The sequence below is a fragment of the Rhinolophus hipposideros genome (assembly GCF_964194185.1).
Source record: "Rhinolophus hipposideros genome assembly, chromosome: 7".
Classification (NCBI taxonomy): Eukaryota; Metazoa; Chordata; class Mammalia; order Chiroptera; family Rhinolophidae; genus Rhinolophus; species Rhinolophus hipposideros.
The window spans coordinates 36885359-37812314 of record NC_138053.1 but is presented as its reverse complement, the minus strand read 5'-3'; the positions used below and the strand labels follow the sequence as shown (position 1 = coordinate 37812314).

The window sequence follows — 926956 nt, the reverse complement described above, 5'->3', positions numbered from 1 at the left end:
TGTAATATGATTTATATTTGTTTGTAATACTAATGGCCAATTTAAAAGTAATGCTCCTGATATAAGTAAGAATCAGTCCGGAAATTTTCTAAAGTTGTCTTATTTAAACTGGCATCTAGTGGATTTTTTAAAGTACATTTTTTAAATGTACCTTTTTTTTCAAGGTAGGATGTAATTAAACACAGTATCAACTAATACAGATCTCAAATAATACACTTATACTACATGCTGCTCATTTGCGAGTAAATCTGGCTTTTCATGTTACTGATATGCTTCTTTAATCTTCGTTTTAAGCCCTTTATAAGTATTACCTCATCATGGTGAGTGGGGCCATTACTTTAGTAGCATTTTTACATTGTTAAAGATTAAACTTCTTCATGGCACATACCTTATGGAGTCATGGTAACATATCTTCACTATCAGCCTTTTCTGATTTTAGAAGTATTCATAGAACCTGAAAATTATTCTCTGGTGTTTTTTTTTTTTTTTTTCTTTCAGATTCAACACCAAGAAGCAGTGAGAAACTAAAATGCACCTTAAATGCCTCTGGAGGAAGTTCTCTACTGTTATGAAATTGAGAATTTTTTTGTTCTATCATTATAGATCTGGAAAAAAAATCATATTTTAATATAGATCTTACTATTTACACTATTAATACAGATACAAGCAGCCAGCCATCTATTGAGAGAAATATGAGTCAAAGTATCTTAACACTGTTCTCCAGAGCATGTTATTTTGCACCTCTTCTGTGAACGCCAGGAAAACAGCTTCTTGTAAGGTACTTCGTAGTAGTACGATTCAAAACACAATGGTTTGATGGTTGTTTTATATAAATACATTGGATACCAACATCATAACTACACTACGCTGGAGAGTATCACATCAATGTGTTTTTGAGGGGAGATTTCTCACCTGCCTGTCAGGGTTGTGTCACAGTAATGGGAGATTAAGTACGTGTGTGTTCTTTGTGTTAGCATCATATTGTCACAAGAATGGATGGTACCCCACTTCACAAGAGTTAGTGTGTCTGATTCTTGGTTTAAGTTATCCAGCTCTGGATGTTTTATGATTCCATCCCCCTTCCCCCCAAAAAAAAGTTTTTCTCTGTTATATCTGAAAATGCATTTTTTCATCCTACAGGGAAATGTACGAAGTAATGTTCCACAACTTCAAATAAAATGGAACGCCACATTGATCTATTTTAAAACTACTTCAAACATTCATAGTATTGTGACTTTTCCAGGTGGGTTCCCATGTGATTCCAAAACCCCGCTATGGTTTGCTAGGTCTCTGTGTTAATGGAATCTGTAGTTTGTAAGAGTTCTAGGAAAAAGATAAGTGGCCATTGTTTAAAGCTGAGTCAGAACTTGGGTTAGCTACCTCCCCTATACAACAAAGAACAGAATCACAAACATCCCTCTCTAGGGGGATAATAGAAAATAGACACTTCAGTCTTGATCCAATTTTTCTAAAAGTTTATTAGTTCTTGACACCAACAAATTACTTCCAGGTTATACACTGATTTTGACTTGTATTATTATAATCATGATTGTGTAAAGGAATATTTTGTGGGAATGATGTAGAGTTTAGTTATAAGGTTTCCACTTAATCTGAATAACTCTATTAAAAGAAGATCTCTAAACTTGGGATAAATACTGGTATTTCCTTCCCCTCACCTTTCTTCTGTGGTCCAGTTATCTATGTAATTTCGTTTGACTATTATTGCTGATGTGTCTCCAGTAATCATGCTACAACTAAGAGTGGTTGGGGCCAGGTGTGCACTATTCTCTATGTAGTTAGCATGTTCCCTACACTGGTTACCATTTGAACTCTGGCAGAATTAAATACCTCACATTGACTCATGCCATTTTGAAGCTTGTCTTTGACTAGCAAGTGAAACTGAGCCTTTTTTATCACCTTGCCTCCCTAGCAGCAGCAACGACCCCACTCAGCCAGGTCTCAGAATCTTCTCAGATGCATTTCTCCCAAGAAAATAAGAGATGGTTTGCATGTATGCTCATTGACTCTCAGGTTGGTCACTCCTTTTCTCTTTAGAAGGAATATTGAAGAATCTACAACAGGTGAATTAAGTTGTTATTCTTACTACAAACTGAAAAACCTTTGGCACAGCTACTTTCATAGCTATTTTATTTTCCTTAATCCAAACAAAGCTTTCAGCTTAATAGAGTAATACTGTTAATTGACCAGAGTAGTGCCATTTGGTTATCTTATTAAAAATGGAGTCATAATTTTTCAGTGACATTTGGAGACAACTATAATATAAATGAAAAACCTAACTGTCTATGAAACTGCTTTTGCATAGAACACAGTTTTGTTGTTTAGAATGTAAAGGAAGGGGGATCCCAATAAATTGAAACTCATTTGAGACCAATTACATATTTGATTGTTTCACTTTTTTTTTTTCAGTTCTTAACCCAGATCCCCTTGGAAAAGCAGAAATACAACCAAATTTCAGCAAACCTTTCAGTGTTGTTAGTTTCTATAACATGTAACCAATTTTGACTTTCAGTGGTTTTTATTTGCATAATCTTATATAATGGGAGATTTTCCTTGATATTTTTTAAATCTCAGAGATTCAGCTGGAATAACTCTTATGATGTGAATACTACTGTATAAATGTAGAAACTGAGGTATAAAAGGTAACATTGTTCACCAAAAAAAAAATGTGTTTTTTTTTTAGTGAATTATACTAGTCATCCTGGAAAAAATAATTATAAGTGAAAGGAACAGCACGATTGTAAGTATTCATTACATTGTTTTTTTAATGTGGTTTCAATTCATACTTGACTGAGCAATTAGAAAAGGCTGCTTCTAGATACTCTAATCAAACAAATGAATAGTCATCTGTATACATACACACACACACACATTTAAAGTCCCAGAATTTAAATAAGCACTAATTTAATAATAATTGAGGTTTTTGCAAGAAGTATAATGGTGACTGTCTTTACTTTCTGGAGAATCAACTGCCGTGTGTGTGTCTGTGTATACACACACACATATATATGTTTTTAATGCTAAATGAGTACAAAGCTCAAAAATAAACATTTGGGTTTAACAAGTATATAAACTGACATTAAAGCTCTAAGACTTAAGACTTGTTAATACAAGAGTGGACGACCTTAAGCATTAGGGACGTTGGATATTAAGATCAAATGGAAACAAAAAAGTTCCTGTGGTCCCTGGATAAGAGAGCTTACTATTGAATTTTTCTTTGCTTTTAAATACAGAATAAAATTCTGTAAAAGATATTTTCAGAAATATGTCAATTAAATTTTGCTCTTACTATACATTTTAGCTCCATATTTGATTTTAATATACTATCATTGGTTTGACTACTGCCTTTGACAGGGCAAGTCATACAGTAGGTATTAAAATAAATATACCACAAAGCAAAGTCATTTAAAGAATCTCTCAATTCAGATTTTCCTTGTGCATAGAATGGTTCAAAAATAATTTGGAATCTCTACAGAATCTATCAGTTTGAGTCTGGAACAGTACCAAAATGGACAAGAAGTACTAAGTTTTTATAGATGAAAAAGTTAAAATATGCATTTTCTTATGAATTATAGTTTAAAATATGAATCACTTTCGATGAATATACTCACTAAAATATAGTAATATATTTAGTAGTTCACATGACGACTGTTTTAGCAGTGCAAATAGATGTTAGGCTTCCAGTCTTTCAAGTAAAGATATCTTGAAATATTTACATGGCAAATCTCTCAAAACTAAATAAAATTAAATAATTTTGTAAACCCCTCACAGAGGGGAAAGAAATAGGTAAAAATTATATTAGACACAGGCTCTTGTTTTCAGCCTATGAAAGTAGTTTCTAAAAGCAATGAAGAGTCTTCTGAATATTACTTTCATGTCTTAAGATAGTTTTTTCTCTCCTGTCAGCTAATTGGATGCTCACCTCTCTGAAGGTATGAGTTTTTTTAACAACAGTCAAGGTTTTAGGGAAAATCTTGTTTGGACAACCGAAACATGAGTTTCTCTAAGTGAAGTGTCATTTATAAGAATATGCACACAATCCTCCATTACTCTTCTCTCAAGCACCAGAAAAAGAAAGGAGTACTGATTATACTTAGAAAAGATTTTTTTTGTATTTAATGCAGTGAATGTATAGTCAACATTATCATTGAACTAAACATTGGAAATTTCATAGAATGAAACAAACAGAAACAAGTCATCTGTTAATGGTTACTATTTACTAGGTACATCTGAGGTTGTAGAATATCAGGCTTGTAGACATTTGAGTAGACACTGTCATCATGGAACATAAATCTCACATAAGATGTAATCAAAAATGATTTCAAACAAACTATCCTATCAGTAAACTTTCTGTAGTAACATCAACTTCTTGGAGTATTATGTCTTAGCAACAAACAGTGATGATATGCAGATGTAAGCATGTCGTTAGAAACATGATGCACTAAATAGAGCATATTGAGGTCAAAGCCTTTCTGTAGAAAGGGAATTTAATTGGCATTCTTTCAACCATAGTGTATAAACAGATCAAAATAGTTCTATCATAAGAAATAGTATTTAACAACATAGCTTTAAAATAAAAATACTTTAAAAATCAGCTTTGATGAGATTAAATTTATTTTTAAAGAATTTTTTGAGTGAAATATATATTTGTTGCTTCTGGTTTTTCTGCATTTTTCCAGAATAACCCCCACCTTCACCCTATCCCAGTCTATTATTAATAAAGTAGTGCAAAACATTGTCTATAGCAATTTCAACCAAGCTTCGTCCCCCTACCCCGTCAGGGGAAGTAAGACATTCTTATCAAATTATTTCTCTTTCCAGAGGTATACTCCCTTGATATAACAGGGAGTTAGGTACAAAAACAACCATGAGAGTCTTGGGAATGCAATTTTTAAGTATAGATTCTACAGTAAGTAGTGAAACATTTTTAAAGGCAAACTTCCCCTCCCCATAAACAGTTTATTTTACAAAATAGGTTTTCATGCATTCATATTACCAAGAATGATTTTTTTTTCTATACATGAATGTAATGAAACACTGGCATATCACTTACTACACTGCATTCTCATCTACATTAAAATTAACACTAATAACAAAAATCAAAGTATGCATTAAAGCTAATGAGAAAGCACATACCTCTTTTTTCTGTGAGAACACTTTTTATTAAATATTTTTAGATACACAGAGGTATAATCTGACACCAAAAGCAATACGGATTTAATTTGCTAGTATGTTTGACTACTGAAATTTTGCTAATTTGCTCACTTGGTACAAATTAAAGTAGTGGTAGGTATAAAAATTTAGAGAGACAATCATTTATAAACCTGGCAGTATTTATGTGTAATCCTATAGAGATTTTGAGGTTTTAAATGGAATGATAGAAGGTTTTGAAGTTTTCTTTGTAGGATTTCAGAGTGTAGATGATTCTTTTGAGGGGGCGAATGTACTTTTACTCATTAGCTTAAAATCTGCCTAGTCCTATCTAAATAATTTGCTCAGGAATAAGTGTTGGGATCTGAAGTCAGAATTTATGTTAACTTGAAATGCATCTGTTTCATTTCATGTTTTGGGATTCTCCCCTCCCTTTTGAAATGTATAAAACATAGAAAACCGTAATGGATTACTTTTCAGGTAAAAAGATCACATTAAAAAAACACTTTAAAATCAAATGGACATTTACATTTTATGTAGATTTAATCAGAGCATAGCTAAGCATTTAATCTAATCTGGTTCTTCCACTTGTAATTAGACAAGTATGTTCTCCCAGTGTTACCATTCTTACATTTGTTGTTCCAGTGTGTTATATTATTATCCACAGCTAACAAGACTTTCACACAGCAGTAACTAATCCTTTATCAAATTGATGCTGTACAATTGGAGTATATTTTCAAAGACATATGCCCTTGTACACTATTTACAAATTCAATCATAAAAGGCAAAATAAATAAAAAGCAGAAAGAAAGGAAATGCTTCTGAGGCTTGAAGGCTTTTTCTTTTATCTGCCCAAACAGATGCTGGTCTTCTTAGTGCTGGGAGCTGGCTAGCCAAGATTGTTTTTCTTCCTTTTACATGGGCTGTGAGAGGGATCTGGTTTCAGTTCTTGGTATTGCACCTGTTTAAACATAGTTCAGAGAAAGACTGGTCAGGTGGCCACTTTCTGGCAAAGGAAGGAAAAGCAAAGGAATAAAAGACTGCTTGCAGGAAAAAAAAGTGCCCACTCTGGAAGCTGCATGAGATCTGCAGCTGGGATGCAGAAAACAATAGAATGATACAGCAAGAGCAAGAAGGGAAATCCTGCCAGAAACTATATGAGAGCCCTGATGTGAACTTTGGTAAGGCTGGGGTCTTCACTGTTCATAAGACATGACATTGAAAACAAAAGCATCTCCATTTATCCTGCAGGGATAGATAATGGTTCTTTGTAGTTAATTGTTTGTTTGTTTAATATAGGCTTAATCTCCATGCAGCACACTCATGTCTGATACCAAATCAAAAACTCAACTGAAACGAAGAAAAAAGGTATCACTGTAACCAGCTCCAAGAATTAGATAAAAACGTTTCATTTTACTCTGAAAATCACTAATGATTAATGGCATTGAGTAACCTCAAATGATTGAGATGTGCCCCAGTCTTCAAAAAGCTGTCACTCTTGCTCCCATAGGCATCTTTAACTAAATTCACGCAAATTATACAAAGAAGAGTTTGTCTCTCAAATGTCCACAGGCACATTTTGCTGGCATCATCTAATATTTCTATTTCCTCCCTTGAGGAGGATTGTCCCTGACAGTTCTGGTAGGTTCTTGATGAACCAACCTCTCATTCTCCATAATCTCTTTTTGGTTAGCACTCCAACTGCGCTAAACTGAATGGCAAAATCGACTACAGGCTTTATTAACTTTACCTGTCTCTTCTAAAACCTTTTGAAATTAAAATGATGTAAAAGTTAACCAATGCGACACTACATTAAAATAGTAGTAAGGATAATGAAATCTACATACCACTTGTACATCTGAAGGGACTCTGGAAAGGAAGTCAAGTAGTTCATTGTTATCAATTGCATAGGGACACCGAAGCTTTTTCGTAAATTTGTTGATGCCTGAAAAAGTGATAGATCAAACATTATTGAAGTCTCCAAAGTTTGGAGTTACAGAAAAACATTTCTGGCAAACGTATTGAAGTGATTTGAACATCTAGATTAAGCTGCCCTTTAGCCTCGGCTGAGTGAACCAATAAACCCAGTTTCCTCCCTTCATCCTTCCCTATCTTCTCTCCCTTCTTCCTTCCTCCTTCCCAACTCAATGGCTGGTCTGTTGTTCCTCTCTACCTTAGTGGCTTCCTTCGCAGAAAAAAGGCTTTGTGTTTGGGAAATAAAAAGCGCCTGGCAAGAATGAACAATGGCACTATCTTGCTATTCCCCTCAGTGTTAACAGTAGTCAGAAGCTTTACTTTAGTGTTCCATCTAGGATAAAACTTGTCACCCTACATTTTGGATTGGTATGGGTTTTAAGGCAAGAAGTCTGATTTATTTTTTCCTCTTTTTCAAGAGAGAAACTTTTTTTTTTCAGTGTGTGTGTGAGGTGTTGCTGTTATGCAAGCAAAATGTTTAAAAGACACATGACCTTCATTTTATCTCAAAATGACCTGAAATGAGGAAGGATTCACCACTAGCTTTAAATTAAAAAAAAAAAAACAAAAACAAAAATGCTTTGAAGGTAATGATATAAAAAAATAGTGACATCTTCTTATGAATACACCAAATCTACAGATGCTTATGTAACATGTTCCTCTGAAAAAATCCTAAAAACTGGCTGAGTAGTGACTACATACAGTATTTCCCCAAAAATAAGACCGGGTCTTATATTAATTTTTGCTCCAAAAGACGCATTAGGGCATATTTTCAGGGGATGTCTTATTTTTTCATGTACAACAATCTACATTTATTCAAATACAGTCATGTCATCTTCTGAAACATCGTCATAATGTACTACATGCGTCCGTCTGGCTGACTATCTTAACTGGGGCTTATTTTGGGGGTAGGTCTTATTTTTGAGGAAACGCTGTATCAGGTGAATAAGAGAAGGCCCACATTGAAGCAGGTAGGAGAAGGTTGGGGCACACTCTCGCAATAAACCCCAACTCCATCACAGCAACCCACAGTGTAGAGGGAGCTCCTAATCCACGGCTTCTCCCTAGGCTTTGAACTCTATATCAGGTATGCCCAACTTTTAAGACTTGTACTTGTGATGAGCCCCAAAAACATCTAGCTTTTTTCTTCATTCTTATTGAGAAATAATTGACATTCTTCACTATATATAAGTTTAAGGTATACGGCATTTTGTTTGATTTACATATATTGTGAAATGGTTACCACAATAGGTTTAGTTAACGTATATCATCTCATAGATACAATAAAAAGGAAAGAAAAAGATTTCTTCTTAGGATGAGAACTCTGAGGATCGATTCTCTTAACTTTCCTATATATATTAGCAACTGTGTTAACTACAGTCATCATTTGTACATTGCATCCCTAGTACTTATTTATCTTGTAACTGGGTTTGTAAACTCTGGCCACCTTTCTCCAATCCCTCCTTTGCCCCCCCCCCCAACCCGTCCATTTTATCCCTGGAAACCACAAATCTGATCTCTTTTTCTATGAGTTTGGTGTTTGCTTTTTTTTTTTTTGTGGGCTTTTTAATTTCTTTCAATTACAGTTGTACTACTTGTATTAGTTTGTAGGTGTACAACATAGTGACTAGACATTTATATAACTTACAAAGTGGTCACAACGCTGAGTCTAGTACCACCTGACACCATATATCGTTATTACATTATTAATGACTGTATTCCCTGTGCTGTATTTATAGCCCCTTGACTATTTTAATAACTGCCAATTTGTGCTTCTTAATCCCTTTCCCGTTTTCACCCATCCTCCAACCCCCACAACTGGCAACCATCAATCTGTTTGTTCTATGTATTTGTGAATTTGTTTCTATTTTGTTTGTTTATTTTACCCTTTAGATTCCACCTATAAATGAAATCACATGGCATTTGTCTTTCTCTGCCTGACTTATTTCACTTAGCATAATACCCTCTAGATCTATCCATGTTGTCGCAAATGGCAAGATTTCATTGTTTTATGGGCAAGTAATATTCCACACACACTCACACACACACTACATCTTTATCGATTCATATATCCGGGGACACTTAGGTTGCTTCCATATCTTGGGTATTGTAAATAGTGCTGCAGTGAAAATAGGGGTGCATATATCTTTCTGAATTAGTGTTTTGGATTTCTTTTAGTAAATACCCAGAAGTAGAACTACCACATGACCCAGTAATTCCATTTTTAAGTTTTTGAGAACACTGTTTTCCACAGTGGCTGCATCAATTTACAATGCTATCAACAGTGCACAAGGGTTCCCTTTTCTCCACATCCTGGCCATCACTTGATGTTTGTTGATTTATTGATGATAGCCGTTCTATAGGCTGATCAAAATGATATCTCATTGTGATTTTTATTTGCATTTCCCTGGTGATTAGTGATGCCGAGTATCTTTTCATGTGGATTGGCCATCTCTATGTCCTGTTTGGAGAAATGTTTATTCGGATCCTTGATCCATTTTTTTTAATCAGATGGTTTGTTTTTTTGTGTGTTAAGTTGTAGGAGTTCCTCACATATTTTGGATATAACCCCTTATCAGATACATCATTGCTGAATATCTTCTCCTATCTGGTAGGTTTTCTTTTCATTTTGTTGGTTTTCTTTGCACTGCGAAAACTCTTTAGTTTGATGTAGTCCCTATTTGTTTTTTCTTCTGTTTCCCTTACCTGAGGCAACATCCAAAAAATTTTACCAAGGGTTTACTGCCTACATCTCTAGTGGCCCTCCATCTCACTCAGAGGCAATCTCCACCGTTTTTCACTGCCAGATGTTATGGGGACTCCTTCCTGGCACTAGTGGCCCAGGCTAGGAAGCCAGGTATGGACCTGTCCATTCCATATTTCTGCCCCTCCTACCAGTCTCATTGTGACTTCTTCTTTATATCCGTAGTTACAGGAGTTATGTTCAGCTAGACATCAGGTGGTTTTCAATGTTGGTTGTTCTATAATTTAGTTGTAATTTTGATGTGGTCATGGGAGGAGGCAAGTACAGGTTTACCTACACTGCCATCTTGACTGGAAGTCCTTTTTTGTATTTGTCTTTCTAGCTCACTTATTGCACTTCATATAATATCTTCAAGGTCCAGCCATATTGTCACAAATGGGAGGATTTTATTGTTTTTATGGCCGAAGAATATTCCATTGTGTGTATATATGTGTGTATAGATAGATAGGTAGGTAGATATAGATAGTCTAAGTTGTGTGTGTATATATACACTATATATATATACACTCTATATATAGTGTGTGTATATATATATACACACAACTTAGATATTCCATTGTTTGTGTATATATATAGTGTGTGTGTATATATATATATATATATACACACACACACACACACAGTGGAATATTCTTCAGCCACAAAAACAATAAAATCCTCTGATTTGTTGATAGACAACCTAAATTGTGTGCGATATATATATATATACACACACACACACACCCCTAAGTGTCATACACACACACCACAACTTTATTCATCCATTGATAGATACTTAGGTTGTTTGCATTTCTTGGCTGTTGTAAATAATTATGCCATGAAGATGGGAGGGGGCAGATATATTTTCAAGTTAGGGTTTTCATTTTTTTGGATATATTCCTAGAAGTGGAATTTGTTGGATCATAGGGTAGCTCAATTTTTCAAATTTTTTGAAGACCCTCCATACTGTTTTCCATAGTAGCTGCACCAATTTACATTCCCACCAACAGTGCACAAGAGTTCCCTCATCTTCATATCCACTCCAGTATTTATTTGTCAGTTTGACAATAGCCATACTAAATGATGTAAAGTCCTATGTCATTGTGGTTTGAATTTGCATCTCCCTAATGTCTAGTGATGTTGAGTATATTTTCATGTACCTGTTGGCCATTTATATTGCTTTGGAAAAATGTCTATTAAGGTCCTTTGCTCATTTTTTAATTGAATTATTTTTTTGCTATTGAGTTGTAGGAGTTCTTTTTATATTTTAGATACTAACTCCTTACCAGATGTATGGTTTGCAAACATTTCTTCATATTCCACAGGTTGTCTTTTCACTTTGTTGATAGTTTCTTGTGCTGTTCAGAAGCTTCTTAGTTTGATGTAGTCCCACTTGACTTTTTTATTTTGTTGGCTTTTGCTGTAGTTGTTATTTCCAAAAAATCATTACCAAGACTCATGTCAAGGAGTTTATTTTACTATGTTCTCTTCTAGGAGTTTCATGGTTTCTGCTCTAATGTTTAAGTCTTGTAATCCACTTGGAGCTATTTTTTGTGAGTGGTGTAAGACAGGGGTCAAGTTTTGTTTTTCTACCTATGATTATCCAATTTTTCCAGCATCATTTATTGAAGTCACTGTCTTTTCTCCATTAAGTATCCTTGTCTTAGCCCCCATTCAATATTCTTGGCTTCCTTGTCAAATATTAGTTGCCATATGTGCTTGGTTTTATTTCTGGGCTTACAATTATGTTCCATTGGTCTATTTTTCTTAAAACATTTAGCTTTGAAGCCCAATGGGGCACATAGCCATGAGACCTACAAGACTATAGCAATCTGAAAAATAACTCCTGAAGGTCCATGCACTTGTATGCACCGGCCCCAGGGCCCAGCACAGAAGCAGCCTATTTAGGGGCACACAGTCTGTGTATGGAAGAGGCTCATTTGCTTGTCTTGGAGCATGAGGGGCAGGCCTCTGCTCTGACACACATTCAGAGGCCTGCTGGGGTGCTCTCCAGGGAGGTGATGGCCAGGTACTGTCTTTTTGAGTTATTCCATCTTGTTACAGCTGGTGAGTATCTTTTTTTTTTCTTTCCCGCCAGGCACCACATCTATACTATCACTCTGACTTGAGCCAGCCCGTTGGCAGCATCTTCACGCTCTCTGCTGTACTCCAGAGCACCAGTATGTCCCCGAGGGGAGCTTTTACATCTGGATTTACCTCGAGGAGGCAGTTCAAGATAGTGATGGGGGAATATCCTGAACTCACCTCTTCTCATGGACACACCGCATCTGTAACTACACTTGGAACAATTTCTGCTAAGAAAAATTCTGAAAACAAGCTGAGCAATTCCTTCACACCAAGCAAATGAGAAAACCACATCGAAGTTGGTGGAAAGGCTGAGATGCATTCTCTCCATCCATAAACCTCACTCCTGGCACAGTGATCCACAATAGGGAGGAAACACAAACTCGGAGCTTCTTCCTGAGGAGCAGTGGTCATACCCCACATTAGGCACCCTGACTTTTAAGACCTGCACCTGAGACACAAGCCCCCAAAATACCAGGCTTTGAAAACTACTGGGGCTTGGGTTCAGAAAACCCAACGGACCATAGAACTGAGAAAGGGCTCTTAAAGTAGTCAGTCAGACTCACTCAGCCCAGGGCCCAGCACAGAAGCAACCGTTTGACAAGCACCGAGACTTTGTGGAAGAGATTCATTTGCTAATCCTAAAGCCAAGAATATACAACTGGGAAAGGACACTGTCTTCAATAAATGGTATGAAACTGTATTTCTGTCCTACACCATATACATAAAGCAACTGAAAATGGATTATAGACTTGAATGTTAAGACCTGAAACCATAAAACTCTTAGAAGAAAATATAGGCGGTAAGCTCCTTGTCATCAGTCTTTGCAATGATTTTTTGAATTTGACACCAAAAGCAAAGGCAACAAGAGCAAAAATAAACAAGTGTCTATATCAAACGAAAGTGCTTCTGCAAGCAAAGGAACCTATAAACAAAATGAAAAATCAGCCTATTGAATGGGAGAAAATATTTACAGATGTATCTTACAATACAAAAATATATAAAGAACTCGTACAACTCAATAGCAAAAAACCCCAGACAATCCAATTAAAAAACGGACAGAGGATCTGCACAGACATTTTTCCAAAGAAGATGTACAGATGACCAATGGGTACAAAAAATATACTCACCATTACTAATCATCAGGGAAATGCAAATCAAAACTACAACGAGATATCACCTCACACCTGTTAGAATAGCTATTGATTGAAAAGACAAGAAATAAGTGTTGGTGAGGATGTGGAGAAAAGGGAATCTTTGCACTGTTGGCGGGAATGTAAATTGGTACAGCCACTATGGAAAATAGTATGGAGGTTCCTTAAAAAATTAAAAACAGAACTATCATATCATCAAGCAATTCCACTTCTGAAGAAAATGAAAACACTAACTTCAAAAAATAGGTACATGCACATGTTCATTCAGCATTATTTACAGTAACCAAGATGTGAAAATAAAGTGTACACCAATGGATGAATGGATAAAGAAAATGTAAGATATATGTATAATGGAATGTTAGTCAGCCATAAAAATAGAATGAAATCTTGCCATTTGCAACTAAGTGAAATGAGTCAGAGAAAAACAAATACCATACAATCTCACTTATATGTAGAATCGAAGAAACAAAAAACAAGCTCTTATAGAGAAGGAGGTGGGTAGTAAGTGAAGGGGGTCAGGAGGTACAAATTTCCAGTTTTCAAATAAGTCATGGGGATATAACGAACAGCATTGTGACTGTTACTAATACTGGGTTGCATATTTGAAAGTTGCTGAGAGATTAAATCTTAAAGGTTCTTAATAATCACAAGAAAAAAAATTGTTGCCATTTCTCCAGCTCTGGAATTGAGATTTTTTCGAAACCAATTTTCTTTTTGAATTATAAGAAATTTACATTTTAATGCTTGCAAAAGATACTGCCGTGATTGACTTACTTGGATGACTTCTTGTATGAGAACAGCCAAGAACCTTTAGAGATGAGCAATATCTACCCATACTAAATTATTCAACAGTTAATCCTGTGTAACACCTGAAGGGTGAATATGGGTAAGGGCAAATGTAGGTGAAATTGGAGCTCTTGTACAAACAAATAACTTAATGAGATAGAAATGTCAAAATAACGTACAAAACAAAGTATCTTTTCTACATATTCTATTGTGTAACGTAGAATTTCAATGGTATAAGTCTATTCTTTTAATATGTTGCACTTAAATTACCAAGCAAAGACACATAAAAATACATAAACAGCTTTATATGAGATGAATAGACTGGTAAATACTGGGCCATAAACTAGACAATCTTGGCTCTTCAGGGAGTTCAGCAGAATAATTTTCTTACGCAATCATGATTTTGAGCCCTGTGGTTCCATGTGAGACCCATCTTAAATTTCTGGTGAATATTTCAGCATTTACCTACCATTAAAGTCACCTGCTCTTTCATTCAGTGAAACAAGCCCAAAACATAACTAAAAATTACATTTAAGACACCCAGTGAGGCCACGCCAATTATATAGACAGATGTCTGCCATGGGCTTCAGTTTCTGTGAATCTGGGGAAAGGAAACTAGAGGTTCACCACCTATCACAACTGAGATGGCAGGTCTGACCTTAGGTAGGTTAGAGGTAATAAACTGCCACACCTATTAATTCCTTCAATAAAACAGCATCTGTTTTAAATATCAGAGGAAAGAATGAAAGACGAGGGCTTGAACATAAACTAGGGAAACAAGAACATGGTGGAAAATGCCTCTTCCCTAGTATAAAGCAATGTCTTAGTTGAAACTATTTTCAACTATACAAATTAAGGTAGGAAAAAATAATCACCATTCTTCCCACCTTCCCCTCCCTACCCAAGAAATAAAGGTTATGACAAGATAGACCAAAAAGAATAGGGAGATAGGAATCTTAAAACTGGAGGGCTTTGAGACTTCAGACATCTTTTCATACATATTTTTCCAACATATTTCCTTAAAAGCCTTAAAAGGAAAAGAACAAAACCTTCTCTTTGATCTTTTTTGCTTTCAGTGTAAGCACGCTGTCTGGAGTTAAGACCCATTTTGGTCCTCTGCATTTTATACAGGTTTGGCTGTCTTAGGTATATGCAGGTTGGGGGCAAATAGAGAATTCTCCTTCTACCCAGTCTTGTTTATATATTATCATCAATGTTGTAGTTTTATATGTTAATCAATCTTGGAGAGTGACAAATTAATTTTCTAAACCAAGAATTTTGTCCAATGAGGGGGAAAAAACCCGAAACTATGAAGACTGCTGCTGACACTACCACCTAAACAGGGTCTGGGGACGTGGAAACTCTTGGCTTGCAGCATAATTGCATTAAAAATTAGGAACTCATAATAGCACCTAAATTTAAAGTAGGCTTTTGCAGAAGCATTCTTGGTTCACACACATAAAGCAGGTTTCTTGTTCCTAAGCAGCCTGTCAATGCCAGGGCCCCTTTTCCCGCATCCTAAAGGTGACCTCTGAAACAGGCGGCCATATATGGTACCTGCTTACAGAGATTTCCACAAGATAAAGCACCATAGCACAAAAGCGTATTGTCCTAAATGCACCGTATGGATCGAAATGCCTCTGTTTACGTCTAAGTGCTAAAAATAAATCAAAGTGATATCTAGACAGAGCTACACTTTGATATATGAAGAATCTGTACAACTACATGTTTATAGTATGATGGAGCCTATGGTGGCAGATAAGAAAAATGCATTTTGCAGGTAGACCTAAATCTTTATACAGTTGTGATTTTTAACCAACCTGTCTCTTTTCATCATGGAGTGGCTTCATGACCATAAATATAGAGAACTACTGACAGTATAACTCATCCCTTAAAAATAGTTTGTTCTTAGCAGCTAAGACAGTGTTTTAAAAAGCAAAAAGGAAAAAAAAGCTTTACTTACCCCAGGCCAGGACAATGTATCTCAGTGGAATGAAGTACAGGATGACTATGAATAGACAGAGGGCCACGATGGCCAGCCAGCTTAAGAATGGGACGGTCCAGTTGAAAGTACTGAAGAGAAATTAACACATCAGCAATCTGGTATTCTTACAAGGAAGTTAGAAAGGCTCCAAGGACACATCAGGAAAATGTGAAATTGTACATAATGTGTAAATGTTAGTGTTTTTTATTTCTTCTAATTTCCTGGTAATGTATGTTATGTTCACTTGGGGTGGGGTTCGTTCAGGGCAGTTTTCGATCCCATAAAGGATGATTGTTAAGAGATTTTTTTTCCTACACTGTGCCTCAGCGCATAGCACAGAAGTTATTCCTTAGCTTTGTGGCATATGGCTTGCTTTTTGAATCTTTCTCTAGGTCAAATGTTTCCTAAAAAATTTTTTTTCTTCTTTTTTTTTTTAGTGAAAAGAGCCAAAGTTGGATCAATCTGGTTGTCTGGTTTTCAGTAATTCTTAGGGTCTGGCTTCTCTGTCTTTGTCTTCCCATGGTCAGAATGAGTGCCTTGTAACTGCTGCCAGGTGAAGGATCATGCCTTCCTTCCCTTCCTGACACCTGTGCTTGCCTTGCTTCTGCTGCTTATGGAGAGAACAGAAGGCTGAGGGTCTGCTTCTTTGCTGTGGCCCAGCTCAATGCCATCCATCACTCCATTCCATGTGCGAGGGCACTGGCTCTTTGCTCAGAAAAGCCCCCTTCTGGGCAGCCTCACTAAAGGGTTCCCTGTGTTCTTTCTCCTTTTGGAAGGATAAATGTCAAAGAATCCTTACCAGTGTAGCAAATGTCAGGGGGTAAAAAACTGCCCTTTTCTATTTCCACAATGCATTACTGCATCTAAATTTTGAATATGATCTTTCCCCAAAAAAGATGCCATTCAAGAAAGTTCTGGAATGATTAGTAACAAGATAAAATTATAAAGGATTTTCACTTTGTACTTAAAGGTTGCTTCTGAATCTGCTTCCTAGATAGGTGAATTTTTTCCCATGTGACCCCAGGGGAATTTCTTTTTTAGTATTCAGAAGATTCTATAGCAGAAAAGATGGCTCCTGCAAGACTCACTAGGTCTTATGCCACATTTCTATATCTCTGTCCCTACCTGTGGAAAGTTCTACATAACCCAGTTTTCCCCAGGACGATCTACAGCCAGGATCTGGTCATATGCTCCATCAGGCCATGATGTTTTCCAGCCAAGCACCTGTTCTGAGGTCTCCCACCACCCCGAGTTACAAAGAAGCCCTTTCCCCTCAGGCATTCACTAGCCTGACCTCAGAGCTGACGCAAGGTCCTCTGGTATCAAAGGTCGTCAGGTATCAACACACAGTTGCACCTCAGAGAAAGGGCAACACTCAATAGGGAAATGCTCCATTTAGGACTTCATGCTGTGCTTCAGTGAATAGGGTGTGGAGAAGAGGGGAACATTCTTAGAAATAGAAAAACCATGGAGAAGAAGAAAGAAGAAGATGGGGGACTCAGTTTTTAGAAGTCTGAGACTGAATGTTGCTTACAGGCACATTGAGTGAAGGGAGGTGGTTCTGTCTAATACTACAAGCAAAAGTGCAAACCCAGCATCTCCGTGTATGTGGAAATGCATTAAACAAAAACGTATACAAAATAAGATGCATTATCCCTCGAAACATGAAAGGTACCAGGTGAATGACTCAAACCTTTATTTTAAATAATTTAGTCCTCTCAAATTCTGTGTATGCCCCATAACTTTTGGTTTTGAAAAATAAACAATGAATAGGTACATAAAACTAGGAAAATATATGCTTTTCTGGATGTACATCCCCCCCTTTGTGAATGGACCATTTAGCAATCATGTATTTTTACAGTTTAGTAGTATGGGGCCTTTGTATATTTTTACTTAATAATCAATGGTTTTAAATCACTTCACTATTTTTGTAATTAAACAGTTGTTTTTAAAAATGGATTAGTAAATGAAATTATTTGAAGTAAAACACCAATGAAATTAAGAAGGTATGATTCTTAAGTTTACATTAGATCGCAATGAAGCTATATTTTCTTATTTAAAAAAAATTAAGGAAAGGGGATTCTTTTTTAGAAAATTATAAAAAAATCTGTGCTTTTTTTCAAATGACAAAGCCTTTATTTTATCATATAATTATGATCGCAGCTATTTATACAAAGTTGAAAGACTTTTTGCAGGATGCTATGTATAATACTATTTTTTAAAATTTTAGAGTAACGCGATGAAAATGTAACAACCAATAATAAAATGTAGGTGTGTCTTGATTACCTGAAATTCTAATTTTGCTTGGTGTTTTTTTTTTTTTCTACCACAATTTCATATTCTGTGAAAAACAAAGTCTTTCACTGTGAAAATGTGCTAAAATTTAGGACGGTGTTATTTCTTCAAAGTTACAACTATGACTTCTTTCCAAGCAATATGTTCTAAATTTCAGGAATGAAATTGACAGAAATTTCATAAAAACCAAAGACTGGCAGGAACAAAGCAAATAATGATGAAACCGAGCAATAGATCACCCAGAAGGAGTATCCCCTGCCAAAAAGAATGTGGTATTTCACCCTCTGAGAAACAAATGGACACTGTCCCGCAGAAAGCCAAGACACACATGTCAGCATCACTTACTTTTTTATCCTTTCGCCAAAGGAAGCCACTTCATCTAGGATGTTCTGGACACTGACACATACCTCCTGGATAGCATAGATTTTATTCATAAATCCCTTTTTTTCACTGTCCTAAAATGTAATAAAAAGGGAGAGAGGTTCTGTATGAGTAATGGTATTTATTCTTTGGTGCTTGAATTCGTTGAATTGTCCCTCTCTTACATTAAACTTAACTTTATGTCTGCATATACATAAATGGACACAGGGAGCCCATGAGATTTTTAGGAGAGAAAAAGAGGCGGAGGAGGAAGGGTAGCCAGTGTCTTGGACCTGTGCTAGTATAAAAGTGGCCGTAAAGCAGGAGACTTGGATTCTGTTGCTCCTTCCCCTATGAACAGAAATATTTCAGCCAGGAGGGCGTGGGAAGGTGAGGTGTAAAGGTGGTCATGTCTCAGAATGACCAAGCCTGGAATCTGCGCTGACCCTGGATCCACCATGACTCGCTACTTAGCAGAACCAGTTTTTTGACCCCACCATCCACACACGTAAGTGTGGTCTTCTCTCCAGATACTTCAACAGCAGAGAAAGCTAGGTGCAAATGGGAGAATCTGTGAGCAATGAAAACTGAAAAAAAAAAAAAAAAAGACAAGGTCAACTGTAATCCGTTAAGTGGACACTTCCTAGGTGGTACTTCAGATAGATGAGATACACAGTAAGCCTGGCCCCCCTCTTTCAAGTAACAGTCACAAACTTCATAATCCAGTTGCATATGATATATTAGTCAGGGTTCTCTAAACATTTCCCCCCCTTTGTACTTAGTTCATGTTAAAACTTGTGCTGGACTTCAGCAAACTTGGTGTGCTCCAGGGAACAGGTGGATGGGGTCTGAGCATAAAGCACCCAGGGAATAGTGTGAGCCTGGGGTAAGTGTGCACATTTTGTAATTTTAGTCCCAGAGGAAGAAATAGTGGTGGCCTTTCACGACTGAAAATTCTGCTTAGTAGCCTGGCATCACAGGCACTTGCCTAGGCTGTTTGGTGGAGACCATCCAACCCCGATTCCATGACTGCATTCCTCCATGCCAGCTTGAATAGCTATGGAAATGTAGATCCAATTTCATTACTTTAACTTCTTTTGAACAGTTGTGCACTGTGCCAGAACACTTGAGACCTCATGTGGCAGTCAGTGCTTGCTAAAGCAGCCAGGAAGCTAGAATAATAATGTCGTCATGTTGCACATTTACATACTGACTTTCATTTCAGAAGAGTCTAAAGCACTTTGCACTGTGAATACTTGGCTAAGGCTGGCATCCTGCCACGTTGGAAACCAAGGACAAGCATCCGGATGACAGGTATGTGTGCAGCCTCCAAGGACAATAGGGTACAGTGGGATTGAGGACATGGAAGCCAGTTTTATAACATGATCTTTAGGTACCAGTTTCTTAGAGCCTTCATTTACAATTTAATTCCCGTGGGAGATATTGCCTACATTATTCATCTTGCTTATGCCAAAATGGACTGTCAGATAATGAGGTAGATGAGATACATAAGGCTCAAAGTATAAGGAAAAATTGCATACTCTTGGAGACCCCACTATCTTCAAAAGTTGTCCTTGTCATTAGACATGGGTGCATTCATTTCTTGTCTTTTTTCCTTCCCCAGTAATCAACAAAACACATTAATTTCACCTATGCACTTTTACACTTTAGAATAAAATGGATGACCAGTGGCTCCTTCCTGTGCCTTTCATAATTATGAAGTTGGTCTGCTCTAATCCTCTCCATGGTCTTCAGTGTTCTCTCAAGCACCAGCCAAATTCATTTATGTCTATAAGGTAAAATGTTCTCAGAATAAATCAAGCTGGATTGAAGCATGCTGGTTATTCTCAGAGTTCACTGACAATAATGTCTTACCAGTTTGAAATTATGATGTGAAAAATATTTCCTTTATAATAGCAATGAAATATATAAAATACTTAGGCATAACCTAAACAAGAAATGTACAGCAATCTATATAAAGCAAATAGAAATACTGTGTTTCTGCACTAGGACATTGAATATTAACAGAATCTATTGTGGGTTTTTTTTCCAACTAAACATATAGGTTAAAAGTAATTTCAAGCAAATCCTAATGTGTTTGGAGTAAAATGGGGAGAATTTGATAAAGTGTTTTTAAAATGTTTGGAGGAATAAATGAGTACAACCAAGAAATTTTTGTAAAAGAAATAATGACAAGGCACCTATCATACCAGACATTTAAGTAATTAAAATATGAAAGATGAGCATTTAAAGAGAGATTGGTATATGATAAACCACCATCATACAGAAGGAAGTATTATGCTACTGGGTAATTGTGTTAACTCTTTGGGGAAAATTATGATAAATCATACTTTAATAGATTCAAATCTACTTGAGATAGCCCAAATCTACCTCAAATAGATAACACCAAGTACATACCAGATTAATTAAAAAGTAAAGAGCTAAAAGTGAATTATAAAAACAAAAGAAAACATAGGTATCTGACCTTGGAATATCAAAGAAGTTTCTAAGGGTACAAACAGCAAAGGAAATCACAAAATAAAATAACTGATGCAAGAGTTACATAAAATAAAAACTTATGTCAAAAGTTATAAATTTAAAAGATAAATCACTAACATTATGGTACATAATTTATAGACTTATGAAATCACAAAATATTGTTTAAAGAGAATATTTAATGAAAATGCTTATGATGTAATAGAAATTTAAACAGCAGGAAGTAAATATGATATAGAGTATAATCCTAACCTTTTGTTTTTTAATGGGTAGGCTGGAAAAAAGGTGAAGGGAATGTGTCAAAATGTTAAATGTAATGGGAGTTTATCTTTTTCCTACCTTGCTGTAATATTCAAATTCTTTGCAATTAATGTGTTTTACTTTCATAATCAGATACTCCAGCATATTATTAAAGGAACATAAGTAGAAGAAATGAATTGTACTCACTGAGCATGATTTTACGTGGTTTATTTTTCTTAATGTATTTTTGCATTATTATACCTAGCTTAAATTATTTTTAGAAAGCAGAATACAAATAGACACTCACTAAGCACTATAAAGTGCTTTTCACATAGCTCATTCAATCCACACAACCACCTACAATGTAGGTATTTTCCTGCACTCTAGGGAAGAGGAAACCGAGGTTCTGAAAAAGTGACCTAGTTAGATTAGGATTATGACTGCCCAACTCTAGAGTCTGTTAGCTCCATAATATACCATGTAACCTTGCCACTCTACCCAGGAAGCTTTCAGTTCCTACCCAGAATCCCTGTGAGCTAAACAAGAAGACTTGAAAACACTTAGAAACTCATATACACCATGATCAGCAAGAAATGAAATCTGAAAAGTTGACTCAAAAGTAGGAAGTAAAAGATGTCTTAGAAACCACCCAGTTTAATTTCAGTAATGCAGTTTGCAAATATTAAATATAGGACTTTCATGAATAAGATGTGATACTTAAGGCATCCACAAAGATTTTTACTTTAAAATCTAAGTGCTAATGTGTGATTATTGGCTAAAGGGTTTTAAAAATCTGTTCACTTTTTTTTTTTTCTGCACACTCACCCCACACCACACTCGTCACCCCTTGCCACCAAAAAAGAAAATAAGATGGCCTGTAATGTTGGCAAAGTTTTGAAAAGCAAATACTTTGGGATAAAATTTTTATTTTAAAATCTCTTTCATCAAATTCTGTATTCCTCCACTGTGGTCTCCAACCAATGAAGTAATTACTCTTTATATACAGTATATGACCCAAAACTGCAATGGGTAATGGAATTGCTCTGTGTTGCATTCCAATATTTCATACTTTTTTCACTAATGTTCAATACTTTATTAGTAGAGAATAAATTGGTACATTTCTTTTATTGTCGTTTTTGCTTTCCTTTATAAACCAGCTCGGATGAAAGAAATATCATAGGGTAGTTAATCATCCAAAGGCTTGGTTGTGACACTGTTTTTTTTCTTTTTTTAATGCATTATTAAGGTTTCTTTTGAAGATGTAAAAAAAAATTACCCATAAAAAAGAGCTATAACTATAAATCTGAGAACACGTGAGATTTATATTGTACAACTTTTTCTAATCATTCTCTATAATTTTTAAAAATCTTGTTATTATATTTTAAATAGTCCATAAAACATCAATAACTGCAAACTTGAAATACAGTGATTATTTTATATTCACCCACTTTACTATCACATCACAACAGAAAGTTAACTAGATTTTTTTTTTTTTTTTTAACAAAGAACTGTCTACTTCCTGGCTTTGAGAGATTTAGGAAAATCTAAAGACCTAAAGAATCAATAGGAGAGCCTTACATATTTGGAGAATCCTGTTTATTGACTTTCAAACCAAAATGATAAGTGCCCTCCTTCCTTTATTCAGTTCGGAATGAGAGTGAGAGGCCAAGTGATAAGTGTCAGGCTGTGTCTTGGGGAGCTGGGTTCCTCGTGTGTCCAGCTGCATCCTGCCACGGTCATTAATTCTATTTAGGGGCCCTGCCAAAGTGGTCCTTGTACTCCTTTTGACATCATAGAAAATGAGTCTGTTGAACACCTGTGTTGTATTGATCACAGCAGGTATGTAAAATATGTTTATTTGAAATACTAATTAAAATAAATGTTATTTCAATTTCTTTCTGGGGTGAGATTGTCTTAAGAGTACAAGGTGTGTATATGTGTGTGGTGGTGGTGGGGGGGGGGCTATTAAATCTTACACTAGGACGAGCATAAAAGGGAACTGCCCCAGCAAACCAGGGCATATGTTCACCTTACTTATTGTTTCCTGGAGGACGCCTTCACATTTGCCACCTCAAAGAGCTAATCTGGATCATAATTTTGCTTTTGCTTGAAAGTCTTGCTGTGTAACCTCTGGCAAAAGGTGAGCGATGAAAGATTGGTATTTGCTAGGAGACACAATGGTTATAGTTTACTCTTGATTATAGCTCTTCTGTGAGCAAATAGAGCCTCACATAGTACAAAATGTACAACTGTGTTTGGAATATGTTTATGTTTCGGGTGATTTATTTTTTATGCTAAATATAGTTTTGGTGCACAACTTTTTTAGTTCATTCAGTAAAATGCCCTGCAAAACAGACTTCCTCTCAGATCTGTACTTCTTACCTATGGAGAATATATTTGTAAAGAAGTATAAATTAAATAAAGGCACACGGAGTGATGAAATTTTTTCTCCGTGCCAATATGCCTTCTCTTTCAGATACAGAAAACTATGTTTCGGCCTGAAATTTAGAGTACTCAAATTCTAGAATACTGAAATTCTCACAGAGAACAACTCAGACAACTCACAGAGACCCCTGACTACTGAATCTTATCTCAGTGTCTTACTCAGTTCTTGTATCAAATCTTACCCAGGTTACTTGGTGCCTTGGCTCTTTTCCTAATATTCACCTTAAAAGTAGGAACCCTCCATTGAGACATTAAAGGATTCTGAGATACATTTCAGATTAAGAGGACAGATGAACACCATTTAAAACAGTATATTTTCTCTTATGAAACAGTTCTCAAAAACATCTACATTTCAGGGTAATAAAAAGGACTAAAATAAGACATGTAGCGCTCTTAGTACAATGCCTGGTACAAATAAACTGTCTATAATTAGTATTCTTAGTAATAAAATAATGGATACATCTTAGTAATAAAATTATGGATACAATTCCGTATTAAAAGAATTCTAATTATTTTATCTATTTTTGCTTGTTAAAAACAAAATTTTGAAATATTAGAATTCCCAAGTATATGAAACCTTTCATGCATGTTTAGTTTTGCCCCAGATGTCATAGTGTTAACTTGTCAGATTTCATTTTAGAAAATGATGGTAGATTCTTTATAATGTTACATTGAGATCTTTTTTCCTTTCCGCTGATTCTGCACATGTTTTTTGCAGAATGAGCATTTACCTGGTCTTAATTTTTTGTTTCCTCCTGTTGCAAGGTAGCCCTGTGCTTTTCTGTATTCATTTCCAATAATGCAATTTTTAATCACATGAGTTGCACCTTGACCTGTTAGTTGAATGTTACGTGTTTTGCATGTAACTTTAAAGGTGATTGTAAAGAAACAAAAATTTGGAGAAAATTGTCTCCTGAGCTAGGCAATGAGAACGATAAGGGTTTTTTAAATGGCAGCTCGCACTGGAAAGGGTTATGCTGAAAACCAGGAAAGAATGGAAGGAAAAAGAGAGAAAAGAGAGAGACAATAGGAGGGGGAAATAGTGAGAGAGGGAGCGGAGGAGAAGGCAGAGGGAAGGAGGGAGGAGAACTTGCAGTAGAGAGCTCCTAGGAACTGGAGGAGGAGGAGGAGACTTAGGGCTTGGGGGTGAATATGAGAAGGGAAGGAAAACATCTTTGGATGAGAAACAAAAATGGCATAAAGTCAAGGCAAAAACAAAACCTGTTAACCTGTTAACTAACCATGTTAACTTCTAATTAAGCAAAAAATAATTACTATTTGTGAAAGGCTGTCCATAAAATGTTTCATTTTCATTAAATGCAAATCAATCTTACAGAAAGCACCCATGGATGCAGACCATACCTGTTCTGGAGGGGATAGGGGGGAGAGTAAGGTTCCCTGGAGCCAAATTTCTTGCTACTCAAACCCGCTCATCAAGTCGGCCCTAAGGGACTTGCAAATCTCCCTCTTCCTAATGATTTAAGAAAACTCCTTTTAACTGTCCTGTTAGTACTTGAAAGCTCTTAAAAGATTAGGACTATATATCAATATCAAAACCTTTGACTTAATCTCCTCGCCAGCAGGCAGGAAGTGCATTTTCTAGAGAGTGGCTTTATAGATTATCCCATCTCAGCTTTGGTCCCGTGAGAAGTTCTGCTTTCAGAAGGACTCCCAAGTGAAAGGGCGAGTAGGCCTGGCTCCAGGCTAACCTTGATAGAAGCCATGACAGAAGCTGTAAGGCTGCTGTTCCCAAGTAAGCAGAGAGGAAAATAAGTGACAAAGGATACTTTTCACCCAGGACAGGACGAGTGCTGAGATAAGAAGTTGTACGCTTCACAGGGTTTTCTATAATGTCAAAATGAGCAGACTGTGGAAAGGTTTTGAAAATGTGAAAGCACAGTCAGGATTAAGGCGGCCAGGGACAAATCACTACCTGTCCTTAGACCTCATTTAAAAAAAAGAAAAAGGTTAACTAAGGTGTGTCCTAAAATCCCTTCTGGTCACCCATTAGCCACTTTACAGAGAAGAGAACAAGGGCTATGTGACAACCGCTGTCCCTCAGACCCCTCTGAAACCTGGAGGGTAGCATTTCTCCTGCTCCTATGGTTTCAGCAGTTGGAGCTTGAGTGACGATAGGGAACACAGGCACCCAGCTTGTTTCTGAATCCAAATAGCAAACGGTAGGCTAGTCTTTCATTATCCCAACTTCTATTGAACAAGTTGTGTGCGTGTTTAAAAACTTCTTTTGAAAAATCATTTGTTTTGTTTTCAAATGTATTTTTTAAAATATGGTTGGAGTTCAAATGCAGAGCTGAGAGGGCAGGTGAGAGTTCAGGGAAGACTGAGACTTTTTTCTAGACAACTACAATCTTATTTAGAAGATGACTAGATTTGTGACTGGCTCTATTGCTGAGTGTGGTTCAAATCTCTACATTGTAATTTCGTTAGCTATATGATTTTGAGCAATTTACTTATCTTTATCTGTGAAATGGGAGTAATAATGGAACCTACGTGTGTGATGGTTATAGAATTAAAGAACTTTAATCCATTTAAAGCATTTATCACAAATGTCTGAAACACAGGAAGTGCTGAATTCCTGGTAGTCATTAATATTAACAATTTGAAGAGAGTGAGAGAGGAAATACTATAAAACTTTTCAATGCTAAATGCTATTAAATCTTAACAAAGATGACAGAATTTTCTCCCTTATTTGTGGTATATGTCAGGAATATTATTTGACGTTTGTATAATTTCTTTGTCATCGAATACCATTATAGGTTATCTTACATGTGTCATTTTACATGATCCTTACGACAGTCACACAAGGGTTATAAGTATTATTCTCATTCCCTACATGATGGAACTGCAGACCAGTTGCCTAACATTCCATCTCAAACTTCTACCCTAATCTCAACTCTCTTCTTTGGTGGCCTCCAGTCACATCTTTCTCGTGTGAGATACGGGATTTGAAAAACGAGCAGAGAGCTCCTGTTTTCAAGTATCCTCCCCACCGACAGTTATACGTTCCCCATAAGCCGATGCTAGTATTACTCATGTAAGGCACACACCTTTTTATCATGGGGTTTTTTAAATGGAAGTTCCATGCAGGTAAAAGTTCCCATTAGAACCAGCAATTTGTTCTTCAACAAGCCCCGTGGCTGAATCAGGGCTAGACTTTATTATTTAATTTTAAACAGCACTGCTTCGTTGCTAATCTACCCACTGGTGCAGTTTTTAATAATAAAAAAAAGGACTCCTTTTTATTAATACTATACATACGAAAAGGCATATATACATGAAGGTGTGAAACCCTCAAAGATTTTTTTCTTGAGCAGATTTGCTATGAAACTAATCATTTTGCCCATTTACCTTTGTATAGGACTTTGTGGTTTATAAAGCATTTTTCATTTATCTTCCCACTTGGATTATACAGGCAGGTGGCTCCTCCATTTTACCGATAAGGACACTGTGGTTGGGAATCGTTAAGATCTCATTACGAGGTAAAAAGAGTTCCTGGGACTCTAACCAACATCTCATGACTGAAATTGGGCTCCTTTCAGGTCACTGTCAAAAAGCCATCAAGTCACATATGGTATTTCTTCACTACATTGTTTTAGAGATTGAAACTTGGCTCTTCCCAAAAACTAATCTTGAGTTATAATCAAATTGTGAGAGAGAAGAATCATATTAGTATTATAAAAACAATGCTCTTTGTGACATCTCCAAAACCAAGTAAGGATTACTTAGTGAAATCCGGAGGCTATTTTTCTTTACAAATATTTTACAAGACAAACTTGTACCTTTCTAAAACAGCACATCTGTTGTAAATTACTCCCATACAGAAAGAGAGAGAATCACCATCCTTTCTTCCCATCTGAGCTTAAAAGAGATTTGTTGACATATTCTAAGGCCAAGCATAGACAAAACAGCACAGGAAAGAGGAGGCGGTCAGCAGGACGAGGGCTCGGCTCTGTTTAAACTAATTCCACATGCCCCATGAACCATTAGCTGTTTTTTATTTCCTGCTCTAAAGATCTGTAGTGAAAATAATCTGGGGTAGGGAAAAGCTGCCCTTATTTCTTTTTCCCCAACAAGATGCTGTGTTAGCAAATAGAACATATGAGCCACCTTCAGCAGAGCAAGGTCTTTAATAATCCATTTTTCAAACACTACTGGTATTTCCTTTCCAAACAAAGATGGACTGTGACTGGAATCAATTTCATCATTTGTATGGTTACAATTGCCAAGTTTCTGGAAATAATCGCCATTTAAATACTGGATAATATTTTTTTGTATGAAGCCAACAACAGTTTTATTGCTCTTTAATTTCCATGATTTGTTTGTTTGCTGTAAGTTTTCAGTGTTCTGAGAGCAAGATGTTTGGGGATAGAGAAAATTCTTAAGAACAGGTCAAGGAGAAAGCAATGTCAAAGTTGTGTTAATGGCCTGACTTGAATCAACCAAACACAGGAAATTAGCATTAGGAAAAAAACGATTTGCTCTACCATTTGGGGCTCTTCTCCCACAATTTCCCTATCAATTGCATAAAAAACCTCACCTACCATTCTCAGACCCTGGCATAGTGTAGAAAATCAAGGACAAGAGTCTCAAGTGTCCCCCTTCAGAAGATAATAGGACTCCTCAATGAAATTGGACAAAACAGAGGTGATGTTGGGACTGGCAAATTTGGAGGGACCAACGCCATCTTTCTCTATTGGTGCCATATGGAGCACATACCTGAATAGCAACTTTGTGCTCGATGGGAGGCTGCTGATATATGGGGTGGGCCGATCCCCTAAACCCTTTCCTTACTGCAGACTAAATCATACTAAAACAGGCTTATTCTGAGGTCAACCTGGAAGGAAACTCCAAAGGCCCCCTTTCTAGAGCTGACAGCAAGACTGTTATTAGTCATGTGGATCAAGGTCTGTCTTTCAGTTTATTGGGGGAGGGGAAGAAGAGGGTGGGAACAGGCAAGAAACACTTGGGAATCCATTTGAAAAACATCTCAAATTCTTTCACTGGGGATGGCCATTGGTTTACCAGGATAAAACACGTGCTTCAGAACTAGTGATTTATACATCTGCGTTTAAAATAAAAGTAGGATGGGCATGGATTGAGGCTATGATGCACTTCCCTGCGCTGGCCCTAATCAGGCAGAGGGATGTTGTGGGCTTGAATCCTGTTGTACGTTACAGAGCTGTGTGATCTTGTGCAAGTTACTGAACAGTTTCCCCATCAATAAGATGAAGGTAACGGCCACCTGATAGTGTTGATGTGGGAACACAATGAATTCGTGTACATAAAGCAACTGGCACATTAGCAGATATTAAATAAATGTTTCCCTCTGCCCACTAATTTTCTTTCTTCCCAAAGAGTAACATTTTCCTTTTTTGCCTAATTTCTTTCTTTGTCTTATTTTCTCTCTTTTTCCTGGAGTTTGTATGTAGAGGTCTGATTACCATTCAACTTCATTCACACCTTTGAGCAGTATTCTGTTTAGCCAAATCTCAGTCCATTGTTTAGACTTATTCAGTATTTACTGAATGCCAACTACATATCAAACATTACTCTAGGCTCTGGGAATACAGTGATAATCAAGACAGCACTGAATAAATATAAAGGAGAAAAGAGCAGAAAGTACAAAGTGCAATGAAGAGACTCAAAATAGGTGCATGTGCTGGAGAGTGACCCTGTGGTCAGGGAGGGCAGTTCTGAGGATGAAGTGCATCGTTGGGAGCTGTTTTGCTCAGAAACATAGATACTATTCTTGGTATTTCACACAAACGAGATGAACACAGTGAAGTAATTACACTGGTGATGGAAGAACTGAGAATCACACGGCGTGACAGACATTAGTAAAGCAGGAAGCCACTACCAGAGGGAGGGAATGTTTCTGGGGCCCAGATGCTGGACACAAAGCGACTCAGGTAGAAACTGGAACCATGGGCAGGGCTGCTTGGCAGCATTTGTGGTCATGGAGGAGGGGCTGTCTCTGTCTGAACCACGGAGGAGATTCAGCACCTAGTCACTGCTGGGAAATGCCCCCAGGAGCAAGGGTGGGGAGATGCGTGGGGAAAGGGAAGAAGAAAGGGGAGGACAAAGCGGAAAGACACAGAGAGAAAAACTGTCCTATTATTTAACTTCTTCCCTCCTTCCAGCATCTCCCATTGGCCTAATCCCCCAAAACCCATTGTCAAGGGAGCTGGGAATTGTGGTTTGCAGAAGGGCAGTGGAAGGTGTGCCCGTGGATCAACCTGCAGGCAAAAGGCAGTGACCAGAACAAGATCTGAATGACCAGAAGGAGCGAACTGGAAAAGATCAGGGGAACCAGTACAGGTGATACAAATGCTCCAAGAGAGACACCAACTTGCTTGAGGAAACAAAGGACCCCTAGAACATGGTAACCAGGTGAAGGGGACAGTGGCATAGGAAGATGTCAGAAAAGTAATGCCACAAAGGGCCTTGCACACCAGAATAAGGAGTGGGGAGTTTCTTATAAGCATGGTGGGAATCCATTGGAGTGTTTCAACAAGGGGAATAACATGATCTAATCTGCATTTTTAAAAGATCATTTAGGCAAAATGTATTACAGAGGACAAACAAGATAGGATGTTATTGTCGTAGTCCTTGAGGGGATAATAGCTGAGACCAGGGTGGACATATTCAGAGTGTGCTGGAAGTAAAGACACGTTAACAGACTGCATCTGGGAGGTGAGAAAAAGGAACTGTTGACATTTCTGGTTTGAGCAACTGGGTAAAGGAGACTGGTTTTACTGAGGTAGAGTAACAGGAAGAGCTGCGTTTGCGCCATGAAAATGCATGAGATGCCTAGCGATATCCAGGAAGTGAGTTCAATAGGTGGATGGATTTTTAAGTCAGGGCTGAAGACACAGATGTGAAAGTCCTTGGCATTTAGAAGGCTCTTAAAAATCACACAAGTGGACAGAGTCAGACAGGGAAATCTGGAGACAGAAGAGACCCAGAACAGAGTCCCAAAGCACAACACTTAGCTGTTGAGCAGACGAGGAGGAACCAGCCAAAGAGACGGAAAAAGGCTGAAGTATAAGAGAAATTAGGAAGAGGCTTCCGAGAAGTCAAAAGAAAGAATTTCAAGAAGGAAGGAGGGATAATCTCTCTGAAACTCTGCTGTCAGGTCAAGATGTGCCAATGGATTTGGCAAATGGAGTTTGCTGACAAACGTCAGTTCAGTGATAGGAATAGCAGCTTTGGACAGATCCTGCAGAGAATGGGAGTGAAAAGTTGACACACGGTAGACACCTCCCTTGGAAACTTTTGCTATACAGGGTTGCTCAAAAATGAGGAGGGTGCTGGAGAGTATATGCGTGAGTCAAAAGAGGATTGTTTTTTAAAAGATGAGAAATACAGCCTGACTACTCAATCTATGGATTTGCATTTTAACAAGATCCCCGGGTGACTCATATGCACATTAATGTTTGAGAAAGGCAAGACTTGCTCTTGGATTGGTCTAGTAGAGGGGAGAAGGGAATACTGCTGAAGAGAGGCCTAAATGCAGGAGCCCCGATAGAGGGGAGAAACGGGGACATCTCTTCCCTGTGACCAGAGAGAAGGTAAGCGCGTGGTGCAAATGAAGTCGGTCTTAGATTTGGCAGAAGAAAGATGTGAAGGTGTGGGAGTTTCTAATCGCATCTGTTTTCTCAATGATGAAGGAGGCAAAACCATTAGCTGAGAGTGAGCAGGAGCAGAGGTGGGTGGAGAGGGTTGGTGGAGATGCAGCAGGCGTGAAACCATCCTTTCAGTGGCAAATACATTGCTCTTCTCAGTCTGTTCATGAGCCCTGTGGGGTGATTCATATGAGATTCACACAGCTCTGCACCGTCCTACTTGCTATCGATTTTGCCTTTCAGTCTCTTTTATTGCCTTAACAAAATTAAGAATTTTATCCATCTAGCCTAGGCAGTCTTTCATTTAACCCCTTTTTATAAAGCTTAAGAGGATGTCACATCCTCTACAGTTTAAATGTCCAAGCCACTACTGTGTTCAATAACCATCATGTTTCCATAAGGAGAAAAAAGACCCTTCTTGTGGGTAAAGACTACCACTCGAAGCTCTGCCCCAGCAGAATGAGGCAACCCAGCCTGCACCCGAGCCACAACCAGGCACCTAAGCACAAGAACATATGGCTCTCTTATTGTTGCTTTCTCACTCATTCCTGCTTTTTATACTTGGCTCTTTTGATTTCTAAGGAGACCTAACACAGTTTTTGGCTAAATATCTGGAAAACAATCTCAAACATGGCCAAGTCACAGATCATTTAGGTTTGTTTCATTATGCTGGTGTGGTGGCAGACAATCAGCCTTAGAAGTGTGGGAACAGCCCCACCACATATTGTCTATCAAGAAATTATTTTGTTAATCCTGCACAGGAGCTTTGCTGTCCTGTAGATTTTGCATCCGACTGGCCATATTAAAGAAAGAAAAAAGGTTACTATTGTCTCACCACAAGCTGCTCTCGTGTAAGTGTGTTACTGTAGCCTTGGCTCTTTAAATAACCCTCAAGTCTATATTCTGAGTAGACCATTTACCACAGTCCTGGGTGTGCTGGAGATTCCAGCATCAAATAAGAAAGGAATTGTTTTCGTTGTAAGCTGGGAAGGATTGGTGACGGAGAAAGCCTTGTACGCAGGTGGTGATCCAGACGCAAGTTTGAAAGCCAAACCTTATAGGAGGAGCTCACTGGGGATCTCACAAAAGTGTCCGTGCAGTCGGTAAGTTGCACTCCTCTCATCTTGTGACACCCATACTTCCCTGCGAACTTCCCGTTCCCAAATGTTTCAGAAAGGAATTAGAAAAAGATACCTCTGTAGTAAAATCATAAATACTTTGAGCTCTGGACCACAGTTACTGTTAACCACTCTAACCAAAGAAACACACACACACACAAATTGCAGGAGACTTTGACCCACATAAAATCAATTACCTATTTTTAAAATATTAAGAAAACCTCCAATAGGAAGGAATAGGGAAATGGTGCCACTGCAAGAGAAAGTGATCTTCCTTCCAGTTCTTTTCTTTGAGTATACATTCCAGGAGGACAAAGAAAATTATTTTGGGTATATTTTCTTGCAGAGCTTAATAAATCACTACATATTTAGAAGAATTTAAGATCATTCTGAATCTAATGTGGTGAATTAATCCTGAATTTGTAAAGCGTTTCACCTACTGCTTGGTATATAGTAAGTTCTCAAAAATGTTACCATTTTTACATTATTACTGTTATTTTTGTTACTATCATTTAGTGTTGGAAGATAGATTACAATAAATATTGACTTTTCCTACCTGATTTTTTATGTTTCTATGCTATCAGATATACAAACATTTAAATGCCCCTGTTGATGAATGCGCCCTGATTGTAAGCATGAAAGTTACAACAATCTGCTCTTCCTCAAACACACTGTGCAGAGTTGATAGAAATTATTTTTAACCTTCTGGTTTGTGTGACTTTTTGGCACATCTACCAGTATTATGAATTAGATATTTTATCCAAGCCAAACTGCTGCTATGCAGAAATACAAATAGAAATATCATTCCCCAGACAGAGAGCTAGAGGAAATAAAGACAGCGTTCTCAAGGGACATTTACCAAAAAGAATTATTATTATTTACCTGATTAGTCTAAATGCCAAAATTTTCTTCGTAATTTCTGCATTCTTTTTTTTCTACCTAAGAATCATTTAAATACCTCTCTTTAGTAAATGGGCATTTATTCCTATTAACTTAGTAGAGATGGTGGGCAATATTGCTTAAAAATGTAAAATCAGTGATGCCAGGTGGCAATGTAAGATCATTTTATCGAAGAGCCACCTGATGGCAAATATCCTGTGAGTGTCAGCGTCCTCAGTGACTACAGCTAAGAAACATGGTTTAAAAAAATATTGAAAGGCAGTATAATCACATTATAGAAAGGATTCATTGACAGGCAATGTTTCCTTAACATTGCTGATTGCTATGATTTTTTTTCTGCAGGTATAAAATGTTCATTTAGCTAAAGGTTTGTATGTTTCTCCTTAGTAACTTATTTGCATGAGTAAGAAATACAATCATCCTTTTAGTTGCTTCAAAGAATTAGTTAAATCATCCAGGTATGGTTTATAAAATTTTTTTATATATTGAAATTTTATACCTCTAACGTTGAAATTTAATGTTGAATTTTGCATAATTACTTGTAATTTTGTCTATTTCAAGTGTGACAATTTTGATCATGCTCATCTACTTTATGATTTATGTAAGCTCACTGTGTTCGAGAGTGTTAAAATTATTTGGAACACACATTAGAAAATCATCTTGAGAAATTAGTATGTAAAAAGAAAATTTAATGTAATTGAAATCAGAGAGCAAAGAGGGGCAGACAATTTTTCCATTAAAATTCCTGCTTTATCTTATTTGAGGGAATTATATGAGTGATGAGGAATTTCCCAGGGCTAGAAGGTGGACATCAAAAGGTTTGCGGCTTTAGGCAAACATCCAAAACCCATACTAATGTAATAAGTGCTCCAGTGTCCTCAGGCTCAGCAATACAATCGATAGATAGAAGATTTCCATCTTCTTTCCTTAGAACACAATTGTAGAGGTCACAGCGAGGCTCTGTGTTATTTTGTATTCACACTTGCAGGTGCTAATCATGGTGGTCTTAGAATAGTCACAGCTCCCTCCTCACACCCATGAAATGGGATGATCCACATCTTAAAGGAGCATTACTAGGATTAAGTAAAATGTTTAATTAGAAAATTAGCCCCTGCCCTGTTTCTAAATCAACTTTCAGTTCATCCTTCACACCCAGGACACAGTGACAGATGTGCGAGTAGAAAGGGGAGGGAAGCATCCTGAGAGTTTTCTACACTCTGGGTGCCGGCTTAAACTCTTCCTTGTATTAGAAATGCACTCGGCAAGCAACCCAGCAAAGACCCTCCGATTAGCCTCATTTCGCAGAGGGAGAAATATAATTTTTAGAAAGATTACAGATATGTAAGTGGCTGAGTGGAGGCCAGAACCTACATCGATCTGTCGTCAAAAACAGAAACAAAAATACCCACAAAGATCAGGTCTCATGTTACAAACAAGATCTCAATGTATATATAATTCTGTTCAGTCAAGTAATTCTAATCCTTGTTCTGTGATCCCTCCTAAGTGCAGAGTGATATTGTAATTAGCATTCAAATTATCCCCTCATGTACCTGCGATACTCACTAAATGTACCAGCTGCCACTTACACACCACCACCATCCTTTCCAGAATTTCTGTAAGCACTGCTGATCAAATGCAAACATTCACTAGGACTCATTAAAATAGCTGTTCATTCCTCTACAGATAGACACGGCAAGAAAAAGATGAATTTCTTTAGGACACGGTCTTATAATACTGTATTTCTTTCCAATCATAAAAATAGTACATGTTAATTTTGGAAATCATGCAAAATGAAAACAATCACAGAAGAAAGTGAAAATGTCTGGTAAATAATGTTGACATTTTAGAGTATTTCTTCCAATCATAAAAATAGTACATGTTAATGGTGGAAATCATGCAAAATGAAAACAATCACAGAAGAAAGTAAAAATGTCTGGTAAATAATGTTGACATTTTAGAGTATATCCTTCCATTTTCTTTTCTATTTATTAATTTTTCTATAATCATTAATCATGAGATTGTTATGTGTCAAGCATTGTTGTCAGATGCAGTAGGTTCAATGAACAAGACAGGCTTGATCTGAATTCCTGAAACCGAACATATAACATTTTACAAAGGAGATGTGTAGTGTGAACAGAAACGTATACATGTGAACACATACTTGCTTTTAATTTCCAAGTGCTGAACATTTTAATGATCAGCCTATTTCATCCTTATAAATAATAATGCAGAGAACATCTTTGTACATATAAATCTTTGGTATATCTTTTATAATCTCAAGCTAATCTTCAAGTTCTAGAACTTGAAATGCAGAATTGAAGGATATATCTGTTTTAGAAAGCTTTTTAAATTAAAAAAATAGGATTTTAAAAAACAGATAACACATATTCAAACTGGTAGGGAAGAGACTCCCTGGCTCTCAGCCAATTTACTCCCCTTCCTGGAAGCAACAATGTCACCAATTTCTTATACATCCTTCCAGAGATTATTCTATGCATAGTAAAGCCAATACACATAGTCTAAGCATGTGTGCATTTTTTTCCTGAAGTCACAGAGCATATTATAAACATCCCCGTGCCTTTTTTGCATACTTAACTAGATAAGATAGATAGATAGTGCCATATCAGTGTTAAGAAGCTTCCTCATTCTTACAGCAGCACAATAGTCCCTTGTGTTGACGTTCTGTAATTTAATTCTGTTTTTCCTGAATGCGTATTTAGGTTCTTTACCAACATTTTGCTATTACAAAAATGTAGAAGCAAAGAATACCTTGTGTATGTGATAATTTCACGCATGTGTCAGTGTATCTGTAGGATAAACTTCTGGAAGTGGAATTGTTTGGCCATAGGATTTGTGTTTTTGTAATTTTGATACCTTCTGCCAAATTGCCTTCCAAAAGAGGCTGTACAGTTTCCACTCCCACCAGGAGGACATGGCTGTGCCCAATGCCTTGCCAGGCTGCGTCAGAGACATGCCTCTTCTATGTGTTTCCAAGAATATTTGGAGATCCACACTAGTTGCTGTGGCAGCTCCATAGTTTCAGTTTTTACACTTTTAACCAAGTATTTATTTGTCTATAGAATACTTTTAATTAAATGATATTCATTTTGATTTACATGATCATCTAGTACACAATATATATTAGTCAGGAGGATAGTTTTTCCGTGTCTATGGAAATAGCCAAACCAGCTGAGGATTTTACAGTCTAGGAGGGTCATAAATAATTTGCAAACTACTAAGAGATTAAGTAGACTTTTTCTTGTTTAATGGCAATTTCGACCAAAATTGCTACACTGAAAGAGATTTTAATATTTTTTATACATTATGTCCAACTCCATAAGTGTGTTTGAATAAAAGTTTCTATGTTACTGCTTTGGTTGGGTTTTCAGGCAGGAAAATAAGACAGTAGGAGAGACAGGCCGTGTAGCATATGGTGAGATATACAGGCTACACACCCAAACAGCCCTGGACGTTGGATTGCTAACTATGCATTCCTGTGTACAGAACTCATCCCATCTGAGCTTCGCCTTCTTTACCTATAAAATATGACTGGTAATACTACTTGATTATTAGAAATATTCAATAACATATACTAAGTACTCAGTAAATGGTTACCACTACCACTTGTTAACACTGCTGTGAAAGCACAGTCCCAAATCCAAATACTCTCTACCAGTGTAGGATGTGTTCCTCCCATGTTTATATAGATAAAGAAATGCAATATGAACACAAGATAAGCCAGGTAATTTAGCATAACCAAAATATTCAGTTAATCTAGAAATATCAATACCAACGTGCCTCTTAAGTACACATGTGCACACACGCACACACACGCGTGCGTGAGAATATTTCAAATGAAAAATTGCAATAAAGAATACATGAAAATCTCTACATGAACTTCTTCTGAGTCATTCTCAGGAGGTAACGGGTTAAGCTCTGATTGCTTGAATGGCAAAAATATACTATGCAGTGTATAGTGTGTCTGCAAGGAGGAGCAGACAATTTTGAGGGAATTATATGATCTCAGTTTCCTGAGATATCAGGTGGAAAGAACACTGCATTATTTTTTGACTGGAAGAAAAGAGTTCAAGTCACTGGGGGTCTACTCTGTGCTCTGCAACACACCAGGCCCTGGGATAGAACACTAAGCCCGACACACATGGAGCCTCCTTCCTGATGCTTACAGGCAAAGACAACACCCTGAGGGAGACAACGCAGTAAGATACACCTTCACTGAGGTTCCTGGTAGTAGCAGAAGCACTGCCAGGTAAGGGTGTTGTCTAACCATGATGCCGGCAGCCAAGGAGAAGATATAGGCTCTAACCCAAACAGTCAGCTCGGATACTAGAATGCAGCACAATTTCCAAATCTCTCAGCTCCCAAATAGTTCGATGTGATTTGTTACCAGAGATACTTGTCACTATTTGAATACTAAATAAGGAAGTTTCCTGTGTGAGCACTGAATAGGAAAAATTAGAATCAAATGAGGAATCCTGTAGGAGTGTCATTTAGATAGGTCCAATTTTGTATACAGGTTGTTATGTGTTCCTAATAACTACTAAAGAGTAATGTTTCAGTTTTCCCTATCGATTAATAACTACTTATATATGTTATAAAGTTATATTTCACTAATGGAAAAATCTAATGTGATTTAATTAGAACTTGAATTCTCAAAATTAGCTAAAGCCCTTTCCCAGAAGAGAAGCAGAGGGCTCGTCTAAAGCCACGAATAATACACGTTCACCACCTAGTGGCACTTTTAGCAGACTGCAGGTACATTACACTTAGTACTATAGTATTAATGTTTGAAACAAAAACCAACTCAGAAACAGAGAGGGAAGGGAGGGTTACCAGAAGGGAGGGGTTAGGGGAATGGGTGAAAATGGGAAGGGGAATACAGTCAATATTGTGATAAGTTTGCATGTTGACAGATGATTACTAGAATTAGTGGAGTGATTACACTGTAAGGTACAAAAATGTCGAATCAATATATTGTAAACCTGAAACTAATAACTAATATAAGATTGTATACCAACTATACTTAGATAAAGAAACAATAAAAAAGCTGTACTATATTCTGCTGATTTAACTCATGGATAACATCAGAAACTTTATGAATAACTCCCATGTTCTAGATAATTTCTGTTTCAACCCCTAGCAATCTAGCAAAGTAACCTCTCTTTTCATTCCGTCTCACTTCCAATTGTGCTGTCTAGACCAGACCCCCCTCACCTTAGCCTGGCATCATGGTACTTGACTCCTGTCTGGATTCTCCACTCAAATACTGCCATTCGTCTCATGTCTCTGCTTAAGAAATATGAAATACATTCCTTTGCAGCACATTCAATAGAAGCCCCTGGGCCCAATGTCAAGTACCTGATTCTGAACTTGCTCAGCCAGCTGAGTTCTAGCAAGAGGTTCCAGTGGGACCACGCTGTGAGCACACATTACGCTTCCCAATCTGTCCGTTTACTGAACTTCCGACCTGAAGTCTCCTCATCCCTCCCCTCCACTGTGAAGTCCTACCCGTTCTTCAAGACCATTGCCTGCAAGAAGCCTTCCTTAACTTGTCCTTGACTTGTCCATTCATCTCTCCTCGTGATGAATTTTAATAATGATGATTGTCTGTAGCCTGAGATTTACCCTTGATTTGTTTTTACTGCCCTCTTGTTAGGGTCCAATATGTCTGCAGACCAGTAGACAGTTTCTCTGCTGCTGCAGGAAACCCCTTGTGGGCAGTGATTGTTCTTGTGGGTTCTTATACCCCCCGCTTCACTGCATCCAGATCAGTGAAGAATGCAAAGCTCAATACTGGAGGGTTGTGTCCACCCGTCCTTAATAGCATTTCATTATTCTGGATCTTTAGTCTACAGATGACTCCCAGGTGTGGCTTCTGATCACCCTGTCATCTTTCGCTAGTTAAACACATGTGATCTTTTCAACAGGACCAGTAGCTTCATGTCAATATATCTGCATATTCAGAGAGGAGGAGAACTGCCATGATGTGTCCTAGTAATTTAGGCTAAGAAAGCAGTTCTTTTTTGATTAGCTGAGTATTTAAGGTGAAAGTTAAGGTTAATATTGGCAAGGATTTGTCTCATTTATTCATTTCACTTTGTGTTTGCGGGTCAGTTGTAAGTGATTTATGAATACCTTTCAAAGGTCACTATCCATCTTTAAAATACATCAATCTTAAGTAACAACCTTTGACTTTGAAGAAAGAAACTCACTGTTTCACAAACACGTTAGACAAGAATGTGGTTTGATCAACAGGACATAGATTTATGAAATAAACATTTATTCACGTGACATCACCTTAAAGCAGCCAGCACACTTCTGGTTCTGATTAAAATTACTGCAACAACAAGTAATGGACCTAGGGGAACACTTTATTCTTAAATTAATTTAAATATATCCTGGAATAACAAAAGGTATTGAACTTCGCCACATATGATCTCAATGTCATGACATTCTAATAGGAAGACTTGTTGGTGTTGTTCTTAATAAATGGATAATCAGGGGAGTACACACCCAGCCCACTTATAATTAGGGGGTAAAAAAAAACACCCTCCATTTTTACCCTCTAGTTATAAGCATACAACAGGATCTTCATGTTCTTTAATTTGGAATAAGGTTTAAGACTGTTTTCAATACATTTTTATAAGACTCAAATCTTTTCATCACATGAAATGCTACAGCGATTGCTTGCAAGACAAGACACAGTATTTTCTTGTAGAATCATGCACATATTGAAAATATATGTACAAATATATTACAAAAATAAAATTCATGTTGACTTATCATTCCCAAAATAACTTTCTCTACTCATATCCATTTTTTTCTAGACAGCCATTGAAAATATGATTTGCCAAGGATTTGAATTTGTGTATCTATAGACTGCATATTCTTACAATAAAAACATAGAAAAATCTACTTACATGTCTTCAGTTATCTTTGTTGAATTTGATTTTTTAGAAATAAATAACCAAACTCTCAATGTAAGCTTGACACTGATAATGAATGTGTTTCAGACAGGAACATGAAAACATGCTACTGCTGCCATTAAATGCAAATGTTCTGAGTTTAAGCCACTGGATGAGGAAATTCGGAAGTAAAGTGGCTCAAAAAGAATAATTTAAACCTGCTGAGTCAGGTTTTCCCAGTGAACAAGCTGCCTCTTGGGAGTAAGCCTGATGTAGTTGTAAGTGGTAGAAACTGTCTGTTGGATTTCATAATTTTAATATGAATGAAGACATTATTCCTGATACCTTAGCAATTTTTATGCAAAGCACATAGGGCTTCTTTCTGAGAAAGGCCCTACCTCTGTTCATTTAGTCAGCCCATAGTTCCCGAGTACCCACTGAGTGTAGAGTGTGGGAAGCTGGGCATGTGAACGAATACTGGACTTTTGTGCCCTTGAGGAGCTGAAAATTGAAAATGCCTTCAAATACTTGAGAATCCTATGTCCATTAATTCCGGAGGGAGTGATTATCAGGTAGGTGGGATTCATCAAAGACAACTTCCTGGAGAACATCAGGATATAGGAGGCAGAAACACACACATCGTTACTATATGAGGGTGAGAAAATTAATGCGTTGAATTAAAGCTAAGAATCCACCTCAAGGAGGTTAGAAGAAGCTGAGGGGGCAGCTGCGAAGAGCCTCCATGACCAGAGGCATCTGTGCCGCCATCTTGATACCATCTCCTTCCTCCCTGCTGTGTGAAATGTCCACTATTCATCTTCAGTCTATGCATAATGTGAAAGAACCCTAATCAGTAAATTAATTAGAGTCTCACTGACAATTCTGTTGTCAAAACTTATAATTTCAGGTATTTCACAGAAGATGCTTGGTTTCTGGAGATCCTCTCACATAGTGACCCTGGTAAATCAAAATCTTAAATTAACTAAGGGACTAGTGATCCCTCACAATAGAAGTATAAAAATGCAGCCCCAGTTTATGCATTTCTAATTGTACTTCCCTTCCTAAACCAAAGTATGAGAGAAAACATTAAGAGACACTCTGGTTTCCAATATTCAAAATTTGTATCTGCTTTTAGTAAATAAAGTGACTTTACTTGTATAAATAATTATTGTGTTACATTCAAGACAGTGTCTGATACGAAAGCAATCCTGGATGATAAAAGGGAAATAATTCAAGTGCAGGACTCAGACCTGACAGCTACTTTGGGAGGCTCTGCTAACGGTACCATGTGCATTATTTAAAAATGAACTGAACTTGTGTCTAGCTTCCTCTCAGATGCTTCAACAATAGTTGAATACTAGCAGTCCATGCCACCAAGTTAGGGACTTCCTCTGGCGAGTCACTAGCACCCCTGGATTGGGGATTTCATCTGCAAAGTGGCTTCTGAGAGCAGAATGTTGGAATAGCAGAGGGGCAAATGCTTGCATGACTCGAACTAAAATTCCACTCTGTGACTTTGCATGAGTTTGTTAACCTCTCTACATCTCAGTCACCTCGAATGTTAATAGCAATGCCCATCTGTTAGAATTGTTATAAGGATAAAATGGAATGATCCAATTAAAATGCTTGTCCCAGTTCCTGGCCCACAGCAACATTCCATAAATTGTTAGCACTTATTTTCAGAATGTTGACATGACATCACGTAAGCAGCCTAGTTTAAGGTAAAATCTTGAGTATCATCAAGGCAATAAAACATTCGGGTGAAACTTTTGGAAAGTGGAAAACTATAAGAAGAAATTACTCTGTAACACTTGTACAATAGCCCAGCAGCAGAAAATAAAAGAAAGTACGTTTCCTTCTTTCCTTCCTTCCTTCCTTCCTTCCTTCCTTCCTTCCTTCCTTCCCTCCTTCCTTCCTTCCTTCCTTCCTTCCAGTTTTAAGTTTTAATTATTTCTACTGCTTTTTAATTTCTTGGGCCTGGTGATACTAAGAAAACGGAGTACCAGGGCTATCGTTTGTTCTGGTCAATGAAGTTAAACACGCAGCCCTCCACCAGGTCTCTGCCAGCCTCCGAAGGCAGTGGTAAAGAGAAGTATAGGCTAATGAACCCAATTACTGCCTGTTAAACCCCTTCAAAAGAAGGAAAAATTAGAACTTCTGAAGCCTCTTGGTTTTGCCAAGAACTGGACAACAACACATCCCTTTGGTGTTTAAGAATTTAATGTTAAATTTTTAGCTGGAGGCACTATAAAGAAAAACACTATATTAAACTATCAATACCACTGATTAACTTGTGTTTATGTCCCTTCATGTCAGACTAAGGAAATGTCAATTTAGATAATTGTATCTACTGTGCCTGTACTTCAGGCAATAATGTAGTCATTGAAACATACTGAACACCCATAATCCACCAGGACGTATGCTAAGTGTGAGCGATACAAAGGTGATAATACTCACTTCCTATCCATAACAGAACAGGCTAGTAAACAAATCCTTGGGATTCTTATCTGATCAAGTCTGTACTAGAGGCATAGGAAAGTTGGGATATGGCTAACCCGTGGAAGCAGGAAAGACTGCACAGGGAAAGGAAAATGATTTTATCATCTACCACTGAGAATCGTCAGAAAGAAATACACAATATCTAATGAAAATATAAATGTAATCCAATGTAAAAAAAAGTCTGGGGAATTTTTCACTGGTTTGTTATTCCTATTATTTTTCTACACTTCACTAAAATTAAGCCAAAAGCTGTATTTGAAGAAGTAATAAATGTTGGGCTGATTAGCAAACCTGCAAACTTACTTATAGACAATTCACTAAAAGGATAACTGAGTCTACGATATGCCAAGCACTGATTTCATGCTAGGGAGAAGGCAAACAGCAGAGAAGACAGAAATAAAGGAGAAAGCCTGCAGTCTCAGGAAGGTGAAATGAGATAACGGAGAATTTGAAAACATTTCATGACAGGTGCCACCAAGTTGCTATCAGGAACACAAATGACTACCTAGGCCGGGCCGGGTGACAGTACAAGTGCCACGGAGAGGGGCATCTACGACCCAGCTCCCCTAGATCACGGCCATGTGGAAACCCAGACCCAGTGTTGCCTCTGTTTCAAGAGAATCTCAAAGTCCAATTTTTTTTCTGTGAGATCTCTGGATTTTTCAAGATTGTTTTAAAATCCTGTCCACTGCTGAACTGAATCCCTTGGCTGCATCCTCTGTGCTTTCAAAACACACAAGAACAATTATCGTGGATAATGGGATACTAGAGGGTAGGGGCTTTAACATTACATTCAAATCCCACTTACTGTGCTGTGCAAACTTGACCAAATTCTTAAAATGGCTCTGAGTTCCAGCTTCGATTTTTAAACTGGGGATAAACAGATTTTCCTCTCAGGGTTTTTGTGAGAACAAAATGTGAGGTAGCATATAGTAAGCTCCCCGCAAATGACAGGCTTGTTATAGCTTTAGAAAAGCCTTCATGAAGGAAGGTGGGGATGAGAGCTGGTTCTCAAGAGATAGGCAGGATTTGGACTGGCAGCGAGGGCCTGGAGGGCTTTCCAGGAATTCTGGGAAGAGGGAGCAAACGCTTGGACCCTGGAAGGAGGCAAAATATCCTATCTTGGAAAAGTAGTGTCTCCTGGTTTGGTTGGAACAGAGGGCACATGATGGAGTATAGAAGAGATGAATTCCAGAATATCAGACTGTGACCCAAGCTCGGGAGTCCTTGAATACTACCCTAGGGAGGGCTGGACTTTTAAGTCATGGATAATGAGAAAACAATAAGGCTTTTGAGCAAGAAGTCAAAATCAGACAGGGCTGTTCTTTGGATGCATTCACCCCATTATTATTTACCAAGGGCTTCCTATGTGCCAAGCACTGTATTTGGTCCTAGGGATGCAATGGTGACCTGGCAAACAAACAAGGAACCTGCTCCATGGAACTTATGTGCTACAGGTTATAGGGAGCAGATGTGGAGTGGAGCCTGGGGTGAAGGAGAATAGTTGGCAGGCCATCGCTAGTTCCAGCAAAAGGTGATGAGGGCCTGCTTTACGGCAGTAGTAGTGAAATGATCAAGGAGAGGAGTCAAGAGATAGTAGAGAGAGAGAGAAGCAACATAAGCTGTTGGCAAAATTCAGGTTTTTGAGCTGGGGTGACGGGAAAGTTATGATACTTTAGCAGAGACAAGGAAGGCAGGAATAATGCGTCGACTTTATCCTTGTACAGTGTCGATAAATGGCATAGTGGTCTGTCAATAGCGCGATTATTGCAGCACCTTAGCCAAAGAAGTATGTCTGAAGCTAAGTTGGGTTTTCTTACCAAATAGTAATTCTTAATTGGATTACATCCAGAGATGCGAAACCAAGACTAAACTGATGTTCAGCTCATGTCCCAAAATACAATCACAAAGGCAGAGCCTTGAACACAAAGCATTTCCTGTCAAATAACCACTTATTTTTAAGATAGTAAAAAAGAAGAAAGACTCCAGCGCACCCTATGAGTATGATATACGACCCCCTGCAGAGAACAAATATGCTCTCCAGGTGCAGCTTATACCTGTGGATTTCTTTTTGCATAAACCCAAGAACAGCAAGGTCCAAGAGGGCATTTAGGGGCTCGGGGTCTGAAGACTTGTTTAATGACCACCGTTCTGTTTGGGAGCAGTATATCCACAAGAGAACTAACCCTTTTCCCAGATGGGTCTGTTATAATGTTCTAGATGGGGATTCCACAACTATGCCAGAGCTCAGAAAGTGTTCTTTGGCGCACGATACGAAGTAGGATAGAGGACTTGCACTGTCTTTCTTGACTTTTCTTATAGAGTGACCATCTCTTTCCATTTTTTCTGACGGAAAGGGGAAGAGGCATGGGTAATATATATTATACAAAAATAGATTGGATTCTGCTGGCATCATTTTTTCTTTTTTTTTTCTTTTCAGAGGGTAGAGATAGAGGACAGTTAGAGTGATAGGAAAGATAGAGTCAGAGAGAAAAAAGATTTTATTGTTCTCCTTCTGAATATCTTCAACAAAATGATCAGGTACTCTTGAAGAGGAAAATTAAGGCAGAATCATTATATTTGTATTCCTAACATCTAACACAGTGCCTGACATAGTAGATGCTTAAAATACTTGAAGTAAATGTGTTAAATAAATATTTGTAGAAGAAATAAGTGTTTATAGAAATGAATAAATGCAGAGTCAAGTTGACTTAATGAATCTTCTAGTGAACAGCTGCAAGTAACAGAATATTCAAATAGCAGTTTAGATAATAAGAGTTAATTTTCCTTATACAATAGGAAATACAGAAGTTGGTCACCGATGTTGTTTTAGATGTTCAAGGACATCATTGGAGCCCCAACAACTTTGTCTTTTAACCCCATCATCCATGTTTACTGTCTCATGGGGGTAGGATAGTTGCCCCAGACCTAGGCATTAGCTCTACATTTAAGACTAAATGAAAAGAGGAAGGATGGAGCCAGCAATATGTGTCCTTTTATTTATTATTATTATTTTTTAATCAAGAAAGCACCATGCTTTTCTAGAAAACCCCAAGAAAACATCCTCTTTCAGCTTTCTGGCCAACTATATTAGAGGGTCATTATAGCTGCACTGAAACCTTAAAAAATGAATATTTAGCCAGATTCTTTGCTATCACGTATAAGATCGGTCTTCTATTAGTAAGGAAAAGGGGGGTAATGGGCATTGGGTAGACAATTAACAGTATCTGTCCCACTTTTAGAACCCTTCCCATCTCCCACCCTTTCTGAATACTCCAATTACTTAAGACCCTGTCTGTGTTAACTTATTTTTTTTTCCACTTGTTTCCCCATTGAAGGCTGAACCCATGTTGACTCATTTCCTCTTATCTTTTACACAGTAGGCCCTCAATAAGTGTTGTTGAATAAACTGAAAACTGTTTTTTTAAAGTACATGTAAAATAATGCTTTTTAAGTAGCTATAAAAAAAAGAAAAAAAAAGCCCTTGAATTCAGTTTTACATTCGTGCATTAGCTACTGCTCCACTTGAAACTCACTAGGTAAAGTAGGCTTAAGTGAAGTTTCAGAAAGGGATATAAAAAATATAAACAACAAATATAAAACATTCTTATAATCGTAACAATGCAGACAAAACTGAAATTCATCTCTATAAAATGAAATTAATTTCCTGTTTCTTTTTCCTCTAATGCATTCTGTACCATAAAGATAGATAAGTTATGCTAGAAATACTAATTCTTTCAGGTTCAGAAACCTTCAGTGTATCTCAATGCACATAAAAAAAAACTTTCCACATTTCTTGCTCCAGTGCTCAAAACTCTACAACCTGGCCCCAACTAACCTCCCTAGCTCTGTCACTCACAACTCTTTTATCAGTACATTTTGCTCCAGCCAAATTCTTCTTCTCACTGCCCCTCAATGCCTCCTGGGCATCCTACTCCCCTTGGATACTTTGGACTCTTCTCTTGGTTCGTCTGAATCTGATTTAGCCTTCAAAGGTTGGCTCAAGTATCAAGTTGATAATTAGATAATGTGAGGTTCCAACATTCTTTAGGTTGGAAATACAGTTTGCCTATGGAATATCTTCTGCTGACGTTGGGTTTTGTTCCACAGTTGTCCAAAAGTCACCTGCATAAACTGTCATCCTTACTTTTCCATGCAATATCTTACTGAGCAGAGCACTGAAGCAGCAACTATTTCTCTATAATGGGATTGCTAGAATTTTGACAGTGATTATATTCACCATTTAATGAACAATTATATAATTATATGCTAAATAACATGTACTATATGGCTTCTAGCTAATAACATGTACTATATAGCTTCTAGCTTCTGGACCTGTATAAAGAACTTATCCTTATAATCATATGAAGTACTATTTTTATTCCCATTTGTAGATGAGGAAACAAGAGGAAATATATCTTAGATAGCTTCTAATCCAGGAGTCAGTACAATTTTTCTATAAAGGGCTAGACAGTAAATATTTTTGGCTTTACAGGACATGCAGTCTCTGTTGCAACTACCACGTTTCTCCAAAAATAAGACCATGTCTTATACCACATTTCCCCGAAAATAAGACTGAATCTTATATTAATTTTTGCTCCAAAAGATGCATTATGGCGTATTTTCAGGGGATGTCTTATTCTTTCATGTACAACAATCTATGTTTATTCAAATGCAGGCATGTCATCTTATTCTGGAACATTGTCATAACGTGCTGAATGTGTCTGCCTGGCTGACTATCTTAACTGGGGCTTATTTTTGGGGTAGGTCTTATTTTCGGGGAAACTAAACTCTGCCATTGTGGTATGAAAGCAGTCATGGACACTAGGTAAAGAAATGGATATAGTTGTATTCCACTAAAACTTTACAAAAACAGGCAGTGGGCTTGATTTGGCCCATGGACTGTATAGTTTGCTGACCTGTGCCCGAGTCCAAATATCCCATTTTATATATTAGGCCAAGAGAGGAAAAGCTCCTTGCTCCATACTGCACCAGAGGCATAATAGAATCCAGGTCTTCCGATTGGTTATTTAGTGGTCTTTAACGCTAACCGAACTGGAATAATTGCTCCATAATAAAATGAGCTTTTGAAGCTATAAGGTAAATCTGATACTACTGACAAATTAGAGCATTTTGACTCCGATAATTAGATTCATAGATGTGGGTTTTATTCTATCTTCTGGATCTTCCAAAGGTAAAGAGACTTTTAAACTCAGTTTCTTTGTTTATCTTGCAGAGGGAAACATTTCCCAGACCAGACAAACAACATGCCACTATAGCATGTATAATTAGGACTTGGTGCTTGTTACAAAGCAGGGTTTGGTGGTTTGGGAACGACTGAAACATTGTCAAGGACAGAGATCCCTTGACAAGTTTCCTTGGAGTGGTTCTGAATACACATGGCTCCCTGCCACTTTTCTAACTTGGCCGCCTGTTTTACCAGGAACATTCTGAGTTGGTTAGAGGAGGTGGGTGTATCCTTAGTGGCAACGGGACAAAAGCGACGATTGCTTGACCTCCTTGGCCCCAGGCTCGGAAAAAATTTAGTTGTGCATTGTTGATTTAAACCTTTGACAGGAAGTACTATTTATGGGGGCAAGCTGTTATTCTGTGACCTTGGTTGCTTCTATTAATAGCCTTGGAATGTCATGCAAAATATAGTTACCATTCTCTTACACATTTATTTCTTAAGCACTGTTATCGACACTCTACATTTCTCAATCATCTTAGGACTCTGTGATGATACTAATAGCCTTCAAGAAGAATTTCTTGGAGCCAGAAGTACTATAACACCCTATTCCAAGCTTTCTGTTGGGCCCGAAAACTAAAAGGGATCAAAATATATGGTGATGGAAGGAGAACTGACCCTGGGTGGTGAACACACAATGTGATATATAGATGATGTATTACAGAATTGCACACCTGTACCTATGTAACTTTACTAACCTTGTCACCCCAATAAAATTTAATTAAAAAAATAAAAAGAAAATTAAGGAAGTGGATTGTTCCTAATATACTTCAATCTCCTGGATAAAGACAAAACGCTGTTATCTTGACAGTTCCCAGTAGACTAACCATCGGTACAGTGGCCTGCCAATTCATGAGCACTTAACATAATCAGAAGTCTGGGAGAAAAGCTGACTCTGGAAGGTCAAGAAATAGGTATCCTTTATGCTTCCACTGTCAATTGTGGCCCCACTGCATTCTTGCCCTTGCCTTGTGTCATGACCTGGGGTTATGTTTTGATTCTGAGAGTCCATATCTTTTTAGGTTATGCGCATCATATTCAAATACTTAGATCAACTTTGAAAAGCGTTCAGAAACCTCCCCAGCCTATATGGTTTTTTTTTGCTAGTCCAATCTATCATCATGGAGACTAAAGAAAAAAAAATTTTTTCTTTGAGTAGACTGAAGTGTTTTCTGTGAATAAGTTGGCAAAAGACACCTGCAATGGTGTCTAAATAGTTGACACCTCCTAGCACTTAGGATATATGCAGCCCTGTTCCCTGAAACATGCTTTTGAAGAATGGAAAATATTAAAAATATTTTATCAAAGTAATGGAAAAAGAGCTAGTTTCCCCAAATTTCAGAATCTATAGTACTGTATTAAAGTACATAAGAAAATTTTAAGTGATCAGCTAGGAATATCATTTGTGGAGCTGTGTCCCAAGAGCTATAGTATATTTTATCAATGCTGTGAAGTAAATACTATTATAAATCCATTAGACAGATGAGGAAACTGAGACTATAGAGACATTAGGCAATTTACCCAAGCTAGTAAATAATGTGGCTGGACTCTAAATTGAGGAAGTCTAACTCCAGAGCCCGAAAGAACTATTACTCTAAACTGTACAATCACCTAGTAAAATCTATACCCTTCCATGGAGACTTGATGAATGAGAGACAGAGAGAGGAAATAGCGTACTCCAGTTTCCCTGCTGCCCAGATCATTACTGACATAGTATAGAGTCCACCTTGGGCTACTGTCCAGGCCTGGACAGTCACAGAGGGACGGACCAGCCATAGGAACCTGTGATCAGACTTCAGCCTTGCTACTTCCCAACACTGATCAAAGTCTGCACCTTGCTTTTGTAATGTTACTGAAGTGAAGGGGGAAGCATTACGTTCAGAGTGACTCGAATTACATAATTTTTGGTAGACAAAACTTGTCTTTTTAAAAATCATTCTTTCCCTTCATTATTTTAGACTCACGAAACTGCTAGACTCCTTGTAGTAATCATTGAGGCTGCACAAATATTCTGGCTCTCTCTTTTTGGGCCTGTGGTAAGATTGCACTTTGGGCCTTTGGTAAGATTTCAGCTCCTGGAAGTAACTTGTTTTGGCCAATGAAAGGTGAGCAGAAATGGCCTGTGTTGCTTCCAGGAGGAAACCTTAAAAGTCAATGTATGCTTTGCTATGTGTCTCCTACTGACCTGGTAACTGGCAATATTCCAAACAGCAGCTGCTCTGTCAGCCTAGGGCCCAAGGTGAGCAAGACAGCAAAGGTATGGACACAGCCCCCTGCCCACCTCTGGTGAACACATAGTACATGCAGAAATAAAGCACTGTGGTATTGAGACCCCAAGATTTGGAGTCATTACTGCAGCAAAACCTAGCTTCTCCTGACTGGTCTGCTCTTACAGAAAATATTGATGCCTAATTCAAAGTAGTGACATAGAGAATTATGGCAGAAGAAAGGGAATAGGCTCCTGGCTGTTATGAAGACTGATATCAATGTTATCAGCTAACAGCAAATAGCCAGGTGTTTCAAAAAGGACTGGAAATAGCAGTACAGAAATAAAAAGTCCTCATAATCCAGGACTGGAACCTGGTCAGGATTTCTCTGGAAGTAGAAATGTGCAATTTCCAATTCCTGCAACTGGCCCAAACTGTCGGAAGCACCCAAGGAGCCCTAGATCTTTCCCACGTGTCCTAGGACGTGAACAAGAACACCCTGAAAACAGTGTGGAGTTTTGAACTAAAAACTGGCCAGGCTGAGGTAACTACTCAGACTCATACTATTTTAACTTTTCTGACAGATATGATCAGTGAGTAGAGAAACCAAGGGTTTTTCTCTCTCCTTTTCTCCTTTCAGTAATAATCGAAAAGAGCAATGATTTGTGTTAGGGGTTTAAACAGAAAGAAATTGAAGTACATGACAGTGATGACTTAATAATATTGCAAATTATAGTTTTTAGTTCAGGTAATTTAGCATACCAAATCACAGTTTAATTTCCTTTTACAGAGCCAAGGCATGTGAGACAGTGTATGGGAGAAGGGGCAAGATAAGGTGGAGGGTAGGGTAAAGATGAGAGTAAGGAAAACAATTTTTAAGATCCCTCAAATGCAGGTGCCCTTGACAGACTCATAAACATTTTTACAGCCTGGAGAATGTAAACCACAGTTCGTTAAAATGTGCAAGGGTTATAGCCCTGATTTTTGGGACGCCAAGGGTCCTTGCTTCCTTTTGTTCAGGTGCATGCTTCTCCTGTCTGGTGGAATGTAAGGATCAGGACCCAGATGGAATGCAGAAAGTGTGCAGAGCCCTGACAGATGTGAAAGAAAAGGATGACTCAGAGTGTCAGCAAAACGGAGCCACTGTTGAATGGCATATGTCCTCGATTGTGCACAGCATAATGCTGCGTGTAGGAATGGGGGTGGGAGAGCAGAATCACTTAATGAGTTTTATTCTAGGATCAACCTTCCAGAAATAAACCACTATTCAATCCGTACTCACCACTCAACTTGCAAAATATTCAAAATGGCTTCCTCAGGTACATCAATTAACTCACCTGGCTGAAAACAGTGTCTGTGTGTTTGGCGGAAGAATTCTTCTGACTTTCATCCAAAATGACCACCTGAGTTCCAGCTATGACAAGGCAGTGAGGACAAGCCCACAGAGCTAACTTGGGAAATATTAGTTTTTCAAGCCGCTTGGTGTTGCTGAGCCAGACCGCTGCTGATCAGCTTGACCCAATGTTCACCAGAGAACCTTGGAGTAGTTACGTCCCTTTGCATGAACCTGAGTTCAGAGGTCAGGGGTCAGATAGCCAGCCTGAGTTTGCAGGAACTTGAAACGAAAATTCTCCTTCTCAAACTCTTAGAATCACCTTTTTAAAAACATTCCAGGGCCCCATTATATCCTTAATGTATCTGATTCATCCTTAATGAATCTGAATCTCTTGGGATGGGGCTAAGGAATCCATGTTTTAACATGATTCCTAGACTGTCTTTATGAAAACCAGGATCTTTTCTTAGAAATCTCCTCAAATACAGCTGAGTAGAAAAAAGAAAACATAAAAATCACACATACAAAAACATCCATGGAAACAAAACTCAATCCAAAGAACTAAGATAAATACAGAGATCCTGAGAGATCATATCCTTTATCGTCCAGACCGAGACACTTCAGAAAGTGAAATTGGAAGCTATTAGTAATTACAGTAGGATGATAGGCATACACGGGGACTCTGCCAGGCAAAACAAGACTCATGGTTGTCTGAGTTCTAAGACTAATCTAGGCCAAAAAGTTGATTAGGATTTAGGCCACCAACCTCACAGAAAGCTCTTATCCAAAGCTTGAAGCTTATCAATCACTGCAAATGTTTTAATAGGGGGTGGTTTATGAGCCCTAAACCCAGAGGATCCGGTTTAGAGGCTCACACTAGTTGGGGCAGGCCAGGATAAACTCTTAGGTCCCCATTACCCTGACTAGGAAGAGACCAGTAGAAACCTTGACCTCACAGTAGAAGAGTGCATACAGCAGTGACATTTATCCACAGCAACGTCAGAAGTCAGTCTCATAAAGGACTGGTCCTCAGAGGCAGAGAAGAAGATAAATAAACCGGGCATTATTCTACTCCTTACACTCATCTTGCAGTTTCTAGGAAACACCTTTTCCTCAAGTTTTTAGTTTGATTCTCACACAGTTTGCACAAATCATCTATTGTCACATGGATTTCCTACTGCGTTCGTCCTGGGAAACTATAGCTTTCTTACTGCTTTTGTCCTGGGAAACTATTGCAAGAGTCTTGTAGAACAAAAAAAGAATGGTTTGTGCATTTTCATTATTCAGTGTATACAATGTAGTCAGTGTGTAAGGGATGTTTTAGAAGTGCAAAATAGCTAAACGTGAAAGCATGTATTGCTAGGAAATTTCATTTATTTCTTTGGTTGTTTTAATAATGATCATTGTATATAGCTGCTTTTGCAAATAATTACAAGGATGTTATTATATATTTACTTTCAGATATTACTTCCATCTTTAAATAAGCTCAAAATATAGTGTTCATTAAATTATGTATCTCTTAGCAAACAAAACTCAACTCTTTGCTTTATGAGTAAATGCCCCAATATTGGAAACTCCTTCTTAAATGTGAAGACCAAAGAAAATGTATATGCAGAAGAATCTGCATCTTTGTACAGTAACTTCTCTCCTAGAAATCATGTGTAGGGTACACTATGCCTCTTCTGTGTGTAGTTGCCAGTGCATGGAATAGAAGGAAAGCACAATTGGTATGCTGACCCCCCAAGAGAAAAGCAGTATCTGAGAAAACATTGAAATAATTACTAAATGTTTGTATAAAAGAGGCATGTGATAGTTACAGGAGAAGGGAAAGAGAAGGAAAGGAAGAGAGGAATCGTTCTTAGATGATTATAAAATATATCTTATTTGCCTGAGAGAGTTAAAGTGCATTGGCTATGCTTTTTAAAAACTGGTCTTAATTACCCTTGAGACCAGAATTCCATATGAGGTAAATATGTTTTTAGATAGTTTTCTAAAATATGTATAATTTACTCAAGGAAAAAAAGGACTGCGTCCTCTGGAGCCAATCTAGCCTCACAGGTAAATACAAATTTAAGTAGATTCCTAAGAAGTATATTATGGACAGTGGTTGATGGAGTGGAATGTCTATGAAGAAGCTGGGAAGGTCCGTCAGTTAAGTACATAATAAAAATGTATTGGAAAAATACATCATTTTCTCAGTGGACTATAATTGGCTATGCATAGTAAAAGGTCTTATTTTCAAAAATGTATTCCACATCCACAGAGTTTTAAATCTCAATAACTGCGTTATATTTAAAACTCAAAATGCTAAGCAATATTAATGAGAGTGACAGAACAACCGCATGGTAGATGTCATTCTATAATTTACAACTCTCTTTGACATCTTCTTTCCTTCTTCTTTTAACAGGCTTCATCTAAAGCCATAGGTGAAAAGTTAAAGAAGATGGAGAACAAAATTCAACTTTCCTTCCTAAACAGTTTGATTGATGCTTTCAGAAGTGTCAAACATTTAACTTTAAAATGTATCCTCTCTTATTATCCAGGAAGAATTTTCTATTACAAACAAAAAAAAAAACAAAAGGAAAAGAAAAAAAAGAAAGAAAAGAATTTAAAGTGTCTAGAGTAACACAATTATCTTGTTCTGCCATTTAGACCTTAGTTTGGTGGACGAGCCTTCCCTATTTCACTGATTAAGAGGCTTCCTCCTTCTAACTCTTCATCATTCTTCCATCCTATCCACTTAATGTTGGCTTCACTTGTCTCCTTCCCTTATATGGACTTTTTTGCACTTGTCATTATGGACTTCATTGTACCGGTCATTATGCTCTGTCTGTATTATCCTGTACAAATCATTCTGGGCTGTTGAGCTGTGAACTGTTTTTCTTTGGTTGCTATACGTATACTCCTGCTATGTCACAAACGCCCACCTGGGCCCTTCACAGTTATGTCAAGATCTGCTCCTTTATCTTGTGTTGACTTGCTATCACATTCCTCCCAAGTACTCTTTCAATCCTCCTCCTCTCTTCAGAGCCTTTCATTCCAACTTTCCACTCAGGACAGTGTTCATTTCTTCCACTTTCCTGAGAGAACTGAGGCCACACGTGCTTCTTCATCACGCACCTTTTCACCCAGAATCTCCCGACGGAACTTCATCCCTTCTCTTGTGCTCTTCCTTCCACCCATCCCTACCTTCTCTGAGACCCTGATTCTCCACTCTTCTAGTTCTGGCATTCCACCTCCCCACAGGTTCCATCTAAATACTATGAGTTCTCCATTGCTAAAACAAGCTGTCGCTAACTCTAAGTTCCTGTCCTTCCTGTTCTTACCCTTACAGAGCCAAACCATCTTGAAGGGCGGTTCCTTTAAGTTGCGTTCCGTTTACCCTCTACTTTCTGTTCTCGAGACTTCAGGGAAAACTATTAGCACAGAGGTCAGACTGATGTAATTACCAACATTCATGATGTTTTTCTTAATCCTCCTCTTCTATGAGCATTTGCCATATTTAATTCTAGTGGTATGGTTCTCAAAATTCTTGGATCCCCTACAGGGACCCTTCTGATTCCCCTCCTACCACTCTAATGATTCCTTCTCAGCCATCTGCTCTCTTCTTCATCCTCCCTGGCCCCTTAAATAGAGGCATTCTCCACAGAACTTGCTTTGGAGTTCTTCCTGATATTCCCAACAGCCTCTATTTCAGTAATTACTTCTATCTCTAATGAGTGCTTCTCAAATTTAGGTTCCTGGCCACAACCTCTTCTTTGAATTCCAGATTTCTGTTTCTAATGTCTGGTGAAATACCCAATTTGATGGCCCAGTGACATTTCAAACTCACTATGTTAGAAACAGAAATAATTTTCTTTCGCTCTAAAGTCTATTCCTACTCAGACCTTCAGCTCCATTTAATAACATGACAATCTTCCTGGGAAACCATGACTAATAATGCTGATGTTGAGAACAATGATAATACTACTACTAATTTTATACTTATGAAATTCTTACTATATCACAGCCATTGTTCTAAGATTTCCGTATGTTTATTCACTTACTCCTCAAAACAACCCTATAAGGCAGGAAATATTATTAACCCCATTTTACAGATTAGGAAACTGAGGGATAGAGGTGAAGTACTTTGTTCAAGATCACACAGAAGCTTGATTCCAGGGCCAATACTCTTAATCACTATGCTATCCGGCCTCAAGAAATCTTCAGTATTGTTGGTGGGATTTTAAAGACGTTTTACAGCTGAGAGAGGCCAAAAGATGTCTTACTCGAGGTATAGAGAATTTGAATTTGGCTGGTGGTTATGGGAATGGAAAGGAATGTGATTGATGGGGACATATTGGAGCTCTCTGACAACAGGAACTGCACTAAAAATGTGTCATCTATAGCATCACTAGTAGTAGCTGGGTCTCAGAGACAAGTGAATGGAGATAGGTATAAATTATACCAGAGAGAGTAGAAAGTTCCCTTTTCTATCTACGGGGAAAGGTAGATTCAATTCTGTTTTTTATGGGAGGTATAGATGTCCGAGAAGAGATCATAAGGTATTGGCAAAATGAAGATGATTTGACAATAGCTTTTCTTTTGTTAAACAATATCTAGTATACAATCTGGCTAGTTTGAGTGGTTATGGGACTGATGTCTGAATTGCTGTTTTACATTCATACGTACCTTTCTATTGATTATTTAACCAAATGCTTACTATATTTTACCATTGCATATAATATGCACTCAGTTCTGGTACTAGAATTTATGTTTTTGTGAAGACAAGACACAGTTACATTAAATAAGGTCATGAGTTAATAAATAACATGTAAATATAATAAGGCAATGGAGCATAGTGGTTTAAATCATGGGCTTTGGGGTCTAGATAAAACTGGGTTCTAATATCAGCCTTTCTTTGTGACCTTGGACAAGTCATTTAGCCTAGAAAAATGAGTCTCATTTTTCTCATCTGCAAAATGCGGGTGATAATACCTAACTAACAGTGCTGTCATGAAGAAGAAAAGAGATGATGTATGTGAAATGCTCGGCACAATGCCTGGCACATAATCCCATAAAAAACTGAAAAGGGGAAAAAGATGAACATCAACTGAGGAGAACAAATGCATCATTATATATTCAGAAGTGGAGCTCACTAGTGGCCAGGTTGGGGTAGGGTGCAGATTCCAGTTGGAACTTAAAGAAAAGATGGATCTTAAATAAGCAGAAAGAGCATTTCATGTAGATAGCAAAACCGAGCATATCAAGAGAATTTAAGACCGTACAAAGTGAGGAATATTACAACAGCAGAATCTATAGAATTGTTATTATGGGTTAGGCAGAGAGTACCACTAAAGATGATTTGAGTTTTTGAGTATTCATGAGCAAAATACTCTTGCTACTGGTGGATATCCATTAGCTAGGAATGGAAACTATTTTTTAAAAAAGACTACACGTTCAGATTGAAATATACTGAGTTTGGGGTTATGATGGGACAACTTTCAATATCCAAGAGGGTAAAATGAGAGAACAGACTTGGGACAAAAGGCATAACCAGAGATTTTTTAGCTCCTCAAGAAAAAGAATTAGGTCTTTCTCTTTTTGTCCCTCAGGGCAAATGGGATTGTGCTTTGAGCATTCTAAGTACACAACACATTGTTGCATGTAGGAATGAAAATAAAGATTTTGGAGTTATCTTCACTGAGGTGATAGATACAATTGTGGCATAGATTAGTTCTCTAAAGAAGAATAAAGTTGGGAGGTACAGCCAAACATTGAAGACAAAGATGAAAATTGAACAACATGAGCTAGAAGGGAATATTAAATGGTAGTCAAGACAGCACTGGGATAAACGCACTGAAAAGGTGGAAGACCAAGGTGAGGCTACTGATGTCTTCAAGGAGCAAGTTTAATAAAGTAGTATAGATGGAATCCACAAAGGATTAAGATTGAATAAAAGTGGGGCATAAATGGAGGCAACGGATGTAAGCATGACTGAGATTGATGGGGAATAAAGAAAACTCACTACACTCTTTTCTTAAAATGTGTCAGTATATGATGCATGGAATAGACATGCGTCATAGGTATGCAAGTATTTATAAGTGCACGCATGCATGAATATGTGAACAAATGAACAGAGTGAATCATTCATATTAAATACAAGAAAAATACCACATCTTCATTTCTTTTTACTTAATTAGAAAATGTCCACCTTCATTTCCACGCCCTGGGTGTGTAACTGGGTGCAAACATACCTATAGGTGACTAACTTGGTCAACCCTTGTAAGATAAAAACTGATCTCTTTTTTAACATATTAATCTTTTACCTGTTGTTATGGAGAAAGACCTACAGAGGAAGTTATATCACTATGATTCAGACTGTGAGAGGGGGAATATTTATGAATAAATACAAGAAATATAATTTTCATGTCGATTGTTTTAATGTAAGCTATAACCCTTCCAAGTGGGTGGCTCCAAGTGGCTCCCATCTGGATAGTATCTTTTATTAAAACAAATTGTTTTTTATATTTGAAAAATGTATAATTTTATCATTATGGAGAAAAGTCTGCACAATATCATTATAATATGAAAAGCAAACATGACTTATGGAAACAAAGAACACCTGAAATCAATAAGCATCTATTTACTTTTCCTCCTATAATGAGAAACAGATATCAAAAAATATTTTAGGAATGGGTTTGCCTTTTTTTAATGCTACGAAATTCATGCTGAGTGGAGAAAACTCATGCTTGAAACATTCAACTTATAGTACATTTTCAAGGTGAATTACTAAATTCTCAAAACCTGACCTTCTAATGAAGGCACTGATGCAAGCAGAGAGTTGGTGAAGAAAACCACAAAGATATAAAAATGCACAGATATATGATCAGCTAGGGACAAATTTTGATGGAATTATCACCAGATCTCTACAGACAAGGCACATCTATCAAACATTCCTATCATAAGCTTTGATTCCATTAATTCCCCGAGAAAAGACATCAGGTAGAGTTCTGGATACCAGGTGTGTCAACACTAAGAGATTCTGATATTATGATATCTTTCACATAGAAACCCGAACACAACCCAACCAGATGCAGAAGTGAGTTTCCATTGGGAATGCTACCTACCCTTTTACTACTGGTATCATTATTTAAACGTTTAATGTAGGAGAAACTGAAGGCCAAAAAAGAACATGCCTGCACTTAATTTCAAATGACAGCTAATACAGTGCATTAAAGGTGTAATACTATACACATGGTAGTTATATATAAATAGTAACATTAAAAGGGGTTACAACGTCCCTAAGACATCCTAAGTCTAAAACACTTAAAAAGCACATTTGCAGTACAACTTATCTTAAATTATTTTAATTGGTTTCAGGAAGGCTTCAGATTAGTGATGGGCTTTGACTTTTTCTGATTGTAAAAGAGAAACACAGATGAATGCTTTTTAGGCAGCTTAATATCATTCCCAGTTAGACTACCATGTAACCTGTGTTACTTAAATGTCATTAACTATTAATGAATGTTATTTTCACATAAGTGGATTATGTAAATTCTGTTTTCCTAAAGTTGTTAGTTCTCTTAATAAATATAACTAAAGCAAAATGTCTGTTTGTTGTTGTTCTTTCTTGAATTCATAATCCAGAACTTTTTCAAAGAGAAAGGGGTGGAGGTGGGGAGACACAGTGACAGAGCTTGAATACTTAGCAACCATTTTACTGTTGAGGGTTTTTTTTTAACAGTATGAAAAATAATCCAGTTATATTCCTTAGCTCGATTACTTGCAAATAACTTATGTGAAGACAAAAATCAAGTAAATCTGTCGGTGGTGAAGTTCATTTTTCCATATGTTATCTAAAGATAAGCCAGCCTGTACTATTAGATTTCCACTGACATAATTGTGCATGAATTCTGATCTGATTTGGTATTACATGGTGCAAAAGGTGACACATTTTCTCTAATATACCCCATTAAAAGGAAAGAAATTGCAAAAGTATGAAATCTGAGGACCTTGATTCAGAAACTATGCAACTTTGAGGTCAGCTCATTGGCAAAAAGGAACTTGTTCAACTACCCCAGATACTGAAGGTTGTGACAAGCCAACGTAATACCCTGGGTAGTCACTCTGTTGGATAATCAATAAAATCTTAACATTATCAGACTCCAACAGCTGTATATTCATTTATTATATTGCCTTGTATGTCTCCAAAATATTAAAGTGTAGAATCACAGAGAATACACACACTGTCCCCATTCCCAAATTACTGCTGATCGGAATACTCGGCTAAGATACCAGAATCAAAAAATATCATTTATGTGCATAACGTGCCGAATATTGATTTTTAACATCCACATAATGCTACCTCAATTCAGCAGAAAAACGTTAGCTCCAACGATCATAGAAAAGAATCTTGACTGAGCTACTTAGTTTCCACAACGAAATTTTTAGAGATATTAGTGATCTTTTAAATCCCATGAGAAATGTCCTTGAACAAATTAGTAAAACACAGGATGTGAACTGTTGGCAATTTCAAATTACATTTTCTAAAATGTAGGACCCCTTACATTTTAAGAAGGAAATGCTCTGCAATCTCCTTTCCTCAGTTGACGTTTTTATTTTTGGCAGCCAGTAAGTAAGCAAAGCCTGACTTCCAAAACACAGGGCAGTAGCATTTTGTCCTCCCTCATCGGTGGCGGACCGTGGATATCCTTTACAATTTAAATAGGAATTTTAAAAGGTCTCTTTACAAATTCTTCCTAACCCCCAACTAGTTTTAGGGGAGAGCTTAGCTAGAAGGTGGAATTTTTGGACTGTATCCTTATCTACAAGCAAAGCAAAAGGGGAGAGATTTAGGTAGCCCTTTGAGATTTCAGCAGAGAAGTCGAGAATGACAGTTCATCCAGTCCTTTGTTGCTTCTAATTTTGTAAATTAAAAACAGAAGATGAAATAAAAATGTATAGGGTGACAACACTTGGATATACCCGGCAATTTGAAAGTGCTGCATTTTATTTTTGACGTAATCTAATTCAGCACTACATGCTGATAAACCTTAGAAAAAGAGTCTCCTGATAGGCAATAGGCCCCATGTTTTTTAATGCTATAGGACAGCTACTAGAAAGCTTTTTCTCTTTGGAAACTGTGGCTGGTTTTATTTTCCAAAGACAGCCACACAATCTCTCATTCCTTAGATTCTTATGCAATCTGACCTTGACACTCCTGATTAAGAGGTAGAATTGAATTTGTTCTCTCTTTGAATTTGTACTGGACTTACCGAGTTGCTTGACTACTAGGGTATGACAGAAGCAACATTCTGGGACTTCCATGGTTAGCTCATAAACAGCCTTGCAACTTCCGCTTGGATCTCCTGAAACACTGGCTTTTGGATTCTCCCTCTCAGAATCGAGCTGCCACATTATGAGAAGCCAGCAACAATTTCTTGTCATCAGAGCCATCTTGAATGTTCAGCCTAGTCGAACCTTTAGATGACCACAGTCTCAAGTATCCTGCTAGAACCACATGAGAGATTCGGGCAAGAACTGCCCAAGTGAGCCCAGTAAATCCAATGAAAGAATGGTAAGTTATTGCTTTAGATCACTAATTTATGTGTGTATGAGTGTGGAGTGGGAGATTGTTATGCCAAAAATGATGGCATTAGAGGGAGACAGATGAGAGTCTGAAGTTTGGTTGTTCTACTTCTTTTGTGACTTTTAGTGTGTTACTTTGTGTCTCAGAGGTGTCAGTCTTTTCATCTAAAAAATAGTGACAATAGTAGCTACTTCTCAAGTGACCCATGTTCCTCCAGTATCATATTTTCCTAATGATTCTTAGATCAAAGCCAAAACAAGCATGGTTACTATATACCTTTTGCTCTGAACCAACCCTTGAGTCATTAAAAATATTTTACCTCCTTTTATATTGACACTTCTTGCTTCCACATTGGATCTGTGCTTACTTATTGAAAGCACATCAAATGGGTAAAAGGCACTGTATATGGACCTATTGCCATCATTTTCCCAAATACTCTCCCAAGACCTAATGCCTAGGGAAAAGAGGGTGGGATAGGCATATCTCTCTGTCTATACAGACCAGAATGGGCTATGGCTATGGCAAAATGGCATTCCAATTGCCCTGGTTGTCATCTCTAGGTGGGTCAGCAGGCTTTGCTACAACATGACTGGGAAGAAAAATTAGAGGATTTGTTTCCTGATCTCATTTTCTTTACCATCAGACAAGTCACCTAAATCCTAGACTTAGCTACTTAGCTACTTCTCTATTAGATAACTTGTTTCTAGGCTCAACTACTTCTCCATTTTAGTCACATTATCTGGTTTCTAATCTTAACTACATCCCCATTAGCCAAGGTAATCTTTCTGGTACTGAAACATGGGAATGATATTTGATAAGCCAATACACAGTTACTGTGAACATAAAATAAGGTAAGGAAGGGTAAGTATTACACTTTGAAACATGTAAAGTGCTACACAAATATAAGGATATCTCAGCTAAGCATCTCACAGTCATCCACAACCCTAAATTTTCCCTTACTCTGTTCAACATAATTTTTTTTAACAACCTTATTACATTTACTATTAAAAATACCTTTCAGATTTGTTTCTTTCTATTATGGTTATTACTCTTTAAGTGCATGATGCCACTATTTCTTACCCGGGCTACTGTAGCAACTCCCAGCATATTTCCTTACTTCAAGTTTTATTTCCTTCTTATACCACCCTCTGCCCTATTGCCAAAGTTTTCCTTTAAAGCACAAATTTCATGACACTTCTCTACTTTAGAACTGCCTTTGATTCCTCATTGTTTAGAGAATATGATTCGAATTCCTTAGATGATGGATGTGTAAAGCCTTCACAATCTTAAATTTACCTTCCAGTGTCATTTACCTCCAATGCCACCCCTGTGCTTTATGCTCCTACCATACCACACTTCCTCTTACATTCTCACTCATCCTTTAAGACCAAACTAAATGCCTTTTCCTCAGTGCAACATTTGCTGACAATTCTTTGAAAATAGTCACCCTCCTGTTTTTCCCATCCAAACTGTTCATGACTTTATTACATTTTCTCACTGCATTATAAGTATTAGTTTACATAACCAAGAGTCCCATCAGACAGTGACTCCTGGAAGGATGATACTGGGTCATTTATCTTTGTCTACTCAGTGACTTGTCCCTCAATATATGTTTATGGAAAAAAGTATCATTTTTCAATTAGAGAGACACAATAACAAACTATATCTGAAACTGGGTTTCAGGAGGTGGGAGTAGGTCTGTGAATGCAGAAAGAAAAAAAATATATACTATAAATATAAATCCTTTCTGAGACTTTGATTACTTTTTATTAAAAAAAATCATGTTTCATGTCAAATTATAATATTAAGACATTGATTCTCACAAGTGGTATTGAATGGGATGCTGTATCTGTCAGCCTAAACTATGTTGCAGTAACAAAGACCTCAAAATCACAGAAGCCTATAAAAACACAGGTTTATTTTTTGCTAACACTACATGTCCACATAATTTGCTCCATGTCATCTTTATTCCAAAACTCAGGCTGAAGAATAACCTCCTGTGGGGACAGTTCCAGCTGTATTTCAGAAGGAAAAGAGAGATGGCAGAGCCAAGAATGGCTCTTGAACCTTCTGCTTGGAATGGCATAAGTTAGTCAAAGTGAGTTACATGGTTAAGCCTGAGATCAGCAGGCAGGAAGGGTATTTTGAACAAAAGGCAGTCTACCAAAGATGTTATTGAAGGTAAACAGACAGGTGCCATTGTCACTACCCTGTTAAGACCTCTAGAATAGTTTCCTATTGGTAGACATTTAAGAAAACACCCTGCTAGCACGATTACAGAAATACATCTGTTTACTTTGAGGCTAGCTAAAGTTGGAAAATTTCAAAGAAAAAATAGTATAAAATTTTTATATCTATTGATTTTATATTAATTATGGAGTATTATGGAACATAAAAGTACAGTATTTCTTGCATGGTACGAATCTGGCCAACTGAAGCATGGAACCAATAAAATTGAGGGAATACCTATGGCTGCCTACTCTGAAAATCTATTAGGCCTTATAGATTTTTTAAAAGATAAAGACATCTTGCTTTATAAAGACTGGCACTTTACCCAGCTTTGGATTTGCCCCAAAGCAAAAAAGACTTGTATTAAATTCATCATATCACCAAGAGAAATAACCTACATGCCACTGGAAATAGTTTGGTGAAGCCACGTTCTTCTATCAAATGATATCAACCCTCTGAGAACTTCTGATATTTCTTTAATATTTCCCTTTTCCTGTAATCTAATGAAAACAGATACCGTTATTTGCATAGCCAACTCCTGTTGGCAAGTTATTATAATCAAGAAATAATTCCTACTTCATGAACTTCTTTGAGAATCTGCAGAGTCAATTTCTTTAACATGGTGAAGAATTTCTTTGCCAAACAAACTTTGAGGCAGAATAAAAATCTTGGCACTCTGGGCTCAGATGGGGCATCTGTGATGCTTGGCAACACATCTGGTTCTACTGCTTTGGTGAAGAAACATGCTCCTCATCTCAACATACAGTGGTGTCAGCTGGTGTCAACGACGCTGCCAGCGATCCTGAAAAAACTGTCTATTTCTACGAACGTTGTCAACCTCCTGAGAGCCAGGGCTGACGGGCTGCTATTTCAGGAGGTTTTGTCAAGACATGGGAGGATGAGAGGAAGTTCACTGCTGCAATACAGAAGTTGACTAGCTTTCCAGTGGACCTGTCTTGAAACATTTGGTTGACCATCAAATGAAAGCTTTTTGTTGAGGCAAAGGAAATCCAATTATTAGAGTAACCAATGGCTCATTTGCATTTACTTTTTGCAACAGCAAAAAGTAGTTTGTTTGTTTATTTGATGGCTATTCTTGCCAAATTATCTAGGTAAATCTTTCCATTTAAAAATTCTTTTAGCTCAACTGCCACACTGAAAGGGCATGTCGCAGGTAGGTATCTACCTCAACATTCCAAGGCTGGATAAGTGCTGCTGCAAACTAGAGGAAGGAGTGACAAAGCGTGCCAATTTGTTTACAGATAGAAACCTGCAGACAGCTGGAATCATTAGATATAATTCTTTGAACGCTAATTTTGCCTGCAATGACCTAATGTGGAATGATGACTATTTAATCCTTTTTTAAAAAAACACAATGAAGCACTAACGATGCAGACTTTTCAGAAGACAATCTCACTGAAACAATATGAATTCAACAGGATTCTGGAGAACTTTAGGAATCCCACAATGCCTCGCCTTCATCTCATAACGCCACAACAGCTCCCATTTTGTTTGTTACTGTTTTCTTTTGCCAACTCAGTGTTTTAAACCCTCACTGCCATGAAAATGAAAAGTCATAGTCAAACAGATGTCAAAAATAACAAGCCGATTGCTGTGTCAAAAACCACTCCAAAAACCACTCCATAATTTCAATATCAAAGCCAAACATCAGCCTTCTTGTAAAGGCTTATGTTTGAGCTGAATTAAACTTCATTTTTGCTTACAAAATTTGCATTTATTTTATGTGTTTGAGGAAAATAAGCATTAATGCCGAGAGGAAGGTGGTGAGCGCAATAGAGATATGACTTTATAAAGATACTTTATAGTCTCTTTAAAATAATTCAATTTTCATTACAAAAAATGGAATGATTTGTGTGTGTGTGTGTTTGTGTGTGTGTGTGTGTGTGTATGTGCTTGTGTTTTCTTCTGAGGAGAAAGTCGATGGCTTTCTTTAGATTCAAAGGATCTGTAACCTAAATAAAGCTAATACCCTGTGCCCTGGAGCTTTGTAGAGTGAAACATTTTAAGGAATGGAACAAATGTTTTAAGGAAGTGAAATTATTTTCTGTTGAAAAATGAAGCTAACCATGCCTTGGTACTCTACTCACCAATTAATAAAACAGGCTCTTAAATGGGAAAGGAACCAGCTGCACTAGAGATGGGAACTAACCCACTCTCATTTTTGGACAAGCTTTTCTGAAATAAAAACTGAGGGAAATTGTATTAAAATATTTGATCTGTTAGGTACTGTTTTTAATTTATATATCGAATGAAGAACCTGTAGCCATATTTATGTAGAAGAGTGGAACTAAGATAACAAGGAAAAATTAGCACAGGTCTAGTACTTTAAAATATAGTATTTTTTGAGAAGAATGAAAATGCAGTTGGTAGGCACTTGTATTAGTTCTCATTGCTGCTGTAATGAATTACCATAAACCTAGTGGCTTAACACAAATTTATTATCAGACGGTTCTGCAGGTCAGAATTCAGAAATGGGTTTCACTGGGCTGAAATCAAAATGTGGTCATGGCTGCATTTCTTTCTGGAGGCTCGAGGGGAGAATCCATTTTCATGGAACATATTGTATCGTGACAGTAAGATATACCTCAGTTTATACCTCTGGTGTGAGATGTTTCCTTATAATCTTTGAAAGGACGTGTCTAAGCAGGAAGGCTTTCCTTATTTGTTTGTTGTAGAATAGTTAAATCACAGCCTAGCAATAAATATATTCGAGAAACACAAAGACTGTTCCGTTTTTGTTCTAGAGCACAGGTGGTTCTAGATGGTTGTAGTAAGCTGAATTATGAGATGGCTACCAAGATTCCCACCTCCTGGTACATATGTCCTGTATAATCCATTTCCTTTTGTGTGAGGAAATTTAGGAATATGATAGGATAGTCTTTCCCATGATTAGATTATGTTATATGGCACAGCTGACTTTTCAAAAGGTAGATTATCTTTGGTGGGCCTGACCTAATCAGGCGAGCTCTTAAAAGGGACTACGCTCTTCTGAAGAGAGTTTTGAAGTGTGACAGATCTGACACAAAGGGAATTCCCCATTGATGGATATAAAGATGGAGGGGGGCATGGAAATGGCCACGAAGAGTGAAAAGCCAACAAGAAAACAACGACTTCAGTCTTCTAACTGCAAGGAACTGAATTCTAGCAACAAGTTGAATGAGCTTGAAAGTATATTCTTCTGCAGAGCCTCTAGATGAGAATTCAGCTTCACTTATACCTTAAGTGTGAGACTCTGAGCAAAGAATTCAGTTGAACCATGCCTGGACTTCTGACCTTCTGAACGGAGAGCTAATAAATGTGTATTGTTTTAAGCCTAAGTTTGTAGTATTTGTCACACAGCAATAGAAAACTGATGAACTGATACAATGGTATTACAATGAAATGTGTGAGTTAGGATTTTTTTTTAAAGAATTATTTTTCTTGTCTCTTCTGTCCCTGCCTTTTTACAAAGCTTTGATCTGTTTCCCCACCATGCAGTTATTTCACTGAATAGAACCAGAAAATGCCATATTGTCAGATTAAAATCTTCTCTCCTATCTCTTTTTATCTCTCTCACAGTTGATTTGAGATGCAGAGACATATGCATTTTGGATATGTTACATACATGCTTAGGGCTGGAGAATCAAACTGGAGAACACAGATTTCGAGAATTAAAGCAAACAATCTGCGTATTTTGAAGTAACGCAGCTATGTTTCATTTGCTGCATCTAGTTACCTTAACACACAGTAACCTTGACATAACAGTTGAAGGAAAAAGGAGAAGCAATGTAAGCATAAATGCCTGGGTACTTTCATATCTTTTACCAATAAACATTACTAGACTGCCATGCATGAGTCCATGCTTTTCCTGAGGAAAACCTGCTTCTACCTTCTGCTTGCTGATATTGCAGCTGGATTCTATTACGAGGGCAGGACACGCCATGGGAAGCAAGCCTCAACTTTTTAAGCTACAAAACGAAAGCTGATCTTCATTAATTAGATGTCTAGATTATGCAGATTGACCACTGTACTATATAAAGCATAGTGGAAAACACTATTATATGGCTTGTTGATAGCTCCACCTAATTTAGCAAAGCCTTATTTACTAAGATAGTCTACTAGCCACAAAGGCAGAATTTTTGTCTCAGGTCAAAAATCAGATCAAACTGTGACTGCGTGGTTGAGGGCTGAGAAAGTGTTCTCTACAGCAAAGGGAATTGAGAATGCAGTATGTCTTTCTAACATTTAATACAGGAAAACTTTCATCTCCAGTACAGCTTAACATGTAATAGTACTAACTACATAATGCAGGTAAGTGAAAGTATTAACAAGTCAATGATTCATAACTAAGACTCACCATTTAAAACCCATGTTCTCTACTTTTGTGAAAACCCTAGAATTGGATTAAGAGAAAACCACCTCATTTCAGATTTCAGCAAATATCAATGGATTCTGGAATGAAGGATAAGTCTCAGGATCACAAACCCTCACCTGCATACTAGTTAGCTGTTCAGTAAGAAGGAAGAACTCACATAAAAATACTCAAAAGGCCGTCATGTGCAAAACTTCAAGATCTGGGGGATCCAGGTAAATCATGAGTTAGCTTTTATCAACTTTAACCCAAGTCTGCCAGCGTAACCCAAGTCAGCAGTAAAGAAAAGCTATTACAAAAATACTGTGTTAAATAATTATAATCTTTGCTTCAGCTTCTTATACCATCTATATAATTATGCTGAGGGAAAACACTCCAAGCTCAAATGAAATAAACGACTTCAGTTTATGCCCACACAGACCTTGTCAAGTAGCCAATGACTTGCTCTTTCATTGTGAGTGACTAATATCAATGCTGGCTCTAAAGAAAGACACTTTTCATAATCGCCCAACAATCTGCTAAGTGAAAACATATGGATAGGCTTAGGCAAAGCTTGCCAGGGGTCTTTGCTGAATGGAAAACAGGTGCTCTGATTCTGTGCCACGTAATACCCCATTTACCCCCAAGTCCAAAGGTTATAGGACTAATAGCTGCCTTGTGGTAATCAGGGAAAGCTAAGACACTAGCCCTGGTGAAACATCTGGGACATATTTTACATACTTGCAACATATGCTTCAGGTTCAATTAAAGTGAGGCTTTGGCACATTTATTAATCTTTTTTACTTTTATCCTATAAGAGGACCCAATGACCTGATCCCACTATTATACCATATGAGAAAACAGAGAAATAATGAGAGCTAGAGGTCAGTACCTGCTCGTATGGCAAAAAACACATTTGTTTTCTCATGAAATTCCATTACGCATGACTCTATACACAAACTTTAAATAGAGGAACCAATGAATTTTTTAAAATAGGAAATTACCCTTCTCCCACTTAGACACACTGATAGCCAAGTCTTACAACATTTACCACTGCGAGAGCCAGTTAAGAGATGAAAGCTGGTAAATAGAAATTGGAAGGATCCTTTATATTTCCATTTTTTATAGTAAAAACTTTATATTTCAAAACATCCACTCCAAGATTCTTTCCTCTATTTATGTAAGCCCCTAAAGTCTATTGTAAATTGTTACAGTTGAGATTTTCTTTCTGTTCAGATATGATTTTTATGCTATCAGTTGCTTTATGAGTAAAAAAAGAAAAGCTTCCTTATATACCACTCAAATAAAGGGCTGGATTTATGAAAATCAGCTCACAATCCTTTCATATGGCAAACACACTGTTTGTTGGCATCCTGCACAGAAGAATACAGTTGAATTCACACAGTAATTTAAGCACTCCCTTTCAATCAACTTTGGTAACTAGATCTGAAAATGTGTTAGACAGGGGGTGTCAATTTCAGACAACCACACACTAGATTACAAAGATGCTACTCCCAAGATTGGGTGTTGTTTCCATCACGCGTGTTGTACTTGACATCTATGTTTTGGTGAGCTGGGGAACCAGGTATGCTACGGGTTTCCCACTCCTAACATCCTCTATATTAAAAAATGACCATAAAATGGAGATTAGTGCTATAGAGTACCAACTAACTGGCTAACAAATACAGGTTGACTTCAAGCAGAGACACTGAAGTACTAGACTTCACTAAAGGTTTCCATTTATTAACATTTCTGAGGAAACGCCCGCTGCCAGAATGGATCTTTATGGTGGCTTTAATAATAAAGCAGCAACAAGCAAGGGAAAATGGCCATAAATGGATGGCAGCTCAGTGTTTATCAGCAGAGAAATGATGATTCAGAGCTGGCATGTTGAGTTAAAATACAAGCTCTCTACAGCTCTACAACTGACCTTAACAATAAATCATATCACTTATTGCCAGAAGTGGATGCTCCTGTTATTTAACATTAAAAACAAGCACATATGTGTTTTTGCAGAAAGGAGATTTTGATGGTTTATGTTTCTTGATGTCGCTAATGACTAAATGATGTACAGAAGAAAAATTTCACATAAAAGCTCTATGAATTTAAAGTGTGTGAAATAATATTAGAAGAATGTGTGTGTGTGTGTGTGTGTTTGTGTGTTTGTGTGTGTGTGACCATTTTCCTTTTAGCATTGAATATTAGGAAAAAAATCATTTGGGAGGTTAACTAATCACTGTGAATTTTTTTTTTTTTTTGACATTTCCAAAGCTTGCTTCCAGCACACAAATTCTTACACTGGAATATAACTGTACATCTCTACTGCAATCAAAGGTCAAGGGCATAAATTAAGATATATTGTTTTTCTCCTTTCTTCAAAAAATTTCACTGCTTCACTAAAACAGAATTCAGATAGATTCCGGTGAAGGTCAAAATTTGGTTTCACATGACGCACAATGTAGAAATAATGAATGGCAATCTCTCTCCCCCATCCCAACCTCACCCGAGGAATTTTTAGATTTTAGATCTAGAAATGCCCAAGGATGATGCTAAACCAGCATCATTATCCTGCTTGCCATAGAAAGCTGTTCTTCTGACCCCAGGTGCTGCTGCAGTGTTGCCAGATCATTCTAAGTCCTTCCTCCAGTTGTGCCCTCTCCTCAGGGGACAGCCCATCCAAGCAGCACCAGAAACTAGCTGTTATTTACTGTGGCCACCATCCCCAAGCCAACCAACAATCGAAAATTGAGCCTCTTTGAACAGGCTCTCGGACCGCTCCCACTCAAGTCTAGGCAAAGGGCAGTGAGCCCTGGGATTGTTTCAGTACCCTCCGGAGCCCTCTGCACACACGGGTTCTTATGCTGAGCAATTCTTTGAAAATTACAGATGACAACATCCGTGTTCCACTCATACAGCCTGCTATTTTTTCTCTTTTCTCTTCCCCCAAAGTGTAGCCCGATTTGTAATACTCAAGATAGGACAAATTTTTGCCCTTCACCAACAGTTGTCACTGCCGTTATCTTCACGAGAGCTATCAACTTCCAGACAAGCTGAATTATTTTTTTTGTTCCTGGCAGAAAAATATTTGACCCAGCTCTGGACAAAAGCGAAGAGGATTTATAGCCCTCTCTCCCTCTTTGCAACATACAGTGGCATTGTTAGGATGATAAACAGCACTGTCCAATTTTCTGGACTCACACACTTCAACTCCTTTTTTAACTGTCTGTGAAAACAGCGTCACGTCGACATCTCCCCATCCCCAGGTACCCAAGTGCGGGGAAAGATAATTACCTTGTCATCTTTGTCATCTTCTTCTTCCTCGTCCTCTAGCATGTCCTCCACTACCTGCAGACAGAAACAGAAGTCGTTTTCATGCTCTTAAAGGAGAGAATTTTGTTCTGTCATTTTGAACCTTTTGGAAATGAAAACTTTATTAACATTTGAAACAGATGCACCAAGAGAGACTTTCATCTAGAGATAGGGATGAGGAGAAACGCTATGCCTTTAATTGATTAACACCAGGGAACTGAATCCGTCAGGGGAACCCTATTTGTGTGAAATATTCTGTGACAACTTAAAGAATTTGAAATATGCATAAGGTAAATGAACATTAATTGGAGGGATGCTTTAAACCAGGAAATCTCCTTTTTACCTCCTCTGCTGTCTATATCAATCAGGCACTTTAAATTTGGAGCTAGATAACTAAGCAGAAAACAGCTCTGCTCTAATTTACTTTTCAACAAACTCTACGATAAAACACTATGTCTGTTCATTGATTCATGCTGGTGGTCTACGGCATGAAACTGACAATCTCATTCATGGCTTCAATTTCAGTTCTTGTGTATAAATGTCAACTCTTGATAATTTCTGTATTATCTTTTTGATTTTGTAGATTACCTGAAATGCTAATTTAAAATCTCTGATTTTACACAAGGATTACGTTATGAGAATGGTCATTATTGAAAGAAAATTAGAAATGTATTCAATAATCAAATGTTTCTAATTTGTAGGTGGATATGCATGCATGTGTTTGATGGTTTATAATTTACCTTCTTCAGCAGAATGGAATAGTTATTTTGGATTTGCCAAGTAATTTCCCCTTGTCTCGATCAATATGTAACTGCAGCTATTACGAATAGGACTTCACCCTATTTCAGGTGTTGTATCATGGTTTTACACACACACACACACACACCCTCTCCATGGAAACCAAAAGTTAAAAAAAAATCGGGGGAGGGTTATTATTCTGGTAAGTGCCAACTTATGATTCTATTTATACCATTTGATACAATGTCTAATTCTTGTGGCATTTGTGTTTTACACAGTCTGTTTCTATATCTCTGAATAAATTCGGAAGAAGCATGGTTATCAAATATTTTTAAACCTTTCTCTCAGAGCTTGTAACTTTAGAAGATAGAGACAGCTAGCCCTTCTTTCATGTGGCTTTATGATATACACAGGAATATGCTTAGTTATTGAGTGAAAATTTCAACTACTAAGATTGTATTATGCAAAGAGTTACATAAACTGAAATAACATGTCAGGCCTCAGTCTAATAATTTTTCTCAAATATTCTAAAAGCATTAACTAATTAAAAAATATATCCCAAACACAAACCTCCAATTTTTATGAACCAATATATGCCCCAAAGCATCTGACAACCTGTGAGAGTGTTCCTAATTTAATGTCATACTTTAAATCTTCTATTTTATATTGTAGAATTTTGTGGTCTTTCATTTGGACATTCAGTGTTTCAAAAGAAATACAGTGGCACTATGTGCTGTTTCCAATATCTAGTGAGCATTTACACTTATTTTGGGAACGTATAAAGCAATTCAGCTTCAGCAAGAAAGAAGGATTCTAGACTTTCTGTCTATAATTATATTCAGACCCTCCATAGGCATCTATTATAACCTCTCTCATCCAAGGAACACAGTGCTAGGTACCATGGAAATACAAAATCAATAACATAGATAATTCATCTATACTCATGTCAGCCCTCAAATTCAATAGAATTTAAAGGGGACTATTGGATAATTTTTCATGTTGAGTTTTAATTTCCTGAAATGTTGAAGTAGTCACATCATAAGTATACAGACAACAATAGGTTAACAATGCATAACTGAGGTGCTATATGCCAGGCTATTCCAAATTGGGCTATTTGTGATGGAGGGTTAAATAGGAAAAACAGCCATAATATTTCAGTACATTGTGTTGCATCAAAAGAATTCACCTACGCCAGCAAATAGCTGAACTAGAACTCACACCCAGACTGTTGGATAGCAGATAGTGAGTTCTCAACTCCTACCCAGTTTGGGGGGGGGGGGGGAATAAAATTCACCTAATCCTCAAGTTTTTTAAAATGATCATAATTTTGTATCTTTAATGAAATGTTTTAAATTTTAGATTTAGATTAAGTAATTTTGAAAGGTTGGTCATTATTTTATTTTTTTTAAATAAAATTGTATATATTTAAAGAATACCACATGATGGTTTGATATCCATTAGATTAAGTAAATTTTTTTTTGCAAAAATTACCCATGCAAAGTCCTTTATCAAATATGTCACGGAAAATGAAATGAATACTACACTTCTACTCCTGTGCACAAATTTCAACAATATTTTCACAAGTTATTGTTAAGAATGTATATTACATGCCTCCCCTCTTCGGTACTTACTATCATACTCTAGGTGCTAGGAAGGCAGTATGGTGTTGGGTTGTGCCTAGCAGACTGCAAGTACCTAGTGAGTGTTCAAGAAATATTTGTTGATAGAATGAATAGATGAATGCATCACCTGTTCTTCACATCTTTGAACACACTTTTTGGTAAAGTGTCTATCATATATCTTTCAGAACTAAACTAGCTTGCCTGGAAAGACTTATGCCTAATCAATGATGTAGATTAATAAAAGTAAATATTAAAACTGCCTTCAAATATTTGCCTGGAAATAGATACCATAAATATTTAACCCTTATTTTAGGATTTGGAGATGTCCACTATATTCAAGTTGATTTTTTTAAATTCAAAATGTCATTGAACCATAAAATGAACCAATAGCTTAATTTATACGTTACAAATCAGCTGATCCACATCCTATGTTCAAGAATGATGAAAAGTGGTCTACAGAATCAGGCTGTTCATTTGTGAAACCCAAACTGTGCTTACCCTTCACAAGTGGATAACAGGCTACGCATAATTACTCCAAAAACGTGCAGCCAGAACCACCCAATAGAACCATTCACTTTTACATTTGGCAGAAAAGTGTTGTGTTAGTGAGAGGCCTTTGTGTTGTGTTTTAGCACTCTAGTGAGGGCTTTCCCCTCCTCTAGTGCCTTTTTAATGTGACATCATAAACATCTACAAGTGAGGATTTATATATCATTCAGATGGTTTCCTAGTGATGCCTTTTAGCTGCTTCAGAATGTATCCCACTATTACATTGTGCTCAGGTGACACTTAAGGAAAATGGAGATAATAGCACATATTCTATGTGTTGATTAAGGATCCAATGAGATAATGTTTTTAAAGTGCTTAGTATGGCTACTATATCGAAGTAAGTACTCAAAAATGTTAGCTATTAAAAAATAAAAATAACATCAATTTGATAATATTTTAAACATTAATTTTGGAAATTGAACTATGTATATTTTTTTTCCTGTGCAAAACATTCTGTTCCTAATGATATACAAAATTCTGGTTCCTGTTTCACTGACACTACGGAACACATACAAGGGCACAGGGAGAGGCCTGGATACAGATTCCCAATTAAAGTGATAATGCTTTCATAACTAATTTTCAGGCTTTAATGGTCAAATGAAATAGATAGCTTTGAAGTCCAAGAGTGTCTCAGAAGCTGGGCTGGGCTTTAAGACGTGAGCCCTGCTCGAACGCAGTGAATATAGAAACTGCACTCTGAGTGTTTAAAAACAAATTGTATATGTCACTGAAGTGCATTTAGTGATGGCACAAAATTGCAACCTTTCCCAGAGAACTCAAATAACACCTACTGTTTAGAAAGAGAGTACTGGAGTTTAACACTGAACTAAGGAAAACAAATGAAAAAATAAGAAGTCCTAGTGTCAAATTCCAGCTCTTTCCTCTTCAAATAAAACCAAAGAAGGACGACTTAGTTTTGTTTTCAAGTATACAAGGTCCACTTGCCCAAACATTTGTCAGCAATAATTTAGTAACAATGCATATGTTGTATTTCCTTGAGGGGAATAAAAATAAAAAAAATTGAAGAGTGACGAAAAAATGCATTGTTAGAAAACATACATTTTTACAAAGTTTTTTTTTTTTTCTGTTTTCTTTTGTCTTGAGGGGGAATATCTTAGATCGCCTCTAGAATTCTTTCCAAATTATGCTTTCTGATACCTTGCTTGAAAGCAAGTAGTATTAATCAAACAAAGGAAGGGCACTAGGGAAATCAGAAAGATGTAATGCAAGCAGTTAAAAGTGACATGACCTTCTGTAATGTCGCTCGTCACAGACTTATATGCCACACGCTGGAGGAAGGTCTTGAAAGAAACTGATTCTTGGTACTATCCTTTGAATGTAATACTAATAAAGATGACATTTCAAAAAACACATGTAGACAGCCCCAAATGCAGCATGCCAGCTACATTACAGCCAAAGAATCAGTAGATAACATTATTTTAAAAAGCATAATATTTCTTCTTTCCTATTCCCTATTTGCTGAACATTTGTCATTAACATATTAAATAGACTATGTGGCTGTACACTTAAAAATCTGTTTTCAAAAGGGAGCACAATTTTATCTGCTGATTCTATATATTTTATATTGTTAAATAGAAGCTCTTTTAATAGTTTTGACTTTTAATTATAATTCAGGACAACGAAACACTATGATTTGAAAGAAAATAAAATTTTATCTGGCTGAAAATGTTAATGATGTTGGTAATCTGAATAAAAATATGACAACATGTTTATAATTATTTCACAAGACAAAGATGTGTAAGTGAGGGGACCAAAGGACGCAGAAAAGAAAGATCAAGACAGTGAAAAGATAAGGAAAAGTCAATTCAGATAAGCTTCATTATTAAAATCATCATGGAACAGTGGATACTGCTTACTGTTACATTAATATCAATTTAGGGTACATGTTTTAAAACTAACGTGACAAGAGGGGGTTAAAACTTTCACAGATAATTTTTAAAATACTTCATATTGTGATTTTCCCAGGGATAAAGCCTTCCAGTAGTTTATTTCCATTTAAACAAAAAGGAACCCAAAGAATCTTGCTTATGTCACCCTTATATCGAGTACCACAAAGCCAAAAACGCTCGGGAGCCAAAGCTGATACAAACCAGTATGTTTTGTAAGTTTACTTTTTTTCCTTAGAAATAATCTTTGAATTAAGTAGATGTTTTGCTATGTTCAGAATGAATAGTTCCACAATTCAAATTGCTTTACTCAAACACAGCCAATGTAAAAGCAACACATTTAAATTAAAGAAGAAATCACTGCTGTCCAGATGTGCAACTGTGATGTTCAAAAATTAAAGAATGAAAATTGTCACAAAAGAATGAAGTTTCCTATTTAATTTCATATTCATAGGACATCCAAACGTGTACAGATGCTACTTGGATACATAACAGACTAAATGCCTATTTCCACTCTAGAGATACAGAAGAATTTGGGGACAGAGGTATTCTTCAACATGGTCTGGAGTTCATTTATACCATTTTCTGTCACACAAACTAAGCAGAGCATACATTTGTGTGCCAATGGATTTACTACATGTGTAAGTATCATATGAAATTATTGAAAGTCTATGGACGGAGAAGATGGATATAATCACTTAGATTATTTCAGATCACTTGAAAGCAGCGGAGGTCGGGCTGCAAACTTTCGTGGTCAATAAGATCACTATAGGAGAGCTGTGCTGTCATTGTCACAACAGGACACCTGCTCCTTGCAAGATTTTTGAGAAGGAACTTTTGCAAAATGAACGGTGCAATTAAACTGTACATATAATTTACTCCCCATTTGAAAGAATAATAAGACCCATAAACAGGTCTGGGATATACTGTTTCATCTAGGAGATCTCAAAAGCAACTGCATGTAGGATGGCTGCTTAGCTTGATTCACGCTATTAAGGATTTGACCTTGGAGTATTTCAGCTACAGTAGTCATCAAGATAACTGAACCACTAGATGTAATAATAATTAGTGTGATAGACTTGCCAGTGAGGTTGAATATACTGCCATACAAACGAAGGCAGACTAAAAAGAAAAGCATTATTAGTTACTGCTAAAAGACTTCCTGATTTTTACAGACAGTCAAATACAATTATTTCTTCTTACAGAATGCATTTCCTTGGCTCATTCTGGGAAGTGTCGTGTTGTAATTTAGTCTGATTCTTAATAGGAAATGCAGCTTTAATGTGGCTATCAGATGACTTTTGATGCATGTCACTGATTACATACAGCCTGTATTCTGCATCATCAACAACAGCATTCTTATTTGCAGAATAATATGCTTTGCTATAAGGTGCAAGGACAGTAAATTCACTTTTACTGGCCAAGAGTATGTAACCTTTTATTTCTTTAAGTGTCAGCTTAATATGCAGAAAACCCCTTCCATTAAGAAAGGCTAAATATAAATTCTATAATCAGTATAAGCAATTAAATGAATTTCTCCTTGTATTTCCTTCTCAGTATTCTTAAATGTTCATCCTTATACTTACACAAAGCACTGTGAAAGGAATTCTCAAGTTTATTTGAACTCTGTCTCCATCTAAAGGCTTCACAATGTATTGTATTTTTGCTTGCAGGGAAAATTCTAATCTAAGTGTCTTTAGGATATTGCATATTAATTTGATTCAGTAGGGAAAAATAGGTCAACGATTAACCTATAATATGCTTTTTAAATAATAATTGTTTCTTGAAACTATGTTGTCAGGTTAAAAAGGAGTATACTAAAGGCCAAAAAATGGAATTTTTAATGTGCTTTGGAAATGACATTAAAAATAACTATTAGACTTACAACTAATCTGTTTCATAAGATTTAATATTTTCAAAGCAAAATATTTTTGTGCATTAATATCAGATTTTAAAAAAAAGAAAAATTTGTACTTAAGTCTCTCTCTATAAAACTAAATTTCTATTGCAGAGCCACAAATTTGCAAGAAAAAAGGCATAATTTTAAATGTTTCAAATTTTCAAAACCTAAGGAATTTTCATTTTTAAGTGTCTATGAAGAGTCTACATTATCTATTTAAAACATTTTCTGCAAAGCAAGAAGGAGCTGCTATGACCTCTGTGAGAGTACTATGTTCTCCAATCTTCTCAAAAGTGTACTTTTATCTAACCCCATCCGATATGTTTGGGAGCATTAAAGCCACAACAGACAAGAAGTTGTTTTGCAAGTAAATGTATACTTCAGTACACGCAATATAGGAAAATGCTACACTTTTGGACTACTAGGGACCTTCAAAGAATAGAATTTTAAAAAATGTCTTTTATCTTGGAGATTAATGTGAGCTAACTTTTGGATCATACTGTTAGGTTTGATTCACTTTTTACAAAAATTCACAGATACTACCTATTTGAAGCAATATATTGGGAGTAGTGGAGGGAGTGAGGGGAATAGGTGGACATTTGAAGAGAAAAATATTCTGAGGCTAATTTGATTTTTCTTTTTTTTTTCTTGTGCCTAGAATATTTTGAAGCCTGAGAACATTATGTCAGAAAATCTAACTTTAAAAAGGAGAATGTTTTGAATGTCAAAAAAATCATATACTGCGTTTCCCCGAAAAAAAGACTGGGTCTTACATGCATTAGGGCTTATGTTCAGGGGATATCATCCTGAAAAAAATCATGATAGGGCTTATTTTCCAGTTAGGTTTTTTCGGGAAACCCAGTAGTCAGAAAATTTCAGTTCCCACCCCCTTATTATCCCTTTTCTATAAATAATAAATTTTGTTTGATAAAGAATAATCACCTCACAAAAGACAGCCCTTGTAGGTTTAGACCTACATTTGAACTGGAAAGAATGTCTGTGGTGAATGGTGAAATGTAGCATAAAAGCCTGAATGAAAAGAATGTTCACGAAACCTCACACAAAACCTCTGTAACCATTTCATCGTGAGCCTCCCACAATATAACACACAGCTCTATATTCTAAGAAAAGCTGACCTGGTCCACTTATCATTTCGGCTTTATGTAGTGTACAGTGTGATTGCTAAATTAGTGCATAATGCATTTACAATATTTATAGTACCAACATTTAGTTAAATAACCTTTATGTAAGATTTATGTTGATTTCTTTTTATTTCTCATTTAATGGCAAATTATGAAGAGCATGTTTCATAAAGATAATTCTCCATTTAAATTCATCAGTCCATTAAATATTAAAATTATGTTTCTGATGCAATTGAGAACAAATTTGTCCAGCTTCAGTGATTATTTGCACTCATAAAAATTAGGCTTGATTAATAAAATTTAAATGCTTGATTAAGTTGACATTTTCATGTTCTATTCTGATTTATTAAAATGAGTCCCTGTGCCCAGACCTGGTATTCTAATGTAGGTTTACCTTTCTCCTTCTCTTGGTCGACACCCAGAGTGGGGCTTTTAGGAAGAAGTATTTTGCTTTTGGGTTCAATGATGGTTTCAGGGAAATGCCCTGTTCTTCGCTCACAGTGTCACCAGCCTTTGTCTTTATGCATCGTGCCTGGTGGAGATTTGTGTAACATTAATCAAGAAAAATGTTTCTTTCAAATATCTGTGGATGTGATCTGTAACATGGCACACATTTAGGTATTTCTGTAAAATTCAATAACCAAGAAGCTTTTTATCTGTAAAGAATTGTTTATCTTCATCTGCTTTTTTTTTTTTGTTAATAAAAATATAGTTTTGATTTTTGTGGAATTTCCATATACATAGCAGGGGGATTATGAACACAGGAAGTCTTTCTATCACTGCTGTTGTCTTTGTCTCCAAGCTCAAAACCAAGGATGACTAACGCCATGGAAAACTATCCTCTTCAATAGTACTTACAAGGGGACAACTCTTCAAGAGAGGTAGTGACATACCGTGTTCCCCCGAAAATAAGACCCAGCCGGACAATCAGCTCTAACGCATTTTTTGGAGCAAAAATTAATATAAGACCCAGAATTCTATTCTATTCTATTCTATTCTATTCTATTCTATTCTATTCTATTCTATTCTATTCTATTTTAGGTCTTATATTATAGTAAAGTAAGACTGGGTCTTATATTAATTTTTGCTCCAAAAGACACACTAGAGCTGATGGTCCAGCTAGGTCTTATTTTTTGGGAAACATGGTATAACAATTAGACTCCCGTTATACCCACATTGGTTTATCCTGTTCTAGGTGTTTAATTGTCATTTATTGAGCACTCACTATATGGCGAACATAGTATGTTAACTGTCTCTTTAATCCTCACAAAACCTCAACAAGGTAGGGATTACCACATTTTAATTGGTGAAAAAACTGAGACTTAGGGGAATGAACAGATTTATATAGCTAACAAATGGAAGGTCTGGAATTTAATCCCAGATCTTTCTAATTTCCAAGTTTGGGCTCTTAACCTCTACTAATTGGAAAGGGATAGTGCTAACACTTCTTTTAAAGATGTTTTTGCTGCTGCCATTTGAGTGTAACTCACTTGGAAACTTTATTTAGGTGAGTGGCTTAGGTGAATTTCTCTCATTTAAGTGTGCTACCAGAATATTCAGTTATTTTTTAAATAAGTGATATGGTATAATAGTTGTTTTCTTTTTCTTGAATGATAAAATAAATATTCATTAACAGGTGACAGACAATGTTATTTGTTTGGTTACCTACACATACAATTCCAGTTCTATGTACAGGATGATGAAAAGGCTTTAAAATTATATGCTCTTGATAAATCTATCTCATGCAACACTAAAATAAAAATGAGTAAAAAACAAATTCTCAGGATTATAGTCTCCTAATAATAGTGGAATTATAAACATTTTCCACAAACAAATAAACACATATTATTTGGTTTCTACTTTTAATTTGTTAATTGAGGTCTTGCAATTTCTTGTTGCCTTTCTGAACCAGGGACAATAAATCTGCACAAACATTGTATAAAACCCTCTGCCAATACCATCCACCACACAGGGTACGATGATCAAGGCTAGTTATGCAAACTAGTCATGAGGCCATGAGTTGCTTTGTTGGCCCTACATCCTATCTGCCTCACAATAAAATTTTAAAGTTTTGGCTACCTACAAACAGGGAAATGTAAAGTCATTCAGAAAGAATAAACAGGACATCACTAGGAACAGGCAGGATAACATATCTACCTTGAGAGCTAAGACCAAAACTATTGGTATCCTTAGTTTTTCTCCTCTCCTAAGTCTCATTCTTCAATTCCAGGGATGACAAAATTGAGGGGGCAGATCTTTTAAAGGACGAACAGGCATAACAAAAACATTTGGTTGACATATGGGTAACTGCTTGGATCGGACACTTTGGAGAACTACCTAGAAGGTGAGTTTTTTGGATCTACAGGAGGCTTTGAGGGGAGTTTAGGAAGCTGATCTTCCAATGAGTTTCTGGGGCTCCAAGAGTCAACTGGTACTCAAATTAGAGAAAATCAGCCATTTATGGGGGCAAGATCTTAAGGTTTCCTTCAAGGATGCCAAGAAAATTTACTGGGTGGAAAAGGAGTTGGGTTTCAGGGCAAAAATCCTCTAAAAGAATGAAGAGCATCTCTATCTCATTACATTTTCATATGGATCATTGGAGAATCTGAGCAAGATGGAAAGGATTCAGGAAGATGGTGGGGGGCTAACATATAAGATTAACTATAAGCACCCTCTAACTTTAAATTCTAAGTCTCTTTCCTGAGTCCTAACAGACACAAAGCAAGAAGTTTATATTCCAGTGAGGAAAATCTTTAGTAAATTTACTTTTAAAAACAGAAGTGTTATCTTTACACCTTTATATGAACTGCCATGTCACATACAGGTAACACTCATCTTCTACCATTCTACAATTTTACTCTTTCAATTTCAAGTTTAGTTGTACTTTGAGAATAGAGTAAAAGCATAACCAATAAACTGAAGACTTATTAAAAGCAAACGTGGAGTTACTGAGTAAAAGGGACAAACTGAAGGATGGAATAAGAACCGTGGCCAAAGAGAGACCATTGTCTTTGAACGTGCGGCACACACACATACATCTGAGACGATCCAAAGGTCTTTTAGCCACATGCCCCACATGTTATATGCAGACCTCTATCATTACACCTATCCTATTCATTTAGTTGATTTAGTTATTTCCCTCACTACAACACAAACTGTCATGGGCAAGGACCAGGTCTAGTCACCTTTGAAAAATAGCTAGCATGGTGCCCATAAATGTTCAATAAATATTTGTTGAATGGAAATAATTATGCATAAAAATTAGACATTTTTTTATTTGGAAAGAAAGATTGGATTATAAAATATTTACTCAATCATCAAACATTTTTTTTTGAGCAACTATTATGCTGCTATGTCTGAGACATTCTGCTGTGTGCTGGGATTAGATACACAAATAGAATACAATTAGAGCAACCTTGGGCAAGTGGGGAAGACCCATAGTGAGCTGATTATTAAAATACAGTTCCCATAAGGGGGATATGGGAACTCACAGGGATGGGCTCACTTAACCTCTTAAAGTGTGTGTTGGTAGGGGTAGGCTGGTAGTAGGGTGAGAGTGGGAGGAAAGTCAAGGATGGCTCTCCCGATGAAATGATAAAGATAGCTCATGGCTACCCAGGCACATATGTATGAAAATTTAAAACCTTAATGGGTGGCAAATTAGTATTAATTATCCAAAATATTCAAAAGTCATATACTCTGACCTGGAAATTCTCCTTCAAGGACTTTACCAAAGGAGGTAACTAGAGACCTGCTCAAATATTTAACATTTTTTTCTTTACAGCATTATTTGAGATAGCGAAAACATTTGAAACAAACGTTTCTAAAATGAGTGTTTCATTAAGAATGAAGTATTCATATGGTAAAAACTATGTAGTCATTAAAAATCATGCGGTTATCCAATAATTTGAGGGATACTTCAGATATGTTGCTGAACATAAAACGTAGGTATACTAATAGGGCATTTAATGTGATTCAATTTTTGTAAAAAAAAAAATACGTATGAGAACAAAGAAATATACATTATATTCGTAAATACATTTTTTAAAGAAAAGAGTAGATAGTGTAAAAGAGTGTATCGACTACTTGCATACATACTCCACGCCAGATACTGCTGTCGCCATCCCAGCCACCCTAGGTCCTCCTCTCCTCAGTCCATAGATCCACCATCCCTCAAAGCTACCTCTTCTCCCAAGGCGGAAGGTCCCTCCTTTACCCCCCCGCCTCTGCACCTAAGCTAATACCTGTTTATGGAAGCCAAAAAGATCCTCTACAAGTTCACAGTGTAGGTCAAGAAGTACTCCAGTATAGCTGAACCCTTGCAAGAGAGTGCACCTATGTCTTTGCCAGCCCCCACAGGCTGCGAAATCCCTGTGAATTGGCTGCACCTCAATCCCTTCAAAGTGTGGCTCCTATGACAAGGATTGCAAGCACTCTAACCATCTGTCATGGTATGGAGCCACACACTGCTCCAGGGCCGGCTGACTGACCTGTCTATCTACTGTGCCCACATGGCATCCGTGGAGCTAGAGCACCACGTGTGGCTCCGCCAAGTTTAAGATGAGGGCTGCAATGCCCTTCCCTGGACCACCACGTCTGTCCCATTCAGTGTCACTGCCTTTTCAAAAGCTACTCCCTTATTGTAGGCCTTTGTTTGCCCATCTATACAAACACGGAAGCAGCATTACTTTCTTCCCCGCTTCCTACTGTGTTTTATGGACCAAGTCGTTGCCTTCCTGGAGTGTGTTGAATGGGTACATTGGAGGGGACGTGGAAAACACCCATCTGGGAGCAAGTAGGAACTAGGTTCTGGTACCACTGTGCTGTGTGAGTCCTTGCACGTGGCATAACCTACCTGAGTCTAGCTTTCATGCTCTCTCAAGTGTTGAATGGTTGCTTTAGGGTGAAGGAGATGACAAAAGAGCATGGCATAGTCTGGTTCATTTTGGTAGCTCTTCCCTTCTGTCCTTTACACCAACCTTTTGCTGATTAAACATTCTGCACTCAGAAACAACACACACACACACACACACACACACAATCCTGGTAGAATACAGGGGAGATAAAGCTGAAGCTATGGTTTAGCTTGGGCCTGCTAGCTCAGGAGGAGTCACGTACACATGCTTGAAGATGTGGAAAGACAAAAGAGCAGAGGGAGAAAGTCAGAATTTTATTTCAGAAGTATCATCTTCCTACAATTCTTGAGGTAAGAATACAACGTATAATTTGGGGTAGGGTTGCCAGAAAAATACAGGTCAAATTAAATTGGAATTTAGATAAATAATGATTACTATTTTAGTATAAATATCTCCTATTGGTTACCTGAAATTTCAATTTAACTGGGCATCTGTGTTTTTATTTGCTAAAAATAAGGTTACAGATAATCATATTTGGGGACAAACTCAGGAGGTTTCAGGGGCTGGAGTTTGAGGAAATTCTGCAAAGTAGAAGGCTTGGTTAACTACTGAGAGGGAGGCGATGGTTGGGCGGGGGTGGTTCTAGAAGAGGGAAAAAATGTGAAAAGCCTATTGGTCCATGTCCAGAGACTGATGAGGTGATAGTCATTAATGTGTGGGGAGACCAACTTGTACAGTGAGCAGTTGGCACAGCTAAGCAGTTGGTGAACAGTTTTGACAGGGATCACAGGGGATGAACTTTTCTACTGATATTTGGCTGTAATTTCTCTATGCTAGTGATTGTGCTGGAAAACTAAAGGTCTGGTTCTTTTCATGATCCTCCTTACATTTTTTGCAAGCTGATGACCTTCTGAAAAAATTGAGAAAATTGCTGTTGAAATAAGCAAGAAAGAGAAAAGAGTGAGCATCCATTTTTAGATGTGTTTACAGGCTGTATGACTCAGTGCTGCTTCTGTTAAAAGCAAGTATGTGGTCTTTTTTGGTACTGAGATGCAAATAGGAGGCTGTGGTCTATTCTACTTTCTGTGAATGACAAAGCCCCCAGTGGAAGTACAGAGGGATATAATGGTACATCAAAAATGCTTTGCATATGTAGTCTTCTCTTAGCTCAGCTTTGGCCAGAATCTGTAGGTCTTGTTAAGAATATTTCACTTACTCAATAGTTCATTTATTCAAATATTCCACTATGGACTTCTTTGGAATAGAAGCACTGGCTGAGAAAACAATATAAATATATTTGATTTTTGAAACTCAAGCCAAATAATCAGATGTTTCTTTTGTGGCTTGTATTTGGTGGACCATCCCAAACTGTCCAATCAACAGCATTTATGGCAGCAAAGAAAATTCTTGGGGTGACATCAACAGCATGGTGGCATGAGAAGACTTTTTGGTTTCTCCCCTTAAAGTTATAGCAAGTTGGACAACAATAATTCAACAAAGGAATTCTTCAACATACACATACATCTGAGAGATATGCACATGGAGACATCTAAAGGTGAGCATAACAGAGTGAGCAGGGGAGAGAGGATGATGCTCACAGTGGTCCCACTGACTGGATAGCAGTGAAGGGTCGGATTACAGCACTCACTTGGCAGGTCACAAAGGAGCAAAAGTAACATTCCAGCCTGAGTGGCCAATACACATTGCAGATAAACCCAATAGAGAGAACAAAGTCACAGATGCATGAACCTGTCTTCCCTCTGCTCACCTCTCCCTCACCCATCCACGGGGAACCAAGTAGAGGCAGCTGGGACATTTCAGATAGTATAGCACAGCTGGTGGTTTTCGGTTGCAGTAAAGCAACATCAGGAACTCACAGGCCCAGAGTCCCATCACCAGAGCCATGCCACCGCAGGGGTTGTGCCCTGAGACTGAGGGGATGCCTACTTATTCAGGAAATACAGGGCATTTTTAATGGCCAAGGCAATATGGCTTCCGCTGAGATCCTGAAGTCCCAGTAGTACAGGTTAAGAGAAAGCAAAAACTTGCACTACAGTATCATCTATTGGAAAACAAAAGAAAGACCTGTACTTATCAACCTGCTAAATTATTAAGACAAAAAACAGTACTTAAAAAAAATTCAATTCCTCAAATTCCCATGCAGAGAAATAATTCATCAAATATCACCAATAACCAAGGTAACAATGTAGCTCAAAAAGATGAAAAGTCTGCAGAAAACAAACTCAAAAACATTGAAGACTATGATTTAAATGACAGAATTCAAGATTGCAGTTCTGAAAAATTCAACAAGACAAGAAAACTCAGAAAAGCAGTTCAGTGAGTTCAGGAATTAAATCAACAAACAAAAGAAGTACTTTACCAAAAAAATTGAAATTGTAAAAAAGAACCAAAGAGTAATTCTAGAGCTGAATAACTCAATAAATTAGATGAAGAATGAATTAGAGAGCTTAAAAATAGAGCAGACCAGATCAAAGAAAGAATTAGCGATCCTGAAGACAGAAATCTAGAAATGACTCAGGTGGAAGAAAACAATTGAGAGTTAAAAAAGAAAAAGAGAGAAGTCTATGAGAACTATCTGACTACATTAGAAAGAGCAATATAAGAATAATGGGTGTATCAGGAAGAGAAGAGGGAGAAAACAGAGAGCCTATTCAAACAAATAATCAATAAGAGCTCCCCAAACCTATGGATAGAGGTGCACCCTCGAATCCAAGAATCTAAAACAATACCTAATTATCTCAATGCAAAAAGACCTTCTAAACACATTATATTAAAACTGTCAAAAATTAATGACAAAAGAACAATTCTCAATACAGCCAGTGGAGTGGGGGGAAGACTGTAACATATAAAGGAAATCCCACTAGATTATCGTCAAGTTTTTCAACAGCAACTTTATAATCTAGGAAAGAGTGGAATCAAATATTCAAAATATTGAAAGAAAGAAATCACCAACCAATAGTAATATATCAGGCAAGGTTATCCTTTAGATATGAAGGAGAAATAAAGGCTTTTCTAAACAAAACCTGAGGGATTTACCACCAGAAGACCTGAATTACAAGAAATGTTTAAAGGAACTCTTCTACCTAAAACAAAAAGACAAAAGGATACAAAACAGTGAGAAAGATGCCAAACAGACAGACAGTAGCAGGAATTTCCAATAGGATATTAAACACTTAATTATAACATAAAGGTTAAAGGTTAAAACAATTGAAAAAAACTATACCTTCTGCAATTTGGAAACAAATGCACATCATAAAAAGGGATTAATTTGTGACAACAAAAACATAAAATGGAAGTGGGAAAACGAATCAACCAGCACAGGTGGATGGAGATAAGATGCAATCAGAAGATAAAGGACTATTACACATATGAAACTTTTTTTTTTTGGAATTAACCTAATGGTAACTACAAAACAAAATTCTAAAATGGAGACACACAACATACATAAAAGAGGAAATGGAGGAAAATAAATCATAGAACATCATAAAAGTAAAACAGCACACAGAAACACAGGGAAAAGAAACAATGGAGATACAGAATAACTAGAAAACAAAAGGTAAAATGGCTGAAATGAGTCCTTACCTATCAATAATCACCCTAAATGTAAATGGACTGAACTCATCGATTAAAAAGCACAGAGTAGCATGATGGATTATAAAACAAGACACAACTATATGCTAGCTTCAGGATATCCATGTCAGCTACAAAGACAAACAGACTCAAAGTGAAGGGTTGGAAGATGATACTGTAACCAAATGGCATCCAGAGAAAAGTGGGTATAGCTGTGCTTATGTCTGACAAAATAGATTTCAAGATAAAAAAGATTAACAAGACAAAGATGGTCATTTAATAATGATAAATAGGGGACAACTCATCAAGAAGACGTAACACTCGTCAATATATATGCACCCAACCTGAGAATACCAAAATATATAAGACAATTACTAGCGGTCCTAAAGGGAGGAAATGACAAAAAATACAATTACTGTAGGGAACCTAAATACCCCATTGACAGCGATGGACAGATCAACCAAATACACATTAGACCAAATGCACATAGTCGATATTTATGGAGATTTGCTCATCCCAAAACAACAGAATACACACTTTTCTCAAGTGCACATGGAACATTTTCATGAATATACTATATATTGGGGCACAAAACTAGTCTCAGTAAATGTAAGAAGATTGTAATCATACCAAGCATATTATCCAACCACAATGGTATGAAACTGGAAATTAACTACAAGAAGAAAACAGGAAAAACCACAGATATGTGGTAATTAAACAATATGCTACTAAATAACTATTAAAAGAGAGAGCAAAGGATACATAGAAATAAATGAATGTGACAATAGAGCATATCAAAATTTTGGAAATGCAGCAAAAGTGGTACTAAGAGGGAAGTTTTTAGCATAACAGTTCTGTCTCAAAAAACAAGAACAATTTCAAATAAACAATCTAACACTTTATCTTAAAGAACTAGAAAAGGAAGAATAAATGAAGCCCAAAGTCAGTAGAATGCATGGAATAAAATTTAGACTCTGGGTGGGAAACACACAATGGGCTTTATAGATGATGTAATACAGAATTGTACACCTGAAATATATGTAACTTTACTAACAATTGTCACCCCAATAGACTTTAATTAAAAAAAATTAGAGCAGAATTAAATGAAATAGAGAACAAAAAAGACAATAGAAAAAATAATGAAACCAAGAGCTGGTTCTTTGAAAAGATTAATAAAATTGACAAAGTTCTGGCTGGACTCACCAAGGGAACAAAAAAAGACTCAAATAAAATCAGAAACGAAAGAGCAGTTACAACAGACACCACAGAAATACAAAGGACTACACAAGAATACTACGAAAGGCTATACACAACCCAATTATAAGCTGGAAGCAATGGACAAATTCTTAGAAATATATAACCTTCCTAGGCTGAACCCTGAAGAACTGAAAAATCTAATCAATTGATAAACAGTAAGGAGAAATTGAAAGAGCAATCAAAAACCTTCCCAAGAAACAAAAGTACTGATGGCTTCACTGGTGAATTCTACCACATATTCAAACATTTAATACCTATTGTTCTCAAACTCTTCCCAAAAAATTGAAGAGGGAATACTTCCTAACTCATTGAGGCCAATGTTACCTTGATACCAAAACCAGGCAAGGACAACACAAAAAGAAAATTGCAGGCCAATATCTCTGATCAACACAGATGCAAAAATCCTTAACAAAATATTAGCAAATTGAATACAACAATACCTTAAAAAGATGATACATCATGATCAAGTAGGGTTCATTCTAGGGATGCAAGGATGGGTCAACATACACAATACAATTAATGTCATACACCACATTAACAAAATAAAAGATACAAATTATATGCTTATATGAATCAATGCAGAAAAGCATTTGGCAAGATACAACCCACATTTATGATTAAAACACTGAATAAGATGGGTATAGACGGAAAGTACCTTAACATAATAAAGGCCATATATGACAAACCCTCAGCTAATATAATACTCAATGGTTAAAAACCAAAAGCTTTTCTTTTAAGATCGGGTACAAGACAAGAATGCCCACTGTTGCCACAGTTATTCAGCATAGTACTGGAAGTCTGAGCCAAAACAGTCAAGCAAGAGCTGAAATAAAAAGGATCCAAAATGGGAATTAAGAAGTAAAACTGTCACTATTTGCAGATGACAATATTCTATACATATAAACCTTAAAGACTCCACCAAAAATACTATTAGAAGCAATAAACAAATACAGTAAAATCACAGGATATACAATCAATGTACAAAAATCTGTTGCATACCTATATACTAACAATAAAATATTAGAAAAACAAATGAAGAAAACAATCCGATTTGTAATTTCAACCCAAACAATAAAATACCCAGGAATAAACTTAACAAAACAAGTGAAGGACCTATATACTGAAAACTATAAGACATTGTTGAAAGAAATTGAAGAAGACACAAAGAAATGGAAATATATTTTGTGTTCATGGATTGAAAGAATTAACATAGTTATAATGGCCTATTACCTAAAGCAATGTACAAATTTAATGCAATCAACATCAAAATCCCAATGGTATTTTTTTAAGAAATAGGGAAAAAAATCCTTAATCTTGTGTGGAACACCAAAAGATCCCAAATAGCTGATGCAAGCCTGAAGAGAAAAGAACAAAGCCATAGGTATCACACTCCCTGACTTCAAATTATATTACAAACCAACAATAATCAAAACAGTATTGTATTGGCAGAAAAACAGACACAAATCAATGGAACAGAACCAAGAGCGTAGAAATAAACCCAGACAACTAATTTTGTCTGGAGACAGGAAAGCCTCTTCAACAAATACAGATGGAAAAATTGGAAAGCCACATGTGAAAGAATGAAATGACTGCTATCTGACAACATAAACAAAAATTAACTCAAATTAACTCAAAATGGGTTAAAGACTTGAATATATTATAAGAAACAATAAAATACAGAGAAGAAAACATAGGCATTAAAATTATGAACCTTGGTAGCAGAGGGGTTTTGTGAACTTGACCAACCACAAGGAAAGTAAAAGCAAAAATAAATGAATGGGACCACATCAAATTGAAAAACTTCTGCACAGCAAAAGAAACCATGTTTTTTTTGATGACATCAAAATGGCAGCATGAGGTGAGCCTCTGTAAAGCTCCCCTGGAATTTACAACTAATCTAACAATAACAACTCCACAAAGGACTCCCTGCACAGCAGACAGGCAAGACGAAGAGGCCCACTACTGAATTCACCTAAAGATGGGTGAATCGCGCCAGTGGAGGAGGACAGAAGGGAGAAGTGCGGAGACAGATCGCATGGGCGCAGGACGCAGACCTAGCTCAGTGCTCCCAGCTCGCTGCATCCCGGAACTAGGACTGAGAAACACAATCAAAGAACAACATGAGTATTTTACGAAAGAGATTGAAATTTTAAAAAAGAACCAAATAGAATTTCTGGAGATTAAGAACTCAATTGAAGAAATTAAGAATGAAATAACCAGCTTAGGTAGTCGAGTTGACCAGATGGAGGAAAGAATCAGTGACATTGAAGATAGAAACCTGGAAATTACACAGATGGAAGAAGAAAGAGACTTGAGACTTGAAATGAAAGATCTCTACAAGAACTTTCTGACTCCATCAGAAAGAGAAATATAAGAATAATGGGCATACCAGAAGGAGAAGAAAGAGAGAAGGGAACAGAGAATATATTCAAACAAATTGTTGATGAGAACTTCCCACACTTGTGGACAGAACTGGATCTTTGAATCCAAGAAGCAAATAGAACACCTAATTACCTCAATCCCAACAGGCCTTCTCCAAGGCACACTGTATTGAAGCTGTCTAAAATCAACGACAAAGAAAGAATCCTCAAGGCAGCCAGGGAAAAGAAGATGGTACCTACATAGGAAAGCCCATTAGATTATCATCAGCTTTTTCAGTAGAAACTCTACAAGCCAGGAGGGAGTGGAACCAAATATTCAAACTATTGAAAGAGAGAAATTATGAGCCAAGAATAATATATCCAGCAAAGATATCTTTTAGATATGAAGGAGGAATAAAGACCTTTTCAGACATACAGAAGCTGAGAGAATTTTCTAATACATGACCTGCACTACAAGAAACACTAAAGGAGGCTATTCGACCACCATCAATAGGGACAATTTGTGGCAACCAAAACATAAAAAGGGGGAGAGTAAAGGCCTGAACGGATTATGGGAATGGAGAAAGTAAGCGTGCTGAAGAAAATGGAATACTCTAAATATCAAACTTTCTTTTACATCAACTTCAGGGTAACCACTCAAAAAAAATCCAGAACTGAAATATATACTGTAATAAAAGAAGAAACAGAGGAAAACATCTTAGAATACCACCACACAGAAATAATAGACAACAACAAAAAGGCAAAGAAATAATGGAGACACAGCCTTACCAGAAAACTAAAGATAGAATGACAGGAAATCCTCACATATCAATAATCACCCTAAATGTAAATGGACTGAACTCACCAATAAAAGGGCACAGAGCAGCAGATTGGAGCAAAAAACTAAACCCAACCATATGCTGTCTCCAAGAGACACATCTCAGCTACAAGGACAAGCAGACTCAAAGTGAAAGGGTGGAAATTGACACTCCAAGCACATTGTATCCAGAGAATATCAGCTGTACCATACTGATATCAGATGAAACAGACTTCAGGGTGAAAAAGGTAAGAAAAGACAAAGATGGACATTTCATAATGGTAAAGTAAAGGGGACTATACAACAAGAAAACATAACAGTCATCAATATTTATGCCCCCAATCAGGGAGCACTGAAATATACCAAGCAACTACTAACAGAACTAAAGGGAGAAATTGACCAAAACACAATTATACTAGGGGACTTAAATACATCATTGACAGATATGGATAGATTATCCAAACAGAAAATAAATAACGAAATAGCAGCCCTAAATGACACATTAAATGAAATGGACATAATCGACATTTATAGAGCACTTCATCCTAAAACATAAGACTATACATTCTTTTCTAGTGTACATGGAACATTCCCAAGGATAGACCATATACTGAGACATAAAATAAGCCTCAGCAAATTTAAGAAGATTGAAATCATACCAAGCATATTCTCTGATCACAAGGCTTTGAAATTGGATATCAACTGCAAAAAGAAAGCAGGAAAAAACACAAATACGTGGAGATTAAACAATATACTTTTAAAGAATGACTGGGTCAAAGAAGAAATTAGAGGAGAGATCAAAAGATACATAGAAACAAATGACAATGAAAATACATCCTACCAAAATTTTGGGGGTGCAGCGAAAGTACTTTTAAGAGGGAAATTTATATCATTACAGGCCAATCTCAAGAAACAAGAAAAATCCCAAATAAATAACCTCATGTTACACCTTAAAGAACTAGAAAAAGAAGAACAAGTGAAACCCAAGGTCAGCAGAAGAAAGGAAATAACAAAAATCAGAGAACTAAATGAAATAGAGAACAAAAAGACAATAGAAAAATTAATGTGACAAAGAGCTGGTTCTCTGAAAAGATTAACAAAATTAACAAACCGTTGGCTAGACTCACTAAGATAAAAAGAGAAAAGACACTAAATAACAAAATTAGAAATGAAAAAGGGGAAGTTATCACAGACACTACAGAAATACAAAGGATCATGCAAGAATACTGTGAAGGAATATATGCCACCAAATTCCATAACCTAGAAGAAATTGACAAGTTCTTAGAAACATATAGCCTTCCTAGGCTGAACTATGAAGAACTGGAAAATCTAAACAGACCAATCACCCGTAATGAAATTGAATCAGTCATCCAAAACCTTCCCAAAAGCAAAAGTCCAGGACCAGATGGCTTCACTAGTGAATTCTACCAAACCTTCAAAGAGGATCTAATACCAATCCTGCTCAATCTCTTCCAAAAAATTGAAGAAGAGACAGTACTCCCTAACTCATTTTATGAGGCCAACATTATCCTGATACCAAAACCTGGTAAGGACAACACAAAAAAAGAAAACTACAGACCTATATCTCTGATGAATACAGATGCAAAAATCCTAAACAAAATTCTAGCAAATCGAATACAACAATGCATTAAAAAGATTATTCATCACGACCAAGTGGGGTTCATCCCCGGGGCACAAGGATGGTTCAACATCCGAAAATGATTCAATGTGATACATCACATAAACAAAATAAAGGACAAAAATCATATGATTATATCAATTGATGCAGAAAAAAAAATTGACAAGATACAACATCCATTTATGATTAAAACTTTTAGCAAAATAGGTATAGAAGGAAAATTCCTTAACATAATAAAGGCCATATATGACAAGCCCTCAGCTAATCTCATAATTAATGGTGAAAAACTGAAGGCCTTTGCTCTATGTTCAGGAACACGACAGGGCTGTCCCCTATCACCTCTGCTTTTCAACGTAGTGTTGGAAGTCTTTGCCAGAGCAATCAGGCAAGAGAAAGAAATAAAAGGCATCCAAATTGGGAATGAAGAAGTTAAATTATCACTCTTTGCAGATGACATGATGCTATATATAGAAAACCCTAAAGACTCCACCAAAAAGCTGTTAGAAACAATCAATGAATACAATAAAGTTGCTGGCTACAAAATCAATGTACAAAAGTCCATTGCATTCCTATATACTAACAATGAAATCTCAAAAAAAGAAATACAAAAAACACTTCCTTTTGCAATCGCAGCAAAAAGAATAAAACACCTAGGAATAAACTTAACCAAGGATGTGAAGGACCTATATGCTGAAAACTATGAAATATTTTTGAAAGAAATTGGAGAAGACACAAAGAAATGGAAAGACATTCCGGGCTCATGGATTGGAAGAATCAACATAGTTAAAATAGCCATATTACCCAAAGCAATGTACAGATTTAATGCAATCTCCATCAAAATCCCAATGGCATTTTTTAAAGAAATAGAACAAAAAAATCATCAGATTTGTTTGGAACCACAAAAGACCCCGAATAGCCAAAGAAATCTTAAGAAAAAAGAACAACACTAAAGGTATCACACTTCCTGACTTTAGCTTGTACTACAGGGCTACAATAATCAAAACAGCATGGTATTGGCAGAAAAACAGACACATAGACCAATAGAATAGAATTGAGAACCCAGAAATAAAACCACATAAATATGGACAGATAATTTTTGACAAAGAAGCTAAAAACATACAAGGGAGGATAGACAGCCTCTTCCATAAATGGTGCTGGGAGAATTGGATAGCCACGTGCAAAAGAATGAAACTGGACTGCTATCTGTCACCATGTACCAAAATTACTTCAAAATGGATCAAAGACTTAAGCATAAGACCTGACACAATAAACTGCATAGAAGAAAACATAGGTACTAAACTTATGGACCTTGGGTTCAAAGAGCATTTTATGAATTTGACTCCAAAGGCAATGGAAGTAAAAGCTAAAATAAACGAATGGGATTATATGAAACTGAAAAGCTTCTGCACAGCAAAAGATACCATCGACAAAATAAAGAGGCAACCAACTGAATGGGAGAAGATTTTTGCAAACAGTGCCTCTGATAAGGGGCTAATATCCAAAATACACAAAGAACTCATGAAACTCAACAACAAAAAAACAAACAACCCAATTGAAAAATGAGCAGAGGACTTGAAGAGACATTTCTCCAAAGAGGACATACAAATGGCAAATAGACATATGAAAAAATGCTCAACATCACTAGCCATCAGAGAAATGCACATAAAAACCACAATGAGATATCACCTCACCCCAGTTAGAATGGCTTTCATCAACAAGACAAATAGTAACAATTGTTGGAGAGGCTGTGGAGAAAAAGGAACCCTCATACACTGTTGGTGGGAATGCAGACTGGTGCAGCCGCTATGGAAGGCAGTGTGGAGGTTCCTCAAAAAATTACGAATAGAATTACCATATAACCCAGCAATCCCTCTTCTGGGTATCTACCCAAAAAATCTGAAAACATTTATCCATACAGACACGTGTGCTCCAATGTTCATTGCAGCTTTGTTTATGGTGGCCAAGACATAGAAACAACCAAAATGTCCTTCGATAGATGAATGAATAAAGAAGTTGTGGTATATATACACAATGGAATACTATTCGGCGGTAAGAAAAGATGATTTAGGAACATTTGTGACAACATGGATGGATCTTGAGAGTATAATGCTAAACAAAATAAGTCAGACAGAAAAAGCAGGGAACCATATGATTTCCTGATATGTGGTATATAAACCCAAAACACCAAAAGAACAAGACAAACAAATGAGAAACAAAAACTCATAGACACAGAAAATGGTTTAGTGGTTACCAGAGGGTAAGGGGGGTGGAGGGTGGGAGATGAGGGTAAAGGGGATCAAATATATGGTGATGGAAGGAGAACTGACTCTGGGTGGTGAACACACAATGGGATTAATAGATCATGTAATACAGAATTGTACACCTGAAATCTACGTAATTTTACTAACAATTGTCACCCCCAATAAATTGAGGAAAAAAAAGAAACCATGGACAAAACAAAAAGGCAATCAAGCTAATGGGAGAAGATACTTGCAAACAATAGTTCTGATAAGGAGCTAATAGCCAAATTATACCCGGAACTCATACAGTTCAACAACAAAAAATAACTCCAAACAATCCAATTTAAAATTGGGCAAACATTCCTTCCAAGAAGACATAAAGATGGCCAACAGATATATGACAAGATGCTCAACCTCACTAGCTATTAGGGAAATGCAAATCAAAACCACTGTGAGATACCACCTCACAACTGCTAGAATGGCTACTACTAATAAGACAAGACATAAGTGTTGGAGAGGATGTGGAGAAAAGCGAACCCCTGTACACTGATGGCAGAAATATAAATTGATGCAGTCTCTACGGAAAACAGTATAGAAGAAGTTCCTCACAAAACTAAAAATAAAGCTATCATTTGACCCAGCAATTCCTCTTCTGGGGATCTAACTGAAAAATTTGAAAACACTTATTTGTAAAGATATACATGCACCCCTATGTTTACTGCAGCATTATTCACAATAACCAAGATATGGAAACAACCAAAGTATCCTTTGATGGATGACTGGGTAAAGAAGATGTGGCACATATACGAGTATACAATGAAATACTATTAAGTCATAAAATATGATGGGAAATTGCTGTTTGAAGAAACATGGATGGATCTTGAGAGTCTCATGCTAAGTGAAATAAGTCAGACAGAAAAAGACAAGAACCATATGATTTCGCCCGTGTGGGATATAAAACAGAAAGCAACAAATGAACAAACAAAATCAACAAACTCATAGACACAGACAAAAGTATGGTGCTTATCAGAGAGGAAGAGGTGGGGCGAGAAGGTAAAAGGGGTCAAATATGTGTTGACAGAAGGAAACTATAGATTTTGGGTAGTGAGCACACAACACAGCATACAGATGTGTATTATAGAAAGGTACACCTGAAACATGTATGTTATTAACCAATGTTACCCCAATAAATTGTTTAAAAGGGAGAAGAAAATTCTCTCCTTACAAGCTTTATTTCTAGATATAAGTACTCTGGGCCTAATTGGAACAGACTCAACAAGAAACAATACTCAAAAAAGGACAAGAAGCATCAAGGGCTTTGCCATTTGAGGGAGCTAACATAACATTTCAGTACTTACTAAAGCATTTTAGCAAGCCGTCTTTGGCTCGATTTGTGTCACAGTCAGATCCTGAGTCAGAGAATGATTTCATTGATCTATCCTACTCTTCAGTCTTTTAATGCCTCCATTGATTAGGCAACTGAGATTGTTATGTGGGAGGAATATCATGACAGTAAAAGTGAATGTTCTTTTCAAGTGTAATTAAAAAACACTGTTGAAAAATTTTTGCATGTCAAAGATATTCAAAGACTTTCTTTACTAAAGTGAAGGATTCTCAGCTTTAATTTACTCCTCCCACATTCACCTGGGTGGATGAAAGGTAGTCCTCCAGGTCATGAATGTTTTTCAAATTAATGGGGTCCCCTGGGATCAAACAGGTGACCAGCATTAGTTCCTGAGAGGTCACTGGGTATCTCATAAGAAGGAATTTGGGGATATCTGGCATTCCATGGCAAAACCTGAAGACTTAGACAGTGATTCCTTGGGAAAGGCATGCCTAAGCATATAGCATGAAAATAACCTGGGATTTTAGAACAGGACAGAGCTGGTTTCACATCCCACTTACTCTACAGAGCTCATTATTTATCCTCTTTGATTTGAATTTCTGCATTGTAAAATGATAATAAAACCATGTAGAATAATGTACTTGATATACTTATTGTAAAGAATGAAGAGATGATGTCTCTAAAAGGCTTAGCAAAATATCTGATACATAGAAGTTGCCTAATAAATATCTGCTCCGTTTCCCTGAATGAGAAGTAAGGAGGATATGGGGGGTGAAATGGGGGGAAAATGTTTTCCTTCAATCTGTCTGCTGAAAGATAGAGTTAGTGCTACTGGCTTTTCTGCAACTCAAGGGAGAAACTAAAGGTGCCCAGGGAGACATGATGTATCAAAATATAGCCCTACAAAGAAATGTGACTGACTGTTGGTAACTCGTACAGTACAAACTTCAGACAGATTGACAGACTCTAACACTCGCTCTGCCACTTTCTGTGTGAGAGTGTGAGTGTGTGTGTGTGTGTGTGTGTGTGTGTGTGTGTGTGTGTGTGTGTATGTTTTCTAACTGTGTGCCTTTGGGTAAGCTATTTAACCTCTCTGCCCTGTTTGCTTGGCTATAAAGTACTAATAAAGATACCTGTCTCATAGAGTAAAATAGACCCCTGGTTTGCTTGGCCAAACCATCTCTTTCATTCTCTGAGACTTGCTTCTCCTCTCTCAAAGAAGGGCTCTTGTGGCCATGCTTATTTCACATGAGTATGTCCCCTTGTCACAGAGGAAGAGACCGTGGGTCACCTGACTTTGGCCCAAACGCATCATCTGGGCTGACACAATCAGCTCCTCTCTCAGAGGACTAACTGACATGAAATAAAATGCTTAGCATGGTATGCAGGGTGTAATGAGGATTCAGTAGTAAGTAAAGGCCACTTCCTGGCATCTCTTCAACTTACAAAATTTCAGTGCACAGTAACTGTGATGTGGATAGTTGGTATAAACCTCATGGGCAGTACAGGGGCGGGTGTGTGGATTTTCCCCCAGGTTTTGGGGTGACAGCTCAAACCAAGAGACATTCCTATCTTTACATCCCCTTCATGTCAGAGACATTTCTGAATGCAGCATGTATTAAATAGTTTTCTCTGAGAAGCCTAATAATTCTCATGCTAGAAATTTTAATGTCATGATCCGAGAATAGGTGGATTCAGAGCTAGGACTGTTTATTTTTTAACAAGTCCAAATGGGAATCAGCAGACGTGAAATACTATTTCTAACCCTGCCTCTTTCTCATCTACAGCATTAGCCTCAGGAAGGGCTGTTTCCTTATCCTCTCCTCAATGGGTTCAGCTCGTTAACGGCAGCACAACTCGCTTGGCAAGGATTACATCTCATTTTTCTCATTAACTGGAACAGGCACAGTGGTGGGGAAAAGGTAGGGGGTTTCGGCTCCTGTGATCTTAAGTCTCCAAAAAAGGAAATGGTCTTAACAAACAGTAAACACACTAAGAAATCCTTTCCTATTTCAGTATTAATTTCAACTATCAACCAATACGTTGAACACAGAATTTTTACCCATCTATGTACTTTTCATCTTTCACAGTGTTTTTCTTTTCTCTTTTAACTTCTCATGTAATAGAAATACTTTCTTTTCTCACTTTGCTATACAAACTCGAAGGTCATTTTGATGTGTGTATGTGAGTGTGTGTGTTTTATAATTTTCATCCTAATTGAATTTTCTCAGCTGAATGTACAGATTTTGTTTTTGTGACAGAAAATTCATTCACATTCTCTCTCTTTCCCCCCAACACACACCCAAAACGGAAATTTTCATGGTTTGGCATTAGCCAACAGTGTGATTAATGCACTTTAGACACTCTCTAAAGTTTTTACACAAGCTAAAAAAATTCTGCATTGTTTTTTGATAACAATAAGGACTTAGGGCAAAACACTATTCTTCCAGCGCTATGCACTGCTCGGTAGAGTCACTTAGGCACAGCATGGCAAACCTTACCCTTTTCCTTAATTCACATACTTATGTATGTATGTATGTGTATGTATGTGTGAATATATAGGCGTATATGTATGTATGTATATAAAATCTGTAACCAGCAAGGTATAATCCAGGTCCCTTTTCAAAAGGAGCAACCAGTTCAAATGCACAGCTGGGTATGGCAGAAAACACATAATGAGACAAATTGGATTTAAGAGTTACATAAGGTCTCAATTGATCCAGTGAAGAAGCTGAATGAAACATTGTGATTGCTGCTCTGGTGCCTCCAAGGAACAGAGTATGTGGATGTGTGTGTTTTGAGCAAATACAAGGCAATTACTGGGAATTATGGCGTGTAGCTGGCATTCCATGAAAATTAGACTACTGATGGGAATGTAAATTGGTACAGGCACTATGGAAAAGAGTATGGGGTTTCCTCAAAAAAATTAAAATTAAGAATAGAATTATCATATGACCCAGAAATCCCTCTTCTGGGTATCTACCTGAAAAATCTCAAAACATTTATCTGTAAAGATATGTGTACCCCGATGTTCACTGCAGCATTATGCACAGTGGCCAAGACATGGAAACAACCGAAGTGTCCTTCAACAGATGACTGGATAAAGAAGACGTGGTACATATAGACAATTGAATATTATTCAGCCATAAGAAAAGACGAAATACTGCCATTTGTGACAACATAGATGGATCTTGAGATTATCATGTTAAGCAAAATAAGTCAGACAGAAAAATTGAGAACTCATATGTGGCATATAAAACTGAAAGCAACTAATGAACAAGACAAACAAAGAAACAAAAACTCATAGACGCAGGCAACAGTTTAGTGGTTACTAGAGGGTAAGGGGGGAGGGATGATGGTAAAAAAAGGAAAAGCGGGTCAAATATATGGTGATAGAAGGAAGAAGTGACTCTGGACGGTGAACACACAATGCAATATCTAGATGATGTATTTCAGAACTGTACACTTGAAACCTATGTAATTTTACTAACATCACCCCAATAAACTTAATAATAAAGAAAGAAAGGTAGACTATACAAGGTTTCACATTGGGCTGTGCTGGGGAGTAAAATGTTGCCCATGGCTAAAAGGGCAAGTCTGTGAGAGATGGGCCTACAAAGGAAGATTCAGGAAATACTATTTTGGAGTTATATTTTTTGGGGGAAAAAGGTAGAAAAATGTACATAATGTGTAACTTTTCAATAGGTTTATAAAAATTCTTAAGAAATGTTACATAGAAGGGGATAAATTATATATTATTATTTCCCCTCTAGAAGTGGACCTATCCAGCCAAGGCAGGTATACTCTTAAGAAGATAACAAGTCTCTCGTTTCAGAATTTTTCACTAAAAATTCTCAAACCAATGACTAAATTTGAAGATAAGCCCCTATATAGGATTAGGAAGCTAAAACTAAATTACCACTTTTTCCTATTTGGAAATAGTCTTATTCGCAAACTTGTCTTAAGGAAACTGAATGAAGAGTAGATGTTCTTCTCTTTCAACAATCTCCCTGATATAAATGGGGGGAATAAAGCAATTGTCTGAGAGTCCTATCTTCTTAAAGAAAATATCCTGGATTAATTGACAAAAGTACCTGTGAGTCCCCATGACACCAATTATTATGGCATTTGGGGCTTGTCTCTCAACGTGCAATTTAAAATAACCCATAAAAGCCTTGCCAATAATAATAATAATTTCTTGTCTAGTGATGCTGCCTAACCATTAAAATCTCTAGAAGCAATCTCATGTTTGGTTTGTTAAACTTTATAAAAAGTATTTTGAACACCTCTAGTTGGCAAAACACATGACACAGTACAAAGATATACATAGTCTTCTCCCTCAAATTATAATCTAGTGAGAAACAGACAGGTGCGTTGTTGGCAACTCTGCCATGTACTTGGTGGTAGTGTATCAAGAATCTTCTATTGTGGTGATAAGGAAAATTATTCTGAAGAGTGCATTTTGCTCGTGTTACCATTTGAAGACATGGTATCTGTGTTATTTAACACATACTTTCACAAGTATGTTTATACAACCATTATGATGCCAACGATTATAATAAAGTATTACTTGACACTATTATGATGATCAAATTAACTGTTTTCTACATTATTATGGGCACAGTAGTTGGCAAAAAGTCTTGATTATAAATCAAGTGGAGACTTTTAATGGCAAGGAAAAAAAATCTATGTAATCTGATGAAGACATATAGCTACCAAATAGATTCTCATATTTCACAAACCTTTAAATTCTTGTCAACAGCTGTCTATCGAGTTATCAAATTGCCAATGTCCTATTTGGAGAAGACACATCCCCTCCCATTTATTCACATATGAGAAATCTTTCTGAAGTTGTATGTTTGCTAAGGGTATCACAACTGAGATAATCTAAGGGGAATGAAAGTTGGCAGGAGAACAAATGTGATTGTAATGCGGCTATTGTCTGTTTCTCAATCAAAAACTCTTTTCGAAAGACAGAAGATGGTTTCACACATCCTGAAAACTTTCAAAAATGCCAGAGAGGGTAGGTGGGTTCAGTATAACTTTCCCTAGGTTACATGAATGCTCTTTATCCTTGAGCAGGTTTTTTAATACACCCCTGCCATAAAGAAGGATATTTGCTATTGCTCGGTATTCACTGAATTGAATTAAGGTACTTTATGTACTTTTCTAGGCCAACAGCCATCGCCAATCTTTCCTTCATGACAGACCACAAAGAAATGTTTTAAATAAATTTTGTTTGGTGTTATCATTAATAATTTTGTGATATTATGTCTTAATTCAGAATTCATTAAGATACAAAAACAAGGAGAATAAAAGAAATAATCATTTGAAATAACCCACTCATAATTTAAAAACATAGGTCACACATTGATGTGTTCTTGACTTTAGTTCCTACCAAGAAGAGATTTGTTAGAAATAGTGAATACTTTCTATTGTGTTAGGACCAAAGCATTGTTAGTTTTGAACTGATAAAACTTTTCTCCAAACTTGAGCATTTATGGACTGAATTTCTGGTTTGTAAAACCAAATTCAATGTTGATCTTGTCAGAGGGACTAGGCATAAGAACAAAAACACAGATAAGTAAGAAAATAGAGACTTACGGTATCACGTTGCCTGTTATCTTTCCCTGATATTATCAAGAAGTAGTTCCATGTCAGTAGTAACAACAAAACCAGTGGTATCATGTAGAGCTCAAAGTTCCAGACAACAAAGAGAAAGAGCTGGAGGAGAGAGGAGAGAGAGAGAGAAAAAAAAAAAGATGAGTCAACTCTAAATTTCATTAAATGGACTCTCTTATCCGTACTCCACTTCAAAAACCCCAAGACTAAATGTTTCAGAAGGGACAGATTTATTTGGAAAACAAAGACTTGAGAAAACTGCTAGGCATTTTTCTAAAAGTACAACTGATGCCTAGAAAGTTACAATTAAGATTTTTACTTTAATTTCTATAAAGGAAAACTGGTATCATTGCATTGTCAATGAGGCAATTTTAATTTTTCTCCTTCAGTGAAACTGTTAGTTTGCACAAAATAAAGTTAAGGAAAAAAAAAGGGCAGCCAAATGAGCTTCACTACTTTGTCAGAAATAGCCAGTCTATCAGCCTTAGTGATGAAGAATGAATCACTATTTAATATCAGGGATGTTTTAAATCTCACTTCGATAACACAATGTAACAAGCATAACAGGCAGAAGAAAATACCAAAGCTGCATCAGGCAGCCTCAAAGGTTTCACATTATGAATCAAAAACACTGCTACCAACATTTATAAAAAAACGTTGGCTTAACATTCAGCATTACCATAGAAATCAAACAGCTATTTAAAAAAAAGAATAATTTTACTAAAGGAAATTTTAAAATGTCTGTTTCTATTATCTTTTAAAACTACATATTTCTCTAAGTATATAAATGATTTTTTTAAATCGTAAGACAAATATTAGATTCAGAACTCACCTAAGCTGGCAGGAGCCACTCTAAGAGCATCTGCATTGTAAAATAACTAGCACTGAATATAAAGTGTGACTCGCCCTCATCCCTCACCAGACTCTTACAATCCTGGACAGATCATCTCAATTCTCTGGGTGTGTGGCAGCTGCTGCCAAATTAAGGTAACATTAAGTCAGATGGTAATTAAGAGCTGGATTTTACTCCTGATGCTAACTAGCCCTATAACCCACCCACACATATCTTCCCTTTACTTCCTTTGTCTAATGGGGATGATAAGAGTATCTGAGTAGTGGTGAGAATTTAATAGCTGAAACATTTCAAGGACTTACCACACTGCTTAGTACCCAGTAAATGCCCCCAAGATATTATTGTGTAAATGCTACCAATATCTTACAAATCTTAGAAAGTTAACTAATTATTGACTAAGCTCTTCAGTGAATGCGTATTTTAATGCTCAAAACTAGGAAGTCATCTGCCTGCTAAGATTTAGCTGAACTACAGTATAACGGGGAGTTCGAGCCAGCTGGTGGGGGTGACACAAACACCGTGTATCTGATAGATCAGAAGGATTAGGGGCTTTACCCTAAGAACACTTGTGTCAGGCACAGTGGCACAGGCCAGGTGCAGCTTTCCTAATAAACCTCAGCCAAGTCTACAGCCCATTCAAATGGAAGAGAAAACGAAACTGTGGAGCAGTGGAGAGACCCCTGCATAAGGGCCAGAAGCCAGGTTCTGAGCCTTAGAAAGTCGCGCCGCCTCATTGTTTTCACTTCTAAACAGAGGTTTATAGACCTCATCACCTCTAACATATTTTCTCCAATATTTAAAGTGACTTTATACCATGAGAGTTGTTTTTTTTTTTTAAATGTGACATTAAATTTTGAAAACTGCATGTTTTACAGAATTCTTTGATATTCATAATTCAGATAGACACCCAAAAGCATAAATAATGGTTTAGTAACCCAAGAAATGAATTTTGGACAGAATTACATGATAACTATAGATTCAAGTTCCTGAAGAAGGAAAATCTCAAATAGGTCCATGCATGAAGCATGAGCCATATCTTTTCTTTCACCAGAAAAGTAGAAAGATTTCTACAAAAGGATAATGTTTTTCTTCTAACTTTTGAAATTTATACAATATATATAAATATAAAACAAAGTGTAATCGATGGCTAGGATTATTCTATAAAATGCATTTTAAAAGTTAATTGTTTTACTAACCAATGTCACCCTAATTAAAGAAAAAAAGTTACTTGTTTATTCAGGAAGTGAATTAAGGCAAACTTAACAGACTTCAACACATGAAAAAGGGAAAATTAGTTTTGGCTAGAACCCATATTAATTCTTTACACATTTAGTTGCAAAAGTGAGCTAGTTCTTAGAATATAAGCTCTTAAGGGCAGGGCCTTCTTCCTTTTTGTTCACTGTGTTATCCCCAGAGTCTACAACAGTGCTTGAAGCATAATGGGTGTTCAATAAATACATACTTGCTGAATTAATGAATAGTGGACACTGGGTTTCCAACTCATTTAACATAAATCTTCTTAATTATTTGTATCAGTAAATGTACTCTAGAGCAAAGTGCCTTCAAGGAAAATGTATTCCGATTCCAACCTGGGTTGTCACTAACAAATTTCTGAGGCACATAAGTTAGAAGTACTTGGAACTTCTGTTAATAGAAAGACTCTCTTCGTATTTTGGGTATGCAGTCATTAACTATCTTTGTATTATGGTCTGACCACAGTCTCTTCTCTTGGACCTTCCTATGTGGTTGTCTTTTCTGAGGGCATTCATTTGACTTGGTGTTTTCTGGCCTCATGAATGGGACACAGATGATTCCATTATTAAGCATCACCAAATGTAATTGTTTTTAATCTGTTGAGCATATATATTCCCCCTTGTAATGTCCATTCATTGGTGTTAGAATCCTGTTGTTACCCAGAATAAACTTCCTTGTAATGTCCATGTATTGGTGTTAGTTGTAGGCTAGGTGTTGCATAGAATACACTTTCTAGATCATAATCCTATAAATAATCAAGATATCTGTCATGCCTTTTTGTTCTCTAGGTTCAACATCACTAGTTGCTTCAAGCACCAGTTACAAAGTGTGATTTCTGGGATTCTCCATGGTGGACATCATCCACTCACCATATCCATCCAATTAGTACATCCACAGCTTTCTTAAAATATAGTGCTCAGAACCGATACAACATATCTCATGAATATCTATGGTTATTGATTTGCCCTAACAACCAGAGAACCAGAACACAGGATAGGGAATCATAGAGAAGAGAGATAAAGGAAGAAACTGCATTAGTTTTATGGATCCCAGCAGGACAAAAATAGTCTCTTTCCCTATCGTGTGTTCTTTAAGAATCTAACTTATGAGTAACTAATCAAGGAGACCCTAATGTTGAAAAAAAAAAAAAAAAAAGCAAGAGTGTACTCTGAAAACTATAAGACAGTGAAGAAAGAAATTGAACAAGATACAAATAAATGGAAGGATATACCAACTCATGGATTGGAAGGATTAATATTGTTAAAATATCTTTATTACCAAAGTAATATGTCATGCTCCCTGCTAGCAAAATATGCTACAAAGCTAGAATAATCAAAACAGTATGGTATTGGCATAAAACTAAACGTATAGATCAATGGACTAGAATAGAGAGCCCAGAAATAAATTGTTGCTTATATGGTCACTAATCTATGACAAAGGAAGCAAGGATATATACAATGGGGTAAAGACAGTCTCTTCAATAAGTGGTTTTGACAGGACTGGACAGATAAATGAAAAAGAATGAAATTGGACCACTTTCTTACACCAAAAATGAATTCAAAAGGGATTAAAAATTTTTAAATGTTTTGCTTGAAACCATAAAACTCCTAGAAGAAAACATAGGCAATAAACTCTTTGAGATCACTCTTAGCAATATTTTTTTGGATCTATCTCCTCAAGCAAGGGAAACAAAAGAAAAAATAAATGGGACTACTGAAAAGTTTTTGTAAAGCAAAGGAAACCATCAACAAAATGAAAAAGACAACCTACAGAATGGGAGAAGATATTTGTCAATGATACATCCGATAAAGGGTAAATATCCAAAATGTATAAAGAACTCAAACGATTTAACACCAAAAATCAAACAATCCAATCAAAAAAGTGGGCGGAGGACCTGAATAGACATTTCTTCCAAGAGGACATACAGATAGCCAAGAGATGAAAAGATGTTCAACATCACTAATCATCAGGGAAATGTAGATTACAATTAAAACCACAATGAGATGTCACCTCATACCTATCAGAGTGGCTATCATCAATAAATCAACAACGGACAGTGTTGGCGAGGAATTAGAGACAAGGTAGCCCTCCTACACAGTTGGTGAGATTGTAAATTAATGTAGCCACTAATTTACAATCAATATGGAGATTCCTCAAAAATTAAAAATAGAGCTGCCATATGGTCCAGCAGTTCCACTTCTGGGTATTTATCCAAAGAAAACAAAAACACTAATTTGAAAAGATATACGTACTTCTATGTCCACTGCAGAATTACTAGCAATAGCCAAGATACGGAAGCAACCTAGATGTCCACCAGTAGACGAATGGATAAAGAAGATGTGGTACATATGCAATGGAATATTATTCAGCAACAAAAGAGAATGAAATCTTGTCATTTACGCTAACATGGATGGACTGAGAGGGCATTATGCTAAGTGAAATAAGTCAGACCGAGAAAGACAAATACTATATAATCTCACTTATATGTGTAATCTAAAACATCAAATGAATAAACAAAACAGAAATAAACCCATAGATATAGAGAACAAGCTGATAGTTGCCAAAGTAGGGCAATGGAAGATAGGAATAAAAAACAATAAAGCAAAGGGTAAATGAGATTTCTGAATAAATCAGAACGCAAAAGCATTTTTTTCTTTCTGAACATTGAACAGAAGATTCCAAAAGTTCAAAAAAAAGTTTAAACATAGATTATCAAATATATTTATCGAACAATTACTATGTGCCATTGATACTGGCTTTTCAAAATTAATATATGACTGGTGTCTGGACTTAGATTGCTAAGAATCAGTAGGAAAAAAAAAGCAATCGTTCACTGTATTAATAGTGATGATTCTAATCCTCATTAGGAGGTGAGGATTTTTTAATAAAGAGCCGTTAGAGGAAGAAAAACATCTTTTAGCTCATTTTGTCCACATTGCGCTTCTCGTCTCTTTGGAGCCCATCTGCACTAAGAGTGATCCTCTCCTCTTTCCTACAAAAAGCCAAGGTAACTCCTAAGGCTGGGTGTCCAGTGTCTCACTAGGGCAACAGGAGGAAGAAGGTAGTTCAGAGAAACCCTAGCAAGGCCAAGACAATGTAACATCTGTTCTTTTTCCTGACCACACTTTTCCAGAGGTTTAGGAGGAAAAGAGATAAAATAGGCTAAGATGAGGCAAAAAAAGAAATCAAGAAATCAGAAAAAAAAATCACTGGCACATCTTCAGAATATAACTATCAACCATAAAAAGCCTAGCATTTATTCTCACCCCATACTTCCACAACCCCTTTTTGTCTGTGAGGGACACGGAAAAAGGACTTACCAACAGTATTACTGAATTTCTCAATGTTAAATTAGGTAATACAAACTCTGGCACATTTGTATAGTCTTTAATTTCCTTTGACTCCATCACAGGAATTCTTTCCTTATTTTTCCTCTTTTTAACACAGTTCTTTTATCTTTCTCTCTTTGCCCCCCCCCCCATTCTTTTAATAAGGAACCTTGGACTACCTACGTTTTACTTTAATGGAATCAACGCCCCCATTCCAAGCAAAATATCTAGCCCCACATTAGCTATCCTTGCTTGTTAAAGACTAAAAACTATTTCGAAAATTTGGTTTTGGTTTTCAAATCACTAGGTGGCTATTAAAATTCACAATAAGAATTCTACAGCAGAAAATCTTCATGGGACCTTAGTTAAATGGTAATAAGTACACACAACCTCCTTCATTAGAAAAAGGATATTGCGAGTTTTACGCATTACTCTGGATGTTAGAAGCTCTCTGTCAACCTGCCTTGGACGGTCAGCCATGACCAGGGACTCGCTCAAGGAGCTGCTGCAGTGCAGTGCAGTGGAAAAAACACGGGTGTTTGAGTCAGGCTTATGTCTACATCCAAACTCTCTAGTCATTAGCTATGGGTCTTTGGGCAAGTTACTAGATTTCTCTTAGGTTATCATCTGAAAAGTGGGAATTACACTATTGACTTTGCAGATCTGAGATGGAATTAGCCTAGTGCCTGGCACATATAAGACGCTCAATGAACAGTAGGTGTTACTACAGGAATATACTGGCTTATACTCCATATAATATTTCAGGCCCTTTTTGCAGCTTCTCACTTTTCCTATCTCTCCCTAGAATCCATAGATAATGGTTCAAGAAGCCATGTGAAGTACAGGAGGAAAAGATGATGAAATGAGGTCCATTTTCAGTATTTTTCATATTTAGCTTGTGGTGACTGCATGCAGTCATGACCCCATTTGTTCACGTCTCCCCGTATCCATGCCTTTTGTAATACCCTCCCACAACGACACAGATTGGACATATGGCTTGGGTTGGCCAAGGAAAGGGTAGCAAATATGATGAACACAGAGACTTAAAAAGCACTTGCTCACTGGGGCCTGCACTGTGCACTCAGAACCCTGAGCCACCATGTCAATCAGCCCAAACTAGTCTGCTACTTGACAACTGCCACAGTTGCCTCCATCACCCCAGCTGAAAAACAGGCAGCATCCAGATGCAAAGCTGCTTAACTGACCAGAAGCTGACTAGGGATAAACAAGTCCTGCTGAGAACAGAAAAAATACCCAGGTGAGCTTGGTTCAAATTCCTGGCCCAAAGAATCATCCTTAAATAAATGATAGTTACTTTAAGCTACTAACTATGTAGCGATTTGTTATACAGCGAAAGCTAACACATATTCTCTCTCTAAGGAGACACTGTGGTATGGACCAGAAGCCTGAAGAAGTGGTTTTAATCCTATTTCTGCTATTTGATCATCATAAGACCTTGGGCAAGTCAGTTATCCTCTTTCATTTTAAGTCTATTATCTATAAAATGGAGATGGAAATACCTGCTTATTTCACACGTTGGCTGTGGGAAACAAGTGATGCAACATATGTGAAAATGTTTTATCACAAAATACTATGGAAGTGCAACTATTATCAACTTAATACTGTTCCTATTTAAAATTGTTTCTGAAAAATTTACTTTATAACTTTATAACTTAGTTTAAATATACTTTATAAACTAATACTACAGGATAATAGAAGATGATAATTCGTCTTTGTGCAGTTAGGGAGGTTGGGTGGTGTTCCTTAAAGGGATCTGTGCGTGGTGGGATAGGACGGGGTTTGGTGGAAGGAAATCATAAATTAAACACAGGAGTTGCAGTTAAAATTTTCCTTAATAATTGAAACAAGAAAAATCAAGAGCTTTACAAAATCTCATTATTGTAAATGGCATTAGTATGCTGTATAGATTTTGTGAACTCTGAAGTTGAAACAATTAGGTTTTTAAATGTTAACAATTTTTAACCACCTCATGCCCCTAGATATAAAAGAATCTTGTTCTGAACTAGCAGTTTTATAAATGTCAATTCCTGTCCATAATTTTTTTCACTTTTAAACCCACATACCTTTTTATCTAAATTAATGTTACCTTGCCTATGATATCAGCATCAGCATTAAAAAAATGCAATCCTTCAGTATTTATTTGGGTCAGGCTTTATGAACAATCTGCATTTTAATCATAATTATTCAGAATGTGTGTTTTTTGAAAATTTATATTTGATGGAAAGGTAAACAACATAATTTGTCCTAACAAGTATCTTACATCACAATGCATAGATGAACTTTATGGAAAAAGTCCTGAGCGACAGGATGGGAAGGTAGAGACTACGACTTTCATTTTACAAATGAAGAAACCAAAGCTCAGGATTTTTTGAGAATTATCTAAGGAAACCCTCTGAGTGGCATAGCCAGGTCGTCTGATTCCCAAACCTGTGTGCTTTTCCCTCAGTGGTCCACTACCTCTAAGGTGAAGGATTTTATAGCAAACGTCAATGCCCCGAAGGTATCAATTATTTAGGGACTGATTATTCAATATGTAGATTTCTGTATCTATTTCTTCTCCTTCCTCTTGCTTTGGGAAAACTACTTTTGCATTACTTTTGAAAAATACTTTTGAAAGAAACGGAATACCACTTCCTAGGTGTTCTGGTAAAGGTTTGGTATGACAAAGAAGTCAAAAACTGGTGGTTGAAATGAGGTTTGTGGAGCCAATTTCATTCTTCCTTTTCCCCCACTATCTTGCATGGTCCTGGAAAATCAAAAGTTGGCTATTCACAAGGTTTCTATCAAATGCGGTTTTCTTCTGTCCAAAACGTTTAGAAGAGGTTAGCAAGGTGGCTGTAAAAGCAAAGACTGGAAAATGAACGAGCCAATTACATTTTTGCAAACCAAAAAAAAAAAAAAAAGCTTTTTCACATGAAGATTAAACAAAAAAGAAAATTCTACTCAGACGCTAAGTGAAGGTTGGCTAAGGCTTTTCACTCATATTTAAACAAGGCAAATTATATAAAGTGAATGATTGAAAATATTAAGATTTCATAGTGATACCATTTCTTAGTAGGTACGATGCATGATTTTTATTTCTTTGAGCCTGGGGTTTTAAGAGTCCCAGGCTGGACTGGGCCATTAACATCATCCCATCAATTGATGCTCTCATTGAAGTACAGGGGAAGTTGCCTGCATTCAATGCGCATTCAGTGGGACACATGACAGTATCCCTGGGGGTGCACACTTCAAAAAAATCATTTAAGTTGGAATATTGAATATTCTATTCTTTTGCAAACTACAGTATATTTTAAAAAGAAATCTCATCCAAAATGATTAACACTTCCTACTGTTCAGGAAAAAAGCCTGCCCTTTCAGACTAACAGCTGTGGATCATTAGCTCTCCAGTGATGAGATGTGTTTGATGAGTATTTTTCTTTCTAATTAAGAGATGAGATTCTCCATTGGACTGTCTCTTCAGAAAGAAGTGAAGGAAAAATTCTCTGCCTACATGGAAAGGCCATCTCCTACAACACAATTAATTACTTCATGGCCCTTTTAGAAAATCCCTTTCCTAATTCCAAGACACTTTTTTTTTTAAACTTAACACATTTACACCCAAACCTTTACAGTATTAACCCATTTTTCACCCAACCTTCACCTTCTGATGTTTTTTCTATTTGTTGTCTCTGTTTGTTTCATCACTCAACAATATCTATTTCAGATAAAACAGAATGAGGAAATGTAGCAAAAATACAAATGTGTCTACCCCCACAGAACATATTTGGTATAGGAATATTCTCTAATGGGAGAGGGACCTCAAATTAGAAAGTTAATAAATACATAATATTTGTCTTTTGGGGAACTAAGCAATGCTTTTAAAAATAAAAACTCAAAGGTGCCTAGAAATATATAAAAACGGGTTTTCTTAATTAATCCTTAAAAGGAAACGATTTCACCTCTACCAATAAGGCTGGCCTTAAAGAAGAAAGGTCGGGAAAGTCCAGAGGGACCTAAAAGGTGGCTTTTCTTTCTGACAAAGGCATCATCGAGGCTGACAAATTCCTGAATTAAAAACATGATTAAAGAGAATAAGAAGCAAATGAAAACACTGTTTATGAATTAACCCCATCAATGACCTCCTTAAATCTTTTTTGGCACAAGGGAAGGAATGGAAGAGGGTCAACTTTCAAACATTTGGGTGCTATCCTGACACTTCTCTCCCCCAAGGGCACATGGAAATATGGATGGATGTTTTTGTCCTAAAGCCTGGTGTGAGAGCAGGGTGAAACCAGCATTTAGCAACTGGGGCCAAGGGTGTGAAACATCCTGAAAATTTTCCCATCCACATGCTAACAGCATTCCTCTTTGAGAAACATTGCCAATTTCTCACACAGACAACAGCACATTCTACATTAACTTAGTGAAGAAACAGAATGTACATATACAAATGTATAACAAAGAAGGCTAGATACACACATATATTCCTAGATGATGACACGAATTATAACTTAAGGATTTGGGGTAAGACAGTAGTAGAGATAAAAAAATTGTACTCACCCGTAACCATTTGCACTAGATTCTACTATGTTTTTTCCATTTACTAATGTTTAATATTGCCTAAAAATATGCCTAAAGAAGAAGTAAAGGTGAATCCTCTCTGCCTATTTACTCCCCTTTGGATTAAGCCAGGATACACACATCATCAGTCTTCTCTTCTGGAAAGGGGGTGGTTTCACCTTGATTTAAATAGCTAGATGGCATCAATACCTATTGTAAAGTCTCTATTTCTGGTTGGTTTCACTAAAGCTTTCTGTACCACCTCCATTCAACCGGGGACAGAAGATAGGCAAAATGAACCCAACTAATTCCAGCATAACAATAGCCTTCTGAAGATGATTTTAAAGGATGGCATGTTGCTCTCTTGAAGAGAGGCTTCGCTTTGCTTGGACACTATTCTAAAATAAACAGTAGCAGGGAATTGCTTACAACCTTAGACCCACTGGATCACTCCAACCTGTTTTGCTGTTTGTGGTCATACGACCAACGATACAGGGAGCCTTCTCATGCTCACAGACATACTTTTACACACTGGCTTCTGTCCTCGCTCTGTTAGAATGAGAACTGACAGGGTTCCCTCTGCTGCTTTCTTTTTGAATAGTTTCAACCAGATATCAAACTGACAAGACTTTTGTTGTTTTGTGGTATCTGTGTGTGTGTGTGTGTGTGTGTGTGTGTGTGTGTGTGTTTGTGTGGTTTATGTATTTAGAGAAAAGAAAATCGAAGTGCACTCTCTAGCAAATGATCCCTTATATTGATTAAGCAAACTGCATCAAGAGAACTACCTATTTTTGTTCCAGTGAAAGAATGAGTATATGATTAGGAGTAGAAAAACAATCAAACAATTGGTTGATTTCAAAGGCACAGCTTTGAATCAAATGCATATATTGTAACTTAATTCATTTATTTACTGATAGTGTTGAAAAATCATTGTTTACTCAGACTTACTTAGGCTACTTATAAATACACATCAGAAAGTCCTAATTCCTTATTGCGTGAAATTGTACACTGGGGTTTTTGAAGTTGCTATCTGAAACTTAAAGTCCACCATCTTAGTACATCCATGCCTTTTTGAAAAGCATAGCATCACTATCTATTAAAGAAGCAAGTGTGACAACTAGATAGGACTCATTTGAAGATGTCTTACATGCGACCCATGGAAACACCTACTCAAGAATCTCCACAACAAAATGGACCCAAACAATCTCCAAGATGATGCTATCAACTGATTATAGCATAATGCACACTACTTTCCTTGATGGAGATATTATATCAATAGAACCTGCCAGCCAGAAGGCCTGGGGAGTTATTTATTTATTTTGATGTTTTCTTTTTTAGCTTACAAGTTGTAGTGATATTTCGTGTCATTTTTATCAGTCAGAGATGAAAGGCGCTGGTTTTGCTTTGAGAACACTGACAACTCCAAAATGCAAAACCCAGACAGAGTACGTCCCACTGGAGCATCACATCAACCACACGTGAATAACTGATAAGAAATCCCTGCAATGTTGTGAGTTTAATGTTAGCAAAAGTTTGGTTGCAGAATGAAAGCGACAAATGCTTATAGACGCTTGGAGATGTTGATTCTCTGAGGTCCCTTTCATTAGAAATTGGTACTGTACCTAGAAGTTTGTAATGCCCACCAAGGTACAAAACAGTTATGTTTTTCATTTTAATAGCTTTATCATTCATTGAAATTCTGCATTCAAAATCAGGCTGCATGCAAAGTCATTCTTACCGATTATAGATCAACACATTGTTTTAAATGACCAAATATGGACAATTAAGTGCAATTGGTAAATTGGTCTTATTTTGGTCCATGAGGAGGTTGTTGGTATCAAGTAACAAGCACTCTAAAAAATACTTAACATCAAAGAAATATGTACGAATGAGTTAAGGCTATTACGCTCATTGAAGCTTGTCTTTCTCTAGTATCCCGTTTCTCCAGGATTCCACTGGTTCTGGAAGGATGCGTGACTATCTCACTAGCATAGGTAAAGAACATTCCATGCTGTAAATATTCTCTAAGTAAAACCGAAAAAAAAAAGTGTTTTAATGTTGGATCTCAATCTGTTTTCTTCATTTTTCTTTTATTTATACCTCAGGCGCCAATGAACAAGGTGTTTTTCCCCCATATTATTCCAGTCATTATATGATGTTCTGATATCTGATATCTTCTATTCTCAAACTATTGTTTTAACAAAAATGGTGGATTGAATGTGATATTTTATTCAGGGATATTGTTATGCAAGTGTGCCATTTCTAGATATTTTCTAAGACTTTAGAAGTGCTGTAAAGATTTTTTAAAGCTTATTAAAGAGTTTTAAATGTTTAAATAAATGAAATCTGTTACCATTACTATTTTTGAAGTAGGTTTTTGATCAACTCCCCTCTTTTTTGTGTGTAAATGCTGTATCTAGACCCACATATCTGATACTAATGTTTGCTGATGTAGGGAAAATGTAAAATTTTCCTTAAGCTTGAAATCTGGCTTTAAAGCCACTGCTATTGTGAACAGGTACAATATTGAGGGCAACAGCTGGCACTTCAGTTGCTCATGGGGGAAACTCCCTCTGTTCTATATACTGTGCCAGCAAATAGGATACCCAGCTATCTCACAAGCCAAACACATGTTAGTGAAGTCTGTGTGATACAAGTTATTTTAAAATTAGTCCGGTAGTCTTTATATTCCCCATTCTATCTCACTGAATAGGAGCACCTTTCAAAAAGCAAATGATCAATTATGGTGACTGCTTTTTTAGACAGTAGCTGATATGCAGAGGGTTGTACTCTGCCAAGTTTAGGGATGTTTGGTACCATTCTGATTCATTTCCACTCAAATTATCTCTCTCAGACTCATCCAATTTATCATGAATATCTTCCCTGGGCTACTGATTTCTGGTCTTTCTTTTTAATCCTTCATAATATAACCTAGCAGTTACTGCTGGTTATTCTTTGCCCAGATTTAATATCTTCATTTCAATCTTAAAATCACAGAGCCAAAGTCAGAGAACATTTTTAAATTTTCACCCTCATAAATAGATTTAAGACCTAATAATATCATATATTTCAGCTATCTTACTAGCGTCTGAAACTTCATCTCCCATTCTGTCTTATAATTTTCTAATTTTCTCCTTCACTGGTCTCATTCCCCCCAATCCCTCTGTTCTGGAAAAACTTCAAGAGTTATGTTTAGCAGCTCTAGCTATGTCTGAACATTTCTCTTTGCAATTCAAATAATCATCTTAGGCTGATTTTAACAGCCTCCTTTACTCCATTCCATCTTTTACCCTTGCTGTGTAATGTTTACTGATGAATGTCGTTCTCCCATTTCTTAACAGATCTAAATGGTCTAGTTACTGACGGGAGGCCTAGAGGTTTGAACACTAAGTATACATTTCTCTTGGCTATTTTCCATACCTCTAAACATTCTCTTAAATGCAACAGGGCTTGTGTTTCAATGGTAACAGAAGTTATCAGAGAACACTAGTTTAGACAGCAAGCAAGCCGAACTCCAACTGTTCAAACAGCCTGACTTTTACAGTAAAAGGAAAGGCCCTGGGCCAAGACCACTGAGATGAGCAGGTATTTTTAGTTCACTTATAGGCCAGCTCTAATGTAATTCTGAAATGTTTTCTTCAAACCAAACCCAACTTTTTCAGTGCTGTCCAAATCTGTTTTCTTTTATAGCAAGTACAAATTCTTGGAGCAAGGAAAGCATGCGTATCATTTGCAATGCTGCTGCATGTCTGTAGTGTTGATACCCAATGGCTCAAATTAGTCCGCAAAACAGATGAGTGCATTGTAATTAACTCTTGTCAAACTGTTAAAAATACAAAAAACATTTCCACTGTAGTAAAAATTATGACAAAGAAAAATCTCTATCATTTTCAGCCACAATAGTTCCTGAAATGTCTGGTAGTTTAGGATTCCAGTGTTCTAAAAGAAGGCCATTTCATTTTCAGAAAAGCTTTCACTGCATTGACGTGGAGATGCTGAGGTGTGGTATCTTTCAGGCATTTTTGGTGTTGTATTTGACTGCCTATAAACTCATTGCTAAACATGACCTGTTGGGAGTGGACACATTTTGTTCAGCCACACAGTACTGGTGTACATGATTCTCAATACATGATTCACAGTCCATGATTCACAGTCCATGATTCTCAATGTTTATACTTCTTTGAGTATTTATTTAATCAAGATTTTCTAAACTTTTTTTTACCAGTGTGTTGGTATTATCAGTTTTCCTGAATAACTAAATACTGCATTCTGTTTAAACAAAAGAGGACATTAAGGAGGCAGAATTATAGGTTCAGATGGGATAACTTTGACGTTAAGCTCTCTTGGGATGACCATCAGTATTTTATAGATTTACTGATATTCATTGTTGGGACAGTCACTCAATAGACTACACTTTACTCAACATTTCAATTATTCACCAGCTTCAGGAGGCTTCTGTAACTCTCTGGAATTTAATGTCCCCTCAAAGCAAATGATGGGCTATTCCAAAAAGTAAATTTAAATATGAACCAAAAGGTAGTGCAGTGTGAGATGAAGTCAGATATAGCAAAAAAACTACCTCTTTCTTCTTGCTTTCAGAACTGTCACAAAGATATTTTTAGGTGTACTTGTGGGAATGAGGTGAAAAATATATCTATCTTTAAAAGTAATAAAATCACCATATATAAAAGTTAATATAAAATTCATCATAGAGATAAAACTATAAAACTTCTAGAAGAAAACATAGGAGAAAATGGCTGTGACCTTAGGCTAGGCGAAGAATTCACAGATACAATACCAAAAGCACTATCTAAATATGTGTTTAAAAATTAGACTTCATTGAAGTCAAAAACATATCCTTCAAAAGACTCCATTAAGAAAATAAAAAGACAAACCACATGCTGGACAAAAATAATCACCAATCATACACGTATCTGATAAAGGACTTGTATCCAGAGTATATAAAGACAAAACCCCAATTAAAAAATGGGCAACCGATTTGAACAGACATTTCACCAAAGAAAACATATGAATGGCTAATAAGCACATAAAAATATGGTCAACATCATTAGTCACTAGGGAAATGTAAATTAAACTACAATGAGATACTGCTTCATACCCCCTAGAAGGGCTGTAATTAAGGCAGAAGAGGTAAAGATACAAAGAAACTGGAACTGTCATATATTGCCGGTGAGAATGCAAAATGGTGCAGTACCTTTAGAAAACTACTTGGCAGTTTCTTAAAATGGTAAACCAACTTAACATATCAACCAACAATTCCACTGCTAGTTATCTACCCAAGAGAAATGAAAATATACGCACACATAAAGACTCATACATGAATGCTCATTTATAGCAGCATTATTCATGATACTATCAAAATGGAAGCAACCCAATTGTTTATCAACTGGTAAGTAAATAATCAAAATTTGCTATATCCATACAATGGAACACTACAACAATAAAAAGAAGACACTACTGACACATTCTATATCATGGACTCAGAAACATTAAGCTAACTGAAAGAAATCAGATGTAAAAAACTACACTTGTAAGATTCCATTTGTGTGAAATGTTCAGAAAAGGTACATCACAAGAGATGGAAAACAGACTAGTAGTGCTAAAGGCTTGATGTTGGAACAGGAATGACTGTAATTGGCACGAGGGATCTTTTTGAGGTAATGGTCCTAAAAGTCTATTTACTAAAAAAAAGTGAATTATACACTTAAAATGGGTGAATTTTATGGTATTATAAATTATATTTCACTAAAGTTGTTTAAAATAAAAAGTGGTAACTTCTGTGGAGGTAAATTCCAATCCAATGAGCTGAGAGAAACTAGGCAGAAGCAATGAATGATCACAGACCTTGGATGTATCTTGTCAACACTCTAAAAATATTTTAAATGCTAGTTGATGACACCATCTACATGATAATTCTTAGGACAGTTGCTGCTCCTTTGAGTTCAGAGAAGATCCACAAAGGCTATTATTAAGAAATAGCTGCAGCAAATATTATCATCAATCATTGCTAATTATAATTAGGAAAGCAATGTCCTAGAGACAGGTGATGAAAAAATGGTAATATAATAAAATGCTACCATCCTAAGGTGAGACGGTGATGCAATTAGTTCTAAATTCCCATAAAAATATGATCAGTTTTGAAAAATATTGAATTTCTTACCCTCTGAATAAGAAATGGCTGAAAGGATGCACAAAACAAAAAATGCTAAGGGAAACTGAGAGAAGATAGATATGGGAAAAAATAGAAAAGGAAGGATAGCTTAGAGTAACAGGCTGAAAGAAAAAAAAGTTAAATAAAGCAAAACAGAACAAATCTTAGCACCGGAGAATGAGGGTAGAGCATACAAGGTCATCTTCCCTGCTCAGAAGAAAGCACTACTGGATAAATATGACACTGTTTCCTTACTTTCTAATCATGCTGGGGAGCTCTTTTAATTTGGGCCTAGAGTTTTAGGTTTTCATTTGAATTCCTCAGTGATCTCTATTACCAAGTTTCCTACAGTACCACCTATCAGGAAATGAAACTTCTCACCGCCCACTTTCATCCACAAAAAAAGCAGGAAAACATGAGGAGGGATTTGTTTCATTTTTTGGTCAGCAACAGTGAGCAGCTCCCTTTGGTTCGTTGGATTTGTTTTTCTCTGGATATTACATCAAGAAAATAGAAATGGAAATTGCTGTACCCAGCAGGAAGAGAGAAATAAATCTGAAAACTGCTTCAAATTGTTTTTATTCAAGCACTTCTAAAACTAGGATAATCCTGTCTCTTCCTAAACGGCTGTATACATTTCTTAAAAATTTTTCATGATAAAGCTTAATATATGTGTTCGTAAGCTAACTAAATTATATCAAGCATGGAGAAGCAGGTGAGCCCTGGCAGATTTCCCATTGTTTTTACAGCCATTTTCTCTATCTATCAATTGCTGAAATCTAAACTGGCTCCCTGTTTGGCTGTCAGTGCCACGGAGCTATTCTATCTCTCAGGGCGACAGGTGTGGCTCTGTCCTCCAAGTGCATGGGCAGAACCCAGCTCATCTTTCAGAAGCTCACTGTTGTGGCAACACTGCACTTCTTTCAGTTGTGTTGTAGCCTTTCAGACATGTTTGACCACACTTCTGTCCAGAAGTGTTCATCACATTTCTCACTCTAATAAAGATATTAACTGTGAACACAGGGTGATATATAGATGATGTATTACAGAATTGTACACTTGAAACCTATATAATTTTACTAACCATTATCACCCCAATAAACTTTAATTAAAAAAAAAGTAAAGACATTAACTCAGTGGCAACTTGGATTCAGTGTTTACTAGCGTAATAAAGAAGAAGCAATATGTTTCCTCTTTTCTAGCTCTAGCTTGATCTTGAGGGGAAAAGAGAGGTGTATAGCTTCTAACCAGCAACTAGAAAAGAGCATCCCATTGCAAATTACAGCAAAAGTAAATGGATTTGGGTTGATGTTAAAGAGAGGGCAATATACTCCCTAAAAACAAACCACATGACATACCATCTATCATGAAATTTTCTGGATTGTCTCTATAGCTTTATTTCCCTGTCCTTTCTGCCTAGTCTATGCAAAATAAAGGGTAACTGCACACAGATAGAGAGGCAGACCCTAAAAAGCAACACTATGAAAAGGTAAATCATAAGGTCTGAAAAACGTGTCCTAAGACTTTGTCCACAAAATGACTTTTTTTTTTCTATTGAGAAACTTTATGCATGAGAGCTTTAAATCAGCTGAAACATTTTAGTGTTCAGGGAAAATAGGTTATGCATAAATACATTTACCAAGTGTGTGTATGCACATAACATGTTTGTGTATATGGATATAACATAAAATGTGTGTATAAAAATTTATATTTATATCATATCTGTATCTATCGATACTTTTATTTATTTACCCCACAAGTATGTATCCATAAATATTAAGAGATTATTTATAGGCTCCTCTCCCTCAAGTGTAGAATGGAAATATCAATTCAATTATAATGTGGAAGTTCATTAAATGCTGTTAATGATATAGTTTATCTCACTTCTAAGGAAATAATTTTACATGGGATTAATATAGTACTATTTAATATAGTTAAAGATTTTTATTATTCATTAATAGGAATTGAAAATTGAAGCCTGCTTTAAATAATTTTAATTAAATAAATTTATTACCATGAAGGAGTAATTATATCTAAGCATTTCTATGCCTCAAGGGACCATTTATCATTTTTCACCTTTATAATTTTTAATTATTTTTATTCCCATATTGCAGATAGGAAAGTTGAGTTTAGGGTGAAGAAGTATTTTCTAACATATATATTAACCATAAATTTTAATCCCTACTTCACTATCTTATTTGCAGAAATAAAGCGGTAAAATTTGACAGGGTTTTAAACAATTTTGTAGCCTCTCTTCAAGATCATATGAAAATATTCTAAATATATGTTTTTAAAGCTTATTAAAAAGTAAAAGAATATTCTTATGTGATTTAAAGGCATCATTTATTAATCTGCTTTAAGAACTTCTCCCTTCTTACTTTAAGATTTAAAAGACTGTGTTCGAGATAAATGGTGTCAAAGATAAGAAATGTTCTTGATAACTGGTATTGAAAACCTGCAACAGAGAAATCCTATACCTTGCTGAAAACCTCTTATCTTCTCACGTCTTCAAGATTCACCCAGTGTCTTGGCACAGCTAAAATGTGACTGGCCTTCCATACAGAAATACTCGTAGTTGAAATTTGCTACATCATAGCCTTTCTGTTCCACCATCTTTTTGACAACTGCCAGAGTCTTATTCCCTTGATGCACTGGGTACCTAAAAAAGTAGTGTTGGTTCCTTTCATTGTTGTTTCTTTTACTATATTTCAACCTCAACTCTAGGTAAATTCTAGTTGTATTAATCTGACTTGGTCTGTAACACCAGAAAGTTAGTGTGGGGAGGGAGAGTGGGAGAGCACTATGTACCATCAAAAATCAATTAATCATCTTATTATTTATATGTGGAAGATTCTATTCTCATAATTGTTGGTTCAAATATATGATGATTTCTGCCTTTTATCAGGTCTGATGGCCCATCCACTTTTAATCTACAATTGACATTTTTGGTTTCCTTACTCGGCACCCCGAATTTCCTTCTGGAAACCCTTTACCATTCTCAGTTGATGGTTTCTGATAGAGGTGCTTCTACGTCTGGCTGCAGAGGGATGGATATGTGACCAAGCCCTGGTCAACTATGAACAGCACCTGCTCCAAGTCATAGTCATTGGCTCAAGGATGGGCCAATCAGAACAAATGAGACTCAACTCTGATCTTTGGACCTATTGGAAAAGAGAATCTCTCTTTGTTTCCTTACCAAAAGCTAGACAAATGTAAACCTAGGGGTGCTGATTGCCACTTAGGAGAAATCATGCCTAAGGTCAATGCTGATATAGTGAAAACCAAGCCAAGAAATGACAACAAAACTGAGTTCTGATTGAATCATTTGAGCCTCTCGTTTAACACGTATCTGAAAGCATCATTTGGCCTATCAAATGTACACATAAAAAAGGTAAAATAGGACCGGCCTGGTGGCTCAGGCAGTTGAGCTCCATGCTCCTAACTCTGAAGGCTGCCAGTTCAATTCCCTCATGGGCCCGTGAGCTCTCAACCACAAGGTTGCCGGTTCAACTCCTCGAGTCCCACAAGGGATTGTGAGCTCCCCCCCCTGCAACTAAGATTGAACATGGCACCTTGAGTTGAGCTGCCACTGAGCTCCCAGATGGCTCAGTTCGACTCCCGCAAGGGATGGTGGGCTGTGCCCCCTGCAACTAGAAAACGGCAACTGGACCTGGAGCTGAGCTGCGCCCTCCACAACTAAGACTGGAAGGACAACAACTTGACTTGGAAAAAAAGGCCTGGAAGTACACACTGTTCACCAATAAACTCCTGTTCCCCTTCCCCAATAAAATCTTTAAAAAAAAAAAAAAAAGGTAAAATAGACAATTCACATATTTCAATGTAATTTGTTAGAATTCATCCACCACTCCCAGTCCCCACCAGACTGACTTAATTTAGAATCTCTGGTAGTGGGGCCCTAGACTGCACTTTTAATTTTCCCTCAGTATTTCTGATAATCAGTTAATTTAGGGAACCATTATGGACATTCATCAGAGGTTCTCACTCCTTTTCCAACACCATCATTAATCCTTGAAGAACCAGAGGGCCTCATAGTGAATTCCTGTCCATTTGCAAAGTCCCAGAATGAACCGTCTGAAAGCACATTGTATGTGGCCAATTCTCTAAAAGGTACAGTTGTAAAAAACAGATTTGAAAAAGTAAAAATAAAATAAATTGGTACAGTTGTCATTGGTAGAATACTGTGCCCAGCAACTATCTGTTTCTCAGATAAAATTCTGGCTTAAGGTTGACTTGCAAATTATTATGGGGGAAACTAGCCCCAAATGTCTAATGATATAAAAAAAAAGAGGTTGATGATTTTGGAGAATAATCACCTCTTTTCAGAGCTGGTCACACTGGGCCTAGTGCCTAAATTAGAATTGATACAGAAGAACAAATCTGAAGGGATTGGAAACCAATCCAGATGAATTTCACATTATGTCCCAGAGGCTTCCCAGAGAACAGACCATAAAATAGATCCAGTATGCTGAGGGCCACAGTTATCCTCCTCCTGGTAGCTGTAAAGCCACCATGCCTTTTCTCCTCCCGTCAAAAAAATAAATAAATAAACTGCAATTATGTGAGAGGTCATCTTTTATCTTTTCAATAGCCTCTTGGTAAAAAGCCATCTCTAACCCCTCTATGTTCTGATAAATGGGGGACTTACTTTCCTGGTACCTGTTTGACTAGTACTGGTCAGAAAAGTAGGATGACTAGATAAAAGAGAATTTGAAAGCAAACAACAAAATTCAATTTTTCTCGTTGCCTTAGAAAATTAAGGTAAGCTGTGGAGAAGAAACTGTTTGGCGGTTAGTTCTTAGAACACAGGACAAGGGATTTTTGGGGGGACATATTCTCTAACGTATAAATGGAGTGATATCTTAATTGACTGGCTGGGTTTCTTTTCCCTCATGTTGTAGCAATAGAGATTACTCCATATTACCTTCCTGTGTTTCTGATTGGCTTACAATAACACTCTCCACAGAGGACAGTTGTATAGAAAGGTTGAGATAAAATCTTCAGAGAATGTTTCCTGCCTTCAGATCTGCTGAAGGGTGGTTTCCAATCCCTTCAGATTTGTTCATCTATATCTATTCTAATTTAGGCACTAGGCCCAATGTGACAAGCTCATGGAAAAGAGGTAATTATTTATTCTCCAAAAGTATCAACCCTTTTTTTTTTGTATCCTTAGACATTCCGGGCTAGTTTAACCCCCTCCCCCTCCCCATAATAATTTGCAAGTCAACCTCAGGCCAAAATTTTACCTGAGGAGCCGATAGATGCTGGACACAGTATTCTACCAATGATAACTGTACCAGTTTATTTTATTTTTAATTTTTTTATTTTGTTTTTTACAACTGTATCCTTTTAGAGAATTGGCCACAAACAATATGCTTTCAGATATATGGTTCATTCTGGGACTTTGCAAATGAACTGGAATTCACTATGAACAAGCTGTATGAGGCCCTCTGGGTCTCCAGCGATTAATGATCCTATAGAACCTGTCCCTTTGTGTCATTTTGACTTGGGTTTTATGGGCAAGTTGTCTTGATGGAAAGGAATTTCCACTGAGATGAAATAGGATGTGCTCTACCCTCCTTCACACTAGCCCACACTTTTAAAAATTTGTACCTTAGTGACTTATCTCTTTTGACTAAAAAGAGAAGGAAGAAAAAGGAGAGCAAGGAGAGAAAAAGCATTTCTTAAAGTACTTTCTCAGCTTTATTGTCACAACATAGGCATGAGCTTAAAAAACAAATAGCCTACTATTTAATTAGTATTAAAAATGGCATTAAAATTCATCATCCTAAATAAATCCTTTTGGCAGATTCTCCATAGTACTTAATGCATTTAGAACTAACCAGTCTGAACAGGATTTTATCATTTGAGGGTAGCAAGTTTAGGTGGAAGACTCACAGGAAGGTCTAAAGTTAGCTATTCTATGAGTGCTCTAATGGGACCCTCCTTATGTCTATGGCAGTGAGTTGCATTACACTCTCTTTAACATTTTTGCAGGCTAAAATAATCACAGCCATGCTCTTTGGCATAGAATTTTGAGGCTTGTGAGAAAAATCTTGTCCCATTCTCAGCCCATGTCCATGTGGAGGCGAGGTGGCATTTTACAGACGTATGTTTTGGTTTGGCTTCTCAACTTTTAAAAGAGTTGTCAACTATATTCCCATTTCAGCTGAGGCTTAAAGCATAGTCTGTCCCTAATTGGCAACAGAATATTTGCAGTCCAAGTACTTGTCAAAAGAGGATAATGCTGAATGCTTGCTGCCCAGTGCCTATCAAAAATCAGTCACGAAAAACTGTATTTATGGAAGGTTGCCTGAAGGACATACATTCCCTTTTAGATCTTCTCAATTTTTTTTTTTTTTTGATTTGGCCAAACCATTTGAGAGCAACATACTGAAACTTCATGGCTATGCCATCTCAAAATAATAGTTTAATTTGTGGTCATGTGCCTAGCCCTGAGTTAGGTGCTTTTCATACATTAGTAAAATCTTTAAAATAATCATGCAAAATAGGGATTAATATCTCTGGTTTGCAGGTAAGGAAATAATGCTAGCACTATCAAAACACTTGCTGAAGACTACTAAGCAAGTAAATGGCAGAGGCACAATTCAAACCAAAGAGGGTCTGGCTCCAAATTTTATGCCCTGTATACAGAGCTGGAGTCACTTTTACTGAATTACATTTTGGTGTGGCAGCAGCCTCCATTGAGGGAAATTAAAAGAAAGAACTCTATGAAACACAGTAGCATTTTAACTGGAGATTTTGTTCACATTATACAGTGTCAACTTTATGTAGGGTCTTGAATAAAATTTTTGAGGAATTCGTACCAAAAATAACTGGGCTTTTACTGAATAGGCTTAATATAAAAATATTAAGAAGATTGTGAATCATGTAACAAACATGTGAATCATGTTTGTCTTCATCTACTTCCTGGGAAGCCTAGATCCCAAATTTTATGTGCCTCTGTCTAATACTTTAACTATTCATTTTATGTGCCACCTTCCCCACTAGTGTCAGCTTATTTATCCCCCACTTCCTGGCGATCAGCGTGATACCTTTGCTTACACTTGTCAGTATATATACTTCATATATTTTTGTAATCCACTTCTATTGATTTTCTGGAATGAGATTGGGTATAATAGAATTCAAATGAGAAGTCTGCATTAATTAGGCATTTAGTTTCATGAGTTCAAGTTCATAGAGCAGAGCCAGATTTCTGGCTGACTCCAGAATCTGAACTCCTAACCACTATGCCTGTGTCTATTGTGCTCCATATGATGGTCAGTTAAAAAGAAGAGATGGACACAAAAGAATGGGAATAAAAGGAGACATGGGGGAAAGAAACAAGATAGGAAAAAGATACCCTCAATGGAAGAAAATGAGCAGGTGAAAATAGATGAACGAAATAAGGTATAATTTCCAGTTAAGAGGGCAGAGTAGCTAAACGCTTGGATTCTCTCATGACCACATCAAAAGTACAACTAAACTACAGAAAAACCATCATTGAGAATTGCCTGCAGTCTATCTGAACAGAAGTCCTACAACTAAGGGTATAAAGAAGCCACGTGGAGACTGGTAGGAGGCACTGAGATGTGGAATGGGCTGGTTCCAAACCTGAGTGTGGCAGTTAAAAATCAGGAGGGATCTCATCCAAGAGATCCCTCCTGAGGAGTGAGGGGTGCCAGCTACATACCCAATTCCTCAGCCCAGGGTTTCAGTGATGGAAAGAGAAGTCCCCACAGCTTCTGGCTATGAACACCAGCGGAGATTGAGGCTGAGTGAGATGGAGAATGGCTGCATTCCCAAGCACTAATATTAAAGGACATGTGCATGGACTTATTCACTGACAGACTCATTTGCTTTGAGCTCCAGCACTGGAGCAGCAGCTCAAAAAGTGCCAGTGACATATGGATAGGAAATAAGTTGTCAGGGTAAGGGCTGAAGGGTCAGCTTTCTTCCAGACTGAAGTGCTGGCAGAAGCCATTGTTTCTTTGTTGAGCCCACTCCCTACACAGTGTGCAAATGCAGGTGGGCACCATATCTGTGTTTCTATCAACCTGGCTAACACCAGTTGCCCTATCTTGGTGATTCCCAGGTAAGACCCCGCCTGATCCAAGTTGCAGGCCCACCCAAGCCGCTTCCAGTGGCTTTTCCATACAAACAGCATGTCTTGCCTCATGCTGCAGACTTTTATGAAATCTCTCAAAGATTCACAAACCCCCATCAAAACAGCATTTGGCCTCAGCATGTCCCATACCTCTTCCTAAGCAGCACCAAGCCTAGCACCAGCAGCAGCGGGCCTGGGATCTCAATTTAGCCTCACCCAGGCACCTCCAAGCCCAGCACGGAGGGCAGCCAACTGTGGATTGCTTTGTGGCTCATTCAAAGTGGCCTGGTGCAAGGCATAGGCAACAGCTAAACTTGGATTATGGTTGGACCTCTCCCAGCCAGAGCACCACCTGGCTGCCTCCACAGATGACACATCCAAAGGGCAGACTGAGCAGGCACCAGAGCCCTGTTAAAGGGAATTCTGCTCAGTAAGATCGTCCCTTCACAATAGCTCTTCCACTGTAGTCATAACCAGTCATCACAACCAATTAGCCTGAGGGCCAATCCCTTTCATCGATGTTCAACCAAGGCTCAACTACAATAGGAGGGCACTCACAATCCACACAAGGGACAAACCTGCAGCACCCAGCTCAGGTGACCAGCAAGACTGCACCATTGGGCCCCACAAGATTCCGATATAAAACCACTTTACTAAGACAAGGAGACATAGAAGCTCTACTTAATACATAGCAACAACCACGGGGAGGCATCCAAAATAAGAAGACAAACATGTCCCAAATAAAGGAGAAAAAAGCTCCAGAAAAAGAAGTAAAATGGAGATAAGCAGTTTACCAGATGCACAGTTCAAAACACTGGTTATAAGGATGTTCAATGATCTCAGTGAAAATTTCAACAAAGAGATAAGAAACAAAGAATCAGTCAGAAATTAAGCATATAATAACTGAAATAAAGAATACATTAGATAACTCAAAATAGAGCAAACACCTAAACATAAGACCTGAATCAATAAACTGCATAGAAGAAAACATAGGTATTAAACTTATGGAACTTGGGTTCAAAGAGCATTTTATGAAATTGACTTCAAAGGTAAGGGAAGTAAAAGCTAAAATAAATGAGTGAGACTATATCAAACTAAAAAGCTTCTGCACAGCAAAAGAAAACTTCGACAAAATAAAGAGGAAACCGACCAAGTGGAAGATTTTTGCAAACAACACCTCTGATAAGGAGCTAATATCCAAAATATATAAGGAACTCATACAATTAAAAAACAACAACAACAACAACAACAAAAATAATCCAATTAAAAATGGGTAGAGGACCTGAAGAGACATTTCTTCAAAGAGGACATACAAATGGCCAACGACATATGAAAAAATGCTCAACATCACTAGCCATCAGAGAAATGTAAATGAAAACCACAATGAGATATCGCCTCACACCAGTTAGAATGGCTATCAATCAACGAGACAAATAGTAACAAGCATTGGAGAGGCTGTGGAGAAAAAGGAACCCTCATACACTGTTGGTGGGAATGCAGACTGGTGTAGCTGCTATGGAAGGCAGTGTGGAAGTTCCTCAAAAAATTAAGAATAGAATTACCATATGACCCAGCAATCCCTCTCCTGGGTATCTACCCAAAAAATCCGAAAACATTTATCCATAAAGATATATGTGCTCCGATGTTCATTGCAGCTTTATTTATGGTGGCCAAGATATGGAAACAACCAAAGTGTCCTTCGATAAATGAATGGATAAAGAAATTGTGGTATAAATACACAATGGAATACTATTCTGCCATCAGAAAAGATGAAATAGTACCATTTGTGACCACATGGATGGATCTTGAGATTATAATGCTAACGAAATAAGTCAGACAGAAAAAGTAGAGAACCATATGATTTCACTGATATGTGGGATATAAAACTGAAAATAATAAATAAGAAACAAATAAAGAAACAAAAATTCATAGATGCAGACAGTAGTTTAGTGGTTACCAGAGGGTAAGGGGGGAGGGGGTGGTAGATAAAGGCAAAGGGGATCAAATATATGGTGATGGAAAGAGAACTGACTCTGGGTAGTGAACACACAATGGGATTTATAGATGATGTAATACAGAATTGTACACCTGAAATCTATGTAACTTTACTAACAATTGTCACCCCAATAAACTTTAATTTTTTTAAAAAGAATACATTAGAGGGAATCAACAGTAGATTTGATGAAGCAGAGAATCGAATCAGAGATTTGGAAGGTAGTAGAAAACACCCAATCAGAACAGCAAAAAGAAAAAAAATCCCCCAAAATGAAAATAGTTAAAGTGGCCCCTGGGGGAAAAATCAAGTGTACCAACATTACCATCATAGGGAGAAGAGAGAAAGCAAGAATTTGAAAACCTATTTGAAGAAACAATGATGGAAATCTTCCCTAACATGGTGAAGGAAATAGACATACAAGCTCAGGGGACACAGAGAGTCTGAAACAAGATGAACCCAAAGAGGCCCACACCTAGACACATTATAATGAAAATGACAAAGCTTACAGACAGAGAATCTTAAAAGTAGCAAGAGAAAAGCAATTATCTACAAGGGAGCTCCCATAAGACTGTCAGTTGATTTCTCAACAGAAATTTGCAGGCCAAAAAGATTGGTACAAGATAGTCAAAGTGATGAAAAGGACCTACAACCAAGATTACCCAGTAAAGCAATCATTTAGAATTGAAGGAGAGATAAAGAGATTCCCAGACAAGAAAAAGCCAAATCACCGCCAAACCAGTATTACAAGAAATGTTAAACGGACAAGGAGGAGGAAGGAGGAGGAGGGAGGAAGAAGGAGAAAGAGGAAGAAGTAGAACAAAGATAAAAATATGAATAAAATGGCAATAACTACATATTTATCAATAATTACTTTAAATGAAAATGGATTAAACACTCCAATCAAAAGATATGGCTCAATGGATAAGAAAATGATACCCTTACATTCAGATCAAATGACACACAAAGACTGAAAGTAAAGGGATGGAAACAAATATTTCATGAAAATGGAAATGAGAAAAAAAAAAAACTGGAATAGCAATACTTACACCACAATTTTTTTTTTAATTTATTGGGGTGACAATTGTTAGTGAAATTACATAGATTTCAGGTGTGCAATTCTGTATTACATCATCTATAAGTGCCATTGTGTGTTCACCACCCAGAGTCAGTTCTCCTTCCATCACCATATATTTGATCCCCCTTACCCTCATCTACCACCACCACCCCGAAAAAATATTTTTTTAAAAACACAGGCCATAACAAGAGACAAAGAAGGACCCATAATTCCACTTCTGGGTATTTATCCAAAACCCAAAACACTACTTCCAAGGCACATGTGCACCCATATGTTCATTGCAACATTATTTTCAATGGCCAAGATGTGGTGACAGCCCTGGGGTGGGGGGGGAGGAGGTGAATTAATGGACAAATGGATAAAAAAAGGTGGTAAATATGTATTATACAATGGACTATTACTCAGCCATAAAAAGGAATGAAATCTTGCCATCTGCAGCAACATGGATGGACCTAGAGGGTATTATGCTGAGTGGAGTAAGTGTGACAGAAAGACAAATGCCATATGATTTCACTTATATGGGGAATCTCAAGAACAAAATAAACAAATAAAACAGAAACAAACTGATAGAGTATATTTGATGATTGACTAATGGGAAAGAGGTTGGGGGGATAGGTGAAAAAGGAGAATGGATTAAGAAATACAAATTGGTAGTTACAAAATAGTCATGGGGATATAAAGTATAGCCTAAGGAATATAGTCAATAATATTGTAATAACTATGTATGGTATCAGATTGGTACTAGATTTATCGGGGTGATCACCTCATAAGGTATATAAATGCCTCATCACTGTTGTACATCTGAAATTAATATAGTATGTCAACTAATTGAAAAATAAAAAATATATTAAAAGGAAAGACAAATAAGGTAGAGAAAAGGAATGAAAGGTAACAGAGAAAAGGAAGAACATAAGACAAGGGTGTTCACAACTCTACCTTGAAAGTGTGTAATTATCTGAACTCTCAGAAATTTTTTCTTGAAGTTTTAGCCCTTTAGAGTGTAAAAGTCTACAAGAATTTCAACACAAAAACACCAACGCTTCACTATAAGCTTTCATACCTCTTCCTGTCTGAACCACTCCTTTGCACAAGTATATGCTGCTCTCTATTGCTATTTATCCTGCTTTGTGTTTCTGTTCTCAACCCAACTAGATTCTACCATTTGGTGGAAAACAATTTTTTTTCAGCATTTGACCTAGCAGAGGTAGCATTTATGAGGTTTCATAATGTTAATTTTCAGAAAAGAATCTGGTATTTTTTCACTCCTAATAAATTCTTCTGTTGCCCTCCACAGAGGTAAACAAAAAGAAGATTCAAGCATACAAATAAATAAAACCAAGCCGAGTACCTTTGTTTTTGTGACCCCAGGCCAAGAATATATCACTTTTTAGTGCCTTCCATAGCCAGGGACATAAAAGGTAAATGTGCAAAAACATCCTTCTCAAGTACAGCTATATACCTGGGCTATTACACATCAGAATAAATTATCCATGGATTTTGAATTTATAATTAACTCTCCCAAAACCCTAAAAGAAGCCCTTGCTGTATTAGAAAATAGCTTCCCTCCCTTTACTTTTAACATTTTTCAAGTGAAGGTTTCTTTTCCCATAAAATTTTAAAGGCTCTGCTATAGGTTAAAAGGATCTGCTAAAGGAATGCTATGGGTTTTTAAAGTTCACATTGGAATCAGCTAGGTGTGTGCATTTACTAGCTGGAAATATCTAAGACTTAACATCTGTCATACTGATAGTCTTTGAGAGAATTAGGCCATAGAATTCCTGATTTCTGTAGGTCTTATTTGGATGTGACATTCCAAATATGAGAATTTCTTTGAGATTTTTTTCCCCTCTTTTTCTAGATCAAATCTAGTTTTTGATTAAGTTGGTTCCTCCCAGAGGAAATACATGTTTGGGAGTTAACATTCCTTGTGTTTCCACATGGAAGCACTACATCATGGTCACGCTTTTGGCTTCTTTCCTTATCTTTCCTTTGCTCCATGGGAGAAATTTCTAAACACAGACAAGACGGCTCATTTAAGTTACATTAGCTTTTCTTAACAACTGAGAGGAACTATAGAACGGTGAAGCAAGCACTGGGTTTGGTTTAGCCCCAAATCCACCACCCATGAAGTGAGCCACTCTAGGTAAACTATGGCCCAACCAATCATGCACGATGGCTTTGAAGATAATGCAAGTGAACATGTTTTGTAAATGGTAAAACATTAACAAATTAAAGATAATGAGATCCAGATCGGGGCCCATATCTCGATATAAATAAAGTCTCTGGGTTTTCATTCTGCTGCTGCCAATTAGCTAACATTTATTGAGTGCTGGTAGATTGTGCAGGGACACACATGAGGCCACAGACTTCTCCTTTCAAGTGGAGGCTACTGAAGTGCAAGGTCCCACTAAGAACTCAACACCAATATAAGTAGAACAGTCAGCATTGCCAGTGGGCTGAAGATTGAGAATTACGTTTATAAGTAGAAATGCCACTACAAATTCTAGACTACTATGATTATAGGCTAATATAGTTCACAGACGATGACATTAAGTCAAGACTATCCCTGAACAGTGCAAAATGGCCCTATGTATGTTGTTCCAGCCCATTAATCTGCCATCACTAGGTATCCACAGGAACCTCCAAACCACTGTCTATGCTTCCAACAAGCAATACATTACAATTTATTTTGTCTTTCATAACCATATACAAATACAAATCTGTTTACAAAGAATTCTTATAAGACCTTTGTTTAGTTTTTAAACCCCCCAATTTTTTTTTTCTCTCCCCATTTGGGTTTTTCCCCACTTTGGTTAAATAAAAATTAATGTAGAATTTTTTTTTTAATTAATTTTATTGGGGTGACAATCGTTAGTAAATTTACATAGATTTCAGGTGTACAATTCTGTATTACATCGTCTATAAATCCCATTGTGTGATCACCACCTAGAGTCAGTTCTCCTTCCATCACCATATATTTGATCCCCTTTACCCTCATCACCCACCCCCCACCCCCTTACCCTCTGGTAACCACTAAATTACTGTCTGTGTCTATGAGTTTTTGTTTCTCATTTGTTTGTCTTGTTCTTTTTGGTTTATATACCACATATCAGTGAAATCATAGGGTTCTCTGCTTTTTCTGTCTGACTTATTTCACTTAGCATTATTCTCTCGAGATCCATCCATGTTGTCACAAATTCTCCTATATCATCTTTCCTTAATGCCGAATAGTATTCCATTGTGTATATGTACCACAACTTCTTTATCCATTCATCTATCGAAGGACATTTTGGTTGTTTCCATGTCTTGGCCACCGTAAACAAAGCTGCAATGAACATTGGCGTACACGTGTCTCTATAGAGAAATGCTTTTATATTTTTGGGGTAGATACCCAGGAGAGCGATTGCTGTAAACCCCCAAATTTAATGTCAGAAATAATCCTTGAATGTCCTTTAAGGACACACTGAAAATTGTCTTTTCATAGCTGACAGACAGTTGACACTTTAGCAATTGGGCATGGTGCTCCATCTTGTCTACCAGATCCATTTTTAGGAGTCACAGGCACTTAAGTAAGAATCCTTTGTGTAATGTAATTAACCTAATCTTCAATGAGGTTTTTTTTCCCCAAATGCTCTTTACAAATTAAACTCAAGACATTTAAGAGGGTCAATGTCTACAAGAATTTCATGGGATAAACATACATTTTCTAGTGGCAAATATATAGGTATTTACTTCTTTCAAGTAACAATAAAGAGAAGAAATTTGTTAATGCCAATAATCTTCAGACTGGAGAGTAGGACAAAAGGAAAGTTCTAAGAAAAAATACCTCTCTGGAGTCTTTTTCTGATCAAGTAGCAACCTAGGACAGTTTCTTTAATGAACCTGCTGATGTTTGATTAGGGTATTAAAAGATTTCTAAAAACTGGGGCAATCCCAAGGGTTCTGCAGTTTCTGTGATATCCTTAATTAATTCCACTTTGAGTTCATTATTCGACAACTGCTTTGGGAAAATAAAAGGTCTGCATCTTTTTACACAAACGTTTGGGAGTTATTTTATAATGCAGTCCTTCCTTGCATAAGCTATTTGTTCTAAACTAGATTAAGAGAAGATACTGCTCATTACGTTGCCAAAGGAGTGAGAAAAGTTGTCCAGTTCTAGTCCTATTTTCTTCCTTGTAGGAAAAGGAAGTTTGCAAGGCATTACCAACACCCTCACCAAGATGACAGAGCCATTCCTTCCCCAGCTTTCACAGCTTCATTTCTACCTAAGGTTATTTTTGCTGGGAAAATATGCCAGTGATTTCTTTGATCGACAACTTAAACATTTAGATCTCCCTCTATAAATTGCTTTGAAAAAGTGCACTTGGCTTCTTCAACTCACAGTCCCCAAATTATCCTTTGACTGCTTCCCTCAGTCATTTTGACACAGGTTCTTTTCTCTTGCTTTGGGCTATCGGCGTACACACACACACACACTCAGAATGACTTCATGACAAGTGGTCTGATTCTGAACACTACCTTAAATTTCAGCTACCCTGTTGGCTCCTGTACTTACAAAGTCTGAATTTATTGTGGGCCCTTGTAGGGCAATTTTTGACACATCATTAAGCTCCCTTTTCATTGGGAGCCTAAGGGCATATTCAGGCTCACTGCGAAGCCTAGCCTAAATAACGGCTAAAACACGTGTCATGAGCTGCAAGGGGCTTGTTTGCCAGCAGGGCAAGCCGTTCACTGCAGCTCAAGCAATACCCTACAACAGGGTGGGTAGAGATAATGAGATAACCACACACCACAAGTGAGTTGTTCATCTTTGTCTTCAAGCATCTAAGAACACAGTTATCTCAGTGGGATGGTGCACCCCGGAGAGCCATAAATATCTTTCAGAAGGTAAAGAAAAACAGTCCAAGAAAACACACCCGAAAAATATAAGCAAAACAAGAGTTGTGAACCATTTTTAAAAGCAAAATTTCAGCTGTACCAGAACTTATTGAACCAGGCCAGTACGTTCTGAGTGCCTTTTTTTGCAATATGTTTTATTTTAATTGTATGCAGATTTATTCTGTTATGCTGCTAATCAACCTGTGTAGCTATAATAAAATAAAGGCAATGTCAACACCTCATCAACTAATCACACTGTTTCTTTCATCCTAGACACTGTATCCTCCATACACAACAAAGTACTATAAAAATTATTTATACAAATAAACTATTATCTAAAGACAGGAAAGGCATAATAAATTATGTGTAATATGGCCCAATTATGTGGTAATTTCTTTGTTTTAATTATCTGCATAGTTTTAATGAAGAGGTCGCTAGAAGGTGAAACCATTTTTATATTTAATGGAAAAAACAAATTTGTTTTTAAGAATGAAAACAAAGATAATTAGCTCTTAACTCGGAGGCATACATGCCTGTTCCTATATTATTACCAGTATTATTACTTTGTTTGTGCTATCAAAACTTTTATCTCTGGAGCTCTGATGTTGGTTATTAAAATTATTTTGCCCCATTTCTGTAAAACGTATTAATATCTTGCTGTTCATCACGTGCCAAATTAAAGGTTAAAAAAGTTCCCTCGTTTATCTACAGAAGGAAAATTGGGGTGGGTGAAGACAACTATGATCTTTCAAGATGCAATTTACGAATGCATAATAACTTAAGAAAGTGAGAAAAAAAATAAGATTTATCAAGAAAAGAGAGAACTATCCTAAATCCAACACAGCAAATCAGCAAATTTCTTCAGGGAAAGACATCAGATTTGAAAGGCATCAATACTTTTCTGCTGTCACCAAACTGTTATTTATGCTCATGTGCCAGCTGGATTTGTGTATGTGCGTTGTGCATAATCTTTTTCTCACCACTGATGTCATCATTAAAGCTGTGCAAGAATTTTGATTTTCGCTTTGCACAATCTTCAGGGGAGACTTGGACATTATGGTAAAAGTTTGTGACAAGTTTGTAAAGTAAGACATGCAGGCTTTAAGGCAGCGAAATTTCACCACTGCAAAATAAAGGAAGCTTTCCTAACTGAGAATTCTTTTGCCTGTCCAGTCCACATTGAAGAATCCACATACAGCAATTACAGAAAAATCTATACACCTTTTTTTTTTAGTGGAGGGAAGAAAGACATTTAGTATTACCCACTTAACACTCCCCAGATCTAGCTGTCCTTTCTGAATTTTTAAAGCATATTCTAGAATTCTTTCAAGATTTTTTTTTTTTTTTACAACACGCAGAGAGATACTGACCACTGGACATCTGTTCCTCAAGGCTGAAACTAGTAGCACTTTTTGTTGTTGTAAGCCTTACTTATGGGTTTATGAAGGCTTCAAGATATTAAGACGTTTAGGAATTTTGGTTTATGAAATCTCAAGGGTGCGATGAATTAAAGTCAGGCTAGGTGGCAATAATCAGAAACAAAGAGACATCATATGGCAATCCAGAGGCAGCTGATTCTAGAGTTGCAGAGGTGACAACCTGTACAGAGTGTGGAGGGGTCCCTCCCCATGTCATTAACATGGTTTCCCTCAATAACTCATATTTGACTGACCTGACAGTTCCTTAAGTCAGGGAACATGGTCTTCTATCTCGTTCAGTGCTTTTTCAGCTTTTCCAGAAACAATCCAACCCAAAGAACTTATGCGCAAACAAAATTTCATTAGATGATTTAGTAACAGGATTATGCCCTACTGTGCGGTTATTATACATTATCTTTCTTAGCAGTTACAAATGCATATGTGTGAGGGTTTGGGTGCTGGGGGTGAGAGGGATTTTGAGGGAAGTTAAAGTGGTTGTTATCTCGTGTCTCCTATGGGAGTGGCTCAGTGAATAGAGCCCTTTCTTACATTTTCTTTTTTTTTATTTATTTATTTATTTATTTATTTATTTATTCATTTATTTATTTATTTATTTATTAGTTTCAGGTGTACAAGACAAGGTCATACTTAGACGTTCATCATTTATATCCCTCACACTGTGAACCCCCATCCACTATCCCTCCGACCTCACACTGAGCCATCACATTATATATATAAAATTATAGTTGGCATTCATTAATGTTTAGCTTCTGGTGTACAATGCCATGATCAGGCATCCACAGTATCCCTGAGGTGGTCTCCCAAATGGGACGCATGTCCATCGGATACCCAACACATTTTCTTGGTCACACAGAACCTACAAGGTAGGTATGAGTTTCCCCATTGTGACAAAGGAGCTAACTGAAGATCAGAGAAGTTAGATAACTTGTCCAAGGTGAGAAACACGACAGAATGAAGTGAGTTACAAGGGCCTTGGTGTGAAAACTGGCTCTGACCTACTAACTCTGTGGGTGCCTGACCCATCATATGTGCCCATTCAAAAAGTTGCTTCTGCCCGTGCTGTGACCCCCACCTCCCCCAGCCCCAGGACTTCTCATAGCCACATTCCTAGTGGAGTCATAAGTTGCTTCCAGGCTGTCTTACTGAAAAGCTCTTGCCCTGTCCTCAATATAGTTCCTCAAACTTATGGGAATTATGGGAATGAATGAAAGAACAAATGCATCTGTATATCTGCACTGTGTCACTGAGAGGTGCCAATGTATACAAAGTGCTAACCAGGGCTCAAGGGCTCACTATCCAGCGGGGAGATGAAAGCGTACACAGAACCAATTCAATACATAAAATACGATGTTGTGTTATTAAGCAGCAGAATGAACGGTAAAGACAGAAAAGCACTTTAGTAGTTGAGGGGCTTTCATTACTACATTTCTTCACCTTCTCTAGTCTCCTGTGCTTTTCTGGTTACCATGGAGGCTGGAATCAACTCAGATTCTTTATAATGAAGGGTTGAGACTTAATGCTGGAAGGTTTATACTATGAAATTCCCTTTCCCTAGTGATTTTATGATTTCACAGTCTGAGCCTTTGGAATAGATTTAAAAGACCCACCTGATTGCTCATGGTTTTGTTCTAAGTGGCAACCTTGGTTTCTTGTATAAACTGAAGCTGATAAAATTAGCAACTTCCTATTTATAACATCTTTGCTTCTTCTAGAAGGGCAGATAAGCAAGGTAATTATTGGATGCTGCTCTGCAGTTTAAGAAAGCATGGATTTAAAAATCATGGGGCCCCTTGTGTCTCAGGAAGCAAAGAGGTTTGGATTGGGCATATGCTCTGCCGTCCACAGGACTATGAGTGCTTCCCCTGCTAAAAGTAAACCTTCCTGTTGAAAACCTGCCTTTGAAATCTCTTTCCAGGAAGATTCTATGGTTTTCACAGAAGGAAAAATGAGCCCCCGTGTCCCTGGAGGTGTAGCAGCACGCGGTGGTTCAGAACAAAGCTGGGAGCTAGCCTGTTTGCGGATGAGAGCCACTACTTAGCGGCTCTGGGCCCCTGGACAAGTTATTTCTCTGTCCCTCAGTCTCCATCTGTATATAAAGGAAGGATAACAGGAGCAACTAACTATCTTGTGAGATTGGTATGAGGGCTCAATGAGATACTGTAGTCCTTAGAACAAAGCCTAGCACATGATAAGCACAACTCAAGTGTGCAAGTTAAGTGACTCAAGAGAGTTGAGCTGGCTTGCACATTTCTGGAGCTAGTTTTCTTTCAACTTTCCTCCAGTTAGAGGGATGAGAAAGTAAATATCTAAACTGTGAAGCTCTGGGGTTTCAGGGTGGCGACTGAGGCACTGGTTAATGGATCAGTCATCTCTTAAAGTAGAACGAGTCTTAATAAGGGCCTAATAAATCAGATTCCTAATAAGGGCCTTAATAAATCCGATTCTTTTTCATGCTCAAGTAAGGGTAAAGCATTCATCTGTGTATTTAACATTACTTTATGCTTGCAAAGAGTCAGAAAGGCAGATCCCGAGGCATAGTTCTTAGATATGTAAACTTTCCTTTATATACTGCTATTTGATTTAAGGCAGTGATTTGTTAACTGGGTCAACTAGAACACATCCCATCCTTTCTTTTTGGAAATACACCTATTTCTGGGATTTATTTTGGCTCCTGATTTGGCTAATTCAAACAGACCTCCAAGTGCTCTGAAACAAAGTCAACTAAAATTATACACCTATCTAGAGTTACGTTTGGGCCATATGGTTTAAGTTGTCCAAATGTTACAGAAGCAACACCAGCAGCCATCATACTTTATACATACCCAGCATCTTTTCTGCCAGAATATTATATGTTATAAAAGTTTAATGAAGACACAGGTGTTAACCCTGATTCCAAAAGGACAGTCATGTTGCTGTGCTTTGATTTAGCTCTATTTTATAGTGAATTGCTACACAGAGTTTCTTGAAGTCCATAATAATTTCATGATGGTATTCTTATAACTGATAATGTCTAAACTGTGAATTCCTATGATATGGAAGAGAACTGGGAGGCCTGCAGCTCCAAGACCTTTTGCTTGGGTCTCTGAGAAGACTCAACTAAGTTATTAGATTCACTGTATTCGAGTCAGAACAATGGCTGGGATGTCATTTCTAGAAAATCCTGTAAAATGCATTGGAAAAATCTGGGCAGTGAGGACATCAAAGTGCATCACCTTACGTCTTTACCCCTATGAACTTGAAATTCTCTATCAGATTACCAGACGTGCTTCTTAGCATCCAGCACACTGCCAGATATGTAGGAGGTGCTCAATAACTAAATGTTGAGTGAACAAATAAATGCATTAGATGCATAATTAACCTATTTGCAACTGTAACAACCACAGAGTTTTACAGCTTTTATTTGGAGTAGATGTGATGCATTTAGTCAGAGAAAAATCAGTAAGACGATGCTGGACACGGAAGATGATGATTTGGGGGGGCAGGGACGTGTGTAGACTGGTTGGACTGACAGGGTCCTGAGAGTTAATGTTAAATTCTCTAAGTACTATAGTGTGGCACAAGACAAAATTCCATTATTTTTTCTGGAATTAGTCCTATGGTATTGAATGTCTCTGGAATTATCTAGGTTGGAATTCTGGGAGTGTCTATGCTTGCCTGCTTATTAACTAATCAATCAACCAACTGACTAACCAAGCCATATGCTAGGTGCTAGGACACAGAGATGAGTACTCCTCTCAGATACTCACATTAAAAGGCAAGAGCTCAGCCAAGACATAGAAACAACCAAAGTGTCCTTGATAGATGAATGGATAAAGAAGTTGTGGTATATATACACAATACTATTTGGCCATAAGAAAAGATGAAATAGTACCATTTGCAACAACATGAATGGATTTTGAGATTATAATGCTAAGCGAAATAAGTCAGACAGAAAAAGTCAAGAACGATATGATTTCACTGCTATGTGGGATATAAAACTGAAAACAACAAAAGAACGAGACAAACAAACGAAGAAACAAAAACTCATAGACACAGACAATAGTTTTGTGGTTACTAGAGGCTAAGGGGGATGGGAGGTGATAGATGCGGGTAAGGGGGATCAAATATATGGTGATGGAAGGAGAACTGACTCTGGGTGGTGAACACACAATGAGATTTATAGATGATGTAATACAGAATTGTACACCTGAAATCTATGTAATTTTACTAGCAACTGTCACCCCAATAAACTTCAATTTAAAAAAAAAAGGCAAGGCAAGAGTTCAAAATTCAATTTTCTGAAACATCTCCCAACTTTTACCCAGCACAGGTACTTGGTTATCACCCTCAAGTTGAAGTCACACATCTGAATATCCAAAATGTTTTATAATCAAATGTAACCGTGCCTTTAGGTAAATATCCCACTACTCCCAGATTCTGCTTTACCTGCTAACCCAGAATACAGTAAGCCAACATACAGTATTTTCCCTAGAGTCAAGTTTTCACCTGGAATACCATAAAGCTCCAGGGTTTACACAGCAGTTTGCTGAAGATAGGCAGAGATAAGGCTAAACAACATAGGAAATATTTTTGTAATTGGTAGTAATTAAAAAAATAAAATAAAGATGAAATGTTCCCGAGTAGAATGACTAAGTCATATTCATTTAAAAATAGTATCAGAGATTTCAAAAAAAATGTCTTGCCTATCATGGTCCCTCTCAGACTGGCCAGCACATGCCTCCTTGGGATGCGTGTTCACTTTCCCCAACTGATGACAGCATATCTGAAAACAATTGAGATGTAAACCCAAACAATGGGTTTGAAGCCAGGCTCTAGCACTTTCCAACTCTATTATCTCAGACAAATTTCTCTTTCAGAGCTTTGTTTTTCTTTTCCATGAAATGTTAAATTAATAGCACCTTCCTTAAAAGATGATTATAAAGATCAGATCACATGACATTTGCACACTGCCAGGCATATAATATATACTCAATAAATATTCATTCTCTTTAATTGAAAGAAACTAATTCATACATAAAATTCTAGGACTTTTATACCCTCGATTCAGTATGTAATTATGTCTTCTGGTAATAATTAGAGATCTAGAGTAATGCCCTCAGGCTAAGTACTAGAAATATGGCTGCATCTGACCACGACAGTGGGTACAAAGCAAAGTCCTCTGAATAAAACTTGAATCACCATAAATGAATCCCATATGCTAAAACTGGGTTGGGTTCACAGTGACACCCATCTTAAACTCAAATAACGTCGCTACAAAAATACCCTCTTTCCTCAACTCTCAGGGGAATTTGAGGAGCCATTTAAGTTAGTCAGGTAGTGGAAAAAACAATGAGAGGACCCCTTTGAGAATGCAAACGGTATTAAGAGGAAAACAGGACAAAACTGAGAAGCATAGTACAGAAAGAAACAGATAGAAAATAGCATTATCTTCTCTCCTTTTTTATTTGTTAGTTGCAACATTAGGGGCCTGGAATGGTAAGAGAAAAGCTTTGCTTGGTTCTTCCAAAAGAGCTTATAATGAGAGAAGAGACTTGATGGATGGTTTTAGTCTCTTAGGCTGCTCTAACTCATCTTTTCCCTGTAACCCCTTTGTTTCCTCCTTCTTATTTTAGTTTGGGAGAGGAAAATACCTGGCTTGATCAAGACTTACAAGCCCTATGCTATTAAGCAAATGATTTAAATTCACTGGACTCAGTTTCCATTTCTGAAATAAAAGTACTATCACAATGCGTACTCTTGTCAGAGCAAAATAGTCTAATATTTGCAATGTAATCTAGATAGTAATACTTCCTAATTTCTAGATAGTAATACTTCCTAATTTCTAGCTCAGAGGTAGCTAGATTTACTTTGAAATTGCATTTGAATATTCAACAAACTGTTTTTACTGAGCATCTATGTTCACTTGAGGTGTTTTTTCTTGGGGGGGGGGAGGGGTTTTTGATGAAGAGTACCACCCTTAGCTTGGGCCACTTCAGATAAAACTGCTAAGTCCTTAGCACAGAGTAGGCGCTCCATATGGGAAGCATCTTTGACACTGAAGTGCTACAGGACACAGAAGAGCTTAGAGCTGGCTGTCTGGCATGCATCCTCGGCTTAAAAGAGAGCATGAGAGGGGTCCTTCCCGTGTCCCTCTAGGATTGCCTGCCTAGTTCATCAGCAAATGGAGACAGAGATTCAAGGACACATCCCTAGGGTGGAAATTTTGACTGCAAAATAAAATAATGACATTGCAAAGGAAGTACTTAATAGATTGACAACCTCAGACACAATGGTGGCAACAGGTAAGTTAAGTCCCAAATCTATGGTCAATCATAAAGATTGGCACTTAGATTGGAAAAGCTCTTAGGACATAACTTTTTTCCTATGAAAACAGCGGAAAAACAAAGCTGATTTTCTATGCTGTTGCTTCTCACCATTTCATAGTGGCACAACTCCCACCCCAAATGTTGTGGAATTGCATTCAGCATAGATTTGTTTATCAGTTCTTCTACCCTATCCATTTTTCAGCAGCTGATTAGTCTCCCTGGGATGTAGACACATCTCTGATCAAGAGCTGCTTGACTCTTTCCCATCCTCACACATGCAGCCCGATATCCACATTACTTATAATAAATGTGCTTATATGTACATATATAAACACATTTGTATGCATATATGTTCCCAATACTACATTCAAAGACACATTCCAAATGGATGTGTATATGCACTCATATACATAGAGGAATCCAACTGGATTCCCAGAGGGAAATGTGGAACACATTGTTAAGATGTCTGTCATCCATGTAAGAGAAACAGAAATGAGCTGGGCATTAAATTTGCATACAGCCCCGAGCACAGAGGTTCCTGTATGTGCACTGTTCTCCTGTTCTTGATGATGGGCATATCTGACAGAAAGATTCTGTCAGGATTAGCTCAGGAAAAACACCCCCAAGGAGATAATTTGAAGACATACTGAGAATTTGCCTCCATACATGAAAATAAACATGAAATCCTCAGCACTCTCTGCACATTGAGAAGTTCCCACCAACACCCTGCTGCACACCGGGGGATAATCTACTGGAGCTAATTAACACACAGCCATACACAACGCTGTAGAAGTGGTTGCCACTTAGGATTGATTTAGTTGCTGCAGTGCTTAAGAGAGACTTGAGAAGGTTTTTTGTGTAAATGTGGGAGGAAAGAAGAGGAAATAAAAGCGTAAAAACAGCTGCAAAACTAAAAAGGTGCTAAGGTCTTCCCTACACCCCCCTCCTCCATTAGGGAAAGTTATTGAGAAACCATTAGTACTCCCTAAAGAAAGCTTGTGTTGTTTTTTTTCAACTTTATGTTTCCTTCCACATCAAAATAACACACACACACACTCTGCAGGCTATAGATTGTGGCTATGAAAAAGGGCATATTTTACTTCATAAGGAAACAAGCTCTTCATTAAATGCTAACATATGGATTGTGTCATCTAAAAAAGAAAAAACAACTTTTCTTTCCACGTCTACTGCTCACTTTATTTTGCCTTTCTGATTTATGTAGATTTTCAGCAAAGTTCTTAATTAGTAATATGTCTTGGGAAAAACTATCAAGGAATAAAAGGCCACAAACAATTCCTTTTTATTAAACTTTATGATATGATCAGGAAAGCACAAATCTAACTACTTAAAAATGTTCTTCATCAAAGTGAATGTTATGGATGCTATCTTATGAATAAACAATATCTCTAATAATCACAATAGTGAAATATGACAACTGAATAAATAAAGAGGCTTTAGCAACCTGATTTTTATTACTGAAACATAATAGAAATAATATAAAAAAGACCATTAGTGTAAACTCCATTAAGTCAGGGTTTGTGAAAATTTAGAGAGCTGCAATTGATTTTTTCCTCTGGTTTATTAAAGAAGATTATAATAACATAAAAAGGATTTCAGGGAGAGTGTGTTTATTTTGGATTAGAGAATCTACTTTTTTTGTTTTAGCTGTATCATTGGTACCAAAAATAGCTAGAAATCATTCTTGATTTGGGGTGATTCTATTTGGCTATATTTTGCTTTCCATTAGTGGAGATACTGTTTATTAAGAATAATAAAACATACATGAAAAAATTCTATAAAATACATTTTTCCATCGGGTTAGATGAGCCTACAAAATAAAATTCAACAAAAGATGCATTGACATTGCGATCTGCTATGTACAAAGCCCTCTACCACATCCTGAGTAGAATAGAAAAAACAAATGTAACCTCTTCTCCAGTCTTTACAGGCTCAAACCCAGGAGAGAAGACAAACATATTCGCAAACAATTAGGGAATGACAGACAGGCTTGTCTTGAGAATCAACTCTAACTGGCGGTTACTGGGAGTGTTTTGTTGAGATATGATATCTGTGTGTGCTGGGATCAATGTATAAAGCCTGTCAAGAGACAGGGCATAGGAAGTGGTACGATGTAGGCAAGGTCACTGCCTACTCTGGCCTAGAAGACTGAATGTAAGGGTAGCATGGAACTACATATGAGAACTAAGGTTAGAATGGTTACTGAGATTTATTTTTCTTTTTACTATCTTTCAAAAAACAACAAATCACTAACAACGGTTTGGGGACTGTTAATTGTGCCTCCTTTTGTGAATTTTAGAGTGGTTTATGGAAAAATAAAAGCATGAACAATATGTTCAATACTAAAGCTAAAGATATGAAAGTTTATAAATGTCATGTAAGTGCAAGTGAGAGATTACTTTGAATTGGACACAGTACTAGAGAATATTGGGTACTAGGAATTTGCAGTGTGGGACCAGTATATCTGGATGAGGCAAATCAGCTGCTTACTAGGTAGAGTGAAAGGTTGTGGTTTTGTAAAAATAAAGATTATTTTGCTATGTCTTCAAATGTTAAAAAAGATTAGCTCGAAGCAGCTGCTCAGTCTACTCTAAATAGAACTGGTACCAAGTACCAAACAGGACTATGAAAGATCACCCTCCTATATTTCGCCTCAATCTGCTTCTTGGATGTTACCCCATTAACACTGTCTTCAAGTGACATTGGGAACTGACAAGGCTTCCGTTCTTCTTTCTTTAAAAGAAGGAGTTAGAGAGAGAAGGGAAATTTTAAAAATATTTTGAGAAATACGTGGACATTTCATTTTTATTAATTTATGTCTACAGCTACACTCATCTGCTCCAAGAGCGCCCAAATTCTACGGATGCCACTTCAAGGCTGCTTTTCCTTCTAGGCGTAAGGTGCAGAGAAGCACAGAGGCAGAAAGATGGATTGAGGAGTCTCAGGGTGTCAGCCTCAGGGAAATCCTGGCAGCTCCCTAACTGCCAGCTGTAGGAACATTTTTCTTGAACCTCCTTCACTCTTAAAGTTTTACTTTATATTGATTAAAAAAAAAGAAATGGATCTTTACCGTGTCTTTCTCCTCCTCTTACAGCAATTTCTGGTTTCTTTCTCCGGTCTTTTGAAACCGTGCCTCCTTTCCTCCTTTTGTGTAGTTCTTCCAACAAATTATATAGCCTTCCGTGAAAGGATCCCGGTGGGTTTTCTATCCTGACTTCACATGAGAATAACCTGAGGGCAGCTAGATTTTACTCATCATACCTGATCCCTATCCAAGACCAGTTAAATCAGAATTACTGCAGAGCAGAAACTGGTGTGTGTGTGCTCTTCTAATGCACCCCTGGTGGTTCTAATGAGCACCCAGTAGAGTGGGGTGCAGTAGAACAGTGGTTCTCAAAGTGTGGTCCCTATGCCACTATTATCAGCATCATCTGTAAACTTGTTAAAAATGCAAATACTTGAGTCCCCCCTCTACCTTACTACATCAGAAACCGTGCGATCAGGGTCTAGATTTCTGTTTTTCAGAGCTTCGCAGGTGATACGGAAACATGCTAAAATTAGAAAAACAATGTGCTAGACCATTGAGATTTTTAGTGTCTGAGTGAAGACCTTCAACAAATGCTTATTTAAAGTGTGATTCCCCCAACCAGCAGCATCAGGATTTCCTAAGAGCTCTGCCCTTGGCCTACCGAGGTCTTTAATCTGGTTTTTACATGTGTACGTAGATCAAAGGCTGAGAAGTTCCATGCACTCTGCCAAGGAGTTGGGTACCGTGATCTTATTAATAAACGTAATAATTACTCATTTCTCAAAAATGGAACCAATTTATTCTTCAGCTATTAAAGAGAAACAAAGTTGTTTATTCCAATGTGGTGCCAAGTCTTTTTCTATACTTCTGTTTCTGTTCTACAGGTATTTTCACATCTCATGAGAAAATGAAGAAATAAAGGATAAAAATTCCTGAAGTGACCCTTAGTTCTGAGATGTATTCATTTTGTGCCCCTGGAAATGGGATCTCTGAGGTTCGACAGAGAACAAAGATGGTTTCTTTGCTCTGTGGCCTCTCTCCCACACAGGGAGGGATCTCTGGGGATAAAACAAAAATCTTTATTGACTTTATTAAGAGGCAGCAATGTGTGTACTTGTCTGTATATTAGGGTGGATAAATTAGAGAGAGAAATGTCATCCCCACCACATCAAGTTCATCACCCATGTGGGTCAAGCCCTGGTGTGAGGCTGCCCCAGACTTCTCTATAACAGAGGAAGCTCTGTTGCTTCTTGTGATTAGTCTAAAACTATGAGAACCAGTGTAATGGCAGAAGATCACAAACCCACCTGTTTAAGCACCTGTTTTTCCACTCTCCTATTTTCATCTGCAACTTCAGCCTCATTTAGCTCAGATAAGAGCTGATCCCTTGAAACTGAAGGTCCTTCATCTGTGTGGTATCTTAGCCTAAGCCTTGATTTGGGAGAGGCAGGTGGAGAGAAGGACTGTCGGAGGATCTACATTTTTCAGCTAACGAAAAGAACATTTTCAGAATCGAAAAGAGCATACTAAAAAATAATGATTTAAAATTATGCCTGAATCTGATTACAACCAACATGTAAATCAACTACACTTACAACAGGAATATGTCAATGAATCTTATGATCAGAAAGTCTTGGAAAAATAACGAAGGATTCAAAAGCAAATGTGTAATGTTAAGAAATGAAAAGGCCTCCCTTGCACATTAAAGGTTAGTTTTCTCGTCCCAGTTTCACAAGTTGGTTGGAAACTTCTTAGTCACTTAAGTTACTTCTTTCTGAGCTTTACCCCCACCCCCAGCCCTCCGGGTTATCCTGTGAGAAAATGAGTTCTCTATCTAACCACTTAAGATGTGAATATTTGTTGTGAACCAGCTGCAGCTCTAATAACCACTGATCCATGGAATCAAAGGCTACTCCTCACAAACAATAAGCTCTTCTTGTTCCTGAAACTGCACTCTGTAACCTTTGCAAGCATTATAAAAAGTGGGCATGACAGGTCCCAAATGCAATCACAGCCATAAGTTTCTTATGATTGGATTAATTTTAAACTTTACGAAAAATAAGTAGTTGAAGTTTTATCAACAAAGGTAGTAACTGATGAGAAACAATTTCTAGGACTGTGGGGCAATTTTTGCAAACTAAGAGATATCGTATTGCCAATTTGTTCAACAGCTGAAACTTAAAATGCTAACAGTTTGAAATATGTTGACATAGTGGTATCAACAAACTAACAAAGGTTAGTTTCTCTTTCATTTAAATATTCCATATTAGGAATACAATCATTCAGAAACAATTTGTTCAGAGGATCCCTGAAATAATGCAAGTTCTATTCTCTAAAATCCAATGAGTTCTTTGGCAGCAAAGGAATATACTCAAGGATGAGGATTTATAATTTTTTTGAACTCCTCAAAAATTTTCATGGAATTAGACACTCACAGGAATGAAATATTAACCTTAAAGTACAATATATTGATCAGATTTCAGAGTAAGTAAAATCCATTCCCCTCCTCAGTAAGATGTGACTTTAATTAAAATATAAATGTTTTCACAGTCAGGTCCTAACCAATTTGAAATCCCAATCTAGAATAGAGCCTGGACACTCAGTGGCACTAAGTTAATTAGAAGAAGGAATGAAAGCATGAAAGTAGGTCAAAAGTGGACAAATAGCCTTGTTACCAAAAGAGAATTATCTTTCCAGAAGAAATAAAAAGTTATACTTTTTGAATATTTTTCAGTATATTGAGTTTAAAAATATAATGTACTATTTTCAACCCATGAATCAGAAATAAAGGTACATTTTGGTATGGAACGCATGCTCTGCAACTGTGAATTAATACACTGTTATCCATTATTCCAAAAGACAGCTACAAAGCAAGTAAGGAAATGATTTGCCATTAAAAATATACATATGCAATGGTACTTTGTAGCAATTGTTTAAAAATAACAAATCACAATAATAATGCTGGTCTTTTTTTGGCTTTTTAACTATTCTTAATAGAAATAAAACAGGTCTAACCTGGTAAAGGTTCCGAATTGCTAACAGCAACTGCCTCATTACATGTGAGAGTGCCTGACTTCAGAAGCACTTTTTTGTAATCTTTGCTACATAAGTACTAAAATATTACTGTATATTCTAGAAGACTTGTGAATTTCTCTTTTATCTGTGTGAGAAACAAAACAATGTATCTAAGACAAAAGGCCTTAAGATTTTCGAAATTCCAGGTTATGAACCCAACTATTTGGCTATTTCCCACCTACATGGGGTCACAATGTAAAGTCACCTTTGAGAAAAATCGTGAACTTCGAGGCCAAACAACTGCATAATTTGTAGGCTAGAAACCATCATCAAAGTCTGGAATTTATGCAAATAACACTGCTTACATTTAATAGATGTGTAATGGTGTAAGCTTTTCCAGCCTAAATAAATGAGCGAAGAGGAGCTTTTTATGGTACAAGACTGCTACCTACAGGCCAAACTTCAGAATGACATACAAGACAACTAGGTTGGAGGCGAAAAAGAGGTAAACAATATTGGGGGCATTTCTTTATCTTCTGAAAAATGTAAATTACTTTTTGATGGGGAATTTTCTCTTTTAATAATGTATCCTAACACCTCTGAATGAACAGTGATTCTGTATATAAGTTTTATGTAGAATCTATGTTGATAATTTTGATTGTTTTTAACAGAGTACTCACTCACAAAATCTGGAATTAGTTTCCATGGTTCGAACAAACCTCATCAGGAGGCAAATCTGGTGGAGGGAAGGATCTGTTTATATTACATATTCCCTGACCCCATATAGCTTTTAACATTCATTTGTTCAAAAACTATCTACTTTCAATATTTAAGTTAAATATTATGTATATTTTAAACTGGATTTCTTCAAGAAAATATTAAATACTTTAGTTATGAAGCCCATGATAGTTCATCTTACAATAAAGGAATCTGATTTTTACTTGCAAAAATAATATCAAATTCATACTGAATTCCCAGTAATTTATATAACAGCCTGCATTTCCTGCAATACAGACTGATTTTAAAAATGCAGATCTTTAAAATAATAAGAAAAGTTATTAGAAATGAATTTTCCCTTCAACTATAAAGAAATTCCAACTCTAAATAGAGTAGGTTTCAAAACGGAATATTATATTATGGTTAAAACACATCAACAATCTGTCACACCATATGTACAAATAAACATATCCCACTATCACTGCACATGCCATAAATGAGGCCAATGAAACATCTGAAAAGGTAGAGCAAATTCTTTCTCCTACTGTTATAAACCCTCAGTAACACTGTCAACATTGCCAATTCATAAAGGAAAATTATCATTCTTTAACACTGCTAGATACATAGTTCAAGCATTCTGCTTCCCCATCTGATGATGTTCCACACATCCTTAATTTTAAACAGAATTTAGAACATATGCAGGTTGAGTAAGGAAAGAATATTATTTTTTATAATTGGATTTTGGTTTTGAATAATAAAAGTTTATTTACAATATATCAATGAACTAGTTGGACGTAATAATCTTAGGTGAAATTCGATTAAAGAGTTCAAATATAACAAAATCAATGAAAAGGCACTGTACTAGTAATATGCTAGTTTATTCTGATTTGTAGCCAACTGTATATTGTTCAGCATTTTATTCCAACTAAAGTATGAATTTTAAGCAATAAATAAAATCTATAACTTTAAAAATGGAAGTGATGAAGGCATTAACCTACAGGTGTTTTTTCCCCCTACTATTAGTCTCCTGAAGAGCAAATGTTTTATATATGTATTTAATTGTATATAGTCATAATGTAATTACATAATGATGAAATGATCTCAATTTTATTTTAATTAAGCAGATGATGTTTTTATTAGAAATAGTTTTTATAATTAAATTGTTCAGGAGAAATTTTAATAACGATTGAGGATGAAACATCATTTCTAAAAACAGATTAATAATAAATTTCCTGTGAAATTAATATTTAATTCATGTAACAATATTTTTCCTCTTATATAATGCTCCGTAAATTGGATTTTTACTTGCCAAATGAGTTATACTTTGTCAGTCAGTATAATTGTGAAGAGAATTAGTGAAAACGTTGAGGATGTAGGACAGAATTATTATTTAAGGGTAAGAAAAGTTTTTAATATTGCCCTCTTAGGCAAAATAGATTTTAAAGGCCTTATTATTGTTTACCTGGGACAAGTAAATTCATTTGCAGATCTAATTCTACCTTAACATAATTATAAACCATAATAAAGGGTAAGACTTTTCCTATTTGCATTTAAGAAGGTTTTAGGAACCAAATATGAAGCTAAATCATAATAATTGTATTATGATTGGTGGATACTTATCCTAAGGCTATCTATCAGTATCACCTAAAATTACTGATCATAAGAAATGGTGTCATTATTCTGTGACATAATTGTAATGCTCATAGGAAGGTAGCCCACTGTGTCTGTGTGTTGTTTTAATGTGGATTGTGTATTGGAAAAATTCCCCTTATATGCAACATAACTACTTTTTCTTAGCTCCAGAAACTCTATTTGGCATTTTTTTCTTATTTGTATATTTTCATTGTTCTCATGCTAAACATGAATGATTTCTAAACCTAATTCACGTTATCAATATGAATTCTAAACCCATCAGGTCTCTTTCTAGCATGGATATTACTTTTATCTTTGTTACATTCTCTACAAAACTTACTGGTAACATACTTTCAGAAAATGCCAGCCAATAAACTACACTAAAATAATTTTCTTTATAAAAGCACAGTGATCTTTGGCATCGTTCACTATTTTCAAAGCCATAAAAGAACGGATAACAAATATCTGACTCACGAATTATCAATTATGAAAAATAATCTGGTTCAGAAAGCTGCACTAATGTAAAAAGATGGATCACTTGTCACAAACCAATAAAGACTATTGTTTGTGAATTCAATATTTGATTTTATCATTTATGTTGGGCAACTTAAAATGATTTTTAAACCGCATTACTTTTTGCAAAAAAAAAAAAATGTTATAAAGGTGAACATGGGGGTTGGGAGAAGAAACCAGATGTGTAATCTGTCATCCTTGAAACAATTTATATTCTTACATTGACTCCAGCTACAAATCTAAGTTGCAAAGACTTAGTCAGCAAGGATGGATGCATGAGAAAGGACCCTATCATGTTCCAAAGAATGGACAGTAGCTGGAATGTTAGTATGACTTTGATTCTATGCTTCCTTTTGATGTGCCATTCCGATGCTGAAAATTTGCAGCTATCGTGCTTCATTATGCAGAGAAGTTCAAACCTGGAGTTTTTTTTTTTTTAAAGCTAAGTGTGGTTTATTACACTTCTTATGAGGTTACCTGCTTTTGCTTATTTTGTATTAAACAGAGAAAATCACAACGACGCTACAAAAGTCAGAAAACCTTTATGACCAATTATCTTCCAAATTGTTTCATAGAAGGAAGAGGTATAATTCGCAATTCTCACCAAGCAAGAAGAACATACATGTGAGTAACTAGGGCCAGAAATTTCTTACATGGTATTATCCAGGGGTCATTTTAATGTTCTGCCTGCTCTCTGACACCCCAATTACAGCCTTTTACACCTGCTTGTAAATAAGGACATGGATGGCAATGAAAATCAGAAATACTTTGTCCACAAGGCCAGTGATAAAATGTACATGTGCTATCTAGGGGTGGCCCCATTTCCACCCCTAGATAACAGATTTGACTGTCAGATGATAACAGGGCACAGGTGAATTGCAGTGACATAAAATATGGCAGACACAGGAAAAGGGTAGCAGGGACCATCATGCACATAATGGGGAGTAATCCCAGGATAATGATGTGCTCAGATGTGTGTCTGGTGGGGAGACTGGAGAATAGTAGAAGAAGGGATAGGTTTAAGGGTAGAAAGGTAGTCACATCCCAGAGACATTAATGCACAACAGGCTTTTACCATAGAAGACTTCTGTCTTCTCCTTATTCAGTGAAGAAACACTAGAAATCCTGAAATAAATGGAAAAAGGGAAGCCTAAGGGCCTAGTTATCTATGCCAAAACACAGCAAGAAATATTAAGTATGAAACCCTGGATCAACCTCTAACAGCTTTTTTGAGGTGTGGGTCATGAATTTTGCTTGAAGTGGGGCTCATGAATGTTCTTGGATATATTCCTACTTGGACTCTGAAAAGAAGTGAAAATGAGGTGGGGGAAGAATATAATTGAGTAACTATTCAATTATGGCAACTGCTAGCTAATGAAGACCTATTACAACTAAGTTTTTAATATAAAATGTGCTAATTGACTAGGTTGGAGCTCAGAACAAGCATATGGCTAAGATGTTTGATTACCTAGTCTGGTTCCATGTCAGTGATCAACTATAACACTGTAAAAATGAGTGTTTCTATGACAACTACTGAGCTTGCTGACTAAGGAGTAGGGTAAGCAACTAACTAGAGGGATGAGTTTCTCCAAATAACGTATGGTCCATTAGTCCCCATACTGTGTGAACTGGAAGCTCATCAACTGAATTATGCTTTTTCCTGTCCCTTACTCAAAATATTCATCTTGCTCTCAGCCTTGGCCAAACTTGAATGAGACTTTTAGATGAAGAAGATTGCACAGTATTTATTTATTTATTTATTTATTTATTTATTATTTTTTTTAATGGAACAGGATATGTAAACCTATGAATCTAATCTTCTTATAAAAAGCAAAACAAGTCAACAAATTCCAACCAGCTCCATGACTAACATTCAAGCTTATGACGAGTGATTGTGATAATTTCTGAAGTTTCTGGATAGGGCCAGTCTCTAAGTCAAAGACGACCCGTATAGGAACTTTCAAGAGATGCGTATTTCATCATTCACAATTTTAGACAAAAACTTTCTTTCTCAATGTCATTCTAAACTAAAATTTAAAACAGGTGTTTGATGCTAGAAGCTGTAACCAAAATATTCCCCTTTATAACCTGCAACTCCGATAAGACTTCCCTCGGAAATATAATGGTTACATAGCCCTTGTACGGCTTTAACAAACCCCTATTTTCTTCTTTCTGCACCATACAATGTGCAGTCTATTTGCACCCATTCAGGACTAAATTACAGATAAAGTTACTGCAAATTTGTTTTCTCAAAAAAGCAGTCAGCCCTAATATCCCTTGAGTAATAAAAGCCTTGTCTTTCATTCAGAACTAGAACTGGCATAATTTTCTCCAAGAAACAAACTCGGCTTCCTGCGACAATGGACCTGTTCTTAAAATTCTGAATGGGATACAGCTCAATTTGCAGGTGTTCAGGTATAAAGGTAAAAGGGCATTTGACCCCCCAACTGGCAATTGTTTCTGTGGTAGGTAACTTCAGTCTCCTACTTATATCGTTCTATTCGATAAGCTGCCAGAGTTTTCAGCTCTGAATTACAGAGGGAGGCTCAAGTGAATCAATAATTTATACAGATATATCTCATTCATTCTGATGGTATAAAGATACATACTAACAGCCTGCTGCAGTCGCGGAACAAAGCCAGAGAGACATTATTTAAAAAGAAAGAGAGAAAAAGGAACCCATTTATCTACGTGAGGAAAAAACATTACGTAATAATGACCTAATGGTTTATTAATTTTATTTTTCAACTGTTTTTTTAACAAATACCGTGATGAGATAAATAAACTCTTTAGGAATCTCAATAAGGTCACTCTGGCGAATGTGAAGCTAACATTTAAAACTTTCAGATGGATGTTACCGTAGAATGATGATTTACATAGCCGGGTAATAAAAATCATTTGAAAAGAGTCATGCGTCTAAGAAGTTTACATTAACTAGCTTACTAAATCCCTTAACTATTTTATTACTGAATTTCAATATACAAGTATCTTCTAAAGGATGAAAATCAAATACATTTAGGGACTGTATACTAAGAGTATTGTTAATATAGCCTTATGCTGTTAATCATTACCTGGGGAAAATTACATAGTGTTTTTTTTCACTAATACTCTGATGCTTTTATTAACTCATAATCCCTGTGCTAACAGTGGTGCCTTAACCAAATTATAATTAAGAGGCAGCAAATATTAAAAATGCCTACTTTAAAATTCTTCAATCATGTTAAAAGGAATCCTCTAACACATGAGTTTCTCTAAAGGAAAGCAGTTCCAAAAACAGTGTGGTTACAATGTAAATTAATCATTAATAGCATAGATGGCTTCAATAATATTTCCATAAGTTCCTACTGTCCTTAAGGACAAAGTGAATTTATCATGTTTAAAAACATGATAAAAAATCTTTTCTAGCAACTTTAATTATAAACAGTGACTGTTCTTTACAGATCTGCAAATGTATTCGAGGATAAGATGCACTAGAAGTTGGTCCCTTGCCCATTTTACCTTTTTCAGTTTATGGCCTGACATGTGACCAGCTTGGACACATGAACCAACTGCATTCAGACTTGGTTTAGGAAGACTGTGCACAAAATTAATTAGAGCAATGGATCCAGTGAGAAGGAGGATAGCAGTTAGAGGTAATACTCAGGTACCATATTTTCTTCCACATGTAGAAATTATTTGTTCCCTTCTTTTCCAAGAAAACCCCTTGGGAAATATGGCAGATGATAAAAGTCAAAAATAAAATAAAAGCACACGCATGAGAGAAAAAGAGTGAGAGCTAGAGAGTCAGAGAGAGAGAGAGAGAGTCAAAGAGAGAGAGAGAGAGTCAGAGAGAGAGAGAGAGAGAGAGAGAGAGAGAGAGAGAGAGAGAGAGAGACTAATGCTGTGGTTCCTACCTAAAGTCCCTAAGACTTTTCATGCGATACTCTGGGGCTGCCCGCTGTAACCAGTTAACATTTCTGGCCTTCTAAGAAAATATTACTAGTCCTTAAAAGTAGAGAGAGGAAGGAGAAATAATGGAGTGCCCCATTTCTGACAGTCAAGAGGGAGAGGAGAGAAATGTTCCCACGCTGATCTCATTAAGATGACAAGAATAATGAGTGTGAATCTTACGTATGAATCTCAGAGTAGATAGAGGAGAGCATAAATGTACCCCACATTTACCCTTTTATGACGCCTGATATACTACATTTATTCTCAGCTTCATCTGATACTACTGTTGGAGGTTTCTGTTACAATATTACAGCTTTAACTTCAAGTTTTGCCGCCGAAGTCATCCGAGTCAGTCATTCAACAGAGTTTTATTGAGTGTGCATGAAAACGGGGAAGATCTGTTAATGGCAACTGAAATGCATCTCAAGCAGAACAGCCTGAATTTATTTCCTGTCACTGGTTCTAGTAATGGATTAAAAATACTGACAAATGGCATTTTTCAGTTTACAATCTATTTTATTTCCCAGTTCCTTAAACTTAGGTTAAACATTCTAGTCAATTAGAAATAGAACCCAGGTATTATTAAATATGTCTCCAATATCTTTTTGGAGGAAGAATCATGCATTTTCAGCAAACACTGATGGGATAGTTTTCCTTGTGATTTATCACTTTCTGAGGTTCAACATAGAATATTTTCAAATAATAATTTTAAGCTAAATCATTTTTCAAGATTGATACAAGTTTTGAAAGGCCATATAGCTCTCAGAAACACAAACCCGTGTTGTTGCAATCATGTACATTACTCAAGCCTAAATGACCCACAGGCCCTTGTACTTAAGGACTTCAAAGCATTTCATACAGATGATTTAATTTAGCTTTCTTCACTCCAGTAACTCCAATAGCAATAAATTGGTGCACTAAGTTTACAGCAAACTATGATGTGGACAACACTCTACAAATTCTAATAGCATCCCCAAGCAACTTAGTTTTATTTCAGTATTTCCACCACTTTGTAAAGGGATATCCTATCCTATTATATTGCTTACTTATATGCTAGAAAATTTTTTGATCTACGTAATTTTAAAAGAAATTTAGGATGAGAGCAATGCAATGAAACTGGATCACCAGCCTCTCTAAATAATTTAGAATATATGCACCCTTTTTTTTTCCTGGTATTTATTTAGTCTAATGGAAATTTAGGCCATGGACAGGTTCATCTTAGCTACCATTAAATCAATATGTATCAATATAGATGGTTTAAACTGTTTAAGCAACTCAGTGAAAATATATGTTTGAAATCTGGGAGATATATTCTTAATGAGCCTACATTTACTTTTGGGAAAAAGTAATTTATACTACTTAGAGGCCAAATGGTATTTCTTTATTTGTTTAAAATGTACCTCACCTAAACACACAGTGAATTCCTTAAGAGTTCTTTATTACCACACACATCTCCGCACAGTGTTTTGGGCAGCTCTAGTATGATATGACCTCAACTAATAGAAAAATTCATCAAAACAGAAGATACACACTTATTACTCAAATTGCAGGATTCATATTAAGCAAAGTGAGCATAGATTTACTATTTCAAGTAGGCAATTCCAGCCCTCCCAGATCAACACATTCCTTAACAGGAAATACCAAGGATTGGAGGTCCACTTTGACACTCTTAGAACTCTACAGGACAAGGTGAGGACAACTTGACCTATAAACTTCAGGAGTTAGAGATGTCTCTCTCCCTGACTTTCTGTCTCTCTTTCTCCTTATCTTCTCCATGTTGCTGTCTTTGAAACATCCCTTACCAGCAAGTGGAGGGGAAGGAGAGTTGGTGCCTCAGTAAGTCCTTTTACCTTTTAGCACTTTAATTTCCTCTACTGTGAAATGATCTCTAAGCTCCTTTTCAATTGTAGCATTCTATGACTTTATCTGCACCCTTCGGAGCCCATACAGTCTCCACCTTTGCAGGCCCCATGACTTTACCGTGAGGATGGTGCTCTATCCTGAAGCGGAGGTTGGGATAGATGTGTTCCTACTGTAGCGCCCTGAGCACACAGCCATGATTCCATTGAATCTACTTCCTACATGTAATGTTTTCATTCAAGAGCTAGTCCTCTAGGGAGGGTTCCGCAGGCGTGGTGAGTGGATCTATGTCATTGCTATTCTGGGGAAATGTGTTCCAGGTCCAAGCCACTAACTGTCTCACAAAACAGACTTTTACATCTTGTTTGGAGGTTGGGAATCTATATGAAAAATGTTTATTTTTAACTACACATCAACTGAGATTTAGGCGTTAGAAATAAAACTGTGGTGGGAGGCTCCTATTCTGAGAATTTAAAAACTGACGGAAACAGTGCACACTCAGACACACTAGTAGATCCTGGGTTTAAAGGTCTCGCTTATAAATACCAGCTTCCTGGTTGACAGATACAATAAGCTCTTGCAATGGAAGTGCTAAGCTCTATTTAAAATAATTTAAACCAAACCAGGTAAGCTTTCGGTATTGCTGCCCAACTGGAAAAAGTGAACACAGCTATCGGAACATCTATATTTATTAATTAATTTTCTGAGTAGCAGCCATCACTTTACTAACATCACTTCAGAACTACAACACTTCTTTTATAAAACCTGAGTATACTAATTTGTGAATAATTAATGGATGACTTTAAACCTTGGTAATATATTCTTTTAAATTAAACCCAAAAGATTTCTCTAATTGACTAAGGGAAATCATATTTAATTCGCCAACTTATATGACAAAATTGGATGCTATATTCTTGTTTCCAACATGTAAGCATTGCCTGAAGTCTGCTTAGCAGGAACTGTATAGAATACTAACTATGGAAAATGTAGTAGAATTATTTGTATATAGGTAAGTGGGATATAAAATATCATATACTTATATAGTATTTATAAATGGCAATAGTAGAAGTTTTGGAATCCTATGGGGGAACTGGGGAAGTTGCCGTGGAGAAGAACCAGTAGAATATGTATCTTCACTATTTCACCTGACTTTCTATTCCACAACCTTTTTTCCTGCCCATCCGATGAAGATATAATAGGTAATCGAGCTTAATGAAGTATTCTTTTACATCTCTGACATAATGATATTCATTTAAGAATATAAAGATTATCTATTAGTCACAAATACAGTGCAAAGTAAGACAAAACCCATCAAACCCTCATAATGATAGAGGTTATATTACTGAGGCCAGAATTAGTGTTCACCCCACTTCTCCATTTCAGTGAAGCACAACAATGCACCCTTGGAATTGGTATGGAAAAGAAAACTCTCATATGGGTTTTCATAAGAGGAAGATTCACTTTTTATATCACTAGAAAGCCAAACAAAATTTTTCTTTTAATTGGACTCCAATATATTCAGTGATTTTTGTATAGAGATTACAAATTCTCTTCCTCCAGACTGATTATCTATGGGGATAATTTTCATTGTATGCAAACTGCAGAAAATCCAAACTAGACTTTACCACCAAGAGCATGAAAGTAAATACAATTAAACTCACATTAAACTTCATTTAGAGCATGCATTCTCAACAAAGGCTATATGGCACCCAAGGGAGCAAAAACTGGTTCTTTGAGGAAAGCAAATAAATAAATAAATAAATAAGTAAATAAATAAATAAATAAATTTAGACATCACAGTGATTTGTGGCCCTCTGAAACTCAATACTCCCTGACAAAATTTTATCGCTTGGTGTTGAATTTTTCTCATTAAAATAAATGAAAATTTTCTCCTTAGGGGGTGAATATGAAAAAGAGAGTAGAGAAACATTGATTTAAGATAAAATAAAAGCTAAGTTTTCTCTAAAATTTTTTATTCAATCCTTAAAATCAGAATTGACTTTCATTTTTAGTCAAATATCTGTTTACACTTTGATATAATTTCCATCTTTCCTTGCTTTTTAGCTTTTCTCTAATTTTCTCTTCATTACCTCCATTTGAGCCAGTAGCTGATCACCGGTGTGAACACAAGAAATGGTCACTCTTTCATCCTAACTCTGTTACTGATCTCTAATGTTGCCACTTGCTGAGTGTTTGACCTCTGTCATCCCAGCAAAGCAGAAGATGCAATGCAGAGTCATAATACACAGACCTACTGTGGTAAGACTGACTACTGGGTCTATATCCAATTCTGACTGGCATCTTAAATGTGCTAAAATGGCAAGAAAAGGGGCAATGAAAAACAGGAACAACTTCCTTAACATTTCCGGTTAGCTTCTCACTGGGTAAATTAACTCTAATACATTCATAATTCTAAGGTATATCTTCATAACTGGTCCAATAGAAAAATGGTACAACAGAAAGTATTCGACTCCTATTTCTTAATGTTTACCTGACACAAAGGGGAATGAAAATATGTGGAGAGTGAACTTACTGTCTAAAGCATATTAATGACTGCATTTATGTTATAATTTGCAATCTTTCAGAAGTTATTACTTTTACCTCCCAAAATTTTACTAAAATAAATTATATACATATCTCATTCATTTCAACCTTTTTCTTTGCAAAAACACTTTTCATATTTTGCAATGGAATATGGCTTGCTATTCTGTTCAGAATGCATGTCCCTAACAATTTAAATTGAAACTGGAAGATAGACAATTCTTCAGAGGACAAGACCATTGGTTTAGGAAACTGAGGGATAGACAGTGAGACATCGCTGATTTCATTATTTTATAATTTTTGATCCTTAGTCAAGTCTGTTGTAAAATCTCTACCATGCAATGTATTTTTTAAGGGTTTCAAAGGTTTTGAAACTGAAACTACCTGATAAGGAATGCAAGGAGGCTGCCTGAGGTGAGATGAGACAGCAGCCATGCAGCAAGAAGGGGAGCACACTGAGGCATTGCTATTCCCCCACCCCTACCTCAACTTTCAGTGCACATACCATTAAGGTTCCTGAGAAGCCTAATTCCTAGATTCCTACATTCAATATAATATCATAGTTATTTTGGTGGTATTTGTAGTTTACATTTAATTAAAATATAGCACAATAGCACTATGCCTGAGAAAAACTGAAATAATTTTATTTTCCCCCAAATCACTCACAGAAGAAAATGTCCCCAGACTACAGCATCTTACTGCTTTAGAGGACAAAGGAGGGAGAGTAGAGATAATAGAAAACGTGATACACCATAAGAATTAATTCTTATTATAAATATAAAATAAAATTTAAGAGGAATAAGTTTTTCAGAGAGTAGTAGTCTCTAGCTTATGTGAGTATCTCCCTCCAAGGAATAGGTGGCCCTTTTGCTGACATCTATTAAAATAAACAAAAAAGGGCACTAGCACCATTTAAAGAGAACTGAGCACTGCTTTCAGGAAGTGCTGTGTTTGTATATATAACAGCTATAAAAAAAACAAAACCAAAGACTATACATTTAAATAGCTCTACAAACTAAACTAGAGCATCGCTCCTCAAGAAGGATTAGAAGGATCTAGTTACAATGCTTTGTTCTATTAATATCTGATTTGCTACATTTCCTAAGATTCAGGGTTGATTTTAGCGAGTTATGATCAGTCCTAATATTCCATTCTCTTCTCAATTGTTGGTCTTTGATGCAATTCTAAGAATTTATATGCAATGCTTTCTAAAAGGCACCACTTGAAGAAAAGCTAATTTTTCATATGCCAATGTTTGAAAAAAGTTATTCTACCCTGGAATTCAAATAAATTTATGGGAAAATGTATATTTTGAGTATCAACTTGAAGTGCCAGAATGAACTGAGGACAGAATCTACTTACTGAAAATAAAACTGTCGTACTGGAGTCTTCTAGGTGTCAATAATCTTTGACTTTGTAAAAGGAATTTTAGGCAACTTTGGAGATACACAATCTTCTAAATCAAAGAAATTCTATATAAGCTTTCTTCTTTCCTCACACATCTGTGAAGGAAATATGTTTAATGTACCTTTAAAATTTGTATAAATTAAAATGGATGTATTGTTTAGTAAACTTGGTAAGTGTTTCTATCAGAGAAAACCATGAATGAAGAAGGTGTGGGTAAAAGAGCTTGGAAGTTTAGAACGCAATAATTTTAGGAAAAATCAACAGTATTAGAGGTAGGACCATCAGTTATAGATCATTTTCCTTTAGTACTTGTTTCTTTGATTTTTGGGGGTCCTCCTGTTTTGCTATTGTGGGGAAAGCAACAAAAATGACATCTGCAACATTTCCGATTTTTCTGCTAGCACTAAAATAAAATTGTAGCAACCATAACAACGAAGAATTTCTATAAAAATCCTTTGAAAATTGCCATGGACTAGACGCATAATTTGGTTGGTGTGGTATAACTGCTGTCTTTGAAATGTTTAAGACAGAAATTTGTGTTGGAACTTAAAGTTACTATCCACATGTAGTACGATCACCTTATATCGTTCAGTAATGTGAATGCTAAGACTTGAACTACTGGTGACGTAGATATACTTTTGTTTTCACATTGATATTTCTCCTTAAGTAATGATCCCTTTGTCAGTCCTTGAACATGGAAGGTCACTTAAAATGTCCTCATTGCTTGTAAAAACTTTTTTTAAAAAACCCATATGCTGTTTAATAGCAGCAGGCTTTATACCCAGAGAGTACTTGATAGGGTATCTTTGAGAGGCTGCTGTCTTCAGATCGTTGCATTACATCCCATCACCTCTGCAAGTTCAGTTCCTCTTCCTTTGCTTGTGCTTCCTCCATTTCTTTTTTTTTGTGTGTAATCATTTGGCTACACAGAGCTGCCTCATGTCATTCTTTGCATGCATCATCTCTGTTTTTTCTCTCTTCCTGCATAATGCCCAGCGTTTCTGGGAGTAGCTGTCGTCCCCAGTGTACTCCTTTACTAAAATGGGGATTGAATGAAGGTGGAGCACAAATTATCTGGAAGCAAAGGAAAACCAGGCATTTGAAAGGACCCAGAAAGGAACGAGTAATGAACCAGAGTGGACTCAATGAATTGCTGAAGAGGGAATTCTCAGTTCTGAAACAAAAGGAACACATGGATACCAAGGAAAACCTAAGGAGAGATTCTCAGTAAGAAGCCTGCCTCTTAGGCTGGTCAGTACAAAGGGTTGAAGCCAGTCGCTCTCCAGATAGCAACAGAAACAAATGTATTTCATAAGTAACCATTAAACATTCAAACATGCCGTTTTGGAACACAAGGTACTTTGCAGAGTTGACATCTCTTCATAATTCATGTTCATTGTTTCTCTAAGTAAAATATGTGTCTCCCTGTAGTTATTCTGTTAGGAATTGTACTTTAAAGGCAAGAGGATATTTTTGATAATGCACATCTTAAACTTTTCATTAAACTACCAAATTTAAATTCTACCTTTTTGTGCACTCTGACATTTTTGTCTGGCATTTTCATTAATTTTGCGACATACATAAATGTAGCTGAAATGTTAACTGATCAATACTTTGTCTTTCTCATGTAGCACTAGCACTCTGTTCCCTAAGGACCACACAGCAGAACAGAAATTAAATGTGTAAAATATCAAATGTTAATGTTAAACACAGCGGCACTTACTGTATAACGACAGAAAAGGCTAAAACAATTCCAAATGGACAGATGGTACCACAAATTATCTACAATCACATTTAAAGATTAAAGTTTGTCCTGTAAAATAATTCTTTGACGCACACTGAAGTGTGTCCTTTTACTGATAGCTCAGTTGTCCAATTATTTTTGTGCTCATTACAGTGAGAAATGACAGTACTGAAAAGAAAGAGAGAATGTGCACTCTTTTTTTCTCCATGTTGCACCCAATGACATCCGCAAGAACACAAATGTCTGGTCAAGAGCCTGCTGAAAATTAGGCCCAATTTATGAGACATTTCCACGTCTACAATAGATGATTCCAAAAGACAAGCAATGCCTTCTGCACCACATACATCTGTGTTCACTCTCAATATTCATAGGCATACAATATTCATAGTAAAATTTAAAAACCTAATTCACAGCACACAAAAACAAGGACATCCCCAGGAACGTGTGTGCTTATATTTTATCCATCACCTTCCAGGCTGATTCCAGCTTCTAATAGTCAGCTGGCTTTGACTCTGCCCCACGACACATAGGGATACTGCTGAACAGGCCAGAGAAGCTCTAACCCTGCATTTCTCGTTCTCTCTACTTTACCTGACATTGGGACCAAAAAAATGTATTGTTTTACCATTTTGACTGCATTATTCTACATTTATTTTTGGATAGTAAATTAGAAAAGAAAAACAAAACAATAGAAAAAAGGCACTTCAACATGATAAAAGTTTACTGATCTGGGCCTAAAACCAAGCCACGTGATGGTACAAATGCACATGCTCCATGAGGCAGCAGCATTTATTAAAAAGTGGGCCAAGTGGAACCAATATTATAATAATAGACCCATGATCCTTCAACAGGGGATGATGGCAACAATATGTTTGTAACAATGGGGTGCTGCTCATAACCTTCTCCTAATGGAAAGCAGCTAGTTTCAATAAACGGGCCTTAAAAGGCTCTGGTTATACAATGACATCTTTGAAACATTTCATTTTTAAATACCCACATCATTTAATATCTACAAGATAAATTAAAAATCCTACCACTTATTATTTCTTTCTGAATGGTTATGATATTAAGATTACACGATACATATTTTAAAAGCTCTTTTAGAAAAGAAATAATATCTGCTGTGTGGCTTTGGCCAAGGTACTTAACTTTCCTGTGCCTCTGTTTCTTGTTCTATATATTGGAAAATAATAGTATCTACCTCATACTAAGGTTGTTGGAAATACCAGATTCATTAAGGCACGATAAGCACTTTCATGTATTAGTGCCTGAAAAACATTTCCCTGGCATATAAATGATTAATAAATATTAGTTGTTGTTATGATTATATAAAGATCTTTTGATATCAGAACTTAATCTGAGGTTAAAACAGATGATTGATAGAGGATTATGAATTAGTTTCAAATGTAAATGAAAGGTCTAGGGAAAATTACTGCAACAGCATTAAGTGATGTCTATCATCATTTAATAACTAGCTTTATTAGAGCAAACCCTTATTTATCTGGCATCATTAAATAAAGAGTTTCTCCACATAAGAAACATTTTCAGATTGACTGACTGGTTCATTGGTTGATCAATTGATCCAGATAGCATTTCCATGGAGACTACTAAGTGTTAGATACTTTGGAGGGGATGCTGGAACACCAGTGAAGGGTCCCATTCTCATGGGCCTCTCAGTTCAGGTCTAGATAAGTGAAGTCTGGTTTTGTTACTGCTCTTTTCATCACATTCAACAGAATGTAATTTTGTTCTGCTTTCTTTTAATGGAACAGTTAATTATTGTTTCTTCTCAAAAATACTCTTAATGTGTGTTCACATATTAGTCTGTGGTCTTTTTTTGCACCATCGGTTCCTGTTTCAGCAGTCCCTTTTCCTAGTACTTTTATTTTGCCCCCTCTCCCTTTTCTGCAAACATCTGGCATTCAGCTTGTTTCACAGGACTGAGTTGGACAGAAACGGATCACCAGCTAAGAGATATTACACTTCTTATTCAGTGAACTTTGACTCTTGTATGAAATCACTCTATTATCATGGACATGAACCTAAGTTTCTCAGAATTTCAGTGCCTGATTTTTAAAAAATTTTTTTTAATCAGAAGAAAATTTCGAACAGTCTGCCATCTTGAATTCACTTTACATGAGTGACTTCCAGAAGCCGGATGAACTTTATGAAGACTCACACAACACATTGTAATGCTAAAAATGAATGTTAAAAATGAATGTTCCTCAACAAATGATATCATTATATAGATTTCCTGTTTTTAAATTTCACAAACAGCTGTGGGGAATGACTTTGAAAGAAGTGAATCAAAGATAGCAGCATGACCTTTTTGGTAGACTATTACTGCATCTGTCATAAGGCCCCATGGAATGATGGCATAAAATAAACAAAGAAAACTCAATATAATTTTTTTCCTCATTAATGTCAAAGTGCTTCTATGATAGTGAAAAATCATAAAAAACTTTAACAGTACCCTGATGTATTTCTTATGTGAAAGAACTAAATAAAAGAATATTGAAAGAGGCAGATTTTCTTTTCTAAAACTGAAGATGACAATCGCTTTCTTTAAGGAAAGACAACCACATGTCTATGGGAAACAGGCTGCCTAACTTTCTAGTAACTTACAACACAAAGGGACATACACATTCTTTGTTTCATGTGCTCAAGCATTAATGAAAGTCCCATACAAGGCCTGAGAGGAGGACAGAGCTCAAAGTCCTAAACAGATGTGCAGACACTCATTGGAATGGTAACACTAAAATGTTGATTTCTTACTGTAATTAAGGCTCTTCTTGTAAGCCCCCATAATAAAGTCATACTCTGCTAAACTGGCAACTATAAGGAAGCCTACGGTAATCATATTCTAACAAATATGACAATAAAATAAACGATTTCAAAAGAAGGACTCCACTTAAACTTCAAACTGAAATCCTGAATAAGCAAAAATAATGTGAAAGCAGAAAATCCCAGCGAAAGCTCAGAGGAAAGTATTATTTCGGATTTTCTAGCTTTGCAAGTTGGTCTCCTCAGCAGTTTTTAAATAACCAAAGTAAAAGGCTACAAGATGAACATTGTGAGAGGACTATTTGGATCTATCAAATTCTCACTTGTGCCTTTTTAAAAACTGGAAAATCTCAGAAATAATAAAATACCTCTTAAATAGGTCACATCCACTTCCAATTGATTCACATATTAAAGTTATTTCCAGCTAGTATTCTACTGCCAATGATTTTCATTAAAAAAAAATCTATACAATTAAAATGAAGATGATCAAGATTATTAATTTTTTAACACTAAGGACTTTTCTTGGCTCTGTTATTGGGATTTGGGATTATGTAATGCATAAAATTTTACTTTTTAACTGTCACGCAGAAAATCATACATTGGCGGAGATATTCTGCATTCCGGAAGTGGGGGGGGTGAGGAATGTATTCTTGGACTCAGACCTTGAAGGATCCATCAGGTTCCTGCCCACGGCAAATCTGTCCCGTCAAGTCTTAAAATAGGAGTTTTTAAATGGCCACATCAACATAACTGTTACTATAGCCACAGAAACTCACAGCTATGATTACTGAATTTAATAAATAACAATGTAAGTAATACAGTATGATCATACCACAAAAGCAGCAAGGCTCCTTGGGGGCGAGTCCCAATCAAAGCAACTATTAACATAGTATGCAGCATTTACAAGCACCATGACACAACGCTTCGTCCTGATAAAGTTTCTTAGTAGCAGCTGTAAGGAAAATGAAATATCATTAGAATTTGCACAACTAAAAGCCATCAGATATGCTACAAAATTCTTCAAGCTGAGTCTGATTTTAAAAGGATTCAGAAAGTTAATAAAGTAGCAAGAATATATCAAGCAATTTGACTCATGAGTTAAAGGAAAAGAAGTATCTCTGGAGAAAGTGGAAGAAACTGAATTAAAAGAGCAATTTCTTAGCTAAATGTATTTTCTTAAATAATATTATCAGGTAGGCTGGGCTACCTTTGTTCAAAAGAAAAAAAAATTTCCAAAAAACTAAAACTTTTTTTTTTGCTGCCTACATACTGTGAACCTTAAACATATTTTTCAACTGTTATGTTTTAAGATTCTTTAAATGCTTTAATTTCAAGATACTTCAAAGTGAAATGGATAACTTAGAATGTTTTATTGAAGGTCTTAGAGAAAAACCTGTCAAGTATTGCTTTATTATAGAAAACATTTTTTTCACCATGTTAGTAAGATTCTCCCTTTCTTACAATCATATTCTCATTCCCTCTCTCTCTCACTCTTCCTCTCCCTCTTTCTTTCTCTCCCCGCTTTCAATCTTGATCTTTCTCTTTCCTATAATAAATTTAACCTATATTTTCTCATTATTTTGCAGTTAGGAAAAAAATGTATGGTAACTAAGTGCTTTACAAAATGTTTTATAAAAAATGTATATGAAAATCGATATAACTTAAACTTAATTAAAACTAAGGCATGACTACAACTATAAAAACAATAGTCAATACACTAGATGATGGTTCAAAAAAACTACCCACAGCTATGTTAATAATTAGAATAATATGTCTGCAAGTTAATATTATGTTCCTTCCAAATATACTTCAATGCTGATCTAGTATTTTAAAGAAGGAGCTATGTAAAGTTTTCTAAGGTCATATGGGAGAAATATGTATGTGTAAACATAAATACAAGTACATGCATACCAGTTTTAACAAGTTATTAAAATTGAAATTCCTTTCAGGCAAAGTTAACAGTCTCTCTATTTGTTTTTATGTTTGGTCTCTGACTACTTCCTTTAAGAGCCATTTTTATTATTTTTAGCTATTAATTGTGGAAAAGTGTAATCTGCATTTCTATTTAGATAGATATTGCATCCGTAACTCATGCACTGTCTTGAAACAATCAAAGATCCCACTGTTTATTCTGGTGACTTGATTGGATTAAAAATAAAAATCTTTTTAGTCTTATAGTAGCACAGAAAATTGTTAAATATTTTAACACATACAAATGAGTTCTGCAAACGTTATAGTCATAATAAATACATTTTATTTTAGCTGCGTTCATTAGAAGTAAACATTTTTAAAGGGGTAGTTTAGTACCCTTAACTTGATTAAAACCTAATTTAAAACTATAAGTCTAATTACAAGATATCAAGCCTAATTTAAAATTCCTTCATGACAGAAAAATCAGAGTTCCTGATTCTCTATTTTCTTGACTAAAAATGCCAATAAAAGTTCACTTCGAAAAGATCATAGTCAAAATGTAATTAAGAAGGTTTCCCTTAAAAGATGGAGCCCCCTCTCTTGTGGATTAGAGGGAAGAGCTTTATGCTGGGCTCGCTTTACACACACCTGCATCATACCTGTGGGTGGTCTGGACATATATTTGAACCTCAGCTTGTGGTGTTCTCATTTACACATTCCATGGCAATCAAATTGTATTTTATGTTCAAAATGATCACTCTTTTGCTAACGCATGAATACATATCCATTCTATGCAGCGTCTACAGTATCCCCTTTCTTTTCTGACCACCCCCATCTAATTTATTAGTTTGGTATTGTCCTTGTTTGATCATTTAAGGAAAGGAAGGGAAGAGAGAAAAAGAAAGAAAAAAAAAGAAAGCCATTTCACATAAGTAGATCAAAAATGTCATAGTCTTCCCCCCTCCATACCTCCAAAGTTTATTTGAATTAACTTAGATGTTTTACAGATATAATCAGGTCTTCCCAGAGGGATTAATCTTTCCTTGCTTTTTACCTGTTTAGAGAGTCTGTTTTCCTCTTCAATGTACTTCTGTTCTTTGGGTATTAATGTTCGTAAGCTGGCTTTCACCTATACATCAACATATGTGTCTGTTATGAATTAATATATTACAAATGTTTACAAGTTTTTCATGCAGTTCAATTTGCAATAATTTCTAAAGTTTCAAAGTCCTGGCTGCTGTGCTCATAAAATATAAATGTATACAGTTGCACATGCATGCGCCTCCATTTCTTAGCAGGCAGGCAGTGGCCAGAGCACAGCCGCAGCGGCAGCCGCCAACTATAACAGAAAGTGTGGGTGTGCCAGGCAGTGGCAGAAGCATATTCTCCAGGATACATCAAGGTTTAGAGAAAATGAGGAATGACAGAAATTCTCTACAAATCAGGAACAAAAGCTTTCATGAAACTGAACTCTTTAGCAGTACAAAAAAGCCAAAGTTAAGACTTACAGCATTAAAAATCACATCTATTTCAAGATAGATGACCCCTTTTGTTGGCCCTGTCAGCTGCTTGTTTTTCAAGACGTAGGCTTTCTGTTCACCATTTTGAATCTGCGGGAAAAGGACATGACAGCCGTCTGTCTCACGGTCTCCACTGAATACACTCCCTCAGTGACCTTTGACCCCCAGCTGCTGAAACTGACAGAGAACCCAAAACAACTGTGGCAATTCTGACAAGTACCTGTTCATTACCAGGATCAAGTCTGTCAGGAAAAATTAACTATCATGGGATTCAACATGGCCGTGAATTGAGTATGTTAAAATTTTTAGTGTTCTTATTACAGACCTTGGTTGAGAAATGACAGATATAGAGCTGAGGGTTTTTTCTTTTTTTTTTCTTGAGCAAAAGCAACACGGGGCAGTGTGTCAGGTGAATAAAACTTACAGACAGCAATGGTATAGCAACTTTGCCCAGAAAGTCAGCACTTCGATCCCGATCTTCATCATAAACTGTCACTTCAAGAACTGAATGGATATCTTTAATGTTGCTGCATAATAAATATATGTAAGAAAAAAAAAGACTTCATCAGTGGGGAACAAGAAAAAAAATGCTTTTGAAAATTTGGATAGCTCTAGCTGATTTTGTGTGTATGTCTTTTTACGTATGCTAGTTGCATATACACATATACAAGGTAGCTTGGTATCTGACAGAATTTCCCACAATGCACCTTCATAGACTACAGTGATGGTTCTACAACTGGAACTTTGGACACCATCATAATTTCAAGGTATAATTTTTTAATGAAATATAATTTTCCATCTGTATGGGTAATTCCATTCTGTACCATAACAGAATAAGTTATTGTAAAATAAAAAAACAAAAAAACAAAAACAAAACACCAATAAGTGGCACTGATAGTTTTTAGACTTTTCCTTGTTCTCATTATCACAACAGATATTATCACAATTCCTGTCTTCCATTACTCCCACAGAAAACATCACTAGATTTGGTATCACAGTATATTTAATATATTTTTTTATGTAATAGGATATCTCCTTTTTGTTTACAGCTCTCACGAAAACATTGACTTATTTCTGTTGGGTTTATAGTAAAAATTAACTAACGCAGAAATCAGAATGGAGAAAATGTAACATTGATAGCTACTGTACCACCCTGGATTTAGAAATTAAGTAGTGTTCCATTGTGTTCCAAAGACAACATATGGTAATAAACAACTGTGCAAGCTCTTCATATTTTTGTTTCTGGAAAAAAAAAAAAGCCCCAATTGTTGACAGGATTTATTCTTTGATCAAACTGTTTACCAAGAAAACATGAATTAAGAGAAGACAAAAGAGCGACTATATTCATTACCGAAAGACTGCAATCACATGTGAGAAGAGGCTTTATCAGGGCACAATCAATTAATGGCTTTGATAATAAATCAAACCTATTCTTTCAATTATACATTCCAGAGGAAAACACGCTCCACAACCTTCTTAGGAGTGCAAGTCTCCTGACCAGGCTTTCATCTCTTATAAAAATGTGGAATTCCTTAAAGATAAATTGGTCAGATAATTAAATCTGATTATTTACTGGCTCTTCAGCAGAGACATTATAAGAAATTAATGAGGAATTTAGCAGTTTTTCATACACCCCCCAAAAAAACTATGTTAGAAAACTTTTAAGAATCACTTTTGTTTGGAGTTTTCCTTTGTTCAGAGTTCATTACTAAAGCCCAGTTTAAAAAACAAAAGAAAAGAAAAAAGAAACGAATTTAGGAGATAACTATAGCATAGGATCGGCAGCATGATCGAAATGGTTTACAAACTTTTTTAAACAAAAGGAAAATTAACTCGTAGGTTCTTTTCGTATCTAGGACAACACTTAATATTCTTATTATACAAAAATGCAACAAACCAAAACTAAAGCATCTGCCGAATTCGAGACCAGATTGTTTGCTGATTTGAGCAATGGAACAAATAGAGCTTTGTCTTCCTTGGTGTCAATGCAATTGGAGAGAATTTCAATAGAAAGTATAAAAGGAAGAAGCAGTATGGCACTTTCAGTTAATGGGAGCAAAATCCTTAGTCAAATCATATAGAAAGCACAGTTTAAAAAAAAAAATCTGTGAAAACAAAGAAAAATGGTATACCCTTTCCCCAGGTTTCATTTTCAGGAAGGTAATGCAATTATGATTTTTATTGTTGCTAGCAAAGGCAGCCCAGAAGCATGGAGTTGTTAATCAATTAAGAATAAACATACACACAAAATCTCAAAATTAATATCATTCAACAACATTTTGAAATGAGCTCAAGGTAATTATCACTTACAATGTGAAGACTTTGTTCCACTCAGGATTCAGGTTTTTGTAGACAGTATGTGTCAGCAGCCTATCATTGTTCAGTTCAACTACACAAAATGGGTCACTTTTACCTATAAGAGATTTGGGGGGAACATTTTTAGTATAAACTGCACCCACAGCTCGGAGTGTCATGATCATGAGCATATCTCCTTCCTAAAATACTTTACAGAAAAAAAGTGAAACAGTTTCAAAATTTTAGAAAAGCAAAGTCAAAATAGAGTTAGCTGTAACTGGATGATGTTAACAATCATTGTGATTCATTGAAATTCAGCACCACAGAAAAGTAAAAGAAAGCAAATTATACAGTTGGTATGTGAATTGGCAATTTTTTTTACAAAAATAATAACATAACTGGCAATTATGAGGGGCATGTGATGCATGTCCATCCCTAAATCAGTTTTTCATTAATTCAATAATGACCATTTGAAAGGTTCAGCCTCTTTACTTTTAAATGCATATATTTTCCAACTCATCTGACTCACTAGTAACTCATAACAGAAATTTCTAAGCAAGGTGATTTGGGGAAAACTGCTATATTGCAGAATTACCACATTTTAATCTGACTTAAAAGTCTCTTCTGAAATATCTAAGGCATCACGAAAAGGTAAATTAGACCCTCGGAGGCAGAAAAAAATCCTGCCATTTGAAACAACCTCAACAACCAATCTGCATGTTAAAGAGCAGTTTTTTTTTTATTGTCCATTGAAAGCAAAGGCTTTGGAAGTTATCATCTGTTTACAGCAACTCTGTTCTGCCATAGCCAAATCTTGTCCATTCAGCAATTATATTCCGTGATGTCCTCGATATTTGGAATGACATGTCCTATGTTATAAGAACCCATAAAGTCAGAGGGTCTACAACGGCAGCATTAGTGATATTAGTGCCGCATGCGATTTGTTTGATACCTTATACAAATGACAATGAAATCAATATTTAGACAAAGCTGTCCAGAGGTCATATCTTTTAAACTACAATATTGATTTAGACTACATAAGAGGTTAATGTGCATATTATTAACTTTAATGATAAAGAATAATTGTTTTAAATGCATTGTGAATTGTAGTCACGGTAGTTTACACTTCTGTGAAAGCTTAAATATCATTGAAGATTTTCAATTAAATTTTAATAGGAAAGAATTCATTAGCTATCAGTGACAGATAAGCTATGTATTCCCACACAGCAGTATATTTACTTTCCACATTTTAATTCCTAAAATGTGCTGTACAAATTTTGACTCACCTTTTTATTAATTTTATTTTTAAAAGGAAATATGTGTGTGTTAGTTCAGTGGCCTCATATACTCCAGGATAATTACATAATTTAACATTATGGTAGTCTTCTCACTCTTTGATCTTGGGAATAATTTTCCCAATAAAGAATATAGAGAAGTACACCTTTGAGGTCTGGTGAAAATTTTACCTGTGGTTTAGGATGTGTGTTATCGTCCACCCCACCCAATTCTTATTGCCCTACCTACTCCCATCCTCACTTACAACTCACACACACCATGGAAGAAAATACTGAAAAGAGAATATTTTGTTCATTAAAACACATTGTAACATGTTTTATTTACCACATCAACAACTTTATTTTCTTCCACAGAATTCAGACACGAGCATAAAAAATTGACTCGGTTTTCAAAACTTTACTTATTCTTAATGCTCATATTAATTATCTTCATTCTACCCACTGTTGTGGTGGGTACTGTATGGTATGAACAAAAGAACAGAGGACATAAACTACAACCTCGACTCATTTATAAAAGGTGTTGGAGAGATAAAACATATCTGTTGTAATGATGAGAGAGGAAAGGAAAGCAGTATTTATGATAGAATTCCAAGTCAAAAGAATAACTACTTCACTTTCACTTTAGACAGAACTTTAAATGATTAGCTTTGGAAATATTTACTTAAAAGACAAGCGTAACTCTCTTCCTTGCACCTCCTTTTAATTTTCCTCATACATCTATACATGTACACCCACGTTTATCTTAATTTAGTAAAGAAAAGACTATATAAATACAGCACTTTTCGGTATTTCTGTTTTCTCATTTTCACTTGCTTTACTTCAATCACTACTCTATTTCAACTGACTTGGCTTTACTGGCCATGAAGTAACCAACAATGTGTAACAGATTCGGTCAAAATTGCACCATCTCTCCAATAGCAAAACACAAGAACCTACTCCAGAGACCAATATCTATGGGAGAAAAACTACTTCAAATTTCTAACAGCAGAGGATAAAAAGCTTTACTTGATTTTTTTCACAGGCATTATATTCACTTGTGTAAGAAGTTTCCAATACTTTTAACTAACCCCACGGAAAGTCTCTAAATCACCACCTTCTTTGTCACTATATCTTCATTTGCTGACAAAAGAAAAAAAAAGATCTGGAGTCAGTGATTGGCTGAAAGATATTAAAGAAACAAATTCTGCTCTTAATGTTTAACACTTTCTCTATCTTGTTAAGAAATTAATACATTTATCAAACCTCATGCCCATGAGGCCATGGATATTCACATTTTCTTAGTTGATTATTTCTCAACACCATTCCTAGGGAAAACCAGTATCGGCCATCCATCATCACATTACTTACTTTCTCAGTCACTCTTTTCTATTGAAATAAAGGTGTTAAAGCACCAGAGACCAAAATAACAGTGTGAGCACCTTCTGAAGCCACGTCTCAGTCATTTTACTGTTCTAAATTCCAGTGGCACACCATCATTGTCAAAAATATTGTCCTATCTGCACTTACCTTATACTTTGAAATGGATACGCAATACAATTTTTAAGAGACCACGTTATTAGACACTGTGAGGAGTGTAACGGTACTTCCATTTTTTTATTTTTGAAGAGCCTTTGCCTAAGATAGACCAAACTCCTATTTAACATGGCTTTCATTCATACTGATTTTTCCCAATCTAAAAAATCCATTATTCTTAATGTGCTTACAGTTATATGAAAGACTGAACTATGCTCAGTGACATGAACCAATCCTTGAAAATTCTGTCATTTTACACTTCTCTGAAATCTTACTCTCAAGTTTAACACCTTTGATGTCTTCCCAGAGCCTTTAGGTTAAAATCCACATGGTATGGCATGAGATATAGTCTTTCAGCCTCATCTCCAATCTCAAGACCTTTTCTCAAGACCCTCACTTGAGCTACACTTTTAGAATCCTCAAATACTCCATGTATTTCCAAGAGCGCTGAGCAAGGCACTGAAGTTCAAAGTGAGAGGCCAATGGTCTCCAAGAAATGGCCTAAACTTTGGAGGCTGAGCAAACTGGGATTGAACACTTACTCCATGATTCTGAGCATGTTCCTTTATGCAAAAAAACAGTGACAGTAATAGCCTCTTACAGAGATAACAATTAGAATATAACTAGCACAATGTCTGGCACACTAGTAGGGCATCAATAAATAATAGCTTTAAGTAACGTCTTTTCAAGCAGAAAAGATCATAATGTTCTTTAAAGTACAAAAATATCAGGAAACAATTCACATCTTGAGTTAAATCTCCTAGTCAAAAGAGTAAACATTTGTAAAATATTTTACAAAAAAAAAAGCAAATAAAGGTCAATTATAATACTTACAATAATTGCAACACAGGCAGTGTTTTATGTGTTGAGGAGACATAAGTGCATAAAACAAATAAAAATTCAACCCTGAATTCATGTAATTTACATTGAGGTAGGAGATAGATAATGAATAAGCACATTTTATAGCATTTTAGAAGGTGGTAAGTTCTATGGAGAAAAACAAAAATGGGAAGGGCTATAAGAAGTGCTGGTATACCACTTAAAAGGGCTGTCAGAAAAGGTCTCTTGACAAAGTGACATTTGGGCAAAGGAATGAAGGAGGCATGGGAGTGAACCTTGGGTTACCTGGAGGAACACATCATGGAAAGGTCAGAGAAGTGACTGTCTGGTGTTTTTAAGAATATCCAGGAAGCCAGTGTGACCGGAGGAATGGATTGTGGCAAGGAGCGTGTTAGATGACATAGTCAGAGAAATATGGAAGGGTTGTCGGCCTCTGTAGGATGTGGTCTTCACTGTAAGTGTGAGGGGAAGCTTTTGGAGGGATCTAAGGTGACGTGGGACATGATCTGATGATTGCTATTTGGAGAATGGGTAGAGAGAGGGCAAAGGAAGAGTTAGGAGGCTATTGCAATACTCAGGTGATAGAAAGTGGTTACAATTTGGATGTATTTTGAAGGTAAAACCAACAGGAATTGAAGATGTCAATATTGAACAATCTATTACGCTTGAATTATTTGGAGATATAAAACAATTCACTGAGCTTAGCCAAGCCTGTCTTTTTTCCCAAGGTCAAGAAGCATTCAACAAAATGCACAGACTGAATATCAGAAATCTGACAAGACTATTTACGTAAAGAAAGAGCAGGCAATTTTACATTTAACTTCTAAAAGTTATTTTACAGGTATCAATAATGGATGCCAAATCAGGTCATTACATACTGTGTTGTTTTTGGCTAATTTAGCAAGTATCCTTCTGCCACTGCATGATTCAAGGGCAATGAAAAATTAACATCAGTTTCAACTAACATAATAGTAAACATGCAATATTGAATTCTATAAACTTACTACTAAAAAGCACACTATCGTTTATTTTAGAGATGTGGCTACACACTGTTAATGTGCTTATCTGGTTTGCTAAATGATGCTTTAAATGACTGGCTTTTCAGTTCCTAAATTTTGCAGCCCTGATTATGTGCCACTTAAACAAATGAAACCAGTCACAGAAATACCAGTGATGGACTTAACCATTAATTATCTCCTTAATTATTCCTTCCTTTCATCCTTTTTATCATTCCAGTTAGACCCTGTGCTACGCTGCTTTGCTTGCTGATAGTATCTGAGGAGTGAGGTTGACTACAGGATGGTGTTGATGTCTGTAAAGTGCACTGTACTCCCCAAAGCTCTAGAGAGTGATGCAGTGCCGTTCCCTGTAATGTTTTTATTCAATTTAGTACAGCTAGAAATGCAAGGAATAAAGGCAGCATCCCAAATTGAAGTGTATTTTGTGTCTGGTCATTTTTGTCTATTTGAAGAGCTTAAATGTTTGGGAACACAGATTACATAATCTCTTGTCTCCCACTTACTCATTCCTATCAGAAGACTAAAGCAGACCTGTGAGTACCAGCTGGCTCTTCCTTAACCTCCTCCATTTTGGTCTCTCCCTTTCCTTGGCAGTGCAGGAAACTGTATAGTTTGGTTTGGATGCAAGATAGGAACGGCAGCAGGGCTGGGTGAGGACGAGGACAGTGGGGTTGATTACATTAAGCAACAAGACAGCTGGAAGAGAAGCTCAGCCTTCCTTGAGAACATGGTAATTTTCCATGTTGACAACATTCTAGAAATAAATAGGAATACCTTTTGAAACATTAATTACTTGTGGAGTGTCTGCTTTTCTCAACTCAGAATTATAAGTGTGATTAAGACATAGACCAGTTCTCTCAAGGCACTCACAATTTAGTGGGCCTGACAGACATGTAAATACACAATGATAACGCTGTAATAAAGGTAAGTGAAAGGCTGAATCAGAGCAATGGGGAGAAAGCATACCCTGCTCTCATTCTACAACAGGAAGGGGAGAAGGAGGCGCAGGCTTTTCCGCTATGGAGATGACCCTGGTGATCGGTGGTGATTACACATCTCTATCGCCAGCAATTCTAGGAGTGAAGGACAATGACATAAAAAGAAGACTAACAATTTATGATGAAGGATATTTAGCTTAAATTTACTGGTGTATCCTTTTAATAGGGTCTCTATAATGCAAACATCTAGACATGTTACATAACTACTATAAAATACTTAAAAATATCATGTGATGACTGATGAGTTTATACATAATCTAGTTCAATACTATGGATTATATTTTTCCTTATATATTTTCATAGGGAAAAAAAAACCTCTCAAGGGAATTAAAATTAGAAAGAGACCCTTTTACTCTGACTTATAAAATCTGTAACAGATTTTAAAGCCTATACTCCATCACCTCAGTTCTTCTTATGGTGGAAAGTCATCCCTACAACAATAAAAACAAATGTCAGAATTGTCTCCGATGGGCATCTTTTCTGGCAATCTTCAAAACGGCACTGAGGATTAAATGGGGTCCGTGGACTGGCTAATTCTCTCTTACTCTTTAGCGCTTGATCTTTGAGGTCACAGCACTGACATATTTATAAAGAACTGTGGGAAAGTCTGCACCACCCCTGCTTGCTTGCTACCTGTTTTGTGGGCAAGTGAACGACTTCAGTTTGTGCAAAATGCTGGTTTGAGCATTAAAGTCACTCAAAAGATACTGAATGATATTCTTACTCCCAGAATAGAAAGTTAATCCTGATCCATCAGTGGTGGGCTTTGTCCAGGGTCATTTCGCTGCTGACAAGTAGCACAGTCTGCTGGATGTGATGTGTTATAAAAACGTGTGTGTGTGGTGTGGGGGGGAGAACCCAGTGACCACCTCTTTGTTGCCATGTCTCTGTAAACACAGAAGGCTTTGAATAGCATAGAAAGCAATTCATACCCATGGGGGCCTTTTATTTTGGGCCTACCTTGCACAAATTAAGCTCTCTGGTTTAATTTCCTCAGTTGCCACAGTTTGAAATGGCTATACTTTCATCTTCTTTTTTTCCATTTGATTATAATAAAGGTTGCCATCTGTCCTTTCTACAGACTGGAATTTCAATCATAACCTATAACAATGTTACAGTTGAGGGAATTCCATAGGGTCCACCAGAACAAAAGGCAACGTATGTTGGAGATATCTTCCAATCCTCCCCTTATCACTGGAGTGGGGGCTTTGACCTTAACCTTTTTTGCTGTCTGACCTAAACATATTTTAAATGTCTGATTGGTAGAATTACAATTAACTGACAGTCTTCACTGGGTTCCCACTGGATCTGATTCAGAGACTAAATAATAATAATGGGGCTTCTCTTTTCTCACCAAGTCACAAAGCAGGTTTCATCGTGATAGGAAAATTGACCTGCTAGAGTTGTGTCTCTTGGCCCACTAGATCTAATACATCTTTTTTTCATACTGAAGATTTTGTAATGCCCTCCTTAGTATTATGAAATAAAATAAAACTGACCCACATGATTTCAAATTTTACTATAATGTCTTAATGTTATAATGGAGGACTAAGTAAAACGATGTTCATAATAAAACCATATGTTGATTTATTTAACAAATATTTATTGAGTATCTACTATGTGCCAGGCCATATGAACAAAAAACAAAAGGTCTCTGGTTTATTGGAGTTTACTTGCAGTGGGGAAGGAAGAGAAAGAGAATAAATATTAGACATAAATAATAAATAGATTATATTGTATATTAGAGAGTGGTACATGCTAATGGAAAACAGATAAAAACAGAGTAGGATAAGGAGTTTGAAGAGAGTGGGCGAGGAGCACAATTTATAAATGTAATTAGGGTTGTTGAGGTCGGAGCAAAGAACTGAAGGAAGCGAAGGAGCAGTCAAGTGGTTTTCCAGAGAAAAGCGTTTCGGGCAGCAGGAAGAGCCAGACCAAAGCCTGGTGAGGCACAGAGAGCGATGGGAAGAAGAGGCGAACATGTCAGAGATGTAATGGGAAACACGATCATGAAGTGGCTTGGAGGCAATCCTAAGGTCTATGGTGGTTGGTGTGTAAAATGGCAGCCATTTGCAAGGGTTGAGTAACTACACGATCTAGGCTCAGATAAACATGAAATGGAATTTAAACATATAATCAATGTCTACATTTAGTTATGTAGAAACGGGACAATTTTCACTATTTAAGACTGTCTACAGCTTTGTAGGACATTTAGCACCCCCATGTCTCTGCCATCCCCCACCCTCTGCCATCAAAAGCAGTAGGGCTCCCCAGTCACAATTAAATTTCCCCCCAAATCTCTAAAACGCCCAGTGGGGCAATACTGCCCTCCCCCAGCTGAGAATCAGTGTCCTGCAGCAACAGTTCTGTTCTTAATCATTTGGGCCTTAGGAACTCTTAAAAGTTATTGAGGATCTCAGAAGGCTTTTGTTTATATAGATTATAGCTATCAATATTTACCATTTTAGAAATTAAAAATGAGAATATGTAAAACTATCAATTATTCATTCAAAAATAACAATAATAAATTCATGACATGTTAACATCAAAATGATCACATATTATGTAGCCTTTGAAAAATTCCACTGTATACTCATGAGAGAATGAGAGCGAAAAAAAGCAAAGAACATGTTAGTATTATTATGAAAGTGACTTCTTAGAACCTTGAAAGGGTCTTGGGGATCCCCCGAGAGTCCTGGGACACACTTCGAGTACCATGACAAAGAGCAATGGAAACAAAAATTAATGCAAATACCATGTTTCCCCGAAAATAAGACCTAGCCGGACAATCAGCTCGCATACATCTTTTGGAGCAAAAATTAATATAAGACCCGGTCTTATTTTACTATAATATAAGACCGGGTCTTATCTAACATAATATAAGACCCGGTCTTATATTAATTTTTGCTTCAAAAGACGCATTAGAGCTGATTGTCCGTGTAGGTCTTATTTTCAGGGAAACAGGGAAGAGTTTATTTCTCCTGGGATCTAGAACAAGATGCAAAAGAATATTTAAACTATTATGTATAATTACATGCATTCTTGAGCCCTAGTATTGGACCATCTTGGTATATGCTGGGAGGCGTGAAATTTATGACAGAAGTATGGAAAATAAAATGAGACAGGTCAGAAACTGGAAATGAAATATAGAAAGAAAAGGGAGACTACAGGATTTATAAAATTGAGGAGGGGCTACGCAGAAATTTTGTCTATGCTCTTAAGGGTCTAGATAAATTATGGTAAACATGTTTAAATATTTCATTTTCAATTAATATTTAATAGAAACTATATGCAAGTGACTTGTTACAAGATTAGGAACACAAAAGTTGTTCGGTCTAAAATGAGTATAATAATATAAGTTCCTTTGTTTTTGTAAGCTCTCATAGATACATTAGGCCCTACAGTAAATATATAGTCAGTTAGAATGTGTTTCAGATAATCTTCCCTGCAAGTAAATTAATTAGCTGAAGAAATCTTTTGCAGTAGAATGAAATTCTTTAAACTTAAAAAATTAAGTACGTACTGTATTAAGTGATTAAACCTTTTTATATTTCTAGGTAATAAAATGGAAAATTGCCATCTGTCAAGTCTTTGTCTTCAGAATGATATCTTTGTCTTTTTATTTCTCTTCTACAAAATACCTACTAATTCCGGAGTCTGTTATTCATCTTGGCACCTACTGCAGAAGCTCAGATTCTGAAGGCTGGGGGAGAAGCCCTTAAAGGCCAAGTTCAAAAGCTCATCTAGGGCTTGAATCTCTCTGAAACCAAGTGGTCATAAAGGCTCTACTTAAACAGTTCCAGTCATGGGGAAATCACTACCTCAACAGGAATACTCTGATCTATTTTTTGGCAATTATGTCTTTTGAGAAATGTTTCTTTACATTGTGCACAAAACTGTGTCTCGGTAACTTGTATCGATTCTATGATTTGCCAATTATAATTTTTAAGTTTAAATGAATTAATAGGTACAAAGTGAGGGCACAGCACCTGTCACTTAGAGAGTTATCACGTTACTGTTCGTTACCTGGCCCCCTGGACTAGATAGTGTGGCTGGCTTGCTGAGCATCTAGTCTTACTACCTTCCAGCATCTCTTCCTGAACTAGAGAGGCCACAAAGGTCAGAGGGACATTTCTACACTTTCTTGCAGCTGGGGTTGCAGATGTAATTTCGGTTGCACCAATCAGATATCCTTGCCTAAGATCTGACATTAGAACTCCGTTAACTGAGAGCACGGGGAGTTCATTTTGCTGCTGCAGATTGCAAGCAGGAGGAGGGTAAGCAGTTGTCACAGAGTCTTCCCAACATGCTAATGTGAACAGGCTACTTAACCTCTCCACACCTCAGTTTCCTAATTTGTAAGTGGGAATAGCAACAGTACCTAATTAGATTGTTGTGAGATTCATTGTGATAATCCTTTTACCAAGCTTGGGTAGTGTCTGACATGTGATAAGGGCTCAATAAATATTAGTTGTTGTTTTTCTTCTTATTATTACTATTTTCTTTGACTCGATTTTAAACACCAGATAGCCCAAACACAAACATATTCTGGTTAGTTTGCCAATTTTATTAGGTTGGTGCAAAAGTAACTGCAGTTTAAAAGGTTAAAAACAATTGCAAAAACTGCAATTACTTTTGCACCAACCTAATAGTTTGTCTTTCTGTAAAGAATAGCTTCCAAAACTGAATGCATATCCATGATGAGTCCTGAAGAGAGTATCATTCTCAACATTTCCCTTTTATTCAATGTACAAAATTGATGTATGTGTAATTCATTCTTATGAAATGGAAACTCAGTTCAAACCCTAAAATCTTTTCTCTGTTTCCTACTGTTAAAGCAAGACATCACCGTTTTGTACCAAGGTAAGTCTTTGATTTATATTTTTTAGTGTTCACTTTGTTGAACTAAGCCTATTTATTTCAGTCAGAACTAAGCCTATTATACACTATATATATATATGTGTATATATATGTATATATGTATATATAGAGAGAGACATACTATACACATATGTATTGTATATACAGGCATACAATATACATATATATTTTATATACATATAGATTGGTCTCATACCAAATGAGTTAACTCTTTCTCCCAGCAAGTCTGATAAGGAGGCAGTCAATTAGTTCTTCAAGTCATTAGTAAATAGGCTGAACAGGTTAGACCAAGGACAGGTCTCTGTATTCCTCCACTTGCCATCCCCATTGACATCAATCCTTTAATATAATCACTCTCTGGGCTTGACTGTTTAGTCATTTATGCATCTAAATATATTATTATATAAACCAAATATTCCTATAGTAAGATTTTTTCCCCCAGATCCTCTCTGCAGCATTTCCCAAATCCATCATTCTAGAAGATGCATTGCTTATTTACACAAGTATATCATAACGTAACAAAACAGAAGTAATAGTTTAACTTTAAAGAATGTTTCTAGCATTTGAAAGCATTTCTTCAAGCACTGAGTGAAATCCTAGAGCTAGCCCTCCAAGCCAAATCAGCAATTCTCTATTGCTTTACTCAAAGGATCATTTTGTAATCTTAGTTCCACAGAACTCAATTAATTACTTTATAGTATTTCTTTTTCCCTCATTTCCCATTGATAGCAGGACCACCAGTTTCTCAACCCATAGTTCTTCACCTCTAGAGCATATCAAAACCAATTATTAATCTCTTTTGTCATCCCACCCATTCTACCAGAGCAGTATCTTCGAACCATGTGACCTGCATATGAATCACACATGATTCCTGTAATTCCCTGTAAAACACTAGTTCATACTCAGGCCTCACCAGGCTTTGTGTTAAATTATCATTTTAATCCCCCTTTTCACCAATATTTGATAACAGTTTGGTTTTGGAAGAATACTTTTGAATTTCTATAAATAGAATATAATTTTTAAAACATTGAAAATTACTGAAAGGAAGCAACTTTTATATCTATGTGAGATCTGGTGACACAAAAGAATGAAAATAAATGATTTGCTTTCTTTCCTTGTGATGCTTGTGTTTAGTCTCATTCTTAAGGAAGAGATGTATATAGTATTAAGACATTTAACATGTATGTATACAATATTGTTACCTAAATTAGGTATATTATAATGATAAGAATGTCAGGTGCTGGACATTTTTGTTGCATTATAAATTAGATGAAATTTACTATCTGCCTAATAGTCTTCTACAAGCTTAATTATTAAAAAGCAAATAGAGATAATATTAGATTATATAATGGAAATGAAACACACTGTGCTTGGGAAATTTTTAGTACATTTTGTGTAAGACTTAGGTTTTTGTTTCTAGCAATATAATTTTAATATTTTAAGATAGTAAAAGTTAAAAAATTAAGAATGCCATATTTGGTAAATGATTTGACCCTTAATAATTTACAAATATTAAGGACTTACACTATATTTTATGTATTATAATACTTTCAATAGAACTATGTGAAGTTTAAAGGATATACATTTTTTCTCATTCCAACATAGGTTTTAAATAATGATCATAAAATCTAAGCCTGCATTTATCAGATATAATCAATGTTACTGAATGTGGTGATGGCAATCGAAGGCCCAAGCTATTAAAAATTCAAACTATTACAATGCTATCAAAGCAATAACATAACTACTTCTTCCAGTAGACTTACTGTATTCTGAGGGCCACTCAGACAACATCTTTGCGCATACATCTTGCGCAATTTGCATGAACAACCTGCAAAAAGTTCATTTTTTTAAAGGACAATATTTTGTATATGTTACGTATAGGTGCTGGGCATTTCTCTAACTGTATATAAAAGTTTCAAAGAACCGACTCGCCTTCTTTTGTGCCGCGTCCCTTTTCATTTTCTTTCTCTAAACAGACCCATAACGTTCAGGGGAAATACCAAGAATAATAAATCCAAATCTCTGTATAAAAGATATTGTCATGGCACACTCATGCTGGAAATCACAGGCACCAATAAAAATGCAGGCAGCCTACTGATAATGAGGTCAGAAATACAAATAAATTTACTTTTAATGAAGACTGGAGGCACAGTAATCAAAGTGTTAAAATTCATTTCATGCATATCTCATTTGCTTCTTAGCTGATATTTACCACACAATTCTGTGAGAAAGTAGAACCCTAAGATGCTCCAGATAAATGGCTCAATTAATGGTACAGAGGTAGACCTCTTTGAGCTGAGCCAGAGCTGTGAGCTCTTTATTAAAAGCACTATTCTGTAGCCCATAACCTTGTTCCTTGACTCCTCTCTGGTTTCCAATTTAAACAAGTCCCCATGCGGCCTGCTCTAAAGGGCTTTGTCTCCCTGTCATTGTTAAGAGAGCTGAGGCATCCTGGAAGTGTGAAATCAGACCTCATGAGTTGAACGGTTCCCCAGGGAACGCAGGACTGCGCAGAAGGTCAAAGTCATGGGCCGGACCATCTAAAAGTGTCTGATCGCCGGTCTGTGACACAGCAAGTTGGGGGGGTGGGGGGGCTAGACGGAGAGGACTGAAATTGAACACATCTTAATTAAAGCCCACAGACAGCAAAACAAAATGTTTTCTAGGCAGCCTGTCAAATGGGGCTTAAATTTAGCTCTGCTAATGAATCTGAGCTGCTAACTGTTATTTCTTAAGATAATAAGACTCTCAGGGAGACTGATAAAAAAAAAACAACACACTGTAGCATGTCTTTTTTTGCTGTTTTGTTACTTAAATATTTTCCAACAATGACGACAGTTTTCCTAAAGAAAAACATGGGAAAAGCCTATGCAAAGAAAAGGGTAGTAAACATCTCTCTTAATAACGAGTAGTTTTCCATCCTATGGAGCTGGTGAGTCGCAAGTCTATATGCAGAGCCTTGCTTCAGAAAAAGATATGCTCATTTACATGGGACTATTTCCGTGACAGATTATGTTAATTGTAAAATTCTCTCTCTTTTCCTTTTTCTCTCCCTCTCCCTCTATTGTTTCCTGAAAGAGATGGTGCATTAATTTGAGATATCAATTCACCTGGGGTGCAGAAGTTTTATATTAGTGTACCTTTTAACACAGTGAAAAGGTAGGGCATCTGTTGAAAGGGTTTCACAGTGCTACCATATCACTGTTTCTGAAACTGAGTGGCTGGTATCCCTGGGGAGGCTGTGACCTCTTCCTGGGGAGCTCAAAAAAAAGAAAAGAAAAAAAAAAAAAAAACTCAGGGGAAAATGTAGGGGAGGGGCTGAAGAGAAAAACTCTTTTACTTCTCTTAGAACTGGAAAGAACCAATAGGCCAAGTCTAAGTATTCTGCAAAGAAAGTCTCACTCAGCATAGAAAACTTTAAATGTTCTGAAGAAAGTAGAAATTAGGTCCCATCCAAGGAAAAGAATAACGAGAAGCTAGAAAACGCAAATTTCAACATGGACTGTTTCCCTCCACCAAAAATACCGTAGAAAATATTTTTTTTTCTCCCATTGGTCTTTCTCTTCTCACAAGCTATCCAGTTTTAAGGAACACTTGATTTAGCGGTGGAATCTTCCCCAGTGAACACAGGGCCAGACAGTCTCTAGATTTTACTTTGATGGCTTAGAGAGACATTAACCTTTTCACTGGTTAGTTGAAAGGTAAGTAAGTTGTACTGCACAGTATTTTTCAGTTCACCAAACTTTTTCCCTCACGAAGAATTTAGCTGACCAACTTTGAAAACCAGAGTGCCAGTTTCTCCGGCTGTGAAAGGCTGCCCACAATTTGACTGAAATTTCAACCCACTCTTGTGCCTTGTTCAATGCATGTGTATGTGTGGGAGTTATAAATTGAGGCCTTAACCAGCAGAGTTAATCTCTTTTTTAAATCTGTATTAACCTTAATGATTTGAAGTGCACTGTCCAACACTGGGCTATTGAGGCTACAGAAAAAAACGACCCCCAACTATCAACAGTTTATTAGGGGCTTAAGTGAAGTGACCTACTGTAGTTGTGTTCAGCTGAACAAGGCTATAGGCTTTTTGTGGAAAGGGAAAGAATTGAGGGTTTCATTAAAAAGTAATTTGTGCTTTATACTCACTCATTCAAAGAGAGTCTCAATTGCTCTTTATTCACACAGAGTTAATACAGTATCACAATGTTTCTCAATGAATGTGTTGTAACAAAAGAAAAATTTTACATTTTGAAAGGAAAAAAAATTCTTTGTAAGTGCAGTTAAGATTGATGGCTACTTAAAGGATTATAGAATCTCTTCTTCCTGTGCTCATGTTAAATGATGAAATGCTGCAATTTAAAATTATTTGCTTCAACTATGGAAGTGTAACTTTATGTTCTGATCATTAAAGTATTTTAAAAATCGAGCAAAGCTGGCCAAATATAAGTTTGTCTTGCTAGACTTGTCTAGAAAAAAGTGTTCTGAAGCCAAGCAAGCATCTTATAGTAAAAACTTCACTTACACCAGGTGGAAAAAAAATTCTTCCCTTAGTACAGAGAGTTATCAGTGATTTAAACTCTCCCCTCTCCACCCACAATACTCCTAAATAGACACTAATTTGAGGATTTGAAGAAAACACTGTTGACTTAATTTCCTTTTTTCAAACTTGCTGAATATCTTGTAGAGCCTGATTGTGAGTATCCTTGAGCTGTACAACATATTTTTAAAGTACTTCTTTGAACAAGTAAGAGATAAAGTATACAAAGAGCTTATCTGTGCCCCAAATTTAATGACCAAAGACCAAGAAGGACCAGTATATATATAAATATTTATCTTTTCCAGAAGTAAAGATTATTTTAAAAATTAGTAGTATATTCAGACATTGCTGACTTAAATATACGCTCATCAGTTTCTCCCACCATCACAAATATCATAAAGACCACAAGAGGTCCAAGAGTGAACAAGGTCAAAGACTGAATTATCCTCTTGCCCCTGAATAGTTCAACATCTCTCTTGTTCAATTCAGAGAACATTAGATTATAAGGTCAGTGTGCAATGAGGAATCACTAGATTTATATCCCTAACACTGGAAGGAAAAAAATGGAGAATCTGTTATTTAGTATCTTGCAAATTAAAGTTCACTTTATCAGATAAAAATTATGTCTCATTGAATCCCTAGGAAAAAGGTATTGTTAGTCACATTAATTTACATATTAGGAAATTACAACCACTGGAAAGAAATATATCTGCTTCCTCCCCTACCCCCCCAGCTCTTAAAGAACTTTCAAAGTGGAATATAACTGCCAAGGTGGTATATACACCAACTGGCTTAGTGTAGTTTGCATATTTATGAAGTTTTACAAGTAAGGACAGCTTCCCTACAAAAGAAAAAAACTTTTATAATTGCATTCAATTTGAGTAATGGGCAGGTATTTGCGCTTCTGAAGTAACTAAGACTTGAATTTTTCTATATGAAATTGTTATGCCCACTATAAATGCCCCGTAATAGTTCTGAGCACTCAAGTGCCCTCCAAGACACTGATTATGTTCGGCTTTTCTTCCTATCTTCAGATGTTTTCAACAACGCTGGGTGTTCCCCTCTCATACAGAAAATCCAGAAGAAAAGCAAAGGTGTCTCCCAAGAGTGAGTGTCATGCCCATGAATTCCTTAATCTACGAATCTACCTGCTGCTGGGACTCACAGGGTAACCATAACTTTTGTAGTGCAAAAGCAATACTGTTTCCTAGGCCAGTCTTGAAATTCATGTCCAAAGTGAACAAAAAAAGAGGAACCAATCGTTTATTGTTGACTGTGTTTCTAATAATAAATGCAGCAGAATAATAATAATAATAATAATAATAATAATAATAATAGTGGTTGTGTCCAGATTAATTTGATTATAACCTTACCAGAAATAAAAAAGAAAATGAATAAACTTAACATTCACTGATTGTTTAGTACAAGGAGCCAAGTCAGCATATATCTAGAATGATTACAGACGACCTTCTCTCTCACTGTCTTCAGGTATGCCTATTTTGAAAGAATATTTGATAGTTATTATCTTCTTGGTTATAAATGAGTTGATAATTACCTCTGTAAAGGAACTGTAAAGTCTGAATATTTTTATTTTTAAAATAGTCACTTGATACTATGATACTAAAATTTTAAAAATATTGCCATTCTGGAGCAGCTATCTGCTGTTTTAGTTTTAAGGTATGTGATCATTGGTTTTGATTTGATGAATTAAAGAAGGGTACCAGCGATCATGTAATGGATTTGCAAGCCCTTAGATTAGGAAAAGTATATTTCTCCCCTTCAAATAAGTCAGCTACCTTTTTATGGTCAACTTGCTGAACATTCACAATGGTAAGCATATTTCCATAAATAATAAGTGAATACTTTCTTTCAGAAACAGTGAAATTTGCACCAAAATTGGTCAGTCCTATTTGTTGTCCATCTTAAAATGGACAATTTAAGTAATGGTATACATATTCCCCAAATCCTATGCAATTAAACAATAAATGGTTACATATTTGCAAATTTAATTCTGGAAATTGATAAAATAATTACCATTAGCCAGTTAATCAGTATGTTTTAGAAACAGTGATATCCAAACTAGGAAGCTTTAAGAGACAGAAGTAATTTGGGCATTTTTACAGTCTAATTCTTTGTTTAAAAAAATTTAGAACAATGTGGATGCTTAGTTTAGATCTAAAATTATCTCTGGGATGTGCTAAGAAATTTGGACAACTGGGAATTGGTTCAGCAATCCAAATACCAAGAGTTCATACCAAGTAATTGAGAATTATGCATCTAAACTTTTCAGTGTACTGTGCAACAGATTTCAGACATGTTTGAATTGTTAACTGTTGAAACTCTGATATTATCTGAGAGAAGCTGATCTCGTCTGAGAGAAGAAGATATAGCATTACTCTACAGTGCCCAAAAGACAAAACCAGAAAGAAAAATCCCCACTATGTTGACTGAATCTTGGAGAAGACAACAATTATTCAAAACTTATTTTATTTTTCATTATTCATTTTTAATATGTTACCCTTTTAAAAACCAGCGACAGTATAAATATCAGGTGGTTGGCAAATCCTTATAAGATCAACCCTGAAACTTTATATTTATATTATTTACTTTGATATTCCAGTCAGGTGAAAGGAAGAGTTCAATCATTAAATGGTACAGACCTTGCACACTGTTTGATATCTACATATCTATATCGATATACCTATAGATTACATACAAGATAGATAGATAGATAGATGATAGATAGATAGAGGGAGGGAGGGGGAGAGAGAGAGAGAGAGAGAGAGAGAGAGAGAGAGAGAGAGAGAGAGAGAGAGAGACACAATAACTGCATCATTACTTACCTGTAACATCAGCGGCCATTAATCCTTCTGCTCTGATTACTTTCACCTGGAGAAATCCCACATCTTTTAGGTTGTGAAATATCCGCAACGGGCTCTGAAAGACCCCAACATCAGTGTTAGAAAAGAAAGGTCCTATAGAGTCTCAAAGAGTGCATGAGAAAACACTAAGTTTTATGGTTGATCTCAGGATGCTGCTTAAGTGACTCAAAGGATATTTGTGTTTCTTCAATACAGATTACTCTTCTACCATCATGAATGTGTACATACACACACACACACACACATGCACTACTTATGTAGATAATTGTTGCTATGTAAGTAGATCTTTTGAAAGAATAAAAAATACCGCAATATTTTTTCTCCATAAATAATTATCAGTAGGTGGTGAACAATAAATTATAGACTAGGATATATCTGCTTTTTTCTTTCAATCTCCTTTACCAAAACACTCTGAAAAAGCCTTCATCTATGAGTATGATGGTTTGGAGACTCAAGATTCTTAATATTTAAACAAGTTTCTGGTTATATAATACTTCAGACTTTGGGAGTAAGAAAGTCAACATTAAATTATTTTTTCCTACGATTTTCTCTTGATGGACATTGGAAATTACATGTTGTAGATGAAGATTACATCATTAAAAGGCTATTTGCTATCTTTAATTTAAAATACTTATGTAGTTCTATAAACCTTTCAGGTAAAAGACATAAAATCATCTAAAATAAATCAAATTGATCACTAAAAATAAACTCAAAAATGATGAGTAATTTCTCTTTAATTTGTAATTTTATTTATCATTGCAGTATGCATAGAAGTAGAAAAATTTTGATATAACAATCAGATCCAAAACCTATTTAATTTCATAAATTAATAATGGTAGTGTTTTAATAAATGTAGTACCAGAAGGAATTAAAAGAGGGATAACAATATAAAAGTGCAAAACTAATTAATGAGCATAAATGCTTGGAGAGTAAAATGCACCCACTGAACTTGATATACATTTGCTTATTTACAAATTGTAGCATTTTTCTTATAAGATCAGCATTTCTACTCAGTAAATCAAAGGTATTTCTTTATCATAATCTTTAAAACACTTTAAGACCAAGGAGTATGACTTGCTTTTGCATAATAAAGTTATCTATTAAAAATGTTACTAAAGAACATCCCCGTTCTGTATTAAGCATGTGAGAATACGGAGGAACAAAAGCTTACTGCTATATTAACTTTATCAGTCCTGTATGACTACTCATTGTTTACACTGAAGCTATGACCTTGGTATATTGAGAGGAGAAGATTCAGATATTTATGTAATCTCATAACCTAACTTTAAAAAAAAAGTGTTTAGCACAAGGATTAGCTCTTAATCTTTTATCGTTTTTTTTAAATACTTGTTTATCACCAACAATCTGTTTAAATTACCCAGATGATAGGGCTCAGTAAAAAATGTACTAAATTCCTGTAAATTAAAGGTTTATCAGTGGGAACTTTAGACCGCAGTATTAGAATTCAGAGGTTTGTAGGCACGTTGTCTTCCTAATGTAGTAATGATCGGTTTGGGAAGCTTCTTATCTCAGAGCTTACTGAGTGTTATAAACCAGGTAAGTCTGCTATCCTAATGATGGAGAAGAGTTTTTGGGAAAAGGTTCCTGTCCTTTAATTTTTCAGGAGCAATTTAAACCAAGTTTCATTGTGACTAAAACAAATATCATCAGTCCTCATGTCTGAGAATTGTTTCATACTGCTAACCTCACTGCACAGACCTATAGCTTCTGGGTGCTTCAGCTCCCATGTTCTGCTTCCCATTTAGAGGGGTAATTAGTGTTTGAAGGTTTCATTTTCTCAAATCAGCTGACACTCTGTAATTTATAGCGAACTTCAACTGTTTAGGCTAGTGACACATCAATTATGATAAGAATTCCAAAAAAAGCAAAAACTTAAATATAGCAATTGCAAATATATTTAAGTAATTCTTCATCAAAAGGTATTCCTGCCTTGTTATTTATGGTTATTTTAGAAGGCTTCAAAACCTGGATGGCTTCTGAAGCCAAAAATTTCCATAGCAGAGGGATCTATGATTTGCTGTGAATCCTTTCAGCCCTCAATAGATGGGAAAAGATTGAAATGCTCTGGAGAGGAGTCCTCTTTATTTTTTTAATGAAAGGCTGTATAATATATTTTCTCTATGGCTGCAGCAGCTGTCAGGGAGAGCATCTCAGTTCAGCTCTATTACGGGAGAGGCAATACCCCATCCTATGGCATCGAGATGCTCTGAGGGGCCAGAGCTGATTGACAGCTTGTCACCGTGACGTCTTATTCCATCTCTGTTATGGAGAAAATTAATGTCACACCACCAGCCTTATGACTCGCTGTCATCTTAGAACCGCTCACCTTTTATCAATGCTCTAAATAACATTTCAAGCCCATCGTCTCACGGTGGACAATCCGGTCAAGGGACATTAAATCAGATGACTGTGAAATGTCATAATAAAAATGGAATGCTAACAACTTCTTCTCTAAACTAGCTCCTCTGGTTTTTAAACTGTGACAAGGGGGAGCAAGGGTTCAGCATACCCGTTCTGAAAAGGTCATACAATTGCTCTTGGTCTACTACCCATTACTAACCGCCCCCTATTGACCTTCCCTGCTTTCCTCCCCCCAAAAGAAGAAAAAGAAAGAAAAATGGAATTAGCCATCTTTTCAGAATGTGGTGATCAAATAATGGCTCACACAGTAATGTCTGTTTAATTTGTGGGGCTTCAATGCTTCGCAATGAACAGCTGAACAACAGCAATGCAGAGCCTTTTCAGACCTCTCTCACATGGGGGTGGGGCAATTCATTTACTTCTCTCACCACAATCAAATTCTTAAGCTTAACCTACACTTTAAAAAATACACGTTCTCACAGGAAAACAGATACATAATTTTCCAAATAACCTCTATATGTGTCTCCAAAACATGTGAGATTTCGGACATGATAGAGCAGTCACTCATTTCATAATCTATATAATAAAAAGGAAACACACTGAAGCCCCAATATATAAATCTTTGTCCTTGTATTGCTATGTGTAGTTATAACACAGGTGCTATATTGCATACAGTAGCTTCTTAGACAGTACATCTGTAGAGGGAGTATACAGCCTATGCTTGAAATACTGAACTAACAAAAGTATATTAAGTATGGTTCACATTTTAATGTATTGAGTAGAATATAACCTGAGAATTAGCTGGAAGATCCACACAATATTTTACATTTTATTGAAATAATAACTAGTATTTGGAAGAAGGTATGGAAAACAAATATTCAAACTCTGGATGGAAATGGCCAATTTAAGGGATCCCATCAGCAAAAGAAAAAAAAAAGAATCAATAATAGTTGGATGATTTCTAATTACCTAGTCTGCAGTATCATTCTAATGTATGGGATAGTATCAAATATTAACCCATGAAATACAGTATTATAATACCTGGAATAATTTTTATGTTACTATACTAATTATTTTTTTTTAATTGTTTTAATTCATGAGGCTTTCTTTTTTTAAATTCATGAGGCTACCGAAACTATGTTTCGGTAGGTACCCAAATGTGACACAATTTTCATAATTGCAATTATATATTAGGATATGCGACACAACACCGTAGGCTCTTAGGTAGTTTAAAAACATATACTCTTTAGCCTTGCTAAGCCACCTCTATTAAACTGTTTATGATAACACCATTGGTGGATGAGTTGTACAAGCATTAGCAGACAGCTGATTCAGGGGAGATAGCCAGAATAAATTTGCTGAAGCGCACATCCTGCTAATCTGTTTGAAGAATATTGTAGAGCATTAGTACCAGCACTTCATGTTATCTGCACAGCCTGATAAGGTACATCTTTATTAAATTCAGTTATTGAAAGGATGTCAGTCAGCAAAGAGGAATATTTTAAAATCTAAAAAAAAAAAATAAAATAAAAAAAAATAAGCAGTTCTTTGTTAGTCAGAGCTTGGTTTCATAGCTGAGTGTCTAGAGGAGCCTTCTAAACACCTGGCAGCATCGTACAATACAAGCTTTGTAATTTTAAGTGGAAAAGCTTTTTTCTCAGCTTCATGGGTACTGAGGCATTCACTTCTTTGAGCCTCCATTGAGACAGAATGGTGGAGTAAGAGCTCCCCTCTCTGTTGATTCAGGAAAACTACATGGTGGGAAATGGATAGTGTGAGGATGCTGGGAAGTAGGTAGATTTGGTTGTGGATATTTTGGTTTGTTAAAAATTGAGAAGGTAGTTATTTTAGTGATTCCCTATTCCACCCTATCATTCTACATTTGATCAAAAGGTAAGGAGGCTTCCTTTTAATTATATTTCATGTTCAATTTTTGAAAAATTAAAGGATAAAAGTGAGGCTTTTCTAAACAGTAGAAAATAAAAATTATTTCTGTGAATACCCTCTAGTTGCCAAACTACTAATTAATGTTAAGTGTCATTAATTCCATTTCAAACTTGGAAATACAAAGAAATATGAATTGCTATTACAAAAAGTCAATGAATTAATTTTAAAGAAATGTTGTGTAAACTTGACTTTCCTTTATGGCAAGTTTTTCTGCATGATAATTTTGCTGCATGATAAAGACACTGAGGAGAATCTCAGAATCTAGAACTTGCTCTGAAAGAGGCTCTAGAGAAGACCAGGTGTCTAGACATCAGTGGGTAATGCAAGTGTGTCTGCACAGTTACGTGCGATATCTGTATTTGCCCAGGTTTCTGCTTCTGCTGATTGATCTGTCAGACAGCTTTTCAGATGTACTTCTATCACTCCAGGTAAATTATTTACAACTTCATCTACTCACACATGACCCTGAGAGGGAAGGGTTACATACGTACATATCTCTTTAATATTTCCTCCCGTTCTTTCTGGTCCTCTAGGGAGTTGACGGAGAGGTCAGAGATACTGACTGTGGCCGAAGCTGTCAGGGTGACCAGAAGCACCAGGTGTCCCTCGCCCTCTTGCAGCTGCAATTCCAACTTGTGTGTCTGTTCCCTACTCAGGGCAGATAGGTCGACCTGGCACCTAAAAACAAATGTTTTGAATTAGCGAGTGGCTTTTTTTTTTTTTTTTTGCCACATCAAACAGTGAAAGTGCAGGCTGCTCAGAGCTATGTAAAAAGTAAATCAATAGAAATACTATTTGGACCACTGGAAGAATACATCTTTCATGTCAGCTTTCTTCACAAAATTCAGACCCTTATTATGTTAGTGTCTAATTGCTTATTTCCTGTATGATACAAAAAAACATACTTATCTGATTCAATTACTACCCATTGTAACCAGATTCATAAATCAGCAGGGACTTCCAATTTCTGGATGGCCTACATTAGCGGGGCTCTGCTTACAGAACTACTATGAGCTACCAAGAGTCTGAATTGTTGTGCCACTTTTAAACCAATGGGTGTTTTTCTCTTATTCTTAAATGTTATTAAGCAGTGAAGTGAATAGAATAGGCACTCTGATGATGCCATAAGTTTTACATTTTTAAAACCAGGGCAATTTATTTATAAAACACTCATAAATTCCAATAAAAAACAAACAAATCCTCTGAAAACATTATAGCTTGAGTGTTATAAACCAGAATTGTCCTGAGAGGTTTCATAACGTAGCAGCCCATGCTCGACTTGCTACTCTCTCAGAGCTACTATCTATCTATACACCTTGCAAATTCCTTTCATGAAAATGTCACTTAACTTGGAAGAAAAAGATACTATGGTAACCACAAGGCCAGTAAACTGAAAGTAAGGGGGGCAGATATGAATAAAAGGTATTTAAAACAGGAAATAGCCAATTACAAGAATGAATGTGGTAACATATCATAAACAGGGACAGAATCTATCGAAGATAGATTAAATTTTTGTTCCTTCTTAGTCTATATTCTATTTATTGTTTATTGTTTTGCTTTTTAATTAAACTCCTATGAACAGTGCCTCAAAGCTAATAATTGGGCTCAAACATCTCTTTAGCTTGAGTAATTTTAAGAACTGAACCAAAGTTTGACATTTACCTTTTATTTTTGCCTATCAAAAATGACATGAGTGATAGCTGGGTCTAGAAACAACTGGGAGGAATACAGATGCAAAAAAATGAAAAAGAAAAGAAATGCCCTGGTCAGTGACAGAAAATGTGTCTGCTAAACGCTAACTCTTGAGCGAATAGGAAATTAAAGTCTGTGCCAAGTCTGGAAAACATCTTCTAAAAGTTAGAATGTGTATCAAATAACCTCATTGTTTCTGTGAACACAGCACCCATTTCAAAGCATCCATTCTCCTGCTTTCTCCTTACACTCTAAAGGATGCAAAAATATGTCAAATGTCTTATCTAATATTCTATTTTCAATTAGAATTAAGTTCTTGTCAATAACCCCGGAATAAATTGAGGATAAAAAAAAAATGCAATGGTGAAAAACAACCAATCAAATGCATCCTCTAATAAAAAGGAAAAATATCACTATAATTTTCTATAGATCTTTCCAGCATCTGGCACAGTGCAGAGCCTATAGTTTGTTGAATGTGGATGAATCTTTGAAGACTAGCTTCGGGGTATGATGCTAGAGAATTGAATGGGGATTACAATTCCAATCGTACTTTTGGTTGGATAAAGTTGAGACCAAGAAGGGTTTTTCCTCTCACTTCGATCATGCATTTCCCTGTCCCGATAGTCCTTGTCTTATCCTTTGTATGACACTGCATCTTTCTTAAAATACTAAAACACAAGGCAACCTTCTGGAAGATATCCTTCTATGCCTATTAACATTTCACACTGGTCGTATAGATGCTGGGCTACTCCTCATTAATATTAGAGTCACTACATTTAAGGCTTTAGAGTAGAGGAAGGTGCTCTAAAGATGAACTGGTCCGGGCATTGTCAACTTTCAGATCAAATCTGGTCTATGGATTTGTTGATTTTCCTTGTAGTGTTAAAAAAAAAATTTTTTTTGAATTTAAATAATTTTAAAGACAGAGTAAATGTCCTCTGACTTAGTTACTGTCCCCAATACTGTCTATTATGTCAAGCTAGCCTATTTCATTTCATTCTGTACCTGGTTCCAATAAGCATAAGGATTTGTGATCCTCCCAATCTCCTTGATTTACTAAAGAGAAAACTGAGGGCCCGAGAAGTTACATGAGTTAATGGAGATATGCAATTCATTATTAGCAGAGTCAGGACCTGAACTTGGGAATCTGCAATTCAAGATCTAGGCTGTTTTCTTGACCAGTCTGTCATTAAGTAACCGTAGGAGGTAGTGTGTGCTGGTTCTTAAACTGGGTAATATCTGGATTTGGTTTCAACAGAAAAGTTATCTCAGCTTTAAGTATAGAATTACGTGATTTTTATTTTTATGCTTTAAATACACACACACACACATATAAACTAGGGAAGAAGGCTTTAACTAATTGCTCTTAAAAGATGGTAAACTAAGAAAAATTTACAAATTGAATTTTAAAAACTCTGAAACTAATAAAATTTAAATTAACATTATAAATTTATGGGGAGGATTATGCTACAAACAAATTTTTGATATTGAGTGTACTCATATACATAATCTTATCCTGTATTTAATGTTTCTGAATTTGACTTTAAAATTTCTAACGTAAAAAAATGCTTATTTATATAAATATTTTGGACAAGAGAGTATTAATGAATTTAAGGTTCTTAATAGTGTCCCCAGAAAATAAGACCCAGCCAGACAATCAGTTCTAATGTGTCTTTTGGAGCAACAATTAATATAAGACCCAGCATTATATTATATTATATTATATTATATTATAAGACCCGGTCTTATATTACAGTAAAATAAGACCAGGTATTATATTAATTAAATTATATAAAGTTAATTTATATATATATGTATATATATATAATCATATATATACATATATATATATATATATATGGTTATTCAGATCTGTTCATCTAAAAACTCTTTTCAAGAGTAACCCTGAGATTCCATTTTAAATGAAATGTCACCTGAAAACTAAGTAAAATTTTCTTGTTAACTTGAGGATGAAGTTAGCATTACAGTATCACTGATATCTGCATTAAATGAGTATCAAATCATTATTGGAATTTGGTAGAGAAAAAGCCTTTGCTACCCATTTGTCGCTGTTAAATAAATACATACAAAGATGGAACTCCTGCAACCCAGTCTCTTACAAAGTAGATTCAATACTAATTGCTATGGGTCAGTGCTATGGTTTGAATGTCTGTGTGCCTCCAAAATTCCTATATTGAAACCTAATGGCCAACGTGATGGTATTAACAGGCCTTTAGCAGATGATTAGGTTATGAGGGTGGAGCCCTCATGAATAGGATTTAGTGCTCTATAAAAGAGGCCCCAGAGAGCTCCCTCACTCCCACTGCCATGTGAGGACACAGAGAAAAGACGGAAGTCTATGCACCAGGAAATCAGACACTGAATCTGCTGACATCTTGATCTTGGACTTCTCAACCTCCAGAACTGTGAGAAATAAATTTCTATTGTTTTTAAGCCACCCAGTCTATGGCACTTTGTTATAGCAGACTGACAGTCAGATTCACCTGTATTTAGCTTGCCTGTACTGTTACATCAAGAGACAGGAAGAACTCATCACAGTTTGGATACAGAAGTACTAAGTGGTCATCTAGATGGTTCAGAATAGACACAAATTAATGGCTTTATATTGTTATCAAAATGAAAATGCAAAATTAAAAAAGTATTGAAGTAAATTCATGAACTCCAAAAATACATACACAAATACATACACAGGGAACAGAGTCCAGGATTAGGAGTTAGACCCTTCCATCTGTCACTAATTAGTTGTATGACCTTTTCCAAGACAACTTGTCCTCTTGAATTCCAGTTTTCTCATCTGCAATCTGAGGTAAGTGAACTAGAATGACTCCAATTTCTCAAAAAAACCAAATTCCACAATTTATTATAACTCTATCCATGTTCACACTTATTTACATCTTCCTTTCTTTGCAATTCCACAAAACAAAGGACTATGAGAACAAATTTACTTTATAGACAATGAACTATTATTCCTCACCGCCACCAAAACTCTGAATGTTTTTGCTAGAAGGCAGATAATCTAACTTCAAATTGTCTTCCAAGGAATACTAGAGAAGTGCCTTAAAGGTCACCATCGGGAAGGGGTGTGTGAAAAAATGGGGTGTGGACTCTCCTCTTTGTTTCAAAGAACAGCTCCTCTTACATCTGCTTTATGTTGGGATTCCATGTGCATGGTTTAAAACTTATCACATCTTATACAGCCCCTTAGATTCTTCGGGAACCGTGGCCTCCTGGGTCCTCTGCTGCCTGCTATGCCTCAGCTTTGACTTTGGCTGTACCTTCTCATGGGGCTGCTCTTTGACCCACCACCATGATCAATCAACTGTGCTTTTGCCCTCATGGGTCTTCTACTGAGAACTGGCCAAACTATCACTTGCCGAAAAGGGTTGTTTACTTCCCTTGGCTGCCACTGTGCATGTAGGCCTAACTGCCACATGCCCCAAACGTCTGGCTTCTCAGGTCACTTCTGTACTTGGATGAAAAGCCACACTGTGGGGTGTGGGATCTAGCTCTCTAATCAATTGCCAAAGAAGCCAGATGAAATAATGCAGAAGTTGTCGCCCTGTGGGGTGAACTTTGATGAATGAAATAGGAGATGGGGACATAACTCTCCACACCTTTCTCCCTCTTCGGAATTGTCCCAAAGCATGAGTCTCCATGTTGCCTGTCCACATGTGGCCAAGAAGGTGCACTTGCTGAGCAATCAGCTGTGTCTCTGAAACACAGTAAACAGTGGCCAGCCAGACTAGTAACATATCACCTTATCTTGCTTCCTAGTCTTCTCTGCCTCATATTCTCTTTCATTCTCAGTGCCTGGGATTGGACCTCCCGATAAAACATCGGCACTTAATCAGTGCCTCAAGCTCTGTTTCCTAGAGAACATGGGCTAAGGCAAAAACCATTGATACAATTCAGTCCCCTTAGTTACAGATGTCCACAACATGAACTTGACTGTGTCCCTCCTCTGACGTCCCACCACCTATGAAATATCCTGAGCAAGGTAACGGTGCCCTCCACAGGCCACCATCAGCTTGTGTGTCGCTTGCTGACTCACAGTTACTACGTAAGTCATTCCAGACAGCTTGTAATTCTTTCCGCATCCATATTAGGGCTCAACTGTTTCTTTGTGTTTGGACAAGGCAACCCCTCTGCCTGAGATGATGAATCTACCTATCTTTGTTTGGCTAATTTTTACTAATTGTCATTGAAATAACTGGCAGTTGTCTTTCTCTGTCAATATTCCGAGATGCCTCAAGGACAGGCACCTAGCACAGCACCTGTAATATAATTAGTGCTCTGTAGGTATTCAAGTATTATGGACAAGGAGGTCATGGTTCAGAGAGGGCAAAATTTGCCCATGGTGACAGTGGTGGAGCAAAACTAGTGTATAATGTGTTATTCTACCACTTCTATACTCTCTAGAAAGTGGTGTGATTTTTTTTCCAACACTCATTTCACTCATTCACTAATTCATTCATTCATTAATTCATCAACTATTTATTAAATAAGTACCTTATGAGTCAGGTCTCTTAGATTTTGGGGATTCAGCCCTTTCTGAGGCTTCTAGTTTCTCACATTCTTATTTTCAGATCTACCACAGAGCCAGCGTGTTGTAGTCTTATTATTACATATACCTTACTAGTTTAATATTGGAAATTTAAAAAAATTACTACCTGTACTGAATCGAACTCATCAGTCAATCAACCAATCAATAGAAGAATCAAAACAAACTCAAAACTAAGATTCCAGAGCTACTGTAATTTGTAATCACAAATGGGGAAGTTGAGGCTCAAAGAGATTAGTGATGCTAAGACCTCAAATTACGTTTCCGGACTTCCATATCAGAGCTTGAAGTTCTTTGCACTTTTAAAAAAACTGTGTGATTTAGCCACATGAAAGGAATATGTCACATTTATTTGGTGACATTTCCCTCTAAGAGAAGAGAAATGTCAGTGTTTCTGTCGTTATTTTCTGCCTTTCCATCTGCCATGCCTGAATCAGTGATCAATGATGTTCCTACCAGATGAACCAGCCTTGTGATCAGCATCCTGGGTATATACATGTGAGTCCACTGCAGTGCAGGAAGTAAATGTTAGGACAGTTTGGATTTTTAAAAAATTTGGTTTTTGTTGGGGAATATTTGGGAACAGTGTGTTTCTCCAGGGCCTATCAGCTCCAAATCGTTGTCCTTCAATCTAGTTGTGGAGGGCGCAGCTCACTGGCCCATGTGGGAATTGAACCAGCAATCCTGTTGTTCAGAGCTCACACTCTAACCGACTGAGCCATCCGGCCGCCCTGGATTTTTTTTTTTAATTTAAAAATAGGACAAGAATCAAGTTTTATAAATATATTATCTATTCGTTAACACAGATGGCCATATAGCATATATGTCACAAGTATGCCCTTCAAGTATTTTGAGGAGAGTAGGAGCTGCATAACCTGAACAGGTTGTCAACGGCCCCCTTACCTGCTGACTTGCTTTTACTGAATTGCAGCTCATATTTGCCCTGTTAAGTGGATTTATGGATTATATAATCTAGTTTTAACTGAACTAATCTTCACAAAATGGACAATTGGCTTTAAAAGATTCTAGTAAAGAAACTGTGGATTGAAGATAATGCTAATTGAACAAGCACAAGGGAACAGAATGATAAACAAGAATATGCGTAACAGATACACCTACTCCTGGGGGAGTCGATGTCATTCTGGTTTACACACCAGTGGGGCTACATTCAGATCTAGCAAGAATTTAGCCAAAGTAATTATAAATTATCAAGGAAAATATTTTCAATAGAAACTTACGTCCACTCTCTTTAACAATGAACTTCTAAGTGTATGCTGTGCCTTGAAGTAACTAGCTAATTATATCAGACGTGATCATGAAGAGCAAGACATTTAAAAATGAAGCTTTCAGAACAGAAACACGGGCCTCTACAGAATTTCTTTGGTGGGGGTAATTTTTAAAACCATACTTTACATAACTTTGACCACATTTAACAATAAAGCTATAAAGCTTTTTAGATTTCTTACTATATGGGAACTACTTTACATAGTAAAACTAATAATACATATTGTAAAATCTTATATCATAAATCAATATACTACCTAATTCCTTGGAATCTTTGGATTGTAAAGAATTCAATATGTAACCATTAAAGTGTTTCCAAATTTCACAATTACGCAGAAGTTTTTACTCCATCGCCATCTTCTCTGACACTACAAAATGCAAATGTTGTTATTACCTTTCTGTTTTCAGAATTTCTCACTATTCAGTTGTCCTTGAGGGGATTGCTTTATCAGAGCATATTTTTGTAAGCTTGTGTAATTTCCCATTCATTGACTCAAAGATAAACTATTTAATATACACACACTGATGCATGGAAACTGTCTTTGGAAACTGCCCATTGTATAAGAAATATTGCAAAAAGTATAAATTTTCTGAGAAAATCTTCAGACGGAAAAATAGTAATCCATGAAAGCAAATGAATTAAAATCTTAATATACTTGGTTTAGGTTGGGTTTTTGAAAAACCAAGAGAAGAATCAGTGACACACTACATTCTTACTTAAATATTGTCTATCTCCCGAGTGAAATATTTTATTCAATCCTTAGTAAGAAAAATGGTGAAATATAATGATTTCATAAAAAACTCTACTGTATAATTTTCTGACGTGCTGTCTTTGTGCTGTCAAATTAATAATGCAGCAGGATTGCCCTTGCCCTCATTTATGGAGGAAGTAAAAGAATCATTGTAATATTGCTGTAACAAATAAGCAACACTGCAAATTAGAATCTATAGAATGCCAAAGGCTCAAAGGCATTGACCTTCAACCTTCAGGAAACATTCATTCAGTTAATATCCAACACCAAAAGCCTTTTTCCTTATCTGCCATAATATACCTGAACACACCTATGTATGCACCTACATATCCCATAGTCTCTTTCAGTATAAGTACAGGGGTATAGATTTATTTTCATGATTGGAGAATCTGAAAGCATTTGCTCTTCACCCACAACTCTCCCATTTGGAATACATTCCTTTTATCATATATCATTAATAAAAAATTTGTTGAAATAGAGCTCTCTACTCAAGCTTACATCTGCAGCACTTTGTTCTCATGGGTAGTGGCGGCCCTGATAACAATGAAACAAATAAAGTCAGTAGCAATTCAACAACCTAAAATATACGTACTCCAAATCAATGCTATTTTACAGGTAAACAAGCATTTTGCACACTAATAAATAATGCTATAAATCTTGCTATATTGGATTGTGAAGAACTCCAACTGAATAAAATTGCTTGACATAGGATTTACTTATTCTACACATTCATAAAAACAACTTGTTCTCTGACAGCACTCATTCTTGGCAATTTACCACAGCTGTCAGCAGCCAATTTGTTCAGATTACTGCTCTGCATAAAACTGTAACAATCATGAGGATTTATTAGCTGATTATCATAAAGGTGGCAGTCCGTCTTGCTTGCCAAAACACAGGTGATCAGAAAGTTAAATAATTACACGCAGATTAACATTACTTCACCTTCACTTGAAATTTGTAGTTCAGCAACAGGTAAAATTTGTTGTTGAAACTTGCAGTACGGTGCAACCACCTAAGTTGGTTTACTGACTACTCAGCATTTTATTGAGTACTTACTGGCTTTAGAACATACTGAATATAAGACCAAGATGAAAGGAGCACAGACTTTAGAGTCAGAAGTCCTGGATTTGAGTCTGGCTGAGCAACCTCTAACCCTCCTTCTGCCTCACTTTTTGCATCTGTAAAATTGGTAGATGAACTACACTCATTATTCCCTAATTTGAGCTAACGAATGCAATGGTGCCCTTTACGCTGTAAAGCATTATTATCGTTTCTTTCTATTTGTGGTAAATTTATTTTTACGTAAAATTTAACAACTAGATGGTATTAACTTCTGAGATATCATAATGATGAAAAAAATGTGATATTAGTATCTTGATAAACACATAGGCTATTTTTTCCAAACACAACACTTCAGTATTTTTTTAAGCATAAATATTACTCAGACACATTTACTCTATAACTCATTAATTCTCCCCTTTTGAATTACATGCAAATATCTTTCCTCAATTACTCTGAGACTTTGTACCTTCCACTAAGGCATGTTGGTCTAATTGCCTTTGCATCAATGCCTGGTGTCAAATTCTGTATTTATTGGGAGAAGAAAGAACCATAATGTCCAGTATTAAATCAAGCTTCAGGTATTTAAATTAAAGAGCAGCAAATATTTATTGAGCACCTATTATATATCACATACTTTTGAGGATTGCACTGTGAACAAAACACTCATATAGTCTCATGGAACAAAACTCTCATGGAGCTTACATTGTGGTGATGGAAAATAAATATTAATAACATAAATAAGGGAAATGCACAGTATGTCAAATAGTGATTATTTCAATGGAGCAGGCAGGATAGGGGAAAAGAAATGTCAAGGAAATGAAATTTCAATTTTAAATAGGGTTTGTATGGATACCTCCTTCAAGTGACATTTGTGCACAGACCTAAAGATGGTAAAGAATCAAGTCAGATAGACACCTGAAAAAAGAGTGTTACAGACTGAGGGATGTGTCCTAAGGCGAGGGGGTGTCTGGTGTGCTTGGGAAAGAGCAAAGAGGCTGGAAGAGTGTGGAGAGAGGGAGGGACAGAATCGCAGAAGTTCAGGGCAGAGGAGTGACAGACATAAGGCCAGATCATGAAGAGCGTTACAAACCACTGTAAGGATTTTGGTTTTACCCAGATTAATATAGGAAACAATTGAAGAGCTTTCAGCAGAGGAGTAAAATCATTTTACAGAGGCTATTGCTATTGTCCATATAAAAATTGATGGAGGCTTCAGCCAGATTCATAATGATGAAGATGATGAGAGGAGTGGCTTCTGAATATATTCTGAAGGAAAAGTTAGCAGGTTGCTGATGGATTTGATGACAGTGAGAGAAAGAACGGAATCAAAAATGACTCCAAGATTTTTGATGTCAGCAGCAAACGAGAGAATCCTGAAAGAAGAACAGATTTGGGGGTTTGAGGTGAGAAGTTTGGCTTTGGACCTGCTAAACTGGAGAAGCCTATGAGATCCTGAAGTGGAGATATCAAGTAGGCAGTTGGATATGGGAACCTGGAGTTCAGAGAAGACTTATGAAGTAGAGCTGTAGTTTGTCATTGTCAATCTTAGATGGTATGGAAAGCACAAGAATGGCTGAAGTCAACATGGGGGCAAGTATAGACAGAGAAGATACAGAAAGAGTAAGTTCCGAGGCTCTCCAGAACTAAAACAGGAGGGAAGTGAGGAAAAATATGCCAACGAGACCAAGAAAGAGTATGTGGTGAGGTCAGAGGAAAACAGTCTGGAGTCTTGGAAGCCAAGTAGAAAATATGCTTTAAGGTAAGGCAGTGATCAGCCAAGTGCAGCGCTGCTGCTGGGTCAGGTAAGATGAAGGTTGAAAACTGGCCTTAGGATTTAACAACTTGGTGGTCATAGGAGACCTTGACAAGAGCAGTTTTGATGAATTACAGGGGGCAAAAGCCTAACCGTTTGGATTCAAGTGAGAATGGGAGTGGGGTCATGTTCACTGTTAAAATAGTTTTCACCATATTGACACTCCAGATTTGCAAGTGGCTCTTTCATTTATAGCCAATCTTGTCTTCATTATGAAAACTAAGTCCTGTTATTGAGTAGATATTCACAAAACACATTTGCAAAAATCATTATATGTGACCAAAACTGGAAAATAAAGTGGACAATAACTAAACTATAACACAATAAACTAGTCTATGTAGATAATCTAATTTATACAAGTGTTCTCAAATTTGGGACTTAATTTAGATAGTGTCCTTTAAAAAAGTTAGTGGGTAATGAAGGTACAGTAAAAAACAAGAATAGAGGATACACTTCCAACCAGATTACTAGTTTATTATAAAAGGGTATAACTCAGGAATGGCGAGATGGAAGAGATGCATGTGGGAAGGGTCACGGAGCTTCCGCGCTCTCTCAGGGTGCCCCATTCTCCCAGCACCTACACATGTTCACCAACTCAGAAGCTCCACAAATGGATTTCTTCTCTTTTTTCCTCAAATGTCGTAAGACTATAATAGCTCCCCCGTCATCTAGATCAGGGGTATCCAAACTGCGGCCTGCAGGCCACTGAAGCCCATGATCCATTGTTAATTGGCCCGCAGCAAATTCCAAAAATATATTTTTACTTAAATAAACCAGGTGAGGCAATACGTACTTCACCTCGAGTGAAGTACAGCTGCTTATGTATTTTAACACATATGGCCCTCGGTGAAAAACGTTGAAAAAAGTTTGGACCCCCCTGATCTAGAGCAATCGCTATGATCTTCAGATCAGCCATTTGTCCTTGTTCTCTCAAATTTTGCCAAAATACGGATAAGCCCATAGAAACAAGGTGAAGTGAGATAAACAGGTCCACCTCTGCTAACTGTTTCTGTAATATAATTAGACATGTCCTTGAAGAATTCATATTATTAAGCGAGGAAAAGGGAAATGTCAGTACCAAATAGGCTAAGGAATTGCCATAATTTCCAGTTTGGAAATTCTTTTCAAAAAAAGAAAAAATACATAAAAAGGATATCCATCATTATGGGGGGAAAAAGAAAAAGGTGCAAGAAGGACTTCATGTAATATGGATCCCAAAGTACAGGAAACCAGTACATTTTACCAATTATTTCATTATTCTACAGATATAAGAAACTTTGAATATACGGTAATGAGATTGAGGTAGTAAGTTACACATGACAGTCATTCTGATTATTTTGGTCACCAAATATAGCTAATGTTGCTATAAATTATGAAAATGAATTAATTATTCAAAGAAGAGCTAGACAGTACCTACTTGACAGAGTTCATAGCATATTGAGGGAGACAGAAACATAGATGTATAAGTACAGTGACATGTATTCAGTGTGTTAACAGATGTATATACTGTTACTTCAACTTGTGATATATCCAAAGAGAACAAGAGAAACTTGAAAAAAAACGCTGAATAAGTTTCTGAACCAACAAATTCTTCTGCCCAGCATACTTTATCTCAGTATTGTCAAGTTTCAGTGTGTTTTGATCCAAAGATACATATATAACTACCAAAAAATTTAAAAAATAGGCTTTAAAGTAAGAAAACAATTCATATAATCAAGCAGTCATTCAAAATAACTTTGTCTTTGTAGAAGGATGTCATGTAAGCCTCAAAATAGCCCTTTCTTCACAGCACTGTCAGATTAGCATGGATCTGCCTCACTTAATGCTTCCGTCACTAAAACCTGGGGACTCCACTGATTTATGAACTCCTATGAGATTATAAAGATACTTTACCTTGCAGGGAGTTGTAGGAAACAATGCATTTTACAGTCACAATATACTTTATGGAAAGTAATGATCTCAGATCACTTACAGCCTAGGAACATGCTATTTGTTCCTTTAAGTATTTTATATCGAGTGAGATTTCTCATTCTCAACTCTGATAACTGTTACGCACAGTATTTCTGACATCTGGGGAAATTTTCTGAATATCAAATTTGGACACCTTGTCCATCAATTGGTCAAAACTGCCACCTACTGGTCAGTCTTCAAATTTGTTTTTCAGTTCATCAAGTACTGCCTTACCATGGTAAGATCCCTTCCTTCAAAACAGTAAGGATTATGTACAATAACCACACTTACAGCAAATATTCTTTAACAAAATTCCCCCTCTCTGGGGTGAAACAAAAATATCAAATTGCACGAACCTGCCAATAAAGTCATCCCTTTTCCCAGCGTCTTTGTCCCATGCTGTGATATCAATGATTCCACCTCTTTCTTCATAGAGATGAAAATCAAATTGTTCCCTCCACTGAGGATTCAAAGTTTTTGGCATAATCTGGAAAACCAAAATGTCATTATTGTCTCATAAATATCAGTCTTTTAAAAAATTTAACTTGAGACATTAAATCAACTTTAGCTACTGTCTAGAAGAACATGTAAGTGTGAGATTTGAACAAAAGCTTCCAGAAATGATGGAAACGAGTCATTAGCTCTCTGGTATTTTTACTGCATATTATATGAAAGAACTCTAAAGAATATGTCCTGAAAACCAGTCTCTCCCTCATCATCTTGAATAACATATGCAAGATATGAATTATATACGAAAAGCAAATCATCTATAAGTGAAATAGCTCACTCAGATACTAGCATTTATTTTACATAACCAGTTAATAAATCATAGTCTATCATCTCATAATAAAAAAAGATGAGGATTCCAGAGTTTCTTTTTTTAACTTACTCCCCCACACATGAGAATTCTGAGCTGAATACATGAAAATTCAGAAAAGAAAAACAACAGACGACAGACAATAAAGTTCTGTGGGAGCAGGGGGAAAAAAGCTAGTGAGTTTGGGGTGCTCAGGTAGACTTTTACCTTAAAATTGTAGTGCTGATGTATCATCCCCATTTTATATATATGGAGGAACTGAGACCTGGAGTTTAAGTGATCCATCCAAAGTCAATATGTTTTAGTATCTAGACTCTAACTCAAGCCTTTGATTAGAGCTTCAGCTCTCTTTCCACAAAATAATATCTCAAAAATGTTTGTGAATTAGTATGAGTGTGTGTGTGTATGTGTGTGTGAGTGTGTGTAATCTCAATGTTGCATATGGACACCTTATCTGAAGGCAATTTTGTAACTTTAAGTATTCAGGTAAGACACCTGGTGTTATCAATAAATAAAGTGATCCATATTGATGTGCTTTAAAATTCTGTTCACCATTGGGTTAAACGACATTCAAATTTGTTTCCCCATTCTTTCTTTTTTAACAGGAGGGCATGCTGTGGCCTTTTCTCTGTTTAATGTATGGCAGACAGATCTTCAGATGTAAAGACTTTGAAAGCAATGAAGTATGTTATGTGCACAGGTAATGCAAATGAATCACAATTTTTAAAGTTCATAATCTGAAATTAATCAGCAATAGATCATGGAAAGAAAGAGCAAAGAGAGACACGTGTCCATAGCTGGGTTTCATATTTCATACCTAAAGAGCAGAACTATAAAAATAAGTCATGTTTTAAGCCTATCAGAACATGGAAATGATGTTAATTGATAAAGGACAAGACAGAAGTGGTCATAGGTACCTATTTTTGGAATAGTAGTTGCTTTAAAATCTGTTATTAAACCCATGCAGAAAAAAAGATGGCACTGGATGGATGCTATGATAATTCAAATGTCTCATAATTGGGCTGAGATGAACTTCTTCGGTATTTTGAGGAGCGGTCTGTCTTACTTATTTGGTCATAAGGAGCCTAATTTTTCAATTTTCTTTTTTAGGATTGTCCTCCTGATATAATTTCCCTCAGGTCAGAAATCAGCACTCAGTAAGGTAACCAACAAATCACCTCTGCAATATTTCTAACTACCTTAGATACTGATGAAAACGTCCTGGGCCAGAAGGAGACTAGGCAGGCTGTTTATCAAAATTTCATGAAAATAATGATGTCAAGGCCAAGATGTTCCTATCAAAGTAAAATGTGATTTCTAATACATGGGTATGATCAGTTGTCCCAAGCTGCCTATGAATACCAGCTGTAGAAGCTGACCATTAAAGAGGTTGAATTTGGATACAACACAGATAAGATATGTGTCCCAAATACAACTATGACTACTATGACCTTTGCTAATTATTATTATTTCTATCAACAATATGATAATATGATTATTTAATATACGATTATTGCCAATATAATTGTTATTACACAATATACTTATTACTACTGCTGCTACCTTCCTCTTTCTTCTGCCAGTACCATTTATTGAGTATTTATTATGGGCAAGACAGTATTCCAAGCCCTTTACATGCATAACATATTCATTCAATCTTCTCAATAACTTTATTAGGTAGGCATTATTTTAATTTTCATTTTTACAGATGGGGAAATTGGAGCATGAAGAGGCAGTCACTTGCCTCATGGCACGTTGCTAGTAGTGGGAGCAGGAATTTGGCCCTTTGTTTTCTAAATAAATTTTAAAACAACTTGCAATCTGCACGGGTGCAAGTCAGTTTGAATAAAATACTTCAGAGTAATGTACACAGATTTTTATGGCATATAAAATAATACTATTTGCACTAGTACTGATACTAGTATTAGTTGTAATAATACCGTGTTTCCTCATTAATAATAAGACCTAGGTGGACAATCAGCTCTAATGAGTCTTTTGGAGCAAAATTTAATGTAAGACCTGGTCTCATTTTACTATAATACAAGACTGGGTCTTTAATGTAATGTAATGTAATGTACTGTAATGTAATAATAATATAATATAATATAATATAATATAATATAATATAATATAATAAACATAATATAATACAATACCAGGTCTTATATAATACTGGGTCTGATATTAATTTTTGCTCCAAAAGACACATTAGAGCTGATTGTCCAGCTAGGTCTTATTTTTGGGGAAACAGGGTAGTAGCCTGTAATACTCTTTGAGCACTCTACGGGCCAGGCATTGACTTAGGTTTGTTCCAGCCTTTTTCCTTTTAAAGATAGTTCCTACCATTATTCCTGTGTTATAAATGAAGAAATTGAGACATAGAGAACTTAACTAGTTACGGAGCGTCACATAGCACATAAAGAAATGCAATACAGTTGGTCTTGTTTGCTGACATGATGTTCAAAAGAAATTCTGTTAAGCATTTAAAAAAGTATCTAGTGTCCTCTTTCAAATCATGGCTGTTAACCAATCATTTAACCAACCACTGCCTTCCACATAGTGACAGGAACACAAAAGAGATACAGTCACCTTGCTTTTGTACTTCTGATGCCCAAGCCGGAACTTCACGTAGGGGTCACTCAACCCATTTGAATCCATCGCCTTGAGGTCTCGCCCCTCAATCAATGTGATACTGACTATTCCACGCCAAAGATGTGATTTTCTGTGTACGTCTGAGAGACGTAAACTTTGGGTCTGAAACTTTTGGCAAAGGAAAACAGAGTTAGCTTAATGTGTTTTAAACAAAAATGCCTCATTTGGCATTACATTTTCCCCTGTTATAATTTTTAAAAAAAGGTAGTTATTTTTTTAAAATAAAAATAATTTATGGATTAGAATTTATTAATTATAAATTAGTAAATATGAAATATCATCTCATGAAAAATTTAAGGTTGTTGTGTAAAAGAGGTGAGTGCTGAAAATAGTCTAATTTTTCAACTCTTAAAATTACAAGATGTAGATACCTTAAGAATATCAGAGAACATTTGCGTATTTGTCAAATATGCCTGTGTCAAAATTAGTATAAAATATTATAAATATCAAAGCTCTCATCTACAATGTGATATTTAATTTTAATTACTTATGGACTTTTTGAGAATTTTTTTCATGTAACAAATTAATTTTACAGGTGGTTTTTAGTTGTGTAATTAGTTACAAGTTCTAGTCAGACTATTCAAAAACGTCTGTATTGCCATATTAAGAGATAACTGAGTTTCAGCTCACTGAAGAACTATTTAAGGTACCACAGAACAGAAAACAAAACCAAAATGGCCATCCGAAATGCCTTGCTTAATTTTAAAACTTGCATCACAAATTTTAAAAATTTGAATATATGATTTATATATGATTTACATTGACAGGTAAGTTTCTGGATTTATTTCTCATTCTAGTATTCATGTATTTTCTTTAATGATTTTTATTATGCTCAATTCTAAGTCACAATATTCAAGTCAGGGAACCAAATCAGAAATTTTAAAAATTAACATGTCTACTGAAAATGACCATATAATCTCTTTGAACTAACTCACATGTAAAACAAGCTAAAGAAAGTGGCTAAAATGTTAATAACTTTACAGTCTGGATTCAGAACCAAAAAGTACTATTAAAATTGCTATTTCATCCTGTCAAGTATGTTTTCTTCACTTATAGTCATTTCATGACAAAATTCAACATTTCTCTCAACCTCAACTTACTCCACTTCTAAATTATGGATTAGCTCTACTTTTGGCCTCGTTCCATCTATATGAATGTAATAAAGTTATAACTTATTTTGTATAACTCCCCCTCCCACTTTGAATTCCTACTTGTTTTCCATACCATAGTAATGCCATAGCCATTTTTATCTGTCATCATCAAAATTCATGTATTTCAGGATGCTTTTATTAGGAAAATGAAAACTACCTTCTCCAAGAGACAATACTTTTAATATTTAAAGATTTCAGTGGAAATCTTTCTTCATTACATTGCGTATTTCCCTGCTGTGGTTGTCAGCAAATTTTGAACAACATTGCCTTATTGATATCAATGTGGAACTTTGCATACACACCCCTCACCTCTATGAATCCAAGAGCATTGTTCAACTGTGTTCTGAAATGCAACAGGTTTCACGAAGCACCTGTAACTTTCATAGGACTCCATGCCTACTTCATCTAGAGCCCCTCTGCTCCCATCTGTTTTGCACATTGCGTTTCCACATTGATTTTTCTTTGAACCAAGGATTTCTTAGATTAAAATAATTGTTTAGAATTCATTGTACCAAGTGATCTTCAAGGTTGTTTTTTTTTTAATTTTAGCTCTAAGATTTCATACTACTTATTATATAATGCAGCAATGGATTTCAATGTCTATCTATCTATCTATCTATCTATCTATCTATCTATCTATCTATCTATCTATCTAACTGACCACTTCTGTTGAGACTGCCTGTAACAGCAGACTCTAGAGAAACAGGTTCTAAACTCTGGGTCTGAAACTTTAGTTAAGGAATGTAGATGGCAAAGAAGGAAAGAAGAAAAACAGTCTTTTTGGCAAGTAACAAGAAATAATTATCTTAGTGAAGACTGAGGAGTTAGTAACTACCCAATTAGATAGAGGTTTAGTATTTAAGAGTACATATATGTATATTATATCATGTGGTTTCCACTAAAACCCTATGGAGTAAGAAGACAAGAACCGCTATTCCTATTTTACTGATAAGGAATCTGAGGCTCAGAGTGGCTGGGCTAATAAATGGTAGATGTGTGACCAGAGCCCAGGACTTGTGACCTTTATTCCTGAGCTTCTCCCATTATTGATGTTCAGGGCAGAGACTCCTAGGTTTAAAGGTCATCGGTTAAGTATAATGTTGCTAAAGGGTACTCTCCTGTTAAGTGAGTTGATTATATCTGAAACAACATTCTAGGCTAGATTTTCCTCCATGGCTAATACATGAAATCTACTTTTCTATGATATAAGCACATGTATTCATACTTGCAATATTTCAGCTTGCTGATGGATATATTTAATGACAGTTTCCGTGCACTCTAGAAGCAGAAGTCATGTATATAACTCAGTCAAATAGTAGGTGGGTACAGTCTAGGTTACATAGCATCTTCAATCAGCAAAGCTATGCCAGGTTCCTGAATGATACCATGTCTGAAATCCTTCCTCGCTTGCTCTTCCTCCCATTTTTCACATGAGAATAAGAACTTGACTTACAGGAAGGGAAGGATAAAGAATGCCTTCCATAGGATTCTTCATGCTTTCAGAGAAACAAGATGAAGTTAATGGAGGCTTTACCTACTGTCATTAGTTGTTAAAAAATGCTTTTCTATAACCTGGAAGAACATTCCCAAAATGACTTGGGAAGCTAAGGGGGAGAAGGAAGGAGAGTATCGCTACACAAAAATAGGGCTAATAAACGAGGAAATTAAGGTGATTAATTTCCTAAATTAAGGAAATTAAGGTGTAAAAGTTTTAAAGTATAATATGGGTGGGGGGGGGTGTGGCTCCAAAGACATACTAATAAGATAACTTTTTTAAAGTGATTTTTCCCTCTTTACCATTTCTTTTTGTTTAAGCCATACTCTTCTAAAAAGAAACTCCATTAATTTAGCCTTGATTTAATTAACTGCATACTCATGAAACAGATAAATATTTAGTTTAAGTGTGAAGAATAGGAACTTAAAATAAAACTATAAGGTAAAGGGGTAAAAGATAAACTTAGGCTACCAACAGTGGAAAAGATAAGGGCTTAACGTAAACGCCCACTTGCATCTTTCTAGTAATTTCTGATTATGTGACTTGGCCATGTTTTCTTCTCTATGGTTTCGCAGACTGTACCCTGGGGCCCCAAGTGTACTAAGAACACTATTCCGTCTGTATGTGTTGCGGAAAGGGACGTTATGGGGTCTGTATGTTGAGGGGCTAAGGTAGAGGAAAAAAAATGTAAGCAAGTATTTAACCTGTTTAAGATGGTAATTTATTACTCTTGGTTATTTTTTAAATCAAGGTTTTGGGGAGCTTATTGAAGGGGTGATGACAAGTGGAATTCCACAACTGAAAAAGAAAAAAAAACAAAAAACTTTGGAAACCACTCGCTTTAATGTCCACCATAGTACTTTATGAGTCACTTGCTTCTCTATTTAAAGTTCCCTTCTTCTGTATAGCAAAGTTCTGGAAGTGTGACCCACAGCCCAATGGCATCAATGTCACTTGGGAACTTGTTAGAGATGCAAATTCTTTAGCCCCAGCCCAGATCAACGGAATCGGAAGTCCTGGAGTGGGGCCCAACCCTCACTTGAGGTGTTTCTGATTCATGCTCAAGTTTGAGAACCTCTGCTTTCAAAGTTCTAAGGTATATGCACACTGGTCTTTTATGTTCTAATAACTATTATTAATTTCTATAATTATAATATTATCCACCCTCTGACATGGATACAATATATGCTAATTAAAGTCCTTCTTTAGTCCTGTTTCTAAATTTATTGATTAGGAAAGCATCTTTGTCTGAGTATTTGGAGAATTTAGAGAGAAAAGCAGGGACCTACTGAAAAATTATGCCAAGTTTGTTTATTATATTCTTCCTTTTGTTATTTTTTTTCCTCAGAGGATGTATCTAAATAATACATATTAATTCAAGGATTGATCAGTCAACCAAGAATTACTTACTGAGCACCTAAAGGACAGAATGTTAAACAAATCCAAGATATTCCTCAATAAAATTAACATAGTACAGCCAGCTGGTACTTAGTTATTTAAGGTAATGTTTTCAACTACGTCTTTGTTGAAATAGAATTCTGTTTGAGGAGGGAAAGAAAAAGGGAAGGAAGAGTAAAAAAGAAAATCAACCCAGCTTCAGAGCAAAGAACCAAGTCCACAAAACAAAGAATCTTCAAACTTTTTAAAGTTCTAGTTGTTCCCAAGTCTTCGTGGGCAATTTGTTGAAATTAGGGGGCTGTTGCCTCATGGACGTGACATGACTCCATTCCTGTGGAGCAGAGCTGCTCGTGCATTTCCAAATGGTCCCCACATGCATCTCACACACCAGTTTGAGATCCTCTCTCAAAAGGAACATTCATCCAAGTTCAGATTTAATAAAGAAGGTCAAGATACCAGGTAACAATATAAACTTCAAAATCTGAGGCAATTAGTCAATGATGTTTATCTTTACTAAGATTATAGAATTAGTGAGCTAGCGTTTTAAAGAGAATATTAGTTTATGCATATTACTCCTTGTAAAGGGATTCAAGATTTCAATTGCTTTTCATATGTATAAAAGGGGTTAGGATAGGGAATGGCTTTTCAGAACAGTAAGTCACCCATGAGAGTTCATAGCTCATGCAAGCTCAGAAAAAATAAATAAACTTAATGGTTGAACTTACTTGTATATTTTGGTAATAAGCACTCTGAAGCTCTGCTCTGCAGAAGCCCAGTACAGGAAAAGCAGGCCTGCCACACGTCTGGATGGAAATGAACGATCAGAGCTGTACGGGAAAGCTTTCTGCCACTAGCAACACCTCATTTGAATCAGAGTTTAGCATTACTCTTCAAAAAACATTATTTGAAAAAACATAAGTATTTGCTTCTTAAGTCACTGTCAGAAAATGTCTTCCAGCACAATGAAGATAAATAATGCAATCATATAATTTCCAGCTACTATTCTCTTCCGTAGCATAACACTGTGATGGTGAAGAGAATAAAAGACTGAGATTATATGGTGATGGGTCCCACTTGAGTGGTTTCAGGTTTTTGTTAATAGGTGTAGCAGAAAAAAGAAATGTAGTGAGAGAAATCACGGAAAGAATCATATTCCCAAGTCTGCTGCTTCAAAAATGTTTGGTGATGGTTTCCAATGTCACAAAAGTGATAAGTCTCCAGAAGAATCAATGTTACACAGACAGAAAATAGCAATGATCATGTTAACTGCATTCCACAGGTGAATTCTTTGTCACGATTAAGGAGATATCTCTAAGTAACAGAACTTTTGCCCCACATAACACTTACCTTTGTTGCTTTTGCTTTCCAAAACCCAAAGGTCCCTTTCCTACTACAGCCCAGAGCAGCAAGGAATGGATGAAGAAAGATACAGGTAAGCAAGAAATACTGGGAGGGAATTATCATGGTGGAGCTAAAAGATTGTATTCAATGACTTTGTCTGGAGCAGGTAGACAAAGTTCCTAAGCAATAGTATGATGCAGTGAGTCATCAGTTTGGATAACATTAAAAGGGATGATTAGATTAGACAGGTCTGGAAGACAGGTTATATTATACAGAAAGAAATAAACATGTATTGAACAGATATAATGTGCTGGAGTTTTCATAGTGTGGTGTTTTTCATGACAAGTATTTTTAAGATAAAGAAACTGAGGCACAGAGAAGTTAAATACCCTGCTCAAAGCCAAATGGCTACAGATTGGCAAGGCTGAAATTTGAATCTGGGGTTGCCAGTACCTAATTGATGATTTTTCCCACTGTATCTCATTTTTTGGACAGAGCCTAAGAAGTTCATCATACAAAAAAATAAAAGAAAAAGTTAATTTGTGCAGGATTTTTTGAAATATTTTGACATATATTTAGATGAAATCTATTCTTGGGTATTGATTATTGAGAAAGGCGAATTAGGGGCTTAGCGGAAGTAAAAGTCAGCAGGTGGTGATAGATCTATTGTTCAGTAAAGCATTTGAGCATTAGCTGTACTACATAAGAAATTATAGTCTAATGTCTATTAATAAGATTGTGAAGTGTAGAATCTTGCATATAAATTGAGAACACTTCTATATTACAATTCTACTTAATAAAGTTTATTAGTTCCATTTCTTGATAAACTGGATCACTAATAAGAGGAGATATCCTATTATTCTAATATCCTGATTAAAAACAGATCAAAAATTTAAAAAAAATCTATTTAGGCTTAACATGTGGCTAAAGGAACATTCAGTCATACCCATCTCCTGGTATGTGCGAATAATCCTTGGCTTTTGTTATTCTGGATTTTATTACTTGTGTACAACCTAATCTTTCCAAATGAGATCCAGACACTGTGAAACTGAAATGAAAAGACGTGGCTTGTGCCTTTACAATAGCTGTGTGTGGAGTCAGTCTTTCCCTCTATTTTTAGCACAGAGGTGCACGCTTTTATTTAATCAAATGATTCACAAGACACTACAAAGAAGAGATAATGACAGCCTAGAATGACTGTTTTGTGTGGCAAAGCCTGGAGCATGAAGCAATTATTAGCTCAGTCCGAGGCACAGACATGTTCTATCTTTTCCTTTTCCTGCTGAGTTTATTCCAGTGAATTGCACCTGGATGATGAAGTCCAACAAGGAGATTTGTTCTACAGCCGTCCACCCTCTCAAAACACGATTGCTTTGACAGAAAATCCTCCCAGTGCTTTGTGTAGCCTAGTTTCAAGTGTATCACCTAATAATAAAGCTTTTATCCTTTTTGTCTGAGAAGATGATTAACTGGCACTATAAGTCCTTAGAGAAATTCTCCTGGTTCTTATCCTTAAACTTTCTTTCCTATCTCTATTGCTTCTTGGTACAAGTTATGGTGTCGGGAAGATATATATGTGTGTGTATCTATATCTACATCTGTATCTGTATCTATATCTATATCTATATCTATATCTATATCTATATCTATATCTATATCTATATCTATATCTATATCTATATCTATATCTATATCTATCTATATGTTATATATACTGTGTTTCCCCAAAAATAAGACCTAGCCGGACAATAAGCTCTAATGTGTCTTTTGAAGCAAAAATTAATATAAGACCTAGTCTTATTTTACAATAAGATCAGGTATAATATAATATAATATAATATAATATAATATAATATAAATCCGGGTCTTAGATAATATAAGACAGGGTCCTATATTAATCTTTGCTCCAAAAGATGCATTAGAGGTGATTGTCTGGCTAGGTCTTATTTTCGGGAAAACACGGCATATAGATATGTATATATATATTATATATATATTAATTATATATATATTATACATAATATATATTATAATATAAAATAATATATATACATATATATATTCAAATTTTTAACTACTCTCCATAAACTTAATTGTGGTCAAATAAAAGGTCTTAGGCTTTTACTATATTTGCTCAAAATGTATACAAAAGAAAAATCATCATATATGTTGTTATCATTTGTCTGCTAAAGTAATCTATAAGTTTCCACCAATAATATGGTAAAGAGATATTGAGTTCTGAGGTTGATTTATAGAGACTTGTTTTAGAGACTTTAACTTATAAATATGTGGGGGTGTTTTCTGAGGGTCTTACTTTCATAACTAAGGAGAGAAATAACAGCTGACCTTGGAAAGAAATAACAGCTGAACTTGTGTTGGATGTATGTCTACAGATGAGTTGTTCAGAATGTAAGCACTTTGGCCTGGGATCACATTCTTGTTTTACACAGCCGATACCTCTTCTCCTTGGTCTGCAGGGTCTTCTCCAATCACACTTTTGTCTGACCCTGCCATAATGTGGTGCTCTGACATAACTCCAAATTGCTCCATATTCTATGTACTGTTTGCCTATTTCATATTATGATCCATTTCTCCTTTTTTTTTTTATATGAGATATCTTGGCATAGCCTTCCATTTAAACAGTACTAAAATTTCTCTCTAATTTACCACAATGTTCTCATAAGATGGTCTGTTCAAGTAACTCAGTTATTGAACAAACATCAGAATCTCAATGTCTGTCAATGGAGATAACTGGGAAGAAACTTAAATGAACCAAATATTTGAAAGAACTGTATTAAGTTACCATCCTTTAATGGGAAGTTAAAAGACTTGAATGAAATTCTGACTTAGTGTAATCCAACTGGCTTCACATAATTTTTATTATTCTCATGAGAAACGTGGTAATTACCATACCCATTGCTTAATGTTTTGTGTCCTAAGATAAGGTATTTTGATGAATTATAAATGTTATGCTTTTGGAGAATTAGAATATCCCTGTATCACTTCAGTCTTTTCTTTCTATTATTTTGCTCTCAAGAAAATTAAGATATAGCAAGTAGCACTGACATTCACTAAGTGAGTTCTCACCAGGATTCAGTTTCAATCAGTGCAACTGAATTGCTATCTCCTGTACACGTGTACTGGTCCTTATAAATAAGTAGATACAATTTTTCTTTTAAATCACATCCTGTTTAACTCACAAAGCACACATATGCTCTTTATGTAAGATTTTATCGGAGCTATTTAGGTTTTCTGTATACCTAAAAATGTCTCTGCAAAACCTCCTTTCATAAACATCTCCTCTAAAAGTTCATCAAAATACAAGTACTGCTTGGGCAAAGAGCAATGAGTTCACTTGTCAGAGTGACCTTTGCATGTGAATATGCAAGATCATACTATGCAAAGAAGACTTGGTCACTGATTTGGCAAAATGAGACCTCAAAAACAGCAACATCACAGTGCTCAAACACCTGCATCCATCAATGGTTTAAGGAGAAAAAGAGGAGAAGAGTCACATAATGAAAGAAGAATTTGCAAGGGTGTCAATAAAGACAAACTAAGGGGTAACTCTATTATGTATCACAACTCTATTCATCATCAACCAAAAAGGAACTCTGCTATTTTAAGTCTTCACCAAAACATTTATTTCCATGACATTGAGAGAGAGAAAAAACTATTGGTCCTGATGATATCATTTAGGTACTTCAGGGAAATGGCATCACTTCTCTGGGCCTTAGTTTCCTCATTAGTGAAATAAATCACCCCTAAAGGCTCTGCCTTTATGACCCAATTTGTTTGTCACTCAACATATGTTCAGAGAAAAGACATCAGACCACTGTCCCTCAGATACAAAAAAGCGATCTTTTCAATTTGCATATTTGTTATTCAAAAATAAGACAGTTCAAGAGATTGAAGAAGGTTAATGAAGAATACTGAAGGATGAATACAACCAAATGGAAAGTACTGATAAGTGGAAGACTAATTTGTAAGACTAAAATGGAAAGAAGATGTTGAAAGAGTCACATGAAAGGGACATCTTTAAAAAATATTACTTGTGGAGTTGGTCCTAGTGGCAAGTCTGCATTAATTGTGATCACTCTGCACATTTGCCACATGTAAAGCAAACTCAACACAGAACACCCTTGAATTCTGCTCTTGGCTAAGGAGTGTACCATATGAATCCACCACACTTGAGGGTCTTAAGAGAGACAAAATTTTTGCAAAAAGCCATTTACCATTTAATGTAACAGAACAATTCAAAAGCAGTCATCTGTGTGTTCATGGATAATGCATGAACATATAAGAGGAATTATTAATATTTTAGCAAAGATACAGAGTAACAGCGCATCAATAGACTGAAAGGAAATGAGGAGGCTATAATAATTAAAATAAGCTAACAATAAAAGGCTGCCAAAAAAAAAAAAGGGTTTGTGGAGGGTGTAGAGGATGAACAGATGTGGTTTATACTTGCTCAATGGTCAAATCAATGCATGACTTAATCTAGTACCTGGCAGTCTGCTTAAGAGACACAGCAACAAATCTTAAAATTCTGAAGAAGAAGTAGTTTTTAGTCAGGAGCAGTTTAAGAGCCAAGAAAAAAATGGCAAACTCCTATGAGTGTAACATTTTTATTGCAATATCTATTGCTAAGAAATCATGTACCAAGTGTGAATTTTCAAACAAAGAGGGAAACTCTTGATGGCAAAGTAATAAGTGCATTAGTAACAGTGCTGTGAATAATGCAGGATTATAGCAGAGGGAATAAAAAGGATGACAGAGTTCATTATGTTTAAGTCATGAAAGAGTAAATAATATTAAATTGCAATGGCATTTAAAACATTCTCTGTAGAATTTTTACTTTTTTCTTTATTTAAATCAAAAGTAGAGTTGCTATTTTCTAATTCATAAGATTTTTTTTCAAAGAAAGAACACTGATTATCTAGTATGTATGTAGTAATAAGATGACTGTAATAGAAGAAAATTATTCTCAAACGGAGCAGATATTACAGTAAGTGAAAAAAGAACTATAATGGATCCTCTAGACAGCATCATAATATTCCTGAAAGGTCTGAGGGCCTCTAGCTGTTAATAATTTGAAATAAACTTGGTCCCACGAGGAATTGACACCAAAGCAATATATTAAATATATGAAGGTCTTACTTTTTACAAATGAAGTAATGAATCAGTCACCTAAGTGACTTAGACTAAAAGTTAATAAAGAAGGCAAATGAATACATTTCTCTGAGAGCCTATTTTGAAAAGTGAATTTCTTAATTCACATTTAAATTTCAAAACTAGTATTCAGAACCAAAGATCAAGAATATTAATATAAAGGATTTAGACATTACCCTCCAAAAGAAAGGCTTCACAGAGAAATAAGATCCAACCACTTCATTTTCTGAGAGTTCCTAAAAACAAACAAATATTTAGCTAAATTTTGAGGTGTCTCTGAGAATACTTAATTAGCCCAACAAAATCAAAACAAATAAAAACCTAAAAATTATATATCCTAAAGACACTCTGGATATCTATAAACTGTAAGTTTTCTTTTTTCGAATCAGTTAAGGTTTTCGTTTTACTCATACTTGCTGTCAATTGTAATATAGAGAGGATTATTTCTGTATTTTTTTGAGTTTACTTACCTCTTAATTCTCAATTGTTGATTAATATATCTGAGAGTCTAACATTTTATTTTAGAAAGTAGAACTGTTTAAACATATTTTAAGATTTGGAAATAAGCCAGACAATATCTGGTCCTTTTAACAAAACAATTTAACAGCACAGATCTTCAGAGCATTGTTGAAGAATAACAGCAGAAATCTTATTTATACACACCCACTTAATTTGATTTAATTCCTTATTAAAAACTTCCTAGTTTTATTATATAACATAAAATATATATAATATAAATGTCTTAGTTAACTTGAGCTCCCCAAAAATAATTAAAAAAATAAATAAATACTAAGAAAGGTGTCTATTGGTCTGAAAACAAAGCAACAGATTTATGTTGTACATTTTATTACTTAATCATCAGATTTTTATAAAGTGAAACCCATTTGACTTTAGGAAATCAAAAACATAGTTACTCACTTTTAAACACAACATTTAAATTGCATGCATCCTTTAAACATTAATGTTTTGCGTCCCATCTCTGGGTGTCAGTTATGATACAATTATGGGAAAGAGGACAGTTATGAGAAAGTATTGTGACATTGTGATGAAGAGGAAGCAGTTTTGTAACTTGTTTGATTATTGCAGTGTGGGTTAGCAACTAAGATCATAGTGGTCCAGCACCTCAAGTGATATCTAATGCAGAGTAGGTGCTCAGTATGTATTTGTTGATTGACTGTTAGTCACTTGGAGTTTCACTTGATTAAGTCTACATATTCCTTCCAAATGTGATACCAAAACTAGTATCAGAAAATAATAATGCACTAAAGTATTTTAGGGTCTGCAGCAATTTGAGTAATTTAAGAATTACTCGAATCAGAGATCATTTATGCAATCTACCTGTGCTTTTTACATGAAATCTATTATTTCACAAAACTTAATTACATTTCCCCAAGTTACTTGCATAGGGTTTGGTTAGGTAGCTTGACTGATGTCAGAGGTCATAGGGGAAAAGTCTTGAGTTTAATCATCATCACTACAGAGTCATAATTCATTTACATTTACAGCTATGGTTCTCACGTTTAGCACATTGTCGCATCAGTTTCTGAAAAAAAATCCTTAAAGAATACACTTACATTTGGACATTGGGGTACACACCTTAGATGGAATGACTAAGTTTTTTTTTGATGCTATACTATTGTTTAAAACAAAAACCTTATTTTTGCTTTTAGAAAAGATGCATGTTTTCCTTTTCTATTGCCAATTCTCTTTTTACTTTGATTCCTAGTTCTTTTTTAAAAAAATTAAGCAGCATGTTTAGCAACAAGTGAAAAAAATTGTAAAGTATCACACTAAAGAAATTACTGCTTGAAGTCTCCTTACAGAAATAATTTCTCCTGAATCAATAACACAAGCTAAACAATTAACAGTAAGTTTTATCTTAATATAAAATGTGTTAAGGCAGCAAATAGATATGAAAGTCTTGGCTCTAGACTCAAAATAGTTACAACAAATAAGACAACCATTTAGCGTTCAAAAGTATTGTAAGTTCATTTAAAGGTTAGATGGTCTAAGGTGACTGATATTTAAACTATACCAACTCCGCACTTTCCATTCTTCCTCAGATGAACACAGAGGGTAATGACCTAATTACGTGACTAGTATTCAAAGAGCAAAATGAGACTGATGAATTTTTCAGGGAAAGGGTTAATGATCAAGATTTAGAACTTAGGTTTCTCTGTTAAAATTTGAAAAACAAAAATATTAGCCACATTTGGACCTACTGAAGTCCCTAGGCTGTGCTTTTCATGCTGTGTTTAATTACTTCTGTCATTATTCATCAACCAAAATTTGTATTTCATTTTACAACCTACATTCTCATGTAAATTTAGGCCTTTATTTCAAATGAAACGATTTAATTTTCCTGTAGACCCTTTTGCCATTTATTGCTCACATGAATACAAAATTCAAAGCAGACTAGCCAAAGCCCTCCTTTCACTAGACTTTCTAATGATAACAATAACAACCAACAATAATAAAGCACCTGGCCTAATGATAATGAGTTCTAAACAAAAGTGATTTTATTATGGAAGGCAAGAAAAACAGAATAAACTATTCATGAATTTCAGAAAAGACTTGTCTTACATCATAATTGTAGATATTTAGTTAAACTTTAGTCTCCATCAAGACAACAGGTTGGTAAGTGAGGGAAAGTGCCAGTTTAAAACTGCTGAGATTATAAAGTAACAGCAAAAGGAAACAGAAGAAAAACTAAAGACATCTAATTGATAAAGGGAAATTATTGAAGTTATTCTGAGTAATGAATTATTGAACTATTTTTGCTGAGGTTTCAAATAAAGTAGCAAGCCATTGAAATACCTTATTTAAATCTATTTTTGCCTCTAGAAAACCAATATACACTCAGAAAATTTCTCCTATAAGATAAAAATTTTATTATGAATGTAAAAATTAGTAGTTTAAATTTAAAAATCTAGAAGATACTCTTTTTTCTCAGAAAAATAAAACTAAAAGACTGTTCATTTTTTCCCCTAACAAATGAATATGATGCTATTTTTCAGCCTTGTATATAAAATAAAGCACAAAAATCTTTAAGAAATTTACCATCAGATGAACAAGGATTAACCACTAAACTTCTCTTAAAAGTGATTACTTTTTATTCACCTTAATGTGTACAGGCCTTTAAACATCATGCATGTTATTATAATTCAGCAATTTTTCAATACAGCAATTTTTATAATACAGCAATTCATGACAGATTTGAAATTGTGAAGTCTGAGATTCAAATGTCAAACAAGGCAGCATTCTTGATTACACAGCATGTTTTTATAGGTGCACAGTTTCTTTTCATCAATACCTCTTTGGGCATTTATGAGATAAGAAATAAATAAATTCGTAAATAAATAATATTCATGGCCTTTCCGGGTCAGACTACAATCACAATTGTCAAAGCTGTGGCTCTCAGCTGCTTCCATCAAATTGACTAAACCCGTGGATAGTTGTGTAATTAAAAACAGGGACATGATGTAGGTGGAAATTCACACTGAAATGTTATTCAAATAGGTGCTCATCTCACTTATACTCATTAAACATAAAAAGTTGCAGATTCCCTCTGCAACTCCAACTGTCCTTTTAAATATTGCTGGGGGGAGGGGGAGAGAGAGAATCTCAGGTGCCCAGAGGACCTGCCCTGTAACTGAAGCCTGGCTTTGTCTGTTATTTTTCTAGAAATTTCACCTTAGCATTTTTATATGTGTGTTAGTGCATGTATATGCATGTGTGTGTGTTTGTGTATATGTATATCTATCTATCTATCTATCTATCTATCTATCTATCTATCTATATGTATAAGTACATGCATACATTATGTGTATATATTGCTGTCAACCAGGGCTTTGAAAGAATCTTCGCAAAATTATGATTTATTTTCCTTGTGGACATTTAGGGGACTTTAAAACCAATAAATCTCCTCCTAGTCACACTCAATTTAACTATATATACATATATATGTCTTATATGCATATATATAATATATATGTATATACACACACATATATAGCTTTGAATTAAAGGCCATATAATCTGCAAATCAACACTTAGCTGCATTATTCTGGAGCCAGGTTTATATTAGTTCCCTCCCTTTGATCAGCCTATAAAGGGTCTTGGGAAACCATCAGCTCACTTAGTAACACACATTAGCCATATGAAGGCCAATCAGCAACCCCACAATTAGACATCTTAGAGCTAGCATGTAGACATCATGGAATCCAATCTCTGCTTGAGATTACATTTTGTCCTTTCTCTTTGTGCCTACTCACCCAGATTTGCTCCCCAAAGGACCAACAACATTTTAAAAATTCAACAAGACTGGTCAAATAAACGTAATGCCATTGTTACAGCAAAATCCCTGTGGTTATGAATTACAATACATAAAAATGTATATTTTATGTCTATGGGGAAATATTGTCAAAACAGCAAGAAAAAAATCATCTCAATATAAAATTTTAATTATGGCTCCATGTATTTTGTGGGGATAATCAAATATTTACCAGCATTATGATATCTCTATTTTAAATACACTTACTACAAATTTTAGGAGTTTAGTTAATGGAGTTTAAAAATACAGTCCTTTATAATAGTACATGCTATTTGCCCTTTGTTCATTGCTGCATTTCGGAATCTCCAAAGCCTTAATTATGAGGTTGACTTTATAGCATTTTAAAATAACACAGACTTGGGAGTATTAACAATGGCAAAGTAAGGATTTTAAAAAGAATTTTATATTGCCTTCAAAAACATGTAAGCATCTCATTTTTTCAAAGACATATGCATAATAATTTGAAATGAGACACCAAAGAAAAGTCATTTTGGTCACTTACATTTGAGAGGGTCAATGACCAAGAAGATTTTCATTTTTTGCAGTTTTTAAAATATCACCTATTTATAATATTATCAGGTTATGAGGTCTTTGTAGAAAGGACGTAACAATTGTTAACTAATGACTTTTTTTTTTATACTATGTCTGACTGACTGTGTTAGATACTTAAAAATGTGTTAATTTGTTTCTCTACCATTTCTTAAATTAAAGCACTTAGAGGTTTTCACTGATGCATTTTTAATGTGTCATCCAAGGTGTCAGGTTTAACTATGCCCTGCAGACTTACAGAGTTGAAAGTGTTCTCTAGTTTAAATTAACAATATCCTTGCCAAAAGTCTTATTAAAAATTCCTCCATTCAACTAGTGAATAAAGTGTTTTATAGTTCATGTAAATTATGCTAGGTGATTATAAAATCTTTAAAAAAAGATATGTTACTAAAAAACAATAAGCCATCAAGTAACAGAAGATATGCTAATGAGACATCATCACAGTCTATATTATATTATTCAAAGGATGAACTCTTCTTAAAACAATTCTAAACTGTTATTGTTGAGAATACGAATTGCAACGTGTATATCTTTATAGTATCACAACGGTTATTTCTCATATAATTAAACTGATTTATTGAAATCACAAGTTTATTATTATCATAGCTATAGATAAACTCATTTTTCTACATTAAAACACACATACACACAACTCACACACAATGTAGTGTAAAATAATTTCTGCTTACCGTCTGATAGACAATTATTTCATTATTTTGTTTCCATTTTTTGTTTGACCCCCACAAAATTTATTCACAAAATACATACACATCTTCTCTTTTGAGCTCATGAAACTTTCTTGTTGAATAATTTAACATTAGAATTAATTATCAATGTTAAGCTTCTTCTAAAGAATAAAATATTGCAATAACTGAAAGTATTAACATTTTCTCTGCCCAAACTCATTTTGTCACATAAGTAAAACTCTTTGACCAGGATAATTATCCAGTTGCCCAAGTTTAGGGAGACACTGCTCCCTTTCTTCTTAAAATAACATTTTTCTGTAACAACTGAATGTGGGGCAGAATTAAAAATATGCCTGCTGGAAGTGTGCTGATAGAAAACCAGAATGAGTATTTTAAAGGGTATTACCAATCCCGGAAGAAATATTATGGAATTCACAACTATTTACTGGTTAACATACCCTTTAAATATAGTACATATCTTATACACTTTTGCTTTTCAGAGGTAAGTTTAGGTGTATATTTTTCTACTTGTTATTTGAAGGTAACACATTTACTCTAAGCAATATATAAGTTGGTCCTGAATAGTAATTACAATTTCCCTTTCATCAAGTTGATTATTATCTCTTATTTTCAATAGTAAATACAATCCCAGGTTATGTCAGTGCCACAAATAATAAGATTTTCATTGAAAGAATCCATTATTAGCAAGATGATGAAAATGACAAGAGGATTTAAATAATGATAAATTCCATGAGCTGATTCACTTGTCTACCAGGAGATGTGCATATTAAAAACATAAAAATGTCAATTTAACTTTCCCCCCATTCATGGTTATATCACTTCAGAGAAAATACAAGGAAGAAAAACTTCATACTGGAGAGAACATCTAAACACATTATCTGATGATATGTAAGTTTATAATTCTCAGGTTTTATATCCAACATCGGTGCTCAAAGACAAGCTGCCTATCAAAGCCCTGCTATAAAAAAGCAAAAGCCCTTGTTCCTGTTAATAAAAATCCCAAAGAAAAAACACAACCTATTTATACGAAAAGTTCATCTTTGACCTTGAGCATAGTTACACCAAATATGAAATACCTGTAATTAAATGTAATGCAAATACATTATATTCTCTTTCCAAAAATAAAAGAGGAAGAATCCTTACTTACACAAGAATCTTTAAGGGAAGGACCAAAATAATTAGAAAGGGGATGCTTTCCCACAACGCAGTAACACAGTAAATAATCATAAAATTGCACAGTACAGTCACTTATCTCTTAGTTGCTCAAGAAGCACAATTTGCAGTAGTCCCCCCATACCCACGGGGGATAAGTTCCAAGACTCCCCCAGGGGATTCTGGAAACCATGGATAGTACCAAAGCCTATAGATACTATGTTTTTTCCCATATATACATATCTATGATAAAGTTTAATTTATAAATTAGGTACAATAAGAAATAAACAATAACAATACAATAGAACAACTATACATACTGTAATAAACTTATATGAATGTGGTTTCAGTCTCCTTCTCCCCCTCATATCCGATCTGATAACCATGAGGGCAATTAAGTGATTAAGGGCCCGAGAGTATATAGCATGGATACACTGAACAAAAGGATAATTCAAGTCCCGGGTGGGACGGAGAGAGAAATGGTTCAAAATCTCATCATGCTACTCAGAATGGCATACAATTTAAAACCTATGAATTGTTTATTTCTGCTATTTTCTATTTAATATTTTCCAACTGTGATTGAACACAGGTAACTGAAACTGAGGAAAGCAAAACCACAGATAAAGGAAGGCTACTGTACTTGAACATCATCCTTTCTCTTGGAGAAAAGAATTGTGAGAGCAGTTTCAGTGTGTGTGAAGGATGGCAGACTAGTAGGTGGGAATTGAAATTTCCAACTTTCCCTGGATTTTGAATGTAATTCTCTGCTCTTATAACACTAATACAGACAAATATGGCAAATGTTTTAGGGGACAGTGATAATTTGAATGCCATATCAGGTGTTCAGTATGTTCTCATCAAAAAAAAAAAAAAAGAATGAACTGATTTTCCTTTACTCAGCATTCAGTATCCCTACTAAATTTCATAGAATTGAAAATCTTAGTCTAAACTCCAAAAGCCATATTACCATTCACACTAAATATAATCTGCCAAGTACCCCAATGAGTACAGATTTAGACACAGGGAATTCTGCATCTTTAAGGGCAAGCTAGAAAAATGTACCAGTCTGAATGTACAAATGGATTCTTAGTAATAAACAAAAACTCAAAAGAATTTTAGATATAAAAATAGTGAATAATAGATGTTTATTATTAACTTCAAATTATTTTTGTAAAAAAGATTATTTTTGTAGACCAAAGAAGTGGATATATATTTACTTAATTTATCATTAAACTTAAACTTAAATATAAACTAAATGAAGTATTTAAAGCATCTTTTTATTCTTTCTTTTATACTACAATAAAATTGATCATTCCCACTAATTAATACTCAATACCATATGATATCCTGCTCTAGCATTACATCTTTTTTTTTTTCAGCTTATACAGATTTTATGAAAAGTCACGAATTCTGTGAAATAGTGTAATGGTTACGAAATAAGCTTTGAAGTCCTACAGATCTGTGTTTGAGTCCAGACCCTGTCTAGTATTACATCTTAACTACATCTGAAAGAGAGAATATTACTACCTATTAATGGATTGCAATGTTTTACACAGATATATCATAATATAGACACAGAATGAGGAAAGCAAAATTATATTAATTTTTTAAAAATATACCTTTAATGTAACACTAATTTTGAAGTACAATTACAAAAAAAAAGTGTAATACAAATATGAACAGTGCAAACATTTCTTTAAGACCTCTTGAAACTTTATTTTGGTCAGTAAAAACCACAGTGAACACTAATCCAGAAATATTCAGCAACTTTCCTTAAAATGTTTTGGATTTTATTAAAAAGACATAGTGATTTTCAATGTTGTCCTGACCTTTTTTGTGAGCCAAATTATAATTTTGGTCATTAATCCTATAAGAATTGGGAAGAAAATGTGTAACAAGAAATACTTGTTTAAAGCAAATTAAGACATTATGTAAATGCAAAGCTATTTTGATGTATTTTCTTAATTCACAATAAAAATGATAACAAAAAACTTAGTAGCATGATTCAATCAGAATGGAAGAAAAAAGACTGTCCTGTTCCAGGGTCTAAAAAAATTAGTCACTATTAAAAAGGAATACTGACATTTTAAATAGAAATTTGAGCAAACAAGATTTTAAAAAATAAAATCCCCTTGATTTATTTCAAGGAGTATTCACGTAAAAGTCAATTTCACCTTGATATTTATTTCTATCCAAGAGTGGTACCACCACTGAACAAATTAGAAGCTTAGTTTATATATTAAATATTTTACAAGTTATAAGAGCTAGGGCTTAGTAAGTTACCATAAACTCCTCTCACTCCCAAGAGCCATTTATTTCTTGAAGTGAAAAGAGGCAATGACACAAAATAGTTCTCATTATACACTCCAAAGATGTAGCAATATAGGGATTTTGAGTTTAGAGAACCTCAGAGTCAATTTTCAGTGAACAGAAACAGTAAATTACATGGCTCTTACTTCTCTCAGGAGTTGTCCCTACCATTGCCTCATCATTTTATTCCTGATTTAAAGCAAAGACATTTTCTAGACCCTGTGGCACAGAAATCAGATGCTGGGAATGATGCTGAGACATGACCAGAGATTAGCAAGAAGATGATTTTAGTGCAATTGATCAGTGTGATTTCTATTTACTTAAAAAGCAGCGCATGGTTTGCTTAAAGTTTATGGGGAAGAAAACAACAATTGAAGAATGATGAAATCCTGTAGTATAGTGTGAAGAGGTATGAGAGAGATTTGGGACAGCAGCTGATTGATAGTTCTCGACAAGAAAAGCTGAAAGATCACATGCTAAGCATTACCTTACTTGATCTTTTCCAACTCTTCCTCATTAGCATTGTCTGTAAACAAAATAAAGTATTTTCATTATCTTATCACTCAAGTACAGAATAGGGCAGCCAATTGGTTTCTAGAGGAAGCTTATCATTTAAACAGCAAACAGTTACCCGCAACAACTATACAAGACAAAAATTGTTTTTCACATATGCATAGCTAGAAACAGCACCTTTAACATTCAAGTCGTCTTTCTGGTGAGAGTTCATTTGGTTTATTCTTTTGTACAAAGTAATGGGATGGTATATTTTAAACAGAATGGAAAATCTGAAATATCTTAATTATTGACTGGAAAAAACACATTAAATCTCATGATTGGCGATTGTTCCTTTTGGTAGTAGAGGTTGAGGATGTGCCATGACTTAACCAGGTATACAATAATTTTTCTCTTCAAACACATTCAAAATCTGTTGCTTTGATGACATCTTAGAAGTGGCTCTGCTTCCAGTTAATCTTTAATGATATCAGCATCTGCAAATGCTTTCAACTGAGAAAAAATGTGGCATTTTGTGATGGCTATTAATAAATCTTTCTGATAAATGTTTAGCCATAACATATCCTTTTAACTAGTTGTGTGTGTGCGTGTGTGCGCGTGTGTGTGTGTGTTATAGTAAGAGGAATTTATGGCTACAAGTTTTAATTAAGGCTATGGAGATTTGTGACGAGTGCCCAGGATCATTGGGCTTTTGTATAAAGTAAGTCATAAAAATCCAAAGATTTATTGCCTCTCCAGTTTTAAAAATTTCTCAATGAACACTGAGGTGTCAGTTCCTGATTAACCTCTTTACCTGCTCTTAGCTTTATAATTATCTTTAAGGCAGATGAAGTGCAGAATAGGGAACATTGGACCAAAGACTATAGCTTATAGAAAGGCTTGCCATATTTGTATATCAAGGAAGTGCACTGGTGACTTGAGGAACTGTATCTCCTTCAGCAGAATTCATTATACAGCAGGACCATTTCAGAGACTACTCATAAATTACAAAAGTACAAAAAAAGGAAAGATTTTAATATAAGATTAAATCATACAGAAGACAACCTTTGGCCTAAACCAAGACAGAAATTACATAGAGGTTCTAGAGTAGAAAATGAGACAATCATAAAATTGTCAAAGATGAGAACACATTTCTCTTTTCTGTAGATTGCAATTTTACAGGTTACATTTTCTCGAATCACACTCTGTGTTACGTGCTGACCAAAATATGGAAGAATAATTGATTTCCTCAAGTTACAATAATTCCCTATTATTGTTTTCCGAATGTAGCCAGGAAACTTGAAAGCATTGCTACCAATTATAGAAATATTTTATGTTTCCTAAGTATTAATGTCCAATTCATTTTGAAGCAACAAAACCCACCATTGCATTGTGGAGATGGACATGTAGTAGACACGTAATAAATTTTATTGTTGATGTTGAAATGAATTATTGCATCATCATCATCATCATCATCATCATCATTACCACCACCACCATTTTCTCCATCATCACTAAAAGGCAACTGGAAACCCAAAACTTCTGTGGTATGCCATGTTCACAAAAACTGCCCTATTAGGAGTCACACAATAACTGTTCAACTTTCTCAGATAGCAGTTTCAATCGACAAAGAATGGTAATTCCCAGAGACAATGTTGTGAGTCAAATCAACTGAGAAAAATTAAGATAAATAAATGAAAAAGTAAAATCTCTTCACTCATGATCACTTATCATAATCACCTAGTAGGTAAAAAATCTTATAAAATTCCATTCTGTAAGAAATGTTACACTATAGAAAAGAGGCTGAGAACACGAGGAAGCATTGAATCTTGGGCAACACTGTTCAGTATTATACAGATTCAGTACTGCAGCTCAAAGCCACATCCCCTGACTCAGAACCACTGCATACAATCAGTCTTCAATATGTAAAGCAAACTATAGGGCTGGTATTTTTCCTGTCTCTCAAAATTGGCTTAATAAGCAGGCTGCATGGTATTATTATTTAGATTGGGAACTGACACAAATGAAAAGATGGTAATTTCCCTAAGTATAAATATGAAAGATTTGGCAGTTATGGGAATCAATTCAGTATTTTCCTGATTCAGTATCTTGAATTCTATTATTAGATCCAGTGACTCTCAAAACGACTCTAGATTTTATAACAAAATCCCTGCTTCTTGAGCCAAAACAAGTAGCTAAACAATGGCTATCAGTATTCTACTCCCAAGTCTCTTTTTCTTTTTAGATGGTTGGCTTAAGGTATATTCAGTAAAATTGAAAACAGTAGAAAATAATTTAACAAACACACTATTGATAATGTTACCTTTCCTATCTATGAGACATGTTCGAGAAGAAAGATTGGGGAATGTTAAAAACAGGAGATGAAACAAAATAAGATTTATTTTTTGCTCTATAATCTTAACTTCAGATGAGAAACATATGAATTTGGTTTTGAAAGTGTCATTATCCAATACTGTTATAGTAAAATTCAAATCTTCATTAGCAACTCAACTTTCTTTGAAGCCAATAAAAGAAATAAGTAGCATAAAAATATGGCCTGTGACAGAGCTGCAAAACTGATTATATTTTTAAAAGATTCTATAACTCAATTTATTTTTTGCTTTTATTTTTTGTTGTAGTGATTTTTTTTCAGGCAATTACATTGTTACTATAGATATAAAAAAAATCACAGAACGGGTAGATATTACAGTACATATAAATCATAAAACATATTAAACTCATATTGGGGAATATTTGTTCAAATGTTAGCTATGGAATAATTCAGAAAAATTCAAAAATAAACCAACATGATTTTTTTTAATTCATTAAAGGCCAACTAGGGTCAATGCATATGTTTCTTAGAATTTTCTATTTTTCAGCTTCAGCCAAGCAATTTGTAGGTCTAGGTAGTCTAAGAGAGTGCGTAACACAAATTGACTCACTTTTATTTCACAAATTCTCCAATGAAGAAAGTTGTGGATTGAACTCTGCTAGAAAAAGAGCCAGAAAGAACTCAAACACACTATCAGACCAAAATACCATAGACAGGACACACATGTATGCACTACATATTTGTACATGTTCAAAAACAGGACATGCATTCAAAACAGAAATGACAGTTTTGTCATGCAACTAGTCAGCATGCCCCCCATGAAGATTTTTCTTTCTCAAACATACAATGCTGAAAACTTAAAAATATGTAAATAAATATATATATTATATATGGTAAACATATATATACATATACATATATATATATATATGTTCACATCTGGGATTTTTTTAAAAGACACAATCATGAACTCAATGGCGAAAATTTTAATATAAGCAACTTTGGCTATTACTCATACTATGCTTCTTAAATTGCATTGCATGTTTTAGAGGCTTTAGGAGATTCAGTAGGCTGATAGATTTTTCAACACATTCTTCAGTTTTGCTGATTTCCAGAACTGGCAATCCATACAAGGAGAAATCACCCCAATTGCATTTTTCATGGATTATGTTGTCAGTATTAACAGCATATGTGTGTGTGTGTATATATATATATGTGTGTGTGTGTATATATACAGTATGTATATATATATATTATATATATATATATATTATATATATAAATATAAATATATATAAATGTATATATATATATATATAAACGCACAAGGTAACTGATTTAGAAATTTCAGCACTTTGTGATGCTAAGCCCTCTGAATTTCCAGTTACTCATTTCTTCCTACTTTTGATAGCATTTTCTTAATATTAATGTCCTATTTCCTACTGATTGTTAGAATTTATACGTTAATGACTCTTGAAACTCATATTCTCCACTTAGATGCATATAAAATATTTAGCAAAGTTTTATAAGCACAGGCATAAGAATAAACATGAGTTTTTAAAACTTAAGTCTCAAAAGCTTAAATAAATTATTTCCGAACTAATAATCAAAGGGAACTGTTGTGTGAGAGCCAATGCAAAATCATCCTTTGTTTCTTCCCTATACATCATTTTGAATATTAAAGAGAATTCTGAAGCATTTAGTAGCTGATTCTTGGTTTGCTGCAAAATAAGATTTATTTGGTTTGGAATTTCTCTAAACAACTTTGTTCCTAGATAATTTGTGAAAAATCAGCATGTCATTTTTTTACTGCAGGATTTTAGGTTGCATATTTCAGGCATACATAAATTTAATTTGAAGATACATTGAATCTTGGATTGTTTTTAACCAAGAAACTTCAAATATATTCCAGAGAAATATATTTAGCTAATAGTAGACACATTACAAAATGAAGAAAATACAGTGACCTGCTTTTAATTCATTGTCATCATTAGAAATCTTGAAATGAGCAATACTTTCACACTAATTTTAAGCCTACTGTCATTAATATGCTCATTTTAAGAACTCAAAAGGAAAATTAAATCAATATTTAATATTGTTTGTGACAACCTCAGGGATTTGAACATTGAGGTAAGAAAAAAAGAACAAACTTAAAATACTTTTCCCTGCACTTTTGAAGCATCCCTTCAAATCCTCACAGATACTCATTTACAAACGATTGAACAACCACTTGGTACAGAAAGCTGGACTAGGTTTTTAGAGAAGGTAATCAGAAAAGTAATTAAAAATAAAGAAAGAAAGGTAATTTTAAGAAAGGTAATCAGAAGCAATAATTTACATACAGATTTTTTTTTTTAATTCACCGGAAGTGAGAGGATCTAGGATGGAGGTGAAGTGTAGTACAGGTATATTTTGGGTAGGACAAGCCCCATTGAAGAAAGCTGGACTCAAGAGACGGTGACTATTGCAGGAGTTGCTTGGCGGGGACAGAGATTACGAGTGAGGGAACATAAGTTGTTCCATGGAGAGACTTAAAGCCCCTCATCGGGCGTTTCAATGTAATCAGAGAAATAATTACAGAACACTTAGAAGGAAAATAAAGAAGTTATAAAATCTAGCACAATGCTTAGTAGAAGATCAATAATTTTTAAAATGGCCCTTGTTCAAAGTTTTAAAATCTTATAACTAGTGTTGCTTCACAGTTTTAGAGATTTTAATAACATATCTATAGCTGTTACATAGACCTAAACAAAGGGGAGAAAGAAAATGTTTATGTATTTGTTAGAAATTTTCATAATGTAAAGCATATGCTCAGAAACCCAGATCCAAATCTAGGATATCAGACTAGCTAGGAGTTTTGGGAACTTCCAATGGGGGATATTTTATCCTTCCTCCCCACTTCCTGACCCAGCTCACTTCTCTATAACCCACCCCAGCTCTTGGTTATTGGTCACACCCACAAGGAGAAGCCAGTATAGACAGACACACTGCTCCTCTTCTCTTTCTGGTCAGGAGTGGCTGAGCTCAGGATGGTTCACCAGCCAGAAGCCAACTCTGGTCCAGGCTGCAACAGCTGTGCCTTTTCTGAGGCAATGAGCCCTGGCTAAGCCACTTGCTTCTCTGATGAAGAAGAGAGAAGCCAGTTGAGAGTCCACATTAGTGTGGAAGGGAAAAAGACACCATTTTTCAGTTGCCACAGAATAAACCCAGTAAAGTTCTGATTCTGAAGCGAAGGGCATGTAGTAAGGCAGTAAATGAAAAATAAGTAGCAGTAAGAGATTTCTTCTAAAGAGCTGGAGTAGCCAAAGGGTTTTGAGTCAAGAAAATGACATGATGATTTCAGGAAGAACTCTGTGTTAGGGGAAATGTCCTGGAGAGATATGATGAGGAGAAAGGAAAAGGAACAAGAGAAGACGAATAATAACAGATTTTTGATGTGTAACTATTTCACATAACCCACCTGTTCTCTTCCCTATTCATGTCTGATAAATCACTGACAATCGACAACTAGGCCCTGAAATATTTTTAAATGATTTTTTTTCTGGAAGAAATTTCTCTTTTCCAACAAGTACTACCAAATCATACCTACTGTGAGAACTTAGCACAATGGAAGAATGTATGTATGTGTGCATAGCATGGACCCATGTGTGCAGATGGAAGGTTGGGTGTGGAAAAAAATTTTTTTTTTTTTACAGAGAATGTTTAACAATGAAAGCCCATCATTTTAGAAGTCACCAATTCAGAACACATTATTTCGTGAAGCACAAGCCAAGAAGTATATTCTAGCTGCCTAATCCATACTTAAGAATTAGTTATAAATGTTCTTTACTGCTTTATTTAAATAATCCTAGTACTCAACAAGAACCTACTGCAAGCCAGGTCTTGTGCTAGACCCTTAGTGTACAATAGAACTCACATCCAGTGGAGAACTCGGGAATCAAATAATCATTGAAGGAGATGTATAATGACAACTGTTTTAAGTGGCATGAAAGAGAGGTACATGTTGCTGTAACATGGCTGATGGTCCCTACATAGTCTGGGCATCTCTTTTTCACCACAAATGTCATCATGCACCATGATCTCTGACAGTCTCTTTGCTAAGCTCCAGTACTTTTTAAATTTTTGAAATGCAGTACGGTTTCTCTAGCCACGGGGCCTTTGCATGTGCTATATGACTCTGCTTGAAATACTTTCTTCCTGGTTTTTGTCTTATTAACTCCTATTCAAATTTCCAATCTTAGCTCCCATTTGACTTCCTGAGGGAACCCCTGTCCCCTGGACTAGAGCAAATTCTCCAATATTTGTTCTTACAGCAACATGTACCTCTCTTTCATGCCACTTAAAACAGTTGTCATTATACATCTCCTTCAGTGATTATTTGATTCCCAAGTTCTCCCCTGGATGTAAGTTCTATCATACACTAAGAGTCTAACAAGACCTGGCTTATAGTAGGTTCTTGTTGAGTATTAGGATTATTTAAATAAAGCAGTAAAGAACATTTATAACTAATTCTTAAGTATGGATTAGGCAGCTAGGATATACTTCTTGGCTTGTGCTTCATGAAATAATGTGTTCTGAATTGGTGACTTCTAAAATGATGGGCTTTCATTGTTAAATATTCTCTGTAAAAAAAAAAATTTTCCTCACCCAACCTTCCATCTGCACACATGGGTTCATGCTATGCACACATACATACATTCTTCCATTGTGCTAAGTTCTCACAGTATGTATGATTTGGTAGTACTTGTTGGAAAAGAGAAATTTCTTCCTCACTGAATGAAGTTACAGACACTTAATCCATACTTAAGTACTATATATGAACATGGGTCCTCATTGTTTAATTTTTTTTTAAGATAGAGAAACATACTTATTGAAAAGGGTGAATTTTTCAATGAGTTTAAAACACTTCTGAATTTGAAGTTGAAATTCACTGTTCTTATCTACAATCTGAAGAAAAATGTCAATCATACCTTTTCAACAGACAATATACACCATTTTTAATCATGCATTATTTGAAGACAGCAATACACATACTGCTGAAATAGAATATCTGAACTTGCCTAAAAAATTACATCTACTCCTAGAATGTATTACAATCAGAACTAGTGAGAGTAGCTCCCAGTACACGAAAGCACATTGAGTCTAAAAAATAATCTCTGGTAAATTGTGGCAGAAAGTGCAGTGGCCAGCATACCTAAGCGGGTCACACCTGATATTTTTTAATGTCCCTTCAGCAGTGTTGGAATAATTGGCTCCTCTGTATCCCTTGTCAGTTTCTCATAGCTGCATGGTGTGCATGGAAGTACAGACTGCCAGTGCTAGAAAATGGGTGACACCGATATGGCAGGCCATCAAAAAGATGAAAAGTACTTACTTATCATTCAGCAAACAAATACCAGAAAGCAGAAACTCTGTTACAATTTCACTTAATTTTCTTTGTTATGGTACACCTGACAATATACTCAAAATAGTAAGGTCTGGATACCTCACAGCAGAATTCCAGATATTCAATTCACTAATAAATGCATTCCTGAATGAATACTACCACTTGTCTGCAATATAACATGTCTGATATTGGAAATAAAATTATAATAAAAGATGCAAATGTGTCCCTTATTTACAACAAGAGGTTCTGATCTGGAGCATAGACAGGAAATCTGAGTTCAAAAGATACAATACTTGGAGACTAATGCTACCTGGAATACTCACAGAAACACGGAATAGGCCAAATTTTCATACACCTCTTCTCTTATTATTATCTCTGGTTTCAGAGAAGGCTCACAGCATTCAAACCACGTTTGAATGAACATTTAAGAGCAAGAAAGCAGCCCTACATGGCCCGGGTGGGGGGAGGGGACTTACCACATCCCTGTGTTCTCCTTCTTTAGGGGTGAGGACGACTGAGAGCAAAATGATTCCAAGATCATGGTCAGGATAATGGGGATCTTTCAATGTCAGAGTCACATCCGTGGGCCTGTGATATAAAATATTAAGATTTTGAACAGTTATTCAATGAGTATGCCAAAATACATTTTATATCAACAATTTTGGCTTCTTTACTTTCCTGCTACAATTTTTGTTGTTATTAAAGTATTATCAATGCAGTAAGTTATCCAGTAAGCTATGGGCCAAATAGGTATACTTGGATTCACTAGATAAGTTTTAGTCCTTCGTGGCATTCTAGAAAGGCCATGGAGTTGCTGGAAAGGCCAAGAAACTACAACCTTTAAGTCCCTCTCTACGATTTCCTTTTTTTATTTTTATTAAATTTATTGGGCTAACATTGGTTAGTAAAATTACACAGGTTTCAAGTGTACAATTCTGTAATACATCATCTGTATATTGTATTGTGTGTTCACCACCAGAGTCAGTTCTCCTTCCTTCACCACATATTTGACCCCCTTTTCCCTCTTCTATCCCTCCATCCCCCTTACCCTCTGGTAACCACTAAACTATTGTCTGTCTATGAGTTTTTGTTTCTTTCTTTCTTTGTTTTGTTCATTTGTTGCTTTCAGTTTTATATCCCACATATGAGTGAAGTCACATGGTTCTTGACTTTTTTTGTCTTACTGTGCTTAGCATGATAATCTCAACATTTGAAAGAAAGAAATTGTTGTCACAATGGCAGTATTTCATCTTTTCTTATGCCTGAGTAATATTCCATTGTATATATGCATATGTACCATATCTTGTTTATGCAATCATCTATCACAGGACAGACAGAAATAATGCCAGCTATTTTATATAAATTTGAGTCCAACAACTAAGTAGGGTCACTTACTGGCCCCTATCTTCCTTTCAGTTCTTTACAATTTTTTTTTTTTAATCAGGAGGATGATATAAAGTAAAGAAATGAGTGGGGAAAAGAGGAAAACACAAAATACAATTTGCTGACATATATCATTAGACATGCTTTAAAAACAATGTATAATTATTTAAAAGACATTCCAATATTTAAAACAATATTTTGGTTCTTTAAACCTATGCCTGAACAATTTTTAGATTCAGAAACACAGGGAAATCAATATTTAGAAGAGTTGATCAATACTTGGAAGACTTCAGAATTAGACAAGCATCTCTGAGGAAAAGATTATGAGTTTCTCAATATTACCTACAATCATTTTTAGAAAATAAGCAAAATACACATTCAACTGACAGTGCATAGGTGATATCTTTTTTCCATATTTTAATTACTATTGAACAAATAGGGGTTCATGCCCTCCATAAACCTAAGGGACAATGAAAAATTTGGCACCAAACTTGAATCATGAAATTCTTAGGTCAATTCTGCTCTTGGCTTTAGGCTACAATAAAGGACATGTAGGAAGTACACAAAAGGCCCTTCTTTTGTCCAGTTTGAGGCCAAAATGACCCCTGGCAGACCAATAGGCTGCTACTTAGCTCACTATTACACATATAGGGGTTCTACTATTTATATTTATCTACTCATCTACTTTACAGAAATACAGAGGAGTGAGCCCATTACTCTGCTTCCTGCTTTCCATTATTCCTGTCACCTGATGAAGCATGATCATCTACAACAGACAGGAATGCCTTCTTAAAACCATCAAAGATTTCACAGCTTCCTTTGCAACCCATTCCAGCACTGCTTGACCCTTTCTAAACCATTTTTTCTTCTGTAGTATTAATCTCCTGCAGTATTGTCTTCTATATTGAAATGCATTTAAAAGAAAATTTTAAATAGACTTTTTTTACAGCAGTTGTAGGTTCACAGAAAGTTGAGTGGCAAGTCCAGGGAGTCTCCATATTCCTTATGCCCTTACACAGACACTTCCTCCTCTATCAACATCCCACACCAGAGTGGTACATTTGTTACAATCAATGAACCTACACTCAACTACAATTTCCCAGTTGTTAACATTTTACCTTTATCATCCTCTCTTCTCTTGTTTCTTCTCTTTCTATATGTACATATCTATATCTATATCTGCCTCTGTATCTATAAACTCGAAAAACCTTGGAAAAGTAGTCAGACTGATTTAAACTGCTTCATCCACCATCCTTCATGCCACTGTCCTTATGTGGCTCCTTGATTTTATCAAAGAAGCTTTGTTGATTACAGAATATTGTATTAACAGCATGATTTATGATCATTTAGAAACTGAATTAGTGAATATTAGGAGCCATCTCATATTATTGAAAAATAATCCACACTAGATCCGTGTCATTTCCTTGGAAAAGTTGCTCTTGATTTTGAAAATGTTTATTTTCAGATAGAACTCCCTACCCTCCATCTCCCATTCACCTTGTCACTGGTTCTGTCCCTCTTGGATAGAATATTGCCCCTACCTTCTCATAGAGGGACTTGCCATAAGTCATTCTAGTTTTTAGTCCATCTTCAATACCAGAGTAATTTTTCTAAAATGAATATCTAACATGGAGTACAAACCCGTAAGTAGGAACTGACATTAGTGACTGCTTCTGAAGACTTAAAAATATTATCCAAAAATAATTCACTAGTCTTTATCGTGGAAACTTTTATTTGAGGAGCTCATGTAAGTCAGCAGTGTGTTGTATTGTTAATTCTTGGTTGTGTTAAGATAATTGTTAGCTGTATCAAGAGTACTGTATTCTTTAGAATGGGAGAGGTGATTCCTCTGTTACACTGTCATATACCCAATGTGATATATAGATGACGTAGTACAGAATTGTACACCTGAAACCTATATACTTTTACTAAGCGTTGTCACCCCAATAAATATAATTAAACATAAAAAAGCTAATGGCTGATAGTCTTTTTTTAATATATTTTTTATTTTTCAATTACAGCTAACATACAACACTACACTAGTTTCAGGTGTACAACAAAGTGAACAGACATCCACACAACTCATGAAGTGATCACCCCAACAAATCCAGCACCCATCAGACATCACATACAGCCATCACAACACTACTGATTATACTCCCTACACTATATAGGTCCATACATGTTGTTGCAGATTACAAGATTTCATTCTTTCTTATGGCTGAATAATATTCCATTGTATATATGTACCACCTCCTCTTTCTCCATTCATCCATTCAAGGGACACCCAGGTTACCTCCGTATCTTGGCTATTGCAGATAATGCTGCAGTGAGCATATGGATGCATGTCTTTTCAAATTAGTGGTTTGGGTTTCTTAGGATAAATACCAGAAGTGGAATTACTGGGTCCTTTTTTGTTTCGTTATAGCCTTTGTTTTAAAGTTCATTTTGTCTGATATAAGTATTGCTCCCTAACTTCTTTTTTTCCACTTCCATTTTCATGAAATATCTTTTTTCCATCCCTTTACTTTCAGTCTTTGTGTTTTTTGATCTCAATGAAATGCATTTTTAAAAATGCAAGACCAGGGGCAGCCAATATTCTCAGTTGGTTAGAGGGTGGTTCTCTTAACAACAAGGTTGCCAGTTCAATCCCCACATGGGCCACTGTGAACTGCGCCCTCCACAACTAGATTAAAACAACTACTTGATTTGGAGCTGATGGGTCCTGGAAAACACACTTAAATGAAAAAAAAAAAAAACGCACGCCCATAATTAGGTGCAAGGAGTGATTAATATTAGTAATAATAATGTAACTTTACAACTAGTCAAGCAATGATAAACTAATATAACTGAGCAAATATGACCCATCTGCCTCCACTTTAGGGGCATTCCTTGGTAACCTAAGATCACTAGGGATGGCAAAATCAGACTCAGGCTCGGGTGATAACTGAGTTGCCGTTCTGGAGCAAAGTGCACATGTTTTATTTCCTATATGGTGATCTAATTCTTAATTTAATTATTATGACTCACAGACATAATTTTCTTTATGCCCCACTACAACCACACAAGCAATGTGACAGCAATGCATGTGTCTTTTCTTTCTAGATTCCTGGTACTTAGCACTGTGCTAGGGGACAGAGCAGGCACCCACGGATTTTTCTGTTGAATAGTTGTAGTCAAATGAGATAGGCAGGGAGGATGCTATTATTTCCATCAGGTAGATGAGAAAGAGGTCTTGAGAAAGGCTGGCTAGCATGAAGGCTCACGACGACACATGACAGAATAGCAACTAGAACACAGATGGGCTAATATTTTCTATTACACTGGCCCAGCTTTATAACGAGGGGTAGTGATATTACAATAGTTCAAAACCTACCTGTTTAACTCCAACTGTGTGAGATCCAGAAAGGCTGAGCCCATAAAGTCATCCTGTAGTCCAAAATCATAGTCAAATACCTAAGAGGCCAAGAAGATAACATTATTATAAACAATTCCAAAAAAAGCTTTAAATGAAAATGTCTTTATTGTAAAATATAATCATTCCAAAATAATAAAATTTCTGTTGAATAGTTGTCTTGAAATTTTTTTGTTTGTTTTAGGATTTAAAATTTGTTTTTGTGCTTTTTAATATTAGGGTCTCAAAACACTCAAAGGAAGTTATGTTTAATTTTCTCCTTAAAATCAATGACATATCAAATAGAACTTAAGAAACATGAATACAATAAAATCAAATAAAGTACAGTAAATCATCAAAAATGTGGGAAACACAGGATTAGAATAGTTTCCACTATAGAAGGGCTATTAACATTACTGGCAGGCAAAGTGAGTTGGTTTAAAATTCAACAATTACATCTTCCATACAGGGCTATACGTGATGAGAATATGATTCCAATTTCTTCATGTTTCTCAGGTCATTGAAGATAAATTCTATAATATTATAGAACAATGTCATTTAAACACATAAATAAGTGAAATTTCAGATATTATGATAAAAGTACTTTATAAAGTTCCATTAAGGTTAAATTTTTATTGTTATAAGCTATGATTTGGGAATAATATCAATATGAATAACAACAATGACACAGAAAGGAAAAGAAAAAAAAAAAGAAAAGAAAAGGAAAAAGAGAATGCATTTCCTCTTTGTGGCAAAACAATGTATCCTGTATCTTCTTCGTGCCCTTCATGGTTCTTATTCATACTACAGTGAATAAGATAGGCAATGTCCCTGACCTCTTGGACCCTACATTTAGGAGCTGAGACAGTCAATAAATACCTAAACAGATACATACAGTTCAGAGCTATGGAGAATAAACTGTAAGAGGGCATGTTAGAAACTACCATTTTAGACAGGGGAAGTGTGTATCTCAGAGGAAGTGTGTTCATATAGAGACCTCAATGATGAGAATCATTAAGCCATGTTAGTAGAGAAAGAGCACTCCAGGTGGAGGATTAGCATATTATTAGCATGTTCAGGATCATCAAGAAGCCAATGTGGTTGAAGCAGAGAAAGGTGGAGAGTTGGAGAAGGAGTGTTGGAAGGGAGCTGGAGAAACAGCTCAGAGTTAGATCATTTAGAAACAAAAACAAAAACAAAAAAACTCTAAGTACATGGGAGCTGGCTAACTTTCATCCATTTATTAATTTTCTTATTCATTCCTTCATCCAATATTGACTAAGTACTTATTATGTGCTAGACAATGTGCTAGACATTATGAGTAAACAGTGGTGAGTAAAAATGTTACTGTCTACATGACAATGACATTGTCAATGTCTACAGTACAGTGAGATAGACAGATGTTAAACAAGGAAGTACATAGGTGATATGTAATTACACATTTTGATAGCTTTTGTAAAGAAAAAAATAGGGTCTGCAAAGAAAAAATATTAGTGGAGATCACAGAAACATTTAAGATGGAAAAATGCTACTAGGTGAAGTTTAGAGCTGTGTTTCTTGACCTTTCAAATAGAAAATCTTTGTATTGCACACTGGAATAAATGAGCATAAACAGGTTAGGCTGCTTTTGAATGGACAACCCACGCCATTGACTGTCTGAGATGTGAGAATCCATCAGGCTGAGAGAATCCATAGTCCAGCATTCCTGTGTCCAATTCTTGGTACAATAATTACAAAGCTTGAAGCAGAGGGAACAGTATATACAGCAGCCCTGAATCAGTTACTGTTTTTCCTCTAGTTCAGATGTACTTCAATTTAAACAAACTTTACAGATAAAAAAATCAATATTAAAACAAAAAGATAAATACTTTGCATTACAAAGGAATTCTTAACTTTGAGGACTCACAAAGGGATTTATTTAAGTAATAAGTTCCCCTAATGCCTTTTAAATTATTCAATTTACAGTCATTTGATTTACATACAACCTTTCAGGAGTACATTTGTTGTAGAAAGTGCAACACTCCTGTAATAAATATTCTCCTTGATCAATTACACTTCTGAGCTTTAGTTATCCACTGAGTGGCATATCACATAAACATACTGCACATTTCATGCGACTGACACCTCGGTATTTCCAAGTGGCTGCAGTAGTGTATTTTGCAACATAAAACTTACACCAAAAATTAGAGAAATTTCTCTTGTGCAATCTCTTCTAATTGTATTACCCAAAGTCTTACAATCTTGGGGATACTATAGTGACATTTAATCAATGAGAACACCTGGGTACATCCATACATGTGAAGTGGACAGCTGTGAACCCAGTGAATTGATTAATGTAGACAACCCAACTGGGTTATTCAACATTCAAACTGTCTCTACTCTCATAACAAGAGTCTTTCCTACTGTCCCAATGCTGATGTTTACTTTAGTTCTCAATTCCTATTAATCAGCAAAGACAAACATGGGAAAGAATGGAAACATCAGAATTCATTCTTTAATGAAATTATTCGCTATGCTACTTGATTCCAAGCTTTATAAACTATTTGTCAAAGGGAGCATTGCTTGCTGTAAGTAGAGTTTCAGTAATATAGAGCATAGAGAAGAGATAAAAAGAGAAAGGTATGCCCACTGCAGTAACAACAAGCACAGTTAACACTGATTATTGTTTATTCTATGTTTACTATACATTAGGCACAGTGATAAATACATTACAAAGATTTTTAAATTTAATTCTTACACAACTCAGTGAACAAGGTATTGTTTCCATTTTTCAGGTAAGGGATCCAAAGTTTAAAAAGTTTATGTTACTTGCCCCTAAATCCCAGATTGGAAGAGATTCATGCATTTAGGGAGCATTTTTGAACTATGCAAGAAAAAACATCTAAGGTAATAGTAACTTTGGAATAATTTGTGGAGGGTTCTCTATGATTTATGGCTGTAAACATATTTCCATTCTAACTCTTCAGTTGTTTCCATTTAAATGTCTAGAAAAGTGACTTTCTACTCAAGCAGTGCATCAGAACAAACTACTGTGGTTTGAAAATACAGAAACGTGGACTCTACCTCAGAGGTCCTGACATCAGAATCTTTAGGGGAGAGATATGGAAATTTCAATTCTTTACAACTTTCTGGATAATTCTGATATACAGCCAGGGTTGTGGATCGCTGGTATAGGACATTCTTTTAGGGCCCTTAAAACCTACTGAGGAATAATATTTTAGATGGGGCAGTAATGTGGTCCTCAACTGGAAACATGCTTAAAGTACCTTTTAAATTTTACATCTTAACTAAGTCTCACGGCCCCACCCGAAGTATTTTCCTAATTATCAAAATTGTTCTATTATTTAGAAGAGCACTCCAATTTAATACCCAGATTTCTAGCTCATGGTTAGGCCAAACAAGCAACCTTTTACACAAACATTTCCCCTTTATATTACTTCTATCGCTTCCACTGTAATTCTGGGAGTTCACTGTGTACCTTGGATAACAGTATCAGTGAAATGACAATGGAGAATTTCAATTCAGTTCAGTGGAAATGGACACTGACTTTATCTGATTATTTAAGATGTGTGCCAGACCATCTCTGAGGATACAGAGCAGGCTCCCGTGGCTCCTGTCTCAATTAGAAGTACAGCATTTTAATTCCCCACTTCTACTGCTACCTTATTATAAACAGTTCTGCAAGCCCATTCCTCCATGCAAGTTTTCACTGCCTCCCCTTACTGTAAAGTCATTCAGAATTGAACGAATATTCTCTTTTCATTAAAACTAAAAGCTATATGAATTCCAACCAATTGGAAAGTGTATTCATGATTTATTTCGTATAGAGTATTTAAAAATGACAGTTCCAGGATTTTTTGGGGAAAAAAAATGTGTTTGTACTAGAAAAGGTACAAGCACTGCTACTTTAATGTGATTTTATAACCTTGGCTCAGAACTAAACTGTGTTTCCCTTAGTAAACTTGGTATTGATAGAAATTAGATATCAAGGTACACATGGACCTCTGTTTCCTTTAATTAGAAATTGGAAGGTAGTTCACTTAATGTTTTCTAACCATATGCTTCCTGGATACATTTTCATATTACGTGTCACTACAGAATTGGTTAGTCCCTACGAAATCTTTCAAGCAAGAGTAATCTCCCATCATGGAAGATGTGGGCGTCATATTAAAATCAAGTCAGTCAATCACACAAGGTTACGTAGTGACAATGAAAAAAATGCAATTTTCATAAAATTCTGGCAACTCAAAATAAAACTTCCACCACTGTATTTTATTTAGGTTTTTATGTGTCCAAGGTTAGGCAAAAAGTAGATCACCAAAAAATGGAAAAGTTAAGCTAAAAGTTAGAAATTTTTCTCAAAAGAAGCCCTATGAATTGAACAGAAAATGAAAATCAAATGAAAACAGATCACAGCACATTGAAAATTATGATGCAATACATAAAAATAAAATATTGTAATTTTGTGTTTGGATTAGTATTTGAGAGGCCAGTATGATTTCTATTTAATTGAATCATTTTTTCTTACGTAGAAATGTAAAATAGTGGCAAATTTTTTACAATTCTCCATGTATCTTCTGTATGGCGAAGTGAAGTTGTGGCTACTTAATTTTGCACCCTGAAAACTCAAAGTGCTACACAAACGAACAAAAACCACCCTTGGATTCTCTCTCCTCACTTCTTGGCTCACAGTGTCATTAACCAAGGCTTCTGGCGTGCATGTAGTGTCACCGTCTCTCCATTTACAGTACAGGTATATATATGTATATGTTCTTGCTCTCTCAAACCAAAACCAATCTTTTCCATCATTTTTTTCCTGTGAACTTCAGATTTTTGTTTGTTTGGGGGCCTATTAAGATATTCCTTTTGAAATACGCGTTTTGATATTTGGGTTTTTACATAGATGAATACTCTTCTTGAACACAAGCAAATAGCAGCAGAACGCAACCAACACCTAGTGTAATTTGGGGAAGTTCACTTGTAACCCTTCTAAAGACTGGTGATCCGCGTGATTCTGTCATAGAGTAACGTCCTATTAAAGATACAGATCCACAGCAAAAGTTAATACAAGTAAACTCTTTTCCTTCCCTGATTTTTCTGTTAAGGGACATGGAACACGATCCAAATGGCCCAGGGCTATCTTTATGAACATCTGCTTTCCTTTCCTGTGAATTTTCTTCATGACTGCAACTGCTCTAACTCATCTCATCTAAGCCTCCCTAGAAATAAAATTTCCTTTACATCCACTTGTCTTTTTCAATTCCTTTTTTCATCTCCTATCTCAGTTCTTTATTATGAAGGTATTTTCTTTTTTCTCATACAGGTATTTCTTGCCCTCCAGAAGTGAGGAGCAGGGGAGAAACGTCTCTGACTATGAAGGTCTTCCCTTTGGTTAAAGGAGGGTTGGCTATGAATGTTCTCACATTTGTAATTGTTATGCCATCATATACTATATGAGACAGTTCATTAATTCTATTTAATTAATTTCCTTTAGCCAGTGTCCACCTGACACTATTTCTTATGTAAATATGGGTCTATTCTTCCCATAATAAATTCTAGAAACTTATCAACACTGTACTTAGGATATGTTCTGTTCATCAATCATATAAACCATCATGCTATGATTTTAATAAAATTTTGGCTACTTCTTCCTTTCTGTGGAGAAGAAAAACAACTGGAAGCAATATAAATGAAGAGGTGAGGAGAAGGAGAATGCCCAGAGATTGCTGAAAGAGTAATATCAGATGTGGGGTTATGTGCCACTTTCGACAATTCAGAGAAAAGAATGGGGTATGTGCGATATTGTAGTAAAAACAGAAAAAGTTCAGTCACGGAATAGGTAGTCACAACATAGCAGTCAAAAAGAATATATATATATACCTAGAGATATGAACTAAAGGGAAGTCAGGTATAAAACAAAACATAACAAGGAATTAAGGTGGTTACTTTCCTTAAATTCTTCTTCTTAAAAAAAAAACTTCATCAAACTAGAGGAAAGACTTTTTTTTTTTCATCTTTGGTAATATAGTAGAGACAGGAATATGTCTCCCCCTATTATCGTACCCCTCTTGTTTTCCAAGTAAAGCATTTTATAGGATATAATTCTTAAACGGAAAGACTAGGTTCTGTGTAAGCTTTCCATCTTTCTAGATTATATGGAGACTTGTTTTTATATGTTCCCAAAATGCACTAAATCAGTTGACTGCACAGAGCAGGAGGAGAGGGACCCCATAATCCTCCTAAATGACTAGGAAGAGAACATGCTCCTACTAGCTTGCCCCTCCTCTAGCTCACTTTTACCACATCAACAGATTAGAAGCACATAGCAGAATATATCTCTGCTAAAAATCTTGTCCTACAGAGAGGCATAATAAAAAAACACAAAACAGGGATTTTTATGCCAGATTGTATTAGAGAGAAACAAATAAATGACTTACCTTTACATACAATGGTTCTCTAAGATGTTCAACGAGAATGCAAGCTTTCTCCTCCCACACAGGATTGAGGTTCTTGTATATTATTTTACTTCTAAAAACTTCTTTTCCTCCAATTTTAAACTTCACGTATGGATCACTTGTACCTGTTAAATAGATACAGATTGACCTGTGTTAATCATGCCTTTCCATGGAAGCCAGAGAGCAGCTCATGTAAACACCAGAACATATTTCAAGGAATAAAAGTTAAACAAAACTTATCACACGAGAAAATAAGGATTAAGTGTTTTTTCAAAATTTTCTTTAAATATTGAAGTGGCAGTAAATTATATTATTATTATTATTATTATTATTATTATTTACTTAATACTGTTACCCTGTCTTGGTGTTTATGAAACTCTGTTGCATGCTGCATATGTAAATATAATTCATGTTATAAATCATAAGAGTAATCTGACATTTCTCTTGGTGTCATCTGATCAACCATAAAAAAGGCTGATCCATGATCTTGGCTGGTTTAACTAGTTTTAGGTATATATGATGTCAAAATTTTATACTAATTTTATACTAGCCTAATGGGCTTAGGAAAGGTGAGTCTCAAATTGAACTTCAGTTTCACCCTTGGTCCTACATTCTCTTGCTTGGAAATTTCAATTTTAGAATGTTAGGGAGGCATGAAGGTCTCAGAGGAACGCATCAGGAAGAAGGGGATAACTGTTTATTGAACAATCTGGATACTTCATATTAGCCCTTAACACCTCCCAAGCTCCCAGAGATCATAAAGAAAATCAGTCAAATAAGTCGCTCATGAACACACCGCTAGCAAGAGATGGAGTTAGGACTCCTACAAAGTCTGTTTGACTCCTATGCCCGTGCTTTTTCTACTACACTTGTAAGAGGGAAGGGCTTTATAGACGTACATGTATATTATACTATTTCTCATTTTGGCTGATGAATGAGTCCATTCTTGATCTAATGAGCCTATGCTGTAATAAAGAATTCCTAGAAAATGGGTATCAGTGACATCCCCAAGTAAATCATTCCAGTGTATGACAACTTTCATCCTCAGGAAATAATTCTTTATATAAGGCCCAACTCCCTTATAATAAAACTTTGTTTAATTTTTCTGTTGTGTCCAAACTGATGCTATACTCGGTAACTATGATCTATATGACTTAAAGAAAACTATGAGTGGGGCTCTGAAAATTTTAAAGTACCATGTGTTAGGCATTACAATCATGATGCCGACTTCTATAAACTCACTATCTATATCCCTCTTCAACACTCTACTCACCTCAATGACAAATAAATATCTGTGCTAAACACAAGGATTGCATTATAGGATTTGGCTTTTCTTATTTCATCACTTGGGGGCTCTCTCAAAACCCTCCACATTCCCCAAATAAATACCTCGGTTTTTGTAAGCTTAGACATGGGTATAATAAAATAATGATCCCAATTTTTCATTGTGAAACTCCCATTTGGGCAATTTTATCATAATGATACAAACTTTAAAATAATGTTTATAAATGTAAGTGCAGACTATTACATGGTAACCTGCTATGTAATGCATTCTTTAGAGGACTCAATGCAACCAAAATGCTTACTAGTAGTTAAAATGGCCATTTTAACACAGTGGTTCCCCACTAGGGCTGGGGAACCTGGGGATTCAGAGTTTTACAGCACATATATTGAGGGATATTAAAAGCCATGGACCCATTTGTACCTTCCCAGTCATGCCCCAGATCAAGTCATTGTCTTTGATTGGTAAAACTCATCTGTGCAACCACTACTACCACCTGCTAAAATATAATAAGCTCCATAATATCAGAGCCTTTTTGGTCCCTGTTTTTTAAATCTTCAGCACTTAATACAGAATCAGACATATTGTTTGTCCTCAATAAACATTTGGTGTGACTGAAGGACTTAAGGACTTAACGGTGTGGCTGGTAGACCTCCTTTCCTGCTGACTTTTGTCATCTCCACTTGGATATCTAATAGATATCCCAATTTTAACGTGTCTAAAACTTAAATCTTGATCCTCTCTCCTGCTAAGCCTGCGTCTCCTTCAGGGTTTGTCAGGTCAGTTAATGGCTCCTAATGTGACAGTTGCTCAACCGAACACCCGGAAAATTATTCTTGATATCTCCTTCTTCTCCATCCTGTGCACTACTAAGTCCAATTAATTCTCCTCTAAAATACACCTGGGATCTTATCTTCTCTGTCTCACTTCTCTGGGTAAGCCACCATGATTTCTCTGCTGTCCTACTATAACAATATCCTCCTGCCTGGACTCTACATCTTCTGTGTCCCCCTCCATTAATTCTCCATAAAACGGCCAGACTGATTACTTATTTATTTATATTTTAATTAAATTTATTGGGTGGTATTGGTTAATAAGATTATATACATATCAGATGTATAATTCTATAACACATCATGTGTATATTGCCTTGTGTGCTTACCACCCAAAGTTTAGTCTCCTTCCATCACCATATTTTTTTTTTTAAAGTTTATAATTCCTTTAATAAACTTACAACTAGCAAGCAATGAGATTCAAAAATTATGAAACAGGTATTATTGGGCTATTAAACATTTATTATTTGTCCTAGAGGGCCAGAGCCATGCACTAGTCAGGATTAATAAACCTTCACTCCGCCTCACCTAAGGCATCTTACTATAAAGGTTGATCAGAAAGCTGTGGTTTTGGCATGACTTATGTGCAGCATTATTGCCTGGGATCATCACCATATATTTGACACCCTTTTCAACTGCCCCCCACCGTCCTTCCCCTCTAGTAACCACCATACTGTAGTCTGTGCCAATGAGTTATTTGCTTATTTGTTTTGTTTGTTCTTTTGCTGCTTTCTGTTTTACATTCCACATGAGTACAATTATATGGTGGTTATCCTTTTCCCAAACTGACCTCTTAAGAAAGCAAATTCAATCTTCCCCCTTATTTGCTTACCACTTCTCAACAGCTTTCAACTCTACCTACAATAAAATCCAAAATATGTTACACGGTATATAGCACTTGCCACTTCTCCAACTTCAATTCTGGGCCCTTACTATGTTCCAGCCCTCCTGTTACTGAAAATTATTTTCTGCTTCCAGTCTTCGCGTATTCTAGCTAGCTTCTCTGCTTGAAAAGCCCCTCCCTCCCATTTCTCTTCTCCTCTTGCCTGGCTGACACTTCGTTACCTTCCAGGTACCACTTTAAATTTGCCCAGGGATGCCTTTCTCAACCTCCCAGTTGGAATTAGATATACTTGTAATTTTCTCTTGGCATTTACTTTGTAGTACTAATCATTATGTTACCTATAGGTTAGTTTGTGTATCTACCTGTTTACTGTGTGGATTTTCCCATCGGCTATGAGTCCCATTAGGGCCACGGGCTCTGCCCTAGGACACGGCACACAATAAGCATTTGTTAAATGGATGAGTAAATGAATGACTATAGAGTTTACAGTGTCCAGAGTACTATTAAATACATCCTCAAAGATTCTGTGAAGATGGTGAAAGCATATGTTATCAACCTATATTGCAGGTGAGAAACAATCGGAGATTCAATGTGACTTGCTCCAAATCACAAGTAAGCTAGAAAATATTGTAACAGTATGGAAGGCAAATTTAGACTTTCAGAATCCAAATGCAATGTTCCTTCTACTCAGCCTTTTTAGGAAATCTGAACAGACCCATATTTTCTTTCTTTTGCTCTAAAACACCTTCATAGAATTGTTATGTAACGACACTGAATAATCATTTAGATACTACAAATAATACTAATATTGACAAGTTATTCTGGTCTATAAAACTCTCCCACTTATTATTTGTTTAATCACTCTACGTCTCTGTGAGTCTACTATTGTCTGCAGTCACAGATTAGAGAACTCAGCAAGGTTAAGTGGCATGCCCAGATCAGACTAGAACTGAAATCTGGGGACTAGTCTAGTTACAGGCTTTTTTGGGGGGCGGGCACATCATCACAAAACATTCACCATTTCAGGGTATAACAATCCTCCATTTCTTCAGTTTAAAATAAGTATGAATAACTCTTTTACATGAAAAGTGATTCAAGAAATGTGGCTTTGTGTTTCTTAGTAGCACACTCTATTTAGTCCAGCTAAAAACACTGACATAACTTTTAGTAATTTTGCACAGAAAGCTACACACTCAAAAGTAAAGTTTTTAAAGAAGCAATTTGTTTCTTGCTCCTCCCCAGAAACAGTTCCCTAACCACTGTAGAGTTTAACTGTCAAAATCCCCTTCGAGTTTGGTACAATTGGTTCTTAGAATCCTGCTGGCTGGTTGGCTAGGTCTTGATGGAAGAATTTAAATTACAAAAGGGAACCTAGATCACTCTAGCTAACATTTATTGCGTACTTTCTATATCAGATGCACCGTGACACCTAACAGCGCATGACTGAGTTCTAGGGTTACCGTGAGTTGACCGTTGAAACAACCATAGCACAGACCAGGTAAGTAAATTCCCCAAAGTCACACAGGTAGGATGCTAAGACTTGAACTTAATTGCCATGCTAGGCCACCTCCAAGAAGAACATTTTTCATGACTGGGGTCATATCCGTGATGCCATTTGAGGCGGTCAATACCCAATGGCCTGAATAAATAACAATCTAGTGAACAAGAGTAGGCCTAAGGGTTAAGTTAGGAATTAGGGACAGATTTTTGAGTCTGTGACAGGCAAAAAAGATCTCAGGGATTGATATGAGAGAGTGAGGATGTTTTTAGGGACTCTAAAAACACATGATGATAATAAAATATTTTATAAACAAGTGGCTTTGGCCACAGGATGACCTGGATTCGATATGGTAAATAAGTTAGCAAATTTCATAGTCATAAGTACAGAAAAAACATCCATGTGCACACTCATCGTGGGTCAGTTATTGACTTTCCTCACTTTGTTTTGAATTTGCTACGTTTCTCTCTTTCCAACAATCACTTAGAGCCCTCTGCGTGCTATTATTAAAATTTAATAGTTTTTAATAGTCCAGCTTCTTTAAGGAATTTCTAATTGTCTCCAAGTTCTTAATTTAGGGGACCTTTAGTGACTTAGAGTCCTTAACAGTTCAAGACCTTCAGCGTGTGGTTCCAACTTAGGGAAATGGAGACATTGTTTTAATTTAGGGTCAGTAAAAGATTTGTATCTAATTCTCTAATCTTCTATGCTTGACAGTGTTTGTCCAACTTTATTTTATCAAGGTATTATCTGGTGGTATTAACAGGTATTATCTGCTTTTTGAAAATGGAGTCCTTAGATCAAGCATATTTGGAAAATTCTGTTATAGAGCAAAATGAAATAGATTCTTTTTCTATAGCCTTTCAATAACTGAATGACTCTCCAAGAAGGGTATATGACATGTGGTATTTACCAGGCTTTTTTGACCATGGGGCCTACTTTGTTTTAGTACGTATTTCAATACTAGTAATCCCTGATCACTCTATGGGAAATGCTACCTTGTGGTATTTCATAGATAAGGAAGTTCCACATGTTTGGGTGGTTTTTTTTTTAATTTTATTATTATAATAGACTTTCCAATGAAATTAAGGAATTTCATTACAATAAAAAAACCCAAAATCAAAGGCACTAACACATGGTTAATCTTTAATGAATATATTATAGAAATTAGATTTAGTTTGCTGGTTCAAAAACTCAAAAAATTAATAAATTTACCTGCCAGGGCTGTTTTGTTGCAATATTGCATTCAACCACAAGATGGCACTAACACTTACCAAATTGTTGAATGGCCTGTGGTTCTGCTTCCTATTCAGCTATTTCTACTGCACACAAGTGGTTCTCAGGCATTTTTTCATGCTTTGTTGTTATTAGCTGAACTATAACCCTCATTAAAACATTTCTTATGGTGGTAACGAAATGAAAACAGGACAAATAAGTATGGGAGAAGAAAGTAGGAAGTGTTAGCCCTAAAAAATTCAGACTTTGTTATTACTGTGTTTCCCCCAAAATAAGTTCTGGTCTTATTTTACTATAATATAAGACCGAGTCTTATATAATATAATAAATATATAATATAAGACCAGGTCTTATATTAATTTTTGCTCCAAAAGAAGCATTAGAGCTGATGGTCCGGCTAGGTCTTTTTTGGGGGGATACATGGTGATATTATATTCAAAACCAACCTTTCAACATTCATTTTATGAGACAGCATTAACTTCAGAATTTATTTTTAAACATTAATCATATTATTTTATAATTGTTAATTCTTTGCTTCAAAAATTCTAGAGTATTCTAGACCTAGGGAATATCAATTGTCTGTTTCTGTACCCTAAGATCAAATGGTTCAAAAAAGTAGAATTAGATGGTTTGTATGATGTTTTCTCATGTAGTAAAGGATACCATGCGCATGTCATATATACGTATATATGTATATATACACGTACACACACACACACATATGCTGGGGGTGCCAAAAAAATGTATACACATGACTTGTATTCATTTTTTGTTATCGGTATATATTGAGTATTACAATTTTAATATAGTTTTATCCTTTCTTAAAATGTGTATACATTTTTTTGGCACTCTGTGTGTGTGTGTGTGTGTGTGTGTGTGTGTGTGTGTGTGTGTGTCTCAGGACACTGAAGAGCACTTCTACGTTTTATGTGATTGTTTAGCCTTTGATGTAACTTAAGTCCAACATAGAACTAAACTTTGAATGGGTCTCCCTGAATGGGTGCAGCAATAAACACAGCAAACACAAGATGGCAGGGTCTCTTTCTTTAAAATAGCATTAAAGATATTTGAAATGCAAATAACCATCTAACGCTGAGTCTCCTGGTTTTCATTCTCAGCATAAATAACTCTCCTGGTTAAAATGTTTAAATTAATTCTATCCCAAACCTAGTACGTAATAAAATGGAAACAGCTACTCCTGTTTCGGAGACCTATAATTATTCAATAATGTTAACTCCTAATCAAAAACAATGCCAAAGTGAAACTCAGTCTCCAAGAAGGAGGAGGAAAAAAAGTTGGATCTACAGATGTCGAGACGAACAAACTGACTCCATCTTTGCAAGCCCCCCACTTTCTCTTTTCTTGCTTTAACTTTGATTGGCCTAACTGCTCCGACCAACATACACAGGCCTTGTAGTTAATGATAAGCTATGTTCTGTAAGCCCACACAATATATGCATAGCAATTCCTGTCAGGAACGGCCAGAAAGGAGTAACAACCGAGATAAACATCACAGTGGTGTTAGCTTCAGTGCTAAGCAATTATCCACCAGGAGACCACCAGCAGGGATGGTTCCTGGCTTGTACTGCATTCTTTGTCCCTTTGTCTCCTTAATCATTAGTAGTTCAACTATACTATCAAACATTTACTGTAACAACTATCTAGCAGAGGAGACTAACCTGAAAAGAACTGCCAACTGTCATCTGTCTGCTCTGATACTACGTCCCTGTATGTAAATTACGCTATAATAAATTCTATTATTTGCTATGGAATTGCCTGTTTTGTGTTTGGTCTGAACTTTGCTTTAAGGTTCGGTGGTCACTGACCTCTGCTCCACATTCAGACAGAGGAGGAGGAAGAGAAAAAAAGGAAAACAGACTACAAAAGAAAAAAAAAAAAAGAAAAAAAAAAAGAAGTGAATATAAATAGTAAATGTGGCCAGTTAAAAAGAATTCAAATTTAAGCTAAGCTTGATCTTCCTGGAGATATCCATTTTTCTATAAGTATCTAAAGCTACCTTTATTGCCCAAATGCAATCGAGAAGGTAACTTTGTATGATTAGGTTCTTTGCACTTCAAAGAAGCCTGTACAAACAGTGATGTTCAAAGCATACACAGAGCAATAGATTGTCTTCATATAATTTTCACTAATAATTTAAAAATCTTCAAAATAGGTGCCACATTTATGTGTTAAAATCATTTCCTGAAGCTCTCCCATTCTTTCCTCATTTTTTGTGGGAGATTTCTAATGCCCTACATTGGAAATATTACATGGAAATACTAAATGACTAAATATATTAAAATTCAAATGCAAGAGGTTTATAATCACATGTGCCTTAATGTAATAACAGTAAACTAACATTTTTTCCATAATGATGAATATGAATATTCCACTGATTTTTATATTTCTGGTTAATGACATCACCACGATACAGCACATAGATGAATTAGAAATACTGTCAGAAAATGCAGGATAGAACTAAACTAAGTAAATTTCTTTCTGTGAGGAGTAAAAGGAACTTCCAAACACACGGGATACAGAATGTGTAAATGACAGGCATAGACTATTGGTTTTTATGAGTAATTTTTTGGCTTTTTTATCCTCTGATAAATGCAGAGTTCAGGATATGCAAGAAAAATTATGTATGTTGAATTTGGGATAAATATGGCTTATTCAAGTTCCTTTTTATACGTGGTATAAATTACAGGTGGTAATTTATACAGGTGGTATCTACATGCAATTTGCGGATAACTTCTAGAAGTTTAGGTAAAGTAAAATATAGAAAAGGGAGTTTCTTACATTTTTTCACACTGATTTTGACAAGTACTGCTTTAAATTTGAATATAAATTGTATATTAATCTATGACATAAGAGCAACTACAATAGAGAAGAGTGTTTTAGATGTCATTTTTTTCTAAAGGGCTTTATTCTCATCACCTCCAGGAGCTCCCTCTATGACCAGTAATGCACTGACTCTGTAGATACAATACATATTCCTCATAATTAAAAAATGTTTTTTTTACTCAAGAAACAAATTTGCCTGGGATTGTGAAATATGTTACTGTGTTTATAAGGCCATCTTAACAAAAAAAAATCAAATATAAAATAATTTAAAACATTTTTAAAAAGCACTTTAATTTCCTATTAAAAAAACCAAAAAACTAGAATATCAAGAAATTATATCTAAAGTATCTATACTCTCCTTAATCCTTTTTCTGCTGGCTATCCCAATATTTTTCTGAAATTGTTTCCCTGACTGTAACCAGTAACTTTCAATCACCAATTTTAATGGTCTATTCTTAGAGTTCAGCCCTCTCATTGGGTCACATTTAATGTTAATTACACAGACTCTGGAATTTTCTTCTTTTTGGATTCTGTGACTCTTCTCACAGTAAGTAGTCCTATGGTGAAAAGAATATTGGCCAGAGTCTGTTTTGCTTCTTATAGGGAGTGTGGTCTTAGAAAAGTTATTTAATCTCTCTTATCTATAGCTTTTTAATCATTAAAATGAGGGGATTTCCCCATATTTCTCTGAGGACAAAGTTCTATGATAACATTTCACTTACATGCCTTTGACAGAGAATGAGCCACTCCACATAAATGATTTTTCCAGGAAACTAAAAATAGCCATGCCAAACACCAAGACATGTTTTATTAATGCATTTGAAAGAAATGTACCTAAAATTTGTTTTATTTTTCTCATTTTTTGGTAAATAGTAAATGCATTTTTAAAAAAAAATAGTGGGACAGAGCATCATTTGTTGATTATGTACATCTGGGAAATTATCATCAAGGTTCTAGAAACACACAGCTAAATTTGTAGAAAACGAGTGAAATAGAAATAGAACAGAAATATTTCAATTTCTGAAACTCCCAACTGAATGCTGCTGAAAGTCAGAAGCTATTTCTCTTATCATAGACAGTTATCCCCATAGATATTTCTACAATCGGTTTAGCCTACACATTATTTTTTGTTTTGTTTTGTTTTGTTTGTTTTTTGCTTCGTACCTTTCAATTTAGAGTTGTTATAAACTTAACAATAGTATTATTTCTGCTACTATATATGCCAGTGGACAAAACATGGCTGTTAAAATATAACAAGTCAAAAGTGATTTGAGGTATAAGGAGCCTGAGTTCCTATATCACTGTATGGAGGAGAGCAATCTGCCAGGCAGAAGCGCCTGTCTTGGACTACCATGTGGGTGAGAAATAAACTACTACATTTGAGCCATTACATATTTTGAGGGTGTATTTACAATAGCAGTTCAGCCTACCCGAACTGATACAGATTCCTAAATCTTATGAATTGAAATCATTAAAATTCCACTTACAACTGCAGTTTAGTCAATCTCTGCCACCATTGCCTCATCATTCCTTATCTAGATTATTCTAAGAGCCTTCAGTTTGGTCTCCTTGATTCCCTTCAGATTTATCCTCTAAAGGCTGCCAGAGTTTTCTCTGTTGTACATAAATCAGGCCACTTTCTTCTCCTTAGACTATATTTTACTCCATCTTCTACACTCATTAAGAACTGCTGTGTGTAACCCAAGCTTCAGAACTATGGCTCAGGGTCAGTATTCAAAGCTTCCCCTTGTCCAAGGGATTTTGCACAAATTGAGTGTATTTTTTGTTATCTCATACCCTCACCATGGAGCTTTCTGATCCTAATTTGGTTTCTATGGAAGACTGAACCCCAACATCCGTTTTCCCCTTTTTTGTTTTAGTAATAGGGCCTCCTTGAGTTTCGAAGGACATGTGATCTCCCCATTAGAGAATTTCTTATCCTTCCTGCGACCAAGTCCTTGCTGGTGATGTGAGTAGAAGCGACATATGAGACTTCTGAATCCTCTGGTGAGAAGTGGAGAAGCTGCTTTGGGCCAGAAAAGGAAGCCATGTGTTAATCAGGGCAGAACCACTTCAAGAGCCTGAGATCTCTCACTTTCGAACTCAATGTGGGAGAAAACATTTATTTTTAAAGCCACTATATTTCTGTGTCTCTTGTTACCAGAAAATTAGTTAGTACATATACAACTTTTCAAATAGCCCCTCCTTCTACAAAAGTATGTGGGGGTTTTTTAATTGGAATGATTTATTTGACCTTATATAGCCAATCCATCTTTTTTGAGTTCCATTCAGTTCAGTTGCATAAGACTAGGTGGTAAGAACCAACTTTTCCCACAGCCTGGACTTTCCTGGGCACTGGGCACTTACAGAACTGAAAAATAAAATCCAGTAAAGAAAAAAAAAATAGGTCAAGGTGGGAAGGAACTTACTTTCTTGAATATTTATTATGTTCCTGGGGCTTTCCACACAATTATTTCATTTAGTTATTACTATAGCCCTATGAGCTAGGTTAAACTAGCACATGGAAGGCATCCAACAAACGTTTGTTGAAAACAAATGAATAAATTAATATTCTTAGTACTTTATAGATGAGGAAACTAGTTCAAAGACGTTAAGCTGCTGGTCATTACATGACTAGTAAGTCGCAGCTCCAGACTCCATTACAAGATCTATTTGATTCTAGATTCCAAATTTGCTCCACTACACACTGGTGCCCAAACACTGGAAGCTTTTCCAATCAAACTGCCTGTCCCGCCTACCTCAAACGATTATTTTTGAGCTCAGCCCTCCCATAGGTTCCTCCATCAGAAACTGGGTTCTATACTAGGAAGCCATGCGTCTCAGTGAACTTGGCAATCATTAATTCGGAGCCATAACCATGGCAGAGTAGCAGTTACACAAACATAGGTAAATGTAATTGGGGTGATGATTTATGTATTTAGTGTGTTGTGCCTCCATCAGACAGAAAATCTTACGAGGGCAGAGAATTCTTCAGTATCCCAGAACCTACCACAAAGCTGGCACTCAAGTAATCAATAAATATTTGTTGACTTCTATGAATAACATATATTACTATTACTATAGTACCTTTCCTAAGATGGATACTTGTCAGGTGCCTAAAACTGGGGGTCTCTGCAAAGAATGAAATTATTCAGTGGCACTCCAAAAAAAAATTAATTAAATAGTACAAAATTGTTTAACATAGTTTTTGAAAGGGATGAAGACTCCTGATTACTCCATCCACAGAAGAGGTGGTTTGATGCCATACAGGGTGGTGGTTAAGAGCTTGACCTCCCAGTTAGAAAGCCTGGGTTCCAATCTCAGCTCCAGCATTTACAGGCTGTGTGAACTGGAATAAGTCATGTTTCACAGTGGATAAAAAAGGAGATGATCATAGAAACTCATTGATCACAAGGTCATTGTGAGGGATTAATTACATAATACATATAAAGTAGTTACTATAGTTCCTGAGGCACACTAAACATTCAATAACAATTAGCAATTACTGTTACTTTTGATCTTAGTTAACATGAAGACAAAGTATTATAATTGCATCGCAATTTGAAAGCTGGAATCAATATAATTAAATTGAAATGAAGAACTACAAATATATCAAAATGGGTATCAATTCTCTGATTTCCCATGTTGAATAATTCATTTCAATTGAGATAATTTACATTAGCTACTTTCTTTAATCACTTAAGAATATATGAATACACAATAGAAAAATAATGACTGTTTTCAGATTTTTGCTTCCTAGTTATGTAGAGATAGCAATTCTATTAGACTTGTGAAATCAAGAAAAATAATGCTTATAAATAATTAAAAATATTGCATGAATAAACATAAGTCCAGGAAAGTATCATATAATATACATTAAAATAACTCGAGCCCATAGAACAATATATCCACTAAAAAAAAAAGTTATTACAACCCTAAAAAGAAAACAAAATCCTCCTTGTCAATCAAAATTATAAGTAATCATAATGAAAATAATTTTATGACTCTTGTCGATTACTATTATTAACTGAAAAAATTTTAAGACAATTATGTTACAAAACGATTGAAATGCATCACAAAGGCATGATAATTGAATAATACATTCCTTAGCATATTCACATATTCAATTTGTGAGAAAAAAATAAAAGTTAATGGTCTCCTATTTGTCTCACTGAGGTCTAGTCTTCCCCACTCCCATTCATTCTCCAATATCTTATGCTTAGATATTATTCTGACACAAACATCTGATGCTACTCCTTTGCTCTAAATTCTTCATCACTTTCTCACCGATTTCAGAATGAAGTTCAAACTCTTAAGCACGTCTTACAACTTTTTGTCTGCTACTTTTTCAGCCTCTTCTTCCACCAGACTGCTAATCTACAGAACAACTAACTAGAGCACCTCAAATTCACAGCTTCCCTCTAATACCCATGCCCCTACCTCTTCATCCCTTTCCATCTGCCCTGAATGTCCACTCCACTATCATCCTCAGTCCTCTTTCAATACTAAACTCAAGCTTCACTGCTGCTTGGATACCTTTCCTGAACCATCCCAGGGACATTACGAGGCCCTTTTCTTATGCTTACAAACATCCTTTGTAATAGCACTTGTCACATTGGGGTCCTTTGTTTATTTCAGATCCCTGGTATATGGCACAACCCCTGGGTTATCATATGTGATCTAGCAATGTTGGTTGACTGAAACTGCTCATGTATAACTGAATGAATGAGTGACTGTTTCATCTCAAAATAACAACAGCGACTAATGAAATAACCAGTACTTAAGCCACATACCTTTTATGTTCCACTCTTTTTCCCTACTCTTATTCACTATGATTTTAAGACTCTCATTTGGATTTTATTCTCAAATACTAAATCTGAAATATGTAACATTAATATCACAAAAGCATTGGGCTCCTACTTCTACAACAGTAAGCATTTTGCTATTGCCCCTTTCGCAAACTATGATTACATTCACTGTAATTCCTAAAAATGGTCCATGAGCCCTAGTTTTACAAAATGCTTTGAGACAATCTCATTTTTGGAGGAAGCTGCTTGAAGTTTTACTTAATTGATTGCTTTGGATTTATTAAGAACAATCTACTAGAAATCATTCCAGAATAAAGGTGAACAAATCTGCTTGTGACAGCTCTTCTATTATTATGTCATATGTCTAATAAATAAACATACAGTAAAAACTCATATTTTTGCACAAAGTATCTAGAAGGAAGGTTATTTTTATACGTACAGAGAAATTATGGCTGAAACTGCTTCCTTTAACTGATATCTGTGCTTTCCTCTTTACAGGAAAGCAGCTATACTACATTCCAAGATCTTTTACTTAGGTGTGGCCATGACTGAAGATTGTGTTCTGGCCAATGGAACGGGAACAGAAGTCGTATTCTGCTTGTAGGCCTGGCCCACGACATCTTTCAGTATCAATCTTCTCCTTTTTCCCAACACTGAGACTCCAGATGAGGTTAGGGCCTGGAATCGGGAGTCCCTGAATGGACCAGAAGCCCTACCACACCTAAATTACACTATGAAGGAATAAAGAAATCAATGTTTTTGTTGTTACATAATTGAGATTTGGGTGTTTATCTCTTATAGATCCTAATACTGCTTATCTTAACTGACACAAAAATTGATTCCAAGAAAGTGTGCTGCTATTAAAACCAATGGCTAAGAAATGTACTATTGACTTAGTGGTTGGGTAGTAGATGGCGAGATTACACTGGAAGTCTGGAGAGTCTTGTTTGGCCCCAGAAAGTATTTGGTAAACTGTTCCTGTGAAGACTTGAATGGCAGACAACCTGCTGTTGAGCCTAGGCTTTAAGGTGACAATGTTGGAAAGGTGTATATTTTCTAAAATTGGTTGCCTTTAGCAAGTAATCGTAAGCAAGAGGTAAATTCAGATTAAAATAGGCTGATTTACAAGTAGGAAGGAAAGGAAGTAAAGAATTGGAAAAGCTGGCCCTAAATCCCAAATAATAGAAAATGAGATTGAAAGAAACTTTGAACAACACAAGATCATTAAAACACCCAGAGGCAAAGATCACATTGGCTTTCCCACCCAAGCATAATGGTCTTAAAGTAGCTGCCTTTATGTTGAAAGGAGGAACAAAGGAATAAATCCTGTTTGAGGAGCATGTCCAAGAAAGAAAATTGGTTGTGGCAATGGCACATGGAAGCCTACTAAGTTTTTGAGAAAAGCCAGTTGCCACAGAGACAAATGGACAAGGAGATGCTCCCCAAATAGGGCAGTTTGAATAATCAAGGAATTTCCCTATCGTCCAGGGAACTGGTCTTCATAAAATCTGTCCATGGGGATTTCCGAATTGCTATGGACAAATAATTGCTAGGTGTCTCCCATGCTCTCCTTGCGGTTGTTATATACTGGATGTGCATGGCAAAGGGGCAGGCAGGGTCATAGTTCATTGGGCTACAAGGAACCACATGAGGACCTGATAAAGGAATTCCTTCTATTCTGAGATACTGGACTTGGAGCTGGATATAATGACCATACAGGACTTTGGGTTGTTTGCCTTGGGAAAAGGTGAATGACTTCTAGGTTCAGGAAGAACAGTGAACCAGATATTTGGTGACCAAAAAGGAAGAACGCAGTCAAGACTGCTGTTGCTTGGCAATAACGATGTTTTCTTCCCAGACACACAGCTGGCCTATAGCACCCTGCCTCCTTTAAAATAAGGAGTGACTGCATGGCTGCATTCTGGTTAACTGACTATAAGCCCAAAATACGGTGTATGTCGATTCTAAGCCTCGTCCATGAAAAGCCTACCGTGTGTTTCTTACTTGATTTTCCCATCTATAGGTTGAAGAAAAAAAAACAGAACTAAAAGGGAAGTAATCACAGTAGATGGGGAAAGAAAAAGTTGGGTTGCTTAATGCCAGTGTGGAGCAGACTGGGGCCCCACCTTCCATCACTGACTCATATTAATTAGACTATAAGAGTAAGATGTAAGCTTCTGTTATGTGAAATCATTGACATACGGCATTTACCTCTTTAGAGTTATTTACTTTAACAAATACAAAAAACAAGCCAAATCCATTATGATAACATTGTTTGGTGCAAATATATATATTTTTAAGTATAGATGATTTAAGGCTCTTAAAGAAACAACTTTATTGATACTTAGTTTTTAAAAATAATTTTAAAATCAATTTGCAAAATATCTCTACAAGTGATCAATAATTTTTTCAAAGGATTCTTTATAAAGAGTTAGTACTAACACTATAATTTAAAGTATTTGTACTACCGTGTTTCCCCGAAAATAAGACCTAGCTGGACAATCAGTTCTAATGTGTCTTTTGAAGCAAAACTTAATAGAAGACCCGGTATTATATTATATTATATTATATTATATTATATTATATTATATTAATTATATTATATTATATTATATTATATTATATTATATTATATTATATTATATTAAAGACCCGGTTTTATAATAAAATAAGACAGGGTCTTATATTAATTTTTGCTCCAAAAGACGCATTAGAGCTGATTGTCTGGCTAGGTCTTATTTTCGGGGAAACATAGTAGTTATATTTTACCTTACCATTTTATTAGAATTTAGTGACATTTAAAATGATATTCACACCACCTAGCCCTGTCCCGCTCCCTCGTGCATCGCTCCCTCCCCCACACTCCTAGGCCCAGTCAGGCCCATCCCCTCCCCTGCCGGCTCCTTGAGGTCCTGCCAGGTAAGGCTGCAGACAGCCAGAGAGACAGGTGCATGTGAGGATGGATGGTTGCACTCACGAAGGGCCACGAGCACACACTGCCCTGGGCCGGTACTCCAAGGCCCTGCCGGGAGGGCTGGGCCGATACTCAGATTTTTTATTTGGCTTTTACCTTGAAATACAGGCCCTAAAAACACCAGCTTGTTTAGACGTGGATGACTTGGATAAATGATAAATGATAAAAATTAAGACATTTTGGTTTTCTAATTGTCCACTTGGCATATGCTTCTGGAATAATATTCACCGTGGTTTTGGATGATCTCCCAAACTTAGAAGACATGCATACTTCCTTGTGTTCATTAACAGTGGAAGACTCAGAGATGGATTTTGACTTTGGACTAGAAGGTGATGACACAAAAAGCAGATTCCATAATCTTAGGTGCCTTTGTCTGTGAAGTTACTTCTTATATTTTCTTCTGGGTATTTTATGGTTTCAAATCTTACATTTAAGTCTTTAAACCATTTTGAATTTATTTTTGTATATGGTGTAAGGAGGTGGTCCAGCTTCATTTTTTTGCATGTGTCTGTCCAGGTTTCCCAGCACCATTTATTGAATAGACTGTCTTTACCCCATCATACATTCTTGCTTCCATTGTCATAGATTAAATGGCCATATAGGTATGGATTTATTTCTGGACTTTCTATTCTGTTCCATTGATCTATGTGTTTGTTTTTATGCCAGTACCATGCTGTTTTGATTACTGTAGCCTTGAAGTATAATTTGATGTCAGGTATTGTTATACCTCCCACTTTGTTCTTATTTCTCAAGATTGCTGAGGCTATCCGGGGTCTTTTATGGTCCCATATAAATTTTAGGATTATATGTTCTATTTCTGTGAAAAACATCGTTGGTAGTTTGATAGGAATTGTGTTGAATATGTATATTGCCTTAGGCAGTATGGACATTTTAACTATATTAATTCTTTCTATCCATGAACATGGCATGTGTTTCCATCTGTTTGTATCTTCTTTCATTTCTTTCTTCAATGTCTTATAATTTTCTGAGTACAGATCTTTTACTTCTTTGGTTAAATTTATTCCCAGGTATTTTATAGTCTTTGGAGCAATTGTAAATGGGATTGCTTTTTTAATTTCTCCTTCTGATATTTTATCATTGGTATATACAAATGCAACTGATTTCTGAATATTAATTTTGTATCCTGCTACTTTACTAAATTCATCTATCAGGTCTAATAGTTTCTTGGTGGAGTCTTTAGGGTTCTCTCTATATAGTATCATGTCATCTGCAAATAATGACAATTTTACTTCCTCCTTACCAACTTGGATGCCTTTTATTTCTTTTCTGGTCTGATTGCTGTGGCTAGAACTTCCAGCACTATGTTGAATAGAAGTGGAGAAAGTGGACAACCTTGCCTTGTTCCTGATCTTACAGGGAATGGTTTTAGCTTTTCCCCATTGAATATGATGTTAGCTGTGGGTTTATCATATATGGCCTTTATTATGTTGAAATATGATCCCTCTATTCCCACTTTCTTAAGGGTTTTTATCATAAATGGCTGCTGGATTTTATCAAATGCTTTTTCTGCATCTATTGATATGATCATGTGATTTTTATTTTTCATTTTGTTAATGTGGTGTATCACAATAATTTATTTGCGGATGTTGAACCACCCTTGCATACCAGGGATGAATCCCACTTGATCGTGGTGTATGATCTTTTTAATGTATTGCTGAATTCTGTTCGCTAATATTTTGTTGAGGATTTTTGCATCTATGTTCATTAGCAATATCGACCTGTAATTTTCTTTTTTTGTGGTGTCTTTGTCTGATTTTGGGATCAGGGTGATAGTGGCTTCGTAAAAAGTGTTTGGGAGTCTTCCCTCCTTCTGGATTTTTTGGAAAAGCTTGAGGATAATAGGTGATAATTCTTTTTTGAACGTTTTGTAAAATTCACCTGTAAAGCCATCTGGTCCCGGGCTTTTGTTTGTTGGGAGATTGTTGATTACTGATTCAATTTCCCTGGTGGTAATCAGTCTATTCAGGTTTTCTGTTTCTTCTTGAGTTAGCCTTGGAAGGTTGTACGCCTCTAGAAAATTGTCCATTTCTTCCAGATTGTCAAATTTGTTGGCATATAGTTGCTCATAGTAATTTCTTAAAATTGTTTGTATTTCTGCAGTGTCTGTTGTCACTTCTCTTTCATTTCTGATTTTATTAATTTGGGTCCTCTCTCTCTTTTTTTTAATGAGTCTGGCTAAAGGTTTGTCAATTTTGTTTATCTTCTCTAAAAACCAACTCTTGGATTCATTGATTTTCTGTATTGTTTTTCTGGTTTCTATTTCATTTATTTCCGCTCTGATCTTTATTATCTCCTTCCTTGTGCTCCCTTTCGTCTTATTTTGCTGTTCTTTTTCCAGATCCCTTAAGTGTGAAGATAAATTGTTGATTAGTGATGTTTCTTGTTTCTTTAGGTAGAACTGCAATGCTATGAATTTCCCTCTTATGACTACTTTCGCAGCATCCCATAGATATTGGGTCATCGTGTTTTCATTTTCGTTTGTCTTGAGATATCTTTTAATTTAGTCTTTGATCTGCTTGACCCATTCATTATTTAGTAACATGTTATTCAGCCTCCATGAATTGGTGTGTCTTCCAGTTTTTTTCCTGTAGTTCATTTCTAATTTCATAGCACTGTTGTCAGAGAAGACAATTGGTATGATTTCAATTTTCTTAAATCAAGACTTGTTTGTGGCCTAGCATATGGTCTATCTTGGAAAATGTTCCATGTGAGCTTGAGAAGAACGTGTATTTTGCAGCATTGGGGTGAAATGCTCTGAAAATATCGATTAAATCCAAGTGGTCCAATGTATCATTTAAGGCTGTTGTTTCCATATTGATTTTCTGTCTGGAAGACCTGTCCCTTGTTGTCCAAGGTGTGTTGAAGTCCCCTACTATGATAGTGTTACTGTTGATCTCTGTCTTTATGTCAGTCAGTATCTGTTTTATATATTTAGGTGCTCCTATGTTAGGTGCATAGATGTTTACTAGGGTTATGTCCTCTTGTCGGATCAATCCCTTTATTATTATATAGTGCCCATCTTTGTCTTTTAATATGTTCTTCATTTTAAAGTCTATTTTGTCAGATATAAGTATTGCAACTCCAGTTTTTTTCTCATTTCCATTTGCATGAAATATCTTACTCCAACCCTTCACTTTCAGCCTGTGTGTGTCTTTTGACATGAGGTGAGTCTCTTGTATACAGCATATACAAGAGTCTTGCTTTCTTATCCACTCAGCCACCCTATGTCTCTCTTGATTGGAGCATTTAATCCATTTACATTTAAAGTGATTATTGATAGGTACATAGTTATTGCCATTTTTAAATTTGTAGTTAGATTGTTTTCATCTTTCTTTTATTTACAGAAGTTCTTTTAGTATTTCTTGCAATGCTGGTTTGGTGGTAATAAATTCCTTTAGCTTATTCTTTTCTGGGAAGCTCTTTATCGCTCCATCAACTTTAAGTGATAGCCTTGCTGGATAAAGCAATCTAGGTTGTAGGCCTTTGTTTTCCATCACTTTGAGTATCTCCTGCCACTCCCTCCTGGCCTTCAATGTTTCTGTAGAAAAGTCATTTGATAGGCTTATGATAGTCATTTGATAGTCTCTACATACAAGGGATTTGGAGTTCCCTTGTATGCAACCCTCTGTCTTTCTCTTGCTGCTTTTAGGATTCTCTCTTTGTCTTTAAGCTTTGCCATTTTAACTATAATGTGTCTTGGTGTGGACCTGTTTGGATTTATCCTGGTTGGAACTCTCTGCACTTCCTGGGCTTTTATGTTGGTTTCCCTCATCAGGTTAGGGAAGTTTTCAGACATTATTACTTCAAATATGTTCTCAATCCCTTGCTTCCTCTCTTCACCTTCTGGTATTCCTATGATGTGCATGTTGTTGCGCTTGATGTTATCCCAGAGATCTCTTAACCCATCTTCATTGTTTTTTATTCTTTTTTCTTTCTGTTGTTCTGTTTGAGTGATCTCTGCTAACTTGTCTTCTAAGTTGCTGATTCGATCCTCTGCTTCATCTAACTTGCTGTTAATTCCTTCAAGTGAGTTCTTTGTTTCGGTAATAAAGAAATAAAGTGTTCTTTAGTTCTAACTGGTTGTTCATTATGATTTCTACATCCTTTTTTATGTCGTCTCTAAGCTCCTTAGACATTCTTATCATCAGTGTTCTGAACTCTGTCTCTGATAGGTTGGTTATTTCTGTTTCATTTGGTTCCACTTCTGGAGGTTTCTTCTGTTCTTTTATTTGGGACATGTTTCTTTGTTTCCCCATTCTGGCTGACTCTCTGTGTTTGCTTTGATGTATTAGGTAGATCCCCTAGAGCTCTTAGTTCTTGCTGGGTTATCTTATGTAGTATGTGTCCTTTATATTTGACTTGCACTACTTCGTTCTTCTCCTCTGCATGTGCTCCAAAGGTGACTCTTGTGTTGTGTATATTGTCCTGTCAAAGAAGATCTTTAATTTTCGCTTGTGAGTAGGTGGGGTTACCCCTAGGCTGACTAGTTGTGAGACTTGTCTCTGCCCACTGCAGGGTGTTCTGCTGCGTGAGGGTTGACCACTTAAATGTGGTTTGGCCTCTATGGGCCTCTATGGGCTCTTGTGCCGGTAGAGAATTCCCTCTGGGTGTGTGACTTGTAGGTCAAACCTGGTAGTACTCTGGTTTGGTCTGGATTTGGCCTCTGGATATGTTGAATCTTGTGCCTCTTAAGCTGGGCCCTGGTAGGGCAATTTCAGAACAAAATAAATCACCAAGCACAACAACAACAACAAAGAAAAAATCAAATACATTCACATGTAAAAACAACCGACAACCCCCACTCAACCCAGGCAAAGATGACAGATGACAGATGGTCATGTAGATGGAATATAGAGGCAGTTCAAATACTTCCAACTCATGACTTTAAAATGCGATTATTTGTTGAACACATATATTGTGTAATATAGTATTTTATATTGGACGGGTCTGTTATGAAATGTATGGCATAGAGCTTATCTGCCTCCTCTGTATCTTTAGAGCTATAAGAAAATAGCTTGTCCCTGTTTCACAGATACCTCTTCCAAGCATGTGTGATCGTTAATATATTTAGCTGCTGGCATAATTATATACCTGAGGTCATGCAAAGAAAGATGCAGGAAGCTGATCTTCTGTTCATTGTTTTTCATGACAGAATTTTTAAAGGATACATTTCTACAACTAAACAGACAGATGGTTTAATTTTCAAAATACAAGCTTCAAGGCAATGATTCCAGTTACCTCTATTAAGGCTTTTCTTCAATTATCATATTATTTGATATAGTCAGTGGTTATGTAAGTTTTATAAGTAAAAAAGATAAGCAAAGCAAAATGTTAACACCTACAATGTAACTAAAATACTTGAGGAACAATGAGAAAAACCTTCACCTCATGCTAAAAGCAGTTAATAAGTGTTTAATGTGACAAGTGACTTCAACACTTGCAATTATCCTGCAAAAGTATGCCGTCACTGGTGGAGGCAAAGCCAGCATATAGGATAGTAGTAGGTGTTGTGAATTCTTGTTCTTATCTTCAACACAGCATTCCCTCCAACTCACTCGCAGGTTGTGGGAAAGTCCATGGCCTGCAGTGGCACGTTTAAGAAAAGCTGTAGAACCAAACTAAGCACTATATTTCCCAGTCACCCACTTTTCCTTGCCCTCTGCCTTTCTGCCAAACTTGCTACTTTTCCACTTCTGTTAATATTGCTTTGGTTTCAAGTCAGACAGGGCTCTCTCTGAATACAAGATTTGTGCTGGTTTACAGAGTGAATGAATTCTCCAGTGATTTACTGAATTATTTTTCTTTTCCTGAAATACACTCATGTGTTCAACAATATTTACTGGGTGTCTATTATGTGCTAGGCACTGGGGATTCAACAGAACATAAACCCAAGTCCCTACTCCCAGGGAACGTTCATTCTAGTGGAGGGAAACAGGAAAGGAGCCCATAAAAAGGGAATAATATGCCATTTGGTGATAAGTGCATGAAACAACATAAAGCCAGGGGTCAGTGGTGCTATTTTAGATAGAGTGTGCAGGGAAAGCCTCCACCTGTAAGGAGACATTTGAAAGGAGACCTAAAGCAAATTTCAGGCAGAGGAAGCAGAAATGCAGAGGCTCTGAAGAATTCTAGTGTAGATGGAGTGAGTGACCCAGAAAGTGAGTGATAGGAGATGAAGTCAGAGGTTGGTGGCACAACAATTTATGTGGGAGTCTACAGATCCTTAGTAAGAACTTGGGATTTTTCTTCAAGGGAGTTAAAATAGAAGAGCGAATGAATAGATAAAAATATTTTAAGATTCCCTTGTCTGCTGCCAAATCATTACCCTTTGATCAGGGAATATACCAGCACCTGAAAAATAGAATATACTCAAAGGGCCAATTATAAAAGGGCAAGTACTATATTGTTTTCTTAAATTACTCAAAGTAATTTCTAAATTTAAGACTAGCTGGTATGAAGTATTTTGACAAAGCCAACATAAAGGTTAATAATGCATGTAAAATGAATGCGAATTTCTACACTTCTCATCTTTATATCTACACTATGTCCTTTAAAATTTAGATTTATAAGCTATACGTAAGGTAATATAATCAAATATAAATTATTTTCAGAATCTTCTATGACTCCTGTTGATGTCAGTATTATCTTGTCTTGATTTTAGTTTCACAAGACCAAATGAGATTTGGCACCCAATATTCATCACTAAAATATCATATTTAAGGCAACGAGGATTTATTAAATATTGATGACTCGCCCAGCACATAATGACATAGCCGTTATCGGGACCTGGTGGTAAATGTCTTCCCTACAGTGGTAGGCAAAATTCTAAAATGCACCCCCAAGATTTCTTGTCCTAATCCCTGGACTGTGAATATGATGAGATATCATGTCTGTGATTATGCAACTTATGAGGTCTGACAATTACGTTCGCGAACTTGTTGCAATGATGTTGCTAACCTTTTTTTTTATATCAGAGGGATTATTCATTATGAATGTGTACCAACTGGACAAACAGTTAACCAAGTTTACTACTTGGAAGTGCTGAAAAGGTGGCGTGAAAAAGTTAGACGACCTGAACTTTTCTCTGACAAGTCATGACTCTTGTATCACCACTGCATAAGCTCACAAGGCACCATCTGTGAGGGAGTTTTTAGCCAGTAAACAAATAACACACTCCCTACTCACCTGATCTGGCCCCTAGTGACTTCTTTCTTTACTTGAAGATAAAGGAAACATTGAAAGGAAGATAGTTTGACGACATTCAGGACATCAAGGGTAATACGACGACAGCTCTGATGGCCATTCCGGAAAGAGTTCCAAAATTACTTTGAAGGGTGGACTAGGCGCTGGCATCAGTGCATAGCTTCCCAAGGGGAGAACTTCAAAGGTGACCATAGTGATATTCAGCAATGAGGTATGTAGCACTTTTTCTAGGATGAGCTCGCAAAATGAATTGTCTGACCTCATATATTACAGAAGGGATTTTCAGATGTAATTTTAAGGTTAATAATGGGTTGACTTTGAGTTCATCAAAAGGGAGACTGTCAAAGTGGACCAAACCTAATCAAATTTCCTTTAAAAGCACAAAATTTCTCTACCTGGTAGTCTGGTAGTAGAAAGGATAGTCAGATTTGAAGCATGAGGATTTGAGGTGCTATTCTTGGCTTGAAAAATGGAGGTGGCCATATGGAAAGGACCTTAGACTGGCCTCTAGGAGCTGACAGAAACCCCTGGCTGTCAGACAGCAAGAAAACAGGGACTTCAGACCTGTGGTTGCAAGCAATTGAATTCTGCCACTTCCAAGAATGAACTTGGAAGAGGGCCCTGAACTCCAGATAAGAGATCACCCCTACTGACACCTTGATTTCAGCCTTGTGAGACTCCAAGCACAGGACCTAGGTATGCCTTGCCCAGATTTCTGACCTACAGCACCTGTGAACTATTAAATGGATGTTGTTTTAAGCTGATAAGCTTGTGGAACTTAGTTACAAAGCAACAGGAAACTAATGACTCTACCCTGAAGAACATCTTTTTGGTGTAGTTGGAGATATTTTTAAAAAGCTCTAAGGAAACTTAGTTGAACCTAATAAAAGACTTTCTTAGAAAGGTTATCAGTGTATATGAAAGTCATCTTAACTGGGAAAAACGATTTGAAGCCCCAGTCATTAATGGTTTCAATTTTTGTTTTGTTTGAAATAAGAATTTTTTTTTTCTTCTCTCTTCTCTAGATTTTCTCACCTACAATGTCTATTTGGAAGTTCAGAATAGAGATCAAAGGACTTGCCCAAAAAACTGATAACAATACTGCCATCATCAAAATATCACAGATTTACAATTTCTCGTCGTTCTGAAGCTTTTTACTTAAAATATGAATTCCAAACCCAAGTCCCACGTCTTTAATTTTTCGTCAATTTGTGACCATAATAGTAACTTCATAAATTCTGTTTACTTGACTCTCAAAACACACGTGGAGCAAGTCTGGCTTTTATCTGGCTTTGTAGTCAGAATGAAATTTTAAAAGGATGAAAAATAAAAATGCCATAGAAATGCAGGATGTGGCTACCGTTGTGTGTGTATGTGTTTTCTTACACAAGTGAAGAGATATTGTGTGTGTGTGTGTTTTCTTGCACAACTGGAAAGATAGTCTGCTCTTTTTGTTTCCTCAAGCTACACCTACTTCTTTCTTGTTTTCTATGTTCAATATAGCAAAATATCCACCTTAGCGTGTGTCATCATGGACTTTATAAATTTCAAACCTTAGATAATAATCAGTTTTACTAAGAATGTAATACAGGGTTGTTTCTTTAATTCCCCAACAACCAGTAGTTCAAACTTCAATACACTGTAGCACTGTGCTTGGGTCCATTCGTGGTTGTTCTTTTTATTAAAACAGTTAACATATATTGCATGCATTCTATATGCCAGGCGTTAGTCTTGTCACATTAAATGTCCCAAGTCACCAAATCTTCAAAAAAATGTGATACTCTATTGTTTTATCATTTTATACTACATACTTTCTAATTGATCACTGTAATTATTCTTAACATTGTCATCTAGATCCATATTGACACAGGACCTTGCGGGGCAGCCTGCAAGAGAGGTCTTTTGATGATGAAGTAATTTAGGCCATAGCTTGGGACTTCCTCAGCAGAACCCGAACACAGAACTTAACGCACGTGCAGAGAAAACAAAACCAGTCCATGTGTTTAGGAGACAGTGCAGTATTTTTGATAAGTCAAATACATGGTTCCATAAAAGTCCAAAGCTGTCACGGTTACACATAGAATCACTTGGACATCTTCTTCATACTGAGTGTGGTTTTACCCAGGGAGTTGTATCTGTTTGCTTTAGCCTCTCACATTTAATTTCATCCTTAGGAAAGTTTGTAAAAGTTAGAAAGTCCGAATAATGGAATTTCTCTTTGCTACCGTGAGAAACACTGATCGTGTTTGCCATAGACACTCCTTACATTGTGACTAGGCTCTTAGAAGCTGAAAGATTGTACTAAAATTTCAGCAGTGTTGTCCTCCTAGCCAACTGTTTATTTTTATATTTCAATTTACTTATTTTCTTTAAAGTTGTTTCACTATAAATTTATTAAAGCAGTTTCTTCCAAGCTAAGGCAAATCAACTCTTCATGAATACTAAAAGCTCTGAGGTTTATATTTTTATTCTTGAGATAGAGACATATCCTTTAAAAATACTTTTACATTAACAGATATTGAGGCCTTTTGTATTTTTTGGGGGGCAGGGCCCTGGGCTGATTTATAAGTTTTTACAGAGTTGCACTGTATCTTTTCTGAGTCATTTCAATCTTCCCTACCATCTTCATTTCCATTTAGGAATGTCACAATCGATTTCCATTGTATTCAAATGATTGCTATCTCAAGAATTAATGAATATATTTTTTAAATGCTAATCTTTTAGTGAAATGAAAGTACTCTTTAGCAATTCTGTTTATTGGATGTCCTAAAAATGATTTTTGTTGGAAGTAGATTTTTGAAAACATCTCAGCATCTGATAATTCCATATTAATTTAGTTGGTTCTCTACCTTCTAGCCTTCTTAAGTGAAACTATTTAAGATTTGGTTAAGTCCAGTGTTTCTAAAGAGTATTTTCCAGAAGAATTGAAATAGCTTGGGCAATCTAGAAGAAAAGACAAATGAAGGTCCCTTTTGTCTCTCTCCTTAACTTAGACCCTCTATTAGTTTTCTACTAGAGCGTGACAAGTACGTTTGTTATCTCAAGGTTTCTGTACGTCAGGCTTGGCTTAACTGGGAAATCTGCTCAGGGTCTCAGAAGGCTGTGGTCAAGGTGTCATCTGGGCTGAGTTTTCATCTGGACCTCGGGGTCTTTTCCCAAACTCACTCAGGTTGTTGGCAGAATTCAGTGCCTTGCAACGGTAAGGTGGAAGCCCTTGTCTCCTGGAAGCCATACCTCTCCATATTCAGTTTACAACATGGCTGACTGCTTCTTCAAGGCCAGCACAAGGATCTCTCTGTCTCAAGGAGGGCACCAGTTCCTTTTAAGTGACTCACCTGATGAAGTCAGGCCCACCAAAAAGCATTGCCCGTGTAACTCAAAGTCACAATTGAGATATTTACTACATTTGCAAAAATCCCTATACTTTTGCCATATTACATAATATAGCATAATCACAGGAGTGGTATTCCATCATAGTCACAGATTCCACACAAGGACATGATTATTAGGGGTCAACGTAGAAATGCTGCCTATACCACAGGTTCTAAATCCTGGTTTATTTAACCAGGATTTTACATACTATTTTTCAGACCTCACCTCAGCTCTCCAGCTAGAGGCCCAAGGCATAGATAAATCATACTACTACCAGTTCGGAGGCCTTTCTTGGCACAGCCAGGTCTCTCTCCACAGGGACTTCCCACATTACTTGTCCTACCATTTTTTCTACAGTTACACTGGTATTCCTAAAACTAGTGTGTGCAATACTTTGTTTTCACGAGGTTATACACCAGATCTTAACACCCACTCCAAAGCACAAGTCCTAGTTATATCAAAAGCATTGGAAGAAATAGCCTCATAAATAGCCTCACAAATTTGAAATCTATAAAGTGATAGTACGTGTACCATTAAACACTGGTAAATCTAAAGTGTTCTTGTCTTTGCTAATAAAATTTTAAGGACAAGTCCTTATTTTCTTGTAAAAAGTTAAAATGTAACCTTGTGCAGTTTTCTCCATTACTGAAACTCTACATTAACGTATTTCAAGAACAATAATTATCCATTTAAGATGTTTTGTCCTTTTACGCTACAGATTTTTTTGGTGCATGTGATAGAGTCAAAAGAAAAACCTATTGACTTCCTCTGTGACATCTATGATTCATAACAGTAAAGAATGTTCTTGTTTCTCAACATTACTGAATCAGAATCGTGAAACTGAAATCAGTAAAAATGAACTTCAAATAATTTTAAATACTCTGATATACTAACTGCTTCCCATAGATTTATTTTTCTTGCTAGTTTGAAAATGATAATGATTCATTTCCAGAATTTTATTTCAGAGAGCAATTCTGAAATGATGAAGGAAATACGAATATGATATTTCAGGAGAAAATTTTTTTTTAAATGTGCTTTTAAGAGTCAGAGAAAAAAGTATGAGAAATATCTTCAACATCACAAAAACAATTGCTCTTTTCAAGTCTCAACAAGAATCCTACTTTTATTTCCCTGTGAGGCGGGTGGGTTGTTGCATTGGAGTAAGTAGTACGAAGACATAAAATGAGTAGGCTGTCAACAACATTAGTCTACTACTAGTGCAAAAACTATGGTGTTTTACTATAGCATAAAACCAGAGAAATTCTGAAAAAGAAAAAACTCTAAAGCTAAATGCCAGAATCTATAAGAATATCTAACACTCATTAAAAATAATGAAAAAGAAAAAAAGTCCTTGTAGCTCTCATTTAGAAATATTCACTAATTTCATCAACACTTTAGTAAATATCATGTTAATAATAACAATACTGTTGTTGATGATGAAAGTAGATGATCAGAGGGCTTTTAGCCCTGCTCTAAAATATCATGTATAGTATTTCATTTAATCTTGAGACCAAGCTTAGGAGGTAGAAGCATTTGTTATCCCCATTTTACAGATGAGACTTAGCTTAGTTATTCAGTGACTTACTTCTGGTCTCTCTGATGCCCAGCCTATGTCGTAGCAGATGCTATCAGAGTCCATATCCCATCTCCACTCTCAGTTTGCCTAAACACCAATGGCTTTCTACCTCCATTCTTATATCAAGCACCTGGGACGTTCTGCAGTCGCAGGAGCATGCATGGGCCAGGCCACAGGTACTACACCTCTGGGAGCAGGTCTTAGCTAAAGGCAAATGGGAATTGCTAAATAAATAACCCATTTTATTGGTTTCTCCCTGGGACTTGCTGGGGGCATCCATCAGTATGTCTCAGAGTACCAAAAGACAACCTGCTTCTTTACTCATTCCTTCCTTTCCCTGTCTCACCTTCACCCTTATCTCTACTTTCTTGGATTATCCCCTGAAGTAGCTCAAATCCCTGTTTTAGGCTCTGTTTCTGGAGAACTCAAGCTAAAAAACATGGTCTTGTCTTCTATGACAGACTGCTAATAAGATACCATATTTAAAAAAATTGAAATTTGAGGATTTTAAAATTTGAATCCATTTGTTTTGCTTGGAAAAGCCATTTATTTTCATTATTCTTATAATTTATACTCACAGATTTTCTTTAATAATGAAGAACAAAGCGTTGTTCATTCTTTTCTAAATTTAACAAGAAATTCTTCTCCGATACCTTCTTTCAGTAGGTAAAACATCCTCAAAACAAAAAGCTTAAATATATAATTTTGTAGTTGTTGTCTCTGAGTACATTTCGGTCCAAAACTGTAATCCTCTAAATAACTCAGCAGTCTACATTTTAAAAATGTTTGTGAATGACAAATTGGTCATTCCTCAACTATGAAGAGAATTTCACTCCAGATCATAATTGTAGAGCATTTACACATATTCCCAAAGGACTTGCTCCATGGTTAACAGAAAGGCAAGACAAATAGCTGGGGCAAAATAAAGGATGAACTACATACTATAAAGATAAAGAACAGCTTCTTTTCCCCAGACCCATTTTCTTTTCACATTCTAAGGTTGACAGGCTTAGAGTCATGAGTTTACATTTCAAATAAATGTAAAGATCTAGGAACCTCTTTTCTCAAGAGAGGATCTGCTTACATTAGAAAGATAAGCTCTTTTTCTCTCACTCTCAAGAGTGGAGGAGGGGCTACTGTACAGCAGTTTCTACAGAAACTACTAATTTCATAATTTGGGGGTTCCTCTCCTGCAGTACACACCCTCTGTTATGTGCAGCTGACATCTGTTCTCATTGCATTTCCCCAAAAGAAGAGAAGGGGGCATGGGGAACCAATACTCTAAGTAATAATGTCAGATTTTTGATCTAGAAGCCTTATGTTTACTATTAGGATAAAATGAATAGAGACATTAAAAACATCAATAAAATGTTCTTAGGAGTGAATCTTTAAATTGGCCTACAAGAAGCCTTTTCATTCGCGAAAGAGATTACAATAAATTTCTGATACACGCTCATAACTATATTGACTAAAATGTTTTCTTTCCACAATTCTTGGAATACCTACAGAGATAGCCTGCCTCATAGTGTAAAAAAATAATATAAATGGAGGCACCTCAAAATGAGTCAGAGCTGGAATCCAGAGGAACTGCCTTGTACATCTTACTCCTCAAACCTTCAGAATGTTAAAAGTCGGCAAAATAACCTTTGAACTGGCCCTAAAGCAGCACTGTACTCTAAACAACTGTTTGCAAAGCCCACAGGAAATCAAGATGTTATGACTACAGGACTGAAAATTAAGATATTCTTTAGAATTAGCATCACTATGCTAGCTTATCTGCATCCACAGAAATTCCTTCCTTAGTTTATTAACACCCATAGAAATCCCTTCCTTCTATTCATGTAATCATTTCCCTTCCCTTTCTCATAAATACCCCTTGCCTTCATCTCCTTATTGCACTGCTTAGGTTTGTGCCTGAATCAATGCTTCCAGAATAGCTCTTCTTTTGGATCTCAAATAAACAGTTGTTACTTCTCACTTTGGCCTCTTATTTTTAGGTTAACAATAGGAACATCGAAGTCAAGCAAGTGTCAGCCTCTAGATCAAGAAACAACACAAGAACACGCAAGATTCTTTGTGTTTACTTGACCTTCCTCTTTAAGAGCAACTATGACCAACAAACTACTAGACTTTTCAAAGACATGGTAATGTGAGATCATGTTCAGAGCTCCCTGTCAAAATCTAATGCCATTTGAAAGGACTCTTATTCTGTGATTTTATGGCATCTTGCTATTTAACCTTAGGCCTGGGAGCAGTGAAATAAGCCTGAAGGCCTTCGAGACTAGAGGGATAGTTTGGTATCTAGGAGACATCAGAGGCACCAGCAAGGGGAGCCCAGAATGGCTTCATAGATTTGCTGAGAATGTTTTAGATCTGAGGGGTTCTGTGGTCTCCATTTTGTATTTGAGGAGTTTCATGTGACTATCTGCTGTGTTACTGAAGAGTGATCAAAACTCACATCACAATTAAAATGCCAAAGGTTAAAGACAAAGAGAGAATCTCAAAAGCAGCAAGAAAGAAGCAGTTAGTTACCTACAAGGGAGCTCCCATAAGACTATCAACTGATGTCTCAACAGAAACTTTGCAAGACAGTAGGGAGTAGCACAAAATACTCCAAGTGATGAAAAGCAAGGACCTACAACCAAGATTACTCTACCCAGCAAAGCTATCATTTATAACCGAAGGACAAAGAGCTTCCCAGACAAGAAAAAGCTAATGGAGTTCATCAACATCAAACCAGTATTACAAGGAATCTTAGAGGGACTTCTTTAAGATGAAATAAATAAATAAATAAATAAATAAATAAATAAATAAATAAATAAATAAATAAAAATGAACAATACAATGGCAATAATTACATCTCTATAAAGTTACTTTAAATGTAAATGGATTAAATGCTCCAATCAAAAAATGGGTGGCTGAATTGATAAGAAAACAAGACTTTTACATATGCTGCCTACAAGAGACGCACTTCATTGAAAGAACACACAGACTGAAAGTAAAGGAATGGAAAAAGATATTTCATGAAAATTGAAATGTAATAAAACAAAAGGCTGGGGTAGCAATATTTATAGCAGACAAAATAGACTTTAAAACAAAGGGCATAACAAGAGACAAAGAAGGATTCACCAATCCCACTTCAGGGAATTTATCCAAAGAAACCCAAAATGCTACTTCAAGCGGACGTTTGCATCCGTACTTTCATTGCAGTGTTGTTTACAATGGCCAAGAAATGAAGGCAACCTGGGTGTCCCTGAATGGATGCATGGATAAAGAGTAGGTGGTACATATATACAATGGAGTATTGCTTGGCCAGGGAAGGGAATGGGTTCTTCCCATCTGCGGTGGCATGGATGGATCTGGAGGGTACTGTGCTGAGTGGAGTATATCAGACAGTGAAAGACAGATGCAATATGTGGAATCTAAAGAACAAAATAAACAAAACAGAAGCAAACTCATAAAAAACATTTTGATGGTTGCCACATGAGAGGGAGCTTGGGCGTGGGTGAAAAAGGGGAATGGATTAAGAAGTACAAATTGGTTGTTACAAAGTAGTCATGGGGATGTAGGGCATAGCATAAGTAATATAGTCAATAATATTGTAATAATTATGTACAGTGTCAGATGGGTACTAGATTTATCAGGACGACAGATAGGAGAGGGACTGGGGGCAGGGTGAAAAAAGGGAAGCCATTAAGAAGTACAAATTTGTAGTTACAAAATGGTCATGGGGATATAAAGTAAAGCATAGGGAATACAGACAATAATGTGGTAGTAACTATGTACAGTGCCAGGTGGGTACTAGACTAGTCAGGGGGATCACTTATTAAATTATAAAAATGTCTAACCACTATGCGTACACCTGAAATTAATATAAAATAATATTGAAAGTCAACTACAATTGAAATTTTTTTAAAAGGGGGAAAGGTAAAGAGGAATAAGAGGTTCAAATTTCCAGGTATAAAACAAGAAAGTCTTGGGGATGTAATGTTCAGCATTGGGATCATAGGCAGTAATATTGTGCTAGGGTGGTACAGGGTCAGATGGTTGCTAGACTTACCATGGTGATCACTTTTTAGGTATATAAATGTTGAATAACTATGGTGTACACCTGAGACTCATATTACATGGTATGTTAACTATATTTTAATACAAATCTTTTTAAAAAGATTGTTAATATTACTTGGTAAATAAATGTTAAATAATTGTAAAAAAGTTATTTAAGTTGACTTAAGTATTCTTAACACTCCTAATCATAGAAAAAAAATTAAATAATTGAAATTGTTTTGTTTGTTTCACTAAAAAGACAGCTAAATGTATTTTGTTTTCCAGTTCTCCTCTCATGTTCGCCTAAAGGTTCCTACTTTTAGCTACAGACCAGACATGATGTTTTCTGAAAAAATTACAAGGAAAGTCAGTCTCAGACCTTGGTGAAAAAGACTGTTGAGGCTGCAGAATAAACTCACAGGCCCAGATTTCCCAATGTAAACTGAGTTGCCACCTTGAGTCAATATTTGATCGACTGTGCCAGGGGGCTTAAAAGTCAGAATTTCCAGAACTATTTTGGTCCAAAGACAGATGACTTTATAAAAGTAGGTGGCTAATGCAAGGCAGCACAAAAATAAATAAATAAATAAAACAGGACCTTGTGGAAGTGAAGAGACATATCTAATTGCAGTTATTTATTTTAGAGTTTTGTTGGTATTATTTTTAATGGTTTATTGTATGATAGGTACATGATGGAATCCTTTTAGTCCTATTTGCTCTCTCTCTCTAACCCCAAACCTAGGAGATTAAATTAGTGCTAATCAGAATGAATGCCCTACCTTAAAATAATCTTAATTGATAGGCCTATACCTTATATAGTTTTGACTGTATCAGTTGTTCCAAAAATGTGAACCCATTCTTAATTGGTGTACTATGCCCAAGTGAACTTTCAAAATTTATGGCAAGTGTAATTTTGTATACTTCATATGATCCAATTTCAGGGAACATAGAACTAAATTCCTGAGACTATGTCTTCCTATCAGCACAAAGCATCCAAATCCAGAAACACATATATTTCCCTTATGCTTATACCAAGAAGGAACATATCTTTTAAGAAGTCTAAATATGGAAAACCATGAATACAAGCTAATTAACCTCAGATGAATTTAAGAACAACACCTAATAAATGGAACTCAGAGATGAACTTCTAAAATGAGTTAAGCTTAAAACTATCCTTTGTTAACAGAGATGCTGAATTAGACTTATTCTAAAACCAATTCATCTACAAATAATCAAATCATATTTCCAGGAAACCACCACTGGCAAAGTCTACGCAGATTCTGAAGGAAATATGATGCATATTGATGGGCCTTGTCTATGAACTGCTGGAAACAGTGTCAGATATTGTACACTTTGCCTTTTCTGGGTCCTTTCACTTTTCATGGCAATGTAGCTATACGCAAAGGTTAGATAAAAATTGATCCTTCTTTCTAAGTATAACTAAGCAAAGCAAATGTGTAACCATAAGAATAGAAGATATAGTACACTTAAAAGTAAATATTTAATTAGGTGTGCTATAACTGCATTTCATGTGTGGAAACATCATTTTCAGAGTACGAGTCTCTTCAGGAAATGAGTGTAGTACCTGCTTTATGGTTTACAGAGCTTGAGATTTACATTTGGTAAAGAATGGCACCTCTGAGCAAACCTTGGGAGTTTTGAAACTAGGAATCCTTCCACGTATGTTGTGCTACAGATAACCTAGAGAAGAGCCACTGCACCTTTTGATTCTGGCTCAGAATAAATACAGTATAAAGGCCAGAACAGAAGGCTTCCTATGACAATGGTACAGTCTTGGAGTCTTTTATAAAATCTCCAGGTAGAAGCTCATTCTCAGTGTTTAGAAATTGTATGGCATCGACTTAAATCAACATACAACAAGGGAATCTTTTTTGTGTTAACGAGTGATGATTTTTAGATCTATGAAAATAAGACAAATTAAAAACAGAAGAAAGTGTGTGTGTGTGTGTGTGTGTATGTGTGTAGCTTACGATCATAAACTAAGGGAAATAGCTATCATTCAAACTGAGTCACTCTGATTTTTTTTGGTTTCCTGGAAATATGATTTGATTATTTGATTTTTTAAAAATTTCCCAATGGTAGGAAACTGTTGAAAGGAGTAACATTAACATGTACATAAATAATTGTGTCTGAATGGGATCAAACAAGTCTACAACAGATTCCACCATCTGTAAGAAACGCAAAAAATGATTTACTAGCAACACATTCAATTCATAATCTTACACAAAAATGTAACCTGAGACCTTTTCTTGATCAAAATAGCTTGTTAAAGGCTGTGCAAACCTAAAGAAGCGGCTTCCAAGAAAAGCCCTCAAACCAGCTCAGAAACAACCCTTTCTCTGATGATGTAAGTTGCATTTTCCTTCTGGGGGAAAAAGAAACATTTATAATGCTTAATATTCTGATCAACTTTAGTGGAATTAATATTTTTCTCTAGGAAGCATCAGAATATACTATGTCTGTGAAATTGAGACCCTTTTTTGAGAGTAAAATGGAGCACTGTCAATAATTACAGCAGTCAACAGGTGAAAAACAGAACTGCCCCCAGGCAAACCAGGATATATGACTGTCCTGCCATAGAGGCAATTTCCAGGGTCAAAACCAAAGGGACCTTGAACACTAAACAGTGAGTGAATGTATTGAGGTGGCAGCTGCTCATAAGGCCAATCCTATTTAGATTAGAGGAAATATATGTAAATACCAAATAACATGTCGATGCATAGTATGTACTAGAAATATTAGTATGCCTTACCACTCAGAGAATAACTATCTAAGAGCTTTCATAAATTACATTCTAATGACAAAATTGCTGGCAGACCCCGCCCCCCCAACCAACTTGTTGACACTTAGAACACAGACTATGTTTCAGTTTTATCAAGTTGAATTTATTTTGGGGGAAAAAAAAGTTTTCCAATTCATTTTCTCAGATCTGGCTGGTATAAGTGAGGTGTCATTAAACTGTGAGAAAAGTGAAGCTTGGCAGGGGATAACGTTTTCAATCTTTTCCCAGGCTCCAGGTTTTTATAATTCTTACTCCAACCTGAAAACATTGTTCTTAGAACACATGGAAACTTTCCTTTTGCAATGAAACATCAGACTCACAGAATGGACATTAGGAGTTTCAGAGTGGTCTCATTGAAATTCTCTACTCAACCCAGGGCTTTCTAACACCATTATCAACAGAATCACAATAAACTACTTTACATGGACCATGTTTTTGATGATTTAAGTTTGGTCCTAGTATTTGAAGAGAAGCAATTGACCTTTGTAGTGGGTTGACATGGGTTCTCCGAAAAACGTGACCTAGTCCTAACCCCCAGTATCTGTGAACGTGACCCTACCTGGAAACAGGGCTTTTATAGATGCAATTACGTTGAGAATCTTGACATAAGATCATACTGGATATAGGGTGGGCCTTAAATCCAAAGACTGATGTCTTTACAAGAGAAAGGAGAGGGAGATTTGAGACATGGAGACAGGGACGTGCCATGAGAAGATGGAGGCAGAGATCGGAGTGACGCTGCCACAAGCCAAGGAATGCCTGGAGCCACCAGAGGCTGGAAGAGGCAAAGATAAATTCTTTCCAAGAGCCTTTGGAGGGAGAGTTGCACTATCACACCTTGATTTTTTGACTCTGGGTCCCCAGAATGGTGAGATAATAAATTTCTGTTGTTTTAAGCCACTAACTTTGCAGTGATTTGTTAAGGCAGTCCTAAGAAATGAAAACATCCTCCATGACACAAATTTCAAGAAATCAGATTGCAAGGAATTGCTCTCACCAGACATATCTATGCAGATTGTTCTTATTTTTCTAGCAATACAAATTATCATGTCAAGAAGACAGTGTGGAGGTTCCTAAAAAACTTAAGAATAGAATTACCATATGACCCAGCAATCTCTCTCCTGGGTATCTACCCAAAAATCTGAAAACATTTATCTGTAAAGACGTATGTGCTCCAATGTTCACTGCAGTTTTATTTACAGTGGCCAAGACATGGAACAACCAAAGTGTCCTTCAATAGATGATTGGATAAGGAAGATGTGGTATATATACACAATGGAATACTATTCTGCCATAAGAAAAGATGAAATAGGACCATTTGTGACAACATGGATAGACCTTGAGATTATTATGCTCAGTGAAATAAATCAGACAGAAAAAGTAGAGAACCATATGATTTCACTCATATATGGGATATAAAACTGAAAACAACAAAGGAACAAGACAAACAAACAAAGAAACAAAAACCCAGACAAAGACAATAGTTTAGTGGTTACCAGAGGGCAAGGGGGGAGAGGAGGTGGTAGATGAAGGAAAAAGGAGTCAAATATATGGTGATGGAAGGAGAACTGACTCTGGGTGGTGAACACACAATGTAATATATAGATGATATATTACAGAATTGTATATCTGAAAACTATGTAACTGTACTAACAATTATCCCAATAAATTTTAATTAAAAAAAAGATATTAACTTTAAAATGTGATAGATGATAATACAGTCCTGAAAAGTCCAACCCAGTTAAAATATAAGTGGCATTTTTCTAATCATACCTAATCATGACAATTGTCACAGGACCGCAAGATAAAATAAGGAACTCAGTTAAAAAGCTAACGTTGTTTATCTGAAATTCAAATTTAATTATGCAGCCTGTATTTTTATTTGCTACATCTGGAACCCTACAATTTTAGCAGAGAGATTGCACATCTCAAAGTCACACAGCTAATAAAACGTTGAGCTTGGCTTTTAAATTATGTGTGTTAGACTCCCCAAGATCTTTCCAGTTTATCAGGCTACTTAAAGAAGAGATAATAAAACCTGGGAAAAGGTAGTACCATTCCAAGAAGTCATCTGGTTATTGTTCTGTAAAACAGGTTATAAAAATGGAAGAATGATGGCCAGTTTGGATTGGTGAGCCTAACTTCATGCCTATAATATATGAAGGAAGATTCTGGAGAGGAAAAGTTCAAACATTCTAGAAATGGTGGAAATGAGTTTTTCTGTCCCACTATTATGTGCAAGGGTGATATGGGATAGGACATAGGGATCATAGGAATTTTGGTTTTTCTGGGCAGTAGGTGAGAACATCAATGTAATAAATGATACGAGTAGAATTTCTGTTAATTTTTAATAGTAATACAATTTTTTTTCTTACATTCACCTTTTCCTAAATCTACACGACTCCCTGGCACCATCAGCCTTAAAATCTCTGCAGTTTCTTTTGAACCCCTTATCTAACTGATCTCAGGTGCTACTAGACATTCCCCTAAACCATCTTCCGTATTTTCCTTTCCTTTTCTATTTCCACATCTGTAATCCCAGTTAAGGACTTCATAACTATACTCCCAAGTGACTGCAATGCTTCCTGACTTGTTTTCTCAATTCAAACTATCCATCTACATCCAATTATCCTATGTGTATATAAATTATATGTATATAAATTCGCAAATCTAAAGTGATCCAACACGGACTACACAATCATATGCTTCAACATGTGTTATTCATAGGTGGGTCTAACATGAATTTTAATCAATCCCAAACTTAACTCGGGTTGTCTCCACTGTTTAAATTTCTTTTCTCATATCTACCCAATAAAAACTTCATGAATGCTAGGCGAGTAAGTAGCATAGGGAAGCTGGATTGGAGTTTGCATTTTAAACACTTTGGGATATTCTTCACTTCCAAAAAGTAACGTTTTTCTCTCCTGTTTTTCTTAAAAACACGATCCTCTCATTCTACCTTAAAACAATTCCTATTTTTGGTAGAGACACCTATAGAGAAGAATGTGCTCCTTTAAGAAAGACAGGGGTGCATGCACAGTATCATCCAGACTCAAAATTGTGGACCAAGATTGTACGTGCCCTGTCCAAAGGGTAGCTGCCACTCTGCTCAGATAATTGGCATCGTATCTTGCCGAAGTTTGCCTGATATGTTCTCATGTTTCCACTGACTTTATGTATTATGGTAGAAATGCCACAGAAACCATATACATCATATTAGTAGGTTCATGAAGTCTGTCTATCTCATCACTGCTGATGTAACTTTGATCAGTTGGTAAATGTGGTGTCTTCCAGTTTCTCCACTGTTAAGTTACTGTTTTCTCCTTTGTAATTCATATGTATCTTGTGAAGAAATACTTTGAAATGATGCAAATATTCTGCTTCTCATCATAATTTGACACCTACAATTTTAGTATCCATTGGTGATTTTTGTGTGCAATAATTATTACTTGTGTTGTTTGTTTAAAGGTGGATTTCTATTTCTATTTTCCCTTCAGTATTTGTTCCTTAGAATTCTACCATAAAGAAAAGCTGTGCCTTCTCCCCCACCTTATTAATTTATCCAATTATTACTCATATTTATATTATGCTATGTGTTAGAATGTACTCTAGCCACTATTTATTTTGTTGCTGAAATTGTTCTAGCTTTGGTCATTAGGAGCTCTTTTAAGTTGGTTCCTATGTTATTCAGACATTCTGCTATCAAGTTTTGAGTACATCCTTACTTTCCGTATTTCAAAATGTTCCAGGCTCATCTTGTACTTTTGCTGCCCCAGTTCTGTTATCAACCATTTCTCCAGGAGCCCTGCTTACGTTTATTGGGGAAATTATATTTAGAAACCAAGATCTGGGCCCAAGTGTGTTCATTACTTACTCTGTCATTACACCTTTGTGATTGCTTCTAAACCTCTCAGCATAGGATCTAGGAAACACACACACACATACACACACACACTTCTATTCATTTTAATTGCTATACATCTCTCTATAAATACTAAAAACCATTAGTTCATACTGATACCTCTTAAACACCACAAGGTTCATTCTAGCTTTTCCCTGTTGTATATTTGTAACCTTTCTCCAACAATAAGAAACCTGGTTCTCATTATCTATAATATATTTACTTATTTGCTCATGTTTTATATACACCTTAAGTAGTTTCAGAATTGTCACTCATGCCCTAGATCGAGTACATTATTTATATACAGTTCTTTTTGTCTTGAGTTTTATAGTGTTTAATCCGAACACTGTGTTACATAATCACTTAAATTAGTTGTTTTACTCCCCATTCTCCTGAGGTGTGGCTATAATTATGTTCTTTTTGTGTTCCTTCCACATCCTGGTAGGTAGGTAGGTAGGTAGATGGATATAGATAAATAGAGCTATAGAGATATATCTATATCTATATCTATATTCACTTACTCATTCATTTATTTATAGGGGTGCTGACATATCGCCATGGTTAAAGAATTAGAAGAATACAAGGAGGTTTACTCAGAGAAATATCACTTCCTCCTCACTCCTTTTACTCCATTCCCATTTCCCCGTTCTTGACACCAGTTCTTACCACATTATGAATGTTACCAGTCACATTAGTTTTTGGAGTTTACTTCCAATATATCTTTTGAACAAATGAGAAGATAATGACTAATTTTCTAACTCCTTACTTTCTGACATGAAACATTGCATACTGTCAGTAATCTTCTGCACTTTGCCTTTTCACCTAATAATATATCTTGTAACTCTTCCCATATCAATTCCTAAAGATTTTCCTTACTTATTTTACAGCTGCATAGTATTTCACCATCTGAATGTATTATGGTTTATCCTACTCATGGGTATTTTATAATTACAAACAACACCACAGTAAGTAATGGGTGCATATGTATTTAGTATTGTTGAGAGGGCCCATCTACGACTAAGAGTTTGATCTCCTGAGGCATAGTTCAATTATGTGCCAGCTCAGATGATGTAATAGAATTAAGAGCACTCTGAAAACTACAAATGGTACATAGATAAAACTATGTTAATAGCATTTTTTCCTCTCTCTGATCTAATTGTAACGTCTTTTGAGACAAGCAGTTCAATTCAACAAGCATTTCTCCCCAGTTAGTAAATCAGATGGTTAATTTTGAAAATTTCCCCCATGGGTTTAAATTCTTACATTTCCAATCTCACCTTCATTCATTAAGAATGTTCTGATATTTACTAGTTTTTATTTAAAAACAAAATCCACTATTTGCATAGTTTCTAGTCTTAAAGAAAAAAACCAACATTATTATATTATTTTTTCCATTTTATGCTTGTAGAGACAGGAGATAAAAATTACAAACAATAGTTCTACTTTGGTTCCTTCCTCTCCCTAAGAGTGGATAACAGTAAGGTTGGAGGAGAAAAACAAGCTCATGTGATGCCAGGAGCACTCTCCAGGTTCTCTGACAATGCATTAGAGGTGTAGGGACTCTCTTTCTTCTGAGTGGAAGGAGTTACACCAAATTCAGCTTCCACTGGGATTGTGGACCTTGAGGGTCCTCAGTTCTTCACATCTTGAATAGTTGATCTTTCGAAATATGCAAAGGAGGTTACACAGTATGGTTAGGCTCTATCTCTGGTCCTGCTTCTACCCTGGATTCAAGGAATCCCTAACATAGCCCAGGTTAGTTCATCAGGAAATCGCCTTGAGATTTGTATTCCAGAAACTAAAGAGTATTTGCCTTGTACGTTCCTTCATTACAGCCTACAAATGCCCGTTTAATTCACGATGAGACTACTGTTAAATCCAACCAAGCCTCAGAAAATCACTTGTTGGAATCTCCAAAGTTTTGGTGAGATACTAGTTCTGGTTTCTGCAATTTTAGCAGATTCAACTGAGTAAATCAATGCAGCAAAAAGAATGTCAAGTCTGCTAAAAGGTGACTTCTGACATGGCCTCAAATATGTGTCTCACCTGCTTAACCAATTGTGTCACTGGATAAGATACGATGCAGAATCTAATATGTCAGCAGTTTGGTAGGGACCTTGCTGTCTGGGTTGGGACTAGCTCAGAGTTTTCAAACGTGCATCAGAACCTCTTCCTCCGTGATCAGAAAAGTCAGATAACTTTTCAAACCACATCATTGAACCCAACCTTCTAAAAGTTATATTATAATATACATATATATTTTTTACTTAAGCAACCATAAGAAAAACAAATTTTGTCAAAAACACACAGAATAAGCTTCCACGTGATGGTGTTCTTAGGATCTTACCTCCTCGATCTCGAGCAGCTAAACTCTGACCCCTTCTTAATGTAATGTCCAATTGGTACATTCCGGGATCAGCCAAAGGGACATCTGCATTACTGGTTCCAGAAGTATTTATTTTCTGGAAAACAAGAAATATACAAAATATTAAATGTATCATCTCTCTGCTAGTTCCTCCAGTAAGGGACCATATGTAGCTTAACTTAAACTATAAGAATTAGTCAATAAAATAAATCATCTTGTGAATTCACACATCATAATCACCTGGTTCTCTGAAGGTTTTGAAATTCATGAAATCCTTTAGACTCAAAATAAAAAGATGGCAGTCACAGGAATTCCCGTTTCAACTCAAATTAGAAATATGAAAAACATTTCCCATGGAAAGCCTCATATAATTCAACTAAGAAAGACTAACATAGGATAGTGTCTGAAGTAAAAATACAATCAATGGTGAATGGAAAATAAAGGTATATAAGAACAGTTGATTTACATATAACTGAGTTGAAAATTAAAATGATTTATTTAGGTGACTTTGCTGACTCCTACAAAAGGGCTCATACTGATTGGTTATGTACTTCTATGTCAGCCCCAACATAAAGAAATCAATTCACACAGCATTTTGACAATATTTGCAAGAAACACACTGATAATGAAACTAAATTTCTAATCCTGCTTTCTATGCAATAAAAGTGCACAACTTATTTCTAGATCTAAAATTCTCTGTAAGACTACCTTTACAAAATATCTTTAGCAAGGATATACTTTCTCAATTTACTAGGCATTGAGTTACAAATGCACTTGCAGAGGAAAAACTATATTAAAACAACACAAAAAAAACACAGTAAAAATTGTACAGGTCAGATTGCTTTCTGCTACTTTGAATAGAGCAGGAGTGCTTATTTTTCTTTACATGTTTGAGATGATTTTAAATTCCTATAAATTTTCCAATTAAAAAATGTTACTTTGTTTTAGAATAGTATACACGGATAAGACAACATTTTATACAGTAGTCTGGCTGTTTTAGTTCTATAATTTCATGAAATACAATGATAAAATAGCATTTTTTTGAGATTTCAAGACCAAGATAAGAAGCTTTCCTCTAAGAGCAATTATCATTTAAAATAAGAAACAGCACAACTTTGACTGATAACCTAAATCTTCATCTTTCTTTGGTAACAATGAAAAAAGAATTCACTTCTTCTCAGGATATCTCTGTTTTTATGAATGATAGCATCATTCCCCCAGTCGCTCAGGCTAGCAATTGATGAGCTAGCCTTGATTTCTTTACTCTCTTCTCCCCCAAATCCAAAGAATTGTCACGTCCCATTCACTCCATTTCCATATTGCATCCCCAAGCTGTCTTTTTCTTCCTATTCCACTAATTTGAAATCAGGCCTTCAAACAACAGAGGAGTAAAAGGTCAAGTGATCGCCTTGCTCTTCCCTTAAACATCCCATTGTCTCAACTCCTTGTTTTTACCAACTATAACAATTTAGGATATATCCTTACACACTTTTAAAGGTGTTATACAAACAAATACACACTCATACAGGTTTATTTTTTGTGGTTGAGTTTTCAGTTCTTGTTTGTTGTTAACCAAGAGAACATTATATTTTGTCTATTATTTCACAATTTATTTAAGAAAAATATCACAGGCATTTTTCTAATCAACATGTACAGATTTATCTAGTCTTTTTTTTGGAGGTACATTATCTTCTATATTTTGGGAAAATCATAATTTCTTCAATTATTTCCCTATTGATGAACATGAGTTTGTGTCAATATTTGCCACTACAAGGACCTGTGTTTTTATTTCTTAGAACATGAATTTTTCCAAAAAGGTTTAAATAGTTCACATCCTATCAAATGTTACAAGAGTGCATATTTCCCGGGGACGCCCGGTGGCTCAGGCAGTTAGAGCTCCATGCTCCTAACTCCGAAGGCTGCCGGTTCGATTCCCACATGGACCAGTGGGCTATCAACCACAAGGTTGCCAGTTCAATTCCTCGAGTCCCGCAAGGAATGGTGGGCAGCGCCCCCTGCAACTAAAAAAATTGAACACAGCACCTTGAGCTGAGCTGCCGCTGAGCTCCTGGATGGCTCAGTTGGTTGGAGCGCGTCCTCTCAACCACAAGGTTGCTAGTTCAATTCCTTGAGTCCCGCAAGGGATGGTGGGCTGTGCCCCCTGCAACTAGCAATGGCAACTGGACCTGGAGCTGAGCTGTGCCCTCCACAACTAAGACTGAAAGAACAACAGCTTGAAGCTGAACTACACCCTCCACAACTAAGATTGAAAGGACAACAACTTGACTTGGAAAAAAGTCCTGGAAGTACACACTGTTCCCCAATAAAGTCCTGTTCCCCTTCCCCGATTAAAACAACAACATAAACAAATAAACAAAAAACCAAACCATTGCCTATTTCCCATATCCTAGACAGCAAGGATGTTATTAATTTTCAATTTTGGTGGGCAAAAGATGTGATCTTCCTTCAAGACACATTTCCAGAACTATGATAAGGTGTCTTGAAACTAGAGTAAATGGCAAGAGAGTGACAGCTGTTCACTGGGCCACATGGAAGATGCCAATCTGGAAAAATAGAAAGCCAACCAAGGTCTTCTAAATAACTTTTCAAGAACAGTTCATACATGGGTCTAATTAATAAGCAAGATTTAAATTCAAATCCAGCAGACATTTCTTAAGCTCCAAGTATGTTCCAAGCTTTTCATTAGTTTTCTTTATATATATTGTTTCAAAATAAACAAATCCATTAATAAATAGTAAATGTAGACAGATTTACTACTTTCTAAAAATCTACAGGAAAGGAGAAATTTTCTATCCACTCTGCATCCTCTGCTAGCATTTTGATAGGTATCTAAAAGGCAGACAAATTCAAATGCTCAGATGTCTGTACTTTTTTGTAGCTTCGTTGCTTTATTTCAGTGCTTCTTAAAGTTTAGAGTAAATAATGTATTGAGTACCTGATTTTATATTTAAAAAATACACTACTTGGGCAAGTTAAGGAATTTTCAAAGGTAATTTCAACTATACTAGATGTTTCACTTTCACTGTTTTAGAATTTAATACTTTGTTAAGAGACAACCAACCTCATTGGACTTACATTTATTGGCTTTTAAAAGCCTGAATAATATTCCAGTATGTGTATATGCATGTGTGTGTGTGTGTGTGTGTGTGTGTGTGTGTGACATGTTCTATGTCCTTTCATTGATGACAGTCATTTAGGTTGTTTCTATATCTTGGCTTTTGTGAATAATACTGTAATGAATGTAGGAGTGCAGATACCTCTCCAAGATACTGATTTCATTTCCTTTGGATGTATGCTGCCTTCCACCTTCTTGTTCTCCATGTCTTCCTACCTACTCTTCAAGGACCATTTTATGAGCACTTTATATGTTTCTTGTGTCTATTATCACATTCTATCATATATGTCATACTTGCCATTTTGGATTGTAAACTTTTAAAATTGGGACTAGAGTGGTTCAGGATCAAACCAAACACAAATTGTGATAGAGGCTATGACGATAGAAAGATATCTTTAAGGGCACATGATATAACTGAGTAAGTGCATACCTGGGGATCTATAACAAAGTTGGCTTCTCCATGGACAGTTAGTTCTCTCTCTTGTCCTGTGCCCAATATGGCATCCAATCTGTTTTAGCACCTTCTTTCATAAGGAACCTCCGTATAATCTTAGAATCCTTGTCCATACGGTGCTCTAGCCTGTCATTACCAATTGATGAAAATTGGCACTTAAAATGAAACCCTGTCCACTCAAACACCATAATTAAAGATAGCCTGTGCTATTAAGTCCTTGAGAGAGCTGGAAAGACTAATTATTATGGGAGAAGAATCTGAGGTGGCCTTATAGAGATGACAATGGAGCAAGGTGTGAAAATATAAATAGGGCTTTGACAAGTAAAGATTTGAAATAAGGGATGATAGAAAAATTAATGGGAGCCCAATGATGAGTGGCCATGAGAAGGTGCATCATGGGAATGTTTGAGGAATAAGGTGGAAAGGATGACTGATGTACAGTGACGTCAGGCGGAGGAGAGGTCAGCCTGTAGACAGCAGAAAATCATCACAGGCTTCTCCAGAGAGAAAAAATATCACTGGGCCTCATTTAGCACACATTTATTGTCTATCTTTCATCTTTCCTGTTCTGGACTGAGTGCTTAAAACACAGAGATAAACAAAACTGGGCCTTTTCTCTCAGTAGGATGAAAGAGAATAAAGCAATCCTGTAAACATAAAAATTATTTAAAAGGCTTTATAACAGTCCAGTTTAAGTCACAAGGGCCTCACCTGGTCAGTGGTAATGGAAATAAAAGATGTATTGGAGAGATATTGAGGAGATTCAATCAGTTGAATTTGTCAACTGACAAGATGTGGTAGATACGGGAAATGAATTGATGAGTCACTCAGAAGTTTGAGCTGAGCTCCTGAGAGAATACTAACACCAGTAGTAGAAAGCAGACATGAGAGGAGGAGCAAGTTCCAGGCCACCACTGTGTCAAGTTCCAAGGATACCCACAACTGTATAAAAGAAGAAAGTCAAGAACTGAAGTACATGTAAAGAGACATCTCTCCTCAGCTCACTGAAATGGTTCCAAGAACACCAGTAGGCCAATTATGGAGGGATACTAGAAATATAATTTTTTTATTGTAGAGTATCATTTTATAAATATTTATTAAAGTTTTCAAAGGTAAAGATGTATCAGAAAAGACGTATGTGAGGTGCTAGGCACACATACAGCTCTAATACAAACTTTGCCGTTTTAAATCTTTCATTTTTTTTTCAAATTTAGCAGTTATTTAGTGACTATTATTAGAATTTCAAATAGTTCTTTCCTTTCCCGAAACATTGTGCCCCACACTTAGATGTATGCTGCTATTTTTTAACTACTTTATTGAGGTATGATAGATAAGTAAAAAGCTGTACATAATTACTGTATACAACTCGCTGAGTTTGGGGATAAGTATATGCCTGGGAAATCATCACTACTGTCAAGGCCACAAACATATCCAGCACTTTGCAAAGTTTCCTCTGCCCCCTTTATTATTATTATCATCACTTTTTTGTGTGAGGTAAGAACACTTAACATGAGATCTACCCTCATGTAAAATTTTAATTATATAATCAACATTGTTAGCTACAGGCTCTGCTATATAGATCTCCAGAACTAATTCATCCTGAATAACTGAAACTTTGTACCCTTTGACCATTACCTCTCTTTTTCCCCTTCCCCTCTGGCAACCACCATTTCACTCTCTGCTTTTACGAGTTTGAGTATTTTAGATTCTACATATAAGTGAGATAATACAGTATTTGTCATACTGGGTTTATTTCACTGAGCATAATGTTCTCCAGGTCCATCCATATTGTTGAAAATGGCAGATTTTCCTTCTTTTTTTTTTTTTTTTTTTTTTAAGATTTTATTGGGGAAGGGGAACAGGACTTTATTGGGGAACAGTGTGTACTTCCAGGACTTTTTTTCAAGTCAAGTTGTTGTCCTTTCAATCTTAGTTGTGGAGGGTGCAGCTCAGCTCCAGGTCCAGTTGCCATTGCTAGTTGCAGGGGGCGCAGCCCACCATCCCTTGAGAGAGTTGAACCAGCAACCTTGCGGTTGAGAGGACACGCTCCAACCAACTGAGCCATCTGGCAGCTCAGCTCAAGGTGCCGTGTTCAATCTTAGTTGCAGGGGGTGCTGCCCACCATCCCTTGTGGGACTCGAGGAGTTGAACCAGCAACCTTGTGGTTGAGAGCCCCCTGGCCCATGTGGTAATCGAACCGGCAGCTTTCGGAGTTAGGAGCATGGAGCTCTAAGCACCTGAGCCACGGGGCCAGCCCAGATTTTCCTGCTTTTTTAACGCCGAATAATATTCCATTATATCTATATACCCAATTTTCTTTATCCATTCATCTATCAATAGACTTTCAGGTTGCTTCTATACCATGGCTACTGTGAATAATGCTGCAAGGAACACAGAAGTGCAGGTATTTTTTCAAGATCATGATTTAAATTCATTTTCATAAATACTTAGAAGTGGAATTGTTGGATTATATGATACCATAAAAGACCCCGAATAGCCAAAGCAATCTTTCGAAAGAACAAAGCTGGAGGCATCAAATTTCCTAATTTCCAAGTATACTACAAAGCTATATGATGAGAACAGTATGGCAGTGGCATAAAAACAAACACATAGACCAATGGAATAAGGGGCGCAGAACTAAACCCACATGCATATGATCAACTCATCTTCTATAAGGACACCAAGAATACAAAGTGGAGAAAGGATAGACTCTTCAATAAATAGTGTTGGTAAAACTGAATATCCACATGGAAAAGAATGAAATTAGACCCTTAGCTTACACCACATGCAAAAATGAACTCAAAATGGATTATAGACTTAAACGTAACACCTGAAGTCATAAAACTCCTAGAAGAAAACATAGGGGAAAAGCTCCTTGACATTGGTCTTAGTAATGAATTTTTGGATATGCCACCAAAAGCACAGGTAACAAATATAGACAAATGTTGCTACATCAAATTAAAAAGCTCTGCACTAGATGCCTGACCACTGCACTGTACACCTGAAGCTGAAGCTGAACAACAATGAATGTCAACTATAATTTAATATATATATAGTCACGGGATGTGGAGTACAGCATAGGGAGTAGAGTCAATGGGATTGTAACACATATACGACGTCAGAGGGGTACTAGATTGGGGGAGGGGGTTATCACTTTGTGAGGGGTGTAAATGTCTAACTATTACGTTGTTTTGTACCCCTGAAACTAATAATAAAAGCAAAAAAAAAAAAGCTCTGCACAGCAGATGAAACAATCAAAAAAATGAAAAGACATTTTAATTATGAAATGGCAGAAAATATTTGTAAACAATATACATGATAAGGGGTTAACATCCAAAGTATGTAAGTAACTCATACAACTCAATAGCAAAAAAAAAAAAAAAAAAAAAAAAAAAAAGCCCCAAACAAACACATTAAAACATGGGCAGAGGTCCTGAATAGACATTTCTCCAAAGAAAACATACATCAGGTCAACAGGTATGTAACAAGATGCTCAGCATCCATAATCATCAGAAAAATGCAAATCAAACCACAGTGAGATATTATCTTAAGCCTATTATGATGGATATTATTTAAAAAAGATAAATGCTAGTGAGGATATGGAAAAGAGGTAATCCTTGTACATCTTTGGTGGGAATGTAAAGGAAATGATAAGTTCAAAATTTTAAATTCAGAGTTCTATGCCTAGTTAGAGGATTCGGGAGGTTTCTACGACAACACTCAAAGTTTTGGAACTGTTGAGGCCAAAAAGCAGCTGTAATGTCTGAAGTTATAAATTATAACATCATTGAAATTCACAGCCTTATTAGGTCATCGATGGGAAAGTAAAAAACAAAAAACAAACAAAAAAGATAACCTGGGAGAGAGACAGAGTCTGAGAATTTGAAAGGAAGCATTTGGAACATTATCATGACCAGAGTTCACCCATCTTCTACTCCATCAAGACACTGTTTTTACAGACGTCCTTCCTCTATTCTTATTGGCTTGCTTAAACTGCAGCAGTTACCAGGCATGGTGACGTCCAATTTCCTCATGCCTAACCCTTCTTTCAGACATTTTATACAGACTAGCAGTTCCCAACCTTGAGGGCTTTGTCTAGGCACCCAGGAACTCTGGGGGTGGGACCCTGGTATTCGTAATTTTTCTTAAAGATCCTAAGTAATTTCAATTTGCAGCCTAGCTTGACCCATTGTGCCACTTATAAGAGCAAGTTTTCAAGAAGGCTTCTACACAAAGAATTTCCAGACATTTCTTATTTACACCATGAAACACCTGGGGAATATGTGTAGGAATCAATATGAGGGTCCCTGTGACTTTGAGCTCTGCTGCTGAGGAGGCCTTTTTACCTAAGTGAGGAAAGTTTCCACCAGAAGATATAATGGTGCTGATAAATGCAAACTTGAAAGCACCACCTGGCCGTTTTGAGGTTCTCATTACAGGCAAAAAAATGTGGTTACTCATTTAGCTGGGGTGGTTGATCCTTATTATCAATCGGAAGTGCAGTTAGCATAGCAGTGCTCAAGGAGAGAGAAGTGTGTCTGCATTGTGAGATTTTCTTGGGTGCTCTTAATATTGCCATGCCCAGTAGATTATAGATTGCTTAAGCTATTCGTTGTGTGTTTCATACACTCGGGCCATGCTCAGTGCAGCTCTAACTTTATCTATCAATAAAATCCACTTAAAACTTCATAAAAGCTTTTACATTTTAAAGTTCTAAAATTTAACAACCTTGTCAAGGATTCCAAGAGGTATCACTGAGGATTTCTACTTAGTCATTATCAGTTTCTAGTTAGTCATCTCTCCTAGTTTCTATGACATTGAAAATATTTGCACAGTGAAATCTCTATCAAATAGAAATCAAAGGTTTTTAAAACTTAATTTTCAGAAACAGAATTCAAAAGCCACTGAGATAGTCAGAGTTCAATGGAACCCAGGGATCAATTTTGTCAAGTGAAAGTCATGATTAGTTAAAGGTCAACTGACTAAATGACTTTAAAAAGTGAAACCACACAGAATGGTGAAAATCCATGGCAACCAATGGGCATACCTGACTAGGTAATGTCAATCATAGTGCCTGACCAATCCACAGCCCCACCTGAAAGAACAGCGTATGCTTGATTCTACATAAACTTAATTTCCTTGACCCTTGTTTATAGCTGATTAGAATAGAGCTGCGTATCTGAAACAAAGAGAGACAATGAATAGGCTGGTCAGTGACAGGTTTTTACTTAGAAAAAGGTTATTTCCTTTATTTAGGCAAAGGTTATTTGGACCAAGTTCAGAGTGAATAAAAAGTTAAAAGTGTCTGCTAATGCCAAAGGATCATAATACAGAGACTGGAGAGGGCAAGATGGCCCATATAGAGTTATATGACTCTGTACAATTGCTCTGGACCCAAGGGCTGGCTGCACCGGGCTCTGTGATGTTGGATGTCTATGCTATCCCCATTCACCTTCTTACCTCCTTTCACCTTGTATGAGACAGACGGAGGGAGACCTTGGCTCTTACAACAGAATAGAGACTGAAAATAGAAGAACAACAAGAATAAGCAAAAGAAGCATAGAAACAAGAAAGCCGCCAGGTAAACTCAGGAAATCCATAAGCAGTCAGTGGACAGTGATATGGGAGAAAGTGTGCACAATGAGGCTGTCAACAGACAGAAACTGCCCCATGCCTCCCACTTCTTCCTTCACGGTGCTGGGCAGTGATCATTGACGGTCATACACAGATGCCCCCCCATCCCCGCCTCCCCCCCCCCCCCGTGACCTCACTCACCCAGAGGTCAAAGAAGGTCAATGCTCTGCAGTTACTAAGTGAGGAAAACTTTGTGTTTTTATGAATATTTTCAACAAGAACTGGGAAAAACAGCTTATGATTAGGATACCCAGATAATTTATCATTCAAAGTGGGATGCTCTGGAGAGTGAAAGGGAGTGCTATTAATAATGACATGGCATAAACAGGCATAAACACAACTGTCTCAGGTAAACTGGGAGGCATGGTTATAGTATTTAATGAGTTAGTCTTCAGTTAACCAGAAAGATAAACTAAGCAGGAAAGTCTGATCTGGTTCTATCCAAGCTTTGCTATAGTTTGTTTTGGAACCAAACTACAACACTGGGTTTATTTCTGGGATTTTGATTTTGCAATAGACCAAACCAAACAAAATGGGCCAATAAATTCTCAGGCCCACTAAATGCAATATTTAACTGCTGCTGGAAGAAATACGAAATTCAGTATTCCCAGCCTGACTTTTCTGAGGCTTCTACAACACAGATTACACACCCTTGGCTCATGTGCTAAATTGACTGTTCTGAGTAATATCACTTCATTACCACTGGTAACCCTTCCACCTACACATACAGTACATAAAATAACATGAGCCAAAGTAAAGCAAATAAAATTCTCTTTTCTCAATCCCTATGTACACGGACCATTTCCTTTTAGAATTAGACCCTGTAATCAGCCTTTATGTTACAAGAGGCAAATTCTAATGATGAAAGGGCAGGCATGATATCAACTATTTCACTTCAGCCCCAAATACTATCCCCTCTGCACTTTTGTTTTCTAATCTTTAAAATGGGGTAATAGATACCTTATAAAGGACTGTTTTGATTATGAGATAAAATATGTAAAAGTGTTTTGTAAATGTAAGAAATTATTTAAACATAAGTAGTTATTCAGAGGCAGGTGATGAGAAATATTATAAAATAGAGGAGAGATATACAGCAGTCAAAACAAAAGACCTGTTAAAAGGCTAAGTTGTACTATTAAATTGCCCTGAGGCAGAAGGAAAGTTTTTTGAGCTCGAAAGGCCTCATTTTCCTCTTCTTTAAAACACAGATTTGTCCAAATTAAAAAAAAGAAATGTAATATAAAGTGTTTTGAAAAGAGGCAAGTGATTTACAAGTGCAAAGTAGGTTCTTCCTGCTTTTTTCGAATTATAATATATATTATGTATATACTGCTGCCAGTGTTCACTGACGGTTAATTAGAGATTAGGAAGTAAATAATGCTTGGGTTGACTTTTCTGCATTCAGTATTATTATATTACTTAATGAATGTTTTTCTTACTATTTTACCACAATAGTATTTGTCAGACCTGAGATAATGATAGATTTTGTTTGTATTAACTTTTCTGACCTTTTGCACACTTTTTCTCCCCAAAGAAAACCAAAATGCATAAAAAAGTTTAGAACTAACAGAAACAACAACAACAACTCCAAGAAGAAAAGACTTGTCAGGAAAAGGCATAAGGTATAATGTACCATCCTTACCAACTCTGGTAGAGTTAAGAGTTTTTGAGCAACAAGATAAATAACATAGTATTGAATTAAAACCCAAAGTATAAAATATTCATGATTCCATACTGATATTAAATAAATGATTTGAATAAATAATTGAACAACTAACTAAGTAAATAAATGGGGAGAACAGACAAGTCGATGTTACAGAAGAATTCCAAATAGTTTATGTAGATACTGCTCAAGGAAGCCGAGCAGAACTCCCCACATCTGAAGTGTGGGTTGGACGTAGAGACTTCCTTCCAAAGAGGACAGTGTGGAGAAACCTGACAAATACTACCTCAACCAGGTGATGAGAGTTAAAGTCAGTGTGGATAAGTCATGTTGATAGTATGTTCCCTTAATAAGTTTGCGATGAGAATGGCACTTTACCTCTGTGGTCTTCCTTCTAAAACACAGAACCTCTGCCTAACCATGAGAAAATATGAGAAAAAAAAACAAATTGAAGGACATTCTATAAAATATCTGACCAGTACTATTCAAATTGTCAAGGTTATCAAAAACAAGTGCCTGAAAAACTGTAACAGCCACGAGTTGCCTAAGGAGACATGAAAACTAAATAAAATGTGGTATCTGGATGAGATCCTGGAACAACAAAAAGGGCCTTAAATGAAAACTGAATAAAGTATGGACTTTAGTTAATATAACAATATTGGTCCCTTAGTTGGAACAAATGTACCATACTAACGCAAGATGTTAATAAAGGAAACGGGTGTGGGGTATATGAAAATTATCCATCTTCATAACTTTTCTATAAATGTAAAAATATTCTAAAATGAAAAGTCTGATTTTTAAAAGTTTATGCACAGCTAATTTTTTTGAGTAAATAACCTAGTATTTGGTAGGTGACAACTATTCTAACTTGCCTTTGCTTAGTAAGCATAATGATATACTTTACAGAAGGCATATTAGTGATAAATTAACTTAACCTACCTCACCATGCCCTTTCCCTTCCCCCATTTTACAGACCAAAAAAACTACGGGTGATGATGTATTTAAGGGATATAGTTACACAATTAGGTTTAATTAAAATAATTTGCGAGTAGTATGCTGCTATAAACGTTTTAACTGCAGATTCTGTTCAGATTCTTTTGCTTTAAATTTTGGCTCCATCACTTAGTATAGATTCTGACCTTTAAAAATGGTGATAAAAATGGTACCTACCTGTGGGGACAAAGCCCCAAAAAGCAGTTTCCAGGCTCTCGGCCTCACATAGAAAGGTGCTGGCTCGGGTAGTAAATGGCCATCAACTGTGATCAGATGGCCAGCAGCTGTGGCTAGTTGGCCGTCAGCTGTAACCCGTAAGCCATTGGCCACTAATATAACGGCTGTGGTTACGCTAGCAGAAAGAATGGGGGCTAGCAAGAGCGAATTGCAGAGAGGCGGATGCCGCCGGTGAGAATATAGTGATATGATTCCCCCATTTTGGCCTCACCATATCCTGCGTTCTTATGTGGGGAGCAGGAGCAGAGACCCCGCCGGACGCCCTGCACGACAAATGGCGCAGCGAGCAGGGTCCTCCGCATGACACTACCTGATAGAGCTATTGTGAAGATTAAGTAAAATAATCTACGTGAAACACTTAGTATCCTATGTTAAACATGTAATACTTCCATCCTGTCTTTGTATTCTTAAAACGACAGTCTAATTATAGATAAGAACATAAACAAGATGGTGTGAAAGACAGATTAGTATCTAGATGAGAATTTAAGGCATACTCACAAAGACAGTGCTTTAAAGAAGAAAAGTCTGAGCAGTTGTAGGAAGTCAGTTGTCAGAAATAAATATTGAGATTTCTCTATTTTCACAAATCCTCAGAATCCTTCACCCATAAATTGAAATGCTCTCACCTGAATGCAATTTTATGAGGAAAGTGTGTCATTCACAATTATTCTTACAGTGGATGAGAGAGCTGTAGGCTGAGGCATGCATAATAAAAGACAAGAAATCAAAAATACATTTCTATTTACTTTTGAAATATGCTTTTATACTTGTTTGTGAGATTTAGAATTCTAAAATATCACACAACAGGAGGCTTGTTAATTGTATTTTCTCGCTACACAATTTTGTCATAGAGAATAATTGTATAAGGGATTTCTACACATAAATAAAATTTTTGGATTAATAAATGTTAAAGCAGGGTCTGCTATGGATGCATTGTAGATTCTAGAAATTGTAGATCAAGAGTTGACTGTAATCGCTAAGTAAATACAATAAAAATAAATGTTTGGCTTATATCATTCTAGTAACTGACATTCTTCGTGTTCCAAACACACTGCTAGAGCAAAGTGAACAACAGTGTAAGTTTTCTCAGTACACCCTGAAAAAAAAAACAGATTTTCTAAATTTTCAAAACTTGAGTGCTATCATATGAATAAATAATAACATCAGGTGTCACTTGTAATTTTTTAAAACTTTCTCATAGTTTAGCATTAAGCTGATAATCTAAAATAGTCAAATGTTTCTCACTAATAGATATTTATCCTAGGAAAGCTTTGATTTATTATAGAAACATATACTATTCATCTTGGCATGAAAGTTGTGTGCTATTTTAATTCCCTGAAAGTACTCTATTTCTAATAGCAATTTTAAGAAGGTTTTGGGGAGTCAAGTGTTCCCTGAGTCCACTCGAGGCCACGGATACTTCCTGCCTGGGCAATGGACAACCCTCTCCTCGGTGCCTGGATAACAGTGATCAACATGGTGACATGTATTGATTACCTTCCAAGCAGGTGTCTCTCCCCTTCTCCTTCCTGATAGTCCTCAATTTCCTCTTGATAATCAGTGTGGTTGAGGGAAGCTGACTAGTTCCTCAGCTCAAAGGTGGAGAATGTCACAAAGATAAGGCCAATCCAACCTCCTGACCACTATGACTGGTTCAGGGTTGGAATGTGACCTAAGCTCTTTCAATCAGGGTAAATCTTTGGACTTGGTTGAGCATGCTGGAACAAATGGGCTCACTCATTCCTCCTAGAGGAGAATGAGGAAACTTGCAGCCATCTGTGGGACAGCGGTAGCCATGCTGGGTTCATGAGGGGGACAAAGCTAACACTCGAAAAGGCTGTATGGAGAGACAGAAATACCTTAGATTCTTGTGACTTGACCCACTTAGTTAACTACTTAATTTTCCAGTTATATGGTCCAATGAATTCCCTTTATAATTTTAGTCAGTTTGAGTTGTTTTTTTTGTTACTTGCAACCAACCGAAAACAGCTAACACTGATGGAACACAGACATGGCCTCATTTATTTTGCACAAAAACCAAAGACATAATTACTCTTATCCTAGTAATACAGATGTGGAACATACAGATTAGAGAGGTTGAATAACTTGCTTCAGCAAGGAAGTAGCTGAAATAGGATCCAAACTGTTCTAATACCAAAAACCCATGCTCTGAACCACTATGCTAACACTGTGCTTCCAGATTTAAAAAAAAAAAATCAGAAAGTGAATTAGACATCTGAAACTATATGGCAATTTTAACTCCTTAGACCCTAATTATGTCATTTTCCTTAGATAAAAGTTCACATCAAAAGGAAAGAGTTGGGCATTGTTAAGGAAAACGCACTTTAAATTTCTAATGCCAAGGGTTTCTAAATCACAGATTCAGAATCTTTCTCGTGGAAAAGATATTTCTCTGCCTTCAATTACTTTAAGTAATTTGTAGCACATTTCTGGATCTTCTAATCAAGTATCTTTGCTGCAACTGACTAAACTACATAGCTGGATGCTGTGTCAGAATAAAGGCCTTTATGCAATGTATATAAAAATCAGGAGTTCATAATTACTAAAGAGAGTAGAATCATACATAGTGCCTTTATATCAGACCATGTAGTACAGAAATAATATATAACTTTCTCCATCTAAAAGGTGCAGAAAAATATCTTCTGTATTGAAGTAGAATATGTACTTTAATTGTAAATTTATTTTTTATTCCAAATATAAAACGCGCCTCTCCATTTTACAGAAAAATGTTCATTTCTTTTATTAAAGCTCTTCTGCATAGTCACACCTTCAGCTGAATCTGTCCCTTTTCTGTTAGTTGAAAAGATAGAACTCTCTACTTATGAGCTCAGCATCTTCCTTTCTACAGAAGTTCTAGTTCAAATTGCAAAAGTCTGAAGACCTGAGATCTTATCTTGGGTTCTGAATCGCACTGGCTCGTCAACCGAGATACTAAATCATCGGCTTTTTTTATTGGTTCTGTTCAGTTCTTTGAGAAGTTCCCAGTTATGAATAATTGGCATACCCACAAACATTTTCATAGACAGTAGCCTGTTTTCCAATGCCAGTCAGGAAGAATTTGTTTATACAACCAAATCAAATAGGTATGAGGCCTATTTACCAGGCTAATAAATGCAGTAAGTCACTGTGAATGTCAGGTATGCACTGTACAAAGGGTGTAAATGTTTGGCAATTCAAACCGATTCATGTGAAACTGCCAGGACTGAGCAACAAACAAATATAAATGACATCATATTACCAGAAAACAGTGAGAGATCCAGAAATTTGCTCTCTGCTTGATGTCATGGTTTATAGATGGTGATAGGTAAGCAAAAAGGAAACAAAAACAAAACAGAGTTAAAAAATAATAGCCCTATACACCATCCTCTTGTTAAAGACAAACCAGAGCTTACACATAGAGTTAGGAGCGCCACATGGAGAATTTGCAATAACGTCTGTCTCACAGTGTCATTTCTTTAAAACATATACATTGACGGCAAATTTCAAACAGCATACAAAAGTAAAGGTGAAAAGTAAAATTTTCCATTTCCCATTCAAACTTCAGTGCTTCTCCACAATGGTAAGCACCGTTAACATTTTCTTGAGTATCCTCCAGAAAGAAAAACTGGCACATACCTTTTCTAAAAAATGTACATGCATAGAAATGAATATACTGTATGCACTGTTATACTTGACCTGTTTCATCTTGACAGTGTTTTGATGTCAGCACATATAGATCTACCTCAGACCCTTAACATCCTATTCAATGTATGAATATGTACCATAATTTATTTAATCAGCTTTTGGTTGATGAACACTAGTCCCCCTCCTTTTCATACTATTACAAACAATGCTGCAAAGAAATTCATCTTATACAGATTGTGGTATACACGTTTGTGAGTATCCAATGGGTAAATTCCTACTAATGGAATTTCTACGTCAAAAGGCTGTGTTTTTAACTTTGAAAGATCTTGTCAAATCACCAAGCCTCCAAAAATATCCCACCAATTAACATTTCCACTAACAGTGATTGAGAGTTTGTCATATATCCACACCAAAAATAGACGTTATCAGATATTTCCAATAAGCCACCCTTCTGCAGAGGGTCACATTTAAAGATACAAAAGCTAAACAAGAAATTTCATTATTTACTTGCATTTCTCAAAAATTTAAAATTTAACCCAAATTATAACCTATTTGAACACTTCTCAAAATTGTCTTCCTCCCCCTGGATCCTCTCACACATCAGCTCCTAAGTGGTACTTCCTGCTAATACCCATGCTTTCCTCTAGCCCAGCCAGCAAGATGGCCTCTTTCTTGAGACCAGTGTGTCCTCTTTTGCTTCTCTACGCTGACTCCCAATTCTCTGATTATATTGTTCCACATAACCATTTTCCTTCTTTGTTTTCCTCTGCAGTTGTAGAGAAGAGGAAGAAACTGAGCATGAAAATGCTGGGCGAGGAGTCATGAACACTCATACCTTCGACACTGTCTGATCGTCATGCAAATTTTTAAATGTTTGCCACTCTGGTGGATTAAAACAGGCACCTCCTTGTTTTGTTCTGCATCCTTTAATTACTAGTGAGACTGTCTCTCATGTCTACTAGCCATTTATATTTATTTTATGCAAATTGCCTGTGCATATCCTAGACTCATTTTTATTTTAAGAGCTCTTTTTAATTGGTTAGGACGTGCTCTTTATAAATTAAGGAAATTAGTAAGGGATTCATGCTAAAGGACATGGCTTGTGTGGATACAGTCAGGAAGCAGGAATTACACCAGAGTGATTCTGACAAAGTATTCCCACCACTTATAACTCTGTCTGCTGAATGCTGGATGCTGTGGGCTTCCAACAAAATGTCTTTCTGCCAGAATCCTTTTGCTAAATTTTTCTTATGTAGTACTACAGAATTTAGTGTTCTTAAGGGAAAAAAAAAATTGTGGTGGAGGAGGGTGAATTTCCTGACTTTCTCCACACGTAGGTGGGATGATTCTGAGTCCTACAAGGAGGGCAGGACCCATTCAAGCACTGTTGTTTTCAGTGGTGTGGGGCCTGACCATGGAATGAGGTTCTGGGAGGACCTGCTCAGAAGTTAGGTCCAGGTGAGACAGAAGGGACTCTAGGGAGAGAAGAATGGAAGTGGTGAGATGAATTTCTTTCCACCTGAGAAATTTAGCTGGTGTTCTGCCATGTGCAACCACAGGAAAAAAGCAGGATAGATGGCCTGGCTATCTCTGTCTTTCTGCAAAGTAGCAGAGGAAGAACAGTTCTGCTTGGGAGAACAGAGAGCAATGGTCTTCTTTCTCTAAAATGTTGGCATGTCCTAAGGTGTGATCTTCAGCCTTCACATTTATCTTCATCTTCTGTCCCTGGGTGAGTTTGTCAAATCCCAACACTTTAGCTAACACTCATGCCCTGGGGCTCGGATTCTCCTGAGTTTCAGGCCTAACCACTTAACTTGACATGTCTACTTGGAAGCCTCAGAGGCAACTCAAACTTTATGTCCAAACTCATCTTTTGAATGTTCCACTTTTCCCTGCACTCATCATTCAATCAGGAAAGCATTTGCTGTCCCTTCAGTCTCGTCATCATCCTTTTCTTTTTCTTTCAACCTTCTCGTCAGACCCATCAGCAAGGCCTGTCAAGTACACTTCAATGACAGGTCTTAACTCTGTCCTTTTCTCCAAACCCATCACTACTCCCCCTACGCCACACCCCACCATCCCTAATGAATCAGCCCAGTGGCCACTTAATGATGATCCGCATACCACTCATGACCCTCTACAGTTGAGTTTCCCAAAGCACCAGAAGTGATCGTCAAACATAAAAATGATCATGTCACTCTCCTGCATACAGCTTTCCAATGGATTCCCATGTACTGAAAATTCCTTATCAGGGCTTACAAGGCCATTTACAACCAACTTCTTTACTACCAACTTCTCCAATTTCATCTCTAGCCATTCTCCCCCTTCATTACATGCCAGCCATGCTGGCCTTGTGTGAATTTCTTGAATGTCTCAGCTCTTGCCCATGAGGTGACATACAAGCTGTTACTTGTGCCTTGAAACCTCCTTTCCCAGGCTATTTACATGACTAGCTTCCTCTCATCTTGGAGGTCTCATCCTAGAGGTCTTCTCATTCACAGAGAAGCCTTCCCTGACCACCCATCAGAAAAGTTCTCCATTTGTTATTCTTTACCACAGTAATCTGCTGTTTCCTGTATGGAACTCATCACAATTTAGAAATATTTTACTTGTGAGCTGACCTGTTTTAGTGGATTTTATATCTATGTGATTAACCCTCATAATTCCTGTTTTTAGCAAATGCTTGGCACAAAGGGGCTCAATAAACATTTGATGAATGAATGAAAAAAGTGCTGGATTCAGTGAAAGTTAGACGGCTAGCCTTCAGGAAGAGGAGAGCTAGTGTGAGAGAAAAGCCTCGGGATTTGGCGACATGTCTCAGGATTTAGTGAAGTGAGGTTTGAGTCATGTGTCAACCAGTATCATCAGTGAAAGGGGTCTGCAGTCAGTGGTTGTGTGTGAGCCAAATGGGATACAAAGGCTATGGAATTTGTATTTCATATGCAAACATAGACCTAACATCTGATATATGGTCACGTGGTAATTTCTAATACTTAAAGTTCTCAGAATAACTTCATGGTAACAACGCTCCTTCCATATTTTAGAAACCGTATAACATAGTGGTTAAGAACACAACTCTGCGGCCTGACTGCCTGAGTTCAAACCATGGGTCTAACATTTTCTAACTATGGAAATTTGGGCAAGTGTTTTAACCTTTGTATACCTCAGTTTTCCTTTGAAATGGAGATACTAACAGGTCTCACTGGCTTGTGAGAATTTGATGCACTAATAATTGTAAAGTGCTAATAATAGTGTGAGGGACATAGTAAACACCACAGAAATGTTAGCTCCTAGTGTTATAGTTCCAGAAATGGAACAAAAGATTGTATTTGGAGAGGGTGAACTCTGAGAACATGTCTCCCAGCAATACAGCATTCTATGGATCCAACCATGGGAGGCAATTCACGAAAATTTGCACAGATAGAGATGGTATAATTTCATCACTATTATTACCTTGAAAAGAACTCATTTGAAAGGCTAATTAGCCATACATGCAATTCTTTAGAAGACGCATAGAAACCTTGAACAAAGCCATGGTCAACTTAATGAATGTGAAACATATATCAGCTCTACCACCTAATTTCACAATTTGACTGCCCCTCCATACCTCTAGAGATAGAGCTCTTAGAAATAAATGTGCCTATTATATTAACTTTTATCATGAATGTTACTTCATTATGCTAATAGTTTTCCCATTGATCAACTCAATTCTTCATTTTTCTCATCCCACTGGAAGAAATGCTAAAATACTCAAGGACCAACGGATAAGTATATATGAGCACCAGTATAAATAGTATCTTACCACGTTCATCTTAAAATGTCAAGGCATATGTGTTTTAAATGATAATTAGGAGCTCACTAGACAGGATCACACCCTCAGAGAAGCCTCCCTTACTATCTTAACCCTAACAACTTCTCTCCTTGATTTTTCTCTCCCTGTAGTTAGTTACCCCCCAGTCTGTGCTATGTCAAGACTCACCTTTGTTACTGTCTCATTGTTTTGTACCGCTTGACCACACTAAACTTTACCCTGCTGGACTCTAAATCCCTAGATACTAAGGCCAGGACGGGCTCATCTTTGCAGGTATCCTGATGAAGATTTATCAATTGATTAAACATTCATGAAAGACTATATTCACGTTTAGCATTTGATACTAATGCAGTGTTTCAAACAGCATTCTGCTGGAAGGTAAGCTCTTAGTAAACAGTGATTATTTTTTATCTTTTTGGTTCATACCAGTATGTATTTACAAGACTGTCTGACATGGTGCATTCATTCATTCATCAAATGTTGATACATTAGAGGAGTGAATAGAGGAGATACCTACACCTGTTCCTACATCAGACTAGACCTGATAATTAACGAGAGGTTGCTACAACTATGTGGAAGTAGATGATGAGACCATTTATTTTTCCTGCGGATGAGTCTCCATTTCACTTTGTAGGTCATCTATGAACATGCATAGAGTTCTATCCTGAGATATGCTTAAATTATGAGAATTCAAATTCACAAAGTGATTCATTTGATATTCCTGTTGTGGCTTAATTTACACAGTACTTGGTTTATTTATAATTTCAAACATTGGATTGGATTCCCAAAGCATTAAAAACAGCTAAGCACCCAGCTTGCCCAGGCTGCCATGACACTGTTTTTGCAGTTGTATAGGTGGCACAGTTTGTGTGACATTCTCTTCACTGAAAGCTCAGGATTTGCTTGTTGAGAGCACAGATTAATTTGTGTATCATGTCCCTCTTGTTGGAGACCACTTCAACATGTTTACTTTCATATTAATTGTGTAAAGTGAATTAAAAATCAGTATCAATTGGCACCAACGAGAGAGGTATTTTCATTTTTCAGAAAATAAGCCTAGTGTGGCTAAAGTGACCCCTGAGCCTGTACGAGCATGGCCTCTGTGACGTCTGTTCTTCCCAGTGCCTCACTTCACCCTAGATGGATGGTCTGCAGGGCACTACATGGGTACAATGCCGCAGACTCACAACACGCCCAGTGAATGTTTGTCCTTGTCATAGACAATTTAGCCTTTGAAAGTCAAGTCTTGGGAGGAGGTTTTGGTTCCCTAAGCTCCTAACTGGTAGCATATGGTATGTTATGACTGGCTGACCATTACGTAAATATTATGTTATTGCATTAATAAAAATTATAACTTTAGAATGATTGCCCTTTTAATAAAAACTAGTACAGGCATAATTTGTTGTATTGTGCTTTGCTTTCTTGTGCTTCACAGATGTTGCATTTTTTACAAAGTGAAGGTAAGACCCTCCACCAGCAAAAAGATTATGACTTGCTTTACTCACCCAAGTGAGTGTCACAATATGCACTTTATTGCAGTGGTCTGAGGTATGCCAGTAGTTCTTCCTGACTCAATAATCATGTGAGTTTTAAAGAATAAAGAAAATAAAAGGCCATCACCAGTGTCTTCTCCTATTCTCCTATGAAAACACTGTACCTCCTATGAAATTAACAACAGTGGCATTTTAGTAGTCGGACACCAAGTCAAGGTATTCATACCATTATTTCTGAGGAATATGAATTCTGAGTACCAAAGAGCCTGCCCACCCTCTCTTCCTCTTTACCCCATCTCCTAACTCTCTTCCCTCTATCCATCCACTCATCCATCTATCCATTCATTCACCCATTAGGGAATGGCTACACAAACACGGATTAAGATATGGCTCCCACCCATTAGGGAACTCATATATTTGGTGTTGCAGATAATGTAAGAGATGTTCAGCAGAAAAGTATAAGTCATATATATATGATATGTATATATGTATTCAAAGGAAGCTTTCAGATAATGACTGCATTTAAAGTAGGTTAACTACCGAAAGCTTATCATACTTACCCTTGAACAACACAAATCTACTAACATAACGACAGAATAATTGCTTTTCTCTCTTTCCAACACATCAAAGGAACAGAATTTGTTGCGTTAAAAAAAAAGGATTTAGGACACAGAGTATGAGTAATTTCCCAATGTACTTTTAATCTTTGTCTGCCATTCATTGTAATTGCTGTCATAATCTAAAAATGTCAAAGAAAAATCATGACATACGGCTTATATAAAATTTTTCACAAGAAAAATATTATTTTGACTGGCTTAATATTTATTAGAATTTGCACCTTATGGAAGAAAATACATAGACCATTATATGACAAATCGTTTGTCACTGGGATTAATGAAGAATTTATGCCCACTGTCATTATGTTGAGAATACCAAATCATCATGATAAATGTGGTTACAAAATCCAGTCAAAATGTCGCTTTTCTACCCTGAGGGAACATGAGAAGCTACTAAAATAGATAAATCATTGTCAGAAGAAAGAGTTCACCATTGCCAAAAGCATATATTAATTTCCCACTTAGTAAGCAACTAAGGTGACACCAAAGAAATACTTAGGAATAAGATGTTCAAGTACTAGATTTCCTGGTACGAAAGCGCAAATCACATGGGTGTTCTACGGCTGCTTGCTGACTGACTAGCGGGCCCAACTCAGAGTTTCCTCAGTTGAGAAGTGTTCATTATAACAATTTACAACCACTAACTGACTTCTGTAATTTGATTCACTATCAGCAAAGGGCAGATGTGGAGAGAGGAAGAGAGCGGCAAAGGATCAATGCTACCATCTTCCTCTTTGCAGAAAAGAAAGAGGAAGTCAAATTTTAAAGCAAAGAGCTCTTCATACTTGGTTGCTTGAGTGCTTTTCCAAAGGACTTCCTTCTAGTTATTGGAAAAGAGATATGGATAGCCAGGAAATTGCATTAATGGAAAATCTCTGTGTGCACTGGGACAAACTGAACTCTAAAAGACATCAGTGGCAAAGCTTCCCAAGTTTTGGCATTAGCTGTCTTGTTCTCAGGCCTCTAATTTCTTTAATGGCATCATCTTTAATTAAAGAACGACGCATCTGAATCCCCAGAGTCATACTTTTCTCACCAAACTCAAGTGTGAGGAGTTCATAATGCTGAATCTAAATATTAGCTCACTTCTTGGCCAAAAAAACCCCACACAAAACAAAAAACAACAACAACAAAAAAGTCAGCAAGGCACTTCTGGGTTAGGACTTCCCATTAAGTTTCATAACATTTGCCTCCTAAGGAATAACACTCTCATTCAAGAAAAACAACTTCAGAGTTGAGTGCCAAACTCTTTTGAGGAGGTTTGGATTACTGCCCACTAGTAAGAACAAAGTTTGTTGAAGCAGAGACCTCAGAACAAATCAAAATTTGGACAGTCATAAAGGCTAAAAAATTATTCTAAAATAGTTTAAATAAATGAAATAATACCAACTGAGGAAGAGAAAGAAGGATTAAATTTCATCCAGAGACACAAAAACTAGACAGGCTAAATTGCAGAATAGTAGTTATGAAAGGAATGGACTCCTAGGAAAGTGGTGATCTATTCTATATTTAAACAGCTCTCCGGATAGAAAATTACTTCACTTTTCAACCCACTATCTGATTGTCAACAATTCATTAATAATCTAATGGTGATGTCCTTTGCTATAATGTACAAATATGCTATTTTCAAATTCATCAAACCAACATTGTGCTACCATCCAGTAGAACAAAAGAACCAAAAAGAATAAACCACCCTTCATCTTATCCCACTTGAAAATGGGCCAAGTAGGTTAGCCATGGCTGCCAGGTTAAAAAAGCTCCCTTATTTGACCAAGAAGATCTTTAAAAGTATGTTGTTTAATCTCCATGTATTTCTGTTTTTTCCTGCTTTCTTTTCATAATTGATATCCAATTTCAAAGCCTTGTGATCAGAGAATATGCTTGGTATGATTTCAATCTTCTTAAATTTCTGAGGCTGATTTTATGTCCCAATATATGGTCTATCCTTGAGAATGTTCCATGTACACTCGAAAAGAATGTATAGTCTGATGTTTTAGGATGAAGTGCTCTATATACGTCAATTATGTCCATTTCATCTAATGTATCATTTAGGGCTGTGGAGAAAAAGGAACCCTCATACACTGTTGGTGGGAATGCAGACTGATGCAGCCATTATGGAAGGCAGTGTGGAGGTTCCTCAAAAAATTAAGAATAGAATTACCATATGACCCAGCAATCCCTCTCCTGGGTATCTACCCAAAAAATTTGAAAACATTTATACATAAAGACACGTGTGCTCCAATGTTCATTGCAGCTTTGTTTACAGTGGCCAAGACATGGAAACAACCAAAATGTCCTTCGATAGATAAATGGATAAAGAAGTTGTGGTATATATACACAATGGAATACTATTCAGCAGTAAGAAAAGATGATATAGGAACATTTGTGACAACATGGATGGATCTTGAGAGTATAATTCTAAGAGAAATAAGTCAGACAGAAAAAGCAGAGAACCCTATGATTTCACTGATATGTGGTATATAAACCAAAACCAAAAAAAGAACAAGACAAACAAATGACAAACAAAACCTCATAGACACAGACAATAGTTTAGTGGTTACCAGAGGGTAAGGGGGGTGGGGGGAGGGAGATGAGGGTAAGGGGGATCAAATATATGGTGATGGAAGGAGAACTGACTCTGGGTGGTGAACACACAATGGGATTTATAGATGATGTAATACAGAATTGTAAACCTGAAATCTATGTAATGTCACTAACAATTGTCACCCCAATAAATTGAAAATGAATAAATAAATAAAGCCTTTTATGGCTAAAGTAAAAAGCTCCCTTATCATCCTATCTTCTAAGTCACATGAATCAAACTCCAATTAAATACAATATAAAAAACAAATACTCAAACTCAAAACAAACATCTGAAAAACATCTTCACTGTTAACTCTTTAGTCCCTCAAGGGGATAGAACAGAGACAGGGCCCCAGCTGACGCTCCCTATCCTTCAAGAACTGTTGGGCAGCCACCTAGATAATGTGGTATTCTTCATGCCACCAAAGAAACATCTGGGAGACATGTCCCATAGCACTAGGGTTAAGATCTCCTTTTACAGCTGGGAAAAAACATAAGAAACATGATATCAAGGCAGGTGCCAAATTTATTACATTGATGCAAAAGTAATTGCAGTTTTTGCAATTGTTTTTAATCTTTTAAACTTTTGCACCAACCTAATAGAAAAAAATAATACAGGATGACCAGGTAAATTGGAGTGCCATCCAACAGAAACACAAGGATGTTCAATACGGGAAGCAGCACAATGAACCTTAGTGACATTGTGGAACAAGTTTCAACTTATTCGGTGCAGTCATTCAGGTGTGAGCTATGGTTGAGAGAAGGAGTGTTTTAAAGTGTGCTGTAAATCATCCTCCATCATGACAACACTCTGCTCCGTGTCACACATCGCTTCTGCTACGGCAATTTGTCAAATAAAAACATTACGGTATGTCCTCATCCACCTTATTCACTGGATCTGGTACCATATGACTTCTGCCTCTTCCCTAAAGTCAAAATGATTCAGGACATTGAGGCAGCCACAACAGCGCTACTAAAGACACTCATGAAAGAGGATTTCCTGAACTGTTTCAGAAAGGGGCAAGAAAGATGGGATGAGTGTGTTCAAAGCGAGGGGTAGTATTTTGAGGGGGATTAATGGCAATGTGTCTTTTACTGTAATAATTTTTATTTTATTTATTTAACCATTTACCAAATTATTTGATCACACCTAATACTAGTTGCATTCCTTTGGGTAAGTTATTTAAAATCACTAGTTCTCAGTTTCTTCACCTGTAAAATAGGATCAATAACATCCATTGGGCAGGGTTTTAATAATTGGAAGCAATGTATAAAAAGAAACTAGGATGTGCCTGGCTTATAAGCAATAAATTAGCAGTAGCTATTAGGATTGTTTATAATAAAAATATTTTGACAAATTAAGGTTAATATGGTACACATCACCTTTTAATGCAATAAAAATTATGTAACATAAAAATAATAATCTCTATGAATATTTGTTCACATATTAGAATACTATGTAATTCATAGTATATTACTTGCCATTAATTAAAAATATAAAATCAGCGTTACCCAACAAAAGAGTAGAAGTAAATTATCCATCACTTGAAATATTATATGAAATTGTGAATGTAATGATTTCCTTGTTGGCTTCATTTTTTTAAATTAAAATTTATTAGTGTGACAATGGTTAGTAAAATTGCATAGGTTTCAAGTGTACAATTCTATAATACATCATCTATGTATCACATTGTGTGCTCACCACCCAAAGTTAGTTCTCCTTCTATCACCATATATTTGACCCCATTTACCTTCATTTACCACTCCTTGTCCCCCTACCCTCTGGTAACCACTAAACTATTGTCTGTGTCCATGAGTTTTTGTTTTTTTCATTTGTTTGTCTTCTTCCTTTGTTGCTTTCAGAAAAGAAAGCCTCTTCAATAAACCGTTCTGGGAGAATTGGAAAGCCACATGCAAAAGAACGAAACTAGACTGTTATCTGTCACCATGTACCAAAATTAACTCAAAATGGATCAAAGACCTAAAAATAAGACCTGAAACAATATACTGCATAGAATAAAACATACATACTAAACTTATGGACCTTGGGTTCCAAGATGATTTTATGAATTTGACCTCATAGGCAAGGGAAGTAAAAGCAAAAATAAATGAACGGGATTATATCAAACTAAAAAGCTTCTTCGGGACACCAAAAGAAACTATCGACAAAATAAAGAGGCAATCAACCAAATGGGAGAAGATATTTGCAAACAACACTTCCGATAAGAAGCTAATATCCAAAATATATAAGGAATTCATACAACTTAACAACAAAAAGCAAACAAACTAATTAAAAAATGGGCAGAGGACCTGAAGAGACATTTCTCCAAGGAAGACATACAGATGGCCAATAGACATATGAAAAGATGCTGAACATCACTAATCATCAGATAAATGCGAATAAAAACCACAATGAGATATCTCCTCACACCAGTTAGAATGGCTATCATCAAGACAAATAGTAACAAGTGTTGGAGAGGCTGTGGAGAAAAAGGAACCCTCATACACAGTTGGTGGGAATGCAGACTGGTGCAGCCGTTATGGAAGGCAGTGTGGAGGTTCCTCAAAAAATTAAGAATAGAATTACCATATGACCCAGCAATCCCTCTCCTGGGTATATACCCCCAAAATCTGAAAACATTTATCCATAAAGATATATGTGCGCCAATGTTCACTGAAGCTTTATTTACGATGGCTAAGACATGGAAACAACCAAAGTATTCTTCGACAGATGATTGGATAAAGAAGATGTGGTATATATACACAATGGCCATGAGAAAAGATGAAATAGTACCATTTGCGACAACATGGCTAGATCTTGAGATTATTATGCTAAGTGAAATAAGTCACACAGAAAAAGTTGAGAATCATTTGATTTCATTGATATGTGGGATGTAAAACTGAAGGCTTCATTTTCCACATATTTAATATTCTAGCTAAAGAGATTTGTTAGCTCTCAAAACAGCCACTTGAAGAATGCTTATACTCATAATGATTCTTTTAAAATTCTTTCACTGAGGCATAGCTTGCTAACATAAAAATAAAGAAAGTGTGGGTAGAAACGTTCAAAAAGCGGTATTAGGGAAAATCAGATCATGGTAGTTAAGCTATCAGTGATTTTGTGGTTATATTTCATGGGTTTCTTACCTAAGATTTGCAAGCATATAATATAGGTAAAATGTGTGCTATCAGAATGACATTTCAAAATATTAAAAATGAATATAATGATTTCCCTATTTAAATAGATATTTATTTCTTAGTAGGGAGTGGGCTGGGCAGAAATTGGTCTCTGAGTCTCACTAGTTAGTATACGTCTGCATTTTTCATGACACACTGGCCTTACCTGGTATTCTAATTCTGGCATTGGGGTCCATTATGTTTTTATCCTGCTTTATAGTAATAATTGCTATGTTAGTGACCTTACCCTTGCTAATGCTCGTTTTCTGGGCATTAGCAGAAATACTACATCCTTAATCCCCAAATACTGCTTCTCTGCTCCAGGGTTTCTGCTGAAAGGAATGAACTCCATCATGTCCCAGCCGACCCCCCACATATATTTCCAAAGACTGATCTCAAAGATATAATAGTAAGTATAAAAAGAAAATCGCAGAGAAATACATAGTATTATTTCATTTATATAAACAAAATATACTATATTTTGCCTATGTATATGTATATGTTTTATGTAAAAAGATTAAAAGGAAATTGAAAGAATACCAGGTTTGTGGCCATAAAGTCTATAATTTTATCTATAATACTTTCTTTCTTGGGGAAAAAGAACAATGGCAACAAATATCACAAAATATTAACATTTATTAGTTATGGAGAATGGAAACAGAGCGGTTTATTGTTCTTTATACTTTCTGTACTTTTTAAATGTCTTTAAAAAGAATAAAATAAACCACTATGCAAATGACAATTATATCACAGTTTAGTTGAATTTATAAATGCTCAACTGGGCAATAAAAACTACTTAGAGAAAAAGTTCTTCTCATTTGGAAAACTCTTATTTGTTCTGTAATGTAATGCAACAAGGAAATGAATCACCAAAAGTATAAAGGTTAGTAAGAATAATTTAACAGTTACTAGAATAAATAGTTCTTTCTGTATTAGATGTAATTTCCTAAAAAATTAACAACGTCAGATTATAGGGCATATAAACCACTTAGAAATAAGAGAGGCATTTAACAGAAATTTATACAACTACTAAAAATGATTTTTAAAACATTCATTTATATAGAAATTGAGATTGTCTCTCATAAGATAATAACTGTTTTACTTAGCAAATAACACCCAAATTTATTGATAATTTGTGATAAGAATAGCCCCAAATTACAAATAATCCCAAACTTCATTTTGATATATACCATTAGGTATCTCTTGGAGTACCCCTCCCCGCCCCCAAATTTTTCTTCAGAGTAGTCAATGCAATGACAAGTGGAGCTCTGCAAGCTCTATCTATTTCATAGCATTGTCTTTTGTTTCAACCTCTGATAGGATGTCAATGAGCAGCAAAACATCAAAACGGAAGAATGGGAAGTAAGCACAGAGATAATCAAACCGAGATAACCATGCCCTGAACAACAGCATTTATTCTCCATCTCCATTTCATAGGACTTACTCCAATGACCAGAGGCGTGTTTATAATCAAAGAGCAAGTTTATTGCTATCAAGTAAGTTTGTTTTAATTATAGAAAAAAACAAAACAACAAAAAAACCAGGCTCCTCAAGATAAATCAGTGTTCAGAATGACATCATTTTCAACCCAACAATTTTACAGCCTTAAGTTTGCTATTCATATTCTAATAGAATAAATTAGCGAAGGCTCCAGCTCTTTCCTCTTATTCTATTAAAGCTCTTCCAAATAATTCAAATACATGAATTATTTATGGTTAATTCTTAGGAAAAATGTAATATTACAATGTTAAAAGAAATACGAACAGAAAATACATTCCTACTTTAGTCTAAACCGTCGCATAGTTCAGATTTTACTTTAAAAGATTTTCATAAAACATAAAACATTTAAACTTACCATATTTTCACATTACTGTATTTTTGCTAATCTAGTGAGACAACACCAGTAAGAAGAGGAAAAATTCGAATGTGAAGGAAAAACAGAGGCCAAATAATAGAATTCCAGGCCCAGATCTGTAACATACACTCTGTGTATGACCTTTGGCAACTCAATCTCTCTGGACTCTGTTATTTTTTTTTCTTCAATAAATACTCATAGGGCTTTTAAGACTTCCCTTGCCTACTTTATCATTGTTATGAGGTTTAAATAAAATACTATCTGGAAAAGCACTTTGGAAACTATTAAGCCGCATGCAAACTTAAAATATGCTACTCCAACATAGATTAAATTAAAACAAATGGAAGGGTGGGGATAAAGCAATTTCATGTAAGAAAGATAGGGGGACTTTTTGCCTTCTCTCCCTATGCCTCTTATTGTTGCAGAACTTCCTGCCTCCAGGATAATGAATTCCTCATTTAACCTCAGCCTAGGGATGACTCCAAATAGGGTCTTCAGGGGACAAAAAGAACAATATGCTCTCGAGTTTCGTTGACACTCTCTTCTTTAAAAGCCCACACTTCCTTGACCCCAGTGCTGGTCCCCTCAAAATCTCCAGCTCCTATTCCAGACCCTGGTCTCTAGGACCACCCTCTTCACTGGGACCCAGGGGCTCAGAAGCTCCAGGTCACAAACATATGCATCTAAGAGCTGAATTAAGATCACTGTCTGAAATATTGCAGAAATTTCAGTTGAGTCCATTTTGTACCCTAAATTTTATTAGCATAATCTTATCAGTAGCAGATAAAAGTGAAAAGGAGAAGGGAGGAGAGAAAGAGCAGTCAGTCATACAGGGTGATGATAGTAGTCATAGGATGAGGTGAGAAAAGAGTAAGCATAATAAGGACACTTTATTTTTAGTCAGCTTTCTTTTATCACTTGGAATAAAATTCCTTACAGTTTCTCAAAAGTCAAGAGAGAAGGGAAATTGAGACATTGTTCTATTCTGTGAACCCAGCATGGGGGTGGGGGGGGGGATCTAGTCAGAAGCAACAAATTAAGAGCAATGGAATAGGAAGTAGGTAGCTCAACCCCCTAGGATCTTTGATGGAACAGAAATGAGACATTCAAGGAGTGAGTTTGGAAATAAGAAGGGTGTGTAGGAGGCCACAGGTCCTAAACTCCTGGCTATTCTCTGCTTGTGCTTATCTGGCTCTCCAGTTCCCCATTCTCCTTAGTACCCCAGTCTCTAGGGCCATCAGCCACAATCCTGTCCCCTTTCCTCTCTTGTTTCTGTAGCTCTTTGGAACATCTACTCCAGGTTTCCGAAGCTGAAGGGGCACCTAAACTGCCTGCTGCCAAAGGGACGTGCCGAGGAAAGAAGAACCCGGCCCCATAGGGCATCTCTGGCATGCTGAGTAACCAGCTTTCGCAGAGCTGTTAGAACCTCACCAGCATACTTTTAATAATCAGTGGGTTAAACAGACTTGCGAGCTTCCCTAGGAAGTTGGTCATTATTCAGAATATTATTTCTGTTGGAAAATGCACACCGACTGCTAATAAACAAGCATGCAGCACATAATTTACTCCTATACTCAACAGGTTGAAAAAGTAGAAAAAATCAACTGCCACATCTTTAGGTGTCTCAAACTTAGACATAAGGAAAGGACTAATACAAATCTTTTTACTTTTTGTAATAATTAAAAAATCATTGCCCTCTCTTGGTAATTTATGGATCTATCCAAACTGATTTTGTTTTATGCAGAATTCCAGATCTGTTAAAACCTATGTTTGTTTCTGCGCTCTTAATTCTTGGCAAGAGGTCATTAGGCCTCTGTCAGCCTTCATCATCTGGCAACTCCATCAACAACGGTGGGGACATGCTGGTCATGGAAGGTGGGTTGCTACAGGTATAGCCACACTGACTCTCTGACATCTTTCTTTTTTCCTTTCATGCCAAATACAGAAGAAGAGAAAAAGAGCATGTGCTGAATAAATGCACAGGGGGAATAACTATCGATGAAAGAGATAAATCAGGGAAAAACATGATCATTGAAAAGAGAATTCTTAAAAATGGAGGTAGATTTTCAAAGCCATTCTGGTACAAGATTCCCTTGGTCTGCCTTTAGACATGGTTTGCTTCCCATGCAAATCTAATGTACTTCCATATCTATTTTCACAAACCTTCTTCAAGTTTGTTTTTAATAACTAACATTTATCGAGTGCTTTCTTTGTGGAAGGCACTGTGCCAAGTGCTTGGCATTTTCCGTCTCACTGAAACTCACGACTTCACCAGGAGGCAGCTTTATGACCATAATTTGACACATGAGACGATTTAGTCACACAGAGGCAAACATGCCTCAGGTTAAACAGCTGCAAATGAGGGGTGAGGAGGGAGGGTTAGGGGGCTGTGCTTCAGTCACAGGCTGACTCCAGAGCCCATGTACTTCCTCACTAGACTCTAACCCTGCTTTCTAAGGAAGACCTTGGAGTTCAGAGAGGTTACGCTACTTACTCCAGGTAGGAGTTAGCAACTTCAAAGTCAAAAATGAGAAGCTAAGCTATCAATAGACATGAGATTTGGATTCAAGAATGACTAGGTCCACTAATTTGACCAATGAATGGAGTTTGGTCACAGCATTGACTCACTGTGATTTAATTATTTACAATAACTGATTTTTTTCACCCTCTGGTTGTTTATAGAATTAAAACTTCACTCAAGCAGGATTTTAGAGAATCCATGTGTCGTCCTCTATGATTTTTTATTAAACAGTATACATTGTGGCAAATAAAAACAGATACTGAGAAAACCCATGATAGTTAACGCCTCGATGTATTACTGCTTATTCTGAATTTTAACTCCTGGTTGGTAGTATCTCTGTTCCTAGGCTCAGTGCAGTGTGCAGTACAGTTGAAATGAGAAAAAGAGCTTCATGGTTCCTTCCCCATGAAAAGATTCAACTTCCTTTATAGATGTGAAAACCAGAAAAGAGGCAGGCAGGAACCCATCCAAGAGCCCCCTCAGCATAAGACAGGTCAAAGGAACTGAACAGTCCGCACAGATCCTTCTGGCATCTACATTATTTAATTTCAGTAATGTCAAATTCTCTCCAAGCCAGAAAAATCCAGCCATATTCAAATAGACATACAGTAATAATTCCAATATGCCCTGCGATGATGATGATTATCAGGACAATGTTATTATTTCTGGGTCCAAGAAATGATCTTTTAAAGAACTTTCCTTTCATAGTTTTCAAAATAATTTTCCCTAACCTCCACAGAGAAAGGAACTCTCCTACAGATGAAGGAAGATGTGCGTGTGGGTGATCCTACAGAATATAACGACATTGGGAAAGCGACCCTTCCACACTCAAACACTACAGTTCAGTGATCTTTCATTTTTCACTTCGGATTCTATTTCCACTTCATTGTACTCTTGCTCTCTCGCCTGTGAAATCTGTTTCTATTACACTAAACTCATTGGTGGTCGCTGGTTAGGCCCTTCATTTTTTTAAGGAATTTCTACGCTACAGGATTTCTACCTTGTCTGTCCAAATCAAAAGATCATACATTAGCAAAGAAATTAATGACAGAAGTCTTACTTTTGGAGCTAGGACACAAGGAAATATTTATTTAATCTGCATTTTTTAGGAGAAGATAAAAGAGAATTTCCAATGCAAGGTGTTCATTCATTCATGATCATTTCTTTTTTTTTTTTTAAATCACAGAATGTTTAACCATATAGTCTAACGTGTGATTCACAAAAGGTTATTAGCTCAACCCAATGATAAAAAGGCAAGTACCTCTACAGCAAATCTATGCTATCTATTCCCATTTTCCAGACAGGGAGATGGAGGCACAAGGAAGACTGTGATAACAATGAAACATCAGAGCAGAGCAGATCATATAAAAATCTACCTTAGCATTAAATGGATGCATAGTTCATATTCAAATTACAAAACCCATCTTAAAGTCTTATTATTAGACTACTAGAGGATCCCAATAAATATTTATTCAAATAGGCACTCTACATACTATTGATAACCCACTACAAAGGAATTAATAGTGAAGCAAAACTGATGGCAGTTTATATAAGAATAGCTGCAACTGACAAACACAATCAACTAAAAATGACACTAATGATACACTAACACTAATATTCAATCCAGAAATCCATCTCAAAAGATACAGGAAAAGCATTTGTTAAAATTTAATATCTATTAATTTTTTTTTAATTCTAGCAAGCCAGCTATAGAAGAGAACTCTCTTAATCTGATAAAATTAACAAATATCATACACTTTATGGTAAAATATTAAAACTTTCCCTTTGAGAAAAATATAGGATGCCCACTATGATCACTTCAATTCACCACTTTACTAGAGGTCCTGACCAGAGCAGTAAAGCTGAAGATGAAATACAAACTATGATTTAAACAAGAAGAAATAAAATTGGCATTATTCATAAACCGTCTCTAATCTATATATTGCTTGTCTCTATACAAATTCAAAAGGATTTACAAATAATATATTAATAAAATTAATAACTTGAAAAATCGTTAAACAAAAATGAACTAATGTATATTTACTACCGTGTTTTCCCAAAGACAAGACCTAGCCAAACCATCAGCTCTAATGCGTATTTTGGAGCAAAAATTAATATAAGACCTGGTATTATTTTAATATATTTTTAACTTATTTTAATATAATATAAGGCTGCATATAATATAATATAATATAATATAAATAATATAATAAATATAAGACTGGGTCTTATATTAATTTTTGCTCCAAAAGACATTAGAGCTGATGGTCCGACTAGGTCTTATTTTCGGGGAAACATGGTATTAACCTACGAAATATACTTACATGTATTTTCAAATATTTCAAATATGTATTTTGTGAGAATAAACTTTAAACAATTTCTTAACCTCTATTTAAAAAATAAATCATTAATTTAATCCTTCAGTAATTTATTTTTTGATAGGGAAAAAGGCAATTATTCTATTCTATTAATTCATTACAACTTTATTCAAATAAAATTGAAATAAATTATGTACAGCAAGACTAGAAAATGAACTGAGCAATATTTGAATGTAAGTTTCTCAAAGACAGACATGAGGTCTTGGGCAGATTCCCCCTAAGAAATAATCCAATGAGAAAAAAATGGATTTAATCCACAGCAAAAAGAGAACAAGTGAGAGAGTACGGTGATGGAAGAAGGAAAATATTTAATTCTCAGGGACAGTAAAAGTCGGGATTTAGCCACAATTATTTTTAAAAAAGAAATAAAAATAAAACAGAACAAAAATGGGGACTAGTCAAGTATGTTAACAGCCTCAGAGGCAGATGGCAGTTGCACAGACCCTTGCAGTTTTATAGGTTAATTTTCTATAGTGTGTAGCACTCTGGGGACACTTGGTCAATGATAAATATTTCAACCCTTCAGCTGCCTGATGGCCCAAGGTCTGTTTTCTACTTAAGTTCACTTCCATTTCCTTTGCTGTTCCCAGCAGCTTTCTTTGTGTCAGTTTGCATTACTATGGTTTTCATAACTGGGTCAAAAAAATAAAACTTCTATGCCTAAATACAGAGCTAACATACTTTGGCAGTCATTTTTCATTAGAAATCTATGTCCACTTATATTTAGTCTATCCTCTCCAATATTACAGTAAAGGGTCTGTAAAGGGAATTACAAAAATTTTACATAATATTTGCACATTGGAACATGATTTAATATCAATAGTAGCATTTTATATAGCAAAAAACAAATTAGACTTAGAAGATCAGGAGAGGCTAGCCGGTAACTTCTGTCTTTTTTTTTTTTTTTTTTTTTTTGAGAACCTGAAACAACAGACCAGTCTGTGCTACAAACATAATTAAAACAGATGTTCTCAATCTTAATTTTCATACCTAATTCTGACAGAGAAAGAAATATGCTTGCCTTTTGTCTCACCTGATTTTTCTCAGATGTGTCCTACTTTTCTCATCGCCTACTATGATAGCTCAGAAAGAAAGGGGATGATGTGATGAAGGGTATTAATGCAATAGCAAGAGCTCTGTCATGTTATTGGCAGGTCAGTAAATGGTAACAGGTATAACAAAAATTGATCATAAAATCATTTTAAAGTCCACATAGTAAAAGTATTTTTATGCACGCCTAACTTTGCAGATCACAGTTTCAACTGGCTCTGCGGGTCTTCCAGGACAGAAGCCAAACTGATCAGATTAAACAATAAAGGAATTGCTAACGAGGACTTTCTTTTAGTCAACCATAGAAAGCATAGTCTTTCTTTTCTTTTTTCTTTTTTCTTTTTTTTCAAAAACAGAGTAACATATATAGAAACATGCTACATTTTGATGATACAGGCCAGGTGACTTCCCTGCAAGGGCAGACTCTGATATGCTTGTCTACGTATGTATCTGCAACTAGAAAGCACATGCAAGGAGCAGCATGGGCATCCATCCTTTCCTAACGAATGCTCTTCTTGATGTTCCTTGTCCTTTAGCTCCTCTCTATTGTGGGAGCTTCAGAAAGAAAAACAAAAGACGGTCCCTTCCCGTAAATGGTCCCAGAAGCCTGAAACCACAAACCTTAGAAACCACAAAGAGAGAACAAAACCGTCTTCCTATTCTCTGTGGTGGTGTTTGTTTGCACACCCACATCGAAGCACTCTCTGATTGGCACCTAAGTTCTCTTCTTACACTTAGGACAACATTAGATCCAAGAAAGGCCCACTGGGCTGTAGCCACGAGCCAGTTCTCTCTCATGACACAGCTTTGCTTCTCGCCAAGTGGGGAACAGGTGTTGGAGCAATGCTGCTAGAAGTGCATCTGCTCTCTGCTGCTGGTAGCTCCCTGGCCCTTTGATGACTTTTGACAGCATGGCCTGCTCCATCTCCTCTAGTTCCCTTGCCCTCTCTTACAGGGCATTCCAATCCTATAGTAGGGATTGAGGAATACCTTTAGGGAGCTCCAAACCTCCCAGCATCCACAATACCTCTGGGTCCTTCATGACTACTTTCGGACCCTCTGACATCTAATTCAAAGCCAGTCCGTTTCCAGCCCACTCTAGATAATTGCATCATTCTCCTCAGAGACACCCAGTGTGGTCTGATCACAGTACGAGCACTGCTACCATCTCCTCTCCTTTGGGAGGTACTGCCATGCCCAGGGAGAAATACTCTGGGACCTCACCAATTACCCATGAGGCTTTGACCATGTTCAAGGCAGGGTCATCAAGGACAGGTTGGCTGTGGGAGAGAAAACTAGGCAGGCCTGGGCTGTGGCTTGCTGAATCCATGCAGCATTAGTCCCACCCACCCCCAGGAGTGAATGTAAAAGTAGGAACCACAAAGTTTAAGGGGCAGATAAAGCTCATTCTGATCTTGATTATGAACTGCAATGGAGGGGTGTGTCATGGAAGGTGGTTTGTGGGGTGGTGGGGGAACATCTCTCACTGGGGAGATGCCAATGTCTTGATTCAAGGTGACTTCCATGGAGGTAGGGTTCCAGAAGATAAACCTGTTCCCAAGGAGAGGAGGCAGGGAATCAGAGCCAAGCTGAATGGACTGGAACACAAGGTCTGGGAGGGGAACAGTGCTCATCTCTGCAGAGAAATATTGGATGAAGCAGATTTGTACAGATATTCATATACAGAGCATGCTCAATGAAGGCTAACCAGAAAGGCCGTGGGCCAGGTGAGTCCGCAGCTAACCTGGGACTGACCAAATCACCAAATCCAGAGCTGAAGTCAGCCCTGCAGCCCACCAGCACCTAGTCTCTAAAGTACTACCTGGCTCGATAACCATAGATTAGGAGACGGGATGAATCTGAATCTCCTGGATACCCAGCCAAATATTATGCTGGGTATTTTACATATGTTTTCTCTAATCCTCAGAAATTTTCAAACAATGGGGAAAAGTGAAATTAACTCTACGTGGCATCTCTAGTTTCAGTTTAAAAGTCACTCTCTTAGATTTCCCTGAGCCCATAATCTAAATTAACTTCTCCTATAATACTATGTATCGTCTAGTTTATCTAATGTCACTCAGTATACCTCATAATTTGATATTCATGAGAGTGATTAAAGTTCCTTGTTAGCATGCATTGTGTTCATTTTATCTGCTAAATGTGTCCCCAAAGTATTTGGCACAAAGACTTTCAAAAAATATTTTTGCACCCTTGTATGCATGGAGAGAAATGCACTAAAGCAACCAGTGAATCATATGTGAGCTACAGAGGCCCTTGTGGATTCAAAGTTTCCCTCCGTGGGACTGTGGCCACTGCACAGACTAATGTATCCAAAAATCAGAATGATGTCCATGATCACATAAATGAGATGATCTTAAATAAAATTTTACACTGACTAATCTGCCAATCATACAAAAGGTGAGTTTTATATTTTACTTCTACTTCTCTGGACTTCCAAGAAAACAGAATAGGTATAAAAATGTACATGTGAAAGTCCCACCTATTTGTGCTCTTTTCCAGCATTTCCATACAGGAAACCTGCTAGAGAAATTATAATAGGTCCGTGAGAAAAATAAGTCTTCCTTTAGAGTAAACAAATTTAACTGATACACAGGTTTGTAAACTTGGATTTCTCAGACTCTAATATGAGACTACTCATAATTCTCGTGTGTGTGTGTGTGTGTGTGTGTGTGTGTGTGTGTGTGTGTTGTGGTTGGGGGGTCAGTGGGCATATTGACATTGAGTATATTTGGCTTTGGTTCTGTAGGCACCAATGGACCCTTCCCCTCTCTAGAACACAGTTTGACTAGCCGCTCATGTGTTCCAGGAAAACCAGTATTAAGAAGCATTCTGTCAGTTCCACAGTACATTAAATCCTACCCTCCTAATGCTAGCTGTATAAATCCAGAACAGAACAAATTACGTAAGGCTGAGGAAATATAAACAAGAGCTTGTAAATAATATTTCAATCAATCACTCTACTGTCAAATTTATCCTGCATCGTACAGGCTGTTTCAATTTTTACCCAAGCCTGTCTCACATGAATTGGCTGCTCCACAGACCACTAGATGAGTGTATGCTTGAATTAAAATAATATGAAAAGGCTTGGGCACTGATCAGGTGAGAATATTGGCAGCACAAAGGGGCCCACAGTATACGTCACATCCAGCAAGCGCTAACTACTTCCAAAGAAGGTATTTTTGTGATCATTTTAGGAGGATGGTGAAGCCCAGTGATGTCAAATAATGTTCTCAAAGTCACATAGTATGTGACGGGGGCCGGATTTGAACCCAGGTATTCTAGCTCCAAATCTGGACTCCACTCATCACCCATTTTCGTGTGATGTACTGACTCTTTCTCAAGCTTTGTACCACCTCGTTCTATAGCCCATCACATTACCCGATGGTCATATCGCACCTCTCAGTGCCTTCTTCTAACAGCCAGGCTATCCTGTATAGATGAGCCATCCTGCTTTTCAGGGAGCCCACCAAGCCCACACCAAGGTTCCTCTTAACTCTCCCTTAGCCTTGGAAAGAGAAGGAGTCAAGCCCACACCGTGGCACTTGCCAAAGTTCTTTGTCTGTTCAGCAGAATCTCAGCTTCCTCACCACATTAGTTTTCTCTTCACTCATACTCAAAGCTCAACTTCTCTCTGCTGCTGAGGCTTGGTTGGGAGAGGACCGAGGGTACCTATTCGTTCAGCATTTTGTGACTATTCTCCTCTACCTCCCCACCTCACCTTCGCTAAGTATGGAGTGGCTGCTCACACAACCCTGACTCGATTCACAGTGCAGGGTGTTCTGTGGGTTCGCCTACACAATCCTTCATGCACCTGTGCCTTCCCACATGGTTACTCCCATACTCCAAGGGCCCTCTAGGTCCTCGGACATCTCAACCAATAGACCAGAGCTTCTCAGGTGTCTTTTCAACAAGGAGGTGCTCAGTTGCATGGAAGGTCTGTCTGATGGCTGCAAAGTTATGGAAGAAGATAACAGCACTATGAGGTGGAAGCATGCTAGACGTGTCACCAGGTCGCCATGTTGTAGGCGGAAAGGGGCGAGTGAGGGAGTAACAGGTTATGCGCAGCCCCGTCAGTGTTCCCTGCCCCTGCTGTCAATGTCCTGGAGCCTGAAATCCGGACACTCCTTCTCACTCATACCTGTATTTGGTCAAGCACCAAACACTATGCGTCAGATCTGACCCAGACCTGTGGCACCCAGTCCCCTCCCTCTGCCACATTATTGCCTTTGTTTCCCTAAGTGCCTTTTGCTCAGACAGGTGTAAGAGCCTCCACATGGGTGTCCCTGCCTTTAGGATCATTCCTCTCAAACCTTCCTCCTCAAAGTCTTCAAATTTCCAATGACAACATCCCCTTCCGTGAAACCCTTTCTTGGTGCCCCAAGTTTTCTCTGCTTGGAGTGTACATTAGAATCACCTGAATGCTTTTCCCAAAATTTACATTCTTGAGCTGTATCTTTTACCTAATGAATCAGAATCTCCTGGGCATAGGGCCTGGGTCTATATAGTTTCAGAAAGATTCCTAGTGAATCTGATGTTACATCCAGTTGAAGAATCACTGCCCTATACGTTAAGGCCAAGCGCCTCAGCATAGCATTAAAGACCTTCGCGAGCTGACCTGGCTGGGCCTACCTGCCGCATCAGTCATTCCCCACTTTCCACCTTAGACTCCAAAGATACTGCTGTTGTTTCATAAACCAGTTTCCTGAACTCTTATGCTAACCCATGCGTCCCTGCCTGCGCTCTTATCCACCTGGAAAATGTCAATACATCCTTCTAGATTCAGAGTAAGGAGCATTTCTGTGAAATCTTCTCTACCGGCCACTTCACAGGTTTAGCACTGAGCTTCCTTTGTTTCGTGATGAAACCAGTTCAGAGGAATAGTACCTTAAATGGTTCTGACATTATTGAAGGGGGTGAAAATCTCAAAGTCAAAATTATCCTCACACTCAGCATTGAGCTCACATTCTGGGAGGTTTCCAGGGACAGAGACCCACATTCACATGTCCTAACCCACCCTCTTTCCAGGACATACAAGGACTGAGTGGACTGTTTAACCTGTTTCCCAAATGTGTTCCATGATGGGAGCAGGGAGTATTTTGAAAATAGGTTTGTTTGGGAAATACTGGGTTAAAGAATATTAAACAAGCCTGTCGTTTAAAGTGTTTGCCTTTTGTATTCAGTGAGAATCTTCCAAAGAGGAATCCAATCTGCCAGTCTGCCAAAGTTATTTGAGTATAGAATGCTGTTTTCATGGAACTAGTATTCTGAAGAATATTCTGGAAAAAAAACTGCCTTTCTCATTCCCCACTGCAGTTGCAAATGAGAAGCCAAATGAGGCACAATCTTTGCTGGTTCTTAATTAAAAAGTGGGGGAAACCACACTACCTGGCTTGGTCTGCAACTGGGCCTTGTCCTAACAGGACTTTCCACCTGGAGAGGAAGAGAACTTTGTACCTTGAGTGCTGCCGTCTGGGTGTGGCCACCCAGCTCCTCAAGGAGCTCCAGAGAGAGGCAATGGGGCTGGGAATTTCCAGTGCATTACTACTTTGATGACAAAGTACAGTTATTAGGATACTGTTTAGTGACATTCCCCTTTATTTGGTTAAATGATTCAAAAAGGTATATATGTTATTTACTAATACAATAATTTGCACATATGGAGTTTTTCTGTCAGTTTGGAGTATTCATTCATTTTGAGGATCTGGAAAGTTGAAGGGGGTGGAAAACGATAACCAGTCTTAGATGTGCACAAGTGGTTAAATGTGGACCTTTCTCTATAATTACAAGTGCATCTACAGTGCCAAGTGAATAGACTGACAGTAAACTTCCAGGTGTTAGGAAAAGTTTCTATGCAGAATCTGTGGTTAAAATATGTCCTTCCCAAAAATATGGTAAAAAAAAAAAAAAAAGTTTACTGGCCAAAAGAAAATTAGGCCAAACTTAAATTGATTATGCTTGTACAATTAACACTTTAATAAGTGAAAATCCAATGTACTTTTAGAATAGTAAATTCAGATAATGATGCTCTCACTTATTGATACAGTATAAAGATCGCAGAGTTGTATGTTAGGAACCCACGTCCAACTTGGCTCTTCTGGGAACTAGGTATGTGTAACCTTGGGAAAGTCATTTAATTTGCCTGTGCCAGAATATTTTTCCTGTGCAAAATGAGACACTTGAGCTAGTTGATCCCTAAGGCACCTTTTAATTCCAAAATTTTGTGAATATGAATTACATGCAACTAAGGTAAAGGAAGGAATGATGGAAATTTTACAGCTGGTACAATACTTTGAACTAATTTGACTTGTTGAACTACACTTTTCAAATAAAAGTGATGTTCAATTTTTAGTTAACTTCTTAATTTTTGTTAATTAAAATCTTCAATTAAAGTTGTAAATGTAACAGTGACCTTTCCTGGAAACATATGAAAATAATAGATACAATGAAGAAGAGGCCAGGATGTAATGAGAAAAGCATTTTAATGCAGCAAATACAGTTTTTAGATCTTAGCTGATTTCTGAAAACAATTATGTTAGTGCCTCATATATAAAAATCACCCAAATGGGGACTCTGCTCTTTGGTGTAAAGCATTGGCCATGTAGGATTCAAAAACAGTATGATTTTTCCAATAGAGTTGTTTCCATTGTTGAAAACTTGCAAATATTTTGACCCTTTTTAGTTGTGTTTAATGAAGTACTTTTACAGGAACGTTTCTGTTTTTTTCTTCCCTTGGAGAAGTTGAAACAATAACTACCTTAACACCTTCTCTTCAAAGTGACTACAAGAAGTCATATTCCTGAATATCAGTGGCTTCCTGGTAGTAATCTGAATACCTTTGGAATTGCAATGCACTTTTCAAAAACTCTTGAATATTAATATACTGTGTAATTTATCAATTATTTAAAACAGGTAATAAGACTACAACGTCTTCCTATGTCTGGTATTTTAATGACTCTTTGTAGCTATTCACATATTTAGAGCACACATTTGCTATGAGGCATCGATGATCTATCTATCTATCATCTATCTATTATCTATTTATCATCTATCTATCTATCCTTTATCTATCTATCTATCTATCTATCTATCTATCTATCTATCTATCTATCATCTATTGCATTAACGTTTCTCAAGCTCCAGGTATGGGCTTAGCAAAAGATTTCAGCCACTAGGGCTAAACTTGAAATTGTTCCAGAAATGATTTCAAGATTCAGAGCAACTACTGAATTCAGAATTTTAAAAAACTAAAAATATAAAAAATCTTATCTTAAAATAATTCCTACTCTTTGGAAAATATGAGGGGCTACAGGATAAATCCTTCATTTGAGGTATGTTGACACCGAAACCCAGATAGTACAATGTAGAATTCGGGTTTGTCGTTGGCCAGGGTAACACTTTTCACTAATTGCTGACTTGGATTATGCTTTCTCTAACGTAGGAAAATCACCCCCAGAAAACAGTCACCCACAGGAATCAAATGCATTTCAAATAACACAAGTCACCTGTAGACCAAGGAATAGAACATCCTCGAATAGTGAACATTATGCTATTATTCTTAGGACCAGGGAAAAGAAAATCCATCCAATGATTTTGTGCTGATTGGGATTTTTTTCTTTTATTGTGTTTTATTTTTAATGATTGCTTTGGGTCAAGGCCAAATGTGTAATTTTCCGAATAGAGTTGCTTCCATTGTCTAAAACTTGGATATATTTTGTGTTTGATTGAGAATTTTTACCGGAAAGTTTTTCTGTGCTTTCCCTCCCCAGCAAAACTAGAAACAATAACCACTTTAATATTCTCTCTCGAAATCTATAGCATTTCCTAACCCAAGTCATTAGTCACTAGTCATGAGGACATTTTGGAAACTATCTGTCACAATTGACAGATTAAGACAAATAAATTTTGATTCCCAGACTACTTAAACTCTTTAGTGAAATTTTGTAGAAAAAGCAAGGCTTTTGGTCAAAGATTGAAAAAAAAATTTTTTTTTGTAAATAAGCATTTAAAATTTAGTTTTACAAATACCTTTCTTTTCTTTGATACTCTGACTCAATTGTTTCTTCTGCCTTTTGAGTTTTTTCACAATAAATTCTAAAATATTTAAACTTTGAGAAGTCCCATGAATTTTTACATTCAAATCAATTTTGACTTTTTAATTTTATCTAATCTCTTGCTGCATGTGTATGATGCATATAAATTATATATGAATATATCTGCATACATTTAGCTTTTGACTCAAGGGAGTAAAGCAATTATGGTTCCTATGTGTATTGAAGAAATTCTGATATGAAATAGAGGGAAAGAATTGTGGCAAGAAGGGCCTTATAGCTATGTCAGTTCTACACTGAAAACCTTTGGAAGATAAAGTATGAGATGAACTGAGGTAAACTCTTTCACACCTTACACATCATGCTCAGTGACAGGCTGGTCTCAATCCAGTCTCAGGTATATGATCCATGACTCGGGGCAGATTTGGAGATGCCACAGCTTAGGCCTACCATCGACCCATTCAGCCAAACTGAGGGTATACTAAAGATACTGTGCTAGCTAACGGTACATAACATCGTGAAGCAAGTCCTTTTTTGCAAGACCTGAGGAAACATGAAGGTTTGAAAACCACCCAAGAATTTCAAGCATACTTTGTGGGTCTCTGGAGAAAGCAGATCAAAATGGACTTAGTTACATAATAGACCTAAACTCCTTCTACTATTCTTCCATTTGCTCCTTCCCCCAAATAATGACTTTCATCAGGAAATGTTCAGGGCGTGTGCACAGAAAAGGAGACGTGACATTACTCTTCCCTCGAAATATAAAAATTCCCACAAGCTTTCCTCGGATCATTGCCTACACGTGCATTGAAGGCTGTTTCTTTCTGTCTCAAAAAAATAAAAACAAAAAACAAAAAAACAAAAAAAAAACAAAAACAAAAAAAGAAGGAAATCTGTTCACATATCGCCAAAGACTATGACCACCTAGGAGAACCTGTGTTATATCTGCTCATTCCAGACACATTTTACATTATCATGAGCCTTATCACACATGAATTACCGAATAACTTCAGCTTATTTCCGGTTCAGAAAGGCGTGGGTTTCACTAAGAATGAGAATGTCGAAGTCATCAAAAATGGTTAAATATAATAGCATTAAAAAGATTTCTTTTTCTATCTGTAGCACTTTCTAGCAGTCATTTCATATTAGTGGGATCAAGGGATGCTAACTAGAGGCAGCATAGAATGTAGTTAAAAACCCTGGCTTTGAAGCCTGACCGTCTGTGTTCAATCCTGGCCATTCTGCTGCCATTGTGTAATGTTGGGAATAAGTCGCTTAATTTCTCTTTACTTCAGTTTCTCCATCTGTAAAAGGGAATAATAATAATAGTGCCCAAATCTCATAAGGTGGTTTTAAGAAATAAATTATATAGTTCATAAAAAGCTATTATAGGGACAGACTGAAATGTTAGTCACTATTATTATTTTCATCTTGGAGAGAAAACAGTTGTGGAGTGAGGGATTTGGAACTTGATTTGTTATATTCGGGCATGCTGTAAATTGTCATAAATAAATGTTACTAATCCGATTGCACTAATAAAATGACTCAAGGGAGACCAAGTGACTAATTTGAGTACCTCTACTAAAGTAAGACGGGATAAAAACCCGATAAACCATCTCCAAAGCTTTCTTATTTGGGCTGCTCTCAAGGGGATGTTCATTACAAACCTTGGCACGTGTAATGATGGCACATCTATGGACTCTTGGACTGAATACAAAGTGCTTCACTCACCTTGCTGTTCACAGAATCACCACTCAATATTTACCAAGCACCTATGGGATGTGTGGGACTGTTTTCTGGCATTAAAGTGTTTTCTCAACTTTGTAGATAAGAAAACAAAATTGAAAAAAGGCAAGAGCTTCACTGTCACTTCCAAAACCACAGGAGGGGCCAATATTACAAAGAAATATTTATTTCTCTCACCACACTCTACAGCTCAGGGCTCTGTCCCTTAAACCACACACTATCCCATTGCATTTATAGTTAGCAAATTGTTTTTAAGACCCATATACATTTACTGCATCTGTTTTGTTTATCTTTTAATGGTTACATAGCAGATTGACACAGTTTTTTAATCAAAGTAAACAAACTTTATTACAAAGCAGGTCTAGGATGTGTTGATAAGAGAGCATGATGATAAATTCTATTTATTTATTGAAGATATAAGTTGGAACACAGGATATGAAAACAGCATATCCTAGCATATTAGATAATACCTTTCATAAGAGTTACATTTCTAATTGACAGAAATGGTGACCATGTTTTGAATTCTTAAAAGAAATAACCCTTATTGAAACCACCACCACCAAAACACACACACACACACACACACACACACACACACACACACACACCTTTTAATCAATCTGTCTTCTAATCATAGTGTTAACAGGTTTTAAAGAATTTTTTCTTTATAAACCTATGCATTCATTAGTATAGTAGGATATATGGTATTAACTTCTATCATGAAAAGTCATCTTTCTCCCATCTCATCTTCCTGAAAAGAGTAGCGATCCATATGTATATATAACGTGTGTGTGTATGTATGTGTGTGTATGTATATATACATACATATATTATATTATATTATATTATATTATATTATATTATATTATATTATATTATATATTATATTATAGCCAGATCAATTCTAACAGAAAGGGTTGGAAGTTCATCGGTTGTTTAAATTTTCCTAATCTCTTTTTAAGGGTAAGCTTTTGGGGAATTCCTTTTTGCTAACCACTTTTAATAAACGTAACAAAACAATCTACCATACTACCAACAATTTTAAAAGCTACAAAATCTATCCTTAGCCATTGTTCATATTAACTTTTATAATTCAATTCCCAAGTATAAGATGTTGGAAGCTTCCACTATGGCAAAAGCTAAGAGATTACAAGATTTCTACGGTATAGTTTGATAATCATTTCACAAATTCATGCTCCATTAGACTAGATCCAACAGAGAATCTTAAGCTCACAAAAACCTGTAAACAAGGCAACATGTCTTCTATGAAACATTCTCCAAGGATATAGCTTCCTATAAGGATGTTCATCAACATATGAAAAATATTATTTATTTGTTTAAAAAAATCTTACCAGTAGGACTCAAAAAACAGCTCGTCTTCTGACCAATTTTTAGCTAAGTGGACAAACAGACAGAAAGACCTAAGTTTAGGTGTTGACTCAGACACTGGTTGAATGAAGCTAGGAACCTTTCTTAACCCTTTTGGACCTTAATTCCCTTTTTTGTGAAATGAAGATATGAGATGACATCTAAGTTCCCTTCTAAATATATAATTTTGTAAATCATACTTTGTGATAGTAGTATTTATAATAAGCTCTGTGGAGTTCAAAAGCACTTTCATACCAACTGTTTCATTAGATCCTCATAAACTGATATTTAGAGGTAGGTGGTGGAGTTATCACTACTATTATTTTCCCAGTAAGTGTGCTGCTTTTGATGTCCAGTGGGATTTACTAGGAACCGTAAGATCTAAAGAACCATCCAGAAAGATTTAGTTCTCAGGAATCAGAATAAATACTCTATTAAAAAATTTCTTCCTACTCTGTGGTTCCTTATCATGAAACTTTTAAAGCCTTAGTTAAAAAAAGAAAATTAAAGAGAAAAAAAATGTCATGCTATTTGCTTCTGTCGATGCAGTTCCTACTGGAGGGAAATTATATTGATTTAAGGTTGAAAATAAATTTTAACTGCCGTGTGATAAATACCTTTTTAATGAGAATGAGTTTCTTTGAGCAACTGCAAATTTTAAAAGAGCACTGGGGCTTAGGTAAAATTGGGTTTTTATTTTTGGTGCTTATCTTTGCAAAATGTTTTTAAGTAAGTAGGAAATTAACAGGTAAAATAGTTTACAAAGAGGAGAAAAAGGAGACCCTCATTAGTAACAAGAAATATTCTGAATTCAGATAGGAATTCTGAGTATTTGTGATGTCTTGTCAGCTCCTTCACTTCAGGAAGACACAAAAACGATTCCTCAAAAATATGTCTAACATTTTATAGTTAATAAAATACAATAAGAAATGTAATATTATTTCATCTTTGCAACAATCCTGTAAAATAGATAAGGTTGTCCCAACAATGCTCCCAATTATTCTTCATCTCAGAGGTCAAGGAATTTCCTGAATAATTGAAATGCACAGGTTATCTGAAAGATTCATTTTTGTCATTATATCTCACCTCTTTCTGACCTCTTTCCTCATAAAAACCATTATGAGAAGTGAGAAATAGCAATATTACATTAATTGTGTTTGCTTACTTTCCTTCTCTTTTCCTGCCCTCTGAAAGTGCAAAGAAACAGGAAAACAGCCAAAGAATGGGGAAAACAGAAAGGAAGGAGGAGAAACAGGATGCCTCAATAATCTAATCAGGTAATTACCAGTTGGCTGTACAATGTCATAAATAAGTCCAAATTCGAAACAGAGCAGAATCTAAAAACTTGATTTCACCACATTTTATCAGTCTGAGTTATCATGCCCAACAACCGTTTGTATGGCCATTATAACCCGTCATTAAGAATCTGAAACAATGCAAAGTGCAGTAAGACATGCGTTTGTCTTGATATAGCTATAGTCTCTTTTTACTGACATTTAATAATTCACATATAAGGAAAAATTCTGAAGCAGAATACTTCACTAACCAGGATAGCTCCCTCGCTGCCCAGGTAAAACAGTCGAGTTTGATACACAATCTTGCATCAGGAGATCTGTTTATTACATCTAATATTCTAATTTTTTGAGACATGTGCCTTTTCACTAAGCAAGGTCCCAGAGGCTCATAGTACTGTCATTTTAAAGTTTTTCTTTTCCAATTTGGAATACTGTCTTCAAATATGTTTGGAAGTTGAACTAATTTTAACTTTCCCTTCAAAGAAGAGGAAAACCACATGCTTTCTATCAGTTCATTAACCCTTCTACTTTTGCAAAAACATGAGTTATTGAATATATAGCTAATGAAAAGCAATTTCTGTCTTGCAGTTTGAATCTGGCAATTTTGTAATGTGTATAATTTTGAATTGAAATGAAACAATCTCTAAGCATGATAGTGGGTTGATTAAAAAAAGAGAAATTATTCTAAAGCCACTGTCGTTAAACGTGCAAAAACCCCTCAATTCATTAATATCTTACAAATTTACAGCTGTTGCTCTCAAAATCAAATTAACCTTTTCTACCTACAAAGAACTCAAAGGCCTTAACTCTGAGTGTCCAAAGTAATGCGACACCAGACACCTCCTTTAACACTGATTTGATGTTATTTCTTTAATCAATAAAAAACCAAGAGAGCGTTCCTGTCTTTCACACCAACCTCTTGGCAGCAAGCCTGAAGAATGTGAAAAACAAACACCCCATTTTCTATCCACAGATTTTTCTATCCATACAATTTATATGTGAGTGTCTCCAACAGCCACTGAGGAAGGGGTCTTCTGATCAACTCATACACATTTTAAAACAAACACATCAATCAGAAGTTTATAACTATGGTGGCCTTTCATTTAAATAGAAAGCCAAGTATGAAAAGGAAAGAGAGTTTCACTACTTTTCAACTTTAAACTTTCTAATAATTAGTAAGACCACTTTGTCAATAGAGAAACAAAGAGCTATGATTAGAATAAATCCAAGCATAATCACATGAATTTTATGTATGTTTCACTTTTATCCAAGATCAGAGTAGCAAAAAAGAAAAAATATAAATAAGATCCTAGTACTGTTTAACCCTTAAAAACGAAAACCAAGACAAAAATATATAAAAGTACTATAATATTTCCACATCTTAAGCCATATTTTTCATGAAAAACTATCATAATGGGAATATCGATCTATTACATTAAGTATCTTGCAAATGGATTGCAAGTAAGTTTAAAATTACTTCCATTAGAATTTCAAACGCCACCTCAACACTCTGTGAGAAGGCATTTTCTGAAGCATAATCATATACTAAAACTGCCACATCAATTCAAGGCTGCCACAATAAAATGATTAAACCAAAGTATGGAACTTACCTTGTTATAAATAAGTGGCAAATTGCAGACACTTTTCAGCTTGCAGCTATCTAGCATATTTGATTAGAAAGAAACAAAACATCTTTCACTCCACTGAGAGAACTGCATATTCAGGCTTTCCTTACTGAATCCCGGCAAGGGAGGCTGTCCACCTCCAAAGGACTAGTGACAGCTTCTTCACAGAGTGCACTTGCTGCTCTGAACTGCAGCGACTTAGAATGAAAGTCAGAGGAACCCGTGATGTTTAAATACCATTGCTTCACATTCACAGGATATGACTCAACTCTCTCTCTAACCAGTAGGGGTAGAGTTTCCCCTCGCAAAACTGTTAGGTTACATAATAAACATCACATTTGGGGTCCTAAAATGTTTATAAACTTAAAATTTTCACCTGTCAAACATGCATGTTTAGTAATTAACCTCTTCCCTGTGGCACAAGCTCTGAATGGAAATGAGAATTATAACATGACACAAAGAAAAACTATCCTGCTTGCTCTCTGCAGTGAACTAATTTAGTATTATTAAATGTGTGTGAACTTACCAATATCGCCCTGACAGAGATATAAAAAAATAGGCCCTATAAAGCCACTAACATTCCCACCAGTGCAAAAACAGTATGTGGAATTTTAACATGCAAGGAGTGGCGATTCCACGCAACACAACAGCATCTCCTTCACTGAGTAGAGAAATGAAACAGATCTTCGTGGTTTGCTGGCGCTGATTCCCACAGAAATCCTGTCCCACGCTGTCATTACCTTGTGGTACTCACTCTGCCTACCTCTCCAACTCCAAGCCGTCTTTCATCTGTTTTGTGAACATTTCTGCAGGAACATGACTAATGACACAACTCCTCAAGTAAATGTGGCAATTTTCTGTGCTTTCTCTACCACCCGCTCCCTCTTAACTGAGCTGTATGAAGCTTGATAACACATTGAATTATTATATTTGGACACATCAGTCAATAAATACGATAGACGTAGACCCTCGAAGAAAAATCTACTACATAAATTCAATTGCCAACACATCATCAAGGACAAAAAGATAAAACAAAACCAAAACCAAAAACAAAACATATGTCATTACTACCAAATAGATTGAAACCATCTAGACCAGGAATATTTAATAGGAGGTGAGCCACATGTGTAATTTTAAACATTTTAGAGGTCACATTATAAAATTAACTTTAATGTTTGCCCCACTATGTCTAAAATATTATAATTTCAACAGGTAATCAATACAAAATTATGAATTCAATATTTTACAATTTGTGTACTAGTCTTGGAGATGTATTGTGCATTTTACATTTAGAGTACACGTTAACTGGAACTAGCTACATTTGACTGCGTAATAGTCATACGTGGCTAGCAGCTACCATACTGGACAGCATTCAGTCTAGAGTTTGAGGTTCGTTCTTACTCTCCAGATTGCAGTTCAGATGTTCTTTCCTCAGAGAGGGCTTCCTTTCCCACCTTACCTGAAATGACTTTGTCCAATTGCTGTCTAGCTCATGATCCTTTTTATTTCCATCATAGTGCATCACAACCTGGAATTTTCTCCTTTATTCATCAGTTTATTTATTTCTAATGTGGCCCCTAACGATAACGTGTGGGCAGAGATCTTGGTATAGTCAGTATTTTTTCCCCATCCCCTGGCATGGTGAACAGTACACAGCAGAATCTAATCAACATTGTCTAATGAGTGAATAAATAAAATACAGAATTTGTGCTATGGTTTAGCAAATCATCTATCATAACACTAAATTTTTAGCAAATACATTGGGTAACATTTTTCTGCATTGAAAAATTATCTCTTTTTTATAATGTTAGTGATCTTCAATCTATAACATGCTTTATTTTCATATGCAATATTATATATAAATAATGTACCTTTTCATTACCCTAGCAAAGATTTGGAAAGATACTTATAAGAATACTTTGGTCCTTATGACATAAATCTGGATACCATAAGGACGTCTATTTATCTCCTACTCACAAAAACATAAAATAGTATCTATAAGACATCCTTAGGGGACAATGATATATTTGCCTGACCAGCATATGTGCTTCCTCCTTCCGGTATCATCCTCCTCACTTTTATCTGGCAAATCACGATCTCTTTCCTCTTTCTCAATCCATGCGTTTTGGGCCATGCTGAGCTGGCCCCAGAAGTGGGTATGTGACCCATGCCAATCAGTGTATGTTATCCACAGAGCTACAATGATAGGGTCGAGAATAGACACACCGCCCAAGCTGGATAAGTGACAGCTAACCCCTCCACGTTTGCTGATACTGGAAAAGAGGTTAAGTTTGTAGAATGAAAGCCTGGAACTGCTGGTTGACATATTTGCTACCACATGAAGTGAGGCTGTCTGAAAATGAGGCCAACCAGAAGAAAAACAAAATCAAAGATGTGACAGGCAGATTACAAACTACACCACTGTAGTTCCTAGATATGGCTATGCGTTGCCACATCTGTCCTCTGTTATAAGGATGGATGCACCAGAATATTCACTGCAGAATGTTTTGTAATAGTGAGAAACTAAAAACTTTGCAACAGGCCATGAACAGTGGAAGGGTTAAATAGATAACAGGTTAATCACACTAGGGAATACTATGTAGCTACTAAAAAGAACCAGGCTATCTAGATGTACTGACATGCAAAGCTCCCTTAAAAAAAGCTTCCCTATTTAAATGGAAATCACACGTTGCAGAAAAATACATATCCCGGTTATTGGTACAGGAAGTTTTATATGCAAAGTCATAGAAAAGGGCCTGGATGACGGCACACAAATTGTCCACAAGTGCTTATGTCTGGGAAAGAGATTTGAATTAAGATAATGATGGGGGACAAATGTTGCTGTTTATTACCTATTGCATAAAGCTCATAAAATTCAGATGAATTCATGTATTTTTGAGGTAATTTAAAAAGAATATGTTACTCTTTAAAATAAAATAACAATTCGATATTTTGTGTCACAATATTGCACTATATTATCCTCACTCTAAGTGGACTACTCGTCTTTAATATTTTTTAAAATAATGTAACAGAAATAAAAGTGCTCTTCTTTGTCCCACTGTCTCCATTCTTTACCAGCCCAAATTTATGTATTCTCTGAATTTTTCAGTCTGGCTAAAGGATATGCCAATATAGAGAAAGAAAGGACATAGAGAGACAGGAACAGACAGCAAACTACATTAAAATCTCCAATGTACCTTCTACCATTGGCCAAGGTCTTTGATTTATTTTTCCTTTTGGCCTTCTGAAAACTTTTATTGACTTCAATAAAATACAGCTTGGATTTATTCACCTGTTAATGTAACAGCCAAATGTTTATAATAACATGCCTTAAATTAATTTAGTTAGTCTTGAATCACAGAAAACAAACTTGCTTATTATCAATTCACTGAAAAACTTCTAGTCTCTGACTTGTGCACAACTGCTATTCTCATTAACATAAAATCTAAGCCTTTTGTTTTGGCTTGCACTAGTCCTCAAAAATCTTCCCCTTATCTTAGATATGGGCATACTCTCATGCTTTTCCCTAGATTTGTACAGTATTTCCTCTTTTAAAGTTACATAGCTAAAGATGCTTAGACTCTGAGGCAAGAGTTGGGGTCCTTTTGACTTCGTATAGATAAACATAATTTGAATTTATACAGTGCTGACAAACTGGATGAGCTTGTCAAGCAGTGAGTACAGTTCTATTTTATTATCAAAGCCTATCCTAATAACTATCCTATCCTAATAACTTAACCTATCCTAATAACTTAACACCTCATACAGCATCTCTTGACTTTCTCCTTCCCACGACTTGAAACCTTAACATTAGGCAAAATTTTCTTCAGATTTCCTGGAAGAAATAAAACATTACAGATGCAATTGAAGACCCCAGTGCTCCTACCTATCTCACTTCTTTCCTTTCTCTACAACGGTAAACACTCTCCAGGGTTATCTTTTATCACTCCGATACATCTTTTTATACTTTTGTTAAATACGTGAGTATCCATAACAAGATGCTGATACACATTTTCAGCTTTATAAAATGGCATCATAGTATATACAGATCCTTTCATTTATTTTTGCTTACATTATCTTCTTGCAATTTACATGTAGCTCCACATAGTTTATTCTTTTTAACTGCTATATAGCATTCCACTTCATGCATCCACTCTCCCGTTGGTGGACACTGAGGTTGTTTCTAATTTATAGCTATTATTAAACTACTCTAATTCTTGTACATGTACAATAATTTCTTGAAAGATACACAGCTAGGAATGGAATTGTAAGGTCATAAGATATGCAGCTTCGCCTTTACTAGACATTGCCAAACTATATCCCAACATAATTAGGCTAATTTACGATTCAACCAGCAACGTATGAAAGGTTTTGCCACACTAGATGTTTGCAAACACTCTCCACAGTATTGATACTCCAGTTCTGAGATTTTTGCCACTTGGGTGTGATTGGTATAGAATCTTAATGTTTTAATTTGATTTCCCTGATTACTACTGCAGTTGAGCATTTTATTATTATTAGCCTTTTTCCTTTGGGGTTGTGTGTCCTTCCCTTACTTATTTTAGGGAGGTCTTTATATGTTATAGTTCTACTCCTTTGTCAATTATACGAGTCATAGATATCCCCCTTCAGTGTGTGGTTTATTTTATCATTGCTTATAATGTCTTTTGCTGTTTGTTTATTATTTTAAAATTTTGGTTTGTTTCTAATTAAAAGTTGTTTGTTATTTTCAGTTACTTATCTGTATTTCTTGAATCAAAAAATGGTGAAAATTAAGTGGTCCGTAGTCATTATTTCTGAAGCATTCCCAACATTAATGTCAGGTTGGATCTCTATAGGGGAACTGAGAAGAATTCTGATTTCCAATGAAAAGTTCAGTTCATCAGTTATTAGTACCTGCTATGTGCCCTATGCTGTGTTAAGAGCATATAAACATGACGTAGTCCACAGAATCAAGAAATACGCAGCCTCACTGAGGAAAAAAATTTGTAAGCATACAATGATAATGAAATTCAGCAGTAATCCTGTGCCAGAAATTATTTAGTATTTAATTTAACAGTAGTTTAAATAAGATGAATTAAATGTTATTATAAAAGATATATACAAGATGTTATGGAAGCAGAGAGAAAAGAATATGTTATTAATCTTGCACCCCAAAGATCATTCAAGATATAAAGTAGTCAAATTTGAGGTGTAAGGTATAGTAAGACCTGCAACTGACATTTCTATTTTCTCAAGCAGATCTATTTACCCAAACAGATCACTCATAAATTAATCCTAATTTATTTAGAAGATTATAAGAACTCAGGGTCAGATTATCCATTTGGAAAAAAAAAAAAAAACGTTTCCTTGGGCAACAAATTCGTTTTTACAGTCAGTGCTTCAACTACATAATGACACTGCCTCCATTAGACGCAAAGTTTTTTTAAAAGGCCCATAGTTCTTAAGAATCATAACAAATGGCACATCTTCCTATAGAACACTGAAGTTAAAACTAAGCTCTTGTTCCTTAAAGAAATTCCATGGTAAGACATTTGTAAACAAAGCATCCAAATTCATCTTTTTTGTAAATACGGTGTTCACATTATGTTTCTCTCAATGTAGGGAATAAAAAAGGTATAGCCTTTTAAAAAGTATAGAATATGGGAGTGCTTCATATTCTTCACCCGGGAGGAAGAAAAGACTCTTGGGCTAGAAACAGAGGAGTTGCAAACAGCATCACATATTTCCTGAAGAAAGATCAAGGGTATCCATCCATCCCATTTCCACGAAGCTATGAGATTTACACTTCAGTCTCCATATCACTGTAACCCTCAAGGACTTAAAAACTAAAATGTGTTTTCAATACTTGGGGGTGACAGTGAAATGAATCAGGTACTGAGAAAATAAAGACTGCCATCTGAGAATTAAACTTTGAAATAAAAATATAGTAGGTCAGAACATACGTATAAATGAAGACAACTTCAATTGTCAGAACAGGGCAAACTCAAATGCCTAGAGGCACGTATGTTACCAGCAGGTAATGCAGATCAGTGTCAAGTACGTGGTGGGAAACACGGGGAGCTGAATGAAGGGCAGGACCCAAGCTTGAAGGGAATAGCCTCTCCTCAGCTCCAGAAGACTGATCTGACGTGGGAAAGGCCCAGGAAAGCCAGATCTCTGGAGTTTTCAACGGAGGCTAGAGGTCTGGGTGGTTATGTGTATACTCCTGAGTTTTACATCTTAGCCTCTATACAGGATAAGAGACAATCAAAAGTTTTTGAAAGCCAGACTTGCCCCACGGACAGCTAGCTAGTCTTGGACCCTCAGGCTGAATTAGCACAACCTCTGGCATGGCAGTAATCTGATGGAACATACTGACTCTACCCATAAAAAGACATAGTTTAGAAAAGGAAATAGGTACAAAGCAGTCTCAGAAACAATCATAGGTAGTGGCCATTCAAACGCTGGGAGAAAGTGCTCTGGGCTGGTACCATGTCCTTTTTTACTGTGAATGTGCCTCTAATTCACTAAACCTGTGAGTCTGGGAACAAACTGCCCTTCTGATTCCACACTCACCAAGCTGCTCTCTGATTAGAATATGGTATCCCGTCTGCATGGCTTCAGGGAGAACTTACTGGAAAGTTGAGGGACTTGAGGAGCAACTCAGCAGCTATGTCTCATTATAAATTAAAACACTGATAGCCTGGTTAGAAATGTGATCTGCCTACAGGCACAAAATGGGCTGGGTGGGAACACGAGCGTGCAGGCTACAGCAGTTTCACTTCTCATTGTAAATGGAAACATTGGCATTCCGAGAGTGTACATTAGTTGTATGAGCTTCATTAATACGAGCCCAGCTCTGGGGTACAGATGGGCTCTGGAACTGCTGACAAGGGTGGTTTCTGGGCCCACATGGCTTTGGGCCAGACCACGGATAGTGGCAAATTCCCTAACACAAGTCCACCCTGCAAGGCCTCTTGGGAATTTAGATGATTTATCTTACAGCCTCACTTACCCTCACTGCACCCACAGATGTCCCTTTCAAAGGACCCCTATCTGGTTCTCTAAAGGTCTCAGAATGTCCTAGAAGTACAAAGTGGAGCATGAAAAATAAACCCCAATGAACAGGGACAGAAAACTCACAAAACTTATATATTTGTAATCACTGGCACTAGGATGTGAAAACTATGCTATATACTTGCTATAGACCATCCCACTTAATCCTCAGAAACTCTGTGAGTCGGGTACTACTTTGGGCAATTATTCTCCTTTGCAAAGGAGGAAAACTGAGGCTTCAGGAAGTTAAGTAAGTCGATCACATTTACACAGCTAACAAGTAGTAGAGTTGGGATTAGAACCCATACCCTCAAACACTACACTATGTTGTCTGTATACTGCATTTTACTTTTTTCTTTAAATACCAAACATGCATTGTGCACTTAACATGCTGGGTACTGTTCTAAATACTTTACTGATATTAACTAATTTCTCCTTCATAGAAACCCCATGAAATGTGCACTAAAATTCTGATAAGGAAACTGAGACGAAAAGTTGATTAACTTGCCTAAGATTATAGAGTTAGTAGGTAGCATTACCAGGATGAAAACTCAGGCAGTCTGGCTTCAGAGTCCCTGCTCTCAGTCTCTGTGCTACTTTCACAATATTCCCTAGGAAGAATTGATGAAGATTCCAATTTTCAATATTAATTTCAGTACTATTGTAAGTACCATTTTTCAGGAAGATGGATAGAAACACATGGGAAACAAATCTTTTATGTAATATCATTTCTCTTATTATATACCAATTAGAGAAACTTCAGTTCTTGTGTATTTGAAAAATACAGAGCAAGTAATAACCATAAAATAATGCAGGCCTGGATATAATTATTCTTAGGAGATATATCCAAGGAGAGTGACAAATTTTAGTCTACATTTTTTTCTTCACTACTGTAGAGGGAACGAAATGAGTATTTTTTTATTTCTGCATTTATAAATCCTGGGAGGTGACAACTGGAATTCTTTTGAGACATCTTAGATGAAGCAAATATTCCAGTTTAATAATTTAAAGGTCATTTTCTCTTAGAAACCAAGCAAGTTTAATTTCAGAATAAAGGTACATTGAACATAAAGAAATCGATGTGGCTACCTCCTACTTTAAACCAAACTTCCAGTTAAACTTAAAATGGGACTTTCAGATCTATAAATTGCCTACTTTTATTAAGAATAAAACTTTGGAATTGATTTGGTAAAAATAACTTCAGACTCACACTGTAAATGTGAAGGAAACTTTTCTATTTAAATAGTGAGAAAAGGCCTTCACTGGTTCCTATAACACTTAATTCAATTTAGACCCTTTCTGCCAGGGTCTAAAATGGTTAACTCCATCCTGAATTCAGAAGATCTCTTTAATTTGGGGATCTGTTTTGTTCCGCTCTAGTCTCTGCTGTTAGATTTAGTTCATAAACTCTTTCTGCAAACTGCCATTTTGAGAGATAAGGCATGCTACTGAATCAGCTCATAAGGTGGTTCTGAACAACAGGGACCGTACCTACAATCCTTCTTTCTTTCAGCCCTCTATTCTCCAAAACAGGCCAACCATTTTGCGTAACACAATTTGTATAGTCTGGTCATCAAAACATAGTTTACTCCGCTGTCAATACTGCTTGCTAGTCTCATACCTCACAGAAATCTCAGCACAGCTCACAAAATATTTAAGAGAATCGTTCTGGAATAGGAACCACCCATTTGGATTAAAAGAGATAGGGACAGTACAAAATTAAAGAGGACTTTGGACACCATGGATAGGAAACAAGCTGAAAAACTATTTAGTTGCAAATGCAGTTTGTTTTTTTGTTTTGTTTTGTATGCTTGCTTGCTTGTTTAATGGAAGATGAGGGCTGACTCAGAGGGCAGAACCAAGAGTCTTGAGGGTGGGACCAAGAGCTGGAACAGAATTAGATCCTAATGAAAAAACAGGCCTGGATGGATTTCATGACTGCTGTGGCCTAGTGACTGCTGTATGCCTTCTGCTTTCCCTGCTTTTGTAATGAGTGTGTTTACGAGTATAGCCATTCACCTATGCCTGCCTTTCTACTTAAAGTTGGGTGTTGCGAGGGTGGGGGGCATAGGGAAATGTCGGTGAAAGGGCACAAAGTTTCAGTTATGAAGGATGAATAAGTGCTGGGGATCTAATGTGCAGCATGGTGACTATAGTTAATACTATACTGTATACTTGGAATTTGCTAAGGTTGTAAATCTTAAATGTTCTCATCACAAAAAAAACGGTAACTATGTGAGGTGGTGGCTGTCAGTTAGCTTAATTGTGGTAATCATTTCTTAATGTATACATATATCAAGACATTATATTGTGTATCATTAATATATATAATATTTATTTCTATCCTCAGTAGAGCTGGGCATAAAAAGTAAAGTTGGGTATGGGTGGGGGGGGCAAATAACTTATTTCTTTAGTTCAGAATTCTTCAGATTTAGCAGCCATACCCAAAGAACTGCATTGAAATAGCCTAATCTTCACCTGGACCTTAGATAATAAAATACTGGACTTCAAGCAGATGTGAAGGTCTTGGGGAAAAGGATTAGTATATCTTGCATGTGTGGTAGAAGTGAGTGGTAGTTGCATGGTAGATTGTGGAAGATTGTATTTTCCAAACAGGGCCACACACAAAAAATGTCTCTCCCATTCCACATGCTCTTCTCTCTATGTGACGTTGACATTCTATTCTTCCCATCAACAAGGGATGTGAAGTTCCCTCCCCTTGAATCTGGACAAAGTTGTGACTAGCAGAAGCGATGCTGTGTGACCTCTGAGGGTTGGTCATAAAAGTCGGTATCGTGTCCATGTGGCTCTCTTGAGGGCTTGTTCTTTGCATCCAGTCACCACACCACAATGAAGTCCAAGCAGCCCATGGAGAGGCCCATATATAGGTAAAGCTAGGCCGATAGCCTCAGCTGAGCTTCCTGCCAATAGCCAGCACCAATTTTCCAGATATCCGAAGAAGCCTTGAAAGTGGATCCTCTAGCCCCCAGTAGAATTAAGCTGCATTGAGCAGAGACAATCTGCCCTTGCCAAGTCCTGCCAAAATTGCACACTGATGAACAAAATAAATGGTTGATGCTATCGTAAGCCTCTAAGCTTTGAGACAGCTTGTTATGCCACAATATCTAACTGGAGTGCCTCCTTATTGCTTTCCTTGCCTGTTGTCTTTTCTCACTCCTTATTCACCATGACTTTTCAAGACCATAAAGCTGATCAACTTATGTCTCAAACCTTCCTTCCTTTCTTTCTTTCTTTTTAAATAGTGAGAAAAGGCCTTCTTTCCCTCCCTCCCTCCCTTCCTTCCTTCCTTCCTTCCTTGCTTTTTCCCCTCCCCTCCCCTCTCTCCCTCCCTTTCTTTTCCAGTTTGGATTTCTCTATTAGACTGTAATCACCTTGAGGTCATGAATCATTTTTAGCATTATAATAGCATTAAAAATGTAGTGCATAAATCAATTAGCAAAATACTTTGTTCCTGGAACTTGTATAGGATCTATAATGGAGTCTTGACTCATAACATGCAAATTCTGTGAAACTGAATTAGCAAACTAACAACTGCTGATTTCCCTTAAATGAATCTATGGGAAACATTTTTTAAAAATCAATTTACTTGCCAATGTTAAAATCGTTTGGACTTATAAATTGAGAGACATTCTTGATGGAAACACTTTGCAACTAAGAAAACATGGAGGGGAAAATCACCACAAATTTCTTTATAAGCGGATAGTATGCTGTTTTGCCCAAACCTCAATAATCTGACTTTGATAAATATTGAACTATAAAAACAAACACTCTTCTGCTTTATAATTTAAAGTATAGCATTTTAAGCATTTCTCAATGTCCACGTATAATTTTTGCTGTTACCATTTCTGAGAATTTCAAATTTTACTATTAGCACAATATGCTATATCTTTTTTTCCAAAATATTCCTTTATTCCTTCTGGAGTACACAATCACTCCCAAATCCCCCTGTAACAAGTTCTTTTTACTTGCACATTTGTTTATTTGTTTTGCTTCTTAGTGATTAATTCTATCCGAAGTAGACTACTTTCTCTTTTATTATTTATGTTAGATTTTTATAAAACCCATTTTCCCTAAGGAGTTTTAGCTACTTAGCATACAGAGGTTTTGTGTGTGTGTGTTGTTTGTTTATTTTAATGCACATCTTTCAAGCACTGCTTTAGCAAAGGAGAACAAAGTTAGAAGAAAAAGGTCACAGAGTAAACGACAGAGTAGCAAGGTCGAAAGTGAATAGGGGCTGATTTATTTGTAGATAATAAGAATTCAGGGAATTTTGTAAATAACTATATCCAAACCATGTTCAACTTTATAGTGCTACCTTTGGGAAAAGAAGGTGTTCTGATCTCATTTTAAAGTTGAGTTCAGTATCTCTACTTCCAGGTTACTCTGCTTCTGCCAGTCTCTTACATCTGCGTTCAAGAATGAGAAATTGAGTAGCAATCCCTGCTCTTTGTACATTATGCTGGATTTGGGCAAGGCTAAATGAAGCAGCAGTCTGAAGTCAATGACACTGTTAGACCTTCACTGTATGTAAACTCACTGAAAAAATTAAGTGAGATTATCATGTTGGGAGTGGGATGGTGACAGTGGGTTTGAACTAAAGGGAGGCACGGTGGGCAGTTATGAGACTTTTCTGGGTGCCATGCCCTGAGAGGTGACAAGACCTTCAAAGGAAAGACTGATATGTCCCACTTTTGGAAGTGGAACCTTAGACACTGAATGGGGACTCAAAGTTACAACTAAGCTGATTTAGAGACAGCGAAGAAATGTGATATTTATCACACACTGATTTTGTGGGCAGAGACATTCAAAAGTGCCACATCTTCAGCAAAACAAAATTAGAAAAACACTCGCCAGTGTTCTGTCTGTATCATGCAGCAGTATTCAGTACTTCCATTGTGGAGATTCTGACTTACTGAAGTATTTTTATTGGGGACGGGGGAGGGGGAAGGGAAGCAAAGAATTTTAACAGCTTCTTTAAGAAGTTATTAATAACCCCATTATAATAGTGGACAAAACACCTAAGAACTTTTTCATTCTCAGTCAAATAAAAGGGAAATTCTTAATTGCTTGCTCAATTTGATAATGTTTTAAATTTAAAAGGGGAATGAACTCTTACAACTAATATAGCTTCAGTTGGTGAAGACAGAGAAACTTCTATGAGGAGTGATTACAGTTTTCTCAGCTTCTGCTTTGCTATGAGCCTTAATGGTAGTGAAGAAGGAAGAAAGACAAAGAATCCATGTGAAACAAGAAAGAAAAGCAAGAAAGGGAAAAGCAGAGTTGTCTCAAAATTGGCTTGAGAAAATGGGTCTGCTTAAAAGTTACCACAAATGGTAGAAGCTCTAATTCTTGCAGTACGCTAAAGCACAAAAGCGTTGAGCATCTTACAGAGCTCAAAGTGACCTAAATGGAAGAACTTCAGCACAAGAGCTGTATACCATAAAAGGCTTGAAATACCTTATCTTAGAATGGGCTGGATTTTAATTATAAAGTTGTTTTGTGAATATGAATGGAGCAGAGAAAGAATCAGTTGAATTTCCAAATTAGTTCCCCAACCCATCAATGAATATATCATGCTAAAATATATATTATGTGCAATATTATTCTCTAATTGCTCTATTTTAAATAGCTCTAATTGGAGCCCCTGCCGCACAATTTTATGGGATTCCATTATATTTTTGCTTATTCATTGTGTTTAAATACTTTATGCATTATAATTGTTCAAACACAAATGTGGTAGGCCTTATGGGCTTCTACCATGACAATGAATCATTATTTTAATAGCTTTTTTCCCCTCATTATAATGGGAATCAATGTTTATTATACAGATTAGAAAAATTCTAAAAAAATACAGATTAAAAAATTGCCTATAATATGAACTCTTACAAATAACTAATGGTTAACATATTTACATCCCGAACAAATATTTATTGAGTGTCTACTTTGTGCCAGGCCCTTGTCTTAGAATAAAGACACAGCAGAATTTCCCTCCTTCTAGTAAGAAGATCCAGGGAACAAACCTATAAACAAATAATACTAAACACTAAAAAAATTAATATGAAGAAAATAAAACAAGCTAATGTGATAGTTAAGTGACTGACAGGTAGGGAGAGGGAAAAGCTTGAGCTAGCAGAGAAAGGTTGTCACTTTGACAAGGTAACCTTTGAGGAAGAGTCAACTGATGAGAAGAAAGTAGTTATGGCAAGCTCCAGGGGAAGTTTGTTTTGGTAATGTAGATAAGCACAAGCAAAGTCCCCAAGAGAGAAATGATCTTCTCGTATGGGAGAAACACAAGAAGGCTAGAGCGCCCAGAATGTAGTGAAAGACGGCGAGAGCCCAAAGATAAGATATTGAAATGCTGGGTGGAGGCCTAATAGTGTACAGTCTTTGAGACACTGGAAATTTAGACTTCATTTTGGTGATTTCCATCATGGGAGTCACATGATCTCTTTTAGGAAGGACACTCCCACGGGTGGGTGCAGGTTAGATCACAGGAGACAAAAGAGAGAACATGGGTTACCTGTCAGGAGGCTGTTTCAGGAACCAAGTGCAGTGGATAAAAGTGTGTTAAGATTCAGGATGTATTTTGGGGAAAGATGATACGAATCGCGAATAGATCAAAGTACAAAGGAAAAAGGGGATCAAAGACGATTCATAGTTTTTTATTCTAAGCAATGGAGTTAGTGCTTAGTGGTTCTATTTGTGGAGTAGCAAAATTTCATTTAAAAAAGGTCCTTTTATCACACAGTAATAAATACATTATCAAAACTGTACTCAATTTGCCCACTTTCACCACTTTTATTAAACACAGTACTGAAAGTCCTAGCCATAGCAACCAGAAAACAAAAAGAAATAAAAGGCATCCCAATGGGAAAGGAAGAAGTAAAAATGTCATTATTTGCAGATGACATGATACTATATACAGAGAACCTCAAAGATTCCACACACACAAAAAAACTATTAAAAGTGGTAAATGAATTTAGTAGGATACAAAATTAATATTTTAATTTAATGCATTTTTATAAACCAGTTACGAACTATCAGAAAGAGAAATTAAGAAAACAATCCCATTTACAATTGCATCAAAAAATTAAAACAAAACACTTAGAACAAATTTAACCAATAAAGTAAAAGATCTGTACTCAGAAAATTGTAAGACATTAGAGGAGAGAAATTCAAGAATATACAAATAAATGGAAACATATACCATGCTCATGGATAAGAAGAATTAATATAGTTAAAATGTCCATATTACCCAAAGCAATCCATCCATAGATTCAGTGCAATCCCTTCAAAATACCCAATGTATTTTTCACAGAACTAGAACAAATAATCCTAAAATTTATATGGAAAGATAAAAGATCCCAAATAGCCACAGCAATCCTGAGAAAGAAGAACAAAGCTGGAGATATCACACTACCTGATATCAAATTATACTACAAGGCCATAGTAATCTAAACAGCATGGGATTGGCATAAATACAGAGACATATATCAATGCAACAGAATAGAGCCCAGAAAAAAAAAACACCCATGTCTATATGGTCATTTAATTTACAACAAAGGAAGCAAGAATTTACACTGCAGTAAAGACAATCTATTCAATAAATGGTGCTGGGAAAACTGGACAGATACATACGAAAACATGAAAGTGGGCCACCTTCTTATGCCATTTAGAAGAATAAACTCAAAATGGATTAAAGACTTAAATATAAGGCCCAAAACCATAAAACTCCTAGAAGAAAATACAGAAAGTAAACTCTCAGACATTACCCTTAGTAATATTTTTACTGATATAGCTCCTTGGGCAAGAGAAACAAAAGTAAAAATAAACAAATGGGACTATATCAAACTAAAAAGTATTTTCACAGCAAAGGAAACCATCAATAAAACAAAAAGATATCTTACTAAATGGGAGAAGATATTTGCTACTAATACATCTGATAAGGGGTTAATATCCAAAATTTAAAAAAAAACAACTCATACAACACAACACTAAAAACACAAACAATCCAATTAAAAAATGGGCAGAGGACCAGAATAGACATTTCTCCAAAGAGGATATACAGATGGACAATACACATAAAAAGATGCTCAACATCACTAATCAGCAGAGAAATGCAAATAAAACCCACAATGAGATACCACCTCACTCCTGTCAGAATGACTATCATCAATAAATCAACAAACAACAAGGGTTGGCAAAGATATGGAGAAAAAGGAACCCTTGCGTACTGTTAGTGGGATTGCAAATTGGTGCAGCCACTATGGAAAGCAGTATGCAAGTTCCTCAAAAAAAATTAAAACTAAAACTACCTTATGATCCAGCAATTCTACTGCTGGCTATTTACCCAAAGAATCCAAAATACTAATTTGAAAAAATATATGCATTATTATGTTTACTGCAGTACTATTCACAATAGCCAAGATATAGAAATAATCAAAATGCCCATCAAAAGATGACTGGATAAAGAAATTGTGGTACATTTATACAATGGAGTATTACTTGGCTATAAAAAAGAATCGAATTTTACTATTTGCAACAATATGGATGGACTTAGAAGATATTATGCTAAGTGAAATAAGTCAGACTGAGAAACACAAACATCATATGATCTCACTTATGTGTGGAATGTAAAGAACAGAATAAATGAACAGACAAAACAGAAAGAGACTCATTGATATAGAGAACAAACTGATGGTTGCTCAATGGGTGGGGGGCTGGAAGAATGGGTAAGAAAGGTGAAAGGATTAGGAAGTACAAATTGGTAGTCACAAAATAGTCACAGTGATGTAAAATATAGTATAGGGGAATATAACCAATAATGTAAAAACTATGTATAGTGTCAGATGGGTACTAGACTTATTGGAGGGATTACTTCATGAATTATACAAATGCCTAACCACTGTACTGTACACCTGAAACTAACATAGAATGATATTAAATGTAAACTATAATTTAAAAAAATATATACAGAATGTAAAGTACAGCATAGGGAATATAGTCAATGGTATAGTAATAACTATGTACAGTGTCAGATGAGTGTGTAAATGTCTAATCATTATGTTATTTTGTAACCTGAAACTAATGATAAAAAAAGACATCACACACACAAAATAAATAAATAAATAAATAAAGCAAAAGGAAAACAAAACAAAACATGAACAACTTCCTCTTGTGATCTAGGTAGAAAATCTGACTAACCTGAATAAGAGTTTAATTCTAGGGCATTGGGTGGGGTAAGATAAAGGACTTTATATTTTCTTTTGTGATGTTTTTATACAATTATTATTTTAATAAAATCTTATGATAAAAATAACTGTACCAATTTTAGTTAGCTTTTAAGGACAGACACAAAATTAGCTTTAAATTATACTTACTGGTATCTGAGATTTCTGACATGTTTTTCTTTATCCACTTAATTAATTTCTGATCTTTTTTTCTTGTCAGTTATTTAGTGTCCTATTTTACAAGTCACTAGGTTTACTTTTGTAATAGGGTACGGTTATTTATTATAAATAAAAGTGTGTCCCTAACCAAGGACATAAACCAGATCCTGAGACTGACCAGTATTTGTAGCCATTGGTCACCTTTATTTTTTCTTTTGTTATGGCTGACTTGGGTCCTTTGCCTATTTGTGTGTGTGTGTGTGTGTGTGTGTGTGTGTGTGTGTGTGTGTGTGTGTTTCCCCATTAATTTAAAAACACACATTTTTAAAAATATTGAGAATATTAACCCTTGATCTGCATGCAATCTTGATTTCTCATTTGCCTATTCTGTTTTTGGTATTTTCTTATATGTGAGTATATTTCATTTTCATACAAACTTATTAGCATTTTCCCTTATGATTTCTTGTGGTTATAATGCTATGCCAGTTAAATATTCACTTTTTGCACTTATCTTTCCAACTTATGTGAGACTGAATCAATCATTCATGAAATGAGGTTTTTTGTGGGCTCTGGTCTTAGGGACGTGGTCTTCTGCTTTCATTAAGTAACTGCATTATTCCTGGCACTTATACTTGTGGGTGTTCCGTCTCCCAGGATTTTCACTAAAACTTACTTGACAGATCATAGCACCTCACACGAGTGATGGTGTCATTTCATCACCGCATATCCTGAAATGAAATCATCAAATCCGTTCAAAACATCAAGTCAATTCATTAGTGGTGAAAGCAAAACAAACTCAACCAAGCAATGAAAATGAGAGAGAACTAAATTTGAATACAGATAGAAATAAACTAGCAATTTATCAAATAGATCATAGAGCCACATACAGTAAACATTTATTACAAGTATTTCCACCAAAAGGAACCAGAGATTCCTAAATAAATAACTGACTCCAGGTTTGAGGCCGGGAAAAAGGCGATTTGGGGACATTTTATTCCAGAAAGCAACAATGCACTCAAAGATGAATAGGTCATGCCATAAAAATAAAAGGTACAGTAAAAGATCCCCAAACTAGTATGAGGCCATAGCGGTATTTGAGAGAGAAGGAGGTAGAAGAAAGCTCTTCTTTGCAAAGTATTCCAGCTAATAAGCACAGCAGGGGGATTTCGGGTTTCTGGTCCAGTATGCAAGAAGCTTGGAAGTCAGCACACCATCCCAACAAGTAAAAAGTGGAACTGAAAAATCAACTCTTCTTATTTAGCAGAGTAGTGTGGTTACAGGGCAAACCACTGCCTCAAAAAACTGGAGAGACAGGCAGGCAGACACAGAGAATCACAGCCTATTGTAGCAAAAACCCACCAATAGAAACCTCTGAGGTACCAGTGCCAGGATAGGAAATAAATTGTAACTGACAAATTGCTGGAGGCTCAGTGTGAATTAGTGTGAGTTAAAAAAAACTCTAGTCATAGGGCTGCCCCCCCACCCCATGCTTTTGTGAGTTTTACCTCCGGGAGGTCTCACAGTGAATATCAAAGAAAAATCCCCTTGTGCTTCCAGCAGGGAGTGAAGGGAGAGGGAGGGTGGAAGAAGCCACTTTGAAATATGCCAGAGCATTCTACTCTTAACAAGGCCTGCCCTCAGAGACTACTAGGGTATTACCAAACCCTAACTGACCTGGAGGAAGGGAAATACCCAGCTCCAGCCCACTCTAACTATCCTGTCCCATCTAAAGGGGTGTGTAAGTGTGGGCAGTGGGGTGGGGGGAGAACTGGGAAGCACTTGTAAAATCCACAGCCCAAAGCTGGGCCAGGTCACGGGAACACTCAGGAGAAACAGCCAGCCTCTGTGGGAATGGCAGAAGGAAATTTCTCAGGGTCACAGGCTTATCTTCAGAGCTTTCCAAGCCTTACCACTGGAGGTTTGCTGACAGGACACCATAAGCAACAGCAAAGTCAGCCAAAAGGCACGGAGATAAGTTCAGGGGCTGCCTCTAAGAATCAGACTTCACTCTTGGGAGAACCACCAAAAGAAATTCGGCTCAGTAAAAATCCATACTTGAATTTGGCAAGTGTGTTGCCCAGTGTGTGCTTATCGTCTCCTGCAAATAAAACCACTCTACAAAAGACTGGAATTGCAAGCAACATTCTGGATGCAATCTCTCAGGGAAATGAATCACAACAGACATTGGAAAAGTGCATTGCTTATTCTCAACCTTTTGGTGATTATACACAGGTGTCATCGCTAAGAAATGAAAAGCGAAGCTCATCGTATCTCGTCTCTGCCCCAGAAGGTGGTTCAGTAGAATTTGTTGACCAGCATTCTCAGGGCACAGGAGCATATTACATGGAGACCTACTTAAAAAAGAAGCGAGTGTACTGAGTTAAGTTCTCTCCTTAAATAACCTCATAAGGATCTGCTGTTCATCGCTGCCTTAACTACATTCAGACTAGCCATATCCTTTAAATACGGGTTTATCGTTTCCCAGAAGGAACTGTGTTGTGCAGCAGGCAGAATTGCCAAATAAAAAGTAAGTAGCAATAAGAACAGACATCAATTGAGGACATTTTCCACTAGAATTAGATGCATCTTAGTCAATGTGATATTAACTTAAAGTCCATTGCAGAAATTAACAATATTCCTTGTTTTAGGACTGGGAATAATTTTGACACCATATATAAAAGTTTGAAGCAATAAATGGGAAACAGTCTTGTTTCCAGGGCCTTAGAAGAATGAGTTTCTTATAAGCCAATGTGCATTTCAATTTACTTTCCCTAGAAGTAATCTATTTATAGATGTTTTTAGAACTACAAGTACAAAATACAGTGATGGTAATGTTACAAAGATACTCTATCTATATGCAAAGTAAATTATTACCCCCACACCAGCCAGGCAATATAAACCCAGGCAGAGCGATAGTGACACCCATGGTCTACACTACCACAAGTACTTCCTTTTCGTATGTTTTTAACCACTTACGCCTTTTGTGAAAAACAAGGTATTTTAAGAAAAGTAGCTTTGGTGATCTAATTTTAGGGGTTGGCAAACTATATACCTGGGGTTCAGTTCAGTCCTCCACCTGTTTTTGTACTGAGGACAAGCTAAGAATGTTTACATTTTTAAATGGTTGGAAAAATGAAAATGTATGACCTTAAAATTATAAGAAACTTAAATTTCAGTGAAAAAAAAAAAAAATCCACAGCCCAGGAGCACAGGCTCACTAAAGACTGAAACTGAATGATGGGACCATAGAACACTCACCAGTCTTTCACACTTTAGGACCACATTACTGAGACTTATTTAATGGAGTTCCTTTTACACAATACATCATGTCCACCTTTCAACAAAAATTACAAGGCATACTAAAAGGCAAAAATCACAAAGATTTTTTTTTTTTTTTTTGGTCAAAGAGACAGAGCAAGCATCAGAAGCACATTCAGATATGGCAGAGATGTCGCAGTTATAAGACCAGGAATTTAAAACAACTATGATTAATACGCTTAGGGATTTAATGGGAAAAGTAGGTAACCTGTAAGCACAGATGGGTAAGATAAGCAGAGAGAAATTCTAATAAAGAATCAAAAAGAAATGCCAGAGATCAAAAACACTGTAACAAAAATGAAGACTTCCTTTGATAGGCTTATTAGTAGATAAAATATGGCTGAAGAAAGATCTCTGAGCTTAAGGATATGTCAAAGAAACTTCCCAAACTGAAAAGCAAAGAGAAAAAAGACTGCAAAATAAAACAAAAAACAAAAACTTAGAAGGAAATATCCAAGAACTGAGGGACAACTACGAAAAATGTAACCTATGTGTACTGTAACTAGAATACCAGAAGGCGAAGAGAAAAAGGAACAGGAAATATTTGAAGTCATAATGACTGAGAATTTCCCCCACATTAATGTCAGACACCAAACCACAGATCCACGAAGCTCATAGAACACTAAACAAAATACATGCCAAAAAAAACGCAGAAGGAATAAAATTGGAATTTTTAAAAATTAAAATAAAAACAAGAAGTCCACACCAGATAAATTTATTTCAAAAAGTTCTATAACCTGAGACAAAAACCTCTTACTTCAAGATAAGGAGTTTTTCCTGTCAAGAAACAAAATCCCGTATAAGGGGAGAGGATGTCTTATTTCTTTTCGGTTCAATCACATGAAGCACAGTGCACATCACACACCTAGGGGCTCCGCTCTTAGCCAAAGTAACAGTTTTCCTGTACGTGTGATCTGTGGTCAGGACAGCAAACCTCATGGGGATTCTGAGCCACAGCCAGGGTGTCAGTGATTCCCTGCCAAGCCCACCAAGCCCCCAGTCCATCCATCAGCTTGGCCCTGCCTGTATGGCAGGCAGTGTGTGTGCCCAGAGGAGGGTGGATGGAGGCAGAAGTCCACCTGGCAGACAGAGAGAACCTAGAGAGTCAGATCTAAGCTGTGTCAGAACGAAGGTGATCCCACTCTTCCTGCAGTTTCCAGGTTTCCTGGGGGGAATGCCTTCTGGGGGCCAGCTGTGTCAATGGACAGGATGAAAACAGGGAACCTAAATTATACACAAACAGGCTAAAGAGTTAGTTAATCAAAGGAACCCTCATCAAAAACTAAATAAATGGATTTAATAGCTTCTAATTTCAGGCGGTTGGTGGAAAACACAGCTGCTTTTGACCTTGTAACTAATACAATAGTTCGTCCATTAGATCATATGTTCTCTTAGGTCAGGAACTGTGGGGTTTTTTTCACCATATGCGATCAATTGCTAACAAGGGGACAATCTTTTATTCTTCCTTATATTCACATATGAGGCAATGTGATTTTGTGGCTACTCTTGCTAAGAAGTGGAATTTCTGCTCCCTCTTGTCAAATGGAGACTGGCTTGTCACTTCCTTTGAATGAAAGGATGCCTCATAAGTAACGCTCTACTAGTTCCAAATACAGGCCTCAAGAGGCCCTCATGCTTTTACAAACTAGCTGATGTGAACAAGCCGAGACTAACCGGCTAGGGGTGAAAGCACAAGCAGCTGAGGCCATTCTGGCCAGCCTCCAGGGACCCAACAGCTCACTGCAGATGCATGAGTGAGGCACAGCAGCACCAGAAGAAAACTCCAGCATAGCTCAGCCAAAATGCCAACTTGCAGAATTCTGAGCTAAATAAAGGGCTGTTGTTTTAAGCCACAAAGTTTAAGGGTAGTTTATTACTCAGCAAAAGCTAACTGATACACTACTATCCTTAGTGACTACCACAGTACCAGACCTTTAGAAGGCACACATTACAAATTCTATAACTATGTTGTTGAATAAGTTAATCTGTCTAATATAAGCCCATGATATGCCAGTGCTAGGCTAAGTATGAAGATACAGAGAGAAAAGATTGGTCTCTGTCATCACAGAGCTCTCAGGCTAGCAGAAGAGACAAACCATTAGATGGTATTTGCACGAGATACTGCAGCATTCAATGAGAGTGGTATTTTCAGGACAATGTGGGAGATGCCCAGGACCTAGATTAGGGGTCGGGGTCAGAGGAAGCTCTGTGAGGAGGTGGTAATTCATTAGCTAAGTGTTAAAAAAAAATAGCAAAAGTAACTAGCTGAAGTAGTGGGGGTTGTGTGGGTGTGTGTACCATACAAACATAGAGAAAGGTGTAGAAAGCTATAAACTAAACTGCTCAGGAAAATGGGACTACAGTACGAGAGGGGAAGATGGTTTACTATTAGTAGCCGCTCTGTTATCAGCTATGTGGACCTCAGCACATTCTGCTCTCTGAGTATTAATTTGCTCATCAGCAGAATAGGATATGAATTGCACTTGGCACTGAGTGTTCTTTTGAGCAATTAATAAGATAATCTAGTAAAGTGCTGGCATAGTGCCAGCATATAATATGCACTTAATAAAGACTGTCTATTATTATTTTTATTGTCTTGTCATAAGCACGTATTTCTTCGAATTTAAAATTATTTCGAAGGCCTCAAGAAGAGAGTCACGTATCCTGCCCACCAAAGCCAACTCTGAAGAGAGTGAGGTGGACCCCTGGGCAAAGGATGGCCCTGTTGGGACCTCCTGGGCTCTTCAAGCAGCACGCTAGAAGCCCTTAGCAGTATGCAGGGAGCCAGGAGCGAAGCTATAACTTCCTAACCGGTCATGTATGTGTCATCTCTATGCAAATCTATGACCAAGTCTCCCAACAGCAGGCAGGAAAACAGCTGGAGAAAGTGAGCTGAATACAAGGCTTGCGTCAGTGCTCACCGTTAACTGCCCACACAGCTCCCCCGTCTGTGCTGGGGTCATCTAAGCATCATGGCCTCACAGCATGCTCGCTTCTCGGTGAGTCTCACTGCAGCCAACATCAGAGTCTCCCAGAGGCCTACTGAGCAACACAGTGCTAGGCTCCACCCTGGCCTTCTGATTAGGCCAGTCTGGTGTGGCTCCCATAAACTTTACCTTCTTCCAAGCTCCCAGATCTCACCAAAGCTGCTGGTCCTCAGGCCAGCCTGGTGGTGAGGCTCTAAGATTCTGCTTTCCAAATACGGTGGGAGTCCTACTCCCAGAGATCCTGATTCTGGACAGGGGTCTGTGAAGATGTGTTATTAAAAACCCAGGTGAGCTTAGTTGGTGACAAGGAGGACACTGTGACAACTCAGAAAGGAAAGAAATGGCTTCTTCCCTACACAGTATTGGATGAATTGGCTTTCGTTTGGGGAAAAACTATGCGATACCCCCTCACACCACCCTAAAACAACAATGAGCAGATTAAAGATCTTTGTGTTTGAAAACAAAACTTATACAAGAAAATGTTTTCGTAATTTTGTTGTGGAGAAGATTGCAGAGGAAATCAAATCCACACCGAAGGGCTGCAGTTAAAACTTGAACGTCTCTATCCAGATAAGGAGGGGAGGGGGGTTCCCCAAATGTCCAAATACATCTAGTGTATTTGATTTTAATTACCCACTGTATTGAAAATGTTTGCCTGAAGAGTCCAGTATAGAGGGCCAGTGCCTGCTGCTAGAGAACCACCAGCATTTGTTGCCTGAATGAGGCTCTTACATTCTACACCCCTCTCCCTGACAATCCAATTCTATGTTGGAAAACTGGCCAGAAAAGATGGTGGATTGAACCCATCGTCTACTCTTATTGTCTCCTTAAACCCACTAAAATGGCTGTGAAAGGACTTTTTTTAAAGCCCATAAGAATAGAGAAAAATGAAAGAGGAAGGAACAGCAATACGAATTGGGAAGGTGGAAAGCAGGTGTTTCGGTGGCATAGACTTACTCGGCAGACATAGCACACTGAATCCTAAGCCAGCAGTTGGGAAAACTAAGAATCAACCCCAATTATACTAGGTAAGCTACAAAGACGCAGAGAGCGGAAAAGCTCAGGAAGCAGGGTAGAACGAAATTAAAGAAGGTAGGCTGAAAATCTAAGCAGCAGTTAAAAGTGCCAGGCTCTCCCTCACCCCTGACCACCATCACCCAGCTGAGTACCTATCCATGCCCACCTAAGCAGAAGCCTGCAAGGGTTTTCTCTAGAAAAGGTAAAATAGAGAGGCAGTTTCTGGACTGAGCCACACAAAGTCCAGTTGTAGGAAAAGAGAAATTTAAAGGGCAAGTTTATACAGGAAGCTGAGACATACTCCACCACCCCAAGCCAGTTCTCTTCCCCACTCAGCTAGCTCCCAGGATGTTGGCACCTAGGTCCTTACTGCCAGACTGGAGGAATTCTCTGGGAGGGACCCCACCAGCCAAGTGCTGAAGACCCTCTCCTCACCGCCATCCAGACTGACGACCCTGAGGGAAGACACAGATGACTGCTATAGTCAGTCACGGAGTGTAATCCCATGGGCTTGTTAGGCCCCATTCTTCCACGCGTGCAGATAACCAGGCAGCGCCAGGAATCTGAGGAAAGCCTCCAACACAAAAGAGAGAGTCCAAGACAACAGGAAAAAAAGTTCAGAGGCTACGCAGACAGACAAAAACTGAACTGTATCATTAACACCTTCAGAGATTCGAAATATGTATTGCAACCATGAAACCAAATAGGATGCTTTTTTTTTTAATAAGGAACACCTGAGGACAAAAAAACAACTCAGAAACGAAAAACCAACAGAAAGGTTGGAAGATAAAGTAGAATAAAACATCAGAGATGGAAAGTAGGGAAGAAGAGATAGGAAGATCAGTCCAGGAGACTCAATATCTGAATAATTTTGGAGTTCCTGAGACAATAGAGGGGAGAAAAATAAAATTCAGAATTCAAGATTTCCTGGTACTCAAGGACACACAGTGCCAGACTGGAAGGGTCCATACTATCAGGTGCCCAGTACAACAGACAAAAACAGACACACCTAATTTCCATAAGAGTGACATTTCAGAACTTTGGGAACCAAAGAGAAGATCCTAAAACTTTCAAGAGAGAGGGAACAAAAAAGGTTACAACTAGCTTTTTTCACAACAACCCTGGGAGGGATGAAGCAATGCTTTCAAATTCTGAAGGAAAAATGTTTTCTGAGAATTTATATCCAAACTGTCAGTTGAGCATAGATAAAGAACAAAGATATTTTCAGATGTTTACTGTCTGGGCCCACTTTGCCGCGAAGCCACTAGGAGACATGCACTAAGGGAAGGAGAGGGCTTATCAAAAAAGAGGCGAACATGGACGAGTGAAGGGGGTCTTCATGGGGAGGTGGCACGTGTGCAGCAGGCACAGCCGGTTACAGGTGCAGGAGAGACCCCTCTGAGAAGATGAAATTCATAAAACACCCCATGCATGTGAGCATGTGGACAGCCTGAGAAAATCGACATTGTTTAGGGTGAATTGGTAAAGTACGCAGGAAACTAAAATACAAAACAAAAGCTCCAGAAACACCAAAAACATTTGTGCAGAAAAAGAAATCACTTTTTTATGCAGCTCAATTGGTAAGCATATCATCCACACAGTTAAGACACTTCAAACTCAGCTATTGTGCTACTCAGTTTAACTATTGGGCGTGAGGGCTGGTGGGAAGTCAGCACCATTTCAAGAACTAAAAATCAAGAAGTTGCATTTGAGGTGTATTATTTAGAGATATGGAGGTAAGCACTCCAACCCCCAAAACCACCAAAAGTTGGAAGTGGCTGTCTCGGGAGAGGGAGAAAACAGAAGGAGGAGATGGGACACAAAATTTTAGAATTATTTGGCTTTAAACTATGATAAAACTGCTGCTCTGCCCCTCTCCACCTGCTTGTCACTTTCTTCACAGGGCCCCGTCCAACTCCCCAGTGCCCCTCCAGGCTTCCCCTCCACTCCCCTCTGCCCGGCCTGGACACCTTACAAGTCTCTGTTTCCACAGGTTATTATGTGTCATCTTGTCCCCTTACCTTCAGTCTTCCTGTGGAGATGTCTTGCCTACGTATGTGAAAGCACTGTTTCCTTGAATTGGATATTTTTTAAAAAATAAAGATGCATGATGTGAAAAAAAAATATTTCAACAAAGTAGAAAATAAATCCTAATCAAAGAGATCACTGAACACTACAAATGCATCTGTATACCTTGGAAAGAAGCAAATTCTTTACCTGCATTTTTATATTATGTGTTTCTATAATAAATCAAATAAATAAAAGTGGAGAGCAAGTTTTCCAGACAGAAAAGATAGCAAGTACAAAGATAGGGCAGTGTGAAATTGTATGGCATATCTGTGAGACTGCAAATGCCAAATATGACCAAAATGTAATGGGCAAGCAACAGGGATCTGATAGATGAGAGAAAGAAAGTACAAAGAGCCAAGTCATATAAAGCCTCATACATAAAGCAGAGTTTGGACTTTATTCCAAGGCAATGAGGAGCCATTGCTCGATTTCATTTGGAATTAATGTATGTAGCAGTCTTAGAAAACAATCAAAATATACACTTACTATTTAAGTAAAGGTGAAATAAGACCATTTCATTTATTCAACCTTATTCAGCAAGTTTTGAGTGCCTTCTGTATTCATCAACACTTCTCCAATGTAAGGGATTCCAAGTAATAAGACCCAGGTCCTGCTCTCAGAGGTGTTTCAGGCTTAGTAGCTAAGACATATTGGAAGCAAATTGCCACAATTCAATTCGCTCTGTTATTATAGGGAAATGGATCAAGTTCTATGAGTATAATAGGTTAATAGGACAAACTTTCAAAACTAAGATTTGAGTGGTGTACTGAATGAAATATGACCCCAGTTTCTCCCTATTCCTGTGATCTCCAATTTCTCAGTAGACCACACCTTCCTATAACCCTCTCCATCATACCTGAGTACTATTTCTATTCTCGTATCTACTGCTTGCAATTACCAACATGAATGCCTTCTATATCAACTATAAAAGGAATAAGATAACTATTTATAATACTACATAACCTGGGCCTAATAGAATTACATTACAAACATAAAATATTTAGATTTTGAAACTCTGAACCTCTGCCCAAGTTTCAGAAGTGATAGTTAGCAATTTTCCCTGTTGCTCAAGGAACCCAAACTTATAATAGTTTTCCAAACTCAGTTAACCAACCACACAAATGAGCAAAAATCCACGTTGATTATTTTGAACCCCATGACCCTCAATTTCATCAATTTGAGACTTTGTTCAATGTCAGATGATATATTAAAAGCTGTGTTATGATTTATCCCATAAAATTTGGATATTTGGGAAAACAGAAATCCACAGTGACAAGTTCTAAGAAGCAAAACCCAACATCAAAAACATAGAATATTTTTTGTTACAGGATACGATATTCAGCTTAGTAAGAGCATCCACTGGCCATCTCTCCAATCCCCAGGCATAAGCAGCCACCAAAGATGGTGGCACCCAATGACTCTTCTTACCGGGAACCCTTACCAATGGATCAATATTTTCAAGCTTTATATTTGTGTTCAGTTTATGTTTTTATTATGTTAGCTGTTTTAAATTTAGCTGTTATACCAAAATCTACTACAAAAGCAAGTATATACTAAAGAATAGATACCATGGGTTTTCTTATAACATAAGAAAAACATCTGAGCAATTATCAAATTTCTGACTAGTTTGGGAAAGTTAAGCCATCATCTTCATCATCTAGTGATCCGTCCTTGTTTTTGTAGTCTCTCTCATTAACTGCACATTTAAATAGGCAGGCTTATAAATGTGATTAATATAAAAATAATATTCCTTTGGATGACTGAAATCCCCTAAGCACCTCCTTTACCATTATCTATTATGAAAAAATAGAATATTTGAAAGCTATTTCAAGTGGTGCTGAAATGTTCCTAAAAATAGACCTGTAACAATCCATTCCAGTCTGCTGTATATGTTCTGTGTAATCCTCATACTTGAGACATTCTCTCTGTTAGCAGCTCTTAGCCAGTTAGGAAATTATAGAACTAAAATTTGCACCCATCCACTCCAGCTCCAGAGTCTTTACTCTTAACCATCATGTTCTACATCTCATTATCTCTGAAGTTAAGGTTGATATCCTGAAAAACACAGGAAGTACTTAGTATATGTTGCTATTATTTTTGTCGTTTGACTTGTGATACACTTGTATATGTGTGTATATCTGTGATAGATTTACATATCTGTGATACAAAACATACATAATATACAAGGTCGGACAATTAAGTTCATAAACAAATCCTAGAAAAAGTTCTACATGCCTCATTGCTGAGTGTCACTACGGTCACCTTCCAAGTACTCCCCTTGGGAAGCAATTCACCGAAGCCAGCGCCTAGTCCACCCTCCAAAGCAATTTTAGAACTCTTTCTAGAATGGCCATCAGAGCTGTCGTCGTATTACCCTTGGTGTCCTGACTGTAAGCAAAATGTTTTCCTTTCAATATTTCCTTTATCTTCAGGTAAAGAAAGAAGTCATTGGGGGCCAGATCAGGTGAGTAGGGAATGTGTCCAATATAGTTATTTGTTTACTGGCTAAAAACTCCCTCACAGACAGTGCTGTGTGAGCTGGTGCATTGTCGTGATACAAGAGCCAGGAATTGTTGGCGAAAAGTTCAGGTTGTTTTCATCGAACTTTTTCACACAGCCTTTTCAGCACTTCCAAATAGTAAACTTGGTTAACTGTTTGTCCAAATGTTACCAATTCATAATGAATAATCCCTCTGATATCAAAAAAAGTTAGGAACATCATTGTAACAAATTCGGAAACTTAATTGTCAGAACTTGCATATGTGATAAATTTTTTAATAAATCAATATAATGAAAAAACTAACCAGAGGAGAAAAAATTAAAATATTACAATTAATTCATAAATTAAAAGAAAGTAAGAGATATAAGCTATATTTCTGCCATGTTTTCTTTGATCTACTATGGCCATTTATTTTATTTTGGTGAACAGTTTTGACCCATAATGACTACAAAAACAGTACAAAGGTGATAATACTAAATCAGATTTTCCACAAAGAAGTAACAGTCAGCATGATATCCTGCTTTTAAGATGAAATTTTGTGGAGGCTCAAGTAACCTTCTAAGAAATCTAGGAAATAAAAAAAAATAAAATAATAATAATAATATAATTATAATGATTATTATTATATTGATTTTAAAGAATGGTGAGAATCTTTTATTTCTTAGAAGGCATACCCAGCATTACACATTTAATAATCATATTAATAATCATGCGCAAATAACCATATGCTCATGAAGTCTCAGTGTACTCATGTATGAAACAGATTTCAGAGTGAAAAAGGTAACAAGAGACAAACATGGACATTTCATAATGGTAAAGAAGACTATACAACAAGAAGACATAACAGTCATCAATATTATGCCACCAATCAGGGAGCACCGAAATATACTAAGCAACTACTAACAGAACTAAAAAGAGATATTGACCAAAACACAATTATACTAGGGGACTTAAACACATCACTGTCAGCTATGGATACATCATCCAAACAGAAAATAAATTACGAAATAGCAGCCCTAAATGATACATCAGATGAAATGAACATAATTGACATATATAAAGCACTCATCCTAAAACATCAGACTATACATTCTTTTCGAGTGTACATGGAACAGTCTCAAGGATAGACCATATATTGGGACATAAAATCAGCCTCAGCAAATTTAAGAAGATTGAAATCTTCTCTGATCCAAGCATATTCTCTGACCACAAGGCTCTGAAATTGGATATCAACTGCAAAAAGAAAGCAGGAAAAAACACAAATACATGGAGATTAAACAACATACTTTTAAAGAATGACTGGGTCAAAGAAGAAATTAGAGGAGAGATCAAAAGATACATAGAAATAAATGACAATGAAAATACATCCTACCAAAATTTTGGGGGTGCAGCGAAAGCAGTTTTAAGAGGGAAATTTATATCATTATAGGCCTATCTCAAGAAAGAAGAAAAATCCCAAATAAATAACCTCGTGTTACACCTTAAAGAACTAGAAAAAGAAGAACAAATGAAACCCAAGGTCAGCAGAAGAAAGGAAATAACAAAAATCAGAGCAGAACTAAATGAAATAGAGAACAAAAAGACAATAGAAAAAATTAATGTGACAAAGAGCTGGTTCTTTGAAAAGATTAACAAAATTGACAAACCCTTGGCTAGACTCACTAAGATAAAAAGAGAGAAGACACTAGTTAACAAAATCAGAAATGAAAAACAGGAAGTTATCACGGACGCCACCGAAATACAAAGGGTCATTCAAGAATACTATGAAGGACTATGTGCCACCAAATTCAATAACCCAGAAGAAATGGACAAGTTCTTAGAAACATATAGCTTTCCTAGGCTGAACCATGAAGATTTGGAAAATCTAAACAGACCAATCACCAGTAACGAAATTGAATCAGTCATCCAAAGCCTTCCCAAAAGCAAAAGTCCGGGACCAGATGGCTTCACCAGTGAATTCTACCAAACCTTCAAAGAGGATCTAATACCAATCCTGCTCAAACTCTTCCAAAAAATTGAAGAAGAGACAATATTCCCCAACCCATTTTATGAGGCCAGCATTACCCTGATACCAAAACCTGGTAAGGACAACACAAAAAAAGAAAACTACAGACCAATATCTCTGATGAATACAGATGCAAAAATCCTAAACAAAATTTTAGGACATCAAATACAACAATGCATTAAAAAGATTATTCATCACGAGTAAGTGGGGTTCTTCCCCGGGACACAAGAATGGTTCAACATCCACAAATCCATCAATGTGATACATCACATAAACAAACTAAAGGACAAAAATCATATGATTATATCAATTGATGCAGAAAAAGGATTTGACAAGATACAACATCCATTTATGATTAAATACTTAATAAAATAGGTATAGAAGGAAAATACCTTAGCGTAATAGAGGCCATATATGACAAACCCTCAGCCAATCTCATATTTAATGGTGAAAAACTGAAGCCCTTTTTTCTACGTTCAGGAACACGACAGGGCTGTCCCCTATCACCTCTGCTTTTCAACAGTGTTCGAAGTCCTTGCCAGAGCAATCAGGCAAGAGAAAGAAATAAAAGGCATCCAAATTGGGAATGAAGAAGTTAAATTGTCATTCTTTGCAGATGACATTAATGCTATATATAGAAAACCTTAAAGACTCCACCAAAAAGTTATTAGAAACAATCAACAGATACAGTAAATTTGCCAAATACAAAATCAATGTACAAAAGTCCATTGCATTCCTATGTACTAACAATGAAATCTCAGAAAAAGAAAGAAATACAAAAAGCAATTCATTTTGCAATTGCAGCAAAAGAATAAAATATTAGGAATAAACTTAACCAAGGATGTGAAAGACCTATATGCCAAAAACTACAAAACATTTTAAAAGAAATTGAAGAAGACATAAAGAAATGGAAAAATATTCCATGCTCATGGATTGGAAGAATCAACATAGTTAAAACGGCCATAGTACCCAAAGCAATATACAGATTTAATGCAATCCCCATCAAAATCCCAATGGCATTTTTTAAAGAAATAGAACAAAAAATCATCAGATTTGTTTGGAACCACCAAAGACCCTGAATAGCCAAAGCAATCTTAAGAAAAAAGAACAATGCTGGAGGTATCACACTCCCTGACTTTAGCTTGTACTACAGGGCTACAATAATCAAAACAGCATGGTACTGGCAGAAAAACAGACACGTAGACCAATGGGATAGAATTGAGAACCCAGAAATAACCCCCATAAGTCTGGACAGATAATTTTGGATAAAGAAGCAAAAAACATACAATGGAGAAAAGACAGCCTCTTCAATAAATGGTGCTGGGAGAATTGGAAAGCTATGTGCAAAAGAATGAAACCGGACTTCTATCTGTTACCATGTACCAAAATTAATTAAAAATGGATCAAAGACTTAAGCATAAGACCTGAAACAATAAAGTGCATAGAAGAAAACATAGGTACTAAACTTATGGACCTTAGGTTCAAAGAGCATTTTATGAATTTGACTCGAAAGACAAGGGAAGTAAAAGCTAAAATAAATGAATGGGACTATATGAAACTTAAAAGCTTCTGCACAGCAAAAGAAACCATCGACAGAAAAAAAGAGGCAACCAACTGAATGGGAGAAGATTTTTGCAAACAGTGCCTCCGATAAGGGGCTAATATCTAAAATATACAAAGAACTCATACAACTCAACAACAAAAAAACAAACAACCCAATTGAAAAATGGGCAGAGGACCTGAAGAGACATTTCTCCAAAGAGGACATACAAATAACAAATAGACATATGAAAAAATGCTCAACATCATTAATCATCAGAGGAATGCAAATAGAAACCACAATGAGATATTACCTCACTCCAATCAGAATGGCTATCAACAAGACAAATACTAACAAGTGTTGGAGAGGCTGTGGAGAAACAGGAACCCTTATACACTGTTGATGGGAATGCAGACTGGTGCAACAGCTATGGAAGGCAGTGTGGAAGTTCCTCAAAAAATTACAAACAGAATTACTGTATGACCCAGCAATCCCACTCCTAGGTATTTACCAAAAAAATCTGAAAACATTTGTTCATAAAGACATGTGTGCTCCAATGTTCATTGCAGCTTTATTTATGGTGGCCAAAACATGGAAACAACCAAAATGTCCTTCAATAGACGAATGGATAAAGAAGTTGTGGTATATATACACAATGGAATACTATTCGGCGGTAAGAAAAGATGATATAGGAACATTTGTGACAACATGGATGGATCTTGAGAATATAATGCTAAGCGAAATAAGTCAGACAGAAAAAGCAGAGAACCCTATGATTTCACTGATATGTGGTATATGCACCAAAACAACAAAAGAACAAGACAAACAAATGAGAAACACAAACTCATAGACACACACAATAGTTTAGTGGTTACCAGAGGGTAATCGGGGTGGGGGGTGGGAAATGAGCGTAAAGAGGATCAAATATATGGTGATGGAAGGAGAACTGACTCTGGGTGGTGAACACACAATGGGATTTATAGATGATGTAATACAGAATTGTACACCTGAAATCTATGTAACTTTACTAACAGTTGTCATCCCAATAAACTTTAATTTTAAAAAATGTGTTAATAATATTAATTTATAGATAAAATATAAATAAAACTATTATTTGGTATAACTGTATATTCCATAATAAAATGTTAATTGATTTTTTTAATAAATAAAAATATTCATAACATGAAATAAGAGTAGTATACTGATATATAAATTTGTTCAACATGTCAATATAATGAAAAGATTATTTGACAACCCATTGAAATTTTACTATATTCTGCTATAGCAGAAACTTACTTTCCAATATTCTTAATTAGTACGATTTCTTCAGACATTCACAAAAAACACTGTGCGTTCAAGTCACCAGAAAGTAATATCTCAGGAATAATAGAGAGCCCCAGACAACTTGAAAGTGTATCTTGTATTCGCAAACCAAGGGGAAAAAGAGGAAGAGAAGGTACGCTGTTAGGATTCAAAGAGTTTTTTATATAACTCTGTAGCAAGTTTCTGCTTCTACTTGGCCTGACCTCCTGAACTAAGACACTAACTCATAAAGAGATTCCAGCATAGTGATAACTCAGAAATGGGCTTTCTCATGGAATTTGGGGTCATTATTAGGGCCTCATTTGTCTGTCATGTCTTGGGGGAACTCTCGGACCCACATAACATTTCATAGGAATCAGTTTGCATGTGAGCACTTCTAACCCAAAGGACATTTTAAAAGAACCCTAGGGACTTTTGCCAAGTCACCTCTACACTCCAGGGACCCCTACGAGAAGAATGGAAAGGCAGGGAGCTGCTGCCACCAGGGTGTAGCCCTGGGAACACTGCTCAGAGGGAAGTCAGGAATTGTCTCTTATGAGAGCTATCATCAGGAATTGCAGGAACAAATGCCAGTCTGAATAGAACGTGTCCTAGAAGGCATCTGCTCCAGCATGATTTATCTGGAAGAGAAAAATAATTCTGTCTGCAATGTGCATAACATCCAGGACAAATATGATGATTAAGCTTTTAATATTCTCCACACTGAGGAGGGAGAATACATTTTCCCCACCACATCTTGTAGGTTTAAAGGCCCAGTAACTCCAAGTGAAGGCTTAAATCTATTACTGAGTCCCTAAAAACACCAAGTCTACCAGAAGCATATAGCCCATTGGAAGGAAGTTAATCTAGTTTCAAACTTACAGTCTATTTTGCATTTGTTATTTGTTGCCAGCTGCTATACCACTCTTTGTTATGTATCATTTCCCTGGGGTGGTGACCACCTCCAGGCATCTTTCTGGGGAACTACCACACCTCATTTGTAGAACATACAATTTTAGGAGAACTTCCCAAAAGTGGACTATCCCTGACCCAGGTCTGGCCAGAATACACTATTCCCCTGTGCAAGTGATGGGTTCAGGGATGGGAGGCCACCTAAGGCAGGCCACTGGATTCAGAGGGTCACACCAGGACTTGTGCTGCTGCAGAGACACTTCTCCTCTGAGCTGGCTAGCTGTCTAAGCAATGTAAGTCAGAAGCTGTAGGAGGTCTCCCTTGCCTCCACTTGCAGGGAGCCTGCCAATACAGAGAATAGTGGAGTCCAAGTGCAGAGAGAGAACGGGAGAAGCACAGAGCTCTGATCACACCCGGGAGGCCCTTGGATCCAGTCAAGTCTGAAGTCACGTGCATCCCTGGATATCTCAGATACCTGAGCTAATAAATTTCTGTTTAGTTCAGGCTGTTGTGAGCTGGCTTTTCTTTTGCTTGAAAATCAACGAGTCCTGACTAACTTGCCTGTATTTCTATTCACTTCAATTCAACAAACATTGATCGAGTACTTGCTGAGGGCCAGGCCCTGTGCTAGGTGCTACGACTATGCGTGTGAGTGAAACACAGCTGCTGACCTCATGGGAGTTCTGTGCTTGGCAGTAAACCTAAGATTTAGAGGTTCCCTGCAGGTTAGTAGGACACGTGCTGTTTCGAAAGCCACATGCTGTTTGGAAAGCACAGATTCTGGATGTCTGTTCTGACTCTGTCTCACTGGACCAGAACAGTCATTTTGAAGGGCAAGAAAAGGGAATAACACCCAATTGGTAAGCGTGCTTTTAAAAGCATAAAACTGGCAGTGTGTTTTTACAGACTAATAATAAATGAATAAAATTATCATTGAAGAGCTATTCTGAGAAGCAGAACATTTATCATCCAAAAACAGTATTCTAAAACACAATAGTAAATATTTTATTCAACGCCAACTGCACCAAAAATAATACTGTAGAAAAATAAATTCATACTAAATATAGTTGAGTGTTAATTATGATGGAGATAAAATGAATAAACCCAGAGAAAGCATGAAGCATGAGGACATAATCATTTGGGAATTCATTACAGAGTTTTGTATTTTAAATAATTTACTTTGATATAATTCATCAATACTCATTTTCAATCCAAAAATGCATGAGGAAAGGGATTACCTTTCCAAACTGACGTTCCCTTAGTTCAAACTATGACTCAGGTATTCTGGAGGACACGGTATTGAGATGCTTCAAGGTGTGTGCTTTTAATGAAGGAAGAGTAGCATTTCCTCCTAAGAATATAGCAACACCCTTCATAAAATTATAATAGATGAGACCTTCAAGCTGAGTCAAAAAGAGACCTTTTCCAAAGATCTTATATTAGCATTATTCACTGTTTATAAATGAACAGTATCACTTTATTACAGAAGTTTTTTAAGTAGGTCATAATAAAAAATAAGAATTAGCATATAACTTTTACAGAAAATATATATGTAATGGAAGGAGAACTGACTCTGGGTAGTGAGTACACAATATGATATATAGATGATGTATGACAGAATTGTACACTTGAAACGTATGCAATTTCACCAACCATTGTCACCCCAATAAATTTAATTTAAAAAGTAAAATTAAATTAAAAAATGAATAAATTTACAATGAAATCTGATCAAAATGAAAAAAAGAGAAATCTGGTAGGAATACAAAGATTGTCGTGTACAACAAACCCTGAGTAAGGAAGTGAAGTTTGACTTTAGCCCTAACTTTTCTGAGCTCTCAGGTTTGTTACAACATTTTTCGGGTGCCATGTGTCCCTGAATGCCATTAATCTGGAAAGTTCTCCAAATACTAAAGGAATTTTTCTCTTTTTGCCCGAGGATTGACCATTCACAAGTCTTAAGCAGGAAAGAAAGATATGTTAGTACGTAGCCTGAAAAGCCAATTTCTTCAGGTGGGACAAGGCTAGGTAAACTTCAGTCAACTGTCAGTCTATTTAGTCTCATCATTCAGAGGCAATATGAATGGCTGTACCAAAGGGAATTTGGGGGTTCCAATAACATGGCTAAGTCAAGGTAAAGGAATTAGCCAAACCAACCTAAGTGTGCACTATAGTTAAGAAAGGGAAGACATCTGTGACCTGCATTCCTCTTTATTTCTATACATTGGGGTTTGTTTTCTTTTCTCTAGTCTCCTAGTAACAATTTCTTTCAAGACTGAGCCTTACTGAGCTGCCCTAAAAGAAAGGGATTTTTTTCACTCTCTCTTCAAGTGCTCTTTGTTCTAGGTACAGTTGTGGGAGACGGCAGCCTGACGCTGGACCCACGAGGAGGACCAGGTGGAAACCCAGAACCTTTGCTAAAAGTCAAGGCGGCTCCCTCCAGCTAGGTCCCAGGCCCTGACACACCTTACTAACTGGCACAGAACAACCTCACAAAATAATTCACAGCAAGCTGTTAATGAGTACCAGCAAGTTTAATGTGTTATGGCTCAAACACAAGCCAGTAATAGATTTTTAAAGGACAAAGCAAAGGGGATGGCCTATTACATTGGAATCTCAAAGACCTATGCAGCTTGTAAAGTTTGTAGACTAAATAAGGCATCGTAGCAGCCTTTGAATCAAATAAATTTCATACCAGTGATGCCATCTATCATAAAGGAAAGCTGGCCTTGCTAACAACTGGTAAATCACCCATATCCAGACACCTTTCCTTTTTGCACCATCTGATGCTTTTTCTTATTTGTCATAATATGCACAAATACCTATAATAAGGTCCTTCACACACAGTGGATGCTAATGAATATTTGTAAAGGGTTCATCCAGAAAAAATATTAATAGGTAGAAACAATAAGTAGCTACCTATTGTTCAGTATCTACTATATGATAGACGTTATTTTAAAAATTAAAATACTTAACATGACATTCAAAAGAATTACAAAGAAAAGTGGTATTCAACAGAAGTAAAATTGCTTTCATTGTAAAATCAGCCGATACCAAACATATGAGCGTTATCTGATACGGACATGTTCAGTATATTTACAAATTTACCAAAGTCTGAACTAATCAACATATACTCTGAGATCAATGACATTTTACCTTCAAGAGTCTCAGCTGCTCCCATAGATTATCCAGAATTCAGGGGTGTACATTCAACACATTCAGTCTTGACCACTTAGGTTTCTCCTAACACCAAAAACAAAAAACAAAATCCCACCTAATTCCCAATATAGGAGGATGCACTCTTTAAGCAAAAGCAAGGAAGAGTAGAGTATCAGTAGAAAAATAAGAACATAAGCTAGAGTCAATTTACAATGCTAAGATGCCCAATAAAATTCTAAAAGCCCCCCCCCAAAAAAAAACTGGCAGATGATAATAAGTTCACTATCAGATTCACTTTTACCTTAAAAATCTTTTACTCTGAATACAAATTCTCAGAAGATGAGGACTTTTTTGCTCACCAAGCAAAGTGACTGATATGCCAACCATATTCTTTTTACTCTTAACCCTTCAGGCTACACCTTTAGAATATGACTTCATTCCATATAAATTCCAGAGTCTTTAAACTATAGATTGGGGGGGGATAGTACAGAAAGAGTCAGATAGTGTTCAAGTCTAACTTTACACCAGTTGAGGATGGTGAGAACTTGCCTAGGGTCACACACATAGGCAGAAAAAAAGATCAGAAGACAAATTTACTGACTAACGAGGGAGCTATTTCTTACATACCTACCTTGTGTCTCTGAGTCCAACAGTTCTTAGTCATTACATTCTGCTGTATGTTAATACCCTTGTCAGAAGACTTTCCTTATATCAATACTTCATCAGCCCAAATGTTTGCAGACAAGAAAAACAAGTCAGAAGTACTTTTGCATAAATCCCCATTTCCTTTTAGAAGGAGAATATGCAAAATTAAAACAAAACAAAAAAAAAACATAGTAGTTAGCTTTACTGGATTCACAGAATTACCCAAGAGAAACCATTCATAGACTCTGCTACAACAAGTACTGTAAATCGTTAACTTGTGTGTGGTAGACTGGTTGAGTGTCTGTTACTGTGATACCCTAAATTGTCTCTCTCAAGGAATTCTTACCAACATTCAGCTAGTGGGCATGAAACACTTTCCGCAAATCAACACAGTTTTGCAAAAACAAATTACCACTGGGATTTTCACACCATCTTCTCTAACCTGGGGTGATCAACTTTCATTGTGCAGACAGTGAGACAGCTTTACTCTCCAAGAAAATTTGTGGAGCCTCTGCCATATTACAGACCCTGGGAATCCAGCAAAGTTACCCACTCTTTCTTTGTGTTTTTCTGAAAAGCAGCTGCCTAGCCAGTTACATTTTCCAGCAACCTTTACATCTAGATGGGGCCATATCTTAAAAGTGGAATGTAAGTGTAAGAGATGTGTGTGTCTGTTACTAGCCAAAGTGAATGAAAGAAGGCTGTGTCTTCTCTATCCTTTATCTTTCTCTTTCTGCCTGAACACAGAGGATTCCGAGACCCCGAGCGAATATCACAGTCCAAATGGCAAACCTGGATTCCAGGAAAGCTCAGAAACACACACACTAGATATTACGCGAGTGAGAAATAAATTTCTATTGACACTTTTGAGGTGTTTTTTGTTTGTTTGTTTGTTTTTTAATAGCCACTAGCAGAACACTAAGTGCCACAATGACTTTACTAAACACATGCATGGGTAAAGCAGACATCCAGACATCCAGATGGTAGCAGATGACAATAAATGTAGCATGGAATATATCAATTTTATTACTAAATTTCTCCTCTGTCTGGCTTGCTCCCAAGATCACACTTGGCTAAGCTGAACTAAGTTCAGCCAAAAGTTAGATGTTCTTATTATCAAGCTGAGCATTTAAAAGGACTTTTTATTCTATCACTATGGTGGGTGATAAGATTTACTGCAATAGCACCTGACTTCAGATTTCTGCTGTCAATTATGTCTCTTTAAGTTTCTGAAATCCAAGGATATGTCCTTGGGACTCTTTATCTTAAGATCTCAGAGAAACAACACCTCTTCCCCAGTAGCAGGCTCTACGTGAGAGCACATATTATTTTTTTTTTTTTTTTTTTAAAGGGGAAAAACAAGACATCCATTCATGGTATAATATGGAAGATTCTTTTGAAGACACTTTACAATTTGCCAAAAATAAGGTCCTAAAACATGTTCAGATGTTGAAGGTTCTGACTAAAATTAAAGTTGTGTGTCCTTTTTAATTACAAAAAAAAACACAAGGTATAAATCTCCTACAGTCAATAAACCTTTGTTCAAATGATGACTTAAATGCCAATGGAAATGTTTATTGTCTATTTTGCACCTATTTTTACAGTAACTAGGATTGTAATGCCTTCTTAAAAGAAAACAAGGAGAAGAATAGAGGAGCTGGTTGCTGATTCTAGACGAAACTGGGAACTGTGACCATGAAGGTGCATTCCATTCACTGGCATGTGAAGAACAAAGGTTTGAAATAAATGGGAAGTACGGAGTCCCACAAACTTTCTACCACAGCCATGGCAGATGGGATGACCAAGTCTGAGATCCTTCACTTCACATCACACCAAAAATCTATTTTCAGCTTAGTTTATAGTTGGTTAATCTCAGGTGCTGCTCACATAGCTGACACTCTCAAACCCTTAAGCAATTTCACTTCTGTTAACTTGTCATACTCATCAAATAACAAGATGAGAAAGCATTTTTGTATAGACAGAACTTCTTACTTAAAACTATACGTACAGAAAATACCATTATTATCTTAGAAAGGGGTCTGTTTCAACTAATTTGAACATGAAACGTCAACGAAATGGTTTTTCCAATAATCAAGACCAAATAACTCATTAACTTCCTGTTAATTTTTAATCAGTTTTATAGGAATACTTTCTTCATGAAGTTTTCCTTATCTTTTTCTGATGGATGTCATGTCTTTCTCTTTATTGCTGTACTTCGTATGGCACTGTTTACCTCTTTAACTTGTTTTTCTAGCTATTTGCATACTACTTATTTATATTAATACACCCAAGCTCTGAGGAAGCATCACATCTGATTTATCTTGGTCTTTCTTGTACCTTAGTACCTGCCAGGCCAAATATTTTAAAAACAAATGGTTTAAAATAACACTGTAGGACACTAGTAACTGGATTTCCATCTATAATGTCTCATGGGGAAAAAAATCTCCTGTCCATATGTCAATAAGGTGACGATACCATTTCTGCACCTTGGGTCTTATATTAATTTTTGCTCCAAAAGACGCATTAGAGCTGATTGTCCAGTTAGGTGTTATTTTTGGGGAAACACAGTATATTTAAAAAATGATAGTTATATACATCTTACCATAGCCCAAAGTCTAAAAGTAATTCATGATTAGGAGTAACTTTAAAATGATTTTAATTTTCATTTGGAGACCTAGCAATCCCCTCCTCACTTATTTTATCATTTTTTCAAGAAAGAATGAGTCAAAATATATTTCATCTAATCTAAGATACAAGTTATTTATTTAGTGCACCATTAAGAAATAAAAACACTGCCAAATAATTGTAAGATGCCAACAATCATAAGAAACATTTTAATTTCTGAAATGTTAAAATGTGGAATAAAAGGTTTATCTTAGAATCAGTGAAATGAGATACTTAGCAGAGAACATGTAAAATGCAATAAACATTATGGAAATATAAGAAAATGAAAGAAATACTTATTAAGAGCTAAAATTTTTCTTTTAATGTCTATTATTATCCTCAATCAATATTATTAGTTATATAATTACAGTATGTGTGCTTCTAAAAGTATAAAGTATATTCAGAGTTTTAGTGATTCATGTTAGAGTTACTTTAACAGCTTAGAGTACAGTATTGTACATGCCTAGAAGTTGAAAGAACTAGGTAATAAAATGCAGTATAGGAAAGAGAATTTTCACTGTATAATTTAGTGCCTTTTGAGCGAAGTACCATGTGCATGTATTAACTATGCAAATTAAAAAATAAAGCTAAACTAGCCTCTCTTTAAAAAGTTGGGCAAATAGAATATGTAAAAGTTTGATTTTTCTAATCCACTGGTTTAGAAAAGAACAACTATAAACAAGATTTATCAGTTTAGTCTCACTGCAGGTTTTTCCCAAAGTTTAGATGTCCCTGAAGATCCATTAACTGTATTCCAGAAGAGAAAATACTTTTCCTTTAAGAGATGACATCCATCCTGAGGTTTGCAAGAAAAACACCTCTTTGCATGTGAAATGTTTGTCACTTCTTTTCTTTGACAATATCACTGGGCTTCTTCAAGAGAGGCAGAATTTGCCATTCAGAACAAGATTATACTTTTGGGTTCCAAGAAAGAATTTAGATTATAACAAGGTCTGACCTTTTGGAATAAAGCCATGCAGCAATGTACAAATAAGGGTTTTCTGAGGCATTCTTCCATGTCAAATGCATGAAGGAGAAAAGTATTTAAGGATCATATACACAAATTTAAGAGTACTATCCTGTTTGTGTACCCAACCTGGGGCCTCAGAGCTCTTTATCTATCCAGCAGTTACCTACACTCAGTTTAGGATTCCAGATAAATGTAGGTTTAAGGCGAACTTTAACTTTGATGTTTTCGTCAAACTGCCTCCACCTGACTAGCATTCCCTGCTTCAGAAAGTTTTCAAATTTCAACCAGAGGTGGGGGTGGTGCATAAAGAGAGTGAACTGACAGATTTGTGTGGGAAAGCACATACTTTCTGCCTGTCAGACTGTCTTTATAAAATAGGAGAAGTCACTTTATAAAATGGGAAAATCTGATTCAAAATGTATGGATTAAACAAAGGACTCAAAGCGATGCTTTAAAACATTCTTACCACCTCAAAAGCTACTCTTGGCTTTTGATTTCCAGTCCCCTCTAACTTTGCTGTGATGCTATGGCGAAGGACATATTTTCACAGTATCTGCAGCATGTAGACGGCTGGACCATGTGCAACAGCAAACCAGCTCCTGCTTATGTGCCCTAACTCTCTTACCAGAACACCCCCATCGGCTTTGAGCACCTATCCAAAAATTGACTGTAGGAATCCAAAATACTCCAAAGAGAATCTGTTCACTTTTAACCAGATATAGTTAGGCATTTCTCCATGACATTTCTGTCCTTAACTGAGACTTGAAAGACTTGTAGGAAAGGGATTTTTGCAGGGGTGGGTGGAGGGAGGAACCAGTAGTTTTATCGTGGCCAATGTTAAGTTTGAGATGCCTCTCAGAAATCAAAGTAAAGAAGTCAGGTAGACCAGTGACTGAGTGAGTCTGGAGCTCGTGGAAGAAGACGAGCCTAGAGAGGCGCATTTGGGAGTCAGCAGTGGAGAGATGGTATCTTAAGCTCCGAGCCCAGGGTGTGAGTAAAAAAGAGGGCTGAGGGCAGAGCTCTGGAGAACAACAACCTCTGAAGGGCTGCTAGGGGAGGAGGAGCCAGCAAAGGAGACTCAGAAAGAATAGCCCAAAAGCAAGAAATGACAACTAGTTTTTGACTAAAATAAAATTTAAAACTCTGTATGGTTCAGAGAGTCCTAGAGATGAAGTGGTTCATGTCGGATGCTGTCAGTCATGTTAAGTGCCTGCTGAGATACGCAGTACGGTATTGATAAAGAAGAGGGTAGTGGTTCAGAGGAGAAATCCTGAACCACACTGCTTCAGGTTCAAATCCCGGCTCTACCACTTACCCACAGTGAGCATGCTGTGAAGTTATTAAACCTTCCAGTGTCCTCATTTATAAAATGTGTGTTATAATGGTACCTACTTTATATAGGTGGTTGTAGGAATAAATGTGTTAATATCAATTCAGCACTTAGAATAGTGCCTGACACATGGTAAGCATTATAAAGGTGCTATTATTGTTGTTGTTACTATTATTATTATTATTATTACCTTTAGCTTTGGAAAAATGTTGGCCTTCATAGGAGCCATTTCAGTGGAGTAGTAAGAATAAAAATCTATTGTACTGGACTGAGACGGTATGAGGTGAAGAAAAGCCTAAAAAGAAGAAACACATGCTCCTTTTGGGCCGGGACCGCCATCCTCCAGTAATTCGTCAAAATGACCAACACAAAGGGAAAGAGGAGAGGCACCCGCTATATGTTCTTTAGGCCTTTTAGAAAACATGGAGTTGTTCCTTTGGCCACATACATGCAAATCTACAAGACAGGTGATATTGTAGACCTCAAGGGAATGGGCACTGTTCAAAAAGGAATGCCCCACAAATGTTACCATGGCAAAACGGGAAGGGTCTACAATGTTACTCAGCATGCGGTTGGCATTGTTGTAAACAAACAAGTCAAGGGCAAGATTCTTGCCAAGAGAATTAATGTTCGTATTGAGCATATTAAGCACTCTAAGAGACGAGATAGCTTCCTAAAATGGGTAAAGGAAAATGATCAGAAAAAGAAGGAAGCCAAAGAGAAAGGTAGCTGGGTTCAACTGAAACGCCAGCCTGCCCCACCCAGAGAAGCACACCTTGTGAGAACCAAAGGAAAGGAGCCTGAGCTGCTGGAACCCATTCCCTATGAATTCATGGCATAAGTGTAAAAAAATAAAAGACCTCTGTAAAAATATTTCTCTTAATTGAGGAGTGTGGTGTCCCCTCCCCCAAAGAAATATTTAAAGAAAAAAAAAAAAGAAGAAACACTTTAGGTGTGAAGGGAATGGAGGAGTAGCTAAAGGATGACACAAATTGAAAAAAGGAATTTTGCTCCTTTATTTATAAATGAGTGGTATTAATATACATGCTTATATGTCAAATGGGAATGATACAGTAAAAAGGAAAAATAAATAAATCCAGGAACAGTAGGGAAAAGAGATCACTGCAATAGTCTCTGAGCAGTGGATGGGATCCAGGGCCTAAATGGCAGCTGTGGCTTTAGGTGGAGTAGCAATACATGCGCCATCATAAGAGAATGGTCAGCCAAAGGTATAGGTTGGCGTATTTTGGTACTGGGAAGACAAAATAGACCTTGTCTAAGTGTATTTATTTTGTTTTATCTGTAAGTATTTGGAGAAATGATCAACTAGGAGAGATTTCTGGAGGTTTGAGAAGAATGAAAATATGTCTAAAAGAAAGTGACTTTATTAGAAAAAGGAATAGGATTGCCTGGCAGTGTTGAGTGTCTATTTCACATTTGCAGTCATAAATTTGTAACAAGTCCACTAAGCATTATTCCAAAGTAGCCTTTCAAAAGCACTTCCAGTATTTTATATGAAGAAAATATATAACATATTTCTTCTGTATTCTGTCCATATTAGTTCCATTTTAATACAATTTGTTTAAAAATTACTATTTAAGTTACACATTGAGTTAAGAATCTATTTCTTTACAACATGGGAAGGTAATATACAATACACATACATATTTTATTTAATTAGAAAATTAATTTTCATAGTGGAATATAGAATTTCCCAAAGATGATAATTGTTTGAAATAATTTAACATTAGAGCCATATCCATTTGGATGTCTGTAGACGATATGCTCTGAAATGTAGTACTTGCTTGATTGAATCCCAGAAAGATTCCAAAACTGAATTCTGACGTTTTTCCTTTAAAATGACCCTACAGTATTTGCAATTCTTGCTCCTTTCAACACTATCATTTATGACATATATGCTGAAATTAGAGTATTATCCTACTCTTTATAAGAAAGCAAATAAGCAAATGCATAACTCCTATGTTTGTTGAATTTGCATACTATATTATTTCCCATAAATATATAAACCTTCTATCTGGATTTTGTGATGACTAAACCACTCAGTCAAATTATTCAATAAAATCTAAAGAGATTTTAGAGACCTTAAAGATATTTATCCCAATTTTTTCCTTCTCTTCTGACATTATTTCATGACTTTCACCTTCTGCATGTCTTTATTTATTTGAACTTAAAAGTGCTTTCATCTGTACATCAAAGATATCACTTCACATAGAACAGGTTATAGTTAAACCATAAGATCTCTCTTTGAATATCCTTCAGTAGTAATTAGAAGTCAAGAATTAGAGTGCATTCCACACACAAAAATTCACTCAAAATGGATCAAAGATGGAAATATAAGACCTGAAACAAACAAACAAAAATACATAGAAGAAAACACAGGTACTAAACTTATGGACCTTGGTCTCAGAGAGGATTATATAAATTTGATCCCAAAGGCAAGAGAAGAAAAGCAAAATAAATGAATGGGACTATATCAAACTAAAAAGCTTCCCTACAGCAAAAGAAACCATTAACAAAACAAAAAGACAACCAACTGACTATGAGAAAATATTTGCAAATCATACCTCTGATAATGGGCTAATATCCAAAATATATAAAGAACTTATACAACTCAACAAGAAAAACAAATAACCCAATTAAAAAATGGGTTGTTTTTTTAGATTACATTTTGTTTCAATCAAAATTATTCTTCCAATGCTCAGAAATTGGAAAAACAAGCAAAATAAAAACAAAGATAAGAATACATATGGTTTCGTTTGTTTATTCATTGATCAACAAAGAACAAGCAAAAAATGGATCATGTCCAGCTTGTCATTTCAACTCAACTACCTTATACATCTGGGTTTTCCTGTGACATCTTTTTATGAGCAGAATTGGGTTTCCCTCACCCCAACACTCATATGTTGAAGTTCTAACCACGAGTACCTTAAAATGAGACTGCATTTAGAGATAGAGTCTCTAAAGGTAATTAAGCTAAAATGAGGTCTTTAGGGTGAACCCTAATCCAATATACTGGTGTCCTTATAGGAAGAGGCAACTAGGACACAGAAACGTACAGAGGGAAGATGATGTGAAGATACAGGGAGAAGACGGCCATCTACAAGCCAAGAGGAGAGAGGTCTTGGAAGAAACTAAACCTGCCAACACCTTGACCTGAGACTTGTAGCCTCTGGAATTATGAGAAAAATAAGTTTCTGTCATTTAAACCTCCCACTTTGTGGTACTTTGTTCTGGAAGCCCTAGCAGATGAATACATGCCTGCTCTGCTTATTCTCTGTATTTATTTAATAAAAACATACTGATGCTTCCATTTGTTGTAAGAAAACAAATGTGAGAGCTGCCTTCACATATCTGAAGCACAGTATCACAGAAGAGGAAACCAACTAGTTCTCTGGAGCTGAAGGAAAGGAACAGATACTAAGTGATGAGCCAGGCATTAGGATAAACTCTTCATGCTCATTATTTCCCATACTCCCTACACCAACTCTGAGAAGTAGGCATAATTATCCCTATTTTGCAGATGGGGTGGGTTGTTCTTAGAAGCGGTAAGTATCTTGACAAGGGTTAAATGGCAGAAGGGAGATGAAAATCTAGGTCTGTCTGACTTCAATGCTTATATTTCTCCCTCCAAACAGAACCAGTGGTATAAGTTCAATGGTGTAAGTTCCAGGGAGGCAGGACTTCCCTCTAAGTTTCCACAAAATAGATACCATGCATGGCAGGAAGTACCATGATTAGAAGCATCCAACCACGGGCTGGAAGATGGGGGATTCGATGGGTTCTGGCTTCCAGTCATGTGTCTATACTCAACCCAGCCTGGCCAACTGCTGGGGGCCAAATTTGGTGTCCATTATTTCCCTTCGCCCTCCTGAAATGCTCTTGTACATTTTGGGGAGAACAAAGGAACAAACACAGTTGCTTGTCCAGGTCTTGATGTTGTCAAAGGGTTGCCTCTAAAAACAAGGAAGGAAACGCCACTTTTCTCACCTTTCTTTAGATCTTACACATAAGTCTCAGATCTAAGACACAGCAAATAAGAGCAAGAAAGAAGGGGCAGGACTGACCACATCAGAGACAGAATTATTAATACAGCCAGAGTGAGCTCCAGAAAACATAATTTAAAGGACTGGATTTGATTCAGTAGAGCTGGTTCTATTCATGTGTCTACCTTTCCATGCCAAGGACTTTTCTTCCCTTGCCCACGGGATCATAAAATTTTGAAAGTTGATAGTATCACCCCAGAGTTAAACTAATTAGTGGCCAAGGCTGTGATCATGAAATGGAACAGGGCATACAAGGTCAGGCTTTGTAATGATAAAGAGAAAAATTTTTAAGTAAAGCTCATTATTTACTATGATTTAGGTCTCATTTTTGGTTTATAACATTAGGTGCATAGGTCTGGGTACATTCCCAAACCTCTTGCTCAGCTTCATTTGTTCTTCTTTGTCATAGTTGTTACCACTTTTAACATACTTATGATTTACTTATTTAATTTCATTTACTTTTTATCTCTCTATATTACGCTGAAATGAAAATCCCCTAGGCAGGGATCTCTGCCTATTTTATTCACTGATATATTCTAAGCACCTAAAATAAAGCTGGTCCCATAGTAGACATTCGATAAATATTCACTGAGGGAATGAATGAATATATAAGTCTCATTAAATGAAGTAAATTTATTTTTTAAACATGCATTCCAGTATCCATAATTACATAATGTGTTGTTTCTTGAAATAGTTGCCCTGGGTGATGGGGAGGGGTTCTATCCTTATTCCAGTTATGCCATTACTCAAAAATTATTTAGAATTTCGTAATCTTTGGTTTATGAGCCACATAAGAAATTCATCTTGTTACCTTATGCTTTATTTTTCAATATCATTGTCATTTTTTCAATGCAATCATCTATTTTCTTTTTCAAACTTTGTTTCAAATGATTTTTAGTTCTTTCCCCAAGTCAAATTCAACCTGAAAAGGCAAAGATTTGTGATGATTCAATACAGAATTAACAGCAACAAAAATTCTCTCACTGCACAATTACCAGAATTGAAAAAAGAGAGACTGAGTAACACCCTGCAATGTTATTAATATTGGTAGAGGCGGCATATAACATTCTGGGCAGGACACATAACTCTTGCTTGTCAAGAAGCATTTGGATAACCACATTTCACAACGTGTTTGTTCTATTATATCTGTGTGTTCTTCCATCTCTTACTGATTTAATTAAAATGGTAAATTAAGTACTGAGCTGGGTAGGACATTAAGTACAACAAGAAACAAAAGCATGAAAAATTAGCAAAGTGACACATCTTTATAAGCTATTTCATGGGGCTACCTTTTGCAAACAACTTTTTTTTTTCAATACAAAAGTATTACATGCTCAATGGAGAAAACATGAAAGATACATGAAAGAACAGAAAAATGTTTTGATGGAATTTCCCTGGGTGCAGGAAATGAGTGTGAGGAAGGCATGATGGCCTCAGCTTCCTCTCACCCCACACTCCTTCACTCTCTATTTACCAGGCACACTCTCCTTCCTACAGATCCCTAACTGCTCCCTGGTGGTCCTGCTGTTTCATACCTTTGTTAATGGCTCTTGCCAGTTGTGCTGTCCCCAACCATCCCTCCCTTCACCTGGTGGCACTGCCTCACCCAGCAGATCCCAGCTTTGTCACTTGAAAGTATGTTAGGTCCCTTCTATTTTAGCTTTGCAGCTTTGATCCCATCGGATGGTTACATATTGGGTGACTGTTTAATTCAAGCCTGTCTCCACAATTATTTAAGGAACACAAGGGCAGGGGCCATGGCTGATTTGCTCACCATAGTCCTTCCAATGCTTCCTACTGGGTCCAGCACAAGTAGGTTCTCAATAAATACATCCCTCCCTTCTGCACACACTTTCAAAGTGACGAATGCCTGACAGAAACCAGGTGAGGTGTTGGGAAGACTAGAGATGAATATTTTTTTGTCTCACCAAGCTCTTTGACTCATACGGAAATCATCACATCTAATTACCTGGCCCTTCTAAGGAAGTCTTGAGCTGATTTAAGATTTGATCCTATGTGTTGAGCATTTTTCAAGAGATAATATAAGAAATTATCATTAGAATAATATTTTTGTAACTTTTTCAAAATAATAGTCAAAAATCTATTATCTGTGATTAAGATCCCTGTCATAAACTTTTCCTATGGAAGAAAAAAAGTTTCATTCTTCAATTAATTTGTGTGGTTCCTATTACCTTGGGTATGCATGTTGTAACACTATAAATGCTTCAAATCTATTCTGTAAATAGGTAAGATTATAAATAATAAATAAATATTAATTAGACAAGATATTTTCCAATGTCAGGTGCTTTAATTATTTAGTAAGTTTATACTTTTTGAAACTGTTTTTCACAATATCTTAAGTAGTTAAGTACTATTCCACTAAAGTATTTGAAAACTTAATCTAGCCTCAATTCTGATATCTGTATATATGCGTATACGTTATAGGAGAGATAACATGTAAAGGAGTGTCAGACAGTATATCAGTATTATGGTGTAACAAGCCTCTCTAATTTAGTGGTTTAAAACTATAATCACCTTAGTAGCTCAAAATTCATGTGTTGGCAATTTGGGCTGAGTTTCACCAGACAGTTACTTTGCTGGACTTACTCATGCAGCTGCAATCAGATAGATTTTCAGCTGGGACTGGATGGTCCAAGATGACCGCACTTGTATGTGTTGCTGTGGGGTGTTAGCTGAGCCACAGGTCTCCAGCAGGCTAGCCAGGGCTTAAGACACACAGCACCTGGGTCCTAAAACAGCAAGAAAAACACAGCCCCAATGGTCAAGTGCTTTTCAAGCTCTGCTTGTGACACTTTGCTAATCCTATTTCAAAGCAAATCACATAGTCAAGATCAAAGTGAAAGTAGGATACTGATATAGAGAAGTATGATTAATTGGAAGCTATCACTAACAATTTGCTACAGAATAAAATAAATTAATTATAATTAATTTACAATTAATTACAATTAATTCTTTCTTCGCAGTTTTCAAAATACAGCTGCAGTTATTGTCTTTGACTAAATAGTATGCCATCTCCGGATAGCAACTGTGGTTTATTATAGCCTATATGTTACATTGCTTTTCTATGATCTTGATTCACTTTTGCCTAATGGCAAAATATCTTTTGTTTTCAACATTAGAAAAAAGGTCAGACAAACTCAGACACTGAGGTAAGTGAAAATCAATATTTCATTAGCTCAAGCATAGTTCCAGTACCAGTGCAAGAAATAAAAGGGAAGAAAAATTTATGTTTGCAGAACAAATATGGAGACAGTTTCTATAACTATGAAAAAACATAGTGAATAACAATAAATATTCTCAATTTTTCAGTCAGGGACCAAAAATACCAAAAGATCACACACAAAAAAACATACATTAAGGTGGTAAACTGAAGATATTAAGGATAATTATGACTTATCATTTATAATCTGAATTCAAAAAGGTCTATGAAATAAACAAGTTCCCAAGTCAAAGGAAATATCATCAGGTGTAGTAAACATTATAGTATTCTGATTCAATAAACTGGAAGAAAAATATAGCCTGTTTTATTTTTCAAATCAGTTCGCTAAGCATTTTCTATTTTGGAAAATAACAAACAAACATTAAGAGTCAGTCTCTAGCATCCACTTAAAAGATTGCAATTAGAGTTCAATGTAATTGGAGTAGGTTTCAAAATCTGTCCCTAAACTACTGTTATCATCATTTCCTGCATCGTATAAACCTCCTACCCTCCAAGTATATGAAATCACTTGAGTCTTTCACATGTACGCATCTTGATAATCATGAGTGCTAGGCCTCGACATCTCTACCCCTTCTTTTCAATTTCACCCATTCTTTTTCTTTCTGAAGACCCAGAGAAATGTCACTTCCTGCATGAATGCCCCCAAGCAGAGTTAACTGTTTACTCACTTCTGAAGGTCCTACACTTACAGAGCTGTAGGTTCTTTGTCTCCCCAATAGTTGTTGTTGGGCTTGTTCCCACTTGTGTTGCTTTCCTGCGGTGATGGCTCTGTCCACTTGGGAAGAGCTCAGGTTCATGACACGGTGTCAGCTCAAGCTATGTGCTCAACTGAACATCAGAGGATGAATCGAGATGGGAGGGGACAGCAGAGGGAAGATTAAAATGGGAAGTTGATGAGAGGAAGGAAGTTAGGGAGAAAGAAAATCAAGGAGGGGAAAGTGGGTAAGGAAGGAAGTCTGGAAGGAAGGAAGCCAAGCAACAGAAGAAGTGAGGGAAAAAGGCAGTACTAGCTTGCAGACTTTACAATGTACCCAGCTCTAGATTTTACATATGTTATCTTTTTTAATGTTTACATAAGCTTATAAGGTAAATACTATTATTATCCCTATTTTATGGATAAAGAAATTGAGGCATAGAGTTACGGAAGTACCTCCTCCAGAATCTCACAATTAGGAAGAAATGGGCAAGAGAATTAACAAAGGTCTAGACACCTTCACCCAGAACAATACCCATTAAGCTTTCCTGCCTCAATTAATCTGCCCTTAAATCAAGAAACAGTAACTCCAGACTCTTGCCTGATCAATTTCATCAAGACCACATTGAGAGAAACCGTATTTAGCAAAGATTATTCGTGAAGTACATTCCATCAAATCATTAAGATACAGTAGATTTTAACCCTTAATCAACAAAAACAATTACTAAGCTAAGTATATGACTTAATCATTCTCCGTTTGTAGCAAAAATTCTTCCCCTGAATTCCTTCACCGTGATGCCCCAGGCTTACCCTGAGAGATGTTATAAGCATCAGCCTTATGAAACCTAATGCTGTCTTTGTTGCTGGATTGTTGTTTATGATCTTGCTCTCTGCTAGAAAAGGCAGGGAGAACTGCACAGGGGAACTAGAACCTATTGATGAAGAGGAAGACTCTGCAATTGTTCAGGCCCCACCTCCAACTGTGACTGTGACCTGTAAAATTGATTGGATTCTCTAACCCTTAGTTTTGCCATCAATAACATAATAGTTCCTAACTCATAGAGTTGTTGTGTAGATTATGTAAGAAAAAGCTTGTAAAAAGCTAAGGACCATGCCTAGCACATAGAAAGTGCTCAGCAAACATCATCATCAAGCAGTATCCTCCATACAAAAGTGCCATGCAATTTCTTTAAGATGTGCAGTCTAGGAAAGTTGTTGCCTCTCCTGAAGAGTTGACATGCTTTTCTTTTGATGGACATGGAGTTTCTTATTTTTCTTTGGCGGCTACTAAGATCAGAACCCAAATTTCACCTCAACCTTAACAGCTTTGTGGAATTCTGTTACCTGCTGATCACTGACCTAACATTGCTTTCCATTCCATCTGTATTTCCTTTCATCCTGACTGTTTCTTCATTCTGATTGGCACATGCATCATTGTAAGCTCCTTCAAATTTGTGGGATAAAGCAGAAACAATAAACGAAAGAAGAATGCTCAGCCACCAGGAAGTACTTTTCCCCTAAAGTCGGCAATGTGTTGGTTCCCCTAAAATTGAACTTGATGATTTATATCCAACATGCTCTTAAAAAATATTCACTGAAATAATACACAAATATTGAATTATAGAGAATGCAATACTTAATGAAAGTCCTACAGAAAACATTAAAATTCCAGTTCTAGATAATCATGCAAGTTTAAATATTTTCAAATTACTTCAAATTTATTTTTCAATGATGTTTTCCACCACTTTTTGGTCACCTTTCACAATAATTTCAATTAATACACTTTTCTCATTCTCCTAGGAGAACTGCTGTGCATTGTCTGCTAGTGAATTTATCACTTTTATATACCAACATGCATTCACAGACTTCCCTGTTAGGCTATCCTATTAGAAGGATAATGGTTTTGGAGCTGGATAGAAATGTAGAGAGCCAGTCGTATCCCATTTTAGATGAGAAAACAAGGTTCTGAGAATATGTATGTTAGGAAGATAGTAGCAGCAGCAGAGCTGAACAAGAACACAGCTCCCCAATCCCCATCCAGGTTCTTGTCACCATACTCACCTGTAACGTTCTAGAAGAGAGAGAATCATAATAACAGAACACGAAATTAGTTACAAATACAAAGAAGAACTCAAGGGTTCTTTCAGTTCAAGTTTCCTTTCTAAAATGCCATATTATACCAACAACAAACTAATTAGAAATCCTGTGGAACTGGTACATGGGTCTGGCAGGGCCTTAGAAAAATTTAGGAAAAGGTCTGCTAATAGCAAAAGGAATGGTCAGCTTTCTCCCCTCTCAGCTCAAAAAACAAATGCCACCTCCTCATAGAGACCCTCTCGGACAAATCTTGGCAGCTGTCCCTCCTGTTGCCCTCATACCACGAGTTGTTCCCTGTCACGTCAACCTTTGGAATCCTTAGCACAATGTACCATTATCTTATTTTTCACTTGGTTTTTATTGCTGTTGTTGCTGTTGTTTGGATTGTGTTGTTGTTGTTCGGAGGCTTTTTTTGTTTTTTGTTTTTTTGACTGGCATTGTCTCTAGAGTGTGAGATGTAGACCCTGGCCATTAGCTGGATAGCCAACTGGTAACCAGTATCTGTATGTGGACAAAGTAGTATACACGACATTATGTTTCATATACAAAATCATGTAATGGACTTTAACTAGTATTTCATAATGTAGCTGGAGAATCCATTATCAGTATTTCCAACTATATCCTTTTCTGATGTGTTGAATGTGTCAGCATCTTAATAAACTTACTCATATACATATATGCATATATATTTAAAGAATTGTTTACAGTGCTATCTTAATATTAGTTTAAATTTTCAAAAAGTTTAGAACTTGTTTAAGACCTTTAAATACTTTCTTTCAATACTCATATTCATTTAATATCAATTAAAAATATAACCAACATTTAATACAACCAACATGAGTGAGATTTTCATGTCAAAACCCAAAATATAAATGGCAAGAATAGAATTAATGAATGCATGCTAACAGAAACATGTGCTGTTCAAAACAAAGAAAACAGAACTAAATCATATTATTCTTAATGTCCTTGTAATCTAAGAAGCTTTATGAGAATATACGCAACATCAAAGAACAGGGTTAGCAATTTACAGATATTTGCATTGTATTCTTTCTGGCAAATGCAAATTTCTTAAGGAAATAAAAAGATCTAAAAATTGCAGCATGTCAAATGAAAATGAGTACAGGTGAGAGCAAGATTTGCCTGTTACAGTATCTTTGCCTCTCACTCTGGGAACAAGAGAGCTTCTTTTTACATTTTTCTCTTTTTTCCAGAACTATTTTAGTCAACGGAATTTTAAAAAGAAGTCTCAAAATCAATCCTATGAAAATATAAAAAAGTTAATTAAGAAGATGTTTTGAGCCTGACACAAGAATTCTTGCTACACCCCCAAAAAAGATCAGGTTTTAGGTCAAATATTTCTATTTGTAGCTACTCATCTAGGAACACAGGCCTAAAGCTAAATAACTACAGATCCACAGAAGCTATCTCCTTATGAGCAACATTAAGTGCTATCAGCCCCACTCTCCACTAAACTGAGAGCTTCTTAAGAGGGAAAATGGTCATTAATCTTTGTCTTATTAATTAGCACATAACCTGACACATAGTAGGGCTTAATAAATGGTTGACAAATAAATGAACAAAGGAATGGTCATCAACGTTCACATCTATAAGCTTTGCTTTACAAAAAAGATGATCTACAGAAGAATGGACATTTTTTAAATGGTAAAATTTAATGTTTAAAGGGACCCTTGCTGTCATCGTGTCCCAGCTTCTCTTCAATGCAACTCCCTCATCAAGAGCTAAATCAGCTTTCACTTCAGCCTGACCTGCTGCCTTCCTCCCACCCTCATACTCCCACCCAGATACAGCTGTAACTTAGAATTGTAGCGAAGTATCTCACATCTAGAGAGGATAGACAGGCTTTTGCTTTCAGAGGAGTAATCATGCACCCCATAAAAATGACGAATGTGTTTTTTGGTAATCTGTTCCATGAACTCCAGTCCTGCTTTCCAAAATGCCAGCTATCATTCATGTCCTTGTCCCTGGAGCTTTGCCACACAATATGTAAGGTGTTCTAGGCAATTAGAAACAGGAAAAAAAGAAATGAACACAATTGGTTCTTTTTTAAAAAAATTAAAATTGAATGGGGTGACAATGGTTAGTAAAATTACATTCAAGCGCACAATTCTGTAATACATCATCGATATATCACATTGTGTGTTCACCACACAGAGTCAGTTCTCCATTTATCCTCATCTACCACTCCCCTCCCCCCCACCCTCTGGTCACCACTAAACTATTGTCTGTGTCTATGAGTTTTTGTTTCTTTGTTTGTCTTGTTCCTTTGTTGCTTTCAGTTTTATATCTCTCATATCATTACATAACTAGAGAAATGCAAATAAAAACCACAATGAGATATCACCTCACCAAGTTAGAATGGCTATCATCAACAAGACAAATAGTAACAAGTGTTGGAGAGGCTGTGGAGAAAAAGGAAACCTCATACCCTGCTAGGGGGGAATGCAGATTGGTATAGCTGCTGTGGAAGACAGTGTAGAAGATCCTCAAAAAATCAAGACTAGAATTACCATATGACCCAGCAATCCCTCTCCTGGGTATCTACCCCAAAAATCTGAAAACATTTATCCGTAAAGATGTATGTGCTCCGATGTTCATTGCAGCTTTGTTTAGATGGCCAAGACATGGAAACAACCAAAGTGTCCTTCGATAGATGATCGGATAAAGAAGATCTGGTATATATACACAATGGACTACTACTCAGCCATAAGAAAAGATGAAATAGTACCATTTGTGACAATAAGAATGGATCTTGAGATTATTATACTAAGTGAAATAAGTCAGAAAGAGTCAAGAACCATATGACAACTGGTTCTTTTATTACTTCTCTACACTCCAAAAGAAACTTGAGAGGATGTAGAAACTTTTAAGACAGACTAGTATTTTGAAGATTTGAAAAATTCAACGGATAAAATCACTTTCTTTTTTGCAGCACTCTGAAAAACAGTTGTCACAATAAATCTTTGGCCTATTATTTTGCCTTAACAACAATTTAACGAGAATGTACTAGAAAAGACTGTGGATTCCTTCCATCCCTCCACCAGTTTCAGATTGGAGGTGTTTTCCAACAGAGGAGCACAAGACAAACTCAAGAGACTTAATGTGTCACCTCAAGAACATTGTCCACTCCCCTTAAATTAGGGCAGAGTGCTTTACCCTCCTATTCCTCTTTCCCAAAAACTTTAAAGATGGGATTGTACCAAGGTGAAACTTTTTTCACCGCCACTTACTCAGGATTGCTAACTAAGGTACTTAAATTTTGGCATTCTAATAAAATCTCATTCGTTTTGTTCCTACAACTTTGGAATTTATTATTGGAAAACTGACAGTTGTTTCAATTATGGACATTTTAAAAAGACTTAACCAAGCAAATAAAATGTATGGAAAAATTCTAATGGGAATATGCTGGTTACTCAATAGAACAGTCTTTTAAAAATTGCTTTAAAAACCTACAAGTATCTACAGTCATTATGCAGATTAAATCAAGGATATCTGTTTTAGTTGATAACATCTCCACAGTCTAGCACTTTGTCATGTGGTTGGGGGACTCTTGGTATCCTGGCTCAATGTAGATCACTCTGCTGTTAGTGTGCAAGGGAGAGAGAGAGAGACAGAGAGAGAGAGAGAGAGAGAGAGAGAGAGTTTTAAAGGAAAGTCCCAGATGTCTTGACTGTGTTTTACTCCTTTTTGCCATCTGATACAAATTGTCAAAAAAAGAGTATCTTCATGTCCCAGGACCTGGTAAACATTCCTTTTATTCATCTGCACTGTCTTCTAGATTTCTTTTTTCTTTGCTGTTTCCTCACTGTATTCACCGCACCCCACTTGTGTTCTCTCTCTCTCTCTCTCTCTCTCTCTCTCTCTCTCTCTCTCTCTCTCTCTCTCTTTCTCTCTCTCCCTCTTTCTCCTTCCCCCCACCCCTGGCATACATACCAGTGCTGGTTTTCATATAAGAATATCTATCACGTTTACCTTTATTTAGACCAGAATTTTAATTAGACCATGTTAAACACTTAGCAAGATATCTGCTAAAATGTTTTTCTTTAGAAAAACTTAAAGACTTGAAACTACTAGAATAAGCACAATAAGACTTTACTTATTGCTAGTATCCATTCTCCACAATAATGACCACAGTCATCTATTGCATGCTTAAAATGTGTTTTTATAGAACAGGTACTATGAATTACAGGAACTAAAACTTCATTCCTTTTCAAATATACTCAAATTTTCTTTCTGCATCATTGACTCAGGCTGATTTGCCATTAGCATTTCCCCCATAATTTTTTTTAATTAGATAATTGTCTAACGCCTCTAATGCAGGTCTCATAAGGCTGTACAGAGTTGACTTCAGTTATTAGGAATTTTAAAACACAGACTTTAGCTTGGTCATTGTCTCCAGAAAGATACCATGTGATTCTCATAGTTGCCAACTCTCCAGTTAATAAGAATCCTGGCTTATTATGTGTCTCTATTGTTAGTACCAATTTGAATTGCCTGCCAACAAAATAAAGCTAACAGGAAAAATAATAACTTTTTACAAACAGAACTTGTGCTTATAATTAGGAATCAAACATGGGATTTCTACATAAGAAACAACCACTCGGCATGCTTGGAAATTTCACCCAGTTTAAGCCCTATGTCATATTTCCTCACAGGCATATGGGATCAAAGTCTTCAGTTCCCAGAAAACCAAAAAATAGCACTGTTTTTTCCCATTAGTCACCATGGGTAAAGAAAGAAAACAAATATAAGCAGGGACTGTGGGCAAGAACACAGTCATTAAAAGTTGTAAATTTAACTTCTGTTTAATGAAAAAAACTTAACAAAAGCCTTTTTCTGAGTCAAAATTCAGAGTCTATTTGCATAGAGCCAATAGGTGGCATAAGAAGAGCTCATTGGGCCCTGGCCAGTGATTGCTCTGAGCTTTCATCTTGGGCCCAATGTGCACAGCATAAAACCTAGATTATCCACTAACATAAAACAATATTTAAAAGAGCAAAAAGAGTAATGGTATGGTAAGAAATAATAACTACACAGCTTAAAATCATGGAATGACTCAAATCAGTGAAGTAGCTACTGCTTTAATGTAATGATAGATGTGGAAGAGAAATAGAACCTATAAATATCATTGGGCACACAAAGGATATCATATGTCCTAATGACAAGAAAAAATAAAGTTTTAGCAGGAAATTACAAGACTATGGGTTACTGAGAAGCAACCTCTTTACCCTGGCAAGCATGATTCCACGTATCACAGGCTACCCACCTAACAGGACACCGTCTCGTCTCTGGCAAAAGGGCCCAAGGAACAGGATACGGGTCAGTGGCTCTTTATCGAATTATTCATCCTCACCAACAAGTATTTCCCTATTTTACAGCCACCAAATTGGCTCAACTCTCTACATTTTCTACAAAGTTATAAAAGGAACTCTTCTACACAAAAGTTCCAGGAAACAGAACCTCAATGGTTCGGGTAACAAAAGGAGACTTTTTATTTTAACCATTTTTGATGGAAGCTTTCTAAAATGTGGTACCCTTCTCCATATTTGTTTTAAGTATCTAACCTAATGATAATTCAAACTTTCGTTGATGGCTGGAATGTTACAAGCATCTTCAATTTATTAGTTAATGTAACAATATCTCTGCTTTCTAATTACTTTCTCTTTTCTCTACATTAGACTACAACTTCTGCTCTCATGGAGTCAGCCTCTAGCAGAACAACCCTCCTTATAAACTGCTGGTTCAGATCGGCTTTGGAAAAAGAGATAACTGAATTTTATACTGTGGTATCCTAAGTAAGAATCAATTAATTGTATGTAAGGCCTAGGAGTAAAAATGCTGACTTTAGCTGAGCGCTTTTCTCATTCACAGTTTTGTCCAATTATTTTTTGATTAAAACACAGATTTAAACTTAACGAAAACAACAGAATCCAATTTATGAATGAACTGAGTATTTTTCAACTAGGAAATATGGTTATAATATCATTTTCTAATACTATAAAAGTATTAGAATTATTTAGCATTTTTTTCTAAGAAAGGACGAAGAGCACTCAAATTCAAATGAATCTCCGTTCTAAAACTGATGCCATGGGAATATATATTTTTAAATATAATATTCTTGCATTAAGCTTATCTTATGATAGCTTCTGAAACTGCCATTATTTTATAGTCCACCAAAGAGACGGACTTAATCATTCTAGATAGCCCACTCCTAACACCATCTTGGACTCTGCAGTGCTGTATCTCCATTTCAACGTGTTTCCCCACTTGCCCACCTTCTTCGACTTGACTATTGGGATTAGGATATCTTACCATTTGCCACTTGTTTTAACTTTCAGGCAAAATGTTTCTCTGCACAGATAAGCAGTGGTCTCTTACCTGGCATTTTCCTCTCTGTTCCATCTTTTGACTCAAAGCCTTCAACCAGAGGCCAGCACTCCCAGAACAGCCCCTGATAGCTGTTTCTCTCTCTCCCCGCCCTACCTACCCCCCTCCTCTCTCTCTCTCTCTCTCTCTCTCTCTCTCACACACACACACACACACACACACACACGCTTGTGCAACATTCCTATGGCTCCCTCCATAGACAACCAGAATTTCAAATGCCAACACTTGTTTAAGTCTTTACTGATGAATATTCTAGATTATAGCCAAAGATAATACAGTGCCATTTATTTTTCCTTTTAACTAGTTAAACGATATATTTTTAAAAAGCTTTGGATTATGAATTCAATGAATACCAGTTTTTAAAATCTCACATCAGTTACTAATAAAATAGTCAAAACAGTAAACTACAGAAAAACTGAACTAAAGCCTAAAAATAATGTCAATTGTCCTCCACCACCCTAGTAAGATTCAGTGGGAATTCAGAAATGAGAGATGAGCTGGATTTCTTCCTAATTTAAATCTGATCCAAATGCCAGGATCATTCCAAATTCTATTCCACTATTTTTTGCATCTTCAAATGAGGCATGTGATGGAAATGAGCTTGGGCAGGAAGCCTCAGGACAGCAGACTGAAAAACAAAAGCCAGAGAATGGCATTCGATACGTAGGGCACCAGATCTGTCTTATACCTGGGCCTTAAGTCTCAAGCTATGGTTTTGTGGGAGGTTCATCACAGGACACATGGATAAAATCTAGGATAGTTCTCCATTTAGAAACTAGGGAATGTTACCCGATATGGGGGGAAATATTGACTCTATAAGTGGTTAATTTGGACCCAGAAAGTGAATCTAGATATATTTAACTTCGTTGATGAGGGTTATAGTTCAATTCAACTCCTTTGTTTTGTTCTTTTGGCAAATACTCCCACAGGGCAGGGTAGCAGGGGAAAGATATCTTTTGGCTTCATTCTTTATTTATATTCCTGTGTTTTTGTGGAGTATGCCAAAGGGGGGGGGGGGAATTTCACGTTAACTAATCAGATATAGGAACAAATGTCAACAGCTTTGTGGCTGGTTGCTCAGCTGCCTACGATACATGCTAAGGATATCAAAGACATGAACTTGGTCCCAAATAGCTTTTCCTTTCCAGACAGAATATACTCTTCCCTATTCTCAACCACTCATCTCATAAAGGGAAGATAGGCACATGTCCTTATGGATATGGGTATGTGGTCTTTTAACTCCATCATCTCTATTGAGAGGAAACAAAAGAAAACAGCCACATTCCTTAACCAATAATATGCAATTATAGTAATCATTGTATGCCTACAAGAAGATCAATTAACCTAAGCCGGATCCTGCCAGTTCAACTAAGCAGCTCAGCAAGTCAAACACACAGTAATCTGCGCCCAGGACAGCAGGCACTGACATCATGTGACAATACAGGTAGAGAATGAAATGAGAGAAAACACTTCCCAAACGTGAATGTTTGCATAGAAGTTTCAAAAGCTCAGTGTAATAGCAATAGATAAGGCTTGAAAGTAAGGAAAAATATGTTCCTACATCTGCTTTGTGGTTCTCTCTCTGAGGAGTGACCATGAGGTACTCAGCCAAAATGCTTTCCCATGAAGAGGAAATGGAGTTCTCAGTTGTCAGGAAGGTCTGCAGGATTCTGAAGCCTCATTAGGAGCAGTCTTTGTGTTTAAGGATTTGTTTTCTCTCTCTCAGAAAAGACAATGAGTAATTAGAAGCCTTTGAATTATCAGGGTTCATTTTTCTAAATCAAAGATTTTCATTGCACTTCTAAAAAGCTAAGAAATTATATTTTTATCTCTCTTCTCTGAAAATCACGCCTGAAATGCTAATTAATTTTTAATGATGAAAGCAATATTCCTTATTGATAAGAGACCTTTCCCATTTTATCCACTTAGAATCTGACAGGATAACGATATTGTCAGCAGAAACCTTTGAGGTGCGTGTGTTTGTGATATTGTTGTTTTGGCTGTACTGACGTATTTGTGCTCTTCTTGTCTCACTGTGTCACTCAGCTACCAACAGACATTTGACACATGGTGTCACCTCTCAAAGGTGATCTAGGTACATGCCCAACACTTAGTCATTTCTTACTAACAGCTGTTATGCAAGCTTCTGTCTATGGAATGAAAGAATTAGAACTAATGAAAATTAGAGCACCTAGACTTTGGAAAAAATTAACATTATGATGTCCCTTTCATAATAGAAGCTCACAGGCTTTAGGGTAGTACAATAAAAAGTGTAGCACACTCATGCTGCAAAATGAAGTTTTTATGCCAACAGAAACCTGTGGCCAGGGAACCATTCTCAACGTTCGACCACATTTCTACTAGATTAGTTTTCTTTTTCAATTGACAAAAGTTGGTTAAAGTACAAATATGATAAGCTGTATGGCTTACAGAGAAAAAGAGGGTGGGTTATCATCATTTAGTTACTAAGCTGTGTAGCTAGCTACATGTTGTAAATAGAAAATATAAGCTTGCATAATTTTATAGTTATACCCAATGAATATGAACAGAAACAAAATAGATGGTATTAGGAATATAAACATACCAGTGATTATTAATGAAATCAAATTTACCTTTTTAGTCTTTGCTTTAAATAAAAATATTAGCTATTTACAATTCTACCCATACCATGCAGTGTGTATAGAAGAATGATTAGGAAAATCAGAAGTGATTGCAAGATTAGAATATAAAGACCCAGGCGAAGAATGCTGAGCTGAAATTAAAGGGCTACTGTGAAGGCACATATTGTAAGGAGGAAAAAGCCAGAAACAGTGAGTATGTAATTTGTAGAAAATTTGTCTTAACACATTCCTACATTTCAAGAAAGGGTTTTTGCAAGATTGTTGAACTCTTCCTCACCTAACCTCTCTGCATGTAAAACTCCCTCAAATGTAAATTAAACATTTGAAATCAGTATGTGTATGACTGTTTTGCTTTCTATTGGTTAACACGAGAGAAACCTAGGGTGAAAATAATAAGTTGGTTTTTGAAAATTGACAGTACCCCCAGCTACAGTGGCCGACACCTTGACACAGCCTGGTGAGATTCTAAACAAAGGACCCTGAGAAGTGGTGGCCTGACTCCAGACCCATGGAAACTGAGATAATAAATTTGTGTGGTTTTAAGTTGCTAAGTTGACGATAATTCATTACACAGCAAGAGAAAATGAATGACCAACACGTGACTATTTGTGCTACATTTCAGGTCCAAAAAAACACCTCATAAGTGCATGATCTGAACTGCAAAGTGAATTTAGAGAGACATTCTGAATAAAATGCCCAAACCACTTTGGAAAATTCTTTTGTGCGTTTTAATTATACTACGTATGCCTTACACACTACTGTAGATAAGTTTTAGTTTAAGCAATGGTCACGATTCTCTACCTATCTTAACTCAAAACCAGTTTTGTTCACAAACACTGCTTCCCTAGCATGTTATGTTCTACAGTATTTTTTTAAAACTCTCATCTGCTTTTTCACTGCAACCTTGATAATGGCTCTGAAGATCAATAAACAGAAGTAAAATAAATGACTCACAAAGAACATATTCCTAATGAAATTCCAACTTGAGAAATACGATTTCTGTCAAAATCTGTACATTTATTGTACACGTTTTTTCCATCTTTCTGTAATTAACTAACATGGTTATACAAAAATATAGCAGTTTTTCTACCCATGTCACTGGTCAACTAAAGCCACAAACCAATTTTAAAACTAAATATTTCAGCACACTGATCTGACAATAAAACAAAATTTCCCCCATATCTGATATACTGGTGAAACTTTATTAATTCATATTTTCTCTTGCATTCATAGCTGGTCCTTTATTAATTCAATTTTTTTCATACATTATGGGTTCCCTGAGCAGCCAAGCTCGCTGAGAAGTATGATTTGAGGAGTAACTAAAACTTTAACCCCAAAGCTCTCACATCACCTTAATAAGGTACCCAGTTTTGCTAGCATTAAGATTTACTTTGTGCCCCAAATGCTTTTTTCAAGTACATTATGTGAAAATTCTACATAAGCAGGAATAAATACAAATATAAATAAATGAGTTTTACTTGCTCAAGTTAACATCATCTTAAGGAAGCCTATAGAAGTCCAAACGCACTGTACAGCAGGTATTAGGTATTCCCACACATTAACCAACCGGCTAGCTTCTGTCTTTTGATGGAAGGGGTAGCTGTCATAAAGGCTCTGGAGAGCTAAGTGACAGGATAAAGGTACAGAACCCTAGGCTGCCCCACAGAGGCACTAATGAATTGACTTCATGGACGTACTTGCACTGATAGAGATATGATATTAAAAGTTAATTTTTCAGTTGGTATTATTCTATCAAAGAAATTCAACTGCCCATGTAGAAAACTGCAGAATGGAAAACTTGAGTAACTTGCCCGTGGTCAGGGTTATGGGGTTAGAGGAGGCAAAAGATTTGCATTTAATTTATTTTTCAGATCAAAAAATTGATCTGAAATTTTGAAATTTCAATTTTGAATTGATCAAGGGATTTTTCCTGGTAATTTTTAAAAATATATTTAGTTGTTCAGTTTAACTGTCACTAAACATATCCTTTCAAATACCAGGGGAAAAAGTTTAAGATTTCCAGTTACAGATAAGTAGACAATGCACAAACAAAGCCACAGGTAATCATGGCCTCTTCTAGCATCTTATTTTTGGAATCAAAAATATGATTATATAGAACAGGGGTCAGTAAACTACAGCTCATGTCTGATTCAGCCAGTTGCGTGTTTTTTGTGAATAAAATTTTACTGAAACACTGCCACACCCCTTCCTAAATGTATTATTTATGGCTACAAGGACAACATTGAGTAGTCATGACACAGACTGCATGGCCTATAACTACAAAGCCTAAGATATTTACTATAATATCTGACCCCGCCTTACAGAAAACATTTGCCAACCCCTGTCTGGTTCATCAAAAATCAGTATTTAGTCTAAGCCCACAACTACAACACCTAGAAGGAATTAGACATGACCCTAATTAATTAAAGTCAGTCATTGGTTAAGTAAATATATGGAACTGACATTAAATGCACATATCCAAAATTTTATATATTGTGTGTTGATTCCACAAATACAGACACATTCAATATGAATTGTGAAAACATCTTGCTTTTTTGTTAGCATTCTTAAATGGTAAACATGTTCCATTAATATTTTTGGTCATTACATATCTTTTATGTGTTGCAAATCTCATTTTGAGATTTTAGTCACAAAACATTTGATTGATTTAACTTCTCTGTAGACCTTTGTGAAATATAACTCTACAGAAATTTTACAACCTTCTGTGTACAAATTAATTCTAGAACCTGGCGGAGATGAAAAACAAACTGAAAATGGAAATAAGAAAGGCCATGACAGCTTTTGAAATTATTAAAGACAGTATTGTTAAGAATCCAGAAAACAAATAAATACCACCAAGGAATAGCTACTATATTACCTGTATTTTCCAAAAGGTATATAATTTATTTTTCTTTGAGTTTTTTTTTTTTAATTTTTATTAAATTTATTGGGGTGACACTGGTTAGTAAAATTATATAGGTTTCAAGTATACATTTCTATAATACATCATCTGTATATTGCATTATATGTTCACCATCCAGAGTCAGTTCTCCTTCTATCACCATATATTTGACCCTCTTTTCCCTCTTCTACCACCCCACCTCCCCCTTACCATCTGGTAACCACTGAAATGTTGTCTGTGTCTATGAGTTTTTGTTTCTTTGTTTTATTATTTTGTTTCTTTGTCTTACTGGTTTGTTGTTTTCAGTTTTATATGCCACATATGAGTGAAGTCATATGGTTCTCAACTTTTTCTGTCTGATTTATTCACTTAACATAAGAATCTGAAGCTCCATTCATGTTGTCTCAAATGGCAGTATTTCATCTTTTCTTATGGCCAAGTAATACTCCATTGTATATGCGTACCACCACATCTTCTTTACCCAATCGTCTATCGAAGTACATTTTGGTTATTTCCATGTCTTGGTCACCGTGAATAATGCTTCATTGAATATAGGAGTAAATATATCTTTATGGATAAATGTCTTACAGGTGGTCTGTTTTCAGATTTTTTTGGGTAGACACCATATGCCAAAATTAATTCAAAATGTATCAAAGACCTAAACATAAGACCTGAAACAATAAACTGGATTGAAAATAGCATAGGTACTAAACTTATGAACCTTGGGTTCAGAGAGGATTTTATGAATTTGACCTCAAACACAAGGGAAGTAAAAGCAAACATAAACGAATGAGACTATATCAAACTAAAAAGCTTCAGCATAGCAAAAGAAACCATCAACAAACAAAGAGACAACCAATTGAATGGGAGAAGATATTTGCAAACAACACCTCCAATAAAGGGCTAATATCCAAAGTATATAAAGAACTAGTACAACTCAACAACAAAAAACTAAACAATCCAATTAAAAAATGGGCAGAGGACCTGAATAGGTCCTCTCCCAATAAGACATACAAATGGCCAACAGGTAAACGAAAGAATGTTCAACTTCATTAGTTATTAGGACAATACAAATCAAAACCACAATGAGACACCAACTCACACCTGTTAGAGTGGCTATCACCAACAAGACAAATAATAATAAGTGCTGGAGAGAGAGGCTGTGGAGAAAAAGGAAGCCTATACACTGCTGGTGGGAAAGTAAATTGGTACAGCTCATATGGAAAACAGTACGAAGGTTCCTCAAAAAATTAAGAATAGAATTACCATACAACCCAACAATCCCTCTTCAAGGCATATAATTTAAATAGCCTATATAATTTTAGTAAATTTAGTAAAGGCTCAAAAGCAAATGGTTAAAACTTAAATATATCTTATTTCTTTATGGTGCAGAATTTTTAAATGTCTGATGAGTATTTATCCATACCCTTGAAAAGATTATTTTTTGAAAAAATATTTGATTTTGCCTGTAAACAACCATTCCAGTCTATAATCATGTAGAAGTAGAATGATACAATGTCTAGAGAAGAATTCAAGTCAGGATAACTGATTTTTATTACAGGTTGTCAACTTTATAAGAGAATGTGTCTGTCCATCTAGTAAAAAAAATCCAAATTGCAACATCATGTCTTAGATTTACTTCAAACTTTAGTTACCCAAAGTTCAGGTAACATATCTGACATTTGTAGTATTTGAGAGATTCAAGGGGCTATGTTAACTGTTTCTCTAGCTTCCAAGTTCTTTTCATTCACTCATTCATACATCCAAACATCACACACTTTCTGATGACCTACCATGTGCCAGGTACGTTAGCTATTCTACTGTGTTTCTCCAAAAATAAGACCTAGCCGGACAATCAGCTGTAATTCGTCGTTTAGAGCAAAAATTAATATAAGACCCAGTCTTACTTTACTACAATATAAGACCGGGTCTTATGCAATATAGCATAATATAACACTGTAATGTAGCATAATATAACACATAATATAACAACTTATTTTACTATAAGACTGGGTATAATATAATATAGTATCAGGTATAATATAATATAATATAACATAATAAAATATAATGTAATGTAATACTCGCTGTAATATAATATAATATAATATAATAACGGGTCTTATATTAATTTTTGCTCCAAAAGATGAATTAGAGCTGATTGTCCGGCTAGGTCTTATTTTCAGGGAAACAGGGTATCACTATATATGCTAGTCACCAAAAACAAAATGCCATTATTTTTTATTTCCACAAGAATTTGTTAAATTCCCATATGTACTTTATGTCCTGTGCTAGGTTCTAAGGATAAAGATATGACTAAGGGTCCTAAAACATGGCTGTCTACCAGATACATCTGGGGATTTCATAAATACACAAAGCCTCAGGTTTCATGCTGATCCAGAGGATCCAAATTTCTAATGGTAACACCCATAACTTTGAATTTTAGCAAGTTCCACTAGTGATTCTTAGGCACACTGAATTTTGAGAGTCATTTGTCAGAAAGATACAGCATATAGTATAGAAATAAAGTACCATGGATAAAATAGAAATACGAGGAGGGAAGCATCAAATTCTGCCCACAGAAATCAGAGAGAGCTTCTCTGAAGAGGTCACCTTGAAGCTGAGTCTTAACAAATGAGAATTTCACCAAGCAGATAAGCAGGCAGAGGTAACCCATGTGCAAAAGAGGTAATCCTTGTGGAAATAAATGAAGGCATGAGAACAGCATGGTATATTTGGGAATTGTGAACAGCTAGGTATGGATGGAAGGCATGCATGGGGAAAGCTCAGGACAACAAGTTGGAAAGGTATGCAGAAGAAGCCAAACCCTGAAGGACCTTGTACACATTGGTAGAAATTTTGATTCTATCTGTGGGCCACAGAAAGCTACCTAAGTTTTGTAATCAATAAAGTGACATGATTAGACAAATTGCAAATAGTAATGGAGAACCAGATGGAAGCAGGGAAATACATTATCCTGGGTAAGAAATAATGAGGTTTGGAACAAAAATAGTGGTGTTAGGGGGAAAAAGGAAGGCCATATAAAATAAATTTTGGGAGAGTAGTTATGGCGTGTTCAGGTGATAAAATAGGTTGTAAAGAATTACGTACAGATTTATATCTACTTATCTATGTCCTATTATAAACAGAATTCCATTTCTTTGAAAGGCTGCCTCTTCATTTATGAGAAGATAATTAAAATTATATTTTTGAAGAAGAAATGTAACAATGACTTGACAGAATTTTCAACACTTCTTTGTTGGCCTAAAATAATAGGAAAGGAATACCACAGAGGGGAAATGGCAGTGAAATGAAAACAAAGCAATATGACTTCTTCTTTTAGATTATTGATGGGCTAAGAGGGAAACAGGTTATGACACATGTGGCAAAATCTACAAACTATATCATGTCAGAAAGATTTTATTCATCTATTTTTAAAGGATTATTCCAAAAAAGATTCATTACAATGCTATGAGACATTTCGGCCCAAATATTAATGGAATACCATGATCCAATGTGAAACTGTGAAAGCTGCACAAACATCATTTTGGTGACATGAAAAATTTTGGATTACTTTCATTTTTCCCAGCTTCAGTGAGAGCCTCCATCATTCTGTAATAATGACATTCCATGTCACTGCCACCATTAACGTGTCAAGTATGAACATTACTTAACTTTGTGCTTTTCCCTGAAGATTTACATATAAAGCTGACAGTATCATTTGGCCCCATTCTCTGGCTCTACACAGCATAAGTACAATAGTGGAAGGAATTAGGACTAAAGACTAAGTCACATCTAAAAAATGGCCTGAATTGGAAAGTCATGTTAGAAACATTCTTGAACAAGTCCTTGGGATCCAGACATTTAGAATGTTAATTTTACTATTAAAATATATTTTAGAGTTTTTAAAAAAGTACACTTCAGAATTTGTTTTTTATGTATATGAATCTATCAAAAGTACATTCTTCTAATTAGTATTTCACCCCACATCTTAACTGTGTATTCATTTTTAAGGATTTAAATATTTAGTATAGTGAAGCCAAAGGTCAGAAAAGCCCAACTTGTCATACCATTTAATAACAACTGAATGAACATGGCCTCAATTGCCTAGGTGATACACATACTATGTATGACCTTTCAGGTTAGATAATGTTTAAATGTGCTGTAGTCCCGATATATATGCCACGTATTGATGTTTCTTGGTTGGCATTAGCTTAACATTAAAAATCCATCCCTTATAAAATGAAAGTATTCTAAATGTTCTTTTGGTTCATTCTGGCTGAGAAAATGCCTTCACTGTTTCAGATGAAAGGGAAAAAAAAAAAACACTGACCTGTGAAGACACTGTCATACAGAGAACAGTACTGTTTAACAGGTGTTGAGCAGTAGAGTATATTCAGTTGTGTATAAACCATGTAAATGTACTGAAACTTTTATGATTTGCTGCTCTTATTAGAGAGAGATTTTATATCACTGGGAAGTTCTACTTTTGTTCTTTGGGGCAATTAAATATAAGCATTATTCTCTTATTAAGGAAACAGAATTTGGTCTCTTTTCTCAGTTTGCCTCCATTATAGGAATTTCTCTGTAGGAAAAACAGATGGACATGGGAAAAAGCATACGAGTGGGACTGGCAGCAGTAATTATCTGTGTGGTCTTAGGGCACAGCCATACTTTTCTGGGCCTCATTTCTCTCTGTAAAAAGGGAGAATTCAATTAAATGATAGAGAATCACTGATTTCCTTTTCATTTGAATCTGTCACATTAATGATCTCATGCTTTTATTTTAGAAAAGTATGTCTCTTATAGCTCTAGGTTATGCTAAAGGGTTTTGGTAATGTCAGTCACCTTCTATTTTCTCTAATCAGTAATTCTTTGTATCTATGATTTATTACTTCTGCCTCTGAGTTCATATATTCTATTTTCCATGACTTCAGAGCCAGGCAGAAAAGGAACCAGCCCTGGTAGATAGTGGTGGTGTTCCTCGGCTCTGTATAATTTTCTTTGAAAATACATTGAGCTTTTCTTTCTTTATCGCCATTAAATGAGTGTCAAATTAAAGTGGTAGAATTATGTCTCCATTAAGAAATTATCCATTTGTGTAAAACACTTAACTTATTTTCAGCTTCTTTGTCTTTTCTTCTTTTTTTTTAATCACTTCCTTCCTTATCCATTTTCAGGACAGGTTTAAATGCAACCCGTTGGCAAATTCTCACCTTAGATTGTCTGCAACAGTAAATGTCTTGGGGTTTTAAAGTCTGCAATTCACCATAGAGGGCAGGATTGAAGAAGACATTTGCTCAGAAACAAATCTTTTCTAAAATAAAATGCTTCATGTGACAAATTAATTATTTAAATACAATCATGTCACCAACTCTTTAATATGCTTACTACTAATTTTAGGGTCATTGTACAAAATACAGGATGCCCAGTTAAATTTAGATTTCAGATGAATGATGAATACGTTTTTAGTATAATTATGCATGCAATATTTGGAACATATTCATACTAAAATATTTCTTATACTAAATGATTAATATATTACAAATTTATTTGCTATTTATTGAAAATTCAAATTTAGCTGAATTTTTATTTACTAAATCCTTTAATAACTAAATCCTATCTGTAATAGGAATTAATCAGGGTAATGATAGCAGCTGAACAGAAACCTCTAGTGGACTTACTCAAACGAAATCCATTTCTCACTCTCTAATGTGAATGACCTCAGTTAGCAGATGGCTTTTCTCTATGTGCTCATTTAAGGACCCAAGCTCTTCCCATTTTGTGGCTCTGCCATCCCAGGGAACTTCGAGGGAGTCCCCTGCACCCAGCTAACAGGAGAAAGAAAGATGGATAGGAACACCCACTTCTTAACTGCCTTGGCCTAGAAGGGACATAGTTTCCACTCACAAGTCATATGGCCCCACGTAGATTAAACAGAGGCTGAAAAATTGAATCCCATGCAGACTAGAGATTTCCCAGAGACAACTGTATATAATGAAAAAGAGAGATGACATTTGGTAAAAAGTCATCTGTGCTTCAGCTTGGAACCAAAGGAAATGAACACAATAATTGCCTTATACCATTTCACTTTGTACTTTGGGGAGATAAAACACTGAACAATTTAGGACCTCCCTCTTCGCATTATTGGTACACAATCTGTGATATTTAGTAAACAGTAGAAACAAAGTTGACCTAGTTGGTGGTTTTGTGTGGAATTGTTTTTCCTGATAACTGAGAAATTACGATTATGTATCTATAAGAATCTATGTCAAAGAGCTATCATGAGAATCTACAAAACAATGTGAATTGCTTTGACGAATTCAAATGCCATTCACAAACTGAAAATCAAGTCACAGGCTACAACTGAGGACTCCTCAGAGGATCTAGCTGTCTGCTGCAAAGACCACCAGCAGCCAAATTCCGTTATTCTGGCAGATAACCCTTAACTGTCAGCCCTGAAGGCTCCACCATAGCCTATGAGTCCTGACCTGTGAGTTTCCATGTTTCTAATTCTGAGAGGGACTCAGTTCCTTACTTGTTTGCACACGCCTGGTCTAAACTGAAACAAAGTCATAGTTTTGTGCTTTCTAATTCTGTTTGACTGCTGCCTGTGTCTTCATCCATCTTGGATCTCTACCCACTGCCTCTGACCTTCTCAATGAGAATTTTGCATTTGACCTGCCGTTAGATCTGCCTCACTTTTAGAACTTTTACTGACCCTAGTAACCCCCCTTTCCTTGGAACTGGGCCCCTGGTGGAAGTTTCCATAACTCCATGGTTACCATTTCAATTGCTAGCTTCCCTCCCTGTGGGCACTGGTATTAAATCTGTGGCTACTATTGGTAAGCTGCATTCCCCAATTAAATCTTTCTGAAAGCCTTCTCCTGACATATTTGAAATGACAGAAAGTTACCTCTTGCTCTCTCTACCACTCACAACAAGCTCCAGCCCTATATGGAAGTGAAAATTACTCCGAATGCTTGAAACCTGGCTTTCCACAGTTTTTCTCCAAGGAGAGAATAGAATCTGTGTGTTTACTTTTCTCTGTGCCACTCAAAGGAATTACTCTCTCATTTTTCTTCTTTCCTAAAGGTTTTAAATCTTCAAACAGGTGAGTCTGCTCTATAAGCATTTAGCTCTTGGAAGACATCACAATATCCCTCCCTTTCCAAACACAGAACTCGTTCAACTTGAACTTGAAATAACCATTTCAAAAGTTCTCTTAAAAAAAAGAAAGAAAGAAAAAAGAAAATTCCTCCCCAATAGCAATCCAATTCAAAATGTAGGTGTGTTTTTCATGAAAACATTTAAGAGCTAGATTTTTGCAACATTCCACTATCCCTTAGCTACATTCTTACCTGTCTTGTAAAACGCAGCTTGTAATTCATGTTATTTTTAAAACTCCTTCCTGTATCCACAGCTTCATCTAGGATTCTCTCTACTCAACCATCAGAGTGCTAGAAAGCATTACCACATTCTTCATCAACAAACATTTCTTCGGTTGCCTGTATGATATCTGGCACTATACAAGGCACCGCAGAGATTTACCAAGATGTAAATTTGTCCTTTTGTTAGTGGGGCCTGGTGCATCATAGACACACAACACATATTTGCAGAACGAATAAGGACGTGAATGACAAGTATGGGATCTCTATGCTGCTGATTACCATGACCTTGCTTTAAGGCCAACGATCCCATTGCTTATGGGTGGGAGCAGTTTTATCACAGGATAAATCATAGGTTCAAAGGGCTCTGAGAGACCACAATAAATACCCTCAGAACCTAATGTCGGGGCCCAGGACAGACCACCCCATGATATCCCACAATAGCATACTGATCATTTTGAATTCAAGTTACTTAAGAAACTGCCCCTGCAAGAATAAGCCTGACCCCTTTCTTCCACTAAAAGCAAAAGATAAATCTCTCATATGATGGGTGCCCTCACTACTCCTAAGGACTGAAAGACAACCTTATCACAAGAGTTTAAAAAAAAAAATCTAGACTCGGAAAAGCCTATACAAACCAACCTTGTAACTCATTTACTAATTTACCTCATTTACTTTAACTCATTTAGTCATTTACAAGCTACCTTGCTTACCAGCCCAAACCTTGCTTAGATGCCTATCTACTGAGCACTAACTTTCTTTGCCTTGTCAATTTCTCACAAATTTATTGCTTGTCTAAAAGGTATAAAAAATTGCCTGGTTTCGTCATTTTTTTAGCCCATTTTTTTAGCCCATATTGTGGCTAAATTTTTTTTAGCATCGTATTGTGATTCTGCCATGCATACCTATTAAATTGTTTTTTTCTCCTGTTAATCTACCATTGTGTTAATTTTATTATTTCAGTATTAGTCTAGCCATAAGAACTAAAGAAGGGTAGAAGGGGGAAATTCTCCTCCTCCCCAACATTAACAACAACAAAAAAATACAGTTGGCTCTTGATATCCTTCTGGGATTGGTTCTAGGCCCACCAAGGATACCAAAATCTGTGATGCTCAAGTCCCTTTTATAAAATGGAGTAGTATTTGAATGTAACCCATATTTGCATATAGGCTACAGTAGGCTGTGCCTACATATCACTTCATTTGCATGGATTTGGTGTAGTGCAACGCACATAGCAAATTCAAGTTTGCTTTTTGGAACGCTCTGGAATTTTTTGGAGGGAGTATTTTGGGTCTGTAGCTGGTTAAATCCTCAGATGCAGAACCCACAGCTATGGAGGGCTGACTGTATATATTCATTAAACAGGAATGTGTTCCTACTTTATTCACACACAGTACTTTGCACAAATTATAATACTATGTAATTTTTTAAAAGTCTTCAGCCTCCTTTTAGGAAAATAAATTGTGTGGGGGGTATTTTATTTATATAATTTGTTGAACTGAACATTGTCACTTACTTATTTGAAATTATTTAGAAAAAATAAAAGTTATTATGTACCATGGAAAACAAAAACTGACAAAATTATTTTTTTAAAGTAGTTACTAAAACCTGTACACAGAAAACACGCATTGTTGACTGAATGATGTTGGGGCCAATGAGGCCATATGTGATTTCAATCAATAGAACTTGGCAATTCACTGAACAGCAAGAGAATAACTGGGTAGAGTTGTTACTTGATGCCTGTATCAAAATTCAAAAAATAAATTACATTACAATGGGTATCCAGGCAACTGGAAGCAATAGATTAATATTTAGTCATTAAGATTAAAATACTACTATAAAATGTCCTTACTACCAAAAGCAACATAAGAGAGTCAATGCAATCTCTTTGAAAATACTAATGGCATTCTTCTCAGAATTAGAACAACTAATCCCAAAATGTATATGTAACCACAAAAGACCCAAAATAGCCAAATAAATCTTGAGAAAGAACAAAGTGGGAGGTGTCAGGTTCCCACATATCAAACTATACTACAAAGCTATAATAATCAAAGCAGCATGGTACTGGCATCTATCTGTCTGTCTATCTATGTATCTATCTATCTATCTATCTATCTATCTATCTATGATGTGCAAAGAGCAACCAAGGCTCAACTACAACAGGAGGATATACACAACTCATAAAAGGGACACATTCACAGCACCTGGCTCAGGTGACCTGGAAGACTGCTCCACTGGGCCCCACAGGACACCTACTACATAGGCCACTCTGCTAAGACCAGAAGGCATAGCAGCTCTACCTAATACATAGAAAGAAACACAGAGAGGCAGCCAAAATGGGAAGACAAAGAAACATGTCCCAAATAAGAGAACAGAACAAAGTTACAGAAAAAGAACTAAACCAAATGGAGACAAGCAATCTACCGTATGCATAGTTCCAAACATGGTTATAAGGATGCTCAGTGATCTCAGTGAGAACTTCAACAAAAAGATAGCAAACATAAAAATGGAAATAGAAAACATAAAAAAGAACCAGTCAGCAATGAAGAACACAATAACTGAAATGAAGAATGCATTAGAGGAAATCAACAGTAGAATAAATAAAGCACAGTATCAAATCAGCAACTTAGAAGATAAGGTAGCAGAAAACACCCAATTGGAACAGCAAAAAGAAAAAAGAATTAAAAAATATAAGCATAGTTTAAGGGGCCCCTGGGACAACATCAAAAGTACCATCATTGTCATCATAGGGGTACCAGAAGGTGATAAGAGAGAGCAAGAAATTGAAAACCTATTTAAAGAAATAATGATGGAAAACTCCCCTTAACTGGTGAAGGAAATAGATATACTAGCCCAGGTAGCATAGAGTCCCAAACAAGATGAACACAAAGAGGCCCAAAACAAGACACATCATAATGAAAATGCCAAAGCTTAAAGACAAAGAGAGACTTACTTACAAAAAGTTAGTTACTTACAATGGAGCTTCCATAAGACTGTCAGATGTTTTCTCAATAGAAACTCTGCAGGTCAGAAAGGAGTGGCACGAAATATTCAAAGTGATGAAAAGCAAGGCCTACAACCAAGATTACTCTTCCAGCCAAGCTATCATTTAATTGAAGGACAGATAAAGAGCTTCCCAGACAAGAAAAAGCTAAAGGCGTTCATCACCACCAAACCAGTATTACAAGGAATTTTACAGGGACTTCTTTAAGAAGAAGAAAAAACGATAAAAAATAAAAGAGCAGTAACTACATATCTATCAACAATTACTTTCAGTGGATTAAATGCTCCAAACAAAAGGCATAGAGTGACTGAATGGGTAAGAAAACTCTTACAGATGCTGCCTACGAGAGACATTTCAGATCAAAAGACACACACAGACTGAAAGCAAAGGAATGGAAAAAGATATTTCATGAAGTTGAAATGTAAAAAAAACAAAATCTGGAGTAGCAATACTTATACCAGACAAAATAGATTTTTTTAAAAAGGCTATAACAAGACAACAAGAAGGACCCTGTAATCCTACTTCTGGATATTTATCTGAAGAAACCCAAAACCCCAATTCAAAAAGACACATGCATTCATATGTTCATTGTAGTATTATTTACAACAGCCAAGATATGGAAGCAACCTAAGTGTTCATCAATAGATGAATGGATAAAGAGAGGTGGTGCAGAGATACAATGAAAAATTATTCAACCATGAAAAAAATGAAATCTTGTCATCTGCAATAACATGGAAGGACTAGAGGGTATTGTGCTGAGTAGAGTAAGTCAGACAGACAAAGAAAAATGCCATATGAATTCAGTTATATACTGAATGTAAAGAATAAAGTAAATGAACAAACAAAACAGAAACAGACTCATAGATACAGAGAACATTTTGATGATTGCAGATGCGAGGGAAGTTGGAGGGATGATTGAAAGGGGGAAAGGGTTTAGAAGTACAAATTAGTAGTTACAAAACAGTCATGGGGATGTAAAATATAGCATAAGGAATATAGTCAATAATATTGTAATAACAATATATGGTATCAGATGGGTACTAGATTTATCTGGGTGATCACCTTGTTATATAATCATGATGTTATACACCTGAAACTAATATAATGAGTGTCAACTGTTACTTGAAAAATTAAAAAAAATTATTAAAAAATAAAATAAAGAGGCATAACCCTTTTTCTAAGCTCAAAAAAAAAAGAAAGAAAAAAGAAAAAAATCAAAACTTTTCTAAAAATTAATAACATGCATCATATAAAATTGCCCAACAAATGTCCGGGATAACTATTTAAGAAAAAACCAACAACTCACAGCAATGCTCATTATCATGAAATTTCAGAATCAGGAAAAAAATAAAGGTCCTAAACCCAAGAGCAAAATCAGGTCAATTACTAAGAATTAAAAATCAAAATGATGTAAGCTTCTCAAAGAAATATTATAACCTAGAAGTCAAAAGAATGATGCCTACAAATTTTCTGAGAAAATTAGTTTTTAGCCCAGAACAATTAATCAAATAGAAGGATAAAGACATTCTTGTGTGTGAAAAGTAACAGAAAGTTCTGTCTCAAATATTTTTTCTCAGGAAACTATTGGAGGATATATTGTACCAAAACAAACAGGTAAGGCATGAAAGAGATTCTCTATGAAACGGAATCCAACCTAAGAGAAATGCAATAGGAATTTCAGGGTGACAGCAAAAGGAGTCCTTGGATGACAATGGTTCAACAAGTTTAAAGAGCAACTAGAACAGATCAAAGCCAGAGTATATAGCACTCAGGAGGAATGTCTCAAAAAAAAAAAAAAATTGGGAGCACAGATTTGACAAATTTGACCATGTGGAAAATTAGAGAGTGGAAAGAACTAGCATTGATTCAAGAAAATTAACCAAATGAAAAAAAAAATATATCAGGAAAACAAGTTACACATGAAAGGAAATTAATGGTTCAGCCACAAAATGTATTCATATAGTCATAATACTAAAGATATTATGATGTATTTGATGAAAGTTCAACCAAAGTATATTGAGAGAATGGGGAGAGGGATAAAAGAGAGCTAAAATCCTCAGTTTAGGACTAGATGAAGGAAGGAAGCTGTGGGGTATGCTAAAATAGGGAAAGCTTTCAATTCTAAGCCATGGATTATGGTTTGAGCTTTAAACCTATGTAAATAGATTACTCTGATTATAATGTTTAAAGTTAATAAACACATTTTTAATGCTATAATATAATTAACAGACTGGCAACTAATTTTTAAAAACCATATTTAATTATTGAATTTGGTATCCATTAGATTTAGAGATTAGAAGTTTCTTTAAATTTAGTCAGAAATGGCTTAGCACAGCAATTTCAGAATAGTTGTTTGTTTTCACATACAGCCATCTGAAAGAGTACCAGTGTGGTAGGTGAGACACGACACAATCCGTGTAGAGAGAAGTCTGGCACATACAGTGGTTTACAATGTTTGATCCAGAGCCAAGGGGCCTGCCTTTGAACCTTGATGCCACCACTTACTAACAATGGGGCCTGAGGCAAGTGACTTCAGGATACTTGCTAAACTCATGTACACTTTTTATTTGGTGATTATAAACCCATTTGTATTTTTCTCCCTCCATAGTATTAGCCACACTTTGCATTCTCCTGCATCTTTTTCTATTTTGTCTCCTTGTCTTCCTTACTTTAACATTTATTATATCATTGGCACAAATATTAAGTTTTGGTAAATGAGGAGAAAGTGGCTATGCTGAAGGCAAGATCCATGATTAAGTAAATAAGCATAAGTAATAAGAAACTATTACTTCAATAAGAAATAAGTGAGCAAATAACTTGAATACCGGTGATGAAAAGAATATAAGAAAACACTTGTTCTTAGGGGGCCGGCCCGGTGGCGCAGGCGGTTAGAGCTCCATGCTCCTAACTCCAAAGGCTGCCGGTTCGATTCCCACATGGGCCAGTGGGCTCTCAACAGAAAACACTTGTTCTTCAGGTACAATGGGAAGAAAAATAATAGTAAAACTAGAATTAAATCCATGTTGCCCTTTTAAGTCAATTGTTTAAAGTTAAACGTTTTCAGTGAAAATGATCCTGTGAAACAGCCATTCAGTCATCAGTGTTGAACACAAGGGCTTGGTACCTCTTCAGCTCTTAATGTTATCCTGAACTGACATGCTTCATTACTGCCAGGCGAGTCTGAAACTAAAAGGGACAGCTCTGAACCCCCACTGCCCTTTAGCAGACAAACATGCAAGACGAAAGAATCCACAAGCTTAAACCAACCTACTCCTCTTAGACTCAGTTGTTTCACATTGTGGCTGATTGTACCTGTTCCACAAATATTTGGTGCCCTTCAACTCTATTTCTTCCTGAAGCTCTATTGTCAGTTGTGGAGAAAATAGAAGAACATTCTGACTTGGAGGCACATGGAAGAAACTAGAACAATATTCAAAGCAAAATCCTTCCCCTACCATGAAAAATAAAAATAAAAAAGACTCCCGTATCAAAGAAAAATCCACTTTCAAATCCAATATTCAAGAACTCTAAAGGATGACTTTTGGTAAAGGCTGCTTGAAATAGATTCTGGCTAGGTCCAGGTTTGTAGTACAATTGCATTTTAAGTGTAAGGGGAAATGTTTCCTGCAGCCACACTTCCTCTATATAAACAAGGTGTCCTTCAGAGCTCCACCCACTCCTACCTGCCCGGATGTTTCTGGCCTCCACCAGCAACAATCCTACCCACTACACAAACGCCCAGCAAATTTAGTTCAGCTAAGAGAAACAAAAATTAAAAGTTCTTTTCAAAAACAGGAAGAAGTGACAATGATATTGTCCTTTTGTCTTCCAAGAGTGTTATCAGGACATCAGGACACAATGGACAAACACAGGCTAAGCGTCAAGAATCATAGTTCTAATACCAAAATCCGATTTAATTTTTCTGGGTCTACATTTCCTCTCTGGAAAGTAGTGGTGATTCCTATTTATATAGATTATTGCATCCTTGAGAAAATTAAATGAGTTAATTGATGTATAAAAACTCAGAAACTGTCTTTTTATTCCAACTACGCTGTGCATCTATGCATCAATGAGTCCCAAATTTCTATCTCCAGCTCCCATCTCTTCCCAATAGGCATTCCAACTTCCCACATCTAAAAGAGAACTTTATATCTTCCATTCCCATCTGTTGCTTCCCATCCTTCCCATTTTTGTATATGATACTCATACCATCAGTCGCCCCAGCCAAAAACTGAGGAATGATCTTTAATTCCTATCTTTTCCTCATAGCCCACATCCAATCCGGTAACGAGTCTCCTCAGTTCTGTCTTCAGGATACATCCTGGCGCTGACCTCTTCTTCCGTCGCCATTGCTAAAACTCTGATCCAAACCATAATTTTCTCTCATATGAACTGCTGCAAGTCAGTCAACTGGTTCCCTTGCTTCCACTAGAGCTGCCCCATAGTCAACTTTTAGTTCAGCAGCCAGAATGACTTAAAAATGCAAGTAAAATTCACTCCTCTGCTTAAAAGCTTTGGTGGCTTCTCATCATACGAAGTGTAAAATCCAAACTCCTCATCATGGCCGCTAAAGGCCTGATGTGATCTGTGCTCTGCATTCCTCTCAGCTTATCCGCTCATTGCTCTCCCTCTCACTCACTCCACTCTAGCTGCACTGGCCAGCACCGCGTTCTCCAAACACTCATTCCTGCCTTTGGAGTTTTGCACTTCTTATTCCTTCCATATAATATGTTGTCCCCCAATCCTAGCAATGCTTTATTTCTTTACTTCGTTCAGGTCTCTTTGCTCAAAAGTTAGCTCTTCAAAAAGACTTCCAAAATGACATAAAATAGCACTTCTCACACTCAATATGCCATTTCCTCTGTATGTTACTTCATAGCAATTATCACACACCTTAACATTGTATTACAGACACACACACACACACACACACACAAAGTGAGGCATTCCTCACTTTGCACACTTTCAATGTGCATGGGGTTCGGTTACCATGGCTTAGTTAAAAATACCAGTCCCTCAACAACATAGATCAAATTTCAGTTACCATGATAGATTAACAGTATAATGTACAAACTTTGCTGCCAGATCTCAGTCTATAAATCACTAAGTAAAAACCAGATGGGCATGATGATCAGTAACCAATCGTATCACTTCTTTTTAAGTCTGTTAGAGGGTGGTCAGTGTGTATCTGGGATTCAGTTCATTCACAGACAGCAAAGCATGAACTTTTGCTCCCTCCCTGTCTCCCATTGATAAACTCAGGTGACATTTTACAAAAATAACTGAAAGAGAGAATTGGCCCACAAAGATGAACATACATTAAAGAAACAAAAAGTGATAATACTGGAAGTAAAATTTGAATGAAATATAAATGAAATTACGGAGGAAATATCTGACTGGTATGTTGACACTGCCACCATTGGAGAAACTCTAGATAAGCAGCTAGAGGAACTACGAGATGAGCAGCTATCAACATAAATGAGAAGAGCAGTTGTGATGGAAAGGATAAAGATGCCCCAGAAGTCACGCTTGCCAAAAACTTCCCTTTAAAGGCACTCTCAGCGATAGATTATGACACTGGAGACACAAGGGATAAAACGTTGAAAGCTAATCCAAACTTAGAAAGGTGTATGACAATTTGTCAAAATATAAGAAGATGCTCACTCTGTATCACAGGTTATACAATGAGAAGAAGAAGAAGACATTCACTGTTGAAGATACTCTTGATACCTTTTTTTAGAAACAAAACACTTTAATTCCGAATGTTTTTAAGTTTTGCAAGGTTGTAGGATGCAAGATCAACTCAAAACAATCCATCACATTTCTAACAATGAATCTGCAGAGACTGAAATTAAAACCAAAATACTATTTAGAATCACTTCAAAGTAAATTCTAAAGCATAAAATTAATAAAACATGTATAGGACCTTATGCTAAAAGTTGCAAACTGGTGATAAAATAAAACAAAGAAGACATAAATAAATGGAGAGACATACTGTGTCCATGGATTGGAAAACTCAACATACTGCAGATGTTAGTTAATTCTTCACAAATTGATGTATCGGTTTAATATAATTCCCATCAAAATTCCATCGTTGTAGACATAGACAAGCTTATTTCAAAATTTATATGGAAAGACACAGGCGTCTGAATAGCTAACACAATCTCTATAAAGAAGAATAAAGTTGGGAGAAAAATCATTCTACCTGATAATAGGGCTTACCATATAGCTTCAGTAATCAAGTCAGTGTGGTATTGGTGGAGAAATAGACAACAGATGGATGGCAGAGAACAGAAAACTGAATAAAGGATACTTGGAATCTCTACATATTACTTCTTAAATCTGCATGTGAATCTATAATTATCACCAAAAAAAATTTATTAAAACAAAAAGACCTGTATACATAGTCTCAGATAGCACTGTTTACATGAGTCCCAGACTGGGAATAACCCAAATGTCCATCAACAGGTAAATGGAGAAAGAACTTGTTGTACAATGATACAGTAAAATACTACTCAGAAATAAAAATAAACAAATTGCTTATACATGCAACACCATAGATAATCTTACAGACATTATTTTAAATGAAAGAAGTCAGCATTTCTTATGTCAAGTTTTGGAACAAACAAAACAAATCTATGGTGATAAAAACTAGATTGGTGGATATCTGGGTGAAAGAGAGGAACAGGAGTGATTGTACAGGGACAAGAGGGGCTTTCTAGGACAATGGAAATATTTTATATCTTCATTAGGACGATGATTACATGGTATACTTATTTGTCAAAACCCATCAAACTGTATTCTTAACATCTGTGGGTTTTATTGCATATCTCAACAAGTAATTTATGTAATACCTCAACAAGTTATTTAAAAAACAAGTGTCCACATGGTTGTAGGTCAGACTAGAATATTGAGGGAGGCAAGGAAGTGTTTCGGGAAGTCTTAGTACAGGCATCTTATATGCTGGTCAGATGGCCTTAAAGGGCTGGGTCTAGAGAATGTGCAAGGAAAATGTCAAGGAAAAGACTGCGTCATTTACAATAGCCAAAACATGTAACAATCTAAGTGTTCATTGATGGGTGAATGGATACAGAAAATTACACACACACACACACACACACACACACACACGAGTATTATTCAGCCATACAAAATAGAAAAGAAATCCTGTTTCTTGTGACAACACGATGGATCTTGAGCTCATTATGCTAAGTGAAGTGGGTCAGAGAAGGACAACCAATGTATGATCTCACTTAAATGTGGCATCTAAAAATATCAAACTCACAGAAACAAAGTAGAATGGTGTTTGCCAGGGGCTGAGGAGGGTGGGGGAAATAGGGAGATGTTGGTCACAGGGTATAAACTTTCAGTTTTAAAAAGAGTAAGTCTGGGGATCCAATGTACAGTATGGTGACTATAGTTAACAGTACTCTACTATGTATTTGAAAGTTGCAATGAGAGTAGAGCTTTAATGTTCTCATTATAACAATAAAATGGCAATTATGTGAAGTACAGGATGTGTTAAATTACCTTATTGCGGTAACATTTTGCAATACATTTGTGAATCAAATCATTGCACTGTTCATCACCTAAACTTACACAACGTTTTAAGTCAATTATATTTCAATAAGGTTGGGGGAAAAAAGAAAGTCAAGAGTGAGAGATAAAGCCCCTTTTCTGTTACAATACTTCTCTGCACCATGGAGTGTATGGGGAAGGGCAACACTGAAGCCGACACTTTGGTGAGATACTGCTGATGACTTATAATTTGCACAGACTATAATTCGCATTTTTCTGCATATGTTTAATTAGTGTTATGCTTAATGCGTAAATAATCAAACGTGTGGGTTCAGGAACACACCTAACTTATCATCTCCTCCCATGACTGTGCACTTTTGATTATTGAGCACTTCCAGAGAATCAACAAATAGACTAGGAGATTAAATGACATGGAAAATATTGATTGGTGGTTTTAATATCCATAGTTGGCAGGAGAGACATACAGGCAAAGAGACTGAAATATATTCCAAAGCAAAGTAAGCTTAGAAGATGAAGCTATCAGCCGTTTATTAATGGCCTTCAACCGCCTCAGTTTCGCTGTGTTTTTGAAGCAAGAGCATTTTTCTAACACAACATTCCAGCAGTACACTGTACAGCCTGGAAGGGAAATCTAGTCAAGAAACAAACAGTTCTCTACCATTTACGTCTTCTGGAATTGCCATTGAATTCTGATGCCAGGATATTTAGAAACTCCAACTAGCCTACACGTAGTCATTTCTAGGAAACCTCATCATCATCTTAATTTTTTTAAAGAAATAAATTAAGACCTGAGGAAAAGATGTCAGAGATGCTGAATTATAAAGACAGTATACAATTATTCTGGAGTCAGTTATCTAATTTAGAGGATCAGTCCTCCATTATCAAAAGAAATATATCAATCTCATTATGTATTTTTTTTCTGCTAAACCTCTTCTTTTTAGACCCTTGTGCTCTATAAATACTGACTTTAATCTCCTTCCACACAAAATTGGAAGCAAACACACTAAGTGTTAACTTCTAATATGGCACCCAAGGAAAGAGTTGAGCTATTGAAACCGAAAATACGCATCACTTTCTAGCGATCTGCTTCCTTACTGGTAAAACAAGGATAATAATTCCTTTTCTATCTTCCTGACAAGGCTGTATGGAGGATCAAAGGAATGAATGCACCTAAAACACAAAGCATGTTTCATATATTAAGTATTATACAAATGCTATTTGATGTGTATTTGAGAAGAGGCTGGACAGAAGAGATAGATTTACATATGGATACTTGATAAAGTTTGAGAATTAACTTTTGTTTTGACAACAGGAGAAATCAAAAATAAATAAAATTACTCAATAGGATTAAAATTCTGAAATCTGCAAAATTCGAAGCTCAAAATTACCTTATACATTTGGCTTTACAAAGTATGATAATGGTGCGAAATCAGTGTCAGTGAACACACAAAAAAAGTCTTGTACAGCTAAGTAACTCACAGCTAGTTCATGAACCTCACGACTTTATTATAAGATGTTTGGTTCTAAAGATCAAAGTATGTAACCAAGAGAAATAAACATAAATTGTTAAGTAAGTGTTCTCTATTCTTTCCATTTTACTTTTCGTAATGGAAACATAAAATCTACTCATCATTGTATATTAAAATATGCCAGGGAACACTATTCAAATATTTGCACAAAGGGTTCACATAAAAATAAAAAATAATTTTTTTAAACTGTGGTCAGACTAAAACTTAAGCAAAATAAATTCTTTTTAAAGTAATTTCTAAATGCCCCTAGGTCTCAAACAGAAGATTTAATAATGCTAACGAAAAGACAACATTATATGCCAATCTATATTTACATTACCTTCTATCACATGTGAATCTGAAAAAGGAGTCTGTTAATCTAAAAAGCCATCTGCCACGTCTTCACCATTTCACCCAAAGAAGAATTTGTTTTTATTCTCTACCACTACATCCTGTTATTCATCTCATGGCTCTCTGTTATGAGTCCCTAAGAGTTGCTTTCCTTTATTTCATTTTTTTCAAACATTTCTAGGAAGGTAAAAGTAAGTATATTAGTTTGCTTGAAAATAACGTCTCTACAATTCTTTCTCCAGTGGTCAAAGCATGTCAGTAACAAATCCATTTCAACCAAGAAATATGTTTCCTGAACTATCAACCCTGTGCAAGTGCATTATTATAGTTGAGCAATCCATTTGTCTTCCTTACCTATTGCACAACAAAAATTTTCCTGGGCTAAGATTTTAAAGGAACTTGTGCTTTGGGAATCAAATTCCAAGTAATTAGAGTGAAGATAAGTACCTTCGTTCTCCAGACAAATTCCAGACTTTGAAATCAATTTCTTTTGTTTCAGCCTTACTTCCCAGCTAGTTACTATGCAACAAGTCAGAATCCTAACTATACAGACAATATTCTAAAAATTATATATACTCAAAATTTTCACTTTTTTTCCCATGGCAGTTTTTTCCCTATAACCCCATAGCCTGCTGCTACCAAACTGTGTGCCCAGAAAGAGTATGCCTAGCGAATGAAAACGCTTTTCACATTAACCAAAGCAAAGTAGCTAAAAATATAAATTTAGTAAAACAGACATATTTTTTTTGGTTGGTAAGTCTTTCCCAATGTGCAATGAAGCATGTATGTATAACCATATTCATAATACAGTACATTAAGAATTTGACATGCTTTTTCCTTTATGATACTGAAATATGTAATTTTGCCTATTTTCATTTTTCCCCCCGGCTTCCAGGAAGCTGAGAATTAAATCAGATTCCCAATACACAACTATATTAATCTCTTTTTTTTAACAAATTTGCTTTTTGTTTTCTTTCCCAAGTTCTAGAATGCTATCTAGTAAAAATTCATTAGTGTTATTGTTAATGTTAGGTATCGTCACCTTTTTAAATCTCATTTTAAAAAATGGTAAGATACAATGAAAGTGCACCATATATATACACATGGCATTATCAGGGGGATAAGTTTTGAATTAATAAAAAGTAACAGCAGTTAATAAATACTTTTACATGTCTTGAAAAAAAACATTGAAATCCACATTTGATAAAATAGATTTTTCTTTTAGCGTACATATTTGGTATTTTCCGGCCTCTGGGAAGCCTTTAATTAAAGAATATCAGAAGACGTAAGAGCACAATGGCTGTTTGTATCAATATTAAAGCCAAGATTTATAAAGGCCAATTATGTTTCCAGTGACATTTCCTTCCTATTTTTCCATGTCAGCAGGAACATCTTGAGGGAATGGGACTGCTATTTGCTGGTGAGATTTGTTTTTCTGACAGTGAATGTAGGCTAGGTGAGAAACTACAACTATAAACTAGAATAATGAAGTATCAAATATAAAGCATGTAAAATTTCACCTGTTGTGTAAATGGATTTACCTTGAGTCTGCAAAGAAAGGTCATTGCTTTTCCTCAAAACTGTACAAAGTAGTACCCTAATAAATGTTAGTAGGCAACAAAATTATGTTCTACTAAACTCAATATATTTTAAAAATCATGCTAAGGGAGGAGATCCAAGATGGGGAAGTAGATAAACGCTGTGCTTGCCTCATCCTGTGAAAACAACAAAATTACAACTAAATTATAGAACAATCAATCTGGAAAACCATCTGAAGTCTAGTTTAACAGAAGTTTTATAACTAAGGATATAAAGAAGAAGCCACGTTGAGCCTAGTCAGAGGGGTGGAGACGAAAAACAGGTTGGTCCCCCAGCCACGTGTGACAGTTGAAAATCAGGAGAGGTATCTCAGCCACAGAGGTTCCCCACGAAGTAGTGAGGGATCCTAACCCTACACCAGGCTCCCTACCCTAGAGTACTAGCGCCAGGAAGAGGAGCTCCCACATCTGGATGTGAAAAACAGTGGGGATTCCAATTGTCCCGGTGGGACAAAGGCTATGGGAAACCCAGACATCCTCTTAAAGAGCCCGTGCAGGCACTCACCCTGGGCTCTGGTGGAAGGATGGTGACTCAGGGGGTGTTGGAGACATATGGGGTGATATTGAGTTGTGTAACTTTGAGGCAAGGATTGGAGGGACAGTTGTCATTTTCCCTGTGTGGGGCCCTTGACCTGTGTAGCTGGCAGGCACGTGCCATCTTTCTTGTGTTGAGCCCCTCCTCCGTGCCCATAGTCAAATCTGAATCTCAATTGGTCTGGTGAGCTCAGTTCACTCTACCCAGATGACTCACTGAGACCCCACCACACCCAACTCAGTACCACAGTAGATTTTATCAGCAACTGAACCTTATAGGAGCTGGCAGGTGACAGCAGGCCTTGGAGTGTCCTGGCTTTTTGTAGAACTACTCCAGACCCAGTACTGGTGGCAACCATCCTCAGCTTGCAGTGTGGCCTCTCCCATGCGCCTCCAGGTACAGCACAGGCAGCAAGCTCCTGTCGATCACTTTGTAATTCCTACCAGGTACTCCCCAGCCAGTCACAGGCAGTGGCTGACCTGGGCCTGAACTGGAGCCCATCCCAAGAGGCCCTAGAACCAACATACTTGGAGGCTGGCTTCAGATTACAGCAGAGCACCACCCAATTAGTCCCACAAGAGACACAAACAAAGGATAATCTCAACAGGCACCAGAGTCCTCTTGGGTGAATCCTGTTCCATGAGGTAAGCTCCCCATACAGCAGCCCATTAAGTTGTGGATGTAGCCAAACCCCACAACCTGTCAGCTTGAGGGTCAATACCACCCACTGATGTACCAAGAGCAATCACAGCTCAATTATAGCACAATCGACACAAGAGATACTCCTGGAGCAGGTAACCAGAAAGCCTGGAGCAAGTCCCCATAGACACCTACTACATAAAGCCACCTGTCAAAACTGGGAGACATAGCAGATCTACCTAATACACAGATACAAATACAGAGAGGCAGCCAAAATGAGGAAACAAAGAAATACATGCCCAATGAAAGAATAGGAGAAAACCCCAGGAAAAGAACGAAACAAAATGGAGGCAAACAACCTACCAGATAAACAGTTCAAAACACTGGTTATAGGATGCTCAAATAACTTAGTGAGAACTTCAACAAAGAGATAGCCAGCATAAAAAAGGACATAGAAACCATAAAAAAAGAAACAGTTAGAAGTGAAGAATATAATAACTAAAATGAAGAATGTACTCGAAGAAGTCACCAGCAGACTAGATAAAACAGAGGATCGAATTAGTGATTTAGAAGGTAGCAGAAAACAGCCAATTAGTACAGCAAAAAGAAAAAATAATCCAAAAAACTGAGGATAGTTTAAGAGACCTCTGAGACAACATCAAGAATAACAACATTCGTATCACAGGGTACCAAAAGGAGGAGAGAGAAAGCAAAAGATTGAGAACCTATGTGAAGAAATAATGACTGAAAACTTTCCTAATCTAGTGAAGGAAATAGACATACAAGTCCAGAAAGCACAGAGAGTCCCAAACAAGATGAACCAAAAGAGCTCCATACCAACACACTTTCCACTAAAATGGCAAAGGTCAAAGATAAAGAAAAAAATCCTAAAAGCAGCAAGAGAAAAGCAGTTAGTTACCTACAAGGGAGCTCCCATAAGACTGTCAGTTGATTTATCAACAGAAACTTTGCAGGCCAGAAGGGAGTGACACGAAATAGTCATAGTGATGAAAAGCAAGGACTACAACCAAGATTACTCTATCCAGCAAGACTATCATTTAAAATCAAAGGACTGATAAAGAGTTTCTCAGATAAGAAAAAGCTAAAGGAGTTCCTCACCACCAAACTTGTATTACAAATAATGTTAGAGGGACTTCTTTAAGACTCCCCCAAAATTAAAAAATATGAATAAAATGGCAATAACTATGTATCTATCAATAATACTTTAAACATAAATGGATTAAATGCTCCAATCAAAAAATCATAGGGTGGCTGAATGGATAAGAAAACAAAACCCTTCCTTATGCTGCCTACAAGAGCCTCACTTCAGATTGAATGAAACTCACAGACTGAAAGGAAAGGGATGGAAAAAGTTATTTCATAAAAATGGAAAATAAAAAAAAGCTGGGATAGCAATACTTATACCAGACAAAATAGACTTTAAAACAAAGGCTATTAACAAGACAAAGAAGGATCCAGTAATCCCAGTTCCTAGTATTTATCCAAAGAAACCCAAAACACTACTTCAAGGGGACATGTGCATCCATATGTTCATTTCAGCATTATTTACAATGGCCAAGATATGGAGGCAACCTGGGTGTCCGTTGATGGATGAATGGATAGATAAAGAGGAGATGGTATATATGTATATACAGTGGAATATTGCTCAGCCATGGAAGGAAATGGGTTCTTGCCATCTGCAATGGCATGGATGGACCTGGACGGTATTGTGCTGAATAAAGTATATCAGACAGTGAAAGACAGATGCAATGCGATTTCGCTTGTATGTGGAATCTAAAGAACAAAATGAACTAACAAAATAGAAAGAAACTCATACCTAGATACAGAGAACATTTTGATGATTACCAGATGGGAGGGGAGTTTAGGAGATGGGTGAAAATGTAGAAGGAATTAAAAAGTACAAAATGGTTGTTACAAAGTAATCACGGGGATGTAGGGTATAGCATAAAGATTATAGTCAATAATATTGTAATAACTATGTATGGTGTCAGAGGGCTACTACATTCAAGGTGATAGATTGGAGGGGAGTTGGGGGATAGAGTGAAAAAGGTGAAGGGATTAAGAAGTACAAATTGGTACTTACAAAATAGTCATGGGGATGTAAAGTAAAGCACAGGTAATATGGTTAATAATATGCTAATAACTATGTATAGTGACAGGTGAGTACTAGTCAGGGGGATCACTTTTTAAATTATACAAATGTCTGACCACTATGCTGTACATCTGAAACAAATATAAAATAATACTGTCGACTGTAATTAAAAAATTAAAAATGGGGAAAAGGTGAAGGGCAGTATGTGGTCCAAATTTCCATGTACAAAACAAGTAAGTCATAGGGACGTTACATACATTATAGGGAATATAAATCAATAATATTGTGATAGCATGGTACCGTGTCAGATGGTTGCTGGACTTACCATGGTGATCACTTCTTTAAGTATATAAATATTGAACTACAGTGTACGCCTACAACTGATATAATGTATATTAGATATATCTCTTAATAAAAATCTTTAAAAAAGAAAAACAATCATGTTGAAGTTTAATAAATATCCTAGACTTTTATAAGAAAATAAGGAATCACAGTTATTGATCAACAAATTAGAGGTAAACATGCACTTTTCATCATATTCAAGGCTTTTTTGACTACATGAATCTAACTTTAGCCGCCTTATTTTCACCTGAAAGTAGCCCACAGGGCTGTTTATTATTAATATGTTTTCTATTTGCATAGAAATGTTCTGTTTACAAAGGATTTTCATTCATCTATGGACTTCACTCAAGCCTCACCATCCTGCCAGAACAGAGGGTATTTACATAAATAGACTTGGATGAAGTTAACAAATAGACCAAATATGCAAATAGATTCAATCAGGCAGATTAAGACCACAGGATTTAAACATTTTGAAGGCTTTGCCAACCCAAGACAATGCACTTGAGCATCAGTGCACTGAAAAGCTTTTATTAAGCAATATTTGTACGAAGCACTGTTCTCCAGGATAAACTATAAACCATTAACACAAACATACCAGGAACAGACAGGTAGAGAATAAAGACATGATAAACGTACATAACTGCAAGAAAAAAAATTTATTCTTTTATCAGTGGAAGCGCATATGCATAGAAGTGATCGTATGTAGACAGAATTTTTCACTTATTTATTTGCTTCAAGGTAATAATTAGATTTTAATTTATGTAATCCTTACAAGAACCCTATGAAGTAGGTGCTATTGTTGTGCCCATTTTATGCCTAGGGAAACTACAGAACAGGGATTAAGAAATATCACTTGAAGTCACACGCCTAAGGTGAGATTCTAACCAGGCAGTTTGGCTCCCTACAATTTGTCCCTAACCCCACACTAGTGCCTTGATAAGTTATCAGCTACTGTGACCAGGAATTTCAAACTGCGAAGGAAAGGGGAGGGCAGGGCTTAGTATGCCATCAGATGGTACCCACAGCCACGATTGGAGAGAAAAACAAAGCACCTCTTTAAAATATTCACCTCACTGACTTTTCATTCGGAGTTTCCTTCTTAGGATCTGTTTTCAAAAATCCTCTATTTTATGCAGGTATTCGGGGATATATACAGTAACTATCTGATAACTTAGTTTTCAACAAATATCATGGAGATAGCAATGACACTTATGACACCCACAGGAATGAAAAATAAAATCCCACATTCAGGGCTGTGCCTAGACCTGAATCCTCCAAGAGGAAAAAGCAACCAAAAGAGCCTGCTCCACATCTGGGCTGGGGACCAGGGCAGGACATGGAGAAGAGCCTCCCAAACACACAGAAGGGCACCCACAGAAACAGAAACCTGGCCACAGGGGTGGTTGTCGATCAAATGAGAGAGAGGCATAGAAGGGAAAAGGCAAGCCTTTAAGGCTTTAAAACTGAGGGCCGAGGCCATGGTAATAAGAAACTACTGGGAAGCTTTCAGAGAAAGTTCTAAATAGGGAGGCAGGTTTGTTAATTGGGCACTAGCAGAAGAAGTATGAGGTGGAGTCTAGCCAGGATTATGACGAGACCTTGACCCCAGGGACTGAGAGATGGCAGGCAACCAAAGTGAAGGAGGTGGTACTGAGAGAGTCCTCATTCACAGTGCATCCTAGAATACACTTCAGGGATCCAGAATGAGCGATGGCGGAATAGAGAAGAGGTTCTTGCTTTTGCCATTTCCAGGAAAGATGTGAGACACTGCAGCTTCCCAAAATCCCCAGTTTTATCCCAGAGGCAACTTGACTGGAGGTGACAATTTCGATATGCAATATCTACTTTCCTTTTAACACCACACACAGAAGCTCAGAGGGGATGTGAAAATAAAAATAAAAATTCACTCTTCAGAAAGAGTGAGGTAATATTTCATATCTATTTCTAAAACAATGAAGAGAGAGACAGAGAGGAGAAACTATTGTGACAGAAGAGAAAATAAAAAGCAGATGCTGCTCAGTAATGGGGGGAAGCATAGGAAAAGCAGCTCCCTGGGCAGTACAATCACAGAAAGGGGCTCTGTTGGTGACCTGCAATTTTTCAGAAGGAAAGACAGAATTATAAAACAATTACATACACTACAAAAGGTATAGGTTTGGATCCAAATGCCCAGTCAACAGAGAACTGGGATTTTCTGGAAAAAAACAACATGAAAGAATGGGTATAAAATGACTAAGCTGAGCAGTAAATAATTCCTAGACCCAGATTTCAACAGTAGCAGTATAGCTCTTGGTGAGAAGAATAGATACTTTACACGTATAGAAGTTAGAGTGAGGCATGAGTTAATTCCCAAAGTGGGATTAAAGATCTGGGAAGAGGACAATGCTAACCATGAGATCACATTCTAAAAACGTTCTATTGTTTCATTTATATGTGACCCCTCACCTTTTTGAAATCTCTCCACTGGGCAGAATAGAAGACCACTGAACTCAGTGTGCTGTGTCATTCCTAGATATTTTCATTACTATTAAGTGCCATGCCGGGCCCTTTGCCAAAATTTTAAGTGCTTGATTAAATGTAAATTGTGGAAATCTGACCATAGTTTGCATTGAGGTCCCTCAGTATGTGCTAAATAAATGCAGAGAGATACAGCTTATCAGATAAAAACAAAAATAACTCACATGTTTCCTTCTACTGGAAAATAAAAGAGACTGGGAAATTTGGGTTACATTTTTATAATACATTACACCCCTCTTTTACTTAGTAAAGGAGTTTTTTGTTACATACTTATTTCTTCTTAAACTATATATTATATTACAACTAGAGCAGCTATGATTTCACTGTAGATACTGTGCCAAGCATGCAGGTATGAAAATGAGTCCTCCTCAAACAATCTTTTAAGGTCGTTAGCACCAATTTACAGATAAGACAACTGAGGCATAGGTGTATTAAGAAATTTCACCAAGAACATACAAAGGCAAAACAGAAGTTAGAACACAGATCTGTCTGAAGTCCTCATCCTTAACCACCAGGCTCAGTGCTGCCAGCTGGAAATACAGTAATGAACAAGTCATACTTTCATCTTCGAGGAGTCCACATGGGCAGTGAGGAGAGAGGAAAAAGAACAGATACAATCCATAAGAGTATGAAGAAGTGCTACATAGTTTTATAAGAACTATATGTTCTAGTAAGTTCTTGTAGAACTTGCAGTAACAATGTGAGTATGAACAGTTAGGGCAGATATGTCAGAGGAGCCAGGTGGAGACAGGCTGTGAAGGGTGGGAAGTATCCAGCCAGGAGGAGAGCCAATTACCAGTGGATTCAATTCATTCTAAACATCACTGGAATGAATCATTGGATAAAATCACCAATGAGGAAGATTCTACTTATAATAATCACTTTTCCAAAAAGCCCCCATTATTGTTAAGCTATCTTCAGTTTTATTAAGCCTGCTTTTTTTATTCCTTTAAATTTTTTTTTTTCAAAAAATTAAGAGTATCAAACCAGAGGAACTTCAATATAGACCCTGAAATTGATGCTAAGTTATTGATTACTAGCTTTTGGTTTTGGCACTATGGCTACACTGGGTACCTGATCACTGTATATTTGAAAGTAGTTTTGCTAAGTTTGCTCAGTAAGAAAATCATGTACTCCAAATCCAAAGCTTCACTGCAACTGTGTTGTGTTTCTTCCTTCTCCCTTTATCTACAGGGCTATAACTCATTATTGAGGAAATTAAACTGAACAGGGACAGGTTGTTTTTCTCAAAGCCCACTTTTAAGATTTAATACTTTGCAATATTGATAAGATTAGATCGACTCAAATTAATTGAGCAATTTAGAAGTAGCTAATAAAACACAAAAGGAGTACAAACTATAATAGAGCAATCTGATTACTCAGTGGTTACCCTACAAAATACCTCACTTGGGGGGCGCAATGAAGCATATACCCAGAGGTTCCATGCAGTGTTGGTGTAAGAACAAAAGCTAGAAGCAATCAGCAGTCATCCATCAGGGAAAAGGAAATCGAAATCAAGATCCTGTGTAACAATGAAAAACAATGAGGTCAATTTATATGGACTAACATAGTAAGATCTCCAAGACATTGTTAATGAAAAAATCAAGTTGCAGAACATGTATAATCAGACGCCTGTTATGTAGAAATATCACACACGCATACCCAGTCACACATGTATTTATGTAAGGATCTATCTACAACATACACATAAATACATATATACGTATTTAATTCATAGAGATTGGGTTTAAAGGAAGTATTCAAAGGAAACTTTGTCCCCATGTTTTTATTTTATTGCTATAAAATAATGAATTTCTATATTACTCGTATAATTAAAAATGAAAGTTTTTAAAATTTTATATAAAGTAAAAAGCAAAATGTACTTTCAATTTATCATAATCTATAGTATTCCTTTTTTTTTAAGAGTTCCCCCCTTTTAAAAGAAAGGCCAAACTTTTGCATTTTTCAAACTTGTATGTCCCAGGCTCATTTTCTGATAGAAATTCAATTTTATGGGTCTCCAAGAATGGCTGGGAACTCAGTGGAAGCAGGACATACTCTCCTGCTTTACTAAGAGCACCACAAAATGGATGTCTAATAAATGTATTATTAGAATACATTTCTAATGAAACAACCAACGAATAAATGACATCAATAAATATTCCCAGCATTGGTCAGAATTGAAAATCCAGCAATTGGCAGAGAGGCATTAGAGAATATTCAAGAAAAAGTCAAACTCTCTGGGCCACATTGCTGTATTGATTTTGTTAATGGTGCTAGCAATTAAACCCCAGAAGCAAACTAAAGTTTAATCTTGAGATTTTTGTCTTATCTACACATTAAATTGTTAATTTTTTGTTGTTGCTGTTAGAGGATTTTATTTTTAACACAAGTAGTATTTAATTAACATAAAATGACTTTTTAGGGATAGCTTAATGGCTAATAAGCTCAACCCTCATTAGCCATTAAGCATAATTTTTTTTTAATTCAACCACTGTTTCAACTTAATTATTTTGGTTAAATAAAGCTTTTATTTTAGTATCTGTTAAAAGAGTCACAAATTCCATTTCAATTTGATGTGTACTATACTAATTTTAATGCAATCCAGAACCCTACCCAACTTTTCTCAACAGAAGTACATTAGTTAACGGGGAAGGATAGATTAAACAACATCCCAAAGAATTTTATTTATGAAAGGTTTGTCGGCATCACAAACAATTTCTCCATATTTAAAATCTTAGCATACAGACCTCCTAAAATGTAGGTATGTGTCAGAATTAAGAGTAGAGCTTACTGAAAATTCTAATACCAAAACCCCATTCCAAAACTGCTGAATTGGAATCTCCTACACTGGAACCAGGGAAACTGCATTTTAACACACTGGATTGGTAAATCTGCCGCACACCAAACTTCAGGACTTCTGTGACAAAATGTTACACCCTTCACTGAACTTACTATAGGGCCTCAGCAACTAGACTTGTGTTTTGGGGACCAGCAACATCAGCACATCAGGGAAGCTAGTTAGAAGCACAAAGTCTCAGCTATTAGCTAAGACCCACTGAATCAGAATCTGTATTTGTACTGGATAACTTCCGCGTTGAACCATCTATGCCTAGGCAATGCCAGTGGTTAAATATTTTGAATGTTACCTCCAACTGGATTTATTTTTTGGGTCCTTAAATACTTTTGCTCTCATATTTTCCATTTCTGTGATGTTTCTGTCGTGCTTTGCATTGTGACCCTCAAAAGATACATCTATCTATATGGAACCTTAGAATGTGACCTCACTTGGAGAAAGGGTCTTTGAGGTAAAGATCTCTAGATGAGACCATCCCGATTAGGGTGGACTCTAAATTCAATGGCAAGTCCTTAGAAGAAAAGAGAAACAGACACACAGGCACACTGGGGAGGCTGTATGAAGGCAGAGGGAGAAATTGGAGAGATAGATCTACAAGCCAAGGAACACCAAGGATTGCCAGCAACCACCAAAAACTAGGAGAGAGAAATAAAACAGATGCTTCCTGAAATCCTTCAGAAGGAATCAACCCAGCTGACACCTGACTTTGTACTCAAGGCCTCCAGAACTGTGAGAATAAAATTTCATTGTTTTACCACCAAGTTTATGGCAGTCCTAAGAAATTAATAGTTTCCATGGCTTTATCTTTCTGATTTTTACTTTATTTTCAACTACAAGCATCTTGTGATTTAGCTAAATCAAAAATTTATTGTAATTTATTACTATGTATTTAACTTCCCAGATTATTTTCTTAATTTTGATTGCTCATTATATCATGTAATGTTTATCTTATTTTACGAATGCAAACAACATTAGAACCTCTCTAAAGATAGTAATTAAAAATTTTTAATTTCTATTTTGCTCCCTGTCGTGTTGGTCTGGAGTCATTTCTATTGGTTCATCTTTCATTTTTCTGTTGTTTCTCAAATACATAGTAATATTTTGTGTCCATTTATGTTTATAAATCACGGACTATAATGGTTAGTGTCAATAACAGGCTTAAATTTCCTCTATGGTTGTATAAATCTGTTTTCCCAGCTTGCCTCTCCTTTGTGCATGTGTGTGCACGTTTGCATGTGTGTATATATGTTGGGGCAAAAGGAAGCTACACATGGGCTGCTGTCATGAACTAGTAAGTCTATATCAACTACTTCACATTATACTATTTGAATTTCTCTAATAAACTATGAATTTTTGCAGAATAGGAATTTCTGTTTTTATTTACATCTCCTATAGAAGTTATCGTAAATGCATATTTTAAAAATCAATTGAATAAGTGCATTGATGAGTTAGTAAGTGAACAAATGAGTGAATGAAAGCCATTAAAACAAAGTTAAAAGGTACCCTGCCCAAGTTAAGGAACAACTCAATACTTTCACTGTTTAAGAAGAAAACTGTAGGAAGTGAATTATGACTTAATATACATGCAAGTAAAAATCATTAATCTTCAGCTCTCAATAATCCATCTCAATGAAAAGTTCATTTCACCGGATCAGATAGCTCACAATATCTTTTCTATTGTAGGACATTCATTTCTCTATTTACCAGTTTAGATCTGGGTTGTTCTGGACACATTTTTATTAGACCTTTGTAAATTCATAGATTACTAACTCTGCAAACAGAGGTGCATCAATTTGTACACTACAAATGCATTCCTGCTTATGCAAATCCACTGTCTCAGTGTTGTGCTTGAAAATCAATACCACAACAGGTTAAATGAAATGATCTGTGGAGTCCCCGTGATCTTAGTCCCTTGAATTCATAATTGGACATTTTCCAAATTGAAATAGTCTTTTTAAAAGTAACTCAAAGTCAATTCCTTTCCTTCTGTTTTGATTTATAGCCCTACAATTCAGTAGTGGAAAAAGGGAGAGGATCAGCTTTGTCGTGTAGATATATTTAAGCTGGTCTTTGAGAGTAAGAGGAAATACACCAGGTAGAAGAGAAAAGAAAGAGTATTTCAGGCAGAGGAAACACAGAAACCCTCAATAAACTAGGATTAAAAGGGAACGTCTCATTCTTTTATTATTTTCAGTTTTATATGCCACATATCAATGAAATCATATGGTTCTCTACTTTTTGTCTGACTTATTTCAAAATAAAACAAGAAAAACAAGTTTTTTTTAACAAAAAAAACAAGACAAACAAATGAAGAAATAAAAAATCATAGCCACAGACCATAGTTTAGTGGTTACAAGAGGATAAGAGGGGGAAAGAGATGGTAGATGAGGGTAAAGGGGATCAAATATATGGTGACGGAAAGAGAACTGACTCTGGGTGGTGAACACACAATGTGACATATAGATGATGTACTACAGAATTGTACTCCTGAAATCTATGTAACTTTTCTAACAATTGTCACCCCAATAAACTTTAATAAAAAAAAAAGAACGTCCTCACCATTATAAAGGCCATCTACAAAAAAAACCCGTAGCTAGCATCATACTTAACAATGAAAGACTGAATACTTTCCCCCTAAGATCAAGAATAGCAAACACGTCTTCTCTTTCACTTCTATTCAACATTGCACTGGAGACTCCTACCAGAACAATAAACAAGAAAATAAAATAAAAAGCATCCAGATTGGAAAGGAAGAAGTAAAACTATCTCAATTTGCAGATGACAAAATCTTAAATACAGAAAATCCTAAGGAACCCACTACAAAACTATTAGCTCTAACAAGCAATTTCATCAACGTTTCAGGATACAAGATTAATATAGAAAAATCAATTTTATTTCTATACAGTAGTGATTAGCAACTGAAAATGAAATTAAGAAAACAAATCCATTTATAATAGCATCAAAAAATAAAATACTTAGGAATAAATCTAACAAAATAAATACAAAATTTATACTCTGAAATTATACAACATTGTTGAAAGAAATTAAGACAAATAAATGGAAGACATCCTGTTTTCATGGGTAAGAAGACTACACACTGTTAAGATGGCAATACTCCCCAAATTGATCTATAGATTCAATACTATTTCTACCAGAACCCCAGGTATCTTCTTTGTAAATATTGATAAGTTATTCCTAAAATTCACGTGGAAATTCAAAGAAATCAGAACATCCAAAACAATTTTGAAAAAGAAGAAACTTGAAGTACTCATATTTCCTAATTTCAAAACTTCCTACAAAGATACAGTAATCAAGAGAGTGTGATACTATTGTGAGAATAGAAATATACATAAATGGGATAGAATTTAGAGTCTAGAAATAAATAGACTCTACATAAATCACAATTATGGTTAATTAAGTTTTGACAACGGTGCCAAAAAAATAAAATGGGGATAAATAGTTCAACAAATGGTGCTAGGATAACTAGATACCCACATAAAAAATAATGAAGTTATACCCCTATCTCATACCGTACATAAAAATTAACCCAAAATGCATCAAAAATCTAAATGTAAGAGCTGAAACTACAAAGTGCTTAAAAGAAAACAAAGGCGTAAATCTTCATGACCTTAGATTAGACAATGGCTTCTCAGATAGGACATCAGAAGCACAAGTAACAAAAGAAAAAAATCATTGTACCTCATCAAATTTAAAATCTTTTGTGTTTCAAAAGATACCATTAGGAAAGCGAAAACATAACCAACAGCACAGAAAATTTGATAAGGGACTTGTATCTAGAATACATAAAAAAAAATCTTTAACAACTCAATTATAAAAAGACAAATGAGCCAATTAAAATTGGGCAAAGGATCTGACATTTAGACATTTCTCTAAAGAAGATATACAAATGGCTAATATCATGTAAAAAGATGCACAACATTATTGTCAATCAGGGAAATGCAAATCAAAACCACAATGAGATGCCATTTCACACCGTGCTATAATCAAGATAGATAATCACAAATGTTGGCAATGATATATAGAAACTAGAATCCTCACACACAATTGGTGGGAATGTAAAATGGTGCACCTGCTTTGAGAAACAGTCTGAGAATTCCTCAAAAGTAATTTAAACATAGAGTTACATTTGACGCAGCAATTTCATAGCTAATTATATAGCCAAGAGAAATGAAAACACCTGTATAAATGAACACAAACATTCAGAGTGACATTATCCATAATAGCCAAAAATTAGAAACAACCATAATATCATCATCAGTGAATGGATAAATATAGTATATCCATATAATGGAATACTATTTGGTAATAAAAATAAATGAAGTAATGATACATGTTACAACATGGATGAACCATGAACACATTATGCCAAGTGAAAGAAGCCAGACACAAAAGATTACATATTGTATATATAATTCCATTTATATGCAGTGACCAGAATAGGAAAATCTATACTGACAGAATGTAAATTAGTGGCTTTCTAGGGCTTAGGGGCTCGAAGGAAAATGGATAGCAAGTAGTGATGGGTATGGGATTTCTTTGAGGAGTGATGAAAATGTTCCCAAACTGATTGTGATGATAACTGGACAACTACATGAATATACTAAAATCATGGAGTTGTACATCTAAAATGGATAAATTATATGGCATGGGAATCATGTCTCAATGAAACTGTTACAAGAATTAAAATTTAATCGTTACACTTATTAAATGTTGACATATATGTCATTTCAGGAATTTCTTCATTATATAAGTCAAATTATATATTTATATGAAATGACATATATGTGTCATATTATCTCTGTCCAATAAAGCAGTGATTCTGTCATTTCTTTCTGTCTTCAGTAATTCTAAGATACCAGAAAAATCTGGCAAATTTCCATCAGGAACATTCCTCAGTACAGCGCAGTGTGGGTTGGAAATAGGGAGCATGTCTCTGGAATGAGGGAGAAGGAGGGGTGTTGAACAACTTCCAACGTGAAACATGTTTTGAAAGTTTGCTCTCCTCAAATTCTGACAAACACATACAGGAGATGTGCTTGCCCAAATCTAACGTGAATCACTATAGAGACAATATTCAAAAGTTTTTGCAAGTTCTATAAAATGTTATTTAAGTATCTCTGCTAATTCTCATTGTATTGATCAGAGTTTAGACAAAATGAAGTCGATTAGAAATAGCAAACCTGAAGTATACCGAGGTCCAGAATGTGAACCTGTGTCAGAGTAAGATACACTTATTGGGAGTGATAGATACAACTTCTCATAAAACTTCCCTCGTAAACACACAAAATACATGACTACAGGCTACCATATGCTCAGATTTCCCAAGAGTTCCTAGCATAGAGTAGGTGTTCAATAAGTATTTACTTAATACATTGATAAAAATATGATCAAAAAAAGAGAGACAGGGTGACGGAAAAAATAAGAATCAAAGCAAAAGAAGATGAAGAAAAAAATTCAACAATGAGGAGATCTGAGGACACAGAACAGACAGGAAACACAACCCCAGGACCTTCCTACTTAAAATAAGACATGGAGTCACTTTCTAACATATCAAAATGAAGAAAAAGAAGGATCATTCAGTGAAGCAATAACAAGAAACAAATTAGTATTTTGTACTTCTGTATTCACCACTTCATCAAAAGTCAATACACATACTTTAACAACAACATTTGTATAGGACTTAATAGTTTACAAAATTCTTTCACATACATTAATTCATTCACAACATTCTATATTCTTTTTTCAGCAGATAAAGAAACTTGGTCTTTGAGAGTTTAAAAAACATGAGCAGGAGCATACAGATAGAGGAACTGCAACGTCAGTAAGTTCTAAACCCACGTGTCTATAACGGGTGTCAGGAGTAAAGAATCACAGAGTGAGACATGAAGGGTACCAATCCTGTGTTTTCACCTTGAACCTTTCCCGGAAAACAAAAAAAAAGGTTCTAAAAAGTACTTACTGTCCTTAATTGAATTGTCCCTGCTTATTGAAAAATTACTTTCTTGAAAAGTGATCCATTAATCAGAAAAGTCAATGAATTCTCAATTTTCAATCTACTTTTCCACTCTATAGTATTTATCACCATGGACCATTACTTCCTTCTTTAATTTCTGTTCCTTTTCATGACCCTATTCTCTGCCATCTCCCCTTTGCCTTTCTTTCCCTATAATTGTTGCATCTATACATGTGTTTCCTTCAGTTTTAGGAAGACATTTAACACATCTAGACCTTTATCACTATTACTTTTACCTAACTCAAGAGTTTGATTGCCCCACAAGAACATTCCACTAATTCTCATGCATAACATGACCAGAATGATATTTATTTTCCCCAATTGTCTTCCGATATTACCAACTTTAGCTAATAGCACCATTCTCCCACTCACTAAGTCAAAATATTGAGGGGAAAATGTTTTGACTCCTCTCCTTTCCCCTTCCCAGGCCAGCCATCAGACCCCAGCTATATTCAGAAATCCACCCTCACCATGAACTTCTCAATTTAGTCCACTGTCTCAGGACTACCTGGAGGAATATTTCTATTCCTAAGAAATAGCTCCACGTGTCTGGCCCCTCCCCACCTGTCTCTTTCTCACCTATATCCTTTCTACTGCCATCAGAGTTATTGTCCTTAATGATTATTCCTATATACGATGTCAGAGGGGTAGTAGATTGGGGGAGAGGGGTTATCACTTTGTGAGGGGTGTAAATGTCTATTATTACATTGTTTTGTACACCTGACACTAATACAAAAATTAAATTGAAAAAACACACAAATTATTCAAAAACATTCAGAATCCCCATAATTCACAGGACAAAGTCCAGATTCCTCAGTACTTCAACATCTTCTATGGTCTGATTTCAATTTCCCCTTTCAGGCTCCCCCTAAAAGTGAATTACTTGATGCTTCCACACATACATACATAAGACTACCAATGGCTACATTTGAACTCATGTTAGGCCACATCACCATGAGCCTACACCTAGAATGCTCACACCCTTATCCTAATTATCTTCCAAGGTCCTACTTAAACATTTCTTCCTCAGGAAGCACCTTTTAATACCACCTCCACTCCAAAGCCTCAGTCAAAATCGATACTATCTTTCTTAATAGTTCCATTTTGTTTTACCATTTTACTCATAACCACTCATATTATAGTCAGCATATATAAGTAGCTCTCCCACCAGATTACAATTTTCCATTGTTGATTCTACAGAGCTCTTAGCATATAAATGCTGCACAAATGTTCACTGAATTGTAGCATTACCAAGTGAAAAACATTTAAATTAAAAATAAAACATATTATACTGCCAGGTAGCATATGATATCACGTAACAGGGAATTGACTTCTGGCACCCAAAAAGTGTACTTTTTCACCTTTATCGCTAGATAAAATGCATAATGTAGTTCAAGTTACAAGGAAGTAAACATTTTAATAGAAACTCTTAAGGTTAAATTATAGTTAATAAAATAAACTTGTTTCATCTCTTTCATTTTTTATTACAGTGTCAAAAAGAAAAAGTAGCTATCATTGTTCCATTCCCAGATTTCCATATAAGCAGAACAAGCTTTGAAAGGAATACACAAGTTTGAGGAGTAAAACACCAGTAATGACGCTATTTCTATTCACAGTTCCTAGCCATGATCCTCAGATAAAATCAGTTGTGTGATCTATAAACACTGGACTCCCTCCTCTCCATTCTCCTCAGTGACTTGCAGCTTCTAACTTATGTGCTGAGGGCTGTTTTCTAGGCCTGCCACAGACCTTATAAATATGAATTCAAATCCTTCTATTTTTGTCACCTTGATTCTGCAAAAAACTAAGGATTTCTTAAAAGAATAAAATGAAGTCAGAAAAAAACAGTTATGCTTAGCTAACTTCTCCCTTTGCCAAAAGGGTACAAGAAAATATCTTATCAGTGGATGAAAATGAGAGAGCACAAAATATTAAACAGGAACATCCTGTCCTGTAAATGCTTGACTCTCAAATTTATTTGGGATAAACTCAAATAAATTTACTTTATCCCAGCTTGAAAGAGGGAAAGACTAATCACAAGCACTAACTGCCATTAGTTTGAAGCCATTTGGAGAATCAAAATCCTCTGTTATAACAAATGATGTTATAAAGTATTACCATATAAAAAGTAAAAAAAACAAAAACTCAAAAGTGTGTTCATTCTCTCATCAAGAAATATAAATTTCTAAGCCATCACTAGCATAAATTTCCTTTGAATCAATGACCTTTTGAATTTTCTCTAATAACTCACCACCAGTGAAAAACTAACTCTTCAATTAAGTAATTCATGTTAGATTATCTATTATAAATTTCACAGAGGATTTTTCTTTTAATTTCATGATGTTCATTGGTTTAGAATTACCTCTATTGTCACTGTTTTTGTCAGAGAAATATTTTATTCACCTACTTTTCCACTTTTCAAATAACTTGATCTATAAAATTACAAAAAATATTGTCATATAACAATTTTCTGTTATAATTTTTAAGTCTTCATTTTTAAGTCTTCAACCACATTTTCCTATTTAAAAAAAAATACACCTAATCTTATCATTCATAAATTTTTCTCAATGCAAAGTACGTTACTAGAATATCTGTTTTCTAATATAAAAATGGATTTTCTTGTATGTTTAATTCTCTCAACAAAGCACATTAATTTTTTTCAGGATTATTTCAGAACACTTAATGAAACTAAAGAAAATAAAAGCCATAAAATGGAGTATAATGAGCCAACATTGGTAATATTTTCTTTCATGTATTACTTCTAGGAAGATAATTAACATGCAATAACTTATGCCTAGTAAGTCACAATAAATTTTAAATGTAATCAAAAATCTGAAACTCTCCAATAAAGCTCTTTCAAGCTCTAAAAGTACAACATAACAAAATGGGTACTGTGATATATCAGATATCTCTAAGAGAAGTGATTTATAATAATACAGAGGGGAAAGCTGATCTGTCCCAAGAGAAGGTGGCTGTCCCCTCCTCTTGAGGCAAACAGACTTAACTGCTAACTCCAATAATCAAATAACCCATTTGTACTACATGCAAAGGAACACTATACACATATACCTTTTCATGCAAAGTTATAACCCCTGTAGCATAAAACTAATTATCACCAGTTCAGTCCTCTGGGATTCACAAAAGATTAGTGTAGAAAATGCTGGAACGACTGGAACTGAAACATGAGAATCACTTGTACTATGTAATTGATGATTCTTGTAAAGCATCCAAATTTGATGCTTGCTAGCACTGACTAGTGAAATAATTTTCAAGTATTCAGGGTTTCAGAAATTCTCTGCCTCTCTTTTGGAAAAAAAAAATCCTTGGAAAATAAAAAATGAAGACAGTATAAACTATGAAAAATATATGTGCCCAGCCACAGGAAACAACGTTTCTACATGTCATTTCTAAGTCCTTCTAATTAATATTCCTTTTCTGTAATTCCCATAATTCACAGACTGAAGTCCAGATTCCTCAGGACAGCCTTGAACCCCTTCTATTGTCTGGGTTCAATTTACCCTTTTAGTCTCCCTCTAAATCACCGGGGTTAATTTTCACTGATGAGTTGGGAGTTCACACTCATTAAACCACCACAGACCACTTTGTTATGCAGAGTCATCTAAGTTTCCCCAAGACTGTTGGTGGATTGGTCAGAAGTTGGACATGGAAGTGCCTAAAGCAAAAGGTGGGTTGTAGCAGGTGCTCAATACACAGTAATTCTTCATCTCTCTTTGTGGTAAACCAAGCAGAGAACAGTGAGAGGAGGGGAGAATGAAAGGGATTTGTGAGAAAGGAGGATTTCTTCTTGCCCCTTAAATTCCCATGTCCTCAATACATCCCATGCCCTCACACATTCCCCATCTCCCTGAGCTGTGGCCTCCAGATGCCCTCTGCCCAATCCAAGTGTAGTCAGAGGTCCTTTCATCATCCTGCTATATTTCCTGTTTCTCTCCAGAAACAAAGTTCCACTGAATGAAGGCATAAAACACTGGAGGGCTGCATCCACTCCCCTACTCATTACCTCACCTTTCCAAGGGCCTCTGACCCAGACACAGGTCTGCGTTAGCACAGACAGGATTCAAACCTACCAGTGGCATATTTCAAAACAAGTCCTTTGCTTCTAAACATCTTTAGTCCTATTACACAGAGGACTTTCATAAGACAAAATCACGCGAAACAAAATTACATGACCCTGGTGATGGTGTTTCTTTTGACACTGGCTGAGGTCTCCCCACCTTCATTCTTCACCTCAGGCAGCTGCTACTGAGCAGAGGTGGCAACACTGCTCCCTTGTGATAAGAGCTTGCTTTGCAGCATGCCCGCATTCACCTACAGAAGGTCAAGTTTGGCTCATTAGGTAACTCTCATCCAACAGATCAGCCAAACCTCTGCTGTCTTCGGAATGATCCCTTCCCACTTGCAGATTTTCCCTGCACTTTTTCTCCATGCAAAACAGCTTCCTCTGCTTATTGTGGATTATGGCCTCCTCTCCCCCTCATCACTTGGATGTGCTTGTCAGTAACCCTATTTACACATGGCCTGGTTTTGTTCCTGAGAGTTAAATTAGTAAGACTCCGAAACCCTTAGCTTAAATTCTCAAGAGAAAATATGTTTGGCTCACATCATCTGCTATGAATGAGTTTCCTCTGACTCAAGTGGTCTAGGGAAAAAAGACATGTCTGGAGGAACCAACATGGCAGCTTAGACTGACCTTTCCATGGGAGCTATGGACCAGTAGTGGGATAATTCAATTTAATTTGATCCTGCAAATATATTGGAAGGTGATGAAATGTTAATTACTCTAAAAACTTAGAAAATTCATGGTAGTCTCTAAGGAGATGGGCTATAGAAATGGAGAATGCATATCAAATAGCTGTTGATGGAAACTACATTTAGAGGTGAGTTTCTTTCTGAGACGTTAAGGATTAGAGCTTTCCTTGGATTATACTTTGGATTTATTCATTCTTCTCCATAATGCTATATAACAATCGGATATGAGCATCTGACATAGTTCTCTCCATCCATTTTACTTTTTAAAGAAATAGCTATGAGTTTCCAAATGTCTCAGCTCAAGCATGTCTGATCTCCTAATTGTCTCTTTGCCCATAACCATAATCACATTTATATGTACCATGATCATTTCCATCTTAGAGCTTTTATCCCTTATTTCCTTCTGTTTGTTATTCCTACCCCATTTTCTTCTAAGTTATAGAAGAAAAGTATAAACTTCAAAACTCATCTTTAAGTCTCAACTCCTCCACGAGATCCTCCCTGGTCGATCCAATGAACTGATTTCTTCTTAGTTCTCATATGTTAAATATAGTATAAATGAAAACACAGAAATATGAATAGATTTGAGAATTATCTGAGGTAATATTAGTGATGGACATTTGTGACACACCAATTTCTTACCCTTTCCTTCTTCCTTCCTAAGAGAATGTCCCTCTCCAAAGGGACATTTCTCATCTAGTAAGCAATAACCATCTTCTCAGGCAGAGCGGATGCCATTTGATACAATATTGGCCAATGAGGTATAAGTACATTGAGCAGTCTCAAAAAGGGAGTAAACTCACGCTAACTTCACATGAGCTCTTTTATTTTCCTCTTTATCCTGCCTAGAATATGGATGTGATGTTGGAGATAGAGCAGCTATCATCTAACCATATGAAAAACACAGGGAAAAAGGCGAGAGATTTACAGGACCTAGACTAAAATCCTTGAGCCAGCAACCACATACCTCCCAACTTCTAGTTAGGTGAGAAAAATAAAACAAAATATTTAGACCATTGATCTTTATTTTTTGGTGTTTTTTTTTTGGGGGGGGGGGCTCTGTTGTGAAGAGAACACAATTCCAAATTGATTCATGGCTCCTCTTATTTATATCCCTGTTGGAATAGAACAGTCTGAAGTTAGCACAAACCACCTAGATTTTCTCCTAAGTTAGTAGAGTTATTTGCAATGTTCTATTTATTTATTTTCAGTTATTTAATTAGAGTTGAGAAAAGACAATTCAAATGCTAGTTAACTTCTCCACCATCTTCACCTCAGACTTGCTGTTCAATAGGGTTTTTACCTTGGAATTCAAAGTCATAGCTCAAAAGTCATCTTCTGTGCCCTTCCACAAATATCATACAAAGGTTTGACAAAAACATACAGTGAATGTTTAAATTTTAAAAAATTATTACAGTAAAAGACACATTGCCATTAATCCCCCTCAAAATACTGCCCCTCGCTTCAAAAACACTCATCCCATCATTCTTGGCACTTTCTGAAGCGGTTCTGGAAGTCCTCTTTCGTGAGTGTCTTAGTTGCACTGTCGTGACTGCCTTGATGCCCTGAATTGATTCAAAACATTTACCTTTCACGGTCATTTTGACTTTGGGGAAGAGCCAGAAGTCACACGGTGCCAGATCCAGAAAATAAGGTGGATGAGAACACACCATAATGTTTGTATTTGACAGGAATTGCTGTATATCAGAAATGATGTGTGACATGGAACACTGTCACGATGGAGGACAATTTACAGCACACTTTAAAACACGCCTTCTCTCAACCATAGCTCACACCCAACTGACTTCACCGAACAAGGTGAAACTTGTCACACACTGTTACTAAGGTTCAACGCACCGCTTCCTGTGTTGAAGATCCCTGCCTTTCTATTGGATGGCACTTGGCAGCAGCATTCACCGTATTTTGTGATCACACCTCAAAAATTATAAGGAATACTAGAAAGCCAGGCTTCACCTCCAATGCAATGGAACAGTCTCTGGCTGGTAATAAGAATTAAAATTGCTTCAGATTTCACTTATTCTCTCTGATTCTTCAACCAGTCCCCTCACAAGTGATGATTTTTCAGGAACAATTGAAGGATTCTCTGAAAAATGTTCAAAGCAAATGACAGAGATAATCCACTGTTAACTTGTAGCCACGGCCTCTCCTGAAGTCTGACCCAGCATAACATTCAGGACATATTAGCCCCAACTGTATTCAAGTAACAACTCCCTTCTTCAACACCCCAAATTTAAATTCTTACACACTCACAATATTTATTTTTAAATAAAGAGGAGGTTATACACTGAGAATTCTTCAGTACCTTATTATGAGCACAAATTAACATATTTCTCAATTTCATAAACCTAGAGTTTACCTTCTTTGATTTAAATGGAAAAAGATCATTTAAAAAATTCACTCTTTGATCTTTGTTTGGCATTTGTTGTAAACATTTTTTCATGGTACTTTAAGAGAGCCTATGATAAATAGAGATTCCTTGAAGTCCAATTAAAAATTACACTACATGTTATCTAAAACATAGTCATGATTTTGTAAATGCCGTTGTGCGAATGTCCTTCCTACTCGTAAGATGTCTCTCTAAGTGTATGGAGCACAACTGGAGACACTGCTTGGTTGCCAGGAATACTTGCTGTGAAATGCCCATAGGAAGCCTGGGCTTTGGTCCAAGGAACCAGAGCTGGGAAAGTCATTCCCTGCCTTTCTAGAGAATGATTAAGAAACTACTCCATCCTGTAAGTTGTCCTTTTTTCATGGCTACCCGTAAGCGAGAATATTTTATTGGCATTATTCCTCTGATACTGTGTTCTATTGGCATTTCTACAGCTCAGAGGACAGTAAGGCTCCCAAGCCTGACAGGTACCTGCTGGGATGGCCCCATAGAAATGTCTTCATGAGTTTCTCTTAAGGCGTTCAGAGGAAATTCCACCAGATGTCAACACCCCCTCCACCATCACAACACTCTCAGAAGCAGCCACTTACAAGAGATATAGGTCACACACACTGAGAAGTGAAATGGCAGAATTATAAATTCTTGTTATAAACACACTGTCACTCTAAAGTGAGAAATTGCAGAGCTACATTAAACTGATGGATAATCTGGCAGAACACAAACATATACTTGTCTTTTCTATCTAAGCTGTGCAACTGTTCCTGCCTGTCTTGCATGCCAAGTTTTTCAAAGACTTCATCTCCAAATTACTATCATCAATAAAGCACAAGAGTACAGCCAGTATCATCTCTTCTGAAGCTATCTCTGGAAGAAAAAGATGAAATAAAAGGAGAGGAAGTCAACTCTTTTTCAGTTCATATTTTTATTGACTACCCCAGGGGTACATGACTCGAGCAGATGTATAAGGTTTTATATCACCCTAGTGGAATCCACAATCGAAGGCATACACAGTAAAGCTTTCAAAAACAAGACAGATTTGCTTTCAAATAAGACCACAGATGTATGATTACTGATGCCATTGCAAACTTCAAAAAATACTTATTACTCATGCAATCTAGCACATTCGTATTTCCTAGTATTGTTTTCAAATATTCCTAGCATACACTGTAAATAGCTTTTCTTTCCTGGAATTTACTATTGACATCACTTTTCAAATTTGGTCGTGGGTTTGCTTTTATCAGAGTTTTCAAGATTTCTCTTCTCCTAGAGGATGTCAAAATTTATCATATCTAAATTCAGAAGGATGGTGAGACATGGTCCAGAAAAGTATGGTCCAGACTTTTGAGAAGGTATGCCCCCTTCTCAAAGCACTTTATATAATTACACTGAGATCCGCTCAGAACAATGGGAATAGGGGGTTTTATACAGACAACTCTATATTTGTTCCAATAAAGATGGGGGGGGTAGAGGGTAGGAAGACTATTAGCACAGCTGGTCTTGGCCACAACTGCTTTCCCTCTGGCAAAGGGAACATGAGGCCATATAGTTGTTATTAAACTCTCATGACATCAAATAATCTACACTGTGAAAAACTATTTCTACAGGAACAATGGAGACTTAACTGGGGAGTTCACTGGTATTGGTTATGAAGAAATTCGAAGGGTTGGTAATAACACTGGAGGCGAGATTTTACGTGAAAACCTTCACTTACTACCGTACTAGGTAACATTAGTAACATAAATATCTTTTGCACTGACCACCTTCAGTGAAGTGGTTTTACCAGGCACTGTTTAGATTAATTGATGCAGCCTGATTGTACAGCTGAGGCCTCAGGGCACATGTTGGAATTTAAACCCAGCTTGTTACCAAACAGTAGCACAAATGGAAAGACTAACCAGGACCCTGGACCTCCTAACATTAGATGTGTCTCCTGGCTTTCTTATTCCTCTGATCTTACAGGAATGACAGAAACTGGATAATAAACTTGAAATTTTTACGTCTGCTAGAAGTCTGGAGAAGTTCTACCTATGGGCAAGATCCGGGTGCATTCCAAAGCTGAGTCTTAGACAAAGGGACTAGAAAGGACTAGCTTGATGTCAGAAGAAAACAAGGATCCTAAGGAGTTTGTAGACCCCACAATAAGTTACACTGGATTGGGGTAGCAATGAGAGAAAAGGTGGGACAAAAGGAACTAGAGAAAGTAGGATTGGATGCATGATAGAACAGGTAGAAAGGAAAATCTGTGGTGGATGGATAGTCTATGGGGGATAATTTGTGTGTTTTATTCAACATTGCATACCCAGTTTGGGGGCACATAAGTTGAATGAATGAATGAATGAACAAATGAATTGACTAGGCAATTGGATCCGTGTTCTTTATTTGCTTCTTTAATCTAGTATTTGAAAAGTATGGTCCAGACTTTCATTTTCGGTGGTAACAGTACATTAAAAATTCTAAATCAGGGACTGACAGAGTTTTCCCTTTTCAATTTTCTAATATCAAGGAGAAAAATCTCGGTTTGCTGCTAGAGGTCTTTAACATCTCTCCATTCTTGTTTTAACAGGAGAAAGGTGTTATCCGGCATGGAGCCTCCCAGGAACACCATCTAGCTAGCACTGTACACTTTGTTTGGTTTCACTGTATTTATTTTTAGTTACCATCTATTTTAGGACACGGTACTGATTTTTCTGATTTATGGCAGTAAAATAAAATTTTTGTTTTAAAACAATTTTTTAAGTCACAAAATTGAGTTGATTTAAAAGAAAAAGTTGAAAAATAAAGGCCAATAATAAAAGTGTGTATATAGCAAAAATCAAGATGATGACACTCAAATGAATTACATTTGGGAGGTTCTGTTCTAATTGCCTTGGCCCTCACCCGGGACCTTGGACCACACTGCTGTTCTAACAACAGAGACTTAATGTCAGCTTCAGATGGCCCTCACAGAGCCCCCTCTCGGTATACTGAATTAGCCACGGGTCCAGAAGCCACTGCCTACCCCAGCAACCGGAGTCAATTATTCATCCGACAAACGTGTTCTCAGCCTCCGGGTGACCAACTTCAACGCAAATACAAAAACTCCACTTTCTAAACTCTGCCATACATTTTGTATTCTTTTTAACAGAGTTGCCTGCAACTGTCCCCTCATATTTATTCACTTGATTTTCCACTGTTGAACTAATTTATAAATAAATACTAAGCCAATTAATTGATGAGCTCAAGAAGTAAGAGAAAATAAGAGATTTAGAAATCAAATATCAGCTATAAATCCTGTAAACATCATGTGATTTTTTTTTGGATAATCATAACTTTAATTCCACAATAAGTAACTGATCTCAAACTAATTCAGCAACAGGCTGCACTAAATTGGGAGACCAAAGTTCTTGAACTGCAAAGGCGGTCTGAGCTTTCTGACATTCAAAAGCTAAGGGTCCTATACAGAAGGCAAGAAGACATATGAAGAAATGCTCAACCTCACTAACCATCAGAGAAATGCAAATAAAAACCACAATGAGATACCACCTCACTCCAGTCAAAATGGCTATTATCAATAAATCAACAAACAACAAATGCTGGCGCGGATGTGGAGAAAAGGGAACGCTAGTGCACTGTTGGTGGGACTGCAGATTAGTGCAGCCACTATGGAAAACAGTATGGAGGTATCTCAGGAATCTGAAAATGGAACTACCCTATGATCCAGTAATTCCACTCCTAGGCATCTACCCGGAGAAATCCAAAACTCCAATTCAAAAATCTGTATGCACTCCTATGTTTATTGCAGCACTTTACACAATAGCCAAGATATGGAAACAACCGAAATGCCCATCGGTAGATGACTGGATTAAGAAGCTGTGGTACATTTATACAATGGAGTATTACACAGCCATAAAGAAGAAAGAAATCTTATCATTTGCAGCAACATGGATGGATCTAGAGAACATTATGTTAAGTGAAATAAGTCAGAAAGAGAAAGACAAGTACCATATGATCTCACTTATATATGGAATCTAAAGAAAAGACTATGTGAATGAACTAATCAGAGACAGTTTTGGGGACGCAGAGAAAAAACCGAGAGTGGTTAGATGGGTGTGTGGGAGGGGGTTGGGGATAAGGGGAAAGGTGAAGGGATTTGGAGGCAGCTGGTGACCACAAGATGGCCTCGGGGTTTTTTTTTTTTTTTTTTTTTTTGAAAATTAATTTGGGGAAGGTATTCTATAATGTTGTGGAGATTTTGTTGGGTATCCGATGGGCATGCGTCCTGTTTGGGAGACCACCTCAGGGATGCTGTGGATACCTGATCATGGCATTGGACACCAGAGGCTGGACATTAATGAATGCCAACTATAATTTTATATATATAATGTGATGGTTCGGTGTGGGGTCGGAGGGATGGTGGATGGGGGGAGGGGGGTTCACAGTGTGAGGGATATGGATGATGAACGTCTAAGTATTACCTTGTTTTGTACACCTGAAACTAATAAATAAATAAATTTATGAAAAAAAAAAAAAAAGCTAAGGGTCCTTACAAACCTGTTAATGGCCTATACAGGTTAATGGCCTATATCATTGGATAATCAATCAAAACACAATTAACTACAGAAGAGATTAATCATTTTCTGTGTTTAACAAAATACAACCTGATTGCCACAGTACAACACTATTAAAAAATAAAACAATAAACTACACACATTCAGTAATCAAAACGGATTCTCATTTTCCCCATTTTACAATGAATTGCTTGGACGCAGACCTCTCTAGAAGTATGCATAAATATTGAAAATACCATAATTTAAAAGAAAGAGAGACAATACAGTGAATTTTTTTATTCTTAATAATTCATTTTACCTGATTCTTTTGTTTCTCTTTCTGCCTCTAACTTCACTGGCTTTCTACCACTTCACAATAATTAAGACTTTAATGTTGGGGCCGAAAGGGAACTGGAAAAATGTAAACCTCATTCATCAATCTAATCCAATCACTCCCCCCCCCCATGTCATTATACAACTACCAGAAGCTACTGTAACAATTTCCTTAATGGCTCAGAGCAACAATATCAAATAAAAGACACACTTAAACTCTAGAATCACTGAAATATTTCTTCCTATTTAAAATAAGTCATAATAATGTTGAAATGCTAACTATAATTTTTTTTTACTCACATGGGTGCCATTGTTTAACACAATAACTTTATAAATATACTTTGAGTTTCCTGGAAAAGTGACATGTAAATAAAGCGTATTGCCATAACATCTCCCTTAATGATTTAGAAGAGGCAGTAAATAGCAAGCTGATGGATTCACAGATGGTACTAAATTGAGAAGTGTTGCAAACATCAGTAAAGGCAGGGAAAATTATGCAAAATACCCTAACATGCTTTCAATAAAAGCAAAAGATTTTTAACTCAATGAAGAAAATGACATTTCTTTTTTAGAGGACCCAAAATATGTTGTCCAGCATGGATGCTATAACCAGTCTGTAAAAACAAGCCCGCCAGAATCATTTTCATCTCTTCAAAATCAAGTGACATGTCAACATGCTTTGAAGGGGGGCTGGCAATCACAAATATGTAACACTTGTAATAAATGGGGAGGACCTGTGATTACATTAGAAAGTGCCGATGGAAGTTCAGATTCATGCATTTATAACTTTGGAAGAATACAAAGTTCCATTTAGAAAGCTTATTCCAAGTAAACTTGCTTCCTCCTAAGCATTTTTATAAGCTTAGGAAGAAGCTTAAATTTATCTTCCATTTAGGCAGAGCCATCTGTCGGGGCAGATTTTTCATATAGACCAAAACAAAAATAATGTGTCTTAGGAGGGCTGTGCTTGGGGCTGCAGGAGGCTTTGAGCTTGTCCTCTACTTCCCACAGTGACTAATGGGGTACATCTGAGACATTTCTTGGTTAGAAATATCATCTGTAATAGTGGTGACAGAACATGGTAGACATGGATAGGTCCACCTGTGCCACCATCACCACCATACGTCTATCTTCTACATTCTTACCTGTGCCTTTTGAAAAGCGTAGACACATTTTTACTATCAAAACATGTTACTATCAACATATATTTATTCTCCTTTGGCTCCCAAAACACCTGGTGGTTGTTTCATGTATCCAGGTGCTAGACAAATGAGAGCTGAATATAAGGTCTTGAGGAACTCTATATAGGTTCTCCTTTTTTTCAGAAGCCAGGCTCGTTTACCTGTTCTACCCAACTGAGTTCTTTCATCAATAAGGTCTGACACATGAGGTCGTAACATTAAACAGGCTTTCAATGTTGCTGTTGATCCCAGAACATGCCACTGAACTTTATTACACGCCCCGCCCAAGGAATTCATTTACACAGAAAATGATTTTACAAGTGATCAAAAAAAATAATAATTTGATGTACCGGGTACGGTTAACTTCAGTAACCCTGGATCCTAAAAAGGGATCTAAATCCAGTAGCTGAAAATAAGTTAATTAAATAAAATAGTTTATTTCCCTTCATAAAAAAAGAAAAAGACTAAAGGTCATCAAGCCAGGCATGGCAGGATGGCAGGTGCCCAGGTTTTGTCTCCTTTATTGCTTTGCCATCTTCGGCATGCAGCTTCCATGATGGCTGCCAGCATTTAAACTGCCATATCCAACGGGCAAGCCCACTGGCCAGGACTTGGTCACATGGCCATGTCCGGCTGCAAGCCAACTGGAAAATAATGTCTTTATTCCTAACATCCATGTGCCAGGTAAAAATTAGGTGTTCTAGCGTGTCTATTACTGGTAAGAAAGAGAGAATACATTCTGAGGACAACTAGCTTCAATTTAGAATATTTTAATATTCAAAGCCTGCTAATTTAAAAAATTTTTTTAACATTAGTCCTTGGTTAATAAAATAAGCATTGATTCTCAACTCTCTATTCAGCACAGTTTCTTTGAGCTTGGTATCTAAATAAAATTTCCTATTTTTTCCCCTCAACTTTAGGAATTCTGCTTCATGGTTTTACAGTTTGTTGTACCAGAGGGATTTCATTGTGTATATTATCACAAAATGCAAAGGGAAATGGAAAAATGTATGAAATAATAAAAAGGCAAAACTCTTAAGTTTTCCCTTTTTTCTACTAAGGCCTTTACTTTTTTTAAAGGTAGAATTTCAAGACCAGTTAAAATAATTATTTTAGGAAGAACCATTTTAAATATTTCAGTCACAAGTTTTATGTATATCTCTTTACATTTTAAAACTATGTAATTGATACACATTCATTATGCTTTTTTACACAGCAATCACATTATATGAGAAACTATTCATTTAACCCCTCTAGGGGTACTTTTTGTGTAATTGTAACAAGTGGCTTATTGCTCATTATAATTGTTAACCATAGACACTAGTAATTGTGGTTATTATTTGTTAATGATGATACCACAAGTCTCTCTTACATATTGCTAGAAACTGGAAAAAAATGTTGTAATAATAGAAAGTTTAAATTCAATAAAATTAACTAACTAGGGGATATAAGTGAAAGGAATATCAACTACAACAACACAGAAGGGATTTTCTTCAGGTATAACAGCAGACGACTACAGTTCTTCAAAGTTAACTTAAGCCTAAGTCTAAAATTCACTTCTCACGTCTCTAACCTATCGCCTATAGTTGGCCCAAAAACTGTGTATCTTGTGTGTTTTTAAAGATTATACCAAACATCTACAACCAACTAGAATTGAAACACTTTTGTGTTTTTAGGTTCTTTTCATAGTAAACAATGAGATTAATTTAAAAACATTTCTAAGAATCATGTCTAAATAGCAGAAAATCATGTATAAACTCTTGAAAATACAGTACAAATAGAGGAAACTCTGATCTTTAGCAACATGGGAAACGCAATGGTTCTGATGAAGTAAGCGTCAGCTACTGTAAAGTGCATGTTATGAAATTTCACCCTCTAATCACAGTGGGCCCCAGAATAACCAAGTACGTGCAGGGCTGAAGGGAGGTATGCCATGCCTCCCTGGAATAAGGATTCTATGTTGTACAGCTCTTCACATCCCTCAGAGATGGGAATTATTCTTCTTGGTATCTTCCTCATAAAAACCAAAAGAACTTCCAAGATTCACTCTTGCCTTGTCAACATCTACAGGGATATGTAGATTCAACTACGGTATTAGCAAATAATGCAGAGTACTCTGAAGCATCCAAAGAATCCATCCACAGTCCAATTTCTTTGCATTTAAACAACTGTCTCAAACCAACTCTAACTGAGGGAGTCAACAATGACCTTGAGTCAATACAATTTTAGGTGTATACAGATTGGCTTAAATGAAGGCATGAGCCTTACTTTCCCTCTGAGAAAGGACAATAGGATAAATGCAGTTTTCCCCTTAATCTTTTATCCAGAGTTGCTGTTTCCCATGTACAAAGAGTATGCTCCCTTTATACCAAAAAGCAATATCTGTTTGTTTATAGCACAATTAACAAAAATGTGGATAAATTCCAAACAATACTCTGTAACTTATCTTGCGGTTTTCACTGCTCTGAGGAATAAAATTAGTTTACATCAATTATGCCAATCCTTTCCTCTCCTTTCCCCGCCCCCTCCCCTCTTCTGCCCTCCCCTCCCCTTCTCTTCTCTCTCTCTCTCTCCCTCTCTCCCACTCTTTCTCTCTCACACAAGCACACACACACATACACACACACACACACACACACACACACACACAAACACACGGTCTCTCTCACACAGACATACACATACACATATGAGTACTCCTGACTCTCTCACAGCTCAGTAACACTAAAAAGTCACTATGTGGCTCAAAGACATATGTGTCTTCAGATACCAACCTAAGTTCTAGACATAAAGCTTTTCCCTGCTTCCTATGTGATAGGAACTAGCAAACAGTGCAGGCTTTGACTTCAATTTTAAGAGGAAAGAGTTCAACACTTTTACATAAATTCTCAGATTCAAAATTTTGCAGATCTTTAACAATAGTTCAGACCCCAGTACTGCTGTGTGACTTTGGGCTCTCATCTCCCAAGAAGGGGGAAGTACTAAGGAAAGGGGAACCAATGTGATTATTGCTATAAGTAATAACAGTCTGTCCTTGCCTCAGTTTGTATCTACTTTTTGGGTAATATGAATAAATATAAATATTTAAAACTCATCAGTGACATAATAAAATTTTCTACAAATACTAAAAGCATAATGAATGAATATTATGAATGACAATCTCAACCAAAATTGACAACTTAGATGAAATGGACAAATTCTTGAAACACATAAACTACTAAAACTGACTCAAGAAGAAATATATAACACTGAATAACTCTATAGCTAGTAAATAAATTAATTTTGCCAAAAACCTACCCACAAAGAAAACTCAAAGCCCAGATGGTTTCACTGGTGAATTCTAGCAACCATTACAGAATAAAACAGGATGAAGTCTATACAAACTCCTCAAAAAATTGAGGAGGGGGCTGTAACCCCCAAGTAATTCTAGATATTTCCAGCTTTTCTCTGATAGCAAACCAAAGATATTACAAGAAAATAAAATTACAGACCAGTATGTCTCATGAGCACAGATGCAATTGTTTAAAGTAAAGTTTTTGCATATCAAATCCAACAATATAAAAAATCAACACATAAAATGGTGTTTTCCCAGGAATGCAAGGTTGATTTGACATTTTTAAAAAGTAATCAATGTAATTAACCATAGTGACAAACTCAAAAAGAAAATCCATATAATTTCAAGAGATGGAAAAAAGGCATTTGACAAAAATTCAACATTTATTCCTAATAAAATCTCTCATCAAAGTAAGAAAAGAAACTCCTCAACTCAATGAAGATAATTTACAAAAAGACAAACTTAGAGTTAACATCATAATGATAGAAGACTAAACACTTTCCCCCAAGATCAGGAATAAGAAAAGGATGTTCACTCTTACCACTTTTATTTACTTTTATTTATTGGAAGTTCAAGTCAGTGCAATAAGGAAAGAAAAGGCAGTGGAAAGGGAGAAGTAAAATTGTCTTTATTCACACATGACATAATCATCTACGTAGAAAATCCAATGAACCTACAAAAAAGTTACTAGATCTAAAATATGAGTTTAGTAAGGTTTTAGGACACAACATCAATATACAAAATCTGTTGTAATCTTCATATACTAGCAACAAACAACAGCAAATTGAAATTTAAAAAGAATAATATTATAAGCAATAGCTTCAAAAATATGAAATATTTACATATAAACCTGACAAAAGATGGGCAAGACCTGAATACTGAAAGCTGAGAAAAATTAAAAATATGAAGTAATAGAGAGACATACTGTGCTCATATGTTGGAAGACTCGATGTTGTTAAGAAGTCAATTCTCTCCAAATTGGTCTAGAGATTCAACACAACCTAATCAAATTTCCAGGAGGAATTTTTTGGTAAAAACTGACAAACTGAACCTAAAATTCATATCAAAATGCAAAGGACCTAGAATAGCCAAAACAACTTGGTAAAAGAAGAAAAAAGTTAGAGGGCTAACATTATATGATTTTAAGACTTACCATAAATCTATAGTACTCAAGACAGTGTAGCATTGGTATAAAAATACAGAAATAGATCAATGGAATAAAATAGAAAGTACAGAAATAGACCCACATTTACAAGGAAAACAAATATTCCAGGTAGAAAGGTAATTCAGTGAAGAAAGCATAATCTTTCAATAAATGGCACTTCAACAACTGGATACCCATACCCAAAACAATGAATTTCAATCTATGCCTTTCACAATATATTAGGTTAACTAGAAATTGGTCATAGGCCTAACTGTAGAATCTAAAGCCATAAAACTTCTAGAAGAAAGCATAGCATAAATTTTTGTGAACTTGGGTCAAGCAAGGGCTTCTTAGGTGCAACCACAAAGACAGAAAACACGAATTTTTTTTAACTGATAAACTGAACTTTATCAAAACTTCCAATCTTTGAAAGATACTGTTCAAAAAATGAAAAGACATGAAAATCCATTTTAAAAAGTTTATAACCAAAAAAATAAAATGAAAAGACAAACTACACACTGGAGAAAAATATTTGCGAATCATGTATCTGATCAAAGACTTGAATCCAGAACATATAAAGAACCCTTAAAACTTGTTGATTTTTTAAATTTGATTTAAAATAAAAGAAAAGGTGAACAAAGTATTTGGACTGACACTTCACCAAAAAAATATATGCAGATGGCACACAAGCATATGTAAAGATGCTCAAGATCATTGGTATTTAGAGAAATGCAAATTAAAACCACAAGACACCACTACAGAAATATTAGAGTGGCTAGAATTTAAAAGACTGACCACACCAGCTGTTGATGAGGATGTGGAGAGGAACTGGAACTCTCTGGCACTGATGATGACAATGTGAAATGTTAAAATCACTTTGGAAAACAGTTTGACAGTTTCTTAAAAAGTTAAATATACACTTACCATATGATCCAGCCATTCCACTTCTAGGTATTTAACCAAGAGAAATGAAAGCAACGTCTATACGAAGATGTGTACCTGAATGTTCACAGTAGCTTTATTTATAATAGCCAAATCTGGACACAACCCAAATGATCATCAATGGTGAATGAAGAAATAAGTTGTTGTATATAGAATATTACATACAATAGAATAGTATTTGCAATTACAATAAATAAATGATTGATATGTGCAATGTGGATGAATCTCAAATAATCATGTGAAGCGAAAGAACAACAAAAGCAAAAAAAGAAAAACTGTCTTCTTAGCAGTCAAGAAAGGGGAAAACAGCTATTAGGTAAAATCCCAGAATATTTACTACAAAGTCAAATACTTCAACCACATACAGTGTTTATTTTATATAAACAAGCCAAATAAGCTGGTCAGTTTTCTAATAACACTTTCCATTCCAGAAGAGAGAGAGAGAAAAAAAAGGTGTGATTCCTCATAGCTATAAAGCAGTTTCAGGGTATAACCCAGAGTTAAAGAAATAGTTCTTACTACTTAATTGACCCACTTTCACATTCTCCAGGCCCTGGAAATGCAACTCATTATCTGTCACTCATACTGTAGTAGCAATATGACTCAAACAAAATGTGGTCAATATAGTAACTTTTTGTTTATACATATTTCTGCCTCCCTTTCTAAGACTTCTAATTTCAAGAGGTTTGCCTTAATCCACAAGGATAGCTGTGGCAACACTTCAGTTAGAACTCTTTACTCTGTGAATTGCATCAGAATCTTATGAGTTTGTTAAAAATGCAGATATACGGGTCCCACTACACATACACTATGGTAGGCAGGATTCTAAGATGTTCCCCATGATATCCACCGCCTATTGTTACTCCCACAATCATGTCATGTTACCAGGCAAAAGGGATTTTGCACATGTAATTAAGGTTGCAACTCATTTAACTTTAAGATAGAGATTATCCAGGAGGGCTTAACCTAATCATATGCCTTTAAAGCAGCGAGTTTCTTTGGCTAGTTACAGAAGGGGAAGTCAGAGAAATTTGAGTATGAGAAGGATTTGACACGAGGGAGGTTCTCCACTGCTGAAATGGAGGGAGTGCTGTGGCAAAGACCTGAGGGATCCTTAGTCAACAGCTAGCTAGAAAGACAAAAGGGGGCGTCAGTCTTACAATCACAAAGAAGGCAATTCTATCAACAACTGCAGGGAGCTTGGGAGCAGATGGTTACCTAGATTCTTTAGCTAAGAGCCCAGCCCAGCTGACATCTTGATTTCAACTTTCAAGACACTAAGTAGAGAACCCAATTAAACCCACCCAAACTACTTCTGACTACAGAACTGTGAAATAATAGGTACTGTTTTATACTGCTAAGCTCATTCATTTGTTATGTACCAATAGAAAACTAATACACCTTCTGAATCAATATCTCTGGAATGCAGTGTTTAAGAATGTATCTGTGTAACAAGGTCCTAGTTAATTTTTATACCCAGTTAAGTGCAAGGCAAACTGAAGTAGAAGAACATGATCACAGAAATGAAACAGATTATACTTTGAATTGGTCTCTCAAAGCTTAACAGGCCATATCCATTTACAACAATTTGAACACAGTTCCTAGTTAATCCCTTGTTGATGACATTTCTCCTTATCAACATGAAGAAAAACTCTTAAAGTCATTTAGTCCATTTTCCAGCCTCCAAGCAAAGCTGAATTATGTTGTAGTCAAAATCCATTCATTCTATTTTCCAAAAATCTTTACTGAATAAACATTCTCACGCTCAACAATATGATCCAGTGTACAATGCCACTTTCTTGACTGAACAGTCTTCATTTAGAGGCTTTCAAATTTTTAATGTTATTTAAATGAATTTTCTCTTTTAGATCTTATAGAAGATAGTTAACAACTGGTCAACTTCTTTTTATGTTAACATCATTTATTTCCTATGAAGACCCTTGAGTAATGACGTGCCCATCCCTAGGAGATCAATTATGATTGGTCTAGATTGAGACTATTCTGTAATTTCTGCTGGTAGTTGAATAAAAGGTGGGCATGCAAACCAGTTTTGACCAGAAAGACCTAAAAAGAAGCCTGCTGGAAGATCACGGGAAGGATTTTCCTCCTTAGTAAAAAGGGAAATGCACAAAGATACTCATCACTTGTTCCCTGCTAAAAATCACACACACAAAATGTATACCGATGCCAAATCGATGTGGTACTTATGTCAGAATTCCTTTGCCCAACCTGTGCTGAGTCAGCCTCAGCAGAGTCAGCCTCAAAGAGGTTGAAACACATGTGCATATGAGTATAACACATCTGGAAACACAAGATAATCAGAACTTCTGGAGTCATCCTGTATCCATGAAAGGAGACTTCACGGATGTCCTAATGGATCCAGAAGGAAAATATGAAGAGCACGTCAGTCCTTGAAGACTGGGATGGAAACTCAAAGTTCCCTATTAAGTGAGACTTACACTGAGCTTCTTATTGAAGCCATTTTTTGTTGGGTATTCTGATTCTTCCTTATAACCCACGTTGTCTAAGCCACTTTCATATCAGCCAACATCCCCAGACAGTTCCTAGGAATGCTGAGTGTGTCATAATTATCTCTAGTCTCTCTTTCCGGCCTGTTCCTTGAACCAGTAATCCCAAAGATCCTCTAAGGATCAGCAAGGTGGCAGTCTGCCCGGCGAGATACTCATGCCTAGGCAGTGCAGCAGAGCTGGTGGCTGGCTGCCCCTTAAGCTTCCCCAGAACCAGCAGGTACCACTGCTGAGCCCAGACTGAAGTTCCCCAGAAACACTTGCTGCAGGTGGCTTCAAAATAGGCTGTTAGGGACACAGTGAGTTGGAGAAGCTTGGACTCCACCCAGAAGAAAACAGTCTGGTAAAATGGAGAGCAAACCTGTGTGTAAAGGAACAGCTTCCATTCCTCTAGGCATGACGGAGGTAGGGAGCCCGACAGCAAAGCCCTGTGTGAGCTGTTCTCTGCCTTCCCAAGGAGCCTCTACCAGGTGTGGCTGCTGCTTCACAGCAAGAAAACCACGCTTCCAAGGAAGAGAGATATTCCACTTTATTTTCTTGGCAAATTGCAGTGGAACACCACAACAGAAAATACGAAATGTTATACATCATAAATGCTCACTAAATCTTTGATTCATGAATCAAATGTAATGCGAAAAACATTTTAATTATACTTGGTATTTCCTTTCAAAAATTACAGTTTTCCTGGTATCCGCCTCTTTTTCTGATTTATTCTCTGACACTTAGTGGGATTTGTAGAGATTGGAAGGCAGATGAACAGTGAAAGGTGTCACTATGACAGGCCCACTTGCAAACTGCAAACAGCCTAAGAAAGTGGCATGCATCTTGGTGACCTGCCCAGGGTCCAGAGCCATGTTCTCAACTCTGCCAGCGCAGGACCTGGTACTGTTGGCACACCACACTTGGATGTAGAAGCTGAGCTGCTGTGAAAAGCCTAACTGACACATGACTCTGAATACTCATATTGATAAGACCACTCTATTCTCTGCAATAGGCAAACACATGGGAGACCAAGTCATAAACCAAATGCAGCTGAATCAGCAAGAAATCAAAATAAGGAGAATTCACTGATGATTCACAATTTTAGAGACACCAGCATCCATCACCATGGTGGGGAAGTCACAAGAAATGAAGTTTCCAGCAAGCCAGCCTTTGTAAGTAGTTTGTAGCCAGGCCCCTCCAAAGGTTCTTTCTCAGACTCGCCCTAGCCTGATTAGTTTCAGTCGGAGTAGTCATCTCCCCTCTAATGGGCATATTATCGACCTTTACATGTGTTGATTCTTCCATTAGTTTATAATTAAGTCTTCCCAAATCTGTAAGGGTCATTCTGGTCTTTCCAGCTCTCTGTTTTACATTGATTTTATACTTTCACCTGGGGGCCAACACTGCCTCCATGTTTCTGTGAAATAATACCTCATTGTTACCCCCTGGGTGCCTCCTAAAAATTGTGCACATGCCACATGGATGTCAGAATTCATGTCAGAATTCCTTTGCTTAATCCATGCTGCAGCACTCATCTCAGAGAAGAGGGATCACCATGCACATATCACATGCAGGAAAAGAACCACAAGCACAATCTTTATAAGAGAACGAGCAACAAGGAATCCTGCAAGCATCCGTGACCACTATCACCCTGACACTCACCCCTATATCCTTTCAGTTAGTCCTTAAAAATAGTTCTTTGCCACCCCAGCTACATTAGTCATGCAATTCCTGGACTACTGCTGACCTCTTGGCCCACCCTACCCCATCTCTCCCCCATACTGCCACCAGCATACACATGCAATCACCCCGCGAATGTACATGCGCGTGCTGAAAGTCCTGCTCAGTATAATCTCGATTCCCTTCCGTTCTCTGGGAGAGAGATCAGTGCAGCCTCCTTGATTTCAGTCTGCAGGCAGCAATGACAAGACTTTTCGTCTTCAGGGGCTTTTACAAAAGCTTCTTGGCTGGAATGACACGGGCACTTGGGCATCTAAAGGTACACCGCCTCAGAAAAAAGCAGGTTTCCTCAAAAGAGGGAGAAAAAATTTTGTCTCTAAGTCTCATTGTTATACAAACATAAGATTTGGTCTCCTAAAAGGAACTTTTAAAAGGCCATTGAGCCCTCCAGTGGCAAAATTATGAAAATGTTATGATGCAAATCCAAGCACCCTGAAGAACGTTCTTGAAGATAGGTAGAAGAATAGACAAAATTAAGTCAGTTCGGGGGTTTGTGGTTTTCAAGTTCCTGGGCTTTCTGATCAGCCCAATGTATGATAGAGACCATCGTCCAAGCATTCCATTTTCAGGAAAAATCTCTTGCAGGTAATACCTATAATATAAAAGTCCTCCCACATTTATTTATTTACTGTGTTTTCAGGTTTATTCATTTTCACAGATGTAGGTTTTAACAGAGTTTAATTAAAGATGTTGTCACAAGACAAACCTAGTGAGTCTAGTTCCAGGACTGAATTATAAGGCTTGTGAAAATCAAACGTAAGATAAAAGCAGCAGTCACTCTTAGAGATCTGTAATCAAAGACTAAATGTCTTAACTCAGAAACGACCTGGTTTGGGTTAAAGATGTTCCATGAATTTGCTAATCATTTTCTCTTGCCACAGGCATTTTCTTGCACTTAGTTACGCAGACTTTTGGGTACATGTTTACACTTCTCTTCTTTGCTTTTCTAATTTCTAAAGGAGGAAGGTGATAAAGAGAGGTAAAGGGCATTTGCTTTCAATGACAGGTCAAGACAGGTGACCTCTCCTATGAGGTACATGACATTTAATTATACCACTGTGTCTCCCTCCTCATTGCAGTCACCAAGTCAGGAGACCAATGTATTGAGTATTTTAGTCCCAGGCTGAGTCTTCTTTCCGTTTCATTATTTAATCCATTCAATCACACATGTACTCATTCACAAGTGACCAAGCAAATATTTATCAGATGCCATAAGTTTCTGTCCTCATGAAGTATAGACTCTTCATGGAGTCAAAACTCCAAGGAGTATAGACTCATATGTTCACAAACAAGCGACAAGATGGAAAATCACTAGGAGCTTTGAGAATATATAACAGTGGGGACCTAATGTATTCTGAGAGATGGTCATGGAAGATCTGTTTTTGAGAAAGTTGTGTATAAAAGAGATCTGAAAGACAGGAGGAGTTAACTAGGCAAAGATGAATGGCAAGGAGAAGGACATTTCATAAGAAGATCTGCATGTGCAAAGGTCCTGAGGTGAGAGAGGAGCACGTATGCTATGAGCCCAGGGCCCAACAGAAGATAAAGCTGGAAACTCTCCCTGCATTGCTGCATCAGCCTTTTTATGGTCTTTGTTTATGCTTTTGTCTCTATCCCCACTCTGTTCCCAACCCAACAGCCTTTAAAATCTAAGTCAGGTCAAATCATGACTTTGCTCAAACCCCTCCCACACTTCACATTTCATACAGAGGGAAAGTCAAAAGTGCTCACAAAAACTATAAAAACCTGAGTGACCTGCCCCATGTTATCTCTATGATCTCCCCTCCTCCCTCCCCCATCCCAGCCACTGTGGCCTCCTCCAGGCTCCGAGCTCACCCCACACACACTCCCAAGTGAGGACCTTTGACCTTGGTTCTGGCTGTTCCCTCTAGCCCGCACATCTAGCCAAAGATGAAGTAGAAGACAGATTCCCCCATGACACAATGAATTTATGGACTGTAAGAATAACTATGAAACTTTATCAAGCATGTTAATATTAGAATAATTATAATTTCATGTAAAAATTATTATATATTTTTTTCTCATCCCTGATAGTCACTAGATTGCTCCTATAGTTACCATGCTACATCGGCTTTACTAAGAAGATGTTCACTTTCAACAGAGGTTGGTTGGGATTTTGAGGCACATCACTTTTTCTACCACTTGCTTCTTCGTACTTTGTATGTTATTTACTATGTCTAATTACAGAAGATTTCTTATGGATGCTCTTACATATTATTGTGCTATTTTTCCTCCTTATAAAATTTTGAGTCCTAGTTTTCTACAAAGATTAGAATTCTATGAAGATTAGATATATAATACAATCTCATCTATATTCTTCTTCCATGTATTGTTAAATTTTTATAATATGCATATAAATGTTACCATTTTTACAAACATTTATCTGGTGAAAATATATAACGTTCTTCCTAATGTTATCTAGCTAATGCAGTATCTCAGTATTTGTGTGATTTGTCCAACTGGTCTTCTATGTATTTAATTATTTGGAATTCAAAAACATTGAACATAAAAAGCACATAACGCCTATTACGGAAAGTTGTTATGTACAGTGCTCACCTGTATTTAAAAGTTAACCTTCACACATTAACTTTAAATTTGAATTCCATACCTTGCATATGTATAGATTAGACAAGATGCTGACAAGTTCAGGGACGACAGAAACAATATCACGGTGGGCATTTGCTCTTGAGCTGTCCACAAGGCTGAGACCTGAGAGCCGGTGCAGGCCAGAGATCTTTGTCAGCTGCGCGTACCTCGTCAGATTCAAACTTGGTCACAATCACACCTCAAGGAAGAATTTAAAATTTTTCAGCACCATTTTTCAGTGTTTCACTGATCTATTTTGGTGAAATTTTATTAAATGCATAAGGTGCTGCTCTAGGCACTGCCATAAATTAAGAAAAAAATTTAATTGGCCAGGTATCCACGATATATTATTGTTCATATTTAGTGAACCCTATCCAAGTGGCAAGTCTGTCTAACAATTCTAACATCAGCCTGTCCACACACATAAAAAGCTCATTCCCATGTCTCAGGAAGGCAGCTGCTTGGCAGGACAATGTGATATTTGCAACTCATCTTCTCCTAGTCTCCAAAATGAGGACAATGCCATTATTTTTAGAATATTAAGAAGTCTGCAAAGGAAGATAACTGTACGACCCACTTCCTCATTTCTTTATACAACTGCAGTCTGAAGAACATGTAGACCGGGAGATTTCTGTGAATTCATAACAGTCAGAAGTCTTAAAAATAGATTTGGGCAATCTGACATACCAGGCCTACACTACACCTGGGGCGTCATCCTGCTCGAGCTCGCACAATCCCAAGCCAATATTTCAGAAACAAAAAAGTATCTCAGAGAGTACACCAGTCTTGAATTATGCCATCAGCAATTTCATAACATTCATACCACTTGTTAATTTAACCAACAGTCTTCCTAACACAGAGCCCTTACCAACTTCTGAAGTTATTTTTCTTCAATTTAAATTCCTAAGAAAATTGAAATCCTTCAGATTTTAGTAGCTGTAAAACTCCATTTACATTGGCATTATAGTCTATTTCTACCTAGCAGCAACATTCATCAACACCTACATGCTACTGTATATAAATGAGTCACTTCCTCTTCTGGAGGAGATTTAAAGCACAACTTTGAAAAGCAAAATAGTCTGAAGAGAGAAAAAGTTACATACCTACCAAAAAAGGAAACACTGAACTACAGTCTCACTGAGTGAAAAAAGGTAGAGAAAACAAAAAATATAAATTGAGTATAAGGTTTAATGAACATCACTAACTTTATTAATCAAAATGCCTATTAAAATGGCTTAGTGAGACAAAAAAAATCCTCAGAAGAGTGCTTGTAATATTTCATTCAGATGAAACTGCCCTTATTCATTTAAAACTCAACTCTAGCAATTTTCAACTAAGAAATGAATAGTTTCATCTTCAACCACCAACAACTAGATTTTTCTAATTTGTTACATTACTCTTCACCTTTTTTCCCCTTTTTTCGCTTCCTTTGATTTCTGGTGAAGCATTAGTAGGAAGAAAAATAAAGGGAAAGCAAAATGGAAAAGTATTATGAAAACTCAGTCACTTGGAAATTTAATCAGGGTTCTGAAATTTTTCTAATGTCTGGAATCATTTGAAAGCCATTTTTTTAATGAGTCCCAAAATTACTAAATTGTGAGAAGCAATAAAACAATATTCTACTGAAATCAGTAATAAATTTTAGAATTCCTGCCTTATTTGTAAAAGTGGAAATCACCCAAATGTCCATTAACAGGTGAATGTAAGAACAAACTGAAGTATATACGTATAGTGGATATACCCAGCAATAAAGAGGAATGAACTGTTAATACCTAAAACAATTTGAATAAATCTCAAAATCATGATACTGAGAAAAAAATTTTTTACCCCCCCCAAATATATATACTGTATAATCTCAGTTAAATAAAATTCTAGAAAATGCAACCTAAATCTACGATGACATGAATCAAATCACTGGTGGCCTAAGGAAGAGAATGGAGGGAGGAAGGGATTAAAAAGTAGCACAAGGAAACTTTCTTGACCCATGGAAATGTTTGGTGTTGTTTATTTCATCTAGATTATAATGAAGATTTTACAGGTATATACATATTTCAATACTCATCAAATTGTATTCTTTTAACATGTGAAATTTATGATGACAATTATTCTCCAATAAATAAAGCCATCTTTATTTTAAAAAAATAAAATAGAGCTATCTTTTTTAAAACAAACTATCTGCTCGTAAAATTCCATTCCCACAAAGAAGTCATTAAAGATCCTGTCAAAATTAAAACTTCCAAGGGTTCTGACTCACAATGTTGACATAAGGGGATTCTGAACTCTCCTCCTCCCACAAACACACCGAATCTATACCTACATATGGAACAACTTCTTCTGGGGGAAAAAGAAAAAAAAAACTGAAATTGACTGAGTGACTCCTACACATCAGACAAACGAGAGAAGGCCCAGAACGAATAGGGTAGGAGAGGCTGGGACACAATACGGCCATAAGGTATAAGAACAAGGAAACTTCCTTTGTTAGACATTTACCTTTTGATGATGTAGTAATGAGGGCTGTGAAAGTAATGGCTAAATGAAGTTCACAGAAAATACCCAATGACAAGAAAAGATGAAAATACAGCTCTGCCACATTACAGGTCTTTTATGTGAAAGTTAGGCTATTGATTTGGGAAGTACCTGGCATTAACTAGGCAGGGTTCAGAAGGCCTGAACCTCAAAATCATTTTCAGGGGGTACAAAAAGCTAACTAGTTTTTATTCCCTATCCCTCATTATTACTGAGTCAAATTTAACATGACCTGGGAGAGAAGCAAATTGAATAGAGAAAAAACATTACACTCAAAAGGAATGTTTGGAATTCGCTAATCTATAATGTCAAAACCTTGGGGAGTGTTATGTTCATTTATGCATTCATTTCAGTATTATGAGCCAGGCACTACCCGACATGCTGGGAATACAACAATGAATCCAGATCCATACTCCCGTGGAGGAAAAGAGATGGGTAATCAAATAATCTCACTATTATAACATTCCTATTGGGAATAGTACAACAAAGCAGAATATATAAAGGAAAAAAATAACTGGGGATTTGACTAAGTCTGGAAGACCGGGAACAGTATCCCTGAGGATGAGCTGATAGCAAGCAAATGAGCCATTAAACAGCTTGGCAGAGATTATAATCAAGAAAAAGCTCTCAAGTAAGAACAGTGTGGCTTAGCTGGGGGAAGCAAGAACAGTTAAGATGACATGGTGAAGTAGGGCCCAAACCATACAGAAATTTTTAGGCCATATTTATATGTTGGTATCAAGACATCCTTCATTTTGTCTTTTCATTTTAATAGCATTGTTTTGGAACATTTGTATTTCACTTTATATTTATGTTCTATTCTTTGACATGAGATTTTTGCTTAGGGTAGCAAAAAAGGTTTTTTGTAAATGTATCCAAAGTTTGAAAAAATCAATTTAGAGAAAACTATTAAATAAATATTGTACAGAGGTGGGTAGATATGGCACAAAATTTGAATTAGTGAAGTTTAGTAAATCTTAACATAAAAAATAATGTTCCTGAATAATTTTAATACTGGTATGGACATTTCACAGTATAGTGATTACTGGAAATTCCCATGATTACATTAGCTGTCCTCAAATTCTCCTCTAAACAGATGTTGGTAACAGCTTCTGGCTACATATGCTGAGAATTTGTGGGACATAGGAGCTTAATGATTACTAAAAATACAGGCTCTAACAATATCTGCCTCGTTTTACTTTTAAAAAATAATTTTAATGTTAAAAAAACACTATTATTTCCTTTTTCTACTTGTAAGGTATATGATTCATGATCCAGAACTTGCAGGGGGGAAAAAACGTGTAAACAAACAAAAACCTCACCACCCTTTGATAAATGAATTGCTGACATTTTAGCATTTTTTTTCTTGCACACAATTCACATCACTATCAAATTTTATGTGTTTTTAAAATTTCAGATTATAATAAACATTGTCCTAGGCCATTAAAAATTCTCCCCAATAGTAATAAGCACACATACTGCCCAGCTCTTGGTTTTTAATTCTCCAAAAAAAAGAACTAGGGATTCTTAGAGAAATGACTATTTCTAGGACAAGGCAGAAAACATACAAGAAGAGCCTGGAGCCTCTTCTAGTAAGACAGTGCTCAAGCAAACAAACACACACAAGGTTGGGATGTCCAATGGTCACAGGGGCCAACTGAAAGAACCCTCAATATTGTACAAAGCTGGAACATTCTGAAAAAATAGTAAATATATTAGTATTGAGTTATAACCCAAAGTAAATAATAAATATCCATGAGTTCATACTGCTATAAATGATTGAATAAATAAATAATGGGGGATAATAGACAAATCTCCCATGATGAATTTCAAATAATTTATGTAAATATATTTTCAATATATTTTCACTCAAAGAAGTGAAACATAACTTCCCACTCCTTAAGAGTAAGCTGTGCATAGTGAGTTCTTTCCCAAGAGCACATTATACAGGGTAGGCGGAGACTAGCTTTACAGGGGAGAAGCCTGACAAACACCACTGCAGCCGAATGGTCAAGGTTAATAATTACCATGATGAGTCATGTTATAGTATGTTCCCTTGATAAGACGTGGTGAAAATGGTACTTTATCTCTGGTATTTCTCCCCCAAAACCCACAACCCAGTCGCATCCTGAAAAAAACATCAAAGAAATCCCAACTGACAAACATTCTACAAAACATCTGATCAGTACTCCCGAAACCTATCAATATCATGAAAAATAAGTCTGAGAAACCGTCATAGCCAATAGGAGCTTAAAGAGATATTACAAAATGTCATTTGATGTCCTGAATGGGATTCTGGAACAGAAAATTGATATTACGTAAAAACTAACAAGATCTGAATAAACAAAGTATGGCCTGTAAGTTCATAATCATGTACATATGTCGGTTCATTAATTAAAACAAATGCACCATAGTTATGTGAGATGTTAATAACAAGGGAAACTGGGTGCTGAATATGTGAGAACTCTCTGAACCACTTTTGCAATTTTTCTGTGTATCTAAAACTGTTCTAAAAATAAAGTTTATTTAAAATGCATACCAAAAAACTTACTATTTTTTTTGATGCATTTTGAAGCATTTTAACACATAATAGCCCAGAGTTTATAATTATTTAAGCATTTTCCTATTGTTGAAAATTTGAGCCATTGCCAATTTTTCCTTGTTAAAAGTAACAGAGTCTACATATATATTTGGTTCGTACCGTTGACTATGTTCTAACAATAGATTACTAGAAGTTCATGCCACTTTGTTAAAAAGTGAAAATAATACATTTACCTACAATAGGCTCTAACTGAAAAAATAACCAAAAGCATTGGAAGTCCCATTAGATTGTACAATTTTTCTGAATTAAGTTCCATTTCTCTAAAGAGTGAGAAAAATATCCAGAATTTATATTCAACTCCCAGCCTCATCCCGATTTATATATCCATTCAATAAACATCTGAATACCTGTTATGCACCAGGCAAGCGTACTATTGAGAAAATCATTAAACCAATTTAATGAAACCATCTTATATACCGTGATGCATAACACAGGAACACTTCACAGAATTCTTACAGCTGACAGCTAAAGACCACTTCCAGCTCCTTGCAATGAAATAGTATATGAATAGTAAGTAGGTGATTTTCTACAAATTTTTGCAGCACTTGAATCTCCAGGCCACAATGTGATTTTGTAGCTAACAAAGATTCCTCCCACATTGGCATTTGGTGATTTTAAAAAATATTTATTTAACATCTTACATTTTTAAATCTATAATTGATTTATTTATTTTTTTTTAGTGCTTTTAATCTACTTAACTTCACTGCCCTCTGGTGCCACCTAATGCCCATGTCCTCTGGCATTTCTGTGCTTTTTCATCCTCCCTTGTTATTTTAAACCTGGGTGTAACCAACCAATAGAACTTCCCTCGATTGTCTTCAAAATGTCCATGTGTCACCAAGTTCTTCAAAACTGTTGCCACTGTTTCCATGACATCTAATTGTTTCTTCCTAAAATTTCACTTCAAGAAATTGAACAATGATGTCTGTTAGACTGAGTTCCTTGGAAATGTTCTCTGCGATGGAGAGCTGTATGAAGATGGTTTATTAGGGTGAGGTGGGGACAGGGGGAGCCTGGAGAATACACCTCTGAGGAAGTGAGGGGGCAAGATTGGACAGAGGGAGAAGGTGACCTACAAGTAGTTCCAAGAGAGGCCTGCACGATCCTACAGGGAGCCCTGGAGCTGGGACTGCAGAAGTGCCCCCAAATCGAGCCAAGAGAGCTGGGTCTTTAAATCCCCTCATCAAGCAGTCATTGACTCTGAGTGTCCCCTTGCAGTGGGACAACCGTGAAAGGAAGTCTCCTGTGGCCAAGGACAATTCCCAGTGAGGGACACAGCTGTGAAACCCTTACAGTCTATCACTCCAGCAGAGGGGGGATGCCTGCATCACCAGACGGGATCTGGGCAGAGCATCAAAGGTCCATCTTATTGAGTCTTTGTCTGCTCATTGACTTTCACCAGTGCATCTTAAATTAAGAGGATTGAGCTCTTAAAAATGAAATCTATAATCAACATACTTTTTACGCAAAGTGACTTCTGACAGCACATAGCTCATTTCAGATGTGAAATGGTTAAGCAAAGTAGGTACCCCTACAGGCAACTCCTAGCAGTGCCTAGGTAGGCACTTGGTAAATACCTTTAAAAGATACTAAAAGCATCGTTATTCTTAAGCATTACACTAATTTTTAGGAAGTAAGAAGAAACAACACATAAAAACAACACATAAAATTAAATAATACAAAAAGACCAACAATGAGATACATCTGCCTAAGTCAGTTCCCAGCACCAAATCTAAGGGAAAATTCTGTAGGTAGCTGTGTGCTTAGGAAGGTCAAGAATCACATTAGAAGATCTATACTTGAGAAACTGATTATTTCATTTAACTATGAAAAATAAAATCTCTGTAGACATAGTTGTAGCAATGTGGGATAGTCTCAGGAAAATAAAAAGCAGCTTAACTCAAAAATTTACGATTTTGTGAACAAAACTTTGCATTCAACTTTCTTACGTTGGGTTCATCTGTTTTGTATTTTGGGTTTTCTTGTTTGTTTTTTTACACTTTATGTAATTATCTGGGTCTCACAAGTTCAAACTTCTTTTAAAAACAGGTTTGATTTATAAAACGTTTTCTTTGAAAAAATTCACTATTGTACAGATATCAGGAAATTAAGAGATGTTAAGTATTTTTTAAAACTTATGGCTAATAAGCACCTTAAGGTATTTTGTAATAAAATGAATGACCAAACTATTCAATAAATATCAGAAAATTAAAAGGTAAAGTTCATGTATATCATATCGTCTATTCCTAATTATTCTCCCAGTACTTTAAAAATTAAAAGTTTTTCTTCAATTAATAGAAATTCATATATTCATTTTGACCTTACATTTGTGAGTTATCTACTACGTAAAAGGCATATATTAAACAGAACATGTAACTAAAAGTGACCCCTTCTGAGACCCGCCACTTTAAGATGTAGTAAAAAGAAATTTTCTAGAGTAGGAAGACTAATCATTATGAAAATATTATCTATGTAGTACAGGCAGCTTCTGCCTTCCTGAACTAGTAAGTTCCAGAAGTTCATTTGAAAGCTGTTTACTGACCTCATTTGCCCAAAGATGCAATGTCATAAAGGGGCCTCATTTCCAGATGAGACCGCTAAATTCAGTACTAGAAGTTCCAGCCCAAGTTCTAGGAGCAAGAAGTTATGAGGGTCAGGAGGAGAACATGGAAATTCCCATTCCCTTGTGAGATACAGAGCCATTCTATGGCAACATTCTGGATCAGAGAAAGTCTTTAGGCAGTATTCTTCCTTCCCAAACACCTCCACTCAGTGTTCCACTATTTTCTAGTTTCTTAGCACCTTCCCTCCCCGCCCCCATACTAAGTCCTGTAGCATCCACCCAGGTCCAGGTCACTGCCACAAATTCTACACATTGAGATAAGTAATTTCTATCCCACCCATTCCACCTCCTATTCAAAACGTATAGTTTTCTATTCAGGAATTAGGAAGAAAGAATATAATTAAATTAATTCATGCTTAAGTGTGAATGATAGTCCTTTAAGCCTCCAAAAGACACTGGTATAACATTTTTTCTTCAAGTTTTTTGTTTTGCTTTGTTTTTTGTTTTTTGTTTTTTTTGGTATTCCTTTCAGGTGTACAGCATAGCAGTTAGACATTTATATAATTTAAGACGTGATCCCCCCTGACTAGTCCAGTACTCACCGGCACTACACATATGTACTACCACACTATTGACTATATTCCCTATGCTTTACTTTACATCCCCATGACTATTTTGTAACTACTAATTTGTATTTCTTAATCTCTTCCCAATTTTCACTCACCTCCAACCCCTCCTCCTATCCAGCAACCATCAAAATGTTCTCTGTATCTGTCAGTTTGTTTCTCTTCCATTTGTTTATTTTATTATTTTTTAAAATTTATTTATTTATTTATTTTTAATTTATAGGGGTGACAATTGTTAGTGAAATTATATAGATTTCAGGTGTACAAAGTTTTTCTCTTACTTTTCTCTTACTGCTTGTCTTTAACTTTTGGCATTTTAATTATGATGTTTCTTGGAGTGGGCCTCTTTGGGTGCATCTTGTTTGCGACTCTCTGTGCTTCATGGGCTTTAATATCCATTTCCTTCATCAGGTTAGGAAAAATTTCCATCATTTCTTTAAATAGGTTTTCAGTTCCTTGCTCTCTCTCTCTTCTCCTGGTGCATCTGTAACACGAATGTTGGTATGCTTGATGTTGTCCCAGAGGCCCCTTAAACTGTCCTCATTTTATTTGGATTCTTTTTTTCTTTTTGCTGTTGCAATTTTGCTGCTACCTTATCTTCTAAATTGTTGATTTGATCCTATGCTTCATGTAATCTAATCTACCGTTGATTCTTTCTAATGTATTCTTCTTTTCAGTTACTGTATTCTTTGGTTGTTGTTTTTTTTAATGTTTTCTGTCTCTATTTTTATGCTTGCTATTTCTTTGTTGAAGTTCTCCCTGAGATCATTGAGCATCCTTATAACCAGTATTTTGAACTTTGATTGTTAGGTTGCTTGTCTCCATTTGGTTTAGTTCTTTTTCTGTAGCTTTGCTCTGTTCTTTTATTTGGGGCACATTCTTTGTCTCCCCATTATGGGTGTTTGCCTGTGTTTGTTTCTATTTCTTAGGTATAACAGCTATGTCACCCGGTCTTATGTAGTAGGTGTCCTGTGGGGCCTGGTGGCACAGTCTCCCTGCTTACCAGATCCAGGTGCTCCAGGTATGTCCCTTGTATGGGTTGTATATGCCTTCCTGTTGTAGTTGAGCCTTAGTTGCTCTTTGCATGTCAAACGGGAAGGACAGACCCTCGGTCTGATTGGTTGTGAAGACTGGCTATGACTACAGTGGAGGAGCTGTGGTGCAGGGGCTTGACCCTACAGAGCAGGATTCGCTTTAGCGGGACTCTAGTGCTTGCCAATTCTGCCCTTTGGGTGTGTCGACCTTGGAGGCAGCCGGGAGATGCTCCAGTCCAAAGCTGGCTACTGGGTGTGCCAACCCTGGGGCCTCCTGGGAGGGGACCCGCTGCAGGCCAAGTTCAGCCGCAGCCTGTGCCCTGCCGAAGGCTACCTGGCATGAGCCACAAAGCAATTCGCATATGGTTGCTGCCCACACTCGGCTTGGAAGTGTCTTGAGAGGCCAAACCATGAACCAAGGCTGGCTGTCACTAGTGCCAGGCTTAGAGCTGCTCAGCCAGAGGTATGAGACACGCCGAAGCCAGATGCTGTTTGTTTGGGTTTGTTGAACCTTTGAGAGATTTTAGGAAAGTCCACAGCATGAACCAAGGCAGGCCGTGTGTATGGAAAAGATACTGGAAGCAGCTTGGGTGTGCCCAAAAGTTGAGTGGGCCAGGGTCTCATAACCACCAGGGTGGGGCAAATGAACAATGTTAGCCAGCTTTTGATGGACACTCAGATATAGTGTCTGCCCGCGTCTACACTCAGGGAGGGGTTAGGATTCAACAAAGAAACAATGGCTTCCCCCAGCTACTCCATCTGGGTGAAAACTGCCCCTCCAGCCCTCACTCTGGAACCAGAGAACTCACATCCTTTGTATGTCCCTGGCACCTTTGGAGCTGCTGCCCCAGTGCTAGAGTGAGTCCATCAGCGAGTAAGTCTGTGCATGGTCCCTTTAAGAGGAGCATCAGGGACTGTGGGCACCCTCGTCTCACTCAGCCACAATCTCCACTGGTTTTCACAGCCAGAAGTTATGGGAACTTCTCTCCCCAAGCACTGAAACCCGGGGCTGGAAAGACTGGTGTGGGGTTGGGACCCCTCGCTCTTCCTGTGGGTGACTTCCAGAGCCAACATATCCCTCCCGATTTTTGATGGTCACACTCAGGTGTGGGACCAGCCCGTTCCATGTCTCTGCTCCTCCTACTAGTCTCAAGGTGGCTGCTTCTCTATGTTGTTAGTTGCAAAACTTCAGTTCAGTTAGACTTCAGGTGATTCTCAATGATGGTTGTTCTGCAGTTTAGTTGTAATTTTGATGTGGCCGTGAGAGGATGCAAGCACTGCATTTACCTAGTTCTCCATCTTAACCGTAAATCACTGGTGTAACTTTTAAAGAAAACATTTGTTAAGCCAAATATGGAATTAACAGGCCATTAGCAGTAACGGGGCAAGGGAGGCATGGGGAAAATAATGAATATGTATTGCACACTTACCACATGTCAGGAACTCATACTGCTTCACTGGACCCTCTTAAAAACACTATCAAATGAGTATGTCATTCCCCCAGTTTTACAGAAGAGAAATGTGAGGTTTGGAGAGGTTACTACTGGACTCTGGAAGACAGTTCACCTAGGACATTCTTCTTCTGCACTATTTCTTCTCTTCCTTTGTAATGAAACCACAGATCCTCTAAGGCAACATTTGTTTCTCAGAGTGTGGTGGCAGGGGCAGTAGGAGAAACTGAGGCAGTGATCTGTGAATACCACTAAAACATATTTGTATAAATGAAACTACTGATAAGTAAGGTATAGATCATGAACTGCTTGTATTCTAGGTTCTGAGAAAGGATAGAATATCTTAACTGCTCCAGTGTATTTATCCCCAGCATCAGTATCTCCCTAATGCAAAGTATGTTTGAAAGGTTACTTTCTAACATTCTAGGACTCAACAAATGAGTCCTAGATTTGGATTAACTCAGGTACTATCATTTCATCCACAGCTGACATTAAAACTAGTCATCTCATTACTGTGGCTTTACAAACAGTATAACCCATTCAAAAATGGCATTTAAAAAATTTAGTTGACATACTCTTTTATTCTAAATTCTATGCTCATTTTATATTAAAAACACAGGAAAAACAGTTTCCCTCTGCCGGGCTGGAGTGAGCACAGTGTCCCAGGCCAGGCGCTCAATCCAGCAGCTCACAGATAGATTTTCTGTATGGCTGGTCATTCATCTTCCCAACTGCTGATTATTGACCAAACCCCAAGTGGACACTGGAGATTTTTGCCTGCCAATATCAATCTGATTTGCCTTTATGGACCTTCCTCCCTCCCACTGTCAATCTACATTGTTTAAAATAGATATTCCTCACTCCTGGGCTCCAAGAATACACACATTAACTGGCCAAACACCTCATCTCCTGGCCACAGCGGATGGAGTAGGGATCCAAATCATTCCAATGACTCACTCCCAAGAACTAGAAGGAGGATATATGCCAAGAGCTGCTGGGGGCCACCATGTAGAGAGAAACTACCTAAGAGAAAAGATGTCCAAAGCCAAGCAATTCTGAGGGAAAGATAGAGCGGAGGGGTAGACAGAGAGACTTGAAGCCAAGTCCAGGAAGAACTGAGCTCCTGTCACTTACAAGGAAAGCATTCTGAATAAGACAGCCCTGATCCCTGAATTCCATCTGTCTCATTAGACATTTCCATTCCTACCCACCTCTCCTCAAATTATGATGATGGGAACCACTGTGTGCCTCTTATGCTTGAAGCCAAGTCTGACTGGCAGGACCAATCCCAGAGCCAAACAGAAGGTGTTTCTCCTCAGATATAAATATAAAATATAAAACTTAGCTTTCATATCTAAAAAATATAGAAAAACATAAAAGTTAAATCAAATCTCCTTTATTGTGCTTTAGATCTGTTCAACAAGCAGTCTTCCTACTCACCCCTACAATTAATTATGTTAACAAATAACAGCCTTTTAAATGCACACCTCCTTGCAGAATCCCTTTCCAAAGTTCTTCATTTATTTTTTTTATACCCTAACTTTAGGAAAGAAATTGGAAGCTCACAAAAAAATGTTCTCTATAATTTACAGCTGCAACATCTGGATCACTGGTTTCTATCTCATTTTCATCTCTACCTACCTCTGAAATGTGCTATGAGAATCTCTTCCCTGAGTACTGACAATGGGAGATTAGATTGCCTTTCCTACCTTCATTTACCTTCCAATTAAAAAAAAAAAAGCAATAGGAAGAATGAAGTGGCGAGTTTTTCCAGAGGAAAAGATATTTTCATTCAGTACGTGTTTCTAATTCTTATAGACATTTAAAAAATACCATTATCTTAGTAGAGAATGGTAGTGCCAACATACTTTTCCATCTCTTTACAATTCTATGATTGCAAAGTGTTTCCACACATAGCAGCAAAGAAAAGCTATTCCCAAAGTCATGAACTTTCCTGAAAATGGTTCTCCTCTTCATGGCCAATCATCTGGGCTCTCAAGACTGTTTCAGTGCTTGTAGAGGTCCAAAATCTCCCCACAGCTCAAAAGGTACTGTGTAATCTGGCCCATGCCAACCTTTCCAGACCCATCCCCCTCATCTGCCCTCTTACTCACCAAGTCCCAGCTGCTGCAGGCAATTCTTTCCTAAGTGACTTCTGCTGTGCTTTTCTTTGCCCAGAACTAAATGCCACATCCTTTACTACCCTAACTTCCCCCAAATCGGGCCAACTCCGATTCCTTCTTTCATTTCATCCTAAATTTTACTTCTTGTATTTGGAATGCCTTCCCTGACCTTCCCCCGACTCCCTTTCTTCAAGATTAGATTGAGACCTCTGACAATTATTTCCTACAGTTCTCTGTACTCCTCTGAAATCACTTATCATACTTGTAACTGAGAATGGTATGTGTATTTTTTTAATTTAATGGAAGTTTCTTCTACTAGATCAGGAATTGATCTTTTTTTTTATCAAGGTATCGACAAGATACCATGTCTACCACAGGATAGATATTTAATAAACGTGTGAGGAAGGGAGAGAAAAAGGAATCATTGGTATTGTAATATAAGGGGATCTTTCAGGTATACACATATATCTGGAAAAGAGCTACACAACACTCAAGAGCAGATGTAGCAGCTCTTCAGTGTAAAGGAAGCCATGTCACATGGCAGTCAGACTCATAAGTTTTAGAGCCAGCACTTAGTACAAAATCCTAGCGCTGCCATTTACTAGCTGTGTGACCTTGAGCAATTTTCCTCACCCTTTCTGAATCTCCATTGATTTATCAATAAAATGAGGTGAGGAATTCTTGCTCCTTTAAAGTTGCCTCAAAGATTAAATGAAGCAATGCCTATGAAGCACTTAAGACAGTGACCAGCACAAGACTAAGATTTTAGTTCTGTTGTTATTATTACTAAGAAACTAGAGTCGTACCAAATTCAGAAGACATTATTTTATATCTTGCCTTTTCCATGTTAAAGGAATATACTCCAAATAGGCATATTCACAAACAAGTAAATGCTCAGAAAATTATTTGTTTTCCTGTCCAGAGATCTTAACAGCTACACTAATTGCAGAATGTGTAGCTTGATTTTTTCACAGGTATTTAACAACATGATTGGAAGTCAAGGTACATGTGCAAAACTTACAAGAAGGAGTTGAAACATATTCACTTAAAAGCTCTCAGAACTGAGCCCCCAAATAAACAAGTTCACCCACTCCCATTCACGATATCTTTCTGGACACTTTTTTCCAACCAATAATAGCACATTTCTCCAGCTGTCTCTCCAAAACAATGGTGACACTCAGACTCATTAGCAAGGCTGGTGTTGAAGGAATGCCAGACTCAACCACTAATCACTGGCATGGGCATCAGTCACACCTGGCTCTGGTCCACTGACGTGGCCTCCCTCACTAACTGATGGAGTAGTGGGTACCCTAGAAATTATGGTCCAGGCAGAAATCAGCCATCTGTTACTGTGAGTAACTCAGACAAGTTACTCAGCCTGAGAAGTTCCCAAATATAAAACGTAATGAACAATACCTCTCTGTGAAAACTGCTGTAAGGTTTAAGTAAGATAATGTACATAACATATAATGTTTATTGGAGATACCATATAAAGAACGCGTAGCAGATCGATCTATTTTGTTTCTTTTCCCCAATACCATGCCTTTCACAGAACAAGAAAGCATTAATGGCAGAAGTGAGATGAGGCTACAAAATATAGAAAATACATAATTATGAGGGTCTTGGAATTAATAACATGTTCCTAATAACAATATCAATAACAGAAATACTGATGATGATCTGGTGAGGTACCTGGTGAGGAAGACACTTTTTAAGCATTACTGACATTTAACAGCTGTTCGCTGTATCTTTATCTAGCAATCAAAGAGAGCTTGTAGGGCATATCACCAGTAAGAAGTGGTACAGCCAGGATTACCTCTGACACCAAAATCTTCTAACCATTACACTAAATCTGTTGTTATTAAATTTACTTGTATGAGATAACCTTCAAAAATAAGGAAGATGGGAGGGCAATGGGAGAGGCAAAGATGAGCCATCATGTCACACTGAGATAGGGAGGAAGATAAGGCTTTAGAACTTCATTCCAAACTTCCACTTGGAGTCCTATAGTCCTCAACTGGGCTTCACAGGCACAACCTACTTCAAACAGCCTTCCTTTGTAGAGCTCAAGGGCCAGGTAACCTGAATCCAAATTACAGTGAAGTGTGACTTTGGGCCAGTCACTTCATCTCCTGTGGTTCAGTTTACTCATCTAGAAAATACAAACATTAATAAACTTACTTCAGAAAGAGTTATAGTAAATAAATGAGTTAATACGTAGAAAGCCCTTAGAATAGTGCCATACATAATAAATGTTCTGTATGGTTAGCTATGATTAATACTAGTTATAAACTGTCATTTTACAGTGTCCTCATGTTTTAGTTCGCCTTAGGTCAGAGGTGAGACAATACAACTGAGCAAACAAAACCAAGCTCAGGGTGGGCACAGGAGGATCACAATCCATGTGTCCTACCTCACGTAACACAACTTCGGAAGACGGAAGGTGAATTGTGATTTAACAAAAATTCACTCAAAGGCAGAGTAGGAAAGCCAAGCCCTACCACAATAGGTAACACCATGAAGAAATTCATGGATGTTATGCAAAACTAATTCACACAGCCAATTTCTGGGCACCAAATACAAACAAAATGTGTGCAGCTGCTTAAAATTCGCATTAGGCTTATACTCCTAGAAAGAAAAATAAATAGATTTTAAAATATGAAACGGGCACTTGAAAATACACCACTCAGGATATAATCCAGATGTAATTAAGAGGATGAATTAAGTAATAAAATGGTGTAAGACATTTTTTTTTCAAAAAGAGCCATTAAGAATCATTAGCAACATTAACAGTAGGTGGCACATTCTTTAAGCAGCCAACACAAATGCTCTGCTATCCCAGATCCATTTGCTCCTTAATTCAGATATTCTCCCACTCTCTTTTTGAGGTGATTTCAAAAAATGAGCTTTTTTATGAGATTATGAGAATGTATCTTTATTATCCTAAAGGTATTATTAAAATGTGATTTATTATCCTAAAGGTATCACTTTTTCTCTAATTAAAAGGTGAACTATTTCTATAAAGAAGCTTACAAAACTGCTTCCACATTTTTTAATTGTAAGGATCATTTGGTGATGGTAAAGCTAGGCAAGGCCTGAAAATACTAATGATAGATATTAACTACTGTGATATCTAGGTTGCAAAATATTAAGCGAATAATTCAATGACCTCTCTCTCTTCCATGGTGGTGTAAATTGCATGTTTTCCCAAAAATAAGACCTAGCCAGACAATCAGCTCTAATGCATCTTTTGGAGCAAAAATTAACATAAGACCCAGTCTTATTTTACTATAATGTAAGACCAGGTCTTTATAATTAATATAATATAATATATAATATAATATAATATAATATAATATAATATAATATAATATAATATAACCGGGTCTTATATTAATTTTTGCTCCAAAATATACATAGAGCTGATTGTCCGGTTAGGTCTTACTTTTGGGGAAACAGGGTCTTACTTTTGTGGAAGATGCATACTTATAGTAGAATGATTATTCTACTGAAGAAAAGGCATTCCTTATATACTAGTTTAAACTCAAAGCAAGACAATTACTCATTCTGTTTGTAGAACACACCCCATAGTAAACCATAAAAGTTTTCTTCTCATTGTTTTTTTTCTTTTTTTTTTGGTCTTTGGCTGATCAGGTTATTTTATAGTTACTCAGACTAGAGAAACTTAAAACATTTGTAAAAAAATTATGTTGTCATTGAAATTTAGTATTATACTAAATTTAGAAATGAAAAAATATTGTATTTTTCCTGGTTGTGTTTGACTCCAGTGGAAAATACGGTGCATGTGAAAGAATAGGTATGTATATAAACCATTCCTGGTGAAGGCATTAAGTGTGTGTGTGTGTGTGTGTGTGTGTGTGTGTGTGTGTGTGCAGCATATGCCAAAGCAACACAAAATGTCAAAACATCATAGGAGCCAATTATTTAAACTTCAATGCAAGAAAAAATATTATGAAAGCCTCTCATAAGAAGAAATGCTTTTGGTTAAATCATCCTCGCATTCCAGAAAGAAATACGACTCAGTCATGGTAAATGATTCTTTTAATGTGCTGTTAAATATCTTAGTATATTGTTGAAGATTTCTGCATTTATGTTCATCAGTGATATTGGCCTGTCATTTCTTTTTTTTTTTTTAAGTGTTTTTATCTGGCTTTGATATGAGTGCAATGGTCACCTCAATAAATGAGTTTAGAAATGTTAAAAAGAAAACAGAAAAGAAAAGCCTCATTTCCTTTTTACTTTCCTTGCCCATGTTCCCAGAAAGAGAAGTGAAATAGCTGTAAGGCAGGTATTAGGAAGGTAGAAAATGAGGAGCCAAGACCCAAATAAAATACCAGCTGGATAGTTCTATGACCATGGTTGATCATCCCAGATACACCAAGATCCTCTCTCATGGAAAGCTCCATATAGTTCTTCCTCATATTCTGCCATATACCCAGGAAGAATAAAGCTGAAGTCAGAGAAAGTGAAAACGTCAGATAGAGAGGAATAGATATAAGAATACTTGACAAAGTTCCATCTTCCTTGAAAAGAGGCAGAGGGCATGGGGCCTGGGAAACTGCAAAATGTAGGTCTGCCTCCCATCTCTGCCCATTCCCCTAAGTCTCACAGTCCTGGTTCCCATAAAGCAAGCTAGGAAATCACAGAGCAGCAGCCCGAGTGTAGAGTAAATGGATGCTGCCTGAGAGGTGACAACAAAAATGGTTAAGTAAATGTTTTTTCACTTGAAACTGTTGAGTTGAATTGGCATATATGCAAAGCCAGAGAGAACCAGACAAGATCCCAATCTCAGCTGGACCGCATCCCTCACCTCTAGCTCCCTTTTAAAAATAGAGGAACGTGAAAAAAGGAGAAGGCACAGCCATGTCTGCTCTGGGCCAGGAGTAAGTGGGGCCATGCTGGTTCAGAGCATTCTGACCTGTAAGGAACATGAGGTTTGGCAACAGCTAGATAACAACCTGGAACTTGTCTGCAAAATCTATTCCAATCTTAATACACATTTTGGAAAACATTTCTAATTTGATGTGGTAAAAATACTATTCAAGGGCAACAATACAAATGCTGAATTTTTCTTTTATCAAAAACTATTTTACATTTCAATGAAAGAACAGTAATCAAATGTGCCTTAGGGCATAGATAGAATACAGTTTCTATTTTGAGAGAATATCTATTTGTAACTTTCAAAAACTAATAATTTGCCATACACAATAGATCAACCTTCCATCAGAGAGAATGCATATTTCAAGTATACTGCCTTAAGAATAAAAGTTTCCATAGAGTCAGTCCATGGAGTCTACACCCTTTCATTATATCTCTCCAAATATGTAGCCACTGTGACATCAGGCACCATATAAGTCTATGTTACAGGGATATGTAGGAGGTTTTCTTGTTTTACCTGTTTTTTTAAACTGACAAACTTGTTTTTCCCTTTCTTTTTCTCTATTAACACTCACTACTTTAAGTGCCTAGTCCTGCAGAGAAAAGAACTATCTTATTCAGGAAGAATCCAAAATAACTAAAAAGAATGAGCTTTTACAGTAAATAGGTGATAAATCTGCCACTCAGGAGCCTGGCACCCTCAACCACTTTGCATACCAGCAAATTCAAAACTCAGCCTTCCCTCTCCCTCTCCACGAGTTATAAAGACTTTTCAATATTGACGTTTCTGAACAGACCCAGAAAAATCAAAGGCATAAGTAAAGGGAAACATGCTTTGATTAATTCCTTCCACTTTTCTCTTTTTCTAAAGGTTCAGCCACATCCTAGTCTTTCAAATCTTTCCATCTTCCCAACCCCAAGGTCAGGTCACTGCCTAACTCCACTAGGATCGTTGTGACCTCGCATGGTCTCCCTGTCTCTGCTGCCTTTCTAAGGCTCACCTGGCCCTGTCTCCCTGCCTAAATGACTCCATGGGTGCCTACTACTGCATTAGACACACCCCTCAGTCTGGCACACCTTCACCTGCACCTTTATTTCCCACTATCCCCCTTCCCACACCCTAGGCTTCATCCCACCACTGACTCCCCATTTCTTAAATACACAGGGCACTATTCCCCTCTGTGCCTATGGCCATATTTTTCTCCCCATCCTTCTGTGTCCAAATCCTAACCTACACTTTCAAACAAAGCAGAGGTAGAAACACCCTCAAATTGCTGCCACAAATTTCCTGCTTTCCTGCAGCCACCTTCTGACTGAGGCTACAACTTCCCCTGGTCTCTGGGACTCACCCCTACACACGTCCTTAGGGACCTCATCCCACTGATTACCTCCTTCTTCCCCTTTCACTTCAACCTCTCCTTCTCTCTCTCCGCAGGCTTCTACTCATCAACCCATTCAGGTGATAGCCATGTTAAAAAAAAAATCCTTCCCGTGATCCCATGCTAACATCGTGATTCCATGCCAAGATCATTCCAGATCTCCTTCTACCACTTCCTTTTATCCCCTGGATAGAACCAAACTGCTTCGCCATTCTCCTTGTCCCTACCTCCTTTTTCCAGACACCCTTCAACCACTGCATTCTGGCTTCCATCCCACCACTCCAGATTCCATTACTGTGTAAAATGTATTGACACCTAGTGTGTCCCAAATAATCTATGCCTAGCACTGGGAGGGGAGAAGAGAAATCACACATGAGCTCTCTGAGTCACAAGGTCAAACTGATAATTAAATTCATTCCAGAGATATATTTCATTTGGCCTGTAATGTGTTTTTAAAAATACAAATTATTCATCAAAACTTCAAGACTTCAACACAGAAATCCAGATGTTTGGCTTCTATGAAAGAACCCAGAACCTTGGCAACCCTGCTTCTTTCACTGCATGCCAGCTATCAGCTGGAGCTGAGAGGCAGCTGCCCCTCCAGTGGGGTAAGGGTAAGGGCTCCCTGCTTCACCCTGGGCCCCATCAAATCTTTTTTGCTTATTTTCTTACTCTGATGGCCACTGTGGGCAACAGAGTTTGAACATCTGCTCTAGATCAGTGCTGTCCAATAAAAATAAAAATATGAGCCACACACATAATTTAAGTGTTCTAGTAGCCACTTTTTTTAAATGCAAAGGAACAGTGAAATTAATTTTAATTATATATTTTATTTAATCCATTATATCCAAAATATTATTTCAACATGCAAGCAATATATATATATATATATAAAACAGTAATGAGATATTTTCCTTTCTTTCCTTAAGGCTAAGGCTTCAAAATCAAGTGTGTACTTAACACCTATGGCACAATTCCCAGGGCTCAAAACCACAGGAGGCTAGTGGGTGCCACATGGGACAGCACTGCTCCAGATGCTTCATGGTGAGTTATAAAAACTGTCTTGCAAAAAGGGGCGGGGGGAGACAGAGAGGGAGGGAGAGAGAGAGAGAGAGAGAGAGAGAGAGAGAGAGAGAAAGAGAGAGAGAGACACACTAAGGAGAAAGAAGCAGGCAGGACTAAAAAAAGGGTGATGAAGATAAAGAATAGGCCTGGTGAGAGCTTTGTAAGTAGCAGAGGAGGGAGGAGGGACACAGAGAAGTGAAAAGATCAGCTCTAGTCCAGGGCCCCAGGGGAAGAAACGCCCTTTCTCGGCAAAGGCATTTCGCTGGCAATGTAGATTTTCTGGAGCGCGGCTTTGGTGTTTTCTAAGTAGCCTCAGCATCAGACAGGAGATCATTACAAAAAGCAACTGGCTAGCTGTCTGAACCCCGGTTCACACCCTTGGCACTCAAGAGGCAGGCAACGATGCACCAGGCTAGTGAGGGCAGGATTCTTGATCAAGATTGGGATTTTAATCTACTCTAAGAAAATGTGTTTAAGGAAAAGTGGCCGTGAGGCAGGCAGGAAAGCATCTTGAGCTAAGATTTAAGCAGAGTTCAAGACTCAGAGATCATAAGTAACAATATATCAGCAGGTATCTAGAATCCAGATGTGGGGGTGCAATGTCAGAGACCAGAAAAGGAGACTTGGGTGCAAAAATGGATACCTTGGATCAGAGATAAGCACCAAGAAATGCAGCCCTGAGCCAGAGACCTCTGAAAAAAGAAACCACTCCTCCATCCCCGACGTGAGCACAGTATGGCCGCCATGTACGTAGTAGGCATCATGTCCTCCCTTCCTGCCCACAGACATGAACCAGAATTAAAGTACAAGCTGAGAAAAGCCAAGCCACCGGCTGGAAGAAGAGGGGACTGTCAAATACATCTGCCAGACTTAAAGAGACTCAGAAACAAGAAGGCAATGTTCATCCCATCACTCATTCATTCATTCAGCAACCATGTTTTGAGTGATTTTCCTGAACCGTTTTACAATGCTTATTAAATAGGTCTATTGTACTAAGGCTTGCCAAATCCTACTCTAGCGGTACTGGTGTAGGTAGCTCTGGCTTCACCAAAATAGGGTGAGACTGCTAATGCTGAAGGGGCCTCTTTGAATAGAACCCATGGGATTCGAAGGAGGCACAAATTCTGAAACATCCAGAGGCCCATTTGTCTATCATGTATTGTAATTTTCCAGATTGGCTAGGACCCAAGAGAATGGGAAATGGACTGCTGTAAAATATCTCAGACTTCACAGGAAAATTGTTGTCTCAAGAAGGCAGTATGCTGGACTTTTAAATCTCATTATACTGAAAATACAGTTTTTCGCATTGTTTACATTGAGAATGTTAAATATAAATATTTGGAGACAGGGAAATCATGGGCTGATATTCTGCTGAAAAAAAAATTCTAATAAGAAACTGGTATACACTGGAAGGGAAAATATATTTGCATAATACCTTGAAATGTTGAAGGATAGTAATCACTTTCCACACCTGATTGATAAAAAGCAATATAAGTTAGTAGAAAAGGTCGACAGTGACAAAGAAATCAAAACGGTACATAAAGTTAATCCTGTTGGAAAAAACAGATGATATTTTTAATGGTACGGACAAATCAAAATTCATAAATAAAAACAGTAAAGATTATTTAGCAAGTAAAAAAAAAGACGAGAAAGGTTGCCTCATACCTTTCAATAATTAACTTTCTAGAAAGAAAAACTTGTCATAAATAGGTATGCTTTATATTATAATTTTATGAAACCAACCAATTTTACCTAAAGCAAGTTCTAGTACAATAACTATTTCATGCACATTAAACAAACCCCCAAGAAGCCAGTATTCAAACAATTATCCTCAATTGTTAAGGTCTTATTTAGTTGGCATGCCTGACTTATTAAGGCAGGGAAACATAATTTTTAGTAAATTTTCCAACTGAAAAAAAGTTTCAGTTTTCAAAAAAAATAATGTCTGCTTATCTAGAACACTGCATTATCTAGAACAGATATCTGCTATGATACCATAAATAACTGAATTAACAACAACAACAAAAACCCATAAACCTAACTTCTGAATCTTCATTTTGTCAATGCTTATAATGTTATCTAGACATACTATTTACTTCTCGTCAGTCTAGTGTTGGACAATGTTTTGACAATCATCATGAGCAAAGAAACCACACTATATGTTTCCTTGAGGTACCCTAACTATATTATTAAACTTTAATTTTGTGAAATCATCCCTTATTTCCAAACAGTGGGACAAAAGGAAAAAGGTGGAATGTTTGCCCTATTTTCTTTATAAACCATTAATCCTATTTTATCCCTCAAAGCATTCATTCACTTTTGTATGATAATATGCACCTACTTGCCAAAAGTAACATAAGATTTTTCCATTTCTGTGTGAAGTTGTGATGTCACCAATACTGCCTTGGTTAATTTTGAGCTACTTTTGCCACCACTGCAAGTAAAATAATGCATACCTTAAATTAAATGAAAAGGACCAGCGAAGATCCCTGTTAATATTTCCCAACCACCCACTTATTTCTAGTGGTGGCAGTGCCGACACTTTAAAATACTGTTCAATAATAACAATTAACACAGCAATTGCTAGTGTTTATGCAGTTTTGTTACAAGGCAATCTCATATAATATGTATGTTATAACACTTCCATTTGTGCAAGAGTAATAGCTCTACTCAAATTTGCCAGACAAACAGAATAGTAACTAAAAGTTACAGAGGAAAAAATCCCACTCTGAAGTAAATCTCTTCATTGATTACACCCTTTCTCTGGAGATGATCACAGTATTTTTTCAAGAATGCTATCACACATGAAACTTCACTGCATATTCTGCTCCAAAATGTCCTAAGATCAAATCCCCTACCACCCTTACTTTGAAAAACCTACTAATGCTACTTTTAGGGGCTTCTTTTTGTGATTAGTAGATCTCTTAGTGGTTTTCCCTCATACACTGCCAGTGGGAATGTAAATTGGTACAGTTACGATAGAAAAATAATACAAAGGTCCCTCAAAAATTAAGAATAGAATTACTATATGACCCAGCAATCTCTCTCCTGGGTATCTACCCAAAAAATATGAAAACATGTATCCATAAAGATGTATATACTGCTATGTTCATTGCCTCATTAATCACGGTGGCCAAGACATGAAAACAACCAGTGTCCTTCGATAGGTGACTGGGTAAAGAAGATGTGGTACATATATACAATGGAATACTACTCTGCCATAAGAAAAGATGAAATACTGCTATTTGTGGCAACGTGGGTGGATCTTGAGATTATCGTGCTAAGTGAAATAAATCAAAAAAAAGTCAAGAATCATGATTTCCCTCATGTGTAGGATATAAAACTGAAAGCAACAAACGAACAAGACAAATAAACAAACAAAAACTCAAGACACAGACAACAGTTTAATGCTTACCAGAGGTAAGGAGGGAGAAGAGATGGCAGAAGAGGGTAGAGGTGGTCAAATGTATGGTGATGGCAGGAGAACTAACTCTGGGTGGTGAACACACAATGCAATATATAGATGATATATTATAGAATTGTATACTCGAAACCTAACTAACCGATGTCACCCCAGTAAGTTTAATAAAAAGTTTTTACATCGTAAAAAAATTACATTTTTTTAATTTGTGGCTTCCCTAAGATTATGTTCTTTGAAGTAATATTAAAAACACCTGAAAAAATAGCAAAAATTAACGCAGATCACCTTTTGAAATCGTTTTTAAAAATACAGGTTTTCTTTAAAAGGTCAGATAATTAATAAAGCAAGATGCACTTCTCATATAGACTATGTTAGAAAATATTTTTCCACTTTTTGTTAGGGCTTGCAAATGTGTTTTAGGAATTTCATCCCAATGAATGAACGTTCCTCTTACTATGTTTTGAAACATTTCTATCGTACCTTGAATAATTTACCCTCTTTTTTGAAAAAAACATTTTAGTCCTTTATGTAGATAATTTTAACAAAATGAATTTGAAAGAACAATAAAAGTTTAACGTTTTAAACACTACAAGCTTTTTGTTAAGACACTAAAAAACTCAACATATTCCTCACTCTTCATCTTAAAATACTGACTTTCTGATGCTAGCAAAATATAATTTTAGCAACTCAAGACAGAATACATAAAATTGGCATATTTTTGCTATGCACACAAATTGAGAAAGCGTCTTTCCCAACTGTACCACAGAAAATGAAATGCATCTGGTGTGACAATATGGCCTGACACGTGAATTAGAATCAGTGGGAAGAAAGTGGTTTCTTTTTCATTTTTTTCAAAGAGGAATATTTTAAATAACACACATTATTTAATGTGCAAGGCATTATCAAGTGTGTTATAATGTTTTTCAAACTTATGTTTGGCTAAAGAAAACAATAGCAAGAGGGCTGGTGGGGCATGGGAGATAGTTTGTTCAGTTTTAACCATTGAACATCAGTGACTTCCAAATCTCCTTCCTCAGAAACCCAAACTGATTTCTGGCTTTTGATTAACATTTCCACGCAGTGTCAGAGTATGTTGTTGGGGCCTCATGCTGGGCCAGTGGGTGGAGGGGTGGGAAGTGTGTTGGAGAATATGGCTGATGCCAGGATCAAGCAGAGAAAAAGAAAAAAACTGAGCCCTTTGCCTTGTTTTTGCAAAAAAATTTATTTCTTCCTTGAAAGAAAGTTTTTTTGTTCTTTGTTTTATAGACAATCTGGAGACTGATGTAATGCTTTTACTGTCTTTTCTTTCATGTATTCCCATCTGTTGTGAACTGTGAATAAAACTGAAATCTGCATGTGCTCTAGACTCCTTCCCCAAGTCCAAGTATCTTGAGAGATGAAGTGCAAGGAAAGCAAGGAAAGGTCTGTGAGACATGTAGGAAGCTGGGAAGGGCACAGCAGAGTTAGGCCTACTCCTGGATACCTCAGTGAGTCCTCTTCCTGTTCCAGGTTCCGACCTTATTTCTTCCTCTTCCCATTCAGAGAGGTAAGCGGGCTCCTTTGAGTTGGGCAGAGAAGTATTTTAAGGACTGAGGAATTCTCCCTTGTATATTCATGAGAGAATGCTCCTGGCAGCTGGATTTGTGACCCATAACAGAGAGAACTGTCCACTTCTCAGGGAACAAGGCTCCATGGACAGGACATGCTGGGAACCCAACAATGGTTCCTCTTTCTGGGACTGTGTCTGGTACCGGACAAGCCCCTCAGGGCTTCTTGTTCTGCCTATACCCTACCTTTCACCTATTCTTTGAAAGATACTTTAGCTTTTTTATTCCTCCTATGTCTCCACTGAAACACTAGTTCTTTATAATGAAAAGCTTCCTTAGAACTATAGATGGTATGATTAATAATGTCATTGTACACATGATGTAATAGATATGCAACAATGCATCACAGAGAACAAAAAACAAATTAATATAACTATACCATCATAGAACTGATTCTAGGGATGAAGAAAAAACTCCAGAATAGTCACGGGAATGTGAAATACAATATGGGGAACCTAATCAATAATGTTATAAAGACTATGTATGGTATCAGATGGGCGCTGGACTTATCAAGGGGATCACTTCATAAATAGTGTAGATGCCTGACCACTGCACTGTACACCTGAAGCTGAAGTAGAATGATATTGAATGTCAACTATAATTAAACATATGTGTATGTGTATACACACAGACACACACACACACACAGAGTGCCAAATAATGTATACACATTTTAAGAAATGTTATCTATGTAGCAGCAGTTCACCATAATCAGAAGTGTCTGGACGCTGATAGTAACCACTTTGAGCACATTTTGTAATTGCAGAAGTCAAACATGACTATATGTTGAGCATTACAAATTTAATAGTTTTTTTCCTTTCTTAAAATGTGTATACATTTTTTTGGCATAGTGGTGTGTGTGTGTGTGTGTGTGTGTGTGTGTGTGTGTGGTCACAGGATGTCAAGTACAGCATAGGGAATATATATGATGTCAGAGGGGTGGCAGACTTGCAGGGAGTTATCACTTTGTAAGGGGTGTAAATGTCTAATCATTATGTTTTGTACACCTGAAACTAATATAATAAAAACATGTATGTAAACTTGCAGGTATTAATCAATAGGAATGAAGTAATCTCAGAAACACAGCAAGTTCTAAAACTTGTCAAAGGTAATCAAAGGATTCTAGAGAATGACTTGAGTACAAAACCTCTCTCTGTCATTTATTAACCATGTGACCCTGAAAAAGTCATTTAATTCTTTTTAGAGTTGGTTTCCTAATCCATAAAAATGGCAACAAGAATTTCTATCACCTAAGACTGCTGTGTTAAATCATGTAAGGCTATAAAGTGGCCAGCATATGGTGAAGACACACACAATAATGTTAGTTTAGTATCTTCTCCAAAATAGGTTTAGGTGTTTTGAATACAAAATTTGTATTTACACGGCAGTATTTTTTTTAAAGAGTGATGGTATCTGAAAACTTTTTGGTAAAAACCAACATAAAGATCAATTCAGAATTCTCTGCTTTTGCTTTGAAAATATCTTGCTTCAGTGAACTGCAAAGTAATGTAGTAAGTTAACATCTGCAGTAATATGATACCAACCTTCCAAAATCATTCAATTATTATTTGCTGTTTATTATTCTTGATTGCAAAAATTCATAAAAATAAGTGTAAACAGTATCCCAACTGTAAAATTCCTATACATTAGGATGAGGTACACACTCACAAATAAATGCCTTTTAAATACACAATATGCATCTATGCTGAATTTAAAACATCCTTTTAAAATGACTTTTTACCTTACTTTTGGAACCAGAAACAGTTCTATTCAATTCTCTTTTAGGATAAAAGGAAAGGTAGGTTTATGTAGGCTTTTTGTCAATAATATCTCTGCCTACTCTACTGAGAAGAACTAAAACCTTTTTCTAGAACATCAGGTGTTTTCTTGAACATCAGTAACATCAGGTCACTGCGAGCAATTCTGTTTATTAAACAATAAAATACTTGTATTCTGCTTTATTTTCTGAAACTATACTAATAAATTAGCTCATGAACCACAAATATTTTCAATTGAAAGCACATCTATTCCCATACCTTATCCTTCAAAACATGGCCTTATGGTTTTTGTAGTTCTACTTTTAATGTAAGTTTTAACGTGTATGTCATTAATCCCACAATAATTCATAATCAAAATAATGAGAATTTACATAAGCTAAGATACATTGAAAGAAAAGAGGTCCCTGGCAGAATGGAACATTCAAAATACCAGGGGTGCCTAAAAAATGTATACAAGTGGACACTTTAGTCAATATGGCTTAAACAGTACTTTGCCGTAATCAAAGTGTCTGGACACTGATGGTAACCACTTTGAGCATCTCTTGTAACAGCAGAAGTCAAATGTGACTTGTCATCATCTTTTGTTTTTGGTATATATTGAATATTACAATTTTAATAGTTTTTTCATTTCTTAAACTGTGCATACGTACACTTTTTTGCCATCCTCTGTATTTGTTAGCATTAACACTATTTGATAAACATTTACAAAAGGAGAGCCTCGCCTCTACAAAACTGAGGGAGTAAAAGCAACCGCTCAGTGGACCACCTTAGGGATCCTACAGGTACATGTTTACTTTTTACTTGCTTCTTGCCTGCCAAACTTGCCTGACCAAGGCATGATGTATAAAGCGGCATACTTGAAATGCAATCGCTTCAGATGACTATTACATTTTAGAAAAAGCCATAGGACCATGTCTAACTCGGATGAGACGCTCAGGCTGCCCAGTTGTAGGGCAGCGATCCACTTGCAACAGGAAGTTTGAACAACGGAGGGAAAATGTGCAGACTTCTGCTTCAAGGGTTTCCCCGAGTCACGATCTCATGTTCAACATTAAGTCACCTCTCCCCATTTCTATTCCATCCTGCAAAACATTAGTTTCAAATGCCTACCCCTACGCACCATCCTCATAGCTGGCTGCAATCTTTTTTTAAGTTGTCGGGTTTGTTTTCAGTTTTGACGAGCTGGAGAGCCCTTCTCGTGGTCCTCCAAAAAGTGCCCACTTTACATCTAACTTTATTCCTCTTCTATTTGGCTACCATTAATACTTCCACTCTCATTGGCAACTCACAAAGCTACCCAAACAGCTTCTGGCAGGTGGTAGTATTTCTGTCAAAAGTAAAGTCAGGTGCAAGTCAGAACGCTAGCTACCTTTACTAAGCCGGGGCAAGATGTTTTCTCCCCCCCCCCCCCCCACTGTTTGATTTAGTTGGTAGCACGTGCGCCGCCCTGCGACTCCGCGGTCTCGTTCCCCCAAAGCAGGAGGCAGGGCCCCGCGCACCTAGCCTGAAGCCACGCCCACCAGTCACTCACCGGGCTGCAGCTGCGCTCCGCGCCCCTCTCCGGGATCCGCAGCTCTGCGGGGATCCGCGCTGGCTCTGCGGGAGGCAGCAGTGGCTCCAGCAGCTGCTCCAAGCAGGCGGTGCCCGGCAGGGAGGAACTCTTCTGATGGCACAAGTGCGCCGTGGGGCCCCGACGCCGTGCACCCTCATCTCGGGCACGGTCCCCCCTTGGGGGTGGCTGGGGCGATGAGGACAGGGACGACGAGGCGGAGGACGAAGAGGGAGCCGAGTCTGGGGAGTGTCCGCCAGGAGGCGTCACTCCGCCTGCGCCCGCGGCTGCCGCCGGCCCCTTTCCGGAGGGGAGCAGATGCTCACGAATCCGGCGGCGCAGAGTTGCCCCCTGCTCTGCCCTGCCGGTACCCCCCGGCTCCAGAGGCTCCGGCAAGGAGTAGCACAGGTTGGGCTGGGAGGAGGAGAAGACGCGATCTAGCACTTGCTTCCGTTTCTTGAAGCCGCTCCACCTGCTGCTCGTGCCACTCACGCTGGCCAGTGCATCCCGCCTGCCCCCTGGGGGTGGCGGGGAGGGCGACTGGGTGTCCGCAGTGCGGCGCTCGGGCGCCCCAGCGCGCCCGCCGCCCCCGCCCTTGCTCTTGCCCACTCCCAGCTGCAAGTTCTTCCAGAGCCGGGCCTGGAAAGAGGAGGATGCTGCCACAGGCTCTGGCGAGCCCGCCGCGGCAGCCCGGGGCTCCATCCTCCACCCCCTGCTCCTCCTCTTCCCTCCTCCACCCCCTCCTCCTCCACCGCCCTCTCCTGCTGCGCCTCCTCCGGGAGCCCCACCGTGGTGGCCGCGACGGCGGTGGCGGCGGCGGCGGACGCAGCAGCAGAAGCCGGGAGAGCCCAGCGGCTTCAGGCCAGCGCCGGGGACAGAGGCCGCTGCGGCCGCGGCTCTCGGGCCGCGGGACTCCGGCGCCGCCTCTTCCTCCTGCACTTGCCGGGGTGGGCTGGCGCTGTCACCAAATCCTGGCCGCTGCGCCTGCAAAGTTTCGAGCTCGGAGCTCCGCGGCTGCAGTCCACTGTAGTCCCCCAGGCCGCGCCCGGCCTCCTTCTCCTCGCTGGTTCCGGGCTCGGAAGCTACGCGCACCCTGGTGTGCACGTCCAGCTGCGCCAGGGACCGCACCCGGCACCCTACGGGCAGCACCTGTCAGCGGCGGGGGCGGCTGTCTCCCAACTGGGCGCGCACGGGACTCACACAATAGAGAGGATCCGGCTGAAGACACAGGGGACCAGCAGCCCCACAGGAGTGCCCCGGGACCATCCTCCAACTCCTGGGTAGGAGGGAGCGCGGGCAGGCGAGAGCCAGGTGGAGCTGGGTAGGGACCGGAGCCAGCTTGCTTCCTAGGATCCGGCCACAGTTCCCACGCAGCTCGCTCTGGGCCAGCCGCTGGACGTGCCTGCTAGTGAACGTCTGGAGCCAATGAAGTGAGCTAGTGTGCAGATTATGCGCCTTCGGTGGGTTCTGTGAGGTGCCAAGCGTCCACACGGAGAGATGAACCCGATTGAGTTCTGGGGCTGAACACCGCTGTCCCCGCCCCGTTGCGCGCCCTGGGTCCAAAACGAGAGTTTGATTTCTTCTGTCTTGACTTCATCGCCACCCACCCCTCCCCGCTCTTTATTTGTATGTGCACTGGTAGTTTATCTTGCGATCAAGGTTTAGAGGTTTCTGAAGTCTGGCAATAAGGCCAGCCCCGAAGTTGCAGGGAGTTTAAGGTAGACGAAATGTGGAGGATGCGCTCTGCCTCTGACCCCCATTCCAACCGGGAAGAATCTTGTTCTTTTCACTCAAGTGCATTTTCCTTTGGTTGCTTCATTATAAGGCAAACAGAAAAGGCGTTTTAACTCATTCAGACTTTGCTTCTCCCGAAATCTACTGATTCAAGGGTCTTCTGCTAAGAGATTCTTGAAAGGCAGGTGACACAGTGTCCCTGCCCTCCCCCACTGCCCTCGGCACCCCTAAATATGGAAATCATGCAAGAGTTCCCTGAGCTTTGGCACCATGCTGTCTGATTCCAGCCTCATCTAGCTAGCAATATGCCGTGGAGATGTTACTAACCTCTCATAGCTTTTGATTTTTCTATTTTTCTTTGTAACAAAGAATTTCTCACCTTTGTAACAAATACTTAAATATTTATTGAGCACCTTCTATGTATTATGCACTGTGATCGGTTGTTGGAATGCAGCAATGAACAAGGGAGCCGGGAGAGTCAGACAATAAACACAATTTCTGATAGTGAAAAGTCCCAAAGAGACAATAAAATGGTACCGTGAAAGAGTGGTTATGGAGGTAGGATTGCCAGATAAATTGCAGGGCACCCAATTAAATTTGAATTTCAAATAAACAATAAATATTTTTAGTACATGTCCCAAATATTGCATGAGATATACTACAATACTGTTTGTTTTCTATCTGAAAATCAAATTTACCTGGGTGTTTTGTATTTTTATTTGCTACATCTGGCAACCCAATCAGAAAGGGAGGGGTTGGTTTTTGTTTTACCTACATGATATACACAGGGAGAATCCCTCTAAGGACTTAGCTCAATGCCTGAGGCTTTTCCACAAGAGACTAGCTGAAAGTACCCCAACAAAAAGACAGAGAGAGAGAGAGAGAGAGAGACTCTGATAGTCCAAAAAGAAACTGCAATATCCAGAAGTGTTCTTCTCTCTAACATAGGAAATGTGTTTTGTTACTAGTTTTTCTGGGATATGATAAGCAGAAGTACAGAGAAGATAAGTAAAGAAATATGGTATTACTGTAAAGGATTAAGAAGAAATGACTACTACTTCTTCCAGAAGTCTTTATACATATTAAGTTTTTGTCATATTTATATGATATAGACCCATGGAGATACCTTTACACAATTCAACCTTTTATGCATATAGTTTCATAATGATGCACTTCATTGACTTTTGTGCCTTAATATTTTCATTTTTCTCTTTACCTAATTTTGTCTTGAATATACTAACTCTGAGATTTCAGGTTCTGAACTCTATGATCCCAAATAACACTTACCAATGTGAATTCATTTACACAACTTCAAACAGCACATGTAATTTTTCCTAAATATCTAAAGTGGATTATAAAATGAGAGACTGTTCTACAAATTGTACATTATATAAAGTTGCACTAGATATGCTCTCTGCCATCAAATGTCTTATTATATTTAAGAGAAGACATTTATAAAAACTCTACAACAGAAGGGGAAACTGAATGGTACAAACTGCTCACTGAGGGAATACAGAAGAGTAAAGAATCACTTCTGGCTTGTCTAATAAAAGATTTCTCATTGGAATCATCATCTGAGCTAAGCTCTATTGTAAGTGACAACACCAAGAAGATAGATTGCCACCTGCAAAGGAAAAAAAAAATCATGGCATGGAGCAAGACTTCAATGAATATTAGCTAATCTTTTTATTACAATTTACTATCCATCGTAAATATTGACAGAACATCTATTGCTTGAATTAATATAAAATTAATACATGCATCACATATTGAAATACAGGAGGTTGGAAAGATGATGGATAATGTAATATCTGAGCAGAAACCCAAAGGAAGTGAGGGAGGAAACCAAGCAGTGAATCTGAAGGAAAAATTTTCCCAAGAAGAAGAAACTTTAAATACAAAGATGCTGAAACAGGACCTTGCTCAGCTTGAGGAAAGGCAAGGAATACAGAGTGGCTGGAACAGAGAGAAAGAGGGGAGTGGGAGGAGAAGGTAGTGCAGAGATGGCTAAAGGCCCAATCACGTAAGAATCTGGAGGCAACAGTGAGCACTTTGGATTTGGGTGGGATGGGAAGCCACTGGAGGGCTTTGAGTAGAGTTTCTTTATAATCCAACTTGCATTTCTAAAGATTCACTCTGGTTTGACAATAAAGTGGAGGAAGGGAATAGGTGGGAACAAAGTTTAGACAGGAGCTATCACAGCAATTTGTGAGGGACAATGGTGGCACTGACTGAGGTGGTAGGTGAGAAGTTATGAAAGTGGATAAATTTGAGATACACAATATTTTGGAGATAGAACTGACAGGACTAGCCATAGTTATGACATGGGATACTCAAGTATTATGCTAAATGGTTTGCATCATTTAACATATGTAATTCTCACAAAAAAACCTCACTTTATAGATAAAGGAACCAAGTCTGAGACATGTTAAGTGATCTTGCAAGGTCACTCCTTGCTTAATTAGCAGATCCCAGATCTACAGGATTCCAAAGCCACACAGCTTCTTCAATTTTAAAATGTATGCATTAATAAACAGAATAATTTAACAGGCTCAAAAGATTCACTGATCCATGTCCTTGCCTTAGGTGAGCAACAAGACTGTCTTGGACAGACTTCCACTTGATGAGATCAAGGACATAAATGCAAGCACAAAACATTTCTGGGAGTTAAAGTGCCAACTAAACGGCACTTAAGGAGCTTTCTTGTCAGTGGAGCCCTGGCTGCTGTCCCAGCTCCCAGCACTGAGCCAGATGCCTTCTTCGGGCCCTCATTTCTTCTCTCAGTCTCTGAAATGGGGATAACATCTATTAACTGACCCACTCACAAGGACCAAAGTAAAAATCAAATGTAGGCAGTATTTTTGATGAATGAAGCCCATCCACAAGACATACTTTATGATCATTTTGTAACCCAAAACAAGAAAAGCTATCAGACTGACTTGTTCCAACTCTCATGGAAAAACCCTGCCTGTGTGGAAAGAAGCATTTAGAACCTTTCAAAACCAGGCACCCAGTAATCATTTCCACATATTGAGATGGCTGTGAATATATAGTCAACTCCACAGAATAAGTTCCTGTTCAGGTGTAAAGTAGTTTTTGCCTTTTTCTTCTTGAAAGTTTTCTCAACAGTTCTCAAATGCAGTTTAATGTCTAAGTAACTTCAGAGGAGTTATTTCTGTTTGTTCTATTTAACCTAAGCCACTTCCTGTTTTCTTCTGAACGAGAGTGGTAAAAAATTTTAGAATCCTAGACCAAGAAATGCTCTGGAATTCCTATGTCAGAAGGGCACAGGAGTGTCCATGGGACATGAATTAGACAGAGTGGGGACTTGAAGCTGTATTTACATTAACATTTTTAAAAATTAACTGTCCATATAAAAGAAGAAAAGGAGTTAATTTGGAGATATGGAGGGAGAGGAAGCTTCACCTTGCCCATCCCTCATGCCAAGTCTGCACTGCACAGTCAGAAGACTTGGATGTTTGCCAGGTATGGCGCCTAAGTGCTCTGTGACCACAGGCAGCCCTTGGAGCCTCTGTTTTTCATCAGTAACATAAAGAAATGGAACTAGTTTCTCTCTAAGGTCCCTTTCAGCCTCAAAACTATGTAAGTTTCTGAAACAATTCTCCAATGTGGGATATAATTCCCACATTGAATCAGACTCATTCCTGGTCTGATTTCCCACTTTCACTGGTATATACAAAGGCAGGTATTACTAGATAGACATGTAAATAACCCCCTTTGAATATGTACCATGTCGCAGAAGATGTTGCCACTCTAACTCTATTCTCAGGCCTCAGCACATCAGTGCAGGTAGGTGATCTCTCCACCTAAGGGCTGTCTTCCAAACCATATACCCCTCAAGTGCCTTGAACAGCTCTCAACCAGTGAATGCTGACTGTCAATGTATGGGTATTTCTAGCTCCTTCATGCCCTGAGAGGGGGTCTGGTGGAATAACTCAGAGGCAGGGATTCAATATTTTTCCCAGTTCCAGTGCCCTTGGTGCTAGGTGGCTTGACAGCACGCCCTTTCTGAGCTTTCTTTCCTTCCCGTTTCACATGCCCCCCCTCCCCTAAGACTGATCCCTGCACCTCACAAATAAACCACTTCCACTAAATCCTGTCACTACATCAGGGTCTGGAGGAACCCAACCTAAGGCACATTATATGGACATTTCAATCCCTAGCTAATGAGGTTTCCAACGTGACCACTCTATGAGAATAAAAGGAATGTTCTCCAGCAAGATTCTTTTGGGTCATATGATTCTTTTATAGGGGACTATAAAGACAAAATTTATCCCAAGTCTACAGTCTATACTCTGAAAGTAACACCCCTTGAGAACCAGAGTGTTCCTCTATGATTTACCTCCTTGATGGAGTCCACCTAGGACAATAGGTGGACCCCTCAGCATCCATTACACCCTGCAAAATTAGTCTCAACTGACTGTGGTCATTCTATCCCTTTTGTCAGACCTATAATCAATCCTGGAAACCACAAGGGTATATTACTTGAGACTTGATTCAACTGTGATTAACACATCAACCTTAAACCTGTTCAAGAAGTCTGAAGGTCATCACCCAGACCTCGTATGACATTCCTTCTATCTTGTTGCTCTACCACGCATGCCTACTATTCTCGAAGTCACTACATGCTCCAAGATCATTATTGCAGCTCCCACCATTACAGTCACCTTCCAATCCACCAGCAAACAGGAGGAAAGAGTGGAGGAGAGTATGCCCCCTTCCTTTAGAGTTACTTTCCAACTCTTCTTACATCCCAGGGGCCAGAACTCTGGCACGTGGCCTTGCCTAGCCAAAAACACTTTATTCTGGGCAGTCATGTGTCCAGCTAAAAATCTGGGTTTTGTTAGTGAAGAAGAAAGGGAAGTTGAATATTGGGCAATAACAAGCAGACTCTGACACAGAACAGTAGTCATAGGAAGGACTTTCCTCATAAAAAAGCAGCACAAAAGCAATCTCTTTTCTTAGTCTACATGTTGTGGTGTTTGGTACAATGCTGGGAACTGCTGTAGCCATCTCGCTATAAGGCTGAGAATGAATAAAACACCAAGGTGGCAGAAAAGAGATATGGAAAGATCCTCAGTTCTTGAAGATCTTATCGTGACACAGAATCAACCTGAGGCCTTCCTGAACTCTGATCCTATTACTATGCAATTAACTATTAATTATTTGAAAATTAATTGATTTAGGTTTCTAGCCAGTTTTAGCTGTTTTATATTAGGTTGTTGTTTTTTTTTAATTTCTGTCATAACAAATTACCACAAGTTAACTGTTTAAAACAACACCCATTTATTGTCTCGCAGTGTCTGTGGGTTGGAAGTCTGGGCATAGCATCACCTAACTGGCTTTTCTGTTTCACATGTCACATGACAGAATTCAAAGTGTTGGGAAGACTGCATTCCTCTCTGGAGGCTCTGGAGAAGAATCTGTTTCTAAGCTCATTCAGATGGCTGGCCAAATTAAGATCTGTACCCTTGCCCACAAGGGTACAGAGATCCCGTTTCCTTGATGGTTGTCCACAGGGGTGGGGGGAGTGGGCGTCACACTTAGCTTCTAGAGGCTGCCTGCATTCCTTGGCTCATGGCTCTTTTCCTCGTCTTCAAAGCCAACAATGGCAGATTGAGTCTTTCTCACGCTTCAAATCTCTCAGAACTCCCCTTCTGCCTCATCTCTTCCTGACTCTTCTGCCTTCTAATTTTAAGGGCTCATGTGATCACATTGGCCCACTGGGATAATTCAGGATAATGTCCCTATTTTAAGGTCAATTGATTAGAAAACAATTATGTTTACAAAGTCCCTTCACACCTGCCCCTATATTAGCATTTAATTGAATCACTGGAGGACAGGAATCTTGGTGGGTAGGGGAGAGGGGACATCTTTAGAATTTTGCTTCCCACAAGTTTCCTAGAGCCCAAAACTTCCTGCTCAACATGTCCTCATGGCAGACCAGAAGGACTCATCTCCCCAGACTGCCTCATTCTCAGTGTTAAACTCAGAGGAACTGGCTCAGTGTTGCAAAGTAACAGAATTAAGACAGACCAATATTCATTAATGATAAGAACACTGAGAGACTGGCTAAAGAGGGCAGACGTTTCCCTTTTGCTGTGCTATTCTGAATCTGGACATTTTGCTAATTAGAATTATACTGCTCCCCCATTTTCTCCTAACATGATGCTTTCCAGGTTGCAATCAGTTTTTGGTTTATTTCAAATCCAATCCCCTAATTCACACATTTCTCTCTGAGTGAGATAAAATGGTTATTTAAGAGATATACATTATTGACTTCAAACCGGTTCCTGAAAATTTAGCTGCTTTTCTGGCAAGCCCTGTGTAAAAATGCCTGCCTAGAAAACACATGAGCAAGAACTAGTTAGAAGTAACTCGCATACAATGTTTTATGAAGAAAACTACCTTCAGGGAAACTATTTTGGCTAAAACAGGTTTCTCAGACCCTGATTTGTACCTTATAAGTCCATCCTCCAGGTTTGCTCTTAATCTTGACTTCTACCATCATCCACGTTTAAACCTCAAAATTCTGGCCATGTATATAGATAGTACAGGTAATGTTTTCCCCTTTGACAGAACACCTAAGAAACCAAGGTATGACGGGACGTGGCCCAGGTCTCATTTAAGGTCAGTAGTGGGAACAGTGAGGTAATTACATGCAGCAACATCTTTTAGGGGACCTCAGGTTTGAGCCATCCTTACTCCCCACCACACCCAGTGTTTGTGGATCTATTGCTCATTCAATTCTACAATTCAGTAGATTGGACCTAACCATAATTTAACCACTCCAAGATCCAAAATAGGTTATCTCTGTCAGGATACAGCAGACAATAGCCTGAGCTACAAAGACATCAGGTTTGGCATCGCACAGCCTTGGCTCAGGCTGGGTAACAGTGCCTAGGAACTCTGCACTTTTTCCCCAGCACAGGGTTAAGAAACTAAATTGAGACAGAACAATTGCTGCCATAAATAAACAAAATGGCACAAACCATTTCTGGGTGGCTGTCATCTTTAAATTAAGACCTCTGAGCATTAGTGAGAGTGGATATATTGGTAAGAGGGCTAGGGACCTGGAGAGAGAGTTTCACACTGCACGTAACAGTGTACTGGGATCAAACATCAATCCTGCTAACTATTACGCAGCTGTGTAGAAAAATACAGCCCCTTTATGTTTTCTGTAACTAATCTGGTTTTCCCTTTAAAATAACACCACTTAATCACAGGCTAATGGAGAAAAAAAGAACGAAATATCCAAAGCAATTTTAACAATCATCAAGATTGAATCTTTAGGACAGTCCCTTTAGAAAATGCCTGCAGTCTTCTTGGGATAACATATATGTCTCTGAGGTAGGCTTCTCTTCCCTTGTTACTCTTCCTAAGAAGATATCTGGGTAGATGGGAAGAGGATTCTACCTTCACATCTTCATGAAAGTCGGAAAGAGTCGGAATCTGGGAGCATTGTCATCTGCCCTTTCTGCTCTGGGGGAGATAATCCTTTGTGACCCAGTTTGCCTATTAATATTCATGAGTAAGTGTGCACTCACATGATCATCTCTCCCCCCCTAATGAGAGCCCAGAAAGCTCCCCGATGACTCATCGCCCCCTTGGCTCCCACTTGTGGGGTCCCTGACATCTATGTGCCATTCCCTTTACCAGCTGGGGCCCAGTTATACATACTAAGCCTCTGCTGCAAGGTCATGTAGACCCACTGGCTGTCAGCTCAGTATCCACAACACAAGGGATGAGATAGGCTCAGGAATGCTGAGCGAGGTGGCCTCCTCCTTCCAGCTATAGAGCACCACCTAGGATTTATGAATGTGGCTGCAGCCTAAATTGGTTTGCAACAGCTCTGTCCTCAGAGAAGAAATAGCTAGAACTCCCTTTTCCCTCTTTTTCCACCCCCCTTACCCCCGCCCCTTACACTCTGGTAACCACTAAACTGTTGTCTGTGTCTATGAGTGTTTCTTTATTTGTCTTGTTCGTTTGTTGCTTTCAGTTTTATATCCCACATATGAGTGAAGTCTTATAGTTCTCAACTTTTTCTGTCTAACTTATTTTGCTTAGTATAGTAATCTCACCATCCATCCATGGATTCTGGGTGGTGAGCACACAATGCAATATGTAGATGATGTATTACGGAAATGTACACTTGAAACCTGTATGATTTTACTAACCAATGTCACCCAATAAAGTTAAAAAGAAAAAAAGTTGAACTCTTGCTCTTTAACCTCTCTCTCTCTCTCCTTCTATCCCTATACTTATATCCCCTGGGACTGTCTTTTACTATCTAGACAGACTATGTTTATCAGTCAAGGTTATAGCAGAAAATAGATGGCACATTTGATATAAATTTAATAAATTTAATTATTTTCAAAGATGTGGCAAGGTTTAGAGCAGTGGCTCTCAGAATGTGAGACAGATCCTTTCAGACGAAGCTATTTTCCCAATCATTCTAAGATGTCATTGGAGTTTTCCAGAGTCTCATACCATATAATATTTACAACAAAGGACATTACAAACAAAGTAAACGGCAAAAAACAAAATGAGGGGAAAAGTTTGCAAAATATGTTAACAGGCAGAGATTAAAATGCAGAAATTACAAAGAATCCTCCAATTGATAAGACAAACAACCCAACAGAAAATAGGCAAAGGCCACAAACAGGAAATTCACAAAAGAGAAATATCAATATCAAAAAGAAAAGGAGGAAATTTAAACCCCACTAAGATTTTTTTATTATTATTACAGAGATTAGTAAAATATAAAATTGCTTGAGTGTCAGCTTTGGAATGAGTGTGGGGAACAGATACCACATTCGTGACCAGTGGCCGTGTCAATTGTTACAGCCACTTAAGAGGTCAGTTTGGCAATATCTATTTAAATGCACATAACATATATGACTCTGGAATTCCAAAACTTCTAGGCATCTTCCCACCCCCACCCCAAAACTCTGCACATAGATTAGCATTTAAGGAATTGTATTGCAGCATTGTTAGAAATAGTAATAATGATTAGTAATAGCCAAAACAAAAACAAAATTGAATTTCCTTCAACACAGGAATGATTATATAAACTGTGATTTATCCATGCTATGAAATTCTGTGCAGCAGACAAAAAGAAAGTGATAAATCAATAGGTTCACATGAGAAAGATCACTAAAACATCGTTGAGTCAAAAAGAGCAGGTTGTAAATTGATTATTTATCTTATGATAGCATACTGACATTTATAAAGAAATTTGCAAATAGAAATCAGTAGCCTATTTAAAAAATAATAAACCACAACACATTTAGATTCATCTCCATGGTGGAATAATAGTTTGACATTAGGGAATTATTAAAATAGTATGCCCTATTCATTGGTCAAATGAGATAAAATAATACTTAGAAGGCACATAATAAAATTCAACATCCTTTCCTAATCCAAAAATCTTATTAAAATAAAGAGACAATTAATTCCTTAATGTGACATAATAATGCATGCATAACCTCCAAAACCACCAATATGCTTCATACCAAAGCAATAATGGAGGTAATCCTCTATAAGAACAAGGCAACAATTCCCAATAAGGGCACAGCTACTTAAGTGTTCTGCAAAAGTGAGCCAATACATTTCAAAAGGCACATGAAATAAATGTGTAAATATTGGAAAGAATGAGGCAAATTTTTCATTATTTATAAATGATATCACTATGTACTTGAAAAACTGCAGGGAAAAAAAACAAAAATAATGTAAAGGAGTAAATTACAAAATTAATCAAAACAAATAATAATTTTCCTTTTCACACACACACAAAATTATAAAATAGAAAAATATTGTTAAAAATAACCAAAAAATAAAAATAAAGTGAACAAAATAAGATAAACCCAAGAGCTGCATGAAGAAAGTTTTAAAACTCTATTGTGGGACAGGAAAAAAAGACTTCAATAAATTTAAAACACCTGGATGAGGAGATTCACTATTGAATAGCAATCATTTCTACTTAAATGAATCCATCAACTCGGTACAATCCCAATCACAATACCAAGAATTTCATTTGGAAGATTAAACATGTTATAAGAATCAGAAAAATAAATCTGTAAAAGAAGTGTTTCAAAGGAAAAAGAGTCCCTTCAAAAATCAAATTTTATTGTGAAGCTATAGTATTTTTAAAATTGTAACACTGGTTGAGGAACAGACACAACCAATCAACGGTCAGAATGGAGTCTAGAAATAAACCGAAATACCTACAAGTATTTAATTTTTCATAGGGTGACATGGGAAGACAAATAGTAAAACATCTTAGTTGAGATAAATAGCTGATCCTATGAAGAAAAACATAACAAAGATGGATTCCTACCTCATTCCTTCCTTCAAAGTAAATTTCATATAGCTCAACTATTAAGCCAATGCTAAAATAATTAACAGTATCATAGCAAATTCAGCATATTAAAAGAATATCTAAGTGGATCAAACATCATTCTATAAATGCAGGCATTTTTGTCTGTTTTGTTCACTAAGGTATGATGCCTGTGAACACACAGTAGTTGTACAATAGATATTTGTTTGAACGCATAAATCATAGATCAAAATATTGAGATAAAAATTACATAAGAAAATATGATTTTTTTTTTTTAATCTTTGAATTAGGAAGGTCTTCCTCATTATTATAGGAAGTCCAGAAACCAGAGGGGGGGAAATACATCAATAAGCCTGGTGAAATGAAAATTAAACTTCTCCATTCCACAAAAATTCTCACATGTGAAAAACATATAGGAAAGGCAAGACAACCTTTTTGCTATTCAAAAAGTTATTTACTCATCAATACTAAAACACCAACAAGCCAACGGAAAATTAGCAGCAAGTAGTAAATAAAGCTATACGCACAGATAAATGAGTACAGATGCTCAACAACTTTATCAATAAGTATGTAAATACAAAATTATTAAATGCCTCATTTTCTAGCCTATGATATTAGAGAAAAGGTAAATTAAACGGATTATATCAGTGTTCACGTGTCGCTTTTTTAAAAAGGCACTCTCGTGCACTATTAGTGGAAATAAACTGGAACACATTTGTGAAGGTCATTTGTCAATGTATGTCGAAATGCTGAAAATGCTTACCATTTGATCCGATAAGTTTTGATTCACAACCTCCGGCACTCATTCGGTGAAGTTCGAAACTGGCCCCCTTGGGCAGGTGTAATAAACAAGGGAATGTACACAGGAGCTTTGCATCCGGGCGGCTACAAGGCAAGCAGATCTCTGCGCCTGCCCACTAGAGTCCGGTAAATTGGTAACGGTCTTAACTGGGTTCATTTACATACTGAGTTCAGCGGGTCTCAACAAGGCCTTAACTCTCTCAAGGCTATCTCCTTGGAACGGCTGCTCATTATGGGGGTTCTAGGCACAAAACATTACAAAGACGGGGAGGGGTCCAGCTCTCCAGTCAACCAAGGTCCTCTTGATGACCTCCTCCAGTAGTAAGTTTTTCTAAGAACGTCTCCCACAGATAGACTGTCACAAATGTTCAAAGGTGTCTATTCGTTATAACATGTTTATAATAGTAAAATTTGAAGACAACTATCCATCAATAGGAGTCTAGTTAAATAGCAATGCATAAAAACAAGGGAATGCCACATAGCCATTAAAATAAAATCTGAAAGATAAGAAAAATTAGTATACATTTAAAATTTTTTTTTAAATCACAGAACAACACAAAAATGCCATTGTTTGTCTTTAAAAGTGTGTAAGCAAGTATATGTATATCCCATGTGTGTACTTAGGGCATCTGGAAGGAAATATACATAATTCTTAATAATGGCAATCTCTGGTATGTGGCACAGAGGGTTTCTCATGTCACACAATTTTGAACTGTCAGATCTCTACAACCATTTGTTAGCTTTATAATAAAAACCTTTTACAAACGGATTAAAATGTTAAGAAAACATGGAAAAGCCTTAATATTTTTAACAATAAAGAGTGAATTTAAGACACAACAGATATTAATATTAATATCAATTATATATTGATACAGGACATAATGTAGTAGGCATTAGAAGGCTTGGCATTATAAGATCCATATCTGAATTCAGCTTTATCCCTTACTCTCAATAACTTATCAAACCCATATTTACTGAGATACTAGTACCTCTGTGCTACTAGAATTCTAGCAACTACCATGTTTCCCCCAAAAAAAGACCTAGCCGGACAATCAGCTCTAATGCTTCTTTTGGACCAAAAATTAATATAAGACCAGGCATTATATTATATTATATTATATTATATTATATTATATTATATTATATTATAGACCCGGTCTTATAATAAAATAGTAAAATAAGTAAATAAGTAATAGTAAAATAAGACCGGATCTTATATTATTTTTGCTCCAAAAGACGCATTAGAGCTGATGGTCCGGCTAGGTCTTATTTTCGGGGAAACACAGTAGTGAGACAAAACAGAGCTTTCCATTATGGAGCCGACAATCCCATTTACTAGTTGTATCACTTAACCTATCTGGACTGCAGTTTCCCCATCATTCAAATGGGAGTAGCAATGCTACTTGTCAGACTGTTGTGACAATTGGATGAGTTAATGCATGTGAAAATATCTAGCTAGTGCCTGGAACATAATAAGCACTCAGGAAACATTTGCTGAATGTGCAGTATGTGAAGTCACAGCTGACGTCACTAGCCTGGGTTTTTAGTGAAATTAGAAAGAACAAAAGTATCTTTGCTTGAAAAATAAACGATAGATAAACAGATACTATCTTACTCACCTCAGCCTGCTATAACAAAACGTCATAGACTGGGTGGGTTAAACAACAGACATTTATTTTTCATAGTTCTGAAGGTTGGGAAGTCCAAGATCAAGGTGTTGGCAGATTCTATTCCTGACGAGAGCTTTCTTCCTAGTTTGCAGATGGCCACCTTCTGGCTCTGCCCTCACAAGAGGGAGGGAAAGAAGGGATAGATAGAGGGAGGGAAGGAGGAAGTGAGGGAGGGAAAGAGGGAGAGGGGGGGGAGAGAGAGAGAGAGAGAGAGAACATGCCATGCTAGCGCTCTGGTCTCCCTCTTCTTATAAGGACACTAATCCCATCACAAAGGTCTACCCTCAAGACCTCATCTAACTCTAATCACCTCTAAAAGCCTACAGCCAAATCCCATCACAGCGGTTAGGGTTTCAACATAAGAATTGGGAGGACACAAACAGATACCAATATTCATTACATGAGAGGATATTGCTTCTTCCTGAGAATCATCCAAAACAGGTAAATAATGTTTTATTTGAGTGACTGTGTCAGTGATCCTGTAAACAAATAATAGTTTTGATATGTCAAACTGGCATATGTCATCACAAAAAATGTTCTTGGGATGTGTTTGGATTTGCTACTTATTGCCAGGCTCACATCTTGGAATTCCCAACTTAAATATACAAACAAAAGATGACAGAATTGGTATTATGTAATTTTATTCCAGCATTGACTAACCTGACTTTGGTTTTAATATACTTATTTTAAATGTATTTTAACAATCTTTGTTTGTGAGACTGTGCAAACAATTTTGAAGCAACTATTTTTCATTGATATGCTCAACTAAATTAAGTTTACGATGAAAAGATATGAAATCAATAAGAAAGAGGTCAAGGGGAAGAGAGGATGGATAATACTTATGTTGAACCAACTGAGAACAATAAAGACAATTGCTCTTCTACCAATAGAACTTTATGTGTAATGATTGAAAAGGCATTTCAGTTTGGAAATCACCTGGTCAAGTTGAATTAGAAGTGACTCTCCTATTTTACTCTAGTAGATATGGTGAAGAAGAACTGAATTTACTTCAGCCAAGGCATATTGTTTTTCAGTGTTTTGGGATTATTCCTGTGATTTATTCTCTCTGGTAGTAAAGTGAACTAAGAAGATTAAGTGATATAAGTAACTTTTAAGGCAATAACTTCAAACTTATAAAAGCAATAAAAAGACCCAATAAATCAATTCAGTGCACACATTGTACGTACTTCCAAAGTACAGAGACTGTCCTAGATGCTAAATAGACACAAAGATGAGTCATGCCAGATCTTTGCCCTTTGCAGAGCACGTATTCTAGAAAGGGAGCTATGACACATGCATGATAACTATTAAATAATAAAGAATGATTTATTTTATTTAAGAGAATGAAAAGATGCTTGAGGCGTAGATAGAGGAGAAAGAACTTTTGGTTGGCAGATAGGGTGGGTGATATAAGTCAAGAAGTTTCTGCAACCAATGTGGCATTGGAGATTAGTTTTTAAAAGTTGATAAGATTTAGTTTGACAGGTGGAGATGAGGAGCAGAAATGCAAAATGGAAGGAAGAGCATAATTAAAAGCACAATGGTAGAAAAGCAAGATGCACAAGAATCAGTAAATGGTCTAGTTTGCCCAGCTTATTTTGTCAAATATTGGGGGGAGCTCTATATTACGTAGGAGCAGGATATCACCATACATCATTTATACAGTGTGTTGGACTTTGAGTAATAGAGAGTCACTAAAAAAAAAAAAATTGGCATAGAAGTGACATGGTTAGAGTTGTGCTTTAGAGGGATTACTCTTAATGGACAAGGGCAACACTGGAAGCTTGGAGAACAGGTATGAATTGGAGTGGCAAGGGGATAAGTAACCAGGGCATGATAGCCTTGGTCTAAGGTTGTGGCAACAAGGAAGAGATTTGAAACCCTAGAGCAAGTGACACACAGGAGGAAAGCTAACACATATTCAGATCTTGTTTTATTCTAGATGCTTTGTACGTGAGCTTTTGTACTTCTCACAAAAATTCTAGGAGGTAAGTAATATCCTCCTTACCTGAGGCTAAAAAAGAGAGATTAAATAACTGTCTGTTTTGAATAACTGTGTGTCTGATTCGAAAGTGCAAATTTTTTCTACTTTACCTTTCTGCCTTCTTGAGTAAAATTGACAGGACTTGCTAGGGAATTGATGTGGGGGCACAAGAGAGAGAAATGAGTAAAAGATGGCTCTCTGGCTTTGACCGGAGTAATTGAGACTAGGAGGATAGTCTACTTTTAGACACTTTGAGTTTGAATCAGTTCTAAAGTGTTGTCAATATTTACCTTACCTAATTTTTGTCACCCACTATCCCTTGTTAAATCACTCAGATTAGCCTTTCATCTCTGCTATTCCACCCAAACCAACAACTGTCTCATTATTAAGTCCAGTGGCCAATTCTCTCCTCTCCTCTTAAATTATCAGCAGCATTTGACATAACTATGTTCTCTCTCCTCCCTGATAATGCTTTGTGGGGATTTTGTTGTTCTTGTTTTTTTGTTTTTTACTTTCTCTCTAACACTAACATGTAGCCTTTCCTCCTACATCATAGATAAACTTCTTAGTCTCCTTGCTGGTCCTTCCTCTTCTCCCAACACTTGTAATGTTGGAGTGCCCCAGAGCTCAGTCTTCAGTCCTTTTGTCTTTTCCATCCATGCCCGTCCTCTTGGCGACCTCATCCAGAATCATGGCTTTTAATACCATCTATATGCCACCAATGGTCACGTTTATATTCCCATCCCAATAGCACTCCTGAATAACAGACTCCTATAATCCAACATTCTATCCAACATCTCTACTTGATCATCACATAGATGCCTCACATTTAACGTGCCCAAATTTGATCTCCCGATCTTCTCCATCAAACCCGTTCTACCTGTAGCCTTCCCGATTTCAATCGATAGCAACTCCATCCTTCCAGGTGCTCAGGAATACGTCAGGAAATTCTACTGGCTCTATCTTTAAAATATATCCACGAGCTGCCCACTTCTCATCAACTCTCCTTCTACCATTCTGGTACAAGCCACTATCATGTCTTGCCCAGGTTATTACTATTGCTTTATAACTGGTCCCTCGGTGCTACACTTACCACCCTGTAGCCTATGAATGACCCTTTAAACATGTACAATACATTGTGTTATTCGTCTGTTCAAAACTCTCCAATAGCTCCCCATTTCACTAAGCATAAATGCCAGAGTCTTTACAAAGTCTTTACTGCGCAATCTGATTTCTCATTTTCTTTCTGACCTTCTCTGCTACCACTATTTCTTGAATAAACCAGGCCCACTTATGCCTGAAGATCTTTGCAATGGCTATGCTGCTGCCTAAAATGCCTTTCTCCTGGATGAAGTCCCTTACATTCTTTAAGACTTTTACAAGCACTTTTCTTCCCAGCCTGGCCAACCCTGATCACCCTATAGAAAAGTGCAACCCTCACTCCCACAACCACTCGTGCTAACTGCACTTTTTATCCTGTTCTGTCTTTTCTTTTTCACAGGGCTTCGCATATACAATAAAATTTTTTGTATTTTTAATGTTTATGGTTTCTTGTCTGTCTTCTGCCACTAAAAAAGTAAGGTCCATGAGGGTAACTGTTTTATTCATCGATGCACCCCAAGCACCTAGCACATTCCCTAGTACTTAGTAGGCACTCAGTAAATATCCACTGAATAAATGAGATGTTTAGCAAACAGAAGTATAATTCAAGAAATATTTAGTGAGTATTTGGTACGTTAAAGATTCTGAATAGATCTGGAGCTCAGGAAAAATATTAAAGATATATTTGAAAGTCGTCAGAATAATTCTAATAGCTGAAATTGTGGAAACGTATATACTACCAGTGGAAATTCACGAAGGGAAAGAACGGCAACCACAGGCAAATCTTGGGTGTACACTAAAAAAGAAATGCCAGCAAAGGATAGATAGAAAACTCAGAATCATGAGCATGCCACAGAAACGTCTTCACAGAAAGAAGACGTTTTCAGGAAGAAAGGGGGTGTTCAACTGTGTCAATTACTACAAAGATGAGAAAAAAGACCACAAATTGGTTTCTGGATTTGGTAGCTATGTTTCAGAAGTTACTGTGACCTTCAAAAGAACAGTCATTAAAGCAACAATGCATAAAAAGTTATATAATGCCCAGTTATAAAAATAGTATAGTGGAATCAAGAAAATATTTTAGTTGTTACACTAGTGAGAAAGTCAAGCATACATAAGAAACACTTTATGGTATGAGCAATATTTATTAAATATTAAGCAATCCAAAATTTTAAAATATTTGTGCTTCACCACTTCTTCATTTGAGTAGTAGTAAAAAGCAGACAGCAGGCAGCACTTGGATTTGAAAAACCTGAATTTGAGTCCAGATTCTACCACTTTCTAGCTTATGACTTTGGGCACCTCACTTCAACTCTCTGAGTCTCAGTTTTCTCCTCTGTCAAATAGATTAAATAATATTTGCCTTATCTACCTCACAGGATTACTGGGGAGTATAAATGAGATGATGTAAGAAAATGAATAAACTATAAATATCTTCATTCCAATATCATCCACAGGCAGCTTGCTATGTTAAGAGAACCCAGGTCTTCAGCTCAGCTATGGTTTGACCAGGACATCAGGCATTACAGACACCCGTTGTCTCATTTATAAAATAAAAATGCCAATACCTATGTTGTTTATGTCATTTGATTCTTCTAGGGATCTAATGAGCTGCTGTATAAAAGTGCCTTGCAAAATTTCAAGTACTATGTATTTGTAAAGAAATATCTACAGATTCTCTGTGTTTAAACTCTGAGAACAGTGGTTCTCAAACTTAAGTGTGCATAAGAATCACCTGGGGAGCTTGCTAAAATTACAGACTCCAGAGATCCAGCCCCAAAAATTCCTAGTCAGTGATCTAGGAACTAGGGAGGAGTAGGGTATTAGCAATCTACATTTGGAACAAGCTCCCAAAATGATATCGTTGCACAGTCTACATGTCATGTGGCAGAGAGTGGAAAGACTAGGAATGTTGCAGAGGTGTAAGAAAGATGGATGGAAGGAGAGGTAGAAAGAAGGCGGGGCACCTCTTCATTCTTGCTGGTAGAGGCCTGGAGGTATGGGAAGGGGTGGGCTTGTTCTGAGTCCCTGGGTCTCCCTCTTGACCTGTGCTGGGGAGATTTGGTCCTTTTCTCCAAACAAGAAAGCTCTCGAAGCTCCTTTTCTAAGTGCAAGAGTTTGGTCAGAAAGTGGACAGCTAATACCGCTGGTCATTTTATAAATTCACAATCAGAATAGGTACTTGAACATTGATAAACAAATTAATATAATGGCATATGGAATAGTTTTATATCAAATGTTAGCCTCTCCCAGTTCTTCATGCCAAAATTACTATGAAAATCGATGATCAGTATATACAAACAAGCACATGATTCTTTCCTGTTGGGTATAAGGATAATGTCTCTCCCAGGTCTCCCTCTACTGTATCTCAGCCTTTTGCTTCATAGGTGCCCGACACTTCAGTTCAAAAGCAGCGGGCCACCTTCCTCCTTCGCTGATCAATTTCATGCAACTGAGACCTGACCGGGCAATAATTGTGGTTTTCACCTACACAAATCCCCTTTCTGCCATTAAGTTGTATCATGTTTGTAAGTGCAGAACAGTACCTTTCCCATAATTAATCTGCAACCGCGTTATAGCTCCATACAGCAATGGTTGGAGCTGTATGGTTGATGGTTGCTAAACTAAAAACTATGAGTGAAACAAACCAATATGGAGTTAAAAATTGAGGTCATACTCCCTTGCATTGAAGCATTGCTCAATGGTAAAATCTTTCAAATAATTTTTATCTCCTTTGAAAACTTCCCTGTGTTTATTTACCGTAGATGATCAAAAAATTTGAAATTCATTTCAGGGAAGATAAATTAGCCATATATGTTTCTCAAAATATATAAATTCCACAGACTTTCACTCTAAAACCTTCAGGTTCCACAGTTTAACTTTGTAAGTGTGTGGTAGTTTCTCCTTGAAAAATAATCCCAAGAGTTTTATTGTACTTTTATACTTCACTGTTTTTTCTGCAATGCTACTTCACATCCAGGTTTTCTCATTTGAAACAGGAACTCTCCTATCTAAAGGAGCATGTGTAGCATTTTATTTTCTTTTACTGAAGATCTATACATGGAGCTCTACTTTTTAGGGCATAATGAAAGAACGCTCAAGTATATAATTCAAGATTAAATGTGCCAGATAATAATTTCAATGGTGATGGTCACCATTCTTTTCTCCAAATCTGTGCACCTCAGCTGTGTGTTCCAATGGGATGGAGAAGGGCAGTTAAACAAACAATAACACATCAACCAGTGAAATTCAGTATTTTCATACAAATCACAAATCTGTAAATTATGGTAATATTGGAAATGGAAATATGCCTACAAAATGGTGTTCATTTTCAAAGTAACTGTAAAATATAACATACACGCTGTTTAAAATTATTACACTTTATTTAGAGTCTGCTTTCTTCAAAAAAGTATTTGGTCACTTTCGAGAACCTATAACACATAACATGATAATATAAATTAGAAAAAATTAAAAAAGATAAAGGAAATGAAGTATAACTATGGAAAACATTTATATTTAAGCTGATGAAATTCAGAAGTTAGTTTAGTGAAATAAAGTGTTATGTTCCCTGAGTTGGTTTTTTTTCTGTAAAGTCAAGTGCATAACAAAATATTTTTTAGTGACAGTTCGTGGAAAATGCCCAAAATAGCTTCACGAAGCAAACTGTCTGAGACAGAATATTCTGAGCTCATAAGCCTAGTGTTTCTGGAGTATATTATTTGAACATGAGAAGACTAAAGATATTTTTGGAAGTATAATTCTTTGGGTTGTGGTCCCTTCTTTTGGAATATAAACTCCATCAATCTAGTCAACAAACATGAGAACCCAATACATATAAGACACGATTCCCATCTCCCTCTCTCTGGAAAAAAAAAATGCCCTTAATGATGATTAGTGTCCACTTTACACTTTGGGGATAATTATTTCCCCTTTGCTGAACCAAGCTTTTCCTGATTCTAACAAAGCACAGCACATTTAAAGGTAAATTATAATTGCCTGAGAAAATCGCATTAAGGGCTAAATTTATCTGAATAATCTACAACAACTAATGGGAGATAAATGTTTCTAGCTCTTAAGCACTAGGATTCTCAATACCTCAGCAAAGTATTGTAACGCCATGAAAAGTTTCCAGAGAAGTGAGACTAAACTATCTATCACCACAATCATGGCATGTATTTCATACTAAGTGCGTTTTAGTTAAATTAAGTATAGACGAAAATGACAAAGCTTCTAATATATTTAACTATCTATAAGATGACTAAGTCCTTTTAGGTTTGTTTCTTGCCTTTGATAACTTAGCATCATTCTCCTTTGAAGAAGTCAGTTTGGCTTCTGGGAGGCCTGAGGAGAGCACAAAGGCCGAGAAAGTTCAGCATCTTTCATGTAAGTCTTTCTGACAGCAGAGAAGCAACAAAGAAAGAAGAGCAGCCGTGGCTGAAGTTCCAAACAAGGACTTCAGAGAGCAAATCCAACAGGAAGGGGAGAATGGGCAGGTATGGCCCAGTTCAGCCAGAGGTCAACTGGCCTCAAGTGAAGTGGTCCAATTTGCCTGACGATATGATCACCAACCAGAATCCCTTGCAGTTCATTTCTGGATCACAGACACCACAGAAGAAGTTAATCCGCTGATACCAGTCTCAGGCATCTCCCTGAAATCCAACGTGGTGATCATTTGTATCTACTTGAGTTCCCTGAACTTCTTCAATGGTAGACTATCACTGTTTTCTTTTTCTTTGTTCCTTTGTCTTTGAGCGGTTTTGTTTCTTTCTCTGACATCAGGATTCACACTCATCCTGTCCATGACATTTTGAATATGTGGTCTCTGCTACACTTAATAGGAAAAATGCTTGTGAGAGATCCATGGTTTAATTTCTAGCCTCTGTCTTAAAGGGCAGGTTGAATTCTTTATTATTGCTCTAAAGTTTACCATTTAAAAAAATTCTGTTAAGAATTGAAGCTATGGGTAGCAGGGACCAGGAGGGCAGGGACTGTGTCCATTTTGTTTACCACGGTACAGACATCACTTAGCAGGGTGATGATAAAACAGTGGCTCAGCATTTAGATTCTTGAGCCAGGCTGCCTGCTTCAAATACTAAGTTTACCACGATGAGCTCTGTAATCTTTGGACAAGTTAGTGAACCTCTCCAGGGATCAGCTGCCTCCTTAACAAAATTGTGGTGATAATGATAAAAGTATCTATCTTAAAGAACTGTTGGAAAGACTGAATGAGGTAATCCATGTAAAGCATTTATCTTCATTTAGCCTGTAACAAATATATAATAAATGTTTAATAAGTATAATAACTACTCATAATATGGTGACTATTGACTAAGTATTTAAATGTGTTTGAATCGAGCTATTTGGTTTATTTCTGTTGCAAATAAACTAGGTTGATATTGTAAATATACCTTAATTTGAACTAATTGATTTATTACATTTCCATTATTGCATTATATTGGGGTTTTGTACATATAGTTCAATTCTCTTTTCATTTATCTTTATTAAACTGAAGAATACAAAACACTGACATGAGCTTCTTTCCCTGGTTATTATTTTGCTATTTTCTATGGTTGCATAATGCATGATGCGTCAAGAAGATAAAGTTTATGCTCATGACATTGATTCATGAGTTCTTACCTTTACTTTGAGCTGTTTTCTATTTCTTTGGGACGATTTTAAGTATTTCATCTATGAAAACTGTCTTTTTCCTCTTGAATAAAATTGAATTCACATTTTGGATTATTTTAAAGCCATAAATATTATATCTTAAGTATTTCTCTTATTTTTCTTTTTCTTTTCTTTTTTTTTTTTTTTAAATTCACCTCCACGAGAAACTACCTTATAAGTAGTGAGTGGAGGCCTTGGAGAGATAGTTTCACCCTCTGGCTCTTTCCTTACTATATTTGGTCTTAAGGGCTGGTTTCTTTCTCCTAGTGCCTATACCGTAATGGCCTCTTTTAGGCTATTTACTGATTTTTTAAAATGTTTTCTGAGTATCTTCAATATTTGTTGCAACAAAAACTAATATTCCTATATATTTCCTTACATTTGATAAAATTAAAGGTTCTCATGAGGAGCATAACAAATTTGTTTATATTGTTGCCAATAATCTAGACCCTGAGGCATTCTTGCTTTTCCTTTCATTTCACTATCTTTCCTGTTATTACGCATTTGTTTTTCATATTCTTCTTTACCTTGTATTTTAAATACAGAACTTAGAGAACCTGGGGTTAAATTTAAATACTTCTCATTTTTAATCTTTTGCAAATAGAAATTATAGAAACAAAAAGGACTCTAACAATCTAGCCTACATTAAAATGCAGTTATGTCTTGTTTGGGCTCCACACTCCCAGGATGGATGCCAGTTGTTTCTTGCTCTCCACTGTCGGACATAGAAATCTCAGCTTTCCTGAGCCTTGATTTTTGCTTTTGTTACTATTTTCTCAGTAAGAAGAGTTTGAATAAATAAACTCTCTAAGTTTCCCTGCAGGTACAAAAGTTGTCTTTAATTGAACACATGCTAAAAAAGTACAACCATTTGTATTGCTTGTGGCACTTACAAGACATAGCATAGAGTAATATGACAAAATATACTTTAACCAATGGTCTTTCTGTTGGAAAAGTTAATGTACTTCCTTGAAATAAACATTCCTTTCCCCAGTATTAGATGATTATTTAAAAATACTTTGTTACACTGTTCATATTTTAAAACTTAATGAAGTATGAGTATTTAATAACACTTTTTATCCATTAATGAGGGGTCAAATGTTACATGTTAAATTTCAACGCAATATCAGTATTTTCTCAGTAAAATATAAGTAAAATATCAGTATTTCAGTAAAATAAAATGGAAATTTTGCTTCTCTACAAAACTCCACCCGTGAACATTTTTTGTTATCATCCTTGCTCCTGCTTCTGTCTTTTCTATTAGCGCCCTTGCATTGTCTATTCCTACCTCTAGGGACGAGAAGTGCCCAAAGGGACAGCTCTCTTGAGGAATAGTTGCCCTTGTCCTAGACCCAGGCGGAAAGTGGGGGAAGCTGAGAAATACAGCTATTTGGTGTCACTATCCCAAGTATAAAACCATCCCGCTCTCTCAGCATTGGCTGAAATGGGCAGTCTCCTATTACACCCAAAATGGGAGGAAGTTGATCATTCATTTCCAAAAAGCATTTGACTAAAATAGGATTCCTGTTATTATAAAGGGAGATATAAAAATGTGCATAAATAGGCTTCTTCTATTCTTCCACTTGAACATGAAAGTCTACTGGACTACAGAGTGTGTTCTGTTTAGACAGCAGCAGGGACTTTTTTCAGTGAGACTCCATATAATGGTGTTCCCACTTTTATCACGCCCAAGAGAGGCTTCAGAAAAGTATTCTCATATCTTCACCCAGAAAAGCAGGGCCACAGTCTCCCCTGTTAACATTGTACTCCTCACTTCTAGGTCTAAACCAGAATTGAAGGAAGCATGAAATTTCCCCCACCCTCAAACCTAAGTATCCAAGTATTGTGTCAAGGAACCTGGGTCGTCCTCATCTTCATTGAAACAAAAATCTGTGTGGTCATAGGCAAGTCACTTAACCACTCTGTGCCTCATCCTCAACATGACAGAATTGAATTTGATCCTCTCCAAATGTCACCTCCCTAGCTATAAAAATCCTTAGCCCTAAAATAATTTCTTACAGCCAATTCAGTGAAACAACTTCATTTACAGATTCAGTCAGGTCAATCTCGGGTTTTGGCATCAGGAAGAATATGTCTGATCAGGTTGTGGGGTGGAGGGAGAAGGAGTTTGGAGACCTAAGAGAAAGGAAAGAACACGGTGACTACATTTACTTGCAAGAAAGTATGTTTATACTGGGATCTGGAACTAATTGAGATGAGCAAGATGAACCGATTATTAGTCCGTCTTTATCACTGACAGTAGGTTTGAGTGCTAGACACTGCCCAGGTCCAATCCCCTCACTGGCCCCCTGATACCTAACGTGGGTTAGAAGATTAGGCTTAAAGCCTCAGTCTGGGAGGCTCCAATCCTATGGCCCCTGACACTGCATCACTTCCTGAGCCTTACAACTACTCCACTCACTGAAAGGCACCTACAGGCTATTTCAGTAACTTAAAACAGTCTCTCCAGTTCCAGTGCAAACATCCCAAGGTGGGACTGTATTCAGGTTTTCTTCGGCGCACATGCATGTATTGACTCTTCCTTCAGATAACATTGTGATGAGGAAAGAGAAGCAGACAGTGCTGCACCATCAGGGGTTAAAAAGTGAGTAACTAAGAGGGGTGGAATGAAAAGGCAAACTGGCCTCAGCCCAGATTTTCAGTTGGGAACAGATCTGCCTGCGTACATGGAAATCTCTAGGTATTGTTCTGTAAAGGTAAGAACAGCTGAAAACCTGGATTGAATGGTGAGAATCCACCCTTAGGCACAGAAAGGTGGCAATATGTCTTGGGCAAGGAAAGTACTGAGAAGCTGAAACCTCATTACATATTATTATCAAGGGATGAGTGGTGGGAATTTATCAAATAACTCAACTCCCTTTTAAATTCCAATACATCTGTTGATTTTAACAATTTTGACTGTAATCTTTCTAAGCCTATTATATTAATGGGGTGACCATATAATTCATCAACCAAATAGAGACACTTTCAAGAGTAAAAGGGAATACTATTTTTAATGTGCCTGGACAACCTGCCTAAACCCAGACTGTCCCAATGAAACCAGACGTATGGTCAATCAACCATGGTAACTTTCCTATGTGCTTGGACAGGATATTCCAGGTAAAGAAACGTCTGCACTCTGATCCAAGTTATGAACACTCATTTCACTCTTGAAATGCAGTGCTGTCCTCTGTATTTAGAGTGCTCCACAGCACTACACCAGGGGACCTCACACTGTAGTAGGCGTTGGGACCCCTGGGGGGCTTGGAGGATTGCTAAGCCCCACCCTGAGTTTTTGATTCAGTAGGGCTGGGGTGGGGCCTGGGTCTTTGTATTTCTAAATTCCCAAGTGATCCTGAAGCTGCTGGTCTGGGGCCCACACGTTGAGAAGTAGGCACGATACTCAGTGGTGATCTCAGCTGTGTCTTGCTTCCTTCTTGTGCCCGCATTTCATAGTCATTGCACATCACGTCTCAGCTGTCCCTTACCCCACATTTTTGGTCAGATAGCAGGTATACCTGTCCTTAACAATCTTAGTCTTCTAATTCCTTTAATTCCTTCTAAGGTGCTTCTCCTAATTTCCTGTTAACTAGGAAAATAAATATGCAAGTTCATTAGAACCCTCTTTAAAATAAGTACATAAATAGACTCATTCATTCATTTCTTCATTCAGCCAACATGTATTTGAATTTTCCTCTGGTCTATCACTCAGAGTGAAGGCTTGAGTTGTACCCGATTCAGCTACTCACACACCTTGCTTGCTTTAGTTTCTATCTCCCAGCTGGGCTTCAAAGAAATATTTTTATCTGTATAAATGTGGAATAAGTAAGGAAAAAACTGTGATAGTCACTTGGAGAACATGCAATTTAAAGGACACCCACCAAATTTTTTAAAGGGTTAGATGACACAGCTATAGGGACACTGCTACATAGCACCACTTTGCAGAGAGAATAACATTCTTTTTTTTTTACAAAGACTTTTTGGTAAAATCTTTACAAAGATGACATTAATTCAAAATGTCCAACCTACATTTGTCATCAACGCTTCTCTTAGGAATTATCGGTTACCCACGTAATGCTGTCATCACGTCAGCCCCGTCCTCGGCCTAGCCACCGTGTGCCGCACAGCGCCACTTCCTACTTAACTGAGACACTGCGACTCTGCTAGAAATCACAACAAACTCAGCTTTAAAGTAGTCCTTTATCATAAACAGCAAATCCACTTTTAGCAAAAAGATAAAGCTACTTTTAGATCATCTGAGAACTTTGTGGCTGTTGAGCTATGAGTACTTCTTTAATGTTGCACTGCCCTCCGATAGAAATGCCTTGACACCAGGAAATTGTTTTAATAAAAATTGACTTTGGAGCCGTGTGTAAAAGAGCAAGAACTCTCACAAGCTGGGAGTGACAAAAGAGTGCCCAGTGTTGAGTTCACTCCAGCCGGGGACATTAAGACATAGTAAGAGACTGAACATGTGCATCACCTGCCTTTCACCCTGTGCTGACGCTGCAGCAGAGGGCAGGGCAGTGAGAACTGGGCTTTGGGGTCAGGCAGAACCTGCCTCCAGATGCTTCTGTCACACACGAATGTGATGAAAAAGTCCAAAGACTCTTGCTTTCTGGGACAACGCTTTTATTATTGAAATAAAATGACTTAGACTCTGAGAGAGGTCCACAACCTCCTCAACATTTCTGAGGATTTTAGGAGGAAGGACCTCATGTTTCCATTCCTTCTTGCTGTAAATTCTTGCTCTAAGTCCAATTCTCAATCACTACTCAGATCTTCTCTCCTGTTACTCCTCTCCTTTCTCTCCCTCACTTCACCTGAAACATGGGCCACACAGCCAAATCTCTATCAACACAAGACGCTTAAGTGTCACAAGGTTTTACCAAGTTTTGATTGCAACCAAGAATAATTCAACTCAGGGCAAAAAGCAGCTTTGCATTCAATGCAGATTTCACTGTCCCTAAAAATACTTTGGCCATTTCTAGTCAGATGGTCTTTTTCTTCCTCAGATTCTGACTTGCTACTAGGTGCCTGGCCATCCTTGGTGTCCACGTACTCTCTCCATTCTCTTCATGCCTCTGTCTTCCAGAAATCCTCTCTTCCTTTCCAGTTGCGAGTGCACAATCTAAAACGTTCTGGTACTTTACTATTGCAGAGCCATTCAGTTTCTCAAACTCCATCTTAGACAGGCTATTGGCTCCTTTATATAAACGAAAACAAACTCTCTTCCCCTGAAATGAATTAAACTGCTATCTTGGAATATTAATGTAATAACTGTAGTCATCTTTTTGAACAGCATTATTTTTTCCTTTCCGCAACAGTAGCTATACGGATGTGTGCAAGCTAATTAATTTTTCCGAGCCTCAGTTTACTTGCCTACTTCATTTGGTTGTTATGAAGACTAAATGTAAAAACTCAGTCTAACACTTGCCAAATGGTAGTTAATGTTATTAATCATAAGGAATTTCCATTAGAAAGGGTAATTAAGAACATCATCATTTGACTAGTATTAGCCAACACCCCCTCCCCAGTAGCTGACATACCAGGCTGACGCTGAGGGTACCCCACTCTGGCACCAGGGACCGCATTTCTTGATCCCCTAGATGCCACGCTTTCTGGCAAATATGTAGTTAGAAATATTAGGCAAATTGTCACATCCAAGAGCTAAAAATATCACCACCTCCTCCCAACAGCACGGGGTGGTGTTTTATCGTGCTTCTGTTGTTTACTTCTTTCTCTCAGAGAGGAGAACCGAGCTGGACAGAGGCCCAGCTATGTGCTACACGCTTTTGCAATCCGCTGCCTGCCATCATATATCTGCTCTGAGAATAAACTGCAGCCAGTTTTACAAGGATTTTAATTTCCCAATGAAACAAAAGTCAGACTATAGATAATCTGCAAATTATTTCAACTGACAGATGAGTTAATGTCAGTTAATGTCAATGAAAAAGGAGCCAAATTTAAAGCAACGACCAGGGGGTGGACTTGAATCAGGTCCCATCAGCCTACTCTTTGTTCCCAAGTTATACTTACATCAAAGTGACCCAAGGCTTTCTCTGGGCAACGAAGTTTCTCTCTCTCTCTCTCTCTCTCTCTCTCTCTCTCTCTCTCTCTCTCTCTCTCTCTCCCTTTTTTACACATTCTATTATGACTTCTACTCTTATAAACCTTCCCCTGAACTGTAAGTCAAGCACTCACTTGAAAAGTAGGTGGCCTAAGTATTTTGGGCTTTGTGGTACATGTCCTATGCACCAGCTATGTGCCAGGTTCTCTTCTGTGTGCTTCCTAGGCATGATCGCTTTACATATGTCATCTCAGTTATTTTCCCAGCAACACAATGAAATAGATAATATACCCAGTTTAAAGACTGAGGACAGATACTTAGAGAAGGAAAAATACTCGAGCATAGTCCAGGTCTGTCAGATGTCAAATCTCATGTTTTCCGCCACAACATACTCCCCCCCCGTGAGAACACCAATGGACATCAGCTCAAAGGAGATTTATGCTTAGACTCAAAGAGTTCTACAGTTCTTAGTGTGGAACTGTTCACAGTCTAAAATGTCTCTAATTATGTTTATCTCCATACTTGGCATCCCTGTGAAATATAGGAATCGTCCAGCATTTGGAGCTAATGTGATCAGTTATAAGGTGCTATCTGATAATATACGGGCAGTTCATATATTTAGGGCCCTAAGAACTACCTCAACAATGCAATAATCCTTTGTTCATTCCAGTTCAGGCTACACGGTGCCCTTTACTGTTTTAATTCCCAACTCCCGTTACGGCATTTCCCTCCTTAAAAGCTATCCTTCGCCCTCTGAAGTGCCTCACTTTAGCATTCAAGGCCCTGTACAATCTGGTCTTAATGTAATATTTTAGCTTCATCTTCTACCCACCCTCACACCTAGTAGCCCTTCAGTCAAATGAAACCACTCACATGACCTAAGCCTTTGCTCTACAATTTACAATGGCCTAGTTAAAGGTGGAAGGGAGAGTAAACATATCTGCAATAAAAAACAACAGAAATTTACCACAATGAGATACCACTTCACACCTATCAGAATAATTTTTTAAAAAGGTGGAAAATAACAAGCGTTGGCAAGGATATAGAGAAACTGGGACTCTCATGCATTGCTCATGGGGATATAAAATGGTACAGCCACTGTGTAAAGTTTGGTGGTTTCTCAAATGGTTAAACATAGAACTACCATATGATTCAGCAATTTCACTCCTAAATATATATACAAAAGAATTGAAAGGAGGGACTTCAACAGATATCTGTACACCAATGTTCATAGCAGCAGTACCCACAGTAGCCAAAAGATGGCAACAACCATATGTCCATCAATAGTTAAATGGATAAACAAAATGAGGCATATACATACAATGGAACATTATTCAGCCATAAAAAAGACTGAAATTTTTATATATGCTACAATATGGATGAACTTTGAAAACATGACACTTATTGAAGTAAGCCACACACAAAAGGCTGTGCATTTTATGATTTAATTTATATGAAATATCCATAATAGACAAATTCATACAGAGAGATAACAGATTCGTGGTTGCCAGGGGTTAGGATGATGGGGAATGGAGAATGACTGTTTAAGGAGGACCGAGTTTCCTTTTGGAGTGATGAAAATATTCTGGAACTAGATAATGCTAATAGTTGTACATTGTAAATGTACTAAATGCCACTGAATTATACACATTAAAATGGTTAAAATGATAAATTATATATTATGTGTATTTTTCACAATAAAAAAAATTAAATTCTACAGAAATGACTTATAAAAACTGCTCTATTTAGTCAATAACTCAGTTATCCAAGGATGCTTGCCTTGGGGAGAAATGGTCTCTAAGCCTAACGCAATTAATGTTTATTTGAAACTGATAAAAACAAAAAGGTACCCTCAACTAATGTCAAAGTGAAAGAACTGGGTCCTCTTTCTTCATTATTAAAACTAGGCATAATGATTGACGTCGTATGTGGTTAAGAAGTAGGTAGTATCAATACTTGGAGAAATTTATTGAATTAATCAAGGTGTGCTGAATTCAAGTCAATTCAATAAATAATCATCCATGAGAAATACCCAAAGTTTTTTGTATTTTTTTTTTTTAATTTTTTATCTGTATTCCTGAGGAGCTCCCTGACAGTGACCCTGGAGCCTAATCTCACCACCAATAGTTGCATTTCAGACATTTATCCATTGCCACCAATTACCTACTCATCTATTAATCAGTGGTAAAGAATGAAAAACACTTTGCAATCTATAGAAACCCAAAGGGAAGGACAGCTTTGGTAAATTCTCTTTACAGGAACTGGCAAACAACTATAAAAATTGTTCAGCATATCAAAACCAATGCAGCAGTTTGTTTCTATAAAAAATGGATTTTCTTTCCAAACAACTTAAGACAAATATGAGAAAATATGCATTTCTCCTACTGTCTGGGGTGATTTTCTGCATAAAATTTGCAATTATTACAGCTTCAGCCATTTATTAAGCAATATATGATTACTGGAGTCATTACAAACATTCAAGTTGGAATGAGATGCCAGGAAAAACATCGTACAATTTTACATTAGTCACTCTTCCACTTTTTTCTTATGGTCATTGCCTTTTGAACACCAGTTCTGACTCCACGACCTTTCCAATTTATTCACTAAATATTATTATCTGAAGGCCTGGTGCTAGACAAGAGGAAGCGTATGTTGCATGGTAGAAATAGCAGTGCCTTTTGACATTGAAGATTCAGATTAAAAACCTTCTGCGTCTTCCCAGCTGGAGAAATGAGTCCTTTAACTTTGATCCCCATTTGTAAATTAGGAATGATAAAATAATCTGTCCTACCAGCTTCACCAGATGGTTCTGAGGATTAAAACGAGATGGTAATTGCAAAAGCAAATAGTAAGAGGCACTGTTGAAAATCGTGATGATGAAGAAGGCAACATCCCAGCCCCTGCGCACAAAGAGACGGTCGTCTAGTAAGTCACATTCCACTAAGGGGCACAGATTCCACTCACTCTCTCCTCACTCCTGGCTCAGAAGTGTAGCTCCTTAAAAAGAACAAATGGTAACTTACTGAAGAAAAATTAGGATAAAGTTTACAGTGTGGATAGCAATTAACAAAGGATTAAAACACAAACGCTGAAATAGTCATGTATGTTCTTATTTCATTCTAACTGCTTCTACGAAAAAATATCTTTCTTTCAGTTAATAATAATCATTTGAAATTTTCTCTTTATTATTCATCGTAACTTTTAAATGTACTTCCCACATAAAAAAATTTTACAAAAGCCAAAGTTCAGAAATATAAACAGTAACCTTATGTGTTGTTAGATGTTACTCCCCATCCACTCTAGGTTTGAAAATTCTACTGTCTAGAAATGAATACATGGTATAGTCTTTCTTGAAAGCAATAAAATTATGCAGTCTCTTTGACCCCAATTAGGAATTGATTCTAAAGAAATGTTTGTGGATGTTCATAAGGATTTTGCTGTGAGATTTTCAACACATGTTGTTTGTAGCATCAGAAAATTGAAAATAAGTGTTTAGCAGGTGACTGGTCATATAACTATGGTGTTTCTGGGATTCGAAGGGATTGTTCTTTTTTTCTTCACACACTTCTGCATTACCTCCACTAAGCATCTCTTGATTTTATCATAATAAAATGCACAATAAATTTTATTTTATGAAAATAAATGAATGGTCATTTTGATTACTGTAATGAATTTAACAAATACATTTATTTCTTTCCCTCCTGAAACCCCACTAAAATGACAGTAAAGGGAAGATGTGAAGGCATAAACCTACAAGAAGAAAAGACCAAAAGAGAAATGACAATAGCCACAAACTTTTGGAAGCTGGAAAACCTGCAGATCATTGATAAACTTAAACATGAGAAAGCTGAATCCTAAATAGGCAGTGGGGAAAGCCAAAAAACAGCCAGATTTACATCACAGATTCTCCCAAAGGCTCAGAAATTAACAGCACTGCCAGTAGATGAAGGGGACCCTAACCAAAGTCTGCTTAAGAAGTTGGGGCTCCTGGTGCTCTTTTCCCCCACCTTACACAAGCCAGCTTCTCTTCCCCTCACATCTCAGCAGAAGGCAACACAGAACCCACCCAGCAAGTGGAAAGTAACTAGGTCCTGAGGACGTGAACACTAGGCTCTAAGCTCCATGACGGCACAGAATGCTACCTGTTTTACTGACAAAAATTAGTATCACCTGTGCCTATGACAATGTCTGACACAGAGGAGGCACTTGGTCAATATCTGAGCCCCAGATACAGTCCTATCCCTAGGCTTTTCAATTACATGGACCAATACGTTTCCTTTTATGGCTAAGCCATCTGGAGTCAGATTTGAGTCATTTGAAACTAAAGTCCTGATACTACCCTGCTAAATAAATCCACCCTTCCCAAAAATCCCAACAAAAGAAAATATACCTTAGTTACTCCTTCTCTAGCAAAGCCTGTGCTCATATGGTCGCACAGTATTCCACCTGCCATTGTAACAGGTGAACTAAATCAAAGTGCAGTTTTCTGTGACTTGAATTAGAAAGCATAGCTCTTTACTACCTGGTCATTACTTACAATTTTTCCAACCATTCACTCTCTTCATATCCTCTTCCCTTATGGTTGTTGACTCGACTTTCTCGGGAGATTGTTAGGGGGGAAAAATCTCAACGGACAGGATGAGCAGAGAGTTGATTTTATTCGGATACTGCTGCCAGCAGTAGAGGAGGGAGCACAGACCACACCTGGATGCCTAACTTCATACGGACAAAAGGCTGGAAAGTTCTGAAGAGCTGGGATGGTGGATCATAGGAACCTGTGTTTGTTCATTGGCTTTACCCAAAGGAAAAGTAAACTTTCTCATATTGTCATGACAGGATGCAGTTTTAAAAGCAGAGAAAATTACCCTCCTACAGAGATTGGGAGAGAGGGGCTCTATGGACTTCAGTGATTATATTTTAAAGGGAAGTCTCCCAGGTCCTTGAAAAAGATACTCCTGGGTTGTAAAACTGGCAAGAGGTTTTTGTGTGTGTGTTTTTTAAGACTTACTTCTCAAAGGGGCACAGAAAGGATTTACAATGAGCAACTTCCTAAAGTAAATGCTCCAGGAGAAGGGAGGTTAGGTGCCTAGAGTCAGGAAAAAGCCTGTCTAATATTAAGCTAAGCTAAAGGGAACTTCAGGGCCATCTTGGTCAGACCTACAGGACAATGGCAGCAACTGCTTTATTACAATTTATAAAACATCTGCCAAAGTAGACTAGTTTCACTAGATTTCCTCCTAAGAGGAACAAAAATACCCTTCGTTTTAATTATTCAGGAAAAATTTATGAGGAGAGTTTACCTCTTGTCCGGCGAAAGAACTTATGTTCCCCTGATGCCCATTAGTCTTCATGGGACACAGTGAAACCTGTACGGAGTATGTAATCTTAAATCCTACAACTCCCACAGAAATCACCCATGAGTTTAAACACTGGCTGCTACAACCTGAATACAATGATTTTGGGGTGTTACCAACACAGCAGAAAAATTTCAGTAGTGGAAATCAAATAAGGTCCTTTCACTGCAACCATTTTGAAACTCCTTCGGTTGGTGGGGGACGGGGGGGATAAAGGAGCAGCTAATGAAATGTAAAAGCCATATCAAAAAGGAAATTGTTAGGAAGTCATAGGAAAGTCTCCCTCTTCTTTCTCCCAAGCTATGAGCCCCTCCTGGATTTTCTTCCCTCCATCCCAGCCATGTACCTTGATGGATCAACTCCAGGACGTCTTCCTAAATTCACTTACCTCCTTGTGCTCATACCTTAATCCTACCCTGCCCACCCCTAAACTTGAATTAATTCAACAACTTACCTTCTCTACCATTACTGCTGCAAAGTTGAATACTATTGGGGAAATGTCAGAACTTTTAATCTACTGGCAGTATTACATATGTAAAGTTTCTGTAGACAGAATAATGCCCCCCACAAAGATGGTCACATCCTAACCCTCAGAATCTGGGAATATGTGACCTGATGGCAAAAGAAACTTTGCAGGCATGATTAAATTAAGGATCTTAAAACTGGGAATTTATCCTGGATTATCTAAGTGGGCCCAAGAGTTAAAGTCAAAAGAAAAGATGTGACAATAGAAGCAGAGAGATGGAGTGATGTGCTTTGAAGATGAAGGAAGGGGCCCTGAGCCAAACAATGCAGGTGTCTGCTAGTAGCTAGAAAAGTCAAGGATACAAATTCTCACCTGGATCCTCCAGAAGAAACACAGCCCTGTAGACACCTTGATTCTAGTCCCATAAGATTCACTTCAGATGTCTGATCTCCAGCACTTTAATAATATGTGGCTTTCCCAGGTGGCTGCTAAAAACAGCAAAGAGGTGGGTCCTACTGCTGGATGACTGATGTCATCTCTGACCATCCAGCGGCCGTCATGATCAAGCAAGTACTGCTGAGATGCAAGATGATGGTTGTGTACTCTAAGGGCATCAACATCTCTGGCAATTTCTACAAAAACAAGGTACAAAGTGTGCTGCACCACAAGACCAAGTGAGGCCAGGCTGCCTTAGACGCCTCAAGGTGTTCGATGGGATCCCACTGTCCTACAACAAGAAAAAAGCAGGTTGTGCTCCTGCTGCCTTCCAGGCTGTGCATCTAAAGCCTATGTAAAAAATTGCCTACCTGGGATGCCATGAGGTTGGCTGGAAGTACCAGGTGATGACAGCCACCCTGGAGGAGAAGAGGGAAAAGAAGGCTAAGATCCATTACTGGCATAAAAAATAGCTCATGAGGCTATGGAAACAGAATGAAAAGAACATGGAGAAGAAAACTGACAAATACGCAGAGGTCCTCAAGACTCAAGAGCTCCTGGACTGAGCCCAGTGAAGACTGTTTATTCTTTATGCTTGATCTGGCTTGTCCTTCCACAGTGAAGTGACAAAAATGAAGATGGGTATGTGCGATGAAGTCATGGCAGAGTCAGGGAGAGAACACATCTGTAGGGAGAAATGCACTGTGCAGGCTGGGTCAGAGTCCCAGGGAACACAGGGAGAGCATTCGATCCAGCCAAACCAGGAGAAGGCACAGAGCTCGATCCCCTATAAGTCAACTGTGCACAATTTCTCTTGCTCAGGTGAATAAACAGGCCACTCCCTCACAGCAGAACATGGCTGCCCCAGGTTTTCTATTCAGCAGTGAGGGCTCCATCCCTCCACTTAATGGACTACTCTCAGAAAGTAGTAAATGCCTAGATGTCTACAACAAACCAACATTTCTAAGTAAAGTAATATTAAGGTAACATCACCCAGTTAATTATTTCAAATGATTTTTCTCTTAAGATATATTCACTTTGGACCATAGATAACCAAAAATCTGCAAACCAGGTTTGCCAAAATAATAAATGCTAATATTTCTGTATGCCACTAGTAGGGTGAAATTGTTAAGAGCATGATCTTTGGAATAAGACTATGTGGTATCCAGAATTGTGCACCACCACCCCAAAAAATATCATGTCTTAATGCTGGAAACTGTCCAGATATTCTCAAAGGAAAATTGAAGTTGAAGATGGAAATAAGATTTCAGCTGACCTAAAAATAGGGAGATCATCCTCGATTATACAGGTGGACAATGTTATTGCAAGGGCCCTTAAAAGTATGCGGGGGAGGCCAAAGAGGAGATCAGAGTGACACGATGTGAGAAGGACTCAACTTGCCTTTTCTGGTTTTGAAGTTGGAAGAAGGGTACTAGCAGTCAAGGAATGCAGACAGCCCCTAGGAGCTGGAAAAGAACACGGCTTCTCCCCCTCGAGCCTCCAGAAAGGAATGCAGCCCTGCTGAACCTTGATTTTAGTCCAATGAGACCATTGTCAGACGTGTGACCTATGGAAACAAAAGATATTAAATTGGTGTTGTTTAAGCTGCTATATATGTGTGACAATTTTTTATGGCAGCAATACAAATCTCCATGGTTCAAATTCTGACTATCATTCAGCACCTGTGAGGGTTTGGGAGAGTTACTTTTCTATTTCTCTTTATTTATTTGTAGAATGAGATTAATCATACTAGATACTTGAGGGTGAAATGAAATAATGCGTATAATATTTAGAATGCCAGACACATAGTAAGTGTTCAATAAATGTTAAATATTGCTACTGTTATTTTATTGTTTTTATTTACCTTTCTCTTTCAAATTTATTATGAGATTTTACCTGAGAGCCATACTTCAATTTTTTTCTGTATTCTGTTTTTCCTGTATCCATTTTAACAGCACAAGAGAAAAAAATGCCTGCTAAATGTTTAATAGCCTTAAAGTCCTGAATTGCGTGGAGTACCTTCTTAAGATGCTTTGTTTTTGCTTTGAACATCTAACACATCTTGCTTATTTCTAACTTGCTAGAACAGGCTGTGCTACACATTTTTAAAAGAGAACTTTCTTACTTCTTGCGGACTTAATTATAGTGCTGCTAGTTGATGAGTTTGCATTTTAAACCAAGACCTTGAAATAAACACAGTCATTTCAGTTCTTCATACAACTGAGTGAAAGTGAATTCTCTGATTAGCTTGTTGGCTTAATGACACCATGACAATGGGATAAAATTAGCCACACTTGCCCGTGACCTGATACTCATAGATTTGGGCCATTGCTGAACTTTCCTTTTTGAAATATATTGTGTTTGATAGATTTGGTGTGTTTACAGTATAGCTAGACATTTTATTTCAGAAATGTAATGTTTGCAGTATTTGATTAACTTATCTAACTTACATTTTCACAAGAGAAAAATTTTGTTAGACACATAAAACATAAAGATCTTTTATTTTTAATAGGTTCTGGGATCCTCTAAGAGATTCCAGTCCTAAGCAACGTTCATCTTCATGCCTACAAAGCATGAAAAGGAGCGGGTCTTGCATTAGCCAAGAGTCCCACCCTCACACTCTTAATGGTTAATGATAGAAACATCTTTTATTGTGATTTATAGAAATATACATTTGAAAGAATAAAAGAGCACTGTTTAGAAAAGAGGCTTTCATGATATACCCCATCTTTGCTAGTTTCAGTGGCTGGTGAAAGAAAATGAATGGATTGAGCTTCCTTGTTTGCCATTCACTCATTCGTTTCTTCATTCTTCCAACAAATGTTTATTAAGCTTATGTAATTAATGTCCCCGGAATTATGAAATGCCATTAAAACTAAATTATGTATTGTTTAGGAATATATATGCATGTGGTGTAACTGATTTTAAAACCCATAATATTCAGAATACTGCTGCCTCTGGGGGAGGTGGGAGATGGGTTGGGTGGGGATATGCCAGTAGCCACAATGGTATGGGTGGCTGGAGTTCTGGGGGGAGTGGTCAGCCCTCAGGTATTGGTTTTATTATTATGCTTTATAACACACATACCTTTTATTTATATTCTTTTCATGCATCAAATATTCATTTTAAAAATGAATAACCAATTTATGCCTTAAGGAGTTTGTAGTCTTGTACAGTCTCCAGAACTTGACCATTTCCTATATTTTGCACTGTAATCATAGCCTCTTGCCCTTCCATTGTTAAGAGTCTGTTGCCTCTTGTTAGAAAAAAATAAATAAATAAACACTATATGAATTTTTTCATCCCCTGGACTAACGAGTGCTAGGAACTCCCATGTGATTGCTCATCCTGATGCAAAGACCTGAGGATTACCACTGTCTAATGAAAAGAACTATGGGTGTACTTCCCTATTTCCTGCTACTAGAGCTCAAGGCAGGGTAGGCCCTAGGCACGCCTTATGTCTATTATAGTGCAAAATAGTCAAAAGGAAAGTTTCTAGACCCAGTTCTATTACCAACTCTTTATGTGACTTTACACAACTAACCAAATACTCTGCATTTTATTTTTTAATTTATCAGTGGCATGATGCTCACATTAGTTCTGACAATTAAGTTCGCGAACTTGTTACAATGCTGTTGCTAAACTTTTTTTGATATCAGAGCGGTTATTCATTATTAATTTGTACCAACCGGACAGTTAACCAAGTTTACTATTTGGAAGTGCTTAAAATGCTAAGTGAAAAAGTTATACAACCTGAACTTTTCGCCAATAATCCATGGCTCTTGCATCACAACAATGCACCAGGTCACATAGTACTGTCTGTGAGGGAGTTTTAGCCAGGAAACAAATCACCCTCCCTACTGGCTCCCCTGATCTGGCCCCCAATGGCTTCTTTCTTTACCTAAAGATAAAGGAAATATTGAAAGGAAGACAGTTTGATGACATTCAGGACATCAAGGGTAATATGACAAAAGCTCTGATGGCTATTTCAGAAAAAGAGTTCTAAAATTGCTTTGAAGGGTGGACTAGGTGCTGGCATTGGTGCATAGCTTCCCAAGGGGAGTCCCTCGAAGGTGACTCAGTGATATTCAGCAATGAGGTATGTAGCACTTTTTCTAGGATGAGTTCACAAACTTAATTGTCCAATCTTGTACGTAGCCTCTCTCCATGGGCCTATAAAATATAGTTACAAATATAAAATCCTTTTGAAAAGTTAAGTGCTATGTTAATGGTGAATACTATCCTAAGTATTCTTGTTACAAGTATGTGAATTTAATAAACAGTGGTAGAGTAATTTGTGCCTATAATTCAATACAAATAATAAGGTACAAGACCACAGTGTGGCCCAGATGGGAGACTTATAGCCACACAAGTCTGGGTTCAAACCTGGGCTCTGTTTATTAGCTGTTTCATCTTTGTCAAGTAAGTTTATTCCTTTGAAACTCTGTTTCTTCATTTGTCAAATGGGATAATACTAGCTCATAGGGCTGTTGGAAAGAATAATTTAGATATGACGGTAAATCCTACTATTTACTGCTGGTGGGAATGGAAATTGGTACAGCATCTGAGAAGAGATATGTGGCAACAGCTACCACATAAAACAGACATATCTATTTCAAGAAATTTATCACACAGCCTCACACAATTCTGAAATGACATTATATGCATGGTTGTTCATTATAGGATTATAATTATATACATTTAGAAAAATAACCTAAATATACAAAAATAATAAACTGGTTCAAAAAATTCACATCCATATAACAGAAAATTATAAAGCTGTAAAAAACGAAGTTCACTGTGGAGTAATCACATGGAATGATCTTCAAGATAATTTGTTCAGTGAAAAACAAAAGTACAAAAAGGAAAGCATATAATATTTCATCGTTTGTGTTTTTTTAGAGAAAAAATATTAGTTTTAATGTGCAGGAAATGTTTCTGTAAGGACACACAGGGATCATATCACTTTGGTTACCTCTGAGGAGGGAAATTGGGAGACGGAGGACAGAGGTGAAAGGGGAACTCTTTTCTATACCTTTCAAATTTTGAACCATCAGACATATCACCTATTTGATAAAAAAAAATAAATGAATAGATGGATAGATGAATGAATCACAATATCTGGTATAAAATAAGTGTTCAAAAACTCTTAGCTTTTATACTCCCCACCTAAAATATTTTAAAATTAAATGTATAAATCTAACTTTGCTAAAATTTTCCTAATAATTTCAAATATTCAATTTCCTAGTTTAAATAAAGTAAACAGTACATCCACCAGTTTTTCAACAATCCATATTTCTTTTGTCATCAACTGTAGAAAAGGAAATAGAATCCTGAATCTTTCAACAGATTCTAGTTCTTAAAAATAAAGGGGTGAGGGATCATTTCAAACCCAAAGTGAACTCAAGGACATCAGAAATGAGAGAACAAGCTCCAGAAACCTCTGTATTGCCCAAAAGGGAACAATGTGAACTCTCTGCTTGTAGAGCCCGAGCCAAGTCATCATTTGAATTCAGTCTCCTCTCCCACCTGACCTTTGCAGCCACCTTAGAGCAGCAAAAAGAAATTCCCTGACTGAGGAGCCAACAAGCAAGAAAATGTTCCAGGAAAGGGAAGAGACCAACAATGCTATAAATGCAATAATCCAAGCAGTTAGGAGGACAGAGTCACTTGATTTTATTATATGTCCAAATTTTATTCCAATTTTTCTATATCATTAAAGGAAACTCCCTTTACCTACGACCTACCACATTTCACTACTCTGTTTCCTGAACCATTTTTAGAGTCCTTTTGGATTCTTAACATACTGGAATAGGTTTGAGCCCATTTGGTGTTTCCTATTTCAAATCTCAGATTACCTGCCTCCATAGTATTTTCTATCTGTATGAGTGTTTGTTTCATTTTAAAATGTAGATTCAGAGATCACTGCTTTTTTTCACAGTTTTAATGTGCAAAATGTTTTAATGTGGTTTTTTTTTTTCATTTATCAGCCCTTGCTGCTTGATAAATGTTTGATTATGAAAATGTGCATAAGAATATAGAGATAAAAAAACAAAACAAAACAAAAAAAGAATATAGAGATATATGAGACGTGGGGCAATGAAAAGGTAAGTAACAACACAAGACAAGGATATTGAAGGGGACACAGAACTGTCCCGCTGAAAGAGTCACACGCATGGGGAGAGGAGTAGGTGCTGTGGCCCACATGAGGGGGAAGCCACTGTGGTCTTTTGGGGCTGGAAAGCTTTCATAAAGCAAGAGGCACTGTGGGGCGCTAAAGGATTTGGATAATGGAATGAAGAGGAGAGGACATCCCAGGTGAGAGAAACAGTGTAAGTAAAAGTATGGAGAATGAAATCTCTAACCCACATTTGGCTAGAACTGTTAGTTTGAGGCGATATTCCCCAAAGTTGAGTCATGTAACATCGGAAGTACTAAAGGATGTTAGTTGATACAAGCAAAATCATTTCATATTATAATAGTTGAAAACCACACATGTAAGGAGAGGCTAGAGTTACCTGAAGCAAGCAGGTGCCTGCCTTCTGCAGTCAGCACTATACCGGGCACCTCTGGTCCCACAGGATGTCCCCTAGAGTCCTCAGCACCCTGTAAATTCAGGGACCAAGGAAGTTCCGATGGAGTGCAGCAATAAAAGAATCTCGGGACTAGAACAGCCATTGTACTTTGTTTCCCCCATTCCTGGAGGCCTCATACCCTCCACTGTACTCTGCCAGAGGGAAGACAGGTGGGGGCTATCACCCAGACTGAAGACATAGAACCATGAAGGTGCAGACAGGTGCAGCCAAATGCCAAGGGACACAAGCTAGTAAATTTATTTCTACTTTAAAAGTGAGTTGTCTTGGGAAAACACTATATGTAATAATTTATAATTGCAAGAAGTTTACACATATGGCAAAAAATCAAGAAGGTTGTATTAATTGTCTAGAGCAGCCAGAGCAAAGTACCACAAACTACACTTGATGTTAGCCAAAAGGCCGAGAAGCGATAACAAAGGACCACAGAGTGCCCTAAACAACAGAAATGCATCGCCTCTGAGTTCTGGAAGCTAGCACTCTAATATCAAGCTGTCAGCCAGGTTGGCTCCTTTGGCAGGTTGTGAGGGAGAATCCGTTCCATGCCTGTCTCCTAGCTTCTGGTAGCCTCAGGCATTCCTTGTCTTTCAGATGACATTTTCTCTATATCTCCAAATCATCTTCCCTCGATTGGTATCTGTCTGTGTGCAAAATATCCCCTTTTTATAAGGATACCAGACATTTTGGATCAGAGCCTACCTTAATAACCTTATATTAACTGGATTGCCAATAAAAAACCTTCCTCCTGAAATCTTCTCTTTCTACATTTGCCCACTGTACGGAGGATACTTTGGGGACCATTGAAGGCAGAGCCACAAGATGGAAGGATCCTGGGTCCCTGAGTGAACATGAGTCATTACTTACTATAATCTATATACCAAGTAAGGATATTTTAAAAGATACCATCTACAATCACAGAAAAAGGACATTTTAACATCAAAATTGTATGAATATACAATCTTTAGAAATAGGAGCAGCCATTCAGATTGAAAAGCTAGTTCTCTGAAAAACTTCATCACTTTGAACCTGATTTTTCTCATTTCATCATGAATAAGTGAAAACATTATTGACAATCATTGGTCCATGAGCCAACATTAAACCTCTAGGACAGGTGACTCTCCATTCAATCAGTATGCAAGTGACAGTCTGAATTCACCTGAATTCTAATAAAGTTGTCAGAGAGCAGCCTCTCTTCATCTCATGGCTGTGCTATCCATCATCCATGTTGTTTCATTTCCAGCTGGCTCCATTCTCGTGGTGTGCTTCATTTATCCAGGATAACATGAGCACAGTTCCAGGTCCAAGGGCTAGAAAAGCCTTCTTCCTGATGCTCCTTGAAAAGCCCCAGGATCAGTTCTGATTGCATCAGCTTGGGTCATGTGCCTACCAACCAAACACGGCAGCCAGCAGGAAAAAATGTGCTTTGTGGCCAGGCCTGGATCACATCCAGAGCTGGTTCTCCAAGGAAAATGAGTATGTTCTGTTACCCAAAGAAAGGAGAATGAACTCCATGAGGCCAAAAGAGCAGACACCCTCAATTTCCAATGCTTCTCCAGTCCTGAAGTCCTGTTTGTGACTGGTACAATCTGACTGGAAGAAGATTGGAGGCTATCATAGTAACTTACGGTATTCCTCACAATTGGACACCATAATGCTGCAGAAGACCTTAAATGAGGATTCTTCAGTGGGATTTAGGACAAAGCATTGAAGAAGAATTGGTTTGCAATGAAGCACTTTGAAGATCAAGGGAAAATAAATAATAATCAAGCAGACAACATATTTTAAATAAAATGTGTTCTTATCCATACCAAGATAGATGTAGTTGCCAAATTCTTGGGCTTAAGCAAGCTTATTAATTTAAAAGATTAGCTTTGTTTTTCTTAAGAGCACAAAAACAAATGAGATAAATTTGGGATAGTTAAAAACTCAGTTTCTCCATCTATCATAACATTTTTATATGCTATTAGTATCATTCCATCTGTGAGAAAATATTCAAAATAGGACATCCAGCACTTCGTATTATCAAGGCCACATAATTTTTTCTCTCCTGAAATCTATTGCCTTCCTTCCTAACTTGGTGATTTTTAGTATTTAAATGTGATTTTTTTCTTTACCCAGATTAGTACAAAGTTTCAGACTTTCAATTCAAGTCCTATAGAATTTGGTATCTCTCCAAATCCTTTGAAAGACATATGCCATTGTTTTGGTTTCTTTTATTCTAACTATGCCAAGATGCTGGATTTATTTTTCTATTTCCAACAATCTAGCCTGGCTTCATAAAATGTAACCCAGCATATATCTTCCAGAAATAATGGAACAATGAAAAACTTTCAAACCTAGGTCAGATAAAAACCACAATATTACTCCCAAAAAAACTCTCCTGATATTTTTCAGACTATTTTTCTTATCATCTCCGCTATCATAATTCAGTCAAGAGCCCTTCGATATAAATTCTCAACATAGCAATGAATTTGTTTCTGTTTTTCTGTCCATACTTTTTTCTCTCAGGCAAATGTAAAGGTCGATTCTCATCTTTATTGCTTCAAGGCTATCTCTGCCCTGAATCAACATGTAACATGGTACTTTCGTGTTTACGTTCAAAAAGAGAAAAAAAATCTACAGCTTCCCCATATCTGATTGCTATTTCTAATATATCAAAACATGTGGATCAAACTCTGTTTTGGAAATAAAGTATTCACAATTATTAAGATAATGATCAATTATAAAGATAAAATTTAGGGTTTTTTCTCAAGAGATTTGACATTTTTTAAGTTTTGTCAAATATCAAGGGGTAGTCACTCATTCATTCTTTTAACAAATATTTATTGATTCCCTGAATGGGCCAGTTATGATGAGTTGGGAGCTGAGGACACAGCACTAAACCAAACACCAGATCCTGCCCTTAGAGACATTATATTCCAAAGAAGAAGGCAGAAAATAAACACATAAATGACCACAACAAAATGTCACGTTGTGAGAAACAAACTGATTAAAGAGGTAGAAAGCGACTGATAGGAAACACTTCAGGAAATCATCTCTGAGGACATAACATCTGAGCTGAAACCAAGGGAATGAGAAAAAGACTATGACGAGATGGAGTTTGGTGGGGACAAACTTCCAGGCAGAGGGAACCCAGGTGCAAAGGTCTAGAGGCTGGAAAGTGTTCACCAAAGTCAGGGGATAAAGAGGAGACCAGTGCTGCTAAATCATTATTTTCACTCATCGCTATGATCACCGTGACACTCAATTTAGAGGCATTATTTATTGTATCTAATGCACCATTTTAACTTCCTGGAAAGTAACTTACTCCTTAACTTTAATAATGACTTATTTTTCTCATGCGGTAAGGTAGTTCTAAATTCTCAGAATGAATCTGTCTTTAACACTATAGAAGCCCTTTGAGAGTCAACATTTTGAAAGCACCAGCTACCACTCCAGTGGTCGGAAAGAGTTAATACACTTCCCAAAATATCCAGTTTCCTGCCAAGAAATTCTGTCTACCCTGAGACAATCTGGCTGGGTATTTGTCACCATCTGGTATTTAAAACAAAATCTATTGTGCAGCCCTGGCCAGTACTTTTAAAACATAACACTACCAATCTAGATTTTAAATGCATACATACATCCTTTGAACTGGGCTATGCTAATCTTTGCCTCTTAGTGCCCTGGTTTTAAAAACATTTCAAACTATCAAACAAAATTTCACATCAAAAAAGACTAAAGGAGTAAGTCTTGATTGTCTCTTTTGAATTCAGCGGAATCCTAGTGTCTGCTCCATCTGCTTCCTGTAAGCACTGGGCCAGTCAGGAATCAGCCATTCTGAAAAGGACAAAATGGTGATTGCCACCCCAGCTCTGCTCCAGTTCTGTGGCAACTGGGAGAAGAGGCTTCCTGGGCAAGGAAAGGGGTATTCATTGAGAGGATGGACTTGGACATCAGGAAGACTTGAGTACAAATTCTAGGCTGCCACTCACTGGCATTGACACCTCAGTCCCTTGGTAACTTACCTGACTTCTCCCAGATTCACTTTTAGCAACTGTAGAAGAAGGATAATAATTACTTATTTGATTTGTTGTGAGCAGTGCAAGAATGTGTATAAAGTGTATGGCACATACTAGGTGTTCAACAATAACAGGTATCACTTTTACTAGTCTTAGTACTAAATTTCATTCTTCAGGTGAATAAAAGAATACCTGCTAAGCAATTCCCATCCTCATAGAGACACAGTAGGTGTTGAGGGTATATAAGTCTACCAACCTACCAAGGCCATTTTGTACCAGTTCAATCACTACAGCCACCCTGTCCCCCTTACCTAGGGCTAGGGACCTCAGGAGGACCACTGGCAAAGTGGCCCCCACTGATGAGGGACCTCAGATGTAGACATATAAGATATCTTGCAAGGTGATTCCAGCATGACCTTCCTACTGCCCTGTCTTCTCTCCAAAGGCCTCCTGGATTTCCAAGTGGGAGAAAATACCTGCTGTTAGCAACCTTCTTTCCCTCACCAATTCTAAGATAAGTCTGACAAGAAAAAAAAAAAAAAAAAAAACCCGTGTCCTGGGGATCTGGTGATCTGGAACTTTAAGAGAAATAAAAAATAGCTGCTTCTCACACAATAAAAAGGTCTAGAATGTTCTGCCCTAGATAGAGTGGGAAACATTTGAAACTTACAAATGATTTTAGGTATTCATCACTTAATGGCACAATTTGCTATTTGTAACTTAGTAAAAGCTACCCAGCTTATAAACAACTCTGTTTCTTCAAATGCAAGTAAGCTCTGTTAAAATGCCAGGTTTCCTATAAAGAACAAACTACAGGACTTGCAAAAACCTGGAGAAAAGCAATTCCTAATCCTTTTGAAGACCCCACTACTTGGTGTTGGCACCTTCCTGCACCACTGATAATGAGCCTCTGAAGGCTGGGATCCCAGCAAGTCCCCAGTGGGCTCTGCCTCTGGATCCAGCTGCCTCTACCTGGAAATGAGAACATAAACAGAAGCCTGGAGTCAGTAGCTGTCTTCCAACCACTCGTGATCCCTTGTTGGCCTGTGTCCCAAGACGTTAGGGGTGGGTTAGGAAAGCCCTCCCCGGAGAACCTCTAAAGGCCAATGGTCCTCCTGAGGTCCCTAGATAAGGGGGACAGGGTGGCTTTAGTGATTGAACTGGGAGAAGGTGGCAACGGCAGCGAGTCCACTCCCACCGCTGCCAGAGTTTGTGCTTCCCTCTGACCTGACCTCCCGCCACTCTGCTCTTTACTCAGCCTTCCGGCCTTGGTTCAAGTCTTCTCACATACCCTGTTCTTCCCTGTCTCCAGTCTGAGAACAGCCTGCTTTTTCTCATTGGAATGGTTTTCCCAGAACCAGCCACACACTTTGCAGCTCCCTATGCAAAACTAAAATGTAGGCGTCCTTGTTCAAAACTTACTAAGAATTTAAGGATGGAAATAGCAGAGCTTTACACCAAGCTCCGGACCCTTTCAAGCCCAGGGTCCTGAGCAAATGCTTAGGTCCTACACCCACAAAAGCTGGCCTATGTAGACACTTAATAAATACATGTTGTAGGGGTAGATTGAAGTTACTTTTAACACTGAAATCTCCAGTGCATAAAAAAGAGCAATGAGTGCTTGGGTTGGGTAAGGGTAATGGTATTCTCTCCTCATCTGAAAAACTGCCTCTTGTTTCCCCAGATATGGTTTGCTTTCTGGAATCATTTCATTACTTTTATGATTTCTGTTCTACCCAAGCTTTCATATTGTTCTTGTATAAAGGAAACATCCCAGTCAGTCTATGAGGTTCATTTAGCAAAGAAGATGATGATGTCTGTGCGAAAGGTGGATGAGGAGTTATTCTGATACAAACAGGCATACTGTGTACTGCCATGCAATCCCGACAAACCACTCAGTCAGCAGAGACCCCACAGGTGAAAGGGTACCGTCCCCAACAAGACTGTCCCCATTTCAGACACCAGGCCAGCCACACTTCTGACTAACAGGCTATATACTTGCACTCTCTGAGGAGAGCAGGACAGGCCTCTCGGGCAGGTTTGAAATGTCTTGAGAGAGCAATGAAAGGAGACTTGCCTGGGTTTGTATTGTGGTTGGCAGTAGGGACAGGGTAAGGGCTCGCACGCTTGCGAAGGGGCTTGTGTGGTCTGAGTCTCCCACAAGTGCCAAATGAAGGAACACCAGGCTTTCTCATCAGCCTGTCCAGATGTGGGGTACAATGGGAAGAGGGAGGGGTGAGGCTTAAAAGCTGTGAGCAATCAAACATCAAAATATGGAGTCAGACGCCTCATTACACAAATCAACCAGGCAGAATGTACCACGATGGCCCACGTAGTCATCATGTAGCTTCAAAAATTATCATGTGTTTTTTTTTGTTTCTTCTAAAGTTCTTCCTACTTCTCCACCCATCAGATTATTTTGAGATAAATCCTAAACATCAGATTATTTCATTTATAAATTTTTTTGCTACATAGCTCCAAAACACAGACTTTCCTTTTAAAATATGACAATTCCATCATAAGACCTAAACAAATTAATGATTCCTTAATTACCAAACATTCATTCTGTATTCCTATTTCCACAGTTGGCCTATATTCATTTTTAAGTGTTCTTTTGTTGGAATTTGAATCCAAATAATATAATTACAATTAGTTAATAGGACTCCTGAGTCTCTAATAATCTACAGGTGCCTCATAGATCAAATTCTATTTTCCTTGCAGTTGTATTGCTAAAGAAACCAAGTTGTTTGTCATATGGAGATTCCCAGTCTGAGATTTCATCAGTGTTACTGTGTACTTCCATCAGGAGGCACATGATATCTGGTTTCCCTTTTTCATGTGAAGCTAGGAACCATCAATAGTTGGTTCATAGATCTAGTAATTCATTAAGAGATTTCTTAATTCTATAATTCCTTCTTGATTAGTTAAAATACTTTTATAAGAAAGAATTTCTCTTTTACAACCACTTGGTTACTCTGAAGTATAGTTCTTAGAAGAAAATTACAATAAATGCTTGACTCTTTCCCTGTATTTGTCATTATTGGTAATGAGGTGATGCCCTTGTGTCATTAAAAGTCAATCTCTGAGTTTATTGGAGGCTTTTAAAAAATATTGTTTTAAACTCAAGGATTTAACTATATTTTATTATTCTTATTATCAAATTTTCTAACTTTAAACCAGTGAGAATGAATTCATCTTGGCTCCTGAGTTCACTCGGCATGATATCAGTAGTCTTGGAGAACACTCTTCTTGTTTGTTGTGACAAAGTTACAATTGTATGTTTCTCCAAGACATTTCTCAAAGATACCCTTGTTCTTTTAACAGGAAATGGTACTTAGAGATCACAATCTGTGGACTGAAAATAACCGTTGCTGTTGAATTGGTTGTAGAACAGTTTTACAATGGGGGATTTTGTTTTTCATTCTTAGTTCAGACTGATTTTTTAAATTCTAACTCCCACCTTCATTAATTTCATAGTTTTACAGTATTTTAATGTCCTTTCAGTGGTTACTAGAGGTTATAACAATTATCTTTGACTTATCAAAGTCTAACATAATCAAGTATTTTACCTTCTTCCACATAATGCAAGGAACTTAGAACAATTTGATTTCATTTACCTCTGCTCTCAATTTATATCCTATTGTTGTCTTATATAACTTAAAAGTATATGTATTTTATTATGTTTTTATTATTGTTTCTCACTGTCAGTACTCATTTAGACTTACCCTTTTCGGTGCTCGTCATTTCTTCCTTCCATCTCTAAGCTTTCATCTGGGATCTTTTTGTACCTGAATAATACTAATATTTCATTCTGCTGATGAATTCTGTCAGTTTTTATTTGTCTGAAAAAGTCTTTATTTTATCTTCATTTTCTCTAGGTTGGAAATATTTTCTTTCAGTAAATTGTAAAATATTATCCACTGTCTTCTGGGGTCTATTATTTTTTTCTAATTTTTGTCTTTTTACTGTGGCTACTTTTAAAATATATTTGTCTTCATTATTTCTTTTCAGCAATTTTACCATGATGTCTCTATCTGTGACTTTCTTTGTATTTAAATTATTTGAGATGTAGTCCTTCTTAAATCTATGGCTTAATGTCTTTCATCAATTTTGGAAAAATCTTCAGTTATTATTTATTCAAACATTTCCTCTATCCCACTCTTTTGTTCCTTCTTTTGTAATTTCAACAGAACACATACTATTTTTTTTCTGTATCATTGCGTCTTTCACTCATTTTAGTATTTCCAACCTTTTGTCCCTTTGTGCTTCCTTCTAGATATTTTCTTCTGACCTATCACTCTGTCTATTATTTCTCCTTTCAGTGGTAGCTGATCCAACCTTTGAGCCATTAATTTTAGATGTTGTGCTTCTCATTTCTTTTCATTTTATTTTCAGTTCTTTGCAAACGTTCTTATCTTGGCTTTCATTTCCTTAATCAAATTATACATATAGTGTTTTGAATTCTATTTCAGTTTATAGTTTTTAGTTATATTGCCTACTTTCCTCATATGTCTTTTATTTTTGATTGAGTGCCAGATATTATAAATTAAAAATGATAGATGCAACTTGAGCCTTATGATATTAACTTTCTCCAAAGAGAATTTACCTTTACTTTTGGTAGGGAACATGAACACTGAAATTCTAGATTTGCTTAACATAACAAGGGGGATTGAAATGATTTGAAGCTGGGCTTTAGTACCTGAGAGCACTGGCCTAATTTCTATACACCCTTAGTTGGGTGGTGGATAGACCTATGGAGTGCCAACCCAATGCCTATGGGTTTATGAAGGACTTCCTTCCACGTTTTCCTCTTTGCCACCTGAGTCTGTTGAACTATCTGTTCAGCTCTTCAGGTTTTCATCCAACATTTCTGGGTTTTGCTGGCATCACAGGGAGAAGAGCAGCCCAAAATTCTGAGCTCATCTCTCTGGGTTTACCTATCCTGGATGTTAGTCTCATAATTCTTTGCAGCCTTAGTAGCTCTCTGATGCCTTCAAAAAGATTATTTTCATATTTTGTCTAACCTCTTTTGTTATTCTTAATGGGACTGTTAGTCCAAATTACCCATTCTGCCTTTATTAGAAGCCAAAGGCTGATATCTATGCTTGTAGATTACAGGCATAGTTAGAGTAAAAAGTTAACTAAAGCTATTCTCTCTTTGAACTAAGAGTATTCAAAAGTTTTCAATATGAAAAACTAGTGGTACGTGAAATGATTTTAGGTGACAAACTTTTTTATTTTGAGAGTTATGTATTGATTTTTATAATTACCTTTTCTTTGCGGGATGTTAAAAATGAGTAGATTTATGTATTAAAAAGATTATTCATCACAACCAAGTGGGGTTCATCCCCGGGGCACAAGGATGGTTTAACATCCATAAATCCATCAATGTGCTACGTCACATAAACAAAATAAAGGACAAAACTCATATGATTATAACAATTGATGCAGAAAAAGCATTTGATAACATACAACATCCATTAATTATTAAAACACTTAATAAAATAGGTATAGAAGGAAAATAACATAATAAAGGCCATATATGACAAGCCCTCAGCTAATCTCATAATGGTGAAAAACTGAAGCCCTTTGCTCTGCGTTCAGGAACACGACAGGGCTGTCCCCTATCACCTCTGCTTTTCAACACAGTGTTGGTAGTCCTTGCCAGAGCAATCAAGAAAGAGACAGAAATAAAAGGCATCCAAATTGAGAATGAAGAGGTTAAATTATCACTCTTTGCAGATGACATGATGCTATATATAGAAAACCCTAAAGACTCCACCAAAAAGCTGTTAGAAACAATCAACGAATACAGTAAAGTTGCTGGCTACAAAATCAACGTACAAAAGTCCATTGCATTCCTATATACTAACAATGAAATCTCAGAAAAAGAAATACAAAAAACAATTCCTTTTGCAATTGCAGCAAAAAGAATAAAATACCTAGGAATAAACTTAACCAAGGATGTGAAAAACCTATATGCTGAAAACTATAAGACATTTTTGAAAGAAATTGAAGAAGACACAAAGAAATGGAAAGACATTCCTTGCTCATGGATTGGAAGAATCAACATAGTTAAAATAACCATATTACCCAAAGCAATATATAGATTTAATGCAATCCCCATCAAAATCCCAATGGCATTTTTTAAAGAAATAGAACAAAAAATCATCAGATTTGTTTGGAACCACAAAAGACACCGAATAGACAAAGCAATCTTGAGAAAAAAGAACAATACTGGAGGTATCACACTCCCTGACTTTAGCTTGTACTACAGGACAACAATAATCAAAACATCGTGGTATTGGCAGAAAAACAGACACATAGACCAATGGAATAGAATTGAGAACCCAGAAATAAAACCACATCAATATGGACAGATAATTTTTGACAAAGAAGCTAAAAACATACAATGGAGGAAAGACAGCCTCTTCCATAAATGGTGCTGGAAGAATTGGACAGCCACATGCAAAAGAATGAAACTGGACTGCTATCTGTCACCATGTACCAAAATTAATTCAAAATGGATCAAAGACTTAAGCATAAGACCTGACACAATTAACTGCATAGAAGAAAACATAAGTACTAAACTTATGGACCTTGGGTTCAAAGAGCATTTTATGAATTTGACTCCAAAGGCAATGGAAATAAAAGCTAAAATAAACGAATGGGACTATATGAAACTTAAAAGCTTCTGCACAGCAAAAGAAACCATCGACAAAATAAAGAGGCAACCAATAAAGCAGCAACCAATGGGAGAAGGTTATTGCAAACAGTGCTTCCAATAAGGGGATAATATCCAAATTATACAAGGAAATCATGAAACTCAACAAAAACAAACAACCCAATTGAAAAATGGGCAGAGGACCTGAAGAGACATTTCTCCAAAGAGGACATACAAATGGCAAATAGACATATGAAAAAATGCTCAACATCACTAATCATCAGAGAAATACAAATAAAAACCACAATGAGATATCAACTCACCCCAGTCAGAATTGCTATCATCAACAAGACAAATAGTAACAAATGTTGGAGAGGCTGTGGAGAAAAAGGAACCCTCATATACTGTTGGTGGGAATGCAGACTGGTGCAGCGCTATGGAAGGCAGTGTGGAGTTTCCTCAAAAAATTACGAATAGAATTACCATATGACCCAGCAATCCCTCTCCTGGGTATCTACCCAAAAAAAAATCTGAAAACATTTGTACATAAGACACGTGTGCTCCAATGTTCATTGCAGCTTTGTTTATGGTGGCCAAGACATAGAAACAACCAAAACGTCCTTCGATAGATGAATGGATAAAGAAGTTGTGGTATATATACACAATGGAATACTATTCGGCGGTAAGAAAAGATGATATAGGAACATTTGTGACAACATGGATGGATCTTGAGAGTATAATGCTAAGCGAAATAAGTCAGACAGAAAAAGCAGAGAACCCTATGATTTCACTGATATGTGGTATATAAACCAAAAACACCAAAAGAACAAGACAAACAAATGAGAAACAAAAACTCATAGATACAGACAATGGTTTCGTGGTTACCAGAGGGTAAGGGGGGTGGAGGGTGGGAGATGAGGGTAAGGGGGATCAAATATATGGTGATGGAAGGAGAACTGACTCTGGGTAATGAACACACAATGGGATTTATAGATGATGTAATACAGAATTGTACACCTGAAATCTATGTAACTTTACTAACAGGTGTCACCCCAATAAATTTTTTTAAAAATGACTTGATTTAAAGAAAAACATTAATGAGATAAAGATGGTAATGTAATGTGGCAAAAATCATTGACATCTTTCACAAATAACTGCAGTTTGAAAAACTAAATTTAAAAAAAATGATCAGGGGCAATTAGAGAAGTGGGAGAGAGACTCCTTTATTGGTGTTAGTCAAAATATAAATTAATTATTCATATTGGGACCTAACTTTTAAGCCAACTGGCCTATTCAAACTGCCTTGAATAAGAGGATATATCTGTCATAGATAGATATAATCACAGATTCGCTTCTCCAAGACATATAGCAAATACTTTTTATAGGATATGAATATTTTAGGAATAGTTATTTATTTAAATATTTTAATTCATAGAGGTGTGCCTTACTAAGATAAGTGTGATTGATTCCTCCATGAAAAGATAATATTCATCCTAAGAAGTCCACTGAAATGATGCAAACTGTTCCAAAAGATCCTTCTGAGGAGACATGAGCAAAGATGGGCAACGACTGGAGAGAACAAGCTCTGCTGGGTCTTTAGAAATGGTTTCTATTACATTTATTTGGAAGGACTCCAGTTCCCTTCTTCCAATTGCACTGGGAGAGTTCTCTCCCCAACTTTCAGATTGTTCAGCATCAAACTTGGCTTGATGAATGTGATACATATTGTTTTTGTGTTCCAATGTCACTCTGGGAAAATCACCTCTCCCCACCCTTCTTGTGCTTCTAGTTTGGTTGTCAATCATTGTGCCCTGCTGCTCTGGGTCAGCTGGGTACAGACTGAGTGTTCCTATTGCTGCTATAACAAACTACCACAAACTTAGTGGCTCCAACAATACAAATGCATTCTCTTACAGTGGGAGAGGTGAGAAGCACTAAAGCCAAGGTATTACAAGGCTGCATTTCTTCTGGAAGCTGAGGGAAGAAACCGCTCCCTTGCTTTCTCTAGCTTCTATGGGCTGCCTGAACTCCTCCCATGGTCACAATATCCATCTTCCGAGCTAAAAGCATCGTCTATTTCAATCTCATTCTCTCTCTGACCTTGGCTTTCATTGTCACAGTCACCTTTTTCTCTGACTGACCCTCCTGCCTCTCTTATAAAGAAACTTGTGACTACATTGGACCTGCCAAAATCACCCAGGATAATCTCCCCATTTCAAAATCCTTAACTTAATCACATCTACAAAATCCTTTTCACTTAGTATGGTAACATTTTTACAGACTGCAGGGATTTGTTCTACCCCACTGGGTCAGTCTGAGTACCAACAGCCCTGGCCACAGAGATTTTTCAAGAATGAGAATATAGCCCAATCAAGAGATAATTAGGGAATTTTCTAAAGTTGATGTGCTGATGTTGAGAAATTTAATCTCTTTCTACCAGTGTTGTTTATCTAAGACTGAATGGTCATCTTGCTTGACATATGGAAAGAGACTGAAGCAGACTCAAGTCACTCTGGAACAATCAGAAGCCAGGGATGGATAGGTGTGTGGAAGAGACTCCTAGTGATATCATTAAAAGTCCCTTATCCAGTAGATTCTGAAATTGTGTCTCCATCCACAAACATCTCAGTACCACAGTTGAATTCATTCTCTTTTTTATTAAGCTAATTTGAATTGGGTTGTTGTTGTTGTTTTCTTACTAATGAAACTATTTATCTGTCAACTGATCTCTAATCTCTAAATCATATGCATGTCATTATATTACCCTGGCTTAACTACCAATAGGGAAGACCTTATTTTGTACTCATACTTTTTGTGATCAGAATTTCTGCTTTTCTCTACATGATGAAAAAAGGAAAAGAAAAAGCTATGTGGCATCTTTCCAATGAGAATAAACAGCATCTTTCCTCCTTATGCCAAAGATCTCTTCAGGGGCCAATTTCTTTTCCAAATATCTTTGCATTTTTAGCCTTAATTTTTTTTTCCAGAATGACTCGATTGTTTAATTATTCAGTAACACTCATTTCTGCAAACTGACTTCACGTACTAGCTACGAGGAGCCTAAGTGGTTTCCTAAAAATACTGTATTCTTTGTAGAATACAGAACTCTGAACAAAATTTAAACATGGATTTTTTTTAAGACATCTAAATTGCGTTCATAATAAGATGCATCATTGTTTTTCTCCATTTATGGCTTTTCTTCACAAAATAGCTTACTCCACGGAGAAATAAATATAAGTTTGGATCAGTTATCAACCACACAGGTCTACAAGCCTCTCCCCTCCTCTCCCCTCGTCTCTCTCTCTCTCTCTCTCTCTCTCTCTCTCTCTCTCTCTCTCTCTGTCTCTCTCTCTCTCATACACACACACAGACACACACAGATATAGACACACACACACCTTAAATTGTTAGCATTTTGTACTCTTAGTTATAATACATTTCTGATTCAGGATTACTTTCCACTTTGTGATTTCTCAGGATTGTTGTGTAATACGCCCCATGCATCTGCTTCAGACTTGTAAAGCAACTTGGGACTGGCAGGCAGGCGGTCCAGTCTGGTTTCCTGCAATGACCTGGGAACACTAGCCCTAACAACCAATCACTACCACCAGTGATTTGGGCTCTATTGCCAGCACATTTGCTGTTAGTTGACAATATTTTTATCTGACTTCTGCTAAAATTAACCTCACTTGGAATACAATCTTTCTGTTTCATCGGTATAATTACTGGCCCTCGAGTGCCTTCCCAAAGCTGTTGTTTATAATGAGTCATGTGGCAGAAAATATACAACTTGGTTTGTGGGAGCTAAGCAATGGCAATTCAATCCTGTGACAGAGAACACGAAAAAAATATTTTTTTCCCTTTTTTAACTGAATCATTTTTTGACGAAGGAAACTCACACACACACAGAGACACACAAACGCAAGCCTACACTTTAAAACATCTGTTACTCTAAAAATCACTGAACAACATCAATTTGGTAGCTCATCTCAGTCAGGTTAATGATAATTCTGGGGTGAGGCCTGGGCACTTACCTTTTTAAGTTAAAATAGTCCATGTGACTTCTAATGTGGGGCTATGATTATGAGGCTAGAAAGCTCAGGCATGAGAAAGAAATGGAGAAGATAGGGGGCCAGGAATATAGTATGAGGGTACAGTGTGTGTACACTGAAAACGTCACCTAGGAAGGAAGGAATAAAAGAGGGCCAGACTTGACCAGGGTGTACATATATAAAGGAGATCTTTTCATACTCAAAATGTCCCTCTACCCCCAAACCTATGTACGTGTACTCTAGGTCTCTCTGTCTGGCGGGTCCTCCTTTTATTGGCAGGGAGGGAAGATGTCACCCAAGCCGAGCCAATGAGAGCATTGTAACCCTTTGAAATAGTGATTGGTTTGGGGTGGACCAAACTGGTCCAATCAGAACCAATAAGCTTCAGATTCAGAACTTTCACTGAAATTGTTGCGACAGAAGCTGTCTTTCCACTGAGATTGCTAAAGTGATGAGTGTGTAGAGCTGCTAGTGGCCATCTGACCATACTGAGGGGAGGAACTGTCTGAGAATGAAGCCAACACGGAAGAAGCACCAGGATTGAGAGAGCCAATCTGAGGCGTCCTGTGACCACTGGCGCTTGCCTAGCACATTGCCTAGACTTTACAGTTCTGGGAGCTAATAAGTTCTTTTGCTTGAGTCATTTTTAAGCTGAATTATCTATAAATTACAACAAAAATAATTCTGAATCATAGACAAATGGTGAGGCCAAAATAAGTCAATGAAATCCTTTGGGTTTCAGAGTCAGATCTGTTACTACCTGTACCCTTGTGATAACCTTGGTTGAATTAATAGGAGCAAAAGTTACTAGAAGCTATAGAAAAGAAATTGAGATTCTCATAGTGTTTCAGTTAATGTCTTAGATTCCTGATTTTCATTGTAAAAAAAAATCACAAAGAAGAGTTATGCCTTGAACTATGTTCCTGATTTTAAGAAAATCTACACAATCCTCTTTTGCTAATTCAGTTAATTTGAGCTAGATTAATGACACCATCAGTTAATTATCACCGACATTTAACTTCCTTGGTAAATCAACCTCCCATTAAAAACTTAGTTTACAACTTCTAAGTGAAAAGACATAGTTCTCTGCAACAAACATTCCAACAAATTGGGTTTCTATATATATAACGGTCTAGTTTGGAACTTATAAGTCAACAGTTCTTGAAACTACTCAAATCAGCATCTCAATATTTTAGGAAAGCTGAATGCCGTTCATAGCAAACAGAGACAAATATTCAATTTTATGATGACAAGATGTAGGTTTATATTTAACTTAAATTTTACCAGAACTCTTCTGAAAATATTTGTCACTGTCACCTTATCCACTTAAGATGCAATGGCTGATTTAAGACTTGTCTTTTCAAATCTCATGTCCTCAATAGATTCCCATTCTTTCCTGGTTCTTTATAAATAATATCTAGTGGGAGCTAGAAATCCACCAAATTCAGTTATGCTTTTAACCAAAATGTATTTATGTAAATTAATCTTATACTTTCCTGTTTTTACAGGTCTGTACTCAAAGTGACCCAGTCTTGTGGTTTCTCTGTAAAGCAAGTAAAATGTAAGATGAATTTTTAGAGCTAAGACTCCACAGCGTGGAGGAATGAGCTTAGAACCAAACCATATGAGTCAAAAAAATTCCACAAATTTTTTTAGCTTTAGGCACAAAGCTAAACCATGACATGTGTCAAACTAATCATCTGCCACCATCCCCCTTCTAATTGATACTCCTTAAATCTGTGCAACATTTAGTGATGTGTGAATTGCCGATAAGCAGTTTTTGTTTATTGGTTGCTTGGTTCGAAGTTGTGATTGCTGTTTTAATCTCCACTTGGGGCACAGCTTTCTTCAGCAGGAGTGGGGCCAATTAATGTTTTGGTCATTATGTAAGAGGTCTCATATGGAAAACTGAAGTAACTGGTGCCATAATTCTGACTTATTCCAACTATATCTTCAGACCTTAAAAACTAGTGATTTGACTGACCTGCTTTCTCATCCTGCCTTTGGCCTGTCATCCCGGTTTGGAGCAGGCCATTGCTTAGACTGATTTCTAGTATTGGGGTGGCTATCGTCCTCAGGTGATGACTTACCTCAAAAGGATGTCTGCTCTGGGATTTCACTCCCTGAGGTAGGTGTACTCTGCCACTAACCCAAAAGGAGCTCAGAGAGCTATACCTCCAGGTCATCTTCATTCCTTCTCATCCTGACATGCGCCTTTTATCCCATCCCACAGGCTCACTCAGACTACAGCAGGTAGTCGGCCATCTCTCACCCTGAACATTTCCTAGGTAGGAATCAGACATCAGTCCACTGTGTCCTCCTAATCTAAGGGGAAACATACCAAGTTCTCCAAGTGATCCTACTGAAGCCCTGAAGCCCCTTCCTCTTGATCTGACCTGCAGGGTAAGTACCCCCCTACACACACACACACACACACACACACACACACACACACACTTATAAACCTTTCCCCCTTGGGAATAGGTCTCCAAGGAAATCCTCCTCACAAATTCTCCCTGATCCCTAACAACTGACCCTTTTTTTATCCTTGAGGTGGTTGAAATGTGTTACCATCACATAACTGATTTTTGGATATTTACTTGGAAATTTCTATAAGATGCTCTGTCTTACAACTCATATTGTTATCGGATATCTATTACTGGAGAGTTTAGCTAAAACTTCCATTTTAATTTTCTGTTCCCAGCAAGGACTAATATAGCTAGCCTATAACAGTATCAAAACCCTATAAAGTCATCCAGATAAAAAGTTAAAAAATGCTTTACCAAGCACATTTAGAACAACAGCCCTTTATCATGTCTCACTTGGAGAGCTATCAGGTCCTGACCACCTCATGCCCTATTTCTCATCCCTACAGTCACGTGATTTTGGGGGAAAGCTTGACAAACGGCCTTGCTTTGACTCATTCTAAAGACAGGACTACCTTGGCTGCCTGAAATAACTCCCTTGATCCACCTGTATGAGTGTCCGATTCTCTCCCCACAGAGGGCTCCACGTACTGCAGATTGAGAGGGCACACACGTTCAGCTCAGCAGCATTTCCAGAGTTAAAACTGCTATAAATAAACACAAGTCACTTTTCGGCTCTGGGGTTTGATAGCTTGAGTCTACGCATTTTTCTGTTTATATCTTCTAAGTAGCAGGGCAGATAAATCCATGTTGACATTAGATAAGGCATGGGATCCTCTAAACACTCATAGAGGCAGTACATTCTTTAATTATTTTGAAACAGAAATTGTAAAAATAAACATACTCATTTTTCAAAGAATCAGCACAGACCAAATAAATAAGTGATTTCAAAGTCACTTGAATCCTACTCTCTAAACTACCCATGACAAACAATGGGTAAACATCATTTAAAATACTTTTCTACATATAACATACAAATACAAGGACAGATAGCTACTCTAAATAGCTAAATAGATAAATGGAGAGAAGTATCTCATTCTTTCTTTAAAAGCAAGAATGATATCTAGCATAGCATCAAATACCTCCAAGCTTCTTTGTGCAAAACTTTTTGTGGAAATATCAGGGTTCTGTTTTGTCTCTAAGAAGAAAACAAAACAAAACAAAACAAACAACAGAAAACAAGAATCCCCTTCAAAGATTGCGGGGGTCGGGGGGAGTTAGGTGAGAAATCCATAGTAGATTCCTGAAATTTCCCCACGAACACTGGCAGATACTGGAGCAACGGCTGTGAGAAGCTGAGTGCTGAGAGCGCTTGGAGACCAGAGGAGGTATGTTTGTGTGTTATTATAGTTTGAACAGGTGAAAGCAGAAAGATATTTGATTTTTCACACTTTGCCTACTTTTGAGTTATGGTCTTGTTTTATTGAACAATTTACTTATATTAAACATAAAATTTTGTCTGTGAATATCCACAACCCTACTTTGAGCAGAAAACATTTGTCAGATGCTCTGTTAGGTTCTGGAAATGCAGAAATGAATAAAAGACCAGCTGTGTCTTCACGATATTTCCAGTTCCATGGAGGAAGCAGGACAACACAGGACAATGACAATAAGATGCGGTAAATGAAATTCACTTACAGATGACTATTAGAACAACAACAAGCGGCTTAGTCTGAGGCATTCTAGGCAGACAGAGTTGTGTGTGCAAAAGATATGGGAAGTGACAATACATGATTTATTTCTGGAATGGGCACTAGCGTCACAGGCAGAGAAGGCTGCCTTATCAGCATCCTGTCCTGTTTTGCGGACTCAGATGTACACACTTATAGGCTGCCATCAATTTCCTAAGCTGCCTAACAAGAAAGGGGAAATGCATGTCAGGGCTTACCCAGGTACTAATCAAGTAACCGTGACATCCTGAGACTATCCTGACAGTTAGGTTAAAGTGCTCCACAGAAATAGCCATCTCACTTTGTTGTCGAATTCATCCGTCCGTGAAACTGTGTGCCTGCTATGTGCAGCAGATGCTATCTAGTCAACTGAAACAACACATTTTCTCTTCCCTGTCCCACCCTCAAATCCAAACCTTTCATTAATCTCTTCATTTGTTCCTACTTACAGCATACAGAGGTATAATGTTTTCAGATAAACTTATTTTAAAATAAAAAAGGGCTTTGAAGATATCCAGAACACTTTTCTAAGAATTTTGGAAAGGGGAAAAAAAATAGAGAGACCTAAAATACTTACAGATATTGAAAATGCCTTCCCCTAACCAGGATTATTTTCCTTAGGGAGTTTTCTTCCAGACCACCAGCCTTAGCTGGGACTTGTTAGAAACACAATTCTCCAGCCCCATCCCAGCCCCACTGAATCAGAAACTCAGGGGCTGGGACCCAGCAGTCTGTGTTCTCACAAGACTCCTGGCGATTTGGATGCAGGCTCAAGTTTGAGAGCCATTGTCCTAGAGTGATAAGTAAGGGTCTGGAAAAAAACCACAAATCCACAGATATTCTCATACAAGATTGCCATTTATGTTACAGAAATGTTTGTCATTTAAATGTATTCCGTGGGATCAATGCACGAGCCCCTCACGGTGACCATTCCTTACTTAGGGGAGACACAGCCCACAGACTCCAGAGAGGTGCCTCAGGGGTCATCTGTCTCCTCAAAACCTCCTTTTTTAATGGTGAGAAGACTGGGACCCAGAGAGGCCAGGGTCACAGCTGATCAGCAGAGATGAGGTCTCGTCACCAGATTTCTTGACACGAAGTTCAAGGTCTGCACCACAAAAATTAACATAATTGAACATAAAAATTCAGTTCCTCTAGCAAACACTAGAGATTCAAAGAAATAGACCACAGTGGAAATAGTTCTATTATTTCTAGACAGTTTTTTTTTTCTTACTAGGAAAGTAGTTCATGTTCAATGTAGGAAATTTGGAATTAATAAAACGCATAAAGAAGACAAAAATAAACTACTACGATACCAAGAGATAAATGCTTTAACATTTAAGGGTGTGTTCATACATGTGTAAATATGTGTACAGAGTACTCATGTGGAATATATATGTGTGTGTTTGTATATAGAGAGAATGTATACAGAAAGAATTTTTATATATAGATTACATAATACATAGAATTTATGTCTTTTTTTTTTACTTAACATTTCTTTAGTAAACAGAAATCAGCATTTTAATGATTGATTTATATTTCATCAGAATCCATTTATTTAATTTTCTTACTGTTTCATATTTAAGTTGTTTTCAATGTTTTGCTCTTGTAAATAGGAAAGATGGTAAGATTTGAAGTTTCAGTAAGATGCAGGAAAGGTGTGTTATATAAGCAGGCCAGCATGGAGTACCAAACAAGCAACCCTGTCCACTGAAGAACTGAAAGACTGGATCCCTATGGAGATATTAAGATGGGGAGGAGGAAATCCCCAAGAAAAACTGACTATTCACAAATTTTCCTGGGCATGGTCCTGTGTACAAATATGACAACCCCTGAAAGAGCCACATAGGTTTATCCAAGGTCCGTATCTCCCAACCTCCCACATTTCATTCATAACTCAGTGAGAAACTACTTTTCCAGAATACTTCAGTCAAGTGATAACAAACTTTTTCAGTGTTTCATTTATCTTAGAAAGGACAATTCAATCAAAATATATCTTCGGAAGAATTCTTGAAAGATAGTACACCCTTTTTATAAATATTTTTTTAAATATTAAATAAATATTTTATAAATATTGGTAATGCCTTTTGTTTCCCCTCATCTGAATACAGTACCCCACCTTTTTTTTTCCACTATGGGCAGTAACAGAGACATAGTGCCGGAGCATGATTGCAATAGGACCTGTCACAATTCTTCAACAAATGAGAGAAAGAATCTTAAAGGTTAATGAAAGTTACTGCAAGGAAAATGGATCTGGGCTCAGATTTCCAAGGCTGCTCCTCCTGTTTAGAGGTGAAAATGTCAAAGGGACAAGAAAGAAAGGTTTACATGAAAAGAAGTAACATTCTGAAACTCTTTCGTGAGGATTTGCAATGTGCACTCTCAGCCATATACTCGTATACACTAATATTTCAAGCTTTCTAATGTTCAAATTGTCTGTAATTAAATTGCTATCTTGAAATTATAAGGTTTTATCAATGTTCTCAGCTGAATAATGTTTTGGATACTTGGAACATAATGCTTTGGATACTTGGAACATCCAGAAGCTTTAAAAACCTGAATTATTACAAAAAGTACAGGAAAAGGTGATTAAGTTTGCACTTTGGGGAAATTATTCCACATCTCTTAAACACCACAGGTCCATGAGTAACTATGAATAATTCTAAAATAAATTTGCTTTTGCAGAGAGAGAAGTTAATTTAAGTTTACCCCAGCCTAGATTTACCATTATTTATCAGTATATATTCTTAAAAAACTTATGAATATATAAAAATAAATTTGGAGATGAGACCTAAACACATTGCCAAGATGAGGTAAATTTTTTATGCTTTCTAATGTTCAACTAGCCATTCATAAAATATATTTAAAACACTAAAAGGTATTCCACATCAAGTGATTCAATGTCTATCTCACAAATAAAATATTACTAAGTCAGTGGAGTTTCACATCTTTGACTTGCTTATTCAAAGCTTTTCAAAATAATTGTATCATTTATTTCTACACCTAAGATCTACATATACGGTAATAATACTCTTTTTATTGTATCAATTAGGGTATTTCTACTGCAAGTAACAGACAATTCTATTCCAACCGATTTACACAATAAAGGGCTTGCATTGTTTCATAAAACTTGCAAGTCTAAAGTAGGAAAGTTTTTGGAAGTTATCAGACTTAGTGCTCAGTGAAGTTACCCAGCTCTAACATTGTTCTCATTGTCTGCTCTGCCTTTTAGAGTTTTGCTTTCTGGTAAGACCGGAGTCATTACCCCACCACCGTTTGTCACAAATTAGATCATGTGAAATCCTCAGGGCTAATTTCTTCATGATCCTCTCTTGTGCCTAACTCCTACATCTGTGCCTGGGTTTCAGTTCCACCAGGGAAAACCAGGCACAAAACCATGACTGCTCACTGGCTTCCAAAAACAAACAAAAATACCATTCTCCCTAAGCACTTACTGAATCTAGAAACGAAGATTTGCAGTTAAAGTTGGGGTCACCACAAGCCCTAGCTCGTCCACATCTCAATGCTCTCTCCTCACTCTTTCACACACCTCCCAGCAATTCTCCTCCTTCCCAGCAAACCAGTCCTCACCAACTTCCTAGAGTGTGGCTTTCCCGTTCCTCTAAGAAGTCAGGGCACTAGTGGACGCACTCCCAGTTCATGATGCGGTCATTTTCCTTTAAAAAGTGGTTGATGCCATTTTAAGGCTTATGCACCACATGCAGATAGGGGAAGGCCCATGCAGGGGCTGAGGCCCAGAGAGGGCCAGTGTCATCCCCCATCCCTCCCACCAAGGGTGGCAGCAGTTTCCAGGTCCTTCCACCACGGAGTGCTGCCCAGACAGATAGTAAAGAACAAACTCTTCTTGGATATTTGGATGACTTTCTACAGTCTTCATCATTTAGTCAGCACTGTTATATATATATATATATATATATATATATATATATATATATATATATATACACATATATATATGTATATATTTTGATGTTTTCATTTTTATTTTTTTAATTAAAGTTTATTGGGGTGCCAATTGTTAGTAAAGTTACAGATTTCAGGTGTACAATTCTATAATACATCATCTATAAATCCCATTGTGTGTTCACCACCCAGAGTCAGTTCTCCTTCCATCACCATATATTTGATCCCCTTTACCTTCATCTACCCACCCCCCTTACCCTCTGGTTATTATATATTTTAAGTATTACAATATAAATGTCTTTTGCTCTCTTTTTCCCCATTTGGATAAATTGATAAACTGCATTATTGAATAGTTCTATTTTATTTAACATACATTTTTGTTATTTATTTATTACTTAAACATACAAGACCAACAACAAAGAATTCTCCACTAGAATCCCCAAGGACTTTGCCAAAGAGATTTTAAAATAAATAAGGAAATGCGTATGCGCCTATGTACTAGACATCCGTACACAAATCCATTCTTCCGATGCTCTTCACAACAGTTGAAGACTTTCCTCATAAGTATCTTCAATATCCCTCCTCAATTTTATTTGTTAAAATTATTATCTAGACTCAAGCTTTTTAAAAAGAGTTGACCAAAAATGTTAGCAAAAGCTTTGGTCCTTTCCTCGTAAGCTATCCCAGGTTCTGTGCAATAAATGTGAATTAGTCAAGTTTTACTCAGTGTTATTTGCATAAATTTACTTATTCAGTGTTAAACACCCAGCCTTAGATTTATATTTGCATTGTTTCGCAAAATGGACACTTTTAAAGTGACTTTGCAAACACTAACAATGAATTACGAAACATGGTGTAGAGGCTGAGATAGAGGTGATGGGAAACATAGCCTGCTTTGTCATGCCAGTCACACCTACTGTACAACACCCAGCCTAGCTCCCCATCAGACACATGCACTACCACACTCTTAAGCCACCTTCTGCATCTCCCGGCCCCAATCTTCTCCCCAGGGAACACTGCTCTGCTCCTTAGCTTTGACTGAAGCCAGAATGACCGGACCCTTGGGGGAACCTAGCAACAATGAATAATGGGTGCATGTCAACACCATCTCTGGTGCTTTTACCACCAACTGAGATGGAAGGTGGAGGGGGGGGTCTCCCTGACAACATACAACTTCAAGAACAGTGTCTACTATAAAGCCAAATGTTGGGGAGTGGAGGAAATGAGATTACCTGCTGTGCCCATTTCATAGCCTAAATTTCACGGCTTCTAATGAAGAGTACTTTAGAGTGAGTTGCTTTATGATGCCATTCCTTAAAGAATAGTTCATTACATAAACATGATTAACGTAAACAATAGACTAAAAAGCAGGATGACAGTTAGCTCAAAATTGCCTTAAGGGAGACTGTAACAAGCAGTTGGAGAGATGCTTGGCTCACAAATAATGTTTGTTTTATTAAGTAAATACCAAATTCTCTGCCAATCTATGTTTGACACAGTAATGAGAGAGGGAGAAGACAGAAAGAAATATTGAGACAGAGAATTGCACTCTGTCTCCATGACACCAAATCAAGAACTGTCCCCTTCTCCATCTTTCACCACTATTTGGAAGATGCTTGTAGAAGAGGAAAGAGCTGAGCGGCTTCTGTGGCACAACGAGAATGAAACATAAGCAGCTCTGATGGCATTTTCTTGAGTGACGCCCTGTCACCTGCAGAGCTACCTTGGCTTCTCCATCACTTCCCAGTCCTTAAATGGCCCCATAGAATAAATCATCAGAAACCCCATGTCATCACAGATGGGGGAAGAGTGAAAACTGCAGTGACAAATGACAATGTTTTCACAGAAAATTGTAAAAACCCACAATTTAAATGAATAAAAATGCTTTTGTCCTATAAGCTTTATTTGGGTATAGTTTACCTACAATAAAATGTATCCATTTTGAGAATATAGTTCAATGGGGTTTGACTAAAGCTCCACACCTACGTAATCAACTCCACTGTCAAGATAAGGAACATTTCTATCAGGAACATTTCTATCCAGGAAGCTCCCTGCTGTTCTCCCCTGTAAATGCCCCCCGGAAAGCATTTTTTATTTTGTAAGTCATAGAACATTTATTTGAACTTTTTAAAACTGAGGTAGCATAAAAAAGAAGCTGTTCACTTGCCAGAAACAACATTTAGATCTTCAATTCTTAACAGAAAACCAGATAACACTTCTCTAAGTATAATTTTAGCACAGACTAGCTACTGATAAGAAGCTGTTGCCACTGAGCTTTCAAACCTGGCCAATATTTGAAGTGTAATATTCACCCAAAAATCCGAGTGGGAAAGGGGTGTTTAAATCTACTTGATATATTCTGAAGTTATAAAGGTCTCGTAGTAAGGCTACATGGTATGTAGTTAACATGGGTGAGAGAGTTGAGGGAAGGGGGAAGCAAAAATGGGGAGGGGGAAAGACTTCTCTTAAAATGTGATATCACATTTATGCATTTATGTAAAATTACATATGTATGTACATCAATGGATATTGAATATAACATTTAAAACATTAAAATAAATACAGAGATACCCCACTTCCTACAAAATTATTTTTCAGAGTTTATTTTTTGTGTCTTTATTTTGTTTTGGATGGAGAAGTTTATCAGTTGACATGGATACTTTTTCATGTTACAAAAATAAAAACACCATGTTAGGAGTTCCTGTAACAGTGCCCTGAATGCTTCTTCAGAAACAATGTGGTCTTAGAGGCCCAAGTTTCCAAATTGTTTAACTGGATCTTACAATGGCAATTTTAGACACAAGAAGAAATAAAAAACCTCAACAGTTCTCTACAAGAACTAAATATTTTTGTCATAGTTTTCTATTATGGACTTGGCATCTTAAAGTTTAGGAAAAAAATCTCCTTCACAAGGAAGTAGAAACCGAATTCATACATTTGCCTGTGTTTACATTTCACCAGGCTTTGTTCTGACATATAAGTCATAGTACTCAAGGACCCAGGAAACACTCTTTGACTGCTCAGCTCTCCCTCGCCTGCAGGGAAAAATCCAAACTCTTTAGTATGCCTGCAAGAAGACAGAAGACTCTTTGGGGCCTGGCGTCTACTAACCTGTACACCCTCATCTCTATTCACCCTCCCTGTTCCTGCCACTCAGCCCTACTTGCCCTGAATATGGGCACTCCCTGCGTGAAACATACTTCATCCACTCTGTGGTGGGGGGATTACTCCTCCAGGGCCATAGGACTCCCCTCAGGTGTCACCTCTTCCAAGAAGTCCTCCTTCCCTCCTTCCCTGCAGGCGGCTACGTGTTCTTCCTCTGGACTGCCACAGTGTCATTGCTCTCCTCTATAATTGTACTTACCACACTTCTTCTTGAATGCCTGTGTACTTATTCTAATTCCCTTTTATAATATCAGAGAAGACAGAGTTTTTTTCCTGTTCTGCTCGTTGCCATAAGCCCAGTGCCTAAAAAGTACTTAGAAGGTACCCAATAAATGTTTGCATGCTTGTTTGACTAACAGACAGAATAAATGAGTGAGTGAACAAATGATTGAATGAACTCAGCAGAGAACTTGAGTATCTAAAATACAAGGTGCCTGACAAGGGGTAGAAGTAATGCCAAAAGCAGAAGGGGGCAGAAAAGGATGAAGGTACATAGAGACTTCAAAAAGAAGCTACTTGGCAAGGTGGAAGGGGCATCAGACATACGACTGTGTGAGAAAGTTCCTCAACTTGTACCTGTAAAATGGGACACTATGCTTACTTGGTTGTTGTGAAAACCAACTGAACTATAAATATATAAATACACACACAGTACTTTGTATGTAGTAGGTATTCAATAAATGTTTGACTTTTTCCCTATTCCCTTATGTCTATTTTTATAACTATGAAAAGCTGATCACAAATTTCTAGGAAAAAAAATGAGCTGGACAAAATTTTTTTTACTTTAAGTTTTTAAAAGATAAATCATGCTAGAAGGGCAAAGGGAAGATGCCCAAATTCTTACAAGGTGAGGCATGACCCTAAGGAGAGATAGGGGTGTATCACATACCGACATAATGGGCCCTTGAGAAGGTTATTCAGGGGTAAGTTTTGTACAGAACAGAATCTCACATATTTTAATGGTGGGACCTAAAGGTATTCCCAGAGCAAGGAAAAACCTCCCCCGTATGGATTTCAGTACACTTTCTATTGATGAGACAAACACATACAATATTAAGTTCTGTCCTAGAGCCATTTGGCTAAATGTGTGGATGTCTAGGGCCAAAAATACATTCATTGATTTGGGGATTAGAATCTATTTCTGTGCTTTCAAACAGATATTTCTGTTCACCTTGAAGCTTTGTGCTTATGTTGGGCTGCTGCGGGGATAGTGGGGACACGGTCTCACTACACAACAAAATTGGGCTTCTCTAGATCAGTAGAGCAGCAAGTGGGGTGGCGGCCCACAATAGCCGGTGCCCCGAGCTTACTCTCTCAGGGGTGTCAGATAGAGGTGTTTTTAGAGTAGAGTGCTCCATCCACAAGGCTCACTCAGGGCCTCCCTGGAAGAGTAAGAAATTTCCCCACAACAAAGAGATTTTTGCAGAGAAATGAAGGAAACAAGAAATGGGACTGGAGCAGCTAGAATCAATATTCTTGGTGCCAGCAGCATAGCAATTCTGTAAACTAAGTTAACAACAAGCACAAGCTTTTATTGCCTCCACAAAAACTCCTGGCTCCCGTATCTTGTGGCTACACAATAAATCAGCACTTGAATTGTCGTGGCCTTGAAATATTAGCTTACCTAGCTTTGTACTGCATTGTCAGCCATGTGGGTTTTTGTCAGTTTTTTTCCATTGTTGAATTCTGTTTGTTGTTTTGGACGCTGTTTGCACATGTGAACATGTGTGACAGACTGTATACAAAGATGAATGCACTCCCCCAGAGTGTATGTTTTCCTTTGGCATTTTATTTCATTGTAAATTATCAACATCAACGTTACTATATTTTAACATATCTCACTTCTTAATTTGGTTAGTCGATGTGTTTAGCTGACATTAACCAAAGCCAGATAAAGGGCAGTAGGGGTTGGGGGCAGGAAATACGCCTAAGGGAGGTGGGAATTCACCACAGCAGCTTGGCTGCAATTAGGTATCTGGGGAGAAGCCGTTTGTTCAGAGGCGGGAGGGAAAGACGTGGTAACAGGAAAACAGAAAATGGAAATAAAGAGCCTTGCTGAAAGGTAGAAGGAGGAGGAGTAACCAGGTATAAACACAAAGGTAGGAATCACAGCAAATTGCTAGCTGACACCTGAGGGGTGCCTGGTAGGATGTGGTTTGGCCTTGGGGTGGGGGCGGGGTGCAGATGGTAATGAGAACCTGGGGAAGATGTTCTGAAAGGAGAAACCACCTCCAGCACTGCTACAGTGTGGGAAAATTCATAGACATGAATCTAAGACACTGAGAGGTGGATGGATGGATAGGCAGGTGGGTAGACAGCTAGAAGACTGTTTATAGGAACACAGTATCAATTTTAGGAACACATACAAGGCTCCTGACCAGAATTACGTTCTATATAGACCTTCAGGGATGCCACCTTTAGAAATTCCTTCCTTTGAGTTGTTCAGTGTGTGGTCCTTGGATCTCTGGATCAAAATGAGCTTGTTTAGAAACTTATGGGGGTGGGGCTTAAGAATCTACAGTCTAAGAAGCTCTCAAGTGTTATACACACTAATGTTTGAAATGCCCGGACTAAGGATTGTCCTTTGTAAAGGGTAAAGCCCATACTGACTTCATTAGATCCTTTTCTTATAGACAACTGGCTACAAGTCAGACAGGAAGAGAATGGGCCAAGAAATATTTGGGGGTGGTGAGGGAGCCTGTCCTCTCTCCAAGTGTCAGTGGAGATCCTACGCAGTAAGAGCCCCTAGAAGTGTCCGTACGGCTATTATGGGGGAAAGAAAATAGTCTAAACTCCATGAGTGCCACTCAAACTATAGGGACTCCTCATCTGCATTTTTCAAGGTCCACATAAAATGCCAGCTCCTTCACAATTCGTGCCATATTCACCCACCTACCCCCGAAGAGAAGTCAGCTGTACTTACTTCTGAATTCCCCTGTAGAATTTTGCCTACACGTCTTTACAGACTTCGTTTATTCACTTATTTAACACATATTTACTGAGCACTTACCAAGTGCCAGACACTGGGGCAGAGGCATCAACAAAGGAGACCAAAATTTGTGCCCTATTAAGCTTAGATTCTAGCAGGGAAAATATTTAATAAGAAGAGTAAATGCATAAATGCCAAGGGGTAAGTACATCAGGAAATAGTAGTAAGAAATGTGTGTTTGTAAGAGGAAACTAGAGTTTTAGGTGGCCGGGGAAGTCCTCTCTGACTTGAAATAAAGACCAGAAGGGAAAAAGGGAGTGAGCAGAGGGAATGTCCAGGGAAAGTGCATTTAAGCTGAGGCAACAGCAAGATCAAAGGCCCTGAGGCCAAGGCTACTAATATTTTCAAGGAGACCCCAGGTGGCCTTTGAGGCTGCAGGAGAGTAGGCCAAGGAAAGAGACAGGACAGGCGGTCAGAGGCTATGGGCGAAACACATCACATCGGCCTCAGAAAGCTTTTGTAGATTTTAGAAACATTTCGCCCCTTACAAGTTGGAAACTATTGAAGGATTTGGAGCTGATGAGTCACATGATCACTGTAACTTTGACAACATCACTGGCTATTTTGTTGAGAATAATTGTTGGAGGATGTGATAAGTTTAATAGAAGAAAGACTGGTTTTCGCAAGTTATTGCAATAATCCAAGGGAGAAATAATGGCAGTTCGGCCCAGTGCGGCAGCAGAGAAGGTGGTAAGAAGTGACCCAGTCTGGATATATTTGGAAGGTTTGGCAAACAGGTTGGGTAGGAGAAGACAAGAGGAGGGTGAAAAAGAATTCCACGGTTTGGGGCTTGAACAACTGGAAACAGGCTGTTGTCATGTACTGCGATAGGAAAGGCTGTCTAGGGGAAGAGGATCTGAGGGACCGTCAACCTACAGCCAGCAGATTCAATGAGATCATCAGGTCGTGAATGGAGAAGTCCAAGAACTGAGTGCTGGCACGCTTCCACACTCAGAGGCAGAAAGTGGCCAGCAACGCTCGTTTGCCGAGGGCAGACAGTTCCCAGGACATAAGACTTTTGACATAGTTCCAAGCAAACTGAGATGATTGATCACCTGCTCTGAGGTCAGGATGCTGAAGGAGAAACCCATGAAAAGGAAGAGCAGAGCCAGGGGAGACATGTTGCCCTGAGAGCCAAGTTTAAAGAACTTGAAGAACAAGTTTCAAGTAGAAGACAGTCTCAGCTCTGTCAAATACCGCTGATGGGGTAAGATGTGGGCTAAGAATGGATCCCTGGATTTAGCAAGAGAGGTCAAAGGGACCTTGTCAAGAGCAATGGAAAGAATAAGACTTTAGTGATTCAAGACTGTCTTAGTCTGATCAGGCTGCTATAAGAAAATACCATAGACTGTGTTGCTTAAACAACAGAAATTTATTCCTCATAATTCTGGAGGCTGGGAAGTCCAAGATCAAGGTGTTGGCAGATTTGGTACCTGGTAAGAGTCCTCCTCCTGGTTTACAGCCAACTGTCTTCTCACTGTGTCCTCACACTTTCTTCTGTGTGTGTGTGTGTGTGTGTGTGTGTGTGTGCGTGTAGAGGAAGGGAGGGAGGAACGAAGAAATACTGACATTGCTTTCTCTTCTTATAAGGACACCATTCAGGAACCCACTTTTACGACCTCACTTAACCTGAATTAATTCCTAAAGATCCGATCTCCAAATACAGTCACATTCGTTGGGGTTAGGGTTTCAACATATGAATTTGGGAGAGGGACACTATTCAGACCATAGTAAAGAGAAATTGGAAAGAGCAAAATATAAACAACACTTTCAGGCAAGGAAAGTGATTTTCCTATGCAGGAAAGGAAAAAAAAAAAAGTGAGTGGTAGCTGAAGGGTATATAGGATCAAAAAAAGGTTATTTGCTTTAAGATGAATGGAAGAAAAAAAAAGTATGTTCATATGATGATGAGAATAATCCCATAAAGAGGCGAGAGGGAGTGGGACCTCTGGACAACTGGAAAGGGCCTGAATGAGAAGCAAGGAGGGTTCATCTGCTAAAACAGGAGAGGAGGCAGAATTTATGGACACAAATGCACGTAGGTCTAGAGATGTAGTGGGTGGGCTCCTCAAAAGTCCCTTCCATTTTCTTGGTGAAATAGAAAGGAAAGGTCATCAGCTGAAAGTGAAGATGAGAGAGGAGCTGATGGCAGTTTGACATCAGAGGAAAAGGTAGAAGACCAGGAGAGTGATGGACTAAAGAAATAAACTATAATTGCAAGGAGCATCAAGGACCCACTTGGCACTGAGCATCCCTTTAGAATGGAAGTGAAACACTCACACCTTAGCAGAATTCAGCGTGATGCCTCCCAGGAGAGAACGTGCAAAAGGGATGATTGGAAGACTGGGGGTCTGGTCGGATTTGCACCATTTACTTATATGAATCACTTAACCTCTGTGAACCTCTTTGCATTTTTATCTGTCAAATCTAGTCTTCCTTTCTCACCTACAGACCCTGTATCTGTTTCTCGGATAGTCGCAAACTTGGGAAATAATCACTAATAATAGATACAGCCTAGTGGATTCCCCACCTGGCACTCAGCTGAGCAGTTAGGTGTGTTACTGCATTGAATCCTCACAACCTATTTATGAGGTAACTATTATTAGCTCACTTTACAGATGAGAAAACTGAGGCTTGAAGAGGTAAAGTAATTTTGCCCAAAGTAAGTACTTTTGTGGGCAAAGTACTTGAGGGGTCAAGGTCCTAACCCACTCTCTTGGTGTCCATAGCCACTTGTCCTCTGTCACTGTTGTGTCAATCTCCCTTGGCACTTGATAAAATGATACTTAGGATGGTTTAATGAGCCTTTTGGACTGCATAAAGAAAACATTAAATACTATATCTCTAGGTTTTGAGGGCTTAGCTTAGCACCATTGAAGCCAAATCTCATGGATGGTATTTATCTGTGGGATCAAAGTTTGTCGTTCAGCATCCTGAACATCATGTGCCCTCCGAGCAAGGCAAATCCAGTACTGTAATTTGAAAAGGAACACAGCCAAAAGTATCATTTCTATATATGCGGGCCTAGTAGTATTAGTAAACCATGCAAATTCCAATTTTAAGACTTGGGAAAATATTTCAGAGCTAAAACAATCCACGTTATTGGTGAAATAACTGAACGAAATTTCTTCTAAACAGCCAGAGTTCAGTATTTTATGTAAAGCCTGGTGCCACCTGCTGTCATTGCTACATTCTTTGTCAAACTCCCCCTAGTGGCCTTTTAAAAGAGTTGGCTTCCTTAACAAACATGATAGAGGAAGATTCGGGAGGACTGCAGCCTTTCATTTGTGTTGTTGGTTCTGACGGAAATTGGTCTTTTTACTGTGAAGGTGAAATCAGGGAAAGGGTGTGAAATATCAATTTTAAAATGGCCCTTTGCCATCTAATGAGACAAAGAGGTGACAGAACCTAGTGATTGTTATGACAATGAGCAGTAAGAAGGCCCTTGAAGCTCCTAAATCCCAGGGATTTAAGAATTTAAAGTGTGAGGGCCAATCCCACTGACATCACAGACCCTTCCTGCAGTCACAATGCTGCTGAGCCACCTCAGGAAGACGTCCCAGAAACATCTTCATGTTTAGTCAGGATGCGATCAAGTTTCCTTAGTACTTGGGTTTTCTGAGAAAGAGAGGGGAAAAAAAAAAAAATCTCTGTTTCCTTTCAAAAAAAATCAAATTAACAAAAAGAAAGCCAAGAAATCAAGCATCATGAGTTCAGGTATTTGTCTCACAGATTACTCAAGATCTCTAAATTTCTCATACCTTCCTATTTCCTATCTGACTTATATTTCATAGTATATATAAACAAGGTAATAAGTCCTAAAGAAGACAGTTGGATGGCTTGGGCACAGTAGGGGGAGAAATCACTCCCTATTATTTTAAAAGGGGTTGATCTCAATGCGTGCCTTTCAACAAAGTTTTCAAAATGTCTAATGTAAGTAGCTGAGTTAATAAGTACTTCTAGTTGACAATAGATGTGATGGGGTCCCTGAGGGGAATTGGGGTAGGGAAGGAGGGAAGAGGCGAGTGTAGAACAAATTGGAAGGCTCCCTTTAACCTTCACCATATGTTCAGAAACTGCCCTCAATTTTAAAGAAACTACCACCACCGCAAAAATTCACTTGCCATCGTTCCTGATCTGATTCAGCCTTCTGGTTGCCTAGATACAGATGTAAACAAAAGTACCTCCCCGACTGCAGAAGAACAACTAGATGAACCGGATGGCCCCTTTCCTGGCTCCACCAGTGACCAAGCAAGTATTTTTAGATATTCTGATTAAAAATAGCATATTTTGTTCAGCTTCTTTAGAGCTTAGCTTCACTTAGAGAGTTGTAAGGAATCCTGGAAGAATTGTTTTTCTTTTCACTCTACCCGTATTTCCTGGTTTTTTTCCTACTTTGATAAAGTGACTGACGCCAGCACAAACTGAAAAGCAAAAGGGTCTCGATTTGTGAATACATTCATTGGACTGACTTTTAATTTGCAGGGCTAAAAGTTAATGTTAATAAAAATTTGATAATTTACTTGTATAAAGATTCAAAAGAAACTATGATAAACTCAAGGTACAGACGTTATCTCTCACATGAAAAAGAATAGCTAAATAGTATGTTTCTTTAGCGGTCTTGTCTTATGTTCACCAGTAATGCAAAAGAACATTCAAAGAAGCAGTGTTTTTAGACTTGCTTTGTAATTCTCATAATACCTAACCAGCTTCTTGTGATGAAAAGAGCACTGGAAACGAGCATAATATCAAGCGCTGATATTTTGCATCTATTGGCTGTACCACACATTAGCTGTGTGACTTTCAGCAATCACGTAACCTCTCTGTTCTCTCTTCTATGAAACGGACTAGTGAAGCCTATCTTACAAAGAAGTGGGGTTTGAATGAGCCACCAAGGTAAAGGACTTAGCAGGTAGGAAGGACTCAGTCAATAGCTATAACATGAGTATTATCACCATCTATATGATCTTGAACAAGTCTGTTACTTCTCTGCTCCTCAGCTTCCTCACCTATAAAAATTATCATCTTAAATTCTTTCTGTAATAAAGAAGGATTTCAGATACTTAAGGTAACTAATGTTATCCTTTTGGTAAAGATAATGATTCCTACCTTACAGGACTGTTGGAAAAATAAAATCAGATCATATACGTGAACGTGTTCTATAGGTCATTAAGCCATAAAGGACTACAACATTTTAAAGTATCATTATGAAACAGGTCAAAACCGACATGTGGACAAGTCGCATAATAATCACCAGGTTGTTTGTGAGAATTTTTATATAATTACATTCTAGCTTGTAGGAACAGGGATGAAACAGAGCTGACTCCTATAGTCAATTAGCAAAGATATAAAAATTTACTGTTTTAGATACATTTAAAAAGGCATAGAAAAAAAGAAATGTGCCACGATGTTAATGGCTTTTGATCTAGGTAGTAGAATTCTAAGTGAAAATATTTTTTACTGTATCTTTCATTTTTCTACATTTTTCCAAGATTTCCTCCATCATCAGGTTTAACACTTGTTACTTTAAAAGTGAGTGCATTTTGAGAGGATGCTATTTATGATTTTCCAAATAAGACTTAAAAATTAATAAAACATACATATCTGTTTCACTCAAGGAGAAAAGAAGACAAAAACCCAATAATTTAGTGTCCTTAGATACAATGTTTGTCATACTATTTGATTCCAAAAATACTTACAAAAGCCCACGAAGCACCAAACACACAGGTTGGGGACCAGTCAGTTGTTGAGGAAATACCACAAACAGACTCTCACAGGCAGGGGCAGCAGTGGAGAGGTGAGAAGGAAAGAGTTGGCACTAGTAATTGAGGAGCCCAGGGCCTAGCCCTGTTTGAGAGGAAAACTGGAGTGAAAACACAAACCAGGGCAAAAGGCTAGTCACAATCCCTAGTGAATTAGGATGGTTTTCACAGCGTGGATACCTTGGCACCCAGTAGATCAATGTATTCCTGCTACAGGGAAAGCCCAGGCTTCCGAGGGGCAGCCCCACTGCAGACCCCACTCAGCAATAGGGAGAGAGGGTCTAAAGCACCATCATCGTGGCTCGTGGGCTCCATCCTTTGTAGCATGGAGCCTGCTCTGGTTGCCTACCACCAAGAGGGCCAGGTCAGGAGAGCCTGATTATTGTCAGGTGATCTTTATTAGCTTCCTTAATAATTGACTTACCTTTTACTTTTAAGTTTTGTTGGAGGAGAAAGGGAGATTGCCAATTAATTTTCCTAGGCTCTAAATTAAGAAGTGGTAGTTCCTCAAGCACTTGCAAAAGGAATGATTTGTGTATGTGAGTCTTAACATAGTCTGATCACCATTATACTATACAATAACATAAACCAAGAAAAAATAGCCTAGGAACATATTTTGTTTAAGTTTTAAAATGAGGTGGAATGCCATTCATTCTCTCTCTATTGAGGATAAAAATGGGTCTTCTTTTGAAACTTAAAAATAAAAGAACATCAGAGTTGAAAACAGATTCAGCATATGTAAAACAGTGACTACTGTTTCTTCTTTCTTCCTAGAAATGCTGCAAAAAATATGAACTTTCATGCAAATAGAACTCCCTAGTGGTACCATTTTATTACAGTAATTAAGTGTTCACATGGCCAGCTATGTTTAATACTACCAATAGGTTATGTACATAACTGTGCTCTGTAGTTTTCTTTCTCATTGACTATAACAATGTGGCATCCAGCTTTCTTAGAAAACAAAATTACTTGAATAGACTAGTTTTCTAGCTTTTGGCTTTGTTTTTGAAGAGTAGCTGATTCCCCTCAGAATTCAGCATGACAGGATATTGGCTATTTCATTAAAAAAATCATCCAAGAGTAATCTATGGCTTTGACCTTTCCAAAAAGATTTTCCTGTGATACCAAATCTGTGAAATACAACTCTCCAGTTATCATTGGCTATTTCATTAAAAAAATTATCTAAAAGTAATCTATGGCTTTGACCTTTCCAAAAAGTTTTTCTTGACTGTGATACCAAATCCGTGAAATACAGCTCTCTAGTTATCTTCCCAGAAACTAATTTTGGTTTTAGTCTCTAGCAATACAAATGGGGCATGTGCAAGATTAACTGAGCTGATGGTCTATGATCTATAGTATATATTTTGTTTAAAATTAAAAAATTTGTATAAGGACAAGATGGACAAGATTTCCCTGTAAAGTAACTGATACATTCTAAACCCATAATTTCTGTTTTAGGTAAGATTATCTCCAGCCAAAATGTCAACCAAGAATTCTACAGATCTAGTTGAATATGTTAACAAGTAAGTCTGTGATTTACAACTAGTTTTAACTATTTACTGTATTTAATGATTCAGAGATTTAAGTGCCTGACTGAGAGCTTTGAGTTCATCTAAATTAGTCTTCTGCTTTTGAAAGAGACAGACTTAAACCATCTCTGAAAGACAAGCCTCTCTATTCTATTGTTCTCTGATTGACAGAGCAAGCCGATTTTTACTGCCCCTCTTTAAATAACCTCCGTAGGTTCCTGTAGATTTATGAATAAAATAATACAACACAGCCGATGAATGGCATATGCTATGATCTGATATAGTTAACCATGACTTTCAAAATAAACCAAATAAATCTGTTAACATCTCATAATAAAAAATTAGGAAAATGTGAAATATATTAAATTAATCATCAGAAAATTTTGGTTCAGCTGTTTATAGTGTCACACCTGGAGCTCATCCAGGGAAAGTCTACAGAACAGGACAAATCTTGGGACTAGGAAATATAACATATTATTGATACATATGCAATGTCCAAAAGATCCTAGAATTCCAGTTTGAAAAGGTGAGATCACGGAAGCAATACATATTAATTTGAGTTGTTTTCTATTCTATGTGTCAGAGGAGGATTTTATGCACCTACTAATGTATTCAAGGCACTTGGGATTTAATATCAGGCTTTCTACAATTTTCTGTGTGATCTCCGTCAGTCCCTTAATGTCTCTGGGCTTTGGCTCTTGCATTTGCCAAATGAAAAGGTTAGATTAGAAGTTGTCTAGGACCTACTGCAGCTTTAAAATAATTCTGATCCTAAAGTATACATCATGACCACAGAAAAAAAAGGGACTAAGCAAATGAAATGAGTCAATGTGAAGAGAAAAATCTACATACTGAATTTTTAGTTTTCAATTACCTTTAACAATGAAGATAATTTCAAATTCACTGATTTTTATCACAATATGTTCACAATTAAGAATTGTCCTATTCTTGAATGAATTGAATTTAATACATTCCAACCAGTTCAATCACAGTATTTCCTCTCCTCTTTTCATGCTACCCATAGCTTATATTTGCTTATATGACATTGGGACTATAATTTAGAGAAAATGGAGCTAAACAAGAGAAAGGATTTTTTTTTTACTGTTTAAAAATATGATTTTTGGATAGAATATTTTTTTTCTGAGTTAAGGGCAATGAATGTGGTATGCACAAAAATACTTATCATAAATGGATATATTAGCTAACCTTGCCATCCAAGGAGAATGAAAACCTGTTTGCACCTGATTCTCCACGTGACCAATGGAAATTAGAAATCATTCTTCTGATCTATTAAATTCCAATATAAACCTAAGTGAATTTCTTTAGCCCAGGCTAACTGGTGACCTACATTCCAGGAACTGAGAGAACAAATTCCTGGAAGATGGCAACAGACTTCAAAAGAAACCCAAGGAAATTTTTGCCATTTCTTGGATTCCAGAGAAACTAAAATTAAGAAAAAGGGGAAGAAACAGTCCATAATTCAAAGCAAAAACATGAAGATTATCTGGCCCCAACATTCATTTTCTACCTTGATCTCTCCCACAGCTCTTCTCTTGCTAAGCCATGTATCTAGAACTTTCTATGTAGCCCATGAAATGGTTAGTTTTCTTCTGGTCTCTCCCCACTAATCGTCCAGAACAGGCTGCAAGCTCCCTAAAGACAGGCACTCCATGGTCTCATGTTGCTGATATCCCTACTGAACATGGATTGTTGAGAAACTATAGTTGACAGATTTAATGGAGAGTAATGGTGAGACTTTGACTCTGCTTAGAGCAGTAGACTCCTGGGTACCTGGTTAACTGGAAAAGCAAAATGGCATTCAGGCATTTCAATCATCACTGCAGATGTTTTGAATTGACTTGTTGAATCCAAAAAAATAAACATAAAAAACAATCAAGTTTAAAATAACTTCATCCTGCAAGTCATAGTACTCATTGAATGGTAACAAATTTATCAATATGCAAACAAAGTACTTATACAAGTAAAAGTTATTACTGACACATTAAATTACCTCAATATATACGTCACATTCTCAGAGTTTCTGCCTTAGAAATCTATGTGGGTATGTTTATAGGTAATACTAACAACAACCAAAAAAAATTAAAATCCAGCAACAAAAGAGGTAATGCCTATCCTATGAACAAGGTTTGCCTAGATATAACCACATTTAAAAGATAGGCAGATGGAGTGTTTACAGGGCGCTTCTCAGCTCAGGCAGCTGGAGCAACACCCACACATTACTAGTACTTGTTAAATTGTTAGGTCACATTGATAACCCATGGGGTAGGGGGAGGTGGAATGCTTGCAATCATTTATGAGACAATTACGGTGACACTACATTAAAGACAGTAAATAATTCTGATTTCCATATGTTCACCGATTCACAATGAGCTGATATCCACTGATTTTATAACAGTGTATCCAATGTACATTTAAGCTTAATTGAGCCGAGTACCAAAGCGTTGTTTTTCTTCTTTTCCTCCTACTGGTGGAAGGAGTGCTGCATGGAGGCCAGGCACCTCAGGCCTACTCCTGAATCTGCCTCTAACCAGCTACGTGACCTTGAGAAAAAGGTCTTCTCTCTGGGCAAGCTCTGTAAAATGCGACTGGGTTTTAAGTGAATGAGTGATGAGCATCCTGAGTGCCAAGGGTTGTCTGTGTTCAAGACAAGATCCAGATTTCATTTCTGCGATGGGGATTAGTCTCTACCTGCTATTGCTCAACTCGGCCCACAATTTCTCAAAAATACTCTTTTATGTAAAAAAGTAAGTGGCTAAGATTTACACACATATACTATTCCCTCCATAGGATTTAATTCTGAATGGAAAATAAATTTGATCCATAAATTGCTTTTTATTTTTCTTCAGTTGACACTCCTTTAAAAAAATAAAAAAATTAAAAATTAAAAAAAAAATATATATATATATATATATATATATATATATATATATATACATATAAACACACACACACACACACACACACACACATATGTATTTCTCACCACTAAATCAAATAATTTATAAGGGCTCATCCATACCTAAGATTCTTTGGCCTTCAAAAATCAGTCATGACCATTTTTTCACTTAACAAACATTTATTGAGTATCTACTATGTGCCAGGCACTATGGCGAGTTGTCAGTGAAAAAAGCCGACAAAGCCCCTGCCCTCCTGGAGCTTCTGGTCTAGCAGGAGGAAGGGACACAGCTTGTTAAACAGAGTGACAAGAGCAGACCTCACTGAGAAGCTGGCATTTGAGTGACAACCAGATGAGGGAGTTGGCCACCATCTCGAGGAAGAGCAAAGTTTCTAAGGCAGGAACGTCCCTGTGGTGTGGCAGGAACGTCCCTGTGGTGTGGCAGGAACGTCCCTGTGGTGTGGCAGGAACGTCCCTGTGGTGTGGCAGGAACAGCAAGGGGGCGAAGATGACTGGAGGGAAAGGAAGGAAGTATGAACCTGAACTGTGATACTACCTGCATCTGGGAAATGAAATTGTTTTGTACTGAGTTGTGCCAGCTGGGCTGTAGCCAACATCTATCTCATAAATTCTCTCAATGATACCTTTTGGGAAGATGAGGGTCTGGCTGACAGCCAAGGAATGCTACTTAAAGTTCGGACACACAAAACTATCAGTAAGTCAAATGGGCAAAATAATCAATGATTAATGATTTCACCTTGTGATAGAATATGGCATTCAGGATATGAAAAGGATTCATCTTCAAGGTGTTTTCTTAGTACCATGGCAGATGTTTTATTATACCGTGATGTACTGCTTTTGTTGCTACATGATGAAGATGGATATTTCACATTACTGTACACAAGAAAGAAAAACAAAATGCTGTCGTTGAGCTTTCTATGGGATAAGTCATGTTTGGGTGGAGATCTTTCGGGTTTTATTTTGCAATGTAATATCCATCTTTGAGAGTAATTAGCTCCCAGCTGAGAAATCTCAAAATAGTCTGCACAGCTTATAAAGGAAGGAAGGGATACGTGGGGCACTCTCACCTGTTAGAAAGTTTTTCTTATTACCTGGCAGACCCTCTTCCAACCTGAACAGTTCCCTGGCACCACTAACCATATTTAATATTAGAGCTTCCAGCTTTTCCTCAGTGTTAATCATCTCATTTCATCCTCACAATAACCCTAAGAGGTGGATAGTGTCACTATTTTAAAGATGAAGAGAAGACCCTGGGGTGCAGAGGAGTCAAATATTGACCCAAAGTTATATAATGCTATGACATAACCAAGATACTCACCCAGAAATTTATGTCTATGTTATTTCAAAGCCTATTTTCTTAACTACTCTTCTGTTTCTTAACACTCCCTGTCAGCTGTCCTTTCAATGCACATACACACGCCCTGGGACATCTTCACCTCCATCCTCTCCCTGGCGTGGAGATGTGACACAGCCACAGATTTCTGCTCTTGCTCCGTGGGTGCCCCTCTGCAGTGTATAGGCAGCCTGATCTCACAGCATCTCAGCTGCACCTCAGAAGCACTGCTGTCAGCCACAGGGCGGCCTTTTATCCTTCTCTCTCTAGCCTCTTCTCACTGCCCCCTGCCTCTGACGGGGTAGACGCTGGCTAGAGGTGGACACAGCGGCAGGAACTGGGCATTACACACAGCGCACTCCAAAATCACTCAGGGCAGCGTCTGCCCCTATGAGCTTGGTCCCTGCTGCCCCAGGAGGCTCTCTGGACTCTTGCCACACTGAAGAGCTTCTGCTCAAGTGTGAGAACTCTGCTGAGGTCAGGCTGAGGCCAGTCTCAGTTCTCTAGAGCAGAGACGGAGCCCCTCCAACCTCTGGCCTCAAAGAGGACCCTTAGGACTCCAGGGAGACACATGAGCCAAGCAGAGGGAAAGTAACTGGAATGAAAATTACATAAGTTACATATTAAAAAGCAGAGGAATAAGTACATCTTCTCTCTCTGAGAAAAACACAAATATAACAAAAAGAGCTACTCATTCATCTGCACAAAGCTGCTGTGATGTAGGACAAAGAGCCAAAGAGGCAGGTTAAAATGTTTCCCAGCTGAGTGAGTGACAATCTCCAAGCCTCGGTTTCCACCTAAATTGAGAAAAATTTCATTTATGCCTCAGGGTGGTTGTGAGGATGAAATGAAATAATGTTTATGAAAGCCGTATGTTGTCCATAAGCACTAAATAGAAACAAGGTCGTATAATAATCAAATCCTTACATTGCTCCTGTACTAAGAACTCCCCTCAAATAATTTACCATCTGTGTTAGTTTTCTAGGGCTGATATAACACAGCACCACACACGGGGTGGCTTAAAACAACAGAAATGTACTGCTTCCCAATTCTGGGGATTGGAAGTCCAAAATCAAGGTGCCAGCAGGGTGGGTTCCTTCTGCGGGACCTGAGGGTGCACCTGCTCCATGCCTGTCTCTGTCCCAGTTTCTGGCATCCCTTGGCTTGTCAACGCATGACTCCAAGTGCTTCCTCTCTCTTCACGTGATACGCTCCCTGTGTGTCCCTGTCCTCACGTGGCCATTCCTTATAAGGACACGAGTCATATTGGATTAGGGGCCCACCCGACTCCAGTATGACCTCACTGTAACTAATTACATTTGCAACAACCCTATTTCCAAATTAAGTCACATTCTGAGGCACTAGTGTTTAGGATTGCAACATATCTCTTCTTTGAGGGCAGGGAAAGGGATATACAATTCAATCAATAACACCATCTAATAATGACCAATAATTATAAGAATGTATGTCTGTAAAGCTTGTAGGCGTTACAAAGTACATCAAATGTGTTAATTACATTGATTCCCTCAGCCAGTTGGTTAGGGTAGGAATCATTATGTCCACAGAACAACAAGGAACTCTCTTCTGGACAATCTAAAAAAGGTTAAAGGTAGTAAGTAGCAGAAACAGAACTTGAACCCAGGTCTTCTGACTCCAGGTACAGTGTTCTTTCCCCGGAAACTCACATAAATGATACACACCCTTTAAACATAGTGAGGTAATATGGGAAAGTGTCTCAAGAGCACTACACAATGCAATAGGAACTCCCAATGTCATCAGAACAATTTGCTGCTGCAGTTTACATCCATTCTACCTGTGAGTAACCCAGACGCCCACTGTGCATTCACAAAGAGACTCTGGAACACTTCCCAACCTGCATGACACTACAAGGAAGCCAGTCACAACAGTACATCATTGATTCTGTAATTTTATTTAAAAACGTCCTGACCATGAAGAGTTTGCCTCATAAAACTTTTCTGTGTAAAAGAGCCACAACTAGTCTCCTTCTCCAGTCTCCTCTTGGCTGTCACTATTTGGAGTCCTCTGCTTTCTAGACCCTTCCATGCAGATCCCCATGCTGGCCTAACCACACTGGCTTTGGTCTGCTCCTTCTGGACTGATCCACTGAAACTTGAATTGCCTCCCTCACCTCCCCAGAGCATTCAGCCCTATGCAAAACTCAGCAAAAGCAGCTTCTGCAGCCACCAAAATCCATCTGCCAGGGTGGCTATAAACAAGCAATGGAGAAACTTTAGAAAATATATTTCAATTTCATCGCTCCACACACACACTATTTTTGTGAGACACAAAGAATGTTCTATAAAATTTCACTATTTCTGTATTTATATTTATATATTTTGCAGGACTCTATGCACTCAGAATACACCTGGTCATGGATTAGCTCTTACAAAAATGAACTTTTTTTCAGTTATGCCCTTTCATGTTCTAGAAAAGGATTTAACTTTTCAAATTTTGGGGTCTTGAGTATTACAGGCTGCCAACATGGTTTTCAGACTCTCCTAAGTATATTTAGTTCTGTATTCGCGAGAACAGAACAGGCAGAGAAGTGAGAGGCTCTGTGTCCTGCTGCATCTGCCAGCAACAGCACAGCTGGTGTAAGTCGCACAGAACTGCAGAGAAACAGAACTCAGAGTTTGTGGAAAATCTGTTCACAGTCAGTTGTCAGCGACATCATCATCAATGATTTATGTAAAGCCCAAGTATCTCTCTGAAAAAGCTCCCTAGGAATTCTTCCTCTTGGGGCTAGCAATTCCATCTGGACTAGTCTGGAATATTGTTATTTCTTTCCTTTCACAGTTAAATTTCTATATAAGTTCCACTGATATAATATACTAATAAAGTAGTGATTTTTTTTTTTTAATTTGCTGAAAGAATCAGGGCGACCACACTGTGCTGCCAGTGCACGGCCTCAGTTTTTAATCTTTTGAATGATCTGATGATTTAAACAGTGGTATCAATGGGCATCTCCCCTAGAAAACTGAGTGTTCATATGTTTGTTCTTCCAGTTGTTGACTGAGACAGGTCAGCTGGAAAACAATATTTTTCTCTTTTATGGTAAATGGAAATAGTAAAAAATATAAACTCTGTGTTGATCTTGCAGGAATCCTGTGAATAGAATTAAACAGAGCATCATTTTGGTGCTTCATTCAGAATCACTGATAAGTAATAATAATAATAATAGTATTATTATTAGAATTAATAGTAAATCTCAGGCATGAAAAGAAAGTTCAAAAAGGGATGCGCTCCACTTAAATGCAAGATAACTTTTAAAAATAAACTTTAAAAACTAAAGGAAAAGAAATAGAGTCCAGAGTGTATGTGTGTCATTGATGTCCCCACGGTTGCAGGCAAGCACATTCACATAGTACTGGGGGTTGCCCTCCTCAGCGGCCTCCTTCAAATAGTAACAACACTGAGACAGGACATGACAGCAGGACTGCAGCCTAGCAGCTCAGCGGAGTGGCTGCCATGTTCGATTGGCCTTTCTGCTAGCCAAGTTCAGCTTCCTCATCTCTTTCTGGATACAGTCTTTTTTGGACAGCAGCCAACAGCACGTCCAAAGACTGAGTGCAAATGGGCCCTACGTAACCCTAGACTGCAGGGCCGCTGTATGGCATTGGTTTTACCATCCCCTACCACTTGCTTCTCGCTTGTTATCTCAAAACTTACAACCATACAGTGAAGTAGGGCCTGTTAGCTGTGATTCAAGATGAATTAAGTGAAACACTTCGTTGGTAAGTGGAAGAATCTATGTTCTACCCTCGGTTTATCTCACCTTCCAGCGTGCCAAGCTGCTTCTGACTACCTACATAACTTGACAGTTCATAATCCATATTTCATATTTCAGCACTTTATGATATATCCTGCCTTCTATTATTCACTGATTCACATGACTGGTCTTAAATCAGTACTGTTCGATTGAACAGTAATTTATGTGATTAGAATCACATAAATGTTTATTTTAAATACATGTTCTTGCCCTCCACTCCACCAAACCCCCAAGATTATGATTTAGTAGGTTTATGGTAGAGCCAAGGAATCTTCATTTTAACAACTTCCCTCACTTCCCGACCCCCATGATATTAATTCAAGTTTCTTTATGAGACACACTGAATTAGAGTAAGTTCTTTAAGGCATGTAACTAGTGTATATTGCACATGGACTACAGCAGACCTTTAGTAAATTCTTGCTAACTGATATATTTCTATTTCAACTGACATTTTTATTGGTAAGTTATTAGATATAGATACAGTGCTTTCAGTGGTACATTAAAACACTCCAACCAAAATGGCTTAAATGTAAGGGCATTGATTAATTCACATGAAAATAAAAATCTGGAGTTTGGTTAATTTAAAGGCTCAATAACATCAGGAACCCAAGTGCTTTCTATCCTGCCTCTCTGCTATTGTCTTTTTCCTCATGATCCCAAGATGGCTTCAGCAGTTCCAGGCATCAAGCAGAGACATGACAACATCCAGCAAAGGGAAGGAGAGTTTCTTCCCATGTTTCTCTCTTTGAAGGCAAAGAAACCTTACCCAGAAGCCCCATAGTAGGGTTCCTCTTGAGTCTCATTAGCCAGAATTGCTTCACATGCTCTTCCCTAAACCAACTGCATCTCAACCCAGAAGAATGAGACCACCATGATTAGCCTGCTCCCTGCAGGACACGGGACAGGAGGATGAATCAAATCAGGCAGAAGGGAAGGATGGCTATTGGGAAGGTAACCTTCAGTGTCTGCCACACTGGGAACTCCTAAGAGAAAATCTAAATTTTGAGAGGAATGCAGCATAATTTACAAGTGTTTGTACAGGACTGAAGATGGGAGAGCAAATACTCTTTCACTGGCAAATGCAGGCTGGAAATTATCTAGAGGCCAGAAAGAAGCACTATCTCAAGGAAAATAATGAGCAAATATGCAGCCACTACTAGACCATGTGTCACCATAAGCAGGGCCTGACATCTTCCTCCCCTCAGCCTGGGACTCCCAGATAGCATTGTCAGCATTGTCAGCACACTGGCAGTTTAGAGGAATGGATTTCATACAGATGAGGTTCCATTGGGTAATTTTCCAGAAGATTTTGAGCCATATGAGTGATAGATGGAATCTGATTAATGAAACCCCTTAGCAAAGCCTTCTCCATTCGTCAGATACGCAGGTGATAGGAAAAAGGAATCTTACTCTCATGTACTGTTGGTGGGATTGCAAATTGGTGCAGCCACTATGGAAAACAGTATGGAGGTTCCTTAAGAAAATGAAAAATAACACTACTTTATGACCCAGCAATTCCACTTCTGGATATTTATCTGTAGAAACCTAAGAGAATTTGAAAAGATATATGCACCCCTATGTTCACTGCAGTGTTATTTACAATAGCCAAGATATGGAAGCAACCTCCTAAATCGCCATCGGTAGACCAATGGATTAAGAGATGTATTACATATACGAATACAATGGAATATTACTCAGCCATAAAACAGAATGAAACCTTACCATTTGCAACAACATGGATGGACTAGAAGACATGCTAAGTGAAATAAGTCAAACAAAGACAAATACCATATGCTCTCACTTATATGTGGAGTCTAAAGAACAAAATAAAGAAAACAGAAACAAACTCATAGATACAGGGAACAAACTGATGGTTGCCAGATGGGAGGGTATCTAGGGGGATGGGTGAAAAAGGCGAAGGGATTAAGAAGTACAAATTGGTAGTTACAAAATAGTCAAGGGATGTAAAGTACAGCATAGGGAATATAGTCAATAATATGGTAATAACTATGTATAGTGCCAGGTGGGGACTAGACTAGTCAGGGGGATCACTTCAAAAATTATATAAAAGTCTAATCATTATGCTGTATACCTGAAACTAACATTCAATAATAATGGGGGGAAAAGAAAGCAGCCTTCTTCTCAATAGCCAATTAACAGGTATTAAACTTATGTGGATCCAGCCTGGCTTGTTAGAATAGTAGGTAACATACAGAACAATTCCTGCTTGGAAAACATGAAAAATGCATGTTTTTCATGCAACTCAAGGCCTAAGTCAGATCAGCTTCTTAGATGAGACATAGACCAATATTCTAACAATGCCGTGCTGAAGTCCTAGAAGGCTTCTCACCGGGGAGAAAATATGAGAGAAGTGAGGATGCAAGTTATATTTCTGGCTCCTCCAAGCTCATTCTTGTAACACCCTGGGTGTTGTTTCCTTTTCCTGACCAGGGATCATTCTTTCCTTCCTGTCATTCCAAACACCCAGAGAAGTCAGCTCGACACCAGGCTAAACAGCCAGGAGCGCACGATCGCTTTCCTCCTTGAACAAGCCTTCCACATCAAGGAGGACATCTCTGCTTGTCTTCAGGGGACTCAAGGCTTTCAAAAAGAGGAGTCACTTGCCAGGAAGCTACTGGAAAACCATATCCAGACCATCACCAGCATCGTCAAAAAACTCAGCCAAAACATTGAGGTAGTTCTTTGTTTGCCATGGAGGGATCATTGCTTGACAGCGATTATCAACCACCAAAGTCATTTTTCAACTATAGAAATGAGTTGCTATTGTTTAAGTGTAAATGATTACCATTTAGTTGCCTCTGAGGAAAACAGTTCGGTATTCCAACTGCTCATTTGTGCCAAAAAGTAGAAGGAAATTCTAGTCAAAAAAAGTTTGATGACTATCTATGTGACAGCAAAGACAGTTGTTTAGCATTATGTCAAACATTGTGTTAAGGGCTTATCTTAGTCTAAATCTCCATGATTCTATTAATGTAATCATTTCAAGTAGAGGTTTCCATAAGGTAGTGGCAATGCTGATTCATAGAACCACTACAATCTCTTTGTATCCCACCTCCTAGTGCTCACTCCTTCACTCTGGCCAAACTGCCTCCCAGCTCTTCCTAGAACATAGCAAACACTCTGGCTTCAGGGACTTTGCACCTGCTGTTCACTCTAGCTGGACCATCTTCCGCTAGATATTCATATGAAATGTTCTTCATTTCCATCAGGTCCCTCATCAAATATCACCTTCTCAGAGAGGATTCCCTTGACACACTGTGAAACAGCACCCCTCTGTACCCCAACAGTCATAATCTCCCTTAAACTGTACATTATTTTTATCCATAGCACTATCACAAGCAAGCATGGTCTGTAGTTCCTTATTGTTTGTTTTCCCCTTCTAAAATACAATATCCATGAGAGAAAAGACTTTACTTTGTTCACTGCTAAGTCCCACACCAGATGATGAGAATGCCTGGGAGATGGCACTCAGTAAATATTTTCTGAATAGATGAATGAATGAATGAATGAATGAATGATGTTTAAGGTGTTAAAAGAAAAATAGAGTTTCTGATCAAAAAAGACAATGCTTGGGTTAAACAAAGACAAACAGGTTTTCACTACAGGTCTTTCAGACCTGTTTTTAAAGTGCTGATGTGGACTATGAATCCGGGGTAGCAACTTTCAGATAAGGGTTCCAAAGAGTACCCTTTAGGAAGCTGGCCAAAAATGTGGGGAATTATCATGAGAATTGATGATTACAATGACCTCCTTTTCTACTATTGGAGAGAACAGTGGATTACACAAAATAAAAAACAACGTGAGATTGACTCAGCAAGGACTTCCTCGTGACTTTGTATTTAAGACTAAGGATATTTATTAATTTATTTTTTATCTGTAGGGCCTGGCAGACCCCAGAATGCATTTGAGGGAGTGTGGAAAGTTAAAAAAAAAACAACAAACTAACAAAAACAACAACCTTAGTGAACTTTCAAAAGACACTTTATTGGTATTTAGCACATACTGAATTGACTCCATGCCTGAAAGTCAATGCCACTTCTCATAGTGGTCACAGGTATTTCCAGGCATAATAGAGTATCATGGAAGTGACAAGAGATAAGGGGCTCGGTGCCTTTGAGATGAGAAAATCAAGTAAGGATAGCAGAGCACTACAATTAGATACTAATTTAGGAATCAAAACTTCTTGGTGATTGAAGAGAACAGCATTCTGAGAAATATCAAAATACTTATAGAATGTTCCACATTTTGATATGGGTAGCTCACACGTAGTTGATTATATCTGTCAAACTTCATCCAGATACAGACTTTGATTGCTACATTTTAATACTTATCAATCATACCCCAATAAAATACTCTTAGCATTAAGAGGAGAAAAGTTCCCAGATCTCTGGAAACCTTGCTAAGAGATTCTTTCCCTATAATCATCATTTTAGATTAGTTCAAAAAAAGACAAAGCTGAATCGTTTTCCAAAAATTGTAAAATCTCAAGATATTTGCAATCATGTTAAGAATTTGGCATATATAGTGAAAATAAAGGGGACTGGTCTGATTGAGCAGAAAACTGAATTAGAAAATATTTTAAAGGTTATGGATAATGTAGTTAAAACAAGAAGAAACTGGCGACCTAACTAAGACTATAAAGTAATAAGCAGTTTACCGAGAAATGGATGTTATTCAAATATTATAAAAGAATATAAACTCATTAACCAGAACAGCCTATTTGCAAACTGGCCACATAGATCCAAGTGTGAGTTGAAGTCTCACATGGGTCATTAAAAGGCATGAAAAAAATTTTTTTAATCAACCATAATTGCAGTAGTTAAGTTGCTAGTTTCTTTTTAAAATATCAATTTTTAAGCCACTAGCTGTTTTAAAATTAAACTATTTTAACTAAAGAAATGAGAATTTTATGTATAACATTACTGTATTGTGTTTTATCCAAACTTATAAGAGTAATACTTGCTCATTGTAATTATTTTGAAAGTTTAAGAAAAACGTTTAAAACCTTGGGAAAAAATTTCTTGTAATTCCACCACCAAATGGCAATCTCTACAAACACTCAGATGCATCTCATTCTAGTGCTTTCAGACATTCCATTTAGGAGACTCAGACTATGTTTGTAAGCAGAATCTTTAATATAAAATTAAATTATAAACTCTTTCATATGTCACTAAAAGCTCTTTGCATGGTGCGTACACCATGATTTGCTTAATTATTCTCCTAATATTGAAATATCTTTGTGTCTGCATTTGGATTATTTCCATACTATATATTCTTAGAAGTAGGATTACCAGGGTATGGACACAGTGAAAACTTTTGATGCATATTTCGAAATTGTTTTCCAGAAAGTTAATAGCTATTTACACTTCCATTAGCATTATATGACAGTACTTTCTTCACTATGCTGATGCCAGCGTTGAGATTTATTGTTTTTCATCTTTCTTAATTTGATGGGATAGTAATGAGATCGTTCCCTTTTTTTTTTTTAACTTCTTAAAAGTGACTATAACAATTTGCATTTCCTCTGTCAATAATCTGTTAATGTCTTTAGTCAATTTATTTTGGAGGGTGTTAGTGATTTTTTAATTTATATTGGTTTGAAGAGCTTTCTTATTAAGGATAATAATCAGTGGTATGTTGGTAAATGTTTAATAATCAGCAAACATTTTTTTTCTGGGTGATTCGAATCTAATTTGCAGTGTTTGCCTATTTCCATGGTGTAAATACTCTCACCTGATTGATTTCAAACACCAACATGACTGAACACGAAGATGGGAAGAAGCATGAACAATTTGCTGTCACGAATATGTGCATGTTGATTGTAGCACACCACTGAAACCTTTGACAATAACATTTGTTACAAATATTTTCCCAGTTTTTTGTTTATATTTTAATTGTATTTAAAATACTTTTACACATTTCATATAAACATTCCAATATTTTGCTTTGTGATTTCTCTCATTACTTTTAGGAACAGTAATTTCTTCAAAGATGAAATTATCTCTATTATCTGTTATTTTTATGGTTTAACTTTTTATTTATTTGTAGTCTGTCTTTTCCAAAATCTATACTGATGTATGACATGAAGTAGGGATCTAAATGGATTATTTTCTAAATAACTTACCAGAAATCCCATAACCATCTGTAGAATTCCTCCCCCCTTGATTTGTGAGTCTCACGTATAGCATTATTTCTTTCTTAGATTTACCAAGGTCTTTGTTACGTTACATTGATCTATGTAGCTATCCTGATTTACTTATCTTTATTTTGTAAGTTGTTTTAGTATTTAGTAGGGCAAGTTCCCTTCCATCACTATTCTTTACCAAAACAAAGCATAACAACATCTACTGTTATGGTCTGAATGTTTGTGTCACTCCAAATCATATGTTGCAATCCTAATGCCCAGTTTCGTGGTACTAGGAGGTGGGGCCTTTGGGGGGTGCTTAGGTCATGAGGGTGGAGCTCTCATGAATGGGATTAGTGCCCTCTTCAGAGAAAGCCCACACAGCTCCCTAGTCCCTTCCACCATGTAAGAACACAGGAAGAAGCTGGCAATCTGCAACCCGCAAAAGGGCTCTTGCCAGAACCAGACCAGGCTGGCACCCTGATCTGGACTTCCAGCCTCCACAACTATGAGAAATAAATTGTTTATTTAAGTAAGTAAGTAAATAAATAAATAAATAAATAAATAAATCTGTTTTTATAAACTACACAGTCTGTGGTATTTTGTTATAGCAACCTGGACTAAGACACCTACACACATATAAAAAAAACAAATGAAAATAAACAAAACTCTAGCTAGTATTTTTGACACTTTTATGTCTTCAATTAAAATATAGGTTGTCTTGATCTGCCAACTTACAAATGGACAAGAGTCTGTATATGGTCTGTGAAATTTCTATAATTCACTTACTACAAAAATCCTTCTTTTTCTCAGAAGATTCATAAATATAACGTTTAAACGTAGTTCATCCCTCCGTCAAATATAGCAACTAAACTTGAATGTTTTCCCACATCACAAATTTATTTGTGTTTTCCAAAGTCCTATACTCTCACTTTTTTTCTGAGTAAATACAAATTATCTTTATATATCCTCACTTTACATTGCAATTTGTTTGAATGTCAAATATGATATAATATTTTTTCTATGGACAAGCAAATTTTTTTCAATTATTAAATTAATATTTATATATGAATGCAAAAGATTAGAAACTACTGTTCTTGGGACCACCAACTTGATGTAGAGTCAGCTCTATTTTAGAACACCCAGTTTTAATGAAGACATGACTAAGGATACTCAAGGACAAAATCTGAAGACAGTTGAGCTATAAATCTCTCATTTTCTCTAAAAAGGTTTAGAACAACAAACCTTTTCCACTCTGTGCTTGTGAAACACTTTGATTCAGATTTTCTTGTGTTGTATTAGCTTCATTGTTTCCTGATTCAATCTGTAAAGGGCCTTGCCTAATGCATATGAAAGATACCTTTTTCTAAACTTACCACCGATCCTGAAATAGGTTTTAATGAAAAGTTTTTGTATCAATGATGGCCAAATGACAACCCATGGCCAAACAGCACAATAAGTATGTTTTGTATGGATTTTTAAAAGCTTTTGAATAAAATGTCAATATTTTAAAATTGAGATATTTAACATAAAATCCAGATTTCTGGCTTCTGTTGAAACACCATTGGACCATTGTTCTCACGTGCAACAATCAGTTGGAAGTAAGCCACCACTGCGTCCCTGGGATAAGGCAGGGATGGCCTCTCTCTGACATAGGACTCTCTCACTCATTTATACTATTAGCCTAACTTGAAAATGCATTCAATTATGTAACCTCAGCTTTGAATAATATTTTCTTACGTGTGATGGGAAATTAATGGGAATTTTTCCTTAAAATTACAGATTTTAGAAGACCAAATAAGAGTTAGAGATCAGGCAGCCACAGGAACTAATTTTGCAGTACAGGAGCTAAACACCAAACACCTTCAAGGAGTTGGAGATCTTCGAGGACGAGTCGCCAGGTGAGAAGCAGCATTAACTAACATTTAGTAGCAGTCAGTTCTCGGGCACTGAATTCTCATTCCCAAATAAGTTCCTTATTGTTCCAAACAAGTTCCAAACAAGATACTGTCTTTATATTAAGCTAAACTGATGAGGTGGTAGTTGAGAAAGCGTGTCATAGAATTTAAAAAGCTCATGCTACTTAAGATCCAAGGTTTCGATAAAAGTCCCCTCATCCAGTGTGTCCAGTTTGATCCACAAGTAACAAGAGTCTTCTCGACAGACTTCAACTGTGCAAATGCCAACATCCATACAAAGACACATCCTCATAACCACTTATAAAATCCCCAGAGGTGTCAAATTATAATTTTTAAAACATTTAAAATATGTAAGAACTACATATATACATATATAAGTCTAACAAAGGGATTTACTGCCAATGGATAAAATTTTGAATAACACCTTTGGTACGAGATTTCTAAATCAAAAGAATAATGGTAACAATTCAGTAAAAATCTGTAGGTATTCACAGTGGCAGGACTACTCGGGTAGACACAGCAAAGATAACTTGGTAATGGCTGACCGTGAACACCCTCCCATCGCTACATCTTCTGCACCTCTTTCCTCAATCCTGGAATACCCCTACCTCCATCTTGTAAATCACTCTGAAGTGTCAATAACCAAATAAGAACTAGGTGATTAACATGTAAGGCAAACTTCTTCATTCAATTCAACAAAAATATATTAAGCACTTACCATATGCTGGGCAGTGTGCTAGGATTCAGGGATTCAGCAACACAGTCCCCCTTTCCACAGCTGTTTACAGTCTACCTGGGAAAACAAGCCACGAATATAAGCCATGAGGTGAGCATTATAATGAAAGCCTGGGGTGTTATGGGACTATCCAGATCAGCTTGGGACATTGGGAAGTCTTCCTGGAGGACGTGAAATTTGAGATGAGTTTTTAAAGCTAGGTAGCAGTTAGCTAGAAAAGGAAGAGTGGGGGGAAAAGTCACACATTTAAGAAATAACGTGCAAAAGAACAAAGGGATGAATTATTGTGACATGTTCAAAGGCCTACCTTTGAGAAAAGTATTTTAATTCTGGTATTTTGGGATTTGCATTTCGAGAGATGAGAGACTGGGAGATAAAGCTAGAGAAGTGGTCCAGAGTTGGATGATAAGGGATCTTGTGGGCCAAGATAAAGAGTTTGAACTTTATGTAGAAGGTTATCAATAGCCATGGGAAGATTTTAAGTAAGAGGATAACATTATCATGTTTAAGTGACATTCTGCTGATCTTGTGTGGGTGCTTCCTCTGTGCCAGGTACTGGCTAAATGCTTTCATTCATTACCTCCTTTCATCTTTAAATAACCCTATGAAGTATCACTATTCAGGACAGCTACATGTATGGGTTTGGGTACATGGAGCGTTCCAGGAGACACAAGTCACATCATCACCTATGTCTGGCAGGCCCTGGAGTTGTGTGGTGGACAAACTGTGCAGTTACATGCAGGGATCTCGGCATCATTAGCCCTTCATGGAGGTTGAGAAACTTGTCCCAGTTCACAAACCTAGGAAGCAGCGGAATCTGGATCCAAAGCCTGGTCTATGTGACACCAGAGACCAAATCCTTAACCTCTAGCCTACACTACACAGACCAGCTGTCCCAGAGGAGGGGGAAAAAGGTGGGGGTGGAGAGAGAAGTGTGAGGGAGTGAGTGGCAGCAGCAACTACTCCTGTGTAGTCTTTGGGGGTCTGAATGTGGACTTACGGAAGAATATTCTAACTATCCAAAAATAGAAGTTGTTCTGACAATAGCATTTTACGTATACAAATGTCTGAAATGGCTTTTGATCATGACATTAGTGTAAACCATGTGGCTTCCATTTGATTAGATTAATTCTTTATTTATTTATTTTTTAAATTTTTCTTCCCAACAGTCTCCCCACCCCCAACCACAGTCGCCTGGAATCTGTCCCTTCAAGGTATTGCTCAGGCAAAATTACCATCCTAACTCACCTTGGGCTCAATATTGGCACCAAAAAAAATCTTAAGAAACGTATTTCTGGGTCCTAATAATGTTGACAGTCATAAAACAAACAATATGTGTAGCACTTAGCATGATAACATGAAAATATGTTTCCTAATATATATTATTTGATGACCGTCTAAACAGTTACTTTAAAAAAGGGCAGACTTCAAAGGGATCTCTGATCATTCCTGTAGAAAAGACTCAGCCCATCAGCGTTCTCTCTCCTGTCTTTCACACACATAGGAGCATACTGAAACTTGTGATCCACACAATACGTAACCTGCTCTCCCGAGGGGTCTGAGTGGTGTGGTGGTGTAGAGTTCCCTGACATGCTGGGAAGATGGTTAATCTTTCATTCCAGCCCCGTATCATTAGAGTTCCCTTCCTTAAATTACCCAACGCCACTTAAGGGCCAAAGCTTTATTCACGTGTTAGTGTGAATTATTTTTGTCCTAATATAAGACAACACTTGATTGAGACCACTCAAGGAGCAGGCATTTTGAGTGGAGCTAAGAGGAGGGAAGTTGTGTTTTGAAGATGGGTTAAAAGACTTGGGTGGGCCAGGACATTTTTTCTAACCAGAAGAGAATTACCAATCTGGGAGCCAAGGAAAGAGGCTAATAGGAGAAAAATAGATTCAAAGTATGATATAGAAGAGGAAAAAATTTCAACTTTGCCTTACCATCCACAGCAGGGAATATTCCCAAAACATGAAAATCTGCTGGCACTTCTAGAACTGAGTTAACAGAGCAGGCTAAAACTTTCCTCCCAATTTCCAACTCCATTCCAGTGTCTTCATCTACTCCAAGTGACTTCTCCGATTCGGGCCGGAGTGTTAACATCCAACCTGGTTTCTCTCCCATCAGGAAGAGAAGAGGAAAATGAAGGAGAGTCCTGTATATGCTCCTACATCTACCAACTCGTTATTCAAAGAACTTTAGAACTTTTGCCATCAAATGAATACACACATCCTACTGTAGTATTAACAAATGTTATGAGCCTATTGATCTCACCACCAATTTCCATCTTGCCTCTAGATGTGATTCCAGCATTGTGAAGCTTTCTGGAGATATGCATTTCATCAGGCACGAGCACCAGCAAACTGAAAAAACAATTCAAGAGCTCGTGTCTGCGGTAGAAACTGTTTCTAAGAACTTGGATATGAAGGTAACTGAAAATAGTTGGAATACTTATATGATGTGTGACTGCCAGAAGTCAGATCAGTACAGTTTATCAAAATGCCCAGTCAAGTGGTCATTGTTCAAAAGAACTCTTTTCTTCCACAGGGTTTAAATATGACAGCTCATGCATATACACCATTAGTATTGTCAGTTCAATCAACACATATTTAATGAGTGAGTCCCATGTTCCATCACACCCACCCAATTAAGTGTGCCACTTGATTTTACCATTGCATTATTTCCTTCCTCTCTGAGTTCCCCTCAAAACTATAGAACCAGGGGTTAAAAGCAAAAGAATTTCCCATGGTAGCTATTATTATTAAAGTTCCAACATAAATGTGAGTGGATCATGGCACATCCCTGCCATCGGTTATGTCTTTTACAAAATAATATATAGGACCACTGGCCTGGAGGTTCAAGGCCATTTCTACACCGGCCCTGCTTCTCTCTTCAGTTCACCCCGTGTCTTGGGGCTCATCCCTTGTACACAGTGATACTGAACTACTTTGCAGGGAAGTCCCCGCTCACTCCAAGATATTGCACGGCCTCCATGTTGTTCTTATTCTCTTCTGCCTGAAATGTCTCTCTCCTTTCTCATCTTCCCAGCTAGTGGTTTGACTGAAGAAGCCAGTGCAAAACCTTCTGTGCCCCACTTTGTCACATGTCTTACAGGAAGCAAGCACATCTCTTCGGAAGTCGTTGGAGCAGAACAAAGTAGAAGTCTTTTGGGCACTGGGGGAGATAAACGTGTGGTGTGTGATTATTTGTTTCTGGGAGCCAGTTTGTCAAGAAGGGAAGGTTCACAGGGGCACACAGCTTACTCCAGTCCCTTCAGCATCCCCTGGTCCACTCCCGTATGCGCCCATCTAATTAGTCCTAATACTTTTCTGATTGATTCTCTTTGTTTTTCAAGATAGTCAATCATGTCAAGAACAAATTATGACAACTTTACCTCCGGTTTTCCGATTTAATTCATTACTTTTTCCTTAAGGCCTTGACCTGAACTTGCAGGACACTTAAATAAAAGTTGTCATAGAAACAAGTTATCCAGTTCCTGACTGTACTGGGAATGTCTTTGTTCTTTGCTGTTGGCTGTTGATTTGATTGATACATTGTTAGCCCTGTAAAGGTGGTATCCATCAGTTCCTACTCCGTTTTTATTGGGACCAAATATTTATCAACGTTGATGCCTTTTAGATGTCAATGAATGCCTACAACACTATATTGGTTGTTTTCTGGTTTGGGAGTTTGCTTGTTTGTTTGTTTACTTATTTGGCTTTCTAATGTGCTATATTACTATATTGCCCAATACTGAAACATTCTTGCATTTCTATAACAAAATCTATGCAGTCATTATGTAATATTTGATTTTGCACCTAAATTCAAAAGTGACACTGGACTATAGTTTCTCTTTCTCAGTTTAAAAACAAAACAAAACAAAATAGGTAATACATACCTATGGTCTAAAAATCAAAATTATGCAATGTACCCTGAGTATTTTCACTCCCACCTTTGTCACAATTATCACACTTTCATGTCTCTCAAAGGTAATCATTTTTACTAGTCTACTGTGGATCATTTCGGTATGCCTTTATGCAGATAGAAGCAAATGCAAATATATATATATATTCCTATTTCCCCTTTAGTACACAAAAAATAGCATTATATATATGTGAGTGTGTATCTACATATCTATATCTTTGTATATGTATATAGACATAAATATACATAGATATAGATGATATATAGATATAGATATAGATTACAAAACATCTATCTCTTTTTTTACCTAAACAAATATATCTTGGAGAGCCACCCTATCAGGACAGGGAGAACTTCCTCATTCGTTTATAACGACTGCATATTCTTTCTCTGTATACAGTAGTTCATTTAACTAGACTCGTGATAAACATTTGGGTTCTTTACAACATTCTGCTCTTTCAAACAATGCTGGAGTGTATAACCTTGCATTTGTGGCATTTTGCATGTGTGTAGGTGTGTCTGTAGGATAAATACCAGAAGCGGGATTGCTGGGTCGAAGGTACATGTGTTTGTTTTGAAAGATCTTGTTCTCTGTGGGACCTAAATCATATTGCACACCAACCAGCAATTTTGTTGTTCCATAACCCTATTGCCTCACCAATGATCGACTTTTTTTTTTTTTAGTTTTATTTTATTATTTTTTTTTTTTTTTACATCCCTCACACCGTGAACCCCCCTCCCCCCAATGATCGACTTTTGGATTTTATCATTCTTATAGGAAAAAGACAGCATCTCCATGTTTTAATAAGCCTTTCTTATTATGAATGAGGTTGAACATCTTTCATATATTTAAGAGCTATTTGGATTTCTGTTCCAGTGAGCAGTTTGTTCATGTCTTTTAACCATTTTCCTATTGACCTATTTTTCTTTTTCTTCTCAATATCTAGGAGCTCTTTATATGTTGGGGAAATAAGCTCTTTCTCTACAAGATGGGCTGCAAATACATTTTTCCAATTTGTCACTTGTCTTTTGTCACGCATATGTTCTCTATTTGCAGCTGAACTTATCAGTCATTTCTTTTGTGGCTTCTAGAATTTTAAGTCACAAAGGCTTGAAAGAATTGCTCATATTTCCTTCTAACATTTTCAATGCTTTATTGTTTACATTTAAATTCTTGATTTGGTGTTTTTCCTAGTATAGGATGTATCTTAGTTATTATAGTTTTGAAGGCTCATAGTATTTTTAATAGCTGGTAGGGCTAATCTCTGCTAGTACTTTCTTTTCTTTTTCTTTTCTCTTTTTTTTCAATTGGGGAACAGTGCTTTTTTCCAAGACCCATCAGCTTCAAGTCGTTGTTTTCACTCTAGTTGTGGAGGGCGCAGCTCACTGGCCCATGTGGGAATCGAACCAGCTCAGTTGGTTATGAGCACTGTGCTCTAACCAACTGAGCCAACCAGCCTACCCACTAGTGCTTTTTTTTTCCCCTTTTCCTGGCGATAATTGTTTTTGCACAAGATTTTAAAATCAACCTACCTAGTTCCAGCAAATGAAGCAATAAACTCTTTAATTTTTGTTAAAAACATGTTAAATTTATAAATTAACTTTAGCATGGACATAGTCACAATACTGAGCTTTCATCTAAGAACATGACGTACATCCCATTTGTGCAGGTTTGCTTTTATTTCCTTTAGGAAAGGTTTCAGATTTTCCTCATACAGTTTTGGCATCATTTCTCCTTAAATATATTTTGATATTTTATCTTTGTTTCACTTTAGTTTATTGTAATGGGATTTCATTGTCTCTTCTGACTGGTTGTTAGTTGTATATCATGAAGGCTATGTTAATTTTATACTCCACTAACTCAGTGAACTCTATTGTTGATAATAATAATTTTTCAGGTTTTTTTTTCCAGGCACATAATCGCATTTTAAAATAATCTTTTCCTATTTTCCTTATCTTTCCCCCATTTTCCTACTCTTGTGACTTTAACAGAAAAATGCCCCCAGTGTTTCCCTTATCACAGGGAAGTAAGTTTCCTCAATAAACATATTTAATACACAATTATTCCTATTTTATGGAGGTTGTTTTTTTTCCTAACAAAAAATGATTGAGAATTCTGCCAAATGCCTTTTCAGCATTTGTGGAAATAATCATGTGAGTTTTCTCCTAAGTTCTACTAACATAGTTATTTGTATTAATACATTTCCTGCTATAAAACCATCCTTGCTTTTTAAAAAATAAATTGTACTTGATTATGATGTGGTTTGTGTGTGTGTGTGTTGCAGGATACTGTTTGCTGCTATTTTATTTTAAAACTTTGCATCAATGTTTACAAATGAGATTAGTCTCTGGGTTTTTTTTATGTGTGTACCATCTTTTCAGATTTTGGAATCAATGTTGAACTGACTTCAGAAAAATAATTTGGAAGTTTTTCTTACTTTTTCTACGCTGTGAAACAGTTTAAAGAGCATTAAAATCTTCTGTTTTATAAGAATTTGGCAGCTTTGCCTCTGAAATTATCTGGGCATGACGCTTTAATGGAAAGAAGAGTTCTTTGATATTTTTGCTCAATTTTTTTCTATGGAAATTGGTCTGTTTAAACATTCTATCTATTCAAGGGTCAGCATTAGTAAATTATTTACTCTTGGAAAAAAATATGTTTCACTCAAATTTTGAAATTTATTTATTAGCATAAAGTAGTGTAAAAATACTTTTAGGATTGTTTTAACCTCCTCTACTTTTATTTTTTACCCTTGCCATTCTATCATTTTATTTGTTCTCTTTTTCCCCTTGATTAGTTAGGGTAGTCATGGCTTAACGACTATATTGATTGTTCTCCAATGACCCACTCTTTTAATGTATGTATTTTAAAATTCTGTTTCCATGCTGTTTTCCATCTTATCAATTTAAGCCTTTGTCACTTTTGCTTTTCCTGCAGTTTGTTTTGCTGTTCTTTTTCTAACTTTTTGAACCATATGTATTTGTACATTTATGGCTGTGACTTTTTCCTGAGCATTCTTTTATCCCTATGTCCCCTGTGTTTTGATATGTAATGTCCTCATTGTTTCCTAAAAATTTTGCAATTACATGTTGTATTTTTCTTTTAATTGAACAGTTAAGAAGAGTTGTTGTTGGTTTTTTCCTCTAAGTACTCTTTGTATTTTTATGCTGGTATTTATTTTTAATTTTATCTCATAATAATTAAAATCTGTTGCATATACCAGTATATACCAGTTTTAGATTTTGGAATATTTTGAGGGTTTGTTTTTTGTTTTTTGGGGTTTTTTGGTGGCCAGAAAGTAAAATTTTGTACATGTTCTAAAAGAATGTGTATATTCTGTATTTTTATCATCTGTTAGTTTATCCTTGTAATTCTATAGCTGTTTCCTTTTAGTTCAACATATAAGGTAAATAAAGGTCCAAAACTCTATTTTTTACTGTGGATTCTACTTCTTCATCTACAAAAATGACCATCTTTGTCCATTTAACATGTTTTGCCTTGAATAACAATAACATTTTTATCTAACAATTGCTCTGACTACTTTCTTTTTCTTCACTTTTGCTAGGCATGTATTTGCATGTTTGCCTATTATTTCACTATTAAAACAATCCTGTCTTAAGTGTACTTCCTATAAATAGCCATTCATGTATTATTGGTTGCCCACCCAACATTTATCTATTCAAACCCTTCCATTATTCACCTCCTCCTTCTCTAAGAAAGCTCTGATTTTGTCAAGTGCCCACTCTCCTCCATAGGACCTTCTGTTTCAGGAGCTGAATTCTGTTTGGCCACAGCTGTCATTTAGTTTCATCCTGCTTAACAGTGATTAGTTTAGTCGTGATTATGTGCTGTCACTCTGCATCTGTTTTCTATTCCAGTTCTTTTACTAAAGGAACTTCCTCAATGTTTCTGGCACGTGCAAAGCACTCTTATCCTAACTTCCAGGACTGGAATTGTTTATATGCCTAAATCATTTCACTTGGGATTCACTTGTGCTCATGTCAGAGTCCTACCTACAAGTTCCTGAGGCCTAATATTAGGCCACTCGTGTGTGTTTTTCTCAGATCCATTAAATAAGTATTTGGTGAGCATTTACCACTGGCCACCTAATGTGCACTGAGGATCTGGGGGTGCTAGAGGATATCGTGGCTTACGTTGTGATTGGAAGACAGAATGAAGAAATAGCAAAATTAACACACTGACAAATAAACTGATGTCAGTAGTATGTTTTTTGTTCTATCATTAGTCGTCTATTGTCAAAAGAACATTATGGACAGCAGAAAGGAACACTCCCCTATTATTCTTTCCCTGAAGATAGTTCTGTAACTGTTGAATCATTCCTTTGAAAATTGCAAACACGCTTTAGGTTCCGGTCTGTTTCCTGGCTCCTTTAGGAATAAAATATAATTAATGTAAGTGCTAGTGATTTTGTGCACACGCGCAAAAAGTTCCCTTTTGTACTTTGATTAGGTAATGCAGCTCTTAGGGAAGATAGAGGCTTCCAGTTCTGAGCAAATCTCAAACTTAAAGATGGTCCAGGGGGATTACCGCCATGAAATGAATCTTTTGGAATTCAAGTAAGTGAATGGAAGATTTTTAATTCTGTTAAATGCGTTCCAAAGAGTTTTGCCTAATGAAAGCATTGGCATTAAATAAAAACCCATTCCAGGAATATGAACCTGGCCAAGAAACAGAGCAACAAATTGATGTGCAGAATACTCTAAAGTAACTTATGCAATATTCATAATAAAAGAATATTAATATTAATTTTGTCATTCTCTTTGCATAATAACTCAATTGAATTGATATACTCATTCAGATCTTTCCTATAAAGGAATTTTATTTATCATTAATTGTATATTGCAATCCCTCAATGTTAAAGCACTACTGAATATACATTGATTACACAAGATTATAAGTAATTTGTAAAACACCTCTGATTACACAAGCTTTTCTTAAAAGCTTTTCTAAGATTTCCTCTCAGATCCTCTACTTGTTCTTTTATATTATCCCTTGTTAAGACTGGTTTCTAACCCACCTTAAATTGAGTTTTTCCCCTATGCAATGGAGAAAGCAGTAAAAAAGACAAGACTCCACAAACATTCAAATTATGGGCCTCCTTATCCTCAAATCCTCCTTTCTTGTTTAAATGACCACCACTTCCTGGGATCCTGGTACAGACAAAAGAACATTCTAGTCATTTGGATGATACTACCTTACTGCCCCCTCTACCCTTGTTCTTTTTCCTCTCTGTCCCACATTACTCGGGTTTAATGCCTTGGTCAAATCTCATATTCTGATCATACTCTGCTTTCTCCATTTCTCCCCATCTCTACCATATTTCATGAAATCTAAGCGCCACTGACTATAAGATGTACCATTTTATTTCTGTACCTCTAAAACATGAAGCTAACAATTAAACCATAGCTACCACCATTTTAAGACACCTCCCAATTTCATAGATGTTAAAATGGGAAGTATGTCTGCCCTAGGAATTGATGAAAAACAGTAGTCATCACTAAAACTCAGAGAAATAGATGTCTTGAATAAACAGAAAGTACCCACTTTATTTATACTCTAAAAAAGCATATCTAGATTCTTAAATTCTAGCACAATGAGAATGCTCAATATATGTATGTGGGGTTTCATCTAATCGCTTTCTCTTTGAAATAAGAAAAATGTCCAAAAGAGAAGTAGAAAAGTAAAGTGTTTCTAGAAATACAGTTTAAGAATTGATTTTATTGGGGGAGAAATTGGACTTATAATCTGAAATGGACTGGCTTAAAGAGATGAAATATATTAACAAATAGAAAAGAGGGGCATAGGAATTGTATAACTGCAATCTATGTAACTTTAACTATTGTCACCCCAATAATCTTTAATTAAAAAAAAAGAAGACTATAGGAGATGTTTAAGATCTAGGGCTAATTGCTTTATTGATGATGCTCTGTACTTTTTTCATCCTCAGTCCTGTGGGAAATGGGCTTATAGACAAATAATCTAAATAGTTAAATCTGAGTCTGGGTACTTTTATAATAGTATAAACTTGAATCATTTCTCATTTGAAATGATGAAGTCTTAAAATTTCATTAGTATTGACAGTAGGTAACAATAAGCTTATAAACTGGATTTTTCCCCAGGCAAATATTTATGAGCTCTAATAGGTCATTGAATTACACAATTGAGTCTTTTTTATTTAAACTTTCTCCATCTTTTTTAAATTAAAAAGTAATATGCATTCATTATAACAAACAAAATAAAATAAAGATGAAAAAAGAGGTCACCACCTCAGCTTCCTTGTGTAACCAATGCTAACAGCAGGGACGTATCATTCCACAATTTCTTCCTTGTTAATGTAAATATGTAACAGAAAGAAGATGCTTTGTGTGTGTGCGTATATGTACACACACACACACACACACACACACACACTCACATATACTGGGATGCCAAAAATATATATACAAGTGGACACTTTGGTCCACGTTGCTCAAGCAGTAGTTCTCCATAATCAGAAGTGTCTGGACGCTGATGGTAACCACTTTGAGCACCTCTTGTAATTGCAGAAGTCAAACGTGACTTGTATTCATCTTTCGTTATTGGTGTATATTATTATAATTTAACAGTTTTTTTCTTTCTTAAAATGGATATACATTTTTTGGGCATCCTTTATCTATCCATACTTACAAATATATTTATATATTTATATATAACATGTATATTATATATGTGTATATATAAGTCACACATTATAGGCATGAGTTTTTAAAGTAAATCCTATAGACATTACTCAATAATTTACTTTTTTCCACTATACCTTGGATATCTCTCTAGATAAGTGAATATTATCCTAATAATATTTTTTTTTAATGCATAATATTTTAATTGCAGATATGCCATAATTAATTCAACCATTTATCTTATTGATAGATAATAACTTCCTTCCAGTTTACGCCTACCACAAACAAAAACATTATCCTGTGTACATCCTTAGATAACCTTAGCTATAAGGGCTTTTATTTCTAGAGCCAAGATTCCTAGGTCAAAGAGTTTACATATTTATTAATTTTTATAAATTTCTTTTTTAAAATTTACACTCCCGCTAACAGTATATGAGATCTTTCTCAACATTCTTACCAACACTGAATGCTCTCTCTTTTTAATATTTGCAAATTAAAAGATGAAAAATAACATCTCTTCTTTTGATTTGCATTCCCTTCTCCATTTGTATTTTATTTCCTGTGAATTGCCCATTCTTATCATTTGTTAAATTTCATATTGTGATTTTCATCTTTTTTTTTTAAATCAATTTATAGGATTCCTTCACGTCAGGGATATTAACCTTTTGTATTGCAAATTTATTTTTCTCAAAGAGAAAGTATTACAAATACTTTCAAGAGAAAGTAAGGCAGGTAGGGCTCTTTTTTAAAAATTATTATTAACCAGAGCATTGTCAAATCAAAGTAGATGGGGTATAGAATTGCTTCTTTTTTGAAAAAAAAATAACTTTCTCTGATCAAAAGAATTAAAAGCATTTTAATAACATTAAAGGGTAAGTTTAATTGAGCTAAACTTCCCATCTAAATTTTCCCATTTAGAAATGTTAACAAATTCAAGTTAAATGGTCATTTAAACACATTTTACATTGAACTTAAAAGCCACGTATTGTCTGCGGGTTTGCTAGTGATTGGTAGAACTTTGGCACTGATCACTAAACCTGAAAAAGGAGACACACAGTCTGTAATTGGAGCCCCTGCATTGAGCCTCCTTTTTCCAAAAGGGTCTTAGTCAGATGCTTAGCTAAGTAATGACCAAAGCCAACACTTAGAGCTTAGAGAGCAAGTTTGGGCCATCGTGACATACAGCTGCCTTCTAGCAAGGGTTTGGCACAGGCAGAACCTACCAATCACTCCCCTAGATAGCCCTTGCTGCTGATGCTGTCTAATTGATAGTGATTTATAAGAAAATAAAGAAGTATTTGATCAATGAAGTAAATGCAGAGGCTTAGATGTTACTACACAGCTTTAAAAATGCTATCACAGAGGAAAGTTACAAAATGATCCAAGGCAAGAACATATCTTATCCATCTTTGTATCCTCAGCACCCCTTATTTAGACACAAATGGCTAATGAGTGAATGAATGAGTGAATGAATGAATGTTTTCAGTACCTATAATATGTTAAGTTGTGTTTTGGAATATCCAAAGACATAATCATAGCCACAGAAATTAGAGGAGAAAATGTATAAATAAGTGAAAAGTTAAACATAGGTAAAGTAAAAGTTAAGGCAATATTAAGTGAGATATATTGGAAGGCAGAAATAATATAGTAATTGTTATTTGTAAATCTCTACCAATCATTAAGTGCTCAAGACGTGCACCCAACTCTGTAGGGTGGGTCTTATCCCCATTTTCAAAGATGAGGAAACAACTTATAATCATGGAGATTAAGTAATTTGTCCAAAGTCACACAGCTAGAAAATGTCTGACTACAAATCTCAGGTTAGTTTTATTAATCCATGATGCCTCCATCTCATGATTTGACTTGTTACTAAACTAATTGGCCTACAGAAATTTAGAGAAACGAAAAGTAACATCTGATTGAAACTATGAAGGTATAAGGCTATGAAGATATTGGGATTTAAGCTCAAGTACAACTTAGAATGGCCAAGAAATAAGTCTTCCTATCAGAATGGAGTTGGAATTGCTTTATAATTAGTGTCCCTAATTAGAAATCACAGAACATTAAGAAGTTAGTTTAAGGTATAAATTTAGCAGAAAAAAACATTTCTGGAAATTAAGTTCTTGCTTCTAATATGAAACAAAATCTTACTCAATCTCCAAAGAAATAATAGTACGTGGTCTAAAGCATTTATGGAAATATGACTACAAAAAATAAAAATATGTTCTGCATTTATCAGCCCATCAAAGGGCACTAAATCTTTGTATATTCACATTTGATTAAAGCCATTATCTAAATTCTTAAGAGCCTGTTAATAGTAACAGTTTCCAAGAATTCAGAATTTTCATGTCTTCTAGAAAAGTTCATTCAACAGGTTGTTAAATGCAAGATACTGTACTTAAGACATAAGTGAACTGATAAAACTAGCCCAGGATGGATCTCTGTCCTCATTTATGTATGTCACCCATAAGCAGGGTGGCCACAGGGATGTTTGTTCCAAACAGTATACATGGGCCACGCTCACTATTCTCTCTCGACACAGCTCTCTGCCCTGGACTCTGTCACGTCTATAGACCTCCATTACATTTTCTTTTACTCTTTTGTAACTTCCTTCCTTATAATTGCCCTTGGAGTGTATTTTAATCTGACTCCACCAGTATAAATATTAAGGAAAAACAAATCCAGCCAATACCTTACATTATCCTAATGAGGTCTCTAGCCATAATTCAAGTCTTTTTGTGTTTTTAGAAAAAAGGAAAGAAAACATTATCTATCTATCTATCTATCTATCTATCTATCTATCTATCTATCTATCCATCTATCCACCCATCTACCCACCCACCTACCTATATCAATCTACGTCTGATAGAATTACCCCCATAACCACTGTAATAGAGGATTGGGAACTAAAATGTGAATATCATCCAAGATAAATTCCTCCTCTTGTGATTTTAACTGTAAGTTTTATAATTAACAGAAAAGTAGTTTTTACATGGTAAATCATGTCCATTATGTTAGGAAAAAGTCTACAGCAAGAAAAAGATTTACATAAGCTTTTATTTTATGTTATCCTTTTTATCTTTCAAGGAGAATTTTTTTTAAAATAATGCTTTCATACTTTGATAAATGACCATCACACAGAGTCTGACTCCTGATTGTTACCAGGAAAGTGAATCTCCAATTGCAGGCAAAACCTTGTAATAAAAGGATAAGTAGTAATTCATTCTTTTTGGCTTCACTCAAATTTCAGAATTTCAATTACTGATACGTCTTTCCAGAGGTATTACCTGGGCAGATTGGTTTTCAGAGGGATTTTAATATTGCACCAGTGATGAGAGTAAATGCTCTCATTTATTTACACAGTAAAGGTGAGCAGTGAAGGGTGGTTTCTCAACTGTAAAGCTACCTCTCGGTTATCTGAGGATTTACTGTCCCCCTTAGTCACTATTAATTAAAACTTCCACCAGGAACAGGGAAGTGAAAATGAAAATCAAAGATTAGATCTCTAAATAAGTTGACAAGTCTATGATTTATTTGTGAAGAGCCCTAATAAAAGGAATGAGAAAAAATAGCCCATTTATTAATTTATTTAGCAACTATTTATTGAGTACTTTGTATATTGCAGGCATTGTTCACAGACATTAACAAAGTATAACCCTGCTTTTATGGAGCTTATGTTCTAATGGAGAAGACAGTGCACAAATTAGTATATACCGTGTTTCCCCGAAAATAAGACCTAGCAGGACAATCAGCTCTAATGCATCTTTTGGAGCAAAAATTTATATAAGGCCTGGTCTTATTGTACTAAATATAAGACTGGGTCTTATATAAGACTGGGTCTTATATCACATCATATCATATCATATCATGTCATACCAAGTTTTATATTAATTTTTGCTCCAAAAGATGCTTTACAGCTGATTGTCCGGCTAGGTCTTATTTTTGGGGAAACGTGGTATGTGATTCTTTACAGAAAAATTTTGCCGATGCCTACATTGAGTAATACTCCCCACCCCAAGTGACTTATTAAGGCATTTCTTCCACACACACACAATGCACCCTGGGCCCTGAGATGCAATGCACCACCCATCTGTGTGGGTGATGAGTGTGTTTCTGTGTGGCTGTCTCCTGTCACTGTGTGTACATGTACTTTATGGTGTGTGGAGGGGTGTTGTCAGCAGCTGGGCTGAAAGCAAGCTCAGGACAGGGCCTCAGAGTGTGACCCCCCACCCTCACATCACCCCATAAGTACTTGGTAGACACATTGAGCCTCAGCATCTGAGAGAAACTGCAGATGTTTTCAATACTGAATTTCGGTTTTGTGTTTAAATTTACTTATTAAAACAGAACTATTTTTTCCCTTAGATTTAATTCACTTTCAAATAATCTGTATGAGGAAGTTGAGACCAATCAAAAATGGACAGAAAAGCAGTTCATCAAATGTGAAAAAGACCAGCTCGGCCCTATGAATCAGAGTCTGAAGCTGCTCCAGGAAAAACTGGTGAGGAGCTCTGTTATTCATTAAGCAAATGCTGCCCGGTCACTGTCTGGAGTTTCGCCAGAGTTTCACTTGGAGTCAAGGGCTCCAAGTGAAGGTCGCACTCCCACATTCTCAGTTACCTACCTTTTTGTGGCACCAGATAGGACTCAAAGGCCGGTCTTCCCGCCTGCTTGCTGCTCCCCAACGCTGTGATCCCACACTGCTCAGAATGTCCTCTACCTGCACCGGAAGGATTGGAAGAGCCTTTAAAACTACAGATTCCTTGTCCCAACTCAGGGCTGAGGCATCAGACAGCCTCCGGGGCCTCCCTGGGAATCTGTGCGTCTAGGCAAGCTTCCCCGGTGATGCTCACAATCAAGCCTGAAAACTTCTCCCTTGGACGAGCTGTTTGGCCTCTCCGGAGAGAGATCCATTAGCAGATTAAAGGTTTTCAAAACCCCTTCTCCAGATTCGATCTTGTAGAGAAAAGGCCCAGCTGTGGGGTGCGACTACAGTCGGTGGGAAATCCATTGCAGAGCTCCGTTCTCCCAGCACAGGGGCCACAGCACAGGGCTGTTCTCAGGGGCTGCCTCCCATGCAGGTGATTGAAATAAGATGTTTCTGGAACTTTGGTCCGGGGGCTGCGGTAAATAACACTCCTGTCCCCCCCACCTGAGTTTGTCAACAACTGATCTGGACATGGTGCAAGGGACGGAGACAAACGTGACAGCTCTACCACGGATAAGGCTGCTGAAGTCTGTGCAGTCCGACCTGCAGCCCCGCGGCCTGTTCGTCCTCCTACCTGACTATGGGTCACCTGCAGGCAGAAGCCCCCGCACCACAAGGGAGAGAGAGACTGGAATCCACCCTTCCGGAGGCAGGCAGGGCTACAGACAGGAGAACCAAAGGGGCTCAGCCAGGCTAGCCCACTCCTGTGTAAGAGAGGAGGAGCCAAGAAGCTAATTAGCCTCAAGAGGCTTCATAGGAGAATTATGTGGAGCATTTTAAACTAGATCAATTCCTGAGTTCCATCATAGGCTAATTGAAACAGGATTTGGTGGGAGGGGGGAGTGTATGGTCCAGGTGATTCTAACAAGACAATACCGGTAGAGAGTCCCTATTCTAGCTGAAGTCTGTCCACATGGAGATACGAAGCTCCGGGAATGAGGACATTTGACACTTAGGAGCCTATCCCAGGAGCACGGGTCCAGCAGAACCGAAAACACCTTTCTTGGCTACCCTGCTTTAAACGCTAGACTAAAATTCCAAATTCTCAGGCATTTCAGCAAGACCGCAGTCCTTTATTTTCTTTTCCTCCATAACATGCAGAATTCCAGAAACTACAAATGACCAAGGCCAAACAAAGGGATGAACTCTTATACTTGTGAACACGGTTTTCGGTACAAGGGAATGTGAATTTTCATGTATAACATGGACAAATGAATTCGTTAAAAACAGTCTCTACGCCGAAATACAAATGCACACAGATTTTCTCATCTGCAGAGTTTTAACATGTGATATCTTTTATAGGAAAAGTCTGAAAATAAACTGGAAAATAAATTACTGCAGCTTTCGAGCAAATTAGAGCACTTCATTAATGCACAGAAACAGACAGCAGAACTGAGCAAAGTAAAGCATATAGAAAATAAACTATCCAAAAAGATGACCCAACTGGAAAAGCACATCTGGAATGAATTAGAGGAAATGCAGAATGAATATCAATCAGGTGAGCAGATCCCTTTGATTAAATAAAGAACGCCAGTCCTTTCCTATGGAGTCCCTCAGAGTTTTCTACTTGGAGCCAACAGCCAGGAACTAATCTTGTCATTTGTCACATCCTTTTATACTTGATCTGACTTTTCCTAAACATCCCGTAGACGGTCAGCACACCACTGGGAGGTAAGTAAACAAGTTTACTTTCTTCATGCACACTTGGCAGCTTCACAGGCTTGCCATTGCTGCGAAATGTTTTTTAATCTCTAAGATCACAGACTCATAGAATTGTCAGACCTGGAAAGTCCTTGGAGATCAAGAGCTGGCTTGTGGTTATATCATGAAATGAGGAACCTAAATCAAATTCTCCTCATTGAACTTGCAGGTAATGAGCCTGGACAGATGTCAGACCGGAGACCTGACCTTTAGAAATAAGAGAGAGAGAGAGAGGAATTAACAGAGTCCGGTGTGGCGACTGCCTTTCTTCTTAGCGAGGCTAATGGTGGCAGTGTCAAACTGAGCTAACATCAAAGAGGATTAATTGGCAAGGCTCATCTAATTTGTCAAAGGGAAGGACAGAGGAATAGGTGACATGGAGCAGCCATCTGCCTCAAGTCACAGTTCTGAGGGAATTACCAGGAATCCAAAGGTTCCTTTATTAGAGAAAGCCCCAACTCATTTTCTGTCTTCTAGATCTCAGAAAAATGCATGTAAATTCTACCAAATTTTGGTCTTGTACAGAGATGCCTTGAAGATGTCTTGGAAAGACTTCATGGTCTCATATTGCCAGATGTTGCTGGCATAGAAGTGAAATTTGCTGCCTGGAAATCTGACTCCCACCACCTCTACCCCCCAATTCCCACTGCCAAATCCAACTAATGAACTATCTGGCCAAGAATCACGTCCCACACTTAACTGGCCTTTCTTTTAGGGCCCTACTGTTTACTTAACTACCAGAAGTTTAATTTTGTTCAGTCCAATAGTATAACCACAGAGTGATGTGCTGAATAGTAATTTGCAACATACATATCTCTGCATTTTACTAAGTGGGAGTTTAGCAAACAGGGACTCCAAATTAATGGTTTGCTCCTTTATGCCTTTAATAAAAATGTGTTTAGAAATGACTATGTGAAAGGCTCTAGTGTATAAGAAATGGCTGCACTGTAAGAAGCTTGAGATCTGGTAGGTATGTGGTTATGAATGACTAGACTTGTGTAAAAGAGATACAAAGTGCTGGAGCGCAACTGACGGGGAGAAGCCAGTGGCCGGCCTCTCCAGGTCCCTCAAACAGGTTAATTTTAGAGAAAGTTTAAAATCTCATCTGTGGTCTTCAATTTGGTAACAAGAATTTAAAAAAAAGATCATTCAAATCTATTGTCAAAGTATACACAAAGAGAAGATATTTTCAATTTCTCTCTTGAAATACAGAATCATTTCATTATGCAATATGGGGAAGGGGAAGGAAAGGAATTGAATTATTAAATATTTTCACAATGAAACCAGATACAAGTTGAAACACTATTACTAATGCATCTTTATAACATACAAGAAATGGATTGTTATACATTTTTAGGCTGGTCTTAATAAAACTTAATATGCTTTGAATTAAAAGATCATTAGTTCTGACAGGACTACTGATTGACAACTTTTGTAAAGATAAAAAAAGTTCCAATGCATTGTTTAAGTTTATTCTCATATCCACTTCTAGGATTTAAATCAATTCATGACTCTCTCAACTCCCTCCAACAAATACAGAAAACAAAGATGGATTTAGAGAAATATAAAGTTCAGAAAGACCTAAAGAAGTTACAGCGTAAGATAGTGGAACTCCAGGAAGTATAAAACTTTCCAGTCATCATCTTTTTCACCGGCCAATGAAGTGATTTGTTGGTAAAATTTGGGAAGAAGAAACCTCTGGGATGTTTACTGCTTCTACTGTCTCTGCATGTCTTACAACCTTTTAAAAAGAGATGAAAGTACCAGAAAACCTAATAAAGCAAAGAAACCCTATGAGATTTTCATTTATTAATGAAAAAATTAAGGAATTTTTTTACATACACATAATATTTTAATTTACCTGCAAATACAAAACAGCAATCTACATAATATAACTAAATGAGTGAAGCAGGCTATATGTAATATATTAAATAGCAGGCACTGAGGCAAATTGGAGACCACTTCTTACCTTGACTAAAAAGAATAGCCACTGTGCAGTTCCAGTTCATTATTAACACATATATGTGATCTATTATTGCCAAAATTTTCATTTTTCGAAAGAAACCAGAAATCTGGGTTTTATGTGAAACCGCTCCATTTATAAGCATTAGCACTAACTGCAGTTGATCCTCCATATCCACAGGTTTTGCATCAGCAGGTTCAACCATGGATAGAAAATATCCCTCCAGAAATTTCAGAATGTTCCAAAAAGCAAAACTTGAATTTGCCATGCACCAAACACTGTGCTGAATCCATGAGAATACAGTGATATGTAGGCACACCCTGCCATAGTCTACATGCAAATATAGGTTATATGCAAAAACTATGCCATTTTATAGGAGGGACTTAAGCATCCTTGGATTTGGGTATCCTTGGGAATGGGGGGGGGTCCTGGGACTATTGCCCCCCTCACCCCAGGACACAGAGGGATGACTATAGTTCAAACTAGTTCTTAACCTGTGAGGGAATGCCAGACCGGCAGATACGGTCAGCGGGCTGTCAATTTGCAACTTCTGACCTAGAGGTTTTTGTTTTCTAACAATCCCAATATTTTCAGCAAGTCTAACATGCATATTGATTCACTGTATTCAATATGTATGAGAATTATGAGCAACTAAGAGCTAACTCACACAGAGTAAGAGAATACAACAGTTCCCAAGAAAAACATCCAACCTGATTTGATCTAGGTGCTAAATTCAAAAGCACTTCAAGAACACTCATAAGTTTCCTACAAAATTAAAATATTTCTCACTTTTCCAGATATAAATGTTAAATGTAGAGCCTGGTATTATGTAGTAAAGTCAAGAAAAATAAAACAAACTCTCCATGTCATGCACTATGCACTAGAGCAAGGACTAATTTGTAATCACAGAGCTTTTTGTAAACTTGGCAAGGAGACTTTTGCTCTGGACTTAGGCTCCTTCCTTGGTTTAGGAAAGAAGAGTAACAACTTTTCCCCTAATAAAGAACAAACTTACCTTCCAAATAAGTTTACGATCAATGCCTCCCTCTCTAATTTTTCAGCTGTATGAAATACCTCCTTTTATTTTTAATTAATTTACATATAGTGTCATGGACTACATTTCAAGGGATTTTCATTAGAATTTTTAAGAGTTTAAAACACACTAGCAGTGTGCTTTGCAATCGAGTGTCATGCTAGGACAAAGGGCTCATATCTCAAATAACCTCAAATAACTCTTACAAGAAAATAAGAAATCAATGTGTTTTTTTAATGGGAAAAGAATATGAAGAGGCTAGCTACAGAGGAGTACAATCATAAATAAAGATAGAAGAAGACATTCAACCTACTAACAAAATAAAAATTAAAGGAATCCTTAGCAACTATTTTCAGACTGACAAATATTAAAGCGATTGACAATGCTGAGTTGACAAGGCTGTAGAGAAATGTGCACTCCCATACATTATTGGCGAGTCTACAAATTGGTACAGTGATTTTAAAAGCAATTTGGAAACATCTATTAACATTTTTTTCTTTAAAAATTTTTTTTTTATTGGCGAATGTTGGGGAACAGTGTGTTTCTCCAGGGCCCATCAGCTCCAAGTCATTGTCCTTCAGTCCAGTTGTGGAGGGCGCAGCTCAGCTCCACGTCCAGTCGCAGTTTTCAATCTTTAGTTGCAGGGGGCGCAGCCCACCATCCCATGTGGGAATTGAACCGGCAATGTTGTTGTTGAGAGCTCGCGCTCTAACCAACTAAGCCATCTGGCTGCCCACCTATTATTTTTAAATGTATATATCCTTTCACCCTGGAATTCTAAATTTCTACTAGAAATTTATATTACAGGGGAAAATACCTTGCAAAACATGCAAAAATATATGAACAAGGATACTCATTACAGCACCACTGGTTATGGCAAAAAAACTAAAAACAACCCAAATATAAGGAATTGATTAAATTAATGATATCAGCAAACAAACCTGTTATCCAGTCCTGGAAAAGAACACAGAAAGATATCCAAGATATACTGTTAAGTGAAAAAAGTGAGTTGCAAAGCAATATGATTATGATCCCGCTTGTGTCAAAAAAATAAAAATTTATAACAAGTTAAGCACATTATGCATTCTACAATATGCAAAATAGATCAAAATTTATAAGGAATTTAACAGTGTTGGATTATAAAAATTTTGTTTTTTACATCAACCATTTATTAACGTTTTCACATTACTACAACACAGCACTTTTGTTTCTAGCAAAAATGTATTTTTAAAAACAACCACCACAACAAATATACTATTAGGCTAAAAGAGTAACTCTTTGTAATTGAGAGTTACAACCAAATACGTGGTTGTAGAAAGGTTTAAATTAGGAATTCACACAGACCGAGGGCCAAGTCATCTCACTCAGACCTATTTTTCACTCCACCAACATAGCTACAAAAGCATCAAGGACACACAGCAGGCAGGGGAAAAAAAGATGCTGATGCATTTGTTTTTTCCTTGTAAACAAAAGCAAAAAATGCTCAAACTAAAATGCAATTCAAATAATGGTGCAGGGTCAAGCCAAAAGCTTTCCCAGAATGGGTCTCTGTCATTGGTGTTGACCGGTACCATGGAGACCTGTATATAACATAAGCAGGTAGGGGGCCAAAGAATCCTTGGCCAGCATTCTCATTGGGGACCCCACGCTGGGGTGTTCGCAGCTTTGCACAGACTCTAGGTGGCCTGAGAGCTACGCCTAGTGAGATGGTGGCTCCAGGTTTTGTATGGCCTAAAGCTTATGTAGTTTTGATTTGTTGTTGATGTCCTGTCCTGATGTGTGGGCACAGTTGTCTGTAAGAACATTCCTGGAAGCCGCTGCCACCTCAGGACAGCAGCAATCAACTCCATACAGAAGAAACTGTGACGAACATACATTCATCCCTCTAACCCAAAGGCATCCCCAACTCAATGTCTCTTTACCTGGATCCAAAGATGCCCACAGCCAGGCCAGGAGCACCTGGCATCAAGGGAAGTGGGAGTGGCAAGAGACACTGGTCTTAATGAAAGACCTTGTTGTAATCGAAATGTCTTACCTATGCAAAATTTACAAAAGCTTGTAAATACATTTCTAGGGCTCATGCATGTGAGGGGCCCTGAGGTTCAAAAGCCATCATTTCACAGTGAATTCACCTCTTCTCAGGCACCAGGAGAGCCCTGGACCTGCTTCCCTTTGCATGTATTCTGCCGTAGACCCAAACGGTGACAAGGAGAAAAACCGCCCCCTAGAGAAGTTCTGTATGCCTTTATTCTATTCCAAACACCAAAATTTAATGCCTTGAGAGATGTCAGACTTCTTTCTCCACGACACAGGAGGACGTCTGAGCATCATGGAATCTGCCATCCTTATCCACGCTGCAGGCAAATGTTAAAATATCTCCGTCCTCGCTTTGGACCCAAACGTGATCTAAGCAGGCGTGGATAGTCCAAGGGTCCTGCCACCTCCCACCATTTCCTGCCATTTCTTTCCTCTTATCAAAACCTCTTAGGGAGAGAAATCATATGAAATTATTTACACGGAGGTCTAAATGATAATGCTCACACTATTTTTGCTTCCCTACTAAAGAGGAAGGACAAATTTCTTGCCTTATGCTACACAGGTAACTGCCTTGTCGGCCCCACTGTGAGTGGATCTACCCAGCACCGGAGGGCCAGGACCGCAGTAAGGCCCAAGGTCAAAGAAACAGCATCCCCGGAGTGCTCTGGACACCAGCACCTCCCCCTCTTCTATAGAAACTTACCAAACACCTGCTCACTTCTGTAGGTGTCACCCCTAATAGAAAGTGGCAGCAAAAACACCAAGGAAAAACTTGATGTTTTTACCTTATGAAGGGTCTCCAACTTTTGTGAGATACTTTTTATATCTTTGCAGGCTCCATTCATTAATGTGCTGGGCACTGGGCATATAACATTGAACAAACTAAACATGGGCCCTGCCCTTCGGGAATGTATAGTCTACCGGAAAAGACCAACAGTTAAACTGGTAAATACATGGGCAAGTACAAGGTGTGACAGGAGCACCCGGGAGAGGCATTTAGCAAAAACATGGGGAATCAGGCAAAGGGGTCTTTCAGAAACAGGGGCATCTGAATTGAGACGTCTAAAGTATAGAGACCTTAGCCCAGGGAAAGGGACTAGATTAGTAGAGGTGGGGGCTCAGGCAGATGGCGCAGCCTGAGGAAAGTCCTGGAGGCCAAATGAATGGAACACATTCCAGAAAACTGCAGGAAGTTCAGTATGGTCTGAACCTAACGTGTGTGTGTTGGGGGGGGGGAGGTAACTAGTGAAAGAGAAGGCTGGAAAGTTAGGGGGAGCAGGCTGTCTGATCACAAAGGGCCTTGTAACTCATGTTAAAGAACTTGGGCTTAATCTTCAGGTGCTCAGACTAGCCTTTAAAAGGATTTTAAATAGGAGAGTGACATTATCAGATTTGCCTTTTAGAGAGATCCCTCTGTAACGTGGAGAATAAATTATACGGTGGGAGAAGCAAATTTGGGTGGGGAAGGAGGGAGATGTTGCAGAGGAAAGAGGATGATGAGCTCTGTTTTAAACTAATTGATTTTGAGGTATCTATGGGACGTCCGAGAGGAGGTATCCGGCGGTTAGTGCGAGCAAGGACCTGGAGCATGACAGAAAGATCTGAATTGAGGATTTAGCACAGAAATGGTTGTTGAGGTTATGGGTGAGGAAGGGATGCCTGGGGTTGGGTGGTGGAGGTGGGAGACATGAAGACTACAGTGAGAAACAGAGACCAGGGAAGAACCCCGAGGACACCTAACAGCGAAAGGGCAGAGAGGAACCTGGAAATGCTCAGGTAAGCATGTGGAGACAGCAGGGAAGTGGTAGAAGTATTATCGCGTGAGGGTTTCACCCTACCCAGCTCTGCATTTCTCTCCCCAGGAGATTAGAGTCACACACATTTGTCATAAAGTTTTGTTATTTCAGATCTTTCCCTTAATATACAGTCATGAAACTGTATAACTCCATAGACTAAATTTCCATAACCCCTGTTCCCTGGTAGAGTTCTGCTACCTCCTTTTCAGAAGATGTTTACACACGTGAAAAATGCTGGAAGACACGATGTGCCCAGCTGTATGTCGTAAACCAGGTCCTCTCCTGTCCCAAAAGAAACAAACTTAGAAAACAGAAAAATAATCCAAACTTCTCTGCTGACAAGTCTTGAGGGGTCTTGCGATTGGACAGCCTGAGTTGAAAACCAATGTCACCATCACTGTTAATGTGACATGTGACTCTGGATGTTCTTTAATGTCAGTCTTAGTTTCCTCATCTTAAAATGGTGGATGACACCTCCCTTGTATGTTATTGAAAGAATTAGAAAAACACTTACTGGGCTATTAACAGGTATCAGAGACTGCTCTAAGCACTTTATCTGGATTAAGTCGTTTAACACTCCAAATAGATGCCTATTACTGAGGCACAGAGAGGGTAGGTAATTTATGTAAGGTTTCACGGCTAGTAGGAGAGGGAGGCAGGATTGGAACTCACCAAGTCCAGAGAACTGCTCCTAAACATTCTACTCTATTGTTTCTCTAAATATATGCAGACCATCTAATGCAGCGTCTGATGCATATAGGTATTGTACCCGATAAATGGTACTGATGAATAAACAGCTTTTGGATTTTATGGGAAAGGCAAGTTCCATGATACTCTTTTATTCAACTCTATTCAATTCACATCAGTTTCTAGAAGTATGTCAGTTCAAAGAGGCCCTTTTACATGTATGAGAAGAAATACCTTGGCTTGCAATAATTCTACCAGTGGAGCAAAGCAGAAAGAAATGCAAAATATAGATTTCTGCTGGAACAACATTATAATGAGGAAATGTTCCTCTACTTTAAAAGCACTTCTTTCTATCATCTCTGAGGCGGGAGGCTAACAGATAAACCCTTACATATCTTGACTGGAGGGGGCGAGGCGCTGATGCCAACGTCCAGCAATGCATATTTGCTCCGTAGGCCATGGCCATCAAAGCAAACCCAACAGCTATGACTGCTGGGTAAAAGCCCTTAGTATCCAATGACTAGATACTGCATTCATAAGGGAGACATGTGGGGACTTCAAGGGGGAGGTGCCCTTGTGGAGGCATTTGAATGGTGCTGGACAAACCCACTCCTGTAACCTTAAACGACTCCTACACCAAGGAATCTATCTAGTCTTTATGACTCAATTCCATAGGTTAGCACTCAAAGGCTTTAGAGTATTCATAATGCCAACATAACATCCCCCCAAGAGAAACACACACATACCTGTGAGCTTTTATCAACTACCTCCTCTGTAGAAAATAGTTGATAACTAAGCAGAGAGCAAGATCTTTCAAAACCAAGGAAGTGCTCGGTACCTAACATATAGGAAGGCCAAACGAAAGTTGATGGAAGAGAGAGAGGTTAGAAAAGCCAAAGAGAAAACCAAGGGCCAGCACTTGTGATGTTATCAAGGATTAACTATAACAATTAGTTCACTGTTGGGCTCAGCTTCTATGAAGTTCAAAACCCACCAAGGGTGGAGTATTCCTTATCATTACATAGGTTTAAATTTGCAAACAAAGCTTGAAAAAAAATAATAAATTTGCAGTTAGTCCTTTGGAGGAGGTTTCCTTCCTCCTAAGTTTCTTCCTAGAATTCAGACAGTGGCACCAGGTAACCAGTAGCATCAGAATACACCTTAGTAGGATAATTGAGTCAGTCCCGAGATACACACCTCGACTCATTTAGATTTCTTTGAGATTAACAGAATTATTAACAAAATTTGACAAAAGTATTGGAAACGGTCGTGGGGGCCAGATTCTGTTTGCCTAAGAATATAGATAATTTTAGAAGAGTGACGCTTTGAGTTTTCATTTTTGTCTGTACAATGAAGATAGTATCTACTGTGAAATATGTGAGAAGCGAATGAGGTAATATTATAAACAGCTTGGCACACAGTAGGCATTCAAGCTACATCCCTTTCTGGGAACTCCACAGGAGAGTTTCCTTGGGTTATTTTGTTTCCATAGGCTGCCCTTATTACATCTGCAAAGCCAGCAACGTAGAATCTGACTTGATTCTCTGTCACTTCTCTCTCATTGAAAGACTCCACTGTTAAGGACTCATGATTAAAGCCAGGATAATCTCCCCCTTTCAAGGTCCACACCCTCGATCACATCTGTATAGTCCCTTTTGCCAGGTGTTCACAAATTCTGGGATCAGGGGATGGACATCTTTGGGGGGGCCATTATTCTGCTGACCACAAGCCGAAATAGCAAAGTAAGCATTTTTTTCATTGTCCGTCTTCTCTCCAGAAAAATTAATATGTTTTTTAAAATAGGGGAACGTTTTCTATATACAGGGAAAGTATGTGAAGCATGAAGCCCAAATGAACTCCTGTACTGATTCAAAGGAGAAATTGACCTGAAAAGTATTTCAACAGTCCAGTGATGTAATACGGAATCCAACCCATTTTTCAATGCATATACTAATTTTAATTATCCCTCTCCTGGTATGGTTTCCCTCCACTAAAACAAATAGGTGTTTTCAATTCTAAATTCAAAATATAAGAAAAAAATATTTCCAATGTTTCATAGCAGTTGTTTAAGAGATACTATTTGTAAGTTTCTTATTTGAAAACATTTTGAGGTCTAAAGATAATTTAGCATTTATAAAAACAAATTTTGGTTGTGCAGGACATTTGTTCAGGTACATTAGAATTTAAAATACTGCTATTCAACAAGTTCCTATTCTAATTAGTCAAAGAAAAGAGTCATTATGACATAGCGCAGGGACAGGCAGACACTGTGAGTGGTCTTCATGTGCAATAGAGCTTAAGTGATCACATTTTTTCTAAACCAAAAACTGAGGCACCTCATTTACCTAAATTTTACCTGAAACACTTACCTAATTAATGTTTCACACTGTTTTAAACAACCACATCTTTTAATTCCCTACAGTAACCTGAGTGTTTCTGTCCAATCCTCTTCTATGTAAATTCCCAAGTTAAAGGAAATTTGTCAACTCATTTTGTAAAGTGAAAAAAGAGAATTTTAAACTAAGGTTGTTTCTTTCATCCTGAGACTTCAATCTGACAAGTGATCCCAAACAGTGTTCCAAAAGTTTACTCATAAGCTGAAATGTATTTCTCCCACAGGATATGATTATCAGATGCCAAGCTATTCTATAAACACCTAAATAATCAATAATAGCCAAATGCTAGACAAAAATGCACTATAGTTTCATCTAACAAAATAATAATATAAATGCTAAATATTGGTACTTCAGGAAATAAAATTTAATATAATTTCTCTAATTAAGCTTATGTATAAACTCTGAATGGAAATTTCAGCCACTTTTCAAGTTCCTAAAACCTGGTAACATTGATTCACTTAGAATTTCCTTTGCTTTACGTATGCTGTTTAGCACCACTCTCCTTTACTAACTAGGATTAATGACAACATTTAAAACACTTAGCATAGGTCTGGAATGAAGTAAACTAGAAAAATTATATGGTTAGGAATGATTTGAGGCTCACAGTAATGGGGCATCTATGCAAGAAATAACTACCTGAAATAGGATTAACAAGGTGTTTATCAATCTTCTCTTTCAGAAAACCTGGGTCTTCTGAAAGAAGGAGTCCTGGAGGCCAGAACTAGGAAACAGAGTCAAAGGTTACTCCTAGATTGTAGACCTGGAGCAAAGGCTAACCAAGTCCATACTGTAGCTAAAAGTTGTGAAGTGAGAGGTACCCCAGAGAGCAACTGAACTAGAACTGAATCCAAGCATTTAAGCAGATGCTTAAATTCATCAAATTACAGTCAGTTCAACAGATTATTAACCTCTAAAGTAAAATTTAATTACAGAATATAATCAATTTACATTATCTCATAAAGTAACATTGTGAAGCTGTTGGTTTAGAAAAACTACAAACATAAATTATACAACCACACATTTTTGTACAATATGTTAATGTCTGAAATGTTTTCTAAAACACAAATCCAAAGTGACATACAGTTTCTTCAAATACAGGGCTTTTTGAAAAAAATGAAATAAAATAGGTAAATGTGCTCTCAAGTTTTAAAATTTGAATTTAAAAATTAAATCTGATATTGATACTATAAAGAAAACACAACACTATATTTTATTTCAGAAAGTTCAAGTATTTTCATCTTAATTGAAGGAATTACATGATTGATTAAATACTGTCAGCATTATTTTCCAAAATTTTCCATTCATTTTTTTAAATGCAGCCATACACCTGAGCGTCTTAAATTGTATACACATATCCATTAGCAGTATAAGACTCACCAACATTTATATCATGCTTCTTCAACAGAACCTGAGATGAACCACTAGTAAAACAGGTTACAAGATTTAGATTTTATGATGAGTTGGCTTGCTGAACTTTAAAATGCATAGAAGGAATTAAACTTTGCATTGTGCTAGTTTGCTTTGCATATGATGAAAATGGCTATTAAGGCTTTATTGTAAGGGATTACAAAAAAACCCTATTGTGCACCACGCAAAAATGGAGAAAATAATGGTTTATAAATAACCGTTGAATAAGGGAATCATGTTTTTTTTCTCTCATTATGAACTTCTCAAAATCAAAGATTTTTTTCAGAATAAAGTTACATTAAGAGTTTATCGGAAATTACATCCCTAGTTTAAGAACTTAAACATCTTTAAATTTGAAAAAGGAATGGATAATACATAATTTTAAAAAATGATGCTTTGGGGAAAAGTCTTGATTCGTTGTTTCATTCTTTCTAATAGCTGTTTCTTTGCTTGCTTCCTATAAAAAACGCATCGTTACTGTGGAGATAATTTTTGATTCAGTTCCAATGCTCTTGTATCTCCATGAGTTTTAGCATGGCTCAGCAGCACCTGTGGGAAGGCACAGACAGGTCAGTACGTTGTTCATTAACGATATCTATATTAGATTCCTAGAAGCCACGTATGCCAGAGAGCAGCAGGCACTATCAAACGACAAGAGGAAAGCGACTGTGGGCAACCCTTCAGTCGTTTTTGCTGAAATTAATTGTTCGACCAAAGCTAACAGCAAAGATAAGCACAATTCATTCAAATGCTCGATTCGTACAGATGCCAACATTTCCCTTGTTAGCACCGTCAGCACTGTGTAAAATTACATTTTCTTGGGCCTCTTTGTTTACAATACTATCACCGCTAACTCCTTACCCCAAAAGGCCGTTTAAGGCACAGAAATATCCAAACAACGTTGTTCTCCTTTAGAACCACAGCTTAGGATCAAAGCTCTGGGTTCTAGGCTCTATCAGGAACCTTTCCATGATTTTCACCAATTGTCGGCAGCAAACAGGCCTACTGTGTGCTCTGGAGGGAGACACTTAGCTCTAGCTCCCAAAGCTTTCACTGTACATACATCCTTGCAAAGACAGTCTGGAACAAAGGGCAGTCAGGCCCTCTGTTCATCAGATGTTTAGAAATGCCGGAGACCATGGTGAACGGTCTCCCAACGTTCATACAAGTTCTTCCTTTTTGGTTTGCAATATGCTGATTACACTGCCTTTCTTGTTTTTGTTAATATTTTGTTAATATTGTATTTTTCACTGAAAGGCAAACAGTATTTCAAATGCTGTAGGTCTTAAAGCCTCTCGTTACTTTTCATTGTGTTTCAAAAATTGCTGGCTGAAGTTATGAGAATCTTAACCCAATCCATGTTTTACATACTCTACCTTAATTTTAAAAAGAATTTTAGATGTACACGTTTACGTATTTATATACCAGAGCCATCCCATAAGCAGAGTAGAAAACAGCACATGCATTTTATAGAAAAGACAAGAATAAGTAAAACAACTTTTGTAAGATAATATGAACACCACATTAAATTCTACTACAGTGGTACCTCGGTTTTCGAATGTCTCCTTTGATGAACATTTCCGTTTATGAACGCCGTAAATTTTATGGATCTATGGTATCATTAGCTAGTAAAATTCATGCGACATCTGCAGTTTTAGGGGTTGATTTTAAAGCTCTGGAATGGATTAATCCATTTTGCATTACTGTCTATGGGGAAACCATGCCTCGGTTTTCGAACGTTTCAGAATTCAAAATGTCTATGTTTGAAACAGTCTACGTTCTGGAACAAATTACGTTTGAAAACTGAAGTACACTGTACTTGTAATTGTATCCTATCTACCCATTTGCCTCCACTGCACTGGTCCTAAGAAATACCATATCCACCACCTCGCACCTTTGTTTGCTTTCGCTTATTCTATACAGCACATTAGGAGAATGTATTTCCTACAGGTTAAATCAGTGTTTCTCAACCAGGGGCAATTTCACCTCAAGTATCATTTGGCAATGTCTAGAAGACATCCTTGGTTGTCACAGTTGGGTGGAGGGAGAAGGACAGTGGTTACAGTGGTTAGAAATGCTGGTAAACGTCCTACAATGCACCAGACAGCAAGCCTTACCCCTCCTCCCACAAAGGTCCAAGATGAAATACGTTGAATAAAATCAATGACTTACATTAATGAGCTCATAGTCATTTTTGGCATGTAAGTGTCTCAGTAGGTACCAACGTGCAGTTGACACAATAGATTTGGGATACCCAGGCTGATAAACCACTCTCTCCAAAAGTCGCCGTGTCTCTCTGGGGAAAAGATATTTACATTTAGTCCAAGCATATAAATGAATATAAAATAATTCATAGACTGGACTCACACACACATTATCTTTCTCATTCTTTTGAATACGTGGTGCTGATTACTTCATGAATTTTTTATTCACATAAAAATATAGGTAATAATAATGAGTAACATTTATTCTTTATTATTTGCTCAGTACTAATGCTAAGTGCTTTAAATATGTGGTCACATTTAATATTCATGACCTTCTAAGGCAGATTGCTGTTATTATTCCCATTTTGCAGATATGTAAATTAAGGCTCATCTCAAATAGAATAAGGGAAAGTCCCCTATAATGTGCACTTCTGAGTGCTCTACCACTAATTTGTTTTACAAATTGGCAGAAAATAAATCAATAAATAATAAAAAATAATACAGAGTGGAACAAAGAGAAATACTTAACATCTACACTAGAGGCTAAGTGTGTATTATCAGGCTTTTAGTATGTTTTCAAGAATGTACAATATGGGAACCCACGTAACAACAGGCTGATTTACAGCTGTGTTCACATTTTTTCTTTTCTAATTTACAAACATCTATGACTGAAGACTTCTGTACTTGTAGAAACGACGTAAACAGTAGTGACTCAGAAATGCTGAATAGGGATTCTTATAAGTAGCATTGGTTTCAAGCAGGAGCTAAAGAACTTGTCTTAAGGATGCCTGTACATAGAAATCACATAGTAAGCACACTGTTTTTTCTTAGGCTGTATGTTTATTTGGGCTGATTTTTGGTGGTGATAAAAATTATGAGAGGCGCTAACATAGATTATTAGGGAAAGGGGGGTAAGGTCTTTTAAGTAACCCACACTGAGAATCAGCAGAAGGAGTTCATTAGGAAGCTTAAATTACAGCCAAAAACACTTCTTGGTGAAATCAGTCAAAACAATAAATAAATAAAAATAAAAGATATGGTGATGGAAGGAGAACTGACTCTGGGTGCTGAGCACACAATGTGACATATAGATGATGTATTACAGAATGCACACTCGAAACCTATGTAATTTCACCAACTATTGTCACCCCAATACATTTAATTTAAAAATAATGGCCATAAATAAATAAATATTAATAAATGGTACTGAAATTGCTGATTAGCCATAGGTCTTAATTCTTCCTTCATTCCTACTTTGTTGTTATGATATTTGCAGCATATTTATATGTATTAAGCTCTATGTCTACATCACCTATTGTATTCTAATAATTTTTTGAATCAACTATTTTACTTACAGTTGCTTTGTGTTATTTGTGGTATCCATTAGAACTAGATATTATTCCCAGAATGTTGAAATACTCTTGTCTGTTTTATCATCCATATGACCTTTAAGTAATTTTCTTCAAATTTATCAGACCCTATCCCCACCCTCCAATAAAAAGACTGCTAGAATTTTTATGTTTTTATCTGAGAAGCTTTTGGATTTTCTAGTTATAAAACCCACATTAATTATAATATGTCTCTGCCTTTTCAATATTTATTATTATTCTTTTCATAGCTTATTGCCTTGCAAGAACTTAAGTCAGTCTAGCCTTCAACGTGGGTCTGTTTGGTTTTGTTTGTTTCTAGAATCTGCATTACATTGTTGGCCCATCCTAAGACAATAAAGAACAAAAACTCCAAGACCTTCCTCTCCTGAAATGCCATCATGCCAAATCTCTCCTATTTTCTGTATACCAAATTACTTTTTTTAAATAAGTGTAACACTTTATTTTCTTATTGGGTGGGTTACTAGAACCAGCCTTTCCAAAGTAGATACTGATATATGAATAATGACAAAGTTTGTAAAACTAATTAATTCTAAATCTTTGCTTCCTAGAAGGATTAAAAGTGAGAAATATTTCCAAGGAAAAAAATGAACAGAGTCCTCACACCTTGCCCCCATTTTGCGGTTGAACTGTAACAAAGCTTGTAAAAGGACAGCCAGTGGACAAAAGCAAAGTTTCAAGGCCTCAGCTGTAGCTTCTTGAACCAAGGACGGCCAATGATCATTGGGAATGTTAGCCTGTTAAAACATAAGACAAATAGCACATCAAAGCTTTTGACATGTTTACCTTAAAAGATGGAAGTTGAACTCTCATTTATTGAATGCCTACTTGTCTAAGTTGTCATATGAATGCTACAGGGAGAATAATCCTACAAAATGATTAAAATCTAATTCCTGCCCTTAAAGAGCTAGAAAACAGGGTAGACTGGGTTAAAGGAGGTTTTCAAAGAGGAAACACCGCTTAAAAACCACTAAAATATTTGCTAAAAGAAAATGTACTGTTCTATTATATAGGTGAATAAAGTCTATCAGTTACTAACCCTATGGTCTACCAAATATACAAAACTCAATTTAACATGATTCTTTAACTGATAGTGATAAATATAAAGTTCTACATTTCAAAAATTATCTAAGGAGAGAGGAAAGGCTGAAATAAAATGTTTTAATAAAATCCCAATATAGAAAAAAAGGTGCAAAGCAGATCAGAGATAAAGAAATCAAATCAAAGTCATCAATACTGAAAAATTTTTTAAAGAATTTCACATATTTATGGAGGAAATGTTAAGGTGTCTATACATTACTTAGATTGCAAACTTTAGTTTCTTATCATATGTACTGACTCAGAAATAACAGAGAAGTATTTCCTAAGAAAGACTAACTGAAAATAAAATGAACACTCTACTGAATTATGTAAGAAGAAAAAAAATGCATTTAAAATCTTTCATTAAAAAAACTCAAATTGTAACCAAGATTTCATAATTACAGATAGCTAGAATACACATTTTAATAAAGTTAATATAATGAGTCAACACATAATCCATCTCACACGCTAAATGATAAAAAAAATGCTAGCGTAATAAACTCTGAGAGCAGCACAGGCAACAGTAATTTGTGTAATCAAGGAAGAGGAAGCTATAAAGATAATGAATTGAAAACAGAGAACACAGGTTGTGAGACATCTTTTATAATGACAGGAGCAACGGGCCCTTGGGTACAACTCATAAAAAAAGTAAGGAAACGCCCATACTAATAAAATTATTCCTAATATATTTTTAAAAACCAGGAACACAAAACTCTCACTGGTTGCTTTCATAATACACTCTCTAAATTCCTAGAACTCATCATATAAAGTATTTTGTAAAGTTAGCCCAAAGATTATTATATAAGCAAAAAGTTGCTATATGTAACTGTATATTAAATAATGTGATTAGAATGCATTTATTTTATGTCTTAAAATAAATGTCTTCTCATTATGTCTTAAAATTTTATTATATGAGGGAGATTTTTCCTCTGTCCCTAGATGTTAATTCAATAGGCCTCATGACTCTTACATCCACTTGCTTCTACTGATTCCTAAACACAGTCTTAATTACAATGTCCTCTTCTTCCCAACACTTCACTCTTCATTTAAAGGTAATATGCTCCCCACTCCTCTTTCCTCAGCTCCCAGCTAGGGTATGGCTACAAGACAGCTGGTTCCTCCTCCCAACACTTCTATCTTTTCTTGCTAATTGTAGTTTCAGGCCCCTACTGAAATACCTGCAATTTGTATTTGATTAGTGCCATTGTAAGATTATGTCTAGCTCTCTGGGCCTGACAAATATTTATAGCTCTTTTTCTCACCCAGACTTTCCTGGCTTTATCAGAGATCCCTAACTTCATGGGTGGTCTCTTCTCACAGGACCAGCTATGGAATCCATAGGGCCCAGTGCACAATAACAACGCCCTTTGTTCAAAAATGATTCCGAATTTCAGGACAGAGACTATAGAGCATTACATTCGGTGCGGAGCACCCTGCACTGCACAGGACGCATGCCCATGAGGCAGTCCTGCTGACCTGAAGGTCCTCTAACCTGGGTGAGTGTACTCCATTCTGCTCCCTCTTTTCACATCCTCCAGCGATCTGGAAGCCTCTGGCTTCCTTTGTGCTGAGATCCCATCACTCCTCTATGCGGCCCTACTGGATAGGATCCAACAGAATTCCTCCCCACTCTCCTCTCACATTTGGTATTGCTCATTCCTCGGTCTACCAAACTCCAGGAGTGATGCTGACCCCTAGATCATGCTGCACAAACTCTCCTTCAGTCCCTCCATCTGTGGTACCCAAGCATAGACTCCTACCCACCTTTGGGATTCACCCTGCTAATCACTCTCTCCTAGAAGCATGTGGTCACTTTCCAAAACACTAGCAACTCTTTTTCCCTGTGCTAACACAGCAGGTAGAGCGCCATGGCGTCTGAGGACTGTGCCAGGTAGCTGTCCACATGCTTCTAGAGATGTGCCTCCAGGACCAGAGGTCCCACATCAAGGCCTCCCTCTCTCTGGCAGCACTTCCTTCCTTGTTTTGTGAGCATCTCTGTGTTGAAACGTGCCAGAGAGAAGATGGGGAGGCAACAACGCTCTCCAAAGAAATGTCTTTACAATCCTTCTCCAACTGCATCTTCTCATCCCTTTATGGCTTCCGTACAGGTTAGTCTTCTACCTTCTTCAAAAATCTGTATCTTCCTCTAATATTGCACTTTGGAACCTGATATGTAATATCTTGGTTGAAACTTTCAGTTTAACATCCAATTCATATATTATCATACAGTAGCCTCTCAGAAAACAGTCTAATTTTAATATACCCCTCCTCTGCACCACGCCATCTATTTACCATAGAAATAGGGCATCTCCTTAGAGTAACTGTTGGGGTCAAATCTTATAACAAGACCAAATTAGGTTAGGACAGTGCGCTAAGGTTTATGAACACATCCATTTGTAAATGTTATTTCATTTGATATTCATAACAACTTTATAAGACGGCAAAGCAGGTATTATTATCTCCACTATTACAAAAAAAAAGAAGGTGGGCGCTATAAACAGCTTAATTGGCTAAAGTTTTCACAGGTAGTAAATAACAAAACCAGAACCAAGTCTTTTATTTATTTATTTGCTCGTTTGTTTGTTTATTTGAGTTTTTGTAAGTGTTTATTTGAGCCAAGCTGACGACACATGCCGGGAAGCAAGAGCTCAAATGCTCCAAAGCAAAGCTTAGAGAAAACACGTTTGTGGCGGGTGGGGAAAGGGGCAGGTATATATGGGTCTTACTAAAGCGAAGCTAAATCCCACGTCATTGTGCATATGAAATTAGATAGCATGAGTGAAGCACCGCAACAGTGCCTAGCAAGGCTAAGTACTATATTTGTTTGCTATTATTGTTTTAGTCCAGGTCAGATTTAATTTCCCATCTTTAAGAACAAACAAACAAAAAAAACCGCACACTACTAAGTGATATTTATTAACCAACAAATAATCAGCTAGACTGAAAGAGCACATACTTCTCCAGTTCACATTCAAGAACATGAGCAGGCGCTCTGTGTGGCTTCCACAGCTCGCCAGCTACCGACATCACAGACTTGTGTTAAATATAGATAGAGACGTAATAAACAAAACAAAATGTCTGGTGGCCTACAATTCCCATTAACCACCATTTCTTTGCACCCAAATCACCTCAATTTGACTGCCATTATTCATCCATTCATTCAAAAACCACTTAGGAGCTCTTAGGTACAAGGCAGAATGGGAAAGCAAGGACGAAAAGATGACTACACATAGCCCCTGGCCCAAGGAGGCCTTAAATATCCTCTCCAGTAATAGCACCAAAGCGGAAAAAAGGTCCTCATTCTTATATTTCTTTGTCAAAATGTCAAGTGACAGAAGTAACACTGGCAATGGATCACTATGGCAAAAGCACAAGTTAATTCAGGCCTATCTAGGATGATTTCTTCTAATCTTGTAAAGTGAAAAATGACAGTTTATCTTTTAACTACAGAAGTAGCATGCATATGATAAAAAAAAAAATTCAAACACTATCATAGGCTATGAAATGAAAAATTCTCCTTTACCATCCCTTACAGACCCCCAGTGTTATAGTATCCAAAGTAACTGTCATTAAGTTTGTTTTATATTTTTTTGTATCTTCCTATATATGCTTATAAGCATACACACACATGCACACACACACACATTTTTACAGATATATATTCTTAAAAATATATACCACACACACACACACACACATCCACTCAAATATCATACACACTGTTATGCAATTTGCCTGCAACCCCACACATCCACTTAAACATTTATCTTAAAGAGTTTTCCACACTACCATATAAGACTTTTAGATTAATATACCTAACTTCGTATCGGAAAATATGATGTCAAGTCAAAAATTACTAGATATCCCTCCTACAGAATGTCAAACTGAATAGAGAAATGACTGAAAATGTTAATTATTGGTATCTTTGTCACATAAGAGTAGCTGGGTTAATTCTAACTTAACTTGCCAAGAAACACAATTGTATATTCTGCCATAATTCAACTTTTAAAATTGAAATCTTTATGTTTTTTCTCCAAACACTGAGAATGTTTGGTTGGAATCTATGGATTTATGTTACTCTTATGTCCATCAAGAGCCCAAATACAAAGTTTATCAGGAGACCACACTAGAAGGTGATGAAACAATAGAATATCACTATGTAAAAATCTTTCACCTGAAAGAAAAATTAAAAAATCAATTTTTCATGATCATAATTATTACATGATCTTACCATGCAGACTTCTAACGCAAGCAGTGCTAGTCTTAACAGACTTGAGAGCTTCCCACTCCAACTGCCCTGTTGGGAAGCCACTTGTAGACTTTTTCTGTAGCACATCTCTGCAGCACCCATCATTCCTTGGGACTGATATATGTATGCCAACCACTGAAAAATAGAAAGGAAGAAGAACCCAAAAGATTTTAGTTTAACAGTCTGGTATTCTACTTCCAACAAATTCAGTAAACTTTGATGAAGTTAATTTTTTCGTTTAACGATTGGTAAGTTTTGTGACCAAAAAACAAAAATCCCAGATCAGGGAACGGGTAGCATTTTTGACCATTCTATTAGCAACAGCTTACCAGCCACCCCCAGTCTGAAGTCTTAAAAAGTCTCCCAAGATGGCAAAGACAGGAACAAAATCAAAATACAATGTAAAAACAGATAGATATACCATGTAAATACTGACCAAAAAAAAGTTTGTACAGCTGTATTAACATCCAATAAAATAGACTTTAAGACAAAAAATATTAAGAGATAAAGCAGGCTGTTTCATAACGATGAGTCAATTCAACAGGAAGAAATAACACTATTTGTATACATCTAATAACACAGAATTTATGAAGCAAAAGTTGACAGAAATGAAAGAAAAAACAGACAAATCCAGAATTCCAGTTGGAGATTTGAACACACCTATCTCAACAATGATAAAAGAAACAGATAAAAAATTACTAAGGATATAGAAAATGTAAATATAATTGACTAGCTTGACTTAAATGACATATTTAGAAGATACTCGACAATTGCAGAATACATATTCTTTGCAAGTTGTATGCAACGTTTACCAATCTGACCATATGCTGGGTCATAACACAAGTGTGAACAAATTTCAAAAAACTGAAATCATACAAAGTATATTCTGATTAAGTAGAATTAAACTAAAAGTCAGTAACAGAAAGATGCCCACACGTCAGAAATTTTGCAACACATTTCAAAAAACACATGACTCAAAGAAGAAATCTGAATGGAAATCAGAAAACATTTTTAAATGAATGAAAATGAAGGCACTACATAAAATCTTGTGGGGTGAATACACTGGAGAAAAATGAAAAATTTATGACATAAGTTTCTATCTCAAGAAGCTAGGTGAAAAAAATTAAATCCATACAAAGTGAATAACAGAAGAAATCAGTAACGTAAATAAAGTGTAATAAAATCAAAACAAAAAGTTGGTTCTTTCAAAAGTTAATAAAATTGGTTATGTTATCAAAAAATTAGAAAACAAAAATTACCAACATAAGAACAAAACAGGGAAAATCATTACAGATTTTACAAACATTAAAAAGAAGATATCATGAACAACTGTATGCCACTAAATTTGAAACCGAGATGCACTGGACAAAATCCTTGCAACTCACCAAAGCTAAATACACAGAAAATCTTAAAATCTTATATCTATTAAAGAAATTCAATTTGCAATAAAAGAAAAATTTCCCATAAAGAAAATGCTTGGCCTGAATGGCTTCAAAGTAACTAAGGGAAAATTACATTATTTCCCTTTTAGAAGCAGAGTTAAACACCATTATGGTAACCTTATTATAACATTTGTAACACTTCTTTAGCTCTCATCAACCCCATGTAAAAGACAGTGTTTGCAACAGTTTTAAATTGAGAAAATTTATAATCAACAATTAAGAAAGCTTTGAAGCATTATAGCAGATCCTAAATTAGTATTAACTTCCTTAGTTCCTCTGACCACAACACCCTTTAAATCTTGAAAACAATACATGGATATATTGTGTTTTTTGTTTTGTTTTGTTTTTTAAGTTTCAGGTCTTGGTGAGTTTAATGGCAAGACAAATAAAAATGGAGCAGCTAATGCTATAGAATATTTTAGTTCAGGACTCATGTAAAAAAGGAGAGAATTTACCTGCCAAGCTGGAACAGAGGCTGAGTTGGACATGACTGTTTTTTTCAGCTCTTCAAGTACAACATCTGGGAGAGGCTTTTGGGATTCCAAGAGTGGTTTACACTGAACTTGTCTCAAAAGTAAGATAACAGCTGGCTGGTCAGGATTACTTTTTAAATTCTAAAATGTAAACCCCAAATAGAAATACATCAAATAGGTTCTTAAATATAAAAGGCAATTAAGCTATTCTCCACGTTAAGAAACAAAAATTTTGACCTTTTCTTATAAAAAAAATAAACAACTTCGCAAGAAAATAAACAGACCCTGCACATCTGGGGAGTATCAAACTCTGTATTTAAAGAATCTTTAAAATTGGCAATGGTATTGTTGTGGTTTATAAGTTATTTATTTTAGATTTAGTATGTCCCTTTGACTTGGTTTATTCTCAGGAGATATCCTAAGAACTTTAGGTTCTGAATGGAAATAGCACAACTAAGAAAACATAAAATTAACAGTGAAGGCTAACTCTTCTTTATTGGAAGAAACAATACTATGTAAAAAGGAAAGAACAATAAATGTTTTCCTTTTTCAACCTCTTAACAAAGATATTACATATCCCTCCTCCAAGCACAGATTTCTTACACATTGAGAGTAGAAGAAATGACCCATTTACCTATTTCCCTAAATTGCTATTTTATATCCTAACACACGTATACATACACAAATGTATTAAAATATATATGTATATATACGTATACATATACACACACATATGTGTGTGTGTGTGTGTGTGTGTGTGTGTATCTCCTTCCACATACACATATGGAAGAAGTTAAAGAAATTACTCTAAACAAGTCCTTTTACTATTGTTTTAAATATTTCTTCCTTTATTGATTGTTCCTCACAAGCTTCTCTAATTTTGACTAATTAGGTCATAGTCTTAAATGTATTTATTTCTAAAACATACTTGATTGTGTTTTTTTCCCTAAGATTGAAACAAAAAAATGACAAGGAAAGGTTCATAAAAGTTCCTTTATTCTGTCAGAAACAGCGTAGCCACTGTCAATTTATGCTTACTAAACTCTCACTATATAATACTAACCTGTCCCGAACGTAGTTGGAATTTCTTAAATAAAAGGGAAAATTTATTACTATGCGAATTCGAGTACCTAAGGGATCTTCAAAGATTCATTCTTCTTTTTCTGTCAAATTTATACTGATCTTTCAAAAAACTTCTAGAAAAACAACACAATCTCCCTGGTAAATATTTAGAAACATGAAATTTTCAGCAAAAGTGATGTTTAAAACCCTTCCAACTCGTTAAATTATTTCTGAGTAGGTTTATGAAACTGATCTATTCATTCAGTAAATATTTACTGAGTCCCTGTTATGTGCTAGGCAAAGTGCTAAGAATTTACTCACAGAGCCTACATTCCGGGAATGTAAAAACTACTTTGAAGGGAGTAACCAGAAATCAAAGGAAAATACTACCTCCCTAGTGGTACAAAAAAAAAAAAAAAAAAAAAAAAATCTGTTTAGAGTTTGGGTCCTGGAGTCAAACAAATGTGAGTTCAAATGGCAAGTCTATCAATTTCTAGCTGTGAGCCCCTCTCTAAGCACTAGTTTTTTCATTTGTAAAAATGGGGATGATTATAAAAACCTATTGCTGTAAAGTTCAAACACAAACTGCTAAATGTAGTTACTGGGTAATGGTGAGTCCTCAGTAAATGTTGGGTGCTATCGTCATCATTATTAACATCCCTGCCACCGTATGCTCTTTAAATAACATCCATTCTATTTTTGAAGTTATTTTCTACATACGACAAGAATCCATAAATCTCTATGCTCAATTCCGTAACAATACCTTTGTGCAAAGGGCTTCAGCTTCAGATATTCTTCCTGTGTCTACTAGACCCGTGACAGCTTGGGAGAGAGACCACTTTTCAAGAGACACGTTGTAATTTTCAAGAAATCCTTTGTCTTTAACTATAAACAAAAACCGTCAATGTTACTTTCTTCTGCAATTTATAATGTGTTTGCAGAGGAGTAATTAGTTGCTACGTAGTATTACAATAAGATGTATGCATATACAAGTTTTAAAACTTACATGTGTCACTGGAATACCACAGACTATCCTGACATGAGACAGGTTTCTGAAAAGTTTCATGGTAGGATTATTTGTGATTGAATAACTAAAGAATACTTGTGACTTGTATGAAAAATCATTACATCTATAGTAAAAGTGAAAAGTCATTGAAAAATTTAAAGATTTACTGCAATATAATGACATAAAATAAACTGCTCATATGCACATATTCAAACTGTACAGTTTGATGAGTTTTGGCATAAGTATAAATCTATGAGCCATCACCACAATCAAGATAGCGAACATACTCATCATTAAAAGTCTCCTCCTGCCCCTTTGTAATCACTTCTGTCCCCAGTCTACAGCCCCTCCTCTTATCCTATGTCTCCAAGCAACCACTAATTGTTTTTAGTCAAAATAGATCAATTTGAATTTTCTAAAATTTCTTATAAATGGAATCACAAAGTGTAAACTCTTTGGCATCTTTCACAATTGTTAACATGGTAAGAGACATTCATTTTCAAATGTCAAAGCAGGCTTGCATTCCTAGGATAGACTGCACTTGATTATGATGTATTATCATCTTTTTCTATGTGTTGTTGGATTTGAATTGCTCAAGTTTTATTATGAATTTTTGCCATCTATGTTCATCAGTGATGTCGTTCTGTAGTTTTGTCTTATAATGTCTTTTGTCTGGTTTTGGTATCAGGGTAGCTGGCTTCAGAAGAAGTTAGGAAGTATTACCACCCCTTCAATTTTCTGGAAGAATTTGTATAGAACTGGTATTTTTTCCTTAAATGTTTGGTAAAATTTATCAGTGAAGCCATCTGGTCCTGGAGTTTTCTTTGTGGGAAGATTTTTAACTATAAACTCAGTGCCTTTAATAGATACAAAGCTATTCAGTTTATTTCTTAAGTAAGCTTTGTTGTCTTTAAGGAATTTGTAAATTTCAACTAAGTTGCCAAATTTAATGGCATAAACTTATTTGTAAGCCTTTTAATAGCTATAGTGATGTACGCTGTTTCATTTCTGACATTTGTTGCCTTCCCCTCCCCCCCATGACTGGCTAGAGGTTTATTAATTTAATTGATCTTCTCAAAGAATTTTCACTTTTGTTGATTCTGTTTTCTATTTTATTGATCTCTATTATTTCTCTTTTGTCTACTTTGGGTTTAATTTCCTTTCCCTTTTTGTAGTTTCGTAGATGCGAGGTCATTGATTGAGGCTTTTCTTATTTTCCAGTGTAGACACTGAAGGCTATAAATTTCCCTATTAACAGTGCTTTAATAGCATTGTAGAATTCTGTTATGTTGTTTATTTTTATTCAATTCAAAATATTTTGTAATTTCCCTTCTGATTTATTCTTTGACCCGGAGTTATTAGAAGAATGGTAATTAGTTTCCAAATACTGGGGAATTTCCAGATATTTTCCTATTACTGGTTTCTAATTTAATTTCATTGTATTAAGATAACATATGTTGTATGACTTGAATCCTTTTAAATTTAAACCTGTTTTATGGCCCATAATATATTTGGGCAAATGTCCTGTGTGGATTGACAAAGCACGCGTTCTGCTGTGGTTGGGTGTCCTACGAATGCCCATTAGGTCAAGATAGTTGGCGGCATTGTTCAAGTCTTTATTACATCGTTACTGATTTTGCTGTCCAATTGTTCTATCAATTAAAAAGGGTTGAAACCTCTAACTATAATTGTGGGTTGGTCTACCTTTCCTTTCAGTTCTACAAGGTTTTGCTCCATGCATTTTTTTCTACCTATTTTATTAAATACAATGCACATTTTGTGTCTTTGGAAGCTTTGTTATTCAGTGCGTAAATGTTTATTACAGGCATACCTCAGAGAGATTGCAGGTTCAGTTATAGAACACTGCAATACAATGAGTCACACTAATTTTTTGTGTTCCCAGTGTATATAAAAGTTATGTTTATACTATAGTGTATTAAGTGTGCAATAGCATTACACTGGTGATGCCAAAAAAATGTATACACATTTTAAGAGCTGTTCTCTACATATTACTTTTCAAAGTTGAATTGAATTACAGTAACAATGTGTAGTATGACATTCGCTCAAAAGATGGCGTTAATCAAATGAATGCTAGAGTCACCATGTGACAGGCAGGACATTCAAAGAAAATGGTGAAAGCACAGTTGTCATTAGAGAAGCGCAAGACCATTTTGAAGTGGTATTTGAAATTCGAGAATGTTGTGGAAGTACAATAACAATGGAGGCGTGAATATGCAACAGAACCTCCAACTCACCAAACAATTGCACGCATTCATGATAACTTTGAGATGCATGGTACTGTGAAGAAATTGAAACAGCATGCGCAGCGATACAAGTAGACACTATGGTCAATGTTGCTCAGGCAGTAGTTCAACGTAATCAGAAATGTCTGGATGCTGATGGTAACTACTTTGAGCACCTCTGGTATTTGCAGAAGTGAAACATGACTTGTATTCATCCTTTATTATCAGTATATATTGAGTATTACAATTTTAATACAGTTTTTTCGTATCTTAAAATGTGTATACATTTTTTGGCACCCTCTGTATGTAAAAAACAATGTATATACCTTAATCAAAAAATATTGCTAAAAATGCTAATCATCTGAGCCTTCAGTGAGTTGTAATCTTTTTGCTGGTGGAGCGTCTTGCCTGGATATCGATGGCTACTGACTGACCAGAGTGGTGGTTCCTAAAGGCTGGGATGGATGTGGCAATTTCTTAAAATAAGACAATGAAATTTGCTGCATCAATTGACTCTTCCTTTCACTTGAACATTTAGAGGCCATTGTAATGTTATTGCTGTGTCAGGGAATAGGAAGGCCCAAGGAGAGGGAGAGAGATGGAAAAATCATGGGTTGGTGGTGTGTCAGAACACATACAACAATTACTAATTAAGTTTGCCATCTTATAGGGGTGTGGCTTGTGGTGCCCCAAAACAATTAGTAATAGCAAAGATCATAGATCACTGTCACAAATATAACAATGAAAAAGTTGGAAATATTGTGGGAATTATCAAAATATGACACAGAGACACGAAGTGAGCAAATACTGTCAGAAAAATTGTGCACACTGACTTGTTCAATGCAGGGTTGCCACAAACCTTCAATTTGTTAAGAATGCAATGTCTGCGAAGTGCTATAAAGCAAAGCGCACTAAAATGAGATATGCCTATATTGTTATTATGTCCTCTTGATGAATTGATTCCATTGCGAAATGACCCTCCTTCTCACTGCAATATTCTTTGGTCTGAAATCTTACTTGTCTGAAATCAACATGGCCACTCTAGCTTTCTTTTGATTAGTTTTGGCATTGTATATCTTTTTCCATTCTTTTACTTTTTTGAATTTTTGCTTTGTATTTAAATATAGATTTATATTTTATCTGTATGTTTCTTTTAGGCAGTATAGTTGGCTCTTGCTTTTTTATCCAATCTGAAAATCTCTGTCTTTTAAATGGGGTATTTAGACCATTAACATTTAACTTTATTATTGATATGGTTGGGTTGAACTCTAACATGTTGTTATTGTTTTCTATTTGCCTTATATAGTCTTTGCTCCCTTTTCCTCTTCTTTCACATTATATGTCATTCTAACTTAACTACTTTGGTGGCTTATTAGCTACAAATGTATTTTTTTACTGTATTCATCTTTAACCTATCACAACCGACCTGTAAGTAATAATATACCACTTCACTTATAATATAAAAATTTTACAGCAGAATACTTTTATTTACCCCTCTTGGCCTTTGTGCTATGGTTGTCATATGTGCTTTAAATGGTCAATTACATTTTAAAGAGATTTCTATCATGTGCCATTTTCTGCCAATCAGTTTCTATTGATTGATTTTTCTCCTCATTATGAGTGGTATGTTTCTGCTTCTTTGCATGCCTATTAAGTTTTAACTGTATATCAGACATTGTGCATTTTACTAATTCCTCGTTGAATGCTGGATGTTTTTGTTTTCCTATAATGTTCTTGAGATTTGTTCTGTAAGAGTTAAGCTTCTTGAAAATGATTTGATCTTTTCAAGGTTTGTTTTTAAACTTTGTTAAATGAGATCATAACAGCCATTGGTGAAGGGTTGCTTGTTCCCACTATGTTTTGGCACTATCCTTTTGAGTCCTTCACCCTGAATTTATCACCCTGAATTTTAAGCTTTTTAAAACTTACTTGAAGCAGAAACAGCCGATAACAGCGCCAAGTATACGTCCATCCTCTTTGGCTGAGTGTTGTTCACTAGGGCTATTCTGTCATCAGCATGACAGGCCGCCATTAGTGCAGCCCAGACAGCAGGATCACCTAAGCACAGGAAATACAGTCAAACACTTGCTGATATCACCATGTCACTGAAAAACGACCAAAAACGGGGGCGTTTGCAAATACCAAAAGAAAAAAAATTTAGCTCTTCTTCCACAGCTGGTTAGTTCAGCTGCCCACATTATTGTGCTACTGTGGAAAGGTCAATTATAGTCACTTTCATGGGACATGAAGGACAAGTGTCAAATGGATACTCACGTTCATCATTCAGCCCGTTTTAAAAGCTCACTAACAGGAAAAGCAAGATAACACAATTTCTCAGTTCTTAAGAAAAGTTTGAGCCAAACGAAAAGCTCAAGACAACTGCATTTTACCTGTAACAGCCTAGCACCACAGTCACTTTATCATTCCAAGTGAAACAATTATATTATTATATATCTTTTCCTTCCTTCCTTCCTTCCCACCTTAGCAGCAGCTTCAGGGGTAGGAGGGAAGTCTGACAGCCATAAACTGAGGAGGTAATAATAGAAAGAGATTAAGAGTATAGACTCTTCTTTTTAAGAAATTTAGTTGTCAATTGAAAAAGATACAAGAGCATTTGGAACTTAGAAGGTTTTTAAAACTTATTTGCTCTTTTATTTTATAAATAATATTTTGCTGTTCGTGTGAATGGTTAATATTTTAGTCCTACTCTTGAAAAACAAATGGATAATTTTAAAGTTCCACAAGGGGGTGCTAGTTAACAACATAGTCATTTAAACATACTTTTTAGCTTTAGTTTTATATTTTTTCTTATATAACTGCCCATCTAATATATCTCCTATCAAATGTCTAAAATATATATCTATTTCATTTACAGATCATCAGTGTCACTGCTAATAGTACAAGCTACTATTAGCTTGTAAGTATGTAAGTACAATATTTCTTACATTAGAAATATTATGCAGATAAGTTTTACAAAAATTTAAATACATACTTCTATAATACAAAATAATTTCCCCAGATTATGACTACCTTATTTAAAATAACGCAAGTCATAATCAAATTTGAGAATAAGGAAATGGGGACCATTCTCTAGAATTTACGACAGGATCTGATTACTATATAGGGCAAGGCATGTGACTGAGTCTTAGATCTGGGCGTTAGGTCTAACAATGCCACTAATTAACTGTGGCAGCTTTTCCTTTGAGACTCATTTTTCTATAAAATAAGGCAAATGATCCAGATGATGGCTCCAGCGCTATCAGGTCTAAAATCCTATAATTCCAATTGAGATAGACTCAATTTCTGAATACTGACTTACTCCTAAGATTCTAGGGTCTTAGGATATTCTATTGTTCAGATTTTGGGAGGGGAATGGACATTAGCTAGCAGCAATTTCTTCTGTGACAATTCAAAAGAATCACTGTTTTCATTAACTCTTCCGTAGATAATCAGCAACTCAAATTCCCTATGAAACAAAGTGATAACATAAGTATATATATTATATATATAGTATATATCTGTATATATATATACAGATATATATATGTATATACATATATATACAGATATATATATCTGTATATATATAATATAGTATATACAGATATATACTATATATATATAATATATATACCCTTAAGTATATGTACATATAAACTACAAACCTACAAAATTTTAAATAGTTTGTTAAACATGTCTCTTAATATAACAGTAACACTAATCTAGCAGAAATTGGATTTCTTTCCATTTAATTCTAAATTATCAGGGTTATGTTTAAATTTTGGAAAATATTCCTTGGAGTACCATCTATGAAAACTCTACTTTGTTCGACTAAAGATCTACAAGGACTTGCCCAAACACGTCTGAAACGGGCACCCGTCTTCATCCCTCAGGCCCTGTTTTAAGTATCGTATATGATGACTCTGCTTCCTTGAGTATGTATTATTCCTCCAGATAACACTGGAAAATCAGAAAACATCACTAAAGAGGACCTGATCTGGGAAATCTCACCTTTCTACAGTTTATGCCACTTAACACAATCAAATGCTAACAGATCTTCTATCTTTCTGAATCTACAGTAAGAATTCTTGAGAGCAATTCTAATACCTGCTCGAGAACACCTCCAAAAATCAGGACTTAACCAACGTATAACACAGACAAACCCAAATGTTTGGGGCCTCTTTTTGTTCTGTTTCAAACATAAAAGAAAGATAACAACAGGATATTGGTCTGTTTACTTATTTTATAAAATAATCTCTGAAATGTTAGATATTTTGCCATTTAGTTAGGACATTCACAATTTATTGTGAAGATAACACTGAACTTGTTCTTTGTCCAATTTGTTTCCCAATAGTCCTCGGCCAAAATCAATAGCATTCTGATCTAACTAATGTTTGAAGTGCTCTGGGGCAATACATTGTTCAATGCTATATTTTAAATTAAAAATAATATTTTGCAAAAGGATACCTCATCACCCTACACTGCTGGACATTCTAGTTCTCTAAGGCATTCCTCCAGTGGTGGTACTGGAAGCAGCTGACGCAGAAGCTGCAGTCCACATGCAGCTTCTCGGTACCTTTGTGATCAATAGCATGCATATGACACAGCTGGTTAGAACTAAGAAGCACCAGCTCAGGTGAGGCCAGCACCTTGGCACTTCTAACTGTTACCACAGAATACATAGCTCCACTCTTCACAGAGCTAACTACACACACAAATGACTAAACATGTTTATTAAGTAATTTAGTAACTATAGTTAAACCTCATTAAACCACACTGATGGAAAATGGAAATAAAGCAACTTCTTGAAAATATGTAATTCAGCTTCAGTTATGAATAATAAAGTATCTCTAAGCAGATATTCCTTTCAGACTGCTTTAATAATTGATTATCTCTTAATTATCAGTAGCCAAATGTAGATAATCAAATAACATGCAAAATCTTAAAACACTTTCTTAAAAGTCCCTGTCTTATTTCACAAAAATATAAATTTTGCTCCTATAAATTACAAATGCAAGGTGAATAGAATGCCAATGAATGAAATAGATTCTGTTATATTCACCTGGAGAAAGAAGAGCTGCCTTCTGAATGGTCTTCAGTGCAGTATTTTTTTCATCTTCTGCTGAACTGCTTCCCATAGCCAGCTGATTTACTGCAGTGTACAGTAATGCCTTCTACATAAGACAGAAGGATGTTAACCAATTCTCTTTATTAACTCCCTTCAAAGTGACTAAAAGTAGTACTGTATTAGATATGATGTGACCCCTAAGCCTAGGAAGAAAAATTATTCTCTCATCAATAATAATATTTAAGAAACAGGACATTTCCTTTGTACTGGGACAAACTAACCTTTCCATGATTTGAGTCCAGAATATGAGCCACATTTCCTGCTACAGCACCTCCCTGTAATAGAAAATAATTATTTAAATAAATGCATAAACTTTCACAAAACAGTAAAAATTAAGGCTAATAAATTCTTTCCACTTAATTACTTGAAAAGTTCATTTTCATCAAATGCACAACTTCTAAACTCTTTAAGTATCAATTTACAATTACTGCTTTATAAAGACCAGCTTAATATCTTTATGAAAGAAAATCTCTTCTACTATGATCATTTCAACTCTACTATTTTAAAATACTCATTAAAGGTCCAAAAGTTACATGATTTTACAGTGGTACCAAACAAATGCACATATTTTCTAACAATATAAAAGACTGTGAAAGAAAGACAAATAAAAAGAGAGACCACAAAACTTACTGTACCATAAACTAACATGGTTTTTCACTCCACGAAAATATAGCATTTTAAAAACTTCTGTAGTCCCTAGTAAAATGAATAACTAATGTTCAGAGCACCAGGAAGCTCATAAGTGCTTCAATAATCAACTCAATACTAAAGATGAGAAGAACATATGAAGTATCATAGTTTTCATAAAGTCAATTTGAAATCTGTAATTTTTAAAAATTGAATTTGACATTTTACCTGGAAAAGAAAGTGAATTATAAGAATGGTTTCGATTTAAATCAGAAGTATACTATACTCTTCATTTTATATCAGAAGTGCATCACAAATACTTTCAAAACCGTATTTGGCATGTAAAGAATGGCTATTGAGATTAAATGACAAACTATGTAAAAATGCCTAGCACAGTAAATGGCACATATAATAAGAACTTAATTCCAGTGTTCAATACTAATGGTCTCTTAGGTTCTTTGAACCAAACCATTCACTAAAAGGGAAAACTGGAACCCAGACAGGTAGTGAGCAGGGAAGCCTCAAGCTCTAAATTTTGTTTAAGGCAGTTCCAGATTGGTGGATCTCCCAAGCACCTGGCAATTTCTTTCCATAGAAAAAGAACCTTAATCCTAGGCCTCAAATTATTTCCATAAATAATTTTCAAGTAGACACAATCAGGTAAACAAAGGCTGAAAAGCAGTAGGAATATCCAAAACAGATCCACACAGACTTCAGATATTGGAACTTTTAGATGTAGTAAGTGTTCAAAACATAATAGCTATCATTGTTACGTCTAACAACTAGTTAAACTATGAAAGGTCATATTAACCATAGAAGTTAACAAAATACTTCATAGACTCCTGAAAATATCTGGCTATTGTGAACTAAAATATAGTATACTCGCATAGTCCCTTATATAGAACATCAATGACTCAATGTTTAGATTTATATTTTTAAACATTAGTAGTGTTCTATTTCTTGTTTTCTTATCTTTAAAGAGCTTTTAAATAAAATTATCTTTTGGGATTCAAAAACACAATAACTAATTCTTACTAAATGGCAACATTATAAGCATAATATTATCACATGGTCATTAACATAATCTATATGCGTTCAAAAGAATCCACCTACTTTGCATCTTCCATAACGCCCAGAACGGTACAAGGATACGTGCATGAAACTCAGTGTACTACTTGTTGAATGATTAATGGAAAATTTGGTTAAATCACAGAACTCTTTCGCTGTGTTATTTAATTTTTTTCCAGAATGATAATGCTAATACTTTAAAATTATACTATTTACCATGTCACAAGTTATTTTACCTTTTCGCCAGAATTTAGAACATACTCACCTTTGCTTTTTGTTGAGCATACTGAGCAACCACTCGGGACAGCAGAGACCAAAGAGCAGGGTCAGCTGGGTTACTAGAGATCAAAAGCAGAGGGCTCAGAGGTGGGAGTTTCCTTTGACCACAAAAGGTACAAGCAACCAACATTTCCCTTGGTACCTAAGTTTGGAATCTTTTAGACACTTAAAACAAATTCATATTAATTGTCCATGTATGGTGGAAAGTGTCTAAATATTTAGAAAACATATTTTATATCTCCTATAAACACCAACAGTCCTTATGAAAATAAGAAAAAAAAATCAAGAAAGTGATGATTACAAAGCCATTAGATCTAATTAAAGTTAAGGAAATTTAATATTTTGTGTTCAAAGAAAACACAAAGAGATGAGAACTATGGAAGGAAAACAAACTACTGATATAACACTTTACTACTGAAAATAAATAACCATTGTTGCTAGAGATAACAATTATCTATTTTCCAAATTTTGAAAACATTAATGAATGTTTGAGAGCCCAAAAAATTCCTAAAACCAAAAAATTCCTAAAACCATCAAACTGGGCAGTATCAGATAATATTTGTGATAACAATATCACAAACTTGAGAATCAGTAAGGGCTTTCATACCAAAACAAGGTCTGGAAGGACAAAGTTTCTATTCTCTATCTCTTGACAACAGAATTTAAAAAAAAAAAAGAATCTTTATAGATGAAACAACATGTATAGTTAGTTACCTTGGTCCTGTGGATAATTTCATAAAACTACATTTTGGTTTCCAAATGTATATGCTTACCGCCTCATTTTATATTCTTAATAAGGTCCAAATATCAAAGACAACCACATCAGGACAATTAGACCTCGAGTTCACAAGAATTTACCTGTGAACAGCTTTAGATACTTGTCTCTGCACTGCCACACTGCAGCCTTGCAACGCATAAATCGCTGAAGTCAGAAGGCACGTCTGATAATCACTGTCTTTCTGTTTGATGTGCTTCAGTAACTCGTTAAGCGCTGCTTTTGACAGCTTAACATCCTGCATTGCCAATCCTAGAGCACAAAGGGCTTGAAGGCTCTCTGTGGTTGGTTCCTTTAAGATAGAGCTGTAAATACATTTTTAATGGCCTGTTAGCCATGAATACAGTAGTAGTCTGTAACAATTAAAACATATTTAACATTTAGTAGAAAAGGCAATTTAATTAAAGATTCTCCAAACTAAGCCCATTTTTAAGATAAATGTAACAACAAATTCCTTGGTTTCTAGGAATGACACGTTTTCCTACATGTCTGAAAGTTAAAAGTACCAATCAATGGCCTTTCATAGAGCAGCAATAGCCAAATTTCTTTTATGGTCATTAGATCTGAGCTTTAGAAACAAATATAAACCAGGCTCTTTGGGTCCCAGTTCTTGGTAAAAAAATTAGAATAATTTTGCTAAAATGTTTAGTTTCAATAAAATTCAAGAAGTTATAAATAAAATAAAATCCTCAATGTGAGAGCTGACTTTTTGTTCTCAGAAAGCTTTGTCCTATTGCTCTGTGATACTGAAACCAAACCCTTTATATAATAAGTACAAATTATATCTATATCCACCATATTCCAAGTGAGTACTTTTATAATCAAAGGAGAATTTAAATTTTGTATGTAAACAAGTTGCTTTTTTTCCTTTCCTTCAACTGTGAAATCAGACTTAGCCTTACAGAAGTAAAAGTCTATAATGTTTAGAAATCCTTAATTTAAATGAAGAAAACCTTAGCTCTCTACAAAATTAATACTTCCAATACTAATTATAAGTGCTGTACCATAACAAAACAAAGGAACTTTCAAAAACTTTTTGAACAAAGTTCATTAAAATATAACAGAAATATCTGTAACCATAAAATGTCAAATGCCTACCACTATATCTTTCTACATTTTTTAGAAGAGGAAAACAAACTGTTTATAATTTAATTTTGCCAAATAGACCTAAAATCATGAATTTTCACGGGCAGCTCAAGAGTTAACAGCTTACTTAAAGCATGCATGGTCACTCTTTTCACAATAAGGGTTAAGAGATGTAAGAGTCCAAATATGGAAGTATGTCAATTAGAGACAGTCATTTCTATCACTACAAATAACTGCACTATAAATTGGTACAACTAAAAGAGCAAATAGTATAAATTCCAATACTGACAGCAAAAGAAGAAATTCCAATTTGTGCCTCTGTTCAAAAGGGGAAAAAAAAAAACTATCTACTCTAATACTTATTAATATACAAAACCTAAATTACTACTGAAATAACTGCATCCCATTAAGATAACATATGCTGAATGCCCAGTACCTGCATGTTGTCTGGTATCATGTTTTAGGGATCTTAATGTGGTTATTTAACATCATAAATTATTATGAAATTTGTTAGCAAAATTTTTCCCCATATATTAAACTTACTCCTTTTCCTTTATGATTAAATAAGTACCTAGGACACGACTTCACTCCCAACATACAAATGCCAAAAGAGATCAATAAAGAATTGGTAAACTGAAGGGGGGTGGGGGGAGGGAGATGAGGGTAAGGGGGATCAAATATATGGTGATGGAAGGAGAACTGACTCTGGGTGGTGAACACACAATGGGACTTATAGATGACGTAATACAGAATTGTACACCTGAAATTATGTAATTTCATTAACAATTGTCACCCCAATAAATTTAAAAAAAGAAAAGAAAAAAACAGAATTGGTACACTGAATTTTTCAGAGAAAGGAAGTCAAAGAGAAGAATACCAAAGGGCGGGGGAGCAGTTGGTAGTGTTAAATTTAAAAGATGACATACAGAGAATTAAAAACAAAGAAACATACATCAGATAAAATACCTAGTCCTTGTGGATCCAACAACAAAAAACAAGGAGGTAAAGGTTTTCCTTCTCATAAGAGGAAAGGATAAGATTATATTCTATTATTTTTCTCCACGTTCACCAATGTTCAAAATTATTTTGGCTACTGTTTTAAACAGTAGCCCCAAACTATCTAATTATGTCCAATTTGGGGTTACTTTTGCCCTTGGTAAGTCCAGCAATAAGTCAGTATCTATATTGTTGTCCCCAAGCCATTTGGAAACTTGGGTTCTCTGAACATGTTATATACAGCCATATATACACATTATATGGGTGTACCCATAGAAAGTGACAGGATTTTTTTAAAATTCTGATTGGTTTTCTCAAAATAGCAAAGAGGAAGAGAAAGAACTGCTTATTTATTATACAAGAAAATGACTTAAATAAAAAACATCACAATGAACAAACAAGTATAAAGCTTATCCTACAGAAGTTGTTCTCAACTAAAATCAGCTAACCATCTCTCTCCTACTGTCTACAGGGAGGTGGGGTAATTTGGAGATGTATAGAGGTAATGTTTTGGTTATCACAGTGATCAAAGAACGCTATTAGCATTTAACAGGTGGGGGACATGGTTGTAATCTTCCTGCAATAAGGAGATAATTCTGTATTATGAGGACTTACACCACTGAAAATGCCAATAATGCACTAATTGATAACCACTGTACAATGGCATATATTAATAAGCTTTTGAAGAAATTGCAAATTTTCTCAAATAAATAAATAAACGATTCCCAAAGTCAAAAAAATACCATATAAGTAACCACATGTATCATAGGCCATTATCTTTAACTTATGCCAAAAATACAGAAACAGCTACAAGTAATATTCGTAGCATTTTTTTTAAAGACTCAACTTTAAATGAACTTCTTTTTATCATGTTAATTTGAAAAGATGAAAAAAATCTCTTTGAGGACCCAAAAGTCAAAAAAAACAAGCCATTTCCGACTGCCTTCATTAAAATATTACAATCCTTCTAACCACTATCCTGTACACCCGAAACTAATGTAAAGTAACACTGAATGTCAACTATAACAGAGAAAAATAAATAATTAAAACAAGCTCCTACTAGATCAGGGGATCCATTACTCTTTAAAAATCAGTAATACACACAGAGTACAGGATGGTTTGAAGGACTGAATGGATCCAGGACTAAAATTAAGCCATGATCTCTAGTTTTCCCTGTGACTGACTGTCAGTTCAGAACCAGGGGATCCAATCACTTTTGCTCACCAAAAAGTTCCTAAAACACTAAGAACTTCATTTTACATTGCTCCACATTTGAACTCAATACTTAAGCACTTGGTCATGTTAAGTTTGATGTCAACTCTACATACCATTTAAACAGCAGTGTCTTGGCTATATCCACTTTTCCTTGTTTATACTCCGTTATTGCCATCGCTGTCAAGATATGAGCTTTGTCTTGCTCTGATTCCACAATAGACAAGGCTCTCTCATAGGCTGTCATATAGGGTTGGAAACAAAAGAAAACAATAAAAAAGCAATTGTGATTGACAAACTATAGGATTTTTCCATTCCTAATTCTATAGCTCAAGATGAACTAAAAAAAAACTCCATTTTGTTGTTCCCTTGTTTCAAGCAGATGGAATAAAAAATTTATGAAAATCTAACTTCGTTTAGGTGTTCCAAGGTGATTCGTGGATATCACAAGGATTACGTGACATTCCCCAATTTATATCTTCGGAATCTTGAGGAAGACCTGAGTCACTACCTTCAAAATAAGTAAAGGCTTGCAGCCACCGAGATAGCACCAAAATTCCCATGTGCAAACCAGTAACTGCATCAACCAGCAGATACTTACAATGAGCAGCACACACATAGGTTGGGCCCATATATGTGAAAATGCACTCAATCAGCATTTTTGGAGGAACCACAGTATACTATCGCTAACAATGCTTGAGGTCTTCATTTATCAAAATTTACATTTAAGCACTGTGGAGTAGGAAAAGACTTGCTTTCAAATGCTAACTCATATGGCATCCATAAGTCATCCTGGCCCTCGGTTTCCTTATCTTAATAATGAAGATAAAACTCAACCCATAGCACTGTTATAAGAACTAGTCAACATAATAACGTACTAAACAATGAAACAGATAAAAGTACCTACTATCATTCCTGACTCCTAGTCATATTTTAATAAACACTGCAACCCCTACCCCCATCTCAATATTACATCTTTCTTTATGTAAGGTCATCATGATCAAATTCTACTCAGCCCTGGAAAAGTAAGATGTGTCCTTCAGCTGCAAGCAGCTTACTCACCTTTGCTGCTCTCTTTATACAGACCCTTCATAAATAAAGCCAATGCAAAACCTATGATGTCTTCTAACTCTTCAAGGGATGTTGATTTAAAAGCCTGGATAGCTTTATCACATTCACCAATGGCACTAAGAAGCAAAACATAATTTACTGTTAATATCAAAAACAATTTTGGCCTATATCATCAAATATAGAGCTATTATTATACTACATTTCTTTTACTAACAACTTCATCTATCAGTGTGAAAGGTGTAGAAAAGACTTAAAATAGAAGGCATATCATTTATTTCACATACGATATACTAAGAGGATTTAACTTCACACTTTGCTTCTTTTAAATGACATGTGAAAATGACCAGTCTGCTAAATTGCAAACTTTTTTTTTGACAAACATAAAATCCCAAGTGATAAAAATAATTTCAAGTTGACTTTTATATAGAAATTAAATTTTTTAAAGCTTAATACATTAGTTAAATATTAACCCTTATAAATATGGTTTTAGCATTTTTGATGAGCCTAACAAGTCATAAAATATCCAGTCAGGATCAAACCTAGCCTTCAAGTAAACTGTTTATCTGCACGTCTGTTTTTTTTGAAGGGCATGTAGACACACTAAAATTTCACACACAAAAGTATACGTTATCTTTCTGTATTTAATAGGAAAAGTAAAAATTGTTATATATGATACTAAAGTATCATTCTTTTAATAACAGAAAAATAACTTGTTCTACTTATTTAAAAATTAAGAGAAATAGTTGTATAAGCTCAGGTGCCATCAGCTGGAATGGAAACACTATATCTTTGATATTCATATTTGGTATCTGTCACTATAATCAGAAGCTGTTTCTATATTTAATGTGTTATTGGAAACATTTTCATAAAATCTTTTTAATCTTTGCTTCTAAAATTCATTTTCTAATGGTGAAAGAATTTAAAAATAAACTCAAATTTTGGTAGATATTTTGATAAAGGGAAGAGAACTGCCTTAGATTGTTTGTGGATAAATACATAAGTACTTTTTTTTAATGAACACTATCTTCAAACATGTGCTTACTTTTATAGAGAAAAGAATGGTACTAGAGAAGGGAGCAAGAGAGCTGCAACTTTATCCGTAATTTTTTCTCTGAAAAAGAAACCTGAAACCAGTTGACAGTTTATTTTTCAGTTGACAGAATTTTAAGATCTGTTATATTTGAGTGGTGAATATTCATTAAATTATGCTTTATACTCTATTACTTACCGCATCTTTACGTGTTAAACATATTTCAAAACAAAGACAAAAAAAAAGGAAACAGATGACCTATTTTCAATGGGAGGTATAAATTTACCTCAAAGATATTTGCCTTATATGAAACACCAAAACTAATGAGAACAGGTACTTTATTTCATGTAATTTTTTTCTACATATCTATCTTTTGCTTCAACAAAATCTTGAACTGACGGAGCTCTATAAACTCCTAAACACAACAGTTTAAGAGAACTGAAAGGAGAAGCAGTCAGAACAATACAATTTTCCTGTCTCTGAATATAATTCAATGACACGGCTATAAAAGAAAAAACTGCTACCTCTGATCTCCACTATGTAGCTCCTTAAATGATGCAGGCACTAATCACAAAAGATCAAACTATCATTCTAATAATGTGTCTCAAACTGGACCATTCACTTCTGGGGCAGCTCTCAGCTTGAGGAATGTCTCCTTGGCTTGAGCCAAAACATTCTTTCCGTAACACTTCTATTCTCTGGTCCTAGTTCTATCCTCTAAAACAATTGCATTGGTTTAAAAAAAATTTTTTTTAATCTTTTTTGAAGTCAGAAGTCTTTGAGAATCTGAAGGAAGCTATATGGCTCCCTCTCCACTCCTAAAATGCACATACACACAAAATTTTTATGTACTTTTTCAAGAGAGTTTCTGAACTCCTCATGTCCATCTCCAGTTTAAGATATACAGAAAATCAGAATAAATCCAATTAATTAGGCTTCTTCTATTAGAGACAGTAACTGCCTCTCTTCCAAATGGTTTCTTATATAGTCCACAGCCATCAGTTCTAAACCTGCTCTCTATAAAGGGCACTGGGGTAGGTGTCATTCGTTACAGGACCGTGTTAACACAGCTTGGTATTGTGGGAATTATGTATCTTGGGGCAATGTCAACAGCCCACTGCCCTAGAGACTGGTCACTACCTCACTAGTCCTATAATTTTCACCAGAAAAATCTAACACAGTCACAGAATTAATGGGAAGAAATATGCTTACCATAACAATCTGCCATAATTTCTTACTGCAACATTATAAGTATCTCGGTCTTCTGCAGTCTGTAACAACAAAACTGCCCTTAAAAAAAAAAAAGATACGGTATTTTAAATTATCTATTTGCAATAACATTCTTTTAACCTTCCATCTTAACTGCATCTACAGATTTTTCTTTTCTTCGTTTAATTCTTTAATGCTAGCTATAACAGCTTATTCATATTTTATTAAGCCAGTACCACAAAAGAATAGTTAATATTTAGATTACAGCTTGTTAGGGAAATAACTTTAACAAAGTGAACTCTTAGTAAGTGAACTCATTTAACATAACTGAGTTTTAAATATTCCATGAAATTTTAACCTAAATGTGGAAAACGACTGTGTCGGTGTTTCAGTTTTGACGTATTTGAAGTATATAGAAAACACTCTTTAAAATATTTATATACTAGTACTTAAAGTTAGGATGCCAGGAAATTGAGTGCTTTCGTGTGCCTTTACCTGTCACACACAGAAAAAACATGTAAGCAATACCGAGTTCTGAGAAGGGAGTCCCCAGAGACTTAGAATAAATACACCGACATACTGCCGGCCCAGAGTTTTACTTTCTCACGCTCAGTTCCCTTTGGGCAAGCAGGGAAATGTCTCAACAAATAAAAGGAATGAGATACTTAGTAAGATTTTCTTTTCTGTTTAAAGAGGATTTGCCAGGGAGAAATATCCAAGAAAAGCTTTTAATTCCCTTCATGTTACATGAAAAACCAGTATTTGCCAGAAAAATCTGAAAGACAGTATTATATTAAAAACTATACCTCTGATTAGATTTGTACCTAATTTGTAGTTTCAAGCCTCAGATTACTTGTTAAGGTGGAAAACCACAGTGGTGACCACTAGAGAAAGAGTGGTACATATTGAAGTGACTGTGGAGTTGCCATTTTAAGCCAAAGATAGAACCAGTGTTACATTCAGAATATTTGCAATTAAAAGACGTACCAAGAAAAAGTAGTAAGCACCCTAAAGCTGCCTAGTTTTCTCTGTTTCCACATCCTGCTCACTGTTGTATTCTATCATGTTTATACAGTTTGTTTACTGGTAAGTTCATGTGACACTGAAAGAAAGAGAATTCTGCTTTTTCATAAACCTTTCTCCAAGTACACCTAGAAAAATAACTTCATTATACAGTCTCCAGTACCATCTAGTGATTACTCCTTTGAACTACAGAAAGATCCATAAAAGAATGGCAAAGTAGTTAGGACACCTTAATTATTTTCTCATTTTTTTTAATGATTTTTTAAAATATAATCAATTGCAGTTGACATTAAATATTGTATTAGTTTCACATGTACCGCATAGTAGTGACACATTTACATAACTTACAAAATGATCGCCCCCATTAAGTCTAATACCCACCTGACACCATACATAATTATTACAATATTATTGACTGTATTCTCTATACCATACTTTACATCCCCATGACTACTTTGTAACAGCCAATTTGTACTTCTTAACCCTTTCACTTTTTTCACCCAGCTCCCCAAGTCCCCTCCCATTTGGCAATCATCAGCTTGTTCTCTGTATCTATGACTCTGTTTCTGTTTTGTTTGTTCGTTTATTTTATTTTTTAGATTCCACATGTAAGTGAAACCATACGGTATTTGGTTTTCTCTGTCTGATTTATTTAACTTAGCATAATCCCCTCTATGTTCATCCACGTTGTTGCAAATGGTAAGATTTCATTTTTTATGGCCGAGTAATATTCCATTGTATATACATATATACCACACCTCCTTTATCCATTCATCTGTTGAATGACACATAGTTTGCTTCCAAATCTTGGTCATCCCATTTATTTTTTATCTAATAAGGCTTCTTTTAAATATTTATTTATTTAGATTTAGGGCAATGATGTACCACAGAGGTTAGGCAATCAGGTCTTTTAATTTTTCATCTAGCGCTCACTCGATGAATACTTATTTTCTTATTCACAAATCAATTAATTTGAAAAGAATAAAACTTCAAGCTGACTTCACTTCCTCCTGTTCTCCTGGCTGGTCATTCCACTTGAGTATATTATCTTTATTTCTTCAACACGCCAATCCACTCCTGTTTCAGAATACTTGCTCTTACTGTCCCTTCTGCTTGAAACGCTGTTGCCCTGGAAAACCAAAGGGCTTTTGGCCTTACTATATTCAGGCCAGGCCTCAACTATCTCCTTAGTAAACCTATTCCTCTTAAACCTATCTCAAATTCACTGCCTGCCTCTGTAGTCTCTGGCCCTTTACACTACTTTGATTTTCTTTCTTAGCAATAATTACCATCACAGATGTTTATCAGCTTCTCATGCGTCTCTCCCCCAGCAAAACATGAGGTCTATGAGAAAGGGGCCTATGTCTCTGTTAACTCACTGCTAAACTGCTAGTGCAGTGCCAAGGACACTGCTTGACACACGGCCATTCAACAATATTTATTGAATGAATAAATATATAGTAGATTAAAGGGACTTAAACAAATACATAATGTTCTGATTTCTTCTCTGAATAAATACATGTATTTAATAAAGCTAGATAAAGTCTAAAGGGATGGATTTTAATAAAACAAAATCTGAAGTGTCTTTATGGTTTCTGTTTCTTGTCTCCCCCTGCCCCCCAAGTTAAGCACTAGAAACCAAATTATAGCTGAAAATTTGGAACTGCATATTTTCACCTTCAAAGCAATAAATAATGAAAGATCAGGAAAGAAATCAGAACAATTATTTAGTACCTTCTTCATGAGAATGAGACTAAATTTTAAAAGGCCAACTAACAAATAAGGATGTCATTTCAATTAAATGTAGAGTTTACCTTTGGTATGCGCCTGCTGCTTCCTTTTTCAGTTGTAGATGTTCATTTAAGTAACCCAACATTATGAAAGCTGGAGCATAATTCTGAATTCTTTCTGGAAATCCAAAAATATATTTTCTTTACATGTGCATAATGGTTGTGTTTATAAAATATTAGTTTTATTTTCAATTTTTTCAATATCTTAAACACCAGATTATCTCCTGAGATACGGGCATTGTTAAGCAATCTGATTTTTTTTGTTAACTATAAAATACCAGTAATCATTTTGTAACTCTTTTAAATAATTAAATAACATTTATAGTTATAATGGTTTCTACTTATATTTTAAAAGTTTAAACATTTTTATCCCTAATGGAATAAGAACTTGAAAATGTTCCTCATGTTAAAACTAGTCATTTTGATTTACATGGAAATTCAGTTCTTTGGCTAATTACTTAAACCTTCCTGTGATTAAATTTAGCAACAATTTCTGTTGGTGGTTCTGTCCAATTTCTATGTGTTGTTTTTTTACTGTAATTAACTCAGTATTGTATATTAGAAACAGGAAGGTTTGAGCACTGCCAATGCAGTATTTTGAAATTTTAATGTCAAAACACATCATGTATCTAGCAATGCACAAAAAAGAAACACATCTGATCTAATTAAATAAAAGCTGTTTGGGTGAAGCAAGCCTTCAAATCCCTTAAATTGTTTAACAAAGTACAGTATAAATTCATCTTATGTGATGGTTAGGTTCCAAAGTCAAAGCATGAGGTGAAAATCACACAGTCAAAGTTATTCTTGAAAAATCCTAATGTGACCACAGAAGGAGCGAGTTACCAAAACTGAGTCAAACTGAGTTAAGAGGAGATTCATGCCTTCCATCCACATTCATCAGAGGAAGAGACCGCATTCTCTCTGTATCCTTCCTCTTTTCTCTTCTAAGTTATTTATTTCTGGCCAAGCACATATAGTTGAATTTGTTAAATGAATAGATTATCATTATGGCTCTACTATAGAGTTAAAAACTATGCGTAACGGTCAGGAAATGGTTTGTTCATTGTTCTAGGTATCTAAGTTTCACAAAAATTCTTCTAGACTTACCTCTTTATGTAAATCCTTTACAAATGTTACCCATTCTGTAAAGAAACTTATCAATAAAATTTCTGATCATGAACTTTCTCAGAGCCTCTAGGTTCTCCTTAGTGCCATTCATTTTGGCATGCTGCATAACATGTTGATGCCTTCAAGTGCTGAAGCTGGTAAACTAACTGCCTTCTACTCACGTGCCCCAGGCTCAATGCAAGAAGAGGAATACAATCCTCTCAAGAGCAATGATGATGCAAATTCTCTTCTGCTTTTCACAATTTACCTGAGTCTTCATATTATTCAACTGTCAGTATTCCTGCCTCAACTTCTTGCTTTTTTATTAGAATTTTGTCAAGGGAGAAGTAAAAAGCTAGTGAAACTATAACATTTCTCGAGCTTCTAGGGTATGCCAGGTACTCTGTACAACATTTTGTCTAAATCATCTCATTTAAACCCTCAGCAATAGATACTTTCATTATTGCATTATAAATGGGAGAAATTAAAATTCAATTTTATGCCCAAGGTTTCATTATGGGCACTAAGTGGTGAAGCCAGGATTAAAACCAATAGTAGTTTTATTAAGGATGGGAAATTAATATAATAGATGGTTAATAAAACTTCACCGTTCTGTCTTTTTCCTAAGCCTAACTGTATTTTTCCAGTATCTTAAAGAAAAATCAGGTGTTAAAGTGGGAGGTTAAAGGCACTGGATTTGGAACTTAAAGCATATTATACCACTTAATTCTCACACCTTTATAATCGAGGTATCATTATCTGTACTTTCTAAGGTTAACAGAAGTCAAGGGAAGTAAAATACTTGGCCTACGACTGGAGAGAGAGTAATGAAATGGCAGAGCTAGAACAGCAGTAACTCAGGCCCATTCGGTTCCAAAATGTTTTCCAGTACAACCTGGAAATCACTTTTATCTTGAATCATTGGGAACCACAATTTTCATTGCTCTTCAAAAATCTTTACTAAAATTTGAAAAGTAGACTGCTTGGGCACTGAAAGGAGAACGAGAGGAGAAAAGGCACATTCATATCTTAAGAACACTAACATTTAATTTGGAATTAACTAACTTTAAAAATTCTTTAAATTATTTTAAGTTATTCAAATACCTTGCCATTATAGGACAGGGGTCTTACCTATGTATTTACTCAAAACCACCTGCGCTGCCGGGATAGCATTCATCTGGAGGATGTTGTACTGGTAGAGTTCTGTGTCTCTGTTGCTCTTATCTTGCAGTGTTGTACAGACCCAGTACGCATAACCTATTGCTCCCTCAGTCTTTAAAAAAGCCAAAGTTAATAAGTGGACATGGGATCATAAATATGCCAAGAAAAATTACGAAATGAAACAATGCATTTCAATACACTAAGTATCACATCTTAGTTTTCTTTAAGTCAACTGTTAAGTGCCTTTAAAGGAAGGGTCACTATGATACAACACAGCTAAGAACATATACCGCTTACTTCAACCCGAAGCAGAAGATTCAAATGGGATAATTTAAGTGCAGTAAACACAGCCTGCCTGATGGGTTGGTTTGCTGCTTCTCAGCACTGTTCCCATAGGTCAAACTATTAATTACCAATTAAAAGAATTCTAAAACACTTTCATAAATAATCTAGAAATGTCAGCTTAGTCCTAACGTTTATTTTTTTGCTAGCATCTCAGTTTCTATTCCACATGACTACTATTATATTTATTAAATCCTCATGTCATTTCTTCATCAGATCTTGAAACATGGTAGGAAGATGAAAACAAGAAGTTCTTTAATTAAAGACAGCTTATCTGCTTCTAAAAAAGAATAAAGAGTAGAGACAAGTGCTTGTCATTAACATCTGATATGGTACCACTAGGTATTCATTTTCTCAACAAGAATAATATTTTATTCATTAATGAATCCTCAAAAATAATGCTCAAATTCTTACGTGCATACTGAGTTCCGTAGTGTGCCTAAAGAGATCCATGGTGTCATAACTTCCAACTGTCTCTGCAATAAGAGCCTATAAAGAAAAACGATATTAAGCCTTTATCAGATAAATCATTGGCAAGCATCTTCTCCAATTCTTAGGATGTCTTTTCGTTTTGTTAATGGTTTCCTTTGCTGTGCAAAAGCTTTTTAGCTTGATGTAGTCCTACTTATTTATATTTTCTATTGTTTCTCTTGCCATACAACTCAACACCAAAAAAACAAACATTCCAATTTAAAAAAGGGCAGAGGACCTGAAAAGACCTTTCTCCAAAGAAGACATACAGATGGCCAACAGACATATGAAAAGATTCTCAACATCACTAATCATCAGAGAAATGCAAATAAAAACCACAATGAGATACCACCTCACTCCTGTCAGAATGGCTATCATCAACAAATCAAAAGACAAACGTTGATGAGGATGTGGAGAAAAGGGAACCCTCGTGCACTGTTGGTGGGACTGCAAATGAGTGCAGCCACTATGGAAATCAGTTTGGAGATTCCTCAAAAAATTAAAGATAGAACTACCCATGACCCAGCAATTCCACTTCTGGGTATTTATCTGAAAAAATCCAAAGCACTAATTTGAAAAGATATATGTACCTCTATGTTCATTGCAGTGTTATTTACAATAGTCAAGATATGGAAGCAACTGCAATGCCCTTCCAGGAATGAATAAAGAAGTGGTACATATATACAACGGAATATTCCTCTGCCATAAAAAAAGCATGAAATCTTACCATTTGTGAAAATATGGATGAACCTAGAGGGTATTATGCTAAGTCAAATAATTCAGACAGAGAAAGACAAACGCCATATGATCTCACTTACATGTGGAATATAAAGAACAAAATAAACAAAACAGAAACTAGCTCATAGATACAAAGAACAAACTGATGGTTGCCATATGGGAGCGGGGTTGGGGGGGTGAAAGAGGTGAAAGGATTAAGAAGTACAAATTGGTAGTTAGAAAATAGTCACGGGGATGTAAAGTACAGCATAGGAAATATAGTCAATAATATTGTAAAAACTATGTATCATGTCAGGTGGACATTAGACTTATTGGGGGATCACTTCATAAATTACGTAAATGTCTAACCACTACACTGTACACCTGGAACTCATATAAAATTCCATCTGCAACCTTCTCCCTTCCCTCCCACTCTTGACTTATTCATACAGGTATTTGTCTGGAATTGGGTTCATAATCACAGGATCACTTCAGATTCACCTTTTAAAAAGGAGGTCCTCACCCCTAGATATTTAGTTTTCATAGATAGGGGGTAAACATATTATTTTTTAAAACTGCCTCAGGACTTTAAATATTATACTTATGCTTTTGACATCATAGATGATATGGTAAGTTAAAACTACTTTTAAGCTCATCTACCTGTTATAAGAAATCAGAATTTTTTTCAGTTATCATACATTACTAATATTATTAGGAAATTAATATTAAGTCTCACTTCTATTGTTACCATTGTAATGAAATCTACCAGTTATTTCCTGAAATGAATTATTTTTAATAACTAATATGTTTGAAAAATAAAGAAAACAATACTTTGTTTATCCCTGATAGCATCTAAGATCTACGGACCTAGAGCTGTGCTATTGAGTGAAGTTCCTGCAGCAGCAGTATGACCCCTTGGGTAAAGTTAAACATGCAAATTCTTGAGCCTCCTGTGGCCAATAACTTACACAGAGATTAGAATAGTAATGTCACCGTTCCCAGATGCTACCACAATTAATGGGAACAGGAGTTTGCCTTTCTAACTCTGCGTGCTTCACCAATTAACTAGAATTAGACCCAAGGGTCAAAAGTATAATAAAAAGGATCAAAACCCTGATTAATAAATTTCTGATATGGGTTATGTTTCTACTAATCTCTGACCAAAAACAAAACAAAAATATCAGCCACTTACTAATTCATTATAATTTCTCAACTAGAAAGGACTTGGAGGCCACTCAGCCCAATCCCTTCTTTTTCAGAAAAATTGAAATCCAGCAGTATTTTTTAAGGTAAGACAATCAGTTGGTAACAGACTCCGACTAGTAACCAAGTACCCTGATTCCTATTTGGTAAAAATCTAAACTTTTGTTGGGGGGTGCAGGAAGAGCACTCATAAACAAGTACCAAATGAAATATGAAGATTTTACAGAAAATGAGAAAACAATCCGAATTATCTCTATAAATGTTCATTTTTTGGTAAATATGCATTAACAGAATTATTGCCTTACTTTTTAAGCAGAATAATGTCAGGCTGATGGGGTTCAAAGCCCCCTAAATCAAAGGTTAATCATTACAAGCTGTATGTCAGCTTCAATTTTTCCACATCTATAAAAAGAGTTTAATAGCTACCACCAACTCAAAGGACAGATGAAAGATTAACTGAAATCATATATACAAAGAGCCCAGCACAGTGACAGGCACAAAGTAAGCCCTCAAATGTTACCTGTTATCATTATTATTATTACTTATAGGTTATTTATACCATTTTATATTAATAGGTTATTTATATCCACAGGATTATTAACAACTATGTTATATTTCTTACTTGTCCAATCCAGCACATTAAATAAGATGGGTCAAGGGACTGAGCCATTTTGAAAGCTTCATGAGCTTGCTAGGAAAAAAGGCAAGAAAATAATACATCAAGTCATTTTATAAACTTTGTATTAAACCACTTATGTTTAAAAAGCATAAAAGAATAAGAAAAGTCAGACTTGTCAACTTAAATGTATATGTGAAGCTAAAACTTCACTGTTTAAGCACAATTAGCAATACTTGAAATAGTGTTTTAACTATAGTCCAAGAACACTCCTGGGTCCAACAGATTTCTTACAGGCTTGGGGGTTCTGTCCCCAGCGAAAGGGCGATTCAGGAGTCCATCTCGTAGTCAGCACAACTTTTAACTAATGACCCATATATTTGCTAGCCACAGGCTTGAAGGAAGTGACTAAATAAGGCCATATCTATTCTCTCTTTAAGTTTAATTGGGATGATAAGAACTAACACTGAGGATGTCTGAGACACGTACCTGCTACTAGACAAAAAGAAAGGTCAGCATAAATCTGCGCTAAACAGTCTTTAAAGATACCTCATTTGGACACATTAAGTTGCCTGCTTCTTTTTCTGCTACAAAAAATAACTTATATACTGCTTTATGTCATTTTCTCAATAATCTTTGTGTAACAGGAAGCAATCTTATTTTTCCTCTAAAAAAGTAAGCTAATGGGCAACGGTGCCATGCTGTCATAAAACTGTACTCATGGTTTATTAACTAACACCTTGTTTTAAATTAAAAAAAAATATTTTCACATATTTTACGATTGACATTAATATTTCCTTCCTAATCTAAAGCAATCTCTGCTGTGATTTAATGTATTCCTGAGACTATTACTGAAGCTATTTTAAAAGAGTGATATTCGTATTGGCTAAAACACAAAACAGTACAATGTGTTATCTACAGATTTGCAGAAACTTCTAAACATGACCTACAAACACACATCCAACTCCAATTCTCTAAGGTATAACTGTTCAAGTATGACAAATTACACTGTGATTTTAAAAGGGATTAATATTCGCTAAAACCAAATTTAAATCACCCAAGCAAAGGTTAAATTTAAGCTGCCAGAGAGTACTAATCATCACCCTACCCCCAATACAGCCTACATGGGACTCCTCTTATATGTTTACAGATAAAATGAAAAACACCCAAATAATTCACAGAATTATTCTAAATGAAAAATCAACGTAATTGTAGAACTTAAAATTTATTGAGTGGTATGAAAAGCATAAAATAAATCTTACCCATTCATTATTCAATAACATAAACTAAAGGTCATCAAATACCTAGCATATTAGAGAGAATGCTGGACAGATAATGCACACAGTATTTCTCCACAAGAAGGTGAACTGTTATTAAGAGATCATACGTAGAAAATGTTCTTTACTTTTAATATGACAAAACAAACAACACATTTACCTCAATGTTTTCATTTGCAAGGTATAACACTCCCAAGTTGGTCCATGCAACAGCATTCTAAAAAACATATATAGATTTTTATATAAATATATGTATATATAACAGGTCTCTTGTCTACATGGAAGTCTCAGAAAATTATTAACACTAAATTTTGAAGTTCTTTTTCATACGCAGACACACAGAACACTCACAATTTGCTCTGTTTGGATTGATTTGATGAAACAGTGTTGAGCAAGGGCATAATTTGCAATACCTGAAAAATAGAGAATTTGATGAAACTGAATTTTATTACCTGAAATGAGCAAATCTTCTAAAATTGTTGAAGTGTTACTCAATTCTTACCACTGTGACATGAAACCACACCAAGAGCATTCCAGTATAAGTGGTTATTACTGTTGAGTCTCACTGCCTTTTTCAAACACTGAAAAATAAAATTAGATCAATTTTTATTTCTTGGAATGTCACATTTATATCGACATAAATGTGGTTTATGTGAAAACACTATAGTAGTTATCAAAAACATCTTTCAGAAAAGCACTTAGCTTTTCTTAAGTTTATAAAAAAAATTTCTCAAAATCATACGTGTAAAGATTTCTCCAACAACTCTTTAAGATCATTCGTATTGCTGCCTGTTTCTGCTAGATGTTGTGCTTGGCGATAATAATTAATTCCAAGATCACACCATGTATTAGACGTAGACATCAGTTTTAATGCACGCCCGTAACACCTACAGAAATATAAAAACAAACGTTATATTTTTTTATAATGTCCTAACTCAATTTGAATGTCATTGTCTAGCAATCTTTGTTAATTACCTTTCTCCAAGATGGAGGAGCTCATTTTTCTTCAGTACTTGTTTTCCTTCTTTCTGACCTAGAAGGACTCCTAAAACACTAACATTCACTTTAGATGGTGCGACAGCATACAGACTGGTACAGGTATCCCCAACTAGCTTCCAAAGGCAAGACACATCAGCTTGATGCTGCAAAGCCCTGAAAAAAGAAAAGTATGATTCTTATAAGTCATTCCCAAAAAGTATAAAATTCATCTCCCTCATTATTACTTACAATTAAAACAGAAAAATTATACATACAATCCTGATTAAGAGCTAGTTCCTTAAATAAGTGCAGTGAATGATTTATTAAATTCCTTCTAAGAATTACATTTTGTCACCTCCCTAACAGAAAGAAGAAAGAAGGGGAGAGAAGGAGAAGGAATTGATTACTTTAAGCTAAGTGCCAGAAATTTTGCAAACATTTCTTCATTATTTTTTTTAGAAGTAGCAGAAATCACATAAATAAATCTGTAAGCTTTTTCAGAATCAATTTATCTTTAATATTGACTTCTTTTAAAATTATGCTCTTTGTGTTTGTTTAAACAATAACCAAGCAGTAGTTGGTAACTCTCTTAACAGTTGATTATTGTAAATTCAAGTTTTTGCTTTCTGATCTCCCATAAATAAAAAGAGACTAGTAAATGCATGACATATCAAATATACTTGGTGATCCAAAGGATTTTTATGCTCTGAAACAACACCAACCATCTAAATAAATACTAAAATGTGAAAAGTCATATTTACTGAAGTAGGATTGAATGGACAAGCTCAAAAAATAGAAATATTAATTATGATGAAAGGGCACTTCTTTTTAGAATGAGAAAATCTCAGCTATACATTCTCTTCATTTTTCTCTTCTCTAGATCTATAAACACAGCAATTTCATTTAAGCCAAATCTCGATAATCAGCTGTCACGAACAGCTCTGTTACTGGCAGATGGACAAGCAGATGGACCATTTTTCAGAGCCTTTTCTACTCATGGAGTCTTGCCAAAAATCATTTTCCAATCTTCCAGAGAAGTAGGATTAATTACTGCAGTCATCACTGAAAGTCCCCTATAAGGACCAGGAAGGACAATACTATTTGTAGTTCCTTTGCCTAAATATCTTAGCGTAATTTCTAAAATTGACAGCATGAGAAAAGACCAAAAAAAAAAAAAAAAGAGAGAGAGAGAGAGAGAAACAAGCAATTTTAACAGCCTATACTCTTACCTCCTTCTAAGTTTAATAAAAAATAAAACATCTGTAAAGTGAAATAACTTCTATCACACACAAGAATTGTGAATTGTGGTAGTGTGAACTCTCAAGTATAGAAGTAAATATAAATTTTAGGATTATCACTTTAAAGGTTTTATATACCTCCTTGTAATTGGTTGTTGAGTGCTACATGTTTTCCAGAACAAAATTCCCCACGCTAAGGCAGTAGTTTTAGCTCAAGTATCATCACTCAAAGGTTCACATTTACTCAAATATAGTTCCAAGTATGCCTTCTTCACAATACCTTCCTCTTTGGAAAGAGCTATATATTATGTAAGATTTGAAAAGTAGCAATAAAAATTAGTGGGAGAAAAAAGGCTAAGGTTTTTGTTTCGTATTTGGTTTATAATCAAAGCAAAGAAATCCTGGAGCAACCAAATCAAGAGGGAACAGAGAAGGCAGGTAGGAAAAGAAAGGAAGGGAAGCACAAGAAAGATGTTTAAGAGCAAAAAAATTCAAATGCATGTCTAACTTGTGTACTTTCTAAAGTCATCTACCACAAATAACACTCCATCCTAGCTAATGAATTTACAGTTCAATAAAATACCAGATTTATTCAAGTTTTCCTGATTCCTTTTTTATTATTAGATATCACTTTTTTCCTACACAGATTCTCTCCAGGAGCAATCAGATGACTCATTTCCCCTGACTGTCTGCCCTACCAATAAGCCTAAAATAATCCCTTACCACTGAATGTAAAACGTATTGGGCACCTGAAGCCCTATTTCCCAATGATTCCAATTCAAGATGCTTGTATTTTCGGTGTTCTGAGAGAGAACACCAACATGTGGCTCTCAGAGCAGCTACCTCCCTAGCAGATAGCTTCTTCCTTCCCACCCTCCCCTATGCATTCAGCATGGCAGCTACTTAAGAAATTATATTCCCCAGCACAAAATTAATATAAAATATACATTCTAGAATTGGCTAGTCTGTTATTCTTTGTTTGATATTTTGAATAATGATTGCTATATCTAACAGAATAAACACAGAATGACTTTGTAAATTTGGCTTTATTATAATACTAAGAATAGAAACACAGTGAATAATACAAACCAAGTAAAATATTCCAGTGCTTGTTCTATGCAGTCTACAGCTTTGCCATCGAGATAATCGACTAGAGCTGCTTTTGCCATCATGAGGTGGCATTCACCCAAACCTAAAATCAGGTAAGTTTGTGGTTGTTAAAACATGTTAAAAAAAAAATTTGAAACGAACTTTGAAAATGGGGAATTTGCCTAAATGCTATTCTCTATCATATTACTATTTATTAACTATTGGGAAACAAGATTTGACCTTTATATGTTCAAAACTGAATAGCAAACTATATCATAAAAATTAAATGAAAAGGCAATTTCCTAAAGTGCCTATTAAACATTTAATAAATGTGAGTTATCCTTCTCCTCAGGAGTTGTACAATACATATATATTTAAAAAAAAAAAAAAAGGTTTTCAAGGCCTATGTTGCGTATCACTTAAAACATATACTATTTCTGCTTTAAACCTCAATTGTGTATTTAAAAAGCAAAAGGAAATGGAGGAAAGCATATATAATGGGCTCCAGGTTTTTTTAATGGTTAGATATAATTATAAAAATTTTAGATTAACATGCGTGGTGCTATTTCAGTTTATATAACCGAAAATAATTTGTGAAGAATAGGTATCTATGGAGGAACTGAAATATTTAAATAACTATAAAACAATAAAAGTTGCCTCTAAAGTTCAAAAATTGAAAAAAAGGAGCTTTCTATAACTTACAAAACAATCAGAATGTATTACGATATTCTGAAGATATAGTGAATTAATCATCAAAACATAAGAACACAAAAACTCTTGTTTTTAGAGATCCATTTTTAGATCCAATAGTTATCATGCTATTTGTCTAAAAATTAAATCTCTATCATATTATTGACTGTTATGAAACAAGATTTGAACTTTTTACATTCAAATCTACATAGGAACCTATGCTATAAGAGGTTCATACTGGATGCTTGCTGTTGACTAAAGAAGTCCTTTTCAAGTTACTAACTACATTTTGGAAATTTACTCAAGGATCTTATATTTCAGTATCACAAAACTCAGAGGAGCTATTAAAAAGAAATTACCTTTCAAAGCAGGCACATAATCTTCTTTCTTTTTAATGATTAGCTGGTATTGAGCTATAGCCTCCTTATATTTGCCTAGGATTTGCTGTATTGCTGCAACCTTAAACACGCTGTATATGGATTCTGGGTTCAGCTCACTGGCTTTTGTGAAGGATTTCAAAGCCGTCGTATAGCCACCTCGGCTTAGGTACGCCTCGCCTAATGATTCCCAACAATTGAAGTCCTTTGGGTCTGCCCTTAATGCTGCCTGTAAACTAAAATTTCAAAAAACACTAAGAGAACTCAAAGTAATAGAACCACTTCCACATCTAAAAGGAAAATATAAAATAAATAATTCAACTGAATCACATATATCAATAGTTCCTTCTTTTATAAAAGTGCTATTTAAAGCAGGTATACCTGTACATTTCATAACTTGAATATTTTTAATACTATGAAATTTCATCACAAATTTGTCATGAATAAGAACAAAATATTTTTTTGAAGAAGTGCTGATCAGAATTTCTTTCCTTGACTATTTGGAAGAATTCCACTTTCCTACCCTACCAGAATAGGATATATAGGACTCAGCACAGTCTATAAACCCCTGCCAATCCTACCAAAACAGAAATAATCACAGTTAAAAAACAGCAATAATAGACATGCTTTAAATTTCTGATGAAATCCCATTTCCAGGAAATTTTAAATGCCTGTATTCTAGATATTAACATAAATCAGAATCAACTTTGTCTTGATTTTAATGTTTTATTTACCTGTAATTATCGCTCAAACCAAATGACTAAAAATGAGCTGCTACAAATGCCCTCGAAGCTACCAAATGTCTCCCCGTCCAAAAAGAATGCATGTCAGTGCGAGAACAACAAAAATATTGGCTTCTTCTTATTCCTTAAATTTCTGTTGAGAATCTAGTATATGTCTGATATAATACTATTAAGACTACTAGATTGGCTATCTCCTTAACAATAGGATATCACTTAATCCATTATTGCAATTCCAGTGCATTGCACATAATAAGAACCAATCAACTTTAAACAAATTTTGCTATTTTTTCCTTCAAAACACAACCTGGTATGAAGCAACTTGTAAAGTTCATTTTGGCTACAAACAGAGTTTAAGAAACCATTAGGCTGTCACAGAGTTTAAATATAATAAGGTGCCTTACTCAGCCACAGCTTGAGAATGTTGACCAGCTTTCAAGTAGTATAGCCCTCGCCTAAGCCAGGCCCATTTTGCCATTCCAGCACTTGCCTTCTGAGTTACTGCTGTTAGGATAGCTAAGGCAGTTTCCTAATAATGAGAAAGGACTAATATTAGATAAATCAAATATCATAAAAATACAGAACACCTTTGAAAAATATACAAATATATTTTCATTTACCACTTCTGATTTTTTAAACTTACACTGGTATACCGAACTACAGTTTCAACAAAGTGATAAGTAACTTAATGTCTGCCAATGAAAAGAAAAATTCACTGTATAAAGTGACAAAAATATTTCTATTGTATCTACAAAGACAAATAAAAATAACTTTTAAGTATACATATATAAAAAATGCTTTTATTTCTACACTAAGCCTAGAAACAAAAGACAAAAGTGTTTAAGTTACTAGACATACCATCTCTTCCAGCTCCACGCTTAAGTCAACAGCAGCAGCTCCAGATTCAGCATCCGTGTCATCTAACTCAAAAGCTTTCCTGTAACATCCACGGGCTCTGTTTTTATCTCCTACTACATCTCTGTAATAATGACCTAAATAGCAGAAAACTTTGCCCATATATGTATCCAGTCTGGCAGCCTTTGAAATAAAAATTGATAATAACACAATATTAAAGTTTGTCTCTTTAAAAACATGAAAGATAAACACACAGATTAAAGTTTTAGTAAATATACAAAAATATTCCAAAACATCCTTTAATGTAAGATCTGAAACAGACATGAAAACTGGCTGTCACTGCTTATAGAAACTAAACATTAGTGTAAAAATGTTATCTTTATTAAAAGAAATGCAAAACTTGAGTTATTAATATTAGACTAATCTGCTTCTATGAGTCAAGATAAGAAAGTAAGACTTATAAATGTTAAACATCTAAAAAACAAACAGTTAAACATCTAGAATTACACAAGGCTCATATGCCCATAAAACAACAGTAGAAATCACCTAAAAAGATTGTTTTCCTGAGATAATTATGTCTATTTTCCATAACATGTGTTTCTTAAATAAGTAATTTTTACATTTTTGGTTTAATTTTCTCCTTGAAAACCCATACAACATTCTCACAAAACCTTATGTATGAGAGATGACACAAAATCAGTTCAGTAGAAAGTAATATTGGGGCCGGCCCGGTGGCTCAGGCAGTTGGAGCTCCATGCTCCTAACTTCGAAGGCTGCCGGTTAGATCCCCACATGGGCCAGTGGGCTCTCAACCACAAGGTTGCCAGCTGATTCCTCGAGTCCCACAAGGGATGGTGGGCTCCGCCCCCTGCAACTAAGATTGGGGGGCAGTGCCCCCTGCAACTAGCAACGGGCAACTGGACCTGGAGCTGAGCTGCGCCCTCCACAACTAAGACTGAAAGGACAACAACTTGAAGCTGAATGGCACCCTCCACAACTAAGATTGAAAGGAGAACAACTTGACTTGGAAAAAAGTCCTGGAAGTAGTACACAGTTCTCCAATAAAATCCTGTTCCCTTTCCCCAGTAAAAAAAAATAAAATAAAATAAAGATCTTTAAAAAAAGAAAGTAATTTTAAGTACCTAACTTATATAATTATTATTTATGATTTTATAATGAATCCATTTCAACTATGAATTGAATAGTAGCATTTGTTTTTACCTTTAGGAAGTGGGTGAGAGCCTTTGTTTTATCTTTTCTTGTTTCTTCACCCATGAACCAATATGTTAACCCAAGTTGGTAATGATATTCAGCAACTTCAGCATCCTTCTCAAGAGCTCTCTGAAAACTAAGTCACCGAGGGGAAGTAAAAAGGAATATTAAAATATATATGATATAGCAGCCTCCCAGTTCAAACACTCGAAGTGTGTGTGATTAAAGGATGCTGAATTAGAAACAAGTTATTGCCATCAGGATTCAGAATCTAATGAGAAAAAGAAAATTTTGTTTAAGAAGAGGAGCTTTAAAAAAGCACAATGGCCTTTTAGCACTGCCAGTGTGCTTAAGTGTTCAGCGCACACCTAACTAACACGTAGGCTAACTGAACATTACGATGAGCTAATCAGATTTTAAATCCATCATGGAATTTTATATAGTCACTATGCTACATACTAAATACATTTGTTAAAAATATTAATACTTATAGCTTACAAAGATCAATGTATACAAAACTGGATCTTTCTCAAGTCCATTCATTTTGAATTTTTGAAAAATGTAATAAACTAAGATGATTTGATCTATGAGCAATCTATATATCCTTACCATTTTTCTGCTTGTAGATAGTCCTTTTTGGTAAAATGAATCAAAGCCTCCAGCGCATGAGCTTCAGCTAGGTCAGGGTAAGAAGAGAGAACGCCTTCCATTATCTATAAAGTAGAAATCTGTCAAATCCATATTCAAATAAAAATAACTTTTAAAAAAAATCTCAGATTGAATGAAAAAAAAAACCAACCTTTGAAGCTTCATCTAATGAGCCTTTGTTCAGATAAGCCAAGCCTTTGAGAACCAAAAGTCCTGGGATATTATGTGCATCAGAAACCTAAAAAGTAATTGTAAAGAACTGCTATAAATCTCCTTCAATACAATGGAGCAATTTTGCTTTAATTAAAGAACGTCCATAGAAGAGTACAGAATAAAGACTCAGAACTCCTGATTTCTATCACTATTAACAAATCATTCTCTGTACCCTTTTTATTAGGGAAAATTTCAAATACATACAAAAATTAGAGAACAGTATAAAACCACATGTACTCTTGATCCTGCTTCGAAATTATTAACTCAAAGCCAATCTCTTCTTCTCTATACCTTCACCCATTTCACTAAACTCCTACTTAGATTACCCCAGATATTACAACTTTTTATCTGTTACTTCAGCGTCTATATCTAAAAAATAAGTTCATACCTTAAATAACATAATCATACTATCATTATAAACACCTAAACAAAACCAATACGTCTTTAATATCATCAAATAATTAGCCAGTGTTTAAAGCTCTCAGTTGTCTCATAATATTTTAGAAAAATTTATTTTAATCAATATCTAAGCAAGGTACATACATTTCAAATGGCCAAAGGTCTCTTACGCCTCTTTTAATCTATAGGGTTCCCTTCCATCTCTTTTTTATTTCTCCCTTGCAATTTAACTACCGAAAAATATGGGGCATTTGTCAGTTTCTCACAATCTGGTTTTTGCTGAATGTATTCTCATGGTATTGACATGTTCTGTAGTCCCCTGTATCTTCTGTAAATTAGTTAGTTCTAGAAGCTTGATCTGATTCAAGCTTCTGATTCAGGTTTGATGTTGTGGAAACAATACCTCAAGTGTACTTGAGTTTATCTCTGGTTGTCTTTCTTTTCGTGGTGTTAGCAGCCATTGATCCTCAATGCCTAAATCTATTCATTTATTACAGATTGTAAAAATTGTGATTTTTTTTTCTCATTCTGTCATTCATTTGTGGAATACTTCAACAAAGAGCAATTTCCTCTTCTCTACCATCCATTTCATTATTTTTAGGAATAGTCCATATAGGAAAGGCAAGATAAATGTCTTGATTGTTTTCGATTCGTTTCTTAGCATCCTCCAAAATTTATTTTATTGAGAATGTTTTGTATCATCATGAATACATTGATTTAAACATATTTGCTGTCTTTAATTCATTGCAGTTACTGGTGCTCAAATCATCCACTCTTCCGCCAGTGAGAAGAATTTCATGCTAGTTCCTAAGCCCTTCGGACACAATGCTAGCAGCCTTTTATAGTTTCCTTGCTTTCTAGCATTAAAAGATGTTCTGGACTCATCTCATACATTTTCTGTCTCAGACCTGGACTCGACCAGTTCTCTAAGTAACATTTCATTTTGTTTTTTTATTTAAAAAAAAAATATATATATATATATATTGGAAAGACCTCTACAAAGCACTCACACAAAACATATTATTGGTGGTAAGACAAGTAGAAAACAAGAAAATAAGATTAAGTTCTTGAAGGATGCTGGCAACTATTCTAATTTTAAAGAAATAATATGAAATGCAATGCCCTTTGAAATGTACAAAACAACAATTTCTTTAAAGTCAAAACCTTGTAATATACTAAGTAATCTAATTTTACATAAAAAATGCTCTCATCTGACAAAAATCTTTAAAGGCACTATGTTATCATTCAAAATTTACTAATTAAGTTTTTTGCTAGGGAATTTCAAAGTTACTTGAACAAAAAACATTAAGAAATCACTTCCTTTCTTAAATATCAATCTTCTTCTGAGTGTTTTATTAAATTGAATAAGACAAATAAACAATGCTCTCTACCATTAAGTATCCTTAATAATATTTGTCAATAATCTATGAAATATTTTCCATAAGAAAAAAATTTACATTCCCAAATTAGTAATGATGAAGTAGTAGCTTAAGAAGGTAGAAAGAAAAGAGAACAAGAGCAAGAACTAAAGAAACTGCATCATGAAGAGCACTATAAGTACTTAACCAAGAAGCAAATAAATTACTTTAGGAGCTTCCCGGGTGAATGATTTACAAAAGTGCAGATGCGGTGAATTAATACCTCTAACACAAAATTCTTCTAAGTCCCTATTTATAGTAAGGAAAAAGTGGCTGATGCCTGGTTGATTGGAAATGAAATAAGGTTAAGGGGAAAATTCAATAATAAGACTACCTGATCAAGAGTACAGATTGCTTCCTCTGAAGATTCATAATCTGAGAGTTTAATCAAAGCCTCTGCTTTTAAACGAAGACAAAGATTCTTCTGATGAAGACTGCCACCAGACACATGAAGATTATCGATGTTCTTCAGGGCTGACAAAATTAAGAACATCTGAATGAAGACAAATGTATCACTTCACTTGTTTTTCTTTTTAAGGGAAACATGTAATAAATTGCACACACAATAAGACTAAATTGCCAAAACAATATACATAAAGAATAACTCAAAGCTAAATATAAATTATTCCCCAAACTCTTTATGAAAATATCTGAATATAAAACAGGACAGATCTAAATTTAAAACCTTTATCTTCACATGATATATAATAAAACTGAACATCATAAAAACACAGCAATGGCTATCAACAAGGTGTGATCAAACAATGCAGTGAATATTTAAATTAAAAAAAATTATTACAGTAAAAGAGACATTACAATTAATCCTCCTCAAAATACTGCCCCCTACCCCTGCTTCAAACACACTTATCCCATCATTCTTGCCACTTTCTGAACGTTCTGGAAGTCCTCTGTCAGTGTCTTACTGTATTTCCCTGAAAATAAGACCTAGCCGGACCACCAGCTCTAATAAGTCTTTTGGAGCAAAAATTAATAATAAATATATTATATTATATAATTATTTAATATAATTATATAATTAATATAATATAAATTAATAATAAATAATTAAATATAGTAAAATAAGACCGGGTCTTATATTAATTTTTGCTCCAAAAGACGCATTAGAGCTGGTGGTCCGGCTAGGTCTTATTTTCAGGGAAACACGGTAGTTGTGCTGTCGTGGCTGCCTCGATGTCCTGAATCAATTCAAAACGTTTACCTTTCATGGTCATTTTGACTTTGGGGAAGAACCAGAAGTCTCACGGTGCCAAATCCAGTGAATAAGGTGGATCAGAACACGCTGTAATGTTGTTATTGGACAGAAATTGCTGTACCAGAAGTGATGTGACACAGCGGCTTTCTGTTGTGATCACAAAATAGGGTGAATGCTGCTGCTGAGTGCCATCCACCGGGAAGGCAGGGATCTTCAATATGGGAAGTGGCACACTGAACCTTAGTAATATTGTGTGACAAGTTTCAACTGTCAATTGGCTGTGAGCTCCAGTTAAGAGAAGGTGCACTTAAAAGTGTGCTGTAAATCATGGATGACGAACAATACATTAACATAAAATGGGTGAACGGTTTCATCCTCCATCATGACAACACTCCATGTCACACATCACTTCTGGTACAGCAACTTCTGTCAGATAAAAACATTACAGTGTGTCCTCATCCACCTTATTCACCGGATCTGGCACTGTGTGCAACATCGGGCTCTTTCCCCAAGTCAAAATGACCATTGAATCAATTGAGGACATCGAGGCAGACACAACAGCGCAACTAATGATACTCAGGAAAGAGGACTTCGAGAACTGCTTCGTAAAGTGGCAAGAACAATGGGATAAGTGTGTTTGAAGCGAGGCACAGTATTCTGAGGAGGATGAAGAGCAATGTGTCATTTACTATGACAATTTTTTTTGATTTAAACATTCACCGTATTTTTTTATCACACTTAGTACATCTGCTACATAACAAAGGTTAGCCTCAGTAAACCCATCTGTAACAAACATAGCAAATTAAGGATCATGGAAGGGGAAAGAAGCTGAATTAGAATGGACCAGGGTGAACTGTTTCTCAACTATAGCAATTAGGCCACCAGCTGATTAAGAGCAGTGAATCACTTTTTGTTATTTTCTATCTCATCATATTCACATAGGCTACAAGATGCCATTCCTTATCTACACCAGAGGAATCAAGAACTAGTGAAGGTCCTAGGGCCACACTAGGAACTTCCTTGTTACAAAGACAGCACCACCACACAAGCCAAAATTGATTGTCAAAATTCCAAGGGCGGGAAACCTTTGATAAATATTCATTGTCAATTTAAAAATACACTAGTAGACATGCATACAGACTTGGCATTTTTTTCAGCTCCTTAATGAAATTTAAGTTAGTTGGCAACTTAAAATACAAAATACACAGTAGTCTTTAAGATATATCTTTTTTTTAAAACCACTGTCTTTCTCTTTTAAGATGGAAAGAAACAGAGTTGGCCACCCTTAAAGATGTCAAGGGTACCTTGATTGCACGAAAGAACAGCTTCCTTAGGTCTATGCATTTTGACTTGGGCTTCTGCCAGATGATACCATCCAGTTGTGCAGAGAGGGCTTTCTTTTAACCCTAAAAGGATAAAAGCAATAATAAAATCCAAGGTTTCCACGACTACTGAGATGAATGGCATCACCTCTACTCCCCAAATCAGACTCCTCCCCTGTCCCTCATCTCTCATATCTAATCAATTACAAAGTCACACTGATTGCAGGCCCCGATTCATTTCTCTGCCCCCACACTGCAGTTCAGATCTTCCTCATTTTTATCCCAGGTAACCGCAAGTGCCTGCCATCCACTCCAATTCATTCTCTACCTTGTAGCCAGACTATTAAATGTGAGTATGAAATCACTCTGCTTAAAAACTACTACTGGTTCCCTGCTGCCCTTAGCATGCTTAACAAGATTTGCAAGGCCCCTTCCCAGCCTCAATTCTTGACCCTTCCAGCTGCAATACTTCATTTGCAAATCTTGCCGAGTTGCCAGCAGTTCCCTGAATACCAGCTTTCATCTCACCTCAGGCTATTTCGTTTATTGGCCTGAAATGCTCCTCTAAGCGCCAAGCTTGTATTTGTCATTCAGATCTCAATTTGAATGTAAGTTCATTCAGAAACACCATACCTGGCTCCTGACAACACGAAGGTAAAGACTCTTAAGGATAGAAATATTATTATCCTTATTTTATAAATGAAGACACTAAGATACAGTTTAATTTTCTTAAGGTCTTGAATTAGTGAGTGGCAGAGCTGGAATTCAAACTTAAGCAGACTCCAGAGTATGTAACTTCAATTTTCTTGCTCCTATCTTAAATATACATTTCTTAAAGAAAGGCCCAAAGATAAATGCCTATTGACTGAATAACAACTATCCCTCATGTTACATGCTATCCACTGTACACTTACCTTCTGTTAAGTTCCTAACTGCTTCTTCGTACTTTTTGTCTTGTAATGCTTTAATACCTAAACCAACAAGGCCTGGGCCACTTTTTGAATCCATTTCCACTAGTCTGCAACAATACTGATGTCCCTCATCAGTAAGACTTCCTGGAATTAAAAGAAAAAATGATTAGCATACATACACCAAATTTCTAAGCACCAAAACCTATATACTTAAATCTCAAAAGCTGTCTTACGCATCCCCCACTATCTCCTGAGTCCAGGCACTCAAAACTGAAATAAACCACCAAATGTAGAAAATATTAACGTTTCATAGAGAAAATTATACTCCTTCATCTTCTTAAATATTATAAGTAAAAACCACTTTACCCACAGCAGTATGGGTAAACAGAACTTGAAGTCATACTCAAGAATTTCAAAAAAGAAACCTACTACGGCTACTCACCACTAGGCTAAGATACACAGCCTATTTCTGGCCAGGTCTCCCTTTCCTATTCAGCAGTAACAATGCTGATTGTTAAATGAAGGAATTCCTATCAAAGAGCAGTGTCTTCACCACTCTCTCTCCCTGGGGAACCATGTACTGCTAGAGACATGGCAGCCAAGAAGCCAGGCCCAATGGACTCTTCCAGCATCCTGGGCTACTTACTCCTCAGGATACCGCACAAAGGCTTAGTGACATGCATCTGAAGTTTACAAGTTCAGCAGTACATTTCTGCTATATAAGTCCAAGCTTATGTAATAATCATCCAATGCCAAGACTGATTTCAAATTTATTTTGGTATAATAATTTAGTTTAGAAAACATTATGTGGTTTGTTATATTTCCATTTTCTCCAATTTCAATCAATCTCAGGATTTCCACTCCCAGAAAAGCATAAAACAAGTAAAATATGTGATTCCTGTTTTGAGAATAAACGGTGAATAGCCTTCATCACTTTAATAAACTGTTAAATCACTTAGGGAAATTCTTAAAACGTAATTAAGAGACTACAACTTGAAGCAATAAATAAAGGAAGCAAATAAAAATAATTGATCTGAAAAAAGAGACATGATGCTTTAATATCGATATATAACATAGAGCCCCAGACTACACGTGGATCCACTGTTTCAGTCACAGAGGTCAAAGGTAAATTTTTAGCCTGATACCAGTTAGCTTATATATTGCAAAATTTTCAAAACCAGATACACACCAACTATATATTGATTTAGAAGTCCAAGTTAGCACCAAAAATTTGGAAGAATTCATAATGGCTAAAGAAGTAAAACTTCAATACTGTTTGATGAGATATGAAAAAAATTGGAAGAAATACTACTTTGATTAGTAAGCCAATAAAAAAAGACATAAGCCTACTACTACCAAGCTTTCTTATCTTCCCTCATTCCAGCAATAAAGCAAAACACAATAAATCAAAAAGGTCATCCAGCATGAAATAATATTAATCAGATGACAACTGTGAAAGCTATACACTACTTGTTTTGTGAAGCTTTCTGCACTGAGTCGTTTTAAAAATGAATCTTCATGCCTCAATATGCAAATGAGGACAAAGCAGAATGAAATATATTTGTCTCCAGTGGAAGAGAACCCAGTGATTAACTGCTGTTAAGTAGCAAATTCTACAGATATTAAAGTTCTCTGGGGGAGGGATAGGTCAGCCATAAGAGACCCTACAGATTTTCAGTTCTTAATACACAGAAAGTTTGGTTTAGAGGAGCAATGAAAAAAGAAAAAAAAATCATGCAGCGTAGTTTCCTACTGTTCTGCATTACCTATTAAACCTCCACCCCAAAATATTTATTTACCTTAGAATGTACTAAGCCTGAACTGCGCCATTCCATAAATTCTTACTATCAACAACTGAGCAGGGAAAGAACCCCTCCTTGATGTACCATAGTGTAAATATCCACCCACCTACTCCCCTTTGCAAGAATGATTTTTTTCACACAAATCAACACACTCTAATCAATCAGCACTCTCCCTTTGCTCTCTCTTTATTAGAGCACTTGGTCAAGTACTGGATTTAGGTGCAAAACTATGCTCACTATTTGTTGACCCCATTTCTTTTATAATTTTGTAGGCTTTTTGGAATGTAAAGACCATGTTTACTCAAGAAATCCGTATCACAGACATGAATATGCTTCTTGAGAAAGCATTCAGTTGTTCCCAGAAAGAAATTTCAAAGTATCCTCTTGTGCCAGTTGGCATGTGAGCAGGTCAAGAATGAGGGAATGGTACAAACCACTAATAGCTGAACAGGCATAGGCAGAAAAGTGAGTACCAGCCATTAATTTCTCAATAGCAATTTTAACAGCAGAAAAAGGAGTGGCGGATGGGCACCAGAGATCACACAATAATCAGCCCAGTTATATTGGGAACACATTGGATCTCACATTAAAATTTGAACACAATGGGTGATTTTGGAACTATGCTTCCTATCAGTGAACCACACAGACAGACACACACACACACACACACACACACACACACACACAAATTCATAAGCATACTCCTTGTACTGAAAGTCTCTTGCATGCCTCATCCTCCTTGACCTCAATGCACCGTTCATAATGTTAACTAGCCCTTTCTTCTTAAAACTCTCCAGCCAGACCACACTTTTGCAATTCGTCAACTCCTCTAAAAGCGGACTTTGCTTTTGCATGGTTCCTTCTCCTCTCCCTTAAATGCAGTCAGTCAAGGCCCAGGATTGCTTCCTTTTATACCTGCTGACCACTTCTTCCTACTCTTTTCCAATCATAGTAATTTAAATTCCAATTCAAACACTTTGATAAGAAAAGGTAGCCCGAATAAACTTTATCCTAATCATATAGTTGCTCAATCTGTCAGATCTCTTTTCTGAAATGCTCTTGCCTTGCCTTCTGTGTTACTACTTTGCCTCAGGCCCCCACCTTCCTCACTAACCTCTCCTCTCCTCTGTCCTGTTTTCCTCCTTTCCCCTTCGAGCCAGCCAGCACGGTCCAGGTAGTTTTCACCTTTTTGCCCTCTCGTCATCCTCTGAAGTCACCGACCCTACTCCACTTTCACCTGTTGTTGTGTACTGGTTTGATATTTTTTCAAATCTACTTGTTTGTAACAAAAATGAAGTTGTTTTTAAGAATAAAGTTGTTTTGATATAAGAGTGAAGTAAGGTGTGTCAGGATACCTTCCTCTCATCTGTTGTTATCCATAAGCGCTGCTAGGGGCTTATCCATACAAAAACATCTGCAGAAGCATCGACAGCAAGGGAACATGTGGACTATAACTACTGAGAGTCTGTAAGGACTATTCTAGAGTGTTTGGACTGCAAGGCAAGCCTTTGGCTGATCTAAATTCTCTCCAGACCTTCGGGGCACGAGCTCCTGCCACGGTAAAGGAGACTCTTCTACCAGCGGGAGTGAAAGCTGTGCGTCGGCTCCTCTAAAGAGCCCTGTTGGCCAACACCAGCGCCACATGCTGTAGCAAACAGCAACTCCGTGTTTGTGCTGGCAGCTGGAATACCTGTCAGTTGGTTAAGCCATTCCTGCCTTAGAAAAGAACCAACCTTGCATACAAGGTACACCTCAGCTAAATTTGGACTTTATTCCTTTCATCTCCCCTTGCCTTAAACAATAGTGTGATTAATCTATCATTGATTTGGAGTATGTCATTTCATTATTGGCTTAAGAGACATTACCCTGTATGTTACTAGCTTGTGAAATTCCCACAGTGAACCTGTGTTAAATAAATTACTGGCAAAGATAAACTCAGTCTCCGAACATAACTGGCTGCCCACAACCAAACACCTCCATAGAAATGACTTCCAAACCATATGTCTAGCCTCAGTACTGCTCTCTCATCTGCAAACCACTGATGGACAATTCCCTTTGAAAGCCCATTAACATCTCTCAACAACTTACCTTTCATACAAACCAGCACTCTAACGGCAATTTTCCCTCACTTATCTCTAGCAGATTTTCAACTATTTTTCTATTATGAAACATGTAATTGATTGCTATTCACATACAAAGTATCCCATGTGAATACTCATTTATGAAAAACATTGAAAAATGTGGATTAGTAAAGCTCTGCAATAATTTAGAATCACTACCACACTGGTGCTGGTACTGTTATTTTTATTTCAGTGACTGACTTCTGTGAACTTTGTTCACATCAGGTGAATATAGGCCTGAATAGCAGTGATAGTCAAATTATTTAAACAACAACCTGTTCAGCACAGACACTGAGAACAAGAAGAGAGGCTGTTGTGAAAACCAATATGGTTCCTCCTATAAACTGTCTGGAAACCAGCCTTGGGCACAACACATCCACAGCTATAAGTTTTAGCAATTCCCAGCAAGCGGGCTGTCATCACTTCTCTGTTCCCCTGAAGAAAGCACACAAGGGAGCACGAGCATGAAGCAGACACTGAGACGCTCTCTGACTTGAATCTGCTCTATTTCATTAAAAAAGCAATCAAATATATGGTGATGGAAGGAGAACTGATTCTGGGTGGTGAGCAGACAACGGGATTTATAGATGATGTAATACAGAATGTAATTTTACTAACAAGTGTCACCCCCAATAAATTAATTAAATAAATAAATAAATAAATAAATAATGAAAAGGAGAAAAAAAGAAGTAGATCATTCACAAACTTCATTCCTGTATGACATTACAATATTTACAATAATGCACTTGTGACACTGACATGACATCAATGCTGAGAATACTAATCTTTCACAAAATCCTTTGCATGACATTTGGACTTGGACTATGTAATATAGTCCAATCTATTTCACCAAAATATATCATTAAATATTCCTTCTACTATAGCAAATAAAACTGTATTACTATTCCCCAAAACTGCACCTAGCTCAATATAGCTCATGCCATCTGGAGTACATTTCACCTCTTCCTGTTTATCTAATTTCTATGGAAAATTCAAGACCTTCTCCAATTTTCACCCTCAAAGATTTCACTGATCAACAACCCATAATTCCTCTGTATCAGTACACTTTCCTATAGTTTTACTGTATTTTCCTGTATTTATATACTTTCCTGTATTTTTCCTATACTTTCCTATGTACTTTCCCTTTCCTGTGCACAGAGACAACATATCATACGTCCTTTTACGTCCAGAAAGCCTGAAACAATAACCTACCTGTAGTAGGCACTGAAAGGATGTTTGATTGATAGCAAACCATGCCCATACACTCCCATGCCTCTAGGACACAACATAATAAAGAAATTACCTGATTCAATTAAATGCAAACAAAGCACTTCTAATGGATATTGTACAGTGGAATAGATGCTTAGCATTCCTTCGCAGGCCTTCTTCAACCTAGCAGTCTCATGGGGAAACTTGAAAATATAAAAGTAAAATAAACTAAGTAGCAGTAAAATATACTTCTGGACACTTTCCTATTTAGAATAGTCACATTAGAGACTTTAAAAATCAACTTACTTTGGACAAACATTCAATGAAATGTCTATAAAGTGCTTGGTGATCTTCACTAGGAATCTTATGGGATAAGTCCAGTGCATTCTCAAAAGCAGTTAAAAGCTGAAACAAATAAACAAAAAAGCTATCATCTCTACCATATTTAAACGAAGAATTTTAAAATAGTCAAACGCAAAAGACTCCCTTGTACAAACTATACCCTCAACTAACTGCAACTGCATTTTCTAATATGGCCTTGACAATTTCAATGAGGAAAAAATATATATATGTAAGTTTTGGAATACATTCAAATTCCACTGGCCAGCAGACTGCACTGAACTAAGAAGGGATAACTATAAATTAGCAACATTAATTCAATAAAACATTCTTGTGTTTTCTGTTCCCTACAAAGTAGTCAACCAGAGAGGTATGGTCTTATATGCCAATATAGCTATTACTGTTCAGATAATTTTTAAAACATCTCTTCTGAAATCACCAGCATGTTCTTTGGAACATCTTCAATGGTAGCAAATTTTCAATCTTGAAAAAAAAGAAAACTTGATGAAGTTAAGTTCTACTTTTGGTAAAAGAAAACACGAGATATGACTAAACTACAGGCATAATGAAATAATTTCTCTTACACAGTATCCTCTTCCAAAAGAGGACTTCTAAATGTATTTTGAGCCAGATCAGCAATACTAAAATCCAAGACAAGCACGTTAAAGGATGCCATTTATATGGTTATATAAGTTCTACAGTTTTTAAATGAATTTCCATGACTTTATAATGAAAACTCGTACTATAGTTCACTACCTCAGATTTTCTTTATAAAGTATGGTAAAAAGTCTATGTAAGTAAAATTTTAATGCTGATAAATGATCTTGCAAAAAAAAAAAAAAAAAAAGAAAAAAATAAGAAGCCTAACTTAAACAGTCAAGCACAAGGGGTTTTTAAAAAAAAAAAGTAATGAAATTAATCCACACGGAAAATAGGTGATACATTTTTCTTCTGAGCACATTTAAATAAAGCAGTTATCATTAGCATTCAATGTGAAAATAATCCACACCAAAAAGTCTTTTATCCTATTTTTAACAGTTAGAAGTCAAATCTTAAGATAATAAGTATAATTAGTTCTCTTTCACAGAAGAGTGTAGTACTATAGATAATTTAAAAAAAAAACCATTTTATTTATTTTGTATGTGCTTGATATTCTGGTAACCTATACTATTTCAAGGAAAATAACGAAGTCATAATCTGGAGATATAATTTAAGAGAACTTGGTGAATCAGCTAATTTTGGTACTGCTCAATTTTTCCACAACTGAATCTATATACAGATAAGCCAATACACAAACAAATGCAAATCTTATTCTTACATTTTTATCCCCAGCACTTATGACACTGTCTGACATACATTAGGGTCTTGATAAATATTTTCTGAATAAAGGAACAAATTAATGAGTGAACAAATGAACAAACATACAAAGAAGTGAGCTTCCCATCCTGTAGAAAGCCTATTATTACTTACATTTAAAAATTCCATTCAATTTAACATTGAATGGAATTGAGTACATTGAGTGGCTATTTACTATATTAAGAAACTAAGTTTACTTTTAAACTGACAAATATAAAAAAAATAGAATGGAGATATTTTCCAATTATAGTTCAAAACCAATGGCTTTTTTCCAAATTCTTTTAAACATTCTTTTCAATTACGTCAAAATCTGCACATTAAAAAGGAGTATATCTAGCTATAAGCAGTACTCTAAATACTAAATAGAAATACTCTAGTTAAATTGTTAAACCTCAAAGTAATTTAGTACTCTTAGTTCATAAACATAAAGAAATATAACTTTAAGATACAATTTATTAGAAATTATAGCTTTTTTGTTAAAGCCAAATTCATAGTTTCTTTTCGACAGTGATAAAGGAACTGATTTACTGTGGACTTTTATGAATACAAGGGAGTAAAATTCTCATACCCTGAGTATCAATTCCACTCTGTCCTGACTTAATATGAGACTGTAGGCCAGTAATTCTGACTTTATCAGGAAGAGCCTCTGAATGTAAAATGGAACATTTATGAAATGTCTAATCTGACATATAGCATTTCTCTATATTATATCATTATGTTTCCATTTTCTAAATTTCATTAAATGATCAATTTTCATGATACAAACTGTGGGGAGTAAACAGGTCAGTACCAGTTGCTGAGTCTCATTATTCTGACCCTCATTACTCTCAGGCAGCAAGTGAGTCAATTTCTTCCAGAGCTGATAAAGCTCGTGTTTGTCTGCACCCAGCTCCTGCTTTGTCTTTATCAGTTTATGCCATGTTCGGGCCACCTGTCAAGGAGATTGAAAATGGTTATTTTATCTTAAGTACTAAAAATGCCAATTAAAAAAATAAAATCTGCAAACAAATATTTTTATCTGCTAATACATAAAAATAGCAAAAGCACAAAACTCCATCTTTTATGAAACCCCACCCATAAAAATGAGTGTATTGGCCAAATCTATATAGTCCTTATATCAGAAGTAAGACTGAGATACCAGAGTAGATACAGAAATAATGACTTGCCCCCATCCTCTTAATTTATGGTATCAGCTGTGGAGATACCACAAATGGGTCACTAAATTTTACAGGTAATGCTTTTCCTTATTTTATTTATTTCTGCCCAGTTTCCAAAAAAGTTTGGAAGTTATGATATCTGAAATTTGCATTCTAAGTTTTCAAAGCACTGTAATTTGTATTATCTCTCAAAGTTCATTTAATATCGTACTACATAATAATTTTTAAAAATTTCCTTCAAGCTAAATAGAAGCTTTCTTCTAATAATGGTTTTATCAAAAGAAGTCTACTACCCCAGCAAATCATTAACCAACCTCTACGTGTTTCTTTTCTTGGTAATACAGATCCACAAGTTTCTTACAGACATCACACCACTTCTGTTTGTCGACACTTAAAATAAAAAAAAATAATAAAAAATAAATAATTTTTAATCTGATTAAAAAAACAAGCAGACTTAAGACATTAAAATTAAAATATCCCAATAATATTGTCAAGTGCTATATTAAATTAGAATATACTACATCTTCATATTACAGTAAAATTTTATAAAATGAGCCTCTCATTGAAAAAATAAAAAGTTTAAGAAATATTATCTTCCCTTACATTTACTGAAAATAATACCAAAGTTCCCACATCAGTTTTTTGAATCTTGATCACAATCAAGAAATTCTGTAATAACATTTGGAAAGAAAAATGCTTCCCAATAAATGTTTGGAGTACTTCTATGATTTTTAATCACTTTCTTCTAATTCATGCTTTTAAAAAACACTGGCTTTTCTCCACATACTGATTACCTTTCATAAAGATCCAGGAGCTTTTGGTAAACACCAGGTAAGTCATCCTTAGCATTTACGAGTTTACATTTCTCATATAAGCTTGCTAACCCCTAGAAGAGGAAGTAGTAGAGATTATTTTTGCACAAAAGTATAATGTTCTCACATTTGTTTTGCTAAAGTGACAATCTACACATATTATTCATGATAAAGATAATTACAATTTATAAATAAAACATGTCTGGGATTTGCCTCCAAATATTTGGGGTGGGAGGTAGCAGGTGAAAGTATAGATGAAAAAAATGACTATGAGAGGATTTTTATTGATGCTCAGTAATGGGCATAGAGGGATTCATTATACCATTCTCTTTACTTTTGAAAATATACTTGAAGTGTTTCACAGAAAAAAAAAAATTTAATAGTTACTCTACAATGCTATCCCCTAAGACATTACCATCTGATACTACTTTTATATGGTGAAACAAACAAACAAAAAATCCAAGTAGTCTGTGGAAACTGTCAGTTTTGCTTCAAATAAAGATCAGACATCCTAAATCAATCAGTACATAATAAAAGTGAGCATCTCTCTAAGTGTGTTACCAGATACCCTCATTCAAGTTCTTATTTATGTAAACTTGAGACAAACAGGTTCACGTTCTCCAGAGCCTACTACCTCCTATTGAGCGCAGTTTCTAAGATGTGATTGAGGTATAAAACCAAGTTACTAGATTTTAAAAAGTTGGAGAAGCCAACTAAAAAACCTGAAGACCATTAAACAAGAAAAAAGAATTTAACTTGTACTAAAAGGTAGAAAATTGCAAGTTTTTTAATATTATTTTACTTATAGGAAACATAATATACATTTCTTTTCTCCCAGGTAAACATAAAGAATATGTTTCATAAGTCTTTCATATGCCCATACAATTAAGTTGGAGACTTACACAACCATATTTCAATTCCAATCCTCACATTTGAAAATAATCCACTGGATTGGGTGTTAAATAGCGGAAAACAGCATCCTTGGTACCACTTTTTAAGTATCTTTTGGGTTTAGAAGATCAATAAATTGAAATTTTCTTTCGTATGTGGGATAAATGGAAGTTTACATTATTATTTTAGAGCTGTTACCTGTAATTTTAAACATGGGAAAAAAATCACTTCCTATAATACAGAGGGGGGAAAAATTCTACATACCTGCCAAGCTAATAATTGGTCTGGCTCTAGTTCAGCAGCTTTCTTATAGGCTCCCTGGGCCTGATCAGGTTGTTCTAGCTCGGCTGCAGCAACGCCAATAAAAACCCAGGCATTGTAGTTATTTTTCTCTTGTTTTAACACTGTCTGATTAAAAAACATTAAAAGAGCACGTCATTAAGTTTGGAAGTTAATGCACAAACAAAAGACAAAAACACAGTCTACTGGAGGGTCAGGAAGTCTGCATCTACTGCTAATAGGTGATCTTACGAATAGCACTTAACCTTTAACCTCCCTGGTCCTCCGTTTCTTTGGGGAGAGAGGGAGTTTGACTGGATCAGTCATAGTAAAGGGTCTGAAACATGAGGTGTATTTTTAAAAAGCTACTTAAGTAATCCTGATGCTTCCCCTAGCCCCTTGAGAATACCGGATGTAAAAAGAACAATAAGACTGTTCTTACCACCCCACCATCCTGCCTGCCTCTATTCCACACCGCTACTAGTCAACTCACAACACTGTTCTCCGTATTGTTTTACCTCATCCAACTCCCATATTTTCATTCATTAGGATAACATTTCTCCATATTACACAGGTTTTTCATTGAAATTACAGGTTAGGAAAGTAAACTGACCCCAATGTGACTGTAGAAAATATGTTCAAACAAATAGTGATGAAGAACGTTTAAATTATACCTATCAATAGAATGAAAAGTATAGAGAGAGCTATTACTTGCAGAAATAATAGCTACTTGCTAAGGTAAAATGGTTTGAAACAGAAAGCAAGATGTTCTAGTAAAAGAAAACAAAAGTAGAAGCTAAAATAAAATCAACCATTAAGGCTTTACATATTCTAGAGAAAAATAAGAACATTTCCATGAGTTGAACCAGTCAGATGATTGATTAGGTTTCTGTGAATCCACGTAGCACTTCTAACAATCTGTCACCAAGTCTAGACACAAGTTCCATTCTGTTATCCAACAATGCTGCCTCCCCAAAAAATAACAATGAGGTACCGACTAAAGCTAGGCTCTAAACACTGGAGCCTTATTAATGCTTGTCCCCAACACCAACAACAATGACTAGCATGTAACTGCTGAACAAATGATAAATGCCATAGCCAACCAGCAATCAGTTAAGTACCTACTATCTGCAGAATGAGCAGATTTTCGAAATCGGAAACAGACTTTTAAGGAAAGAATTACAACAATGTGATGAAAGTAGGTATGACGTTCTGAGAAGACAAAGAAAAAAGTGAGAAAGGTGAAAAGGATTAAGAAGTACAAATTGGCAGTTACAAAACAGTCATGGGGATGTAAAGTACAGCATAGGGAATATAGTCAACAACATGGTAATAACTGGGCATGGTACCAGGTGGGTACTAGACTAACCGGGGAATCACTTCGTAAATTATATAAATGTCTAACCACTATGTTGTACACCTGAAATGAATATAAAATAATATTCAATGTAAACTGTAATTTTTTTAAATTAAAAACTCTAAATTCCACCTACACAAGCCAGAGAAAGCTCCCTAAAGGGATGCTTATACTGAGTTATACAGGCACACAGGCAGACGAGAGAATCAGACAAACACACAGCAAATACACAGAGATGCAGCATTTCTTTATTAAAAATTTCATTTAGCTTTAACCAACATTCTAGATTACTACACATAAATAATCACACATTGGCCATTGACTAATGCCCCATCTTTGCTTTCTAGTTGGGTCTCTCTGGTAGAAATTACTTGGAGGAATTCGTATCTGAATCAAAAAGACTACTGTATATAATAGAAATAGGTTCACACGTGTATTAGTTCGATAAGCCTAGTGCTGAAGGAAACAGCCCCTCCCTCTCCGGCTTCCACTCCCCCCACAGCTTGAACAGGCTGCCGACTTTCTTCTATATCAGAGGTTCCGTCACGGCCTCCATCCCTGCTGGGCTCAGTCCCACTAGAAACCCTAACCTCACAAGGGCATCCTTTACCCTTCAGACTCTCACCCTATAGTGCTGTGTATTTCCCCCAATCTTACCCAATTCCCTCCCTCTCCCTCTCCTAAATTCTTCTTTGTGCTCTCTGGGACTCCCAATCTGGACCAGGTAAGTTCCCTCTACATTTCTAACCTTTCTTTTACCTGTACTAAGTTCTGCCTCCACTGCGACTTGGCTAGTCTCCTATAGATTTTACACACTGCAGCTGATTTCTTTTCCCCGACTTCCTACATGTCACAGGACCAGGAAGTAAGGAAGGGGTTCTCCTTGTTCACACTGTCACCTTCATTCTTCTCCTTCAAAAACCCCATTACCTTTGAAATTCGAGCCATCCAGCTATCCTTTGAAAAATATCCTTCTTGTTGCTGCCATCTACCACCCTCCCAGATCCTCCTGTTTCCTTCAGTGTAAATTCCCTCTCCATCTCCATTCCTGTAATCATTCTATCATCCACGGTGATGACCCACGGAACACCGCAGCCTCTCAGTTTCTTAGCCGCAGCACTCCTCAGTCATCCAAAATCTGAATTCCTAAGCATTCCCCTCTCCTATTCTGCTGGTTCAATTACTATAATGGTCCGGTGATAATAATTCTTTAATCTCTGACATGTCCAATTTTTCACCGCACCCCCTTTCTCCACAACACTCCATTTTTCAATTCTCATCCCACCTTTCCCATCTTAGACTCCATGAGCCATCACTGCCATCACTCCCTCGCAAATGTTCTCAACTCCTTTACCTCTCTTTCCCTGTATCTTTCTGGAACTTCATCATGCCCATCTCCAAGCCTGAGAAACTGACCATAAAGGGAGAAACTGCACAGCTGAGTTCACTGATTTCATTTTAATAACATGAAACTTCAAATGGATATTCAGTAGGGCCTGGTAATGCTTTCAATCCTTACTAGTGTATTGGTTTTCGCCCTATGAATAAAAACTATTTCATACCTCTTTTGTCTCAAACCTGCTTATACAACTCCTCTTCCATTCTCATCACATATTTCACTAGAAAGTAGAAGCCATTAGAGGGATACACTCTTATCTTCCTACCCCCAAATCTACAAACCTGACAGCATATGGACCTGCATCTATCTTCCCTTCTTTTAAGATGGAAGAAATATTAAAGGCCCTTTTCTTTATCTCTGGATGCCATCCTCTCTCATGTTCCCAAGGACTTTACTCCTAACCACTTCCCTCCATCTCTCCAGTGCCTTCACTTTCTTCCTCTTGGAATATTTCCATCAGCATACAAAAGAGCTTCAGAAGCTTGATTCCCATCCAAAACCAAACAGAATTAGAATGTCAACAAAAATTCAAAATCTTAAGATGTTCCATAATATAACACATCAGAAGATACCTAAGAAGTAATTCGGTTTTAAGAACTTGACTTTGATAAGTTACTAATACAGAGAAAGACAAAACTAAGTGTGGCAGAAGTAACTTATCCTAGCACAACCGCTCTAGTGGTTCTACTAAGTGACCTTATCACTTTGTTATATTTAGACAATAAACAATTCACATATTATGAATCCGTCATGCTTATAAATAGGTAACAGGCTTTTACCATAAAGAAAAAAATATTGGTTACCTTACAATGTTTCAAAGCTTCTTTATATTCTTTGTTTCTGATTGCATCTCTAGCACTTTTTAGAGCAGCCTTCACCTCCTTGTTGGACATTCTGCCAAAATAAAAAGTCTATTTGTATCTATAATAATAACCTGCCTGACTGTAACAGTTCCAACAACCTTAAGACACCTGTGACTCCTTATATCTGGAATACTCTTTTCTCCCTTAATATATACATAGCTTATTCCCTTACTTCTTCAGATTTTTAATCAAATGTCACTTCCTCAGTGAAACCTTCCCCTGGCTACCTATTTAAAATGTGAACACTGCCTTCCCCCAAATCCCAACCACCCAATATCCCCTTAACCCTCTCTCTAACACAGCATTTATTTTTCTTCAAATAAATTATTTTTCTTCAGTGTATTATCATCTTTTACACTTATATTTTATACACTATACATTTCATTTATTTATCTTATTTATTATCTGTTCCCCAACCCCCTCAGAACACAAGTTCCGCATAAGCAGGAATTTTTTTTTCCTGCTTTAGAACCAGCATCTAGTATCTGACAAATTGTACATATTAATAAATATTTGTTAAAATTGAGTTGCATTTGCATTATACTCACTCTCCATAGATGATCTTATGGACTAGGACCCAAAACACATACCAATCTTAACCCAATTCTATACTAAGCAAGAGTCAGTAGAATAAATCCAAGTGACAGAGTAAGAACACTAACAAATACATTTCAGTAACTATGATGCAAGAGTTCAAGAAAGTATTTTGTTTTAAAACTAGTTTCTATAATATATAAATCATGATATTAACTTTCTTCACAGTAGGAACTACTGTGGGATTATAGTAATATAGTATTCTTTGTAATATTATAATCTTTGAAGAGAAATAAATACAATATTGACACTTAAATGCAGGTGATGAATAAAAAGATATTTCAACTGATAGACAAAGTATTTCTTCATTTAACATTAAGATGTATTAATTTAATTTTAAGTAAATTAACATATCTCAAGATTTCACAATTTATTCTGGTTTACCAGTAAACAAGCCAAATTCAATCACAACTGGATATTGAAAAAAGAAACATTTATATTTTTTTGACAACTCCACTAAACTCCACTCTCATCAGGAAGGTAAAACAAAATTGGGTAAATATTAAATCATTATCAACTGAAAATGTTCAAAGCAGCAAAATGAACTAAGATGGCTCGCTGACATGGTTAAGTAACGGTCCTTTATATCCAAAGAGGTCCAGGTAGAAGTACAAGATCAAGTAACTATGAAAAGCTAGAGAATGAAAAAGAATCCTTTTGACTTAAAGAATGTTAGATTCAAAATAATATAAAAATTAAGATATCCTAAAACTGACTTGTCTTCAGCCAGAACCAGATTCCCTACATTGGCAGAAAAGTGACTTTTTCCTAGTTACAATAATTACACAATTAAAATAGCATATTTCATAGACTCTTATTTTAGAAATAGGCCTCATACCTGAAATTATCTTCATATAAATTTGCTGGTGCAAACTTCAGAAGGATTTTTTTGGGGGGAGTCTACAAATCTTGATTGGAGCAGGCAACAAATTTCAGCACTGACTTCACCTTAAGTTTTCTCATGCCAAAATTATCTTTGATAGATAAACTGGCAGACTAAAAAGAAGAGAACATCGATGATGGCAGCTAATCTGGACCAATAGAAAAGGATAAAAAGAAGCATCCAAGTGAAAAAACATCAAGAGTCCAAGTTAAAAAAGAACAAAAACAGTTTTAAGATAAGACTAAGGAAAAACAAACAGAAGAATACAACTTTTCTGGGACAAAGATCACCATTTTATGTATCACCCAAAGTATTGGTGGAAGCACCAACTAGCAAGGCAGAACCCACCAGCACTGGTGCTGTATACAGCCCTAAGCGATACACGTAGCACACAACATTAAATAAACAGAAAAGAAGGCCCCTGCTCTAAAGAATACAATCTAAATCAAGAAAAAGACCTAAGGCATATGAGCTATTAGAGAATCAAATGCTAAACTAAGGATAGAAGTTCAGAGGGGAAAAGTGTGATGTGAAGTAATTAACAGCTACTAAATGGAGAAGGCAGGATTTAAGAATGGAGGGAAGAAGGAAAATTACTCTAGTCAGAGGCAATTGTATTAGCGAAGTCAGAGAGATAGGAATGAATGTGACATGTGTCACATTCAGTGAGAACCAATGAGAAAACCAGGCTGAACAGAACAGAAAGGACTTGATAAAGAACAGTAGAAAATTAAGCTGCGTGGGAAAAGCAGAGCAGCAGATAACAGAAGACCTTCAAAGTCAGAAAGACAAGTTTGGTCTTAAATATAGTAGCAAACACAGAGCTGTTAAATGCTTGTAAGTAGGTTATTTTTAAATACCACTAGAGACAAACTCCATTCTTCTCTTGGTAACCAATTCTAATGTTCAATACCCTTCAATATCCCTATATGTTTCCAAACGCAATTATAATTACTCTTTTGCTTCAGTGGAATCTTCTATTCTTCTCTTCCTATTCCTTCTTCATTTAGCATAATATGCTAGCATTGAAGCTCTCTCTTCACCTAAAATAAATATATAATGTATATAAGATTTTTATTTATATATAAACATCAGATACACACACACAACGGTTTTGCGGGGTTAAGTAATTTTTTAAAAGACAAAAAAATATGCCACCTTCTAGTCCTGAAAACATCTTCCTCTTTTTGGGAGGTGAGGTGGAGAAGGGAGAGACTCATTCACTCATTTTTCTTAAAACAAAGCTTTACTGAGCACTAACCAACTACTAGGTGCCATCAAACCCATTTCCTTTCACAGAGTAAAAACCTACTATCCAAAATGATTCCATGTAAACCCATACTCCTCTCTTTGGGATATTTCCCTCCATTCCAAGTATATCTAATACTTCAAAGAAAAACCTAGCTTTCTTACAAGTATCTACTATTCTTCCTCAGCCCCACACATTTTGCTCTTTCTTATACCTCTCCTCCCATGTTTTCTCCTCAATGTCAACTGATTTTGTTAAATAAGAGCATTCATTTTGCAAATTTCACTCAGTGGAACTTTTCTACCACCCTAAAAGATTTTAATTCAACATATCAAGCATAGAAAGTATCAACAACTGCACTTTTAAAAAGTTAGAAAATAATAGCCATGCCAAAAAGACGACATACCTCAAAACTAATAAATATGGGTAGATGAATTAATATGTCCTACACACTCCACCTAAAGCTATGAAACCTTAAGCTATATTCAGTTGTGCAGATACAGAGATTTCACGAAGCAAAAATTAATTAATTAACTAGTTAATTAATAACAATAATTATAAATAGTAACAATAATGACGGTGAAAATTAATTACAGAAAAGTAAAAGAATTATACTTTCAAATCTACTAACAAAAGTCTAAAGGCATTTTGTGATGACCTCTCTTCTGAAAGGAATTGGTAAAAACAATTATTAAATAAAACTAGACTCCAGTTACCTATTATTTAGACTTCTGGAAACTTACCTTTTACCTATTTTCACTACTTCTATCTTCTTTTTGAATTCAATTTCACATTGTTCATTAACCGTTATCCATCTAAATTATGTAAAATATGAGACAGGCACATAAATAGGATGATACACATAACCCAAAACCTACTGAACTTTTTAACGCATTACATTGCGGTTCAATTTTCATAATTCATAATTTAAAACATGAGACACAATTATGTACAACTTTTCATATTTTTTCTTTCCCAAAGAGACACTAATCTTAATCTCCAAACTTCAAACCTAGTCTAAACTGTTCCCGTTGCCCCAGCTGATAAAAGGAATGTCCATAAGCAATCAGAAAGATTCTGAAAAAACATTTTAGAAACTCAAAATACATTAACTTCAATATAAAAAACTGAGCCAAGGGGGCCGGCCCAGTGGCTCAGGCGGTTGGAGCTCCATGCTCCTAACTCCGAAGGCTGCCAGTTCGATTCCCACATAGGCCAGTGGGCTCTCAACCACAAGGTTGCCAGTTTAATTCCTCGAGTCCCGCAAGGGATGGTGGGCAGCGTCCTCTGCAACTAAGATTAAACACGGCACCTTGAGCTGAGCTGCCGCTGAGCTCCCAGATGGCTCAGTTGGTTGGAGCGCGTCCTCTTAACCACAAGGTTGCCAGTTCGATTCCTCCACAAGGGATGGTGGGCTCCGCCCCCTGCAACTAAGATTGAACACGGCACCTTGAGCTGAGCTTCCGCTGAGCTCCCAGATGGCTCAGTTGGTTGGAGTGCGTCCTCTCAACCACAAGGTTGCCGGTTTGACTCCCACAAGGGATGGTGGGCTGTGCCCCCTGACTAGAATCGGCAACTGGACCTGAAGCTGAGCTGCGCCCTCCACAACTAAGATTGAAAGGACAACAACTTGACTTGGAAAAAAGTCCTGGAAGTACACACTGTTGCCCCAATAAAGTCCTGTTCCCCTTCAAAAAAAAAAAAAAAAAAAAACTGAGCCAAAAGAGAATATCACCTATGTCTAGTTACTTTGTTTCCAACAGAGAACAATTAAGAGCACTTATTTACACTGATTTGCATCCTAACTACACAAAAGTGAACCTTATCCTAAGCCATATAAAGAATTATAAATATTAAAAAGAACTGCCCACATTATGCAACTAGATTAGTTTGCAATTTAATGAAAATAGAGAAAACTTTTTGTAAAGGTTACAAATCCATCTAAATAGCCATCTGACATATTAACACCAACTCTACAGGACAACAAATTCTAAGTATTTTTTTATGGCATCCCTGGAACGAATTCTGTCAAACAAAACTAATCTAGAATGCTTCATGGAGAGAATGGAGGTGGTTTTGAAAAACTGAATAACATTGAAAACAAAATGCTACTTTAGAACTAGGAAATGAACAAAATTTAGATGAAGCAGGTGGGGATGAACAACAAAGAGAAAGTAAGTTTACTGGACGTAAACATACTAGCTACATACTTAAATAGAATGGATAGTTCCACAGAAAAGCATCATATAGTAAAGAAAACAAAGTATTGTGATCCAAACAATATTTAGGAAAGTACGAATTAAAACAAGGGGGTGGGGAGATAAAATAATGTTAAAACCTGACTCTCCATATCACTAATTTCTTTAAGCCCCCACCCTCCCTACCCAACCTGATTACATAATATTACTGAGTCACTTGAACTCTGTTCTTACAAAATACCCCAGATTTTGTCTGCCTCTTCATTCTGCTATATTCACCCACCAAGCCCAGATTTAATCTGGTTGAAAAGGGGCTTAGGAATCAGAAGCATCTGGTTTCAAGTGCCATCAGAACCTGGGCTTCTTACTTCACAACTCCAAGCCTATTCCTCATTGGTGAAGTGAGGATTACATCACTTACCTGATATTTACATAGATGGAATGCCTGCACACAATATATATTACTTCTGTTTTCCTTATGTACTGCCACCCTCTCAATTAACTACACTACTTTTTCCACCATTCCTAACCCACAGGAGTTATTATATATGTTCTCTACACATTTAAAATCCCAAAACCCCCTCCTTCCTTGATCTCTCAAGAAGTAACCTTCCTGCCTATGTGTCTCGAAAGACAACTATCATTAAACACAAGATTCTCTTCAAATTAGTCAGTATACAAATACTAGACCAAAGCCTACAGCAGACACCACCCCCCTTCTGAACCACTGAAGCATTTATTGGTTGAGTTACTCAACTGAAACTTAACAGATGCTTTTTATTGTTCTGTGTAGATGTGTCCTATCACCCAGGTCAAAAAAAATCCCTAAATAAAGGTAATACATCTTCAGAATTCCTTACATACATTCCTTACATTCCTTACATTCCATCCTTACATTCCATCCTTACATTCCTTACATTCCATCCAACACCTATTGAGTACTATGATTTTCCAGTCTCCAAAGCCTACACAAAGACATTTAGTTTTGTGTCCCCACTGCCAGAGACAGAATTTCTCCACTTGCGAAGGTGAGAAAGGAAGCCTCTCCTTTTCAGGATTAGGTCACATTCTTTTTTTCACCATCCCCTAGCGCTTTCCACACTTACATCTTTCCTTCTCCCATTGAGTCTGTCCACTCTTGCTTCTGTCTACTCAAATGCTGCTGTAATCCACGGCCACATTCAAGTGTGAAGTGTAAAGCCTTCTCAAATGAATCTCACACTAGTCTGAACTTTGTAACACTTATTATCTACACCAACATCTCCAAAGAAACATTAAAGTGCTTAGAGGTGTTAATGTAGGGCCTAGTAACTTTGTGAATACTGCACATTATATACCTAAATCACTCTGAAAGTTACAATGTATATTCGCATTTTAAAGGCTCTGAGAAGTCACAGTAAAGACCTGAAGATACTTTAACCCAGCAACTTTGCAACTTATGTTACTATGGAACATTTATTTTAATGAACAGCAATTAACATTTTGAAGCACACTAGCATTCTCCAAAGCACAATTTGGGATATTCTGGTTTGGGGTTTTTGTTTGGCAATTAACTGGACTTTTTGATAACTTTTATACTGTTATTAAATTTACAGGTGTGTGTGTGTGTGTGTGTGTGTGTGTGTGTGTGTTTCCTACAATTAGCCTACAAGTTCCTTAAGAGCAAAGATTATTTTTATTACTCTCCTATTTCCTAGTGTCTGGTACATTGTGGATATTCAATAAATAGTCACAAAAACACAGCAGGTGAAGACAATACTGAATTTATGCCACATAATCACTAACTGCATACGTAACCTCCTTTTCTTAAGGCAGAATATAGTGCTGTGGTATTGTGGACATTAAAAGAACTATGAAGAACCGAAACCTAGACCAAGACTTTCAACTGAAGACTTTTCTGAACTGCAGAGTGAAGTATTTCACGAACACATCCCTAACATACAAATCTTTAACTGATGACTTAACATGTAATAGAACCCCGACCTTCACTGCAACACACATACCATTTCCCCCCGAAAATAAGACATAACTGGAAAATAAGCCTTAGCATGATTTTTCAGGATGACGTCCCCAGAACATAAGCCCTATTGCGTCTTTTGGAGCAAGAATTAATATAAGACCTGGTCTTATTTTCAGGGAAACACAGTACATGTACCACATAGAGATGCACACTCACAATTCTTCTTAGGGTTAGTTACTGATTAGCAAAAATGCTCTATGTCCAGAAAAGAGTGATCAAAGTAATGGAGAAATCTGAAATTATGTAATAACCAGCTGAAGGAACTGGGGACGAAAAATTGGTGGGAAAAAGATCAGAAGGGTTATTAAAAGGAAGAGATTATTCACGGAAAAGTGAAGAGAAAGGGACTATGAATGGTTAAAAGTAGAGAAAGACTGATTTCAGCTCAAAATAAGAACTTTTAATAATTAGACCTGTACAAATGTGGAATGAGCTGCTCAAAGGAAGTGTATTTCCCATCACTGGAGATGAAAAAGCACAGACTGGACAATCCACTTGGCAGGAATGTTGTAGGACAAATTGAATGTCAGATGAGAAGTAGGACTAAGAAGCCTCTTAAGATTCTTCTAGCACTGTGTGTCTGGGGCTCTAAAATATCCGTCTTGTTCCACCCCACTGCAGTACCAGCTCCCACCAACACCATCAAGGGGAGATAAAGTAAGAAAAAGATGTATTCCTGTCATCCTGACCAGGAATTCAGAATATATGTTCTGTGAAAACAAGGCCATAGAGAGTATACATAGTTCACAGAATCAGTACTATGCCACAGACAAAGTTAAATGTATTTATTTATGAATCTAAAGGTCAGTCAACATTGTTTCTACGGTAAAATGTGTCCTATATTCTAAAGTGACTCAGAACACATTTTTACAACATATCCCGTTCACGAGATAGCCTATGTGTATTACCTTCTATGCTGTACTAGTATTTCTTTTGTTTCCCTAGAGTGTAAGTTCCTTGTGGACAGGGAGTATTGTTTACACATTTGTACTCACGTACAGATCTTTAGCATGCTGCTTGATTAACAATTCTGCTTCACTGATATTCAGCTCAGCAGAAAGTCATGAAATGTTGTAAGTAACTAGAGACTGAGCATAGTAGTGAGTTAGGGCACAGACTTCACAAATTCAAGTCCTACTCAAACTGGCTCCCCGTGTGATCTTGAACAAGTCACGTAACCCGTCCAAGCCACAGTTTTTCTATCTGCAAAATGGTGAAAGTGAGGATTATGGAAAACACTCCACTGAAAAGTAACCGGCACACTTAAAAGTAAGGGCTCAATAAAGGCTTGGTATAGTGCTCATCGCATAATGAATGTTATGTGAGTATTAAATAAGGTCTGTTGCTTATTACAGTTATTTTATGCAAAAACACTGTCAGACATTAGTATGAAGAGTTGATTTTATGTTTTAAAAAAGTACTACAATTCCCTCCTTTTCCTGTCAAAATATTAAAATGACTGTGGGGACAGAGCCAGGAGTTGCAGTTTCCAGGCTCTCGGCCTCACGTGGAAAGGTGCTGGCTCAGGTAGTAAACGGCCATCAGCTGTGATTGCATGGCCATCAGCTGTGGCTACTTGGCCGTCAGCTGTAACCAGTGAGACATTGGCCACTAATATAACTGCCGTGGCTACGCTAGCAGCAAATGGGGGCTAGCAAGGTGATGGTGGCTGAGCCAGCAAGCGGAGCAGCGAGGGTCGCAGACAGCGTGGCTCCTGCTTCCTGTGCCTCCAGCCCGGCCGCCGGCGAGAATACAGTGGTGTGACTCCCCTACCTCTGGCTCCGTGGGAGTTCCCGTTTGGCCTCACTGTGTCCTGCATGTGGGGCGCGGGCGCAGAGACCCCGCAGGAGACCCCGCACGACAATGACTAACGGGATGCGCAAATTACATACCTGAAACTATGATAAATGAAATCAGAAACAAGGGCTCTGGGACAGAAATCTGCTTCTTCCAGACTTTTCCGAAAGAGTTCAACCGTCAAGCAGGACGCGCGATTTTCCTGCAGCCCAACGATGGTATTCCGAGCCCCCGTCCCTTAAGCGCACACGTCGTCGTGCCCCGGCGTTTCTCCCCCTCTGAGCGGCGGGGTTTCCCCGCGGAGACAAGGAGACCAGCCGGACCTCAGCCTGGTCCCCGCCTAGAACCTGAAACTTGATCCTAACCACTAGGCCCACCCCTCACCCCACCGGAGCGCAGTACGTGCTTACCGCCCGGGCAAAGGCGGGAGTAAGAGGCGGCAGGCGACAAACTTCCTCAGGGGAAGGCACTGGAGGGGCTCCGCGTATCCGTGGCGCACCTGTGGCGGTCCAGCCAACGCCCCACAAAGAACCGCCCGATCCAACTTCAGTGACAGACGCGCCGCCACCTCATCACCGTCTCGCCTATCACTTAGCACGCTCGTTCGGCGTAAACCCAGCAGCCCCGGCCCCTGATCCTTCTCTCGCTAGGTTTTCATTTCAACCCTCTCAACCACCTACCTACTCCAACTTCTGCAAAAGGGACCCGATCCTACCTGGGACAGATGTTCCCAAAAACGCCAAGTCTGGAGTCTGAGCGCATGCGCGGTGCTCCAAGCATCGCTCACGTGACTGGCAGGGGCTGGATCTTAGTTTGTGCGATATTTGATTAAAGGGTCTGAGCGAGAGGTGAGGCATGGGGTACCTCCGTTGCGCATGTGCTTCCTCCAAGCCTGACGGGAGTTGTAGTTCTGCGGGTGAAGCGCTAGGAGAAAACACAACTGCAATCCCGGCTCACTTCTTCCCGGAGGGAGGAGGCGGGCCCCGCGCCCAGCGGCTGGGCTCTCAACCGCTCCGTGCGATGCTGCTGCTGTGGGTGTCTGTGGTCGCCGTCCGTGCTCTGGCAGCACCCGCTCCCGGGCCAAGTGGGCAGAGGCGGGGAGCAGCTCCGGTTTGGCCCGATGCACCTAACGTGGTGCTAGTTGTGAGCGACTCCTTTGTAAGTACCGACGGGAGGCTGGGGGGCGCGCCGCTCGAGATCCGCTGTGGGCCCCCAGCCTTTCCTGTGCTTCAGGCTTTGGGGAGCAGAACCTGAGACTTTCAAACGTGTTTTACCCCTGACACAAAGAAATGCATTTTGTCTTGAGGCCCCGTATACACACGTACACCACGTAGATATATGCATGTAATACATACAAAACAATACTTTAGTAAATAAAGTACACTCTAATAGACTCTTTGCAAATCTTTATTTTCATTCTTACTGCTAGCCTAGACCCACTGAATTGTTTCACCACTACTGATGAGCTTTTCATACCCCGTTTGATTTAATAGAGGGGGGAAAATAACATTCTGCATCTCCATAAAAGCTTGTTAGCTTTCCAGCCGTGGTTTACCGGTTCACCTCTAGTTTGCAGGAATTAACGTGTGGGTGAGAAGTGAAGAAAGTTAACATTTTTATTACCCACGTACCTGATAATCCTGTTAGTGCTGATTTAATTGTATTAGTTGATATAATTTGATCCATTCCTTTATATTCCGGTGACATTATATGCATGGGTGTTGTTGTTTAATCCTAAACTTGAACGGTTTTTGGAACTTTACAAAAACTACTATCAATATTACCTGATACTTTCAGTATTATCCATTATTTTAAAACTACTGCTTGGACAAATGTTTGGTTACTAATTATAACATTAGTTCATTATCACTGGGTGTTACTGTGGTCACATAGATAGCGTTAAGCATATCTGGCACCAAAATCCTTTTAATCACTATGTTACATTGTATTGCCTTTCTCCAATAGTGATTAAAGTTACATTGTCTGGATATGTCCATAGAATTTGTTGAGAATGTTAAAGTAATCTTTATGATTATCTAAACTTAGAGAACAGGCACTATTGGAAAGGAATGTAAGAGAGGTTTATTAGAGAGTGCTGTTGAGATCAAAGGGAAAAGAAGGAAGCAGGATTGCCAGGAGAGAGAGAAGTGGAGTTTTGTTGCTGTGTCAGTGGAGGCCTCAGCTGATTTTAGGTGTAATTCTCAAACTAACATGATGCTTTGGAACTGTTTCCCATTGGGGTGAGGGCACCAGGTCTTTGTACTCTCATGTTGGATGGCCATCAGTTTGCTCCCAGAATGGGGCATGATCATGGGCAAGGCAACTGTCTTCAGCAGAGGCAAGCTTTCATTCCTAAAAAAGAATCCAGGTGGTACATCCCAACATCCTAGAAACTTCCAAAGATAACTGCGATATTTGGTTTGTAATTTTTTTTAGTAAAGTATACATAGTAAAGAATACATAGATTTTTATATAGTATTTGTGTATATAAGTACATAAATATTGTGCACAGACTAATAACTCTTATGAATATACCAAGTTTCCCCGAAAATAAGACCTAGCCAGACAATCAGCTCTAATGCATCTTTCAGAGCAAAAAATAATATAAGACCCGTTCTTAGCCGGTCTTACTTACTATAGTAAAATAAGACCGGGTCTTATATTAAGATAACATAAGACTGGATATAGTATAATATAATATAATATTAATATAATATCGGGTCTTATATTAATTTTTGCTCCAAAAGATACATTAGAGCTGATTGTCCGGCTAGGTCTTATTTGGGGGAAAACAAGGTAGTAGCAAAGATCCTGAACAAAATACTAGCAAATTCAATTCAGCAATATATAAAAAGGATTAGATACCATGACCAAGTGGGATTTATCCCTGGAATGTAACGTGGGTTTCGTATCTGAAAATCAGTTAATGTAATACACTGTGTTAATTTAATAAAGGACAAAAGCCACATGATCATCTCAGTAGATACAGAAAGAGTATTTGACAAAATTCAATACTTCATGAGAGAAGCACTCAGCCAACTAGAAATAGATGAGAATTTCTTCAGTCTGATAAAGGTCATCTGCAAAAAAGCCACAGCTAATATCATACTTAATTGTAAAAGACTGAATATTTTCTCCCAAAGATCGGGAACAAGATAAGTGTATCTGTTCTTACTATGTGTATGCAACATTATACTAGAGACTCTAGTCAGGGAGATAGACAAGAAAATGAAATAAAAGTCATCCAAATTAGAAAGGAAGAAGCATCTCTGCTTATAGATAACACAATCTTATATAGAGAAAATCCTTGGGAATCCACTACAAAACTATTAGAACTACAAAGTTAAGTTTAGCAAGATATAAGATCAAATACAAAACTCAGCTGTATTCCTATACACTTGATTGATTAGCAAACTAAAAATAAAATTAAGAAAATAATTCTACTTAAAATAGCATCAAAAGATTGAAATGTTTAGGAATAAATCTAACCTAAGAAATACAGTTATTATACTCTGAAAACTATAAAACATTATTGAAAGAAATTAAAGAACACCTAAATAAATGGGAAAACATCCCATGTTCATGGATCAGAAGATTTAATATTGTTAATATAGTAATAATCACCAAATTTATCTACAGATTCAATGCAATCTCTAAATCTCTATGGTGTTTTTGCAGCAATAGAGAAACCCATCCTAAAGTTCATATAGAAATTCAAGGTCCCAGAATAGCCAAGACAATTTTATACAAGAACAAAGTTGGAAGATTTACACTTTATAATTTCAAAACTTACTAGAAACTACAGAAATCAGGATAGTATATTACTGGCATAAGGATAGAAATATAGATCAATGGACTAGAATTGAAAGTACAAAAATAAACTCATGTTTATAGTCGATTTTCAACAAAGGTCCCAAGATCATTTAGTAGGGAAATAATAGCCTTTTCAACAAATAGTGGTGGGGAAACTAAATATCCATATGCAAAAGAATGAAGTTGGACCCTGCCTCACACCATTTTCAAAAATTAACTCAAAATGAATCAATATCAAACATAAAAGCTAAAACTGTTAAACTCTTACAAGAAAATATAGATGCAAATCTTTGTGACCTTGAATTAAGCAATTAAAAAACGGGCAAAAAATCTGAACAGACATTTCTCCAAAGACGATAAACAAATGGCCTCTAAGCACATGAAAAGATACTCAACATCATTAATCATTAGGAAAATGTAAATCAAAACTCAATGAGACACCCAGTAAGATGGCTATAACCAAAAGGACACAATAATTAGAGTCAGCTAGGATCTGAGGGAATCGGGACCCTCATTCACTACTGGTGGGAATCTAAAAAGATGTAGCCACTTTGCAAAACAGTTTAGCAATTCCTGAAAAGGTTAAACATGAATTGCGATATGATCCAGCAATTCTACTTCTAGGTATATATCCAAGAGAAATCAAAACCTACGTCTACACAAAAGACTTATATGTGAATGTTCATAGCAGTATTATAATACTGCCAAACAGTGGAAACAACGCAAATATCCATCAACTGGTAAATGGATTTTTTAAAATGTAGTAATATTATTCAACAATAAAAAATAAATGTGATATTGATACATGCTGCAATGTGGATGAAGCTAGAAGTCATTATGCCAAGTGAAAGCAGCTACTCACAAAGGACAAAATATTATGTGATTCCATTTACAAGAAATGTCCAGAGCAAGCAAATCTGTAGAGACAGAAAGATTAGCAGTTGCCTAGGGTATGGGGGAATGGGAGAATAGGAGGATGATGGCTAAGGAGTGTAGGTTTTCTTTTTGGAATGATGAGAAGCTTCTCGGAATATACTAAAACCATTGAATTGTACACATTAAATGGGTGTATTGTATGGTATGTGAGTTATATCTTAATAAACTCGTTTTTAAGAAAGAAGCACCTCTGTCTGCGTCTTCAAGGACAAGCATCCTCTCTGCCTCTGTCCTCCAACCCCTGCACCTGCATTGGTTATATTTTCGTTGATGTTTCAGGAGTGGGAGGTGGGACTGGAAGGTCTAGTGGGAATCTCATGCGTCTGATCTGAGAAGAATATATACACAGTCCTGCAGTGATAACAGATAAGACAGTTAAAGCTACTGTTCCATTGTCATTAAAATGATGCCTTACAATCTAAACATCACTGGTTTTCCCTGGCCCAGGATGATGAGGAACTGAATACCAAGTCATGGTTCTAGAAGGAGCAACCCAAATCACAAAATCATATCTACCAAAAGGCTCATCCATCCAAGGGGAAAGTTGGTGGGTCCCTGAGCGTCAAGAATAATAGCAGAATGGAGACATGCAGGCAATTTGGTATCATTTCTGTCACCTTTACGTAGAAAGCCAATCAATGCGCCTCTTTTTATTTTTTTAAATGCCCTGTGTCAGAATGCTTAATTTGTTTGAGCCATAGGAATGGCCTTGAGAAAACTGACATGGGCTATTAGTAAATTATGGAAGTTATCCTGAAAGCCATCTTGAAAGATTCTCTCTGCCAACGAAATTTGATAGAACTGCACTTTGACATATGACTGATTATCCATTGTAAATCACATCACCATATGATGGAAAACTCACTTTCTCTGTGTTTGTCATCAGCTAGCCATGTTAAGATCCATTTCTCAGACTTAATTATTATGTGGACCATCTCCCATTAATGCCATTATCAGTGGTACCTGTTGTAACTTTTTAAAAAAATATTTGCTAGTGTATAAAAACTGCATGAAGTTAAAAAACCAAAATTTCTATAATAGAAAGTGTTTAATTTTTTCTGTAATAGTATAATAAGGTTGATCTTCATTTAGAGTATTATTGGCATGCTTTTGACACCGAGAATATGTGTAGCATAATTTAGAACTCAATCAAATGCAAATCTTGCCATTGATGTACTTAATCCGGGTGTGTTAAACTTTGCAAAAGTACATTGTTGAATTTTGAACATATTAATTTGTCTCTCATAAATTGAACAGCTCTACATTAAAGATTCATTTCATTTTATTCACTAAGTATTTTTTGAGTGCCTAACATATCTCAGGCAGTAATCTTGACCCAGACGACCTGGCCTTGACATAGACCAGCCTACTTTATGTATCCCCTTGGAAGTCTCATACAACTTGAGGGTTTATGTATATCCTGTACCTTGGATTGGCTCATTTTTTAAACTGTATTTGAACTTATTTATAATTATATTGAAAACATTCAAAGCTATAACTCCAGGACTAGAATATTCTTTTTTCTGTCTTTGCTTTTTACCAAGGGGAATTCTTCAATTCCCAATTCAATTCCAAAATGCGTATCTCCAACCCCAACATCTCTTCTAATCTTCACGCTCATTTATCTAGTTCCCTAATTGATATTTCCACTCGCAGCGCAGGTATCTCTAACTTTCCATGCCCCTTAAACTATTTGAATGACTGGCTCCTTCTCGTTATTTAGGTCTTATACTTCCCAGAGAAGCCTTTCCTGTTCACTCTTATCAAAAGTAGGTCTCCTTTGTTATTCTGTATCTCAGGTGTTTTGCCTCCCCCACGAGACTGTAAGCATTCTGTTTCATCTCCAGATCGTATCTCTAGATCTTTCACAGTGCTTGGCACACTGTAAATACTCATTAAATATTGGTTCAATCAGTCCATCATCCCCCAAAAGAACTTCCCAGGAAGTCCTTTAATTTACTTACTGCGTGCAGATGAATCCAAGTGTAACACTGCCTTCAACTCTCAGATACTGATATCGTTGTCTATACTTGTTTTTATCTTTTGAGGATTCTTAGGATCATATCAAAGTCTTCTGCTACTTGTGAATTTTGTGGATAAAATTAAAGGAAATAATTTTCTTTTGTGATACAATCAGTGTTAATTAAATTTCTTTATTCCAGGATGGAAGGTTAACATTTTTTCCAGGAAGTCAAGTAGTGAAACTTCCTTTTATCAACTTCATGAAAGCACATGGCACTTCCTTTCTGAATGCCTACACAAACTCTCCAATCTGTTGCCCATCACGCGCAGGTATGAACATGCTTCATATTAATGGAAGAAAGTGGCCACACACTGAAAGTTTTTACAATTTAAAAACTTACACCCAAAAGTAGTATAAGAAGCCACATTTGGCATCTAATAAAAAAATTTCATATAAGTGATGTGTGTTTTAAAATATGTATTGGGTGTTGGGATTATTAGAATTTTGAATTTATTTTTCAAGAGTAGGAAATTTTATCATCTAAAATGGTATTTAACTCATGTGTTACTGTTTCATTTCCTTATGATTGGTGACTAAGAATCTTTTGACTGTCCAAGCAAATGAGGAAATACTCATATATCCTAGAAGAGTTCTATTTCCAAGAAAATTTTTCAGTAAGAGTACCGGGAATTGGGAGGGGACTTCAGAGTATGCCACAAAGTAGTTAGAACTTCTCATACATATGTTTATTTGAATTTTTCCACATCATTTCAGATTACATACTTATCTCTCTTTTAAGTCTCAATTTACTTCTTTCCGAAACCTAATTGTTCACTTTTATTTTAGTAATTTAACAAATAGGCACAGTTTTAATGGCAAAATGTCAGTGACATTAAACCATAAATAACTGAGAAATGGAGAAAAACTGCCATTCTTATAAATTCTGTCTCTTCCCTAACAGAGTTGTTTTCCTCTTTATAATATATGATTTTTGCATTTGGAACCCATAAATAGCACTCAGCGATTTGCTTTTGTCTGTAAGTTCCCTGCATGATATTCTCTCTGATTTGAGTCACAAGTTTCTTCACCTACATTTTCAGCACAGTCAACTATATAATCACCAATGATTAAAGGAAAGCTAAACTATATGATAAATTATATTTCAATGATGAGGGACTAGGTATATTAAAAAACAGTTTTGTTAATTTTATATTCTTAATTGAGTACATGGAATGAGCAGTGAACAAGAGTGGGGTGATGATGACCTGGGTTTGAATCCCCGATGGGTCATGTCAAACAAGTCACACGGTTTCCTTAGCTACAAAAGCTGTCTATGCTATGTATCTCACAGGGTTGTTCCCAGCATCCAATGAAATAATGAACAAAAAAGTGCTCACTTAACTCTTTAGGTTTCAAAACTGTTAGGTGATGCTTTTCCTGGAAGAAGTATTTTGAAGAGTTTGAACAAAGAGAAGGAATAAAGTAATGAAAATTAACATTTATTGCATTCTTACTGTGTGCCTGACACTATTCTAAAGTACCTTACATGTGTTAATTTATATAATCCTGACATTTCCTTAAAGTAGATATTGTTATTATCCCCATTTTGCAGATGGGCACTAAAGTACTGAAAGGTTAAGTACCTTACCAAAAGCCACTCAGTAACTGGCATTATTGGGATTCAAACCCAGGTAATCACCCAGCCCACACCTCTAAAATAAAGCATTTTGTTAGATGAGAAAAGGAAGCTTCTTCAACCCTATTATGTGTGTACACAGAAATGGAAAAAGGGCAAGAAGTATTTTTTCTCAGTTTTACTGAGATATAATTAACATATAACATTTGTATTAGTTTAAGGTGTGTAACATAATCATTTAATATATGTATGTATTGTGAAATGATTATCACAAGTTTAGTAACATCTATCACATATCACATAAATTTTTTTCTTGTGACGAGAACTTTTTAAGATGTATTCTCTTAGCAACTTTCAAATATACAATACAGTATTAACTATAGTCACCATGCTCTGTACATTACATCCCCAGAACTTTTATTTAACTGGAAGTCTGTACATTTTCACCACCTTCACCCATTTACCCCAACCCCACTCTGGCAACCACAGGCTGCTGTTTCTATGAGTTTGGTGTGTGTTTTTTAAAAGATTCCACATACTCGTATATGTGAGATCGTACAGTATTTGTCTTTCTCTGTCTGACTTATTCACTTAGCATAGTGCCCTTGAGGTCTACCCATGGTGTCACAAGAGGCAGGATTTCCTTCCCATATCTAAGATATAGATATAAATATACATATAGATATCGATATACAATGTGAGACATATAGATATAGATACCTATATCTATTATAGCTTTGTAATATAGTTTGAAATCAGGAAGTATGATGCCTCTAGATTTGTTCTTCTTTCTCAAGATTGCTTTGACTATTCAGGGTCTTATATGGTTCCCTACAAATTTTAGGATTGTTTGTTCTATTTCTATGAAAAATGTCGTTGGAATTTTGATAAGGATTGCGTTGAATCTGTAGATTGCTTTGGGTAGTATGGACATTATAACAATATTAAATCTTTCAATTCATGAGCACAGATTATCTTTCCATTTATTTGAATCTTCTTAAATTTCTTTCATTAATGTCTTATAGTTTTTAGTGTACATATCTTTCACCTCCTTGGTTGAATTTATTCCTAGATGTTTTATTCTTTTTGATACAATTATAAATGGGATTGTTTTCTTAATTTCTCTTTCTGATGATTGATTTGCAGATTTGAAACCATCTTTGCATTCCTGGAATAAATCCCCGTTGATCATGGTGTATGATCTTTTTAATGTATTGTTTGCTAATGTATTTTAATGTAATTTAATGTATTCAGTTTGCTAATATTTTGTTGAGGATTTTTACATCTATGTTCATTAGGGATGTTAGCCTGTAATTTTTTTTGTTTTGTAATGTCCTTGTATGGTGGTGGTATCGGTGTAATGCTGGCCTTCTAAAATGAGTTTGGAAGTGTTGCCTCCTCTTCTATTTTTTGGGAGAAGTTGAGAAGCTTTGGTATTAATTCTTCTTTAAATATTTGGTAGAATTCACCAATGAAGCCATCTGCTCCAGGAGTTTTCTTTGTTGGGAAGTTTTTGATTACTGATTCAATCTCTTTACTCATAACTGGTCTGTTCAAATTTTCTATTTCTTCATGATTCAGTCTTGATTGGTTGTATGTTTCTAGGAATTTATCCATTTTTTCTAAGTTGTCCAATTTGTTGGCATATATTAGGTTGGTACAAAAGTAATTGCAGTTTTTGCAATTTTTAACCTTTTAAACCGCAATTACTTTTGCACCAACCTAATAATTATTCATACTAGCCTCTTATGACACTTAAATTTTTTGTGGAAAGCCAGTACAAGGAAAAGGAATAGGGAAAATCCTTGAGGATGTTAGAAAACGGGATTTGTACTTTAATTGACTGAGTTGGAAAATTGACCAATAAATACTTAATGATTATTTTTATGAGTGAAAGAGGACTCTAGATGCAGGTTTTATATTTAATTCTAGGTGTATTTACCTTAAACAACTTAACCTGTAAGCCTTAGAGACTCACCTGTAAAATGTAAATAGTAACTCCTTATAGAGTTTTCCTCTTGATAAAATGAGGTAGCAGTCAGAAATGTTAGGTAAAGCACCTAATGCAGATATGTTCGTGTGGTTTTTTTCCCAGAGCATGAGGTCTGAACTAGTAGACTCTATTCTCTCTTGCAGTAATTGTCTTAATAGTTAAAACAAATTGTTAAGCTATAATATATTAACCCAAATTTCTTTCTTCCCTCAGCATTGTGGAGTGGCCTCTTCACTCACTTAACAGAATCTTGGAATAACTTTAAGGGGCTAGATCCAAATTATACAACATGGATGGATATCATGGAGAAGCATGGTTACCGAACACAAAAATTTGGAAAACTGGACTATACTTCAGGACATCACTCCATTAGGTAAAAAATAAAACAAAAATAATCCCGATAGGCTCCTCTCTGCTATAGCACATATGTATACTCTTTTTGACTTTTGTTTTTTGTTTCTCCACCAAGGTAAAACTTAATCTCTTAATCCCTTAATTGTGTTAATTTGGCCAAAACTTTAGCTTTCTTTAATCTTATTAAAGTATTAAAATTGCCAATATGCTAGTAATTTTGTTTTTCTTAAACAGTAATGATCTATTAAAGTGTCTAAAAATTGTTTAGCCCATGATTTATTTTTACTGAGTTTCTGTTATATAATGACTGCATTATTATTCACTTTACAATATGTTTTAAAGACCATAATCTTCTTGCTACTTGCTTCTGTCAGTTCTCTTCAACATGAGTCTATTGTAAGTTTGTTTGGTTTGTGTGTTGTTGTTTTTTTTCTCATTTTACTAAGTCCTCAAAAAACCAGGCAGCCAATCACGGTGGATAATAGTAGAGATCTAGAATCAGATTGCTAACTTTTGAATACTAATTTCTCTATTTAATACTAACCTGTAGCAGTATAATCTTGGGAAAACTTCTAAACTAATGAACTGTAATTTCTTTGTTGTGAGGGTAAAATGAAATAATATGTGTAGAAAAGAGCTAAACAGTAGGTCTGATACTTCATTCGTTAGAAAGGCCTGCTCTCAAAGTTGGCCCTTCACTGACATCTGGGAACTTGAATTTCTGGAGTGTTCCCTACATTCTCTAACTGATAAAGTGATTTCCCGTGTACCTACAGTGTTTGTACAGTGTTGTTTATGCTGACCACCTGCTTTCACTCTGGGATTCTATACATTTGGTACGTGCTAGGAAGAGGGTGTCTACATGATCTGCCCAATAACTTGGGTCACAGACTATAAGAGAATAAATTTCTGTCTCTAATGAGTCTCTAATGAGCTTCCCTGGTAGGCAGCACTGCATAGGTATTGTCACAGTTAGATGCTGGATGAATTAAGTATGCCCTTTGTGACACTGCTTGGAAACTCATACCTGCTTTCCTATGGACTTATTCTAGCATTTTTTCCCCTTTGCTGATTTTGCTTTGTGTCCTTTCACTGTAATAAGTCATAGCCATGAGTACAACTATTTGCTGCATCCCATGCGTCCTTCTAGTGAATTTGGGTGTGATCTGGGGGGGGGGGCTCCCAACACGTATGATTCCTGGCACAAATATACATTAAGACCTTAGAGCAGTACCTCTTGCCTAACAGGTGTTAATTGAGAATTATGGCAATAATAGTAGGGATGAGGACAATGCTAATGATGATGATAAGTAAGAACCAGAAAAATAAATTCGATAAAATAATGGTGAGTGTAGTGAGATAAATAGTGTTTCTTAAAACTTCATGTCCGCCTAGAACTTCAGAATGTGACCTTATTCGGAAATACATCCTATTTGCAGATGTAATTAGTTAAGGATTGCAGGTGAAATCACCCCAATCCAATGACGAGTGTCCTTATTCTAAGAGAAAAAGAGACAGACACTGAGTAAGCCGTGTGAAGAAAGAGACTGCGATGGGAGTGATCACAGCTACCAGCAAAAAAAAGAAAAATACGACAGATTGCCAGGAGTTACCAGAAACTAGGAAGAAGCAAGGAAGAATTCTTCCCTAGAGCCTGTAGACAGAGCATGACCATGCTGATACCTTGATTTCAGATTTCTAGCCTCCAAAAATGTGAAAGAATAAATTTCTGTTGTTTTAAGCCACCCAGTATATGGTAATTTGTTATAGCAGCCGTAGGAAATTAGTACAACAAATTTTGGGTAAACAGATACTAAAATAATCTAGAAGAATCTGAGTAGAGAAGGTCTTCAAATAATGTCTGTTTGTTTGCCATCATTTCATTAATGCTGAGATGCTCTAGGAGCATACTGCTTGCTTGTATCAACTGGTAAAATTGGTTTCATTCCACTTGTATGTCATTTCACTTCAAGTCACAGAAATGATTGAGGACATTAATGAGGATCTACTGTATTAATCTAGCTCTTCTGGTTAATGTTAAATATCTTTCCTTTTCTGTCTTCCACAAGCTAAACAATATCCATACTGGAAACCCCAAAGTAATCCTGACATCTCTTGCCCACCTAGTCTTCTAATCATTACCAAATATTGTCAGCTCTACTTCTAAAATATTTCTCCAATTTGTTCACATCTCATCATCTCCACCAAGCTACTATTACCTTTTGCCTAAACTATTGGAATGGCCTTCTAATTCTTTTCTTCTATCTGACTCATTTTCCATAAGTGGGTAGTGTGATCTTTTAAAAATATACATCTGATTGAATGACTTACCTGCTTAAAATCTTTCACCAGTTTTTCTTTGCAGGTAGGCTAAAATCTCAAATCCACAACACTGTTTCTAAGATCCTGCATAATCTAGCCCCTGCCTATCTTCAGTCTCATTTCGTGCCCCTCTTTCTCTCCCTCAGTACACACTTGGTTATTCTTTAATTTCTTTAACATGATTTTTACTACCTCTGGACCATTTCACAAGCTAGTCCTTCTGTGCAAAATGCTCTTCCCTTACTCTGCCTGGCTAACATAGCAGAAAGAAAGTGTGGGAGGGGAGGTAAGTGTGGTAGAACGAGCACAGGCTTTCAGTCTGTAAGAACCATTAGACGCCCAGGTTCCCTGCTTACCATCCTTGAGACCACCATGGTAATTATACATGTTCTCAATTCATATAGCTTAATGTTTTTCTGAAGCCAGTTCACAATAGGCCACTTTTTTAATATTCTCAAACAAATGAAAAATAATAGGCCTACTTCCAAACTGAGAGAATTGCTATGGGAAAAACTCTTAAGTTTGAGCCTCTTGGCAAACAGCAAAAGGAAGCAAATCATAGGCTGCTAACACCACTCTTCCTATTCCCTGTCAGGCCAGCAGACAAGCGTCACAGGCTTTCTAAATAGAGAGCAGAGCAACAGCACTCAAGAACAGCAACCATACAGCTCTCTGTCAGTCCCGCAGGATTCCGCAGCCTAATGAATAAGTCTGTATTTACCTGAATATATCTACTATTATTTTATATCTAAGATCATATATACCTTTAGGTCAGTTTTCTCCATACTAAAGATGCGGTTATTTTATTCTTTTACAGTAGAGAAAGACATGCATTCCTTTGGTCATTTTAGAAGCTTTGTTAGAACCCCCCTCCCGCTCACCACCCCCCCACACACCTTATTATTTATTGATATTCAGTATCTAGAACAGCTTAAATAATTCTGGGTGCATTCTCAGCATGATATTTTATAATAGTGGAAGCGCCTGCTGTTTTGTTTTGTTTTGTTATTCTGCACCACTCACTTCTGATAACCAGCAGATTCTCGGCTAAACAGCAGCCTATGGGGCTGCCTTCAGCTTGATGTCTGCCATAACTGCTACATCAGTTTCTTGTAACACGAGTGATAGTAGCTCTGAGCCTACATCGTCATTCCAGTTCTTGGATTTTTTCCCCCCATTTAATTACTAAAGTTTAATGTATTACATTTAGTTGTCCAAAATAAAGTTTATCTCCTACTTTTCCAGTGTTAGCCATTTAAGAATTTGGAAGTTTGTCTCAATCTGCTTGAGAAGAGTCTGAAACTATTTAATAATGTGGAGATTTAACTTTTCTAACTTAATTAACTTTAGCATTAGCCAGGTGTGACCTAACTGAAGAGACTTATGGTTTAAAAGGAGAGGTTAAAACAAAGTCTAGATAATTACAATACATGGTGAGTTCTGCTTAAAGTAGGGAGCAATCACATCAATTGTTTAAGGGGTGGGAGAAAAGGCTATAAGGTACTAGATTTAACCTATTCTAAGGTGCACAATATTTCACAATTTAAAATGTCTAAAATTGCAATGCATCTTACAATTGATAATTACAAAATTCCCTTACATATTGGCAACATTTTTTCTTAACAGTATGCATTTTTTTAAAAAGTACATTAATAGCATTTTAGAGTTAATGAACTCTCATAGGAGTAGAACATCACCAGACTTAAATGGAGGACAGGAAAGAGACACTTCTGAACAAAGGCATCCAAGTACAGGCTTTGAAGATTAAGGAAGGAGGACTTGTATAACAGACTCGGGCAGCTGGCAGAAAATAACCTGCATTTCTCATCAGAGACGATGATTCGATAGTCTCTATAAAGTGTTGGTTCTCTGAAAAAATAATAATTATCCTGGAATTGTTCTGTTCTATTCTTTCCGTCCTTGAACAGAACTCACTGGGCTAATTAGCCAAATTTCAGTTATCTAACAGATTATAAATAATTCAGACATGTCGTGTGTCACCCATGCCCCCATTACCATTCAAATCAACTAATTTAAAATGTGTTGACTGAATTTCTTTGATCAAAGTAACCCAGAGAATAATGATCTCTATCATTTATTAAGCTCTTACTATCTATTAGGCACTGCATTTGGTTTGAGAGAAAATATTGCCAGAAAAGTCACTATGTATCTTTCTAAACTTGCAAAATCATATATTCAGAAATACAGATTGAAGATTTAACATCTTTTAGCAGGCAAAGGAACGTTTTGCAAATTTATCAAACATTAATTATGACTATAGCAGCCCCCAAATTAGATTTCTTAGCAATGAAATCATTTAACTACTTACAAGCATGATAGACATAAGTGTGTACCTTTCATAAGTCTTCTATTCATAGGTTAAATTGGGTCAGATTTGCACTCAGTATGGTAGTGTGAACATGCTATTTCTTTTCATTAAGTTCTTTTGTTTGGGAGATTAGTCACTTGAGCTCACCTACATAAGACTGGGGGGGTATACCGGATAGAGAAGATGTGATCACAATGTAAGAATTGGCATCAGTGTAAGGGATTCAAATTATCACTCCAAGAACAGGGGCTATAGTTACACTAGTCTCAAGAGATGGAACTGAGGAGTCAATGTGAATTTAATACAGCTTTAAGGACTTCAGTAGCAGGAGTTAGGGGAACTTTATTCTAGTTTTCTGTCATTAACAGGACTATGACTTGTTTCTCTCTGCTCTGGATCTTTTCTCAATTATATCACCTCCTGCCATACCTTTGACATGCATGACCCTTTTTGACTCAGGCTGCATCTCCTTCTTTATGACTTTTCCTCTACCTCATTCATAGCTGCATTCTGGGTAACTTCCAGTTAGTTACCTGACTTCTTTCCAAATTCAAATTCCATAAATAAGAAAGATAGTCCCAACTGGTACTTTATCCCAGACCCCATCATAATCTCTGACCAGGTTAAGGACCTAAGGATCTGGTCCTCAGGTCAGTGCCTTCCCCAGGCCAATCAAACTCTTACCCTCTTAATTTGCCAGCTTATCTAGATTCTTGGAGGAGCCAGAAAAGAGGAAAAAATGAACATTATGAGAAAGGAACCTTTACCTTCAACCATAATCTTCTCCCTGCTGCCCTAGTAATGCTGAAATGATGTGTTGTATCTCTAATTGAGTACCAGCAGTTACAGGAATCACGCCAAAGTTACACATAACCATGAATAGACAAAAGAAGATGCCGCTAAGATGGTCACTTCGCTGGCTCTCCTCACAACCAGCCCCATTCTTAGGTGTGGTCAGAAAGGAACCTCATTAAAGAAACAAAAGACACCTTTGTTGCCCTCATCACTTAGGAAGTTCCAAGGGAGCTCTGTGCTGCAAAGACCAACTATCTATTTCTTATTATAAATCACAGTATTACACCTGGCAACTAGTTAGGTTGTATTACAAACTTGCTTGTAATTTTCTTGCTTCCTATAATAATTCATCAGCCATATTTTCCCATGTAAAACTCCTTGGTTGAAAAGAAACCACTTTGGTTCCTCAATATCTGTACGAATCTCAGTGTCCTGTTTTTTAACATCCTGGAGCTCTAGCACAAGTACTGTTGATGTAATAAACCCCTAACATCCCACTCCCCTGCAATAACTCTAATAATCATCACATATAGTGAGATTTCAGCAATGACTTAAGCGAAAGACTGGGAAACTGTTATATTTTTTCTAGAGCTATGATAAATTTTATAAACCTTACTATTTTAGGGTTTTCCTTGTGCTAGACAGAATTAATTAGAATCTGTTAGCTGTAATTCCAGTGAAATTCTAGTTTTCATTATATTTATCGAAACATATTGAATGCCTACTATAAAAAAATTATATGTTTATTATGGCTACTTAAATTTCTTTACCTGCCTTCAAAAGGCAGATAAAAGTTCTACATTAGCTCATCTATGGGCCATTGGTCATTTTATATGGTTTGAAATTTTCCTTATATGGAGTATTGTGTCTCAATATAAAATATTCTTCCTTTCTACATTGGTATCTGAATTTTTAAAACTCTTAATTGATAGGGTACTACAGAGGTGCTTGCCTCAATTGAAACTTATGAAAATAAGCTTATTAGAAATGTCAAGAACTGCTTCCTAAACAATTATGCCAACTAAATACACTTATACATTGATTGAGAAAGAGTAGTACTAAGTATTGCTACTTGCCAAGTAGTTAAATAAGACAGACTAAAGATTTAGAGAAACTGAATTGATTGAATTGTTTAATTTTTAAATCAGCTAATAAAAATATAGATTATAATTCATAAGAAATTTCCATCACTATTAGCTTAGACAGCTAAGATCATAGTTTAAATTATTCTTATAATGTGAAAAGATACAGCTGGAAACAATTTAAAACATGAAACTTCAGAAACACATAAGGTGCACACAGGATATAGTATTTTTAAAATATAAAGATTTATTGATAGGAGAAAATTATAGTAGCTTTGGATTAGAAATACTATTTCTCTTTTTCTAAGAGAAAAAAAAAAGACAAAACGCTAGAAAATTCAGAAATACTAGGAATCCAAAACATCTTTTATTTTGCTAAATGTCTTTCTAAATAATCTTAAAGAACACATGGTTGAATATTTATTCTTGTTATTTTTTTCCTGATTTTTGAATTTACAATTCTTGATAACTTTCTTAATGAGATCTCATGTAATTAGTCTCAATATTTACATGATTGAATCTAAAAATCAATTTCCATATTACTTTCTTATGTTTATATAGTGGTACCTCGGTTTTTCGAACATAATCTGTTCCGGAAGACTGTCCGAGTTGTAAAACGTTCGAATACCAAGGCACAGTTTCCCCATAGAACGTAATGTAAAATGGATTAATCCCTTCCAGACCTTTAAAATCAACCCCTAAAACAGCAATTTAGCATGAATTTTACTATCTAATGATACCATATATCCATAAAATTTATGAAATGTTCGTCAACAGAGACGTTCAAAAACCAAGGTACTACTGTACTTAGTTTTTGAAACTTTTTTAATACCTTACAGTGTATCTGTCTTTTTGCCCCCTCAGCAATCGTGTGGAAGCATGGACAAGAGATGTTGCTTTCTTACTCAGACAAGAAGGCAGGCCTATGGTTAATCTTATCCCTAAAAAGACTCAAGTAAGAGTAATGGAAGGGGACTGGGAGACTACAGACAGAGCAGTAAATTGGTTAAGAAAAGAAGCAGTTAATAACACTCAACCATTTGTTCTGTATTTGGGATTAAATTTACCACACCCTTATCCTTCACCATCTTCAGGAGAAAATTTTGGATCTTCAACATTTCACACATCTCTTTATTGGCTTAAAAAAGTAAGTACTCTAAGTATGCTCAAAAGTAGAATTTAACATTGTATCAGTAAGTCACTGGTATTTATTCACTAATTCTTTTGTTACCATATTTAAAGAAAATTTTGAAAATTGTATATTCTCATTAAATCAAATTGACCAACAATTGGTTGACAAAAATTGAAGGGGTAATTTTACAGAAATAAGTGTTACAACTTAGAAACATATTTCTGAATTAGATACATTTACATATAATATGAAGTCTAACAATTAAGTTTGCAAATTTATTGCAATGATGTTGCCAACCTTTTTTTATATCAAAGGGATTATTCATTATGAATTTGTACCAACTGGACAAACAGTTAACCAAGTTTATTATTTGGAAGTGCTTAAAATGTTGCGTGAAAAAGTTAGACGACCTGAACTTTTCGCCAACAATTCATGGCTCTTGCATCACGACAATGCACCAGCTCACACAGCACTGTCTGTGAGGGAGTTTTTAGCCAGAAAACAGATAACTGTATTGGAACACCTCCCTACTCACCTGATCTGGCCCCCAATGACTTCTTTCTTTACCTGAAGGTAAAGGAAATATTGAAAGGAAGACATTTTGATGACATTCAGGACATCAAGGGTAATATGACAACAGCTCTGATGGCCATTCCAGAAAAAGAGTTCCAAAATTGCTTTGAAGAATGGACTAGGCGTTGGTGTTGGTGCACAGCTTCCCAAGGGGAGTACTTCTAAGGTGACCATAGTGATATTCAGCAATGAGGTATGTAGCACTTTTTGTAGGATGAATTCGCAAACTTAATTGTCAGACCTCATACATCTATAAAAAGAGAAACTGAAAGACATTCTCTAAGGAGTGCAGGCAGTGTTCATTTTGCATAGTTCAGGATCACAAAAATAACCATATAAGTAGAGACTACAAAGAGATCTTTTTAATTATTATTAGTTTCGGGTGTACAAAACAATGTAATAATTAGACATTTACACCCTTCACGAAGTGATAACAAAAAGATCTTGATAATCAATTGGGGAAAATGACCCATTTTACTAGGACTCTTAAAAACATTTGTGAAAACATTTAAAACTCCTATTTTGGGTTACAAATGTATAGGGAAATGAAAAAATTAGTAAAACTAATATTTATTTAATGCATTGTAACTGAAAATACTAGAAACACTGAAAGTTAAAGTGTTTTGGTTTTTGTAAAAAGACATATCAAGAGTAGTTTGAACAGCGCTTGCCTTCTCATTATGTAATTTAGATACAGAGCAAGCATCTTTTCTATGTCTCGGCAAATTGTCATATTCCTTTCTAAATTTGGATCACTTTCCACAATTTTACCCTTGCACTTTCAATGTTGTGATATATTTCTGAGAGTTCCTTTAATGTGAAGATTTTTGCCACTGTCACTTCCCCTAGGTCATGTTTATCCTTTCTTTGCAGTGACCTTTCTCATTTATATAAATAAATGTACCTTCAGTAAGTTTCTCTGACTGCACATCTAGTGTATCAAATGGCTGCCAGTCAATATTTCCAGCTCAGCTATTTCTTCTGTAACTGCAGTTAACGTTTGATTCAAATTTTATTTCCAGCGTTACCACTTTTTACTTCTTTATTGTACATTCACCTTTGTTGACCAATTCCCTCTTTTGATTATCTATTTTTATACAATGTCACATGAATTTATCACTGGGGACAGGAAGCAGCACAACTTTACTGTCTATGTATATATTGAATAAAAGACATGCAGTGACCAGAGACAGACTTTGAAAGAAATGACCTGATCAGTCACTGATTGCAATACACATCTGTAATTTATATAGTGATTTATAGATTAAAGAGCTAGCAGCATAGGAATGTGAAAGTTTGTATTTTATGCAATAACTCACAGTTAATATACCTTGGTAACTAAAATTGAACCCTGGTGTTATTTAACTGAACTGTGGTAACTGAAATATGTACATATCTGAACCATGCAAAGGCAGGGCTGCCTGTGTTTTTAAATGTTATCACCTTATATCAAATTTAAGTTACTTTAAAAACTCAGATCAGAAACACTATTTAGTGCACCCTATTTTAAAGGAAATAATGTCAGAGTTCTAAATACATCACGTCTTCTTAAAAAGTTCTAACTGGTTCCATCTAGAAAAATTTGTCTGGAGTCAGTACGAGCCTAATGAAATCAGTCAAATAACTTTTAAGTAAATAGTAAGTAGATACTTGAATTTTTTTAAAGTTATGTGACTAAAAGATATATATAACTTAAGTCTAGTCTTAATTGTTTGCACCAAAACTTTAAGCATTTATATATATTAAAAAGTTGTGTTTATTTTTAACAAACATTTGGCTCTCTCACTAGATAATGCCATTTTTACTAGTGAACTCTGGGAAAAAGGAGTCTAGAGTCTCTGGTTGTTTCTGAAATTTGAATTGATCATACAACTATATTAAAGTCCTTGGACACTTTTTCTATACTGTGTTATTTTCATTGACCCATATAATTTTTAAAATAACTTTTACAACTGTCTCACTATATATAAGACATTGATATATATAATACCTTTTGCATTATTGTGAGTATTAACAATTTGTTCCTAATTTATGTATTTGATTTACTATTTTCTTTACATAATTCATAACCATTCTTTTCTACTATCCTAAGTAATTAAAGTATGTATATCTAGTTCACCATACATAATTCTTGGAAGAGAGGAATATGACTACTTTGTTTTTCTTCCCTTTTTAGGTGTCTTATGATGCCATCAAAATCCCAAAGTGGTCGCCTCTGTCAGAAATGCACCCTATAGATTATTACTCTTCTTACACAAAAAACTGCACTGGGAAGTTTACAGAAAAGGAAATTAAGAATATTAGAGCATTTTATTATGCTATGTGTGCTGAGACAGACGCCATGCTTGGTAGGTAGTCTAATTAATAAGCAATTACATGAAGAAAAAGTATAGTAGTTTTCAAAAAAAACTGTTATGCTGGTTGGTAACTCGTACAAACATCCTCAGATCATTTCATATAAAAGTTGCTTTGATACTTCAGGTTTAGGATTATGACTCTTGATACATATAAAAATTGGATAATTTACATTAATAGTAGATAAAGCCTTTTCTATCTTAATTATTAATAAGTGTTTAGATTTGTTCACACATACAGGGTCATAGAAGGCTGTATTATCTGCTTAAACCAAAACCTTTTTCCAGCTTTAATCAGTAATGAGTTCAGGCATACCTCTTCTAATTGCACTTCACAAATGGGTTTGTTTTTTCACAAACTAAAGGCAAGACCCTCCACCAGCAAAAAGATTACAACTCACTTTATTACGATACTCACTTTATTGTGGTGGTCTGGAACCGAACCAGCAATGTCTCTAAGGTATGTCTGCACTCAGCCCAACAGGTACGTGACAGGTAATGGTAAGGCAGCTTAGGTTCTAGGAGATGAGACAATGTAGTTGTAGAATCTTGTGACTTCTTCCAGACTTGTAATAACTGCAAAACAAATCCATTTTCCCCAGATGCTTTAGAGTAAGGCTTAACTAAAGGGAAACTCAGTTTCCCCAGGTATATTCTGGTCCAGAATCATACTGAATTTCCTCGTCGAATTCAGCTCAAAACCAAACCTGTCTCCATAAGATGATAGTCAACAAAATGTTTTGCCTACTCACTTGTAGAGTTATAGCAATTTCCTCCTCAGATGTGGAGAAACCCCTGATTTAAAAAAATTACCATTTAAATAACAGTTCTTTTCATAAAACCATATAATTTATTTTGCAGCACATTGGAATGGAGCATAATTGCATTTGCAAGGTATAGGCAGCACCTCTTCTGTACAAAGTAAACCTCAGGAGTGAAGAAGTGAATGGCTGTTTCTTAAAAAGCAATAGAAAAGTAGAAAACAGAAAGGAAAACAGCCATATGGATAAATTACTTATAATATAGCAAGTATAATATGTATTAAAACAGTCAGAAGGACTTTCCAACTACTCAATCTTAAATGCAAATAAAATTTTATGTAACTTTCTGTAATCCCAAATCCACACAAATGTTGAATTATATTTATGTATTTTCTGATGTTAGTGATACTTACGAATTTGCACCCTGGGTATCTCTTTTGAAAGTTTGCAACTAACCATCCATCCCTATCGACTAAAGTGAAATAGCATATAATGTTGTGGCAGGGAGCATGGGAATACTACTCTTGAAATCTCTTCAGGAAAAAAGAGATGCAGCAGCTCACTTCAAGTTACAAATTTATGAAATACATTGTATCCTTGTGGTTAAATCTACAACTGGTCTGGTCACCAAATAGTATTTATTATCCTTCACTGTGTTTGTTCAACAAACATGTCATACCTCCTACGTGTCAGGCAGTACTCGTATGTTGGGTACTCGTGGTACTAAGTTGAATATTATTGTGAAATCATATATTAATTAAGAACACTGTAGGACTTACCTCACCTCAGGGCCTTGACATTCACTCTTCCCTCTGCCAGGGATGCCCTTCTCTTTGCTTTTTACATGGCTGGCTGTTGTCAGTCAGCTTCAGCTCAGATATCACCTCCTGTGGGAGATCTTCCCAAGCACTCTAAGTTAGTGTACCAGCCCCGTCAGCCTACGTACTCTGTACATTGTTTGTTTGCATCATAATCTTTAATTATTTTGTCTATTTACTTGTTTTCTGTCCATCTCCTTTGAAGAATACGAGCTTCATTCAGCCTTCCATCCTAGCTGCCTACCGTGTTTCTCTGAAAATAAGACCTAGCCGGACCATCAGCTCTAATGAATCTTTTGGAGCAAAAATTAACATAAGGGGCTGGGCCGGTGGCTCAGGCAGTTAGAGCTCCTAACTCCGAAGGCTGCCGGTTCTATTCCCACATGAGCCAGTGGGCTCTCAACCACAAGGTTGCCGGTTCAATTCCTCGAGTCCCACAAGGGATGGTGGGCTGCGCCCCCTGCAACTAGCAATGGCAACTGGACCTGAAGCTGAACTGCGCCCTCCACAACTAAGACTGAAAGGACAACAACTTGAAGCTGAACGGAACCCTCCACAACTAAGATTGAAAGGACAACAACTTGACTTGGAAAAAAGTCCTGGAAGTACATACTGTTCCCCAATAAAGTCCTGTTCCCTTCCCCAATAAAATCTTTAAAAAAAAAAAAAAAAAGAAGAGCATCCATCTCTTAAAAAAAAATTAATATAAGGCCTGGCATTATATTATATTGTATTATATTATATACCCAGTCTTATAGTAATATAAGACCAGGTATTATATTATATTAATTATATTATATTATATTATATTACACCTGATATTATAGTAAAATAAGACCAGGTCTCATATTAATTTTTGCTCCAGAAGACGCATTAGAGCTGACTGTCTGGCTAGGTCTTATTTTCGGGGAAATACGGTAGCTTTGCCACACGGTAAGAACTCAGTAAACATTTGTTGAATGAGTGCAAACACCAGCAATTATAATACGCTGTTGTAACTACAGCAGCTACAAGTTGTAGGAGTCTTGGAGTACAGGGTGATGCACTCCCTGGAGGAGCTGGAAATGCTTCACCAGGGAGGAAATGCTTGAACTGGGTCACAGGAAGAATGGATGTTTGCTACATAGATGGTGAGAGAAAGGGCATTTGACACAGAAGGCATAGTATGTACAGAGACAAGAAAGTCTAAATTAATTATTATTAGTTCCAGGAATACTACGTTGTTTAGGACTGTGGACGTTAAAGGTCTAGGGGGATGCTGAGGGTGCTGAGCCTTTGTGTGTTGTGCTTACGAAGTAAACAACAGGAAGTTGTGAAAAAGAGTTAAGCTGGGCTGTGACATGATCAGATATTTTAGAAAGAGAGCCACCAGACTGTTGCAAGGGATATGGTGCAAGGGAAAGAGTCGTGGAGGCAAGAAGACCAATTAGGAAGCGATTACAATTGTCCAGTCGAAAGATCCTGATGGTCTGAACTCTGTAAATAACTCCACAGAGCAGTGTGTCTCAGTTCTGACTGGACCTCTGAATCACCTGTGTTATTTTTGTTTCTGTTTGTAATAACACAGACCCCTGTATCCCAGATTCAGGAACTGCCAAAATAGGGACGACTCCTTTGTCTAGACTCTACCTTACTGTGATTCTCACAATTACAATGAGAAGGAAGTTTCAGGACACTAAGAAACGGGAACTAATCAGAGCAATTTTACTGTCCAAGCATTTCCTGACTAAGAATATGCTAAATCACATTCATACACTGTCTATAGTGCTGCCAGCCCTTCTTCAAATGTGGGAGCTCCACAACCCTCAGCCAACTTCATGGGCCTGATCTGGCGAATGGGGTCTTGGGAACAAGGGTAGAAGGAAGGAGAAGTTCTAACCCCTTTTATTACCTCCCATTAGGCAAAAATTGGGGTCAGTGTGATATCAATCCTTACGTCTGAGACACGTACAGTGCTGACATCCAGGCTTGTCTTTCTTTTTCCATTCAAGTCACTGAAGGGAAAATTTCCCCCTATTTTCCTGTAGAAACATAGAAAGGAAGCCAGCGTGATCTCCAGATAAAGAAACTATCCTATAGATATTATATTTTCTCCTTCCTTTCTCTAGTCTGTTAACAGAGGAACAGGCAGGTGAAATTTGGCATAACTTAGTACTTAAAAATAATAGATAATTTGATGTTAAGAAGCATCCGGACAAATTCTTGTGGGGTAGAGTTGTTATAAACTTATTGATAGAATAAACATGAACTACAAGGTAATGAATATTTATCATGATTTATATTGTAGGTGAAATTATTTTGGCTCTTCGCCAGTTAGAACTTCTTCAGAAAACTATTGTCATATATACCTCAGACCATGGAGAGCTGGCCATGGAACATCGTCAGTTTTATAAAATGAGTATGTACGAAGCTAGTGCCCATGTTCCACTCTTGATAATGGGGCCGGGAATTAAGGCCAACCTACAAGTATCAAATGTGGTTTCTCTTGTGGATATTTACCCTACTATGCTTGGTAAGTAATGCAATTCTGTAAATACTTATTTGTAATAATGCTGGAGAATAAATAAGCAAAGCAGTCAGAGGCTCTGCTGACTTGTTTATAACCTTGAGCAGCTCATTTAACGGTGAGTCAAATCCGTATCTGAAACATGAACACAATATTCCTCAGCTTCCTTTGGCCTTCACTCACAGCAGTTATTTTTCCTTCAAAAGATTCACAATCAGGATATGACTATAGAGTAAGCCATGTAAAGTTTTCAGGTTCATAGCTTTAGAGATATGATTTGTATATCATTTGATTCTCTACCTCCACCTCCCTGAAATGAAATACTTCTCAAGTATTTCATCCATTTTGAAACTACTGACTTTGTACAGTGTTAGAAAAGTCCCTTAATCTGATGCTATGAATATATTTTTCCTGAGAATCTTTAGATTGTTCAGTACTATCTGCTTTACTAGCTTCTTAATGTCTATAAGCATAACCATAGGTCTGAAAGAACATTGGCTTAGTGGTAGTTAGCAGTGTTGACTCAGATACCGTCGTCATCAGATTCAGAGGGGATAATATAGAACTGCTAGTTTCTATCTAATTTGGCAGAGTACTTTGAATTTAATGACATTTAAATATTGTAATTCCACCATTCTAAGGCGCCATCAATTGCAGAAAATACCATCAATTTATAAATAGGTTTTGGTGAAAGAAAAAGAAACACAACATAATATATGTAGTATATATATTAAAAGGTGAAAGAAGTGTGTCTGAAAATCAAGAAATAAGCGAGTTCTTTTTATCTCCATCCTTCCGCGACTAAGTATTTCCCTTCATTTAACTAAAGACTATTCCAGGGTCTTAAATTTCTTTACAGTTAATTGACAGCAGTGCCCTTTCCTTTTCTCTTTAATTTCACATCCCTTCTTATATATTTTTGAATGCACTTCTTTGTGGTTCCTTTGCCTGATGTATATTTTTAATCTCTTCAATGTCTTAGTCATCCTTTGCTATTTCTCCTACATACCAAAGCTATTTTCGTGCTGAGCCATATCTCTGCCACTTTCTGACTCCATCCGTTTTTAGCCAATCCCTATTACTTTTCCTCATTTCTGTTTTCATAAGAAATGTACATGTAATTTATGTAGGTGTGTAAGTACCTCTTATCGTCTTTATAATTTTATGAATATATGCTTATGTATATTGGCATTTCTTTACAGCTTCCTCTTCTAGGGTTCCCTCCTCTAGAACTCTCCCAACCCTCCCCATTTGCAACAAAAAACCTCCTGAGGATCCTCATATTTGCTTAACTTTTTAGCCTTATTCTACTTTCTTGAGGTACAATGACCAGAATTGCAAAAGATGATAAAAGGTTGGGGTGACTATTTCTCAGTTTTTCCCTCAATATATTTCATAGTGATATCTGGTATTCTGTTTGGTTTTTTTTACTCTGTCAGCTCAATAATCCGATATGTTTAGGGAGCTATCTACACTGCCTCTTTGTCTGGTCCACTCATATGGTAGTCGATTAATATGCATTGTTTAAATCATTATTCTTTAAACACTGTTTTATATTTGCCCACAATGCAAATTTCCTACTTTATAATCTTGAGATTAAAAATAGTATGTACTCTATTTTATCAAATATACATGCATATCCAATTCTAAAATTCCGATTTTAGAAAATAACCTATAAAGATTTATCTCCATGGATATTTATTATAGAATTATGTTGTAAAAAATAGAAGCTATATGAATATCTAGTAGTAATAGATTGGGTAAAAACTAGTCAATTTTATTTTAAAAGGTGGAATGATATATGAAAATGGCCCCTATTTTGTTAGTGAAAAGAAGATGTAGTCTGGGTAGTTTCAAAATAGTCCTGGGGATGTAAAGTACAGTATGGGGAATTTAGTGAATAATATTGTAAAATCTATGTATAGTGTCAGGTCGGTGCTGAACTTATCGTGGGGATCACTTCATAAATTATATAAATGTCTAACCACTATGCTGTACACCTGAAACTAATATAAAATAATGTTTAATGTCGACTATAATTGAACAAAATAGTCACTGGGATGTAAAGTAAAGCATAAGGAATATAATCAATAATATTGTAATAACTATGTACAGTGTCAGATGTGTAATACTGGGGTGATCGCTTTGTGAAATATATGTGTCTATCCACTATGTTGTTTTGTACACCTGAAACTAAACAATACTGTATGTCAACGGTAATTGAAAAATAAAGTTTTAAAAAGGAAACAAAAACTATGTGAACAGGGGTTTTTGTTTTATTTTGTTTTGTCTGTTTGCTGATTGAGATAGTGACTATTGTCCACATAGCCTATTGGGCAGTAAAAGGATACTGTTAACAATTATACTGGGATTAACAGGTGTAAACTAAGTCTGTTGTCTGACTGAACAGCCTGACCAGCCAACAAGGCAAAGAGAATTCTCATGGTCTATGTTTAATGTGATGTCCGATTCAGCCTTTTAAAATGAAACTGCTCGCTTCTGGAAGTGTTTAAAGCTCCTTTAGTATGCTGTGGGATGGCATGTTCTATTTTACCTCTGCTTAATAAGTAAACTTACTCAGAGTTTGATAAAGTATCTACAAAGGACTTCATATTTTGCAATTCTTCTAACCAATTAGGAGCTTAAAATAGATATAAAACAATCTATTCTTATAATTCTAAAAGTCCTTTCTTTATTAGCTTAGCCACAGCTATATTATTTTGTATGAATCCAATTTACACACAGAGAGTATGGGATTAAATTTCTCAGGTAAAAGCCTCAAGCCAGAATTCCTCTTCCCGTCCATTCTATGGGCTTTAGAACTATCATATAAAAAAATGGTGATTCGAAAACCTTGAGTAGAAAGATTTTGAATAGGAAAAACCAATTGGGATTTCTGTTTTAATAAACCTGTCTTGCTATAAAAAGCGTGTTGAAATTTAAGATGCTACAATGCTTTATAAAAATCTGAATTTACAATAGTTTTTTAAAGGTATTTTAAAAGAGTGTTTTATTTTCTATAAATTGATATTTAATGATAAAGTAGGAAGAGTATATTTAGTCTATTTATCTTGTAGGTCCTTTATAGTATACTATCACATTATCATTTTCTAATACCAGCAGAAAAGTGCCATTTTTATTAAAAGGAATTTTTTATATTATTAAAGTTGACATCATTATTTCAGAGATTATTCTTTTACAATTACTCCCTAAAATATTTTCTTCTCCAATAACCTCGTATCAGGATCCTTTAGCTCAGTTATAAATAAAAGTAGTCTCATTTTAAAATTAAAATTGTTTTGATTTTCTTCTTTAAACTTCTTTTGTTCATGTAATTTATTTTCTTTTAATAGTTGATTGTTTTGTAAAATACCTGCCTTCTTTTTCCATAAAAGATGAATCCAGATTTTTTGAATTGTTAAAATTTAATTATATAAAAATATAGTTGTGTTTAAAAGAATGTTTAGTTGCTAGTGATTTAAACTGCAAAAGCTTCATTGTTATAGGATCTTAGTGGAAGTTTGGGAGGAGCATTCTACAGAGACTATTTTGTTTTCAGTTTATTTTTTTATTTTTCAATTACAGTTGACATACAATATTATTTAGTTTCAGGTGTACAACATAGTGATTAGACATTTATGTAACTTACAAAGTGATCTCCCCATTAGTCTAGTACCCACCTGACACCATACATAGTTATCACAATATTATTGACTCTGTTCCCTATGCTGTACTTTACATCGCTGTGACTGGGGGCTATCTTTGTATTTGTAACTGAGAATTTGTACATCTTAATCCTTTCCCCTTTTTTACCCGTCACCCCCAACCCTATTCCCATCTGGCAACTATCAGTTTGTTCTCTGTATCTATGAGTTTGTTTCTGTTTTGTTTGTTCATTTATTTTGTTTTTTACATTCCACATATAAATAACATCATATGGTATTCGTCTTTCGCTGTCTGACTTATTTCACTTAGCATAATACCCTCTAGGTCCATCCATGTTGTCACAAATGGCAAAAGGGAGCCCTCATGCACTGTTGTTGGAAATACAAATTGGTATGGACTATTTTGTTTTTATTGGTTGAAAAATATTGTGGAGTTGAATAACTACAGTAAAGTAAGATCTGTGGTATAATATTGAAGAGTCCGGAGATCCTGGACTGCCTAAATTCAAATCCCTCATTCAGAATTTACCAATTGTATGGCCATGGGAAATTTATTTAATATCTTTGGTCTTCGATTTTTCTTATCAATAAAATGGAAATAATAGTGACTATTCTATGGTTAGAACAATGACTGGAACATGCATGGTAAGCAATGAAATGTCAGATGTTATCATTAATATTTTTTTATTCCTCTTAGCTATGCCCTTAAAATGTATGTAGTTTGCATCACTGCCATACCAGTCTAGTCCTTTATCTACCCATATGGTCAGGAGGAAATATAATCTTTTCTCTCTGCAGGAGACCATCACATAGATCAGGAGTGCATTTTTACCTATTACTGCTTTAAATTTAAGTCCCTTTATTAAGAATCCTGCAGTTACTTTTAATCTTTGCTTATACTGCCAAGAAAGATGATATTTACTTAAAATGGAATTAGAACGACAGATTTGCCAGAAGAAAAAATACAGAAAATTGTTTTAAACAAAGATCAATGAGCTTTTTGAAAAGCAGTTTAAGCTAAAGTGCTTTTAAGGAAATTATTGATAACTATCTGAGAAATGAATACCCAGTTTCCTGAGGCACAGAAAAGTTAATAAATATATGTAAGGTATTTATTAAATACTATGGATATTTGATATGAGTTTTAGTCTTTGACATCAATTTACAAAGATATATTATCCTACTGATAATATGCTGGAAATAAGTCATCATTATCTCTTGCCTGGACTCCTGCAATAGCTTCCTAACTCCTATCTTCAACCTGTACCCACTTTTAATCAATTCACCATACAGTACTGAGCATCAGACCATGTCACACTTCTTTCTGCTCAAAAGAAACCCTCTACCGGTTTTCCATTTCCCTTCAGTCCAGGATTTCTAATTGGGCCTGGGAGTCCAACAGGATCTCTTCCCCTCCCCAGTTCAGCTTTTACAATTTATGCCTCACTTTCTCTGCTCCAACCATACAGGACACTTCAGTGTTTCGGAAACGAACCAAGAAAGTTTCTGCTTCAGTGTCTTTCTACTTGCTATTCCCTGGGCTAATGCCCTTCTCCCAGATATCTGTCTATAGGGCTCACTTTAGCCCTTTTTCAGGTCTCTATTTAAATGTTACTTCATCAGAGAGGCCTTCCTCGACCACCATATATAAAACAGCACATAGCAACTGAAACTAATAAAAAAAAAGAGTGATACCAATTTACACTCTCATCAACAATACAATAAATCTTTTTCTAAAATTGAAAAACAAAAAACAAACAGCACATAAACATTCCTGCCATCATTCTCTATCTCCCTTATCTTGCTTTATTTTTCTTCAAAACACTCCTTATTACCATCTGACCTATTTGTTTGCCTGTCTCCCCATATTGTTCTAAGTTCTAAGAGAGCTTTGTCCACTGTTTTATTTTTCCTGTTTGTTGAATAAATGAAAAAACTTAATATTTAAACTCTTATCCCAGCTTACTACTTATCACATAAACACAAGAGAATCATGTAAACTTTCTTAGTCTATCAAGCTTCTTTAGGAAACTTAGGCTAAGAATAGATATGAAATAAGGTATTTCTAAGTATTAGGGGTTATGAAAATGCTAGATGCAGGCACTTCCCACTCATGATCACATGCCAGTTGGTTCCTGCTTCCCAACCATCTTCCAAGTCCTCTCCTCTCGCTTCCTGTGCCTGGCTAGTGGTGCCACCTGATGGCTGACACACAGACCAGCCCGACCCAGCCTATTTCCTGGCCACTTTCTTTCCTTACAGTAGACCTTGCAGTAAGAAGCCTACTGTCCTACCGGGCAATTCATTTCATCTTGGGCAGCCCCTTTCTCTCATGCACGTCCTCTTTAATGCCTTTGCTCCTTCTCCTTTTGTTTTTAACAAGTTATCTCTGAAATAGTTCTCTCTTCTTTCCCTTACTTTCTTTTCCTAGTCAGTCTCTCTCTCTCTCTCTCTCAAAAGTCCCTGATTATGACTGGCTGGAAGAAGATTAGTACTTATAATACGCCCATTCCAAAGAAATGGAAGATATAAAGTTTTTAATTAAGTTATATGTAAAACAGGTATCTTCAGAAGACTTACAGCAGTCTATGTCCACTTCCTTATTCTGCTTTAATGAAACTGTTTTTCCTCAAATACTTACAGTCAAGTTAAATTAATTTTATATTCAATTTTGTTTAATTTCTAGCATTGCAGATATATTACTTTCTATTTTTTACTGGAAATATTTAATTATAACTAGAAAAATGGAACATTGCAACTAGAAAAGGGGTGGAGAGGGCAACTGCAGACTCATTTTGGAAATATGCCAACCACCCATTCATAATTAATGGTAGTTTTTCTATAGGAAAAAAATAGTTCCAAAAAATATCTTAAAAGCAATTATATTACATTATAATAAAAATACAACTTCTTTTTAAGTTGGGCATTGCTCATGCTGGTGTTTTATATGTCTGTATTGAATAAGGAAAAAATAAGTTATTTTTCTCTAAATCAGTATAATCTAGGATTTCCCAACATATGCTCTGCAGAATACTAATCCCTCAGGATACTACTGAAGAGTAAAAAAGTTCTGTCATCAAATAACTTTGGGACATATGGCACACTATATACTTGAAGGTTTATGTTATATATCAGCAATGGATTTACATCTACGATAAGTTTACCATTTAATTTTAACCATTGTTTGCAAACATATATGACTACTAAATCCCTTTTTCATGTAGGTCTTGTTAATATCCTGTGGAACAAATGCGAGAAACAGCTGTTATTAATCATTCAGAAATAAAGGACTAATATTTACTAATATTTGTTGAGGATTTTCTATGTACCAGCCACTGGCTCAGAATTTTGCATAAATTATCATATTAAACCTAAAATAAACCTATGAAATACAAGTATCATTATTATTCTCTTTTTATACAGGAGAAAACTGAGGTTCAAAGTGGGTGGTAATTACATACTCAAGTCATGGTTAGTGGAATAAGCATTTGGATCTAGGCGATCTATTTACAAAATCCATACTCTCTAGTCTCTGTGACCTTTATGTTATTAATGAATGTTCAACTAATGAAAGAATGAGTTGTTATAAAATACTGTATTGTTTTTATTACATAGATATTGCTGGAATTCCTTTGCCACAGAACCTGAGTGGATATTCTTTCTTGCCATTGTCATCAGAAACGTTTAAGAATGAACACCAATTCAAACGCCTACGTCCACCCTGGATTCTGAGTGAATTCCATGGGTGCAATGTGAATGCTTCCACCTACATGCTTCGAACTAACCAGTGGAAGTATATAGCCTACTCTGACGGTGTTTCAGTATTGCCTCAACTCTTTGGTAAATGTGTTAATACATTTTTAAGTGTAGTATGATGTGTAATGAGCTGACCTACATAGCATTGCCTAAAAGATCCACTAACCATGGTTTTAAAAGTAAGTATCCCTTGCTTCTCATGCTGCAACAATCTACAAAATGTTGTCCATGTGAGGAAATCAGCATCTGAATTCGAGAGCAAATACCCTAAGGCTTTTGATCTGGGTCTCAAGATTGAAACCACTGTTTTCTCTGATCAAGGTGTCTTCTAATATTCATGGTTATCTTTTCCAATCAGTAGTCAGCACCCTCTCATTCCCTTTGTTTCAGCTGTCCTAAAGGATTGATACCTCTATCTTAGGAAGCCTGACATTCTACATATATTGTTTAATGTTCACTGCAAGCTCACAAGAAGATACCATTATCCTCATTGTATAGAGAAGACTAGGAATCAAAGGGATTCACATACCTGTGCGAGCTAAGAAGGAGCAGCATTGGGATTTCAACCAACATCTAACACCAAAATCTGTGCTCCTTTCACCCTACAATAATGCCTGCTAGTTTCGCTATTCTATGAATTAATTTTAAAGCATTTAAAATTAATTTTAGAATTTTAATTCTAACCTTATTAAAATAAGGTTTTACTTATCCTTTGCCCCCTTTTGGCACATAAACTAATGTGCTAAAGCCATTATTAATATTCATTTCTCCCTCAGTTTCCTTCCCAATTACAAATGTCAAAATGATTAACTCAAAATAATTCTTTAGGGGCCAAACTGATTAAATCCCTTAACTCTAAGAGCATCAGATTCTTGGCTTCAAAAGGAAGTCCTTCCAGTATCATCCCGATGAGTAATGGCCATCCCTTGCTTGTTCACTGCTCATGTTCTGCAAAAAGCAGATGTGACAGTCAAAGGATCAGTGGGTGAGCCTGCCTTTCCTGTCCTCTCTGGGCTTTTACTAACTTCCCTTCTCCAAAGAGGTGCCATCTAAAATCACCCAACAAAGTCACAAATGTCTTCAGGGCTCTTCTGACTAATGCACTCAAATAGGCCCATGGAGATTTTCCCCTCAACATGCATTGTTCATTTACTAGCTTTTAAGTAAAATGTTGTAAGAGATGTGATGTGCTATTTTTCCAATTAGATCGGCATGCTGTCTCCCTGCATCATCGGTAATAAGGGTGTTTATGTTACATGAAACATTTATCATTATTTTCTCGATGGAATGATCGAGAGAAGTTTTCATTTCCATGGCTACTTGCTCCAACAGACAGTACTGATGAATCTAACTTTCATAAATCAAAGCACAAAATGCTAATGTGTACAGAAAACTAGGAATAAGTGAAGTTGCAAGAACATGACTTAGCTATATAAAGAATTCTTATAGCTGGAAAGTTTGGGGCTGTTGAACTGGGACAATATAAGTGTTTTTCTCTCTGCATGTCAAAGTAAGCAAGGCATCAAAATTAGGAAGAATTGGGGCTAAGCCAGCTCACTAGTAATAAGGGTTTGACTGTTTCTGCCATCTAAGTAAGAATGGATAAGAAAAAAATGGGATAACAGGATGATGGTAGGAAGGAAGATAATTTAGACATACATTTAGAGGGGTGTTTAACTTTTGGTGTGTGATTTTACCATTTATACTATCCTTCATCTTACTGTACTAAGGGGAACTGAAAATAAAAATGAATTCTAATACATTATCTGTCACAGAGTAACAACATTGTAATGTTTTTGTCATAGGTAACTATTTTAACAGGTACTTAATTTTTTTCTTTCAGATCTTTCCTCAGATCCAGATGAATTAACAAATATTGCGACAAAATTTCCAGAAATTACTTATTCTTTGGATCAGAAGCTTCGTTCCATTATAAATTACCCTAAAGTTTCAGCTTCTGTCCACCAATACAATAAAGAGCAGTTTATCAACTGGAAACAAAGTATAGGGCAAAACTATTCAAATGTTATAGCAAACCTTAGGTGGCATCAGGACTGGCTGAAAGAACCGATGAAGTATGAAAGCGCGATTGATCAGTGGCTTAAAACCCATACTGTCCAAACAAAATTTGAACAAAAATAAGAAAATAATGTTCCAGAGCTTCAAAGAAATGTTAAAAGATCATGATTAATTATGTTTTAAATATTAGTTGTAATAATTACTAATTATTTTTACTTTTAACAAATATATTCTATTTTTAAATAAAAACCAATCATTATAGAATTATATATTTTCAAAAATGATTACTATCAACACCTCATTCTTACCAATGTCTAACAACTTAATGGAAGTAGTAAAGGAATGGAAACAAATAGTATAATATAAAGTTATATTCTTCTGAATAATATGGAATATAGACTCTTTTAACAATTACTGATTACTTATGAACCATAAAGTAGCTATTTGTATTTGATGGTGTCTGATGAGTTATTTGCATCTGATGGGATGTGGACCATTTATGTGTATTTGATGGGAGTATTTGAGGGCCATAAACCCTGGATATGGTATTTTTAAATAGGTAATAGGTGGGGAAATGTACTGACTGCTCTCCATGGGGAGACATTGTCACTCCCCAGTCTCTAATGGAGGACTGTGTGCTCAGGGAGCCGCGGGCAGAGCGCCTCTTATGAAAGTTAACTTGGGATGGAACGGCTCCATCACTGCAGAAGGCTTTTCGAGTCCCCCAGCCACCCAGTTCCCCTTCCGGGAGGCCACTAATATAACCACCTTCCGGTGTGTCCTTTTAGAGACAGAACATGCATCTACAAACAGACTTTATATTCCCTTTTTCCCCCACCACAAATGATAGCATACTATGTAAAATGTTCTGCATCTTGATAATTTTTCCACTTAAAAATAGATATCTAGAAGTGAAATTGCTAGGACAAGACTGTATCTAGCAAAATTATGCTAAATACTACCAAATTACCCCTAAAGAAGTTATAACAACTTAAACTCTCACCAGCAATGCATGCCCTCACGTTCTTTGCCAACCTAATTAAAAATATATTATTTTTTTCTTTTTCTTTTTATGAATAAGATAGATCATATTTTCATACACTTAATAATCATAGGAATTTCCTTTATTCTTTGCCTATTTTTCTGTTAATTGTTGGTCTTTTTTATTACAGGCAAGCTTTAGATATTAGCCCTTTGTCTGTAAAAGAAGCAGCAAATTTTTTCCTTTTTGTAATTTATTTTTTGACTTTGTTCTAGTGTTTTTTGGCAGGTATTTTCAAATTATCAAATTTATGAATCTTGGGTTTTGTGGCTTTGGGATTTTATATCACATATATTTAGAATGGTCCTCCCCACTTATCTTCTGTCAGAGATTTATTTTTCATCCTTAGATCTTGATCCATCTGGAACATATTACAAATCAGAGATATAACTTTAGTTTGTTTTTTTGAGATGGCTACCCAATTGACCTTTTATTGAGCAAACTAACATCCCATTGGTTAGAAAATGTCACTTCATTATGTAACATATTTTGTTGAGTAAGATATTTTTTCCTCTATTGATTTGAAATGTCATTTTGTCATATACCAAGTCTCATTTACATTTGGGTCCTTTCAGAGCATTCTTTATTTTGCAGTGGGCCATTCTATTTTATTTATTAACGTAGTGGTCCATATCTGGTCACACTAGTCCCTTTGCATCAGTTTTCTTTTTCAGAATTGCTACTCTTGCTAACTTATTTTTTTATTTATTTATGTTTTAACTGGGGAACAGTGTGTTTCTCCAGGGCCCATCAGCTCCAAGTTGTTGTCCTTCAGTCTAGCTGTGGAGGGCGCAGCTCCCTGGCCCATGTGGGAATCGAACCAGCAACCCCGCTGTTCAGAGCTCGTGTTCTAACCAACTGAGCCGTCTGGCCACCCACTAACTTATTTTCTTCCATACAAATTTAGAATATGTTTGTCTAATTCCAAAACTGAAAAATCATGTTAGTCTTTTTATGAAATCATATTAAATTTATAGCCTAATTTAGAGAGAATTGAATTATTTATGATATGCAAATTATTCTAAAGAAGAGTATGCTTTTCCTTCAAGTCTTCTTTTATAACGCACAGTAGTAGTCTAAGTTTTCTTCATATAGAGCAGTTTCTTCATAAAGATTTTCGGAAAGTTGGGACCTTTAAAAAAATTGCACCTAGGGCCCAATCCACACCAACTGATTTAGAATTCTAGGGATGGCACCTGGGTGCTGTTTTGTTCTTGCTGTTGTGCTGTTTAAGCCCTCCAGCTGATGATCCTAATGTGTAGTCAGAGGTGAGCTTATTCTTAGTTGTTTTATCGTTTGTTGTTGGTGGTGCTATTTTAAGTGGATCTTTCTTCCATAATATCTTTTAATTGGTTGTTTTTTATGCAAACTCTATTTCTATATCTTTATTATGTACCAAACCACAGTATTGTTTATACTGGTTTTTCAGTTGGTATCATATTTTCCAGAAACAAAAGCGTATCTGCATATAATAATTTTCAAACTGCCTTTGAAATTTTCTTTATGAGCAAGTTCATGTCCTTTACTTTATCCTTCTTCAGAGAATTTGTACAAGCTTATCTTTGTAGTTATAGGTGAATATTAAGGTTGGGACTATTCTTACTGGCTGTTAAACCACATTATAAATCACTGAATCAAACTAAGACCTTGGTGTTGAGGGGCCATGAGCAAGTAAGAGATGTCACAACACAAAGTAGGTGGAAGAAGCTCAAGGGGGAAAACGGAATTATTCCCTTCTACACTGGTTACATGTTCTGTGTATGTGTGTATGTTTACAATTATGTGTATTAGACTCTCACTTAAGATTTTTAGCCCTTTTTTATTTTAAAGTTACAAAGCAGAATCTTAAATAATTCTTAGGTTACAAAATTAGTTATGTACTATTTTGAAAAGAAGAAAACATATACATATATGAAAACATATACATATACGTACATATAACACAACCAAAACTACATTCAGAAGAATACACTTAACCTTTTTATCATTAAGACAAAATAAAAATAAATAAGCTGTTGAATTTGGGACGATAGAAAAAAAAACAAGCATAAATTTTGTGATGTTTATGTTAAAAAACTGCTATCCTTAAATAATGATTCAAGAGTTCTGCTTCCACACAGCATACAGAAAGCCGCAAGGGAATACTGGTCCCTCGTTAACAAAAACCAAAAGGGGAGAAAAAGCTAGGTCATCTACAAAATCAAAACTCTTTTGGAGTCTCCCAGAGGAATGAGGATACAAGGTACTAGGTGAACCAAAGAATGAAAAAAAGAAAGAAGAAAAATGGAGCAGAGCATCCAAGAGCTGTGGGACAACATGACATGGTAAATGTATGTATGTAATTGAAATCACAGAAGGAGAATAGAGGTTGGGAAAATGTCAGAAGAAATATCTGAAAAGAATTTCCTAAAACTAATGATAGAGAATAAATCACCACCCTAAATGTTTAGAGAAGCCCAAGAAGAATACAGACAAAAAAACAGGCACCTACGCATATCATAGTCAAATTGATGGAAAATACAGATAAGGACAAAATCTTGGAGGCAACCACAGAAAAAAAGAAACATTAAATACAAAGGAACAAAAATAAGAATTAAAACAGATTTCTCATGAAAAACTATGCAAACCAGAAGACAATGGTGCAACTTCTTTAAAGTACTGAAAGACAAATTGTCACCCTAGAATTCTATGTAGTCAGCAAAAATATTTTTCAAAAATGAAGGTGAAATTAAAACTTTATGACACACACACACACACACACACACACACACACACACACACACACCTGAGAAAATTTGTTGCCAGCACACCTGGACTAGAAAGAAATTTTGAAAGATGTTCTTCAACCAGAAAGGATATGATGCCAAATGGAAATACGGATTTACACAAAGGGAGAAATAGGAACACTTATACATTACTGGTGGGAATGTAAAATGGTGCATTCTCTCTGGAAAACATTTTGGAAGTTCGTCAAAAAGTTAAACATACAATTACTATATTACCCAGTTACCCAGAAATTCCACTCCTAGCTATATACCCCAGAGAACTGAAAAAAGGATGTTTAAAGAAAAACTTGTACACAAATGTTCACAACAGCATTATGCACAATAGTCAAAAAGTGGAAACAACCCAGATGTTCATCAACTAATAAATGCATAAACAAATGCAGTAAATCCATACATTGGAATCTTATTTGGCCACAAAGAGGAATGAAATACTCTTACATGCTACAATATGAATGAAACTTTAAAACATTATGCCTAGTACAAAAATGACACAAAGACTATATACTGTATTATTGCATTTACATGTAATGTCCAGAATACACAAATCCATAGAGATGGAAAGTAAATTAGTGGTTTCAAGAACTAGGGGATAAAGGGAATGTTTGTGGGTTTCCTTTTTGGAGTAATAAAATGCTCTAGAATTAAACAGAGGTTATGGTTGCACAAACTTGTGAATATATGAAACAGTACTTAATTATACCTTTTAAAGGCTGAATTTTATGATATGTGAATTATCTGTAAATTTAAAAATGAAGAATAACAATAAAACACTCTATTTTCGTAGATAAGAACGATAAAAATTAAAAATAGTGACGAGGCACTTCCTGGACTTGTATGTCTATTTACTTCAGCCATTTAGGGAAGTTTTCCATCATTGTTTTTTCAAATAGGTTTTCAGTTCCTTGCTCTCTCTCTTCTCCTTCTGGTACCCCTGTGATGCGAATGTTTATACGCTTGATGTCTCAGAGATCCCTTATAAACTAGCCTCATTGTTTTAAAATTCTTTATTTCTTTTTTGCTGTTCTGATTGGGTGTTTTCTGCTACCTAGTCTTCCAAAACACTAATTCAGTCTAATCTAGTGTTGATTCCCTCTAACGTAGTTTTCATTTCAGTTACTGTATTCTTCATTTGTGACTGGTTCTTTTGTATGTTTTCTATCTCCATTTTTATGTTTCCTATCTCTTTCTTAAAGAGTACATCTACTCTCTGAGTTCTTCTACTCTTCCCCTAAGCTCATTGAGTATCCTTATAACCAGTTTTTTTGAACTCTGTGTCTGTAGACTGCTTGTCTCCATTTTGTTTAGTTCTTTTTCTGGAGTTTGTTCTATTCTTTCATTTGTGACATTTTTCTTTGTCTCATCATCGTGGCTGCCTTCCTATTTTGTTTCTATGTATTAGGTACAGCTGCTATGTCTGCCGATCTTGGCAGAGTGGCCTTACGTATTAAGTGCCCTGTGGGGCCCAGTGCAACCTCCCATGTCACCTGAGCCAGGTGCTGCAGGTGTGTCCTGTGTATAGTTGTGCGTGCCCTCCTCTTAGAGTTGAGCCTTTATTGTTGTTGGCATGTTATTAGCAGGGATTGACCCTCAGGTTGATTGGCTGTGAGGACTAGCCGTGACTATAGCAGAGGAGCTATTGTACAAGGGTGGACCCCACAGAGCAGAATTTGCTTTAGCAGGGTTCTAGTGCCTGCCAAGTCCACTCTTTGGGTATGTTGTTTGTGGAAGTGGTTGGGTGGTACTCTGGTATGGTCTGAAGCTGAACATAGGGTGTGTTGGCTCTGGGGCCTCTTGACAGGGGCTCTGGTACAGGCCAAGGTCTACTGCTGCATGTGCCCTGCCCAGGGCAACCTGGTATGAGCCACAAAGTGATCTGCAGATGATTGCCACTTCTACTGGGCTTGAAGGTGCCTGGGAGAGGCTAAGCTTTGGACCACGGCTGGTTGCCACCAATGCCCGGCTTGGAGCTGCTTAGCAAAAGGCATGAGGCAAGTAGAGGCCAGGTGTTTTTTGGAATTTGTGGACCCTTAAGATATTTTAGGAAAGTCTGCAGCACAAGCCATGTCAGGAGTTTGTATGTAAAAGCCACTGGAAGTGGCTTGGCTGGGCTCGAAAATTGGTAGGCGCCAGGTTTCAGGAATCACCAGGGCAGGGTGAACTGTTTTAGCCAGGTATATAGAGACTCAGGTATGGCAACTGCAGAGTGGGTGAGGGAAGGACTCAGCAAAGGAACAATGGCTTCTGACAGCACTTCTGTCTGAGAGAAAGCTGCCCTTCCAGCCCTGGTCCTGAGACCAGACGATTCAGCTCTTTCCCATATGTCCCTGGCCCTTTTTGAGCTGCTGACTTAAGTGCAGAAAGTCACAAACAAGATGAACCCAAAGAGGCCAACACCAAGACACATCATAATTAAAATGTCAAACGTTACAGACAGAGAGAATCTTAAAAGCAGCAAGAAAAAGCAGTTACCTACCTACAAGGGAGCTCCATAAGACTGTCAGATGATTTCTCAACAAAAACTTTGCAGGCCAGGAGGGATTGTCATGAAATATTCAGTGATGAAAAGCAAGGACCTACAACCAAGATTACTCTAATCATCAAAGCTATCATTTAGAATTGAAGGACAGATCGAGAGCATCCCAGACCAGAAAATGCTAAAGGAGTTCACCTCCACCAAACCAGTATTACAAGAAATGTTAAAGGGACTTCTGTAAGAAGAAGATAAAAAAGAAAAAAAGATAAAAAATATAAATAAGGAAATGACAATAACTACATACCTATCAATAATTAGTTTAAATGTAAATGGATTAAGTGCCACAACCAAAAGACAAAGATAGGAAGGCTGAATGGATAAGAAAAAAAGACCCTTAACATATGCTGCCTACAAAAGACCCACTTCCAATCAAAAGACATACACATTGAAAGTAAAGGGATGAAAAGGGTATTTCATGCAAACAGCAACAAACAAACAAAAAAAGTTGGGGTAACAAACTTATATCAGACAAAAAAGACTTTAAAACAAAGGCTATAACAAGAGACAAAGAAGAACCCAGCAATTCCACTTCTGGGTATTTATCCAAAGAAACCCAAAACATTAATTCGAAGAAAACATGCACCCCAATGTTCATTGCAGTATTATTTACAATAGCCAAGATATGGAAGCAACGTAAGTGTCCATCAATACATGAATGAATAAAGAAGAGGTACTACATATATACAATGGAATATTATTCAGCTATAAGAAAGAAGGCAATCTGCCATCTGCAACCACATGGATGGATGTAGAGGATATTACATTAAGTGAAATAAGTCAGACAGAGAAAGACAAATACCATATGATTTCACTTATATGTGGAATCTAAAAAGCAAAATAAATGAACAAACAAAACAGAAACAAATTCACAGATACAGAGAACATTTTGATGGTTGCCAGATGGGAGGTGGGTTGAGGAATGTGTCAAAAAAAGGATGGGATTAAGATGTGTAAATTGCCAGTTATAAAAAACAGTCATGGGGATGTAAAGTGCATCATAGCGAATATAGTTAATAACATTGTAATAATTATGTATGGTGTCAGATGGTACTAGATTTATTGGGGTGATCACTTTGTAAGTTATATGATTGTCTAATCACTATGTTGTACACCGTAAACTAATATAATATTATATATCAACTGTAATTGAAAAATTTTAAAAATTACTAAGAAAAACAAACAACAAAAAACAATGAGGCTCATTATTGTTGGCACTGTGGGGAAAAACACACACGCACTGCTTGTGCCCCTTGTCAAGGGCAAATCAGCACAATGTATTAAAATGCTTTAAAAATGCCTGTGCTCTGCCCCAGCAATTCCAATTCTAGGGTTTTATCTTAAGGGAATAACTGGATGTATATGGAAAAATATATGTGAAGAGATGTTCTTCACAGAATTATTTGTAAAGTGAAAACTGAAAAACCTTTGTCCAAAAATAGAGGGTTATTTAAATCATTTTAAGTCATTTCACATTAAATAGATAATTATATATCACATTTTTTTTATTGACTGACATGGAAATCTGTTCAAATATAATCTTATGTTGAAAAAAAGCAGGATACAAAATGTTGTATATAATATGAACTGTTTTTGTAAATATGTAGATCTAGTCATTATAGTCTGAAGAATATTTAACTAAGTATTAACAATGGTTATCTCTGGGCGGTACGTTAAGTGGTATTTGTTGCTAATCTGAATTTTCTAATTTTTCTGCAATTAATATATGCTATTTAAATAATAAAAGAAATATTTAGTTCTTAAAACGTGTCAAGCTTAAAACATCATCAATATTGTGGCCAACTAGTGTTGTGTCCCCTGAAATTATTCACTGAGGACAAAGTATCACCTATGTAGTATTTATGCCTAAAAAGTCTAATCCAAATTTAATTATGTGGAAACAAATACAACTTTAGAGGCATTCTGCAAAACATGTGCCACAGACCCTTCAGGTCCATCAGTGTCATAAAAGGAGAAAGAAAGGCTAAGAAATTATTCTAGATTAAAGGCCAACAGAGAAATATTACATGAAATACAACTCGTGATTCTTGATTGTGCCCAGGACAGTGGATGAAAATAAACCCATAGCAAAACATATCTTTTTGAAATTTGTCAAAGAAGAAGAATCAATAAGTTTCTAAAACAGAAAAATTAATGACCACATCCAAATAAATCAGGAATCAGAATGGCTTTAGGCTTCTCAACAAAAACACTTAGAAGCCAGAAGGCCATGGAGTAATGCCATCAAAATTCAGAAGGAAAATGTTTCCAATATGGAATTCTAAACCCAGCCAGATCATCAGTTAATCACAAGGGTAATGTGGTATATAAACCAAAAACAACTAAAAAACAAGACAAACAAATGAGAAACAAAAACTCATAGACATAGACAATAGTTTAGTGGTTACCAGATTGTAAGGGGTCTGGGGGGTGGGAGATGCGGGTAAGGGGGATCAAATATATGGTGATGGAAGGAGAACTGACTCTGGGTGGTGAACACACAATGGGATTTATAGATGATGTAATACAGAATTGTACACCTGAAATCTATGTAATTCCACTAACAATTGTCACCCCAATAAATTAAGAAAGAAATCACAAGGGTAAAATAAGAAATTTTCTGACATGCAAGTTCCCCAAATTTACCCCTTCTCAAGAAGCCACTGAAGGATGCTTTATACCCAGGCAAGGAAATAAGCCAAGGAAGGAAGGAAGGAAAGAAGAAAGGGAGGGAGGGAGGGAGGGAGGGAAGAATGGATTGGAAAACAGGAGAACCAGCATAAGTGAAAAGAATCTGTAGGATGATGGTGAAGGGAGATGCAGGATGACGGCTGGCCTAGACGGCAATGTGTCCAGATTGAATCTACGTGGCTCAAGTAATAGGCACAAGTAATAGGCACTACTATGTTGTCAACCTTTGTACAATCTTTTTTACCTTGTGATATATTGGATGAGATGTACTACCAAAAGGGAAGGAACCAAGAAAAAAGGACCAGAGTTCCAAGAAACAGGGACTCCAGCCCAAGAGAAAGGCAGACCGTTCCAATAATGACAACAAATGGATATTCTGAGACAATAGTTATACAGCAACCTAAACAGGAGGAAAAATGGACAGAAACCAGCTCAAATAGAAAGAAAATGGAAGACTCTGGTGAGAAGGTTTCCAAGAAAAAAAAAGTGGAATTGCTATATTATGTTAAGAAACTGACCTTGTGGAAACTGTACTGAGTATAGGAAGAATTAACTGTGGTAGCAATGAAAATTAAGAAAGGCAATTAACTTCAGGAAAAAAAAAATAATGACGTTCATAATATATGACAACATTCAGCTGAGAATATTTTCATTTCATAATAAACACTGAGTATACATCTAACCCAAAATTACAGTATTACAATAGTATGGGAAAGGAGAAACAATGAGGACAGAGGTGTAAGAGCTAAATCTTTTATCTTATCTAGTAAGAAGCTGTTAAATAATACCTAAAATCATTAAATCAGTAAACAGCATCATACAGTTACTATTTAGAATTATGGAATGAAGTAAATGCCAGAAAAAACAGCACCTAGAATCTAAATTGGTTCCCTCTCGAAGAGGAGAAGAAAGAGTCAGGATGGGGGCGGCTGGTTGGCTCAGTTGGTTAGAGCACGAGCTCTGAACAACGGTTGCTAGTTCAATCCCCACATGGGCCAGTGAGCTGTGCCCTCCACTACTAGATTGAAACTACTACGTGACTTGGAGCTGATGGGTCCTGGAAAAACACACTTAAAATAAGAGTTAAAATTTTATATATATAAAAGAAATAGTCAGGATGTGTGGACAGGGAACCCTTTATGTTGTCATCATCCCTCTAGTTCTATTTTACTTTCAACACTACATGCATGTATTTTTTATAAGAATTGTTTCTAATTAATGTTTTATCAGGTTTTAGTAAAGTTTATGAAATACAATATCACGGGCAGTCATTTCGTTAAATGAGAGCATTTCAATAATTTTGAGACAAATTACAGAATTATCTTGAGAAATATTAAACTGACATTGGCTAGGAGAATCACTGAATTATGGGTGTTGCTCAGAGAGACCTCCGTGGAAGAAGTGGATGGCATGTTACACAGAAAAAGGCCCTGGGCAAAACCCTCTGAAGGCAGAATGTAAAAATTAAACCAGGAGCTTGATTTCCCAAGGTTATCATACTACCTCTTTCTTAAAAGTTCCACCAAGACTGGCTATTTCAAAATGTCCCCAGCTTCCTGGGGCTCCTCTGGATGATACTGGCATATGTATGAAAGGCATTTTTTCTTACGTGATAGATTTAAACTCAAGGCAGGAATGTTTGCTCCCAGTTATCTGAAATGCATCACATACCCACTAATCCATCAACTCAAAACATATTTACTGATACCTACCATGTGTCAGGCCCAGTACCAGGCAGTAGGGATACGATGATGAAAATGAAAAAAAGATCTCTGGCCAAAGGACAACAACTTGGAAAATGAGATTCCTCTGGCAACTCGAAGGACTGTCTGTCATTTGCACCCACCAAACCCTCCTGTCCCATGCAGCTTACATTATCAAATGTTTTCTCAGCCTGGGAATGTGAACCCCAATAGACACCCAGGCTAGGAAGTCAGGCATTCTACTTTCAGGGTGACTAATGTGGAGGGTGTATAAAAGACAAACTGATACTTCCAACAGGAAAACTAAAATGTGTTTATGAGGAGGTAGGGCAAGAATAAAAGAGGCAGCATTTAATCTAAACCATTTCCTGGGACTTGGATTTCCTTTTAAGATTTTGGCCGCTTTATTATTTTCTTAGTCATCTTTTCTCTAGGCTTATTGGAGGCATAGTCCCTTCCTCGCAACCTCCCATCTGCTGGAAAACGGTTTCAAGAGCAGGAAAAGCTGTGATGACACATCATCACTGGATGAAAACATGAGAGGGAAAGCAATACATGTACTGTCCATGCATAAAACCTATTAACGTTCTCTTCAGACTAATGAAATGAATTTTACATCACCAGAGAGCAGCTGTGTTGGCTGCTTCTACTAATGAGGAGTATTTGAAACTATGCAAGTAACTGCTATTCTTCATTGCCAGTATCATTGACTTCAATCTAAGTAAATGTTCACATTGTTGGCCAGAGGAAGACATGTGTTTATCAAAGTGTCACATATTGGGCTTTTCTTTGCTCAAAACATTAGGTGTCCTGTGTCTTCTTTTTCTCCTGCCGGTGCAGATCCATTGCATTTCAAACCTTTTTTTTTTTTTTTTTTAATCAAAACTAGTGTCTTTTTTTTTTTTTTTCCTGCTGGCAATCATGAAACCATTTTGGGATGTATAATCTCAGTCAGGAGCTTCGTCTTTGGTGTGTTGGTCCTGGGTTAACGTGAGCCTTTAGAATGGACAGGAACAACGACCTGTGTCCCCATGTGCCCTACCGGCCAGTAGCGTACCGGCGAGGTTCCGGAGCTCCGTGGCCTGCAGCTTCTGCGAGGGCAGCGTGGGTGCGCGCAGAGATTGCGAGGGGGGACGGGATTGGGAGGGGAGATGCGGAGAAGGTGGAGAATAAGAATCATGTGTGTTCCTCTAGCGTACATCCCCCATTTGAGTGACAGATGACGAGGACAACCTATAAAAAATAACTAAGCGCAAATCTACCGGGATCCATCTCCCTCTCTGTGCATGTGCGTTTTCAACTAACTTTGGGAACTCGTGTCGACCTGGCGTCACGCCCTACGCAGCTTCGCCTCCGCCTCGGTTTCCCGCACCCTGCCTGCCCTCTTCGGTTCCTCCTCTTCCTCCAGGCGAAGGATGGAGAATCCCTTCAGCCTCTCCACTCTGTCGACCGTGCCCAACCTCTCCGTACCCATCTCGCTGGGGAGGGGTATCAACCTGACTTCTGGACAGGGAGCCTCGGCCCGGGGGCCACCGCCGCTGCCACCCGGGCCGCTCAGCCGCCTGCTGTTCCTGGGAGTCATCCTGGTAGTGGCCGTGGTCGGCAACGCCACGGTGCTGTGTCGCCTGTGCGGTGGCGGCGGACCCTGGGCAGGTCCCAAGCGTCGCAAGATGGACTTCCTGCTGGTGCAACTGGCCCTGGCCGACCTGTACGCGTGCGGGGGCACCGCGTTTGCTCAGCTGGCCTGGGGGCTGCTGGGCGAGCCGCGTGTGGCCGCGGGCGACCAGGCGTGCCGCTGGGTGCGGCTGCTGCAGGCGTCGGGCCAGGGCGCCTCCGCCCACCTCGTGGTGCTCGTGGCCGTGGAGCGCCAGCGCGCCGTGCGCCGTCCGCAGGGCCCACCGCTGCCCGCGCGCGCCCTCGCCGCCCTGGGCTGGCTGCTGGCGCTGCTGCTGGCGCTCCCCCCGGCCTTCGTGGTGCGCGGCGGGGCCCCGTCGCCGCCCCCCGCGGGGCCCCCGGGCCCCCGCGCCTGGCCCGGGCCGCGTCGCTGCCGCGGCATCTTCGCGCCCCTGCCGCGCTGGCACCTGCAGGTCTACGCGCTCTTTGAGGCCGCCGCGGGGTTCGCGGCTCCGGTCGCCGTCCTGGGCGTCGCTTGCAGCCGCCTGGTCTGCGCCTGGCGGCGGCGCCCGCCCCAGCCCCCATCGGCGAGTCCCGGCCGAGCCCCCGCGCACGGCGCGCTGCCCCGCGCCAAAGTGCAGAGCCTGAAGATGAGCCTGGCGCTGGCGCTGCTGTTCGTGGGCTTCAAACTGCCCTACTTCGCGGTCCGGCTGACAGCCGCGTGGGCGTCCGCACCCGTGGGCGAGTGGGAGGCCGAGGACCTCGCGGTGGCGCTGCGCCTCGTGGGAGCGGCGAATAGCGCCCTCAATCCCTTCGTCTACCTCTTCTTCCAGGCGGGCGGCTGCCAGCTGCGGCGGCGACTGCGGAGGCGCCTGGGCGCCCTCTGCGGCACACGGAGCGCAGTCGCGGAGGACGACGAGGGGGCCCGGGGCCGCCAGGCTCTCCACCGCCACCGCTGGCCCCAGCCTCACTATCACCACGCTCGGCGGGAGCAGCCGGCGGAGGGCTGCTCGCGCCCACCCCTCCCGCGCCTCCGGCCGCGGCCCTGCTCCTGCGAAAGCGCCTTCTAGGTGCTCCCCGGCCAGAGACGGATCCTCTGCCGCCGCTGCACAGCCTCCAAGGAACACGGAGCCGGCCAGGGTCTATCTCTGTAACAACCGACAGGAGGGGTGTTCCAGAGAGTGACACTGAGGCTGTCCCCTGAGACACTCTCCTGCTGTATTTCTTTCTAATGTTTACATTCTCCTACATTCTCCCAATTTCTTTTCTTCCAGTTCGTCTCACACTTTCCCACTTGGAGACAGAGCAAGCCATTGGAAAATTGTAAAAAAAATCCAAGTTACAGAGTTATTTTTGCAGTTCTCTTCCCGCTCCTGTAGTGTTCTGGATAAGATCATCTGTTTTAGCTAAATTGCCAAGCTTTCATTATTTGTTGCGTTATTATCTGTGTTTACTTATCTTGAATCGTGTTTAAATCAAGTGTACCTTCGGGACCAGAGAATTTGCCTGCCTTTCCAGGAAGAAAATCCCCACGTTGCTCTCTCCCTGAGGAGGCTGTAAATTGTACCAGTGATATTGTCAGAAATGTAACCATGCTGTCACTTCAGAGCTGCAGAGTGTTTGGAAAATAAAAACATTTCCCATGACACCATTAGTACTGTTGTTTTACATGGTAATGTGTTTTCTCAGAAAAAAATCAGTACAGCCTTTATTTCCAGTCTAGCTTCCATTTCAATAGAAGCTGGGCTTGTAGGAGGGAGACATAAAAGCTTCCCTTAGTCCCTTTAAAGTATGACCATCTTCAGTAGGAAACTGTCCCTGTGCCCAGACCAGCCTGTACAGCTGGGATGCCATGCACAGTGGAGCCTCTCGGAAGTCTCCAGAGAACCAAAGGAGGGAAGATGAGCTGTCCCAGATGGAGGAGCCTCATGGAGATTTGCAGCTACCAAGGAAGCTGCAATCCCAGAATAATGCATGTACTTATAAGACTCCCTTTTAAAACATGAAGGCAATGTCTATTGGTGTAGATTGCTGGGAACAAGGTCAAGGAGCAGACTCACTTGGTAACCTCCTCCTCTTAACTGTCCTTGGTTCTAAGCTAAGTGGCAGCACTTATGAACAAATATGTTTACCAGCGTCTTTCAGCTAAGAATCTGCATGCTTCCCATTACAGTGTTTCCCGTTCGTGCACAAATGTAGGACTAAGATGCTGAAAGGAAACAATTGATCAAGTCGACTTGTACATCCGATGCTCTGTGGGGGCTTTCTTTGTTTTGTTCACTGATAAATTCCAAAATTTTTAAAAATACTTGACACATAGAGGCTCTCAGCACTTATTTGTTAAATAATCCATCATATGAGTCAGGCACACACAAAATGGATAAAAGATTTCTTTTACAAAAAGATTTCTTTTACATAAAAGATTTCTTTTACGAAAAGAAATCTTCATTAGGCTTGGCTTACCTTCCTCCAAAATTCTGTCAAAAAATGTTAGAGAGTTATAGGTTTTCCTTCCTCTCTTGAACCCTCCCTACCCGGGTGAGGATGCTGCGGTGTGTAATATACCAAGAATAAGTCTGCCAAGAACAGAAGAACACAGCTGTCTTCATGAACCCAAGTCGGGGTGATAGCATTATTTTTATTCATTAATAAACATTTCATTACCTGCTTGTTTAGAGACGCTAAGATGAGTAAGACACATCTTTCCCTCAAAGAGCTTATAATCATATGTAGGGGACAACCTGACAATTACAGCACAGTGTCATATGTGCTTTCATAGGGGTTCCACTCTGGGTGCCGGGGCACTGAAGAATATCTGGCCACCTTGGAGGACTAAGGGAAGGCAGGAGAGAATTAGGGAAGGTTCACCAAGAGAAGCTGAGTCTTGATGGCTGAGCTGGCATCATCAGGTAGGCAAGTGTGTTCTAGGAAACAGGAATAGCACTTGTAAAACATAGGGGAGAAAGAACATAGTAAGGACAAGGAATGAAAATAGTTTAAATATCTGGCAATAGGGTGCCGGTGGGCCCCACCTGATGAGAGATGTGGCCGGAGAAAGATAGCCTGGACCCAGTGAAGAAAGGTCTGCATGCCATGCCAAGAAAGCAAAAGTAGCCTTTGAAAGATACAATCAAAGTTGTAATACGATCAGATTTGAATTTTGGAATGGTCATTCCAGTGATGGTGTAAAGAATCAACTAATTGGGGTGGGGAGATACCTAGAGGCAGAGCTCAAGGCAGAAGCTCAGAGAGACCTCAAAATATGGCCTGTAGCATTGCATCACTTACAGTGCCTCCACTGATATAATAAATTTAAGTCAGTTGAGTTGGATTTTCTGATTTAGCTGGCTTAAATTTATTATCTCACATAACAAGAAGTCCAGTGGTAGGGCTGCTGTAGGGTTGATTAATTGAATAGCTTCATCACCTCATAATCAAGGACCTAGATCCTTTTTCTCTTTCTTTCCTGAGCTGGTGCACTTGACATTAAGCTCAGTTCCCCTTGAGATCACAGAATGGCTGCTGCAGTTCCAGGCATCACATTCAAACATGACAATGTTCAAAAGAAGACTTTCTCTTTTCTTTTCTTCACTCCTTATAAGAATGAAGAAACGTTTCTCAGAAGTCCTGAGCAGACTCTCCCACATGGTTCATTCCTATCTAGACCTATCATTAAAAGGGAAATAGGGCCACCACGATTGGCTTGGATTGGGAACTGAAGATATGAGTTGCATAGGGGAGGGGTGAAAAAAATGAGATTTTCATGTCTTTTTTTAGGAAAGAAAGAAGAGGAAGTGCTTGTTGGGAGAGCAAGACTAAACTTTTATACAAAGGCAAAATTGTTAAAGAGAATGATTTTTACAATATATTAGAGGTTTTCAGCTGACTGCCCATCAGGAATTATAAGAAATCTCCATCTGGGTCAAGAATAAAGAACGCAAATTCAAGTAGTTAATTTGAAATGCAATTAAACTGCATTTTACCTAGATTTTGTGGAAGATTTGGTTAAGCCCAATTTATACTGAAATGCTTCTCTCTACACTAAGAAATTTCTCTAATTTTAACTAAATATGAAACTTGAAGGTCACTCTCCATGACTTGGTTCCCATCTGACAGCATTTATCTGAAAATTTACAAATGTGAAGCATCCCCTCAGAATGGTCAGCATTGATCCCAGGAATCAGCGTTGCTATAGAAAACTCAGAGACTCAGTCCCAATCAAGGAGACCCCCAAAGGTTAGTCAAAGTTGAGACTCTTGTAAGAGTCTAAAAGTAAGACATACTATTCAAATTTCACAGCAAAGGTAAATGAGTAGTTGACCCTGAACTTGACTTCTTTTCTAGGTATCACCCAAATAAGATATGATTAGAGGAAAAACCAGTATGATTAGACCACATACTTGGAATTTTTGAGGAATCTAATAATATGCATTCACCCACTATGCAGTCCCCTTGGAGTTAGATTTTAACAAAGCTGAGGCACACAGGCCTGGACTTCAGGACTCTGGGGGTAGGGGGGCACTATTCATCTAGGCAACAATGTAAATGTTACCACCAGAATTGAGCAATGTGGTGGTCCCGATTTTCATCAGAACTTTAAATATTGAATATAAAGAATTCCATAGCTTTAAAAAAAGAACTAGTCACGCAGCAACAAACAGCTAAAATAAGTAAACATGACCTATTACATAATCTGAAGCAGAAAGTATGTAGAAAACAACAGGAGTGTAATTAAAAGCACAACTAGTAAGTAACTAGCTATAAATCATTTACTAAAAATACAATAGTCTCATCTGTGGACAAGAAGATAGATTACAAAGATTTTTTTTTCCAAGCCATTTCCTAGGAAACATGAAAGAAAGAAAATTTGAGGAGTTTCCCTTCCATTCCTAAAATGTTCTGACTTGATCGGGGGGAAATATTATAATAAAAATGAATAGTTTAATTAAATTAAACAGATGTTCTGCCAAGATGGGAAGCAGCGCTAATACAGTGCAAAGAACAGAGTCTTTACAGCCTAACGACCTAGACTTGAATTTCATCCCTGCTACTTAGTAGCTGTGTGACTTTGGGCTGTTTGCCGAATCTTTTAAGCCTTGGTTTTCTCATCAATAAAATGGGTTTATGCTATCTTAATGGGTTTATGCTATAAAAATATTTGATTGGTAGGGATGGGGACGTCCTGTCAGTTTGTCTCTTCAGATTCACCCTTGTACTTAATATATGAGTTATTTTCTAACACTGGGCTGTGAGGGATACAATCCAGTTGAGTAGTATTACATGAAGGGAAGCAAGGGAATCTGTGGGAGATTAACACAACAATGGTGGTACACAGTAATAGAAAAGTTGGGCCTTACAGAAGGTATAGTGCCCATGATATTGTTAATTGCCTTCCTAGCACCTATTTCCCCTTTTCTAACAGTTCTCAGATTCTTATTAGGTATGTCTGCCCCTTCTTGAGGAAGCTGACCCCTCTCCTACTCTAAGACTAGGCCTTGATTAGTCTAAGGACATCAAAGTAATTCCGTTTGCCTTACCGCCATGTCCTGCTCAGGAATGGTCATGTGATTCAGTTAAGTCCAATGAGATGTGAGGGGGCTGGTTGTTGGTGCATCTAGGAAGGAAGCCTTAACTTTTCTGAGAGAGCCATAGAAGCCAACATGCTCTGCCCCTCTCCCCGTCTGAAGGTAAATGAGGGACCACGTAGTGCTGCTGGCTGGAGGCAGCCCAGCTCTGACCAAAAGGGGCACCAGCCATAAAATGAGGCATACACTGGATATGGCCAAGCGGAGAGATGAGAAGAACTTAGGTCCTAATGACCTCACTGAGCTGTCAAGTCAAACAACACTGAGGCCTGCCTATTGGATGACCTGTTAAACAAGCCAATACATTTTCTTATTGCTTAGGGTAATTAAGCTAAATTTTGTTATTTGTAGTAGCAAGCAGCCTCTAACTGAAAAATTTTTGCCAGAAAAAGAGTCTCATTTCGCTCACTGCATGCTCATTATCAATGAAATAGAAACATTCTAAGCATACTTTTATTTAGTTCATCAGCCAATATGTATTGAGGAAATGTACTGGACACTGTATAGGGCACAGTGGGGCAAATGGGAGAAAATCAAACATGTATTTCTTGTATTGTAAACATCTGTATACTACGAAGAGCTATAAGTTTTATGGTAAGGACTTGGTTGAGAAACCTCAACCTACAATTAGTGTCATAAGACATTATTTGCAAATTCTTACCATTGGTAGTTTTACTGATTCATTCATTCATTTGATATTTATTTAAGATCCATCATATGCAAAGTACTACATGAACTTTATCATATACATAGATACATATATCACTTATCACAGACATACATTCCATTTAAAATTTGGCTTTTGAGTGGGAACTTAGGACCAACTATTACTGTATTTTCTATGGCCAGATCGGGAAGTAACAGCCCTAAAATGAGCTGAACCAGATTACTATATAATGACCCCTAGTGAGTCACTCTTATTGACATCCACCCTTTGTGTAATCTTTTCCCACAGAGAGGCGGGGTTTGGCCACGTCACCTGCTTTGGCAATGAACAGCAGCAGATCTTTGACAAGCAGGTCCTGATAAGCATTTATGAATGGGGGCTTGCCCTCTCAGAAAAGCTACCCTGAGACTACCATACGTGAAGAAGCCCAAAATGAAAGATCATGGGGAGAAGAAGGCCCAGCTACTCAGCCATTGCATCTGGGCCCTGTTTCCAGCAGACCCACCAGTTAAATGCACCCACGTGAGTGAGATCAGGGGAGACCAGCAGAAGAACTGATGAGCTAACCCACAGATTTGTGAGAAATAATAAATCATAGTCATTAAGTCTTGGGGTGTTTTGTTTGCAGCAATAGATAACTAAACCTTGAGTAGAGTAGTAAAATAACGCTGATGCCTTAAAAATGGGAGTTAAAAGGCTCAGATGTCAGAAGATCTAGGTTCTGGTCTCTAACCACATATCAAACTGGGATATTTAACTACTTACCAAATATAATTTGATGATATTTCACCCCAACCTGAAATGAGACAAATCCAAGGGTAAGGTCAAGCTCAGGGGATAGAGTGAGGGCCCCAACCTTAACCCCTGGAGATTCAAGAGAGCCAATGGTATAGTTTAGTCAGAAGGCAGGAAAAATCCAATGCCCCAACTCAGCAGTCAGACAGGAAGAGTGCCTCTCCTTTCCTCCACCTTTTTGTTCCATTCAGGCCCTCATATTGGGGAGGGCCATCGCTTTACCCAGTCTCTCAATTCAAATGCTAATCTCTCCCATAAATACCCTCACATGCATACCTGAAAATAACATTCAACCAAATATCTGGGCACCCTGTGGCCCACTCAAGTTAACACATAAAATTAACCATCATGAAAAATTCTGAGGTCTCTTTGTAACTTCACCCCTAATAGTAAGTGTCAACATGCTTACAAATTTGTGTTTATCACTCTTCCTGAAAAGTGCTGTAAGTGATATATCATTTCATTTTATTCAGAAGGATACAGATGATTGAAAATTTAGCCTGTGTCATCCATAAGGTTATACTAAGAGAAAGGTTTTGGGTACTGGACAATCAAGAGTCACTATGCAGGCCACCACTTTCACGCCTCCAGCCAAGGAAATCATGCAGGTAAGAGCAGTAGCACTGCTCCACTGTAAATGATACAGCAAACATTTCTACAGCTAGCTAGATGGCGTTTTCAAAGCATATTTTGATTTTAAAAAAAGATTTTATTCTTCACTGAGCATTTATCATTATTGTAAAATGTAGCTGCTAAGAGCCTGCCCTAGGCCCACATTTCCTAGAGTATACTTTGTGAAGCAGCAGATGCTTCCATGTTAATACATTATAAATGAAAAATGAGATTCATAGTCGAAAGTTTGAAACAATAGGTTAAATAGGTTTCTCTCTGTTTTTACTTTTTATTATAAAATATACAGAAAAGTTGAAGAATAATACAAATGAACACCCACATACTCACTACTGAGAATCAACAGCTGTTAATATTTTTAAATGTTAACATTGTTAAATTATGTGTGTGTGTGTGTGTGTGTGTGTGTGCGCGTGCTGATGGTGGTTTTGTTGTTGCTGTTTTTAATAACTTGAAAATTAGCTGCAGACATCGTATCATTATACTTCCCCTCTGAAAACGTGAGCATACCTCCCCTAACACATGCTTGCATAAAAAGTGTTACCACAAAAGCATTACCACATTTAAGAATATTCACATGAATTCCCTAATATCACCTAATATTTAGCCCATATTCAAATTTTCCCTTTTGTCCTTAATATAACTTGAACAGATTTTTTTTCCTCCGAACCAAACTCAAATTACAGTCCACACACTGCATTTGATTGTTATGTCTTTTTAGTCTCTTTAATTCTAAAGCAGCCTCTCTGACCTGTTTAAAAAATAAATTGTATTTTTGAAGAGACAACCTTGCAGTGGTCTTGTAAAATATCCCACATTCTGAATATTTCCTCATGGCATCTTCTAATTTATTCCTCTCCTCCCAACCAGGTTTCTTTACAGTAGTACCGCTCAGAGCATTCAATATGTTAATACGCAAAATGACTCTCCAAGTAAATACCTTTTAGGAGCGTCTGACCTCTTTACAATATTCCTTTCTTTGGGAATTGTCCCCATCTCCAAAACACACACACACACACACACACACACACACACACACACACACGCCTCTAGCAGTCACCTGTGGACTTTGTGACCCCACCTTCGGGTCTAGCCCATTAGAAATATCTCCTTGAAAACTAGATATAAGTAGTTACAGAAATCTGCACAGATTTAAAGGAGGGGAAGACTAGGAAAACCAGGGTAAAATAATCAAGTGTTTTTAGGTGAGTTTGAAAGTGATATAGTTATTGTAGTTATAGATACTAATACCACCTTGTGGGAACAGGCAAGAGAACTGTGATGAGTTAGTGCCCTAGAAAAGACACAACCAACATGATATACTAAAGTGTGTTTACATGCTAAAGTAAAAACAGGCTGGACGACACCAGAGCAAGTACGGGTCTGGCTTAGGTGTTGGGCTGATGGAAGATTATCTCCTGTTGGTATCATCCAACTAAAGGTAAGTCTTTTTTTTCACAGTGCATTATTTGTACAGACCCAGAAAAAAACAGTCTGGGCTAGAGAACAAGAAGAAAGTAAAAGGAAGCAAGGAAAGCACTCAGTTTTGGCACACAGTGCACATGACAGAGAAAGAAAGAGCTCAACGGAAGGAGCAAATTAAACTGTAAGAAGGAACTGAGCCTTCCCAGAAAGAAGAGAGCACAGCAGAGGGGACTGAAGCTCTGAAGGCATTTTCCACCATGTAAAGCCCAGAACATTCCAGACCTGAAGAAAAGCAATGTCGTGAAAAGCATGGGGCAGAGGTATTCTTGCTCCCCAGGACCGGAGGAAACCAAATGCAGAAGCGTCAACAGCAAAGTCAGAAATATGCACAGGTGATACCCAAGATGGCGTGAGGGTGCAAAACACTGCAGAATCATCCCTGCGAGCAAGCTGCATGAACCTAATCAATCCCACAACAAGAGGGGCTGAAGTCGGCCATTGTGCTCAAGACTTCAAATGCTGCTCACGACAGATGCAGAGACCTTGACACCATATGAAGCCCGCCCTCAATGCGGCACACCCATGTCAGGAAAACCAGGCTCAATGACGTGTGAAAAGGGGACACATGTCCCTTACCCCATGGCTTTCAGGTCAAAGGGTTTCAAGTAGACTGTCTCCCCTGCTGGGGTTCCAGAGGCCCAGTTAAACACAAAACCAACAACCAAAATCCCAAAACAAACCTTTTCCATACCTGTATTCCAAACCAATGTCTGGGGAGAAACTGAGTTTTCAGAGATGAAATCTTCTTGCAACTGAAAGCCCAAAGACAACAAAATCCAAAGAATTGAAGTTCAAAAATCAAAATTTCTTACCCTTGTATGACATAAATGAAAGCCCTTGATTGCTGACTCAGTGGCGTCTCTGCTGGAGGGGTCCTGAAATTTGGGGAGCAGTGGATCCTTTAGCAGCGGCAGCCGCAGACGGTCTCTCCCTGAAAGAGATCACTCCTTTAGGTCCTCTGAGGTCCTGTTTGTTCAATTCCCTTTTTATGACAAGCCTCATTCTTTGAAAGAGTTCAAAGTGTTAACAGGAAGCAGAACATTATCGCAGCACTGGCCCATCAATTATCTACCGAAGTTAGGAAACAAACTACTCCCTGTCCCTAGAGCAATGGCCAGACAAAATTGTATTTGGTGTCGCCAAAGATTCTAGTATAGACTTAAGATCTGAAAAGAAGGCAAGATCTTGGTCTCAGCATCCCCAAGGGAGCTGCCAACTGTCAATGAAGGTAGTCGAAATCTACAGCCTATGAAGGTAAACTCAACTGGGAGAAATCTTTTCATAAAAAGCTAATTTGGGCATCATGTTAAAAAAATCTGGAGATGGGGAGAAGATTCGCTATGCATTTATCTGAGACAGAAGCAATTGAATTATTCTTGCCTTCTTGCAAGTTTAGAAGTTTGCAAAGGTGGAAGACCCAGTCTCTAGGTGTCATTTTCTTCTTAGACTAAAAACATCTCTTCATCACCTTTTCCACTCCAAGCCCTCCCACGAAGTGAGCAGGGCCTCTACCTCACTCTGTGGAGCTCTCTTAAGCATGTGTTTCCATTGACTTTGGCTAAGCAGTCTGCCCCTAGGTACGATTTCTCCAGCGCCATCTTGACTCCCTGAGATGGTGTGGAGTGGCTTGAAGGATGTTCCATACTACACGAATCCAAGGCTAGTCCCTCTGTGCTTCCCTCCTTGAACCAGAAAGCAAAATGGAGTTTGGAGCAGCCCAGACACTGCTGTCTTCCCAGACTTGTCACAAACAGCTTCCAGCTCATACTCATCTGTGTCCTGTAGTACACACAGAGCTCAGCCACTTTGCAGTTTAAATGCGGCCGAGGATAAATCCAAGTCCCAGTGTGATGGGGGCAGGGGAGGGAGAGGGGGAAAGGCTGTCTTAAAAAAAAAAAAAGAATATAAAATAATAAATTTAAAATTAGGTATGAAAGTGAATATTTAAAGTTGGCAAATAACTACAAAAAATAAATATTTAAAAATGTACATAATAATAAACATTCATTAATTGCCATTCATTCGTTACTTTGCAACACTTTTCACCTAGTTTTTGTCTACCTACTCTTTAGTCATCGTTTCATCTGAAAACAATTTGATGATAATATTTTATATAAAGAGAATAGAAAGATAATTCAATCTTCCTATAGTATAATCATTTTTTAATTGACAAGAAGTATAAAAAAACTGTTTGTAGTACTAATACAGGTCTGTATGCTTATAGACAAGGAATTTTGATAAATTCTCTTCCATATGATTCCCATCAAGAAAGACATAGGGTAGAGTTATAGTTTATGTGTGGTATTACTGAGTTTATCTCATGTGTACCGTGTGTCAACAAAAACAGAGTCATGTGCTTACAATTTTACCCAAAGTCTGCCGATAGAATTTTCCATACAGTGGTTTCTGGCTCCATCTGTTCAAACTTGTGTCTCCTCCAGGACTCCCACACTTCCTGTGCCAGCACCGTGGCACATGCTCACATTTTGATAGAACCCTGGCCCTCACCTGCATGTGGGCATGGAGATTACCACAGCGGGCATTGGGAGAATTCTGGGACGCCATTTCCACACTATGACAGCCAGGAAAAACTGAACTACCCATAATTAGTGGCAAACCACATCAATATATCCCAATAAGCCTAAACTAAGTGTATTTCCAACTCAACTGCCCCATAGCCAAATCCCCCAAATGCCTGTGTGAAGGAAGAAAAAGAGACAACAGCCTTAATCCATTGAAGTTAAATATTCTTACTTTTGCACATTTTACAAAAACATATGACCATTATTATGCCTTCCCCTCTTCTCTTTCCTTCCTGAACAATTCAGTCTTCAAGCCAGTGGGTGGGACAGTGCAGGGTAGATACCCATGCTGGCGGGGGAGGGGGCATCACAGTGGCTCAGAGCAGGATGACAGAGCCTGAGTGGGAAAGACGGCTACATGGTGGTGTAGTGAGACCCGCTGGAGACAAGTGAGAAGGGACCAGAGGGGCAGCCCTGCGGGGGCTCAGAACCCAATCTCTGTGATGTTCCTACCAAAGATGCACAACCTGAAAGTAATCATGTGGAAATGTCAGATGAACCTCAGTGGATGAACATTAGACAACATAAATGGCCTAGAATCATAAAAAACAAATCAATGTGTTGAATATTAAGGAAAGACTTAGGAATTGTTCCAGACAAGGAAGCTCAAGAGACATGACAACTAAATGCAACTTGATTCTGAGGTGGATTTGAGGACGAGGTGATAGAAATGTGTCAGTGTTAGCTTCCTGATTTTGGTGGTTGTATTGTGTTCTGTAGACAAATGTCCTTATTCACAGGAAATACACACTAAAGCGTTAGGGGCAGGAAGCACATCAGACTGGCAACAAACTCAAATGGTTGTTCAGGGATAGAGTTATCTGTACTACTTTTCTGTAATTTTGTGTGTTTTCAAATTACATTACAAGGATATAAAAGATGACCATGTAAATACATTACTAATGTCCTTCAGGACCTTGGAAAGGGCCCATACATGTGAGGGGACTTGAAGCTTCAGTTTAATGAACTTCACTACCTCTAATTTCAGCAAATATTATTCTACCCAATACAATACTGTCTGAAAGGCCAATGTACCAAAAGACATTGTTCCTGTAATTCAGTCCTTGCCTTAGCTACGCCTGCTTCCCAAGGTCTTTGTGGCCTCCCTACCTCTGCTGAGACCCAATGTAGTAGAACGAATATGTTCTGAACGTTGGTCCAGGTCAAGGAGCAGCTGCCCCATGAGGGCCACATCACCTAAGCACCTCTAGGCTGTCTTTGCGGGCCCCACACACCTCTGTGCATATTTGCTAAGCCTGGTTTGGTATTAATACCAGGGTTTTTGCTTGGGCCTCAGTACAGATTACTTGGTGTTTACTGACCACACTCCCCAATCAATCTCTACTTATGGCCAGTGTGTATCATTTGCTTAACGCTCAAGACCTGGAGTTCTACCTGGAAGATAAAAATCAAGAGTGAGCAAGAAATCTTAAAATTGACTATTAAAATCTCCAATCTTTACTTCCGTCCTCCGCCTTTTTTTTTTTTGGATGCTGTGCTCAGCCTCTTCCTTCTCCTTTCATCTGTGTGCCTGCAGAGAGGGTACAATCTGGGCCATCCTCTCAAGACGACAGCTCTAAAGGTAGCAGTGGGGATAGATACATTTAATTCAGGAGACTGTTAGCAAGCTCATTTGGCTGCACATTTAAGCCACTCCAATCTAGATTTTTATTATTAAATAAAATTTATACTGTGATCGCTTCCTGTTTGGTTCCAAACTCAGGCAGGAAGGAAAAGTCATAAGGAAGGTCATAAGGAAGGAGTCATAAGCAAATAGGTAGTATTTAAAACCACCCTCAGTTTCTCATGATCTGAACCCCAATGGCCTAAGAAGGGCAATGGTTTCACCCTTTCTGGTTTGAAGAAATAGGAAATCCTATTTTGTGGATATTCTTCAAACCTCCCCATAGTGAAACTTGTAACACACGGATGTTTTCACTAGCTCACAAGACAAGACTTTGGTTTAGGATTGAAGGCAGTTTTTGAACCTCTCGGAAAGGAAGGACTTGGTCCCAGAAAAGCCTGCCTAGAAACATCCTGATGCTCAGAGCAGAGGAGCAGGGATCACCAAGGTGAGAAGGGACATTTGAAACTATATATACTGAAGGGCAAGATCAGAGAGGAAAAGCTAGTGTTTTCAGTGGTAGGTAACAAAACTCACGCCAGAGCTACCACTAGGTGTCACTAGTAGGAAATGAAAGAATGAAAGGAGGAAGCAAGTACCCCCAAAGGTCTATCAGGTACAACTTTGTGGGAGCTGTGCCCACATGGCTGGAACTGTGGTATTGCAAAAAAAAAAAAAAAAGTGAAATGAGGGTAGGAATCATGAATATTTTTCCTGAACCATAATGACTTTCAAATGTACTTTATGGGTTCCTGCTTTTAACTCAGGTCCATGCCTGGGCCTGGTGCTTTTGTGTGTCTCAGAAGTGGAGAAAGGTAGTTTATTCTGCCTCCCACCACAGCTTTCCAAACATTTTATACTTTTACATGACTAACCACGTCAATACTTTAGATGGAGATAAAAAGAACGTTACCATTTTTCTTTCTTCTTGTGTATATATGTGTGCCTATCTACTGAGGTCTTCAGTTTATTCAAAATCAGATTTAAGGTCTGTGGATCTAAGATATGTCTTATTTTAATGCCTAGTTTATGCCAAAGCAAAAAATAAGAACTTTTCATTGAAATGGCAAACCTTATTTAGTCCTTTAATGACACAAACTAAGAACTGCTAACATCCTCCATGTGCCAATAAAATAATTTGGGATTGTGAACAGATAATGTTCTTAGTACAAACCCAAATACATATTATTATTACTTTGGCAAAGCGATTCTTCAAAACTAGATGATTAATTTGTATTTGGATCAAGAGGGAAATTATCCCTTAAAATATGATTATCACCCTAAAACTATTCTAAACAAAACAGAAATCAGAAGAAACTGGCATTGGAGGCAAATACCCTATTCTGGGCTTCTCAATCTTTTACATGTTTTGGCTCATAGAAAAAATGGCATCCTAGGGTAAATGGACAAGGTTCCTGGGTTTCAGCTGCCCCAGGCCCAACAGGCCACTCAAGGATATGAGATCAGTACGTCAGGATATTAAATATACATTGTATTTTTCAACCCTGAGATCACACTGGAATTACTTGGAAAGTTACAAAAAAATCTCTCCACCCCACCCCCACCCAAGATTTTCACTTCATCGGTCTGGACATCAGGACTTTTTAATACCCTCAGGTGACCCTAAGGCATAGCCAGAGTTAAGAACCACTGCATCAGAAGACAGTCAAGGGAATTTAAAAAAAGAAAAAAAAGAAGTCTACCAGACTCATCTATTAATAGCTTCCCGTTTTGAACACAAGTATGAGGCTTTCTTTCTTTTTTTTTTTTCAAATTGAGGGACGTATAAAGAGAAGAAAAAAAAAGTTTGCAAAATTCAACATATGAAAGTGAAAATCCTTCACTAGCCCAAGCAACTACCGTCTTTTTTTAAGAAAAAGATTATTCACATACCTTTATATTTGTATCTTGAGAAGTAATTTTTTACACTAAAGAGAGCACACACTACACATATTCTATAGTTACAAGTAATTCACGTGTCTACGCTGTACTTCATGTAACCCTCCCCCTGTTGATCACTTTAGCTATTCTCATTGTTTCTTGCAATAAACATCTTTATACGTAGGGTACATGCATTGTGAGCAACTCTTGCAATTTGTATACGGTAAATTCTTAGAAGTGAGACCGCTTGGTGGATTTAAAATATGGATAAATGTGAGCCCAACAAACATTTACAGATAGATGCCACCTACAATTATCACCCCTAAGACTCGCTCCCAGCCGAGCGCGTGGGGTCGGAGGCGGCTGCCAGGTGCGGTCCCCGGGGCGGACGCTCTGGGGTCACGTGGGCGCTTCGCCCCGCCCCCCGGAGCTTCGGCGGGGCGGCCGCAGCGGTGGCTCGCGCAGTAGCACCACGCGGGGTTCGCCGCGGGCCGCACTCGCCGAGGCGGAGCGACGGACTCGAGAAAGGTAAGCTCTGTTCTCGCCGCGGGGTTGGGCGGCCGGGCGCGGGGCGGGGCTCGCGAGGCCGCTGCTTCCGGCCGGGCGGCGGGCCTGGGCTCAGACTTCCGGCCATGGCGGCAGCTGCGGCGGCGGCCTGCAGCCGGTGAGGGTGGCCGTCCTGTGGCCTTTGCCCGCGGCCCGTGTGAGCAGCGCGGCCCTCCCGGGCCTGGGTCCCGCGTCTGAGCCGTTAATGCCCAGGGTGGGCTTCCGGCCAGTCACGGGGAGGCCCCCCGCGCGCCTTCATCGTAGAGTCTGGGCCGCAGCCCCGACCTGCCGCCTCTGTGTGGCCAGCGGGCCTCTTGTAACCAGCTCTCCCGGCGCGTGCGGGCTCTGATGCATAAAAGCCGCTTCGGGGTCTTTACAGTATTCGTCTTCCGCAGTGTGCAGGCGTGACGATCCACGTCTGAACAGCCCCGCTCATTCCATCTTGGGTATTGAGCCCCCCCCCCTCCCCATCCAACAACTGCAGACCGTCTTGACCAAAGTGTTAAACCCAGTTGGAAGTCGTGCCCCCAAACTGTCGAGCTGGAAGGGCCTTAGCGAGGACGGCTAACATGAGTGTGCGTTTCCCACCGAGAAGCCCTTCTCCAAACACCTGACCTAAAAAAAGGCTTAATTCTGCACAGCCTGAAGCAGCAGCCTTTCCTCCCGCGGCGAAATAAAGACACGTGGCCCAAAGCCCAGAGACGGGCTCCGACCCCGGGGAGCGCACCTGGGGATCACAGACCTCGAACAGCGCAGACAATGGTGGTAGATTCCCGCAGGGCTACGGGACTTCATTCCGTGTCTGGGGAAATAGCCCGTTTTAAATTTCTTGACACCTGAACATTAGCGTTCCTAAGTTTAAAAAAATTCAGGACCATCATCTTTGGTGATAGATACGGTGAGATACACACACAGACACATACACACATCTTTGCTAAAAGGTGTGGTACCTTCAAGATAGTTGACTTGCAGGCCATGTGTTTTTATAAATCCATGGATGCTACTTAGACAAAATGTTACGTTTCATATACCAGTGTTCACAAATTTAGACTCCTAGATCTGGGTTGGAATCCTGACTGCTACTTCGTGAGTCTGTGCAAGCTTTTGTTAAAAAGGGTCCTTTATCCCTAGTTTCTTCATGTGGAAAATAGGTGTAATACCCCTTGGGGTTTTGTGAAGAGTAATGAACTCATATATGCAGAGAGTCCAAGCAGTTGGCACTCCCTGAAGGATAGCGAGTTTTATCTACTATCATTCTGCCATCCAAAGAGAAGCTACAAAACCACTGTGTTTCCCCGAAAAGACGTAGACGGTCCTTTAGCTCTAATGTGTCTTTTGAGCAAAAAATTAATATAAGACCTGGTCTTATTTTAATATAAGACCCGGTATAATGTAATATAATATAATATAATATAATTAATATAATATATATATAATATAATATATAAATAATACAATGCAATACGATATAATACCGGGTCTTACATTAATTTTTGCTCCAAAAGACGCATTAGAGCTAATGGTCTGGCTAGGTCTTATTTTCGGGGAAACACAGTAAGGCATTTCTCTTCTCTGAACCCAAAAGCAACGGTAATACCCTTGAGCTATGCATTCTGATAATAAGTAGGCCAAGTCACCAGACTTAGTAAAAGCACCTTAGTCAGTGCTCAAGAGGAATAGCAAGTAAGTTCCTTTGATTTCATGTCTCTTTTGTCTCCAGTGTCTTAGGGAAACTTAATTATGTTCTTTTAAAAATTCAACCTGAATGGATTTCCTGTGCTGGAAAGGTATCTAATAGACTGAGGATCCATTTAGCTAATTTGTAATTTTATGTGGTGTTAATACCTTTAGAAACCCAATTTTAGGCACAGGCCAAAATATATTTCTTGAAAAGAGCTGTGAACAAGTTCTAAATTTTTCAGAAGAAGTTTTCTTCATCTAGCCCACAAACTGGTTAAGCTGTTTAATTTTTCACTTTCCTCTTATTCAGTTAAGATTCTACTATCGTAAAGTGAATTGAAAATAGAGGAAGTATCTGGGAGCGTATGACTAGCGCATCAAAATAACAGTAATTAAGGTGAACACATTGACCCTTATTGTTGTCTGAATGGACTATGATATTGACAATATTTAACTAAGAATAATATGGGTGCTAGTTATAAATAGTTACCATATATAAATAAATAGAATCATTTGTGATGTATAGAGGGAACAAGTATTTGAAGGATGAGATAATACTTTCCTAAGCAAAATGAAAGACTGTAATCATAGTTCTCTGAAACCTTTATCATTTAGCCCCAGCTTTCTCTGCCCATTCCTTATCAGCCCCTGCAAAGTTTACTAGTTTTCCTTGGTTGAAGGCAAACCCTGCAAAGACTGTATGTTCTAAGAGACTGAAACGTGAGGGAGGAATTTGTTTGGTTCTCATTTATTTGGGAGTCAGGGAGAACTTTAACTTTTGAGGCTATTCCACATGTCATGTATTTTGTTGCTTGATACTAGTATTTCTTTTCTAGTTTTTGCCTGGAAAAAGAAAAGAGAACTACACATTTCCTCCGGTAGTGCCAAGTTTTGAAATAAGCAGTACAGAATTCTGAAGTAGTCCATTCATGATCTATGCACAGGCATATTCTCTGAAGATAGTGCCATTTGATCCTCTTCTTCTTGGATTTTGGATCATTTGCTACATAATGACAAGGTAGGATACAACTTAAATATTGAAAACGTAATTTTAAATGTAAGACTAAATGTAATACTTTGAGGCATTTAATAAATTTTGTGTTACTATCCCTTTGGTTTTCTTTATAAATTTACTCTATATACATGTATCTATGAATAATATATTGTTTGGTTTTGCCTATTTTTTCACTTGATAAAAATGGAAGCATACTCTGAAGTCTTAATTTTTTTTCATTTAAAGTTACATTTTTAAAATTAATCCAAGTCAATGGTAGCCAGATATTTTTCACTGCTTCACAGCATTTCATTGAATGAATATAAAAATTATCCATTCTACTATTGATTTTGAGTTGTTTCCTGTCTAATTTGCTATTATAACCATTCTTGTGCATGTCTCCTGGTGTATCTGTGCATGTTTCTCTGTAATATGCTGACAGTAGAATTATTGGGTCATGAATATGTTCAACTTTATTGGGTGATGCAAAACTATGGTGGCACTATTAGTTGCTCCATATCCTTGCCAATGCTTGGTATAGTTGTTTGCAAGTCTGTTGGACAGAAAATAGTATCCCATTTGTGACTTTGCTTTGCATTTCTTTTACATTTTCCTACTAATGAGGTTGAGCATCTTTACATGTGATTAGTGGCCATTGAGATTTCATCATCTGTGAAACGTTTGTTCCTGTCTTTTGCCCATTTTTCCATGGTTTCTTAGCATTCTCTTTATGATTTATAAGAGTGCTTCATATATTCTGAATCTTAATCCTTTGTTGGTTATATGTGTTGCAGATTCCATATTTATTCCCTTTCCTTTTCTTCAGGCTGTTTCCCCCTCTTTCAGTTCATCTGTCTGTCTGGATTTTTCTTATCATTATCGTTCCTCTGTCCAGTCACAAAATGTGATAAAGACTGCACGTCTAACACTGTGGAGGTAAATCCTACCACCTGAGCAATTTGTGTACGTTGCCTAGCTTTCAAACTGTTTAGGGATGTGCTCATCCAGAAAATCATGGCCATGGTTCTCTTTGCCTTTTCTTAAAAACACTATATTTTTGCTTTCATTGTTATGAAATAATTTTTAAAAATAGCATATGTATTATGTTCACCATCTTGTTTAAAAATAACTAGGTAGTTAGAGCAAAGGTTAACAATGCAGACTTCAGAGTACAAATTTGACATTTCTGTAATCTCCTAAACTTGATTTGTGTAATGCTTTCTTTTTCACTTGGAATTCAAATGTCTTCTTTCTAAAGGTCACTCCTAACACATTCACAGAGATTTTACTTCTTAATAACAATTACTTGTTATTACTTCTTAATAACAATTTCTCTTTATAAACTCTTATTTGAAAGTTGCTAAGAGAGTAAATCTTAAAAAGTTCTCATCACAAGAAAAAAAAATTCTGTAACTATGTGTGGTGATGGATGTTAACTAGACATTGTGGTGATCGTTTCACAGTATATACAAATATCAAATCATTTTGTTGTATACCTTGAAGTAATATAATGTTGTATGTCAATTATACCTTAAGTTAAAAAAAAAAGTCTAAATAAGCCAATGTTCTTTTCCTCCTAACATTTTCAAACTTCCAATCAGTCATACAGGATTAAATAAATATTTAGAGAAACCACCAGAAGGCCTGAAGCCTCTTGGCACTGCCATGTATTCCTTCTTGGATGGGATATTCCTTCTTGGAGGGGATTGGGTCTATAGTTTGTAACCATTCAAAACTAGGTACATCAAGGCCCAAGTGCCTCTTTTAAAGAACTCGGATATATGTGTTTTAGGTAAAATATTAGCCTAAGACTTGAGTGAAATTAAAATGACAGGTTCTTGTTGATCAAGGAAAGATATATCATCATTCTGTGTAAGTTCTTATGAAATGTCACAATATTTCTGTATTTGAAGAGGATGTAGATTAGGAAGGTTCATCTTGTAATTAGAATATTTGAAGTTGACATGTGATTTACAATTTTGTTAAATATCTTAAATTGTAGACACAGGACCCATCAGCTCCAAGTCAAATAGTTGTTTCAATCTAGTGTGGAGGGCATAGCTCACAGTGGCCCATGTGGGGATCAAACCGGCAACCTTGTTAAGAGCACCGCGCTCTAACCAGCCTGAGCTAACCAACTGAGCTAACCAGCCGCCCCTCCATGGCAAACTTATTGTTTAACAGTATCTGGGTCTCTAACTAACATGGGCCATCACAGTGATTCACTTCCTTTCCTTTCCTATGTGTGATTCTTTGTCTTCTATAAGGCAGAGTTGGATACTTCTCAAGTGACCTGAACTTTCTGTAGTTTCCCACTCTGATGAAATATCCATAAAATGAAGAAATCGTTAAAATGGAACTGAAAATGAAAATGTGGAATGAAAACCAGCCTTACCACAACCTTTACAATTGTCACATTTTGTTTTGGAAGGCTTGTCCCCGACATTATGACTGAAGAGTAATTTGGAGTTGAAAATACCTGTGCACTTTTAAGGCTGATTGTGTGCTTCACCTTGAATTTCAAAGACTGGTTCCTAAATGTTTTACAGTGATGTATTTGAATCATTTTTATTCAATGACTGGATCAGACCTGTGTAGAATTGACCCTTGAGCCGGTCCCTCTGAACAATATTGAGAGATTTCTTAGTCTTTATTTTTCTTATATATTAATTTATTTATTTGGCCAAAACGATATTTAAGAGTACACAAACTTTAGAAATACAAGGAAAATAGAGGGGTAATAGTTAATTTTGGTAGGCAGCTATGCTCACCACTATACTACCAATACTGGATGGTAATAGTTAATTTTGGATGTAAGCTCTTACTTGGACGTTAACCACTGTTTGATTTCTAGGACAGTAGATGTTTAGGGAATATGTGAAATTACAAGGAGAAAAGGGTATAAGGGTATAAGTGCTTTATGTAACAACCAAATTTCAAGACAGTGTTTCCTAGGAAACCCGTGTTTTCTTCATGTATCATTTACTGTTTAATACATACTTTGAACTCAAACTTTGAGTTCAAAGTATGTATTAAACAATGGTGGCCAGCACTGGAATGGCTTTTACTACCTCATTGCCTGCCTTTTTTGCTTGTTACCACTTGCAAGTATTTGCCATTTGAGGAGAATATAGGATAGAGAAGTGAACAGAAAATGAATTTCATTTGCTTAGCAATAAATTGGACACTACTGGTATTATTAGCTCTCTTCCACTTAACCTCTAAATGTTGAAGTGCTTCAGGAATTGTATTAGACCTTCTCCCCTATTTACACACTCTCTCCAAGTGATTCTGTAACTTGAAAAACTCCTAAATTTCTCTCTCTAGTGGTTCTCAACTCTAGTCTCATATCTGACAGTAGACTTGACATCTACACTTGGATATCAGGTACCTCAAATTCAATATGTGCAAAATGTAGGTAATTCTTGATTTTCCATTCCTGCAAAATACCATTTATTTCTCAGTTACCATCATAGTCACAATCCATCTAGCTGTACAAACCTAAAACCTGGGGACTATCCTATTTATGTCTTTTACTGTAGTTCCTTCATTCCAGTACATCAGCTTGACTTCTCTGTGCCTCACTCGGTTTCCTAACTATAAATTTAAAATAACTTTCTTTGTAGTAATATGTCAGGAATTAAATGAGTTAAATAAATGTAAAGTCATAAAACAATGCCTGATATGTAGTTTGCACAATATAATTGTAGCTTCTGCTATTATATTATTATTACTATTATTGTTATTTTTCTCCCCCCAGAGGCAAAACCATGGCCCAAGGCAACACCATCTTCTCTCCCAAGGATCAGTGCAACAGCTTTCTGATTTCTGTGCTTCCACTCTTGTTTTGCTACAATCTGTTCTCTATACAGCCAGGACTTCCCTTTAAAAACAGAACATCAGTGCCTTCCCGCTGCTCTTAGATAAAACCCACACCCTGGGTGCATGACCTGCCCGTCTGTCTCACTGTCTCGTTATGCTCTAGTCTCATCTCTGTCCCTCAGACTGACTGAGCTTTTTCTTTCCCTTCAGACTTTTGCATTTGCTGTTCTATAGCCTGGAATTCTCTTTCTCCCGCTCTTAGCATGTCTAGTTCATTTATAATTTTCAGGAATTCAGTTCAACTGTACTCTCAGAGTCACCTTCCTAGCCCATTCTTTGCAAAATGGCCTCCCTGTTTCTCTCATACAGTTCATTTTCTTCATGGTTCTTATGATAGTGTGTAATTATATTACTGGTGTAATTGTTTATTTATTATTGGTCCCACCAACTAGAACATAATTTTTAGGAGAGCAGAGACTTTACCTGTTTTACTTCCTTGAAATGCCAATCACATACTGGGTGTTCAGAAAATATTCACCAAAGGAATGATCATCTCTAACAAGGAAGGTAAACTTTGCAGGAGAATCCAAAAATCCATAGTTGAAAATTTTCTTTTATTTTGTAATGCTGCTATGCTAAAGATTATTGTCAATAGCCACTCCTTGAGAATTTTCCCTGCTCCCTTTTTCAAACATATATTCCCCGAAATAGATTACAAAGAAACTTGTCCATCAGTGTCCCAAAGGTAAAACTAGGTTGATTACATGTTACCATGCACCTTTAATTTCTGCCATACAATAAAGGGTTTGCAGTAGGCCTGCTCCAAGATAATGGTCCAGGTATATACAGAATCCGATGCCTGAATTTTGTAGGCAGCCTCTGTCCTGTCCACCCCCATCGTGGAGTGAGCTTGCCTTTTGCCAGGTGCAGAGCTGGATAGTGTCCAGAAGATTAAAGACTCTCATTCTCCAGCAGAGGGCAGAAACCATGCAGGCATATCTGGTAATATAATTATTAGGAAATAATAGATTTAATAGTCTGAAATTTCCAGTGTTTACAATAAACCTTAGATTCAGAATAGAATCTGTTGCCGAAGAACTGGGTTAAAGAACAGGCCAGCTTCTCTTTTTCCTCCCATTTACAAATTATTCAGCATAAGGCAGAACCTAATCTTAGCAGTCATCAAGTCCCTTCTGCAGTTGATTATAAACCCAGGGTATTAGAGCTCTATCAGAAGATAACCAGCTCAGGTAACTGTGCCATATTACTGCAGCTGTGCTGTTATCTATTAAATGTCAATGTCACTTCCTTGACAGAAATGAGGCAAAGGCTTCAGATGCTTCTGAAAGAATTTTCACTAGCTGCTGGAAGAATGGTCAGCTTCAGATGTAAATTCAGCAGAGGTTACTAAAGGCATGAGTGCATATGTTAATTGAAGAGTGATTTATGATCTAAAGTAGTCAATTCTCAACTTTTTAACTGTCTTAAAGCAGCTTCTCAAAGTTTAAAGAGCATGGAAATCACCAGCATCTTGTTTAAATTCAGCAGGCCTAGGGCAAGCACAGATTCTGCATTTCCAAGAACTACCAGGTGACACCAGTACTTCTGGTCTATGGACCACACTTTGAGTAGCAAGCTCTGACAGCTCTCACTATGTTCTGAAAGGAAGGGAAATTCTTCCACGTTGTCGTCACCAGGGGCTTACATCTTTTCTCTGCACCAGAAGTGCAGGAATACTGGTATGGTATCCCCACAGAACTGTCAGCAAACATTCACATTTTCACAATTCATAAACTAATATTCCTAATGTAACACACATATATCCTTTAACATGAGGGCAGGTGTGGAGCTAGGTAGACATGAAGTGTAGAGAGCAGCCAGCTTCAAATTGAGGCACTTCCCTAATTTTGGCAATCTTTAAGAGCCCCTAACACAAAACCCAGTATTTAGAAATGTTTTATTTTATATAGCTACAAAAATGCCTCCATTAGTCTCAGAGAAATCAGACTTATCTTACAATATGATTCTCTCTGAAGTTAAGTGAGTTGTTTGTAGCCAAACTAGTGAAGACCACTTGCAATTTTCTTTTTCTCTTTTTGGTTCAACTAGCATGGATCTTGATAGCTCTGAACAAGATCCTGAAATGAAGGAATATTCTTCTGTCTGTGTTGGCAGAGAAGATGACATTAAAAAGTCTGAAAGAATGACAGCTGTTGTTCATGATAGAGAAGTGGTCATTTTCTACCACAAAGGAGAATATCACGCTATGGATATTCGCTGTTACCGTAAGATTTTATTTTTCCTTTGTAAATCTTGTATTTGTTTACTAACCACTATCAAATTTTCATGCTTTTTTACTGACTAGATGTAATTCCTTTTCAGACTCAGGAGGGCCTTTACATTTGGGAGAAATAGAGGTATGTAAAATCTATTATCAACAAACTCAGGTATTTGCTATTTATATTCTCATTTCATTCTGTATTCAAAAATAATTTACATTTGAGTTTGGACTATATTTTAATGCTTTAACTATAATTGCTAATATTCTAGGAATCCATAGCCCTACAATGTAAAGAAAACCATTTCACAGATGAATGTGAGAAATATGCATGTCTTCTAACCTGGCAATTATACTCTGAAGTATCTATCCTACAAATATAATTGCACAAAAGTGTGTGTGTGTGTGTGTGTGTGTGTGTGTGAGAGAGAGAGAGAGAGAGAGAGAGAGAGAGAGAAAGAGAGAGGTTCATTGTAACATTATTTGTTGTAATAAAAAATTGATGGCAACCTACATGTTCTAACAGGAAACAATTTAAACAAATTATGAATAGCCACACTGTAGAATACTGTGCAACCATTAAATTAAAGCAGAAGATCTATATGTGTTGGTATGGAGGGATGACAACAATATATTTTTGAGCTAAAAAAGCAAGTGGTAGAATAACAGGTCTAATGCAATCCAATTTTTTAAATAAAAAATACCATTCGGTTTTTACTTTATATGCTTCTGCACAGTTTGAAGTTTCTCCAATGAGTATATATTACTTTTATAATGTAATACAGATATATATGTGTGTGTGTGTGTGTGTGTGTGTGTGTGTGTGTTTGTGTATGTATATGTGTGTATCTTTTGATATACATAGACAGAAAGAGAAACCACACTTTAAAGGCTTAACTGAGGAAGGAATGGGAGAGCTGTCTTACTTCCTTGCATTCCCAAACTAGGGTTCTTATTCCTTGTTTTCTACTTCATGATACTCCTCTCTCTCTCTCTCTTTCTTTCTCTCTCTCTCTCTCTCTCTCTCTCTCTCTCTCTCTCTCTCTCTCTCCCACTCCCTCTCTCTCTCGCTCTCTCTCTCTATATATATCTCTCTCCTCTTCTCTTCTCTGACTGGTATAAAGTACAAGCTTAAGCCAGTGCTATACTCTCTCTGTACTTCATATTTGTCCAGCTCCACACCTGCCCTCATGTTAAAGGACATATGTGTGTTACACTAGGAATATTAGTTTATGAATTATGAAAATGTGAATGTTTGCTGACAGTTCTGTGGGGATACCATACCAGTATTCCTGTCATTCTGGTGCAGAGAAAAAATGTAAGCCCCTGGTGAGGACAACGTGGAAGAATTTCCCTTCCTTTCAGAACATAGTGAGAGCTGTCAGAGCTTGCTACTCAAAGTGTGGTCCATAGACCAGAAGTACTGGTGTCACCTGGTAGTTCTTGGAAATGCAGAATCTGTGCTTGCCCTAGGCCTGCTGAATTTAAACAAGATGCTGGTGATTTCCATGCTCTTTAAACTTTGAGAAGCTGCTTTAAGACAGTTAAAAAGTTGAGAATTGACTACTTTAGATCATAAATCACTCTTCAATTAACATATGCACTCATGCCTTTAGTAACCTCTGCTGAATTTACATCTGAAGCTGACCATTCTTCCAGCAGCTAGTAAAAATTCTTTCAGAAGCACCTGAAGCCTTTGCCTCATTTCTGTCAAGGAAGTGACATTGACATTTAATAGATAACAGCACAGCTGCAGTAATATGGCACAGTTACCTGAGCTGGTTATCTTCTGATAGAGCTCTAATACCCTGGGTTTATAATCAACTGCAGAAGGGACTTGATGACTGCTAAGATTAGGTTCTGCCTTATGCTGAAAAATTTGTAAATGGGAGGAAAAAGAGAAGCTGGCCTGTTCTTTAACCTAGTTCTTCGGCAACAGATTCTATTCTGAATCTGAGGTTTATTGTGAACACTGGAAATTTCAGACTATTAAATCTATTATTTCCTTCCCCAGGATTTTGATGGACGACCGTGTATAGTTTGCCCCTGGCATAAATACAAAATTACTTTGGCAACAGGAGAAGGACTATATCAGTCTATAAACCCTAAAGATCCATCAGCAAAACCCAAGTGGTGTTCCAAAGGAGTAAAGCAAAGGATTCATACAGTCACAGTGGACAATGGGAATATTTATGTGACTCTTTCTAATGCATCTTTTAAATGTGATTCTGACTTTTATGCCACTGGAGACTTCAAAGTAATTAAGAGTTCCTCCTGATAAAATTACATGGCAATGAATAGTGTTGTGTATGTTTTGAAAATAACCTTGCTTCAGTACAAAATATGATTAATTTATTATTTATCTTTTAAAATCATGTAAATTTGAGAGGTTCAAAAGCACATGTACTGAGTATGATGTAAGGATTATCATCAGTATCTATAGAATACATTTCACCCATTCCTCTGGATTGATTGGAACCTGAAGTTTCATTTTGTGTGCATTTTAAGAAGGATGAAAATTATTTGAAGTGACTAAAGTGAAAAAAAAAGGTAAAAAATATAAGATCTAAGAAAAATGTGTAGGGAAAATCACAATTTAATGTAGCAGATTTTATCATGGAAGTTTTAACATATACAAAGTAAACAGAATAGTATAATAAACTCTCATCACCCAGCTTCACCACTTACCAGTATTGTTCCATTCTTGTTTCATTGATGCCTCCATGCATTCCTCATCTCCCCTATTTGATTATTATTACTTTTTTTGATAAAAATTAAACACGCTGAAATGCTTAAAACTGTTCAATTTTTCCAAATGTGTAGCAGACTTTTTACACTTCAAAAATTACTCCAAAAATGGGATCAATTTACATGCTGAATTTAAAAAGAAGAAACTTGTTAATGTGCTGGACATCAGTTTCTCTCCAGTCAAGACAGACAGTCTCAAAGTAGGAAGACACACACAGCTGCTGCCCAGCCATGGGAGGAGATGTGGTCTCCTATTCAGAGAGCCAAAGTACTTTGAATGCCTCGTGAAATTTTCAAGTACAGGTTTTCTTAGTTTTGGAGAACTGTGTATGTATGTACAATTAAGTATTTCATGTTAGTGTTACAGAGAGAAGAGATACGAGGTGGTGTTCCTCGGAGTGAGTCCTTTCTGCTGAGTTGATGTGAAGTTAGTTCAGCCTGCATTTACCACACCAGTTATCTGTGGCCAGCACTGCTCTGGTTGTCTAGTGCCCACACTGTTCTGTGACACCCTGACTGCAGGTCATCTAAAACTCGGCAGCACATAGAACATAAGCGTAAGTGGGACCAGAATGCCCTAGGATGAGCAGAATATGAATTCAGAGTGAGAAAACCTGTTTGTGAAGCCTGGAACCGAGTCTCAAAGCACAGTAATCTCCATAGCACAAGACCGAACTAAGGCTCCAAGCCTCATCCTTAACATTCTAAGGGGCCCATCTGGCCTCTTTCCTTTGATTAGTGTAAAAATAACACATGAATAAGGTTGTAACATTAAGGCTTGGCTTACAGAGCCCTTTGCTACATATCATTAATTTCCTTTTCTAATGGAATATGGGTAGCATGAGGTAATATAGCACTTGCTACTCATTTCTCAGACTGCTACTAAAAAGTCAGGCTTGGGTGTTGCATACATAACACTGTTTATGGCTGCTGTTTATGGTGAGCAGCTACTCACCAGATACAGGAAGTGTACCATATCTGTGATGGGTACATCCCAGCCTATTATATCAGGTGCTAATCCTCCAGTGACTAGTCAGGTTCCGACACGTGGACAGAATTTAAAATGCATGGAAGAAAACAAAGTACCTTCTGCATCTATTTGTGATTTCTATGAATTGCAAGTCCTTCACACTTTACCGACAAGTTATAAAGGAACTGATAATAGGCAGACTCAAACTATACACCTGTAGATAGAAAACAAATATCCTTTGAAGATATCTCTGAAAAAGATACGTAGCATTTTGATAGGGAGGGTTTTTTTCACTCCCAGAAAAATAATTGAAAATATATGAAAAGATACTTGAAACAAGTCTTTAATAAACATATAAATGTATTATAAATATACCGATATTATAAACTACAGTCTAACCCACCAAAGGGTACATTTTCTCGTTCATTTATATATATATATATATATAGTCTACATCTATATATACTAATGCTACATCAAGATTCATTTTATTTTGTCTACCATATAAATGCTTGAGAATGACACTTTATTAGTAGTTCCTCACCCCCCTTTGTTTCAAAGCAGGGCAATCATATGAAAACTAGTTGCCTAGTTTCATCAGATGAAAGGTCACTAAATAGATAACTCTTAGGCTCTGTTCAGTGATATGTATGTTCCGATTTGCTCATTCATTCATTTCAGTTGATTGGTCAAACACAGAATGTAAAACTTGAATCTTATTACTTAACTTATTAGCAGGAAGTTTGGGGCGATCTGAAATACTGTCTGGCTTCTCCGGTAATGACCTATAAGGTTTTGCTTTGATTTCTTCTTCAGGAAACTGAGGCTCGGAAAGAACAGGCTCAGAAAAAGCTTTTCTAAGATTTTCACTCCCATCTCTGTTTTGCCTTATGGATTCTTCTTCTTGGAAAATTTTCTTTACCTTCTCCAGCATAGCATTAACACAGATTGTCTAATAATAAACAAAATGTTTTAAAGTTTCTTTTTAAGCTACTAAACTTACAGGTGGAAAGTCCACTAAAATATTTAACAAAGTCATTAATCTACATATTGTAATAAAGAAGCACTCCCTTTCAGGGACCCCTGGCACATGATAAACATCACAAGATTGAGTCCTTCTTTTAAATATACCATAATATGGAAAGAAAATTAAAACCCAGTATGATTCAATCAAGAATGCTTTCCATCTTTTCTCAATTCATTAGATATTTTATAGTTTTATACTCTGATTTAATTAAATGAAACATATCCTTTATTCTCTTGATTTAATTGAGTGAAACATTTTCTGAGAGATGGACTTTGTCTCCAAACATGTTGATATCTCAAAGTAGGTTTTTATTTCTGCTTTTCCCCCTGGACTTTGCTTACACCTATGTGTACAGTTGGAAGGGCATAAACATGTTGGTAAGATTTTAGTAAGCTAGTAGATCAATGATTTCTAAGCAAACATGTGTTCCACCTTCCCTGAAAAAAAATTCCATCCAGTACTTTGAGAAAGTGTCAAAACACAAAACATATAGAGAAAAATAACTTCAAAAACTGAGAGCCACTAAGAACTGTATCCATTAAACATATTCTGTAAGTTTACTAACAATGAAGATGATGCCACGTATTTAAGGCTTTCATCTTGTTGATGCAAGCAACAAGAATAATCAAATCCATGAAACATGAGGAGACCTAGACTGACTTACTTTAGTGGAGATGCCTAACGGTGACATGATTAATTGGCTACAAACACTTGGAAGGTTTTCTGAGAGTAACAAAGAAAGGACTGGGGGCTCGGCTTGAAGGGCCTCGATTTCCTCCTGACCTTCTGCCTCCCACTATGGAAGGGGGTACATCAGATGCTTTCTTGTACTTCCCTGCAGTTAGTGTGTGGCCACATGACCCTGTTCTGGACAAAGAAATAAAATATGAGGTCTGACAATTAAGTTTGCGAACTTGTTGCAATGATGCTGCTAACTTTTTTTGCTATCAGAGGGATTATTCATTATGAATTTGTACCAACTAGACAAACAGTTAAGCAAGTTTACTATTTGGAAGTGCTGAAAAGGCTGCATGGAAAACTTAGAGGACCTGAACTTTTCACCAACAATTCATGGCTCTTTTATCAGCTCACACGGCACTGTCTGTGACCAAGTTTTTAGCCAGGAGACAGATAACTGTCTTGAACTGTATCGGAACACCCTCCCTACTCACCTGCTCTGGCCCCCAGTGACTTCTTTCTTTACCCAAAGATAAAGGAAATATTGAAAGGAAGACATTTTGATGGCATTCAGGACATCAAGGTTAATATGATGACAGCTCTGATGGCCATTCCAGAAAAGAGTTCCAAAATTGCTTTGAAGGGTGGACTAGGCACTGTCATTGGTGCATAGCTTCCCAAGGGGAGTACTTCAAAGGTGACCATAGTGATATTCAGCTATGATGTATGTAGCACTTTTTCTAGGATGAGTTCACGAACTTAATTGTCCGCCCTCGTATGTCTGCTGGGGAAGAGGTCAGGAGGATTTTGGGAAAAGTTCTTTTCCTCTATAAAAAGACTCTCTTTCTTTTGCCTCTACCTATCCCCTCCTTCCTGCTGTGGACACTGATACAGACGTGATACCTGAGTAACCTAAAGACCATAAAGAACAAACAGGACAGCAGAAGAAAAAGATGGAAAGGCCCTGGGTTCATGAAGACTCCACTGTAGAACCCGGGAGCTGCTTAACTCCATACTTCTAATCAAGTGGGATATTTAAATGTCTTCATTCATTAAACCACTGGCAGGTACTTTTTATTACTTGCATCTGAGTATACCCAAACCTAGAGCAATAAAACTTGAGGTCTATCACTTCCAGCTGCAAACAGTTTCATCCATTTATTCCAAATATGATCATTTTCCACGTATCCCATGCTGTGAGAAAAGGTTGTGAAACCCTATCCTATCTGATATATTTCTTATTCTCTCACCTACAAAAGTGTATCTGTACCCATTCTAACCATTTCTGTCTCAGAAAGTGAAAGGTCTTGATCAAGGTCAGTGTCTGTCTTTGCTTTTAACCAATACCCTGTCATCTTCCCTATCAATGATTCCCTGCCTCTTCAACTTCTCATTCTTGACTGGCTCTACCCCGGCAACCTGAAACATGCTCAAGTATCTTCCATCCTAAAATTCAAAATATCCCTGGGACCCCATTTCCCTCTTGAGTGCTACACATGCTCTTCTTGATCAAACCAGAATCTACACATTCATGCTTTCTATTTTATCATCTTATTTCTGTCTGCCTTATCCGATCACACCAATGAAATAGTTCTCAAGATGGTTAAGTCCAACATCTTTACTATTAGATCTAATGGACACTTTTCAAATCTTCATTTTACTTGACTTTGTCTGCTTGTATTTAATACTTAACCCTTCACAACTTCCTGAGTCTCTATTTCCCTGACATTGTTTCTCCTAATTCCTTTCCTAGTTTTCTGAGTATTGCCTCTTTGTCTCCTTCATGAATTTCTCCTTAGCTCACCTCAAATGTTGCTGTTCTTCCCACTTCTGTGGATTTTCCACTCCTTTCATTTGGCATGTTCCACACACAGGGTATTAACTTCCAACATGTATGTTACTTGCCTTCAAAGCCATGATTCCAGACCTGACCCCTCCAGGCCTTAGAGGCACACATGTATGTGTGACCAATTATCAGGCCACAAAAGTTGTTTCTGTTACATACTTAGAAAATGCATAGCATGACAAATTGTGTTGAAAGATTTCAAGAGTTGAATATTGGTGTTGGTCTCGTTTGTTTCAGTCTCACATACCCACTTCATCCCACCCATTTTTTGCAAGAGTATTTGCATCCTAACACAGTTGAACATCAATTTTGTATGAAATTCACATTTAAGATATTGAGGACATCTCAAAAATTTAAAACACTTGCAAAATATTTAATTCAGGTTTTTTAAAAACTGAATATGTTTAAAAGTAAGTTATTTTACTTTTTCAAAATGTCATGGATATTTTTGACACTTTGCATTTCCCTATAAATTTTAGATTGAGCTAGTCAGCTTGCACACACACACACACACACACACACACTTACTCAGATTTGAATTGGGACTGCGCTGAATCTATAGATTATGGGGAAATTTTAATCTTTATTACTGTGTGTTTCAATATGGTTAACAAATATTTACAAAAATGTGCAAGACCTCTAACAAAACACCATCAAAATTATTAAGAGAAATTAAAGAAGACCTAAATAGAGGGATATAACATGTTCACAGATTGGAAGAAGGGCTTATTCTACCAGTTATTAAGGCTCATTATAAAGCTCCTATAAATGACAGTGTTAAATTGGTTCAAGAATAGACAACTAGATCAACTGTATAGAATAGTCTGTAAACAGACCTACACATATAAGGACACCTGATTTATAACAGAAGTGTTCTAGGGCAATAGGAAAAGGCTTTTATTTTTCCCAATAAATTGAGTCGGTTCAAGTGGATACCCATGGAGGAAAAATTTGACCCTTACCTCATACCAATTCCAGATGGACTATAAATCTAAAAGTGAAAAGTAAAATAATAAAGTTCCTAGAATACATCAGAGGGAATAGTTTCATGACCTTGGGTATATGTAATTCCCTAATTAAGACATATAAAGCAGTTAACATAAAGGAAAAGATTAATAAACTAGACTGCATTAAAGTTAAGAACTTCTGTTTTAAAAGACACTGCTAAAGGAGAGAAAAGGCAAGTCACAGAATAAAGAAATTTGCCCATCTGTTTTAAAAGACACTGCTAAAGGAGAGAAAAGGCAAGTCACAGAATAAAGAAATTGGCCCATATGTAAACAAAAGAGGGCTTCTTCATAGAATATATTTTAAAAGTATAAATAAATAATAAAAAGATGGACAACCCCTAATAGAAAAGTAAGAAGAGACTTTAACAGAAATTCACAAAAAAAGATATCCAAATGTCCAATTAATGTATAAAAAGGTAATCTCATAAATAATCAAGGAAATGTAAATTAAAATCACAATGTGATAATACTACATACCCACAAGAATGGCTAAGATGGAAAAGATTGACAATATAATATTAAGTGTCAGTGATGATACACAACAACTGGGAGTCTTATAATCTCCTGGGAAGAATTGTTGAAACCATTGTGGAAAACTATTTGTCAACATCTACTAGAGATGAACACATGCATAGTCTATGGGACACCAATTTCACCAAAACATATATAAAAAATATTCATAATGCCTTATTCAAAATAGCCAAAACTATAAATAATCTAAATGTTCAATAGTAGAATGGATAGTGATATCAATAAAATACTACACAGCACTAAAAGTCAACAAACGACTGCTATGGGCATCAAACAAATGGATCTCAATGATAGTGTTGAGCATAAGAAGGTAAATCAAAAGAATACACAGAATATAATTTCATTTATATGCAATTCAAACAAAACTGTCTATGTCATTAGAAATCAAAACAGTGGTTGCCTTCTAGAAGAGATTAGTGATTGTTAGGGCAACAAAAAAGAGGCTTCTAGAATGACGATATTAGTTTGTTTCTTGACTTGCGGGCTATGTAAGTTAATAGATTTTGTGATAATTCATCAAGCTGTATACTTTTCTTTTTGAATATTATACTTTTTTAAGAATTTAAAAGTAAGTATAAATGGCAATGGATTAAAAGAAAGTAACCCCTTGTAATTTATAAAATCTTTTATATTTTTGTCATGCTTTTTAATGAACACTTTTTGAATTACAGCACTTGTACTGTGGGTCTTATATTAATTTTTACTCCAAAAGACGCATTAGAGCTGATTGTCCGGCTAGGTCTTATTTTTGGGGAAACAGTAATTCAAGTTATACTTTTAAAAAGTATTTGTGTTCCTTAAAATCAGAGACCAAAACAATGGAATTCTGAATTTTAGCCAACCATAGCACAATAGCTAAAACGAAATGCTAACTAAATGAAAGCAAAACCAAAATGTTTTGACCAAAGAAGAATAAAGTCTGTGAGAATAAAATAATTTAAGTTATTTAAGCAAATTCGTTTTTGGTGGATTGAAGTAAATTTTTAATGTAAAATTATTTTTTGTAACATGAGACTAGCACCTTGGTTTATGAATAGAGTGTACAGTATATCTTTAATATTACATAAAATAACTATATTTATCAATAGATCCTAATTTTTTTCTTTTAACTTACCAAATAAATTAGTGCTGCATATGAAGCATAGATTATGCTAGTTAAAGCTGTCTTTGCTGGAAAGGAAATGATTTCAAACAAAGAACCCTTTCTGAGCTGCAAAAAACAGAAGAGAGGTTTCTTATTAAAACAAAAGTTTTCAATGTTACAATGTTTAATTTTACAACGTTATTGAAAAACGAGAATTTAAATATTTCTTTCTAAAGAAAGTCATCTACTTTAGATCTGTCTGGGTGTTTTTCACATTCTGAAAATATATTAGTTTATTTTTCTCCTTTTACAAAAAGATACTCTCTCTTGCTAATCCAAACCTATGACAAATCTAGAAAAAACCTTGCATTTCCAACTCTCAATTACTTTAACTTTTCATACATTTACGAAGTGCTCACTAGAGGGTGCTGCTGCGCATGTTAGAAAAACAGTCTTTTGTTCAAATTCATGTAATCATCCTTTACTAAATTATTCATTTCTTCAATTAAGCAAACAGCAATCAAAATACTAAGCATTTCCTGGAGATTAATGACCGCTTGGAAATGCTGATCAGGAGACTGCTGAAGGCCAGCATTAACCTCAGAGGATCACTAAGCCTCAGGAAGTGCTCTGTGCTCAGATCCAGGACGCTTTTTTGAAACACAGAGAAGGTTTACACCAGTAATGAATTTGTCTCCCAGATGTTCCTAGCTCCTGGTAATAGAAGGTGTCCCTGCCTAAAACATAACGGCATAATATATTCAGTTTAAGGCAACTACACTCTTATAGGCCACCTCTGTTGCCTTGAGCAGGACAGGAAATAAGGACATTAGGAAAAACATTCCCTTCCCATTCAGCAGTGCAGTGGCAGTTAGCCATGCTTCTCTGAAGGAAGAGCCAAGACCTCAGTGGTTTCAGTAACTCCCAAAAGACACAGACTGTAGCGAATAAAACCATGCAATTGCACAGCAAAAATGCATGCAAAGTAGAAAGAACCGTAGGTATGTGTTCACTAAAAAGTTATGTATAATATTGACAACTGAGTTAATAATAGAATAATTAGGTAAATTACGCTATATCCACTCAATGGTATATTGCAGTCTTTTAAAAGGTGCTTCTAAAAAACGTGATAACAACAGTTTATTGAACAACATTTATATGGCACTGGCTGCCGGGTCCTGTTCTAAGTGCTTGTTATTGTAATAAACTGTTTTTGCTTATTGCTGCCACTACTGAATGACAAACAAAATTGCCCATCATGATTTCCCTTCTTCTCTCTTAAGAGATTTATGGAATGCTGAAGCTGAGAATACTGTCCAGCCTAGTAGCTAAGAGATGGCTGGGGAAGGGGGTGTTCCATTCTTATTCCCTATTTTTCAGGCTATACCAACTCCTAGATGTAGGAATAGGTAAGGGCAGTTTGAGCCCCCTCTCTCCGTAAATAAGTCTGGAAAATTTCCCAGTATTCTTGACTTCTGGAAAGAGTTTCCAGGAAATGAAGCAGCTGTTGCTGTTTCCCTCTTGCTAGAAGAATCAAAATGAGACCGTGCCTTTGAATCCCACTACTAGGCTTCGAGGAGGTGTTTGCTGTAGTAGTAGCGAGCAGACAGAGACATAAGGAAAGCAGATACACTCCAACAAATCATTTCCTAGCAGAGGAAATGATTATGAATTTGTGAATATACGAATGTAAGTGGGAGGTCCATATTCAATAATTGGTAGACCACATACAATAAAAATAGAAGTGGGGTCTGCATGCATAAGAAATTACTCTGTTTCTGTTTCACTGCATCTTTTTCAGATTTTGCCCTTCACCTAAAAAGTAATTAAAACTGATTAGTTTCTAAATAAGTTATGTATTTGATGTATGTTACACTTCTGAATGATGAATCTATTGTATATTGCCTAAGGGTCACTTTTTCACCATTTTAATGCTTTTAAAATAAATACTTGCTATTCCTGTGACAAACCATCCCCGTTGAAAATACATTTCCTCCAAAATTCATGTAGCTACTGGCAAGTATCCTTTTTTCAATTTTAAGACTCACTTACAATACATCTTTTTCATATTATAAACTACCTCGTTTCATTTTTGGCTGGCTATGAGCAGGTATAGTGTAGGGTAAACGCTGAGATAAACAGGAGAAATTTGGTAAATGGGAGGCTTTATTTATATTGTCTTGGCCTAGTTCAAAAATTGTATCTTAACCTTTTTGTTATATTAATGTTATATTATTTGCATATTTAAAAGTATCTTGGTATTCATATTATGCCCATATAGTTCTTTTTTTTAATTTGGTGATATTAACACATAAGATATATGGATATTTCAACAGTAATTCAACATTTGAATCTCTAACTAAATTTCTCCCACATAATTCAGACTGTCTCATCTCATAAAAGAACTGTCTGTGTTCATCTTATTTTCACTAATGAGATAAATCACAAAAACAGCAAACGATAAGCAGTTTAGAAAATAAAGATCCACCTATAGATGACCTACAGGTTGGAGAACTACCAGACCCAATGTAGTTTTTGTTGTCCAAAACCACTTCAATGCGGGACACCAGGGGAGTAATGGGGAGAATTAAGTCAGTGATTCACAAATAAGTGGTGCAGGAAGCACTGACTGATGTTAATAGATAGGTCCAGAAAGAAGAACATGTCTTTGCGTAGCAGCCCACAATCCTCACGGGCACAGGAGCGACTCCGAGCAATCCGCAGTCACAGAAGTGATTGGACTTTGTTTATCCCGGTGGGAACATCCAGTGGAACATTGTTCTTGAAGAAGCTCTTCATCAGGTGGTCCTGTAAAACCTCAAGCGTCCCAACCTCTTGGCCAAATTGGAGAATTACGTTTTCAAGATTCCAGTGGTCCTTCTTTCTAGGAATTATCCTGTGTTCCCAGGTCTTAAATTATACCACCCAAGAGAGTCTTCTGGCAAGCTCTACCAAGGACCTACAGGAGTTCCTAAGATTTGTGAGGTTTCCAGTTTGAACCCTCAACTTGAGTCTACCTGGGATTGTTGGGGTGAGGAGGAAATTTTACTTAGAAAAGCCTCTAACTTTCATCTGGAAAAAGGAAGCACAAGTCACTGGTTACTTATGGCACAGGTATTTTAGAGACTGAGGCTTTTCTTCCCTTTTGCCCCTGTCTTGCCCGTACCACTCCCCAGTGCGGGTACAAAGTAGAAACAGTCATGTCTAATGCCACTGTAAGAAAGATTCTATCACAGGAAGAACGCCTGGTCCTGTGGCCCTGCACTGACCTGCCAAAGTCAACAACCATGTCTGGGAGCTGTCGTGTCTGGATGAAGTCAGCATTCAAGCCGATTATCTAGGTCACTGCAACTTAGAGCAACTGCAAGCTTCCCTCAGCCAGGCAGCTTACAAGGCTGAGCAGATGCACCATTCTGTAAGTACTGGTGCTGGGAATGTGCGTAGCCACCGGGATAGTCTCTGTGAAGTTTTGCGTTCCTGAGGCCCCCTGTAGAACTAGCAGATCTGTCACTGCAATCTCATCTCTGCAGAACCTGGAAGGCTTTCAGGAGCCACCTGACTCAGCACCCATAGAGCTAAGGGCAAAGTAAGTCTGTTTTAACAAGATGGCCAGCTGCAAACTCCTAACACCAACTCCCTGTGCTCACGTCACAGACAGCTATCAAAATGTCTTCAGGTCACCTGTGTCATTGGGGTCCTTGGTAGTTCATATTGGCATAATATCTTTGACTATATTAAGGTACGTAGGACATGCTCTAGAACTGATCACCCAACCGCAAAGGCCTGGACAGATTGTCAAGGGAGCTCCTGTGATAGTGTCCACTCTCTAATTAGCTCCAGGAGACCATTAACTGAGCTCCATCTCAGACCACATCAAAGGGCTAAAACACTATGCTAGTCAGAGTCAGTGTCCTAATGAAAACACTCCTCTATTCTGTGTTCTTGAGGGAGGTAATCTGCCTGACTGGCGATCCCAGCTGCACAAGATCCCATAGAGTTGGGGTAGAACGATTCAAAGTGCCCAGGTAAATCATCCTCTTATCAGCAATGAGACAGGACATGAAAAAAATCTTTGACACATACCTACAGATTAGGTTAACTAGACCACTTACTCACCTACATACAGCAATGTCCTCCATGGATCTACAAAGCATATCCTCTCGCATTGTAATTCCAGATTTCACTCCTTTTACTTCTGTACACCACAAAGTTCCACTTTGACACAGGCAGCCTGACAATCCTTGAAGGAATTCATGATGGAATCCATCCACTCTGGCTAAGCTGACCTCTGCCCCTTTGGGGTGGCAGCCCAGCAGTGTGCCAGGGCTGGTACAGCTCCTCTGTGCTATGCCACTGCCCTCTCAGCACATCGGGCCGTGATAAGCTCCGTTCACAGACCCGTCCTTGACCTCCATGACACCTCACGTTATTCTGTTGTTTCTTTGACTCTCCAGGCCATTGTCTTCGCTATTCTTACTTCTATTTTAGTCCTCCCTGAGACTTTCAGATTGGAGATATCTTGTTTTCTTCCTTGCTACAAAATTTAGTTTCCTCTCAGTGGCAATTCTGATTCTCTGCCCTAGTTAATAAATATTACCCAAGTACAGCTGCTTCCTCACTCCTTCCTGGCACTGTTCCCACTTGTCTCACCCCAGCTACGTGGAACGACTTACATTTCCTGAGTCATGCTTTCTTTCACCTCAGCATCTTAATATATACACTGGTCTCTTCCTGGAATGACTCTCCTACTTCCTCCTTCAAGTCGCAGATCGGGTATCACCTTCTAGAAAGCATACAATGACTACTCTTTGGAATTACACACCCCTTGTTGACGCTTCCATAGTACAATGCACACTTTGATCGTGCCCTGTTACACTTTACTAGCATTCCTTCCTTGCCTGTCCTCCCCATAGTCCCTAAGGCAAGGCGCGACCTCTATGAATCCCTAGGACCTAAAGTAGGTACCCGATGTGATTGTGCACATCGGGTTTTCAATAAATATTTGCTGAGACTGAATGAAAAAGTAGAACTACACCTTACTTCCTTCCAAAAAGAAATTCAACCATTTTATATTACAATTTCTAAAAGATATTCAGAAGTAAAGCGGAAGGACATCTGGTGCCAGTAACATGGCAGACTAAGCTAGTGGAGAACCCCTCACACAGAAAAACCTGCAAATTCTATATAAAATCATACTCCAAAAGGTTAATACAAAACTGAGTTGGGAGAAAGAGAGAGAGAGGAAGAGAGAGAGAGAGAGAGAGAGAGAGAGAGAGAGAGAGAGAGAGAGAGAGAAATTCCCCTGTGCCAGAACCACAGGGAACTAAAAGCCAGAGCTGTAAGCATGTTAGTGGAATAACAGCTGGGGGCTTGAGTTTTGATAAAGCGATTGGAGATGAGACTTAGATGCACCTGAGGCGAGGATTGGGGCCTGTGGGTAGTCTCAGTGCAAGTGGGACAGAATGACTGCGCCCACCAGTCCCGGCAGGTAAGGAAGCTGGTCTCCACTAGTAACTGATACCCTAGAGCCCGAGCAAAATCCTCCACAAGGAAAGTTCTACCACCAGAAGGGATTTCTAATTTTGAAAAATCCCTGTTGAAGGAAAACTTTCAGTTAAAAGAAAAAAGAAAAGAACTCCAAAGGAAATGATCTACTATGAGTGAGACACGATATAGATCACAATCATCAGAAAGATTAGCATCCCCCAAATATCTCAAAGAATAATATTTTAAAAGGCCACAAATAAGTATATTTAACATAATTAAAGAGATTTTTTAAAAGACATAATCTATAAAAGATACTTTGAAGAGAAAAAAGTAGAAATTGGGGTGGGGGGGAACACCAAGTAGAAGTTCTGGAAATGATACAAATAATGTTTGAAATATAAAACACTAAAAAAGCATATTAGATACAGCTGGAGAGAACTGGTTAACTGGAAGATAGCTCAGAGAAAACTATTCAACATGCATCAAAACGGGATAGAGAAAATGAAAATAGGAGTAAACAGACAAAGAATAAAATGAGAAGGTCCTAAGTATGTTTAATAGGCATTCCAGAAGAAAAGATTAGAGAAAATGAGAAAGAGGTAATGTTTGAAGAAATAATGGCTTAAAATTTTCCAGAATCGAAGAAATTATCCTCAGCTTTAACAATCACAATGATTCCCAAGTGTACCCATTCTGAAAAGCATTTTGACTACAGATAACAAAATCCCTCATGACCCAGCAATTCCTCTTTTAGGAGAATACCTAAAGAGTGTCATTCATATGGATAAGAAGTCATTTACAAGAATGGACCACAGAAGTACTGAAGCTGTTTGTAATACAAAAAAATTGGAAACCGAATTGTCCATCTGTCCAGTAAGAGATAAACTGTGGATTATTTTTTCTCAAAATAGAATACCACGAAGAAGTTAAAATAATGTCATAGCTATATATATATATAAAATGTTCAGTGAAATAAAGTTTCAGAAGGATAAGTACAGTATACCTTTTGTATAAATTTTAAATATACGTAGAATGATAGACACATACAAATGTACTGAAACTATAAATATGCATGTAAATGCTCACATCAGCTTTAGGATAATGATTACCTTAGGTGGAGAAATAAAACGGGACAGGATTGGAGCATGGTTAATTATATTTCTTTTTATAAAGGAGATATCTGGAGGCAATATTACAAAATATTCCTACCAGTGTAAATTTGGGTGAGACTTCTGATAAACTACCTTAAATATAGTTTGAAGAACTTTACTGATTAGAATTTTCAAAAGTAAAGCTATGTCCTAAGACAATTAGAACAAGAGCACAGGAGAAGAGATTTCATAGGTGTTGATCTTGAACTGATGTCAGAAGAGACAGTCACAGTAGCATGGACCTTAGACAAGTCATTTAATCCTTCAACCTGTTTCTCTCATCTCGGGTTCCTGGAATAAGTTATCACAACCAAGCCCTAAATTACCTGTCAGACTCAGTGTTGGTCAAGGCAAAAAGGCAAACACATTGTGTTTTTTGTTCTCATTATTGGATAAAAAGAAACACAAATTCAACAGGAAATAAATTTTTCTGCCACTGAATTTTCATGAGTGTGGGAAGACAATTCCCCATGGATGTCTCTCATTCCTGTACAGATTGGGCATTTTGAACAAAGGACACGGTTGAATAGCAAACAGCTTTAAGTATTTCCCTCTAGAGAGATAGAGATGTACCTCCGAAAACATGTCACCGGGCACTAAAAAATAAAGCCCTATCCTTACCCTCCACAGAGACATTCGATTCTCTCCACCTCTGCCCACCCTCCGGAGGCTCGGCAGACAAGCAGCATCCCCATAAAAAGCTGAATCTCCCAATTTCAGGGTACCTCTTGTGTAATGCAACTTACTAGGAATATGCACAAGTGACATCTGGCTGTCATCATATTGCCCGATGGGAACTGAGGTGTAGGAAAGATACTGATTGCTTTGGTTTGCTGCTTTGGTGTGAGTGAACAATCTGTGTGTCTGCCTTAAGGGTCTTGTGTCGTGTGTGCGCGCGCGCGCGCACGTGCGTATATGTGTGTGTGTGTGTGTGTGTGTGTGTGTGTGTGTAAAGCTGTGGTAGGCTAACTTGTTAGCTTGTAAATAACGTAAAATCTCAGAACCTTCACAGTTCTGACTTAGCAAAGAGGAGCAAAACTGGAAGACTGTAAATAATACCATGAACAGTGTCTACACATGATTTCATATTAAATACAGAAATAGTCTTAAAGGATACTTCTTATGTCAATCCTCTGTAAAACCAATACAGGGAAAGAACCATCAAGGCAAAACATTAGATTCAGAAAGCTATTTCACTGGGAATTTAAGATAATATAGTTCGGGTATGGGTATTTTTTGATGATCTAAAGCAGGGGTGTCAAAACTTTTTTCAACGTTTTTTACCAAGGGCCATATGAGATAAAATACACAAACAGCCGGGCCACTCACTCAAGGTGAAGTACGTATTGCCTCACCTGGTTTATTTAAGTAAACTAAATATATTTTTGGAATTTGCTGCTGGCCAATTAACAATGGATTGCGGACCGCAGTTGGCCAGCAGGCCGCTGTTTGGACACCCCTGATCTAAAGATACAGGAATAAGGCTTTTTGTGCTGAGAGAATCCAGTGGTTAACAAACAAAAACCACTTTTTACTTTCTCAAACATCAGATATTACAAGAGTGCCTTTTATAAATGCTGTCTCAGGCAGTTCATTGTTGAAATAGCTGATGATTTCTGGAAATGTCAGAATCTTTGGTTAGAGAGAGATTCCTGTGTAATGAATATTTTGTTGATTTTAGCCATATATCATCCATTTTCTCATCTTCTCTAAACAACCCAGATTTTTGTTTGAGGATTCATCTTTTCCCCATTCTCAGGTCGTGTGGTCTGGAGGGGCTCCAACCTCTACTCTAGGGATAAAGCAGGTAATTGAGTACTAGGCCAATCAGTGTATCCCATTTCCCTGGTGTAGAGGTAAGCCATTCTCCAAGAGGGAATCTCAGGACCTGGCCAGGAATGCTGGGTCAAGGACTCTCTTTTCGGACAGATGAAGCCCTGGAAGAGCTGCAATCCATCTTGTGACCATGAGAGAAAAGTCAGTCTGAGAATGGAGTCAACATGGAGAAAGCAGAGCCAGGAGACGGAGAGAAAGAGAGAAACAAGATCCTGAAGGCATCACTTGAGTATCTGTATCCAGTTCTGCCTGAAACTTTAACAATTCTGTATTGTTCAACTACATGAACTAATACATCTCCTTTTTGGCTTAACTCAGTCTGAGCCAGGTTTTCTCTCCCTTCAACAAAAGAGTTAAAACCGATTCACTCTGGGGTTTAGATTCCAGACTTGAAAGATTCCTAATCTTTTGTAACATTTAGAATGTTTTGGATCATGTCCAGATTGAAAAAAACAGAGTTCTGTGACATAAAGTTTAGGGAAAAACTTGGTCCTGAAACAGTTTTCACAGCTGTTGTCCTTTAACAGAGGCTCAATGAAAGGATGTAGAACACGGAAAGTGAAATATACCTGGATGCTGATGGGTCTGTTAAAGGGAGCTCACACTTCTAAAGTGAGTTCAATATACTCAGTATGTTATGTCAATCAAGGATTATCTTGGAAAACATAGGTTATGGGGAAAAGGGAACAAAACAATCATTTTCGAGCTTCACTGTAGGATTTTAGGTTTGACATAACTGGTAATTTGTATGCTTATATTTAGGTCGAACCATTTGAAATTGACAGTTGCATCCAGCTCAATCAAATAACAAGGGAGAAAAGTCTACATGACTTCCTGTTTCAGATTTGTTTAAACCAACAAATATACTATAGTGAAGGCCCAACAATTCATTTCTCTTATTCAACTATTCTTGTTTTACTCGTACATGTGGAACAACCGAATGTGCTACATTTTTCATTTTTAAATCGTGTCATTTCAAAACAGTTTCTATAAAAAGGGTCCATATCCTGTGTAAAGGCTACATGGACTTACCTGCATGTTATAGAGGGGTTGCGTCGGCGCATTCACTTCCCTCAGCAGACGATGAGCTATGTCCCTTAACTCTAGAAGTCTACAAACAAGCTGAGGCTGTAGAAGTTTGGCCACTGATTTAGAGGATGTGGATATGCTGTTTAACCCTTGAATCAATGTTCCTCGGTTGATGTTGGCTAAAGCGACAGCCATTCTGATTTTGGATGGTTTTTGCACAGGTTCTCTTTTCTGGAAAATAAGCCTTTGAAAAGTGACTGCTGTGTGATTCTCCAGTGCGTTATTAAAATCTACTTCAGGCAGAGACTGGTACCACATAACTGTATACTCTGCATGGTCCTATGTGTGAATATACTGTGTCCAATAATTATATCCCATCCTTTATACAACTTAAATTTTCGTATAAATATGTATTTTTTCCTTAGAATAAACACCCAGAATTGAGTTACTACCTAAAGATACACAATTTTCATTTTTCTCTTTGGGTTTATTTACTTTTTGCATTGATTTTTTTTTTAAAGAACTCTTTCAAAAATGATTCTTATTCAAATATTATTTGATAATTGAATTATTCAACCAATAATTCTCATTCTAAACTTACAAATATTTTCCCAGTTTACTTTATAATTTTTAAATGATAAAATATAGCATACGTACATGATGCACTGTACAATTTAAAGAAAAATAAAACAAATACCCTATATACTAATCAACAAGCTTAAGAAACATTTCCTTCTAAAAACTTCAAAACTTCTATGAGCACTCTGATAGAAAAAAAATCTGTGGCATTGCCCAAACACATACAGTGCAGTTCTTTCTCTGCTCTACCAGAAAGTGAACCACAGGGAAATTACTTACAATGTGGTTAGACTGCATTCCAGGCAACAGACAAGTATAGTTTCCATTATTCATTTAAGTAATGTTATGAGCTTTTCTGGCTTTTTAGGAGAAGCAACTTTGAATATCTACTCATTATGCCAAAATATTAAAGTATAAAACATCTTCTAGATGGAATTTTTTGGTCTACAATGGATATCATATATGTGTCAAAGAGCTAACATGCTGTATATTTATTTAGAATGCCTCAACTTTTATCCTGAAGAAATAATTGTATTATTGTTATTTTTGTTACCAAAGTTCAGTACTTCTCTTAATGTTCAGTATTTGCCACTGGAGATAAAGGAAAGTTGTTCTAGCCTGTCAATGAGAATGCATTTCTGCGCATCTGGTGTCCTGCTGTGGTTTCATCTGTTAACTTTACTGGGGAAGTCCCATTAGCCGCCCTGGTTCTCACCCTCCTAGGCCATGCTAACAGTAGAGAATGAAATCTCTACTGTGAGGTGCTACACTGGCTGGAAGGCCAAGCCACTTGAGATCCGAGCAATCTTTACAAGCAGTTACATGGCAGGCAGAGCAAGCAAAACAACCCGAGGGGTAATCACTTGATATTATTCCTACGTTGGTGGTGAGCATACCAGGGAGCAAAACCACATTGTCTGCAGTATCCAAAGCTCCTGCACATACAGATGCAGTTTCTCTTGTGACCTGATGCTTTGCTGCTGTCAGGACCCAGGGCAGGCCACCCCAAAATATCCCACTATGGCACACTGACTATTTTGAATTAAAGTTACTTAAGAAATTGCCCGTGCAAGAACTCTGACCTCTCTCTTCATCTCCCGGAAAGCAGAAGCAAATCTCTTTCCTATGTGAAAGGAGTTAGGGAATTCAGGGCTGAGAAGTGTGTATCAACAAACCTTGTTCTTTTTCTACTAATTTAATATCCAAGCTAAAACTTTGCTTAGAATCCTCACCCAAGTCTACGTTTTTATCTTGTTAATTCTTCACAAATGTATTGTTTCTTTGTCTAAAAGGTATAAAAAGCTGCCTGCTTTGGCCATTTCTCTGAGTATTATTTATGATGATCTGTGTGCACCTATTCGATTGGTTTTTCTCCTGTTAATCTGGTCTGGTGCCAATTTTTTTATTAGTCCAGCGGTAAGAGCTCGGGAGGAGTAGAGGAAGAAGTTTCCCTTCCCCCACACTGTAGGAACATTTCCTCCCAGCTCCTCCCCCAGGTGGAGCAGCTAGAATAAGTTTGCTTTCACTTCTGATCCCAATTTACTGTGCTTTCATTATAATTATAATGCTTTCATTATCATTTATAATCACAAGGTGAAGGCTGTATTTCCAGGGCAAACAGGAATGAGATGTGCAGCTCCACCTTTCCTGAAACCTTCTGTACGTGGCCATTCAGTGTTTTAGGGACTCTTCATTTGTGCTGTTGCAAAACATTAACTTTAAGCAGTTTCCCTCTCCTTATTTTGTAAGTTTCTTTACAAAATCTTTGTGATCTGTACACGTTGGCCTGGATTCACTGACTTTACACGTGTATTTCTAGTAGCCAATCTTGATTAATTCTCCCAAAACACTATATTAGATTGATCCATTCGAGTTTTCCCTCTTTTTACAAAATTGTCTTTCTAAATTTTTATTTCTGCAGAAAAATAAGTTTATTTGTAATTGATAATCTGTTCATCAAAACTCTCCTGTAGGGTTCACATAATTTGTGTAGAGCAAAATTTGGCATTGATTATAACAGGTTTTAAAAAATTCAAGAGTGCCTTGTAATAATGCTTTGGTATATTTTGTGTTATCTTTCTCGTTTTAGTCTCATGAATTCATGGCTTTTTCCAACATACTTAATCTGTTCCTAATTATTATCATCTTTGTTTTCTTTAATGCTCAAATGGTTACAATTTGATGACTATCCATTCCTTCATGGTTTTTTAAATGCTTTCCTTTTCTGATACTTTCCTAGATACCTCTGAAAGAATTATTACCTGGCAACAAAATATTTCTGACCACCTTTATTTTCTCTGCCACAAAACATGGAATCAACTTGTTCCCAAGAAGACCATTATTTCTTTTAAGAAGAATAGTATTAGGAACCAAATGTGGACACCGGGGTGTGTGTTCGGTGGTTGTACATGGGACTATGGGTTTCTGGGACTATGAAAGTGACAACAGATGACAGGCTACTTACATTCTTTTTGATGCAGACTCAGACATTCTTCTTTAAAAAAAAAAAAAAGAAAGAAAAAAGGCCCCAGTTTATGATGAATGAGTCCAAGTAGTTACCTTTTAATTAGCTCTAGCAGAAAAACATTTTTAAATATCTCTCCCTTTTTTGAGCTAACAGCTTTTCCTTTTTGTTTATTATCTATGCTATATATCTTCTTATTAAACCATGTATGTAAAATTAAATGAAAGAAATGTTCATTCCTTTCCCCTCAATATTTTTTTTTTTACTCTTGGCCTACGCATCCTCAAATTGGTTGCAAAATGTACACGTTTAGGTAATTCTTTTTGTCATCATCATCATCTGAGTACATCAACATATATCAGAAAAGGAATTCCAACTCCCAACCACCACAATTACCAGACACACACAAAGGTACTTAAAGACTATTTACCAAAAGAAACTTAGCATCAGTTAATCAGATTGGTTCAAGAATTCTGCTCAAATCAAATAGGTTTCTCTATTTGAGCCCCATTCTTTAAATATATATAACGCTTTCTCTTTCTATTTTCTTTTTTCTAGAGCAATGCCCATTTCTCTATCCTCAGCAGTTTTAATGCTGAACTCCAATTTCTACTACATCAGCTTTTTACTATCCTATTATCTATAAATCAGCCTGTCAGCAAATCTTACTCAATTCTTTCTCTGAATATTCCCAAAATACGACCACTGCTCACTGTCCCAGTACCAACACTCAGTCCATTATATTTATTTGCCACCGTCATCTCTTCTCCTGATTAGTAAATTATCCTCCTCAAACGGTCTCCCTGCTTCCACCCTTGTCTATTTTCATTCTTGTCCTCAACATATCAGCCAGCGCGATATAATCACAGTTTATGTCAGATCATATCTTGCTTTTCTACTCAACCTCTTCAGTGGCTTCCTGATGCACTCAGTGTAAAAGCCACGTATTATACATACAATGATTTACAAGGCCCTAAAAGTTTGCTCTTTATCTTCCTGGCCTCCCTGTCTTTTTCTGTCCCTTTCCCTCCTTATTATTTGTTGAACTTGTTAGGTATACTCCCATCTTGGGGACTTTGCACTCGCTATGCCATTCAGGTCCCTCAAAGATATCAAGGTTTACTATCTCACTTCCTTCAAGCCTTAATTTAAGAATGACTTTCTCACTAAGCCCTCTTAGGTCTTAACCATCAATGGTTCTCTCTATCCCTACCCCTACTCCATATCCCTTCTCTGCTATATTTTTTCTTGTCCTTAAGAACTACCATTGACATACGATGTCATTTGTTTTCTTTGTTTATTGTTTCTCTACTTGACTAGGACCTAAGTTCCATGACACTGTTTTACATCCATTTGGCTTACGCATTTTGCCCCAGGGCCTAGAATAGTGTCTGGCATATAGGAGCAGCTCTATAAATGTAGCCAAAATGAATGCACGAGGAGTATCGGAAAAATATAACAAGTTAATGTTGAGAAAGATCAGAGAAATATAACAAATATTAAATTATAAACCACCCAGAAAGTTTTCAGTACTCAATGTGCTCTGTAACTGTCACAATAATGACAGTGCCCCACAAGACACAACTTACCAAAGACAAAAATATAGTTGAATTACAGAACATTCTAGTTGCAGTCCTACTCTCATATTTAGAAACCCCAATACAAGTAATTTCCAGACATCACTGATACATCCCCAACAGTTTTTGTTCCACATGTTAAAAACAAACAAACAAAAAAACAAAACAAAACAGAGAATTCAGAAAAGTACATCGACAGATGTATAAATCCAAATTTCGTATGGCTCCTAACAGGTTTTGTCTACCATTCCTAATTTTGTAGTATACAATTAAGTGCAGGGTAATTACAGACTAAAACACATAATCACTTTTCCTAATTGAAACCCACAAAAAATGACCCTATTTACCACAAAATTTTTCTCATTCAATTAAATCATCTGAATTAAAAAATAATTGAATTCTCCATTTGTAGCATGCATTTTTCATTTGTTCAAACGTAAAGATTTACTATTTTAAGCTCTATGTCCTCATATGGAAATCATTTGAAATGGCAACTGTAAACCTTAAACACTTACTTTTTACTAAAGGAAGCAGATACGGAGGCTATAGGGCTCTGGGCTGGTTAAGAGGGAGGGAGTGGAGAGTACAGGACCTCAGAAGCCACAACCTCAAGCCAAGATTCTAAAATTAATTTTCCCCAGCCCCAGAAAAAAATTCTTTTCTTCAAAATCTTTAGCCATGAAGAACTACGTAATAACCATAATTCTGGGTAGATTCCTCTATATAAAAGATTCCATCACTCCCTTCAAAACTTTTTTTTTGTCCTCCAGGACAGTAAGATGGCTTTTTCCTAAATAAATCCTTAAAACAGTAATTTAAAAAAATACTAATCGCAAAATTTAGAGATTTAAAATACAACAAAATACAACCCAATTAACAAAGCCCTCTAAGAACTGTATTCTTAAAACGATTCCTTTCAGTATGTTTGGGAATCATCACGGAAATCATAAAATTTGCAGCATTCATAATCTGTCCTTTCAAAATAACCTAGTTAACAATGGTGGATTAGCATTGTTTTCTGGTTAATTTATTTTTGAAGAGCAAATAATTTCAATGTGTTACAATATCCCCCAACTACTCCACAGTAAACGGTGGGAAAAATAACAATGTTCAGTGTTTTAAAAACAAGAAACTATGTTTCTATGTTTATATTCTTCTCTGAGTGGGGTAAATTTCTTATAAGTACATAAAGGACTTCAATGAGTTGGACATAGGAAGATAAGAGTTCTTTCTTTGTGGATCAGAATATTAATCTATTTCATCAGATAGCACACTATGGCTCTAGTAATAATGACGCTATGCAAAAGGTAAGAAGCGATGAAGGGAGTTGCAAAGAAAGTTCCAACTTTGATTAAATAAAACCCCACTTTCTCTAATGTTGGCAATGGTGGGAGAATCCCACCCGGAAGGGGCAACAGGGCTTTTGAGGCCTGTCTCTTGTTTCCTAGGATTCACCCTGAGACTCTCTCAATAATTACTGCCCCTACTGTGCCATCCTTAACCATTTTACATCCCAGACCAAACATGGTCACCTGCCCATCTCTTGCCTTAATACTCCAGAGCATAGACAAGAAAAGTCTCCAATGTTTCAAAAGACTTGATATACCAAGACCAGAGGAATGCAAAGAGGTGAAGCAGTTAGACATCAAGTCTGAAATACAGAATTATAAAACCGGGTTGCCCTCTGGAGCTTTCACGCCTTATCCTATTCTGCTTAAACAACCACCATCTGGATGCCATATTACCACTGACTGCCTCCAGATACCTACACTTCAGTGTCACCCTTTCCCAAAGTCTAGACTCAAGATCCATGCCATTTATTTAAATCTACGTGCCATTCTGGGAACAAGCTGTTGCATACTTTTTGGCCTGACACTGCTTCCTTTGGAATATTCTTTTCTTCTCCTACCCACTTACATTATCCCTTTCTTCACCTTGAAACCTCCATTTTATCCTTTGAAATTCAATTGAAGCATCCTTTCTCCAGGAAGCCTTCTCTGACCATTATAGGTAAAGTCATTCATTCCTCTAAATTGGGTATGTATGCGTCTTACCACATTTCAGTGCAATTGCTTGTTTACAACTCTGTCTCCATTAGATTAATCCCATTAACTGGAGGAATCCTATCACGTTTCTCTCTGCATTCCCTCTTCCCAGTCTCAGGCAATAGTAAATATTTAGTAAATGTCTGATGCCTGGTTGTCCGGATAAATAGTAAAAGGTAGCTCTAATACCTCTTCTTTGGAACAAAATATACAGATTTTTATGATGACCATGTTACTCCGAGTGCTTTTTTGTTTATTTCCTCAATGTTTGACATTGCCAAAAATCTGTTACCTGGATAAACACATTGTTGCTGTACCGTGCAACCAATTCCATTCCAACTGTGGTCGAAATGACTGAAACAACACTTTTCTGTTAAGAGCTGTATACTTTGGAGTAAATTAGGTTACATGTGCCCCCTAAACAAAACGTGACTTTTTCCTGACCATATGTCTCTTCCAAACTCTCCACCTAACCCTTCTTCCAATCCCAATATTTTGTGCCAAACCCTTTTTAGAACAAACATTTAAAACATATGCTTACATATATACTTTGTTAAATTTATATCACTATTTTATTTCCACATCAAAACACACCCCCATATAATACTTATCTTTCCATTGTTGTAATTTATGTCAGTTATGTTTTCTCATGGATTTAATTGCCATAGATTTTAATTAAAGTATATCTGGTATTTTTCTGATTTTACATTAATCTAATCTTAAGTAAACCACATTGCAATCGTGGCTATGAGAGAGTTCTAGATTTCCAATCTAATAACTCAGTAACTGTCTTTAAATTGAATTTATCTATCTTTACTTCCTTGTCCCCAATTTCTCCCAATAAGAGTTGAGTTTTGTTTTCCTGAAGTGAAATTAATGTTTTCCTAAGCTTCAAACACAGATCTCAAAATCAAGCATAAATAATCGGTATACTAAAAACACAAAATATGTTTTATAATCCTTTTCAGAGTTTATAAAACAATCACATTTATAAACAATCACATTTATAAACAATCACATTTATAAAACAATCACATATAAAACAATCAGGTAATCACATTACCTGATTAGATTGTGATAATCTTATGATGGTAGGGAATTCATCTTTAAACTCATCTATAAGGTCCATGACTGCTTTCTGGATCCCCTCAACTAAGAAAAAAAGAAGTTAGAAAAAAGTGCTTTAACTGAAAACATCCCATAACCACAATTCAAAAGAACCTGAAACATTGGGACCACTGCCTAGGTGACTTGAAAAGCAAGCAAACCATAGGGGACTTGATTCCCAATTTCCCACATCCAAATCCTCTTTACAACAAGACTGTATATACTTTTTCCAGAAAAGTTCTTCAACACCTGCCCGCATATCCACCCAATAGGTTTGATTGGCATGATGAGTTCTTGCTTGCGTTCCTAGTGCTTGGCAAGCTTGCAGGCGTGGGCAATGCTTGTCCTTCTCCACCATTAGTGAGGGGTGAGGGCAGCCTTCCGCTCAGGAAAACAGGCAAGGGCGGCACCTGTAGCTCCTGTCGGAATTCTTTATTACTGCACAATGGGCCTCTGAGAACTTGTTACAGAACCTTCTGAAATCACTCTGGCAGTGAGAAGAAGGGTGAGTTTTGAGGCAGAAGGAAAGGAGAAAGGGGATTGGAAAATGAAGCACACTACAGATTTCTACAATATAAATTGAATTTTGTCCCAATTTCTGCAGTGATACCTCAATTCATGGATCATCTGAGAACAAAGCTTCCTTTGAAAAGTGTTGGCCCATGCTTTAAAAGAAATGCTTCACATATGATGCCAAGTGGAAAAGAAATAGCAGCAGTGAATTCAGAAAGAATTCTGAACAGATTGCTTTTCTTTACCCAAATGAGGATCACCAGACAAACTTGCGAAGTCTTTGATTGGTTGGCTTTAAGAATCTCAAGCTTTCTTTCTTCATCTGTTTCCCTTCTAGTACTCTCCCACTTGGGATGATCATTATTTTCCTCTTATCAAATCTGGGAAGAATTGCACATCATGAAGACTTGATTGACTACCTAGTTTTATTGTAGTGTGGATGAGTTGAGTTGGTCAACTCAAATCCCATTTTAATTTGAAGCCTTTATATTTAATTGTAGCTGCATGGTTTTCCTCAGTCAGCAGAAACTGGCTGCTGGCGGTCTATTTGTGGGAAGTGCTTGGGAAAGAAATGTGCATCAGAGGACCCCTCTAGCACATGCAGTCTGATGCTTTTAGCCCTAATCGGCCTAAGAACACCCTCCACCGCAGCACACTCACCTCTCCTAACTTTCACAGAACCTGCTCTCCTCCATCACAACCCTGATGTTTAAGATAATTAGTCATGCCCTCAGTATTTGGAAAATGAGATCCATTGCCAGAAACCAGATTGAAAGGGCTTCTACTGGCCTCTGACATGCTGATTTGAACTTGACAGTGGCAGGGTCATCATGCTAATCCAGTGGTCATGATAGCATCATGAATTATGGGACAAACAAATATTACATGTCTCCTAATATAATGCAGTATGAAGTACATACCGTCTATGACATATCCTAGCCATAAATGTTCCAACTTGATCTAACTTTTAGGTCCATCTTCCAGTTTCCCAGAAATACAGGAGATAGACAATCCAAATTGGTGCTTCTCAAATTGCAGTGAAGAAGCAATACTTTTATAAATTACAAATGAATTATAAAAAAGAAAGGAAATGTATGTAAAAAAAAAAGTAATTTTTTTGTCTATTTTAAAATATTTATACAGTCAAATAAAGGTATCTTTTCTTTTAAAGCTTCTGGTTTAACTGTTAAGGAAGTTTTTCCAGGCCCTAAGTTACACGTATAGTCTCCTAAATTTTCTTCTGTTTTCTTTCTTTAAAAATTAATTTATGGGGCCAGCCCTGTGGCTCAGGCGGTTAGAGCTCCATGCTCCTAACTCCGAAGGCTGCCAGTTCGATTCCCACATGGGCCAGTGGGCTCTTAAGGTTACCGATTCAGTGGTGGGCAGTGTGCCCCTGCAACTAAGATGGAACACGGCACCTTGAAGTGAGCTGCTGCTGAGCTCCCGGATGGCTCAGTTGGTTGGAGTGCGTCCTCTCAACCACAAGGTTGCCAGTTCAACTCCCGCAAAGGATGGTGGGCTGCACCCCCTGCAACTAACAAGGCAATTGGACCTGGAGCTGAGCTGCGCCCTTCACAACTAAGACTGAAAGGACAACAACTTGACTTGGAAAAAAGTCCTGCAAGTACACACTGTTCCCCAATAAAGTCCTGTTCCCCTTCTCCAATTAAAAAAAAAAAAATCAAAAAAAATTATTATTTTAACATTTTCAATACATCTATACTTCATTTTTAATAGGCTGTTATTTTCTTCCATCTGAATATCCAGTTGTTTTAATACCACTAATTAAATAAACTATTGTTTTCTTAATGATACGAAATACCACATTTGTTACACACACACACACACAGATATATATTACAAACTATTTCTGAACTTTCTATTCTCATCCACTGATCTATTTGTTTATTGCTATGTCACTCCAATACTGATTTGATAAGAGTGGTTTATAGTATGCTTCAATTTCTGAAACTCTAAGCAACCCAAACACCCATCAACTATAGAATAAATAAATAAATAAATAAATAAATAAAGTATCCATAATGGTTACTATACAGAAGTAAAAAGTGAATTACAGTTACACACAACATCATGAATAAATCTCAGGAATGTAATAATTTTGAATGAGAAAAAGATACAGAAAAAAAGTACAGCAAGATTCCATTAATATAAAGTTCAAAAGCATTCATGTGTGTATATTAGGAATACACACATATCTGGTAAAACTATAAAGAAAAAGGCAAAGGAATGACAATAAAATTCACAATAGTGGTTGCTACCTCTGAGGAAGGATTGAAGAAATGGGATCGGACAATAGCACATGAGGGATATCGAAGGTAATGATAACATGCTTTTTCTAAAATTTAACCATGTGTACAGATGTCTGTGTACTATAATTCTTTATGCCTGACAACAATTTATAAATATATGTATCTTCTCGATATTAATAAAAACAATGAAATGGAATAACTTGGTGAACAAATTGGTGTAACAAGTTCAGTGAAAAATTATCTTTAAAGGCTACTGCAGTATAATGGTAAGGGGACTTTTCTCATTCACTCAATATTTATTGAGCACCTACTATGTGTCTTCACTGTTCATCACTGGGGATTGTATAGTGAACCAACTAGATGAAAACCCTTGCTCTACTGGAGCATACCTCTAGTGGAGCAGACTCAAACTACTTATTTGCTATTTTCTATGAACCTACAGCAGCAGTTTCTTTCATCAGTAACTCAGATTTTGAGGTGAATATGTCACAACAGCATTCTACATGACACTTGAAAAAATTAACTATATATGATATAAAATATTCCTCTGCTTGAAAAGTAGATCTTATCTTAGCTTTAGAAAATTTTGTTATAAATCTATTTTTTTTAACTAAAACCTTTCTTTTCAAATCTGTAGTCATCACTGTCCAATAAGGGTTTTCAAGCAGTTACATATCTTCTTCTTTTTTTTTTTTTTTAAGATTTCATTGGGGAAGGGGAACAGGACTTTATTGGGGAACAGTGTGTACTTGCAGGACTTTTTTCCAAGTCAAGTTGTTGTCCTTTCAATCTTAGCTGTGGAGGGCGCAGCTCAGCTCCAGGTCCAGTTGCCATTGCTAGTTGCAGGGGGCGCTGCCCACCATCCCTTGCGGGACTCCAGGAATTGAACCAGCAACCTTGTGGTTGAGAGCCCACTGGCTCATGTGGGAATCGAACCAGCAGCCTTCGGAGTTAGGAGCATGGAGCTCTAACCGCCTGAGCCACCGGGCCGACTCCCATATCTTCTAATAGACTCCTCCACCTTGGAAACAGGCGACCTATAACTGAAGCATTCCAATAAAAACAATATTAAATACATAGTAAATACATTTAAGTATCTATATATTTTTATGGCCTTTGGTTAGAAGTCTTAGATTTATTTACTTATTTACTTATGTTGTAACCTCTGCAGAGCATGACTGAAAATACAGATAGTGTATTTTCGTCCCTTCACTTAATTGCCTAGATACTTAAGCAGCTCTCCCTGGTCAAACCAATAATGTTCAAACATAATGAAAAAGAAAACAGGTTATTCCATGTAATTTGACATAATAGTAAGAAAGACAATTGTTATGTTCACTCAACAGTGCTAAAAATGAAACACTAAAGAATGCATTCCACTTTCTTTTGATCCATCACTTTGACAGCAAGTTGATGACACCTCTTTAAAGCTGAGCCCAGACAATTCACCATGTATAAATTTATCTACACTCACCACGAGACTACATTTATTTTCAATCAGTGTCAGCCAATCCTCTTAGATATTTCTAAGTTATTCTGTACAAAAATAATTCTTACATATTAAAAATGTAATAAATTTCTCACAATCCTACATTGTGAAGATTACATATAACATATTAAAAATAATGCCCTGTATTTTAAAATAAAGTCTTCCTGGCCAATGATTTAAATTGTATCTGCCTAACTTGTGGTTTTCACTCAATATTTTTACATAAAATCAATAAAACTCAAAGCTAAGTATGTCTGTGTTATCGAGGCAGTTAGAGGATTGGGAAAGCTAAGAGCTATTTGTTTTTTCTTTTAAAGGGACGTAGTAAAGGCAGATTTTTTTTTCAGATAGAAAATAGAATGGTTATGTGGACCACACAAATGTGTTACTATTTGTACATATAAATGATGAACCAGGCTCTGAGAAGTTTAGAAAGTATCCCAAACCAGTAAGTGGCAGAGCAACGACTCTTGCATAGATTCTCTTTTCAAAATTTTGAATTCTTTTCATCACACACACCGCTTCTCTTATTTATAGTGAGTGGCTTTCAAGACCAGGGAGAAAAGTGAAAGAATAACATTAGGAGAAATGCTCTATTTAAGATTGTCTAAGATGAGTTTTAAAAGATACGGATTAACAGAAATTCTATTATGGATGGCTTTCACCTTTTCAATCAAAATCTGAGTGTGTACTGTGTGTCAGGCACTTGAGATACAAAAATGAACAAAAAAGACCTTGATCTAAATAAAGGTGCACTCAGTATAAAACATACGTTCAGAGACAATTCCAATAAAATATTTTAAAATCAATAACAGACATGAAGAGGATGTTACCATTGCAAGCAAGAGAAAGGGTGCCAACTTTGGCTGGCCAAAGTCAGAAAAGATTTTATTTGATAAACATGTCAGGCATTGGGTGGGAGACTGAGGACAATAATAAATAAGACAGGAATTGCAACTCTCATGGAGCTTGTGTTACAGTGAGAGAGGAGACCGCAAACAAACGAGGTCATCCTGTGTAGTAAGAAATGCCATCATGGAAATGCAATAGGCCGGTGTATAGGTAAGACTGGGCCACTACTTTAAGTTGGAATGGCCAAGAAGAACTCCCATGAGACAGGGAGAAACACCTGAGAAGTCAGGGGTGTATGCTGCTTCAAATCGTTATTGTTTAATATTCGGAGCAAAATCAGTTAAATTTAAAAAAGAAACAAAAGCAAAACAACTAAGCACCTTTATTCTACACAGTTTTGCTTTTAGGCTAATAGTGTAATTTTGCCATAGCTCAAAATCTACTGATTCAATATCATTTTCCCCCCCGTTTGAAAATAACGATGAAAGATCCCTATTGAAGGGCTGCTCTCAGCAGAGGTTGGCGGGGCTGAGGGGTGGGGATGGCGGGCAGTGCTGACCGCGCCCTCCCCTCGCCCAGCTCTCCTGGCAGTTGGGACCCCAGGGAGGCTGTGGGGCATCTTGCGCTGGCGTAGGTCCAGGTGCCAGGTGGAGGCTGCCACCTCACACTGGCGCTGGGACACTACCGGTACATCTCCTCCCAGGCCTTGGTGGCCTTCTGCGCTGCAGCCTTGGCCTCCACCTGCAGCCTCCCACCCAGAGCTGCTAATGCAGCACCCCAGTACCCACCTACACCCACTTCCAAACACTTGGATGGGGAGGCCTTCAGCCGGTCCTCGCAGGCCCCCTGGAAGGTGCGGTGACGTGTGACTCGACAGGTCATGCACGGGGCAAAGCAACCCAGAGGTGGCGTGGGGCAGAGAGGAGCCTCCAGGCCCAGGGAGGCTCTTGAACCACTTGAATCAGAGTTCTGATACTCGGGGTCCCTCCAAGCCCCGGAGGTGGCACAGGCACGGACGGGTTTTCTTGGCTTCTCCTCTAACTCACACCCCCACCCTCAACTCTAGGCACCCTCAGAGCCCACGCACCTGACCTTTAGATGCCATCTCGGACAACTGCACTCCTGTCTAAAATCAGAGACCCTCAGGTCACAGGAGGTTTGAAGTTTGGCCTGTGGAGAAGCGCAAATCGTGCAGCATGTGGTTGATTTGTGTTAAAAAAAAAAACAAAAAAAAAACGAAGGCTGGAGGGACAAGAGTCCTGTCTTCCATCATTTTGAAGAAAATAGATGATGGTTTTAGGAATAAAGTCCAAGAATACTACCCAAGAAAGATTTAATCCTAAAAGGTAACCCCTTTTTAATTTTTGTCAACCCAGTATCCCTTATTTTTCAGAGGTTTCTTCACACAGGGCGTTGTCATGGGAGAGGATGAAACCGTTTGCCCATTTCATGTTAATGTGTGGTTCGTGATCCATAATTTATGGCACACTTTCAAACACACCTCTTAACCGTAGCTCACAGCCAACTGACTGCACCGAGCAAGCTGAAACTTGTCACACACTGTTACTAAAGTTAAACGTGCCACTTCCCGTGTTGAAGATCCCTGCCTTTCTGTTGGATGGCACTCGGCAGCAGCATTCACTGTATTTTGTGATCACAATGGAAAGGCTCCATATCACACATCACTTCTGGTACAGCAATTTCTGTCCAATAAAAACGTTACAGTGTGTCCTCATCTAACTTATTCACTGGATTTGGCACCGTGTGACTTCCGGCTCTTTCCCAGTCAAAATGACCACGAAAGGTAAAAGCTTTGAATGATTCAGGACCTCGAGGCAGCCACAACAGCGCAACTAAAGACACTCACGAAACTGGACTTCCAGAACGGCTTCAGAAAGTGGCAAGAATGGTGGGAAAAGTGTGTTCGAAGTGAGGGGAAGTATTTTGAGGGGGACTAATGGCAATGTGTTTTTTACTGTAATAAATATTTTTTATATGAACATTCACTGTATTGTTTGATCACATCTTGTACATGTGACATAGGCTACTATATTTCAAAATGCATTTGTGTATCTTATAATGCTGTTACAAATACTATCATTTGGGAGAAAAGGATTTATAGCTATATAAATTAAGAAAATTAAGACATGTATTATCAACTCCTGAATAATGCCTTGCAACTTTACCATGTGAGAAGCCAATAAATGTATTACTAGAACAGCAATTCTTGAACTTTTTGGTCTCAAAACCTGTTTACATTCATAAATTGTTGAGGAACACCAAATTGCTTTTGTTTACATGAGTGAGATCCATTGATAATACCTTATTAGAAATACTGAGAAATGTATAACATATTTATTAATTCATATGGTCGGGAGCCTCTAAGATGGCTACCAATGATCCTTAGCTCCTGGCATTCATGCCCTGGTGTAATCCCCTCCCTTTGAGGGTGGGCTGGATTTATTGACTCCTTTCCAAAAAAAAGAATACCTAAAATGATGGGATGTCACTTTCAAGATTAGGATACAAAAAGACTGGCTTCTGTCTTGCTTGTCTCCTCTCTTCCTTTCTTTCAATCTCTCTGAGGGAAGCTAGCTGCCAAGTTGTGAGTTGCCTATAGAAAGACGCATGTGACAGGATCTGATATATCTGGCTAACAGCAGCAAGGAATTGGGTCTCATCAATAGCCGGTAAGTGAGCTGAGCAGCAGCTCGTCACTCAGTCAAGCCTTACGAAAACTGCATCCCTACTGACACCTTAATCATAGCTTTGTGAGAGTCCCAGAGCCAGAGTTCTCAGTGACACTGCCCCTGAATTCCTAACCCACAGAAATGGTGAAATAATAAACGTTTACTGTTTTAAGTTGCTAAATTTGGTGGTAATTTGTTCCACAGCAATATATAATTAATACAAGTCATTTACAAATAACAATATTTTCTATGGAAAATAATGATGTTTTCTAAAATGAAAAATGTGAGTGATATTGTTCTCATTTTTTTCACATCTCTCCAATGTCTAATTTCATAGAAGACACCTGGTTTCTCACATCTGCTTCTGAATTTAATCTGTTGCAGTACATTGTTTTGATTGAAATACATACACTTGATGTAATACAGAATTGTACACCTGAAATCTATGTAATTTCACTAACAATGGTCACCCCAATACATTTAAAAAAAAAAGAAATACATAAACAAAATCCAGGCTTACACAGACATGTAGTTGTAAAAGGAAGAAGTATTTTAACAGTCTTTCCTGACAATTGTGGATATTTTTCTTTGCCTCTACACCAGCATTCAACAAGTGGTAGTTTCTTAAAGGGTAGTTGTCATGTAGAACCATATACCTTGTTAAATTAAAATGTATTGGTCTGTCTTGCACTTTGAATGGATCTTTTACTGACACATGAATTAATCATCTGGATAATATTGGTTCTTTGAGTTATGCCGATCTCCTATTGACACAATTCATTATACAACAACCTTCCTGCCCTACCCCCCCAAAACAAAACAAAACAAAAAAACCCCTTTGTTACTATCACCACTGCTCTTAGCAGAAAAGTCATTAAGTTTGGGGAAGCTATTGTATTAGTTATCTATTATTGCATAGCGAATTACTCCAAATTCAGCAACTTAAAACAACAAACTTTATTATCTCACCGTTCCTGTGGGGCAGGAATCCAGGAGTGTCTTAGCTGTGTGGTTCTGGCTCAGTGTCTTTCAAGAGGTTTCAGTGAAGCTGTTGGCTGCGCTGCAGTTATTTTAAGGCTCAACTCAGAGACATCTACTTCCCAAATCACTCACGCGCTGTTTGGCAGGCTTCAGAAGGTCCACTTCCAAGTTGACTCACACGGTTGCTTGCAAGCCTCAGGTCCTTGCCACGGAGGCCTCTCCATAGACTGCTGAGTCTCCTCACGATGTGACAGCTGACTTCCCTGTCCCAGGGCTACCTCACAACCTGGCTGCTTGTCCCAATGAAGAGTGATGAGAAAGAGAGAAAGCGAGAGACAAAGAGAGCGAGCGAGTGAGCGAGAGAGAGACAGAGAGAGAGAGAGAGAAGTAAGAAAGCCCATCCAAGACAGAAGCCACAGTCATTTTATAACCTAATCTCAGTATGACAGCTCATCACTTCAGCCATATTCTATTCACTAGAAACAGTATAGCCCACACTCAAGAGGTAGGCAACCAAGCTCCATCTCTTGAAAGGAGCTGTATCAAAAAATGTAGACATATCTACACAACCATTACAAGTTGTCAAGCCCATGGTGCCAGATGCAAGTTTTCCTAAGTTCTAATTTAAAACTCAAATTTATCATCGGCAATAAATACTGTCAGTTGTTTTCCTTGAAATGACAGGCTTACTTCTTTCACTTTTGAGAAACTATATTGTCAAACACTCAACTCTATATAACCACAGTTTCTCTGCTAATCATTCTTTCAGGTGAAAATGATATGCCATGAAAAAGGAAGCTAGTTCAGTGCACAGCCCAAAGAAGTATGCTATTGCTTTTCCTTGAGGCAATCATGTATTTCTGTATGCAGCAGGACGGCTTTCTGTATACTTCCTACTACATCACACAGAATATTAAAATGGTGTATACTCAATGGTTAATATCTTAAAAAATTAATCATTTTTACTGCTTCATCCAGGATATTCTTAAGTAAAACTGACTTTTTTGGTTGGTTGGTTGGTTGGTTGGTTGGTTATTTTTGGTATAGACTAGATTGCTCAGGACTTCTGACTGGGAAAATCATAGTAGGAGGAGGTAAATCAGGAAAAGCTACAAGGAAAAAAGGTGCATGTTGATACTGGCTGGGAATTACAGTTAGACTGTCAGAGGAGGAAAGGTGGGAAAGGAAAATAAGCAAAACCAGTGGGGCTGGCATGAGATGAGCATGTTATGGTCAAGAATAAAGAGAGGGAAGAGTAAGTTGGGAACATGCTGTGGACTTGATATGGGCATCTGTGAAGGCAATTGGCCCGGTATCCTCACAAAATAGACCCCATCCAAAGGGGCAATGTGAGAAAGGAGGACTGCTAGAATTCCAAGAGCTTCTCAGGATTGTTATCCAGCCAGCAGGAACTATTCACCACTCCTGAGTGCACCAATGCTAGTTACAACCATACAGTTAAGTAAGAGCTTTCCCCCATCTTACCTGTGCTCCTTCCCTCTTTAGTTCTGATGAGGGAGAAGGGGTACTGAGAAGAGGAAAAGCAGCTGACCACAGCTCCCTCTCTCCCCACCGCAGACTTCCAGGCCTGGAACAAAACTGAACTGAGAAAGAAAAGAAGTTTTAAATGGAACAAAATTAGAGTTTGGATTATTACACTGGCAGCAAGCATCACACTATAAAATCTACCTGAGATTTCACTGGAGTCGAGGTGGAGCACAGTGAGCTAGAACAAATTGACAGTGCAAGTTTGAGGGGCAGTGGGAGAAGAGATAGTTGCTTTCAGCTTCCACCCTACTGACTTCAACTTCTTTAATAAAGTGGTTCCAATAACTATTTATTGAACAGTTATTTTTGCCAGGCTGAGGTTCGGCCGGGCATGTTTCAGTGAATGGACAAGATGTATTAATATTTAGAACAATAGTGTTTTCAGAGTGATTGGAGCCAGGCTAACCTGAGTTCATATCCTAGCTCTGCTACTTAAGAAATGTGACACATTGTTAATCTCTTGTATTCTCAATTTCCTCATCCATAAAATGGAGATAAACAATGCCTACTTCATAGGGTGGTTGTAATGTACATAATGTATGTACATTAATCCAGTGCTGGGTACGTAGTGAACACTCAATAAATGGTAGCAATGATTATAATCATTATGGTCTTAGTAGTTTAGAAAAATTTACCAGACATTATTAGCACATGAGATAGACTGAAGGTGAATCAAGACCAGGAGCAGGGAGAAAAATTAGAAACACTGAGTAATTAAATGAGGTTATAGTGTAGTCATTGGAACAAAATAGAGGTGAAGGGACAAATATAAGGAGTATTTGAGAGGAAAACAAACAGAAGAGGTAACTGCTTAGCTGTAATATAATAAATAAAGGAAAAGGAAGCATCAATGCTTAAATTTTTTAAGCTTGGTTGGATGGGAGAATAGTAGAAATGGGAGAAATACAGACATTGGCAGAAAAAGCAAGTTGTGTGGGTAAGAATGGTGGGAAGAAGATGCTAGTTTTGTTTTGCTACATTTCAAACTTAGGTGATGGTGGAACTTCCAAGTGCAAATATTCAATGTTTGAAGTCATTTATTTATTCATTCATCCAATATTTCTTCAGAGCCTACGTGTCAGACACCAGGTTGGGCTCTAGCAAGAGCAATCTAATAAAGAGTTGGAGTTTAAATGAGACCTCTAGGTCAGACAAAACGATTTGGGGGCCTTTAACATGGAACTGGCCCCTGAAACCATGGATATTAATCAGTTTTCTAATGGATAGTGTCAAGAAGAGACCATTTCTGGGAATATTCACAGATAAGGAGACATAAGAAATGGGCAAATGGGTGAGCATTACACCAGGATCACATGTTGCAATTATTTTTATATTAAATTCTAACTATCTATAGTTTATAAATATTTAATTATGGTAAAGAGCAGTTTCATAGCAGCTATTCATAATTTTTAAACTTTTTATGTTGAAATAATTGTATTAGATTCACAGGAAGTTGCAAAAATAGTAGAGGTCCCATTTCTCCTTCCCCCAACTTCCTCCAGTGACTATATCTTACATAGATAGCTACAGCACAATATGAAAATGAGGAAATTGACATTGGTATAGTCCACTGACTTTATTCAGATTTTACAAATTTTACGTGTACTCTTTGTGTACACGTGTCTACAATTCTATGCCACGCTATTATATGTATGGACTCGTGTAATCTTTCATCTTTTAATTGTTAGTTTTTTTCTTTTTCCTGATGACAGTAATATGAACAATTCACACCACAGGAATTTCTTTAAGTATTGTTTTGAAGGTCACTGATACGCCCTACTGTTCAAGCAGCCAAATATAGCAAAGCTCATAAAGATTTTTAAAATATTTAATGAGCAAGGAACTTGTACATGTTTCACACTGTTGAATATATTGAGCCAGATTCTTCTGATTCCTTCACTGTTTCCCAAGTTGTTTATCAGTTAAATGTGAGTTATGATTTCCAACGTCCTTTATAACCTTGCAATTCTACAATTTTAGAATTCTAACTCCTATGTCACTAAGACTCTTGATATAAAGCAGAAACTTGTGGTTAATTCTTTTGAGTCAGGGTCAGTCCCTTACTTTATCAGGTCAGTAGCCAGTGGGGCACAATTAATCACTGCCTTATTGTATTATATTATAGTAAATAAAACCCTGTTAGCTTAAAGATTTTAACATAGTTTTCACAGGTTTTTTTCTTGTGGCTTCTTCCTCAAAAGGGCTTGCATATGTTAGGTAATGGGAGAATAAGGTAACAGTTGTTCCAACAAAAGTAATTTGTATTTTTTGAGTGAAAATATGCTACCCCATTACTTTTAGTAACAATTTAACTAAATCATCATGAACCATTTCTATTCTGGCAACATGCAACATATTAGCATTGCGTTTCATTCATACCTCATTAAATCAAAATTTGTGATACTCTGACCTGGCTAGACAAGGGGGAAGCTTTTCCTATTTAGAAAGAAAGTACTATTAGGCCAATTGCCAAGAAAATTTATATTTATAAACTGGGTCACTCTCCTACCCCCCCAAAAGAGATCTGTAATTAATTTCATTAAAATAATAAAAGCTTGTGCTTGGACAAACGTGTTAGTAGAAGATTCATGTAAGTGAGATCAGTATTAAAGTAAATATTTGCAGGCTGAGTAAACACCACATCTCAAAGCCATGAGATGTAGACTTTGTACAACAGTCACATTAGAAAGTTTCATAGACTTTCTATGGTTTACGTATAGATGGCAATACACTGCAATAGTAAAGTAACTTTCTAACTCAGCAATGCTCTAGAAAAAAATAACAGTGAACTAAAGCATTTTGTGGTGTTACTTTTACGGAACTAAAGTTAATGGAGTATATATTTAAATCCTTACAGGATTGTTCAGTAGCCTGTTTCATTTAACACTGTACTAGTTGTTCCATTTTATGATACCGAGATTCTTTCAAGGGAACACTTAAGAACACAGGGTACTTGGCTTTTAGTCAACAAAGTTGATAGAGAAACAAGAAAAACTTCTCTCCAAGAAGTATAAAACATGACACAGCAAAATCCATGTCTTTAAAAATAATTATGACAAAAAATATATATATATATATCTGTCAACTTATCTTCACATTTTGAGCAGAGAACCTTAGCCTGATCGGGGGCTCTAGATCTAGTTTGTTTTCATATTTAAGAATAAGTATCCCTTTTGGAAATAAACATCAATGGATGCAATGCCACGTGCTGCATCACGTAATGCATCTGAGCATCTGTGAGTTGGGGATATTCGGGCCTCCCTCCCTGAATTAGTGGCCCGTAGTGCCCAGCAAATCGTGGCAAATAAGTGTTTTTGAAGTGAGGGGCAGTATTTTGAGGGGGATTAATGGCAATGTGTCTTTTACTGTAATACACTTTTTAAATTTAAAGTATATGTTTTGATCACACCTCGGTATATGTGGCATTTCAGTATATATAACAGTGTTATGTGTATAAACATAAACATACACATGCCCTGTTGGTTCATTTCCCTGCTAATCCTGATGAATACAGTTGGTGACAAAACCAGCCCAGCTTACCCTTGGAGAGACTCAGTAGGGCAGGTACCAGGGGAGGGAAATATCCTGTCTCATTTTGCTCCCTCTGATCTGCACATTGAGTAAATGCAAGTAGAAGCTAGAAAGGAGAAGGAGACTATTGATTTAGTTCATATGGCTTCCCGGTATACAGAGCAGGGTGGAGAAGAGAGAAGAGTGCACCTGGATGGGCAGAGAAAAAGTTAAACTAATAAGACAAAGCTGGGAAATTATTACCATAAAATTCAGGGTGGGCACATCTAGAAGGATGAGATGGTAATGATCCAGAAGGGACCCATGGGTTGAGGATATCTTCTTAATCAGAATGGTGATTAAATGAATGTTTGCCTCATAATTATTCATTAAATTATACATTTTTTGTATATTTCATAATTTAAAAGTTTAAAGAAAACAATGCTGAACAACAAGAACTTGTTTAATATTTGAATTCTAGAAGTCATAATAATTTTCCAGGTAAGCACATTGGTAACCTTTAAACAAGTCTGTTTAAAGCATAAGAAATTTTGTTATAGATAAGCATACAAATCCTGACAAGTGAAAGAATTAAATAACTCATAACTAAAAGATATTTTCTTTAAAAAAAAAAAAAGTTGCTTCGAGCCAGGTGGGGAAGAAAGAATAGTAGCTAGAGTCTTAGACATGTTTCAATGCTGATAGTAAAGAGTAGACAGGTAAAAGTTGAAGACACAGGAGAAGAAAGGGGATGTAGGTGGAGTGCAGTCCCTCCACTGTCAAAGGGAAGCACACACAGCGATGCCAACAGGGTGACCCAGATGAGGGAATAAGATGAGGGAGACGTACTGCACTGTGGCTGAAGGAAAAAGAAAGGATGTATGTGGCTGCATATAAATTTGGCAGCTTAGTAGTGGGAAACTGAGGGAAGTTCTCCATTTGTTGCTTCCATTTTCTCTGCGACAGAAAACAGGAGAGGGGAGGCGATAGTAAAGTCAGAGACGGAGGACAGTGAGAAGGCTTGAAGTACGCTGACATCATGGAGCACCATGGACATATTGGGGTGGAGAGAAGAACAGGGAACCGTGTATGGGGGTGGGGGACGGAGGTGGCTAAATAACAGCAGCAGGAAAGATAAAGGGGAGTATAGACGCACTTGGTTTCAGCAGAAGATAAATTCTTCAGGAAGATGTAGGTTTAATGATCTGGCTCTCCCCCTCCACTCCAACTGGAATTCCAGGAGGTAAACCAGAAAGATTTGGCAGGAAGCAAAGCATGGGCAAACCTGGATAACCAGGATAAGTCATAGTTGGGCCTGTAATAAGGATATCACAGAGTGGGGCAGGTTAGGTTAAACTGGCTATAAAGTTTTCAGGAAGAATTTGCCCTAGAAATGTCCTGATATTGAGTTGGGGGTAGTATTGGTGGCCAAAATTCCCAGATTGGCTCTGGAAGACTCCAAGTTTTTAGGTCACTTCCTGATATGAGAATCTAGTAGTAAGAAAACCCATGTTCATTATAAGACAATTGTTTGCATACCTGTTCAGTGGGTTATAAGATTCCTGTGAAGCGCTGGGTTAAGACACATATTTAGAAGGCGGCTTTGTACACGTGGCTATTGGAAGATCTTCATGGCTAATTCCATCATGCAGATAGACATTAGTCTCTCCTATAAGGCTGAACCTGCCAATTAGAAGAGAAAACTTTAGAAAATGGATCGAGGCATAAACTGGCTTAACGTCGAAAATAATGTCTCTATGAAGAGTCAGTGCTGCCATAATTCTAATTAAAGTGTTTATATATGCAAAACATCCCTGGGATCAAAATGACCTGTACCTTAGGTGCTTAATAAATGTTTGTTGACCTGAAAAGATAATAACAGGCTTCTCATGTAGGCTTTCCTACAGAGAAAAGGTGTTGGCCACATATCATAGGTTTCTAGGCCCTTTGATAATACCCTTTCTCATTATAAATGAGCAAATTAGTATTCTACTTTACACACTGGCCTCTTGTGCATTGGGTTAGCACAAGCTTCGTCCCTTGAGCATGATCAACTCTGGGCATCCTGACAAAATAAAGTTTCTGGACTTGCAAAACCAAGGAATGAGCTCTGGAAAATGTGACTTGACTGAGGCAATGTCATCCTGAGGCCAGCCTAAGTAGCTCAGCCGGCCTCTCCCTATGACATTTCTAGCTCAGTTGTTTAGAATAGCAGCTCCATTTGACTCCTGCAGTAAAAATCTTTGAGACCATGATGGAGTTGGTGCCAAAACATTGTTGTAATCGTAGGTAATGCAAGAGGACTGAGTAATTTATTAGAAATCATAGTGAATTATAAAATACACTGGCAGAAAATGTCTCCTAATTCTAGAATCTAGCATGGGGAATTACTAACAGTATGCAATGTATCACTGTTCATGGGTAGTGACCTAGAAACAGACGTTCCATTTTAAAGCTACAGCTAGTGAGTTCTAAAATGCTTGTAACAAAACAAAGAAATGTAAATAAATTCTGCCTTTTTCTCTGTTTTGTTTTGTTTATATTATATTATATTTCATTGCTTCTTGTGTTATGCCAGGGTTGCACATTTCTGAATGTCTCATTCTCCTTGTTCATTGAATCATAGACTTTTCCCACAAATCTAAAAACTTAGACATAATGGTCAATAAAAGAAGGATTGTTTTCCAACATGGCAAACATTCCAATAACAATTACTGATTATTCTTTTGTTTCTCTTCATCTACAAAAAGATAGTTTATAACTAACCAGTTCAACAAAGTGTCTTTTTTTTGCCAGATTTCAATAGAAGAAAAGTTTTCTGGCCCATCAGAATTCCATAAATTCTCTTTAAGGTTTCCTAATTTCCATAGTAGTAAACCAAGGTATGTAGCTGTTGTCAAGTAACTTAATTCATATTTTTATATTAAATGAACAGGATATACTATGACTTAAAGGTAAAATTGAGAAGACTTAGAAAAAAAATCCTGGGTTTGCAGTGGGCAACTTATGCTGCTACCTGGGTAGGATGTTAGGGACAGGAATGTTGGCGGGGGGAGTTGTTCAGGTACCTCTCTTTTGGGGGATATTTCAGAGGAAAGTTTGAGCTCTGCTTGCCCCTGGGATTAGTCCAGAAGCACCTTTGCTTTGTTTTCCCTTCTTATCACTTCACTGAGAGAGGTATGAATGCCTTTTAGTGTGGATTGAATCGCCCTTGTCCCACCCTGGTCCTAACACTAGACAGAGACTGTAACATGAGAACATCCTGAGAAACACGTGGGAACAAGCCCCTTCATTAGTAGAAACTGTATCAGCCCTGTAGGAGGTGGGTAGTTATGGGTGGAAAAAGGCGTTTGGATCTGGCTACAGTCAAGAAAGAAACTGGTAGTATAGCTGGAGAGATAATAATAATTACCAAAGTCTAGATGTTTTAATTTGAAGGTGAAAGGAGAGAATTATCAATCAAAAATAATACTGATGTCCCAGATGAAGATTTTAAAAAGTGGAAATGGGCTCTAAAGAGGAGCATGGTGATCAGTGTCAGTAAGAATGTGCCCCAAGGGGATCTCTGGAGAAAGTGAGAAGCAGGAACAGGGGAAGAGAAAAGAATGTCCTTCAGATAAGCAAAAAAATGTAAATGTCTCAGCTAGGTGATTTGTTACAATGCCAAAAGGACGGTTCACCAAGGATACAAGCTGCCAACTTCATATTTAATGGTATCAGTTGGGCTCTCCTCCAAAAAAAAAAAAAAAGATCTGTAAGAAAATTTTAATTGTTATTCACTATAAAACAGAGTTTTAAACTGCAGACAGGATTATAGACTCAGAAGTGAAAAGTAAAAAGCAAGTCGAGAAAAATCAAAATCAAAAAAGTATTGTATGAGGGCAGAAGTCAGGTTAAGTGGCTTGCGATAGCTGTTGATGAAAAAGGAGAACATTTCAAAGCATGCTTGTGGAATGCCCCAGTTGGGATAATACCCAGTGAATGGCCACAGCAGAGACGCGTGGACGCAGAAAGTACAAGGAGTACAGAACACGGGGCAGACTTAAAAGGAATTTACCATTGTAAATGGCACGACTTTTAGTACATGTAAAACTAGAGCCAGATGACAGTAATATTGATAAAAATATGTTTTTTAATGTATTTAAGCTCTTCGAAAAGGTTTACCATCAAAGTATCACACCATTTAAATCTAACGTCCTATATGTCTATATGACTACAAATGGAAAACGTCCCAAAATATTATGCATAGATAAATGATATAATCAATAGTGCTTGATTATGATACTTGTATATATACTCATATTTTTCAAAGGCTAAATAACAGAGCAGGCATATTAAAGGCCAAACAACAAGATTTCTTTGAAATTCAACCCTTTGAAAAATACTGGTAGAAACAGGCAGTCCTGGTTGAAAGGAACATATGTTCCGGTATTTTAAGGTAACATTTTAACTGAAAAACAGAACAGTTGTTGGAAAACCATGATTGGGCACAATGATAGACGTGGGTGAATAACAAGTTCAAACAAACAAACAAGTGAACATTTTAGACCTCTTCTGAAAGAGCTTTAGGGTCATTGTATTCTGCACATGAATAACATTGTGGATTCTCACTTTAGCTTCTCCAAACAGAACTGAAGATATTGCAGCCTTGCAATTTAGAAGAAATCCCCAATTTAGAAGAGAACTATCACCTATTTCTCTGGGGAAAATCACCCAGGTAATAAAACAAAGTCAACTTTTCTTATCACTTAACTGTGTGGTTACAGACCTTGGGACATGGCTATGCTTAGGTTACTCTATATGAAGTACGTGCAAACTTGTTAGAGTAAAACAAAGAAAAAAAAAGTTAATCTTCAATTTTATGATGTTTGTGTAAATTTGCAAACTTTATCTCCCATTAGATTAGTTAGTACAATACAAATACATTTCTCACTGGGCTGACTTGCAGGCAAGTAGGTCTGCAGTTTATCTGTGTGGCCTTCTATCTCCTTCTTCCTTCCTCTCACAGCCTCCCTCGCCTCCAGCAGTCAGGCCAGGGTCCCTGTTCTGCTTCCTGGCCGCCCATGTCCTGCTAGGCATGCTCCCTAAATCTCAGCCCTAGGCTTCCAGACCAGTAGGTCTGCAAACTTTAGTGCTTGTTTTATTTTCTCTTTCAAGTACAGTTGACATTCACGTGATCTATAGAGGAGGATTGCTGAGGAAGGGCACCCAGGGTGTGTGTGTGTGTGTGTGTGTGTGTGTGTGTGTGTGTGTGTCAGTATGAGGGTGTGTACACCCTTATATGAGTGCTGCGCACGGTATCAGAAAGAATTTTGAGCATACCCCAATATCTTTATAAATTACATGCCGACATTATACATGCCTACAACACATTATGATTACAACAAAACATACTGACGTAGAAACTTTTCAACAGATGACATAAAGATGAAATAAATCATAGCTTAAACCATTTAAAAATGTATTAATAACACTACAAAAGACATTTTACTCTAAAATGTTATTGTTGATAAAGCTTTTTAGGGAGAACAATAACTAAATAGGGCCCATTATTTTTAAAGTCTTGATTTAACATTTTGTGATACCGCAATGCAGATGTCTGCTTTTGTGTTCAGTTTATTTGTAGGTTCTCTGAGAAGAGCTCAGAAAGATACGTGGATTTAAATGGAAGAACTATTTGATTAGCTGGGTTATTTGCTAAGTCATGACACTTATTTTTCAGTCCCATCACTCATTATACAAAGATTTTGGTTGAAATCTAATGAATACATTTTCCTCTTGTCTACTGTTACTCATTTGTTCCTGCAAACTAATTCGAAGATGTTGTATGATTTTATATTTTTAACAATATGGCTTCAAAATCCATAGAAATTTTATTTAGAAAATGTTTAGGTTGGTTTAAACATCCTGTCAGAGTTGTTACAGGCTACATGCATTATTTTCAATCACAAAAATGACATAACAAAGGAAACATTACCGAGTAGACATCACCATATCATCGTGGGTAAAGGCCTAGACCTTGGAACCAATGGTCTAAGTTGGAAACCCAGCTCCTCTACTCACTACTGGTGCAGTTGTGGGCAATTACTTAGCCTCTTCATGCCTTGCTTTTCTCTCCTGTATATAAGGTAGTAATAGAACGTACTCACTAGGGTCATTAGGAGAATTAAATAAGTCAATATTTGTAAAGATTTAATATAATATCTGGCATATAGTAAGTATATTTAAGTATGTAGAGGATTATGGGGAGATTTCTTATGCCCTGAAGAGTAATCATTAAAATCATTTTCAAAATCAGTTGGGTATTATTTACCAAAGCAGGACATACACATATCCTGTGACCTAGCATAACCACCAAGAAACTGTATTTTAAAACAGGAATAGTCCTAGAAGCTTTCTTTGTTAATAGGCAAAAACTAGAACTAACTTACAAGTCCATGTCCATTTACAATGGAATGGATAAATGAATCGTTGCATGCCTAGCCATTGAATGCTATTTAGCACTAAAAAGAAATGAAAGGAACAAGTCACAGCTACATCAATATGGATACATCTTAAAAAGGGTGATGAGAATAAGAACCAAGACAAAAGAGTATATACATTATCACGCCTCTTACATAAAGTTTGGAGTGAAGTACAACCAAACTATTAGCTTAGGCACGCACATATAGGTAGTAAAACTATGAGGAAAAATAAATAATCGTCACAAAAATAAGGCTCACGTTTATCTCTGAGAAAAAGAAGAGGACTGCAACTGAAGATGTGTGTACGTGTGTGGGTGTGTCAGCACCCTTATATGGGTGCTGATAACGCTCCATTGTCTGACTTGGGAGATGTTTAGAAATGTTTATCTTATAATTATTTAACTTATGTACATAAGTATGATGTACTTTTCTGTACGTGTGTTATATCTCACGAAGAACCAATGTTTTAAAACCTGCTATATACGTTTTGTTGTCACAAAAGTAACCACATTGATAACATTCTATATAGTTGTGTATTCTGGCTCCAACTACTTTGCTGGAATAACTGCCTGTGAGATACACTGTGAATGAATCTCATATGGCTGCTCTCACTGTAACCTTAGCTTGGTCTCCTTTTATATATGTGTGTGTGTGTGTGTGTGTGTGTGTGTGTGTGTATACATATATATATATATACACATATATATACACATATAATACATATATATACACATATAAAACGGTTTTTATTTTTCAAGTCAATTATTGTTTGAAATATTGAAAGATGTATTAGAGAATGGATGTCTTCTCTACTATAGCTTTCCTCTAATGGCTCACAAAAAATACATTTGAAAATGTATTTCATTATTGAAACACAATCTAGTAAATAGCACACTGAAAAAGAATCTATTAAATAACCTAACGTGAGACATATTAAAAACATCTGTGCTTTCAGTTTAACCTTATCGTAAACTTCCCACACTGTGTAACTTGTCCTAATACCTGTGTCTTTGGGTCTTGAGAAATGTTTTATACACCTATTCTTAAGGTATTTGCTGTCAAAAGAATGCAGTTGTTTTTTTTCCATTTGTCTTTCATGTATATTTCAGACATTTTTATCTTGGCAAGAAAAAGAACTGTTTTCCCAATTGTACGTTGCTTTTTGACTTTCATTTAAAAAAAATCTCAGAAGAGGCTTTTTAGCATTTATAATTGGTGAGTTTTCTTTAAGTATTAGCTTGAATAGTACTTTACTTAAATATCCTAGAAATATTGTTGATTTTTATTTTCATGTTTGGATGTCTAGTTTTTAAATGGCTAGCTAATTGTGATCTGTGCAGAATATTGTTATCTATTAACTATAGTAATGCACTTAGAGTGAGGTTGGTTAGCAAAAGTTGGTGTAAATTCATACTTAAAACAGTGTTCTTTATAATTTCAATTATTATGGCCAACTTATTGTCAGATCTGATTAGCCATTAGCTTTTCACCTTCCAGTGAGGCTCCCAAATGGTGTCAGAAATGTCAGCTCAGCCAATTGTGTTTGCCTGTTCTTACATTATTAACACTATCTCCATTGGTCCATGCTGCAAGTTAGTTACTTAAATATCATCTGTAAATCCACTTAGATACAGAAACTGCAACATGTGGCAATATGTTCAAAGTGAAAAAAGGATAGAGCCCTTCCTCCTCCGCTCGGTGCTGTGCTCCCACCCACTCCCGAGAACACCAGGTGCCTGCTTACTTATGGACCAAGTCCGGGTGTCAGTATCAAACCTCACATTAAATATTAGTAAAGCTTAATTTCTTTCCCTCTTTTTGGAGAGATACACACACACAAATATATAGAAGTTCAAATACCTTATTCTGGAATTTCATGGGTCATCTTCTGCACCCCACTTTGGAGATCTTTGTTCTAGATAAGTAGTCTTAAATTTTTCTTTTTAACATTAGAAACCCTCTTTTTAATGGAAATGAATATGAAACTTTTAATATTTTTTTTTAAAGAATGCAGTAAGATTTCTCTGATTGACTTTGAGATAGGAAGTTGAGGCTCAGCCCTCTGGGCATTTTTCTCCCCCACCTCTGTAGGTGGGCTTGAAGATTCCTCTGTGGAAATCTAGTTTCTTTGAAACACAACTGTAAAAATCTTCGGCCAAGCCTAGCTCTTCAGACCTGCCCTTACCAACACTTGCTTCTTCTCTAATTATTAAGAAACCACAGTGTTTTTCAAGGGCTGGCTTATTAATATTCACCATCTGGGGACCAATAAGAGCTCACGGATTATGTGGATACAGGTTAGCCATAGGTGGCTACATGTTATCTGAGGATGAGAACATCTATCAAGGTGAATATGCAATGGTAGCATTTCAGCCATGAAAATAGGAAAACGTATTGTTTGGGCTGGAGGCTCTTCCTTCGTGTGTTCCCCAGTAAACTTGTGGTTGGAGGACATATGATAATCCAATTTGTTACACCTTAGTTAAAAAAAAGTGATAATAATGCTACTAATGAGGGAAACTACAAATAATAAAAACCCAATAAAACTTGGAAATAATTATAAAAAGTCTTAAGCTAATTATGAAAAGAATCATTAAGATATCAGGAGATGGACCATCTGTGATATTGTATTACCCAAGATGAGTAAGACAAACTGCTGTAATAATTGACCCCAAAATGTCTGGCTTAACTCAATTAAAAAAGATCTATTTTCTCACTCATAATGCATTGCTGTGAGGAGGCTCTGCTGTAACCAGTTATTCAGGGACCCAGGCTTCTTCCCCACTGCAGACTAACAAATTCAAATACATGATGTCAAGGCTGACCCGGCTCAATCCAGTTGGTAGAGGTAAAGATAAGAGAGTGGTGAAGGCACACCTTTTAACAGCTCAGCAGGGATCATGTTCCACTGATGAGAACTAATGCGGCCTACCTACATGCAACAATTTTAGAAAATGTGGTTTAGCTCATAGATGCTAGAAGATAAAATGGGTTTTGGTCAGCATCTGGCTGGGCTTTGTCCTACCTACAGAGGTTGGTCTAGGGTTTCCCGATCTGTAACTTGAATACCACCAGGTCTGCCTTTGCAAATCTCTTGGGAAGCTTCAACCACTCTCTTTTCTGCCTGCTATAATAGGAATCTACGTGCCAGCACTAATTTCAGCTCTTGCTGTTCCCAGAACAAGCCATGATCTTCCATGTCTCTACACCTTTGCATGTGATTTGCATATGATGTCAGTCCATTCTTTCCCGTACTCCTTCCCTACCAACCTCCTCTTCCTCCAAATCTATCAGGCTCTTCCTCATCTTTGAAGACCTAAGCCAATGATTACTTCTTCTATGAACTTCTCTGATGATACAGAAGGCACAGATCTCTTCTTAATGGTCATTGGACTGTATCCCTTTACTTTGTACCTACCTCTATTACTAGATTCATTAGCCTGTGTTATAATTATTTAAGGAAGCAGTATGTTTTCAAAAGGATCTGGTGCATTAATATTCACAATATAGTGAACATTAATAGTAGATTTAGCTTCTCAAGGATAAGGACTGAGCCTTGTGTATATTAATTAGCATCTCGCATGCCTACTCAGCACAGGTCTAGCTGCCATACTCAATAACTGAGGAAAAATACCCATGCTGTCTCCCTCCCTTCCCAGTTTCCCTCTCTCATTCTCTTTTTGGTATTGTAGTAAAAAACACATAACATAAAATTTACCATCTTTACATTACAGTAGTATTAACTGTATGCAACTTGTTTGCAACAGTTCTCTAGAATTTTGTCATCTTGCAAAATGAAACTGTACTCTGAACAGCTCCCCATTTTCCCCTCCCCTCAGTTCCTGGTAACCACCATTATGCTTTCTGTTTCTAAGAGTTCGACTCTTTGAGTTACCTCATAGAAGTGGAAAACTGCAGTATTTGTCTTTTTGTGACTGGCTAATTTCACTTAACATAATGCCCTAAAGATTCACTCATGTTGGAACATATAACAGGTTTTCCTTCTTTTTCAAGGCTGAATATTTCATCGTATGTATATACCATAGTTTCTTTATTCATTCAGCCATTACATGTCTTTGGTTTTGACTTATGGTGACTGGAGGGGACCAAGAGAAAATATATTTTCTTTTGACACAAGAGAAAAAGTGATCCTGTACTCTTAAATATTTCAGGATGACTTCGGTTCTGGGGACCGAAAGAGAAATTATACTAAGTGCAAAGGGACATTCGATTTTTTTAAAAATCAGCGACTACAGAAAGAATGCCTCCTGTCATACGCTATTTGAGCATAAGAAACAATAACACTACTTTCACCTGAGCAACAAGGGCCCATAATAAAAAGCTGTTGACATTCCCAAGGCCTCTTACCCTAGTCCTTTCACTGCCATATTCAGTACCTCCTGTTTCATACCCTCATAATAGCTCTGTTGAGAAAAGCAGCAGCAAATTTTTAAAGTAAGGCAAAATAAATGAATAAAGGGATAAACAAGAACTCTTTCAACACAGATCACTTGTTAAGAATTTTCCTGTTTATGGAGAAGCTGAGCCCAGAGCAACCTCTGGCCCTTCTTGGTATTAGTGGATTCCAGTGTTCATTAGCATTGAGGAAGTTTGAGGCCCTTTAGGAACGTTCACAGCCTTTACTTCAGTACATTTTCATGAAGGAATCTGAAGTATCCTTGCATGAGCAGGAACATTATTTCTGCAGTTGTCCGAGGAGCTATTATGAAACATATAGCCATCATGCGTACTGAAAAAAATCTCCAAGTAAAGTAGCATTTAGCTTGTAAAGGCGTTAAATACCTCATGCATAACTTCTGTTTAAAACCATCACACTAAGAACCCGGTACTTAAAATCCTGCAGTTTTGGGTGAAATATGCCAAATATAGCTTGAAATTGTAAATAATACCCCCTTCTCCCAGAGCAAGGTTAGCAAGTTGGTGTGTGAACAAAGAGCCCTTTCTGCACCAGCCTGAATGTTGCCTTTTTTCCTCTGTCTCACAAGCATGATTTTAAACAGCTGTAGTGCATGTTGACAAATGACAAAGCGGCAGACGTAGTAAAACACTTTCGGTCAAGGCCAACGGGGCGGGGGGGGGCGGGATGGGGGCTGCAGGAGCGGCCAACGGGCTTGAATCCCTCGCTTCACTAACCTCCTTTTTCCAGTCTTTAGCGAGCGGGGGCCTCACCGCCCCACCCCCCTTTCCCTGGCTCTGGTTACAGCCTTTCGAGTTGAACAAACTTGCTGCAGGCGGATTGGAGACCGGGAGCTCTCCGGCTTGGGCGTTGTGTTTATTAATTTATACTCGGCGGCGCTCCGCGCGGGCCGCTCCTTTGTGTCCGGCCGCCGCGTCCGGGGCTCCGGGGCCTGGGCGGGGAGCGCGCCCCCCGGACCCCCCGGCGGCACGTGCTGCGGCCGCCCGCCCCCCCGCCCCGCGCGCCCCCCCCGCCCCGCCCGCCGGGGGCGGAGGCCCGGCTGGCCTCCCGAGCCGCCTCCGGCCGGGAGGAGGAGCAGCGCCGCAGCGGCCGAAGGCGACAGCTGGCGGCCGAGGGAGCGCGCGCACAGGGGCCGCAGCGCCCCCGACTCCCCGGCAGCGGCGGCCGGGATGAGCCCGGGCGCCTCCTGAGGGCCCGCAGCGCGCTCGCCGGGACTCGCACGCCCCCCGCCCTCGCCGCTCGCTCGGGCCCGCGCTGCGGGGGCCGCGCCGCGGGGGAGGCGCGGGCGGGCGGGGGCCGCGGCCAGGGATGAGCTGATTGCGGCGAAATACGCCGCCGAAGGGCCCGAGAGGCCGCGAGGAGCCGCCTTTCTCCGCGTCGCCGCCCTGCCCTTGGATTGGAGACCATGTATGTACGCGTCGCGGTCCTGCCATTGTCTCGACCCCGGCGCGCGTGGCGCGCCCCTGGACGAGGGGCTGCAGCCCACGCGCGGCCCCCCGCCCCTCCTGGTGGGGTCGCCGCGCTCCCCGCGCTCAGCACGCGCCTCTCCTCCCCCTCGCCCTCCTCTCTCGCGCAGGTCCATCCACATAGTGGCGCTGGGGAACGAGGGGGACTCGTTCCACCAGGACAATCGGCCGTCGGGGCTCATCCGCACTTACCTGGGGAGAAGCCCGCTGGTCTCCGGCGACGAAAGCAGCTTGTTGCTGAACGCCAGCAGCACGGTCGCGCGTCCCGTGTTCACCGAGTATCAGGCCAGCGCGTTCGGGAACGTCAAGCTGGTGGTCCACGACTGTCCCGTCTGGGTAAGGGGCTGCAGCTGCTCTGGGACCAGGCCGACGGAACTTTCCTTTGTATTTCCCCTTCTCCCCCACCCTTTCCCCCCTGTCATGAATGTGAAGTGTCCGGGCCACCTGGGTGGAGTTTTCGAACATTTTTGATCAAGTCTGTGGTTCTTTGTTTCATCGGGCGGAGAGCACACTCTTAGAAGGCGAACAGCCCCAGTGGGAAAGGGGAGCGCTTACACTTCACGACTGTGGTTTTTTTCTTGGTAGACACGCTGACAGTTGAATATGCCAACCCCAAGGGACGGGGTCACTAAGTTTCACCGGCAGAGAGCAGTGTTATTTTTTATGCCGACGCTTTGGGTGATAGTGTAATATTAGTGTTCTAAAAATAAAGCCCTCCGAAAGCTCAACACAGGCAAAAATACATTTCCCTGGGACAGTTCAGAAATAGGACCCCTGGAAAGGAGAGGGAAAGACGGGGACCGAGAATGAATTTTAAAGAACTCATTTGTATTACTGTCTGCCTTTGAAATGTCTAAGTTAGTGTTTTGAATTTTAATAGTGTAGATACTCTTGATATATTAGGCATTTGTTTTTAGTGATTCATAAGTCAGAAATGATATTACTAATACAGCTTGGGATTTTAAATGCTTTAAAATTTGCATTAGTTCACAGAAATTGTAATGAAGTCAATAAATTCTAGTCTGATTCTTGAGTGTTTGATAAAAGGCGAGAGGATTCTATTGCCTGACACATATAAATGTTTTCAGTACACAATAACATCCTATTTTGAATGTTTTCATTTAATCTTATTTGAAAATGTCTGATTCTTTACTGGTATTGGAATAATATTGCTGCTAAAGATTGTATTTTGTAACAGAAGAAAGTTTAGTGTTTGAAAAAGAAAATACAAATTATGTGAGATATTACATTTAAACAGCAATAGGGGCTATAGGACACTAATACACCTTTCTAAAGAAATGTATAGAATGTACACAGAAAATTTTCTTATGCAAATAAATTTCTATATGATGGAAGGAAAAGATCACGTGCCCAAATAAATTTTCAGTCAAAGGAAATTTATGTTAATAGGCTAAAATAAATGAAAAACAGGCCTTCTAATAACAGGGATGCTATTAAACTGGTTATGACAGTGATGATGCTGATTATAAGAAGCATTGATAGAGAATTTATTGGCTGGAGTCCATGCAAACAAATGAAACACTTCTTTTAACTTTGGTCATTTCATTGTGATAGATCTTAAAGTCTAGAAACTTATTGGTTCTACACAAAGTTGAACATTGACTGAATAGAGGAAATAATAGTAGGCAAAAAAAAACTGAATTAGGATGTTAGGATTCCTTTTTACATTTTTTTCTTTGAGCTGTTTTTAACTCTTTCTCCTTTATGTTGTTCATTTAGCAAAATGCAATGCTTGTGATCCGGTATATTGTAGTAAATGAATCTTCCAAATGGATTAAAATAAGCCTATAGTTTGGATTTTTGCCATGTACTGATTATTATGTTTTAATGCTAATCACCTTTTGTTTGGTTAAACTCTAGCCCTATTTAAGGCATTGAGTTTATAACCCAGGATAATTTTTCTAGGTTATAATGGCCTTCAGACATAGAATACATTTGTAGAGTTACTCTTTATAAGGTGCTTCTCTTGGTGGTAAGTAAAAGCCATCCGAGATATTAAAGTTGATTGTATTCATCAGCTGATATTTGGCATGTACTGAATCAGAATATTAAATATAGCAGAGCAGATAGAGCACGGGTTTTGATATCAAAAGGGCCTGATTTCAGATCCCTACATTTCCACTTAGTGGCTGTGTTCCTTGGTAAGTCATTTGTCCTCTTTTAGCCTTATTTTCCCTATGTATAAAATAAACTAATAATCCCTGCTTCCTAGAGCTGTGCTGAAGAATAAATGAGGTAGTATACATAAAGTTTTTATATAGAGGCTGGCATGTAATAGGTACTCAGTAAGTGGTAGCTGCTATAATAACAGAATATTTGTTACAACTTTAGTATAGCCATGTGTCACTTATGCTAAGCAAAAGTAAACTTTTTTCACATACCATTCAAGACTTACACAAATACAGTACATTGAGGTGGCAGTGTTAGTACTACTTAGTAGGCTTGTATTTGCAGCCCCACAGTCATGTAGAATAAAATTGTTGTTTTGTTGTAAAAATTCACATTATTTTTTTAAAAGATGAGTTTTATTCTCCTAATGTGGCTCCAAGCCTTGTGTTGCATAACCTCCTAGAGGAAATCCTGGAACTGATTTAAAAGGGGTGGGAGAATTTGATTTCCTTCATACTATTTCTAGAAACCAGTGGAGCATTTTCTCTTTGACATAGTTTGAGAAGAAATGTGATGTTGTTTCCTTGGAATTGGAATAAGATAATTGTGTTTCTCTTTTCTAGTTTTCTTCTGTAGATCTGTAGCCTCACTCTGGATCCTTGCCATATATAGTTGTCACTTTTAAAATAAATGTGCTTCAAATTCATTTTATGTAGCTCATTATTTAGTATGTCTCTCTCAAACCTACTCCTTTTTTTGTGCAATTATATTATTATTTCATTTCTAGAGCTTTTCCTGTTTACCAAAAATATTGCACAAGAAGCAGTGAGGTAATGTATGCACAGGGTTTGAAACTTTTATTTGTATTGAAAATAAAATTATTTTTAAGTTATTAAAAATTATTTTAAAATTATTTTAGCACCACAGTGTTAATGATGCCCAGACCCATTTTCTCATGACATTTTCCCTTAAATGTTTCCTTCTCCCCTTCCCCCATACACTTCTCCAGTAACTCTGGAATTTCGAACTATTTGGAATGCAAAGAGCAGTTACTTTTGATTTGTTCTCTCAGAGTTAAATAAATGGCTCCTTAATATTGCTTCCACTTATGTTTAGTTGTTGTAACCCATTCCTCTGAAGTTGTCCTTTTTCTTTGTTATACTTATACACCGTGTTATACTTGTATACTTTGAACTTGAATACTATTAACTGATACAGTTGGAACTGAATGGGTTTTGTGGTTGGGGATTTGGAAATTAGTCTAGAGCTCTTCTGGGATGCTTTCACATTTCCTTGATCTGTGCCCCACTTCACTTCTCCCTGCTCTTACATCCTCTGCTAAGTGCAAGACTTTGCACTTTATCTTCCCATAGTTTGCTCTTTTTTTGTTGTTGTTCTTTCAATCTTCGTTTAAAAATGCTCTGTCCATCCTACTTTCAGTAGGGTATTCATATCTAAAAATTTTGTAATTCTTGTTACTCTGAGTGTACTTGTAGGAAATGGGTGGGTTGGGAAGATACGGGGAATTGGGAAAGGCTTTGCTGGGCCTGGGGAGGTACTAGTGAAAAGAGGCTCTCTCTGCAAAAGGGCATTGCTGTATAACACTTCTCCAGAATATTCCATCATAGGATAAAAACTCTGTCATATGCACACATATCTTGATTGATTGATTCAAACACTATTGATCCTATTTTAGACTCATATTTCAACATGTAAACTTTCATAGCTCCATGGTTTTTGTAACCATTAGCCACATCTAGCTGTGTTACTTTCTTTTTGGGGGAGGGGTAGGGTGGTATGTGTTCCAATAAGTCTTTATTCACAAAAAACAGGCATTGGGCCAGATTTGCCTGCATAGCTATTTTCTAAATTTAGTTTTATTACGTCCTAGAAATACATACTAAAGGCCACGTAAAAGGGCAAATAATAATAATAGTTAACGAGACTATGAGTAGAAAGCAACTTACGAGTATTTAGCAGTGATATTAAGATACTTAAAGATATTTTCCTTATACCATTATTCACAAACTTTTTGAAAAAATTATTTTTTGGTATTAAAGTACTAAATTTTAAGGAGTAGGATGCCCTAACAAATTGCTTTTGGCCCCAATTCTAAATATAAATATTATTAACTGTAGTCCAAAAGTAAAGATTTCAAAACCAGAAAGATTTATATGAGCAAAATACATGAATTGCAAATATATTTCTTACCATGTAAGCACCCTATAATACACAGTATCTTTTTGTTGGGGCACCCCCCTGTGTACATGATGTACATACTCTATGTATGCAGTGCTGTCCACAGCTTTAGTTATCATAAAGTTGAAAAGTATATATGAATTTTGAAAATATGGATGAAATATATGGAACTCCACAGAATTCACAGTGTATTACAATTCCAAACACTGAACAATTCTGCAGTGTCTAACTGGGTCATGGAAAATCCTTTGATACTTCCTTACTCATACTGATGCTTTTGTATCTAATGTATAGTGTTACGTTTTTTAAATTGTTAGGTGATTAAAAATAAGGCATAATTTTGAAACAAAATGCTTAGTTTTAAATACGAATATTGAAAGACGTTGTTTATTTCATCAGACTCTCAGGAATTCTCTAGACCCTCTATGTAGCCACTATATAGTTGTCTAGGCTAAATGAATAAATAAAAAGGAAAAAAAATAGAATTAGTAGACTTCAAACATTTTAAATTTTATGTAGTTACCTTTGTAAAATAAAATTCTTTTTATGGATTTCCAAAAGTTAAAATTTCCAAAAAGTTAAAAAATTTAAACTAATATAGTTTATTTTATGATTGATTTGAAGATAAAGATTTCTCTTTGCATTTTGATTTAGGACATTTTTGACAGTGATTGGTACACCTCTCGAAATCTAATTGGCGGCGCTGACATCATTGTGATCAAATACAATGTGAATGACAAGTTTTCATTCCACGAAGTGAAGGATAATTATATTCCGGTGATAAAAAGAGCATTAAATTCAGTCCCAGTAATCATTGCTGCTGTTGGTACCAGACAAAATGGTAAGTATTTAATTTTCTTTTTTTTAATGAGAGTGCAGGTACCAAATTAATTTCAATAGAACTAAGTTTATTAATGATTAATACGGTGTATTTTGTTAAAAGAAAGCAAAATAACTGTGGATTCAAATGCCATCTGTTATTTCTTCATCATTGGATAGGATAACAAGGTATTAAACTATTGCAAACTTCTGCTGTGATTATGATGGTTACAATTTTGTCTTCTAAATTGTTCTTCTACAGAAGTAACTGTTTTCTTTGGACATAGGAAAGGTATTAGGTGATGCAGGGCCCTGGAAAACTGTTTCTGACAATCTAAGGCCTGTCTATTTGGGAAAGGTTGATTGTCCACATAAGGATGGGGGTTTGGGAGCAGGGTTTTTATTTATTTATTTTATTTTTTAATTTTTTATTTTATTTTATTTTTTGGGGGGAGCAGGGTTTTTAGATAGATAGCGATGAGTGAGCTGAATGCGCTGACGACAGTACCTAAGAGGAAGGCTTGCTTACTCCGTAGCTGATGGATTAAGTTGGTTCAGTTTCAGGAGTTGCTGGTATACATATTATTGTCAAATATCTCAGGGCCATCTCAAAATGCATTGGGTGGTATTTTAAAGTTCTTTTGAGTGGTATGTCCTCAGTAAAGCTTCCTATAACATTTTAATTTTATTCATTCATCATCATCATCATCGTCATTATTATTATTATTTTACTTTTTATTGAGGGATAGCAACACGGAGAACATCAAAGTTAATGCATCTTATATATGTATGCATGCATGCAACCATCACACAGGTCAAGACAGAACATTTGCAGCATTTTAGAAAGCTCTCCCATGCCTCTTCCCACTTAGTAACACTCCTGCTTAGAGGTAACCGCTATTCTGACTTCTAACAACGTAGATTAGTTGTACCTATTCTTAAACTTTATACAAATGGAATTGTACAGTATGTGGTGTCTGGTGTCTGACTAATTTCCGTTAGCATAATACTTTTGAGATTCATCTGTGTTGTGTTTCTCTATACTTCGTTCTTTTTATTGCTGCGGATAATTCTATTGTACGAATGTGCTGTAATTTATTTATCCATTCTCACTTCGATGTCGTTTAGGTTGTTACCTAAGGATTGTTGGGTCACCGGGTAGGTATAGTTGAGCATTAGTCGATCCAAATAAAGCAGACTTGACTCTTCCTTTACCCCACATTCCCTCTATTTTCCTATCTTTCTTTTTATGCTGGCCATGATTTCTAAAAGAATCCTCCACATTTCCTGAGCCCACTTCCTAACTTCCCACTCATTCTTCAGTGCACTACAGTCTGATTTTGACTTTTACAATTACGCTGAATTTATTCTCACTCAGGGTTACCAGGTTATATGCTTAGTGCCCAATTTAATACATTTTAATACAAATTCTCTCTTTGAAATCATTCAAACATACCTCATCCTCCTCTTAATAAAGCTGCTCTTTCTTTCCCAGTTGTTGTAATTCTGTCTTCTTTACTGCCCGCCACACCCCCACACTTTACACACATGAAACAACGTATCCTGTAGTTGTTGCTCAGAGTTCTTCTTTCCTTTGAGTTCACCTCTTCTTGCTGTTTGCTCTGTGAATCCGCTAATCCCCTGCCCTAGTTTGTCCTCTTTAGAGACTGATGATTACCCAGTCTGTTTCTGTGGCTCCCGTCTCTCTCGTGACACAGAGCTCCACAGACAGCTCCCGCGCTCTACTGAATCCCTTGCCTTGGTGAATGATGCCACACCTATCCCTTCACCCAAACTAGAATTATCCAACCCAACTTCCTCTGTCTTTCCCCAGAGCCAGGTGACTAAGAATCTCTTTTGATTTAACATTTTCAAGTAAATCTCGAACTTATTGTTTTCTCTGCATCTTCACTGGATTTCAGATTCTAGCCATTTAATTATCTGTCATTATCAGTGGCCTTCTTTGTGGTCTTCTGAATGGGCAGATTTTGTAGGACCTGAAACTTATATAATTTTAGATGTTCTATGTAAGGAAAACAAAAACCCTACAAAATTACAGATGCCTTTATGTACAACAGTGTCTATTTATTTGGAAAGAGAAAAGAAAGCACAACAAATTACAAATCTGAAAAAACTGTCAAATGCCACAAATATTTTTTTTAAAAAGTCTATTATTTAACAGCTTGACACTTCTTTAACTTTTCTTGTATTTTGGGGGGCTGCGTAGTCTTTGATCACCTCTTCGTATGATAACCACTTTTTAATATTTTCTATAGAGAGAAGAAAATGATAATCAGTTATTCTTCTAGTACTATATTTCTTTACTCTCCATATTGGTTCTGGGCACCATACTTCGTGTTGTGTTTGTCTTCTAGCTTAGCATGTTGCTGTCATGACACCAAATAAATTAGCGCAGTGGTGGCAGAAGCCTTTCTGAAGCCCATTCATGTACCAGGACACTGAACTGTGCAAGGAAGTGACTGTAGACCACAAATGATATCTCACTAAACTTGAATCTCTCTTAGCACGATCCCCCAGATGTCCCTGGTTACTCCAGAGCTGCCTAATATAAGGTGAAATAAGTTGGAGTGGAAAGAGATAGTGGTCTTAACCAAATGTAGTTAAACTATTTTATTTTACAAATTTTACCAAAGCATATGACCACGTGAAAGAATCTATTGCTCAGATTCCTCCCAGGACTTTGGGAAGAACCCACAAGAAAAGGACCTGATTTAAGCTTTATCAGCTTCCTGGTAAATTGGCCTCTAGTCTCCTGTTTCTGCTTTGCCTCTTTCTGAAATAAATCCTCTCATGGTAATCATCCTAGAATACAAATCAGATCATGGTACTCAATACTTTAAATTCTTTAGAAACGTTCTTCTGCAAAATTTCAAAGCTAAGAAAATTGACAAGAATAGGACAGCAAAGCCTAACACACACACACACACACTTTTCTCTGAACCATTTGAGAGTAAATTGTAAGCATTATGAGATTTCTTTAACCTTAATTATTTAAGTCTGCATCATCTAAGAACAAAGCCATCCTCCTATTAACCATAATATAATCATCACTCAAGAAATGTAACTATTTTCTATTACATTATTATTTAAAATATAAATACAATCCATATTCACATTTTCCCAATTATTCCAAAGCTGTATTTTTTTTTTTTTTTTTTTTTTTTTACATCCAGGATGAAATTAAGGATTACACATTGCATTTAATAGTTATGTCTTTTTAAATCCAGAACAGATCCCCAGCCTTTTTGGGGAGGTGAGGAAGGGAAGGAAGTATCTTTCTTGACATTGATGTTTTTAAAGAATCCAAACCTAATGTATTGCACAATTCCTTCAAGTCTGGTAACTGTGGTTGTACAATAGCAATTTTTTTTTAATCATTCCTTCTACACTTACTAGTTAGTATTCTTATGTAAATAGAGCTTTCCCTTCTCTCTGCTCCCATCTCTTTCATGGGTTTGCTCTTTAAATTCAATATGTTATAATATATTCTTCTCACTATTCTTTCTGATGCTCACATTACCCCAAATTTGCCTAGAGGGAGACTCTTCAAGTTAGCTCCAATTAATTTTTGAGTCTTTCCTGATTTTTGGCACAAGATGTTCCAGACTCTCCTTAGACTTTGCCTGCCCCAGCCCTGGACTCCGTCATTTCTTTAGGGAGCCCTAGTTCCTTCGAGTGAGTAATGATATTTAGAAACCAAGATCTGGGCTCTAGGGGTGTTCGTTACTTTAGATGTCATGGCTTCTAGGCTCTTTCATTGGAGATTTTACGTGTGTGTGTGTGTGTGTGTGTGTGTGTGTGTGTGTGTATTTTAAATCATGGGTTCTCGTTGATGTCCTTATTCCAATCCAGTATTTGTATGTCACTTCAATAATTTTCTATTGTAAAGTCTTACCTAAAATACAAAATCCTTTATGACATAGCCCCTGACTACTTCTAGAGCCTCGTAGGACACAAGACACAATCCTCTGTGTTTTATATGCCCATCACACTGAAATACACTTGAAGAACTTAATGTCTTTCTGTAGATCTGGGAAAGTCTCAACTTTCTGATTTCAGATATCACCTTCTTTCCATTTTTTTCTATTCTCTCCTTTTGGGACTCTTGTTGGACTGAAATGGAAACTTCTGGATCTCTCCTCCAATTCTCTTACCTTTCTTTTATATTTTGTATCCCTTTATTTCCTCCGGTTGCATTATGGGAGAATTTCTTTGTCCTTTTTTTCCCCCCCAGTTTACAAATTAGTTCTGCTGAGTCCATTTCACTATTTTGTACTATTAATTTTTTTGTTGTTTCTTTCAACAGCTTTTCATGTCCAAGATCTCTAATTGGTTATTTTTCATAATTTATGGTTCCTATTTTAAAGATATGAAAACTTCTAAAATGCCCTCTTCAATTAATTATACTTATTTTCAGATTCTGTTTTGATTGGTCTGTTAAGTCTGGTTTTGAGGGGGGCATGATAAGTCTTTCCATTTGATGAGATTTTATTTCATGGTATGGATGCTTCTCAAATGTTGGATCATTCTTAATTTGCCTAGTTTTCTACTTTAGATTCCCTGTTGGATGGATCCCTTCCTCCTCTGCCCAGCTGTTCTCTGGAGTGGAGGTGGGAGTGGGAGTACACACAGGATCTGCAAGCCTAATTGCTTTCACTGGAGTACTCCCGCTAATCTCCACTCTGTTGCTCTTGCGCCTCCTTCTCTACCCCACCCCCAACCCCCATCATTAAGCAGTAAGCACTCTTGACGTTGCCACAGTGCATGATTGACGTCCCACCTGTACTCTGAGCTTCAGCTTTTTTTTTTGGTCCTGTGCCATCTGCCTTCAGCTGCTCAGGCTTTCATCGTTTCTGGGCTGATAAGAATCTCTCCTCTGATCTTTTGAGTGTTGTCGTATTGCACATCTCCCTTCCTACTCCCCTCTCTTCCTCCTTCCCCCATCCCTCCCTTTCTGCCTTCCTCCATCTTCCTCTCCTCCCTCCCTTTATTTCATCATTTTGTGGTTTAGCAGGAAGAAGAGATTGCAGTGTGGGTTGTAGCTGGCCGTCTTGAAACTGGAAGTGAATGTGTTCCCTTTTTCCCCTCACATCCTGGTTTCTGCATATATTATATCCTCTGATTGGTGTGCCCATCTGCACACCCCCCTATCATACCTGCATAGCAAATTCATATTTATTCTTTAAATCATTACCTCTTCTGTGAAGCCTTCCAGGTGGTGATGGTGATGGAGGATTCTGTTCCCATGGTGATTTGTGCACCTTTTTCTACAACTTACCATGATTGTTTGCAGTCATGTCTATCTTGGCTCAGTTGCCTGTGAACTTCTTTTATCTATGTGTCCTTATATCCTTAGTATTTGATGTGCGATAGGCACTCAATAAACATTTGTTCAATGAGTGATTGAATAGTTGCATGAATGACATACATAATTGAAAAAAATCAATTTCACTGGCGAGATGAACTTACCATATAAGATGTGATCACAAAATAATTACAAAGCTAAATCTGGCTATTCAACCCAAGGATATTTATTGTTCCCCCCCCACCCCCCACCAGTCTCTTGCAACACATGAAACTGCTGGGTATTCTCCTGTTAACTCCTCTCTTGATCTCTTTTTGAGAATTAGTTCAGCAAACACAATGTGTCATGTCTTTCCTTTGTTACACGTTTTGACAAGCTTGACTGTGTATATCTTCATCATTTTTGGCTCTGAACGCATTTTTGTCTTTTACTAAATATTGAATGTTTCAAGTAGAAACATTCTTCCAAACATGCCTAGGGTGTATTCATAGCCTTCAGCTCCTGAAAACTGGCATCTTGTCTTCTTATCTTTTTGAAGCTCTGATACAGTCTAGTAGTTGCTAGGCTAGTATTCCTAAAAGGATTTCTAAAAGTTTCAAGTATTGGCACATTGTAAGGATCACCCTACAGGTTCTCAAAGCCACTGCTTTCAAAGAGATGCCCATATTCATCTGAATTCCAGAGTGACATTGTGTTTGCTTTAAAATAATAGACATTTTGTGATAACACCTTAAAAGGCAACATATAAGAAAAAAACAACAACAACGAGCTACAGTGTTAACTAGAAGCATAATACTCTGATTCACAGGGTCCCTGTGACCCTGAGGTAGGCTCACAAGAGTGAGCTCCTAAAGAAGGCACGATGGTTTAAAATTATTTTGGGTCCTCTGATCCTGATGAAGTGCTCAGTGAAGGTTTATCTAATCCATAAGTGTTTTGTTGCTTCGCCCGTCCAACACCTCATGACTAGGCATTTTTCCTTTTGGGTGTATGTAAACAAAAAGAAATGTCTTCTGTGACACAGGCGAAATAAAGATTGGATGTAAGGAGGAACTTTCTAGGCATGTGTGTCAGTAAGATGCTTCTGACTACTCACAATGGAAAACCCCACTCAGCTGGATTAAACCTGATATGGTTGTATTTTCCCTCAACTCAAGATAATTTGTTAAAGATTATTTTCCATTGTGTTCACTTCATTGTTCACTCGAAATGCTACTGACTTGGCTTTGTTTTTGTGTAGAAATAAAGTTTAATAAGATGACCTTCCTACTCCTTTCCATCCACATAAGGAGAGCTTTGTAGACATAAGAAGCCCTCTGTCTTCAGAAAGTCACAGGCACTGTTTATGAAGGCTTTGTAAAGAATGTGAAATACCACGTGTCATTTTTCAAAACAGGCTGAATTCTGTATGAAAACTTTATTTGCTCCAAACCTAAAATGATATTAGAAAAAATAAATGTAAAAGCTCAGATTAGAATTGATGGCATCATTTAGAGAAGCCAAGCTTAATTTTTAAATCACTGTATGTTTGGAATCAATAATTCCTTACTCAAACTAAATTTTTATTTTATTTTTTGATGTCCTTTTATCAGGTGGAGCGAGTAACAATTTTATTATCGTTTCTCCATCTCTAACACATAGGGACTTGGACAAGTCACTTAACCTCTCTGAGCCTCAGTTTCCTCCTCTATAAAACAAGGATGTGAATGTATATGTGGTTTCTGAGCTCTAAAATGCTTTCAGTGAAGCTAAAATGATCTAAGTCCTGTATGTGTGCACATACATTTACGTACATAGTATGCACATGCACGAAATATCCTTGATATACACCCTATATGAACCCATACGTGCTCCATCCATATGCAGTTTATTGGTAGCAAATTTGTTGTGTACGGGTGTGCTGTGGGGAGTTGCCCAAATGCCCTTTTGGGACCACTGTACTCCCTCAGTTACTTGGCTGCTGGTGTCACACAACTGAGTCCCTTTCCAGGCATTACCCTCTGCAGATAGAAGCTGCTTGCCCAAGGTTAGCCCCCCTCCACAGGGGCAGTTCTCCTCTAATTACTGGTAGGCTAGGAAGAATACAAAGGCCCGGCTGCCTTTCCCTAAATGATGAATCACTCTCAGGGCCATCTAAGCCCAGAGCCCCCTGTAGGATCAGCTGAGTTCTCTGTTGCAACCATATTGCATTTCAGAGTTTTCCTCCGCCCAGTCCCACTTCCCTCAGTGTTGCAAAGTAGTTGTTCCCAAGGTCACCCAATAAACCTCCTGCACACCAGTCTCTATCTCAGAGTCTGCTTCCCAGGGAAGCCAGTCTACAACAACATGCATTTCTAAAAATGGATTTACCCCCTTTTGACTTGGCTAGCTTTGAATAATGCCATATCTGATGTTTTCGCATGAAACAAAATGAAGCTAGCTAACAAATACAGAGTTGATTGAACATACGAGTATGTTTTTAGCCTTGTTAATGAGTGTCCTTGTAGATGGGTTGATCTGCCACCTTCCCAGTCACAGATCGATGCATGACACAACCATGAATCTTGGGACAGTTCACATTTTGAGTAAATACATTTTATTCCTTTAGTTTTTATTTTTTTTATTTTTCACCCTTGAAGTAAAAGCTAGAGTGATTGAATTTGGTCTCTGCAGGTGAATGCTTTAGAGTCTAATAATTGAAATGTCTGGATTAATAATAACATATTTTACATGAAATCCACAAAGAGAGTGGCAGGTTTGCAGCCTTGAAGATTCAGGTCAAATTGAGGATTTTATTAAAAGTATAAAGGTCTAATCAAACTTGGTGAATATATTTAAAGTTTATTATAAAACAATAGAAGTTTCCACCCACTGTTTTCCATGGTTTCTATGGGCAATCAAGTTGTTAAATTTGTACTGATACTTGGGATGCCAAGTTTGTGTACAAGAAAGCAGACCTGCCATTACTGACTCGTTGGTCTAATTAGTGTAATTGCCTTGGTAACATCCATTCACCTACTTTTAAATTCTTCTATTTTATAAAATACCGTTTGTTTATTTATTGCAGTTAAACCTTGTTTATTTTAGGCACCTTTTGATTATCATGGACACTTTTATTCTAGTGGGTCACGGATTTATTAAATGCCCTTGAACTGTGGTTTCTGGTATAAGCTCTTAATTTGTTGTTTAATGTTCAGATGGTCTATGTATTTCTTTTTCCTGTTTACATTCAAAGCTCTTTGTTGTTCACATTCATTTTCTCAGAAGAACTGCCTTGCACATGCCCACTGTGCACCTCAGACAGAGGGAGCTGTGTCAGTACGACAGAGGGGATCCAGCTTGCTAAAGAACTAGGAGCTACCTATCTGGAACTACACAGCCTTGATGACTTCTACATAGGAAAATATTTCGGAGGAGTGGTGAGTGGCCGTTATTGTTACATAAAGCATTTGTCAGGTTGGCTCTTTAGCTCTTTTCCAGAACGGCAATTAGAACTTTGGTTTTAAAAGCATGATTAGTTTTAACCTTGAGAAATAACATGAGAGTACGTAGAAAAAAAAAATTTGTTAGAATAAGATACTGATTTTCTCTCTCTCTGAAACATTTTCTGTCGTCTAGTGTGGTATTTTGGAATTTTCCCCTTATTAGAGCATACTTACTTACACAAACCCACGATGTCTATTTTCATGGGCATCTTCAAGCAACTCAGTGAGCGTGGCAGCCTGAACAAGGGGGCCCTGAAACTGCTTCTTCATTTCCATCTACCACTTGAAAAGAATCGTTATTCTTCCTCTGTGTGTGTTTCGGCAAGATTTCATATATTTCAGACCTTGGTATAGCTCAGAAATATCCAGCGGAACTACTTACACAAATAGCTTCTTGTTGGATATGTGGGCAGCCAGGGTTTGTTGCTCTGTCACAGTGGCGTTTATTGGGTTCTGCAGGCATTTTGAGGCCCATCTTAGCGCTATCTTTCCAACCCTCTAACAAGTGACTCCTTTCAACAGACATCTCTCGTAAACGTCATTAGGTTTAAACCAAGTAAAGACCACATTAAGCAGAAGTGCTTTGGACTTCTCCATCAGTTCCCCAGCTCTTCCTCAAGTACCCTTTCCAATACGCCAGAACATTCATTGTGTAGATTCGTGTTGAAATGTTGAGGTTTCCATAGATGACTATAGAAATTTCATTTGTTCTGGAGCTACTAAACTCCAGATAAGAAAGAAAGATAAAATTAGGGAGAGAGACTCCCAATATTGCTATCATCAATGATTGAGAAGCTTTTGTCTTATGTATATTGATAAGCAGTGGGTAGAAAGATAGAGAGGGGTGAAACCTAACTTTTCCTGTCAAGCAGATTATATTGTAGTGGCTTAAAAAAGGAATCTTAATTTAGTTTAAGACTCTTATATTTATCTGAAATACCTAGGAAGTTGGGAGGAGGGGAAGATAGGATAGTTTCATTTGTTGGAGAAGGGGCTGGTTCCTTGGGGGTCTTTAGGCCTATTCCCCATTCAGGTTCCTGCACCTGAAATACTCAGGATCACTCTTCCAACCTCCTAACTACCACTTTCTCTTCTCTCTTTCACCTCTTTGTTTCTCTTTGCTCCTAATACTAGCGTTGCAGTTAGGAGTGGAGGCATGATGAGGATTGAAGAGGTGGTCAAGAGTGGGAGAAAACATGGCAATTTCTTTTTTCGTTCACTCAAGACTTTATGAGAATATGGAAATAAAATCAAAGTGCTCTCTTTTTAGACTTTTGAAAAGTAAAGTACACCTGAAATCTTGAGTGTTAGAAGTAATAGCGTTTGCAAAAATATGAATGGAGAGATAATGTCAGAGTGAAAGGAGCATTTCAAATCTTGTGTTGAAGAGTCAGGGATGAACAGCTGTGCAGCATTACCTTCAGACTGGGACCACAGAGACATGTGCCCTCGAGCTTTAGAGACCTCTGTCAGTACCTCCTCTAGTTTCATCCCTCTCCACAGAGCACAAGATGATGGAGCCAAGGAGAGGTGCCCACTAGAGCTGGTAGCCCGTTTAGACCTGTAGCCACTAACCACATGTGGCTCTCTATATTTAAATTAATAAAAAAGTTCAGTTCCTCAGGTGCATTAGCCCCATTTTGGGGACACATTTCAATAGCTACATATGGTTGGGGTATTGATTCGCACAGTTCCTATAGAACATTTCCATCAGCACAGAACGGAGTTATATCGAACAATGCCGTGACCATGCTCCAAAACCCAGGCCCTGAGAATTCTCTGGGTAGCTGGCCCTGAGTCTGGCCCCTATGCAGGCCTCTTTTCTGGTTCCATCCTCCTGGGGTATGCACCCATAGACCCGAAAGGTGACTGAGGAGTGAGAAGAGAAGGGGCCCAGGAGTTAGGGTCCACCTCTCCCTGTACTGCATGGACAGCTGGGGAGTCTGAGAATTTAAATCCGAGCCTGGCCTTCCAGGCTTTTGTGATGATGTGTTTGTCAAAGCAGGCGGGTAGAATATCTTCTACAGAACAGTTTGTGTTCTGGATGTATATGGTTTAAATATTTTGGTATGTGAGACCTGAACCTCCATTTGTACTTTTGCCCCAGGCCTCACAGTGTAATAAAGCACAGGCCCCACCTTAACACATGGTTAAGATTTTTTTAATTTATAAGATAAAAGATGTCTTTCAAAGTAATTTCTTCAGGAAAAGAAAAGAGCAATGTGAACTTCCCTAGTTGATATGAGCATATGTGACATAGAAGCAGATCTGCTCCTTCCTTGACTTTCTCTACTATTAACTGCTGTGGTTGCCCACGAGACTCTTATTGACAGTCACACAGTTGTGTTGCTTGGCTTTCTTGATGATTCAAGAGAATAAACAGATCCTTCTTGAATGGATAGTTTATTTATGTCTAGACAAGGCACAATCTGTTCTACTTGATACAGTTTCTTAAATGAAAAAAATTGTTTCAGAGTGTTTGCTAAAGCTTGCATGTAGATGGTACTGGCGTTGAAAACATTTGGCAAATGTGGTTTGGGGTACAAATAATCATGTCAGATACATAATTTTGTTGGTACTTTCATTAAAATTTGATTCATGTTTTAGTTGGAGTATTTTATGATTCAAGCCTTAAATCAGAAGACAAGTGAAAAAATGAAGAAAAGGAAAATGAGCAACTCGTTTCATGGAATTCGACCACCTCAGCTTGAACAACCAGGTGCGTTATTAGCCAATATCTAGACATTCATTGATATTTATTATAGATCATTTCACAAGTCTTAGAGCAATTGTTCTCATATTTGAGTATGCTTAGGACTCACCTGGCATCGTGATTCAGTAATTCTGTGATGGAGCCTGTAATCTGCTTTTTAAAGAAGCTTCCCAGGTAATTCTAAAGCAGGTGGTGCTTGAACCACATTTTCAGGACTACTGTCTTTTTTTTTAATTGAGGTATAATTGACATATAATAGATTAATTTCAGATGTACAAAAGAATAATTCAATATTTGTATACACTGCAAATCACCAAAATAAGTCTAGTTACCATCCATCACCATGCAAAGTTACAAATTTTTGTTTTAATTACTATAGCTATTTATTTATTTATTTTAACAATTTTTATTAGTTTCAGGTGCACAAAACAATGTAATAGACATTTATCATTTATATCCATCACACAGTGGCAACTCCCCTACCCTATCCACTATCCCTCGGACATCACACACAGCCATTTCCCCTGTCTCTATTCCTAATGCTGTACTCCGTTTCTTGTAGCTATATATATATAAACTTGTAGTTGACCTTCATTATTGTTCAGCTTCCGCTTCAGGTGTCCAGTGCAGTGATCAGGCATCTGTACCATCCCTGCGGTGGAGTACTACTGTCTTAAAGACTTGAACCTATAGATTGTTAAAATAGTGTGTATGGTGGAGAGCTGTTCTAGATTGTGGCCTAATGAGAAATAACAACCAAATGCAATGCACGGACTCTGATTGGTTCAATAAAAGCATCTAAAAGACGTTCTTGGGACCACTGAGTAAAATTTTAATATGGACTGAAAATTAGATGACATTATGGAATTATCGTTAATATTTTATGTATGATAGTGCTATTGTGGTTAATAGAAGAATATCCTTATTCTTAGGAGATGAATATGAAAGTATTTAGAGCCAAAATATCCTGATAATTACAACTTTTAAATGGGTCAGCAGTGTGAGTGAGAGAGAGAGAGAGAGAGAGAGAGAGAGAGAGAGAGAGTGTGTGTGTGTGTGTGTGTGTATCTAGATATAAGGCAAAAAAATTTGTACAAAATTATAGTAGTAGAGTAGTACTCTATTCAGATCAATTTGTTATGGATATTGCTTTAAAAAGTAGATACTTGATAAGTATTTGATGAATGAATGAATGAATGTAAATTTAAAATCAGGAAAATATAAATTAGTATGAGAGGTCAATTCCAGGTTTAAACAAAAAGCAGCTATATAGACCATAAATGATACCCACGTGGCTCTGGACATCCTGGGGTACAGAGTTAAAGGGGAAACATGGTGTGTTACGTAGCAAGCACTGTGGCTTTAAATACTTGATGGATGAAAAGGTAGGTGGGGAGCAGCCAAACAAATAAAGCAGATAGATCATTTCTTAGTTTTTATTAATCAAGAAGAGAAAACATACCAGTTCCTCAGAGAAAGCAAAGCATTTCATGTAATTTAGCACTAAAAGAAGTTTCTCTGTGGGTGTTCATTTGGGGGTACCAGGTGTCCCATCCACAAATTCGAAAGTGTCCCATCTGCAAATGCAGTCTCAACGTTCACATGGCTGTTTCCTGTACTTTTCTGTTAGGAGAGCTGTGGGTATCGCACTGAGCATCACCCAGGAGGCCAGGTCTGGGTGTACATTCATTCCGGGTCTGACTTGTCCTAAGCACGGATCCTGGGCTCTTGGGCACATGGCTTTTAGACTGTTCTCAGCCTGTCAGTATATGTGAAGGTGCTGCAGGCAGTGGAAAGGATGACGGATGGGGTTCAGTGCAGAAAAGGCCTGGCTCCCAAATTACCTTGTTATTGTTCATTTTATAGAATGGAATTTTTGCTTTAGAATAAAGAATTTTCATTGCTGAAGAAGTTTGCATTTCACTGATTTAGGTGATTGCATATCCTGTAAGCAACCCTTCACCGATAACGTTTTCCTCAGCTCAGCTTTGGATAAAAGTTAGCAGACGTTTTATAATTAGGGTCTCTGCCGAGGGCCTAGAAGGTGGTTCGCTGTGTGGATATTCTGATTTGGTTGATGGCTAGTCTATCTTGTTACTGATTGAACTAGGAAATTGAAGGTTGTATCTTCTTATGGAAATTAGGGAGCCTAGAAGTGGGCTGAGGAGAAGAAGCTGGTTCTGGGAAAGCATATTATTTTACTAGGAGGAAAAATATATTAATTTTAGGATCAAAATAAAATGGTCAAGATGGTTTCAAACAGTAGCGTTCAAGACACTGAGGCCTGACTTTGAGAAGTGGCAGTTTTTAACAGTTGATCCCTCCACCTCCACTTCCAGCCCCCAGTAGGAAAAGAGCTTCCGATGTGAGGTTGGGTTCTTCAGAACTTACTCAATAACTTGTTCGAATTTTTTGATCAGGTGACAGTAAAGAACAATGACTACCAACATGCTAAACTTCAGTATTTGAAGGACTGTTTTATTTGGGGACATAGAAATAATGAGACATGTTATTTTATTGCTCATCATGACATTAGTAGGTTTTCCATTTGCACTATAAAAAATAAATATAGCATTTCCGTGTGTCTGTGTTATGAAACCCTGTAATTCCTGGATAATTAGTTTACATATGTTTTGTTTACATGTGTTTTTAATTAGGTTAAACTGTATAAAATTGCTGTTTTTGTAGGTCAAAAATGGCCAAATATTGGCAATTTCATATGGCTTACCCTAATAGCATTAAAAAATACTGTTTTGTTGTATTAATGTGAACCTGAAATGATTGGGTCTATAGACCTAAAGAGTAGTTTTCTTTTCTTTTTTTTTTTGAAACAGAAAAAATGCCCGTCTTAAAGGCTGAAGCATCACATTATAACTCTGACTTAAACAACTTGCTGTTTTGCTGCCAGTGTGTGGACGTGGTATTTTACAACCCAGATTTAAAGGAGGTGGTAGAGGCCCACAAGATTGTGCTCTGCGCCGTAAGCCATGTTTTCATGCTGCTTTTCAATGTGAAGAGCCCTGCTGATATTCAGGATTCCAGTATCATCCGAACTACCCAGGATCTCTTTGCTATAAACAGAGATACTGCGTTCCCAGGTGCTAGCCAGGATTCTCCAGGCAACCCACCATTACGAGTCGTCGTTAAAGATGTCCTCTTCTGTTCGTGTTTATCAGACATTCTGCGCTTCATTTATTCAGGTATCTTGTCAAATAGTTCTGGTATGTTCTCTTAAGCTTTTGAAATGAGGTATGCCTGTGGTCCTAGGGGTATTGGTTAGTTTTACGTTGATCTTCCTATCATCTGACATGAAGATTACACATGAAATAGTACTTGCTTTGTGTACAGGAATTTGGTCCAAGCTTTCTATCTTCTTTACAAGTTTACTTGCCTTGATTTTAAATCGACTTGTAAAGACATTAATCTCGTTTCCTACTGAGGAAGAAATACCCAAAATGTGAAAATACAAAGAACTTATTATGCAATTTGCATTGAAAGAAATAAAATTGCCCAGGTGTATATGAAAATAAGTGCCTATAAGTGCCTATATCTTCACTTTCACTAAAACCTACCTATATATTCACTTTTCCGTGTGACATTTAGATTTTGGAAGGAATTGAAGAGAGAAATTAGCAGGGTCATTGCATTCAATTTAGGAACTGGAAACAGTACCTAAAGGTAGTTTAGGCTGCGATCTGATGAACTTTGGCTATGACTATTTTAGATTTAACTTTTTGTTCTTACTGTGCTCTTACCTTTTTATGATTCAGCTTATCTATTATTTTTCTGCTTGTCCTTTTAAAATCTCAGTAGCAACCGTATTTTAAACAATAGAAGTCTCATCTGAGTCATTTTAGCAAATAAATTGAAGGTCTCACATCTAAGTATCCCATATATGAACAGAAAAAAAAGAATGTAAAATAGTTTTTAAAGTAAGCATCTAAATATACAGTTTCTAAGAACTTCTTTCTTTTTTAATTTTCTTTTTCCACTTGGAATCATGTACTGATAAAATACTACGTTAAGGTCACTTCTCTGTGGAATTGTCCGGAGAAACATGTATAATCTGTTTTTAGACTTCAGAATTGGGGGCAGATAAGAAGTTTATAAAGGTTTGCAAATAAAGAAAAGTCGTATCATTTCCTATAAGTAAGAGTTTTGGGTAACCTTCAGTTAAAATGACTGATGCTAAAAATAGGATTTTCCTTTTTTCATCTGGGTTGTGGTTATATAATTCTATAAGTTAAAAATGAATGGTTGTGAAAAGTACAGTTTCAGCATGCATATTTAAGTGGGTTAAAATATATATATAGGAGCAGAATGTGGTAGTAGGTGTGAAGCCCATTTTTCAGTGAATGTTGGCTTGGAAAAAGGAGGGAATAACCACTCCTCAGGGCACACCAGCTCAGTGCCCTCAACACCTCCATTAGTGTCCGTTGAATTAATGAGTAGACTCAAGTAGCTGGGAATCATCATATGAATAAACCAGACTACAGATTTCATGTAGTCCTGCAGATTGTTGTATTTAAACCTAGAATCTCACAGGTCAGAATGTTAGACTAATTTTGAAAAGCCAAAATGTTTACATGTTAGAAGAAAAAAAAAATTACTTTAATGATATGTTTAGAGCACTGCAAAGGAAGTGGTTGGCTTTTCTTTTCAATGATTTTACTGTTGAAATTATGAATTATTCAGCAAGTTTCCCACAACATCCATTGAATACTTTCAAAGGCACGTGAGCACTTTGAGGTCAGTTAGATCCTCTTTAATACTGTAGCAGTAAAATTGCTGGGTGTCTCTCCAGTTACAGAACCTACTTGTCTTTCTCCTAGGAAGTGATTTTTAAATTGAAAAATTCATACATGTAGATGGAAAAAAAGGGAAAAAGAAAAGAAAAAGTCCTCATCCTCCAGTGTCCTTCCTCAATGTCAATTACCTATTATCAGTTTTTTATATGTTTACTCTAATACCATTTGAAAGAAATTAAATATTGGGAAATTTGCATTTATGAAAATGTAGTGTTTGGTAACTGCTCTTTGGGGGAACCACAGGTAGTTCCCCATGGCTGGAGCATAGAGTGCGAGGTGATGGCTGGAAGGAGATGAAGTTGCAAGCCTGGTGGGACCTGTTCCTGCCATTCTTACAAGCTGTTTTGGAATTTTAAGCATGATCAGACTGGGCCTTTGAAAACTCATCTCTGGTGATGGCAGGAGTGAACAGAGCAGACAAGACAGGAGTCCATGTAGGAGGCCCTCTTCCCCTTGCGATCAACCTCAGGAAGGCCAACATTCTGACAACAGGTGGTCAGTGTTGCAGTTCGTCCATCATCTGGGCCGGTGCTTTTCAGACCTTAAAGTGCATCTAAGTCCCCTGGGGATCTTGTTCATGTGCCGATTCCGATTCAGGAGGCCGTGGGTGGGGCATGAGATTCTGCATTTCCAATAGTCTCCCAGGCAGTGCTGATGCTCTGAACCAGCAGTTGGCAACACCTGCTCTTGGAAGAACTGGGTACCAGCCATAAGCCCAGGAGAGGAACCCAGTTTTCAGTCTTACGCACAAAGTCAAGAAGTCAGCTGTGCCGCTGACCGATGCAGAGCTACTACTTGGTGCTCGGGCTTTCAGTGCCCTGTTGTACCCTCCGCCAGAAGGCGAAAGTGGATGCTTAGAGGTTGGGTGGAAACTAAGTGAGCCTCAGAATAGCGATTAGAGGGTGGAGGGGCATGATGGCAAGGAGAGCTTGCTGACATGCAAGCCCTTGACCGGCTCAGAGCTCAGGCTTCTTAATCGGACACTGATCTCTCCTTGTATGTCATGGCCCAGCAAGAGGTGGTGTCAGGTATGAGCAGGGCCACAGGCCATTGAGCAGGGAGACCCTGATGCTCATGGAGAAGGAAACAAATGCTTCAGTAGGTACCTACAAATTTTTCTTTAATTATTTACAGAGTATAACCTCAGACTCAAGCAAAAGTTATGTTATGTGTAAGTTATGTTTTAAAAGATACTAAAGCTGTATTTGCACAGTAAAGATTATTTTGAAAAATACAGAAAATCTATCAAGACACAAAAAATCAGCCAGATCCCCACTCTCAAATGTCAAAACATTGATTGACATGTTGTTTTACCCTTTAGTCTTTGTTTGTAAATTGGTTACTGCTTTTTTAAAAATATTTTTTATCAAATCAAACAAAATATTTAAACCTACATTTTTTTTTTCTGAGAGACGTCAGTAAAGAGGCTAGGCTCATGGGCTTGTTTTTTTTTCCCCCTTGTTGTTGAACATTTGACAACTTCTGAACAGGGCACAGGTTTGAAGATTCAGTTATGTAATGTTTCCTCCCAGAAGCCCTGGCCTACCCGTAGTTTATATGAGAGGACTGTCAGGACAGGGGCTGTTTGTGCTCTCATCAGCTGGGTTGGGAAAGCAGAGGCAGAACTCCAAGACATGGCACACACAGGAATACGTGCCCTGAGCGAACATGGGCTGAAAAACCATAGTAACCTAGCTCCTGCCTTAAAAAAAAAAAAAAAAGAAAAAAAAAGAACCAAATTACAATGTCTTAATTTTTTTTAATAACGTACTCTTTTTTTTTTTTTTTTTTAACCTTCAGGAAATTGAAGTTTTGTATATAGGACAATTGGGTCTTATATTTAGGAAGGGCCTGTTTAGTAGGCTGGTTCACACATTACACCTATCTATAAGGTTTCAGTTTATTTTCCTTTTCAAATTTCTGAGTAGGCCCTGTGAAAATATGTCTGTTTTGTGTATGTTAATTTTCCACTGGATAACAGGTAACACTGCATGATATGTAAATACTTAATGACTATCTCTAAATAAGGAGTAATCTGAAAAGTGAGGTAGCTGTTTCCTGGTCTTCCTGGAGTAACCCTTAAATGGCATACAATTGTAACATTCTTACACTACTGGATACAGTCTTTGTGCTTGCAAATTCCTGAGTCACAGGATCTCAGATGGTTAGGAATTGAAATATTTGCAAAAACCTCAAGAATTTAGCTTTGAGCTCTTCCTGCCACAGATGGCCCTTAGAATTTCACACCACTCATTGAAATGCGGCCAGGGTAAAGCAGTTTGCATACCGTGTTTCCCCGAAAATAAGACCTAGCCGGACCATCAGCCCTAATAAGCCTTTTGGAGCAAAAGCTAATATAAGACCCAGTCTTATATTAAGACCCAATTAAGACCGGGTATAATATAATATAATACTGCGTATAATGTAATATAATATATATAACATAATAATATAATATACTACCTGGTCTTATATTAATTTTTGCTCCAAAAGACTTATTTAGAGCTGATGGTCCAGCTAGGTCTTATTTTCGGGGAAGCAGTATTCTCTAGCTCTTGTAATTATTCTGTGGCATGCTCTTTTCTGTACTGCATAAAAACTTAGTTTAGGACACATGAGTTTACCATCTTCTCTAACAGCCTAGAAAGTAAATAATGCTCAGAGAAATGAAGAAAATCCCAGTCATACAAGACGAATAAGTTTTAGAGGTCTGCTGTACATACAGCATGCCTATTGTTAACAATACTGGGTGAACACTTCAAATTTTGTTAAGAGGATAGTGTGTGTATTAAATGTTCTTAGCACAAGTTAAAAAAAAAAAAAAAAAAGGAAATCCCAGTCTAAGGGTTATTGTCTTATTAGGATCTAAAGGTGTTAAAGGGGATTTGATAAGCATTTCTAATTATGCAAACAGCCCAAACAATCTATCATTGAAGTGCCCTTAGGAACTAGTCTTATTTTCATTTTTAGCTATTGGATCTTTCTCTGTCCTCAAACAGATCAGTGGCCTGTAGGGATTTATCTGCTTCTAATCCCCTAAATTTATTGATGCTTGCTTTCTTTCAAGTAATATTCTGAGTGGAGATACTATATAGGTGTTCTTTAGTTAATATAGTTTACTTTTAAAAGACAATGTCTGTGTTCTCCTTTAATATGCGTGAGTATAGACAATTAAAAATGCCTAAACCTACTGTTGGCTGCATACCACTAACCATGGGTTTTGATAACGGACGAAATGTCTAAGGGAAGAGCAGTGGTCATCAGCACTCAGTGCACATTGGAATAACCTAGGAGGCTATTAAAATTGATACCTGGGCCCAGCACCAGAAATTCTAATTCAGTTGGTCTGAAGATGAGACCTCCTCCGATGGTATTTTATAAAAGATCTCCAGGTAAATGTAATGCACAGACAGAGTTGAGAATCACTGGCATAGAGTAAATTTTCTTGATCTGGTGTCCCTTGGCTTCTAAAGGGTTCTTCTACTCCTGAAAGTTTTGTATAGACTTTAATGTCCGTGTGTGCATGTGAAATTTTCTGGAGAGACAACCCAAAGAATTTACCAGATTGTGAAAAGAGTACGTGACCCTAAAGTTAAAAATCATTAGTGCTGGAAGAGGTAAACAAAAACTATACACTACACACATTTGGGAATTTCAGGTAGAAGGGGAGCTAACAGTAGAGTCAGCAAAAGAGCGATCAAAGGTGGGGAGAATTGTGGTGCGCTGGAACCAGCTGGCACCAGCTCATGAGAACCGATGGTGTTTATTCCCAAGTCCGCGTTCTGCAATGGCTTACTGGTAGCTTGAATTTGGCCTTGGTGGGAGTCCTTATGCTGTAGAAATAGCAAACGCCTCAAATCAGGGCTTTCCCTCCTCGTCCTTCCAGGATGCACTGTAGTTATCATGAAGGTCTGGAGAAAAGGTTAAAGATAAGCAAGAGTGCCCAGTGCTGCAGGGCTCCACTGTCATGAGGTCTGAGAGCTGCTGGACTGTCAATCTGACTCTTCAGATTAGCTTTGGACCTTGTTGGTACAGACTGGCTGCAGTTGCCTGATCTCATTGGTTCAGTACATGTTTATTATGTGCCCTCTTCACGGCCCAATATCCGTGAAGGCATCTGACAAATTCTGGATACATGAAGGGACGCATCAGAAGAGAGAGATTGAGGGCCGACCTGGTGGCTCAGGCGGTTAGAGCTCCATGCTCTTAACCCCAAAGGCTGCCAGTTCGATTCTCACATGGGCCAGTGGGCTCTCAACCACAATGTTGCCAGTTCAATTCCTCGAGTCCCGCAAGGGATGGTGGGGTCTGCCCCCTGCAACTAAGATTGAACACGGCACCTTGAGCTGAGCTGGGCCCTGAATGACTCAGATGGCTGGAGCGCGTCTTCTCAACCACAAGGTTTGACTCCCACAAGGGATGGTGGACTGAGCCCCCTGCAACTAGCAACGGCAACTGGACCTGGAGCTGAGCTGCGCCCTCTACAACTAAGACTGAAACGACAACAACTTGACTTGGAAAAAAGTCCTGGAAGTACACACTGTTCCCCAATAAAGTCCTGTTCCCCTTCCCCAATAAAATCGTTAAAAAAAAAAAGAAGAGAGAGATTGACAGCAGATAGAAAAGGACCCCAAGTTACCCAGAGAAGTGAAATGACTTGATTAAAGTTAAACCAGTAATTAATGGCAGAGATGGAACTAGAACCCAGACTCTCAACTATGCCTACCCACATGATACCTTTTTGAATTATATTTTTAGGAGTTAGAACTTTCTGAAAACCATGGGTTGAATGGGGGTAATCCCTCAGAATGTCATGATCAGAATTGTACTTTTGGAAATTTATCAGCATTGAGTAATAGGACAGATTTGATAAGAAAACGGCCATTAGGGAATAGGGAGGCTGCTGTAGGCCAAATGAAAGGCGTGCTTGAGGAAAAGGTAAACGTTTGCTGACCGTAGAATAGTTACTCGTAAGACCAGAGGAGAAGGGGCTGACAGAGTGTGAGACAGAAGTGAAGTGAGCCTAGGAAGAGCTTGGAAGTGGGTTGGGATGACATGGGAAGGCAGGGGCCAGGTAGGGTGATTTTGCTCCAATGCCACGGTCATGCAGCTCATCAGGAAATTACCGAGCTCCCTTCCTCAGGTTGGTTCTGTAGAGGTGGCTGTGGCACATATCCCCTGAAAATGCATGTGACCTTATGAATGTATTCTGTCCCGATGGCCTGTTCCTCTACCTGACAGTAGTCACTGCTCTCCATGCTTAGTACGATTTGATTCAACCTTAGAAAAGACCACATCTGCCTTCCCCGGGGTAAGTAAATAATATGGGTGTTGGACTACTTGTGATGCTAACTCTTATTCTGACCAATGCTGGTGTCACTAGCTGACCACCTACTGCAGAGAGGTAGCAGCTAGCTAAGGAGGAAGACTTCAGGTTTGGAGTAATTTAGGGGAAGGCAAACAGATTTTTTTTTTTTTTTTAATGTGAGAACTGTTTAAATGTTTTAGTGTAATTACAAAGATATATATTTGGTAAAGAAAAATTAGATACTGAAACGGGAAACATTGATATCTAATAAGAGATTTATTTTTCTTCCTGCTTTAATGGAAAAATCCAATATATATTAATTTGTTTACAGGTGCTTTCCAGTGGGAAGAATTGGAAGAAGATATCAGGAAGAAGTTGAAAGATTCTGGGGATGTTTCAAATGTAATTGAGAAAGTTAAATGCATTTTAAAAACACCAGGAAAGGTAAGTTAGTTTATTATAAGTTGGCTTAGTTTGACTTTCTCTGAATTATAAATGAAATACTATGATGAATAGTATAATATGAAGTCATGGGAAGACCCAATAACATACAAATATAGTTTCCTTAAGTATATTTTCTGTCATTTGAATATTTTAAACGTAAACACGCTATTTCTCACTATCTCAGATTTTAATATATGTAAGAATTAAAATCTGTGTAAGTCATGTCTTTAAAATGTTTCCTTATGGATTTCATCCTCTAAAACATTCCCCTGGTGCTCCAGGAATATGCAGTCCATATGGACTAAAGGACCGTTGAATTTGTCCAGTTACAGATACACTTGTTAGACAGGGATGCTTTCTCCTCAAAATTTAGGTCCATGTAGTTTTCAGGAGCACGGCGTCTGCGTGTGCCTCTTGTAAGAGTTCTGAGAAATCTGACCAAGCGAACAGTTAGGGGTTTATTTTCACCTACCGTCATACAGGTTCAGACTTTTTTGTATGGTCATAAACTTGCGCATGTTGAAACGCTGGTCATTTAGATTGTACCGCAGCTGTAAGGGCTTTCAAAGTAAATCTGTTAGGTTTTAAAATAATTGCATTACACAATTTAGCTAGTGTATTCTTATTTCAGATTCTGTGATAAACAGATTGGCTACAGTAGATAAAAAGGTAAGTTATGTTCAGTGCCTAACAGACTATATATAGGTTTACATGAAATGTAAGAAAAAATTTTATTCATCTAATTTTTTTATACAGATGACTGTCAGTTCTACAACCTAAGCCAACATTTTTAAGTTCATATTTTAAAAATATAAAGCTATTTTAGCTTTTAATAAAGATTTCCAACTATCCTCTAATTATAAAAATGGACCTTTTTTTTAAACAAAGTATTACTTCCAAACATGGAATTAAGGAGCAAGACCTTTCTTCTCTTGTTTCAGTAGCACCTAGTACAGAAACTGTCCAGTTTCACAGGTGTATGGCAGGCTGGTAGCTCTCTTGCAATTTAATTCAAGTAAATAAGGCTTTTGTAGGAATGTTCTCTAGATTAACTTGTTTATGGACCAGTGAAAATGTATATCCTGTGTATATGCTGTGTAGATATATATTATGTATGAATACACATACACACACACACACACACGCACACACACACACATACACACACACACACACCAGTATAAACAGATTCCGTTGCCAACTCTGCCTTGAATGTGAGGAAAATGTATATCCTGGAGAGGATATGTTGTCCTCTCCAAACTTCTGTCCTCACATTCAAGGCAGAGTTGGCAACGGAATCTGTTTATACTGGTGTGTGTGTGTGTATGTGTGTGTGCGTGCGTGTGTGTGTGTGTGTGTGTATGTGTATTCATACATAATATATATCTACACAGCATTCATGATATACAAATGCATAACCTTTATATGAATAGTTAGGATAAAAGTGTTGCGTTTTGTTCTAAGCTTGAGCCTTTCCGTGGGTTTTAGTCTGCACACAGTCATTCCTTTGAGAACTGAGAATAAAATGAATTCTTGCTGGTGAAGGGAAGGCTGAGGGCTATGTAAGTCCGTGATATTGAACTCAATTCCTTCCTTTGTATGGGAGGAGAGGAGTTCTTCTGTGCTTTCTTCCTGTGCATTTCTGGGGTAAGGGTCTCTGTCATTCTCTGAATATGATACGGGGATGTAACACTGAATTGGGAATCAGGAAGTGTGCATTTAAATTGTGCTGCCATGAGTTATCTCTGCGGCTTTGTGCAAGTTTTCTCTGGGCTTTCTGTAAAATGAGAAATAAATAAACTGGATGACTTCTAAAACCCCTGCCAGCTCTCAAATTCTTTGTGGTGTTTTTTGACTGTTATTCTTATTTATGTGTGATAGTCCGCTGAATCCTTTCCCCCAATATCTTCAGTGTGTATTAAGGTTTATTGTGTGTAGGGTCTGAGAGTGTACTTTATAGGACCAGAATTTGTATCTTCCTGTTTTGCTTCTCTGTCTTGATCAAGGATAGCATTCTGGAGTTATTTTCTTCTTCCTTGTGAAAATTCCTTCCTTCCTTTTTCCACTCTTATCAAATATTTTAACTTTCCACCTTAGTAGATTAATTCAGAGTGGGGGAATAGGTGACATTTATTCTTAATGCTAACGTTGTATGTTTGATTAGTTTTTAGGGATAAATCTTTCTGTATTCCCTGGCTTGGCAAACAAAGGTCAGAGTTCTGACTGGGCTGACGTTTTGAGACTTAACAGGGTATGGAAGGGTGAGAGAAGAGGGGCTGGCCCTCAACTCTTGGGATGTCTGAAAGATGACAGGAATGACAGACAAAGCACCAAATCCTGAGTTGGCAGCAGAGGAGTGCTGGAGACCACTAGGTCACACGAAGGCACTGTTCCTGGAGGCTTAGAGCAGGAAGGGGTGAGAGGACAGGTAGGTGTAGGCGTGGAAGATGTTCTCTGCCGCTCCAGATCAGCGACCCAGGCAACTTTTTAGTGATGCCAGCAGTCCCTATTGTGGGTAGAACTGATATTTAGAATCCCAGAATTGTAGATTAGGTGGAGATGAACCAATTCATCACTCTCAGGTATTTTAATAGTGACCTATCTCGTAAGCAGTGGGACATGGTGTGATAAGGGAAAAAGAGGTATTTTTTCCTTAATTACAAATTAAATTGTGTATATACTTTCTTAATTAGTGAACAAATGAGCATGTTGGATGTGTAAATGTAGGCATTCATATGAGGCTGGACTGCTGTCGTCTGTTTCCCAGGTGACAGAGAGCTCGGGCGGGGGACTTAGGACCCACAGATTCGCGGCCATAGTCTTGAGCTTTCAGTGAGCCAGATCATTCACTGCTGAGTGCTGCATAGTGCATTGCTGCTCACTGACAGGTAGCAGATGTAGTTCGTGAGGGTAAGTTCCCATGAGAGCTATGATCAGAGATGCCGTAGAGTAAGTGATCATTATTTCTTTAGACATTTAGCACACTTTTCCGAATTCCCTAGCCAGCTCATATATATGATGCAAGCTTTTCGTATAACACTTACCCTTGTAGTTTTGTTTCTCCTTACAGATTAATTGCCTAAGGAATTGCAAAACCTATCAAGCAAGAAAACCTCTGTGGTTTTATAATACTTCCCTCAAGTTTTTCCTTAATAAACCAATGCTTGCTGATGTTGTCTTCGAAATACAAGGTATGGATCAATTTTTTACAAAGTTCGTTGTTCATTTTTATTGTTTTCTTACCTACCTAACTTTCTATTTCAGCTTTGACTATTTTGGGTGTAGGAATGATTGTTCTCTATTGCAGGATGTAAATTAATATTGTCTGAATTTCAACAAAATCTTCCTGGGAAATGAAGTATTTTATTAAAACAAGAAAAGAAATTTATATTTTACTTGTTGTTTTCCCCCTTACCATATGTTTCATTAACTTTTAGCAACCAGCAAGGAACGGGGTGATCAGTAATATCACCCCATGAAGTATTTTTGTTGGTATATTTCTTTAAGATCCTACTTTTTGAGTCATCTGAAACCAGTCCCCTTAAAATTATATTATCTCTAGCTGATTTTGTTCAGCTCTCTTCCTTTTTATTTGCACAAAAGGAACTAAGCATGGGTGTGGGTCACGCCTGGCTTACATCAGGCATCTGTAGATATTGCTGCATTTATTCTTCCAGCGCTCCAAGAGTCATCAGCAGAGCAACTGAGAGCTGCTGTTTCTCTCCGTGAGCAAGTAATGCTACTTGATTTTAATAAAGACGAGCTGTTTTAATGCCTATTATTGATTATTCACTTGGATAATTTTATCACTTTAGTAGGTTAAAAGTGTAATCTTAAAAAATGAATGTCAGATACCTTCAGTTCTGCAAGAAGGATGGAAGGAGTTTCCAATGAAATAATTATGTAGACCTTCAGGTGAGCTATTTCTAAAAGAAAGATATCATTCTTTTTCGTGGTAGAAATGTATGGCAGTTAACAGTCGTTTACTTTTTACAATTTTCCCCCAGAAGGATTCGTTTGACGTTTAACTTTAGCCACTTGCCAGGACAAGCAGTGACTTGGAAACTTTCCAGGGTGCCTTCTGATAAGCTACTGTCAGCACTGTCTGCAGTGAGCTTGGAACCCTGAGAATGGGATAATTAGAGTGACCTTGAAATGCATAAAAAACCAAAACGATTTGGAAAAAAGAAATCAAACAAAAGACCCAACTTGCTTATTTGCATAGGAGTCGTTAACATCTGTGATAAATTGCATAGGAGGCATTGACACCAAACATTGTTAATGTAACCTACTGAAAAGATTTTCAAAGAGAATATGCAACACACGAAAATACATGTTATAGGAAGAGAAAAGACATAAGCAGTGATGTGGAGAATCTTTTCTCATAATATCGTGCTTTTCATCCATGATTTCACTGAGGAACCCTTTTGCTCAGGCTCCCAACTACACAGAGGCTGGGTCCAGAAAGGCTGGTTTGTAGGCCTGTGCTGATATCCGATCAGCCGCTGCGGTGGTGCCCTTTGTAGCTTCTCCAGCTCCAAATCAAGGCCTCCCAGGCAGTCGGGAGCAAGGAGAAGCAGGAATGGGTAGGTGCAGGGTCCAGCGACAGTTTTCTCTGCCATCAGCTGGAGAAGGGACAAGCCTAATTTCTGAAAAGTGTGGGAGGGCAGCTTGCAGTGTGGAGAAGGCAGGAGTGCCATCTCCTCCAGAGGAGGCTGAGCCTTCGGTCTAGAGCCCTAGCTCTAGCTTTGGCTTTGCTTTCCAACCAGTGTGTGTCCTTGGGCAAGTCATTTCACACGTCAGGCCGTAAGTCTCCTCATTTGCAAAGTGAAGATCATAAACTATATAGATTCTAAAAAGGTCCTTTTTAGTGTTAAGCTTGATGAGGTGGTAGTGACAGGGACGAGAAAGACCTAGTTAGGATCTTGCTTGAATTTTTACTATAGGATAGATTTGGCTGTGTGACTTTACATTTCTAATCCTTTGTTTCCTTGCCTGTAAAATGGGGATACTAATTTCTACCCGGTAGAGTGGTGACAGGGATTGAGATGGTGTGTATGAAGGTGTATAGAGAGGCCTGACTGGTAGACCCCCTGCCTTCCCCCTGCAGTGGCAGCTAACACCAGTGGACTGACGCATTGGATCGTCCTGAACCCAGGGCCTCAGCAGATCCTTCTTTTAAAATGTTCCAGGCCGTCGTCAACAACTGGCTGGAAGGAGACATGGCATTATTTATTATCCCTGCAATAGATGGTCATCTAAAAAACATACTACCACCCCCAATTTGTTGTTTGGGTTTCTGTCTTTTTCCATTAGATAATGATTTTTAGAAGCAACTATAGCAGTTCTAAAACTAGTCTTGGTAAATATTTAGACCTGATATAGAAAGATATGCTTCTCCATGTGACCTTTGAATCTGCGTCTCCCGAAAAATGCTTTTACATTCTGTCTCTGTTTACTTAAGTAGTACATATTCTAACTCTCTCTTGAACTAGGTAAGTTTACTATTTTCAGAATGAAAAAAAAATGTTTCTAAAAAAAAATCGCTGTTTTAAAACTTGACAAGTAGGGTGAAGAAGGTAGGAGAAATATAGTCCTTATTTTAGTATGTATAATAAAACAAAGATCTTTGATAATCTATGCAAAATTACTAGAAAACGGGTTTTTAAATTTTGTTTCACTCTTCAGACTCTTTTTCGTAGCAGTTTCTTAAACTATAACAGCAATTAGATATTACAAAGGAAAGACTTGACATTTTCAAGGAAACATGTTTATCTTTTAACTAGAAAAGTGATTTCTTTTTTCCTCTCTGAGTAATTCTTCAGCTCTACCTTAGAGCTGAAGTGTTTAGTATATAAACACTGCATTATGTTTATTCAGCATGTTTCATACAGTGTTTATATATTTATACAGTTTATATGCAGTGTTTAAAAATATGGCTGTATTACAGTTCCACAATAGAACAATTTATAACACCAAAACAGTAGTTTTAAAAGGTGAGAAAGAAACAAGTTGTCGTTTTCTTAACTGGACCTATAACGGCTTTCCAAACTAAATTCCAAGCTGACATTCGCTTGAAAATACTAATTTAAGGTACTGTGTCATTGCTGATTTTGTACCCATATAATCAATACAAAATTTGTTGAAATTCCAAAGTTACTTATCAAGTCCCTTCCCCATTTACTATTTGCTTGGTATTATTGGCCAATCTTAAAAATTCCTCTGCTTCACCACGTGATAGGTTATCTACTGGTTTGTTTGAGCCATGCTTCTAATTTTCCTTTTCTTTTTTTCATGGTATCCTATTTAAGATTTTAAAACCTTAAAAATCCCAAGTCAAATTGCATTACCTGTTTGAATTCTTTGTTAATTGCTGTATACGAATACATCTGGCATGCCCTGCGTATGGAAACTGGTCGTCCCGTAGGTGGACACTAACACTGAGAGGCAGGGAGGGGAAGCCAGACGCGCCCCAGGATGTGTCTTAGCAGGTGTGTGATGACCTGTGTACTGCGGCCCTTTCTCCCTCTCCTGTGGGAGGTGTGCCTGAGCAAATGACATTGCCAAGCAGTGAGCTCAGAACTGGTGATGCTGGGAGTTGCTTCTGAATCCTGAGGGGTTAGTGGCTTTGGAAAAGCCACTGGGCTTAGATGGAACTCTTTTATTCTTTTCTGAACCAGAAGATGTTTTGCTTGGAATTAAAGAGGGTGAAGAATCCAATGATTGTAAATATTTTAGAGAAAACTATATGTCCCTGTGAAGTATGAGATTTTAGGCATGCATAGGTGAAGGCATTTTGGCAGAGTAGGGTGGTTTGGCTTGTAGAGTTACTTTCCGGAAGGCGACAGCTTTGCCACTCCCACTGGCTGTGGTGTCTTCCACCAAACTGAAAGCTTGACTACTCCTAAGCAGGGTAGCTTTGTCCTTCTCATCTTTGTATCTAGATAGTTGACAACACATGATGGGTGCTCGATAATAACCAGTTGAATGGGTCTGGACTAAACTGAAGGCTGGTTGTGGATTCATGATTTGCTAAGGTGGTGGGGGTGGTGAGAACTGCTTCTCCAACCAGGAGCCCTGGTGACATGTGCCCCTCCGGGCAGTGCCTTGGTGTGGTGGCACAGTAGCTAGAGAAGCAAGCTTTTACTAGAGTCAGTTTAGTTTAATGAGCTTCAGTGAGGGTATGGGCTGCGGGGCCTTTAAAATGTAAAGTAGCTCTGACTCGTGCAGAAACAGTTCATTTAGGAAAGAGAGATTCCCTAAGGAGGTAGTATGCTGGAAGACAGCAGGGGACAAGGCCATCCCTTTCTAAATGTTCCATAAGATCGGAAATGGTCCCCTCGGCTCCACAAGAGATTCCCTTTACATTCCTTCTGGGATCTAGGGACTGCTTAAGCCAGGGATGGTTTATTTATTTCCTACAGTTTCCTGTTTCTGGGCAGGACTGTTCTGTGGGTTGGCCAAGAAAGGTAATGGTGTTGTTTTCTTGGGAGGCACATGGGCAGGGTGTTGGGTGGTGGTATTACAAGACAATTGGAAAGAATAAAATGATAGATGTTGCGTTGTAAACACATGAAGCAAAATATTTCATTTCAGTGTTTCTATCTGCAGGAAATATAAACTAAATAACAAAAAATTGCCTGACTTGCAAATTGTTGGTTTCAAAGTCAACTTTTGAATTCTTTTCAATTAAAAACTAAAAGTCTCTGAATTAATGCTAGTTATCACCCCAAAATTTGGATTCCGTATTTCAGCTTAATGTGCCTAATGCAGTACCACTCTAATTAGAAAGAAAATTACTAGAAGAAACTGCAAGCTTATCTTACTTAACTTTGTTTCCCTTTTGAACCGTGCAGGTTCAACGGTGCCAGCGCACAGGGCCATCCTGGTGGCCCGATGTGAAGTGATGGCAGCCATGTTTAATGGGAATTACATGGAAGCAAAGAGTGTTCTGATTCCGGTTTATGGTGTTTCCAAAGAGACTTTCTTGTCATTCTTGGAATACTTATACACAGACTCTTGTTGCCCAGGTGAGCTGTATCAATGTGAGATAATATCTCACACGTCTTTCTTTTCTTGTCACCCATTTTGATAAATTGCTTTCTCTAAAATCTGTCCTTCGTGTATCAGAGTTGACATCATGGAATGTGCTGAGCAGACAGAGGTAGTGTTGGTACAACAATGAATTTTCAGTTAATTCAAGTGGAAGAGCAGTGATTGGATACCTCTTATGGGCCATCACATTATGACAGATGTTCACATATCGCAGCCGATATGTTCACATATCGCACCAGCATGGTGGTCACTGTGGGTACCCTGGAAATGGAGGTGTCTTGTGGTACCTGCCGGCTACTCCAGTTCTATAGATTGGAGCAGAGAGCTCCTTGGAGCACTGTTCCTTCCAGGAGAAGAAGAAGGGGTTGGACAACTGCTTTTATAGCTCTGAATTCTGACTAAGGCACTTTTAAGGACTTGAACTATTCTGGGACCTCCTTGGTCATCTCTTGGGCCCAGAGGATGTGGGTTTTTTTTTTTTAAGGCCTTCTTCTGACCTCTCCTAAAGGGAGACTCTCCCAAAGCTAACTTCTGCAAACAATTTTCCTGAGATGTGTCGAATGCCCAGTGGACTGTAGGGTTTATTTCCCTATTCACTGACCTAGGACTCTCTTTGACCAGGAACTAACCATCTGTGGCAGCTGCAGGTTGGAACAGATCTTGCAGGTTTTCACTAGCTGGAGGCACCTTGGAGAAATTAGAAAATTCTTTCAACAGGCCTTGGAGCCTTGGGGATGTAGGCACCGTACCCCCTTTTGATTATCTTCACCCTTTGGCCACCAGATGGCTCCCACCACAAACAGCTAGAATAAGGCCCTGTGGCTTCGTCCAGGCACCTGAGACTTTGATTACAGAAACTGGCCAGTCACCCTCCCAAATGAAAAAAAGAAAACACATTTCAGACCATACCTCCCTGCAGGATTGCTGCTTGGATTTTTAGATTTGGAAGATATCCTATGTTTGTTATTGAAATCTCTTAAGTTTTAAACAAGTCGGGAGCCCTCTAGTCAAAGGTTTTAGAAGCGCCAAAATAGAAATTCCCTTTTTAATTGAATTAGTTTTGGTCTTGCAACTAGTTAGAGTATTTTGGAGCCAGTTACAGATATTACTGTCAGACTGGTTTTCATTTTTGCTTAATAAACATGAAAGCATTGATTCTCATCAGAATAAGAATGTTTATTTGAGTATTTTGATACTGGCAAATCTGTATATTAAATAAAAAATTTGACCAGATTTGAAATAAGAAAATTTGGTTTCTCAGTCATCCTCTCCTAGAGTAATTGATGCTTCGATTTTTAAGTTTTATCTTGGTAATTAGAAAAAAATGCTCAGAAAAGCAATAATAACTATATGACAAAGCATGTTAAAAAATTGTAAAAGCTGTGTGGGAAAATAAATCAAAATTTTAAGCAAAAAGTTAAGCTGGATACTGGAATATTTGCATTGAGAAAAATCACAGAAAGGTAATCTACTTATTATGTTAAATATTTATCATGCACAGCGTTTTTGTTTCCTAACTACAAAAGAATATTAGGAATTTAAGGAGGGATAAAAAAGAGAATTACATGAAAAATCAGACTTATGGGAAAGTTTTTTTTTAAAAAAAACAAACCCAAACCTAGGTATTTCCAGGAATTGGGAGGAGGGGTATGTGGGAAGTTGCTGTTTAATGGACGCAGAGTTTCAGTTTGGAATGATGAAAAAGTTCTGGAGATGGATGGCCGTGATGGTTTTACAACAATGTGAATGTACTTAATGCCACTGAATTGTACACTTAAAAATGGTTGATGGTAGGATGGGGTGGGGGAGTTGGAGGAAGGTGGTCAGAAGGTACAAACGTCCAGTTACAAGATAAATAAGTACTAGGAATGTAATGTACAAATGATGACTGTAGTTAACACTGCTATTCATATATATAGGAAAGTGGTTAGGAGAGTAGATCCTACGAGTTCTCATCACAAGGATAAAAAATTTTTCTTTTTCTCATATCTGTATGAAATGATGGATGTTAACTAAATCTATTGTGGTAGTTTCACAATATATAAAAATCAAACCATCAAGCCATATACCTTAAACTTACACAGTGATGTATGTCAATTATTTAACTGGAAAAAATGGTTAATGGTGTATTTTATGTGATGTTTATTTTACCACAATTAAAACAAAACAAAACAAAGCTGAAACTAAAGCCAGAAGAAGAAAAATTGCAAGGATTTAGTTTAGTTGGCAGAAAGAATTACCTCCTAGCTCTGGAGTTGGTTATTAAAGGTAATTGTAGAATCTCCTGCTCTGGAGAATGGTGTGGGGGCGAGGGGCAACACAGAGATTCACTTCTGAGTGTGAAGGCTTCCATTCATTCTTATTTAAATCGAGTGATAGTTTAGAATGCTTATTCCTTCAAGGCGTTTTCTAGGCACTCTATTCTACATTGGAGGATACAGTGAGCAGTTGTTGTTTGCTGCTGTTGTTTTCTGTTAGGTCCTAAAGGAAATGGTTTCATTGTCCATTTTATCTCCCTTCTTGCATCAGCTGGCATTTTCCAGGCCATGTGCCTCCTGATCTGTGCTGAGATGTACCAGGTGTCCAGACTGCAGCACATATGTGAGCTGTTCATCATCACGCAGCTGCAGAGCATGCCAAGCCGGGAACTGGCATCCATGAACCTCGATATTGTTGACCTGCTCAAAAAAGCCAAGGTAATCAGCCCTGCATAGCTGCTGGTTGGATTTTTTTTTAAAAAAAATCTTATAAAACAATTATACTACTCTTTTTAAATTTCTGTTTATTAAGAATTATCTTAGTACCTGTCTTAGTTTGGAAATTTAGCTCAATGAGGCTAAAGTGCTCTCACAACAATTTCTGTGGCTAGGTAATTTTGAAGCAGGGTTTTTGAGCATTCCCTTTCTAAGGAGGCAGAATTTGCTGATACAGAATTTTTTCAACTGAATGGTGACCCTTATTCGAGTCATTTCAGTGTGGTGCTACATAATGTCATAGAGGCATTATAGGAAACAGAATTTACATTGAATTTCCCCCAAATGATCACATCTTAGGGTTCCTGAAAGGAAGAATGACAGGATTGGGGCACAGATACTGGTCAAGATGATTAGGTTAAACTGATTTATTTGTTCATTATTCATTCATTCACTTCATGCTTTGAAGTTCCAGTTGTTTGGAGGAGGAATTAGTGTATGTTCTTCATTAATCCTCGCAAACTACCTTCTGTTGGTCTGCCTCTGTGTACTGGGAATATACATATATTCAGTAAAAACATTGGAGTTGAGAATCAGTGCAGTACACTATGCTTTCTGGCCTCTTCTAAGCTCGGGGCCTTTTTGTTTTTAATAGTAATTGTATTGCTGCACATTCCAGGGAACACTCAGAGTTTACATGTTCAACTAATTGTGACTAACTGTAGTTACAAAGACCCGAGAATATGAATCTGACAAAGGACTGGGCGAGGTCTGTAAATAAACCAGATCTGCTTTCTTGAAATCTACTTCTGGGACTCTCAGATGTTGTCCCAGTCAGACATCTACAATCTCCTCATTCACGTTCTCTCTTATTCCTGGAAACAGGAAGTTTATCCTGATGGGTCCTCCAACCCTTGGTTTCTACCATTCCATCCTTTGCCCGAAGACAGTTTTAGGACTTGCAGCTGTCATGACACATAATGTGTGCTGAACTTGCAGTAAGCTAAATCTTCCTAGGTTTTTTCACAGGAATTTATTTGATCCATTATTACAGACTATCAGGACTGTGTAAACTATTATCTGGCATGCAATATAATTGGTTAATCCTATCAACTTGGACATCCAGAATTAGAAAAATGTGGTAAATTTGTCTTCGTCCAAGTTGCTGAAATAGAGCCACATAATGGGGCAAAGGACCGGCTCTGATAGCTAAAAGCTGGCCTCCAGGTTGAGATGAATTTGTTAATCACCATGTATTTTTCTGGGCATAGAAGGAGATTCATTTAAAGCATCTAGGTCATGTCTATCTCCTTAACATTTTGGAGTCATTTCTCTCATAACCTTAAGAGCATATGTATTTAATATGAGGGATAAAAACAAATTTTAAGAAATTGAGTAACCCCCATCTGTCTTTGTAATGTGTTTACATTGAGCTTGGGATAAATAGCTGCTCTCTAGATTTAATTTAAAAATTCTTTTTTATTCTTCCTAGCACTTTCACCACCTGCGTTCATTTTTGATTTATCATTTTAATACAGTTCCAACAAGTCTGTTAATACTTTAAAAAAATGGACACAAGGTTATCTTCCCCTATCTTGTAGTATCCTTTTAAGTTGTGCATGCATAAGAGAACTTCCTGTATATTTGCACTGATTTCTTTAGTGTCCCGCCCCCTCATACCCCCCCCAAACATGGTTCATTTAGCATCATTTATGATGCATTGTCAGAAATTCTTCCTGTCCTGTTCTCCCTGATTGTGTGGTTTCTGACTGTGTGATTATCCTTATTTTTTCCCCTTGAATTTTAAAAGTCTAAGATAACTTTTTAAATTTTACTGTTTGTTTTTGAAGACTTTTCCATTTGCTAAGAGTAAGCCTATATTTACCAGTTTTCCTCCATTCTATTCCTGATGGCCCCTAATTTGGCAGTTATGGGTCCCAGACAAGCGGAGAATTTTCTCCCCAAGTTCTCTTTGAACTTCCTAGCCTGAGGTTCCACTTCACCGGTCAGTTCATCTTGTGGTCAGAATCTAGTTAACCTTTTCCTCATTGTTTCTCTGACTTCTAGGAAGTAAAATTGTCTTTTAGCAGATTTACAGTTCCAGTAGCTCTCTGAATAGTTGAAATTTCCCATCGAAGGTGTCATCTTTGCCAGTTTTTTGTTGTGTATCAGGAAAGCATCATTCAGACCTTCAATATAGATGAGCAGTTTTGATATTCTCCCACTTCTGTTCTCACTCTCTCCTAACCTCTCTCAATTCTTGACCTTGATTCTACATTTAGGTTCATTTATTTCCATCAACTTGAGCTCTTAACGTGTAACAGAGGCTTCATTCTCAACCAGATCAGCTCCTTCGGACTGAGATAGAAGTTTTCTACTCCCCTTTGAACCTTACCTAGCCAAACGTGTGATTCCTGTAAAGTTGTATTTACTCTCACCTTAAAGTTTTATAAAGTTTAAAACTTTATATCAACCTTCTTCTAATCTGGGCATTAATATTTGGCTGCTTTAGGTCACCAGTTTTGTTTCTGACCTTTTCCTGGTGAGTTTCTGGGTACTTTGTCCACCATTATTATTCTTTACAGAAATGTTAAATGCTATAGCATTTGGTTTATAGTTCTTTTAGTGCCTTTTTAAAAAGTCTGCTGTTTATTTCAGTTTAAACCTATTTTCTCAGGTCAACACATGTTCTTCCCCCCAAAAGTAGTTTATAGTGAAATGCATTCCTTCTCTTGCCAAGACCCCACAATTATGATATTGTAAATCTTCGTGAAAAATAAAATTCTGCATTTGAACTATGATTTTGTAGCCAGCTATCCGTTTCTGTTATCTCCCATCTCTTTCAAAGTCACAGCCATTAGTACTTGTTCTGAACTTCTGCTGGTAGGTTATGTGCTCTGGGTTAATCATCCAATAGTGCTGAGGGCTTCTACTAAAATAGCTACATGTTCTTTCTCTGTTCCTTTGAGATCATTCACATTCATCTGCTGAAAGATAAGGTGAAAAAAGGTTGTTAAAATGTGGTCTGGGATTAGATGCACTACAAAGTTTGAACAAAAAAATTCTGATTTTGTATAATAAAAATCAGAGGGACCTATGCATTTGTATGTGAAAATCCTCCCACATTGTAACTTTTTAAAAGATCAATACTTGAGTTTCTTCCTTAAGAGTTGAGATTATAAATCTTTCTTCAATTTAGCATTACTTATTTTTTATATAATATTTTTGAGTTTCTTTTTAAAATAGCTATATTTAGCCTAAAGGTGGAAACAACCTACATGTCACTCAACAGATGAATGGATAAACAAAATGTTTATACACATACAATGGAATATTACTCCTCTGCCTTAAGAGGAATGAAATTTTAATACATGCTGCAACATGGATGAACCTTGAGGACATTATACTAAGTAAAATAAATCAGACAGAGAAAGGACAAATACTGTATAATTCAACTTGTATGAGGTACCTAGAATAGTCACATTCATAGAGATAAAATAAAATAGTGGTTACCAGAGACTTCGGGTAAGGGGGAAAAGGGAGTTATTATTTAGTGGGTAAAGAGTTTCAGTTTGCGATGATAAAAATGTTCTGAAAATAGACAGTGGTGAGGGTTATACAATAATGTGAATGTACTTAATGCCATTGAACTATATACTGAAAGATGGTTAAAATGGAAAATTTTATGTTATGTATATTTTAGTACAGTAATAATAAAAAGAACTATACTCATGTCCCATTGTTGCCTGCCAGTAAGTTACTGTAATCTGAATTGAGTGGTTAGATAGAATGTCATTGGATCGGCACCAAGGTAGTGATATCAGGGCCAAGTTGCTCTGAGTTTCTCCTCCATTTTAGCTATTACAACTCAGAATGACAAGTGTGCTTCTAGAAATCCTGCTGAGTGAAAGAGTACCTCTGAGGTAAAAGCAACTATTCAGACATAACCTCAGAGAAATATGTACACATACCTTTAGGTTGATGATATTTCCTCCTCAAAATATTGTTTGGTTTGCTCCTCAGGTGGATTTGTTTTGAGATGGTCAAATGTGTGTATATACCTTTGCTAACCATAATCTTATCTCTGCCAAACAGATATAAGTGGGTAGTGAAGGCCATGATCTTAGAGTAGAAGCTTAAACTCAATTCCCAAGAACCTTAGAGTCTTTGTTAACCAGAGATGCAACAGACATCTGCTTAAAGACATTCAGCCACTCCAGCAGCGGTAGCTTGTTATTTATTTGATTCGGTGTCTTCATTGATGGAATTTTATTATTATTTGTTATTAATGCTCCCTTTTCCTTTCTGCTGTCAGAGTAGGCTGAAGGCAACATCATGTACAGACACATTAAATTAAACACGGATTTGGGCTCTCCATGAGTCCTCACAGACCATTCTCTCTGATCTAATCATCATATAGATGGGCATGATGTACAATATTGTTTCAACTTTCCATTTTTCTTGCAGTTTCACCACTCTGATTGCCTTTCAACCTGGCTACTTCATTTCATTGCCACTAACTACCTCATCTTCAGTCAAAAGCCTGAATTTCAGGATCTTTCAGGTAGATTGCCAATTACTACGTTGAAAGAAAATTATGTTTTTTACTTATAGATTTCAGACATAATTTGTAGGAATAGTAATTTTTAAAACTGAAAAAGTCAATGTAATTCATTCCTTTTCGGTATGCAGGGTGGTAATTGAGGACACTGACTTATGTGTTACATAAGTAGCTTGACCTGTGTTGCACAAGAAGTTATCTAATGATTGTTTTATAGCTCACATCCATTTTTAAATGCATTTTTTTCCCCTGAAGTATAGTGATAAGGTGGCCTCAAGTGGCATTTGGTTTTGATAAACAAGATATAGGTTTTAACCACCCAAGTCAAGAAGCAACATTTAAACAGCACAGATTTAAAAAACTTTTTTGTAAAGGAATTTTAACTATTGTGTGCTATTAATAATATATTGTTCTAGTGTACTGATATCTTATCTGTTAAGTATATCAATATGAGTTCACTGTATTACTTAGAAATCAGAATTTTTTATTGATCAAAGTGTTGCAAAACTTACTGAGCAGAGCGTATACATAATGTGATTTTTAAGGTACATTATAAAGATTAAAACCAATCAAATGTTACACTAACAGGAGAGAAAATGAAAATAGACTAGTCATTAGAATAGACAATCAGTTTAGATAAATGGTTTGCTCATATTATTACCTAGAATAGATTCAAGGAATAATCAAGTTAAAAGGAGAAGGAAATTAAGGATCACCTAGTCAAGTAGTTTCAAGCTAAACAGAAAACGCTCCTTAAAGATGCCTGAAATTCTTCTGAGGTGAGGGCAGAGAGCAGAGTCTGGATGAGGGAAGAAGAGAAGGGAAGAGAAGGCTAAAATTTGTAGTTCTTGGACTCCTCCATCCCACCTTCAGCCAAAGGAGTTGCACTTTTATCTGTTTCATATCTTAAGAGTTCTACATAAAATTTTACTTGTAAAAAGAGGATCTGCTGCTAAAAGATATAAAACGCTCCAGTTTCATTCATCTACTTGTTGTACAGTTAAGGAAACCAAGAAATGCAGTCAGTTTTTGGCAGATGTGTTGACAGACGTGTTCAGCCAGTAAACAAACATTATATGTCTATTGGGAGCCTCCTTACACAAAATTCAACTATTAGTGCCATAGGGTAACATAATAAATCAAAGCAGAGCAATAAATATTTACTAACCATCTACTTTGTGTAAGAAAAAAACAGACTCCATAAAAGATAAATTATGCTCGCTTGCTGTTAGTTAGACAGTTATTCTTTAAGAAGTCAATTAGAAATGAAATGAATGAACATTTTGATTTTAGAAGCACTTTGTACCACCTTAGATCACCTTCATTTGTAAAAGAAGGGTAAGATTATTTTCCACTTACCATCTTGTATATGATATATGATACCCATGGAGAGTACTATTACAACCTTGGGAGAAAGATGCTCTATAAATCCTTTGAATTATTACGTTTTATTTTATTACTGATACAATTACCTATAAAGTATGTTATGACCACCTGGCACAGTGAAAAGCAGGACTCTAGGGTGTATTTTGAGAAGGCAGGGTAAGAAGATGAGTCTGTGTTAGTGATTGTCTTATGTTCCTTTGATGGGAATTCAAAGGGTATCACGAGTGCTCTGAATCAGCGGTACCTGTCTATGTCCAGGATCTGCTGTGACGCATCCTCTTGGGCAGAGAAAAAAAACACCCTAGTGGATAAGGGAGAATTTGAGAGTCTAACTAGGTGGTCACATACTGGTAGTCTGTGGGTTGAATGTAGCCTGCCGAGGCATTTTATTTGGGCCACATGGTTTTTGTTTGTTTGTTTTATTTAGTGTCAACATTTAAAAATTGTGATATCACATTTTAAAAATCTAAATTTTTGGCTTCTTTTGAGAAGTTGGAAGATCTAGCTACTCTGGGCCAATCTTCCCACCCGACAACAACTTGGAACTGAGTAGTAGCTGCGTATTTAAATGAGCATGTCCTCCAAAGTGTCACAGTCACCGCTCCTCTCCAGTGCCCTATACTTGGCCTACTTCACATGGTCATTTGAAGTTGAAAAGGGTTCTTGTCATAATCTCTTTACAGCTTTCTTACAGAATTTCTCATTCTACGTTTTAAAAATTATCAAATTACTGGAATTCTGGAAGTTGTTTTAGCTGAGAATTTTTCCTCTTCAGCAGTGTTTAGAAATTGCAAGGGGAGACTGGAAAAGATCTCTTGTCAATGCTGGCGCTGATACATCAGAACTCAGTTAAATAACTCGTTAATTATTAGATGTATTTTATATGCTGGGCTCTTATGAAAACAAACAGCAATGCAGGATTGTAAGTTACCCTTGGCATTTATGCATTCATTATTCTCACAGTTAGTTTAATTTAGCTCAATATTGTGTTATGTAGTTTATATTACGGATTTTTTAATTTTTGTCTTATTGCTTTTATTTTGTTTTGTTTGCTGGCCAGAGCTCATTTGTGATAACATTTTTCTGTTATTTTATCTTAACTGAGGGAGTAGTCTTATGTCACCTTTGCTTCCTAATGAAACCTAGAACTAATTTCCCTGAGCAGCTAGGATCCAGGTCCCACAGCCTGGATCAAGACCTTGTTAATCCAAATTATAATAGCTAAGGTCAAACAGTAGATGGAGACATGGAAACTGACTTAGCGAAAGGAAATCTGAGTGCCTGCCGAAGGGAATACTAATGAGAAACAAGCTGATTCACCCAGCAGAATACCAAAGACGTTATAAATTCTGGGGACCGGGTATTTCAGAAAGTAGGATGAGGCTTGGGGCTGAAAGCAGTACAATTGCTTGAATGTTGCCTAAGAAGCTTTTGCCACACACCATACCACACAGGCAGGCAACTGTGTCTCCTGCATCATCACAGGAGATGGAAGGTTTATTTTGGGAGAAATTAAACCAAAAAAGTTATAAAATCGTGAACTTGGGGTATAGCTGAGATCAGGCAAGGAACCGGACTGAACACATGGGGATTATATGCAGTGTGCATATATGATAAACCTCCTTCCTATGCCCAGGTTCTAGAACTCGGGCAGCCAGGTTATTTGCTACCTTGACTCCCATAGTCTGGGCGTGAAATGGAAGCATCCTTCTCTGGCCTCAGAGAAAAAAAATGTACAGGTGCAATCATTGGGGAATTCTTTCAGGGAACCCAACATTAATCTGCTTAGTTGTGCTGCGGTGCATTCCACCACTTAGTAAGTCCTACTCATGCCCCAAAGATGTCAAGACAGCTTTCCAGTATCTCACCCTTCAATATAAAGAGATAACTGAGGGTGGACAGATATTCGAGGCAGTGTCCAACATGCAAGATAGATACGCAAACCAAAACAAATGAATGAAAACAAAAGAGAAGTGAAGAGGGAAACCTACAGGCTTTTTGCCTGGTCCTTTCTCTCCCGGGAGCCTTTCTCCAGTGTGCCTCCTTTACTGTTCACACAGAATACTTCACTTCTGACACTTCTGGTCACCAAATGTGTGTGGGCTTTCCCCCTTACTGAGCAGTTCTCCACACCTCCACCCAATAGGGTATCTTACAACTTAGCTCAATTCTGACACTGCCAGGAGAGTGTGATCGTGCAGGTGAAGGGCTGGGTCCCACAGTCTGCCCCCGACACCACTTCAGACGCCACTCGCAAGCTCAGGGCTTCCGACTGGCTGGTTGTAGATCACAGCTTCCAGTGACCCCCGCCTCGGGGTCAGTTAATTTGCTAGATGGGCTCACGGGACTCAAGGAAACATTTATGTTTACTAGTTTATTAAAGGATACAGATGAACAGCCAGATGAAGAGATACATAGGGTGCGGTCTGGAAGGGTCTGGAGTGAAGCCACTTCTGCCCCGGTGGAGTTGGGGTTGTGCCACCCTCCCTGCACTGAGATGTGTTCATCTACCTGAAAGCTCTCTGAACCCCATACTTTGGGATTTTATGGAGGCTTCATTACTAAGGCATGGTGGATCATTAACTCCATTTTTGGCCCTTTTCCTTTCTTAAGAAAATGGGGGTTCAAGGGTGGGGGGGCTGAAAGGTCTCAGCTTCTAATAATGGCTTTCTGGTGACCAGCCCTCATCCAAGAGCCCACTCAGAGTCACCTCGTTAGAACAAAACACACTACTATCACCCAGGAAATTCTAAAGGTTTCAGGAGCCCTGTGTCTGGAACTGGGGTCACAGACCACATATTAGAACACAGGGTGCTCCTAGTGCTCTTATTACTGAGGTAATTACAAGCGTTTCAGGAGTTCTGTTCCAGAGACCCCAGTTCTGGAGGGGCAGAGACCGATAGTATATTTTCTATTATCTCACAAGAAGGAACTTAGAGGAATGAAGAGACACAGGAGTAGAAGAAAACCTAAAATAAGCTCTAATACCCTCAAAGAATAAGAGATATACATCCGTAAGAAAGTTGGGATCGAATGTTATTAAAAAGAAACAATATTTGCAAAGACAGAAAGTAGAATGGTGATTTCCAGGGGCTCGGAGGAGGGGGTAACAGGGAGTTGTTTAATGGGTATAGAGTTTCAGTTTTGCAAGATAAAAGCGTTCTGGAGTTTGGTTGCACAACAGTGTGAATGAGCTTAACACTACTTAGCATGTACTGTACACTTAAAATAGTTAAAATAATTTATTTTATTTGTCTTTTACCACAATTTACAAAAAAAAGAACAAGAGAAGAACAAGAAGTCAGTCTTAGAAATTAGAAACATGATAGCACAAAACACCAAGTAAATAAAATAGTTGAAATATAAAGGTAAGGAAACCTTCCAGAAAATAGGACAAAAAGATAAAGAGACAACTATGAGAGAAAGTGTTTTTAAACCATTGGAAACTCAATCCAGACAGTGAAGTACCTGAATAATGAAGTTAATACAGAAAAAAACAGTGGGGAGGAAATTATCAAGAAATAATACAGGAAGTTATTCCAGTAATAAAGGATCTGAGTCAACAGATTGAAAGGATCTGCTAAGTGCTCAGCAGTGATGAACAAGGTACATTATTGCGACATGTAAGAAGGCCAACTGTAAAAAGAAAAATCAAAAAGTTTACAGGTTTAAAGAAGAAAAGATTTACCAAGGGCTATGAATTTGAGTGGTAATGGAGTCCCTGACAGTCTTGAGAACTAGAAGGCAGTGGAGTACTACTGCCCAACATTCGGAAGGAAGTTTTCAACCCAGAGTTCTATACCAAACCAAACCATGAATTGTGTGCAAGGATAGATTAAAGACTTCTCATCACAAGCAAGGTCTCAAAAATACTCCTTATGCACCCCCCTTTTTCAGGAAGTTAAATAAAGTTTCTGCTTCACCAAAACGAGAGAATAAACAAAGCGAAGGACCTAGAGTCCAGGAATGGAGGGATCCCACACAAAAGCATGAAGCAGGCCTAGAAAGCAAAAGGGGACACGGCTCTGAAGAAAAGGGTCTCCAGGGCAACAACAATGACACCACTACAGGAAGAGATAGATTATCTGGTAATTGGCTTGGAGCAAGATAGACCTGAGAGGACTTTAAAGAGTTAGGAAGGTTGAATTAGTTACAAAGAAAAAAAGCAATTATATGAAAGAAAAACAAAAAGAGTTTGTTATCATCTCCAGGAAAAACAAGTCTTATTTGGAAAAAAAAAAAAAAGAACATAATCAAATACCAGTTGATGAAGCAATGAACGAGATGTATCCTGATGAACGATTTAACCAAAATTGTATTCAATGATTTTGGAAGGCTTGAGGGAAGCATAGGGAGTATATAATAGCAGAGCTTGGATCTCATCCATTGAATAAGAAACCAACAATTAATACCTAAACTTGATCCCAAATAAAATATATTCAATTAACATTCTTTTTCTAAAAATTTTAGTGGAAGAACGCAGCTTTGTTGAAAAGCACAGATGGCCATCGAATATGTACTTGAAGCAGCTTGCGGAATACAGGAAGTATATTCACTCCCGGAAATGCCGTTGCTTAGTAATGTAACCTGGCGCTTTTATATACATATACTTTTTAAATTATTATTATGAAGAATGGGATACCTCTGGTTTCCAGTAAAATTCTTGTGACTGCAATTGTGGACGTTAAAAATAATAATAATAACAACACCATACAGCTTAATGTGTTTATTGGCTCCCTTTGAAAAAACTGTTGTGATCTTAAAAGGGAGCAAAATATACCATAGAATAAATCTAAAGCTTCACCCTAGTGTGTAAAGCTGTTGTACAGCTACTTTTACCCTTTAAGATGCCCTGTTGCTTTAGTGATATTAATAACCTTCCCAGTTAAGAAATGTTTAAATTTTTTTTAAAAAACATAATAGGATTAATACAGAAATTTTATCATGTCTGATTAATTGCTATGTTAAAATAAGGGGTATGAAAAGGCCCAGTGTCAATATTTCTATAATGAAAAATCTAGGGGAAGACTGATCAATCTGAGACTTTAGGAATATAAATTTGCCTGGGATTTTGAATTTGAAATGTCACTTGGACAAATACTTGTCCAAGTATTTGAACCATCATGAAAAGGAATTCTGTTGTTTTATCTGAATAACCCAATTGAGACACCTTGTCTCTTCCCTGGGACTCCAGGAGGCAGGAAACCTAAATGGGATGACTTTATGATCAGGTAACCCATGTAGTTGTACTGTGTAGTTGTACCCACGCTTTGAAGGGCCCCTGCTTTGTTCAATGCTCTGCTGTCGCAATCTTGAAATTGATACTAATGTTTGAAGAAGGGCACCCTGCATTTCCACTTTGTCTGGGTCCCTTAAATCATGTCTGTCTCCTAGCAGGATATGTACTATGTTTTGTTGTTCAAAAATCATTCTCCCTGAAAACAGAAAAGAGGCGCTGACATCAAGGAAAGAGAAGGGGGCTTTCTGGAGGGGAGGGAGAATATGGGGATCCTAGGATCTTTGGAGAAGTGTCTACCACCCAGGGCCTCTGCTGCCACCTCAACTGGCAAGTGGGACATGCCTTGTGTTGTCTTAGCTTTAAAGTAGTTTTGGCTCTATCACAGGTGAACAAATATTTTATTGATCATTCTGTAAGACCAGGATGTTGGTAAAAAGGAACTGACTGGCATGACTTTAATACGAATTTATAAAGATGCTCATAGGAAAAGATGCTTTCTAGAGAATTCTTTGTTGAAGGCTCAAGACGTTTTTGTTTTAGTGTATGAATTCTTTCTGAGGACCAGAAGGTTATTTGATGAGGAGTAGCGTGAATCTTGTCCTTCAAGATTGTGTAGCAGGTTAAAAGAAAGGAGGTAAAATGAAAGACTTTGTTACATGTAGAGAAAATGGTACTAGGATAGAGGACAGAATTATAGTTTCTCTTGTATTACATGTCAACAGAAATAGTTACAGCAGAGGTTCACAAGCTGAGAGATGGAAAACTAGATTACTGTTTTATGGTTGGCATCATTTTCATCTGTAATGCAGTATTGGATATATTTTTCTTTGAATTTCCACTTATTTTAGAATACACATAGTTTTCCAACTGTTCAAAGGTTTGATTAAACCGTTTTATACTATGGCGTTAGAATCTCATACAGTTAGTCCTTAGATATATACCAACACTGTCTGAGTAAAACAGTAAAAATTCCCTGCGTATGTCTTCCAAGACCTGATTTTAATTGAATTGTGTTGGTGAAGATTACTGGAATGCATTTTGTTTTTTTGTATTTTAATCGCTTGACTTAATCAACTATTGGCAAATCCCATTTGACAAGGATAAGCATTGTAAAGAATAGATACTGTAGTATATTTCTAGAAATTCACTCACATTTAAGAACTTTTAAAATACAATGATAGCATTTTATTCTTCATAAAGCATATTCTTATCCCTATGTGAATTATAGCACTTAAAATTCTGAATTAGTAACTTTTAATCTAGGGAATTGAAAAATAGAGGTTCTAAAGCAAAATATTTTCTTGAAAATACTATTTAACCTTTAAATAGACCATAGATAATTTTTGGGTTGCTTCGAGTTATGTTTGGAAGTTGGTGGTCTGTTGGTGTTGAGTATGTAGTTTTTATTATGAAAGTTCTTTGCCACCTGTATGACTCAAACACGCAGAGGTCACGGCTCTCCAGAGCTATAATAAAATTAAATATTAAACCTAGATTAAAACCTTTGAATTAACTCAATTTAAAATAACAAATTAAAAAATACTTTGAAGCTATCTTGTAGAAATAAATACTCTTGAGTTTTGTTTTTTAATTGAAAGATTATTTCTAGATGAATGTATGCTCTGTACTGGTCTCTGCTTCAATATATTTACCAATCATTTTAATTAGAGAAGATACGGTATTGTAGAATTAAGGCCTTTTCTTTCTAGGCCAGGTTTTCACCTTATGTAACCCTTTGTAAAATACTTCTGACTGTGTTCATATTGTAGACGAGCAGGCTTGTGATACAGAAGTTTCAGTAACATAACTGAAATTCATCCTGTCCAAGCCAGCATGCGGTCTTCGTTTAGGCAGTAGCAAAAAACTGAAGAATTGGATAAAGTTGACTTCTGAGACAGCTAAACTTTTCAATTATAATTTTAAAAATTACACTACACTGACACAGTTAGAAACGTCAAGAGTATTTTATTTTAAGCGTCTGTTTAATTCAATCTTTCATAATTTTGCAAAGAAGGGTATGTATGTATTTTAATATAGCCTGACCTGAATTTATATGTTTTTAGCTTTAGTATTTAACATTTTGTAACAAATAAACCTTTTTTTAAAAAACAAGTTTAACACAAGTGTTCTGTAGTTATTTTATCTTGTGTATTAAAATGCTGGAATGAATTTGGGAATACTGCTTTGTATTATTCAAGCATAATTATATTTCACAGATAGTTTCCATTATGTGTAAAATGTTTAGAATACTATTGGTAGTCTAGATGATTCATATGTGTGTGATGAGATAAAGAAATTTACAGTACAGCTTGTATAGAAAATTATATTTGAGCTGCTACCAGAATCTCTCTGAACAAAATAACTGCCTTTATTTAGAAAAATGCTTTGAAAACTATTGAGCAAAGAAGTGAGCCCCCTGTAGGTCTGAGTGGTGGCTGGGCCAAGACTTTTGAGAAGTAGAGAAGTTGGTTTAGTTAAGAAGTTGGAACTTTCCAGAGCCGATAGGAGAAGGAGAAAGACAAGCCATAACATGAGGATGGAGTGTGCACTATATAAGATGTGATAAAAAACTACGGTGAATGTTTAAAAAAATTTATTACAGTAAAAGACACATTGCCATTAATCCCCATCAAAATACTGCCCCTCGCTTCAAACTCACTTATCCTATCGTTCTTGCCACTTTCTGAAGCAGTTCTTGAAGCCCTCTTTTGTGAGTGTCTTTGGTTGCATTGTCGTGGCTGCCTTGATGTCCTGAACCATTTTGACTTTGGGGAAGAGCCAGAAGTCACATGGTGCCAGATCCGGTGAATAAGATGGATGAGGACACCACGTAATGTTTTTATTTGACAAAAACTGCCGCACCAGAAGCAATGTGTGACATGGAGCCTTTCCATTGTGATCACAAAATACGGTGAATGCTGCTGCTGAGTACGATGCAATAGAAAGGCGAGGATCTTCAATACGGGAAGCGGTGTGTGGAACCTTAGTAAGAGTGTGACAAGTTTCAGCTTGTTTGGTGCCATCAGTCAGGTGTGAGCTATGGCTGACAGGGTGTGTTTTAAAGTGTGCTGTAAATCATCTTCCATTATGATAACACTCCATGTCACACATCGCTTCTGGTACAGCAATTTCTGTCAAATAAAAACAGTACGATGTGTCCTCATCCACCTTATTCACTGGGTCTGGCACCGTGCGACTTCTGGCTCTTCCCCAAAGTCAAAATGACCATGAAAGGTAAATGTTTTGAATGGATTCAGGGCATCAAGGCAGCCACGACAGCACAACTAAAGACACTCACGAAACAGGACTTCCAGAACCGCTTCAGAAAGTGGCAAGAATGATAAGTGTGTTTGGAGGATTATTGGTAATGTGTCTTTTACTGTAATAAATTTTTTTTATTTAAACATTCACCGTATTGTTTGATCACACCCTGTATAATACAATCCTTCCCCCAGAAGGTTCCCAAATTGTCAGTAAAGGCTACTAACCCCGTGAAAGCCCCCACAGTTCCATGGGAATTGTGTTTCTGATACAAATCTGATCTGGGAACACACCTTTCTGGGAGACCCATATTACCTATAGAAGAACCTCTACAGTCCTCACCGCCTTTCATTAACATATTCTGTCTTTTGTACCTTGACACACAATACTGTCTACCCAGATTGCCTATGTACTTGCACACCTCATACTCCTCCTATGGCTTGGCTTGGGTTCCCATTCCCTATCTACTTTGCAAACTCCTGCATATCCTGTAAAGCCAAACTTAAACCATGTGTCTCTTTTGCACTCCATGACTCTCCCGGGAAGAATTCATTGCTTCTGCATGTGTCTTTCTTAGCTTTTTATTCTATACCTTTGTTATGGCATTTACTGCATTTTAAGTATTTATGTGTTGGTGGTTTCTACTTAGCTATAACTTGAGGGCAGGGGCCATGTCTTGATTTATCTTTGTGACCCCATCCCCAACTTTCCACCGAGCACAAGGACGGACATAGACTGTGTGTATAAAATAAATGGCACTGAAAAGGCCAGATTGCCTCAGCTGGAACAATGATCAAAACTTTCAAATGTAAATAAGTGTGCTCACACGTGACGCTCAGTTTGCCCTGTGTCAGGAGTTGTCTCAGTCAATTGGCATGTGGGACCTGATGACTAGGGTGGCTGTCTGGGAAGTTGATGAACATAGGGGTGGAAAAGTGATAAGTGGTAGACCATTGAGGGGATGCAGAACATGTGCAAAATGATCCTTGGGGACATCTCTGCCTGGGAGTGTGTTGGAGGTTGGGCAGCAAGATGAGTTGGGGGGGCACAGAAGAGTTCTTATTGGACGTAACAAAGGCAACTGGCTACCGGTGTTAAGAATAGTGTTTGTATGCTAATGATCTTTTAACTTCATGCAAATGATTTTCCTGGCATGTAGCTGGCTATGTTCTCAAAGTCTTAGTTGTTCTAATCTACTGTTATCGACTAACGTTCAGCAATGAGCTAATGATCAGCATTAGTATGAGTGTCTGACATTCTCTTACATGTTCAGAGCAAAGAGCTTTCTTATTTACTCCCATTAAAGAAAATAGCGTGCAATTTGGTGGACACGATATATTATTTTTAAAAATTAAGTGGGAAGGAGGTGGGATCTCAGCCCCTCACCTTTGTTGGAAACTTGGACTGGAAGGATCCTCAGGAGAACTCTTTTACTCAAAAACAAACTAACCAAAACCTTAAATTGACCTTAAAGGCTGAGCTTAGTTGCTCATCTATGACTTAGTGCCTATCTTGTTTACAATGACAACATGTTGCTATCTCTCAGAATATACTTCCTTCCCCCCTGAAAATTGTCTACCTTTTTGTTTTCTGAGTTTTAAAAAATGATTCAGGTTCCCTGTAAGAATTGGAAGCAATATTGGAGCACAATCATAAATAAATAATGTTTTTAAGCCAAAGGGCCTGTAGGACAAAGTTTGGTGAAACCAGTTTTGTGAAACCCTAGGAATGCTTATCACAGGTAACAGGAGTTACTGAGTAGCCACTGTCCCCCTCACATAGGCCTGCTTCAAAATTCTGAGTGCTTTTCTCTTCTTCCACCTGATTGGAAGTAGCTTGCTTCTGTCTTCACTTTTAGTAAGTTTAAGGCTGTAGAAATATGATCACAATTCCCTCAGTTTCAGTTTTTATAAAATTTATGTATACCATAAATTTGATTTTCCTGGTAATTTCTTACCTAATTCTCTCCCCATGGTCACCTAGGTGACTGAACATCATTGTTCTTGGGTCTTATGTCCCTGGGTTGGAAGAAAAGTAAGGGTGGTTTTCTAAATTTACGGTGACTTCCTCTGAGGAATAAATTGCCTCAGAGTCAATTAGGACATACATAAATTCCTGAGAACCCCTGGTAATGGTTAGGAAGGCAGATTACAATGCTGCAATGCCCCCCAGAGGTTCCTATGCTTTCCTTGACTAGATTCAAAGCAAAAGTTAAGATACTTCCTTGACAAGAATTCAAATGGAAAAAAATGCTCATTTATATAAAGTAAATAGTCAAGAATTGCCTGGAGTGTTTTCTTAAGCTACACACCACCACCACCACCACCACCACCACCACCACAACCACTATCAACAAAGCTTTCTATTTTATAACCCTCACTAATTTTAATGAACATGGTAAGAAAGGCTGATCTTGTATGGGGCCTTAGTATTAGTAGGCAACAGGGGTTCCTAAGCGGCTATAGGGCACCAATCTGGACATACTGATTGCTTGTATCTTCTTTTTTATATGTCTTTTAGCACCATTTCCAAAACATAATAGTTGCTTAAGAAACTATTATGTCTGTTGTATGTAACAGGACGCAGGTGATGGGGTACCCATCAGAGTTCCTGGTTGACTGCTATGTCCCAGGTGCCCATTTCTGCTTAGGAACCAGGGAACGTGAGATGGTTTGGCCCTGTGGAGGGGCACAGAGAACACTCACAACAGAGGCCTCACCCTCAGGCGACTTCAAGGGCAGGCCCTTCAGGGAGGGGCAACTGTGGAAGGACAGGAGAGCCAGGTTCTTCGACACCCAGGAACAAGTTCGAGAAACTTAGGGACCGGTGTCCTGCAGGCAGAGTTGTAATTGAGTGAACTTTCTGTTATTACTGTTTGTATCAACTTCATAGACTGATTGGGGCTGAGGAAATTGAAACGTTACTTACTATTTCAATGTTACCATTTATTACACTTACTAAGTGCCAGGCATTTTGCATGTGTTCTTGCCTTTAGAAGAGACAATGAATGTAGCACAGGAAAGGAGTCTCCTGGGGTCATTAAACATGGGATGAGGAAGCCAGACTGCCCAGGTGAATTGATTCAGATCCCAGCTCTGCCTCTTACTACATACATGACCTCAGACGGGTAAAATGGCCTCTCTCTGGCCTTTGTTTGCTTCTTTATAAAAGCAAACAAAAGCCAGGGAGAGGCCTCATAGCAACCTCATAGTTTCATTGGGAGGAGTCAGTGAGGCCATACACATAATGTGCTGAAGCCAGTGTCTTGCACAGAGTCAGCACTCTGTAAGTAGTGTGACTGGTATCACATTGTCCCAGCAATCCCATGAGCCAGGTGCTGTCAGGATCTCCGTTCTAAAGTGAGCACAGCGAGGAACAGCCTCAGGCCATGTAGTTAATAAATGGCACAGCTGGGAAGAACCTGGACCTGATTCCAAAGCCCACGTGCCCTACCAACTGGCAAACAGCCTCCATAAGCATTCTAAGAAAAATGTAAAATAATCCAGCTAAGGTTGGAATTGAAGCTCCTTTGAAGGTATGCAACACTGCTGGCTTTGTGGGTAGACAAAACTGGATATTTCCCTGGGAGACACACTCTTTGAGCTTCCTTGAAAGGCTGACTCCAAGGTCAAGGAGTCATCAAGGTTATCACCCCTCTTCTACCGCCATCCCCTTCCCTCCACTCCCTTCTCAGGAAACTATTCCAAGGTCTTATTTGATCATGAGTTTTCAAATGTTATGACTGGTTAACACACCACCCCTGTGGTTAATATTTGAAGTAAATAACCCAAGGCTAATGACTGGAAAACAACCAACATATCCTGGTATGAAGTAGTCAGAAAAGTAGCTGGATGCAGGGCCCGTTCAACCCCAACAGCGAGAGAGTAAGGTTTCTCTTAATTCTCTTCATTTTAATTAATTTTAATTTGATTAATTTCATTAATTTAAATTCTCATAGTAAAAACGCAGACTGAAGAAATTTGCTTAAGCACAGGTACACAGCTGGGAAACAGCCAGACCAGAATTTGAATTCAATCCATGTTGCTTCAAAACCATAGAAATCTACCCTTGGAGCAGCGATTTCAGGTTTTTAGGGCCAGTTCCTGTAGCAGCTGTGTAGCTTAGATAAATGTTCTGTCATTGAATTGTACAACTGAAATGGGTGAGTCACATGAGTTATAAAATATGCCTAAAGTTATAGAAAAAGAAAGGATGGAATAGAGAAAGGAAAAAAAGAGAAATGAAGGAAGGGAGGGAGGAATGAGTTAGGAAGTAGTCTCTCGACTTTTATTCTCTGAAAAAGATAGTGGAGAATTGGAATAATTTCTTAAATGTTTGCCAGAATTCACTACATAGTGAATCCATCTGGGCATGATGTTTTCCGTTTTGGAAGGTTATTAATTGACTCAATTTCTTTAATAAGTCTATAGGTCTATTAAGATTGTCTGCTTCTTCTTGTGTGAATTTTGGCAAATTGTGTCTTTTAAGAAATTGGTCCAGCTCATCTAGGTTATCAAATTTGTGGTCACAGAGTTCATCGTTCCTTTATTATCCTTTTAATGTCCATGGGATCAATAGTGATGTATCGTCTTTCATTTCTGGTATTAGTAATTTGTGTCCTTCCTCTTTTTTCTTCGTTAGTCTGACATTGATTTTATCAATCTTTTCAAATAACCAGCTTTCCAGCTTCATTGAATTCTGCTGTACTTTTTATTTCTTTTTTTCTGCTTTATTTGGGTTTCATTTGTTCTTTTCATAATTTCCTAAATAGAACCTTGGATAACTGGTTTTAGATATTTTTTTTAAATATATGCATTCAATGATAAAAATTTCCTTCTAAACACTGCTTTTGCTACATCCCTCAAATTTTGATAAATTTCATTTTTGTCATTTCATTTCAAATTTTGTCATTTCATTTTCATTTAGATCAAAAACATTTCAAATTTCTTTTGAGATTTTTTATTTGACTCATGTCATGTGTTATTTGGAAGTGTGTTGTTTAATCCTCGTGTGTTTTAGGATTTTCCAGTTATCCCTCTGTTACTGATTTCCAGCCTAATTCCACTATGGTCTGAGAGCATTGTGTGCTTTCTATTCTTTTAAATTTGTTATGGCCCAGAATGTGATTTATCCTGGTGGATGTTCCATGTGAGCTTAAGAAGAATATTTATTTTGCTGTTGCTGGATGTAGTCTATAGATGTCGATCATATCCAGTCGGTTGATGGTGTTGTTGAGTTCCACTGTATCCTATCTTACTGATTGTCTGCCTGCTTGATCTGTTCATTTCTGATAGAGGGTTGTTGAAGTCTCTAACTGTAATAGTGAATTCATCTACTGTTCCTTGCAGTTCTATCAGTTTCACTTGATGTATTTTGATGCTCTGTTATTAGGCACATACATATTAAGCATTGTTATTATAGCTTCTTGGAGAATTTATCTTTTATTTACTTATTTTATTTATTTTTTTATTAGTTTCAGGTGCACAAGACAAAGTAATACTTAGACGTTTATCATTTATATCCCTCACACTGTATCTTTTATTTTTATGTAACACCTTTCTTTATCCTTACTTTTACTTGCTTTGAAGTCTGCTCTGCCTAAAATTAATGTAGTTACTCTTGCTTTCTTTTGATTAGTGTTAGCATAGCATATCTTTCCCCATCCAATTTACTTTTAATCTTTATATGTCATTACATTAAAGTGATTTTCTTGTATACAACATATAGTTGAGTCTTGTTTTTTGACCTACTCTGACAATTTCTTTCTTTTACTTGGTGTATTTAGACCATTGATAGTCCAAGTGATTATTGATATATTTGGATTAATATCTACCATATTTGTTACTGCTTTCTATTTGTTGCCCTTGTTCATTATTCCTATGTTAGTCTTTCATTCTTTTTTGGCCTTTGTGGTTTTAATTGAGCATTTATATAATTCCTTTTTTTCCCTTCTTTCGTAATGTATCAATTTTTTTAAACTTTTTTTTTAGTGTTTGTCCTAGAGTTTGCAATATACATTTATACCTACTCTAAGTTCACTTTCAAATAACACTATCCTGGTTCACAGGTAGTATAAATACCTTAAAATAACAAAATAATCCTGATTTCTCCCTCTTGCCCCTTGTGTCATTGCTGTCTCTCATTTCATGTGTTCTAGATGTTGGGGTACAACTTTGTGGGCATAGCTTCCAGCTGAGTTCTCTAATTTGGCCTTCCCAGGAGTTGTTGGTCCTCTATTCCCAGAGTGGATCCTCTGGTTCCTGTTTGACACTTCTAGTTAGTACCCAGGACAGATTGTGTTAAAGAACATCTATGCATACCCATCCTCAGGGTGACTTAACAGATTGATAAGAAAGGTGTAAAATCTCCACCTTAAAAATAACTTGTAATTTTATGTACAAAGTATTCCAAATTTCACAAGGCACATGAGAAAGGGGAGAAGGCAGTTGCTCTGCTCTCTCCTGAGGAAATTGAACTGCAGCTGCTGCCTTGAGGTTGTAGCCCTGCTGGCTAGGAGGGAGAACCCCATGGGTCCGGAAGAGCCACTGGGAAGAAAGCCCCAGGGATATTAGATGCAACCCAGAAAGGTTATACAAAGTTTTTGGCTTTCATTGGCTCTCCTAATACCTCTTCTTGTCTCCTTTCTTCAGCTCTTCATAGCTCACCAGAAAAGTCACCTCGGGATGGGAAATACAAATCTGTGCATAAATTCAGACCCATGTTTAACTATCACTGGTGCTTAAAGGGACCAAGCCAGAATTCTCTTCCACTAATTAGTAAGATTAAATTTGGCCCCTTCAATTCAATGTATTTAATAAGAAAAGATGACTAGTAATATTATAAGAAAGGAATTTTACTTAAACTATCTCAGGAGCCCAGTTCTTTAAAATATTTCCCAGGACCTGCAAACAATTGTTATGGTGCAGTGAATTCGGGAGCATAGCTTTGTCTTACACCCAAATGTCAAGACAATGGCCTAATAATACTCACTGGGGATATGAATAGTGTGGTCTGGGCCACCCAAGCCCGTTTATCATCCCTGGTGGTTGTTTCCCCTTTGGAGCCATCTTTGGACACCCTTGAATTGGGAGGAATGATTGCCATTGTCCCTCTCTAGGGGCCAGGCTGGAAGCATCAGACTGAAGGCAGTTATTAAAATGAGACATACACAGGAGATGAATCACTTGCTTCTTAAAGTAAACAAGCGTAGAGCTTTGGTTACGAATGTTTGCCTGGTTATTCTTGTTTCTTTTCTCAGCCAACCTCTTGTGCCAACTTCTCGGTGTTCTTGGGATGATAGTCTTTTCTATCCCTGCATTTCACACAGAATTGCTCCTCCAGGAGCCAGCAGAAAACAGATTTCAGGAGCGTCTGCACACTGACCAGGGGGGCTGTCAAATCCCTTTCCCCTATTTGGCAGTTAGAAATGGAGGCAAGGCCCAATCCCCCCTAGCTGTGGGACTGGAGAAAGTGAATGCCTCAAAAAACAAAAAAATGTCCAGGAACTAACACTTGGGGGATCTGCAACTGATCGTTTATTCGTTTGTTCGTTCGTTCATTCATTCATTCATTCATTCATTCATTCATTCATTCATTCATACACCTAACAAACATTTATCAAGTGCCTACTATGTGCAGGTAGTCTTCTCAATGCTATAGATACAGCAGTAAATACACATACACAAGTTCCTGGCCTCAAGGGGCTTACATTTTAGTGGTGAAAACAGACAGTAAACAAAATAAAGCATACAACATATTAGGTGATAAATACTGTGGAGAAAAATAAAACAAGGAAGAGGTACAGGGAACGCCAGTGAAATTTTTAAATAGGGCGATATGGAAAGCCTTGCTTAGGAGGTGACATTTGTACAAACACTCTATGGTGAAGCCCACCAGTTGACAAGCCCAGTCTATGCACATAAATGTTCCGATCAGTTTTTGTTGCATCAGTCTTCAATATTTACAGACAACTAGATCTCAAGTGCTCCATGCAGAACATTGGAAGGCCTTCAAATATAAAGCAGAAACAGAAAACAGGGACTCAGAGGGAACAGAGAGGATACAGGAATCAATACAGCTTTTCAAAAAGCTCCAACTATAGTTAATATCCTTTGAGAGATTTAAAAAAAAATGCATCCATAAAACAAGAACAAGGAAAGAAAGGAAACAACCAAGAACAAGAGAACTCTTAGAAATAAGAAAAAAATCACAGTTGGAAACAAAAAATCACAATAACCTCAAAGACATAAGGTACTGCATTTATGAAACAATTCTATAAAAAGGAACACTCAGGTAATATTGAACAGCTCTCAGAAATTAGAAACATGATACCAGAAATTAAAAACTCAATAGAAAAAAATAAGGTAAAGACGAGTAAATCCTTCAGGAAAAAGAGCGATAGAAAATAGGAAAGGAAATATTTTAAGAATTAATCAGTAATTAATTAGACAATGATTATTAATTATTAATCAGTAATTAATTAGACAATTAGACAACTAAAAATTAATCGGACAATGTTTGATTACTAGGAGTTCCAGAAAGAGAACACAGACAATGGAGGGAAGGAAAGTAGCCATAAAATAACCCAATAAAATTCCTAATGGGCCCTCAACCTTCAAGTAACCCCCATAATTTATGAAAATGCATCCTCACCAAGGCACATCACTGTGATATTTCAGAGCAAAGGGCCCAAAAGGAACAATTTGTAAGCTTCCAGAGTATAAAACAAACAAGATAACCAAGCAGGTCATCCACAAAGGATCAAGAATCAGAATGGCTTCGGACTTAAACAACACCGAAAGCAAAAGACCATGAGCAGTCTTCTAACTTCTGGAGGAAAATGACTTCCAACTAGGAGCTATAACCAGACGAACTACCTTCATCAAATATGAGGGTAGAATAACTATTTTCAGACTAGCAAAGTTTCAAAAAGTTTATTTCCCATTCTCTCTTTCTTAAAACCTACGGAGGATACACGGTTCTCTGAAATGAAAACGAAGACTAAAAAAGAGAAAGACACAGCTTGCAAATTTTCCCCTAATTCCTTTTGGTATAAACATCCCTTCGTGTTAGCCAGCAAGAGGGACACCACTGCATCGCCGTCCCTGCAGCTACGTGCAGCCAATGGGGTGTGAGCAGCAGTGGTGCATGCAGCTTCTGGGTTGACGTGACTTCATGAACAATGCCACCTGCCTGCCTCTGGACGGTTACGAGAGACAGAAATAAGCTTCTAGTACAGTTTACAATTTTATGTCGTTATTGTAGCAGTAGATAGAGAGATAAAGATATACAGCTATAAATAATAGTGTGCACAGAGTGCCAAAAAATGTATATACATTTTAAGGAAAAAATTGTATTAAAATTGTAATGCTCAATACATACCAGTAGCGAAAGATGAATACAAGTCACATTTGACTTCTGCCATTAGAAGAGATGCTCAAAGTGGTTACCATCAGCGTAATTTTAAGTTTTTTTCCTTTCTTAAAATGTATATACATTTTTTTGGCACCCTGTATATATAGACATATATGTCTGTGTATATGGTACGGGAAACAGAGATCCAACCCAGGAGAGGAGAGAGGGAAATGGAAGCCCCCAGGATGAGTGAAGGGAGATCCCAGGAAGAGAGCTGTGCCCCAATGTAGAGGGCTCCCAGTCCAGCTTGGAGCACTGTAATCCTTCATGTTGAGGGCCCTCCTGTTGTATCTTTTTTTTTTTAACCTGAGGATAGAAAGCCTACATGTTCCTGAAGCAGATCCTTATCTGTTCTTAGCTTGCCTTGTGCAGGTGACATTTCTGTTCCCCACGCCACACACTTGGCTTAGATGAGGGTGGTGTATGCTTTGACATGTTCCTGAAAGCTGAAAGTGGACCACGGAAGCAGAAAATGCCGAGCAGCCCACTTCTGTTGACCGTATTTCTGGGGGTTGCCCGTTACCTGTTCACACAATAGCCTCCGGGACCACCGGGGTCCAGTGTTTCCAAGGACTCACTCAGGACCACCCCTCTCGTAAACTCCGGGGAAGCTGAGCCTCTCTGTTCAGTTTATTTTCTCCTGGGATTGTTCATCTGATTGTGATAATATTGCCCTTTCTTGGTTGGTGCTCAGCTAGCTTGTGTTTGCTATTGCTTTTCAAAACCAAAATGTATTGCTTAGGGGTATTATAGAGAGTAAAACTGTAAGGAGAAGCATCCGAATGATTACAACAGAAATGAGCTAGAGTTCCTCTGTGGAGGGAGGAAGGAGATGCACGTGGCCTCCAAGGTCCTTTCCCAGTGCCTTAGAAACACTCTGTTATGTAGTTGCTGTGTTTCTTAACCAAGGAGGCAGATACCCAATCTGGTGTTCATTTAAATAGATCTATGCCTGCTGTACACTCATATATAGGCCTAACATATTTTGCAGTATTTCTAAATAGGCTTCAATACCCATGAAACATAAACGTATGGCAAGGACTGGGGTTTGGGAGGTGTGGAGGAGGAAAGACTTAGTATTGCGTGACATTTTAAAACACATGCATGTATTGCTTGGATAAAATAGAACTAAGGTGCTAGAAACTGGGCATACAGAGATGTTTAAGGTGCTTGGCTTTGAATACAGTATTTCTGAATCTGGCAAGAGACCAGTACAGGTGATTATTACAACCCGAGGAGCGTGGTCAAGCACCCAAATGCAGAGTGCTTTAGGATGACAGAAGAGGGAGCGATGGCTTTCTTACAGAAGCAGTGAGGAGAGAGGGTAGGTATGGGGGAGATAGTCTGTAAACCAGGCTTGAAGGAGGACTTTGAAAGTAGAACAAAGAAGAAACAGGGAGCAGGAAGGGTACAAGAGTGTGAAGGAAGCAGGGGCTGGCGGTCTGGTGTGGGTCAGGGACTGCAGGGTGCACACCGCACGGCCTCTGGAAGGTGGCTGTCCTGCTGCGCGCTGCCTAACCGTAACCGGTGCGTAACCGTACTGTAACCGGCGCCCAGGCGCAATCCACAGCGATCTGTTTGAAGGGAAGGGAGAGGAAGGCAAACGCACAAGGGTATTAAGAAATGGAAAGATGGAATATGAGAGGAATAAGACGATTAATGAAACCCAAACATTATTCAGTGGGCTAGTGTTGACATATTCAAATGATTTGTCATTTCAGTATGAAATTTAAAAATCACACCAATCATTTGTACTCGGTGAAGGATAATAACACGTGCCTTTATCTACAGTGGCAGGGACAAACATGAACCAAGCTTCACATCGATGAATCCCACAGTAATAGCATTCCTTACGGTCTCGAGAACATAGAAAAGAATTGGACAAATACCACTGTCATCTGTGACTACTTCTTCGTTAGAAAAGACATTAACCTTTCATGTGAGAGACAGCAAAAGGAAATGAACTTCATCTTGCAATTCTAGAACAAACTTCACGATGAAGGATTCCTTCAGTTTTCATAGAGTCGGGGGAGGGGAGGAGAGAAAATAATTTAGGACAGTGTTTCTCAAATTTGGGTACTTTCACAGACATATCCTTGGGGGGGGGTTGCAAGTTTTCTATAAAACTGTTTTAAATTTTGTGTTTTACTCTTGTTCATAATCTAAACAAATGAATGCACCCTTGTGCAGAAGAGCCTGGATGATCATCGTACGTCACAGAGTGTCGCCACACGGTCACAGCATCTGTGCTTGTACCTCTGGTCCCTGTAGCACCAAGTGAAAACCCACAGTGCTTAACTTTTCATGTGGCGTTTCTCACATTGGGTCCTCACTCTCTTCACAGAAGTGTACAATTGCTGTGAGATCTGGGAGTTGTCAAGGTTAAAAACACTGGTTCAGAGCAGTGATTCTCACCTCCAGAAAGGATGGTAGGGGATGGTGACTAGGGAGACAAATGTAGTTTGTAAAAGCACATTCAAAATACCTACTGATTTCGTAATACAACCTCTGTAAAGTTAAACAGAATCGTTTTCAGGCAGTAGAAGAAAACCAACTATAGATTCATCTCTAGGGGGCCTGGGACAAACTTGGTTGAGAAACCCTGTCTTAGAGGAGTCCTAGCACAAGAAGAAGAGTAGGAACCATGCGCTAAAGAGAAAGAACTTTTTGGGTCAGTGAGTGAATCCTGAGCCATAATTGGTCATGGTCTTTTGGAACCCAAAGGCCAATCCAGAAGAAACCCAAGACATCCATCAACCTTCTCAGACTTGTGGTTTGGGGCAAGTGGGTCCATTTAATACTGAGTCAAGACAAGGAAAGTCTGTTTTTGCCAAAAATCTCCCCTCTCCCCTTTTTTTGGTTTACATATTTCAGAATTTTCAGTTGCTGTTGCTGGGTAAAGGTAGTCCGAAATCCATCCACCAAGAAATGCTGCCATCATTTGTAACGACATCCAGCTGATAGCCTGGGGTCTGCTCTGCTAGGAAAAAATACAAAGAATTGGATTTTCTTGGGAAGGTGAATACCCCCTCAATTCCCTTTCATCACCAGAACACTGAATCTTGTTATTTAAACACGATTAGTTACAGATGGCCTTGAGATGCAGTCACCAGCAAAATACAGAGAGCATATAATGCTGAAGGACAATGCAAATAAAGAGGCCTTGTGATTATGGGGGACTCTAGTGCCCTCCCTAACATAGGGGTCATTGGGGAAATTATATTTCCCATCTTTCCAGGGAAGTCATTAGTTTTCTCCCATTCTTAATCTAAACCTAAACTGCTAAGAAGTGTTCTAGCCTAGAAAACATTTGGCACCACAATTAATTGGGTTTTGGGTGCCTTAGTGCATGGGGATAAGAAAGCTAACACAAACAGATGTAGTGTTCACCTGCCGTGATAATGTAGAATTGCGCTTAGAAGGTTTATAATATTGACTTTTATTTCAAGGGATTCAGTTGTATTTTTTCAGAACATTTTTTTTTAACTTCTGTTGCTATTCTGAGTAACCACCATAAATTATATGTACTCATTGCTCAAGGGTAACTTATTAATTAGTGGGCCAGAAATACCCCTCAAGGAACATTTTGTTTGAAGAACCACAAATGTCTCCTTTGACTAAAAAAGAACCACTGAGTCTCTCTGTGTATGAGTCAGTAGAATTGGCCTAGTTAGAAGCTAGCTAGCACTAACAAGAGCTGGGGGACAGGGGAGTTCATCACCCTAAGGTTCTCCATTCAGCCAAGGATCACCTTTAGAAAATTTTGTTTTGTTGTTTGGGAAGCTCATTAGATTGAATTGATTTGCATTGTGAACACAGATAAAGCAAAATTACCTTGATTTCACATTTCATTTATAATCCAATTGCTTACCATGAGCTGTGAGCGCCCGCCCCTGCCCACATTTCTTACTACTCTTCCTTGTTATTGCACTTCACTCAGTCTGTTCTTGCCTGCTTTCTAATCCTTGGGTATTCTATACTTGTTGTCACCTCAGGGCCTTTGCACATGCTATTCCCTCTGTCTGAAACACTTCTGCTTCATCTTTACCTGGCTGTCTCCAGGTCTCAGCTCAGCCATCCCTTCTGAGAAAGGCCTTCCTTTACCATACTGTGTTTCCCCGAAAATAAAATCGTGTTTTATATTAATTTTTGCTCCAAAAGATGCATTAGGGCTTATGTTCAGAGGATGTCATCCTGACAAGTCATGCTAGGGTTTATTTTCCAGTTAGGTCTTATTTTCAGGGAAACATGGTATTAGCTAAATTTGCTCCCCACCCCCTGCCATGTTCTATCACATTATTCTAGTCATTTGTTTCGGGAATTATTTACTTATTTTTGGTATGTCTACCTCTGTAGAATATAAGCTCCATGTTATAGTTTTTGTTCATCGCAATATTCCCAGTGCTTAGTAATAGTGTCTGGCACATAGTAAACGTTCAATAAATATTTGTGAAATGAAAGTTTAGTGAAAGCTTTCTCCCCTGGACACAGTTAATCCCTTTGTAAAATGGGAAATTCATAAATGACATTATAGTTCCTCACACCATGCCAAATCACTCTTTCCCTAGCCAGGGTGCCTTCCTAGAGTATAAGAAAACACGTCAGCAGAATGCCGCCGTCCGCCAGTGTTCCCGCCCCCGCCCCACCTGTCACTCACCTGTCATTACTGTAGGGCCCCCATCTGCTTTAGCCTCGTCAGCAGTTCCCCACTCTGATGCATCTTCTCCAGATCTGTGCATCCACCAATACACTCTTTCCCGATAAAGACCCGAGGTACCTAGGAAAAAAGGCAAACAAACCAGGACATTGAAGGAATTTAATTATTAGGTTAGGGAGAACGACATTTTATCCTTCCTCTAAATATTTCCCATGATCCAAAGCTTTTCAAATCACTGTACAATCTCTTCGTGTATATTTCAGGTCAGAACTGTGTTCCAAGCATAAAATTATCCATTAGAGACTGTTTTCAGGCCAAGATGTTTTTTCAAATTGAGTGTGCTGTGCATGAGATGGTCGAACTTGTCAAAGGGATTTAAAATTTGCATTCTGCAGAGACACGTTTCAGGGAAAGAATTTTGGTTGGCTGCAGCTAGACCACACTGATTGAATTCTGGTTTCTGTTCAGCTGGGACCACACCTGAGAGCCACGGCAACCAGGCAGGAGTTTGTTTCTAAATACAGCTGGAGAAATTTTGCATTAGGTCCCTGTCCCCGATTTTCAGATTTATAGCCATCCCGCTATTATGGACTTGTCCTCAACTGTGGAAGGGGTGGTGTGGTATGTTAGTCTCCTTCTTTAATTCCTGACCCATCATCATCAGATGTTTAAGTGCTGCACCTCTGGGAGCAGGTCCATTCCTCTGCTTTAGCGTCACACCTGCCCTGGTGGGTCACCCAACGTCCCCCAAGGCAAACAGGCTGATGCAGTCATGACGTCTGTTGAATGTGTCCATCCAGTCACACTCAGCTCCCGCCCACTGTGTGGTTCAGGCACATTCCAGAAACCCATAGGCTTTTGGAATCCTGGAGGAGGAGGGAGTTCTCTGACTCTGGCCCAGACAACTTTCAGGCCCAGGATGTTACAGAAAGCCTTACTGGCAGCGAAGAAACAAGCACAACAGAGGTCACTTGAGTGATCAGAAGCAAGCAGGTCCTTTCCTGAACCCTAGGAGCATACCACAAGGGGCGGGAGAAGTGAAAGAGAAGCGGTAAGCATATTCTCATAGCTTTTGGTTTTCCTCAAAAAGCTTAATAATTCCAGTGAATTTTTTAAAAAGTGAGAGAGGCGATAACAAGGGCTGAATTATTTCAGATATGTCCTTAACATTATTTTTATTAAGAAGGGGGTCTGGGTGGAAGTGGGCTTTAAAAATTAAGGCCAAAAGCTTCAAAAGGAGTCCTGCACCACATTTCTACAACAATTTCCTGCGTCCCTAGTGTGGGAGAGAGCACTCAGAGCTGCCTCCCAGAGAGAACGCCTGGGTGTGTCTCCTGAGGCCTCAGGAGGTGCTGCCTGTACCACTAGCACCACCTGCCTGTGTGGGGCCCCTGCAAATGCAAAGTGCCATCAAGGTGGCTTTACTGTGACCAGCTGAAGGAAGAAGAGCCACAGAAAGCTGAGGTCAGCAAATTAAGTTTTCCCCTGGGAGCTGGCCATGATTTTAGAGAAAAATAAAGCTCCCCCACAAATAGTTGGGGCCCTTTGGCGTGTCTCCCCAGGAATACTTGGCGACGGTCCGTTGTAACAGTAAATAGAAAAGAATCCTCATGTCATCGTAATATAATTATACTGCAGAACTCCTGTTGGAGGCAGTGCCTAATGAAATAAAAATAACCCAAGCTTTAAATAAGGAAGAGGTGTATTCATTCTTGAACTTCTGTCATTTCGAAAAGAATTGAGCAATGGTCACCGCTCCTACAGCTTGACTCATCTGCACCTGCGAGGAGGGTGTTGGCCACGAGGGTGGGAGTGAAGTCAGTTGGAAAGAAGGCGCTGCGAAGCAAGGAGGCTTCTCCTAAGACAGTGGAACGCGCCCCAGGACTGCCCAAAGGCTTGTTAAAACACAGATTTCTACTCCCCCCCTCCAATTTCTGATGCAGCTCTGGGTCGGGGGTCCGAGAATCTGCCTGTTTGATAAGTTCCCAGGGGATACTGACACTGCCTCTCCAGGGATCACGTTGCAAACGACAGGTTGTGAGCAGCTGTTCATTCTTTCCAGGGTACCTGAGGCTTTGAAAACCCACAGCCCTCCAGCCACCCCAAGATGCCTGAGACAGGCCCTGCATGCGATCAGGCCGTCTCCAAGGCGGAGTTCTGTGCACACCATCTGGCAAAGAAGCTGGCTCGCCTGAGAGCTGAAAGGCCACTTGCACACACCCTGTAGTCTCCGAAGCAGCAAAAGCACCTGAAAGCCATCAGTTACTGGCACCCCAAAGGGGGCAGAATTACAGGCAACACCAGACAGTGTGTGTGTGGGGGGGGGGGGGGGGCTGTGGTGACAAAACAGGAAGCTTGATTCAGCTGAGGAGGGAAGCGGACATGCACCCTCAGTGCCCGCCCCTCCTGGCCCCATTCCCCCTTTCAGAGGAAGCTGAGAGACATTCCCGTCAAGAAGCAGAAAGAGAGCTGGCACCATCAATAAGCTCGGGGATTTGGGGGCCCTTCCTCTCCGGGAGCCCACGCTAGGTGGCATCACTGGGCTCTGAGGCGACTCAGATGCAGCTGTGCAAAGCTGCTTCCCAACGCTCCTCACCACATCCTGGGCTCCAGTCCCTGGAACAAACCACCATCCTTTCTCCTCTGAATGACAGCTACAGCCTGATGTCTCTCCGTCAACCCTCACCCTGTGTCCCTGCGTCTCTTGTCCCCACAGGCCCCAGAGTGATCCTTCCACGCCTCAGGCAGATCGCATCCCTCTGCTCGTCTCACGTTCCCAGCCAGTCGTGACAGCTTGAAAGGCCTTCCCAACCTGTACCCCATTATCTCCCAGACCGCATCTCCTCCTACTGTCCTCCTAGCTTACAATGCTCCAGGCACACAGGCCCCCTTATGAGGCACACTTCCGACCTTTGTAGCGGCTGTTCCCACTGAAACACTCTTACCCCTAAATGTCCCTGTGCCTCGCCCCTTTAGAGACCTACTCAAATCAGTGAGGCCCAGTGGCTCCATGTGAAAGTGTACCTTGTTGCCAGCTGCCCACTTCCCTTTCCTACTTAGTTTTTCTCCATAGACATATCACTTACCACAGGGGTGTCCAAACTTTTTTCAACATTTTTCACCAAGGGCCATATGCAGTAAAATACACAAACAGCCGGGCCACTCACTCGAGGTGAAGTACGTATTGCCTCACCTGGTTTATTTAAGTAAACTAAATATATTTTTGGAATTTGCTGCAGGCCAATTAACAATGGATTGTGGGCCGCAGTTGGCCCTCGGGCCGCAGTTTGGACACCCCTGAGTCTTACCACCTTCCAACATACTATTTTACGTATGGTATTTACTAGGACGTAAGTTCCACAGAGGCAGGGGCTTTTGTTTGTTTTGTTCATGGAGGTGTTTCCAATGTCCAGACAAGTGCCTAGTACGAAGTAGGTGCTTTAAAACATTTGTTGTAGCCCACAAAATTATCCTTCAAAAATGAAGGAGAAATAAAAGTCGTTCTCACACAAAAATTGAGGGAATCTGTTGCCCATAGATCTGCCTGGCAAGAAAAGTTCAAAAAAGTTCTTCAAAGAGAAGGAAAATGATAGAGGTCAGAAACTCAAATCTACCTGAAGAAAAGAAGATTTTTAGACAAGGAATAAATGAAGGCACTGACCCAGGAGCTGTGGCTGTAGCAAAACCAAACCAGATTTCTCCAGCACATGGCCTGACTGAAGGCATGAGGTCCTGTAAGCAGTCACACCCTGCTGGGCTCTGACTACTTGCAGTGCCACAGGTCATAACAGGATAAGTAAGATGGTGTCATGCAGGGTCTCTGGTCCTGCTCCCCACATAGGAACGCAGGATACGATGAGGCCAAAAAGGAACACCCATGGAGCCATAGATGGGGGAGTCATACCACTATATTCTGGCTGGTGGCTGGGCTGGAGACACAGGAGGCAGGAGCCACGCGATCTGCAACCTGGCGTCCACTTCTCTCTGTCAACCAACCTCAGTTGCTCACTTGCTCACTGCAATCCACCGTGCGAACTGCAATCTGCTCTCGCTAGCTCAGCCACCCTCTTCTTGCTAGCCCCCATTTTCTGCTAGCCTAGCCACAGCAGTTATATTAGTGGCCAATGGCTCACTGGTTACAGCTGACGGCCATCCAATAACAGCTGATGGCCATTTACTACCCAAGCCAGCACTTTTCTATGTGAGGCCGAGAGCCTGGAAACTGCACTCCTGGCTCTGTCCCCACAGATGGCAACTGCTTTCAAGTGTCCAATCTCTTCAAATATAAACCCATCACTGTTGGGGGCCTCGAAGCACACAACTTAAAAGGATTTGTTCTTCCCCTTGGAGAAGAGCATTTAGGACTCAAGAACCTGTGAAAAATATTTTTAAAAGTTCAGAAAACAAACGTTAAAGGCCACCAGAAGAAAATTTGTTGCTTTACAAAGAAATGAAAAAAACCCAACATTTGTTGAATGAATGTGTGAAGAGGTTTGTTTTCCCTGCTGAAGAATAGATGCTGCCCAGCTGAGAGGCATAGCTCCCAAAACTTTTTGCAAATTGGAATTACTTGGGGATTTGTTTTGGATAGGAAATAAACTCTTTACTTTTTTCCAGCTTTACTGAGGAATAATCGACAAATTTATGTATAGTAAGATGCAAATGTCATGGTTGTATACATTGTAAAATAATTACCATAATCAAATGAATACCATCTATCACCTTACATGGTTATCATCTTTGTGTGTGGTGAGGACACATAAGGTCTACTCTCTCTGCAAACTTGAAGTATACGTTAAGTATCATTAACTGTAATCACCACGCTATACATTGGATCCCTAGAATTTACTCATAACTGAAAGTTTGTACCCTTTTACCGAGGAGGTCTTCAAAACTACTGAGGCTGGGTTCCCACCTCCAACATGGTGATTTAATTGGTATGGGGTATGACTTGGGCATTGGGATATTTTTTAAAACCCCTCAGGTGATTCTAATATGCAGCAACGTTTAGGAACCACTGGCAGAGACGGGCTCATCACGGTGGGGGCCATGGCAGTGCTTGCACAGCCCTCTCCCTCTCAGGGCCCAGGCAGCCTATACAGCTGCTGGTGTTCTCTGCTCCAGGTCCTCCCAGAGATAAGAGTCCTCAGCTTGCAGCTGCACAGCTGGGCCCTGAAATCAGTGGTATAACATGCTTAGCCGCCCTTTGCACCAGAACGCTGATTTGTCACTGGAGAGGCAGAGAGAAACAGCCTCCTGTGCTTTACACTGAGAACCCAAAGAAAGCCCTATAAGCCAAACTGAAACTGAACTGGGATATGTGCTCCTGCAAACACAGTGTCCTTAAACGTGTGCTGAAAGGGAACTTGGATGAGCTGGTTGGGACACCATTCACCAGAATTGATACAGGCAATCTGCTCAGCTGGGCATCCCACAAGAAGCTGAGGGCGCTGAGGCAGAGGAAGACTTCAGATCCAGGACAGCAGCTCTTAGATGGTCCTTGCGTCTATTCATAGCAAAGGGGACTTGGAGGTCGTCAGCTCTAGTCCAATCTTGCAGCCAGGGAGGTCCTTGAGGATGCCAGAATGCTGATTTGCCCCAGATCCCACAGCAAAGCTGCTGTGAGAGCTGGGCCAGACCTCTGGACTCCCTCCTATGACAGGCCTGGAAACACCCCATAACTTAGAACAAGGGGCAGGTGATGAGCCGTTAGATTTTTCCAGTGGGAGAAGTTAGACAAGGAAGAATGAGCCAAATTGGGTAAGGTTAAAGAGAGCCTAGAGAAGACTGAAGGACAGCGAATCCCACCTGGCCACGGGAACACAGAAGAAAGCGTGCACACGATTCCTATGTGGACAACAGAGATGCCCGGATCACACGTGGCCCCTCCACCCCACCTTCCAGCGCCAGCCCTGCAAGCTGAAAACTGCCACTTCACAGTGGTGCTTAAAACAAAGACTCCACATGAGTCCTCAGTGACTCCAGACAACTGCTGGGCCCATGGACCCTGACACCCAGCACAATCAGCTGTGTCCCCTCCTGGGCTCTAAGAGGGGCCGTTGGCCGCAGTCCAGCCGCCCATTTGAGGAAACATAGTCTTCTCTCTGGCGCCCTCCCCCACCCTGCACAGCTCTCCCGGCGCCTCGAGTGACGGAGCCCTAGCGGTGTCCTAGAGAAAAGCACAGGCTACCCTTTCACAGCCCTGACAAGAAAAAGGAATCCGGGCGTCTTTCCCCCAGCCTTTTAGAACAAAACCCCAAACTCACTGTTCTGGCTCCGGTGAGATGCTTCAAATAATCTTGAATTTGCTCTGTGTCACCGGTGGCTGTGATATCGACAAATTCCAAAGTCCCTTGTTTGAAAGGAAATTGAAGGAGGAGCTCTTGGGTCCGTCTGCAGTAAGGGCAGGTGGGCTTGATGAACACCACCACTTTCCCAGGATGGATTTTGCCGTTCACGAACTCCTGAGCCATGCTGACAGAATGCAGCCTCCTGGGGAGCGATCCTCAATTGCAGGTAATGCTCAGGAGTAAAACGGAGGCCCAGCCGGCTGGCTTTCATTTAAAGGAACCTCCCTGGAGGAGGAGTTAGGCTGGTAGCGTGCTCCATTGTTAAAGGGACAGTCCTCAAGTCGTCCCTCTCTAGTGTGGCTCACCAGCGAGTGATGGCAAGGAATGCATACTCGTATTTCTCATTAGACGCTGGGCCTGGGCTGTCATTGCTGTCCTCAGACCTCTCAGGAGTTCCTGTCCTTTGGCAGAAAGCAGGGTCACATCACCCTCTGGGGAAGCACAAAGCACACCGACCAGCCCCAGGGAAAGTTCTGAGCAGGCAGTGACCTCCTAGAGTATATAAAGACTTTGCCCTCACAGAGACACGGTTTTAAAAATGCAAATTTATCAGAAAACAAAAAAAGTAAAAATGTGGTTTTCAAAGTGTGCTCGCCAACAGAATCATTCAAGAAACAGAAGGCATTGAAATCTCTTTAGAGGAAGTGAAACTGAAATTCTGACGTGGGACCTCTGTCCTGAGGTCGCTTCCAGGGCCTTTTTTGCTTGGCTGTACAGGGGTTTTCTTGTTGTGATTGTTTTTCATGGAATTAGTTTCCAACATTTAAAAATCTAGAGATTTCACAAAGCCATCTGGCCTTGCACTTCTCTGAAAAGTCAAGTCTGACAAGACAGTTGGCATTGCTGGTGGCAGCTGCTGGGGTGGAGTAGCTGTTGTGCCCTCTGGACAGGGCCGAAGAGAGCTGATGCCGTTCCCTGGGGAGCCCCTGCTTCCTAGTAGCAGGTGCAGCAAAGTGGTCTGTTCTAGGTCTGACCCCTTCCGTGTGCAGGGAAGTTAAATACACAAATCAAGGAAAAGCCCCATGGAACTCGAATCATCCTTTTCCCCAGGAAGTGTTTTACTGACACTAGAGTATCTTCAGAGAGATGGGGCCTGGCTCAGAGCTGGACATCCCCACTGATTGTCATGTCGATGGAACGCCAAGCATAGTGTGATTTCTCAAGGGAAGAAAAGTGACTCCCAGAAACTGCTTTAATTATTACTAATATTAAATGGCAACATGAGAAACACAGATTCTGAGTCATGGAGAGGGAGCTAGTAAGTGAGATCTCTGTCAACAAAAAGATTGTGCTAGGGCCAGGAGACCTTAGGCCCTCTCCTGCTCAGGGCTTGGGACTTCTCAACACTTCGCTTCGCTTTTCCTCCTGAATACACTCTGTGTCATCCTTCTTTTTCTTCCTTTAGCTCGGACTCCTGTGGCCAATCGCTCCCTGAGGCCCAGGGTCTCTTCAGGACCCTCAGGGCTGCCGCCTTCCGCTCACCCAGCCCAGGTTCGTCAGTACACCTTGTACCTGCCTGTCCCCTCACAGCCCTGCTCTTCTCAGGATCTAGGTGTGGGACAGAGCCAGGAGTGCAGTTTCCAGGCTCTCAGCCTCACGTGGAAAGGTGCTGGCTCAGGTAGTAAATGGCCGTCAACTGTGATTGCATGGCCATCAGCTGTGGCTAGTTGGCCGTCAGCTGTAACCAGTGAGCCGTTGGCCACTAATGTAACTGCAGTGGCTATGCTAGCAGCAAAATGGAGGCTAGCAAGAAGATGGTGGCTGAGCTAGTAAGAGCAGATTGCAACTAGCAAGTGGGGTTGGTTGGTTGGCAGAAAAGCAGAGTGTGGATTGTGGATTCTCCTGCTTCCTGTGTCTCCAACCCAGCCGCCAGCGAGAATATACCGGTATGACTCCCCTATCTATGGCTCCGTGGGTGTTCCTTTTTGTCCTCACCATGTCCTGCGTTCTTCTGTGGGGAGCAGGAGCTGAGACCCCCCCCCCCCGCGTGACTCCCTGCATGACACTAGGGTTCACATCTCCCACTCTGTGGCCTCTCTTCTCTGAGCATGTCACTCTGTTCACATTTCTCCCTTGTTAAAAACCACCACGACCTTCTCTCTCCTTTGGCCCTGTTTTCCTGCCTCTGCCCTTTTCTTAACAGACAAGTTTCACGAAACTGGGTGTTCTGTTTGCTTTCTGTGCTTGACTCACCTCCTACTCGCTCCTCACTTCAATACAATCAGACTTTCTTATCAATGATTCTGCAGAAATTCCTTTGGCCAACATCAGTCATGACCTCTGTATTGCTAAATCTCCTTGTATAGTACGTAAGTGTCCTGACTCAGACTAAGTGTGGGTGTAGAGTTTTTGGTAAACTGTTGGAGTGAACTTGCCAAAGGATCTGTGTGCATAGGGTCCTCTGGGGGTTGGGTAGCTGGGGCAGAGGCTGGGGTACAGGGGGACTCTATCATCTGCCCTACGGCTCAGCCCCAGTACTGTCTGAAGCCTTAGGACACATGGCCCCAGGACACAGCTGAAGACGGCATTTTCTTGAGGGACTATGTGAGATGGGTCACAAACAGATGGCAAAGAGGGGTGTCTGCACCTCCATTTCTCAGAAAATGCTGTGGCTTCAGCTCAGTGAAGAATTCAAAGCATACAATACTCTGCTGCGCTGGCATCATGGAAGTTTGTAGCGTGGCCATCCGGAGATGAAACACTCGGGCCTCGGGCATCTTGGGCGTCGGGGTCTGCCATGGAGGTGTCAGGGGGCCCCATCCTCAAGTACTATGGACATACTCAAGAAGGGGTGTGTGTGGACGCTTCTTGAGCTTTCTCAATACACCCCCATGCACTCCCGGAAATACTAAGAAATGAGGACTTTTTGAGAAAAGGAAATGGAGGTTCTGCTGTATAGATGGTTGACAACAAGCTAGTGTAAACTATGGGCTGTTACTGTGATCCCCCTCATACCCACAGGTTGATGAGAGCTGGGGAAATTTGGCCACAAATGAACACTTTCTCAGGCTTTTTCTTGCCCGCTTTTCAGGATTTGACCCTGTCGATCACTGTCTTCATCTTGAAGCTCTCTTCTTCCCGATGTAATTTGCAACATAATTTTTTATTCTTCCTGTATCTCTGGGTATTCTGTCGCAGCTTCTTTCTCAGGACTTTTGTCTACCCATGTGGCACATCCTGGGACTTGATCCTCTTCTCACTGTGCACGGTGTCCTTGAAAGATTCTGTCTGCACACATGGCTCCAGCGATGTGGCACCTGCTTGTTGATGGGCACCACAGTTATTTTTCTTGTCTAGACTGCTCTCCTAAGCCTCAGGAATGGATGGCTCTTTGTCTACTGAGAAGACTCACCTGGGCATTCCCTGGGCCTCTCAGCCTCAGTGTGACCAAAACTGAAGCCACCCACCCTCCTCTCTCTTCCCCATCTGCTCATCCTCCCACAAGTAGAGTCCTGTACCTCGCCTCGCAGGCGGTACAGACGTGGACAGAGGACGCAGTGGGGAGCCATATTCTAGGTAGGATAACAGAAGTATGTATGGGCACGAGAGTAACCAAAAGGGAGTGGTCATTCCCACCTGGAGAGTGACACAGGTGACTAGGCAGAATCCTGATAGATGAGATGTTTGTGAGTCTACAAGGTGGGGAAGGGCAGGGCCGGCAGAGGAAGAGGAAAAGCAAGCATGGCATAAACGGTGCTTGGTATTGAGTATAGTTGCGTGGGGATGGAGTATTAGAGGTTTGAGGTCGGGAGAGTGGAAAAAGGCAACTGGAGAGCAGGCAGGTGATGGGTGTCCTTTACCAAGCTAAGGAGTAAGGACTTTACACACACGGGGTGAGGAGCCGTCATAGCTGTATTTTAAGCATGAGTAGATTTGCAGTTAAGTATTTGATGAATTAAGGGCTTTGTCACCTATCCCAATTAATACAATGAGTGTCGAAAAGCAGTTTGACCACAGAAGGGCTCTAAGGAGTGGTAGGAATGCTTCGGGGCAGGCAAACCTTTCAGGGTCCTTCAAGACTCACCCTGGGACCAGCCCTGGCTTCCGCGGGGCTGGAAGTGGTACAAAACGGGCCGCTCGGCAGCTGGTGGCCCAGCATTGCTCTGTGCTGCCCTCAAGATGTCCTTGGCTGATCACAGCTGCCCTGGCCTATTGACATGTCACTATTGGCGCTCAGGTGAATGGGGGCGTGGCCAGCAGCCCTTTCCAACTTCAGACACAGGAAGATTCTGGTTTGTGGCTGGGCCCATTTTCAGAGTCTGATCCTGTTTGATGTTCTTTCTCTGGACCTCTCTAGATTTGACCATGGAGGACCAATCCAACTCTAACGGTAGACTCCGACTCCGGATTTGGCCACGGAGGACTTCTGACTGTGACTCTAACTGAAATCCCTCTGGTCGGACCATTTCCTCACCTTTTACCTCGATGTGGAACTGCTCGATGCTGAACTCAGTGACACTGACAGCTCCCATTTACTGTGTACCTACTGTGTGCCGGCTCAGTGCCAGGAGCTTTACATAGATCATCTCTAATCCTTACAGCAACTTGGAAAAGTGGATACTTTAGATCCCAAATGACTAGAGGAACAAGGACAGGATCCCTGACTTGGAGGACCTGAAGTTCAACCAAGGTCTAGGCTTCACCATTTGGAAGGTCTCTGTTGCTACCTTTTCTAAGATCCAGACTCAGTTGAGGAATGGTGCGTTACCTACTGTAATAATACTGGTGACCTGAAAGTCCCTGGGTCCCACTGAGGTTTCTTGCTGTCATTTAAGTTGAAGACTATATCCTTTCTAGGGATTACATCATACTTAGGTCTTACTCTCACTATTGGCTTCATGGGAGGGAATAACCTCTATTCTTCTCTCCTTAACCTAATCATATCAGAAACCAAATTAAGCCCTTTATTTCGTTTGAGTTTATTAGGAATCTTTTTATTAGGGGCATCAAGAAGCAAATGGCAGGGCCGACCGGTGGTTCAGGAGGTTAGAGCTCCGTGCTCCTAATTCCGAAGGCTGCTGGTTCGATTCCCACATGGGCCAGTGGGCTCTTACCCACAAGGCTGCCAGTTCAATTCCTCGAGTCCCGCAAGGCATGGTGGGCAGTGCCCCCTGCAACTAGAAATGGCAACTGGACCTGGAACTGAGCTGCGCCCTCCACAACTAAAATTGAAAGGACAACAGCTTGAAGTTAAACAGCACCCTCCACAACGAAGATTGAAAGGACAACAACTTGACTTGGAAAAAAGTCCTGGAAGTACACACTGTTCCCCAACAAAGTCCCGTTCCTCTTCCCCAATAAAATCTTTAAAAAAAAAAAAAAAAAAGAAGCAAATGGCATTATGTATCTGTCTTTTCCCAGCCCTTGGTGCCAAGGTAGAAGATCTCACAGGGCATCATACCTGTCTTCTTTGGAATGGGTGTGGTTGGGGATAGATGGAGGGCTAAGGATTTCCCTGGGGCTGTGATTGGATTCCATAAGAATCTTCCCAGGCATAGGGTTTTAATTTCCTTTTTATACCTTCTTCAGTGAATTTTTATCATATGCATGTATTAGTTTTATGATTAATGTTTTCCTTATTTAAAGTAAAAAGTGATCGGGCAGAAAGGAGGTGGAGAAAACCAGTGCAGAGTGGCCTTTGAAGAACTTTGGCAGGTGATGGGGAAATGATAGGGACACAGCAGAGTTAAGGACATAGCAGAGTTAAGAAAAAGTATCTTAATATGACAGAACTTAAATTGGGCTTTTTTGTTTTTGCTGTTGTTTTGTTTTTTGTTTCTGTCAAGGGAGCAACCAGTTGAAGGGGGAAAATATAGATATGAGTGAAAGAGAGGATGCTTGATGAAGCGAGATCACAGACAGAGCTGAGGGTAGGGGACAGAAGGCCAGGCAGTGGGGTCAACCTTAGTGAAAAGGAGGGCACATCTTTGAGGGGGAGTGCTGGGTGGAGGGAACATACGGAGAGGGACTTCTGGGGCTGAGGATGACAAGCCAGGTGGCTACAATGAGAACCCAAGAGACAAGGGACTCTAGACTCTGACACATGGCTGGGACAGCCCGACATGGGCTCCAGGCTGGAGAGGAGGCCGGTGAAGCCAGGAGGAGATGATGAAAGCACAGAATGGGGAGGGGTTCGTGTCAAAATGAAGATGAAAAACTGGTTCAGTGGCAGGGATTAAAAAACAATAATAAAAAAAGAAGTTATGCTCAGTGACAGGAAATTCAGGCTCATAAGCAAGTGGATGCTTGGCTGTGCGACTAAATATGACCAGCAGTGTTAGAAATGCTGAAGCAAAGCAATAAAAGTTTATTTTTGTTTCTTTCGTTTTAAAGGTGTGTTAAGCCTTTCTTGGGAAACACAACTTTACTTTGGCTAAAATGACCCTACGACTAAATGAGGTCTGTGTGACCCAGCAGGCAGTAATAGAGGAAAGCAAACCACCTAGGGCCAATTAGTGACCAATGCATCAAAAAATTACATTTCAAATATGTGGTGATGGAAGGAGAACTGACTCTGGGTGGTGAACACACAATGGGATTTATAGATGATGTAATACAGAATTGTACACCTGAAATCTATGTAATTTTACTAACAATTGTCACCCCAATAAATTTTAAAAAATTACATTAATATTTTCAGATTATCAGGTGTACAGCACCTGCCTTATACAGAAGTGGAAGCTACCTTTATGCTCAACTGGTTGTGAAAAAATGTCTTACACATGAGCTGAGATGGTCAAAGGAAATGAATCACTTAGGGACAGAATATCTTGAATGGGAAAGGACAGCTTTCCAACCCAGAAACAATCTCTGGGCACCTGTGTGTGGGCTGTCATTTGGAATGACTTGTCCAAAGTGCTTGAGGTAAAACTGGAAGAAGCTGGAACTGGGAAATAAAGATCTGAGCTGACAGTGACTACTCAACAACAAACATCCCCAGCAGAATTAAGTGACGAATCAAGGGAAACACCAGCCCCTTAGCCCTTCCTTGCCTGAGAATCTTCCCTCCATTTCTTTTGCCCAGATAACAACTCCCAGATTTCATGATTCCTCCACAGAATATGAGGTTCAATTAACAGTAGATGCAAAGTGTACTTGCAACAAAAACGTTTTCCAGTGGGCTTCTGGTTAATAAATTTTGGCACATCCAAATGATGAGAGAGGACATTTTGGTTAATAACAAGGGAGATAAGGACGTGCTGAGTTTTCTAGGGTCTAAAAATCAAAGTGCAGAATCGTGTACAGAACAGTCTCTTCTATATGAATATAAAAATGTAGAGTATGAGGGTATTAGTGTGTGTGCATCTTATCTATCATCTGTCTGTCTATCTATCTATCTATCTATCTATCTATCTATCTATCTATCTATCATCTATCTATGAATGCTGTATATCATAGATATGTCCTAACATGAAAGATTTTCAAGTGAAAAACATCTCAATTTTTAAAAGTTGCAAAATAATATATTTTACAAAAAGAAATAAAAAGAATGATACATGTGCATGGATCCATGTACTACATGTGACGGAAATGCCCAAACAGGAGGCTGGAAGGTTACACAGCAAACTGGGCGGTGTGGCCCCTGCGGGGGAGAGTGGCTGGGGGGCAGATGACAGATTTCCAGCTTTGTTCTGTAGATGTCTGCAGTATTTGAAACTTGTACAATAAGGATAGATTTATGTATAATGTAATAAAAAAAAGAATAAAGACCAAAAATGAAAACTATGTGATTGACTCGTGATACCCTCCTGGGCAATTAGAGAACCGGAAAGGTGGTCATGCAGATGTGAGCCGACACATCCCAGGTTTATCGAGCGCTACCATGCTGGGAGCTGCCCAAGAGAGCATCATAGAAAAGAGAGGGAGCAGGAAGTTTGGTGGCAGTACCAGGCCCCCGTCCCTCACGTCTGCACGTTGGGGGGCTACCGGAGAACTGGGAAGAGACGGAGCTTGAAAGTTCATTTCCAAAGATAGTAACCCCTCAGCAGCTCAACAGCAGTGGGGACAAGAAACCAACTAGAGCCCTATTGAGGTTGCTGAACAGTAATTTCTCTACCATTTTCAGGGGGAATATGGAATTTTAGGTCTTCCTCTTTGGACTCTGAATTACTAAAATATCACATTTCTGGAGAAGGCCGATTGTCACCCTATGGCTGGTGATAGATATCTGAGTGCTGGAGCATGAGACTGCCCCGTGGCCTTGCGATGAGGGCCAACATGTAGGGGCAGGTGGCCACCAAGGCCTGTGTACAAGGAGATAATACATGGCCGGAAACTGAGGGTATTTTCTGAGAGTGAAACTGTCTTCCCAGAGGGAGGGACATCGGAATCTTGGCTCACAGTGAGATTCTGTGAGTGGCTGGCCTCGGGAGTGAATCAACAGCCACTGATGGGATGTCTTCGATAGCCAGCCTTCCAGGTCCTGCGTGTGCTGCACGTGAGCATTGCCTGACTCTGGCTGGATTCCTGAGGCCTCAGGCACAGGGCAGCTGAGACCTGGAGAGGGTCAAAGTCAGTCTTCTGAATCTCCTAGCAAAGCCTGGGGAAGAGGGGTCTTGCTCAGCACAAAGGTTAGAATGCTCATTAGGGGACATTAGGGGGCCGACCGTGGGAGCAGGCTGTCCACCTACAACAGGACTGACAGGGCCAGCTTAAGTGACAGCTCCATTCCCAACAAGCCTGACTGACCGTGAGTCCTTCCTAGGGCATCACTGCTCCAAGAGGAGCTGGTCCCATTGTCTCAATAGCAGGAAAGCAGATGTTGAACTTGTAGCCAATGACATCAGTGAAGGAAGGGGAGAGAGATGAAGTGCTTGTCTATCTCCATGGCTGACGAGGGTACAGCATGGAAGTGGGGGGCCAGGCACTGGCAGCTAGGGGAGGGGATGTAGCACACAGCTGTAGAAACCCAAAAACACCGGTTTGCAGCTTTCCCAAAGCTTGCCAAGGCACTATCCTACCATCGCTATCCTGCTCTCCCACATCCCATCTGGCTACCAAGGCAAAGGGGTCTCAGCTTTCCTCTCTCTCTGATGCCTAAGGATGGGTCACTGTGGGGCTCCTCTTCCAACATCCAGGATACCACAAACGGGACCCAGGAGAAGCAAGGGCTCTGACATGAGAAGGGGACATCGGCATCTAACAATGTGGCATGGACACTGTGGGAGCATGAAAACTCAGAGAACACGCAAGGATGTTTACCTGAGGACACTACAGGGAGATAGAGATGGAGCAGGAAATGGACCCACAGTGCCGGTGAAATTTAAAGCCTTAAGCCTATACGTGATGAGCTTTCAATTCTGTTTGCACATGAGATGCACATCGGGGCTGTGAAAATACCTGCCTGGGCCCCACCTGGACCCACCGAATCAGAACCGCTTAGGTTCATGTTCCCGCCAAAGACCTTCGGTCTTCAGAGGGAAGACCCACCCAAAAATGCTTTCTCTGTCCTTGCCGGGAGACAGGAAATTCCCTTTGTGCTCAGACTCACCTGCCAAACAAACCTAGAGAAGCTTACTGATTCTTCGAGGTGCTGTTTTACTACGAAAGTTACTCTCCTGTGACATTAAATCCACAAAACTGGGTCTCAGGTATCCTGGCTAAGCAGGTTCTTTGCCTTCCTTTGGCAGCCTCCCTATTTATTTATGAAACGTGTTTCCCCCTTACAAAGGGTCAGCATGAGCCTTTGCAGAAACGTATTTCCCCCTTACAAAGGGTCAGCATGAGTCAGCTCAGAGATTTATTGAAAGGAGGGTGTAACAGAGTAGTGGGCGGATAATTCCTGCACGGAATTGTTTGTGGTGCAGGGAACTTCCTTTATAGGGAAGATGAGTCGGCCTTTGTGTTCCGAGTTCTGGATTCCCTGTCCCAGATGGGGAAGGAGCCAGTGTTACTCTCTTGTGCATTTTGGAATGAAAACATTAATTTTGAAATGTAAGGCAGAGCTGAAGAGAAGAGGGGATGGGAAGTAGGTTTCAAGGGGAAAAAGGGAATGGCCTTGCTCCAATGTCAGAGAGAGAGACAGAGAGAGAGAGAGAGAGAGAGAGAGAGAGAGAGAGAGAGAGAGAGAGAGAGAGAGGTCTTGAGTAGCAGGGACCTGTGTGGCTCTCACCATCCAGCACCCCGAGCAGTGATACACCCGGGGTGAGTCGAGTGAAGATGGCCGTGGAGATCGGGGGTGAACACTGGGTCTCAGGACCTGAGAGCTGAGGAAGAGTGCCTGGGCTTGGCCTGACAGCGATGGAGGCTCCCAGAGGAGCCTGCAGGTGGAGGGGGAGGCCTGGGTCATGCACAGGGAGATGGGATGGCTACCATGATGGATACAAGGCTCCTGCCCAGTGTGGCTGGATCCTGGAAGCTTGAAAACTCTCGAATGCTTTGATGACCCCAAAGGAGGGATGGGGCAGAGTGGCTGAGGACTGAGCCAGACTGCGTTTCCTTTAGAGAAACTAAGAAACATGGCAATTCTTATGCTCTCAGGTAGTGGAGTGATTCCCACCACGCACAGACACGTGTTGGTAGATCATTGAGGAAGGAAGTTTCATCCAGTGGCTTTAAAGGAGAGGGTAGAATTGAAGTTTGGTGAGGGGAGAAAGAGAGACCGCGTGAAAACAGACAGCAGAGCTGAAGGTATGATGGAAGGAGGCCAGCTGAGGAACTTCTAGTAACAGGTGTTCAAAAGGGGACTCTGAGACCAGAAATCACTGCAGGTTTCTGTGGGTGTGGATGTAAAGCCCTCCTCTCCCTCCTCAAGGGACATCCTCAGTGAAGTTGAAACTTGTTACCTAATGCTTTTGTGTGGGTGGCTTCTCCTCCCTCTGCTCCCTCATTAGAAAGGATTTCAAAGTAAGTGTGGGTCATTGTTACAAAAGATGATGTGCTAAAAAGATGTGCTTCCTCTTACTCCTAACACAGCCTCAGTTCCTCTCTCCACACACAACAATGGTTACCCAGTCCTTGTTTCTGGAGATGGCTGTTTATGTAGTTTTTCCCTAAACAGTAACATATCTGCCCACTGTCCTGCCCTCGCTTTGGTCACATAACAATTTACCTAGAGTATATGGAGCTTCAACTCACCTTTATTAATGCTACTTAGTATCCCTTTTTATGAACGTCCTATAATACCCTTCCCCATGTCATGTTGTTGGACTTTGGGTGGTTTCAGTCCGGCGGTACTGTTGCCACACGTGTTCTTTCTGTTGCACAGATAGCCGGAGGGGGACTCAGGAGCTTGAAGTCAGAGGAGCAAGCGACATGAAAATTGCAGGGGATTGTTAGCGCTGGGGCACTCTGGGGCTTGCCATCCCAGGAACTGGAGGTTTCAGGGGACCCTGGACATCTCAAGAGTTGATTATTCAGTTTCTTTCCCTTCAGAATCCCAGAAATACCCGACTAACCTCCCGCAATGTGCTTACAGGGGGGCCTCCTGGAGGGAAACACACTTTAACATTCCCTACAGTGCTTTCCTGTGGGCCTTCCGTGAAATTTGATTGAATTGAATATTTCTTATTTCTATTTTTGTGAACAAAAATAGAGCCTCTATTTCCCTTTTGTTGTTGTTGTTGTTTCTTTTTCTTCTCTCTGAATCTTTCAGTGGAGAACTGCAGTCCTTCCAAAGAGCTTCCAATAACATCTGGGCACCCACAGAGGGTATTTTGCGTGAACTTAGTAAATCCTTTTCAGCAACGGCATGGTGTCTCTGATACTTTTCACCTTCCTCCTGACTCGGAGTCCGTCTCTTTGGGGCCCTGCTCCAGGTTTGCTGAGCAATATCCCTCACTTTTGACGTCACCCAAAGGCTCTGAGCTGTGCATACTATCCCGCAGGAGGAGACAGGACTCCATTTCCATCCATGTCATCATGCTCCTGTTCTCACCCAGGCAAGAGCAGAAATGGTCAAGTTTGGGTCTTGGCTTCTTTTTCCAGGACTGAGTCAACATTATGAAAGCAGGTGCTTCATCCGCTCATGACCTGGAAAGCAAATAGACACTCCTTTGGGAGGAATAAGTGTGTGGCTGCTGTCTAAAACCTGCTGAGTTTCCTAATAGTTGAATATTGAGATGAACAGTAGGGCAATGCCGTCTAAGAGCAACTTGACAGATGTTAGAGCCTCATTCTGACACACAGTAATACGCCTGGATGTCGTTACTCACCTTTGATAACGCCATCCCTTGTACAAGAAGAAACTGGTTAGGAAGGAAGGCTTATGTAAAAGGAAAGAAAAAGAGAATTATGCAATTTTTGTTTCTTCGTCACCTAGTGGAGTTCTGTGGTAACATGAGCAGAATTAGGGCCTATTTCAGTCATTCTCAACTGTGGCAGGGGGACAGGTGGCTTTAGGAAGGACCGCCGGGCTCCTGGCTGGGGTACGTGCAGGCCCGGTGTTCTGGTATCCACCAGGGTGCTGTAAGGACCAGCAGAGTTCTGATTGGTGGGGACCCATGCCATCTGAGGCTTTCAATATTTTAAACATGTTGGGGTGTATTCTGAAAATCATATTCAATATTATACAATAATTCTATATATGGAAAATAAAAAGGAATTTATTTTGTAATTCAAACTGCAGGAAGTGACGCTCAGCATAATCCATTGACTGATGAGATAGAGAAACACAAAAGGCAGAACGGGAGAACAAAAACCACTGGGACCATACCGGAGTTTGAGATGGTGGTGGTAACAATTTCCCACTTATCAGAAGGGCACATGGATGAAATAAGGTTGAGAAACACTCAACTACATAAAATAGAAGTGATTGTGGTTAAGTACCAGTGCGGGTAACACATGAAGAAAACCCCTGTGACAACTTCTTTTGTGTTTGTTGGGTGGCGAGGGTGTGTTGTCAGACATTTAGAGTTGAATCACTCAGCCACGTGGTCATGAGAGGTGCCAATGGCCTTCCTGCACTTCTGGGGGCTCCTGAGGGGTCTTGTGGTACACCCGTGTTTGTTCTTGTCCTTCTGTGCCTTCAGGCTTCCATGCTGGGAAGGGCTTCCTGAAGCAGAGGTCCACAGAGGCTAGAGCATGGCTTCAGCCTCAGGCAGACTTTGTTCCAGTCCCTTGGTTGCCACCTTCTGGCCATGTGAATTCAGGCAAGTGACTTCATCTCTCCGGCCTCCAGTTTCCTCATTGGTGGATGGTATTAGATTAGATCCTCCCTCAAGGAGACGTGAGGATTACATGAGATAATATACTGAGGTGTTTTCCACAGTGCCCCGCCCAGAGTACTCAGTAAATGGTAGCTGGTATTGCTAATACACGAGGGTAGGAAAGAGATTCCGGGAGTTTCACTTCATGAGCAAGAGGAGACAAATATCATGAAGGTTCAGGAACTCCCTGAGGTTAGGAAGCTGCAAAGGATGATAATCAGGAATAATGACTATAAGAAAACTGAGATTTCTGAATCTTTGAAATTTTCCCAGTCCTCAGTGTATCTCCAGTTCTAATGAAAGAAAATTTTGTTCCTTATTTTCAATAGTTTCAGATGTAGCTAGAAAGACATATCCTAGGCTTAGCCAAAGTTAGGAAAAGAGAAACTCCCAGGAAACAGAATAGACCGAAAAACAAAAATGGGTGGTATCTGGAGAGTGCAGGAAGGAAGAAAAAGCTGATAATGAGCCAAGTCTCAGAATATGACCTGGGGGCTTGGCTAGCCCAAAGCCTGTGGTACTTCCTGACCGCGGCTCATGGAAGCCAATTTACCCAACAACACTCCCCACATGTGCCCAGTCAAAGTCTGTGGCTTACTGCAAATTAACATTTATTCAACGAACACATTATTGGATGGGCAGGCTAACTTAGCTAATTGTTCCTGTTACTTCACTGCTTTCCAGCCCACTAAAGGCATCAGGTGTGCATTATCCGATCAGCACAGAGTGAGGCATTGCTGGGCTCAATGAAGGGGAGTCCACAGTTGTGGTTTTTGCCTACTCAACGTCCCTTCTTCCAGCAATGGAGACTCTTTTCCCTTTGGGGAACCATCCCTCTCCTACTCTTAGCCCTTGGTGTGGATTCCATCTTTTAAGACTCAGTTTTGCAGGATGTGACCTCTGGTAAATTCTCAACTCCCTCATGCCGAGCAGTCATGTGACACTGACCAATCAGAATCCAACCAATATGTTGACTCCAATTCAATGAGATGCTACTCCCAATACCTGGGGCTATTTGGACACAGGTGCTTTCTTCCTGGAGGGCTTTAAGTTTGTATGCCTGCAACTATTGCAGTTTTGCTTTCCCTTCAGGAGAGCCTGAGTGAGAATGAAGTCAATTAGAATAAAGTGGAGGCAAGAGAGGGAGAGATGACTGATGACATCATTTGAATGTCTGCCCCTGGTTGAGTGTGCTCTGCCCCTGCACTTTTCCATTGCCTGGGCTGGTAAATTTTCTCTTTTGCTTAAGTCTGTTGGAGACGGGCTTCTTTCACTTAAATACAGCAAGAAACTGAGGGGACACCGGTTTTCTTTTCACCAGTGGAGTAGAAAAGCAGCATGGTCCTTTTGCTTGTGACCTGGGTTATAAATTTCCCACCACTTTTTAAGAGTTAATCTCTTCATGCTGACTCTTTAGTTTCCCAACTCACGTCTTGACTCAAGCTCTGAAATTCATTCCACATTTTGTAAAATAAGGATGAAGTTGGTGAGAAAGAGTAACTATTTTACAATGAGATAGGATTTGAGCCCAAATGTCTACTAGTGTATACACTGCCAAGCCTGGACTAGAGCCTGTGACGTCACCCCAGGAAGGAATGCTGCCGTTTTCTTAAATTGTATTGGAGGCATTTGGACAAAGAGTAATACAGTAAGTGAGATAGTAAGTGGAAAGATGGAAGAGAAAAAATAATTTATCTGGACAATGGAAGTAAGTATTCTCATACTTTTCAAGTTCTGTGGGTATGGGTTTAGGGCTTCGTAAATATAAAATGTGTTGCACCTGAAGCTGCATGTCTGTGTCTCTGGTAAGAGAAAACGTATCTCTTAATTGAACCTGGGGGGATAATATAAACTGCCTACAGGTTCAGAGGGTGTGACAAACATGCTGTTCTAACCTGTGAGTCACTTGACATGTGGTTCTTTCTTGTTCCCAAGTAGACACCTTTATTTGACGTATCCAAAATGTTCCCTACTGTGTGTGACTTTGGAATAGTCCCCAGCCTGCTTCAACGCTCGCCGCTGTAAAAGGAGCATTTTGGACTAGATCAGTGGTTCCAACTTAAGAAAGAGAAAAAGCAGCAGGATTCTTAGTGCTGGCATTGCTTGTGTAGAAACCCACCACACTGGAGCTGTTTGGGCTGGAGTGGCAGTGGTGAGCTGGGACTCCTCCCTGCTCAGTCCCGGGGGGCTCCTGAGGTAGTTCCTACAACCTCTAAGACACTGAGGGACCATGTGAAACACCCTTCCCAGATGTCCACCAAGGCTCTTTCCAGCTCCAGACATTACAGTTCTGTCATTCTAAGTGCCATCTCTTTCATGAAACCGTTTTAGTACCCTGACCCTCGTGGATTGCTTCTTTTTCTGTGCACTGTAACACTTGGGAGCATATCACACACCCCGGCCGTGTTTGTAAACTGGCCTACATATGAGATTTGACTTTCTTTGAAGCTGGCATGTCCCTGGGCTGCTTTTGGGAAGTGGCTCAACACTTACTTGAGAAACTGAATGTAACTGAAAGAACTGCAGGAAATAGGAAGAGAGGCTTTGTTCACAGACTGAGGAAATCTGGATCATTGCCTCCTGCCGCAAGTTGCCTTTGCTGACAAAAGCTGAGCCGCTAGTCCAGAGCACATACCAGGGCAGAGCAGGGCTGACACAGACCTAAGACCCCCACACCGGCTCTCCCCGGACACCTTCTTTCCTTAGTACACGTGTTGGCCAGGCTGTGCTATTTGGAAGGCCATGGAAGATCCTGTGTGAGCCTGGTCGTGGCCTCACCTTTCAGTATTACTGGGCCAGCCCCTGGAGTGGGAGACTAAGTTACTATTGAAGGCATCACCAGGAGGACAAAACGGCCTGTCACTAGTACCCCACCTGCCTTGGTCATTTCCTTACTACTGTGGGTGGAGTTCTACTTTCCTGAATAGAGTGCGTTACCACTGTTATCCTTACTCTAGGGTCTTGTGTAAACTTGGGTGGTTTTAGAAACATATTTCACATAGTGTGATTTTATTCAAGAGTGGCTTTGTTCAGTGGGGCCTAACCTAGGACGCTGTGCAACGGATTCCTGAGGCTCGGGTAGAGGCATTGTGGTTGGAGCACCACCTAGTGGTAGCAAAGAACAGTGCATGTCGTGAATGACAGGAATCTTTCCAAGGGGTGGAGAGTAAGGTGTCTAGCCCTTAGGGACCTTCAGCTCCAAAAAACAATTCCGTTGAAAATATGCTTTAAAGCAAAATTACCGAAGATGATTTTTAGCCTTTTCTTAATGATTCCAAACACGTCAGTGTCATCATAATGAACACTAGTTATCGTAGAGTGCTATGTAAACGTAGGACATTGGAAAAAAATCTATAAGAAACTTTCCATCCCTTTAAGTTTCTATTTTTAAAAATTGGGTACATCTTGAAACAACATACCATGTAACCACTAAAAAGAAAGATTCTTCTATGTAGAATTGGCTAAAAGAAAGAAGTTAAGGTGTAGAACAGTGTCAATAGAATGCTACACTTTATGTGAGAAACACATTAGAAGATATGTATATGTTTTACAGTATGTCACTACGTGCTTGTTTTGTTACCTTGGAAGGATAACTAATGAACTGATAATTGTGGTGGCCTTTGGGGAGAACCACAGGCCTAGGGTAATGGAAAGAGAACTATCATGTACATATGTGCAATATGTAATTTGTTGCTCCCGTGTTGCTTTTATGTCCTTTGAATTCTGGCTAGTAATGTGTTAGATAAAGTCCTCCATAGTATTTATCAATGAATTGCAGCCACTAGTATTATTATTGGTAGTAGCAGTAGTCAGTCATAATATTGTCATTTTTCTCTTCTGGAAATGCTAATGCAGAAAGTACCCCCCCACCCACCCACACGCACACACATACACACGCACCAAGCTAGCACTTTTTAAACTTTGACTTTTCCCTTTCAGTGAACTCCTAGTTAATGAATTTCTTCACTAGCTGATGTTCCTTTATCTGGCAAGTCAATAGACTTAGCTTTTTATTTTTGCCTGTCTATCTATCTATCTATCATCTATCTATCTATCTATCTATCTATCTATCTATCTATCTATCTATCTATCTATCTCTGCATCCATCCATCCATCTATATACCCACCCATCTATCCATCATCATCTATCTCTTCACTTATTTATTAGCTCTGGTGCTCTTTATTTTATATGTTGACAGGCACATATAAATGAATATATGTAAAGCACTGTTATGTGATAGCCATTATTTTACTCACTGGTATCTTGTATATATTATAAAAACAACACATCCCTGAAATATTTTAATTATATCTCTATAAAAGTATACATGAATGATAATACATAGACTTCAGATGCTAGAGTATTTCTAACCCAAGTTTGTAAGTAAACGTGTGGTGTTTAGGAACGCTCCATTTGGTGTCTAGGGAAATGGCTGGGAAGATTGGGAAATGGCCTCTACAGTGGAAAACAGGCTGATATATTCAGATCGAAGGTCAGAGTCAGACACTTTGAAGTTTGAAAGACTGTTCATTATGATTCTGTCTAATTTAGGGACTTTTGAAAATTATATCTCTTTAAGGAAACAGGGTTAAAAAGTAGTTTGTTAGGACATGAGTCCTAACCTGCTTCTGCAGGTCTCCAAGGCCTGTTTCAAAAGCTCAGCGTGTGCACAGCCTTGGTCTTGCACTGTAAACGCCCATCACAGCACCCAAGGGTGGGCCCTGGTTACCAAGGAAATGCCCGTGTTTCTCAGAGCAAAGAGATATTGAGGACACTTCTCAGTAAGTGATACAGAACACGGCCTGTTTGTTTCCTAGATCTGCTGTTCTGTGTAACCTGAAACTCTGGGTCCTGTCCCTGCGCACCTGGCTTTCCTGGGTAAAGTTCAGCTCATGGCTCACACGCACCCTCCCATCCTGCTTGCCTGGACAAACATGTTGGAACTGACCAATGAAGAAAGGTCTTGGACAATTTGGAATGAGCCATGAAGTGCTGCTGCAGAAACCTGAAACACAGAAATGGATGGGGTCAGTGAGCTCAGGACTCGAGGTGCCACTGCCTCATGGTCAGCACCTGCTTCCGCAGGTCAGATGAAAGACCACTGGGGACTGCGTGGCAAAGACGATAGGTTTATAGAAAAATTGAGCAGATAGTACAAATGTTAATCCTATTTCTTCCTTCCCTGAGCATGGCTTCCCCTATTATTGAGACCCTGCATTCGCTGGTACAGTTGTTAGAATTGATGAACCAATATCGAAACATTATTATTAACTAAAATCCCTCATTTACATTAAGATTCACTCTTTGTGTTGCACAGTTTTGACAAATGCATAAGGTCATGCACCCACCGTTACAGTATCGTACCAATTAGGCTTACCATTTATCTTTTGTATTGTCAGATCCTACCATAATATACTTTGGCATGCAGCTTTGTTCCCTCTATTTTCCATGTGAGAGCCTAACGCAATCCCTTCTTTACATTACTGCACTCTTCCTGTACATGTTGATAAGCATCATAGGACACATTAGCCTATGCTTAACCATTCCACTAACGGTGAGCATTCATTCTGCTGATGATTTTTCACTTACAGGATATTTTAAAATCAATTCATGGAAATAGCTTTCCAGGATCTAAATAATATTCAGGGGGAAAAAAAATCAATGTAAGAAGAAACACTGTGTGGTGTCCCCCAGCACCTCCCAGACAAAAGGCTTTTGTCTGAAGGCTTAAGGCCTGTGCCACCTAGCGAGTGCCAGTTTCCGTGTGGCTTTCCCACACCCACATGGGGGGATGGGCCTTTCCTGGAGGCGAGGGAGGGGAGAGGCTGGCTGGGTCTTTCTCCTCTGCTCCCACAGGGGCAGGTCTGCAGGATTCATGCCCCTCTCACTCTCATCCATCCAGTGCCCCTCAGTCGTTAGCTGTAAACCTGGCATTACAGTACTTCCCCCTTATCCGCAGTTTCGCTTTCTGAGTTTTCAGTTACCCTTGGTCAACAGCAGTCTGAAAATATTAAATGGAAAAATTCCAGAAAGGCACAATCCATAAGTTTTAAATAGTGAGCTGGTCTGAGTAGCATGATGAAATCTCACGTCATCTGCTGTGTCCCACCCGGAATGTGACTAATCCCTTCATCCAGCGTATTCACGGGTACGTGCTCCCTGCCCGTCGGTCACTTAGTTGCCATCTTGGTTATCAGATAGACTGTCACCGTATTGTAGTACTTGTGTTCAAGTCACCCAGTGTCATCATGGCTACGTCTCTCACCTCACTTCATTCATCCTGTAGGCATTTTTCTTCTCACATCATCACAGGCAGGGTGAGTACAGTACAGTAAGATATTCTGGGAGAGAGGCCATATTCACATGACTTTTATTACAGTATGTTGTTATCATTATTCTATTTTATTATTAGTTATGGTTAATCTATTATTGTGCCTAAGTACAAATTAAGCTTCGGCGTAGGTATGTATGTATAGCATATACTGGGTTCAGTCTTATCCATGGTTTCAGGCATCCATTGCGAGTCTGGTAATGCATCCTGCACAGATAATGGGGCACAACTGTAGTTTCTTTTGCCCTTAGGGCTGGTTGACCTAATGGAGACCATAGCACTGGTGCTGGTGGAAATGAATTCTGGCTGTGACGGCATGAACACATCACTCTGATTATCCAGTCAAGTCAAACTGCCTCATGGAAACTTCAAACTATGTAATTCTGTCCAGAAAGTTTTTACCAGAAGGCAAAAGACTGCAAGGATAATATCCCATTGCCATTTCTCATGTACATGGACCCCAGAATTAATGAGAATAATAGTATTTTGTTGTTGCTGTTCTGGAACTGATAGTCATGAAGCTCAATATCTGCAGAGCCCTGGAGCCTAATAGCACTCGCTCGTACATTAGCTCACATTACCGCACAACAATTTAGCACAGAGGTTGTCATTTTGGCACTTTACAGTGAGAAGCCTTGGAACCTCTGAGGTTCTCAGAGATGACACTGCTATATGCTGCTCTCCAAGTCTGTCCCACAGTGCCACAGCTGGTATGTGGCAGAACTGGAAGCTGAATCCAGGACAGTTTTTTCCTCATCCACCCCAGTTGCCTAAGAAGGGGCCAGGCCACCCTTCAGACCCACTCCTTCCCATTCAGAGATGTGTGTGCAGGCCTTAGCCTGTGGGTCCCCACGTGGTATTGAGAGCTGCTGTGGGAAGCCTTGTTTGGTTTTGCTGTCACTGTGCAGTTTGTCCCCTGACCTCTGACCCAGAACTATTTGTTCCAACCATTCCCCAGTCTGTCGTCCTGGTTCAAAACAAAGTGAACAGAAATTCTTTTCTCAAGCTCTGCTTTCATACTCAGGGGGTCAATGAAAATGAGTGGTGTGGTCATGTGGCTGATGAGTCATTTTGGCCCTGAAATAAACAGTCAAATATACTATAGTTCAGGGCTTAGCAAGGGACAAACAGGTGGGAAGCAGTAAACATTAGGAGCATACTCTTTGGGCCAAAGAGACCTGGGCTCGAGTCCTACCTTTATTCCTCTGAGCTGTGTATCCTTAGGCAGGTGACATAACCTCTCTGGGCTTCAATCTCCTCATTTGTAAAGAGGATTGATGATACTGCATATCTTATAGAGCAGTTGTGAGGATTACTTTAAAAAAAAAACACAAAGAAGTTAGCCTATTGCCTGGCAAAGGGAGCCCACAAGTCACTGTAGTTTTTATTATTCAGTCCTCAGGATAATCCAGAAAAATCAATCTGTTGGACAGTGGTGTTCTTAGAAGTGCGAACAAACACCTACAAGGCCCACTTCTGTTTTCTGACATCCCCACTCCCAGCCACTGGGAGCCGTTGGGGTTTGATTTCCGATTTCTCCTTCCTACAGTTGGCTATGTTTACTTCCTCTCCGAGTCAGCCTTGGTGGCCTGTCCTGCCGGGCTGGGGGATTGTGACAGCGTTGGTTTCCGTGTTAGGGAAGTCTTTTGAAAGGGGTGAAAGTTCACTAATTAGCCGTCATCCTCAAACTTGGTTAGGTTATGAGTAATTCTCTAGGAGAGAATTACCTAGAGCTGGAAGTTCATTTGGTTCAGACGGTTTTATCTATTTGCACAGAGTAGTGGGAGTGTAATTACATGGGATACTTTATGTAAAAGTCTGCCAACTGTAGAATTCCAGATTCAACAAGGAGGATGCCAATGATCTCACTCTTCCAATCTTTGAGAGATTACCAAAAAAAAAAAAAAAAAAAATACAGACACACTCAAATGTGCAACCACACCTCCATACACAGGCGTGTGCACACCCATCACACCGCATTCTATAGTGCGGAAAGGATCCCCTGTGGCCCTGAGCACTGGTTTGGATACACAGGGCGTATTCCGGCTAGCGTGTCGGTTCTCCTTGCAGTCAGGCCTGGCTGTGGAATCAAAGCAAACGGGGCACTGGCAAGACTTCTCGGTCTCCGCGGTCCCCACCAGTCTGCGGCTTGATCACGCAGCGTCCGGCAGGTGGCGCTACGTCCCGCGTGGACCGGGCCCGTCGGCCTTTGTTCCCGGGGAGGCCAAAGGGTTACTGGGAACTGGGCAAGTGGGTCTGCGCGCACACACCCGCGGAGCTGTGGCCCAGCAAACGCAGATGATGACACACCGGCTTGACGAGGGTCTTTGTCAGGAGCAGTGGGGATCTGGCGTCACCCACACAATGGAAAACAAAGTGCTTCTGCCTGTCTAGCCAGAGTTCACATTTGCTCATCATTGATTCTGGGGCATTTACAGGCAGAATGAGTTCATGTACAATTTCAGGACTTTGCCATGACTCAGATGCAGTTTCCGTACACCAGAGTCAACATCACACTTCCCCTCACTTTGGGCCATGACTTGAACTTTTAGGTCGCCGACTATATTTGTGCTAGCTGAAGAGATTCTAGTATTTTTGTAAGCACTTTTTTTTTGTTTTAGAGGAAAAACCAACTTGGGACAGATTAGTAGTTGGAGATTTTTGTCACTCTTGATTCCAAACATTGGCCTTAAATATTATTTACAGGTTAATTACAGTATAAGTATGCTGTGTAGACGTATTTTTTTTTTTTGGTAGTGAAGCTTGCAAAGTATTTTTCTGGCAAGAAGCCCAAGAGGCGATTGTTTAGGGAGACCGTGATGACCAGACCAGGCCTGGGGGCAAGAAATGCAGGTGAAAAGGAAGTGAACTGAGGAGACCGGCCCAAACCTTTTCATTTTTTTTTATTTTTGCGCCTAGAAAATAATGTAGATGACTGGAGTTGATTTGTTCTGAGAATTATGGCAGAATTTGGATATGGGGAGAAAGAGAGGAGATGGAGTTGGAATTGGAGAGAAACAACACACCTGACAGGGTTTGAAAGGGTTTGAGCAAGTGAGCAAGAAGGAGCCTGAATAAACCCTGGGTTTAACACCAGGTGAGGCAGCTGGAGAACATTAACTTGGGAGGAGGCGGGGGCATGGAAAGCTTTTCCTCTGCAGAGAGGGGGGAGAACAGCCGCTGGCCTGAACTTGAAGGTACATCAGGTAGCGTCTCTTACCTGACTCTCTCCTGTGCCTCTCCTGACTCTTTGCCACATTTAGAAGGAAATGTGTCCCTGAGAAGTCCCCTGCATCCCCACTCCCTCAGGACTTTGTTTCTACTGATAGCCAATCCCCTTTCTCACCTTGTGTAATCTCAAATGTTCTCAAATCTCATTGCTCCCTAAAAGTTCTCCTACAGAAATATCTACGTCTGGTTGAATTTTTTTTGTGTGCTTTTATTTTCCTTCCTTCCTTCCTTTTATCCCTTCCTTCCTTTCTCCCTTTTTTCCTTCCTTCCTTGTCTTCCTTCCTCCCTTCCTTCCCTCCCCGAAGAAGGAAAGGTAGGAAACTATATATGGACTCTTTTGAGCTCCCTTTTCTTTCTGGGCCTTGCAGGGCAGGGCAGGGCAGGGGTGGGGGCTCTTCAGCTGCCAGGCTGACCTCTTGTTGCTTCAGTGGAATTGGGTGGGAGCCCAGCAGGAGGGGCGCCAGTACACACTGAGAACCTTTCAGAAAGGCGATAGCTTTCAGGTGAGTGAGCGAGCAAACAAACAAACAAAAATCCGAAACACTTTGAAAACCAAGTCCTGCAGTTTAGCTTTGTCCAACTAACCTCACCCTCATCCCCATGCCCACCCCTCAGGGCACATAGGAAGAGTGATGCTCATATGTGTCATAGATTCTCCTGAATGTATGAAATGTTATGAGTATTTCTTGGCTTGTCATGGAAATTCTGTCCTTTCTTTCTCACTCAGAGAAACATTAGGATTAAAGAAAAATAATTCTGATTCTTTATGAGTGTGTGTGTGTGTTTGTTGTGAGACAGGAAACAAACGCAAACTGAAATTTTGCTGAGTAATAGATTATGGATGATCCAATGCGTCAGGGTAGTGTAGAACAGTAAAGCAAAAAAAACCCCCCAAAAAACAAAAAGAACAAAATAATCCCAAAACTGTTGTCCATACACACACACACACACACACACACACACACACACACACACACTCACATCCATTCCTGCGTGAAAGACCCTGCTTTGGTGTGGCATTTTTTACATCGGACTTTGTAGAACAGGTAGGGCAGATTTATATCATTTTGGAGATGGAGAAACAGACTCACAGGGGACCTAAGGGAATTTCCTGAGACCGTGGTATGTCAGAGGTGCAACTAAGTCTTTCAACTTCCAATTCATGTCTTTCAACTCCTGCCTCTTATCCTGTGCGAGTTGACTGGGAAAGACGAGGCTCACGTCTGATAAGTGCCTCATTCTATTTTCAGACATGTTGAGGACAAGTGCTTCCTACAGTTCGAGAAGGCTTGCCAAGACCAGAGCCGTGTCCTCTGATGCTCAGGTGAGTGTCCTTCCCTTCCCTGGGTGCTAGTGCCTGATGCATTCAGCATGCGTGAATTACACGGGCGGGGAGACGGGCTAGAATATTACTCCATAGTCTCAGGTTGGTTTTATGTCATTCAAGACGAGTGTGGCATGTCAGCCAGGCTTTTATCACACAGCCCTCTTCCCTTCCTGAGGATTGTTTGCATTATGGAGATTTCCTGTCTGTATTTTTAGTGTCTAATTCTCTATGATTGCTCAAGTATCTGTTTTACTGACTCACGCAGATGCCCTGTTGCCCCTGATAGAACTGATAACTGTTGAATGGAAAGCAGTCAGCGTGGAAAGCGCAGCAATTGGCCCATACCTGGCTTTATTGATTTCAGCTGATTTTTCACAACTTTTGTAGACAGTTTTATCTTTCACAAGTTTTATTTTCCAGAATTACAGGTTTTTCATTAATTACTCTTCGTGTTGAATTGGAAAAAAGATATATTTTGGGGGTAAAGCAAAAGGGAATGGGTGCAGCAAATATTCACACATCATTTTTTTTTTTGGAGGCCCCTCTCCCTGGTGCTTTTTTCATGCCAGCTGGAGTTCCTAACACCCCATGTCTGTGGGCAAGGCTTCCTGGTGAAACAGCTGAGTCACAGCTTTGCTTCTTCTTTATAATTATAAAGTTTATCACCTCATCTGACATAGAAAGGGTGTTGGTTGGAAATGAAATAACACATTAGAAATAAGCTCTTTAGAAACAGGAGAAAAAAAAAAGGGCAGAAACAGCAAAAAAATGCTTTCATAACATAAAGGGTGTTTTTTCCCCCAAAAAAGTCTGGAGCTAAGGTTATATAGAGACAGAGGAGTCATCTCTCCTTCCTACCCGTACAATTGTGAAAATTAAAATATCAAAATAAACAACTCTATAAACTTCTCATTCCAGCAACACATCTTCTTTGTTTCATGTCCTCTTTGTTCTCAGTCTCTCAAGGCCGTTTTCAGAATCACCTTCATTATGAAACCTTTTTGTCCCCTTAGTAGATAGTCCTTCAGAGTATATCATTTTGCTTCTAAAACTTAAAAAACAGATCGTTCTCTGTACATCCCATCTCCACCGGATTGGCAGTGCCTTCTCAGGCTCTTTCCTCTCCCTGTGCTCTTTCCTCCCATGGGGTAGCTTTCAGTACCAGTAGCTTATTTCCAACTTAGACCAACCACATGCCCTCTCCACTGAGCTAGGAGCAACGCCCCCTTGCCAAATGCAGTTCCCCGCTGCCCCCCTCAGCCCATAGCCGGGACATGCAAGCTAATGAACTTTCTTACCCCACCTCTACCCAAGTACGACCTTGTCAACACTGTCTCCTATTAGATGACAGATCTGCGTGTTTCTATTACATGCTTGCTGTTTGCCACACATTTCCTGAGCAGGTTTCCAGGTAACCTTAATGGCAGTGTTTCTGGGGAAGGAGGAGTAGGAAATAACTCACCTCTTTAGTAAGAGCTTTTAAAAATATAACAGCATTTAAAAGCTTTTAAAGAACAGCTCTCTCCTTCCGGCTGCTCAGGCCCTGTTTGCTGATAGGAGCCCCCGTCATGCCGCTTCATGCTTGGCAACCTCTGACGAGGACAGAAGGCAGATTTTAAAGCCCAGAAGATTGATTTCTCTGTGGAGGGCTTTCCATGAAGGCGTGGGGGAGAAATCACTTGGGGAAGGAAGGCTCACAGTGGTCAGTGAGGATTACTTCTCCATCTGCTCTTCCTTCACGTGGAAGGCTGAACAAATGCTTTGACTCCAGAAGCGATTTCCAAATCGCCGGGGAACAGTGTATCCTGGAGAGCCTAAGGTGACCAGGGACCTGGAGCTAAGAGGCCGGGGCCGTCACAGCCTTTCCTCCCACTCACATTTCCATCCATACTTACAGGAGAAATGTCCCCAAACTGCTTGTGTGTTTTGCTTTGATGTGGCCAGAGTGTGGCCACCCAGGGTACTCGGGTGCAGCTGGAGCCTGTGGTTCAGACGAGGCCTGACTGTCCAGTTTCAGAAACTGGGAGGAGTTTTCCCCTCTGCCAGGGCTTGGGGTTTACCTTCCCTGGAGCATTGAGCAAGAACCTCATGTTTACAAAATTCCAGGCCCCATGATTTCTTCCTGTCAGGGCAGGAGGAGAAGTAGGCTCATCATGTCCAGTAGGCCTTGCAACTTCTGTCCTTTGTTCCGACACGAAGTTACCAGGGAAAGACTAGGTTAGGTCGGGTGCTGGGGGGAGAGGGAGTGCAGGTAGTTGGAGCGCTGAAAGTAAAGTTTAAAATTCTCAACTACGAATCAAATCATTAGAGCTGCACGTAGGTTTATTTTTTCCAAAACTATTCATAAAAGCCGTATATAAATTAAATGTTAAAGCTTAAACTATATTTCAAATGCTGTTAGGCAATGTAGTAGTGTTTTGTTTGTTCATTTTTCTTTTTTAAAGAAGTGCTGTTGTAGACCCTCGAAAAGATGTGTGCTTTCCACCCGGTTTATATTTTGTGCAAATTTATATACTTTTTAATATAGCAAAGGTTTTAAGCGTCAAGCACTCATAGAGGATTTGATGATATCTATCAGCTACTAGGTCGGTCCCAAATCTTCTCAAGGGTGTTTCCCCCTTCGGTACCTGCCTTCCGCCCAGCAGCTGTGTGCCATCCACGTCGTTGCCCCCGGACAGAGTGATGGTGGGCTTTTCACAGTTCAGGGAGAGCTTGGTTATATAGCACTTCCTACGTAGAAGTGTCCTTTTATCTAGTGGGTCTTGTGGGACCTAATTAAAATATGCACAGAAGTCTTTTAGAAGCTCTGAGAGGGGGATCATGCAATATTGTGAAGAAATCACCATATACGTTTTGGTGATCCTCAACTCCACGGAAAGAAAGATTCCAAACCAACACCCAAATATCATTTGGTTTTATCATTAGGCTTTAAAGACTGAAAGTTCTGGGTTTCTACAAGTTCCTTAGGTAACTGGGGCCGTGAAGGGTTGAATGATAGGAGCTAAATAGTTATGTGAAAGCAGACTGAGGCTCAACAAGTCCCAGAGTCCAGCAGGAATGAACTCTCTGAGTTACATCAACTTTGGGTGGAAGTTTCACTGGGGAGCGGGGAATGGCAGAAACCCGTCTGTAGGACACTAGAAAGCAGGGCCTGGCGGTGACATTTCGAGTCTCCATGAATCAAAAATATTAAGATTCATTCTTCCCCACAGTACTACAGATAATTAAAAGTAAAGACTACTACTCAAAGCCACACTCTCAATGTAAAAAATTCTCCTATCATACTACCTGCTTGATTAAAGTATTGTTCATTTTCAGTTTCTCTCTGAATTGCTGCTGCCCTAAGCACATGCTCGTCTGCCTGTTAGCTCCCTAAGCGAACCTAGCAAAGTGGGGAGAGGTGGGGAAGGGCAACTATGGAGGTGATCATTTGAGAGAATGTAGGTTCAAGGCCTTAGACAGCTCTAGTTAGAGGGTAGCACACCTGTCCAGCCACAGGGCAAAGAGGAAAGAGACAGACCCAGCAAGAGCTCTAGAGTGGGTGGATTTCAAAATGTATAGAACAAGTCCTTGTAGGTCTCAAGCTCTGGGCACTTAGTTTATGATTTGCACACATTCATTTTCTGGCTGGAAGGCTGGAGGCAAACAGACAGCTCATTAGGAAAATAACCAAAGGGCTAAATATAATGGAGGAAGTAGGCAGCAGATCCCAGACAGGTGAGCATGGCTCATAGTCCTTCATGGGAGATCAGAGGCCAATCTAAACTAATGGCGTCTGTCCTTCACGGTCATCTAAGTATTTGTCAGCCCAGGAAGGGAAAGGAGATTCAAAGGGCCTTTTGTGAAACACACACATATCTGGACTCTGTGATTCAATTCAGTTTCTGGAAACTTGTGTAGCAACTGCTTGCACGCACAATGCTTAGAGACCAGCCAGGGACCTCCATCCTCTTTGTTTTTTGTGTTTTTTTTCCCCCCACTTTGTTTATGAACACTAAGGTTTCCCTGTAATTGGGAAAGAGATCATTAAAAAATGAAATAACCAAAAGCTGAAGTTATTAACTTAGTTTTGAATAAAATTAAAGAATATTACATAATTTTTTTGTTCGACATTATTCAGAAAACATAGGAAATATATTTAAAAACCATTCAAGACAATAATTGTGTCATAGATCATACCACCTAGTGGGTAATGCTATATATATCTATATGCCTATATCTGTATCTACCGAGTCTATGAGTAGATCAACAATAAAATCGTTAAATATTGAAATACAATTTAAGATAGATTTTCAATTGTTTTTAATCTCCAGTTTGTTCTGTTGGATCCTATTGTCTGTATTATCATTCTTTTGCTTAGAATGGCTAATAATGCTTCTCTGTCCTTTCCTGACTTCATTCGGAATGATCTCTCACAGAAAACCTGGAAATTGTGCCTATGTTTACTATTTTGCTGAGTCTTACTTTGTTTTCAATCAGCCACACAGTTCTTGTTTGTTTGCTTGTTTGTTTTGTTTATTAGTTTTCCTAGCACAGTGCTCTCAAGGGCCCTGGGCTCTTCAGATTTTGTGTTGCAGGGAGAAGCTTATATACTGAGGGGCACCCAGCTTTCTGCCCTGGCTAGTGCCCCACTTTCTAGTCTAGGGCCTGTGGCTGGTCCTTTCAGCTCTCTGTCAGCTTTTGTAACTGTTTATGGAGTTGTTATGGACCTCAAACAGAACGATGATGGTGAAAGCATTACTCAAATTTAAAATATGTGTTATTATTAGTAAAGTTTCTATTTTATTCCAAGACAAAGGAACTCTGGTAGTCATTCATTTGGTATTCCTTTTATTCCTCTCATTCATTTTACATGTTTCCCCTTCTATTTCTGTCCATAGTTCTCTTCACATCTTATAAGTTTAAAATAATGCCGTCATTACTGAGTCATGACTCTGACTCAGCCATTGAGAATATGAATCAGCTGAAATTAAGGGAAGAATCATCTCGTAGGACCTGACTCTATGGAGTCAACTTCTGTTGAAGACAGAGAACCTTCTTTCATTGTAAAGTTGTAAACCCTCAGCCAAAGTCAGAAGCTAGAACTTCTAGGGCAAAGAACCAAGGAACTCGATAGGCAATGAACAGAGTCAGAGGAATTTACAAATAGCTGCAGAGGGCAATTTTAAACCTGCAGGCCCAGTAACCTATCATCATCCTTGAAGACAAGAATATCATAATCTCAGCAAGCTGAAAAAAGGAGGCCAACCAGTGAATCAAGCCTATAGTTATGTAATGGCTTGCCTTGCAGTTCTGAAAGCTTGCTGACAATAGTTTCTCTCCACCCTTTCATTGAAATTTCTTGACCCAGAAGGGTTGAACACCTGTTAGAAGCTTGTGCCTAAATTACGTAAGCATTGGTCATTATTATCTGCCATGTTTCTATTGTGATTGATGTATTTATACACCAGCAATTCACCTGCATCTGTGAAACCCTAGTGCACAGTCTCAATCTTTGATTTTAAGCCATAGCTCGCTTTGGAAGTCTGGGAGAGCCTGTAGACTGCCTCTTAGAATGGTTTTCTTAAAAGTGTAAAACTATGTAGGACACTAAGGAAATCACTTGTATTGAAGAATAGTTATCAAACACATTTTAAAAGCAAGTGCTATAGTAACATAGATGCTTCTTTATTAACACATTAAATACGATCTACTGGTGGGTTTAGTAAGTATTATACCTCCAAAGTAGTGGTGAATGTTAATGATATTTCAAGGAATGGGTAACAACTATTGATGACAAAGTTATAGGTAATTATTGTGGTTTGCTACCTATTTTCATAATTGAAAAACATGCCAAATATTGGTTACAGGGGAAAATAAATGAGTCTTTTCCATATCCAAATTTACAGAATCCTGGAATTCTATCCAAGAGCCCCTGGGGTGTCTGTGGAACCCAGGGCAAGCTCTCCTCCCAGAGTGGCTTCTTTGCTATTTGCCCAAAGGACAGCCACATAGACTAAGAAAACATATTACTTGTATCTTCCTGGTGTTTCTACCTATAAAACCCAGCATTCACAGCTCATCTCTAAATGGCATGCTTTTATTTAATGGCAAGAAATGAAGGTAAAATTCATTTGAGAAGTAGAGCCGATGTATAATTGTGCTTTTGCTAAGACGACCAGTCAAGGTTTTAGAGTATGTGTCTCAATGAACATTGAAAGCAATCTTGATTTTGAGGGCTTTTAGGCACCTGAGGGAAGCTGAGGGGGCCTGTACAAAAGTGGGCTAAGAGCAACATAAAGATAAGCAAAAGCCCACATTAAGATGTGATATGAGAGTGGGAGCAGGAAGAAGCAAGAAATGTTTGGGCTCAGGCACTGATAAGAGCCCAGGCGGGCAGAGATTCATACAACGTCATCCCCTTGGGGCAGCCATAGAGCATGGGCCAAATAAGGTATTTTTACCAGTTTCCCAGTGAACACATTTGTAGTGTGTTCCCCACCATGAACTGAGATACCACATGTGTAGAAATAAAAACAAAACTACTCATTGGTTTGGGGAACTGGTTTTATTTTAGGGGCTAAGAGGAGGCAAAGAATGTACTGATGTCCACAATTGGACAATATCTGTATAGAATGTGTGCTTAAGAAAGCAAAGGATTTAATAGATTTTTAGAACTAATATACTTTAATTTTTCAGTGACATAGTTTTTAATTTCAGCATCCTTTTTTTTAGATGTAGCTAGTGTTTTTCTTTTAATATGTATTTCTGTAGTAAATTACATTGGCATCAGTCAAATTTTACATACATACATATTTATAAACTGTGCATTATATATGTATGTATATATGTGTGTCTGTCTGTATACAAGTATAATTTTGTTTTTGTATGTGTTGTTAGCTAATACCTGGGTAAAGAAGCATCACTTTTAGATAATAAAGGGTAATAAACCAAAGGGGTGATGCAGGAGTGCTTACTTGTTTGCTCCTGAGTCACATTCACAGTATTTCCAGACAAATGGATGAGGGAATGACACATGCTTTGACAAAGGTTGAGTCGAAACTGGATGAGGAAACTGCTATGAATAGAAAAGAGGGAATTCAAGTTGTGTGGTAATATTAGGGAATGAGACTGTATACAGAGAACAACAAATTTATTTTTGAAAATAACCGCTTTTCTGAAATGGTAAAGAACGTGCCATCTTGCTGGCGGGCAACGCTCAGGGTGACAGAGGAACTGCCAGTGTCTCTGGGAGATGGACCTGGTTGGCTGAAGGCAGAGGTCTGGGAGGAGCCAGCTGTGGTTCCTCCTGAGGTGGGAATGCTGAGGGGGCAAGGAGGCAGCTTTCCAGGTTATTTCCTGGCAGTTATCTGTGCACTTTGTTCAACGCCACACATTTCCTACCAGGTTGAGGGTGCCCCAGGGCATTCTCAGAGTTACTTTGGATGTTTCTGAGAATCAGTGTAGTCTCCCTTTGGTCCTAGTGTGGTGGTCACTGAGTTTAGTGGAAACTCTCCAGCTGTGCTTATACCATCCTCTGCACTAGTATGGTGGTAACACTGACCCAGGAAATCCTCTCACTTTTCATCTCCTTTCACAGGTTAATTGTGACAGTCCCAGCCATGATTCTATCCAGGAATGTAGTTCCAAATTTTAACTATAGGAAAAATACCACCATTAAGTTTCCTTAGAATGTACCTTTGCAGTGTTTTACATAGGATTGTGAAACATTTGGGTCCCTTGCTCCCAAGAAAAATTTGTTCCCTGCTTTTCTTTATATGAGGCATTTCCTTCCTGGAACATTTAAAATGCACAGTGTTCTGGAAGCTGTAGGAGGATTAAGAATGACCTTTAGCTGAGGAACCAGGCAGCATAACCACAGGAGAGTCTGACCTATTTTATGTTGTGTGTATAATATTGCATCTCTATGGAAAACACTGGAAAGGTCACTTAAAGCCAGCCTTAAGCAGACTTCAAATATTCTCAGATAAATGGCCTTCAATCAGTAGAGAAATTGTCTAAATACACACAACAGTAAAACCCAGTTCAAATCTGCTAAAGGTGTCTCCCATTCACAGGAAGGGTTGAGGTTTCTTTTCAAAGGACAGAATATAAGGTAAGGCATACATCGTGATAATACCATTTCCTTATACTGGCTATTACTGGAAATGATAATACCATTTTCTTATACTGGCTATGACAGTTTAAGGACCACCTTCATAATTGTCTCATTGGATTTTTTTAGAGATAAAGTTAGTAAAGCATGATATGATTGAGTTATATAATTATGTAACAGATAAAATTAACAAGAGGGTAAGAACAGTCATCTTTAAAAAACAAAATCTTCCTATGTGTTAAGTAGTTAATACAACAGATATGGCAATTAAGGGATAAAGTATGATAAACAAATAGAGCTAATTCAGAAAGAAATTAAACAGTTCTGAAATACCTACTCTCAATGAGGCACTACGTAGGGACCTTGACATGCATCATTCCACTTGCTCCTGGCAATAGGTTGGTAGTGCTACATATGTTTTACCAAAGACAAAGCTGACGGTCTGAGAGGCGTGGTTTCACTGAGGTCACATAGTATTTGTACGATCTGAGAGGTGAGTCCATGTCAGCTTAACTCCAAAGCCCACTGTCTTGCCATCATACCACCATACCTCAAATTACTTAAGATATGAATGTGGCCCATTTTTTTCCTTTTGATTTTCATCATCCCTTCAACTGGATGTGATCAAACTCTCCACAGCTCCATTCATCATCATTATTACCATCATAATAATGGTGACAATCATTGACACCATTTAATGTGTCTTGTTATTAGATTTCTTGCTTTATCCATGTTATGCCATGTGTTCCTTGAAAGTAGGTCTCAGAGTCTTAAGACCTACTCTCGTTTTTATGTCTTAAGCAGCATCTTACATACTGTTCTACATCTAATATCTACTCAACACATTTTTTGAATGAAACTAAGAGAAGCCAAATGTTTGTAATCAACGGAACCTATTAACTAGAGAGTTTGAAAAAAAACAAACTGTTCTACCTAAAAGATGCTGGTGTAAAGTCATGTTTTCTTTACCCCCTTCCATGAAACCTACAAAATGGGTGTAATTAAAAAGGATGACATTTTGATAGAAAAAGTCCATCTGCGATGAAACTAGGAAATAGCTAAAATCTCAAATCACATTATCTGCCAAATACAGTGAATCTGGACTGAGTCAAGGGACACCATAGAGAACTGAAACTCATCTTCTGGGTTCTGACCACCAGGAAGATTTCTCTAAAAGCAAGTGCCCGAAGGGGCTCGGGTGATGATCTTTCACTTACAGCAAAAGTGAAAGATCAAGGACTGAGGGTGTGGATGGGACCCAAGAGAAATGCAGAACATCCCTCTGGGGGTTTGTTCTGCGTTGCAGAGGAGAGAGGATGGTCAGACAAATGGAAGAAAGTTATTGGGTGAGATGTTTATTTTACCCCCAAACAGAATTCCTGTTTAGGAGGCGAGGTAGGGAGAATGAAATAGTAATGGGCACCCAGCTTTGCAGTGGTTGATCTGGTTCAAACAAGCAGCTACAAATACACAGAAATAACCAAACAAAAGATTTGAGAGCTGGGAGTCTCTACCATGATCCTTACTGACATCTTGTTTGGGTGACCCACTCACTCAAGAGGTCAGAGACTGTGGCAAATAGGCTAAAACTTGTGAGCAATCAGACCTGTTTGAAGCCTGCAGCGGCCCCAGCTTAAACCCTGACCACTCTCCATAATTACTGTGTTCTCGGAGAGAATCACATTCCCTTCAGAGCAGAGCCCATATTTTCATGTAGACTTAGGCCTTAGGCATATTAATAACACCAAAAGTAAATCAAACAATAAAACCCCACAAAGACAAAGAAAGAAAGAAATTCAATCAAAAGGCAGATGCAGAATAATACTCTTAAGAAGAATTATTCCAGCAAACCAAAGAATTTCAGATGCAGATTTATCTTCACTCCCAAAGAAATTTTAAAAATACATGTCTTTGTGAAATAATTGATAAATGAAATATGAGATCAAACAAGAATAGGCAAAAGAATATAAAGTAAGTTAAGAGTGGTGAAATAAATTGAAGACAAAGCCATCCTAGAAATGAAAACCACATTAGAACAGATATTGTTGAAAACATATTCAGCGATGCAGATATCAGACTAAAGAGAATAAAATAGCATTTACAGGAAAAAAAACCCAAATAAATAAAAATTAGGAAGAAGATTAGGAAGGAAATTAGGAAGACAGCTATTAAAGACACCCAACAGCCAGTCAGTGTATGGAATAAAGGTGTCCCAGAAGCAGGAAACAGAACAGATAGAGCAGAAAATAAAAATGCCAAAAATAAGATCAAAGAAAACTCCACTGAAATAAAGTATGATCTGAAGATTGAAAGAGATTTCAAGGGGAAAACAACTTGATAACAGAATAATAAACACAAAAACACATAATAAGTCAACTTACTAAACTTTTAGGACAACATAGGAATTC

The 926956-nt window shown here is 37.3% G+C and overlaps 10 protein-coding genes and 1 long non-coding RNA gene across 26 annotated transcripts; 6 read left to right on the top strand and 5 right to left on the bottom strand.

The window, feature by feature from the left end:
- Window positions 1-4107: 4107 nt before the first annotated feature.
- MCTP1 (multiple C2 and transmembrane domain containing 1) lies at window positions 4108-497267 on the bottom strand. Of its 4 annotated transcripts, none has more exons than XM_081053522.1 (23): window positions 495868-497267; window positions 291085-291199; window positions 249478-249620; window positions 243023-243102; window positions 238740-238851; window positions 230541-230579; window positions 221179-221238; window positions 215215-215292; window positions 210383-210553; window positions 207333-207463; window positions 194333-194519; window positions 189474-189567; window positions 171570-171672; window positions 169684-169786; window positions 169248-169349; window positions 168794-168868; window positions 166661-166780; window positions 102633-102752; window positions 71048-71101; window positions 18536-18645; window positions 15875-15984; window positions 7017-7114; window positions 4108-6130 (listed from the first exon to the last, which is right to left on the bottom strand). In XM_081053522.1, the coding sequence occupies exons 1-23, from the start codon at window positions 496585-496587 to the stop codon at window positions 6059-6061; spliced, it is 2997 nt and encodes a 998-aa protein (XP_080909648.1). In that variant the 5' UTR covers window positions 496588-497267; the 3' UTR covers window positions 4108-6058. The 4 variants fall into 4 exon arrangements, with proteins under 4 accessions (XP_080909648.1, XP_080909650.1, XP_080909649.1 ...); XM_081053524.1 differs by lacking the exon at window positions 495868-497267 and adding an exon at window positions 340438-340657; XM_081053523.1 differs by lacking the exons at window positions 215215-215292; window positions 221179-221238.
- Window positions 379707-384157, top strand: LOC308499708 (large ribosomal subunit protein eL21-like; the record flags this gene model as incomplete). The annotated part of the gene is made up of 1 exon (XM_081053526.1): window positions 379707-384157. Exon 1 carries the CDS (start codon window positions 383675-383677, stop codon window positions 384155-384157), a length of 483 nt encoding a protein of 160 aa, XP_080909652.1. The 5' UTR covers window positions 379707-383674.
- A 73939-nt stretch (window positions 497268-571206) lies between the features above and the next one.
- Window positions 571207-609969, top strand: FAM81B (family with sequence similarity 81 member B). Its single transcript, XM_081054071.1, has 9 exons — window positions 571207-571262; window positions 574232-574296; window positions 584815-585058; window positions 590291-590409; window positions 593462-593591; window positions 599559-599665; window positions 606134-606269; window positions 607779-607974; window positions 609670-609969. The coding sequence occupies exons 2-9, from the start codon at window positions 574253-574255 to the stop codon at window positions 609801-609803; spliced, it is 1110 nt and encodes a 369-aa protein (XP_080910197.1). The 5' UTR covers window positions 571207-571262; window positions 574232-574252; the 3' UTR covers window positions 609804-609969.
- Window positions 609970-618983: 9014 nt separating this feature from the next.
- SKIC3 (SKI3 subunit of superkiller complex) lies at window positions 618984-695252 on the bottom strand. Of its 6 annotated transcripts, none has more exons than XM_081053094.1 (44): window positions 695175-695252; window positions 689188-689259; window positions 688151-688238; window positions 687151-687343; window positions 685659-685749; window positions 682085-682228; window positions 680912-681003; window positions 680432-680507; window positions 679751-679891; window positions 677572-677670; window positions 677360-677468; window positions 672138-672278; window positions 671206-671307; window positions 669023-669162; window positions 666810-666896; window positions 666620-666723; window positions 666020-666146; window positions 664802-664981; window positions 664348-664472; window positions 663186-663439; window positions 662137-662239; window positions 659807-659983; window positions 659574-659718; window positions 659334-659412; window positions 659183-659244; window positions 658992-659048; window positions 657561-657629; window positions 654962-655036; window positions 654176-654317; window positions 651962-652055; window positions 649128-649205; window positions 646877-647001; window positions 645931-646054; window positions 642604-642825; window positions 641732-641804; window positions 639993-640046; window positions 639706-639817; window positions 636573-636701; window positions 632158-632279; window positions 630315-630473; window positions 628400-628552; window positions 623695-623825; window positions 621669-621792; window positions 618984-620045 (listed from the first exon to the last, which is right to left on the bottom strand). In XM_081053094.1, the coding sequence occupies exons 5-44, from the start codon at window positions 685746-685748 to the stop codon at window positions 619971-619973; spliced, it is 4695 nt and encodes a 1564-aa protein (XP_080909220.1). In that variant the 5' UTR covers window position 685749; window positions 687151-687343; window positions 688151-688238; window positions 689188-689259; window positions 695175-695252; the 3' UTR covers window positions 618984-619970. The 6 variants fall into 6 exon arrangements, with proteins under 6 accessions (XP_080909220.1, XP_080909221.1, XP_080909224.1 ...); XM_081053095.1 differs by having other exon boundaries at window positions 687151-687308; window positions 695175-695240; XM_081053098.1 differs by having other exon boundaries at window positions 687151-687308; window positions 694870-695181.
- A 40-nt stretch (window positions 695253-695292) lies between these two features.
- On the top strand, window positions 695293-729720 carry ARSK (arylsulfatase family member K). Of its 2 annotated transcripts, none has more exons than XM_081053092.1 (8): window positions 695293-695617; window positions 701371-701500; window positions 705014-705173; window positions 712547-712829; window positions 715564-715735; window positions 719608-719832; window positions 727107-727331; window positions 729091-729720. In XM_081053092.1, exons 1-8 carry the CDS (start codon window positions 695315-695317, stop codon window positions 729387-729389), a joined length of 1797 nt encoding a protein of 598 aa, XP_080909218.1. In that variant the 5' UTR covers window positions 695293-695314; the 3' UTR covers window positions 729390-729720. The 2 variants fall into 2 exon arrangements, with proteins under 2 accessions (XP_080909218.1, XP_080909219.1); XM_081053093.1 differs by having other exon boundaries at window positions 695360-695617; window positions 719608-719718; window positions 729091-729719.
- Window positions 729721-741295: 11575 nt separating this feature from the next.
- On the top strand, window positions 741296-743225 carry GPR150 (G protein-coupled receptor 150). Its single transcript, XM_081053620.1, has one exon. It carries the CDS (start codon window positions 741434-741436, stop codon window positions 742700-742702), a length of 1269 nt encoding a protein of 422 aa, XP_080909746.1. The 5' UTR covers window positions 741296-741433; the 3' UTR covers window positions 742703-743225.
- Window positions 743226-757276: 14051 nt separating this feature from the next.
- On the top strand, window positions 757277-770017 carry RFESD (Rieske Fe-S domain containing). Of its 4 annotated transcripts, none has more exons than XM_081053089.1 (5): window positions 757277-757409; window positions 759944-760125; window positions 766033-766208; window positions 766306-766340; window positions 768216-770017. In XM_081053089.1, the coding sequence occupies exons 2-5, from the start codon at window positions 760037-760039 to the stop codon at window positions 768477-768479; spliced, it is 564 nt and encodes a 187-aa protein (XP_080909215.1). In that variant the 5' UTR covers window positions 757277-757409; window positions 759944-760036; the 3' UTR covers window positions 768480-770017. The 4 variants fall into 4 exon arrangements, with proteins under 4 accessions (XP_080909215.1, XP_080909214.1, XP_080909216.1 ...); XM_081053088.1 differs by having other exon boundaries at window positions 757294-757409; window positions 766099-766208; XM_081053090.1 differs by lacking the exon at window positions 757277-757409 and adding an exon at window positions 757510-758325.
- Window positions 770018-770329: 312 nt separating this feature from the next.
- SPATA9 (spermatogenesis associated 9) lies at window positions 770330-793655 on the bottom strand (the record flags this gene model as incomplete). The annotated part of the gene is made up of 5 exons (XM_081053087.1): window positions 770330-770871; window positions 776126-776221; window positions 785602-785829; window positions 793327-793415; window positions 793595-793655. 5 exons carry the CDS (start codon window positions 793653-793655, stop codon window positions 770584-770586), a joined length of 762 nt encoding a protein of 253 aa, XP_080909213.1. The 3' UTR covers window positions 770330-770583.
- Window positions 793656-801535: 7880 nt separating this feature from the next.
- On the bottom strand, window positions 801536-819085 carry LOC308499526. The gene is made up of 4 exons (XR_013993603.1): window positions 818842-819085; window positions 808763-808906; window positions 803651-803769; window positions 801536-802455 (listed from the first exon to the last, which is right to left on the bottom strand). It is a non-coding gene; the product is annotated as an uncharacterized lncRNA (long non-coding RNA).
- A 66-nt stretch (window positions 819086-819151) lies between these two features.
- RHOBTB3 (Rho related BTB domain containing 3) lies at window positions 819152-897726 on the top strand. 3 transcript variants are annotated; one of them, XM_081053082.1, is made up of 12 exons: window positions 819152-819532; window positions 819702-819927; window positions 824575-824761; window positions 833309-833463; window positions 836137-836248; window positions 839077-839442; window positions 846690-846802; window positions 849873-849993; window positions 854659-854832; window positions 857387-857553; window positions 862018-862114; window positions 867968-870903. In XM_081053082.1, coding segments are annotated over exons 1-12 (1836 nt in total). In that variant the 5' UTR covers window positions 819152-819530; the 3' UTR covers window positions 868084-870903. The 3 variants fall into 3 exon arrangements, with proteins under 3 accessions (XP_080909208.1, XP_080909210.1, XP_080909209.1); XM_081053084.1 differs by lacking the exons at window positions 862018-862114; window positions 867968-870903 and adding an exon at window positions 896716-897726; XM_081053083.1 differs by lacking the exons at window positions 862018-862114; window positions 867968-870903 and adding an exon at window positions 859833-860350.
- Window positions 881715-892633, bottom strand: GLRX (glutaredoxin). Of its 2 annotated transcripts, none has more exons than XM_081053085.1 (3): window positions 892335-892633; window positions 886069-886188; window positions 881715-884388 (listed from the first exon to the last, which is right to left on the bottom strand). In XM_081053085.1, exons 1-2 carry the CDS (start codon window positions 892539-892541, stop codon window positions 886075-886077), a joined length of 321 nt encoding a protein of 106 aa, XP_080909211.1. In that variant the 5' UTR covers window positions 892542-892633; the 3' UTR covers window positions 881715-884388; window positions 886069-886074. The 2 variants fall into 2 exon arrangements, with proteins under 2 accessions (XP_080909211.1, XP_080909212.1); XM_081053086.1 differs by having other exon boundaries at window positions 884272-884391.
- Window positions 897727-926956: the final 29230 nt, after the last annotated feature.

What these genes read in the sequence shown, in the direction of transcription:
- ARSK (XM_081053092.1), top strand. Translation starts at nt 695,315, where the DNA reads ATGGGGTACCTCCGTTGCGCATGTGCTTCCTCCAAGCCTGACGGGAGT. An exon ending in CTGTTGCCCATCACGCGCAG is followed by an intron (nt 701,501 to 705,013) that starts GTATGAACATGC and finishes TTCTTCCCTCAG; the next exon opens with CATTGTGGAGTGGCCTCTTC. An exon ending in CTCTTTATTGGCTTAAAAAA is followed by an intron (nt 712,830 to 715,563) that starts GTAAGTACTCTA and finishes TTCCCTTTTTAG; the next exon opens with GTGTCTTATGATGCCATCAA.
- RFESD (XM_081053089.1), top strand. Translation starts at nt 760,037, where the DNA reads ATGATCTATGCACAGGCATATTCTCTGAAGATAGTGCCATTTGATCCT. An exon ending in ATTTGCTACATAATGACAAG is followed by an intron (nt 760,126 to 766,032) that starts GTAGGATACAAC and finishes TGGTTCAACTAG; the next exon opens with CATGGATCTTGATAGCTCTG. An exon ending in TACATTTGGGAGAAATAGAG is followed by an intron (nt 766,341 to 768,215) that starts GTATGTAAAATC and finishes TTCCTTCCCCAG; the next exon opens with GATTTTGATGGACGACCGTG.
- FAM81B (XM_081054071.1), top strand. Translation starts at nt 574,253, where the DNA reads ATGTCAACCAAGAATTCTACAGATCTAGTTGAATATGTTAACAA. An exon ending in AACTCAGCCAAAACATTGAG is followed by an intron (nt 585,059 to 590,290) that starts GTAGTTCTTTGT and finishes TTAAAATTACAG; the next exon opens with ATTTTAGAAGACCAAATAAG. An exon ending in CTAAGAACTTGGATATGAAG is followed by an intron (nt 593,592 to 599,558) that starts GTAACTGAAAAT and finishes TACTTTGATTAG; the next exon opens with GTAATGCAGCTCTTAGGGAA.
- RHOBTB3 (XM_081053082.1), top strand. An exon ending in TCCACGACTGTCCCGTCTGG is followed by an intron (nt 819,928 to 824,574) that starts GTAAGGGGCTGC and finishes ATTTTGATTTAG; the next exon opens with GACATTTTTGACAGTGATTG. An exon ending in TTTTAAAAACACCAGGAAAG is followed by an intron (nt 846,803 to 849,872) that starts GTAAGTTAGTTT and finishes TTCTCCTTACAG; the next exon opens with ATTAATTGCCTAAGGAATTG.
- SKIC3 (XM_081053094.1), bottom strand. Translation starts at nt 685,748, where the DNA reads ATGTCCAACAAGGAGGTGAAGGCTGCTCTAAAAAGTGCTAGAGATGCA. An exon ending in TCATTGAATGTTTGTCCAAA is followed by an intron (nt 677,469 to 677,571) that starts GTAAGTTGATTT and finishes TATATTTTCAAG; the next exon opens with TTTCCCCATGAGACTGCTAG. An exon ending in CTCCTCCATCTTGGAGAAAG is followed by an intron (nt 659,719 to 659,806) that starts GTAATTAACAAA and finishes ATATTTCTGTAG; the next exon opens with GTGTTACGGGCGTGCATTAA.
- GPR150 (XM_081053620.1), top strand. Translation starts at nt 741,434, where the DNA reads ATGGAGAATCCCTTCAGCCTCTCCACTCTGTCGACCGTGCCCAACCTC.
- MCTP1 (XM_081053522.1), bottom strand. Translation starts at nt 496,587, where the DNA reads ATGGAGCCCCGGGCTGCCGCGGCGGGCTCGCCAGAGCCTGTGGCAGCA. An exon ending in GTTGGAAAAGATCAAGTAAG is followed by an intron (nt 221,239 to 230,540) that starts GTAATGCTTAGC and finishes GTTTGTTTTTAG; the next exon opens with GAACTCTCAGAAAATGAAGT. An exon ending in AGGGATGACTTTATTGGCAG is followed by an intron (nt 194,520 to 207,332) that starts GTTCGTGCAATT and finishes ATTTGTTTTTAG; the next exon opens with GTGCCAGGTCGACCTATCTG.
- GLRX (XM_081053085.1), bottom strand. Translation starts at nt 892,541, where the DNA reads ATGGCTCAGGAGTTCGTGAACGGCAAAATCCATCCTGGGAAAGTGGTG. An exon ending in ATCTCACCGGAGCCAGAACA is followed by an intron (nt 886,189 to 892,334) that starts GTGAGTTTGGGG and finishes CTTTTTTCCTAG; the next exon opens with GTACCTCGGGTCTTTATCGG.